Source organism: Stenella coeruleoalba, assembly GCF_951394435.1.
Source record: "Stenella coeruleoalba genome assembly, chromosome: 10".
In the NCBI taxonomy this organism is placed as follows: Eukaryota; Metazoa; Chordata; class Mammalia; order Artiodactyla; family Delphinidae; genus Stenella; species Stenella coeruleoalba.
The window spans coordinates 11,357,095-12,510,527 of NC_137156.1; the positions used below are offsets into that span (position 1 = coordinate 11,357,095).

At 43.6% G+C, this 1,153,433-nt stretch overlaps 5 protein-coding genes, 2 long non-coding RNA genes and 1 pseudogene across 26 annotated transcripts in view; 4 read left to right on the forward strand and 4 right to left on the reverse strand.

Moving 5' to 3' along the window:
* Positions 1-4,448: 4,448 nt before the first annotated feature.
* LOC307193303 lies at positions 4,449-52,442 on the reverse strand. 2 transcript variants are annotated; one of them, XR_013830293.1, is made up of 4 exons: positions 52,305-52,442; positions 30,168-30,267; positions 5,196-5,251; positions 4,449-4,864 (listed from the first exon to the last, which is right to left on the reverse strand). It is a non-coding gene; the product is annotated as an uncharacterized lncRNA (long non-coding RNA). The 2 variants fall into 2 exon arrangements; XR_013830294.1 differs by having other exon boundaries at positions 4,449-5,251.
* Positions 52,443-205,079: 152,637 nt separating this feature from the next.
* LOC307192369 (ferritin light chain-like) lies at positions 205,080-206,534 on the reverse strand (annotated as a pseudogene). Its single transcript has 2 exons — positions 206,490-206,534; positions 205,080-205,690 (listed from the first exon to the last, which is right to left on the reverse strand). The product of its transcript is annotated as a ferritin light chain-like (transcript).
* A 60,882-nt stretch (positions 206,535-267,416) lies between these two features.
* Positions 267,417-508,889, forward strand: JARID2 (jumonji and AT-rich interaction domain containing 2). Of its 14 annotated transcripts, none has more exons than XM_079932713.1 (19): positions 267,417-267,542; positions 268,309-268,515; positions 382,860-382,995; positions 414,367-414,508; positions 448,088-448,257; positions 462,356-462,532; positions 479,473-479,705; positions 486,521-487,553; positions 490,867-491,366; positions 493,582-493,674; positions 496,725-496,843; positions 496,932-497,002; positions 497,664-497,778; positions 499,961-500,066; positions 500,964-501,146; positions 501,572-501,702; positions 502,298-502,481; positions 505,490-505,597; positions 508,717-508,889. In XM_079932713.1, the coding sequence occupies exons 2-19, from the start codon at positions 268,471-268,473 to the stop codon at positions 508,876-508,878; spliced, it is 3,708 nt and encodes a 1,235-aa protein (XP_079788839.1). In that variant the 5' UTR covers positions 267,417-267,542; positions 268,309-268,470; the 3' UTR covers positions 508,879-508,889. The 14 variants fall into 14 exon arrangements, 12 of the variants coding, with proteins under 12 accessions (XP_079788839.1, XP_079788841.1, XP_079788843.1 ...); XR_013829979.1 differs by lacking the exons at positions 267,417-267,542; positions 268,309-268,515 and adding exons at positions 269,607-270,504; positions 507,051-507,175 and having other exon boundaries at positions 382,929-382,995; positions 508,717-508,814; XM_079932715.1 differs by lacking the exon at positions 508,717-508,889 and having other exon boundaries at positions 505,490-508,710.
* A 2,567-nt stretch (positions 508,890-511,456) lies between these two features.
* Positions 511,457-629,537, reverse strand: DTNBP1 (dystrobrevin binding protein 1). Its single transcript, XM_079932721.1, has 10 exons — positions 629,406-629,537; positions 616,440-616,493; positions 615,437-615,487; positions 608,339-608,399; positions 599,110-599,242; positions 590,470-590,602; positions 577,114-577,136; positions 520,751-520,906; positions 513,006-513,149; positions 511,457-511,682 (listed from the first exon to the last, which is right to left on the reverse strand). Exons 1-10 carry the CDS (start codon positions 629,462-629,464, stop codon positions 511,471-511,473), a joined length of 1,026 nt encoding a protein of 341 aa, XP_079788847.1. The 5' UTR covers positions 629,465-629,537; the 3' UTR covers positions 511,457-511,470.
* Positions 629,538-637,493: 7,956 nt separating this feature from the next.
* LOC307192126 (uncharacterized protein) lies at positions 637,494-942,155 on the reverse strand. 5 transcript variants are annotated; one of them, XR_013829980.1, is made up of 16 exons: positions 941,937-942,155; positions 938,187-938,334; positions 891,957-892,038; positions 856,686-856,745; positions 736,333-736,431; positions 724,689-724,949; positions 708,383-708,435; positions 707,774-707,876; positions 701,692-701,821; positions 694,272-694,403; positions 691,416-691,979; positions 687,991-688,393; positions 687,747-687,885; positions 687,311-687,453; positions 645,135-645,248; positions 637,494-637,931 (listed from the first exon to the last, which is right to left on the reverse strand). XR_013829980.1 is itself a non-coding variant. In XM_079932722.1 (10 exons), exons 5-10 carry the CDS (start codon positions 736,376-736,378, stop codon positions 694,373-694,375), a joined length of 624 nt encoding a protein of 207 aa, XP_079788848.1. In that variant the 5' UTR covers positions 736,379-736,431; positions 856,686-856,745; positions 891,957-892,038; positions 938,187-938,334; positions 941,937-942,155; the 3' UTR covers positions 693,858-694,372. The 5 variants fall into 5 exon arrangements, 1 of the variants encoding a protein (XP_079788848.1); XR_013829981.1 differs by lacking the exon at positions 645,135-645,248 and having other exon boundaries at positions 637,913-637,931; XR_013829982.1 differs by lacking the exon at positions 637,494-637,931 and having other exon boundaries at positions 644,214-645,248.
* Positions 942,156-993,611: 51,456 nt separating this feature from the next.
* Positions 993,612-1,012,042, forward strand: MYLIP (myosin regulatory light chain interacting protein). Its single transcript, XM_079935512.1, has 7 exons — positions 993,612-993,844; positions 994,951-995,141; positions 1,006,456-1,006,641; positions 1,007,939-1,008,136; positions 1,008,680-1,008,844; positions 1,009,784-1,010,204; positions 1,011,808-1,012,042. The coding sequence occupies exons 1-7, from the start codon at positions 993,758-993,760 to the stop codon at positions 1,011,895-1,011,897; spliced, it is 1,338 nt and encodes a 445-aa protein (XP_079791638.1). The 5' UTR covers positions 993,612-993,757; the 3' UTR covers positions 1,011,898-1,012,042.
* A 17,757-nt stretch (positions 1,012,043-1,029,799) lies between these two features.
* Positions 1,029,800-1,076,817, forward strand: LOC307193489. Its single transcript, XR_013830339.1, has 3 exons — positions 1,029,800-1,030,601; positions 1,030,865-1,030,946; positions 1,076,725-1,076,817. It is a non-coding gene; the product is annotated as an uncharacterized lncRNA (long non-coding RNA).
* A 45,449-nt stretch (positions 1,076,818-1,122,266) lies between these two features.
* The window catches only part of GMPR (guanosine monophosphate reductase), a 42,836-nt gene continuing 11,669 nt past the window's right edge, over positions 1,122,267-1,153,433 (forward strand). The window contains exons 1-6 of the mRNA XM_079935511.1: positions 1,122,267-1,122,805; positions 1,129,359-1,129,478; positions 1,131,676-1,131,759; positions 1,134,805-1,134,978; positions 1,142,734-1,142,815; positions 1,146,488-1,146,594. Of these exons, the coding sequence (XP_079791637.1) occupies positions 1,122,377-1,122,805; positions 1,129,359-1,129,478; positions 1,131,676-1,131,759; positions 1,134,805-1,134,978; positions 1,142,734-1,142,815; positions 1,146,488-1,146,594 (996 nt within the window). The 5' untranslated portion in view covers positions 1,122,267-1,122,376. The remainder of the gene's footprint in view (positions 1,122,806-1,129,358; positions 1,129,479-1,131,675; positions 1,131,760-1,134,804; positions 1,134,979-1,142,733; positions 1,142,816-1,146,487; positions 1,146,595-1,153,433) is intronic.

Here is a 1,153,433-nt window from a genome sequence, read left to right on the forward strand (position 1 = left end):
CGTCAGCAGGTAACCAAGGCTGTGGGCTAGGGACCAGGGGCAGGAATCCGTTTCTGCAAGCCACAGAGAGACCGGCATGAACAAATCCAAACCCCAGTTCTCAGGGGTCTGGAGCGCTGAGCAGGGGGCCGCCGGGGACAGACCTGTTCCATCTGGCATCAGGAGAAAGCACAAGCCCAGTAACCAGTACTGGACCCAACTCAGCAGGTAGGAAGCAAACTGAGGTCTGGTGGCTTCGTGCCAGAGCGTCAAACCAGAGCTCCTTAAATCCTTCCTGCCTTCAATCAACCTGGGCTCAGAAGGAAGAGGCAAGGGATGGATGCTCCCAGTGGGGAAGGGGCTCTGAACAGATGCTGGTTGAAGTCACTTCCTTGCTGGGGTGAGGGGGGTGGTGACAGGTTCCCAAAGTCACGGGCAGCTACACTGTGGAAAACGGCCTCAGCATCTGCCCTCACAGGCCAGGAAGGCCGGGCAGAGGTTGCAGGGCTCTGCGAGGGGTGAACCCAAGGTGCTATGGGAGCACCCCCCTCATATAGTCTCCAGGGAGCCCCTAGCCTTCCCAATTTACCGCAAATGCACAGTCTCAGTTTTAAAGTGAGACCCTCCATGCATATCTGTTTGTGGTTGAGCAAAAGTTACTGAAAAACTATTTCTTCCTTTCTACTGAACACCCAGAAAGCAGCAGAGGGATGGTAGAAAGCCACATGACAGCCGTTTGAAAAAGCTTTTCAGAACTGCTTCTCTATTTTTCTGTTTTGCAGGCTCTGGGGGTCCACTGAGACTTCCACAAACAAGCAACGATCCCATTTCTTAACCTTTGGCCAGTCTTCCTTTCAAATGCCAGAACACATGCCTCGGGCAGAGCCATCACGTTCTGAGGCTTTTCTAAGGCACGGGTTGCAATAGCCCCCAGCTGGTCTTCTGCCCCATGTGTCCCTCATGTTGTCACCAGATAGGTCTTCTTAAATCAGCACGTTCACCCTGTCACTCCCTTGCATAAGGACTTCTACTGCTGGTGGGAGCAAGTCCGAACTTGGATTTGCTTTTGAGCCCCTCCATCAGCGGGCCAGCAGGTCCACTTCACCCGGGAATGCTTGGCATGTTCCTCGTCCAGAGCAGATCTTAGCTTGGCCAAGCTCCTTGGTGCCCCTGAGCTTTTCTACCGCAATTGCTTCCACCAGCAGTGCTCTTCTAGACAAGCCAAATCGACACAGTAGTGAAACCTAGCCAAGGCCAAAGTCATACGGCAACAAACCCACACACTGGGTGGCCTCTACTCAGCTGTGAGTGTTGCGTGGAGGTTGGGGGCATGGCGTGCTGGTAAATGTTCAACAACAGGCTCTCCAGGGGACATAGGTATGTGCCTATGTATACAGACATAGGTCTGTTATAAATACACACAAGTAAATTCCCTATAGCCAACTGATTCTCACAGATGCTTCCACTGATTTTCCACAAACTCTCATGTCTGTTGCCAACCCTAAGGTTGTCACTGACGAACAAGGATATTCCTGACACATATGCTGAACAAGAGGAGAGCAAAATGACAAAGATCTATGTCAGAACTTCACTCATTTGTCCATGGTAAGAGCAACTTCTCTGCAGAATCAGATAATAGTCTTCAAATACTGGAAGCATATTTTCTCAATTTTCTGTGCTATCACAATGTAATGGCTACACAGAGGCACACTTTAAAGTTTTATCTGTGTTTCTAACATTGTCCACATCACTTTCTTAACTGCAGGCCAAAGGTCAGCAGACTTTTCCTCTAAAGGGACAGATAATATTGCCAACTTTGTGAGCCCTTTCGCCCTTTTAGGGTGAAAGCGGCCACGGACAATACATAAAGGAGTGAGCACAGCCACGTTCCAATACAACTTTTTACAAAACCAGAAGGGGGCCCAGATTTGGCCCACAGGCTGTACTTTACCTACCCCTTGTCTAGACGACCAAGGAAATGATGAATCAAACCCTTATTTGTGGGGTGTGTTTACAAATCAGCCTACTCTGGTAGATTTCAAGCTCTCAACAGAAGTCAAAGAATGAGGAGCTAGGGGAGGGGGCGTGGCAGGGAGCGGTGGGAGGGGCACATGGTTCCACAGTACAGTGTTTCCACCTGGATTCGCTTCCTGGGGCTGTCTCACAGAGCACCACAGATGGGGCGCCTTCAATGACAGAAACTTAACTCTCTCAGAGTTCTGGAGGCTGGAAGTCTCAGACCAAGGTGTCAGTGGGGTGGGATCCTTCCAAGGGCTGGGAAGGGTAATCAGTTCCAGGCCTCTTTCCTACCTTCTGGGAATTTGCTGGCCACATCTTTGGCATTTCTTGGCTTCTGCAGCATTGCCCTGATCTCTCCACATTCACACGGTGTTCTCTCTGTATGTATGCCTGTGTCCAAATTTTCCCTTTTTATAAGGACATCAGGCGTACTGGACGAAGGGACCACCCTAATGACCTCATCTTAACTAATACATCTGCAAAACCCTACTTCTATATAAGGTCACATTCTGAGACTGGGGGATTAGAACATCACATATAAATTTGGGGAGACATAATTCAGCCCATAAGACCACCAAACAGCTACAACAGTTGTAAGTAACCTGCAAAGCATAGATAATAGAAAACTGTAGCAAATACCAGGGAAGTGATGAGTTTCAGTTGTGATTATCTTTGTTTTAATATAGTTTGTTAAATTGTAAATTTATATAAGACTTACACCGTTTAATTTATAATCCTAATAGATGGGTTTAACAGCTGGCTACAACATTCCTGAAAATGTATCCATCAATCCTCTCAAGCCAATAGAGTTGACTGCAGCACACCACTGGCAGAGGGGAGTGTGTGCTAAGGACAGAGACCCCAGAGGGGTTATGTGCCCTCCAAGGCCTAGAACAAGGGAAACCAACCCTCAGGCTCGTCCCTTTCCATCCTGCATTCATCTCCCAGGAGGAACCCAGTGAGAACAGAGTGTAAATACCAGTCATTCTCCGCACCCCTCTGGCCTTCTCCAGTCACCTCAAATCCTCAGCTTTGCTTGGCCAAACCTAACTCCCTTGCTCCAGAGAGAAGAGGATGGGCTCTTTTCGTGCTAAGCAGGGCTTATGAGACTTCACATCACTCTGGTGCCCAGGCTCCCTTCTAGGCCACATAGAATCCTTCCATCGGCTAAAAGTTTCTCCGACCAAGCAGTCAGTCCACACGAATCTTTCCCTTTGCTGAATTCCTATAGAATATGTTTACACATGGCATCATATTATCCTCTAGTTGATTTCTGTATGGATCTCTTGATTCTCTATTTAATTTATAAAATTTGAGAAGAAAAACTGGATTCTTTGCTATTTCTCTTAGTCCCGGCCCAGGGCTAGACAGACTTAATTAACAGGGACTTAATTAACGTTCGTCACTTACATAGAGAACAGCAAATGGTAGTCAAAAAGCAAGTTTATCTTAGGCCCGGGTTGGAAAGAACCAGCCTTTGGTTCAGGGAAAGGCAGAAATGAAACTCAAGGGTATCAAGCATTTCTACTCACAAGCTTCAGCAAGTTTGAAAAGGAATGAACAGCTGAGACCAATGAGAGGTCTCCTGACTTTTCCTCACAGTGGATATGCCCAAGGTGGAAGTAGTGGCCAGCAGCCCATGAAAGACTAGAAATTCCCTGAGTATGAGTTCAGCTAATACTCTCTGTCATAACCAACGCGCTACAATTTCTCAGAGGCTTAACAAAATATAGAGTTGTTGAATTTTTCTTACATAAGCTCCATGGTAGAACTAGTGGTGGGGGGCAGGGGACACAGTGGGGAACAGAGGAGTCAGACCTCGGCTCACACAGCCACCGTGGACACAGCTGGCAGGGGCTCTTCCACACCTGGGTCCCATCCCCTGGCCCTGGGAGTTGACATCAGCCGGCATTCTAGGAAAGAATGCACATACGGGATCACACGGCAGGGGTTGGGGGACAGATCTGGAAGTGGTTTCATCACTTCTGCCCATATTCCATTGGCTAGAACTCAAATGGTCGGTCTGATGATTCCAGCTAGATCTATATGGACTGGGAAAGCAACAACGCTACACTGAAGGATGGGCACACAAATCATTGAGGGGCTGGTGCAAAATTTTCCCTAAAAATGGGCCTGGCTAGGGCTTCCCACAACCCCTAACAAGGAGAGACCAGGGTGGAGGCTTAATCAACTCTGATACACAGGGTTTGGCTTAGAGGTCAAAAAGGGGGCCAAAGTCAGAAATCATCCATGGAAATTGTCCTGAGCCAGGAAAGAGCCTTATTTAGCTGGAAAAGGTCATTTAATAAATGAGAATAGACTTGATATCTCAGATTCCTTCCAGCCCTGGAAGAATCCATATCTTACTTCCATGTGGCTGGAACACCCTCCAGTTCAAGTGAAATGGCAAGAACTGTAAATAATCTCACAGCTTCATGTGATCTCCCTTCAGACGGTTCTCAGTTGCACTGAGCCAGAAACCAACACCCTACTGAGGAGTAGACTGAGCAGTATACAGGCTCAGTCTCTAATGAACCCTCAGGAAATTCATCCTGCAGACCCAGAGATGCCAAAAGCTATCGGTATTCTAACGGCATTCTCCACGCTTCAGCATCTCAGAAAGGGAAACTGATATCCAATTTTGATTTTCTGGACTAGGATGGAAACTTGACTCACTCTTTGCAAACAGTCTGGAAATCCACTGGACGGAGCCATCATGTGACTTCAAAACATTTACCACCGAGAGTCCCCAGGAATGTGATGCTCTCAAATTGTTTCTTCTTTATGAGCCATGAAACCAGAGTTAGAGAAACAGCTAAAGTGGGGTGGACACATCAATAGAATAAGTTCCTCCAAAAATGCCAAGCTAGGAGATAAAAGAGCAATGAGAGGAGATAATAAAATACGAAGCTTTAAACAGTATCCATATGTGGAAAGAAGTGGAACTGAATTAAGAAAACGGTTGCACCGTGTCCCTTGAAGGGAACCAGAAAATAAAAATAAACATTCTCACACACCCTCCAAAAACAAAAATGTATATGTTAAGAATATTGGGCTTGACAAATCCTAACCCTGCAGTTTAGAAACTTGAATATATTCAAACTGGTTTTACATTAGAAGGGGAGAAGGAAAGAGATAGAATCAGGAAGACAAGCTTTATAGGAAAAAGATACCAATTTTAAAGCTGCTTTACTTACCAACAGAAGACATGGAATGCCTGCAACCAGCTCAAAGCAGACAGATCACCCAGGTCCTGGGGAGAGCAGAGATTAGATATTTATTAGTTGAACAACACACAACAGCCTTATAGGAGACCACTGGGTGGGTGACAAATGGCCTCCCTTCTGAAATACTCTCCTCTTTTTGTCCCAGCAGAATGCCAAAAGTAAAACATAGGCTTTGGGTGTCTGAAAAAGATGATGAACGGTATGGCATCCTACCATGGCTTTACTTCAGACATATGAAGCTCTCAAAACAAAACCTAAGGGGGAGAAACCAAATCAAACAACTCAAAGTTCAGCCTATGCTTAAAAAATAAAACCAAATAAAAATAAAACTCCGGGGCTTCCCTGGTGGTGCAGTGGTTGAGAACCCGCCTGCCAATGCAGGGGACATGGGTTCGAGTGCTGGTCCGGGAAGATGCCACATGCCACGGAGCAACTAAGCCCATGCACCACAACTACTGAGCCCACGTGCTACAACTACTGAAGCCCGCGCACCTAGAGCCCATGCTGTACAACAAGAGAAGCACTGCAACGAGAAGCCCGTACACCGCAATGAAGAGTAGCCCCCGCTCGCTGCAACTAGAGAAAGCCCATGTGCAGCAATGAAGACCCAATGCAGCCAAAAATAAAGAAATAAATTTTAAAAATGAATAAATTTAAAAAAAAAAAAAGGCTTCTGCTCCTTGCCTTAGGGCAGAATAGTTTCTACATTGGAAGGAGACAAAAGTACACCACTGAGGTCATTACATTGGTTGGTCTCCAATAACCTAAGCCTTCTGATATTCACAACCTTGTGTAGATTCTTCCCACATTGATGCTGGGCATGGCCATGTGACTTGTTTTGGCCAGTGAAAATGGGCAAGGATGGCATAAGCAGAGGCTTATCCTTTTGGAAGTGATGCCTTACTTATACTTGGAAGCCTGGGCCACCATGTGAAAAAGTCTATCTAGCCTACTGGTGAGCTCAGTGGAGAGAGAAATGCCTAAAAACACCCAGCTCTTCCAGCCACCCCAACGGAGGCACGAGACCTGTGAATGAAAAGCCATCCTGGATGATCCAGCCCCATGGAACAGAATAAATGCCCAGATGAGCTCGGCCCAGATTGCAGAATTGTGAGAAATCATGATTTGTTACTGTTTTAAGTACTGTTTGAAGTAGTGTGTAATGCAGCAGCAGAGAACAGGGACAGCTTCATATGACAGGAATTCTAGTCAAATGCTCATGATCTTGGGGATTAAGTGGACTTTAGCTCACTTCAGCTCAAATCTTATAACTACCATTTACTAGGTGTGTGATCTGGGGTAATTTCTTTAACCTATCTTTGTCTTCTTAATGATAAAGTGGGTCCCTGTGGCTTGCTCCCCAACCCTAGCATCCATGCTTCTCTCTGCTAGGGCAGCCAACTCTCCCATAGCTCCAGAGGTGGACCAAGATCTAGGAAAAGCCAACTAGTGTATTCCACTTGACCACAACAAAATGGGCCAGGGCTAGACTTGTGACCTAACCCAGTCCAATCAGAATGAACCTTGGGACTTCAGTGGATGACATGAATATTTTTTTGTCCTGGAAGCTAGGCTGAGGATGAAACTAACACTCACAGCAGGAAATATCCAACAAAAGGAAATAACAGAAAAAAGGAGTTTGAATCTAATCAAAATGTTCCTGAAGCTAGGTTCCTTGAACCTAACCAAAATGTTGAAATTTTTAAGTCATGTGAGCCAACAAACTGCCCTCACTGTTAGGATTTGTTACTTGCAATCCAAAGCATCTTACCTGAAACCATGGATACCTAGCGGTTTTTCTGCCTGCCCCCCCCCCCCCGCATTGCTTCTTCCAGAAATACTACTCTCCTTCTTTGGCGGAACTGGTCCTCCCCCAAAAACACATATTTCTAAAGGAGGCTGCCAATTAAAGCATACCCTAGCATTCCTTCCCGAGCCACAAGGGGAAGTATAAGCCCCAACAAGACCAATCAGAGCCTCCCCCTAATTTTAGGGACTGAGGAAGTGAGATGGCCCCTCTCCGGTAGTGAAGCTGAGATGCCTACTTCTGCTTTGGGAAGAAAGTCTTCTGAGAGGAAAAAACCAACTAAGAGATGAGTGGAGAGTCCTGGAACATTCCAGACCAGGTTTCCAAATGATCCTAAGGCTATCTTCCACCTAACCTTCAACAAATCGACTTTGTAAACCAATGAATTCCCCCACCCCTCATCCCTGCCTCTTTGGGTGAGGTGTGCTTCTTTCTCTCCTTTGACCAGGACTCCTGGTTCTGCCTTTACAAGCTGACAAGCAGTCACTCAGAGGCTCCCAGGGACAAGTCACAGAACTCTCTACCTTCTGTGTGCTAAATGAAGGGGTTGAATGGAACTTCCTAGGGTTCCTTTTGGCTGTATTCTGTGCCTGAAGCCCTCCCAGTCTGCTGTAGGCCTCTGTGGCCTCCAGGGAGGATGAAAACAGTACCCACTTGGACGATGTACAACTTTTCACACACCTTTCTCTTTCTTATTAGCATATCCCTTTTTTTTGTTTTGTTTTGTTTTTGTGGTACGCGGGCCTCTCACCGTCGTGGCCTCTCCCGTTGCAGAGCACAGGCTCCAGACGCACAAGCCCAGCGGCCATGGCTCATGGGCCCAGCCGCTCCGTGGCACGTGGGATCCTCCCGGACCGGGGCACGAACCCGTGTCCCCTGCATCAGCAGGCGGACTCTCAACCACTGCGCCACCAGGGAAGCCCCAGCATATCCCATTTTTGTTACACATAAATATTGATTCATAAAGTTAACAGTGACTATTCAGTGTGTGCATAATAATATCCACCACTTCCGTTTATTGGGTGCCTATTTGGTGCCAGGTTAGGTGTTTCATGTATTGTTTCCAATCCTCATAACCCATGCATAACAGGCTTCTCCAGGTGTTGACCACAAATGAAGGCAAATGTCCAGGCAACCCCTCACATTTCAGAACTCAGGTCCCTGTTCATTCCTCGTCTCCAAATATTTCTGAGAATCCCCTGTTGTGAGTCCTAAGACAATTACCATAAGAATTTGCCCCTAGTTCCCTCCCATGAAAGAGTCTCAAACTTCCCCCTTCTTGTGTCTCTCTATGGATCCTCAAAAGGGGAGGGGGCCCCCAGTTGGAAACTATGCCCCAGTGCCCATGAACAACAGAGTGGATGAAAATGTTGTGCTATTCAATACATGTACTCAACGGAACATTAAGCCACAATGAGAGTGAATGAGCAACTTGCACCCACAACAGTACGGATAAAGAGCACAGACACACAGCTGTGCAAAGAAGGAGGACACAACAGAAAACACAGGAATGATCCCATTAATATAAAGATCAAAACCGATACGCTTTAGCAATCCCACCTCACTTCCAAAGGAAACGAAATTACTGTCTTGAAGATATACATGCACCCCTATGTTCATGGCAGCATTATTCACAATAGCCAAGACATGGGAACAACCTAACTGTCCATCAACGGATGCACGGATAAAGAAGATGTGGGGGGGGAGGGGGATGTATACATATATATGTGTGTGTGTATGTATATATATACCTACATGTACACCATGGAATATTATTCAGCCATAAAAAAGGAGGGAATCCTGCCATCTGCAGCAACGTTTGATGAACCTTGAAGGCATTACACTTAGTGAAATAAGTCAGACAGAGAAAGACAAATACTGTATGATCTCTTTTAGATGTGGAATCTAAAAATGCCAAAATCACAGAACAGAGAATAAATGGTAGTGGCCAGAGGCTGGAGGGTTTTGGGGGGGTGGTAATGGGGCCACGTAGGGCAATGGGTACAAACTTCCAGTTACAGAGGAAGAAGTTCGCAGGATCTAATGTACAGCATGGTCACTACTTCTAACAATACTGTATCGTGTATTTGAAAGTTCTTATCAGAGTAGGTACCAAATCTCCTCACCCTAACAATAGCAACAAAATGGCACTTATGTGAGGGGAAGGATGGGTTAACCAACCTTACTGTGGTAAGCATTTCACAATATATATGTGTACCAAACCATCACATGGTACACCTTAAATTTACACAATGTTATACGTCAATTATATCTCAAAGCTAAGAGAGAAAAGAGCCCATTAAAGTGGGGAATCATTAAAAATGATATGCACATTAACATTTTAATTAAACCCTAAAAATGTACTTACATACACCAGTATTTTGATGTTGGGCTAAACCTTATTTACTTTTTTAAATGTGGATCCCCTCATTGGTGCTCTAAGTTGGGTTTTTTGCTTCAACCATAACCATAATGCATTATCTATGATTTCTAGTGTTGGCTTCTTGAAAGCCAAACAAAAGTTTAAGGCTACTTGCAAAGCAATCTCAGTGTAGTTTCCCTTGAGATTTTTATTCTTTTTCCCAATCTTTTATGCTTGTCTCACCCACACTAACTTTGACGGCAATTTTTTGCAACCACCTTTGTCTTTACCAAAGCAGTCAGTTTAAATTGCATTATACTATACATAGAAAATTGTAAAGATGCCACCAGAAAACTACTAGAGCTAATCAATGAATCTGGTAAAGTAGCAGGATACAAAATTAATGCACAGGAATCTCTTGCACTCCTATACACTAACAATGAAAAATCAGAAAGAGAAATCAAGGAAACACTCCCATTTACCACTGCAGCAAAAAGAATAAAATACCTAGGAATAAACCTACCTAAGGAGGTAAAAGACCTGTATGCAGAAAACTATAAGACACTGATGAAAGAAATTAAAGATGATATAAACAGATGGAGAGATATACCATGTTCTTGGATTGGAAGAATCAACATTGTGAAAATGACAATATTACCCAAAGCAATCTACAGATTTGATGCAATCCCTATCAAATTACCAACGGCATTTTTCACAGAACTAGAACAAAAAATTTTACAATTTCTATGGAAACACAGAAGACCCTGAATAGCAAAAGCAATCTTGAGAAAGAAAAACGGAGCTGGAGGAACCAGGCTCCCTGACTTCAGACTATACAACAAAGCTACAGTAATCAAGATAGTATGGTACTGGCACAAAAGCAGAAATATAGATCAATGGAACAGTATAGAAAGCCCAGAGAGAAACCCACGCACATATGGTCACCTTATCTTTGATAAAGAAGGCAAGAATATAATATACAATAGAGAAAAGACAGCCTCTTCAATAAATAGAGCTGGGAAAACTGGACAGCTACATGTAAAAAAATGAAATTAACACTTCCTAACACCATACACAAAAATAAACTCAAAATGGATTAAAGACCTAAATGTAAGGCCAGACACTATAAAGCTCTTAGAGGAAAACATAGGCAGAACACTCTTTGACATAAATCACAGCAAGATCTTTTTTGAGCCACCTCCTAGAGTAAGGGAAATAATCAAAAATAAACAAATGGGACCTAATGAAAGTTAAAAGCTTTTGCACAGCAAAGGAAACCTTAAGCAAGACAAAAAGACAACTCTCAGAATGGGAGAAAATATTTGCAAACAAAGCAACTGACAAAGGATTAATCGCCAGAATATACAAGCAGCTCATGCAGCTCAATATGAAGATGACAACAACAACAACCCAATCCAAAAATGAGCACAAGACCTAAACAGACATTTCTCCAAAGAAGACATACAGATTGCCAACAAACACATGAAAGGATGCTCAACATCACTAATCATTAGAGAAATGCAAATCAAAACCACAGTGAGGTACCACCTCACACCAGTCAGAATGGCCATCATCAAAAAATCTAGAAACGATAAATGCTGGAGAGGGTGTGGATAAAAGGGAACCCTCTTGCACTTCTGGTGGGAATGTAAATTGATACAGCCACTATGGAGGACAGTATGGAGGTTCCTTAAAAAACTAAAAATAGAACTACCATATGACCCAGCAATCCCACTACTGGGCATATACCCTGAGAAGACCATAATTCAAACAGACACATGAACCCCAATGTTCACTGTGGCACTATTTACAATAGTCAGGACATGGAAGCAACCTAAATGTCCATCAACAGATGAATGGATAAAGATCTGGCACATATATACAATGGAATATTACTCAGCCATAGAAAGGAACGAAATTGAGTTATTTGTAGTGAGGTGGATGGACCTAGGGTCTGTCATACAGAGTGAAGTAAGTCAGAAAGAGAAAAACAAATGCCGTATGCTAATGCACATATATGGAATCTAAGAAACAGTATTGATGAACCTAGTGGCAGGGCAGGAATAAAGATGCAGACGTAGAGAATGGACTTGAGGACACAGGGTGGGAAGGGGAAGCTGGGATGAAGTGAGAGAATGGCATGGATATATATACACTACCAAATGTAAACTGGATGGCTAGTGGGAAGCTGCTGCATAGCACTGGGAGAGCAGCTCAATGCTTTGTGACGACCTAGAGAAGTGGGATAGGGAGGGTGGGTGAGAGTGAGGAGTGAGGAGATATGGGGATATATGCATACATAGAGCTGATTCACTTTGTTGTACAACAGAAACTAACACAACATTGTAAAGCAATTCTACTCCAACAAAGATATAAAAAAGAAAAAAAAACTACATCTCTCTTTTTTCACACATATTTCATCAGTTTACAAAAATTTTAACTCAATAAAGCAATTAGAATAAGAGGGAGGAAAAAAGATAAAAATTAGGCAAAATGAACCAAAGGCTTTAGATGTCAGGATGGTGGTGTCCTTGGGGAGGGATGACAGCGGGCTTGAAGTACCACTTGTACTTGAAGTACAAGTGGTACTTCTGGGTGTTGGTTACATTTTGATTCTTGATCCTGGTCACAGGCTGGGATCAGTCTATAAATGTTCATTGAACTGGATACATGGTGTGTGCATTTCCCGTTTCTTTCATATACTCCAATAAGAAGTCTTAAAAAGATGAAAAGGGAATGTGTTATTCTGGTATCTGGCTGTAGATCTGGGCTGCCAGCACCCTGATTCCTCATCCTCATGTACAGAGCTTTAATAAGGAGCCAACACTGCATTTGGGCCACCTGGTCTACCCAGCCCACAGAGGTCCTGGTTGCCATGCCTGGTCCCTCTGCTGCGGCTGCTTTCTGAAAGCCTTACACTCCCAGCCTGCCAGTCTCCAGGATTTACCTCTCTCTCTCAATAGGGAGAAGCCCTTTCCTCCTCAGATGTCTAACTCTTTTGATGCAGGGGCAGCGGACCTCTCATGCTATAGTGACTTCTGTTTTATCACCCAACTCTCTGAGAAAGCTTTCCCCAAGAGAGTTGATTATGTTTCCAGTAATAAAGAGCCCCTATTTTCACCACTGCTTCTCCTGCTCTGGGTGTGCTGGCGCTGTGGAAGGCAGTTAGTTCAATGAGAGCCATGCTGTGTAAAGTTTAAGAGCCTGGCTCTCAAGCCCAGCTCTGCCACTTACCAGCTGTGTCACCTTGGACAAGTTACTTACATTCTCTGGACCTCAGTTTCCAAATTCAAAAACTGACCTCCTTCATCGGGGTTAGGAAGATTAAAAGAGCCCTTACGCTTTAATTGCTTAGAATGGAATCTGACATATAGTAAGATGCTTTCAGCCAGTCTTCAATAAGTAATCATTTGTCCCTACCTGCAAACTGCCTTTTATCGCTTGTCCTGCCCTGCAGTCCATCAGCAGTGTCTGTTTATTTCTGAGCCCTGGTTATAGGTGAAGTTCATGTTCGTTCCTAAGAAACTCCAGGGGCCCATGCAAACCAGAGGATGGAGCTGAAACTCCATCTAAGGGTCCCCTAACATTCTATGCCAGTTAGAGAAGTTTTATCTACACAAAGTGCACAAACAACCTTCCTGAGTGGGCCACCTAACTCAAAATGCTGGTATTGCTGTCTTAGGTCTGAGCCAGGCAGGACACCATCAAACTCCTAATAACCCTGTGGAATAGGTAACGGTGCAAATGTATTGACCTCGGAGAGGTTGAACAACTTGTCCAAGTTGACGTGGCAGGTAAAGAGCTGAGTTGCATTTGAGCCCAGCTTTTTCTGACTCTAAAACCCAGCCTTCCCATTAGGCCATGCTGTCACCTCAGGCACCAGGCACTGTGCACAGCAAGGAAACGAAAAGCACTATTTACTTCCCATGAATTATAATCCAGTCGGGGAGGTAAGACATAGACCTGCATCAGAAGTTAACCACCAGCGCAGGCCATAGATTATTAGGCCTAAACGCGCAGGGACCCTTGTTTAGTAATATCGTCATCAGTCAACCATCTGAGGTTGGATATTTTCTTCGCCAGAACAAAGTCTCCAGAAAACAATCTTTAGATCAAGCAGAGAAAGCAACATCAGTCATTGGGTCCAAAGGGTCATAACAGGGCTGGAAAGGATGGACAAGCCACGCATCAGAAGTTGAGTAAAGATGGAACCAAATTGACTCTAAGCCAGGCGCCGAGCAAAGCACCTTCTATTCTTTATACCTGTTTTGGGCGTCCTCACAACCCCCCCAAGATTCAGTGATTTGCCAGAAGGACTCATACAATTTGGAAAACCTGTTTTAGTCATAGTTACCATTTATTCTAGAAAAAGGATACAGATTAAAATAAGCAAAGGTAAAAGGCATATAGGGCAGAGTGCAGGACAGACCAGGCATGAGCCTCCAGATGTCCTCCCCCATTGAGGCTGCACAGACAGTGCTTAATCATCCCAGCAACAACGTACGACATGCACAGAGTATCGTCAACCAGGGAAGTCACCGAGCCTTGGTGTCCAGGGTTTTATTGGTGGTCGATCATGTAGGCTGGCTCAACCTAGCTGCTCAGTCTCCAGCCCCTCCAGCATTCAAACTGCAATGGTGTGACCCACGGCCTCCATCATAAATCATACTGTTAGCCTGAACTATCTGGCGTGGCCTAAGGTCCCAAGTAAACAGACACTCTCAATTGCCAGGATATTCCAAGTGTTTAGGGGTCATCTCCCAGGAGCCCGTCAAGGGCCAGTTTCTTTGGAACAAGGTTTGAACACTCCAGACCTGCTGAGTGAACCTTTTACTGCAAGTCCCATTTCATCTTTACAGTAATCCTATATATCAGTACTATTATCCTCATTTGGCAGATGAGAAAACTGAGGCTTAGACAGTTGAACCCAATTGCAAGGTCACACACTAGTTAACGGAGGAGCCAGGGTTGCATTCCAAGTCCATCTGGCTTCAGAGCCCATGTCATGCACTTTACTCTGCTGCTGCCCTGTTCATGTCTTACTGGTCTCAAGAGGGACTAAATAAAGCTTGTGAATAATTCTGTGCTCTCCCTTCCAGTGAAGAAAGAACTTAAAGCCAGGCTTAGTTCCATAGGTCTGGACTGTCTGCCTGGAACAAATCTCTGTCCTAGCACTCAGCACATGGCATCGCTTATCTGTCCCTCCCACCAAACTCTGGAGGCTCCAGAGGAAGGCTGTGGCAGGAGCCACTTACTTGCCTCAGTGTACCCTATACCTGGCACGTGTACTGTGAACACAACAATTATCTTCTAGCTAAACTAAATGTCTTCCTGATGATTACTTTGAAAAACTGTCTTCACAGGTTAAAGACAGAATATTTAATTCATATGATTGACAACTACAATTATAAAATAGCAAAATTTAGGATCAAAAGTCATCGATGTAAGAAAATAAATACGGCTAACTTTGGACCACTAAAGAAAAAATAAGATAGATGATTTTCAAAAAGTGAAAGACATGCAACTTTGACACATGTAAAACATGAATCAAAAACTTATGTAATCCACTAATGAGGGACGATTAGGATAGAAGAGCTAGTTCAGAAGAGAATTCAAGGAACAGAGGTTTACACAGTCAGTTTAAAAAAACCTGGCAAAATTACTTTCTTGAGTTAGAGGCCAAACTGGTTAATGACCTACAGGACAATAAAACTGTAAGCGTTGAGGTTGTCTTCTCTGCCATTCAGAAACCATTTGTACTCGAATGAACAAAAGTCTCTAGGTTAACATGTAACTTCACAATGTCTGAGCCCTAGGCAAGAGAAAGTAATAATTCAAGCAAAAGTACATTCTCTAGTGAACTAAATAACCCTTGGATGGGCTTGTGGGACAATGTCCCAGGATGACACTGAAAGTCTTAGATAATTTTTCTTAATAATTGATATAATTTTTAACATAAAAATAGCTTAGAGTTTCACATCAACAAACCACATTTAGATTGATATCTTCAGATTCTCTATCTTAGGTCTAAAGCAATTTGCAAACAACTATTTTGTCAGTTCCCCAGCTTACCTGATGGCAAACAGAATTTCATATTCTGTACTGCGGGTATAATGTTAAAATGCAACACATTAAAAGACTATTGCCAAAGCAAACAGAGGCATCGACTGCCAAGGAAAAACAGGGATTATCAAAAGAATACCAGCTAAAGCTCTATCAAAAATAGAGCCCTCCAAAAATACTAATCCTCTAGTATTATAGTTAACTATTTGTTTAAACACATTTAATCCAGCAAAGATACTGTTTTGATTGTCACTTGTCCTTATGAATAAATGGTAATGGGCTTGAATTTCCACTACACTTTTTAGACTCTTTAGAGTCCAATAATTGCTATTTTTTGAAAATCCAGCAGAGGCTGTTCTGAAGTTTGTTTTTCACTATGCATGAAAAAATAGTTTGATAAGCAGCTCAGTAGTGGCAATCAAGTTTAGAGAGCAGGCTTAGGAAAGAGTACTTTAACTACTTATTAACTTTTAAAATATTGCAAACCCTTTAGAAGAATCTATTTACATAAAATCAATGCAGTAATTAGAGATTATCCTTATCTTTTCATTAAGATAAGTCCCTGAGAATCTCAATTCTTCACTTTGTGCCAGTCCCTCATCTGGCTTCATCTGGAACACCTGGAAAATGCTTTAAAAATAGAAACACACAGAACTCAACCCACTCCTGAGATTCTGTTTCAGCAGAAGAGCCCAGGAACACACAGAGGAAAACTCCACCAACGAGTATGACGCACACCCAAGTATGGGGACAACTAACAAGAAAGGACATTTTCCTCTGGTGGCCTTTACCATATGAAAGGGCATCCTTGGCAATATTGGCTCCCGGAGACCAAAGATAACTTAGAAAACATGTAGCCTGATATACTTGTAGAAATTCTCTCTGTATGTTCAACAATTCTGACTTTTAAATGAAGGGGGCTGGACTTAGCCCCCAGATAGTTCTACTTAATGAGCTTTTACTCTGTATTTTAACCTTGCATTTCACAGAAGGAACTCAGGTTCAGTCAACCCTATCAAATGTTGGACACTGAAGCCTAAGTCAAGGGTTGGAAAATGTTGGTCCCTGGACCAAATTCATCCCTCTGCCTGTTTTTTGAAAATAAAGTTTTTGTTTTTGTTTGCGGTACGCGGGCCTCTCACTGTTATGGCCTCTCCCATTGTGGAGCACAGGCTCCGGACGTGCAGGCTCAGCAGCCATGGCTCACGGGCCCAGCCGCTCCGCAGCGTGTGGGATCTTCCCGGACCGGGGCACGAACCCGTGACCCCTGCATCGGCAGGCGGACTCGCAACAACTGTGCCACCAGGGAAGCCCGAAAATAAAGTTTTATTGGAACATAGTCATACTCATTCATTTATATATCATTGTATACCTCCAATGTAAAACACTAAGAAGGACACAGTATCACTTCTGTGGTTTTCCTACCAGATATGCAGAATCCAAATGGAAGCATGAGAAAACACCAGATAAAAATTAAGAACATTCTATGAAATAACTGGCCTGTACTCTTCAAAGAATGTCAGAGTAGTAAAAGATTTTTTTTTTTTTTAATGAAAAACGATTCCAGATTAAAGGACATAAGACGACATGAGAACTTAATGCAATGAGTGATTCTGGACTACATCCTGAGCAAAAAAGGACATTATTGAAACAATTAGCAAATCTTGAATAAGATCAGTAGATTACATAGTAGTATTATTAATGTTAATTTTCCAGTTTTGATGACTTACTACAGTTGTGTATGACAATGTCCTTATTTTTTAGGAAATTCATTCTGAGGTATTTAGTGATAATGGAGCAATATATTTGCACCTTATTCTCAGAAAAAAATAAAAACATGTATTCAATAGATGTAGTAGTGTGCTGGTGTTCAATAACCAGCTTGCCAAAAACACGTGCAGTATACACAAAAGTTCAGTACACACTTTACCGATAAAGAACCTGTAGTATACAATTTACCAAAAAAAAGTAAATATGCAGTACACTTTGTTGTAAATTCTATACAGCCAGTTGCTTCTCATAGAATGCTTTTGGTGATTTTTGCCAAACTCTTACGCCTGCACCCAACTTGAGGTTGCTACTCACATCAGCTGCAGACACACTACACATTAACCTGCATTATCATCAGCATCTCGTCACTTTCTTAAATCTAGATAGACAACAAAAAAAGTAACTCAAGCCCTGATTTGTCTCTACGAGAGCTCACTAGATGCAGTTGGGATGAGATGAACAGTAACACTCCACGATATCATATTTCTACTATAAATAAAAGAAAATCACCTCCAGAACACAGACGGTAGTAAAATAATCAGAAAAAGATGTTTTGAGTATGGATCTATTGTGTATTTATTTGAGTTTGGAATGTGGAGGAGGCATGGTCGCTACAACATCTGCCTCTTTACTTTTACTCGTTGTTTTTAATATTGAATCGTAAGCTAAAATAACTTAATGTTTAACAATGGCCATGTTAAACAACTAGCTCACAAAGGTCCAGAAATTTTATCGATGGGCTCTTTCAAGCCAGAAAAAACTGGCCCCAGAACACCACTGCGAGAGAGAGCGATGAAGCAAACATGGTAAAAATTTCAATATTCTGGAGATATGGGTAGAGGGTATATAGGAATTTTCTACCATTCCTACAACTTTTCTAAAATCTGGAATCATTTCAAAACTCAAAAGCTTAGAAAATCAATCAACAGAACCAATTCATGGAGGTATGCTGGTTCTCTTCTTATATAGACATGACACAAATTACATCATTATGGCACTGCTAGAAAATGAAAGGGAAAAAGTGCCTTCAGGGAAAGGTGAGAACCGACTTTGCAGGGACCATCCTCAAGTCCCTCAGCCGCTTCGTTAATGGCCCATTATTTTACAGCGAGGTCAGTTCAATTTCTCTCTGTTTAAGTTTTCCCGCAATGCAAGCAAAGTGTGACAAAGCATGTATATACGAAGTACCATGGGAGCATGGTGATTTCTGACCTTTCCTCCCCTTCTCCTTCACATACCTTCACCTGTTCGTCCCTGCCCTCTATTTATGAAAGAAGCAGAATGACAAGAAAGCATGTGTGATAAATGACAGTGGGTTAGCATGCAGCGAGCAGGTCTCATTGCCCTATGGGGCATCTGTGTTTCCTCTGTAAAATTGGAATGGTGGGTCTGGTCTCTTCCCAGTCTGACATTTTAATGTCCTGTTTTAGACATTAGTGTCCAGACAGCTTCTATACCACCTACGATAGTTGCCCCTACATCACGGTGGCACACCAGACTTCACCCCTCCTTCCTCGGCTGGAACATGGCCATGCCTTGATGTGAAGCAGCTGTCCCATGGCGCAACAATGCAGGGCAGTTTGGGACAGGAAGTGAAAGATACCACATCCTCTTGAAACTTCAAGGAAAATTTATTAGGTCTATTATCATGGCTTCACAGTTGTTAAGAAGTAGCAGTTGGGCTCTCTTATTACGAGGCAGTTAGAGGGAGGCCTTGGTTTCTGTGGTGTCTGCCTCTTGACTTTCATCTGGAGAGGAATGTCATCACCCACCCCAAAGCTTGACCGGAAAACTTCTAAGACAATCACTCCGAAAGCCCCCAGAGGGTGGTCATTGTAAATATGTATTGAATGCTTGCTATGCCATTAGGGGCTTGGGTGCACATTAAGATGAAGTCACTAAGATTCTGCCAGAGCTCTTAAAATACATAGAATCGGAGGACTTCCCTCGTGGCGCAGTAGTTACGAATCCGCCTGACAATGCAGGGGACACGGGTTCGAGCCCTGGTCCGGGAAGATCCCACATGCCGCGGAGCAGCTAAGCCCATGCGCCACAACTACTGAACTTGCGCTGTAGAGCCCACGAGCCACAACTACTGAAGCCCGCGCACCTAGAGCCCATGCTCCGCAACAAGAGAAGCCACCGCAGTGAGAAACCCGCGCACCGCAACGAAGAGTAGCCCCTGCTCACCGCAACTAGAGAAAGCCCGCGCACAGCAATGAAGACCCAACGCAGCCAAAAATATATAAATAAATAAATAATTTTTTAAAAAAATAAATAAAATAAAATACATAGAATCAGAGAATTCTAGTAGCCTTGGAGCTCATTTCACCCAATCTGACAACTTGGTTGGAGACAAAATACACACACTGGCAAAGACCCCTTGCAGTTCAAGGCTATAAATTAAAGGCGTCGGATGCATGCTAGGGATAATAGTGCAGGAGGGCATAGGGAAGGTGTGATTATGGAAATCTTCAGGACACCCTGCTCTACCCAAAGAGAGGAAGCTGAGGAACCTTGCCTTCAAAACCTTAATTTCCAGAACAAGTCTTCCACCTGATGAAACAAGAATTAACAGGCAACAAAGATAAAAGGAGACATGGGCTCAGGGTCTTAGGGCCAGGGAAGGAGAGGAACAGGTGGAAGTTAAGGGGGAAGGTTTAATAATATGAGATTCCATTGGTTCAGTGAAGAAGGTCCTCATCTTAGAGCTGACTCTCTACACATACAGGTTTATAATCAGAGGCCCCAAAACAGTATTCAATCTTCAGCCCACAGCAACACAGACTTGGTGCATTGGAAGAAGGAAGTAGGGCAGAAGTGTCTGCCTTTGTTTTTGGTTTCTGGGTTTTGTTTCATTCTGGCCTCCCTACATCTGTTTGTGTGCTTAGTCCAGCGCCCACTGCCCGCCGGACTGTTGGCCCCTCTTCCTCCTCTGGTTTCTCCCCACTGCACTCACCTTCCTTTTGCATCCAGAGCTCTAGATGTAGGGTTCAATAGGTGCATGGCAACCAACAGCACTTACACTACATCAGACATAAGGAGGAGAGCCTGTTTGGCAAGCCACCAAGCTTGGCTCCCTTGGAGGTTCTGGAAAGGGAGATAAAATGTGCCTTTGCAGTGAAATGTTTGCGGACTTTGTATCAAATTCAAGTCGCAGACAGCCGGACACAAAGCAGAATCCTGCGTCCCGCTCACTGCCAAGGCTGGCCTCCCACTGTGGAGGTGAGGAATTGTGCGGCCCTGGCCTCCGGGGGTCTACGGAGAAAGAAGGAGTCGCCAGGAGGTCTGGAGATGGGGGCCTGTTACCCACCCACAGTGGTCACACAGATGACATCTGACAGAGGTCCACGGGCGCTGCCTGGCGGCACCCCGCCTCTGCACTAGCCCGTCCTGGGGTAACTGGCCAGTCCGAGCAGGTCAGGGCCCTCCAGTGTTCAGTCGGCAGCGACTTGTTTACAAATCTTCCCCATTTCTGAAGTTTAGTTAACAGACTCCCGCTGGAGCACCATGAGGGTCTCCCAAGCACACAGTCCAAGGTTAAAGCCCTCCCAACCTCAAGCTTGAAGGAAGCTCTCAAGTCAGAAATAAGTCATGGAGAGACCAATAGCAATTACAGCTCCAGGCTCCCTGAGACCTTGTGACAGTCCACTCAAAGGCAGGGCTGAGGCTGACCTCAGGCACCTCTAGTAGAGCAGCTGCTCTGCCTCAAAAGCCAGCATGTCATCTTGCCTCCAAGTCATCTGATGCTGGCTTCTCTGTCCCCTGTCAGATCAGGTCCAGGTCTAGACAAAACCCAAATATCCCTTTCCCTCCCAGTTTTTGAGCTCCTGTCGTTACCAGGGATTAAACCAATTCATGTCACCCTGCTCAGATTAAGATGTCACCCTGTAAAACTGCAAAGACGTTACCTGTTCTTGCTTTGCAAGTTAATTTTTCAGGAAGAGCTTGCTTATGCCCAGCAAAGAAAGATCTGAGGGAATCACAGTGGGACAGGTACGTTATGTTAAGAAAGCTGAGGAAAGGGAACTTCAGGAAAAAAAGAGTGAGACAGGGAGACAACTGGATAACAGGGAAACAGGATAAAAGAAGAGAAAGATCAAAGCAGAATTAGCATGAAAAAGTGGCACAGCTAAGGACATACTGTTTACCTCTTGCAATTTTTGCTGGAGTCAAACTTTAAAAACCGAATAGCCTCCCAACAGCTGCTACATCTCTCTTCCCTTTGCTTGAAGTAGCATTTGGAAGAGACTTATTCGCACTGTGCTCTCAATAAAGCATATTAGGTGATGTATCTGTAAGGCTCAGACCTTGAACTGCCTCAGTCTACACTAAATCAGCCCTGACTCACTCCTTCTGCAGATTCAGAGTTGCAGCCACTTCCTAGGGCAAAGGTGACCCTCTGGGTGGCCTGCACTCTCATCCTAATTGGTATCAGCCGGCCTTTGGGGAAAGAGAGTGGAATGGAGGCATAGGAACACTATGGATGGCAAAAACTATCTGCTCTGATTAAGAAAACAATTCTCTTTACAATAGCCTCAAAAAGAATAAACTATTTAGGAAAAAGATTAACCGAAGAGGTGAATGACTTGTAAAACCACAAAATGTCACCGAAAGAAATTAAAGACACAAGTAGAAAGACATCTTGTGTTCATGAATTAGAAGACTTAGTATTGTCAAGGTGCCAATACTACCCAAAGCAGTCTGTAGATTCAATGCAATCCCTATCAAATCCCAATGACATTTTTTGCAGAAAAAGAAAACTCCACCCTAAAATATATACAGAATCTCAAGGGACCCCGAATAGTCAATCTTGAAAAAAAGAACAAAGCGGGAGGTCTCACAATTCCTGATTTCAAAATGTATTACAAAGCTACAAAATCAAAACAATGTGGTACTGGCATAAAGACAGACTTATAAACCAGTACAACAGAATAGAGAACCCAGAAGTAAACCTATATTGCTTCTGTGGTTAATTATCTTCAGCAAGGGTGCCAATACCATTCAAAAGGGAAAAGACAGCAATCGATGGGAAAACTGGATATCCACACGCAAAAGAATCAAGTTGAACCCTTACCTTATATCAAATACAAAAATGAACACAAAATGGATGAAACACTCAAATGTAGGACCTAAAACTATAAAACTCTTAGAAGAAAACAGAGGAGAAAAACTTCATGACTTGATTTGGCAATGATTTCTTGAATACGACACCAAAGACAGACAAAATTTAAAAAAGACACATTGGACATATTTTTGCATCAAAGGACATCATCAAAAGACTAAAAAGGCAACCCCCAGAATGGGAGAAAATATTTACAAATCATATATCTGATAAAGGTCTAGTTTCTAGAATGTATAAAGAACTCAGAACTCAACAACAGAAAACGTGATTCAAAAATGGGCAAAGGACTTGAATATTTGCAAATCACATAACTGATGAGATTAGTATCCAGAATATTTCCTCAAAACATAGAATTATCATTTTTAAGTTTAAAACTTTTCATTAAAAAAACTTTAACTGTCTGTCTTGCTACATTTGATTCAGGGGAATGAGTTTTAGCTCACCCTAAGAAACTTACTATTAGCTTGTCACTCCCTCCAAACCCGCAATCCATCACTCACAGCTTTATCAACTTTGCTTGATCCAAGTCTCATCAACAGCTGCTCTCCAATCCCTTCCACAGGTAATCTTGTCTCGTCTCTTCCTGGTCCTCATACAGGGCATATCCTCTGGTCCAACCAAGGCACTGTTCCCTGGTCTTTCCTCCAGTTGTGCCAACTACCTAATATACCCTCCTTCTAACCCATTCAACCTCTTTCCACCCTCCTCCCAGACCGGGCTCATGTCCCCACCTCCTGCACAAAGACTACACCAACTACTGGCAACCCACATCTCCCCATTCTCTGAGGTCCAACTGCACCATTGTCTGAACACCACTTTATTTGTCTAAGAGCGATCAAGTTCTTTTCACAGTAGACTAGAGATTAGGTCCATCAGCTACTGCTCTCCAGTCGACTCATTCACAAATCTTGCCTGGACCACTAGAGGGTGAGTTTCTTACGGATGATTCTACACATATCTTTCCATGCTTCCACACATGAGATAGTACCAGGGCCAACATAAGGAATTCATTGGTTTTCATTGCAAATTTAATAGCAAAGTGGGTATACTAATGAAAGGACTTTCAAGTCTTAGAGTCTGAACAAAAGTTCAAGAGTTGGAAAGTTTGACAGATGTTAACTAGACATCGTTGTGGTCATTTCACAATATAATCAAATATCAAATCATTGTACACCTGAAACTAATATAATGTTATATGTCAATTATATCTCAATTTTTTTAAAAAAAGCTTTGGAGAATTTGAATGTAAGCATCTATTTATGCAAAATTCCTCCTGGTACTCCTTCCATCCCCCATTCTAAAAAACAAAACAAAACCCCCATAAAGTGAGTAATAGAAAGGGAGAGGCATGGAATCAAGATAGGTGTTTTGAAGGAAAAACTGCTTGGAGTTTGTCATATTTCATTTGAATTTAGTCTGAAGGCAGTAATGTTAACAGTGTTAGCAAAGGAAGAGAGTTTAAGGACAGAAAAAATGGGCTAAGAATCCTTCCTTACAGTTTGGGTTAGCATACTTCAGCTTCATCTCCTGCGACAGTAACTAGACATGCTGGTTTTAATCCAGCCATCCTCCAAGCAGCTCAGAAGCACAACTGGGAAACCACACCCTGGACTCAGTGGGCTTCTACTTCTGACATGGCCCGTTCGGAACATCTGATTGAATTTGGGATTTCCAAATGGAGCAGTCCCCTCTCCGATCCAGTGGCTTCATACTGAGTAAATATAATTATGTGTGATTTAAGATTTCTTTTTTCAAAAGGAACCAACTCATGAAAATTTCATAGAAAGGAAATAGAAAATCAAGGGCAGGATGTAAAAAATGTGAACAATCATAGAAGCAAATGTGTTAAGTGGGAACTTCCTAGAGGGTTTTTACTGTCTCTGGTTACATATTCTACTTATCGCCAAAATTGAGACTAACAAGCTTCTGTTTTCCTTAGCAGATTTCCTGAAGGAAGCAACCAAAGGAAGCGGTGTTCAGCGTGTCCCTGTGGAAGCTGCTCCGGGCATATTTACCCCTGTCTAGCCCACCTCAAAGTACGGTTAATACTGGATCAATCCTGAAGGGTCTGGCAGCAACAAAAGGTGTTGACTACTGCAATGAAAGACCTACTTAACCCAAGCGCTCTGCACATAGACATGCTTTTGCCCCTGCTTCTGTTTGTCCAGCATCCATGCCAGGTCAGGCCCTTCAAACAAGCCCCTAATATCCCCAGGAAAAAGGCAGGGCAGGCCCAGGTGGGAAAGGGCCCACGTTTAGACATCCACAGTCTATCACGCCAAAGGGAAAGCAAGGAAAATCTTTAACCAACAACCAAACCAGGGCAACTGGGCCGGAAGGCAAGCAGCTGAGGTGTGCAAAGGGATCCAAGGGGCTTTCTCCACTCCAGTCGCTGCTGGAAGATTAACTTTCCTTTGCTGCCTTTCCTCCTTCAGAGTCCTGCCTCGCTAACACGGGCTCAGAGGGCTCTTCTGAAGGCTGTGGTACTGATGACACTGGGTCTGTACAGAGCTCAGAGCTGGTGTACACTGTTGAATGGCAAATGTTCGGAACATGAGAGGTAGACCAGGCAGTTTTTACAGCACAGCCAGCTTCCGTGGTTTCTACTTTATCTCCCAGGATTTTTGTTTAATTAAAAGAAAAGATTTTTTTTTAACAGGATGCATGTTCCTATTTTATTTCCTAAAGATGAGTGAACTTTTCAACCATAAGAATCCCTTTTAGGTCAGATAATGTCCTCAACTACCACGTGCTAGTAATTGCATTTTAATTTCCTTTGATGGAGAAAACACGCTGACAAAGGCTATTGTAGATTATGTAACTCTATAAATACGTATAATATCACAACAGCCTCTACAGACATTTGAAAAACTCAAGTAGAAGACATTTTCATTCGCCACCCCCGGTCTCCACCCTGCCAATGCTGCCCCTCTGTTCCTGTACCTCCTCTTCAAGGATTAACCTCACAGGTTGTCCTAGGCCAGAGCTCACAGATCCCTGAACTAGCTCTCAAGGCAGACAGAGATTTACGGGAGGAGAATATTATCTTGCCCGTAACTCATCTCCTCCCCTCTTCTTAATAGCAGAGACCAGAAATGCAGCAGACACTAGAGGTAGCAGGGCTGGGGCAGTCAGTCCCGAATGCACATGGTTTCCCAGTGCCCACCGAGAGAGCAACGGCTAAAAGGCCTAGGAGACTAAAGGGTTGAATTTTCAGTGTTGGTTTCTCAAGAAGAGAGTGACCAACTGAAATCCGAGACTCTCCATTTATAAAACTGGGAATAGATGGCATCATCTGTTGAAAAAGCCAAAGCCTGGAGCTGGATGTTAGCTACCCCAGTGGGTAAAGTAAGACCAAAAAAAAAAAAAAAAAAAGGTTCCCTTCTTTTCTCCAGAGCCAAGCATTCTTTCTGACATCTATCAACACAAATGTTGGCTATTGAAATAAAAAAGGCAAAAATGTTGGTGATGCAGTCTCTTGTCCGGTCTTAAGCAGGCAATCAATTAATATTTAACGACTGAATGAAGGAGAAAAAAGTAGCCGTGGCCGCCACACACAGGACAACACAGGCTGTCCGAGCGTCCTCACACAGGTTCTGTACCTCGGGGCCTCTGGACAAATTAGGTCTGCAGGTTGGGCGAGTCGGGGCCACGCCTACGCTCACTTCCCATCTTTCATCCAGGCAGGTCCCAAAACACTTGTCTGGCCTAGCTGATGGATGGGCCTGGAATGGCCTTGTTTGCCGTCCGGCTGAAGCGCGGCAGCTGTTTAACAGCCCTGCAAGTGACCCCGGTCAGGACTTTCAAGGCAGGAAGCGCAGAAGAATAGAGTGTCCACTTAACGTGACCACAAAGGCAGTGGGAGGAGGGACTTCCTCCCCTTGGAAGTGGCCGGCAGCCGGGCACTCTAATGACATACACACAAACTGGGGAGGGGGGAGCACGGGGAAGGGAGGGGGAAGGGACCAGAATTGCTCCCTGGGCATCCTAGCTTGGCCCTCGTTCCCCTAGAAGACATAGGAGCGTGGGGCCCCTGTGAGTTGCACGCAGATCAGGAACATCGAACCTCCACCGGTGAGGCGTGTAACAACATCCCGGTCTTGACCACGCTCTGGCTCTTCCTCGTGGCTCCTTCACTTGTCCCTCTTCTGAGGAACTATCCTGTTATGTATCTCCATAGTCCATGGAAGCCTCACACAGCCTGGAGTCTCTTCTTGGGCCCTGCTCCCCCTGGATGCCCCACTACTCAGCGGCTTGTCACCCCACATCCCAGATGTCACCACTGAAGGAAGGAAAAAAAGGAAGTGAAAACACTGATTCTAAAACATACGTGCACTCCAGTGTTCATAGCAGCTTTATTTACCATTGCCAAGATGTGCAAGCAACCTAAGTGTTCGCCAACAGATGCATGGATAAAGATGTGGTGTGTTTATAGATACACATCAAACAGAAAGAAATTCTGCCATTTGCAACAGCATGGATGGACTTGGAGGGCAGTGTGCTTAGTGAAATAAGTCAGGAAGAGAAAGACAAATACTGTATGATATCACTTATATGTGGAATCTAAAAAATAAAACAAGCTAGTGAATAAAACAAAAAAGAAATGGACTCACATATATAGAGAACAAACTAGTGGTTACTATTGGGAAGAGGGAATGGGGGAGAGGAAGACAGGGGTAGGGGATTAAGAGGTATAAACTATTATGTATAAAGTAAATAAGGATATATTGAACAACACAGGGAATATAGCCAACATTTTATAATAACTATAAGTGGCATATAACCTTTAAAAATTGTGAATCACTATATTGTACACCTGAAACTTATATAATATTGTACATCAACTATACCTCAAAAAGTAAAACAAATTAAACATAACACACACACACACACACACACACACACACACACACACACACACACAAAAAGAAAAAAAAAACGGAAGCCCACTTCCAGCGGACTCTCATTGCCCTCACTGGTAGCACTGACACTTGTGTAAACGTGATGGGCAGCAGGAAGGTTCCACGTAGAACTTCTCCTATTGGTGCACATTTTCTGTTCCCTCTTCCTCCAGCCACCTGCGCCATGAGGCACCCCCGAGCTTTGTGCCTTTTCCCAGCCAGGTTTAATGAAAACCTAGGAGATACTGGTCTACCAAGGGCTATGGTTTCTTGTTGCAGAGGCAGATGGAGGAGGGTCCACGTTTTGCAAGACCAGAAGCTGGTATAATTTTTAAAATGCAAAACATATAGAAAATTATAAAAACATATTAGGTGAAGGGTCTGGAAAGAGGCTAATGCAAGTGATGGGCCCCAAAGCCTAAGTTTCCTAGTAAATCTGCATCTGGGTAGATGTAAGTACATAAACGCTCTTCTCAAGTTTCAGCTTCCTGAGAAGGTGCCAAGTCAATCTAACCCAAATCCCAAGTAGGTACTAAGGAACCACTTACAGCAGTCAGGAGGAGGCGCCCTCTATGTATCTTTCTTCTTTATTTTGCTTCCTCCCTCCCACTTAAAAGCTGTACAAATGGACGCAGATATGTACTGAGTCTGAGCCCTCCTAGGAGAAGCTGTAATGGGTCCACCTTGACTGGTTGGCAAATGAACCCAGCCTCCTGATGAGCTCCTGGCTGGAGCAGGCAGCCTAACGCTGAGTCACCAGCCCAGGCAGCCTTGGACAAGCACATATCCGGGGCCTCCTGAATGCACTGCACCCAATGAGGAGCTATGAAAGGTCAGTGAAAGCGGAAATAGCAGTTAGCCCTTTCCTCCACGTAGGAGCTAAAACTCTTGGCCCAGGGACCGTGGAACTTGGCAACGCTTGGTCATGCAGCACTGTGCTGGGATAATGTAGCATGGCCTAATGGGCTTAGGCCACAGAAGAACTCAGTGCCCGGTGCTGGAACTAACTGTGTGATGTGGATAAGTCCGAACCCTGTGCTCTGGGCCTTGACTGCTTCCTCCATGAAGCTACAGAAGCAAGCCTGCCTGAGGTCCCCTCTCACCCTGTGAATTCACAGGATTTCCATCTTGGGATTTGCTCTATGTATTTGAGCCATCATATTCCGCATACAGTCACCAAGACCTGTACCTCACCTGTCCCGGCTTCCCAGGCTACCCTTGCCCTATCCCCACTCCTGCCCTAAACAAGACTTCTAGCCCATCAAATTGTGTATGGAAGTGGGAAGACAGCTTTCAGTGCTCCAAGATGCAAAAGGGCATATGGAGACATGATAGAGAAGCAGGGACAAGGGAACGGGTGAGAAAAAAAAAGACCAAGAGCCCTCCTCTTTTGAGGAATATGTCCTGTTGGTTCCATGATAGCTATTGTACCAAAAAAAAAAAAAAGCAAAGGAGCCAACGCCCTTTGCAGAGGCCGGTGCCAAGGGTAAGAGGAGGTGCCCAGGGAGTGATAACTTCTACCAAACCGGATGGGCAGACTCCTGTGATACCAACCGGCCAAGGGAAATAGTCCAGGGCACGGTCAGCCTTAGCTAGTTTCCTCCAAACTACAGTGAACTCAGGTTGTTCCCAGGCCCCCAGCGAGTCCCCATTTGCCCCTAGAATTGCATCTGTGCTTCACCACTGCTCATCAGTCGTAAACCAAGTAAGAAGGGCCCAGTTCATTTTTGCTCCAAGACCCCTACAATCAGGCTGCCTCCCAGCAGGCCTGGTCTTCCTCAAGCCCCCTTGCATCTCACGAGATCCTTTCCCCTCTTGCCCTCAGTTTCAGGACGACCCTTCTCTCTTATGGCCCAGTGGAAACCTTCCTGTCCCACAGCCGGAGCCTGTAACACTGTCCGGACGCAATCTCCTCTCCAGCATCCTCATTCTCAGGTTCCCTCTGGCTCCTTCTCTGGCTCTCCTCCCCTCGCCCCTACCCAGCCACCTCAAATAATGCAACTCCTTGCAGAGGGAACTTCAGGGTGTTTAATAAACAATATTGATCATGACCCTGTCCTGAGGCCCCTGGTGACCAAGCTTCATACAGAGCTGATTTCAGGGGCTAATATTAGGTTGAACCATATGAAATTGACGTTATTCAACCATGTTGACATCCAAAGACAATGACAATGTCGTGAGCTTCAATCTAATAAAGGAGGCTGGTATTCAAATATTAAACACATCTTCTCTGACTTCCCACCTGCTCTCTTCCTGAACAGTACATACAAATTTGGAGGTGAGATGGGCAAGCAGTGTTTATTGCTCTCTGCGAAATGCAGTGCTTCCCAATGGCAGGTAATTCCGCCCCCGCAGGGGATGTCTGGCAAGGTCTGTTGTCACCATGGGGTGGGGGACTGTTAGTAGCATCTAGGAGGCAGAGGCCTGGGAAGCTGCTAAACAGCCTCTAATGCATAGAACAGCCCCCACCATAAAGAATGGTCCGGCCCAAATGTCAACAGCACTTACCGAGGTCGAGAAACTATGCCACCAAGTGTCACTGGGGACCCAGAGCCTTAGCTGTGCAGTTAAGTAACTGCGTTGAAAATATCGCTTTATATGCCATAATGGGCGGGGTCAGCATCCTCTGTTCTGAGGCGGTCAGAGCTGCAGCCTCCGGCTCCTACAACCTGCCTCTGATCTATAACTGCCCTCCCACCCCCTGGCCAGGACCAGCCACCTCTCAGAAAGTCCTTCCTCTAGTTCTGCTCCGTAGCCTGACATGATGGGCATTTTCTGAGGATCCCCAATCCATAGTCCAAGCCCCTGAGTTAGAAACTGGACTCAATTCCTAAGCTCTTGGAGTTTCCCTGCAAAGGACAGGCGGTCAACCCATTCCTCCCGTCGGCTTCACCCAGCAGCATGCAGAACTTACCACAGGGCTGCTGCAGCCGGGCTGCTGAAACCACTGCCCAACCTTCCAAACCAGAAGAGAAAGCTCCCCGTGGCCAGCTGTGGTGGGCTCACGTTGTTTCCTGGAAGAGATCGTGTGTCGCTCTCGGTGACAGAGAAGAGGCTCCCCAGCGCAGTATCACTTACCTACCCCAGCTGCCACTGCCCACCACTAGGCAATGCACTGAAGTCGAAAGAGGCTGAGTAAATACAGCTCGTTTTCACTGTTCGTGAGCTATATTTGCTCTTAATGTGCAACCACCCAGCTCTTTCCAGCTCTTTCTGCTTGCTGAAAGTCTATACAAGGCTGAAGCACACTCACATTTATTTATGAACTTGAACCCAAGGTACAGCCACAAAAGTCACCTACTCAAAGAAATGGAAGGAATGTCGAGAGTCATCTAAACAAGGCTAAATCGGAATTTCCAAAAATAACACAGTTGGCATATTTTGCTCCAGAAGATTCCTGATGAAAGACATTCCTTAACCTCCCTGGAAAACCCACCCTGGCATCACGTGAAGCTCTGAGGCAGAGCCCTCTTCCTCCTGTCCCAGCCTCTGTGGCCAGCTGCAACTCAACACTCAGCAATAAAATGGGGGGAATATTTTTGAAAATAAAAACAGGGGACATATGATCCTGTTCCAATCCTTAGCCTGTTCTCTGCTTTTCGGAATTTAAACCCTGCCTGCCGTTCACCAAATGACAGAGAGTGCTGGCAGATGGGGCTCAGAGAGACGGCTGAATGTGTTTTAATGGAACCATTAGGATTATGTCAAAAGGTGAGGAAAAAAAGGCATTCACCAGCAGAGAAAATAAGCATATTCTGCCTAAAAGAAATATAATGTGTTCCATCTCTCTCCCCCCCACTCCCTTTTCTGCTTCCTATGAGAAACTCATTCAGCAGGAGAGTCCCTGTTTCGTGCATGACAGGCAAATGCACGGTATCTTAAACCAAGCGTTGTGGGCAGAAATATCTGTAGGCAGAAAGAGGATAGCCCATTGGAACAGGGGAAGCCAGACAGGATCAGTACAAGTTTCAGACAAATGCAGATTTACACTTCGACCTTACTTTTAACAAACAAACCAACCATCATATCCTCAATGCCAGCATTAATAAATAATCTTTTCTCCGTGCTTCCTAATTCTGGCTATGAAACCTTGGGACTACACTTAAAACTCAGAGCAGAACAGAGACCTTCACTTGAACCAGAAAATGTTCTATTTCTGATTACTTTCTAAGACCTTGCTCAACACCGCTGAGGGAAAGACAGGACTAAATTTGCTCTGTGATTTTAGCAGGTACAGGTGATTTAGTCATCCATCCCAGGAAGAGACAGTTCCCAACAGCCTTTGCTTCTATTTGGGGCTTTGTCGTAATAACAGCAAAAGCAGCTGGCATTTGTATGGCTTTTCACAGCTTACATGGCAATTTAACACACGTTTCTTCCACGGGCTCCTCAAGGGGAGAAGAAAACCCACAATTTCAGTGAGCTTCCAAGCCCCATTTTACAGATAAGAAAACGATCCAAGAAATTAATGAGAAGAGCCTGCCCGCGACTGGCTAGGCTGCACAAGTCGTGACAGCAATACTGTGAGGACACCCAGCCACCAGGAAAGTGGCTTCTCCTTCTCCCTCTGGGGGTCAGGGACCTGCAGCAACAGCTAAAACCCAGACATCTGCCTCTGCTGACGGTATTCCTCAATTCCAGACATATGACACTGCCTGTGTGGTGATTTACTCTAAAACATTTTAGTATCCACAGTGTGATATCTGTGTGTGTGCGTTCATTGTCAGCTAGCGGTGGTTAGATCAAGAGTCCACCAAAGTTGCTGCAAGTGTGCATCAAAGAGCCTCATGAAGATGTACACCAGAGGACTCACGATTAGCACCAAAGATTAAAATTTGTCTTTCTTTTTTTGTTGTTGTTTTTTTGTTTTGTTTTGTTTTGTTTTTTGCGGTACGCGGGCCTCTCACTGTTGTGGCCTCTCCCGTTGCGGAGCACAGGCTCCGGATGCGCAGGCTCAGCGGCCACGGCTCACGGGCCCAGCCACTCCGCGGCATGTGGTATCCTCCCGGACCGGGGCACGAACCCGTGTCCCCTGCATCGGCAGGCGGACTCTCAACCACTGCGCCACCAGGGAAGCACAAAATCTGTCTTTCTTTTGCTGAAGCATTTAGTGTGCAATATATTGCTTGAAAGGAAAACTGCTCAGATCCTACCAACCAGTATGAAGAAGGCAAGAAAAACCTGTAAACCCTAATCTTAATATTTTAGAGGCAGCACAATGAGTCCTCAACTCTGCTTTGGCCTGCATCTATCTATTCACTGGGGACACTGTCACCTGATCCCAAATCAGGGCAACTGTGTCACTTCACAGTGAACCTGTGATGTGACGTGCTTGTCCACGTGCCTGAGGACAGAGGGGACCGCTTCACCCACCTATGGGAACTTGCTATCAAGCGTTCAGTCTTAGACTTGGCTTTCAACTTGGCGATGAGGCCAAGGGGAACAAGCTATCCAACCCCGACCCGTCGCTAATTCCAAAGGCAGCCAATATCGCCCAAGTGAAGCTGACAGTGGCTAAGCTTCCATACTGACCAGCTCACCTCCACTGTTAGGGACCATCCTGTGTGCTAACTGTGGGCCCAGGCTCTGTCCATGATGCAGAGATGAGTAGAACAGGCCCAAACCTGTATGGCCTGGCTCCCCCAGAGAGAGGGTAAGGCAGATAGGTGATCAGTGCCTGAGGGGAGGTGCAAACACATGTTAAAAATGTCCAGATGCTGGAGAGAACACGCCTGCCCCCCACCTACATTCCTGGCCCCGGTGCCCCGTCCCACACTCCAGGGCAAACTGCAGAGAGAGCGGGCATAGGCTGCGAAAGGAAGCAAGAGGAATTTTCTCATGAAGTAATAATTCATTACCTGAAGAAAGAAAAATCTCCCGGCCACAGAGACTGGTGGTGGAGGAGAAGCTGGTAGCAGCAGAAAATACCCCTCAAGAACAGAAGGGGTTAAGAGTCGATCAGGAAAGGAAAGAAACAACCGCAGCCACTGTTTCCCATCTACAGTGCCCCGCACACCTCCTCCAGAATTCACGTCACATCCAAGGGCTACCTGCCGCGTAATATCTTTCTTTAAAATCAAGTCACATTTTATCTTTATTCTCACGTTCAATAAAATTTTGACACCAACCGTGAATTGAAAACCAGTATCACTTGCCATAAACAGAAGAGAATCATGAGAATAAACACAGCGAATACAATGTTATGAATTCCAGTTGATGATACAAAAGGCTGGGAGCCTGGGCCTTGCTCCCTCTTTGTTTCACACTGATAATGAAGAAGAGGAAGAGGAATAAAACTGAGGAGAAGAACTGGAGGGAGAGAGTGTTCAAGACATTTTAGGACCAAATTGAGATTCTTCTGCTGCATCAGTGGGCATTAAACAGCTATGAAAAGGTAATGCTTTCTGGCTATGCAATTCAATACATCATTTAATGCCAAGTGTGGGTACCCCCTACAAACATCTCCCACTCTTCAGGAAACACGTTGTCCCCCCAGGGCTGTCACGCAGGATGACCTTGAACTGATCTCAGAGGACCACCACTCAGAGAGGGAGAGTTCATCATCACCCACAATAACCACTATCAAGTTTTGTTTTCTTATGAAATGCAAGGACTATTTCGATATAATGACATTTATTCTTTAAAATAAGTACGGGGGCTTCCCTGGTGGTGCAGTGGTTGACAGTTCGCCTGCCAATGCAGGGTACACGGGTTCGTGCCCCGGTCCGGGAAGGCCCCACATGCCACGGAGCGGCTGGGCCCGTGAGCCATGGCCGCTGAGCCTGCACGTCCGGAGCCTGTGCTCCGCAACGGGAGAGGCCACAACAGTGAGAGGCCTGCGTACCGCAAAAAAAAAGAAAAGAAAAGAAAAGAAAAGAAGTACGAAGTCAACTTTTAACCCCGGAAACCTCCCTTTAAGATGATCTCCAACCCCTTGCAGCTGTAAACTCTTTGATAATATATAAACTGATTATATATCCATGGGGGCAGGAGAGGAGAAACCCCCATGAAAGTGTCATTTTTCAAAATACCTGAAAACAGGCATTATCAACAGGAGTCGACAGTGGCAGGCAGTTAAGCAGAACAAACCCATAAGGAAGCATTGGCAGAATGAGGACAAAAGCTTACCTTCTGGGCATGGCCAGTGGCAGAACCAATCACAGATCAGAAGTAAGATTCAAATCACCGTCTCCCAGAGGTAACTGGATGCCCAAACACTGGAAACTTTGCACTTGGCTTTGAAACCTTACAATTCCCTGGTGCCCACTACAGATAAGGGAAAGGTCTGATTGCCCTCTGGTCAGCCCGCTGAGTGCTGGGCCAGGAAACTCCACGTTAGAGGGAACACACCTAGAATTACAAAGTGAGGTGTGCCTCAGGTAAATTGCTAACATAACGAAGAGGCACACAACCTCATCTCACATCCCATCTCATACCCAAACTCAGGACCTGCACACAGAGACTCACGCCCTCCCTCCAAACTGCATCTCACCCTCTTCAAAACCCCACCACTCAGACTTCCATGGTGACTCAGTGGTTAAGAATCCGCCTGCCAATGTAGGGGACACGGGTTCAAGCCCTGATCCGGGAAGATCCCACATGCCACGGAGCAACTAAGCCTGTAAGCCACAACTACTGAGCCCATGCGCCACAACTACTGAAGCCCATGCGCCTACAGCCCATGCTCCACAACAAGAGAAGCCACCGCAATGAGAAGTCCGCTCGCCGCAACTAGAGAAAGCCTGCTCGCAGCAACGAAGACCCAACACAGCCAAAAATAAATAAATAAATAAATAAAATCCCACCCCACCCCCCCTGCAGTTCTCAACTGAAGTCCTGTGTGACTAAGACACAAATCGGTTAGGACCATTTGTATTTATTTAAATGCTTTTACTCAGAGTGACATATTCAGTTTTCATTTACCAGATCTTTTCGGCAGACCTAGTGGGAGCCAGGGGCTGTGTTTAGGGCTGCCTGGTGTCCTCAAAGACTTCCCAAGCTACAGAGAGGTCTTGGTAAGGTGAAGGGGTCTAGAATAAGCCATGGTGGCATAAAAAATTACTTTGAGCTGAAGTCATTTGAGTTCCTGAAATCCCTTATCTACCTAAAAGCAGAGCGTTCCAAAGAATTCAATTGTCATAAATTCCCTCCCCAGAGCAAAGCTAATCTTCTGTTCTCCAGAGAAGTCTGTATCACACCTAGACAGACACTCACAAACTATGATACCTCCTGCCTATTCTCCTAAGGGCTCGTTTATCTTTCCAAAAAGTCATTTGCTTTCCCATAAGTGACCTTTCTCCCCTCTCCCTTCCGAGAAGTCCTCCAGAAGTACTCCTCTGCCCCTCCCCATCCCCCATTAAGATGGTATGTAAGCCCCAAATTCTAACCTCCTCCTTAAGTCCCATTTCTTTGTGAATTCTCATGCTTACATATATAATTAAATGGCTTTTTTCCCCTCTTGCTAATCTGCCTTTTGTCAGTTTAATTTGCAGGCCCCCAACCCTGAATATAACAGGGTAGAGGAAAGGTTTTTCCTCCCCAGCGCAGGCAATAACCACACAGGGCAGTTGGTGCAGGGAAGGCCGGACACGGGCCACCTTCAGCCTTCTCACAAACACCTCCGCGGCTATTGCACACGGGAGAGCACTGCACGTCACAGCACCGTACAGTAACTGCAGGCTCACGGGGGCCTCCAGGACCACAGCCTTAGCTAAACACAGGCAGGGAAGGCTGGACGCGACAGAAAGGAAACGGCTCCACTTGAAACAGATGGACAGCACGTTGGGAGCCTTCTCTCGCGAGAGGTGGTGCCACGCATTCACCTCGGAGGCGCACATGACCAGCCAGCCCAGTGGGCCGCTTGTCTGGGGCTGTAAACAGAGAATTTCTGCTCTCCAGTCTGTCAGGCCAGTACTTTTTGCCCACATGAGTTTAATAGATGTTAAAAAAGAAAAGAAAACCGGAAGGGGCCACATGTGTGCCCTCCCCGCCCGGCCTAGGAAAAGTGGGAGTCCCTTCTTCTCCTTATGCCAAAAGTTGTTTTGCTGGGAGAAGCTTCTTTTCACCAAGCCTCTAGGCTCTTAGCAGCCAGGGTCACACAAAGAGAACCACAGAACAAATAAACCAAAACAGCCCACAGAGAACAAGGATAGGAAAGCCCCCAGTTGCAGATGGAGCCAACTTCCCTCCTACCCCCCCATCCCTCCCCCACCGACCCGCCCTCCCCTGCTCAGCCCAGCGCAGCCCCTAGTGAAGCCGGTGAGGACAGCTTCCTCCACTACCAGCCCCTGCGTCAGAACGGCGAGTGTCAGGCAAAAGAATAAATCCAGAGAGCTTGTCTCTTTTCGCCCCTTCTTAAAATTACTAACATCCACTTAAAAGAAAGGGGGCGGGAGTGGGGTGCGGAGCTCGCCCTCTTTGCAAATTGCTTGTGAAGCGAGCATTGCTTATCACAACAGGTGCACCGGCCACTCACAAAAAACAGAGGCAGAGTGGAGCTGAAAGGCTAAGAAATTACTTGTTCCCTTTGTCAGCTGCTCCTACAGGCCGTGCAGAGCCTGCTTAGGAGGGAGATATTGTGTCCCTGTTTAAAAAAAAATAGGCGGGAGAAAGGTTTAAGGTTGCCAAGAGCTAAGAGAAGGGGAGAACAGTGTTGGAGGTGGGGGAGGCCACGGGGGTGGGGGAGGGCTCCTTTCGGAAAGGCAACGGCGCCTGAGGCTGGATTTTAAAAGTCTGTCCCAAACTTTCCGGAAAACTCTGGCAGCATATTCCAGACCCCCTAAGGAGGATGGAGACAAAAATGACACCCAGGCTGGTTAAAACACGTATCAGGGTGACCAGAGCGCAAGGTATGTAGATGATGTATATAGTATGCCATAATATATTACATATATTAAATAAAATCAGATAAAAAGTATTGCTCAGAAACCACCTTATACAGCAGGCAAGACAGGGCTGGTTTAGTCATTCCTTAGGAGGGACTATGTCTTCGAAGCTATGCTCCTCAACCAACTCTTCAGACAAGCAATTTACTTTTAAATTAGAGAGTTGCCTGCGTGGCCCTGGCCAAGCGACCTCCAGCACCCAAGTCCTCTAGTGTTCTCGTCCTATGCTCCCAAGGCTGTAGAGAAGCCCCAGTCAGCTTCCCCCCAGCTGAGTCCTGATCGATCCAAGATCTGTAAGATTCGGATAAACTGAAATTTCTTCCCCTGGGGAAAGTTGCCATTATCATCTGGGAGATTTATTTGTTTTGCTTAAAAATAAAGATAGGGCAGTGGAGATTACAACAGAAGAATCTGTCGCATTGTTCCACATACGTGATCAGAAGACAGGGCCACAAAACCAGCTGGGCCTCTAAGTCTTGCAATGATTCTGCCATTAAAAGGAATGACGTAGATCTGAATATAGGACTTGAAAGGGCAGCCACGATAGATCATTAAGTTAAAAAGAAAGCAGGACTTCCCCGGTGGCGCAGTGGTTAAGAATCCGCCTACCAATGTAGGGGACACGGGTTTCTACCCCTGGTCCAGGAAGATCCCACATGCCACGGAGCAACTAAGCCCGTGCGCCACAACTACTGAGCCTGCACTCTAGAGCCCATGAGCCACAACTACTGAGCCCGTGTGCCACAACTACTGAAGCCCACGCGCCTAGAGCCCATGCTCCGCAACAAGAGAAGCCACCACTTGCCGCAACTAGAGAAAGCCCGTGTGCAGAAATGAAGACCCAACACAGCCAAAAATTAATTAAATTTTTTTTAAAAAGCAGCAGGAGCAAGCGTGAATCCCATTTCTGTTTACTGCATGTCAATCATATTTTCCTTTAATCTTGCGGTGAATTCTGAGAACCAGAACCCCTACACACAGGCTTTGGACACTGAGGATACACACCCACCAACACCTCCCGAACATTCTCCATTAACTTGCCTTGACTATTCCACCGTCTCCATTAGCATAATGTCACTATTCCTGCAGACTCTAGTCAGGAACTTCCTGAAAACCCCATTAACTCTTCAGTGGAAAACAGACAGTATGAGCCCTAAAGTGTCAGACCCCTCACCTCAAAATCCTCACCTTGCTGTTCCCACCAGTCCTGGACTGTGGGATCATGAGCCTTAGCCAATCTTAACCAAGTCTCTGCACTGAAAGACGTGCCTTGAACTAAATACCCAATTCTCTGTCCATTTCAACCTTGCCATTCCCTCTGGAGACACTGCCAAAGCTCTAAATGGTGTTTCGCTCACCTCGGGAAACACAGGATGGGTTGGTGACATTTGGGAAGCCTGCATTCAACTGAAGGAATCTAGAATACAGCACTGAGAAGAGGGGTTTGGAGTTTTTGTTGTCCCACTCCCCCCACTCCCAACTCCAGTTATCTGCCTAAAAGCAGAGCCTCCCAAAAGAATTCAACTGTCTTAAATCCCCTCCTTGGGAATTTCAAAACCAGTGAAAACTGACTCATCACTAGAGACAAGAAGCCCAACACTGGGATAAGAAATTACATGAATAGACATTATCACAAAACTATCATATCTCCCATCTATTCTCTTAAGCGCCCATTTCTCTTTCCTAAAATTCATTTGTTTTCTCATAAATGCCTTTCTCCCCCCTCCCCTTCTCCTATTAAGATGGTATATAAGCCCCAAATTATAATTGCCATTTTGAGTCACATTTTTCTGTAAACACCCTCTTATGTGAATAAAAATCTGTCTTTTCTCTTGCTAGTCTGTCTTTTGTCAGTTTAATTTGCAGACCTCCAAGCACAGCACCTAAGAGGGTAGAGGAAATGTTTTTCCTGACATGACAAATCAGAAAAACGACATGCAGAAAAAGCCTCTATCCACGATGACAGTTAGTAAGATACTAGTACATATCAAATCACTAAAGTCAAACTTACTGAACTCTAACTGAAAACTGTAAACGCTTGACATTCAAAAGGGATATATATTCCCAGATCTCCATGACCCAAATATAATTTCTCCCAGGAGAAATTATGTCTGCTTAAGAACCATATTCCTTAGACCTATTGGTCTACTGCTACCACCCCATTGGTAGCACAAGCAATTACATTTCTTTCCAGAAGCTTTCCTTCTAATTAACAGACTTTGTTTTAGAACAGTTTAGATTTATAGAAAAATTGAGCAAAGGTTACAAAGAATTCCATTTGTTCTCCACCCTCACCCCACACACAATTTCCCCTATTATTAACATCTTGCATTGGATGGTATATTTGTTACAATTAATGAATCAAGGTTGATACATTAATATTAACTGAAGTCCATACTTCAGTCAAAGTTCCTTAGTTTTTACCAAGTGTCCTTTTTCTGCCCCAGGATTCCATCCAAGAAACCACATTACATTTAGTTGTCATGTCTCCTTAGGGTTCTCTTGGCTGTGACAGTTTCTCACATTTACCTTGTTTGTGATACCTTAATAGTTTTCGAGAGTGCCTGTCAGGTATTTTGTAAGACATCCTTTTGTGGGAATTTGTTGGCATTTTTGCTCAAGATGACTAGAGTTATGAGTTTTGTGGAAGAATATCACAAAGGTGAAGTTCCATTTTCATCACGTCACGTCCTGGTACATACGATCAACATCACTTAGCACTGTTGATGCTGACCTGGATCACCTGACTGAGGTGGTGTTTGTCAGGTTTCTCCACTGTAAAGTTACTCTTTTCTTCCCCTTTTCCAGACTGTACTGTTTGGAAGGAGGTCGCCACGTCCAGCCCACACTTACAGAGTGAGGAGTTAAGATCTTCTTCCTTGAAGGCACAGAACTTACATGAATTACTGGGAATTTTTCTGCACAGGAGATTTGTCCCTTCTCCCCCATTCATTGATTCAATCATGTACTTCATGTATTTATATCCAGATGGACTCATCGATATTTATTTTATCCTTTAGGTTAGAATCCAATACTCCTTGACGTATTTTGTGGCTCATCATGTATTTTGTGGCTCAAATGTTCCCACTTTGGCCATTGGGAGCTCCCTTGTCCCTCTCACACACCCACATCGTTGTAGTGGGTTTTGGTGTTTTCTCGTGTGTTTTGTCACGTTTTGTCTAGCACTTCCTTACTTACTGGCACTACAAGATGCTCCTGGTTAACCCTGTATATTTTCTGTTCCAGCCCTAGAACCAGCCCCTTCTCCTAGGAGCTCCAGGGCCATTTTTCACAAAGAAATTGAGTTTCTGTCACAATTCAAAAGAGTGAGAGTGCAAAGACGAGCAGAGAACAAAGCTGAATGGAGAGGCTGATGAAAGCTGGCTGATGGATCTGCAGGGCACCGTCCTTTGCGCGGCCTATTGCTGCCCACACCCCTGGCCCCGCAGACTGATGACACGCGAGTCAAGTTCATGCCTCAATTTTTATCTTATGTTAGTATTTTTCAGATGAAAGCATTTGTACGGAATTATTTTTAAAATTTATGCCTCAGTAAAACTACAACACGCTACGGGGTCATGGTTTGTCTAGAATTGTTTGGGAATAGCTAAAGCCACAAATGTTAAATTCAGAGACCCCCAAAAATCACGACCTCCCAGCCATTCTAGCCTGTGGTCATGTCCTGCATCTCACTGAAGCAACACCCTTGGGCGTGAGGGCAGCACCATGTCTCTCCTCTGACAAACTGTTCAGTCTGCAGCACAGATATTGTCCTGCTCTCACTTATCTCATCTCCAAGTTCAAAGCCACTTTCCCAATTGATGGGTTTTCAACTTTTTAGCAGCAGAGCCCTTTTTCCATATGAAAGCATCATACAGAAAATTTTAACGCGTGAAAGTAACAAAGGTGATTTTGTTAATACGCTTTTCTTCCATAAACTCAAAATAACGATATTTACCTAGTATAAAGTCAGTAAGAACAACGGTGTTTTGATGAACATATTTTTAAATTGGGAGTCATGGAAAACAGTGGCAATCTTCCATCAACCTTATTATCCAGTTTATTTCTGTATTTTGTTTTAGATAGCAAATATCAAGAAATTTTTGATTAACGAGGATTTGTGTAAAAACAGACCCCATTTGCAACTACTCCCCAGTTTGCCTTACGGTCTAAAGATATTCTTCAATTAAATAGAGGATGCAGAAGAAGCTGCATTATAAAGTCCACACAAAAATGCATTCATTTGAAAAGAATGCTCAACATCACTAATCATTAGAGAAATGCAAATCAAAACTACAATGTGGTATCACCTCACACCACAGAATGGGCATCATCAAAAATTCTACAAACAACAAATGCTGGAGAGGGTGTGGAGAAAAGGGAACCCTCTTGCACTGTTGGTGGGAATGTAAATTGATACAGCCACTATGGAGAACAGTATGGAGGTTCCTTAAGAAATTAAAAATAGAACTACCATACGACCCAGCAATCCCACTACTGGGCACATACCCTGAGTAAACCGTAATTCAAAGAGTCATGCACCACAATGTTCATTGCAGCTCTATTTACAATAGCCAGGACATGGAAGCAACCTAAGTGTCCATCGACAGAGGAATGGATAAAGATGTGGCACATATATACAATGGAATATTACTAAGCCATAAAAAGAAACAAAATTGAGTTATTTGTAGTGGGGTGGATGGACCTAGAGTCTGTCATACAGAGTGAAGGAAGTCAGAAAGAGAAAAACAAATACTGTATGCTAACACATATATATGGAATCTAAAAAAAAAAAAAAATGGTTCTGAAGAACCTAGGGGCAAGACAGGAATAAAGACACAGACATAGAGAATGGACTTGAGGGGGAAGGGTAAGCTGGGACGAAATGAGAGAGTGGCACGGACTTATATATACTACCAAATGTAAAATAGATAGCTAGTGGGAAGCAGCCGCATAGCACAGGGAGATCAGCTTGGTGCTTTGTGACCACCTAGAGGGGTGGGATAGGGAGGGTGGGAGGGAGACGCAAGAAGCAGGAGGTATGGGGATATATGTATATGTATAGCTGATTCACTTCGTTATAAAGCAGAAACTAATACACCATTGTATTATACACCACTATACACCTATCAGCACATATTTTTAATAGCTTTTTTTTTTTTTTTTTTTTTTTTGCGATATGCGGGCCTCTCACTGTTGTGGCCTCTCCCATTGCGGAGCACAGGCTCCGGACGTGCAGGCTCAGCGGCCATGGCTCACGGGCCCAGCCGCTCCGCGGCATGTGGGATCTTCCCGGACCGGGGCACAAACCTGTGTCCCCTGCATCGGCAGGCAGACTCTCAACCACTGCGCCACCAGAGAAGCCCTAGCTTATATTATTTTTTTTTTTAGCTTATATTATTTTTAAATGAAATGTTATAATAAAACATTTATGGACCCCTTAAGTGCCTTCCCAGACCATTAAGTTTGTAAAATACTGCTAGACTCTGGTAACTGTATTTTCCAAAAGTCCCTCCCCCTCCAGGTAAGCGACTTAGCTGTACTATTACTAATTCTCCTTATTTGGCATTATATAGCCCATTTCCTCAGGCTCTATTCAGTGACGGAATTCTTGCTAAAGCGATAATGACTGGTATCCTACAATTGGCTTCTAATTACACCTGTGTTTTAGTAATGGCCTTTGAATTTTTAAAGAAAGCCTTATGGAAGAATTTCAGACAGTAGGGCATGCAATGGGAGACATTTTCGAAAAGACAGGCTTTTCCCTATTATGATGATATACAAAGCCAGTAATAATTATTATAATAACAAATAATTAAGAAATATAGTGCTAACTACAAAACAGGCACTACTCTAAACTATTAGTGTCTTGCATATGTTAACCCACCTAATTTAATCATTGTAACAAACGTGTGAGGTAGGTATTATTATCATCTACATTTTGCAGATAAGAAAATTGAGGTCCAGGAGAAGTTAAAAACCTTTCCCAGGTTGCACAGCTTGTATGTAGGAAAGCTAGGATTTGAACCAAATCCGTGCTCTTATTAAACAATATACCGCCTCTGGACACCGTAATTTCTGTAGTCAGTGGACCCACAGCACACTTATGAATTTATTCTACAAATTTATTCTGCCTGTTTGCAGAGTGCCTGTTCACAGCCAGGTTCTCTCTTAGTGGTAGAGGAATGCATCAAAGCACCACTCCATACGTGAACAAAACCCTCTACCTTCCTTTCCAACCTTAAGCCTCCCATCTGCAGCTCTGACATTTCAGCTGCAGCGGCCTGTGGGCCGTTTCTCGTCACACCCTTATGCTCTCCAGCCTCTACGTGTTCACTCAAGCTGCAGCTAACACGCCTCTCCCCCTCCCACTCCTCTGGTGAAGTTCTTCTTCTTTAAGGCCCAGCCCCAACCCTATTTGTCCATAAAGTTTCCAGAGCCCCTGGATGAATTTCTCTCTCCTTCCCTTGCATGTATATATACTTTTCTCAGTACTTCTATTACAGCAGCTCTCATGGATGGTGAGCTTCTTAAGAAAAGGAAGTATGTCCTTTTCATTTTCTACATCCCCAGCATTTACTTATATGTATATATTTTTAAGTAAATATATATTTAAATTCATATATATCATGATATTCACATATATATGTAAAATATAACACTCGAATATGATGAGTGCTCTAAAAACATCTGTTGAAATGCATGAACAACATATGCTGGCTGCCCACTGGGAAACTAACCACAGCCTAGAGAAGACATGGTTCCTGTTTTCAAGGAGCTTATGGTCTAACTGCAGAGTCTCTGGAGATAAGGACAGCCACAAATCACTGATAGGTACACAGTGAGATGGGGTTAAAACATAGCAACTAGAGTTTAGAAGACCCAAAATGTAGTCCTGGCTCCAACACCACCTGTGTGAACTTGGGCATGTCGTTTTATTCTTCTGACCTTCAGTTTCATCCTCAGAAAAAGGCAGATGGGATGGTGTAAAGGTTCCTCCTGGTTCTAGGAGCTATAGTGAGTCTACGAGCAGACTGGTGATCACCAGAAATGCTTTCTGAAGGAGGGCATCCTATAAGAGAGGTGGCAAACCCTAATCTGCGAAATGAAGGTGACTCTCTCTTTGGCATCAAGAAGCAGCCAACTGCAATACACGATGAAATCAATAAAATTCGGAAGAGGACCCTCTTGGGAAAGTATTGAAGTAACAAAGTGTTGTGATGACAGATCAAAGAGAGACGGGAAGGTCTGAATGGAGCGCAGAGGGAGAGCTGGGAAGGAAGAGATGGTTAGGGTTTACCCATCTATGAATCTGGCCACAGTCACATCATCATTAGAATGGCACACTCCCGCACAGCAGTGCCAGGCCTGCCTTTCGCTTAGACTGAAATCTCCCCCAGAGCCATCCAACTGCTTTCACTCTGATTCCCTGAATACTGGCTGAGCAACGTTCTAATGACTGGTTTTGCTTTCCAGTTTCTGGTGTAATGAGATGGAGGAAATTTTCCTTCTTTAGCCACTGGAATCGGGCTTCCTCTTGGGGACGGTCCTATATTTACCAGGAAGAAGTCCACTGATTAACCACATGGGTTGAGGTATGAGACCACAAGCAGTAACAATAGTGCTGATCTGCCTTCTAAAGAAGTTGGGTCTTACCACCTTAAGGTCCTTTATTTTGTGAGCATTTCAATGGGTTTGGGTCCTAAACTTGACTGTGAGTTTGGTTACAAGTGAATTGCTCTGCTTGATAAAAAATGTGAAGAATTTGAAAATTACAGGAATATCCAGGTGAGGGGCTGGGAGACCAGCCAGAGAGCTTGGGCAGTGGGTGGATTAAAGGGACTTTGGAGAGAACAGAATATTTAACGGGAATTTTAGGTTGTTTGCTGTTGAGTGTACGATTTAAGCCTCCTCCTTCATCTCCCTCACAGAGAATTCACTGAAGTCTTTACTGCTCTTTTGAAGAAACCTGAAGAGGTTCTAAGCTCTGCATCCAGCCTGGTGCGGAGGCTGCGTATAGAGCCATGCAATCGAGAGCAGAGGGGAAGAGTAGACGTCTGTGTTTCCCCAGGAGGAGAGAGGCTGGGGCAGAGAAGCCCTGGGTCATCGTCATAAATATAGCCCCAACGTAGAGTAGCTCCTCAGCTGTCTGTGGCATACATCACCCTGGTGGGAGTGAGGTTAAATTGCATCAGCCTCTCAGAGGGTGATCACCACTGGTGAAGTCATGAAACAGAGTTTCTACACTCACCCAGCTGGGGGAAAACCAGAAAAGGCAGAAAAACCCCATGGCCTTACCATCCTCAGTGCAGTCTTATTCATTATCCCCTGAACAACTCCAGGGATCTAAAGTCTTGTCGACAGGTGCCACACTCATACTCCTGAATCGTGACCTTGGTATACTGAACCACAAGGCTAGTAGAAGACGGTAACTGACATGACACCCCGTAACAACACCCCATAACACCCCGTTCAAAACTTGTACATTCCCCCAACACGATTCTTCTCATAAAACTTGCCCATCTTTTTCAGAGCAAGTCCCCTACTGTAGCTTTCTAACTGGTACTAAATTGATCAGTTCAACAATCCCCTCCCCCCGCCCCAGCATCACCAGCAGCAAAAGGAGAGTAATCGCTCCCAAAGCAATCGATCTGTCCCCAGAAGTCACCTCAGAATCCAGGAGTCTGCTCTCTAGTTTTGCACGTAGACAAGAACATCAAAGCACAGAAGACAGAGAAAGAGATCAGAGCTGGAATGCCCCCACCTGCACACCCTCACATCCTGTCCCATCTAAATTACTAATTACTTTAAGAGAGTAAATGAAATGGCACAGGGGAGGGAGTAAAGGCCAAGAGAAGACGGTAGACACTGGATACCTCAGAAGATCTAAGCCTCTGGCTTTGTGTGTCCCTTTGGCAAGGGAGGACCACACCAGCCCAGGCCAACAGCAACAGCAGCTGTAAAGAGAGAAGCCGACTTCAAGGAACTACAACAGGAAAGAAAAAAAGGGAAACATAAATCAAAAAATCCCCAGGAAGGATCAGATAGTGCTTTCCTGAGCATGCTCACAGTCCCCTGCCCGACTGCCTGCAAACTAGCCTTAAAGACAAGTCATGATAATATAAACCAGGTGTTTTAACTTCCTACCATAACGGCTGGCAAGACCATCAGTGGAGAATAATAATAACAACAACAACATCTGAAGTGCATCTGGGTTTAAACACATAGCAGGCATCCTTTTTTCTTTCTTCTCCAAGTAGGTGTCTGTTCTGCATTTATATTGTGATAGCATCAAGGACACAAGGGACCAAAGGACCAAGGGACCTTCTTAGAAACAGCTCCCCCAGACTTGAGAGTAACACTGATGTTTTGTTTTTTGTTTTAAAAGAAAGAAAATACTGATGACAGGAGATGCTGCTTCAGGGAGGCAACTGGAAGTCTTAAATTCTGGGAGACAGGGATGCTCGGAGGTGACCCCAGGCAAACATAAAAACTAGAAACTTAGGAAGCACCAAAAATAACCTTCCCCTGATACATCCTCTCAGGCTGCCCTCTTCCATAAAAATAGAGCCCCCAGAATGTCCTTGGGAACACAGGCAACACTTTTTCAGAAGCAATACCTCAGGATTGAATAAAAACCCCTTCTCTTTTTTGGAGCAGTGTCTCCAATTAACCTGTTTGAGGCTGCAAACTGAGATTCTTCAAAGAAAAGAGGAAAGGGTATGGTAAGAATTCACCAGTGAGTCACAGCGCCTCACACAATTCAACTAAGGCTCAATCAGGCTTCAGAGGGACCCAAACTGGGAACTGGAGAATAGAGTCACACTTTTAGTCCCTCAGCCCACCTCTGTCTCTTTCCATGTCTCTCTCTCTGCATTTCTGCTCTCGTCTCTTCTCTGCAAACAAGTTTCCTCTGCTCGCTCACCTGAATCCTAATCCAGAATGCCGACCCCTGGCCTGTGTCTCCAGAACCTTTCAGTCCCAGGCCTAGAGCCCTCAGGAACATCTCAGCACAAATTTCCAGGAGACGACCTGACTACGGCTTGGTTCACTTGTTTGGACCAAGCCATACAAGTCACAGGGCGCAGGCCAAGCCTTCCAGCCAGGGGTCCCCCCCGGATCCAATCAGCCGTGGCCTATTCCAGTCGAGTGGTCCTGGGTAGGGAAGGCTTCCTCAGAAGCAGACATGAGAGGAGGAAAAAGATTACACTGAGCAAGTGCCTTCGTTTTTATTTACTTGACCACTTCCCTATTTATATCATCTGCGCGATACTATCTCGTCCCTAGTTACAAGCCCCATAACAAGACCACAGGACATAGGGTTGGGTTTTTGAAAGAGATCCTTTTGTAATTTCAAGGCCTAGGACACAAGCCTGAGACCCACAGCCCCGAGCTTACCTGGCCATAACGCAGGAACACTTTCTGCAAGAGTGGGAACCTCTACCCCATCTCCTGAGGGTGCCCACAAAGCTGAAAGCACTTCTGGGTAAGAGGCCCAACGGCTCTGGGGAACTGAGAAGACTCAAGGGGTCCCACAGCCCAGAGACAGAGAGGTATGGCGAAGTGTTGCTCACGAGGGCTGTTCCTGGCCCGCAGGGTGGAACCACATTTCGTGGACTGGGACAGAACCGCACAGTGTTAGCAGCCCCAACCGCGGCCTAGGAAGTGCCCACAGTGCCCAGACACTGCGACGATGACAACAAATGACAACCATCCCCCATGTGCTTCTAAATGCCCTCCTGTGGGAGCACCACCCCTGGAAGAAGCCTGGAACCAGATGCCACAGGGCAATTCTCTAGTTTGAGAATAGCTGTGCTCTGGGAGAAAGAAAAGGAACAGAGTTACGCCCATCAAAAAAATTCAGGTTTGACCTGGGCAGAAAGCTTTTTGGAGTCAACTGTAAAACACTATAGCAAATTGCAGAACATGGCTATAGACTTTTTGGAGTTACGAGGGGGTGTGTGTGTCTGGGTATGTCTTTAATAAATAAGACAACCATCTTTCTAAAACAGTTTAAGTACAACCCCGCACAGACATAAGAGAATAGATGAATTGACTTCTGGGGGCTTAAGATTCTACCCGGAGAATTGTTAGTGAAGAGTCTAAGAGACCAGAATTAATGTCCCATATTCTGTTAAAAGACACGTAATAATATCATTACTGACAGACACAATTACACATTCTAATGAGGCACTGTCACATGTTAATAGTAGTTATGGTCATTTTAAAATAATTAGCAGTAAGGCATAGACAATACATAATTACCGTATGCAAATACATTACTGTCCCGTAAGCAGGCACGCAGTGTTGCTGCAGACTTGCTTAGAGGAACCTCACGTTCAGAGCCAGCTTTGCCCACGGCATTCCTCAGCTCCTTATTGATTTTTCCTTCCGCGTAGTCCAAGCCACAATTCCCCATGATAAGAATAACCAGTAGCCTTCTAAATTTCCCCAGAAACATGGTCAGTTGGATTTTGCACAGCTACCAGGAGGAAATTAATACAGGAGCCAAACAGGTCTCGTTCTGTCTGCTCACCCACTCCATCCCCACCTGACACTTTAATCAACTCAACCTGTTTAAAAATAAATTTGATTATATCAGGAAAGAGAAGCAGCCCAAGGCTCCATGGTCACTCAGAGCAGAAACTCCAAGGCACTGCCTCATTTTTCAGGAGTTTGGTTCTTGCATGTATTATTTCTCTTTATTCCCAGTCCCAAAACAAAGCCCAGGGGGTAGCGGGAAGTACCTTGCCACTAGCCGAGTGGGTTTGCTTCCTAATTCCTTCAACGGCTAGTTTGTGAATTGGGGCAAATATTTAACTTTCCTGAGGCTTCTGCAAGGCAGTAGAATGGGCCTAGTAAAACCTTGCTTGAGTACTTCGTGAAGCTGTAATGAGGAGATCAAAAGAGCGTATGTATGAGACACAAAGGGTGCTGATCACTGCAAACATAAAACACAATAAGATGGCTGCTGGTGACATAGCAACACTGAGCCCACAGTTTTACTGAGGGCACCCCGAAGGTGAGGCTGCTTCCTGGGTTTGAGGAAGCTGGGATCTTTGGGGCAATATGGTGATTCTGACCTAAATCCTCCCACATTTATCAAGCACTCATTATATGCACTCAGTCAGGCCTGGGGGAACACAGCAATGATTGGATGCAAATGGAGGGGTCCCAGAATATGCCAACCCAAAATATGCCCAAATATGTCTCTTTGGCATATGGGTTCTTTTGAGCCAAAGGCCCTTGAGAACTAACAGACTCAGAAAAAGCTCTAAAAACAGGGCATAGTTTTCCTTCTGCAAAGGAAATTTACATTTATGAAGGAATTTTCCTTCTGTAAAGATGCCTACCTCTCCTATACCAGGAAGAGGACTCTGATCAAATTTTATGATGAAGAAGGAACCAACTTAAACCTGCACAGCAAACCTCACTAAACAACCTTGTTCAGGGGACTTCCCTGGTGGTCCAATGGCTAAGACTCTGGGCTCCCAATGCAGGGGGCCCAGGTTCTATCCCTGGTCAGGGAACTAGATCCTGCATGCCACAACTAAGACCCGGTGCAGACAAGTAAATAAATAAATATTTTTTAAAAAGAGAGACAGATCTGATTACAAAAAATTTTTTAAAAAAGCAACCTTGTTTACCTTACTTCTCCTGGTCACCTTCCCATAACTTGCCTCTCCCACCCAGAAACCCAAAACCACTTGGTCTTTGTTTTAGCATAGAAACCTCCCCTTTGGGTTACTCATCACCGGGTGCTCCTATGTGTACATGCACACTGCACATGTTAATAAACTTCAGTTTGTTTTTCTCTTGTTCATCTGTCTTTGGCCAGTGTCATTTACAGAAACCCAGCTGGAGAATCTCTAGAAATTCTAATCTGAAGCACTCTGACTGCTGCAGTTTGGGGTGTTTAGTCTGACCATTCAGGGAATCCTAGAAAACCATAATACTTGCCACTGCTGGGATACCAGTTGTTCTGAGTCATTCATATGGATGCACAGACTGTCAGAGCTAGAAAAAGAATCCAGATTTCTCATTTTAGAGATAATAAAACTGAGGCCCAGATAAGTGAAGAATCTCATTCCTCAAATAAGAAAGCTTTCTCCTGAAAATTGCCTCCTTTATAAATCCTCAAATGAGTAGGTGATATTCGACTGCCGAATGATACTGCAAGACAGATGAGCATTGATTTAAACGCTGCTATCTGACAGATGTGGCCATCAATCATAACATGACATCTCAGGAGAGCCATCCTTTAGAAAAGGACTTGGGAATAACAGGACCAGAATTGGCAGCTGAACCAACCGTGCATCATAGCTGTCCTTTCCCCAAGTGCTAAGGTCCTGGGTCTCAATCCGAAGTCTCTGTCAGAATCACCTGAAGGGTTTACTGGGTCCATCCCACAGTTTCTAATCGAGAAGGGTCTGGGGTGGGGAGCGAGAATTTGCATTTCTAACCAGTTCATGCTGGTGCTGGGGAGCTGGTGCTCCCAGCTCCTACACGTGACCCCTACACGTTTAATTTATAGAAATTTTAAGAAAATGGTCATTGCATTCGTCAGTCTTTTATATAATGCTATGGGCTGAAAAGTGCCTCCTACCCACACGCCACCCAAACAATTTCACATGTTGAAACCCTCACCCCTAGTACCTCAGAATGGGACTCTATTTGGAGATAGAGCCTTTACAGAGAAAATTAAATTAAAATGAAGCTATTTGGTATGCCCTAATCTGATACGACTGGTGTCATCACAAAAAGAGATTAGGACACAGACACAAGAGCGTGTGAGGACCCAGCAAGAAGGCAGCATCTACAAGTCAAGGAGAGAGGCTTCGGAAGAAAGCAGCCCTGCCGAGACCTTGATCTTGGACTTCTAGCATCCAGAACTGTCGGGGGATACATTTCTGTTGTTGAAGCCCCCCAGTCTGCAATATTTTGTTACGGCAGCCCTAGCAAACTAATACACACGAGAGGCAGGATGGCATGAAGGCATATATCATACTAGGAACCGAGAGATGTGGGTTCCGGTGTCAGCCCTGCCTTTAGGTAGAAAGATTCTTCCCCTAGACTCTCCGGACCTCCACCGCAGCTAGTAAACACGCTGTCGAACGGGGATAGTGACCTGTGCCCTTTCTCCCACACGGGGTTTTTGTGAAGATTAAAAAATGGGAACTTATGAGAAAGCGTTTTCTAAACTGCAAAATTTTAGGCTCTGGCTCTGCACAATTAAAAAAAAATCCAAAACCTAATTATCTGTTTGCAGACACTGGAGAGCTGCTAAACTCTCCAGAAGTGCCAGGATCCAGAGGGGAGAGAAGCTCGTAGAAGTGAACCAACACTTCATTTGCTGGGTTTTAAGTAGTTTTGAGCCAGAGGCTGAGAATCATTGCAGAGCTTTTGGCAACCCCTCAGGACTAGGGAAACACAAAGTGGAGTTGGAGCCAAAATGCCAGAGAGAAGAGAGAAGCAGAGAGCAGTGCGCCTGAGGCTCTGCACTGGTTTTGCCCTCCAGTCGTTTGATAATTCTTAAACTGTGAAGGCAAAAAGCTCAGAGACCCAGCTAAAAGCAGCTGGAAAGCTCAGCGGAGCTTTCAAGTCTCCAGGTGCTGGGAAGACAAAGATTCGAGTTTGGGATCCACCAAGAGGGGGGCACTGACAAAACTCCAGGCTGTCAGCGGGATCTGTGTGTGCCGGGAGGACCCAGAGGCAGGATGAACCTTGCAAAGAATGCAGCCCAGCCCGAAATCTGTTTGGACACTGACTGATTAAAGTAACATGACACCTCTAGCTGCCTCCAAGAGGAATGGGTGAACCTCTTTGGAAGAAGGGAATATCATTCAGAACCTCTACAGTTTTTTCGTTTTTTTTTTTTTTTTGCGGTACGCAGGCCTCTCACTGTTGCGGCTTCTCCCGTTGCGAAGCACAGGCTCCAGACGCGCAGGCTCAGTCAGCGGCCATGGCTCACGGGCCTAGTCGCTCCGCGGCATGTGGTATCTTCCCGGACCGGGTCACAGAACCCGCGTCCCCTGCAACGGCAGGCGGACTCCCAACCCCTGCGCCACCAGGGAAGCCCCGTCTCTACAGTATTTTATCCATACTGTCAATCAAAAGATGACCAGGTGAAACCGTGGGTAATTATTAGTCACGTCCATTTCACCTACCTTCGCTAATCAAGGTCGTTTTATGGCTTGCACTTGGCCTGAACAATCAATAAGATGTTTGCCGGAGGTGTTTTCCAGGAACTTGGAGTTAGCTGTGTCCTGTTCCAGCGAGCTGGTCAAGACTGAGTAGGACCGCCCACCCTCCAACTGGGCATGCGTGAGTGTCCGCCCGGTGACGTGGTGACGTGGTGACGTCAGAGGGCCCCCGCACTCTGCCCTCAGCTCGTACTAAAGCCTACGTATTCCAACGTGGGGAGGCCCGTAGCTCACTACGCCTGCGCAGAAGTGGATTACACACCTTTTCCAATCACCTTTCCTCACGCTCCCATCGCTCGCCTAGCCTCAGAGCGCCCTGCTTCTTTGTTCTTTATCCCAAAATACCTGCAGCCCCTTGCCTAGCGAAAGGCGGCAGAAGGTATATCTGAGACTTGTTTTCCCGTCTCCTTGGTTGGCTGCCCTGTGAGTAAACCCTCTCTTTGCTGCGAACCTCGGCGTCTCAGCAATTTGGCTTGCTGCGCATCGGGCAAAAGGAACCTCGTTCCGTAACAAAATTCAGGACCAAGAGAGAAAAACAGACAATAGAAGCAGTCCCACAGGTGGCTCGTTTATGACCCTGTTCATCTGTGTGATGACCAGACACAAACTTTTAAAGAGCTGTGGTAATATATTCAAGAAAAGACAGGCGTAAACCAACTCTACTTCAGTGATTTTTTAAAAAGAGAGACTTTAGTCAAAGAACTGGACTCAATAAAAAAGAAACTAATGGAAATTATAGAACTAAAAGATACAACGGAAGTTAGGAACTCGATAGATAAGTTTAACAGCAGATTGTACACCTCTCTAGAGGGTACTAGTGAACAGGAATATGTCAGTAGAAAACATCTAGCCTCAAGTTTAGGGGGCAGAAGGGGTGGAAACACAGAAAAAGAGCATACAAGACATATGGGGCATACGTCCCCTAAAAAGATTTAACCACCAATGTAAGGTGGTTAAGGTCAATGTCATTGGAATCCCAAAAAGGACGATAATTGGTTAGCAGCAATAGTGGAAGAGATAATGGCAAAGAATTCTCCAAAACTATCAATAAACATCAAGTCACAGAATCCAAAAAATAAAAGCACTACAAATCCTGGCAAGGATGTGGAGAAAAGGGAACCCATGTGCACTGTTGGTGGGAATGTAAATTGGTGCAGCCATTGTGGAGAACAGCATGGACGTTTCTCAAAAAACTAAAAATAGAACTACCATATGACTTAGCAACTCCACTCCTGGGTATATATACTCAAAAAAAAAAATTAATTCAAAAAGATATACACAGCCCAATGTTCATAGCAGCATTATTTACAAATGCCAGGGTATGGAAATGACCTAAGTGTCCATCAGCAGATGAAGGGATAAAGAAGATGTGGTATATATATATATATATATATATATATATATATATATATATATACACACACACACACACACACAATGGAATACTACTTAGCCATAAAAAGAATAAAATAATGCCACTTGCAGCAACATGGATGGACTTGGAGGGCGTTATTCTAAGTGAAATAAGTCAGACAGAGAAAGACAAATGCTATATGATATCACTTAATGTGAAATCTAAAAATTACAATAAACTAGTGAATAAAACAAAAAAGCAGACTCACAGATATAGAGAACAGACTAGTGATTATGGGGGGAAGTGGGAAAGAGGGGAGAGGGGAAGGGAAAGAGGGAGGGGGAGAGGGGAAAGGGAGAGGGGAAGAAGGGTTATTATGGGATTATATGCAATCATGTCTGTGAAACTTTTGAAGATTGTGAAGCACTATAGAATTTAAAGAATCATTCAATTAAAAAAAAAATTTTAAGCACTATGAATCCCAAGCAGAATATAACACAAAGAAAACAGTGAAAAGCTATACAAGTACATATAAAGTTTTGTTGTGTCCTAATTACACATACAGACTGGTGAAAAAAGAAGAAAGTGTTGGGATTGTTTGTTAAATCCAAAGGGTAAAAAAGAGCCAAGGAGTAACAGCCCCCAAGAAAAGGATGTCACAACCAATTGAGTAACAAGCTAATACTAAGTTATTCTTTGTAGATGCTAATTCCGTTTTACTGGTAAATTGTTGTAAACAATTAATTAGTATACATAAGGTACTTGGAACAGTACCTGATACATAGTAAAAGATATATGTCTTTTTAAAAAAAATAGTAAAAGTAAAGTAAATAAATATTGAGTACAATGTATGTTTAGGACACTCTGCTTAGGACCTCAGTTAGAGAAATACCAAGATAAGAAGCAGATATTTTAATCAAAACAGGGATTAAAAATCTAAAATTTTCTAAAGCAAGGATTCTCAACCTGGGGTCCTTGGACCCTCAAGGGACCCATAGACAGAGCTCAGGGGATTCAAAAATTGGCGGAAAAGAAGATTTTTTATTCTTATTTTCCCTCGCTTCTAACTGAAATTTAGCATTTTCTTCTATTCTGAATGTAAGCAACAGACCACAGTAGTATGAGCAGTAATGATGACTTTGTCACCAATAAAAATCACATACAGTTTTTTTAGATATCACAAAATATTGTTTACACATTACTATTTTAGAATCATGGTGGGTGTTAGATCTGCCGCTAGGTCTTGTCTGACGCACTGATAGAGGAGCACATATATCACTATGTGGTAAATTTGGTTTTTAAAAATATTTTTATAAATGTAGTTTAATATAATTGGTTTCCTTTGTAATTCAGTATATTTTTCCCATTTTATGCACTTAAAGACATTATACTGAGAAGGGGTGCAAACATTTCAATCACCTGGCAAAGGGTCCATGACGTTTAAAAAGAAAGTTTAACAACCCGGATCTAAAGGAACATTGATCAGTTTCTCAAATTCTCAAAATCAGTTCCTCAGAGTCATTTTACTTTATGGAATGTGAAAAAGGAGAGACTTTAATTCCATAGAAGGGAGAGGGTCAAAAGCCCCCCAAATAATTAGGAGTGATTGTACTGACCAATTAGCCTAAAGGATCAAGACAAGGTAAATGTAAAAGAAGGTTTTGTTTTTTGGCTCGTAATTCTGAATAATTCATGAAACTGGGTCCCTTGATTTACACTGTTAATGCTATTTCCCCCTCTCATTTCCCCTTTCCTCCTCCTTGGTGTGCCTTTTGTGGAAAGCACCTCCTGCAAGCAGCCACCAAGACAAGCTTCAGGAATCAAAACCAGGTGTTTCCAGCTCTCAACGCCGCCCCCTTGTCCGAGGATCCTCACACTGAAGAATGTTATCCAACCAGGAAGACCCACTGATAGGCATATACTTGGGCTTTTCCAACATCTTATCAGTCCCTCACGCCCACCCCAACCAAGCCTAACTAAGACCTCAGGATAATTACCCAGTTCAAAGCAAAGAGCTCATCCACCCTATAACTGAGGCTTCTCTGCTTTACGTACCTCGAGTTGGCTTCAACTTTGGGCTCTAAAATGTGTATATGTATATATATGTAATTTCTAATCAGGAAAACTTCAACTGATCAAAAAAATGTATGAGGAATAGAAAGAAAGCAATGCCTTTTCACCACTGTCCCTTTATGTCAGCTTCTGAATATGAAGGTTGTATTAAAATTAAAATTTTCCTCATAAATGAAATAAGCTCTTCTGCATCCAATAAGACACTAATTCCTAATTCCTAAGTACACACAGATTCGTAGCCATGTTTAAAGTGTCTATATGAAGAGATTAAACTGTGACATAGAGAATAAAATATAATGGAATGGTAAGATTTATTTGAGTTGAAGATTCGATTGTATGTGTTATTATGTGAGGAAGAGGGAAGAACTGACCTTTTATGAACACATCAACCTAAGGCCAAAGAAGCCCAGAAGCATGCTGAATTTGGGGAAAAATCAGCCAAAAACCATCCTCTGAGATGTAGCCATCCATCCTTCTTTGGTGGTGGCCCTCAAAATTGTCCCCTCTCCATTCCCTTACCATTGCCATGGTGTATGCTCATCGCTTCAGCCGTGGACCCCAGCATCAGGCTCCTACACAGTCTTCCTGCCACATCCCTCCTCAAAATCATCCTTCGCCAGAAGGAGAAGTGCTGTCTGCACCCAGTGACAGGGCCTCCCAGAAGTGAAGAGAAGCCTGGGCTGCTTCCATTCTTTGCAACTTCCAATATATTATTAAAAAGAGGAAGAACAAGAAGGAGGAGATAAGAAAGAAAAGGAGGAGAACGTACAGCAGAAAGTTAACAAAGAAAGTTTGACTGCTGTCTTTTTATAAACTATTGAGGTTTTTTTTTTAATTAATTAATTAATTTGTTAGCTGCGTTGGGTCTTCATTGCTGTGCACGGGCTTTCTCTAGTTGCAGCGAGCGGAGGCTACTCTTCATCAAGGTGCGCGGGCTTCTCATTGTGGTGGCTTCTCTTTGTTGCAGACACAGGCTCTAGGCACACTGGCTTCAGTAGCTGTGGGATGCAGGCTCAGTAGTTGCGGCGCACGGGCTTAGTTTTTCCGTGGCATATGAGATCTTCCCAAACCAGGGCTCGAACCAGTGTCTCCTGCATTGGCAGGCATGTTCTTAACCACTGTACCACCAGGGAAGTCCCTTGACTGCTATCTTTAGAAAGACCTGCTTGCAGGGTTGGTTCCTGGCTGGCATCTGGGAACTTGGATTTCTGGGGATTCCCACCATTCCCTGAGAAGAGTGGCTCATTATGCCTGAATCAGTTATACAGTCAACATGGTTTATGCTTTCCTTCTGGGGGTCTGGAATTTGGGAACATACCAGTCAAAGGGGCCTACATGACCAGCCCCCAGTGAAGACCCTGGACGCTGGGTCTCTAATGAGCTTCCCTGACAGATGCCATTTCACACGTGTTGTCATGACTTTTTGCTGGAGGAATTAAGTGCATCCCGTGTGACTCCACTGGGAGAGGACTCTTGGAAGCTGGCGCCTGGTTTCCCCCAGACTGCATTCCATGCACCTTTTCCCTTTGCCAAGTTTGCTTTGTATCCTTTCACTGAAATAAACCATAGCCATGAGTATGACTATATGCTGAGTCCCGTGAGTCCTCTTAGGGAATCACTGAACCTGGGGTGGTCTTGGGTACCCCTGGCACAGAGAAGAAGCAGGAAAGTAATACTAAAAAAGGGAAGCCACATTGCGGGTTATCTTCAAATGTTTGTTAATGGTTTTTAAATATCATTTTACAAATCAATTCATAGATCATATATATAAAATAATTGTGTTATTCATGCGATAATTATAACATTTATAAAACATACACATTAATTCATGGTGCACTAGAAGCAGTGTGGTCCCGTGATGAGCCCAGAGGGCCTCTGGTGCCTGGTTTGCAAGCCTTTCTCAGCTGGGGAGCCTTTCATGAAACTCAGGAGAGTAAAGTTCCTCCAGTTAAAGACTTGCTCAGCTTCTGCCTTTGAGGCCCCCAGGGAACTCCTCAGAACCCCAGAAGCTAGAGAAGGACAGACTGAAAAGAGCTGATCTGACTTAACCCTTTCATTTGGAGGTGAGAGAGCCCAGGCTCAGAGCAGAATGAAGATTTGGCAATGAATTCAACCTCTCCTAAAGCATTTTTGATACCAACAAAGAAGTGAATGAAAGCCTTCTTTATAACCGCTCCTTTTTTACCTTCTCTCAGTTTTTTTCTAGCCTTGCCTGTGCCCCTGGGCTCTCTCCCTGCTCTTTCTCCTGCAGGATCTCAAAGAATGCACTGCCACACACAGCCGACATATTCAGTGGGCAACTTCAGGGCCAGCCAAGTGGCTGCCACTCCCACCCTTGCGGTGCCCAAGCCACAGAAAGCTAGAACTTGCAGAGGGGAAGATCGAGTGCCACGGAGCATGGTATGACCGTGTGAGTGACCAAAGGGTGACCATGGGAGGGACGTGAGACCCATGACTCAGACCTAACCAGCCCGTGACCACAAAACAGTGTCATACAGTCAGCCCTCTGTATCTGCGGGTTCCACATCTGCGGATTCAACCAATCGCAGATCGAAAATACTCACAGAGAAAAAAATTTCGGAAAGTTCCAGAAAGCAAAATTTGAACACACCAGCAGCTCTTTACATCACATTGACATTGTATCAGGTACTGTAGGTAACCTAGAGATGATCTGAAGTATATGGATGTTGTCAGTAGGTTATATGCAAATACTACCCCATTTCATATAAGAGACGAGTATCCAGGGGGTTTGATATCCACCAATACCCCAAAGATATGGAAGAATGACTAGACTTCCTTCTTATACCCAAACCATCCCAGCAGGAGCCTCACTGTGCTTCACTGCAGGAAAGCACACCTTTCACCAAGTTCCCATTCCCAGATCTCCTTGGGAATCCTCAGGGACTGCCCACTTGGGCCACAAACTTGTCCTGGTTGTCCCTTGCCATCCTAACCACCGTCTGGCTCTAGGAGGGCCCTGAGCGACCTCTCTGCCCTTCTTGCTGTCCCGAAACCTACTCTCCAGGCAGCTGCTGCTGCCCTAACCTCACCCCAAACCTGGCTCCTCTTAATTCCCCCCAGTGTCAGTTAATAACGGACTGTAACACTTGAGACTTTATCAAAGGCCAGGGCATGACCAGAGAATTATAACTACAAAAATCTAAAACTAGATTCTCCATATGGCTACTGTTCAAGTCCATGGGCCCTGGGCCCAGAACTGTGATCTTAACTGCTGGTCTGGGGCTTATTTTTCAGGAGTCAGTTCTCCCCGTCCCCCGCAAGGAGTCCCGACCTCCCGGAGATCAAGTAGAGAAAAGATTTTCCTACAAAAAAAAAAGTCTGCAGAAATTTATTTTCACCCACAAAGAAGACAAACTTTTAGATCATTAGCCTGTCTTGTCTCACGTTTCTCCATTTCTGGAGGAGCATAGAATTACTATATGATCCAACAATCCCACCTCTGGGTACGTATGTATCCAAAGACACTGAAAGCAGTGTCCTGAAGAGACCCCTGCACTCCCGTGTTCACTGCAGCATTATTCACAATAGCCAATGGATAAACAAAATGTGGTATATCCACGACATGGAATATTATTCAGCCTTAAAAAGGGAGGACATCCTGACATGAGCTACGACATGGATCAACCTTGAAGACTTTATGATATGCAAATAAGCCAGTCACGAAAGGACAAATGCTGTGTGATTCCACTTATGTGAGGGACCTAGAACACATTCAAAGAGACAGAAAATAGAATGGCGGTAGCTGGGGGGGAGGGGGAGGGGAACGGGGAGCTACTGTTTAGTGGGTATGGAGCTTCCGTTTGGGAAGATGACAAAGTTCTGGAATGGATAGTGGTGATGGCCGCACAATCATGTGAATGTACTTAATACTGCTGAACTGCACACTTAGAAATTGTTAAGATGGTAAATTTTATGTGCTTTGCTACAATGTTTTAATTAAAAAAAATAAATACAGGGCAGGGGGTGGGGACGTCAAAGTGGAGGGGAGGACCGCCTTGAGGCCGGGTCTCAGACAGAAACCTCGTACCAAATACATCTATCCTTCTCATAGAACATGAGGTTTGGGGGGAACTTTAAGTCACGGTACTGGGGAGACTCTTTCCAATGGCAAAAAAGAGAGGCAAGTCAGGTTATCTCAGTAAAGACACATGGGGAAGGAATGAGTGTGGAAAGCTATAGATCAGCATCGTCCAGCAGAACTTTCTGCAACGCTGGAAATGTTCCCTGCGCTCTGCAACACGGGGGCCACGTGCCACCTGTGGCCACTGAACACGTCACGTGACAAGTCTAACGAGGAGCTGAAGTTTTCATTTCATTTTAGTGATTTCAAGTTTCAGTAGCCACACGTGCTTGGTGGTTACACGGGACAGCACAGATCTGCACAGCCACAGACCTCAGGCCCTGTCTGGAGCACACAGAAGCTCTGGCGGGTCAGTAACAACCGCAGGGGCTCAGTTCCAGGCCAGCCCCTAGGGCCAGGCTCCACCAGTGTTGGTGGCTCAGCCCTGCCCCAGCTGCTCTGCTCCCACCTCTATGAGCTCAACACACCCTCGCTTGTGTGTCACATGGCTTTGTCTACCTCCTTCTGCCCAGTGTTTTCCCTGGAGAACCCTCTAAAGTAGGCCACCCCACCGTCTCCCAGCATCTAGTCAAAGCCATCTCAGTACCCAGCAACTCGTCACTTAAGAAGCATCTTGTTTAAGCCTTTGGACTGTTCTATTGCGAAGGTTTTTCTTCATGAGAGACTAAAATCCGTCAAAAAGGAAGATCTCGGGGCTTCCCCGGGGGCACAGTGGTTGAGAGTCTGCCTGCCGATGCAGGGGACACGGGTTTGTGCCCCGGTCCGGGAGGATCCCACATGCCGCGGAGCGGCTGGGCCCGTGAGCCATGGCCGCTCGGCCTGCGCGTCCGGAGCCTGTGCTCCGCAACGGGAGAGGCCACAGCAGTGAGAGGCCCACGTACCGCAAAAAAAAAAAAAAAAAAGAGGAAGATATTGGACAAATGCCTAAAAGTGAAAAGACTAGCAAAGTTTCCCGTCTTTCCATCATTCTCTGCAACACGAGGTGAGCCAATGGGTCACTCCAACGCAGACCTGGCTTGCAGATGTATTGGGGGTTGGCCTGTAAGAGTCTCCAACATTGAAAAACTAGGATATTTCACATAAAAATCCAGATCGCAGACTCCCTTTCAGAGATGGGAAGTCCTGGCAATGTTGGGGCTTTGGGCCTACGTTCTGGTCCAGCAGCCTCTGGAACTGAGTCACTGCCCCCAGGAACCGCTGAGCGCGTGATCTCCATGTGTCCTGGTTCCCCACAGGCCTGTCCACTCATCCCCAAGATGGGCCTGGCTCCCAGAAGCATTTGCATTTGAGACCTTCCTTGGAGAGGAAGAACTGAGCAACCACATTGAAAGGATCCATCATACGTCTCTCTCCCACCCACAGCCCACCTGAGGTCAGAGAAAGCCTTATTCCTCTTTATCTTCCCGACACCTAGAGTAAAATCTTGAACGTAGTAGGTGCTCGTGATATATTCATTAAACCTGAGATCTGAAAAAAGAAAGAGAGAATTCTGAATCACACAATGTGCCAAACTGGGTATCTAACCTAGAGAGGATTAGTGGCCCAGATGTCACGGTTGGAACAAGAATCACGTCCCTGAAACATTGCTTTCCTCTAAACTGTAGCTTACCTGTGGTCTCAAAGGACATTGTTACGACAGGGTCATACATCCAGGGTGGTCCTGCAGCCTGGACCCCCTGAGGTCAACATGCTAGCAAGGTTCCAACACAGCAGCCTTCCCTGCAGGGGGTCCAGCCTTCTCCAGAGCCCACAGCCACAGCCCATGCGCGAGAAGCCATAAAAGGTTGTGAAAAGCTATTTTTAAACTTCCAAAGACCAGACTGTACACTGATAATGGAGCGTCTAAGTGCCCTGGTGTTATGGCCCCAGTCAGCACGCCATCTAAATGCTGAAGATAATAATCTTGCCTTTAATAGTAGCCCCTTGAAAAGAGCCCCGTTCAATGCAGTGCTGCATTAAATGGAAGTGCTTTTGAATAGGCTAGGCTTTATTTCTTTATGAAGAAAATCTCTGTGAATCACCATCTTCCTGCAGTGACACATTCACGTATCAACTGGATGCTTCACTGGTTTTTTTGTGTAAGCTGAAGCTGAAAATATTTCACTAAATATAAATATCCCTATATGGTTGTAGGTTATTTTCTGTCTATTTTTTCCCTCTTATTCATTCCCTTTCTCTGGCCGAGCTCTTACACCTACCATTTAGGAGCTATCTCTTCTTTCTTGTACCTTGTCTAGTTTTCAGCGTTTGCTGAAGACTTAGTGTAACCACTGAGTGCTCTTGATGGTTTGGGGATCCTGGCCGTAAATCTCAAATAATAATAATTACCATTGACTGAGCATGTACTGGGCGCCAGGTTCTAGATCAGGAACATACTCTTTTATGCACGAAAATATTCCATTTTTAATCGTAGAATTAAAATGTCAGCAGAATGGAAGCTGTGGCCAAATTATCAGCCAATTATCAAATAATGAGGCAAAGCCAAGAGATAGGCAGAAAGAAGTCACATTATGTTAACACTGTAAGAGTTGCTTGGTCCTAAGAGAAAAGCATTTTGTGAAAAAGAATGCAGGTTTATTTTCAGTTCAAAGGTCCTTTGGAATTGGACAGAAGAAACATTTCTGTTACTGTAAGAGCTAAAGATATACAAAATCCGATCAATTGATCACCATGGTGGGGCCCACGGACTGTAAATAGGCCTCCATGCGTTCCATCAGGGTCACAAACAACAATGTACTCAGTGTTCCACCTGAAGTCTCTCATCTTCATGAATCAAGGGTCTGAGAATGTTTCCCCAAAATGGCTTGAAGTGCACAACTGTTTCTTTAGTGGGTCAGCACCTTCTAAATCTTCTTAGGAAGATTTAGAATTTAGCATAGAAACTGCTAATATTTTTCTGTTAGGGAGTAAGTTATAGATATTTTTGGTGTTTGTCTTATTCTGTTCAGGTTACTATAAACGATTACCCCAGACAGAGTGGCATATCAGCCAGAGAAATTTATTTCTCACAGTTCTGGAAGCTGAGACGTCCAAGATCCAGGTACCGGCAGATTCGGTGTCTGAAGAGAACCTGCTTCCTAAGGTTCACATACAGCTGTCTTCTGGCTGTGTCTTCCCAGGTAGAAGGGGTGAGTGAGCTCTGTGGTGTTTCTTTTATATGGACACTAATCCCACTGAGGAGGGCTTTACCCTCCCAATCACCTCCCAAAACCCCACCTGCTAATACCATCATATTGGGGTTGGGCTTCAACAGATAGATTTTGGGGGACACAATGTTCATATACACCTTAGCAGTGTTTTAAAACTTCGCAAAGTTTAAGATAACATGGCCAATAAGAGTGACAGTTCAGCTTTGTAACTGCGATTTAGAATGTGTAGTTGAATAATTGATTCAGGTTTGTGATTTTAAGTTGAAATCTTACTGTTTATACAATATTGGAACATTTAAGAGTACTTAAGTTCCACTATATACATTTATTAGATTTACAAACATTACTTAAATGTTTGAAAATTTTTTCAGTCAGATAATTTAAGGACTTAAGAAATGTGACATGTTAAATTTATAAATGCAGTTTAAAATACATAACTGATATTCAATTAATTGAGCTTATGATATAGAACAAACATAATTCAAAGGCCATTTTTAAATGACTGTTAAAACATTCTAGGATAACTAGAATACTAAGACTCTTAAAAACTTAAGAAGGTGGGACAGAGTGAGAGAGTGGCATGGACATATATACACTACCAGATGTAAAATAGATAGCTAGTGGGAAGCAGCCGCATAGCAGAGGGAGATCAGCTCGGTGCTGTGTGTCCACCTAGAGGGGTGGGATAGGAAGGGTGGGAGGGAGACACAAGAGGGAGGAGATATGGGGATCTATGTATATGTATAGCTGATTCACTGTTATAAAGCAGAAACTAACACACCATTGTAAAGCAATTATACCCCAATAAAGATGTTAAAAAATAAAAACACTTAAGAAGGATCTAGATTTCTGAATTTGTAACCTCAGTAAATAAAATGTTAATTCATAACACTGAAATAAACTACAGAATTATCTTTCATATACAAAATAAATAGCCCTTGAAGACATCCAAAAACTTAAATGCAAAAGATCGATATTTGGGGCCCAGCTCCTGACATCTAAGACGGAGCCTACGGATTCGCCAGATACTATGCCAACAGCGTGAGAAATTCCTTTTTCCACACATCAGTGTCACACCAAAATCCTCCCCCTCCGACCCCCTGAGGGCGCTCAGGGCCGTGGATCTGAGAGTGAGCCTTCCACACAGAAAACCTGTCAGAGGCTCCAGCAGCAGCATTGCAAGTTCCCAACACCTTTCTGGAAGGAGAATTCCTTCTCCAGTGCTCAGGAATCAAAAGTTTTCCTAAAGGCTGGGGGATGCTTAAGCCTCCTGGAGATGAAAAAGACTAAGGAGCTAAGCAGGTTTATATACCTGCCTGTATCAGGAAGGAAAAGCTTTTCCTCTACCCTCTTAAGTTCATATCCTGGAGGCCTGCAAATTAACTCACAAAAGACAGATTCCCAGGAGGGAAGGAATAGGAATTTTATTAATATTTCATGTGCACGGGAGTTCACAAAACAGAAGTGAAACTCAAAGCAGTGAGGCGACCCAGGGGCTTCCATACCATTTTAACAAAGGAAAGGGGGTTTGGGCTTCAAGGGATGATAAACTGTGGGAAGGTGACTAGGAAATATAAGGGGGAACTAATGGGAGATAAGGATTATTTTAGTAAGGTATGTTTGTACAGACTCATCTCAGAGCCAACTCTGTCTCCCCTGATAAGTTGCTCTCCTCTTCCTGGTATGAGAGAGCGGGACACCTTCACAAAGGAAAATTCATGCTGCTTTTAGGCAGAAAAGGGGAGGGAAGAGACATCTTCCTGCATCTGCTGATTCTCAATTGCTTTCCGCTCAAAATAATCCTTACGTCAAAGTGGCATATTTGGGGTGGCATATCCTGATCCCCTTCACCTGGTACATTGTAAGGGTCTAATGTGTATTTATTGAATGTATGAAAGACCTAAAAACTCCTTCGCCAACGCCCAACAAATATTAAGCACGATACGGAAACCTGACTCACGTCGTGGTTATTGACACAGAGTATGGAGAAGGCCACAGTGCCTTCGTGTGGATCTCTGCAAGGGTTAATGACTGCTTCTTTGAATCTCAGTGTAGCAGCTGCAAATGACATCAGATTTTCTGCCACAATGGCTTAAATCAAAACAATGAATCCATCAAGAGAAAGGCCAAGGCGACCATTTGGGGCTCACAGGGAAAAAACCAGGCAGAGGGGTCCAAACAAATGAGATTGGGAGAGATTTTCACTGGTGTATGAGAATACCTGAAAATGTGAACGTTTCAGGCATTTTCACGAAAGAGTAACTGCCTGTCTCACTGGGAAAAAGACATCCAGGGCAGACGTCAAGAGGCACAGGTTGACTGCACTTCGGCCCAATGAGGGGCCCTGACAGAAGGTTGGGAATTTGCTTAATTAGTTTGAGCAGCAAATGCACGTGTACTTCCTGAGGTCTTTGTCCTCCAAGGTCCTCTCATCAGGTAAAAGAACTGCCACATGGTTGCAATCATCACATTCCTAATAAAACACACGTTCTGGAATATTCAATAGTCCTTTTCCTAGAGACACCCAAAGCCTAGGAAACAAGCTGAGCCTTCAGACTTGCAGCGGGAACAATCCTGACATGTTGATTCTTCAGTGAAGCTCGCTGAGGAGCAGCTGACAGGTTGTAGGAATGTTTCTGCTTCTCGGTACCCTCCATGCATACGGATGCGGGCGTAGCCTAGTGCATGACCACATTTCCACCGGCTGTCTCAGCAGTCCCACAGACCAAAACCCGAGCGAAAGAATGGCAATGTAGAGTGTTCTTTTCCAGAAAATCTCAGGACAGGTATTTTCTTAACTACTCTGGGCTTATCATATTCAATTAATTCCCTACGGCCAGCGAGTTCACTTTCTGTAATAACTCTGAAGAGACCAAGGAAGTGATGCAATCCTACCGCCTTCTCTATCAACCACCTACAAAGCTTTCAGCTGCTGCACTCAGCAGCCGTTCCCCAGACTCCAGAAAGCGTGAGCAGCCCACGGGTGGGTCCCAAGGGCGGGAAGGAAAGTGATGGAGGGAGGGAGCAAGGGTAGTAAGGGAAAAAAAAATCACATTTCTCTTGCAGAGCGAAACAGATGCCCAGGTGGTAAACATAACTTCCAATGATTTGCCTTAAACCAGCCCTGAAATTTAAAGTTACTGTATTTCCTCAACAGACAAACAGGAAGAAGATCCAGTCTGTAAATAACAAGGACTTTAGGCTCTTAAATTTGGGATTTTTATGTGAAATGCTACCTTTATCCCAGCATTTCCTCTTTGTTGTGAAATAAGCAGGCTCTTATCTTGAATGCTCTGCAGCCCCTCCCATAAAACGCAGCACCGGGCTAGAACGCAGTTAAGGACTAGGGTTCTCAAAATGTGAAACTAGGACCACTTGTTTTGGAACCACCCGAGCAGCTTGTGAAAAATGCAAATTCCTGGACCACACCCCACACCCACTGAATCTGACTCTCTGGGCCTCTGCAGTTTTCACTGGTGCCCTCAGAGGAGTCTACTGCACAATAAAATTTGAAAACTACTGATATAAAAAGTATATCATTCTAGGGCAAGGGTCATGGAGTTCTCACAAGGAGGAATCAAGACATTTATTGTTTTCACCTGTGGGAGTCCCGCCTCCGATGCCCCTGGGGAAGATACAGATTGCTTCTCAAAGTGGAGTGGAAATGCAGATTCTGATTAGGTTGATTCTGCTCCTGTAGCCCGAGGTGAGGTGGAGAGTCCATATTGCTAATAAATGGACCAGGAGCTGCTACCACCACCACTGCTTTGAGTACCTCTGGAAGATTCATTTATAATCCCAGGAGCCTGAATTAGATCAAGAGCATCAAGAAGTCCCTCAAACTCAAAACCCCTCTTACCAACAGCCTACCAAGCAGAGAATTTTAGACCACCAAACTCCCTTTTTATTTATTTATCTTTTAAATTTTATTTATTTATTTATTTTTGGCTACGTTGGGGCTTCGTTGCTGCGCCCGGGTTTTCTCTAGTTGTGGCGAGCAGGGGCTACTCTTCATTGCGGTGCACGGGCTTCTCATTACGGTGGCTTCTCTTGTTGTGGAGCACGGGTTCTAGGCGTGGGCTCAGTAGTTGTGGCACGTGGGCTCAGTAGTTGTGACTTGCAGGCGCTAGAGCGCGGGCTCAGTAGCTGTGGCGCACGGGCTTAGGTGCTCCGCGGCATGTGGGATTTTCCTGGACCAGGGCTCGAACCCGTGTCCCCTACATTGGCAGGCGGGTTCTTAACCACTGTGCCACCAGGGAAGTCCCCAAACTCCCTTTTAAAATGCAAATATTCCCCCAGAAGCTTTTCAGTGTGACTTATTTTAATCAGACTGCTATCTCCTTGGCCTGAACACAGGCCCACACAGACACTGGAAATTTTAACTAGAGGGGAGGAAATAACGGTAAGGGGGCCTGAATAGGATCTGCCCTGAGGACCTCGGAGAGAAATAGGGCAGCAGAGGGTTTTTTGCTCCCACAGGAGAAAGAACAACAGGTGTGAGTGGGCTGCTGGGTAGAAGAGAGTCAAATTCAAATTTGCCCCAGTTGCAACAGTACAAATCTTAATAATAGGAAGCCTGCTGTCTGCCAAGCACTGGGCAAGGCCCTGGGGATGGTCACATGGACAAGAGGCAGCCCTGCTCCTGCAGCATTGGAGGCCCAGCAAGTTGGCCTCCAGATGGGATTGAGGAAACCGCCCCCTGCCACGGTCTCAAGCTTCTGGAATGATGCCATTGGTTGCTGATACCAGCCCCAAGCCATGGTAGGGCAAGATCTTAGTCAGTACTGGAATGTTCGAAAACAATGAAGAATATAATAAATGCACAAGAGCCAGCCTAGGTTACTGTCCATTTGACTCCCATTGATAAAGCCTTTGAAAATTACAATTGCTACCTGCCAGCTAACACTTTGGGGTCTGCAGGCTCCATTTTAGTCATGAGAGTTCATCAAATATCCAGTCCTTCTTTAAGAAAAATTTCACACATGGAATTCCCCATAGAATGATGACAGTAAAAGAATTTAAGGCAATTAATTTGGGCCATTTACGTTAAGATTTTAAATTAAGAAAAAGTCATGTCAGGGAGGGACAAAAGCTTTTCCTCTACCTTCTTAGGTTCAGTATATGGGGGCTGTGAATTACATTGACAACTAACAGATTCACAGAAGAAAAGGCATGCAATTTTTATTGATGATATTTTTATGCACACACGGGCCTCAGAGAAAAGAAGTGAAAACCCCATTTTCACAAAGAATGATAATTGTGGAGAATGGAATAGAAAAAGGAAAGGGTGTTTCGGCTTCTAGTTGTGATAAATTGTGGGAAGGTGACTAGGAAATATATGGGGGAAACTAATGGAAGATAAGGGTTATTTTAGTAAGGTCTGTTTATGCGGATTCACCTCAGCCTTGACACTCCTCCTCCAGGGCTGAGTTGCTCTCCCCTTTCTGGTACAAGGAGGGCACCGTTCTCACAGGAAATTTATGTCTTGCTTTCAGGCAGATGGGGGAGGGCAAAGAGCTTTTCCTGTGTCTGTTGTTTCTCAATTGCCTTCTGCTCAAAATAATCCTTCTCCCCAAGTGACATATTTGGGGGTGGCATATTCTAATCCCCTTCAGTCATTAAAATCTTCTCTGTACCGTATAACTCAAGTTCAAAACCCTCAAGCCATTACCCGGGTTATGAGGGTGACTCAGCCTCCCTCCTTCACTCCCAGACAGAATCAATTTGTCCAGCCACCCTGCTCCAAGCCCCGGCTTTCTCCCACAGTGCACCTGGGCCTTCAACAGCCTTCCCCAGCTCAGCCAGTGCCTTCCTTGTCTTGTGATTTGTTGCATATCCAATAACCACACCACGTTTTTCTTAACTTGATGAGTTATAAGGTGACGTCTCCACTCCTGACCCCCTCTTTTCCCTCCCCACCATCATGACTCGGCGAACTTGCCTTATAACAGCTTCATCCTCCCCAAACGTGCTACAGCCCTTGCTGCTTTGGAATAAGTTCAAGTCCTCCCTCATCCACGGACCTTATGGAAGTCATTTAAACTTGCTACATCTAGTTCAACTTACAAATGGGAATAAGAATATCTACCTCATAGAGTAGGTATCAGGAATGGATCAGCTAGTATTGCAAAGTGTTATGTAGTTATGTATAAGGCTTAGTTAATTTGGTATGATGGAATCTGTTTAAGGTTTTAGATGTCTTTCTTAACGCCCTGCTATGTTTCTGGTGCTGTTTGAAAGGATTTAGAGCGCTTACTATGTTCAAGACAGTGAGCCAGACCAGGAGTCAGCAAAGTCAGCCAGTTACTTTTTTTTTTTTGCGGTACGCGGGCCTCTCACTGTCGTGGCCTCTCCCGTTGCGGAGCACAGACTCCGGACGCACAGGCTCCGGACGCGCAGGCTCAGCGGCCATGGCTCACGCGCCCAGCCGCTCTGCGGCATGTGGGATCCTCCCGGACCCGTGTCCCCTACATTGGCAGGCGGACTCCCAACCACTGCGCCACCAGGGAAGCCCAGCCAGCTACTTTAGTATAGCCGAGAGCTAGGAATGGTTTTTACACTTTGTAGTGGGTTGGATTGTTTCCACCTAAAATTCATGCTCATCAGGGGCTTCTGAATACAACCTAAGAAATAGGGTCTTTGCAGACGTAATTTGTTAAAGATCTTGATATAAAATCATCCTATGACCCCTAAATCCCATAACTGGTATCCTTTTAAGAAGAGGAGAGGGCACAGGGATACACAGGGAAAAGATCACATGAAAACAGAAGCAGAGATTGGAGTGATGCAGCTGTAGAACAAGAACATCGAGGACTGCTGGGAGTCACCAGAAACTAGTTGTCTTTGTTTTAATAATTTTGATTTGTAAACTTTTAGACACCCCTTGTTTTTTTTTTTTTTTTTTTTTGGCCACACCAGGGACTGAACCCCAGCCCTCGGCAGTGAAAGCACGGAGTCCTAACCCCTGGACCACCAGGGAATTCCCATAGACGCTTTTATTATAATCCGTATTTTTGCCTTTTGCTTTTAATAATTTTGAATGTGGGGGTAGGGAACCTAGGTCCAGAGAAATCCTGGAGAGGCCAGTGGACCAATGTGGGGGACATAGCAGGATGTTGGGGACACAGAACTTGATGGGTCACCATAGGATGGCTCGGGGGCCCAGACTTTAGCACTGTCAGCCCTCGGTGGTGGACTCAACCTTCCTTGCAGATCCCAGCTGCGGGAAGGAAAAAGCCCCCATCTCTAGAGTGGGAAACAGGGTTCAGGAATTAATGCTCCCTTTCAAGCCCCCTTCCAGTCCTGCCCTCTACCTACACCCACCCCTCCTCTGACCTTTCCCTGCCCTGGGCCCAGAGCTCAGCCTCCACCATTCACCCCCGAGGGCATGTATCTGATGGTTCCATCTCTGTCTCTCTACTCTCCTTCAGAAGACGTTCTTGTTACCGGGGTGCTGGCCTCTAGGAGGTAGGGGAGCCCACCTTGTTCCTGGACACATTGGACAACCACTGACTAATGCTCTGAACTTGGCAAGTCTTTTAGCCTCGCTGAGACTCAGAGTTCCTGCAGGCAGCGTGGGTATGATAAGGCCAGTCCTAACAGCTCCGGAGCTGTTTTGAGGACCATGTCGGATGACCTGGGTTAAAACCTCTTACAAATCATAGAGCCCAATAATGAAAGAGACTAAGAATATAACCTGGGCCCGGCCAGACCTGTGGATTCAACTCTATTGATTGTTGCAAGTGTCGGGGAGCACATGCACTGAACCAGCCCAACATGGCACCTGTAAGAGGTGGGCGTGTTAATGCTGTTGACAACAATGAACGTGTTAGTGGAGATCACAGCTAATCTACCCGGAGGCCATAGACTACAGCTATGGCTACCCGGCCCACCCATCTATTCCCAAAGCCTCCCACTCGCCTATGGATTTAGACTGCTCTTTGAAAAATGGATTTTTTTCTCATTTACCACCAAATGAAATCAAATACCCCTCCCTCTTTAGTCTGACAGCCAGCGATCCTGGCTTTGCCGGTCATGGCGGCAGGGTCTGTCAGTTGTGTGGAGCACCTGGACGGCTAGCTCACACCTGTGCCATCGGGGCAGCGAGCACACTTGTAACGTAAGAACACAGCTCTCTTCTAGATGAGACAACGTGCACGGGTGTAAGGGGAGGTGTACCGGCAAGAGAGCGGCTGTTAGGAGGAAAGAAGATGTGCCTGTCAATTTCTCTCAGCTTCTTGGAACCTAAGAAACAAATCATTCAACTTCCAGATCCATTTCAATGATGCCAGCTCAAATAACACCCATTTCCCTCATGTTTTTCTGTGATGAGAATGGCCAAGTAAAGCTTCTGAAGTAAATCCTTTCGATTTTCAAACAAATCCTGTTGGCATTAGGGCTCGCCAAGACAGCCTCCCCTGGGAGTCAATTCTCATTTCTCTGTGTTGCTAATTATTATCATAATTGGCATTAATAACTTGCATTTATTGAGTGATTATTACACACCAGGCAGTATGTTAAGAATTTATGTTTGGGTCTTCCCTGGTGGCGCAGTGGTTAAGAATCCGCCTGCCAATGCAGGGGACATTGGTTCGAGCCCTGGTCCGGGAAGATCCCACATGCCGAGGAGCAACTAAGCCCATGCACCACAACTACTCAGCCTGTGCTCTAGAGCCCGCGAACCACAACTACCGAGCCCACGTGCCACAGCTACTGAAGCCTGAGTGCCTAGAGCCCATGCTCTGCAACAAGAGAAGCCACCCTAATGAGAAGCCCGTGCACCGCAATGAAGAGTAGCCCCTGCTCACCACAACTAGAGAAAGCCCGTGAGCAGCAACGAAGACCCAACGCAGCCAAAAATAAATAAATAAAATAAATTTATTAAAAAAAAAAAAAGAATTTATGTTTGATCTTCCCAATGACCTGATAAGGTATGTACCATTACCTCCGTTTTACAATTAGGAAACAGGGGCTCAGATAAGCTGTCAGTTACCCAAGTTCTCACAAAGAAGACGCAGCAGAGCTAGGATTTAAACCTAGGTCATCTGTACTAGTTTCCTGTGGCTGTTATAACAAATTATCACAAACTAGGTGGCTTTAAACAACAGAAGTTTATTCTCTCACAGTGCTGGAAGCAAGAAATCCAAAAACAAGACGTTCGCACAGTTGTTCCCTCGTGGAAGCCTGAGGAGAATGGGCCCCATGCCTCTCTCCTGGCTCCTGGTGGCAACGTTGTTGTTCCCTGGCTGGTAGATGTGTCACTCCAGTCTCAGTCTCTGCCCTCACATGGGTGTTCTCTCCATGTGTCTCTCTGCCTCTTCCTGTAATGACACCACTGATTGGACTTAAGGCCCACCCTCATCCAGCATAACCTCATTTTTTTTTTAATTGTGGTAAAATATGTATATAACGAAATTTGCCATTTTAGTCTTTTTTTTTTTTTTTTTTTTGCGGTACGCGGGCCTCTCACTGCTGTGGCCTCTCCCGTTGTGGAGCACAGGTTCCGGACGCGCAGGCTCAGCGGCCATGGCTCACGGGCCCAGCCGCTCCGCGGCATGTAAGATCTTCCCGGACCGGGGCAAGAACCCATGTCCCCTGCATCGGTAGGCAGACTCTCAACCACTGCGCCACCAGGGAAGCCCCATTTTAGTCATTTTTAAGTGTACAGTTCAACAGCATTAATTACATTGACCATCACCACTGTCTATTTCCAAAGCTCTTTCATCACCGCAAATAAAAACTCTGTACCCATTAAGCAACAACTTGTTTCCCTCTCCTCCTAGCCCGTGGTAAGCTCTATTCTACTTTCTGTCTCTATGACTTTGCCTATTCTAGGTCCCTCATATAATAGAATCATGCAATTCTTGCTCCCTTTGTGTCTAGCTTATGTCACCTAGCATAATGCTTTCAAGGTTCATCCGTGTTGCCGCGTGTATCAAAACTACATTCCTTTTTATTGCAGAACAGTGTTCCATCGTCTGGAGAAAGACATGTTGTTTATCCATTCATCTGTTGATGGACACTTGGGTTGTTTCCACCTTTTGCCTATTGCGAATAATTCTGTCAGGAACAATGGGGTACAAGTATCAGTTTATTTTTTCAGTTCTTTTGGGATATATACCTAAGAGTGGAATTGCTGGGACAAATGGTAATTATACGTTTAACTTTTTGAGGAACGACTATACCATTTTTTGCAACAGCTGTACCATTTTACATTCCTACCAGCAATCCATAAAGGTTTTAATTTCTCCACATCCTGGTCATTTATTATGTCCAGTTTTATTAGTATTATTAATATAGAGTACAACCTCATTTTAACTCAACAAATTATATCTGCAAAGATCCTATATCCAGATATAGGTTTGAGGTTTGAGTGGACATGAAGTTTGCAGGGATGCTATTTAACCCAGTACATCATCTGTTTCCAGAGTCCACACTCATGAACCCTAACAATAATACCTCAAAAATATATTTAGTCTTCACAACCCTCCAATGAGCTAGGTACTCTCATCCCCATTTTACAGATGGGTAATTAAAGCTGACTGGTGAGGTAATCTGCTCAAGATCATATATTCAAAACAGCTGCTTTATCTACCGCCCCATCCTACTATCCTCCTCATATTTTGTATGAAAACTGCAGCCACCCTTTAATCAAAGGACACTTTCTCACTAATACCTTCATTGGCCCCACTCTGGGGTGGGTCAGGAACTCTACTATGTCCTTTTCTAATAACTGGATACATTTGCTGTTATTGCATTTAGCACATATCCATATAATTTTATGTTATTTTTGTCTATTCCTCTTGGTTAGGAGCAATTAGCTTTATGATTATTATTATTCAACGTGGAAAAGGCAGAGATGGGGTGGTCTTGAACCCTTTCCAAATGTGGTGACTAGCATTTCCCAGGTTTTATTTCCATTTTTATTTAAAGATACCACTGCCTGGCATCTGATCAAAGAAAAATCTAGGAAACTTATCGAAGTTATCAATTTTTCTGTACTGTCCAGCATGAAGGAAGCCCAGGTGAAGAATTTGCTTCATATCTTTAGCCTTTACGTATTCCTCAGTTGAGGGCCACGTGACGTTAGTCCTCTGATTCTGTGCCTTTGTAACGTGCTCAAAGTAATGTTTAATCCTCCAGATTATGAGGTTTGTAATGAGGTTTGTAATAAACCTAAATGAATTTTTCTAAAAAAGTAAAAAGCATTTTCTCAGCATCCTCCTCCTTCTTGTGCATGCTATTGGGAAGAACTTGAAGAGCGTGCAGTGCTGAAATTTTTAATTTCAGAGATCCAAAATAATGAATGAGCCACCCTCTTGGTTGTATAACATACTCAGAGTTATCATCAAACTAGTAATATTATAAATATAATTTCCCTTCTCTCCCTCCTTTATTACCTAATGTACAGCTTCAACTCCTATTAAGGTCTATAATTTTTTCACCTTTATATGATTCTAAGAAGTAGCCAACTGCCTCAGCAACCTTGAGGCTATTCCCAAAGCCCTTAATCAGTCCATGAATAATAAAGGCATTATCGGTATGTATATACACAGAAAAACTCAAATATACTAATAACAATGAAACTATCATCATACAAAGCAGAATGAGGAGTTACTAGACAAAAACTATGACTCAGTTCTATTTCTAGCATTGGTATAGAAGAGACGCTTTCTAAACTAAAGCAAGGCAATTTTGATCAAATCACTTAAAATCCTTCCTTAATTCTCCTTCACCTAAAGGAATCAAGTCCAAAATCCTTAGTGTGGCTCTACTGTCATCTCCCATAGGGCAGTCCAGTCTTAGAGCCCCCTAATTACCACATGAAATTCAGTGCCTATAATGTCCTGCTTTGTCCAACCGGTGACCTCCTATTTATGCTTTGAGACCTAATTCAGAATTATCATCCCCCTAGGAACTTTAATTGCATAGTCCTCCATTTCTGGATAAAGTTATCTGTGCTTTATTCGTATTTCTATCGCAATTTTCATCATGTTCTATAATCCACTCACCTGAGAACTTGAGGGCAGGAATTCTGTTTTATTCATCTCCATGCTCCCAGTGCCGGACTCATAGTAACTGCCTGATAAATGTTTATCATTATGAGTCGTTCATTTGACTGCCTCCCCCCAACCCCTTTCTTGATGTTCATTTTGTCTGTTTGGAAGTTATTTTTAAACATAGCTCAGGGAACTTGCAAATTTGTAAGCCCAAATTCTTTACGTTCTCAAATCTTTTAAAACCTCATAGCAATACTGGGTATTCTAGAGGGAGTAACCTCACATTTAATCCCCTGTTCAGGCGCGACAGGACGGTGTCCCTGTGCTTTTGCAAAAAGCAAGAATTGCATTTATTTCTCCAACCCATCTTGCTACCAACCATTCACCTGTCATTCTCTGAATGTTCACCTTTGTCCTTGGAGTTTGCTCTTGAGTAGCTTAAAGGAAACCACTCTTCAGAGAGAAAAATAAATAAGACCAAACAATTCAAAGACCCTGACATTCTTGGTGAAAGATATTGATCAACTCTCCTAACCAAAGCTGGATAATCTTCAGAAAATGGAAACATCAATGGAAAAATAGACACTGCAAGGCACCAAGGGAATATGGCAGCGACGGGGGAAAGGTTAAGGCAAGGAGGGGCCAGAGCCCTTCATCAGGCATTTCAGGTACACAGGCTGATAGGTTTGCCTGGAGGACAAGGACCGGCTTATATTCCTTCTGTCCCTCTCATCAGCAACAGACCGTCACAGGAGCTAAGACATGTTACTCACTAAAAACCCACTAGTCAAATGGAAGTAGTAAGTCTCTAAACTAAGCTTTTGGTAGTGAGAGAGAAAAATCAAAGATGAATAAGAAGAGCAAATATTGCTAAAGGAAAAACTTCACTACTCAAAAAAACTGAACGGGGCTTCCCTGGTGGCACCGTGGTTGAGATTCTGCCTGCCAATGCAGGGGACACAGGTTCGTGCCCCGGTCCGGGAAGATCCCACATGCTGCGGAGCAACTGGGCCCGTGAGCCACAACTATTGAGCCTGCGCGTCTGGAGCCTGTGCTCCGCAGCAAGAGAGGCCGCGACAGTGAGAGGCCCGCGCACCACGATGAAGAGTGGCCCCCGCTTGCCACAACTAGAGAAAGCCCTCGCACAGAAACGAAGACCCAACACAGCCAAAAATAAATAAATAAATTAATTAATTTTTTAAAAAAAATCATTGATTCTAGAAAATGTTTAAAAAAAAAACTGAATAGCAGAAACTACAGAAAGAGACTTAAAAATTTTTTGTATATTAGTGGCATGTGGATGAAGCTAAAAGATAATCTCTGAACTGAACGTTCCTGGCAAATAATTTGATTGTGATACGAACATTAAATTTTGTTAAAGTAGAGACCAATACCTTGACACTGCATAGGTGGGAGGGAGCAGAGAGAAAGGGTGCATAAGTCCACGTGCAGACTTGTGCAAGGTTCTGAGAAACGGGGGCTGGCGGGGCTGAAGATCTGGAGGGAGGGTGCTAGAATGGACGGGCATCTGGGGAGCAATGCGTGGGTCCTTCTGACTTCAGAGGGACAAAGTGATTTTCTTATAAAATGGGTTAATTCTATGAAAGAAGGGGGAAATCTAATCTAGTTATTTTGCCCAAACGGCTGGGTCAACATCTGAGCCATGGCCAAGTTCACTCAAAGTGACCTCAGACAGTGGACCTCAACTACTTGGGTTAACTTTCCTTAGAATCAATATGGAGGTTCAAAATCCTAAGGTTTTAGGGCCAGTAATATGAACATTTCTCCCCTAATTTCACCAAGTGAGGAAGAGCAGTTCTAGCAGACACTTACTTCGGGAATCCTTTCCCAAACATCCCTTGATCTCCACTGATGCCCCCTGAGCAGTGAGAAGTAACAGGCTACTGCAAACTTAGCGCAGAACCGTGATGTGAAAAAGAACATGAAAAAGGACAGGATCGCGGTTCCCTGACCAGGTCTGTGTGACCTTGGGCAAAACTCTGGGTTTCAGCCAGCTCCCCACTCTGCAAAAATAAGTAAATAAATAAAGAGGAGAAAAGAGTAGGACCTAGCAGGGGAGGAGGAATGAATAAATGATTGCTAAGCACCTTGGAAACCGAAGCGCTATTTAAATGCAAAAGAAACTGCAGGATAACAACTTCACTTTGGCAAGAACTGTCAACTACAGGAGCCATTAAAAGTCACAGGCTATAAAACAGGCAGTAAAGTGGGCTTTGTTCAGCTTTGCCCTGCAGAATCATATAACCTTGCCTGAAATTCACTGTTTATCTCAGCTCAAGAGTGATCAGACAAACCACAGTTCATCCACGACCAGAAAAGCCCAGGCAACTCAAGAAGAGAACTCTGCCTGCCCTTCAGCCCTTACCTACCCTCAGTCCCACGACGGTCCCGCCATCCCCGGGGCACCCACGCGGTCCCAGGTACTCCTGTGTGTGACATCGTTCCAACTAAACAGCCCAGTGAAGGAGGTATCATTATTGCCCTTTCAGAGGCAGACTCTAAAGCTTAGTCCAGTTAAATAACTTGCCCAATATCAAACAGTTAGTTAAGGGCGGGGGCAGGAAATGAAGGAGGTCTGGTTCTGTTGACTGTCTTTCTGTGACAATGACAACCTTGTGTCCCTGCCCCCAGTCCAACCCCCACTAATCCACTCTGGTCACGTCAAAACACCAATGCAGCATATGGTCGTTGGGTTACTGGAGCACTTAGAGCAAACTCCTGCCAAAAAAGCAAAAGAGAACATCAACTTCTTTCATTTCCACAGCTCCTTCTGGAACTTTCTGGTTTGCTTGAAAGTCTCTGGACTAGAATTTAGGGAAGGGGGGATGGGGGAGTAGATACATATTTCGTGCTCTGTGATGTCATCCTGAACTTCTAATCCTGTGGAGAATGTATTGAAAAAGGAAAAGGTATGTATTCCTGAAGCCAGTCTGAAATGTTAGCAGGTCAGGGATGAGCTCCTCCAATCAATTGGATGGAAAGGACCAGGTTCCCAGGTAATTAACAAATGAGTGAGAAAATTCAGAAGGGGTCAGATGTGTCCTTCAGGCTGCCCCTGAGGACTTCAGAGGGCTTCTTGCCGCCATAATGCAAAGCCCGGATAGATTAGAACTTTGAAATTTCTGTCATTGCACAGGACTGCGGTTGGCGTGTCTTCAGAAGGGCGTGCACACTGATGAGCTAGTCAGAGGTATCCCTTTCCTCCCAAAGTGGAGTGGGGGGGAAGAGTTTGGAGGAGTCATCCGCAGGAGTCAGAGTTGTTTTAAATCATCAATGTCAAGTATTTTTAAGAGGCGGAAGAGGCGTCTGCAGGAGTTCCTTGCAAAATACGGCCATTTGTTGGTTACCTGGGAAGGGAATGATGTAAAAGGATTAGGTGACCTAAAAACAGCTGGGCCAGGTGAGGGCAGATGGCAGAAGGGTTCATGGCCCTTGGGGAGGGCAATGAAAACCTAGACAAGAGGACAGACAAAACCGAAAGGTAGGAGGGGGTAGTTTGATGCTGAGTGGCTGGGGAGACAAGCAGAAAAGGAAGCTGAATCTCAGACGGCAGATCTAAAATGCAGCAGCTGCTACAGTACAAAGGGGAAAAAATAAAAAAAGAAGAAGGAAGAAGCAATTTCAGACCAAACGACAAATAGAGTAGGATCTCTGTAAATGGGCTAAGAGAGGATTATCCTACTATCAACAGAGTTCCTAGTGGAAGGGGAAGAAACCCTGTCCTGATAAAGGCTCTCATTTATGAATACTGACCCTGTGTCCTATCTTTTAGCCTTCAGAACAGCCTTGCTAGATACGTATCCTTATATCCATTACACAGGTAAGTAAACTGATCTTTGAGGAGAAGGGGCTGACTTCCCAAGAACACAATGTAGCCTAAAACAGGAGCCAGTCAATGAAGCACAGGAACAAGAAGGAGAGAAACATGAAGGAAAGAGAAGGGATGTCAACACCGCAACCCAACCTCAGTGAAAACAGAGCGGGCGGGGCGCTCTAGACATAGGGCACGAAGACAAAGGGAGTGCTTGTCAGGGATGCTTCCAAGCCTCAGCGGAGCAGCCTGAGCACTCTGATCCCACACAGATGATCCTTCTCAGCTACAGAAAGCTGTCATGAAATTAGCTCACCCTGAAATGAAGTTTAATTGTTCTACAGAAACGTTGGCATGTTCCAGCCAGGAGCAAGAGAGCTTTGTTATCAAATGATTGACTGGGGTGGAGAAGACTCCAGAAAAGCAAGAAAGCAAGATAAGGGCCAAGGAGATCAGGACCAAAAAAAGGAAGCTAGTTTTTTTTTTAATTGGATAAAGTTTCCAATGACTCTTTTTTCCAAAGGACTCTTTGGAGGTCAATAATGAGGAGGAGACCCAAGACCCGGCCCAAGATGCAGAACCCAGAGTAGCAACGCTGTGAGACTGCTGCGTGGTACCATTCCAGAGGGACCCTTACAGTGAGGGGCCAACACACTCCCCCAGAGCCCGGTATTCCTCTGTCTAAGGTCACGTAGTCTAGGAGTTTAGAGCTGTGTATTTGAGACTCAGTACTTCCACTTACTAGCCGTGTGATCCAGAGCAGCTTACCTCATTTCTACAAGCATCAACTTGATTATCTGAAAGGGGGAGTGTATTATTTATCCATTGCTGTGTCACAAATCACCCCAAAACTGAGCAGCTTAAAACAACACTAGATATTTATTATCTCTCAGGGTTGCTCTGGGTCAGAAATTTGAGAGCTGGGCAGTTCTGGCTCAGGATGGTTTCTAGGACTGGAGACAGATGCTGGCTGGGGCTGCAGTCATCTGAAGGCTTGCCCAGGGCTGGAGGATTGAGGATCCACATCTAAGAGGACTCACCCCTGGCTGTTAAGGGGAGGCCTCAGTTCCTCTACACGTGGCCGCTTCATAGGCCTGTTCAGTGGTGATCCAAGAGAGAAAGCCACGCAGAAACTAAAACTGTTTTATGACCCAGCCTCAGAAGTCACATTGCATAACTTCCGCCACATTCTATCTGTTAGAAGAGAGTGGTAAGCCTGACCCACATTGAAGAGGAGGGAAATCTGGCACCATCATTTGAAGGGAACAGTGACAAAGAATTTGCAGACATATTTTAATTTCAGGGGAAACACTTTCCTTCATGCTACACATATTTACTGTGCACACACCGTATAGCATCATATTAATGCTGGAGTTACCACAAAGGATAAGAATGATTTCTGTCCTCAAGGGCTTTATAGGCTGTTTGAGGAATACACATGAGACAAGAGTGAAACCCCTCACACTGATTAGGATGCTACTAACAAAAAGATCTGGAAATAAAAGTGCTGGCGAGGATGTGGAAAAATCAGAACACTTGTGCACTGTTGGCGGGAACGTACAATGGTGTAACTGCTATGGAAAACAGTATGGAGGTTCCTCCAAAAAGTAAACAAAGAATAATCCCAGGATTCAGCAATCTCACGACTGGATATGTAACCAAAAGAATCGAAAGCAGGGTCTCGAAGAGATACTTGCACACCTATTCGTATTCATAGCAGCACTACTCAAGATACCCAAGAGGTGGAAGCAGCCCAAATGTTCATTGATGAACAGAAAATCAAACTGTGGTATATACAATGAAACATTATCAGCCTTTAAAAGGAAGGGAATCCTGTTACATGCTACAGCATGGATGAACCTTGAGGACACTATGCTAAGTGAAACAAGCCAGTCACAAAAAGACAAATACTGTATGATTCCACTTATCTGAGTGATCAAAGGTGGTCAAATTCATAGAAACAGAAAGTAGAATGGTGGTTGCCAGGGGCTGGGGGAAGGGAGGAAGGGGGAGTTATCATTCAGTGGGTCTAGAATGTCAGATTTGCAAGAAGAAAGAGTTCAGGAGATCTATTTCACAACAATGTGAATATACTGACTACGGAACTGCACACTCAAGAAAGGTTAAGATTGTAAATTTTATGTTATGTGTTTTTTATTAAAAATTTTTTTGAAAAAGAAAAAAAGAGCAAAGTACAAACTAGTACATCCAAGTACAAAACTGGATGCTGTGGGGTCTCGTCGGCCACCTACAGTAGTAAGAGTTTTCCTAGAAGAGGTGCCTTCCTAGCAGAGCCCTGAAAAACATACTAGGAGCCTGTAAAAGGAAGTGAGGTTTTCAAGCGGGTGGACCAATGTCGTCCAAACATAGTCATGACTCATTAACGAGTCACAAAATCAACTTAGGGGGTCCTGTCCAGCATTTTTACTTAAATGGAATAGAACAGCATGTATCAGAGTGAATCGCACGCAAAAAGGATCTTTTTGTAGAGCTTTTGTTTAATTTATGCATGTATCTCTGTATATCTATGAGGTGAGGTACAAGTTATGATGTAAAATATATTTCTTATTGTGGGTGGATTAAAAACACGCTTGAGGGCTTCCCTGGTGGCGCAGTGGTTGAGAGTCCGCCTGCCGATGCAGGGGACACGGGTTCGTGCCCCAGTCCGGGAAGATCCCGCATGCCGCGGAGCGGCTGGTCCCGTGAGCCATGGCCGCTGAGCCTGCGCGTCCGGAGCCTGTGCTCTGCAGCGGGAGAGGCCACAACAGTGAGAGGCCCGCGTACCGCAAAAAAAAAAAAAAAAAAACACGCTTGAAAGCCACTGGATTAGAGTACAAGATGAAAAGAGGCAATGGCAAGAGATAAGGTTGCAAAGGTATATCAGTCAGGATAGAGGAGGTTCTATTGCAGTGACAAATGGCCCCCAAATCTCAGTGGCTTAGAACAAGGGTTGATATTTCCCTAATGTGACTCATCCACTGAGAATCAGCGGGTGTTCTGCTTATTTCGTATTCACTCCAGGAGCTGGTAGATGGTAGAAATAACCTCTGTGTGGAACATTACTGGTCTCGTGAGGGAGGGAAAGTGAGCTGTGCACCGGCTATTAAACGTCTGCCTGGAAGCGCCATTGCTGCTCACATTTCACGGGCCAAAGCAAGTCGTGTGGCCAAGCTTGACATTAATGGTGCAGGGGAGGTATAATCCTCCCCCAGGAAGGGGCGGTGGATGGTTAGGAATGATAACACAGTCTGCCCCAAGAGGTAGGAGATGGAGGAGAAACCAATCAAGATGCGTCTTATAAATGACATCCAGATACTTGGGATTTCTCCTAAGGGCAATGATGATTCATTGGAAAGTTTTTTGGTTTTTTTTGCGGTACGCGGGCCTCTCACTGTTGCTGCCTCTCCCGTTGCGGAGTACAGGCTCCGGACGCGCAGGCTCAGCGGCCATGGCTCACGGGCCCAGCCGCTCCGCGGCATGTGGGACCTTCCTGGACCGGGGCACGAACCCGTGTCCCCTGCGTCGGCAGGCGGACTCTCAACCACTGCGCCACCAGGGAAGCCCATTGGAAAGTTTTAAGCGAGATGATCATACTGGTTCTTTTGAGAGCTCCCTGTGTCAGCAGAGTGCTGAGTGGATTGGGAACCAGTAAGGTTGGTCTTCTCAGCCAAACCAACCGTCTTGCTAAACAGGCAAAGGACCAGCACTTCCCTCCCCAGGAGCAATAAACCTCAAAGCCCCATCTCAGAAATTAAAGGTCAAGAAACACGACCTAAGAGAGAAATGTAAGGGCCTCCATCTATCATTAGCTGAGACAGCAGCCCCTTTGCGAAGTGAAATGTTCAGGTGCTGTGTGATGAGGTGATCATATTTGTGCATTAGCGGAAAATCATATATGTACATACATACACACATGTATACTCTGTGTGTGTGTGTATATATATGCATGCATAGGCATGTATATATATGTAATTTTTGAAACTTGGCTAGTAGCTTGGAGGTAACTTGGGAGAAAATCTTTGAAGGGAGTGGGGACCTTGTAGAGGACACAGGAGGAGTTCTGCTTGGCACTGAGGGCCCGGTGAAGAGACGGCCTGGGGACACCCTCCTCAGCTGTCGGTATGGGACCTCCACCTGGACAGCCTGGCCCTCCCCTCTCCTCCTTCGCTTCACCCGCCTTTCATCCAAGGAACCCGTGGAGAGTTATCCATCCAGACAATGCTTCCAAAAGGGAGAGGAGGGAAGGGAATTGCCAGTGCAGACAAAAATGGAACCCTAGCTTTAATTTTGACAAGATAAGAACGGAGGGAAGGACTAATAGCGAGCAAAGACACACAGTCTCCCATTGTAAAGGGCTGCGGGAACCAAGCTGAGAAGGGCTGGAACAGAGGAGCGGGTCTCAGGCACTTTAGAGGAAGGGTAAGGCCAAGAGCTTCGGACTCAGACTGACCATTTACTAAATGCCAAAGGCAGGACTAGAACCGACTCCCCCATTCACACAGCAAATAATAATGGAGTCTCTACGATGTGTTAGAAACCGCTGCAGGGGCTAGAGCCACAGCAATGAGCAAAATAAAGACAGAGCCCGTCTGGGGCTCATATTCTAGGCGGAGGAACAGACACTAAACACATCAGTATACAGTAAGGTAGATGGTGGTAAGTGCTATAGAGAAGACAAGCGGAGGGGGATGTGGGAGCAGGAAGGGGGTGGCTTTTTAATGTAGGACGATCTGGGAAGGCCTCGAGATGAGATGACCCAGATTTCCAGGCTTCAGACTATGCATGTTCTTAGTTTTTCAATCTTATATAACTACAGCCCTTTTCTTCGGTGCGTTTCTTCTTTTCTTTTCTTCTCTTTTAGCATTTGGAGCAAAGTGTGTGCAGAACGGTGGTTAGACTGTGGATTTTGACATCGGTTGTCTGCTTGCTTGTGAGTTACAGCTCCACCTCCTAGTTCCTGTGTGACACTGGGCAAGTTGTTCGATCTCTCTAGCCCTGGGGTTTCTCTGTCTGCAAAGAGGGGGAAATGATAAATTCCCCACAGGTTTGTTGTGAAGATACAATGAGATCGTGTATGCAAAGTGGCTTTTACTACACTAGCAGGGACAGGAGTGGCCAAATTAAGGCTCACAAGCGGTACCTCTTCTTAGGAGCACATTCTGTGTGTTTAGGTTTTAAGAGTGGGTATTCCCAGGCCCTGTCCCCAGAAGCACCAGCTCTCTGAGGGCTACTCCAGTGAAACTCACTGATTTGCCTCTCTTCACCCACACTTTGCCCTGCTCCTCCTATAATTCTGGCGATACACGAAGCCTCATCAAATTAAAAAGGTGCAATATTTTCAAATTTTTGCATCTCTGATATCACCATGCATCCTAGAGTTGATGGCATCCTATAATTGACAGACTATTTTCTTTTGTAGTCGTATATTAAAAAAAAAAAAGTGATCTGAGAATCGATGGTGCTTCGTTATGACAAGTATAATGACCTGCAATAAACCACAGCCAACTGGTACCGCCAGAGTTCCCATGGTGACCTAGGCATCAATTGTTTTAAGGAACAGAATCAGCAGAGCACATCAGAATGAAGAAAGGTTACTGGATCCAGAGTCTATGAAATCCTCCGAGTTTTTTCGAGCGGTGACACACAGTATGCCCAATAGTGAAAGGTCCAAGTGGTGCTGGAAACTTGGAGAAAGTTCCATTGATGGGATATATCACCATGCCAGAGACCTGAGCTTTTTATTCTACTCACTCCTAAGTGTTAACTTTAAAAACTTTTGAACCTACAGTTCCAAAAATAGTATAACAAACACCCACATGTTCCTCATTCAGATTCACCAATTGTTACAAGTTTGCATATTTGCTTCCTTCCTCTCTCTCCTCTCTCTCTTTCTGTCTCTCTCTGTCTCTCTCTCTATACAAACACACACATCGTTTCAATTATTTCTATTTACTTTAAATTGTTTCTTATTTTCAGCTGAGTCATTTAAGAGTTTCTTGCAGGCGTCATGACTCTTTATTCATAAAAACTTCAGCACTTCCAAGAACAAGGGCCTCCCGCTACAAAACCATAGTGCAATGATCACATCAGGAAAGTTAACACAAATACAACACTACTATGTAATATCCAGCCCACATTTAAATTTCTCCAGTTATTTCAAGAATGGCCTTTCTAGCTGGACCAGTGCTCTTGAAATGAGAGGACATTCCTGCAGGGGTTTTTTGTCTGTTGGCTTTTTGCAGTTTTCTACACACTCAAGTAAATAAAAATGTTCGCCTGCCAACTAATTCATTTGATGAGAGAAAAATAAATTCAAGTGCCACTAGAAATGACAAAAAGGTAACAAGAATTTTTAAAAAGGATAATTTATAATTTCTCAAGATATATATACTGATTCATCCATTTTCAACTGATCTAGATCTATACGTATCTACTCTCTAGCTAACCGTGTTCAGTTTTACTAACTGGTACAAGACAAGCTTTCTAAGAAGTGGATAGCAGTATCCTTAGATTTCTTTCTGAATTACTTTTAAATTAGTTAAAGAAATTAAATTTCTTTTTAGATTCGTAGTCTGATTCCTCAGAAATACCACCATGTTTAGACTGTGGGCTCCTTTAGGTTAAGCTTATGGATCGTGTCACAATCATCTTCTCATCCTTAGTAATGATATCGCAGCTGGTACATAGTAGAAGCTCAATAAACGATGATGTGAATGAGCAAGTGAATGCTTTCTCTGGCCATTCAGAGCAGGTTCTGCCCCCTCCGCATCTCTGCCAGTTTGCAGATATGAACTCTGTGCCCTTTTCCAGTTTGGCTGCAGTCATATAGAGAAGACAGTTTAATAAGATGATACAGAGAAAGAAGACCAGACCTTGGTCCTTCCTCGGCAGAGGCGAGATATTATTGGAATCACAACAAATCTGAATCATGGCGGGTTTTAACTGCAAATAAGATACACAGGGAGACTGGGAATCCACAGGAAGTGAGATTATTTGACCTGCACACCTCCATGCTTCTTTGAAATACTAGAAACTTTGTGTTAGGCAGCAGGTGGTGAAAGCTAGGGCGGGCTATAAACCCTTCTTTAAGAAAAATAGTCCACTCACTTTCCTTCTGGGCTTGAGGGAAACCCTCATTCTTGGACCTGTCCCGCTAGATGAGTGAGGAAGTAAAATGCCTTCTCTCAACGTGAGATGAATGCCTTTCACTATAAAGTCTCAAACATCCTTGGCTCAGGGTCTGCCTGTTGTCAAATGTGGCTTCTTATTGATTAAGGGAAGAGGAGAGAAGAGCAAGGGAGTTTTTGTTAAAGGCACCTTCAATCTGGTATCAGCTTATCCTTGAAAGAATCACACTAGGTCGACACATATAAATAAATCAGAACTATATGGATCAAATATCTCAAAGCTACTAAAGATATACCATATGCATATATATACGTAAGGAGTAACTTCTTGTTTGATCCACCAAATATACTCCCCCAACATGCTCTGAGCTGATAACTGAAATTCTCTCATTATAGACATACAGGCTTTCAGAGGGTCTTTTTTAATTCCTTCTTTTCCATTTATTTTATTTTATTTTTGACTTATTTTGTTTATTTATGTACTTCAATTTATTCAGTAATATCTAAGTTCATGAATACTGGGGAAAAAAATTCAAGCAGCTCAAGATGAAAGCCTTCCTGTTTCCTTCTCTCTAATTCCTCTGCCTTTCCTACAAGTGTCTGTTCTCACAGGTACTGCAGTTCCTCTAGTTCTTTCTCTGGACGTTTACATACACATGAAGCAATAGAAACATGACAAGTATAGGGGACTGTACATACCACGTGCACTATTCTGTCCCTTACTTTTTGCTCTTAATGTGTCTTAGAAATCTTTCTTCATGCAAGGAATTTCAAAGATGACCTGAGCCAATGCCTTGTAACAGGGCTCCCCAGGGCCCTAGGGGTCCTGTAGGGGGTCCTCACGGGCTGCCCCAAAGAGGAGCAAACAGAACAGCTCCAGGCTCCTGACCCTGCTCTGGCCAAGGGGCCTCCCATTCAATCTTCTTGTCTTTGTTGATCTCCAAATAAATTTTAAATTAAAAGAAAAATTTTTTTTTAATTTATTTATTTTTGGCTGCTTTGGTTCTTTGTTGCTACATGCGGGGTTTCTCTAGTTGCAGCGAGCAGGGGCTACTCTTCGTTGCAGTGAGCAGGCTTCTCATTGCGGTGACTTCTCTTGTTTCGGAGCTCGGGCTCTAGGCACGTGGGCTTCAGTAGTTGTGGCACACGGGCTCAGTAGTTGTGCCTTGTGGACTCTAGAGCTCAGTAGTTATGGCGCATGGGCTTACTTGCTCCATGGCATGTGGGATCTTCCCGGACCAGGGCTCGAACCCGTGTCCCCTGCACTGGCAGGTGGATCCTTAACCACTGCACCACCAGGGAAGTCCTCCAAATAAATTTTAACTTAAATTTTTTTTAATGTGTTGCTTTAAGAAAGGGGGTGAGAAGAACTGATCTAGTTCAGTTCTGCTGTCTGTGCCTTCTGCTAAGATGTAAATGCTTCTGAACAGAGTCAGGCAGTCTCAGATTTCATTGGCTTATTTGTTTTTTTTCTGAAAGCAATTTTAAGGCAAAAGTGGAGAGTAACACTGAATTGCCTCCATTTTCCCAATGTGATCAGTCTTTAGAAGGCTAGAGACAGAGAGGATTGGGAAAGGCCAGGGATGGAAGCAGACAGATTCCCTGGCCACTTTCTCCCTCCTCCAGGAAGGAAAATAGCCCATGTGTTCATCTTGGGTCTTACATATTTCTGTGTATATGTCACTATGTATCATCTGTACAACCAGAAAATCACTACCCATGTGCCCCTCGAATCTTCTCTGGCTTTTCTCTCTAAATCTTAGATTCTAGACCTTTCTGTTCTGCTGGGTCCAAACCCAAAACCCCTTGAATGGTCAACATTGTACTCATATCCGGAAGGACTGGGAAAACATCTGACCAGACAGGCCTGCTCCAGCCTATGGGAAACGTTCTTTCTGACCCAGGTAACCTGATCCTCTGAGAAATCTCTGAATCAAACAGAAGCGTAATAAAAACCATCGCTAAAAAGCTAACATGCAAGAGGGACCAGGAAGTAAAGTCCCCCCTCTAATTGTCAAAGTGCCTGGTTACTTGCAAAGGCAAGTGGTTGGAGCATGTCTCCTCAGTTGGAAAACCCAAGCAAGTTGCTGAATTCCTCTGAAGCTCAGCGTTCTTTTTTTTTTTTTTTTGGCCACGCTGTGCAGCATGCAGGATCTTAGTTCTCTGACCAGCGATCAAACCAGTGCCCCCTGCATTGGGAGCACTGAGTCTTAACCACTGAACTGCCAGGGAAGTCCCTTGAAGATAATAACTATTAATCTCATAAGAGATTAAGTAGAGTAAGGAGTAATTAGATGCTGAAATTCTAGCTCAGTGCCTGACACAAACTATTATGGGTTGAACTGTGTACTCCCTAAACACATATATTGAAGCCCTAGTCCCCAGAATCTCTGAATGTAACCTTATTTGGAAATCAGGTCATTGCAGATATAATTAGTTAGGTTAAGATGAAGTCATACTGGAGCAGGGTGAGCCCTTAATCTAATATGACTGGTGTCCTTACAAGAAGTGGAGAGGAACACACAGAGGGAAGACAGCCCTGTGATAACAGAGGCAGAGTTTCTTCAACAAATGGTGTTGGGAAAACTGGATATTCACATGCAAAAGAATGAAGCTGGACTTAATTAACTCAAAATGGATTAAAGACTTATACATTAGAACTTAAGCTATAAAACTCCTATAAGAGAACAAAGGGGGAAAGCTTTATGACATTGGACTTGGCAATGATTTCTTGGATGTGACACAAGAAGCACAAGCAACAAAAGCAAACATAGACAGGACTACACCAAACTTAAAAGCTTCTGCACAGCATAGGAAACAGTCCACAAGTGCAAAGTCCAGAATGGGAGAAAATAACTGCAAATCATTTATCTGATATGGGGTTAATAGCCAGAATTTATAATAAAAACAACAACAACAAGTAACTCAATCCAAAAATGGGCAAAGGACTTGAACAGACATTCCTCCAGAGAAGATATACTAACGATGAACAAGCATATAAAAGATGGTCAACATTACTAATCATTAGAGAAATATACACCAAAATCAAAATGAGATATTACCTCATACCCTTTGGTTAGGGCACTTTCAAAACAGCAGAAATTATAATAAGAAGTGTTAGCAAGGATGTAGAGAAATTGGAACTCTTGGGCACTGTTGATGGGAACGTAAAATGCATTAAATGCAGCCGCTACGGAAAACAGTGTGAAGGTTCTTTGAAAATCCAAAAACAGGATTATCATATGACCCAGCAATCCCACTTCTGGATAGATCCAGAAAAACTGAAAGAAGTTTCTCGAAAAGATATTTGCACCCCAGTGTTCATTGCAACATTATTCACAATAGCCAGAAGGTGGAAGCAGCCCTGATGTCTGTTGACAGATGAGTGGATAAAGAAAATATGTTATATACATATAATGGAATATTAGTCAGCCTTTAAAAAAGGAAATCCTGTCATATGCTACAATATAGATGAATCTTGAAGGCATGATGCTAAGTGAAATGTGCCAGTCACAAAAGGACAAATACTACATGATTTCATTTATATGAGGTATCCAGAGTGGTCATACTCAGAGAAACAGGAAGCAGAATGGTGGTTGCCAGGGTCTGGGGGAGGGAGATATGGGGAGGGGTTGTCCGATGAAAAAGTTGATGAAAAAGTTCTAGAGATCTATTACACAACAACATGAATATAGTCAGCACTACTGAACTGCACATTTAAAAATGGTTAAGATGGTAAACTTTATCATCTTTATCATTTACGTGCTTTTTACCATAATGCAAACGTATGTACATATATAAATGCATATATCTATGTTCTGTGAATCCACCATGATTCCTTAACAATAGTATTAAATATAGCCATTTAAATGAAAATTACTGGAGATTTTTTTTTTTTTTTTTTTTTTTTGAGGTACGCAGGCCTCTCACTGCTGTGGCCTCTCCCGTTGCAGAGCACAGGCTCCGGACGCGCAGGCTCAGCGGCCATGGCTCACGGGCCCAGCCGCTCGGCGGCATGTGGGATCTTCCCGGACCGGGGCACGAACCCGTGTCCCTTGCATCGGCAGGCGGACTCTCAACCACTGTGCCACCAGGGAAGCCCATTACTGGAGATTTGATGCTTAATTTTTTAACTTAATAAATCAGAATTTTAATAAACAATAACATTTAATGTCTAGTCATATGCCTTTAAAATATGTAAACAAGCATATTAACATAGTTGATTCTTACAGTATCTGATTTAAAAAAAAAAAAAACCTATGAGAAACTATACACCCTGACCATGTTTTCATAATAGTATTAGCTAGTATTCCCTGGAAGCTTACTCTGTTCCAGGTACTATTCATCTTTTTATATCAATTAATTCTCACGTCCATCCTGTGACATGGGTATGAAACTAAGGGACTGAGTGTTATAGTGATTTTCCCAAGGTTACACAAGTACTGGACCCAGGCTTTGAACCCAGGCCGACTAAAACCAGCATCTAATCTTGTCCCCCAGGCTGTTCAGCCTCTATCATAAGCTCTGTCCCTGGCTTTCTCTGTATGTCACTGTAGACACTGCAGTGTGAGCCTGGGGTTGGAGTTATCCATCCACCATCCCTAGGTGAGAGGAGTTGAGAAGAATGATGTGGTCAAGTTACCATTTCACTGTGTGGGGTCACAATCCAATAAACCCTAAATCTGCTGCTCCCCTGACCCCTCCTCTCCTGGTAAGTAGCTCCCCAGTGGGCTTGCCTGTGGGACATACTGGCCTTACTTCAGACCCCAGAGAAGGCACGCTCCCTCAAGAAAGGCTTCGAGCAAAAATGTGGCTCCTGCCACTTCAGAAGGAGAAGGAAAGTGTGCATAAATGAACATATTTACAGATTTGATTTGAACATTCAATTTCATCTGTATGTAGCATGTGTTTCATTATACAGGCAACTGAGTTCTGCTAAAACCAAGGCTCCAGAATGCCATTCCTGTCTGCGTAATTCTGTGAAAGACGTTCCAGAGCTCTGTTCCTCCATGCATCGCCACAAAAATAGCGGTATGTATACATACATATGTATAGACACGTATAAGTACAAGGTAACACAGCATGACTAGAGAAGTGGAATAGGCAAGCACATGTTTAGCCAGGCTTCTATTCTGGCTTCACCATGTGCCAGTGAGGGGGCGCATAGGCAAAGTCCTAACACGCTGACACAGACACACAGAACCCTGAACAGAGCGGTCCCTCTCTGACTACAGGATAACGGTGACGAGGACACATGCATCCACAACCAGGATTGCATGCTTCCATCTTTTCTGAACACTTGGCCCAAAGGAAGTGTCACCATTTTTCTAACTACCTTCCAAGATCCCAGCCCAAGAGAACCTGACAGTTTTGTCCACCACCCTTCCTCCAAGTAGCTCAGCTAAGCAGCCTTCCCTCTGTCTCTGTCCTGCGGCAGATGTTTTGAACTCTCCCCCTCCCCTGGCTGAGGGCTTCCTGCAAACCAGCAGCAAAGCCGTCCCAGAGAATCAGTGGAGAGACTGTCTGCAAAGCAGCACCATTCAGCCCAAGGAAGGGTCCCTTTGAGAAATAGGAAACTGTCAGGAAGGTGGCTAGAATGAATCTGATTTCCCAATATTTTTTCAAATAAATGGAGTCCAGTTTGCCTCAGCTATAATCCAGGCATAACATTTATATGAGAACATAAAATACTACACAGCTGTAAGTAAAACAATATGTGTGTTCCTGAATAATAGTGATACCACTTGCCAGTAAGACTATATTTTGACCAAATAAAAGATGACCTAAATTTGACTCAGTGGGATGGGATTTACTACATGATTGCTTCTTGAAAATGAAGGGATAGATAGAGGGGATTTCCTGAGGGTAGAAGGAAATGGACAAGGGGAACAACAGAAAAATAGGATGGAAAGTTGTATGATTAGGACTTGATTTGAGAGCTCCGATTGTATGAAGAATAAAGGGCATTTAACTTTAAACGTGCAGTGTGTCCCTCCCAAATAAAACCTCCTTTTGTATCAGACATCCATATTGCAAAGTCCCACGTGGGCCAACATCGAACACAGAGAGAAGCGAGTTTTCAGCCATGACGGGAGACCATCATTATAAACACCCCGCTTTACACTGGTTTTTATGTATTCCTCCACTTCTTCCTTCATTCACATGTATGATCACTTAACATATATGCCTGTGGACTTAATATGGAACAGACTCAGCAGGAGACAGCTCTGCCCTGAGGGAGTTCATAGCCCTGCGGGGAGGAGGAATGGGGCCACTCCAGTCCCGCGTGGTAAGGGCCATTTTAGGGAAGAAAATCTCCACACAGGGCGCTGTTCCGGTGCAAAGACATTCACAAGGGGTCCTAAGATCACACACAACAGGGCACCGAGTGAACCAGAGGGACCAAAGTGAATAACGCTGGAGCTGAGTTCTTAACAAGGAAGAGGAGAGTAAGTCAGAGAAACTGGGAAAAAGCAGAGCAGCAAGTTTCATCCAAATCACGAACAATAACAGGTCAAGGTCCATGTGCACGGCTTTTACACACACTGTCACAGCTGAACAACACGCAGACTGTTCCCAGATGCTTCAGTAAGTAGATGCATTAGCCAGGACTTAGGTATGGCTGATGTAACAAATCTGAAATAAGAGTGACTTAAGCAGGTAGAAGTTTGTTCGTTCTCACGGAACGGTCCAGGCTTGAGAGCCATCAAAGCTGTCTGGCAGCTACGAGCTCGATAACAACAGTCCTTCTGGTTCACGGCTCCATCATCTTTAGGATGTCGTATTCAGACCATTCGGTCCATTCGCATCTCAATTCCAGCTGGAGAGGAGGGGAGAGGAAAAAGGGGAGGACACGACATTCTGCTTTAACAGCACTGCCCAGAACTTCACTTCTCTCCACGTGCTATTGGCCAGAACTCGGTCACATGACCACACCTGGCTACAAGGAAGCTGGACGTATAGTCTTTATTCAGGGCAACCATGAACACAGCTATAGATGCATATTGCATAGAAGAAAGAGAAATGGATACGAGGCAGAAACTAGACATCTCTGTCACCCCAAATGAGCCCTCTTCTTCCCATCCTGAGGCAGACACAGATTTTATTTTATTATTATTATTTTTTTCTTTCTTTGCAGTACGCGGGCCACTCACTGCTGTGGCCTCTCCCATTGAGGAGCACAGGCTCCAGACGCGCAGGCTCAGCGGCCATGGCTCACGGGCCCAGCCGCTCCGTGGCACGTGGGATCCTCCCGGACCGGGGCGCGAACCCGCGTCCCCTGCATCAGCAGGCGGACTCCCAAGAACTGCGCCACCAGGGGCGCCCAGCCACAGATTTTAAAAGACTTCCCAGGAAACCACTGGAAAATTTTGTACACAACCACGTGCACACACACACACACACACACACAAATGTATTACACAGCTAACAATAAGTTTTTCATTTAAAGAAGGAAGATAAAAACTGTAGAACTTTATATCAGAAGATACTGTAGATTAGACCCAAGACTGTGGCCCAGAGGTTGGGGCAGGTTCTCTCTACAGGGACACACAGAGTGGAGGAATCACATGAAGAGGTGGGTGATGCCCTCCATCACCTCCCCCTCTCCTGACTTCTTCCCCTGCAACATTCTCCCCCTTAGTCTCACCTCCCCCATTGAATCAAACATGATAGAATGCATTGCCCTGGTAAGGGGAGTGTGCATGAGCAAATCAGGATGTGCAGGCTGTGACAGAACCAAAGGTACATCACTATAAGGGTCAAAAGAACCAAGCTACTCCCAGCTCTGATTAATGAGCTAAATAAACTGCAGCAAGTTGTTTAATCTATTCATGCTTCAATTTCCTCAATATCAAAAGGAAATAAAAATACTTGGCACACCTGAAGACAGTTTATAGAGAGAACCAGCAAAATGGAATATATATATATTATTTGTATTATTTTCTGTTGCTGTGTAACAAGTCACCACAACTTAGTGGTTTAAAACAACACCCACTTGTTATAGTTTCTGTAATTCAGAAGTCTGGGCACAGAGTAACTAGATTCTCTGCTCAGGGTCTCACTGGGTTAAAATCAAGCTGTCAACCAGGGCTACATTCCCATCTAGGGTTCAATCTTCTTCCAAGCTCACAGGTTGTTGGCAGAATTCATTTCCTCGTGGGTGTAGGACTGAGGTCCCTATTTTCCTCCTAGCTGTCAGCCAGGGACCACTGTCAGGTGCTGGAGGCTGTCCATAGTTGCTTGCATCTGGCCCCCATCAGCCAGCATCAGCCCTCATAGGCATTTCACATCACGCTTGTTTGTTTCTTCCAAGTCAGCCAGAGCAAATCTCTCTGACTTTCTCATTTACAACCAACCAGAGAAAACCCTGCTTTTTTTTTTTTTTTTTTTTTAAACGCTGCTTTTTGAAAGGGCTCGTACGATTAAGTCAAGCCTCCCTGAAAACCTACCTATCTTAAGGTCAACTGATTTGGCACCTTAATTATACTTGCATAATCCCTTTTCTGGAGCACCTAGATTTGTCTTTGATTGAATAAGTGGGAGATGGTGTATATATACCAAGGACCAGAACCCTGAAGGGCCATCTTAGGATTCTGTCCTTTGGCCCCCGAAGATTCACATCCTTCCCAAATGCAAAATACATTCACCCTCTCCCAAGGTTCCCAATAGCCTCATCCCATTAAAACATTTTCTTTGGGACTTGCCTGGTGGTCCAGTGGCTAAGACTCCACACTCCCAATGCAGGGGACCCGGGTTCGATCCCTGGTCGGGGAACCAGATCCCACATGCATGCTACAACTAAAGATCCTGCATGCCGCAACTAAAGATCCTGTGTGCTGCAACTAAGATCAAGTACAGCCAAATAAACAAACATTTAAAATAATGTTTTTTTCTTTTTTTTAATAAGCATAAATCCTGTTGCTTTGTGAATCTAAGTATTCCGCTAAGGATCTCCTGCATTTTCCAAGCTGACATCACAGTACTCTACCTGCTTGACTCTTTTCTCTAACTCAAGGATTCTTGCTGTGCTATTGTATTCTTACATCTGGTTTTCTCCAGGGACGTTGCAAGGTACTCCACATTCTCTCTCCTTTTTCTGTCTAAATTGACTGTATTCCAAGTGACGTCCTTCTGTCGGCATATGTTTAAGCTGGCTGAGATAATGGGCTCCACTGTCTGTATGCTTTTCCGTCCCCTGGCACATTTTCCACTCACCAGAAAGATAGTATGGGCTCGTGGCAAGAGGAAAGACTTTGGAGTCAAGTCAGTATAGATTCAGATTTTCTCACCAAGCACTTTTAAACTAAACATGCTTGTTACTTAGCCTCTCCCCATACCCACTTCCTCCTCTGTACATTTGGGACGATACCTACCACACAGGGCTGTTTTGAGAATTCAGTGACATCATATTCTTGAGAATTAAATGATACAACGTTCATAGCATAGAGCAGGTGTGAATTCGAGACCCTTCGTCTCTCTCCCATCTCCTACCCCACATCATTACACCCCTTCCTTTCTCCTTTCCTTCTTTATCTTCTTTCCACCACCAACTCAAAGAACATCTAAAACTGGTGAAGCAGTGGTGACCACAGTATGTCACATTAAAGGATAACTGCCTTGTAATTTTATCCAAACATTCCATTTGAATGCCAACATGGTAAGTGGGTTTTGATGCCGATTTTCTCCATGCAAGACTATTGTGGAGACAGTGCTATTCTCTCATTTTCCTGACACCCATTTTTGTACTTTACTTTAAAAATGTGCCAGGGGCTTCCCTGGTGGCGCAGTGGTTGAGAGTCTGCCTGCCGATGCGGGGCACACGGGTTCGTGCCCCGGTCTGGGAAGATCCCACATGCCGCGGAGCGGCTGGGCCCGTGAGCCATGGCCGCTGAGCCTGCGCGTCCGGAGCCTGTGCTCCGCAACGGGAGAGGCCACAGCAGTGAGAGGCCCGTGTACCACAAAAAAAAAAAAAAAATGCGTGCTTGTACTGTGTTCTCATACTATTACCACACTCTAACAGATTTGTGCTCCTTAGGAAAGGAGGTCTGGTCTTGAAAGTGTTCCAGATCTCTCCCTTATCAAGATGCTTAGGATAAAAGAAGGATTAATGGTCAGAAGTAACTTAACGGAAGAGCTGAGGCTGACCAGAGGGAAATGTTAAGGACTGCCTGGCACAAGTGAGCACTTTCTGGCAAACTTCTGAAAGTACTGAAACAAAGGGTCAAGAGTCATCTGCTAAGTGACATGGACTTAACACAGGAATTGTCACGAGGCTGTTTGTTTTCTTTTTAATGCCAGTGCGTGATTCTAGCTTGGTGGTGTTTTGTGCAAATGTGATGTTGGTCATATGAGAAGGGTTTCAGAAGCAAGTCTCCTTGTTAACATTTCTAGGCTCCAGCAATCACCAGAGCATAGATACAAGCACCACTTCTGGAAAAAGAATAGAATTGTCAACCAGTGGCCTCCAGTCCCCTGCTCCATAGGTCAGATGCCTTCTTCATCGTGGGGCTGTGAAGCAAGGATGTAAGGGAAAGGATAACACTTGCACTGAGTTCTCAAGATCAAGACAGAGAGAGCTCATCGGCACAGGCAGATCACGCCAAAGTCAAGCCCCCTTCAGTGGAAAGGCACATCTATAAATCATTAGAGATTCAGGGTGCCTGGAAAGCTACTCTATCCGCTCAGTATTATAGGCAGAAGGCTTGCATTTACCAGATGCTTTACAACTATTTTTATGAAGTATTACTCATAATACCCCGGGAGATAAATGAACACTATAATCTCCATTCTATAACTAAGAGCCATGGAGGCATTCTGGAAGTGAGCAGCAAGCTAATGTTGGAAACATGGGCCAAACTCGCCAGGTCAATGATCTTTCTAGTGAATAAGTTTGCCTGGTAGCAAGAATGGTCTTAAGTTGATGTAAAACTAGCATATAAGTTTAAAATCTGACCCAGAGCAAAACTGAGCTTGGTGAATTGTCGCTTGGAATTTAAAAGGAGATGATCTACTCCCCACTACAGTACAGGCCCGTTTGAGCAACATCAAGTATATCAGGTGAGGGTACAGTCACAGTTGCTGTAACGAGGGGACCCTGAAACACAGTGCTGTAAACAAAGACATAATTTTATTTTTGCCACTTATAATAGTCCAGAGGTAGACCATGCGAAGCCAGAAGGGCAACTCTGCCATGCTCAGTACATGGTTTCCATCATTTGAGTCCAAGGTGTCTGCTCCAGTCTCACCATTCCCAACCAGCCGGAAGAGGTTGGGGACCAGGGCATGACACAGAAGCTATACCCGCTCACACCCCATTGGCCAGAGCAGTCACTTGGCCATACCACGCTGCAAGGGGGGCTGGGAAATGTAGTCTGGCTGGGTAGCTAAATGCCCAGCACAAACTTTAAAGTTATCAAAAGAAGAGAAGAACGGATACTGATAGAGAAGCAGTGGTCATGGTCTCACTACACCTAAGAGGCAAAGATACAATCCTCAGACCCAGTGTTCCATCTTCCCTGCCCCAGCAGGGGGGAACAGAGCAAGGTCAACCATGAGGTGATTAAGAAGAAATCTGGTGTAGTGACAGAGGCCTGATATTAGGACCCAGAAGAGCTGAGTTCTGCTACCTGCTCTGTCATAGGTAAGCTATGAGATCTTGGGCAAGTCATTTGAATTCTGGGTCTCAGTTTCCTCATCTATAAAATAAGAAATTGGACCAGGTAATATCTGAGGTTACCTCTAGATCCTACACTTAATGATGTCAGAGTAGAAACTTAACAGGGTACATTTTCTAATGTAACATATCCCCTCAAGTTGACTAATAAATGACCAGAACTTACATCATGACAAGTTTTTAGTCTTAAATGGAATATAGAAAATGAGGCCACTTTATGAAAATCATGGCATGATTTAGTATGTAAATGAGTTTTATATGTTCGTAAAGTTTTTTATCTGATCAAAATAGTTACCAGTCCTACTCATAGGTAACACACACACACACACACACACACACACACACACACACACACACGAACAACAAAACCAACAAAACCCTCCATTTTATCTATAAGTGTACATTACCATGAATACCTTACCAAAGTTAATTCAAAGCACTTTAGCTTGCACTAATCTTCACAGTTAGTGCAGATATGTTTTACGTGTACTTTCCTCAGTTATGTTCATATAAATATCTCCCATTAATGTGGCAGTTTGGAAGTTTGGCTTCTGGAAATAGGAGATAACTGAACTAGAATTCCCTATAGAGTCTGCTGAACACTTTAAACATATTCTTACCAGTCAACAACCATCATCCTTTGAGTGTCCTTTGAAGCTAATTTTATTGAATACCATAGATGAAAGAGGTGATGGTAGTGAGATGTAACCAATAAAGTTGTTGTTCTTGTATAAATAGTAAATGGCTCTGAAACTATTCCTGACAATAGTGATAGAAAATTAATGGAGGGCTTCCCTGGTGGCGCAGTGGTTGAGAGTCCGCCTGCCGATGCAGGGGACACAGGTTCATGCCCCGGTCCGGGAAGATCCCACATGCCGCGGAGCGGCTGGGCCCGTGAGCCATGGCCGCTGAGCCTGCGCGTCTGGAGCCTGTGCTCCGCAACGGGAGAGACCACAACAGTGAGAGGCCCGCATACCGCAAAAAAAAAAAAAAGAAAGAAAATTAATGGAAATGATATGTTGCCTTCCAAGATCTTGAAGGCAAAAGCATATAAATGTTATTTTATTAGATTATTTTTATAAAAGTCTCACTGTTTATCATTAGATAATAATCACGTATTGTGTGCCATGAATGTTTCCCAAGTGCCAGCCATTTTCCGAAACGCTTTTATGTGGATTTATCACCAGCTTCAGGAAGGTGTGTCTGTCTCCGTCTCCTCTGGCAGAATCTGAAAGTTGCCTGCCCAAGATCTATTCTCCCTTTCTTCCCTAGAAGTGAGCCCCCATTTTACGTGAAGCTTCAATGTACCCAACTAAAGCACTAATTTACCAGCTAGCTTTGCAACGAACAGTGACCAATGGGATGAAAAACAGAAGATGTTGAGTCAAGCCTGCAGAAAGGCAGGGAGACAAACTAAAGGCATGTGCCTCTTTGTCCTTTCCTATTTCTCCTGCTGCCTGGAATTTAGAAGAGATGGCTGGAGCATCAACTGCCTTCTTGTAAGTTACGGATGGAAACCACAAACCGGAAATGACAAAGGAAAAAGTTAAAAGAAACCTGGGTCTGTGGTAAAATCATGGAGCTGCCATCCCAGCCATGCCTGTCTACCACCAGATTTATTCTATACAAGAGAAAAATAAACTCATATGTGGCAGAGCCACTATTATTTGGGATTTTTGGTTTATACTTTTGAACCTAACCTTAACCAATATACCTTTCCTCATTCTTATATATAAGAGAATTGAGGCTTAGAGGCTTGCCTAAGATCTAAGAGCTAGGCAAATGGAGAGCCAGGATTCAAGCCCAGGCAATCTGATTCCAGAAACTCATACCTCTCAGAGTCCATATTTTCTTTAGCTTACTGACTAAGAAAGAAAGACACAGCATTTGTCCATTCACTTTTATCTCACCCAACACAATACTGTAAAGTCACAGAAGTGACAGAAGGTAAAGTAAGGTAGATGGTCTAATAATCCAATATACTAAGACTATTGGATGGCTGAGTAAGCATATAATTTATCTGCTACATAAGTTAATGAAGCTGATGTAAAGACCAATACTTAACAGTGAAAGTCAACTTCCCTCGCACACCAGACTTCATAAAAGACCTCTCAGGACGCCAGTGATGCCATACAACTAGGCCCTGTATCCCCCTCCAAGGACATGCATATCTGCAGGTATGAAGCCATCTTGCCAACCCAGGCCTTCTTTACAGCAGACTCAGTCTCGTTTCCTGGACTGTGTGACTCATGAGAAAAGAAAGGCATAAGTTAGCAGTGATACACAGAAGATATTCTGTACCTGCAATTAAATAATGGTCATGCATGTAAGAGCTATGTTTCGCCCACAGGAAAATACCAGGGAAGCACAGTTTTTCCATTTGAAACCACACTCTCCCATGACCTCAGATGAGAGCCAAGAGCAGCCAAAGTCTCATGTATGGTTTCAACGCCCAAAACCAAAGTGAAATTCTACGGTATCCACCACATTTCACTGTACTGATTACAATGAACCCCAAATAGTTTCATTAAAATTAAGGCCTTTAATGATACAGGAAATGTGGCCAGATGGCAACATGAGCCATCCTGTCTTCCCAGAAATTGTGGTAATTGACATAGGCTACCACCTAATCAAGAGAGTCAGCCTGATCCTGAAATCGCTGAAAGAGACCATGACCAGTTCAGAGCTTTGTGCAGAAAGACCAAAATTCAGGGGCCCGCTCATATGCAAACAAAACAACCATGGACCGAAGACCTCAGAAACTGAATCTGGGCTTGGGAGCTACGGAAGACTACACATCTAGATTTTTCTCTTTTTCCCTGGGCAGCTTGAATTGCACTTCTCAACTTTTGTGCCGAGTATATGTTTTACCCCTCTAGATCCACTCTTTTCTATCCTAGAGGCTGATCTGCAAGGACTACATCAAACTCTGGCTTCTGGGTGGGTCTGGCCAGTGGGGAGCCCAGCAGATGATGGCAGGAGGAAGCCAGTGTCGCAGTCAGCTCAGGCTGCCGTAGCAAAATACCACGGACTGGGTGGCTTAACCGAAAGAAATGCATTTCTCCAAGTTCTAGAGGCTAGAAGTCCAAATCCAGGTGCCAGCCAGTTCAGTCCCTGGTGAGAGCTCTCTTCCTGGCTTGAAGAAGGACACCTTCCTTGCTGTCCCCACTTGGCAGAAAGAGAAAGACCCAGCTCTCTGGTGTCTCTTAGAAGGACATTAATCACATCAGATCAGGGCCCTCCCTTGTGACCTCATTTAACTTTAAATAGCTCTTTATAGACCCTATTCTAAATACAGTCACATTGGGGGTTTGGGCTTCAACATATGAATTTGGAGGAAGCACAATTCAGTCCACGTCAGTCATCCTAGCGGGACACTGAGACAGAGACGGCTGAGCCCCTCAGCCGAAGTGCACAGCTCCTATCAGGCGGGCCTCTTCCTAGAGCTGTCTCTCTCCAGGTTTCCGTCACTTCTTCCTTATCTCACTCCTTCCACCCTATGGGTCACAATGGCTCCCCACAGGTATCTACCCCGGCGTCCTGCACTCTCCCTTAAGGTTCCCTACATCCCTCCACCCCGCCCTGCGATTACAAACTCTCTTCGCACAACCCAGTTGGAGTGTACTTTTCTTTCCCTGTCCAGGTACCAAAATAACTTTTGAGCCAGTGCAAATAGGTATGTGGAAGTCCGGAGAGGCCTGGAATGGGAGTGCGGGGACCTTGGAATTTCAGCAGCACCCCAGCACTCACACACTGCATGGCGGGACATAGCACCAGCTTCTCTGCCTCTTGACCTTCTTGATGAAATGAAGGGCTTAGATGGTCCCTAAGATCCCTTTTAGCTATAAGATCATTCTACAGATCTCCTTCCTTCCCTGCCCTTCTTTCCTCCTCTTCCTCTTACGACCTCTTTTCCTTTCCACATATATAGTACCCGCCCGCCTCAACCCATACCACACAAATCCCAGTGTCAACTGATGAAGAATAGACGACGATAAGGTTAAAAAGTAAACAAGGAAACCATTTCTTTTCTCCTCACACATCACAAACTGAGAACCACTATGAAAACAGACTCAGGAAAATTCCATTTAAAATATTAATATTGACTTAAAACTATTTGGCAATGTGATAGTTGGCATAAATTACAACTTCATAGTTAAACAACCCAGGCTAAAACTGTTTGTGAATATTGACATGCCCAAGGTTAAGGAACTATAAATAGGTCCCTGGTCAGCTAATTCTAAAACAATCCACCCTGGACTTCTGTTGGCATTTAATTAACACAAAACTGCAACAAATGCAGAGCAATGTTGCAATCTGGTGTCCAGAAAAGAATTCAGCCAACTTATGGTTGTCAGGCACTTGTGTAACTTGAGCCTCTGAAGAAACTGAGCTCCAAGCCTTCTCCATTTCCAATTTTGTAAACTACAAAATCAGCTGCTGCCCAGTGTGTGCATGAATTAATCCCCAATTTTCCATACAAACTGGGTGTGTACTTCAATGACGCAGTTAAGGTTGATCCTCAGGATGGGGTGGAAATGGACATAGGCTCTGCAGCCTTCTGCCAGTGGGAATTTGGGCAAGTTACAGGAGTTCCCTGGGTCTCAGTTTCCTCATTCATAAAGCAGGGATAAAAATGCCTACCTAATCCAGCAATTCCACTTCTGGACATCTAACCAAAAGAAATGAAAGCAGGGTTTCAAAGAGATATTTGTACACTCCTGTTCATAGCAGCATTATTCACAATAGCCAAGAGGTGGAAGCACCCCAAGTATCCATCAGTGGTTGAAGGGAGAGTCAACATATGGTATGTCCATATAATGGGATATTATTCAGCCTTTTAGGAAGATAATCCTGCCGCCTGCTACAACATGGATAAAACTTGAGGACGTTATGCAAAGTGAAATAAGCTAATCATAAGAAGACAAATACTGTACTTAGAGGAGGTACTTAGAATAGCCAAATTCATAGAGACAGAAAGTAGAATGGTGCTTTCCAGGGGCTGAGGAAGAAAGTTTTGTAAGAAGAAAAAGTTCTGCAGATCTTTTTCACAGTAATGTGAATATACTTGACACTACTGAACTGCACGCTGAGAAATGGCCAAGATGGTAAATTTTATGTTATGTTTTTTACCACGATTTTAAAAATGCTTACTTCATTTAATCTTTGAGAGAATTAAATGATGTGAGTGACAAGGTCTGGCACACAGTAGACGCTCAATGTTCCATCTTTCTTCGCCTCATTTGACTGGCTTATAAATTATTTCAAACACTAAAGAGACTCCTAGCATCCAAAACACATGGACACGGGTAGGAAAGGGGGATCAGGCCCCATCTTACTTTCCTTACCTCCCTTTTCCTTCTTCGATTCTTTGAAGCTGGGCCAGGTCACCATCCAACTCAAAACCTCAACGTACCAGCTCGAGGCACAATTTGTCACCCACTGAGGAGGTGCCTGTCACCTGTCACCTACTACCTCCAAGCTGATCTCTGGGACCCCAGAAGCATGCCCTGCCTCTCTTTGTTCCAGAGAGAAAGGTCCTGAGACAAGTCCTTCTGTGTTCTGCTGAAGTTTTTAAAAAGGAGCAGTATATTCATTCATTCACAAAGCTAACAGTAGATGCCTCCAATGTGCCAGGCACTGTTCTAGGCACCGGGGTATGGCAGGAAACAAGAAAGACAAGGTACTTGCTTTCACAGTAGTGCTTATCTTCCACTGGCTTCTTTTGGGGGCGCATACAATTTGCCAGTTCCCACCCCTGTGCCTCTGCCGATACTGCCTGGAATTCTCTCCCTGCTTCTCCTTTCCATTCAAATAATAACCCATCTTTTTAGAGCCCAGCTCAAGTCCTCCTTCAAGTTCCTGATCTTGCTTCTGCATTCTCCTTTCCCTAACAGCTCTTGCACCTAGATCCTACCCCACATCATGCAGTACTGGGTCGTACTGCTCTCTCAACATGGCTTGGGATTTGATCTTGTTTCCTAACTAGATTATGCCCCCCCCCCATGGTCAAGGCCATATTCATATGTCCCCTCGCACCCCTCCCCCATAGGACATAGCACAGAGTATTTGCCAAGAGAGGGTCACACTTCTTAGCTTCTTGGATCTCTGGGTGTGATGTGGAACAGTTCTTCCTGGTGCCAGGTGGGCACAGAAATCTGCTTCCTGCAGCCGTGTCTATAAATCCCTGCCTTCCTTAAATTACATCTAACTCAATATGCTAAAATAACTTCTATCAGAAGTATAATTTATGGGATAGGGTTAAATACATATGCTTAAAAGAACATCTATATTGATTTTTCCAAAAAGTCCAATATATATTCACAGGGGAAGAAAACTTTCCTCTACCCTCTTAGGTTCTACAATTAGGGCCTGAAAATTAAACTGACAAAAGACAGATTAATAGGAGGAAATGTTTATTTTGTAGGTAGACGGGATGTCTTACAGAAAAGAAATGAAAACCCCAAAGAAGTGGTTAGACCTGGGGGCTTATACACCACTTTAACATAGGGCAGTAAATTGTGGAAAATTAACTAGACAAAGAAAGGGGGGTGATCGGGGTTTCTAGGGGTTGTAAATTGTAGGAAGCTAAATATATAAAGGGAAATAATTAAAGATAAGTGTTGTTGAGGAAGTTTTGTTATGCAGACTCAGCTTAGTGCCTTTCCATTGATGAGAGTCATCTCTGGTGCTTCAGGGTCCCCCTCCTCTTCCATGTATGGGAAAAGAAGACAGGTTTATAGATGAAATTTATGTTACCTTTTACAAAGGGAAATTTATGTCCTGCTTTTGGACAGAAAGAGGGAGCACAGAGAGTTTATTGCCTTCAACTCAAAACAATCCTGTGGCATATTGTGGGGTGGCATGCTTTAATTCCCTCCACGTGTAAATGGCAAGGGAGGATGGGGACTGGCAGTGACAAGAGAAAAGATTGGGCAAGACAACAGGTTTGTCAAAAGATTTAGGAAATGTTTGCATAACTTCATGGAGAGTTGAAAAGCATTACTTAAAACTAACCTCCCTCAGTTCTTGAAGTTTGATTTTAGAACCCATATTTTCTTGTTGTTATTTTTGTTGTTCTGGGTCTTTCTTAGGAGGAGACAAGAAGGACAACTTGACCCATAGTGGTAATGATGCATAACAGCAAAAAAATAACTCCAAGGAAGCACCTCAGGCATAAATATCTGTGCGCAATTATGCAGCAAACAATCCTCCGTTAGCTATGGAAGACACAGACTACATGTCTTCAACGAAACAAGATTATCAAATCAATAATAATACTGTCGCTTTAGTAATGTGTTACTACCTAATTCTAGAAAAGGAGAAGTAAATTTACCTTTAGACATTCTCCATTTCAAAGTACTAGTGTGCAGAGAGAACACTGGATTGAGAATCAAGACTTGTATTCTAGGGGCTTCCCTGGTAGCACAGTGCATAAGACTCCACGCTCCCAGTGCAGGGGGCCCGGGTTCGATCCCTGGTCAGGGAACTAGATCCCATGTGCATGCCGCAACTGAGAGTTCACAGGCCACAACTAGGAGCCCGCGAGCTGCAACTAAGACCCAGCACAACCAAATAAAAATAAATAAATAAATATTTTAAAACAACAACAACAACCCAAAGACTTGTATTCTAGACTGTGGTGTTCCAAGGACAATGGTGCTTCAAGGACAAAGGACGACCCTGCCTGAAAAAGTGTCAGCGTTACACCCCCTACCGGACTCCCCAGCATGTTGCCATGGTTACGAAATTCCTGAGCCCAACTGGGTGACGGGACCTGTCCCAAATAAGGAAAGGCCTCTGCCTTGTACCACTCCCACGCTATAGGAAGAAGGCATATGTGCCTCGACCAATCGAAATTTTCACCTCAGACCATTCCTTTGTTTTCTGGCTGTAAAAACTGACTAATAGCACATGTTCGGGCTCGACTCTCTCAGACTACTAGGAAGTTAGCCTGCTGTTCAGGCAGCGGCCCTTCCCTCTAATTCTATCTTCTTTACATTCTGCCTTGTGTCTGGAAATTCTTTTTTTGTTTTTCCTTATTAGTTGTCTATTTTATACATATTAGTGTATATATGTCAATCCCAATCTCCTAGATTTTTTTCCAACCCGCATTCGGACCACAACATACACCAGTGTTGTCCAGTAGGAACATAAAGGGAGACATATATGTCATTTTTAATTTTCTAATAGCCACACTAAAATGAAGCAGGCTAAATTAATTTTAGCCCAATATATCCAAAATTCATCATTTCCACATGTCATCAATATAATTATTGAGATCTTTTACGTATTTTCATATCTGGAGAAAAAGATTGTCCAAAATCCAATGTCTGTTTTACACGTACAACACATCTCAGTTTAGCCACACATCAAGTGCTCAACACCAGCGTGTGTCTGGTGGCTACAGGACTGGAAAGCTCTTCCCTAGACTCTGATTCCTTCAGACTGGCTACGTGACCTTGGTTTTAACCTCCCTGTTCCTAAGTAACCTCACTTCAAACTGAGAGGGAGAAATAAATGTCACCCAAAGTTTTTTCTAGTTTAAATTCTGTTGTGTCCATAACTTGTATACTAATGGAAATACAGCCATTTCTCAAATTCCAAATGTAGTCCATGACATTTATTAATAACATGCTACTTTTTAATGTAAAATTAATACATGTCCATCGTAGAAAAAGTTTGAAAAATACAGAACAGTAAAAAAAAAACCTATAATCTCCAAACATATCTACTATTAATATTTTGATAAATTTCCTTCCTGATTTATTTATTTTTTTAACAAAAGAAACAAAGTTGAAACTTTGGGAAGCAATTAATATATTGCTATACTCTTCCTTACATATTTTAGGAACTTTTTAAAAGTCATGTAATTTAGTTTCCAAGAAGACAGATCTACCTTGTATATACTTTTTTTCTCTGCCTCTTTTTTCTTTTCTTATTGAGATATAATGGACATATAACATTGTATGTTTCAGATGCACAACATAATATATATGTATATATGGCGAAATGATCCCCACAATAAATTAATATCCATCACCACGTATAGTTACAAAAATTCTTTTTCTTGTGATGGGAATTTTTAAGATCTCCTCTCTTAGCAAACTGCAAAAATACACTACAAATTTGTTCACGATAGTCATCATGCTGTACATTAGGACTTAATTTATCTTATAACTGGAAGTTTGTACCTTTTGACCACCTTCGCCCATTTCATGTTTTTTTAATATAAATTTATTTATTCATTCATTTATTTATTTATTTTTGGCTGCATTGGTTCTTCGTTGCTGCACACAGGCTTTCTCTAGTTGCAGCAAGCGGGGGCTACTCTGTTGCCGTGCACGGGCTTCTCCTTGCAGTGGCTTCTCTTGTTGCGGAGCGCAGGCTCTAGGCGCGTGGGCTTCAGTAGTTGTGGCTCACAGGCTCAGTAGTTGTGGCACGTGAGCTCTAGAGTGCAGGCTCAGTAGTTGTGGCACATGGGCTCTAGAGCACAAGCTCAGTAGCTGTGGCACACAGGCTTAGTTGTTCTGTGGCGTGTGGGATCTTCCCCGACCAGGGATCGAACCTGTGTCCCCTTCACTGGCAGGTGGATTCTTAACCACTGCACCACCGGGGAAGCCCTTCGTGTATTTTTATTTTTTTTTGCAGTACGCGGGCCTCTCAGTGTTGTGGCATCTCCCATTGCGGAGCACAGGCTGTGAACGCACAGGCTCAGCAGCCATGGCTCACGGGCCCAGCCGCTCCGCGGCATGTGGGATCTTCCCGGACCAGGGCACGAACCTATGTCCCCTGCATCGACAGGCGGACTCCCAACCACTGTGCCACCAGGGAAGCCCTCCCTTCGTGTTTATTTTTGACGTGAAAAGCATCCAAATCATCTTCTTTCAAAATCAGTTCGTTATAGGGATCTTTCTTTGATCCCTCATGTCATTTTTGTAGCCTTTTGTTTATTTCCATGATGTATCTTGGGAGTCTTTAGTTTCCATCAATTTTCTCTCCTTTCTTGTCATCTGTATGCAAGATCACCTGGGTCTGCATGTCTATCTGGGGTCCTCTCTGGTCAAACTGCAGAGGCAATCCTCTCCAAGGGATGATTTCCTAGGCAATGCCAGTGTCTCTCCTTAGGTAAGAGTAACCAGGCCATCGATGGGTCAGCTTGACAGCTTGACTATCAAGGGTTGCAAGGACTTTGAATTAGCACCTCAGGGCAATGGTAATATTTAGTCTGAATTGCTTCCCCATCCTTTCTGAAGGTTTTTTTTTTTTTTTTTAACCCAGCAATTAGTCAAAATGTAGGCACTAAAATAACGATTGAATACTTAGCATATTTATCTGTGGGAGTTGTTGGATTTTATAAAGCCATGAGAAGAAAATAGGGTTTATCTCCCTTAAAATGGCTCCCTTTTTTTTCACTTCTGATTCCTTTCTGTCTTTCAGGAAGGAGAGTGTGTGTGTGTGTGTGTGTGTGTGTGTGTGTGTGTGTGTGTGTGTGTGTGTGTGTAATTGTCAACGTGCACAGCCGGAAGAGGAGAAGAAATGGAATTAGAGGTGAAATGAGTAACCACCCTGGCAGCAGGGCGCGTGTTAGCGCCCCACACGTGGGCCCAAGCGCCCCTCCTACAGCCCCCATCAGGACAACCCCCCACTCTTTGATATGCTAATCGTGGCTGTGGGTCGGTTCTAGCTGGCAGGAGAGCAGAAGCTTTCAGAAGGCTGACACGTTACAAAGCTGCAAACTTCAAAGCCCGCTTTAAAAGGGTCTGTTCTCATCCAGCAAAATAAGTTTGCTTTTTACAATGCCTAAGAGAAAATCCCAACAAATTAGAATGGAATCTTAAACAATGAAGCAGGCCCAACTCAGAAATAAGGAACCAATTAATGCTATCAACATGGCTTCTATCTGTCCTTAGGACTTTAATCACTTCAAGATGAGTGCATGCATCTGATTAGGGTCCTCTGGCAGCTCTCTCCTCCGTCAGGGCTCAGTGAAAAAAATGAACAGGGGGCTCGGAGGCTGGAGTCCAAGATTTGGACTCGTCAGCGGGTCCCACTCTACCTTGAACCAGGTTGACGTGGTTTCTGGCGGAAAGTCCAACAGAGTGTAGGACTTCAAGGAATGCAATTCCTGTCTTTTAGAAACACATATATGATTTGTTGGGGTTATTTCAACTCCCAACAAAAATCGAGGTACCTCACCAGGGTTGGCCCTAGAAGTTCATAAAGTACCTGCTTTCTCCCATCATCTTATTTTGTGACGTGTCAATCCAGGTTCTGTTACCAAAGGCGAGTTCACGTCCCTGATGCACAATGAGGTCATGTGGGACTCGAGGGACATTGTTCCAGCTAATGATTAAGAACTCTCCAGACAATAGGGGCTGCTTAGACAATGGGTGAATTTCCAGGATGTCCGGCCCCCTTCCGAGAAGGAGGGAGATAACAAAATGTAAAAAAGGTGTCTGTCAAAGACCAATCAGGCAGCTGGGGACAAGTTCCCTCTCTGGTCCGAGCCTAAGCCGGGACCAATCAGCAGGAGAACACAACCAAATCTATAATTTACATACGGGGAAGTGGGAACCTATAAAACTGACATATTCGCGCCCAAAAGGGTTCCTTCTTCGACCTCCTGCGTGAGGACCAAGGAACCCCGGTGCACCGGCCCTCAATAAACCTCTTGCGTTTTGCATCGACTTCCGACTCTTGTTGTTTCCTGGGCGAGTCGAAACTCCTAGGAGACCGCGCAGGTCTAACAGTCAAATCAACCGAAACGTCGGAGTTCGGAGCAGAGAAAGGTTTATTGCAGGGCCCAGCAAGGAGAATAGTGGCTTGTGCTCAAAAACCCCAAACTCTCCAATGGTTTTGGGGGAAAATTTTTGACAGGCAAAATTTGGAGTGAGGGCTGCAGGGTGTGTGACTTTGTTCTGATTGGTTGGTGGTGAGGTAACAGGGTGGTGCTCCGGGGATCTTGTGCTCAGCCTGAAGTTACCATCCTCCACCTGGGTGGGGCCTTAGTTCCTGCCGAAGAACTCAAAGATGTTGTTATGTATATCCCTAGGGGAGGAACCAGGACCCTGCTTTAATCGCTTCACTATAGTTTCTTGATCGTTCCTCCTTTGTTTCTGCATTCCCTTACCCCTCTGATTAGCAACTGTTTGACTCTGCCTTTGGAGCTCAGGGAAGGTCTAAGAGGCAGAAGTCTATTTCCTACAAACAAGAAGTGGTGGGGGGGAGAGATGACACAGAAATGATTTGTACCTGGGAGGGCCCCACAGGGTCCTGCTCGGTTTCAGTTCTGACCCCAGTCCACCATTCTACCATTTTTTTTAACTTTATCGCTTAGGCTCTTGAAGACCATTTTAGTCTTTGTCCTAGCTGGTTTGGGCTACCATAACAAAATACCACAGACCAGGTGGCTTAAACCACAGACTCTATTTTTCTCACAGTTTTGGAGGCTGGAAGTCAAAGATCAAGGTGCTGGCAGGACTGGTGTCTGATGAGGACTCTCTCTTTGGATTGTAGGTGGCCACCACCTTGCTGTAGCTCATAGGACCTCTTCGCTGAGTGCATTGGTGGGGGTTCCGGGGGTCTCTGGTATCTCCTCCTTCTTTTATAAGGACAATAATCCTACTGAATTAGGGCCCCACCCTTATGACCTCATTTAACCTTAATTATCTCCTTACGGGCCACATTGGGGTTAGAGCTTAAAAGGGATCAGAGTATGCCACTCCAAAATATACCACTTTGTCATAAGGATTATTTTGAGCTGAAGGTGACTGGGAATCAACAGATGCAGAAAGAAGCCTTCCCTTATCGGACTAAAAGCAGCAAGTTCTGGGAAATAAGGGGTGAATCTACTCCCAGAAGGGAAATAAAACCTACCCCAAATCCCTTCTCTACAGGAGTTTAATGGCCCTGAAAGAGACAGAAATATCACTCAGACCTGTATAGACAAACATTATCACAAACTTTCTTACCTGTCCTTTGTTCTCCTAAAAATCCATTTGTCTCTCCTAAAGAAACCTATTAGTTCTTTCCATATAAGCCTTTTCTCCCCCATCCCTTTCACCTACTAAGTTAGGTATCTAAGCCTCTAGCTTTAACCGTTTAACCAGCCAGCTACCTGTTTTGTTAACTCCCGTATGCATAAGAATAATCTTTTTGTCGTGTTTATCTTTGTTCATTTAATGTGCAGGCCTCCATTTTTCAGAACATAAGAGGGTAGAGAAAAAATTATTTTCTCCCTTACAGGCTTCAACTTATGAATCTGGGTTGTAGGTGATGGGGGACAAAATTCAGTCCACAGCAGTCTTCAAGCTTCCTCAGCTACCCTTATGCATACTTTTGAAGCATGAACACAGCAAGCCAGGGGAAGAGCTGTGTCCTTGAGGAGAGAAGGGGAGGGTGATGCGGGGTGATGAACTCTGACCAAGATGGCACGTGCCTGCCTTCCTCCCTCGGCTGTACCTGGGGTCTCCACTACCTCCAGGCTTTCCGTTTTGACCTTAAAAGGACCGTCTTTTCCCACTGGCTAATGGGTATGACATGTGTGTTGACCTGTATGAGTTGGGGGTGGTGGAGGAGGGTGAAGAGGAGTTGTCCCGGCTTTGAAAGGGAGCAGAACATGCCACCCCAAAACATGCCTCTTTGGCATATGGACTATTTGGAGCTGATTATTCTTGAGAGACTGCAGACACAGGAGAATCTCTGAAAACAGTAGTATTTACCCTTTTGTAAGGGATATTTACATTTACAAAGGAATTCTCCTCTTTTCAGGGTCTCCCTCATTCTACCAGGAAGAGAAGGGTGACTCTAAATCACAAGACACTTTTATAATGGGGAAGGCCCCGACCTAATTCTGCATAACCACTTTCATTCTGCATAACAACCTTACCCTTGTTTACTGGGCTTAACGCCCTTAGCTGGTCTCTACCCACAACATCTTTCTTTTGTCTTTGGCTGAAGACAGTTTTTAAGGTGGTGGCAGGTGGGGGAGTTTTATTCAGTTTTCCTGGGTCTCTCTTATGTATACATGTTTTTAAATTTCTGTTCGTTTTTCTCTTGTTAATCTGTCTTTTTTACAAGGGGTCTCAGCTACGGAATCCAGAAGAGTAGAAGGAAAATTATTTTCCCCCCCCTACAGTTGGAACAGTTCAGGACAGCCCCACCCTCCAGGAACCCAACAGCTCTAGAGGCACCAGGCAGCTGCAGTTCCACAACTTGGTCTCTGCCTGGCACTGGCACTAGATGGTGGCGCTGGCAGCAAAAGAAAATGGTTTCCACCTCCTCCGAGGTCTGATGCAGCCATCAGAGGGGAGCAGAATATGCCACCCCGGTCCCTCTTTGGTATTGGGATTATTTTGAGCTGGTTATTTTTTTAAAAAAACAGCAGACACAGGGGAAGCTCTGAAAACCAAACAGAAGGGTAGCCCTTTGTAAGAGACATTTTTTACATATGTAAGAAAAATCTCCATTTGTGAAGGCAGGCGTCTCCCTCTCTGCACGCGGAAGAGGATTACTAAATCTCTACAAACCCTTATCAATGGCGCAGGCAACGACTTAAATGTGCGTGACAGCCTTCCCCTTGTTTACTCTGCTTTTCCTGGGACCCTCCCGTAACAAGTCTCCCCTCCTCACCCAGTATCTTCTTTTGTCTTTAGCTGGAGGTGGTGACTTGGGCCATTTCCGGGAGTTACTCAGTTTTCCTGGGTCTCTCCCAGGTCTACAGGAGGGACATATGCGATTACACTTGTTTATTTTTCTCCTGTTAATCTGTCATTTATTACAGGGGGATCTAGCCAAGAACCTAGAAAGGTAGAGGGAAAACTCTTTTCCACCCCTATACTATATACAGCAAGATTAACTGCATTTTAAAAACGCACAGAAAAAAATACTGGAAGGAAACAGAGCAAATGGTTTTCTTTCCTATGTAGACAGCAGCCTAAATAATTGCATCCTCTGAGATTTACATAAATCCCACTCAAGCCCCCTCTCCCAGGTCCAGAAGGAAGTCTGGGATGCTTCCCCAGGTCTCCTGAATTCCGGAACGCTCGGCCTCTAAGACGTGCGGCTCGGATGGCCCGTCCCCCTTCACTTTCAGTCCCACCAAGTCTCACCACCCTCAGCTCTTCTCCCCGCCTGGCCCATGGCTTTGGGGGTAACAGCCTTCACTTGGAGGTGTGGGGAATGGGGGTGGGGACGAGGGCACAGAGGAGGGCGCCCGTCTCCTCGTACCGCTTCAAAGTCCTCCAGCACCCCCCCCCCCCCCCGCCCCGGTGAATTTCTCCCCCGCCCACATCAAGACAGTCCTCCGCCACCGCCTGTCACACCGCAGCTCCGCCCACCGATCCCTCCTCGTTCTCCGGCCGGCCGAGCTACCGGCGTGGGGGACCGACCCCCTTGCCCTTCACCCTCGGAGTGTCTGGTCCAGGGCTCTTACCAAACGAAAGGCCACCTACTCCAGAGAGGAGTTCTGCCGCTCTCCGACAGGCAGAAGCAGCTGCCCGTGGGCTTTGGTTTAAAGTCGCATTTTTACCTTTACTACAAGTATTTTCCAAACTTTCCCGACACATTAATTTCAAAAAATGTTTGACATTTTTGTTATGAAACACGGGAGGAAATAATCCACAACGGATGATAGCACACACGCAAAATAAAAGGATTAGAACCAAAAATATATATATATTTTTTAAAGTGAGAGTTCACATATGGACCCGTGGTTCTCAATCCGGGATGATTTTGCGCCCCTAGGGGGACATATGACAACGTCCGGAGACCTTTTTGATTGTCCTAACAGTGGGGTTGAGGGTGCTGCCTTCAGTGGGTACTGACAACCCCCCAGCAAAGAACTTTCTGGCTCAAAATGTCAATAGTGCCAAGGATGAGAAACCCTGCTGTAGGTTAACAAGCATCTAAAGAGAGGAACAGAGTGACTCTCTCTTCTCTGTTTAAAGTGGGATCAATTAAAGGAAACCATTCCCTTTGTTGACAGAATAACAACAGCTAGGAATTACTGAGAGTTTGCTCTGTCTACAGCCAGACCACCCCGAGCACGCCACATCCCAGGAAGCTAAGCAGGGCGGGGCCTGGTTAGTACTTGGATTGGAGAATTTCCTCTGCCCCTAACAACCCTATAAAGCAAGTAGCTGTTCAGTTATCATCCCCTTTCTAAGCACAAGGGAACCAAACTGTGGCCAGGAGGGGTAAATAACTGGCCAAGGTCACACAGACAGTGTGATAGACCCAGGAGAACCTGAGACAGAGTAGTGCAGGCACGGAGGAAATGTGCTAACATTCACACTTTGGTCCTAAACTTGCCACACAGAGATATTTCCTGCATTTCTACCCCACTGCTGAGCAAACAGAGAAGGTGTTAAAGGAAACATGAAGCTTTGGGCGCTAAACTTCATCTGAAAATTGTGAATGGCAGTTTTGTGTTTTGTAAATGGAACTTCCAAAGTGTGTTTCATTCAAGAGGCTTGATTTTTGGCCTTTAAAATTAATCAATCAGGGAGTTCCCTGGCGGTCCAGTGCCATGGGCCAGGGGTTCTATCCCTGGTCGGGGATCTAAGAATCCAGAAGCTATGCGGCGTGGCCAAAATTATTTTTTATTAGTTAATTAATTAATCATATTATCAGTACACTGTATATACATATGTATGTATGTATTTTTTAAATACTTTTAGATGTGCATTTTTAAATATGGTGCGAGAAAGGGAGGAAGGCCCAGATGGCTTCACTGGAGAATTCTACCAAATGTTTAAAGAAGAATTAACATCAGTTCTACACAATCTCTTCCAGAAAAATAGAAGAGGGAACACTTCCCAATTCATTTTATGAAGCTAGTATTACCCTAATACCCAAACTAGACGAAGATAGTACAGAAAATGAAAACCACAGACCAATATCCCTCATGAATATACATGCAAAAAATCCTTAGCAAGATATTAGCAAATAGAATTCAGCAATATGTAAGAATTATTTACCATGACCAAGTGGGCTTTATTTCAGGGATACAAGGCTCATTCATATTTGAAAGTCAATCAATATAATCTTCACATGATCAGATCCTTCAATGAAAAAAAAGCTTTTGACAAAATTCAACATCCGTTCGTGATAAGAAATAACAGAAAAATAAGAACAGAGGGAAATTCCTCAACTTGACAAAAAAAGTAACCACAAGAAACCCCCTACAGCTAATGTCTTACTTAATGGTGAAAGACTGAACGCTCTCTCCCTATAGTAAGGAACAAGGCAAGTATGTCTGCTCTCATCACTCTCATTCAACATAGTGCTGGAAGTTCCAGCCTGTGCAGAAAGCCAAGAAAAGGAAGTAAAAGGCATACATTTCAGAAAGTAAGAAATAAAACTCTCCCTGTATGCAGATGACATATAATAATTGTCTGTATAGAAAATCCCAAGGAATCTATTTATAAAGGAAAGAAAAGATAAATAAATTCAGCAAGGTTGTATGATATATAAAATAAATATACAAAAATCAATTGTATTTCTATATATTACTAATGAACATGTGAACACAAAATTTTTAAATGTAATGCATTTACAGTCACTCAAAAAAAGGTGCAAATCTATTTTACATGCAGCTGTATCTGAAAATTAACACCGATATTTTTAAAAATCAAAGAAGATCTAAATCAATGGAGAGAATTATATTCACGAATTGAAAGACTCAATATAGTAAAGATGCTAATTCTCTCAAAATTGATATACAGGTTTAATGTAATTCTTATTAAAATCTCAGATAATTTTGTGGATATAAGCAAGATTATTCTAAAATTTATATAGAAAGGCAAAGGAACTAGATTTTGGAAAAAAAAAAGAGAGAGAGAAATCTGTCTACTTGAATTTGAGGCTTATTATATAGCTATAGTAATCAAAACTGTGTGGAATTGGAGGAGGGATAGACATAAAGAGCAGTGGAACAGGATAGAGACTCAGAAGTAGACCCATACAAATATACCAAACTGATTTCTGACAAAGATGCAAAAGCAATTCAATAAAGGAAAGATAGACTTTTCCCAAATGGTCTTGGGGCAACTGGACACCCAAAGCAAAAAACAGAACAAACAAGAGCCTTCACTTAAGTCCCACACCTTTCTTATACAAAAATTAAATCAAAATGGACCATGCTTTAATGTAAAAATGTAAAGCTATAAAACTTTTAGAAAATAACATAGGAAAATAGTCTTTAGGGCCTAGGGTTATGGAAAGAGTTCTTAGATTTGATACCCGAAGCATGATTCATAAAAGGAAAAATTAATAAACTGTACTTCATCAAAATTGAAAACTTCTGCTCTGTGAAAGACCCTCTTAAGAAAATGAAAACGGGGACTTCCCTGGTTGTCCAATGGTTAGGACTCCACACTTCCATTGCAGAGGGCACGGGTTTGATCCCTGGTCAGGGAAATAAGATCCCGCATGCTGCAAGGTGTGGCCAAATAAATTTTTTAAAAAAAGAAAAGAAAATTTAAAAACTAGCTATAGAGTGCAAAAAACTATCTGCAAACCACGTGTCTGCCAAAGGACTAGTATCTAGAAAATATAAAGAACACTCAAAACTCAAGAGTAAAAAAACAAACAGTCCAATTAGAATGTGGGAAAAAGACCACAAAGAGACATTTGACCAAAGAAGATATGCAGACAGCAAATGAGTATATGAAAAAAATGTTCAACATCATTATCCATTAGGGAAATACAAATTAAAACCACAGTGAGATATCACTATCTCAACCCATCAAAATGGCTAAAATAAAAAATAGCGACAACACTGAATTCTTCTGAGGATGTGGAGAAACTAGATCATTCATATAATACAATGCTGGTGGGAATGTAAAATAGCACAGCCACTCTAGAAGATAGTTTAATGGTTTCTTTAGAAACTAAACACAGGGGCTTCCCTGGTGGCGCAGTGGTTGAGAGTCTACCTGCCGATGCAGGGGACACGCCGGCCGGGAAGATGCCACATGCCGCGGAGCGGCTGGGCCCGTGAGCCATGGCCGCTGAGCCTGCGCGTCCGGAGCCTGTGCTCCGCAACGGGAGAGGCCACAACAGGGAGAGGCCAGCATACCGCAAAAAACAAACAAACAAACAAAAAACTAAACACAGACTTATCATATAACCCAGAATTGCACTCCTGCTCATTTATCCCAGAGAAATAAAGATTGATGTTCACACAAAAGCCTGTACACAAATGTGTATAGCAGCCTTATTTGCAATAGCCAAAACCTGGAAACAACCCAGGTGTCCTTCAATGGGTGAATGGTTAAGCAAATTGTGGTACATCTATGCCACAGATACGACTCAGCACTAAAAATAACAGACTATTGATACAGGCAACAACCCGGATGAATCTCCAGAGAATTATGCTGAATGCCAAAAGCCAATCCCAAAGGTTACAAATTATATGATTCCATTTACATAACATTCTTGAAATGAAAAAAATTATAGAAATGAAGAACAGATTAGGGGTTGCCAGTGGTTAAAGAAGGGTTGGGGCGGAAGGGAAATGGGTATGGCTATAAAAGGGCAACCTGAGGGATTCTTGTGATGGAAATGTACTCTATCTATCTCAACTTTCAATGTCAACATCTTGGTTATACACTGTGTTACCATGCAGGGGAAACTAGGTAAAAGGTATAGGGGATTCCTCTGTATTATTTCTTACAACTCAACTGCATGTGAAACTATAATGATCTCAAAATAGAAAGTTCATTTAAATAAACTATATTTTAATTATAATATAATAAACTATATCATAACTATATAACTATATTATATATAACCTTTTAAAATAACTGGATATCTTTATGGAATTCACCTTAAGCTTTTCAGAGAGCCGTAATTTGAAAGATAAGCTTTAATATAGTCTTTAGGAAAAGTTATGAACAATACAAGCCCAGAACAGACTAGCTCCTTGATTAAGGCTAAAAAGTACTCATTGACTGGAGGAGCACCCCTAAAATGTGACCAGGAGACAAGTCGCCCACTGTCCTGAAGAGCAGGCACCTGTAATCCATGTAAGATAAACTGTAGACGTAGAAATTGTAATGTGAGAAGAGAGTGGAAATGGAGGAGGGGATGTCATAATGACAAGTGCAAACAGAGTCACCATGGAGTCTAGAAAGAGCTGGAGGGTGAGACACGAGGTGTTTTTCCAGCACTGACCAGGACAGAATACAGCTGGCCAACACAAACATCCAGTCCACTGGGCAAACATATTCCTGGCTGAAAGCAGATTTTTCAATTGGGGCAGTCACCATGTGATGAAAATACACCCTCTAGGAAATCCAATTTCCTTTGCTTGGGTTCTATAGTCATCAAGCAACCTTCTGATCTTAATTTGATTTTTGATGGTTTCCTCACTAGAAGAGAAGGAGCTAATGGGATCCAATCTGTTAAATGATTATGTGTTTTCTTCCCTTATGACCCTCCCATGGTTTTTTGGCATTGAGTATTTTGTTCCAAATTGTTTTCTTTCTCAGGCATGATAGTATTTTCCCTCCAACACGAATATAACCCCCTTGAGCAAAGGGACTGAGTCAACAACCATTTATTAAGCACCTGCTGTGTGCTTGATTTGCACCCCGGCGATGGCTAAGTTCCTAGTGGTCCTTTACCAGCTGAGCTGTTAGTTGTGCCATTATGGCTAAGAATGTGGGCTTCAGAATCAAACCAATGGAATTCGAATTCTGGCTCCAACATTTACCGCCTGTGTGAGCCTGAGCAAGTTATGTAACCACTCTGACCCTCAGTTTCCTCGTCTATAAATCAGGTAGATTTCACAAGTTGTTGTGAGGATTAAATGAGTTAATCTGAACAAATCATAGTACCAGAGGCAGAGTAAGCATTCATTAAGTGGGAATTATTATGACTCTGCAATCATTCCCAGAGTAATAATTTTCAATTCTGTGAGATTACACCTCCCTCTACTGCCCACCTAACTTGCCTGGCCACCCAAGGTCCAATTATTTCCAGGCATCTGGGAACATCAGGGAACGCAGAGAGGTTCTATAAATCTACCTTGGCTGTCACTTGCCACCAACCAGCAACTGACTCATACCATTGCTCTGTCTTTTAGGCGCCTTCACACCGGCTCCTCCTACCCTCGCCATGCTGCCTCCCCTCCTCCTGAAAATGGTCCACGGCCTGCCCTCATTCCTCACAGTGCTGGCTGGGACCTTGACATTCATGACTCGACCTTCAGAAGGCTGGGGGTAACCAAAGGGACCTACACCCAACTCTGAGTCTGGGCTTATCACTAAGTTTCAGAGGCTGCCTCTCTTCCACTCTAAAAAACCGCACCATCTCCAGGCCCATAGAAAAGGGGGGGCCGGAGGGGTTTTGTTCTGTTTTGTTTCATTTTAAACAGAAACTTGATCTCAGAGATGCAGCCCCGCCCACCAAGAAGACAGTCCTGTTCATTCTGCAGAGCTGTTGAGCCGCACGTCTCCAGCTCCCCACGCCCAAACAGGCTTTGCTTTACCTGTTTAGGACCACGAGGCCCAATGTAAGGGGAGTCAGCCCTCCAGGGACCCCCGGCCCCCCTGTAGCAGAAACAGCCTGTTGCAGCATCCATGCCCATCGTGATCCTCCTCCAGCCACCGAGGTTTCAAGGAACCTTGAGCTGTTTTGTTGATGGAGACGTCCTACCACACCTTTCTTACATCATTTTGCCCAGCATAAAGCACAACGGCTGAATTGGGGGCAAGAATGGAGAGACAACCTTTCCACGTGTCACAGCCATGTCACTCTGCCAAGTGTCTGAACAGAGTCCTGAGCAGGACAAATACCAATCGGACCTCCCAAAATAATCAAAAACCAATTCAAATCTGCTGTTAGGCTTCTTTTTTAAAAAAGTAAACACTAACGGAAAATACAGCAAAACCTATTTAAATCCTCTTTGCCCTCCTTTCCTGGGCCACTGCCCCAGGATTTGCCCCTTCAGCTATTCTTTTTCTCCCCCTTATGTAGCTCTTTCTAGAATAAATCTGTCAAGTCTTCCTCTATTCATCGGTCTGGATGCCGGCAGCCAAGCTGGCAGAAAGAAACAGAATCTTAGGACTTCCTTGGTGGTGTAGTGGTTAAGAATCTGCCTTCCAGTGCAGGGGATGTGGGTTCAATCCCTGGTCAGGGAACTAAGATCCCACACGCATGCCGCAACTAAGGAGCCCGCCTGCTGCAACTAAGACCTGGTGCAACCAAAAACAAATAAATGAAATTTTAAAAAGTAAAATAAAAATTTTAAAATAACTATATATATAAAATAATTCCATATCTTTAAAAAAGAAAGAAAGAAAGAAACAGAATCTTTCCACAAAGTTCAGAGGAAACATATGCCTGCAGAGCTGTGTATGTTCCTGCTTTAATTTTTGTTGTTGTTGTTGTCTCTCCCACATATTAAGTTCAACAGTTTTCCCAACAGTTATCATTAAGCCCATCTTGTCTCCCACCAACATGGCTATATATTCACCCTTGAACTTGACCAACAACTCAACAATTGCTTCGTTTTACAAAAGGAAAATAAAACGATTTTAAGAAGGTAAAGGAGGTGAAGAGAATGAAGAAGAGAAGACGAAGAGATAAAAGAAAGCAGGTGAGGGAAAGTGAGAGAGGAGAGGACAGAGCCACCAGCCGGGCGGAGAGGGGGCCTGGCAGACAGTCTGCTGCTTCCCCAGCACGTGCTGGTGATCCCAAATAAGATCAGCTGTGGATGACAGGGCGCTTTCTCAAAACACCTTTCTGAGAACACCTCCCACAACACGTCAAAACGAATGAAATCTACCCTGACAGTATCTTCTTAACACTAAGGGCGAACGCACATTTACGTAATTCAATTCAACAAATACTAAAAAAAAAAAAACAAAAAAAACAAAAAAAACAAATACTGGTGAATATACATAGTATTATATAAATATGTATCAACACATATGAGAACTAAATGAAGAGAAGCTGGTCAGGATCAGGCGGTGGGGGGGGCCCTGATGGCAGGCCCCCTCAATTCCTGCCGCAGGACTGTGACATCTGACTTTGGGGAACAGATGTTACTGGAGTGCCTGCCATCACGTTATTCACCTAGCACTCGCCTGTGCCCGGCCCTGATCCCACAGTGCAGGGGATAAATACAATCTGTGCTCATGCATTAAATCAACATGCATTACACACCACGGAAAATACTTATACGATGTAGGAATTGCATCTTTATTTCCAAACACATGTGTTATGAAAGTCTCTTAAGGAGACTGGGGAACCAGAGGGCAAGGTTAGCATTTTTGACGAAGGAAGAAAAGGTTTTGAGGTGCGCGGTATGTGAATACTTAGGTTGAGTGAGTGACTTTTCAGATATTAGCAAATACCTTTCTAAACTCAATGACTTTTGCAGAGAAAAAGACATGCTGTGAATTTATTTATTTCTGAATCTGCACTGACGGAAAAATTAAAAAGTGCTCGATATTAGCATGCTCATGCTGCCGAGCAAAATGCCACAGACTGGCTGTGGCTTAAATAACAAATTTATTTTCTCACAGTTCGGGAGCCTGGAAGTCCAAAATCAAGGTGTCAGCTGAGTCAGTTTCTGGTGCGAACTCTCTTTCCGGTTTGCAGATGGCCACCTTCACACCATGTCCTCACATGGTATTTGCTCTATGTGATCACAGAGAAATTGCTGGTCTCTCTTTCTCTTCTTCTAAGGACACCAGTCCTATTGGATTAGCGCCCCATCCTTATGACCTCATTTAACCCTAATTACTTCCTTAAAGGTCCTGTCTCCAAATACAGTCACACTGGGCATTAGAGCTTCAACATACAAATTTTGTGGGGTGGGGGTGGTGTGGGGGGGTGGGGAGGAGATGCAGGGGGGAGGGCGGGACACACAATTCAATCCCTAACATACTCCTAAGTGCTTTCAACTAAAAATATTGCTTATTTAAATACCTTCTGAAGCTAACATCTATAGATACATTTTAGGAGTACCAAAGTTGAGAGTGACAAGCACAGAATGAACTTAATACGTGTTGCTACTCTGACTGTAGGTTGGTGGTGGTGAGGATTGTTTTGCTTTGCCTTTTTTCCCCCCATTACTTTACACTGACTCTCTTAACTTCTCAACATCCAAAGTTCATTCATGCTAGGCTGGGAGCCCGCTGAGAACAGAAGGCATTTCTTTTCAGCTCCCTACAGAGTCTGGCACATACCAGGAGCTCCATAAACGCTTGTTGCAAGAATGCACGGCTCCTTGGCTTGTAGACGTGGGGTTGGGAGGGGGAAGTTCATGAGAAGGGCCCGAGTGGGTGGAGGCAGGCTGAGAGGGACCCTTCTCTTGATCTCCCCACCTCTCTGGAAGCTGAGGAAGAGAACCCTCTAAAATGAGCACCCACCATGTCCTAGGGAGAGAAGACGTGATACCCTAAGTCAATTCTCTGAGCACTGTATGCTCGGAGAATGTTGACGCATCAGTTGGGATGCATGCTCGGAGGATGTTGACGCATCAGTTGGGTAGTTAGTACAACCCAACTACCCTTTGGTTCCCCTTGCCACACACCCAAAAGGTGCCAGGACCCAGGTCAGAGGTCATAAGAAACAACCAGCAAACATTACCAAGTACCTGCTCTTCAGTAGTTCCATAAATACTTATTGATGACATATTTTGTGCCAGACACTGTACTTGGCACTGCAGACACAGAAGATGAATAAGACACTCCGGTCCTCTAGGAATAAGTATGGAGGTATCAAGAGACATGACAATGCTGAAACTGCTAGACTGCTGTGCCAGGCTTCTTCTTACCCTTGACAAAGCATCATATAATAGCTGGTGGTTCCCCAGTGTCTGGAAGTAAAGACCTATCCTATGTGTGTTCCCCTGAGCCAAAGAAAAAGTTTTTCATTTAAATTTGACTTATTTTTTACGGCTGCCCATTGATTTGCCTGAACTAAGAGGTATAGGTCTGGACTGTTCCTGCAATTAGCCAGAGGAAGGACTGAACGAGATATCCAGCTCATGGTGGTATTTTAACACTCCTGCTCATAAGGCTTAAGGTGACAAACGACAAGGTTAGTATGAAGATCTGCCCCCAGTGAGAGGCCATCAGGCAGCCGACAGGGAGCACAGACAAAGGATTAGGTACTCGAGTGGCAGCTCAGCTTGGTGACCTGGCCTCCCGCCAGGGCCACCCTCTCTGGTGTTTAAACTGTCCAGGACATCCCCCTTCTCCCACCTCCCCCCAGGCACAGCATCATCACTACCCTGTACGTGAGATTATACTGGGCAGGACGTTGTGACGACTTCCTTGCTTACCCTGTCACTAAACTGGCCCAAGTAAAAGTGACTCTGTCCTTGATCTTACCATGGACGTCACATGGGAACAGCAGAAGCACACAGACCCTCCCACGGAGCCAACAGATTTTACCAGCAATCCCAATGTGGGACATAAGCCTTAAGCAAAGAGTTGCAGCAGAGTGGGGCAAGTATCAGGTTGAACTCAATACGGTTATCAGTGCTGGATTGGTTTTGCCCTACAAAGACAGACATTTCAAAGGGAGGCACAAACTATTGGGCGTAAGATAGGCTACAAGTACGTATTGTACAGCACAGGGAATATAGCCGATATTTTGTAATAACTTTAAATAAAGTATAACATTTAACAATTGTATAAAAAATAAATTTTAAAAATAAAAATTCTTTCAATTTAAAACATTTTGAAAAACGAATTTCTTGTGGTTCAACCTAATGTCATAATACCTAACTCTTACATAGCACCTCCAAGCTCTTTACACACAAACTCACTTCATCCTCATAGCAGCCCCGCGAGAAGGGGGCTGAGTAAGTGGCAGCTAGGAAGTGTCAAGGATACAAATGCAGGCAGCCCAGCCCCAGAATCCACACAGGATGAGCCAAGATGCTCAAGAAAAGGCTTCCAGAAGGAAGTCAACCCAAGAAGACTTGTGCCCTCTGACACCCAGCATTGCAACAAAAGGCCTTCATGTTGTTTTAACAGGGTTGAGTTTGCCCGGCCAGACGTTATCCCTAAGGGTTCAATTCACACCACCCAAACTCACATCGGGTTCACCTAATAAACATCTGTTACATAAATGCCTGAGGGAGGAAAAGGATGAATGAACAATAGCAGAGAGCAAGCGTGTTCATTTCCATGGAGAAGTAACAATGCCCAAGCACCCGGAAGCTCAGGTGTGCAGAGTTGGGGCCGGCAGGAGCTTCCGAATACATTACCTGGTGTCATTTCAAAGAGGCAGAAAATTATGGAAAATGTTATCATTTTCATTTTACAGGTGAGGAAATGAGCTGGGAGAGTTGACTGAAGCCCCCTGCCCCCCGATTCTGGCCACACTCTTCTCAGCCCTGCTTCTGCCTTCCAAGATGCCCAGCAGTCCCTCTTCCCAGGGGAAAAGTTCACTTGGGAAATCCAATTAAGAGGATTCAACTGCAGAAGGAGTCCAGGTGCAGTTTAAGAGGAGTGGAGGCCTTTAGGAACCACTTCCAGCCGTAATATCCTGGTCCAGCTTTCTCCACAACGCAGCCATACACCTACCCACGAGAAAAGAACACCGAAGTCGGTGGTCAGGGCATCTGCGCCCTAGGTCACCACTGGAGAAGCTAGAAATTGTCATTCCCTCACTGTGGCACCGTTTTCAATATTCCTTATCAGCCACCAAAAGCTACTGCCATTACAACATTACCTCATGATGGGCATATTACAATTTCCTAGATTACATCTTACCTGACGTGAGTTACATCTTAGGGTTGTTGCTTCCTGGCACTTTAATTTCATAAGTACGCTATCTCCAGATCACAGAGGAGGATGAGTTACAGCCACTTCTATCCATTCTCTAAGCCTCATTTCCAGAAACTAACATTTTCTTCCCTTGGCCTGGATCCCGGGGTGTACTATGTGCCGGTTCTATTGCTTTCTATCCATTAACCGTAATAAGTAATGATGATGTTCTTTACCTCGCTTATTTTGTTTTCTTTTTTTGGTGTTTGGCATGAGAGGAACTACAGGCAGAATCTGATTGTGTAAAATTGTCATCTTTTTGCAAAGAATCCTTTTCTGAGAGACGGTCATGAAGCTGCTAAGGAATTTTTCTCCTTCTTGTTCTTCATTTTAATTACAGGGATTAGTTAGCCTATAGAGAGATACCAAAGATAGAACTCTACGCAACATTACCAGATAATCATCAAGGGTTAATAAATATAAAGGGAAAAGAAGGTGTTCTTACCAAATGTAATAACTTACCCACATTTTATATCCTACCCCTGATGAGTCAGACAAAAAAACTTCAAATAGAGCACATGATGGGTGGATAAGGCACTTAAAACACTGTCTATTTGACTTCCCTCCACTGCCAGATGGTAAGATTCAGGAGTGGAAGAAAGGGAAGGAGATGGGACTTAACTCCTCAGGAACTCCTCGGTTCCTCAGGAAACACCTCCTTGTAGTACATGGCAAACCATAAAGGAAAAAGAACAAAGTGAAGGAATGGGCAAGTTGAGATGATTTAAAACCATGAGTGTAAAAGCATGATTGTGTTGAGTCTCTTCGTAGGGCAAACAGCTATTTTCCCTGGGGGAGGACCTTCTGTAGAATCATCTTTCCAGTCCTATGGCCTTCATTTCTGCTGTGCCTCTATTGGCCCCCAATTTAAGCCCTTTTGCAGTTGACTGCATAGAAGTCACCATTCCGTTCTTCATACATAAAGAAGATGTGTTAAATGATGGAAAGGGTGTAGAGAAAGGGAACCCTCCTACACTACTGGTGGGAATGTAATCCGGTGCAGCCACTATGGAGAACAGTATGGAGGTTCCTTAAAAAACTAAAAATAGAGTTGCTATATGATTCTGCAATCCCACTCCTGGGCATATATCCAGAAAAAGCTCTAATTTGAAAAGATACATGCACCCCAATGTTCATAGCCGCACTATTTACAATAGCCAAGATATGGAAGCAACATAAGTGTCCATCGACAGATGAATGGATAAAGAAGATGTGGTACACATATACAATGGAATATTAGCCATAAAAAAGAATGAAATAATGCCATTTGCAGCAACAGGGATGGATTTAGAGATTATCATACTAAGTGAAGCAATTCAGACAGAGAAAGACAAATATCATATGATGTCACTTATATATGGAATCTTAAATATGATACAAATGAACTTATTTACAAAATAGAAACAGACTCACAGACATAGAAAACAAATTTATGGTTACCAAGCAGGGAAGGGGGTGGGGGAGGGACAAATTAGGAGTTTGGGATTAGCAGATACAAATTACCATATATAAAATAAACAGAAAGTTCCTACTGTATAGCACAGGAAACTATATTCAATATCCTGTAATAAACCAATACACCATAATGGGAAAGATTATGAAAAAGAATATATATATACATAACTGAATCACTTTGCTGTACACCAGATATTAACACAACATTATAAATCAACTATACTTCAATAACAACAACAACAAAAGAGGATGTTACCTCCCACGCCTTGGGAAAACTAGCAGTCTTCGATGCCTGTTTTCCTGAATGGATTTGCAAAGTTTCCTTTAGCAATCTATCTTTACATATACATCCTAGGATTTAGCTACTGGGAATAAAGTTATGATGGCTAGATTGCGTCTATTATTTAACGTCCTCAAGCTTTTGTGGCTGAATTTGGATGAAGGGATTAAATGCTAAAAATTACAAATCATAGCTTTATAAAATAATAATAAGACTGGATTTAAAACAAAGCAAAAACACCCTCCAGACATACAAAATCTAGTGCGGGAAATTTGAGAGAACAGTGAGTAGAGTATAGTCATGATTGGAGATGGCCTGGCAGCACTGAGGACCCAGCTGAACGTGGGAGACCATGCACTTGAGGCGACCAGGCCCCTGCGTTCTGCGTTGTTTGCACGCAGCATCCATTCTCACCTCCTTCCTTCTCTCCCACAGGACAGGGCTGAAGACTAACAGCCACATTTCTCAGACTCCCTTGTAAGTAGAACTCTGGATGTGACTGAGGCTCTGCCAATGAGATGCCCCTGTGTGGTGCTGGGAAGGTGGGGGGAAGGCAGAGGATGAGCCAGCTCGGCAGATGTGGGTGTTTCCAGCACACTCTACCATCCGGTCACCAGCTTGCTGGGTGTGAGGTGGCAATGCATGTGACAACAAAGGTAGCAATTCCTTCCAATTGAATCCCAAGTATGAATGTGAGTTCAAAAGCCCAGTGGTGCCCCGACCTCTACTCCTTCACATCTTCACAGTTTTATAAGAACCCAACATTAAATCCACTTCTGCTAGAGATCTCTAGAATGTCTTCCATCTCCTGCATCAAATCCTGATTAATATGTGTGTTTCCTCTAGGGCCAAAGCAGTCAAAGATTACGAGGCTGAATAGTTGGACTGATCTTGGATTAGTATTTTGCAGGGCAAGTTTAAAGGAAGGAAAGGGGAGAAAGCATGATTTGAACAGCATTTCCCAAACTATGCCATGAATAGCTTTGGGGATTTAAGAGGTACAAGCACATGGCATTAAATAACATTGAAACATGTAATAAGAGAGTTATTCCCTTTTCAATTCTCTTTTAATCATTTAGGGAGAATTCTTAGGTTTTGACTTGATTTCTTTAACACCTCTCTAATACCTACTAATCCCCTTTACTTGCAAAGAGAATAGGCACAGAGCCTTTGATCAGGCAACAATCCTTAGCTAGAATAGAAAGACTCTGTTTTATTTTCAATATACTTATTTACAGAGTTGTCCTCCGAGTATGGTAAGCAATAGAAGTTTCCCATTTATGTTAGTGAGAAAAGTGTCTTTTTAATTTCTACCTTTTATTTTGAAATCTTTAACAAAAGCCAGAGGGCTTCCCTGGTGGGGCAGTGGTTGAGAGTCTGCCTGCCGATGCAGGGGACACGGGTTCGTGCCCCGGTCCGGGGAGATCCCACATGCCGCGGAGCGGCTGGGCCCGTGAGCCATGGCCGCTGAGCCTGCGTGTCCGGAGCCTGTGCTCCGCAACGGGAGAGGCCGCAACAGTGAGAGGCCCGCGTACCGCAAAAAATTAAAAAAAAATAAAAAAGGACAGAATAGCACAGTGAACATCCATATGCCCACCACAGGGATTGTACCACTGCTTTCTGTTTTTGTTTTTAATTTTTGGCCATGCCGCTCGTCCTGTGGGTTCTTAGTCCCGGAAGGCCCACCCGCTGCAGTGGAAGCGCTGTGTCCTAACCACTGGACCGCCAGGGAATTCTCTTACCACCGCTGACATTTTCCAGATCTCCTTCATCTATAATGTCTTTCTTGTTCAACAATGTAAAAGTAAATTACAGACTTTGAGGCATTTGACCCCTAAAATATCAATACTTCAGCATGCAATTCCAGAAAACAAGAATATTCTTCTACAAAATTATAGCCCTTATCACGCAAAACAACATTAATAATTCCCTCAAGTTGTCCAGCCCATGTTCAATTAGGAGCGTGTGTTTTTCTTAAATAAATTCACTTCTAAAATGTGAAATGATTTAAAGAAAAAACAGACAACTAATAGTAAACAATAATATAGGTATATATATTATAATAATATAGGTATACCTAAAATATAATATAGGTATGTGGTTATGGAGAAAAGTGTCATGATGGGGAAAGTGGGGTGATGGTAACAACAGTAAATAATAATATGGGCGTTATGTGGATATGGGGAAACATGATGATGGTGGGTTTTAAAACTTCAGGTCGAAAACTAATTCCTGGGGAATGGTAAAAATGATGGAACATGAGATTTAGGCTTTGTAGGAAAAGGAAAAAGAACAAGAAAGATGCTAATAGGTTGGGAAAAAAGTAAGTGGGCCAAAGAAATAGAAGTTACTCCTGGTCAGAGAGTAAGCGTGCTAGAAGAAAAGAAAATGTAGGGGCTTCCCTGATGGCACAGTGGTTAAGAATCCACCTGCCAATGCAGGGGACACGGGTTCGAGCCCTGGTCCAGGAAGATCCCACATGCCGTGGAGCGGCTGGGCCCATGCGCCACAGCTGCTGAGCCTGCGCTCTGAGGCCCGCGAGCCACGGCTACTGAGCCCGCGTGCCACAATTTCTGAGCCCACGAACACAACTGCTGCAGCCCGTGCGCCTAGAGCCCGTGCTCTGCAACGGGAGGGGCCACCGCAAGGGGAAGCCCACGCACCACAACAGAGAGTAGCCCCCACTCGCCACAACTGGAGGGAGCCCGCGTGCAGCGGCGGAGACCCAACGCAGCCAAAAATAAATAAATAAATAAATTTAGAAGAAGAAAAGAAAAAGTAAAGTGAAGGCATAATGAACACCAGTGTAATTAGGGGTTACCCCTGGGAGTTGTGACAAGTGGTGACTTGTACGCTCTATGACGTAGTAGATGACCCTACAAGCTCTAGAGTCAGCCTACCTGGTTCGAATCCCAGTTATGCCACTATTTGCTGTTGAACCTTGATATAATTACTCAAAATCTCTTTGCCTCAGTTAACTCATATACAAAATGGGAGGTAAATAGTAGTTCTTAGCTTGTATGCTCTTGTAAGGATCAAATGAATTAATACACTGTAAACCCTCCCTAACACACAAGTGACAAGCATTACCCCCAAAATTCAGTGGTGTAAAATGTGGGTTTCTGTTATGGCAAAGTTAACGAAAAACAGTATTTTTCAGTGGGTCTGTGTGGTCATGAAAACTACAAAAGTAAAGCTAATAAAATATGTAATGTATACAACTAACCAGAAATGGTGCCTCAAGTACTGGGGCAGGGTGAGGGGAAGAAGTGACACAGTGGTGGGCAATCAGAAGTGGACAGGAGGGGGGGACTTCCCTGGTGGTCCAGTGGCTAAGACTCTGTGCTCGCAATGCAAGGGGCCCAGGTTCGATCCCTGGTCAGGGAACTAGATACTACATGCTGCGACTATAAAAGAAAAAAGAAAAAGATTCTGCACGTTGCAACTAAAGATCCTGCACACTGTCGACTAAGACCCGGCGCAGCCAAATAAACAAATAAAGTAGATTTTTAAAAAGTGGGCAGGAGGGCAGGAAATTTGAATTTCAAAGTCAGCAGAAAGGGGAAAGGGGAGGAGCCAGAAAAAGGGCGGGATTAAGGTCAAGGTTAACATCAGGACTGTGGCCTATAAAGGGCTCTCCTCCCCCAAAGAATAAAATTTTAATCAACTTCCATAGGAGAACAAGGGTCAGGCAGAGAACAGGAGATAATTACCAATAGCCAATTGTGTTTTGTGGGATACTGATTTATCAGTTGGTTTTACTATATATGTCAAGTGCTGAGAACAGGCCCTGGCATATCAAAAGCACTGAATAAATGTTCAGTATCATTATTATCATCTCTCTCTTCTCTATTCTCACTATCTCACCCTATTTCAGGTCCATGGTACCACTGGGCTGGTTTAGGTTAGTTCTTCCTAACTAGTCTCCTGTCCTGGGCAGGGAACTCATAGAACCCACCAGGAACTCCCCCGCTTCATTTCCAAGTGTCTTCCACATCCCAGCCCTTCCTAGAGCTTCTTCACACAAGTTGATATGCTTGGTACCGTGGTGACCACCACTGACTGGACCAGGTGGGCATCTGACACAAAGGGAACTGTTGACAGGCTAGTCAACAGCCAGTGAAGTTATATCTGCACAACAGGGGTCTCTATACTAGCCTGTGGTTGACTGGTCCAAACATATTCTTCAATCTAGAGAACTGAATGCAGGATGGAGAGAGGGCCAGTGGGCACAAAGGAAACAGATACAAAACAACACAGAGACAAGGCAGTAAGCAGAACTTCTGAGGCAGGAGAAGCCGTGAGTAAGCAGAGTATTTACCACCTCATCTCTGGTACCTACTGAATCTTTAATCAAGAAATTTAACACCTTGGTCATAGCACTCTTCTCTGGTCCTGCTCCCAACATTATCTAGGGCAATGTCAAGGTCCATGTGGATATTCAAGGTCTTTGGGTCTTAGAGTTTTCCAAATCCAATGACTTTCTCTTTAAGTCTCTCTTTTCCTCCAGCACAGCATTAATACTTCCTAAATCTAGGAATCCCCGTATCCCAGAATTTTAAATGCTGGAACAGACCTTATAGATGTCACTCCTCTCAACAAACAAACAAAAAAATTAATTGTCTTCCCGTGGTTATGACTGTTCAGATCACTTTTCTGAAAATAACTATCTTGGAATTCCCTGGCAGTCCAGTGGTTAGGACTCGGCACTCTCACTGGCAAGGGCCTGGGTTCAAACCCTGGTTTGGGAACTGAGATCCCACAAGCCACATGGTGCGGCCAAAAAATGAAAGAAAATAACAATCAAAAGCCGTATGAATATGGCTTCCCTAGTGGCACCGTGGTTGGGAATCCACCTGCCAATGCAGGGGACACGGGTTCGAGCCCCGGTCCTGGAAGATCCCACATGCCACGGAGCAACTAAGCCCGCGAGCCACAACTACTGAGCCCACGTGCCACAACTACTGAATCCCACGCGCCTAGAGCCCGTGCTCTACAACAAGAGAAGCCACCGCAATGAGAAGCCCGCGCACCACAACGAAGAGAACCCCCCACTCGCCACAACTAGAGAAAGCCCTCGCGCAGCAACAGTCAAAAATAAAATAAATTAAAAAAAAAAAAAAGGCCGTGTAAGTATATACCTTTGCAACCAGCAATTCCACTTCTAGTAACTTATCCCGTAGAAAGTAATCGGACAAGCACACAAAAATGATATGATGGAATATTCACTTCAGCATGCTTCAAAACAGCAAAAGTTTGGAAACTACTTACATGTGTAACAAGAGCTTTGGTTAAGTGTTACATACAGCCATTTGGTGGGACACTGGTGACTGAAAATTGGAATAGGGATTATAAATTTATTAACATAGAAACATGTTCTTGCATTATTATTGGGTCACAAAATGGGGTGTTGTGATTTCATTGATTGGAAAATATTTTAAATTTGTTTACATAAACAGAAAAAAAATGTGGAAGGATTTTATAGAACTTATATTTACATGGCGAGAATGTGGCAATTTTGCTCCTTTGCTTATGTGTAACATCTAAATTTCTTCATTGAAAATACATTTCTAACGAAATAAAAACAAAACAAAAATCCTACCTAAGGCCCAGAACTGGTGACATCCCTCCTATAAATTATGTAGAGAGAAGCCCATCAGAAATGTCAGCCCCCTGCTGCTGCGTGTGGATGTGTTCATATCTGTCTTCACAGCAAGCACACACTCACATTCGTGTCTCCTTGCTCTCCCTACGTGATGGGAAAGACCCTGGAAAGCATAGCTGCCCTTCCCTCTACAGTACCAGACTTGGGGTCTTACACATTGTAGTGGGTTATATGTCCATGTCCCAGAACCTGTGACCGTGACCTTATTTGGGAAAAGGGTCTTTGCACGTGTAATTAAGTTAAGGATATCGATATGAGATCATCCTGGATTATCCGGGTGGGCTGTAAATCCAATAAGAAATGTCCCCATAAGAGATAGGCGAGGAGACAACACAGACACAGAGGAAGAGGCCACATATAGGTGGAGGCAGACACTGGACTCGGGCAGCCACAGCTAAGGGACCCCTGGGGCCACCAGAAGCTCCAGAAAAGGTGAGGAAGCATTATCCCTTAGAGCCTCCCTTAGAGCAGAGCACGGCCCCGCTGACACTTTGATTTTGGACTTCTGCCCTCCAGAACTGCGAGAGAATACATTTCTGTTATTTTAAGGCACCCAGTTTTTGGTGATTTGTTACAGCACACATAGGAAACTAAGACACACATAGTAGGCATTTTGTCAATATTTGTGGGAGGACAAAAAAGAATTGTTTGAAGGGCTATGTCCTTGGTTCTAATAGCTTTGATTCAGAAAGAAAGACAATCTCATTAAAATACTTTTCTAAACCCTAGTTTCTTATGATCAAATGTGAACTCTTCCTCCCACCATGTATTTTAAAGGTAACCAAAATGGCAAGTGTTACTTGGTGATCTCCTAGCCTTGATGTGAAATGTGGAAATAAAAATAATTGACTCACCCTTACAACATGGAGACCCAGGGTTCCCCCATAATTCCTCAAATGCTAAGCTTCTTATTTTACTGGAGTGTGACTTCCGTATCCATGGCTTTGCTCCAACTTCACCAAACACTGACGGTAAAGGCTTTAAAGGGACAATGACAGAGTTGAGAGGTTGAAAAATTTGACCTACTTTTCTCTTCTGTCTGTTCTAAAAAATCCATGTCATTTTCTTCCTGTGATTCAACTCGATTCTTTAATCCACATTCACAGTTCCTTTCCACGGAGGGCATAATTTGGCCTCATGTGTTTGCTTTATGTTTTGTTTTTGAATCAAACGCTTCTGTGCTTTGATAACCAACAGTGAGGAGGAGAAGAAAATGCATTTTTCTTCAGGTTTTAAAACAAATAGTGTTGAACACTCCAGGGATTATCATGTAAAACATGGTGCAAAGAAATGTGAGTGGAGGGGGACTTTGAAACCTCATAAATTGCTCGTAGGATGATATCTGCTCTGGATGACAGAAAGCATCAGTCTTCAAGGTCGCTTCTCATCCATGTGATGTACAACTGCGTATGGTTCCAAATATAAGACAGCCCCTGCGTCAGATGCCAGCGTGGGGAAGGAACACACAGAATGAATCCACACGGAAGTGCACGCAGGGCCGGTGCTGGACAAGATTGCAGATAACGAGGGATTTGCCCACGCCTCTCCACCCACCCCCGCATCCCTCTCCCTGCCCTGTTGGTTTAAATAGGGGCTTCTCTCTGACCCAGAGATGATCGGTGACTTCAGGCTAGACCTTCTGAGATGGAGAGACGTTCTTCCTCCCCCTCCCCCTTCCCAAGCCAACCCCTCCAGGTTCCTGTCCCTCTGAGCCTGCACTGTGTTGGGGGCTGGTCTGCAGAGGGCCCGGCACAGTTCTGAAGAAGAGGCTGCAGGAAGCATTTCTCACTGGGCTTGACCTGTCCATTGGAGTCTGCTAAACTAGAGAGCAAGTCCCTTTCTTCCCTTCAGGTGAAGTGAAGCCTTGGCCTTCTCGCCGCAGAGAGCACACGGAAGGGCCTAGAAAAAAGGGAAGCCTTTGACTCTTGTACCAACCAGAACTGAAGGAATGCCTACAGCCCGGGGAGGACACATGTGGGTAGCCAGCCTACTCAAGGGAAGAGAGACCAAGCAGATACCCGCATTCAACCTGGATGATAATGGCAGGAGAAGGTATGGATTCTTCTTCTAAGGCATAAATTACATTTTAATGGTGGCTTTCAATGCCTGAAAAGAAGAAAGACTAACATGGGAATGTTGACCAGTGGTCAGTGTGGGAAATATTCTTTAAAAGAAGGGCTGTAAAAATGCTTGTTTAAAATCACATCAACCTGTAGCTCTTACTCACTATGCACTAAAGGGTTTAATGAATGGATGGCTCTGAAAAATACTTCTCATACTAATTGGAAAATTGGAATACACTTCCCAATTTGCCTCCCTCAGAAGGACAGCAATGCCACAGGACTGTCAGTATTACAAATCAGCTGGGGTCACGCAAAAGGATGGTATCCCATAGGCTGACTTGATCAAATGGCATAATCGATCAGAAGAGGGGAAAGGACTATCTGAGTCCAACAGGAACACAACTTTTGTCCAGACGTGGAAAACCAAACTGGCAGATTGGAAAGACTAGAATTAGCCCTCCCCTGGTGTGGCAGGATGCCTGGATCTGATGACAGCTGTTATCCTGAAAGAGTGACAGGTACACTGCAGAAAGAGGGGCTTTCCCTCACTCTATGGAGAGCAAGTTTTTCTGTGGATTAATCAGGACCAAAAATATTTCAGGAGAAAGCACACCCCAGCGCCTTGAGTCCCTGCCTACCGTGGGCCTGTAGGTCTCGCCCTTGACGCTCAGTAGGGTCTGAATGGCAACTGGATGTGGTCCGATGTTTTCTTCCAAGGGAACATAATTACAAGATACATGGTATAAACCTCTGACCCATACCTCAGATCTCAGCACATCCAAGTTACAGGCCCTTTACTGGTGTTTGAAAGAGCGTGCTGTATCGCCCCCGTCAGAAAAATTCTCTCCTTTCTTTTAGGCCGCCTTGGAGCTGAAATCAGCTTTGTATTTCACCATATGGACCTAGAAGCCAGCCGATTTTCGGGCGGGGGTGCGGGGAGGTGAGAAGGGAGCAGACACACGAAGGTGAGAGGCCAAGGACAAAGGAGAGCTCTGAGAGTGGGTTCCTGCTTGTGCCGCTCCTGGCGGTTGATCCCCATCCTGCCACTGGGGGCCAAGAGGTACCCCATCAACTCCCACTCTCGCTAATGCTGGGTTTCTGCTACGTGCCGCCCCAGGGGTCCTATGGCCAAGTCCCCACTTGCACTGAGTCCTGTGAACACAAGGGCAGTGTCTGCCTCGTTCACACTTACGCGCTGAACAAAGTGATGTACAATAAAGAGCAAACATCTGAAAATCCTCAGAAGACATGGAAAACAGGAGGCTTGTTGGAGTCTTGGATTGGGAGTCAAAACCCTGTGTAATCATTTTGTCTCTACCACTATATAACTGTGACCATAGATAACTTACTGAACCTCTCTGGGCCTCTGTTTGGTCCTAGAAAGGCCATAACATAACACAACATAACATAACCTAAAACCTAACATTAAGTGTTAGGCACACGTTAGAAAGACATTTTTATTATTTCCCTTGTGTTCCCCATATTTTCGTAAAACATGTAAAAATTTGTAATTTTAAATCTGAAACAAACTGCATATGCTAATCCCTTTTCCCTAAGATAGCCAGTATTACCATTACCATTCTAGTAAAAGCAAAAAAAAAAACCCCTTAGCATTTCAGTTACGCTGTGCCCTCTTCCCCCCAGATAAATGATGCCGTTTCTGTTAGACATCCTGAAGTATTGAAAAGAGCTTGAGGACTCCCATCACTACACTCAGGCACTCCAGCCCTCTGGATATCCCGGGTGGAAACCATTTCACTTGATGACTAATAAACTCTAAAATTCAATTATTCTGATAACTTAATAGATGCCTGCAAATTAGTACAACCTGAAGGAAGCAGGCTGGACACCTACGGGAAAGTTTAGATTCCCCTTATACGTGGAATCTAAAAATTTGCTACAAATTTACTTATTTGCAAAACAGAAACAGACTCACAGACGTAGAAAACAAACTTACGGTTACCAAAGGGGAAAGGGGGTGGGGGGATAAATTCGGAATATGGGATTAACAGATGCACACTACTATATATAAAATAGATAAGCAACAAGGATTTACTGTATAGCCCAGGGAACTATATTCAGTACCCTGTAATGAACTTTGTATAATGGAAAACAATCTTTAAAAAAGAATATAGATATATCCAAATATATACGTATACCTGAATCATTTTGCTGTGCATCTGAAACTGACACAATATTGTAAATCAACCATACTTCAATTAAAAAGAGAAAAGAAGAGAAGGGCACTTTCAGTTCTCAGCAGTTTGAGCTTTGAATACCACTTTCAAATACATTACTGTCGTGCTGATAACATTTGCAGGCCAGTAAACTATTCCTCCATCTAATAATTGACTAATAACATTTACTGAGTGCCTCCTACGTGCACACTAAGTACTTTTCTTCTATTGTCTCAATTACCCTTCCCCCTTCAATGCCAGAGCCTTACATGGTAGGCACTAATATTTCATCACCCCCATTTTCCAGATGAGGGAATTGAGGCACTAAGGGTAGAGCTGGGATGACACCCAGACTGCCTGACCCCTAACCTTTTTCTGTTATTGTTCCCCGACCAGGGATCGAACCCGTGCCCCCTGCATTGGGAGAGTAGAGTCTTAACAACTGGACCGCCATGGAAGTCCCTGACTCCTAACCTTTATGCTACACTGCTTCTTGACATCCCTGTTGGCTGTTAGATTACCCTGTTTGAAATCCTCAGTAGCATCTGTATTAGCTTCCCAGGGTTGCGCTGACAAATCACCACAGACATGAAATTTATTCTCTCACAGTTCAGGAGGCCAGAAGTTCAAAATCAAGGGATCTGCAAAGTCGATTCCTTCTGGAGGCTCTGATGGAGACTCCCGTTCCATGCCTCTCCCCTCACTTCCGGTGGCTGCCAGCAGTCCTAGAGTTCCTTGGCCTGTGGCTGCATCCCTCCAGTCTCTGCCTCCCTCTTCACATCTCCTTCTCCCCTCTGTGACTCTGGATCTCCTTTTCTGCCTCTTAGAAGGACACCTGTTGTTGGATTTGGGACCCTCCCAATCCAGGATGATCTCACCATGGGATCCTTTCCTCAATTACAAAGGAATTCCTCAATCTACAAAGACCCTTTGCTAAACAAGGTCACATTCACAGGTGCAGGAGTTTGGCACTTGGACATATCTTTTGGGGGACAGCCACTATAGCATCCAACAATCTTCGCCTCAGTCTTTTCATGAGTCTTATTTTCATACAATCCTGTGGTTCTTTTTTTTTTTTTTTTTTGCGGTACGCGGGCCTCTCGCTGTTGTGGCACAGGCTCTGGACGCGCAGGCTCAGCGGCCATGGCTCACGGGCCCAGCCACTCCATGGCATGTGGGATCCTCCCGGACCAGGGCACAAACCCGTGTCCCCTGCATCGGCAGGCGGACTCTCAACCACTGCGCCACCAGGGAAGCCCCTGTGGTTCTTTTTTGAAGGATGGTGGTAACTCCTATGTCCCAAAACGTAAACCATACAAGATTTATCACTCTGATTACATAGATGTGACAAATTTAAAAAAGAGAAAGAAAACAAGAACAGAGAATATGTAGAAATGATAGAAGACATAAAAGCATTTATTCAATTAACAATTGTTTAGAACTCTGGGTCAAGCACTGTGCCAGATGCCAGTCCAAAAAAAGAAAGACATGGCACCCTCCCTGGGGAAGCCTGAGGTTCAACTTGGGGGGACAAGGACTCAAGGGCAATTGCAGTGCAATTAGAGAAGTGGCGTCAGGTGCATGGAAAGGCTTGTGGGATCACAGAGAAAGGAGGAGTTAGCGTCCCCCGGGTCAGGGTGAGGCTTCCACAGAGCAGGTGACATTTGAGCTGCGCCCTGAGAAACGAGTGGGAGTGTGCCTGGGTGGGAAGGAGCCCAGGAAGGGCATTTCAGGCAAAGGACTGAGCAGAAGGCGAGCTGCAGGTGCTGGAAGAGATTGACAAGTTCAGCACACAATGTGCAGTTCGTCACCAGGCCCCGTTTTCATCCCGTCAGCCTTGGCACCAAACCCCTCAGTGACCTTACATCATCTAAGACATACAACCCGAATCCGGCCCCCGATAACGCAGCTCAAATCACTTCTTCCCAACATGAAGCCCGTGCTGCAGTCCTCCTGTCCCCAGTCTGTCCCTTATAAGGAGTGACGGCTCCTGCCCAGTGGCTCCTAGGATCCTGCTGGAACTGCCACATGAGGGACGCTCCCAAGTCCCATCCGTCTACAAAACAACCATTCTTGGAGATCCTTCCCATTGGCCCAAATTCCATATAAACCAGCTTTCATTAGTAACATCTAAAGGCAATTCTTCAAGCTCAAAAAAATTGGCCTTCACATATGGAGCTGTGTCCAGAGGGTGATGACACAGCATCTTTCTAAGGAAACAAAAGTTGGCCATTGTCAACCCCAGCAAGCCAAAAAATATGTTTTGTCTTTGAGATGAACAAGGAGAAAATGCGGGTGGTGATGGTACAAAGAGGATAAGGGTCTGTTATCTTTTACCCACAATTCTGAAATTCAAGGTGCTCCCCAAACCACTAGTTAAGTCCTAACTCACTGGGTGTCCAGGGCTGACCTGAATGGATGTGAGCCTATTAATAGTCTGTCTCTTTCACCGCGCCGTCTGTGCCTTTGGCTTCAGAGTTAATAAGATGCTTGATTACACAATGCTGCCGGACCTCTACCAGGGGTGTTAGGTAATATTCTGTGTCCTGAAACTCACTTGGCTCCAGGGATTTGGGATGTGAGACTGTGGGCCTGTGCTGGCTACATCCTGCCGCAGGTGGTTTTAATGATCGTGTTCCCTGGGGCTGTGTTTATTCTTAGCTGGAGCTCACTTGAGGGATAGCCTGGTTAGGGTCACTGACAAATCTTTGTCAGCGGCAGGTAAGATAGACACCCTCGGGCGGGCGAAGGGCGGGCGAAACAAGCAAAGCCAGCTGGAGAAGAGAGCCGGCAGCAACAAGCCTAACTCCACCCCTTCTCTGGGTCTCAGTCTTATCACCACGAGGCCATATATCAGCAAGTGGTCTTGACCAGTGCAGATTGAATTACACAAGATGTAAATAACACAAGATGTTGAAGGACTTGGAACCTCCACCTCCTGGCCCTGCCTCACATCACACCCCCAGATGTCTTGGGTCCACACATACCCTCACAGCTTCATTAGAATGATCGCAGCTCTCTGAAGGTCAGCCACTTAAGACATCAGCAGTTGGCTTCCCTATGCATGAGGGCCAACACACACACACACGCACACACACACACACACACAAACACACAGTAGGATTTTTTAACATAGGCACGTGGGCCTATGTCCCAATTCTTCTACCTGCCAGATTTGTGAATGGGAACAATTTAACTCATTCTCACCTGCTGCATCATTTAAATGGTTATAATTATAATAATTGCCTCTAACTCTTCTTTTCAGTGTCAAATAATAAACTAGACGTGATAGTCCCTGTAAGCAGTAAAACGATATACAAAATGTCATCACTGTGTTCATTATTATTTTTAAGGTTAGAATATTAATTATACTGGAATACTTATTCGTTAAGGCAATACTTCTCAAATGTATTATCAGGGGGCACTGATGTTCCAAAAGATGTTCTGCTATTAAAATTGAACAATGACGGTCTTTCTCACCCTCCAGGGGAAAAAAAAACCCCATTCAATCAATGACAGAATTTTCTCAATACTAAATTTACCATCAATTAGGTTTTTCTTAAACATTAGGGTCCAATTCTACTTGTCTTAAAAGTCCTATGAGTCAGATGACACTCATGTGTTTAAAGAATAACTTGTGCTTAAAGAATTACTCTCCGGTGCCATTTTACAAAGAACACCTTGCCAGGAAGATGCTGAGTGCCGAGGACGCACATATGAATACAAGGGTACAATTCCTGTATTCTAGAAGCTGAGTGGTAGGAGAGAGGTAGTGTGAGTGTAGAGAGGCGAACAAGCAGTTGTATTAAAATAGAAATAAAATCAGAGACACTCTGATACCTGTGTGTAAAGGTCTTACCTGGGCACAAAGGAGGGAGTGTTGTTCAATTCTTGGGGATAGAGGGTGGATTCAGGAAATGCTTCACAGGAAAAAAAATGACACCCAGGGCCAAGACTTAGGAAATGTTGAGCAGTATCATACTCTCCCACGGCCCCATCGCGTGGGCTCCCTACGGTGAGGCTAGTTAGCGGACTTACCAAAGGACGTTTTCTTCAGCAAGATTCAAACTCTGGATGCTGCTTTGAAATTCAACATTTTCTAAGTAGAAACCCCATTACCGCAGAGCCTAGCAGTCTGAGTTATAGCCGGAGTGCAACACGAGTGGCTAGACAAAGATTAATTAAGGCAGTGGGTTTGAAAGGACAAATGAATCTTGACGTACAAACATAACAAATGTGTGTGTCTAACACTAATTAGCAATAAAAAAAAATACTTATCTTCTAAATACACAAAGCACATATTTTCAGTGACAACTCATTCTACGCTTAATCCCCACATAAACATATAGGTCAAAGAATGCTTGGGTCAAATCTGTGCTTTCATTCCCTCGGTCCACATGGGCTTCACTAACTAGCCCACAGTGAGGGGAAGAGAGTCCGTATGGGCCCATTTCGGGGAAATGCTCATTTGCAAACGGGCAGATGAACGCCAAGGACCACCTCTCCACTCATAAAGCAATCTGTAAATGTGCAAAGGCTTCAAAGGCAAATTAGTATTTATATGCCTACTCCTCTGCATTTTCGGTCTTTCCGTTTTAAGGTAGAATGGCTTGTGTAATCCCTCTACTGAAGACCAAAGAGTTTCTACTCAATCTAAATTGAACTAAACAGTCCTGATTCTGCAGAAAGGGTTAAGAGAGCCCCAACTCTGGGTTTAGTGAACCAGTTACCTAATTAATTAATTATTCAGGGAGTCCCCCGTGTCCTGAACACCCCTAGGTATTGTGTGCTGGTCCTTCCTCAGAGAGGACTTCCCTCACCACCTCATCAAAGGTACAACCCCACACACACATTCTTTGCCCTCCTCCTGCTTTATTTTTCTGCATCACATTTGCCATTTCCTAACTTTGTATATAAATGTGTTGTTTTTTTTTTCTATCTTCTCCACATGCAAAGCTCCATGTGATGGAGACTTTGAGAGTTTTATTTAATTCTGTAAATCCAGTCATAGAGTAGTTCTTAGTACATGGTAGGCACTCAGTAAGTACTTGTAAGATGAGTGGATGAATGAAGTTGAATGAATAACTCAAGAACAAAACAGCCCTGGGCCCCCTGGGATTGGTCTCTCTGTTTGCAGGCCAGTCCCCTCACTGTTGAGGACCGAGTCTCCTCGATGGGGAGTCTTCCAAAGGAAGTGTTTCAGGGAGATGCCACCCCTCACTGTGTGGGGAGGTATAGCCAGTGGCTAGAGCTGCAGATAAACATAAGAAAAAATATACTGAGTCTGAGGCTCTCAGAGAGGCTTGGAAGAGAATGCCCAACCCGTGGGGAGAAGAGAGGAGGCTTTGCGGGTGGGGATGACTCAGCGACCTTTGTCAGGACATGATTTTTAACTTTCCACCCACAGACACTCTGGGTTGGCCAGAGAACGCTTGCTAAACTCTGACAAACTGTGCCTACAACTTGACGATTGTTCTCTTTCTCCCCACTCTCTCACTGCCTTCTCCTTATGCCATTGTGTGCATTGTTTCTGAGAAGTCTGTGAGGAATAGCTGAGCAACGGAGGCAAACACTTATCGCTGTAAGCTAGTGCAGCAGTCGACCTTTGTGGATTACATTCCCAGCATCATTTCTCCTTCCCTTTCCTATAGGCCCTGGGTCTGGGTTGGCCATTGGGATCAACTCTAGAGGTGAGATATATGATGTAGGGTAAGGGAATCAGCATTATTCCTTCCCCCTGGCCACACAGATTGGTTCAGGCCAATGAGCTTCAAGAAAACATTGCTGGGGATTTGTGAGAATGAAGTTTCTTAGTTCTTTCAGTGACACCGTTGTCCACAGATGGGAAGAGGGAAGCGTGTAGTCCAGGATTTATAGGCAGCCATCTTGTGACCCCGAAGTAAGCTAGCCTTGAGATGAAGCATAACCACAGAAGACAGATAGGAGAGAATGAAATAAACAGGACCTTTGGTGACATTACTGAGCTAAAGGAAAATTGCTTAGCTCTGGGTTTTTCAGTAGATGCACGTCAACATATTCCATTTATTATTTGAGTCAGTTTGAGCTGTTGGCGAAGCTGATAACTGCCCAACTCACACATAGGTTCTGATTCTTTTTCCCAATTTAAGGTCAACTGGGGGAGTTTGTCTTAAAAAGTGAACTCAGGGGAAGATAAATTTTTCATTTCCCCAGCTTTTATTATGGATAAACCATTTGATTTTATGACTTGTTTGGGATGAAATCCTGTACACTTGCATATTTTGGACTCAGAAAGAGATCTGGAACTTTGAAACTGAAATATCCCACTCATAAACTGACAATCAAATATCTTATGCCAAAAGATTCTTCAACATTAACTGGTACTTATAAAATATCCTTTGAAATACGGCTATCTAGAGAAGTTAAATGTGTCTGGGGATTAGAACAGCATTTATTCACAGTCTCTTCTTATGCTGGTTGAAGTGTTTCTAATTGATTTAGACGTGTGGAATGTTTGAGATGGGGGGAACAGGGTGCCGTGGTTAAGAACAAGGCTAATTTGACCAAGTTCAATCTCAGGCACGTTAGTTAACCTCGTTTTAGTGGATATTGTTGGTGGCCCACCCAGCATTCATGTCCCCCCTTCCGCTTTCCTGGCGGAGCCCTGATTTTTTCTCTGCCATGCAGCCAGTGTGACTCGGGGGAAGCTAACGACTTCTCTAGCTCTGGAAGTGGGTCTTGATGTATCTAAACCAATCACAATGTTTTTACCCTCCTCTTCAGCTCATGATACATGACACAGATCAGGCCAACAAAATACAAGGGGATTTGCCCCCAGAGTTTCTAGGACAGTTCCTCTAAAAGAATTTCCAGAAGCAATTCCCTCCCTGAGGTATAACGTAGAGAAGAAGAAAGCCAGGTGCCCTGACTGCTGCTGACGGCCAACCCTTAACCACGAGGAGACACAGCCTTAGGGATAAAGTCCACACTGCTGATGGCAAGGTGGAGAGATGGAAAGAACATGGATCCTTGAAGTCAGTCTTCTGGACGAATGATCACCCAACTCTAAAGTCCATTCTGCCTTTGGACTTCCTGTGAGCTGTGTGAGCCAAGAAATGTCCTTATTGTTTAAACCACCTTGAGTTGGATTTTCCATTACTTGCAGCCCAAAGCACCCTCACTGTTAAGCTCATTAAACTCTACTGCATAGAAATGTTGGGTGGAGTAAATTTGACAGTTCATGTGAAGTGCTTAGCAGAATGCCTGGCTCATATAAGTGCTCAATAAATGGTCACTACTATTATCTAACCTCTCTTTTTACAGATTACTTGCCCAAGTTACTATAGATTTCCTATAAATTTTGTGAGATTAGTCCAAATGCATCAAACCAGGAAGAGGGCCAACTCAACAGTCAGATGGTTAAGTCAAGAAGGTTGATGGAACTTCCCTGGTGGCGCAGTGGTTAAGAATCTGCCTGCCAATGCAGGGGACACAGGTTTGAACCCTGGTCCTGGAAGATCCCACATGCCTCGGAGCAACAGAGCTTGTGTGCCACAACTACTAAGCCTGTGCTCTAGAGACCGCGTGCCACAACTACTGAAGCCCATGTTCCATAACAAGAGAAGCCACTTCAATGAGAAGCCCGCGCACCACAACAAAGAGTACCCCGGCTCGCTGCAACTAGAAGAAGCCTACGCGCAATAACAAAGACCCACTGCAGCCAAAAATAAATAAATGAAGAAATTTATAAGAAGGCTGATAACCCAAGTGCCAAGATCCTAGAGGCAGAAAAATGTCAAAAGCCAAAAAGAAGGGCTTCCCTGTTGGTGCAGTGGTTGAGAGTCCACCTGCCAATGCAGGGGACACGGGTTCGTGTCCCGGTCTGGGAAGATCCCACGTGCCGCAAAGCGGCTGGGTCCGTGAGCCATGGCTGCTCAGCCTGCGCGTCCGGAGCCTGTGCTCCGCAGCGGGACAGGCCACAACAGTGAGAGTCCCGTGTACAGCAAAAGAAAAAAAAAAAAAAATGAAGCCTGGGGCTTCCCTGATGGCGCAGTGGTTAAGAATCCTCCTGCCAATGCAGGGGACACGGGTTCAAGCCCTGGTCCAGGAAGATCCCACATGCCGCAGAGCAGCTAAGCCCGTGAGCCACAACTACTGAGCCCATGTGCCACAATCACTGAAACCCGCGCGCCTAGAGCCTGCGCTCCGCACCAAGAGAAGCCACCACAATGAGAAGCCTGCGTACCACAATGAAAGAGTAGCCACTGCTCGCCACAATTAGAGAAAGCCCACACACAGCAACGAAGACCCAACACAGCCAAAAATGAATAAATAAATAAATAAATTTATTAAAAAAAAAAAAAAGTCTGGTTAGACAAGACTGGAATCAAATACCTTGCAAATGGAGTGAGGTAGGGACAGAGTGGATCTCCAGGGTACCAGGCTCCCAAATGACAATTCCACCCTGTCCTAATAGGTCCAGCTGGGGGCTTAAATGGAAGACCCTGCAAGACAGCATGTTAGCAGCAGAATCTAGTTAAGCACGAAGATCTTATTCTTGCGCCCTTTCCACTACATTAAATTCAATTCCAGCCCATGGGCATTTATTTTTGTTACATTCAGAAGAATCGTCCTAAGTTACTTATAGTTATGGAGTGCAAGAGGCAAAGTGCCCACTTCCAACTTCAAAGTGAGTTAGTGGTTATCCTGGGGCGGAGGGGAGATAAACTGGGGTGTTACATCTACATTGCATATTCCTATAATGACTGAAGTATCTACAAACATGGCAAATTTTCTTTTTGTGCATCAAGGAAACTGGTCCATTTGTTTAATAAGCATTCATCAGTCCCTGCTCCTGCCCCTTTGAATTAGGATGCGTGATTGATTGGTGAAGAGCTACTCCTTCTTCACACACAGTTTTCTGGACCACTCCAAAGCCCAGGCAGCATTCCTAGGCCTGGCCCCTTTGTGTGGCCTTCCCAATGCTCCCACCTCAGAACACTCTGCATTGCCCTCCTGAGCAGCTGGACCACTCCAGGAAAAGCGGGCAAAGTGTCAGCCCGCACAGTGTTCTGAGCTACCCAAGGACACGTGTGGCAGGAAGGCTGATCCCGCCGCACCTGTGGAAGGCTCGGGTGCACACGTGCTGTTCTCTGGGCACACTCCCCTTCGGTCAGGTGCCTTCGGCTCACTGACGTTACAGCCACACAGGCCAGCCCTGTACTAGGGCGATGGCGGAAAGCAGCTTTCCTCCCTGTCCCGGGCCCTGCTCCTTGACTGGTGGGACATTGTTCCTATCTCCCGCTCACTCCGGCACACCCTATCATTGGGCACTTCCCCATCTCCCAGCCTCTCTCTTCTCACACCTGCTCTACGGAAGGATCTGACAAGTTCAATCCCATTCAGGACACCTCAACAGCCTCATCCATTGTTTCCTTTTTTTTATTTTTTATTTTTTTTCGGCTGCGACTCACAGATGGCAGGATCTTTGTTCCCCGACCAGGGACTGAACCCACCCCCTGGGCAGTGTAAGCGAGGAGTCCTAACCATTGGACCACCAGGGAATTCCCTCCGTTGTTTCTTATATGTCTCTGGAGGAAACTGCAGCTAGACCCAGTCACCAGCCACAGTACAGGATTATGATGGGAATCATGCAAGCCTCCTGGCATATTAAGGTGTCTTAATTTCCACCAATAAGACTCATTCCCAACTCTGGGTGTCGTTTTGATCTTCCCAGTCACCCTGGTGACAGGAAGTCTCCTAGAAGGGTTACCCACTAAGCTGACTCAGCTCATACTTTACAAACCATAAGAAAGAGAATCTAAGTGATAGAGTTATTATAAAGATTAATTGAAATAATTCATGGAAAGAGAAAAAAGAATGTCCCAAGTCCGGTGGCTCCAAGCCAAATGTATCATTCTATCCCCTGCCCGAACTGGGGAGTTTTCCTGGGTTACCCTCGCTCTGCAGAGGACGGCAGTCCCATCCGCCCAGTCACTCCACTCACTTCTGTTTCCTTGCTCTCCCTTCTTCCTCACCCCCACCCACTATTGATGACAATAGTAGCGACAGCGACACAACTGAACATAATGTCAAGCACTGTGCCAGCACAGGCTTTGGAGCTGGGCAGACCAGAAATCATTTAAACCCCAGCTTCATCACTTAGAAGTGGCATGACTTCCTGTGAGTCTGTTTCCTGTAAAATCAGAATAAAAATAGCACCTACCTCATAAGGTGTCATAACGATTAAATTTGTCATTGATATAAACGTGCTTAGCCCAGGACCTGGCACACGAGTGCTTAAAAATGGTAGTTATTAGCATTATTTTCTCCAGTCCTCACAAGAACCCTATAGAGTAATGATTGTTATTCTCATTTTAAGGACGAGGAAATTGAGGAGGCCAGGAAGTGACGTGACTTGCTGAAAATCCTTGTAGCCTATAAGAGACACAGCGGGGATTTTCAAACCCAGTGTGTCTAGTTCTGAAACCCAAGTCCGGGATCAGTTACACAATTTGTAGAATCAGGTACAAAATGAAAAGGCGGGGGGCCCTTGTTCAAAAATGACCAAGAATTTCAGGACACAAGAGCAGAGCATCGAACCCAGTGGGGGGCCCCTCCCAGTCATGCCCATGAGGCTGGCCCTGCTCTAGCCTCCCAATCGGCCCAGTCCTGTTGATTCGAGCTTTGCTGGATTCCGTCCCTTCCTTTTACTCCCTCTGCCCTGGTTCCAGCAGCTCACACCTTCCTGCTGCATCAGCCTCTTACCTGGTTTTTCTGGCCTCAGCCTTGTCCCTGCCAACCCATCAACCACTGACCATCAAAATTATCTTCCCAGAGAACAGCTCTAATGATACCCTTCTCTTTAGATATTCTCTAATCACTACCCTTTGCTTAACAAAATAAAATCCAAGTCCCTTAGAGTGGCATTCAAGGTCCTTGACAGTATGACCTTTGTCACATGTCTCCCCTGTACATTTTTCAGACCTGTCACACCAGATTATTCCCACTTGCCTCCTTGGGAACTTTTGCTGGGCTCTTTCCTCTCCGCTGACAACACCCCACAATCATCTTTGCCTATTACGATCGCACAGTCTTTGAAGGACCAGCTCAAATGCTATCTCCATCACAGAATCTTACCTGACTTTCCCAAGGGGAATCCATTTCTCCCTCCCCTGGGCTTTCTTGGGATAGTTTTATGCCAGTGATCACTGTATACCTTGTATCAGGGTTAATATGTGTCCAGGCCTTGGGAATTAAGCTGATTCAAAAAACAACCTGGGCCTTTCCGGCTGGGTGAATTCAGCAAGTTGCTCCATGGCTCTGGGTGGGAATAGTAAGGATTCAATAAGATAATACAGGTCGACTATTGTCTGTACCTAAGGGACACACCACAAAAGTCGTTATTGGTCCCTTGTCCTTACTAAGAACCATTTCTCATTCATCTCCCTCAATGCCCGACACAAGGCCTCACCCATTGTAGCCAAGTGAATTATTTTGCCCAATTAATTAACCTACCCCTAAGTTTCCCAGCCCTACTTGTACTTCCCCTTAACATTTTAAATGCTCACACCAGCCAAAACCTACGCAGGCTGCCTGTTCTAAATAAAATCTTTATCTACCTACGTTCATTAATAATTATGTTTTGTTTTTAACATAGGGACTGGTTTATATTAGCATCCACAGGCCCTGAGAACATTTTTTAATAGCCAGGAGTCATGAGCTGGGACAATTCTGCCTTCAGCAGGCCAAATTTAAAAAAGAATTATTCCCACAAAAGTTTCTGGATCTCTTCTCCACCTAAGTTATACTGGCTCTTAACGTTTGGAGGCAGAAAAGCTTTGGTTTGAGTCAACTGGGCAGCTTAACTAATACAAATGAAGAAGGCTTTATTTCCTGGGTTAATGGTATCAGCCCCTCCCAGGGATGCAAGGATGCCAGTGGGGGAGGGAATTTCCCCGAAGGCAAAACCACAGGGTGCTATTTTGAAGGAACCTTCTAGAGGGGGATTCTGGTCTTGAGGTTGCTGGAGGTTTACGCTTCTTCTGAGAGATGATCTAACATGAGAGAGTGCCAGGTGTCTGCGGCCAAGCTTCGGCCACAGTGCCATCCCCACCCAGGACCAGGAACACGATGCTGGTGGTTAGGCAGTTGTAGAGAAGCCCTGTGATCTGCAACTATGGGGGCGGAGGCAAGAGGGGGAAAGGGGACCCTGGTAGTGCTCTGAGGTCCACCGCTTGCGGCCAGAGGTTGCCTGACAGGCACAGCAGAGACGTTTCAGTGCCAGAACTTCCAGATCGTCTAATGCATTGGGATTTTACCAACCCATACTAAACCTGCCCGTTTCCCCCTGGTAACTTACGGGCCTGACCTATGATGAGATCGGGTGTCCTCTAATAAAATGTCACCTGATGATTCATGAGGATAAATAATGATGTGTGGTTTTTGATATTCAGAGATGCTTGTCCTTTCGTCAAACAGGAAGACAGCTTTGCTTTTCTACTGGCCCAGGCCCATGGGTTTCTAAGCCCTTTTGTATCCTGGAACATTTTGTGTGAGAACTTGGCAGCAGAAGGCCTGGCCTCAGTGAGTGAACCTGGGAGCCCATGTGTACAGACTTCCCAAAATAGAGACACAAAGAGAGCAGAGGCCTCCTGGGCTTGGCCGGCTTTCTAAGGCAACAGAGGTGTTTGTGGTCAGTTTGAAAGAGCATCTGAACACCCCTAGACCCTACAGTATTAATTTCCTGGGGCTGCTGTAACAAAGTCCCCATGCTGGCGGCTTTAAACCAGCAGAAATTTATCCTCTCGAAGTTCTGCAGATGAGAAGTCCAAAGTCAGGGGGCGGGCAGGGCCGTGCCCACTCTGAATGCTGGAAGGGAGAATGGGTTCCAGGCCTTTCTCGTAGCTTCTGGTGTGGTCAGCAATCCTCGGCTTCCCTTGGCTGGTAGATGCATCATTCCAATCTCTGCCTCTGTCTTGACACGGTGTTCTCCCTGAGGGTCTTCAAATCCTCTTCCCTCTATATGTGTCTGCGTCTCTTCTTTTCTTATATGGATACCAGTCACGTTGCATTAGGAGCCCACCCTACTTTAGTATGACTTCATCTTAACTAACTACATCTGCAATAAGCCAATTTCCAAGTAAGGTCAAAAGGGAGCAGGACCTTGTGGGGCCCTCCTGGGTACAAATCCTTTCTGTGTTCTCTGTTTCTTGTTTGTAAGGAAATAGGCTTCATTCAGCCGCCTTGACCTTCCCTGAGTTCCAAAGGGCACATTCAAACAATTGCTAATCAGGGAAGGGAGGGGATGCAGAAACAAGGGAGGAGCAGTCAAGAAACAATAGTGCAGGGACTTCCCTGGTGGCGCAGTGGTTAAGAATCCGCCTGCCAGTGCAGGGCACGTGGGTTCGAGTCCTAGTCCGGAAAGATCCCACATGCCACAGAGCAACTAAGCCCATGCACCACAACTAGTGAGCCTGCGTTCTACAGCCCGTGAGCCACAACTACTGAGCCCGTGCGCCACAGCTACTGAAGTCCGCGCACCTAGAGCCCGTGCTCCGCAACAAGAGAAGCCACCGCAATGAGAAGCCCGCCCACCGCAACTAAAGAAATCCCGTGCGCAGCAATGAAGACCCACCACAGCCAAAAATTAATTAATTAATTAATTTAAAAGAACAAAAAAGAAACAATAGCGCAGCCTTGGGGCAGGGTCCTGGTTCCTCCTCAAGAAACATACATAACAGTATCTTTGAGCTCTTCTGCAGGAACTAAGGCCCCACCCAGGTGAAGGATGGTGACTTCAGGCTGAGGGTAAGGTTCCTGGAGCACTGTCCTGCTACCTCACCACCAACCAATCAGAACAAAGTCACACACCCTGCAGCCCTCACTCCAAATTTTGCCTGTCAAAACTTTTCCCCAAAAACCATTGGAGAGTTTGGGGTTTTTGAGCACAAGCCACCTCTTCTCCTTGCTGGGCCCTGAAATAAACCGTTCTCTGCTCCAAACTCCGACGTTTCTGTTTATTCGGCCTACCCCTGCGTCAAGCACACACACTTGTGTTCGGTAACAAAAGCCCCGCCCTCATATTTCATCTAATCCTGATCCCCTCCCAAACACCTCATCCCCAAACACCATCACACTGGGGGGGGGGGGGGGGCGGGCGTGGTTAGGGCTTCAACATATGAGTTTTCAGGGGACACAAACCTCCAGCCCATAACAGACGTCAACATATCTTTTGGGGATGCCCTGGGTACCCACCCACCTGAGCAGCTACAAGGATCAGCAGGGACAGTGGTTCGAGGTCTCTGAGCTAAATCCTCCAGTGGGAGGGGAGTCACAACCCCTAACATAGTGTAACAGGGAAGAGCTAAATCGGACTCCATGCTGGATCTCTTTCTTTGACTTTAACCTTTGCTTTTTGTTGCTTTTGTGATTATAATGATACATGACCTGACTCAGGGAACCCTGCCCCTCTGCCTGAATGTTAAACCAAAGTGCCTTTGTTCAGGGAAACATCCTGACCCTGTCCACCTGTGGATAGCTGCAAGAAGGAAGAAATTAACACACCCCCTCCCCAGGAGATGTTTTGCAAGACTGATGGCCCTTTTTACTTTACTTCCTCCCCACCTCTCCCTCTCTATTCTGCCTTTTTACTTTATTTCTCTCTCTGATTCTATAAAAGAAACTGGCATCCAGACCCTGATAAGATGGTTATTTTGAGACATTAGTCTGTCATCTTCTCAGTCTGCCGGCTTTCCGAATAAAGTCATATTCCTTTCCTCAACACCTCGTCTCTGATTTACCGGCCTGCCATGCGGTGAGCAGAACGAGCTTGGACTCCGTAACAATAGGAGTTGGCCTCCTCAGATCAGTCCTTTAATGATCCAGCCATTCGATACTGAAATCTGCATGGGGTGCACCCCAGCCTTTGGGAGGAGCAGGGCTTAATCCAGGAAGGTCATCTCCCTGCTTCTCTTAGGAAACAGCACCAGCTAAAGCAGAGGGATCTGTCTCAGGGGAATGCCGGCGCAGGCAGTGCTCCCGGAAGCTGGTACAGTCTCCTCGATTGGAAACCACCCTTGGGGGCACAGCCTGGCCAGACTAACTGATTTCCCTCCTCAGAGGCCCCGTCACAGACCAGTGCCCTGTCCGCACTGTCCACACGAGCACTGCCTGTTGAGGGGATGCTCCACAACTATCCACGTCATACTGACAGTCCCTGCCCACGGCCGCCACCCCGGAGATCACGGGACGGGGCTGAAGGCCTTCCCGAAGGATGGGCTCTCTTGGCTGGGTCTGCTTTCCAGCCCTCCCTTCTGCCCTCCCTCCCCCAGACCCCAGGTATTTAAGTAGGCGCGTCTTTGTTTGGAAACACTGTGCTCGCCCCTATTAATAATACATCGAGAGGCGCCCGTCTCCAAGGAACTCCAGATGATTCGCAGGCACTATCTAACGAGCCCTCACCCTAAGCCCTGCTCCAGCAAAACCATCAGGGGAGCAGCGGCTGATTCAGGGCTGCGAAGGGATGGAGACCTCCCTGGAGCGCTCCGCGAGAGCAGAAGGCACAATACTTACTCAGGAGGTGGGGTGACACGACTTCCAGGGAAGAGACTATTGTAAAACTCGCCCCTTGCTCCCCCCAAACTGGGAAACTGGGTCGAAAGAACGTTTTACAAAACCCCAGAAGGGCATTCCTTTACTACCTGTACAGGTAAGCCACCACGCCGAGGACGCTGCCATACGCCCGTCAGGGCCCTCAGGATGAATACCCTTGTCGCACACTCACTCTCTGCTCTCCCATCACTGGGTCCCCACCCACCCCTATTACCACCTACCGAAAGTGGGAGGGGGAACTGGAGGGGAGCAGTCAGTGTGACCCATTGGGGGCGCCCGTCTTCCCCTGAATTCTCCCCACCTTCCCACCTCACATACTGCCATGTCTAAAGTACACACAACAGCCAGAGTGCTCGAGACCCATGAGGTTAGGCCCCCCCGCCTCCCCCCAGAGAACCGAACGGGCCTCGCACACATGCTGGCATCCTGCACGTCCAGTTAACTGATTTACCCTCGGCACCTGGCTCAGTGCCTGGTTCCCACCTTGAAAGTATTCAATGAATATTTGGGGATATATAATGGGAACACTAATTCCTTTATCCTCTCAAAAATCCTCAGTGGAAGATGGGGCTGGAATTTTTATCTGCACTTTACATATTACCAAAATGAGGCTGAATTGACTGGGGGATTTGCCTGGGGTCCGACAGCTCCCAGGTAGCAAAACCCTGAATGGAACCCAGATCTTCATGCTTCAGGAAGCAACCTTCGCCATCATACCATGTTCCAGCCCACCTGCCCCTCTTGGAGAGTTCAGAGTCCTCACTTTACCAAAACCTTTACAGAATTAAAACTATATATCATCTGTGAGGAAACAGACTGCTGACACAGTGTGAAATAAAAGCACAAATGAGAGAGAGGAACATTTTCCCCCAGGAGACTATTTGGAAAATCAGAACCATTTCTATCATCCTACATTTGCGGAGAGTAGCGTAGGGTCAGGTTGGTGAACAGAAGTCCAAAGGCAGAGTCAGCAATTGCCTTCCCAAAGCTCATTCCAGAACTGACAAGTGTTGATGTTAAGGTTTTACTTAAGTAGAAGTCAAAGAAAAGTTACAAGAATTCTTCCACAGCACACAGCAGTTACAAATGTGCAGTGTACTTTCACATGCATTATTTCATGGGACCACAGAAAGACTCTGCATGATGAATACTGTCATCCCTATTTTTATAGTTGAGAAAACCGATGCTCAAAGATTCCTTGCCTAGAGACGCAGAGCTGGCAAATTTCAATCACACTCCAGCCCAGGTGCTCGGCCTCTAAGTTGGTGCTCTTTCCAAGTGTATCACAGCCACCCCTTAAATCCTTCTGTTACAATTGCAGAAGTATCGCCTTGAGTATTTGTTGATGACCTATCTGCATCGGTTCCTGCTGTGTCAGACGTCATTGCTGTTCATCGACACAGCTCTCCTCTCTGTCCAGGCCTGCAGGTGGACTGCACTTTCCTGCCCCCTTGAAGACAGACATCTAGTTGGCTTGCTTTCCCCAGTGAAAAGTGGGCAGGAGTGGTGCCTGGCGTTTCCAGGTGGACACATGTATATGCTGGCGCCGGTCTCTCCAGCTCTCCCCCGCACCACACTCACAGCGAAAGCTCGTGCCGAGACTGAGCCTCCATCAGCCTGGGCCTGGGAATGACCCCCCTGAGCAGGGCCTTCCTGTTGGATCTGCATCAAATTTGAGCAAGAAATGTCTCTATTGTTTCAAATCACTAAGATGGGGGGTTTGTTTACTACTGCAGCATAACACGTTCTGTCCTAACTGACACGCTACCCAGAATTTCCTTTGGAGAATCTGCCCAGCATCCGGGAGTCTTGGGTAGGACTGAATCTACCCCCAGATCTAAGGAATAGACTCCGATTGGCATCTAGCAATCCCTAAAATATTATCCCTTGTGCCACAGTGCTTGGTTTAAGTATGGATGATAACCTGGGCCCATGCCAATCAACTCTTAGTATTTATTTAGAGCAGTTCAGGGACGAACCAACCCGTGTGAAAGTAAATCCTGTTCAACGACTATGGAAGCAGTGCTCTCTCTCCCTCGACGACAGCAAGCCCCTAATGCTTTGGATGACCGGCCTGCCAATGAAGGAGCCCTGCGTGAGGGCAAAGGTGAACCAAGGGCAAACGCAAAACCTGCAGATTGTAGACAGAAAGAGCAGAAGCCCAGCCGGCGCTGGACCTTTCAGAGATGAGCCAGGAAGTCCCCTATTTGCTAAGCCAGTCCAAGGTGAGCTTTTTGACTTGAAATTTAAAAATAACCGTAGCAGACAGTTTCAAACAACTCCCTCCTCAGAATAATAACCCACGGATATAATGATGTGTAGATATTAGAGGTGTTTCTACAATCAGCCCTGCATCTTTTGGGGGCTTAAGTTTTGACTTTTGTGAGGTTGTAGATATTCCTTAGAAAGGCAACAGAAGTGAGTTTTAGAGTCAGAAAGGATTTTAAAGAACATCTGGTCTAACGGCTCATTTTATAGATGAAGGGCTGAGGCACAGAAGGTGCAGTCACACTTCCCTGGACATCCTGCGCCACCGGCTCCCACTGACCTCTGACCCCACGGGTGGTAAATGGTGCATCTCAGGTCATTCTGGGGAGTAAAAGCAGGTAACGTGCGTACAGCTCCCAGCATCGGGCCTGGCACAGTGTGGATAATCAACAATGGCTGACTGCTTTTTATCAGTGACTCACATTTTAGTATCGAGGGGGGTATAAATAACTGACAGTCCCCTATCAGTTATTAATAGTATAGAGAGACCTCGCCCAGAGCCCGGAAGGAGCCAGGCCCTTGAGCTTGACCCAGTAAGCAGCCACGGCCATCTGCAGAGAGGTGGGTTGACCCTGAGTCCCCGCCTGGAACTTGGGGTCATTCAGGGGCATGAGTCAAGCACCCCGGGTGTCAGAGTTCCTTCTCACGAGGATCTGGCACTCGAAACTGTGTCCTAAGGTGACAGAAGGTGACCAGGCGTTCCGGAAGAAGCCGAGAAGCCGTGTTGCTGAAACTTTGAGAAACATGGGGCACTTGCTGCTCAGAATAGGCAGTCCCTTCACAGAGAAGTGCTGAGCACAGACACCCAGGGGCCCAGCCCCCAGGAGACAAGGCAGAGCAGGCCCAGAGTAGGGCCAGCCTTGTCAGTAGCGCCTGCGGGACACTCCTGAGCGCTCTTGGAAACACCTGGTAGAGATTCCGCAGGGCCTGGAGGTCCTGGTGAGCCTGCAGGACAAGGGCCCATGATGGGGGAGTAGCTGCAGCAAGTCCCAAGGGCCTCACATCTACCAGGGGCTGCAGAAGCTCATGGAGACATGGGCCCCAGCATGCAAGGCCCAGCCCTGACTTAATAAACAGCAACAGGAGTGGAGCTTCTATCTCCCGGGAGCAGGCAGCTCAGAAGGAGGAGAAAGACTCCGTCCTAGCGAAGCCCAGGCCTCCGAAAGCAACTGTGATCATTTCCTGTCTTATTAAAATCCAGCCCTGCAGAAGGCTTTTGTTCTTGGGTCCTGGTGTTCTCAGGTCTTGGATTAAATGAGCTAACTAACGTAAGCCACCCCTTCCCTGTTCCTGGCACAAAATGAGCATGAAATAAATGGCAAATAAATGGCAAATTCCCTGCTTCTCTTCAAAGTGTGAATCTCATCTGAAGATTAGCGGGACCACATACACTCAAAGGGTCATCCGAAGAGCAGAGGCTCTTAGGTGCATTCAGGGGTTGGAGATGGACCCTCTCCCTGTTAGCTGTGTATCTTTCATTCTCTGTATTTATAAGCTGGACATACTGTAACCCCTAGGCGACCGTACCCTTCTCACTGCGAGGATTAAATGAGATGGAGAAAAGGGAAAGGGTTTTATCAGACACAGAAGGGCTGAAAGGCCTTCACCTTTCCTATCAGCCCAGTGCGTCTCTGAGGTTGGCGCACAGAAGCTGGCAAAGCTCCTTCCCTGGTCCCGTCCTCTCTCTAACAAACACATTTTTTTAAGGAACAAATTCATGGGACTTACCTGATCGCCACTTTGCTCGCGCAAATCATTTTTCCAATCTAAATTCAGTAGCAGCTGCGGCAACTGTAAAATGACTTCCTCTTCTCAATACTTTGCTTCAGTGACAGGAAGAAAATGAGACAAACTGTAAGGGTGTGCTCCACACTTCACTCCATATTATATAAAACCCCGATACAATAATCCTTCGCAATTGTTTCCACAGTCAGATGGGCCAGAGGGCGGGGGGAGGGAGGAGAGCAGCAAAGCTGGGAAGCCCGTGATCGAGGGGCAGCAGCTCGAGAGGCAGTGCCCAGGAAGGGGCGGAGGAAGACTGGCCTAGGTCATAGGTCGCAGGTCAGGGTGGCCATCGCCTGCACCCCTTCCACAGCCACGTATTCTCACCCGCTGTCCACATCCTCTCTCTTCCCTTTCAGCTCTGCAAGTCCACGCTTAGGAAGGTTCCAACAGAAGTCTGGGGTCTCAGCATGGAGTCACCATCCTCCACCTGGGTGAGGGCCTTCGTGCCTGCGGAACAACACAAAGACACACGTCAGATTATTATGTACATCCCTGAGGAGGAGCTAGGACTCTGTTTTCTCGCCGAACGGTTGTTCCTTGACTGTTTTTCCTTTGTTTCTACATTCCCTCACATCCCTAATTAGTAAGGGCTTGAATCGGCTCTTTGGACCTCTGGGAAGTCCTGAGAGACTAAGTACTGTTTCTACAAACTAGAGTGTGCGTTGAGGGGAGGGACACGCGTGGAGGGGCTTTTGTACCCGGGAAGGCCCCCTTTTTCTGTGATACTCCTCCATGTTGAAGGGAACAGGGGGTGGGACAAGAAAGGGAATGAAGTTTTGGGTAGAGAGATTAATCACAAACTCAGCAGAGGAACTTGGTTTTAGGGGGACTCCCGTTTCACCGCCAGCTTCAGGAGAGAAGGGCTGTTGGGTGCACGGGAACTCCCTGACATTCTTTTGACAACTTCCTATAAATTGATCTTTATTTCAAAATAAAAAGGTTAAAGTAAAAGGCACCAGGTTTTTCTCTCTGTTGTTAGAGCATCGTATCCTCCTTCTCCTGTAAGCCTTCTAACGCTTGTTCATTCTTCAGAATCAGCTCAAAGCACACACTCGATAAATGTTTGTTAACTGAGTGAACGAATGGTCCCTGTTATTTCTGTGATAAAGAAAGAGGCCGTGGAATCAATAAACCAACAAAATTTAGCAGTTAACAGCATGCACTTGAAGTCAGGCTACCTGATAGAAATTCCAGTTCTATGGGCTCCTCTAGCTGGGTGACTTTCTGAGTTTAGTTTCCCCAGCCCCAGTAGGAATAGTACTGACACCATAGGCTTGTTGGAAGGATGAAATGAATGCACTGTGATACAGTAGGAAATAGACATTTCATCTTCTCCCAGGCTCCTGACACAGAGCTTCTAAAGCCTTTGGAATTTCCTGAGTGATAGGAGCTTTTCTGGTTATTCCTAATAAACCCCTTTCAACCATACCTGAGTTTATGCTAATGAGGTGGCATTTGGTGGGCCCCTAGATAGCTCCGGGGATGGAGGCTGATGGCCAGAGGATTGGAACTCTCAGCCCTACCCCCAACCTCCGGGGAAGTAAGGAAGGTTAGAGGTTGACTTCAGTCACCAACGGACAGTGATTTGGCCAATCAAGCCTGCATAACAAAAACCCCTAAATGATGGGTTCTGAGAGTCTCCAGGTTGGTGATCACATGAAAGTGCTGGGAGGATGCCGTGAACCCATCCCCTGCCTTACGCATCTCTTCCATTGGCTGCTCCTGAGTTGTGGGTTTTATACTAAACTGGTAACAGTACTTAACTTTTCCTGAGTTCTGTGAGCCATTCTAGCGAAGTATGGAACCTGAGAAGGGGCGGGGGGGGGGGGAGGCGGTAGGAACTGTGATTTATAGCCGGTTGTTCAGAAGTATAGGTCGTAACCTGGGCCTTGCAGGTGGAGGGAGTGAGGCAGCCAGTCTTGGGGGGTTGAACCCTTAACCTGCGGTGTCTTCACTAACCCCAGGTGGTTACTGTTAGAACTGAATCGAACTGTAAGATACCCAGCTGGTATCTAGAGAGTTGGAGGGTTGGTTGGTGTGAGAAAAAAAATCCCATACCTTTGGTGTCAGAAGTGTTGGGAGTGGAAACAGATGAACTTAAAGTGCTTAAAATAGTGCTTGCACATGTAGTAAGGTCTCAACTCGGTTACTATAATTTTTTTTTTCTTTTGGCTGATCTGGGCAGCATGCAGGATCTCAGTTCCCCAACCAGGGATTGAACCCAGGCCCCCTGCAGTGGAAGCACGCAGTCTTAACCAGTGGACCGCCGGGGAAGTCCTTTGGTTACTATTATTAACTGTATGTTGCCTTTTCTGACCTGTCTCCATCCTTATTCCCATCCCTACCCCCCTCATGAAAACTCCAAACATCCTGTGCTACCCCCGAACCCAGCATCATCTTATCCCGTGTCCCATTTACCTACTGCTGTGCAACAAACCGCCCCAAGACCAGTGGCTGAAAGTAATGACACCATTTTTTTTTGCTCATGAATCTGCGTTTGGACAGGCTCGGTGAGGACGGCTTTTCTCTGCTTTTGCCGGCATCAGCTGGGGTGGCTTGGAGGCTGGGGACTGGGATCTTAAGCCATATTCACTCACATGCCCTGTGCTAGACACAGGCAACAACTGGGACCGTCACTGGGGCTCTCGATCAGAACACAGGCCTGTGGCCTCTACAGGCGCCTTGGGCTTCCTTATGGGGGCTGAATTCCAGGGACAAGTGTTCCAACAGGAAAAGAGCCAGGTGGGAACCATATCACCTTGAATGACCTAACCTTGGAAGCCACACAGTGTTACTTCCTCCAGTCTATTCATTGAGGCCATCACAAAGGTCCTCCAAGCTCAAGATCAGAGGAAATAGACTCCCCTTTTGAGGAGGCAGTGGCAGGTTCTGAAAACGCATGTAGGACCAGAAATAATACTGTATTAGCCATGTCTTTTATTTTCTGTATTCTGATGCTTTGATATCTGGGGCCTTGCTGACCTTGGAGAGACTGCCCTCCCAGGGTTAACCAATTCCTAGAGATAATCAACAACTTACCCGCAAGTGCACTTTTCAAACACACACCAGCCAATCCACAGCCCATACCCAACCATCCCCCTTATCAGCTCTCACACTCTGGGCCACTGTGTACCTGCCCTAATCACCCCAGGGCCTGGTACCAGACCATGAGGGCAGCCCCTATGCCCCAGCGTCTGATGAAATCATTCAAACTAGCCACTCATAAGCCTGTCTTTCCTGCCTCACGGTTCCTTCCCACAGAAACCACTAGAAAGGCTCGGACCCACATTTTCTCTCTCCCTCTGCCATCTTGATGACACTGGTGCTTTCCCATGTGGCCCCTCGGGGCAGGGCTCGCACCCTCCTCTTGGAATCTGTGAGTATAACAAACTCTCTTTTCAGTGGTAACTATCCCCTGATCTCTTAGCTATGCCTCAGATTTTCTATTAATATACCATATTTTAGAACAAATACTGTGGCCATTTGGGGGAAATACAATCTTCCACACTCTGTATTATAGTTGATTATGTACTTGCCTTTCTCCTCACCTTGACTTTGTTCACACAGAAAACAGACCTTTCTTTTATCTCCTTATCCCCTGCGCCCAGTACATAGGAAGTACCCGTTAAATGTTTGTTGACTGACTAGCTGACTGAATTTTTGATAGCCACATACCACCTTTGTCCTCCTTATTTAGTGTCCAAAGAGAAAGGATTCTGCAAATTCCTTGACACACCCTCTGCCACAGTGGTTGCTTGCTCAGGCTGTTCTCTGTCTGCTCCGCCATGCTGAAGCACACGCACCCCAAAATCACAGCTCCTGTCACCTCTGCTTCGTGAGGTTTCCCGGGATAGAACAAGCCTCCTCTGAGTCCCAGGGGCTGGACATGTGAAGGCAGGGTGGGAACCCCTGAGGTGAGTCTCATCACCAGAAGCCTGCACTGGCAGTCAGAACACGGGGAGAAGCTGGTCTCTGAATCACCTGCAATTGTGCATGCACACAGCTGGAGTACCCCTCATCCCGGCAGCTCAGTCACGCTTTGTGAAACGAACTTAGGGAAATTTCTCCAGTGCTAAAATCTCCAGGTAGTCCCCACAGCAAGGGAGTCATGCCCCCCAACTGTCCCCATCCCAGAAAAGTGGACAAACCCGCAAGACTCTGCATAGACCCCCAGGACAGCACCTGGATTCGCTCTGGCAGAGGGGGCAACAAGCAGGAGAAAGGCGAGGGGATGCTCCTCCATCCTTTGGGTTTTTGGTCCATTCTCCCACTCCTCCTGTGAGGGCAAAGGCTTCGCAAAAGCGCCAATACATTCCTCCTCAGGCCCAAACGGTGCATGTGGGGAAGAGAGCACCTTAGAGTAGTTTATAGCAAGGCGGGGAGGTCAGGAAAGACGCCCCGCACCTCCTCCGCCTGAGTGTCAAATGCTGGAATCCATTTGACAATCAACAAAATCTCTGGGCTTCCCTGGTGGCGCAGTGGTTGCGAGTCCGCCTGCCGATGCAGGGGATGCGGGTTCGTGCCCCGGTCCGGGAAGATCCCACATGCCGCAGAGCGGCTGGGCCCGTGAACCATGGCCGCTGAGCCTGCGCGTCTGGAGCCTGTGCTCCGCAACGGGAGAGGCCACAACAGTGAGAGGGCCGCCGCAAAAAAAAAAAAAAAAAAAATCTCGTTTTATTCCCTAACAGAGATGAGATTTAAAATGCAAATACTCCTGAGAGAAACAACAAATTGGCTTAAGGTCAGTCAGTGCTTAATCGGACAAATAGCCCTGCTTTGCGAGCAGATTGATTGAGGGGCCGGAGGGGAAGCAGAGAGGAAACCCAGGGGCAGGTAAGGAGGGCAGAAGAGTGACTCTCTGCTTCCTTCCCGAGGAGGCTTCCTTCCTTCTGCCAAGACCTTGTCTAACCATCTTATTCAGAGCTTTCAGTAGCTGTCAGAAAAGCCATTCCAGCTCACACCCACTACAGCCCTCAGATCCCATTCTCCAGGTCAGCCAACTCACCTGAGGCGTCTGAGTCCTTCCCTTGCTCAAAGTTCTCTGCAGAAAAATGTTTTTCTCATGCATAGAGGGTACGACTTTTCTCAGCCAAATTTCAATTTTTTTTTTTTTAAAGAAGAGGTTGGGGGTAGGAGTTTATTAATTAATTTATTTATTTTTGCTGTGTTGCATCTTCATTTCTGTGCGAGGGCTTTCTCTAGTTGTGGCAAGCGGGGGCCACTCTTCATCGCGGTGCGTGGGCCTCTCACTATCGCGGCCTCTGTTGTTGTGGAGCACAGGCTCCAGACGTGCAGGCTCAGTAGTTGTGGCTCACGGGCCTAGTTGCTCCGCGGCATGTGGGATCCTCCCAGACCAGGGCTCAAACCCGTGTCGCCTGCATTAGCAGGCAGATTCTCAACCACTGCGCCACCAGGGAAGCCCCCAAATTTCAATTTTTAAATGTGATATCATTCACAATACCCCAAAAGTGAAAACCACCCAAGTGTCCATTAACCAATGAACGGATAAACAAAATGTGGTATAAACATACAATGGAATATGATTCAGCCTTGAAAAGGAATGAAGTTCTGATCCATGTCACGTTATGGATGAACTTCTAGGAAATTATAGTAAGTAAAATAAGCCAGACACAAAAGAACCAAAATTATATGATTTTACTTATATGAGGTGCCTGAAGCAGGCTAATGTATAGAAACATTCCACTCTAGAGAGTACAATGTGGTTGCCAGGGTTTGGGGGGAGGGAGGAATGGGGAGTCATCGTTTAATGGGTACAGACTCTCTGGGATGATGTAAAAGTTCTGGAAATGGATAGTGGTGCTGGTTGTACAACCATGTGGATATACTTAATACCCCCAAATTGTATACCTGAATGCGGCTAAAATTTAAATTTTATGCTGTGTATATTTTACCAAAAAAAAAATTTAGGGCTTCTCTGGTGGCGCAGTGGTTGAGAGTCCGCCTGCCTATGCAGGGGACACGGGTTCGTGCCCCGGTCCGGAAAGGTCCCACATGCTGCGGAGTGGCTGGGCCCATGAGCCATGACCACTGAGCCTGCGCGTCCGGAGCCTGTGCTCCGCAACGGGAGAAGCCACAGCTGGGAGAGGCCCGCGTACCGCAAAAAAAAAAAAAAAAATTTAAGCAGTTACCGCTCTCCCAGGCTATCACTTGTCTTTTCCCCTGTGCTCTGTCATTGGCTGATTGAGCACCACCAAGCTGGGAAGAGCCGTGTCCAGGATCAAGGAGAGTCCGGCGAGGTGAAACTTCTGACCACGGAGAGGCCAGTTCTTATGCCAAAAACGAAGGCTGGTCTGTTTCCACACTATCCCAGAAACACACCTTGCGCAGCCTCCCCTCTGTTACATCAACACTTCCATAACCACCTTTTACCCACAAGCTCAAGTTCTAACTCCTTAGGCCAGAGTTCGGTACCCTCCCATCTGGCTCCAGCCCAACCTTCCAACTTCCCCCTCACTACCAACCTCCACAAACTGCTCCGACCGTCTGGCCTATGCCCCATTCTCCAAACACACCTTACAATTATGCCACTGCATCTCCTGCCCACGTTTCAATGTCCATCCTGAGCCCCAGCTCCTCAGGGGTCCCTCCTCAGCCGTTCCCTTCCACGGAGACACAAGCCCTTCCTGAACTCGGGGCTCATGGCATCCGTCCCTTTATTGCTCGGTTATACAACAGAGGCACTGGTGGTGGTAATTAGATTCTGAAGATTCAGGCTCTAAGGAACTTTAGGAGATGATTTCGTTTGACTCCTTTAATACATAGCGAGGACACAAAGCCTGAGCAATGACTTGCCCGGGGCCTCGGCACGCCTTAGTGGCAGAGGAGGGAAGAGAATCCCTGTCCTGATATCTACTCCATCCTCTCCTTCATAGCACCACGTGGCCTCTTGGAACTATTTTAAATGTGTTAACCTCACTGTTGTCCCCAACAGAGCTTCGAAACTACGTCAGGGCAGGCAAGGATCACACTCCTTGTCATTTGTGTCCTCACAACACCCAGCACTACGAGGAATGCAGGATCTTAGTTCCCCGACCAGGGATTGAACCCGTGCCCCCTGCAGTGGAAATGTGGAGTCTTAACCACTGGACCGCCAGAGAAGTCCCGAGCACGGTCTTAATAATAAGTCCATGTTGAAACCATAAAGGTGTTACTAGGTCATCCCCTTAACCGCTCTGGCCTAAAATTTCTTTTAACGGTTTCTTAAGAATAAGATCTTTTTCTGCTCTTCCAGTTTGGAATATCTTCCTTATGAGTTTTCTAAGAGTGAGTTAGGCAAACCAAAACAAAAGCAGGTGGATAATAACTGAAGAAACAGCCAACTTTTGCAACCTCAGAAGCACATTCAGTTTACGTCTTAGCCTGAACTGTGGACCCACCATAAGTCGAACCAGACATACTTGCTCTCATTTTATCTCCACTTCGCAGGCAGAGAGCAGCCCTGGGTTGGTTCACTTTGTCTATTTCCTAGACCATTACTCCATCGCTCTTGCTGTCTCGGCTGTGTGGGCATTCTCTCAGGTGGAACATACAGAGGGTGCTTCTCCCTCCACACAGCTCTTAGAAAGAAAAAAGGAAAAGAACAAGGAAACACAGCTTCTCCTCACTCGTGATAGAGACAGAACCCTCCTGGCGGGCCCGGTATCATCTGCTTAGGGGGTGAGTTTGCAGATGTCTCATTACCTAAGGCAAAGCCTGGATCTCCTCCAGCAAGCGAGCTCCCCTTCCTGGGAGCCTGTTCCCTCCTCCAGCCTAATGGAAGCCATCAGAGCAGGATGTGGCTTTTGGCATCACAGACCACAGAACCCAAAGGTACTGGCTGCAGGGAGGGGGCCCATCAGCACGGGGGTTAGATGGTGAGGGGGAGAGAAAGGAAACCTGGGGGAAAGTTCTGAACGCTGAGTAACTTTGGAGAGGAGAGATGAGGGAGAGAGACCCAGATCCATAATTACAGAAGTCTCGTGCAAAATTTAATTAAAACTTGGGCGGAAACAAACACCAGAAACAAGTGTCATTCATCACCTTAAAACACCAACGAAAGTAAACGCTGCCACAAACTCAGGCAAAGAAAGGGAGCAGGCAGGAAGGAGGGGCGATCACTCTAGATATCAAGCAACTCGAATTACCCTGAAGGCCCCACCAGACACGTGCATTAATCACCGTTATCCCGGCTGCACACCCGTACGGCGCGCTCCAAATGACTTCAGCCCACGGAGCACGCTGGACTGGGCTGGACCGGGCTGGAGGGAGGGGCAGGGAGGCAGGCCCAGGGGAGCCCAACTGGAGGCGGCCATGTGGCACCCCCGGCTCTCCCCAGCCAGGCAGGAGGAGAAGCAGGAGAATTAGATTCGGGCAGGTGAGGGCAACGCCCAGCTCTCCAGCCAAGTTCCTTCCTGCTGTTGCTTTTTTCCTGCATAACAGGCTTCAGGGTGATTCTCAAGGATTGGGCGAGCAGGTCCAACTGCTAAACCCTTGCTGTTGCTGGGTTTCTCCTGTCCTGAAATTCAGAGCGGAGCGCGAAAGAGAGCAGGAGGGAATGGGATGGTCGGGGTGGGGGGGGCGGGGGGTGGACGTTGCAGTGGGGTGGGGAGGGGACAAAGTGAGCCTTTGACTTTGTTTCCTGTGCGGCCCGGGCTCTGTCCACCCACACGTGAGTCCCCAGGGCTGCTCACAAGCTGAGCCTCTTCACAAAGAGGGACTGGAAAGCAGCTCAGCCTTCCCGGCTGGGAGCTATTTGCACTTGATGAGAAATTTCAAGTGGGAACCATCTGAGTCTGTGCCTATGTGAACGAGAGTGCATTCGGAGGGAACAAATGATTTACTAGCGGGTCCTCCACAAAGTCTCCTTCCAAAAGGGAAGGAGCTTCTCCTCACCCCACCTCCACTCCCTTATCATTAAAACCTTGAACGGGTAGAGTCCATTTGGTCTCTCAAGCCAGCCTGCAAGGGAGTCACAGCTAATCAGGCGACCAGCTCAGGTCCTCCAGGCTTTCTCTGAGTACAGAATATGTATAAACTGGCCAAGTGGACTGCAGACCACTTTGATGTTAAACAGAGGGAAAACTCCAAAACAGCTAAAAACGGTATTCCTGTTGAACTCCTCGTGTCCTCTCTACAGAGCAAACTGAAAACTCACACAGCCGAATAACGAACGATTACCATTTCAGACACTTAGACCCAAGTGTTTCCTGGAAGAGAGAATGGCCAGTCTCGCCCTCTGCGTTACTTGCTCTGATTAGAGGAGACTGCCTTTTGAGCAGCTGCCGGGGCCGGATGCCGTAAGATCGCAGCATACGCCACCTCACTTAATCCTGGCAGAACCTCTGCGAGGTCCATATTTTCATCCCATTTTGAAGATGGAGCAACGGAGCCGTTAAGGAACACGCCTCATATATCTTGGCCTATACTGGGGTTTCACACTCTGGTCTCTAGGGTTCCAGAGACCTCCCTGGAAGACAAAGCTTGAGTTGTTTCCCATTCTCATGAATGAACTCCCCTTACTTGGGAACGAGGTGCTTTAGGTGGTTGACATAAGTAAACTTTTCGGATATCCAAGACCTATCCCTTTAAAGCCAAATCTTTTTAAATGTTTAATCTGTTTGAAATAGAATTTTTCTCAAATATTATTGTACACTCCCATGGCTTACAAAAGAGATAATTCCTAGGAAATGTCCAGAGGAATGATTCCTGGGCAGGTAGGAATTCCAGCCTTTAGGTCCTCAGAGATGCCAAGGAAGGGCTATCTCTTGTGAGCCAAGAGGATGATTCCTGATCAGGTGGGGAAGAGGGGTGTGACCTGGGTACGGCCTCGCCCCCGAGGAGTAAAAGAGACAACCAGGAAGATTTTCTGAAATGGAGTCAGAAAACCAGCTATGGATCAAGAAGTAAGAACCTTGTAAGAAGATTCTGGCATCCGTACTGTCCCGTTCCTTCCTGCTAATAAATGGTAAAATAACCTCCAAAACAAAACAAAAATTTTTTTTAAAAATTAAAATGTGGGGCTTCCCTGGTGGCGCAGTGGTTGAGAGTCCGCCTGCCGATGCAGGGGACACGGGTTCGTGCCCCGGTCCGGGAAGATCCCACATGCCACGGAGCGGCTGGGCCCGTGAGCCATGGCCGCTGAGCCTGCGCGTCCGGAGCCTGTGCTGCGCAACGCGAGAGGCCGCAATGGTGAGAGGCCCGCATACCGCAAAAAAAAAAAAAAAATTAAAATGTGTATGAGCCAAAATGTTAACAGTGGTGATAGCTGGGTGATGTTATGAACCTCATCCTTCTTCCTTTTTGCTCCAAGCCTCCATTTTAACTTAGATCAGAGAGGTGGATTGAGTACTCAGCTTTCAGGCAAACCTTGTACCCAAAGAGCATGTGGAAGGGAAGACAACATCCGACTCCCAAGCAATGTCACTGGGATCATGGATGTTATTTTGTTGTGTTCATACGCTGTGTCCATAAACCCAGACCATGGGGAGATTTTGGAGTCAAGAGGAACCTACTTGGAATCCGAGCTCTGCCACTTAACTAGCAGAGTCACCCAAGACACTTCACTTAATCTCCCAGCCTCAGATTCTCCGTCTGTAACGTGGGACAAACGTTACCTACTTCATGGGATGGTCATGAGATTCAATATTTCATGGAGAGCACTTTTCATTCAGGGAATGAATACACTAAAGGAACGGATGTATTCATGAGAGCAACGTATTTTGCCTACGTTTACAAAGAGGACACCTTCACCTGCTACCCTCTCACATTGTCAAGCTAGACTTCATTGAACCATAAAATTCACGGTGAGTGAATCTACTCCGGACACCACTGTAAAGACTAGTAGCAATTACCGAAGTGCCAAGAGAAACTGTAAGTGTCCCTGTGAGGCTGGTGCCGCAGCGTGAGGCCATATTAGGATAAAGCTACCAGGCAGAGAATCAATGTGAGTTAAGCATCCAGTTAAATGTATGCCCTGAATGCTTTCACAGGTCTTAGCTCACTCCATTAACAGAATAGCCTCATAAGGTTGGTATTATTATCCCCATTTTACAGAAAGTTTCAACAGCGTCCCACGGTCACAGAACTAATAAGTGGCATAGCCGAGATTCATACCCAGATCTCACTGACACCGAAATTCCTTCTTTATACGTTGTTTCATGTTGTTATCTATTTTCGTAATCAGCTTAGTTACGAGATTTGTGTTAATAGTACCCAGAGCATTATTTAAGGCTAGACAATTCCAAGGAAGTTTTTCAACGGTTTATGACCCATGGATGAGTGATTCTGAATATTACTGGTGAAATGCAATTTCTTCCTCCATCTGTCTTCCTCTTTCTGGTTGTGTCTCTGTCCCTCTCCCTTCCCCCCGCCACTTGACAGTATTCCCATCAATATAAAGATAAGATTATAAATCTAAGATATTAGTTCAAACTTGTTTTTTCAATTTAATGTATGAGAAAGAGAGAGAGTGTGTGAGAGAATGAGAGTGACAGAGAGATTATAAAGACATATCCTTTAACTTCTGTTTACCCTTGGAATTTATACCAAAAACCATTTACCCTAAGGCTAAGGTCATACGTGCAACACTTCTGCTGGTACTTTAGCCAGTTTCCCAATCAGTGTGTTGAAAGCCTGGGTCACAGTGGGGATGGTGATACCCTCAGACCTCAGGGCAGCCAGGCGGAGCCACAGTGCCAGAGTCCCGGGATGTGTCACCTCCAGCCAAGAGCAGCCTTTACCGATGGTTCCCTTTCTGATTGAGTCCCTCCAAACGAGAAAGGTTAGGAAGCTCTGCATGTCTTACGTGAGGAGCCACACATCAGGCAGAAAAATCATTTGATAGAGGAATCTGAAACACTCCCCCGAAACCTAAGGTGTCCAAAGAGGTCACTGATACTCAATCCTCTTCTGGGAAAAATACAGGATAGAGAAAGAGTCCAAAATCTAGACCTGGAATGTCACCAAACTCACTGTGTGTCCATTCCCTCTCCGAGTTGGACCTGACACTTTCCAACATCCTCCGTCATCCTAATTTCCTGCTGAAAACATCCATTCATGGTGAAGGGGCAGCTCAAGGGGAAAACACAGAGTCAGCTGTTTTCTCTTCGTCTTTAAGTAACTTAGTGGGAAACCGGCCATCTTAATGAAACCACAGTTTGACTGAAAGGTGCCACCATGAGTGATTGGTGTTGATTCGACCTACGTCTCAGCCTGCCCCACACATATTTTGTTCTCAAATACCCACCGGACACAGTGTGTCTGACATCGCTCTGGCTAATGCAGGTCTCCTGGAAGCTGCGGCATCTTATCTCCTTCCACACAGAGCCTCGGGCCTTTCCAGGGAAGGGCTGCTACAGTGGGGAATGAGAGCAAGATATGACTTGCTATTTTATCTTCAAACCGTAAACACCACTTCCGTGAACAACCATTTCTACAGCAAGCAGCTTACCTCACTCTCTGGACCTCAGTTTCCTCTTGGGTAAAACAGGAACAACACCCATCTCAGAGGGCAGTTGTGTCAATTAAACGAGGAAACCTCTGGGTCATGTTTGACACTGAATAACAGGTCGGTGGGCTCCTCCCCTTTCTGGCCTTGGCCAGAGTCTTCTCCACAGATGCTATGGCGTGAGGAGTCCCATGATGCCGCAAGTCATGCAGCCAAAGGATCCTGGACAAGAAAGGGTCCAGCCAAGGTCACAAGCATTTCCGGGAACGGGACCGGAAGCAGAGGTAAGACATTTCAGTGAGAGAGGAGTCAAGCTACACACTGAGCTACTAAGCCTCCAGCTCTTAGGCAGTGGGGACTCAGGAACGCTAGTCTAACAGCCTTGACATATATATTTTTTAATTCCACAAATTCAAATGAGATCGACGGTATTTGAACTCTCCCCACACATGCCAGGGAATAATTCACTTCAGGTTGGACATGTGTCCCTATGACTCCAGGATAGGCAACAAAGCAAAGCAGAGATCAGAAGTGAATTTGGGTTATGGCTAATACAGAATACCCACTGAAACACTGCAAAACGGACTGACGTGCGCTGTTTTAGCTCTGTACATATGTGCTTGAATCTTCCTAAGACACTAAAACTAATGTTTAAATGACATATGTGTCAAAAAACACAAAGACGGGGCTTCCCTGGTGGCGCAGTGGTTGAGAGTCCGCCTGCCGATGCAGGGGACACGGGTTCGTGCCCCGGTCCGGGAAGATCCCACATGCCGTGGAGCAGCTGGGCCCGTGAGCCATGGCTGCTGAGACTGTGCGTCCAGAACCTGTGCTCCGCCACAGGAGAGGCCACATCAGTGAGAGGCCCGGGTACGGCACAAAAAAAAAAAAAAAAAAAAAAAAAAAAGAAACACAAAGACGCTCATTCTCTTTGATCTAGTCTCTCTCTGAGAATTTGTCATGAGGCAAATTCAGTGGCTCAAGCTAGAAACCTGAACATCACTTGGTGAGAACACTGCTGCAGGCAAGAAATGGGGACACAGTGAACCTCGGTCCAGCCGTTCATGGTGTTTTTTGAAATCCATATTATAACGTGAGAAATGCCATATAACATTAACTGAAAAGGGGACCAAATGTTAAATATAAATCTGGTTACAACTCTTTTTAAAATAAGCACACGTAAATTAAAAATATTAGAAGGGGGGGCTTCCCTGGTAGTGCAGTGGTTAAGAATCCGCCTGCCAATGCAGGGGACATGGGTTCGAGCCCTGGTCCAGGAAGATCCCACATGCCACAGAGCAACTAACCACCACAACTACTCAGCCTGCGCTCTAGAGCCCACGAGCCACAACTACTGAGACCGCATGCCACAAATACTGAAGCCTGCACGCCATAACTACTGAAGCCTGTGCGCCTAGAACCTGTGCTCTGCAACAAGAGAAGCCACGGCAATGAGAAGTCCGCGCACCGCTACAAAGTGTAGCTCCCGCTCGCCACAACTAGAGAAAGCCCGCGCACAACAATGAAGACCCAACGCAGCCAATAAATAAATAAATAAATAAAATCTATTTAGGACTTCCCTGGTGGCGCAGTGGTTAAGAATCTGCCTGCCAACTCAGGGGCCACGGGTTCGAGCCCGGGTCCAGGAAGATCCCACACGCCGCGGAGCAACTAAGCCCATGCGCCACAACCACTGAGCCCACGTACCACAACTAATGAAGCCCGCGTGCCTAGAGCCTGTGCTCTGCAACAAGAGAAGCCACTGCAGTGAGAAGCCCATGCACCACAACGAAGAGTAGCTCCCACTCGCCGCAACTAGAGAAAGCCCACACACAGCAATGAAGACCCAACGCAGCCAAAAACAGTAAATAAATAAAATTTTTAAAATAAATAAATCTATTTAAAAAAAAAATATATATATATACACATATATTAGAAGGGGGGAATTTCCTGGTGGTCCAGTGGTTAGGACTCCGGGCTCTCACTGCCGAGGGCCCAGGTTCAATCCCTGATTGGGGAAGAAAAATCCCACAAGGCGTGCAGCGCGACCGAAAAAAAAAAAAAAGATTAAAATATATTAGGAGGAACTATGCCAAACATCAATAGTGATTTTCTTTGGGTGGTAGAACTATTAAAATATTTTTCTTCTTTTAACTTTTGCTAAATGTTCTGGCTTTTTAAAAATTGCAGTGTTATTTACCTACAATAAAGTGCACAGATTTTAAATGTACAATCAATGAGTTTTGACAAATATATATACCAATATCCAAAAAGAGTCCTCTGTGCCCCTTTCTTATTAATCTACCTCTCTGCCCAATAGCAACCGCTGTTCTGATTTCTATCTCCTTAAATTAGTTTTGTCTGTTCTTGAACTTCATATAAATGAGATCAAGTGTGTAATCTCTTGTATGTGGCTTCTTTCACTCAAAATAACGTTTTTCACATTCACCCAAGTTGTTGGATTCCTTTTTACTCACTGAGTAGTATTCCAATGAATGGATATAACACATTTTGTTTACCCATTTCCCTGTTGGTTGACATTTGGCTTGTTTCCGATTTTTTGCTATTAGGAATAAAGCTGCCATGAACATTCTTGTAGATTTATGCTTTTATTTCTTTTGAGTAAATCTCTAAAAGAGGAAGAGAAGAATTGCTGGGTTCTATATATGAAAATAGTTTTCCAAACTGATTGTACCATTTTGTTCTCCCATCAGCAAGGTATGAAAGTATGAAAGTTCCGGTTGTCCCACATACTCTCCAGCATTTGGTATTACTGACTTCTAATTGTTTACATTATGGTAGATGCATGGTGGTACCTCACTGGCTTTAACTTCCATTTCCCTGATGACTAACAATGTCAAGCATATTTTCATCTCCTTATTTGCCATTGCTGTCTCTTCTTTTCTGAAGTGTCTGTTCACTCTTCTTTCATCTTTAGTCTTGAGCCCCACTGGCCAGGCCTGCTCCCCTGCCACCTCCAAGGCATCAGCCCAGCTGGACCAGTGAAAGGTATCAGGGGTGGACATCCAAAAGAAAGCCAAGAGCTATTATCAAAATGTAGGGTGGGGACTTCCCTGGTGGTCCAGTTGTTAAGACTCCGTGCTTCCACTGCAGGGGGCACAGGTTCAATCCCTGGTCGAGGAACTAAGATCCTGCATGCCATGTGGTACAGCCAAAAAAAAAAAATAGGGTGAATGGATCTGGGTGGCCCCAAATGACAAATTCCCATCACATCCGACTTCTCCCCCAAGCCTCCATTCTGCCCCATTTAGGTCTGTCAAGACTGCAACCATCCTTCAAAGCCCAACCTAATCTCCGCGTCCTCCAAACAAATTTTCCTTGTCCCCGCTTGCCTTTCCACCACTACAGAAGATTGTTTTACTCTCTCTTGTGGCAGTTCTCTTACTCCACAATTTATTACCAGGATTTGTGCACTTGGGTCTCGTTTGTCCTACCACATAATAATTTTTTGAAATCAGGGTCAGTTCTGCAGGAACTTGGCACCGTGTCTTATGCATAGCAAAGCACACATTCATTCATGCATCCGTTCAGCAAATATTTATGGAGCATCCCTTGCGTGCCAAGCCCAATGCTAGTGAATGGCATCCAACAATGAACAAGATAGACACAGTCTCTGCCCCCGTGAAGTGTGAAGTTTTATGGGGCATAGAAACACGCAAACAGCCAAGAGCAGCTCGAGGTGGTGAGCACTCTGGTGGGGTTGGGGGTGAGAGATGGGGGAGGATACAGAACAATACAAGAGTGTACTGGGGGCAGGGCATGAGACCTGAGAGATGAGCAGCCGAGTGAACAAGAGTTCATGGAAATGTATTAAACATAAAGGATTTAAATTAAAAATTGCCAAACACTCAAGGAATGGTGACCACGGCCTGCCAAGCAAAGAGGGAGGAATTGAAGATATCTCTTGCCCATTTCAGAGATACATGCGATGGGTGTTTCAATTTGCCTCTGACATGCTTTCACACTGCGTTGAGATTTTTTTTTTTTAAGCAGGGAAAGAGCTGTTTAGGAAGGTAAGGAGCAAGAAGCCCCCAGCAGGAGTAAACTCCAGGGCACAAGCACCCAGCATGAGACCCGTAGGCACATTTTCTGCTTGTGTGCAGAAGCGTGGGGAAGAGGGAGAGGCGGAGGAAAAGAGTTGGAAAAGAGGTTACAAATTGTGAAGAGAAATCATGGTGTTTCTTTCTTTCTTTTTTTTTTTTTTTTTGTGGTACATGGGCCTCTCACTGTTGTGGCCTCTCCCGTTGCGGAGCGCAGGCTCAACGGCCATGGCTCATGGGCCCAGCCGCTCCGCGGCATGTGGGATCTTCCCGGACCGGGGCACGAACCCGTGTCCCCTGCATCGGCAGGCAGACTCGCAACCACTGCGCCACCAGGGAAGCCCCACGGCGTTTATTTCTAAATGACAATTCTTTATCTTCCTACCCCAGGCCTATTTGTTGACAAGCCATTCTGTCAAAATGTGTTGGTCAAGGGAAGGGAGGCCCAGTGTTCTGGCGGTGCACTAGGCCTTGATCTTGTCTCTGTTGGAATCCAGGAGGCTCCCCTGTGAGCAATCAGCCTCCTAATGGGCAGGAGGCCCCTCTGGGAATGTGGATTTGACAAGGCTTGTCAGAGCTGCCAGGCTTTCTCCTTCTCCTGTTCCTGCCCTGGGAGGGGAACAGCTCCGTGGGCTACGCCAGTCCTTCGAGGACAAGAGCTAAAACCACAGCGAAAAGCTGCTCAGACATTAGCGGGGCAGACGCAAAAATCCGTCATATAAAAAAAATATCTGGATGAACAAAACAGGTACAGGCCAAGAGCACAGTGTATCTTAGGGCTGTGGGAACAGCCTATGGGGAACTCAGTAGAGTGAAGGACCCTCTCTCTCTCAGATTCCCTATCACCCAGCATAAGTGAACTAAAATTGCCTGAGAATCAAGCAGGTGGTAACGGCCTCTCTGGCAGATAAAGGTTAACTGAGGATAGACTTTCCCCTGAGGCTGTGACTCTGTCCTGCTCAGCTCCACAGTGGGAGAAAAGAGGTCCAGGGACAGAGAGGTGCTGCAGAGGAGCCCTGGCCTAGAGGAGGCCAGGTGGGTGAAGGGACCCTCCTGGACCCTGGGCCTTAGTGACGAAGGCCTGGCCTTGGTCCTTAGCTTCCCCAGGTAGACCAGGGTAGCCAGAAGCCAGAACGTGATTTTCATAGGCCTCTCCTCTGACTCCTGTTTAGTACAAAACCAAGGAGGAATGGGGGGCAGAGGGGAAGAGGCAGAAGGAAAGTTCAACTGCCACATGTCAGCAGGATGGGTCCTTAAGGATTTGATGAATGTAGGAAGATTCGAAAAGATCTCAAGCTGCAAACAAATGTCTTCCTATTTTCTCCTTTATACAAACCCAATTCCTCTCACAACACACACACACACACACACCCCAGTCCCAACTCATCTGTCCTGAAGATAAACATGCTTTCTTTAAACCCTAAAACCTGTCTTCCATTAATTCTGCTTCTCAGAGTGAAGCTTTCCCTGGTGACTGATTACAGAAAATTGCTTATTTCAAGAAACGTGGAATCCCTCCTGCAGACAATGGCTTCCATTCTGGTTTCAGGGACTTCTGCACTGATGCGAGCGACCAGCGAGCGCTTTGAGGGGATCAGAAATGGGGGGGAAGAGGGGAGAACGGTTCACTCGAGCACCCTCCCAGTCACATGTGCACACACACACAGCCCATCCCAGAAACCGCACCATATGACACAGATACATTGGGGCTTCTAATTACTTCACTGTCTAATTCATGCTAACACAGCAATTAGCGATAAAGCTCAAAACACTCATACACATTAGCCTGATGACATTTAATTATGACATTAGATGTATTGAGATATGTAGCTTAGCAAGTAATAAGAAATCTACATGTATGGCCGATCTAAACTGCAATGTAATAAAAATAAAGAAAAGCCATGAAACCCTCACGTTGCCAAAAGAAAATGGTGTAATGGGTGCACTTTTACGTGAAATATGCCATTTCCAGAGGCTAAGAATCCGGTCTCCTCGGCTCAGAAAACATAGCTTGGCCTTTAGTTTTGAAAAAAAGGAAAGGGGAAAACCAAGGTAGACGGTACTTCATTATTGCTCCATGCCTCTGCGTATCCATCCTCATTGTCAGTCCCTTAGACGTCAGCAGAAGATACAGGGGGAAAAGTGACATTGTATTGCCAGGATGGTCCACGAGATGTGCCATTTGCTTATGGTTTACACGGGGCCCGTTCATGAGACATGATTAATAGCTCAGCGGCACTGCCAAAAAGCACATAAATCTGGCCATCCGCGGAGTAATTGACACACTGCTCGTCTCGCAAATACCTACAGTGCTCGCTTACCGCAGGCCGATCCCCAAGTGGCCATTCCAAGCAGCTGATTAAGCAATGCACAGTTGCTGACACTTCAATTTGGGGGTCCGTTCCTTATTGCACCCAATTAGCTGCCACATAAAGCCCTCCTCCCCCATATCAACCTTGACCAGGTGTTAGGACCAGCTGAGTGAACACAGGCTACCACGGAAATTCCACCTGCGCACTCAGGCCCTGACAGAGGAGCCCTTGGGGTGGAAACCTCAACCCCCAAACTCCGGATCAAGCTATCCTTTGGGTTAGCTTCCCAAACACCCCTGCTTTGGTTCCTCACGTCCCGAGCACAGCGATCTGCTCCCCAGCCCCGAGCAGTAACCACTGTTACCCGGGTCTTTCTTCTCCTCCCTCCCACGTCATCCTCCTTTCCAGCTCATTATCCATCTTCACTTTCCACATTGAAATCCAGCAGCCCCACGTGGCCGTGATATAAGAACTTGAAAACTCCAGCTCCCTCACCCCACCCCGTTCCTCCGATGTCTCCCTTTCTATGAAAACGTTTAAACAAACAAACAAACGATATTGACATAGCACAGGAGCCACTGCGGAGATTAAAGATTACATAATGAACCAGTTGCAAAGCCCTTTGAAAGCATAAAATGCTGTAGGAGTAATTATTATCATTGTTATTAATCACCTCAGTTCATCGCATATAGTAAACGAGATAATAAAGAAGGGATTCTTAAATGCAGTGTCAGCAGCAAGACCTATTTATTACAATGCTATTTGCTTGGGTTCCATTACAGTTATAAAATTTTACGCTCATCTAGCACTTTCCATCTAAGAATGTCAAAGTGCTGTACAAGCACAGGCTCTAATTCCACTAATCCTCCCAACACTTGGGGGGAGGGGGGCCGCAGCAGAGAAAGGCCACTTCCACTTGTGGAGCTCGCCATCTAAGCAGATTCCTGTCCATGGCTGGGGAGGACTCCCTGCTGAGGGCTGCACCTAGAAACTTCCAAAATCTGAAAAAGTTCTTAAGTGGTCGTATCATTTTTTTAAAGCACAAATAATGTGTCAGATAGACACATGTATTGAGGTCTGAATTTTTTTTTCTGTGTGGGGATGACGTAGCCACTGTCTTGTGAGTAACCCACCGGCCTTGATCCCACCATTTGGCCCATGATTTCTGTGTTTGCCACCAGAGTCTGAAAGAAAATCGTCTATGTCTTACTGTAGGTAACATTGCCAGCCGGGAAGTTTTCATATAGGGATGATGATGAATGATAGTAAATGAGTGTCTACCTTGAGAAATACAATGAAAACAATACATGTTGGGACTTCCCTGGTGGCACAGTGGTTAAGAATCCGCCTGCCAATGCAGGGGACACGGGTTTGAGCCCTGGTCTGGGAAGATCCCACATGCTACGGAGCAACTAAGCCCGTGCACCACAACTACTGAGCCTGCGCTCTAGAGCCCACGAGCCACAACTACTGACCCCGCGTACCACAACTACTGAAGCCCACGCACCTAGAGCCCGTGCTCCGCAACAAGAGAAGCCATCGCAATGAGAAGCCCGCGCACTACAAGGAAGAGTAGTCCCCGCTCGCCGCAACTAGAGAAACCCCCCACCCAGCAGCAAAGACCCAAGACTGCCAAAAATAAAAATAAAAAATAAATAAATTTATAAAAAAAAAGTATGTTGTCAACATCTTGTCCTTTTGCCAGTGTAATACTTATCTGGGGAAAAAAAACAGCTGTAGATAACTGTTATACAACTTTTACAGTATTTCTAATACTTTGTTGTAGGTTTTGGTTTAAGTAAATGGATAGTTTCAGCTGTAGTAATAATTCTGCCCTACCACTAATAAGAGCAGAACAAATTACTTACACTCCTGGGATTTGGCATCCTTACACTTTTAAAAGTGTGTTATGACTCCAGAGCAAAGTATCCACAGCTCAGAATGTGTGCGAGGTGATCCAATGTGGTCCAGGAAGGAAACAGATTTACTTTATTCTATTTTCTTTTCTTTTTCTTTTTTTCTTTGGCCGCACGGCATGCAGGAGCTTAGTTCCCCAGCTAGGGACTGAACCTGTGCCCCCTGCACTGGAAGCTTGGAGTCCTAACCACTGGACTGCCAAGGAAGTCCCATTTGATTCTATTTTCCGCTGAGTGTCTGTGTCAGTCCTCTTCCACACAACAAGCAGAAATGATGTCAGGCTCCCCACGTAGTTCTTGACCACATTTCATTGTGACCAAAGTGGGCTATGAAGCATTTTCAGAAACCAGAGAAACTTAGCCCAAGGTAACGCTGCTTTACGTAAAAAAATAAAATGGGGGCTTCCCTGGTGGCGCAATGGTTGAGAGTCCGCCTGCCGATGCAGGGGACACAGGTTCGTGCCCCGGTCCAGGAAGATCCCACATGCCGCGGAGCGGCTGGGCCCGTGAGACATGGCCGCTGAGCCTGCGCGTCCGGAGCCTGTGCTCCGCAACGGGAGAGGCCACAACAGTGAGAGGCCCGCATACCTCACAAAAAATAAATAAATAAATAAATAAAATGGAAGACTCCTTGGGGTGAATTGCCCGCTAAAAAGATTTTCCTCCAATTCTAGAGTCGAAGACCCAGCTTTGTGTCCCAGCTGCACACCCTGGGGAAAGTCCTCCATCCTCCAGGTGTGACTCCTTAGCCCTACCTCACAGCCCAAATACAGCCCCACCCCCAGCCAGGTCAGAGTCAAGGCCGGGGTCTCTGACTCGAGAAGATAAAATCCTTCTCACCTGCCGCCACCCCAATCCGGCGCCTTGCAATTAACGTTTGTAGATTCCCAGCATTCCTAAAGAGGACTTTTCACAGTAACCAAAGTTGGGGGTCTGCAAGCAGCAGCAGTGCGGACAGAACAGCAGGAGCCCTGGGACAGCAGGGAGGAGGCAGGGGTCCCACAAACTGGACCAGCAGTGGGCCTGAGGGGCAGACGAGGGCACCGTTTCCGAGCCTTTATCGGAAGCCACTCAATGCCACACCTTGGCAATTTATAAACACCCTAGCACAGCACTGCTGGGTAGAAATACAATATATGTTGTATATAAAATTTAAACTCACACGAATCTGGGCGCTGGTATGACACGGTGGCCCAGGAGCACAGCCACAGCAAGGGAATGCTGAGGTCCAAGAGGACCAGCCCAAGGTGGCCTGAGCATGGCTCTAGCAGCCACGGCAAGGCAGCAACCCAGAGGCAGTGATGCTCAGAAAGCAGGCACCAGCAGATACAGGAGGATGGAGACCGGCCGGAGAGTACCGGCTGGGAGGTAAGCAAGGGCAGCCAAGCAGCGGAATTTACCCTCTACCCTCAAGCAGTGAAACCTACGGATATTCAGGTCAGATAAAGTGAATGGATCACAATTCTGGCTTGGGTTAGATACGAATGTCAGACACTTGGAAGCAATCTCTGGCTCTAGCCTCTTTTGAGATTAGAAGGCTTTCTCCTAAAGAAACCGGACAGCTGAGCAGTGAAATCCACGGCCTGCCTGCAAAAGCCCACAGTAGATGGAACTTGGCCTCTGCCGGAAGTTCAGTGGCCTTTCCTTGTATCTCCTTCCGCGCTCTGTAAATCAAAGAAAGCAAAGCGCCGTAAATCAAAGAAAATAAGACTCGTGTGAAATAATGTTGTTTTCGGGACACAGTGACTCCTGAGCCGGAGAACTTAAGACATGAATTTTCCATATTCTGGGTGACGGAAATCAGGTCAGGCAGGGCTAATAAACAACACAAGAATAAACAGCTTAATTTCTCCTTCAAAGAGAGAGAAAGCAGCCTAGCTCGGTGGAGAATCTCTATCACGTGGGTGAAATTTCACTTGTGATGATCACGTTAGTGCTGCACAAACCCCCAACCTCCCACAGAGACGGCGCATCAGAGGTGAGCCTTTCCCTCTTCTGTCCCAGTTGTCAACTCTTCCTATCGCTGAGGAGCCCACGCTGGGCCACTACTGAGCTTGACAGACAATAACAATAACAACAACAAAAAGCCCTGCCTGGAAAATTATTATTTTTATACACGATACACATCCGTTTGGTAGACAGTTTCCAAAACATCCACCAACCCACAAACATGTTCTACAGTTTCGTCCCGTTAGATGCAAGCATACCATACCCTACGGGCACACAAGGCTTGTCCAGGCCACTGTGGTCTCACACAAACATCATAATTAGTAGCATACTTGCTTCTCTTAGCGTCAGCAAAGAAGAATAAGAATGGCAGAAAGAAAGAAAAATGGAGTCCCAAGTAGAGAAATCAAAGTTGGTATACTTTTGAATTCTTGCTTATGATGTAGATAATACACATGATTATGGGAAATTTAGAAAACACAGATAAGAGGGAGGGAGAGAATTTGTTCCCTGGTCTAGAAACTAACATATATTTCTGCATGATTTATTTCAAAAGATAGGTTGGCAAGATACAGCTTCGCAAGGATTACCTCGAAGTTCACTAATGCAGAGAACAAATTCATCATTCAAAAGTCTCTCACCAGGAGCTTTAATGAAGAGCATGATATCTGGTGTGAAGGACCCACTGCAGTTTTCTTGGAGGAAGAGCCACACGTACATAATAGAAGGTTTGCTTAGAGAACTCACTTTCATGGTCTTCATTCCAGACTCTCAGAGCAAAGAGAGTAGGAAAAGCAAAGAAAGGCAATGAAAAACAAGAATATTTGGAGTGTTAGTACTTACCCGGGCACCAAAAAGCCAGGGTCCCCTGATCTTCTCCAACGGCTCCTACTCCATAGGCCAGGGAGGTAATTTCAAGGACGTTGCAAGTGGTTTGCAATGCCAAGTAGTTTCCAACAATAAGGTAATTAAAAGTATAATGACTATCACATGAGGCTCATTAAATTCTTTGATATTGACAAGGGGCCCTCACCCTTGTAAGTTTGAGGGTCATTCCTCCAGGCTGTCTTCCACTCCTAAGACTCTAGTGCTTAAGTCATCTACCATCCAGGTCCTAAACGTCCTCAGCCAGAGTGTGCGCCAGGAACCTTCTCCACCTACGTGGCCCCAAACACCTCACCTCAGTTCAGGGCCTCAATTTCTCCTTAACACTGTCATTGTCATAATGATAGTAATAAGTGACACAAAGGGAATGTCTAGCCCTCAAAAGTAATTTGGGGAGTAGTGAGATTATGAGTGTCAATTCCCTAGAGACATCCATTTCCAAAAAGGATGTTACTGTATAGATGTAGAGTTTTCTCAAGAAGTCCAACTATAACCCCTAACTCACTACTCGCTAAATCTGTTATCCAAACTGATTCTCAATCACAGAAAATCTACTGTAACTCTGCCAAATGGATACTTTCTCACATGGAATTAGGTACTCAAGATGCATGTTTTCTATTTCCACTGTCTGCCATCAGAGTGTTATCTATTTATCTAATCACAGATTCTCAAGTTGCAAAATGGATTAAAAATTCACTCCATTAAGAATGTTTGCAATTGTTTTTAGGGATGCTATAAGTTTAAAACTTTGTTCAAATTATAAAGTAATATCACATTAATATTTACCTTTAAAGATAATGGAAAATAAGTATATGAAAAAGATCTAAAAATATTTATTTAAAACATACCATACCATGCAAAAGAAATATCCATTACATTACTTTTCAACCCATGAAAGCTAACCACGTCAACTTAACCCAGGGAATTGCTGGCCAAATATAGTACTTTGTTCCTAATGAGACTCCAACCAACAGAAAATACCAAAATACGATTTGGTATCAGAGACTTGGGTTTAAATCTCAGCTACATCACTTGCAGATTTCCATATGAGTCAAGTCACTTTCCTCATTTCTAAATAATAATATTCACAGGTTGTGAAAAGGATTGAATGTAATAATGTACGTGGAAGCAAAATGCTATGGAAATACTAGCTGTTATGTTAGTATACAACCCATTATTCTTCCATCCAGCTAGTTAGTCAAGAACCACAACTTCTTCTTTTGTTGAAGTGTAGTTAATTTACAATGTTGTATTCGTTTCAAGTATACAGCAAAGTGATTCAGATATATATATATATACTTTTCCAGATTCTTTTCAATTATACATTATTACAAGATATGGAATATAGTTCTCTGTGCTATACAGTAGGTCCTTGTAGTTTATTTTATATATAGTAGTATATATATGTTAATGCCAAACTCCTAATTTATCCCTCTCCCACCCCCTCGATATCCCCTTTGGTAACCATAAGTTTGTTTTCTGTGTCTGTGAGTCTATTTCTCCTTCATAAATAAGTTCATTTGTATCATCTCTTTTAGATTCCACATATAAGTGATATCATATGACATTTGTCTTTCTCTGTCTGACTTACTTCACTTATGATAATCTCTAGGTGCATCCCTGTTGATGTAAATGGCATTATTTCGTTCTTTATTATGGTTAAGTAATATTCCATTGTATATACATACCACATCTTCTTTACCCCTTCATCTGTCAATGGACGTTTAGGTTGCTTCCATGTCTTGGCTGTTGTAAATAGTGAACCACAACTACTCTCAACTAGAGTAAGGTGTGGGAAGTGGGGTACAATTACCCCCCAGCCCTACTAAAAACATCTGTCAGCCTCTGCACCTCTCTTACCATCCAAAAAACCCCACTGAAAGAAACAAAGGGTAGTCCCCCTACCAAAAGAGGGTTCTCATTATAATAAGTCCATTAATACTGGCTTTGCAGTTGACACCTGCTAAAACATTTTTTCATGAAAACCCAACATCAGAATCATATGGTATGTTCAAAAATACCTCTCTGGGGCTTCCCTGGTGGCGCAGTGGTTGAGAGTCTGCCTGCCAGTGCAGGGGACACGGGTTCGTACCCCGGTCCGGGAAGATCCCACGTGCCGCGGAGCGGCTGGGCCCGTGAGCCATGGCCGCTGAGCCTGCGCGTCCGGAGCCTGTGCTCCGCAACGGGAGAGGCCACGACAGTGAGAGGCCCGCGTACCGCAAAAAAAAATCCTCTCTGTTTAGAAGTTCTTGTGAGAATTGCCATTTCATGTCCTGAAAATAAAGGAAATAAAATAGCACGTGCATGTGGTAAGCTTTTCATAATGTATAAAAATATTGAATCACTATGTTGTATACCTGAAACTAATATAATATTGTAAATCAATTATACTTCAATTTAAAAAATTAAAATAAAGATTTTTTAAATAACACATTTGATACAACAAAATTATTCTTCTCTGCTTCCCTGTTAGCATCTGTCATATTACCGGCACCATCTCTGCACTAGGTATAATCATGAGAGCTGCATGCATGACAATTTACCTGCCTGACTGGAGCTGAGTGAACTCCTGGGTGCTCTTCAGCGTTGTAAGGGAAGAAAAATTGTTTCTAGGTAACTTTTTTTTTTTTAATCAACATTAAACTCTGGATTTTAGAAAATATACAGACTCCAAGGTCAAACATCTTCCCTTCATAACATCTTAAACATATGTTATCACCATTTGAGTTACAATCAAATTGAGCTGCTGGAGGGTACTGTAGGGCCACTCATCTACTGGAGCTTTTCATCTATTGATACAAAGAGATTCTCATTGAATGCTTTTCTATGCAGTTTTTTCAAGTTTTTTTTTTTTTTTTTTTTGGCTACAAAAGAAATGTGATCATTATAAATACTCAAAAGTAAGAGAACTTCACTCATAATCTCACCAACCAAAGACAACCATTAACATTTTGCCACATAATTTATGGTCTTTATTCTATGTGTGACTATAAATTCCTTAATGACAATACAATATGCATATTGTTTTTCAATCGTTTTCCTTTTTTAAAATATTTATTTATTTATTTTATTTTTGTCTGCGTTTGGTCTTTGTTGCCGCGTGCGGGCTTTCTCTAGTTGCGGTGAGCGGGGGTTACTCTCTGCTGCGGTGCGCGGGCTTCTCATTGCAGTGGCTTCTCTTGTTGCGGAGCACGGGCTCTAGGAATGCGGGATTCAGTAGTTGTGGCACGCAGGCTCAGTAGCTGTGACTCATGGCCTCTAGAACACAGGCTCAGTAGTTGTGGCACCCGGGCTTCGTTGCTCCACAACATGTGAGATCTTCCTGGACCAGGGCTCGAACCCATGTCCCCTACATTGGCAGGCAGATTCTTAACCATTGCGCCACCAGGGAAGCCCTCAATCGTTTTCTTCTTAAGGGTCAACATTGTTCCCTGTCACACAAGTTTCTTCAGCACTACTTTAAATGATAGTATAGTATCCCACGATGTAGATTTATCAGACGTTATTGAACCAACCCCCTATTGCTGGGCATTTAAGTAGTTTCCAAATTTCAGTATTATAAACAATGCTGAGCTAGACATCCTTGCAGCTAAAGCTTTGGGTACACCTATGACTATTATTTTTAGGATAAATTTTACAGGCAAAATTACTGAGTCGATCAGCATGCCAAAGTTTAAGGCTTTGACCTGTATCTGTGCATTTTTGTTTCCGAAAGCAAGATTCCATGGTCTTTAAATAGGCTCAGTAATATTCCATGGTACGTATATACAATGGAATATTACTCAGCCATAAAAAGGAACTAAACTGGGTCATTTGTAGAGACGTGGATGGATCTAGAGACTGTCATACAGAGTGAAGTAAGTCAGAAAAAGAAAAGCAAATATTGTATATTAATGCACATATATGGAACCTAGAAAAATGGTACAGATGAACCAGTTTGCAGGGCAGAAGTAGAGACACAGATGTAGAGAACAAATGTATGGACACCAAGGGGAGAAAGTGGTGGTGGTGGTGGGGTGTGATGAACTGGGAGGTTGGGATTGACATGTATACACTGATGTGTACAAAATAGATAACTAATAAGAACCTGCTGTATAAAAAATAAATAAAATAAAATTCAAAAATTCAAAATAAATAGGCTCAGAGATATCAAAATTACAGTGTGACTGTTATTCACAGAAACTAATCAGTGACTTAGTCTTGCTTCACCTCTCATTGATGGACAGATTGGGAGCACTGAAGTGGAAAATGTGTCATTTGACCAAACAATTATTTAACAATTTGTCAAGAACCTATCATGTCTGGCACATAGCAGCTCCAAAACCAATGTTTCTTTTTCTTTTCTTTTCTTCTTTTTTTTTTTTTGGCCACGTCATGCAGCATGTAGGATCTTAGTTCCCCGACCAGGGATCAAATCCACACCCCCTGCACTAGAAGCTCAGAGTCTTAACCACTGGACTGCCAGGGAAGTCCCCAAATCAATGTTTCTTAAGCAAACCCTGAGTCCCCTCTCTTTAGGCCTTGTGCCCCATTCCTGCTTTAGAGGAGTTTCTGCATGGTCTCTTAGCATCCTCTGTATAGGAAGAAATACTGTAAGTTTCCTTTGGCCAAGCTGACCCCAGAACCATCCACATAGACACAAAACCAAAACAAACACCTAAATGTTGCCCAAATAAGTTTCCCACCCAATGTCTTAGAACCAGTTCTTAATACCACCATAGGGAACCATTCTCCACATGCTTATATATAGGAATAATGAAACAATTTTCCTTATATAAATTCTCTTGAACCAAAAGTTCAATCATTCTCACCTTTCTTGATGAAATACAACTGAAAAAAAAATAGACTATTATAAATAAGAAATTTTTTGGCCAATATTTCAGAATCATTTCTGATTTAAATGCCCAATTTGTCCCCTGGCTGTTCATGTAACCACACCTCTATCACCCTCAAACTGCTCTCCTAACATTCCTTTCCCTTCCTGCTATTTCCAAGAGGTCAGAGGGGAAAAGTCAGTAGAAAAAAAAAAAAGAATCATGGAAACAGTTCAAGACTTAGGAAATTTTGACATCTTTTCCACAACCATCAAAAAATGATTTTTAAAAATAAGTACCACCCTGGACATCCCTTGACACCATTCTTTCCTCAAAAAGCATAATTTAACACAGAAAACATTGTCAGGGGCTGTAGAACAAGTTACTACTGAATGGCTGTTGAATGGGACACATTCAAAAAAGTAATCATTGCTCTGCAGTCGACACCAGCAGTGCGTGAATTTGGGTAAACTTGAAATCACTCACTTAGCTGTATCTGGGTCGTTGCAGGACTCTGAGCTTAGAAAGAGAACTGGGTTATGGCTCTTGTGTAGCTTGAGATTCACATAGGCCCACAGGAGCCACACACCCATGACTAGGCACCGTGTTCTCAACCCAGCGAGGTGCTGAGGAACCTTGATGGGCTCAATTGTGAGCGCCTGGGGGGAGAGAGTAGGTGTTACTCCTCCTGAAACCACTTAGCACAGGGCCTAACACTGTGGATGGATGAACTAAAACAATATCAGAAGTTGCACCCTCCGGAGGGTAAGTTTTCCAATGCTGAAACATGTATCACGGCAGCAACAGTGAAAACCATTATTTCCTAAGACCTGAAGTTGACTCGATCGACCACTAGAGACCAGGAAAAACAACAGAGCATTAAAACATCTTCTTTGGGGCTTCCCTGGTGGCGCAGTGGTTGGGAGTGCGCCTGCCGATGCAGGAGACACGGGTTCGTGCCCCGGTCCGGGAGGATCCCGCATGCCGCGGAGGGGCTGGGCCCGTGAGCCATGGCCGCTGAACTTGCGCGTCCGGAGCCTGTGCTCCGCAACGGGAGAAGCCACAGCGGTGAGAGGCCCGCGTACCGCAAAAAAAAATCTTCTTCGAATGTAGTCTTCTCTTCCTCTTTGCTGCCTTCATGGCTAAGAGCCTTAAATTTGCCTGCCCACTTTGCTACTCTCAACTCATGTACATTTTCACCCTGCTGGTGGCTCTCCAAAACATGCTTTACATCCTATTTTCTTAGGACTCAATTTGCAGGAGATGAACAAATCCAGCAAATCTGTGTTTAAATCCCAATTAACCTCCATGAACCTTAATTTCCTCATCTGTAAAATGGAACAGTTTCCTACATCAAGTTATATAAACTACCCAACATGGGGCCTGGCACAGTGCTTAATAAATAGGATTTGGTACTTTTACTATTAAAGACAGGAATCCAGCAATGTGGATTCATGGAGGAAGTAGAAGGTGAGGGAGCCTATTTTTTTTTTAATTGAAGTATAGTTGATTTACAATATTGTGTTAGTTTCAAGTGTACAGCAAAGTGATTCAGTTATACTTATATATATGTGTGTATGTCTATATTCTTTTTTTTTCTGATTCTTTTCCATTATAGTTTAGAGGGATCCTCTTAAAAGTAGCTAAATCAGATCCTAATTTTTGATCTAGGCAAATTAAACTAATCATAATAGAATGGTGACAGGTGTAATGATCTGTGAGAAGGAAATCACATTTAGCTAGGATGGCTAATTATTTAGGTTAAAAATCAAAATTTTACTGGAAAAAAAATTCATGAGAAAAAAATAGAGAAACTCAACACAGACTCTCTTCTCTCTCTCTCTCTCTCTCTCTCTCTCTCTCTCTCTCTCTCATGCGCGCGCGCGCACACACACACACACACACACACACACACACACAGAGCTTTCAAGCATCCTTGAAGTCAATAAAATTGTGACCCTAATACATTAAGAAAAATGCCCTAAACCAGCCAAGAGTGAGAATAAACATGACTGAGCAATAAATTGGGATCTCCTTCACTCTCCTTCTACCTCCCACATGCTTGGGTTTTGCAGGGAAACAACACAGTCCATATGGAGGCTTCAGCATAATCAAGACACACACACCCCCGCCCCACCCTCTCTGCACAGGTCCTCCCCCAGGTGACTCCAGGCCCAGGCGTCCAGGGGCACGGTATAAACATTAGCTGATGCAGATGGAATGAGCAGATGTCTGGCGTCCCAAGCCCAGGCTGTAAGGGACAGACAGTGAGAGTGAGGAGGGGGGCTCAGAGGTGGGTAGGCACCCTGTTTCACTGCCCATTCCCCTGATCCCTGAGTGCCAATGATGGGAAGAAGTGCTCATTCCAGCAGGTTGCGACCCCACCTTGTGCCTCTCCCGAGACCACCATACCCAGACCCAGACAGAGCGTGAGTCAAAGCAGCTTGGAGGTCACCTAAGCCGATCTGTCCATGTGACATGAGAACACGGAGGCCTGGGGGCTTTAAAGGACTTGACCAACCTCCTATACCAGCTTCTTACAAAACCAAAAACAGCTTCCAGGTCTCCTGCCTTTTAGAGCAATCCTATTTTTTTTTTTTTTTTTTTGCGGTACGCGGGCCTCTCACTGTTTTGGCCTCTCCCGTTGTGGAGCACAGGCTCTGGATGCGCAGGCTCAGCGGCCATGGCTCATGGGCCCAGCCGCTGTGCGGCATGTGGGATCTTCCCGGACCGGGACACGAACCCGCGTCCCCTGCATCAGTAGGCGGACTCTCAACCACTGTGCCACCAGGGAAGCCCCTAATCCTCTTTTTTTATACTCTACTGCTGTCATAGTTTGATCAAAGATCATTCATCCAACTTCTCATTAAATCCTCACTGTGCGCCAGGCACTGGGGCCGGCGTTTGAAACAACAAGATTCTTCCATGGCAACAATAAAAGATCTCTCTGTAGGTGCCGAAAAGAGAACAATTACTCTGAGAGCTTCTTGCCCTTCAACATCAAGCAATTTGTAAGCTCCTACTGTGTGCCAAGTTCAGTACTGGGTACCGAAAAAGAAAGAAATGGATATGACACACTCCCTCCCCTCCTTGGGGTACTCCTAGTTGACATTAGATTCCACTGAAATGAATAAACAGAGGAGATTCAGACCATGAATTAACATGGAATAAACACAGATAACAAATAGACAAAATTAAATATTTAGATTATGTATTGGCCAGGGGTTAAGTGGATTAATGGAGTGATGAGTTGGGCAGAGTTACGGGATTTCCATGTTTAGACAGGGTAGATTAGGTTGTCTAGCATATGGAAATGTAAACCGAAACTGCTATAATCAGCATTAACACCCTGTATTCATCTCTAGAGGTGCCTTTCTGTCAAAGGGTGGAAGGTGCAGGACAGACTTGTCTCGCCCATCTTTATGACATCCTGGTGAGTCAGAGCCAGGGCTGTAACTCCCAGGCTCCGTGAGGACACAGAGTCAGGGGGGGTGCGGGGGGGGAGGGAAAGCCAAGAGCCACTAGAACGGAGTCCTGGCTCCTCTGGAGCACTTGGGCGATTCAGACAGGCACCAACACGATGACCTGTTGTAACTCAGCCCCTTTGATCTTCTACCTCAAAGGAGGAGAAATTGTGAGCTACCTGGTAATTATTTCCCAAGTACTTCAAGTATATGTTTTGGATTCTCTATAGAGCATAAGTTTCTTAAGGGCAGGGACCTACCTTGAATGCCTCCGTCCCCTGCAGCTCTGGAGATGCAGCAGATGTTCTATGTATTCTTGCTGAATAAGTGAATGGTCAAGAGGAAAAAATCGCACAAGAAAAGTGAGTGCTTGGGAGAAATCAGTTGTAGGGCCAGTGAGGGTCGGAAGAGAGCCGAAGGCCAAGGAGGCACCAACTCTCTGGGGGAAACGGTGGGTGAATTGACAGGAACTGAAGGAGTAGTGGGTGGAACAGATGGTCCAGGGTCAGGAATCAAGTTCGATTGTGCTGTCGACAAGGCAGAGTGCCCGCTGCCCATTCATCCCCTGCCCTGCACGCTTCCTACCCCTGTGAAGCTTGGTCCTGAAACAAGTCTCTACCCAGTTAGGGATTCATTTAGACGCCCCTGAAATCACTTGCTTTACTCCTCCTTCAATGGATACAAAAAAGGGTTCTTGAAGACCTTGCTACTTTGTTTTTCTGGATAGAGGAATCCCATGACCATATTCTCATGTGTATCCCACAGGTACCGTTTCTCAAAGAATAATGAAGGGCAGAAGCATTTGGTTCAAGCTCCAGACTTGTGCTGCTCCTCCTTGTAACTTTTCTCCCAAACCTGACAGCCACTCACTATACAGATAAATTGGAGAGTCTTTTTCTAAAATTATTCGCTTGTTGCTCCTTCATAGCATCATGCCTTTTAGACCACATCCTGTCTATCTTCCCCGTCCCCGATACGGACGAGTGCTAATTTGCAGAGCAGTCCTAAGAGAGGTTAGACGTGGGTACAGTGCATTGGACAGGTCTGGGTTTGACTCTGGGTCCTGCCACTGTGCCAGCACTATGGCAGCCTTCTAATGGAGTCTTTTGATTTACAGACAAGCTGAGGCCCAGGGACATTAAATAACCTACCTTTTGGGCTTCCCTGGTGGCGCAGTGGTTAAGAATCCGCCTGCCAACACAGGGTACATGGGTTCGAGCCCTGGTCCGGGAAGATCCCACATGCTGTGGAGCAACTAAGCTCATGAGCCACAACTACTGAGCCACGTGCCACAACTACTGAAGCCCATGTGCCTAGAGCCCGTGCTCCACAACAAGAGAAGCCACTGCAATGAGAAGACCACGCACCGCAAGGAAAAGTAGCCCCCCGCTTGCTGCAACTAGAGAAAGCCTGCGCGCAGCAACGAAGACCCAACGCAGCCAAAATAAATAAATTAATTATTTAAAACCCTACCTTTTTCTAATTTTTTTATTTTTTAATTTTTTTAAACAAATTTATTTATTTATTTATTGTTGGCTGCGTTGGGTCTTCGTTGCAGTTGGGGGCTTCTCATTGCGGTGCCTTCTCGTTGTGGAGCACGGGCTCTAGGCGCATGGGCTTCAACAGTTGTGGCACATGGGCTCAGTAGTTGTGGCCCACGGGCTCTAGAGCACAGGCTCAGTAGTTGTGGCTCACCGGCTTAGTTGCTCCGCGGCATGTGGGATTTTCCCGGACCAGGGCTCGAACCCGTGTCCCCTGTATTGGCAGGTGGATTCTTAACCACTGTGCCACCAGGGAAGCCCTAACCTACATTTTAAATGAGGCTTTAGTCCCTCACCTCCAAAAAGAGAGAACTATTCTAGTCAATGTCAAAAGTCTATTCCAGCTCCATGCTTTTGACTGCAGTTTCCCTGCTTTTAACCTTCTTCCCTGCCATAAACTGTATCTTGTGAGATGATAAGGTAAGGAACCTCACCTGTCCCTGCTGGGAACTGTTCCAATCTTACTATGCTTTGCATTCAGACAAATGCTGCAGATTGTTGCCAGGTGTGGGCAAACAGGCTCGTGACCTTTATACACCCTCCTATTGGGCGTGCTCTGCCTCCTGCTTCATTTCCCTGTTTGAATACCCTTTATCGCCACCCTACACAGAATGGAACTTGATTCCCGACCCTGGACCATCTGTTCCACCCACTACTCCTTCAGTTCCTGCCAATTCACCCACCGTTTTCCCCCGGAGAGATGGTGCATCCTCAGCCTTCGGCTCTCTTCCAACCCTCACTGGCCTTACAACTGATTTCTCCCAAGCTCTCACTTGTCTCTGGTTCATCCTCATCTAGGTCTTCAAAGTAAGTGTGTCCATTACTGCTTCCCCCATGCATTATTTTGCTCAAAAAATGAGAATGTAACACAGATCCCTGAAGTTCTAAGGGAGACTCAACCCTTGAAAAACTGACATATATATTGCTGTCCTGGTGAGTCAGTAAAAGAAACTGTTAGTCCAAAATGGCTTTGGCCTTCTTTGGCGATCTGAGGGCAGTATTTAAAGGATAGGAGCTGGGAAGTGCCTCAACAGTTAAAATATTCCCTGAAAATACAAACTAGCAGACCGAATTCATTACTGTGGATTCTTTTTTTCTTTTAAAGTAGAAAAAACATTTTTCAAAACTCGGGTTATGTGCTTTAAACATTGTCCTGACATCTGTTCTTTGAAAGCACAATAGAAGGCATGCATTCAACTACAAACACAGATAAAATATGGAAACGCAGTTCTGTATTTCTGGGCTAGGGACATGCTAAGTAATAGGGATTTGCATGACTAAGCTTCTACTATGCTGACATATGCAAAATTCAGGAGCAATCAAATCAGTCTTCTTAGCCTGACAATGTTTAAACGAGAAACAGCCTTCACCCTGGCTCTGAAGACTTCGTGAGCTCACAGGAGAACCTGACTGCACCTAATTAATAGCAATTTTAAAACAGCCCTATCTAAATATTAAGTCTCCTAAACTAATAGTGATGTAGGCAGGGATTCTAACTACAGGAACAAAAGGTCAGTAGAGATTAGACCAGGGCAATGGGGCACAATTCACCTGAGCTTTGGCTCAAGCTGATTTTTAAGATCTCACCTTTACTTGCAAAAAATAAATAAATAAATAAATAAATAATAAAATTTTTAAAACCTGGAACCGAATGAATATATATTCTGAAACTTATTTCATGCCAAGTTTTTGTAGCAACATTTTTTTCTGTTCCTTCAAGATGTGCTACCTTGTAACAATAAAGAATTCCCAAAAGCTTAGTCAGTTAAACCCTGCAGTGACAGCATCTGTTTTGTTCTTTTTTAATATATATATAAATTTATTTATTTACTTATTTATTTATTTGGGGGGGTGCTGGGTCTTCATTTCTGTGCGAGGGTTTTCTCTAGTTGCGGCGAGCGGGGGGCTACTCTTCATCACGTTGCACGGGCCTCTCACTGTCGTGGCCTCTCTTGTTGCGGAGCACAGGCTCCAGACGCGCAGGCTCAGTAGTTGTGGCTCACAGGCCTAGTTGCTCTGCGGCACGTGGGATCTTCCTGGACCAGGGCTTGAACCCGTGTCCCCTGCATTGGCAGGCAGATTCTCAACCACTGCGCCACCAGGGAAGCCCCTGTTTTGTTCTTTTCAATGACAATAAAAGTGGATTAGAGGTTCTAACCAAATTATTTTTCCCAAAACATCAATTACCTACCCAAAAGAAGACTCAGATTTTGAATTTCCTGAATCAGCCTCAATTTCAAATTTTCTGTTGCCAGGGACTTCCCTGGTGGTGCAGTAGTTAAGAATCCTCCTGTTACCCATCAAAATAGACCAGTCAGTGAGGACAAACACATTGTATGAGCACCCGCAAAGCCCCCATGGCATCCATGCGTCATCCACTGTCTGCACTTCACAGATGTTGTCCCCACCACCTCACCATCATCTCAACCCAAAGATCATGACGAATGGTTCTTCAGTTATCACAATGCTTTTATTTATTTATTTATTAGTTATTTTTGATGGAGGATCATTTTTGTAAATGTTTTGAGAACTATTTTATGATTTCATTGTTTCCCTACTGCAAAGTTTAATCTCCTAGATAAATACTGTTTTACTGTAGCAACATGCTCTGAGCACCTATTAGACATTAGCCATCATGCTAGACTCTTTACATATACATCATCTCATTTATCTCCCATTCCTGAGAGATGGGTATTAGAAGTCTCATTTTATAGCTGGGGAAATTCATCCTCAGAGACTTTAAACAACTTGTCAAGCTCACTTGGTACTAAGTGGTTGAACTAAAAATTTAAAACAGGTCCACTTACCCCAGAGCTGTTTTGTTTGTTTGTTTGTTTGTCTCTACCAGACCACACTAGCTCTGAGCCTTCTCCCAGGCCCACAAATAGCCTTACGATCACCCACCTGCTTCAGGTTCTACTTCCCAATGGACCATCATGACTTTCCCAAATAAAATAGGAAAATACCCTGTGCCAGGGCCTTAATCCTTAATCCTTCTCTTAACTTCCATTTGGAGCCTTCTCAGAAAGGAGAAGACTGTAGGGTCTAAAGCCTCAAGAATATGCCTGATCTTTGATTCATCTTAATTTTCCAGATGTCTAATGAGAGTTTCATGAGCCATCTCCAATCCTTTTGGAAAAACTTCTCTAACAAAGAATTCTCTATTCCTAGAGGGCTGAATACAGCTTCCTTAGGGTTTAAGACACTATGGACATTAAAAAGTCTTACCCTTTCCTGGAGGGATAAAAATCTCTAAAGGGGTTCAAGATGACACTCCCCCTTCTCATTCAGAAACTTTTCCAGGAATTCACTGAGAATTTCCCTCATCCCTGAAACAGGTGACATCATTAGGTCCACTAGTGCAGGGACCGTGAATTAATTAAATCATTAATTTTAGATCCTATGTCTTTCAAGTCAAGTGGAAGTGTGCATGGCACAGATTGGCATTGCACCAGAGGGCAGGTAGAACTGGGTAGCCAGGGAGAGCTGGATTCAAAGTTGACTCGGCAACTTAAAAGCTGTGACACCTTGGGCAAACTACTTTACTTTTCTGAGTCTCAACTTACTTAACTGTAAATATTAGTAATGTAGTTGATCATAAGGCTGTTTGAGGATTAAGTGGGATATCCTATAAAAAGTACCTGGCCCGAAGTTGCTATTCAATAAAACGAATGGGAGTCCTCTCACGAGGTAGAGGATTTCAGAGTTTATTCCTTTCACTCTCTGCTTTATTTCGTCTGAGAAGAGTGATGGGTAGGGGGAAATCCCAATCACTTTTCTATTTCTCTTCCCATCAGCTAGCAATCCATTTTCTGGCAAACAGTCAGGTCCTTTCCATCTTTGTCAGGCTGAAAGCCAAATAATAATAATCAAAAAAAGAACAGCTAGAAATCCATCTAGGTATCATTAATTCTTCTAAGGTTATAAATTGGGCCAAGTATGGGTCAAGCTAAAATTGTGTCATTCTTCTGGGCTGATATGTGGAGCCATGTCTTGATTACATTAATGCTTATCTAGATGACCTCTTGTTGTGCTTCCAAAACGGCTCAGAAGATAGACATTCAGGCTGTGGTTTGCCCACAGCTGCGTACATCATCCATCCACCTCTCAGTGACACCTCATCAGTCCTCTCCATCGAGCTCCTATCCTACAGTTATTCAAATTCTACGTGTAACCCAGACCATGCTTTTTCTTTCGCTCTGTCTCAGAGTTACCCAGATAAAGAAAACTGCTTTCCAAGTCTGGGTTCAAATCCAGGTCAAAATGGTACCTTTTCCCCTCCTCACCATCCCACCACCAAGCCCCTCTCGAGGCCCCCAGGACTGAGCATACAGAGCTAGGCATGGGGTTGAATGATTGAGTGAATAAATGAACAATTGTTCCAGCAGGTTTGGGCACCGTGTCAAGTGTGCTAGGACACAGGCCATCTGCTTTGTATCTTAACACCACACGGTGTTTCTCTTAGTCATTTCTTTTAGGTCCCTCCAAGCCCCCCAAGCACCAGTGTACTTAGAGTCGTTCAATAACACCTCTTAGCCAGGGAATTCAAAGTAGTTCAAGATGAGTGACAATAATTAACAGTCCTATGAAATGATGTCTATGCACAAGGGGAGAGAATTGCAAAGGTAAAAATAGAACTCAGGTGTCCTTACCCCAAAGACATTGCCTAAAGGGTCAGCTGCCCACTCCTCGGAACTGCATGGACGACCTCCACAGCCTGGGTCCTGTCATTCCACAACACACACCTTACACTCAGACACTCTAGTTCTTGCTGCTCAGACTGTGTGTTTGGACCATCAGCAGGAACTTGTAAGAAATGCATGACCTTGGGCCCTTCCCAGATGTACTAAATAAGGATCAGCCTTTTAACAAAATCCTCAGATGATGAAAATGCTGCTAGTCTGGGGATGATACATGCTTTGAGTAGCATGGCTCTAGATTACCCGTCATCCTCTAAACAAGTCCCACATGGTCATACCTCCAAGCCTTTGCTCTTATAATTCCTTCTGCTTACAATACTCTTTCCCACCTTCTCTCCGTGAATTCTATGCAACTTCAGTTCCTCTGTAGAAATCATTAGAGCACCCATCTTAGCACTCAGCAAAGAGAGAGCTTGCGTATCACACTCCACATAAGCATTCTTAACCACCTGGAATTGTAATTAGTTGTTTATATGTATTGGTCTCTCCAGCAAGATTGGGGACCATGTTTATTTATCCCCCAGAATATGCTATGTGCTCAATAAATGTTCATTGAATCAACATTAACACTAGCTCCATGCTCTTTGTCATTTTCACATCTTCAGTAGATTCCAGAAGAAGCCATGTGGCTTATGTGACATCCCACCAAATTTTAACTTGTGCCACATTTAGCATCCTGCAAATGCCCATGTGCTTGCCGAATGGTGGCCCATCTTGAGACAGAAACTTAAGAGATCATGTATCCTATTATATGTTATGTATGTCCTCACGGATGTGCTGAAACAGAATAACTGTCTGCTGTTGATCATCTTCGGGGATTGTAACTTGCAGAGAGTAAATGTGAAAGCTGATCTGCAACCTATCACTGGGAGCCTTAATGGTTCAAAACAGGCCCTTACAATGTTTTTCTTTGCCAGTCCAGGAGCCTACGACAACAAGCTGTGTGGGTAGGTAAGTCGCTATTCTGGAAAAAAATATTTAAAAACACACTTTGAAAATGGAAGGCATTGAAGTAAATCGTAAATTTGTCTCATTATTTCCTGTTTCTTACTTCAACCTCATTCATGACTATAACGGCTTGGTTTGAAAATTCTACTACTATGGTAATTTCCTCCTTTCTCAAGGCCCCAGCCAAACCCCACTGGAAATGAAAGAACTGAGCAGAGAGATGGTTGAAATTTCCCATAAGCTGAATTTTTTATTACGGCGACTGCTGCTTTAAAAGCCAGTCGTAACACATATGGCTTACAAATTATTGCCTCATGTAGGGAAAGCAAAATGCCTTTTATCCAAGTAGACGTGCACTTGCCCAAACCCTAAGGGGAACGTTTACACGTTTAGTGTTGAGATCCTGTAACGGCAGAGGTGCTGTTGAAGGTACCACAGATAAGCCTGGGACAACTCATATACATGCCTTTCTCGTCACTGTGCGCTATAACTGTCCTGGACTCCAGGGATATATGTTCTGGGGATCAGTCACTGACAGCATATGACTAACAAGAGTTCTAGAATTTTAGGTTGAAGGTGAACTTCAAGGTCATTTCATCTGATGCTTGAATCTCTTAGGTAACATCCCTACCAAGTGGCCATCCAGCCACGACCAGAATACCTCCAGTAACAGGGAACTCCTTGCCTCCCAAACACTTATGTCCCTTCAGTCTGGTCTCCACTTGTTTATGTTCCATCTTTTCCTGTGCGGGAGCACAAGAACAGCGGTTTTAGGATTCGACTATCATGAGAAATCAGGTCCGGTGGTTTCCTAACTTCGGAACTGTGGGTTCAAGTTCCAAATTCCAGGGAAGCAGAGTCTGCTTAGTCTAACTGGATACCACTCCTTGTCTGGAGAAAGGCCAGAACCACTGAGACCACATGCAGCGGAGATGGGGGAGTCCTCCAAAGTAAAAGGAGGTGCTGGTCCCAGAAGAAGGAAAAAGAATGCTAGACTGAAAATAAACAGTCAAATGTTTACAAACTCACATTCCTGCTTTTGCTCAAACCTGGAATAACCTCTTCAACCCCCAGACAATTCGAACTGGCAGCCCGGATCCCAGCTCCCATCCGCTTCCCGGCTCTCACTGCATCTGCCTTGGTGTGTAGATACCCACGTGCTTGGACATCCCATTTCCCTTACCAGACTGTAATTACTTGGAAAGGGAACCAAATCTTGTAGCTTTTTATCCACCACAACACCTACCTACAAAGTGCGTGTGAAATGCCCAAGGTCGCGAGGCCCCTCCACAAGACCACCAGAGTCGAGAGTCAAAGCCAAACGGCAAGGGTCATTTATTGCAGGTTCGAACCTGGACCTCCGCGCACTCGTTGCCGGTGACGCTAAGAGGTCTTGGCGAAGTTTAGTACAGCTCTTTTATAGACCGGTACAAACATAGTCGCCGATTGGTTGACTTTTAAACAAAGACACTAGTCGCCGACTGGTTGACTTTTAAACAGAGACACTAGTCGCCGATTGGTTGACTTTTAAACAAAGACACTAGTCGCCGTCTGATTGGTTGGACGGTTGCGGGGGCGGGGTCAGCAAGCGTAATTACAGAAGCGAGAGCGGCTGGTTAAGTTTCGGTTTCCTGAGGTTTTGTTTCTCAATTGGAAATACTTAAGGCGGGGCCATGGTCGCAAAAAGAAATAGTGCAAACAGGAGGACTGATGCAACCCTAGCAGTGCTGCGGCCTCCACCAGCCCAACGGCAGGGCGGCGGGAGGCTGTGCGCCCAACTTCAGGCGGCGCTCCCAAATGTGGCAAGCCCAGCGCCGCGCCCTGGAATGGTCCTTTTTCGGCCCTTCTCCTCCGGAAAGAACAGAAAAGAAACTCCAGGAAAAGCACAAATTGAATGCAGGGCGTCAACTCAGTCCTATTCCCACCAAAGTAGAACATAGCCCCCTCACGTGCTTACATACAGTTGCTGTTTTCCAAATTATGTTTTCCAAAACAGCAGAAAATGTCTTAACTTCAAGCAGATGTACATCCAGAAAGTAGGGAGAAAGGAAATTGTGAATTACCCTGAGTGCTTAAACTCCTTCCTTTTAGGATTTTATGGCATGTGGGATTTCTACTGGTTAAGTAAAGATTTCTGTTTCATAATAGTAGTGTTAAATTGAAATATCTCAACATATTAATATTCATCCTCTGACATTTTAACTACCATTTCTATTCTCTCATGCAGTCAACAAGCAGTAATTGCATCAGGATTCAGGAATAGAAATGTGAGCATGAGATTTCTCTCTGCCAGGAAGGAGCTCATCATCCTTGATAAGTCAGGGGTAGAAAAATAAATAGGGAATTCCAAGATGAGACCCTGTACACCAGAGGTACAGACTAGGTGCCTCTCTGATCCCCTAAGTCAGAATTTCTCAGAGCACATCCTCCACCTTTCTGCAACAAACCCACTCCTGGAACTTCTTACACCGCAGACCCCCAGCCCCATGCCTGACCTATAAAATCAAGCACTTAGTCTAGTGCTTGGGGTCCAAGATTTTCTAACAAGCTCCCCAAGGGGGAATTTCATGCACATCATATATTGAGAGCTACTACGCTAGTGATAAATTCTTGAGATTTGAGTATGCAGAATATTATAATAGGGATATTCCAAAGCCAAAAATAAAACCAAAAAACCCTGTTAAAATCCCAACAAGACAATATATAAACTCACACTAGCTTATCATCTGATGAAAGGAAACTTCCATGCAGTATCATACTCATTTTCCATGGCTTACCGTTTCCCAGCATACATTGTTCTATCATTAAACGCTGCAGGAGAAGGATGCCCTGCTTGACAAGAAGAGTTTTCAGACTAGCAAGTGACTGGAATGTTACCTGGTCCAGGTGTTGGTTCAGGAGGCTGCACCAGACTTCAGCACATCGGGTTGCATTGCGGTTCCTGTTAACTGTGACCTGCAGTATGTGTCATCCAATCATACGTGGACCCCATGACAGGTAGGTTTTTTCTGACAAAGGGAAAGATGCAGCAACCATATGTGTAGTTGAGCTGGAAAATGTGCTATTGGCTCAGTCAAAGGATAAAGAGAAGTATAATCTAACTTCTCCCTTTTCTAAAAGCCATAATAACTACCAGAAACTTAAAAATAAAAAAAAATAAAAAGTCTGTCTTTCTAACAGCAGGCTGCAAATGTTCAGCGGGCAATGGAACAAGCCTGGCATGAGAGCTCTAAGTTTTAGCCCCACGCTGCCTTGTAGCAGAAGTGGAAGGAAGTCGCCCACCTCTGTACCTAGTCTCCTCCTCTGTCCAACGCTGGCAGCATCTGCCCTACCTCCGGGGTTTTGGTCGGATCCGTGATTCATGGACACAAAGGTATTTCATATACTCCAAGTCAGGGCTTCTTACCCAGGGGTCCATAGGCCCCCTGGGCCTGGGCTTCAGGACTTTAGTGAACATCCTGACGTTATAAATAAAATCGGGTTATGTATAGGCACACGTGCTTTTTTCTGGGGAGAGGGTCCGTAGCTTTCATCAGCTTTTCAGAGGAGTCTCTGACCTAAATTAGTATCCTGTTCCTCTTTTCTCTGTAACTAATTACCGAGTGTTTGTTGAGCCTTTACCATGGGATCTGTCGTTAGGGGTGCAGTGAACCCCCAATTCTCTTCTAACCTTTGAGCCGTCAAGGAAGGTTTACAGACTTTATATCGGTTCGGGTTGCACTTTATAGGAGGGAATGGGTGAAGGTCACGCACCAAGAGACGCCTGGGAAGCATTACGTCACCTCTGAGGGAGTCTAAACCCCCAGGATGCTCTCCCCGGCCTCCAACAGGGAGGAGTGGGAGGCTATCGTGGAGCCTGTTCTGTCAGTGCAACGTGTTTTCCACTCCAGCAACACCTAACATATGGCGTGTGCACTGATGCTGATGAAAACAGTGATTCATCCTTAATCCTTAAAAAAAAAAAAAAGCAGTCGACCCTGTGTGGCCTTGGCTCTCCTCCCTGAATGCCCTTCTGTTCTCCAAAATGTCTGTGTTGTCACCTGCCCCCACCTGATCCTGTCAGCTCCCTGGTCTTACTCTAGTGCAGGCTCCCTCCAGCCCTGTAATCTCTGTCTCCTCTTTCCGTTGCTCTTTCCTCTGCTTCCTCACTGCCCATCCCTGAGATTTCTGTTGCATATCCTCAGCCCTCTCTGTAATGTAAGGACCTTTCCACTCACTCCCTTCCTGGGCCCACTGTCCCCCACCTCACACCCCTCCCATACCTGGTCTATGCTTTACCTTTACCATCCTCCCCTATCCCTTGCCCCTTGGAAGGAAAACCTCCCTACCAGGGGGAAGGGAAAGTAAGAGGGGAAGGAAGATGCAGGAAAAATTGGGTTATGGGATAAGGAGGTGAAAGGTGGGGGAAGAACGTTGCCGGATGAAAACATTGAGAATCACCGACCTTCTCCTGCCATTTTGATTTACTTCGCAAGGTCTTTTGTTCGGTGCCCAACAGGGCAGAAGGCAAAGGTGTTACATTCTGGGAGAAGACCAAACCTCACCAGTCTTGTAAAAAATGAAAGAAGAAAGAGAAGAACAGAGGGACAAGAAAAAAGAGAGGGAAAGCGTCAGGGGATAACAGGGAGTGAAGGATAAGAACATATAATCTCATAGCTTAACTGTGTTTAAACCAAAGCAGACCTTCATCAATGGGTGGGCAAACAGGGATAAAAAAGAGTCATATCTGGAGACAAAGGCAGCCAGTCATTGTCAATGAGATCTGGGATCAGGGTAACGTCAAATTATGCAACCAGGTGTGTTCTAAACATTTGTTATTGGTAGGGGCTCAAAATACATTTTCAACAAAAAGGCAGTATGATTCAGAGAAGTCAGACAAAACCGAGCGAATCTGGGTTCCATGTAACCTTGGTCAAGTCACAACCCTTCAGAGCCTCAAATGAAGATGAGCATACCCTCTTAGAAGTATCTCTCTAGTGCAGGATTGTTGTGACAAATAATGATATGTCTTAAGTGCCTTGCATACAGTAGATGCTCAATAAATTATGGTGGTTATTATTATCACTATCATTAAAACTCTGCTATATATAGCAAGTTCGAATCACAGGGGAAAACCACAATAGCTAATAACCTACCAGAAATATAAAGCACTGTCCTAAAAAGACTGTAGAAATCTAACCACTGTGCACTGCACAATTCTTCTAGAGGAGAATGTCCAGAGTTCAATCCCCAGCAGTAGGAGTCAATGCTTCTGCAAATACAGCCTCTGTTGGAATCTGCACCAGGGTAGGGTGGAGAGGGTGGGTATCCAGTAGGTTGGGAGTAGAGAGAGAGTCAACCTCATAAGTAGTGGTCAAGTGTCTAAGCCTCAGATCCTCATCTGTAGAAAAAGGACAGTAATATACACTGTATACAAGTTGGAAGATTAAAAATTGACCAGTGGGACTTCCCTGGTGGCGCAGTGGTTAAGAATCCGCCTGCCAATGCAGGGGACATGGGTTCGAGCCCTGGTCCAGGAAGATCCCACAAGCCGCGCAGCAACTAAGCCCGTGTGCCACAACTACTGAGCCCGCGTGCCATAACTACTGAAGCCCGCGTGCCTAGAGCCCGTGCTCTGCAACAAGAGAAGCCACCGCAACGAGAAGCCCACACACCGCAACGAAGAGTAGCCTCCGTTCACCGCAACTAGAGAAAGCCCGTGCACAGCAACGAAGACCCAACGCAGCCAAAAATAATAAATTTAAAAAAAAAATTGACCAGTATACCAAACCTGTGTTTTCTGGAACATAAGCTCTATAGGATATTAATAAGTGTTATCAAAATAGGAAAATGCTGGATCACAATAAGGTCTCATATGTAGGCAAATTGGCAGTATCTACCAACATTGTCAATGCACATACCTTTTGGTACAGCAATCCTGCTAATGAGATGAGGGGGAGAGATTCAACTGATTTCTTATTGCAGGACATCTTCAGACAGGAATGTGATTTAAAGCTTTTCCCAAACGTATTTAAATCCAGGCCCCTTTTCTTGTAGAACATCTCCTGGGACTAGTGTTCCAAGGAAGACATTTGGAAACACTAAATTAGATCATGCATGTGCAAGCTGGTACAGATGGTACTCCATAAGCCTTTTATTTTCTTCTGATGGTCCCAGGATTAGCCCTAGACCTCCTATCCCATCACCACCATCTGTTCCTATGACCAAAGTCTCTCGTCTCCCTAGTCAGCTACGGAATACGATATGGTCCAATAACTTCTCCCTAACCTCCTGTCTCTGAAGTATAGAGTCCCTTGGAAGTTTTCTAACGCTCTTCACTGCTTAGAGCAATAAGAAATGAAGAACAAAAACATTTCTCCTCCAATTCCTTTCTCTTCATTCACTTTGTCTCTGTATGGAATGACAAGGCCAAATACAGTTTAGGTATTAAAGGTAAGCATTGAAGGTCCAAAGTGAAACTCATCTACTTTGCAAACAAAAATTAGGTAATATATCCTGGGTCCTTCAACAGAAAAGGTAGGGGAGCTTGTGAACTAAAACACAAATCAGAACAGACGCTGGAGAACCAAGAGCAGTTGAAGTAGCTTCGGGAGTGAGCTTCCCTTTCCTTTCTTCAGTCATCATTCGTCTTTTCCCCTAGGATCTGATGGGGTGCCAGTGAGAAAATGTGGGACTGGTCAGGGAAGGGAGGAGGAAGGCAGGGGAGTGGTGGGTTTTAAAAAGGGAAGACCCTGAGCTTCCCTGGTGGCGCAGTGGTTGAGAGTCCGCCTGCCGATGCAGGGGCCACAGGTTCGTGCCCTGGTCCCGGAGGATCCCGAGTGCTGCGGAGCGGCTGGACCCGTGAGCCATGGCCGCTGAGCCTGCGCGTCCGGAGCTTGTGATCCGCAACGGGAGAGGCCACAAGAGTGAGAGGCCCGCGTATCGCAAAAATATAAAAAATAAAAAGGGAAGACCCTATATGCTGTATATGACAGAGCACTGGCAAATGGGTGGTGCCCACGCAGAGTAGGTCTGAAATCCCTGAATGAATTAATTAATGGACGAACCACCAACCAACTAGACATAAATTGAGTACAAATCAGAAAATCATAGTGTCTTCAGATTAAGAAAATAAAGGTCTTGGCAAGAGTCAGATCCAGTGGAGCAAGGCTGCCTTGGTTGACCAGCTAAAGTGTTCTCTTGAACACCTAACTGAATCGCTTTTGTTCCAAATCCTTCTCAAAGGCACAGAATCCCAGCAGGTGCTTGGGGGGAAGGTCATTCTTCCAGCAGCATTTGTCAATAGACCTGAATTTTGCTCTAATCTGCTCAGAAAGGCTTTCTCTTCCTTTGTTTGGTTTTTCCTCCCCTCTGAGCATTGCCTCATCTCTACCTAGATAGTAGAGATCTTCACCAACTAGCCATCAGGGGTTTGGCACTGTGACTGTGGAATCTCTTCTATTCCTTGAATATGAAACAAACACAATGGAGACTCAAAGTATTGTTATTATCTATTATAGACAGAAAGGAGGAAAAGAAAATTTAACTGTATGCACAGCCGAAAACATCAATATTTACAAAGGACTCCAATTACCGTAATAATTGTTGTGGAGTACCTTACAGAAGACAATGGAATGCCATACAACTGATGAAGGATGTACAAAATCTTAAAAGTACATGCTAACTCTGACACACACGGATAAAAAGGAAAGGTTGCTTAGCCAAGAAAGATAGATTTAAAAGTCAATATATTTGTTTAAGTAAAATATTACCCGGAAGATGAATCTTTAACAAGCAGAATATGACCAGCATCTGAAGCCAAAGATAAAATTTTCAATTATTCATTGATTTGAATTATGAATACAAATTCCCCTTACATTTTATTGTAAATAATTGAGAGTTAACTTGAGATTTAAAGTTTTTTCAGAACAAAGGAGTGAGTTTAACTCAAAAATTTAACTTATGATAACTCTCTGTTAAGGACAATTAGAGTGGTAGAATTGAGAAAACTAACATAAGGAAACAAAAACTAATACCAGGAAGAATTGAAACTTGAATGTGTTTATGGGTAAATGAAAGTCACATTTTCCTAATTAAGGATGAATCTAAGGGGGACTTCCCTGGTGGTCCGGAGGGGAGGACTCCGAGCTCCCAATGCAGGGGGCCTGGGTTCAATCCCTGGTCAGAGAACTAGATCCCGCATACCGCAACTAAAAAAAAAGAGAGAGAGAGAGATCCCGCACATCACAACGAAGATCCTGTGTGCCACATCTAAGATGGGGCACAGCCAAATAAATAAACAAATAATTTTTTTTTTATAAAAGGATGAATCTAAGGAATACAATTCTGATTGAAAAAGCAACACAGGCTTCTCCAGAACCTGCTCAATCTTACATTTTTTTCCTCTAAAAACCTTTTGATCTTAGTTCCTCTTCTCTACAAAAGATAACATCTACTCTTTCAAATCACTTCTGTTAGTTAAGATTAAGGAGTTGAAAGGAAGGTGATCCTGGACAATTCTGCCTCTAGCTGTGGCAGATTAATTTGTAACAGACTAACACTCCCCCTAAGAACAAATGAAGAAAATGGAGATGGGGAAGAAGAGTCTGTTTGAGGGCATCAGAGAGGTACAAAGGCACGTAGGACCTGAGGGAGCAAAATTCCAGAGGGCAGGGAATCTTTGGTGTGAAACTGGTATCTGTCAGCTGAAGCTAAACAAGAAAAAAAGAAAATCTACAGCCTGGGTATTATCAGTTGATGCAGCGATTTCATAAAAATGTCTAATTTCAGCCGAATATATGTTTCTAAGCAGCAATGAGAAAGGCATTACCAACCCTTCCAAGTGAGCACTCCTTGGATATTAAACCCAGCCTTCGTCTGGAGCTGTCAGTTGTCTCCTGAGCCATAATCAGAATTGAATACTTTAAGACCTTCACAAAACAAACATTGTTAACTCGGTGAATAGCCAAGTTGACCAAAGGTAAGAGTCTTACAACCAAAGGCAAGAGAAAGTCATTGCAGGTTGGGTTCCCCAGAGGCAGATGCTGAGATGGAGTCTGGGGTATAAAATGTTTATTTTAGGACCAGCACCTATGAAAGGAAGATGGGAAGAAGGAATGGGCAGAGGAGGCCAAATAAAGTTTCAGTTTACAAGGCAGGGAGTTTTAGAGTAAAATAGTACCCATCTGAGTTGTCCCCCATTGGGGCCAAAATAGCTACTTTATATCCTCTTCTATTAAGTCATGGGATCCAGAATATGGCATGACCTTGCGCAAGGTGGCTCTCTGCAGATAAAGCAGACTCTGGAAGAGCTGACAGCTGAGGGCTTTCTTCTGACCACACTCCCTGCAGCTGAGCAAAAATCTTTCCCTGAAGGAGGAGCTAGTTCCTGCATTTCCCTATTTCCCAGAGCAGGGGCGGCCAAGAAAACGTAGCACAGGATACTAACGGCGAATGGAGTCAGGGGTGGTACCACCCTGTGTTCATTCATTCTATATTCCCCAAACTTTCACTGCTCACTTATTCTGCACCTAGACCTCTACTAGGCACTGTGGCTCTAGAAAGGAGGCTCACACTCTCCCTACCCTCAAAGGACATCCATCCACAGTGAGCACTCTAAGAGCAGAAAGAACAGCGCGGGGGTGGGGTGGGGGTGGGATGCAGGGTGCTGTGCGACAGGGAGGGGCCCCTCACCCAGCCGAGGTGGGGAAAGGGGGCAGGAATCTTCTCCATTTCCCACCCAAGTGCCTCCTGGACAGGAGTGTCTGCTGTGTAAGTTACTAATCATAATCGGCTATCTATGAGGAAGCAGACCCTGGTTGTTCTATGGAAATAGTAAAACGTAAGGAGCGAAGATGACTTAGCTGTCATCCCCAAGAGTCAGATGAAGGCGAATCACCGTCAACCTCCCTAGGCCTTTTTTATTCATCTGTAACAAAGGGGAACTCTATTTCAAAGAAAAAAAAAATTCCTATGACATGTGTTCACTGTAATTACAAAACTTGGTCAGGATTATATAAAATCTGAGCTTGGTTCTCCCAGTTGTGGAAGGCTCAGGAAGTTAGATTCAGAGTCTACAGAAGGAGCTGAGAAGGGGGCTATTTTTGTCTGTTTTTCTCATAGCTGTAGCCCAGCTTCTACAACACTGCCCGGCACAAATGGGAAACTCAATATTCCTTTTTTTTTTTTTGGCTGCCAAAAGCTTCATTTCCATTTGGTCCAAGGCTTGGGGGAGGGCTCCAGGGTAGTTAAAAGCTGCCGAGTGGCTGCAGAGAAGGCTTCAGGCCTTCTGACCACAGGGGCTCCTCAAAGGCCGCTGGGTTTCAGAGGCTCCTAGTCATGCCTGAGGGTGAGCCTTTCAAAGAGCTACTGGCCCCGCCCAGCCTGAGGACCAGCCAGCCTGCGGAGGTAGGTCAGGTGGTCACCCATCTTCTTGATGAGTTTCACCTGCTCATACAGGAAGCCGCTCTCCAGGAAGTCTCAGAGGTGAGGGTCTGTGCGGGCAGAGCCCAGGGCATGCAGATCGAAAAGGGCCTGGTTCAGGTCCTTCTCCATGAGCATGGCGGCTTCCATAGCGTCCTGGGTTTCACCCCACTCATCTTGAGATGGCTTCCGCACGTCCTGGAAGAGGGCACGGTCGCTGCACTGGTTTTGTATTTTCGAGAGACGTTCAGTGCCTTGGCGCTTCTCCTTGGCCAATTCACGGAAAAAGTGGCCCACACTCTGAAGAGCCCCATCGTCGTGGTCGAAATAGAAGCCCAGAGAGAGGTAGGTATAGAAGGCCTGCAGATGCAGGTTGACCAGGCAACCTCTACCTTGGTAGAATAATTCTGACGAATCTGGGAGCTCAGGGTTGATTGGTAATAAGGAGTTAGCCTCAAAAACTGGTGTTGGTTGGTTCCAGTGGCCGAGGGTAGCTGAGTGGCTGATTCCAAAGGTTGCAACTGAAAAAAAAGCTGGAGGGCGGTCGGAGGCTGGAACAAGGGGTATCGCTTGGTACGTTCATTCTAAGCACTGTTGAAGCAAGAGACAGATCCGCAGGCCTGCCGCGCGACCTGTCGGAAACTCAATATTCCTCAGGTCAGTTAGTGAGCAGCAGTATAGTCACTTCCGGCCCCCTCCGTCTCCACCACCCCCACCCCTGCCAGCCTAAGCCCTCCTTCCCTCCCCCCGCCCCCTGCCTAGGACCACCTCTGAGCTAAGGCTGCGACTGGGACACCTGCAAGTGGCTTCTCCAAGTGGCCAGGGCTTCCTCACAGTGTGGTGGCTGGGTTGCCAAGGTGAGCATCCTGAAAGACAGAGAGCCACACAGAAGCCACGTGGCCTTTTGTGACCTTGCCTCAGAGGTCAAACACTGTCACTTCCACTGCATTGTATTTGTCGAGGCAGCTACAAAGATTTTCTCAAGTTCAAAGGTAGGGAACATACCTTCTCAATGGAGGAATGTCAACAGCACATTGCAAAAAACAAAAACAAAACACGTGGGGTGAGAAAGATATGGCAGATGGCATTTTCTGAGGGATATATATACGCATGCCATGACACTCAAGCCTTCCCCTGATTTTACATTATCAGACATCTGACACTCTGCCCTGCACATTTTCGTGCAGTACTTAGGAGCTCTGCAAGGAAAATATGAACAGAACGGCTCTCCTTCCCACTCCTGCCCAAACTCAGGACTGGGGTACAGGGGTGCAAAAGTGGGACATTAGGAATGTTTATCTCAGAAGGTAGAGGACTCACTTGGGCTCTGGGTGACTTGGGAGCAAAGCCACACACAACCGTCATCACTATCACCTGTGTCAGCATACTATTTCTGTCCCTTTCACTCTTCTCTTTCATCGTTTATTTGTCATAGGTGTTTATGTTAAAGGGAATAAATATTGGGAAAGAAGACATTATCGTACATTGTTAAGTCTCCACTTTCATGTATTTATGCCAATGCTTGTGGCCTCATTAGGAATTTTAAGCTGAAGTCACTTATGCCGGGTGGCCCATTTGATAGGAAGTGAATTTCAGACTAGGTCAGTACTCAGGCAGTCATTCACCTCAAAGTCAGGGTACAATTCAATTCTTTTTGATATCAATGGATGTATTCTTTAACCAGAGTTAAAATAATCTAAAACCATCTTCCAACAGTATGATTCGAATGAAATAACATCCAGCGTGCTTAGATTGGAAAAAATGGCATTATTCAATTTCCAAATACAGTAACTCGAATGATGAATTTGAAGAACTCGTTCTTGCTTTATTATTGGTACGGCTTCGTAACTGTCCTTTCAGTTCTCTTTTCCTTTGTGGGAAGATGGAGGAGGGGTGGCTAATGCAAAAGCAGAGGCAGCATCTTATTTACGCCATAACTGCTTTCCTGTGTCCTAAACCCTCAAGAGGGCTTTCTGAAGAAAAAGGGGTGAAAAAAATTAAACCTTATCCAGTGGAATTTACAGAGCTAGAAATAAAACGGCCTTAAAAGTTGTAACAGATACCTTTTTGGTTTATAACCACATTCTCTAACATCTGTTGAGGGACATTTTCTGACCAAAGGGTCTGTCAGTATCAATAAGGAAAGATGTGTTCCTCATTGTTCTAGAATCTACGGTGTCTAGGGTTATTGAAATGGATATCTACTGTAGTTCATACCGGAGGATGGAGAGGGAGATTACAGACGGAAGGAAAAGGGGACGTGGATTACAGTGTGGACTTGCCCCTGGCCTTGCTTTGAACTCTCCCTGGCTTTTTGGAACTTAACCAAGATCAAACAGGCAGTTGCAGCCAGCCCAAGGCCTCTGGTTCTCTGTATAAATTTAGGAGTTGATTTTGAGGTTAAGATTATGAAGTTTTGTGGTAACTTTAAACTGGAAAGTATTGCGTTCACCTTTTCTATTCCCCAAAGAAAAAAGAAATGCCCAGCCATGTAATGAAACTCCTTTCAATCTGACCATTGTGTTAGGAACAGATTTCACACTGAGCGAATCTTTGCAACCAGACTCAAATGTTTCCCATTAAGGCCCTGCACGAGTATAAATGTGCAAGGGCCCGCCGCAGAGTGTGCCATTCTCCAAGCAAATGCACACACTTGGTGACTTGGATAGGGTATCAAAAACAGATCCACTGCTGAATACTTGTTTGCACTTCTTATTGCCATTGCTTAGAGCCTAGACAATGAGAAAGAAAACTCCCTCAACCTCTTGGTGGTGGCGGTGGGACCTACCTGATTAGGCAGAACATGTGTGGGTCAAACTGTTGCAGCCTTAACGTCTGAATCAGAATTGCTTGCTTACGATGGCTACGCCGTATCTTACTAGAATCCTTCACAGTTTAGCAACTTTTGCTTCAAGCTAAAATAAGTGCTAGGAAGTAGAGTTTACAATGATGCACAAAGTTTTAGACTATCAAAACAGGAGATTCTATTCAGAAAATGACTTTGACTGAAGCTGAAGAAAACTACAATACATTAACAGAAAGTTTCAATCTGTTATAAGATGGTTCTTAGTTTGACTTTTTTATTTATTTTTTTTGAGGTACGCGGGCCTCTCACCGTTGTGGCCTCTCCCACTGCGGAGCAGAGGCTCTGGACGGGCAGGCTCAGCGGCCATGGCTCACGGGCCCAGCCGCTCCGCGGCATGTGGGATCTTCCCGGACCGGGGCACGAACCCGTGTCCCCTGCATTGGCAGGCGGACTCTCAGCCATTGCACCACCAGGGAAGCCCCTAGTTTGATTATTTTTGAGGGGTGGGGGGACTTTCCTTCCCCTTGTCTTAGAGCAAATGACAAAAACAAGCACTTCTTATAAAATAGCTCCATACAAGAGGGTGTTAAGGCAAGTTAAAGTCCCCAGGTATAACTACGATCATGCTAATGAGAACAGAAACAAGGGCACATATAATATGCTCTTATCCCAGGCTTCAGGAAAGTTCATAGATGGTATCTTATGAATCCTTTTTGAACAATAGGCATGGTTATCTCCACTTTATCATGGGGCAATCAAGGCATCCAAAGATAACTTGCCAGGGTCATAAGATTCCTCAGAGCCACCACCAGAAAAGAGAACCCTTAATAGTGCAAACGCTGCTCAGAAATCAACTTTGTATGCGTATTGCTAGGAGTAACTTTTGTGGGCAGTGTACTGACTGAAGGAAGTGGTGAAGCAAGAGGGAAAAGGAATAAAGGGGAAAATGAAGGCTGGTCTGCGACTCCTCAAAAGTTACTTCTACAATTATTCAAAAGGAGACAAATCAATTATACTTCAATTTAAAGAAAGAGAGAGACCATGTTTCAGTCTTATAAAGTTTGACATAATTTAAGACATAATTTAATACAACTTGCTTACTCAAATACATACTTCTAAAAGTTTCCCCTTTCTTTTGTTTTTAATTGAAGTATAGTTGATTTATAATATTGTGTTAGTTTCAGGTATACAGCAAAGTGATTCAGTTATACATATTTTCTCAGATTATTTTTCTTTATAGGTTATTACAAGATATTGAATATAAAAAAAAAAGATATTGAATATAGTTCCCTGCTCTATACAGTAAATCCTCGTTGCTTATCTATTTTATGTATAGTAGTTTCTGTCTGTTAATCCTATACTCCTAATTTATCTCTGACCCCAGTTTCCCCTCTCTAATTGCAGAATTTAAAATTATATTGAATACTTTCACCTAATGTTTCAAACTTACAACAGTCGCCTTCAGCATTTTTAAAAATTAATTAATTAATTTATTTTTAGCTGCGTTGGGTCTTCGTTACTGCACACAGGCTTTCTAGTTGCGGCGAGCAGGGGCAACTCTTCGTTGCGGTGCACGGGCTTCTCATTGCGGTGGCTTCTCTTTGTTGTGGAGCACGGGCTCTAAGCACGCAGGCTCAATAGTTGTGGCACGTGGGCTCAGTAGTTGTGGCTCACTGGCTTAGTTGCTCCGCGACATGTGGGATCTTCCCAGACCAGGACTCCAACCCGTGTCCCCTGCATTGGCAGGTGGATTCTTAACTACTGCGCCACCAGAGAAGCCCTCGCCTTCAGCATTTTAAAGTAACATTTTTAAATGATTTCAATGTGTATTATGTCATACAGACGTAAGTATACTGTTACTTTCTTAAATATTGCTATTATCAAAAATCATATACAGTAAAAAGACATTTCCACTACTCAGTGTACTCAGAGTTTGGAGAATTGATTTGCAGTGTTGTAGGAATTATTTCCGTTGTCTGGAATTCATCCAAAGAGCCACTCCTACTTGGTTTGTTTGGATTTTTTGTTTTGTTTTGCAGGGGGGTTGGGTTTTTTTTTCCTGCAACTTAAATTTTCTTATTTGCTAACAGTATGATTGATTAGAGTAAAAGGAAGGGGAAGAGCTGACATTTTTCTCACCTGAAAGCAAAACCAGCATCCAGCAAAACTCTTTTCTTCTATCCTCTCCGCATTCTTTTTGGTCCCAATTCCAATCATCTTAGACCATCACCAAAATGCTCACTGACTCCAGTTTAAGGTAATATTGACCCAGAAGTGTGTGCATTGTAATAGCGAGACTTTTGAGGTCTAACAATTTTCCAGGGTCCAAAGGCCATCATTTGTAATGCTTAGGCTTTCAGGTGCATTGACAGATAGTGGGGGACCGTCTTTGAAACCAGAGTCCATTCCCCTCTATTCATGTTACAGAAGTAACTTCTTATGTGTAAGGCAAGTTCTGAGTACAGGTTTTGATTATTTTTTAGCTTGTCTTAAAATTTTAAAACCTAGCAAAGCTAGAAAGTGGTCTACCAAAGAATAAGGGTCATGGACTCTCCAAGTCCTTGAATTTCAAACCAGAGACAGATGATTCCCTTTGACCTCTGGGGGCCCTCCTCACGCCTACTGCTACAGGGGAAAGGGGGAAGAGCAAGAAAAGCAAGAAAACTACAGGCCTGACAACAGGATTTGCCAGGAAGCTGTGTTCCACCTAGAACCTCTCTAGACACACGGATTGCTGATGCCTTTACGTCCACAATTAAAGATCCCTTCCTCCCTCAGTACAATGAAAATACCCTGGTAAAAGGTCACGTCTTATCCAATAACATGACAGCATATCTCAACACCTACAGCATAAATACTTAAGGTGTTTGGTGAAACTCCAGATTCCTGGACTTCAACACGGAATCACTAAATGAGAATCCTGGGCACCAAGGCCCAGGAATCTGAATTTTTAACCTAAATTCTCATTTGATCCTTACGCACAGTAACATGTAAGAACCTCAGGCTTTGGGACTTCCCTGGTGGTCCAGTGGGTAACACTCCTCACTCCCAATGCCGGGGACCTGGGTTCAATCCCTGGTCCAGGAACTAGATCCCGCATGCCGCAACTAAGAGTTCGCGTGACACAACTAAGAGTGTGCATTCTGCAACTAAGAGTCCACATGCTGCAACTGAGAAGCCTGCATGTCACAACTAAGAAGTCTGCATGCCACAACTATGACCCGGTGCAGCCTAGATAAATAAATAAATAATAAAATAAATAAATAGTTAAAAAAAAAAAGAACCTCAGGCTTAGAGCTGGAGAAAAATAAGGAGGAAGCAAGAACAGAAGATGTGGGACCAGGGTTGTATGTGGAATCAAAGGTAAACATCATAAAGTATGGCCTATTTGAGAATTGAAGCCAATCTTGGAAGACACAGAGAAGGTCAAAAAGTAAAATCACTGAGAAAAAAGGAAGGAAAGAGGGCGCAAGTTTTATGGACCTGCCATGGGCCTCTGAGATGTTGTCCTGCATTAAATAGGTCTTGGCCACCTCATCAAGGAAGGAGTTTGTTGTGGCTCTTCCTTTTATATTTCCTTTTTTTTTTTTGCGCGGTACGCGGGCCTCTCACTGCTGTGGCCTCTCCCGTTGCGGAGCACAGGCTCCGGACGCGCAGGCTCAGCGGCCATGGCTCACGGGCACAGCCGCTCCGCGGCATGTGGGATCTTCCCGGACTGGGGCACGAACCCGCGTCCCCTGCATCGGCAGACGGACTCTCAACCACTGCGCCACCAGGGAAGCCCCTTTATTTCCTTTTTATATAAAATGATTCCTTTCCTTACTCACACGGAATTTTCCTATGGAAACATGGGTTTTATGGAGAGTAAGAAAGGTATTTTTTACAAATGAATGCTTTGTATTCACTAATCCCATATTTTTTCCCATATTAGTTTCTTCAGGGATTTCTACAAAGATGGTATTTTATCAGGTTCTTCTTCTTTTTTTTTTTTTTTTTTAAGAAACACCTCGGGCTTCCCTGGTGGCACAGTGGTTAAGAATCCACCTGCCAATGCAGGGGACACGGGTTGGAGCCCTGGTCCGGGAAGATCCCACATGCTGCGGAGCAACTAAGCCCGTGTGCCACAACTACTGAGCCTGTGCGCCACAACTACTGAAGCCTGGGCGCCTAGAGCCCGTGCTCCTCAACAAGAGCAGCCACCGCAATGAGAAGCCTGTGCACTGCAACAAAGAGTAGCCCCCAGGCTTCCCTGGTGGCGCAGTGGTTGGGAGTCCGCCTGCCGATGCAGGAGACATGGGTTCGTGCCCCGGTCCGGGAAGATCCCACATGACGCGGAGCGGCTGGGCCCGTGAGCCATGGCCGCTGAGCCTGCGCGTCTGGAGCCTGTGCTCCGCGGCGGGAAAGGCCACAACAGTGAGAGGCCCACGTACCACAAAAAAAAAAAAAAAAAAAAAAAGAGTAGCCCCTGCTCGCCACAACTAGAGAAAGCCCATGTGCAGCAACGAGGACCCAACACAGCCAAAAATAAACAAATAAATAAATTAATTAAAATTTAAAAAAAAAAGAAACACCTCACTTAAAATAAGCAAAACGTTTTTATTCACACAAGTATCTTTTACTAACTCTACCCAATATTAGAAGCTTTGTAGGCTCCAAAGACTATCATGATTAACCTTCTTCGGATGAAACTTTAAGGATGTGCTTTGAACCCACAGAAGAAATTAAATGCACAGTTAAGACTGATTTTCATCATCAAGTTGCAACAGGGAATTGTCTTTAAAGCCATCTTCTGCTGCCTTCATTAGAGTTTTGATCTCTTGCTGCAAATTTATATTCCTTTGTGGGTTTAAGGCAGATACTGGGTATCCTTTTAACCTATATTTACTAAGCAACCTATTGATGAGTCTCATTCTGCCACAAATTCATGAACGATGTTCCCATGACCACCCTAGCAGGAGTCTTAACTGAATACAGCATCTTCAGGATAAGTGGCCATTTGTCACAAGGTAAAGGCATTATTTTTTTAATCGTGAAAGTTAAAAACACATACCACTTTGACTTTTTTACATTTTGAATTGTTCCACAAGCCCCAATCAGCCAGCAAATAAAAAATGTATGCCAACAATAGAACACCCAAAGAAACGTCTGTGCTCCCCACCCCACCCCCTTTTCCCTTTCCAAAAAACCTCTCCCAATTTAGGACCTTCTATATGTGTCTGAGCCAAGTTCCTGATTGGAAGAAATTCTCACCTAGAAAGAAGGAGGGACAGTTTCCCTGGTGGTTGTCAGCTTTATTCACTACCTCTCTGTTCTGCCTCACAGGGGAACTGACCCGCCCAAACTCCACCTCTCAGGCCCCCTTGCCCCTGGCACCCAGCCCCTTTCAGTCAGTGGGGGCACTGGATGGAGACTGGGGAGCAGGAGGAAAGGAGAAGTCAGAGAACTTTCCCCCTTCATTTCTGTTTGAGGCAGCATCTTTGGCCAAAGCTGCATCCCCTGCGGCTCCCCGCAGGGCAGCCTCGCATTGGCTGAACTGAGTTGGAAGCCAGTTGGCAAGGGAGTCTGGGAAATGCCTCTGCAGATCAGCCCTTTGTGCAAGGTCCAGAGCAGACCAGGGGAATTATGAGGCCTGGATCTGAGAACAAACAGCCAAAGGACCAGCCCAGAGAGCTGAACTAAGTAAGACTCACTGGCATCCTCTCTAGCTCGGTAGGCCAAAGAGCGACAGTTGACTCCAATTCATCCACTCAATATTTACAGTGCATTGACCAGGTGTTAGGAGTTGTGCTAGCTTCTTTTTTTATATGTTTGTTTGTTTGTTTATTTATTTATTTTTGGCCGTGTTGGGTTTTCATTGCTGCGGGCGGGCTTTCTCTAGTTGCGGGGCGTCTTCCTTGCGGCGCGCAGGTTTCTCATTGCGGTGGCTTCTCTTTGTTGCAGAGCACGGGCTCTAGGCGCGCGGGCTCAGTAGTTGTGGCTCGCGGGCTCTAGAGCGCAGGCTCAGTACTTGTGGCACACGGGCTTAGTTGCTCCGCGGCATGTGGGATCTTCCCCGACCAGGGCTCGAACCCCTGTCCCCTGCACTGGCAGGCAGATTCTTAATCACTGCACCACCAGGGAAGTCCTGTGCTGGCTTCTAAGAATGCAAAGATAGAGAACATATGGTCCCAGCTCTCACCATCTTGTGTTCGAATCTCAGCCCTATTCCCTTCTAGTTGGCTTTGGGAAGCTGACTTGACCACTCCAAGCCACCCCCTCCTCTGCTGTGAAACAGGGAAGATAATAGTATCAACTTCCTAGGCTTTTTTTTTTTTTTTTGGCTGCATTGGATCTTAGTTGTGGTACGTGGGCCTCTCTCTAGTTGTGGCATGCAGGTTTTCTCTCTGTAGTTGTGGCGCATGGGCTCCAGGGCACATGGGCTCTGTAGTTTGCAGCTCGAAGGCTCTCTAGTTGAGGCGCTCGAGCTCAGTAGTTGTGGTGCATGGACATGTGGGATCTTAGTTCCCTGCCCAGGATCGAACCAGCGTCCCCTATCATTGTAAGGCAGATTCTTTACCACTGGACCACCAGGGAAGTTCCTCAACTTCCTAGGATTGTTGTAAGGGTTCCATGAGATCGCTGCTTACAGTAGACATTCAGTGAGCATTTGTTGAATAAAACTGTGCCTAGTGAGCCAGACACTTAATAAGTAAAACGAAGTTACACTTCACTGATTGCCTACCCTGCGCCAGACACATGCGTACATTACGGTAATGCCTACAACCACTAGCAAGGTGGGGTAAACAAGCAGTTTCAATACAATATGGTAAAGGGCTATAACAAACGCACCCACAAGCTGTGCTGGAAACACCATAGGCAGAGAACCTGTAGAGACCTCACAGAGAAGTTACGGAGAATTGCATCAGAGGGAGAAGGAGGCAGGACCCAGCGGGTAAGGACTTCGTAATAATAACAATAGTAACAAAAGCTAACAAGGATTGAGAACTCACCCTGAACCGGGCCCTGAGTGACAGTACTCACTGAGTCTTCCTCCACAGATGCTCCCTATCAAACCCATTTTATAGAGAGAGAACTCAAGTTTAGAGTTCTAAATTATGTCACCCAGCTAGTAAAGGTTAGGGTCAGGATCCAAACCCAAGAGTGCCTAACTCCAAAGTTGATGCCCTGAGGAACAGCAGATGCACTCCCGGCTGTAAGGATGGATCGTTTTATTAAGTTAACTAACACAGCAGCCACAAAGGACAAATCTGTGTGCTAACATCCAACAGACTGTAGACTCCTTGGGGTAACTGCACAAGGAGAGCTTGACACTGAAGGTGCTTAATTCTTTGGGGAGTCCAGCTGCACAGCCCCAGCTCAGCGGAGGACCAGGGAACAAAGGGCTCCATCCTGGGGTGGGGGGAGAAGTGGCTGAGGGGAACATGTGTTCTCTAGAAGTAAACTGAGTGGCCTTGAGAGATGAGTTAACCCTTTCAAGACTCCAGGCTAATATTTGGTTTAATTATCTCTTCCAAGGTACTGAAGACACTCTGTCTCACAGAGCAAATTTATCTTTCAAATGGAGCCACTGTCCAACCTACTTAGGTATCAATTCTCTTGTCTTTTCTTTAAAAGGCCAGTTGCAGGCAACATCACTACTTTTCTGCTTAAAAGAAAGTGGGGAGAAGTCCTTAAAACCTCCCAAGATGGCTTTTAATTAAAAAATACTAATCCTTATTTTTCCTATTTCTCCAACCTTCTGTGCTGCTGGGGGTTGCGGATGTGGAGATGAGATATTTTGCAAATAATAGTAGACCTTTCCTTCGCATTTCAGAGCCGTTCAATTATAAACACCGCCACCTGCAAAGCTGGAAATCAATTCAACTGCAATCTTCTTTAAAGCGTTTTCAATGCAGCTGCTAACCTGTCTAGATGTTTAACTTTCAGGTTTCAAAACCTGTCAGTTAAAACTTGCTTACTGTTACTCCTTTTCTCTGAAGCTACAAGCCTGAAGAGAAATTATATAGCAAATTGGAAACAAGGAACTAAGACTTGATAGGAGCACAAAAGGCCCGTGAATGGGCTGTGGTACAAGAAACTACAACCCCTGCTCTGGAAATGAATGAAGATTAGAGTGCTCGTCTACCCGCAGCCTCTAATGAGGTTGCGCCTTCTCGGTTCTGAAGGCAGCAACTGATCCCTTCACAGGAACACTTGGGCTATTCCGAGAAAAAGACATTAGTCAAACCTGTTGTTGGCTGAGTTTACCAGTCAGTTCTGTTGAATTGTGGCATGGGTAGCATGGGGTGGACGCAGCTCATTAAAAACTCCATTCGGGAAAACCCGAAGGCAACAGGATAGTCATTACTGAGCTAATTCTATTGGCCTGAAAGAGTTAATTCAACTCCTAGAGGGAAGCAATGTACTTTCTATTCCCCAGGATGAGCCAGCCTCTCACCCAGCTTGGCACAATGAGACTGTTTTTCCTCAGCCCTCCCCTCTACTCCGGGCTGAAGGCCCCCTGACAGTTGACAAGCCCAAGATGGGGCTCACCAGGAGGGTCTCCTCTCATTCCCCAGTACAGGCCCCTCTAGGCCTAAGGGCTGGCCGGGTAATGCTGAATAAATCCGTGCACACAAGGAACAAGCACGAGGACAAATCCCTTGACTCTGTGTCTGGATTCTAAACACCTACCCAGATTCTAACAGTGTAGCCAGATCAATCTATCAGCAGGAGTCGCTAAGAGATGCCTGATTTACATGCACCCTCTGCAGTGTGTCACTGGGCACAGAGTGCCCTGTAAGCGGTTGTGCACAGGCTCCAGTCCTGGCCCGACGGAGAACAGCGGCCATCACCCGCCTGGACCACAAACGTCCTCACTGAGAAAGAGGCACAGAGGGCCAGAAGTGTTAAATGATCCACACGTTCCCTTCTAGATACTACTTTTTAAAAACGAAGTTATTATAAAAAATGTCAAACATAGATCAAAATAGACATAATGGTCCCCATGTACCTATCACCCAGCTGCAACAATTAATAACTTACAGCTAATTTTATTTCCGCTGTACCCCCAGCAAGTCCCCCACCAGGTTATGTTGGAACAAATCCCAGACTTCCTATCACTTCATCCATAAATATTTCAGTGTGTATCTCTAAAAGATAAGGACTCTTTTTTTTTTTTAACAAAACACAAAACAATTACTGCCTCTAAAAAAAAGAAAACCCCTTTTGACACCTGCTACAACATAGATGAACCTTGAGGACACTGTGCCGAGCGAAACAAGCCAGTCACAAAAGGACAAATTCTGTGTAATTCCACTTACATGAGGTTCTTAGAGTAGTAAATTCATAGACAAAAGTGGAATGGTGGTGGCCAGGGGTTGAGGGGAGGTGGGAATGGGGTGCAGTTGCAATTCTGCAAGAGGAAAAGAGCTCTGTGGATGGATGGAGGCGAAGGTGGCACAACAATGTGAATGTTCTCAACACCACTGAACTGGATAATGAACTGAAAAATGATTCAAATAGTAAATTTTATATTGTTTATGTATTTTACCACAATTTTTTTTCAAATAGTAAATTAAAAATAAAGCCCTTCACATCATAAACTATCCATTAAGCGTTTAATTATCTCATAAATGTCATATGTTTGTTCAGTTTGTTTGCTTGGATCAGAATCCACACAAGGTTCACAGACTGTGCTTGGTTTTCAATTCTTATCCGTTGTCCCTCCAACTGTTTTTATTTCTTTTTTTCCCACTGCAATTTATGTATTGAAGAAACTTTTCCTAGGAAGTTTCCCACAAGGCAGGTTTTTCCGTTTGCATCCCTGTGATGTCTTCTGTTCTGTTTTCTTGAAAACTGGAAGTTGGATCAAGAGAGCAGATCAGAGAGTGGCATGGACATATATACACTACCAAATGTAAAATAGATAGCTAGTGGGAAGCAGCCGCATAGCACAGGGAGATCAGCTCGGTGCTTTGTGACCACCTAGAGGGGTGGGATAGGGAGGGTGGGAGGGAGGGAGACGCAAGAGGGAAGAGATACGGGGATATATGTATATGTATAACTGATTCACTTTGTTATAAAGCAGAAACTAACACACCATTGTAAAGCAATTACACTCCAATAAAGATGTTAAAAAAAAAAGAGCAGATCAGATGCAAATTTGATGTTTCGGGCAAGATCACTGCATAGATTCGACTATATTATCAAAATATGAGTGCACAAAGATTAATCAACACACTGTCATAACCAATTTAGTATGAGCTCTCCACTGCCGATGGCCTTGGGATGGGGACTGAAGGAATGAGAGGAAATACCAAAAAGATGTTTTAACAGAATCCTTGCCATCAAGGAACCTGCAATCTTGTTAAGGAGGCAAAACTGATAGAAGTGAAACAATTAAATAATAGTTAAGACTGTGCTGTGACTGTAAAAGCCATCTCATTCCAAGGGTGAGACCATCTAAAAAAGGTTTTAGGTCAAAGTTCCTGAAATGGGTCTTGAAGGACTGATAGATTTTGGAAAAAAGAAGGCTTTTTTTTTTGACTTTTACTTTGGGGAAGTAAAACTATACAAAGAAAAGCACAGGGACTTCCCTAGTGGCGCGGTGGTTAAGAATCCGCCTGCCAATGCAGGTGACACGGGTTTGAGCCCTGGTCCAGGAAGATCCCACATGCTGCGGAGCAACTAAGCCCATGCGCCACAACTACTGAGCCTGCGCTCTAGAGCCCGTGAGCCACAACTACTGAATCCCGCATACCTAGAGCCCGTGCTCCGCCACAAGAGAAGCTGCTGCAACGAGAAGCTCGCGCACCGCGATGAAGAGTAGCCCCGCTCGCCGCAGCTAGAGAAAGCCCGTGCGCAGCAATGGAGACCCAATGCAGCCAAAAATAAATAAATAAAATTTAAAAATAATAATACAAACTATTAAAAAAAACAGGAAAGCACAGAGGTTGCTACTGGGGATGGGTACAGAGGGTGATTCATACAGGTTGGGAATGATAGCACAAAGACAGGAACACTCAGCAGATTATATGAATTGGAAGATCTCTAGAGACTAAGGCAAATCGGAGGTTACTTCTGTTTTGGGGTGCATACTTTGTCAAGATTCTAAAGGTCTGCAAGTGTCATGGAGGTTTTGAGAAGCTGATTTCCAGTATCTTTTAGTAGAAGAATTGAGGTTTTTTTCCCTCATGGAAATCTTTTCCAACTGAGTTGACCCTTTCTAGAGATGAAACACGTGAAAAAGAGTTCCGTGAAAAAGAGTTCCATGTAAAATACAGTTAGAATTAGATAAGATGTTTAGGATTAGCCTTAAATACTCTGGAGGGGAGGGGAGAGGTGAGACGTAGAGGGCTATATATGCAAAAAGAGTGACAAAGCGTTGACAGTTGTTGGAGCTGAGTCATGGGTACATAGGACTCATAATGCTATCCTCCCTACTTTTCTGTACGTTTGAATCTTCCCATAATAAAAAGTTATTTGTGAACCTGTCACTGTTGAGGGCAAGGGTCATTCCCACATCCCACGTTTCCCATGTTATAGAAAAAGATTCGGTGGACCAGAAGATGTGGCGCTTGTCTCTTCCGTGACTAAGCTGTTTAACTGAGCCAATTACCTCACCTCTGTGGACCTCAATCCCTTTCTCTGTAAAATGAGAGGAAAGGGAACAAGAACTAACATTTATTAAATGCTTACTATGTGCAGGAATTGGGCAGTGCACTTGATGTAGATGAGCTCAGTTTTGGGGAGGGTGGATGCAATGTTGTCCTTAGTCTCCAAAGTTTCTTTCTGGTTCTAGGGTTCCACGAATTATCCGTTTCACCTTCATTTAGTTTTTTGATGAACCTATATGCCAGATACCTTGCTATAGTCTTCGGAGACACAGATTAAAGAGACAGCCCCTGTCTTCAAGGGTTTTATGATCTAAAAGGACAGACTAGTAAGAAAGGTTATAATCCAATTGGTAAATGTTATAATAACTGCTGTTTACTGAACAATAACTACATGGGTAAGATGGTAAAGGTTTTACATTATTGATATCTTACATCCCTACAATATAGAAAAAGCATGACATGGTTTAATAATAAAAATAGTATCATAAGGGACTTCCCTGGTGGTCCAGTGGTTAAGAATCCGCCTTCCAGCGCAGGGAACTCGGGTTCGATCCCTGGGAACTAAGATCCCACATGCCACGGGGTAACTAAGCCCACACGTCACAACTAAGAGTCCACACACTGCAAATAAAGATCCTGCGTGCTGCGGCTAAGACCCGATGCAGCCAAAAATAAATAAATAAGTAGTATCATATGCTCTGGGGTCGAGTAGGAGGAACACCCATCCCAGACTGAGGAGGTCAGATATGTCTGTATTAAGTCTTTTTGAATTAATTTATTTTACTTGTGGTAAAACAAACACAACGTAAAATTTACCATTTTCAGTGTTTAGTTCAGCGGCATGACATATACTCACATCGTTGTGCCACCGTCACCACCATCCATCTCCAGAACTTTTTCCATCTTCCCAAACTGAAACTCAGTACCCATTAAACACTAACAGCCTGTCCGCCCTCTCCCTAGCCTGAGACAACCACCATTCTCCTTTCTGTCAGTATAATGTGACTACTCTAACCTCTTCAGGTGAATGGCATCATATAGTATTAATATTTGCCCTTTTGTGATTGGCTAATTTCACTTAGCATAATGTACTCAAGATTCATCTGTGTTGTAGTATATGTCAAAATTTCCTTCTTTTTTAAGGCTGAATATCATTTCATTATACGTACAGTTGGCCCTCTGTATCCATGAATTCTGCATCTGAGGGTCCAACCAACTGTGGAGTGAAAGAAAATTCTTTTAATTTCCAGAAAGTTCCAAAAAGCAGAACTTGAATTTGCTGTGCAACAGCAACTATTTATATAGCATGTACATTGTATTAGGTATTATAAGTAATCCAGAGATGATTTAAAGTATACGGGAGGCTGTACATAGGTCATATGCAAATACTATGCCACTTTATTTAAGAAACTAGAGCATCAGAGGATTTTGGTATTGTATTGGTGGGGGTCGGGGGTGCTCCTGGAACCAATCCCCAGTGGACGCTGAGGGACAATTGTATAGACCATATTTTGTTTTATCCATTCATCCGTCAGTGGGTACTTGGGTTGCTTCCACCTTTGGCTATTGTGCATAATGCTACCATGAACATGGGTGGATAAATACTTCTTCAAGACCCTGCTTTCAATTCTTTGGGGTATATACTATGTTCAGTTTTGAAGAATGAGAAGGTATTAAGGCAAAAAAAAAAAAAAACAGAAGCATTCCAAGAAGAGCCAGTGCCTGGTGGAAAGGCACAGAGAGCTGTTGTTAAGTTCAGCTGAAGAGTAGAGAGAGGAGGGGGGTGGTGAGATACAGGGCCACAGCGAGAGGCAGGCACTAGACTGTAAGGGCCTTGCATACCGTGGGGAACGGGTAATGGGGGCTACAAGCAGAACTGAGATCAAATCCCTCTTTTTGCTGCTATTCTTAAAGTGTCTACTTTAACGTAATTTTAAGCAAATATTCAAAAACAATGTTTTTACAGGAAAGACTTTGGGCCCTACTGGAAATGACCACTAGAAGATGTTTAGGCATTGTGGTGACCCCACTCTTCTGTTTCCCTGACAACAGGCCCCCTCACTCTACCAGTGTTCAATAAATAATAATGGAGCGCTCAACAGACCAACTATTTATGGTCAATGGATTGATGTTATTTCATAAAATCTTTTGCTTAAAATAATATTATCTAATGCACTGCTTTTATTTGACTGATTCTTTTCAGAATCAACTAAGCCAGAGCACAGATCCATTTATGAGATTCTGCATTCAACACTCCATCTTGCTTTTCCCTAACACAGGATGAATCCCTTGAGCTGTAATGAAAATGGTGCCAGGTAAGCTTGGGGCCCCACCCAGCTCTGAATGATTTTATGACAATGCAACACATAATCTATTCGTTTCTATGAAGAGCCTTAATCCCCTGTGAACCCAGTTACACTCCAGAGAAATAGATGGCATGCTGTGTGTGTGTGTGTGCGCGCGTGTGTGTGTGGATCAGTTTAACACTCGGGTGACATTTGGGTATTTCTCACAATGCTGATAAACACTGACACCATGAATGGACAAGCTGCTCACAAGAGAATCCGTGAGTCATGCCTGTGTGTTCTTCAGGGTGTTTAACTTTCCTGGTGTGCATGTTGATGCTTTGGTGTATAGTGTGAAATAATAGTAAAAATGAAGAATCACCAGAATGATTTCTCAACAAAAGTCATTCATCTAATGAAGATTTGGTCGGCGGGGGTGGGGGGTGGTAGTGTCCTGTAAGGGGCGGGGCAGGATGTGCAGCCGAGGTCACTTCAGCTGTTGCCTTGTAACATGGTTCACAGACCCCACGGTGTTATCAAACGAGAGCTCTGGGCCAGAAATCCTGCAACATGGCTCAGTCAATGGAGGTGGGTTTTGAAGTGACCTTAGATGTCATAGAGCAATACAAAAAGTCAGCAATATGAACTGGCCTTTCACCAGGTGAGGAATGGATGCCCCCAAATACATTGATGAAGGTGCAATCATAGCAAAGGAGAGTCTGGTCCTAATCCTTTTCTCTTTTTTCTTCTTTCGGCCACACCACACAGCATACGGGATCTTAGTTCACCAACCAGGGATCGAACCCGTGTCCCCTGCAGTAGAAGTGCGGAGCCTTCCACTGGACCCCCAGGGAAGTCCCAGGTCCTAATCTTTTAGAGACTAGTCACTTCACCCTTGAAGTCTGATGTTCAACTCTGATTATTGTGATGCTTAAAAGCAACTCTGAAGCATGTAGGCAATAAGCATTACTTTACATTATATTCTTTTATTTAATGTGAATGTTCTGATAGGCACACTGTATTGCTTACAATTTAAGTTCAACTTCATATAATAGAGCTCCATTTCAGCTAGTCCAAAATGGCTTAAACAAGATGATAGTTTATTTCTCCCTTTGGGAATTCCCTGGTGGTCCAGTGGTGAGGACTCCATGCTTTCACTGCCGAGGGCCAAGGTTCCATCCCTGGTTGGAGAACTAAGGTCCCGCAAGCTGCACGATGTGGCCAAAAATAAAAGATGAATATTTCTCCCTTAGATATAAGCACAAGTATAGACAGTTAGGAATGGTGGGGTGGCCCGAGTCACCACTACGCTACCCCTAGATGTTGCCCTGCCCACATAGCCAAAGAACGCTCACTACCAAGTCCTTGTTACAAGCCACAGGGCAGAGGAAGGTGAGATGAAGGGGTATATCACCTCCCTTTAAGAATGCATCCCAGAAATGGCCAGAATTCCAATTGCCAGGATTCATCACAAGGCCACGAGAAGGTGCAAAGGTTGCTGGCAATGTCATTACCATGAGTAACACTGGGGTTCTATGATAAGGAAGAAGGATAGAGCATCGGCTGGGGGACCCCCAGCAATCTCTGCCACATCTGTTTTCTTTTTTCTAAACTGAAAAAGAAAAACTGATTCACAAAGAGGGAAAACTCCCCAAACTTACCTGGTCAACACCCACTCATCCGTCTTGTGTCAACTTAAAAGTCACTTCCTGTGAGAAGCCTACCTGGGGTTTTCCCCTTCCTTTCCTTCACCCTCTGTGGCCCCCATCTAGAGGAGGTCTCCCTGTTACTCTCCGTCAACAGCACTCCTCTCAGTGTTTTAACATGCCAGAGTTGAAATTAATGACGCACTGATACGACTATGTATGTCATGTCTGCGTCCTGAATGGCATTCTGAGCTCTGTGAGGACACGGGCTGAACCTGTAATGGTCACATGCCCCTTGGTAAGCACTCAAAGCAAATTTCTCAAATCAATTCATAAATGAATGGGAAGGCAGGGGGGTGCGCTCAAAGTCACACAATTAGTGCAGAACCAAGACTGAAACTGGGTCTTTAAACTCGTTTGTTTTTCTTATCATACCACACAGCTTTTCCAGTTAACAAAATGAGGGCCGGAAGGACAAAGTCACTAACCTGAACTTGTGCAGATAATTAGTTGTAGGACAAGGCCTGGAATCCAGGATGCTTAAGGCTCAGCCTACTTCTCTTGCCACCAAAATATAATAGTGCTTTTATTTCCAAACCCAAGGAGCTCCTATCTCAGAAAAAGTCAGGGGGCTCATCAAGAGATTCCCAATCATGGGCAAAACAATTTGCTTAAACTCATTTTGATTTTAAGAATAAATCAGGGCTTCCCTGGTGGCCCAGTGGTTGAGAGTCCGCCTGCCGATACGGGGGACACAGGTTCATGCCCCGGTCCGGGAAGATCCCACATGCTGCGGAGCGGCTGGGCCCGTGAGCCATGGCCGCTGAGCCTGCGCATCCAGAACCTGTGCTCCATAACGGGAGAGGCCACAACAGTGAGAGGCCCGCGTACCGCAAAAAAAAAAAAAAGAATAAGTCAGAATAATCATATGTAACATGTGAACCTTCATGGGATTCTAGATGATCAGGGGAAGAAAACACCGTATAAAAAGTAGTTGGAGAACAATTGGAGAAATGTAAATATAGATTATATACTAGATGACAGCTATTAAGTAAATGTTAGTGTCCTTGGATGTGATAATAGTATTGTGGTTAAGTAGAAGAATATCTCTTTTCTTAGGAGACTCAGACTACAGTATTGAATGGGGTTGAGAGAGAAGTGTTATGATGTGTACAGTACACAGGGAAGATCCTACCTTTGAGTTCAGCTTGGAAAATAGTGTTGGTCTATGTACACGGGAGCTGCTTATCTACTCCTCCTGGGGAAGAATGGGCATCTTGACTATCACATAAGTTACTATTGATTGATGTTATTATTTTGATCAGTTGAGACTAAGGCATTTCCCCCCCCAATCCTGACTGGATAAGACTTTGCATAATCCGTTAACTGACAAATGATAATACAGCTGCTTTTTATTTTTATTTATTTATTTATTTTGGTTATGTTGGGTCTTTGGTGCTGTGCGTGGGTTTTCTCTAGTTGCTGCGAGCAGGGGCTACTCTTCGTTGCCATGCGCAGGCTTCTCATTGCGGTAGCTTCTCTTGTTGCGGAGCACAGGCTCTAGGCGCATGGGCTTCAGTAGTTGCAGCACGTGGGCTCAGTAGTTGTGGCTCATGGGCTTAGTTGCTCCGCAGCATGTGGGATCTTTCCGGACCAGGGATCGAACCCGTGACCCCTGCATTGGTAGGCGGATTCTTAACCACTGTGCCACCAGGGAAGTCCCACAGCTGCTTTTTAAAAATTCTCTTTGCACGTCCTAGGTTGGCTCTATCAGGGAGTACATTACAAGAACATACGTTACAAAATAGTCCGTTGGTTTTAAAACATAATGGACTTCACCAGAGAAGGCCATGTACTCTTGGCATCCAGTTATACAGTGTTTTTGTTGTCTCTGAGAATCATTTATGTTTAACACGTGCTGTTTTAAAGACTGGCAGGAATTCCTAAACAACTGAAGCTCTAATCTACGATTGTCCTCTAGAAACAGAAATCCAAATCACAATATTCTAAGAATATAAGGTAACTGATGTGCCTCCCAAGTGTTTTTGTTCCTCCTGCCTTCTCCTCAAACTTCAATCACGAACTCTATTATTCCAAAGTTACAAAACTATAATTTTGAAATTAAAGCGTTAGTCAAGGAAAAAAAAAACTTTAGATTCTACAAAGATGGTAAGAAGACTCAAAGAAGATCTACTAACTATAATAGTCATTTAACACTAGAATAGGCAACTAAGGAAAGTTCTGTAATCTCCATCCCTAGAGAGCACTAAAAATAGAATGGACCACCACACTATTGGATGATTTATGTTCTCAGATGTTCTAAGGCAAAGGTCTTAACCACAATTCTTGAAATACCTTCTTCCATTAATATTCTGTTAAAAAATTAAAACAGACCACAAAAGTGAGGCCAAACTGTGTTCGTGGCATTTCTATGTATATAACTATCAGAGAATTAGCCAGATTCAAATATCGAAGTGGGTGACCCTAGGTGGTCTCCAACCCTGAGAGTGAGGTGGGGGAAGGGCAGGATTGTACTGTTGATTAATTGGGGAATAAGCATGAGGCAAAATAGCTCCCATTGTCTACTTATCTAATGTGTTTTCATCAAAGTCTGAAAGATGGCTCTAACATATTAACCTTTATTAAGGGTCCTTAATCAAGATGTGAGCATGAGGTACCTCAGATGTTCCCAGGGAAAGCAAGAGGATGCTCATAGAATTTATCTAAATAGAAATGGCCACTGCTGCTTGAGAAAAGCTTCCAGAATATGACCAATACCCATCAGACCCATCAATTTATGGCCACTCATGAAATACAAAACCATAAGTTTAGCAATATTTAAGGAGTCTTCATAATTAATATAAGGGAACATCCAGAGGAAAAAGTCATACATCATTTAGAATATTAAAAAGTGTAATACGGGAAGTTGATTACTTTTTGTCCTCACTTCAGGAAGGGCCACTTCACAAATGAGGGCAGACGTGAGGCACATTTGGAGCAACAGCCAGGAGCAAAGGAGGAAATGGAAACTACCAAGTGCTATAGATTGAATGTTTGTCCCTCCTCAAATTCATATGTTGAAACCTATTTTCCTCACTATGATGTTATTAAGAGGGTGGAGCCCTCATGAATGGGATTAGTGCCCTTATAAAAGAGGCCTCTAGGGCTTCCCTGGTGGCGCAGTGGTTGAGAGTCCGCCTGCCGATGCAGGGGACACGGGTTCGTGCCCCGGTCCAGGAAGGTCCCACATGCCGTGGAGCAGCTAGGCCCGTGAGCCATGGCCACTGAGCCTGCGCGTCCTGAGCCTATGCTCCGCAACGGGAGAGGCCACAACAGTGAGAGGCCCGCATATCGCAAAAAAAAAGAAAAAGAGAGACTCCAGAGAGATCCAAGCCCCTTCCACCACGTGAGGATATAACAAGTCTGAGATCCAGAAAAAGTCTTCACTCAACCATGCTGGCCCCCTGATCTTAGACTTCCAGCCTCCAGAAATGTGAGAAATAAATTTCTGTTGTATGTAGCTACCCCGTCTATGGTATTTTGTTATGGCAGCACAAATGAACTAAGACACCAGGTTTGCAGCTGCATCACTCCAATCTCTGCCTCCAGTCACATGACCATCTTCCTTCTGTGTGTCTGTGTCTTCACATAGTTTTCTCCTCCCTGTGGGTCTGTCTCTGTGTCTCTCCTCTTCTTATATAGACACCAGACATACTGGAATTAGGGCCCACCCTAATCCACTCTAACCACATCTTAATTTACATCTTAATTACATCTACAAAGACCCTATTTCCAAATAAGGTCATATTCACAGGCACCAGGGATTAGGACTTCAACATGTCTTTTTTGGGGGGGTGGGGAGACACAATGCAACCTACAACAACACTAAAGAGTCAGTCGTTCCATTGGTTAGTACAATATTTATTTGACTGCGTTGCTGTGGCCTCTCCTGTTGAGGAGCACAGGCTCCGGACGCGCAGGCCCAGCAGCCATGGCTCACGGGCCCAGCCGCTCCACGGCATATGGGATCTTCCCGGACAGGGACACGAACCCGTGTCCCCTGCATCGGCAGGCGGACTCTCAACCACTGCGCCACCAGGGAAGCCCTGCGTTGGGTCTTTGTTGCTGCACACAGGCTTTCTCTAGTTGTGGCGAGCAGGGACTACTCTTCACTCTTTGTTGCAGTGTGCGGGCTTCTCACTGGGGTGGCTTCTCTTGGTTTGGAGCACGGGCTCTAGGCGCGTGGGCTTCAGTAGTTGTAGCATGCGGGCTCAGTAGTTGTGGTTTGCGGGCTCTAGAGAGTAAGCTCAGTAGTTGTGGCACACAGGCTTAGTTGCTCTGCGGCATGTGGGATCTTCCCGGACCAGGGCTCGAACCTGTGTCCCCTGCACTGGTAGGCAGATTCTTAACCACTGCACTACCAGGGAAGTCCTAGTACCATATTTATTGAGCAGCTACATAATTGGGTTAAACAAAAAAATCTAGGCCAAAGATGATTTTTTGCCCTCAGGGATTTAGAAAAGAGCAGTTATTATAAAAACAACTTGAAAGACAATTAAATGCTAAAAATATTACATCATTGCTGTTTATAAGGTTAAAAAATGGAAAAAGCCTAATTATCCAATTAAAAGGTTGTGTAAAAGTAGGATGACCAACTCAACCCTGGTTTGCCCTGGACTCCCCAATTAAAGTTCTGTGCCCCGAGAACCCTCTCCAGACCAAGGCAAATGGAGGTGGTTTGTCACCCTATAGCAATATAGTGAAATACTATGCAATTTTCATTTTTAAAAAATGCTAGTAAGGATTTTTAAATGATGTTAGAAATGTTTTTAATGTAATATCAAGCCACGGGAAAAAAAGCAGAATTCAAAATGCTCTAAAGCAGTAAAATCATAAGCAAGTAAATTATTTTAAAATTTTCTATTAAAAAAAAAACTGGTACAAAATATGCCAAAACGTTAACTGCAGTTGCCTCGTATAGTGGCATTACGAGAGGTTTTCTTTTGTGCTTCTTTACACTATAGTGTACTTTTCAAATTTTCTATTGATGAATATGTATTGCTAAATCAGGAAAAAAATTAAGGGAAAACTAAGTAATAAATTTCTGGATGGAAATTAACCTCCGAAATTCCTACTACTTTTACTCTCATAGAATAATTTAAAACAGCTCTTAATAAGTATTTACTTCGTGCTGAACACTGCTACTCATTTAATCATTATTCTTTAGAATAAAACTACAGTGTAGGTTCTGCTGTTATCACCACCTCTCAGATGAAGACACTGGGGCTCAGAGAGGCGAAATAATTTACTAGCTGGAAATCGAAAGACTGAATCCCCTAATCTGGACCACTGCTCTCTCCTCTGAGAGAACTTACTATGTGACCAATATCTGTAGCAGAATGTTTAGGACACCCCACTATTCCCCCGAAGTGTTCATGTGATGAGTTTCCCTTGAGCTGCTGAAATACAAAATTGAAAAACAAGTTTGAGATGAAGTGGTGTAAGTACACAGAAAATGAAGAGGTGAAGGGACAATTATTAACAGAAAAAGCAAATTTTGTGCAGGGAATGAAAATTTATCACATTATACCATATGGCTAAGTTATGATTAACATTTATATGGTAATAATACTGTACATACTTAGTATTGATCCACACTAAACTGTATTGGAAGAACGGGGGCAAGAAGTGTGTGTGAATCCTTAACTGGGCTGTGAGAGAGAGTTATGGCCTCATCCACTACTGGGAAATCAACTGATAATTCCTAAAACTGAAAACTCAAAAACTAAACATACAACTTATTAAAAATTATGAAGATTAATACTGAAATAATTGACTAGAAGTGTTGGAAGTATCTGGGGAGCAGGAGATAGGTAGGGTTGATCAGGGGTTGCTGTTTTTAGTAACAAGCCTTGTAGAACTATTTCACTCTTAAAATTATGTGCATGGATAATTTTAATAAAAATAACAGCAGAAGAAAAATTAAAATAATAACAATAAACATTCATGTGTATATCATTGCACTTGTGAGAAATAATTTACAAAAACTGAGATTGGGGGGTCGATGAAAATGCATAGTTTAAATTTTGGTGCATATTACACAACTGGGACCCAGAAAGGTTAGATAAATTTCAACTACAATCAATAAACACATGATAACATTCATTTCTCTACTTTTTTGTTGGCTGCACTGGGTCTTCGTTGCTGTGCGCATGCTTTCTCCAGTTATGGCAAGCAGGGGCTGCTCTTCATTGCAGTGAGTGGGCTTCTCATTGCAGTGGCTTCTCTCGTTGAGAAGCACGGGCTCTAGGCACTCAGGCTTCAGTAGTTGCAGCATGTGGGCTCAGTAGTTGCAGCACGCAGGTCCCAGAGTGGGCGAGCTTCAGCAGTTGTGGCACATGGGCTTAGTTGCTCCGCGGCATGTGGGATCTTCCTGGACAAGGGATCAAACCCGTGTCCCCTGCATTGGCAGGAGGATTCTTAACCATTGGACCACCAGGGAGGTCCCATTTCTCTACTTCTTTTCAATCTTTTGTCAATTTTTCATTTCTAACAATATGATAGAAATAATGACGTTTCATTTGCGTTCTTAGATTATTAAAGTTATTTCTCTCAGTAATAAGTATATAAATGTGATTATCATTGGTTATGTCTTTTGTGAAATTGCCTGCTTATACCCCTTGCCAATTTTTTCTTTTCTGCCTTTTTCGGGGGTGGGGGGATGCTGCACAGTGCGACATGTAGGATCTCAGTTCCCCAACCAGGGATCAAACCTGTGCCCCCTGCAGTGGAAGCACAGAGTCTTAACCACTGGACTGCTTTTTCTTGTTAATAGGTGAAGAGTTCATTGTGTATTACTGATATTAACCTTATGTTTGTCACATATTTTGCCAGAAGTTTTCCAAATTTGCTTAAACATTTTGTGGCATATTTAGAAAATATTTCTCCATCCCCAAATTATTTTTCAATCATCTGTATTTTATAGTACTTCATATTTCATTTTTAAGGTTTTCTTTTTCACCCATTTGAATTGATGCTGATGATAAAAAGTGAGATAGTGATAAATCATTCAGTTTTAATTAATTTCTGAGTGTCTTAAATGGGGGGGGCTCTTGCTTCCCCAGATGTATAGCAAAAGCAAACACTGTAATTTCTAGATTCCAATTTATTGTGTTTTCTCCATTTTTAGTGGGAATTAGAAACATCTTACCTTTATTTTCAGTTTTGATTGCATTTGAATAACAATCAGTTATCTTAAAATATGAATAAAAATTTAATGACTTAAACTAAGGCTTTCAGTAATATTTTGGCATTCAGACTGTGTGCTCATTTTATGTGTTCTTGCTGCCAAAGCTATTGAAGTCTCAGAATTGTAAGCATTTTCTAGAAATTGATAGCATGATGAGGTTTGGAGAAGAAGGAGTTTTAGGTGCTTTCTAGCTTCTGTTAGTTATTGATAGAATAGAAAGAGAAAGAAAAGGTAAGATGTAATAAGATTTCTTTACTCTAAATCACACCTTTCTAAGAAATATTAGAAGAAACAGTTTCCTCAAAATAATGATAAAATATGGTGGAAACCTCTTACTAGTTTCTGATGTTCCCCATCTGGGTGTGTGCTCCATAGAACTAAATCGTGTTGTAAATAAATTAGAAATGCCCGGAAACATGAGGACGACTCACTTCACAGACACTCACTTCACAGACACATACATGCATGAAATAAACTTAACAATGTGGTCTGTAGGCTTAAGAAGGAAATGGCATTTTCTTAAATAAAAGTCAACTTAGTAAATGAAAAACAAGGAAAATGTCCATCCACAAATTTTAGCAATCTTAACTGATTTGGGGGAAAAATATATGAAACTTGTTAAAAGAGTAAATCCTAAGAGTTCTCATCACAAGGAAAAGAGATTTTTTTCTTTTATTTTGTGTGCGATGATAGATGTTCACTAAATTTGTTGTGGTCATCATTTCATGATGTATGTAAGCCAAATTATTATGCCATCCACCTTAAATTTATACAGTGCTGTATGTCAATTACACCTCAATAAAACTGGAAGAAGGGGCTTCCCTGGTGGCGCAGTGGTTGAGAGTCCGCCTGCCGTTGCGGGGGCACGGCTTCGTGCCTCGGTCCGGGAAGATCCCACATGCCGGTGCAGGGGACACGGGTTCATGCCCTGGTCTGGGAAGATCCCACGTGCCACGGAGCGGCTGGGCCCGTGAGCCATGGCCGCTGAGCCTGCGCGTCCGGAACCTGTGCTCCGCAACGGGAGAGGCCACAACAGTGAGAGGCCCGCGTACCGCAAAAAAAAAAAAAAAAAAAACTGGAAGAAGAAACATTTTTAAAACTGAATATGACAGAGTAGATAAAGCACAGTTACTATCCTGATTATTCCATTAGCCTGTAAGAACAATTCAGCTTAATTTAAAAACGTTAGTAGAGTGTCTATTATGTAATAGACACTGTGCTAGGTTGAGGGTCACAAAAATGAGTGTGGCATGGCGTGACCCTGACCTAATGGTACTTACGGTTTGGGAGATTCCATTGGTTTCAATATTCAGAGCAATTGTTCTACAGCTAGATGCACAACATTCTCTGCAGGTGGCGTGGTGGGGTTTGGAGAGGGCTGTTGGGAGGAGCTGGTGCCTGAGTAAGAGTTAGTCAGGGAGGGCAGTGGGGCTTCCCTGGTGGTGCAGTGGTTAAGAATCCGCCCGCCAATGCAGGGGACACGGGTTTGAACCCTGGTCCGGGAAGATCCCACATGCCGCGGAGCAACTAAGTCCGTGCACCACAACAACTGAGCCTGCGCTCTAGAGCCTGCGAGCCACAACTACTGAGCCCGTGTGCCGCAACTACTGAAGCCCACGTGCCTAGAGCCCATGCTCCGCAACAAGAGAAGCCACCACAATGAGAAGCCCGTGCAGTGCTACGAAGAGTAGCCCCTGCTCGCTGCAAGTAGAGAAAGCCCATGCGCAGCAATGAAGACCTGATGCAGCAAAAAATAAATAAATATATATATATTTTTAAATTATTTTAAAAAAAAAAGAGTTAGGGGAAACCTGCATGGGCAAAGCCACCAAGACATAAAATATGACATTCACAGAGGGATTTATAAGAACTTTGCTATTACGAGAGCAACAAAAGAGAGAAGTGAATAGGTTGGAAATCAGTCTGGAAAGTAGACAGAACCTGAAGAACCTGTACGCCATGTTTAGAACTTATTTTCTGTGTACTGAGGAGGAGCCATTAAGGGCATGAGGCAAGGGGCAAAGAAGGAGCAAGTTTCTGGATGTCCCTGGGCCCCAGGTCTCCCTAGAATAAGTATGTAGGAATTGTTTTTCAAGTCCTTTCGTACTTAGATCTCTGCAATTCTACAACGAGAAACATAATTGACATGATTTATCAATTGATTTATTTTGAAGGGGATCAGAATATGCCCCCCCAAATATGCCACTTTGGCATAAGGGTTGTTTTGAGCTGAAAGCAATCAATCAGTGGCAAACACAGAAAGAGCTCTTTCCCCTCCCCCATCTGCCTAAAAGCAGGTCATAAATTTCCCTTTGTGAAGGTGTTCACTCTCCGCTTTCCTGTAGGTGGAGGAGGAAAACAACCATTGTCACTAGAGACAGAAAATCAGCACTGAATTGGGTCTGTGTAAACAAACCTTATTAAAATAACCCTTACCTTCTCTTAGTCTCCCCCACATATCTACCTTCCCACAATTTATCAGCCCTCAGCACCCAAATCTTTTTCCTTTGTCTTATCACTTCTCCATAGATTCATCACCCTTTGTTAAGAGGGTATATAAACCCCATATTCTAACCACCCCAAGTGATTCTAAGCACATTTAACCTCTCTAAATTTCAGCCTGCTTATCTGTAACACATGGTTAAAACCCAGTTCACAGAACTGTTGAAGGATGACGTGAGATGATGTCTACAAGCCCTGACCTGATCATGACTCACTTGGTTCAGATATTAGAAACCAGGAAAAACTCATTTCTTTTTTAAAAACTTGGGCTGCACAGCGCAGCTTGCGGGATCTCAGTTGCCAGACCAGGGAGTGAACCTGGGCCATGGCAACGAAAGTGCCCAATCCTAATCACAAGACCACCAGGAAACTCCCAAAGCTGATTTTTTTTTTTGTAAATAAATTTATTTATTTTATTTATTTTTATTTTTGGCTTCATTGGGTCTTCATTGCTATGTGCGGGCTTTCTCTAGTTGTGACGAGCAGGGGCTACTCTTCGTTGTGGTGCGTGGGCTCCCCATTGCGGTGGCTTCTCTTGTTTTGGATCACGGGCTCTAGGCGTGCAGGCTCAGTAGTTGTGGCACTCAGGCTCAGTGGTTGTGGCACTCAGGCTCAGTAGTTGTGGCTCGCAGGCTCTAGAGCACAGGCTCAGTAGTTGTGGCACATGGGCTTAGCTGCTCTGCAGCATGTGGGATCTTCCTGGACCAGGGCTCGAATCCATGTCCCCTGCATTGGCAGGTGGATTCTTAACCACTGCGCCACCAAGGAAGCCCCTAATTTTTTTATTTTTTGGCCATGCCCGCCACGTGGCCTGCGGCATCTTACTTCCCCGACCAGGGATCGATTCCATGCCCCCTGCAGTGGAAGTGCAGAATCTTAACCACTGGATGGCCAGGGAAGTCCCCCAAAGCTAATTGTTTTAAATGGGATTGATTAGCTCCCTGAGAACTCCATGGATATGACTGGCTTGAGAAGATACAGGTGCTTACATGTGAACAACATTTCTTACCCTTTGTCTGCTCTCTTTTCATTTCTTGGCTAGTCTTTTTCTGTGTAGTGGTTTCATTCTCTTTCTACAGTAGGCTTCTTCCATCCTGAGAAAATGTCCACCACCACTGCCAGGATTTCACAGCCCAGCCCAGCAGTTCAAGTTGAAGAAGGAAGCTCCCTTCTCCCAGAGTCCATATATCATTCCCAGGGAAGGACTCTGATAGGACCCGCTTGGGTCATGTTCCACCCCCATTGCCAGAGTGATTGGCAGCCTGCTGGCCTGAATGTCTCCTGAGTAGGTGGTGGGGATAGGATGAAAGCAGTCATCTGTGGAAGGAGAGTTTTAAAGCATGTAGTTGGTTTTATGTACAGGGAAATTGTATATAGAAAAAAAAGTCTATGGACATATACCAAACTACTTTATTTCCACTGGAATTGTGGTATGTTTGTTTGCTTCTTTACACCTTTTGGTATTTTTCCAAACATTCCACAAGGAACTGTATTAATCTGACAATGAGGGATTAAAATTACAGAAACTAACTAGAGAAAGAAAATATGTTGCTGAGGAAGAGAAGTAGATATATAACCCCCTCCCCCCAAATGTGCCCCTTTGGCATGTAGATTATTTTGAGCTGAAGGCAATCAAGACCCAGCAGACTCAATAAAAACTTTTACCTTTCCCTTACTGCCTAAAAGAATTTAGATAGGGGGCCTGGCCCAGAAAGAGAGCTATTACTGGAGATAATTCTTTATCTGAAAGACTTACTTGTACAACAGGGCAAACATCTGATTACCGTCTTATCTTCCTGTGAATTACCCTTCTCCCCCACCTTTATTTTTTAATAAATTTATTTATTTTATTTATTTATTTTTAGCTTCATTGGGTCTTCATTACTGCGTGCAGGCGAGTGGGGGCTACTCTTCGTTGCGGTGTGTGGGCTTCTCATTGCGGTGGCTTCTCTTGTTGCGGAGCACGGGCTCTAGGTGCACAGGCTTCAGTAGTTGTAGCACGTGGGCTCAGTAGTTGTGGCTCACAGGCTCTAGAGCGTAGACTCAGTAGTTGTGGCACATGGGCTTATTTGCTCCGTGGCATGTGGGATCTTCCCGGACCAGGGCTCGAACCTGTGTCCCCTGAATTGGCAAGCAGATTCTTAGCCACTATGCCACCAGTGAAGTCCCCCCTCCTCCCCTTTGAAGCCTCAAGTCCGTCTCCCATTCCTGAGCTCAGGATGGCATAGAAGCCTCAATTGGCTGACTAACTCTGTATCCCATATTTTTATGGGACTCCCATACATACAGTATTAAAGTTTCTCCCCTGTTAATGTCTTATGTCAATTTAATTCTTAGACCAGCCAAATAACCTAGAAGGATAGAAGGAAGACTTTTTCACCCCAATGCCGATGAAACCAGGAAATGTAGTTTTCATCAGGGAGTCTAGAATACATCTCAAACCACGTGAAACATAGGAAAGTATATGGGTCACTTCCAATCTACAGTGTGATTAATTGTAATACATCTGAGACAGAGTTATCCTGATACAATGGAAGTGGGGAGAGGGGGAAGCCCGGGGAAAGGGGGAAGGTGGTCTTGTGAAGTTCCCACTGGAAAGGGACTTTTGTGGCGGTCCAGTGGTTAAGACTCTTTGCTTCCACTGCAGAGGGTGTGGCTTCGATCCCTGGTCAGGGGACTGGGACCCTGCATGCTGCACGGCGCAGCCAAAAAGGAAAAGAAAAACAAGTTTCGCAGAGGAAGAAATGCCAGGAACGCCCTTGTTGCTCAAGTCCACCTGCTGTTCCAGGGAGAGTCTCAGTTCCAAGGGGCTGGATATTATGAGATCTGCACAGAAAGGTCCCCAGAGGGAAGAAGGAGGTAGGGGCTGTGCCCTCCGGAGGCCCGTGCGCTCCTTCTCCCCTCTGCTCTCATTCCCTGCCTCCCAGCACTCTCCAGAACCCAGCCTTGCCCCTCGCTGCACCTGCTGATTCGGGAGATGGGCAAACCTGGCTTTCCAGCCAGGATAAATTCCTTCTGAAATCTACAGACTGGTGTAGGGGAAGAAAAATGGTTTTCCTTCTACCCTCCTAGGTTCAGGAGTTGAGATCCCCCTGTAATAAAAGACAAATTAACAAGAGACAAACATAACTTCAGCAACATGTATCCCAGGCTTCCCTGGTGGTGCAGTGGTTAAGAATCCACCTGCCCACATATATACAATGGAACCATAAAAAGAAACGAAATTGACTTATTTGTCATGAGGTGAATGGACCTAGAGTCTGTCATACAGAGTGAAGTAAGTCAGAAAGAGAAAAACAAATACCGTATGCTAACACATATATATGAATCTAAAAAAAAAAAAAAAGGTTCTGATGAACCTAGGGGCAGGACAGGAATAAAGACACAGATGTAAAGAATGGACTTGAGGACACTGGCAGGAGGAAGGGTAAGCTGGGACGAAGTGAGAGAGTAGCATTGACATATATACACTACCAAATGTAAAACAGGTAGCTAGTAGGAAGCATCTGCATAGCACAGGGAGATCAGCTCTGTGTTTTGTGACCACCTAGAGGGGTGGGATAGGGAGGGTGGGAGGGAGACGCAAGAGGGAGGGGATATGGGGATATATGTATACATATAGCTGATTCACTTTGTTATACAGCAGAAACTAACACAACATTGTAAAGTGATTATACTCCAATAAAGATGTTAAAAAAAAAAAAAAAGAATCCACCTGCCAGTGCAGGGAACACGGGCTCAAGCCCTGGTCCGGGAAGATGCCACAGAGCAACTAAGCCCGTGCGCCACAACTACTGAGCCTGCCCTCTAGAGCTGACGAGCCACAACTACTGAGCCCACGTGCCTAGAGCCCGTGCTCCGCAGCAAGAGAAGCCACCGCAATGAGAAGCCCACACACCGCAACGAAGAGCAGCCCCCGCTCTCCGCAACGAGAGAAAAGCCCATGCACAGCAACGAAGACCCAAAGCAACCCCCAAAAATAAAATAACACATATCCCTCCTGTATACATGGGAGATACCCAGGAAAACCAAACAACTGCATGAAATGGCGCAAGCCACCACCTTAACTATCATCTCCAGCTAAAGACTAAAGAAAGATGGGTGGGGAGGCGGGTTCTGGGAGGTTACCAGGAAAAGTACAGGAAGGCTGTTATGCAGATTTACATCTGGCACCGTCTCCAGTGATGAGGGCGTTTGGGTGATTGAGGGTCCTCTTTCTCTTCCGGGTACAGAGAGGGAGATACACTGCAAATGGAGATTTCCCTTATAAATATAAATATAAATTTCTACTGTTTTTAGAGCTTCTCCTGTGTCTGTTTTTCCTCAAAAAGGATCAGCTCAAAGTAATCCTCATGCCAAGGAAGGATATTTTGGGGTGGCATATTCTGCTCCCCTTTCAGTGCCATTATTACTTTTTTATGTATTCAGGAAACTAAAAGGGGGCCAATGTGCCTCCAGTGTGGAACAAGAGGGGAGAACAGAATGAGATGAGAGAGGAGAGGTGAGCAGCGATTTGTTGGCACGGTGAGGATTATTCCAGGTAAACGGGAAACTTAGTGTAGGGACCCTTAGCTTGTGTTTCCTGAGAAACAGAGCCTGAAACGAAAACTTCTGTGCAAGTTGAAATGATTCTGGGAAAGAGGCAAGAGCGAGAGATTAAGACAAAGGAGGAGGAAAAAACAAGCGTCAGGTTGCCGCTTCAACTGAAGCAGTAGGGCTTCATCCCTGGATCTCCCGAGAAGCATGAGAAGCATAAAGCAAGCCTCCGGATGGCCCTCCTGATGGATTAGAGGTGGGACTGTTTATCCTTTGCCTCAAGCTTCCTAGAGGCTGCAAATGTGGAGGAATCCCCAGGCAGGAAGCAAAGGTCCCCCCCACCCAGGTGTGCACAGCAGGTAGCCACTGTCCTATGACTTGACCTGAAGCCCACTTGGGACCGCCCACTGGGGCCACCCACCCCACAGCTGAAATCAGAAGTGACTGAGATCAGAAGTGGGAGGAGGCAACCGATACAGAGGGTTTTATGAAGAAAGATCACAACGCCCAATTTGTGTTTTTTAAAAAGACCACTCTGCCTGCTACTTGGAGAATAGATTCGAGGACAGCCGGTGGGGAGGGGAAATGGAGCCGGTGATGGTGTGGTCAAATGCTAACTTCCCAACACAGTGTGTTGATGAGACAGAGCTGAGTTTATTGCTTTCTGCGGTGAAGCAGAACAGGATTTTGGCAGTGTCTTGGGAGGGAAAAAGCAAGGTTGAATTTTATGGAGAATTTGGCTCATGATTTAAGGTAGATCTTTCAGCATGGAGGCTCGATTAGGATCATGATATAACAGTTTAGAAACTAGCAAGGTGAGAGAATTTTAAGGCAAGGGGTTCAAAGAATATGGGGGCGTGAAATGTCTGTTGATGCTTTATAGCATCGATGGATCTTCCAGGAGGTTCCTGTAAGAAACAACCAAATTCTTTGCCTGGGGAAGTATCTCCTGGAAAAGTAAAGTCAGGCTAATGAAGACAAAGGAATAGTAAATTCATATTAATGTGGACAGTTCTGGGAGAGGAAGGGTCTTTCAGTTCTCTGAGTCCTGGCTCTCTGTGAGGGTGGACAGCTTCCCTTCTCTGTATCTTGTTCTAAAGAGGGAGCCCTGAGGATGGAGAGAAGTCAATGAATTCTCAACATATTTAAGAGCCAGAAAATACAGAGCTTCCTGTTGGGCCAGATTGTGAGAAATGGAGAAGAAACACCACCACCTAGAAATCTCACTAAGACACTGCAATGTAGGTGCCAAGTAAGCTTGGGCTAGAGGCATAAATTTGGATATCAGTAGTAGGTAATTATTACTTAAGGGCTTCCCTGGTGGCGCAGTGGTTAAGAATCCACCTGCCAATGCAGGGGACACGGGTTCGAGCCCTGGTCTGGGAAGATCCCACATGCCGTGGAGCAACTGGGCCCGTGAGCCACGACTACTGAGCCTGCGCGTCTGGAGCCTGTGCTCCTCAACAAGAGAGGCCTCCATAGTGAGAGGCCTGCTCACCACGATGAAGAGTGGCCCCCGCTTACCACTAGAGAAAACCCTCGCACAGAAAAGAAGGCCCAACACAGCCAAAAATACATATACATTAAAAAAAAAAAAGTCCCTCTTAAAAACTGCCAAAATACACACCCTAACGAATACTGCCTTTCAAAGTGAACCTGAAAAATAAAACAATTACAGTGATTAAAAAAAAAATGATTATTTAAAACTAAGGAAGTGTAGAAAGTCCCCTAGTGAGAGCTACCTTCTCCCAGAGCTTGTATATCATCAGACAGATAAAAGAAGAGGGTCCAAGGACTAAATCCTGGGTGTTTCTAAGACTCAGAGGCACGGTAGTTAAGTATCAGTTCAGAATGTTTTTATTTGATGGCAAATAACAGAAAATTCTTGTTGGGTGTTTAGGTGAGGGTGTATTCTTGTCACATAACGTGAACTCTGGACCTTGGCAGCCCAAGGATGGTGCAGCCGATCCATAACATCTCGGGGACCCAAGTTCTTCTATCTTCCTCTTCTGCGGTTTTTGGCACGTAGGTCTCTATCCTCGAGCTTGTGGCTTCATGGTCACAAGATGGCAGCTGTACCTTTGGGTGCAAGACCACAATCCAGGTAGGAAGCAGGAGGGACACAGGGCAAGCCCTCTCCTTTCAGTCAAGAAATGAAAGCTGTCCTGGAAGCCTTTACGCAGCCAGCTTCTTCATTGTCCAGAGCACACATCCTCCCAACTCCAAGTGAGTCCAGAAAAGGAAGTCTTCTTAGCTGGGCAGCTTGCTGACCTGAACAACGCCGGGCTTGTATTTGTCAGGAAGAAGGAAGGACGGAGTATTGCATACACAGCTGGTAATAGAAAGAACCCGGGAAGGGGCCTGCGTGGTGGCGAGAGAGGGGAAAGGAAAACACTGAGAGTGTGTGATGTTCCCCAAACCAAAGGAGGACATTCTTTCAAGAAGGAGGGATCAACTGGGTCAAATATTCCTAAAGAATCTGAAAAGGATTGGGAGGGGAGAGAGTCCAGTGGATCTGGCAACACGGAGGTCACTGGGGATGATGACAAGAGCAGGTTCTGTGACGAGGTGGGCATGGAGCCCCGGGGAAGTACGTGGAGGAAAGGATGGGATGTGAGGAAGTGTGGGCTAGTTTTATTTTAGAGCTTTGGCCTTGAAAGGGGTGGTTGGGAGGAAAAAGAGGCGTAAAAAGGGAAGGATGTGTTAAGATGGAAAATATTGCCATCTATCTCACTAAATTGTCTTGAGGATACAACAAATATCAAATAGTTTTAATATCTATTTTAAAACATTCAGTTTCAGGGCCTCCTAAGCCCATTTCTTCCCAAAGCTATATAGCATGGTGCACAGAATAAGCTTTGGAGTCAGAAAGAGTTAGGTTTGAAACCTAATTCTGCCTAGCTGTGTGATCTTAAGCCAGCTGCTTAACCTCTCTGAATCTGTTTGCTCCTAAGTAAAATGGGACCATCATGGCTCGAAAGCCATGAAAGTATAGTTGCCTGCGAAGTACCCTTCACAGTGCCTGGTACAGAGTAAATCATCAATAAGTGGTACTAAACAGTCTTCTTGCAGGCCAGATCTAGCATTGATATATCAAGGGGCTAAACGAAATTCCCACGAGACAGAGATAACAGACGCTTAATAACGTTTTATAATTTCCTTTGAGCCAAAGCACAGGAAGACAGTCAGGCCCCATATAGCCATACTCCCTTAATGCGCACAACCCAACTTACTCCTTCATGTTTCCCTATTTGTAACATGGCAGAAAATCATGTACCTGCTTGTCTCTCTGAGGCTCAAAGTGTAGCCAGAGGGCTGAGCAGCAGCTGAGCATCTGCCCCCTCCTTGAAATTCAGGGTCAGCAGGAGGACAGACAGGCAGGAACATTCACAAGGGAAGAAAGTTCTTCGCAAGGCAGATGGAAGAACAAATATTAAGCAAGAAAACACATGGATGTGTGTGGATGAAAAAGTACGTGTCACGAGAGCGCTCATCACGTGAGCTAACTTTGTATTATTATTACTTTATTATAATTACGATGATGTTGACCTTTATTAGGCTTAGCCCTTTGTCTGAAGCTGAATGTGGGGAAAGGGGTGGATCCCAGCAGGAGATTCAGAAGGCGTTTCTAGAGTGAAATGAAGGATTCTAATGTCTCTCTCCTGCACACCACTCCGAATGACTCTGGGCTCTGACAGAATTACTGAGTATTGATGAAGATGCTTGGCTTGCGGGGTTTCCAGAAGGGAACGGGGCCCACGGTGCTGCCTCACCCTCGGCCTAGCAGCCCAAAGAGCCCAAACACTGGAGTCAAACACTCTAGGTTCAAATCCTGGTTCCACCCCTTAGCAGTCAGGTGCCCTCAGGCAAGTTTCTTTTTTGTTTGTCTGTGGTTTTGTTTTTGTTGTTTGGCATCCCTGGGTGGGTTCGAAGCCCTCAGGCAAGTTTCTTAAACTTTCTGAGCCGTCAGTGTCTTTAACAGTAAATGGAGGTGGTGAAACCAACATCAGTTTCATTATGAAGATTAAGGAAATCTCAGACACAGAGGGCCTGGCGCAGTGCCCAGCACGGAGCTGGTGCTCAGGCATTTCTTGCCCTCTGAGCCCTTTTTCCCCAGCGTATGTCATCTGCTCCCCTTCCGGACACATATGTGTCCCACGCATACGGCCCTAGGGATGGGATGACGAGTAGCGAGGCTTCTTGTGTTCTCCGGGAAGCAGATGCTGGTACAGGGTTTCACAGGGAAAACCTATGAAAGAAAAGGGCAGGAGCAGGACGGGGCAGGGGGAGTCTTCAGATCAGAATGAAGATGTGACCAGCCCTCTCCAAGCCAAGGGAGCCCTGGAGCAGAGAACACCCACTAGAGGAGTCCCTCCTGGGGCAGAAAGAGCCCAGCCCTTGGAACACCGCCGGGCTCTGTCTGTGACCCTGGGCTGCCGGGAGAAGCCAGCCTCTAGCTGAGATGGGTCCCAGTGGAGACAGCTAGGGGCTTTCAGCCCTGCAGCCTGTCCTTCCTTAAAGGCACATCTCTGGTTTGTCATGCCTCTGAAAACGAAATTATTTTTAACACACGCTAGAAAATCCTTCTTAAAAAAACTTAGGAAATCGCTTCTCAGCCTTTTGGCTAAGATCAAGTGTAAAAAACACTAGGAAAAGGACGTTGGAGGATTTCCTAGTGTTCCCAGTGCTGGATCAGTGGTAGCAACTGATGGAGAAGATAGAAGGGAGGATGGAGAGGATAGAAGGGAGGAAGGAGAGGAAAGGAAGGTGCAGGAGGCAGAGAAGGGTGAGAAGAAGAGTAAACTAGGGGGGGCGGGGTGAGAAGCTGCAGTAACCAGCCTTCTGTGATTTCCCCGGCTTGGACCTGAGCTGGGCTAAGGGGGAGCAATGAACCCTAAGAACTCGCATCACTCTCTCTTCCAAGAGCGGACGAACTGCCACCATCTACATCCTCACCATTGCTAGGCTGGGGACGGGAGAGTCGGGGACTCCTTGGCAAAGAAAGCCGTCCTACTAAGAAGGAAGGAAAGAAACATGGTTGGGAGAAAGCCACACATCGTTTACCCTCTAATCTTATTTGAGCCCTCCTTAAGGAAACCATTTCACTCCTAACAACGTTTACCAAGAGCTAACTATGTCCTGTGCTGAGCACTTCATGTGCATGATCTTAATCTTTACAACAACCATTGCTTGACGATAATGCTATGAGACCCATTTAAGAGATGAGGAAACTGAGACTTTCTAGTTATTTTAGTGTGACAAGGTTAACTAGTTTGCCCAAGACTATGTAGTCAAGCACAGGCATAGTCTCCATTTGAACCCAGGTCCTCTGATTCCCAAAAGCCTGCGCTCTTAATCTCAGAAGATCTTACCCATGTGGCAGGTTAGTAATAAGTTGGTAACAGGTACACCTCTTACTGAGGTCCAGTGTGACACATGAACCTTCCAGAGTTCACTCAGCTGAAGTCCACACTCAGTTGAGGTTCTGTTGCAATAGATAGAGCATAGGCCTAAAAGCCCAAAGCCCAGGGTGCCTGTTCATTTCTGAGTCAAGGAATAGTGTTCTGCGCAGGTCCCAGTAAATCTTATCAACCTTGTTGTTTCTCCCTTATCTTTGAATTGAGGAGACACATGCAATGATCTCTAAGATTCCTTCCAGCTATGTAGTTATTCATTATCAAGGGTGAATAACCCCCAAATAATTCCAGGCTAAGTCAGGACTAAGTATATGGCCCAAGGCACTTGGACATGTCTTGTTTTCTAAGGAGAAAACAGGGCAAATATTGCTGCAGACCATTGCATCAATGCAGGCTGTTAATGGAGAGTCAGATCAGGGTGAGTTTGTTTTCTCCTGATTATGCGTAAGACCTTTCCCCGTGCAAGGGGCCGATCTGACAGTCTCCTTTGCGAGAGCCAGACCTCTCTCCCTTAGGAGAACACACTCATTTCCCCCTTTATAAAGGGAAAAGCCTCACACGCCCAAGCCTGAAATCCTTCCAGCTTAGATGTGCTTTGGGCCCACAGAGTCTTTTATTCCCTCTTTCATGAAATGAGTCATGATTAATAATAGCCAGGGGGTGAGGAATTACAGTCATGCCTTATTACTGAAGATGCGTCTTCACCCCAGCCGATGACGAAGCATTTCATCAACTGGAAGTGAGACTCAGCCGCAGAATTTCGCTCTCACATCCCCAGAGAAGGGCTGTTACAAGGTGTTTGGGAGAGCAGAGGAAGTACAGCCCAGTTAGTCAACTGTGTCCGTCCATCCACCTCCTACTTAACTCATGATTCAGCTCTTGACCCCCCAAAACCATTTTTCTTTCTTTCTTCCTTCCTTCCTTCCTCTCTCTCTCTCTCTCCCACTCCCTCCCTCCCTCCCTTTCTTTTTCGTTCCTTTTCTTTCTTCCTTTCTTTGTTTTTTCTTTTAATTTATTTTAGTTTTGGCTGTGTTGGGTCTTCATTGCTGTGCGTGGGCTTTCTCTAGTTGCGGTGAGCAGGGGCTACTCTTCATTGCAGTGCACGGGCTTCTCATGGCGGTGGCTTGTCTTGTTGCGGAGCACGGGCTCTAGGCGCACGGGCTTCAGTAGTTGTGGCACGCGGGCTTCAGTAGTTGTGGCACACGGGCTCAGTAGTTGTGGCTCATGGGCTCTAGAGCGCAGGCCCAGTAGTTGTGGCACATGGGCTTGGATGCTCCGCAGCATGTGGGATCTTCCTGAACTGGGGCTCAAACCCATGTCCCCTGCATTGGCAGGCAGATTCTTAACCACTGTGCCACCAGGGAAGTCCCTCTTTCTCTCTTTTTATTCTTCTTCTTTTTTTTTTTTTTTTTGAAAGAGAGAAAACCCAAAAGTTAGTACTGATCTAGGAAAACGAATCAAATTTTCTCAGAACCGATGAAAATCAGAATGGATAAAATAACACTACTTTTCAACTAAGTTATTTCCCCTTCTGGGCGTTTACCCAATCGAATAATCAATAAAAGCCAGTTATAGAGAGAGAGGCAGGTGAAGGAGGGAGGCTGAGTGGCTGCTTCTTTCCACCTTGGCTTGACTGTCTTGATCACTTCTTAGGTGATAAACCAGTCCCAACCTTAAACACAGGGGGAGGAGGGTGGTAAGTCAGCCACAGGCACAGGGATGCATGAAAATAAAATATAAGGAAGAAAAAAGGATTGAATCAGCATTACTGATATATCATCTCTCCAGCCACATCTCATCCTTCTGGTTTGAGAACTACTGTATTGGTCACCACCAGTGCAAATGAGGCTCGTTCTTTCATAGAGAGCCAGGTTTAGGCTGACCTCTTTACTAACTGGAAGCAGTGGCTTGTTAAATCTAATAAGCATATGCACATTTGTTCTAGGAAACAAGTAGCTTTGGGGTACAATGCAAGATGACCTGCAAGGAAAGTAAAATATTAAGTACTTAACATTTTACCATAAAGAGTTGTCTCATGTCAAATTGTGTGGGATTTGATGTCTTATCATTTGATCCAGCTTCAATTATGTTCTGTTGTTGATTTCAGCACCTCCGCCCCACCTTCACCGCCAACCCCCTTTGCCCAGCCCCCCTCAGCGGGTCCTCCCGTTGCCTTTAAATGACTCAGAACCCACACACACAGAAAAAAGGAAGTCTGTTTTAGATTCACGAAACTGCCCCTTCCTCTCTTTAATTACAGTGTATCCAAATGGTAAATGATTTTATTTGCATTCGAAGGAAAAATTCAAAGAATTGGGGTTGGGAAGGGGAAATTCTTCAAATCTTTCCCTAAATATTCTGACAATATAAACCCAAAGGAAGGGGAAGTCTCCAAGATCAGCAAAGGTGATGATAAACAAAACAAAATAAATGATAACCAAAAAAAACCTCCGAAACACCTTATTCCGTGATCAGCAAAAGCAGCACATTATAAAAACAGGAGACTACCCCGAATCTTCTTCCCCCTTTGCCTCTTTTGTTAGACTTTCTCCTTTTGGCCCACAGGTAGGGCCTCTGGGGCTTCTTTCAGAAAACAATGGCTATTCTCTAATTTCTAAACTATTCCTTTCATCCTAAATGCTGCCAAAGACAAACAATGCGCCTCCCTCCCTGCCCCACCCTCAAGCACTTTCTTTCAGTGCTGCTGTATTTTTAATTCTCCCTAGAACTGTTTCCAAGGCTAAATGGAATGCCCGCCGTAACATGTCTCCTGTGGCTGGGTGTCACATCTGTACTTCTTGCTTTTCCTCCACCCTTCAGGTGAAAGAGGCAAGGGGCGGCATGGGGGATGAGGCGGGCATCAAACTTGAGAAGGCCTAAGCAAAGCAGAAATCCTTTGGGTGCCCCTAGACGAGGATCAGAGCGCAGTGGAGGGAGTCTGCTTTCCCTCTCTCTGTCCAACTCGCCTCCAGAGGTGGTTTGAGTCCAAGGTTATCCAGTTAACCAAAAGAGCTCAGCGCTGGAGCCTGGAATGGAGTCTTGGATGGTTTCTTTTCATCATTTATTGGTTAAGTTTAAAAAAAAATTTTGAGGGGGTACTTCCCTGGCGGTCCAGGGGTTGAGACCTCTCGCTTCCACTGCAGCGGGCACAGGTTTGGGGAACTAAGGTTGGGGAACTAATCCCGAATGCTGTGCCAAAAATAAACAAACAAACAAATAAATAAATGTTTTAATTGGCCCAGGTGCCCACAGTCTGCCAGGCGTTTATTCTAGGCCTTTGATTTACAGCAGTCCCCATGACAGACAAGGCATCTACACTTGTAGAACTTACATTCGGCTGAAGGAGACCAACAGTAATCAAATAAATGAGATATGGCTACAACAAAGAACATCCACACAGAGTAATGAACGAGAATTGGGATAGAGGTCAGAGACGGTCTTGCCAAGAAAGTGGCATTTATGCTAAGACCTGTGGGAAGGTCTCAGATGGGGGAAGTCAGAACAGTCCTCCCCAGGAAAAGCAAGTGAAAATGCAGGAGCTCGGCTCACCACAGGGAGAAAGGAGATTCCAGTGACTGGAGCTGATTAGCAAGGGAGAAGGTTGTAGGAGATAAAGTTATAGTTAACGTGTGCTAAAGAACAAAAGTTCAGCTGGGTAAATCAAGATCTTATTGGCTTGACTCAGCAATTTATGAATCAGGCAGCATGCCGTCTAGCAGATAGAAAGGAACTCTAAAGAGTTGTACAATCCGAGAGGGGTTTATAGACCCAAACGAGCAGGAACAATGCATTTGCTGATTGGTTAAAGCAAGGAACTCCCGCCATATGGAGGAAAGGGAAGTGTTGTAGCCAGTGAGGTGACTTGTGCTGAGCAGACAAGCACTCACTGGTTGACCCAGGCCTTCCTTTTCTGGGAGAGCCAAGCATAGAAACTTAGTGAAGTTTTGGTTTGCTGTTGTTGGGCTGGCCATGAGCGACTCCATCTTGGGCCCAGTCTGGTTACTTTAACAAATGGTATGTGAACTCATTTTGATTGAGAGGAATTACATCATCTGACTTTCATATTTTTAAAAGACCACTTTGGGAGTTCCCTGGTGGTCTAGTGGTTAGGAATCAGTGCTTTCACTGCTGTGGCCTGGGTTCATTTCCTGGTCAGGCCAAAAAAAAAAAAAAAAAAAAAAAGACCACTTTGACCATCTGTCCATCTGTTGAAGAATAGATTAACCAGAAGAAATAGATTAATAGATTAAACAAGCAGATTAAACAGATTAAACAGAAGAATGGATTAAACAACTTGCATACCAGTAATCCAGGTAAAAGGTAGATTAACGAGGACAATAGCGATAGGCATCATGGAAAGAAGTGGACAGATTCTGCTTCGGGGTATATTTTGGTGGTAGAGACAATAGGGCCTGATGAGATTGGCTGTCGGGGGTCTGAGAGAAAAGAATTGAAGATGACTCAAAGGAACTTACCTGGTGGCACAGTGGTTAAGAATCCAGCCACTAATGCAGGGGACACGGATTCGATCCCTGGTCCTGGAAGATCCCACATGACGCGGAGCAACTAATCCCGTGCACCACAACTACTGAGCCTGCGCTCTAGAGCCCGTGAGCCACAACTGCTGAGGCCACGTGCCACAACTACTGAGCCTGCGGGCCACAACTACTGAAGCCTGCGCACCTAGAGCCCGTGCTCCACAGCAGGAGAAGCCACCACAACGAGAAGCCCTTGCACCACAATGAAGAGTAGCCCCCGCTTGCCGCACCTAGAGAAAGCCCGTGAGCAGCAAAGAAGACCCAACACAGCCAAAAATAAATAAGTAAATACATTTTTTTTAAAAAAACAGCGTGTGGAACTTGTTTAGGTTTTGATTTGAATAAACCAACTGAAGAAGAAAATCCTATAAAAGTTGAATATAGATAGCATATTAGCTGACGTTAAAGCATTATTGCTGATTTTGGTAGGTGTGAAATGGTATGATGGTTATGTTTTAGATAAAGTGATAAAGGCGCCTTATCTATTAGATAGATATAATGAGGTATTTATGGGTAAAATGGAACAATGTCTGGGATTTATTTTTCAATTCTCCAGAAAAAAAAAAAAAATAAGGGGAGGGCTTCCCTGGTGGCGCAGTGGTTGAGAGTCCGCCTGCCGATGCAGGGGACGCGGGTTCGTGCCCCGGTCCGGGAAGATCCCACATGGGCCTGTGAGCCATGGCCTCTGGGCCTGCATGTCCGGAGCCTGTGCTCCGCAACGGGAGGGGCCGCCGCAGTGAGAGGCCCGCATACCGCAAAAAGTAAAACAATTAAAAAATTTTAAAGTAATAGAAAGGAAATCTTAATAACTAAATACTGTAAAGAAAAATACAAATGTCAAGTACAACTTTCAGTTTTTCCGTAAACTGGACTGTTGTCCCAGAGACCACATGGGGCAAAAGCAGCAGGCTGGTATGTCATCAGCAGAATGGATCCTGTCTCCTTTGTTTCTCCAATGAGCTATATAGCCCTGGAAGCCTATACAACCTCTGCTTCCAAACCTGTAACATAGAAACATACCACCACCTTCCTATTCATCTCGTAGAACTGTGGTGAGAATCAAATGGATATGAAACCCAGACGTGAAATCCCCTCTGAAAAAGTAAAAACATTTACAAAAGCAAGGCATTTGTTTTTATTACCCAGCAGGGACAAACATTGGAGTTGTTTGGGAATTTTTAACATTGGGGTTGATGAAGAGTTAGAGACGTAGATTGTTATAAATTGGCTCACTCAATTTTCAAAAGGTAAAAGTAACCTTTAATCGCTGACAATTCATCACATCAAGGATTCCTCATATCCCAGGCTCATCACCCTGAATACCAGTTACTGTCCCTTCACAGACAGTTGAGACAGAGAGAAGAAATTTAAGATTCAGAGAAGATGAAAGAAAGCTTTCAGAATGTAATATCAGCTGGGGATGATCGAGGTGGTATGAGGAAAGGATGACATGATCAAGTCTAAAAAGAATACTCCATAGTTTTAGTCCCTTATTCAGCTGGCCTTTCATTCATTCATTCAGCAAACGTTGAATAGCACCTACTGTGCAGATGGTGTGTGAGGAATATGGGATACACTTACAAGAAAGGCAGAAAGTCCCCACCTTCATGGTATATACGTCATTAAAAGTATAATGGTAGATTGTACAACACAGGGACTCTAGCCAATATTTTATAATAACTATAAATGGAGTATAACCTTTAAAGATTGTGAATCACGGGAGTTGCCTGGTGGTCTAGTGGTTAGGATTCCGGGCTTTCTCTGCCATGGCCTGGGTTCAATCCCTGGTCAGGGAACTGTGATCCTGCAAGCTGTGAGGCATGGCCAAAAAGAAAAAAAAAATTGTGAATCACTATGTTGTACACCTGAAACTTATATGATATTGTACATAAGGCCCCTAACCTAGTCTCATGGAATCAAAGATTTCCTGGAAGAAGTGGTGTTTCCTAGAAGAAGGAAGCTGATGGATGACTAGGTAGGATTAAGGAGGGTGAGAGAGTTGTGGTATAAGTGTGCAAAGGCCTAGAGTAGAAGACTAGGTGGAGTGGTGAGAGATGAGGTTGAAGATGCAGGGGCTGGGTCAGCACCGTTTTAAGGAAAGTGTACTTTAAGAGTAGGGTATGGGCTTCCCTGGTGGCGCAGTGGTTGGGAGTCCGCCTGCCGATGCAGGGGACACGGGTTCGTGCCCCGGTCCGGGAGGATCCCACATGCCGCGGAGCGGCTGGGCCTGTGAGCCATGGCCGCTGAGCCTGCGCATCCGGAGCCTGTGCTCTGCAACGGGAGAGGCCACAACAGTGAGAGGCCCGCGTTCCGCAAAAAAAAAAAAGAGTAGGGTATGTTTTAGCCATCATTGCTATGTAACATCTATTGCTATGTAACAAGCCACGCCAAAACTTCGTGGCTTAAAGAACAGCAACCCTTTATCCACTCATGATCCTGCGATTTGGGCTCTTCTTTGCTCCCCGGGGAGCTGGCTGGGGTGATCTGACTGGAATGGGAGAACCGAGATGGCTGGAGTTAGAATGTTCATATGGCCCCACTCATTCCTCTGGCTGCAACCTTCGGGGGCCGGCTGGTCCTCTGTTTCTCCAGCTGGTCTGTTATCATCTGGTTATCTGGCCCAAGTTTCTTTCCATGGCAGCTGACTCCCAAGCGAGGAAAAACAGAAGCTAAGCTCTTAACCCCTGGGTTTAGAAGTCCCAGAATGTCATTTTCATCACTAACAACATTCTGTTGGTAGAAGCAAGTCAGAAGGCCCAGACTCAAGAGGAGGAGAAATAGATTCCACTTTTCATGGGAAGAGCGTGCATATGGGGATGGGAGGAAGTGTTGGCGGCCGCATTCGCAGGTGATCCGCCACAGGACAGAATCAGATTTGGGTTGCGGGAAGACCAGTCTGTCTTCACTGCAGAGAATGGATTGTAGCTGGGCAGCGTGTGGGCAGGAAGGCCAGTTTGGAGGGAATTACGGTGGAACAGGCAAGAGTTGAAGATCTAGGCTAATGGTAAGGACGGAGGGAAGTGAATGGGTTTGCAGGATGCTTTTACAAGAGGAAGAGTCAGGTGACGCCAGGGCTCCTCCTTGATTTCAGGGCAGCTGCCCCTTGTTCCACGAAACCCCAGCTTAAGAAAGTTATTCTTATTCCTAAATGAACTTTATCTTTCAATAGTGCTTCAGTCCGGCTAAGGAGGTCACACAGGTAGGGTTAGCTTGACTCCATGAAATCAAGGTAGATGAACTGTGCTTAAAGAGGTCAGGCAGGGACACTCGGCATACGTGCAAGCATCAGAGAGGCAGCGTGGCTGGTGGCTTGAAAGAGTCTATGGGGGGCTTCCCTGGTGGCACAGTGGTTAGAAACCCGCCTGCCAATGCAGGGCACATGGGTTCGAGCCCTGGTCCAGGAAGATCCTACATGCCACGGAGCAACTAAGCCTGTGCACCACAACTACTGAGCCCATGTGCCACAACGGCTGAGCCTGTGTGCCACAACTACTGAACCCACATGCCACAACTACTGAGCCCGTGTGCCACAACTACTGAAGCCCACACACCTAGAGCCCGGGCTCCGCAACAAGGGAAACCACCAGAATGAGAAGCCCGCGCACCGCAACAAAGAGTAGTCCCCGTTCACCACAACTTGAGACAGCCTGCGCGCAGCAACGAAGACCCAACACAGCTAAAAATGAATAAATTAAATAAATAAATTTTTAGAAAGAAAAAGAAAGAGTCTATGGGAGACAGAGCGGTCAGCTGGCCTCACCTCAACCCACTGCTTCTCTGTCTCTGGTGGAGAGGAGCCAGGGTCAGGCTTTTCTTTCTCTCCTTCATCCCACACTGTGAGGCTTTCCGCACTTGAGCGAGCGGGAGAGTCAGGCTGACCTATGTTCTCTCTCACCGGTAGACCTAGCCACCAGCCCGAGCAGGACATGAAAATATCTGAGGTTGGTGAGTGTCAGTGAGGCTGCAGAAACTCTAGTTCCTGTCCCCAGAGAGCAAGAGTCTGTTTAGAAAGCTTTTGCTCTAGGAAACTGAGCCAGGGAGGCCCGGGATGTCAGACCTATGATCTCCTCCGACAGGTCCGTTGGGAAGCCCTGATTTGTGGAGCAAGGACTGCTGAGAAAAACAGAAGTCCAGCCAGCCAGGTGAGGTTCCCAAGCTTCCCCTTCCCCTGTGACACGGATGACAAGACAGAAACATCGGGCAGAACAGCCTCCCTCAGCACACTTCCTCACCTTGGCACCTGGCACTGAAAATCTGGAACAACTCGGTTGTTTATTGATCCCTTAGGCTCTTGGGTCATTTTAGGTTGTATAAATAGATGCACCTCGATCTTGTGCAAGATACAAAACTGGGCTCTTTTTTTTTTTCCTCTAAGCACTGAAACTAAATTTTAAGGGAAGAAGAAACAGCTATAGAAACCAAACAAAGCAGCTCAAGAGAACAAACAACGCGTCCAAAACTGAAATCATCGTCTTTCCCCCACCCCCAGTTTCCCCTCCGAACTTCCTTATTTCTCTCAACAGTAACAGCATTCTCTGAGCTGCCCAAGCTCAAAAAACTATATATTTTAAATGTTGACCCTCTTCTGTCCCTCGACCCACATAACCACTGGCACCAAGTCTTGCTGGTCCTTCGACTCAAAGGCTCTGTGACGTTCCCACAATCCTTCTCTCCCCCAGGGTCTGGCCTTTCACCCTTCACCCTTCTAAATGCCTTGCTGGCATGTCCCCTCCTTTCAGACTCCCATTAGAGTATCCTCTTCAAACTGCTACCCTGGCCACGTCCCACCCGTCATCCCGTCATGATCTCACGTCTGCCCGTCTCTCCAAGACTCACCTCTGGTCATTTGCTCACGTCCACCTTTGCCAAATCCAGCCAATCTGCTTGTCATCCCTTCACTGCCCCCTGCTCCCTCTTGCTTTGGTGCCTCTGCGCCTGCTGTTCCTCTGTCCACTTCTGCACCTCGCTAAAGCCACTCAGTCCTTCTAGTGTCCCTTGCTCCGGGAAGCCTTCCCTGATAGCCCAGGCTAGAAATCCCCAACTTTTCTACCGTGGTGTTGATGGCACTGTGTTAGGATATTCTGCCTCTGTCACTAGACTGTGAGTTCCTTCAGGGAAGAGCTGCTCTCTTCCATCTCGGGACCCAGAGGAAGAGCCCATAAGTGGGGCTGAACGACTGAGCCCCTTCTGACTGTTCTTTCCTTCTCTCCTTCCCCATGTCCAATTCCTTCTGCACAAGACTCACAATCTACCCCTATCCGCCCTGCCTGCAGAACAAAATAAAACAAAACAAAGCATACACTTAAGGGAAAAATTCTTAGCAAAGCTGCCATTCATGGCTCTCCGGGAACTACCTACTCCAACCCTTTCCACTCTAACCCTCTCCCCACTTCACAGGCACCCGCATAGCAGGGCTATCACCCTAAGGCTCCTTGACTCTGTCCATATCTTGCTCCAGGCCACCCAGTCCCCTTGGTCCAGCCCTCTTCTCCCTTTCCCCATTGTTCCGGGCCAGGCTAACCCTCTCCAAGGGTTTTGAAATCCTGCTCAAGCTCCACCCCCTCTCCACCCACTGGACGGCTCTCTATCCCTCTTTTCTGAATCCTGTGGTCTTTATTAATCTAATCTAAATCTTTATTTGTACTTACCCGTATGCAACCTCATGCTGTTCTTTCTTGAGGGTATATTTTTGTTCCAACTAGATTCTAGGGCAAGGGTCATTTCTTACAGGACTTTTTACTCCTGTCAATATCAATTATCAGGCACATTACAGGCCCTTAATGTATATTTAACAAATCATAGGAAGATATAAAATCATGGAAATATACAATCCAGCAAGAACAATATTAAACTTTTATCTTTAGCATGAAGTCAAGAGTTGGGCAGGAAGTGGAAAAGAGGGACCTGCCTTCAGGGAGTTTACATCTTAATGAAGGGAGCTAAGACAATCACAGATTAATGCCTATTAACACAAGTGATTGAAAAAAAAACTACAGTTGTAAAGAGAGTTATTTATATAGAGATTTACTAGGTAATTTCGGAAACTGAAATCAAGAGAGGACTGTCTGGCCAAACTCAGTTCAGATCCTTTTCCAGTTTCCACATCACTCTCCCAAACCTCTGGGCACTAAAACATCTACACAAGAAGTTCTCAAACTGAACTTCCCTAGTAGCACAGTAGTTATGAATCCGCCTGCCAGTGCAGGGGACACGGGTTCGAGCCCTGGTCCGGGAAGATCCCACGTGCCGCGGAGCAACTAAGCTCGTGCGCCACAACTACTGAAGCTCGTGTGACTAGAGCCTGTGCTCCGCAACAAGTGAAGCCACCGCAGTGAGAAGCCCGCGCACCGCAACGAAGAGGAGCCCCCGCTCGCCGCAACTAGAGAAAGCCCGCGCACAGCAACGAAGACCCAACGCAGCCAAAAATTAATTAATTAATTTTTTAAAAAAAGAATTTCTCAAAACTACATGAGTATCACACCCCCAAAGGGCTTGTTAAAACACACATCGCTGTGCCCTGCCCCTAAAATTCTCATTCACTGGGGCTGGGGTAGAGAGCCCAAGAATTTGCAGTTCTTCCAAGTCCCAAGTGATTCTCATAGGGCTAGTCTGGGGCAGCACACACACGTGGAGAATCACTAGACCAGACCATTTTGGAACCTAATCACGGAGATTATTAAGTTTTCGGTTGATACTTTTTTTTTTACTTGTGTGCCTATCTTTTCTTTCAGATAGACTGCAATCTCCCACAGGACAGGGACTATTTTATCATTGTTTTTCTAACCTCCTCAAATCCTAGCACAGTTAGACACAGCATGTAATTTAATACATCTGTGAAAGCTGGAGAAGAAAGGAAATTGGATCCTTCGTGGCCAAAATAAAGGCAAAAGAAAATATTTTCATTCTTTCAAGTCTTGGTCCAATTAAAGGAAATAAGTAGTACCAGTATTCATACTAGTGCCTTCCAAGTCAGCCCATTCTCCTCAATAGCACTGAATCCTTCTCGAATTAAAAGGATCATCAATGAGATCTGTATATCATGACTCATCCACTCATTCATTCACCCCCAACCCGGCACCAATCTGAATCAGTTTAAACATGACTGAGCAGCTCTCTAAAGGATTTATCACATTTGCAATAGGAAAAAACAATCTGTTTGGCAGGAAACAAATGATATTACGGGGCCCAAAGGTGAGTAATTGGCCCTAATGACTTGGAAATAAATTTGAATTCGCACTGAGTAGGCTGTATAAATATCTAGTACCGTATAACTGAATGCCCGGTGCTTCTGGGAGGGGCAGCAAGAGGGTTGGGAGGGGTGGGACGAGGGGAGCAGAGAGCGTTGTTGTCTGTTGCCCCCTCATAGCTCGTGCTGCCCCACTTTCTTCTCCTCCCCAAGCAGGTTAAAGGAATTGCTGAAGTGAAGAAAGTGGCAATTCAAAGCCTATTAACCTTGGATTTTGGAAGGTGTGCCACTCCCATGATTCTCCTCTGCAGCTGGTTTTAACGTCATAGCTGTGAAAGATTCACCTCCAGGTCAGTTCTGAGAATTATGTGTTTGGCTAAGACTGACAAGAATTGGAAGAACTTCCTGGGGGTCCCGGAAAGGTAACTCAGTTGAAGAAAGACTCCTTTGTGGACCAGAGAGGCCAAATGTATGATGGTCACTGGTATCTGGGATTTATGTCATGCCTTCCCCCCAAGTGTTCAGAGGAATGGGTACAGTGAGAATGGACTTTGTTCAGGGACATTCATTGATTGCATCACTCCAAAAATATTGATTGAGGACCGGTTCCACCCTTCATTTGGAGCTTCTACCCTCTTGGAGTTTGCAGTCTTGAATATCTTTCTAAGCTGGGGTGACCATCCTTGATGGTTTGCTCAGCACTTTCAGTGCTAATACCAGGAAAGTCTCAGACAAACCGAAAGGTAGACTCTTACCTGGACCCACCATTCCCTGGTCAGGGCTGTCATTCATGAACTTAGGCTCAAGAATTCATAATAAATGACTCTGCTTCATAATAAAAATTTCAGAAGTATATCTGTGTCACATACTAAAGGATATCTACAATGATACCTGTGTTTCTGTATGATTTTTCCTTTCAGTTGGCTTTTTTATTTCTAATTTTTTTCTCCTCATCAAAATCCATACTAGAGTACATGACAATTTGCTCCACTGTGTTGATAAGAAAGCTGAGATATAAAAGATACTTTATTAAAAGTATCATACATATCAACACTTCCTTATTTTGTTTCCTGAGACCTTGCTAGAAGTCTGGTTTGCTAATCTCTAATGCTTAATTCCTGATAACGTATTAATGACTGATAACAGTGTAATAATTCTCTTGTAGAACTTTCGTTTAAAAATAGATCCCTAGATCTTAGAGTGCCTTATCCCAAAGGGAGAAATTTTCTTTTCTTTTCAAGAATGATATTCTAATGGTAGAACTCTAACTATGTGGGCCAATTCACTACTTAAAAGGGCAGCAAATGATCTATGGTCAACCTTGACCTTAGATTGGAGAAAGGAGATATTTAAGTGCCTCTCTTCACCTAGATAATGATTTGGGCTGTGGATAAGTAACATAAGTCCGTTACTTTTGTGGATGTAAAGGTCATTATGTTGGACTTTCACAATTTTTTTTTTTCTAAACCATAATTTTAATTTAATTTTTTTGGCTGTGCCACGTGGCATGCGGGATCTTAGTTACCTGATCAGGGATCAAACCCGAGCCCCCTGCAGTGGGAGCACGGAGTCCTAACCACCGGACCGCCAGGGAATTCCCTTAAAATTATTGATGACTATTATAAAAATTGAAGTTGGGCTTAAATAATACTCTATTACAGTATAAGCCCATCTGCTAAGCCAGCAAAGTCAAATACTTTGGCTGCTTCTTTATTTAAAAGTTTGGGGAGGAGAAGAAAAATTTTTAGGCAGAAAAAGACATTCAACCTTTTTGGAACTCATCTTTCCCCATTCTTTAGGAGAAAGAACTCTCAGCTGATTGATGGTGCTGGATCTTGGGAAAAAGCAGGAACCTAGGATGAAAGCTGGAGGGGACAAGGTAGTTTGCTCAAAAGGGACGCCTTTGTCCCAGATGTGGATATTGGACCCATCCTTGGGCCACAATACTGAAAATTGAGAAGCTTCATCCCTTCCCCCCCATCCCTACCTTTTCCCAATCCCCATACTTATGTACCCCAGAAACTTGTAAATCTTTGGATCAAGTAGGCCGTGGCTAGGAGATCAGGTGCTGGGAGTGCCACCTATAGAGTATCCTAATCTCATTTACCTCATCTTGTAAATTCATGTCACAGGGGAAGTGGATGCCAGAGAGCCACACAGCCTATCCCCATTACCAGACAAACACCTCAACCTCAGGACCTTTTGGGCACTGGTCATTTTCATTTGAAAAGTTAAATTTACAAGGCAACTGTATTAGTTTGCTGGGGCTGCCATAACAAAGTACAGGCTGGCTTAAAAAACAGAAATTTATGTCCTCGCATCTCTGGAGGCTAGAAGTCCAAAACCAAGGTGTCCGCCCACTTATTTTCTTCTGAAGCCTCTCTCCTTGGCTTGTAGATGGCTGACCTCTCCCCGTGTCTTCACATGGTCTTCCCTCTGTGTGTGTCTGTGTCCAAATTTCCTCTTATAAGGACACCAGTTATACTGGATTAGGGCCCACTGTAATGACCTCATTTTAACTTAATTACCTCTCTAAAGATCCTATCTCCGAACACAGACAACGTTCTGAGGTACTATCAGTTAGTACTTCAACATTGCAATTTTTGTTGAGGACACAATTCAGTCCATAACAGCAGCAGACAAATATCATTTGTCAGATGAATACATCCACACCGATCTTGAGTTTTAGACTCACTTTATGAAAATGTCTGGGTGTATTATGTTACTGAAGGAACATGAAATGTTTCATTCGTCCTCTCTTCTTTGGACATTGCACAAGAGAAGTGCTGGCTGGGAAGCAGAATGGAGATCTCTTAAGTACCACTTGTCAATCAGTTTCACTTCCCCAATAATTGCAGCTCCTTGGTGGGAGCTGACCTCTTTGAAAGAGCACTCCAGATGCAGGGAATTATTTGGGACCAAAACAATCATTGGCACAGTGCCAAATTCCATTCATTTATTTCAGAAGCATCTATCTACCATGTGGAGATGCTTTGCTAGGTAAGTGCTAGGTGCTTTGTAAGCGGGTAAATGGAGAGTATAAGGAATGTGATTCTGACTGTCTATGTCTGAGACCTGGAAAAGTTTGGGACAGCTGCAGCCATATTGACATGGCTGAGAAATGTCCAAGGATCTGTTCTATAGTAATTTCAGAAAATCTAGCCTCCTTCCTCCTGGTTTCTCCTATCCTCTAGGTTGAGAGAATCTCAACCCATTTGGGATCCTAAGTTGCTTGGGAGATAAGGATTCTCCTACCAGTCGGGACCCTAGTCTCCTCTTCAAACATACTGACCCAAACAGAGTGCCTTAATCATGGGCTGTGACAATCTATATATCTATCTATCTATGTATTTTTCTATCTACACAACCATGTTGTATAAAATTGGTATGATCACAAACTACCCAGATTAGTATTGATTTGTACAGAATCATAGAATAGTAGATTTGGGAGGGTGTTCAGGCCACAGTCTCCTTCTTTACAAGTGAAGAAAGTGACGCCTAGCAAAGTGACTTGTCCAACATCACAAAAAACTGAGACTAAACCCCAAGCCTTCAGATTCCCAGTATAATCTCGCCTGTAAGCTATACTATATTGAATAACCACCCTGATGTTATAGTTTTTCTCTTTGTATCTGTATTTGTCTACAATCATAAATGCCCAAAACCCTCTAAGATACCATACACTGTTTTTTTTTTAATGTTGAGCCATCTTTTAATTTATTTATTTTTATTTTTGGCTGTGCTGGGTCTTCGTTTCTGTACGAGGGCTTTCTCTAAGTGTGGCAAGCGGGGGCCACTCTTCATCATGGTGCGCGGGCCTCTCACTGTCGTGGCCTCTGTTGTTGCAGAGCACAGGCTCCAGACGCGCAGGCTCAGTAGTTGTGGCTCACGGGCCTAGTTGCTCTGTGGCATGTGGGATCTTCCCAGACCAGGGCTCGAACCCGTGTCCCCCGAATTAGCAGGCAGATCCTCAACCGCTGTGCCACCAGGGAAGCCCCCGTACACTGTTTGAAAGCCCTCACCTCCTTTATCTTATGCACATGCACACGTGGACACAAAAAGACATTGCCATTTTGTAGTAATAAAGGCCTGATTGTGACACTGTGGGTCCCCTTGCCTTGTCCTGCATTTCTGGACTTCACCTGGGTTCAGTGCCTCCTCCCTTTTTCTCAGCCCAGGTGCCCTTCCTGTCTGAGGACTGTTGGGCTCCACTTTGCTCACTTAGGAGGGCTGCAAGTATCCAGAAAGGTGAAAGTGCAGAGAAAGGGGAGCATTCTAAGCAGGCCCTGGGTACTCTTTGGATGGATGAATGAATGAATGAACAAATGAAAGCTAAAAGGAGAGAAAAGAAAAAAAGAGAGGAGGCTGAGCTTCCAGATTCTTGGGGCTGAGGATGAGTAGACGGGGGTGGAGTTAAGGAATGGGGCCTCTTCTGCAGTCTCCCAGGAGGCTCAACACCAGAGCAGCTCATGGCCAGCCCTCAGCTGAGTAGAGCCTAGAGGCCCCCTACTTCCTTCAGACGTCTTCGCTGACATTCCTTTCATGAGGGAAAACTCAGTGCTTTGTATGCATGTTTTGAGGATAGGATTTGTTTTATTCAATTTCATATCCTTAGTAAATGTTCAACAAATTTTTTTTTTTTTTTCAGTGAATGCTTGACAACTGAAAGACAGACATCTAGAAATTAATAATCCACTAATTTCTAGTCACAGTATAACTGCTGGTGTCCAAATCTCTTCTGTTTTACTGTGTGTGTGTGTGTGTGTGTATGTGATCAGAAAGAAACGTGGTCCCGGGTTTCTGTAAAGGTATGGATGAATCTGGGGTTTTGGAAACATTAAGATTTCAGGAAAGAACATAAACTCTGCAGATGTTACAGTTTTGCAGGAGATGGGCTCTGGTTTTGTTTAGCAGCACATGGATTCATAGGCGCCATGGGCAGAGGGTCGGATGGAGATTAACCAGCATCTTGGATTATGTGTCTGTGAAAACCTTGAAATGTGGAAGTTGGGGTGAACGAGAAAGTGTAGCCCTGGACTGAGCTGGGCCGGTCTGGAATCAAATGCACCTCTGGGCTCCTGACTGGTGAAAGCTACTTTTCTCCTACGCTACTCCCTTTTGTGGCCCTGACAGAGTGAAGAGCTAATGATTCCTGTGGTGGGCTGTGATTGCTGTTGCTTATTTGCTGCCCAGAATGTTTTTCTCCCACTCCTTCTGGTAACAGATTGTGCTCCACCACCATGTCCATGGTGGGAAACAAGTTTTCTTTGGAGCTACCTTCGCTGCCTGCTGACAGAAGAAAGAAATGCTGAGATGAATGGAGAGAGAATGAGAAGCAAGGAGATGGGGGAGATGATGACATCATTTGTAGCCCTAAAACTAGGACTCCAGATTCCCCAGCTCCTTAAGCAAAGCTCTCCACCCCTTTTTTTTCCATTAGCTCTTTTCATGTGGGCTTCATTCATCAGCGACAGAAGATGTCCTGGTTAATACAGTTCCTTTCCTCTTTCCCTGCCTACTTGGAATCTCTATGCCTCAGTTTCCTCATAATGATCCCCTGTGGTCTCGTTAATTACTGATAGATTTTTTTCCCCCCAAACACAGATTACCTGTATTATTATAAACAGTAACTTCTATTTTTAGGAACTGCAGGTTTCCCATCTTGGCTGCCTTACCAGAGTTTCTGAATCGGGGTCACCTCACTTTCAATAACACAAGACATAATCTAAGCAGAATAGTAATGATAGTCCAAAGATTTTAGAAAATCCAAAGAACCAGGGACTTTCAGTGACTTGTATAAACGAGGTCCACAGTCAACCGGTATAAAATATTATTTTACTGTATCTGGCTTGTGCTGTGGCATTTAAGTGAAGCTTGACAAATAAGACTATAAAGTCAGGGACAGGGAGCGGTGAATAACAAAAAGAACTAATGTCTCCTTGACATCACTCACTCTTAAGAAGGCTGTTTACTTCTCGGTTTACCTTCTAGTGTTTTAAAATACTCTGGCAAATCTCAGCTTGAAATAGCTGTTCTACCTTCTCTCAATAGAAGCCCCTACCTTCTAAGTACACTGGCTCACAGTTATTTATAAACCTGATGTGAGTCAAAGATTATTTTTTATATCCCTCCTCCTAACTCCCTTCCCCCTACATACCAAGATAGACCTATATAAAATTAGAAACTTCACATAAAGTATTCAGTCACTTAGGTAAGAATTATTGTCAGTCAGCAATCATTTTTGAAGCATAAATTCATCATATTGGGTGAAGCTTGTCTCTGAGACTGTTCCATGGATACCAGCTCCTTAAAAATAGGCTTCTGTGGCCAAAGTAGTTTGGAAAACTATATGCCTCTTAGGGATTTTCAACTCTAAAGTGTCTTTGGGTAAGTTAGAAATTCCAAATCTATCTCCTCAAACATCCTTTTCTTTCAGTATCTGGTAACATGGAATAGTGTGTCTTGGATCACATTTTAGAAAACCAGGGAGGTGGCCTGCACAAGGGATGCAGAGACAGGAGGCCTGGCTTTGACTCCTGGCTCTGCCACCCTACTAGTTATATGAACTTGAGCAAATCATAACCTCTTGCTATTTCATTTTCACAGTGGAAGAGTGAAGATGGTAAGACCTATCTTAATCTGGGTTGTTTTATGGGTTAAATTATATTATTATGACTGTGCTTTAAACACTATAACAAGTTATATAAATGAAAGGTATCATTAGATATCACAGAGAAACATAAGGTTGTATTAGGCAATTAATAACATACAAGTATAAAGAAATCTGCCCTAGTAATCCTTACCCAACAATTATGTATTTAAGTCTACTTAGGGGGGCCAGCACTGAGAAGGGAACAAGGAAGCAGAGTACAAAGGTCAAAGTAGGATTAGAGCATGTTGGATCCACAAATTTCTTTGGCGATAATTGAATTTAACCCTCTCATTTTATCGATGATGAAGCAGAGGCCCACAGGGGTCAAATGAATGGCTTAAGGTCACTCAGAGAGTTAACATTAGAAACATCTGATTCCCACCCAGTGATGGGCCTCACTGCCCAAGGGCGGCCTCAATATGAGACAAATCATGGCTCCGGTGAGATTTTCAATCTAAATAGGAGAGACAAGATATATAAATGACATAATCAGAAAACAAAGACAACATGGAATAAAATTTTAAAGCTCAAAAAATGGGGCTAATGGTAACCATGTGAGGTGAGAGATATGTTAATTAGTTTGACTGTAATAGCCATTTCATAATGAATATACGGGCTTCCCTGGTGGCACAATAGTTAAGAATTCGCCTGCCAGTGCAGGGCACATGGGTTCTAGCCCTGGTCCGGGAAGATCCCACACGCCGTGGAGCAACTGAGCCCGTGCACCACAACTACTGGGCCTGCGCTCTAGAGCCCATGAGCCACAACTACTGAACCCACATACCACAACTACTGAATCCCGTGCGCCTAGAGCCTGTGCTCCACAAAAGAGAAGCCACCACAATGTGAAGCCTGCGCACCTCAAAGAAGAGTAGCCCCCGCTCGCTACAACTAGAGAAAGCCCATGCGCAGCAACGAAGGCCCAACACAGCCGAAAATAAGTAAAATAAATAAATTAAAAAATATATATATATATACACTTGAGTGGTTAAGTTTCCGCACCTCTTTAAAAAATGAATATGCATATCCAAACATCACGCTGTACACCTTAAATACGTGTGATTTTTATTCTTAAAAGATGTGGCTGAAGGAACAGGGGCAATGAGAATTCAAGAGGAGGAAGCCCAGCAGCCAGGCTGAACTGGAGATAAGACTGGAGCTGGGCCCTTAAAGAGTATACAGCACTATGGTGGATTTGGATACTGGAAGAGGAGAAACAGTAGTGCTCCAAAACGCAATTGGAGATGATAGTCAAGAGACTAAATGGCTGGCAAAAGTCTAAATAGTCAGGCATTATAGTTTGGGTGAAATATTCATCAGTAAGCATTTACTGGACCCTGCCAAATTCTAAGAAGTTTCTGGAGCTTTGGGGAGGGGATGAGAAGTAGACAACATGGTCTCTGACTTTAGAAAGCTTATTTTTTATTTGGAGAGGAGATGGGAACATAAGACAAAATTGGAGAATGTAAGCATATACGGATATAATACGGTGGGGCAGGGAAGATGGGCTATTAAGGCAGGATTTCTGGAGAAGATGAACCTTGAGTTACTTCTTAGGAGAACCATGGCTGTGATTCATGTGTGGAAGCACGTGGGATAACGTGTGTCATCCCTGCATTAAGAGGGAAATTTCAATATGCATATAATATAGGACTGAGGATTATTCTTCTGTCCTTGGTCTTTACTTTTTTTTTTTTTTTTTTAATTTATTACTTTTTTTTTGCGTTACGCGGGCCTCTCACTGTTGTGGCCTCTCCCGTTGTGGAGCACAGGCTCTGGACGCGCAGGCTCAGCGGCCATGGATCACGGGCCCAGCTGCTCCGCGGCATGTGGGATCTTCCTGGACCGGGGCACGAATCTGTGTTCCCTGCATCAGCAGGCGGACTCTCAACCACTGCGCCACCAGGGAAGCCCAGTCTTTACTTTTTAATTCCTTCCTTGTCATTTATTTTTTTTTTTTTTATGTTGGGGGTAGGAGTTTATTAATTAATTTAAGTTTGCTGTGTTGGGTCTTTGTTTCTGTGCGAGGGCTTTCTCTAGTTGTGGCAAGGGGGGGGCCACTCTTCATTGCGGTGCACGGGCCTCTCAGTGTCGCGGCCTTTCTTGTTGCGGAGCACAGGCTCCAGACGCGCAGGCTCAGTAGTTGTGGCCCACGGGCCTAGCTGCTCCGCGGCATGTGGGATCTTCCCAGACCAGGGCTTGAACCCGTGTCCCCGGCATTGGCAGGCAGACTCTCAACCACTGCGCCACCAGGGAAGCCCTCATTTCTTTTTTTAAATAAGTTTATTTTATTTATTTATTTTTGGCTGCGTTGGGTCTTCGTTGCTGCGCGCAGGCTTTCTCTAGTTGCGGCGAGTGGGGGCTACTACTCTTGGTTGTGGTGCGAGGGCTTCTCAATGCAGTGGCTTCTCTTCTTGCGGAGCATGGGCTCTAGGCGCTCAGGCTCAGTACTTATGGCTCGTGGGCTCTAGAGCACAGGCTCAGTAGTTGCAGTGCACGGGCTAAGTTGCTCCGAGGCATGTGGGATCTCCCGGGACCAGGGCTCAAATCCTTGTCCTCTGCATTAGCAGGCGGATTCTTCACCACTGTGCCACCAGGGAAGCCCCCTTGTCATTTCTTACAGGAACTCAAACGGTGGACTAGAATGCTTGGTTAAATACGATTGCCCACGCAGATTTGGACCCAGAATACTAAGTGCCTGCTCTTATTCGTGTCTGATGATTTGCTACCTCTTCCTCTTTCACTTCCATCATGTTCCCAGGTTTCCTACAGTGGATAATTGATCTAATTAAGGGCATAAAATGTAAGATTAAGGCATGATCTTTAGACTCTGCCCTATTAGTCACCATTCCCTCCAGCTAACCAGTTCCCAAGTCCTGTTGACTTTTGACATTCTAAGTATTTCTCAACGTGTTCTCTGCTAGCTCTGCTATTTCCTCTGCTGCTGGATTCAGATCATAACCATTTCTCACCTCATTTATGCAATAACATTGCAACTGGTTTCCAGCTCTCCCTGCCTCTCTTTTCTTCAGTCCTCAATTTCATCTCTCACAATCAGAATTACTTTTCAGAAACACAAATCTGCCTTATACGGCCAGTGAAAATCCTTCTGAGCTTCTTGTTTCGCTTACAGGCAAAGTCCAAAGTGGCGCACAGAACCTTTCCGGTCCTGGCCTCTGCTCACCTCTCAGTTTCATTTTTGGTCGCTCCCACACAAAACTGAGTCCCATCCATAAGTGTGGTTGTTTTTTTAGGTCTCATGGTTTGTTTGTTTTTTAATGCGGGAAAGTTGCTCAGCAGACTTCAAACTGCTGATCTCCTACTCATCCTTCCAAACTCCTTCATTCCTGGTCACCTCAGCTAAGCATTCCCTTTAGCACCTTTTCTATAATGCAAATACAGTACTTTTTAGAGGTATCATAATTGGTCGTAGAGTCTGCCTTTTCTACTGAGCTGTGTGTTTCTTGACAAAGAACTTTCGGTCTCTCTCTCTGTGTCTTCAGGAACGAGACCAGTGCTGGCACACAGGTCCTGTAGGAGCACTGTACCTAGTGAGGTCTTCCCCCACCCTCTCATCCCCTACTTCACGACTTGGAAGAGGTCAAGAGACCTGCTGTGAGAGGTAAAAATCGTCAGGAGAGTGATAATTCACTTACAGAAAATGAAAAAGAGGAGGAAAAGGTAATCTATGGCTTTGCCAAGATGGCAGCGAAAGGAAGCTCATCTGGAGACAGTGACTTCCACAACAGGAAAGCCTTCCAAGGGCTAAAAAGGCCGAGTATTTTCCTTTTCAGGGAAAGCGACAGCTAATGTTATACACATCTTTTGGAAACGAGCAAACAGCCCTCAAGCTAAATGAGAATAGTTTTTCAAATGTAGTGACCTGGAGACGGTAGCAGGTAGCCCGCAGCGGAGTTCTCTCGGCCTGGGGACAGAGACGCCCAGCCTCGGGGGCTAGCTGAGGGAACCGAGAAGAAACCCAGCTCTGTTCTTTAGTATTTCGCCTGGGGATGGGCAGATCTGACATTAAACTTCCTGAAAGCTGGTGAAAACCTTAAGAGTGTGGAGACCTGGAGACCACCGGAACACAGGTCATAATGATCAGAAAGTCTTCTGAAACCACCTCGTTGTAACCTAACCATCAAGTCACGTGGGTGGCCAATATGGAAACGTGGAGTCTGTTCTATGGGGTCCTTCAGCATAGGCGCCACGTGAAGGCTCAGCGGGTCGTTTATTTTTCTGATTGTGAAAGGGACATAGGACGCGTTATTTCAATTTAGAAGGCAGATTTTCTTTTTCTAAAAAAGGAAAAGTAATACTTAAAAAGCATTTTAAAGCAGCACTTTATTTCATTTATCGAAAGCTTCTAATAACGTGCTGGTTCTCGGCTGGGTTCACATTATTATATAATCCACCCCACAAGGTTTGATGGTCACTAATTTGATGAGGAAGCTGACCAGCTCAGAGAGGCCGTCGGGTACCTTTTAGGAAGGGGCCCAGGGGTGGTTTGAATCCAGGTCTCTTACCTCGTGCTTGAGACCTTTCTAGACGCCAGGTTCTCTCTTCAAAGACTGCTGCAGGTAAAACCTAACAACTGTGATACTTTCGAGGTAAGGAGAATCTGAGGAACGGGAAGGAGAATTGAAGGTATGGGAATGAGTACGAGGGGGTATTTATTCCACTTTTTCATTTCTTAAAAGGGTTGCCCGAGAGGAGATGCTTTAGAACATCACTTCTGTAAAACCACGGTGAAAACGAGGAAATTAACAATGCAGAAAGGCTACGAGAGACTTGACAAAGTTGTTAATAACGCGAAGGCCGGAGATACACCAGGCCCTCCCTACTTCATTTATACTGACGATGAAATAAGCACAACAGGGGGCAGACGCAGGTAGAAAGCAGGCTCTCGCGTGGCTACCGCCGTTGACATTCCTGGCACTCGGCGTTCCAGATGCTTCCTTACGGTGTGCGTGTCTGTGTGGCTCGGGCTCCATATTCCACTCGTTTCCCCCTCAACGTTTTAGTCTCGCTCACAGGCGCCCCAGACGCAAAAGACGCCGGGAGCAGCCAAGATCGAGCGTGATCTCCTTAAAGACGGTGATCTTTTGTAGGAGGCGGCGGCCGGGGCTTCCCTTTTGGGGTCCCCCTACCCCGGACGCCGTCCTCGCTCTCCGGGCGGCGTGCCGCGCCGGGAGGTGGCCTTTCCGCGCGGGAGGCGCGTGCGGCCGCGGGCAGAGGTGACCTCGGGCTCCCCCGAGTCCGACCGCGGCACGCTTCGTGCGGCGACGCGAGGCGGTGTCCTGAGGTGACACCGGCTGCGCCGCCGAAGCAGCAGGCGCCGCCGATCAACTAGTTCGCACCGAGGATTCCTCTTGGTGCGTGGCCCAGTTTTCCTTAGGACTGGCTCCAACCCCTCGCCGACACCGCCCCCCGCGCCGCCACGCTCCGAGGCCTTCCCCTGGGACGCCGGGCGTCCCCCCCACGGCCGCTCGGCGCGGGCCGGCGCGCGCGCGATTCCTCGATTCCACAGGCGGTTTGCGCCGCGGGTGGGGGCGGGGCGCGCGGGGAGGGGGCCGGCCGCCGCGGGGGGGGGGAGGGGGGCCGCGGCCGGGGGCCAGGGGGCGGGCCGGCGTGGGGAGTTCCTTGCTCGCGGACCACACGCTCTGCGGGCCAATCCCGAGCCAGCCTCTCTCAGTGTCACACGCGGGACACGTCCAGGCGTTTGTTGGCAGGGCCGGCGAGGGGGAGGGGGCGGGGAGGAGGGAGGGGAGTTGAGTGACAGGCTTGCGGGGCAGGCTGGGAATTGTAGTTCCCAGCTCCCGTGGCCATAGCCATTTTGTAGTCGGGGGACTACAACTTCCAGAAGATCAAGGGGACCATTCTAAGGTGCCCCGGGAATAGGCGGCTCTCCCCGGGGCCGGCCGTCCTGGGGCACTGGCACCCAGCAGCCCGGCTGCAGGTAGACACGAGGCGTGGCGGGGGCTAGCGTGTGGCGGTTGTGGGGTGAGCGGCAAGCTGGGGAAAGGGGGTGAGGTGGAGCGACCGAGCGTGCCATGCATTGAGCTAGGGAGTCTCTCTCAATTCCACTCTTAGGCTCGGCGTGGGAGCGATGTCTGAGGGGTAGCCCGGGAAGGGTTCGTCGAGGCCTCTCGGGTGTCTCGTCGACGGGGCTGCGGGGGTCCTCTGGGCTCGGCCAGGGGCGGTCGGCACCGGAGGAGGCGGGCGCTTGGTGGCCCAGCTGTGGGAGTTTTCGGCTAGCGTCCGGCGGGGAATTATCCGAGGAGCCCTAACTTGTATAAAAGCAGAGTCCATTTAAAGTTGGGCTGGATAGCCTCTCTCTCATTGGTTAGGGGGCTTGGAAAAAAGAGACTCGGCGAGCCCTCGCTGTGGTGCTGCCGCCGCCGCCGCCGCCGCCGCTGGAGTTGACTCTTCTGCTCGCACTGCTGCTGCAGCACAAACGTGACTTCCAACATTTTTTATTTATCTTTCCTTTTTCTTTTCCAAGATGTAACTACGGATCAGACACTAAGGACCTTCACGTTTCGCTGATGTAGTTTTTGGAGGAAAAAGGGGGGGGAGTGAAGGGCGTCGGTTTTTTTTTGTGTGTGTGTGTGTTTCGGGGGAAATTTTCCATTATGAGTGTTTTACTAAAGTGAAATTTTTTTTTTGTTTGCTTCGTCTTTGGCTTTTTTTTTTTTCCTTCCCAATTTCGGATTTATTTCAAGGCGAATCGGGCTTTGGGGGAAGAGGAAGAAAAGTCGGATTCCAAGATCAACCACCACCACCAACAACAATAAAAACCACCAGGATATTTTTTTGCAAATTTCTGACGGCTTTAAATTCATGAAGCAATTGTCCCCTTTTGCAATCAGCATTTGGATCTCAGAATGAGCAAGGAAAGACCCAAGAGGAATATCATTCAGAAGAAATACGTAAGTGCTCCTAACAACACATCCTTTGACTTGTAGTTTTAAGCAATGGCTGTGAATGTCAAGTTTATAGATAATTCTGCAGCTGAAGGGTTTTAAACACAGCGTCCGATAAGGCTGTTTCTTTCTTTTCTGAAAGAAGGCTTTTTCAGGCAAAGTCGTGTCTGCCTAGTTTGGACGAAAAAACAGATTGGTGTAGCGATACCTCCAGTGAATAAATTGACCTCGAATGACACAACCATAATCTAGTTTTAGATGAAAGGCAGGGGATTTTGGTGGAGCCTGGGTGGGGGTGTAGGGGCTGCGGTAATGTGACTAAACTGCATTCTCGGGCGGATTTGGCCCCTATTGCACTTTGCATGCAAATGAGCCTGTGTTATTATTATTAATGTTATTTGGGAAATCGTGTAACGCATGTGTGTTGGAAGCCCTTTAAGTTGCAATCGAGGGTCCGATTATGGCGATCTTGTTCCTTGCACTGGCACATCAAATTTAATGTATGTGGTCGTTTTGGATTATTTGGTTCGCAACATAAACCAATTGGGAATCGCGTTACAGCGAATGCATTTGTTGGGATTGACTTTAATAATGGGACTGGTTTTGTTTAAAAATTCATGGTTTCCAGTTTTAGGGGGAAAAAGACATACAATATAGCTAATGTTTTTAAGAAGGCATGTGAATGCATATGTAAGTGACTACAAATAATTACTCCCAGTTAACTGGCCTTCTGAAATTGGGTGATTATTCAGAGATTTAACTGGTGTGGAATAGTTAAATTTGTTTTGTGCATAGTACAGCTACGTTTTGATTGGCATGGGGAGTGTTTTTGTTTTGTGTGTGGTGGCTTTTTTTTTTTTTTAAGTTTGGGGGGAGGGAGGGGAGAGGGGTCCGAGGATTAACCAAATATGCACTCGAGTGATCGGTGATTAGCTGCATGCTTTAAATCAAAGAACCCATTAAAAAAAAAAGGCCAAATGAACACACATTAGGAATAATGCAATGTTATAAGAAAGTTTTATTTAACTCGGGTCGACAAATTGGTCTTAATATTTTCCCTTTTTGAGCAGTGTGATGTGTGTAATGGGAGATGACCTTCGGGGCACTGGTTTTGTAAAAAATAGATTTAATGGAAAAGCTGAATATCTCTTCTTGAGGGCTGATCCTAATCTAGACACGTAAACTTCAACTATGAAAGAAATGCAAGGTTAAATAATTAAGCCTTACTTAAAAAGCTGTTCCCTAAAGAATTTAAGAATTAAAATACATCCGCATTGCAGAGGGCTGGGGAGAATGCAAAGGACTAGTTTAAACTCGGGCAGTAGAAACTGCAGGGAGACAACCTTGTCTGCGAGCGTGGACGCCTTCCCGGGGCACATCCGATCCGGGTGCAGCCACAAAGCAAAAGGGGTAGAACTTGGACCAGAGCCACCCCCACCCCCGCCCCAGTCATCGCGAAGTTGGGGAGCGGCGTGGGGTGGGATGTGTTGCCGGTGGTCAGCGGATTGTGTCGAGTCCTGGCGTCCGGCCGCCTGCCCGTGGCTGGCGGCGGCCGCGGGAGGCAGAGCACGAGTTAACGCTCGGGGAGCGGAGCCCGTGTTCCCGATGTGCTCTAGCCGGCTGCGAAAGGGAGGGCGCTCGGGGGTCGCGGCGGGCTGGGCCGGGGCCCGGAATACGCGCGCGGCCTGTAGGGGGCGGGCTGCAGGCTCCGGACTCCGGACTCCGGGCTCCGGGCTCAGGGCTGCGGGCTCCGGGCGGGCGGCGCTGGCCGGCGGGCTGGCGGATGGGTGGGTGGGGCGCGGGGGAGGTGCGGCCGGTCGGCCTGGGGAGGGGGCGGTGCGGCGCGCGGGGCGGGGGCGTGGCGGGGAGGGGGCGGGCGGCGCGCGGCTGCGGCGGGCGCCCCCCAGCGCGCGCACGGCGGAGCATGGCGGCGGCGGCGCGGCCGGCTCCCCGCGGCCCTGCCCGCTGGCTCCAGTGCGGGCCCGAGAGCAACAGGTTAAGCCGGCGAGACGTCAGCGCGCCCCCTTCCCGCCCCCTGATTCCTCCCCCGCCTCGCGCTGGCCTCCCCTCCCTCCCTCCGCCCCCCGCGGCTCCGGGTTCCCGGACGCTCAGGCCGCGTTCTTTTGTCATTGTGACGTCACAAAGGGACGGGCCCGGGTGGAACCTTCTCCTCCTCCGTGACGTCAAAAGTCGGGCGGGAGGTTCCAGCGCGGCGGGGCTGCGGGGGAGGAGGGAGCGGCGCGGAGGCGGGGGCTGCCGCGTGGGAGGAGGAAGTGGAGGAGGAGGAGGATGCGACCGGCCTCGGCCTTCCGCAGCGAAACGCCGCGCTTCCCTCCAGGTGAGCGCGGAGAGCCTGTGGGCCCCCTGCGAGCGACCCCGACCCAGCTGATTCCACTTAGGGGGTGGGGAGCAGGGCGGAGACGTTTTCTGTCTGCAGAAACGTTTTCGTTTCCTCTGTTTCCAGGTCTGCTGATGCCGTGGCATTACTGTGGTGGTGGTCGTGTTCTCTCGTCAACGCTTTTGAAAAGCAGGGAAACTTCATGCAGGGAAGCTTGGCTTTGTAGGAGAACCGTGTTGTGGATTTGGCCACCTTGTCACTTTTAAGTCGTGTTGGGGGTGTCTCGGCAGGATGTGGCGGGATGCCTTTCTGGGTGATGTTGCACAGCATCAACTGTTGCTCTTTATGGATGCCTTGAAACACCAGAGTGGCACTTCTTCGCTGTGCCAGCTCTAGGCCTATTGAGTATTTTAGGGGGTGGGGCAGACGGGGGAAGACTGTCATTGATGCGCGTGCTTGAAAGAGCACTGGACTGCGAGTCTAAGGTGTTCTGGGTTTAGTTCTTGAGAACCGGAGAACAAGAGGCTGGAAATCTGGGTCTGTTTACTCTTCTGTAAAATGGAAAAAGTAATACGTGCCTTTGCCACTTCACTTTATCTGAGGTCACGTGCGTGAGATAATGTCCGTGGAAGATGTAAAACAGTATGTATGTTCTTTCATTGTAAGGTGGAATTATTACTTGAGCTCGTGGAAGGCAGCACATTTCCTGCAAGTAGTCTCAAAAGCCTTAGATGCCTGCCGCGTTCCCGTTTAGTTTATTGCTTTAGCAAAGCAGAGTTTGGGGGTGGGATTGTAGATGGCAGGCTTTGGGAGAAATGATTGTTATATTTCATATTAAATGACGTCCTTGAGAAACTCATAAATTGCACTGTAATCCTGTTTTAATTGCTGGGTACGATTCCCGCTACAATACCTTAAATAACTGAAAACATTTGCCTTTCAAAGCCCTAATTCACTTGGACAATAAAAACAGTTGCATGTTTTGCTCTATGGGTATTTTATGCCATTTCCATCACTCCACTGGTTGGTTATTCCTAGGCAGAATAACAGATGATACCCAGGTTGCGAAAGCATTTGATCTTTGATGCTTTATAGCAGGTATGAGTTTGAAATAAAAATCTCTGCCACATGAAGATATGATTCATACAGTTAGCGTGAAAACAGATTACCAGTTTGATTCCTAGGACAGCTCAAGCAGAATTTGTAACACTAGGCTGTAAATTTTAAGTACCTAATTTTCTGAGTTAAAGGTGCAGTATGATTGAAAAAACTGGGAAAAGTTTGTGTTACCAGATTCAAAAGTGGGATTTACTATAATTACATAAAATTGTAAAGAAAAAAATAGAACGACACCAAAATGTAGTGGTAGGATTTATGAGCTTCTGTCCCCTGCGGTGCCCCCCTTCCCCCCCATTTTACACCCAATTGAATTATTTTACAGTTCTGGGGGAAAAAATGTGTACACATTATTTAATTGCTACACTTTTCCTTTTTTAAAAAATATTTACCGATTAACAAATATTTATCGAGTATATGTGGTGTACTGCTATAAAGTGAATGGTGGTTTTTTAAAAAAAGATTTTATTTTGGTTTTGGCTGCATTGGGTCTTTGTTGCTGTGAGCGGTCTTTTCTCTTGTTGCAGTGAGCCGGGGCTACTCTTCGTTGCGGTGCGCGGGCTTCTCGTTGCAGTGGCTTCTCTTGTTGTGGAGCACGGGCTCTAGGCACGCAGGCTCAGTAGTTGTGGCGTATGGGCTTAAGTTGCTCCGTGGCATGTGGCATTTTCCCGGACCAGGGCTCGAACCCGTGTCCCCTGCATTGGCAGGCCGACTCCTAACCACTGCGCTGCCAGAGAAGCCCAGCTTTTCCTTTTTTGAGCTGTTCATGTGGCTTGCTTTCTGTCTGTCTCTAGTAGTGGAGAAAACTTTTCTCTTTGTTACATAGTCTCGGGCAGAGACAATTTAGCAACTGTCACTGTCTGGAGAGATTATAGAAGGAATATTGTCAACTTAAGAGTCCAAAGTGTGTCACTGAAATTAAAAAAAATTATGTTTAAAAATAATCCAATTTGAGTTATTATTACTTCGGTTATTATTACTTTACTGTACACCTGACTTGTGTGTCACCCATAGCCATTGGCCCAAATAGCCAGTTAGAATTATTTGGTACTTAGATGGTTTAATGGCTGTTTCCTCTGTCATAGGAGGTTAGACCAGTTCCTGTTGCTGGGCTGAGGGCTATTGACTTACAGACGTCTTGGAAATAACTCCAGTGCTAATACATATCCTGTTCCAAAGGTTATTTAAACTTTCCTCCTTCAGAAAGAGAAAATCTTGTGGAGTATGTAACCAATGTTTCTTAGATTCAAAATAGAACCCTTTTCTTCCTTTCAAAGACGACATGGGAAAGTCATATTAAGCCCAGTACATTAAAACACCTGGTAAAGGCTAAGCTGGACCTTTTTGTTTTTAATTTAATGATAGTTTTATTTAACCTTAGTATAATAAAAATATTATCTTAACATGTAATCAGTACAAAAGTTGCTAAGATCTTTTGCCTTCTGTTTTTATCTTGTGTCTTTGAAATCTGGTGTATTTTTTTTAACCCTTACAGGGCAACTCAGTTTGGACTAGTCATTTCAAAAGTTCAAGAGCTACATATGACTAGTAGCTATCCTACTGAACAGTGCAGATCTATGTAACCAGAGGTGTATGTAATGTAGCATGGTGTCTGCATTGGTGAAAAACCTCAAGTTCTACAAAATCGCACACTAAAAATTACAGGGCTAGTGGAAAAATAAGGATGAAACATGTCACTCAAAACATATAACTTCGGTGAAGTGAACGGTAATGAGTCAGTAATGTGGATTTGGAAAAATGACATGAAATGATCAGGCAGGCAGCTCAGACTCGAGTGAAGAGTGGTTATACTCACAGTCTTTTATATAGACTAGAGCTGGTATTGCCAGGGTAGTATGGATGGAAGTAAGCTCTTAGCCATAGGCATTGTTTTCTTTGTTTTATGGGGTTTTTTTGGGTAGATGCACACTTTTGTAGTTTGTTCTGAGTTTTTTAAAAAATCGTGACTGGATGCTGAAAAGCTGGTCTATTTTTAAGGTTTGCCCTTGATCATGATGGTCTGAGGACCTGACTCCTGACATTTTCATCCAGATGGTTAAAAGTTTTGCAGCCTAAGAAGTTTAGTTATTGGAATTCTGCTTGCGTTGTTTTGGTGCTCCTGTTACTGGTCCAGGTCTCAGTCTCCCCTAGGATTACAGTAACAGCACTCCTATTAATCGCCTTCCACCTACCCAGCCTCCCTGGTGCTCCTGGCTGCAGAACATCCTGGCTGTGATATCTCAGCACGAAGCTCCTGGCCAGTGGGCAGGCCTGGGAAGTGTGTACTTCTGTCCCCTTTGGCTCCTTCCCATATAGAAGACTTGCCAAGTGTCAGTTGTTTATTCCCAAATCTGGTTATTCCAGTTAGACTTATTATTGCAATTTCGGTTAAATATTATGTAAACCTTTGAATGAATGTGAAAAGAGAGTTGGTTTCTATGAAAGCTTGAAGCTGAATGTTTGAGAACCCTTGATAAAAGTGAAGTACTAAAAAAAAAAATGAGACGGTTAAATTAGATGTGGGCCCGCCATTTTCCCCATTTAAAAGGCTTGGGGAAAATCTGTAAGGATTCTGCACACGTTGCTTTACAAGTGGTTCCCTTTTAAGAACCAAGCTTCACTTACGGCCAGACTTCCTTCCCAACAAACAAAAAAGCATAACATGGAGCACCAAGAGTTCTCAAAAACATCTGTAACAGCACATTTATGTGTTCATTACGTTACATGTATGTGCGTATATGTATATAATCTACGTATCTGTATAAGTAGATATATATATATTTTTTAAAGATTTCCTGCTTAGTAAACTTTATATTAGCTAACCAACTTATGGTCCCTATCAGCTCTGATAAGAGCTTCCATTGTGTTTAGCCTTAATCCTCAAATATTAAACTAGACTAGCTTATCTAGTTTATGCCAGGTAGCATAGATAAAATGTGGGTCAGAGTGGCCCTGCTGAGGTAATTTGTATTACTTTTAGAGTTTGTGTCATTCTCAGGATGGCGGAGGCAGAAAGATGAGTGATATTACTCCTCATTTATATGGAGTTCAGAAGCTTGTATCTTGTAATCCAGCAACTGTAATTATTTTGTCTTACTTAGGAGATACTGCTAAAGATCTGTTCCATTTCAAATCCTCAAGCCTACCTGTTAATGGAAACAAGACACATTTGAATCAGTTTCTGCTTAGTTCTCTTGTTTCTTTCCATCTCCCAAGGTACCTCTTCTCCTCATTTCTCTGACTGCCCTCCCCTCCACAAGCCTCGCTTCCTTTTCCCGGCCCCAGACTTCGTGTTTCTGGTCCCTTTTGTCTGTCCATAAAGCCTTTTCTACACTGGCCTCCTCGTCGCAGGCCCCTTTCATTCCAGGAGGTGGGAACTCTGATGACTTTGGTCTACCTTTTTGTAGACAATTTGAGTGAGATTTTTGTTATCCTTTTAGGGTTTAATCTTTCTTGACTTCAGACAACCCTATAGCCTTCTGGCAGCCTCACACTTTTCAGTCAAGGATTTTCATTCATTTCTGACTCAGAATAAAATTGTTAAAAGTAGAGCTGAACCTAGCAGGAAGTGGCAGCACTTGCCGGATATCCTTTTGCTCCTGGTTGAATGATCCTGCTTGCTTCCGGGACTTCCTGTCCTGTCACCTCTTGCAGGTGGCTTTTGTCTCTTTTGTTCTCTTTGTCAGGATGTGCGGGGTGGGAGAGAGCCCACGTTTTGCAGAGGTAGATCCTATCCTGAGGGCCAAGTCTCAGGCACATCTGAGTGGGCAGCTGGACCACAGCCCTGGGCCTTGCATCTCTGTTTGGCTTTCTTTCTACTTCCACCAGTCTGTCTTGCCACAGATTTTACTGCTCTTGTGAGAAGGCCTCCCATGCCTTGTGGGACTTCTCTTTGCCATTTGAAGAAATGTGCCAGAGGAGCTTGGATTGTAGGAAACGCTCTAGCATCATGAGGAGAAGATGTCAGTTCTGAAGTAAGTGCCCACAGTTATTGTTTCCCTAGTGAGTTCACAGGAGAGGAAGAGGCTGTTGAGTCCATTTTACAGAAGGGAAAACTGAGGCCGGTAGGCCCTAGCCAGACAGTGAAAGGCTGTATCTCCTCCCCACTTTTTAGTCCAGATGAACTTGAGGTAAAAGGAGTGATCGGAGTAGCCCCGAAAAGGGGAAAATGCCATAATGGGGGCTCTTGGCAGCCTTTGGAGAGGTGTTTTGGCTTGAGAAAGTTGGGGGGAAGTTAAGGCAGTTTGTCAGCCTCCAGGAGCAGGAGTGGATCTGTCTCAAGTGCGTGTTTGTTGTTTTTTTAAACACCAGTTGGTGGAGCTACCCCCTTATCCCCCGCTGGCTGTCTCCTTGAGTCCTCAGTGGAAGAAGAGCTGAGATCCCAGTTGTCCTGGGACCCGGCTGGTTTGTGCTCTGTATTTTAAAAGTGCCCCCACCCCACGCTCTTCGGTGTATCTGAGGGCCGGCCTGGGCTGTGTTTGCTCTCCAGGCTTCCGAATTCATTTGATTTCGCAGGGGCTGCGACAGATCAGCCTCGATGCTTTTTCGCACCTTTATTGTTGCCCCTGACTTTTGCTGCGTAGGGTACCGTGGGGCGCTGGGGGAAATCATTTGCCCTCCAATCCTCACCAGGGTCTGGGCCGGGCAGTAAACAAAGGCTGCCTAGATATGTTAATGAGGCAGCGTGAGTAATGGGAACATTATACATAATTACTTGCATATTCATAGGGTGTATGAGGGCCTTAGAAAGGGGAACGCTACTGGCAGAAGTTCTTGAGAGCTGTTTTGGAGAGCTGGTGTGGCCTAGAAGGCCTAAATTGGATCTTAAGTTCTAATTTTGTTAAGTCTGTCAAGCTCCACCACCCATAAAGAGGAAGGCAGTGAGCATTGAAATACTGGCAGCAGTGTTTAGTTACCTTGAGTCCTAGAAGGTCATAAAATTCATAGCCACAAATTTTGCCCCTCCGTGCTCCCAGTACAGCTCTTCTCACGTATTTTCTCCAGTACAACCAGGAGTTCTTTCCCAATGATAGTTTTGGCTGGGGGTGGGGAGGCATGAGAGGGGTGGGTTGTGTGTGTCTTTTCCATCAGGAGACTCTCTGGTTTATGTGACAGCAGCCCAGGTATCTAGTGACTGAATCACCCAGGGGAATGTGGGAGCCATTTGGGCGCCCTGTTTTATTGCTCTCTTTTTAAATCTGGGTGGTTCTTTCTCCATTATTTCCCAGCCACAATTTGGGTTAGGGCTACAATGGTTGTGTGTGTTATCTCTTGGTTCTTATTTCTGCCAGCTGTTAAAAGTGTTTGGTGCCTCTGGGGGCAGAAACAGGTGCCAGGAGGAAATGAGAAGGGATTAGGGCTGAGCATGTGTTTCTTGCATTTATTCCCTCCCTAGGTTTACAGAAGGGGTGCTGCATGAATGCTTATTCTGTTAAGCAGCAGTTGGATGTTGACCTAATCAGGACTTGGAGTGTTTTGTGCTTTGAGTCCATGCCTTATTGCTAGTATGTGGGCTTGGGGAATTTAATGCCTCAGATTGGGACAGGCTTGTTTTGAATATGTAGGGCATCTCTGTGGTTATAGTGGACAAGATTGGGAATATGAGCTGTGTGACCCTGAGCAAGCCACATAACCTCGCTGGGCTGCTTCCTCACCTGGAAAACTTGTTCCATGCACCTCACAGGCTTGTTGGGAGGATCAGTAAGATTTTTGATGTGAAAGCACTTTGTAAACTGCATACTATGCACAAATGCTCAAGAAGGTATGGTTACACAGTTGGAAATCACCAACCTGGAGACATCAGGTCTGTCGGCAGCCTTCCAGGCTGACTCAGGAGTAAATGAATCAGATGAATTCTATACTTTGCCTCTTAATAAGCCAAATGAATAGCAACAGATATTCTGAAGCCCATTTTGGGATATAGAACAAAGCTTTAAAGATTAGAAGGTGATTATATTCAGTATCTCATAATAACCTATAATGAAAAGGAATCTGAATAAAAAATAAAAAATGTATAATTGAATCACTTTGCTGTACACCTGAAATTAACACAATGTTGTAAATCAACTATAATTAAAAAAAAAAAGATTAGAAGGTGATGTAATCTCTTCCCAGCCCCACTCTCTGGTGGTTGAATCTCTTCTCTATTATCCAACACTTGACTTCTGAATATGTCTGGGTGGTGAGTTAGAAAGACTGACAGATTGAGAATTAAGATTAGACCGGCACTGAATCTTTGCACAGAGACGTTTCACCAAAGATGTTTAACCTGGCTCTCGGAGCAGTAATCCTTGAACTTGAAACTCTGACCATGAACCTTCAGTGGATCCAGTCTAAGCTGCGTTTGTCCTCAGCACAGCATAAAAAGCCCTTGCTCTACCTTGAGCTTCTGGCCACCCGTTCCACTGCAGCTGAGCCAGCCTCTTGGCCTTTGCACATCTTGGTTGCTCAAGTTGCTCAGGGGACGGATTGCCTGTGGAACCCACCTTGACCACGCTGAGGCCTGACTGGGCAGCCTGCCACCCTCTTCCCCAGTCAGGCAGAGCCACACCCCTTTTCTGTGGGCCCGACTCCTCACACGTACCTGTAGGTGCTGGAATTAGTGTTTACATGTGTCTCACTCTATTAAACCCACACGATTAGAGGCTGAATTTTCTGTCATCACACAGTTTAGGAAATATTTGTTGACTTGAAGCTTTTGGAGTATTTCAAATAATACCCACTAGTGGGAGGGAATTGGTAAGGGTCTAGTGGAAAAAGGTGAGCTTCACTAATCAGAATTTCACAGCTGAGAAAACCTGAGGTGTCTAATAACAAAGGTTGCACGTTTTATCAGTGACAGCCGGGGCATGAAACCCAGCCCCTGATATAGTGGAAGGCCAGCTGGGGTAATGCTTTTGGACCGGCTTTCAGAGATGCTTCCTCCTGCCAGATGGATCCTCAGTTATCCATGGTAACTGCAGTTATTGATTCATTTTCATGGGAAAATAAAATCTACATGTAATCCTCATACCTAATTGGGCCAATAGGGTTTGTCCCCCTTTGAAAACGATTCTTCTTGCCTTACAAGAAATCATTCAACTCCAAGAGCAACACAAAGGTAAAGTCTACTGCAGTTACCTACGGGGTGCTCCTGCACTTGTAGATAATGTCGTTTTACCTATGTGGGCTCATACTCCTAAGAGATGTTCTATTCCGTGCTCTTTGCATTTATATCTCATTTCAATTATCAAAATATGATTCTGCATCATTATTTTTAATAGCTGCTGGGCACTCGGTCAATCTGTACCACAGTTTTCTTGACCCGTCTGTTCTTTTTTTTTAAAAGTTTTTGCGGTACGCGGGCCTCTCACTGTTGTGGCCTCTCCCGTTGCGGAGCACAGGCTCTGGACATGCAGGCTCAGCGGCCATGGCTCATGGGCCCAGCCGCTCCGCGGCATGTGGGATCCTCCCGGACTGGGGCATGAACCCGCGTCCCCTGCATCGGCAGGCGGACTCTCAACCACTGCGCCGCCAGGGAAGCCCGACCTGCCTGTTCTTGATGGTCTTTTCACAGTATGGGGGCTGTCGTCCACAGTGATGTGTGCAGTATGCTTTTCCTGTATCTTTTTGCACTTAATTCCAAACTCCTCAGTGTGGAACTACCACTTTGTGTTACGTGTGTTTACAATTCAGATCCCTTTTACGTTGTTTTCTGGGAGAGAGACTGTACTAATTTACAGTCCCCCAGGTAGTGCCAGCGGGTTTGTCTGTTGGCTTTTAAAAACCAATACAGGCACTTGTAATAAGTAGTAAAGATGTCAGGTGGGTTTTATTTAAGTTTCTATTTTCTTTTCTTGTCCTCTCTCAGGGCATTAGAACTAAATGAGATAAGATACGGGAAAGCACTTTGTAAAACAAAATTGCTCTGAGAACACAATGTGTTATTTAGTCAGGATGACTGTAGCAGTAAAGGAAGAAGCGTCTGTGGAATTGTACAATTACATATTTCATGTTTATGAAATGCTTTTTTTGTGAGGATGTGACATAACTTTAAAATGACCCCAGAATCCCATTCTTTTCGCAAGTGATTTCAGCCTTGGTTGTGAGGTGGGTGTTGTACGGTGACAAAGGTCCCATTGGGCTCTGGCTTGGAAGACTGTTCAGTCACATACAGCTGACGTATTCTCTGACTCTGTTAGGGGTTAGAAAATATGACATTGTCTTTGTCTTCAGAGAATTTACAGTTCAGTTGACAGCAGAGATGCCAAACCCTGTGGGAAGAGAGCCGGTGACCTTGGGTAAATCACTTCCCCTCAGTCTCAGTTTCTTCATGCATAAAATGGGGAGACTTAGACTTTCATGTATTGGCCCCTCAAGGTCATTTTGGGGGAGGCAGAATCGTACTTTAACATGTGAAGTGCTTTATAAACTAACTATCTAGACCAGATTATTCTTATTTTAGGTCCTGCAGGTCTTTGTGGCTGTAATTCTCCAGCCTCAAGGTTGAAGAGGGAACACGATGTTTCTGGGTCATCCTTGCTGATTACAGCCTATCTGGGTTGTCTGAGGAAGAGGATAGAACTGAAAATAATATAGATGCTTTTTCTTCCAAACTTAAGGTGAAATGCAGTGTGATCTTTGTATCAGACACACTTTTTGATTGTTCTGATGATGGCTTTTTATCATCCTCCCTCCCTCCATGTGAGAATGAGGTGATATCCCAGAACTGCTAAGAAGCAGCATTACTTTTTGGCATTTAAGAGTACTTTTGGATAAACTTCTTCACCTTCGTTTTCATTCTTCAGTAAAGATGTCTTTACTTTTTAAATTTTAATTTATTTTTATTTTTGGCTGCATTGGGTCTTCGTTGTGGTGCGCAGGCTTCTCATTGCAGAGGCTTCTCGTTGCAGAGCACGGGCTCTAGAGTGCAGGCTCAGTAGTTGTGGCACATGGGGTCAGTAGTTGTGGCTCACCAGCTCTAGAGCGCAGGCTCAGTAGTTGTGGCGCATGGGCTTAGTTGCTCTGCGGCATGTGGGATCTTCCCGGACCAGGGCTTGAACCCGTGTCCCCTGCATTAGCAGGCGGATTCTTAACGACTGCACCACCAGGGAAGCCCAGGATGTCCATTTAGAAATGAGGTAGGACTTAAATGTTTATTGGTTTTACCTAAATTGCCCCCTTTTCCATTCTTCTGTTGCCCAGAGCATGAAAACGCTGTGTGTTCTGTTTTCAGCTTGTGATAACGTCTTGATGTTGGGGGATGAAAGAGTCGATGTGATGGCGAGGATCCGTGGGCTGGAGTCCCAGTTAAATTGGTAGCACATGGCTTCCACCTGCAGTAGCTCCCTGCCACCAGGACCGGGTACTTGACACATGCCGTGTGACTCCTTTCCAAACTGATGATCCCGAGTGGCCGAGGCTACCACCTTTGATAGGTGCCAAACGGGCAGTCAACCTGGTTTCTTAATCGTTTGAAAATGACGAAAACACTTGGCATTGCTCTGTAAAGAGCTCATTCCCGTGCATTTAGGAGGGTTTAGCAGGGGACGGGGAAACAGTCTCACTAGTAAGCCTGATTCTTGTGTGGTTTTTGTCTGACATTCGATTCCATTCGCTCTGCAGCCTTTTCACTGGGACTTGTAGTTGGTTACAATTTTTTGAGGGGGATTTATTTGATATATTTACTTATATACATCACACCTTATTCCAAAAAGGATTTAAGGCCATAATGAGCAGTCATCCTGGGAGCAAACAGTTTTTGCTTTGATCTGACTTGAAGTTCACTTTCTAAATCCCCAAAGTGACAACCACATTAAAATACGGGCAGCGAACACTTGTCCTCAACCCACCAGTGTTTGGGCTGAGTAGCCTTTTGTTTTAGCTCTAAAATCTTGACCTAAAACTTTAGTTAAAGGCAAGGTTTGTTAAGTAATATTGGTATTGACACCCTGAGAGAACTTTTAATGTGGAAGAATTCTAAAGATGCATGAAAGTAATCCCCAGTGGTGATCACATCCTTGAATGGCAGAGATCAGATTTCTATTTAAATGCCAATGCAGTTTAATACCACCTTTTTCCACCATGCAGGGGGTCAGGGAGGGTCTGGATTTAATAAATGAACTTCTTTGGGGGAAGTGATTGGTACATGTGACTGCATGGTCCAGCATTCTGTGTTTTTAAAAATGTTTGCAAATACTCATTCTGTACCATAATCCTCAAAACTGCTGTTAGGATTCCAAACCATTGTGGTTTAAACTTTGCTGGAATCTGAAAGGTGGCTGACAGAGTGAAAGGAAATCTCCTTAAGTGAAGAACCCATTTGACTTGCCTGATTGTCCCAGGCTCTGGGCTCTGGGCATATCTGAGCCACAGGCCTAGTCTCCTGGTGGAAAAGGTTGGGGAGTACTGGTTTCTTTCTCCTGGACTGCCCCCCACCCCAGCTCAATATAAACACCATCATTTAGTCCTGCAGAAACTCCTGATACAAATATAGACTTGCAGAGCCCTGAGAAGCACACTCTTTTGTACTCGTGATAAATCAGAACTCTAATGATGCTATAAAAATGGGTTTTCTTCTGGCTCTGGTAAGCTAGGAAGCACTGGGAGGTCAGGAAGATGACGGGTCTGACTTGGAAATAGCTGAAGCTGAAAAGTGGCTTTTTTTCTTTTCTTCTAATTCTGCTCCCTGCTCCAATTACATGGAGCTGCTACCCCAATGCTGACACGGCCCCAGTGAAACACAGTTTTACTCTGGAACTACTAGCCTTTTTCCTTTGCATCTAACGTGAGACTTGCCGAAGTTGTCATGTTATTTCCTTCCAGAGTTTTTTGGAGCAGTAGGCAAAGCCTCTTGGGAATATAAATAATGATGATTATAAAGAACAGTTAGGGGCTTCCCTGGTGGTGCAGTGGTTGAGAGTCCGCCTGCCGATGCAGGGGACACGGGTTCGTGCCCCAGTCCGGGAAGATCCCACATGCCGCGGAGCGGCTGGGCCCGTGAGCCATGGCCGCTGAGCCTGCACGTTCGGAGCCTGTGCTCCGCAATGGGAGAGGCCACAACAGTGAGAGGCCCACGTACTGCAAAAAAAAGAACGGTTAGTTTACCAAGGAAGACCATTCATTATCTTTTTCTTTTTTAAAAAATAAATTTATTTATTTATTTATCTTTGGCTGCGTTGCCTCTTCATTGCTGCACGTGTGCTTTCTCTAGTTGCCGTGAGCGGGGGCTACTGTTCGTTGTGGTGCGCGGGCTTCTCGCTGTGGTGACTTCTCTTGTTGGGGAGCACGGGCTCTCGAGCGCAGGCTTCAGTAGTTGTAGCGCATCAGCTTAGTTGCTCCGCGGCATGTGGGATCTCCCCAGACCAGGGCTCGAACCCGTGTCCCCTGCATTGGCAGGCGGGTCCTTAACCATTGCGCCACCAGGGAAGTCCCAGGCCATAATCTTTGATTTGCAAAAGCTTTTACAGCTGAACATTGTTTGCTTACAGTTTAATACAAATGAAGACCTTAATGGTACCTATTGTAAGAGGAGTCCTTTTACTCCACTTGTACACGGAGGAGGTCATCTCAATAAAGAACAGAACACATTGCTCAGTTCTAACTGCTCGTTTCTCCGGACAGGCATTACATACGGTCCAGGGAAGACCTGGGGTGGTGCTTCATGGTTGCTTTTTTCCTACCATCAATGGCACAGAACCCTCCCTGCTGAGTGTGAAAAGATTTTTAAGGCTGATAAGTGACCGAATGTACTTTTGGAGTCCCTCCTCTGACTGCTTCCTTCCCAATTTACAAATCCAACCAAAGACGGTTTTAAAACGAATTTAAGGGACTTGTCTAAGTAGGCACTGACATTGGATAAATATGGTAGGCTGTCATGCTCTTAATTAAAGCCCACAACATAGCTGCAGGGAAATAGGAAGCCTCCAGTTGCAGTTTTTATTTTTTGGGAGATTATAGTTACCCCTCATCACACTTTTCAGTCTAACTACAGTGTGTGTGTATATATATATATTCTTGGCATACATTGCGGTCCTTGGCTGCTGTATCTTTAGCAAAGTGTCAGCCCCTTTTAGCCCTTTCTTTTTTAAAACTCTCATATCCCCAACTTATTCCAGTTCCTTTGGCAGTTCTTCAACTATGTTTCTTTTGGCGTTCTACTGGTGGTTCAAGACAGAAAGGCATCCTAGGCATCTCAGTCTTCCCTGAGTGATCTTGGATGTGAATGTGATTTTTTCTTTTTTTTCTCGCTTAACAGTTCGGTGGTTTTTAGTATATTTGGAGTTGTGCAATAACACCGCGATCAATTTTAGAACCTTTTCATCACCCCAAAAAGAAACTCTATACCCATTGGCAGTCACTCCACATCTCACCCCAGTTTTTCTAGTCTTTGGCAACCACTAATCTACTTTCTGTCTCTATGAATTTGCCTATTCTGTACATTTGATGTAAATAGAATCATACAATATGTGGCCTTTTGTGACTGGCTTCTTTCACTTGGCATAGTGTTTTGAAGGTTCCTTCATGTTGTAGTGTGTATCAGGACTCGGTTCCTTTTAATGGCTGAATAATACTCGATTGGGTGGGCATACACCACATTTTGCTGATCCATTCATCAGCTGATGGCTATTGGGGTTGTTTCCACCTTTTGGCTCTTGTACATAATGCTTCTGCGAACACTTGTGTGCAAGTTTTTGTGGGGATGCTGCTTGCACTTCTCTTGGAATACCTCAAGCTAGACCGTCTTGCCCATCTAGGTGATTACCACTGATATATTTATTTACTGCTCTTTCACCTGTGAAGCTGTTCCTCTTAGCCTGGGTCCCAGAGCCTCCTGTGTTCTGTGCGGCAGAGGGCTGCATGGGACCCTCTCCTGCGGGGGGCAGCTGCCTTGCCTTGGGGTGGTGGGGTTCTCACTTTCCTCCCTGTCTGGCTGCTACTCTTCACTGTTTGTGGGTGGCCAGCAGTGGTCTTATTTCCCCTCCCCCTTTTCTTTGCAAGCTCTGAACACTTGGTCAGGCGTGAGAAAGTGGTGGGGCTTGGAATTTCATCACGGGATGATTGGCTCTTTGTGGGTGCTCAGGTGTTTTGGGTTGTCGTTCTGGGCCTTCAGGTGCATCTCTGCATAGCATTTACCACGTAGTTTTGGGAGGAGCCAGGAGTTTAAAAACCCTGGCTCCGCTCTGGGCGGCAGAGTAGGACCGAGGGGCTGTTTTCCTGTCTTACCTTTGGTTTTTGACTTTGTCGTGGTTACCGCTGTTGACGTGCTTTGGCAAAAGACTGTGGGGAAGAGAACCACCGTCTACCTAGAAATTCGCCTGATTTTCTTGCTCCTTCCAAGCCGCCTTTTACCTAAACGAAAAATGCTTAAAAATCAAAACAGGGCCTCATAACAAACTCCTTTAAGAAATGGGAGTTCTTTTAAGGAAGAGGGATGGTGCCATGTTTTCTTTGGATATTTCTGATTTTTTCCCCAGATTTATTTTTCCCAAGTTGGTGTGAGATTGTTGAGATGAGATCAGTCTCCTACTTGAGTAGAGCACTTCTGGCTCATTTTTAAGTGTTCGTAGAAAGTATGAAGCGATAGAAGAGAGTTGGAATGGTGGGGATGGAAAAAAGCCCCATGACCAAGGGTGCTGGAGGCCTTTGGAGACTTGGACATTGTGGGTTCTGGTTCTCTGGGAGTGACGACTTGGTGTGGGTGTCCCTGCCTTTCCTCGAGGTTCCTGGTGATAGGAAGCCAAAGGCTAGTGTGTTAGCATTTGGGGATCTTATTACCTACTGCTCAAGTTCAGTGTCAAAAAAATTCATTAATAACGAGATTAATCACGTTTTTCCACCACTCCCCGGTTTTTCTGGTACAGCTCTCGGTTCCAGATTGACTCTTGTGTCACTGATTTGCCTTACCTAAAGGGCAGATGGCTGTATTCACTATTTTCTCTGTAGTGGCTAACTAACCAAGAATTTGCAAGGTAAGATACCCACCTCAATTTAGAAGGTGGTAGGTGTGAGTGAGTGAGTGAGTGTATATGTGTGTGAATATCTAAGGAGTTGCTATTTTAAACTTTGCATTGTTTAACTGGAAATCTGTGTTCTGTTCTGCCAGGCTGCCTTTGTGTGGTGTTACCTATAGCCTACACACATACTTGTGCCATTTCAAAAGCAAATGCCACATCCCTCCTACTAAAATTGCTTATTAGAGCTAATTTTACGAATTGAGTTAGAACTGCCCTATAATGTAATGCAGAATATTTCCCAATAATGCCTAGGTTAACAATGATAGTCTTGCTGTATTGTGCAAAAAAGGCTTCTGTTCAGACCCAGCTGGGTTTCAGGCTTAATTCATTGCTCTATGGTGGGATCACCACAGCTGCTGTGGGGCCTTTACAAATGCAAAAAAGCTGTCAGTGTTTGTTTCATCAGCTGCATAAGTGATGAGGCCAAGTTGAGGAATCCATTCCAGTGCGCAGTGTGCAGGCTGTAGCCATTATTGTTTACAGAATTAGTGTGTTGGAGCTTTAAAATAGTTGGCACATCGACCGCCCTTTAAAAGCACAAGACTAAGGGACAGGACCAGTTGGTTGTACTTGTAATGTTGGCCGGATCCAACCCAGCCCTTGTCTTTGACAGTTGCTTGCCCCCGTCTGTGCTGTGGGACTGACCCGCTCTTGGACAAGGCAGGGGTGCTGAATTCATGTCCCTTTCGTTCTGCATCTCAGACTTAGGTTTGCGGTCTTCTTCTTCTTCTTCTTTTTTTTTTGGTTAGAGTTTTTCTTGTTATTTTAGAGTCCCATAATTGTAATTGAATTTTAAAGCCTTAATAATCCTCCTAGCTCCAAAGAGATATAGGACTGTCAGCTGGGACTTCAGATATCTGTGCAATAATGTTCCAGATCCAGCTCTATGGGGTTTATTTTGTGAAGTGATATCGCTTTGGGAATTGTCCTCAAGTCTCCCTGTGGATACAGAAGTGAAGCCTACTTCTTGGCTACAGAAGGAGACAGTGGACAGGTCACTTTCCAGCCACTTAGGGGGTATCCCTGCAGGGTTCCTCAGTGGTTGCTGACCCCCTTCCCTAGGGACCTGGTGTAGCCATGGCAGCACGTCTAGTCCCTTGAGGGACCTGCATCCATGGTGTGTCACGGGATAGTGTAGAATCGTCCCTTTCATTTTAACCTGATTGATTTTCAGCCCCCTTCTCAGCTCAGGGGTCTGTCTGAAAGTCATGCCTCATGGAATCGGAGGGCACTGGTGGTAGCCAGTCTGTACAGGTTTTAAAAGCGGAGCTTGTCAGGTCTCTTAGCCAACGGGGATGAATAACGGTGCTTCCTTCCTCCCAGCTGGAAAGGTCCCAAAGTGTTCTCCCATGTTCATAAAAAAGATGGCACGAGGCTCAGGGTCTCCAAATTAAAGGTCAGTACTGATCAGCTTTATCTCAAATAACTGTCACATCTACTCTTCCTAATTCCTTTATGTCTCTACGTTTTACCCTACAGAGTGTCTGGAGCCCAAGAGGACAAATGGGTCCGATGAATCCCATGTGGTATTTGAACTGATTAAGCAGAGTTTGGGGATCCTGGTATGTCCTCCCTTGAAAAGAGCTCTCTTGAAGGGAGAGGATGGTCTTGGACAAGCATATTTTAACTCATACAGTGAACTTGCATATAAAGTCAAACATCAGTCTAGATTTTTTACTTTCTTCCTGCAGCCCCTCCCAGCAACCGTGACACTCACCCTGGAACAGTAGTAATGAAAAGGAAAATAGCAAACAGTGAGTTCCACATCCTCTGCCCCTGGGGGAAAAAAACTACCTCTTAGGGCCTCAGAAGGAAACGGCAGTTTCCTGGGCCTCGCTCTCCACCCAGAGTGCTTGGCTGCCCTTCAGGAACCGCATTGCCTCACCTGTTTCTCCTGGCTGCTGTGTGTGTTGTATATTTTGGCTTTAGGAGTCTCTTATCAATGACAAGCTTTTATTGACATTATGAGGCAGAAACGTGTTTTTGTGTTAGCTTATATGGAAGTACTGCATCGTCTGTTTTAAAACAATTTTGTGAGTCCATAATCTGATGGAGCGTGTGTGTCTTTGTGAACATCATCGCACCACTCCTGGAGACCTCAGTTGCCTGCCTCCTAGGAAACTGCTCTCAATGCCACCCTGCCATGTACTGGCTGAGTGCCCTGGGAGATCACTGGGCCTCATCTGAGAGCCAGCCTCAGCGTTCTGCACTGTAAAATGGGATGCAGATGCCTCCATGAGGGAAGACGAGGTGTTCTGTTTGGTGTAACTGTGTTCCCTTATGCTGCACATCAGTGTCGCTCTCTTACAGCCGCTTGGTGGAGGGTTTGGACTAATACTGACGTATTGCAGCTTGCTGGATGGCAGATGATTAGTTAAATCGTTCTCCTTTGGCTGTGGGGAGAGGTGGTGAGCTCAGCACAGAGCCTGAGCTTCCTGGAGTGTCATTCTCCTGACCTCAACGCCCTCCACCCATCCAAAGAAAAATCTTAGGGGAGCAGCTCACCAGCATCAGATGTAGCATTCATTGGCTTTGCTTTTCCCATGTGGAGGTTCAGAGATCTGTTTGAGGGGAAGCAAAAGGCCTGGGGATGCCAGCGACTGGGAAGGGAGCGGCTGAATCCTAACCAGCTGATGTAAATGGCTTCAGGTGCCGAGGAGGGAACGCCTGCTCCCTGGCAGGGCGACAGTGGTGAAACAGTCCAGGTTGAACGTTGTTGTTAGAATCAGGTTTCAAACGATAGTAAAAATGTGGACGGACTCGAATACTCAGAATGGAGTGTGCCGATTCTGGTGAGTTTTCTGGTTGGTTGTTTCAACCCCTGCTGTTGAAAGTCTTTATGGGAGGATATTTCATTGGCTCTCCTGCCTTTAGAAGTCCGCTGTGATGTAGGAAGGAGATTTCACCTTGGTTTCATTACTGAGGACCTTACGGGGCCTCCTGGCTGTTAGTCTGACAGTTCTTTGTTACCGTACACCCGTCTGGATGGGATCAGAGGTTGCTGGGCTGTGTGCATGCTGATCCCCAGAGGGCTGTGTGTTTTACCTACATTCTGAGGATGTGGCCGTGTTACTTGGGGCCCTGGAAGTAAGCTCCATTCATCCGAGGGTTCAGATGAGGAAAGTGGTTCCGTGGAATGCACATTCGCATGGCCCCCCAGAATGCTGCTGGGTCAGAACTCCTGTGTCTTAGCCCCAGAGCGACAGAGGAGGGATGAGTCGTTTATACTCTGGCCACGGTATAAATGGGGGGGACATGGACTCCTCCCCACTCAGAGGGTGGATGGCTGGTGGATGGAAGTGAAAGCTTTGCTTATGAAACTATCTGCTCACTGGACCCTGTGCTGAGGGGCGGTGCCGCCACTCTTTCCCTTCTCTGGACCTACCCCTTGATGTAGAAATTTCAACCAAAGCCTCCAGACCCTCTAGGGTGACACATTTGACCAGAATTAGCCTTTTGAAAGGGCACAGCTAGGGCTTCCTGCATAAGCGCTTCAGCAGCACAACCAAAAAGCTCGTCAGCTTGGAGCTCTGATTGTTGTTGACCGTGGTTATCTTGCTGCTGCTGATAGAAACGAAAAAAGCTCATTTGCCAAGGGGACTGTCCGTCTCCTTGCCAGGAGTGCAGCTTAACTCTGGGCTTCCTCTGGTCGGAGGAAAATGGTCGCTTCCTCCCTCTTCTCTTTTCCATTTATCCAGTTGTGGCTGAACTGCTGGGGGAGGCCTGCGGAGAAGGGGGTGAAAGAAAGAACAGCTAAAAAGTGGTTGTGCAGAATGTGTCTGGAAAGGCTGGTGGCTTTAGAAAGGGGGTAAAGTGGGAGGGGGTGACAGTCGCTGAAGCATGACAAGCCTTCAGAGGCCCCTGGGACTTAAAAACAAAAAAGGGAGCTTTCTGCAGATCTTTCACACGCACACGTCTTCCCTTCCTCCGTCCATTCCCCCCTGCTGGTTTGTAAATCTCTCAGTTGGACATTTTTAACATGGGAGTGCTTCGTCCTGTGCTTCAGTTGGCAGGATGCTCACATGCAGCTGCAAAGAATTTGCTTCTCCTTTTCACAGCATCTCTCAATGAAAAGCATTAGTGGGGCTACAAAACAAAATAAAAACTTGAGGGGTTTTCAGAAGTGGAAGCCAAGTTTAATTAAAGTCAAGGAAGTTGGGGCTATATAACTCTTTTGTTAAGTCTTTTCAAGTCAGGCGTGTGCCCGTGGCCGGCAAGGTGGAAAGTGCCGGGTGGCTGCCCCCAGTTGGGAAATTTGAGGCCTCCGTGTCTGGCCTGTGTTTGGGGAACATCCTAGAGTTTATCAGAAGATGTGCTGAGCCGTCACCTCTTGTTGCCCCTTTATTAGGTGCTTGCCTGTTTCTTGTTAGAGGAGGAAAACCCTTAAGTGGCCTCTGTCTCGTCACACCCCTGCTTCCACCCCCAACCCTAGACCAAGCCCCTGGACTGTAAAACTTCTTATAAAAAGTGAAGTTTCTGACTTGATAACTGCCTTCTCTCGTTGGCTTTTTAACCTTTTAGTGTACTTTGGAGGTACTCCTGAGCATTTTCTTGGGTGATGGGTCATTTGCTTGGTCTTGGAGATTTTGCACATGTTCACAAACGTGTACATTTGCGAGCGCCTTTGGGAGGAAACCCTCCCTGTTATGCAGGCGGTCTGTATGTGTGTCTGCAGTGCTGACTGCAGGGACCGGAGCCCAGGCAGGGTCCAGAGCCCAGGCAGGGTCCAGTCAGGCCTGGATTGTCAACAGGAAGGAAACTGAGAATTTACCTCACAGGTTGAAGAGAGGTACATTTAATGTTTGGTGACAGGGCCTTAAATTGAGTTTTGCCAGGAGACTGCTTAGCTTTATTCCTGATATTCCTGAGTAGTCACAGAAATTGTGTAATTGTGTGTGTTTTTATAAAAAAAAATTTTTTTTTTTTAAAGACACAAGGTATTGGTACACCCAGCGAGCTCAGTCGGTAGAGCATTGAGACCCTTAAAGACGAGGAATTCTGTACAAAAGGAAAACACTGTTTCGTACTTTCATAGATTCTAGCGCTTTTCTTCTGACTGAGGAAACGATTTACTCAGGATCTTTTTTGGGTGTTTTCGTGTATTTGATCCTAACCATTTATTAGGTAGTCTGACAATCTTCTCTCATTTCATTGGTATAGAATTGGTGCTTTAAGAAGCTTAACGGTTTCAAGTGCTGTCAGGCTGACGTGTCCTGGGGCCTGGAACTTGAAACCGTACTTTTGGACTTGACAGTAAACGTGTTGTAGAGGTGCTCAGCTCTGGTTTGGGTTTATGCTCTGACTTGGAAAAGCAGTGGAACTTCGTACAGTTGAGTTTTCCTTAGCTGAGAAGTCGTAATGTATGATGGGAACATTCTGATTTCTGTCTTCCTAGACATGTGTAGCTCGACGTCGCTTTCGCTTTATTCAGCTTTAATTCTACAAGTATTTATTATCTTCTTTGTGTTATTTGTCCAGTTACGTATTTTGTGCTCTCGTGGTGGGGAAGGATGTGGGAAGGAGTCCAGGATTGAGACGAAATAACGTTCCAGGAGGTTTTCGGCCGCTGCACGCTGATCACACAAGGATCTTATTACGAGGGAGCTTCTCGTTCGGCAGGTCTGCGGTGGGGTTTGAGATGCTGCATTTCTCGAAGGCTCTCAGCGGATGGTCCTGTGTCCTCGCAAGGGTTTAGGACAGCTTTGATTTTTGTGGGTAGTTTGTGCAGTGGTTCTCATTTTTTTCACGTCTGTGTCACAACCAGAGCAGCTCTCGTGCACTGGGGAGTTGTCATCAGATCTCTTCTACCAAAAAAAGTTTAAAAGCTTCACTTTAGGGGATCCAGCTTGCTGAAGCAGCAGGGACTGAAGACCACATTCGTCATTCTCCCCCAATTGAAAGATGTTTAAAAACAGTTATGGGATTGTAAAGCCTCATAAGCATTGCTTCCAGCAGCCTCTTTTGGCCCAATGTCCTATACGCTCTCCTTTCTGAGGACCGTTCTTTAATTTTTATTCTGGAAGGAAGCCTGCTGTTTCCTTAAAGACTAGTTATTATAATGCACTGTCTGTATAATGTTATGTGTTTCCCCAAACTCTGTCATGTCTCATTTGGTAAACACAGAGCAGTCTCAGGGATTTCTGTGTAGGGCCCTTGCTGTTTTGCTGGTTTCTATCCAGAACTCATCTTGAAAGCTTATATGTCTTTTAAAAAAGAAGCTCTCTATTGGATGGTAGCTACTATGAGTTTGTACCTACTTAAATGTTTTATGAAACAGTGTTTTATCTATTCACACCTTACCATAGCCCTGTGAAGTGGCTATTTTCCCCCAAACTGCAGTTGAGGAAACAAGGCAGGGGAAGGGGTCCAGGGTCGGCATCCCCGGCCCCCATCCCCGGGGGAGGTTTGAATCCTACTCTTGTTTCGCTTTGAAGGCTGTGCTTGTCGTCTTCTGGGCGGGCAGTGCTGCCTGGTTGTTATGCAGCCGAGCCGTGGGTTTCAATTCTGACTCTTGGTATTTACTTAATCTCTCTGTGTCTCAGTTTTTTTTAATCTTTAAAATGGGGGTCATAAGTAGTATAGTATGTGTATGTCATTTAATTTTGAGTGTCTGGCCATTTTACTTTTTTTTTTTGTTTACTACGTTATTATTGCTGCCACACCGTCACTGAATTCATAAGCCCAGATCCTACCGCCCCCCAAACCTCCACAGTAGTTCTTAAAAATCATTCTCTCAAGTGTTAAGATTTTTTTTTTTTTTTTTTTTTGCGGTACGCGGGCCTCTCACTGTTGCGGCCTCTCCTGTTGCGGAGCACAGGCTCCGGACACACAGGCTCAGCAGCCATGGCTCACGGGCCCAGCCGCTCCGCGGCATGTGGGATCTTCCCGGACCGGGGCACGAACCGGTGTCCCCTGCATCGGCAGGCAGACTCTCAACCACTGCGCCACCAGGGAAGCCCCAAAAGAAGAATTTTAATGATTTTTCGCTCAGGTTAAAAGGTATGATACTACATTAAGATTTATTTTATCAGTATGTGAAACAAAACCTAGTAAGTCGCTATTTACAGAGAAGGAAGTTGGACGATTCACAGTTGGTGTTTACTAGATTTTGTGGGTCTTCATTTGTTACTTGCTCCATTTCCCTGTGTGTGTGTGTGTGTGTAGGAGTGGGGGGAGTTCCTTCTGCCTGGAAACATTGCAGCTTCCTCATAGTAAGAGTAACTGCATTTCCTGGTCACCACACTCACGTTCACTTGTCATCTTTTAAGAAATATTTTTAATTTGCTAACAGTATTGAATACACATAGTGAGTTCTCTGTAAACATATGCTGAATTGAATAACGAAAGGATTAAAGGCTTTAAATAGGATGTGTTTATAATCTTTTCTTCTACAATTATTTATCCCCACCGGTGTCTCCACTGGGACCAGCTCTTAATTATAAAAGTAAGGAAGTGATCTTCACATAATGGTTGTGTTCTTTAAAAAATTGTTTTTAAGGATTTTTTTTGAAGCATTTTTTTTCCAGCAGTAATGTAAATTAGTAGGACCCTGGTTTTGAATTCCGAAAGATCAATTTCATTCTTGTGGGACTACTCACTGAAGAACTTACTGTTTCATTTTTCCCCCCTTTTGTATCTCTTTCAAAATATTTATATCTTTTCCTTCTCTATCTTTAAAAAAATATATATATATTTAGGATGTTGGGGGTAGGAGTTTATTACTTTAATTTATTTTTGCTGTGTTGGGTCTTCGTTTCTGTGCGAGGGCTTTCTCTAGTTGTGGCAAGCGGGGACCACTCTTTTTTTTTTTTTTTTTGCAGTACACGGGCCTCTCACTGTTGTGGCCTTTCCCATTGCGGAGCACAGGCTCCGGACGCACGGGCTCAGTGGCCATGGCTCACGGGCCCAGCCGCTCCGTGGCATGTGGGATCCTCGTGGACCGGAGCATGAATCTGTGTCCCCTGCGTCGGCAGGCAGACTCTCAACCACTGCGCCACCAGGGAAGCCCGGGGGCCACTCTTCATCGCAGTGCGCGTGCCTCTCACTATCGCAGCCTCTCTTTTTGCGGAGCACAGGCTCCAGACGCACAGGCTCAGTAGTTGTGGCTCACGGGTCTAGTTGCTCTCTGGCATGTGGGATCCTCCCAGACCAGAGCTCGAACCCATGTCCCCTGCATTAGCAGGCAGATTCTCAACCACTGCGCCACCAGGGAAGCCCCCTAAAAATATTTTTTGACGTGAAATTTTTAATTATTTTTGGCAGTGTTGGGTCTTTGCTGCGCGCGGCCTTTCTCTAGTTGCAGTGATCGGGGGCTCCTCTTTGTTGCGGTGCGCGGGCTTCTCATTGCAGTGGCTTCTCTTGTTGCGGAGCACGGCCCCTAGGTGCGTGGGCTTCAGTAGTTGTGGGCCGCGGGCTGTAGAGTGCAGGCTCAGTAGTTGTGGCATATGGGCTCAGTTGCTCTGCGCCTTGTGGGATCTTCCCAGACCAGGGCTCGAACCCGTGTCCCCTGCATTGGCAGGCGGATTCTTAACCACTGCGCAACCAGGGAAGCCCTGAAATATTTATTTATTTGCATTTTATGAGAATTTCAGGTATGTCCTTACTGTTTTGCATGTTTCTTTAAAGGTGAATGAAGAAACTGGTGCATTGTTTTTTTTTTTTTTGGTCAACTAGAGAATTTTGTGATTCTGTGTATGTTCACAGGAAAGCTAAAGGTTTCTATGTGTTATCTAGTATTTTGTTCTGAAGAAACGTGTGCTATTTGTAAAACAGGAAATGTGTGGGAAAAGGGCAGTTCAGCAGCCAGTTGGGATCTGAGATCCAAATTAATTTGCCTTCATTCAGGTAACTTAACACAGTCTGGTACTGATCTTTCCAGAGTGGTTTATTACACAGCAGCCCAGGACGGGAAAGGGAGATTTTAGAACTTGCGTCTTTATGTGTGAAAGCGGGTACTTCAGTAGACCAGAGCCAGCAATTCTGTTGCTTCACTGTTGATTCTGGATTTTTTTCTCTTCATGGTGATCCTTGGCATCTTTAGTCTTCGTAGGATCTAAGAAGGAGATTTTAGAGGTTTCCACTCTTCCTTTCCTTTTTTTTTTTTTTTTTTTTTTTTTTGCAGTACACAGACCTCTCACTGTTGTGGCCTCTCCCATTGTGGAGCACAGCCTCCGGACGTGCAGGCTCAGCGGCCATGGTGCACGAGCCCAGCCGCTCCGCGGCATGTGGGATTCTCCCGGACCGGGGCACGAACCTGTGTCCCCTGCATCGGCAGGCGGACTCTCAACCACTGCGCCACTAGGGAAGCCCTTCCTTTCCTATTTTTTCCAATTCCCTGATCGCATCAGTGGAACCCTTAAAAAGCTATTGACAATCTGATGGTCTAAAGCTCCACCTGCAGTTGGATGCCGGTTGTCCTTCTGGAATGTTCTTTCCACAGGAGGCTGCTGGTACTAGTCTCTGGGCCATAGTAGGTTTTGGTTAGACCTTTGACTTATGGTCTCTGGAGAGGCCACCAGACTGCAAGAGCCTTTCTGGCTTCCCAGTTTGTGTGATAGGATTAAAAGTGGGTTTTGCTGGGTTACCTGGGGCTCTGTGACTTGAGGTCACAGCCTCTGGGTCACAGAGCAGCAGGAGGTGTGCAGGCAGCAGAAAGAGCTGTCGGGTCTCCCTTGTGAAGACGTGTCTGGGCTGAGGATCCAAGAATGGAGAAGCACAGTGCAAGGGGCAGCACAAACGCTAGCCCTTGGGGGTCAGAGGCAAAGACAAGAACAAGCTGGAAAACTTTGTCCTGACCTAGAAAGAGGTCATATAGACAGGCCTTTGGATCTTTGTCGTTTCCTTTCTTTTCTTTCAAAAGGCCGAGTGCACAGCTGAATCGGAAAATTTCCCACATCCACAGCTTCTTCATTAGGTACTGATACCGGTTAATTCAAAATCACTTGTAATTGGAAGCAGCTGCTGTTTCCCAGCTGACTAGGTGTTGGAGTCAGATGCTTTGAATTAGCTGGACTTGGATTATTCATATTTTAATTAAAGTCCATTTTATCTCTCCCCTCCTCCCCCCAGTCTCCTCTCTCCAATGGCCAGGATTTTATGGTAACATATTTGAAATTACAAGAGCATCCCAGTAGAAAGGCATAATGTAAGTTCAAGGACTTGCAGTTGATTATGGTCTTGTATTATTAAATAGCGAACTTAACTGCATTGCAATTCCCTTCTCTCACTCTCTGAACCTTGCTTCTGTAGTGGGGAAATTCCATTCCGTGTAGAAAAGTTGAGATTTTTGTCCCCTTTCCTCCTCTTGGGATACAGACGTATTAGCTTAATTGCTTGTGTCAGTGCTATGGGAAAGGTGCTGCATGAAATGGGATAGGCAATTTTCTGGTACTTTTCATCTAATGGGGTTTGCAAATTAAGCCACGAATAGTGGGGCTTTGGGGCAGTTGGGGATATTTTCTTATAAGAAGAAAAGTTAATGAGTGCAATGGTGAGGCTGTTTAGTGCTTCTGTATAGATACAGAATGTTCAACAAGCAGCTTGTAGGGATAAAAAAACCGACTGCCTTAATTTTGAGAAAAAAAGGTACTGGAAAAATTGCTTTGCATTTCTCTCTCCATTGATGCTAGTGAGGAAAAGAGACAGTGCTGGAGGGAAGGAGGTAATCGGATGTTGCTTTCCTTTCCCTGTTTAAGGTGACTAACGTTTGACCTGATAAATGTCCTAGTTAATTTAATTTTGTTTTGGTCCCTCTCCTCCCCTTGAATGTCCGAGTTTAGCTGACTCGCAGAAAAACCAGGGCAATGCAGACCCACTCGATTTTGCATACCTGTTACAATGCTTAAGCATTCTGTGCAGTCTCAGGAACCTTTAAAAGGGCACAAGAGATAAGATTACTGTCCAAAAGGAGTTTAAAGTGCCCCTGGAGAGAGAAAGCGTGTATTTGTCAGTGCCTTTAGGGAACTTTGTGAATCACTGTCAGTGCATCCCATAGGATTTGGCTCATCATCTACTGAGCACTTCTAGGGGCGATCGGCTGTTTGGAGGTAGAAGGTCACCCCTGGAGCAATGAAAGAGTCCACCCAGCCTAGTCCTTCCATTTCCCTGTCTTTGCAGAGGTTGCCTAAGGATGTCTACCTAGTTGTCAGCACCTTGACTAGAGACTCCAGATCTGTCTAGCATTTTCTCCTGTTCCTGTCCTGCCTTGGGGCAGAGATCTGGGGCCCTGTGGAATGAAGCAAGGGATTTTGTTGGCCTGTGTACACGGTCAGGGACTGGGACAGATGGGCTGGGGTGTCACTGTAAGGAGTAGTCCTTGTGTGTTTCATCCATGCCACCTGACATCTCCAGTGACTATTCAACATAAAGTTGCTATGCTAGTTTCTTGGTAATAGGCCTGGCACACTTTGATTGTTTTTGGATTTTTGCTACAAGGCCATCAGCAGGCAAGCCCTAGGTATGCTTTAAGGAAGAGGGAACACGTCTGACAAAGCAAACATCTTAGTACCATGTATTTCAATAGAAAGCTACAGTCCCTTCAAATTTACCTTCTTCATGAATGTGGGTGCTTAGTGAGAGGTCTTTGTGGAATTCTCTCCATGGTAGTAAGCACCACACTTTTGAGTGCCTGGCCTGCTAAAAAACAGATTTAAATGTTAAAGTGTGTAAACTAAATGTATATATTCTCACATACCTCTGCAAAGCAGAGTTTATTCTTTTATTTTACCAATTAAGAGTCTCAGCTTTTGAGAGAGGAGAGGCTGAAGCGGTGTGGGGTGTAGGCGGAGCTGGAGTTGAGTCCACTTTTCTCCATTGTATAGATTTCAGTGATGATATTTTTGTGCCCCAAGGTGTCTAGGCGTACAGATTTTGACCCTTCTCTCTCCTGGGTAAAGGTTTTCGGGGTTGTCGGCCAGCCCCTTTTTCAGGGTACTCAAATGAAAAGAGGAACCAGTAGTTAAACTGAAATCTCTAATCAAGGTCCAGCAGGCCTCATTTTGCATTTTAAGGTAACTCTTGAACATAACAACTTAATAAGGTAAAATTATGATTTTTATAAATTGAGTAGCTATTACTGAAGCATTACACTTATATCTATTTCAAGAAGAAAAACAGGAAGAATGTATACTATATAGCTTACTAATATGTAAACAAGGATTCCATCTAGTTAGAGATGCTTGGGGAAATTTCAGGAGAAAGTTGGCAAGAACAATATGGATAAATGGAGACAAAGCAGAAACAACTTTTTTGGGGGAACGAGCACACCGGCGGTGCATGCTGTAGAAGGTGCAAGGAAAAAATTAACCCCAGTGAGAAGTATGCCCTCGGGAAGACCAGTGTGGCTGACATAATTACTGAAGGTGCAGGAGAGGAAGGGTCCACACCCACAGGAGGGAACTGATGTGCGAGGAGGGGATGGGGCAGAGGTTACCCAGCTGTTGTGTAAACTCACTGCAGGGTCCCAGATTGGTGGATGCTGGTGGCTACTGGGGGATGGCGCCAGCACCCCAAGCCTAGTCTCGCCTGCGCTGCTGAGTCTCTCATTTCGTCTGAGGTTTTCCCCTGATGGGACTGAACCCACATTTGTGGAGGGGTGGGGGAGGGGAGGGAGGAAGGTTTAAAGGAAGGTGGGGAGGAAGAGTAGGGGGGGTGTTGAATTTCAATGTTTCTCAACTCAAGGAGCAGGAAAGCGAGATTCTCAGAGTATAAAGAAAGAATTCTAATTAGAGGATAAAAAAGAATTGAGAGCTGGGAGAAAGAGAGACTTTTGGTTTTCAAAACTTGAGTGTGGGGAAGAATCACCTAGGCCTACCCTATTGATGCCCCGAGATGCTGGTCCCACCTAGCACTAGGAGAGAAGAACGCAGCTGAGATTAGAACTTAGCCTTGTCGGGTGCTTTTATTGTTTGACTTCAGAAAAGGGTTTTTGTCTTCTCACAGCAAAGTGTACAGGAGGCCACGTTGTGGGTGTGTGCACGCGCGTGCATGTATGTGTGTTTGGGGTGTGATGGTGAAGGAGGACGCCGAAGAGGGGAAGTGACAGGTGCCCAGACAAAGACGAGAGAAGCTGTAGGGCTGCTGGCTGTCTACCTTAGAAAGCGAAGAATAGTTTACATTTGGAATGGGACTCAGGGAGGAAATGCTTTGAGATTGAATTTGTTTCCCCCTGAGAAAAACGAATTATTATATACCTGTTGCTGATGGATGATAAGCTGCTTTTTGTTTTTTGCTACCAACTGTAGCTGTGACCCTCATTTTAGTATCTCTCAACTCACATTCTATAGGAAGTTCTCTATCACATAGACCTAGGATTTCAGTTGTCTGGTCAGAGGGTGTATGCATTTTTAATGTTAATAAATACTAAAATGTTCTCTGAAATAATTGAAGTGCTACACTCCTCCCAGCAAGATATGTCCTTGCTAAAGTTGATATTGTCAGGTGTTTTGTTTTTTAAAGTGTCATGAGTCTGACTTGTAATGTGTATGGATTCGTGTGTTGAAGTTCATGGCACACCATGCTTCCCGTTTTCAGTGATACTCTGGGGTCTAGAATGTTTGTGTCCAAGTGTATTACTCTTTATCTCCCTTGCTAATTTATAAAAGTCTTTCCTGACACCACTTGGATTAAAATTCTGCTGTCACTTCCCTTAGCTCTCCAAGCACAACTTTGTTGTACTTAAATTTATACCATGTTTATCTGCACTTGTGTTGATTGGTTAGTGTGGGTGAGGTACTATCTCCTAACTTCCCTACTATTGTCAGTCATCTTTCATGAAAACAAAGTTATTTTCCTGCTCAAAACTTCCATAGCTCTCCATTGCTTATGGGATAAAATCTAAGCTCTTAAGTGTTACCTAAAACCCTTTGTTAGATCGATCTTATCCCAGTTTCATCTTCTGCAGCATGCATTCCTGTTCATTTTCTGTCTCTTTCCTGTCAAGGTCATGGTCCTTTAAGGCTCTGGTTGTATTGCATCTTTCTTTCTTCCATTTTGCCACTGGTGACCTTCTACCTTCCCTGAAAGGCCCCTGGGCTCCCTCTGTGTGTTGATACTGCTAATAAGCATCTACTATGTGCCGGGCACTTGGCCTTGTTCTTGAGAGAAGCTCGTGAGCAAAGGCAGTATTGTTGATAGGCAGATACCTCTTGTAGTTCACCTTTGGGTCTACTGGCCTGTATGGTACATCTTCAGGTCTACTGGTAGGCAGGCAGTAAATGTTTTTTGTTATCCTCATTTCCACCTTAACCCAAGGCTCCTCCAGATAAATTTGATTAAAATCTCTTTCCCCAATTTTTTATATTATGAGAAATTTCACATAGAAAAGTTGAAGGAACAGGTATGATGAACACTAGGACACTCTTCACCTAGACTCCAAGATAAACATCGTGGGGCGTGTATGTGCATTACCCAGCGTCTTCTTTCTTCTTCTCAAGTCTTTCACTTTGGAAAATTTGAATGGTGCTCTTGCTTATCCATTAAAAAAGGACTTTAGTAGTGTAGCACTTTAGAAGTATTAAAAAAAATTCAGTGGCTGTAAATGTTGGTAAATGTTGGCTCTCGCTCAGCTGTAGTATTGTGGCTTCTCTCAACATGTTCGCGTTAAACTATAGCAGGGCCAAGTTGAGAAATTAGTTTCTCGGTTTTCTCCTTCCAATTTAGGAAAAAAAATTAGATTTCAGATCCTCTCGTTCCTATAATCTTCTTCTTGGTTCTTCCGTCCTCCTACATTAAAAAAAAGATCATGAAGAATTGGCTACGATGTCAGTGGGAGGAATGAATATCCGAATTTACAGGAGATTGTTGGTGGTAATCTTCAAATAGGGTGCTTGAACCTGTATTGAAGGTAGTTCATTTAGTGCAGTTTCTTCTAAGCCGTAAGTAACATGGGAAGTAAAGGGCCATAACTGTTTGGTTTTTTTGTCTGTTTGTTTTTGTTTTGTTTTGTGGCCGCACCTGTGGACTGTGGGATCCTAGTTCGAACCCAGGCCTTTGGCAGTGAGAGCTCGGAGTCCTAACCAATGGACCATCAGGGAATTCCCAACCCCTTGGTTTTAACATGAGATCTTTGCTTTTCTGCGACGTAGGTGTTACCATTAGCCTGGAAATCCAAGTGCCGTCAAGTCATGCCACCATGTAAGTGATAACTCAGTGTTCTCGTGCATTAGCTGGTATTTGAATGCCTGTGAGTAGGTTAGAAAGTTTTAAGTGTGTCAGTGTTCAGTTTTTGGAAGTGCAGGAGTGCTGAATGTAATCTGTACTTGGGAGGCCACTTCCAGTTAGTCCGCACAGAGGACTTGGAGGGCAAACGGGCTACAAACCCCTTGTAGTAAGGGACTGATTTGATCAGGTGACATGCCCAAGGCATTTTGGGTTTGCCCCAGATTGTCTGTCTTTCACTCTTCACTGCATTGTGATTCACGTGGTGCCAAAAGAAAAATAATATGAATACATCATGGTATGCAAAATTCAAATTGATTTTGAATTTAAATTTAATTTTGAATTCAAGGTCAAATTCAGAAATGTTCAGAGCAAAACGTGAACCCCCCCACCCCGTGTCCCTTATGCATTCGTACTCAGTACACTTTCTGTACATTTACACGCATATTTATGTAGATGTGTGTATATATATAGGCTTTTTTCCCCCCTTTTTCTTCTTTTTGGCTTGTTTTATATAAATGGAATCATGGGTCATGTTGTGTGATCTAGCCTTTTCTCACTTAACTATGTCTTGTAGATCTTTCCATGTCATTCTTTTAAGTGCTGTGCAGTATCTGACAGGACCCTATGATTTCTTTCCAAGAAGAGTGCCTGGCATTTAGGGAACGCTCAGTAGACATTTAAGTTGTTTCCTCTGTTTTGTTTACTTAAAATAAAATTTCTTTCTGTACATCTTTCACACGCGTGGGCATGTTGGCATCAGATTGCATTGGAAGTACTGAGTCCAAAAGTATGTGCTCGGTTTTTACAGTAGGAAGATATTTTTTTTTCCTTCCGAAAAGGTTTAACCAGTTTATTTGTATTTTCACCAACAGTGTATAGAGTCTTTATTTCCCTTCCTTCTTGCCAACAAGTATTATAAAACTTCTTTAGTTTTTGCTAATGAATCAGATATGACTCATCATTGTTGTTGGATTTGCATTTCTCTGTACTGAGCCTTTTTCATTGGCCGTCCATATTTCTTTTGTTCATGACCTCTGCCCTTTTTTTTCTTTAAAGAATCCACGACAAACTTTATTTATATATTTATTTATTTGGCTGTGTAGGGTCTTCGTTGCTGCGCGCGGGCTTTCTCTAGTTGCAGCGAGTGGGGGCTACTCTTCGTTGCGGTGTGCGGGCTTCTCATTGTGGTGGCTTCTCTGGTTGTGGAGCTCGGGCTCTAGGCGTGCAGGCTTCAGTAGTTGTGGCGCACGGGGCTTAGTCGCTCTGCGGCATGTGGGATCTTCTTGGAGCAGGGCTCGAACCCGTGTCCGCTGCATTGGCAGGCGGATTTGTAACCACTGCGCCACCACGGAAGTCCCTCTGCCCATTTTTATATTGTTTTTTTTCCCTTACTTTTTGCCAGAGCTCTTTATGTTCTTTATTTATTAAACATATGACAAATATTTTCTCCCAGTCTGTCCTTTATGCTTTAATTGTGTTTAATTGTGCCCTTTATCCTTTAATGGTGTTTTTTTTCTCATAGGAGTTTAAAATTTTTCTGTAGTCGAGTTTGGTTTTCCTTTACAGGTTTGTGTCTTGCTTAGGAATGCTTTTCTGACCTCAAGAATATGAAAATATTCTGTGAGCAATTCTCCTTCCTTTATTATTTCCCATCTGGTTAAATACTGCCCTCCAGTTTCTTAATCTTCTCTGTACTCTCACATCAGCCACTAAAATGGTATGAAAACTCAGGTCTCTGGAATCTTCCAGTAATGACTTCTTCTGACAGCCACATTTTATGGATATGTTGGGCTTTATCCCCTACTTATATACCCAAAGGCTTAAAATGTACTTTTAAAAATGTTGGTACTTAATTATTGTCATGACTATCATTATCCTGTATTAAATAATATATTAATGTTCCCATGGATGTATAAGAAGACAGCCTTGGCCTATGCATCAGTTTCTGGATTCTAAATCCATTTAAATATACATGAAAATCTACATCAATTCTGAGTTTTCTAGTCTTTAAAAAGAAAGGACAGAACAGAGGGTGAGATAAAGGAGTAACATCTATTTTGTACCATTGTGTTATACACATGAAAGGTAGAAAACTAGGAGACTGCCCCTAAACAAAGTAGCTTTCTTTTGCGGTCAGATTTGCATTGGTAAGAGTCACTTTGAGAACTGGCTCTGAGCTAGGAGACTGCCCCTAAACAAAATAGCTTTCTTTTGCGGTCACATTTGCATTGGTAAGAGTCACTTTGAGAACTGGCTCTGAGCTGCTTGCCTCTTTCGGTTGTACATATTTGCCATCCACAGGTTTCTTTTGAAGGATAGAACTGCTTTAAAAGCTTTTTAGAACAACTGCTTTAGCCTTGGATTTTCTCCCTTAATTCGAGTTTTTCCTGATTTCTTTTGACACTTGCTGCTTACTGTTGGTACCATGGATGTGTCTTTAAGTCTGTTTTCATCATGTAATAATAGGGGAAACCAGTTAACTAGGTTATTGCTGTATAAGGTAAAGCTAAGAAGTCCCTGATTAAGGAACTGGGCCTCTGTGAGAAGTAAAGTGTCATTGCTTTTGTCTGTGAACTTTGAAATTGCTTTTGGTTCCTCAGAGACCCTTTGTTTATTGTCTGCTTCTCTAACATAGTCCCTAGTAAATGAGGCTAGAAAAGAAGGCACTGTCTTTGTGTTTCTAACCTTTTGCCTCCATAAAATTCATATTTCAGTAAAACAATTTGGGGAGTCTTTGGAATCTCTTAATAAAGGAATTTTTGCTGGCATAAAGCATGCATTATGTATCAGACTTACATATTAAAACCTGCGTGATGGAAGAACAGGAGATTTAGGCTGGCTGACTCACCAACCTGCAACTTCCAAAGTCTAAGTAGGGTTATTCTTCCTCCCTCCCTCCCTCCCTCCCTCCCTCCCTTCCCCCTTCCCCCTTCCTTCCTTCCCTCCCTCCCTCCCTCCCATCTTCATTGCGGTGCGCGGGCTTCTCATTGCTGTGGCTTCTCAGTGGCTTCTCTTGTTACAGAGCGAGGCTCTAGGCGCGCAGGCTCAGTAGTTGTGGCTCGCAGGCTCAGTAGCTGTGACACAGGGGCTTAGTTGCTCTGCGGCATGTGGGATCTTCCCGGACCAGGGATCGAACTCGCGTCCCCTGCACCGGCAGGTGGATTCCCAACCACTGCGCCACCAAGGAGGAGTCCCAGGTTATTCTTTATACATCGGTTAGACTAAGTTTGGAGTTCCTCCTTCTAGTACAGTGTTCCTACTGAAATTATTTTCTGTGAAAGCTGCCTTCCTGGTACAGCCCACTAGAACCTCATCCTGAGAAGTGTTCGCCTCCCAGCTCATTTCCCTGTACCTACCTTATCTTTGCTGCCTGCCCCTGTGTCATTTACCCATTTTCCAGATAGCAGTGAAAGTAATCAGATTATCACTTTAAAGCCCTCTGGCCTTCGCAAGCTCAGCCAGAAGGCTGGGCTCAGAGCCAGTTTCTGTTGACTCTGCACTTCCCCTCCCCCAGTCCAGAAAAACTTTTTGAGCTGTTCCGGTTCCCATTCCCCAAACACATGCCCACATGCCCTTTTCCTTATCCCAAAGGCACTTGTAACTTGTAACCTTTTGCAATCTGGTGAAAGGGTCTCTTGACCCTTTTTCGTAAAATGCTTCCAAATGCTGAGACAGTAAAATATCCAGGATTAAAAAGGGAGCCTATTACATTGAAATGTAGCCATCAGAATGTGAAAAAGCAGATTTGTGAGATGGTATAAAACATGTTTACTTCTGAATCCTCTATTAAATAACTAGCCCTAACAGTGGGTTTAATTATCGCAGTTTCACAGCAGTGGTAGCAAATGGTATTCCTTTCATGCTGTCTGCAACCACTGTAATGTGGTAGAAAAATATATAATCTTAATTTTAATGAAAATTAGCTTGGATCGTAGCCAAATTAGCGTATGTCTATTGATACGTAATTTACATAGACACACCCATTTCAAGTGTATAGTTCCTTGAGTTTTGACAGTCATATACATATTCCCACGTAACCACCCAATTAAAATATATTTTCATCACCCTAAGTGGTCCCTCCTGCCCTTTGTGTAGTTACTTCTGTCTCCACCCAGCTACTGTTTTAATTTTTATCACTGAAGATAATAAGCGTTGCCTGTTTTATACAGCATGATTTTTTCAGATTGATTCGTGCTGCTGCATTTATCAGTAGTTCATTCCTTTTTTATTGCTGAGTAATAGTCCATTGTATGGAAATATAGCTCATGCATCTACTTACGCATTGTGGGACTTTGGGTCATTTCCAATTTTTGGCAGAGGGTTGCTGTGAACATTTCAGTTCAAGGCTTGGATGTAGTCAGTAGGTTTTCATTTCTTAGGAGTCAGTCATTCCTTAGGTATGTAATTGGGTCATAAATTAAGTGTATGTTTAAATTTAATAAGAAACTGCCACACAGTTCTCCAAAGTGCTTGCACCACCTTGCCATCCTGAGTGGTCCAATGGCTCTATGTCCATGTCAGCGTCAGTATTGTCAGTCTTCCTGCTTTCTTTCTTTCTTTCTTTCTTTTTTTTTTTTTTTGCGCTACATGGGCCTCTCACTGTTGTGGCCTCTCCCGTTGCGGAACACAGGCTCCGGACGCGCAGGCTCAGCGGCCATGGCTCACGGGCCCAGCTGCTCCGCGGCATGTGGGATCTTCCCGGACCGGGGCATGAACCCGTGTCCCCTGCATCAGCAGGCGGACTCTCAACCACTGCGCCACCAGGGAAGCCCCCTGCTTTCTTTTAATGGTTCGTAGTGTTAGGATCTGGCCAGAATCAAGCTCCCATGATGTAAGGTTGGTTTTCAAATGAGTTTAAAAATGCTTTAAAAATTTACATTAGATTCAGCTTGTACAGTTAGTTACTAAGTAGCACCTTAGAGTGTTCATCTTCTCTTAGGTTGGAAAGACTCTTTTATTCATCTTCTTGAAGTTTTGACTCTATACCAAACCCCCTTTTTCACATGCAGTTTGCCTTTATATGGGGAAGACTGAGGAGCCGTTGTGCCTACAGCTCTCTGACTTAAACGGTCTGCTTTCTAGGCCTGTATCAGACAGGAAGTAGCAGTTAAGTCAAGACGGGGAATTTCTTGGACTAAAGGAGAAGGGAGCACTGATCTCAGATGAAGGGATGTAGCTGAGAGCCCGTGATACCCCAAATCATAGTGACCTGGAGCAGTGTATTGAATGGGCAGGCAGACCTCCCATCTCGGCTGCGATGCCACCTTCCTGCGTACACTGCGCGCGCGCATGCGCGCGCACACACTCACACTCACACACACACACACACACACACACACGCGTATTTTAAAATAATGTTTTTTTTTTTCTGAAGTAGTAACAAAGAAACAACCCACAGAAAGGCAGAAAAGAAGTTATTCCTAGCTTAACTGCCCCACACAACTGTTGTAAACATTTTGCTGTATTTTGCCGGCTGTTCTTTGCCTCTGTGAAAATGTTTTGGTAATCCTGTGGTATATACAGTTTTGTTTCTCTGTTTTTTCCACTAGATATTATCATAAGCATTTCCTTATGTGATTACATGTTTTCCATAATAACAATTTTTTGCCCCACCTCACTGCCAACTTTTCTGAATCAACCCCTTCACTCGAGGTTTTCATAATGAATGAGTCTGAGGTCTTCCCCGGGTTTGCCTGTCCTGTGGGATGAAACTTCTTTTTGTATTTGTTCTTTCTTTCTTCCATAATAACAATTTTAATGGGGGTGCATCTATTCAATGTATGTATAAGTGCAGTTTTCCAGATTTTATTATTATTTTTATTACTTTTTATTGTTTCTTTTAGGATATATGACAAAATACACAATTACTGGGTCAATGGAAATGGACATCTTAAAAATATATCTCTTGTATTTTGCCAAATGATTCCCCAGAAGTATGATACTGCTGCTTCCCAGCAAGTGTTGTTCCAATACAGCACCTCAGAGCCCACTGGGATATTTAAATATTAACATTGTGAAATCCAGAGTCACCTGGAAGTTAAGTTGTAATATTAATTCAAGGTAGGACATGGTTTTAGAAATATTTTCATGTGCAGTGGCAAGTATCAACAATATTCTGGGAAATCCATTCAGGACTGTGATTTGCGATCAAGCCTCGAAAACAGTTTGCCTTTTGAAAGCTGTGTATCCCTAAAGCAATCTGAGAAACTGATCGGGTAAAAGAAGGTTACGTAGCTAGTTCTAGGCTTATTGATTCCTTATTTCTACCTCCAACAGCATAGGATTTTGAAATAGTTGAAGATCCTCACAGAGGGATGCCTTTCCCCTTCCTGCGCCTGATGCCTATTTTTTTAATGATTTATTTTTAAATTTAACTTGGCTGTGTTGCGTCTTTGTTGCTGCGTGCAGGCTTTCTCTAGCTGTGGCGAGCTGGGGCTACTCTTCGTTGTGGTGCGCGGGCTTCTCACTGCGGTGGCTTCTCCTCTTGTGGAGCACGGGCTCTAGGCGTGTGGGCTTCAGTAGTTGTGGCACGCAGGCTCAGTAGTTGTGGTGCACAGGGCTTAGTTGCTCCACGGCATGTGGGATCTTCCTGGACTGGGGCTCGAACCCGTGTCCCCTGCATTGGCTGGTGGATTCTTAACCACTGCACCACCAGGGAAGTCCTCTGATGCCTATTTGATGCTCTTGAGTCTGCCCCTCGTTAGTTCACTATGGGGTCCCTGGACTGGAGTGTCCCTAAGTGTCACTAACCTTTGTGATTGATGATTTGTGTTTGGATTTAGGTCACTTGCATTTTTTCCCCCTACAGATGTTGCAGTGATCTGTAGTAATGGCAAACCTCGTTAGGCATCATGAATTATGAATTCATGGTGTTAAGAGTAGTTGGTCACATTTCAGGGATAACTCCCTTTCCCTTTTTTTACCTAAGTTTTGATACCTGTTGATACCTGTTAATCTTTTCCACTAATAAATCGTTCTAGAAATCATTTTTAAAGAACTCTGGTTCTTTGAAAGGGCAATTTAAAAAAATTTTATTGAAGTGTAGTTGATAGACAAATAATTTGTAAACAAAGGAATTAGAGGGCTTTACTTTTGAATGGAGACTAAGTGTTTGTGATAAGGTTTTGTGGAATAGTCTTTGATTTATTTAGTAAACATTGATAGTGTTTTCCAGTAAGATTGTCCCTTATCTTAAGGATCTCATTGTCTAGCAGGGGAGACAGGTACACAAACTGCTGATTATAGTATGTCAGGGGACTGAGGGACACCCACAGGCCATTTCAGAAGCTTCCAGGAAGGAGGTGCCTAACTGTTGTGGGAGTGAGGTATTGGGTCAGGGAGGGCTTCCTGGAGGAAGGCAGTTTCTTATAAAGGATGAATACAAGTTAGTCAGGTAAAAGGCTGGGGCTTGAATGGTTAGATAAGCAGGGTCAGAAAGAACACTGCAAAGCACCAGGGCCTAGAGCAGCGTGGGCATGTGTGCACACCTGTGTATGTTGGTGTGTCTGGAGTGGAAAGGTCAGTGCTGGCCATGGAGGGAAATGAGCCCGGAGAGGCAGGGCTTGTTCCTGCCAGTAACCAAGAATCAGTGAGCCACAAACTTGAAGACTTTTAAGCTGGGCTGATGGTGAACTACATTCTGAACTCTGCTGGGGGTAGACTCAGAGTTAGAGCCTCAACCTGACTTCTCCTAATGGAGAAGAGACACAGGGGAAGGACTTTGTCGTCTGAGGGAGAGACATCTGGCAGCTTGGGACAGAGGGAGGATCCTGGGGCCAGGAGTGTTTTAGGAGAGAATGTAATGAGAACCATTTCATTTTCTTGTATAAGCAATATAACTTCTTGAAAGAGGAAACCTATAAGTTGCTCCAAGGATTTAGATAACTCGAAAGCACCATCACAGGTAACTGGAGCTTGGCTACCGCGGCCTTCTTCAGCTTCTCCTTGGTGTGGAACCATCTCGTATTATGCAGACTACTGCTGTGACCAGAGGTGGCTTTGCTAACATTAATGAAGTTAATTTTATACAAGTAGATTTCAAGAAGTGTGAAGCAGTTAGCACTTCAGGCCATTTTAATTGGAGAACATTTTTTTCCATTGAATCGCTGTTTTTACTGTGGCTCTTAAATGAAGATTGTGTGATGTAACTATAACTAAACTGACAGACTTGGGGAAGCCGCAGACACTTGATAGAGTTGACCATCTTCTCAGCTTCTGTAGTTGAGCTCTAGTTCTAGGTGTCCCTGCTTCTGGGTGTAATGAAAATGATACTGGGATTGCTGGAAGTCTTGGCTGTGAGGAGATTGCTAGACGGTGAGCAGTTAAAGAGATGCACATTTCATTGTTGAATAGCTCTTTGGCTGCTTAGGGTTTTATATTGGAAAAAATTTTTATGTCTCACATAAACATACAAAAGAGAGACCACTTCTGCCAGGCCTGTGGCTTTCTCCCCTTTTGTGAGGCTGTAACTTAATGTCAAAAGTGTCCGTTCACCAACCCCCTCTCCCCGCCCAACGCCTGCCACCAATCTCCTTCATTTTTTGATCTTGCTTCTTTTCAGTCCACAAAGAGAAGTTGCTTTTTGTCTTTTAAATAACTTATAAAAAGAAAGGCCTTTGTCAGTAACATTTTCGTTAGGTTGAAGTGAATGCTATTTTTTTTTTATTATTCTTGGTATAAGTTAGTGCAGTTGGGCATTTGTAGTGTATGTTCTAATGCTGTCATTTTTGGAGTCTTGGAGCTTACAGATTTTGACAAAGAAGACAGGAGCAGCAGATCTTTCTAAAGCAGGGATACTCAGATCTCTTCGCACCTCAGAACTCCTGGTGACTCTTTTGCACTTTGTTTACTTTGTGGTAGGTTTTTAAAAAATTTTATTTATTTATTTTTGGCTGCATTGGGTCTTCGTTGCTGCGCACGGGTTTTGTCTAGTTGCTGTGAGCGGGGCTACCCTTCGTTGTGGTGCACAGGCTTCTCATTGCTGTGGCTTCTCTTGTTGCGGAGCACGGACTCTAGGCGCACAGGCTTCAGTAGTTGTGACATGAGGGCTCAGTAGTTGTGGCTCACAGGCTCTAGAGCGCAGGGTCAGTAGTTGTGGCGCATGGGCTTAGCTGATCCGTGGCATGTGGGATCTTCCCAAGCCAGGGATCGAACTCATATCCTCTGCATTGGCAGGTAGATTCTTAACCGCTACGCCACCAGGAAAGCCCCGTGGTAGGTTTTTTTTTGTTTTTTTTTGCGGTACGCGGGCCTCTCACTGTTGTGGCCTCTCCCTTTGCGGAGCACAGGCTCCGGATGCGCAGGCTCAGCGGCCATGGCTCACGGGCCCAGCTGCTCCGCAGCATGTGGGATCTTCCCGGACTGGGGCACGAACCCGTGTCCCCTGCATCGGCAGGCGGTCTCTCAACCACTGCGCCACCAGGGAAGCCCCGTGGTAGGTTTTAAAAGTTATTTCTAACTGAAAAGTTGCAAAAAGAGTACAAAGAACTTCTGTCATTTAACATTTTGTCATGTCTGGTTATATTTTCTCTCCTCTGTGTCTTTCCCTCACCGCATACTTACTCTGAACCATTTGGGAGTAAGGTGCAGACATAATAACCCTTTATCCTCAGATACTTAAGTATATATTTCCTAACAATAAGAATGTTCTCTTACAAAACCTTAGTACAGTTATCAGTGAGGAAATGAATATTGGGAACCCTTTAAGCTGCCTCCTGTGTCTCTATAACACGTCCCCATTATTCCTTAAGCACTTTCTTACTTTCTGATACAGGAAGGTGTGCCAGGCTCATCTTGCACGTTCCCAGCCCCTTATGTATCTTGACCATTTTATGGTTTTCATGCTGTTAACGTTTTTTGTTTTTGAATTTTCCATTCTGGTTTACACTGTAGTATTCATAACATCTCATGTGTGGGTTTTGTCCATATCGTGGCTCCCTGCTTATGTCCTCTGGCCATCTCCATCCTTGAAGTGTCCATTCCCAGTTTGGGTAACTGTAGCAAGTCTCAGAATTCCTAAACTAAGGCATCTTCAGAGTTGTTTCAGTCTGATGATTCTTTGCAGCCGTCATCATGTACTGTTTATCTGCTTATGCTTTTATAAGTCATGCCTTTCTTGGGCTTTCCTTCCCCACACAGCACAGAAGTCTTGTTGTGGATGGTTGGCCCTTACTCACCGGGGCTGGTCATTTCGCTTTTCCTTCCTCTGGATCACGGCTGTAGCAAGTCCTGGACTTCTTTGATTCCTTTTCGGAATCCTTTCCACATAGCAGTAGTGGTAGCCCTGCTGATCTGTAAGAATTGGCAGGAGAGTTGGAAAAAAACATCCAGTATTAGGTTATTTAGTGAACCCTATATTTTCTCTATAAATGTAACATGTTAATGTTTTTCCTTTTGAAAGCATATATGTAGTACAGGAAATTCAGAAAGTAGAAAAGGAATAAGTAAGAAAAGAGTAAGACCTACAATATTAGTGCTCTCTTACAGTAATCTAGATCTGTGCACAAATAGATCTGTGACAGTTAAATCACATTTACAGTGTCAGACTTTTACCTTACAGGACTCTCCTCATGAACTCTTTGTGGAAACTTAGTAACCAAGACATTTTGGGGGGCTTTAATCCAACTTTTCCCTCACATATGGCAACAGAAAGTGATGTAATCAGAGTGTAATCAAATATAATCAAAACTACGTTTGAGGGCTTCCCTGGTGGCGCAGTGATTAAGAATCTGCCTGCCAATGCAGGGGACACGGGTTCGATCCCTGGCCCGGGAAGATCCCACATGCCACGGATCAGCTAAGCCCGTGCGCCACAACTACTGAGCCTGTGCTCTAGAGCCCGTGAGCCACAACTCCTGAAGCCCGGGCACCTAGAGCCCATGCTCCACAACAAGAGAAGCCACCACAGTGAGAAGCCCATGTACCACAACGAAGAGTAGTCCCTGCTCACCACAACTAGAGAAAGCCCGTGCACAGCAACAAAGACCCAATGCAGCCAAAAATAAGTAAGTAAAATAAAAAAACAAACAAAACAAAACTACATTTGAATTGTAGTTCAAGTCATTTTTTTTTAGTTTGTTAATGTGCTTTATTAGATAGCTTCTCAGGGCTCCCATCTGTTTTCCTTGTATCTTTACCAACAGTAAGAATATTTTCTTAAAAAGTGACTGCTGGTGGCTTCCCTGTGGCGCAGTGGTTGAGAGTCTGCCTGCCGATGCATGGGACACGGGTTCGTGCCCTGGTCCGGGAAGATCCTATGTGCCGCAGAGCGGCTGGGCCCATGAGCCATGGCCGCTGAGCCTGTGCGTCCGGAGCCTGTGCTCCGCAATGGGAGAGGCCCGCATACCGCAAAAAAAAAAAAAAAAAGTGACTGCTGGGTTCTGTTAGACAATTTGTAATGGAGTCATATTTCTATTAAGGGTCTGAAGAGTTCACTACTACAATGACAAGTTGAAACTCCATGAGTTTCTCTAGTTATTGTTACATTAATAACTTAATTTGTACACTTCAAACCTCCAAGGATAAGGACAGTTGCCTGTTTTCAGTTTCTCTGAGCAAGCATATTTTTACCTTATAAGCTCACATATTACTTAGAAAAACACCCTCCTCCCCAAATACAGACCTGAATCAAACCACCAACAAAATTGAGTGAGACAGAGTAGTGTGGTGTATCCCAACTGTGTTCTGAGAAATATGTTATGCTTTTGAGGGGGCCGGGGAAGGAAGCTTCTGTGGTCAGATTTTTTTAGAGAAAGAGAATCACAGTGCACATGAACAAAGCTAAAGGAAAGAAACCTGTTTAAAGCTGATAATTCTCAAACTTAGTTGGTCAGTGAACCCCAATTATGAATAATATCTGTGGACCTAGGGTTCTCTGGAACCCTCTTTGGGAAAGACCAAAGTAGTGTAAAGAGCACTGACTGTTCTAATCACGCCTCTGCTGCCAGCAGCTAATTTGTAAACATGAAGGTGTCGGTAGGATAAATCAAATTTCAGCTTTCTCTACAACAGAGGTCCAGGTGTGTTTGACACCGGGAAGAAATGGCATTGGTCTCTCTCTGTTTGGGGTCATGAGGAAGAGGGTCTGCAGAGGGATGAAATTCTTTCTGTGGGAAGGGGTTGGGGGGTGGAGTTAGAGGGAACCAGAACATTTGTTGAGTCCCAGCTTTTTGCATTAACTCACTAAGCCTGCCATCAGTGCTCAGAAGATGGTGTTATGCCCTTTGCTATAGTAAGGAGCTTGCAGCCTGGAGAACGGGTGGAGCTGGCATTCAGAAGCGCTGGTTTCCTGCTCAGTTAGGCCTGGGAGGGGAAATAAGAACAAGTCCACCTAGCTCTGCCCGACCCTGTGGTCTTGGTCTCGGTTCCCTTTTTTTCCATGGCACCGTAGCTTGGGGGCCACACAGATGGCCTCGCTGCAGTTTCCAGAGCAATCCTCATTTGGCCGGAAGTTATTGAGGCAACCTCTGCCAGTTTCCTCACTTCAAAGAGGGTGGGCGTGGGCATGGGGGAATAAGACATTTGTATTGAATCATATTTTCTGTTGGTCTGGCTTGCTTGCCTTGAGGCTGATCTGAGTCTTCTCTTGGTCATCACTTTGCCTGCTGCCCCTTAAGAGAACCAGAGTTCAGTGCTGCCAGGATCTCAGGTCCTGAGGCCGTGGGCTTCCGAGTAACTGCCTAGCATGGCTGCCCACCCCACCATCACCCCGCCCCTAACCTGCGGCTTCTTTTGTCTCTATACATGGAAGTCCAGATCGTCCTGACGTGTGATTTCTAATTAGTCCAGTATATGTTGAGAATAAACCACTGAGTCCAGAGTGTGTGTTTATACCTCCATTTGGAGTTTGGATGGTGTGGAACTGCTCTACGCAGACTGAAATCTGTTGGAAAACTTCTCAGCAGTGAAGGTTGGATGTGTTTTTCCTAATTATCTGACTGCTGTGCCTTTCATCTCATAAGCATGTAAAAACCTCTGCTTAAAGACTAGTTAGCAAGTTCTGATCTGAAATATATTTTAAGAAAAGATGCATAATATACATGTAAAAATTTCTGCATCTTAAAGATGTGCTGTGGGCAGTGAGGGAGGAGGGAGGGCCTGGGAGCAGGAAGGCCTGTTCCACTGTGATGGGATCAGTGACATTGAAGCGTCAGTCCATGGAAGCATCTGGGCTTGCAGCTGACCTCCTTCCCCTCTTGGCCCCAGCTTCCTGAGATGCTGTTCTCGTTCTGAGCTCATGGAGAGTAATAAACTGCACCTGTAATTCATGAGCTTGCAAGGCCTTCTTTAACTGCTTGCAGCCAGGAGAATAATGACATCATTTAAAATTACAGATCGTTCATTTTGGGCCCTTTCTGTTTCAAGTTACGAATGAAGTTTGTGAGCCAATTACTGGATGGTGGAGCCTGTTTGCAAAGACCAGGCACCCTCATGTTGTCACTGCTGCTGCTGGTGTGTGTATGGGCGGAGGGGAGGGGAGAGGTAGAGAAAGGGAGCAGGCAGTCCCCTGGTGCTTTCCCAAATCTTGCGTTCTTTTTTTTTTTTTTTTTTCCCTTTGCGGTACGCGGGCCTCTCACTGTTGTGGTCTCTCCCATTGCGCAGCACAGGCTCCGGACGCACAGGCCCAGCAGCCATGGCTCTCGGTTCCAGCCGCTCCGCGGCATATGGGATCTTCCCAGACCGGGGCATGAACCCGTGTCCCCTGCATCGGCAGGCGGACTCTCAACCACTGCGCCACCAGGGAAGCCCCCAAATCTTGCGTTCTTAATTTGAAATAGTTTTTAACGAAGGGTTAGGGTTACCCAGACCCTCTCAGGGATACGAGTCAGTAGATAACTCTTCAGTGAGTGTGTTTTGGTAGCCAGGAAGCAGAATATATTGGGTTGAGAAGATTCTGGGTATAAAAGAATAAGACTACGTTCCCTATGTAGTCTCCCTACAAACTGAAGACTTAAAGGCAAACATTTAAAGCAGTGTATAGGTAACTAGGTTTTCAGAAACTATTTCTGAAATGGCTATAATTACTCAAATCCCAGGTCTTTAAAAATTCCAAAGGAACAGCAGGTGCCGTGTAAGGAGGAGGGCTACAAAATGATAGGGTGTGACTTGAATTAGCAAATTGGAACTTGAGCGCTTTTTTCACTCTAAATTTCTTTTTTGTTTTCAGAGACTGGTGAGAATGTTAGCATAACTTTAATGCATTTAAAAGTGAGAACATATTAATCACAGGCATTTCACTTTCTGTCATGGGTTCTGGACATTTTGGCTTGAAATCAGTCACCAGTGTGTTCCTTAGATATCTACAGAATCTCATTTATATCTTTATTTCTTTCTAGCCTTTTCACTCAGGATTCATCTGAGTGACGGGAAGTGCCATTTATTCATTGACTGTGGAGGGTAGGTTACATTAATGGATAATTGCAGTCCATCTCCCATTGTGAGAGGATCACATTAAATGGAGAATGTTGGCCAGATTTTATTTCTTGTATAGATTTAACTGCAGCCTGTAAGCTCTAAAGAGTGGTTTGTGTGGGATGATTCTGTTTTCTTTCCCACCATGGTTTGATAGGAAGAATGAATGCAGAGCTATAGTTGTCCTGAATATTTGCAAGGTAGGGGAAATTACATGGATCCTCGAATATGAAATTCAGATCAGCAAATGAGGCTGCCCTCTTGGTGTGTTGATGGACACATTTTATTATTAGCCTGTGAAGGAAATGTCTGGTTTGGTGACTTAGGTTGTAATAAGGAGAGCTCTTTATTTTTCTGGAGTAGTAAAAATTTGATTAACGTAGATTGTCAGTGTTGGTGAGTTGTATGTTGATGTGTTTTTTTGAGTCACTGATATTTAGGGAAAAATATATCTCTGAAAGGGGGGAAATGGGTTACGACTCCCTGTACATAGGAGGGTAACAATTCATGACATCCAAATCCTTCATTTTACAATAATTACAAATGCGTTACTTCAAGAGTGATGAAGAAGGGTGTATATTGCAGCTTTAGTAGCTGAAAACCTAGTGCTGTAATAAGTCCTCTGTTTTTGCCTTGATAATATTCAGGATGGTTTATGTCTATGCTTTATTTAGGGTGATTTAGAGTGGTCCCTGTTTCTTTACTCACTTTTCCATATTTTGTTATCTTTTTGCTTCATTCATTTTATAGTGATTCACTTATTTTAGTAGCTTTTCTTATAGAATTCAAGTAGAATTACTTACAAAACTGAAACGGGGCTTCCTGTGCTTTGCCCAGGATGGACGATTTTAATGCGAAGAATAAGAGAACATTAATAATACACATACTGCGATCACAGGATTTCTGGTGGTTAATTTTCAAAATAGGTGACAGTTAGGAACCACAAAGAATTTTCAGTAAATTTCCTCTTGTTCACACTTGCTGGCAGAATTAGAATAAAATGGTAATTCTAATTTTTAATTTATAAATGAAAGTTATAGGAATCTGGGGCTGATTTTGATAGCCTTGTAGCATTTGATTGGTTCCTTCACCTCTCTACCTCCACTTGCTTTCTGGTGGAAAGTGTGATCGCGACTCAAGGCACACATACATCCTTATACAGGGCAGCACTTCTCAGACCTGCGTGGGAATCACCCCGGGGCCTTGCTGCGATGCCTGTTCTGGTTCAGGGCCTGAGAATGCGCACCAGGCAGGCTCCCAGGCTGTCCTGAGCAGGGGGCCTGGGGAGGGGGCTCTGTCAGTTGCCCCCACTTGCAGGCCCAGCAGCTGCTGGCCTTTGCTCTTTAGGATGCGTTTTATCCTTAGGACTTGATGTTTCTTAAGTTCGGCACTTTTGTTTGCTTTTATTAATTTATTGGAAGCACTGTTTAAAACGCTTCTTGCCCTCTTTGCCCAATCAAATAAGATCTATTGGGAGAAAGTTGCCCCTGTTTTGTGATTAAATAATTGTGATTAAAATCTTTAGTATTATTTTTAATACCGGCCTCAACATCCTGCCCCAAGAAAGTCCCCAACCCAATCACCATTAAGCAAGGTATAAGCTCATTGGACAAGGCAGTAGTAGCTGAGGGAATAGATATTTCCAAGTTTGGACAGTGCTATTTCAGGTGCAGACGTTACTGTGTATTGTTAGTGTTGAGTGCTTTCTTTTTCCCCCGGGGTGAATCCTGACTGTAGGTTTAGTGATAGGTAATCTTGAACCCAGCACTGAACCCTCAGTGCATAATTTATGATTCGGAGCACTGGGTCCGAACCCCAACTCTGCCCCTTGTTCAAGCTGCGTGACTTCCAGCAAGTTGCTTATGTTCTGTGTGCCTCAGTTTCTTCAACTGGGATGATCATAGTATCTTCCCCATGGGGTTGCCTTGGAGGTAATTAATGTCAGGTGCTTGTAAACATTCCTAGGTAAGCAGGAGGCAGTGGTTGCTCCACTAGGTAGCCAGCCAGCCTTGATTTCACTTCAGTTGTCCTGGCCCTTTTCTACTGTGCTTCCTTTTCCCTGCCTCCTGAAGTTGGTGGTAGAGGATGGACATTGTTTAGTGATCCTCACTGTGATTTGGGGGAGATGAACCTGTACTTTTTGGTAGCCTCCCAGAGGGTTGATCATTCATTCATTCTTTAGAGGAATGATTTAAAGCTGGAGGATTCCCAGTCTGCTGGCAGCCTTTCCCAGGACAGCAAGTTTACAGACACTGGAAGAAGCCAGCTGGTGTGGGGTACAGCCCTCTGTGCAGCAGCCAGACCATCATCTGATGGCCCTTCACAGACTCCCATTTCTAGATGACGGATGCTTTACTTTTGACCTTTGTTGCCTGGCCTTTTCCCCTCTAGCTCTTTAATCATCTCTTAAAAAATCAATCAACAAATATTTATTGAATGGTTCCTCGTAGGTCCCTAGGCTGTTCCGTGGATTTCTGCCCCGAATCCAGCTCTTACCCTGGACAGGATCATTATCCTACACAGTAGCCCTGGACAGTTTCTTTGGTGTCTGGTTTCCTAGATGATGGCCGGAAGCTGAGCAAGCTCAGCACTTTCCTTGCATCACCATGTGTGTGTGCAGAGCACGTGCTGGTGGGGTCAGCCTGGTTCCAGGTGTGCCTGGCGCGGTAGGGAGAGCCGTTGAGCAACTCTTACACTGTTTCATCCCATTGATTGGCTCTTTTTTCTTAGCTAAAGGCTTCCTAGGACCACTTGGGCTGGAACGTCTGAAATCTGTCCTGGGGTCACTGCAGCCGAGTTGCCCCTTCTTGGCACTTGGTAGGAGGGGTGGAGGGGTGCCCTCTGAGAGTGAGCACAGACCTGGGGTTTAGTTGTACAGGGTTTCTGGCCCGTAATTTGCACCTGGAAAATGAGCCTGTCCGAGGATGTGGCTGCTGGCTTCTGTAAGGTCTTCTGTCTTTGGAACGGTAGCTGTACTGCTAGCATTGTTGTTGCAGTCTTGAGGAATGATTTAAAGACTGTCTGCTTATGTTTGCTTATCCTCTTGAACGTGCCCCCTTATGTCATGTCACGCGAGGGGGCTTCCTCTTTGAGAGCAGTTGACATCTGTGCTGGGGAAGGGGTACAGGCTGGTGACATTGCTCCACTTTGGAGACAGAAAGGCCCCACTGTGTGGTGTTGCTCCCGAAGAGCTAGGTGCCTTTGGTGGCTTTTTCTGTTTCACCACGCTGCATCCCATTCTCCTTCACATCCGTCTTTCCCTGCAGCGTAGTTCAGCTTAGAGTTAGTACTGATTTCATTCTCTGGTGGTGTTTCCATCTTCGGGGGAGTTTAGGTTCAGGCTAGAATGGGGAGGGGCGGGTTGTGATGTGTGAGTAAAGCAGCTCATTTCCCCATGGACCATGACCTCGTCGCCGTCGTTGGGTAATAGGTCAGAAGCAGATGTCCTTGTTGACTGAGAATAAACAGAGTTCAAGGGGTCTTGGCCTTGGTTTTTTCCCTGATCTCTTTGGATTATTCCTTCAATACTTAACATTCTGTCTGTAAGAGATGTGCTTACAGTTCAGATGAAGTCTCAGGAATTACTTGGGCAGGGTATGAATGTTTACGAGGGGGTCTCACCATCCCTGTAGGGTATTGTACGGTACACATTATGCATATACACACATCATTCTGAACATTTTCAAGTTAAGAATTTACTAGTATTCACTATTCTGTTGGCTGCATTTTCTTTAAATGCAAAGAAGAGCTCAGTTTATATTTCTAGAGGCTCACTTGTGGCACCAAATCGATCTCTTTTCTAAATATCAGGTTTTTCAAAGCTGTAGCAGCAGTTTCTCAAGGCTTACAGTGTTCTGAGTTTCTGCTGGCAGGTAACTTCAGTTTTCTTCATACTTTGAGATTCACCAATGGCAGATGCTTTGCGTGCTTTGCCGTCAGCAGTCATGTGGTGTGTCCTGAGTGTCTTTTGGAGTTGGAGTACATCAACCCTAGCAGCAGCGACCGCAAAATCTCGGTCACGATCCCCTACCCACCCACCTGCCCACCTACCCACTGGCCTCCTTTCTCATTAACAATGAGAGGCAGGAGTTGTTGGCTTGGCAACATTTTACCTTAGGGATCATGCCATTTAGTCCAAATTCTGGTGAATTGAAAAGAATACTGTCTTCTTTAAATGGATTTTTCAGATACTTTAAAGAAACTTTGAACTTTCAAGTGAAGTAGCTAGATCAAGAAACAGAATCTATTTTTTTTTTTTTAAAGATGATGTTGCGGGTAGGAGTTAATTAATTAATTTTTGTTGTGTTGCGTCTTCGTTTCTGTGCGAGGACTTTCTCTAGTTGTGGCAAGCGGGGGCCCCTCTTCATCGCGGTGCACGGGCCTCTCACTATGGAGGCCTCTCTTGTTGCGGAGCACAGGCTCCAAACGCGCAGGCTCAGTAGTTGCGGCTCATGGGCCTAGTTGCTCCGCGGCATGTGGGATCCTCCCAGAACAGGGCCCGAACCCATGTCCCCTGCATTAGCAGGCAGGTTCTCAAGCACTGTGCCACCAGGGAATCCCCAAGAAACAGAATCTTATCAGCCCCTCCCTAGTAAAGTTGTCTTCAATGCCATAGTTTAGTTTTGAATTGTTTGGACTTTTTTTAAAAATTAATTAATTTATTTGTTTTTATTTTTGGCTGTATTGGGTCTTCGTTGCTGTGCGTGGGCTTTCTCTAGTTGTGGTGAGCGGGGGCTACTCTTCGTTGTGGTGTGCGGGCTTCTCATTGTCATGGCCTCTCTTGCTGTGGAGCACGGGCTCTAGAGCGCAGGCTCACGGGCTTAGTTGCTCCGCGGCTTGTGGGATCTTCCCGGGCCAGGGATCAAACCCGTGTCCCCTGCGTTGGCAGGCAGATTCTTAACTACTGCGCCACCAGGAAGCCCTGTTTGGACTTTTAAAGAGGCCTGGGAAGACCTTTCACAACAGGACAACAAAAGAGTGTACAAGGAATGTAGGAACAAAAGCACGAGGGACAAGTGGGACAAGTGGGACAAGTGGGATGGAGAACAAATAGAAGGTGGGGAAGATCCACACGCCATCCTTTTTCCTGACCTCATCCTTCTGCTTTGAATTTTAAGTGACTGTTTTCTTTGTTCTGTTTTTAGTCGATTGCAGTTAACTTTTATATTCAAACTTTAAAATTCCTTGGAGCTCTGCTTGGAGGAAGGGGTTGTGGTTTTTACAAAAGACCTGTATCTCACCCACCAGGAAATTGGACTGGTCTATTCTGTAATTTCATTATGTAGTGTTTGAGGCTGGAGGTTGCTGTGGGTTTTTCCCCCTTTTTTGCTGATGCCCTGCTATGAATCAAGAACATTTTTGTTTATTGGGCGAAATTTTGTATCTTTCTGTAAGTTAGTCTTTCCTTTTGATTATGTGATTAGTTTACTTTCAGACTTAAGACTAGTAGCCAATGAGAAATGCATTCATTGCCCAGATTTCCTAGGAGAGCAGAGCCTGGTTTCAGTTAATTTGCATAGTTCATTATAGTGCATAATTCATCAGGTCCAAGAAATCCAGACTCCCAGCCAGTGTAGTTTAAAACTTTATTATTTTTCTCTGGATCCAGTAAAGTGACAGCTAAAGCCAGCACTTGCTACACTGTAGACCCTGACTTGGTTTTTCTCATTCAGATCAAGAGTTTCCATCTAGTGTTCCTGCCATAGCGTGGTTGACAGTGCTTCCTCCTTGAGTTTTTCCAGTCTTTTGGAGCGGCACAGAGAATTCTGTTATTTTTTCTCCCCCATAATGTCCCCTAGCAGTTTCCAGTCATTTTCCTGAATGTTTTCCCTCTTTTTCGTTATTATCTGAGTGAGTCTTGTTGAACTCCTTTGTGTTGTTTTGGGAACCCAACCACCATTTGAAACATGCCTTTTAATGATGAAGTGCATCCTGAGTTTTAAATGGTCAGTGAGTAAATGAACTTTCAGAAGGTAGACTGTTTGAAAGTCGATTCTGCTTGTATTTTTTTTGTTGTTGTTTGTTTTTTTTTTTTTTTTGCGGTATGCGGGCCTCTCACTGTTGTGGCCTCTCCCGCTGCGGAGCACAGGCTCCGGATGGGCAGGCCCAGCGGCCGTGGCTCACGGGCCCAGCTGCTCCGCGGCATGTGGGTTCTTCCCGGACCGGGACACGAACCCGTGTCCGCTGCGTCGGCAGGCGGACTCCCAACCACTGCGCCACCAGGGAAGCCCTCTGATTGTATTTTTAAAGTCATCTCTTCACCAGCCCTTCTTGCTTACTTGAGGGTCCTGCATTATTCTCATGGGTTTGGTCTCTCTGCAAGTACACTTGGAAATGACACTGATGGTGAAAAGAAGTGTCTGACAGTTAAATGGCACTTTCTGTGTGCTGGGCACTAGTCTAAGCATTTTACATGTATCAACTCATTTGATCCTTATACCATCTGTGTCAGCATGGTACTGTTAGCTCCATGACAGGGATGTGGAGACAGAAGCCAGAAGGACCAAGCTCACAGGTGGTCTGGCTCCGGAACCTTTTTTATTGTCACCCAGAACTTGATGCTGACAGTCATTTCATCCATCTCCCTGCCTTTCTAAAGAAACTCAGACGTTTAAATAGAAGCACAGCGTTGTTTTTCTCCATCTTTGACTTTCCTTTTTTTAAAAAAAAGTGTCTTTTAGAAACTTCATTTACATATGAACGTTGGTAAAAATTGAGGAAGAGATAATCCTATCCCCCCTGTGGTTAAATAGTGACAGTTGATCTGTTGAATACCTTCCTTCTTTAAAAAACAGGGAGATTAGGCAATTACAACAGATGTTATCATTAGAGTCACTTACTCTTATTACATATATTACAGTGAGGGCCTTAAACTGTGAGGCTAAGCTAGACCCTCCCCATTTTGAAAAGACATAAAACATGTCACTATGCTGTCGTCAGTGACTGAATCCACCATTTGGTCGACCACGATTTTTTTGCTTATTAGGGAAATTGGTTCTCTCAGGAGCATTTTGTGTGCAGTCAATATGCCACGTGCTCTGATCGCTGTTAGGGTAACAGAGGAAAGTTTCATCATGGCTCTTCTCCAGGTTCATTTGAAGAAAGCGGTGAGGAGCCCTCTGGAGGGTTGACATAGTAGTAGTTGAACAAGTGTGACCTTTCTGGTTGACTGCCTTTCCTGTGACGCTGGCTCGGTCTTTCCCCTGCCAGGATCCCTGCCTGCCTCAGCCTCAACTCTTAAAGCCACCCCACGGTCCTTGTTGGGTAGCTCTTTGGGAAAATCCCACACTCTTTCCCTCTCTTTCAAAGGTTCCCGTTTTATCCTCAGAAGGAGCTAAATAAACATGACTCCCATCTAACAGACTCATTGTTCTTCTTCTTTGGGCTAAACAGCCCCTGTGTTCCCTCAGCCAGTTGCGTTCATTATTCTGGTTGTGGAGATCCTGTCAGTATCCTTAAAAAAATAACCCCTATTTTAAAGTTTTCCATGTGTACTATAACTAGTATAATGATTTTGCATACCATTGGACTCAGCCACTCTGCTTCTAGGAATTTATTTAGACTTGGCCACAGGGATGTGTATCAAGTGTATTTCACTGTGTATCACAGTGAAGAATTGTAACCAATGGGTGATTGGTTAAATTAGTGAACATCTGTTCCATGCAATCATTAAAATGATGTGGTAGCAAGAATATTTAATGACATAATGTAGTAAGTGAAAAAAGCAAGTGAGAAAATAGTATGTACAGTTTAATCTTTTGTTATTATAATAATTCAAATAGTATATTTGTTCAGGAAGAGTACTATAAAAGGATATATATATGTGTGTGTGTGTGTGTGTGTACATATGTATAGGTACACACACACACACCCAAAATCAACGGTGTTTTATTTGAGTGATCAAAATAAGTTTAGTTTAATTTTGGTTTATCTGAGAAATAGTTATTGATTTATTGATCTCCTACCATATGCCAGGCACTCAGTAGTGAACAGTGGCTGTGGTGTTATAGACGGAGGGGACAAGACAAGTGCTTTGATAGGTGAAGTGTCCAGGGTGCTGTGGGTACACTTTGGAGGGACAACTGAGACTTTCTGGATGTCACAGTGTAGACACTTGGAGGGTAGGAATTAGCTGGTGAAGATGGGGGTGGAGAGCAGTGTGTTTGAGAGTAAAATGTAAGGTTTCGTGATAAATCATGTGCAGGAGTTTGGGAAGAGGGAGGGATGCTTAAGAGATAAGGCTTATTTGTATTTTTTTCAAGAAATATGCATTGCAGTGTAACTTAAAAAATTGGCATCTAGGATCTTCCTTGTCCAAAGAAGAGAGAGTCCGGGAAGCAGTGAGAAAACAGAGTCGCCATGTCTTAAGAGAAGCCGCTCATCCAGCTGTGGATTGAGACAAGGGAGGTTTTCCCGGACTGACTGGTTGTGCTGGGCTGGGCTGGGTGTCTCTGGTGAAATAGATGAATACCAGATAGCTAATTTAATATCTAGAAGTGCTGCTTAAATGCCTTTGCCCCCTACTACTGATGAGAGCAAAACAAGCATGTGATTTATGTAAAAATACATGAATATTTTAGTTTTTGTCATAACCCTGAAGAGCAGTGTAAAAGGGATGCTTTCTGCTGTAGCCATTTTGCAGAATAAAAGTAAAAAAATCAGTATTTTTTTTGAAAATATTTTACTCTTTATTTTTGTACTAAGTGTTGAAAATCTGGTTGTTATTTTTATATTTTTGTTTTTTTGTTTTTAAACATCTTTATTGGAGTATAATTGCTTTACAATGGTGTGTTACTTTCTGCTTTATAACAAGGTAAATCAGCTATACATATACATATGTCCCCATATCTCTTCCCTATTGCGTCTCCCACCCTCCCTATCCCATCCCTGGCTGCTTCCCACTAGCTATCTGTTTTACATTTGGTAGTGTATATATGTCCATGCCACTGTCTTACTTTGTCACAGTTTACCCTTCCCCCTCCCTGTGTCCTCAAGTCCATTCTCTAGTAGGTCTGTGTCTCTAATCCCACCCTGCCCCTAGGTTCTTCATGACCTTTTTTTTTTTTTAAGATTCCGTATACATGTGTTAGCATACGGTATTTATTTTTCTCTTTCTGACTGACTTCACTCTGTTTGACAGATTCTAGGTCCATCCACCTCACTACAAATAACTCAATTTCATTTCTTTTTATGGCTGAGTAATATTCCATTGTATATGTGTGCCACATCTTCTTTATCCATTCATCTGTTGATGGACACTTAGGTTGCTTTCATGTCCTGGCTGTTGTAAATAGAGCTGCAGTGAACATTGTGGTACATGACTCTTTGAATTACGGTTTTCTCAGGGTATATGCCCAGTAGTGGGATTGCTGGGTCATATGGTAGTTCTATTTTTAGTTTTTTCAGGAACCTCCATACTGTTCTCCATAGTGGCTGTATCAGTTTACATTCCCACCAACAGTGCAAGGGGGTTCCCTTTTCTCCACACCCTTTCCAGCATTTATTGTTTGTAGAGAAAATCAGTATTCTTTACAAATGACTAGTCACCGTGGAAAACGCTGTCTGCTGAAGTTACCATTTATAGATAGCATTAATAAGTCGCCCTCCTCCCATGTTACTGCAACCAAAACTGAAATGGTGGTTTATACAGAAAACAGAAGGCGAGTGGAACAAAGATGGCCCTGAATTTTGGTGAAGGGATTCTCAAGATGGCATAAACCATGCTGTTTCTGTCCTGTGCTGTCTCTGCATTTTTTGCCAGGTTGTTCTGGAGAGCTGGGGATGCCCTGGCTTCTGGAGGTGCTGAAAGGAAACGGGCCTAAGTCTTCTGACTGATCTTCCTAGGAGACGGGATTTAACCTCAAATACTCAGTACCCTTTGACCAGATTTAGACCAAGATTATTGTCTTAAAATAGCTCTTGGATGTGACCCCTGCCAGGATGACTTGTAAATCATTTTGTGCCAGGAACTGAGCTGACTTTGGTTTGTGGGCTGCTGATTCCAGGTCTGGGAACGTGTTCTGATTTTCTGTGTCTCTGAGGGGCCGCCTGCCCAAAGACCCCTTTTGCGAACCCTCGTGGAGTAGCCCACTGTGAGCGCCGGTCCTGGGCTCCTTGGGGATGCTGAGGTTTGCCATGGCACTTTTGGATCTGCAGTGCGATAACTCCTATAGTGTTTCTGTAACAGAAGTTGTGGGGCTCTGAGACTTTTCCCTGTGGAGGGTAGACTGGGGCAGGGGATTCATACCACCTCACCCCAAATCCAGTCTCCTCCCCCAGGGAAGAAGTGCTGGTTGCCTGCTTCTTACCCACCTAGTGTGAGTCCTGGCTGTGGGGAGCCTCCCTCTGTTTGAAACCTCACTGGGTTTGAAAAAGCATGAAAACTTATGAGCAAGCCTTTTCTCTGCACAGGTCAATATTGGGATTTGCTTTTCTGTCCAACACAGAAGCAAATCCCTTAAGGCAAACCACAAATGGTACTCTGATTCAGCTTGCAAAAAAGTAACTTTTTTCAAAAAAGTAACTTTTTTCTCTGGTTTTTTTTTTATAAGATAAAATGTGCTTTTTCGTTAAATATCCCAGGGTCTGAAAGGGAGTTTGTATTGTAAATATTTCTTTAATAAGTCACTTTTAACAGCATGAAACTTGGGGAAATTTCCCCACATTTGGACCGTGTCCCTGAATTGTGTCACCAGAGGTGTGGCTTTTGGCATTGACATGTATTTAATTTGGGTGGCTACTTTCCAGTTTAACCCAGTGAGTTGTCACAACTGCCCCTCCCCTCTTCTTTTTAAAAACAATTGTAAATCAGTTCAGATTTAAAAAAAAAAAAAAGCACTGTTGTAAAAGTTCATGTAAATGGAAGCAATATTGTATCTAGGTCCCTTACTGGAATGCCTTTGAGGTTCGTACATGTTGTGTGTACCAGTAGTTTGTTCTTCCCTTTTATGGCTAAATAGTCTGTTTTTCTTTTTTCTATGCCTTTCTTTTTCTGTCTAGTTCTTTCTCTTTTTCTTGTCTTCTCTTATCTTACCTTCTCAGATGGTCTGGTCCTTCCATTATTTCACAGAGAGTCCATTTCTTAACTGGGCATGAAAACAAGCTTTAGTTTTCACACAGACTGGAAAAGCCAAGTACCTGGAGTGATGATCCAGCCAGATTCCATGCTCACCCCTCCAGATGAGGGGAAAAAACAAGCAAATGTATCAACAGACCCAGCCTTTGTTCCTTAGCATCAGAGCTGGGAGTAAGCCCTGGAGTTCTGACTCTCCTTTCAGCATCTTTCCCTTAAATCAGGCTGCAGCGTCCAATTCTACAAAATATGTTTTTTTTGCTTGTGTTAACTTGTTTTGAAACTTAGTTTTTGGGGAAGAGAATTCAGTGCTGAATGTCACAGAGCTCAGTGCCGGGCAACGGTCTCCTACGTCTGTACCTCTTTACGTCCCTTCTTTTGATCAGAGGGGAGAAGTGAGCCAAAGGGACTCCAAACAGAGAGGAACCACGGAGCCTTAGGTGCAGCAGACTGTCTCCTGACCTCTGCTGCAGTAGTTTTCATCAGTGAGAAAGTGCCATTCTGGTGGATCTGTGTGCCTGGTTGGTGTGCACTGTAACTTCTCATTTTCTTTCTTATACGAAGAAGGTGCTATGTTGAGAGCAGGTGTCCTGTGTGGGGCGTGGGCGGGGTTGTGGCCTGGGTGGTGGCTGCGTTGGGAATCCGGAAGGGTGCTAGCTCCACCTACTCCCGGAGCCTCTGCGTAAATACTGGGAACTGGGGCGCAGGTCTCACAGAGCTGGCATTTGTACCTCCTCATTGTGGCCTCACATTTTCAGGAGAGTCAGCTTTTCTGAGAAATCTGTCAAAACTGAAATGACAGAATGCTGCTCAAGTCAGAGCATGCGGTTATTGGTGCTTCAGCAGAATGTTGTACGTCCAGGTGCAGCGTTGAGAACCACGTCTGTCTAGTTCGTGAGGTGATGCACGAACTCGCAGAAGTGGTGTGTCTTTTCTCTGTGGCACTAGTTTTTTGACTTGCAAATCTGGGGGAGAAAGTTAAGTAGCTTGAAAGTAAAGTTCCTATATATCACCAAGGTGGGAATGTTCCTTGGTGATATATAGGAACTTCACTGCATTTTAAGAACTTATTATTAGAAGGTTAATTTCATCTCACTTGGGCTTTTTCAAAGCAGTACCCGCAGTGCATTTGTCATCTAAGCCTTTCCCCGAATGGCAGGTGTGAGGCTTGCTAATTACCTTAGTCATTAGCTCCCCAAACAGCCTCAGACCTGCTGCTCCCGAAGCCCTCATGGAGGAACCCCTCTTTGTTTCTCTTCATTATCTTGTTTGGGGAAAAAATGCTGTGTTTGGGTTCATGGTATAGCCAATATAAGTGATTCTAATTCTGGGTAACAGCTATGCAGACGGTAGGGTTCACAGGCGAGGACCCCTGTGAGGCTTCCTGAGGTCAGCACCGTGCTGAAGGTCACTGAGGCAGTGAGTGGCTTGGCCGGACTGCAGTTTGGGTTCTGCCTGTGGCTCCCTGGCTGGCCCATGCCATGCTCTCCCAACTTGTGTTGCTCTCCTGCTAGGTATTCTACCACATCGCCCTTTTATTTCTAGCACGTACCACTATCTCAGATACCTTACTTGTTATTTACTTGTTGTTTTAGAATATAGAAGCAGGAAGCTTTTTTTTTTTTTTTTTTTTTTTTGCGGTACGCGGGCCTCTCACTGCTGTGACCTCTCCCGTTGCGGAGCACGGGCTCCGGACGCGCAGGCTCAGCGGCCATGGCTCACGGGCTCAGCCGCTCCGCGGCATGTGGGATCTTCCCGGACCAGGGCATGAACCCGCGTCCCCTGCATCGGCAGGCGGACTCTCAACCACTGTGTCACCAGGGAAGCCCCAGGAAGCTTTTTGTTCTTGCTCAGGTCTACCTCAAGCACCTAGAACAGGGCCGGCACTGTACTTCCTAAGTGAATGAGTACATAGTACTTTGAGATTTGCTGTAGTTCACTTTGTGACTTGTGGTGTAAGATTTCTCATAGGCAGGGCTTTAATCCAGTAAATGATATTGAGAAGTAAGAGCCATGCATTAGATGTAACTCATATGGTTTGTTTGGTACTTGTGTGTTGAGGCTGAGAGGCCCCTGGAAATACAGTTGAAGCCTCTTGGAGTGGGAGGAAAGAGGAAGCTTAAATTTGCAAAATGCCAAAGGGAACCCAGAGATGTCAGAAATAGATCTTGGAGGAAAAGTTTGCGGACTGTGAAATAAATTGGCAGAAATTATTTGTGAACTATTATTCCTGGTTTCTAGCGCGTGTTGGTAAAGCAAAACATCTGCGTACCTGGCCTAGTTTGTTTGATCCTGGCTGCCACCGTAAAAGCATTTCACAAGAAACACAAGAGTGGCATGCTTGTCTAAAAATCATCACTGTATTTTTGTAGATTGATTCTGTTGGAAAGAAGAGCTTAGACATGTTTTTATTACAGTCATCACTTCTTTAAGACGCCAGCTAGTGGACAATCTGGAGGACTACAGAGGGTCAGAAACAGTGCGTTTGGTCCCTTAGAATTTTGTTTGATTGACTCGATTATGGGCGGCTTAGCAAAGCGGATGCCTTACTTTCCCCCCATCGATGTCAGCTGGCCTCCCAAGGTAATGAGAAACGACTGTGTGTAGCCGCATCTCGAAGCATTATATTTTCAAACGTAACTTTGGTCTTTAGCCGGGGAGGCATAGCAGAGTCAGTAAACCCTAGAGTGCGGAGTGGACTCTGGAATTTTGACCTACACCATTTGTGTATTTTGGAGCGGCAGTGTGTCCAGAGTGCAGGTGGAATACCTTCATAATTAGGATGGGGTTTGGCCAAAATAGATGAAGTGTCTTCTGCTGCTTCAGCCCCCCCATTTGTTGTGCTGGTCCTGAGTTCCTTGAAGAAACAAGTGGAATTTGTGCCCAGTTCTTTTATGTCTAATTCAGTTTGAGTTTTGAGTATAATACTGTAACCAGAAGTGGGAAAGGGCTTTAATGAAGCAAGTCCCTTGGGGTGTATGCCAGCTGGGCCCAGTGTGCTGTCCATACACCAGCACCTGCTGGTTCTGACTTGGAATCTGATTTCTTTATGGCTCCAAAATCTACGAAAGAAGAAAGTGATGCTTTAAAAATTAATCTTCTTTTTATCTTTAGATTGATTTCCTAGTGATGGAGGACTTAGTAAGCTGGAGCCGGAGATCATTCATATGGGTCCTGCTTTTGTTCAGTTCCATTCCATAAATATTTTGTTAAGTGTTTTCTCAGCTAATACCACAAGTACAACTAAAACGGTGACCTCTACACACTTTGATTCTAAAAAGAGAGCTGCTTGCTTGAGAAGCTCTATGAAATACAGATTCTGTTGTTATTTAGCCAAGGGTCCCAGTTAGGAATCTTTTATAAGAAAGATTGTTTCTGTAATAATTTTCAGGTTTGTTGCTGAGGACGGTAGATTTCCTTATGCTTTGCAGTGCTTAAAAGCGAAGACATTTTGGGCTGTTCTTGGCAGTAATAGTAGTGGTATGACAGAAAAAGTGGAGAGCCACCTTTATTTCCCCTTTTCAAGTACTGGAAGATGCTGACTAGCATTCCCAGAGAAGCAGCACATGTTTTAGTGTTTGCTGTGCCTGTGGGCCAGGCGACAGAGAGCGGGAGAGGTGCTGAATGGGCTGTGCCTGGAGCCTTTCTCTAGACCAGCACCTCATGTGAATTTGGGGTGAACCCCTAGGCCACAATGGGGTCATTGCTATTGCATGAAGCACTTGAAATCAGTGAGACTCGTTGTTGGAGACTGTGGAAAATGAAGAATTTCCCTCGTTGCAAAGATTATCTGTCTGTCTTTCTCTCTGTTTATCTATCTTTTGGAAGGTCATTATTAGTGTCTTTATTTTTTTTAACTTTCCCTCCTTCCCTCCCTCCCTCCCTCCCTTCCTTCCTTCCTCTGTGTTGGGTCTTCATTGCTGTGTACAGGCTTTCTTTAGTTGAGGTGAGCGGGGGCTGTTCTTCGTTGTGGTGCGCGGGCTTCTCATTGCCGTGGCCAGCAGAGCACAGGCTCTAGGCGCTCGGGCTTCAGTAGTTGTGGCTCGTGGGCTTAGTTGTTCTTAGTTGTTCTGCAGCATGTGGGATCACAGCCCTGGACCAGGGCTCGAACCCCTGTCTCCTGCATTGGCAGGCGGATTCTTAACCACTGCACCACCAGGGAAGCCCCATCAGTCTCTTTTTTTTTTTTTTTTTTTAAATTTTTATTTATTTATTTTTGCAGTACGCGGGCCTCTCACCGTTGTGGCCTCTCCCGCTGCGGAGCACAGGCTCCGGACGCGCAGGCCCAGCGGCCATGGCTCACGGGCCCAGCCGCTCCGCGGCATGTGGGATCCTCCCGGACCGGGGCACGAACCCGCGCCCCCTGCATCGGCAGGCGGACTCCCAACCACTGCGCCACCAGGGAAGCCCCCCATCAGTCTCTTTAAAGAGCCCAGCTCTTGTTTAGTTTTTTTGTTTTGTTTTTTTTTAGTAGATTTTATCTATCTAGATATCTACCTATTTATTTATTTTTGGCTGTGTTGGGTCTTCATTGCTGCACGCGGGGCTTTCTCTAGTTGTGGCTAGTGGGGGCTACTCTTTGTTGTGGTGTGCGGGCTTCTCGTTGCGATGATGGCTTCTCTTGTTGTGGAGCTCGGGCTCTAGGTGTGTGAGCTTCAGTAGTTGTGGCTCGCAGGCTCTAGAGCGCAGGCTCAGTAGTTGTGGCTCGCGGTCTGTAGAGTGCAGGCTCAGTAGTTGTGGCTCGCAGGCTCTAGAGCCCAGGCTCAGTAGTTGTGGCGCATGGACTTAGTTGCTCCGTGGCATGTGGAATCTTCCTGGACCAGGGCTCAAACCCGTGTCCCCTGCATTGGCATGCGGATTCGTAACCACTGCGCCACCAGGGAAGCCCCTCTTGTTCAGTTTTTAAGAAACCTTTGAAGCAGTGTGGTTTGGTTAAAAGGATTGCTTGAAGCCAGATGACTGTGTTTAAATCTCAGCTCTGCCTCTAGTGGAATGACCTCGGGCAAGTCATTTAGCCTGCCTGCACCTCAGTTTCCTCACTTGTAAAAAGAGGATAATAGTAGGACCTTTGCCTTAGCGTAACTGTGGGATTTAGATGAGTGTATGTGGTTTAGAATGCACCCCTGTAGACACTCTTAAGTATTAGCAGTTGTGATTTTTATACATCCTTTCCCCACCAGTTATTTATAATTAGAAATGGTACGTTGCTCAGCATTTAACTTGATTCTGTTAATTAGCAATAGAATTTTTAAAGTCAGAAATAATTTCTTCCTGTCCCCCTATGAAAGCCCCTTCAGAAAGGGGGAAGAAACAACTCTTAGAAACCAGTTCAGAAATAAATCTTATCTGGGAAATGTAGAGACAATAGCACGTGTCAGTTTTTTTTCCCTTTTACTTGAAAATGCAAGTCTTAGGATGATAGTTGGGCTTCTTAGGTGGTTATGGTTTGCTGTGGCTTTGGGAGTCATTTGAAGGTGATGAATGGATTTGTAGTAAAGATACACTTTAATTTGAAATCTGAGATACTCAGCAAACATTGCCCTGAAAGTAATTTCCCCCAAAACCCCCCAAGAAATTTTTACCTTTACTTTAGTAAACTTGGAGGTTTGCCTTTTGAACTTAAGTTTTGCCCTGCTTACAAGATCAGTAAAGATGAGTTTTCCCAAAGGTAACCAGGGGGCTCAGAATCCAACCAGATCGTGTCCTCTGAATCCCTGAGGTGTTGGGTTGGAATGTAGTTTTTGTTTGAATTAACTTCTGCTGTTGAAATGGCCGTGACTGCCTGGGTATTTCTTCTAGGCCCTCCTACCTATGCCCCCTTCATTCACCCCTCTTCACCCCCAGGGTAGGTGTGCCCCTGGCGGGGATTAATTACCTTCAGGGCACCACATAAAGCTGGGGTGTGCAGAGCTGGCCGAGGGCAGGGCTAGGGGGGTGTCGATCCCCGTCGGGTCTCTTTTCAGTTCCCGTCCTGCTCCCCCAAACTTGTGTGCTTAGGCCTTTCTTTCCCAGCTCTGCTCTCTCCACTGTGTCTCAGCAGCAGACGAGACGAGAAGCTGCAGAGGGAGGCAGAGGCAGCCGGGGTCTCCCAGGCTGCGTGGAGGCTCGCTGATGGTCCCGGGCGTTGAGCTCACCGCCCCCCACTCCCCACCGCCCCCCCCTCCCCCCCCCCCCGGCTGTGAGAATGGGAGTGATTACTTAGACAGCTTGCTCTGCCTTTGTGTTTAAACTGCAAAGGAAAAGCTGAAGTCCAGGACTGGGCCGGGGGACGAACGGCTGTAGCCAGCCAGCATTTTGAGAGGGAAAAGGAGAAAGGAACAAGGAAGGTATAGGGAGCTGTGCCCTGGCTGCCCTGGTGGGGTGTGCTCTCCAGCCATGCCTCCTTCTGGAAGAGGCACGTTGATGTCTGTTGTAGGGTACCTGGGACCTTTTTCATACCCAGCAAGAACTGTTTGTTTTCCGGCGACAGGAGTAGAAAGAAGCAGCTTGCTTTCAGCGCTTCTAGCTGCTGCATAGTTGCTGGGACGTGGAGGCTGGGAATCACATGCTCTCAGAGCCTGTCCTGATGTTCCCCAGAGCCACCCCCCACCCCCTCTTTAATATGAGGCATCTCAGAGGAGCTTCCTTTGGGGCAGGCCTGATTCCCGGGTATGACTGTGCCAGGGCTGGCCAGCCTCATTAGAGAAGATTTTTGGGAGCAGAGACAGTGAGGGATGGGAAAGGTAACAAAAACCTCTTGGGATTCCCGGATTGCTCAGGATGTTATAAACAGTAAGTGCTGCCTTTGATCTTGGAGGGTGGTGTGGGGCAGGCAAGAGGCGGGGGCTGGTTACTGGGAAGAGAGCTGGAGCCAGACAACCATAATGGCCTGTCCAGCGGCTGCTGTGAATCCCAGTGGCAAAAGGCTCTCTGCTTGCCACTAATTTCTGTTTTCTTTGCTGTGGTTGGCTTTATTAGAAGGGCATAAGGAAGCAGCCTAGACATTCAGTTCTAATCAGTTTTCTGAGCTAAGAGCGGGGAGAACGAAATCAGGCCTTTGGTGATGTCAGAGAGAGGATGACTGGCTTTATGGCTTATTTACTTTCTTGGGTGTGTGGAGAGATATATATGGAGTGTTAGAAATCATCAAAGGGATTCATGAGACTAAAACTCAGCCTTTTCCTTCTTTTTGGAAACCTGGGACCAGTGAGGGGCTGCTGCCTTAAACATTATTTTCAAAGGGTGCTTCTGACAGTCATTGTCTTGTGTGTAACCTTTTCCTTTACTTGGTTTCAAGCTGGCTTTTATGTGCGTGAGTGCGATGGGTTTACCTGTCTTTGGTTTATGCAACAAAATTTGGAAATGGGGTCTGTACTGGAGAGTAGCAGGGAAAATATAACCTGCAGATGGCCCCGCAACTTTCTATGAGGAAAAACCTAATCAACAGCTGCAAATTATGTTAATTTAATGCAATAATCAAGCTTCTTGCATCAGCCTCATTTCGATTTCAGAGAATTTCAGCCCTGTGACTCTTGCCTTCTGTGAACTGGAGCTGAGTGCTGAGATATTTCAGTCACACCCTAGTTAGGGAGTGTATCTATGGATCTACAAGTTGGTAATTTCAAGCAGACACAGCTATATTGTTAGAGCTTCGTTAATTTGAGCTCCCCAGATTCTTCCATTCTCACAATATGTTTTCCAGTATGTTTCAAATAATTAAAACTTCGTAGTTGCCCCCTTTTTAGCATGGTTCGCTTACGATCCCGTGCGTGGATGTATAAGGAGAAAGATGACAGGAAGGAACTGTGCTTGGGGAGGCTTGTGAAGAGAATGGAAAATGCATTGCTGTGTTGATCCCCCCGCAATCCCAGTGACTTAATATTTAATCAGGACACAGGTCAAGTCTTGGTTATGTAGCAGGAGTCCAAGTTAGGCCAACCCTGTTTTGTTTCCACCAGGACTGACTTATAAGGAAAAAGGAAAACCTTGCATTTAATTAGGCAGCTCATAGGACCTCTGGGTGAAAATAGGAAAAATACAGTTTAAGAGCCTCAGTGATTGTATGCTAAATACTAATTCAGAGTGGATTGGGATCTGGGAAGTGAGGAGTGTTACTGTGTAAGTGGGTTGAGGTCTGTAGAAGATGAAATATTGACTGTTCGGTATCAACAGGCTACATAAATGTGATCTGGAGGTTGTTTTGAACCCTAGGGTACTTTAAACTCATCTGGTATTCATTACAATGCATCTCCTCAACAAGATGAAACTGTATAGCTAATGACATAAAATGTTTCCTCCTTATCTAATCAGGAATCTTTCTTGAGCAGCTAGATTAGATGTTGTTCAGAATGGATAATATAGGAAATAATTACTCACTGTATTTCATTTGTGGAATTAACCGTATGGCCTCTTAACATATACTGCTTATGGACATAAAACCAGTGAAGAGCAGTCTCTGGTATCTTTTGCCAACGGCAAACAAGAATACGATACTGTTTTTTTGTTTTGTTTTTTAAATCTGCATGTGAACTATGATATGCAGTTTGGAATTACTTTATGGTTTTGGTGCCTTTGCCCATCTTGTTGGTGGAGTTTTAGGAAGTTGTAGTATGTGAACGTGGGGGAGGGGAGGCAGTGTATCATAATGAATAACATTCACTCAAGAGAGTACATGTTGTACAAGGCAGTATGATGGGCACTCCTTTGCCTGTTGTGAGCACGTTGAAATTGCCGGAAACTTACAAGATAATTTTGAGACGAAAATAACTAGATTTCATTTGCCTTTGATTTCTGAATGTTACCAATCACAGAGGACCTGAGCCTGGGCCGATTCAAACTATTGGGTTGGCCAAAAAGTTCGTTTGGTTAGTGAATACACTGTTCAATAAAGTTCTTGCTGAAAATGAAAAATGTGTCTTTTATTTGTACTTAAAAAGTGAATGAACTTTTTGGCCAACCGAATACATTGAGTTTTGCTGTCATTGATATAATCATCCCCATTCTTTTATTAAAAAACAAGTTTGTTTATTTATTTTTGGCTGCGTTGGGTCTTTGTTGCTGTGTGCGGGCTTTCTCTGGTTGCGGCGAGCGGGGGCTCCTCTTCGTTGTGGAGCGGTGGCTTCTCTTGTTGTGGAGCATGGGCTCTAGGCGCACCGGCTCAGGAGTTGTGGCCCACGGGCTCTAGAGTGCAGGCTCAGTAGTTGTGGCACATGGGCTTAGCTGCTCCGCGGCATGTGGGATCTTTCCGGACCAGGGCTCGAACCCGTGTCCCCTGCATTGACAGGCAGATTCTCAACCACTGCGCCACCAGGGAAGTCCCACGCCCACATTCTTGTTGTAGGGATAAAGGGCAGTGCCATCTTTCACCTCAAGAAAAAGGAGATCGTAAAAATGATTCTTAATAGTTATTTGTGAGTTGTCTACTCTGTGTGTTAACTGTGACCACGAGTGTTGAGGATATTAGTTTCAGAACACATTTTGTTACTGTGAAAATGCACGCTTACCCAAGGATTAAGTCACTTCAAATGATGTTTGACAAGGAGATATTTAACAAGTTCTAAAATCCTTTTGGTTGGGTCACAAGACACTTGGCTGTAGCTTTTTATTACTTATGCTGTCTCTCTACATTCAAGTATTGGAGGCAATGAAACCAGGCTGTCTGTTCTGAACCAAAGACTGGGCACCAGGAGACTTAACTGTTTCATAACTTGTCCGCAGAAGACACGTTTCTTCGGCATCTCATGAATAGTTCTTGTCTTTACAAAGTAATGACTGCGTTCTTTTTTGGATCAATGGCTAAGCAAAGTAACAACAGCCAAAATATTTTCTTGGAAGATAGGAGAAGTTAGTAATAATGGAGTATGAGTTAGAACTCTAATTTTATGATTGGAAGCGTTCTTAACTATTACAGTTGGTGTCCAGGGGTTGATGGGAAGGTGGGAAATCTTCATTGGGCCAGACTGGTAGAATGAAAAATACGAAAGTGTAATTTCAGACATACCAAGAAGCAGATAGAATAATATGATTGCTTGTGGGACCTGAGTTTTCAAGAGACAGTAAGAACAAGGGGAAGGTGTGTGTGGGACCTGTGGTTGTGATCTTACACCCGGTTGAAGAACAGGATGCTCAGAGAGTAAGAGCTATATTCATTATTCTGTGGACTAATTTAGTATTGCTTTGCAATGGCCTACCAAATATATTAGCCTTCAGCGTATTTCCCAGTGCCTAAGAGGCTCCAGGTAGATGCCGAGGTATGTGCTTTGAGTAACATCCTTCACTTGAGTCCTTTCCTTTTTTGCAGGATTGGAGATATTAAAAAACAGCACCTACCTTGTAAGTATTGAGTGAGTTTGAATCACACGACAGATGCTTAGAATAGTACCTGGCATATGTTGAAAGTGTTCAAGGACTATTTCTAAACCGAAATCCTGGGCAGTATCTTCAGCCAGCAGTCAGGGAGTACCTGCGTCAAGCCACAGGCCGAACCAGACTTTCTCTCTCTGTCATTTAGCTAAAAAGATAGCTTTGTACAAGGTACCTGCAACATTGGGGGTTGGTGGTACCACTGTGCCCCCGGGGGAGACTTCAGGATAGAGACGGATAGATGATTTCTTGGCTATGTCCAGATTATGTCTTAAAATAACCCCCCCCCCCGCAAATTCCAGAATATCAGACATAACCATAATATAAACATAACGGCATACTCTTAAACCAAAGAGAAAAATTCCAAGCTGTTCTGAATTATCTGGTTCATTTGAGATTGGACTATGTGATTTGGTCGTGGCAGGCTCATTCTAGAACTTCAGTGCGGTTAACTCAGTTACATGCTAAGGTATCAAGCACCAGGGCTGTAGTTTGCTTTTCCCCACAGCATGGTGGTGGTAGATTTCCAACAGATTCATTCTGGCTTTTTGTCTTTTCTGCTCCCCTGGGCTGTGGTAAGGAACCTCTTAGATCTGAGTAGGTGGTGGGCTTTTGCCTGCTAGGCAGGCCGGCACAGCCTGGTTTTCCACATGCATTTCTCGCCTTGCTTTGTGCATCCATTAAGCGTATCTGAATTGTGTAGGAGTAGCTATTTCGTGTTCTTCGCTCTTCCTTTCTTACACTCTGACGAATGAGCTGGGGTGGTGTGTGTGCGTGCTTGCATGCATGTGTGCGCGCGCGTGAGTGACTCACCGTAGCCTGGCTTGGGCGTGCTGCTGCACCAGAGAAATCCTGCCCCCACCCGCCCACCGGCCCGACTCAGCAGCTTTCACAGATCTCCAGGCGACTCTCTGCTACCCCTGAAGAGTCAAACCGGGGAAAGGTTTTCCGACACCTTTTGCCTTTCTTCCGTTTGTGGCCTTTCCTTGGGATCATGCTTTGTCTGGCATTGTAGAGCTCAAAGTTACTTCAAATGTAAAGGGAGCCACTCTAGCCACCTGTGAGCAATTGAAGCCTGGTCTGTATTGATATGCGCCATTGGTGTGAAATACACGCTGGATTTCTAAGACTTAGTAATATGAAAATAAAGCTAAGTCACTTGATTTTTTTTTTAACTGAATGAGTCTTTACATTTTCAAAAGTTTCACACACGATTCATATAGTCCCATAATAACCCCTTCCCCCCGACCCCCCATGGCACCCCTTCCCTCTCCCTGCAGGCAGCCACTAGTTAGTTTCTTCTCTAGATCTTAAATCACTTGATTTTTATATTGACTCCATGTTTAAATGCTAATATTTTGGACATATTTAAGTAAATTTTTTTTTTTTGCGGTACGCGGGCCTCTCACTGTTGTGGCCTCTCCCGTTGCGGAGCACAGGCTCCGGACACGCAGGCTCAGCGGCCATGGCTCACGGGCCCAGCCCCTCCGCAGCATGTGGGATCTTCCCGGACCGGGGCACAAACCCGCGTCCCCTGAATCGGCAGGCGGACTCTCAACCACTGCGCCACCAGGGAAGCCCCTAAGCAAAATATTTTTGAAACCTCACCCGTTTAGCAGTTTTAATGTGACTATTTGATAACTTAAAATTATCGTGTGGCTCGTGTTGTATTTCTCTTGGACAGCACTGGTCTATTGTGTGCAAGAATCTTGGGGCACACCTGTGTCATTATGCTCTGAGCAAAGGGACATATTGAGGTATAATTAGTATGCAGTAAAATTTACCCATTTTAGGTATTCACTTCTGTGAAGTTTGTAAATGCCTTGAGTCATGTAACTATCACAGTCAAGTGCCCTTGTCAGGTGCCCCTTTCTAACCAGTGAGTTCTTTTCTGGATTTTCTGTGACTTTTCTGGAATGTCTTAAGTGGAATCACATAGCATTTAGCCTTTGAGTATGGTATAGTTTCTTCATGTATTGGAGATTCATCCATGTTGTTTGTATCAGAAATTGATTTCTGTTTATTGCTGAGTGTTCTCTTGTTGGCTATACCAGTTTGTGTCTTCATCATGGACGTTCACGGACATTTGGCTGTTTGCATTTTTTGGCAATTTTGAATGGAGCTGATACACACACATGTGTGTTTTTGTGAGGTTATAGTATTTATTGCTAGGTATTTATTGCTAGTGTATGTTTTAACTTTTTAAGAAAATGCCAATCTTTTCCAGAGTGACTGTGCTCTTTTTGCGTTCCACAAGCAGTGTATGAGGGTTCAGTTTTGCCCTGGAGGGTTCATTTGTATTTGGTGTTGTCAGCTTTTCAATTCTAGCCATTTTAATAGGTGTGTAGCAGAATCTCACCGTGGGTTTCAATTTGCATTTCCCTGGTGACTGGTAGATGTTGAGCATCTTTTCATGTGTGTATTTGCCCATTTAAAATTGGGTTTTCTTATTGTCAAGTATTGAGAGTTTTTTTTTAAATATGCTGTGGATACGAATCTGTTATTAGATATGTGTTTTGTACATATGTTCTTTTTCTGTATTAGTTTGCTTAGGGCTGCTGTTACAAAGTACCACAGACTGGGTAGCTTAAATACTAAAAATTTTCTCACATTTATGGAGGTCAGAAATTGAAGACCTGGTTTGTCTTCTGAGGCCTTCCTCCTCGGTTTCTGGTCACCTTCTCCCCATATGTTCACATCCTCTTTCCTCCGTACACGTCCAGACTTCATCTTCTTATAAGGACACCAGTCATAGTGGAGAAGGCCGCACCCTCATGACCTCATTTTAACTCAGTCACCTCTTTAAACACTGTCTCCAAATGTCAGTCATATTCTGAGGTACTTTGGGTCCGGCGGGCAGGGAGGGCTCACAGCTCAGGCCATGATATTTCTTAACATTCATTTTCACCAGTGGAACAGAACTGTGATTATTTGAATGAAGCTCAAATTATCAGTTCCTCCTTTTTGTATCCTGAGAAATCTCATGGCAAGGATTATCTCCTGTGTTTCCTCTAGGACTTCAATAATATTTTTTTTAATCAATACATTTGGGCTCTGACCACTTTTGGAGTTAAGTTTTTTTTTGGTGCAAAGTATGGGTCAAAGGTGATTTTCTTTTTAAAATGAGTCTCCTTTTGTTTTTGTTTTAAAACTCTGTGCTCTTTGGCAGAGTAACCCATGCCCTTTGACAAAGCATTTCAACAGCACAGAAGGGAATAAAGTTATAAATTCTCCACCATGTCCAGTCTCTCTCTCTCTCTAGAGGAAATCCTTTCCAAGTTTTTCTCTGTATTTGTATGTGTGTATAATTTCATCTTCCTCCTAGCACAATTTTGAAACTTGCTTTTTTCACTTAATCCCAAAAGGCCCCTGAGTGTGTTGGGTTCCATTCCCAAAGGTTGAGACGGCTGCTGCTGGCTGGTGCTGGTTGGGTATCTGTGTTTTACACTGAAATCCTAAGTGGGAAGTCTGTAAGGAGAGGAGCTTGTGTGTCGCGGAGATCGCTTGTACCGGGCATGGCCCAGCTTTCATCTTCTTTTTCCAACAACTGACTTAATCTTTCTTTTTTTTTTCCTCACTATTGACTGTCAGGCTTCCCGTTTTCAGTCCTTGAACAGATATCTCACAGGTCTATTTGTGTAAACCTATCTGTAGTTTTTGAGTGCATAGCTCCATAGGCTAGATGCTTCCAGGGGGAGTTGTGGGGTTTCCTCCACAGCTGGTCTTCTCTGGGTTCTGTCCCTCTGGTCCCTTCGCCCTGTTTCGTCCCCTGAGAAGTCGGCTTTGTTCCTGTTTTCTCCACAGGCCCCCCTACCTTCTCTTGCTTCCTCTTGAAAGGCTGTTTTCCTTCCTATCCTTTTTTTATGAAGACTTTAGAACCTATACCTTGTACCTGAGCACAGTGTTCTTGTAAACTTTGACTTTTATCTGTGCTAAGAAAGTTTGAATGAGACCCAGTGTCTGTGCATACACGCAAACAGTTGAAACACGTTTCATGAAACTTAGCCTTATGTTTATTACTATTGGTGATGTACTTAGATCTGTCCGGTTTTTCCTGATTTAATTTGAAAGAACGCTTGTCAGGAGAGCCGGTGTGTTGATTTCCTATTAGGGATCAACAGTCTAGAGCACAGTGTATCTTGGCTATTCACCGCTTGCCTTGATTTATGTATGTGTTTAAGCCACTTTCTCCCAGTCCCTGCTACACGGAGGCCCTTCCTCGTAACAGTGCTGTGTGTGGGAGGGGTTTAGGGGGACACAGTGTTCTTTTCTGTCAACTCTGTGCCTCGTTTCACTTCACAGTAAAGAGGAGTAGAGGGTCTTTGCTGGGCTTGGTCGTAAGGGGAAGTTCTGCTTTTTCCCACAGACTTTCCCCTCCATCTCAGTGGTTCTCAGTGTCACACAGGGATCCCTGGGGTTCTCAGAGTTCCTTTTTGGGGAATTCGCAAGGTAAAAAGTATTATTAGAGTAATACCATGGCATTGCTTTCCTGCTTCACTCTCGTCTCTCTCAAATGTGCAGCGGGGCTTTCTAGACACTACACGGTGTGAGAGAACGAACGCATCGGATTGAATTCTGTTATGAGCATCCAGGTGACTTCTGTTACACCAGACATTAATGAGGTTTGCCAAAGTGGAAGACAGTGCCACATTTTTCAGTAAATTTTTTTATTTTGGAAAATATAACTTTCATCAGGATGTTATTTATGTTAATGTGTAGTGGTTTTATTTTCTAAGTGAATTAATGTATATTAAAATTTTTTCTCAGTCTTAATTTGAGTATCTGTCTATCAGTATCTAAATATCTACATCCCATGTAGTCAACAGCTCTCTAGGTCCTCAGTAACTTTTCAGAGTTCCAAGAGATCCTGAGACACAACAGGGTGAGACTTTTGCTGCTCTACTTAAAGGCTGTGTGGTTTAAAACCTTTTTTTCCTAGAGGAGCAAACACCTTCCCCTCCCCCCACCCTTTTAAACAAATTTATATTTATTTATTTTTGGTTGCGTTGGGTCTTTGTTGCTGCATGCGGGCTTTCTCTAGTTGCAGCGAGCGGGGGCTACTCTTCGTTACGTTGCGCGGGCTTCTCATTGTGGTGGCTCCTCGTTGCGGAGCACGGGCTCTAGGCATGTGGACTTCAGAAGTTGCGGCACACAGGCTCAGCAGTTGTGGCTTGTGGGCTCTAGAGGGCAGGCTCGGTAGTTGTGGCGCATGGGGTTAGTTTTGCTCCGTGGCATGTGGGATCTTCCCGGACCAGGGATCGAACCCGTGATCCCTGCACCGGCAGGCGGATTCTTAACCACTGCACCACCAGGGAAGTCCCACCGTCCCCCTTTAAGAAACATTTTATTATAGGAAATTGCCAACCTATGCAGAAGTACTGAAAACCGTCTAATACACTACCACATACCCATTTCCTGGCTCCAGCAGTATCCAATGTGTAGTCAGTTCTGTTTCATTTATAATGTCTACTTCTACCCCTTGGATTGTAGTAAAAGCAAATTTCAAACATATCATTTAATGTGTAAACATTCTATTATTAAACTTAAAAGATGAGGATTCTGTTTACAGAAGACATGCCCAGGATACTGATAACATAAATAATAGTTTTTAATATAAAATAACTTGTCAGTATTCAGATTTCCTCTACACTGTCTCCTTTTTTTAAAAAAAAGGTTGGTTTAAAATAAGGTCTGTGCACTGAGATTGGTTGATTAAAAAATAAGTTTATTACTAATCTAATACCCCAGCCCTCGCCCCTGTAGTTTGTAATTTGTTGCGGGACAGGGTCCTTTGTCCTCAGGGTCACAGTTGTGTGTGGCCTCACTTGCCAGCGGCTTTTGGGAGAGATCTGAAACGCCGTGGATGGGGTTTTGCTTTGAGGAGAGACCTGGCCTTGGGCTTTTTCACATCTCATTTTCCCTTCTGACCAGTCTCCACTCCCTCCTCTGTGCCTTTTCACATTTCAGTCCCTCAGCTGCACTTTTTCGGGGGTGCAGATCTAGGTATGTGTAGCGTTCTATCGGCATCTGGAAACTAATGCAAGATCCGTATCTCCCGGGGTCTGTGAGTGCCGACACACATGGGTGTGTAGTGTGATTGAGAGAGCGGACTGTGAAATCCTGGTTGCCCACCTTGAGGGTGGGATCGGCACCTGGAGTCTTAGGTGGGTGCAAGTGTGAGCAAGGCTGAGTTCAGCACGGTCCCTTCCATTCTGATGCAGGTTGACCTGCGGTGCTTGGGAGGCTGGGCTGGGGAGGAGAAAAGAGGACTGGGAGGGAGAGAGGGCCCAGCACCCATGAGACCTCTGGGAGGATCTTGGAGAAGCAGCCCCGGCTGGATGGTAGAAATTTGGTTCTAGGGCAGGTTTTTTTTTTTTTTTTTTTATATATATACACTTAGAGATGAACAGGGCCTAAAAGAGGCCTTCTAACCTCTTTATTTTTACATTCTTACTCTTCCAAGATTCGGTGTCATTTCCTTTGTGAAGCCTTCTCCCTTCCGCCAATTAGATGTATCTTCCATACTGGTGTTAACTCGTTCTCATTTCTGTCACAACGCAAGTCACACAGGCTCTTAATTGTTTGTTTTCAGAGGTGCCTTTCCCCCTCGGTGCTGCCCTGGCCCCTGTTGATCCATCCTGTTAGCAGATTGCTGGTGAATATTTATTTACCACAGGCCTGGCTGTTCAGTAAATGTTGGCAGAATAAAAGACTCACCCTGAGTGAGAGAGTTCATGCCGGGAAAATTCCAGGAGGTGTGAGGTGTAAGGGTCAGCCCTCCTGCAACTCCCCATGGAGGGCCTTTCCATATGATGTGGGTCCTTGTAGGTCCTCACAAAAAGGTACACGAACTTTGCAGTGTTCTGAACTCATTATTTGGTGCTGATGAAAGGATTAAATGATTATATATGTACAGTGCTTAGAAAATGGGTAAAATCCATTGAAGGCTTACTCCCGTTTTTACAGAAGAGGGATTCGAAACATGAGACTGTTCATCCAAGTTGCCCAGCGTAATATTAACATTACCCCAGAGCCAGGACTGTGAGAACACAACGTACAGCCATAATGAGACTGTGTGCCCTGTGACCTCGAAGCAGGAGATTCATATTGTCAAGACACCCCGTCCCCCATTTCAGAGCGATAGCAGCGTGGGTTTTACGGGATGGGGTTGCTGCTGTTGTAGGATGGTTACTTGTCAGGTGTGTAGAGTGTGGAGACTCATCCATTAGATCTGTAGCTTGGAGGCTGTAGCCCAGTGACGATGGGCTGGGCACACACACACGGCCGGTGTACAAGAAGCCAGCAGGGAAAGCCGGAGAAGTGATTGCAGGCCTCCAAATGTGATGTCCTCAAAATGGGATTTTTGCTAGGTTCTCATCTTTCCCTTGGGACCAAAGAAGTATCTGTACACCCACTGTAAATCCATTGACTCAAGGAAGCAAACTAGGTCAGAAACAATTTAGGAACCCAGAGAAGCAAATCCGTGTATTGGTGCTTGAATTTAATGAGGCGGAAAGAAGTGTCCTTTGCATTATTTTGGGATCCCCCCTTAGCCCTGCAGTTCCCTTCTTTATCTTCCTCTTACCATCCCTTGGGACTCTGGCCTGGGGTTCTTCTGCTCTGTGGTTCCGAGTGATCCTGGGGGAGGGGATTGAAGGGCATGGGTGTGGGTGGAATTGGGGATGGATGGGCCTGGAGAAGTCAGTTGCTTCCAGGTCTGCAGGGTGCAGAGGTTGAGTTGACAACCTGCCTTGATCTAACAAAGGTTTGAGCACGAGGGAGGTGATGTGTTGAAGTGAACTCCTTAGGGTTCTGCCTCTTCACTCATGGCAGGCTCACAGTCCCCCAGGGGAAGGGTGTGTGTGTGTGTGTGTGTGTGTTGGCGGAACATACTGGACCGTATGATGGCCTCTTTTACTGTTCCATCCTCATTTGGGGGTGTGCCCAGATTAACTAGCATCTCCCTTTCATGGTTGAGAGTTTCCATCTTTAATATATAGGCTAAACCACTTACGCTCTGTGTACCTTGCGAAGGTCAGGCAGCTCACTTAGATTTGTCTTCCTGTTTCTAGAGTTGTTGTGCAGTGTTAGCAAAGTTACTGGGTCTTATTTTAAGATGTTTCCTTCTTTCTCTTACCCATGAAATACCTTTATTCTTCTTGGGGGAGGAAAATAAAGAACATGAGTCTAGTGCTAGGCTGTAAATGTTGTTTATTTTTTTGGGAAAAATTTTTTTTGTAGAATATTGGTGTAGGCTTGTGTCATTTTGTAGTCCTGATGATTCGAAACATTTACTTTGTATAGTTGTTGATGTACATCTCGGTGAAATAGATGTTTAGCAGCATCTTGTCTTCTACTTAACTTTTCCCGAGTGTTTTTTGGGTTTTGCTGTAATTAAACTTGGCATTCATTTAAGGAATACGTTGTGATTTCTTTAGCCATGACCTAGAGAAAATGACATGTATCTACTCTGGGAGTGAATTCTGGTAAGAACCTTTGTCCCTCAGGCCGCCTTTTTTTTTTTTTTAAATTTCATGAGTCAGACTGTAACTTTAAAAGAAACTGTAGGAGCTATTCCCCAGGTTATTCACAAAATGAGTCTTTGTCTGCTTTTTCATTCACCATCTGGTTACAAAGCTAAATTGGAATCGTGCTTGTTTTAATTATTTTCTACTTGTGTGGCCAGGAGGTTATTTGGTCTGGCGAGGTTACACTATAAGCTCACGCTCTCATTAATACCGCCGCGTCCACATCCTGCGCCAGCACCAGAATGGTTAAGTTGATCCACTTGTGTGGCCAGCGCTTGATACAACACAGTGGTCACGACTTAAAATTACCAGAGGAAATGTGGTGTCAGTATGTGGGTTTTCTTTTTTTCTTTCTCTCTCTCTCTCTTTTTTGTTTTAATCTCCAATAATGTTAATTAAGTACATTTTTCTTCCAACAGAAATATGATTATAAATGGCTTAGGTTGGCAGTCTTAGATTAGTGCATGGTGTTATTAAAGGGATATGGTGTACATTTCAAAAATTGGTATAATAAGAAAATATTCAAAACACATTTTGAACACTCCACAGCATGAATAATGGAAATAGTGTAGTCAGAAGCGTCTCCATTCAGTCACTGTTTTTGATGAATCAGCCAAAAGATGCAAGTATTGCAAAGAGGTAGTGTTTAATACTAGGAAAGTGACATCAAAAGATCTCTTAAAAGCTTTAAAAAATTCTGCCCTTTCCTGCTTGGGAGGGCTGAATACTTCAAAGCTTCAGTGTTTTTAGAAGGTGACTTAATTCAGAGTTCTGTGAAATACAGTTTGTTGTTGTAATTAAGTAATTGTTTCTTAAGATAGTCTGATAAGTGCTTACATATGCAACTTACATATTCATTATAATAGGTAGTGAAACGTACATATTCATTGTCTTGAGAAGTCAGTAGTGGTTCTGTCCTCCCCACTCCCCATTTAAAAAGCACGGCAAATGTGTAGTCTAATATAGGGAGAGGAAAGCAGAAAAAGCTTCTGCAAAAGTATTTAAAGTTGTCCCTTTGAGCAAGAGTTTATGAACCACCCTGCGACTTGGGAGCATACTTGCTAAGGTAACCCGCTACAAATGTATGTTCTGGCATAAGAGCCAGCATTGGGTCATGGCCTAAAAAGTTTGGAAAGGCTGGTAAAAAGAACTACTGCCAAACGAAAAACCAGTAGCTCTAACTTAGCCATTCATCAGTGTGTAGAAGGAGGAAGAAAGTGGGAGGATTAAAACGGCCTAGGAAAAAAAGGCCTGCCAAGAAGGATGACAATATTCATGCGAAATTACTTCGCTGATAATTTATCGATATTTTACAGGATGGGGTTAAGTGGTTATTTGAGAAAAACAAATTGCCGATTTGCCTCATGAGTTTAATTTTTAAGATACACCTGAGTAGTAATTGGAACTCAAACTTGTCACACAGTTCTTTTATTAATGAATCAAAATACATTGTGTAATAGTGTTAATGTAAGAGACCTTAAAGTTAAATCCAAATTTTTATTTTCATTTAATTAAATGGGCGGTTTTTTGCAGTAGCACCGTGGAGAAACAGTTTTATTATCTGGAAGGAGCAACATTGAAACCCCCTCTTCTGAAGTACACATAACCTCCCAGTACTTCTAAAGGAATATGTTGTTGTAGTGACCACACCTGAACTTCAGCTCCAGGAGAAAAGACCAAGATGTTATAGATTTGTTGGATGACTTGGTCTCTTGCCTGCCTGGTAGGCCTTCTGAGTTGTGGTAAGACTGGAGATTTTCACTCTTTAGCCCCTGCAGAGTTGGGAAACAGAACAATTCTTCGTGTGGATTTGCCCTGAAAGACAAACAAATCCAAACTGGGGAAATAGACATATGTTCTTGTATTTTAACACACATACACACGTACACACATGCACATGTTTCCTAAGCTTCTTCCCACTATCTTTTTTTTTTTTTTTTTTTTTGCGGTATGCGGGCCTCTCACTGCTGTGGCCTCTCCCCCGGATGCGCAGGCTCAGTGACCATGGCTCACGGGCCCAGCCGCTCCGCGGCATGTGGGATCTTCCCGGACCGGGGCACGAACCCGTGTCCCCTGCATCGGCAGGCGGAGTCTCAACCACTGCGCCACCAGGGAAGCCCTTCATTTTTTTTAAGTTAACAGCTTTATTGAGATATAATCCATGTACCATAAAATGTACCCTTTTAAAGCATAAAATTCTGTGGATTTTAGTATATTCACAGAGTTATGCAACTATCAACACTATCTAATTTCAGAACATTTTTGTCACCCCTGAAAGGTAGACCTCACACCCACTAGCAGTCACTGCCCATTCCCTCTCTCCCCCAGGCCCCACCAGTCATTCATGTCCTCTCTGGTGCGATGGATATGACTGTTCTGGACATTTCATAAAAATGGAATTGTACAATATGTGGCCTTTCGTGCCTGGCCTTTTATTCACCCATCATCATGTTTTTGAGGTTCATCCATGCTGTACCACGAATCAGTACTTCACCCCCCCTTTATTATTATTATTTTTATTGAAATGTAGTTGTTGAAACCTGCAAGTTATAGGTGTACAGTATTACAGGTGTACAAGTTGTACACCTGTACAAGTGTACAATTCATAATTTTTAAAAAGTTATACCCCATTTACAGTTATTATAAATATTGGCTATATTCCCTATGCCTTCCCCCTTTTAATTTTTAAAAATTGTGATAAAATATACATAACAGAATTTCCCATTTTAGCCATTTTTAGGAATATAATTCAGTGGCATTGACAACATTCACCTTGTTGGGCAGCCATCACCACTATTGATTTTCCAGAATTCGTTCTTATTGCAAATAATATTTCATTGTATGAATAAGCCATATTTTATTTATCCATAAATGACATTTGGTTGTTTTCATTTATTGGCCATTATAAATAGTGCTGCTATGAACTTTTGTATACAGGATTTTGTCTGGACAGAGGTTTTCAGTTTTTTTAGTTGGCAGTGGAATTGATTGGTCATGGTAACTACTTATGTCTTTTGTACATCTTTTTTTTTTGTTTTTGCGGTACGCGGGCCTCTCACTGTTGCGGCCTCTCTTGTTGCGGAGCACAGGCTCCAGACGCGCAGGCTCAGCGGCCATGGCTCACGGGCCCAGCTGCTCTGCGGCATGTGGGATCCTCCCGGACCGAGGCACGAACCCGTGTCCCCTGCATCGGCAGGCGGACTCTCAACCACTGCGCCACCAGGGAAGCCCCTTTTTTACATCTTTGTTGAAGAAATGTGTATTCCTGTGCCCATTTTTGGATTGGGTTGTTTTGTATTTTTGTTGTTGAGTTGTAAGAATTCTTTATATATTCTGGATACAGGTCCCTTATATGGTAGATGATTTACCAATAATTCCATCCCCTACTGTCATGAAAATAGGGATATATTGGATGCCCCTTTTTTCTCACATCCCTCTGAATGTGTTTTGGTATTAAGAGAAAGTGTTATAGCTAGCTTAGCATCCAGATTTGTTCAGGAATGTGCAGGTGAAAAAGAAAGGAAACGAAGTTGAGTTACATGTCAACAGAAATGAGATTCAGAGTTGGTGCCATAGTGTACAAATGCCTGGGGAATCTTGGGTCAAGGGAAGCATATACCACTGAGGTGGTAACACAGAGTTTGATCAAGTACCAGAGGAATCTGTTATCATGCAGGACATTCTGGAGAAGAGAGGAACTTTTTTGTTTGTTTTTGGTTTTTGAAAGTATGGTTTTCGGTATGGAAGAACACACAAAACCCATTAAATGGGCAGACCTTTAAAGTACTACAATGTTTTACAGTGGGAAGTCCATGGCCCCAAAGGAAGCCTTGCTTGGTGCAAGCAGAGGTGTTTCTCGGAATGTGTGTAAGTCTGTACGGATGTGCAAACAGGAATTGATCTGACAGTGTGAAGACATGGCAGCCTCCTCTAATTAAAGCCTCTTGATGACATTAAACTGTGTTGCTTAATTACAACAAATCATATATTAACAGATCACGTCTCTTAAGAGGCATTGTCAGTGTGCTGCATAATGGAAGAAAATTTGACCTTGTAAGTCGCAGGGGTTCCTCGGAGGTGATGGCTCTTGTTACCCAGGGGAATGTGAGCCACACTTGAGTTACCTTGGAGTAACTCAGATCTGAAGAGAGTGCGTCCTGATAATTCTGTTTATATGAAGATGCTTTTTATATGGATACATACTTGAAATGTAGGGACCGTTTTATATACATTGAAGGGAATAGAGTTTTCCTGTTCTTTTTTCACAGCCACTGATTTTCTGACCCCCTCTTAATTTGGCCGGTGTGGTCTGGGCTTGGCTTGACTTAAGTCCACAGCAGTTTCTGCAGGCTCATGCGACAGAGTGCTTGTTTCTTTGTCCCTCCTTCAACCAGCATTTGGAGCCCATTGACTACCAGATGGATCAAGCAGGTATTGGCTATTTTTACCAGTTGAGCATCAGGTAGACATTATATCGTGTTCTGTATGTCTCTTTCTTAGATTCTTAATTCTGAAATACTTGGGATAGTGTAGAACTGTAGAAGTAGAAGACCTTTTTGAAAGTCTGCATGAAGTAACAGTGAAATAAGGGCTAATGTGGGACTGGGAAAATTCTAGTTCCTGTGAAAAATGGACTCCTACTGCCAGTTCAAGAACTGGCACATAATAGCATACGACACCTTGGAGCAGGCTCACAAGGGCTGAATAATAGCATACACACCACCTAGGCTCACAAGGGCTGCTATTAATTTATTTTCATTGGTTTAGTTTTCAAAAGTTAATGGTATTAAACCAGTGTAGTATATTTAATTTCTCCCTGATGCAGACTAGTAACCAGTCACCAACCTTTTATTCTCTCTTGAGTTTGTAAATGGTAATTGAAAGTCAGTACATCTTAGCTCTGGACAACCAGAGGGGGCCCCAGGGAGTACTCTGTCTGCATCCCTCGTTTTCTACACGGCAGCGTCAGAGACGTCAGGGTCACCTTGCTTTACAAGGCAGAGGTCTGCTTTGAATCCAGATGTCTTAGGACAGGCCTCTCTCTGATCTATAGTGTCACCTATTACAGCACTGGACACGTTTGTTCTTCCTGCAAGTTCTCTCCCCTGTCTTTGCATCTGGGACACCATTTTCTTCTTCCTTTGTTCTCTTCCTGTCTCTGACCATCTCTAGCTGCAGTTCCTCTTTCTCTACTCGCCCCTTGATGTTGAGGTGTCCCTGAGCATCTCTTGTCTCATGGTGTCCCCTGTCCTTGGAGGGCCCCCAGTTCTCTATCCACAGTCTCTTCTCCATGCCGCAGCCGTTCCTCTTTGACTGCCCTCTGTTTCCTGGTGAGCAGCAGTGAGAAACGGGCTCCTCCTGTCCGTGGATGCGCTTGTCCCAAGCATGGCCCCTTCATTGTCCTGGAGGACACCATCAACGTGGCTGGGCTTCTATCCCTGAAACTCTAAAAAAGGGAGTAGACTACCTCTGGGTGGGGGGTGGGGAGGGGAGAGTATGTCAAGTCTAACTTCTCTACTTGTGTGTTTTATGATGCTATTTCTAAAATTTCAGTATCTTGCTAAAAAAAATAGGAATCTGAAACATTTTGGCTTTTTCCTGTTTTGGAATGAACTATTTCTGTAAGCCTCAGAATTTAATAATTGCCAACATTTAGTTAGAGCTGTAGTGTATACTTTTTACGCATACATTTAAAGCAACATTTGTAAATTCCTGTAGACAATGATAGATACTAAGGCTTTTGTAAGGGAACCGTTTTTGCCTGGGGAAAGAATGTTGTACTATTTCCCAAATGTTGAAAACTGCTCTCTGGAGCTTATTAAAAACACACCCTCTTCTGTGTTTAGTTTCAGCATTGGTTCACTAGTAAAATACAGGGTTACGGTTTAAAAAAAGTGAAGTTAAAATTTTAGGTGCATGGTTTATGCATTTTTAACACATAACTAGGATCCTGTATCCTATCATGCTCTCTAGGTTGTGACATGCAGTCAGGATTGGGAACCAGCAGTGGACTTAACCAAATTTCTTTTGCCAGGCAAGGGTTAACTGATTTTTATTGAGTGTGGTTCAGTTGGCCACGTGTAAAAATCAATTTGTTACTTCTAATCACCCCTCTTATATGCATTCCAGATTACAGGGTTTTCTCTCTTAATGCAGATGCTGTGTTCTGAAGCCATGGCTATGAAGTTGTTAACAGTCAGGACTAACAAATTTTGCACGCCTGTAAAGTGCCCGGCATGTCCTTTCCTCTTTGCCTGTGCCTTCTCCTGTAGTTCTTACTTTACAGAGGAAGGAAGCTGATGACCAGTGAGGTCACAGCAGATAAAATCATGGGCCGGTTCCTGAGCCTGATTCTGACTATGTGACTTGTGTGACATGAATGGAACTTTTGATACTTTGCTTTTCACTAGTTGGGCGTGTAATTTACCTACTAAATGGGAGTAGTTAGGACCACTCAGTCTGGTGCTAGAGTTTTATTTCCTTGTGTAGGGTGTGCTAACCCCTAGGCTGTAAGGTCTCCTCCCCCCAGCATGCTTTGAATGGTCATTTTAGTGGATGAGTATTGGAGAGCTGTTGAATTCATGTGTATGTAGGAAACGTCTGATTTATCTAGACTTCCATTCATAAGGCTTGGTGGTGTCCTGTACGTCTATTACAATTCCAGCCGTGATGGGGAAGGTAGATTTATGGTGTTGATGCCATGATCTTTATTCCAGTCCTTCTTAGTTCCTTCCAAGTCAGAAATATGTTTCCTGTGAGTGTCAGTGTCAGATAGTTTTAGGTAACACTCCCAGATCTCAGGTGATCTTGTGACTGTGTAATCCTGAAGTCACCTGTGGGATGTTAACTGAAGTCTGCTTCCGTGCCGTTGTTGGGACGTGTCTGTCTCTCTGTGATAATTTAAACGTCAAAGTCCTGGTCACCTTGAGCAGGCTTGCAGTGCAAGTGTTTGCTTCACATACACCCAATGACCTCTATCTCTTTAAAAGAAAAAAAAAGTGAAACAGAGGAGACTGTTTGCAAAAGGAAGTCTTCTATACCCCGCTATTCTTCCTGCCTGTGTGATGTTATTTTCATTGTTCTGTAAAAGTTCTTGATGGTTTCTTCTGTGTAATTTTGAGATGTTTCCTATTCAATGGAAAAGTGTGAAATATTCAAGCAGAATTAGTACCCTCTCCCTAGCCCATTTCTTTTCTCTTGCTCTATGTACCTATTATTTACATGAAGAATTCTTCCTTCCATATGTTCTTTCCAACTCATCCACATTTTGAGTGGGGAAAATTAAAAAACTCTTTAAAAAATATAGTTAAGGTTTTTCTTTGAAACAGTGGATATAAAATTTACAAAGTCTTCCTTAAGCAGATGGGCTTTTAGTTTCTCTACAACACATAGGGAAGTGGTCACAGCCTGGGGCAGGCCCCAGCCTCAAACCTCAAATAGACATTTGCCAGAAACGCCTATTCTTCCTGGGCCCATCACATTTATTATATAAACAGTGCTCATAAGACTTACCACACCTCATTGACGGGACTTTCTATTTTTGTGTTTAGAAGAGTTTATGTTTATATATAAAGTATTTTCTTTGGGTAATACTGTATTCTAGGAATTATTGAAGGGGTGCCAGTTAATTTTGCCACTAGCTTGCTGGATTAGTCATTATTCTTTAGTAAATGGAGATGAGAAATCACATTGATGAAAGGCTGGGTTTGGAACAGCGCCCAGGCATGGGCAGAATCACAGTCTCCTCATTGTACCTTTGCTGATAGATAGTCAATAAATGTTTTCAACAAATGCAATTATGTAATTAAATATTATCAGGAGGGTGTGCAGTACTGAGAATGTCTAAAGTTAGGAATTCCAGAAAAAGAAAGAGTGTAATTTGCTAACAGTTGGATACCCTATTTTGTGTGAGATTTATTTAAATTAGCTTTTTATATCACACAGTATTTTATTTTCATTTTAGAACATTTAGAAACTCTGGATGCTAAAAAAAAAAAGTAGCAACATTTGTACCGCTCTGATAATTATTAACATTTTGTGTTTATCAGTTTTTCTTTCTTTTTCATTTAGTGTGCTGAAACACAAAGAAACAAAACAGAAACAGTCCCCAAAGCATATTGCACAGAAGACTTACAAGTCTTCTATTTGAAATAATTTTCTGCATATTTCTTTGTAACCGGCTATATAGTGTTCTACAGTGCAGGGGAGTGGAATCACCCCTCTCCCAGGCTTTGTGCGCTGGGCTCTCCCCTACCTCCCCTTTCCTTAACTGTGCCTCCTTGACCCAGAGGGTGGGTGTGGATGTGGGAACCTGGGGCAGAGTGCACACAAGCTCCGGGTGGTCTGACAGCCAGATCTTCAGCCAGCCCAGCTCAGCCACTTTTCTGTGTTGCCAGTTAGAATTTATTAATACCTGGCTTTGGGATAAAGTAATGAACATCCTCAGAGTTTAGCGCATCTTCATAATTATCTCCTTAGGATAAAAAGGAATGAATTACTTGGTCCAAAAAGATACTTTTTTTTTTTTTTTTTTTTTGTGGTACGCGGGCCTCTCACTGTTGTGGCCTCTCCCCTCACTGTTGTGGCCTCTCCCGTTGCAGAGCACAGGCTCCGGACGCACAGGCTCAGCGGCCATGGCTCACGGTCCCAGCCGCTCCGCGGCATGTGGACCGGGGCACGAACCCGCATCCCCTGCATCGGCAGGCGGACTCTCAACCACTGCGCCACCAGGGAAGCCCCCAAAAAGACACTTTTAAGAAGTCTTTTGATGAGTCTCATTCTCTACATAACTCTTAAATTCATGGAGATGCTCTGTGAAGTTTCATAGTTGTTTAAAATTATAGATGGTTTTTACCGACAAAGTGTTTTTCATAGGATTATTCAAATAAACTCTTCTACTTCAAAATGAACATATTATGTAATGTGGCCTTTTTTCGTCCCAGTATTTACTTTGTATCCTTATTTACCCATTACTTAGGCATTTAGTACTAGTACTAAATTACTCATTATTTAGATGCTTTGATTTTAGGTTTATTTATGCCTGTGTTCTAAGATATGTTAACTGAATCTAGGCAAGTAAAATAATGAGGATTGTTGTGAATAACTGCTTCAGTGATGCCTTCCTAGTTAGGACTGAAGAAGTGCTGTTGTCCATGCTTTTCAAATTTGATTTTCTGATTTTTTTTTTTGGATTTTCCCACTGAACTTCAAAGGACGTGTTTCATTAAGTTCTCCTTAGATGCAGCCAGATCAGTCTTACGGTTTTGGTGGGCATAATCATTGCTGGTGGAATGCAAAGATGGTGAATATCATATTTAAAACGCTCCCCCGAAGCTGGGTTGAGATTACATCGAAGAGTTGGATGTGTGTTGGAGAGTATGATCATCTCTCCATGTAAAATTGGGCTGTTGTACATCAAAGAGACCTGTCGCGCGCGCGTGTGTTGTGTGTGTGTGTGTGTGTGTGTGTGTGTGTGTGTGTGTGTGTGTGTGTTGCTGTCAGCGAGAGGGAAGGGCAGCACGATACCCTGTCGCTGTGCCCTCAGCAGTTAGCAGATGTTCTGTGAGTTAATGTGGCCCTTCCGTTATCTCTGACAGAAGCAGGGTCTGGTTAAGATCAGATTGTTTAGACTAATGCACGTTGATCTTGCATAGTAGTCAGGAGAGACTATGAGCTAGCTAGACCAGGAAAAGGCGGTGGTGAATTTAGATGAAAAGACAAAGTAGTTAATTATTGGGGAATAGCTTTGGTGTCTTTGACTCATAGTCATTCATTCTGACGTATGCTGCTTTTAGATTTACCCGAGAGGACCTTTTAAATAGCTTCAGAGTATTAAGCTCCGTGCTGCTGACCTTGCTGATCTGGGCATCAGAGTTCCTGCCAGCCCTTCTTTTCAGCCCTCCAGGGAGATCACGGAGACAACTAGCCATTGGGTTGTTTTTGCAGCTATGTAATACCTCAGTGTTTGGCATTTGTCCTGGAGCTTCAGTTTAACTTAGCGTTTACCTAATTTTAACTTAATGCATATGTATCATAGAATTGAATGCAAAGTTTGCTTGAGTTTTAGGGGAAGTACATGAAATTCTTTCACACTTGAGGAGTAAGTGGTGATGTTATAGTTTCCAGCGGTAGCTGTGAAACTCACTTTCATGGTTTGACTACATAAAGTAGTAGACCTAAAGCAATTTCGGAAAGTAGAAGAAGGAGGGAGGCACTCACTAATTCTGTGGGTTTTTTTTTTTTTTTTTTTTTGCGGTACGCGGGCCTCTCACTGTTGTGGCCTCTCCCGTTGCGGAGCACAGGCTCCAGACGTGCTGGCTCAGCGGCCATGGCTCGCAGGCCCAGCCGCTCTACGGGATGTGGGATCTTCCCGGACCGGGGCACGAACCCGTGTCCCCTGCATTGCCAGGCGGACTCTCAACCACTGCGCCACTGGGGAAGCCCCTGTGGGGTTTTTTTGTTTGTTTGTTTTTTGTTTTGTTTTAATTCAGTGGGTGGTGCTTGAGTATATAATTTCCTCTCTTCCATTCTGTCATGTTCCATGTAACAAAGATGAAACATACTTTGACATACGGAGATTTCCCTGGTTACATTGGGGTTTAGTAGTGTGGAGTGTGTGTAGCTCTGGCTGACTCACGGGTTGTAATTGAAAAATAGAATTTTTGGAAAGATGTTTTTGAATGAGGTTCGTATGGAAGTCTGATGAGCTCTCTGCTGTTTTCTTAAACAGGTTTATTGAGATATGTTACATACCATACAGTTCACCCATTTAAAGTGTGCAATTCAGTGATTGTTAGTAAGTTCTCAAGGTTGTGCATTCATCACTGTAATATAATTCCAGAGCATTCCCAGCCCTCAGAATCTCTGATTTTAGAAGTAAATTATCTGTGATTGTTTCTCTCCATGAATATAGATCATTCAGTGTTGACTGGAGGTTTTTGATGGATTCTCTCCTACTTGTGTGTATCTTTTTATATTCTTGGCAGAAAGTTTCTAGTCCTGCATTGTCTGTCTCGTCTTGGTCTGAAGTTTTCTGTAACAGTCAAGTCTTAATTAGCTGTAATAGTTTTAACTGCCTGCTATTATAATGCTTTGGGCGTTTTTCTGTAGTTTTATTAATAACTTAATCCGTAAAGTGCTGCTAATATTACAGTACGGTTTTGAAGACTTGGATTATGTACTATTTTGGGTTGTCAGCGTCCGTCTTTAATATTAGTTGAGGATCCGTTAAATTTTTTTTTTTTGGCCAGAGCCTAATTTAATTAGAAAGGTGAGTTTGTTGCTGTTGTAGAAATCAGAAAATGCGCGTCAAATGTGATTTCTCTTCGTATGGCACGGTTGCCCCCTCCCCTCCCCCCGCCCCCACCCAAAGCTGCAGCTGTCTTCCAGGCTCAGGGATGATAGTTGGCGGGTGTTCCTACTGCTTTCTTGCTACACTTGTCAGAAGTTTCTAGTATGTGTTCTTGCAGTTCTGTGCTTTGGAGTAGAGACTTACACACTGCTTATCTATCTGTGTAGACAGGTTTCTTTCAAGGCCTTGTCAAGAGGGGCTAGAAGAGATTCAGGAATGCGGTATAGTCTGATGTTCTTAACCAGGGATGTCCATCTGAAACCCCTTGTGGAACTACAAAAATTCAGCACTTCTACCCCCAGCTACTCTGGTTTGGAGTGGAGCCCCGATATCATGATTGGAGCTGCATCCCAATTTGAGAACCATTTTAAATTGGTTTGTCTTTGTACCGAGAGTCTGAAGGTCAGGGTTATCAATTTATCTTTGTCTAGCTGTTGTAGTCCTGTTTTTTGTCTGTGTAATTGAGAAAGAGCTTTTTTTTTTTTTTTTTTTTTTTTGCAGTAGGAGGGCCTCTCAGTGTTGTGGCCTCTCCCGTTGTGGAGCACAGGCTCCGGACGCGCAGGCTCAGCGGCCATGGCTCACAGGCCCAGCCGCTCCGCGGCATGTGGGATCCTCCCGGACCGGGGCACGAACCCGTGTCCCCCGCATCGGCAGGCGGACTCCCAACCACTGCGCCACCAGGGAAGCCCGAGAAAGAGCTTTTGATAGGAATTAGGCAGTATTTGGAAAAGTAGTTCACCTCTGGGTGGGGGATAGGATTCAATCGAAATTCAATTTCTAATTAAATACAGCTGACATTTTATTCATATTGTTTTGGGGATGAAGTAAGACCATCTGTGCATTTATAGCTTTTATAAATTTACTCTCTCTTATAACTACTTCATTTTCTTTAGAAGAAATTTTCTGAAGAGGATTTCCATTTTTTTATGTTTTCCTAGAGTAGCACGGGGTAAGGGTCTGGTTTAATACAGCTCTTGAGTTGCTGTGTTCTGTTTGGGTCCCATCGTGCCTCGGGGATACTCACTTTGCTTGGTTGCTTTGGGAAGATCTGTGGGAAGATCTCCCCTGCCTCTTAACTCGCTGTGCGGTCTGGGTCACGTTAGCCTTTCCTTCATGGGATGGTTCTGAGAAATGGTTGTGGTCGTACATGTATTCAGTAAGTGTTTATTGTTTTTTTGGTTGTTATTCAGCTATTTGTATTTGAAATAATGAATTCTTATGAAGTGAATTTCCTGTTTGGAAATACTACATTCTGTGTTTTTTGTCATATGTAGACTGGAATCTTTGAAGAGGGTCACAGTCTTTCCATCCTATTAAATGTGCATTGAAGCATCTATTTGGTGAATGTTACTTTGGTGTTTTAAAGGAGTTTAAATGCACTTCCCAGAGATCCTGGCTCACATTAATGTATTCATTTATTCTCTTAGAGAGCAATTCATTTTTTATTGCACAGTAGTTTATAGCAGGTGTTAGAAACTCCCGTTAACACCAATGGCAATCAACATTGAACTTTTTTTCTTCACTGTCTGCTGTCTTGTGGTTTTCCACCATTTATTCTTAATTCTCATGTGTAGTGGAAGTAATTAAATCCATGAGTCTCCTCCTCTTATTATAACTGTTTGCACCCCTTTTAAGTTTTCTCGGCTTTCCCAGATTCTGGTTTCAATTAAAGTGCCGATGGTTTTCTGGTTTGTAGGGCAGGATAGTTGGCTTTGGTGTGGCTTTTTTCCATCTTCCTTTCTGCTCTTCTGCATTTGGTTGATGCACCTGTGTACATAACTCTAAGAAAAGAATTTCCCTTCCTTTATCTGGGAGGGGGATGTCGAGTCATGGCCTAGAGAAGCCTTCTTGGCTACCTCCACAAGCGGCGCTTGATGTCATTTGTCCTGAATATGGTCCAGTGGACATAAGCATTCAGATGTTTGTAATTCCAAATAGATTTTAAATATAGTTGTCAAGTTTATGTAACTGAACTATTTTATATCTGAAAAAAGCCAGGTAGAAGGATTTCCTAAAGCTGTATTTGTAACCCGAGTGATTAGGTGATTAAGTAATCTGAGTACACTTGGACACGTGTTATGCAAGTAAACATTCAGTAGCTACTCTATTTAAGGATTTGGCACTCAGGATTTGAGTGTGTTGATTTAATGTAAGATTTCAGGAAAATGTGTGTTGGGGGAGGTGGTGAGAAAGGGAGAAGAGAGCTGCATGCTTCTCCTGAGAGAAATGGTTATTTAAGCAAGGAAGCGTTCTTCTAAGTCGTTTAACCTTTTAAGCCTTCAGAATCCATTTTACCTTCCCTGATTATTTACGTGGCTGCATTTTTGAGAAGTGTTTCAGTTCTCATTATGTAGATACACTGTGAGGATGTGAATGAAAATGGGACAGAGAATGAGACATCCCCCAGTTACACCAATCTCTTTTTAAAGGTACAATTCTGTTGGGGTTTTAAAACTTACACTTTGTATATGTTGGTGGCAGCGGCTTAATCCATTTTACAGGACAGGGGAATTTAATTATGGCTCTTCAGCATGCTGTTTTCTCTCGAAGTTTTCACTGTAGCAGATTACTGTGTGTGCATGGGGGAGACTAGTCAGTATTTTCTAAAATGTATTTTGGAAACTTCCACTGACTGGTTCAAACTTTCCATAAGCTCACAGAAATGGTTTAAAGTTTTAATTTGATTTAAGATTTTGTTCCAGATGTTAACTAGTGGATTTTCTTCTCCTTTTTAGTTATACTTGAAAGGTTAGAGAGAATTGCTCTTGCTTTCTTCTCAAGTATAAAAATGTCAAACTCCAAGTTATCCTTTATTCTTCATCGAAACCATTAGGGGTAAAACGCCCACAACCAAGCCTTTGCAGACAGTGACATCGTACAGCTAGATGAGAAGCAGCTGTACCAGGCGGAGCCCGCAAGAGCCCACATAGCTGCCAATGCTTAGCATTTACTATTTACTGCCTCTTTGGGTGGGTGGGTGAGGAGAGTTAAGCCAATTAATCAGACAAAAATATTTAATTTATTTCAATGGAAGAGGCAGGTCATAGTCTACCATCTGAAGCTTACAGGATGGAAGTCGAAGACTTAATTGAGGAGATGAAAAGAGCTCCAGGGACACAGTTGAAAAGGTTTTTTCACGTTGGTAGTCTTTGCATTAGGGATGGAAAGCATTTCCGTGAGATATCTTAGACCATCTCGTACTGTGAACTCCCCCTTTGACCTTGCAGTTTAGGTTGCTCTGCTTATCATTTTCTTTAAAAAAAAAAAAGACAAAATCCCATCCAGGAGGTCACCTGTGGGTGACTAGGTAGATTAGTACTGGTTAGTTCTGAAGGATCTAGTTGTTATTTTAGCTTTTATTCTCTAATCCAAGATATGGTGATTTCCTTTGGGTGATGGAAGATACTGAGCAAAAAGTAAAAATGCTCCGAGAGTGGAGTTTTGTGGGTGAGTTTTAGTGTCTCTCTCCATAGCCACAACCACATCATGTGCCCTAATTAGGCACCTGTGAGTGCAGTGGGCCTCACCGGGTTATCCAGAGAGAATGAGCAGAGAGTTTTCAGTCTGAAGTATTTCCAGGTTGGAAAATTCCCATTTCTATTTACAGGGTTTTTCAGTCTGGAGGTAGAGGACAAATTGAAGAGCGCGGTTTTAGCAGTGGGGTTGGGCTTTGGCATGGGCAGCTTGATAGTTGCAGTTTTGGCAAAAGGTCATCGATGGGTTTTGGCTCGCCAGGAGCTCCCGAGGAAACACTGAAGAAAAAAAGGAAGGGATACCATAAAGTCCCCCACTCACCCTCCTCAGGCTGCGGTTTTGTTTGTTATCAGTAAGACTGAGGGAGAGTTGAAGATCTGGTGGATCGAAACCAGTGGTTTCTTATTCCGGCCTTCAGCTTAACGCGTTCCGCATCGTTTCTAGCTGAAATCCTGGACTGTTGTGTTTTGGAGACAAGGCACGAGCCATGTAGGCGTTTCTTCTTACAGCTTGACCCTGGATTCTTTGGTCACAGATGTCACATCTGGCCATTCGTAGTTTTATCACCCAGTAGATGGTGAAAGTTGTAGAGATGGGTTCAGAGGTGGTAACTGGGCCCCTCTGTATCTGAGAACTAAACCGTTGCTTAAGTCTTCTGGATTATTCCTGCAGCTCTGTGGATGCACAGCATCTGTTCTGACAACTCAGGACCCGAATTTGGGGAGCTGGGTCAGCTCTGGGCGTGAACACCCGAGGGATCACAGAATCGCCACCAGCAAGGTCTGCTGGGTGGGAGGCCACTCTGTAGGGTCGCTTTTCTTTTCTTTTGTGCTGGGAAGTAACCAGGCACCTGGTGTGACCTCACTGGTTTGCTGTATCCATGAAGAAGGCAGGCTGCATGTCTTCCTGCTTCCAGCTCCTTCTCTATCTAGAGACTTTTATCAAAATATGTATTGAATTAAGCGTCTGCCTGGCAGATATTCCTTCACTGTAAACATGGAGACCATGTAGCTATTGGGAGTGATTTTGGTGTTACTCGGTAATTATCATTTTTCTTTGATTCTAAAATGTATTTGGTTTTCATATTTTAAAATGTTTAAAACAAGAAATAACCAGATGGCATCTGTGACATAGTTTCCAGAGCCAGAGCATAAGCAGATTTGGTCATGGTGGTTTATCTTATAACCAGAACTTCAGTGAAGTTACAGGCACTGTTGGGTCTTTACATGTTAGAATTAACTCCTATCTAAACAAGATTCGGAAAGACTTCGTTTCAATGCCGGATCATATCGTTAAGTTATTTTGAATAAACAAAGGCACAGAAATGAAGCAGCAGGCTGTAAATTTGATATTAGTGAAAGAAATATTTGTCGTGGCCAAAATTTATGAGACCTAAAAAAAAAGAAAGCTGGCTCCCCCGCAGTGGATGAAGTTCTGTTAGGTCCACAAGGATCGCCTGTTCCAGGGCATCTGAAGGTGGGAGGGACAACTGGACTTAAAATTCAGGGCAAAAAATCTGGTATCTTGCGGCGTGATTAGCGGATTGTGCCACAGTGTGTTCCGTCCTAGTGGTGCAGAACATAACGGGGAATTTTTTACTTTTCGGTGAAGGAAGAGGATGCTGCTAAACACGGACACTGCTCAGGGTGAGGAGCCTTGAGCTCACCTCGTGGGGTTCCCGTGTAGTCGGGGGAGTCAGGCGGTGGGTAGAATCTCTGAGCAGGCGTGTGGTTCTAATAGGAGAACCACATGCTGACACTCTGAGTTCGAAGAAAGCTTTTCTGAGGTGAAGAGAGACATCTCAGCCGATACTTGACAGGTGACCGTGGGGAGTTGGGGGAAAGCTGGTGGAGCTGTTCTGCCGGCACGGATGGCCGCCGTGGGTGGTGGGGATTGACTGTCCTGTTCGCCGGTCACACAGATGAGACAGCCCTTTTGCCGGCGCAGGGTGGCCTGGTGTCCTGGGAAGAAGATGTTGGCCTCACGAAGCAGGAGGTCTGGGTTCTCATCCCTGCCTTTCTTGGTGGAATCCTAACAAGCCTTTCTGACTGTCACTTAGGCCTTCTAGGTCTCTCTCGGGTCCTCACATGTACATTTTGGTGCAGGTTTGTAGCGTTCTGTCGGTAGGAAAGTAGTGCATTTGTATCACTGAAGCCTGCTTAGACGGTGCCCTCTGAGAAGCAGCTGTTTTGGGGGCCCCTGCTATTGATCATTACTTTCATATTTGCTGATTTTTTTTTTTAAGCAAGTGACCACTTTATGGGTTAAACTTGTAAGTTATTCTGGCCTTCTGAAAAGTTGCTGTGTGGTCCCTCTGTACACACACTTTTGTGCGGCGTTCTAAATGGGATGTTTTGGCGGCGGCTTCATTTGGCAGGGGAGAGAGGCAGCCTGAGTCGCTCTCCGGCTGCTGCTTCCAGGCTCCCCCGGCTCCTGGCTCCCCTCTGCCCGTGGCATCCCAGGAGACTCTCTACAGACTCCTCTGGCCTCGGCTGGAGAGTTGGTAAAAAGGAGCAGATACTCCTGTAGAGAAGCTTTTTTAAAAGGAGAATCACTGTGCTGAATCTTGGGGCCAGGAGATATTCAACATCTATGTTGATTGTTCTTTTTATCTTTTTTCCCCCTCCCATGAATAGTCTCCCTCAGTGCTCTCAGATGTGGCAGAGGAACTCAGCTCTGCCCACTGGCCCCTCGCGGTACAGACAGGCAGGAGTCTTCCTTCCATAAACCCAGTCTTTACTGCCCGCTTATCTTGCTAGCTCCCCTCCTCCCTGAAATCCTGTTTGTTTCTTGCACTCAAATTAATTTATTGACGTGTAGCTCTTTGTAAGAGAAAGCATTAAAGGCTGCTGTAAATCTGAGCGATCGTGCTTAGCCAGACTCTGTGAGGCTCCAGGTTTGAACAACTACAGCTCTCTGATGGTTAACAAGGAACTCTCTTCAGATGCCCCTCCCCCGCTTCCCCAACGTTAATGTCACCTTGCCCTCTGTCTGCGAGTTGTTTCCTAGTAACACACGCACACTGTCAGTGTCCTGGCTCAGACTCAGACTCCTGAAGAAGCAGCCCCGAGGAGGCCCACACCTGCCTCTGTGTGGTCATAGATCACTGAGTGGTGTGGGAGGTCTTTGTCTGGGAGACAGGAAGCTGCTGCATCTTGGGGTTTCCTTCCCTCCCCCTTCTTAGTCCTCTCACTTTGCTCCCCTAACCTGCTGTACACATGAAGTTGTCTGAATATCTGTTAAGGGGGATGGTGGTCCTGTCTTGCAGGGAACAGACATTGGATGGAGCGCCTCCAGCTGGTGGAGCGGTAGAAGGGTAGCGTGCAACTCTAGCTTTTTCCACTGCAGACGTGACTCGAAGTCTAAATTCTCTGTAAACACTCAGCAGATACGCAAAGTAGAGCCGGTTTTGCAAATGAATGCAGTGTAACACCGCAGAGGTTATTTATTTGCACAGGGCAACTTTATTGAGATATAGCAATACTTTCTTTTCATTGCTGAACAATTCCATTTATGGATATAACACACTTTTATCCACTCATGATTTGATGGATACAACTCATGAATTGTTTCCCCGTTTTGGCCATCATACACGATGCTGCTTGGGACACATGTATGTGCAAACTTTTGTGTGGACATACAGTTTCACATGTTTGTCTTGGGTACATATACCCCAGAGTGGCCTTGCTGGGTCCTGTGGTCACCGGTTGAACTTTCTGAGGAGTAGCCAGACTGTTTTTCAGAACCACTGTCCCACTCTTCATTTCCACCACAATGTGTAACGGAGCCAATTTCTCCACATTCCTGTTGGCTCTTACTTTTGTCTGTCTTTATGATTATAGCCATCCTAGTGGGTGTGAAGTGGTGTCTCATTGTGGTTTTGATTTGCAATTCCCTAATGACTAATGCCGGCAAGCATATTTTCATGTGTTTATTATCCATTGGTAGAGCTTAGAATAGAAATCTTGAGGTTAATTCGTATCATCCCGTTACCTCTCAGAAAGTTTCGGCATATTCACATGTCCTTTACTTTAAATTTCTAGTTTAGTGCTAGTTTTGAAAAGAGCAGTCTGGAGATGGCAGAAAAAGCACACCTTTGTCTTTAGGAAACAATAAAATAATTAAGAAGGGCTTTTTTGAATAATAAAATAAAAAAAGTAAGTTCCAGCCCCAAATCTAATGCCATCTGATAAGGTCAGTTAACAGTTGAAATCCTAGCAGTCAGTTGCGGGCTTAGAAGGTAAGACCCTATCACGTTAAATGATCCTGTGCCTAACGTGTGTCCCATGTTCCTCTTTATTGAGGAATCAGAACAACAGTAAAACCCTTCAACCAGTTTGCCACTCCCCTACCCCTGTGATTTCAATACAGAAAAAAAAGTCTTTTCAATCAAAACACTCAATTACTTTGCTGTTTCTAGGGAACTTTGGGAGATGGTTGTTCCACCCATTATTGTCGACCCACTTGGGTGTTCCTCGTTCATTAGTGCAAGACTTGAGGGACCGATTGTATATTTACGTACACTAAAAGAAAAACAAATGGGAAAAAATCCGGAGACTCATTTTCTTTCAGCCTCCTCATGTACAGCTTAAGAGAGGGGAGGCTGCATAATGACCCCCAAATATATTCAAGTCCTAGCCTGTTACTTTATGTGGTGAAAGGGTCTTCAACGGGGAGATGGTCCAGGTGGGCCCAGTGTAATCACAGGGGTCCTTACAAAACAGAGGTGGGAACATCAGAGGCAGAGAGAGAGAAAGGAGATGTGAAAACAGAACGTAGAGGTTGGAGTGAGGCTCTTTGAAGTTGGCTGAAGGGACCACAAGCCAGGGAACCTGGAAAGGCAAGGAATTGGATTTTCCCTTCAGAGCTTCCAGAAGAAACCAGCCAAATACCTCCACTTTAACCCGGCAAAACTGATTTTGACCTTCTGACCTCCACAGCTGTAAGAGAATATATTTGTGTTTTAAGACACTAATTTGTGATAATGGTTAGCAGCAGCAATAGGAAAGGAGGCTGTGTTATCCCTTGTCTTTGTCCTCATTAACAGAGGGGTGGCCTTGACTTTGTTAGCTTATGTGAGTTAACTTATCGCTTTGACCCTCATTAATTTTTCAAGATGAGAAAATAATGAACTGTACCACCCTAGAAAATCAAGTGTTGAGTGTATTGAAGGCTACATATGCAGTCTTTGAGTTTTTGCCACATTACTGGTGGAATTCAGCCAGTAATTTCGTTAGGAAACCATGTAATATGTGCTCCCATCAAATAAGAATTTTATGGGTGATAAATGCTCTGAAGAAAGTTAAATCAGTTATTTAGATTGTGTGGTAGGGTGGTCAGAGGAGCCTTCTTTGAGAAGGTGACATTTGACTGAGAAATGAATATTGTGATAAGGGAAGATCCAGAGGAATAGAATTGCAGGGGGAAAAAAAAGTGCAAAAGAGTTATTCGGGATATGGGTTCAAACCATTGCAGAGCACAGCAAGGATGCAAAGGAAAAAATACTGAAAATCAGGAAGAATGTTGAGATTATTATATCAATACTTGGTTCTGTCCCTTTCTGTATATTTGGTCACTAATGTTTGTCAGACCAAGGCTCTGGGTATAGAGGGAGCGAACCCCACACCCACCCATCCTTCCCTTATGATAAGAAGTTTATGGGTCTCAGAAAGTGTATAATATGAAGGAATTGTCTCCTTGTACATTCTATTGATTTTTAAAATTTCAGTGATGATGCATTGTTAGAAGTTTCTAATGAACATGATAAATATCAACTTAGTTGATATTTTGGTTTGCTTAGGGTGCCATAGAATGATATATTTTGTATTTGGAAATTGTTAAACTTTTTACTTGGTAAAAAGTGGTTATGGATTTGTTTCACGTATCAGTGGATGATTTTACAAGCCTTTTAAAACTCAAACCCAGTTTGCCAGTAACATTATTTCTAGAACTTTCACATGGGAATAATTTCATTATTGTCAATATCTCAAAGTTAATTTTAAGTAGAATTTGTTTTGAGATTAGCAAATTTAACATCATAGTATAAGTTTTGGTTGTTGAGGTGAAATTCACATAATACAAAATTCATCATCTTAACCATTTTAAAGTGAATATGTTTCAGAGATTTCTTCGAACAGGTAAAGATGAGAGGGACGGCTTCAGACTGCTGGTTGCTCAAAGCCTTTTTGCTCAGTGTCCTAGGACAATGGTGCTGGAGCCACTGACAGGCCCTCCCTCTGCCTCGTCTTCCTTTCCTACCCCAGGCAAGCCATTTGTTTCCCCATCAGTGCATTGTTTCACCAGCATCTCTTAGAAGGTTGCCTAGAATATGGTTAAGCTCAAAGAGTGCAACCATAAGTATAGATAGCATGGGGTTTTGCGGTACTGAAGATACCATGTTTCACAATAGAACAATTCTTGATCAGATGCGTACAATATACAGAATGGTGAGGATTATGAGGCAGGTGCATGGACTTATTTTTGTGCTCGTCATTCATTATTAGTGTTTTCTGTGCTTCCTATCTTTAATCACAGGTTCGTTATGGAGGTGATTTAAACAGTACATGTCAGTGAACTTCAGTCATCATTGCAAATGATCACATCCTCATCACAGTGGGAGCTAGTGTGGTTGGACTGATGGACAGATGCCTTCTACGTTTGAGAGGCACTCGGGCTCTCGAGCTGTTTTTAAGGGAGAATCTCTCTAAGTAATTCTGTTTAGTGATTTTTAAGAAATTCCAAGACATTGGAATAGATTGGGAAATTTTATGCCAAATGTACGGGAAAGAATAAGTGAGAGTAATGAGAAATACATCCATTCTCAAATATTTTCTTGAGTTATATTTTGTTGGATTTTCTGGAAACTTTTCAGTTTGTACTGCATACAGAAAATGAATTGTCACCGGATTCTCTTTGTACTTAAGGGCTGTGCTGGCAGGTTACACCCTTGTATCCTTTGCTGACTTGTAGACGTGTCCACTTCCCTTGTTTGAGCATCTCCCGATGTGTTTCTTTGCATCTCACTGAGAAGCAAGTCTCCTCTCCTCCCAGTTTATTGTTGGCCATGTAATTTTGTTTATGATGTTTTTGTTTCTGGTGGTTTTTCTCGTACTCTGTACTCTCACTCAGGAAGCCCATCTCTCCTTTTCTATTTATGGTAATTACTAGAGAGCATTTTATTTTGGCCCTTGGGGAGTGCTTGCTGGGTTTCTTTGTGTGGGCATGTATGTTAAAATTGGAAAGTGTTTTCTTTGAGGTCAGGGCTTTTGTTAAATGGTCTGAAAACTTTGTCAAACCCCAACTGACCATAAAAAAAGAGAATTGTTTTGTATAGGATAACCTCTCCTCCGCCCCTTCCTTTTTCCTAACTTTAAGGATAAAATCAGTCCGTTACTACTGTCGTGTTGGAAGGGTGAGATCTGTTTCTCTTGTGCTTGGGGTGGACAGGTCTTTTTGAGAGCTGCTGTGTAACTGGAGAATATTAGCAAGAAGGCGGCAGGCAGGCAGCTTGGTCTCTCTAGTGTGCTCTAGAGGCCCACTTACCTGGAAGCAAAAATAGAATTATATGTTAACGTGGGCAGTAGATCTCAGAGTAGAGCCCGACAGTCCTCGTTCTGATGGCACAAGAAGAGGAACGAAAGCTTCATTCATGTCCTACAGTTGACTTAGGGGCTGGGGTTATTCTGCAGTGGCTTGAGTTTTGGGTTAAGGAGAAATTGAACATCTGAAGGTTTTTTCCCCCTTAATTTAGTTCTTAGTTCCCAGTGATGGGATATTGGGTCAAAGATGATCTACCTTTCCAATCTCTCCCTCCTGATAGAATTAAATCAGTGAACAGCCGTAACCTAGTTTCCTGATAGTATTACTGAGATAGTACTTTTGTATGTATTATTGGCAATTCAGAACTGGGCTGTGACTCACAGACGTGCAGGGTTGGTTTTCCTCATTCAGTTGGAGGTAAGGAAGCTTTGAGTACTTTATTCAGTGTGATTCTGTCCTTGAAGGTAGTAGGGGCTCATTTTGTGTTTCAGAGAAAGGAAAGCTTTAGTATCAGCTAAAACTTTTTCTCGAGTTTAGAGAATACTGAATTCTCAATTTTAGAGGGTTAATGTCAAGAAAATAGAGTGTATTAAAACATTCTCTGTGTTCTATTTAAATAGTTACCTGGTTTCCTTAGTTACGTCCTTTTTTTCTTTTCTTTTAAGCTTCATTTCCTCAACAGTTTTTTTTACTAAGCTCCTAATGTGTACCAGGCTTGCTGTTAGGGAATTGTCAGGATATGGACGATTTTAATGCAGTGTGACTGTGATTCCATCAAAGGTGGCAGTGGCGATGGATGGGTGGTGCCGGGACCGAGCTCTGAGTTTACCAAAATCTCTGGGTGCAGGCCTTACCCTGGACCATTGAGTCAGAGGATGGTGGTGAGGTCTGTCCTCGATAAAGCTCCCCAGGGGATTTCCAGGGCAGCCAACCTCCTGTGCTGCGCAGACTGGAACACTAGTCACCAGCAGTGGAGGTGGAGGACTGCTTAGGGAGATGGGAAAATGGGTTTCTGGGAACCCCTGTTCAGTGTGTTTTCAGCAGAGAAAATAGAAATTCGAAGAGAAAGCACAACATGGGTATGGCAGTGGGATGTGACTCATGGGTGGGTATGATAGAAAATAGAGTCGACCACTTAGAGGGCATTATTTCCTGTATTCTTCCACCAAGTCTTAGGGTGTCCAGAAGGAGCTGCTCTGCTCTGGATCCTTCCGCGATTCTCTTGAGAGAAAACAGGTTGTAGTTTGTTTTCAGCCCTGTGCAAGTCTTTCTGATTTGTGTCCGTTTGAAAACTTGTCTGCGTAGTCTCTGTTGCCGTACAGGGTATCCTGTGAGCAGGTTTTGGGCCTCAGGCCTGCCTCTGTCTGCCTAGGGGTGGATGTCGTCATTTTCCTCATTTGCACGTGAAGCTAAATATAAGAAGGGGTGTCTGGATTTGTGTGTGAGTGATTTATGACTTCACGTGGCTACACAGAACTTTCTTACTAGCTGCAGCCGTTGGGCTACAATATGGCCTGAGCCGAGCAATGGGTTTCTGAGGTCTCCTCTGCCATATTGTTGAACTTAATTTAGGGCTGCATCCAATGTGGATGTTTCTAGAATGCCTCTGGAGCATGTGAAACATTCCTTTTCTTCCTTCCATGTTCACTCCTCTGCCTTCATTCACTCTTTATTTGAAAGCCTCATTTTCCCTAAGTCTCTGAAAACCCTTTTAGCCATAAAATGACTTGTCTGGGTCAGCCAGCCTTTACCTGACTTCACCCTTAACTTGCAATGAAGAGGTGAACCTTTGATAAAGTACCTAAGGTTAGAGTCTAGGTTGGCTGTTGAACCAGCAGCTATATTCAGATCGCCAGCTTTGACACGTGGCCTGAACTTTGACCTCTCCTCTAGGGTCTGTATGGACAGCTCCAACTCAGCATGTCTAAAAACGAAACTCTTGGTTCCTCTCTCCCTTCTGTCTGCTTCGGAGCACTCTTTTCAGAAGTGCCCTTTTTTCCTCCAGAAAGGAAAGGAAATGTCCTGAGATGAAAAATTTTGGGGTTGATCTTTCACTCTTCTTTTCTCACGGGTACTTGTACTAAGGGTCCTGGTCACATAGATCATCAGCACCCAGTTTTTCTTGCCTTCTAAGTGTTTCCAGAATGTAACCAGTCCTCACAGCCTCTCGCTGCCTCCTGGGTTCTCACTTCTTGTGTAGGCAGTTGTCGCAACCTTCCTTCATCACCCCCTAAGCTGGTTTATTCTTAACCCAGCAGCCTGTGCAAGTTTTTACAAATGTAAAACAAATTCTGTTACCTCTTTGCTCAGAACTCTCCCATGGTTTCCCATTTAGAGTAAAATTGTCATCTCCCCACTTCTGCTTTATTCTTTCACACACGTTACCTGAAGTGTAAATAGGAAACTTCTGCTTAATATCCACTGTGCTCACAACATGAGTTTTGTTTCTCTTACCACTGTGAAATGTCAGCATAGGAAGGACCATGACGTTGCTTCTAGAAGGCCATATTTGCTTTCCCTAACAGCTTTGCTTGAAAATGAGACTGCACATATGCCATGTCCCCTTTTGGGGGGTCCGCCCTCATGACTTTGGAGGAGCTTTGTCCATCTATAGGTAAGCATAAATCTTTTCATTGAATCATTCACTGGTCTATGAGGCTGTTTTATGGAGCTGAAGAAACGGCAGGAAATCTCATTTTGCATGAAAGAAGCAATGCTAGAACTGGCTTGGACACAGGAGCCAGCAAATGTTTCCAGTTTTGTTTAGGTGGCAGAAATAATTGTGATCTTTGCAAACCATTGTGAAATAGTAATATGGTTAAACCTTGTCATTGGACTAGGAACTGGCTTAACTGGTAGGAAATATCTCAGTTTGAATAAGATTGATATCTTGTACTAAGTGTCCTGGTCACAGAGATCATGCATTCTATGCATTATGAAAACTGAAAGCTGTGGGAAAATACTGAAACAGACATACTTGGTAAATTGAGCCTAATAGACTGTTTATATATTTCTTGGTACTAAAGTATTGATGTGAAAGAGATTTGAGGTTGGACTTTTATCTTTGTGTATTTAGAAAATCTTTTTTTCCTGTGTATGTATGTATGTATATATGTATGTATGTATGGCTGTATTGGGTCTTGGTTGTTGCGTGTGGGCTTTCTCTAGTTGCAGCGAGCGGGGGCTACTCTTTGTTGTGGTGTGCGGGCTTCTCATTGTGGTAGTTTCTCGTTGCGGAGCATGGGCTCTAGGTTCGTGGGCTTCAGCAGTTGTGGCACGCAGGCTCAGTAGTTGTGGTGCATGGTCTTAGTTGCTCTGCAGCATGTGGGATCTTCCCGGACCAGGGCTCGAACCCGTGTCCCCTGCATTGGCAGGCAGATTCTTAACCACTACACCACCAGGGAAGTCCCTAGAGAGTCTGTTCTTTATTTACTGTTGAGTTATTGTTGAAGTCATGATCAATTTTTAGTTAATACACCAGTACTCCTGTTTCCTGATAATCTGTTTTGAGATGGGGATGCAAGGATGAGAGCTATTGTTTCTACTTGAGATGCTCACCCCTTGTCTGTTGGGGGGTAGTGGTGTTGGAAGCTCTAGAGCGGGAAGGACTTAAAACCTCTACGGTAAGTTGGGTTAATGATAATTTTGTAGGCCATGCTAAGAAATTTGGAAATTCCCCCTGTAGTAGCCATTGGGGAGCTATACAGAGCTTTTGAGTAGGGGAAAGAGCCCCTTGGATTGATGGTTCTAGAAAGTAATGCATTGCAGTTATTATTTAGATCATAATCAGAGATTGGGATGGGCGGAGGAATCAGAGTTGAAGGTAGTGGGGGAGAGGAAATAGGAAAACCAGGGGAGAGTCAGGTTACCAATAAATTGCATTGGATTTAGCAATTATAATGTGTTTCATGGCAGTGAGAACAGTTTTCATGCAAAGGCGAGGTGGGAGTCAGGTCCCTTGCGAGGCTGTGTACACTTGCGGTTCTCAAAGTGTGTTCCCTGAGCAGCAGCATCAACATCACCTGGGAGAGCTCTGTGGGTGGCAGCCACAGTGTGTGCTTTCTTAAGCTCCGGAGTTGTTGCTCACAAGCTCTCAAGTTGAGAGCCACTCCCTTGGTCATTTGTTTGTACATCAGTAAATAGAGAATTCCAGAACTGGAATCCAGGTCTCTCTTACCCCTGTTAATATGTGTTTATTCTAGTGAAGTATTTTTGAATGCCTGCTGTATACTAGACTCATCTAGTTGGGAGCACGAAGATGAAAAAGACCACGTGGCGGGTCCTCTGGAGTCACACAGGCTAGTCAGGATGCTGTCTGTGTTAACCTCATAACCTCATGTGCATGATTTGGAGATGTTTGTGTGATGCTGCTTCACTGGCTAGTTGTAAAATGTAGAGGACAGAATGCATGAGAAGCAAGTGGTATGTGGCCTGCTACACAGTGACCTGCATTCTCTATTAGTGGGAAGCACTGTTTGGAGGGGTGACAGGCATTAAAATTATTTCTGGAGACCCATGCCTGTAATGACAGGGTGCAAACCAATCCCAGGGTGGTCCTTAACTCTGGGGACCGCTGGAGGAAAAAGTGGGAAAGGACAAATGTGATGCGTTGTCAATTTATGTTAAATTCAAGGACAAAGTTTATTTGTGTACTTACTTCACTATAACTTGAAATTTTTCATAAAATGGCCCCCCCAAGGCCTTAATGGTTTTACAATGTAGCATGACCAACGAGTCCCCAGCGAATGTATGGACACTTACATGCTTATTTCCAGGATGGAGGTCCTTGATGAGCCAAAAAAGCCAGCAAGTCAGTCAGGTATTGACAGAGCCCCTAAAGTGACCCAGCAGTGTCCCAGGGCCTGGAGGAAGGAACAGGAGGGTAAAAATTGCCCTAAGCCTTCGCCACAGCTCATAGGCCGATAACTTTGGCTGGCCCTGGCAGGAGGCGTCACCCTATTGGTGCTGAGAGACTGGCTGGTGGGGTGCTGGCTTTTGTCTGTTCTTAACCCAGAGGATGAATTTTGTAGGGGAATTCCTTAGAAAATGATTTGAAGGCATGTTAAAGCAGTGTGCATCTTCAGGGCTTCCTTGTAGACGAGAATTTTAGACTTCATCCCCTGAATTTCATGTATATTCCCTGCCAATCTGAAAGGCCACATGTAGCAGAGCAAATTGGAACCACTTCCCTGAGAGTTGTATGGGTGGATATCTGTTCTTACCTACTTTAGACTCTGGCTTTCTTGTGCAAGGTAGTCTCATATTCCAGAAATTTCCTGTTCCTGAGTAGAACATAAAGGTACATGTTTTGAAGAATCTCAGGGACGTAATGAAATGCACGAGCAAGGAATACAGTCTATTGCAACCCTGTCCAATTAATTATAAGCGTTGCTCTACTACAATGATGATGGAAACATTCTTTAGCTGACCTGTCCATTTTGGGACACACATGGCTGTTGAGTTCTTGAAATGTGTACACTACAACTTAAGGAACTTAATTTTTTGTGGCTGGAGACTACTGTATTGGATAGTTCAGCTTAGAATATGCCATTTGGGGGATTTGGGGGGGTATTCTTATTAACATGAAAAGGCTGTAGTGATTAAAAGATCCAAATCAGTCAGAATTCTTTTGGGAACCTACTTGTTAATAATTTATTCCCAAATGAGGCCATTTTGGAGTCGCACGTTGGCATTGCTGATACTGGATTGTCCCTCATTCTGATTTCTTTTTCTAAGATATCGGTCAAGTATTGTAATTTGACTTAATTTCGCCCTCATTCTGAAGGTAGATTGCCAGTCTGTTTGCTGCTGGATTCTTGGAGATAATGCTGCTCTAGATCTTGAGTCCTTTTTGATTATGTTGAAACAACAAACTGTCAGACCAAGAATTGCAGGGGGTTGAGTGCTGTGTTGCATGGCCCTCACTGCTGGTCCCTGACTGCACTGTTTAACAGTGAACGTGCGCCGGCGCAGCCCGTGCTGCTGCTGCCTTGACAACGGCGGTGTTGGACACGCTCAGAGGCAAAAGGGCTGACTTGGCAGCTGCCCAGCAGATTTTTATAAAGGCTCAGTTGGTGGCCGGAGATTCAGGCTGTCAGAGTTGTGTTATGCAATAAACCGTTTTCAGCAGAAGTTCTTAATCCAATTTCAGCTGTAGCTTTTTTTTTTTTTTAAATAGGCGGTAATCAAAGATAAGTACACATTATTTAATGGGAGTTTGGAAGAAGTAAAACTCTCCTTGCATAAGCATTTTCAGACCGTTTGCTTTATCCTGGGAAGCATGTCTGTCGGAGGAAATTTGCTGCTTGAAGTGCTTTTAATGTAAAACCAAGGCAAAGGAACATCATTCACAAGTTCAGTAAGTCAGTGGCTTCCTGGCCACTTATCTAATTTCTAGGTGTGACTATTCCCCGATTTCTCTTTGATGTTTGAGTATTGACAGGTGAACCATTTTATGGAATTTTAAAAAATGGATTAGCATCAAGTCGATTTGAGAAACTGAGTTGATTTCCAATGGAGAAAATATTTTGTTAAAAGGGGAAGAGACAGTAGTTTTAGCCTAAGTTGTGCCTCTCTCTCACTTTATCCTTCAGTGTTCTCCCTCTCTCTCTAGCTCTGTAAATCCTCGTTTGTATGGAGTCTGTGCCAAGAATCAACACCCCCAACAAATTACTACTATTATTTCCGATGCCTTTGTTGTTCTCTCAAACTGTTGATGGAAGAGGCTGATATTTCAGACAGCAACCAATTGCCTTAAGTAGGATTATTTAATAGCAGGTATATGCAAAACTTGTGCTCTAGAAAATAAAAGGCATGCATGTAGAGTTTTCCAGATGGTTTTCCCTGGAAGGAGGAAATTCGTTCTCCCCACCTCCCTCCTGGAGCAGGTCTTTTAAATTTGCTTTTCTTGCTGGTCATCTCTTTGCAGCCATCAATTCCCCGCCCCATACCCCGCCTTGCCATTTGGCATTTTCTGTTAATCCAACCCAGGGTGGAATTGAGCACTGGAACTGGACATCACACTTTATTTTTTTAAGAAAAGGAAGTGGAAAGTCACAAATCCCTCCATTTCCAGAGCCTTGACAGAAGTGAGATATATGCATATTGTGGTATTAGTAACTCATCCAGTAGCTCCTGTAATCTAAACACATAATTGTTTGTCTCAGCACTTGTATAAGTTTTTTTTTAAATAAATTTTATTTATTTATTTATTTATGGCTGCATTGGGTCTTCGTTGCTGCACGCAGGCTTTCTCTAGTTGCGGCGAGCGGGGGCCACCCCTCGCTGCAGTGCGCGGGCCTCTCCCGTTGCGGAGCACGGGCTCTAGGCGTGCGGGCTTCAGCAGTTGTAGCACACGGGCTCAGCAGCTGTGGCTCGTGGGCTCCAGAGCTCAGGCACAGTAGTTGTGATGTGTGGGCCTAGTTGCTCCGCGGCACGTGGGATCTTCCTGGACCAGGGTTCGTACCTGTGTCCTGTCGAATTGGCAGGCGGATTCCCAACCACTGCGCCACCAGGGAAGCCCTGTATAAGTTTTAATAAGGGGTTTCGTGTTAGGAGAAGGTCTTCCTGCCTGTGAACCTGAATGTTCTCTTCTCTCCCAACCTGCACAGCCCCATCTGCTTGGTTTACTTACCGGAGGCTGTGAAGAGCATGTGACGTGCTGTGCTCCCTCCCTGTGGAAGCAGGAGTGTTTTCTGTGGAACGTGGTGGCTTCTGCGTCTGTCCCGTGTGTCATTACCAGTCCCACCCCCAACCCCCCGCAGGTTGAAATTTAAAACATTGGTGGGAGGTTCTGGATTTCAACTTAAAAACGCAGGTGTGTGTCACACTTTTATCCCACTATGTCGTGGATGTTGGCTTTATTTTATGTGGTGATGTTGTTAAAAATGATCTGTGTGGTAGTGAAGACCTTTTTTTAAAATAATGGATTCAAATCTGCTGGAAGGGGCCTAGTCCCTGGTTGACCTGCGTCCCAGTTTTCTATCAGTTGTCCCAGCATCATCATTAGCAGTGCCCTTGGCTGCGATGATAAGTTACCGGTCACTCTACCTGTGATGGATGAGACTCTTACGCAGTTTGCTCGCAAGTAGTGGGAAAGTCACTACCTTCCGTGGGCAGGGGGGACCCATTTCATTTTTAAAATAGTTGTAATTGTTAGAAAATATTTTTTTAAATTTGATAAGAAATGGGCTTCCCTAGAACCTGTGCTTTTTCATCATTGTTTTCCCTCTCTTGAGTCAAGATGGCCTGAATTTGAAACCATAAAAAAAATGGAGACATAGAGAAATTGCATAAGGATGCTTTGAGAGATGCCCATAGAATTGATATTCTTTCAGTTCTAGAAGCCGGTTGTAAAGGCCAGTGAGAGGAACTCCCTCCCTCCTTCCTTTCCTCTCCTCTGCCTTCTCCTCTTAGTAGTTTCCAGCTCTAGCTGATGCATGAGTTGTTTGTTTTTCATATAACATTTATATTCACCCCTTGAAATTAGTAATTTTAATGGTGCTTTCATTTAGCAGCCAATGTGAGTTGCCCTTTTGATGTTTTCTCTTTAATAACAAATTTCTGAGTTTAGAATTTCGCTTCCTGATCTGACACCTGCCCCGTAGTGGACCGGCGGACTCATAGCGGGTTCCTGAGGTGCTCCTGCTTCTCTCCAGCCACGGCGCCTTTGGGCAAGACCCTGAAACTCATCTCTGAATGATAACCACGAGTTTCGTGATTCCGTCCTTTCCCATCCCTTTTAAACTAAAGGGAGAAAGCATGGTGTGGCCCTTGTCCGAAGGGGAGGCCGAGCAGAGAATCACGAGCATTAACTGTGCAAGCAAGTGCTGAGCCCAACGTCTGGTATACAGCGAGCACCCAGGAGACGTTTGCCATTGTCATACAGTTGGCACTCCACAACCGTGGGTTCTGCATTCCTGGATTCAACCAATGGCAGATTGGAAACATTCAGGAAAAATCTTCCAGAAAGATACAAAAAGCAAAACTTGACTTTGCTCCACCAGCAAATATGTAAATACTTGCCCCACCAGTAAAAATGTAAATAGCATTTACATTGTGTTAGGTATTACAAGTAATCTAGAGCTGATTTAAAGTGTACAGTAGGAAGGATGTGGATGTAGGTAGGCTATATGCAGACCTACCTTTATATAATAACCTATATAATGGTTATTGTATAAAATAACCATTTTCTATAACAGACTTGAGCCTCCTGGGACTTTGGTATCTGTGCGGGGTCCTGCAGCCAATCCCCCGTGGATAACAAGGGATGACTGCAATCATTATCGCTTTTTATATACTTCCCTTATGACTGCAGGGGTATTGTCCTCTGCCTGGCACCTGTTTTGTAAGCTTGACTGACCTGGACGTCCCTGTTTCCTTGCACTAAAGCATCTGGGCGCTCAGAAGAGGATTGGAAGCCCAGCTTGGTGAAAAGCTGGCCATCACTGGAGAGCAGAAGCCCGGGAAGGCTTGGCCCAGGCCTGTGGCTGAATGGAGGGCATGGCTTTACTGCATCACTGACCTGATCAGTTTTGACGCAGTCAATTAGAAGAACTCTTGGTGTAGTTAGAGCATGTTAAATCAATAACCCAGTGTTTTGAAGTGTGGGCCATGGAGGGGCAGTTTGAATGGTCAGCAAATTTATTTATATTAAGATCCTTTTTGGGCTTTATTTAAACTAACGTTGATTTGAATTTATGCCGTCAGTGGAGGTTGGGCTGGGCACTCAAGCACATTGAAAACAGTCATGCATGCCACGCCCATGTCCACAAACCCAGCCCTTCTCCATGACGGTGTGTGTGGGGAAGACACAGCAACCTGCACCCAGCAAATCCCGTACCTTCTTTTCTGTCCTGTCCAGTAAACCTGGGTAAGGAGGACAACTTGGTTTATGGTCTCATTCACACATGACCCTCTGTGGCCTGTTGTGTTGGTTTTTGTTTTTGTTTTTTACCTTAGAGGTCAGGAGAGCATTACAGAAAAACAATTCTACAACTGGGAGCTGTGATTTTTGTTGGATTGGAGCCTTCCTTTGGGTTTTGTTGCTTTGTAGTGGGGGGGCCAAAAAAGGATCCCCCCGCCCCCCAATAAAATCACCTTGGAGGGTACAGTTAACTGCAAGCTTAATGAGGTCCTGCTGTGTAATGTGGCTACTAAAATGTATCCCAGCTTCTGGATTGTGCACGGAAATAGAAATGATCTTATTGCATGTGTTGGTCCTGTTGTTCTAGAGTATTATTCACATGTTGGAATGTGTGTTTAATTCTGGATGTCACCTTTTTAAAGGGAAGTCATTCCAAATTGGGTAATCAGAGAATGAGGGTTTGAGACATCATGTCACATAAGAATGATTCAAGGAACTATCCACTACTTGTCTTAGCTTTTTTGTTGATTTCGCTTTTTGCTATTTGGTCGCTTGTTTTAGTTCAGTGAACAGACGTCAAAGGGAAGAGTTCTCAGAATATGTTAATATAGACTTCTGTATTCTGACAGTAAAAATGGCAACAATTAGATGGTTGTTAGAAGTATTCATCTTGGGATTTCACCTCATCTTTCTTTACCTTTGCCTGTATCGTGATGGAGGTTAGAAAGTGACGTGAAATGGGCAGAATGGGGAACTAGTGTGTACAGCAGAGCTTCTGAAACTTTAATGTGCATGGGAATCACCAGAGGATCTTAAAATGAGCCTGCATTTCTAACAAGATGCCAAGCGGTTAAGGCACTGGTGGTCTTTGGAGCACACTTGGAGTTGCAACGGTATGGAAGGATGTACAAGGCTGTTATATCTCTAACCTGGACTGTGGGCTTTGGAGAATTGTTAGATGGTGCTGTTTACTGCAAGGTGTGTAGTGTCTTCATGTGCTTACCTTCTGTGCCCCTTTTTCTTACATGTCTGTTATAAAACTTGGGGCAGCATGAGGTTATGCTGTTATTTTTCCTTTTAATGAAAAGATCATGTATGACCATAAACATTCTAGTTTAATTCCTGACCTGTTGCCATTTTCAAAGTTATTTCAAAGAATGGTAGACATTTTACAAATGCAAAGAAAACCCTGTCACTTTTACTTTTAAAGGTCTTATTACTCAGTCTTCCATTCGCTAAAGAAAGTGATTTTTCGCAGTCAATAGCCAAGTGAATCTAGATCTATGTGAAGATTTTTTTCCCCCCCGCTACAGCCAGCAGACCCAATTATTTTTGTTTATTTCAGTGTTTGCAAAGCATCTTTTGGTCTTGGGGAGAAACAAGTAAGAGATGGGGGAAATGAGGAAAGGTGGTGTGTCATCGGGAGCCTGATTGTTCTTCTCAAGTTTTAGATGGTCTGTTAACCTAGAGGTCTTATGGAAACTCCAAATGACAAGAGCTGTTTTTAAATCAATAATGCAGTTCACAAGAATAGACACACACTCTGGGCAGCTGAATTTGCATGAGAATGAGGCTGCTAGACTCCATATCAGTGGCTATGCCTCCTCCTGTGTCTGCCTTTATTAAGCTGACCAGTAAAGTAGAATGGACTGAATGCTTGGCTACTTTGTTCCTTGGAAGAAGAACAGGGAGAACTCAGAAGGGGTATTTTGTGAATGAACTGGTTGGTGTTTAGCTGAGGGTAAGGGACTGCAACAGGGGCCGCGGATTTGGGCCCTGTAAGGCCATGTGGACTTGGAGATGGGCGCTGTTTTTTGCAGGGAGCTCTAGGTGGTGGCAGAAGGGGTGGTGTGGCCCCTGTGTTAGGACACTGACACGCTTACTGCTGAGAATGTGAGGTGTCGCCTGGCCCTGTTGGATTAGTCACCGTGGGGAGTGTTTTTGGGGAGGAGCTGTGGTTTCAGTCAGGAATTAGAGTGATTTCAGGCACTTCACTTAACCCATTCTGGAAGTTGGGCACTGGCAGGCCAAGTGTGGGTAATGGTACATGGGAGGTGTGAGGCTGAGTGTACAGTTTTCAGAAATCCTGAGCTCTCACTCTGTCAGGCATGTTTCAGGTGCTGAGCACGAGAAACGATTTCCTGACTCCATGGAGACATTACTTCTCAATAAGACAGCTGCTGAACAGGGGGCAATATAACAGAGGGCTGGACTTAAAGGTCATAGAAGCTCTTGGGCTGGGGGGTGGCCGGGGAAGAGGGGGGTTCACCTGAGTTGCTTGACTTCTGGTGAGGGAGTTAGTTACGTCTGGGTTGTTTTCTAGAGCGCTCAGTACTTGGTCCTTCAGAACTATGATAAGGGTGGGTAAGCGTTAGGCCTCTGAAATACCTTCTTTCCGGCTTTCCAGGACTCGCAGCTTAGGTTGCACAGCCCTGTGCTGCCTCGTGGTTGGGTGCAGGCCCACCTTGCTAGCCTCCCAGTAGGGAGGGGTGTAAGCGGAATGTAGCGATTCATCGTGACTCTGCAGCTGTGAATGGCAGTTGGATTTCTAATCTCTGAATTCTTACCTGCTGAGCTTTTGGAAACAGAGCAGAGCCGACTTCTTACCTGCTAGGTTTGCACCTTGCATCAACACTGAGGGAAGTCTTGACCAGCATTCTAGATTATAAAAGAACTCGTGTGTGTGTGTGTGTGTGTGTGTGTGTGTGTGTGTGTGTGTGTGTGTGTGTGTGTTGTTTTGTTTGATTTTTAATGTCTAGAACTGGAAACCCCATACTCTGTGTCCTGGATTTGCTTCTCCTGTATTTAAAGTACTTTATAGGGGTCATGGGGCTGCTGGTGTCAACTAAGTGAACCTTAAATGCATCTTCCTTTGCAGGAGTTTTCCTCTCACATGGTTTATGTTTTAATTAGATATTAGTTGTCGGGGTATAATTCTCCCATATGGAGGCCTGGAGCCAAAATGAAGGCACCAGTCTGAACAGGAAGCAGTAAATCGTCACAGGAATTTTACATTGAAAGCTATTTTGGGGCTTTACAATTTATAAACTCTGTGTATGTAGGAAATAATCATTTATAATCACAGCCTGGCTTGTTGTGGAGACCTGAATGCTGAGGGTAGGAACCTGGGGGTGGTGAAGAGAACTCTGCCCGACAGACTTCCCTGGATCCTGAAAGGTGGAATTCAGCCCAGCGAGCATGAACTCTTCCCGAGGTTAAGATTATCATTCAGTTGAAACCAAAATGCTAGAGGCATTTTCACACTGAGGGGCGTTGCTTGTTGCCAAGAGTGATTCATTGTGCTTTCCACGTGTTGTGTAGCTGAATCATTTGCCTCTCATGCAGGTTGGTTCCTTGGGCTCCTCAGGTGGGGTCTGGTCAGAGCGCTTCGTTTTCCTGGTTTTCAGCCATGCAATTGGCAGGTCTCTGGTGACTCGGACCCAGTGGTGGTTAAGAAGTAACCTGTGTTCCTCCCGCAGGGTGGAGGCCAAGTCTGCCTTCAGCCTTCATGTGTGGACTCGACCACCACCCTGGTCTGTAGATGCCTTGTCTGTCTTAGGAGAGCGACTGGGGACACAGGATGTGCCTTCTGCCTCTGGAGGTGACGGAAGCCTCGGCTTGGCAGGTCTGCAGAAGTGAAGGACATCCGGGCTAGGTGGAAATCCTAGCTCTTTTCTCCCAGGCCTTCTCTTCCCCTTGTTATGGAAATGGAGAATCACTGTCATTCTAAGAAATTCTGGAAGCTTAACAGGAGCACCGCCTCAGTTACTTAGGGTTTTAGAGTCTGTGTGGTTGGATTTCTAAGATGTAGTGTGTGTTTATGCAGCGTTTAGGAATTTGTGAGCTGGAGAAGACCTTGGATAATCTATTTCCCTTATCTCGGCCCCTGGAGGGTTTAGTTGGCCGGGTAAGTGGCAGGGAGTAAAAAAACCCAGTTCTGTTGGATGTTGAGTGTAATAGCACCAGCCTGACTCTAGGGTATTTGGCCTCCTGTTTGAACAAAAGGAACCTGAGTATCCCAAATCCTGCTTTACTGGGGTATTAATGTTTTCCTTATTCTCTTAAGGCCCCAAATAACTGAGAAGCCCATAATCCTTCCATCTCTAAATTGAACTCATAAAATGCTTAAGTCTTGAAGTAGGTGTGTGACTGTAAGAACTTGTTAGATTAGCAAACAGTAGGCAGATATCCACAGAAGAGAACCTGTGAGTATCCCAAGCTGTGTGAAGCAACTCTTTAAACCTTAAAATAAAAAACTCTCTTGCCGGTTCCCTAAAACAGTGAACTCATTTGGGGCACCGGTATCGACCATCTCCGTCTTCCCAGACTTGGCTGTTGTCCTGCCTCAATCCCTGCTGGTCTGCAGTCTGTCGTTGTGTGTTTACTACTGGAATTGCTGGAGTGCCCTCTGGTTCTTTGGTGTGCCCCCCGCCTCACCTTTATTTTGACATAAGGGAGCCACACTTTTAAATGAGAATCTTCAAGACCTATTGTATGTATTCTTTTTCAAAAATCATCCCCCCATTCCCCTGCCACCCCGTTCTCTAGTCCACAAAGATCCGTTGCCCTTTTCTGCAGTGGTCCCTCTCCCTCTCTCGTTTTTGTGATTCATCACCTTAAAAGGCCAGTACAGATCCAGTTTCATTTCTTCTGACGGAACTGTAAATTCCTTGAAAGTAGCACCAAACCACAACACCAACAGTAAGTAAACTTTCCAAAGGGGTGTAGCTCGTGTCTGTAAGGTGCCTACATTCTGGCATTATTCGCTTTAAAGAACTCCAGTACAGTGATGCATTACACCTCCTGTTGTGACTGCAATAACTCCTTTTTTTTCTAAACTTTGCCAGGAATATAAAACTTCTCTATTACCAGTGAATGACGGGATTTGGTGCGGGGCATGTAAAGGAAGTGCGATGCTTGTGTCTCTCCTCCAGTCCCTTTACAGCCTGAGGGGTAGCTCTTTGCTTGTGGTCTCTCCAGGAAGGGCCAGTGCCCTCCCTCCACTATAGGAGGTAGTTCTGAGCTCCGGAACTTGGTCTCAGTCACTTAATACTTGTTTGGGATTTGTTGGTTTTTTTTTTTTTAAAGTTTATTCTGACTCTTAATTAACATTTGCTTGCTTGCCGTTAAGTAATCCCCTCTCCCCATTCTTCCTTGTTTCTCCAGGATGACAGTGATGGGATTCCGTGGTCAGAAGAAAGGGTGGTACGTAAAGTCCTTTATTTGTCTCTGAAGGAGTTCAAGAATGCCCAGAAGAGGCAGCATGGTGAAGGCATTGCTGGGAGCCTGAAAGCAGTGAATGGTGAGTGGCCTGTTTTGTTGTTTTGGATGATGTCTCTGGGCCTGGCCTTGTTTCCGAAATGGATGTGCTTTGGGCGGCTCGTGCTTCGCAGGCTGGGCCCCTAACGGCAGTTATTCTGGACATCCCGCTGGGTTTATAGATTTGTTTTGATGCTCCTTTGTATGTTGCATAATATAATTGGCAAGGTGCCTTAGTCTGCGCCCTATAGACAAGACCAGGGCTGCGATCTGGTTTCTGCCCGTTCTTGGATTGAGTGTGGAGCCTGACTTACAGGTTTTTCTGTGAATATCTGTCTTTCTACCCGAGTATGAGGGCAGAAGAAGCCTTTGATGATCTCGCTGAAATGGGGCAACTTTGGTGCTTACGCCCTGTTTATATAGGAAGTAGCCTGAACCTGTGGGCCTGCAGCCCTTGCCACTCTCTCTGGCTCAGCAGCCTCCTAAGGCCCTGCTTCCTTCCTTGTTGATCAAGCTGGCAGGTGGCCGCACAGCCGCAGGTGGGCAGTGGAGGCAGAGTTCCCGTGCGTCCGAAGCGTCCCTCATCCTGGATGGGTATGAAGTGGGTCCTTGAAGCCTGGAGAGAAACATGCTCCCGTCTGAGTTTATTCTGATGTCTGTTTTTAACAGGGTTAGTGTGACTCGGATGAAATCATCCAGTGAACACCGTTTCAGAACTAGCATTTGGTTACTATTTATATTTTATTTCGGGGGTTGTGGCTGCAGCTGTATTCCACAGCCTCTCTTGTTCTCGTTAATCTCCTAGAATCTTAGATAAATGTGAATGAATTGACCGTGTTCTGGTTTGTACTTGTTTGGAGTGAGGAGATAAGGAAGAGGAGATCCTATTATTCTTTTTTTAATTTTTTTTACGGTACGCGGGCCTCTCACTGTTGTGGCCTCTCCCGTTGCGGAGCACAGGCTCTGGACGCACAGGCTCAGCGGCCATGGCTCACGGGCCTAGCCACTCCGCGGCATGTGGGATCTTCCCGGACCGGGGCACGAACCCGCGTCCCCTGCATCGGCAGGCGGACTCCCAACCACTGCGCCACCAGGGAAGCCCCTATTATTCTTTTTGAGTTCTGGCTATGATCCTCCGGTAAGAGTCATCACACATGGGGAACCTGACAGCTTGCCAGGGGGCAGAGCGACAGGCTGACTTAGGGCGTCCAGTTTTTTTCCATCCTGCTTAGTTGTAAGGTGAGTTGTCTGGGAGCCTCTTGTTGGAACCAGTGCTTCCAGACAGGACCTTCTGGCGCTCCCTTTCCACAAGGCCGTGGCGGGGTGTTCTGACGTGGCCTTCCTGAACACCACCGGGGTCTGCCCTGCCATTCACCCAGGTTCTGTCACCCTCTTCTAGTACTGTGTGACTTGAAACAAGAACTGCCTGAAGTCTGAGCCAATGTGTATGGGAAAGGCCCGTTTTGAATCTTTCACACGTGCAGAAGCAAAATAATTTGAGGAATCTGTTGCCACAGTTAGTTACACAGCTTGGACCCCTATCTGTTCATGGGTCTCCTACCAGGTAGGGACCCCGCCATTTCTTGGCTGCCTGTAATGGAGTAATTGCTAAGCCATGTGTCTTTTTAGAGAGCATTTGACGTGATCAGTCTTGTTGACGTTGCTTCACATTGAACATACTGTTCTGCTCTTAAGTTTTTGAGGGGAGGGTGACGGGGGGAGAATATCACTGGATCCTGGGGTTATAGTAGAGCAGTGGCTGCTGCTACGGGGTTAGATTTTACTGCTGTGACAAGGCATGCTCTCATTCTGTTGTTCTGGAGTGGTGATGCCTTTGTGCTTTAGGAATCTTTTAACAACTAAAAAACCCACCCAACTGGGAAAAATCTGCTTTTAGGACAAGAAGGTAGCCGGGTGTCCAGGATTCAATAATGGTGGAATTTGGGTAAAAGAACAAAAGCTAAGATAAAGCATTCAAGAAGCAACTAGTGCTGCCAGCTAGTTGGCCAAATGTAGCTCCTGTTTTCGTTGGCATACTCGGGGCTTGACGATCCCGAGGAAGGAATTCTAAGAAAAGTTGGCACGTACATGTCTATTGGGATCATTGAAGACTTTAAATCATTCTTTTACCACCTCCATAAAAAAGGTGGTCTTTGTTGTTTGTCGTGGTAGTTTGCCTTTCACCCTGATGCAGACTGACTTGCCTTTCCCTCCCTCCCTCCCTCCCTCCCTCCCTCCTCCCCCCTCTTTTGGTTGTGAAGTTGGTGTCTGCATGCCCTTTTCTGGTTCATGTTGGTGTTTGTGCAGGCTGTATTCCAAGGCCACCTTTTTGTTATTCCGCATGTTGGATTTCGATAGCAGTTCTAAGTAAATACATCTCCTCGTTTTAGAACTTGTGTGTGTTTTAAGCATAATTTTCTTAAAGGCAGCTAGCATGTTAAACAATGTGTGCTTTCTTATTCGGGGGCTACTGGAAAGCATGGAAACCAGACGCGTTACCATGGGAATAAGTCCCTCTCTGTAGGTCCCCGAATCTCAAGGGTGCTGTCCTAGGGGGGTGTGATCCAGAGAAAGCTGAAGTAGCCGGCAGCCTCCAAGGCTCTTGGTGGGGATGGGTAGTGAGAACTGCAAGCAGCCTTCTCTCTGAAGGTGTGTACATGTGTGTACATATGTGTGTACATATGTGCGTGTCTACATTTATCACTCAAGTTTGAGTGGATGCGTTATAACAGATCATCATTCGTATGCTGTGCAGTAGAGTGACCTTGTCTGGCGCTGTACATCACAGCACACTGTTTGGGGTTCTTCATCGTGGGGCAAGTGAAGATAGGTTAGTGGTGGGGCAAGAGTGGTTTTAACAGTCATGCCTTTCCTTTCCATTTCTCTTTTCATTTTTTTTGGTCCCCTACCCCCTGGAGGTTCCCTTTCAAAAGTTGAAATAATTCCATTGTTTTAGTTTTAATTGTGACAGAAAGTTATCTGACAGTAGAATTTGAAACTGTCCAGTACAGAGCCCTTGCTGGGAGGTGTGGTATGAAACTGGACGGGACAGACGTGAGAGTAGGTGCCTGCACCCCGGCTAGGGCGGTGTTGGTGGGGCTTCTGCCCCCTGTGCTCCCTTTCTCATGCTTCATGGCTTGAGGATCGTGGGTAGGGAGGTACCTCTGAGACCTGTGGGGTTTCTGTCTGTGAGGGCAAGATGACATTCTTGTTGGTGGGCTCTGTGAGTGTGTTCTCTGTGGTAGTAACTTCCTAATTGCACATGGTTATTTATGCTGCAGTAGCAGAATTGGAATTACGGCTCAAGTAACTTTGAATCCAGTACTTATTTTAGAATCCAGAATGGAGGAAAATGGCATCCTATCTTTGCAACAGTAGTATTGAAAACAAGGTGTTTTGTTTTCCCCCCTATATTTCAAAGCAAAGATGTTTCTTGGTTATTGGTCTTGCCAGAGTTTCCTGGGAAAATTCAATTTTAAAATATCTTGAGTTCACAGTGGAATGGGCTTGACATAATTTTTATCTAATTAGGAAATGAATTGACATCACTTCTGCGAAATCACAGGCATGCTAGGATGATGAACAAGCAGCCCCCTGCCCTGGCCTCCTGTGTGAGGAGGGTCGGGGGCTGGCGTCTGCTAACAGGGTGCCAACAACAGCAGCTTGTCTGAGTGCCTGGGCTCAGCCACGCCCCTTGTGCAGGTCTGGTAGAGACGTAATAAGCCAAGCAGACATAAGATAGTAGAGAGACCTCATACTTGATGTCATAAAATCCATGTTTGCCCTCAGTCTTGGTTTGTGGTTCCGAAGTGACGAGGGAAGAATTTTTTTTTGTCCTACTGGAGGTAACGAATCTTGAGTCTGGGACATCCCAGTGGGTTGTCTGTAGGAATTGAAGCCGTTGTTACACAATTGTTGGCTGTAGCCAGGCTTCAGGGGAGGCGATGCTAAGGTTTCTGCTGGATGTGAGCCTTCTGTCTACTCTCTGCTGTAGATGGTGCCACTTCTCCCGGCAGTAATAAATTGACAAAAGCTTCAGAAAGGCTGGCAGAGGCAGAGGCCTCGGCCACTCTGAGGGCCCTTGGCCTGCTGGGGCTGAAATTAGGGACATTTAAATAATAACATGCTACACAAATAATGAGTACACATAATTACACAGTAAGAGAGGGGAGCTATTAGCTGTATTTGAATTTCATTTGCTTCCTATAAATTTCATCTGAGATCCAGCAAACCCTGTGGCCAGCTAAAGCATCTTGACTAGATTTAAGGGAAGCTGGACTCTTTTTTCTTAGAATTTTACAGTAGTTGTGATAGCTGGAACCTATACTGAGCTCTTGCTTTTTGCCAGTTATTGTTCTAGCACTTCACCTGTATTTTGCTCATTTAACTTTCAGAACGAACCATTTTCTAGAAATATAGGAAACTGCACTAGGGCGGATTAGCAATTTGCTTACACTACTAGTATGGGGCAGAGCCAGGATTTAAACCCCAGCTTTCTCCTTTGCTTATAATAGCCACCACTTAAATAAATAGGAGTAGTTTTGGAACCCCCTATAAAGATAGGATTTCAAAAATACAAAATTGTAGGAATACTTTTTTTTTCAAATAGCAATTTCTTTTGAAGGAGATTTGTGAAATCTTTCGTTGGCAAAGAGACCTCAGAAGTGAGGGGCAGTACAAGTATTTATTCATGTGACCATGGTTCTGGGCTTCATTAGCACTTGTCATTGAATTGATAGAGGAAATCGAAAAACTGCATTCCTCCTGATTGGTCATCCTCCTTCCACACAGATACATTCATTATTTCTTTCTGTTTCTTCACCTGGGGATATAGATTTGTGTTTTTAATATTGTTGTGGAACCAGCCAGCTGGCAGAGGGCTGCCACTCACCTCCATGAGGTGGTGAGAGAGGGCAGTGGCCTTGCTGGCAACAACTGTCCATTTGTAGCCAAGGATCAAAGCTAGAAGTACAAATATAGGACTCCCTGTGCAAACCGCACCCCCCCCCCCCCCATCCCATTGCTTTTTTAAGAGGGTAGAATTTTGTTGGACTCTTCAAAATCTCTCTGAGATTACTGATGTCTGTGGAATGAAACACGGGCCCGGCTTCTGCAAATTCACTGTTTATAGGATGAGATTAAAGTGTGACTTCCGAGTCAAAATCAAAGTCTGGGCACCTTGTCTGATGAATGGAAGTGTATTTTTGGCCATATTTGAAATGAATGCTGTGACTGTATGGTGGCCTTCTCCTGGCCTGAAGCTCTGATGTGCAGCAGTTCTCAAGATAGTCTCTACTTCAACAGGAAAGACCATCTCCCCCCACCCCCTGCCGAAGAAATTGGCTTTTCCAGGTTGAACTGCTGCTGTGTCCGTGCTTGTGGCCTCTGCAGGCTGGGCCAGGAGTTAAGTTTTCTCTTAACAGTCCAGCGCCTGAGACATTTGTCACCTGCGTCCCCTGACGGCACTCCATGGGAGAGCAAGGCCGTGAGGGCAAATACACTTCTTGAAAAAAACCTACATTTATTCTTTGTTTAAAAATGAAGCTGCATCTCTCTTGGATAATGGTGGAGTTGGGAAGGCTTGATTTCTTTCTCTTGTAGGTGTTCTGTCGTCAGTCTTCATGACCCTGAGTAATGCAGATGGGAAATTTCTAGATAGAGCTCCCATCTGATCAGTACTTGATGGAATTCTTAGTATGTAGGAGCTATTGTGAGTAATAAAGACGGAACTGAAATTGCTAATTTTGGGGGAGTCAGAACAGCTTATTTCATCTCATCTAAGATGTCATTAAGTGATGCATTATTTTATGGGAGAAAAGAAAATATGCTTCCAGTTATAAGTGTAAGCCATGATAACTGTGAGGTGCTTTGTAACAAGAGAGAAATATGTGTGACTGGGTATCAATGAAGCACAATAAAATAGAACAAAATGCTTTAAAAATCAGAGGTGTGTGTGACTGGTTTGATGTGAGGAGGCCAGCAGGGAGGCAGGTGATGTGAAAGGCCCAGTGCCGAGCTACCAGGAAGAGCTTCAGTAAAGAAGTTGCATTCCTGTGGGCCTTGAAAGCTGTGGGACTGTTGGAGCGAGGGCTGAGGCTGGGACGGGGTAGTGTGGGGCAGGGGTGTGGACCAGCAAATAGACATTGGCCGGGATTGTTGACGTCACAGTCCAGTGGGACAAATGGCAGGTTTCAGTGGCCAGCCTGCTTGTACAGCTCTGGCACCAAGGGAATGGCGAGCCTGCCTGCAGCCCTTTCGGCCACAGAATTACGGATTGCTAGAGCTGGAAGGGACTTTTGGAGGTATGTAGGTCAGGCTCATGATTTTACAGATGAGGAATTTTGAACCTTGCTGATGAGCTTAACTGGAAGGAATGGATCATGCTGAAGGCTGATTGGAACCAGAAATCCAATTTAAATGATGGCGAGACACCAGCCTTCCCAGTAGGCATGGCTGCGTGTGAGGATTTCATGGAGCGTTAAGGATGGAGGTGCCTCTGGAGGTGAATGTATTCTGCTCCTCTTTTCCTGTCACTTGTGCTTGAGGCCCGCTGCCCATCCAGCTACCTCAGCCTGCCGCCTCTGGCAGTTCTGTGAGCTCTGTGCTCTCTCTTTGATTACAGCCCCATCCTCTTGGCTTGGACCCCTGTAGTAAGAGGGGCACACCACTCAGGTAGTGACACCTGGGGCGGGGGTGCGTGTGATGTCTGAGCTTGAGACAGTTCCACAGTGTTTTCCTGCCTCCCCGTGTTCTTAGAATGGCTCAACTTTGAGAGATGTTGAAGCCGAGGGGATGGAAACCTGCTGTGTCCTGGGATTTTTTTTTTTTTTTTTTTTTTTATCATCGCGGTGCGCGTACCTCTCACTGTCGCGGCCTCTCCCGTTGTGGAGCACAGACTCCAGACACGCAGGCTTACCAGTTGTGGCTCACGGGCCTAGCCGCTCTGCGGCATGTGGGATCTTCCCGGACCGGGGCACAAACCCGCGTCCCCCGCATTGGCAGACGGATTCCTAACCACTGCGCCACCAGGGAAGCCCCCCTGGGATGTTTTTTAAAGCTCTTCCGCCTCTAAGAGTCTGTCTGCTCAGTGCCTCCCTTTGGGCACCAAAATCCCTTTTTCTCATCTCTATGAGAACACCACTCTGGAAAATATCCCTCTTTTCTTCGTCATTTGTTTACTTCTTTACTAGATCATTCCCATCAGGAAACAAAACATGTTGTAGTTTCTCCCATAAAATAAACCCTCCGATAATCTATCTCCCTCCTGCTGTTCATTTCTTTTACTTTATAGAATTCCTCGGGAAAAAAATGTCTACACAGTGTTTCCCTCTAGTATTTATATTCATGTTAATATCCTCTCCCCGCTCATTCTCTTTTGAGCCCCTAGAGTCAGGCCCTTTACCAAGGCTAATAATGACCTTGATGGCCGAATCCAGTTATCAGTCCGTGTAGCTTTAGTTTGCCCATCCGGCGGTGTTTGACATGATGATTCTCTCCTGAACTCCAGTTGCCTACCTGCCTTCCGCACTTTGCTCTCTTGATAGGTCTCCTGAACTTGAGGTCTACCAAGCCAGCTCTGTCTCTCCACTCCCTCCCATCTGCTCCCCCGCTGCCTGTCTTTCCATTGTCAGTAAATGCCAGTTCCATACTTCTGGTGGCTTTGATCAAAACCTGGGAGTTATCTGGTACCCCCCACCCCCACCCCCGCCCCGATTTTGCAAAACCTGTTTATTCTAAACTCACAATATGTTCTGAAACTAAGTTTGCGCCACTGCCACGAGTCCACCACCTCTGTCTTGGGCTGAGACTCCTAAAGCTGCCTCAACTCCTGCCTTTTTACCTGTCTAGGCAGCAGCTAGAACAGTCCTTTGTAGTGTGAATCAGCACATGCGGTGTCCCGCATGTCCCCCCGTCTCTCTTAGCGTGAAAGGCAAGCATCTTACCCTGGACACTGATATGGTCCCCCAGCATCTCTCTGGTCTTATCTGCCCATCTCTCCCTCACCTAGTCTAGCCTTCCTGCTGTTCCAAATGCATTTGGTAGTATACTCTTGCCCCAGAATTGTTGTGCTTGCCGATGCTTCTGTCTAGAACTCTCTCGCTTTGGGTACCTGTGTGACTTGATCACTCTTGGCATTTCAGGGTCCTGGTCAAATGTGCCATTACCAGAGACCTCTTCCTTGAGCATCTTATTAAAAATTGTGCCTTTGCCTGTTACCCTTTAGCTCCTTACCTTGTAATATTTTTTGACGTAGACTCTCTCACTGCCTGGCCTTGTATTATTCTGTTTGTTTATTATAAGCTCTCGCCCCACAGTAGATTTTAAGTGTCAGGAGAGAAAAGCTTCATCCATGTTCACTGCTGCTGTATGCACAGCTCCTGGGTGCTCTGTGGAGTGTGTGGTCACCTGCACACCGGCTGTGTCCCTGCCCCTGTGCCCAGCACCCCTCTGCTACACTGTGGATGTGTTCCTCTCTGTTCAGGAGTTTGTACCATCGCTCACTCCAGATTTCATTTTGAAAATGCATACACCTTGACCCTCTCGCCCCCTCACCCCAGGTCACAGCCCATGTTATTTTCCCTGTTCCCAAAGCGCACATTTATTCATAACTGTGATGTCTTTATATAAGTCTCATTATCATAAACATTCTTGGAATTGGGTCACCCTTTTATCCTTTCTTTCTGAACTACATTTGTTGAAAGCCTACCTGTGTGCAAGATACATTGATTGGTAGTTTAAAATAAAACTGTCCTTTTAAGAAAATAAAAGTTACTGCTTTTAATTCTCATAACAGTGTGGTAATTATACGATTACTATCATAACTTTGCGGGTTTGTTTAGTGGGCCTCAGATGGAAAGCAGCATACTCAAAGCTACGTTGCTAAGAAGTGGTCAAATCAGGATCTGAACCCAGGACTCCTGAAGCCAGATCTTGCCCCACTTTTTTTTTTTTTTAAATAAATCGAGGAAGACGTTACACTCTGTGAAATCACTTATCTTAGGTGTGCAATTTCGTGAGTTGCCAGATGCACATATACCCGTATGACCAGAGCTCCAGTGTTGATACAGGACTTTTCCGTCGCCCCAGAAAAGTTTTCACCTGCCCCTTCTAGCTCATTTGACTTCTTTAAAGTATGTGCTCATTTGGTGGTTTGTCAACATGGCTGTCTCTGTTTTTAGGAGCTTTTATGATGTTACGTGAGTTTACGATATTTCTCCAGAATGTACCAGATGCCAGAGAGTGTCTGTTGAGACCTGAAAGTGCCTCAGAGACAGAGGCACAGGTGTGTCCAGTAAGCAGCTCTTGGAGGCCTCAAGCAGTGCTTGAACAGGACCCCACAGTTGGACGTGCTCAAGGATGACATTTACCGTCTCATGGTGGCACTCGTGCTCAAGGATGACATTTACCATCTCGAGGCAGCACTCGTGCTCAAGGATGACATTTACCGTCTCGTGGTGGCACTCGTGGAGCCAGATTCTCCATGCTAAACCAGCGTCACAGTTTTCAGTCTGAGCAGTTGTGCGAGTCCAGACCAAGTGGGCTTTTAAACAGTTACTTCTCATCCTCTTCCATGTCACTTTTCTCTTGTGGCACCCCTGCCCTGCCCCCTTTGTGGTACTGTTCTTAGTCTGCGTGTTTAGAATACTCAGCCTTGGTGTTATAATTCAGGACATTCTGGAACTGGGGTTCAAGACTTGGCTTTTCCCCAAGGGCAGTTGGCATCTGTAAGTCATGTGCCTTCTCTGCTAATACAGTGTGTTCTCAGTTAGATTGATTCTTGTGAGGACCCCATGATCAGCTTGATGGCCTTGCGGATGCAAAAACGTGAGGCAGCAGTGTGGTGAGATTGCTGATTTCTTTCCATTTTCTTGTGGCTGTGGTGTAAGTCTATATATAAGTCAGCTTGTGCTGCCCTAAGAAAATATCACAGCCTGGATGGCTTGAACCATAGAGCTTTATTTCTCGTAGGCTGGAGTCTGGAGGTCCAAGATCCAGGGTGCCGGCCACTTCAGTTCTTGGTGAGGCCTTGGTTCCTGGCAGAGAGAGAGCGAGAGCGCGCATTGGTTTCTCTTCCCCTTCTTAAAAGGATACCAACCCTATCAGATTAGGGGCCCTCCCTTACAACCTCATTTAACCTTCGTCACCTTTACAGGCTCTGCCTTCAGATACAGTCACACTGGGTGTTACGGTTTAAACATAAGAATTTGACTGGTGGGCATTAAGTCTGTAACAGTCCAGTAGGGATTTGAGATGGTGACAGTTCTATTTGTTTCAATTGTAGATTAAGTTAATTGCTGTGTTATTTTGTACCATGTTTCTTTTTGTGAGACTATAACTATTTCCTGGTAGGTCAGGAAACTGTAAGGGCTGTTTGACCTTAGAGAAGATGTTGTTCCTCTCAATTGGGTAGAATTAAAGTTGGACATTTATTTATTGAGTTGTTGCTTCTGTGAGACCACTTGGATTAGCCCAAGTCCCTGACTTCAGTGGGGATTGAAACATGATTCATATGCACAGGGAGCAGCTATCCAAGGCCAAGAGCCCTAAGAGAGGGCAAACAAGGTGTTTCTTAGGCCCTAAGGGCTTGGGAGGGGATTGGCAATTGAGATGGCCTAGGAAGGATGGTTCTAGGCTTGAGTTTGGAAAAATCATGGGATTATTTGAAGTTGAGGGAATCCTATTTGTTATACGTTAATTCATCTTATTTGCTTGAATATTATGCTGTAAATGTAATTTAGGGCAGTGCTTTCCAATTATTTTAAATTCTCAACCTGTATGGAAGGGGAAGGCCCTGTGGCATTCACCAGATAGGGCTGCAGTCAGCCCGAAGTAGCTTGCCCACGCATGGAATTTATCTGTGTTCATTCTTGTAACTGATAATGCCACCCACCTCCTTCTACTTGGAGAAAGGCCTCATGTGTTTTCTAAATCTTGCCCATTTCATGATTTGAGTTCTGTGATATGTATATTTATGGAGTTTACAATTACTGTCAGATTTACCACAATGGACTAGTGCAGTTTTGCTTTGCTTCTGAATTTCTTAGATCCCATTCCCCCAAATTTAGAGGACCTTTTATCTTAGTTTCTGGAAATAACCTGTTGTTACTTGAGCCTTCTACCGTGTATATTTAAAGCCAGAAGAGTGATTAACTGGGTAGGCTTTGGGGAAATTGCCCTGCAGTCCACACATCCCTTTATGTAGAATGCGTTAGTTAATCTCCCTGCTGCCAGATCTCGTCTATCCTTCCAGCTTTCTCCATGGCCTTCAGGGTCCTCCTGCAGAGTCCCCAGATTTGGCTTCCTCATAATTTCTTCCCGAAAGATTGTAAAACAGTACAGGTCTCGTGTTCCAGGAGGTTTGGGGACAGTGAAGGAAATGTGAGCTATTTCATAACCGTAGCCGTGCCTCTCAAGGGGAGGAGTGGCCATTGTCAGCCCAGCCTGTCAGCCAGGCTGTCCCTGTGATGTGCCAGGGAAAGCTCTAGGGCTCCTTGTTCCTGACGTCCTGGGACCCAGGTCCCCTCTCTTTGCACCGTTCCCTGACCTGTCGCCGGTGTTCTTGGTTCATTCACACCTTGGATGTAACGAGTCAGCTCTGTGCACACAGGGCCTCTTCCCGGCTGCCCTGCCCTTGTCTTCTGGGTTATTCCTTAACCAGGTCTGCACTTCCCTTTGGCAGGTAGGTGGGCATCCTGGTCACACTTGGCACCTGGTCTTGATGACAGGGGACGCCATCTGGGCTCGAGACTCGCAGGCCAGCTTGCAGTGCTGTCTGAAGTGGCGGTTTCCTTCCAGGTTTTCACGGCTCTGCCTTCTGATGCGTGAAGGCAGCTCAAGGTCTCCACGTCGGAAACATTTAACTGTTATTTCTGACATTCTCCTTCCTTCCCGTACGATTGGGGTGTTCGTGAAAGGGACTCATTGAATCCATGTTTTGAAAGTTGCATCCTACCCTCTAGACGGTTGATGAATCCTCTTCAGACACCATCAGGGCGGGTGACATGCCAGTGGAAATATTGCAGAGTATTCCATTTTGGCATGCAGGGGGCCTAGTCATTTCTAGTGGGATCTGCACTGCAAATTGCCTAACCTCTACCCTAGTGGCTTTATCCCGTCTCACGCAGTCCTTGACCTGACTTCAGACAACCAGTACTGTTTGAAAAGGGCCTTTCCAGTCGACTCGGTTGGAAAGCGTTACAGTTGTAAAGGGTGAGCTGGAAGCCTCTCCGCTGGCACTTTGAGTCCCTCAGAGGAATATATTGGCACACACTCCACTCTCCGCCTGAACCGTCCTTATAAATCGAGAAGCCAAGCGTTAGGAAGCACAGGGCCAGGTCAAAGTGTGTGTGTGTGTGTGTGTGTGTGTGTGTGTGTGTGTGTGTGTGTGTGTGTTTGGGGTGGGGGCACGTCATCATCCAAGCTGAGAGAGCCAACTGGTTCCTGATAACAGTCCCGTTTCCTTCCCCCTTCTCCCCACATTTTGATGTTTATCTTCCTGCCACTGAAAATAGAAGTGTCTAGTGAATGCAATTTACAGTGTGTTTCTATTTTTTTTTCTGGAGAGCCTTTTCTGCAGAAGATGCAAATAGCTTTTTTTGTTGTTGTTTTTTCCTTCTCTTTTACAATTTAAATAAGAAGGAAAGTGCTGGGCTGCTTTATTCAACAAGTGTTACACCTTTTAAGGAAAGTTGCCTTTTTTCATTATTGGCTTTTTTTCTGTGGTTTCAGGGGACAAGGTGCTGAGATAAGAGGCGGGAGCTTGCCGTTGATTTATTAGCCTGTTTGTTACCATCTGTCTGCCTCGCACTTCAGTCTGTTGATGGAAAGCCCGATGTGAACGTGCCACGGGGCCTGAGAGATATCCATCTTCCTGAGTTGTCTGACTGCAGAGCCTGTAGAATCACTTCTGCCTAGGCCCTCGCAGGAGTCTGTATCGTGGCGAGTAACCCAAGGGAGCATGGTGGCTTAGTTTCTTCTTCCACCTTGGACACTCCTGCCGCTGCAGACGCAGGTCCTGCAAAGATGCTGTCTTCTAGCAGTGTCCACAGGGTCAGCCATCCCACTCTTGGTGCCTCCCCCCTCCTGGGGTCTCCCTTTATGGAAGAATTCCAAGGGAATAGGTTAAGATTGCCATCAAGTGGCTACTCTTGGTAGTGGAAGGAAGGATACTGGCCACCACCGTGGGCTGACTTGTCACGAATTCTCCTCCAGTGTCTTAGCCCTTTTGTGAAGCAGAATCAAGGTCAAGAGGTGCTTTCCGTCTGAGGAACTGACTGGGTTTTTTTTGGCGGGTGGTGGGCAGAGCGAGCTCAGAACGTCTGCATATTGTATATCCCCAGCGAGAAGGCACCTGTGTGAGCCGGAATGACGCCTTCCCGGGTGGACTCTGGAACGGGAGGCAGGCTCAGTTGCACTGGTCTGCGCTCAGGGCCCTGGAGCCGTGAATGCACACGATCGAGAGGCTTCCTGGAGAGAACTGCTGGGCGTTCATCCTCCTGCCAGTCCTGGGCCAGGAGGCCAAAGCCCTCCAACTTTTCTCGTGGAAATTGGCAGAGAGGACCATGCTGTCATCCGTGAAAGGGTGGCTCCCAGTCCCACCAAGGTGAAAAGAACTAGCAGACCTGATCTGGCCGTTCTGCTTGGCTCCTGCCCGTTGTTTCCCAGCTCTGTAAGTGGAGGAATAATTTCTTTCTCAGAGGTGATTAATGGGATGATTTATTTAAAGTTCTTAGTACCTGGCAGAAAAGAGGCATTCAAAGGGCAGTTGTTATTGAGGTTCTAGGTATACATTACCTAACCACTTCTCATAAAAGCTGTAGCTGTGTCATATAACAGCATACTTAAGGGACTGTATTAAAATCGGTTTGTTTTGTTCCCTGGGTTTGGGTGCCAGCATCCTGTAATTAGACCTCACCCGAGGACTTGGAGAGCAGAAACCCTGACCAAGCTCAAAGGAAGCGATCCCTGTTTAGTTTTCCCCAGCAGGTCATTCCTCAGATGTGTTGGGAAGCCTGCCCTGTAGGAATAGTGAGAGTTTGGTTTGTATGGATGGGGCACCCCTTCCTGGGCACAGAGCGCTGGATTCTGTAGTCTCTGAGCCGGCACTTGGTACACGAAAGAGGATGGATCTGTGCCAGCTGGGTGGAGGGCGCAGGCCTAAGGCAGGCGGAGGGAGAATGGCTTTGGAGTACATCAGCGGCGACTAAACTTTAGGTCAGGGTCAAGGAAACAGAATTCTTGGGGCCTGTGTATTTTCAGCAGCCTTTTAGAAGTGATAGAGGCTATGTGATGTAACCGTTCACACTGCAATCTGTCAAATTATATTAGCCCCAAATTCTTGGATTCCAGCCATTTAAAGCACTATTGGATGCATCAAAAAATTGATGTGTTGTAATATGCACTGACATTGTCCTATCATTCTAGTTCTGCCGGTAACTGGGTATCGCTGTGAGCAATCATCCCTTCACTGGTTTCCTCCTTAAGTAAAATAAAACTCTGGCCATCCCTTGTCTCACTTGGTTCTGTTTTAGTGATGAGTGATGGCAGGATGTGTTTATGGCAGGCTCGTGTTCTTCCAGCTCGCTCAGTGCCCTGTGTACTGTTGGGTCGGGAAGCATTTGGAGGCTTTTGCAGAGCTTGGAGGGGAGTGGATAGGAGATAATCTAGAGGAAAGGTGTCTGTGGTGTGTGCATCCTTCCCCACCCACGCCTCTCCCTGCACACAGGAATGTGGGGTGATGGTTTCTCTCTGGAGGTCTCCTGCATGTATAGGAACAGAGGCAGCAAGCCCAGAGTCCTCTGTTTGTGGGTTTATACCTCTTAGTGCCTATAGCCTCGAGGGCAGCAAGGTGCAGCCTAACTCAGAACAGTTTCGTGTGGCACTTTGTTCGTTGATGCTTGCTGACCTTTCACCCTCAAGCTACAATAGGATCACCTAAAATTGTTTGTGATAAAAATGCCCCTTTGGTGTAATTGCTTGGCACAGAGGAAGTTTTTCTACAGTTCTTCATTTTCTGAATAAGCTTGTGGCTTTTGAATGGTTCCAACCTCCGTTTTCCCTTCTCCCCTCCTGTAAGAGCTAGACCACTTACACTGTGAGCCATCTGTGCCGCATTGGAGGGGATTTATCAGCTCCCGCTCTGTTCGCCCCTCCTGTCCTTTCACCCTGCTGCCTGAAAAGAAGTTCGGTCTGTCCGACTTGCCCTGTGTACTGGGTCTTAACTCCTAGCAGAGGACAGCACACAGACACGGGCTGCTGCTGGGTCTTGAGACTAAAGGCATGAAAATTCTATAGGTCAGCGCTGGCCAGGAGAGCTCTCTGCGACGATGGAAGTGTTCGTGTCTTTGTCGTCCTGTACGGTAGCCACTAGCCAGTTGTGACTCCTGAGTCCTCGAGACCTAGCTGGTCTGGCTAGTTTTAGTTAATTTTAAAAGCCACATGTAACTAGAGTCTACAAAATTAGACCATGCAGTTATAGAGACAGGATGAGCATAGTGGTGAAATTCTTCTCTTTTATCCTCATGCTCTATCTTCTGTTGTTGTTTTTGGCTGGAAGTCGTTTTAGATAGTCAGTGTAGTCAATTTCAGAAACATTATCTTGGTATGTTATGTAGAAACGTCCTGAGAAAGTGAAACAATATTAATATTTGTTTCAAATGCCTTTTAGTGTTTTGGGCAATTTCAGAATACTCTTGCCCATGGTATTAATGTCACAATGTTCATATTATCCTTGACTTCCATATAGCAGTGTATCACTGGCTCCAAAAATTGTCTACCGTTCTCATGTACCTTATCCAGGTCTTTTTATTAGCACGACATAAGTAATGTTTAAAATAGCTGCTTTTTTCCATTAATTACTTCTTTTGCGTTCAGGTGCTGCTTCTATGACGGCGACACACCTATTTTCCTCTGATACCATTTAAATAATTTTTAAGATTTCCTTTTGGCTTTGTATTTAAAGAAATTCATTTTAATTGTGGAAAATTTGGAAATTTCAGAAAATTATGAAGATTCTGCTGGGGAGAATACCAGTTTTTATTACTAGTTTTATTTTCTCTGGTCTGCTTTCTGTACAGTTATATTTTTTAAGCACAACGTAATTGTTTTATGCGGTGGAATTTTCTACAGTTTAAGTTACATTGTAAGTCTTTCCTCATGTTACTAAGTGTTTGAAAATGTGATTTTTAAAAATCATGTGTAATGTTAAAAAAATTGCGTTCCATGTTTAGCATTAGTCTACATGATACTTTTAAGGAAAATACCATGAAGAATATACACAAAATTGTTAATAGTGATTGATGTAATTTCACCTTATAAAAAAGATAGGAGGATTATAGTTTTGGTTTTTATTTAAAATTGTTAGTAACAAAATGAGTTTATCAAAATTAGCAGGGTATAAAAGGTAAATAAATACTTTGAGGAAGACACAGAACAGCTTTACATGTAGAAATAAATTATTGGCTCCATTTCTTTTAAAAAATCATTTAGGGGTTTAATATGTATAAAACATAATGTGAAGGTTAGTAAGTATCAAATTTATGAGAGCTCTAATTTTATTTCACCTGAAAACTTGAAGGTTATTTCTCAATAATTCCTAATTTTGATCGGTGAATGCCAGGAAACCAGTGTATTATAGATTACACAAGGCATTCCTAGCAAAATACTTTTAAGCACAAAGAGATAATTATTTGAAACATTTTTCTCTCTAGGAAGAAAGCAGGGATGGGATGCCTTTGAAAGCTTGGTAAATTGTAGAATGAGGCCCCCCCAAGGCAATAAGAGCGCTTCAGGCTTATGAAGGCCCTGAGATGGCCTCAAGAAACAACTTATGCTTTCGACAGCATTTATTAGGCCTCAACCACTTTCTCTAGGCTTATGCTGTTTCGAGGGTTATTAAGATGAGCAAGACTAAATCCTCTTGGTCAGTCCCCTGACAGTCAGGTATTAGAGATTGAATAGCACCTGCAGAGCAGGGGGTGTGTGTCACTAAAGGCTGACCAGGCAGAGGACCAGGAACTTTCTGGGCAGACAGAGGAGAGAGTCTTCCAAAAGAGGGAGCGCCATATGCAAGGATGCTAAGGCTTGAGAGCTCAAGGAATGCTGAGAACGTGTCATTTGCCACACATGCCCTCAAGCCAGCTACCCCAGAGCCTCATGGACTATTGTGGGGTGCTGCCAGGTTTGAAGACTAAAGCACTGATATCCAGTCTATTGCATGGCTCAGAAAGCTGATGTAGGAGACCTCTCTCTCTCTCTTTAAATAAAGATAGAATTTAAACCAGTAAAAGGAGCAACAAAATAATAAAGACGAACTGTGTCGAAATCCTTGCACATAAATTCTTGTCTCTCCATTTACTTTCTTAGTACTACTTTCTAGAAGTGAAATTGCTGAAGTAAAGGCTTCAAAAAATTGGCATCCATTTATCAATCTTTTACCATACTTGCAGTGTATGGACCATATAGGCTTTGTCAAAGTTAGATTTGAAAAGGGGATCAACTGCTCTGCAGTTGTGACCTGAGTCTGCTCTTGGTTCCAGTACTTTTCAAACATAGTTTTCCATTATTCTTTATTCTGAAGTAGGTAACATGGCCATGTTGGGATTCTTGTTGAATTTTACTTAATATTATGGCAATTCATTTTCAAAATCACAGTGTTGATAATCTTCTTTAACTTGGCATCATTTCTCTGTTTACCTTTTGAAATCCATTATCTGAATCATTTAAAACATATATTTAAAGCTAAAGTATATATTATCTTCTATTTGTTTTTATAATCAAATAATTAAAAGTATATATTAAACAAAAAATTGTATTTCATTAGCACCAAAGTTTTATGAAGGCATATAGGTAGGCCTTCATAAAGCGCTCGTCATGTGCCATTGGTACTTCAATGTATGTGTAATTACTTTTTTTTTTTTTTTTGGCTGTGTTGGGTCTTCGTTGCTGCACATGGGCTTTTCTCTAGCTGTGGCTAGCGGGGGCTACTCTTCGTTGTGGTGCGCAGGCTTCTCATTGTGGTGGCTTCTCTTGTTTCAGAGCGTGGGCTCTAGGCGCATGGGCTTCAGTAGTTGCAGCACGCGGACTCAGTAGTTGTGGCTCGTGGGCTATAGAGCGCAGCGTCAGTAGTTGTGGTGCACAGGCTTTGTTGCTCCGCGGCATGTGGGATCTTCCTGGACCAGGGCTCGAACCCGTGTCCCCTGCATTGGCAGGTGGATTCTTAACCACTGTGCCACCAGCGAAGTCCCAACATATGTATAATTATGTTAATGTCTTAAAACCACTGTTTTCCTTATGCCTATTTAACAAATAAGGAAACTGACAGAGACACAGAAGGCTTTCAGTGATTCTCCTTAAGTTCAAACAGTTCACAGGGAGTGAAACTAGGATTAGAAGCAGGCAACCCTGTCCAAATTACAGTATGTGCACTGTGAACCACTAAGGTTCTTAGTGGCTTAGTAGATGCTTACCAAATAAACCAGTTTTCTTCTTTTTCTAAATTAAAAAAATCTGATGAGACATTTTTTCTGATAGCTTATTAATTTGAACTTCCTGGTTTAATTGTAGTGCCATTTCATTGGTATTAGTGACTAAGTCCATAGCAACCAAGTTTGTTTCACTAGTTAATACACAGTCACCCAGCCCAGATCTCCCTTCTGTGTTTTTGTAATTATTGGTATTATTTTATAATTGAACATTGTGGCCTTGAAGTCACATAGGCTGTAGGGCCAGCCACATGCATTATACAGTTGAGTGCTGTTGGCGCTTCAGGAATTACCAAGGCCTCTTGGAAAGGGTTCAAGCCAGACTCTGTATGTACTTAATTCTGCTTGGTATATTGCCAGTGTCTGAAATTTTATTTAAATACATACATTTTTAACAATATTTATTATTAGTATGATGGTTCTGTAGTTTTGGAAGTCAAATATATTAGCACAGTGGATCATATTGGCTTATTTTTAAAAATGATAATTTAGGTGATATGATCAATATACCATGTAATTCAGCCCAAATAACAGAGAAATATCTTTGAGAACATAGCTAATGCAGGGCACTCATTAAAATCCTCTATTTCCTCGACTTCCTAGACTCCACAACCTTTTATGCCTTTCTCTCACACAGGGCAACCCACGCTACCCTGTCCCTCCTTTTTAAGTATTTTTGGTAAATTGCTGTTCATAGCACTTAACTCACATGTTAAGGTGCCTCCTTCGTATGCAGTAGCTTGTATAGGTAGCAGGGAACTGGAGAGCTTTTGGAGGCTGCTCTTGGGTGGTAAGAAGTACTCCAGGATTTGCCCTAGCTCTGGCAGGCTTGTCTTTCCTTTACGAGGTGGATCCCAGCCCTCAACATGGGCTGACTTCCTTGATTGGATATATGAGTAAAACAAGGTCTTAATTCTTCTGAGGCAGCAGGTTCTTTAATTAATCAACACAGGGTACTATTAGATATCTAAATTTGATTAAGCCTAGCAAAATGCTGAATGCAGCTGGTGGGCTGCTGGAGTTGGCCCAGCTCAGAGGTAATGACATGGTAGTGCACGTAGGTGGGTCTTTGATTCTAAAGCTCTTAGCAGCAGAAATAGGTCCTCAGATGTCCTGGTGTTGAGGTGATAATTAGGTGGATGATGGCCATGTACCTGGCTGGCTGCAGAGCATTTCTTTGGATAGGACATCCTTCCTGAAATTCTGTTCTGTTCTGAAGTAGCAATTGGAGTGACTTGTACTCTGGAGTCTTGAGTAATAAGAGGTCCTTATATTTAAACGTTTGGAGATTCAGTGGTACCTTGCTGGTGCACTAGCAAAAGCTGAGTCCTGAAACCAGTTTGCCACTAACTTATAAATTTGAGTATTCGTGTATCCAAGGATTTCTAGTAATTCCACTCCTAGGTATGTATCCCAGGGAAACTCTAGTGCATGCTTTCCAGGGGACAAGCAGAAGGATGTTTGCAGCATGGTTAATGATAGCAACAAATAGACAAAACTTTAGACGAACAAGAGAATCAAAATAAATAATATACTATTCAGGCATGCATATTTGTGCTGTAACTTAAACAATAATGAAATGAGGTGGGGGGAAGCACAATAGATAATGTTTTAGTGATTGGGTTTGCAGATATTCTTTGTATTATTAAAAATTAAATAAAATGGGGGTAGATGGAGTTGCTAGTATTTGGGGAGTCTTGTCTTCATTTGAGAATTGAGACTTGCTCTGATCTTTGGATGTTGAAACTTAGCTGGTGATGCTGTCAGTCATATTATCTTTGAACAAGAAACAGTCCTTGCCAAGTCTCCTTTTCTGCCCTCCCCTCTTCTCAGAATTTAAATATTGAAAGTTGTGTTGCTGTTCTTAAACTGAACCTAGTTCTCAGTGTTGTTGTGTGTCTCCCAGAGGGTGCTGGTGCTTTTAGTCTGTCTGGTGCTGAAGATACGTTCCCTCTTTGGTAAACCGACGTTTGATGTAAACAGTCCAAAAACTACGGAAGTTCACAGGCAAGAGTTTTCCAGTTCCCCTTCCTGATCCAGCAGCAGAGCACAGGCCAGCGTTGACGCTAAGCCTGTCTTTTAGGGAATACTGAGTGCATGGTCACATGCTGATGATGGTTTTGGAAGTTAAGAGCAGCCTGGGGCCAACATCCTGTTATGCCTTATCTTTTTGAATTTAAACACCTTGTTACTTTTTTAGTTGATGGGAAGAGGAAGCAGCAGTAAAGCCAGGGAGAATAGAGATATGGAAAGAGCACAGAGCCCTTGTTGCCATGGCTGTGTCGGATTGGTCAGAGGTGGAGATGTTAAGGATGACCAGTATCCCATTCATGACCTTCAAGCTTCATTTCTGGCTGGTTGTTTATGTTTTATGGTTTGCAGTTCCTTACTAACCTTTTCTCAGGATTACCATACATCCAAATATCTGTCTCATACCCTCTTTCCAGTTCTCCCTTTTGGGTGCTTCTGGTTAGTAAAGGCACTTAAAGACAAGTCCCAGTAGAAAGAAGAGGGAAAAGCCAAATAGTCATCCCTTAAATGTCCTTTAATTGACTGTGCATGACTTATGCTGCAGTGGGACACATGCCAAACAGTTGTTCACCATCATAGGAATATATTGCACTGGAGAGAACGGAATGAGGGTCTGTTCTGGGCTCACACTGGCCATGTAATGATTGGAGAGGCTTTTCCAACCCTGTATCCTACAGCGATTTGTGCAATGACATTGTTCTGGTGTGTTAGCTTACCTCTGTCCCCAGAGACCTCAGGGTTCATAGATGGCCTTCTGCTTGTTGAGAACTTATAAGGAACTAATACTGTGACCTTGGTTAAGAACCAGGCCTGAATAAGCCTTCGTTTACTCATCTGTAGAGTGAAGGGTTGTACTAGATTATCTCTTAAGGCCCTACCTATATTTTGGTTTTAAAGTGGTGGAAATCAAGTAGAGGTTAGGGAAGACCATCACCTGCCTCCTGATAGTTTTTGCTTGAAAGTGAGGCAGCTGGAGATGCCATGGTCATTTAGGAAACAGGAACCAGCCGTAGTGGACAGAGTAGTCACTGGCCCTGTGAAGAGGACAGGTCTGCTTTCAGGATTTTTTGAATTCTAAATAGCTTCACCTGTGTGAAGCCCAGAAGGGGCTCATTCAGTAGTTAAATAACAACAACAACAAGCTAAAAGTAAGAGTAAGGGGGCATTCTCTCCCCAGTTCCCTTGGATGAGCCTGTGAGTGGAGCTTTCAATACCATGTGGGTTCTCTGAGGGTGTTGCCACCATCTTTTTTCCCCTCTGGAGAGGCATAAAGAGGAGAATGTGGGCTGGTGTTCAGAGCATGTGTTTTGGACATGATAATTGCCAGCTGAAGTTCTAAAGCTTCAGGAGAATTGACTTTAACAATCAAAAAGCTTATGACATATGAAAGGAGATGCGAGCTCCAGTTATCTGAGGCCAGGGAGCTGGCCAGCCCCGCTGGAATCTTGCCTTTTTCATCCCTCTCGGCAGCTGCCAGGCCACAGAGCCCGTTTTGTAAAAGATCCTCAAGAAGCAATGAGGGAAAAGAGCTTCTGTTTTATTAGATTAGATGAATTTGTGTGTCTGGGGGAGGGGTGTCTGTGCGCTCGTGGTGGGGAGGGCAGCGGTGGCCCATGCAGTCATCACTGAAGTGATGAAGCACCCTGGTAACAGGAATGGGAGGCAGGGGGCGGGCGGGCTGGAGAAGGAGCATGTGGAAAGAGATTTCTGCAGAGTCTGTCTGGAGAGCTGCCCAGGTTTCCCAGCCAAAAAAACAAATAAAAATAAATAAAAGGCAAGTGCTGAATGACACAGATTATGATATTAAAAAGGGATGCCATTGAAAATGTGCCATGGACCCCGCTGCCGGGCTTGGGGGGGGGAGTGTGTGCACGAGGGGGGCAGTCTGGCACACTGGGCACACAGAAGCGTGGACAATTGAACTGCTCCCGTCCAAAGTGGCGCGCCGCCGGCCCACACCCCATGTCAGAAATTCTAAGATAAGGATTTGTCTGCATTGCAGGTTGAGGAAATTGCAGGATGAAAAGCAAGTCCATCTTTTCCTTTTTCTCATTCTAATTTACCAGGAAGGAAAAAAGCCCCAGACCCCTCCTCTTTGGTGTTAGATTCCCTCCCAGCCACATAAATAACCTCCTCTCCCTGACGCCTCCCCTCCCCCAGGCCCCTGCGCCGCTCGCCTGGCTGTCCTATTGCCGCGTGGAATCTGCACCGCCGGAATCTGCACTGCCGCCTGCTCATTACGTACAGGGGAGGATTGTTGACAAGTGCTCTGGAGCCTGCCTCGCTGCGCTCTCCCTCCCTCCCTCCTCCCTTCCTCTGTCCTTCTTCCTCTCTGTCTCTCTGCAATGATCCGGCTCTGAGGATGGCTGCTCCACGGGTCTGTCAGGTGCAGTTTTTGGTGGCTTATCTTGAGGAACCTGGGATAGAAGGTCTGTTCCTATAAATAAAATAAAAATCAAATAGCTGTAGATTTGTTTCAGGCTGCTGTGGCTTTTGTTGGAGAAATAGGCCTTTTGTGGGTTTCCCTATTGGGGTCCTGATTAAATCCATTATGGATGGCAAGGTGCCATATATATATATGAGAGTATGTAAAAAGTGTTGCGATTTGCCTAATATTAATATTCTTTCAGCTTTGGTATCCTCCCTAGGGGCAACGGTGGCTCCTGCAAAGGTACTGTGGAAATTTACAAGAGAGAATTAATGTCGCTCGTAAAGCATTAAGCTCTGTTGACCATTTTGGCCAAATCTTCAGTTTTAGGCTTGTACGAGTTTAGACCTTTCTCTGGAGATTGAACACCATCCAGCTATGGCTGGTCCCTTTATTTTATTGCCAATTTATGTGATCATTTCCCAGCATTTAAAAATAGATGTTTCATTAAAGTTAACTAGTTCATCCCCACCATAGCTTTGGTTTCCTTTATAAACAGCATGCATGGTTTTCATTTCCTGTCATACTTTCCTTCTCCACCTCTTCTTTCCTTGAAAGATGGAGGAAACTGAGGCATGTCAGCAGAGACTGAGTGATTCTAGGTTAGACCTTAAAGCTTTGAACTTTGAGTGCTCTCATTTCTGCTTCCATATTTTGTGCATTGATCCATGTTTGTATTACTAAATAGAGACACAGGTGAGTTTTAGCAGCCATCAATTTTAGGTGCCTCAAATCTTTGCAGATTGTGTGGCCGCGTTCCTGGAGTTCTGCTTTCTGTACTGTTTCCTTTAGATTTCAGCACGGGAACGAAGGCGGCTTTGGGAGGCTGTAGGCCTCTCTGAGCTTGCTTGCTGCCAGCAGGTTTTTTTTTTTTTCTTTTGGACTTTGAATAGCCCACTTAATGCTTTACTATATTCATCTGAGAAGTGGGTGTGTAGTTGACTTGTCTGTATGTGAGGGGGGTACTGAGTGCACTGGGAAACTTATGAACAGAACAGTTGAGGACTTGCATGCAGTCCATTTTATGGGCTTAGGGAATAAAGGCAGCCAGAGAGGTTTTTTGGGGTAAGGATGTGGCTGTTTACTTCTCTGTGAATTATGATGTTAGGACACAAAGTGTTTGGAGTTGTGCCCATTTATCATTACCGACTTGTGCACAAGCTAATAACTTTATGAGATTTGTTGATTTGTGTTAAAGCCAGCTTTGTTTAACTTTGTAGAGACTTGCTAATACTGGAGAACCGGTTTTTTTTGGTAACTTACTTTTGGTGGGGTAAATGTAATATGAAACTTTAGAGATAACTCTCTCTCTGTCTCTCTCTCTCCCCCTCTCCCTCCTTCCATACACACACTCTCACACACCTACACTCACAACCACACACACACACACTTCAATTATTTACAGGTAGAATGTCACTATCTGGGAACATGCACCGCATATGGAAAATGTCCCCTTGAGAAGCACAAATTCCATGATTTATAAAACCAGATTTTGGCATGTCAGCTTATCTGAACAGAAGACTTTGGACATGCTGGTCTTGTTTGTCTATCTAAAAGAATTTCTATAAAAATGCGCAGGGTTCCTGTCCACTGTGTCTGCCTCTTAAGTTCCCGGGCTCCGCAGTAAGTGGTCCATTGTTCTGCAGCTCATTTCCACACCAGCCTAAGCACAACATCGACTTTAATCACTTCTGTATGTGGAAAGCAGTTTTCGACCTCTGGGGGGCTCGGAACTGGGCCGCCTGTCCAGCAAATACTTTTACTTACCTGATAGAGACTTGAGTTTCATGTTTTAGGGGATTCCAAGATGCGTGCTTTTGATGGACGGTCATAATTAGGTTGACTGGTTTGCCAGCATAAGGTACTGGGATGGGGCATGGACCTAGAGGAGGTACGACGTGGGATAGAGGGTTTAGGGTAATTGGATTTAGGTAGAACTTCTCATTGTAGAGCAATGTGGGTGCTTATATTTTAGTAATCACTACTGCTCAAGCTACTGTATCTGTTCTGATCGTTATAAAAATCATGTCAAGGATGAAGAATGGGAGGATGCGGGAGAGTATAGGGAGGAAGTGCCTTTGCACCAAAGCAGCAGAGGAGTTGTGGTAAAATGCACAGCGCGTTTTGCTCACTGTTGTCATCATCAGCGTTTCAGCAGCTTCTGGGCCCATCCAGAAATCTTTCCTAGAGATTATGGATCCTTCCCATGGAGGGATTTTGTATCCAGTGAAGTTCCGCTGTGGCTCTTTGGTGGTCGTTGTTGGAGCCTCTCCATGAGGAGTGTTTTCTCTCCTTGTGTAACTCCTGGTCAGGACGTGGGGAGGAGAGGTCTTTTGTCTCTTGTTGGTGCTGACCCATTTGGGGTTTAGTAAGAGCAGCGATCTGGTCCCTCTCCCTGTGTGTACTTGTGACCTGTCTGCTGGCTTGTTCCTTTGTGCCTCGAGGTGAGGAAGTGCTTCCTGGGCTAGGGTTCTGTTTGTCTCTTCCTGTTCGTGTCTCTTGAATTTAGTCATTTGCGTGATTCTGAAATAGGAGGAAAGGATGAGGTCAGACATTTTCCTTGCCTGCCCAGTGGCCCAACTTTTCCATGTTATTATCACTGCGTCAGATTTTTTTCTAACATCTGTTCTCAAAAAATCAAGCATGCAAAAGAAGGTTTAGATTACCCAAGAAGGTTTTGTGGGGAAAAAGTCTGGTGGTGGTGAAGGGCTTGTAGGGGATTGTCTGTCTGTCTGTCTATCTACTATCTACTTTCTGGGTGTTAAACTAACAAAAACCTGTGTTGCCCTGTGTCTTGAGGGCTCCTTTGAGGGTTTGTTGGGGCTATGTTTGGACCCCGTTTTCTTGGCTGGAGTGAGAAATCTGCACAGCTGATTTGAGAGCAGACAAAGGGGAGCCCTAGTCTGCCAGGGGCCATCCCCTCGAGGGAAAGGGATAATTATTTTCCATAAGCTGAGGTATTAAACCACGCTCACTTGTGTTTCGTTGACCATGAGTGTGGCAGTGACATCGTGCCTCACGACTGTTATTTGTTCTCAGCCACCTTAGCGTTCTGAGACGGGAAAGGGTGTCAGTGGACCGGCCTGGGCTTAGCTTTGCGGACCCTTCTGCACTGCTCACCCCCTTTCCTGGACCCTGCAATCGATCCAGAAGCTCAGCTGCTGACCCGAGTATGTACAGTTGGGTTTAAACTACATATTCATGTTGACCCCGTGAAGCTGGCCCGAGCCAGAATTTCCCTGGCATCCACATGCAAAAAGCAAACAATCCAATTTTTCTTTCAAAATTTGAGTGAAAATAGGCTTTATTTTCTACTAGTAGTGGCAGCAAACTTGACATTCTGAATACCTCAGAGAGGGTCCTACCTCAACCAAGGGGCTGCTTTGATAATTTTTCTCTCAACTCAAAGTGCAGCAGCCAGCCACCTCCATCCTCCAACACACACACACACACACACACACACACACACACACACACACACACACACACACACACACACACACACACACACACACTGCAGCCACAAATGAAAGCTCTCTTTGGATGCTTGACTGTTTAATATGTAATGTGATACCTTGTCTCGCGGTGACAGGGTGACAGACGGGCATTGGCTCTATAATACAGAATTACCTTTTGTGCATCTCTTCTACAACAAAGCCAGATACACGGACTCTCCCTAATATGCTAATACGTTTGGTTGCTCCAGATGTTTTGGAAGCTCGGGAACAGCTTCAAAGGTCCCCTTGTTTTCCTTTCTCTTTAACCCTTCTTTTGTGAAATAAGGGCATTAGATTTTCCTTCAGTTTTGTATTCCACCACGTACGTGTAGCTGATGGGAGGACTGGCGAAACTTCTTTGTGTCTAAAACAGAAAATTGTAAGCACTGCCCATTCTCGTCCCCCTTTTCAGATGTTAGGAAAGAATTTCCTTCTCTGTGCACATTTCTGTTCTGAAATCTGTAGCTCTCATCATCACTTAGCTGAAGGACTCTTTGGCCTCATTTGTGTTTTAAATTTCCCAGCCCCCCTTATGTTAAGGCCAGGGTGAGATGTTCATGCACATCTCCAGCCCCCCCGGAACAGGACTGCTCCTTCCTCTTTGCTGCTGCCGCTCCAGGCTTAGGAAGAACCAGTTCGGGTATGTTGCCTTGAAAGCCTTTTAGTTGCTTACTCATTTGGGAGATGAGGGTCCAGAGCTCCTGAATTTTGTTTCCTTGGGGTTCTCAGCTCGTGAGCATGGGCACTGCCCTTGTGGTGGCCTGTGGCACGCCGCCCCGTCAGCTGACGGTGACTCGCCGAGCGCTGCCTTTACCGCAGTGATTTGGAATTTCCAGCTCATATTTATTGCTCTTGTGAAAGACAATGGATGTGGTTTAATTTAAGTTCAACCTACTGAATATTAATAGAGGAGAACGAATGCTCGTGTGGGGAGGCGGTCTTTGGGCCATCGCGTCTCCTCTGTTTAACCTCCTTCCCCCGACAAAGGTTTGTGTTGATGGTGGGCTTGGGCGAGGGTGGGAAGATAAAGCCCGTTGGTGTGTTTGGAGGAGAGGATGCCGTTTGATTATTTCTCATTGACTAAAAATAATGTAAAAGATCGGTGGCAGGGCTTTGTTCCGTAGGGGAAAGGAAAGGCAGTACTCATTGGCTTGTCTGATGGTCTGATAACGGCTCTTCTGCCCCGTGGTGTCGTGTTCCATCTTGCTGACCTGGCTTTTCTGGACTGGGCACGTGGTACGAGTTGGATGAAAACGTTCAAAATGAAATAGGGTAGCCAGTCCACTGGAGATGTGAATAAGGGGGTGGGCGGTGTGCAGAAAAGAAAAAAGCCCAGGTTTATCCAACCATGGAGACTGTCTAACTACAAATAAATGTACATTTTCTCTGTGCTGATGTCAGGAGGGGGGTACTCAAATTGAAACAGTTATACGCAGAACAAGTCACCCCCCCCCCCCCCCCCCCAGTAAAGGCTGGAAACAGCTGAGGTCTTCTAGTTCACAGAACAGGCAAGCAGTCCCTTTGTGTGGGCCCCTTTTTCCTGATCTGGAAAGTGAATGACAGCCCATCTGTCTCGTAGTTCAGGTAACAGACATTGTTAATCCTTGGAATGGAGGCATCTTTGGTGTTCTTTGAAGATATTAGTCTGATGAGGGCTTGGGACTGTGGACTCAGCACTTTGATTCCTTTTAATGGAGCTCAGTCATGCCTTAGTGTTTCAGAGCATTCTCATCCTTTTGCCTGACATTGAGCTCACATACAGTCAATTAAAATTCCCCCTTTTCATGTAAAACTTGATAATCCAGTTTCCCCGAATTTGTGCTTGGGCAGTTGGTTTCTTTTTTTTTTGGAGAAAAGAAACATTATATCCTTGTTCTAGACTGATGCCTCTTAGATATGAACACTTTTTTTCCATCATGCGTTACTTTTTAACTGTATTTGTCATTAGCAGGGTCTGATAGCTGTGTGATAAGTTTTAAGCAGCCTTACTTCCTTTCACAAAATTAATGATCCAAGGTGGAAGAATGCCCCAGCAGAACTTTGGTTTTGGGCGCCTTACTGTGAGTGAACTTTGGATTTGGGTGCCCTAACGTGAGTTGTATTATGATAGATTGTACAAACATAATTCCTGAGATCTAGTGCACACTTGCCCAGAGCTTTATAGTGTCTTAGGGCAATTAGATCTCTTACTGGCTTGAATCTTGCTTCCCCCTGCAATAGTGGATCTCAAGATGTGGCCCCTAGACCAGCCAAAGCAGAACCAGCATCATCTGGAAATTTGTTAGAAGAGGACACACTGGGGTTATGCCCAGGGCGTAAGTTTGAGGGTCACTACTCTTTACAGTCTACAGAGGTTCTTTTTGTCAGAATGACAAGGGTAGAGCTGTCATTGAATAGCTGAACTTTTCTCTGCTAATTCATTCCTTCACTTACTCACTCATTCACTCATGAGCTGCTTGCTCCCTCAGGAGATGCTTGAGATCTTGTTATGTGCATACCAGAGGGGACAGCAAGTGCTTCTTCCTCAGGTTCACCGAGCAGCGCCTGCTGGCCCTTCTGTTTTCCTCCTTGTTCCAAACACAGCTTCAGACAACCACCTCTTCTTCCTCCTTCACTGTCACCAGCACCACCACTGTTTTTGTTTTGTTTTTGTTTTTTAGGTGTATTGCACATACCAGCTTTGCTCTCCTCGTTTTGCTGTTGCAGGTTTGCTTGCTGGCTCCAGTGATTCGTATTCACTGCCCTCCCCTATTGGTTACCCTGCAAGTGCAAGATTTCTTCTTTGTACCTACTACTAACTGATACATACAGGAGTATCGCCTCTCACTACTAAAATTTAGGCTTTGTTGGATTTTGCCTGTATCCCCCGTGCCCTGGCATATGGTGGGTGCTAAAAAATGAAGTTATATTTCCTTCCTCCTTTCTTGCTTTATTCTCCTTTAAGTCCTTACATACTATTGAAAAATTTGAATTCAACCAAGAGTACACTTTTATTTTAGAGATAATCCCCCTTAAAAATTAGTTTTATATATGGTTCCATAACCAGAATTTTTATTTTGAATTTACCATCCTTTTCAAGTGTGGTAATTCATCCATTAGCGCCTTTTTTACACGTGACTTATATTATGTCCCTGGGCTAGTTTCCTAATCTGCGTTTATAAGTATGGTCTGTATCTTCCTACTATTTGGTGGGCTGCTGCGTGGTCATCCCCCCCCCGCCCATGACATTGCTGCAGTGTGCTAATTTAGTGCTGGTCAATAGAGATGTTACTTCAACCACATATGTAGTGTTAGTTTTCTAGAGCTGCATTACAAAATTTTAAAGAAGCAGGTAAGACTAATTTAAGTGTATTTGACGTAACCTAATAATACATCCGGAATATTTCAAGAATTAATATCAAATTATTAAAGAAATGTTAGTTATAGTGAGTTTTAGATAAGGTTAAATAAAAGTAATAGTTCATCTTCTTACTCACATAGCCATATTTCAAATGCTCAGTAGCTCCCTGTGACTAGCGGTTACCGTAATGGATAGCACTGCTCTCATCTTTGAAATGTTGGCCACACTTCAACCCTTAGACTCATAGATTTCCCTGCAATTATGTCTCCTGTTTGCCTCACAGTGCAAACGCCCCACATTTTCTGTTTCTCTGGGAAGTTGCCTAGTGTTTTCACTTCCATATTGTAGTCATGACTCCCAAAGCCACAAGTCTGAGTGACAGCCATGGGATTTTATTTACTGCATTGTATTAGATTTCCAGCGTTATGTTATTACTCATACCCTGAAATGATGTAAAAATAGATAACTGGGGAAATGCATGCGTAAACAGGCTAAGTCCCAGGGTTTTGTTGCAGTATACTGTGTTCTTCCAGAAAATCTTACCCAATATGTAGAATATTGTGTTCTATATAGTGTTTACTGCAACTAATAGGAACCACTCTTTAAGTGCTTCAACCAAAAAGGGATTTAATACAGGGACGTAAGTGCTTACAAACTTGCTGGAAGGGTTGGGAGAACAAAAATCAAGGGCCACCCTGCCCTTTTGGCTTCACTTAAAAGCCAAACACCGTGGCTGTGAAAATGCAGACACTTGCTAGCATTTCTGCTGATGCCCAGAGGCTGGTGACTAGACAGTGGAACTGGGGGCCGGTGGCTGTGGACACTTGTGTGGGTACAAGCCCCCCGTTGGTAGAACCTAAATCGTATCCAGAACCCTAGATGCAAGGACATCTGAATGCTAGAAGACCAGGCTTTTATTCAGCTGTGACCCGTTGGCTGGTGGCTCAGCAGCTTCTATGTCACTTCGCGTAGCCCTTTTCCCAGTCTGGGTTACTAGTGGCTCATCCTGGGGCCACCAGACTCCCTCTTCCGCATGGTACCGTGTATGGAGTCGTGGAGAATCCTTATCCTCTGAGACAATCAGATTCCAATACAGTGACTCTGATACAGTGGATTGCTATGAAGAGCAAGTTGTACAGTCAGACCTCTAGTTAGGGACTGATATATGGCCACAAGGTAATGATTGATGCTTTTTCTTGGGTGGCAGGTACTGGTTCCTGAAGGCAATTCCAAAAAGGATTTCAGTGTTTCTAGAGTAAATATTTAGCCCTGGAAGGGTAACTAGTTTGAATCGGTAATACGTGAAGTTTGTTTCTTCCTTTCCACTCCCCAGCCCTGAAAGGCGTTGATGCACTTCAGAAAGGATGCTGTAGTGCATTATTACAATCACACATTTCTGCTTGACTTTCTTACTGCGGTAGTTATTTCTTTGGTAGGCATTTCACTCTCGTGTAAGGTCTAAAGTAGGATGAGGTGGGACTTTTCCCCCTCCATTCACAAGGGATGTGTACCTTCTAATTCTCTTCTATCCAGATTCTTGTCTGCCCATATCAGCCACTGTGTAGGGTTAACTGTGGTAAAGTGCTGCTTCCTGATGTCATGTATTGAAGTGTTTGTCCCCTTTTTTCACCTGTAGGGCTCCTTGGTAATGGCCAGTCTAAGGGATTAGGACCAGCATCAGAACAGTCAGAGAATGAGAAGGACGATGCATCCCAAGTGTCCTCAACTAGCAACGATGTTAGTTCTTCAGATTTTGAAGAAGGGCCGTCGAGGAAAAGGTTAGTACCCAAGGCTGAAAATATTGCTGCCTTAAACCAGGGACTTCACACTAGGTGCCAGTTTTGTCCGCGTGGGGACAAACTTGGGCCCACTCACCCAATCTCCTGATTTTTTCATAGAGGAGCCAGAATTCTGGAGTTTTGTATCAGATATCCTGGTTTCTAAATATTGTCCACTAATTATTATTAGAGATGAATAAAGCAAAAAAATGCTGTGGACCAGAAGAAAACACTTTCCTGCCATAAAAATTGGCCAAAGAGTTGCCAACTTGTAATTCCTGTCTTTGCTGTTCATTTTAATTGATTTTCATCAGTTGTATTCTTGAGTATATTAGATGGTATTTCACCATTTCTAAAGAGATGTTTCTAAAAATTTGAAGAATTAAATGTGGCGTTTCTGAAAAATTTTTCCCCTTGTCAGGAAAGCAAAATCCACTTGGTGTTAACCAAGTTAGTAGGTGTGAAATCGGTTCTTAAAATTAATTTACCAGCAGGTTTTAAATTTTTTTAAATGACTTTCCTAAATAAGCTTTAGATAGCTTGATCAGGAAGTTGGCTATGGTAGTTTGATAAGAGTTGTGGCTTCATGGTCAGACAGTGACATTATATAATAACGCTTTTAATTGGGTGTTTTAAAAACCCTTTGTTAGTTATCAGCCTTATTTCACGCCTTGTGTTGTCTGCGCGGACCGCCACCTCCCTTAGAGTTTATATTTCATTTCATTCCTTTTCTGCTCTCATACTCAGTGTTTTCCTGGATGACAAGATTAATTACTTTTTCTTAGAATCTGTTTTTTGGAGAGGTTTGGGAAAGGGGGGAAAATAACTCCTGGTCTGGACTTCGTTGTTTGCCCTTTCTATATACAGAATTACAGTTACTTTTCAGAAACCATCTAGTTGTGTATATCTAATGAAGAACTGAATATGGTGGCAAATTAAGAGGAAGGGAGAAGAGTGGCCATGTGTGGATACTTAAAATCCTTAACAGAACTGTACTTTAGATCTGAAATTTGAGATGCATAGCTCCAAGCCTTTATTTTCCTCTGTCACACAGTGTCTTCAGTTAGAATACCCATGGTATAGAGTCTGTATTAACTTCCATCCTCTTTTTCCCTCAATCCTCGGCACTGTGTCTTAGAAGGTGTCATTGGATTTGTTAGTACAATTAGCACGCGTATGTAAGGAGTATCTCTGCCAGTGTACTGGACTTTGTATGTTACTCTATTTAAAAACATTTGGCTGGGTGTCTCAGTGTAAGCCTTTAATGTTTCAGATGCTCTGTGACAAACATTCGCTCTGCCCCAGTTTGAAAAGTGCACCGTCACAAGAGGGAGAGTTAAAGGGTGTGTAAGAAAAACCACATTAGTAAACATGCTGGAATGTGTAATAATACTGTCCATGTTTCCAAACATGGGTGGGGGGGTCATGCATCATCTTTCATCTGTTTTTGAGGAACAAAAGTCTGTGACTGTGGTTGGAAATGACAGTACCCGTCCTTCAGCTACATGGCCGTCCATCACCCTCACCTCTGGTGAGGTCGGTCAGCATGGGGGTATGATGACAAAGGCCATTAGGCTTCATTCTCGTGGGGTGGGTGTGGGGAGCCCTTTGTCCCTGGCTCCTAGCGCCTTTCTCAGATGGCAGTGCTGCCGCCTTCCTCTTTGCACGGGACTGTGGTCCTGTGTGGCAGCTGTGTGCAAATCAGTCAATTAACTTTAATTCTCCAGGGCAGTGAAAAAGAGAAACTTTGTTTAGGGGAACTTAGGGAAAACTTAACGCATTGCTAATCTGCTTTAATTATTAGTGTGCCAAGTACCTTGTTTTACTGAATTACGGATTCATGACAGCATTTTGGGGAGTTACGATCACAGCCTACTATCAGGGACATATAGTGTAGATTAAGGTTTTGACAGGTTAGGCTAGATTTAGGGCTGCTCTGGGGTGGCCTGCGTTGCAGAAAGGGGCTACACTACCCATCCGTAAACTACGGTAGTGTAGTTAGGGCATAAATGTCTTGAAGTGTTGCAGGGTACATAGCAAATAGAAAATAATAACTTTTAATAATTTTTGGCTTATTTTGATTCCTTGTTGGTATTTAGCATAAACGTTTAGTGTAAATTCTATGGTATGAGCCCTGCCTTGTAAGGGTATGAACTGGAATCTGAATTCCTGGAGCTTTGTCAGTTACCGTCAGACTTCAGTGCTCAACCTTCCTTCATGTTACATGTAACGTACCTTTTCTAAGAAGCTGACGAGTGTGCTGTCTCTGCTGATTCCAAGCCAAGCCCAGAGTAACTACCTAAAGTGGTGATTTTGAAATGTCGCTGAAGCGACATTGAACTGATTGTTGACTAGATCTTACTCTTTATCTAGCGTCTAAAATGCCCATAAATATGCACGAGAAGAGCATGTTTTATGATGCACCACTTGCATTCTCTTTTGGCATTTAGACTTTCTATGTGAGAACACTGAGTCCTAAAATTCCAGTCATGATTTATGTATTTGTTTTGGAAAATGCTCTCTCTCTCACCCTCTCTCTCACTCTCTCTCTCTCTCTCACTCTCTCTCTCTCTCTCTCACTCTCTCTCCCTCTCCCTCTCCCTCTCCCTCTCCCTCTCCCTCTCCCTCTCCCTCTCCCCTCCCCCCTCTCCCTTTAGAATGATACGAATTGCTAGCTATTTTTGTACAGTTAATTGCTCTTTCTAGGTGCATGTTTTTAGGATCACCAGTTAATATGCCTTTGTCTTGGTGGGGGAGGGAAAGAAAGGGAATTTATGTGTTTGACTTCCTTAAGAAAAATTGAAATCTGATGTGTAGACTATGCCAACCTCAGTTTAGACCTTGCCCTGAATTTCCAGCCTGCAAGTTGAAGCAATTCCATTTTCTGATTGATGCTTGTAACACATTTCTTAAGTCTTTAGTCAAAACATCCCATGTGTTTACACTGTGTTATTTTTCTACCGGAAACCCCCATAGCTATGTTTGGTCCTATGTACTTGCTGCCATTGGTTTTACTTAAGTTGGGGATCTTTTTGGTACATAGGAAGCAGTAGAATCCAGAGTTCCATAGGATTTATTTTTCTTGATTGAGGCAAAAATAAAAGGTATTTCTTTACCTAGTCATTAAAAGGTCATCATCTGAAGTCACTCTTTGTAAAAGGAAAAGCCAACCTTTCTAGAAGCTCTTTGCCTGTTTGATGGACAGGGCAGCCCAGCCATTGAAGATCTGAAGGACTTGGCACTGGTGGGAGTTCCTAGGCATTGGTTTTCTTTTTCTTTTGATCCCTGTGGTAGGTGAGTTTAATAAATAATTTAAAAAATCATACATTAATTAGTTCTTACTGTTTAGAATGGAAACATTGTAGAGGTTTTCCACCTTTAATCATGCCATGCCTAGCTCCTTACCCTCCCCCCCTTATATTGCTCATCCCATGATACTTGGTTATTGTAAAATTTGTTTCCTGCAAGAAGTATCTGAGGATTTTTAGAAACCAGAATGGACCAGTTTTGTCAGTCATGTGTGGATAGACTGTGAGAAACTTGGGAATGATGGTTATGATCAGGATAAGGGATTATGTGTTTGGCTGGTGGAAAGAAGGTGTACAAAGAAGTTGGTGAAATGGTATACTTTCAGGTGTAAGTGCATGGGAGATCCAAAATGCATGGTCCTTCAGGGGTCACTGGCCTTGGCCACTCAGATATCTAGCAGAATTAAGTGTTGTATGTACTTATTTTATCTTTGGATGGGTGGTAGTTCTCAGGGACGTGTCATGGGCACCTTGTGGTTAAGAATATGGGCTGGAGCCAGACCGTGTGGCCTCTTCTGGCTCAGCTGTCTGTTATGTGTTCTTGGCACGTTCTGTAACATCACGGGCCTCGGTGTTCTCACCTGTAAAATGTCTGTGACAGTAGTAACCACCTCATGGGGGGTTTTGTGTCCTAGGCAGATTGATTCATGAGGAGCTCCCAGGTATATAATGAGGACTCCGTGTGAGATATTACCGTTAGCCGTCATCAGCGTGTATGACACATGAATTGCTACATGGGGACATGCACATTCACTGAAGACTTCTCAAATGTGATTTTGATTTATGCAAATTGTGATTTATATCTTTTCTCCATGGCGCCGCCCTCACCGCCATCCATGGGCGGATGGAAAAGCGTGGGCCTGTGTCCCTCTTTTTTTTTTTTTTTTTTTCCCTCTTTTTTTTTGAAGTTTGCTGAGTCACGGGAAGGACCCTAATGGTGTGGAGTGTGAATTCTTCCACAAAGCTTCTTGTGACCAGGTATTTGCTTGCAAGGAGCAGGTGTGAGTGGGGTGAGGTTGTAGTTTGTGAAGATGCTATCTGGGCTATTCACATGTAAGTCACACCTAAGCCCTTGGGGGGGTGGCCCCTATTTTACTAGTACTTAATAGTAAGATCCCTGACACACTTTTAAAAACAAACTCCACGAGTGTCTACTGAAGTAGTAAAAAAAAAAAATAGTGTGGACTGTGCCTCTGTAGGGATGTAAGTGTTTTCTTTTTATTAAACAAAGAGCTGCTGTATTTTAGTTATTTAAGCCTTTGGGAGTGTAAGACTTGATGGAGTTCAGACAGTCAGCCCTGCTCTAGGAGGTTGGATTTTGAATGTGGAGTGTTAGGGGTGAGGACTTGGTGTGGTTCAGGTTTTGGATATGAATACATGTTGAGATGATGAGAATTCTCCCAGGCTTTTAATAGGCATCCCTTTTTCAGCTGAATTGTCAAATATTACTGTTTTCCTTATTATTTCTGTTCCGAGGTACTACGTTGACATGCAGTAGTTTGCTACCTCCAAGTTTGGAAAGAAGATAGGCCCTTCAAATGCATAGGATTCTTACTGGGCAGCACGCAGTGTTAGAAATTGGAGTTATTCAACGTCACCATCCTTAGGAATTAGAATTTTAAAAGCCTAAAGAGTTTTTACATATCTGTGTAACAAAATGCATTTGTAGGATAGTTTAATGTTAAATGCACTATTGAATTCAGAGCTATTTTGACTGAAACATACTCTCTACCTACAGGAAGTAAAAAAGGTGCAAAACTGATGAACTGAATATTATGTGGCACCTTTAATAACCACAGAAAATAACTGTAGAGTTACATAAATGTAAAAAATGTACACCTAGCTGTGTCTAGCCCATCTGCTCTTTTAATTTACCCACACAGCTGTCACTTCTGGTGCTCTTCATTCCTTCCTTTAGATCTATGTGGCTTTCTGGTATCATTTTCCTTTTGATTTTGCTTGTAGGACTTTAACATTTCCAATTTCTGCTGGTGTTGGATGATTCTTTTAGGTTTTTTATATCTGATAAGGTCTTTATTTCACCCTGATTAAAAAAGAATCTTCTTATTAGGGTTGTAGAATCACATGCAGTTGTGAGAAATTCACATTCAGTTTTGGAAGATATTTTTGCTGGGTATAGAATTGTAGGTTAATAGTTCCTCCTCCTCCACTCCCCCATGGAGGTTGTTAAAGGTACTGCTCCACCATCTCCTGGCTTGCAGTGTATCTGGCAAGACATCTGCTTCTAAAGCTTTAAAAAATCTATCATACAATATGCTTTCATATAGGTTTCTTAGATTCTTGTGTTTGGGCTTCATAGAGCTTCTCAGTTTTGTAGATTTCATCAATTTGGGAAAGATTCGAACCGTTATTTCTGCAGGTATATTTTGCATGCGTTCCTCCCCCTGCCCTGTAGGGATTTCAGGTGCACGTATATCAAGGTGTTCCAAGTTGTTCCGCAGCTCATGAATACTCTGTTCATTTTATTCCAGTCTTTTTTTTTTCTCTGTTTCATTGTAGATAGTTTCTACCTAATATCTGCAGACATATAGTTTTCGCTTCAGACATTGTTGTCTTTAGTCTCTAGACGTCTCTAGATTTTTTCATAATCTTTAGTGTCTCCCCTAATATAGCTTAGTCTTTGTTCTACCTTCTCGAACATATGGAATGGAATTATAATAGATGTTATTAGTGTCTTTGTCTACTAACCTATCATGTGTGTCACTTATGGGTCATTTTGGATTGATTGATGTCCCTGCACTCAATGTAGGTCATATCTTCCTCCTATTTTGCTTGCCTGGTAATTTCTTATTGGATGCCAGGCATCGTAAGTGTTCTTTTGTTGGGTTCTGGGTATGTTTGTATTTCTCTGCCTCTTCTCAAGCATTGCTCTAGGGTATGAGTAGGTTACTAGAGAACATTGAACCTTTTAAGCTTTGTTAGGTAGGGCCAGAGAGCAGTGTTTGGTGTAGGGGTAGGTTTTCCCAGCTACTCAGGTAGAACCCATATAAGCACTTTACTCAGTGCCCTGTGAGTTATGTGTACCATTTTGACAAAGCATGATTCCCAGCCCTGTGTGGGGTTTGGGGAGTGTTCCCTGTAATTCTTTCTTGTGGTACTTTTCCTTGGGCACTTCCTTCACACACGTGTGCTCAGCGAGTACTTGAGGAGGGTCCTCAGCAGATTCCAGACTTTTCTGTGTGGCTCTTGCCTCTCGAGCACTCTGCTCTATACATTCTTTTCCTCCCCAAACTCTCAATTCCTTCTCCTCAACTCAGGGATTCCTCTGGATTTCTCTCAAGGCAGTAACCTGGGCAGTCATTTGTTTCCCAGGGACCGTGGTGCTTTGTTGTGTGATGTCCATTGTCTTGTGTGGATTTTTAGTTTCTTCAGGCAGCAGGGGAGTCCTGTCCCTGTTACTCTGTCTCAGCCAGAAGCAGAAGTCCTGTCTGTTCTTTGAATGTTGACTGAGAGAAAGAGAATGAGATAGAAACACACACGGGAAATGTAGCTACTATGTTTGCACTTTATCTTAGTCACGGTCATAACCTCACGTTTAATTAGTCATCAAAAAGTGAATTGCCTAAGTAGGCCCCAGTGCAATGAAATAGAAAATTTCAAAATAAAGAAGCAGCTGACTTATAAATAGAAAATCTCCCTCCACAAGAGAGCATGTTGCTAGTAGAAATCCATCCTTCATACTCTTTGAAGCGCCAGAAGCTCTGTCTCTAAAAGAAGAACTGTCCCTTAGTGAATAGAACATATCGTGCTAATAAATCTTACTTTAATCCTTATGAAATACCTGGAAGGTTTTATTACCCTGTTTTATAGCTGAGTCAACAAATGTTCAAAATACTTCACCAGCGGCATGTTTCGTGTAAATAGCAAAGTCACGATTTGAACCCAGCTCTTCATATCTCCAATGCCTGGAACTTTTCCACCATGTCACCTTCCATCAGGAGTATCGGATGTAGGTCTTATTTTTTCAGGTACCTTCAGGACAAATTCCAGAAGGGTGCTCCTTTGGGTCAGCAGTGCCTGGCTTGGCGAGCTGAACCGTGGCTGGTTCACTGTGCCTCTCGCCCCCTCAGCTGAGCACCTCCATGCACTGGACAACTCTTGCGGCCCCTCAGATTATATAGCCTATAAATGGTCTCTTCTCTGCTGGTGCTTGTATTCCTTCTTTAATGTAATAAGTGAAATTTTTTTGTTCATTGTAAACCAAGCAGTAGATAGAAGACAGGTGAATCTTCAGTTTCTTTTGAGTAAAACACACTTTGCTTTTGAAATCATTTCTGGAGCCTTCCAGTATTAGAGGTTAGAGGTCATGCTTTCCTGCACAAGTCATCCTGGATGTGAGAACTCTGAGGACCTAACTGACTATTTTATTTCAAGTGACCGTTCCAGATAGATCGTGATGACTTAGTGATTATAGTGGGTTCTTCCTACATCCCTCTGGGAAAATAGGCTTTTCTTTCACTTCACTTTTCACTCTTGTTGGCTCACCTCAGGTTCCTGCTCATGGGGGGTCTCTTTCACCTTCCCTGCTGTTCAAGTTTGGGAGGGGAGTTTGCACCTCTCAGCTCTACACACCTTAACCCTGATCTTAAGTGTTTTCCCAGATTAAGTGGCCACCAAGGTGAATCTGAAAGTCACGTGACTCCAGTTGGCTAGCAGAGAGCTGGGAGAGCCTTTCTGATTGTGCCAGGGCTTCTCAGTGTCATCACCCACGGTCATGGTTGGATACAGATTCTTCTCCTGCAGCAGCATCCCCTGGGCTTTGTTCACACCTCTCAGATCCTGCTCATGAGTTCTGTCCCCTCGGTAACCCAAGACACTGGCAGTCTGTTCAAGAAAACCCTCCCGCGTCCCGTCCCTCATGGTGACATGGAGCCTGGCCATGGTGTCTGCGGAACCATGGAAGCCGCTCTAATCAGCGTGACGTCTGACTGGTTTTGCACATGACGTTTTTTATGGGTGGTTGGTTTATGGGATTCCCTGTTTCCTCTTCCTGTCTTGGAATTTTGACTGTGTGGCAGATTGTTACCTGTGTGGCATGACTTGGGGGTTTCAAGACAATGTTTTGCATTGCTTTGGTTTCCAAGAAGCAGACCCTTTTCCTCATTTAACAAAGCATCTTGTGGAGTCCATCTGTGTGGTCCTTCTCACACGTTAGGCCTTCTTGACTGTGCATGTGAAAATGCACGAGCAGTGCCCTTTATGGAGGACTAAAGGCGCAGCCCAGTCACGGATCAGAGGATCAGAGGAAGGAAAGCCCAGGTCTAGGTGGTGTTTTGGGAGGTGGGGCGGAGGACGCAGAGGGTGGAGCTTGGAAGAATCTGGAACTGGGTGGGGATTGAGGTTGCTTCGTGATTGCCCAGACCTGGGCTGGTGATTCGGGGTTCCCTGTGTGGAATGTGTGTAGATTTGTTTGGCCTAAATGGCAGGACGGACTGCAGGTTCCCTTCCCTTTGGAATGTTTTCTTTCTCCCCTCTACCCTGTGCTTCTAGCTTTAGCAGAGGTGCACTGTTACCGCCCAAACCAGCATAAGTAGGGCTGAGGGGTGCTCTGTGTGCTTGACTTCACCCTGGGCTGAGCCCCTGCATGTTGTCCTGGGTTGGGTACGTGGGAGGCAGGAGCTGGCGGAAGGGCGTCACCTCTCATCCCCAGTCCCGCAGACTCTCACTGGCCTGCTCTTCCTTAGGGCCGTGGTGGCGAGGCCGGGGGAGGTCGGGTGTGGAGGGCAGTGTTCAGGGCTTGTGGGCTGCTGCTTGCACTGCGTGGTGTTCCTGTCCTTTTCCAGGTTCCCTGTCCTTGCACGGAGTCTCCTTACCTGTTTTCTCAAGGCACTCCCCTCCTGGGAGAGCCTTCCTGCTGCTTCTCTCCTTTCCCCTTCTTCTTCTCGACCCTGTGGACATGGCACGTGGCTTTAGCCTCCTGAGACCCCCCTCCTGACTTCAGTGCCTCTGGCCCGGCACTGTTCATAGGTGTATCCCCGGGACCAGGACTCTCATACAGTCCGTGAGGCCATTGTTCCTGGGACAGGAAGACAGCTTTCCAGGGCCTTGGTGTCTATGAGATTTTCTAAACTCTTGGAGTGATGCTGGGTCCCTGGGTAGCATACGAACATGTGTAAACTATTGTGTGTCCATTCCTCATGGCCTCTTGATCTTATGGCAAGCGACCCCTGGGTGGGAGACTTACCCCTGATTGATCCTCTGAGTTAGATGGTTTAAGGAGTGACGTGTTTTTTCTGGCGCAGTCATAACTAGGCCTTTGATTAGAAATCGGGAGAAAGAAAATTCTGAGATTCCAGGATCATGTGGACTGACACTTCGTCTCCTTGGAGAACCTTTTTCTGCTGCTTAACTCAACTTTTCCTCTTAACTCTCCATGAGAAAGACAGTCTTCCAAAAGAATTACCCCTTTGCAGGGTGCCTTCGACAAATGTTTATGTGCCACTTCTGGTGTGCCGGCCAGATTCTAAATTGTTTACGTGTATTAGTCCATTTGATTCTCACAGCAGACCCTTTGGGATAGGTCTTTGAACATCATTCCCATTTTGTAGATGAGAAAACTGACACACAGAGGGGATTGGGTGAACTTTGCCAGGAGATAAAGCCCCCAGATTATTTCAGAACTCAGTAAATGGTTTCTACCCACCTTGAGTGGAGTGGTGCAGAGCCCCCATGGAGTCCTGGTGTTGGAGACGGATGGAAGAGTTCTGTTTTCAGAATTTTGGGAGAGGTCTGAGGATTCTCAGGGCTGGGCCAAGCGATACCTTTCTAACCCTCAGAGGAGTGGGACCTTCAGGGAAGCAGAGTCCAGGAATGCTGATTTCTTCATCAAGATTCGAGTTGTTTGCCAGATACTGGGTGGATCTAAGATATGGTCGATTAAGCCTCATTTTGAGCTGCAGGAAATCTCCATTCCAGAGGGAAGAAGGAAAGAAGCAGGTCATTTCAAATGCTGTGTCTCGAGTACCATGGAGGATGTGACGTCTGTGGGACACTAGGGGGTGTCTAGGGAAGTTGGGGCACCCTACAGCGAGCTGACAGGAACACTGAGCTTTTCCTTTTGTAGACGCTTTCACTCTTGCTAGGCTCTAGATTCCGTGGAGAAGCTCTTGCAACTTCCTGACGGAGGGTGTTGGGAGCCAGCTTCTTGGGCACGGTAACACGGAGAGACAGGCCCAGCGCCGGGGCGCAGCCAGCCCGGTAGCTGGATGTGTTGGAGCCACATTAATCACGCCGTGAGCATGTTGGGTGCTGCGGAGCAGCGAGGGCCAGCGCTCCATGCCGGGAGCTTCTTCGCAGAGGCTGAGCCTTGACACATGACGTGGTCCGTGTGCTCTGTAGCAGGCTGTTTCTGGAAGGCCTGGTGTGCTTCAGTACTTTCTCTAACTGACTTGACCAGAGGGCTGGAAGGGGGCAGGGTTTATTTACTAACTTTTCTGTACAGCACGTTTGAGATAAGAAGGTTAGTTGATATTTTGAAGGGGCACACGTGTTTGTTGGGACAAAAATATAGGTCCCGCTCCAGTTTTCTTCCGTCTTGCAGAATCCATCGTCAGGATTGACACATTACTGTAGTTGATTTAAGCAGTCACCTGTAGTGAGAGTAGGGTGCACCTGACACCCCACCCTGCCTGTCCTGGGCCTGCAGAGACCTGCAGTGGTCTGGGAGCTGTGCAGGCTTCGAGTTGGACCAGCCCAGGTAGGCCGCCTTGCAGTAACCAACAACCCAGGTGGTTCTTCGAATTAAACACGGTAACGTATCTCAGCAGTAGGTAGGCGCCTGCTGTGCTGTAGCCTTGGTCCCCAAATCACTCCAAGCCAAGATGTGCTGAGAGGCACGGGAATTGATGTTTGTTGGATGCGTGTTGGAACGATAGCATTAGTTAGCTTCCTTTGATTAGAGGAGGGAACAGATGGGCTCCCTGTCTTCACCTTAGTAAATGAAAAACAAACCCCAGTCGCGATCTCTTTCTTTTTTTGAACCAAAGGATGAGTTGACTTAAACATAGAGGTTCTTGGATAATCAGAAAGGGATTGGCGGGGGGGGGGGGGGGGCTTTGGTAATTGAAAGCTATCACTGTCATTTTCTGGGTTTGATTAGGAGACTTTTAGAATAAATTTATGTTGGCTCCATCCTTACTTGACTTTTAAAGTTATCATTGGAATTTCCATTTTTAAGTGTCTCTTAAAGCACCACATATCTGGCCTGGCTAATCTGGGGTGGGGTAGCACCTTGCATATGGAGTAACACAATGTAGGCATCTAAAGCAGGGAGAGGTGTATCCTTCTGGCATTGTGCAGTTTATTTTCAGATTTACTGTTAATGCTTATCTTCCTGGAATCGTGTATTAAGCTTTTTCATTAGTGAAGCTGGGCTCCTCTTTCCTTAACACATTACTTTTCCTGCTAGAGAGGAATTCTGTTTAGAGAAGTCTTCGTAGATAGTCAGTTCTTCTCCATAAAGACGTACCACCCTCCTAAGAGGTCAGTGCACATGGGTCTTAGCGTGAAGGAAGGAATGGGAAACATGGGGCCCGCCCCAGAGCACGTGTGTCCTCTGCAGGGTTAGAGATTGGCAAAATCCCTTTGATTTAATTGGTCATTAGTTGTTACCGAGGACAAATTTTTGGATGCTTGTGAGAATGGGCAGCTGCTCCCAGAATTCGCTTGAGGTTCCTGGTAAGCACACAGGCTTCTGCTGCATTTATTTGTTTAAGGAAAATGGTAGAACTTCATTTGAGGCAGTTTTATTACCGCTGTGGCCATTTCCTTTTTCTGTTAGCTCAGAGATCTGATTGCAGGGATATCACTTCCACCTCCTATGCAAATGATGGTGTAGCATGCATGCTTTGTGGTTGCCACGGAAACTGGATACCAGTTTCCTTCCTTCCTCTTCTAGCACTGCTCTTCCTTGTGTTTTCGATATGAACGTCTCTGTCACGTGCTTTTGTCCTCCTTGCCTTTTACGCTCCCAAAGGACAAATGTAAACGCATCCCTGATCTCTTCAGTGGTATCTGACCCTCCCGGAAACATCTTATCAGTTCGTAAGTCTTCCTTGATGAAATGGAGAGCGAGCACAAAGACAGACGACACTGGTTCCATACGTCTCACGTGAAAGGCACGAGATGCTGGGTTTGTGGGGTTTGGAGTCACCTCATTTGCAAAGGGGGTGACAGCCATTAGTGTCACTTGTGGTTCACATGTGAGTGCTTTTGCAGGGGTTGTTAGACATGGCTCTTTATGCAGAATGTTCCCTGATGTCAGCATCCCCCCTGGCTGCTTAGCAGCTCAATTAAAAGCAGTGCACATTGTTGCTGCTAAGATGAGGATAGAGTGTTCTCATCACCCCCGCCCTACCCTTTCCCTCTCTTCTTCTCTCCTCTTCGTTTTGATGGTAGGATTGGCTGGGTGGAGGGAGGCACTGCGCTAGAGAGATTCTAAAGGACAGGTCGAGGAGGGAAGGCAGCAAGGTAAATCACTTGTCAGGGGCAAGCTTTTGGTTCATTTCTGCTGTTAGAAATTCAGAAATTTAAAGAAGAGACCATAATAATAGATGGGTTTTTTCCCCTTGGAATAAGGTAAATGTGGGACAAGAATATTTTCTCACTTGCTTTAGGCTCAGTTGCTTTGATCTAGAAACATAGAATCTATCATGGCCTCATAAAATGCCTTGATAGATCTCTCCCGCGAGCTTAAAGCCCGTCCCATAGGATGAGTGTGGAGTCAGCAGCATCTGTGTGATTTTTTTTTTTTTTTTTTTGGAGTGTGTTTGGGCAGGGAGGGAATTGGGTGATCATCGCTATCTAGCTGTGCTCACTCCATGTTCAAGCTTTAAAAGGGTTTGGCCCTCAGCTCCCTCACAGATGGGATCGTCCTTGCTTTGTATCCCCAGTGGCTGGCGGAGTATCTGGTATGTTTGTATGTTTTTGTGAAGGTAAACAAATTCTAAGAGTAGCCAAATAAAGTGTAAGGAAAGGAAATCTTTCTAGAGGAGTTGTTCTGTTTGAGAAGCATATTTTCCTATTTAGAATTGTCCAGATCCTACATACCCTCTTATCATATTGGAAGGTAGGTGCGTGTGTACTTGTGTGTCTGTCTCTCTGTTGTGTGTTTTTGAAGTGTTGCCCATAGTTATTTATTTTAGAGGGTTAGGAAAGACTGGAGCTGTTTTTTGGTAGTAATATATTATTCTACTCTTTTATTCCCCCCCACCTCCCCAGCCGTTTCTCCTCCCTTCTTATCTCTCCTCTGCTTCCATAATACTTCCTGGGTCCAAAATTCCACATCCATCTATATAGAAACCAAAATATAACTTGTAAAATGACTTGTCAGGGCCTCTCTTGTGACCTCTGATTAGGATATAAGCAAGTACCTACTTCTGCTTTCACAGCAGGTTGTGGAGTCCTCAAACCACTGCAGTGTAAGTTTTCTGCATTTCCATCAGGCATTGTTAATCAGTGATGCCAAGTGAAGGGGGAAAATGCCTTCTTGTCTGAAGGCCATGTGGTTTTTCCTGTGGTGCTAGCTTAGTATTGACTACTGTTTTCTGGTAGAATTTTGAGATATTTAACCAGATCATCGAATTCCGTGATAATAAGCATTATTCTCATTATGATGGTAACAGATATATCTGGCATTTTTTCCTGTTACCCTCTCAGATCTTGGTTTTCCCAGAGGTCAAAGAAGACTTAGCCTTTGTTTGTTTGCATTTTTGGAGTTTATTTCTTAAAGAAAATTTACTCTGTAAAGTTTGAACAGCATATATGACCACTTTATAAAAAGCTTCAACTCTGTAGAATTGGCATTAATGTTAATTCCTGCTGTCTACTGTATATAAAATGCAGAAAGATTGAAAACGTTTAAAAGGAAAACGAGAGCTGGGTCTTAGAAATGAATCTTTGTCCTGTTGTTCATACTTGGTTTCAGACATATTTGGAAATGAATGGAGGCTTTCTGAGATGTTGCTTCTTTCATAGGAAGTACTATTTTGTTGAGTATATAACAGTGTAATAGGCCAGGTGCTTTACTTGACTGGGTCAAGTAAATTGTTCTCTGATAATATAATTAAAAAATAACGCGAAGCAAGCATTGGCTCTGATGTATTATCGTGTAAATCCATTTAGTGGTTATTGATTATTATCTTGTGGGAAGGCTGTTTTTGTCAGTGCCTACTTATCTGGGCCTGGTAGGATTACTGGGGCCTTGTTTCCAGGCCGAAGCCCACCTTGGCTCCTGCAAACTATTGGGGAATGAATGGTCTGAAGAGGATGCTTCAAGTAACCATGAGTACGATTCAGGTCAATCTTGGGGGATACTTCGTGATTACCCTATGATGTATTCATTAACTTAACATTTTGTTTCTTCCCTGTTAACTTGGAACTGTGCAGGATGGGATTCTAGCAGTTTTAAAATATATGTAGTTTTCAGTCCTTCTTTCTCTAGAACGTAATTATAAATTTGTTCAGCCTGTTATTCTGCCCCCAAGAACTATGTTTGCATCCATTGTGACAGCCTGCAGACTGTTTGTACTATAATCTGCTTGCTGGTCTGGCAAATGCCATTGTGTAATGTGGACTGGCACTTGGCCTTTCTGGCGCTTGTCGTTATTCCCCTTTGTAGGGATTTGAGCCGCTCTGGCCAGGATTTCTCTCCCTATATTCATTTCTGAGGCCTCCTACCGTCCAGTCTCATGGAACGAGGCCGGGATAAATAGAGCCCTTATAGATCATCTGAATGTCAGATCATGCGGGTGCACAGATGAGAAATCTAAGGCTTAGGGAGGACTGGGCACTGGGAATCCTCACGGTGAGAATGTCTGTGAATGTTTGAAGTGATTTTAGAACCAAATCAAAATGTACATTGATCTTGTCCATACAGCCAAAATCTGTATTACGTCTCTGAAAGATGCCCTCCTGCTATGAGCTTGGGCTGTTGTTGAAGCCAGAGGAAGGTACGGCAGTGCAGCTTTCCCTGGGTGCTGGAGACCTGGGTGTTTCGAAGGTCAGGAAGAGTGATGCCAGCAGACACACAGAAGGCTCGCTCAGACTGCTTTTTGCGGGGCCCTTTCCATCACCGTCACCGCCTCTACTCCCACTACCTTTGGTACAAACGAGGGCTTGCCCATGTTATTCAGATTTCTTGGTTCAGCCCTCAGATGGGCAGGACTTAATTTAATCCCTGTTTGAGGACAAACATTTTTGCCCATCTTCACCACTCTCCTGTGTTTGCCCAGATATTTTAAAATTTGTACATAAAACAATGAAATTTGTATACAAAGAAAGTATTTAAGACTGTAGATATAATTTTCTCCTTCGTTGAAGCAATTTGAGAAATGAAGAGGCCCACAGATGTCAGTTTGGACAGTGACACCCACAGATTTCCCAAAGAGGTTCTGTCTCCATTGTTGACCCTTAATCTAGGAACATAGAAACTGATTTTGTTGAAACCCCCTTGAGCCAGTAGCCACTAACTGCACGACAGTGGGAGTGGACACACTTCTCTTAGCCAATAAAGCCAGTAGGGAGCCTGTTCCCAGGCCTGCCTGGCTAGGTAAGCAGGCTAAACCTGCCATGAGCAGTCCCCATATATTTTTGCTAAGCGAACTAGGACCTACAATACACACGGCACCAGTGTGGCACCCTTTATGGTGCTACCTTTGAAAGTAGACTTTATCAAAATTGAGAGGACAAATCCAGAATTAAAATCCCTCTGGACTAAATCTGGTTTTGTTCATTTAAGATGTAAAGTAGATCTTTGATGCCGGCTGCCTCAGCAATTAAACGGGCCTTCGTGTCCAGTATTAGGGACAGAATGCCTCTGTAATGTGGTGCAGTGGAGAGAGCAAAGGCTTTGGAATAATGTAGATGCTTGCTTGGCATCTGTGTTCTTAAAAGCCAGGTAAAGTCGCTGAGCCTCCATTGCGTTGTCCGATAAATTTGCACTACAGCACCTTACGGAGCTGGCTCTAGCCCAGTGGTTCCCCGACCTGAGCGTGTAGGAGACCACCTGGAGGACCTTTTAAAGCCCAGCTTGCTGGATCCCACCCCCCGGAGTTTCTGATTCAGTTAGTCTGAGAATTTGCATTTCTGATAAGTTCCCAGGCAGTTCTGATGTTGCTGGTTGGAGGATCACACTCTGATAACCAGGGCTCTGGTAACCACTGGACTAAACGCTGTTCATGATTTTAAAGCACATGGCATATCACTGTCCCTCAACAAATACTAAATATCCATTTTCTATCGAGTCGCTGTGTAAATGGACCGCGATGACCCCGCAGTTACGAGTTCTGGGAGCCGTTAGCCTTTATCAGGTAGATGCAGCCTTTGCTCCAGAAAGACTTGATCTCAGAGCAGTATTCTCCCCTTGTGGCCGCTTGTTAGTTTGGGTGACTCCTTTAGGTAAGAATTTAGATGAATTAATTTTTCTTTTCTTTGGTGAGCTGTGATCATTTTGTTGTTCTCTGGTTTGGGTTCTCCTTTGAACAGAGCTTTACTCAGCCCAACAGGTGACGCGTGGCTCGAATTCATCGGTTTGTGCCCCCCTCCTCTTTCCTTCATACATGTTGAGTTTAGGCCTTAGCCGCTCTTCCCATGCCTGCTTGAGATGATGCCTTTCGAGACCTTTTTCATTATATGTCCCCAAACATTTCCTTCCTCAGCTTGTTCATCTGCTTTGTGCAGAAACAGAACAATGATGTCTTTCCTTCCCTTGTGGTTTATTTGAAATTATTTATAGACTGGTCTCTGGCTGCATGCCGCCTCCTTCCCAGCCCCCAGGCCCCGGTGTAATTTCTCTTTAGGTAGTTGCTTACGTACAGTGTGCCCTACCTAAGGGCACACTGTCTGAGTGGAAGTATTTTCCTGCTACAAACAACTCACCAAAGCGGACAATGTGATTTCATCTTGAATTGCCTTTGCACGCGATTGTCGTGGGCTGGCTTTAATTCCCCATCTATAGGATGATTTCCAGCTCCCTGTAGGTCATCGTGGGTGGTGCACCCTTTGGCCCGGTAGGTGCACCCACACTGATGGCACGATACTAGGTCTGGGGATGTTTCCTGCTGTTCTTTCTGGGCTGTGGAGAGGAGAAATTGGAAACGGTACTGGGTCCCTGCAAGTTATTTCTTCTTTTGTTTTCTACTTAGTATTCACGGATGGTATTCGGCTGACAGGGAGACAATGCAATATCCGTCACATCCCTGTTCTTATGATTCTACCAGGCCTTTCCCCACAGCCCTTCCAGGGCACGTGTGTGAATATGTGTGCGCCCGGCAGCGGTGGGGTGGGAGTGAGAATATGTACATATGGAGGTGCCAGCGCACCTCTCATTCTTTCTCTGATTTCACCCGTTTCAACTTGCAGAGGATTTAATTTAATTTATACCTGGCGGGGGAATTTGCCCATAAAACGCACACACACCTCCATAAGTCTGTCTCCACCTTTCACTGTGTGCCCAATTTCAGTGTTTTACAAAGCAAGTTGTGTTTTAGATCAGAGGAGGAGAGATGACACTAAATAACACTGTAGCTGTCCCTTGGTGCACAGAATTCATATACTTCTAGTCATGTTTGCTGTGAAGGGCAATTCCATATACTGATCAACATTTTCTCAGTAGCTTGTCTTTTAAAATGAAATTTGTTGTATTTTTAGCTTGTGGGTTTCTTTTCAGGGGCGGTGGTGTCTCCCAGAGAGTGTTGCACAGCGATTGGGATGAGCCAGTTCCCTTGAGGAGGTGCTGGGGGGAGGGAGTGTCACAAAATTTTTGCAAGGGCAAAATAGGGTCACTTCTCATCTGTGTTTATTTTACCCACTGTCAAGTGTGGATGGGAATGCTTTGGTTTACAGTCACCGTGACAACAGAGGCTACTCCCTGCCCCTCAACAGGCAATGAACCCATTCATTTATCCAAGTGCCTCAAAATTCCATTATGTGCATTCCATGGACTGTTAATTCAAGTATTTTGACAGAATGTTGTTGTGTGTTCTCTAAAAGTATTCAGTAGTGGCTTAATCCTGTTCAAGTCACCAAATACGTGTCTCGAGGCACTGTTTCTGTCTCTCAGGGGGCGATGAGAAGAAGGATGGTCAACAACAGAACAGGGTTCCTCAACTTCCTGTATCTGGGGCTTTTCTGTGCTGGGACATTCTCTGAAGTTTTGTGGTCGTATATAACTGAATTTTTTTCTTTCTACGCCATAAATAGATTTGGGCTTTGTTTTCAAGAAAAATGCTTTAAGTTACCACCAAGTTAAATCTCTTAATTCTGACTAGTTTATTTCAAATTTCTGGGGTGTTAGGTTACTTTTGTTAATTTATTACTTTATTTATATTTATTTTTGGCTGCGTTGGGTCTTCATTGCTGTGTGTGGGCTTTCTCTTGTTGTGGCAAGCAGGGGCTACTCTCCATTGTGGTGTGCGGGCTTCTCATTGTGGTGCAGAGCACGGGCTCTAGGCGTGCGGGCTTCAGCAGTTGTGGCCCTCGGGCTCTAGAGCGCAGGCTCAGTAGTTGTGGCGCATCGGCTTAGTTGCTCAGTGGCATGTGGGATCTTCCCGGACCAGGGCCCGAACTCATGTCCCCTGCATTGGCAGGAGCATTCTTAACCACTGTGCCACCAGGGAAGCCCTACTTTTGAATGTTAGTCATTGTGGTTCCCGCCCCAGCTTTATTGAGATATAATTGGCATATAACACTGTGTAGACTTTAAGGTGTATAACCTGGTGCTTTGGTGTATACACACATTACGAATGATTATCACAGTAAGGTTAGTTAACACATCTGTCACCTCATGTACTTTTATTTTTTAATTTAATCTTTTAAATATACAGTAAAGTGTTATTAACTAAGTCACTATGCTGTACGTTAGATCCCCAGAACTTACTCATGTTATAACTGGAAGTTTCTACCTTGATCACATACACACACACACTCCTGCTAATAATGACTCTCTGTTTCTATGAGTTTGGTTTTTTTAGAATCCACAGCAAATGAGGATCACAGTATTTCTCTGTTTGACTTAACATGACGCCCTCGGCGGCCATCCCTGTTGTCATAAATGGCAGGATTTCCGTTTTTATGGCTGAATAATATTACATTGTATATTCATACCACGTTTTCTTTATCCATTCATCCCTCCACAGATTCTTAGTTTGTTTCCGTATCTTGGCTGTAAATAATGCTGCGGTGAACATGGGGTTGCAGGTATCTCTCTTCGAGATAGTGACTTCATTTCCTTCGGATGAATGCCCAGAAGTGGGATCGCTGGACCCTGTGGCAGTTCTGTGTTTAATTTTTTGAGGAGCCTCCATGCCGTTTTCCAAAGTTAGCTGCACCAGTTTACACTCCCACTGACAGTGTGCGAGGGATCTCTTTTTCTCCACATACTCCCCAGCATATGTCTTTCTCATGTCATTTTTCCCTGTATAATGTTTGTATTCTATGTTTTTACGTTCCCTTAAAATGAGTTCAGTTCGTGGAAGAATGAGAGTCTGGTGGGCTGTCCTCCTGAGATAGAGTTTGAGTCCTCACCTGGTGCCTTCGTGTCCGCAAAGGTCTGGCTCTAAACGGACCCAGCCCAGCCCTCAGGCCCCACTGGTTTTATTGTTTCATTGTTGAGCTAATCAGCCTAGAAGCCCAGGGGTGTGAGGTTGTCTTTGTAGCTGTTTGCTTTGAGAAGGGGAGGTCAGGAAGGAATAAACTACTTTTCTTCCTGGAAAGTTCTCTTCTCTTGAATGATTGGTTCCCAAGCCTGTTTCTATCCCAGAGGGAAGTTGTTTCGAGGGCCGACTCCCTCGTGTGGCCCAGGTCCTGTTCTTTTTTTCTTTTCGTTTTTTAAATACATCTTTATTGGAGTATAACTGGTTTACAATGTTGTGTTAGTTTCTGCTGTATAACCAAGTGAGTCAGCTGTATGCAACATCCCCATATGCCCTCCCACCTTCCCTATCCCACCCCTCTAGGTGGTCACACAGCACCGAGCTGATCTCCCTGTGCCATGCGGCTGCTTCCCACTAGCTATCTATTTTACATTTGGTAGTGTATATATGTCCATGCCACTCTCACTTTGTCCCAGCTTACCCTTCCCCCTCTCCGTGTCCTCAGTCCATTCTCTATGTCTGCGTCTTTATTTCTGTTCTGCCACTAGGTTCTTTGGAACCATTTTTTTTTTAAGATTCCGTACATATATGTGTTAGCATACGGTATTTATGTTTTTCTCTTTCTGACTTACCTCACTCTGTATGACAGACTCCAGGTCCATCCACCTCGCTACAAATAACTCAGTCTCATTCGTTTTAATGGCGGAGTGCCAGGTCTTGTTTTGTAATTCTCCTGCTGCAGCTCCATTACGCTGCACTTCATGGAACCCAGGCTTCACGGTCAGACCCGGAAGGCAGGGTGTGTGTTTGCTGGTTCCCTGAGGTTCCTTTCCATCCAGCTCACGGATTCTCGGCCTCAGTTTCCCTTTCAGGTGTACTCCTGCATGTGCTCACGTTTGAGGGGTCTTCCCCGGCGTAGTCAGTAGTTCTGGGCCTGCCTGTTGCCTCTCCTTTGTTGAAGGGGGAGCGGGATGAGAGGATGGATATTCTGAGTTTTAGATTGATAGCGAATCCTCAGAGCTCACTGAGTAGTGTTTCCGTTGTGTGACTCCTTGCTCAAGTTTGTTGGTGTCTTTGTAATCCCAGAGCTGAAAGATTGTAGAAGTCTAGGACAGGGAGGTCTCACTCACCTGGTGGCACCAACAGCTCCAGCGATGCACCCTGTTTCTACCTGTAGGATTCATTCATGTAACATTATCTGCTTTCAAAATTGTGTAACACAAAGAAAACAGTAATTTGCGGGGGGAAACCCCTGTGACGTTACATTGCTGTACTCTGCATCTCTGATGAAATAAATCCATTTCAGAAAGCACTGGGTAAAACCTGGGATACCTGGAATTGTGTGAAATAGGAGAATCAAACACAGAGAAACCTGAGGAAGAGCACAGCTGAGGGACTAAGCTGGGGAAGGGAATGACCGTCCTTCTGCAAACCAGTGGGTTCCCAGGGTTAACTTCTGGGGGTCTTTTCTGGGAGTGAGGTTGTTATCACTGGGCTCTGAGGGTATTTTGGAGGGAGTGGGGGGAGGCAGAAAACTTTGAAGTGTCCAGCTGGAAATGTTCTCCTACATATGCTCATTTACAAATTGCTGAGGGCGGGGCCTTCCGACCCTTCCCAGGGCTGATGGATGGCTGGGAGCGTGGTGTTTGGCATCGTATTGACACAGTGGAAGATGGATGTCTCTTTGATCAAAGGGAGACCATTAGGGCATGTTTAGGCTGGTAGAATTGAAGAGACTTCTTCTAAAGGGAGTAGTTCCGCGCCTCCTGGCCCCCATGGCCTGCCACCCGCATCTTTACGAACAGGATTCAGATCTATCCGGCTTGCAGCCCTGGCATTTTGCTGAAGCTAACCGTGAGGAAGCTTGCATTTAAGTAGCTTCTGTTTCTTTGAGTTAATCAGTGGGTTACAGAGAAGGGGAGGATGTCATTTGTTTCCATGATGCCTCAGCACGTCATGGGTTCGGACCATTTGGGAAGATGTGACCGTCTTCTCTCTCGCGTCCCCTCCTTCACGGGGCCCCTACCAGCACCCGTCCTTAAATTGCACCTTGGGGTTCTCCTTTTCCTCCAGAGCTGGCTTGCCTGGTGGTGGCGGTGCAGCGCAGCGAGAAGAGCCACGTGGGAGGTTCCCGTGGCCAAGTGTCTCGCCACTCAGTGGAAGGGGCTTACATTCTCCTCTGGGCTGGGCAGTGGAATGGGAGAGAATGGGGCCATGGGAAAACAACACGTCTGCCCATGGGAAGCGTCACAAAAACTGACTGTTCCTGGTGTGGGAGGACCCACGGAAACTAGCTTTGAGTTTGGGGTTAAAAAAATAAGTGTTTAGAGGTTAGTCACTTTTTAAACTTTCAGTTCATAAATGTTGATTATTGGAGGTTTCCATCGGTTGAATTATCTCCCCCCTGCCCGCCATTTTCACAGTTTATTAGAATCATGGAGAACACTGGGATTCTCTCCCATTTCTTTCCCTCTTTTCTCTACTTTTTGTTCTCTGTCCTCTCTTGTACGGCCATACAGAGAAGATGGGAGGAGCCAGGCAATGCCGAGGCTTTGTGACAGCACCTAGGACAGAAGGTGGACCTGTGGCCTGCTTTGGAGGGTATATGAGCTGCAGTGAAGGAGGCTGACCTGTGGCTTCATTGTTTCCTGTTTATGGACACGAAAATGGGCTCGAGCAGGAAGGATTAATGAAGGGCTTAATTGAACAGGAAGTCTTTCAGCCCTTCGGAGTTGCTGAAGTGGTGCATACAGCTTGGGTGTTTATCTTGAGTCCCGTATAAGAGGTTGGACTTTCCTGTGGTCGTTTCCTGGAACTTGGTGAGGATCAGAACTTGTCAGGGCATTTGAATGTTGCAGACGGAAAAGCGATAACTAGTCACTGACAGCACTGGGCGAAGGGGAGGGCTTGTTTGGATTTCTGTGTACTGCCAGTCTCGCCTCTTGGGGTTTTCTGCAGCTGGCCTTGCTCAAAGCCTTTGAAAGTCCTTTGAGCTGCTTTTATAGCATCTCAGCAAATTCAAATATAGTATCTCTGGAAAGGAGTGATAAGTCACTCGTCTTATTAACAGCAGGATTTTGTTGGTTAAATGGGTGTAAGAAAACATATTTGATGACAGGGCCCCTTGTGAGTCAGAGACCAACTTTTCCCTCTTGGAGAAATTCTCATTTTGTGATGTAAGTGAGGTCTAGTCAGAAGACACTGTCACTAGACCCCTGCGAGGGATCTTTTGAGCCACACACAGTTACGGTGGATGTGTGTGTCCTGCAGATGTTTGGTGAGTCTCTGCTTGTCATTTGCTGCCGCCCACAGACGTGACCCCTTTCCACTTAGTGCTCCCTTGACCTCAGGTATTAGGGCCTGTGGGTTCATATCCTGCAGAGTCCATCTGGGACTCCCAGGTGGTTGACAAGGAAGAAGTGAGGGGACTTTTATACTGGGGAGAGGCCTCTTGGGTCCCAGAATGGGTGTTAAGAGTGTAAATGAGAGACGATCCTGGCTGAGTTGGAAGGTTTGAGTTGGCCTCCATTCCCCTGGCCCGTCTGGTTTAAAAGTCCACTTGGTTTGGTTTTATATAGTGATGCCATTTGGATAAATGTTTCTGCTTCCTGGCCTGACATATGGTTACCTTCTGCAGCCCTGAACGTTGGTAGAAGTTCAGCATTGCTTGAGGGTATCCTAGGCCTTGTTAGAAAGGAAGGTGAGTTCTATGCCATGACTCTCTCTTGCCTCCTTTGAATTGATACAGGTTCTTGGGTTTTTATTTAAATTTCTGTGCCACTGTTGTGTCTGCTGGGTCTTTCACGGCAGCCTCCAGTGACACTGAGCCTGGGCTGAGTCTCCGAGTGTGGGATGCTGTGAGCTCCTGTTTTTCATTGGGAGCACGTGTGGTACCTCCAGGATCACAGAGCACAAACAGCGAAAAGAAGGGAGGATAATGGCTCTTATGTTCATTAGTGATTAGCAGATTCCTTTTAATTATGGTCATGTTTTTTAACTTCAGCAGTTGTCATAAAATCCTAGGCCTCTTGTAAACATTCAGGAAGAGACAATTTGTGTGGATTGTAGCGTACCCTTTTGTCACAGAACAGACTTCCCTCTGCATTTTGGTTGGTGATAGCTTAAGTAACGCCCATACTTTGAACATTACACGTGATTATGTTTCAGCCTACTAAATAAATTTCTATCAGAGCCCCAAAATGAATACTCTGGGCTTCCCAGGGAAGGAAGCATATTAGAACCATGGTGCATTACTTTAGTTTTGCCTTTTCTTACTTTTCTGCATGGTAAAAAATCACTTTTGGGGGAGGGAATCCAGTGGATTTTAGCCCTAGGTATATTTTCAAGATATAAAATGTTGGATTGTGAGTTGCTGTGTATTTTCCATATGCAAGCAAGGCACTTGAGTTGTAATTGAGTTGTTGGGTTAAACGCTATTGCTAACATTGTTCATCTCTTACTTTCTGTGAAAAGTGGCTGGTTTCTTACTTAGCTGGCATCAGATTTTAGTGCAGGTACTAAAAATTGGTTAATGCCAGGCTTATCATAAATCTGCGAAAGTCATAATTCCCCTTTCAGGGGTGATCCCAGAGCTGGTGTCTAAAGACTGTCTACTGCCACCTATTGGTGCATGTTGGCTACTTCATGGGATTTCCAGTGGGCGGGGAAGTTGTCCAGAATCCCTTTTCTATTTGCCGTCCTTTAAATAAAGCAGATCCCTGTTAGCAGACTTACTGTCCAAGAGGCCGAGGATGTGAGAAGCTGAAGTAAGCCTACTCCGTCCGTATCTTTCAGGGACTGGTTAGCTCTCCCAGCGCTGCCTTTGTGCTTTGGTCCATCACGTGCGGATGGACTTTCGAGTCTCACCCTGTGCACAACTCCATGGGGAATGTTTCTGGTGGGACGTTTCCATAGATTGACTTTTCAGTTATACTGCTAGGGTTCCACTGGGTTCTGTTGTTTAATGAATGAACTGTGTAACATTGCAGGATGAATTTCTTCGTGTATTTTTCTTCTCTCCTTCAAAGAACGAAGTAAAACATGATTCCTGCCTCACAGAGTCATTTGGTCTCCCTTCCCAGCCATCGTCTCTGCCAGGATTCGAGGAGTTTTCTGGCAGTTCGCAGCCGGGTATTGGGTAACCTAAAATTGAGAAACTGCTGGGGTTCTTGTTGAAATAGTATTTTTAAAAACAAAATTGGCAGTCCCACCTCGAGAGAATGAATGGAAAGGCAGATCAGCATTTCAACTGGTTCTCTGAGGCTTTTACAGATGAGTGTACTTTAGGTAACTTGTTCACACCTTGTAACTACAGTAGTGTATTAGGGATTTCTTTGGCAGATCCATGCTGGATTAAGACTTTTAACTTCCACGTGTTGGTCTTCTGACTCGTGTTATCCTTTTGTTACTTTTGCTGTAAACAGTTTTTGCTCAAGACTGCCCTGAACCCAACAGTCTTTGTGGAGAGGAGCATTTGCAGCTCCTAGATCCTGGGTTTGGAGGTGGATCCCCGAGAAGGAGAGGGTTATGCGGCCTGGGGGTGGCGAAACCTGCGGCTTTCCATTGGTGGTAAACTGTAACACATGTGACACTTGTGACTGACAGAACAAAAGGGCTTTGTTGCCGCTTTAATTGTTGATTAATGATGATCCCTCTCGAATTTGACATGGTTGCTTTCTAGAACACAAAAGAAGTCAATGTCAAATATTTCCTTGATCATGACAGAGTCAGGATTTCCAGGCAGCCTCGGTTCTTTGACATTTCAGGATGCTGCATCAGACTTTAAAAAAATAATAATTGCATCATTTTATTAATGGGATCCAAAGCAGTTCTGCATATTACTTTTCATACCATTTGTGTGGGCTCACACCACCAGCCTGAGATTTGTGTGCCCAGCAGATGTTTTACTTGGGAAGACACCACATGTATCTTGTAGATATTTAGTACTTTTGGTATTCTCCTTTCTCTCCCCTGACCCTTTTTACCTGAGGTAAAGAAAATGAAGGCTCACCTTTCTCTCTGATGCCCGCCCACTTTCTGAGGGAGTGCAGTTATTTGTGAGCATTTGGAGTATCTTCCGAAGTCAGGGTGGTGTTTGGGTTTGCAGTACTTGCCTTCTCTTTCGTCTGGCCTTTTGGTGGGTAGAGCTGATGAATATACTTATAAGTGGTTAGGTTAGCCTTCCCGAGGATATCTCAGGGTTCTGAAGGAAGTTCATGTGTTTTCCTAAATGAATGATTTATTCCTAACTGGAAGGATTAAGCCTTAAGGCAGCAGAGTATAGATAGCATAGTAGTTAGTAGTTAAGGGAATTATGCAACAACTTCTGGCATTGTGCCATCTTTTTTTTTTTTTTTTTGGAAACATCTATATTTAAACGTTTTTCCACCTCTGCCTTCTAAAGTGCAAGGCGGTATGCGTATCTCAAGATCTGGAAGTTACCACGTTTGCTGTTTTGCCTGACAACCTGTAGTTGGGAAGTAGGCGCTAGCAATCTTTAGCAACACAGGCATTTTGGAGGTTTTTATTTCCCACTTGGTACAGGCTAAGATCAGTACTTGTCACCAGAATTATGAAATCATGATGCAAGAGGAATTATTACAGGAACGACTATATTCAGGTTTTATAGATGAGGTCAGCGGAGATTGGAGCTAGAAGGACCCTGAGTTGTTTCCTTTTCATAGGGGTTCTCCCCCCTCCCTCCCCCGCCCCGCCCCACCCCACCCCACTGCTTCTGCCAACAAGGAAATAGAGTCCCAGCTTGCCCAAGGTCACAAGGTAGTTGAACCAAAGCAGCCCAGGTTTTGTGATACCATGGTTCTTTTCCTTGTACCACTCTGACCAAGCAGAACTTTACAGGGTTTCATCTCCAGGAGATTCAAGCAAAAAAAGTTCCTTTCGGTATATCAGGTTAATAGCAAACTTTTACTCTAGTTGCCTGTGTAATTTAATTTAAGACAAGTGCTGCAAATATTTAACATCCTGCGGTTTTTAGCATAAACAATTTCATGTCTTTCTATGTTAAGCAAGAAATGAGGCCTCTGAACCAGTACGGCAAGATCTCCAGAAACACCTGAAAGCAGGCATTTCTCTTCTCATGCAGACCTGCAGACCTCCCTTTCCTGTCACTGGGTGAAGTCCCTACACCCCGATGAGACAAACACCCATTGTAACTCTGGAGCAGGGTGGGACGTGAGCGCCGAAGGATGGAGCCTGTTGCCAGGGCTTCTCGTTACCAAGTTTGCTGTGCGTTGGTCTCTGCTAGCCTCCGGGTTCACTTGAGGATGTGTTTATTTTCTCTTTACTATACAGGATGTTTACAGCCATCCTGTGTGGTTTGCCCGCAACTGCACTTGCATTTGAATTTGGTGGGCAGCTTGCCCTGGGCAGGGGATATCCCCTGCCCGACCCATACAATCTCCAACACACACCCGCCCTTGTTCCTTTGACTAGCTGCCAGGTCTGTAGTGTGTGTGTGTCTGGGGGTAGAATAGAGTGGGTACTTATTTTGGAGATGGAAACACAGGAATTTTTTTTTTTTTTTTGAATAGGCCTTTCAGCAAGTTGGCAAAGCTTCAGGGCCAGCTCCCACACCGGCACAAAGAGCCTGGCTATGCGGGTCCCTCTGCATTTGTGGGATATAACGCATTTTCTTTCTTGAGTGAACACACCCCCTGCGCTCCCACCCATGCCTTGCTGTCTGTGTAGACTTGGGGTGTAATCTAAATAACTGGATTTACCAGCTTATGTTTTTAATATTGGAAAATTAAGTTAATAAGATGGTGTTTGGCACACACGGCCCTCCACAAGGACCGGCTGGGCACTGCCTTAGACCCCCTCGTCCCCCTCGCTCCCGCCTGGTCCAGCTGCGTTGCGTGCATACCGCTCGTCCTCCATGGGTTTGTAAACGATCAGAAATCCTGGGCAGAAATGGAATTTAATTAACCTAGACATTGCTGTTGTGCCGTATTTAGGGCTGCCCTAGAGACTGAGCACACAGATAGCAATAAGCCGGTGAACTCTATCCTGCAGGTGACCCCGGAGGAGACCCGGAGACACAGTGCCACGGTGATGGCGGGCTGCCCAGAGGCTTCCAAAGGCAGGGTTTGGGGAGGGCAGGAGAGGGCACCGGGAGAGTGTTACAGAACAAACAGTATTTGGCACAGGACGTGGTCAGCCACCAGTGGGTTTTCTTTACAAGCTTTGTCTTGGAATTTATCTGTTAACTTGGAAAATAACGCTAGTGTTTATTTTGGTCTGCTTCTCTATTCCCATAAAGGTGCTGTACTTTTTTTCTTTTTAACCTAAATATGAAATATATTTGAAGACTTATTGGGGTAAAATTTTATGTGATCAAGCGAAACATTCCTTTGGCTGTTGGCCCTGGTGCCAGCGAATCCCACATGAGAGAAGGCTTCACTGTGAACCGTGGGGCGTGGAGGAGAGGAGGGAGAAGAAGGACGCCCTCCCCTCCAGCTCACGCATCTCGTCAGGAAGCGCCGTCTCTGACGTGCGGTGGTCTCGTGTGCAGGGGCGCGTGGCAGGACCTCCACACCTGGGCCAGCGGATTGTGGCCCAGGGACAGGTGTCCTGCGTGTGGACACGTGGGGTGCAGCGGCGTGCCTTGGGGTGGGGGGGTACCTTGTGACGCAGCGTGGTTGACAGCCAGGATGCGACCTTAACTGGATTTTGTTCGATGATGCTCCTGATGGGCAAGTGGCTCAGTAAATTCTCAATAAGCGGTGCCGGTGGTGGCGGAGGAAATTGTGACCGAACAGGCAGGTGCTTCCGAAACTGATTCTTAGTGAAACTGGATTCCACTCGACCTTCGTGGAGCCGTATCCTGGGATGGCCAATAACTTTACTGGTGGCAGAACCACAGGCCTCTCCTGTAGCTCTTGGGTCCGTTTCAGATCTGTCCAGCCATCTCCCTGCCACCTCCAAATTGCCATGCCCTCTGCCCCTCTGCTCAAAAAACGTGTGATTCCTAAGGAATGAGTGAGGAAGTGGTATTGTTCATAAATGGGACAGCAGCGCAGTGTTCCTGCCCTTCTCTCTCAACACCTACGGAGGGCTCGCCCTCGACACGCGGCAGCCCGTACATGCAGACATAGGACATAAGGAGGCCCTGGCAGGAGAGCCCACTCTGTAGGCCATCGAAGGGCAGAGGAATGGAAATGGAGTTGAGCGGGAGGTCCTGGGGGATGTGCTATTTGAGGATGGCTCAGTCTCTCTGAGGAGGTGACTTTTGAACAGAGACATGGAAAACGTGATTCTGTAAAAAGCAGCAGGCTGGAATGTTCCCCTCGCTGGATTATAGGAAGAAGCCAGCCATGGTGAGATAAAGGGGAGAAGCATTCCAGCCAGAGGGAGCAGTCTGGAGTAAGCAGGGTCCCCTGAGAACCTTTGCCTCTATCCTAAGAGCATTTATTTCTACATAGAGTGACACTCTGGGGGGATCAGATCAGTAAAGCAACGTTCGTATCAACACATCTCCCCCCCCGCCAACGCCCCCAAAAAGAGGCACTTTTGCTTAAATGGGATTCACACCAGCAGGGCTGAGCTTTGTTGTGACTGGGTTGCCATGGGGCTCCTGTCCCTTCTGGAAAAGGGACACCCAGATGGCCTTACCCACGACAAGGGCTTCAGATAGCAAGCTCTGCATTCTCTGAACTTGCTCTCTGAATATTTTACTCTTTCAATTCACATACACACATTTACACCACAGAAGGTGAGGAACAGCGATGATTTGATCTGAAACCACTTCTGTTCCCTAAGCCTCACTGCCCCTCAACCCTAGATTTTAACACACTGTAAATAAAAGGTTACCCTCAATGTATTTATTCATATATACATGTGTTTGCACATTTTTTCCTCAGTTGGTTTAAGTTTCTTCGGCTTGCTGGAGAGTTTGGTTTTAGTTGGTTTCATTGACCTTCCTGGCACGGAGGAGTCTTCTGTAAGGGAAATTCCTTCCTGGATCAGTTAATAAAAGATCAACACAGAAGTGAGTCTTGTGCCACTTGACACTCCTGTGGTTTGTGTGGGACAGACGCCCTCTGTATTTTCTGCATTCTGGCTTGCTGTGCATTACCGACGCGAAGCAAAGGCCCTCCTGGCTAAACTTCAGGCAAAAAAGCCTTTGGAGGCCCTACATTCTGCTTGTTTCTTCCCTTGATGCCCAGGAGCTCCACACTCTCTCCAGCCCCACCCCTGGGTGGCTCTGAACTCCCTTAGTTCAACCTAAATTTCCATTTAAAGCATCTTCGCCCTGGTAATGGACTGGAGGGTGTTCCTGGTGGAGGGATGGGTGGCTCCCATCTTGCTGGCCTGATCACGGCTGGCGCCCAGCAGCTGAGTACAGGCCCTCCTGGAGCTCCACCGCCGTTGGTGGGTGTCTGATCATGCCTGTCCTCTCCTGCACACCAGCCTCCTTCTTTCCCCAGCACCTCCAGGTGCAGATAACCTAGGTCTTCAGCACATCTGGACCTCCCCGCCCCCTTTCTGTACTGATTTTAATAACATACACTCATTTCCTCGTATCGGACACTCTAGAATGAATCACCTATCCCGCAAACATACCCCGAATGGCTAAGAGTGCTTCCTCCCTGGATTTGGCCTCTGAGTTGTGTCATTCAAGCTCTTTTGTTGCGTGGGGACAGCAAAGCAAAGCCACACCTTTGTAATCCCCCGGGACCCGCACACACAAAGCCAAACCGCAGACCTGCACTTTGCACAAAGTACGGATTCTTCTGGCCTCTTTAAAACAAGATATTGGTTTGTCTTGTTCTTTAGGTCCTGCTTTCATCTGCGTCTCACAAATACTTCATCACTTGGGAGCTTGGCTTAGTCCTCTGAGGGGTAATTTATTTTACTGCCGCTTTTTAATCTGTTATGCCCTTATTTTTCATAGCCTCCCTGAGAAAGTCATCAGGGAAAAAGCGCCTTTTATTTGAGCAACGGTCGGAGCATTTATCTTTGAGGTTATGAAATTGTAGAATGTTTTTCCGTGTCCTGCTCTGTTATCTGTGTTTGCGTGTTTGTTTTTCATTCAGGCTGTGCCGTCTTCTCATTATGTGTGGCATTTGTCATTGCCGACTTTTGAGAAAGCAGTAAACACGGAACATCCTGTTCACGTACAGGCAGTGATTCCATAAAGCCCCCTTAATGCCCAGGGTGTGAGTTGTGTCCATTTAAATGAAGATGTACAAATCAGAAAATTGCCAATTAAAACCCCTTTTCAGTAGGAAAACATTACAGGGGTTTTCTTTTAACAGGAAGGGCAAGTTGGAGGAGAGAGGGAGCTTGTTGGAAGAGGAGGGTAGTTCTCTTGGGCTCAGTCCACCCTGAGGGTGGCAGGGCATGGCGCCGCTGTCTACTTTTCTGTATCCTGTCCTTTCTCTGAAGTGATCCTGCTCAAGGCATGGGCTGTTTGCTGCCTGGTGCCAGTGAGCTGAATAGAGAAATGGAGAGTGAGCAGTGAGCATGTTAAAGCAGTTGAACAGGGTGATTTTATGTCTGTGAGTCTAATAATAAATTTGAGCTTGTAGTTTATGTCTTTCATTTTCCCCCTACAATAATTATCTTATAAAAATATCCATTTGTAAAAGACAGAAAATCTAAAGGGGACCGTGAGGGGGAACCAAATGCAAAACGGATCCTCTTCTGCGAAGGTTTGAGAAGCACTGCGCCTTACATCTCTCAGTCGGACGGGGACGGACACACACACACACACACACACACACACACACACACCCCACCCCCATCTGATCCTCCTTGAAGGTCAGTCCTCTGGGCTTGGAGGCTCTCCCAGCACACACTTCTGCTCTCTCATCTTCTGGACAGTCAGTTGGTTGCAAAAAAAAGAGGTCTTTGTTCCTCACAACACAGGAATGGGAGCATTGTTTTATTCCCTTACCATTTATGACGTTTGGAATTTCTGTTAAACCGTGTTATGTGGCTGTTTTCCTCTGGTTATTCCTGGGTTCTGAAGTGCTTTTGATTAATTTGTGACGTTTGTAAGATTTTAGGGACTGAGGGTTGTTGCCCAGTTAGTATGCAGCAGTCATGCTGTCTCCCTGTTGATCAAATGTCAGTTCATATTGGGAATATGACCTATTCAGGAGTGTTTCTGGTGGGTCGTAAAGGAGGCAAGAGTTGAGTCTGGGCAGGACACGGGAGGTTAAAACTTAAGGGAGCTAATTTTTACAAAGTGGAAAACCAGTGTGTGTGTGTGGGGGTTATTTTGTTAAATACTAGAATGTTAACTTAAAATGTTAGGGTATTTTGAGCACCCGCAGTTAAAGATACTATGCTTAACTGTTTTCCATGATCTCAGCGATAGTTAAGGGAAGACTTGTTCGTGCTGTAGAATTATAAATATATGTAATACTCAAAGCAGCCTTGAGCTGGGGTGGCTTTATCAGCCCCACCCACATAGGGATTGACTCCAGTTTGGGGTTCTGAGCAGATCCGTTTAAAGCCCTGTGCCGTAGGGCTGCTTTTTGATTCTTGTTTTTTCCCTGCTCTCAAATATTGTTTCTTGAGCATCTTTGTGAGCAGGGCCAGAGAGGTGGTTTAAAGCAGGACACGTACAGGTTCACATCCTCAAAGGTGTTTATTTTCCATTAGGCTGTTGATATCTTGAAAATTCAAGGAAGAGCTAATAGGAGGCAATTTATGGTAAAGGTCAAGCCAGTTATACAGGGGGTAAAAACACTTGGGTAGATAAAGGAAAACGGTTACTGGCTACAGCGTTAGGAAAAAAGTAAAGAAACCTTTCCAAGAGTCATTAGGATTCAAATTAATAGAGTGTCTGACATGTAAAATTGTGTGAATGAACAATGTCTGGTTAAGGAGATTGAAGTTGTGATTTGTAGACACCAAAGGATAAATTAGGGGTTTGGTATCTACGTAGGATGGTAATAGGGGAGAGGCCTGAGAAAGGTAGGTTAAGGCCAGTTTTTCAAATCCCTAACTAAGGACTTTGGACTTTTTGTGTGGGCAGAAGGTAACCCATAATTTGGGCATGAAGGAGGGGTTTTGAATAGACTAGAGAAGTGATCTTCCCCCCCTCCCCCCACCCCCTGCATTACAAGCTTTAATTCCAGGTGGATTTATTTGGCTGACTTGGAGTTAGAAGAGCTTAGAGATGGGGAGACTACTTCCTCTGGGGGTGTGAGACCAGGTCAGTGACAGGCTAAGGTGGACGGGGTGTCCTTACACAATATGAAGGCAGTTGTGCATGTGTTTGTGATAGTATCGTGTTAAAGCACAGAATGCTAAATAAATGTGGCAGATGATTTGTGAAGAAGCACAAAAGTCATTAATCCCGTGTCACCTAATACCGCATGCCGCTTTGGAGATACCCAGGCACACACTGGTTTGTGCACAGGCACGCGCTTGTGTGCAAACGTACACACATGCTCATGGTGCATATTTTATATCAGTGTAGACAATGTAGCCCTTTAAAGCAAATTTATTGCCCTTTAAAGCAGGCTTGTGGTTTACAAGAGTGAGAGAGATATAGAGAACCTTAATTAGAAACAAAGAGTTTGCTTGAAATAAGGTCTCTCTTCCCTTTTGTGTCATGATTTTATTGCTGCAGGTAGATCTATATCCTCCGATCTCTGCTTGTTGTTAATTTTCTTTTGCTTTTACAGGCCCAGGCTGCAAGCACAAAGGAAGTTTGCTCAATCCCAGCCGAATAGTCCCAGCACAACTCCAGTAAAGATAGTGGAGCCATTGCTACCCCCTCCAGCTACTCAAATTTCTGACCTCTCTAAAAGGAAGCCTAAGACAGAAGATTTTCTTACTTTTCTCTGCCTTCGAGGTAAGACTGTGTTGCCATTTTGGAGGGAGCGGCCTGGTTGAAGGAAAAAGGGGCAAGGCCTGTCCCCAGGAGTTTTGATGTTGGCTTTGGTCTCTGCTCTACAACCTCTGTGAATTCCCAGCCTGGTTTGAGGGAGTGAGAGTGTAAAGTGAGGAATCCCACCCAGAGGGTGCTTGAGCCTTCCTGTTTCTCCTTCCCTTTTCCTCTGACTCCCGAATCACCTTTCTTGGCATCTCAACACACAGTGTCACAGTTTGTAGTCTTACATTTTTTTTTTTTTGGTAGTCTTACATTTTTATAATTGACTTCTCCCTGACATCCTTTTAGGACCTCTACCACCCCAGCATCACCGTCACACACATGCTTTGCAAACTTGGCTTTTTGTTTTGTAATTTTTTTTTTTTTTTTGGTGGGGTAGTTGTGGATGGGTGTTAGTTCCCGTTTCCTAGTGTTTCCTGAGGTCTGAGAATAAGCCACGCTAATGGAGGGTCCACTCCCTCCCCCCGCCATACTACTTTAGGAAAAATAACAGTAGTGCTTTGTAGGTGTAGATAACAGTGGAAATATTGGTCTGTCCATACGAACAGGACCAGTGAACGGAGTGCACGGAGAGGATTTTGTAATTACAAAATTACAATTTTGTAATGAAGGATGGGTTTGGATTTACATGGCCTTATTTTGGGAAAGTCTTTACTGTAGGAACTAAGTGAGGGAAGAACACCGAAAATGGTGAGGGAGATTGAGGGGCCTCTCCATTTCAGGTAGGAGCATCACAGAAGGGCGTCTTCGAGCTTCTCGTTGCCCTGTTGGGCCATAGCATTTCAGTCTGTTCTTTGATTGACGGTGCTCACGTTGGTCACTGAATCGCCGCAGGTCTGTCAGGCTTTTCCATGGAAAGCGGACCCTTGGCAGCCTTTGTGATTATACAGATTTCATTGTGAGGCTCTTTGTTTTTGTTTTTTTTGCGGTACGCGGGCCTCTCACTGCTGTGGCCTCTCCCGTTGCGGAGCACAGGCTCCGGACGCGCAGGCTCAGCGGCCATGGCTCACAGGCCCAGCCGCTCCGCGGCATGTGGGATCCTCCCAGACCGGGGCACAAACCCATGTCCCCTGCATTGGCAGGCGGACTCTCAACCACTGCACCACCAGGGAAGCCCACGAGGCTCTTTGAAACTCCATATTTCATTTCTCATCAAACTCGATTTACTCATTTTTTTGGGGATCTGGATGGGCTCATTTCCTGTTTTGTTCAGAGAGTTGTAATCTGTTTTGATGTTTGATTGTCCCAGATCCCATCAGTGTAGCCCCTTCAGGCTGGCTGCCTTGCCCTTTGACACGTCCCTGTCATGCTCCCATCCCAGCTCCCTGACGCAGTGGAATGTCCTGGACTCTTGTTGTGTACTCCCTCCCTCAGCCCCTAGATCAGCCATTTCTTCTAAGAGCCCTGTTCATTTTAAGGAACAGCTGCTCTTTAGGAGCTAGGGTCTGGGCTTGAGGTGTGCTCATAGCTATCAGAGGGAAATGCGTTGTGTGTGGGGGGGCATGTGCAAGGGCATGTATGTGCACATGTACACACATGCTCATTTAGTATGCACATCTATGTCTCTAGGTCTATTAAAATCCATGAACGAGCACCAAGTACCTCCTAATTTTAGTTTAGCACCAAAGGGTTCCTTCTGGTTTTCTGGTTTTTTTTCCCTATATTAAACAGTGAGAAAGTTGACTCCTGTTATCCATAAATTGTTTATTTGATCTATCTTTTCCAGTGTGCCCCACCTCCCATCTCTTCTGCCACCCTCCCCACGGAACCCTTCTGATCTCACTTGGCTGGGACCCTGTGAACGGCCTGACCTGTGTGTGAACACCTACTTCTTCATCCTCCTTTGGCTCTCGCACACCACAGGGGCTGCCGTGGTCATTACACACACACACACACACACACACACACACACAGACACACACCCCTTGTACCAGTTTGCTTTAGGACTAAATTGTTAGGGAAGGGAAAATGAAGGGTGAGGTTTTTGTTTGAGATTACAGGCTACTGATATGATAGTCCTGGGAGACTCAAGACATAAAGGAGGAGAATAACTGTATTTCAGTGCAGACCACTTCTCCCTCACGAAAGGGAGGTGGGGTGGGTAGCAGGGCCTCCTGCCAGCATCTCCCTTGGGTTTGACATAGCTCTTTGCCGAAGGAGTCTAGTGATCCTAGGTGTTGAGGGTGGAGATGGAAAGGAAGGTGTAAAAACCCACTAGCAAAGAATCAAGTGCAGGATTGGCTGTGAAGGGTGAAAGGAAGAGGAAAGATGAGAGTGACCAACCGGCTGGTAGACAGTGGGGTGGTGTCATGAGCAGTGGAGGGTGAGTGGGACCAGGTGATCAGAAGAAGGAATTTGAGCCAAAGGGATCTTTGAAGGGTCAACAAGTGTCATCAGAAGCAAGATGGTTCAGGTAAACAATTAAAGCTCTGTGTTGGTAAGACTCTTCATTGTGTCTTTTTAATCCCACTGGAGCCACATTTACCTTGGAGCCATGCCTTAACTCTTTTCTTTAGGAAGATTCATTGATCGTGTTCTATTAGGATGTCAGAAAACTGCTCTGCAGATTATGGAATTTAGTTACGAGCAGAACTTGTATGTTTGTGCCACGTGCCTGTATATGCATGATTTGTTCACATCATATTTCCTCTGGTTTGGGGTGATTCAGGGAGGACCTGCTTGGAGAGGCATGCTTAGTACTCGAGTAAATGGCACGTAGGGAAAACATTCCCAAGTACCCAGCTTTGACATTTCCAGGCTCGAGACACAAGAGAATCATGTCTTTTCATAGACACAGTTTACTTCTGTCACTTGTCAGATGGAACAAAAGTTTCAGTAAGTGAAACATAAGATGTTTAATTTTGGAAAAATGCTCTGAGGCTTGGAAAGTTCTTCCTGCATTCATGAGCCAGACAATACAAATAGGTTCCGTTGTTTATTTTAGCTGATGTGCAATAAGGTTTTGACACAGAGTATTGCACTCTCTTCCTCTTCCTCCTGTGCTTTTTAGATTTAAGGTATTTTATTTTAAAAGCCAGGGCTGTGTGAGGTCAGGTGTGTTTACCTGATCTGGCTTTTCTAAAAGCCTCAAATGATAGGTGATTCGCTAAGTACTTCATGATATTGGAAATGTGATGGATTTGGTGGCCTTAGATGGCATACTTTAATATGCAGTTGCTTGAGCTAATTAAAACTCATATTTTGGGCTTCCTTGGTGGCGCAGTGGTTGAGAGTCCGCCTGCCGATGCAGGGGACGCGGGTTCGTGCCCCGGTCCAGGAAGATCCCACATGCCGTGGAGCGGCTGGGCCCGTGAGCCATGGCCGCTGAGCCTGCATGTCTGGAGCCTGTGCTCCGCAACGGGAGAGGCCACAACAGTGAGAGGCCCGCGTACCGCAAAACAAAAACAAAAACAAAAACAACAACTCGTATTTTGAGGTGTACAAGGGTTAAATAGACAAAGCCTGTTGTAGTGGTACTTTAATAATTCTCTTTCGGTTTCAAATGTTGAAACTTTTTTTAGTTATAAATGTATTTCATGTTCCCTAGGGAAGATCAGCAGAAAAGATGGAGAAACAGACCAAAAAAAAAAGAATCAAAATACCCCTCCCTCTCATCTCCCAGAGACAACCACTGTTTATCGTCTCCTTGGTGAAAATGTTACTAAGCCTTCTCTGTGCATATACAATACAAGTCACACACCCCAACTGGAATTGCATTATATTTTTATTTTTGCAATCTGGTTTTCCTATTTCACACTCTCACATAAATACCCCTTCCATCTTGTGGATGTCTCATCATTTATCTAATTCTTGATTTACATGTAGATGTATTTCTAACTTTTAGGTATCAACTGCTGGTGACACTTCCTCACTTAAGTCTTGGCCTCATCTGGCATCTTAACAGACAAAGTTGATAGTTGGGAATTTGATTACCTTTTTCTTTTACACCTGCATTCTAATTCTGCCGCTGCTTTTTTCGTTCGGGTTCCACACCAAACAGAGTTTGTCTGAGCCCTAAACTTCATGCTCAGCCTCAAGAGCCCGGCCACTCCATCACCCTTACAGGAGTCTCTGGGTAAAGGAGACAGTCTTGATAGGCTTCAGTATTGGTGGGAAAGAAAGCCTGGCTGCAGAAATCGTGAAGGAATCAAAGACCTGGAAACGATGTTTATTTCCAAGGATTACAGATCATCCTTTTCTCCAGTCCTCCGTTATTACCCGTAATAGTCTCAGCGCTAATTTGGAATATGGAAGAGAATGAATCTTGAGACTGAGAAAAAGCCGGCAAGTAGAGTTCTTTAAGCCTTGGTGTTCGTTACCCATCGTGACACTCAGCAAGCCCAAGACCCAGCCTTCTCCCCACAGCTCCATTAAGTATCTTCAGCGAAAGCCTGGGGTGGGGAAAAATGATACCATTAATAATTCTGGGATTAGTGTGTACATGTCAACACAGCAGTCAGTTGTTCAGGGATAAGAAGCTTTAGAGATTTAAAAAATCTGTCGTAAGGCACGCATAGACCTTTCAGCTAAGTTTGGCAGGGCTCTCTCCTTTCCTATTTAATATCATGACCTAAAATCTCTAAAGGAACCGAAGAGTGAACAGTGCAGCCGGCCCGAAGTGTTTGCCTGCAGTGTATTTATCTTTAAATGGCTGCTTTGAAGGGGGTCCACATGGCTCCTGCCAGAGGCATAATTAGCATCTTTTGCCGAGAAGGGGGAGGGGTGTGTGCCCTGGGCGGCGTGCATCGATTCTAACCATCGCTGCATTTTCTGTCACCGGTCTCGTTATTCTTAATGAGTTCTGTCTTCTTCTCTTTGTCCTGACTGTGATTATTAGCAGGTTAAAAAAGCTTAACACAGCAGAGCAGTGGCAGGTTAAATGATTCTCTTATTTATATTTTTCTCTTTATGGGGCTCTGCAAACAAGGGGATTCCCAAGGGGCATCCCTGAAAATACACATCTACACATGGTTCCTTCTTCTGACCGTAGGTGTCACAGTCCAGTGTCACAGTTCGGAGGAAAGAGAGCTATTTTGGAGGAGGAGCTCTTAGGAAAGACCCACGCTGTCAGCCGTGGCGAAGCAGTCCTTTCTGTTTTGGGACTGCTTGCCTTTTGTTTCGCAGGTCTTAGAGAATCTTCAGCGATCAGCCGTCATTCAATTGCTAATTAATTCAGCAAGCCTTTATTGAACGTTTTATATGCCAGACACTAGAAAACAGATTAGCAACATGAAAGCAGTATCCCTGTGGTAGGTGCGATAGACCAACTAGGCAATGCCAGGGTAGAGGATGCGCGTGTGGGACAGGAAGGGACTCTGCCCAAGGCTCTCTGGGATGGAGCTGGCTTTGTAGAAGGAGAAAGTTCTGCAGGAGCCCCTCCCAAGGCCTGGGATGGTGTTGGGCTTGTTGTTTGGAGGGCCCCTCATTAAAGCAGGGCAGTTAGACGTGTCCGATTCTGTGGGCCCTGGGCTGGATGTTCACCGACGTTCTTCAGCTGAGAGAGGAGACATAACACGTCCAGACCCTTATTGAGTAAGATGATCTCGGCTAGAGGAAGGGCTCTCTAGCCGGAGGCTGAATGATCCTAGTGGATCTTGGGCAGATGACTTAAACCACTCTAAGTCCAAGTGTCTTCTTTTGTAAAATAGGTGTGTAGTCGGCACACAGTTGCTGTGGAGTTAAAGTCATGGGTGTGAAGCAGGCCAGATGGTGCCTGATGTGGTGCCTGATGTGGTGACCATCCAGTGGACTTAACTTAGGTTTCCCAGTGAATTTAGGCAGACGAAGAGGGTATTGGAGGAGCCTTCCGTTTGCAACTGAAGAGGAATGATATAAAAGACCAGCTGAGGAGAATGCAGGTACCAGGAGAGACAGACCACCCATGGAACTCTCGCTAAAGGCATTCATTGGCTTTATTGGTAAGGAGCACATGTTCTGATAAGAGTACTGGCGTTGGGTATTGAGGAAGCCTGGGGTGATTTCGAGGTCACAGAATGAAAGGGGATTAACCTGCTATAAAGCAATTAAGTAATCCTCCAATTGCCAGGAACACTATGGCACTAGTAATGGACTTCCTTGAGCAAAATGGGAGTACTTTACATGGACTCTGGGGAGGAAGGCCTTCTTCACGGTGATGCACAGCTTTTCTTTGATGGATCCTTTGAGAGGTGTCGCATCTTAATTTTTGAGAGAGGAAACAGACAAAGTGGTGTTCTTGCCACCCTGAGGATTTCAGTGGCCACCCTCACTTTTCTCCAGATCAGACTGGCCTTATGTTCCTCATATGCTTGGTTTTCCAAGAGCCTGTATACTTGGCTTAGTTGTGCTGAGCAAGCAATTTACTTGCCAGGAGAGTTTATCGGGCTAGTTATGAAGAAATACGAAACCATCGTGTCCTTAAGCGCCAAGGAGGGGAAGGATGGATCCCCTTTAATTGCTCTGTGACCTCGATCAGTCGTTAAGACTCCAAGACATTTTGCTCAGAGGGTTGGCCCCACTCCAGACTAGCTGGCCTCCGACCAGGCTTTGCCCTCCCTGCAGATAGAGCAGCTCCCTTCTCCCTGCCAGTGGCTGCTGGCGCGGAGTCAGTATCCTTCTCACAGTTGCCTGTGGCCTCCCCCTTAGTTTCTGGAGAGTCCCTTAGTATTTCTTGTCCTTTCTGAAATCCATTTAGAGAAGGTAGATGGAAGTAAGGAGAGTCCTGTTTTGTTTACAGAGCACCTTGCTGGCGGCTGACAGCACTAAAGTCATCAGGATCCGTGTCCCAAAGGCAAGGTGCCCCTTCTACCGTATTTACGTCTGATAGGATATGTGGACACTTTCGTGGTGGAGAGGGCACAGACTTAGGTGTTCTCTGGGTAGTCTCTGTGTGGCCTTGATGAAGTTAGTTTCTGACTTGTTTCCACTTCTGCTAGGTTGAGGGTGCTGTGTGGTGTGATCTGCACATTCAGTTGCTGGGAGGAGATCCAGAGACCTCATTGCATTTGACTGGATGTGTATGCGTTTGTGTACGTTTCAGGTCACAGGTGTAGACAGCCTCGTGGGAAAGGCAGTAAGCAGATTATTCCAGCTTTTAATTAAATGATACTTTCTCCCATCGCTGTGGTCGGGTGGGTCGGCACGTGAGCCGACGTGTCAAGAGGGAAAGTGGTTCTCGTTGCCAAGTCCCTCGCGTCAGGGCTCTTAGAACACATGCCCTGCCGTGGGGCATTTCCTAAACGTGCGGTCAGACTGGCACATCTGGGAGCACGTAACTGAAGAGGGGGACACTGAAGTGACCGTCATATCATCACTTCCTCCCTGTTCTTCTTGAAAAAAGGCTCTTATGGGCTGAAGGTTTCCAGCTCTCACAAGGCATTACTCTGCCCAAGTTCCAGAAATTCTAACTGTTGAGTTCATTTTGTGTTTCCATCCTATTTCTGGGCACCGCACTGCCCCCCTCCCCTTGTTGCCAGTTTGCTATCTTTCCCACTTAGTAAAGCAGAGAGGAAAGAAATTGCCTATGCTCTCACCTGTGGAAAGTGACAGCCTGCTTTTATAGTTTTGAGTTGTTTTTGTCAGTGAAGCCATGTGTCAGCCTAATGCACTGAAGTGTGGGTGTTGACAGTGCTTTTGCATATGCTACCTCGTAGGCCTTTGGGGTCATCACAGATGTTATGTCTGAAGACATTAATCTCATTGTACAGACAAGTAAACTGAGGCTCCTGACAATGGGCACGTGACTGCCAAGCTGAGGCTTCATCCTGGACTTCTGGATTCCACGTAGAGTCCTTTTCAATGATTGGCGTCCTGTTTTTGGATAACGTGTGTATTATAAGGAAGAGCAGTTCCAGGACGGGCTTCATCGCCCAGGCCCCTCCTTATCCCATAAGGAATTAGGGGCTCCCTTGGTGTTTGGCCTTTGGCTGGCGGGCTGTTTCCCAAGCCCTGCTAAATGTGCCCCTGGTGGTGCCAGAAATGACATTAGCTGCATGTTTAAAAATTTTATTGTAATATTAACTACATTTTTTTAGGGCATGTGATATTAATTTTCTACTGATATAATAGAATCCATTTAAATCATGAATATGAATCATTTTAAAGAAAATAGCAGGTGGATATGGCACATCATCTCAGGGCCTGTGGAAGTGGGTGAGGTTTGGGAAGTCTTGGTGTAAATTCTTCTTCCCTGGTAAATTGTAAAGCCCGACCTGGAAGAGACAGAGGTCATCATTCAGTGTGTTAACAGTCGTCGCAGTCTTTCAGGGCACTTGGTGTTTACGTGCGGGGTGCCTGAGTGTTCAGGGCGAGTTCGGATGTCTGGTCTGTGAGGGTTGCTGGTGCCTGGATCAGCGCCGGTACATACACAGCGGGATGAATGGACCAAGGCAGTTGTACCCACTTTCTCCCTTGACTCTCCAGTTTCGAAGGATGGAGCTCTCTCCTCTCCTTTCACTTGGGAAATCAGTAAATAACTATCCCTTTCTCCCCCTACCCAGGCCCTACCGGGTCACTTTGAAGTTCTGTATTTTAATTTAATATGATAGTAGGGGCTGATTGCTTTCATTCTGTTTGTGTATCCTGAAGATCAATTACAGACACGCCGAATGGGGGGAGGGGAACAGCCCAGAGGTTATTAGGTCAAGCTACAGAATTTGACTCCCCAGCTAATGCCAGCGGGCAAGGAATCCCTTTAGGGTCTTTGCAAAATAGAGCTGAGCTATGTTTAGCATGTTAAGATAAAGAACTGGTCGGGGGAGGGAGGATAATGAGAACGAGGGCTTGTATGTGTACATGATTCATGGAGAAGAATCCAATTTTATAGAAACCACAGCCCAAATTAGAGAAGGCAAGCTTTTGGAGTAAAATGATTTCTGTTGTGGTTGTAACATACCACAGTTTGATTTTTGTCCAGATGAAAACATTTGGTTTTCACTTCAGTAAATATTGTGGAGACATTGCCAGCTAATTCTGAAAAGTAATGAAATACGGCTTTGGCAAAGCGCAGATGCATTCTGCACTCCCGATTCCACCGACTGATCCAAGTTCAGATTTTTTTTTCACGTTTGCTAATGTGCTTGAATAATCAGGAGAGAAAAATCTGCCTGCGATTTTAATAGAAAACTGTATATACTAAATACACACGTATAACTACCCGCCCCCTCATACCCTATGCAATCCTTAACGCTCTTAAAACACTAAAAGCATTTACTTTTCATTGATTCCTCCTTTAAAACGACAGAGCTTGTAAAGGAGCGAGATGGTGTGATTTTGTGTGCTCAGCAGCCCGTCTGACTTGCACGATTGGGGCTTACACCTCTGATGGGGAGAGCCCACCTGAGGACACCAGGTGTCGGGGCTGCAGAGCCCTTCCTTTCTCAGACCCCTTGTTTTCACCTCCTTCGCCTGTGTTTTGCAGCAGAGCCCTGCTGTAGAAAGGGAAGGTTATTTTCGTCCCCGTAGATCCATGCCCGTTTTTCTGAATGCTGAACCCACAATGAGCTTTTCAAAAGTTTGCCTCATCTGACATTTGGAGGGAAGACGTTTCCCTAATAAATTTTCTAGAGAGGAAGCTTACCTCTTACGTGCGAGAATCTATAAGGTGCCAACTATTCTTAACGAAAAATTCTAAAAACACGTATAGTCTTCTGTTTTCAGATACGAAATGTTAATTTAACTTTCTGTTCACACGGCCTCAATTTGATTATCTGATATTCCTGTTCACCCATTTTATACTGAAGAATGTGGGATAATTTACACCAGTGATGAACAGCACAGACTTCTGGTTGATTTTAGGGCTTCAAAATATCCTTTCCTTCATCTTTTTCTTTTTTTGTGTGTGTCTAGCAGATTCCTCCTCCTCTAAACTTATTTGTGAATTAGATAATTGAGCTTGTAGCCAGGCTAAGAAGAAATAAATATGCCCTATGTGAAGGTCTTGACTAGTTTGGCTTCTCAGATGCTTTTGGTTTTCTTTTATGTGTTTGAGGTTCTTCTTTGGCTTTTCTCTAGGTATTACCAAACAACTGTCAGTGTTTCTCCGTCACCTTGATTATGAAATGTGAGGTGATCTTACTGGTTTTGTGTCAATAAGAAAGAAAGAAGCTGTTTTTGCTGCCTTTCCCCTCGTGCCGTGCTTTCTCCTGATCTGGAATGTTGGCTTGGCCTCTCCGTGGCTTTGCAGATGGACATGTCAGTGGGGTCTTAGAGGGATTTCCAGTAGCTACATGGTGACAGAGCTTTGGAATATGCAGCATTGTACTCTGTTGGATTTAGTCTTTTCTCCTTGCTTCAGTTTGACTACAAGGTTAATGAGAGGTACAGGTATGCAGGTCCCCAGTAAAATTCTGGAGGTCTGGTTTTTCTGGGGGAGAAGGCTGTAGTTGATGAGGCCACTACTGCGGGGCAGGTTATAGATTGGCAGTGGCTTCTTGAACAAAGCCTGGAGAATAGTAAGGCCATAACCAGGCTTGGGGAGAGTGCTGTCCATGATGAGTGGCACCTGCGGAGGGGAGAACTGGCACAAGCCTAATATTTGAACCAAGGGCATCTTGCCTCTGTTAGTAATTAACTGACCTCTCCGCCTGAGGATCCTTATTATTGAGCATCGGTCCTTTTCCTCCACTTCTCCCCTCTCCCTTCTTTGTACGAGCCTCTCCATTCCCCATCTGGCTTGAGAATCTTCATGGCCTTTTATTTTGTTGATGCTTGATCTTCAGGTCCAGACCAACATGTCAGTCATCTGATGAGAACCCAAGTCACCTTTCAGGGTGAAAGCATTCTGCTTTTATCCCCTGTGCCTCCATCCTTAGAGAAATTGTGTCCTTTCCGACTTCTGACTGCAGAGCCAGTCCCGTCAGAAAGATTTTGTATTATTATAAGTTTTGGTTTGAGAGTGAGTCCCTCAGGAAACACACACCTCTACCTCCCCTTTTACTAGTCTTCTGTTTTCTGTTTCACTTTTCTCTTAGCCTCTGTCTTTTAGAATATGTAACAGGTTCCATCACTTTGTTTATATTTGCTGAGAAGCTGTTTAAAGAAATGGATTCATGGGACTTCCCTGGTGGTCCAGTGGTAAGGAATCAGCCTTACAGTGCAGGGGACTCTGGTTCGATCCTTGGTCGGGGAACTAACATCCCACATGCCGCGGGGCAGCTAAGCCCGCGGGCCACAACTCCTGAGCTCACAAGCCTCAACTAGAGCCCGCAGTGCCACAAACTACAGAGGCCATGCGATCTGGAACCCATGCGCCACAGCTAGAGAGAAGCCCGCGCGCCGCAACAAAAGATCCCACATGGCTCAACGAAGATCCTGTGTGCCGCAGCTAAGACCCAGCGCAGCCAAAAATAAATAAGTAATAAATAAATCTATATTAAAAAATGGATTCATAAGATTGGTTGTTTTCTGCTTTTGTTGAAGAAATTACCCCATATGCTGTCTTTAAGATGTTAATGAAACTTGGATTCTGAACTGAGCTCCTAACATCCCCTCCATTTTAGTTCTTTGGAACATAAATTTAATGTTGACCCCATTCTCAGAATCTTGAATGTAAGGAATGTGATGCTTTATACATTGGGTTTGAGTTTCAAAAACTCCTCAACAGATTCTGTAGGTGGCAGTTAATTATTTCTCATGTGTTTCATGTAGATTTTACCTGATTCTGTTTGAAACATAGATTTACTTTCCCCCTTTTGAAGTTACTCCCAAATGGCCTCTGTTGCAGTTTATTGCCTTTTCTCCTGAGGTGGGGGGGGGGGCGGGAAAGAGGAAGGTGAAGCGGGTAATGGCTTACTTCCTGGAATTATAGCCTTTAATCCTGCTTCCCTCCGACAGAGGGCAGAATGGGCTGTGGAAGTTACTGCAGGGTCTACAGGAAAACCTGCTCTTCACAGTACTAACCCATTTTCTGATTTCAGCCGCTGGTCAGTGCATCCATGATAGTGTGTAGGAAGGTTCTTCTTTAAAGGAAGTTAGATGTGGATATTTTGATCTCGAAGGAACTTGAAGAGATTTACTTATTTAACCTTCTCATTCTACTGAAGAGGGAAATGTAATGGCTGAGCCTGTAACTTCCGGGTGTTGAGTTCCCCAGCTCTGTCTGTCTGGCAGCATGTAGTGTGTTACCTTGTGTCATGTTACATGCTAGAATGAGTTGGAGTTTATGGTAAATTTCCTTTTCTTTCTTTTTTTTCTTCTCTCTCTCTCTTTTTTTTTTTTTTAACTCAGAACCTCTTTTGAGTGCTGAAATAAGGTTTCTCCTGCTTTTTCTTAAGTACTTAAAAAGTTATATTTAGGAAAGGATCTAACGGTAGGGGTATATTTGGCTGTGGAGGTACTTATGTATATCTGTGTGGATGGTAAGTTCCAACTGAAAACTTCGAAGAAGGAAGCTAATAAGGGTGGTGTCTCCTCTTTCTCTATTCAGTCTTGTACCAATTGTAAAACCACTTAGTACACGGGTAAATATACTGTTCCAGTGGAAATACGGCCAGATATCTCCTCCTTCTTCTTTTTTTTTGAAAAACTTCATCTCTGACTTCTATTTGATTAGACGATTTTCCCCAAAGCCTGTGTCAGACCTTCCTTCTGTTGAGAGCCTGCTTCTAATTGGAAGTGATCAAAGGGGAGAAAACAAAGGAAATGGCTTTTGTCAGAGTGTATCCAATTCTGTTATCCACAGAATTTTTGTCACATACATCCTTTGGAGTTTCATTTCCGTTCAGTGGTGTGTCCCACATAACTTGTAGGGTTTTGAGTATTGGTAGGTCATTGATGACAACAAGAGGAAGGGAGTGTCTTTGCCTTTGTGTTTCTGGGAGCTGGCCGGTTTGGGTTTCCCACTTCAGTGCCGTGATACCACTCAGTCATGTCCGTCTCCTTGTGAGAACATGCAGCCCCGCAGTTGGACAGGAATGGTTTAAACCATTGTGGTTGAAGTCTGAGATCCCTATTTGGGAAGGAGAGCAAATTTGGTTACTTGAATCTTGACCGGTGTTCCTGGAGTGTTAGCTCATTCACAGGAAACTGTCGAGAAGAAATTAGCTTCACATTTATTAGTTCTTCCGTTACTTGATAGTAGCTCTCCTCAAGATACCTAATGGGAAAGAAGATTTGATGTGGGGCCAGAAATTAACTAGGGGCTTAAAAAAATTTTGATCAGTTAATCAATCAATTTGAGGGATTTTTAACAGCCTTCGGTCCCAAACAGTTTACCAATTAATTGACAGATCTCCTTCTGAAAATTCATGATTTGATAAAGAACTGTATTGTGCTTCTTTGTAATATTGAGCTTATTTTCTGGTGTTTTTGTTCTGTCTTATGTTCAGAAACAAAACCATTTGGGGATAAGGAGGTTAAGGTGTGAAAGGAGTAAGGGATGTGTATGAAGAGGGTTTTTTATTTTTTTAAACCAGCCTTTCAGTTAGTGTTATGCAGGAATTTATTTTAATAATTTTACATGCTGTTAACCTGATCATCATATCACAGTAGCTTCCACATATATTGTGGTTTTTGGGAACCCATCCCTGTCATTCACCTCATATGAATAGGAGATAGTTTCCTTCTATAAGGAAATGTCATATTTTGTTTTCACTACTTGCTTCTGATTGTCTCTTCCTTCATTTTAAATTCGTTAGCTCAGATTTATACTTTTTAAGTCTAGAAAGTTAAAGACACAACCCAGAATAGTCTCTTGTCCTTGACGCCGTGGGTAGATTTTTAAAAATAAATTTTATTAATTTTTCTTGCTCAGTTCAGTCCTTGGTGGTTTTTCCCTTCCCTTCTTAGGAACTATTCAAATGAGATTTTTAAAATTTTCCTTTGTCATGTTTGGTGAATGGCATCATCCCCCAGCTGGGGGATTTTGCTTGAAATCTGTTAAAAGGACACAGATGGAGTTATATTTCCCGGGGCATGTTTGAAAAATAAATTAAAAATGGCAGTAGAGATAAATAGCTTTGTTTATCTGCTCAGTCATGAGGATTTCAGTTTGTAACGTAACGAATGGCTCCATGTGAAGTGCGCCTCTGGAAGGGGTGAGGATCCAGGCCTGTGTTTATGCACCTTCTTTTAAACCCACTAGGTTCTCCTGCGCTGCCCAACAGCATGGTATATTTCGGAAGCTCTCAGGACGAGGAGGACGTCGAGGAGGAAGATGATGAGACAGAAGACGTCAAAACAGCCACCAACAATGCTTCATCTTCATGCCAGTCGACCCCCAGGAAAGGAAAAGCCCACAAGCATGTTCACAATGGACATGGTAGGCCCGCTGTTGAATTTGGGTTAAAAAAGCTAAAATCCAAAGCTTTGGGTGAAACGTAGAATCGATCCTATGTTGAGAAGATGAAGGCTGCGGAGCTGGTGGCGAAGCTAGTTTTGGATGCTTCTTTAAGTACCAGGCACTTAGCAGTCATTGGTGTAACACAGTCCAATCAAGTGTGTCCTAGACAAATAAATTGTTAAGATGAGGATACATATTCTTACGTTTGCGGAGCTGATGATAAATTCCATAAGAGCGGCAGACGTAGGAACTGGAAGAGGAAGACGTCACATCTAAACAGAGATGGTCAAGATGATTTTGTGAAGACGCTATTGTGATCAACTTACTGTTGTGATTTTAGCAGGCAGAGATAGTGAAGAAAGGCAAGTGTTATCCAGTATGTGAAATCAAGTACATGCATATGTATTGTGAACTAGACTGATTTTTTTCCCCCCTCGACTGTTAACATTGTGGGGGAGGACACGTAGCCCACAAAACAGGAACAAAAGCGTTGAATGTGAGAGAGAAAAGTATAAATAAGTTGGCTGTGGAGAGTGCTCAGTGGTTTTTCAACAGGGAGGTGACTTAATTGGAGTTACATTCTGAAAAGATTAAGTTGGCATCAATTAAGAGGATTTCATAAAGGGAAATGATTTAAAGAAGAGGAAACACATTGACAGGCTGTAATTGTAGGCAATTACCTGGCCAAAGGTAACGAGGGACTAAAAGGTGATCATGGCAATGTAACTCGGAGGATATAAGTACAAAAATGTGTGGGTAGATAAAGAAATACTGCAGGGAGTAGGATTGAGAGAACTTGATGAGTAATTGGATTAGCATGGGGTGGGGGGAAGGAAGTAAGAAAAGACGAAAGAAAAGGAGAGTGGAGCAAAGAGCATAAGGTTGGGAGAGGTGATGGCCGTTTTCTGTGAGTTCTTAACCAGATTCTTTGCTCGAGATCATACTTCCATTGGGACTCACAGAGACCCTAGAAGGTCGAGCATCCCCGTCTACAAATGGCAGAAAACCAGTGCTGCCAGTAAGTGATTGAGGCAGAGGAAAGCTTCTCATTTTTCTTCCTCCACGGCTGTGCACTGAACTACTCCTTGTCTTTCTGGATCCAATGGGAAGTAGAGATGCAGGGCCAGCATTGCTTAGATGTGTCAGGAATCTGTCTCGCCTGCACCACTGTTGGGCATTTTTGCCTTGTCAGCTGAGTGATTATTCATCTGTCCTGCTTCCTGCTTGCTTAGGGCTGTGTTTAGGGGGCGCAGAGACATGACAACATGTGAGTTCAGGACCTGACGTTTGTCGGGGAGATGAGGTTAATAATCTCAGGCGTAACTCAGTATTTCTCAGCCTCCGCCTCTTCATCTGTAAGATAGGGATTAAGTGAAGTGTTTGTGTAGCCTCTGTTAGCTGTGTGTGTAGACATGTTCATAGTTAAGGGGTGGCTTCTCTAATTTCCTTTTAGTGGGTGGTCTTTCAGAAATACCCTTCGCGAGAGGGTGGATCGAGGGCTGTTTTCCATGAATGACAGTAAAAATATGAGCGTTTTCAGGATGGGTTCATCTACGTTTTCTCTTTTGATTCCATCTACTTACTCTACAGCAGAGTCATGGGGAGGTGGTCAGGGCAGGAGGTGTTTCTTGCTTTACAGTTGAAGAAATGGAAGGTCTGATGTCTTGCACCCGTCACCCAAAGTGGCAGACTGCAGTCAAGGTTTTTGAAATGCCCCCCGCGCTAGACACTACGCTATTGTAAGGGCGAGCATGTGAGCAGGTGTGCTTTGCGATGGGTCCAGCCTGTGCTGTGATGGTGGAGCTACCACTCTCATCTGGTCGACAGCAGCAAAGAGCCAGTGCCACAGGCCGTGGCCTGGGAGACACAGCTCTGCGTGGGTCTCCAGTTGTGCTGTTGCCACATGGCTTTCATGTCTTTGGAGGTTTCATGGCTTTAAGAACCCAAAGGATGGTAGTGCTTGCTTCTCTGCGAGGCCGGTGGAAGGACTGGGCTGAAGCCAGCTCGGAAATGCACAAGCCGTCGGGAAAGCTTCCCCAGTTTTGAGTGACCCAGAGGACGATGAGAGCTTTGTTGAAAAAGAGAAGTCAGCTTCGGAGGAGGCCAGGTTCTGCCTCAGATTCGGTATTTCAGAAAAACACTGAGTTCTCAACACCTAGTTAGCCGAGCTTACTTACCTGCCCTGTTCTGCATCCTCTGTGACGTGAAGAAGGCCGATGACAAGGAAGCAAACTGCCACCAGCAGGTTATTAAAGCAAGACTTAGTGACACTGGGGAGTAAGGCCCCCCGGCAGGAGGGCGTAAGGAGATTCCTGAAGGTACTGTCCTCAGCAGCAGAGATTAGAGGGCCATCACCCAAAAGTGGTAAAACGAAAATGTAATAATCTTTGAAAACTGAACATTTAGCTGTGAAATAGTGTTCCTTTCCCAGCCATTTCTAGATAATTGAAATTACACCGTAACACCAAATTGCATAACACACACGTTTGTTCCCCCGCCCCACCCCCATTCTGTTCCCATAAAGGTCTTTATCAGCATCAGCTAGTCATCAGGAGCTTTGTTTCCTGCCCCTTTTAAGGCTTAATTAGCTGTGCCTTGCTGGGTAGGCATTTAATTTCTCTGGTTGTTAATTTCCTCTTCTATGAAACAAGCAGGATAGTGTAGATGGTCATTCATTTGTTCCTTCATTTATATCCCGGAATGAAGAAATAGTTACTGCGTGTGTCTCGGGTACAGGAATCGTTACCATTGAGATCTGTTATGGTGGATGGTGGGCATTGCTGCGTGTTAAAGGGAAGGGCTTTTCCAGGATGACCTGATTAGCTGGGTGAAGATCCCTAACTAAAATTCTATTCCTGGAATCCATTTTTTTCCTCCCTGAGACATTAGTACCATTTTCAGATTAAAAACATTTATATCCCACCCTGATTTCATCTCCTTCTCATTCCCATCTATACTATATCTTCTTGTCCCTATTATGACCCACAGGAAACTTGGTACCCTGTTGTCTCCCGCAGAGTATGAGTTGCAGAATGGCAGCAGTGAACCCCAGGACTCTAGTGGTTTTCACAAGAATCCTCCAAGCAGTCAGGCTGGGATCCCTGAGAACTCTGTTTCCGTGATTAACAAACACAGATCAAACAGTGGCAGAATTCCCGTGGCAGCTTGCACTTGTCTTTCCTGCTTTGTTTTTACTGAGACCCTTTTCTTTGTAAATACAGAGCAGAATTTCTTGAAATTCCTTGTAATGGGATTTCATCTCGGGTACCTATCAGTTATAAAAGCGGATAATTGTTTAAACGTGACATCTGTCAACAGAATGAAACAGATATTCCTAAAGAGGGTTCACTTGTAATAGAACGTTCTCTGCGGGAGTACAGAAGGTGTTTACCTGGTCTGTTGGCATGGCATTGGGCCAGTGGCTTTATCGGTAAAGAAAGCAGATAGATGGTCGCTGATTATGTATATGAGGAAACTGCTTGGTCTCACCCAGGACCAGCCCTGACTGACTTCGTTTCTTCTGTCTGGAGTTCAGAGGGGGCCTCCTTCAGGTTCAGAAAACTGAACTTCTGCAGTTCAGGTTCAGAGAGCACCTGCAGAGCCCCAAGCTTGATCAGATTTGCAAGGCGCTGACGACTGCTTGCTTCCCAGTGAGCAGAGGCCGGTGTCAGAGGGCTCCTGAGCCATGAGGCCGACCACTTGGCCTTGCCGCTCCCCAGGATGGATGAAAGGGCCCTGTGGTGTGACACCTGTGCCACGGGGAGGCCGGGGATGCTCTTGTCCTCCTTCACGTGGCCCTCCCACGCCTCGGCCCCCTCTCCCTGATTTTACAGGGCACTTGGTGAACATGAGCTAAGAATCATTCTGGAGAGTAAAGTAAGTTCTCTGACTGCATGGGAAGAAAAGGCGGGGTACAGTTCGTGAATGAGATGAGGGCGTTCCTTTTCCCGGCCCTTGCCTTAGTTTTTGATTGACGGATTGATTGATACTTGCCTCAGTTTTAACTCCCTCATTTTCCAAAAAGTAAAATCTACAGACAGATCATCTCCGTTTCCTTCTGATTTTGGACTCAGGGGAACAGTGTACCGAGTGTGAAAATAGATTTTCTAACAGGGAAAACCTGGATGAGGCCACAATCACCACGTGGTCAAGCAGGTCCTCAGAATTGCGGAATTTTTCCACGTGAGAGAGTGGAGAAGCAAGCTGCCTTTGGGCTCTTCTCCCTGACACAGGATTTCTCTGGTCCAGCGGTGCTTGCCCCCGCTTCGTATGCTGGAGATGCCGAGGAGTGTCGGGAAATGCAGCAGCATCTGCACCTCCCCCGGGCGCAGCACCCTCACTGAAATGTGGGGAAATAAATGCACAGAAAACAAAATGGGGAAAACTAACTCTTTATTACGGGGTAGCTTTGGCCCCAAACCCTGATTTGGCGGCAGGTCCAGAGTTTTATTTAGGCTGTGTTGGTTTGAAGAAACGAGAACCCAAGCTGCCGATGGTGTCCTGCTTTATCTTGTTTCTCCCCTAAACTTGAACCCCAGTGAAGTAGCAGGTTCCCTACAGAGCAGGAGTGGAGCTAGTGGGAGCTGATGCCAGGAGAGAATGCTCGCTCCCCCTGCCCTCCCCGTAGGTGTCTAATGGGGCCTGGCTGGGGCAGTGCTCAACTTCCCAGGGATAGGAGCCCTGACCCCAGTAGTCCCCTGGCAGAGCCTGGTGACCCCAGGCACATGTTTAGTTGCGCAAACATTGCAGAGGACTCAGATGTTCTCATTTATAACCCACTGCGCATCCTAAGGGAAATGGATGTGTTTATTAAAATGCATAATCTGAAATGACAAGGATGGCATCACACGTGCTTTTGACCTTGCCTCAACACTCAAGGGTTACGGTAACAGTGCCTCCAGCGGCTTCCATTTCGATGGCTCTTCAGAGTTTCCAGAATGTGCTTCAGTATACAGAACCTCAAATGATCCTAACAGTAGAGCCCTTAGCTAATCTCTGTATTTGGCCATCAAACAACACAATCAAAACGTGGCTCTTGTATTTGTGTTACAAGTTGATATTTGAAGTGGCTCGGTTTTTGAGAAGTTCTCATCGTTGGTAATTGTTTTTCAGCAGGGTAAGTGAGGTAGGGTAGAGGAATTAATGCTTTTGTCTGGAATGATGCTGGCTTTGGTTTTTCCTAGGTGGTGAGGCATTCCTTAGCCTTTGCACAGGAGAACTCAGTGAGGGTGGGTTGTTCCCATCAGCCCCACGTTGTATATTCTCCACATGCTTGTTTTGCACTTAATGAAAAGTGGAAGGAATAGCAGAGACCACTGTTTCTTTGTGTGCTCCTCTGTTTCTGAAGAAGGACATTTCTCACAAGTCTTTTTTTTTTTTTTCCCACAAGTGTTTTTTAAACAACATGTTATCGGACTCCCAGCTGGAATAATTTCATTGCTTTTGGATTGACATGGTGGTGGGGGGGGAGTTGTGTAAGGGCCGAAAAGCGGTTGCTTGGGTGACTTCACCCCATTTCTGTCCTGTGATTGCCTTTGAGGTGCATTCAACAGCCCTTCTGTCTGGGCAGTGGAGGGGTGGGTTGTGTGGGCAGAGCCAGGGTCCCCCCATGTGCCACGGGGAGATGCTCTCCAGCTGAGGAATGCTTTTTTCTTTTACCTTCCACCCCTCTTCCATTTGGGGCCACTTGACCTAGTGGTTGAGATCAGGACACTGATGCTTGTCTGACCGTATGTGGTTGCAACTTCGGGCAGTTTTAGTTTTCTTATCTTTAAAGAGGTAGTAGGAGTGCTTTTTCATAGGTTTTTATTTTATTTTTAATTAATCAATTAATTAGTGGCCGCGTTGGGTCTTCGTTGCTGTGCGCGGGCGTTCTCTAGTTGTGGCGAGCGGGGGCTACTCTTCATTGCGGTGGCTTCTCGTTACGGAGCACGGGCTCTAGGCACGCAGGCTTCAGTTGTTGTAGCACACGGGCTCTAGATCTCGAGCTCAGTAGTTGTGGCTCGCGGGCTCTAGATCTCAGGCTCAGTAGTTGTGGCGAACGGGCTTAGTCGCTCCATGGCATGTGGGATCTTCCCGGACCAGGGCTCAAAGCCGTGCCCCCAGCATTGGCAGGCGGATTCTTAACCACTGCACCACCAGCGAAGTCCTTTCATAGGTTTTTGTGACTGGCAAGTGAGTCAATATAGGTTTTATTCCGATGTGGTAGAGAACACTGTATTGGCTGTTAACTCCACGTGTGAGTGAGAAGATCTTGAAGTCTAGAACAACCTTGCAGTTGATAAGAGAATCCTGGAAAGTTAGTACGTTTCAAATACCTGGCACGCAGTGAGGGCTGCCCGAGGGGGCTGCTGTTAGCACTGTGACGTTACTGACCGCATCTGAGGGAGTTGCTCCGAGTGTGGTAGATGGTCGCCGGTGACACCCGTCCACCAGTATGACCAGCCCGTCCCTGTTTCTTTTCATCTTGCTGAAGCGTTTGCTCTCTCGGTCCACGCGGGACCTTGGGGATATACACACACATCTAGGACTGCTCTGGCCCCTGGTAGTTTGGTGTGCGGACGGACACCTGGCTTTTCCATTAGGGTTCAGGAGTGGGTAGGGATGGCGTTTCATTTGGGGGTGATGAAAACATTTTAAACTTGTATTTTTGTGGTGATGGTTGCACAACTCTGTGAATATGCCAGAATCCACTGGATGGTCCGCCTTGAATGAGTGGATCACGTGCTATGTGAATAATAGCTTACTGAAGAGAACACAAGTCTGTTAGTAATGAGTGAGTGACAGAGGCACTCAGCACAGCGCCTGGTGCTTGACTGAGTTCTCAGAAAGGGGGTGCTGGCTACTGTCCTGTTGCTGGCCTCAGGCCCCATGACTCTTCTAAAGAACTGTGATACTCTGCAGTTCTGAAGAAATTAACGATTTTCAGAATCTTCAAACAATTTTGTTGTCCATACTTGCCTGGGGTACGTTTATATCATACATATTATAAATTGAATCTCTGAGCTGTTGACCCAGCTGCTCAGTGTTTAGTATTTCCAGGTAAATTCATCTGGCTTGTCTTAAGGGGACATTTTAGTCACTTGGGAAGTTGTGCTGTTCCCAGAGACTATACAGTGTGAGTATAGGATTTCCAAAAGTCATTCCTTTCCTGGCTGGGGGGGTTGGTGTGGTACCATAGCAGATCTACAGAATTTATTTGGAGAACCTTGAAAACAGTCCTTATTACAATACAAATATTTCTGTATTTGGTTTTCTGTACTAATATTTTTATTCTGCAAATAACCAATTCTTCTATAACTTGTAGAGTGGCTGTGTACATGGAGTGCCTTCCAGTTTAGCTCTTGTGCACACATCCAAGGTGTCTCTCTCCCCCGGTTTGTTGTGAATAGTCAGAGCTTCCTTGTTCAGATCCGAAGGTGGGCTAGAGTCTTGCCATTCACTTCGGAAGTGGTTGGCCTTTTAGAATTCATGTCCTTGAACGCAGGGCTCTATGAAACCCTGAGCTACAAAATCAGTTCATTCATTTGCTCTTCCAGAGTTGATGCTTGTCTCCCTCTGAGTATAACCCATAGTTCTCTGCTCTGTCTTATTTCTGGAGGGTGAGAAAGTATGAGATTCCTCTTGGACCACTGCCCACCCTCCCAACAGGCCCTCAGCCCAGGCAGTCAGTCCTCTGTCCCTGCCATGGCATGTTGGAGAATGCAAGAGCCATGGAGCCACCTGAATTGCGGACAGGCAGGGGGTCAGGCACCATCTGGCCATCCGTCTTGTCCTTTCCTTGGCTCCTTTGGGGGCCAAGGGGGCCAAGAAACCATTTTTCAATGACAGAAGCCATTCATTTGGATTGATGGTCTTTCTGATGCCCTGACCTTTGTATTCTCATAAAGGCCATGTGCCATTTTCACACTTTGGTGTCTGCAGTTATTAGGATCCTATGTAAGAAACGTGTTTAATTGGCAAATCTGTCTAACTCTGTCAGGTACGTTACATCAGTATCCATCATGTATTCACATTTCTAGATCTTGGAACCCTGGTAATAACCAAGTTTTTTGACAGGAAAAACATTGTATGACCTACAGAGTCAGGTTCTTACAAAGAGAAGAAAATCCAATTTGCTTTAAAACTTCTTTCCAAGAGATTTGTTTCCTGTTACACACGTAGCCGAAGTGATGAGATCTCGCTGAGTGGAAATCCCAGGGGCTTCCGCAAACTCCGTGTAAACCAGTAGAACTTGCTTGTGATGCTGGCGCTGGGTGCTTGGAGGCCTCTGTAGGTTTCAGCCCTTGCTGGGCTCCCAGCGTGAGTGAGATCCTCATGGGGCTTATGCTGACCTACGAGTCCTGGCTTTCTCTACCTTGACACGTGATTGCTGGAGCTAAGTCAGTGGAGCCGTTTTTACCCAGGGCAAACTGGGTTACAGCACTCAACACAGGCGGCATTAAAACCCTTTTGAACTGTTGGCACAGGTTGGCAGACACATTCCATTGTTTTCAGACAATAGTGACTCAAAGTTGAACTGGCTCCAGGGAGCAAGTGCGGCTTTTGTACAGTAACAAGGATTCCGTGCCAGCCGATTGATGGAGTCTGTCTTCCCCGAGTCAGGACGCCTTGTAATGACACGAAGCTTACATTTAAATATCTGGCTGCAGATCAGAAACGTGGCTGCTTCTCTTTGCCTTTCTGTAGCACAGTCTTCTCTATTTACAGCGATTCTTTTTTTGTCCCTTCGATTTGTTTTGGGGGTGGGACGGGTCTTATTTTAGGTAATTTGGGGGTTAGTCCCACGTTCAGCTTCCTGCTTCTTCTTTCCTCCTGTGCATCGTGTGTCTGCTGGCAGACCTTCCGGCCCAGCTTTCGGTAATGGCTCTTGTATTTCTCCTTCAAGGTGAAGGTTAGATGTGCTGGGTCATCTCAGGATATCATAGGACTTTTGCCAGATGCCAAGAAAGGAGTCCTCTTTCCTGCTCACCTAATAAAAGACTTGCTGTCATTCAGATGAGGTGCCGTTGGCAGCACAAATAATTAGCACGATTGGGGCGCCCGGCTCTGGCGGGGGAAGGGGGCAGGCAGAAGTGCTGCTGCTGACCGGTGCGCTCTGTTGAGAGGGAGTGACTGTTTGCACATGTGGGTCTTTGCTGTTACAGCAGGCGCTTTTAAGAAGATCCAACTTGCTTGTATTTGCACAGCTCCTTTCTCTGAAGAACGGATAGCATTTTACATACTTTATTTTGAATACTTTAGCGATTCCTGGAGGGCAGATAAGGGCAGGCAGCTGGTTTGTTTTGTAGTTGTGGGAATTCAGGCATAGATGTGTTTGGACCTGGTGGCTAGAAATCGCAACCAAACTATCCCTGTCCCTCCAAGAGGTTGTGTATGGAGTGAGGGTTTTAAAGACCTTATGATCAGCGTTTTATCGACTGCCTTGTGGATCCCCCAGGAATCTCGTCCGGATCTGTGTGGACAGAGTCAGGTGGGGGAACACCGTTTAGTACAGACTCTGGAGCTGTAGACGTGAGTTCCTCCTTGGAAAGCATCGCTTTCCACCTTACAGATGATGGCGGGATTTTGTTGGTGAAGATGTTTCTAAAGTGCCTTCTTGCCCGTTTCTTTTTCATCCCTTTCTGGGAGCAAACCTTACCTTCTGAAGTGACCCTAAGTCAGAATACCAGCCTTTGGATTTAAAGGTTTTGCTTGCTGTGGTGTGGAAACCCTTGTCTACAGACCATTTAACTTTCAGAGTATGTATATACAAATCAATATATTTGTCTCTGTTCATTAATGCAGAGGTGTTTGTATCTGAGTACAAAACAATTTCCTAATATGGTTCACCGTGATAAATGCTTTTTTCCTCTCCTTAAAGAGATGAGTCCAATTATTTCTTTTAATTGGAGACAGTGTGTGTGTGTCCTCTGTACATCTCGAACTTTCTGTCTCTTATGTTCACAGGGTTTAGGCTTTTCCTGTGAGAGTGAATATTTTTTCCTTTCCCCTTCTCTCCTCTTCTGGAGAATCTTACAAATTAAGACAAAAGATAATTACTTGGAGGAGCAAAACTGCAGGTTCCCACGACACTTAAAATTAATGAGCTGTTGAGGACAAAACACACCTCGTCTCAGGCACCATCATCTTCACCTAACAAGCGCCCCCCCATCCACCTCCCAGTGACACGTGAGTTGGCTTCTTGGCTGTGTTTGCCATTTGGGTGGACGGCTGCTGTAAACAGCAAGGCGGTTACAGAACGGGGATTCCTTTGAGAACTCTCCCTTTGTTTGCAAATCAAAGTTAATTTGATTCCATTTTTAATTTTTGTATTTTTGAAAACCTTCCCCTTTCCCGATGATCTGATCAAAATAGTCTTTAGTGGAAACTTGTGCTGCAGTTCACAGAGCAGCCGCTTCGGTTTATTACGTGAAGGGCGCGTGCCTCCCTCTTGCCTCTCCTCTCTGTGATCAGGGTTCCCTTTCCCCACAGTGTTTTCCTAGGGAGTCATTTTTGGTGTTTGTGGTGTCAGAGCTCCTACAGGGCATTAGAACAGAAGCAGAGTTGTGCGTTCTGTTTCAGGTACAGATAATGACAGTGAAGGCTCTGTCCTCCCGCCCCCAGATCTCAGAAAGATGTTGCTGGCTAACCACAGTGCCAGCTTTTAACTAAGCTCCTTGAAGTCTCTTTCTAGCAACTGGCCTCGCCCCCATGGTTCACCTGGAAAAGAAAAGAGTGACAAACCGTGAGCACTGGTGCCCTGATGCCCATGTGGCATTGACCCGGTCGTGGTGTGGTGATCCTTACAAGCTAACGCTTGCCCACTGCTGCCGCAAAGATCCTTTCTAGACTAATATCTTCTCACTGAATCCTCCAAGTGACCCTATGAGATAAGTAGTTAATTGGGAAACTAAGGCTTGGACAGGAAACCAGTCCAAGGTCAGATAGTTAGCAAATGATTTATCTGGATTCAACTTTAAGTAGCTTCATTTTAGAGCCTGAGCTTTTTGGGGGCTTTGTAGGTCTAGGCATAAGTACAGGGGCCCTCAAACCCTCTAGTAAACCACGGTGTAGCTAATAACCACGGAAAAGGTGATCCAGCCTACTGGTTTCAGGCTTGTTGGTCTCAAGACCCATTTCTGCTCTTAAAAAACTATTGAGGGACCCCAGGAGGCTTTTATTTTGTGGATTGTATTTATTGATATTTACCATATTAAAATTAAAGACTGAGGTAATTTAGAAATATTTACTCATTTAAAAATAACACAAACCCCCATTACATGTTAACACAAAGAACATTGTCATGTAAAGGGACAATATTCCAAACCCCAACAGTTAACAGGAGAGGAGGGTTGCATGATTTTCCATTTTTGCAGATGTCCTTGAAGTCTGGCCTAGGAGATGATGGCTAGATTCTTAGGTCTGCTTCTGCATTCAGTCATATACGAAGAAAATCAGTCTCGGACAAAGAGGTGGTTGGAAGAGGGAGGAGCCTTTGTGAAAATTTTATTCTTTGATTTCACACCCAGACTCAACCAGTGGTAGTTTCTTCAGGGTCAGTTGTTACCATCATCTGAACCCACATCGGTGAGCTTCTCCTGCTCTGTTACGTTAACATCCATTGGTTTGCCTTCTCCCTCGAATGGCTCTCTGACCCACACACAATTTTGTAATGTCTTGTATTGATTGTTTGAAAATAATGGTTCACTGGGTTATCCACCCCTACCAGTCATCGGCACCTTCCGTTACGCTGTTTCAAAGAATCTTCCCTCTGCACTGAACTCATCAGGAAAGTCTTTAAGTGTTGAGAGGCCGTCGAACTCATGGTGGCAGATACACGTTTTCCAGAATTGTAATTTTTGCCTGAAATCGTGAATTCTGTCGTTGGCAGCAAACATTGTTACTTTTTCCTTGACAGCCTCACTTTATTCATTTTTGAGAAAATGGCTGACAAATAACTGCATCGGTTGTCCTTTCAAGTAAAAATAGCATTCCGTGAAAAAGCAGCTAGCTTACAACTTGATCTCACAAGTGCTTTTCCCTAGGAATAGTCGTCATACTGGTATTCAGGAGAAATGCCTTATGTGTGGTTCCTTTTTTTTTTAAAGTAAATTTATTTTATTTATTTATTTATTTATTTTGGCTGCATTGGGTCTTTGTTGCTGCACTCGGGCTTTCTCTAGTTGCGGTGAGCGGGGGCTACTCTTCGTTGCGGTGCACGGGCTTCTCGTTGTGGTGGCTTCTCTTGCTGTGGAGCACAGGCTCTAGGCACGCGGGCTTCAGTAGTTGTGGTGCGTGGGCTCAGTAGTTGTGGCTCACGGGCTTAGGTGCTCCGCGGCATGTGGGATCTTCCCAGACCAGGGCTCGAACCCGTGTCCCCTGCATCAGCAGGCAGATTCTTAACCACTGCGCCACCAGGGAAGTCCTGTGGTTCCGTTTTTGTCACACAAAGTATGTGTATTCCAGGGTTGAGATTTAATACTGTTAACAATTCTATCGCTTTATCACTTTCCAAAGTGAAACTGTCTTTTTCTTTTTAACTGCTAGTAAATGGTAATGAAGATTACCAATATTTGTTCATTTAGTTTGGCGCCACTGCATTGATTTGTGTTGAATTTTGCTACCTGTTGACGTTTTCTTTTGGTTTTGTTCTGTTTTTAGTTTTATGGAGATGTAATTCACATATCATAAAATTTACCCACAGTGTACAATTTTGTACTTTTTAGTATATTCACAGAGTTGTGTAATGATCATCACAGTCAACTTTAGAACATCTTCATCGCCTTCACCCTGAAAAATCTGTACCCATTAGGAGTCATTCCCATTTTCCTGAACCCTCCCCAGCCCCTGGCAACCACTAACATACTTTCTGTCTCTTATGTATTGGTCTAGTCATTTCATAGGAATGGAATCCTATAATAGGTGACCTTCTGTCCTTAGCTTCTTTCACGTCCCATAATGTCTGCAAGATTCGTCCATGCTGGAGCACGTATCTGTTCCTGATTGCTTTTCATGGATAGATGACACCCCATTTTGTTTAGCTAAATGCCAGTGCATGAACCTTTGGATTTTTTCCCCAGTTATTAACTATAGTTAATATTTCTGCTCTGAACATTCATATACATGTTTTTATGTGGACATATTTTTCATGTCTCTTGTGCTCATACCTGGGAGTGGAGTTGCTGGGTCATATGGTGACTCTGTTTCACATTTTGAGGAACTTCCAGATGGTTTTCTAGAGTGGCTGCACCATTTTACATTTCCACCTGCAGTGTTTGAAGGTTCCACTCTGCATTCTCACCCACACTTGCCTTTATGCATCTTTGTGAACGTAGCCGTCCTAGGGGATGTGAAGTGGTATTTCATGGTCATGTTGGTTTGCATTACCCTGATGGCTGATCCACCTTTAGCCATTACCATCACTGAAATGTTAACGCAGTAAAAAAGGTAAATACTCTCAGGATAATTAAGAAAGTACTTTTGACCTAGGGGATCCCCTGAAAGGGTCTGTGGGTCCCCCATGGGTCAGGTCGCTCGTTAAGCTGGTAGAACAACGAGGGCTGTGGTTTCAGCATCATATTTTTCCTTGCTTGGCCAGGACGTTGGCACTGCCTGTGTTTTCCCATGAAATAGGATATTGGGAGGCAGTGGTAGGCAGCCGGGTCGAGTAGGAGGTTATGGTGAGTCGGCTTAGGCCTGCCCTTGGGCTGTATTGAAGCCCATTCTTCTATTGCATTTGCGGGGAGGGTGGGAGGCCAGAAGAAGAGCTCTGGCCACAATCTGCGTGTAATAACCTGAGACGGTCCCTTTAAAGAGGCAGCAGCAGTAAGGTCTCCCCAGTGCCGAGTGCCTGCCGAACCCAGACAGGGCACTGCACACTCTCTACGTAGGAGTGTGTGGTTCTCAGCCTTAGAGAGAAAACTGAGGATTTACACAGCTTGCCCAGGTGCAGGCAGTAGGGCTGGGAATTGAGGCACTCATACAAGCTTGTGAAAGGGAACCAACCCCCAGAATAAATTTTTTTTGTAACCAAACAGAGAAGTAAGTAATTCTAGTATTAGCACACTGCTCATCTTGGTGGCAGTAGCAAAGGTCAGGAAAGTATGGAGTATTTAAGATTAAAAATAAAAAGATGAAACTTCCTGTGCTTTGTTTCAATAAAGGAGCTATGTTCACTGCCTGAGAAAATTGGTGAACGGTCAAGAATTGCCTAGATTCATGTTCCTTGGCTTGATTTTTAATCACGTTGAAGTATGACTTCTTATGGATGTTGCTTCTAATTTGTCTGGAAGGCGAGTGCAGATAGCGCCAGCTTGGGTATGATGAATGGATTCTGACAACGTGTAGTTAGTTACACTTAGAATAAATGCCAACCATTTGAAGCGCTCCGTTTTTCTGTAACAAAGTAACCAGCAGAGCCTTGCACAACACGGGATCATATACCGTATTTTGCTGTGGCGTGGTCCTTACGTCCGTATTGAGCATCTATTTAGAGTGTGTCATCACTGGGGCTGCGAGCAGCTTTAGAGATCAGGGCTCACAGCCCATCCAGATACGGAAAGCGTGAATCTGTGCGTTACACCACATACGGTGTAATAACAGGTGCACTAAAGAAGCAAATCTAAGCGATCGAGTCAGAAACAATTAGGGGGAAACTTAGAGGAATGTCATACCATCTGAAAATATGTTCGGATATTTTTTCTTCTTCTTCTTGCGGGGTGCTGCTGGCTGCGTGTAAGAAAGTCCCCACCTCTGACCAGCTTCATGGGAGAACATTCGAAGCTAAGAAACTTAAAAAGTGGGTTAGCGGATTTAGCAACATAACAGATGGAAAAGCAAAAAAGAGGAAAATATTTGCAATCTACAAGGCATAAATGTAATTTAAAGGCCACTTAGACAAATGGGGGGACAAAGAAAGCATTGATGGCACTGGGGAGGGCGTCCTTGGAAGACATACGTTATTGTCTGATGGACCAGTGGGAGAGGGGGTTTGCCTTCTGAGTCTTTAAGCTTCAGGAAGAGGTTTCAACTCAAAGGAGGCGGAAGTTTTTCTTTACAGCTGCCTGGTCCTGTGGTGACTTCTGCCTGGCATTCTGCAGGGCCTGGTTGTGGGGTGGGTAACCTTGGAGTGGAGGTACCCAGTGGGTGGGTGGGCACAGTGACCTTTTAAGGCTCCTTCTGTCAGGAAATACTCCAGGAGCCTTTTTTTTTTTTTTTTTTTTTTTTGCAGTACGCAGGCCTCTCACTGCTGTGGCCTCTCCCGTTACGGAGCACAGGCTCCGGACGCGCAGGCTCAGCGGCCACGGCTCACAGGTGCAGCCGCTCCACAGCATGTGGGATACTCCCGGACCGGGGCATGAGCCCGTGTCCCCTGCATCGGCAGGCAGACTCTCAACCACTGCGCCACCGGGGAAGCCCCAGGAGCCTTTTTAAAATGACAGCCGCAAGGGCTCACTGGCTTCCCTGGCTGTTCCGCGTGGAGCTCGTGGGGCCGGGCAGCCAAGCATGGGGCATCCTTCCTCCTTCCCTGGAGAAATAGGCCACCTGCCCAGGGGGTTTGGGATGCGGGTGTGGGGGGACCTACGGGAACCAGAGAAGCAGATGTGAAGGGCCTGTAGATGTCGTGGAGGAGTGCCGGGCCCACCAGGTCTTTCCTGGAGTGCGAGTCCCGGCTGTGAACCGAGGAGAAACCTCAGGGCAGCAACGTGATGAAGTTTACTGTAAGGACCCTGAGCATCGCTGTTATCTTCTCAACTTCCTGAAGCGGGTTCGGGGGTGTGCAGCAGGCACACAGGGAACCAGCACTGAGCGCAACCTGGGGACCAGGAGGGTGGGCCTGGGAGGCAGCAGGGCCTGGGCTCGGCACTCGCCTTCCATTGGCGTCCTCTGTAAAATGGGCGTGAGGACAAGGTCCAGTCCCTTTGGGTTCAGAGGCTGTGACTTCCTCGCCTGACCGTGGCCCCTGGGCTGTCGGCAAACACTTAATACTTGTATGTGTGTTGTGACTCCTGGGGTAGAAACGGGTCCGGCTCAGAGCGCCTGTGCCTCTCTGTCCCTCTTCTCTGGTCACTGAGGGCTCAGGTGAAGCAGCTGTGTCCTGACCCATATCCGTCGGCAGATCTGCAGCCTTAAATGCATTACTTTAAACTGAAGAATATGTTCTTTTTTAGGATCCCCTGTATCTTTATACATGAGGTGGTCCTGTTCGTGGAATGTGACTGTTGGTTTCTTTTTTTTTTTTCCTATTAATTAATTTATTTTTGGCTGCGTTGTGTCTTCGTTGCTGCGCGCGGGCTTTCTCTAGTTGCGGCGAGTGGAGGCTACTCTTCATTGCGGTGCACGGGCTTCTCATTGCGGTGGCTTCTCTTGTTGCGGAGCATGGGCTCTAGGTGCATGGGCTTCAGTAGTTGTGGTGCGTGGGCTCAGTAGTTGCTGTGCACGGGCTCAGTAGTTGTGGTTCGCGGGCTCTAGAGCGCAGGCTCAGTAGTTGTGGCACACGGGCTTAGTTGCTCCGCAGCATGTGGGATCTTCCCGGACCAGGGCTCGAACCCGTGTCCCCTGCATTGGCAGGTGGATTCTTAACCACTGCACCACCAGGGAAGTCCCTGTAGGGATTTTTTTTTTTTTTTTTTTTGGTAGGGATTTTTTTAAATGGATTTTTCAGTGGTTTCAACCAAAGCAGATAGTTCCTAGGATGTGTTTATAACAAAAAGTTATAAAAAAGTTATATTTTTTGGTCTCTCTGTGTTTAGGATTATTCCTGTCCTTCGTGGTGGTTGTTTTGACTTGAGGTTGGGTCTTGAGAGCGTGTGAGATGTGATGTTTGTCCAGAATGTTTTCCTTTTCTTTCTCCTTTTGTCTTTGGGGGATTTAGGGTACCTGGCAGCAGGCAGCATCCTCTGTAGTGACTTTGTTCTTCCTCTCTCCTTACTTTCCAGTTTTCAATGGTTCCAGCAGGTCATCACGGGAGAAGGAACCTGTTCAGAAACACAAAAGCAAAGAGGCCACTCCGGCGAAGGAGAAGCACAGTGATCCCCGGGCCGACGGCCGGAGGGAGCAGGCTTCCACGAGCCACCCCCCAGCGGCCCCCTCCGCGGGCTCCTCTGCCAGGGGGCTCCCCGCTCACCACCACCCCCCTCTGCATCGGTCGGCTCAGGACTTACGGAAACAGGTAAAGCCCAGCCCTGCCGCCAGGGGATCATGGTCTGGCCCAGAGGGTGCCGGCCTTCCTGCCAGATGCCACCGCCGTGTTTCATCAAGTTAACTGAAGGGGGAATGTGAGTAGTAGCCTTGAGAGATCCATCTTTCCGGAGCTCAGAAGGCAGGAAGGGATGCTCAGAGGTGAGGGGGTGACCTGGGCACCGAGGTGCCAGTGCACACGCCTCTCCTACCATGAGGATGCATTAGGCGGGGCTGTTGGTGGGTTTGCATCCCTCCCCGGAGGGTGCTGCCAGCACCCAGTGCCACCAGCAGTGGACCCTCGCTTGCTGGGATGCCCTAGAAGGGTAGGGAGGGACCACTCCTTCGTTACCCCTCCCCTGCCCCAGCGCCCCGGGCACCAGGTGAGGCAAGGAGTCCTCAGGTGAGGCCGGGAGCCACAAGTTACCTTGGAACAGGCCTGCACATGGCCTGGAGTGTCCCCTGTGCTTCTTGACGGACACGTTGGTGGCTCGGACACGTTGGTGGCTCGCGGCAGGACTTCTGGTAGGCCTCCAGGCGGTGATGAGACGGGTGCAGCCGCGGGGGACACTTACTCCGTCCTGCGCCCTCAGGGTTAGCGGAGGCTGCACACGCTCTGCGCCACCCCCACCCCCACCCCCGCCAAACGCCCCGACTTCGGGGTCACATCCAGAATGCAGATCCTTTGTGGGTGCCTCTCCCTGCCCTTGGACAGAGTTCTCAGCACCTGGGAGGGGGTGTGGAGCTCGGTGAGGCTCTCACCCGGGTCCAGTGGCATTTCGTTACGCGCTCTGCTCCTGTTCTCACTCCATCTGAGAGTGGGTGAGCCATGGGGATCAGAGATGCGCTCTCCACACTGGGAATTCTGTCACATACAGTTAAAACTTTCCTTAGAATAGACTGAGGACTCTAATCTGGAAAGATTGATTGATTCTGGGCGAGGCGCGAGTGGCCTGGAGATTCCCTGATGCGCACCATTGTGGAGAGAACTAATAGATAGATAGATGGTCACTGTGGTGTGAAGGTTGGAATGCCTCCTGTGGAATTGCTCTTTCTCCATGGTCTTTCTCATTCTTGCTGCTGTTGGGGACCATTGTCTCTGAACATGTAGCTGTATGCACGCACATCCATAGCATTGTGTGTGCACACGTAGTCTTAACCTTTAGCTTTCGAATATCACTCAGTCCTCCAGCTGGAGTGGACGAGGCAAGAATCCTCCTGTTTAATGTTTCTACGGTCCTCAGGTTGCCACTTAGTGCTTCTGAAGTGTCATCTTGAGATTAAACAGGTGGTTTTTGCATATTTTAAACGTTGCCCACTGTTCCAGAAACACAAACCTCACGGTTTTCCTCACAAGAGTACCTGAGCGTGATTGTGGAATTGGCCGCCCCTGAGCTGGGTACCCGCTTTTCAGGACATAAAGTACAGGAGGCAGCATCCCTTTGGTGTCTTGAGTCCCCATTCCATTTCCAAAGCTGTTGGCCGGACAGGCCTTTGTGCAGAACTTTCCTCCAGATCTTTGCTTATGAAAGAGAACAATTCAGAAGGGGGTCTAGAGAGGGAGGGGATCCATCTGTGGAGCAGGAATCTCAGTGAGGAATGAATGTGTGACTTTATTCACATAGAACCATAATCTCTCTCTCTCTCTCTCTTTTACACGTGAGGCTGGATTGAGTAAACCCCTATCTCAGTTGGTCCAAGCTCATCCTCAGCCCCCAGCGCTTGCCCCTCAGTTCAGGATTTCCCTTTGTAACTGAACAAGGGGAGTTCTCGCAGTTGGAGGTGAGAGTTGAGGGGTGTAGAAGGTACCCCTTCCCTGGGATGGGCCCATCCCCTTGACCCACAGCAGGCTCACGCGGCCGCTTTTACACGCAGTGTAGAAGATGGAGGGGAGACCTGGGTGGCAGGGCAGACTGTCATCTGAGTGACTGTAGGAGCCTGGCTGGCTTTCTGGGTTCAGGTCTTGCAGGTGGGGTGTAACCATCCCCATCCCACCCCCTCCTGCCTGCCCTCCCTCCCCTGTCTAATCCAGCCGGGTGGGATGACCCAGGACTCCCAGGTCTAGTTGGGCTCTGACCACGACCTTCACCCGAGACTTAAGCTGTAATAGTTAACCTTCCTGAGCCTTATTGTTCATTTGGAGCCAATGATGCCAACCCTTCTCCCAGGGACATTGTGAGAAATGAAAGGATAATTTTGATACCATCAAATCCCATTAGTTAAGTACTCTAAGAAAAAAGACCAATAGAAGCCCATTGTAGATTCCTTTGTAATGGCCTGATGCAAGTGATTAGAATCTGACCTTTCATCTTTTCAACTGCATAAAAGATGGGAGGCCCAGAGAATACTCGGATCTGTAATGTCAGATATGATTAATTTTTTTCTGTCGGCCTGAAAGAAAAGATCAGTGATTGTACGAAGTACAGCTGCCAGGGTGGAGGGATGCCCTATGTAGGGGTGCTGCTGAGAAGTGACCATGCCCTGCTGGCCCCAGTGCACCGAGAGCTCACTCTTCTTGCTGGGACCTTGCCTCTCACGGTGCTGGGTGGGGTGCTCAGCTTCATAAAAGCCCCGGCCTTTGAGACTCAGAGCATGAGAACTCAGTGTGAGGGGCCTCCCTAATCCTCCAGCTTTTATTCTCCCAAAGGCTCCAGGTGTGCCAGGTGACAGCCACACATGGGTAGCAGCCCTGCACCTGCCCTGGGTGATGATTCGGATGTGTGGTAGGTGTCGAGTGCTTCCTTAGAACAGTACATACGTAATGCGCAGTAAAAATAACAAATTGAGGATGGAGAAACAACCATTCTTACACCTAGAGAGGGTGTGGAGATGTTTTCCAAGCGTGTCGTGAAGAGGCTTTTGCAGACAACTGTGTGTGGTTGGTAAGCCAGGATGTGGAAGACGTGGGTGGTGAGGCTGCCCCCGGCTGGCACACCTCCCGTTCTCATCTGTTGCGCTGAGGCTGAGCCGTAACGTGAGGGAGAAAACCACCAGCTTGTGTGGCAGGGCAGACACACCCGGCGGAGGGTCTGCTGGGCTGTGGCACCTTTGAGGAGAGGTTTTCACACTCAAATGTATGGCAGCTGGAAAAAGTCTTGGCCTAGTCGGATGGAGAGAGGAGGCCGAGCTGTTCAGACCGAAGAGTGAGGCGTATTCTTTAACCTTCTGGAAAATGAAAAATGGGCATCCAGAGAGAAATGGAGAGACTCGCCTCAGCTAGAAGAATGTGGAAGGTCTGACCGTGCTCTTCATCAGGTCTTGCGGGGAGTTTGAACTGCGCCTCTGTCACGTGGTGCTTGTGACTGGGTCAGGTGGCCTGCAGAGGGGAGGGGGCAGGTGCTTTGGGAAGGTTCGGGGCTCCGACCAGGACCAGGTGTTCCTTTCGGAGAGCAGGGCTGCGTCAGCCGTGTGCCTCTGCTCACTAACTTCCAGGTGCCCGCCACACCAGCAGGCCTGCCTTCCCTGTCCGTAACTCGCTGCCTGTCCAGTGGACTCTGTTCATTTAGGCTCTTTTGCTATTTAATTTGAATTTTAAAGTCCAAATACACTGTCCCCAACCAATAGTGTTTCTCTTGGGCACCTTTGCTGCTGCTCTGAGAGGATGGGCAGAGCCACTCGACTCAATGACTCCCTCTAGTGGGAAATGGGAGTTTGGTAGTTGACTTTCTGGTTGAACTGAGGACCGCTTCATGTCTGTGCGACAGGGGTAACCTGAGCTACAGGTGCCAGGTGGGCGGTGGTGGGTCAAGACACCCCACTTCCTGCAGAGCTGGGTGACAGCTTTGGGGTGCAACGTCAGAAGCCCACACCTGAGCTGAGAAGGAACACCTTGAAGAGACGTTAAGTTATTCAGCTGAAGGGCCTTTATTGCCCCCCAGAGGGCTCTGCCTCCCGCCTCCCGCCTCCTGCGTGTTGATTCTCCAGTGAATTACAGTGACCCCTCTCCCCGTGTCAGCACTTCCTCCAGATGTGTAGAGTTGAGAGCAGGCCCGTGTGGTGGGCTGGCCAGGTGACCTGGGCGCGTGTTGAGGTGAAACAGTGTTGGGCTCTATTCCATGGTGGAATAGAGCGGTGGCTGGGGAGACGCCCAGTGTGAAGGTGAGACAGTGCCTCGGTCCATAGCTGTGTCTCCTTTGGTACCAATTACTCATTGGACCCTGGAGGCAAGCACAGGCCAATGACTAGGCGTCTGTGTTTATAGAAATAGGTAAATAAGAAGATGATCTTTTTGCCATTGAAGATGGTGAAATAGTTATGCAGAATTCCACCATGTGAAAATTTGGAATTTCCTGTACGACAGTGAGGCAGGAGATCAGGTGGCCCCGAGAAGCCGGACTGGATTGACTCGGGGCCCTGCGCCGTTCCTCCAGGTAGAATCTGGGAGAGTGGAAGCCTGGCTTCCCGGCCTCCTGCAGGTGCACAGCCGTGTCGGGGGAGCGCAGAGCTGTCGGGGACTTGCACACACTGAGCCCCTTTCTGCATCCTCACCGGTTAGGTCAGAATCTGGATGGGGGAGGGCTTTAGACTGGAATCAGCATTATTTTCAAGCTCCCCAGGGGTTCTCTGGGCTCCCGGGTTTGGGAGGCACTGAACCTAAACCTCAGCAAGACATGACGGCTGGCGGTGGGCTCTGCCGGCAGGAGCTGGTTGGTGGTGTCCGCTGTGCAGTGGTTGCCGTTTCTGCTGGCGATCCTTATCTTCAAGAAGGGATTAACGGTGCCCTGCGTCTGCTTATGTGTAAGTTGGGTGAGAGTCGGAGCAGCCCCCACAGAATGAGGGCTTCGAGGGGTGTCTTCTCTGAAGATACAGATCCCTGAGCATCTTGCTGATGGAAAACTCTTTCTGTGAGCCTCTGCAGGGTTTTACTGTTTCCTTTAGTTTTTCTAAATGGTTTGTTTTGTTTTTAGTCAATGGATATTTGCATTCCTCACTGTACATCCTATTCCAAATTAGTGGTACTTATCATGGAAATTTTGTCTTTGCCCCTGCCCCTGGTTTTATAAATTTGTTTTTAATTTCTTGTTGCCAGGCTGCTAGTTCTGTTCTGGTTTTGTTTTAAAATTTCCTGTTACGTATTCTAGACCACCTGCTCATTCTGAGTCCTGCTTCATTCTCAAGTGGCCGGCAGGGTGCATCCAGGCCGTAGTTCCTGGGCCTTCTCTTTGGCCTCTCCCTCCCCAGTGGGGTCTGGGACCTCACTGAGCCCAGAAGTCGAGGCTGGCTCCCCAGAAACCTGGTTACCAAACGCCCCGGGTTTGGCTCATGGAACACAATCTCACACCAAGAATTCATGGCTTTCATTGGACCGCGTGTAATTGGCGAGTGAAGAAACACAGGTCCGGGGGCTTCTCTCCTTTCTCTGTTTTCGTAACCTTCTGTTAGTAGTCTGCTGCCGTGGCTCCCAGAGTAGGTCCTTGGGTGAGGCTCAGCATCACCTGAACCTCATTAGAAATGCAGATTCTCGGGCTCCATCCCAGACCTACTGGATGGGAGACTCTGGGGATGGGGCCCAGCGACCTGGGCTGGGCCTGGGCCTAGTGCAGAGGTCGTTGAGACTCGGGCCCTGCCCTCCAGGACCTGGTCCCAGGGGTGGGTGCGTCGGGTGTGGACAGGACAGGCATGAACTGCTTTAGGTGCCACATGGCTTCCCCAGCTGGGGAGCCCAGGTCCTCCTCTTGGTCACCTTCTTCTCTGGGCCCATTGGTGAGAAAAGGCAGCTGTTGTTTCTGCTCTGTTTCCCGGTGAGCGTGTATAATGTTTAGTCTGCCTTTTGGGGAGGTGGTGTTGCTCAGGTAACCCTGGTATCCCTGGTTGCATGTGCAAACTCGATGCCCAGGATGGTAAATGACATGTCAGAGGCCACTGAGAGGCAGAGCTGTGATGTGGTGTCCGCACTGGAGCGGTGTCCGCATCAGCTCCTGCGCTGGGCCCGTTGTCATCCTTTGGAAATCAGTGCTTTTCTGGTGTCCACCCTTGTCACTCGCTGGCTTCTTTTAATACATGAGGGTGTCCTTTGTGTGTCACAAGATTACTGTGGTGTCCAAGCTGTAAGATGGCTGTGAAGAGAGGCTGATTGGTCACCAAATTCCCGTAGGACCGAATGTGGACGCTTGTAGGGGCGGGAAATGGGAGCCGTCTGTGCAGAAGGGGTCGGGCCTGTTTTGCTTCATCAGAGAGGCGAGGTGTATCCAGTGAGGTGCCCTGGGGCCCGTCTCACGGTGACTGATTGGCAGACGCCCACGGCTGACGGCTACACCTCTGGGCATGGCACGGGACCGGCACCTGAGCCACGTGAGCGCTCTTATTCCTTTGTTTCCGTCGCATTTTTGTTTGGTTTTTTACTTACTGAGCATGGATTTTAAAATTCTGCGGGCAGATCATGCTGCTGTAGGGAGCACAGGAAGAACTGCAGCCACGTCTTTTCTTGGCACAGGCGTGCGTCTGTGCGTCTGCCCCCTTACCAGCAAGACCTTGCTGTCGGCTGTTGTTATTAACTTGTGGCAGGGGATTGGCAGGCACGTTGAGGGTCCTCACTGGGAAACATCTAGTTTCAAACGGCAAACGTGCATGTTACAACACACCCAGGAGACCCCCTGGGCAGCACCCAGGTTGGCTGGTGTTTTTGCGCGGAAGGATGGGCCCCTAGTCCTGCGGAGATCCTGAGAGCGAGTATCTCAGAGCTGGCTTCGGGGCTGTGTGTTTTGCCTGCCTTGCCTCCCAGAAGCGGGCGCCGGCCGCTGAGTCCGGGCGTGGGGCGGTGCCCGCTGACAGGTGCTAACTCCCCTTCTCCCCCTCTGCTCCTCCCAGGTTTCTAAGGTCGGCGGAGTCACTCGAATGTCATCTCTGGGTACCAGTGCAGCCAGTGCCAAAAAGATGCGCGAAGTCAGACCTTCACCGTCCAAAACTGTGAAGTACACTGCAACGGTGACGAAGGGGACTGTCACATACACCAAAGCCAAGAGGGAACTGGTCAAGGAAACCAAACCTAATCACCACAAGCCCAGTTCAGCTGTCAACCACACAATCTCAGGGAAAACTGAAAGTAGCAATGCAAAAACCCGAAAACAGGTGCTATCCCTCGGGGGGGCGTCCAAGTCCACCGGGCACACCGTCAATGGCCTCAAGGTCAGTGGCAGGTTGAACCCAAAGTCATGCACTAAGGAGGGCGGGGGGCGGCAGCTGAGGGAGGGTCTGCGGAACTCCAAGCGGAGGCTGGAAGAGGCGCCCCCGGGCGACAAGCCGCAGTCGCCCCCCAAGAAGATGAAGGGGGAGGCGGGTGCTGCGGAGGGTCCCGGCAGGAAGGCGGCCCCGGCCCCTGCGGAGAAGGTGCCGCCTGGCGGCCACGGGAAGAAGGAGGTGCCCGAGCGGAGCCTGGAGAGGAACCGGCCGAAGCGGGTGTCGGCCGGCAAGGGCCCGCCGGGCAGACAAGCACACGGCAAGCCGGACGGCGCCCCTTGTGAAAATCGTTCTACCTCGCAATCGGAGCCCCTGCCCCGGCCGCACGAGGCGACGGCCAAGGCCGAGAAGGGGGCTGGCAGGGCCGGGTGGGCGGCCATGGACGAGATCCCCGTCTTGCGGCCGTCGGCCAAGGAGTTCCACGACCCACTCGTCTACATCGAGTCGGTGCGCCCTCAGGTGGAGAAGTACGGCATGTGCAGGGTGATCCCGCCCCCGGACTGGCGGCCCGAGTGCAAGCTCAACGACGAGATGCGCTTCGTCACGCAGATCCAGCACATCCACAAGCTGGGTCGGCGCTGGGGCCCCAACGTGCAGCGGCTGGCCTGCATCAAGAAGCACCTCAGATCTCAGGGCATCACCATGGACGAGCTCCCACTCATAGGTAAGGCCCCCCCCCCATCCCATGGTGTCTGCCCCAGCTTAAGCTTCTCCAGGCCCTTCTTGGCCCGGGAGGAGTCTGAGGCCCCCCTTTCTGCAGGCGCGGGGTGCTCAGGACACATGGAGGGCTGGTCCTGTGACCCCCGCTCTCACACTCGGCAACCCCTGCTGCCCCGAGCTGCGGGCCGCCTTGCTGAGGCCAGAGTAGTGTCCGGCGAGAGGGGCAGGAACGCTGCCCCCGTGCATTTGTCTGCTGGGGGCTGCCTTACCTGAGTTCTGCAGGCTGGGAGGCTTGACCTACAGGAAGTTATTTCACAGTCTGGAGGCTGGAAATCTGAAAGCAAGGTGTTGGCCGGGTTGGTTTCTCCTGAGGCCTCTCCCCTTGGCTCGTGGACGGCCGCCTTCTGCTGTGTCCTCACGTGGTCTTTGGTGTGTGTGCACGTTCTTCAGGTCCCTTCCTCTTGCTACAAGAACACCAGTCATATTGGGTTAGGACCCATCATGGTGACCTCATTTTACTTTAATTACCTCTTTAAAGACCCTGTCTCTAAATACAGTCACACTCTGCGGCCCCGAGGTTAGGACTTCAACATATGACTCTTGTGGGTGGGGTACATTTCAGCCCATTTATCTCTGTCTGCTTATCTGTCCTTGCATCTCAGTTTTTCTGGTGATCACTGGGCCCTCGTGGAGCCCACAGGTCCGGGAACACTTCTGAGAGCAGGCACTGAAGCTGAGCTCTCCTTGGTGACTGCTTTTGTGAACACACACCCAGCTATTGTGAAGACCCTTGGCCCCCAGGCAGAGCCCACAGATGGCTCTTGGAATCCGCATTTCCCTCTTCCTCTCCCCTTATTGAGCCTCCAGGATTAACTCATCTGTCAGGGATGAGCAGTTCTGCGGAGTGGGGTTCCTTTTGGGTCTGCCAGGTGAGTCACGTGCTTCCCTTCTGGCTCTAGACCCTCGACAGGAACAGGGCATGTCCTTCCTCCAGTTGGAGAGGACAACTTTTTAAAGGCAGGGAGCAGAGGAGATATTATCGGTCATTTAGGTGTCAAGAGTTGGCAGTAAGATAGGGCTCCTTGTAAGATAGAGGTTTCATTATTACTCTCAGCAGGTGAGAATCACTTAAATTGAAAGAATTCTTGGTTTGTGGTCCACTGTCGGGATGTGGTCGAAGGTGACACAGGGCTGTGGGAACAGGCTGAGGAGGTGCCAGCCTCTCGGGAGCTTGGCGTTGTCTGCGAGGGTGACCAAGAGCCTCACCAAGTCGGGGCTGCAGTGGGACGTCTTGGGTCCCCCAGCCTGCCTGGGGGAGGGGGGGGACGGCAGGTCTTCTGGGGATAGGTGGTGTGCTCAGGTGACGTCATGAGGGCAGAGAGCGATCTTCCGTTCAGAGTGAGTTTCCTTAACTTTGACTCCCGTGGCACCAGAAGCCGCGAGGACCTGACACTGTGGTGTGTGTGTTCACACCCGTTGCTGTTAGCCCAGCTGTAAAGCGTCGTCAGCTTCCAGAAGAGGAGCTGAGCTGGACCGTTACCCGCAGAGGCCTCAGGCTGTGGCTCTGAGCTCAGCCTCCTTGCAGTGTGAGAGACTTGGGAGTTTTGTGTGTGTGTGTGTGTGGTACGCGGGCCTCTCACTGTTGTGGCCTCTCCTGTTGCGGAGCACAGGCTCCAGACGCGCAGGCTCAGCAGCCGTGGCTCACGGGCCCAGCTGCTCCGCGGCATGTGGGATCTTCCCGGACCGGGGCACGAACCCATGTCCCCTGCATCGGCAGGCGGACTGCCAACCACTGCACCACCAGGGAAGCCCGAGACTTGGTAGTTTTGAAGGAATTTCCCAGAGTCCACAGAGCAGCTGCTCCTTCTCTGGGAAGGCAGCACTTTGTCACGTAGCATCCTCGTGGTCCTGAGAACGGGTTGATGATAGCAGGTGAGGAGTGAAATAATGGATTTGCACGTACTGGGTCAGTTTTCTCCGTGCTGTTGAATAACAGTGATTGCCTCCCTTCTGGTCAGCCTGTGGTCTGAGCCCCTTGGGGTAACTCCCATCCCTCTTCACCTCGGCACGTCCGGGTGGTGTGCGGGCAGCCCCAGGAGATGCCCCAATTGAGAGCAGGGCCTGGAGTGCATCTTGGAATCTTGGGCTTTAGGCCTCTCCCGGCCAGGGTTGGGGCGAGTTTCCTCCTCGACGTGGCCCCCACTGCACTGACCACAGCCAGCGCCAGCGTCACACCAGCACAGTAGATGGACTTGGGCTGCCGCTCGCCCTTCCCTGGCTGAGGCAGCCCTGAGTTGCCCGGCCGCCAGCGTGCACGTGCTGCTCTCAGGAGTCCCGCTGCTTTTCCGTTCATTTATCTTACATAAACGTATCCCCATCCTTTAAAGAGCTAAACGTTCTTAATGTTTACTTTGCTCACCTACCGTTTTGTGGAGTATTTACCTCCTAACAGCCAGTGGATGGTTATTCTGGAAGATTTTCTTCCCCGTTTATTGGCCAAAGGGAGGTTGATTTTCCAGGTCCCACTGAGAGAGTCACTTGGCGGGCATTCAGACACATCTGAGTTTTGACATGCTTTGTACAGTGTGATCAAGGGGCGTAGTGAAAACGAGCCCATACACCTGGGATAAGCAGCCCTCTGTGTGAGTGGTGATGGGAGGAGCTGAGGGACAGACCACCGCCTGCCCCGAGGTGGGTGCTGCCTGCTGCCCGGAAATCCTGGGGGAGGGGGTTGAAAATAAGTTACTGTGTGTGTGTGCGTGTGCGTGTGCGCGTGCGCTGGGGGTGTGGGGGGGTTGGGAGTGACAACACGTGCTGCGTGTGTACACTTTCCGACATCGCAGCTGTTCCGGGTGACGCTGGCTCGTGGGTATGGCTGGGTGGGGCTGTCTACCCAAGCCTTGCCAGCCCCAGCCGGGATGCCCTGTTCCATCACCCTGCCTCCTGGGGTGTGAGACGTGTGCACCCTGCCCCTGCTCCAGGGGACGCTGGACTCGTCCTCCTCGCGGATCTGCTCTGCCGTCTCTCCTTCCATTCAGCCCTCTGCCTAAGTGTCCTCTCCTCGGGGCTCCCTGCCCTGACCACCCTCCTAAGACGGCCGCCTCTCAGCCTGTCCTGCTCTGTTTATCGTCCTAGTGCCCAAGATGGTCTAAACCCTGTCTCCCTGTAGACTAGATTGTTCTGTTTGCTGCTCTGACCCCAGGGCCTGGCGGCATCTCTGGCACGGGGCACCCATGGACTCTTGGGTGATGGAGGATGGTCTTGTTGATGGGCCTTTTCACTGACTGTCCCTGTGTTTTCCTCCCTCACTGTCCCAGGAGGCTGTGAGCTCGACCTGGCCTGCTTTTTCCGGCTGATTAACGAGATGGGCGGCATGCAGCAAGTGACTGACCTCAAAAAATGGAACAAACTAGCAGACATGCTGCGCATCCCCAAAACCGCCCAGGACCGGCTGGCCAAGCTGCAGGAGGCCTACTGCCAGTACCTGCTCTCCTATGACTCCCTGTCCCCTGAGGAGCACCGGCGCCTGGAGAAGGAGGTGCTGATGGAGAAGGAGAGCCTGGAGAGGCGCAAGGGGCCCCTGGAGGGCCACACGGAGCAGGACTACAACCGCTTCCACCCACTGCCCCGCTTCGAGCCCAAGAACGGGCTCATTAACGGCGTGGCCCACAGGAACGGCTTCCGCAGCAAGCTGAAGGAGGTGGGCCCCGCGCAGCTCAAGACGGGGCGGCGGCGACTCTTTGCTCAGGAAAAGGAGGTGGTGAAGGAGGAGGACGACAGAGGCATCCTCAGCGACTTCCACAAGTGCATATACAAGGTAGGGCCCCCGGGCGGGGCCTGGGCGTGGGGCCTCGGGAGCACATGCGGGCCTGGGGTCCGCTGCATCAGGCTCCCGAGACCCGGCAGTCGGCTCTGGCTCCGTTTCTCACAGAGAGGCGCCTGCAGTCTGCAGGGGGCTGGGTGTCCGGTCGAGGTTACTGGGCGCCCAGCCAGGGGAGTCGCTTGCCCGCGTGGCCTTGGGCTTCCTGTCCATTAAATGGGTTTGTGTGCGCACATGTGTGCCCATGTGCCAGGGGTGCAGCCTGGGAGCCACACCCCCCATCCTGGAGTGGCTGCCCGTCGGGGCCAGGCCCTCTGTAGCTCCTGACGGACACGCCCCCACTGCCACCCAGCCTGCCCAGCTCGGCTCTGCCGGCTCCTTTCTGTCCGCCATCACGGGTCTCCCGGGGAGGCTCCCTGCTTCTGCCGCATCCCGTAACCGCCCAGCCATTCTGAGGAGGCGCCCTCTGGGGAGCGCGGTGGCGTCCTGGCTCTGTGTCTGCAGGGCGGTGGGGACCCGGGCTGGGAGGGGGCACAGACTGGGCACTGCCACTGCACCGCTCCGGCAGCGATCTGCTCCGTAGGCTCCGGGGTGGGGTGGGCCCCGTGGAGGCCTTGGTGGTCACGCTCCCGCCGCACGAGCCTGGTCTGGAGACGCGTCGGGCATCTGCGGTTCTGCCCTGAGTTCGGCCTCTTCCCTTTGAGTCCCCGCTCCGAGGTCCCACCTCTGGCCACCCTCTGCCTCGCTTCTCATTCTCTCCTAGGCTTGAGTCCTGCCCTCCTTTCTGGAGAGAGATGCCTGCTTGCCTAGAGCTTTTCCTGTCACCGGACCCAGCCAGGGTCGGGTCTCCGCAGCTGTGGCCGCGGTCTGGTGGCCGTGACAGAGCTCCATGGCACCTCTGTGCGCCGAGGGGCCGGGAGCTCGAGGCTGCAGGTTCTGAGCCCCCTCAGCATCTGGGGGCAGTGACTGTGGTGTGCTGGGTGTCATCGCCTTGCATTACAGGCAGCTTGCTTTAGTTGACACAAAATCAGGTTCCTTGTAGCAGTTGGAATTTTATCGTGTAACGAACGGCACGTCAGGAGAGGTTTGGACTTGCGCAGCAGTCTTTTAGTTAGAACGCTACTTACAGAGCTAAAGAGTAAAGGCAAAGGGCAGGGTCTGCAAGCGGAGTGCTTTGACTGTCCTTCCAAAGGCAAGAAGGGCCTGCCCCCTTCCTAGACCTGCAGCTCTGTTCACGGGGATGCTCCAGCATCGCCTCATTAGGGAGACCCTCCCTGAGCACCTGCCTTGCGGCCCTGCCCCTCTGCTTCGGCTCCTCGCACTTAGTGCCACCTCCCAGCTGTTCTGTGTGAGTCAGAGTTCCCCAGGCCGCCACGAGGCCAGGGACGTTGTCTGTTTTGAGCACTGCTCTATCTTCAGCCCTTAGAACCAGGCGTGTACACAGTAGGTGCTCAGTAAGTACTTCCACAGTCAGGGGGTGAGCATGCCTGGTGAGGGATGAGTGGAGGGCTTGCCTTTAGGACAAAGCGTATCCGCCATGTGTCACCCCAGTGAGCTTGCCCTTGCTAACATTCCCAGGAAGGGGTGGCGTGCAGGGGTGGGGAGGGGACGTTAGATAATCTGAAGGGCCTGTGTGCTGTCCCAGGGAGGCGTGGGGGACGGGGAGTGGCTCCGTGGCAGAGAAGGGCCGGATCCTTCTGTCCCCTGCACATCTACGAGGCCAGGCTGCTCATCTGGCCGGTTCTCACGTGAGGACCCTCAGGGTGGGTGTAGGCGTCGCCCAAGTTTCTTTCCCGGGGTCCCCGGTCCCGAGGTGCAGCCAGTGTCTGACTTGATGCTGTTGGTTTCCCCCCCGGCCACAGACTTTCTCCTGCCCTTGCCACGTTGCACCCGTTGCTCCAGGGAGTGAAAGCAGCTTTTCAGCAGGGCACCCTGCAGCGCACGCAGGGCTCCCGTGGGACCCCGTTCTGCTGGCTGGGGGTGGGGTCTGGCCCGGCGCTGGATGGCCAGGGGTCCTCCGACTCCTTTGTTGGCACCGAGGGTCTTTCTCAGGGAGTTTTTCCGCCGCCTCTGCTCGTGTCAACTCAAGACGTGGCCCAGCCCCCGGTCACAGGGATGCGTCACACAGGGGCCTGTGACGAGGTGGCCTGCTTTGGGGTCCTGGCTCTTCTTTGTTTCTTACGCTTGACTCTTGTTTTTGTTTTCTTTTCAGGGGAGGTCTGTTTCTTTAACGACTTTTTACCGAACAGCAAGAAATATCATGAACATGTGCTTCAGCAAGGAGCCCGCACCAGCTGAAATCGAGGTGCGTGAGCTGGGCGGTCCCGGCCCCCACTCCGCTCGGAGCCAGGGATGGAGCCCCTGGGCCTTCTGGGGGCGGGCGGGCGGAGGGGTCGTGAACGCTCAGCCCGTCGTCTGGGTGCTGGGGGCAGCCAGAAGTTTCAACTCGTACCGACCCCAACTTGTGCAGGGTCAGCAAAGGTGTAGTGGAGAGAGCGAGCCTCCCCGGCTTCGCCCTGACTCCCCTGGAGCCGAGGCTGCGGCCCGGGGAGAGCCGCAGCCGGGCCCCGCCCAGCTGACCGCCTCTCAGCCCTGCTCACCCTGTCCTCCGGGTGCGGGTGCGTGTTATGCGAGAGAATGTTTGGAATCCCTTGAAACCCCAGTTGTGCTCTTTGCTCTCTCCTGTTTTTCATTTAACGGGGTTGGCAGGTTGCCATTTCTGTGCTTCTGAGTTGCGTGAGGCTGGAGAGGTGCAAGTGCGTCCTGCGCCCAGGCCGGCGAGCGGCAGTTCGGTGTGAGGCGTGGCCCGGGGCGCCCGGATGCTGACGTAGGTGGGCCTGTGCAGGGAGAGGCCCGACTTCTCTCGCTGGTTCAGGGCGGTTGCTGGCGGAGCATGCAGTGATGCGGACTGCAGCCTGGCTTTTGGTGAACAGCTGGTCTCAGAGCACATCTTTTTCTTCAAAGATATGTGCTTCTTCCTCTCGGTAAAACCGTGCTGACCACCAGGGCGCCCGGGCCCTGATGTTTTTTTTTTTTTTTTTTTTTGCGGTACGCAGACCTCTCACTGTTGTGGCCTCTCGCGTTGCGGAGCACAGGCTCCGGACATGCAGGCTCAGCGGCCATGGCTCACGGGCCCAGCCGCTCTGCGGCACGTGGGATCCTCCCAGACTGGGGCACGAACCCGTGTCCCCTGCATCGGCAGGCAGACTCTCAACCACTGCGCCACCAGCGAAGCCCCCGGGCCCTGATTTGATTGGGTTTCCCGGGAGTGGGCCTTTCAGGACAGTCTGGGTCACCAGGACACCTGGTCCCCTGCATCTGTGCCGCGTGGGACCCCGCCTCTGATGGTAGCCGTCAGAAGCCCAGGAGGTCCCGCCCTGGTGCTCAGGCCTTGGTTTCCCAGGTTGGTGAATTCCGTGTTCGATTTTGGCATCACCGTCATTGCTTTTAGGCCCCGGGTCTGTACCCTGGGTGGTATCTGTGAACACCACCCAGTGGCCTGACCTTTGGCCCTGCCAAATCCACGTTCCATCTACCGCGACGCCAGCGGTGCCCTGATTCTCCGACACGTGGCCGTCACAGTTGCTTCCCGAGTGCCTGTGCCATTTGTGGGAGAAACGTCAGAGGAAAGGAACGCGACTCTGGGGCTGAACACCAGAGGTGGAAAAAGAGGCCTTTGCTTTACAAGCACAGGTCCCTGTCGGGCGTCCCAAAGGGTAGGGTTGTCACTGTCCGTCGCTTCCTACTCAGGAATTAATTCTCTCTGGAAGCCCAGGTTTCGCTTTAACAGTTGTATAATATCTAAACACAAAGGGAAGACATGCTAAACTCCACCCTTTAAGTCTGGCTGACTTCTAGATCCTGCAGAGAGCCTGGGCCCTCTCCTCGGCCGGTGTCACCAGCCTGAGTGGCCCCCCCACCCCGTAGCAGACGGCCCCCTTCCTCCCCTGCCTCTTTATTCACCCAGCAGAGGTTGGTGTGGGTCTAGGTGGGACTGGCCTGAACCCGTCCCCTCAGAGTGCTGCTCCGTCATGCGCTGCCTGCTAGGACGGCTGTTTGGAACCCGGGCATTTAATGCTGTCGGCCTCCTCCTTGGCGCGGGGCAGCTGGCCGCCCCCAGGCTGGTTTTGTTGCAGGAGCCGCACGGCGGGGTGATGGCTGACACCGGGGGCTCGTGGGTGAGGCTTCCTCCTTTAAGTGGGGTTCCAGGAAGCAGGGGTGGGTGATGCTGTACTTCTGGAATGATGAGTGGAGTCACAGTGAGGGGGGGAAACTGAACCTCTCTCACCTGTTAGCAAAGCACGTCCTGACCCCCTCTTGCCCTGCAGTCGTTTAGGTCATGCCCATCCCTCCCCCATCTGTTTCGGTGGCTTGGGTCACAGCCTGGGGGTCCGACCCTCACGTGCAGCCCACTCATTGGGGGTGTGCAGCGTGTGTCTGCTGAGACGCCTGCCTGGGGCTGTGGTCATTATACCTACGGACGGTGGCCGGACGTCTTCAGCCCCTTTGCTGTTATCGCTTTCTCCCTCCCTTTCGTATAAATGATTTTTTTTTTTTTTTTTGGGCGGTATGCGGGCCTCTCACTGTTGTGGCCTCTCCCGTTGCAGAGCACAAGCTCTGGACGCGCAGGCTCAGTGGCCATGGCTCACGGGCCCAGCTGCTTCGCGGCATGTGGGATCTTCCCAGACCGGGGCACGAACCCATGTCCCCTGCATCAGCAGGCAGACTCTCAACCACTGCACCACCAGGGAAGCCCCTCGTATAAATGATTTTTAATTGTGGTAAAATATGTTTAACGTTTACCATGTTAGCCATTTTTAAGTGCAGTTCAGTGGCCCTGAAGTCCATTCACGTTGTTTTGTGACCGTCACCACCATCCATTTCCAGAACTTTTCCATCTTCCCAAACTAAAAGTCGGTTCCTGTTAAACACTGAGCCCCCGTCCTCCCTCTGCGCAGCCCGTGACACCGCTGCTCTTCTTTCTCTCCGACTTTGACTGTCTTGAGTACCTCACAGGAGTGGAATCACGGTATTTGTCCTTCTGAGACTGGCTTATGCCACTTCGCGTGAAGTCCTCAAGGTGCATCCGTGTTGTCACGTGTCCGAGTTGCCCTCCTTTCTGAGGCTGAGTCGTGTTCCGTGGACGTTGTACCTTGTGTTTATCCAGTCGTCCACTATGGACGTGGCCGCCGTGACCGTGGGCGTGCGGTCGTGTGTCTGCAGCCCCGTCCCCCTGCTCCCTAGTGGCTGTTGCTCTAGGCGAAGATGGTCCCTTCGTCTCGCATCATTGAGTTGAGCTGGGCCCTGTGGCCACGGGTAGCGAGATGGTGCTGACAGCCCTCCCTCTCCCCGCAGCAAGAGTACTGGAGGCTCGTGGAGGAGAAGGACTGCCATGTGGCCGTGCACTGCGGCAAGGTGGACACCAACACCCACGGCAGCGGCTTCCCGGTGGGAAAATCAGAACCGTTTTCAAGGTAACGTCGGACGCTCCTGCCCGTGTCCTGGGGACTGGACAGTGCCCCTCCACGTCCGTCAGTGACGCTCCTGTGCTTTCCTCTGCAGACACGGATGGAACCTCACCGTCCTCCCCAATAACACAGGCTCCATCCTGCGTCACCTTGGTGCTGTGCCTGGTAAGCCTGCCTTGGGTGGCTGTGGACCCAGCTCGCCCCTTTAAGAGCTGGAGGGGAGGGGACTGCGGTGCACGCACGGCGCGTGGAGAGAACTGGGATTGTTAGAGAAGAGAGAGGGGTCAGCATCATGGCTGAAGTCAGTAAAAATGCAGAAAGTAAACCAAATCGCAGATCTGGAAGCTGGGCAGATGAGTAATGGCCAGCTTTCCACCTTGGCCAATTTCAGAGCTAACGTTCTGACTCTGTGGGGCTACTGCCTCACAGCCGGGAGGGAAACCAGTTGTCCTGGGTGTTGTGGGAAGAAGGGGCCCCTGGAGGAGGTGACCAGCGTGGGTGACCCCACGCTGGCGGGGAGGGGTTACCCCGAACAAAGGGGCCCCGCTTCCTGGCTGGTGGCCAGTCGACAACAGTCGTGGTCGTGTTCCTTGGGCATCTTGCCTCCTGCCTAAAGTCACTAGTTAAGATGTTCTTCCACGACTGTTTTGTGTCACGTGATCTTGGTTTCTGTGTAAGAAGCAGGAAAGAGCAAGTCCCTTCTAATCACTGGGTTTTGTCTGGTTTTGAATCCCATTTCATTTTCTGGTTTGGGGAGTAGATGCAATTTCTCTTGCTGTCCCCCTGAGACATTGGTCTTCATCCTGCCCTGTCCCCTGTGTTCTAGGAGTGACAATTCCCTGGCTAAATATTGGCATGGTCTTTTCTACCTCATGCTGGTCTCGAGACCAAAACCACCTTCCCTACATTGACTACTTACACACTGGTGCTGACTGCATTTGGTGAGTACACCGGCCCCAGGCCTCCTGATGCCACCTCGCACTCACTGATGGCTGACAGCCTTGGAGGGCTTATTTTGCGAGTTTGTCCCGTGTTCCGTGTCATGTCAGCCTGGGGAGCTGTGTTAGAAGTCGAGCTGGTGGAGAATATTTTAATTTGCTCAGGTGATGCATCTGTTCTCAGTTGCTGCTAATACGGGGGTTTTCTCCTGTGAGGTTTTCCCCTGGTGGTGGTTGATTTCCAGGAGTTCGTTTCATAGCAGGGTCAGAAACAGTACAGCAGAAAGCTGGCCGGGAGTGGTGCCCAGTCCACCGACTGCAGAGAAGAGAGTAGGTCTTACTGGAAGTGGAGTTCTGCCGTGGGAGATTTCACGAGTTTGTCTGTTTCCCAGGAAGCCTTCTGCCCGGTTCCCAGGCGTGATCCCTAACTGTAAGGCTCACCAGCCCTGATCCGAGCTGGCTCTTCAGCTCCTTTGTTTACGACGGCAGATGGGAAATCACTGCAAATAATCAGATGTCTAGTCGTCTCACGGGCTACCGGCACCGCATCCATCCCACGCTAACTGTGTTTATTGTCCTAATGGGGTGATTAGCATCGTTTATTAAGACAAACAAAGTCTTAGAACTAATGTTCTCCCTCCAAGGAGCCAGTGTCGGCAGCAGCCTGGCCATCACGACTCGCCCTGCCTTCCGGCTGTGTCAGGGCCAGTGGCGGTCGGTGTAGAGGCGGGCAGGCCCTGTGGATGATTTTCTGCGGTGGGGCTGGGGTCTCGGGCAGAGCTGAGGGTGGACAGCCGGACGGTCCTGCGCAGGGCGGCTGGCCGCGTGGACGCTGTGGGTGTACGTGCTCTCCTCCAGGAGCCACTGAGCCCTGAGCGCCGTTCCCCACGGAGACGCTGCCGGGCAGCGCCGGCCAGTCTGCGTTGAGAGTCGCAGGGTCCCACGCAGGCCTGTGACGGGCCCCACCGGACCCTGGTTCCTCATCGGAAAGTGGAGTGACGTGGCCCGCGCCCCGCACGGTGATGGGGTGAAAGTTCGTGGCCCCAGTGGTCGTTGTTCTGCTTGGCCCATTGAGCGAGAGGCAGGGAAACCCTAGGTTCTGTGGGCTGTGTGAAAACTAATCCCTGGAACCTCACTGATGGGGGATAGAGAGGCGGCCGGATAGGATCAGAGAACTTCATGGTGTGTGGTTTTTCTTAAAACATGTGATTGAGGTTAGAAACCCTGGATTTAAATCACAAATCCGTAACAGAATATGTTGGCATTGAAATAACAAGCCCTTAGAAGAGCCTTGGATGTGGTGAGAGCCTCCTCTCACTCGGCAGCGGAAGTCAGGACTTGAACCCTCCCCACCAGGCCTGGGCAGCCTGAAGACCTGTCACACGGCTCCGGGGGTGTCAGATGTCCCACTGAAGCCTGTGGACGGCGGGGTTGGGAGGTCCCAGAGGAGGGGGCCCGGAGGAGGCTGCAGGTGCCTGCCTCGCGTGCTGACCACCGGCACCAGGATCTCGGGAGTCGCAGGTGGCAGGTGCGTCCCTGCTGGGTCCTCCTGGGACGTAAGTGGCAGTTCCCATTCTCCTGAGCCCTGGGATCGCACTGAGGGTCCAGGTTCTTCTGGTTGAGTTCGGGCCGCGTTTCCTCCCACCATCTTCCCGAGCTCCTTGGCTCCAGAGCGGGGTCCGTGTTGTCGGAACCCCAGCCCCTGTGCGGCCGCTCCCTTCACCTGACGCAGGCCCTCATGGTGCTGGCTGTCCTGCGTGTCTCTTGTGTATTCCACACCAAATCCTGGTCCTGCAGCGTCCTCTGTCTGCTACAGAAGAGTGTCAGGTGCCAGCCCAGCGATAATCGCAGCTTGGGAGGCTCATGAGAGGCTTTTGAGCGTGCGGGTGTGTCTGGATCTGATTTACAGGGGCTTTTAAACATCTGCTTTTGGTTTGAAGACTTTTGGCTCACGCTTAGGTCAGATCTGCATATAAAAGATGAGCATGCTTGTCTGCTGCAGGGGCCGCAGAGCTGCCCTGGGAGGAGAGACCCTGGGGACGCTTACGAGCGGGCCCACCTCCCCTCCTGCGCCCAAGGCCAGTTTCCAGGCTGCTGTTTGCTCATCTCTGGGGGAGCGTGGAGGATGGGCTCCCGGGCAGAGGGTCCTTGTCAACCCCTTCTGCCCTGATTCCAAACCACCCAGGTATTGCATTCCTGCTGAGGAGGAGAACAAGCTCGAGGACGTGGTGCACACCCTGCTGCAAGCCAACGGCACCCCCGGCCTGCAGATGCTCGAGAGCAACGTCATGGTACGGGGGCCAAGATGGTGGTGGAGACTGGGCTTGTGTCAGGTGGCGGGGCCAACGCAGTTGTTTCATGAGGTCACCCTCTTTGTCCACCTGCCCCTCAGAGGTAAAGAGGACAATGAAAAATCAGTCCTCCAGGGATCCAGCATAAGCAAAATGTCCTCTCTTATGAAAACCAAAGTAAAGTGCATTCCTCTGATTGATGGCCCAGGACACAGGACTCATGCTCGGGGGGACCTTTGACTCTATTTCCGGGCCTGGTGGTTTTTTTTTTTTTTTTTGGTAAATGGCGGCTGGGCTGGGCTGGGCAGCTGGATGACTGGGCCACCTGGGCTTCTGGTCAGGCTCACTCAGGGATAAGCACAGCGGCTGCTGACCCTATTTTCAGACAGTCACGAGCCTGCTGAGCTGCTGGGAACCTCTTTAGCCTAGAATTGTGTTCTGACAACCTGAGCTCAAGGCTTTTCCGGCCTCCGCTGACCCTGCCTGGGTCTCCTTTCGCTCTGGGCCCGCCTCACTCTAGGTTTGGCTCGGAGAAGGTAAGCAGCAGCCCCTGTGCTGTGCACACGGATCCCGGTCCAACCGGTCAGTGCCCGTGGGGACACGGGGCGCTCACAGCGGCCATGCCTTTGCCTGAATCGTCGTCAGTCTTGGGCCTGTATCAGTTTAGAACTTCCTCCTCCTTTGTTTAGGAGTTACGTCTCTTTATTTTCTAAAGGAGAAACAAAACATCTTTCATACAAAACGTAATCTGTGTCTGGAGCAGGCTTAAGTCCCGATGCCCCGTCTGGAGGGCAGGTGGGCCGGCAGGCTGTCGCGGAAAGAGCTCCGGACGGTGGGAGGGAGGCACCCAGGAGGGTGGCCCTTTGTGGGCGCGCTGCTCAGCCCTCGTCTCCACAGATCTCCCCGGAGGTGCTGTGCAGGGAGGGGATCAAGGTGCACAGGACGGTGCAGCAGAGCGGCCAGTTTGTCGTCTGCTTCCCGGGATCCTTTGTGTCCAAAGTGTGTTGCGGCTACAGCGTCTCTGAGACCGTGCACTTCGCCACCACCCAGTGGACGAGTATGGGCTTCGAGACAGCCAAGGTAGGCAGGCGGCCCTTGGCACGCGTTCCTGTGCGTGTGTCTGTGTGTAGATAATGTTTAATTTCAAAGTGAGTCTTGGAAACCTGAGTTGGCTGAGAGTTTTTTTTAGAGAGGGAGAGCTGTTAGAGGTTGACTGTATCATGAAAGTCGTCAAGCTCTGTCACTGACCCTCTGCGGTACTGGGAGGTCAGTACTGAAGGTGTTTAAGGCAAACACAGTTCTCCGCTGGCGGAGCCACGAGTACCTGGTGTCTGGTGTCTTTCTCCAGGGAGACACGATTGTCGTACAGTTTTCAATTGCTTTGAATCCAGATGGAATTCAACATTTGAAAATTCAGATAGCGACCCCTCCCCGGTAAAGAAAGCCCTTGATGGCTGCCTAGAGTTGAAAATTCTGCCCTAAAGGGACGTGACTGCCCCTTGCAGGAGATGAAGCGTCGCCACATAGCTAAGCCATTCTCCATGGAGAAGTTACTCTACCAGATCGCACAAGCGGAAGCGAAAAAGGAAAACGGTCCCACTCTCAGTACCATCTCAGCCCTTTTGGATGAGCTCAGGTAACACAGGACCCCCGGGGCCCAGGCCGGGCGGGATGGGGGTGCGGCCCATCCTCTGTGGGAAACCGCCGGCCACCGGCTCGGAGCTGCAGGGCCCGCCTGGGGCTTGGCCAGCGGGCGAAGACTTCGGGGTGCCGATGCTGCAGGAGGTGCACCCTCTTTGTGGAAATGGACAGGAGGGGGCTCCTGAACCCCTGGCCTCACGGGTCCTTGGTGCCCCTCGCCAGCGAGGAAGGGCCCTGGGAAGGAGCAGACGGGGCAGGAATTGAAGTGACCGTTTGCGTGGCTTCCCGTGTGATCTGCAGAGGCTCAGCGGAGCTGCTGGACAGCACACGATCTTCACGCGCGTGTTGACCCTCTGATTCCGACGTCGGCAGATAGTTTGTCACGTCCGTCTTTGGCCTGGGCGTGGGGGCACCCTGGCTGGCACTGGGCGCTTTGCCCCAGGTTCACCGCAGGCAGGGCCCGGCCATCCGAGAGCCCTTGGGGGTGGTCTGGCCTTTCAACTTCGTACGCAGGCCCCAGGTGGGGAAGCTGGGCCCCGAGGTCCCGCGGCCCAGCCACTCGGCGCCCTGAGCCTCGTGTATCTGGACAGGGACACGGAGCTGCGGCAGCGGCGGCAGCTGTTCGAGGCCGGCCTCCATTCCTCCGCCCGCTACGGCAGCCACGAGGGCAGCAGTGCCGCGCCCGACGGGAAGAAAAAGCCTCGGAAGTGGCTGCAGCTGGAGACCTCGGAGAGGAGGTGTCAGATCTGTCAGCACCTGTGCTACCTGTCCATGGTGAGCCCACGCCTCCCTCACGGCCGCTGCGCCGTCTCCCTGACCCCCAGCTCTGCGTTTCTCTGTCCCCTGCCCATCCTCCCTCAAGCAGCTGCCATGCGGTCACGTGCCCCCCGCCCCGGTCTCTTTCCTTGTCTCTTTTACCTTCTTTTCAGCCCTGTGACTGATCTTGCTGCCCCATGGACTCAGAAATCTGTCTGGTTCAAGCAGCATCTCCTATCCCCAGCCTCCCTGTGCCTGCTCCTGGCTGGAACGCGGCCCCCTGAGCTGCCACAGTCCAGCCCGTCTGCCTTCCTTCCTGGTCGCTCCTGCAGCCTCCTTGAGGGGCTGATCCAGCCCAGCCTGAGGCTGTGTTACATGCTTAGCGTCCCCTATGCCGACCCCATCCCAGGCCAGAGGCGACCCCGTCCAGAAGCCTTGCTGGACGGCCAGCTGGACAGTGCAGACCCGCCTCTTGCCTCCCGTGGGCAGCTGCCCTGACACAGGTCTCTGTAAACGCAGGAACGCCCCCCGCTGCTGTGGCCTCAGCCGATGCCATTGCCCTCTCCCTACCTGGGCAGAATCCCCCTCCCCAGAGAGAAGCTTAGGTAGTAAGTGCCAGCGCAATGCCCCCCTCGTGCATCCCCACCAGCCCCACGTGGCCACCGAGGTGCAGAGCGGCAAGCGTGTCCCAGGTCTGACTCTTGGCCTCCTGGCCATGTGCCTTGTGACTGTGATGCCGTCTCACCCCCTCGCCCTGCGTCCCCGGCACACCTCTGGCTGCCCTGCAGAGAAGAGGGGACTATGTGGCCACTCCCGCTGAGCCAGATGCCCCTTGTCACACATGAGACGTCAGAGCACTGAGAAATAACGGGAGGAATACTGTAATAGTTGGCTGGGGCTGCCGTATCAGAGCACCACCGACTGCTGCCTTGAGCAACAGAAGTCCCTTTTCTCATAGTTCTGGAGGCTGGAAGTCCAAGATCGATGTGTCAGCAGGTCTGGCTCCCTCTGAGGCCTCTCCTTGGATCACAGACGGTCGCTTTTCCCTGCGGCACAGTGGTTGTGTCATCCGGGACTCACAGGGCCTTTCCTCTGTGTGCTTCTGTGTGTTAATCTCTGGTTAAAAGGATGTAAGTCATATTGGACTAGAACCCACCCTTATGACCTCAGTTTCCCTGATTATGTCTTTGAAGGTCCTCTCTCCAAATAAGTCACCTCTGGAGTTACTGAGGGTTAGGACTTCCATGTCTGAATTTGGGGAGGGGGGTAATAATTCCATCCATAACAACCACACATCCCACTTTACATACTTTCTTCTATCTAGCTTTCTTTTCCCAGAGGCTTTTTAGAGGATACAGTCAAGAATCAAGCTGTCTTTAAAACAAACAAGTCATAAGAATTTCCCCAGATCTTAAAAATGTTTTGTGAATATCGCTCATAAAAGCCGCATAGTTCTGTGTTCGTTCCTCTTGCATTAGAATGGGGTTATTCTCGTGGGAAACAATCATCGTGTATTTCCCATGAGCCTGGGTGACTCTGTTGTGACCTCACGTGGCCCTGGTCCCTTCCTGTGGGCTCCAAAAACGGCAGGGTGTGGGCTCATTTTCAGGCTCTCCCTCCGAAAGCTGTACCTTGAGAGTTGTCACCAGGATTTCTTAGCCAGAATGGTATTTTAAAAAGCACATATCCTGAATACATAGGTAAAAGTTGAAGTTTTATTTATATACGCTTTTCATTGCTTAGGTACTAAGGGGTTTATATGTTTTTGTTCACTGTTTCGTATGTACGTCTGTTCCTGTCCTCAGCCCCGGGTGATGTGTTTGTGCCAATAAGTGTCATTTCCTTATTCCTACAGCTTATTTTTTTTGTTTCTTTTTTTATAAATTTATTTACTTTTATTTATTTATTTATTTATGGCTGCATCGGGTCTCTGTTGCTGCGCTTGGGCTTTCTCTAGTTGCGGTGAGCGGGGACTCCTCTTCGTTGCGGTGCGCAGGCCTCTCTTGTTGCGGAGCACGGGCTCTAGGTGCGCAGGCTCCAGTAGTTGTGGTGCGTGGGCTTCAGTAGTTGTGGTACACGGGCTCAGTAGTTGTGGTGTGTGGTCTCAGTAGTTGTGGCGCACGGGCTCTAGGCGCACGGGCTCAGTAGTTGCGGCGCACGGGCTTAGTTGCTCTGCAGCATGTGGCATCTTCCCAGACCAGGGCTTGAACCCGTGTCCCCTGCACCGGCAGGCAGATTCCCAACCCCTGTGCCACCAGGGAAGTCCCCAGCTTGTTTTCTTGTCTTTGCTTAGCAACAATGAAGATAAGAAACCTAGGTCTTCCCGTTGAATCCTCATGAAAAGACCTGTGATCCTTTGTATCTGGTGTGTCAAGGCAGCATTTCTGCATTGTTTACACTGAGTGAGACCAGGACCGGGAGTCAGGGTTGGGGTGAGGGATGCCCCCCCGCCCACACACACACACAGCTCTGAGCATCTGCGGGGCCTCGGCCCATCCCTGGTGCCAGCGCACCCTCAGGGCACTGGAGATTCAGGCTTGCGTGGCAAGGGTCAGGAACCGTGCTGGCTGGAGTGTGGACAGAGGTGCTGCCTCCCGAGGTGGTGTAAACCAGCTGGACCAACCGAGCCGCCCAAGAGCAGGAGCAACACGCGTTGCCGCCGAAGCGTCCAGGGTGTGGCCATTCTGGCACCTTTTGTACCGGCGTAGTTTTTGAACCAGAAGTCTCAGGAGCCCTGAGAACCCTCAGCCCCTGCCCAACAGCCCGCCGCGCTCAGACCCTCTGGCGGGAAAGTGCACAGGAGCCAGGAGGGCCCTCGAGGCCTTTGGGTGCAGCTCACAGATGGTCACTTACTTGTTTCCTGGTTGACGATCCCGGTGACTTGTTGGTGTTCTCGTCAGTATCCCATGTCTCTGGGTCACAGACGCCCCTGGCCTGGGCGGTGACCTCCCACACTCTGCTCCCGGGACACCCCCCTGTCCCCCACCCCCGAGTCCCCTCAGCCTCGGGTGCCTCTCGTCCCGCAGGTCGTGCAGGAGAACGAGAATGTGGTCTTCTGCCTGGAGTGTGCCCTGCGCCACGTGGAGAAGCAGAAGTCCTGCCGCGGCCTGAAGCTCATGTACCGCTACGACGAGGTCAGTGCCTCGCGGGGTGGCAGCGGTCCCCTGCCCGCGTGGTCCATGTCACAGCTCGTCGTGACCGCGTGCAGCCGGCCTGGTTCCAGGTGCCTTCTGGCCGGACGGTGCCTGACGTGGTGGGAAGGTAGCTCCTTGCGCCAAGGTGGGGGAGTGGGCAGGTCCGGCTCGAGTTCCACTGGCCTGGAGAGACCAGGAGCTGAGGCTGCAGGGACTTTTGTCCTTGTCCGCGCTTTGTCGTGCCCGAGCGAGCCTGTCCGCAGCGCGCTCAGCTCTGCTTTCCCTCCTGGCCTCGGTGCCTCGGTTCGTAAGGAGTTCGGTTTCGGGGCGTGGCTGCCCCACTGTCTGGAGGGGACTGTGCCTTCATCTCCAGTCGGGGCCCAGAACAGACCGAGACCGAGATCGGCAGGGCCAAGCCAGGGCTCCCCTTCCCTCCAGGCCGAGGGCCGCTTCGGGGGCCTTGCGGCTGCGTCCATCTGGTCTCTGTGTCCTCAGAGCAGCCCGGGACTCGGCCTGAGGAGCCTTCCTGGCCCCAGCCCCGCGGGGCCGGGGCCTCTGGGACACAAAGTGCCGATCGCCGTGCCCGTCTGCCCGTGTCGGTGTCCCTCCCCCGCAGCTGCCAGCGGTTCTGCTGTGGGTCTGCGCGTGGTGAACTTCAGAGCCTGCGGCCACTTGCTGAGCTACGGGCAGCACCCGTGCCCTTGTCCTTACCCCGGGGCCTCGGCAGACACGGAGCCTTTCACTGTTTGCTCCTGAAGGCTTCAACTTCTGAATAAATCCCAGTTCCACCCTGTCTGAAAACCGCAGCCGTCCCCAGAGGCAGGTCCACGAGGCGCTTTCTGTGTCGGCTGGTCTCCACTGCCCGTTAGGTGCCCCCACGGGAGGGCGCTGCTCAGCCGGCCCGGAGCACTGAGGGCTCCGCTTCCAGAGCAGCCTTGCTCGTCTCGTCACGTGTGTTTTACGTGCTTCCAGGCTGCTCTGCGATTGCGTTTCTGGGTACAAGCTCGCAGCTCCGGAGACACGTGGCCCTTTTTTGTGGGGGGTCACCTTGGGAGACTGCTCTGGGGACCCCGTTGCCCCTCTTGGCCCGCCCTCTTCCAGAGAAGCGTCCTCCTCCCTGTGGTGTCTGGCCGTGAGCCCCTCTCTGAGGGTGGAACCTGCCGGCTCTCCCATCCCCACTGCCCCTGAAACCTGGGGCCGACAGTCCCACGTAAGGCGGCCTCATCCGGCCATCACACATGGCAGCCCCGGGCAGGGCCGGGCCGGGTGCCCCGGGAGGCAATGGGGGCACCCGTGGGGTCTCAGGCTGTGGTCAGACTTGATCAGAAGCCTTTGGCTAAATTGTAAGATTGGAAAGCTGAAAATAGATCTCTTTGCATCTTCTTTGTTTTTAAAGAGCATGTTCAGCGAAGGCAATAACCACTTTCCCCTCCCTGCTTCTTCACTTGAACAGCAAATGTCAGAACACGGTTAAAAATAAACCCTCGTGTCTGAGTCAGAGCATCTCTGGCAACTCGCAGGGTACAGCCGGCGGCGCTGGGGCTTCTCGAGATGATTCTGAAGCTCGACAAAACGTGGGTTAGTTTCCACCTCCAGCCCATCTTGGAGCTAGGTGTCTTGATGTGACCAAAATCCTGGAAAAGAATCACATATGTAGTAGGGTCTGTCGGTCTGAAGCTTAATCATTGGTTCTCACGCATAGGGAAAAGGTTTTGTCAGCCTCCTACTTTGCCAGTGGCCTGTTTTAGTAAATGAAAATCACAAGTCAGTTCCCTGTTGAGTTGAACTGTATTTTTTTTTTTTCTTTTTTTAATTGGGGAATTTCCAGCTCTGGGTTGGATCTCAGAAATGGCTTTTGAGAGCACAGCTCTGGTCTGAGCCCTGGTGCCCAGCAGTCAGACCCCTCTGTCCAGCTGTTCGGTCCCACAGGTGCAGGCGGGCGGGCTGGCTGCCTCCTCGGACCCCCTGCTGCCCAGGTGGCTTTAGCTGCAGGTAACTGGGCTTTACTGAAGCTCATCTGTTTGTTCTTCATTAGCATGTGTATCCTAAGTGCTTTAAGTGGCCCAAGGATGTCTGCAGTGCCTGGGAGCAGGCCTGGGCCCGGACTAGGCTGACCCTCAGGCTTGAGTGAAGGAGTGGCCTCCTGTCCCCGTGTCCTCCTGGTCTGTCCGTCCCTGGCTCCAGCAGGTGCTCTGCAGTGTATGTCAGAACATGGGCCATTTTAATACTCCTCCACGTGGTTTCTTTTAAAACTGGATGGTTGCGAGTTGTGTTAAAGTTACACATGTATTTTTGACGCCAACAGATAGATGGTTCTCTTGTTGCGTTTGTGCTCTCCCCTTCGCTGAGGAGGGAATGAGAAACGTTTATAGACACGTGTTTGTATTCATCTGCAAGAGCAGGTTAAGTAGGCTCCAGAGTAGCAGAGAGAGCCACAAGCAGCCCCCAGGCATTTGTCACCGTGCAGGGATCCAGGCGAGGGGCCCTGGGCACTCAGGCCTGAGTCTCCCCTCACTTCCCAGCCCTCCCCTTCCTGCTGGGGCCCCGGGCGGCCTCTCAGCCCCAAGGAGGTGCCCCGGTGGCGGCAGCAGGAAGCCTGCTGCTGTGTTGTCTCGGCGGCGAGGGACCTCATGGACACGGGTGAAGGTACAGACCAGATGGGAAAGCAGCTCTAAGGAAACAGCCCCACACTTACTCTGGTTTCGGGGCTGCAGGTATTTCAGGGCTTTCAGCTCGTGAACGTTTGGACTTTACAGCCACCAGGGGGCGCTCCTGGGCTCCCTGGAGGGGGAAGTGGGGTTAGGAAGCTGCCCATCAGGAAAGGACCTGGCGTACCGTTTCCTTGGCTTCCAGATGAGAAAAGGCAGGTTTCTCCCCGAGAAGGAGTGTTTCGTTTAGGTGCCTGGCCAGGGGACCTTGGTCTCGGGAAGTTGTTGTCCTAACCAGCTCCCAGGCCGCCGCACCCGGGAACCTCGGGGCGGATTTCCAAGGCCACCCAGCCCTCCCCACCCCACCCCCTCGGTGCCGCTCTGACTGGTTTGATGAAGGTGACTCCCTGGGGGGTCCTGGCGACGCTCTTCCGTTGGCTAATCCTGTGTCTTCCTTTCAACCCGAAACAGGAACAAATTATCAGCCTGGTCAATCAGATCTGTGGCAAGGTATCTGGTAAAAACGGCAGCATTGAGAACTGTCTCGGTAAACCCACACCAAAAAGAGGGCCCCGCAAGAGAGCGACGGTGGACGTGCCGCCCTCCCGGCTCGCCGCTGCCTCCTCCTCGTGAAGACGCCAGCACCGTGGGCCGGGGATAGATATTTTTCTGTAATTATTATATTCTAGTTTGGAGTACTGGCTGTAGGATACAAGCTGTCTTTGCACTAGCTCTGAAGAAGATTTTCTTCTGGTTTTAGAGAACTAATTTTGTTTTAGCATTAAACTGTTGAACTTTTTTTGTACTTAGAATACCTAGATACTGCAGTCAGATTTTTGAAACTGCCGTATATTCACTGTTTTAAAACCCTTGAGGGGCTGTTATTAATTTGTATCGCCCCTTGTGGCTGACAAAAGCCTTTTTGTTTGATTTTTGTTTGTGTTTTTTGTTTTTGTTTTTGTTTTTGTTTTTTTTGTAATTGTTGGGGGAAAAAAAGGCTTTTTTAACCCAGTTTTGAAGAGGGTAAAGTTTGGAGAACAAATTTTAAAACCATCAGTAATGTGAGCAGATTTTTTTCTAGAGAGGAAAAGGGATAGGAGACACACGCACACACACACACACACACACACACAAAACTTGAAAGAAATGGCTTTACTTTGGCTGTCTTTTCTTCTGTCATGTGCAGGATGAGTTTGTAATTGTTAAAACCGGAGAATCCCCATTTTGTTTCTTTGGGCGGTTATGGCAGCTGAAGGTGGACGTTGTTTCCTAACCATAGGCAAAATGAGGAGGTCGGAGTGACTAGGTTCTCTTTACCAGCACATCACTATGCATCTGTTTAAGGAAAAAAAGGAAAGAGAAGAAAAAGACTGCCTGCCTTGGAGGGGGTCGCGTGAGGGAAACCTGTGCCTGATTTCATTAGGAAATCCATTCTGTTATTTTTTGGTGCTGTTGGCTACTTTATCAAAAAACCCTTCAATAGCATCCTTAAAACAAAAAAAGGAAAAAAGTGATTGAAGCCGTTAAGTGCTTCTTCGTCATGGATGTGCAATCTTTCTAACATTCCGTCTTCATCTCACAGCTTGTTGTTTTACACCTTCACAGGTCAGCATTAATCTTTCTTTTTAAACTTGTTCTGTTGGCGATCACATCTAGAGCCACTAGGAGGTCTGCCGTTCTTTTTGAATGTGAAAATGTATCTGCGCTCATCTGGTCTATTTTTTCTCTTCATGTTGTAACAAAAAGAAAAAAAAAAATCCCGTCCCTTTTGTACATACGCCTGTAAATTGTTTTAAATACTTGAGCCTTTTTCTGGGTGGGGGAGGGGAGGGGGTGAGAAGACGAGATGAAGAAAAGCCTTACACTTCAGTTTCTTCATCGGTTGGATTGGATGCTTACAGGGTTTTTCTTGTAACATTTATAAGTGCTGCTTACATCACTGAACAACAACAACAAAAATAATAATGGAGTAGCTGTTGCCCTTCTCCGGTTGTGTGTACAGTATGTGTGGAATAAAAAAGGGAAACTGTTTTCACAAGCTGTTCTTTGTTTCATAATTGGATTCACCAATCCCGCAGCTGCCCGTGTTGCACTGAGCTCGCCGGTGGGGCTGTCTTGTCAGGAGCGTCCTGTGACACTTTGTCGGTTGTCGTTGGCAGAAGACTGAACTGTGTTGGAATATTTAACAAATGACATGAGCAGAGTCGTGTTTTCCAATGTGCTTGTCCGGTTTTCATGGCCTTGCTGTGTGTTCTTGCCCTCTTTGGACAGTGAACTTCTGCCTACGGCTTACGGTCTGACGTTTAATTTATTAGCGCTGCTCTGCACCCCTCCCCCGGGAGGGAAGACTTCATGTTGTTTATTGCCAGTTTTTTGTTTACTTTTCAGGTTTGTACTACAAGGTTTAATAATAAAAACAAAGTTTTTTGGACACTTGTTTGTCTTGTGGAAGAGAGTGAATGAAATGAGGTGTTTTCCGATAAACGGGCTGCGGGGGTCTGTCCCACTGGCCAGGGAGTGGAGTGAACACCGAATTTTAATCTTTAATCTCACTTTCCCTCTGCTGGCAGTTACCTGGATGGTCTCTGAACAAAAACCAAACGGCTTCCGTTTGCCTCTCATTTTCTGTGGGGCCCCTGGACCCCAGCAGGCAGCGTGGCCACGAGGGTGCAGGGCCGCAGCCGCCCCTCCTCGCACCAGCCTGCCCCTCGTCTGTGGGCTGTGAGCGAGCAGGGAGAGGGGAAAACACGTCCCTGGGGGAGCGGGGTCCCGCCAGGAGCGATGGCCGGTGGGCTTGGCTTCGGTTTCTCTCTCTTCCTCTGGGCCCAGGTGTGTGGTCTATTAAGGTAGGCCGTGCTTGTTGGACTTCATAATTTTTGTAATGATCAGATGAAAACCCAAACTTCGTTAGAGCCGAGAGGAAGCACAGCTTCCTGCCTGTAGAGGGCTTCGCCGTTCAGTGCCGAGCCGGCGTGGACACCGAATTTCCTGGCCTAGCCCGCACGGTGAGGCCTGCAGAACGTGTGTGTTTAGCAGCCCTTCTGTACAAACTGGCTGTGTTTGCGGTCCTCAAACTTTATTGTAGCTGTTGTTTCAGTCAGTTTCTCACACATTATTGGCAACTGTAAAAATCGAGAGCCTCCCTAAATCCACCTGCCTTCCCCATGGGCCTCTGGGCACAGCTGTGTCATCCTCTGAAGGTGGCCAGAGCACGGACACCCGGGTTTAGGAGTCACTGTCGTCAGTGTGTAAGGTGGCCAGGGCGGTGTCCACCTCTACTCCCTCCTCGTCAGACTGGACCACGGGGGACTCCCCCACTTCGCTGGGGTCCTGGGCAGCTGGGTCGGTGCAGGGTGCAGCTGAGGACGGCCGGGTGGCCCGGGAGGCATCCGGAACCTGAAGAGTAACTTCATCCTGACCGGGGCTCGCTTCAGGCCCTGCAAAATAAAGCAGAGTCGAGCCTGTCCTAAAAGTGCTGCATCTGAGAACTGCCCCTGAAGATGGTCATTTGAACTTGCATAGAATATAAAGCGGGTGGGAGTTCTCTGTTCCTGTGACGTGCAGGCTGCAGAACCAGGCCCCATGGCGGTGCAGGGACTGCCCCCAGAAAATGCTGAGCTAGGTGACGCCCACGGCAGCCCAGGGCCCGAGCTGACCCTTCTGCCACCTGTGACACGTGGAAAGATCCCGAGCCCTTTCCAGTATCCAGTAAAGCACTGTGCTCAAGGCCAAACCGCGAACACTGCATTTCTTTGAGGAGCACTCCTGGTAACCTTGATAACCTAGATTTACCTCTGTATATCCTTTGAAATAATTCAAAGAAATGGACGTTAGGAGAAAACCCTTGTGGATCCTCTTAGAGGAATCAAAACCATACACAGGTGATGGAGTTTCTTCCTGACCCTGGCAAGGGGCCGGCCTTCTCGGCGGGACAAGGGCCTCCCTCCCTGGGACGGCACTGCTCACGCAGTTCCCGGGAAGGGGAGACGACGGACGGAGCTGCTTTGTGGAGACCTTAGAGACACACATGGACAGGAAGCCCCGGGCCTCAATTGTGAGGACGGTAGCCCGTGGAGTGGGGCCACCAGTGAAGGGGGCAGGTGCTGCTGAAGGGCTGGCCTTGCCTTCTTTTGTACGTGGCAGAAACTTAAACGCGTTCTCTGTAATGGCGTCTGCGAAGACCACCCACCCAGAAGGAATGGTCCAAAATTTAAAATAAATTGAGTCCAGGTATAGGGCCAAAGCCTCAGTAAGTACACACCGAATGAACATGGAATTTCGGGAAGGCATTAAATGGAGGTAACATGCCCACAGGGTTGCGCCTAATTTTTAAAATATGAGCCGAGTGCTGAACACAAACCTTGGCCCTGCCCACAGCAGAGATCAAACACCTGCCGAATGGGGGAGGGGGAGCCACACAGGAGAGCTCCCACCTCCCCCAAATTCTAGTGCTTAGCCACAAAAACCCCACTCAAAGTAACTTGTGAGCCAGAGGAGAAAGAACACACCATTTAAGAAAGCTCCCTGTTCACTGAAGGTGTCTGGGTAAAGCCCTGAGAGTCGCTGAGAAACTCACAACCACAACAGCCAATGTTTCATTTGTCCACTTCTGTGAAGCCAGACTGGGCGTGGAATGGGTTAGTGGGACAAGAAGATCTGTGCACGCCTTGTGCAACCGAACCGCCCTGTATCGGTTCTCCATGTGCAGGGAAGTCATGGAACTAGGTGTGACTCAGTGTGTGCAGACTTGTCACCCCTACCTGAGACAGGGGACAGCACAGTGCTCCCCTCGCCACCGGAGTTCAGGAAGACATCCAGGGCCTCCTGGTCAGAGATGTCCACCAGGTCCATTTGCTCCAGCAGGTCCACATTCACTTCCATGGATGACATGCTGCCCATGGGCTCTGGGGAGACCGGCACAGGAAGAGGTTAGACCATCTGTCATTTAATAACACTTTAAAAGGTGAGCTTCCACTGTGTTAGGCTAAAAGCACATTGTGTTTTCTAGGTGTAAAATATCTCCCGCTACTCCAGACTTTTAAAATAGACTTTGGAGCAGTGTATTATTGACATGTCCCAGTTTGGTACTTTAAATCCATCCTAGCTTAACCTTGGTTACTATTACCTCTTACACCTGCCACAGCAGTTTTCCTTTTCACCCCCAGTCCTCTGCTTGCAGGTGCTGAAGGGAACCCTTTCTGCATCAGACAATTCTTGGCTTCGGAGGTGGGCGCTGACTCAGAGAGGCTGACATTCCTGCCAGACACCTGTGGCTGTGGTTGCCCCCAGCTTTACTACAATTCCATTTGGAGTCTTCTCTGCCCTTGTGACATTTCTCTAGTCTTCATCTTAACAGCAAAGTTTGAGCATCTGCAAGCCGGCGAGTTGCAACCAAGAGCTCCCTGCAGTGAAAGCACAGACTAGAGAGAGAATCAGCCCATTGTGGAGAACAGTACGGAGGGGCCTTAAAAAACTATAACTAGAGCTACCATACGACCCAGCAATCCCACTGCTGGGCATATACCCTGAGAAAACCATAATTCAAAAAGAGTCATGTACCACAATGTTCACTGCAGCTCTATTTACAATAGCCCAGAGATGGAAACAACCTAAGTGCCCATCATCGGATGAATGGATAAAGAAGATGTGGCACATATATACAATGGAATATTACTCAGCCATAAAAAGAAACGAAATTGAGCTATTTGTAATGAGGTGGATGGACCTAGAGTCTGTCATACAGAGTGAAGTAAGTCAGAAAGAGAAAGACAAATACCGTATGCTAACACATATGTATGGAATTTAAGGGAAAAAAATGTCATGAAGAACCTAGGGGTAAGACAGGAATAAAGACACAGACCTACTAGAGAATGGACTTGAGGATATGGGGAGGGGGAAGGGTGAGCTGTGACAAAGCAAGAGAGAGACATGGACATATATACGCTACCAAATGTAAGGTAGATAGCTAGTGGGAAGCAGCCGCATAGCACAGGGAGATCAGCTCGGTGCTTTGTGACCACCTAGAGGAGTGGGATAGGGAGGGTGGGAGGGAGGGAGACGCAAGAGGGAAGAGATATGGGAACATATGTATAACTGATTCACTTTGTTACAAAGCAGAAACTAACACCATTGTAAAGCAATTATACTCCAATAAAGGTGTTAAAAAAAAAAATCAGCCCACCAGCAGAAAGACACTATAGGACTAGAAGTCTGAGCCTGGGCACAGTGAGGGGTGCCTCCAGGGTCTGGCGTTCATATTTAAACTGCCTCTGTGGTCCAGAAACTACAAGCCAGGTAACTTATCATCCCAGGCATGACGCTGCCTGTCACAAGCAAATAGAAATTTCTGGATGTGGACACGTCCTTAACCCAGGATCTCAAAGGAATATAAACACAAAATCCAATCCAATCTGGAATGTACAGTACACATGTCACTATGAGTGCGGGCCAGCAGAAACAAAGACTATTAGCATCTTTTCCCGAGAATTCAAAGTGGCTTTAAATATTTTAAAGAATGAAAAGGTTGAATCAAACAATGAACAAGGTGTCAAAAATCAGATCAGGCATTTGAAAAAAAGCCAGATAACCTCCAAATAGGAAAAATCACTGAAATTTAAAACTTCGGGCACAAGTTAAAGAGGTGAGAGCCAAATAGAAAATTAGTGGACGAAACAAGTGGGAAGTATGAAAGAGCTTAAGAGAAATGGAAAATGCAAAAGTTTACATATTGACAGTTCCAGAATGAGAATGGAGACTGTAGGGACCAGCAGTATTCGCTGATTATCTTCCAGATTTGCTGAAAGATCAGACACGTAGGATTTAGGAACAAAATATATTCAAGCAAGACAGATGAAAGAAATCCTCACCTAATCCACTGCAGCGAAATGATGCACATCAAAGAGAAAGAGCAGATTAGGAAAGATAAGGAAATAATTAGACCTATAGCTCAACAACAGGAGTCAGAAGACAGTGGAATAATAAATTCAAAGAGGTGAAGTAAATCTCTCTTAAGATCAAGTGTGAGATACAAGTCCCCCCTACGCCTGCTCTCAGCAAACGTCGGACCACAGGAGGAGGGAAGAGGGCATGGGTCCCGGGAGGGAGGCCGAAGTGCACGGAAGAGACATGTAAGTCTGTGAGTATATATAAAACTCTGAGTAAAATAATCATGATAGTATCAAATTCGGGGAATTTACTCCAGCTGAATTGGAAAGACTGGACGATAATGACGGGAGAGGCGGCTTGACGAGAGCCAGATCCCCGTTGTGTCTGGCAGGAAGGTGGGAATCTGATTGTCTCTGGGCACAAGAAATCATGAAGGCTCAGCATCAAAGCAGGTAAAGCTTGTTGCAGTTGAGACAACATCGCACTCAAGGTGGCAACATCCAAGGCAGAGGAGCCGGGTGACATGTGCCATCACCGTCGCCCTGGGCTGCGCAGGAATCACGGCCACTTCACAGGGGACACCGGGGCGGTGTTGCCCTGGGGCTCCTGCAAGGCTGACCCGTCAGGGGGACATGAGTGCACAGGGGTCAAGGTCGTGCCTCTGGGGGCTGCTCTCCTGTCGGGGAGAAGGTGGGGAAAACACGGGTTTTCTTTGTGACTGTGGAGTCCTTCGTGGTGTTTCAGCCTGGCTTTGACTTCAGTTTTGAAAGGAGCAGAGTCTCCCGTTTTTTCTGTCTGTGCCATTCTCTTAAAGAGGGGAGAAAAATAACTGGACCAAAAGCATAGGGAACACTTGCAGGAAAACAGCACCAAATAAGACGGTAACGAAGCCAGTTTTATGATGTTCCGTGTCAAGTTTGGCTCACTTACGTTTGCTGTGATCACTGCCTGCCTGGCTTCATTGCTATCATCTGATTTGGTGCTTCCTATTTTCCTGAAAATATTTCCTTTAAGTGATAAAATCTAGTTATTCTGTTTGTAAGAGACATTCCTAAAATATAAGAACAGGAACATTAAAAAAATTTAAGGAAAAATGGGAAGTGGGCAAACAACTAATTAACTTGAAGAAAGCTGACATGGCTATATAAATATCAAAAAAATAGACTTGAAGGGGAAACAAAAGCATTATTGGGGTAAAATACAGCACTTAGTGGTGTTTTCTTTTTTTGGAGGTTTATCCACACTACAGCATGTATCAGTAGTTTGTTCCTTTTTTTTTAAATTAAGTAATTTTATTTATTTTTGGCTGCATCGGGTCTTCGTTGCCATGCGCAGGCTTTCTCTAGTTGCAGCTAGTGGGGGCTACTCTTCGTTGCCGTGCGCAGGCTTCTCATTGCAGTGGCTTCTCTTGTTGCAGAGCACAGGCTGTAGGCACACGGGCTTCAGTAGTTGTGACCTGCGGGCTCTAGAGCGCAGGCTCAGTAGTTGTCGCACATGGGCTTAGTTGCTCCGCGGCATGTGGGATCTTCCCGGACCAGGGCTCGAACCCGTGTCCCCTGCATTGGCATACGGATTCTTAACCACTGCACCACTAGGGAAGCCCCCGCTTAGTGATTTTTTTAATGGTTCAATTCACCAGGAAGGTAATTCAGAATTTCTATGTGACTATATATCTTGTGGTTATTTTTATAAAGCAAAATACAGAAGAATCACAAGGAAAATGGTAACAAGTCCATAATCATGGGGGAAATGAAGATCTAATGTACCTCTTTGATGATTAAGCAATCCAAAATTGAGTATTAACAGGAAACATCTGAACAAGCCAATTTAGAAGCCTTTTCAAATGGACACTTACAGACCCCCCCACCTCAATCACAACAAAGAGAACTCTCCAGACGTTGCCATGGGTCCCCGAGGGGACAAAGTTGCCCCTGGTTGAGAACCACTATTTAATGAAGAATTAAAATTAAGATAGTACGGTTTGGCTCAAGGCCAGACAAACAGAAGACTGGAATAGAAAAGAAAGCCTAGAAAAGACTCAGTTGTACTGAAACTGACAGAAGACCATGTGAGCAGTGGAGAGAACACTGGTGCTGAGATAGACGGTTACTGCTGTGAAGAATTAAAGTCAGATCCTTACCTCCCAATGCACACAAAAACAAACTGGTCGTGGATTTAGGGCCCAAATATATAAAATGGAAAACATAGAAACTTTTAGAATAAAACACAGCAGAGTATCCTTATAACTTGGAGGGAAGGACTGCCTAAACAAGACACAAGTACAAACCATAAGCAAGAAAATAAAGTGGGCAAAGCTTAAAAATAAACACATTTAGCAAAGGCCACAGTAGAATAGAGAAGCCACAGATTGAGAGAAGGTATCTGCACCAGACATCAGAAAAGGCCGATACCACGAGTGTAAGACTCTAAAGGAAGACAACCAACCAGTAGAAAAACGGACAATCAAGGAACTGCAGATTAAAGCCAAAATAAAGTATCATTTCATACATCTAAATCTGTGAAAAATTTTAACTATCTGACACTACCAAGTGTTGACAAAGCTGTGGAGTGAGTAGAGCATGCACATGCGGCTTCTGAGAGACTGTAAACTGGTGTGGGTATTTGTGACAGAATCCAGTACAATTAGATATGCTTGTCCTATGACTGTGTCCTTGTTCTGCGCCCTAAAGAAGTGGTTCTCAAGATGTGGACCCCAGACCAGCAGCCTCGGCATCACCTGGGAACTTGTGGGAAATGCACATTCTTGGGCCCTACCCCAGACCTACTGGGTTTATCACTAGCCCAAACATCCTCCTGCCCTCCCCAGGCACTGGGACACCCAGGGGCTGAGTCAGAGTGTCTGAGGGCACAGGGGGCGCCCCTGGCCACACAAGATTTGACAACTACCAGCCCAGCAGAGATGCCAGGAACCCAAGGTCTAACAGTGGGAACACACAGGTACAGACAGGACATCTTCAAGGTGAGGGATGTGGTCACAACTAACTACACACTGTCAGGATACCCAGGTGCTTAGCAACAAAGTGAAAGCAATAGATATTTTTCTGAGAAAATGGGAGTCCTGTCAGGTGGAAGAGAAAACCTGCGTCAGGGTCTTACAAAACACCTCATCACGTCCTAATGGCACTTGGAGCTGCTGGGCATGCGTGGGCCCCAGGTCCCCACTGCTCCTCAGCACGATGGGCACTGCCCTCGCCCCCCTTCAAGTGCATGAGGCTCCCCCACTGTGGTTCCGAGCCTCACGACAATCCCAGTGGGCACAGATGTCCCTTCACCCTTAGATCATTTTCTGGATAAAACTTTCCATGCCTTTGTCTTAACTAAAAAATGATGCTTTGGAAAGTGAGAAGAATTCAGACTGCTATTTCTGGTTTAGTGGAATGAGTGTAAAATACCGTGTTCACTGTAGAGATTCTTATTTTGATTGATTCTTCTAAATGAAGGAGTGTTCATCCTTGGAGAGGAATGTGCTGTAAGGAAGGGGTGTGTGACTCCCAGGCTGGGAAGTCTAAGGGATGGCCCTGGACAGCCTTGTGTGGAGAGGTCTGTTTGTTATTTGTGAACATCTTTTCTGCTCCAGCTGAAGCAGGAAGCTGGAAAGCCTAAGGCCTCCAATTTTCCTCCTCAGTGCTTTCAAAACCACACATATTGGCAATGTACGTGTGGCCACTCTTTTTTACCTTGAAAAAAAAAAGCTCAACAGTTTTTTGAAACTTGAAGGACATTTTTTTAGGTGCTTGAAACCATGAAAATTCAATTCCTTAATACTTAATTGCTATCTGTTCAACACGTCTTGGCCGAGCCCTTCCTTCTCTTTGCCCAGCACTGGGCTGTGCTGGCCACAAGGACCTGACAGTAACAGCCCATCCCTGTCTCAGTGCGCTCACGGCCAACGAAGAGGGACTTCTGAAGCTGCAGCCTCTGCTGTGTCCTCATCCCCTGAGGATGGGCTCTCCTGAGAGGCACTTTCATATTCTCTTTGCCTCTGCAGAGCACTTAGCAGGTGCTCAGGAAATGTCTGCTGAACTAAACTGAACAAGCATTAGAGTCTCTACTGCTCTTTTCTTCACTGTCCCACCTCCCCATGCCCTCTCAGCATAACGTCTCACTCTGCTCAGATCTGTGGGTCAGATTTGCCAGGGTGTGTGTTATGGACTAAATGTTTGGGTCCCCCCCACCTGCCCAAATTCCTATGGTGAAACCCTAACCCCAGTGTCATGGTTTCTGGAGGTGGGCCTTTGGGAGGTGATTATTCTAGAGGTCATGAGGGTGGGGCCCTGAGGATGGGGTTGATGCTCTCCCTGTCAAGTGAGGACCAGCTGCAGACCTCTCAGAACCAAATCCGCTAGCACCTTGACCACAGACTTCCAGCCTCCAGCCCTGTTGTGTATAAGCTAGCAGTCTGTGTTGTTTTGTTATAGCAGCCCAAGCAGACTAGGGTGGTGTCCTTCCCAGCTGCTGCCCACCACATGACACAGATCCCTGGAGTGAACAGGGATGGCTCTCTCCATAACCAGCGCCAAACATTAAAGAAACTGAATAGCAAACGTACTCTGAGGGAACATGCAGTCTGACTTTCCCGGATGAAGACAGACTCTCCATCAGTGGGACACACAGAGGGCGAGCTGACTGGAGATGAAGCAGTTGAACAAATCTGTACCATCCACCTCAGTTTAAGAAGCACCGTCAACGCATCCGTCAGTCATTCTAAGTCACGCCTATTAGTCTGTTTCCTCTACATTCTTTTCCTTCCTCATTCTTTGATTTCTTTAACCTCTCCTTGGGGAGCACATAGAGAAGGAACAGAGGGAGGGTAACAGATAAATTGGGAGCAGCTTCCGTGAGGGGCAGGGCATGGAGAGCAAAGGCCAGGGCCAGGCAAAAGAGGAAGAATGAGCACAGAGGTTTGGGAGGAGCAGGGGCTTCCAGGAGGATGGAGGGCAGGTAAGCGGGGAAGCCCAGGATGCCTGTACACACTGCCCACTGCTCCTGTGCTGGCCAGAGAGGAAACGTCAGCTGCCCGCCCAGACCACTCCTCCACAGGCACCAGGTCCTGGGAAGGAGGGGCTGGTGAAGGGGCCTGGAATCCAACTCCTGTGCCCTTCAGCGTGTTCTTGGGAACCATCAGATGCATCTAGATGTACATCACCGCACGACTTACAGAGGCAAAGAATCTTAAGTGTCCAACTAGGAAACTGTTAGGATATGTCCTGACCATGAAGATGCTGCTTTTAAAACATACCCTTTCAAAGGATTTTTAATAATACAGGGGAAAGATCCCCACACACCATGAAGGAAAGTTAGGTACAAAGCCAGATATGTGTACAGTCTATATAAATAGGCACAGGAGAGAATCAGCCTAAAATAGTAACAGGGATTAGGGATTCTGTGCTACAGAATTATGGCGAATGTTTGTCTTTTTAATGTTTTAAGAAAATGTATTCCATGCTTTCTAAATATCTTCAACAAAAGCCTAGAACTACAAGAAGAGGCAACAGCAAGACAAAGATGGCAGGACGCATCCCCTTTGAGCCTCTGTCCCAGCCCTGCTCTGGAGGCAGCACCCTAGCCACACACAGCGCAGGGCCCGCTCCTGACTTGCCTCGCCTCTCTGCTGTCTGCAGGTAGCCCGTGGACAGGTACTGCTCCATGTCCTGCTGGAAGGCTTCCTCAAAGAACTTCTGCCGCTCCCTCAGCTTCATTTGCTGGGTTTGCTCCATGTCCAGGACCTTCTGGGTGTGCTCCGCGTCGAGTTCAGCTAAGGACACAGAATAATTGGGGTCAGGCAGGGTTTGGAAAAGGACTGAGACCGGAATGGGTATAAATACCGACTCACGGGCTCACATCTGGCCCCCTGACTGCAGCACAACAGGTGGAGAGCCGGGGCTCCTGGAGGACCGTGACCACCGTCCACCTTAACCTCACCCAGCCCGGCCTCAGGAGGCACTCAGTGAACGCTGGTTGCAGAGCCAGCACGTGGCCACCGGAGTCTGTGAGAAGAGCACCTGGTCGTGGCTTTGCTGTCCGTGAACCAGCCACCTGGCTGAGTCAGTTAACCTTGCTGAGCCACATGCTGTATGAACATTTGGGACAGACATGTTACCCCAGGACTGACGTGAAACATAAGAACTTTACATTCCAGCGAGGGCTGCGTCAGTCACGCCAGGGAGAACTGTAATACGATGAGCCTGAGCCTCGCCGCCAACAAGAAGCCTGCATTTACCTTCCCATGTGACCCACTGGCAGCTCACCCTTCCCCAGGCTGCACGGGGAACACAGATGATGCAACCACTATTCATCCTGTACACGGGCCAAGGGGTGGTCCTGAATCTACTTCTAACTCTCCAGTCCTTTGTTCTTCACGGGGTGCGGTGGGCAGGATTTGAAGACAGCCCCCAGGAACTCTGCCCCCAGATGCACAGCCCACAGGACCCCAGGACTCGTGATTAGGGTACTCTCTGTGGCACAGCTGACTTTATGAGAGAGAGGTCGTCTGGGTGGGCCTGGACTCTTCCAGGAGAAGAGATGTGAGCACAGAAGGGGTCTGACATGGCTTTGAAGATGGAGAGGCCTAACAAGGACTGAAGGTGTGTCCAGGAGCTGAAAGCCACCCCAGGCTGACTGCCCAGCCTGAAAATGGAGACCTCAGTCCTACCACCACAAGAAGCCAGGACTCTACCAACAACCTGAACGAGCTTGGAAAACAGATTCCTTGCAGCCTGGTCAACCCCTGATTCCAGGCTGTGAGACCCTGAGCAGAGAACCCCATCACAGGTTAGAACAGCCATCATCAAAAAGCCAAGAGATAACAAGCGTTGGTGAGGATGTGGAGGAAAGGGAGCCCTCATGCGCTGTTGGTGGGACTGTAAACTGGTGCAGCCACCACGGAAAGCAGCATGAACGTTCCTCAAAACATTAAAAATAGAACTAACATATGATCCATTAATTCCACTTCTGGATATTTATCTAAAGGAAATGAAAACAGGATATCAAAAAGAGATCTGCACTCCCATGCTCACTGCAGCATCGTTCACAATAGCCAACATATGGAAACAGTTTAAGTGTCTGTCAGTATCTGAATGGATAAAGAAGATGTGGTACATATACACAAAGGAACATTATGCAGCCATGAGAAAGAAGGAAATCCTGCTGTGAGAGAACACAGGTGTGCCTTGAGGACATTATACTGCGTGAGATAAGTCAGACACAGACATATACTGTATGATCTCACTTGTAAGTGGAACCTAAAAACGTTGAACTCATAATAGAAACAGCAGAGTGGTGGTTAGCAGGGGGAGAGCGGGTGGAGGAGCTGGGGAGATGCTGGTCCAAGGGCGCAAACTTGCAGGTAGAAGAGGAGTATGACTGTGCCCACAGTCAACAGCATCGTATTATACTCTTCACAGTTTCTATGAGACTAGATCTTAAATGTTCCCACCACAAAAAAGAAATGGTAATTATGTGACATGATGGAGGTGTGAGCGACTCCACAGTGGTCAACATGTTGTACACCTTAAACTTACACAATGCTATACGTCACCTATTAAAAATTAAATTAAAAATCTTAATAAGAAAGTCTTCATGGTGTTACCAAGTGATTTTTAACCAAAAAAAAAAAACCCCAGAATTTACAATGAACAATAGTCTTGGAGGTCCCACATGATCGACCTTAGTCATTCCCTCCACAAATACTCAACACCTCGTGTCACAGCTCCCAGGTACAACATGATCCTGTACGTGTAGATCTTAAAAACTTGATAATGGAGTATATTTTTAATCCCAAATCAGTTACAGCCTCAATATTTAGAATATTCCGGATATTCTTCTTGTATCCTAATCTTCATATATGCAAGGAATGCTAATATTAAGCAAAGCAACACAGACGGGAAAGTAAATCATCCCGACATGTAATCGCATGTACAACGATGGTGATGTGCAGTCTTCTCACACTATGATAACCACTATGAGCGTTCTCTGAATTTTCATGTCACCCTGACTTGCAGCCCCCATCTCATATCTCTGTTCACAGGGAGATGGTCTGGAAAGAGCACAGGTTTTGGAAGCAGTCTGGGCTTGGTCCTGTCCCCGTGATGCCTTTAGGTGCTTCGGGCACGTCATCCCACCTCCCTTTAGCCTACCTCTGATTTCTGAAAGGCAGCTCTGTGTGAGCTCATCTGTATGCCCACAAGGTCCCAATTCAAGGTGCATCTCTTATTCTTTTTGGGGGGGGCTGGTCAGAGTATCCTCTGAATCCCAGGGAACCTACAAGTCAGCTTAGCCCAGAAGTTCTGGGGAATTAAGGCAGCTCTCACCCAATGGGTGACAGAAGCCAGTGTATCAATGCCCAGGCTCCCATCCTTTGGATGGACAATTCTAGGAGCCATTCTGAACAATTGTCAGAGGTCCTGGTGGAACCGCAGCAGCGACTTCAACAATGCATCCCTTTATCGACGTTTCCTCCTTGCCCCCTCACCCCTGCTTCCCGGGATCACCTCTCACAAACTACCTGCAGGAAAATCCTCATCTCAGGCTCTGCTTCCCGAGAAACCCAAGCAAGGATATCTATTACCAGCTACAACTAACTGAACCTCTCTGGGTCTCAACTTCCTCCTCTGTACAAGAGTGGTGAACCTATTTCATACGGGTGTTGGCAGGATGAAATGAGGTTAACACGTGGATCACCAGGCACACAGTATTGCCAATAGCTGACAGCGAATATTAATACCAGCATTATTATTAGGAAAAGGAAATGATACGAAACATTACCATGAAGCAGGATGAGCACGACACTGAGAATCACCCCAACTCTTTCAGCCCCACTCAGACACTTCAGACTGAGTCACCTATCAATGCCCTTAACGTGCAAGGAATTGAGCATGTACTTTTACGAGGGAGAAAGGACACTCAATAGGATGTCTTCTCATTTATTTCACTTCAGCCATCCACCTATCTGATCAAATGCTTCATGACTGCCAGATGCATTAGAATAAGTCAGCCCTAGAATAGCTTCACACACTTCCAACGAAGTTCAATTACTCTTTAAAAAAAAAAATTCCAAAATAGGAAGCTCAGAAACAAAGATCAATGCAGAAATTATCAAAGGGGTTTTCATTAAAGAATATCTTGTTTCAACTGAACTAAGATTTTCTATAGATAGAGATATATAGCTATGCAACTTGAAAACTTTCATTCTTCTCAAGACTTCTGCTTCATGTTCAATTCTCGTGTTTCTGAATTATAAGTTCTATAGTTTTTGTCTTAGGTTTTTTACATTGGAATGAAATGTAATCATGTTCCAGCCCTCACAAAAGGGGGGACACGGTTGGGTTACGGAACTTAAAATGACTTAAAGGAAAATAATCACTGTTTTAAGTTTTAAGACATGTTACACACTAGTTATCTGAAACATTTCCAAGCACCTTTTGTCATTTCCCACTTTATTTCAGAGCCCCCCTTACATCTCAGGGCTGACCTCTAAGCTAGAATCACAGAACTAAGTACATTAACTCTATACCAGCTGTACACTCAGGACAATGATGAAAAAAAGCACATGGCAGTTATTAAAAATAACTGTCCTGCTCAGCAGCTAAGAAGATTCACCCTCAGCTACGTGCCTGAGCAAGGATGTTCTGATTGTGCCGTTTGTTCTGGAATCATCGGTTCAGCTTTTGCCAAGAAACAACTACATTTGGGAGTGGAGAAATGATGGAAGGACACTGAGGGAATATTTCAAATCCAGAAGTTTTAAGAGCATCTGACTTTGGGAGAACGACTGTGGAAAAATAGAAATTATAGAACATTTTCTATAAGGAAAAATGACCCACTGTTCCCATCGAAGATGTCATTTATTATACCGGGGAAAGCCAGACAAATACAAAGATTTTAAAGAACTTCAACAAATAGCCTTAAGATTAAAAAGAAAAACCAAACACACCAAAAAATTAGGTAAAAGATGCTGTAGTTTTTCTATCAGGAGTCAGGAGTAATCATTTAATTCCATTATCAACCCAGGTCTGTGTCTCCTTTATTTCAACTCCAGGTCATTGCTCAAGTTTTATCTGACTGCAACTTCCACTCTAGCCTCCACTATCAATTTCAATTGGATAATTTCTCAAAACAAACAAAAAAATTCCATTACCAGTGAAGATGTTATAATCAATTCTCAATTATATGTTTTAATGGGGCATAAGGGTATATATGAGATATTAAAAAAAATCCATCAGGCTCATTTCAGGAACAGTTTCAACTTATTCCACAACTAAGCCCTTTTAACAGAGCTGATAAGTAATAAAAGACAGTGAGGTGTGAATGACTGAAAAGGCCTGGAGCTGCTGGGAAGAAAGAAACGGATGATGTGAGGAAAACCAGGACAAACCTGTCTGTAAAAGGACTTACTGAGAGTATCTTTAATCCAAAAATGTTAGAAGAGGAAACAATAAAATTTAATTAAATATGAGTTATGAAAAATTCTGGTAATCTCTACATAATATTAAAGATTGAGAACATTTTTCATTCAAGATAAATAAGCAAGACTAAGAATAGATTTTAAATCTATCATTTAAATATTTACAATTTAGATGTTTTTATATCGAGAATACAAATTTTGTGATACTAAAATGCATATGATATGATCAAGGAAGAAATGTGAAATCTCTGTAAATTCCTAAACAAATTTCTAAATACAAGTAGGTAAACACGTACCTTCCTAAACTTTTTTGACAAAAATTTAACTGCCAACAGGCTGTCAAACTACATGATCACTAAATTACTACACAATTCTGTCATTGTGACAGAATTTTAAAAATAGGACCCATTATTTTTCTTATGCTTCTAATTATTTGCCATTTATTTAAAAGTTTTTTTTTTGATGCATGAACAATGCATGTACATTGTGGAAAAAATTTTAATCATAAAAAAGCACATGGACTTCCCTGGTGGCTCAGTGGTTAAGAATCCACCTGCCAATGCGGGGGACACGGGTTGGAGCCCTGGCCCAGGAAGATCCCACATGCCGTGGAGCAACTAAGCCTGTGTGCCACAGCTACTGAGCCTGTACTCAAGCCTGCGAGCCACAACTACTGAGCCCACGTGCCACAACTACTGAAGCCTGCGCACCTAGAGCCTGTGCTCCGCAACAAGAGAAGCCACCACAATGAGAAGTCCGTGCACCGCAACTAAGAATAGCCCCTGCTTGCTGCAACTAGGGAAAGCCCGCGCACAGCAATGAAGACCCTATGCAGCCAAAAATAAATTAAAAAAAAAAAAAGGCACAAATAGTAAGGTGAAAATCCCTCTGAAATCACCGTAAGCGGAGGAGCACAACTAACATTCTGATGTACGCTCATCAGCATCTGGTGTACATTATTTTCTCCTTGAACCATATGAAATTGCAATATTCAGTCTTTTTTTTCTCTTTTTGTACCACTGGAAGAGTTGCTGTTTTTTGGTTTTTTTTTTTGCGGTGTGTGGGCCTCTCACTGCTGTGGCCTCTCCCGTTGCGGAGCACAGGCTCCGGACGCGCAGGCTCAGCGGCCATGGCTCACAGGCCTAGCCGCTCCGCAGCATATGGGACCTTCCCGGACCGGGACACGAACCCGTGTCCCCTGCATCGGTAGGCGGACTCTCAACCACTGCGCCACCAGGGAAGCCCAAGTTGCTGTTTTTTTAACTTTTTACTCTGAAATAGTTACAGGTTCATAGGATGTTGTCAAGAAATGAACAGAGCGGTCCCACACACCCATCCCGAGTCTCCCCAGTGCTAACATCCTATCTCGTTACGGTACAATATCAAAACCAAAAAGACAGACAGCGGTACACTCCACAGAGCTTATTCAGATTTCCCCAGTCATGCATGCACTCGTGTGTGTGTGTACAGGATGGGGGAGCTCTCTCCAGGCTCATCACACACGCAGGCTTGTGTAACAACCGCAATCAGGATGTTCAACATTACTGTTACCACAAGGCTCCTCCGGTTGCCCTCTGGTAACCATCCCCTCCCCCTTCCTCCACTCTTACCCCTCCCTAAGTCCAAATCTGTGATCATGTTATTACACAAATGCTACCTAAATGAAATCATGTGGTATATATATATCCTGCTGAGATTGGCATTTTTCACTTGGCATATTCTTGAGGTTCATCTTAGCAGTTGCTCATATTGATAATTTGTTTCTTTTTGTTGCTGAGTTGTGTCCACAGTGTGGAGGGACCACAGTTAGTTTGACTAGTCACCCACTGAAGGACACCTGGGTCGCTTCCAATTTTTGGATACTGTGAGTAAAATTGCTATGAACATTTGTGTACCAGCTTCTGGATGAAAATAAATCATTTATTTGAGATAAATGCCCAAGAATGCAATTGCTGGGTCATATGGTAAGTGCATTTTTTGGTTTTGAAAGGAACTGCCGAACTCTTTTCCGGAGTGGCCCCTGTCACCAGTGTACGGGGGACCTCATTCTTCCACATCCTTCCTCACCAGCATTTGGTGAGACCTACTTAATAACTGTGATACAGAATCTGTTTCCTTCCCTCCTCCTTTTCCCCAGAGTATGTGTCTGTTAGAAACAAGTTTTAACTTCCTCTTAAATATTTCCAATAATTGCTATGATTTAAATAGGAAAATATATTTAATTTTAGAAAAATTCTATATAGGAACAGAGGACTTGTTAGTGACAAAATATACAAGATTTCCTTCCATTTTTAAAACCCACCTACTCTGTATTTTTACCATTTAACAGTCACCTTTTATTCCTAACTCAAATTAGTTTTCAAAATAAGGCACACTCAACCATTTTTAAAGTCTCCCCAACCTCCTGCCCCGCCTTAAAAAATGAATGCAAATTGTTTCAGGGAGGACAAAAAAAAAAAAAGACCTTTAATTAATACTGTCCTAGAATTGTAGGTTTTAAACATTCATTTAAAATACCAACTTCTGTGCCCTATGTTTCTACAGTTTTTAAAAGTTTTCTGTCTAGCCTTCATCAACAATTAGTTTCCAAGACAGGTTTACAATTATTTTATACCATACATTATTTCTATGAGTATTCAAAAGTATTATAGAGCCCTTTCCTTAATTCCTCAGAATTGGTCTTTGGAAAAAAAAATTCTGTGCATGTTAAAGTCAAGACATGTTTTAACAGAAAGTTAAATGGCTCTTTACAGAGCGCCTCTTCAGCCCCCTCCAACACACACGACGCATGCACGCACACACACTTATCAAAAGCCAAAAGGTACTTACTGCGTCTACATGCAACTAATAAAGGATACTTCTTACCTAAAATGTAGTAGTTTAGAATAATGGCAGGTTTTGCAGACAGACAGAATAAATAACTCCTTTAGACAACAACTCATGGCAACTCCTAAGGAGACTCTACAAAGTTCATTTAGAGTAGCTACTGGAACAGCTGTTTCCTAAACCCATGTCACAGGAAACAAACACTATTCTAGTATCTAAACTTTTGGAACACTTAAAAAATTTCTATCAATTACCCTGAAGGAAATGACCACTATCTAGAGTACTAGCAAAATAGACACTGCAGAAACACGACATGTACAAGGTTTGCCCAAAGCAGTAAGACAGAAATGCTCAACTGTACCTTATCTTCTGCGGGAAGAGCAAGGCAGCTTAGAAGCCCCTGATGAGGCTGCTGGTCTCTGAGCCGCACCACTCACCTCGCCACGCCTCCAGTTTCCCATCAGTTAGGAAGCGGGGGGTGGGGGTGGGGTTGGATGATATCCATAAGAAAGTCACATCCAGCTCTTAAATGCTATAATTCTATTTTTACTTCCTTTTTGACTGGGGCAGGAAGAGGTCTCCTGAATCCTGTCTTTTTTTCTTTTTTTTTTTGGTAAGATAAAATGAAAATCAGATTAGCAGTAAAGGATTTAGGACCTTTTGAATTTGACAGTAACTTTTCAAGAAAATCAGATTCAACTATTAACAAAACGCTGAGGGTACGTTTGCATTTATCTTCCTGGTCATTTTACTGCTTAAAGAATGATGAGAACAAAAAGCTTAAGATTAATGGGTAAGTGAGAAGTGCACTCAAACTGTGGCCAGAGGCTTCACGAGTTATGAACCTGTTCCAACGTCATGGCGGGGGTCGGACTGGAAGGCCCGTGGCCTGAAGTGAGTCTAGGTAGCGTCACGACGGCTGTACTTCTTGCCGGGGTCGACAAAGACCTAGATGGGTAAGATGTCAGTTTAAAGGGGTGGTTCAACTCCACTGGAAAGGGCTAGTCCATGATATGTTACAAAGGATACGTTTTACAGAAACAGTATGTGAAATTGCTGTGTTAGATATCGAGCGTATGCCATGTTATCCCATTCTTCGGATGGTTTCCAATTTTTTCTTGTAAGATTTAAAAAACTCCAGGCTAGAAGCTCTGTGTTATGAATATTTAGCCCAATTTCCTAGAATTTTAAAGTCCTGACATTTTCCTTAATTTTACTTAGAGTACTGATCTACTTAACAGCAAAATTGGGGGGGAAAATGGGAAGGGTTTAGATTGCTCCAGGAATCCTTCCAAACTCCGAAGTTTGTTGTCGTTGTTATTGTTAGTACATTCAACACTCTAGAAAAAGAAGTACAAACCAGCTGCTTGTATCTCAGTATGAAGATCAACTCTTACGGAGTTCATTCGAAGGGGTTATGGAGATAGCAGGCCCTTAGTGTCATCAAAATCAATTCGAGGGCTGGTGACACAGAGGTTGCTGGATCACTGGGCCCCATGCCCAGAGCTACCAATTCAGTAACTGGCAGGGTCAGAGGATTCACATTTCTACCCAATTCCAGGGTGATGCTGATGCTGTTGTCCAAGGACCAGACTTTGAGAACCACAGCTCTTAATGAACTGTTTCTGCGCATCCACTTCAGTCAAATTTTTACTTTGTACAAATATTTATATAATGGAAAAGAATAAATATAAGATGGGGAAGTTGGCACAATTCATGGAAATGACAGAAACGTCCTCTCCTAAACTCTCTTTAAAATATTTACAAGATCATCTAACAAGGAAACGCTCCAGCAGCCGCCAAAACGTATAATCATAAACAAGCAGGACGTGTAGTCATCTTCACTGATGAGAGACAAGTAACTCTAGGGTCAGAAAAGTGCTGGATCCCATTCTGTGGAATCCCTTACCAGTCCCTGGCTCATGGCCTGCGGGCTTCATACAGCAGGAGACAAAAATAATGTGACCATCTGTTCTTTGTCCTGAACCCAGATGCAGCCAAGGGGGAGGTCCTCATCCTCACCATTTGCAGAGACAACGTGGAGGGGTTTACATTAATGTAATCAATATAAAATTACATTTGTATTTAAAACTAATAGACAAACTCTGTCAAATAAAAATTAAGAGAAGAAAAAAATACATATACCCAGAGTTAGATATATGGCAAAGAAGGTATGCCGACGGAGGCAGAAGAGATGTGAAAATAAGTGACTGGTGATGGGGTCCTGGACTTGGCATATTGATATTTTCAGCTGAAGGAGTTTGAAGAAATGGCAGAAGCAGGAAGCTCACTCTGACCTGCCCCTTGCTCTTCTCCCCTGAAGCAGGTCCTAAGACCCTCCTGTGGAAGGTGCCCTCCCTGTACCCAGAAGTCAGGAGCCTCCTTATCCCCAAGACGGAGGGACACAGAGAAGAGTGCAACATGCTGGCCTGGCTAAGTCTCCTCCAGTTCACTACCCTTACCTCAGGGCCTTTGTCCTAATGACATTTCTCCATGAACATCCGCTCTTCCTCAAACCTGGCTTAAAACACTCAAGCTTAACTCTTTCTTTGGGTCTTCATTTCCTTATGAAGGCCCCCGTGTTAACGTAAAAGTTAACATTAAATAAATCTGTACACTTTTCTCCTGTTAATCTCTGTCATTTTAATTGTCAGACCTAGCCAAGGACCCTAAAAGGATCGAGGAAAACATTTTTTCCTCCCCTGTACTAACTATCATGCCCCAATACACGCTATAACACATTTGGAAGCATCAATGAAATGAATAATCTGATTTAAAAATTATACATGTTATAGAAATTAACATAGGAAATGAAATTGTTAAGAATCAAAAGCTATCTAATGGATTTTTCGTAGTAATTCTGAAATCAAAACTTGATCATGTATTTTTTTAAAAGGTGGTGAGAGGTGAGGAGAAGCCTAGCCCCACCAGATATTAAAACACTTCACAAAACAACAATTTAAACATTATGGAGTGACTTCCCTGGTGTTCCAGTAGCTAAGCCTCCGCACTCCCAATGCAGGGGGCCTGGGTTCAATCCCTGGTCAGGGAACTAGATCTCACACGGATGCTGCAACTAAGAGGCTGCATGCTGCAACTAAAGATTATGCATGCCGCAACTAAAGATTATGCATGCCGCAACTAAAGATTCCACATGCCACAGGTAAAAAAAAAAAGATTCTGCATGCCGCAACTGAAGAACCCGCACGCAGCAACGAAGATCCAGCGCAGACAAGATAAATAATTTTTAAAAACCACCAACATTACGTAAAACAAAAAGAGATGGGTGGATCATTGAAGTGGAAAATCCCTAAAAGAGATGTGATCATATGCTAAACAAATATAAACAAATCATATGCTAAACAAATATAATAAAGGATATATCAGAAACAAAGGAGAAAGTAAAGAAATTTGTAATAAGTGGCACTGTGAAATCTAGTTGGCCATTTATAAAATCAATTTAGAGGCATACAGGATAAATTAAATAGCTGAAAACCAAAAATGATATATGGAAAAAGAAAACCAAATTAAACCTTTAAAGTTACTAATAAGGGGTCTTACACACTACAGAAGAAATTATCAAGGATCAACAGATACTGTGTAACATGTACAGTAAACACTCTTGGATATTAAAAGAAATATAATAAAAAGGGAAACAACAGATTGAGGAAAAAGAATTGCCACAAGTAGCAAAAGATCATTATTTTTACCACAGTAAATAAAAAAAAGAAAAAGAAAAAAAATCGACGCCAATAAAATCTTTTCAATAGAAAAAACAGTTCACAGAAGCCACAAATTGTTCAGCCCTATATGTTATTAAAACTGAAGTACCATTTTTGTCCAGTTACATATTGGCCAATATAAAAACAATGCTAACAAGAGTGAGGTGAGATACTTTCATTACTAATGTTTGCATAAATTGTTAAAAAGACTCTTAGAAAGCAATCTGATTTTAAAAATCTCTAACATACTTTCACCTAGTGATACCGCATCTGAAGATACATGCTAAGGACATAATCCAACAGAATAAAAGAGCTACCACCTACCTAAAGAAGCTCATTTCTGTATTAAATGACTCGGCCACTTGATGAGCCATCATGTAGCCAACAACAAACATGGTGAAGACATCAGATATTAAGTAAAAGAAGAATAAAAAGACAAATATGTGTAACTTATCTCATGAAAAAGGGCTGGTAAAGCACTCCTGAAAAATTAGTTTCATTAATACAGTGAGACTGTGGAGGGTTGTTGGCCCTCAATGGTATAAATTTTTTGTAATGTTATATAGCTTTAGAATTAAAAATTCAAATAAGCATAAGGTTCTATAAACACACAAAATATATTTTCATTCCCCAATAATCATAATAAATATGTATTTTGACATATCCAACTAATACTTTATTGTTTTGGGTGGTTATAAAAAAAAAATTCCGTCTGTTAAAATGTTCAGTGTATATGGGCTTCCCTGGTGGCGCAGTGGTTGAGAGTCCGCCTGCCAATTCAGGGGACACGGGTTCGTGCCCCGGTCCGGGAGGATCCCACATGCCGCTGAGCAGCTGGGCCTGTGAGCCATGGCCGCTGAGCCTCCGGGTCCGGAGCCTGTGCTCCGCAACGGGAGAGGCCACAACAGTGAGAGGCCCGCGTACCGCAAAAAAAAAAAAAAAAAAAAAGTTCAGTGTATGAATGTACTTCTTTATTCACTTATTCTTATGTAATATCATTCACAAATTTAATTTATTCAATACATTTAATAAGCATATTTACTACATGCCTATTAACTCCTTATAGCTTATTTGTTCATGATTTACAATAGAATACTTTATAGCAATACAGTGTTACCTGGAACTTTTACAACCAGAAATTTCCATTAATCAACATTTTTGAGCTTCATTAATATAAGCAGTTAATCACAATGATAACCTAAGACATTAAGAGATTTTAAAGACCTTTCTGAAGTATTAAAAAATTTTATAATACATTCTACCGCTTTGCAAATTGGTAATCTTGGACAGACTAAACAGCAAATAACAATGGTTTAAATGGCAAATAAAACGTTTAAACAAACTTCTCAACCTTGAAAGCCTGGTATATGCTCATTATGCAGCAGAAGTAATCACATAATTAAACATGTGAGAACCTTAACCTGCTCTGGATTCCCAACTGTTAAACAGAATCTGTTCATGGATTAAGACAGATCACACCTAGGTTTCACATCAGTATTTTCTATTCCGAAATTCTAAACTTTCACAACAAAAGAAAACAAGTTCTTCCCACTTCTAACACTTGTAAGGAAGGAATGACTTTTTTGCAAACAGAAAACTAAAGAACACAAAACCCAAAATCACTCCCTTGCTCCTAACATTTGAATTTCAGTACAAAAGTAGTGTCACTGGAATTTTCTCAAGTAACAGTTCTCATATCTATGATAACAGTGATGTAGACTGGCTGCTATATTATAAGAAAATTTTGAGAAATCTCCAAAAACTAGACTCAGATGCCTGTCTAAGGAAATTTGGAGGAGGGGTCAAAAAGAGAAAGAAGACAATAAGGTCTCAGTACATCTGAAAATGAGACAATGTTAATTAAAACAAAACCAAACTTGGTGGTGGTGATTGGGCCTGGTGTTGAGGCCGACATTTTTTTTAAGTCATGAGTAAAACATTACAGATATAGATACTAAATTTAAATTTTCATTAACTATATAAAATTTATATTTCTGTATCTTCCTCATCCAGGAACAAGCAACAAGTTGACAAATGTGGGCCAATTCTGACAGCTGCCCCCTGAGATGAGTCTCACTATCAGTATGGGGAAATAAACTTAAGCTTTGGTTGCTTTCTTGAGTCACATCAAAAATAAAATGCAATCAGAGATAACACCACTTTCTATTTTGTGTGTGACCCCAAAGAAGGTGTTGAAGGAATGCCATCTGCAGGTCTACAATTTGAGCATTTCTATCTGAACAAATGATATTCTTCTTTTTAAGGGGGATCTGAATCTGGAGATCCACAAGACGCAGCTGGCGTGGGCACCACGAGAGGAGGAGGTGGCGGTCCCCGGGCGGCGCCCCCCCTGCTCCCCGGGGTCTCCGTGGCTACCTGGCCTCCTCTCCTGGAGCTAGTTTTCCTGCCCTCATTAGCTTGTGTTATCTTTCCCACCAGCCTTTTTACTCAGCTAGCTGTTGACTAAAGTCTGTGAAAAGTTTTTAGAGGACAAGATCCTTCCAGCAATTCAGAGCCAAGATGCTGTGATTTTAGGTTTAGTATCTCCCTGAAAGGACATCTGCATTTCAAAAGGACACGGTAGAATCCAAAGGCCTTTAAAGCTCAAGGAACAAAGCTAAGAGAGGAAGTTTTTGGGCAGGGGCTCTGCCCCATGACTGGGCAAGTCACACCACCGGGAGCCAGCTCCTGTGGGCCAATCCCAAGTCCCCCTCAGGAAGTGTCCTGTCCACAGCGGAGAGAACCCCCTGGTTACACAGGCAGCTTCCCACACTCCACCAGTGGGATGCTGTGAGATCAAAATTATGTTCAGCTTAAGATCACACATTAGCATAATGATTCTCCATGCCGATAGAATAATTCAGATGTTAGATTTCTTTAGACTTTAAATATCACTGAAGAACACTCAATAATACTCAAAACAATTACCTTCGGAAACGTTTTTACTTATGCTGCCTTGATTTCAAATTAAGTAGTCCAAAAATTGCAATCTAGAACAATGGTCTCAAACCTTTTCAGGTTTAAGAGTGGGTGTACTTTTACTGAGAATTTACTGAGAAAATACATGACAACAGAAATCTATTGAGTTCCGTAGCACTTTTAAAAATGACTTTGAATTTTATTCTGCACAACATTTACTCATATTTGCAACAGAATACTGCATATATTTCAACTGCATTTATCACACAGAACCCACAGCTCAACATGCTTTTGCATGCAAGAGCCTCTCGCTATAAATGTCCTCATGCCACAGGTTGGAAACATTCTGCTTCTGGAAGGTTCAGTGACAGTCAAATCTCAACATGCTTGAAAGCCGATCATACCACATTATTTCCAGAAAATATTTTAGAAATGGGGATTTATCACTTTCAATTACAAGCTGCTGGAAGCTTATGAATGAGTGACTTATGAATAAATTAGTACTATGAATGGCTGCCTTGGTCCCCTCCCTCCTCCTACCATAAGTCCCTCGCTGCCAGCTAACAGGGTGGGGATGAGACATGGGTTCTGTGCTTCCCAGACAGGCTGGTGGTTCTAGCCAGCAGGGATGGCAGGAGATGGTCCCTGAGGAGATCCCTGAGTCCAGAAGCAGAGGAAGAAGTTACATGAAGAAGGGACCAGCGGGAGAGCAACACATCAACACATGGGGCAGCCTCTGGAGTAGACCGAATTCCTCACTTACCTTTGAACTACTTCCTGAAATTTCACCATTAGAGATTTACATATTTTACATTTCTCTTTTAAGCAAATCGAGAATACTCTATTTGGGAGCTTTTAGAAAACTGCAACATTCAAAATAGATATAGATGCTAGATATGGGGAGAAATGGGTAGAAAGGTAGACGATTTTGAAGAAAGGGGGAGAGGGCAGCTGTGGTGGAGGCCTCAGTAGGGACTTTTGGCCATGAGGGTAATTAAGGCCCAGCAGAAAGAGGGACCAGAAAGTGAAAAAGACAAGTATGAAATGTCAAAGACACACTATTCCTGATTCAAGATGGTGTTCAGAGATTATTTTACCCTCTGTTCTTCCTGTTTTCTCCTGGCTCTTTAACTACATTATGGACAGTGAGGACTTTTGCAAGAACAGCCTGGAAACTAGACCACTATTCAGGAGGTGTCGCTGAGAAACCGCTTTCCCAGTTACACATGACTTACAGCCGACACCCTAGGGCTCCAAATAAGCCCCGCGCTTTCCCCTGCCCTTGACTGTGACTGCGCTGCCCTTGGCCCAGAGGCCTGCACTCAGCCAACCTCTGCTCATCCTCCGGGTCTCAGCTCTCCCCTGCCCTTGACTGTGACTGCGCTGCCCTTGGCCCAGAGGCCTGCACTCGGCCAACCTCTGCTCGTCCTCCGGGTCTCAGCTCAACGCTGCCCCCTCTGACAAATGCAGGGAGCTTTCGGCTCTCTCTCCGCCACCCTCCCACTGCAACAGGTAAGTGTCACTGCTGCCACATGCTCACCCTCTGTTCCTCCACCAGACACTAGATTCCTCGAGGGCAGACATGAGGTCTTTTAAAGGGATCGGGATATGCCACCCCAAAATATGCCACTTTGGTCTGAGGATTATTTTGAGCTGAAGGCAATATAGAAACAGCAGAAATGGGAAAAGCTCTTTGGCCTTCCCCTCTCTGTCTGAAAGCAGGGTATAAATTTCCCTTTGTAAAGGAAATATAAATTTACGCTTGTAAAGTTGTCTCCCTCTCCCCTACCAGGCAGAGGAGACGATGCATCAACAGAGAAGGCAGCAGCCTGAGTCCGTGTAACAAACGTCACTCAGTGACCCCCTTCTCCCATTAGGTCCCCATATACTCACCTTCCCACAGTCTACCACCCCTAGAAGCCTGAACTCTCCCTCCTTGCCTAGTTATATCTTCACAACTTATCATCCTTGTTAAAATGCTATATAAACCCCCGGGTCTAACGGCTGCTCTGGGTCTTCGCTTTTTTTCTATGAAGGCCTCCATGTGTACACAAAAATTAAAATATTGCCCTCAAATAAAAAATCTGTCTTTTGTCAATTTAATGTTCAGGGCATAGGCACTAAACCTAAGAGGTGGAGGAGAGAGTTTTCCTCCCCTACACTTTCAGCCCGGCAGCCTCAGCGCCTGCCACGTGCTCAGCGAGAGTCTGGTGAATGACCTGGTGACCACCCTGGCATGGGGGCTGCACAGTCGATACCACACATCCAGGAGCAGGGGCACCATGTACAGGTGGGTGGTAGCAGGCTTCCCACCGGCTGCTCGACTGCAGAGGTGCAGGAGGCAGTCACAGCAGGCCAGGTGTTCAAGATGCAGTCATGCAGAAGACAGACAGACACAGCCGCTCAGGAAACAGCAGCGCAGCTGAAGGGGAACACTGGCACGCCATTGCATGCGCTGAGAACAAACATGTACCATCGCCAAGGCTAACAGTGGGAGCAGGACGTGGCTGCAACTGGCTTTCAGGGGCTGGCAGTGGACAATGTCAAATTGGTCCATAAAATCAGTGTAGTACACACTCAAAAACACCTGAGCTTAACAAGATGCACTTTAATACAAACATGCCATTACCCAAGGACTACGGAAAAGTTGGCCAAGAAACCTGTAAAGCATTAAAAATGGCATTCCAAACATAACGCCACTCCCAAATGATCAACAAAATATAGCCTCTGAATCACTTCCCAAAATTCATATTTACAAAACAATGCAATGAACTTTTCCTTGGGGTTGACAACTGAAAGTAGGCAGAGAAACTGAAGGAGTATTGAGTTTATCCAGAAGCAGACAACCTGTTAGGATATTTATCCTTTCAATGAAGGGTTCAATACACGCACGAGATTATGGGAAATCCCTTATATGTACTCAATGATATGTACTTAAAACAGCAGCAAGATAGATAAGAAGCCTACTCTGTTGCAAGGAAAGTCTATAAGTTGAGCTACCACTCCTAAAACCAGACCCATGGTGTTTTGAAACTGGGATGTGACATGACAGCGTCCTTTCCATGAACTCTCCACAAAATGTCAATATTCCTTAGACTGAAGGCTTGCCCACCAATCCAATACAGAGAAATAAGTTGTTTTCTTAGGCAACTTTGTGTGGTCTTTCCCTGTTCTAGGCACAAAATAGGAACTGAAGAATGACTGTGAAAATAGCAAATCGATGACTAATGACAGGGTGGGAGTAAGAAGGCACAGCATTCAAGAAACACCCACCCAGGAAAAGAGTTTAAGCCAAACAGAATTATTTTCATTTTATCACTTTGTGTTTTCGTGTAAGATCACGAGCAGGAGAGAAAAACAGAAAACAAACAAAAAACCCAAACGCTTGCCATCTTATGAAAAAGTCTGCGTAAAACTATAGTAAAACAAGTTGAGTCGACTGTATGAGACGGTTTGTAACATACCAGGGAAACAGCCCTATGTTTCCATGTCCTCTGAATATGTGAGCATATAAACTAAGGTCCTAGATAAAGATACAAGATTTTTAAACCCTTAAAGACACAAACTTCATATTATGTAAGATGATGTATGTTCTGTTTTAAATTCAGGTAAGACAGAACCACACAGTACTCCAGAGACAGAAGTGATCTGATAAGCATTTTGGCACAAATTGTTCAGGCCTTTCACTGTCCTCTATCTACCTTCCCTTGTATGCAGAGGAACTTCTTATTCTCCATGGTCAAGGCAATTAATGGCAATGCTCTTGGCAACAGGTAGCTCTGCCTTTTTGGCTCAGGCAGCTTCGCCAGTTCTTAAATTTGCTTATAAAAACATAGGTGGGGGCTTCCCTGGTGGCGCAGTGGTTGAGAATCTGACTGCCGATGCAGGGGACACGGGTTCGCGCCCTGGTCTGGGAGGATCCCACATGCCGCGGAGCAGCTGGGCCTGTGAGCCACAACTACTGAGCCTGCGCGTCTGGAGCTTGTGCTCAGCAACGGGAGAGGCCGCGATAGTGAGAGGCCCGCACACCGTGATGAAGAGTGGCCCCCGCTTGCCACAACTAGAGAAAGCCCTCGCACTGAAACGAAGACCCAACACAGCAAAAATAAATAAATATTACTAAAACTCCTACCTCCAACATCTAAAAAAAAAAAAGTGCTATTTATTAAAACAAAAAACAAAAAAAACACATAGGTGGGTCCCTTAGAAAAAGCCCCAGAATCTGACAGTGAATTTCTTATGTCTTTTTCTTTTTTTACCCTTACCTATCCTAAGCCTCATTCCTTCCATTTATGATCATGGGTACGCACACGAGAGATGAAATATTTTCCCATTTCCTAGAATCTCTTAATTTTGATGGTCAAAAAGGTCCTACATTTACCACTTATGACAGTAAGCAGCTAAAATGTTCCTGCAAAGGGATTTCAATAGCATGTTGTCATTCTTCCTTTATATCAGCATTTCATTACCTCTCTTTCTCTATACCCGAAGTCAAGAGAAACCTTCGATTCTCTGTATACTTCAGAAAATTGTAGAAGAGGAAATATGTTCCCAGGTATCAATTTCACAGACAGAATGGAAAGCACTATGAAAAATACATGTTTTAGTTTTCTGAGCAAGATACTTCTTACCATTAGTCTAGAAATCCCAGTACTTTCTGTTTTGTTTTGTTTTGTTTTTGCGGTACGCGGGCCTCTCACTATTGTGGCCTCTCCAGTTGCGGAGCACAGGCTCCGGACGTGCAGGCTCAGTGGCCATGGCTCATGGGCCAAGCCGCTCCGCGCCATGTGGGATCTTCCCGGACCGGGGCACGAACCCGTGTTCCCTGCATCGGCAGGCGGACTCTCAACCACTGCGCCACCAGGGAAGCCCTTTCTGCTGTATTTTGAAAGATAAAATGAATTCGATTTTTTGTAATCCCTTTGAGAAATCGTAATTTGCTACTATTAATTCACTGAGTCAATTAAAGGATACTCTGGGAAAATCGCAGGAAAGATTCTTCCACATTTCATATTTCAGAACTAAAATAAAAGCTCAGAGTTGAAGTTGATACTGTGGTGCTTGAAAATGTCTCACAATCATCTTTTGTTGAGTTAGTGGGTTACAGCTCACAGTCTGTGGCACTGTCATTGTTCTCTCATATTCACCAGACTCAGTTACATTTCCCCTGATAACTTCCTGAATTAACAGTAGGGGGGTCCATCTGAGACTATTTGACCCTAGATTATAAGCCACTTTTCTACAACAAAGGTACTTGCTCTTCTATGTGCGTAGCATAAAATAAGTACTTACTTTTTTTTTTTTTAATGAAGTGGATGTATGAACGAGTAACTAACTTGCTTTTAATTTTTTTCCTAAGTCTTGTGAAGTAGGATGAAAGCAGTGAAGATGTTTAAACTCAATTGCTGTGTGTGGGCTATTAGGACCATCTCCTTTTGGTAAAGAAAATCCAATGAACAGAACCAAAAAGAGGTGTCTGCTAGGGAACAGACTGGAAGCCACAGACACTGGCTTATTCACCCTTATTATAACCTCCAGGTTGGAAGCTTGACCATGCAGAATTCAAGGCAGGTAAGCCCTCAAATGTCCCTAATCGTCCTAATTTTCACATTTCCCTTGGGCCTAAGCTTCCATTATCTCTCACTAACTGGTCAACAGCCTCCTAGCTGGTCAATCCAGATCCACACCAGCCCTCTTCCAATCCATGTCTGCATAGTAGCCAGAGTGACTCATCTGCATAGCAAACCTGGTCATGTCACGCCCTGCCTAATAAAACCCTCCCGAACTCCAGTGCTCTTAGAAGGACTGCTTCACATGGCCTAAATGATCCCGTCACCTCTCCAGTCTCATCATGTACCACCACCTGCACTCACTGCCCCCAGCTCGAATCGTCTCCTTCCTTCTACCTCTTCAAACTTGACATAATCCCACTAGCCTTGAGCTTTGCACGTGCTCTTTCCTCTGGACATAATCTCTTCCCTCCCCTTTTAGCTCCTACTCAGCTTCCAGATCTCAGCTTAAGTTCCACTTCCTCACAGAAGGATTCCATGATCTCCACAATTAAGTGAAACCCACCCTTATGATAAAACTTCTAGAAGAGAAAAGGAGAAAGTCTCCATGGCCTTGAATTAGGCAAAGAGTTCCTGGATATGACAAAAGCACAATTCATTAAAAAAATTTTTGATAAAATGGATTTCACCAAAATTAAAAACTTTTGTGCTTCAAAATATACAAATGAGAAAATGAACAACCACAAACTGGAAGAGAAAATTGGCAAATCACACATCTGATAAAGAGCTTGTATCCAAAATACAGAACTCTTGCAACTCAATAAGACAACATAATTAAGAAATGGGCAAAATATTTCGGTAGTCATTTAACCAAAGAAGATACATGAATGGCTAATAAACACGTGAAAAGCTGCTCAACATCATGAGTCAGTGGAGACGCCCAAATCAGAATCACAGGAGAGGGCCTCCCTGGTGGCGCAGTGGTTGAGAGTCCACCTGCCGATGCAGGGGACGCGGGTTCGTGCCCCGGTCCGGGAAGATCCCACATGGCGCGGAGCGGCTTGGCCTGTGAGCCATGGCCGCTGAGCCTGCGCGTCCGGAGCCTGTGCTCCGCAACGGGAGAGGCCACAGCGGTGAGAGGCCCGCGTACCGCAAAAAAAAAAAAAAAATCACAGGAGAGGGAACACAGGGTGTCCTCTACGAGCACCACCTGTCTATCAAGCAGCCTAACCCAGTGCACAGAGCACAGCCTCTGGGGTCAAGAAGACAACGTTCAAATGCCTGCTTCACAAGTCTCTAGCTGGGTAATTCTGCAAAGGTACTTTAAACTCTCTCAAATTCATACAACAGGGACAAGGACACTACGGCTGCTGTGAGAATTAACAACGTGTACAACGTGGCTTATGCCCCCTTCACTCTACCGAAGCTGCTCTTCTCTTGGTCGCCAACGGTTCACATGTTGCCAATTCCAATGGACAAATTTCAATCTTTACATTTCTGAGAAGAGGACAAAGCTGACCACTCTCTCCAATATCTAATTACTCCAAATTTTGTTAATTCTGCTTCCAAAATACCCCTGGGATCCATTTTCACTTGTCCCCATCCCAGTCCCGTTCCCTATCTGGCCTCTGCTCTTACCCAACCCTTCCTACTGTCCGTTTTCCACATACCTAGCCAGAAAACAACACTCATTTTCCCACATACCCAGTGAGAGTCATCTTTCCAAACTATGGATCAGATGTTACCCCCCACACACACCCCGCTACTCAAAACCCTTTGTCGGCCTTCCCTGCAGTACAAATGAAATCCAAACTCTTTCTAATTCTCCGTAAGGCCTTCTGGGTCTGGCTTCTGCGGCGGCTCCAGCCTCGCCACCATCTGGCCACATAGGCTGCCTTTCAGTTGTTTCACACCTGCCAATTTCTTTACCGCCGCGAGAAATTTCTCCCCCTGCCCCTTTTTCATACTGGTTTTCTCCCTCTCATTTTTCTGTCTCAAACAGTCACTACCTCGGGTAGTCCCTGCCCTTTCCACCCCCTTCCCCAGTCTAAATTGTGTCCCTGTGATAATGAGTCATTGCTTGTAAACTGCCTAACTCTTCCTGCTGGATCGACCTCCATGAGGGCATCTCCCCTGTTCCTCATGTATATGTCTGTACATGTGTGTGTATACTGTGTATGTACATACACATATGTGCATACACCTATTACATGAACGTGTACATATTATATACATGTATACCTACTACCAGCAGAAGGCCTGGCACACAGTGGTCGATCAACAAGTGAATCCTATTATTTACTTTTTGTTAAGGTCTAAGAATAAAATGACCGTTAACCCAGAGTCTTCCAAGTACCTTTCCCAACAGCCCCGAGACAACTTTGGGATTCCTTTCTGTTCCAAATACACTTGTATACACTGTCTTACTGTTTTTCTATCTCTTCCTACTAGACTATCAGCTCCTTGAAAGTAAGAATCTTTTCAACTTCGAATTCCCAATGCTTAACAAAGAAACAGGCACAAATCTTTGTTGAATCAGCAAACACTGATTACAGCAGAAAAATTTTTTAAAAACCTTATTTTTATTTGGACAACCTTCACAGGTACCAATATGCAACTGGCCCATCTGGTTTTACTTTGATGTTTTAATAGTTAATCAGAAACAGAAAGCCAGATTGGCTACATCATCTCTGAAGAGCCTGCTTTCACTTTCCATAAGATGTACTTGAACATATAGGTAATTTACATTCAAATAATTAATTCTGTAATTAAAAAAATCTAAAAATAAAACACATATGGCTATATACTCTTTCCATACTTTCATCAAAACATATTTTAGTACTGACCTACTCTGGCTTAGAGATTGACTAAATCAATTCCTGATTTACTAACAATAACCTTATAGAATAAACTGAAAATTGAAGTTGATGCAGAAGCCAAAAGAAAAACAGCACGCCTCACACCCTGCCAAGAGACACTCCAATAAGAATGAACTTCAAAGTTTCCAATAAAGACAATGAAACTAGGATTTAAATCACTTTTCTGCAAAAACCAGCTCTATTCAAAACTATATTGTGATGTATGGAATGCTTTCTTTGGCTGTTTCACCTTTTTATTTGATGTACTGAATACACTCAGTACACCAAATTTTAATTTTGGATACACCAAGATATCCCTTTCTCTTAATTAAAAAATCAATTCTACATATTTGTAGTAATAGAGGTTAATAAAATTTTTTTAAGGTGGAAAGAGTTGTTACTACTTTTCTGTTAACATGGACAAACATGTTTATTAGCTATATTTCATAGTGTAGCACATTACAGCAACTTGAAATAGCAAATGGGGCACTCCTGGAATTTTTGTGTGACATTTATAGCCTACTTTTGAAAAATTATTATAAAAATAGCAGAAAGAGTCCTGCTCATTAGCCTAACCTTGCTGCCCAAGAGAACAAAAGAAGGATGAAGCAGAGGAACTCTGCGCAAATGTATTGTTATTTCGTCAGCTTGTGTAAGGACAATGAACTCACTACCATAACAATGCCCTATTTTTGCACCTGCCCGCTGCCTCCCTTCTGGGCAAGCACCAGAAACTCCACCTTCTAAACCAGGGTACTCACTGGCAGATAAAATTTTTTTTTTAAATTCCTTCTTCTTCCGGCAGATCCCCAAGACATGTCGATTCTGTTTGCGGAGTAAACACTTGACTTTCTAAAGTTATTACTCTGTTCTTGCTGGGAGTGCTTTACGTAAGCCAACTATGAGCACGGATTTCTGTAAATTTCCGCTTAAACAGGGTTAACGTTTCTGATAAAATAATAACATTTGAATGTGAACTAAGGCAGTTTGTGAATTGAATACCAGACAATATGAAAATAAAAAGTAATTCAAAAGTATACTCTTAAAAAAAAAAGTATACTCTTAGTAAACTAGAAATTGGTAAACCAGGTATTAGAGAGCTATAACATGACTTAACATCTGTTTCACTTATTAATCTAAAAAAACCTAACAACATCTTTCTATCTTAATGGCATTAAGGAAATAAAATTGTCATTTTAGGTGTAATAATGGTTTTGTGGTTCTCTTATTTTTTAGACACATTGAGATATTAATGGATGAAATTATACCACATAGGGAATTTGCTTTAAAACGATGCAGTGAGGGAGGAACAGGCAGGGATGGTGGTGAAAAAGATGGGCCATGTGTTGAGCGTTGAGGCTGGGTGATGGGGACACGGACTTTCATTATATTCTATTTTGTACACATTTGATAACTTCTGTAACAAAAAGGGGGTGGGGGAAGCATAATAATTCTTTTAACTGTCAACCTGATCAAACAAAAGATTTCAGCTAGTCACAGTTCAAATTTATTCAAAGAACTGTCAATCGAAATTAAGAGATTGATAAGGTCCTATTACCTGTCACACTAAACCTCACTGTAATCTCTTTAAAGACTGTAAGTCACTGATCCGTGAAGAATCCTCCCTCCCTTTGCTCCCTCCACTGTCTCTCTCTTCTAGTTTCACTGCAACTACTGCTCCTGGGGTTTCAACAGCCGTGTGGGATCTTTTTCAAGATCAGTACATACTCACAAGACAGGTGCCTGGAATTCCACAGGCTTACTGCCGTGTGACTGCAAGCGTGCCTGATAACCTTCCTCTGGGCAGTCTTCCCTGTCTGGCAGGCCCCCAGAACCCCGCACCAGCCCACGGTGATCCCATAGTCCACTTGTGGTCCTACAGACACTGACTGACTCCCAGCTGTACTGTGAACTTCCTGATGGTAGCAGACGCTCAGTCCTATTCATCTTTACATCCTGGGCTTAGATTCAACAGGAGCAGAATAAATGAGGAATGAGAGAATAAATTTGTAAATCTCGAAGTCAGGAGCTCATTCTAGAACTCTAAATATTTTGATATTTTTCACATTGTAATTTCAAGACATTTTTCTAAAAATGTGCATTTTACGAATGCACATTTGTTAATAAACTTTCTGAAACCAAAGTCTGAGTCCTGAAGATATACTTATGATAAAAATAGCCAATTCATATTTGCATGTGAACAATTACCTTATTTTACAGAGCTCTGCCACTGTTTTCATTAAAGAGACACCCATGGCTAATCAAAAAATGGAGAGCTAGGAGTTCCATCAATAAGAATTATGGTTAGTACACACTCATAATTACAAAGAGCTTAACATTCATTCCAAATTTATTATATGGCTGGCACTATTATTATTTCATTTATTCTCACGAAAGCGCTATGAGGTAGGTACTACTATTTTTCCCATTTTATAGGTAAGCAAACAGACTCAGAGGTTTAAGTCACTTAGCCAAGGACATACAGCTGCAAGTGATGAACCGATTCAAACCCAGCCTGTGAGTTGAACAGCTAATGCAGACACCTCCACCCGTCTTTATTACGTACAAGAAACTCAGTTCTCCAACCTACGGAGGTTTAGACTTGATTTTTCTCTTTTTCTGTATCTTTATGCCTTTCGAGTACAAGACAGAGAAAGCAAGTAATGGAAAACAAGTCACTTATCCTGTTTGCCTTGTCTCTGTAGTAATAGTAGCTGACGCTTACGTAAATGCCAGACACTGCTGAAAACCCTTCACATGTACCGACTCAGTTAATCCTTATAGCAATTAAAGGATGTAGGTCCTATTCTCGTCTTCATTTTTTAAAGAGGAAACTGAGGCTCAGAGAGGTTACACAACACACCAGTGAGCACTCCTAGTGGCTCCAGATTCAGTGCTCTTAATCACCTGCTCCACTGCCGAACAGGTACACATATACCTGGGTTAACCTGAAATGTGTGGTTTAAGGATGAAGCCTTGTATATCCTCTGGAGCAAAGTTACCATGTTTGCTTTTTTTTTTTTTAACCTATGCTGTTTTTTCCAGCTATATTTCATAGTCTAGTTTTCAATATCAAAATTAGAAAAATTACATTGGTCAACATTAATTTACAAAAGTAGATATTGTTATTTTCCATCCTACTACCATATAGGAAATGTCTGATACATGGTATAGATTAAGAGAAAACTAAAGGAAAGGTTTGATAGACTCGAGAATTTGATTTATCAAATTAATAACATTTCTGGGCTAGTCAACTCCAAGGAGCTTTCACTATAAGCCACTGTAAAGAGCCAACTTTGGAGGGAACTATACTCACTATCTTGTAATAACCTATAATGGAAAAGAATGTAAAAAAAAGAATATATGTATTTACGTATATATGCCTAACTGAACCACTTTGCTGTATACATGAAACTAACACCTTTTAAATCAGCTTTATTTCAGTAAAAATTTAAAAAACAAGTAAATAAATGAATAAAAATTAAAATGAAAAGAGCACATAAGATTTGAAGAGTCCGTTGTCAAAGAAGATATCCTAATAGCAAATAGGCACATTGGAAGATGCTGAATATTATTAGTAATTAAGGAAATGCAAATTAAACTGCCATATTACACACCCACTAAAATGGCTAAAATTTAAAAGGTGGACAAAAGTAAGTGTTGATAAGGCTGTGGAGCAACTGAAACTCTCATATATTGATGGTAGGGTTGAAAAACAGAAGAGCCACTTTCAGAACAGCTTGGCAGTTTTTTAAAAAGTAAACATATACTTACCATATGACCAAGCCAATCATCATCCTAGATATTTACCCAAAAGAAATGAAAACATATATCAGAAAAACACTCATTAAAAAAAAAAAGTCAACTTTGGAAAATTCTTAAAAATGAAAAACAGAAATGGTCACTGTGTAAACATTTCCTTCTGCTCTATGCGGTTAACGTAAGTTCTCAGCACCATTTTAAATCATAAAGGAGAGTCTCTGCCGCGATTGCTACAAAGTCTTCAACAGAAAGACAGTGAATCCACATGGTTAAGTACTTCAAAGATATCTTTGAAAGGTACAAAGATATCTTGTCTCTGGAGATGCCCACATCTCTGGAATCTGGGCACACACACAAAACCAGAACCCCATGTAGAGTCTCTGAATCATCACAAAAACAAAGTTACAAGAAGATAGAGATGCTGCGTAAGTGGATGACTTATTTCCTCCCTCCCTCCCACAAACACTGACCGAGGGCCCACTGTGTGCCAGGTGGTGCATCAGCTGCTAGAGATGCAAGCACTGGCGGGTTCTTCCTTAGTCGGCACTACATCTCTGGTGTTGGATAGAGCAGACGGCAAGAACAACAAACACAGGTGTTTACTAAGTGAACCAACAGCATTTCAAGACCTGAGGGGGTGGTTTGGGGGAAACAAGGCTCCCTTAGACAGAGAAAATTAAGAAACTGAGGCTGAGCCTGGCCCTCCAAACAGGAGGAGGCTGCACTATCCCATGAGGCAGCTGTCCAGGTCCTGAGACCCAAGGAAAGACTCAGACTCAACACCCGTACAATGTGGGGTGTCTGTGGGGTGTCTCACATATGAGAATTTCATTCTACTTGGAGCATACTGTTTTCACCAAAAATTATTAGAAGTGAATCCACTGTCACGCTCTCCAATGAGCACGGAAATAAACACCCTCCAGCACAGAGGGCACTGCCTCAGCAAGCCATTCCACCCAAATGCTCAAAAGATGTTTGTGGAGAAGGAGGAAAGCAGCCGTTCAAAGGAAGCGTTTCCCTGGAGTTACCTGGACATGAAAAAAGGCAAGTCTACTTATTAGTTAGTGGTTAGATCCTCTAATATTTCTCTCACAACCCAAGTGCAGTGTCACCAAGTTTTCTAGTATTATTCAATACAGCCCCAAAAGAGGGAGAGGGTTCTGATCTCGGTCGAGTGCTTTCCACCATGAGGCTGTAAGTACTATGTTTTCTCAAGAGAGAATTTAAAACAGGTTTATTCTACAAACACACTGATGATTTTCTGCTATATGTCCTCTCAGTACAAAGCACAAAATATTGCCAACCTAACGCAACTGTCTAACTCCAGAAAGCAGTAATGTTTTCACCCTTTAATCTACACAAACCAAATCAGCCGTTTCAGGGCATAGCTCCATCTGACTTTCATGGAGTCTTTTTTAAAGACTTCTTTGGGCTTTTCCAGTGTTAAATTTGAAAAAAAGAGACACCGTAATGTAAACCTTCTTACCACGGTTCTGAGAAAACACACTTGTTCTTTAGAGTAGAATACAAAATTCTCTCAAGGTAGTTACTGATGCTGCACAGGGCAATCTGAGAAAAGACTGAATACGAGGGAGACCAAGAAGTGAAAAAGAAACTCAAACAGCCTGCTCACCCTACAGTGCTGCCACCGCTTTCCGAAGTCACCCACGTGGGCAAGAGACCACAGAACAGCTCCTCCTTGATTTTATACTGCCGTTTCCAGCTGTGATCAGCATTTTGGTATTTAGTCTCACAAAAGTGCAAATGAGGAAACTGGCAAAAGTAGCAGCAAAAATGCTCCTGCTAAGAGGGTCCCGGGCAGGAAGGAGGGGGAGACTCGGCCATCAAGGTTTGCCTCTCGGCAAAACTGTTTTCACAGTGTGACATACTTTCTTTTCGAACTTCTTTTAACTGATCAGTGAGGAAAACACTTTTCAAAAAGCTGTCTGGTTCAAGATAAACCCAGCAAATAATATATCCTTAAAGTTTTCAGCACAAAAGAAATTGTGATGAAGCCAGAGAGGCAATGGGCTTTCAAGAAGAATTTTACCCACCCTGTTAAAGAGCTTGGACTTAATCCTGAAGCTCAGTTTTCCAAAATACTGCACGCAAGATAATTTGTGGTGGCACAGGCAGTTTTAATAGTAGTTTCCATTTGTGTCAAGCGATACCGGTTTTCCATTGATAATAAGAAGAGTATTTTACTTTTTCTCCTTTTTTTTTTTGCTGTGCTGCACGACTTTTGGGATCTTAGTTCCTCAACCAGGGATTGAACCCGGGGCCCTGGCAGTGAAAGCGCTGAGTCCTAACCACTGGACCGCCAGGGAAATCCCTAAGAAGCATGTTTTAAAATACATTTTTAAAATGAGTTGACTTATATGTATATGTATAACTGATTCACTTTGTTATAAAGCAGAAACTAACACACCATTGTAAAGTAATTATACCCCAATAAAGATGTTAAAAAAAATAAAAATAAAAAAAACATTAAAAAAAAAAATGAGTTGACTTAAAGAAAGTCCGTTAAAAGCAATACAGCCGATACATGGATATGTCAAAACTTGTGACTGAAGCTCTAGGGACTGATGTTAGGAAATGCTGCTGGAAGGATTAGGGAGCCGCTTCAAGGTTTCATGATGTGGCTGATTGGAATTTTTAGATAGAAAGCTAGATGGCTCCACAATGTTTAGAAGACAGTTAAAAAGAATCCAAGCCAGAAAGCAAGGGGATAGGATGCTGTCTTAGTACTCCATCCATCCAACGAATATTTACTGAGTCCTGTGCCAATCACTGTCTAGACACGCTGGATGCAGCAGAGAAAAGCCAGATAAGTGTATGTCAGGTTTGCATGTTAGAGAAAGAAAAGAATGTGTGTCATAAGTAAAACAAAGCCAGGTAAAGGGAGAGAGAGAATAATGCACAACTTAAAACATGGACACCTTTGAAAAGGCAGCAGGAAGAAAGGAACGGTGTAGGCAGAGGGCTTAGGAGTAGCCCCAGGCCACGGCAGGGCGTGCTGGGCCCTCAGAAGGAACAGCGGGCAGCAGCTGGGGCTGGACAGAGGGGCCAGGAAAGAGTGGGAGGAGGTGAGGTGGGGGTGGGGGGGCAAACCGCTGGGTGACTCAGGCCAAGCAAGGAGCGAGAAGGGCGCTGTTCTCAACAGGATGAGAAGCCGCAGGGTGTCTGGAGCAAGGAGGTGATACTCCGTGTGGAGGGTGACAGCAAGGCAGGGACTGGGCGAGGAAGCCACCGCAGCTTCCAAACACAGCCGAGGCAGCTGGACCAGACGGCAGTGGGTGAGACGGTAAGGAACGGTCAGATCCGGGATCTAGTGTGAAGGCAGGGCTGACCGGGGTTATTGAAGAATTGGACGTGAGGTGTGAGAGCAAGAGAGGAATCAAGCAGCATTTTATTTTTTGGTTGTGTGTTTGTTTTGGTCAAAGCCCCAAGATGAATGGTGGCGTCACTGGGATGAATGAGCGGCCAGGAAGGTGGGAAGATGAGTGTGAAGACTTCAGGCTTTGCCGTGTTGAGCCAAAGTTGCCTGTAAGCACAGCTGTACAGACCCTGAGTTGGCAGTTGGCTTTTCCAGCCTAGAATTTAGGGGAGAGGCGGGATAGGAGCCCTTTAATCAGGGAGTCACTAGCATCAGATGGTATTTAACGCCTGGGGACTGATGAGACCACAGAAGGTGAGAGAAGAGGCCCAAGGATTGAGCCTGGAGGCACTGCACCACCTGGGATGAGGGGAGTAGAAAGGACAGTGAGGCAAATGCGACTGAGAGAAAGAAGAGTGAACTACGGGGAAAATCAGAGTAAGTGCTGGAATGATTCAGCAGCCGATGTAGGAAGAGAGAAGGAAAAAGTGCCAGAGCGAAGTCCTTGAGGAGGAGAGAGCAGATGGGAGGCGGTGCGCAAAAGGAGAGCTGGAGAAGCGGAGACATCCCACCGATCAGGGAGGTGGCAGAGAGCAAGACACGGGGGTGGGGAGAGTCAGTGGAAGGAACGCATACAGGTTCTCTTCTGATTGCTTCTATCTCCTCGGAGGAGTCAGGAGAAATCAGCTGAGAACAAGGAGCAGAGATGGGATGCTGGCAGTCTGAGCAAAGAGGAGCGGAGGTGAAATGCAGCAGGAGTGCCAGTCTGTGCTCAAGGCTCTCCAGTAAACTGTGGACAAAATTTAAAGTGAGACCTCAGGGAAGGTTGAAGGCTTTTTCCAGCCACATCCAGCTGCTCAGGATCAGACACCATGCAGGCAGAGTTTAACTTAACCAATTAAATTTTGCCAACAAAATTTGGCAACAAGAGGTTGAGAACTGCAAAGCGTTATTCCAGAGTACTAGAAAAATTAATTACCCCTATGGCAAAAAACTGATGCTCACTTCATACTACACATCCATATAAGTTCCAGATTCGTTAGAGTGAAATGAGCAAATGATAACTGAGCTGGAATAAAAACCGGAAGAAATTACAAGTTAACATTTATTTCTTAGGATTGGGAGGGAACTTTTTAAGCATTAAAAACAATGGAGGATGTCGTTTTAAAATATTCACTTGAATACGTAGAAATATTAAACTTCCATGTGTAATAAAAACGCAAACAGAATTAAAAGACAAATAACCAAGCTGAGAGTTTAAATACCTGTAATAAATATGACAACAATTTGATATCCTTAATATGTAACATCCTCACCCACAATCATTAAGTACACTAAACTCCCTCTTGGAAGTGGCCAGAAGCCTGAACAAAGCGATTCACCACCGTCTACTTTTGTTTATGGAACGGGCACACCTTACAAGGAAAGCCACATGACTGTTTGGTTTTCCAACAGGGCTCAGTCAGCCACTTGACTGGGCCCGGAAATCCATAAAACTCATTAGGTATGGACCAGTCTTCTGAGAAAGTGCAAACTCCATCACGTGCCCAAAACAGTTCCAACAGCTGAGCTACAAGAGCCCATAGGTTATTTTCCAGCACAAACCTCCAGAAAACTGAGGAAAAAACTCATGCAGCTCCATATGAATTCAACAAATAAAATCTCCTTTTGAGCCTGACAGGTAAAATTTTCACAGAACTCTCCTTTCTGTGGGACTGAGATTTAGTTTTTCTGAAAGGTATAATTTTTGCTGTCAAGTGTATACCATGTTCCAGCAAAAAGGTAATGAAATAGAACAGCTGTATTTATTCATGATACCAAACATACATGATATACAACAAAAAGTTGTCCTGATACACTTCCAAAAAGACTCTATTGCTATAATTATTGTTTACAGGATAGTAGTATATAATCATTATAAGAAATTACAGAAGGGTAACATTTAAGCATCACAACGCTGATCTCAAGGCCCTACTTTTGTGTAGTTTAATACCTACACAAGCTGTTAGAATTACAACTCCTCTTCAATATAAACTGTCATCTTTGGGAGTTCTAGGTCATGGCACAGCATGACATCTTATGACAGGTATTAGAATAAAGAATCAACTAGATCTTAAAAATAAACTGTCTTAGAGCCAAAATTAACAGGGAGGATATGAATATTTCTGTAGTATAGAACATAGATATGACTTCATTTAAATACTAAGTTATATAACATAAACCAGCATTTTAAACTTACACATATAGACATGTGAGAAAAAAAGCAGATACCTAAAATCTGGCCAGTATTCACCAACAAATCAAGATTTTCAGGGAGTAATTTCTTAAATCATTTTAAAAAATTAAATTTAATACCAGATTATACCTGTATTCAAATCTTTGCTCTTAGAACCATCATGTTAAGATAGTGTAACTGAGGGAAGAAGAAAAACATCATTTATTATACACTCCCTATAAATACTTTAAAAATAAGCACTAAAGTTCTCACTTCCTCCATTCTTACCAGTTTATTCCTGAACACTTAACAAATAACGAATAAGGATGTGAAAATACCTCGAGTTAGAATTTCATTCCATGATGCTCCAGTGTTATAATGAATCCCTGAGCTATCACTTTGCTTCGGTTAATGTGTCTAAGCTTAAAGAGCTTGAAGGGTTTGCTACACTACACAAAAGACAGACATGAGAAAGGGAGAAGAAGAAGGAAGTTTCCCTTTAATTCAAGTTCAACTTTAATACATAATCTCAGAAACAGAAAAATCACAACAGAGTAACAAAGAGCTCAGGGACGACGTGTACTTCTTTCATTTTTGTCTTTAGAAACAAGTGGGCTTCCATCTGACAACATGATATATAAATGTCATAACATGTTATGACATTTAGGCAAAATGACATTAAAGGCAAAATACAGAATTTTTAAAAATGCAATAATTATTAAAAAATTATTGCTCAGTAATCTCCATGGGTAGAATAAATTACTCAACCAAAAAAAAAAAAAGCCACCGATTAATTTCTAAGGTATAATTTTTGCAGTAAATTCCACAAATTCAATATCCTTATATGTGTTATTTATAAAAATACCACAAGTAGACATCATAAAACCATCACCAACAGGTGACAGGGAGCACTGAAGTTCTGTATAATTAGGGAAATAACATATAGGTTTTAATCTGTATAAAGCATTATTACATTTTCAAAATCCATTTGGAAAATCATCCGTTTTACAGGAACCAATATAGTAGCACGGAATGAACTTTAACTTTACATTATTACTGGATACAGCTCACATGTTTAACTATAGTAGCTGCTTCTTGGAAAATGGACATACTAGCAGCAAGGGAGGCTGAGTTAGTTTTATGGAGCTGTACATTAGTACTGGGCTCATTACTCTAACGGCTGGCATTGCTTTCCTGGCATTTTATACTTATCTTATAAATGTGCTGCCTCATAAAAATGACTGGGGAATTTTACCTGATGGATAAGACACAAAATTATAAAAGCAGAAGTCCTACATTTCCATGCAACATTTTTTACTTATTTGTTTTAGGTATTAATTTAGTAATTATCATGTCTTTGTAATATAAAGAAACAAATAATGCTTTCATTAAAATATACTGTGTAGGTTCAAATCAAGGTGAAATTTAATTTCTGCTCTTCAGTGATGTGTCACCTGCATACCATGCAAATACCTCAATGTACCCAAGCACGGAGGTAAAAATGTTAAAGAAAAGCAGTGAAGGAAAAAAACATAAAGTTCCACCTACAGGGATTCCTCTGATTATTTTCGGTGAGTCCTGGAGATGACATGGATGTGAGAACTGAACAAGTAAACAGAAGCTCAGTGCTGGTCAAGTGAAACCTCCAGTCACCAGGCAGCTCCCCTGATGTGCATCTTCTGGGATGTTGAACAAAGGAAGTGAGGCTGAAGCCAGAAGCAGGTTTTTCCAAAGAAATTCTATCAAGCCTGTTAGTTTTCTGCTGATGGCTTAAGCAGACATATACAGGAAGCTACTGCCTCTATAAAAGCCAAATGCAAGCTCTGAGGGCTCTGGTGTGCAAAGATGTATGCACAGATCTGGGGCCATACCAAATGCTGCTCAGAAACAGGGGGAGGGAGGCTGAAAATATACTAAACCATCTGCATCTGTCATGTAGGCACAAAGACACATTAGTAACATACCACAAGAGAAGAAACCTTGCTATCTGAAAGTAATAAAATAAAGATTAAGAATACAGTTTGTTTCCTAACACAGAAGGTATCTTTAAATTTCCCCCAATTCATTTTCAACATGGCTTTAGCCTAAAGGTTCCTTCAAATTCAGCAACACTAACCAGTAGCTTGGAATGTGCTATGTATTTTTAGTAAGTATCTTAAATCATCACAATTCCAATAGTTACAGATACTTGTCAACAGTCTTTTCCTGTTTCAAATCGTATGCTCTGAACCCCACTCCCTCTGGTCCGCTCTGCATCACAGCTTCATCAACCAGCCACTCTCACTGCCCTCAGCCTCTCCCTCTCTACAGCCTCTTTTCCTTTTCCATACAAAGGCACTCGTATTTCTCACAAATTAAAAAACATTCCTCCCTTCAACCTGACCCTCCCCTCTAGCCTCTCCTCTCTTCTTTGCTCCTCTAAGCCTTAGCTTTTGAAAGCACCGCTCTACTTCCCCATTCACTCAAATGTTTAGTAAGTACCAACGTGCCAGGCACCTGGGGTCACATGGCGAACGAGGCAGAACCTCCCACTCATCCCCTCATCCTCCGCCATCTGGGCTCCCCTCCCGTCCCTACACTGGAACACCCATGCTGCTGAAATTATTCCAAGTAACATCACCAATTAGCCTTTAGATAGCCTTCTCAGACTATCTTCCACTCTGTCCTCTCCACCACGTGACACTGCTGCTTGGCATTTCCTTGAAATGTTCTCCACTGAGCGACACCACTCTCTCCCCCTTACCTCTGTGGCTGACAACAGGAACTAGTTCTCTTCTTATGCCTGTCTAGTGAATTCTAGCGCTTCCCAGATTTCTATCCATTGTCACCTTTGTTTTCTTCTGCCTGCTCTCCGTGAGCAACTGCATCCAAACCCAAGGCTCCCCATTCCCACCTGTGTGCTGACTGTCCCCAGTTCCAGCTCACATCTCTCTTCTGACGTCCAACGACCCACTGGACACTTCTACCTGTAATGTCTCATAGACACCTCAAATTTAATATGCTCAAGACAGAATTCACTCAACAAGAATAAAATATTTACAATTAACAAAAGAAGTGTGAGACTTGTATATTGAAAATAACAAAACACTGCTAAGAAAAATCAAAGCTATAAATAAATGAAGACACATTCCATGTTCATGAATGGGAAGACTCAATATTGTTAAGATAGCAATTCTCCCCAAATTGATCTAGAAATTCAAAACACTCCCTATCAAAATCCCAGCATGATTTTTTTTGTAGAGATAGACAGAATGATCCTAAAATTTATATAGAAATGCAAAAGACCTAAAATAGCCAAAATTATTTTTAAGAACAAAGTTGGAGGACTTATACTTCCCAATTTCAAAACTGCACTAATCCAGGCAGTGTGGTATTGGCAACAAGGAACAAAACTTAGAGTCCAGAAATAAACTCTTTACATTTATGGGCAAGGTGCCAAAGCAATTCAATGGGGGAAAAAGCCTTTTCCAAAAAACGTTCTGAGACAATTGGATATATGTAAAAAACAAAAAAACTTACTCTTACATCACTCAAAACACAAAAATTGACTCAAAATGGATCATAGGAAAAAAAAAAATGGATCGCAGACCTAAATCTAAGAGTCTACAATAACAAGTGTTGGCAAGGGTGAGGAGAAACCACAACCCCCATACACAGCTGGTAGGAATGTAAACAGTACCACTGCTTCAAAGAACAGCTTGGCAGTTTCTTAAAAAGTTAAGCATAAACTTATCATATGATCCAGAAATTCCAGTCTTAGCTATATACCCAAGAAAAATGAAAACATATGTCCAAAGTCTTGCATATGAAAGTTTATAGCAGCATTATTCACAATAGCCCCAAAGTGGAAGCAATCCAAATATCCATCAACCAGTGAACGGATAAACAAAATGTGATAAATTGATACAATGGGATTTTTTTTCTTTTTTTTTTTTTTGGCTGCATTGAGTCTTCGCTGCTGCACGCAGGCTTTCTGTAGTTGCAGCGAGCGAGGGCTACTCTGTTGCAGTGCGCGGGCTTCTCATTGCAGTGGCTTCTCTTGTCGTGGAGCACAGGCTCCAGGTGCATGGGCTTTGGTAGCTGCAGCACATGGGCTCAGTAGTTGTGGCTCGTGGGCTCCAGAGCGCAGGCTCAGTAGTTGTGGCGCACGGGCTTAGCTGCTCCGCGGCACGTGGGGTCTTCCAGGGCCAGGGCTCAAACCCATGTCCCCTGCATGGGCAGGCGGATTCTTAGCCACTGTGCCACCAGGGAAGCCCATATACAATGAGATATTAATTCACCAATAGAAGAAAAACAATCTACTGATATATACTACAACATGCATGAACTTCAAAAATTTAACATGAGTGAAAGAATCCGGAAGCAAAAACACGATATATTGTATGACTGCATTTATATGGAAGGTCCAGAAAAGGAAAATCTGTAGAGACAGAAACTGCTTAATGACTGCCTGTGGCTGGGAATACAAAACGGTACCGAATGCAGGGGGGCAGAAAGGAATGGTCGTGGGTGATGAAATGTGCTAAAACTGGATTGTGATGATGGTTGCACAACTTTATACATTTACTGAAAATCACTGACTTGTACACTTAAAAATAAATGAAACAAATCAAACCTCAATGAAAGTGTTTTAAAAAAGCATTTCTCCATCAGATACCAAAAAGTTTTGCACTTTTGTGGGATTACTGGGAACTTGCCTGCAGTCATTAATAAACTGATACTTTTACCTCCTCCCCAAAAAGCCAACAGAATTCACTATGGCTCCCTCCCAAATCTGCTCCTCTGCCTTTATTACATATCCTGGTAAGTGAAAAATCTATCTACCCACATGTCCTAGCCAGAATTCCAGTCATCCTAGACTCCTCACAACAATCATGAATTCCAGTCATCCTAGACTCCTCACAACAATCATGAAATTCACTTAGATTCTTGAATCTGGGTCTTTCTCTCCATTCTACAACTGCCTTCATTCAAGTATGTTTAACAGTTTCTCAACTAACCCCTCTTGCTCTAGACCTGCTCTCTTCCAATTTATCTTCCATATGATCCCAGAAAACTTGCTCTACAGTGCAAGTCAGATCCTGCTACCCTAATTAAAACCCCTACCTGGCTCTCTCAGTTACAACAGTGACTGCTGGGCTCTTCGGACCATGCAGTCCTGCCATGAACAAAAACTTTTAACATGCACCCCAAATGTGTATATTTATATAACATATACATCAATTCCTGTATTAGTTTATTATAGAATGTACACAAAACTTAAAAGGATGACATAAAAAAGAAAGAAATGTAAGTTCCAGTTTTCTTCTCCACAACTATTACATTGCATACTCACTTGCCTCTTTGCAGACCACTGGTCCAAAGGAAAAAGCCTAACCTCCTTTGCATGACATGTAAGCTGTGTGGCATGTGTTCCCTGCCTACACCTCAACTTCATCCCTCACTACTTCACCCACACATCATATGCTTCAGCACTAACTAATTGTTCATAGTCATCTCATTGAACAAGAAGGTAAATTTTAACTTGTATTCCTTTTTTTAAAAATATCTTTATTGGAGTATAATTGCTTTACAATGGTGTGTTAGTTTCTGCTGTATAACAAAGTGAATCAGCTACACATATACATATACATATATCCCCATATCCTCTCCCTCTGGCGTCTCCCTCCCAACCCTCTAGGTGGACACAAAGCACCGAGTTGATCTCCCTGTGCTATGCGGCTGCTCCCCACTAGCTATCTATTTTACATTTGGTAGTGTACATATGTCCATGCCACTCTCTCACTTCGTCCCAGCTTACCCTTCCCCCTCCCCATGTCCTCAAGTCCATTCTCTATGTCTGTGTCTCTATTCCTGTCCTGCCCCTAGGTTCTTCAGAATATTTTTTTTCTTTTTAACATTCCATATATATGTGTTAGCATACGGTATTTGTTTTTCTCTTTCTGACTTACTTCACTCTGTATGACAGACTCTAGGTCCATCCACCTCACTACAAATAACTCAATTTCGCTTCTTTTTATGGCTACAATTCCATTGTATATATGTGCCACAACTTCCTTAACCATTCATCTGTTGATGGACACTTAGGTTGCTTCCATGTCCTGGCTATTGTAAATAGTGCTGCAATGAACACTGTGGTACATGACTCTTTTTGAATTATGGTTTTCTCAGGGTATATGGCCAGTAGTGGGATTGCTGGGTCATGTGGTAGTTCTATTTTTAGTTTTATAAGGAACCTCCATACTGTTCTCCATAGTGACTGTATCAATTTACATAACCACCAACAATGCAAGAGCATTCCCTTTTCTCCACACTCTCTCCAGCATTTATTGTTTGTAGATTTTTTGATAATGGCCATTCTGACCGGTGTGAGGTGATACCTCATTGTAGTTCTGATTTGCATTTCCCTAATGATTAGTGATGTTGAACATCCTTTCATGTGTTTGTTGGGAATCTGTATATCTTCTTCCGAGAAATGTCGATTTAGGTCTTCTGCCCATTTTTGGATTGGGTTGTTTGCTTTTTCATATTGAACTACATGAGCTGCTTGTATATTTTGGAGATTAATCCTTTGTCAGTTGCTTCGTTTGCAAATATTTTCTCCCATTCTGAGGGTTGCCTTATTGTCTTGTTTATGGTTTCCTTTGCTGTGCAAAAGCTTGAAGTTTCATTAGGTCCCATTTGTTTATTTTTGTTTTTATTTCCATTTCTCTAGGAGGTGGGTCAAAAAGGATCTTGCTGTGATGTACGTCATAGAGTGTTCTTCCTATGTTTTCCTCTCAGAGTTTTACAGTGTCTGGCCTTACATTTAGGCCTTTAACCCATTTTGAGTTTATTTTTGTGTATGGTGTTAGGAAGTGTTCTAATTTCATTCTTCTACATGTAGCTGTCCAATTTTCCCAGCATCACTTATTGAAGAGGCTGTCTTTCTCCATTGTATATCCTTGCCTCCTTTGTCAAAGATAAGGTGACTACAATGCGTGGGTTTATCTCTGGGCTTTCTATCCTGTTCCATTGATCTATATTTCTATTTCTGTGCCAGTACCATATTGTCTTAATTACTGTAGCTTTGTAGGATAGTCTGAAGTCAGGGAGCCCGATTCTTCCACCTCTGTTTTTCTTTCTCAATATTGCTCTGGCTGTTCGGGGTCTTTTCTGTTTCCATAAAAATTGTGAAACTTTTTGTTCTAGTTCTGTGAAAAATCCCATTGGTAGTTTGATAGGGATTGCACTGAATCTATAGATTGTTTTGGGTAGTATAGTCATTTTCACAATGTTGATTCTTCCAATCCAAGAACATGGTATATCTCTCCATCTGTTTCTATCATCTTTAATTTCTTTCATCAGTGTCTTACAGTTTTTTGCATACAGGTCTTTTGTTTCCCTAGGTAGGTTTATTCCTAGGTATTTTATTCTTTTTATTGCAGTGGTAAATGGGTGTGTTTCCTTAATTTCTCTTTCAGATTTTTCATCATTAGTGTATAGGAATGCAGGAGACTTCTGTGCATTAATTTTGAATCCTGTTACTTTAACAAGTTCATTGATTAGCTCTAGTAGTTTTCTGGTAGCATCTTTAGGATTCTCTACATATAGTATGTCATCTGCAGTGACAGTTTTACTTCTTCTTTTTCAATTTGTATTCCTTTTATTTCTTTTTCTTCTCTGATTGCTGTGGCTAAAACTTCCAAAACTATGTTGAATAACAGTGGTGAGAGTGGGCAACCTTGTCCTCTTCCTGATCTTAGTGGAAATGGTTTCAGTTTTTCACCATTGAGAAAGATGTTGGCTGTGGGTTTGTCATACATGATCTTTGTTATGTGGAGGTAAGTTCCCTCTATGCCTACTTTCTGGAGGGTTTTTATCATAAACGGGTGTTGAATTTTGTGAAAAGCTTTTTCAGCATCTACTGAGATGATCATATGGTTTTTCTCCAATTTAATATGGTGTATCACATTGATTGATTTGCATATATTGAAGAATCCTTGCATTCCTGGGATAAACCCCACTTGATTATGGTGTATGATCATTTTAATGTGCTGTTGGATTCTGTTTGCTAGCAATTTGCTGAGGATTTTTGCATCTATGTTCATCAGTGATATTGGCCTGCAGTTTTCTATGTTTGTGTCATCTTAGTCTGGTTTTGGTATCAGGGTGATGGTGGCCTCGTAGAATGAATTTGGGAGTGTTCCTCCCTCTGCTAGATTTTGGAAGAGCTTGAGAAAGATGGGTGTTAGCTTTTCTCTAAACGTTTGACAGAATTCGCCTGTGAAGCCATCTGGTCCTGGGCTTTTGTTTGTTGGAAGAGTTTTAATCAGTTTCAATTTCAGTGCTTGTGATTGGTCTGTTTATATTTTCTATTTCTTCCTGTTTCAGTCTCGGAAAGTTGTGCTTTTCCAAGAATTTGTCCATTTCTTCCAGGTTGTCCATTTTATTGGCATATAGTTGCTTGTAGTAATCTCTCATGATCCTTTGTATTTCCGCAGTGTCACTTGTTACTTCTCCTTTTTCATTTCTAATTCTATTGATTTGAATCTTCTCCCTTTTTTTCTTGATGAGTCTGGCTAATGGTTTATCTATTTTGTTTATCTTCTCAAAGAACCAGCTTTTAGTTTTATTGATCTTTGCTATCATTTCCTTTATTTCTTTTTCATTCATTTCCAATCTGACCTTTATGATTACGTTCCTTCTGCTAACTCTGGGTTTTTTTTCTTCTTCTTTCTCTAATTGCTTTAGGTGTAAGGTTAGGTTGTTTATTTGAGATGTTTGTTTCTTGAGTTAGGATTGTATTGCTATAAACTTCCCTTTTAGAACCGCTTCTGCTGCATCCCATAGATTTTGGGTCGTGTTTTCATTGTCATTTGTTTCTAGGGTTTATTTATTTATTTTTTTTGCGGTACGCAGGCCTCTCACTGTTTTGGCCTCTCCCGTTGTGGAGCACAGGCTCCGGACGCACAGGCTCAGCAGCCATGGCTCACGGGCCCAACCGCTCTGCGGCATGTGGGATCCTCCCGGACCAGGGCACGAACCCGTGTCCCCTGCATCGGCAGGTGGATTCTCAACCACTGTGCCACCAGGGAAGCCCTGTTTCTAGGTATTTTTTTATTTCCTCTTTGATTTCTTCAGTGGTCTCTTGGTTATTTAGTAGTGTATTGTTTAGCCTCCATATGTTTGTGTTTCTTTACAGATTTTTTCCTGTAATTGATATCTAGTCTCATAGTGTTGTAGTTGGAAAAGATACTTTATATGATTTCAATTTTCTTAAATTTAGCAAGGCTTGATTTGTGACCCCAGATACGATCTATCCTAGAGAATGTCCCATGAGCACTTGAGAAGAAAGTGTATTCTGTTGTTTTTGGATGGACTATCCTATAAGTATCAATTAAGTCCATCTTGTTTAATGTATCATTTAAAGCTTGTGTTTCCTTATTTATTTTCATTTTGGATGATCTGCCCATTGGTGAAAGTAGGGTGTTAAAGTCCTCTACTATGATTGTGTTACTGTCGATTTCCCCTTTTATGGCTGTTAGCATTTGCCTTATGTATTGAGGTGCTCCTGTGTTGGGTGCATAAATATTTACAACTGTTATATCTTTTTCTTGGATTGACCCCTTGATCATTATGTAGTGTCTTCCTCTGTGTCTTGTAATAGTCTTAATTTTAAAGTCTATTTTGTCTGATATGAGGATTGCTACTCCAGCTTTCTTTTGATTTCCATTTGCATGGAATATCTTTTTCCACCTCCTCACTTTCAGTCTGTATGTGTCCCTATGTCTGAAGTGGGTCTCTTGTAGACAGCATATATACAGGTCTTGTTTTTGTATCCATTCAGCCACTCTATGTCTTTTGGTTGGAGCATTTAATCCATTTACATTTAAGGTAGTTATCAATATGTATGTTCCTATTCCCATTTTCTTAATTGTTTTGGGTTTGTTATTGTAGGTCTTTTCCTTCTCTTGTGTTTCCTGCCGAGAGAAGTTCCTTTAGCATTTGTTGTAAAGCTGGTTTGGTGGTGCTGAATTCTCTTAACTTTTGCTTGTCTGTAAAGGTTTTAATTTCTCCATCAAATCTGAATGAGATCCTTGGCTCGGTTATCTTGGTTGTAGGTTTTTCCCTTTCATCACTTTAAATATGTCCTGCCACACCCTTCTGGCTTGCAGAGTTCCTGCTGAAAGATCAGCTGTTAACCTTATGGGGATTCCCTTGTATGTTATTTGTTGCTTTTCCTTGCTGCTTTTAATATGTTTTCTTTGTATTAAATTTTTGATAGTTTGATTAGTATGTGTCTTAGTGTGTTTCTCCTTGGATTTATCCTGTATGGGACTCTCTGGGCTTCCTGGACTTGATTGACTATTTCCTTTCCCATATTAGGGAAGTTTTCAATTATAATCTCTTCAAATATATTCTCACTCCCTTTCTATTTCTCTTCTTCTTCTGGGACCCCTATAATTCAAAAGTTGGTGCATTTAATATTGCCCCAGAGGTCTCTGAGACTGTCCTCAATTCTTTTCATTCTTTTTTCTTTATTCTGCTCTGCAGTAGTTATTTCCACTATTTTATCTTCCAGGTCACTTATCCATTCTTCTGCCTCAGTTATTCTGCTATCGATTTCTTCTAGAGAATTTTTAATTTCATTAATTGTGTTGTTCAGCATTGTCTGTTTGCTCTTTAGTTCTTCTAGGTCCTTGTTAAACGTTTCTTGTATTTTCTCCATTCTATTTCCAAGATTATGGATCATCTTTACTATCATTACTCTGAATTCTTTTTCAGGCAGACTGTTTATTTCCTCTTCATTTGTTAGGTCTGGTGGGTTTTTGCCTTGCTCCTTCATCTGCTGTGTATTTCTCTGTCTTCTCATTTTGCTTAACTTACTGTGCTTGCAGTCTCCTTTTCGCAGGCTGCAGGTTTGTAGTTCCCATGGTTTTTGGTGTCTGCCCCCAGTGGGTAAGGTTGGTTCAGTGGGTTGTGTAGGCTTCCTGGTGGAGGGGACTGGTGGCTGTGTTCTGATGGATGAGGCTGGATCTTGTCTTTCTGGTGGGCAGGTCCACGTATGGTGGTGTGTTTTGGGGTGTCTGTGACCTTATTATGATTTTAGGCAGCCTCTCCGCTAATGGGTGGGGCTGTGTTCCTGTCTTGCTAGTTGTTTGGCATGGGGTGGCCAGTATTGGAGCTTGCTGGTCGTTGAGTGGATCTGGGTCTTAGCATTGAGATGGAGAACTCTGGGAGACCTCTCGCCAAATGATATTACATGGGGCCAGGAGGTCTCTGGTGGACCAGTGTCCTGAACTCGGCTCTCCCACCTCAGAGGCTCAGGCCTGACACCTGACCGGAGCACTAAGACCCTGTCAGCCACACGGCTCAGAAGAAAAGGGAGAAAAATAAAATAAAATAAGAAAGAGGAAAAAAAATAAAGTTATTAAAAAATATATTATCAAAAATTTAAAAATTAAAAAAAAGAAAGAACCAAACCAATAAACAAGTCCACCAATGATAACAAGCGCTAAAAACTCTACTAAAAAGCCAAAAAAAGAATCCAAAAAAACCCCAGACAGACAGAACCTTAGGACAAATGGTAAAAGCAAACCTACACAGACAAAAATCACACAAAGAAGCATACATATACACAATCACAAAAAGAGATAAAGGAAATATATATATATATAAAGGAAGAGAGCAACCAAATCAATAAACAAATCTACCAATGATAATAAGCTCTAAATACTAAACTGAGATAAACATAAAACCAGAAACAAATTAGATGCAGAAAGGAAACCCAAGTCTACAGTTGCTCCCAAAGTCCACCTCCTCAATTTGGGATGATTCCTTTTCTATTCAGGTATTCCACAGATGCAGGTACATCAAGCTGATTGTGGAGATTTAATCTGCTGCTCCTGAGGCTGTTGGGAGAGATTTCCCTTTCTCTTCTTTGTTCGCACAGCTCCCAGGGTTCAGCTTTGGATTTGGCCCCACCTCTGCATGTTAGGTCACCCTCTGTTGTCTTTCGTGAAGTCTGAGGTCTTCTGCTAGCGTTCAGTAGGTGTTCTGTATGAGTTGTTCCACATGTAGATATATTTTTGATGTATTTGTGGGAAGGCAGGTGATCTCCACGTCTTACTCCTCCCACCATCTTGAAGGTCTCCCCCTTAACTTGTATTCTTGAAATAAAATAAACATCTCCGCATTTTTGCAATTTTTCTTTCTTCTTCCTGGAATGTCCTTATTACCCTTTTCTGCCAGGTCAGCACTCAAGTGCCTCTCTCTAAATAGTTCATTACTCCTGCCTCAGTGTGCTCATTTTTATTCTAATATTTTTTACATTGTATTAAAATTGTATATTTGCCTTTCTATCCTATAAGCTTTGCCACAGTGCTTTTAGCTCCTTGAGGACAGAGGACAGCTGTCTTACCCAACCTGAGTCTCCACTACCTAAACATTGCCAAATGGCAGCTGAAGAGTTTTGTCTTACATGTTAAGCTAACTCTTTGAGTTGAACCAACACATTCTACCCAAGTTTGCCATCTATCTATTACATCCAAATTTGTGGCATGCTACGGCTGCCAAGCCAACAGTACACGTAATCCATACCCAAGTCATCCAAACAAGTGAGCTTCCTGATGGTCTCAGAATTCTCCAGTTCAGACAATCTCATTAATTTTATTTCTTCTTTTTAACACAAATTTAGCCATGATTATCACTGGGAACTGTTCCACCTCAAAGATCTCAAACTGAAATTCTTTCTTTGACCACAAGATCCCCCTCAACAACCAAGGTGTTTTTCACCTTTAGGGCGTAGCCATCCCCAGTACCTTGTATCTGGCTTATTTTACTGGTCTCATCAGGCCTCTCCTTTCTGGCCTGAATTCCATGGCCAATCATTTTAATCATGATCTCATTAGCACCCAAGATTACCATGATCTGCTGATCCACCATATATGCTCTTTAACTCCCAGCTTTGTGTTAACCAAAGCATATTTGTTTTGGTTTATATTTCTACTTCTGAGCCTAGCCTTGCAAATTCAGACTACCTCCGTACACAGATTCTTTTTCCTGTATTACCTGCCAGCCTTTCCTTCTCTAAGGTCTCACAGAAAGAGATGTCCTGGATCCTCTACAAGGATAATCTATCTGGATCTTTTTTCCCATCTTCTCTAGATCTTAATCAACTCCTTAACATCTTCAACTTCACTTTCTCCCCTGACCTTGTTCCTGATTCTATCTCAAGTGACCTTTTCATCTCTTTCCTAATTTCTCGTGTACTTCTGATTTACAATCTGGATTCTCCCTTTACAAACAACTCTGTCAGGTCACCAGTTGTCTATTCATCCCCATTCTGCTCAACTTTTTTGCATTACTTATAGCACTGATAACCACTTCTAGTTTAAACTTTCTCCTCTCTGGACTTCCTGTCACTGAATTGTCTTGGTCTTCCTCCAGTTTCGATGACCACTCTGGCCCTGTCTCCTTCATTGGCTCCACTTCCCAGAGCTAAGCCTTAAATGTGATCACACTGTATCAGGCTGGTCTTACCTGCCTTTCCCCACATACTCTCATGATGATCTACCCACTGTGATAGTGATAACCCCTAAATCCTGGCATGTTTTCACACTGTCAGTCACATTTCTGACACAGTTGGGTAATGTTGTATTGAGGAGGAGATTACACTGGATGTCCTCTTATATGATACAACTGGATCCCATGTTGGTCATTTAATTTTTCAAAAGGCAGTTAATATAGCAATCCATTAAACACCACTTTAATTTAAAATATAACCATACTTTTTCCCCTGAATTCTTTGAGTATAGGTCGACTTGTTGAGAAAATCCTTGTATAAGCCACCTATACTGCACTGGGTAAAATTTCCGCCTATTTTTAAAAGCAGAGCAGGAATTTAAGATCTGTGAAGCAATCTGTGCATAGAACCTTTCAGAATATTTATTATTTTCCTCCAAGTCTTTTCTAATTCCTAATTATACATTTTGCAGCAATTTTTAAAAGCTATTTACCTATATTAAGTCTTCCAAAGCAGTCAACTTAATTTTCTTACAAACAGTTCTCCTTAATGATGAGGTTTCATCATTTTATCTGATATTTAATTAAACTGCATATTAAGGGTGTGGAGAAAAGGGAACCCTCCTACACTGTTGGTGGGAATGTAAATTGGTACAACCACTATGGAAAACAGTATGGAGGTTGCCTAAAAAACTAAAAATAGAACTACCATACGATCCAGCAATCCCACTCCTAGGCATATACCCAGAGAAAACCATAATCTGAAAAGATACGTGCACCCCAATGTTCACTGCAGCACTATTTACAATAGCCAAGACATGGAAGCAACCTAAATGTCCATCAACAGAGGAATGGATAAAAATGATGTGGTACATATATACAGTGGAATATTACTCAGCCATAAAAAATGAAATAATGCCATTAGCAGCAACATGGATGGACCTAGAGATTATCATACTAAGTAAAGTAAGTCAGGCAGAGAAAGACAAATATCATATGATATCACTCATATGTGGAATCTAATTTTAAAAATGATACAAATGAACTCATTTACAAAACAGACTTACAGATATTGAAAACAAACTTATGGTTACCAAAGGGGAAACATGGAGGGGTGGGGAGGGAGGATAAATCAGGAGCTTGGGATGAACATACACACACCACTATACATAAGATAGATGACCAACAAGGACCTGCTGTATAACAAACACAGGGAACTCTACTCAATATGCTGTGATAACTTATATGAGAAAAGAATCTAAAAATGAATGAAAATATGTATGCGTAAAACTGAATTATCTTGCTATACCCCAGAAACTAACACAATATTGTAAATCAACTATACTCCAGTAAAGCTAAAATTAAAAAAAACCCAAAACACTGCACATTACAATAACGAGGGTAAATGAATTTGGGAACAAACAATTCACTCTGGGTAGCAATGAAAGTATTTGGCCGTACTGGCGAGCAGACTATCAGCCACGAGCATTCAGCACGCTGTGGTATCAGTCAGTGTGTTTTACAGAGAAAAAGGAGAGTGACAGTTAATTTGGTAAGGCACATAAGTGAAAGAAAAAGAACAAGTTCGCATATTAAAGCCATGTTAAGTCGGGAATGATATGGAGATAAGAACAGTAACCAAGCCTAGATGTCCTCACCTCTACTCTTTTCAGTGCCACGATATTTCTAGACTGATACTTAAGAGTGATTAAGATTCATATATGAAATGACAATCTATTTTAAAAATTAAACTGGAAAAATGATGAAAATCCCTAAATAACAGACACATCTATTTGTGGCCAATTTCCTATGTCTTTAAGGACTGTGAAAAACTTACTTACTCTACATGTAGTTACAATGATGGGTTTCCTTCCCTGCTGAAAATAAAAAATTAAGACTTTTAAGATCCTACCCACCTTTTTATATTGTAATAATATTCAAGTGACTATCATTAAAGAGATTAAATGAATGCAGTATTTGGGGGAACAGAGAAAACCTTCCTGTTGCCAATATTTTAAAAAAACAAATAATAAACAATTAGTTTCAATAATGCTGTAGAGACTTGTTAAGTACTTCACAAGTGCAAGGTGAACTTAACTCATTAACCTCAATGGAGTACAGAAGGAAGAACCCAGAACTCAGTGGATCATACTGTTCTACGTTACTAACTTTGAGGATTACTAATTTTCCCTTTTTGTCCCCCAAAGTTAGCTCTTCCCCAACTTAGCAAGAACCTTCTAAATATAACTACAAGTAGAATAAAACAATTGGAGGAAGTAAAACCTTTTGTTTTCCTGCAACATATAAAGGAAAAAGAAAGGCAAAAGCAATGTTCAAAAAATAAGCAATTGTTATAATATGTTTGAATGAATTTTTCTCCTCCACTAATGACTTGGAAGAGCAGTTATATTTCTCCTTTTCTTATTAGATGCTATTCACGCTTTTGAAATATTAGCAAAACACTCAAAAGGCAGAGCTTGGTTCAAGATGGCGGAGTAGAAGGATGTGCTCTCACTCCCTCTTGCGAGAACACCAGAATCACAACTAACTGCTGAACAATCATCGACAGGAAGACATTGGAACTCACCAAAAAAGATAACCCACATCCAAAGACAAAGGAGAAGCCACAATGAGATGGTAGGAGCGGCGCAATCACAAGAAAATCAAATCCCATAACTGCTTGGTGGGTGACTCACAAACTGGAGAACACTTATACCACAGAAGTACACCCACTGGAGTAAAGGTCCTGAGCCCCATGTCAGGCTTCCCAACCCGCAGGTCCGACAATGGGAGGAGGAATTCCTAGAGAATCAGACTTTGAAGGCTAGCGGGATTTGACTGCAGGACTTCAACAGGACTGGGGGAAACAGAGACTTCACTCTTAGAGGGCACACACAAAGTAGCATGCGCATCGGAACCCAGGGGAAGGAGCAGTGACTCCATAGGAGACTAAACCAGACCTACCTGCTAGTGTTGGAGGGTCTCCTGCAGAGGCAGGGGGTGGCTGTGTCTCACCGTGAGGACAAGGACACTGGCAGCGGAAGTTCTGGGAGGTACTCCTTGGCGTGAGCCCTCCCTGAGTCTGCCATTAGCCTCACCAAAGAACCCCGGGTAGGCTCCAGTGTTGGGTCGCCTTAGGCCAAACAACCAACAGAAAGGGAACCCAGCCCCACCCATCAGCAGACAAGCAGATTAAAGATTTACTAAGCTCTGTCCACCAGAGCAACACCTAGCTCTACCCACCACCAGTCCCTCCGATCAGGAAACTTGCTTAAGCCTCTTAGATAGCCTCATCTACCCAAGGGCAGACAGCAGAAGCAAGAACTACAATCCTGCAGCCTGTGGGACAAAAACCACATTCACAGAAAGATAGACAGCATGAAAAGGCAGAGGGCTATGTACCAGATGAAGGAACAAGATAAAACCCCAGAAAAACAACTAAATGAAGTAGAGATAGGCAACCTTCCAGAAAAAGAATTCAGAATAATGATAGTGAAGATGATTCAGGACCTCGGAAAAAGAATGGAGGCAAAGATCGAGAAGATGCAAGAAATGTTTAACAAAGACCTAGAAGAATTAAAGAACAAACAGAGATGAACAATACAATAACTGAAATGAAAAATACACTAGAAGGAATCAACAGCAGAATAACTGAGGCAGAAGAACGGATAAGTGACCTGGAAGACAGAATGGTGGAATTCACTGCTGTGGAACAGAATAAAGAAAAAAGAATGAAAAGAAATGAAGACGGCCTAAGAGACCTCTGGGACAACATTAAACGCAACAACATTCGCATTATAGGGGTCCCAGAAGGAGAAGAGAGAGTGAAAGGACCAGAGAAAATATCTGAAGAGACTATAGTCGAAAACTTCCCTAACATGGGAAAGGAAATAGCCACCCAAGTCCAGGAAGTGCAGAGAGTCCCATACAGGATAAACACAAGGAGAAACACGCCGAGACACATAGTAATCAAATTGGCAAAAATTAAAGACAAAGAAAAATTACTGAAAGCAGCAAGGGAAGAACGACAAATAACATACAAGGGAACTCCCATAAGGTTAACAGCTGATTTCTCAGCAGAAACTACAAGCCAGAAGGGAGTGGCATGATATACTTAAAGTGATGAAAGGGAAGAATCTACAACCAAGATTACTCTACCCGGCAAGGATCTCATTCATATTTGATGGAGAAATCAAAAGCTTTACAGACAAGCAAAAGCTAAGAGAATTCAGCACCACCAAACCAGCTCTGCAACAAATGCTAAAGGAACTTCTCTAAGTGGGAAACACAAGAGAAGAAAAGGACCTACAAAAACAAACCCAAAACAATTAAGAAAATGGTAATAGGAACATACATATCGATAATTACCTTAAACGTGAACGGATTAAATGCTCCAACCAAAAGACACAGGCTTGCTGAATGGATACAAAAACAAGACCCATATAATATGCTGTCTACAGGAGTCCGACTGCAGACCTAGGGACACATACAGACTGAAAGTGAGGGGATGGAAAAAGATATTCCATGCAAATGGAAATCAAAAGAAAGCTGGAGTAGCAATACTCATATCAGATAACACAGACTTTAAAATAAAGAATGTTACAAGAGAAAAGGAAGGACACTACATAATGATCAAGGGATCAATCCAAGAAGAAGATAAAACAATTATAAATATATATGCACCCAACATAGGAGCACCTCAATACATAAGGCAACTGCTAACAGCTATAAAACAGGAAAGCGACAGTAAAACAATAACAGTGGGGGACTTTAACACCTCACTTACACCAATGGACAGATCATACAAAGAGAAAATTAATAAGGAAACACAAGCTTTAAATGACACAATAGACCAGATAGATTTAATTGATATTTATAGGACATTGCATCCAAAAACAGATTACACTTTCTTCTCAAGTACACATGGAATATTCTCCAGGATAGATCACATCTTGGGTCACAAATCAAGTCTTAGTAAATTTAAGAAAATTGAAATCATACCAAGCATCTTTTCTGACCACAACACTATGAGATTAGAAATCAATGACATGGAAAAAAACATTAAAAACACAAAAACATGAAGGCTAAACAATACATTACTAAATAACCAAGAGATCACTGAAGAAATCAAAGAGGAAATCAAAAAATACCTAGAGACAGGGCTTCCCTGGTGGCGCAGTGGTTAAGAGTCTGCCTGCCGATGCAGGGGACACGGGTTCGTGCCCCGGTCTGGGAAGATCCCACATGCTGCGGAGCGGCTAGGCCCGTGAGCCATGGCCGCTGAGCCTGCGCGTCCGGAGCCTGTGCTCCGCAACGGGAGAGGCCACAACAGTGAGAGGCCCAGTTACCACCAAAAAAAAAAAAAAAAAAACAAAATACCTAGAGACAAATGACAATGAAAACATGATGATCCAAAACCTATGGGAGGCAGCAAAAGCCGTTCTAAGAGGGAAGTTTATTGCTATACAAGCCTACCTCAAGAAACAAGAAAAATCTCAAATAAACAATCTAACCTTACACCTAAAGGGGCTAGAGAAAGAAGAACAAACAAAACCCACAGTTAGCAGAAGGTAAGAAATCATCAAGATCAGAGCAGAAATAAATGAAATAGAAACAGAACAATAGTAAAGATCAATAAAACTAAAAGCTGGTTCTTTGAGAAGATAAAATCAATAAACTCCTCAAATCAATAAAATTAGAAATGAAAAAGGAGAAGTTATAACAGACACCACAGAAACACAAAGCATCCTAAGAGACTACTACAAGCAACGCTATGCCAATAAAATGGACAGCCTGGAAGAAATGGACAAATTCTTAGAAAGGTATAACCTTCCAAGACTGAACCAGGAAGAAACAGAAAATATGAACAGACCAATCACAAGTAATGAAATTGAAAGTGTGATTAAAAATCTTCCAACAGGGCTTCCCTGGTGGCACAGTGGGTGAGAGTCCGCCTGCCGATGCAGGGGACGTGGGTTTGTGCCCCAGTCCAGGAAGATCCCACATGCTGCGGAGCACCTGGACCCGTGAGCCATGGCTGCTGAGCCTGCGCGTCCGGAGCCTCTGCTCCGCAATGGGAGAGGCCACAACAGTGAGAGGCCTGCGTACCACCAAAAAAAAAAAAAAAAAAAATCTTCCAACAAACAACAGTCCAGGACCAGATGGCTTCACAGGTGAATTCTATCAAACATTTAGAGAAGAGCTAACACCCATCTTTCTCAAATGCTTCCAAAAAATTGCAGAGGAAGGAGCACTCCCAAACTCATTCTATGAGGCCACCATCACCCTGATACCAAAACCAGACAAAGATACTACAAAAAAAGAAAATTACAGACCAATATCACTGATGAATATAGATGCAAAAATTCTCAACAAAATACTAGCAAACAGAATCCAACAACACATTAAAAGGATCATACACCATGATCAAGTGAGATTTATCCCAGGGATGCAAGAATTCTTCAATATATGCAAATCAATCAATGTGATACACCAATATTAACAAATTCAAGAAGAAAAACAATATGATCATCTCAATAGATGCAGAAAAAGCTTTTGACCAAATTCAACACCGATTTATGATAAAAACTCTCCAGAAAGTGGGCATAGAGGGAACCTACCTCAACATAATAAAGGCCATATACGACAAACCCACAGCAAACATCATTCTCAATGGTGAGAAAGTGAAAGCATTTCCTCTAAGATTAGGAACAAGATAAGGATGTCCACTCTCACTACTATTATGCAACATAGTTTTGGAAGTCCTAGCCATGGCAATCAGAGAAGAAAAAGAAATAAAAGGAATACAAATTGGAAAAGAAGTAAAACTGACACTGTTTGCAAATGACATGATCCTATACATAGAAAATCCTAAAGATGCCACCAGAAAACTACTAGAGGTAATCAATGAATTTGGTGAAGTTGCAGGATACAAAATTAATGCACAGCAATCTCTTGCATTCCTATACACTAATGATGAAACACCTGAAAGAGAAATTAAGGAAACAGTCCCATTTATCACTGCAACAAAAAGAATAAAATACCTATATGCAAAGAATAAAAAGAATAAAAGACCTGTATGCAGAAAACTATAAGACAATGATGAAAGAAATTAAAGATGATACCAACAGGTGGAGAGATATACCATGTTCTTGGATTGGAAGAATCAATATTTGGAACATGACAATACTACCCAAAGCAATCTACAGATTCAATGCAATCCCTATCAAACTACCAATGGCATTTTAAAAAATTAATTAATTTATTTATTTTGGCTGCACTGGGTCTTCGTTGCGGTACACAGGCTTCCTCTGGTTGCGGTGCGCGGGCTTCTCACGTTGCAGAGCATGGGCTCTAGGCGTGCGGGCTTTAGTAGTTGTGGCTCGTGGGCTCTAGAGCACAGGCTCAGTAGTCATGGCGCACAGGTTTAGTTGCTCCGCGGCACATGGCATCTTCCCGGACCAGGGCTCGAACCCGTGTCCCCTGCACTGGCAGGTGGATTCTTAACCACTGCGCCACCAGGGAAACCCCTATGGCATTTTTAATGGAACTAGAACAAAAAAATCTTAAAATTTGTAGAGAGACATAAAAGACCCCGAATAGCCAAAGCAGTCTTGAGGGAAAAAAACGGAGCTGGAGGAATCAGATGCCCTGACTTCAGACTATACTACAAACTTACAGTAATCAAGGCAATATAGTATGGGCACAAAAACAGAAATATAGATTAATGGAACAAGACAGAAAGCCCAGAGATAAACCCACACACCTATGGTCAACTAATCTATGACAAAGGAGGCAAGGATATATAATGGAGAAAAGACAGTCTCCTCAATAAGTGATGCTGGGAAAACTGGACAGCTACATGTAAAAGAATGAAATTAGAACACTGCCTAACACCATACATAAAAATAAACTCAAAATGGATTAGAGACCTAAATATAATACCGGACACTATAAAACTCTTAGAGGAAAACATAGGAAGAACACTCTTTGACATAAATCACAGCAAGATCTTTTTTGACCCACTTCCTAGAGTAATGGAAATAAAAACAAAAATAAACAGATGGGATCTAATGAAACTTAAAAGCTTTTGCACAGCAAAGGAAACCATAAACAAGACAAAAAGACAGCCCTCAGAATGGGAGAAAATATTTGCAAACGAATCAACAAAGGATTAATCTCCAAAATATATAAACAACTCATGCAGCTCAATGTTAAAAAAACAAACAACCCAATCCAAAAATGGGCAGAAGACCTAAATAGACATTTCTCCAAAGAAGACATACAGATGGCCAAGAAACACATGAAAAGTTGCTCAACATCACTCATAATTAGAGAAATGCAAATCAAAACCACAGTGAGGTATCACCTCACACCAGTTAGAATGGGCATCATCAGAAAATCTACAAACAACAAATGCTGGAGAGGATGTGGAGAAAAGGGAACCCTCTTGCACTGTTGGTGGGAATGTAAATTGATACAGCCACTATGGGAAACAGTATGGAGGTTCCTTAAAAAACTAAAAGTAGAACTACCACATGACCCAGCAATCACACTACTGGGCATATACCCAGATAAAACCATAATTCAAAAAGACACATGCACCCCAATGTTCATTGCAGGAATATTTACAATTGCCAGATCATGGAAGCAACCTAAATGTCCATCAACAGATGAATGGATAAAGAAGATGTGGTACATATATACAACGGAATATTACTCAGCCATAAAAAGTAACAAAACTGGGTCATTTGTAGAGATGTGGGTGGACCCAGAGACTGTCATACAGAGTGAAGTACGTCGGACAGAGAAAAACAAGTATCGCATATTAACGCATATACGTGGAACGTATAAAAATGGTACAGATGAACCGGTTTGCAGGGTAGAAATTGAGACACAGATGTAGACAGCAAACGTATGGACACCAAGGGGGGAAAGCCACGGGGGAGTGGGGGTGGTGGTGTGATGAATTGGGCAATTGGGATTGACATGTATACACTGATGTGTATAAAATGGATGACTAATAAGAACCTGCTGTATAAAAAAATAAATTCAAAAAATAACACTCAAGAGGAAAAAATTTTCAATGACTATTAGTTCTTTAAAACACTAGATATGATACAATAATCAGTTTAGGGTCTGTTCAAATTTGAGAGCTTTAATTGGCCTGTGGGTAGGTTGGATGTGCTGTTAAATATTGTGCATAATTAGGGATGTGTGTGTAAACAAGATATTTCAGCACAAATTGAATTATTCTATCAGGTAATATGTAACACTATCTAACCTTTTGCAAACTGCTGGTCTCCTTTTTTTCTGTGAATACTGTCATACAAAAAAAAAAAAAAGCCTCAGTACTGAGACGCAAGCAAAGTTGACATTTTGCATAATCTGTGTTCCTGCCTGTCTTTTAATATTAAGTTGCTTTTTTTCTTCTAACATAAGAAGATGCTAGCAGACTAAAAGAAAAGAAGGAGAGGGAGAATAATATTTTATGAGGGTTTCAAATCTTATTTTAAACCAGTGAGGAAAAATAATGTACATGAGTTGTGGTTCACAAATTGATTAAGAATAATGATGTAGCCATGATAATACATCACATGATCATTGAACATGGCCCTCAACAAACTGGCCATGAACTTAATCATTTACTATAACTAGTGAGTCAAATAGAAACTCAGCCAAAACAAGTTTGTCTGATTATAGTCATAGTAGGAATAAGCCTTTATACCTTTTACCTTGCGGGTTACTTATTTTCTCTAACACATCCAAATAAATCATACACGTGAACAATTCAGCTGTAAATAATATATGGAAAATCTTTAACCAGTAACTCTGAAAGTCAATACTAGCTTATATATGAAACATAATAAGCAATAATTCAAAGTCTTCTTGGTTACTGAAATTCTCTGAGAAAAGAAATTTCACTACTCAATTGCTAATGAGTAATTGAAAAGTGGCAAACTGGAAGGGATTTCGGCTGTTGGAAAGTTTGTGGTTTTCCCTATTTTTCACAAGTGTTTCCCCATAACCAGTAAGGGTCAACGTGACCAAGAATTATTCTTCAGTGCCCACCTGCAACAGTTCCCTAAAATTAAAAAGCAATGCTGGGCACTTTTAGTATCTCAGAATATAGTTCATCAAAGCTTGTAATTTTACAGATTGAGAAACTAAGGCTGAAAAAGATAAAGAGATGTATCCAAAGTTACAAGATGGTGGCAGAGCACGACCCAGCACTGAAAACCTTGCAGGAGGTTCATGTGACTCTGGGTCAACTGCAGGGCCACCTCTCTGCCTTTATCACCACAGCCTCTACGTGTGGCCCAGGCTCAGCACAACAGAAACCAGAATCTTTTTAAATCATGATTCTCTGGGACTTCCCTGGTGGTCCCATGGCTAAGACTCCGTGCTCCCAATGCAGGGGGCCCCGGTTCAATCCCTGGTCAGGGAACTAGATCCCACATGCCACAACTAAGAGTCCACATACTGCAACTAAAGATCCTGTGTGCCACAACTAAGACCTGACCCCGCACAGCCAAATAATAAATAAATAAATGTTTAAAAAAAAACCCCAAAACACTATGATTCTCAACAACCTCAAAGTTAGCGCTGTGTCTCCTAACATACTACTTATAATGTCATTAGCAGAAACTCTCACTTGGTACATGTGTTACAGCTAAAAAAGAATATCAAAACCACCTGTGATTAAATAAAATTTATGAAAACAGTATTAAGCAAACTTTTATTTTCTGATGTAAATTGTCTGATTTAAAGAAAAAGGAATGCATTCTTTCATCATCAACAAGAGAGAACATCTGACATCAATTAACTCTCATCTACTTTAAAGTGAAGAATTAAACACAAAATTACCTTTGAAGGTTTCAAGTTCCTTCCTGTAGGAAAAAAAAGATATAAATTTATTAATCTATTCCCAATGGAAACTGCTCTTAGATTATAAAGTTTTAAGTACTTCAAATGCCCAGAGTGGTATTTCTAGATGCTCACATGTCAATTATACTTCAGTGAAATTACCAGTACAATTAGCCTAAAGCTACTATTTTCAGTTTTTCTGCTATTACCCTATTAATGGCTCAAAAAAGTTCTACCAAAATTTAAACTATTAAAACACTGAAATACTTATAAGAAGACATACAGTATTTTAATGCCAGCTAGGAACCATCTAGTATGTGTAAGAATCAGTTTATAAAAGCACTTAACAATTTTCCCTCCACTGATAAATATTAAACAACAGATTTTTAAAATCTTTAATTAAAAATCATCCAGAATAGGAGCAGTGTTTTCCCCTGTTAAATGAAAGGGGAGAGCATATATCAAAGGACTGAAGTCCATAGATCATCCTGACACAAAACGGCCAAGCCACCAGGAAATCCTCTGGTTTGTAATTTTGTCAGTGTCAATTAGCGATGCTGAAACACAAAGTTTCCTGGGGAAGTGTAAAGCCAGGGAAGATAGATGAACAATCATATAACGAAACATTTTTTTAAATAATCTATTTATTCATTCATTTATGGCTGTGTTGGGTCTTCGTTGCTGCGCATGAGCTTTCTCTACCTGGGGCGAGCGGGAGTTACTCTTCGTTGTGGTGTGCAGGCTTCTCACTGCAGTGGCTTCTCTTGTTACAGAGCATGGGCTCTAGGCACGTGGGCTTCAGTAATTGTGGCACGCAGGCTCAGTAGTTATGGCTTGCAGGCTCTAGAGCACAGGCTCAGTAGTTGTGGCGCACGGGCTTAGTTGCTCCGTGGCATGTGGGAATCTTCCCGGACTAGGGCTCGAACCCGTGTCCCCTGCATTGGCAGGTGGATTCTAAACCACTGTGCCACCAGGGAAGTCCCCATAATACAAAACATTTTTGACAAAGAAGTCAAAAGCAAGTTTTTTTCAGGTTTTCCTTTATAATTTTGTAATTATATTTTTCTCATTATCAGTACTAATAATTTTGAGGAGGCAAATTCATTTAGTAAAGGTTTGTTATCCCACTCAAAATATGAGACATTTCTTTTATTTGCATGTACGTTTTACTAAAAATCTAGAGCTATTTTAGATTCTCCAATCAGTATTCCACATTGCTAATTACAATACCCGTCACGCTCCAAAACAGTTGACTACAATGAACAGCTGGCTGGTGGAACTGGCAAGGTGCCACTGAAAAGCCAATATTCTTGTAACAGCCAAGTGAAGGTTCTTAAATCAGATGGTCATCTCACCCCTCTTTTTTTTCTAAAAATACCAACTCATGATAATATTGCCCCAGCACCACAGTTCATTAAGAAAAAAGAATGTTACTTTCAATCCTATCATTTTAAAAAAAAAGAGTGCAATTGTTTCCCTTGAGCCAATAGCCCAGCTGCATTCTTAAAAGACTAGGTACAAAGTAAACATGCCTAAAACCTACGTTACACTCCAATAACGGGATGAAAGCCGAAATAGCCCTGGCGGAAAGGCAACATGTATTGTAAGAGAATATCCTGAAGAGATACCTTCAATCTACTTTTTTTTTTCTCTACTTCTTATTGATGCCCTTGTGTGAGCAATCCCCTAAGGCCACCAAGGGGTGGACAAGATGACGGAACACTCAGTTCAGTATTTAGGAAATAATTCTTTTCTCTCTGATTACAGTCTTTAGATAATGTCTGCCTTCCTTCTTTTAGAACATGCAGCAGTAAACAAAATTTCAAAAAAGCACCTCCTGTTTTAAAAAGGTGAAACTTGGAGTAATGATTTCAGACATTGTTCTTCCCTTACTCTCGCCCTGAATACTAAAAACCATAAAGCGAAGAATCCAGTGTCTACTTTATTAATGAGTCATTGCCCAATTGAGGGAAGCTTTCACGTGGAAGGGAAGCTTACCATGCCCACCTTCCAAACTTCTGGCTGCCTCATCAAAGCAACGGAAAGCTGCTATGAGAAAAGAGGAAAGGCGAGCCGGGTGCTCTCCCTAGACACCTCTGCTTACAGACTGTCATGACCCACGGCAGTTCAAGAAACTTCCTCTCAGGAAGTAATCCACTCCTGTACCCAATTCCTAAGAAAGAAGACTGGCTAAGGTAGTGGTGGTACAGATAACGGTGGTTTAAGCTAAAAGTCAGTACTACGGAACTTTTAAAGAACTGATAAAGGAAATCAGTAGCACTGAAAGCCTTGAAGTGTTGTAATTTTTAGGGCAAACTCCACAATGTCAGAGGTAACAGCATCTGGAAATACAGAAGATGTAAGAGAAGGGAGGGAAAGGCACGTCAAGCAGAGGTAACGGTGAAAGTGAAGCCGTGGAGGCTGAACGGTGTGGGTTATCTTTAGGAAAGAACCATTCAGAAGAGCAGGCTGAATGAAGAGAAAGTAGTGGGAGACGAGGCTAAAGAGGTAGAGGATTCTGAGTGCCAGGCTAAAAGGATTTGGTTTTATTTTTAGCAGGAGAAAAACTTGAGCAAATCTGTGCTTTGGGAAGAACATTCTAGCCGTGATGGACAGATGCACTAACAAGGGGGAGCATAAAGCAGGGAGCACTCAGGAAACCATCAGAAGAGTTTGAAGAAGAGCCAACTAGTGCCTGGAAAGGGCAACGTAAGTGGCAATGGCCATGAAGAGAGGGAGTCCAATTTGAAAAACACCATGGAGAAGACTCAACAGACCATGGCAACTGATGACATGGCACAAGTACATAACCGTGAGAGTTCTAGTCTGGATCACTGGAAGGAAAGGGAATTCGTTAGCAGAACACTTAGGAAGAGGAGCAGATTTTGGAGGGCAGCGCATAGTTCAGTTTGGAACTTAATGAAATAATCTGGAAGGTAGGAAACCTAAGGCTGGTGATGCTGAAAGACATGACTCCCATCCCCTGAAACCCACTCAGGGATTCAGCTCCCCCACTGCCCGTTCAGTCCTGAACCTACTCCAGCTTGGCTTCCACACCCCACCACTGCAAAGTGAGGGTCACCAGCAATCACCAAGCTGCCGAAGGCAATGCTCACTCTCAGTTTTCATCCAAATCCCTCAGCAGAATTTGATTCCTTGAGTAAGTTTTCTCTAGTTTTTCTCCTTCTCCCTCAGCTCCTTCTGCTACTTCTCTACCCCTTCCAGACCACTAGATGCTGGAGCTCTGCCAGCCTGGTCCTGGGCCCTCTGTGTAACTTATATTCTCTCACAAGGCAATTCATTCAGCTATGCAGCCTTAAATACCATCCACATACTGACTTCCTGATTTATACTTCCTGTCTTGATCTCTTCTTTGAGCTCCAGACGCAAATGCAACTCCCTATTTGAGAGCTCTGCTCAAAGTGGAGCAGGCTTCCCAACAATACCTGTAAAAGAGCCTGTTCGGGCTTCTCTGGTGGCACAGTGGTTAAGAATCCATCTGCCAATGCAGGGGACACAGGTTTGAGCCCTGGTCTGGAAAGATCCCACATGCCGCGGAGCAACTAAGCCCATGCGCCACAACTACTGAGCCTGTGCTCTAGAGTCTGTGAGCCACAACTACTGAGCCAGCGTGCCACAACTACTGAAGCCCGTGCGCCTAGAGCCCCTGCTCCGCAACAAGAGAAGCCACCGCAATGAGAAGCCCGCACACCGCAATGAAGGGTAGACCCCGCTCGCCACAACTAGGGAAAGCCCGTGCGCAGCAACGAAGACCCAATGGCAGCCAAAAATAAAGTAAATAAATTTAAAAAAAAAAGAGCCTGTTCTTCCTTCAGTCTCTCTCATCTCAACTCATGCCATTACCAAGTTCCTCAAGCTTTGGTTTATCCATCTCCTTCCTTCGCCACATCTAATCCATCAATATATCCTATTAATTCTATCTCAAAACATATCCTGAATCCATCCATTTCTCCCCATCGTCACTACTGTCATGATGATAAATATCGTGCCTTGGATAAATATTCATTTTCTCATACTGAATGTAATCTTTGATCATTCATTCAACAAAAAATGTACTGAGCCTTAGACACTAGGAATAATGTTAGGAATAGCAGTAGGAATAATGCTCAGGTTGGGTTATACACGTTCTATAACCTCAAGCAACTTTAGTGAGAAGAGACAGAAGTAAAGCAACAGTTAGAAACTGATGTCATAGATTAGTGCTCTGATAATGCCAGCCATGCTGAGGATTTTCTAGGAACACAGAGGAGGGAGCAGCTCACACACTGTGGGTTGCCGGGAAAGGCTTCCTGGAGGAGCCAGGATTGAACTGAGTTTTGAGGGAAAGTATAACTGATGACGACAGGTAACACTGATTGAAAACATGGCAGATGCTTCACTCTTGATCATTATTATGTCATACTCGCAGCTAACTAAATGAAAAAGCATAGGTGACCAGGAGTTCTAAGTTCTGGCTACTCTCCAAACTCTTATCCAAGTTCACCTTTTCCATGAAGATATCCTTCACACTCAAATGGCCATCTCCCCTTACCTCAGCTCCTATAGCACTCAGGTCCATCAGTTTTATAACACCTGGTGCACTGCCTTGTAATGCAATGATCTCCATGCAGGTATCATCTCTACAATTACACTGCAGAGATCCTAAGTGCAGAGATCATGTCGCATCCGCCCTGATCACACATGTGCAAAGAGTCAGACACAACAGACACTCTGCAGCAAGTCATGATTATCAAGTATGGTGGCTGCAGGATGACTAAGAATAGCTGCTTCTTCAAAGAAGCCTTTGCTAGGACTAGGGAGGGTTTTATTCTTTATAAAAAAGTTTGACCACATAGTCTCTCATCTGATAACAACGTGTTTGCCTCTTGCAGTTTCAAAAATCTGAGTCTCTTCTTTTTCAAAGTTTAATAATATTTTCAGAAGATCCAATAAGTAGAAAGAATTGAAATGCCTTCCTTTAGATTTTACCATATTTTAAATTTTACTCAATTCAGCAAAGGCCGTCACAAAATTTAGCATAACTAACCCTGAAACTAAAACATTCACCAAATAACACCAGACTCAAAAATCTAATATTTCCAAAGGGCGAAACTGCTATTTAATCATTTTCTCTACAGGGGTTGAGTTATGAGGGCAGAAAAAAAAAAAAGCATCACATTAATAAATAAATCTATGGAGTGTTGCAAGAAGTATATTAAATCTGTATACGTATAGAAATCAACTAAATCAGACCCACAGATGCAAACTTAATAGATTGGAACCACTGGATAAATGTCTCCATAAACACAATCATCTCACAGATGGAAGCACACTTTCTCTAAACACTAAACTGCTTCCCCAGGACAAATCCATGATAAAAACCTTACACAATGATTCTCTATGGCAAAATACCACATTCAAAATGTGAAGTGCAAAATCAACTCTCACATTTTTCTTCATATTTGAAAATGTTTAGGGGAAATTGTTTTAAAAGTATGATCAGCAATACTTTCTGTATTGAACACAGTAGAAGAGTGTCCCTTTGTTATGGCTGATGGATAGGAAAGTTCATAGGAAAGATCTTACAAGACCTCTTTCACAAAAGACCGGCTACTATTCACTATTACCCAATCTTTTGTTTCTTAGCATTCTACAGTCATGAAAATGTGTACCCTTATGCACTTGGTGAGTTTGTGGTCAAGAGGGTAGAAAGTGGATGAGGTGGCACTGGGGGAGAGCTGGCCTACCTGCTTGAGGTAATTTTCACAAAACTGTGTCTTAGAAGTCCCTGCTGTCATTTGCTCCTTACACAGGTACTGTGGAGGGGCATGTGTTATAGAACAAGATCTTTTTAATACATAGAATGGGAGGTGGCAACAACCAAGAACAGAACCCAAGAGAATAACAGAACTAAAGCATCTACAATGGCAACTAGACACTAACCTACAGTAGAGAAGAAAATTTAGGATATGAGTGTTATAGAAGTTAAAAAAGGACAGTTTCAAGAGGTCAGGTACATGAGGACTGATTTGTCAATGGGCTTAGTTACCTAAAGACTAAGAAGAAAAATACAGGTTAAATATTTAAAGTGCATCATGGATTTGGTCTCCATGAACGTCTCAATATGACACAACCTGTATACGATCTTTCTCTAGAACAATATTTTAACTTCAGTGTGCCATGCATCTTGTCCATTCACAAGCAACCTGTCAGAATGATCTACCTCGTTGGCTATTAGCTATTTTTGTATTTCTACAAATATTCCTCAGCTTTGTCTGGGATACAGTTCATTTATTTGGAAACAGTTTGATCTTTCTGATGTTTGCTTTTATGCTTAGTTAAGCAGGTCTGGAACAGGGCTCGGTCAAGGGCTAACTGTACCCCTGCTGAAGGATACGCTCCTGAGTGCTCTGCCTGGTACCCCAGGAACTCTAAGCTTTTTCAGTCTGGCCGCTGGGCTCAGGCACAGTGCGAGGATGTGAGTGCCGGGCACTGCTAACTGACCCTTTTTGATGATATCTCCTCCTGCCTCAGGTGGTTTCCTCACATGAATTACCGGTCCTCTGCTGAATATTCAGGGGAGCTTTCTGCAGATTTTCGGTATCCTCTCTCCCTGGTACTGTGTCCTGTGAACTCTGGCTGCCTTGGGTCCCCAGGCGCTCAGCTGTTCTTCAGTTCAGAGAGTCTGCCAGGCTCTACCTGGGCCCCTCCCTGCACCTAGCCTGGAAACGCTCAAGGCAGGATGCTGGGGAAACCGCAGGGCTCGTTCCACCTGTTTCCTATCGATCAAGGAGATCACTTCTCTTCTTTGCCCAATGTCTTCCAAAGTGTTATTTCCTTTATTTTGTCTGTTTTTTGGCTGCATCAGGTGGGAGAGTAAGTCTGGTCCCTGTTATTCCAGCTTGGGAGGATCCTTTCTGTAAAAGCACTGCCCGAAGGAAAGCTCTCCTGATCTACTTTCCATTCAGCACCCAAATGGATCTCCATGCAGAACCTCGGGAGTTAGTTATTGCCTTTCTGCCTATCTCTGTTGGACCTCCTTCTCTGTTGTTCACCTTGGAGAATGCCACTGGTTTCTTCTGTTCTATTCTCAGCAAAGCCAGGCCTGTGGCAAGTCTCCCAGGCACACCATCCTCAACACTCTGACATGGAAGAACAGCTCAGACCCGTGGCCCACAGCCTGTCTAGTGGACAGTCAGTTCTTGAAGCTCAGGAGTTTGGTGGGTTATTCTCTAGAACATAAGCTGGTCAAATACTACTAAAGATAACATCTCAAATAAATCTGTTATGCTTTAGAGATTTTCTAAACTGTCTACAGCCCACATTAACATAAAAATAAAACACAAAGAAGAGCATAGTTCCTTAGCATTAGCTGTAATACATAAAGCAAAAGGAATAATGACTCTCTCAAAATATGCCTGGGCACTGAATCTTATCAACAGAAGCAGTGCCCCCACTCACAGGAGAGAGTTTCTAAGAGATGACAATTAAGTTTCAAAGTCTAAATGAATCAGTGAAAAATGCTTCTAGAGTTTAGTATGCCCCAAAGCAGATTTCAAGTCCAAAGCAAGACTGTGTTAAAATTATGAGTCATTTATAATTAAGTTGAAATACTAAAATTACACTGTTCTTCAAGATGTAGCTATTTTCAGAGAAATTCTGATGGTATGCTGCATACTGAACGGGAAAACAAAGGATCCAAAAGTCTGGAAGTAAGAAATATTTTAATTAAATCACTCACATATAACTTTAACTATATTATTATGGAAGAATCTCAATAATAATTCTAAGGAATATTATGCTGGTACTGAAAAGATGACAAATTTAGAAGGCTGACCTTCTTTTTAGCTCTACTTCTTCATTCTTCTAAACGTATCTGTTGCTCCTCTGCTTGGAAGGGTGTCATCCCCCATCCCCGTGTGGCTGCCTCCTTACTCAGGTCTCAGCTCTCACGTGTCCTCCACGAAGGGCCTTCCCTGCTCACCCCAGCGAAGCAACCCTCCCCACCTCTATAACGTTATTCTGTTCTATTTTCTTCAGTATAATTGTCTGAAATTATCCTTTTTTAAAATCATGTACAGGGACTTCCCTGGCAGTCCAGCGGCTAGGACTCCACACTCCCAATGCAGGGGGGGCCCAGGTTCGCTCCCTGGTCAGGGAACTAGATCCCATGTGCCGCAACTAAGACCCAGCACAGCCAAACAACCAAACAAATAAGTTAAAAATAAATAAAATCATGTACACACTTATCATCTATTTCTCCCCACACCCATGACTACAAATGCTAGCTGACTCCCGAATCTCAAGTCCACTTCTCTAACTGCTAGCTAGACGATGTAAATGGTCTTAGGTTCTTTATTTTGGCTCATATATTCAATATTAACGCTTCCCACTTGATGAAAAATGTATTTCCTATTGGTTATGAAAACCTATGCAAGGCATCTAGGAGTTACACTTGTATGGCTAACTCATCTTCTGAACCATATGACAACCTAACTACTGGTACCAGTACTTGTCTCTGCCTACAGCCATATTTCATGCACTATACCATGTTTTACTATTGATCAAGGCGGTGTCTATTCCTGTCCATAAAAGCTATCAGTAGGGCTTCCCTGGTGGCACAGTGGTTGAGAGTCCGCCTGCCGATGCAGGGGATACGGGTTCGTGCCCCGGTCCGGGAAGATCCCACATGCCGCGGAGTGGCTGGGCCCGTAAGCCATGGCCGCTGAGCCTGCGTGTCCGGAGCCTGTGCTCCGCAACGGGAGAGGCCACAACAGTGAGAGGCCCGCGTACCGCAAAAAAAAAAAAAAAAAAAAAGCTATCAGTAATAGCAATATCACTTTATATGCAGAAGAGTTATTAGAAAAGCTATTTATGGGTATCTTCTCCCTACAATTATACAGTTGCTTATACGTCACTTTCATTAGATAACCAGCTAAAGTAGGATGTCCTTTTTCAATGCAGAGATACTTAGGTTAAACCGTCTATTCAAATGTTTTTCAAGGGTAGATACACCCCTAGGAGTGTTCTAAAGCTCTATGTTTCCCTCTGCCCACACTGAGAATCTGCCATAGTAAGCCACATTACTGTTGGGATGGGTCACATCCCTCTTTTCACAGGAGGCAGGAATTTATTCTGTGCCGGGAACTTCTATCAAATATATGACAAAATATCGTATATCCGTTCTCAACTACAGATGCACTGATACCAACATCTGGGACGGATTCCACTTATCCCAGTGCAACAGTCAAAAAAAAAAGAAGACCCTGGCCTTGATGCTGGCCCCTAAGCAGTAACATAATTTCATGTAACTCGATCTCCTCCCCAGCTCCAACAGTCGCTGCCTGCCCACTCCCCAGTCTCTGATGGGAGCAGAATGAGAAAGTGCATCGGAGCCCGTCGCAGACACGATTAGCACTGGAGGTGTGTGAGAAATTATCCTTCATTCTCCCACTCTCCCCATCCCCATCTAGTTGTCTGATCCAGATTTTCTGGAAAGCTACAGAGTGGGTACACTGTGATACACACACACACACACACACACACACACACCCCCTTTGTATTACACATTATCTTCTTCAGAGTAAGAAAAGAAAAATCATTAGTTTGTAGGGCCCCTTGTTAAAGAGGAAAGAGGCTTATTTTTAAGAAACTCTTCCCTTGTGGACCACATAATAAAATGTTTAATTTGGGGTCTTTGAAAGTTTTTCAAATGGTGTAATATAGAATATCAAGTCACAGAATTTTAATATGTATTAGAGATGAATTGATTCTATAAGCAAGTAAGTTGTGAAATGCTGAGTCAAATTTCTCTACTATAGGAATTCTCAGAACCCTTAATAAACTGACATGTACTACAAAGTTCCATGAGGCAAATACAGGGTAAAGTGTTTCTGGAACTTATTTGATCATGGAATGCCAGTGGCTATCTTCTCAGTCCACTGTTCCTGTAAAACACTTCAGGGAATGTTGTAGCTAATAAAAAATTTCTAAATTCAATTTTTATGTTTATCAAAATAGTACATGTACATTCCTTAAGTCAAATAGTGCCCACAAGGATTTATGATGAAGCAGATTAGTTCCTCGGCTGAGTTCTCCCCACCTTTCTGTCCTGCTTTTCGCAAGAAGCTACATTCAACTCTTCTAGAGATTTCTTCCGGTATTTACCTCCATTATTTCTAAATAATATGCCATTGTTTTCATTTTTTTCCATTTATTGACACTAGCCTTCATAATATTCCCAGTTTTGATAACCTCTAGATTGAATAAAAGTAAGAAGCTTAAACTGTAAGTAAGACATCTCTGAATAGTAAATATTCTACATAATTTATTATTGGAAAGATATTTTTTGATCTACATTTGACTGAATAAAACTACTTCATTCTCAGTGTTGTCAACTCAAATTATTTACACTACAAATGATTGTTAATCAGCCATATATGTGTGTGTGTTGTGTGTGTGTGTATTAACTAAACAAATTGATTCCAAAAGGTTTCTCTGAAGAAGATAGTTCATCCTTTTATATCCTGAATAAAATAAGTTAAGAATTTCAGGAAGATGATGCATATACAGTCAACTAATATTTGACAAGGGAGCCAAGAATACTGAATGGAGAAAAAACAGTCTGTTTGAGAAATGGTGCTGGGAAAATCGAATATTCAGGTGTAAAGACCCCTATCTTACACCACTCACAAAAATGAGCTCAAAATGGATTAAAGACTTAAATATAAGACTCAAAACAATAAAATTTCTAGAAGAAAACAGGGGAAAAAAGCTCCTCACTATGGGTCTTGGCAATGATTTTTTGGATATGATACACCTAAAGCACAAGCAAAAAATAACAAATAAACAAGCAGGACGACATCAAACTAAAAAGCTTCCGCACAGAGAAAGAAGTGACCAACAAAATGAAAAGACAACCTACGGAATGGGAAAAAAATATCTGCCCATCATAAATCTGATAAGGGATGAAGGTGAACTGGATGAAAGTGGTCAAAAGGCACAAACTTCCAGTTAGAAGATAAATAAGTACTAGGGATGTAATGTACAACATGACGATGACAGTTAACACTGCTGTGTGGTATAAATGAAAGTTGTTAAGAGAGTAGATCCTGGGCTTCCCTGGTGGTGCAGTGGTTGGGAGTCCGCCTGCCGATGCAGGGGACGCGGGTTCGTGCCCCGGTCTGGGAGGATCCCACGTGTCGCGGAGCGGCTGGGCCCGTGAGACATGGCCGCTGAGCCTGCACGTCCAGAGCCTGTGCTCCGCAACGGGAGAGGCCGCAACAGTGAGAGGCCCGCGTACCGCAAAAAAAAAAAAAAAAAAGAGAGAGTAGATCCTAAGAGTTCTCATCATAAGGAAATCCCCCCCACCCTTTTCTTGTATCTAAATGAGATGATGGATGTTGACTAAACTTTCTGTGGTACTCAATTTACAATGTATGTAAGTCAAGTCATGATGTCGTACACCTTCAACTTATACAGTGCTGCATATAACTTACATCTCAACAAAACTGGGAAAAAGAGTTTCGGAAAGATTACAGTTTATATTGATAAACAGAATTAAGCAATGTTGCGTAGTATTTCCACTATTTGTATTTAGAAAGGCAAGTTAACTAGAACTGAGAATCACCAATGATTCTGTAAGCTAAATGGACCGGCTTTTATTTGGCCCTTTTAACAAAACTCTCCCTTATCTTCCATAACCTTGCAGGAAAGTATATCATTATCTCTATTTTACAGATAAGAAAGCCAAAGATAGGTCATTTGCAAAAGGTCATATAGGTAGGAAGTGCCAGAGAAGGAAATCAAGCATAGGTTTTCAAGGACTTTTCACAATAACCAAAACAAATCATATTACTGTTAACAATTGTGAATTAAATCAGTACTTATCATTTCAGGATAAAAATATGATTTCAAGCTAAGTCACAAGTCTAATGTCTCATTAGACAATCAGATGCAAAATACTTTGGCATTTATTAATAAATATTTATTTTATGAAGATGCTATGAGTAACCATTAACAAAATATCTACATATATAATTTTTTTCAAAGTCTTGGAAGGTCCATCAAAGTACTAGTTAATTTAAATTTCCCACCTTTGGTATTTCTCACCGAAACTGTTAGGTTTAAAACCTATTATGACATCTTACATTAATCTCATGCAGTCCTTGAGAAATAAATTTTATAATTTTTTAAAATTTGGCCTATCAGAACATGAAAAATTTACCATTATTTTACCTATAGATTTCAAGCTACTGATTATAAGCTGGTAATCCTCAACTGGCACACTATTTTTTCCTACATTATTTCAGAGTAACAGGTGCTATCAACAAATCTGCTTATCCTATCTAAATTTACTAAAATTATGTAATTTTTTAAGAAGTCTTTCCAATGCTTGCCAAGAAAAGCTTAACAACAGGATAAAGTATAAAGGAAAGTGAACAGCTTGCCCAAGAGCAAAGAATTAGTAGAAGCCAGGACTTGGGTCTTCCGACTAATGACAGTGCTCTTTCTACTACACAATTCCTCTAAACACCTCTAAAATGATATTTCAATTATGTGAAACATGCTAAGACTTGTCCAGTACACTTTGGCTTTTACTCAAATTAAAGGTGAGGCTGTTTTCCAAACACGAAGTTGATTTTCATTTTGTAACATATAAATTGTAATGTACTAATTATATATCTAATAAATCTAAGTCACTGGGTGAGAGTGAAGAAAAGAATGACAAATAAAATTTCATAGTTCCATAAATAAGATTACCCATTTCCGGTTCAGGTTAGTCTAATGAAAATTATCACCATAATAACTACTACTGACAGAGCACACACTGCATCTGATAATGACCATCTCACTGAACCCTCACAACAACTCTAGGAAGCTGGTACAATATTATCTTCACTACAAGCTACACATGTTGAGGCTAAGAGATTCAATAACTTGCTGAAGGTCTCATAGACAACATGTGACAAAGCTGCGCCCCTTTCCATAGCCTGAGCTTAGGTTCCTTTTCCTCCTGCTCCAAATAAAAGAGAAGAAAAGGGGAAAAAGCAGCGCAGGATCTGCCACTTGGAGAAAATGAGGTCGGGGGTTCTACTTGATTGGGAAGCTCTGCCCATTGCACTTCTCCCCTCCACCATCTATCCCAGCCTTAGCTTTCCAGAACTCATCTCCAATAAAACAGCAACAGATAGTGGTACCAAAAAAAAAAAAAAAAAAGTTTTGGAAAGCTTATTAAATAGATTTACCTGACACCTTTGTCTTTTATCAGTCCAAACTTATAAAGAGTAGCATGTAAAGTACTGTGGAAAACTTTGAGACTGAAAATGAGTATCATGGTCAATTTTTCAAACTCACCTCTTATTTTTCTTGTAATTTTCCAGGTGTTGGGACTGCATATGTTTGTATCTTTCTAATTCACACTGTCCACATAAATCCTCCAGATTCAGCAGGTGGTTTTCTACCTCCTCAAAACTAGCCTCTAAATGAGCTGAAAGTACAGAAGGTCAAAAGAAGAAACAAACGTCAAAAATCAGAATCCTTGATCATGGAGAAAAGAAAAAGTGTCCAAAAGTTAAAAGTCTGAACTGTTGAGATTGTTCTGTATTTATCTAATATTTTTATTAAACTTTCTTGAAGCAAAATAAAATGCACTAACATTAAAACATACTTCAAATTATCTTTTTTGAGTATATTTTTCTATCTCGAACATTTTTAAGACAGAACTTTCCAGAATACTTTAAATACTTTATCAACACATCGTAAATCAACTATACTTCAATTAAAAAAATACTTTATTAACCAGGATGAGGAAACAGAGTATCCTGATTAATCTAATGTATGATATCCTAATGATCTCATATACCACACACGAAGAGTCGATTTTCATATGCGAATATAGCAAAGTATAATTAACACGTTATGCCGGACACAATTTAATATCTGAGATTCCTAGTTACTTTAGCATTTGTTCTGCCTTGCACATGATATATAGAAACCTCCAAGGCACTGCACAGATGTACAAACACTCAGGAAGCAGTTCTCACTGTCCACTGGTCTTTCAACAGCTCAACTCTGCCTCTAGGCCACAGAGCTTTGCAGCTTCATTGGAACATGGAGATAATCTATGTCAAATCCTTCATTTAAAAGATTCAAGCCAAAGCCTGCAGAAATTATTTCAGAGCTCTGCCCAAGGTCACCTAGCTAGTGAAGAGCAGTCAGGAATCAAAACTGAGTCCCTCTTACATAAAATGATTTCCAGTTGATAGATGCGTAAGTAAACCAAGACTTCATAGTTATAGGAGTGAGGACTGGTTGTTTTCTCAGACAACAGAAAAGCTTCAGAGGTCAAAGATTTTAGAACTCAAACAGCATCAGGGCCATTTACCGAATACTCACCACATGGGCCAGACACCGGGGTACAAAGATGAAAAAGATAGCCCTTGCGCTCAAAGAGCTTCAAGTAGAGGGCAGGCATATTTCAGTGACAACACTGCCTGACAGAGCTTGGCTTGAGGTGCTGTGACAACTCAAAGGAGAGGCATCTAACGGAGATGAGGGAGAGCGAGACTCAGCAAGAAATATGACTCCCGCGTCTGGGAGTCACAGCCGTCCGGAGGAAGGGGCCTCGAGGAAGGAGCAAGCTGGCTGTGCAGCTTTCCAGCCTTGGTTTCATTCGGATAGCTAAGCTACAAGGACGGTGTGTCTAATCCCTTCCCTTAGCCACGCGATTGTCACGTGACTTTCTAAACTAGCTTCTGTATCACCTACATTAGGCGCAAATTCCCTAAATTTCAACTTGCAGTTTTAGGTTTATTAAGATACATATTTTGTCCGTTTTTAATTGATCTGTTTGATCTGGAGATCTGTTAAATCCAGAAGCGTTCACATTTTCTAATATCCTAAATTTTAACTCTACTAAATATCTATGCTTCTAAAAACTCCCGCCTCTATTTGGTAGAGTCTAGGGCTTAAAGACATGGATTTGGGGGGAAAATAAAATTTTACTGAAAAGTTAAAATGTGATGACAAGTAGTTTAGCATTCCTCTTCAAAGACATTTTAGGTAATGATTTTTATCATACTGATCTATCACTGTAGATCATGGCAAGTCTGGAAAAGACTGATAATGCAGTTCATGACGGTTTGGAATCTATCTTCAGGGGTAACATACAACAGCTAATATATGTGACTATGGAAAGCCTAACCAGAAACAGTGTGCAAAATCTAAGTTTTAATCAATGAAAAATTATATCTAAGATTTTAATAATGTCATAAATGGTACATAAGGAGTTTATGTGGCGGGAAACAGGCAAAATGATGCTATTATGTTAGTTGCTATTTAGATTATTTTTTGTTATTATATTAAATGGAAAAATGACGAGCAGCCTCAGCCTGGGAGCTGGTGTCACTGGCCCTGAAGAAGCAACGTTCAGCTCATTCTAATAGCTAATAGGATTATTTAAAGGCTATTTCACTTTGATAAGTGATAAGAACTAGAATAATTACATTTAATATGGAATCCATTCAGCTTTAAGCTACTTGGTTCCTTTAGCATCACACATGTTATCCTTAGCATAGAGGGATGTGGATAACAGTGAGGCTTTGATATGTAGGCCAACAGCGTCATGTTCCCGTGCTGAATGGCAAACCGAGATTTAAAATGCTCGGGAGAGTCAGTGGTCGCTTTATGGCTGCTGCCAAACTTGTATTTACGTTCTCCCCTTTAAAAGTTGTGGCCAGGGACCCTCACTCCCTGGCCACAGCCTACTTTTCCAACCTCACTACCACTCTCCTTCAGGACTGCTCACCACTCCGAGGAGGGTCCTGTGTGTTCCTGCCCCCTTGCCTCTGCCTCTCCTGAGAGGTCTCCGCTTGCCTCCCTGCCCTGCATCTCCCTGGCAGGTTCAAGTCAGAGCCCGCCCTCCTTCCAGCCTGCAGGGCTCTCTCCCCTCTTCTGTGCTTCCACAGACCTATGAGCCCTGCCCAGGACTTATACTCTGACATTCTACCACAAGTTGTGTACTCTTACCTCTCTCAGGCATCTGTGAATGTCTTAAGCGTAAAGACTATATCTTTGCATCTTTGTATCCCCTAATACCTAGTCTGCTGAATTCAATTAAAAAGGATTTCTGGAGACAGAATGATTCTATTACTCTAAAACATAAAATAATAACCAAGGAAGCAAATCTATGATTCATGTTCATCTAATTTAAATATTAGAAGGTTACCCTAAATTTTGTAAACAAGTTAAGTTAAACATGGGCGGAGAACGTTGAAAACATTAAACAAGATGGTACTTTGTTATTAGTGTATCAAATCAGGCCCCATTACCAGTGAGTTAAAGCAGAAGAAGCAATGGAACTTTTCCATTTTAACTCTTAACAGGCTTGAAGTCAGTAATAAAATACAGAAGATTTGTATTGATGAACATAAATCTTCTTCCCTTTTTATATTAAAAACTTTTTAAAAACCTTTAAATAATAATTATAAGCATATATATGGTATGTATTCTGAATATTTTATATTGAATTTAAACGGGCAGAAATTTAATCTCCCCATCACACCCTGCTCATCTCCTGTTAGGAAACGAGTTGCAGACATGAGTCAATCTGGTAACCAGACTTAGAATGCACGTACATAAAACACCAGCAGGCCTCCGTGGACACAAATGTACCTTTTTATAAGAAATTCCAGCCTCACCATTTTGCTCCCTATAACAACAGCATATGTCTCATTTAGTGATCAGCGGAAAAGATGGGTGGAATTTTATTGGGAAAAGCCATTTGGGAGAGCCTGACAGCTGTGCAGGAAAGAACGTCACAAATCTTTGGGAGGAGACCATCCCAGAGGAAGAGCCATTCTGTTTGGAATTTTCCTTTGTGCCATTTGTTTCGAATACATATTATCTGTAGTGTAACCACTGACAGAAGAATGGAACAGCACGTTAAAGTTCGTAATTTCACACTTAAATGAGTATATTCTAGCAAAAATAATTAGCCTCAAGGTACAAAGAAATCTTTGACTGTAAACCCACAGGTCACAGAGGCTGGGTACTAAAGGACCACAAGAGTCTTCAACAAATACTTTCATTACTCTTTGTGTAATAAGGTAATGATGGTATGATAATAGGAACTTTAAGAAATGCATTAAAAGCCATCATGGAACAAATGAGATCTGTGTAGTATATACTAAAAGGTGTCGAAAGAGAGCTAATGAGTCTCTTGAAGGGTCTAATCTCAGAACGTAACCTGGACAATAAGATAACGTATTTCATGAAACCCTAAAAACGGACAGTCTCTCTGCTAGATGCACTCTCAAACTCCGTACAGAGAAAGCAAAACAGGTCAGATCAAAAGAAAGATGCAAGCTCAGTATAAGTCTGTCATTCTCTTACAGCACTTTGTTATCTAAGAATTAACAGAATCATCTGTTCTAGACAAAGGTAACAGTCTTTTTAAGTAGGTCATACAAAATAAACTAAGCAATAGAGATAACTCAGAAAAGCCCTTGACATTTTAGACTTCAGTATAGGAATAGGATTAGACTACCCTCTAGTGGAAGTTCAAGAGAATTCAATAAATACTTTTCAAACATATGACCACTTTTATGACAAAACGCACAGAATAAGAAAGGGTACAGGATGTGGAGGACAACATTCCCTTTTACCCTTACACACTGTCTTTCCAGGTACAGAATACTACATTGTTGTTCTCACCACATTTCATGCTATGGTTCTACATTCTATTTTGCAGGACAAGCTAAATTACGTAACATCCATCCAAACCCTTCTGTCAAAGAAAATGGATTTGTAAATTTGCAAAGGCCAGAGAGACTCCCAGTAGAACGTCAGCACCCTGGTGGAAGCTGCCCGGTCTTGTTCACTGCTGTATCCCCAGAGCCTACAAACGGCACGTGGCACTCAGCAGAAGCCTAATACACCAGGCACTGTGCTGAGTGCTTTACACCCATCACCTCCTTCAACCCTCCAGCTACCCTACGAGGCAGGTACTCTCACCCTCAATTCTGCGAGCAAACTAAAGCTTAGAGAAGTTATGAAACCTGCACGGGGTCTCACAGTTAGGAAGCTGTGGAATTGAGACCCAAATCCAGATCGGAGAGTCAGTCCAACAGCCCTTATTTTCCAATTCCCAGCATACCTTTATCATTTCTTTTTTAAATGACAAGCCTTACCAGTAATTATGTATTACACAGGCTTTTGTAAGCTGGATGGATCACACCCCATTAAAAAAAACATGAGTAGATTATCTGTTCTTACTTAATTCCTGAGGGAGTATGAAATCAGGAGTTATATTTATTAAGCCATAGGACAACACAGCTAAAAGCATCATCAAAGGTTCAAATTGTTCACATCATATTAATCCCTTATTCTTTAATAAGGGCAGACCCTCTAGAGAGCAGGACAAGACTCAAAAGAATTAAGTAGCCTGGGAAATGGAGGGACTGACTGGATATGGTATTAGATTTGACAGTGAAAGGGTAAAAAGTTCAAAGAAGCTAAAAGGATCCTAACATATAGGTCAGTTACCATTTTCTTCTAAGTTATTTTTATTTTTTATTATTGCTTGACTAAACCTTGTAATATTGTATCAAGGTATTTAGGTGATGATAAGGAGTATTTGGAAGCTACCCAAAAATAAAGGAATCCACAGTTTATGAGCAAGAATTTAAAACCAAATGGTTCGAATACCTAAAAATGATCCATAAACTCATTGAGATGAACTCGCAAAATACATGAGTGATATAGATATATATTTATACAACCTACCAGATTTGGCTTCAAAATATTTTCCTGAGACAAAGGCAACAAAAGCAAAAATAAACAAATGGGCCTATATCAAATTAAAAAGCATTTGTACAGCAAAGGAAACCCTCAACAAAACGAAAAGCCAACCTCCTAAATGGGAGAAGATATTGCAAATGATATATCTGATAAAGGGTTAATATCGAAAATATATAAAGACCTCACACAACTCAATATCAAAACCAAAAACAATCTGATTAAAAAATAGGCAGATGACCTGAATAAACATTTTTCCAAGGAAGCCATACCGATGGCCAACAGATACATGAAGAGATGCTCAACACCGCTAATCATCAGGAAAATGAGAATCGAAACCACAATATCATCTCACACCTGTCGGAATAGCTATTACCAAAAAGACAGTTAACGAGTGTTGGCGACGATGTGGAAAAAAGGGAGCCCTCGTGCACTGTTGATGGGAATGTAAGTTGGTGCAGCCACTATGGAAAACAGTATGGATTCCTCAAAAAATTAAAAAGAGAACTACCATAGGATCCAGCAATTCTACTCCTTGGTGTTTATCTGAAGACAATGAAAACACCAGTTAGGAAAGATACATGCATCCCCATGTTCACTGCAGCTTTAGTAAAAATAGCCCAGATATGGAGGCAACCTAAGTGTCCATCAACTGATGAATGGAAAAAGATGATATATAGATAAACACAATGGAGTATTACTCAGCCATAAAAAATAACGAAATCTCGCTATTTGCAACAACATGGATAGACCTGGGAGGGTATTATGTTACGTGAAATAAGTCAGACAGAAAAATACCATATGATTTCACCTACATATGGAATCTAAAAAACAAAACGAATAAAACAGAAAAAGACTCACAGATACAAAGGACAAACTGGTGGTTGTCAGAGGGGAGGGCAGTGGGGTAGCTGGATGAAATAGGTGAAGGGGATTAAGAGGTACAAATGTCCAGTTATAAAATAAGTTAGTCATGGGGATGTAATGCACAGCAAAAGGAATAAGTCAATAATACTGTAATAACTGTATTGTGGCAGATGGTTACTACACTCACAATGGTGATCAATTCATAATGTATTTAAATGTTGAATCACTATGTTGTACACCTGAAACTAATATTATGTGTCAACTACACTTCAATGAAAAAAAAGAATCAAATTATTTGGAAGCGACCATCTAGAATAGGACTTCAGAGAATCCTCTAGCTTTAATTTGCCTTTAGTGGTCAATGTTCTCAGATTAGTAAAGAGAGAAAATTCAAGCGAGCATTTGGGAAGCCTGCTTCATTCATTTAAGAAGCCAAAATGCAGTTTCTAAAGAAGACGGTATTATGTCACTAAGTATTATTTTTTCAGGATATTAGAATCCAAATTGAGAATGAAAATACAGTATATTCTCCCTTAAGAAAAACTTATATATACTGCATGTCCTAAGCAGAATTAACTATGAAAATAATTAGAATTGTGGCAAATGCATTTAATCAGAAGAGTGGTATCAAACAAGTAACATTTATAAACAGAATTTACTCTCAGCTGGAAAGAAAAGAGGGAATGGTATTAGAGGTGAATATCTCTGCAAAGAAATACATAACCAATGAAAAGCAAGCGACTCAGAGAGATACAGGAAGAGAAGCTAAAAAGAAAGTGGCTAAAAGGAATATTCCAAATATCTTGGAGGCTTTTCCCATCAGTTAGTTATCAAAGCCTTGAGAAGAATCATTCCTATACTTGGAAGAGGGAAATAATGCGGAGGGCCTTCCTCCTAAGACCCGGAATCTCTTTTCCACACCCTGCCTTCAGAAATAACTGAACACTAAGGCCAGGGTTTCAAGAATGCAGTTCATGAGGCCTATTGACAGCTGCCACCCTAACTGCCTCATCCCTCACTGAGTACATCATCATCGTGACTGGGATCCTGGATTCACACCTTATTAACTGTGTGACCCTGAGCAAGTCACAACCTCTCCAAGGCTAACCTTCCTTAGCTGTAAAGTGCGATAATAAAAGCTACTTCTACAGGGATCTTGGGAGGATTGAAAATGTTTGTAAAGCGCCTAACGATCTCTGACATATAGTGGGTGCTATAAACATTAGCTATTGTTATCAGCAATAGCATTCCAAATACCATTCGTGTCTATTTTATTCACACACACATGTTTTATGATTTGCTAAGTACCTGCTTTGTAAATCAGCTTTATTTTGCTTTCAAAAAGGCAGTACTGAAAAACAGAAGAGATGGTGGGGTATCCTTACCTCCTTACCTATTAAGACTGGGTCAGGTTATCAGCTCAAGAAATTCAACTCCTATGTAGATAACCCCTACCTCTTCACTAAGATCTTAAGCTTGGTTAGAAAATAATAAGCCACAATATTATCCTAAGATGTGGCAACTGTCAAACATAAAAGTTAATTTTCTGGGGCTTCCCTGGTGGCGCAGTGGTTGAGAGTCCGCCTGCTGATGCAGGGGACACGGGTTCGTGCCCGGGTCTGGGAGGATCCCACATGCCGCGGAGCGGCTGGGCCCGTGAGCCATGGCCGCTGAGCCTGCACACCCAGAGCCTGTGCTCCGCAGCGGGAGAGGCCACGGCAGTGAGAGGCCTGCGTACCACACACAAAAAAGTTAATTTTCTGAATATAAACTCAAGAAATAAATATCAGCATAATTCATCCCAATGAAAACAACAAAAATATATAAATTTCCACAAGGTATAAATTTAGCCAAACAGGTAACCTAATTTAATAAGGGTTTGATCTCTCATCAGTTTAAAGAGGAAAAAAAAGCATATTTCAAGACATGAAGCTCTGAGCAGACCTAATTTTAAAAGCAACAACTTCCAGAGTATATCCTTTAGTCGTAACAAAGCCACCCCAATCCTTTTTATTTCCTACATTTACACTTTTAAACAGAGACCTAAAGTCACAGAGACCACCCTGAGTCACTTTGAAGAATCAACAAAATTATGCTTTCTGAGCAGAAATGAGGCAGAAAAAGTTGGTGGTATACTTTAGAAATCACTTCTACACTTTAAATCATCGTTTTCTGTCAAATCATCAGTTAATCAGAATATGAAATTAATTAGAACTATTTCCCCCCACATCCTGTTAAGCAATAATTTAATGTAGTCTTAGAAAGCTTTGGAATTACACCAAATTATTTTCATTCCTAGAAGTAATGTGCAGAGGCAAACATGGAACTTACTCAGACTTGCCGTCAGGGATTCTAAATCTGCCTGCAGGCCTGGAAGCTGCCGAAGCTGCTGCTGTAGCTCTATCAGGCTCGCCTGCTTCTTCTCCCAGTGCGCGGAGAGCACCACCACCTCGCTGTCGACCAGCTGCAACACGGAAGAGGCGGGTTAAAGTAAAACCAGACCGCAGGCACAGAGATTACAGCCAGCTAATGAGAGTCAGCCCACGTTACCTCCAAAAACCCTCCAACTGAGTACAGACAACAAGAGACTCTAAAGAGACTGGAGCTGTTTTCTTTCTGAGAAAACAACCACCGTAACATCCAGTGCAGAAAACCTCGAATTACAGCTTTTATCAGTGCATCTTAACCCAGGGAAGAGAAAGGTCAGCAGTGACTTTAGAAGTCACTTCTAACTATACCCTATTTTTAAGTAAACCATGTATTTGAAAATTCAAATCTAGAAAAAATAAAACAAAAAACAACCACGAACAACCAAAAAGAAAACAAACAAAAACAAACCCAAAACATAATGAATGGATAATTATTCGTTTTACAAAAGGAATTCTTTTAAAAGAAAAGTTCCCTAATGCATTTAGAATATATTATGATTCAATTTCCATTTAAACAGGAACACTCACTGCATAAAGTAAGATAAATGGTACTTGTATACGGAGGAATCACTGAGGCTATTGATCAATTCCAGCAAAAGGAGAAAAGGATTTATACTAACAAAGAAGACATTCGGAGGTGAAAGGTTCCCAACAGCAGGGTGGTGAGATGCCAGACTAGCCTAAAATAATTCTAACTTGTTTTCCTGAAGACTGTAAAGACAATGACAGACAGCGGTTTCTCCCGGTCAATTTTGTTTTGGTTTTAACATGGTGAGAGAGGAAAGGACCTAGAATAAGACTTAGGAGGCACATGGAGAGGTTATCTTTTGAAAACATCACCAATAATAAGAACTGTGAAAGATACCCATATTTTATACAATAAAGACTTCAAAATTCATTATATAAAAGAAGAAAGTGTATTTGAATTTTATATGTAAAATCAGAGTTCATAGTTAACTTATATTAAAAAAGGGGCAATTTACGCATCCCAAGATTAAGATTCTTTAAGAGCTGAAACATGAATACAACTGATTTTTACTGAATCTCACTAAAGAAAGAACTTTTAGAGCAATAAAAATATCAAAATAAGATACAAAATTATTTGCATGTGGCGCTAGATCATTTTAGCTTCCACATTTTAATATTCTAGGAATTCACAACATTGAAATAAAAAAATTAAGCTACAATAAAGAGGTTAGAAAGCTGCCCTGTTTCCTCACATTATCCCCACTTCACGCACACCTCCCCATTGTCAGTCAGCCCACATTAGAGGGGTAACCACATCGTCTCACATACGAGCCTCAGCTGAGCTGGGGAGGTGTCACCAAGCGCTACTCCAAGTGCATGTCTCATTAATTCTGTATACTTCAAAATGTCCGGGCCAACCGGTTTTGTAAAGATCCTGAAGAGGAGTTTAAAAGATACTGAGCATGGCTAACAGACACAGCTGTGATGCAATAGTAAGGAAACTGGGCTTGCAACAAGGATCCGTGCCCATAGGGTTCATCTGTAATATCCAACAAGTTTCTACGGACCGCCCGCTCTTTGCCCGGCACTGTTTCAGGCACTGGAGAGACCATGGTGAACAAAACAGAAAAAAAGACCCCTGCACTCTTGGTGCTTTAGTCTGGTGTAGGTCTCACAAATTTTCTTAACTGTAGTTTTTAAATTCTAAAAAAGAAAAAATAATTCCTGTATCACAGGGCTGAACTGATGATAAGAAAGATATTTTTCCTGGTACATGGCATATCTTTTAAAAAGTTTGTTAAATCTTAATTACTCTGGTTAATTATGTTAAAAATTTGAAAAATCTAGAATAAACAATTTTTAGATATGAACCATTTCTTACTGAAAAGTAAAGTGAAACATACTTAAGTATTAAAACTTAAGTACAGTATAGTTCATGTCTTCCACAAAATTGAAAATTATATTCTGTATATAGAATATAAGAAGCGTGCACAGAAACTTCAAAAAAAAAAAAAGAAGCGTGCACAGAAAGAATATATCAGAATACATCAAAATACTATTTTAATTTAAAAGAATGGGATGTTGAATGGATTCTCAGAAATCATTATCAAGTGTAATATAACAATACTAAAACATTTTGAGCATTTCTATGTGCCAGGCCCTGTGCTAAGCAATGTACGTATATTATCTCATTTAACTACACAGCAACCTTGTAAACAGAGCAATATTACCACTTCCATTTTACAGAAGAAACCAAGGCACAATGAAGCTGAGTCACTTTCCCAAGGGCCACAGAAGACCTAGATTCAATCCCAGGGAATTTGACACTTAAGCCCATGCCCTTAATTGATATTCTAGGGATTGTGTATAAGGGGACATGAAAGGAAGAAGTGAAAAGCTAGCAAAAGAAAAGGTTCTGAAAAACTGTACTTCAACTTTACTTAATAAGAAATGAGCTATCTCCAGAAGGCCAATTTTTCTCCTCCAAGTAAACAGTTCTGAATAAATCCAGATTTAACACCAGGAAATCAAGTTTAAGTAGCAAGACAAACCCATAGTTTGGGTCTGTTGCCCAAATTACAAGTCATTCCAAAATTCCTTCTGGTGGACACTGAAGTTAGGAGAACAAAGAAAAAGCAGGGACACAAGTAAATGGGTAACATTAGGACCTTACTTTGTATAAAACAGTTCTGTGTTTTGGGGGCATTGTTATTTCATGTGATTTTCAAACAACTTCGGTAAGCAGTGTAAGTGGTGTTATACCATTTTATATGTGAGGAAACTAAAAATAGAGAGACTCCGTTTATCTGCCCAAGGTCAAAATGTATTACTGCAGAAAGTAGGCATTCCCACACCCAGTTTAGTTCACTTCCCACCACAGGCAAAAGAGATCCAACCTGGACCACAAAGAGAGTGAAGCATGCCTAATTTAAGCAGCTTATGCACCAAATTGTTAAAACATGAATCTTAAAGGTTCAATTTGAAGGCAAATATTTCACAGTAATAAAAATTATAAGCAAATAATGCACTGGAAGTCTAACTTAAAAAGGTACCCTCAGAATCTAACACCTAAGTCACTATCAATTATGAACTCATTTATACATTGCTAAGGGAGGGAAAAACAAATCAAAAAACTTGTTAAAAAAGAAAAGAAAAAAAAAAACTTGTGGAAAATGTCTAGACAACAAAGTTACCATTGACCAAACTGTTTTCTAAGATATTGCTTTGAACTTTAAGACTATATAGTAAGAATTAGCTTTAAAGTAATTGAGTATAAAATAATTTGTCAAAGAAAACTGAATTGTCCTTAGGTATATTTGCCCTGGCAGGTTGATACTCTTTGGTTAAAGGCCACTAAAGACACATGAGCATGGCCTGACAAAACAAACACGTGATAAAACACTTTGCATGTTAAAGATATACATTTTAAATATTTACATATGTCTCAACAATACGTCAGAGAGTTTTTTGGTTTTTTTTTTTTTTTTTTTGCGGTACGTGGGCCTCTCACTGTTGTGGCCTCTCCCGTTGCAGAGCACCGGCTCCGGATGCGCAGGCTCAGCGGCCATGGCTCACGGGCCCAGCCGCTCCGCGGCACATGGGATCTTCCCGAACCGGGGCACGAACCCGTGTCCCCTGCATCAGCAGGCGGACTCTCAACCACTGCGCCACCAGGGAAGCCCCTCAACTGCTTTTATTCAACATTACATTAGAGGTTCTACCCACTGTAAAAAGACCTGAAGAAAGACTGGTAGGTTTTTCTTCTTCCCTTCCATCTACACAAAACAACTCCCATCCCAGAATGCAAATTATTAGAATAAGAGGATTTAGCAAGATGATTGACCATGGGATCAAAATACTACAAGTCAAATACTGCAGGTTTTGGTAGATATTAGGACAAAAGTTAACTTCTATTAGAAACTTGCTAAAACGTTTTACTCTGAATAATTTTACTGAATGTATTTTCTGCATCTGATGATTATGTATTTTTCTCTTTTAATTTGTTAACGTGATCAACGGCATACAAAAGATTTTCTAATGTCAAACCAACTTTATAATCCTGGAATAAATCTGGGGTGTTTATGCCTGGCTGGATTTGGTCTGCCATCACAGCCATGTATACAGCAGGATGTCTCCCAGGTAGAATGCCTCTTGCTTATCATCCAACATTCACAGAACAAGCACATATACAAACACATACCCAAAGTTCTGGCTCACAGTTATATAGGAAAACTTTACATTTACGCTTGATACACATTTTATAACAATGTGTGAGAATATTCTCAAGTGAAATTTCAAATAACATTGGTAGAATATGAGAATCACAAGACGGTACAAGGAGCCCATCTATAAAGGAGAGGCAAGCCCTGCATACTGTGAGTGTGGATAGGTCACGTTACTACACACGAGGCAGCTGTTTGTCAACGAGTGTTTCACAGGTTTGGTAAGCAGAAAGCTATGTTTGAAGCACTTTACTACCTAACAGATTGCTACCATCTATAGACGTTTTGCTGGTTGTATATATATATATTATAATATATTCTTAAATATATTTAAGAAAGTTGGTTGAGGGCTTTGGGTGGACGTGTAACACATTATGACTTTTCCAATTTAGAATGTGACAAATAGGTTCCTGGACAGAGTGCTGGCACAGAACATCTGATTTCCAGAAATAGGTTACTGAAGTTAAGTGAGAGATAATGCCTCCATTTTGCTTGTAATTTTTGTAACTGTATTCATGAATGGGACTGGGCTCCAATTTTACCTTCTCATACTTCCCTTGTTGGGGTTCAGTATCAGTTATTCTAGCCTCATGAAATGAGCTGGGCAGTTTCCCCTTTTTTCACTTGCTGCAGGAGTTTGTCTAACATTGAAATGGTAGTCTCTCTGAAAGTCTGATAGAACTCTCCTATGAAACTTTGTGGACCTGGTGCTTTCTTAGTGAAAAGATTAATCACTAATACTGTTTCTTTAGTGGCTATAGGACTATTCAGGATTTGTACTACTTTTAAAATTGGTTTTAGTAAAAATTTCCAGGGTTTTTCCATTTTGTCTAAGCTTTCAAATTTGTCATAGTTTTTCACAAGCTCTTATCTTTCACTCCGCTGTAGCTGTAGTTATATTCTTTAATTCTTAAAATTATTTATCCTTCTTTCCTTGCTCCATATCAGCAGACATCTATCTACCAAATTTTATTAGTCTTTTCTAAGAACTTGTGGCTTTGTCTGGCTTCTATTGTATTCTTTATATTCTATTTCATTTACTTTTTTCATCTTTATTATCTCTTTCATTCTTCCTTCATGATTTATTCTGTCCTCTAATTCTTAGGTTAGATTAGCTCACTGACTTTCAGTCTAAGTTTTCCCCTATAAAATTTCCCTCCAAATAGTCTTTGGCAAATTATACAATTTATGTGTAGTAATTATTATAATTCAGTTCTATTTAAAACTTTTTAGTATTATTTCCTTCTTTGAACCATAAATTATGCATTATATTTTTTAATAGTTTTTTTTTTTTTTTTTTTGCGGTACGCGGGCCTCTCGCTGTTGTAGCCTCTCCCGTTGCGGAGCACAGGCTCCGGACGCGCAGGCCCAGTGGCCATGGCTCATGGGCCCAGCCGCTCCACAGCATGTGGGATCTTCCCGGACCAGGGCATGAACCCGTGTCCCCTGCATCGGCAGGCGGACTCTCAACCACTGCGCCACCAGGGAAGCCCTTTAGTAGTTTTTTTTAAAAATAAATTTATTTTTGGCTGTGTTGTCGTCATTGCTGCATGTGGGCTTTCTCTAGTTGTGGGGAGAGGGGGCTACCCTTTGTTGTGGTGCGTGGGCTTCTCATTGCGGTGGCTTCTCTTGTGGCAGAGCACAGGCTCTAGGCACGTGGACTTCAGTAGCTGTGGCATGCGGGCTCAGAGTTGTGGCTTGCGGGTTCTAGGGTGCAGGCTCAGTAGTCATGGCGCACAGGCTTAGTTGCTCTGCGGCAAGTGGGATCTTCCCAGACCAGGGCTCGAACCCATGTCGCCTGCATTGGCAGGCTGATTCCCAACCACTGCGCCACCAGGGAAGTCCCAATGCATAATATATATTTTTAATTGGAAAATGTATGGAATTTTCAAAATTGTTTTCCTATACTGACTTCCAGCTTCATTTGCACCAGGATCAGAGAATATTCTGTATGACTTGATTTACATGAAACTTGTCGATTTACATGAAACTTGTTGAGAACCGCTTTGCGGCCCAGTACATGGTCAATTTTTATGTGTTCCAGGTGTGCTTTGAAGAATCTGTATTCTGTATTTGTTGGGGCAGATTCTGTATCTGCCTATCTGGTCAAGTTTGTAAATCACATTAGTCGCATGTCCTATATCCATACTTAGTTTATTTGGGTTTTTTCCCTATCAATTAAGAGGAATGTATTAACATCCCCCCATTTTGATGATAGACTTATCCATTTTTCCTTATAACTTGTCTTTTACATACGGAGACTTACTAGACACACAGGTTTAGACTTTTTCCCCTTAGGGAACTGAATCTTATAGAGCGATCCTTTGTTTCCATTTAATTCATTCTCATTATTCTAGTTTCTTCTACAGGTTTAAAAGATATACACTATTTCTGTTCTTTAGTGGTTACCCTTGAAATTCTGCCCTCCATATTTAACTTTACATCTAAGGTTAATTAATATCTATACCCTCCCCATTAATAATGCAAGGGCTTTTAAAATACTTGAACTCTGATAATCTGCCTTCCAGATTGCATGCTATTCTTATCTAGCATTTTTGTTCTATAATTTTTAATTCCACAAACTAGATAACTGATAGAAATACATAGTCACTGTTTATATTTACCTATGGTTTACCATTTTCTTTGCTCATTATTCCTTCCTATACCTGAGACCTACCTCCCAAAATCATTTCTTTTATCCAGAAATACATTTTTTAGAAGTTCCTTTATTGGACAACTGTTGATAGAAAACTATTTTTATCTGAAAATGTCTCACTTTGCCCTCATTCTTGACAACAGTTTGAGAAGTCTAATGGAAACTCATTCATTTGTAAGTGATCTATCTTTTCTCTTTAGTTACTTTGAGATCTTCTCTTTGCCTTTGGTGTTCTGTAGCTTCAACATGACATGTCTAGGTGTGGATAATTACTTACCTTGCTTGCTTGTAATACTTTTTGGATCTAAGGATTTACAGATCTCATTTCTGGAAAATTCTCAGCCATTTACATTCTCCTACATTGTCTTTCCCTCATTCTCCTTCCAGATTATTAGATATATTAAGCTGAGCTATATGAAACTGTAATTTTACAGATCAAAAAGGTCTCATATTGGTAATCTTACTTGGTTCAACCTATAGACCTTTTATAACTATTTTTTATTAACTCCTCTTTCATATTTTCCATTTTCATATCTCAGAAATCCTTTCTGGGTAATGTCTGACTTTATCTCCTACTTCAATGTACTCTTTCTTCAGCTATAGATACCTGCTGTTAAGCACATCCTTTGGGTTTTTAATCTCAATGACTTTTAAAAGTCATGTTTTAAAGTCATGTTTCATACTCTCTTATTCCTTACTCATTTTCATCCATCTTTCATCTCTCTAAAAAACTTTGTATGCTCCTATTTAATTGTCTATATACAAGAGTACAATATCTAAAGTGCCTTACAGGTCTAAATCTTACTCTTTGGTTCTAGTGACTCCAACTTTTGGTAATATATTTCTTTGTGGGTTTGCTAATCTTTGGCAGGGGGGAGGGGGGTGGTTAGGGGATGAATCTGTGGGAATCTTGAAGGGCCTGGGTTTACAAGTTTCATCCATGAAGAACTGGTATTTGTTTCTGTTGAGTGTCAAAGACACAGTCACCTGTAGCCCTTTCATTTCTTAAGTTAGTGGTTCCTTGATCATGCAGGAAGTATAAACTAGAGCCCAACACTCATGTGAGCCCAAGACCATACAAACAAATCCAAAATGGAGACTATATTTATTCCAAGTTGTTATGAAGACGAGTTTCCTTGTTGTCTCCTTTTGCCAACAAGTAGCTTTTCTTTCATCTTTTCTTTCTTTTTTGAAATGTCCTAGATTACCCTTTCACCAAGAGATGCAGTCACTTCAAATATCCAAGAGCTTTATGCAGGAGTCTTAGACTCAGTTCCCCATAGACGAAAATCTCCTGTCACCCAAATCTCTAAAGCTTTTGTTTTACTATTTGACCCCAGCTTCCATGTTATTTTTTTAACCACTCTCATTTCAGTTCCCTGGTGTTTTTGTTTGTTTTCTGCCTTTAGGATTTCCTTTAATTTTTGTACACTTACTGCATTTAAAAATTAAAAAAAAAAAATCTATCCAGCATTTAGGTGTTTTACACCTAAAGGGCTTTTCAAAGTATCTAGTCTGCCTTACTAACAGAAACCTATAACCTTCTTTTTCAGTAATTTCTAAGAGAAACATTAATGTCTAAATGTTATCATATGTATTACCATGTTCTATACATGTAACTACTACAGTTTCATTAATTAGGTAAATGGTGAAGTCAGTCTAAATTAATTAAAAGTCAGAATCACAGAAGTTTTTAGAAAGAAATAATGTTTGATTGCCATCAATAACACAGACTATATTTCATCTTGGCTAAAAAAGCTTTAAGTACATATACCAAATAATTTTAATTACAAGTCTCTTTTATTCATTACACACTCTATAGAGCTAGAAAATAGGTTGTTCTTCTAAGTAATTGAGGTTGACTCCTGAGATTTTTATATTTATTTACTAATAAGCAAATTAATGCTTTTAAGTAGACTGAGCAAAGTTAAACTTTTGCCCCCCAAAAAAGGAATTCTTAAATAGTGAGTAGAAAGAAATGACATAATTTACATAAACTGCAAAAGTATCAGACTCAAATTCAAAGCATTATACCTGGATGAACCAAATATTTACTTGCAACTCTAGAATAAAAGTTACAAACTCTCTAAGCTAACTAAATTACTTGACTGAGAAATTATGAAAAAGTGCTTTATTTAGGGAGTTTCATAATCAACTACTAAATTAAATTTCAGATATCCTGCAAAACGTTTTAACAAAACTACAAATTTAATTTCTTAAAAACTAGCACTGAAGACTACAAAAGGATATTTTCCCCGTGAGTATAAGATTAGCCGATTCTTTACCTCGCCAGCACTTGCGCATTCCTGGGCTCTTCTGTGGAGTGCAGCCCACGTATCTTCATACCTAAGAAAAGCAAAAAATAATTCAAAATACAAACCACACATTAAAAAAATTCTACCTATGTATACGTATGGCTGATTCATTTTGCTGTGCAGCAGAAGCTGACACAACATTGTAAAGCAACTGCACGCCAATAAAAATTAATAAAAAAAATTCTACCTAAAAATGAACCTGTTACACCCTGTGGTGTCGGAAAGAAAGCTCAAAAAATAATGGAGACACATTGTAAACACACAGAAGTCAACTTCAAGGGGCTTCCAATTGCCAAATCTGGGACAACCTGAGCAACAAAACAAATAATGGTAGAAATGGGTTATAACTCATGGACTAAAACCAACAGCCATGAGTTCATAGTGATTTAAATAAACAGTTGAATGGGGCAGAAGGGAAAAATTCTTCCTTGCAGTAGAATTCCAATTAATAATGATAGAAAAAATGAGAAAAATAGAAAATCACCATTTGGTAAACACAGTACTAATTATTTCAGGCAAGAATTCTAATAGATGCTAAAATTAGTGGGTGAGAGTATAAAGAGAAACAGGATATTTTCATAGTCTCTAAGTAGCTCCCCACAGGATACTTATTAATTTAAAAGGGGGAAACAGTATTAAAGTGCAGAAACCTGGCAGACACTTCCTTAACCAAGTGGTCAATGTTAACATCAGCAGTAAGGAGACATAGCAACATCACGTGCCTACTGATACAATGCACTGGAGGACACAACATTATTCTTCTGTTATTCTCACCATAAAAGCACTAACTTGAATTTAATCATGAGAAAACAGCAGATAAACCCAAAATGAGGGATATTTTGCAAAATAACTAGCCAGAAATAAACCCATGCATAGATGGCTCAATTACTTCACAACAAAGGAGTCAAGAATATACAACAGGGAAAGGAGAGTCTCTTCAATAAATGGTGTAGGAAAAACTGGACAGCCACATGCAAAAGAATGAAACTGGACAATTATCTTATACCACACCCCAAAATTAACTCAAAATGGATTAAAGACCTGAATGTAGGACCTGAAACCATAAAACTCCTGTGAAAAAACATAGGCAGTAAGCTCCTCGACATCGGTCTTGTGATGATTTTTTGGATCTGATACCAAAAGCAAAGGCAAAAAGAGCAAAAACAAACAAGTAGAACTACATCAAACAAAAAAGTTTCTGCACAGCAAAGAAAACCATCAACAAAATGAAATGGCAACCTACTGAATGCGAGAAAATACTTGCAAATCGTACATGTAATAAAGAGCTAATACCCAAAATATGTAAAGAAATCATACAACTCAATAGCAAAAAACAATCTGATTAAAAAACAGGTAGAGGCTCTGAACAGATATTTTCCAAAGACATACAAATAACCAACAGGTACATGAAAAGTTGCTCACTTCACTAATCATCAAAAAGTGCAAATCAAAACCACAATGAGATATCACCTCACCCTTGTTAGATGGCTATTCTAAAAAATACAGCAAATAATAAGTGTTGGTGAGGATGTGAAGAAAAGGGAACCTTTAGTATACTGTTGGTGGGAATGTAAACTGGTGCAGCCACTATGGAAAACAGTATGGAGGTTCCTCAAAAAATTAAAAATAGAACTACCATATGATCCAGCAATCCCACCTGTGGGCACATACCCAGACAAAACTATAACTTGATAAGACACGTGCACCCAATGTTCACAGCAGCACTACTCACAAGAGCCAGGACATGGGACCAACCCCTTTGCCATCTGCAACAACATGGATGGACTTGGAGGGCATTATGCTTAGTGAAATAAGTCAGACAGAGAAAGACAAATACTGTATGTTATCACTTATATATGGAATCTAAAAAATACAACAAATGAATGAACATAACAAAATAGAAACAGACTCACAGATGCCCAGAACAAATTAGTGGTTACCAGTGGGGAGAGTGAAGAGGGGGAGGGGCAAGAAAGGGGGAGGGGATTAAGAGGTACAAACTACTATGTATGAAATAAGTAAGCTACAAGGGTATAGCACAGGGAATATAGCCAATAATTTATAATAACTTTAAATGGAGTAAAATCTATAAAAAGTTTGAATCACTGTGTTGTACCCCTGAAATTAAAATTGTAAATCAACTATACCTCAACAAAAAAACTTTAAATAAATAAATAGAAAACAAAATAAACCTGAACTCATAGGTACAGAGAACAAACTGGGGGTTACCAAAGGCAGGGGGTGAGGGGTTGGGTGTGGGTGTGTGTGTGTGAGAGAGAAATGGGTGAAGGTGGTCAAAGGTATAAACTTGTAATTATACATAACATACAGCACGGTGACTATAGTTAATAATACTATATTGTATATTTCAAAGTTCCTAAGAGAGTAAAACATAAAAGTCCTCATCACAAGAAAAATTTTTTAAACTATGTGTGATAATGGATGTTAAGTAGATTTATTGTGGTGATTATTTTGCAATATATACAAATATTGAGTCATTATGCTGTACACCTAAAACTAATATAATGTCATATGTCAATTATCTCTCAAAAAAAAAGTTCAGGCTTAAGAAAAAAGAACTCAAATCAACAATCTAACTTCACAACTTAAGGAACTAGAAAAAGAACAAACTGAACCTATAGCTGGCAGTAGGAAGGAGACAACAAAGAGAACTAAGAAAACAATTCCATCTACAGTAGCATCAAAAAAATTTTAGGAATTAACCAAGGAGGTGAATACTTGTACAATGAAGACTACAACATATTGCTGAAAGAAATTTTAAAAAAGACATAAATAGATGGAAAGATATCCCACGTTCATGGAATGGAAGACTTAATATTGTTAAGATGTTGTCAATAGCACCCAAAGTAATCTACAAATTCAGTGTAATCCCTATCAAAATCCCAATGGCATTCTTTGTAGAAGTAGAAAAAAATCCATCGTAAAATTCATATGGAAGGTCAAGGGATCCTGAAAAGCCAAAACAATCTTGAAAAGAAGAACAAAGTTGAAAGACTCACACTTCTTGATTTCAAAACTTACTACAAAGCTACAATAATCAAAATCAAATAATAATCAAAACAGTGTGGCACTGGTATAAAGGGAGACATATAGGCCAATGAAATAGAGAGCCCAGAAATAAACACTTGCACGTATGGTCAAATAATTTTCGACAACTGTGCCAAGATCATTCAGTGGGGAAACGATAGTCTTTTCAACAAATACGCTAGGGTGCTGGGAAAGTGGATATCCACATGCAAAAGAATGACGTTGGACTCTTACTTTAACACCATACACAGAAATTAACTAAAAATGGATCAAAAAATCCAAACATAAGAACTAAAACTATAAAACTCTTTGAAGAAAACATGGGGAAAAGCTTCATGACATGAGATTTGACAATGATTTCTTGGATATAACACCAAACGCACAGGCCACAAAGAAAACAGACAAATTGGACTTAATCAAAATTAGAAACTTTTGTGCATGAAAGAACACAATCGACAGATAAAAAGGCAACCAATAAAATGGGAGAAAATATTTACAAATCACATACCTGATAAGGGATTAATCTCCAGAATATACAGAAAACTCCTAACACTCAATAACACAAAACCACCCTATCCAAAAACAGGCAAAGGACTTGAATAGATATTTCTCTAAAGAAGATACATAAATGGCCAATAAACACATGAGAAACTCACCATCATCAGTCATTAGGGAAATGAAAATCAAAACCACAATGAGATACCACTTCATACCAATGAGAATGGCAAAAAAACCCAACCAGCCAAACAAAAGACCCCCAAAACAAGTTTTGGTGAGAATGTGGAGAAATGGCAACCAGAGAAATGTGCACTGCTAGGGGAATGTAAAATGGTGCAGCTGCTACGGAAAACAGTATAGGGGTTCTTAAAAATATTAAAGTAGAATTACCATATGATTCAGCAGTTCCTTTTTTCAGTATATACTGCCAAAAAACTGAAAGCTGGGTCATGAAGAGATATCTGCACACCCACGTTCATAGCAACATTGTTTACACTAGCCAAAAAATGAAAGCAACCCAAATGTCCATTAATGGATGAATGAATAAGCAAAATACGGTACATTCATACAATGGAATATTATTCAGCCTTAAAAAGGAAGGAAATTCCTTTGAATTCGTGGTGATCATTTTGTAATGTACAGACATATGGAAAAACTATGTGGTGCACCAGGTACTAACATAGTTTTGTAGAGCAAACAAACGAATAGAAAAAGAGATCAGATGTATGGTTACCAGAGGCGGGTGGGCGGGGTGTGGAGGGAGGGGAATGGAATGAAGGCAGCAAAAAGGTACAAACTTCCGGTTTGTAACATAAGTAAGTACCAGGGATGTAATATACAACAGGATGAATATAATTAACACTGCTGTATGTTCTATATGAATGTTGTTAAAGTCTAAGTTCTCGTCACAAGGAAAAAAAATTCTTTTTCTTTTATTTTGTACCTATATGAGCTATGGATGTTCACTAAACTTACTGTGGCAATCATCTCATGATGTATGTAAGTCAAGTCATTATGTTGCAATACCTTAAACTTATACAGTACTGTATGCCAATATCTCAATAAAACTAGAAGACCAAAAAGGAAGAAATTCTAACAAGCTACATGGATGAAACTTGAAATTATGTTAAGTGAAATAAGCTAATCACAAAAAGCCAAATACTGTATGATGCCACTTATAAGAGGTACCTAAAGTAGTCAAATTCATAGAAAGAGAAAGTAGAATGATGGCTGCCAGCGGCAGATATTTGCAAGATCAAGAGTTTTGGAGGCTGGATGCACAACAATGCAAATGTACTCAGCAGTAGTGAATTGTACGCCTAATAATGGTTAAGATGGCAAGTTTTATGCTATATGTATCTTACACAATTTTTTAACAATTAAAAACATTTTACTATTTAGGTATATGCTATTTAAAATGGTCTTTCCTCCACTCAATACTAGTTCCAAAGAGAAAGACTGTGTTTCAGTGCAATGAAGAGACACATTACAGACATTCCTATGGCTGCAAATTTTTCATGTTAAGTCCCCAAATGCACCCCATTTCCCAAAACTACCATACACATAAGTCTACAAGTCTGAAGTAAATCTTTCAATGAAGTTCTTTCAACTAAATCCCTAGATTAAAAAAATAAAGATATCAAGCAAACAGTACACCACTGATTAATTTTTACTATATCTCCTTTCATGTTCACTTACGTTCCTCACTCAACAAAACCAAACAGGAAATTAATGTCAAATTAAGCACTCAGAGAAGAAAAATCCCCAGATTTTGCAACCATAAAAAGAAACCGCATAAAACATTAGAAAAGAGAAAGCAAAATGTAGGTATAGGTGATTGTGTCCTAACACAAGCTGATAAGGCGAAGGAGCACACCCTCTACTGTACACATGGCTCCCACCTATCCATCAGATGCCATGTTACGAGGTACAGAAATGCATATAACAACATATGCAAACCATATACTTATTTCTATAACAGCTTTATTGAGGTTTGATACACCATAAAATTCATGTGTTTTTTTTTTCTTGGCCACACCACGTGGCATGAGGGGATCTTAGTGCCCCAACCAGGGATCAAACCTGCACCCCCTGCAGTGGAAGTTCGAAGTTTTAACCACTGGACTGCCAGGGAAGTCCCAAAATTCATGCTTTTAAAGTGCATAATTCAGGACTTCCCTGGCGGTCCAGCGGTTAAGACTTCGCCTTCCAATGCAGGAGGTGTGGGTTCGATCCCTGGTTGGGGAGCTAAGATCCCACATGACTCCCAGCCAAAAAACCAAAACATAAAACAGAAGCAGTATTGTAACAAATTCAATAAAGACTTTAAAAAAGGTCCACATCAAAAAAAAAATCTTAAAGTGCATAATTCATCCAAGATGTAGCACACCTCAGTACTTCATTCCTTTTCATGGCTGAATAATATTCCATTGTATGGAGACATGAAATTTTGTTATTCATTCATTGACTAATGAATATCTGCGCTGTTTTACTTTTTGGCCATTATGAATAATATTGCTTTATGAATGATACTGCTGCTATGCACATTTGTGTATAGTTTTTTATGTGGACATAAGTTTTCAATTTTCTTGGTGTGAAACTGCTAAGTCACATGGTAATTCTCCTTTTAACTTTTTGAGAAACTACCAAACTATTTTCCAAGGCAGTGATTTTACAATCCCACCAGCAGAGCATAAGGATTCCAATTTTTCCACATCACTGCCAACACTTGTTATTGTTTGTCTTTTTGATTATAGCCATGCTAGTGGGTATGAAGTGGTATTTCATCGTGACTTTGGTCTACACTTCCCTGATGACTAACGATGAGAATTTTTTCATGTGCTTATTGGCCATTTGCCTATCTTTTTTATGGAAATGTCTATTCAAATCCTTTGCCTATTTCTTCACTGGATTATTTGTGTTTTTACTGTTGAGTTATAAAAGTTATTTATACATTCTAGATACAAGTACCTCAACAGATGTATAATTTGCAAATATTTTCTCCCATTCTGTGGACTGTTGTTTCACTTTCTTGATAGTGTTCTTTAAAGAGCAAAAGTTTTAATTTTGATAAAGTCCAATTTATCTTTTTTTCCTTTGTTACTCATGCTTTTGATGTCATCTAAGAAAATCACGTATTTTAATATTAATCTGCACGTCAACAGAAATGGATTGGAGAAGAAATGGTAAAAAAATTAAGAATCAAAGTAAAAAAGAAAAGAAAATTATTGGGGACTCAAATCCAGAATTGATTTTCTTGCAACAAAGAAACCATAATACATGCACGTGATAAAGTTATTGATTAGTAAACACAACAGTGATCAATATGCTAGAAGTCTGAATGGCCTTTGTATTAATCAGTGAAATGCAAAAGCCCCTCCAGGAACACAAATAAGTAAATAATTTCCAATCTCCTTGTTAAGGTAAAATTTAGTTATTTTAAGGTTTCTATCTATAAGGTTATAAAATACTTTTAGACAATAGTCAGAAGTATAACCTTTTTATTCAAACGAAAACACTTACCTGCTCAGTAATTCTAGTCCAGCAGAGCACTTTGGCAAATATGGAACAGTCCTGCCAAAAGAAACACTTGTTTTATTAAAAACTGCTGCTGATTTAGGCCAACTTAAAAAAAAAGTTACGTATAATAATTTTGATGCTGTCAATCATAATGTGGAATATTTTTAAATCACTAATGGCAATTGATCTAAACTTTTAGAAAAATGTATTGTTATTCCAAAGTTAATATACTGCAATATACTATCAACCATCAATTTGCCCTATAGATCTTTTTTTTTTTTTTTTTGGGGGGGGGTACGCGGGCTTCTCACTGCTGTGGTCTCTCCCACCTAGGAGTACAGGCTCCGGACGCGCAGGCCCAGCGGCCATGGCTCACGGGCCCATCTGCTCCACGGCACGCGGGACCCTCCCGGACCGGGGCACGAACCTGCGTCCCCTGCATCGGCAGGTGGACTCTCAACCACTGCGCCACCAGGGAAGCCCTGCCCTACAGATTTTTAGCACACAAGAATAAACACTTTAATAGAATGTTACCTAACAAGAAATTTTTTTAAAAGCTCCTCATCTCTAGGTTTAAAGTGAAATTTGGTCATGTGCTTTACTTTATTAAAAATGAAAAACTGCACAAATTATACTAGTGTTTTCATATAAAACAGATAACACAGCTAAAGAGGCTCACTTGCCAAGTACTGTTTCATTATCAATTTGCTTCTCAATAATGGAGAACTTTTACTGTGCTCTTAATATACAAATAAAAATGATTAATTGTGATCAAATAGCCATTGACTGTCATGGAGTAAAACAATTACATGTCACCATTTTTCAACCATTTTACAATTTTATCAGAAAAATTTCCAGTGTTACAAAATTTAGAAAGAATCAATAAATTGTTTAGTCAGATGCATTCAACAGATATAAAATCAATTAAAGTAATTATACTATCATGACTACAACCAAAAGTTGTATGAAATTTAAGTCATAGTAAATTAAATCAGGACGAGCTTACCTGGGTTTGTTTTTTACTTTAGCTTCTCTTGATCTGTCACTTAAAGTCTTCAGCCTATAATTCAACAAGTATAAAATATCATATTTTTACAGCTTAAGAGATTTCTTTCAAATGCAAATTTCACAGCTCATAAAACTTTGGGTTGGATAAGCTAATTTTTTTTTAGCAAGAATTAAGCACCTCTACAGACAACAAATATTTGTTTACTATATATCAGACATCACAAATGGAAAATTTATAGCAAATATTTTTATATTTTTCTTGCCCCAAATCCCTTTTCTAGAAACATTTCCTAAATATGACTGGACTAGAAAACCTCACTACTCTTGGCAACATCAGAAAAAAAAAGTGGTCTCCATAGGTGAACTTGATCGGCAACAAAGATATCTAAGCAGCACATTTTTTTTTTTTACATCTTTATTGGAGTATAATCGCTTTACAATGGTGTGTTAGTTTCTGCTTTATAACAAAGTGAATCAGTTATACATATACATATGTTCCCATATCTCTTCCCTCTTGCGTCTTAAGCAGCACATTTTTAAGTAGATAACTATGCCAGGCACTGTCTAAGTGCCAACATTCAGAGAAATTTTAGCTATTGATAAAAGGCTTTCTAAAATACATTACAAACCTCCTTCATTAAAGAGGTCTTGGTACATTCTATTGAACATTTTCTGATAACTCGGCATCATTATCATGAATACCAGTGACTGCATTTCGTGGCAAAACAGTACTCTCCTTAGATGTTTCTGAACTAGGAATGTCTCTTCATTTACCAACTCGAAACCAATCTAAAGTGGTTTTCTGAGTTTGTTCAGGATCCTACATCTATTTCTTCAAAATTTAAATTTTCCATCTCTACCATTGGTCATCTGGTATCAGCTACCACTTACTGCTTCTGCTAGCTATTTAACTGTAGCAGCCTACTTCCCTTTTATTTGCTTTTTAAAATTATTGGGCTGGGAAACATAAACGGGCTAGAAATACATATGTAAAATAAAATAAATAGGCTCTTCTATATATAAAATATGAAGTTCATAAACTTCAATGTTTTTTACTTCACCAGCCCAATTTTTACCTACCTTTAATTGTGGACTCTGTATCATATAACAGACTGCCAAAAAGCAAATGCTAAATTATGAGATAATCTCAGATAAAATGAGATATCTGGACATGTTCTTCTTAATCTGATTACTTCCACAAATATTCATTTCTAAATAGAGTCTGAAGCATAGGCCACAGTACCCCAGCTAGCTCCACGAAGCGTTTGTAAAGCTAGACACAGGTGCTCCTTTCTCAAGACACTTTACTGCACTCAGTCAGAAACTGTCCTAGCATACAAGGTGACTCTCCTATGAATGCCCCAACCCTTTGTTGTACAGTTGTACGTGCAAGCCCTGACAGAGGATAACAACTTTTTGGTCAATAATGCGTGGCTTAAAACCAGAAAGGGACTTCTAGTGTCAAGTCATTTTTTTAAACAAGTTGCAGTGTCAATTTCATACTAAGATTTTTTTTTATATTGTTCTATGTTCTTTTTCAAAAACTAAAATATTGATGAGATCAATTCCAATACGATGTTAAAAAGACTTAGCAATCTCTTTAATACAAAACTATTTGTATATATCTCTCCAGATGAGTTGAATTTAAAAAGTCTAACCTGTCCCAGAAAAACAATATAAATTTTCAAGCTTAGCTTGGAAACTAGTAAATCCGGTTTAAACTAAGATTAACCAACAGCTACGGAAAGGTATTTTAATAGCCATTCAACCATTTCCACTCCAAAAGCTGAGAAAGGCACTTAGTTGTGACATCCGAGGTAGAATTATACTAGGATAGGCAGACACAGCAGTGCATTATACTCAAAACGATTCTAGTATTATATTCAGTGATTTGGGACAATTCCATATCGTTAGGTGTTACAAGGATATTGAAAGCTCACTGCTAAGACCCTCTTTGAACCATTCATTATAGGACCTAGCAAATCTTTAGGTTAATATTTCAAATATTTATTTCTGAAAAAAATGTTAAATTTCTTAATTATAAGATATCAAATGTGGGGTTCTCCTCCACACTTCCCCAAAAGAAAGAAAGAAAAAAATAGTTTGGAATAAAAGAGGAAGGAGGAGGCTTATAGGGAGCTGAAAATAAAATTGTTGGAAGGTCAGTAAGAGCTTCCCCAGGTGGCTCCTTAACAACCACTTACTTTAAAAATTGGTCTTTAACCAAATGTAATGTGTGGAATTTATCTGATGTGGATTTGAACAAATCAACTGTACAAAGACATTTCTAAGAACCAGGAAATTTGATTATGGACTGGAGAACTGATAATATCAAAGAATTAGTGTTAATTTTGCTAGGTATGATATTGGTGTTGCATTTATGTATTTTTTTTCGAGATGAAAGCTGATGTATGAGAGATGTAAGAGCTTAGTCTGAGGTTTACTTTATAAATAAGGGAGAGACAAAGCAAATGTGGTAGTAGTCGACAACTGTTGAATCTGAATAATGAATATATGGGACTTGCTGTGTTATTCTATTTTTGTATATGTTTAAAACTTTGTAAAAATAAGTTTTAATAACAAGAAAAGCCTTTTATATATTCATCTTTCCTCATCACACCTTCTCCATATAAATCATCAATATGCCAAAATTCAGAATAGAAACTGCTGTAGAAAACAAAGTAGCAAGAAGAATGTTGGAAACAGTGAAGAAAGTTCAGGAGAGAAAAAGATAAAATAAGAATAATAGTCAATGTAACACTTTAAGTTGAAAAAAAATAAGGTCAGACCCCCAAAAAAGCAAGACAGTTCTTTTTGAAGTATATACTCAAAACTCAGAATTCAACTGAAAGTAGCTTACCATTTTTATTTGGGGATAACTCTATTTAAGTTTCTCACAGTGAGTCTGTGCTGGAAACAACCCGCTAATAAAGTCCCACTATGTCTTGACACACTGAGAAGGAAATACTGAGCTGAGTGAAATACCCCAGTTTTCTAAATCATAAAATAGGAGTATTGTACTTACCATAATGATGTGACACAATAAGTAAAGGAAATATGACTTTGGCAGCAAACTATAATTGTAAATTATAAAACCAATTCAAACAAAAAGTATAATTAAAAACTATCTCCAGGGCTTCCCTGGTGGCGCAGTGGTTGAGAGTCCGTCTGCCGATGCAGGGGACACGGGTTCGTGCCCCGGTCCGGGAGGATCCCACATGCCGTGGAGCGGCTGGGCCCGTGAGCCATGGCCGCTGGGCCTGCGCGTCTGGAACCTGTGCTCCGCAACGGGAGAGGCCCCAACAGTGAGAGGCCCGCGTACCGCAAAAAAAAAAAAAAAAAAAAAAAGATCTCCAAAGTTAGTAAAAATTATCACCATCATGAAAGGTAAGAAGCCAAAAAAAATAAATAAATAAAGGTAACAATCTATGTACATTACAGGGTCAAAGTAAAATAAAGTAGAGGTCCCCCGATGCACCAGTTCCCATAAAAGCCTTCTCCACTGTTCCTAATCGTCTTCACAATACCGCATACCCCCAGGGAGACGTGAGTGCTGCTGTGTGAGTATATTAATACACAGACTTCTAAGTGAGCCACCTGACAATTATTTTCTACCGGAAGCAACTAATGCACACTTCAGAGTTCAAAGCACTTACCTTCAAATTCATGACACCACAATATTTTATTTTTAGATTGTTGCAAAGACTTACCTTAATTTGACCCCAGCACGTTTATTTTTTTTAAGCTTTACGGAAAATACTAAGAGGGAGGCATCTTACTACGAAACGGAGATAACTAGCAAAATTGCTTAGACAAAAAGTTTATAAAGTAGTTACACAGAATGAGAGGTGGAGCACGACAATGACTGATGAGCAGGAAATGTGCTTTCTGGACCTGACTGGATGGCATGAGGGACCTTGACGGCATTCCATTTATCCTCACTTCAATTTCCTACTCATCTAACCCCATCAGCTATTATGAAAGGTGAGGATGGCTGCTTTAAAACACCACAAAATGTGTTAATTACCATATTTTGTCCTTTAAGGCTCATTTTCTTGTCTCCATTGTTCCAACTCTAAATTCTGTTTATGAATAAAAATCCAATCTATTATATTTTTCCGTTAATGTTTATCATTTTTTCTTTCTTTTCTAAAGCTAAGATCAGGAAACACGAAAGCATTAACCACACGTAAAAGTGCACATGACCCCAAAGCTCTGAAGGCTGAGAGATTCACACAAAAGCCAGAGACTCAGGAAGGGGAGAGAGGACTATACCCTATCTCTATCCTAATCACCCCCAGACACACCACTTCGGTCCTGACCTCTCTCCTGAGTGTTTCATAAATTTCCAGCTGCTTCTTGGACCTCACAGCACATTCACTGTCAACTGCTCCTTCTCTCTCAAAACTACTCAACTTCTCTCCTGTTGGTAAATGACATCATTATCTAAGATACTGCAAAATTAACATCCTCAATTTCTCCACCTTTTTCACTTCCTAGTCTCACATTTTATGAAATCGACCAGTGCCTGTCATGTCAGGACTATTCCCTCCTTCAATTTCTATTCTCTCTCGCCTGCCCCCTAATTATAGCCTTCTTAATACTCTCCCTGTTCCCCATCTCTAACCCTCCCATCACATCGCCTCCCAAATTATTCTTCCAGAAATATAGGTAGGCTCAGGCCGCTCCCCTCCACAAAAACCTTCAGAAGATTCAGTCAACCTAAAAATAAGCAAGACCACCCTATATAAGATAGCAACCTCCCACCCCAAAACCCCTTAACCTACTTTATTTTTAGCGACAGTACTTATGACCTTCTAGATATTCTGCCTCCTGCCAGTAGAATGAGCGCAGGGACGTTATTTGCTGTCCGGTGTATGCATTCTCCACTGTAACCCCAGTGCCTGTCAACACGTAAGCACTCAATAAATATTTCATAAATGAATTAATTTAGCAAAGCACTGAAGACCCTCTATTATCAGACACTAAACTTCCTTTCCAGGTTCCTCTTCCACAAGAGCTTCATCTCTGAAATCCCTCACCCATATCTATCCTCATCCCTCCTCATTCTTCAAGGCCCAGTCTAGAAGCCACCTCCTCTTTGAAGCCTTCCATAATGCATCTGAACTAATGACTCTTTCCTCTGGGCTCAAAAATCACATCACTTCTATCTTTCACATTCAGTTCCTTCTGCTTTGCTTTATGTTTACCACCAGTCTAGGGCATCTGGAGGGCAGAAACGGTTTTAGTTAACTTTGTAGCCCCAAGATCTAGTCCAATACATAGACACTGGCAAAGAGCAGGTGAAACTGAGCCTGTGGCCTCTTAAATCTTTTTTTTTTTTTTTTTAAGAAATGAAAAAAGCTTCTATTATAAAGAAGACTGAGTTCCTAGCCTAGTGTCTGCCACTTGGTAGGAACTCAGTAAATGCTTATTAAGTCAAGTTGAATATTGAGATGTTTTTCCTGCTAAAGGTAAGTAATCATGGAAGAGTCAACATTTTAGGCAAAACCTCACCATTTTACCACACTGTGAATTAGAATGTTAGCTCCTCTCCTTTGAGGTTTTGATACTACAGAAGGGAAGAAGAGGAAATGAGTGCAGTGGGCAGGGCTGGACGGCAGGGCAGAGGTGGCTTTGAGGAGGAAGCACCCACTATCTAGTTGCAACACTTGTATCCATATCCAAAAGCACCCAGAGCATTTACAGACAGGAAATGCCAGGCAGTGACAGGCAGCTGCAAACCCTTGGTAGATCTGATTGTCAGTTTCCTGAAGGGTTTTACACGCCTGCAGGCTTCAGTCCTGGGGCCGTGGGTCACAACTACTCAGAAGGTAAAAAATCAAAGACCAGAGTGGATTTGAAGTAAATGCTTCGGTAGGTCCAAAAGTCTCCCTCAGAGCTCAAGCCAGTCCCTAAAAAGTGGATGTTCTGTGTGAACTCTCCGAAAGGCTCCTAGAGCTCCGAGGGAGTTAAATCAGATGAGGATTCATGTAGGTGAGGGGGCAAGAGCGAAGCTGGGAGGCAGTCCCCTCCCGTGGCCTTTGGACTAGCTGGCCACCTAGTTAGGCCAGAAAGAAAGCAACATTATTTCTAGGTTTATCTCGATTTTGACACAGCTATTATTATGAATAAAAAATTAAAAATTACAAAAAAGATCACGAGTCCATGGACGATTTACAGTCCCTTGAAGGCCAGCAGCAATCTTTCCACAGCCCTCAAGCTTCATTTTTTCTAAGTTTGAATGGAAAGTTGAAATTTTTTATGTCCATCAAATATGCTTTAATCACTAATGTGACATTCTCTTGCAGGCTGATAAAGAAAATTCCTATTTTACTTTAAAAAAAAAAATAATTGCCTACATTCCAGCTCCAGATATATGAATTTCAGAAACTGAAAATGAGCAGAAAAGCCCTGAGGAGAGGCTGCTGCTATGGGCTGCTGTGAAGATCCACGTGAAGGAGCTCAGGAAAGCACCAGGCCTTTCTTCTCTACTGAGTTCCTGGGGCAACCCAAACAGATGAAGTTTCCAATTATTTTGTTTCCAATTATATTTTCTACGGGCACTAACAGCAAGTTCTAAAGGAATGCCAGGTCCAGTTGGGTAGTTTTGAGAGGTAGGGTCATGTTGCTTTCATCCCTGAATCCCTCAGTGCCTTCATGCAATATATACATGAAGCTGTGTTTAATGTCACCTTTTCCCAGCCTGGCAAAATATTCAAAAATACGTTGATCTTAGGCTGAATATGAAACAGTTTACTAAAAGGAATTACATGGATTTTTTCTTGTTAAGAATCGCCTAGGAGAGCACCTCAATACATAAGGCAACTGCTAATGGCTATAAAAGAGGAAATCGACAGTAACAAAATAATATTGCGGGACTTTAACACCTCACTTACACAAATGGACAGATTATCCAAAATGAAAATAAATAAGGAAACAGAAGCTTTAAATGACACAACAGACCAGATAGATTTAATTGATATTTATAGGACATTCCATCCAAAACCAGCAGATTACACTTTCTTCTCAAGTGCACACAGAACATTCTCCAGGATAGATCACATCTTGGGTCACAAATCAAGCCTCAGTAAATTTAAGAAAATTGAAGTTATATCAAGTATCTTTTCTGACCACAACACTATGAGATTAGAAATAAATTACAGGGAAAAAAACGTAAAAATCACAAACACATGGAGGCTGAACAATACGTAACTAAATAACCAAGAGATCACTGAAGAAATCAAAGAGGAAATCAAAAAATACCTAGAGACAAATGACAATAAAAACACGATGATCCAAAACCTATGGGATGCAGCAAAAGCAGTTCTAAGAGGGAAGTTTATAGCTATACAAGCCTACCTCAAGAAACAAGAAAAATCTCAAATAAACAATCTAACCTTACACCTAAAGGAACTAGAGAAAGAACAACAAACAAAACCCAAAGTCAGCAAATGGAAAGAAATCATAAAGATCAGAGCAGATATAAATGAAATACTAGCAAAGATGAATAAAACTAAAAGCTGGTTCTTTGAGAAGATAAACAAAATTGATAAACCATTACCAGACTCCTCAAGAGGGAGAGGACTCAAAACAATAAAATTAGAAATGAAAAAGGAAAAGTTACAACAGACACCACAGAAATACAAAGCATTCTAAGAGACTACTACAAGCAACTCTATGCCAATAAAATGGACAACCTGGAAGAAATGGACAAATTCTTAGAAAGGTATAACCTTCCAAGAATGAACCAGGAAGAAACAGAAAATATGAACAGACCAATCACAAGTAATGAAATTGAAACTGTGATTAAAAATCTTCCAACAAACAAAAGTCCAGGGCCAGATGGCTTCACAGGTGAATTCTATCAAACATTTAGAGAATAGCTAACACCCGTCCTTCTCAAACTCCTCCAAAAAACTGCAGAGGAAGGAACACTCCCAAACTCATTCTATGAGGCCACCATCACCCTGATACCAAAACCAGACAAAGATACTACAAAAAAAGAAAATTACAGACCAATATCACTGATAAATATAGATGCAAAAATCCTCAACAAAATACTAGCAAACAGAATCCAACAACACATTAAAAGGATCATACATCACGAACAAGTGGGATTCATCCCAGGGATAAAAGGATTCTTCAATATACGCAAATCAAGCAATGTGACACACCATATTAACAAATTGAAGAATAAAAACCATATGATCATCTCTACAGATGCAGAAAAAGCTTTTGACAAAATTCAACACCCATTTATGATAAAAACTCTCCAGAAAGTGGGCATAGAGGGAACCTACCTCAACATAATAAAGGCCATATACGACAAACCCACAGCAAACATCATTCTCAATGGTGAAAAACTGAAAGCATTTCCTCTAAGATCAGGAACAAGACAAGGATGTCCACTCTCACCACTATTATTCAACATAGTTTTGGAAGTCCTAGCCACGGCAATCAGAGAAGAAAAAGAAATAAAAGGAATACAAATTGGAAAAGAAGAAGTAAAACTGGCACTGTTTGCAGATGACATGATACTATACATAGAGAGTCCTAAAAATGCCACCAGAAAACTACTAGAGCTAGCCAATGAATCTGGTAAAGTTGCAGGATACAAAATTAATGCACAGAAATCTCTTGCGTTCCTATACACTAATGAAAAATCTGAAAGAGAAATTATGGAAACACTCCCATTTACCATTGCAACAAAAAGAATAAAACACCTAGGAATAAACCTACCTAGGGAAACAAAAGACCTGTATGCAGAAAACTATAAGACACTGATGAAAGAAATTAAAGATGATATCAACAGATGGAGAGATATACCATGTTCTTAGATTGGAAGAATCAATATTGTGAAAATGACTATACTACCCAAAGCAATCTACAGATTCAATGCAATCCCTATCAAATTACCAATGGCATTTTTTACAGAACTAGAACAAAGAATCTTAAAATTTGTATGGAGACACAAAAGACCCCAAATAGCCAAAGCAGTCTTGAGGGAAAAAAACGGAGCTGGAGGAATCAGACACCCTGACTTCAGACTATACTACAAAGCTACAGTAATCAAGACAATATGATACTGGCACAAAAACAGAAACATAGATCAATGGAATAAGATAGAAAACCCAGAGATAAACTCATGCACCTATGGTCAACTAATCTATGACAAAGGAGGCAAAGATATACAATGGAGAAAAGACAGTCTCTTCAATAAGTGGTGCTGCAAAAACTGGATAGCTACATGTAAAAGAATGAAGTTAGAAAACTCCCTAACAGCATACACAAAAATAAACTCAAAATGGATTCGAAATCTAAATGTAAGACCGGACACTATAAAACTCTTAGAGGAAAACATAGGAAGAACACTCTTTGACATAAATCTCAGCAAGATCTTTTTTGATCTACCTCCTAGAGTAATGGAAATAAAAACAAAAATAAACAAATGGGACCTAATGAAACTTAAAAGTTTTTGCACAGCAAAGGAAACCATAAACAAGACGAAAAGACAACCCTCAGAATGGGAGAAAATATTTGCAAATGAATCAATGGACAAAGGATTAATCTCCAAAATATATAAACAGCTCATGCAGCTCAATATTAAAGAAACAAACAACCCAATCCAAAAATGGGCAGAAGACCTAAACAGACATTTCTCCAAAGAAGACGTATAGATGGCCAAGAAGCACATGAAAAGCTACTCAACATCACTCATTATTAGAGAAATGCAAATCAAAACTACAATGAGGTATCACCTCACACCAGTTAGAATGGGCATCATCAGAAAATCTACAAACAACAAATGCTGGAGAGGGTGTGGAGAAAAGGGAACCCTCTTGCACTGTTGGCAGGAATGTAAATTGATACAGCCACTATGGAGAACAGTATGGAGGTTCCTTAAAAAACTAAAAATAGAATTACCATATGATCCAGCAATCCCACTACTGGGCATATACCCAGAGAAAACCATAATTCAAAAAGACACATGCACCCCAATGTTCATTGCAGCACTATTTACAATAGCCAGGTTATGGAAGCAACCTAAATGCCCATTGACAGACGAATGGATAAAGAAGTTGTGGTACATACATACAACGGAATATTACTCAGCCATAAAAAGGAACGAAATTGAGTCATTTGTTGAGATGTGGATGCATCTAGAGACTGTCATACAGAGTGAAGTCAGAAAGAGAAAAACAAATATCGTATATTAACGCATGTATGTGGAACCTAGAAAAATGTTACAGATGAACCGGTTGCAGGGCAGAAGTTGAGACACAGATGTAGAGAACAAATGTATGGACACCAAGGGGGGAAAACAACGGTGAGGTGGGGATGGTGGTGTGCTGAATTGAGTGATTGGGATTGACATGTATACACTGATGTGTATAAAACTGATGACTAATAAGAACCTGCAGTATAAACAAACAAAAAACTAATACTAAACTTTCTTTGGGTTATTTCTATGAAAATATGTTAATATAAATGTTTCAGACATCACATGAAATTTCTAAAAATCTTATATGTTCTGGTATAATGTTGTAAGTCATAATTCTAGGTATTACTTTAAAATGTGTATCTCAGAAATAACTAAATTTCCTTGTCAATTGCATTATTATGAACTTTCATCAAATCTTTAACCGTGGTCATTTTTAAGTCTTTTGTCATTTACAGACAGTTCTGGGTGTACTCTGATGCTTCTGCAAAAATATTCCTATAAAAGGGTTTCATCTTCAAGGAATTCATGGAAAAGACTCTGACAAGTACAGGTTTCTGGTAACTGACTTATACTGCTGAACTGAATAAATAAGCATTTTCAGAACTCTAATGGAAAACTGATGAATTCATAAAAGTGCTAACAAAAAATCAAGATAAAAAAATTAATTACATGGGACTGAGTGAACTGATGAGGATGATTATAATTTTTGTGACTTTCTGTTTGAATAAAAAAAAAAAAAGAATCGCCTAGGAATTGGTGGACCTGACAAAGGTGAACATCAGAGTTTAAAGGTGCCAGTCACAGACATCCCTTGAAGATGAGTTATTTCTCTGCCAGGTGACAGGCTAATGGCACACACTGACAGTCCAGTGCTTTGTCAGCTGAAAATGACCTGTACAAGGAAGCCAATGAAGGGCCTAAACGGAATGAAAGCCCTCTCAGGATGTCTAATCCCAAACTGGCCCCAGTTTATGGCATCTTCAAGAGGTAAGGTCAGTTTCCAAGGCGTTCTACCCAGATCCCCTCAACCCTCTCCCTATCTAAACTCGGGTTTTCCAGATCTCTCAGGATGGTTTGGGTCCAGAATCTATATTCCTTGGTAAGCTGAACCTTCTTCAAGCCAATGTCAGGAGAATGAATGGGTTCAAAGGCAACCACATGACCTAGGGAGTTGCCGTAGTTGTAACTCCCAAAAGATAGACTGTTTCGCCATCAAGTAATTCCTTGCGCTGATGACAACAGGGCTGTCCCAGATGTGTTTATCTGTGATCATTCTCACGCTATCGTTCCAGCATTATACCCCAATTTTTCAATACAATAATTTACGTTCTGAAAGGAAGTTACTTTTTAAATTTAAAAGGGGGGGGAGGAAATGCAAGTATGCAAGCACAGCATCAGTGAATGACTGCTACAGCATCTACAACTAATATTCTTAAGGACACCAAACCAAGATTACCAAAAATGCTTTACATGTAAGTGCTCAAGTATTTGACAGTTTGTTACTACGCAGCACCCAAGAGGCAAACAATATAAACATTTTTGTCCCATAAAATTTTAGCTAACGTCTTTCTCATTAGAAATTTAAAACATGATGGAGAGGTCCTCATATTCAGAGCATGCTCCAAAGGATTCGTAATCTAAAGGTGACAGACAAATCCTTTATCAAAGTGACACCCTTTCTAAAGTAATGGAAAAACTAAAATGAATTAAGCACTACAATAGTGACATAGTGTGACTGCCCTGTTTTACTTGTTAATTCATTCATCCTCACAATAACCCTATGAGTACCATCTTCACCCTCGTTGTCCAGTCGTGGAAACTGAGGCAGAGAAACTTGCAGAAACACGTTTCTGCGAGTTTCTGGCGTTAGCGTCTATGCCTGCGGTTCCCAGAGTTTGCCGCACACAGGAATCACCTGGGGGTCTTTAAAACCCCATCGCCAGTCTGATGTAATTAGTATTGTTTGCGACCCAGGCATCAAGATGGTTAAAGGTTCCCAGGTGATTCTAAGCAAAGTTCGGGAACCGCTTGGTCCGTGTGCGCTTCACCACTAGGCATTAATAGTACTGCCATAGTTCTGTTGTTTCTGTGGCCCTAGAGTTTCTTCACTGAGGCGTTAAACCCGAGGCAAAGGTAGAGAGAGAAAGCAAAAGGGAAAGAGGCACCAAGCCTTGGCAAAGGTTCAGCGAGCGAACCGAGCGCGAGGTTGGACAGGACGCGCGGCCGGGCCCCGGTGGGTGAAGGCTGCCGCGCCCGCGACCTCCGGCCTGGGGAGGGGGCGGCGGCCCGGCTGCAGGCGGGGCCGCAGAAGCTCCGAGGCCCGAGAGAGCAGGGGTCTCGGCGGCGTGGGAGGGGGCTCAGGGTCACCGTCCCCCCGGGGCAGAGGAGCGGGGAGGCGCGCTCGCCCCTCACAAGACACACCCCTGGGCCGGCCAGGGCTGCCAGGAACGGGTTGCACGATCCCCGGCGCGCCCGCAGCCTTCCCGACCCCCTTCCGGGCCCGGGGCGCGGGTCAGAGCCTGCCCGGTGGGACCTAAGTTACTTTGTGCGGCCGGACAGACGCCGGAAAGTTCGTTACTTTCCTCGAGCTGGCTGGGATGGGAGGTGCGGGGCGGGGTGGGAGTTGGGGAAGAGGGAGGGAGAGGGACCGGACCGGGGTGCGTGGAGGCCGCGTCCCAGTGCCCCCCGCTCTTCGGCCCGGCCCACGGGTTCCCTTTCCGTCCCCCACCGTGTACCTACCCGGAGGTGAAATCCTGCTGCACGCTCAGCAGCCGCTCACGCAGGGTCTCCAGCATCATCGCCGCTGCCGCCGCCGCCGCCGCCCTCAGCCCCGCGTAAACACCGCGCCGCACCTGTCACGGCGCGCCCCGCACTCTCGCAGCCGGCCCCGCCCCCGGCCCGCTCTCGCCTCCGCGTCGCGGCCCCTTCCGCGTTCCCGCCCCCCGCTCGCGCGCTCCCGCCCCGCCCCCGCCGCGCCCAGGCTCGCGCAGCCGCAGTGGGCCCCGCCGGGCTCGGGCTGCGGAAAAAGGGCGGTCCTTCTCTCCTAGCCGAGAAACTGAGCGGCTCGGATGCTTTTTCCTAGCCCAAAGCCAGGCCCTCTCCTTTTCCTCTTTAAAATTGAAGTGGCCACGTGAAAGAATGCTTTAAAACCAGCGCTTCTTTGAGTGAGTGCAGCGTTTGTTTTCACAGTTTGGAAGAGAGATGGATCAATTTCTTACATAGCGTGCACCTCCCCTGTAGCAAACACTTTCGTGGACTCTGGTTCCAGGATCTGACCCCGCTGGCTTTGACCTTGGATGAGAAAATTATTCTGAGCCTCGGTTTCTTCATTGATAAAGTGGCAAAAATCAACTGTTCCGACATCTTTACTTTCCATTCTCTTTTCAACCTACCCCATCAGGCTTTCGTGCCCTTCACACCAAAGGAGGTGGCCTTTGTCGAGTCACCAGTGACCGCCATGTTGCCGATACCATTTGTCACTTACCTGCCCTGATGTTTTTCTCGACCTCTCGGTGGCTCTCAAGCAAGTCCTTATCCCATTCTTCAAGACACGTTCTTCTCTTTCTTTCAAGCACTCCATTCATGCACTCTCCCTTCCTGTCCACTCCTCCTCCTACTTCAGCAGCTGCTCCCAAGGCCACATTTGCAGGCTCCTGCTCTTCTCCATGTATGGCCCCCTCCTAGGTTATTCTATCCATCAGGATGCTGTAAATCCTATCGAATCACCGGTGAAGCCCAAATCTCCATCTTCAACCCTGTCCTCCCTCCCCCTCCTTCAATTCCTACCAGTTGCTTACTCCACCTGTATCCAACAGACATCTCAAACCCAAAATACCAAAAATTGAAAATTTTATTGCAAACTCACTTTCAAACCTAATCCCAGTCTCTTCCATCTCAGTAAGTGGCACCACCATACACCAAGTTGCTCAAGTTAAGCCACCTGAAATTACCATTTCCTATTTTCCCCACCTGCTGAATATTAATTCATCAAGTCCAATCAACTCTATTTCTAAAGTATTGCTAGAACCTGCTCCTCTTTTCACTATAATCACCCTGGTCCAAGGCACCATCATCTTTCACCAGGAACACTGACAAGTCTCCTTATTCTACTCTTTTGCCATGCACACGCCTGTAACTCATCCTTGATACAGCAGCCAAGAGAATTATTTAAAAGAGCAATCATATTGTGTCGCTTTCCTGCATTAAATCCTTCTGTGCCCTTAGAAAAAAAGTCGACCTCCTTACTCGGCTTACGAAGTCCTAAAATTTGAACCCTTCCTGACACTCTATCCAAAGTAAGTACTACTCACCTATCATTCCTTGACATTTAAGCCATAGTAACCTTTGGTATGTTGTGTGTTCCCTGAAAATCCTGGATTCATTTCCTTGAGGCCTGTTCACAAGCTTTTCTCCAAATTGTCCTATGGCTGGCTCCTTTGTGGCATTCAGATCTCAGCTTAAACATCATCCTCTTAGGTAGATCTTCCCTGATCATTCCAGTTACCAGCCCAATCACTTCCTGTACACTCTGTTTTTCAACTTAGTACATAACACTGTCTGATAATTTATTTAATAATTGTTTAAGAAAAAGTTGTTTATTTATTTGCTTACATATTTATATTAAAACCAGCTCTGAGACTAGGATGAGGTGGGCAAGGCATTCACCTCAGGTGTAAAACTTAAGGGGAAGCCAAACCCCTTAGTAATCAAGATGAATAATATTTTAATGCAATATTCAAAAAACTTTAATGAAAAATTTTCTGATGAACAAAATATCAAAATTTTAAGCTTTAAGACAGATAGGATCTCTCTTTATTTTAAAGACTGTGCCAGTGGTAAAGAATCCATCCTGCAATGCAAAGGACGCAGGTTCGATCCCTGGTCAGGGAACTAAGATCCCACATGCCGAGGGACAACTAGCCCACGTGCCACAACTACTGAGCTTGTGTGCCTCAACTAGAGAGAGAAAACCCGCACGCCACATCTAGAGAGAAGCCCAAGCGCTGCAGCGGAAGATCTCTTGTGCCACAACTAAAGACCCGACACAGCCAAAAATTAAAAAAAAAAGAAGACAGGATATGATAGGGCTGGGATTGAATGAGTAAAACGAGATGGGCTGTGTGAGGATAGCCTTTTCCTGGCAGAGCAGAAGTGACTGTTCTGATTAGTGATCTAGGGCAGGGGTCCCCAACCCCCGGGCCTTGGACTGGTACCGGTCTGAGCCCTGTTAGGAACCAGACTGCAAAGCAGGAGGTCAGTAGCAGGTGAGTTGCCCCCAGTCCATGGAAAAATTGTCTTCCACGAAACTGGTCCCTGGTGCCAAAAAACGTTGGGGATCACTGATCTAGGGAATAAGGAGCCTGGCCCCATCCTTTCTTCTTTCCCTTGGGTGCAAACATCCAGTAAAGAACAGCCATTGTACTCCATAAGGACAGGCTGCCAGGTGAGCAGGCTGCAGTGACCCAGTGCTTTCTGTGACTGGGTGGGCAAGTTTTAACCTGAGGTACAGTAATAGGAGTTCTGCTTGTCCATGAACATAAGTCATGTGCTTCATCACCCTTACCAGAAGTGAAAGTGATGTTTTGGGTGCTTTATGCTGACTTTCTTATTTCTTAGTAGGTTGAGACAAGTTGGTTTAGAGGGGTGCTGTTTATTGGGTCTTTTTCCACCACCCGGAAACAGTACCTGGTACAGAGTAAGCGATCAAATGATCAGGTCTACAGAGACAGATCCCTCACTGTCTAGTAGATGTGGAAACCACATGTACTGAGAAGTAATAAATCTTTTTCATTGTATTCAATTGAAATAAACTCCTCTGCTCATATGTTTTCAATTTACTAAGTTTCATACATTCCAGTAAAGTACCAAATCAGATCAAAAAGTGTATGCCTGTCCCTAGAAAATAGATTTACTTGCGCCCAATCATTTTTATCTTGACCATTGCATTGTTTATTAGTCTATGGCATGTCTGTCCTTTGTTTTGAGGTGTTTTATGAACATTCTTAACCCCATGTCTGATAAACCCCAAAACAGTAACAGTTTTAAAAGTGCTAATAAGAAGAGATAATTATAAGGAAACAAAAGTAAATTATAAAAATGAAAGTAAAGAGAGAGACAATGACTACTGTTGCACCTGAGTTGTTTTGTAGGCATGATTAAGGACCAAGAGTTGAAACATGGGACACGTTGTGTCAATTTAAGTAACAGTAATCGGCCAGAAACTAGGAAGACTGACTGGCAAAATGAAAAAAAAAAGTTTTGAACCAACATCAATAGTGGAGGCTACTGACCTAATCTTAATTCAGCAATTGGTTGAGAGTTGATTTGAAAACATAATAGCTAAGCAGGGAGAAGGCTGTGATGATAAAACATTTGGGGCAAAAGCACCAAAGCTGCTTAAGAAGCTCCCTCTGGTGGTGCTGCCCTGGAGCAGCCGCAGCAGCATCACCTGGGAGCTTGTTGCAAATGCGGAATCTCAGGCCCCACCCAGACCTACTGAATCAGAATCTGAATTTGAACAAGATCCCCAGGTGATTCATATTCATTTAACATATGAGAAGCACTGCTCTAGGACACTTGCTAAGGGAAGGGGTTTCCTCGTCTCAGCGGATTTTTACAGTAGATAAGGTGATGAATGAGGATTTGGTGGAAATGGAACCAAAGAAAAGACGCTATAAAAGAAGAAGCCATAGGACCCAGATTTCACATCACTTTTTTGGCACAGATCTTTTAGAGTAATTGGAAAGGCACTACTGCCATTTGAGTTACAGGACTCTAACAGATTTGTAAAGGCATCTACGTGTTGTTATTCACTTATTTATAATTTAAAAAAACCAAGATTTTTGATATCTTTAAGAATTTAAAGATGCCAGAAGAAAGAAACCAATTAAACGCTGTAAATGTTTCTTGTGAAACCATGAGTCCTTCTAAGAATAAAGTAAGCTAAATAAAGCTGGAAGGTAACATCATGGCGTTTTGAAAAGGAAAACAGACGGTAACCTGAGAGGTGGACGAGGGGAATTCCACCACGCAGAGCAAAGATGAGAGCCCAGCTGAAGAAGAACACAGAAGAAGAGGGTATTGGGGGAGCAGGCTGAGGTGCGGTGGGAATCAAAGTCTGAAGACAAGCTAACAGACCAAGAAGGCAAGCAGTGTGTGGAGTGACACTCCCAGCAAAGTTGGGAAAGAATATTTTCAACGTGAACCACATTGAAAGAACAGTGAGAGGCAGCTCAGCTGCATCTATTTGTTTTGAAATTTTATCACACTATAATAAAATGTAATCAGGCACCTAACCTCGTCTTTTTGCTCAGATGGAGAAAAGAAAGGTACTACACAGTGCATTAGAGGAGGAAACCTCTTTTATTTTTCGTTAATCTATGTACGGATCTATATGATCTATGAAATATTCACAGATAACCAAGTGACTCCATTCATTAAAATGTAGGGACCCTACATGAATAGAGGCGACCACAAATAAATGGTTTTCCCTGGAGAAAGTGTATCTCAGAAATTACACCTTCTGAACCATTATAGAATAGAAATCTCTTCAAGTGGGAGAATTTAACTCAAATGGAAACTTTTTAATAAGGATTACAAAAAGATGATTGAGACAATTATTACCTACAGTTAAGTATCAGCTTAATATAGGTGGGGGGAGTCCTAATAATTGAAAAGGATTGAGGAGAAGGGCAAATATAAGGTCCCAGTGCCCTGAGAGTTCCTCACCGTCCGCAGGAGTTGCCCATGTCAGTGGAAACTGATACTGAGAAACTGATTCTAGGAGGAAACTAGAGAGACTCCTTTAAATGCAGTTAAGTGGATGGTTCTCAACCCTGGCTGCACTTTAGAATCACTTGGAGAGCATTTAAAAAATACCAATACCTGGGCCCAATCTCTGGAGATTAAATCTCAGGTTTAACTGGTCTGAGGCCACACCTCCTCAGCCACACTGTTTCAAAAGTTTCCCAGCTGATTCTAATGTACAGTTGGGGCGGGAACAACTGAGCTGAGCTTTGCAACCTGAGCTGCCTGCAGGGAAAGGAAGCAGAAAGTGGCTAGAACAGCGACTGTGACCTCAGAGTCCACCAGACCTCTCCCTGACTTCAGGATTCCAGGCTGAAGCTGGTCCCCACTCTCCCAGCTCCTTCAAACAGGCACCAGCCCCATCACTTAGTTTGTAACATTTGGTACGTGGGCCTGAGCCCCTACAGCCTCTGCCCAAACGGCGCTGGCTGACGCTGGAGGCAGTGGTGTGAAGGGGAGGAGAGAGCGAGCGAATCTGGGCACTGCACTGGGGAGGCAAGGCTCTGTCTGGCGTGCTCAGGCCACCCCCAAGGCATGCGGTCTTTCTGTAAGGATGCTACACAGCGAACAGAGGGAACCCCAGGAGCTGGCTGCGTCTTGAGACCTGGGCTGGTGGAACTGGAAGCTTCTTGTTGCCTTTCAGGAAACAACAAACGTTCAAGTGTCCTGAGCAGCTCTCAGGAGCTGTCATTTCAGGGAAAAAAAATGTCCCTTGTCCCCTCTCCTGGTGACTCTTCCAGTCCCATTTATCTCTCTGTCTCTGACTCCCTCTGCTTTCATTTGTCACTCTTTCTAAGCTCTGCTCCACCATATGCTGCCTGCCGCCTGCTGCCTTCAGCTTAACGCCCTCTCTCCATGCCTTTTGGCTACTGCCATTGCTGCCAACTCTGCCCCTCCCTGAGTGACCAGAAGAAGGCTCTAAATGCTTTCTCCGGTCCTTCATTTAACAGAAAATGCCTCACATAAGCAAAGCTCTTGCACGAGACCACCTCGTGCTATACACGTCTGCTTGTAGGCCAAGTACCAGTCCCCAGCCCAATCTACTGTGACCCAGGTTGCAGGGTCAAGCAACACAAAACATGCGCTAGAACTGCTTTTGGGAGGGCTTCCCTGGTGGCGCAGTGGTTGAGAGTCCACCTGCCGGTGTGGGGGACACGGGTTTGGGCCCCGGTCCAGGAGGGTCCCACATGCTGCGGAGTGGCTGGGCCCGTGGGTCATGGCCGCTGAGCCTGCGCGTCCGGAGCCTGTGCTCCGCAACGGGAGAGGCCACAGCAGTGAGAGGCCCGCGTACCGCAAAAAAATAAAAAAAAAGAACTGCTTTTGGACTTTTATTCCCCTAGAAGGGGATTATGAGGGGCTATTTCTTAGACCCATGCAAGGGGGAAATAAGCCTCTAATAGCTAAATTAGAGAAAAAGTACCCAGTGTACCTGGTAATGTTTTTGCTTACGTTGCTTCAATTCGAGGTTTATATATAATAAGTGGTAAGTTTCCAAACATTGCCTTTATGATGTGCCGAGAATCTCGACAAGGGGAGGGGGAGAAAGAAAGTAGTTCTCATGTACAAAAACACTGGCTTCCTCTGCTTTAACTAGTGTATTGTCTCTGTTTATACACAGAAATGCAAGTGAACAGATGTATTTGTTGCCTTAATAAACCATTGTATATACCAAAGAAAAGCTCGTGGCATACGATGAATGGTTTATTTCCTCCATCATTGGAATTCTGTTCCTGAAGTGAGTCTAACTGCTGTGCTTAACGCCATCCTAATTAGCCGCCACTCATTACCTGGTGGTACCCAGCCAGGGAACACGGCATCGAGAGAGAATGAGCTCATCGATGGAAGACTTTTTGTGACACCTCAACTTTTTAAAATAGTGGAAATGTCACAGGAGGAAAAGTACCCCAAACAGGAGCCCCATTCTTCCTCTCCTGGAGGCTACAGTGAAGAGGAAACACTGGGCTCTTAGGCTGACAGTAAGATCGGTCTGGGGGATCCAGGAGTGCCATCCATCTACCGATTCCCCACTGCTTCCTAACGTGCCCCCCTCAGTCCTGCAAGGCTGAGTCCTCGTGGTTTTCTGCAACATTGTCTACTCAACGAGAGCGACTGCTGAGGCCCTGCCTATGCCCGGCGCTCTACCAGATGCCAATCACATACTAACGTACTGACTTTATCTTACTGTAATGACAATGATGGCTATTACCTACTGAGAGCTCACTTAGGCAGGATTCTAAGCACTTTACACATATTATTTTGCCCATTTTGCAGATGAGGAAATGAAGGACAATAAGGCACCTACAAACCCGTGAAGAGTTTCTAATCTAGGTGAGGCGATTAGCGTTTTACCTGTGGTGATGACAGCCCAGACGAAGGGTGACTCACCTTGACTTTGCTTTGGAAGAAAGTCATGAAAGGGGGCCTGGTGTTGAGCGCCCCTGAGAAATTTAAATCCAGGTACGTCAGCACGAACTCCTGGAAGGTGCATGTGATTCGTTGGTGAAGGTTGGCATCTGGCCCAGCCTTCCCGGGCAGCTCCTGGCAAATGGCGCCTGGTTACGTGGCGGTTACAGCCCCCCATCAGGGGGCTGAGCCCAGCTGGCCCGATCTGTGACACTTCCTCCCTCACAGACTGGCAAGACCCTAGAGGGAGAGAATAGAGAAGACAGAAAGCCCACTGGTGTTAGGACCAGAGCAGGGGAGGGGTGGACCCTGCCCATGCCAGGCACCCTTGCCCTCTGCCCTCTGGAAGGGAGTGGGAGAGGGTTACACAGCCCCTGCCTGGGATCCCACTGTAGAGACTCAGGGTCAGAGAGAAGGAGACTCCCCTAAATGGGAACAAAAGGCTTCCCAGGGTAAATGTGAATCAGAGACCTGGGGAGGTGGGTGTTGAGCCCCAACTCTGGGGGTAAAGGAGGAGAGGAGGAAGGCCCAGGCTGGGGAATCTGTCCTCCCTGTTGGCCAAACCGACACACCCTGCTTCTGCCGTTAGTCACACACAGTGGGTCACCCCAGATCATTACCAGCTTCACTTCCTCAAACTCACAGAACTAAGGCACTGCCCGTCTGACTGCAGGAGGACAGCCAGAATTCTGAGTCCCCTCCATGGCACGGGAATCTGAGCAGGGCACACAGAGCCCACCAGTGTTCACCGGTATAAACAGCCTCTCCAAAGCCCCATCTAACTTTTACCTGTTTCACACTCTCTGAGAAAGGACTTTCAGGAGGAGCTGGGCACGCTTCACAAGGGTCTGTATCATTTTCCCCGGGTTCAGATGGTGGAGACAGCATGTCATCTTGGAGCAGGTCTTCTAGAAGAATCATTTGCATGGCCTTTTATGTAGACCAATGCAAACAGGCATCACTTGTTCCAGAGGAAGGGTGCAATACGTTTTGGTAGATAGATCTTAAAGGTTGTGGTGAAGAGGTTCACAAATTTGCATAAAATCCATGGTGCCTCTGAAAGAGCAGATATAATAGAGCCCCTAACTCCTTCCCTTTCAAAGTCATCCAACATTATAAAACATCTCAGGTGGGACAGGGTATCTCACTGAGGTCAGATGACAGAGAGACTTCAGACTAAAGACAGCCCAGGGGAAATCATCTTGGTGGAAAGGGAATGGGGGAGGTTGGGGAAGAGAGGTTTGTGCTGGTCACCTGGGCCCACGGCACAGCCTGAATTCTATCCAAAAGGGCTACTTTGGGCACAGTGGAGGTTTTGTGTGTGTGTGTGTGCATCTGTGTGTAAACAGAGACCCGAGTCACAAAGATGATCTCGCTGGGAGCCCAGATGCCTTTAGCAAGGAACCACCAATACCTAGTAAGTAGCGGTTATCCTCTAGCCTCATGGGGGTGAAGCTGAATTTTGACTCCAGCCAAGATAAAGTAAATCTGGCTCCTTGAACTAAGACGATCTCTGAGTTTTGGGATTTATTATGAAGGGAGGGTCTCTACGGAGAGAAGAAGAACCATTCAAGTGATATATGAGTTGGAGGCTGACTTGAATAATAATTTTACCCCAAGCTGGTGAAGCAGAATATCCTGGCGTCTTGGAGGGGTAGCAAGTCAGAAATGCGTTACTGTCCCCACCCCTTGTTTGTGCTCCTGTGGGGTACAGTCTGGGAAACATGGGTCACACTGACTATTTTCTCTTTTTGAAGTGCCTTGTCTACCCTTGGGGGACCATAAACCATCCTGTCTTCATGTTTTAATACAGAGCATTGTCACTAAGTGTTTGCAATACCTTATTGCATCTTCACAATTGCAGCCCTAAATCAAATCAGATCTGGGAGCTTGTCCTACAGGCCAGATGGGATTCAGCCAAGGATCAGATCCAGCCTTCAAACTGGACCTCTTTTTTTCTCTTCACTGTTATTTCTTTACGTTCTACTTACATTTTACCCAAACCTGATGATGTGTTTTGAGTGGGGAGAGAGTTTCCATTAATCCCCTATTTCACCATCACTAAATTTAACCTCTGATGTAAAGTCTCAAGTTCTTTGCCCTAAAAATAGCTCGGGGCTGAAATGAGAGCAGAGGCGAGGATCAGTGTCAGCTGTGGTGTCATCAGAAACCCACTGATGTTAAAGGCCAATAAAGTCCCCTTGTCCTACCCTGGCTTGGCCTTTGCATCCACCCTGTGGGGGGCAGGATCCAGACACATCACCACTCTTCCCAATCAGAATTTACACACATTAGTGAACACTAGAGAGCAGCCTCAGTGGGGCACTACTCACCCTCTCAAATGTTTTGGAAAACTGGCCAATTTTCCCTTGGAATTTTGACCTTATACAAATTTTTTTGAAAAAGAAAACAAATATTAATGATAGGCTTCCTGTCAATAAACTCAGTACAATGTACCTTATCAACTTTTAGTAAAAATGTGAAACTACAATGGTTTATGCTAAACATATCCTGTTGAAATGAAACCTTACGTTCCAGCAATCAAAATAACATGTCAGTCTTTTGTTCATTTTTCACAAAACTGAAATTTCCAGGATTCTTAAACTACACACACACACACACACACACACACACACACACCATTTAAAGAAACTGAGAAACGAGGGGGTTGCAGTAGAATTCCCTGCACTGGCATTCAGTAGGCCTTATAATGTAGATTTAATGTATTTGGGGGAAACACAATTCAGTCCGTAACACCAGGAAAAGACTGGGGATCCCTGCCATAGAAAAAAAAGGTCTAGAACATATACTTGACTTCTATATTTCCATGGACTTAAGGAAGGTAAAAAGTTGTCTCAATGGAAAAATTACATGTACACACACACATAGAATAGGTCATCTTCAAACATTTTTCACATATACCATAGTAATTTTGATAGGAATAGAATGCTATCCAATAGTAATAGTAATGCTATACAATAGTAATAGTAATGCTATCCAATTCCTTGCATTTTTTGATATTTATTTAATTAATTAATCCGTTTATTTGGTTGTGCCAGGTCTTAGTTGTGGCTGGCAGGCTCGTTAGTTACAGCTCGCCGGCTCCTTACTTGTGGCATGCATGTGGGATCTAGTTCCCTGACCAGGGATCAAACCCAGGCCCCCCTGCATTGGGAGTGTGGAGTCTTAACCACTGTGTCACCAGGGAAGTCCCCAATTCCTTGTATTTTTAAGACTGTCACCTAAAAGGTTTGATCATAAGTTTTAAGTTATTGCAAAAGATCAAATGTCAAGGGGGAGTCTGGATTTTGTTTTTAAACTTACTACCCACTGATATTTTAATTCTATGTCCTCTATTTTGCCCAGCAGTAAAATTAAGTAATTCATTTCTAGATGGTACATTAAAGGCACAGCTCTTGGTCATGACTTTAGTCTAAGTGTTCATTTGACACATAGATGACTCTGGAGAACTCGACTATTAGTTGCCAATTTGTCAACAGTCAACAACAAACAACCTAAATCATCTACTCTTCTCCTGATCTAAGTCACTGTTATGCCAGACGGTGACCCCACGGCACCTTGTTCTCTCAGCCCGGAGGCTGGCATTCGGGAAGCTACAATGCTTCTTCACCGCAGTAGTGCTTTGGAGTTCTGAGCTAGGATAACGTGTAGAGATGAACTGATACTACTGCTGCTGCACCTTGGGTGCACACATGCCAGCTGCCAAAAACAGCTCTTCGTGTTTACTTTAAAAATCTACAGTGTTTGCCAATACAAAAACTTGAGGTACAGAAAGATGAACGTCATAATCTGGAACTTTTAAAATTCTCACTCCGCAAAACTGGAGTCATTTTTGGCTGAATTTCCAAGAGCCACGTCAATGTTCTGACTGTTCTTAGTGGACCTCATGATTAGTCATGTGGATGATTTAAGGTCAAAATATATCAGGCTGTGTTCTCACCTTTTATAGTTTTTAAAAGTTGATAGAGCAATAAGATAAATTAACTGAAGGGGACATACAGTTTCAATTTTTTACATTATAAAGTTGTCATAGGTGTGGCTTTCTTGGAACTTTCATCACACACACACACACACACACACACACACACACACACACACACACACACACACACACACACACACACACACACACACACATCCAGTCCAGCTTAAAAGCTCCATCCTTGGCTCCTTCCCTCCCAAGGTGCAGGCCTGGCCTAGGCTCATTGGACCCTCCACAGAGAGGAAGATGGACAGACAGGTAACGGCTGGTCTGTGCTTTCACTTTTCTTCTTCCTCCCCCTTCCACTTTTAGGTTCTCCTTGGTCAGGCAGGGAGCTGGCAGATGAACTACAGGAAAGGGGAAGGATGTTCTATTTACCAGGGCACGGATATAATCCTCCCCAGAGGCCCTGAGGTCCCCCTCCCACCCCCTGCCCCCGGCAGTGCCCTGACCTGGGCAATCCGACTCCTCTCTTTCCCACTTAGCCTCTGGTTACCCGGCAGAAAGCTCTCTGATGGGAACCCCTCAGAGGAGCTCCCCACATCTCTCATGGCCCCGCAGGAGACTGTAAGGTACCCTTGAGTTTATTAAGCCCTTGTTTATCTGTACTCCACAGAGGCAGGGTATTTGAGCCAGTTAGTTAATCAGCCAGACTAAATAGACTCCAGGCAGACATGATAAAAGCCACTGTGCATTATTAAGGGCTTAACCAAATTACATTCGCTAGAGATGAATGTTCACTTGATGACGGAACTCCCCAGGCCAGATCGCTCAGAATAAATCCCAACAAAATCACAGAGTATAAACGATGCGTTACAGACAACGCCGCAGCTGAAAAAGCAACGCTCCTAAGGTTTACATCAGTGTTTAGAAACCCAAGATGGTTCTTCCCCCTAACCACAAAGTTACAGATGGTGGTTTGGTCGATAGGCCTGTTCTACGGAAGCTGGTTTAACCCCTAAGGCGGCCGAATGACAATCGGAGCCTGAGTTCTGGGTCTGGAGTGGGGAACCACGGCCTCTGTGTTCAGGAGGGGAAAGAGCGCTCTTCCCCTTTCCTGGGTCCAAGGCCAGTCCTCACGGCCCTCCTCCACCTCGGAGCTCCCCTTCTCCTGGCATCTGAACTCCCACTTGCCCTGAGCCCTTGCACTTGACCTGGGTCAGCCTGACTCATCTAGTGCACCCAGATCCCCAACCTCCTCCTCCACCACTTTACTCAAACCCTCCCTGAGATGAACAAGAAAGCAATTAATTCGTTCAAACTAACATTTGATTTTCTAGCGCTCCTTCCCTTCTGTGAGCGTTTAGGCCTTTGGAAAAGGATGCTCTGTGTTTGGGATCTCACCTGGCTGCAGGAGTCTGGAGGATCAAACAGGGTACAAGATAATAATAGATTTATTATTCTCAAATGTTGTCTCAGACTGTAATTATCCCTCTTTCTCAACTGCCTTTTAGCCTCTTGGGGCAGAACAAGCCACTTCTAGCAGCACACTACTGCCCACCTCCACACCCTGCCCTCCATCCACCTGCCTATTCTAAGGCAAGACCCCTCATTTTGCTACTGGTATTATTGTTCTTGTGTGTCAATACTGACTTTTATAGTAGATACATGTTGTCTTGGGGCAAAACCACTCATATGGAAGGACCACCTCTCTCCCATTGGATATATCCAAATGGGATATATTTAAATGGTGGTCATCCTTTTTCTGGCCAATGGCTGGGCAAGCTACCCCTGCGAGGATAATTGCTGTCATTCTCCTTGAACTTAGTGATGAAAAGACTAAAAATGGTTGGACGGATTCATCCTTTCTAGGGAAGATGTCCAGACAAGACCATTTAGTAATCCCTGCTACTGAGGCCTTCTGGAGGTGCCTGGGGCTGTCTGTTCTGAATCTGCCCTATATCCTGCTGAAAGAATCCCTTTTGTTCAAGTTGGCCAGAGTTGGTTTCAGTTGCTCGACACAAACAACCCTGACTGACACAGCTCTCCTCGGCCTCTCATGCTCTATCTGCACCATGAACTTGGGACAAGGTCTCAAAAGAATGACATACTTCTTATTCCACTGAGGTACCTCACTCCTACCCCAAATCTTATCCTAATACCCCACCCCATGGCCAAACCTCGTAAGTCTTTGGACCCGTCTGGTGCTTCTGTTTGATTTCTGGAGGTTTGCTGGAAGGCCAGGGAAGCCTGGTCTGCCTCCTCCCTGTGAAAGGTGAGGAGCGTCTTCTTTTGCTTCTCACCCACCTTGGAAACCAGTCCCCCCACATTCTGTTCACTCCTAGCCAGCCATGCTTCCCAGAATTACTTAGCAGATTTTATTGCGTTTGTCTGTAAAGCTTTGGTTATACTTGTTCACCCAAAAGAATATGTTATTGGTTGAATTCCTGCCAGTATAATAAAATGAATTTTAAAAGTTTAGGGCAAGTTGGGTGCTGCTTTGCATTCATTTCCCAATGAAGCCGAAGACAAAAGGATTTGGAGATGCCACAAATCCAAAGGAGTGCAAGTTTCATTCATCCATAAACATGCTTGCCAGCAGCCTGCCCTTTACTCACTATGTTCACATTACAAATTACACTACCTATACTTTTTGAAGCCACTGTCAACCGTCTAGAATTCCTGGGTGAGCTTAAGGTGTTTCCTTAGCAGAGTGTCTTGTAGAGTCAAATTCAGGCAGTCTGATTTTAGGGCTACACTGTCTCTCCAAGAACGAAGGGATTGGGAGTTTTAATACTGAACTTTGTCGGCTTAATGTAGGAGGCTGCCAGCGTGACCCCAATTCTCTATTCTTTAGCAAAAGTAACTATAAAGTGTAACAAAATATTTCTACATTTCCAAAATGAGGAAAAAAATGTTTTCGGGTAAGTTGAGTGGGCTATGTGATAGACAGTCTCCAAAGACAGCCCCCCAATCAACTGTGCATCCCAGTTTTCATGCCCTCGTGTAGTTTCCTCCACTTGAATCTGAGCTGCCTTTAAGACTTGCTTCTTTTAACTTGCAAACTTGGTGCCTGTGTAAATTCTGAGGCTACTTCATAAGCAGCCTTGTAGCTTCTACCTGGGACGCTTGAAATGCTCACTCTGAGGGAGCCAGACACAATGTAAGTAGTCTGACCCCCTTGCGATGGCCATGCTGGGAGGAAGCCCAAGTCAGTCACATAGAGGGACCATACGGACAGACAGGTAGACACGTGGCCAGCCTTTGGCTCTTCCACTCTTCCCAGCCGAGATATTGGAGTGTCTACTTGAGTTTTCAGACAACTCCAGGCCTAGGTGACATCTGACTGTAATTACGTGAGAGGCCCCAAGTGCTAACTGGCCAGGTGAGCTCAGTCAGCCACAGAGCCATGAGGGAGAAGAGTAACTGTAGTTTTAAGCTACTTAGTTTTGGCATAGTATGATGTTATGCAGCAGTAGATATCTGGAACAGATGCTGAACGGAAGAGACAAATATTGAGATCATACCTAGTACCAGACCCTGTGCTGCTTGCTTCACATAAATCATGGGGTGAAAATTATCAACATGGAATGTTGGCCAGTTTCTTCCACATCACTCTCCCATATCGACAAGGAAAAAGCCCGTAATTTCCAGCTTCATTTAAACCGCCTTATCAACCAAACTTATCTCCCAAAACAAACCACTGGTCTTTCTTCTTCAGAATGGTTTCTCTATACTTGTGATGCAGAATGGCCAGAGAAACACAGAGCTGGAGAGACTGGAGTTAAAAAGAAAGGGCTTTTCAGAAGAAGTTAAGTCATCTTTGTAATAAAGTCTGGGAAAGAGATGAATTGGATAGGTGGGAGGTGAAGTGGGAGTGATAGAAAAAGCAAGGAGGGGTAGAGAATGTTCTTTGGTGGTAAATGAGGAACTCCAGACACTGAGGACACAAGTGAATTAGGTAGAAGAATCAAGCAGCTATGAGAAATACTGCAATCGGGTATGATTGGATTCTCTTCAATGCTAAGAAACTTGAATAAAATTGGAATTGCTTTTCCATGATATTTAGCCTGTAAATCCTGTTTCCTCTGGAACCGAACCACATGGGTTATGGCTTCAATTATGGCTACATGTATCATCTATTTAATTCTTTCAAGACTCTCACGAGGCGTGTATTATTGTCCTTGTTTTATAGATTTAGAAACCAAGGCTCAGAGAGGTTATGTGACTTGTTTAAGGTGATATGGTAGTAAGCAGTAAGGCTGATTTTTAAATCCAGCCCCGCTGACTCCAAAGGCCATGAATTTCCACCTCACCATTCTGGGTCAGCTCCCTAGCACTGTAACTTCTCTTCATAGCACTGTCCTTTCTTCTGCTCCTGAAGCACTTTATTGCACGTCATGGCAGTGTCACTGGGGATCCTGAGAGGGCTATGAAAGTGGGGAAGACAAGGCAGTAAATATTTGTACATGTAAGGTTAGCTATTTTAAAAATCAGAGGCAGTCTATACTTCACTATATTTTGTTAATGTACCACAACCTGAGTTTCTTAACAGTTTCTAAAAGCACGTTTTAAAAAAATGGCACACATGAGTGTCAGATAATGTAATTTCTTAAAACTTGGTTATGTGTCCTTTATCATTTCAATTCTGTTGTGATCTATCGAGCTTTAAAGCAACTAGTTTGACAGAACCTACAAAGAAGATAACATTCAAAGGCTATCTTGGAACGATACCTTTTAATAATAAAGGATGCTTCTGTGTATTATAAAGCTAGGTACAAAATACTTGACAAGAAAAGGAGATTGGGTTCTGATTCTTTCTCTCTCTTTTTGATGCCAGCAGTTGCTTGCTAACCTTTCCTGATCAGCTTTTTATCTATATTCCTTTTAAAAAGGGAACAAAACCATTTAGCATTCTCCTGGCACATTTGTGTCATAATGCAGGTATGCTTCGGGGAGAGAAATGAGAGAAGTTAGTCTGTTAGATGATTCAAAACATTCACCCTGAAATTCCATGACCAAAAAAAAAAAAAAAAAGACGATGTTGCTTCCAAGTGATATTATGAATTTCCTGTTTAAAATGTAAAATTATGAAATCTGGAACGTACTCTTTAAACAGGAGCACATATATAAAAGCATACCCTGATCATACATAAACATATTGCCTGGTGTGTCGTGACATTCACCTTTTGGCAGTTTTCACCTCCAGCAGAGCAGAGGCTTGGGGAAAGCAGGGAATTTCAAACCAGCCAATCTGACAACGTAACAGTCTTGACTTTCTAATTAAAGATCTGGCAGGAATGCTAAAATAAGAATTGGCAGTTATCTGTGAATTTTAACTATTCGTATTTTCTCATGCCTGATTCTAAAATTTCCTGACAGATGTCAGTATTAAAAAAAAAGTAAGAGAGGTGGGACAGATGGGGTGGGATAAGCATGGGCTTGGCTTGACCTGGGTTTAAACCCTGGATCTATCATTTGCTAGGTGAGTGAGGTTGGGAAATTTCCTTAATGTCTCTGAGATTCTGTTTCCCTGCCTGTAAAATGGAGGTAATAACACCAACAGCAGGTGCTGTTGTGAGGGTTCAAATGACACAATGGATGACAGTCTGTGTCTGGCCCTGCGACATACATAGCAGGAGGACAAGAAGCCACGAGTTCCCTTCCTCATAACTTCAGAGGTTGAAAAGAAGATAGGGTAGCAATTCCATCCTGCAGTCTTAAGGAACATATCTATGCTTATTATTTTCTTAGATTTACTAGCAAATGATCATCTTCAAGTGCATAAAAGTGCACTACGCTTGGAGCCACAGGCCCGCATTTAATTTCAGGGTCCAGCTGGGACTCCTTGACTTTTCTAGATGCCAGTCATCACCGGAAAGAAAATACAAATGGCAACATTCAGCTCCAAACCACTTGTAGGGTTGCTGTAAATATTAAAATCAATTACCTTTACATGCTTTGGAGAATTGTTCTTCACAATAAAAAAAATTATCATTATGTACACAGAGAAAAAGGTTTATTTGTAAAGTGTGAAAGTTCTTATGAAACAGTCCACTGAAGCCTGAAATATTGTTACAGTAGTACTGGGACAGGAGGGAAGGGGGCAGGACACAACCTTTAAAAGAATGACAGAGCCGTTGAGGATACGATATAAACTGGTTAGAACCAACTTGGCCCAAGGTAGTGGAAGATTTGACTTAGGTAGACCTTGAGCCTCATTATACACTGGTTATAACGCATTAGTTAAATGACACACCCACAGGTGCCGGGACAGTTCTGAGGCTGACCATAAAAGGCCAAAAAGTGGGCGGTGGCCCAATTCCTGGAAATCCCCGCCCCTTCCCCCAAATAGTTGGAATAATCCACCCACTCCTTAGCCTATGAAATTACCCAGCCCTTGGAAACTAACCGCCCCATATCTCGGGGCTGCTCTCACCTTCTGAGATGGACCACATTCTGTCTGTGGAATGTGTTTCCCTAAATAAACTTGCTTTCACTTTACTATGGCTCACTCTTGAAGTCCTTCCTGCGCGAAGCCAAGGACCCTCACTTGGCGGCCCCAGCCCGGGGACTCACCCGAGACCGGGGACATGACTATCCTCTCGCGCCCCATTTTCCTGCAACAGTATATTGTCCAGTGACATTTGACACAGGGCCACGGGCTTCTAAGAAAACAGTTATATTAGAAAGAGGAAAAGCTTTCAAAGCGAGTGTACACTATGTGGTGGTTGTACTGTTTGCCGTTGGGAATCAGTTTCTTTCGCTCATTGAAACTACTAAGCGTTCTGAGGCTTATTCTCTGCTTTTACCACAGCACAACATGAAAGACGGCTTTAATTCTTCTTGCCCATTTAGGACAATTTTCAACATTTTCGTAGAGTCGTGTTGCTATGTTAGAGCCGACCTGCTGTGTGGTTCAGTCTTAGCGGCAGCAGGGTGGGAAGGCCTGGAGGCAAGCAGATTTGAATTCCCAACAGCGTCCATTGCCTATGAGCTGTGTGGTCTCAGGCAAGTCACTGAGCCGCTCTGAGCCTGTTTCATCAACTGCAAAATGGAGATAATAGTACAACGTCTTGCACGAGTTTTGCAAAATTAAAGTTTTAGATACATAAAGATATAAACTACAGTGCTTGACATATAATGGGTCCTCATAAATGCTTAGGGGTATACAGAACAGTCACTCATAAATTTGTTCAGGAAGTTAAAAAAATCAAAAGATAACTTATGCTGTTAACCCACCCACATTACGGATGATTAGTTTGGACTCAGGATTAGATTTGATACATCTTTTAAAACATATGCAGAGCAGATAAATTAATATTCACATGCCTTGAGAACCTTAAATTTTCTATTTCCTGACTTCTGGTACAAAATTTGTAATGCAGTTTAAGTTTTTTGTAAAGCTCCCTTTTCTTTTCCTTTGGTTTACCTTTAATGAACAAATAAACCCACAGCATTTTCAACTGTATTGGTAATTAAAGCTGCAGGGGGAGTTATTTTATTTTATTTATTTATTTTATTCATTCAATAAAAATTTATTTTTATTTTATTTTATTTATATATTTATATATATTTATTTTAGTTATTTATTTTATTCATTCAACAAAAATGAAACATTAACTCTAGTTATCAAAGGGAAGCCAGAATCTAGGAGACGAGATGGTGAAGCTCCCAGCAGTCACTTGGGCTACTGATGCTGCTGGGGTGTTACTACATGGTCATTTTGTGGGCATTCAACCAAAAAACCAAAAACCAAAAAACCAACCCCCAAAAAACTGATGGCCTAGTAGCTCACCCGTTTGCTAAATCAAAATTGGAGAAATTATCTAGGGCATTCAGCTGTTCTCTGGAGAACATACTGTTTCTTAATTACCTAACTAGAAAACTCATGTGCCTCTGAAGAATGCTTAGGAAACATTACAGAGAGTTCACGCAAACTGCAGCCTCTTGTGGCAAAGGCCCCAGTGTGTATCTCCCACATGAAATTAGTTCTCGGGTCCTGACGTAGCCATTTCTCCCTTCCCAGTGTCTCCTCCCTCCTGTCCCTTTCTACTAGCACTAATCTAGGGACCTTCCCACCTGGCCTGCGCGCCTCCAATCTCTCCCCACTTTCGTCTGTCGTACACTCTGCTGACAGCCATCTTCGTAGAGCACAGGTCTAAACAGCCAGTCTCTTGCTCACTCTCAGTGGCCCCACACATCCTACCCAAGGTCCAGCCTCCTTCAAACATTTAAGGCCTTCCATAATTTGACCTCACTTTACGTTGAAACTTCACCTCCTATGTTTCTGTTATCACAGCCCCAATTCCTTAACCTCATACATTCATTTAACAAACATTAAAAAAGTGCTGCAGGGCTTCCCTGGTGGTGCAGTGGTTGAGAGTCCGCCTACCGATGCAGGGGACACGGGTTCGTGCCTCGGTCCGGGAAGATCCCACATGCCGCGGAGCGGCTGGGCCCGTGAGCCATGGCCGCTGAGCCTGCGCGTCCGGAGCCTGTGCTCCACAACGGGAGAGGCCACAGCAGTGAGAGGCCCGCCTACCGCAAAAAAAAAAAAAAAAAAAAGTGTTGCAGAATCAAGCACTGGATGGAGAAGCAAGACACAGCCTCTGCTTCCAGGGAGCTCAGAATCTGGAGATGGGTTAAACATTTACAAAAAGTTACTGAATAATGTGCTGTTATATTTATTTACTAAATACCCAATGAATATTTCACAAGTACCTATGATGTGCGAGGAATGTTCAAGGCATACGGTGGCCGGAGTGTCTAACGTTTCCCAGAGTCAGCAAAAGCTTCAAAGAGGAAGAGGCATTAACTGAATGTTGAGAGGATCAGATGGCCTCCAAGTGGGGAATTTCAAGCAAGGACAGTCCATGCTCAGAAGAAAAGGGCCAGGAGGTGGGGGGCAAAGCACACAGGATCTTGGTGGGATGGTTCTTGTGGCTGGAGCACAACTTTAACAATGTGCAGGACTTGAGTTTGAGGAGAACTCCTTTCCTGGCCCCAAATCCAGAGCACACACTCTCTATGTCTGCTGAGCTCTATTCATCCTTCAGGCTCGGCTTGGGGGTCACCTCTCCAGAGAGGCCTCTCCTGTTAGTCCAATCCCCAGTTATTTACTCTAATAATGCCTTGTACTGTTTCTTTCTAACACAAATAATTTTAAGAAGATCATTATTTAGGTAATCATTCAAGGTCCATCTCTCCTTCTCCCCAGCTTCAAACTTTAAGTGCAGTGAGGGCAGGCTCACACCTGCCAGTTCACAAATCCCCCCTCAGCACAGTTCCAGACATGTCATAAATGACCTAAAATACATATTTTTGAATTAATAATGATACGTATTTATGGTCATTTTCCCTTTTTGCAGCATGACCATATTACTCTTTTTTTTTTTTTTTCCTTGTGGTACGCGGCCTCTCACTGCTGTGGCCTCTCCCGTTGCAGAGCACAGGCTCCAGATGCGCAGGCTCAGTGGCCATGACTCACGGGCTCAGCCGCTCCGCGGCACGTGGGATCTTCCCGGACCGGGGCATGAACCCGCATCCCCTGCATCGGCAGGCGGACTCTCAACCACTGCACCACCAGGGAAGCCCAACCATATTACTCTTAATGTTGGGCAGAACATTCCAGAATGTATTCTCTAGTCTAGTTCCATTGAGGCTGTTCCTCACTTTGCCTGGACACGCATAGGACTCCTTTGTCCTTGCCTTGTACCCCGACATCAACACACACTTAAACACACACTCATACCCTCATACTCCTCTATTCATTTTTATATTTGCATCCAGAAGCCAGTATTTATGTATCAAGGGGTGATGACCTCGTTAGGAGATCCTATTCCAGCTGAATCTTGAATATTTGTTACATAAATGCAGCAACGCAAGGGCGGACTTTCAACTTGGAAACATTCAGAATTGCTTTGGTTCCAAAAAAAATCAGTAACAACAAAATCCCTTAAAACATTAAATACAGAGAGTAACTATGAATATCAAGTCTCTTGATATTTTACAATTCGCCCAGACTCACGGCTTCAACTATCATTTACGTGTTTGTCTTAGGTTGGGTGCCCAGAAGCAGATACTGAGACAAGGATTCGCGTGCAGATGATTTAGTGAGGAGGTGCTCCCAGGACTGGAGAGGGAGACACAAAGTGGGAGGAGAGGAAGCCAGGCAAAGGGACAACCTCAGGCGTTCTTGTAGAGGGTAGTTTTAACCCGATCCTGGGTGTGAGGAAACTCTGCGGCTTCAGTTATGCCTCAGAGTTTTCCAGGGACAGGGGAGCTGGGCTCTTAGACATGACCCCCAGCCCCCAGCCCTGCACGTGTGTCAGCCACTGGTCAAGGGTTGTCCCCGGGGAGGAGTACATTTCCAGGCACTTCTATCACCACAGGCAGAGAGCTGACGCACACTCACAGGACCCAGAATGACAGCGCTTCCAAATCTACAGTTTGTCACCGGAAAAGGACACAAGGCAGCAACAGCCTTGAACTAGGGGCACGGAAGGCTGCCTCACAGCTGGGCCCAGAGAGCCCAGGCACAGGCTCTCTCCCAAGGGCTGTGCTGAACGCATTTTCTCTCTTGGAGCAGGAGCCACTGATGCGTGCGTGGGACACCTTACAACCAGGCAGCCCCAAACGGCTGGGGTTTCTCACATTCCGCAGGCCTCACACATGGCCTTAGTGCCCCCATGTAACCAGGCCCAATGGCAGAGCCTTCTGGGGGTCTCACTGAGACCAGATGCAAATCACCGACCTCACCACGATCACTGAACAATGTTGACCGGCTGGCACAAACTGTCCAGAAATCCCATGGACCCATGGTTACAAAGCAATCAGTGTGTGTCCTGTCTTCAGGAGGGGCCAGTGCCCTGCAGGTGTGCTTCTCTAGAGTGGACTCTCAGAGCATCTCAAGCTTAACATCTCCCCAGCTGAGGTCCTGTCATTACCTCCTAGATTCTTCCTCATCTTGTCCATGACGGTTCCATTCTATTCGCTCCGGCTGAAAACCACGGCGTCCTCCATGACTCCTCTTTATCTCACGCCCCGCCTCCAGTCCCTCTACACGTCCTGTGAGTGCCACCTTCAGAATCTACTCAGAATTCCACTGCCTCTCATCGTGCTCACTCACACTATTTGGATCCAAGACACCCTCACCTCTCACCTGGTTATTTCAACGTCTTCCTAATTGGCTCCCCTGCTTCTGCTATTCCCCTTTCAGCCTTCTCTCAACACAGCAGTCAAAACGTTCCTATTAAAGATGAATCGTATCGTGTCACTTCTCTGCTCAAACACCTCACCTCACTCACAAGAAAAGGCTCCTACAGGCTCCTGACCTACAGGCTCTGTAGATCTGGGCTCTCCTGCTTCTCTGGTTGTACCACCACCTACTCTTTTATTTTTATTTTTTATTTTATTTATTTATTTTTGGCTGTATTGGGTCTTCATTGCGGTGCGTGGGCTTCTCATTGCGGTGGCTTCTCTTGTTGCGGAGCACGGGCTCTAGGCACGCGGCCTTCAGTAGTTGTGGCACGCGGGCTCAGCAGTTGTGGTGCACGGCCTTAGTTACTCCGCGGCATGTGGGATCTTCCTGGACCAGGGCTCGAACCTGTGTCCCCTGCACTGGCAGGTGGATTCTTAACCACTGCACCGCCAGGGAAGTCCCCACCGCCTACTCTTTGTTTTCTCCACTGCTTCAGACTGTCTGCCTCCTTCCTCATCATTCCTGCCTCAGGGCCTTTGCTGTGTCCTCTGCCTGGAAGGCGCTTCTTTAGCCAGATCTTCTCATTGTTAGCTCCTACTTCCATCAGGTTTTCCTCCTCAGTGAGGGCTTTCCAGATATAAAACTTCAGCCTCCTCTTAATATTTCATAGCCTTCCTCTCGTCCCTTTTTTTCCCTTAGTCCCTATCATTATCTAACATAATATACATTTACTTGTTTATCCTTTTTATTGAATGTCTTCCTTCTGGAGTGTATGTTTCAGGAGGGTGGAGGATTTTGTTTTGTTAATTGTTACATTTCCAACCCCTGGAACAGGACCTGATATAAAGAAATTGCTCAGTAAGCATTTTTTGAATGAATAAAGGAATGAAACACACCAGAGGAGTAATATCACTTATCTACTAGATTGTAAATTCCTTTAGTTCAGGGGCTGTCTTATTTATTTTAATATTCCACATTGAAGCTAATACAGTTCTTTTTTTGAGGGTTTTCAGTAAACATCTATTGAAGGAGATAAATTCCACTGAATTAAAATATACTCACTTTTAAAAATAAGAAGGTGCACTAGTGTTAATATTTGGAGCTATGGATAATTTTCTAAAATAATGCAAATATTTAAGATTTTTTATAGAAAATAATTACCACATTTGATAAATCTAAGACATCACTGAATATATGACACACCATTATTTTATGTTCTATGGAGATAGGGAAAAAATGCTGTCTATAACATAACAAAATAACTGTCTATAACAAAATGCTGTCCATAACTATAACAAAATGCTTTTTTATCACTTGAATTTTTATTTTACACTTATTGAAAGAGTTTTTAAAGATTTCTTTAGCATAGATATTATTCTATATCATGTTTGTACAATATTTAAAAATAGAATTGAAATGAATCCAAATCTTTGGAATCATTTTACTACAATGAGTCATTAATGTCCATGTTTTGTGATCAAGAATGTTCTTAAAAGACTGCCCCACACTCATGTCTCGGATTTTTCCCCAGGTCTCTGACAACCAGTTAGCACTTTTTGATATACAAGTGCAGGCAGTGATAGCTGCATCCTGACAGCCACCTGGCCTCAGTGGCTGTAAGAGGCATCTCAATTTCAGCAATATTAAAATGTGAAAAAATGTGCAGCTAAGAATCAATGAAATGGGAATGCAATGACACACCCCTTTCCAAAGGCCTTAGTATCTTTTTTTTTTAACCAATTCTAACTTCTTTCTCTCCAGTATTGTGGAATAGGTAAATTTTATTAACTACGGCAATTCGTCTACAGCACATGGAGTCAAGAAATCTTTTCATTTACATTCATCCTCAATATTTGCACAATGATAACCACAGGTCACGAAAGTGAATTGCAGCGGTAATCATAAAATTATTAACAGTTGATAACAATTTAAATACAACCAGTTGAGAAAAGAACATTTTAAAATTTGATTATTTTAGTCCAAGCAGAACATGTGAAAATTAGACTTCAATCTTCTTTTCATTATCTCTTTAACTAGTAACTAGTTAAAGTGACTTGTCAGGGCTTCCCTGGTGGCGCAGTGGTTAAGAATCCGCCTGCCAATGCAGGGGAAAACTGGTTCGAACCCAGGTCTGGGAGGATCCCACATACCACGGAGCAACTAAGCCTGTGCACCACAACTACTGAGCCTGCACTCTAGAGCCCATGAGCCACAACTACTGAGCCTGTGTACCGCACCTAGTGAGCCTGCGCTCTAGAGCCCGTGCTCTGCAACAAGAGAAGCCACTGCAATGAGAAGACTGCGCACCACAATGAAGACCCAATGCAGCCAAAAATAAATAAATAAATAAAATAAATTTTTAAAAAATTAAAAAAAATAAAGTGTCTTGTCATTAAATATATTTTTAAACCATTTAAAAATGTATCGTATTTTTATTGAGGTAAAATTCACAGAATATACAATTTACCGTTTAAAAGTATACAATTCAACAGCATTAAGTACATTTACAACTATCACCTCTATCTAGATGTAAAACATTTTCACCACCCCAAAAGGAAATTCTGTCCCCATTAAGCAGTCTCTTCCCCCTTCTCCCCTGTCCCCAGCCCCTAGCAACCACTAATCTGACTCTGCCTCTATGGATCTTTCTTATTCTGGCTATTTCATATAAACGGAATCACACAACGTATGACCTTTTATGTCTGTCTTCTTTCACTTTATCATAATGCTTTTGAGGTTCATTCGTGTTGTAGATGTGTCAGTACTTCATATCTTGTTTCTGCTGAGTAATATTCCATTACGTGGATATACCACAACTTGCTAATCCATTTATCAGTTGATAGGTATTTGGGTTGTTTCTACCTTTTGGCTATTATGAATAGAGTTACTATAAGTACTGTTTTTCAATTCTTTGGGGTATATACCTAGGAGTGGAATTGCTGGATTAAATGTAGTTGACCCTTGAACAGCATGGGTGTGAGGGGCGTGGACTTTCCTCTTAGTCAAAATTCTAAGTTTAACTTATAACTTGCCCACCATAACCGAGGTTCCTCTGTATCCATGGTTCTGCATTTGAGGATTCAACCAACAGGTGGATTGTGCAGTACTGTAGTATTTGCTACCGAAAAAAATCTGCATATAAGTGGACCCTTGCCGTTCAAACCTGCACTGCTCAGGGGTCACCTATAGTAATACTATGTTTAACCTTTTGAGGAACTACTAAATGGATTTCCATAGGGACTGCATCATTTTACATTCCTATCAGCAATGCACGAGGATTCCAATTTCTCTATGTCCTCACCAACATCATTAAATACATATTTGAGAATAGTTTTTCTGGAGCTGTTAAGACAGAATTTATGAAAGTTCAAATTTACAGAACTTTCTCTGAGCACATTTTGACACACTGCTTGGATTTTAAAGTTGTTATCCAGGCAGAGTTACTGGGTACTTCTCTGTAGTACTCAGAGCACCTTGTTATTCTGGGAGCCCCATGTGTTTGATCTCTCGGCTACTTTTAAGGCAACCTCCCTCCGCCCCTCCTTGCTCTCTCCACGTTGTAGAACATTCCCATTTTCACATAGGCCTTTATTTCCCTATTTTCTCCCTGCAGCACACCAGGCCTTTGTCCCCACCCTCACCCAGTAATTCCTACCCAACCCCCCAGTCTCAGTCATACGCCAGCCAGGAGGAAAAGCCACCAGAGGAGTTACCAACGGCCCCAAACTTCCCCTAGTCTAGTCTAGACTCTCTAAAGAAACATCCCAAGGCTCACCTGAGCACAGCAAACACAGATTCTCCCTGCTGGATTCCTGCTATTCCGGGCACCGGCCAACCCCTTCCTGTTATGAAAACCTAGCAGTGTTTCAATCAAGCAGATCGCCTGGTGTGGTGAAAAGGACACCATATTAGGTGGCAGAATATCTGGGTTCCAGGCCCTGCCTATCACCTAAGAACTTCATTCTTTTCAGCATTCCCCACTGAATTCCTGCCATGTGCAAGGTACTAAATTATGGGAACAGATCACTTATCCTGCTTAGGTCTTAAATCTGTATCATGGAGAGAATACCTAATTTTTCTGGAAAATGATGATCTTGGACATCCATTCCAAATGAAAATCATTCTGTGAGTGTGAATTTGAAAGGTGGCTTGGAACAATGGTTCCTAGAAGGAGAGATGTAACAAATGAGTAAAAATTTCCAAAACATTTGGAAGCTGACATGGGACATTAAAAGAAAATTACCATTTACAATCATCATCATTTTATAAAGTGCCCCAAATTCGGCAGAACAAAAATCGTAGAATGAAAGACGATCCTTTAACTTAAATGCATTTTTGCTTTGATTATTGGCCTTATTTTTCTAATTTCTAGAGAACCACTAGCTCAGAGGAGAGGCATCCAAAGAAGCTGTAACCCAATCTCTCACCCGCATCTCAACAACATGTGCTGTCTGAACTGTTTCTCATTTCTGTCTCCCTAGTTACTTCTTTAGTTATTTGGAACTCAAAGTTCTCACTCCTGTGAGAGAGAAACAAGCATTTTTTGAGAGAAATTAGCATATGCAGCCACTAGAGGGCAGACCTAAGCCTGAGGATGTAGTTTCCTCAGCTGCAGTACCAGTCACTTCATCGCATCTCCCGTGTGTCCCCAGAAGGCGCTGCTGCTGTCTTAAGTTGCCTAACACCTGATCATTCGTGCTGCCAGCCCCAGCTCCCTGCAGGTTCCTCATCTGAGCTGTAGTGAAAGCCTACCTTATTTCAGAGGCAAAGTTGGGAGGGGCAACTTATCTTCTTCAAGACACTGCCCGGCATCAGAAGCCCAGGAGGAGTTTTCTTTTGTGGAATTAAATTCAGTAACTTGAATTCATCACTGGCATAAAAAATACTTATAAAGTCCTTCGGGGTGCCGTAACTCTTCTGAGCATTGAACTAGAAAGACTAACCAGGACTCGCTGGCTGGTCAAGTTTGAGTGATTTATCAAAAGACGCTGGGGGAAATTCTCCTGCTAACAGTCAGTTTCTTCAGGGACAGCAGGGTGATTCTATTCCTTTCCTTTTTCTAAAAAGACAGGCATGATATCAGCTCTGGAATTTTCTTAGAATCCTTACACATATATTCTCATTGTATCCTCAATTCTATGAGGATTATCACGATTTTATTACCTTGAAATTCAATCTCAGTTTTTTCCATGCAATTTCTACTTTAACAATGAAAGGTTTTCCAAAGTAAAGTTGACGTTAAAAACATGAAATGCCACTAGCGATCTGATCACGAGAAGCAGCTCTCCCTCTCTACCCCTTCCCACACTCACCCCTGGCTCTGCAACTCAGAGGCGACCATTTGGAATTCTGAACTGCTACCATTTTCAGGATTTCTCGGGGCCCCCCACATACCTCTAAGTAATGTTCTTATGCTATTATTTCTTGGTTTATCAAGCCTAAATGTTAGCAATTGAATTTCTTTAATAATAGATGAGAATTTAGCTTTTTTAAGGAAGCCTCTCATGATCCCAGGTTTGAAGATAAAAACACCAAAGCTCAGGAAGTTTAAGGGACTTGTTCAAGTTCACATAACCTAGAACCGATAAAGTAGAAATTAGGACCTGCGTCTTCTAAGTTTAGAATCCGTGTAATTTCCACCCCTATGTTGTGGGAGCGACTAGAACAATGCTGATTACCCCCCAGCGTTGCCAGTGCTTGGTGTTTGGGTATCAAGATTGATGTAGTAAGTCCTCTTAAAACTGAGTTGCCAGATGAAATACAAGATACCCAGTTAAATTTGAGTTTTAGATAAAAACAAATACTTTTAAAGTGTATGTCCCAAATATTGCATGAAGTACACATGCTGAATTGTTATTTATACTTTTATTTGCTAAATCTGGCAGTCCTACCTTAAAACTATGCATCTAGGCCTTCTACTTACTCTGGTTTTAAAACTCCAGAACTATAGATTAATTCCTTTGTCAAAGGAATTTTTCTGAGAAAGACTGACATTATTCATGATTTCCAAATAGATAAAATATAAAGCAGACAAAACTTTAAAATATAGCGTTTAGGGATACAGACATATGAAATAAGATTATTTTAAAAAAGGAAGCAAACTAGTCACACAAAATTCAGCAGCGAGGCAACCTGGGAGGTAGGGGAGATGCCGTAAGGAGTAGCACATAGGGGTCTTCTAAGGCGTAGGTAAATTGACAGCGCAGTGGTGTTTAGTTTCTCATGTCACGTATTTCCATGTGCTGCTTGTATGTATGTCACATTTTATTAAAACTACAAAGAAAATAAAAGCTTGCTTAGATTCTGGAATGAGACAGACTTAGGTTCTAATCCCAGCTTTAGCCTCTCTGAGCTTTAGTTTCTTCATCAATAGAATGGGAATAGTAATAGCTAATTGACCACACGGTTTAGAAATAACGTTATGTAGAGAACAGCAGAGAGTATACACATAATATGTCCTTAGGAAATGTTATTACTGATCTTTCATTCCTCAGTCCTAGGGGTAGTAGCTGCATCCTGTGGATGCCATCTCCACAACACCTGAACTGCTCCTTTTCTGCCTTTTCGGTTCTCCAGGATCTGTCTAGCAATCCCTTACATTACGTTTCCTCTGTTAAAACAGCTAGTGTGATTTCTGTCTTCTTTCTGGATCCTAATGAGACAGCTTTCTAGAACAGTAAGGTTGGGGTCGACGTTATCCTCATGAAATACACAAGGCTGGCTGCTGATTACTTCCTACAGATAAGAGAAAAAAATTACTTCTTTGTTTCTAGCTCAGAGACTTTTCCTAAAGCTCAGCTGACTGGGCTACATAGAAACTAATTTAGAAATAAACATATTTAATCAGCTATCTAGCCGATTTAAAAAATACACATGTAAATTTTTTCATAAAATTTGCATTCATAAAAGCTTCTTGTAGAAATTCCTATTCCTGTAAATCATGTGATGCAGCCAGACATTCTATATGATTCCAATGACATGTTTAAAACACAATGTTTATGTGTATAAACAAAGTCTCATTGGCTCCATCTTTAAAATACAATGAGTTAAACAGAAAATGTTTTAAGTATTTATTAAATCAGTAAAAAGTAACCAATAATAAACTTATTATATGTTAATATAAGTAAGATATTTTAATGGAAAATAATTATATTTTCCAAATCACAAAATATTTAGTCAGAAGACTAGCATATTTTAAAATTTGGCAAATCTTTAAAATATATCTGGCTTAATAGAAGACAGCTAGATTCTCATATATGCCTCACATTCAATCTGTTGAGATATGTTGTTTTTGTGATGTATATGAAAAAAAAAAATAGCCACACATAGATATATAGTTTGAAATGGGAATAGTATCTTAATAGCCTTTCCAAATAATTGTAGCTATTCTTCTTTACTATTACACAAAAGCTTGACAAGTGACAGTTTCTTTTTTTAAGTGATAGTTTCTTAAAGGTTAGTTGCAATGTTCACTCTGAAAACATATCAATAAACAGATTTTTTACAGATCTGTTGAGATATAACTGACTTACGATAAGTCACACATATTTGAAATGTACAATTTGATGAGTTTTGACATATGGATACATTCATGTATATATCACTAAAGTCAAAATAATAAACATTTTTTTATTACCTTCAAAAGTGTCTCTGTGTCCCTTTGTAGTCCATTCCTCCTTCCTATGTCCCCCAAACCATTCCCAGGCAATCACTGATGTGTTTTCTGTCACTACAGATTACTTTGTATTTTTCTCTAAGAGCACTGCCCAAAGGAAATATAACATGAGCTACAAATGTGAGCCACATAAATTGTAAATTTTCTAGTAGCATATTTCATTTAACACAATATACAAAATATTACCATTTTGCCATGTAATCAACATAAAATTACTGAGATATTGCCAAAGCCTGAATGTTTGTGTCCTCTCCAAAATTCATATGTTGAAACCTAATCCGCAATGTGATGGTATTTGAAGGTGGAGACTTTGGGAGGTATTACATCATAAGAGTGGAGCCCTCATGAATGGGATTAGTGCCCTTTAAAAGAGACCCCAGAGAGCTTCCTTGCCCTTTCCACCATGTGAGGACACAGGAAGGAGACTGCCACCTATTAAGCAGGAAGCAGGGCTTCACCAGACATCGAACCTGCCGGCACCTTGATCCTGGACTTCTCAGTCTCCAGAACTGTGAGAAATAAATTTCTGTTGTTTATAAACCACCCAGTCTATGGTATTTTTGTTACAGTAGCCTGAACACACTAAGACAGATACTTTACATTCTCTTTCTTTCCATATGAAGTCTTTGAAATCTGGTATGTATTTCATACATATAGAATCTCTCAATTTGAACTAGTAACATTTCAAGTACTCAACTGACATATGGTTAGTGGCTATGACATTTGACAGTACAGGTCTAGAACTGTATCTAAATGTGACTATAAAGTATGTAGTCTTTTTTGTCTAGCTTCTTCCACCCAGCATAATTACGAAATGTATCCATGCTTTAGCATGTATCAGTAGTTTGTTCCTTTTTATTGCTGAGTAGTATTCCGTTGTTTGAATATGACACAAATTGTTTATTCTTTCCCCTGCTGATGGACATTTACTTCCTTCCCACCCCAGCCAAGGTTTTGGCTATTATAAATAACTCTGCTATGAATTTTCATATTCAAGTCTTTGTGTGGACATATATTTTCATTTCTCTTGTGAAAATACCTAGGAGTAAGATGGCTGGGTCATGCAGTATATGTTCAGCTTTTTATAAAACTGTCAAACTGTTATCCACAGTGTCTGTACCATTTACCATTCCCTTAGCAATTTATGAAAGTTCCAACGTTTTACATCCCCTCTAATACTTGGTATTGTCAGTCTTTTTAAGTTAGCCATTCTACTGGATGTACAGTGATATCTCTTTGTGGTTATAATTTTCATTTCCATAATGACTGATCATGCTGAGCACCTTTTCATGTATTACTTGCCTTTCATAGATCTTTTTCAGTGACATGTCTGTGCAAACTATTTGCCTATTTTTCATTAGGTAACTTGTCTTCTTATCGCTGTAAGAGCTATTTATATATTCTAGATACCTGTGTTTCGTCAAATATATGTTTTGCAAATATTTTCCTCCAATCTATGGCTTGCCTTTTCATTTTCATGGCATTTTGAAAAGCAAAAGCTTTACATTTTGATTAATTTATTGACTTTAAGAGTTTGTGCTTTTCCTATTTCCTATTTAAGAAATCTTTGCCAAACCCTGAGTCACTAAATTCTCCTATGTATTCCTTTAGAAGTTTCGTAATTTTGACTCTTACATTTAAGACATGGATACTCAAATTAAGTTTGAGTTAATTTTTATATATATTAGGAGATAATGATTGAGGTTCCTTTTTTTTTTTTTTAATGACTATCCAGTTGTTACATTTGCTGAAAAGATTATCTTTATCCCACTGCACTGCCTTGGCATCTTTGTTAAAACTATTTTGCCAACATATGTGTAGAATTATTTCTAGAACCTCTATTCTATAGGTTCCATTGATCTATATGTCTCTCTTTATACCAATATCACACTATCTTGATTACTATAGCTTAATCATAAGTCTTAAAATCAGGTAGAAAACTCTTCAACTTCTTTTTCAAATTGCTTTGGCTGCTCTAGTTTCCTTGCATTTCCATATAAATTTTAGAATTAGTTTCTCAAGTTTTACAAAAATAAAGCCTATTAGGATTTTGACTGATATTACACTAATTCTATAGATCCATTTGGGTGATAGCAATAGACATTCTATACTTTGTTACATTGAAATACATCGGTTATCTTGTACTGTGAATGGATTTCACCCACACATGACTTTGTAACATCATGCTTTGGTCATTTGGCAAATACTGGTTCACTGGGTCATGCAGATCTTCCAAATGTTTACACATTTTATTATATAATATATTAATAAAACATATTCATTAATAATTCCACCAATTTCATCAGAAACGTCTATAAGAACAGGGAAGCTGTCAACTTCATATCACTGGCAGATACATGCTCTCCAGAAATTCAGAGTTTTGCGGGACAGCATACATTTTATCGTTGGCAACTAATACTTTCAGTTGTTTTCCCTGAAGTGACAGGCTCACTTGCTTCCTTTTTCAGAAAATGTCTGCCAAATAACCAAGCCTGATAAGCCTAGTCTGTCTGTCAGTCGTTCTTTCAAATGAAAGTGCTGTTCTGTGAAAACAACAAAAACAGAAAAGCAGCTAGCTCAGCTCACGACTCAAACACAGGTGCTTTTTCTTGGGACAACCCTTGTTATTTGATGTGCAGCTGAAGTGCTTGAGTTTGTACTTCTCATTTCATCACGTAGAATACTAACAAGTTGTGTATTCAATGGCTGAGGTGTAATAAAATCAGTATCGTTTGCTGCCTCATCAAGGGCGTTGTTAAGTGCAACTGGCCTTTTGTTGCTGTTGCAAGTGTGTGGTGGTGAAGAATTACAGTGTCTACTAATGTACCTTGGTGCCACTGCCTCGACTTACGTGAAGATGCCAGCAGTTTTACTCACCATTCCTTTTGCACTGTTGTCACCCAGTATCAACAACCATGGAAAAGGCAATTAACATCCTAGTATTATTATGAAAAAAAATAGTTTTGACCTTGTGGACTCCCCATGATAATTTAGGGAACTCTCTCCCTCCCAGGGTTCCACGGGCCACGCGTTAAGAACCATTGCTTTAAGGGTACAAAGGGCAACCTGGAAGGATACCTGGAGGCTTTATTGAGAGTGAAGCCTGCGCTGAGGCTCCATGGACACATGTGTGAGTAAAGGCTTGCTGTATCGGCAAAGGCAACAGCAGGAGCAAAGGCACGAGGTGGGAACAGCAGGTCTCCTTTCCTCAGTTTTGGTCAAGCAAAGAGTGCAGTGAGGGCACGTGCCAGAGCCTGGATGCGAGCGATACAGAGGGGCTTGCGTGCAGGAAAGGGGCTGAAACCATCCTTCAGCTGATGGAGAGCTCCTGGAGGTTTCATAGCAGGGCGGGGCGCAGAGTTGTTTGTTAGCTCCAGCACTCTAGCAACAATGTGGTGAATGGATTTGGGAGGTTTACACTGGAGAGAGGGAGCTCACTTAAGAACCTGTGCTCTGTCAAGGTAAGAGATGATTTAATAGAACAGATGGTCAACTAATTAAACATTCAATCCCCGCCTCCTCATTAATTCCGTCAGAATATTCTAACTAGTGTTTGCTCAGGGGACACGACTATATATCACCTCTAATTCATGGATGCGGACTTGGGCAGTAAAAAAGAAAAGCAGGCTTACAGATCAGACTTCCTGTTTCTGTCACCTGTGTCCTTCCAGACCCTCAACCGGAAATTCCCACCCTCTCTGCTCAGTTTAATCATTTCCTATAAACTAGGAAACGGAGAGCAAAGAGCAGGGGTAGGAGTGCGTTTATAAGCCATGTTTAATTGTTTCTCATGTGAGCATGACTGGGATATTATAGAGGTCCGAGGTCACAGAATTAATTTTTTTTGCTTTCATTATGATGTGTATGTTTCTGTGTATATGCACTTGCACACACATGTGCTTGTGTCCATATACAGTATTTATTTATTTATTAACACTCCACTGCTGCCCCCTCATCCAAATCTCTATTAGCTCTTCTCGACTTCTCCAATGACTCCTCACTAGTCCTAACCTGCTACAATCCGTTTTATACACAGCATCCATAGTGAGCTTGATATGATCAGATATGATCAGATCAGATCAGCTGCCTGCTTACAATCCTCCAATGACATCTTGTTCCACCTAAGAAAAACTTCAAAATACGTATGTTGCTCCTCAAAGCCCTACCTACCTGACTCCTGCCTGCCTCTCTGACCACTTCTCTCCCATCACAAATGGCCTTTCTCACCAAAGTCTCATAACCCCGGCTTTGGTGTGGGTCCATCTTGGGCCATTGGCACTAGCTGTTTTCTCTGCAAGGGATGTTATCCCCCTGAGGCTGTACATGTCCTAACAGACCAGAGGAAGCCCCTCTCCTGATCACCCACCTAGAGGAGCCTCTCTATCACCCCCACCACTTCACTCTGTTTTATTTTCATCATAGGCTTTAGCTATGGTGGCACCTGCAACACTGCCTGGCACACAGTAGCTTCTCAATAAGTATGTGTGGAATGAATGGATAAATTATTTAGAGGTAAGTTTTTCTTTTCATGTTTGCTTTTTATAGTTCTCACAAAGTTGTAATACAAATGATCTAATACTGATGATCAGTTTACAGCCACCTTTTGGATGTCCAATTTTTTTTTTTGTTTTTGCTTTTGTCAGGGTTTTATTCCTTCTAAAAACATGCAGTGGAAATTCACAATTACTTAGAAAGTAGATGGCTTTCTCTTAACCAGCTAGAGATATTAGTCACAGTTGTATAACAAGAGAATTTACCACTATATTTATGGAATGATGCCAATGTTTCCCTCTTTAGAGAAAGAGGGAAAGAATAAAATATAAAAACTTCACAATGTGGAGGACACAAATGTATCAATAAATTATTATAAAATGTAATAAATGCTGTAATCAAGATACAAAGCACCATGGGAACACAGTGGTAGGAACTGTTTTCTGTGCCTCAGGAAACCAGGGAAGACTTCAGAGGGAGACGGCAGTTGATATGGGTCATGAAGGATGAAGAATTTCCTAGGTAGAAAAGGGGGAGAAGGGCATTGTAGGCACATGGAACAGCATATAGAAAGCCCAATGTGTAGAAGAACATGGTCTGGGGAAATAAGTATTAAGTAGAAATTATCTTTTTTTCTTCCAACGACCCACAAATCAAGGATTTGTGTTCAAAGGGGAACCTCCGCACCAGTGATATTCCTTTAACTGTTTTGAAACTACTTAGAAAGCAGTGGAATCATTTTCCTCCTAAGGAAGTCCTGTGTAGAACCCCCAATGCATACAATAGTAAAACGCCTCTCTGAGTGAAGAAGACCTAGGGTCTGCCGTAGTTCCTAACCTCTCGGTCCCTCCCTGTGTAGACTGACGGCCCACTTCAGGACCCCAGAGCTTTCAAGAAAGTTAAAAGCTACCACCTTTTACTTGTGTTAAGAAAACTGGGTGGGAGCTGTGGCGGCACTGACAGCGCACCGCCCAGGTCTCCTGCCGCAGAGAGCACAGTGACAGATGGGGACTCGCACAGCATGTGCGTGAGTCCCCACTCCCCGCGGGCTGCTTCTGGCCAACGACTGAATGTGACAGGGTTGCTTATGCAGGCCTGTTCCTGCAAGACGGGGGACTCCTCTGATGGGCGACGTCGGCTCAAAGGCTTGTCATCAACCTGGCTGAAACATTCTTAAGGCTCTGGGGCGATCTGAGACTGCCCATCCGGCCCCCTGTTAATACTTCCCTCATCCTTCCCAGCCATCCTCACCTCCTTCAGTTCCCTCCCCTTCTTCCCTCATTGGCATCTCCCTTGATAAATTTCTTGCATGTCTAATCCTGTCTTTGCATCTGCTTCTAGAAGGACCCGAACTAACACAAGAGCCTATGGAAGTGAAGCAGCGTTATCCCTATAATTGCCTTATTTCCAGATTAGCTAAAGTAAGAGTTCCAAAGTGCACTGATATTGGCACGATTCCAATAACCCAACAGAGAGGAGGAGAGGATTGAGAAAGGAACTCCTAGGCACTCGTATTCTTAAAGCCTGCAAATTAATCATGACTAAATTCCAAAATCTAAATATGGGCAGACTGAAAAACTTGAATAGATATTTAAAGAGCCAAAGTAGAACTGAAGGTTAGTTACCGGAGGCTGTTTTTACACCCACACAACCTGGCAGATCATTGCTGTACAGTCTTTGCCGCAAAAAATACTACAGAAATATGGTCCTTTGAAAACATCTTCTGTCCCTGTATAAATGACATAGGATCCGGAGGCATTTCTGCAAATAATATGTTTTCCTATGCCAGTGTATAAATAGCTTTAGAGTACTGAGATAAAAAGGAAGTTGCCAAGGCTATTGCTACACTGACAAGAGAAGCAGCCGATTTGGAGTCTGTACCACTATTTGCTGTTAGTCCTGAAATTTACTGAGACTGAGTACACTGTTGTTTTCACTCGACCAGATAAGAGGGTGGATGCTGCCATATCTGATCACATAGAAAAAGCCAGAATGGGGTCTTCCCAACTTACCTTCCCTTTTGGTGACATTTACCTAACAGGCAAGTACTTTCCTTCTATTGGAAAAAATTGCCTTTTTAAATGATAACCAAATCCAGGTCTCCCAGCGTTTAATGCCACAGTGTCCCTGTGATCCTTCTAGATTGGACCAAGAATACTTCCGTTTTTCCTTTCTACCTTCTGGAAAAACTTATAAAGGGGGAGAGAGATCTGCAGAAAATGTGAAAATCCAAGATGTACTAGCATACCTTGGAGATCTGCACCATTAAGTATTCTGATCTACCGATAGGCCCATGGTTGTCCTTGCTATTAGTTTGGACTCTGCCAGTCCTTACTTTAATTCATATATTAAACCTTTTCTGATGGCTTACAATGTGCAGGTGCTGGGGATAGCAATGAATGTGACAGGCAAGGTCCTGCTCTCTGTTGGCACAGGCTCTTACTGGGCAAGTGGGTGGTAGGTATATAACATAATGGAAATATGAGTAATCCGACAGAGTGACTGGGAAGAGAGAGTGGCTGTCTTACATAGAGTGGTCAGGGACGTCCTCTCTGAGAAGCCAGCCATGGAGAAGACTACGGAGAACAGGGAGCATCAAGTGCAGAATTAGGTGAGAATGAACTTGCTCTGTTCAAGGAAGAGAAAGAAGGCTGAGGGGGTTGGATCAGTGAGGAGAGAAATGTAGTGGGAGATGAGGTCAGCTGAAAGACAGGGCCCACTCTTGTAGGGCCTGTAAGGCCCAGCATGGTTCGGAGTTTGGGCTTATTCTAACGCAAGGGGAGTTCACTGGAGTTGTTGGGCTTTTTGTTTTATTTATTTTTGTTTGTTTTCAGACACAGATACTTTAAATGTTGAATGTTTCTATCAAGGATCTGAGCATTTACATTTTTCTAATCAAAAATTGCCCGTATTTAACTCTTCCTTTCTTGGAGAATGTGTCCTCAAATACTAGCATGTCACCTAGCATACGTAGATATTCAATAAGTGTTGACTAAATAAAAACTCGATTGAGTATAGAGAAAGGCAAAGTTGTGGTAAAATCTGGTGTGAAATACTAATAGTTAGTAGATCAGCACTGGATGAACCCAAAGGGATGAAAGCGGCCAAGTAAGCTCTTGTGTTATGACAAATCCCCAGTGAAGAGAAGAGGTGACGTGGCTATTGACACTAATGGGGGAGACTTCAAAGTGTTGTAATTTAACACGAGACCCAGGAAATAGGCACAGTTATGAAGGCGTTTCAGTGACCTCCAGGATGTGTGCTGTGTTTGTCTTCTTGCTGGATATGATCTTGTCTCCCTACTGGAGAAGAAGAGAAAGAGGTTTGAATACTCCTCCTTCTTCTGGTTTATTAAAAGGTAAAATGAACATCTGTCTTTCCTATTGGCTGTTCCGTATCTAGAAACCCTTTTGCATGTTTGGATTTTCCCATCTTGTATCAGTGAAAGACAGAACACATCTTCCACTATAGAAACTGAAATGTCAGATACTTGCTTTCCCAGTCTCCACTGAGAGACGCAGGTCTTAGTCACAGCATCCACTTATGAGATGAAGTCTTGACGTTGGGGGAACCATAAGAAACTCTCCATTGTCTCTCAGGGTCAGAGGTGGCAGAATGATCAAGTTCTGGGGTAGCAGTGCTAAAGGGGCTCAATTAGCCTATTGACTATTCAAGTCATCATGTCCCTTCTCAGGAGTATATTTCCTGGCTACCTCACTGCAAACTTGGCTCTTCAGCCTTTCTGGAAATTTTATGAGCCACCCAGTATCCTTCAATAAATTAATTTTCTGCTTCAATCAGACAGAGCTGGATTCTAGTCTTTGCAACTAAGAACTGTGAATGTTCCAGAGAAATACTGGGATGTATGTAGAAATATCTGTTATCTGGCTTTGAAATTGAGGGCAATGAAAATCCAGATGATTTTCTTAAGGGTTCTAGTCACGATCTGGTCAAGTGGTTAATCAGATTATCACCTGTGCGCACCTAAACTGAATTGCCACCGAAGGCTAAGTTCAGGGGAACTGAGCGATCAATGCTATGGAATATGAAGGTCACAGGGAATTCAAGGACTATGGCATGAGGTGGTATCTTCTAATGATAATCGATAGCTTAAATAAAAAGACATGCTCAAATTTCCAAATTCTCAGTTCAAAGCACATGCTGAAAGCCAGAGGCTTCCATGGCTTTGTCAGAAGAATTTATCGCTTGCCACTGAAGTGTGCAGAGAGCCAAATATCAAATGCACAGTTTGACCCTGAAAGTTTCTGAATTAAAAAGAGCTGAAGTCACATCCTCAGCTGGTCTCTAAAGAGAAAGTCAGACCATTGATAGGGGAAGTGAGGGCCTGGAGAATTTCAGTGGGAAGATTTGGATGATTCGTGTAGGCCACGGCAGGGCATGCTGGACTGAACTCACGAGAAGACCCAATTACCTAATTCAAAAATAGAATACAGGAGTGTGTAATTGTGGAACATAATTTCCTTACGTAGTGATGTGATGAACCCTTGAATACTAATGTGTCATTCCATGCCTCTGCAAGAGCAAAACAGAATAAATGGCAGATCAAAATCCTTATCCATGAGGTCTACTGAGACTCTAACTTTTTGCAAACTTTAAAATTTTATTTTTGCACTCCTGCGAAATAATAAAACCGAGTTAGGGCTTCCCTGGTGGCACAGTGGTTGAGAGTCTGCCTGCCGAAGCAGGGGACACGGATTCGTGTCCCGGTCCGGGAAGATCCCACATGCTGCGGAGCAGCTGGGCCCGTGAGCCATGGCCACTGAGCCTGCGCGTCTGGAGTCTGTGCTCCGCAACGGGAGAGGCCACAACAGTGAGAGGCCCGCGTACCGCAAAGAAAAACAAAAACAAAACCCAAGTTAAAATAATTTCATCCAAATCTGAATAGTCATTCTCACTAGTTTTTAACCTAGACCAGCCTCTGAAGTATACCCTGGTTTACTCAGAATATCCTTGAATCCCCATTGAGTGCCCTTTGCTTTTTCCCTCTATCCCTATAATAAGGGACATCATAAGGAATTTGTTTTCATTTGTCAGAGTCAGCAATATACTTTCACCACAGGGCCTCAAGCTTATGCCAGTTCTCTGGCTTTATATCAAATTTAGTCGACAGAACATGGAGCTGGCTCACTATATTAATGACATCATACTGATAAACTTGGAAACAGGAAGTAACATGCAACCTGGGTGCTTTGGTATATCGTGTGTGTGAGGGGGGTAGAATACATCACATGGAGTTACGGGGCTTGTTATCTTGCTAAAGTTCCATGTGTTTGCAGGCGCATTGGGGCGGGGGTGGGGGGACTAGGGACGGAGGAAGGGAGGGGGAGGGGGGGTGGGGGAGAGAAAGAGAGCGAGCACGAGTGAATGAGCACCCTGGGGAACTGGGGGATGTTGGGATATTTTCCTACAAAATGAAAGTAGCTGTCCACTGCCCTTCTTACCACTGAGCAAGGGAGGCACAAGGCTTTATAGGCCTTTTTAAATTTTAGAAGTCATATGTACCACATTTGGATGCTGTGGCGGACACTACTAATTGTCTACCAACATGGATTTCTTCTGTTTTGATGGAACCCTAATTCTGTTTGAGTAGCAACGTGTCCAGTTAAAAATATTCAGATTCCCTTGCAGCTAAGAGTCACCAGGTATCAGCGCATGGCTAATTGGCTACTGTGGCACAAAGCTCAGGATTTCTGGGAAATGTACCGCCTCTGTTTCCCTCCTTCTTCCTATCTGGAGCTGTGGTAGCCAACCTGTGACCATGACTGTGAGGCAATATGCATGAGCACAAATCACAAGTGAAGGATGGTGGAACCGAAAGATAGAAGGATCCTGAGACACTACTGGTAATAGGGAGCCACTGCACCAGCCCTGGGCTGTTTACCTCCATACTTCTTAACCTGACAAAAATAACCCCCCATTTGGTTAAACTATCATGGTTGGATTTCCTGTCCCTAATACACTTCCTAGCTGATACAAACGTCTTGTGCTGCTCACTTAATGGGTGGCTAGAAAAGCTGCTAGCTTTGAGCTGGGGCCCAGAGCAAACCTTTCCACCTTGTCAAGCCATTGGTCCAGGCAGTTTCCCCATTGGCCCCTATTTCCAGAATATCCAAAGGTGCTCAAAGTGCTAGTGCCAGAAAATACATTGTACGGATTCTTTGGAATGTATGTTAGGAGAACGACAGGGGAGGACCCTTGGGTTTTAAACAAAGCCACACCTCTCTGGGCAAGTAATAATTCTTCTTTTGAGAAAAATTCGTAACTTGATAATGAGCTCTAGCGCATGCTTCTATTTCTAGACTATTCTATTCCATTAGTCTATTTGTCTATCTCTATGCCAATACTATCTATACATTCTTGGTTTTTATAGATTTATAAAAATTTGTGATATCTGGAAGAGCTAGCCACTCACCTTGTTCTTCTTCAAGAGGGTTTTAACTATTCTTGGGCCTTTGTATTTTTATATAAATTTTGGAATCAACTTGCCAAGTTCTATGAAAAAAAATTTGTTTGAATTTTGACTGAGATCACACCAAATCTATTAAACTGAGGAGAAATGGCGTGAGTATTCCAAACCATAAAAACAGTATGTCCCTCTACTATGCAGTTTTTAAGTTCTCTCAAAAATTTAGTTTTCTGCATAATAGTCCTGCATATTTTCTGATAGATATCTCCTTGACATCTAGTATCTTTGATACTATTACAAGTTTTAAAAATTATTTATTTTTAACTATTTAGTAGCTAGCATTTAGAAATATGATTGTATATATTAATTTTGTATCAAGCAAACTTGCTGAACTTTAATGCTTGTAATTTCTCTATGGATTCTTCCAAATTTTCTAGACATAAATTTTGTTATCTACAAATAATGACAGTCCTCTCTGACAATTCTTACAACTTTCCCTTATTTTACCTGTTTTACTAGTCTGGCTAGAACCTATTATAATGCTCAACTAGAGAAGTATTATCAGAAATCCTTGGGTTTTTTTTTTTAATTTCAAAGGGAGTGCTTTCAATGTTTTCCCATTAAGCATGAGGTTTTCTGTTTTTCCCCCCATAAATAGTCAAAACAGGTGTGTGTGTGTACTGAAATATAATAGATGTTGTCAGACTGCTTTCCTAAAAAGCTGAAACAACTCACTTTTCTATCAGCATTTTTGCCAGCAATAGGTGTTACAATACTTGAAAATATTTGCCATTCTGTTGGGTGTAAAATGATACCTTATTATTACTTTCATTTGCATTTTCTCAATGGTTAATAGGTTTGATCTTTCCATATGTTATTGACTATTTGAACTTGCCCTCTATGAATGATCTCTTTGTATCTTTTGCCTAGTTTTTGTTGTTGATTCCTTTCTTCCAATTTGAAAGAGGTTTTTTTCAGAGTATAATTAACTCCCATATGTTCTCTGCATTGCAAGTAGTCTCCTAAGCTTATTATGTTACTGACTTTGTGTTTTAGGTATAAAATAGTTTTAAATTTATATATAATAAAATGTCTATTTTTTATTTTGTATGTCTATTTTTCCAGTCTTGTCTACACGTTGTTTCTTAGATTTTCTTGTGAAATTAAAAAAAAATTCTACATTTAAGTCTTTTAGCCGTATGACTTTATTTCTATATACTGTATAAGATAGCAGTCCAATTTTACTTTCTTTCAGTTGGATAAATATCTGTATCACCACCAATTATTAAATAACTCACTCTTTCCCACCTAAATGAAACGCCATCATATATTCGTAACTGGATTTAAATTATGGGTTGTCTGGGCTGTTGCATTTTGATTTGTCTGTTCTATGCCAATAACATATTTATTTTATTAGAGCAGATTATGTTGTGTTCTTATAACCATTAAAGCATGTCCTCCCCCCTTCACGAATCTTACTTTTCATATTTTCTTGGTTATTGTTGGATACTTATCCATTGGTATAGACTCTAATATTATTTATTTTATTTATTATTGTTTAAAATATTTATTTATTTATTTGGTTGCACCTGGTCTTAGTTGCAGGCAGGCTCCTTACTTGAGGCATGCATGTGGATCTAGTTCCCTGACCAGGGATCGAACCCGAGTCCCCTGCGTTGGGAGTGTGGAGTCTTATCACTGTGCCACCAGGGAAGTCCCTAATATTATTTATTTAATTCTCCTTTCCCCTCCTCCTTCCTTTTGCTGAGAAAGAATTCCTGTTCAAATTATAATTAGAATTTCATTAAATTTATATATTAATTTAGGAGGATTGAGATTTTTATTATATTAAAATTTTATCCATCCTAAAGTCATGGTTTACCTTTCCAATTGTGCATATCTTAGCTTATTATATCCTTAAGATTTTTATAATTTCCTATACTCTCTTTTTAAAAATTCATTCTTAAGCATTTTAGTTATTTCTATCGTGAATGGAATAATTTCTTTCATATCTATTTTTAGGCTTACTTCCAGGATAGCTTCTGGGTTTTTTTTTTTTTTTTTGGTAAATCTATCTTTTTTGGTAACAGGTTCTCTTGGGTTTTTTACTTCTACTTCTTCTTTTCCAATGTTTATATCAATTATTTCATTTCTAATCTTATTTCAATTGTTAAAATTTCCAAGACAGTATTAAATAAAAATGGCAATGGTGACATAGCAGTCTAGTGTCTGATTTTAATAGAAATGGTTATAGTGTTTTATCATTTAGGATAGTATTTTTATTTTTTGTTAATTAGTTTTTATTACATTTGTTATTTCCTTCTATTTCTACCTTATTTTGATTTTTTATAAAGGTTATGTGATAAATTTCATCAAAAGACCTTTAAACATCTGCTTTTTTCCCTCTAAACTGCTCACGTAATAGGCTACGTTAATACCATTCCTAATATTCATTCGCACTTTACACAAATCCTGCTTTATTATTTTTAGGTTTTCTAAAAATTAGCTCTGCTTTTTTATACATGTATTATTTCTTTGACATGTTTGCTGGAGTTTATTTGTTAAGGTTTTATTTCGAATTTATATGCTTCTATACACATATGAGTTTGATCCAAAATTTTTTTTTTGTAATTATTTTCTGGATTTGGCATTAAAGTTATGCTATCTTCATAAAATAAATTGGAGGGGGTTTCATCTTTTTTCAAGGACTGGAATATTTTAAATAACATTGGAATAATTTGTTCTTAAGGGGTTAGATAAAGCTCAGCTATGAAGCCATCTAGTTCTGGTATTTTGTCCAGTGGTAGATTCTAATTACCTTTCAATATCTGTTATGGTAACTGGTTTATTCAAGCTTTCTTCTTATTATTGAGTTTTCTAATTTTAATTTTTCTAGAAAATTATTCATGTCTTCTAAATTTTAAAATGCGATGGAGTCGCATGTAGTATTCATTTATAATTCTATTTAATTTCTCCTTTATGGTTTCAGAAATGTTTATCTATTTTGTCATTCCTTTCAAAAAACTGGCTTTTGGATTTATTTTTTAAAACTTTTTCTTATTTTCATAAATTTTTGTTTTTTTCTTTATCAAATTATTTTTCTTGGTTTCTTTCAAATTATTTTGTTGTAATTTGGAAATTTTCTTAAGATCCCAATAACCTATTAATAAAAACAATTTTTTTGGTTAAATCCACCAAAGCTGATTTTTATTGTTTACAACAGAACTCATAGCTCTAGTTTTAAAGAAGAGTTTCTAAGCAGGATAAAAATAATAATACATGAAAAAAAATTCAGAAGGGAAGTCAAAAAAATTCTATTGGTATAAGAATATGTCAAGGAGATGAAAGTTAAGAAGAAATTACTCTTCATCCTTTGGGGCAATGTTTCTCTACCTTTTTTTCCCCTTTTTGTTTTCTTTCATTCTTGCCCCCCTGAGGGGGGAAATTAATTATTTAAAGTTTAAAATTATATCAAATATCTCCCTGACAAAAGAAATTAAATACTAAGGAATAAGATGTCAGATAGGTTGAGCTTTGGAGGATCCCAAAGCATTATCAAATCTAAGGTTTTTAAAAACCTGTTCCTCTGCCCTCCCCCAAGAATTAAATTTTGCCCTTTTGGGGGTGATATCACCCCTTTTGGGAATACATGCTTTGGAGTATAGAACATAAGAGAACCTTGCCCCATAGTGGGTTATTTCAGATATTCAAAAAAGGAAGTAGTACCTAAGGTTCTGGAGCAAAATGAAGATTCAAAAGCACTGACAGGTTTGAGATATCCTCTTACAGACCCAACAAAAAGACACACAGTCTGGTGTTTGCTATTAGTTCTGGGGGCGATCGAATGTAGACCTGAGACAGTTCAATAGAAGTCATATATCTAGGAGAAGGGACAGGAAGGAGAACTGCCTGTCAAGAAGGAAGGCAACTATGCTGGTCGTGGGCATGTCTGCCTTTGGATCCACCCCTTGCTTTTCCCCAGCTTTAATCTATACAGCAAGAGGCCGGCTCTCACACTGCACTTCTCAGGCTGTCATGTCAGCAGTCCTCCAGCTGGATTTGTCCAGTGGGAGGCACTGGCAGGAGACTGGAAGATAGGAAGAATGAAAAAGCCAAGGTATTTTTCTTCTCCTCTCTCTCTGCCATGGCTGTGTGTTTTCTGTGGCTCCAACTCCTGCTGAATGCTGATGCACTATGGTTCCAACTTCGAGTGGGCTATCCCAGCCTCCGGGTTCTGGTAACATGACCTCCTGCCTTTGTTCCTCCAGCCAACCCAGGGTTAAGGGTTTCCATCTCTAATCTCTCAGTTGCTTCACTATTCCCTATTGTCTTCTCAGCTCTTCCATCATCTGTGTGACCAATTCGGTGCATTAAATATCCTCTGTTTTTAGATACTTAGACCCTAATGAATGATTAATGGAAAACCCCGAAATTTAGCATGGATGCATAGTGGAAGGCATTTATGAGAAATGAAAGAAAAGAGAAAAGTGATATAATTGTAGAAGTCTATTTCAGACTTCTACAGAGGGAATAGAGGGAGTATACAGACTACAGTTTATACTTAGGAATCAAAAACAAGCATATCCACAATAATTTGTTCATACCTTGGTACTATATTGTAATGTATATTATCAGTTTATACATTGGATTCTCTTAGTGGGCACTGAGGGTAGGCACATAGTCTTATTCAAATCTTGCATACCCAGTTCTCAGCACAATGCCTAGCATATACTTGGTGCTCAATAAATGTGTATAGAACAAATGGAAGGTAATGCACAGGCAAAGGTATTAAATTATTTTTAGGAGTCAGTTTACTTCTGTGAGTCCCCAGCTTGGAATCCACAGACTACCATGGGGTCTATGGGGAGATTTCAGGGGGCCCACAAACTAGAGTGCAAAAAAATTACATCTTTATTTTCACTAACCTCTAAGGAAAATGTTAGCATTCTCTTCAGTTCTGAGTGTAGGACACAATCCCCAGTAGTTTCTGGAGCACGTATCCCTAACAGAAATCAGAGACATTTTTATATCACATTATGGTTGTTGCAGCTATGGTACCATTATCACGGGAAAAGAGACCAGGGAAAAGATGGAATTAAATAATAAAGAAGATGGAACTGACTTTCTAAAAAGGATTTAAAACAGCTGAGAGGAACATATACAGCATGTTAAAAGATGAAGCAAATACTTAAATAATGAAGGAAGGTCAAAAAAGCAACAATAAAGGTATAAAGGGGGAGCCAGAGGTAAGGGGTCAAAACATTGAGCTACATTTTTACGAAATAGTTCTGAGAACAAGTATGCTGATGAATCCTTATGTGTAGCTTGTTGGTTAATACTAGAAGACAGTGTAGCATAGAGACAGAATATCCTGTCTATTCAATGGATTTTACAGGATTCAACCGGATTAGACTTCCACATTATACAGAGAGCTTCATTTAAGTACTTTAATTAGATACTGTCCTAAACCATGAAATAAACTTATACTAGTACAGTAGAATATAGCTTTATTTGACAGCAACATCTTTCTTAGGCAAGGCTCAGTTTTCAAAATTTACACTTTTAAGGCACTATCTGAGTTAACTATAAGGTGAGAACAGCAGCATTTTCGCTGGGCAGCAAATGAGTAGGAGGGGCTGAAGGAGGGACATTCCAGGCAAGAATGAGAATTCAGCTGTGTGCAGTCAGACAGACTGGAGTTTTAGATCCAGTTTGGCCTTGTAATATTTTCAAGTTATTTCACATCTCCAAGTATATTTCCTTATTCACAAAATGAGGATAACGTCTACTTCACAGAATTCTTGTGAGGGTTAAATAAAATAATAGAAATGAAATGCCTGGCAATTTAACGTCACTGACGCTATTGTTAATGGACTTAAAAACTACAGCTTTTCCTCCTTCATAATGATCTTATTCTTAGTCCAGTTTCATCTCAGTGTTATTTCAGCAGAGTCTAGCTAGAACTGTTGCTAGTTGTAACAGACTAACATCTGATGATGACAAAGAAGACAAAATTCCGTGGGGATGTGCTTTCCTCTGTGCAGATAGTAACATCACTCTCTGTCACAGATTGGGCTCCCCAGAGTTTAGTGTGTGGGATGTATCTTAGGAGCTGCCCTTGGATCAGCATCTGTGGAAGGAAGCAGGTGTGGGCTGAGGGAGAAGCTGACTGTGATGCAGGCCTCACAGCAGCCTCAGCTTACTGGGAGTCCTGCAGCTAGAAGACCCTTCAGAATCATCCCAAGTTGGGCTGAGACGGCCTGGCCTTGACACTCCCACATCCATCAGTCAAGGCACGTGGGAAGGGAAGTGGCCTTAGTCAAGGGGTTCTCCGCAGCTGAGGAATCCCTGACCTCCTCCGTGGAAGGGGGTCTGGGCCGGGTACCACTGTCTATGCACCACATCCTATGAAGATGAACTCTTTCTCTGGTGGCTTTCCTCCCTTTCCAGACACAGAGAATGTCACATTATCAAGTTCCTTCTAATTCTTTTATTAGCAGTTCCTAGGGAAGATTGAGAGATTTGTAAGGAAGGTATACAATGATTTCTAAGGGAGAAGGAGGTATCTTATTCCCGATTGAAAAGCATCTCCCACCTCTGAGTAAACGAATCAGGGGAGAAGGACAGAATGCAGACAAGCTCCCTACAACACTGTCAAGAGAACCTGAGCAAAGGCTGAGGGTGACCGATAGAGGAAAATGTATGAAAAGCACAAGCTCTGAGAGATCTGAAGTCTATCAAGTTCCACAGGCATGACCATATCCCAAGATCTTTAAGATTATGAGAGCAAATGAGGGTATAGGTGGTGCATTCTAACTTAGGAATTCAGGGTGCAGCTTCAAACAGAGAAATTAAGTACCTGAGTGGCAGAATGCAAACGGAAGCACCTTCTTGCGAGAGAAAAGCTTAGAAAAGTGGGGGGAAGGGGGTTCTAGGTTCTTTCTCCCCTAGTAAAGAAACTTAGAACATTTTAGTCCCCAGAGATATTACTAATGAAATGTACCTATTCTCTTTGTCTTAAACGAATTGAGGAGGCCAAGAGTTGTCCAAATAACCATTCTTCCATGACATTCATCTCCTTATATTAAAAGAAAGAAAGAAACAGAATTCTCCTCAGGGTATTATAGCTGAGCGACTGAGTGTTAATGGTTCTCCAGAGAGGCTAGTAAGTAACACTTCAGTGAGGCCCGCGGAGCTATTAGAGAAAGGATGCTGCTTCCCTTCCAGTATAATGGACAGTCATCAAATCTTCTTTGCCAAGTACTTATTTGAATCTCCATTTCAAGGCTAAGGAATCAATAATTCACCAGAGGAACGAAAAAGAATTAAATAAAGTAAATTTAAACCACGTTGTAAAACACCATGACATAGCTTGTACAAGAATGGCTGGGGTCTTTTCTAGAACTTGTTAATTTTGTCTTTTAGATGATCACTTCTGGCCAACGCCAGCTTGGTATTTGTATCTGGTAGAGGAAATTCAAAGAGAGCTGAAGAGAAAAACAGTCAAGTGAGTCCTGCCAACTAAATAAAATGGCACCTGTCAAAACATCAATTTGTGTGAAATGGCAAAAGAACATCTAATATACAGAGCCTGTCAAAGAACGTCTAAATAACAGTGCTTTTCTCAGCAACTTCTGTGCTTAGGTTTATACTTAAAATACATATGTCTAGGAACTCAGAAGAGATGAGGGTTGAGTTAGAGTTCTCTCATTTGAGCTCCAGTTCACGACACACTAATAGTACACTCATCACAAGTGCTGCCTTTGTGTCATCCCAAACAGTGAGGACAGAAAAGCGACGCGTACCTCCTGCTTCGGAGACTGCCTATAGTTATGAGTTTGCAGCAAAAGCAAAGAAAGGTTATGCCGTTGATCTCATTTAGAAGCACAACAGTCTCAAAGGCTTTGAGAATGAAAAGCATGCCACATTGTGGGAGAGAATTTCTGTACAGAAAATTATCAAAGGCGTTATTGTAATGTCTCTATTACCAGATACATGAGTCCCTCTGAAAAAAGAACACCATCTAGCCTGACCTTCAGGAAAGTTGGTGATATCTGTGTCACCACAGACTTCACGTAGCCGAACGGACGCTAAAGTGTAGAAGACCAGCCCAGGGCTGGAAAGCAGTGTCCCCCTCAGGCCAGATGCGGGACCAGCTGTATCAAACTGCAAGATGATACAGGGAGTCAGCACAGCTTCCCTCTCAGAGAAGTTGCTGTGGGAAGTGAAGCAAATCCTGGAAATCTCACTGACTGACATTCCAGGTTTGCAGGGCTGAGGGTCAGAGGCATGTGCAGGTTTAGGCAAACATCACATACCCCTTTCCCTTCTCCTCCCACCCTCTCCACATAAAGCCCTGTTCAAATGAAACGCCCGGGGATGGTTCTCTCTCAGGTGTGCACCATTCTCTATGATGGCCCTTCCAGCTCTTTCCCTTTGAGAAACTTATTAAGCTAAATCACACTGCAGTGATCAAGAGATTTTCCTGCTGATATCTTCACATATCTTTCCTTCATTTATATTCTCTTACATTCCCTTTAGTTTCCTTAGAACATTCCAAATAATCCTCCCCCCCATGCTTAGGGTAGAGGTTTGATAACATGGTAAAATCATCATTGAACCACTTGAATTATCACTGAGAGAATGAAGGTAGACAAGTCTGTAACCACCACCCCTCCCAACACACACACACACACACACACACACACACACACACTCTCACACACACACACTCACACACACACACACACACACACACACACTGGTTCCCTGCCATATCCAAGTGGCGGCTTTTATCTGTTGGGTCTGCCAGGACTGTCAACACCCTACATCATTTCAACTGTCGAATGCAGCAAAAACTCCCTCACATGTTTTCAGGGGAGGCTCCCAAACTCTTGTATTATTGTGTCACTTCCAGCTCCTGTGCTGTGTGCAATCCTGAACACGACAGCCTCTTTCTCCACAGAATAAACACACAGGCAGTGAAAGGTCTAAGACAAGCTTTACCGGGGGAGACTGCACTCCGAGACGAATTGCCTCTTACAGAGGCATTTCCGGGACGGTAACACCACCACCCTTTGCTGCTAAATAAGCTCAGAGAACTAAAGTGGGACCAACAGGCTGACTGGCTGAACTTGGCACTTCTGAGCTAGGCTTTTCTTTCTAGAACCGCTATTTCATGCTTCAGTCTTGGTGAAACGCAAAGGCGCAGAAGAGGTTCCTGCTAAAACTGAAACCACCCGAACAGTGAGTCCAGAAGCAGAAGCAGTGAGTTGCTCCCTGGAGAGGGATGACACCTCCTCGCTCCAGCCCGCTGGACCCACTGAATGGTTTCTTTTTCAAAAAGCACACCATTTCTACCTACACATTTCTATCTACACCAACCACTAGAGTTGCCCTTAAATCTCAACTCTTCCAGTTGTTAACAGTGGGAGCATTTCTCAAAACAAATCAGTGGGATGTCACTAGAAAAGCAGACAGACCTGTTCTGGTTGAAGTGGGGGAAGAGCCGCCCCAGACTCCCCGCCGGAGCCTCACCGAGGCTCTAAGGCGCTCTGGCGGACGTCACTGCAAAACTCCTGACCTTGTTCAGGGTCTCAGGCTGGTGGTTTTCCAGCCACGGCTCTCGGCTCTCGCTCACAGAGCTGTTTTTTGTCTGGTTCTCCCAGTGCTTTAAGCATTGTTGTATTCATTTCCAACACTTAGAATCCAAACACAAAAATCAGTAGGTTTTTCATAAAGGCATGAAATGTCAGGCTCCTCTTCAAAACTCAGAAACTGGGAAGAGACGGCACAGGCAATCCCTCACGGCTGCGGTGCACAGAGGCCAAGCAGCTGCTCCCCGTGGCCCCTCACCAGCTCTGGGCACTCACTCATTTGGTCACCTGCCCGCCCATTTGGGCTGATGGCCTCTGTGAGTGCAGATCTGGCTGACCTCATCTTACAGTTTAGTCAACATTGACCTGGCTGGGTAGTAGTGATGGCAGGAGAACCTGGGTTTCCTAAGTGCAGGTTGGGCGGTGCTTTCTAGTACACATCGGCATCTCTCAAATTGGGGGTCCATGGAACTGGTCTTCATGATCCACGAGAATACTGTTCCTTTAGAACATGTCCTACTTACTGACATTCAAGGAATCCCATGCTACGCCCAGCTACCAGCGGACTGTGAAGTTTCACAGCCATAAATGTGTTGTTTCTGCCTTGTTGTCTGTCTTAGAAAAGGAGGACTCCGTTACAGCACCCTCACTAGCATTCAATTCAGGATATACTGTTAGCCAGATATATCCCCTGAAACATCACAGGGAGAAACAGAAAAGACTTTTTTTTTTTTTTTTTTTTTGTGGTTCGCGGGCCTCTCACCGTTGTGGCCTCTCCCGTTGCGGAGCACAGGCTCCGGACGCGCAGGCTCAGCGGCCATGGCTCACGGGCCCAGCCGCTCCGCGGCATGTGGGATCTTCCCAGACTGCGGCACGAACCCGTGTCCCCTACAGCGGCAGGCGGACTCTCAACCACTGCGCCACCGGGGAAGCCACAGAAAAGACTTTTTAAGCAGCGAGTAGTTTTGATTCCTCCAACTCAGCCTCACAAGGGGATCTACAGTGAAGGGTTCAAAAGGAAAGACTCACAGTAGTGCCCATGGCAAGGGCACTGCCTTCTACCCCAGTGAGGCCAGGACAGAAGCATCTTTAGCCTCACTTTCTAACAATGATTTTAATACAGTAACAAAACTGAGAAGTAACTCAGCCAGATGGCCTGGGTTCGAATCCCAAGGCCACCATTTACTACCAGTATGATGCTTGGGAAGATACTTAAGTACTGTGCCTCAGTATAGTCATCTGTAAAATGGTAATAATATTTATCCTGTGAAGTTATTGTGAGAATTCAATGAGATAAGCATGTAAAACTCAGTGCCTAGCACATAATAAACACTGAGAAATGTTTGCTATTATTAGCACAGCAGGTTTATAGTTTATAAACCATTCTCATTTCCTTCCGTTTCTTCCATATAACCAAGCTGTGAGATAAGCAGGAGGAACTGTGTCCACTTCAACAGACAGGGAATCTGAAGAGCTTAAGTGAGTTGCCCACAGTCATGCAGGTAGGGAGGGAAAAAGCTAGTGCATAAACCAGGTTTTCTGCCTCAAGATCCTGTGTTGATTCTACTACCCACAATGCCTCTGGGATCCTCTAAGCAGGAGGATAGTTTTCCAGGACTATTCTGAGGGTTTGATGTCAACACGTGTTCATATATGGTGGGAGCAAATCACTTAAAATTTAGGGCTTCCAAGAGAAGCAGCAGAAGCAGGAAGAAAAACAGAATTTATATACAGAAAGGAAAACCCGCGGCACAGTAAGGAAAATTTTTTTTTAATGAATTTATTTATTTCTGGCTGCGTTGGGTCTTTGTTGCTGCACGAGGGCTTTCTTTAGTTGGGTCAAGTGGGGGCTACTCTTTGTTGCGGTGCGTGGGCTTCTCACTGCAGTGGCTTCTCTTGTTGCGGAGCATGGGCTCTAGGTGTGCGGACTTCAGTAGTTGTGGCTCATGGGCTCTAGAGCACAGGCTCAGTAGTTGTGGTACGTGGGCTTCAGTAGTTGTGGTGTTCAGGCTCAGTAGTTGTGGCACGCAGGCTTCAGTCGTAGTGGTGTGCAGGCTCAGTAGTTGTGGCACACGGGCTCAGTAGTTGTGGCACGCGGGCTTCAGTAGTTGTGGCTCGCAGGCTCTAGAGTGCAGGCTCTGTAGTTGTGGCACACGGGCTTAGTTGCTTCGTGGCATGTGGGATCTTCCCGGACCAGGGCTCGAATCCGTGTCCCCTGCCTTGGCAGGCAGATTCTTAACCACTGCACCACCAGGGAAGCCCCAGGAAATTTTTAATTTGAAATGAAAAATAGCCTGGTAGGAGATGGTTCCCAAATGATGGGCAGCTCTCAGGTGGTAGCAGCAACTTCCATGTAGTAACTAAAGGGGCCTTCAAGGGCACCCTAGTGAATTTCTACGTTTGTCATGTGCCTCTCATCCAGGGTGGATGGAGTACAGTGGAGCTGGACAGGGGACCAGTGATGGGAGAGGGGAAGAGACCCTTCCTGGCCAGAGCATAGACACTCCACACATTGCTGGTGCGAGAGTTTAAGTAAGGCAGCAGCCAACATTTCCCATGCAAAGTAAACCTGTCATATTACAGGATTTTCACTGGTTAAAGCCTCAAGGTGCTTTTTATGGTGCTTCCTAAATTACTGCTTTGGATTCCAGAAATTTTATACTGGAACTAGGCACTGCAGCAAGCTCACTGGAAATAGATCTTGAGTAGTCTGCTTAGGACTACAGCTTGGTCCCAGAGGCAGTAACAGAAAACTGGCACTGGCCCCGACGGGCATATATTTCAAGTTTTACTTCAAATGGGCCCACGGTTTTATTCGTTTTAAGGCCAACGAGGGAGGTGGAGGTGGGCGTGGGAGGAGTAGGGGCGCCGGCGGGTAGAGACAGGTCTCTTTACCTTGCTTTTGATTCTAAGGGCATTTGCTTCTCCCCTTGCACTCTCAGGCCCCCACGCTTAACCCTGGCCCACATTCATTCCCCCCCATCTTACCCTTTCATACCCCTCCCCCAACATTAGGTTTGGTTGAGGTGGGTCAGGCCAAGGTAACAGCTGCATTAAACACCTTCTGAAATAGCTTAATGGGTGCCCTTTCCCTACAGCCTCTTTCTATCCTAGGGAAATCTTCCCTCTAGCAGAACATGGTAAGAATGGTGGAAAAATAATTTTTGCATTTTCTTACTGCAAGACATCCTGCCATCTCCCTTCCCATGACACAGGACCCCAGGTGCAGTACACTAAGCTACACTTCTCCCTATGTGTCATTTTCCTGTCGGGTTGCCAGATAAAATATAGGAAGCCCAGTTAAATTTGAATTTCAGAGAAAAAATATAATATTTTAATAGAAGCATATTCCAAATACTGTATGGAACATATTAATACTAAAAAATACTATTCACTGTATTAATATATCTGAAATTCAAATTTAATTATGTCTCCTATATTAATTTTTGCTAAATTTGACGACCTTATTTCCCTTGGAAAGTGCCTACTTAAGCCTACTGAGTAGAAAAGAGAAGAATCCTGGTAATTTATGTTTTTTTAAAAAAATTGAACAATAAAATAAAGATATTAAAGACAGTTTTTCATGGAAAAAAAATCAGTGCATAATACTGACCATTTCAAACACACACACACAATTTTCATTTCTGCATACTCTCTTCAAGTTTTTGTCCCTGCACATTTCAATTTTTTTATGGAAAAGTACATGAAACTGGAATAAGGTTTATTGTTTAATTAGTAGTATTGTACTCAGGGACTTCCCTGGCCATCCAGTGGTTAAGACTCCACACTTTCACTGCAGGGGGCGCGGGTTCGATCCCTGGTCGGGGAACTAAGATCCTTCATACCATGCAGTGCGGCCAAAAAATAAAAAGCAAACAAACAAACAGAAAAGGCCTTTTCACAGTTGTTACCTGCTCACTTCCGCTCCATGAGACAATGAATCTTTGCCTTAGTGGTCCGGGTGCCTAGCACCCTGGCTCGCACACTCAGGAAATGCTCTTGTTGGTTTATCGTACTCGTTTGTTCATTAGATGACAATGTACTATGTTAAGTTGCTTGACGTGGTTAATGAATGCTTTTTTGGTGGAGAAATGACAAACCATCTTCTCTCAAGCTGGCCTAAGTCGGTGTGGGACTCCTAAGCTGGGCTTCTTGGGCTGTAGCCACAGGACATTGAGAGCTCTGATTTGTTCTCCTAGTCAGATCCAACTCCATTATTAATTTTACACCTGTAAGCAATGCCAGTTAGCATTTATTATATGTCCACTCAGAAAACAGGAAATTCACATTTGTTCCTGTAGGTGTATTTTTAGACACTGCCTTATAAAGGGTGGATTTACAGAAAACCCATTTTCTAAATGTCAAGGCTTCCAAGCACAGCAGAGTTGTGATCCCCTAAGAGGCAGCTGGGTGCAACACCCATCCCTTAGTCACCTGGACTATACCCTGATTGCTCTCCCATCTCTGGTCTTCCGTTGTCTAATTCCTGGTTCCTACTTTTTTGAAGTCACATAACTTCTCTGTCTCAGTTCCCTCACCTGGGAAGATGGAGATGATGATACCACAAAGCAGGGTTGTGGTGTGGATTAGATAAAATAATGTATAAATAACCATGACATAAACACACACAGAAGTACTTAATAAATGCTCGTGTCCTTGTTTCCTTCAGTTTCCTGTGGGCCACAGAGCCTTCTTAACCCATTAACAACAGATACCAGGGCTTCACACTAAATAATACTTGTATAACCCCAAGGCTACAAACTAGATGTTCAACCCAAATGGTACATTTCCAAGATCTATTTTAAAAAATAGTAAGATTATATAAAGTACCCTAGTGAACTGTAAACTCTGTAAAAACATTTTTTAAATCCAGTATTATAACTAATCAATAGGAAGTATGCTGATGGCAATAAGAATCAATTAAGTATTTCCTGGGCAGCTTTAGTTATCTTTTATAGAAAGGTTCTAAAGAGACAGTCTGCACAATTCAGGTCTCTTAGAAAACTGTCAGAGCATATCTAGGAGGATGACCTCTTTTCTTATGGATCAGTTATGCTGTAGCTGGTCAGTGACATTTTATTATTGGATCATGATAAATAAGGAGATGACAATGGTATTTCATACTGATAAACTCAGTTTAAAAGGATTAACTATATGTTTTACTCTCCTTAACTTCTTCAGTCTTCTTGCTTAAAACTATAATAATAGTGGTAGTATCAGTAGCAAAGCTATATTGACTGCTCACTACATGTTATTCGAAGTCCTTTACATGCATTAACTCATTTAATTCTCCCAAAACCCTATTATAATGTCAATAGCTACTGGTTCCATAGCATTTACTAGGGGCCAGAAAGTGTTTAAGCACTGTATATGTATTAATTCATTTACGTCTCACAGCAGATCTGTGATGAAGGTACACTTGTTAACCCCTTTACAGGGAGGAGAAGGAAAGTGAGCTTGAGAGAAGTTAAACTTGCTTAAGATTACAAAGCTCAGCATCACGCAGAATCAAGGTACCAGGAAACAGCAAATGTCCTTCTATCACTTTTCTTTATTCTTGGCTGTCACAGGTCCTACCTGATTCTGTGGTCTACTAACAAAAGAACACTTTATGTTGCGTTAAAAACTCTAATAATAAACACACCACACCATTCAAAGAGCTTTGAAATCACCATCAGAGAACTGCTAAAATGATCACAATGGCTGAAGCCTTGTTTCCTTTTTCAATCTGAACATGTTGAATAGTCTCTGATTTGTGTCTGCATATCTGTGTGTATTGGTGTGTGTGTCTGAGAGAGACAGATTATGAAAGCCCAAGGGAGACACACAACTGAATGCGCTGCAGTCATCTATCTTGCGCCAAGAGGGGAGGCAGCCAAAACACTGGGGATGGCAGAGGGGAAAGAATCTGGGGTTTTGATGACACAGTTGAGCAGCTGAGCTCAACCAGTCCTGGAATCACCACACCTCTCTTACATAAGCAAGAGTCTTATTGTGTAGGCAACTTCCACTTTGGGTTTCTATACTTGGAGCTGAAAATATCTTAACAGATACAGATACATTAACTATACTCGTATTTCCCCATATACTTCTATTTCAACTTTCTTGTCTTGGGGTACTCTTCAGAGATATACACATGCCGAACACACACACACACGCGCACACACACACACTGGAGGTCTCACTATGAATCAGTGCAGTACCAAACACTGCCCCCAATCTCAGTGGCTTAAAACATCACACATTTACTTCTTGCTCATGCCTCTTGCCCGCATCCATTGTGAAGTGGCTCTTTGTCATAATTCCTTTGAGACCAAAGCTGAAGGGGAACAGTAACCAAAAAGCAGCATGTCACTGCGGCAGGAAGAAAAGAGAGAAGTCCAGAGGACCTTATACTGGCGATGGAATGCCCTGGCCCCAAAGTGACATGCATCATTTCCGCTTACAACTCACTGGCCAGAACTAGTCACGCAGTCCTGTCCAACCACAGGAGGGCCGGGAAATGCCAGAAGGGCAATGGGACCAGGTGCCCGGAAGGAGGTGTGGAACAGCAGTAATGACCGCAAAGCCTACAAGGTACTGGGGCTCCTAAATAGGGCTACTCACCTGAGGAGGGTAAGTGACGTATAGGAAATAAGTGTGGGAAAGGGATTTTTTTTTTTTTTTTTTTTTTACTGTATGCAACTTTGATAGCATTTGGATTGTCTTAAACGTTTAAAGACTGAAGTATAACAGAGATAAGCACACAAAACATAAAAGTACAGCTCAATGAATACAGAACAAGAAATAACACATTGTCTGCACCCAGACGCCCACCTTCTGACCCCTCCAATTTCTACCTCCATCCTTCCTCCCAAAGTTAGACTGATTCTTAATCCCACGGACTAAAAATTAAAAAGAAATAAATATTTACAGACTTACCATGAGCGAAGTAGAAGATAACATCCCCTTGGGGTTTTTCTAAACCCAGGGGGAATAAAGAGGCTATTATTTTGAATAATTGACACTTACAGGAGGTAAAGAGCGGGTAGAGAAGTAGCTGGACCCAGGAAGAACTGGGTTCTCTGAGACTTAGAGGACGGAAGTGGAGGAGATGGTACCTGCCCCGTGCACCCCTCAAGGTGCCAGGATCTCCGATGATGCAGTACATGGCTCCCTGGAACTCATCACTGGACTTCTTGGCTTTGGAGCCTCGTCACCCACGCTGAGGCGGACTGGAATGTCAGAGGCTTCTCCCTGGCAGCTATGCTCCACAGATGACAGAAGACCAGTCTCAACACTGGCACTGGGAAATCAGGAAGAGAAGGACTAGCAACCGCCCTGGTGTAAGGGCTAGACCCCACCCCATTTCTGAGAGCCCCAGGATTCCTGTTCTATACAGTAGGGAAGTAGTGGTGGCAGTAGGTGTCCCAATAACAACTGTTTTTGGCTGGTTTCCCAGGTGGGGAGGTGGGGCCACAAAGCCTGGGTATAATTTAAAAAACAAAACCAAATCATCCATCTTCCACCTCTGCCAGGTGGGCTGTGAATGCACACCTGTCTGCATGACGCAGTTTCATCTTCATGTTGTAGAGGTCCAGCTCTGACCTAAAGCAGCAGAGGGTTGGCATTGCGAGCTCTTCGGAGCCTCAGTGCCTACCCTAGTTCCTACTCTGAACCCCTGCCAGGAAGGAAACTGGGGAGAGGGCGCGTAATCAGTGCATCACTCAGGGTTTAACCATGAAGAATATTCACATGTATGGATGACAGAAAAAATACGAATTATTAGGCATTGGCTTACACAATTATGGCAGTCTCCACGAGGCTGTCTTCTTGACAAGTGTTGGAGCCCAAGGTCGAGAAGCAGACGGAAGGGAAGCTCGTGTGAGCAGGGGCTGGAACCCCGCGTGGGCAGGCGGAAACCCACATCCTTTTTTGTTCCCTCTGGCCTTGCTGGTGCGGGTATTCTGCAGAAGCTGAGGCCCTGTGTCATGTTGCTGAACACGTATACACCTGGCCCAGGGTGCAGGGAAACTGAAGGAAGATTTGGGGGATGGATGGTAATGGCAGGCCCAGAGCTGTTTCATCTCAACGGAGCGACTCAGCAGACCAGCAGCGAGTTCTTGCCACACGACAAACTGGAGGCCGCTACTATGCCTCCTTCCAACTCTCGTGAGAGAATATTCCTTGGAGTCTGTCCTAACCTGAAACACACGAGAAAAAGGAATTCTGGGAAATGTAGTTCAGCCTGGCCAAGTAGGCACATTACAAAGCCATCACTATAAGCTTTGAGTGAAGCCTCACTGAGGCCTCACGGCCCGCGTCTCCGGAAGTGAGTCTGGTCTTTAAATCAATACCATGCTCCCCCTCCTCTCCTCCCCTCAGCTGTTTTCTGCTTCTCTTAGCGGATCCCGGCTGTTGATACTCCAAGTCCCCTGAGAAGCAGACACCCAGATTGGTTAAAGGTGCAAGAAATTTATTAGGGGAAAAAACTGTGAAAGAAAACGTGGAGAAAGCCAATAGGGGCTTGAAAAGACAGTGATGCAAGTCTGACCCCAGAGAAGGAAGAAATGAAGAGTGGGTAGAAGTGACTTAGACTGCAATCCAATTCTACGGAAAGTTCGGCAAAGCTTCCTGTCTGAAGAGTCCCGCATTTCCCACAGGCAGACCGGCCTTAGTATCCCTGCTGTGCCTAGCCACCCCAGAGCAGCCTTGGGAAGTGCAGCCTGCAGGGAACCCTGGAGATGGATTTCGGAGCACAACCACCCAGCCCTCGGTTAACTGCACTCCCGGCGGTAGAAGATTTGAAGGCCCACTCTCATGGCTGCTACACTGCCTCATTCTCATTTGTTGCTCAGATCAGGGCTCAGACTCAGCCCATCTTCCTCTTTTGGAGTGTGAAAAATAACTAAGGCCAGGAGCCTTCTTGAGGTACCTCTTCTGTCCAGTGACTGGTTTCTGTTCAGTCAGGACAAGCTTTATCAGGAGTAGATGGTGGGGATGCTTGGAGGTGAAGGCTGTTCCGGGGTGTCTACAGGCAAGCAGGTGGAGTTGCTGTTTGCCCAGGCAATTAGACTAACCTTAGGGCACTTCATGAAAAGTGTTTGGCTAAGTTTAAACAGTCCTGATTCCTGGAATTTATTACACATTTCTTAAGAATAAAACAAAATAAAATGAATGAAGCATTTGGCTGTGAAGGGGGAAGTGTGGGATTTGCTAAAGATAGGGATTCAGAAAATACAGGTCGAAGCATTTTCTTCAGTCTTTTATTCCTATACTCTTGAGAAATCAAATGTAAGCTTCTGTAATAGATGAATGTAATGAATGGAAATAATTTTTGCCTAGGCAATGAAAAGTTGAGGACTGTTAAATTTTTAACTCCTGGAAGGCAAGGGTTGTTCTTCTGAAGCTGTGTGACATTTAGTGGGTGTGGTACAGAGCAGGACTTGGTTGCTCTTTGGTGGTGAATCCATTGAGATTTGAGCTTTTTTTCCATGGCTGCGTAACAGCAAAAATAAATAAATTCACATTGATCATGTTGGGGCTGGGGTGGGCGGAACGAGGCATGGCCTTACCACATCCTGTTATTGCTAATCTCATGTTTATAGCAAGCCAACTCAACTTTTGCAGTAAGTGTAAATTGCACTTATGCTATTTTTTTTCTGTGATGCTCACCAGAGGAGTTTCTGATCAAGCATAGAGTCCTCATCCTGATTAGTCATCTATCTATGCAAAGTACTCATCTATGCAAAGAATGGAGTCTAAGTAGGTCTGCTGAACTTAGTTCTCAATTTCCTGGCCTTTGGGTCAAATTATGCACTTTTAATGAGCATTCATATCATTTTCTCATTGAAAATACCAGAAGTGGATTTGCTAGATCACTGAACCTTGTACTGATGTCTAATAAATATCAGAAAAAGATCATCAAGAAATAATCTCAGGCTTCCCTGGTGGCGCAGTGGTTGGGAGCCCGCCTGCCGATGCAGGGGACACGGGTTCGTGCCCCGGTCCGGGAGGATCCCACATACCATGGAGCGGCTGCGCCTGTGAGCCATGGCCACTGAGCCTGCGCATCCGGAGCCTGTGCTCTGCAACGGGAGAGGCCACAACAGTGAGAGGCCCGCGTACCGCAAAAAAAAAAAAAAAAAAAAAAAAAAGGGAGGCAGAGGGAGATCTGACGGATGATACAGAGAGGAGGAGGCGATGTGAAGACAACAGAGAGAGATTTGAAGATGCTGGCCTTCACATTTGGAATGACATAACCACAAGCCAAAGCATGCTGGAGGCACCAGTAGCTGAAAGAGGCAAGGAACGATCCTCCCCTAAAGCCTCAGGGGGGAGTGTGGCCCTGCTGATACCTTGATCTCCGACTCCCAACCTCCAGAACTCTGAGACAGTACCTTAGTGTCCTTCTTAGCCACCCAGTTTGTGGTCATTTGTTCCAGCAGCTCCAGGAAACGAATCGCACCACCTCTCACCCTCATCACATCAGCCTCACAACTGACTTCTTGGAGTCTAGCTCTTGCCTCTCGAGTCCACCCTGCACACTTAATTTTCCTTAACTCCTCTGCGTGGGTTTCAAAACTTTCTATAATCTGGTCCTCTCTCCAACCAGCGCAGCTTTAGTTTCCATTAGTAATAATAACAGTAATGATAACAACCACTCGAGTGCTTTGTTTTGCTGAGCACTTTATAGGGAGTATTACACTCCACCCTTGCAACAACTGCACTGAGGTGGGCATTATTATCCTTACTTTACGGAAGGGGAAACTGAGGCCCAAAGAAGTTAAAGAGCTGCCTGTCTGAGCAGCATGTCCTTGCTCCCAGCCACAGGCTTTAGTGCTCAGTGTGTGTCCGCCGGCTACGACACTAGCAGGCCTGTCTGAGAGCCTTGTTCTCTCATCTGCTTGTGTAAAACTCACCATCCTTCCAGACTCCACGTGTGTACCACCTTCTCCACGAGCCTCTCTTGCATACCCATCTGTCACCTGCCTCTGAACGCCTTGTAAATTGTAGGCAGAATCTGTTTCACAAACTGTAGAAATTAGATTCTGCTTTGTATTTTTAAAAATTCAAAACATTATTGGAAAAGAATATACCATGTAGAGGAAGATTAAAAAAAACAAAAACAAATCCCAAGTACCCTACTCAGTGATTCCTGATTCTGAGGAAGCACTGATTCTTGTTACTGGGATTTCTCCCTAATTTGAAATAGAATTAACTCACCTTTTTTTGGTAACGTGTCCAGTTACAAATTCTCTGGGCTGTGTAGGCACACTGATGGCATTATCCAGAAAATCTGATTTCCATGTAGCCTCTACGTAGGATTTCTATCCATCGACAGCAGCACTATCTGTCTAGTGGAAATGCACTCTGAGCAACAAATGCAAGCCACTCATGTAATTTTAAAATTTTCTAAAGTGACTGTATTTAAAAAGTAAAAAGAAACAAGTGGAATTAATTTTATTTTATTTAACCCAATAGTGTATTTTGCTTAACTCAATATATCCAAAATATTATCATTTCAACATGTAATCAATATAAAAATTATTGAGACATCTTTTTTTTGTACTGTCTTCAAAATATGGAGTGTAATTTATACTCACACCACCTGGAAACGTGGGCTAGCTGAATTTCAGGTGTCCAACAGCCTCATATCTGATAATGCAGGTCTGGAATCACAACCTTTTAGAAGGCCACATTTCCAAGTTCTGGTCTTTGGTGAAATATCTAATTTAAACTCAACAAAACAAGATGTCTTTTCTTGATGTCTAAAGTATTTTCTATTCCCTGTAAAAAATTTGGAAAATGCAGAAAATTACAGAGAAGAATATAAAACTCCCCAGTATTCCAACATTCCAGGTTTTTTTCCTAAGCATAACTAAAAATATATAGATTTTAAAAATTAGAAGCATTCTGTTATACTATTTTGCAATGTTCTAGCTCAGAAACCTAGCCATCCCCTGAAGTTATCAGGTTGTCCCATGTATGTTGGTTTCCTCTCTAAGTAGATTTTAAATCCAGAAGACAAAGGTCATGTTTCACACCATTTCTATGTACCCCAGAGAATACAATTGAGAACATGAAACTCAATCAATAATCAGTTGACTTGACTGGAAAAATGTTAATTAATCAACAAATATTGAGTGGGAGTGGCTTCTCTGACCTCGTAGTTAGCAATAAACTGGATTTGAGAGTTGGACAAACCCGACAGTACACCTCACTTTGGTCTGGAATCATCCTCTGAACTTGGAGGCAAGATCTTGCTACTTGCTAGTAGCTAAATATGGGGTGATCCATTAATGCTCCCTCAGCCTTGTTTTTTCCAATGGTATAGATGAGAAACATGTGCTTACTGACCTTATTAATTCTCTCAACTTTCCCAGGGTCATGTGAGACCCAAATGAGATCATGTTCGAATGGCATCGTACATACAACAGCACTCTACAAAATAAGGAGGTGTGTTGTCATTCCTCTCTCTAACCTTGCTACGCTGTGTGAACCGTGCTCTGAATATGCTTAAAATTTGTCCCCAGCCATTGACTGCATCCACTTCTTGGTAATAGTATCTAAGATTATAGACTTCGAATGACTAGTATATGTATTAGTTTTAAATCATTACTTTTTAATAATATGTAGCTTCTCCTAGAATTTTAACCATATTTATACCAATTGTAAAATTTTTAGTAATTGGTGCTCACTGCTAGTCATTAGCCCCCTTTAATCGTGACTTTCTTATTCAAATTTTTAAATTCTTTACATTGTGAATATCCCAAGCAACTGTTTTAGAAAATACGGGGCGTGCTAAGTCTTCTAGCTCGTTGATGTCTAAAATGTCTGAAGTATAAATGTTTTTTATATTGGGGTTGACAGATAAAATACAGGACACTCAGTTAAATTTGAATTTCAGATAAACACTAAACATGTTTTAGTATGTGTGTCCCTAATACTGCATAGAACATATTTATACTAAAAACATATTGTTTATCTGAAATTCAAATTTAATTTGAGTGTCCTGTGTTTTTATTTGTTAAATCTGGCAACCCTACTGCTTTGTTTTTGTTGTTGTTGTTGTTTTTTGGACTGAGTATAGAATTCTTGGGCTATAGCTTTTCCTGTCAAAATTCTGAGAATGATGCACCATTATCTTCTGTTACTATGGAGTCTGATTTCTGTTCTTCTTTGGGCAAGCTTTCCTTTTTCTTCCCCCCCTTCTGAATGCCTATAGGGAATTTTCTTTATTTTCATAATATAAAGTATTTTTGAGGACATGTAGGAATTTGGGGGCATTAATTAAGGCTCTTATATGGTTTCTGAGACTCCTGAAATTATGTTGCATATCTGGTAGATAACCTTTCTGATTTATCTTAAACTTTCCTACCCCCCACCCTCTCTGTACGAATCTGAACTTTTTGAGGGTGTCAGCTGTGTATCTGTAGCACTGAATCTGTAATCCGCAGAACAGCGAGGGGGAGTTGAAGGAATGTTGGCTAAAAGATCAAATGAACGAATAGGGGCTGAACTTTAGGACCAGCCACACATTTTTCAAAGTCTCATGCACAGTGCAGCTAAGTCAATGCACAGTAGTTATTGAGCAATATGAAGTGAACTGACGACAGTTCTCTGACTTATAAGGAACACCCTCAAGAATGAAGGAATGGACGTTGGTTTCAAGGAAAGGGGAGATTAAAATAGGTCTCAATTCCCGGTAGGGGGAATATGATGCAGAAAAAAATTTAATTAAGAATTGTAGGCTAATAAGCTTTTATTTATTCAGAAGCAGAGTGAAACTCATGTTTCATTTTGTCACCCTTGCTGAGAGGCCCAGAAGCATGAGAAAATAATTTTTCCCACTTTCCAGCAAATGACAATAAGTTGCCCCCTGCTGTTGAGAAGCGCAACATTCCAGCATTTGATGGAGGCAAGAGGCCAGTGAGAGCCCTGGGATTCAGTCCAGACAGACTGCCCCAAAAAAGGAGGGGGAAGGGTGACTGACTTATGAGCCCATCAGTATATTGGGGAGGGAATGAAATTCCCTTTGATGTAAGGGCTGCAACCCTGAGTTGGAGACCTGATTCTTACCTAGTCTCAAACCTTCTCTAAAACCAAATCATAGCTGGACTCGGCTGTGGAGCTCAGCTCTGAGGCCCTCGTCTTCCAAAGGGTGAAGAGCTCAGCATCCTTCATTCCATTGCCATCTCTCCCTGCATTTCCCTGATGGAAGCAAATAATTCACATATGTCAAGCAGCGCTGTAGGTGCTGTGAATAAGATTTTCCTTGACCGCCTGTACTTCAGCACAACTCCATTTTCTTTAAGGCAATAAAAGTAAATATTCTTTAAATTATCAAGTCCTAGCTGTTAACCTCAGTCAGATTTAAGGCGACTCTAATTTCATTCCCAATTGCCTTACATTCCTTCATCTGCTTATCATTTTTCAGTCATGAGAGTCTCCCATGGCATCTGGTTTCCCATGAGATGCTATTCTTTATGAATTAAGCTCCCAGTTTCCTAGAATTCTACCCTGGAGTCATTTTCTTAACCTGAGCTTGAACTCAGCACCACGTTGGATGCAACCCCATAGGTAGTGGTTGCTACCCCAAGAAGGTCCCAAGTCTCTCTCCTAACTAAAAAGGTTGAGTGACTCCAAGGGCCCAGATGGAAGGTTCTCTCATTCCTAGAGCTATATCACTGCTCTACCTGATAAAATATGATAAGATCAGGTCCTTGAACAGCACCATTCTCAGTTAGTGAATTTGAGTATGGGAATGTCACATTAGAGGTTTTCAATAGGCGTACACGTATACGTAAGCCAATATATAGGCATGTAATATAACATTCATAGCTATGAGTTACAAATCATGGAAATGAGCTGTACAACTAGAGAAACTGGATCAGACCCAGTATGGTATCTTCTCTTGCCTCTAGAGATTTGCCTTGATCAGAACCAAAGTCTTGGCATTTTTAACCATTTATTGATACTCTCTGGCTGTTTTCTTGAATTAAGAGATTTGATTCCTGTGAGATGCAGGAGGGGACAAAGAATGCACTGGTGTCTGCCAGCTTGAAGATGTTCTGCAATGTTTAGGAGAACTTCTTTCGTAGTGCTGGAGGGCAAAGAGGCTATTTCTGACTCATAGGACTAAGTCTTGCTTGTGTGCAACATCATTTAAAGTGCGGTATTTTACCATGCAATTCCAGGTCATGGAGGACCCATTATTCTATGCCTGCTATCTTGAAGGGCATGGCCCAGCTGTTAATGACACCATGAATATGCATCAAGGTCAAGGAGATGGCTCTGACATTGAGATAAAAGTCATCTTTAATGGATTTGACTGTGGTTACTGTAAGCAGGCACCCCAAAGTAACATAAATACACAAGACAAAATACGTATAGACGAGTTTTATAATTCCCTTACCATATGAAGTGGAATAAGTAATTTGCCACCCGATTACAAGTGGGAGAAAATGTGCCCCAGACCACTTTAGCATTGACCGTTACCTCCCTTCCCATTCCGTTCCCCGTGACTGATCCTGTTGAATACAAAAATACTTGAGGAACAGAAAACTAATGAATTTGGGGGAAATGTCATATGGGTTTTTTATTCTAAGAATCATTGCATATGGTACTGAAGAATCTTTTTGAAGAGGAGAAGGTGGATGATTCTAATAAGGTTAATTCTTAAAACCAGGGCTTGAACAGAAGAGACTGGACAGGCTAAGAGAAAGAAGCTGGGCCTGGGGTGGTCCAGAAAAGGTTATCACTTATTGGAAAGTCACAATATACCACACTGATGGAAGAGAAGCCTGGCTAAAGGGAGATGCCATGCAATATCTGATGTCAGACTGTGCAAGAGGGCTCATATGCAGAGCAAGCTCTGGATATGCAGGTCAGGTTTGAAGGACTGAAATATGATGGGGCACCAGGGGAAACCAAACTGTCTGGACTTGGCTCTGTAGCAGAGGATATGCCCTGACGTGAGGGGACGATTTGGTGGCAGAAAGCAAGGACCTGCAAGGGAACTAAGGACATCAGGGTAGAATCCAGGCATGCCATGTGCATTTTAGGAATCCACACAATAAATGATTGGGTAGGAGAGAGACAGAGTCAGACAGAAAATGCTTGAGCTCCAGGAATAGTGCCCAGACACAGGTACCTAGGCAGAGAGACAAAACCTTATTACATAAAAACTGGGAAGAACCAACAGCAGTATGATAATAGTACCAATGGCAACAACCTTAATCAACATGAATAACCATAGCTAACATGTACTGAGTAATTACCATGTAATGAGCTAAGTGCTTGACCCTTCCGTGTTTTCTATCCTTACTTAACAGAGGAGAAAATAGAGAGATGAAGTACATGTTCAAGGTGATGCAGTGCTAAGTGTCAGAGCTGGGATTTGAACCCAGATCTGTCTTATTCCCAAGCTCATGAGCTTCCCCCTCTTCAGGGTGGCTCCTGATAAAAGTTCCCTCCCTGAGGTTCTGGGGGAGGCCTGGGCCCATAGCAGAGATAGCTCAGCTGGACATCAAAAGCAGATCAGTGCTCTTCCCAAAATTAACATAAATAAATATCAATCTTGGTTATGTAAAGAAGACTAACCTAAAAAAAAACCCCTGAAAAGTGATCACTCCACCATGCTCAACATTGGTGAAGATCTTTATGGAAATCTGCTTCTGTTTTGAGGATATACATAATACAATTAAAATGTGAAGTGATATTGCTGGGGACCACAGGATGGGATGGGAACACTCATATACCATTTGTTGTGGGTTGAATTGTGTCCTCTCAAAAGGCATGTTGAGGTCCTGATACCCAAGAACCTGTGAATGGGGTCAGATTTGGAAATAGAGTCTTTGCAGACGCAATCACGTTAAGATGAGGTTATACTGAATTAGGGTGGAAGACAAAAGACTGGTGTCCTTACAAGGAAAGACATTTGGAGACACACAGATACATAGGGAAGAAAGCCATGTGAAGATGGAGGCTGAGATTGGAATTACGCTGCCATTAACCAAGGAACACCAAGAATTGCTGACCATCATCAGAAGCTAGAAGAGGCAAGGCAGTGTTCTTCCCTGGAGCCTTCACAGGGAAAAGGCAGTGCCAAAACCTTGATTTTGGGCTCTGACTTCCAGAACTAGGAGAGAATAAATTTCTGATGTTTTAAGCCGCCCAACTTGTGGTAGTTTGTTACTGCATCCCTGCTGGGCAAATGTGAATTGATAAAATCTTCTTGAAAATAACTCAACAAATGTATCAAACTTTAAAAATTCCTCTTCTCATGAGTCCTATCTCTACTAAACTATCCTAAAATACTGTTTATAGATTGAGATACATGAAAGATTTATTCACAATTAATTGTTGCATTATGTATAATATTTTTCAAAAGGAAACAACCTAATAGCTCATAAGAAGGAATGATTAAATAGACTATGGTATATCCATAGGATAAAATGTTATACAACCATTAAGACATTTTAATGATTTTTAGTAACATGGAAAAATATCTAAGTTATAATGTTAGATGAAAAAAATCAGGGAAGAGAATATTCAAATCAATATGATGATAACTCACTAAAATATGCATGGCAAAAAACTGGAAGGAAATATATCAAAAGATTAATGGTGATTATCTTTGGGTTTTGGGACTATGAGTGATATTTTTTTCTATATGTCTTTTGGTATTTAAAATTGTCTAGGACTTCCCTGGTGGCGCAGTGGTTAAGAATCCGCCTGCCAATGCAGAAGATACAGGTTTCAGCCCTGGTCTGGGAAGATCCCACATGCCGCAGAGCAACTAAGCCTGGGTGCCACAACTACTGAGCCTGTGCTCTAGAGCCCGCGAGCCACAACCACTGAGCCTGCATGCCACAACTACTGACACCCGCACACCTAGAGCCTGTGCTCTGCAACAAGAGAAGCCACTGCAATGAGAAGCCCGCGCACCACAACGAAGAGAAGCCCCTGCTCACCGCAACTAGAGAAAGCCCACGTGCAGCAATGAAGACCCAATGCAGCCAAAAATAAAATATAAATAAATAAATAAATTGATTTAAAAAACGGTCTATAATGAACATATATTACTTTGTCTAATGAGAAAAAAGAGCTTATAAAAAAAGTTAGAGGAATTTTTATTAGAGGGTTTGCAAACGAAGCAACTGACAAAGGATTAATTTCCAAAAGATTCAAGCAGCTCATGCAGCTCAGTATCAAAAAAACAAACAACCCAATCCAAAAATGGGCAGAAGACCTAAATAGACATTTCTCCAAAGAAGATATACAGATTGCCAACAAACACACGAAAGGATGCTCAACATCACTAATCATTAGAGAAATGCAAATCAAAACTACAATGAGGTATCACCTCACACGGGTCAGAATGGCCATCATCCAAAAATCTACAAACAATAAATGCTGGAGAGGGTGTGGAGAAAAGGGAACCCTCTTGCACTGTTGGTGGGAATGTAAATTGATACAGCCACTGTGGAGAACAGTATGGAGGTTCCTTAAAAAACTAAAAATAGAACTACCATACGACCCAGCAATCCCACTACTGGGCATATACCCTGAGAAAACCATAATTCAAAAAGACACATGCACCCCAATGTTCATTGCAGCACTATTTACAATAGCCAGGACATGGAAGCAACCTAAGTGTCCATTGACAGATGAATGGATATGGAAGACGTGGCACATATATACAATGGAATATTACTCAGCCATAAAAAGAAATGAAATTGAGTTATTTGTAGTGAGGTGGATGGATCTAGAGTCTGTCATACAGGTTGAAGTAAATCAGAAAGAGAAAAACAAATACCGTATGCGAACACATATATATGAAATCTAAAAAAAAAAAAAGGTTCTGATGAACCTAAGGGCAGGACAGGAATAAAGACACAGACATGGAGAATGGGCTTGAGGACACGGGGAGGGGGAAGGGCAAGCTGGGACAAAGTGAGAGAGTGGCATTGACATAAATACGCTACCAAATGTAAAATAGCTAGTGGGAAACAGCTACATAGCACAGGGAGATCAGCTCTGTGCTTTGTGAGCACCTAGAGGGTTGGGATAGGGAGGGTGGGAGGGAGATGCAAGAGGGAGGAGATATGGGGATGTATGTATACATATAGCTGATTCACTTTGTTATACAGCAGAAACTAACACAACACTAAAGCAACTATACCCCAATAAAGATGTTAAAAAAAGAAAAAGAAAAGGAGATGTCAATTGAAAAGTCATGTACAAAGACTGGAAATCTGTTATTATTATTTACACTGATGCTATACAATGGGGTAGATACTTTTTAATGTCACCAATGTTAATGATGCTTATATTCACACAGAGGTTGATAGCACATTCCAGGGCTTACAATTTGCAAAACATTCTCATCTGACATCTGTTATCTCATTTGATTCCTAAAGTTTGCAAAACGTTTTCATTCCACATGTACTATCTCATTTGATAAGTTAAAACAAGTCTGTAAAGAGTAGGCACTGTTATGCTTATTTTGTGGAGGGTGCTGAATCCTGAGATGCTGGTAGAACTGAGATAGAATACGATGAACTGAGAACTACCGAATGGGCAGGCTCTCCTGCACCAGGGGAAGAGAGCAGGACCAGGGAGGCCCCAGGTGGCCTGAGCGTGACCTGGGCTCTGCCTCTCACTGATGCCAGCTTCCACCCAGTAGGCCCCAGCTCCCTCACCTACGGAATAATCAGATGCCCGGAAGAGCTCTTCTGGCTCTAAAATCCTAGGATCCTAAAACCCTTGAGGTTTGGAGACATGGAGATTCGCATTGCAGTCTTTAACTTTTTGATCCCCCTGATTTCTTCCTAGAGATGAGATAATGGTATAAATTTAAAATATGCCCTCTCTCACTCTCTCTCCATTTCTGCCCCAAGCAGAAATCCCTGGGCTATCCTCTTTATCTCTTTGTGAATGATAAATAAGAGAACTCCATGGCTGTGTACTTCGTACTTTTCCAGCTGACCCCCTCTTATGCACAGAGGCTATGGGAACATCGACACATTCACAGCCAATGGTTTATTTATTACAGTGTCTCAGGGACGGGGTGCAGGGCCATGATGAAATAGACTCCCAGCCTCTCTCTCTACTCCCTCGGACCTGACATCTTCTCATCAGACAGCGCTTCCCCAGTGTGGCTGTCTCTTCTCTCCTGTCTCCTGTTACCCAAATAACATAATCATAAAATTGAGAGACTGGAGAACAGCTCGGTAAGTCAGCTCATCCAGCTCTTGGGCTGGGGTAAGGCTCGCTCCTAAATCACCCCAGCTTTCTGCCCTTATTGAAGCTCTCTTCATTTAATAACCGATTCGAGGGCCAGAGGAAAAGGTATCAGAATATAAAGCAAAGGTTCAACTTTCCACATCCCATTTGTGTTTGAGTATAAATTATAAAGGGCACTTTAATTCTGCGTCCCAGTTTTCAGCAGTACAGGGACTCTAATGGATTCATCTGAAATTACATTAGCTCCAGCCCCATCATTCTTGCTCTGTTTCACAAGCTTGCCTGGAGGAGGCTGATAAATTGAGTCCTGCCAATCACATCACTCGATTGCCTCAGGGGAAACTTGGAGGGCTTCTCTCAAACCTTAGTATTCATTCATAAACATTTATCAAGTGCTTACTAAGTGCAAGGTGAAATCAAGGCCTTTATTCTTCCTTCCTCCTTTCTCCCTTCCCTTCCTTCTTTCCTTAGAAAAATGTTGTTTGAGCCCCTACTTAGAGTGTGACAGATGCCGCGGAGACACAGTGATGAATTACAGACCGTCACTGCCAAGGAGGAGTTCACAGTAGTTGGGGGCATCGTTAGCCGTGAGATCTTATGATAGGACATGTCACTTCTCTGAGTTATTTTCTTACTTGTATAGATAATTATTCCTTCCTAAAGGGTGGACATGAAGATTAAAGATTATCGTGCATGGAAAGCATCTAATAAAAAATCTGGGTCATACTAGTTATCAGTAAATATTGGTTTCCTTCTGTCTCTGATAATTACAATGTAACACGGCAAGTGTTAGGATAATCAGAATTGTATATTCCTGGAGCAAGAGAGAGGACCTGGGCTCTGAGCCTCCACCTACCCAGGGGCACAGTGAGCGTGGTGGTGGGGTAGGCAAGACGTGGGGCACTGATGTCATGGGTTATGAGAGTTTGCTAAGTTTCCTGGGCCATAGGGTGCTGATGTCATGGGTTATGGGAGTTTGCTAAGTTTCCTGGGGCCATAGGGTGCTAATGTCATGGGTTATGGGAGTTTGCTAAGTTTCGTGGGGCCATAGGGTACTAATGTCATGGGTTATGGGAATTTGATAAGCTTCCTGGGCCATAGGGTGCTGATGTCATGGGTTATGGGGGTTCGATGAGCCTCCTGGGACAGACAATAACTCCATGGAGAAACTGGCTGAGGCTCTGGTCTCATGCTAAGATTTATAAGCAATTTACTCCCTGGTGTTGCCCTTGAAAAAGAAGGAACTCACCCTGAGGAGAGAGTTGAAACGTACAATGTGGTTTGGGATACTGGCAAGGAAGAATGCTTTTGAGGGTGGTGGTCAAACCGTCTTCTGGTCTCACCTCCTGAGTTTGTCAGGTGCCTTGTGAATGGGTGAGCTGTCAGGAAGCAAACAAGCAAATTAAAGGAAAAGACTTGAATCACAAGAGGTGCCGCTAGAAACTCCCTTTTTTGGTCTAACAGGTTTTAGCATGAGTTGGAGGAGGACAGTTGTGCTCTGACACAAGCATGGTTGCAGATCAAACTAATACCAGTGAGGCCGGAGAAGGCAGGGACCACAGGACACCATCTGTGTAAGGGAAGAGACACCTATCTTTGCATAGACCAAGGAGCCAGAGATGGAGCCTCTGGGTAACAGGGAAAGAGAAATGTGGACGCAGAAGACCATCATGGGTGTTCGGGAATACACGTGGACACATTAGGGATTTCTGAAACACAAGGAAGGTACTTGAACTTGACAAGCCATTGTAATACTTGTCACGGCTCCAGTCACTTCTGAGTGCTCTGTGCTTGCAACCCCTATGATTATAACTGTGTGCCTGACCCAAGGGGAGCATTTTCAAGGGTTTCCAGGGGCCTCTGATGTCAGAGTCTCAGTTGTTGAGTATGAATGTGAGATAGAGAGATATCTGGCAACCGGTAGAGCAGCAGATATGGATGGATCCAGAGAGAGGTAGACAGAAAAAGTAGAATGAGCTTCATGAATTCCAGCTACTGTGGGACAAAAAGACGACTCAGCTCCCTTCGGTTCCTGAACGAACTCTCAACTCCAGTCTCTGTACGACCTCGCTGTGCTCTTTTCAGTTCTCCATGGGTTTGCTTCTTCGGCCTGGAAAGCTGTTAAGAATCATTGTGATAGGTATCATTGGCCTTAAAAACACTCGCCTACAGAGTGTTCGTCCCAGCTGCAAATGCCTAACTTTCATTGGTAGGAAACATTCACTGAGTCTACCCATATTCTTCCCTTGTTCCTCCAGGCTGCCAAGGCCCAGGGAGATCTGGGTTACATATAAAAGTTCTAGGTACCAAAGAGATCTGCCTGCTTGAGGGGTCCATTAGGAAGGCTCTCAAAGAAGGTTTCATTTTCAACAAGCCTGATAAGGGATGCTATTTTGGATAGGGGTGAAGAGAGATGGGACACGCTCCCAGTAAAGGCAAGGCTCTGGCACGTGCAAAGGCACGGAGGTATCAAAGGTCATGTCATGGGGAGAAAGATTTGTTCTGTGTGTCCTGGGGGCACAGTGGGAGTGAGGTGGGTTGGACCAGACTGTGAAAGGCCCTGAACACACGGGCTTTATTCTGAAGGTAGTGTGACACCACTGGTGGCTTTTAGCCAGAGAAGTCACGTGACTAGTTTTCCTTTTGACAAGGTAGCCTTGGCAGCAGCGAGGAGGACCAGTTGGTGGTGGTGGTGGCCCCACGTAGATGGCAGGAAGACACCCGGAGGCTAATGAAACAATTCAGGTGGAACAGGATGAGCACCTGAAATGAGCGGTGTCAGTAGAGGGCGAACAGGATGAAGCCTGGGGGAGATTTAGAAAGTAGTGATGACAGGACTTCATGAATGACTGCACGCTGCGGGCCTGGGTGGGGCAGCAGAAAGCAGATGGAGGCCACTAGGGAAGGATGACTCCAGGCTACTCTGTAGGGCAGCAGGAGCACAGTGGTGCTGTAGATGGAAGTAAACATTGCAGGGAAATGCAGTGAGGGAAAGGTTGGTCTCAGTTTGGGACACACTGAGTTGGAGATGCTTCTAGGATACCACGATAGAGATGCCGACAGCAGTAGGAAATACCATCCTAGGATTCAGGAGAAAGCTGGAAGCGCGAGATGTGGATTCGGGAGCCATCAGTCTGTGTGTGGTTCAAGTTACGGGAAAACATGAGATCATCAGGGAAGAGGACTGTGATGGTGATCGGACAAGAGGTTCTAGGCTAAACTTGATCGAGAGGAGTATAAGAGGTGGTGGCCTGAATCTATAAGACCCACTGAGTTGAAGAAGAGTAAAGGATAAAGGCAAGTTGAACTATTTCAGCCTGGAATTCAGGAGGTTGAGCCCTTAGCCCTGCAGGTTTAGAAACCTGAGTTTATTAGTTCACCCAAGGGGTGAGCTGATCAAGATCTTAGGGTGTAATTCATATAACCAACCTCAAAACAATCTGCTTTCCAAACTAGAATGGGGTTCTATTAATTCACAAGGGAAAATGCAAAGAAGCACAAAAGTTGTCAGGTACTGATTAAACGATACACATTTCCAACTCTTATTGTTTTTTGCGCCGTCTTGCTGCAAGGTGGAGATCATTCTATTACAAAACGAATACTTACTGTCTTCAACAGTATTCTCCAAAGGGTGTCCTATAGAATAATAGTGTGACCGGAAGCTCCCTAAAATAAGTGTCGTAAAGTTTAATAAGTAAGTTAAATAAGTTTGGTAAACCTTAAATCCTTCCCTTGGATGTTCATAAAGTACGTTTGTGTTAAAAGCTGTAAGGAGCCCGAGAGTAAAGCAACCCGTTATCCCTAGCCCAGCATCCCTAAGTCCTTTGCCATGGAGCTCTCCCACCCACGATACCCGCTCTCACTTCTGGCCTGGCCTCGTCTATCTGTGTAATTGATAGCTCCTCTTGAGTGTGTAACAGACATCTCAAACTTAACATGCTCAGAAACAGACTCTTGGCACCTGCCTCTCCGAGCCTACTTCAAATCTTCCCCACCTTAGTCGATGGTACCTTCACTCTCCAGTTTCTTGGTCCCCAAATCTTGGAGACACCTCTCTTTTTCTAATACTTTGCGTGCAAAAATCAGCAAATCCTATTAGCTCCATGAAAACATATCCCACATCTGACCACTTGTCACCAGTTCCACGTGAACCATCCTTGTCCAAAACCCCACCATCTTCTTCCTGGATTGTCGCGTTAGCCACTTACCCCCCTGCTTCCACCCTCGCTCCCCATAATCTACCCTCCACATCGCAGCTTCTAAAACCTCAAGTCAAGTCACACCGTTCCTTGGCTCAAAATCTTCCAATGTCTTCCCATCTCAGTCACAGTAAAAGCGGAAGAGCTTGAGATAAAAGAGGGAAAGGAAGCACCGTGTTACCATATGCTGAGATCCCTGAAGGGGCCTGGCGCTGTGCTAGGTGCATTGCAAAGGTCCTATCATTTAATGCCCCCAGCAGCCCTGTGTGCTTCTATGACCAGCCCACTCTACAGGCAAGGAAACTGAGGCTCAGAGAGTTTCTGTGACTCTCCAAGATTACTCAACTACAAATAGTGGTGGTAGAATTTGAACCCACATTTTTCTGATTCCAAAGAGGATTCCTTTCTGCTCTACCAGCTGCTTATTCTCTCGATATTTGATTCTACACGTCAGAGAGTGTAGAATGACAATTACAGTGGCCTGTGAGACGCTGCCTAATCCGGCCCTCCATTGCTTCTCTGACCTCATCTCCGACCACCTACCCCTTCTGTCACTGTGTTCCAGTCACGTGGACCTCCTGTCTTACGGCCTTTGTACCTGCCTCTGCCTGAAATGCTCTTCCTCAGACATCAGCATGGCTCACTTCCTCACTCCTTTAGGGTCTCAGCTCAAATGACCACTCACTAGGCCATCTTATTTAAAATATATTTGCTTTGTGTTTTTCCATAGCACTGTGAACGTGTGTGTAAGTATTTCCTTTTTGTCTGCCCCCTTCACCTCCCCAACCAGCACAGAAGCTCCATGAGAAGAGAGGGATTTTGACTTATTTACTGCTGTAACCTCAACATCAGTATTTACGAGACTACGTGGCATGCAATAAATGTTTTGTTGAAGAACTGAATAAATAAATAACTCTCATTCTTAGATCTGCAGGACACCCCTTAGGAAGCTGGTTTAGACTTTTGGTGTCTGCTTCTGGGCAGTGATATAGAACCTGAAAAGGCCTTAGGAAGAGGGCAGCTCTAAATGCAGGTTTGCAGACATGAGCCTTTTCCAGTTAAAATATACTGCACTTAAAATTTGGTGATGGTTGGGGGGTAAAATAAGGAGTCAAAAGGACCAGAGTCAGTTGACCTGGAAGTTAACCAGCACTTAGGTTTGGCTTTGGGTGAATGCCTATATGCCTCTCAAGGAGAGAGCATAACTTTGTCTTATACTTGTTTGTTTATCGTCTGTTCTTCCAGCTAGAATGACAGTGCCATGAGGGAAGAGACTGTTTCATTCACTGCATTCCCAGTGCCTAAAAAGTGCCTGACATGTAGTAGGTGCTGATTAAATATTGATCACTTATTGGTTCTTTTCCCATGCTGCCTAATAAAGACTTATTTTTGCTTCATGACTTACTCATTTGATACTTCTTACTTATGATGCTCAAAAATGTACATTTAAACATATTCATTCAGCAGTCAGTATTTACTGAGTACCTACTATGTGCTGGGAGCAAAGATACAGGAATATGTGAAGCTACTATTCTGTCCCATAATGAGCCACTTAATCTCCAGGGATAGCTCGTATTTAAAAGCAGGAAATGACTGCATAAATTTTTTCCTGAAGAAAGACAAAATTAGGTCAAAATTCTGTTCTATGCAATGCTTTCTTTACTCTTGTGGAAGAGAGCAATAGAATGTACCAAATAAGTGGAAGAAATGGGAAAAAAAAAGGGAGTATTGACTTAAGTAAAAGGTCACATACTAAAGGATTTGTAAAACAAGCCAAGGAACTTGGACTTCTCATATGAAAGATGCGGGTTCTGCCTGCCCTCCCCCAGTGATGATTTGAAAGCCCATTAACCTCATTTGAACTGAGATGTAAGATAATCACCCCAAACTCGAGTCTTAATACTATCACAGGTACCACAGCTTCCCTGCTGCTGCTCAAATTTCTAAATCACCTTTAATCCATTTTACATTCAATTTGATACTTTGTTCATGACGTGCTCTGATCTTCCAGTTGTACAACACCCTTAGGAAAAAGGGATATTGTTTTCTTATGAGAAACCTAATTTTCAATGATCAGAATTAAGAAGAAAATCTCATAAACTTCTCTTCCTGAACGCACACCTACACCCTTGAGAGGACTTTAGCTCATTGTGTACTCATGAAAAGAATACAATATCCTGAATGAGTCAAACCTGGAGATGCCAAATGGTGATATATGGGCTTTTTAAAGAACAGAGAACTGAGCCAAAGTTTTACTTTTGTCCGTAAAGTATTGGAGGTTACCAGCATTGCAAGCGTTGCAAGAGGGGTGATGGAGTCAACAGATGTCTTCATTATGCTTGTTTACTGGATTTGGGGTGGCTGTGAGGGTGAGGATGGGAAGTCCCCCACTGGTAACAACGTCAAGTGCATTGGTATTTGCGGCTCCCTGGCACCGTCAGTGTTGACATGCAAGAGTATAAAGGCAAACACTTTTAAAAAAGTGGTTTCTCTTCTGATTTTTCCATAGTACTCATGGCACATTTTTGGGGATTACAAGCAGAATGACTTAATAGGACTTCAATGTCCTGAGAAACTCTTCCTTCCACCCTTGACTGCCTTTGTTTTAGTAAAGATTGTTATTAGAAAAATACCAAGAGAAGGGGCTTTTCTAACTTCTCTGTATCAAAGCTAAAAAAGTAATGGTTTAAAATAAAATAAAAAACATATGTATATACACACACATACACATATATACGCACATATATGTTTAAGACTTTACTTTTTAGAGAAGTTTTAGGTTTACAACAAAATTGAGAGGAAGGAAATCTATATTTATTATTAATAGTAGCACCTTGTATTAGGTTCCTGTGGCTACTGCAACAAGGCACCACAAATTTGGTGGACTTAAAACAACAGAAATTTTGTCTCTCACTTCTAGTTTGGAGGCTAGAAGCTCTAAGTCCAGCAGGACGAACTCCCTCTGGGAACTCTAGGGGAGAATCTATTCTCTCCCTCTTCCAGTGTCTGGTGACTGTCAGCGTTCCTTGACTTGTGGCCACAAGACTCCAGTCTCTGCCTCAATGGTCACATCGCCTCCTCTTCTTCTGTCTGTGTTCTCTCCCTAAGTCTTACTTATATAGGGACACTTACCACGGCATCTAGGGCCTCCCTGGATAATCCGGGATGATCTCATCTCAAGATCCTTAACTTCATTGCATCTTTTTTTCCCCAATAAGGTCACATTCACAGGTTCCTGGGATAAGGGCAAACACATATCTTTGTGGAGGGCCACCATTCAACCCACTACACATCAAATATTTATTGTTCTCTGTGTGTGCCTTAAGTCATACTTGCTAGCAGCTGCAAAGATTTTAAAATGAGCATCTGTCCTGAAACTTCATAAATCATAACTCCTCTGGGGACAGCTGCCAAAGACAAGACTAGATTAAAATTCTGAAAAGGAGAATGGTTTATAGAGGGAGTTAGAAACTCATAATCAATAGTTAGATCAGAGAAAGGAAATTAACGTTGGCTAAAATATCTTCTGCCATTTGCTTTGAAACGTGGTCTCATTCAATTCTCCTTACAAATCTATTTTAAACTTTGCTTCTGTAAGTGGGGAAATAGAGGTTCAAGAAGCTGGGTAACATTCCCAAGTCCCACCAAATACTAAGAGCTGAGCCAAGATTCAAGGCCAAACTCTGGCTCTTGTCTCACCAAGAGTGCTGCTTCTCTAGCAGGACAGGGGATCTCCGGTACCTCTGGTGCCTCTGAGCCAGCACACGCTTGTGTCCTCCCTCTGCTGGGGTCCCCTGGGGAGAAGAGGGTATAGAACTCTTAGGGATTTGGCAAAAGCTGGGTCCTTGGTCTAGGCTAATAGACCTGGATTTTATATATGGACAGGAGAAGAAAGAAATACTTTTGAACAGTGGTCCTCTCTGTCGCCCACCTTTATGCATTGTCACTATCATTGTATGTCCATAACTAGAGAACTGAACAGGCAGGACAGGCTTGAAAAATCTAAATGTGATTTTCCAGGGCAGGGGATTGAGCAAGGATGTATGACGGTATCAGCATAACAATTTTGTAATCAGTTTTTGCTTCAATAAATAAAAAAAAACAAAAACAAAAAAACCAAAACGAAACAAAAAACCCCGAAGCCCAAAAGACAGTACGTTTTTTGTGAAAACTAATTACGACACTTAAGATTTTAAAATAAGTAAATATACTTTGGGGGGGAAAAAAGCAAATACAATACACTGGAAGATAAAACAATTTTGATTTTCACAAAATTAACATCTAGGTATGAATCTTAAATCCTTCGTTGTTGAGTAAGGAAATTTTTTCATTTGAACTACAGAGAAGTGGAGAGGGAATGTCTTCTGTGGTCCTATGCACTGACCTCATTTCCCCTCTTGTCTCCTCGCCTTGAAGATAATTGAGTAACATCTGAAGATAGTGTCCTTAACAGGAGGACAGTTCAACCCACCTGAGAGGGACCTGCATGTACTGAGAAAGCTCCTGGTGGCCCAGCCCCTGGTAAAAACTGCATTTCCCACTAGATGGAGGGTAAATGTTTAGAATTACTGAGGAGTTATCTCCTTTGCAACAATCATTAAGCAGAGTAGCCCATTTTTAATTAGACTTAAATGTGCGAATCACTAATGGTTTAATGACAAACGTAATTTAATAACCAGGCCCTTCAGTGAAGGCAAATAAAGACTGTGGGAATTATGCATCTCAGAAGCTTTTCTGTATAATCTTGTAGACAAAGGCACAAACAGCTAAGTCAATTAATGGATGTCTCTTTAAGGGCAAGACAGGTTGTTAGTGCCTCAAGGGCCTTGGAGACCCACCAGGACAGAGACTCTTAGGTTGGCTGCACTGCCTGCTCCCTCACCCTCCTGGGTCCAGTCCTTAGACGTATTTTGCCTTTCATGTGGATGCTTGCAGAAGGTGTCAACTGATTAGGCAATCAGGGTGGGTTCTGCTAATATCTTGGAACCCTCCAGGTGTATTTAAATCCTATTAGTGGCTTCTTCAGGAGAAAGGGCCTTTGAGAGCTAGAGATGAAGCTATAATGGTGGAATGACAGATGTGGAGTTCACACTTTCTGGCAGGAGAGCCTGCCTGGGGAGTCTCATGTCTCTCCAATAAAAGCAGGAGCCTCCTGCCTAACCGGAAGCTGACCAACCTGGCTGTTCTGAAAACAGTAGCTGTGGCCACGACAGCAATGACAGTTTCACACCTGCTCCATGTGAAAAGGACTCTGATCATTTCAGTCACCTTCACACAACGTGGAATCATCAGTGTGTGCAAATCGCAAAGGGAAAAAGTACTTGATACAATTGACTCTCCATTCCTTGTGGTTTAAGACACTCTAGAACCATCACTCACAGGGCTGGGGCAAGCTCAGTGTCCTAGAATTTACAGCTGTCAGCTAGGACGATGGTGTCTTCCCTAGCTGGAAAAATGTCTCAAGACTTTTACACTTTTTACAAAATATTGTGTTAAAATTGTGTAAAAAAAATTGTGTAGGCAAGTATTGTCATTGAGAGGCTATTTACATTTAAGATAGCAGGTTCAGGACTTCCCTGGTGGCCCAGTAGTCAAGATTCTGTGCTTCCAACGCAGGGGGCGTGGGTTCGATCCCTGGTCAGGGAACTAAGGTCCTACATAATGCGCCACATGGCCAAAGAATTAAAAAAAAAAAAAAAGATAGCAGGTTCATTTAGTAATAATAATAGGTAACATTTACAGAGGAGTTATCTGGTGTTAATTTTTTCCCTCCAACAGCCCTGTGTGTGAGGTATTATCTCATTTTACAGACAAGGAAACCAAGACACAGGGAGTTTAGTAACTTACCACACAGCTGGTAAGTAGTAGGGTTGGTTCCAAAGCCCACACTCTTATCCATACACAATGCTAGAAATTCACATATGTAACCTATGTGCTTCTTATCTTTAGTTGCATAATTGATTTTGCCGCGTGGACAAAGGCCATAAACAAGGGCAATGTGGACAGCAGGGAGGTACTAAAGCATAGCAGTCCGAAGCATGGCCTCCCAGTTAGATAGAAATGAACTAATACCTCATGTCCAACACATACATCTGTGGGAGGCTGGACAAATTACCGATGTCTTGGGACCTCAGTTTGCTCATGTACAAAATGGGAACGATAAAGGTACATAACTTATAGGATTGTAATGGTTAAATGTGATGACTGTAACAATACCTAACATTTATTGTATGCTTATTTTTGCGTCAACTATAAGATGCATGAAAGTGACTGGTTTCTCCCTTGACACAAGAAAAGCATTTACATAAGTTATTACTATTGGTATTATTGTTATTTTCTCACTCCGTGTCAAGCCCATTTTGACAAACTTCAAGAAATCATTAACTTCTTTTGGTGTAATGAAATTCTGACCCACTGTCAGGGACAGAGCTCAGAAATTTTCTTTGTTATGTGCAATTTCACCTATAATTTATTTTCCATTTTAATCTAATGCATAATTGAACACACTTTTTAGAATATCACATTCTATATTGCTTCTATTATTCTTGGAAAGACGTTATCTTTGTCATAGGGCATGACTAAATCTAGCTGAACCTCCAACTTCCCGAGGACCTGATAAACAGGCTTATTTCTCTTCACAGATTAGTAAGGAGGTGGGAATTAAGTCTGAATCCTAATTCTTATCTACAGCGTAGGACAAACAGTGTAGGACAAAATAATCTACAGTTAAAGTAACTTGAAATCATAGTCGTAGTTCCCTCTTGGGCAGAGTGGTGGGGTCACACTGCAGCCCTCAGGCTACCTGTGAGCTGCAAAGGGGCGAATGCCAAACAGCCTTCATTTTCTAATCCATTTCGCAATCCATTCTTGGCAAGAAGCACTTTCTACCTTTCCAACCGTCAGATTCTTAGGCTGGGCAAATTGGGGACAGCTTTTCGATTACGCATTCCGTTCCTTCCCAGCTTACAAAGTGATTTCCCATCACCAGCACGAGTTATCAAGGGGAGAGCCGTCTTAAGACACAAGCCTAAATTAGAGGCAGCCCCGAGGTGTACGCAGAAGCGCCGCAGAATCACAGATATAATGAAACGGGGTGAGCCTGCTACTACGTGTGCCCTAGATACAAAAGAGGCTCGTCTGATAGCCTGGGAAAGCGGGCGCCAGCACCCCAATTTATGAGGGGGCTGCTGTTTCCACTTTTCCACATCAGGGAGTCCTATGTCTTAGTAATTGTCACAGGAGCTAGAATTGGACCCCTTAAAAAAAGTAGCCACGTTTGGGTCATTATCATCAAGCAGTCAGGCAGAGTCTCTTGATTGGGGTCACTTGGATGTAGACTAGTTGGGTAAAGTTTGCTTTCTTCTTTCTAGTCAGTGTTTCTTCTAAACCCTGTCTTCTTGTCCCTCCCCCACTGGCCTTCCCACTTTCTTCTAGTAAAACCAGCTTTTGCCCCCTTTATTCATCAGTAAAATGCTAGTATCTTCTTAAGGCTTTTATTCTTGTTCTCCCAACTCTTTCCATTACCAGAGACCAAATCCTTGAGGAAAGGGATTAGGAGACAGTGTGATGGAGGGGCCACTGAATCCGAAGATTAGAAGTTAGAGGGCTGGATTCTAGATCTGCTATGTAGCAGGTGTTGTCACCCACCCGTCCACTCTGGACCTCAGTTTACCTGTTGGATGGCTAAATTGGAGAATTTGGATTTTTATAACTCATAGGCTCATGGATCATTAATGATACTCATTTTGGAGAAGAGGAGAGAAGAACATTGGAAATTTTTTTTCCAACTCAATGTTCTGCAATTCTAACAGTGAGTGTTAGAATCTAACCTCCTGGAGGAACATTTGGAGGCTGTCATCACACCATCCCTAAATATATGTCTCATCAAGGGCACGGAGATGGAGAGAGAAACGGGCATGAGTTCAGTGCCTTTGTTAGTGACTGCTTGGTACCTGCAGGATTCTCACCATTGCTCTTCTTTTATTTAAGATTTAAAAAATTTTTTAAATTTATTTTTGGCTGTGGTGGGTCTTTGTTGCTTTGTGCAGGCTTTCTCTAATTGTGGCGAGCGGGGGCTACTACTCGTTGTGGTGTGCAGGCTTCTCCTTGCAGTGGCTTCTTCTGTTGGGGAGCACGGGCTCTAGGCACGTGGGCTCAGTAGTTGTGGCTCACGGGCTTAGTTGCTCCGCGGCATGTGGGATCTTCCTGGACCAGGGCTCGAACCTGTGTCCCTTGCATTGGCAGGCGGATTCTTAACCACTGTGCCATCAGGGAAGTCCTTCACCATTGCTCTTTGAGGGAGATGTTGTCATCACCAAAGTGCAGGTGAGGAAATTCACATTTAGAGAGGACTTGCCCAAGCCACGCTGCTAGTAAATGGGAGAGTCTGTCAACTTCCCCATTCTCTGTCTGCCGTAAGACTGGCCCTGGAGCATGTCTGACTGAAAGATAATTCTGAGCGAATTCCCAGGATTCCAGAAGTGGGAAGTCCCAGCTGCTCTGTTTGCTATTCTCCAACAATTTTTAGAATTCAAAGAGTGAGGATTTCTCTAGACCCTGGAGTCCAGCACAAAGGTGCAGTTGTACCAGAGACTGCCAAGGAGCACGCCTTACCTGGGCCACTTTACCCATAGGTGGGGGTGGAAGACCAGCTGATGAGAACTTCACCTACTTCCAGGTGTTGAAAGAGGACGGAAAGGTCTTCTATTGTGCCCATCCCTTCCCTGCTAGGGAGGTCAACTTGTCCCAATTTGCCTGGGATGTTGTCAGTTTTAAACCTGGAACTCCCAGGTTCAGCAAACACCACTGTCCCAGGCAAACTGGGATGGCTGGTCACACTACAGTTTCCTGAGCTCTGAATTTCTGTATCTGGGCAGACAAGCCTTCCATTCCATCTACAATATAAATAAAATTACATCTCTGCCTGTTGAGATGTTACCTCATCGAATTTGGAGGTTGTGTTTAAGATTGTTGGCTGCAACATAGATGTGTCTGCGGAGTATCCAAAATTCATTTTGGGGCTTTGGGGCAGGAGGACGCTCAAATGAGCCCAAACCTGGATATAGCGAGAAGCCTTGTGATTATTGGTTGGAAAAGCAATGCCACAGATACAACCTCACGAACAAAAGCAATAACCAATGGGCTCAGACAAGCTCCTGACTGACGCTCCAAACTGCAGTAGATTTGCAATCAAACTACTTCCCACCTGGGTAACTCTGCTGGGTGAGAATCGTAGAGAGTTGCTTATTTAACTAGGAGCTACAGTTAATGCTTCTCCTCGGTCAACATGGGAAAATCAGGTAGTTAATTGTAAAATGCAAAAGTTAAAAATTTAACTTTTAACTTAAAAAGCTAACAACTTGCGAAAAGGTAAAAAACTTAAATGTACACACACACAGAAAGATATGCCACACCCTTGTTCTAATAGAAAGAAGGAACAGAGATTCCCAGAATTCACGTGACAGAAATGGACACCTTCTAGGGAAAGGAAAAGAGAATTGCCATTTGTTGAAAACCATGCCAGGCATTTAACAGATACCATTTGATTCTTTTAGTAACCCTCATTTTACATTGCTGTTCCACTACCCAGCCCCAACCCCATCCATTGTACAGATGAGGAAACTGAGGCTCAAGCCCGGGGAGAAATTGAAGGCTTGCCTAAGTTCACATGGCTGTCTGACTCCATGCTTTATCCTGTATGCTGATTTAACGCTAGGACACAGAGAACTGGCTTCATTAGTTTGTCCGAGGCAGACCCTGTTACACGGGAATTACCTTCTAATTTTTGTGACTAGGGAAGCTCACAGACGGACAGTTCTTTAGCACAGCTTCATCCTCCAGGAGACAACTTGGGCCCGGATGTGGTTACCAAAGACCAAATGTCTCCAGACAGCCCTGTACTGCTGGAAGGTCCAGAAACCAGAGGGCCTAGAGACAGCCAAGCAAAGCTTCCCAGGAGTCCCATAGCAGGGGGACCCAAATGTGACTGAGCATCAGAAAAGCGGGGGAGGGATGCAGCCAACAGCACCCTAGTCTCACCCTCTGGTGATTCTGATGCTGTGGGTCTGAGGCAGAACAGAAAGTAAACTTTTAACAAGTCGATTTAACCACTACGCAATTTGGGAACCACTGATTTACGAGATAAGACACAAAACCTGGAAAATGAGGCCTGCATCCTATTTCTTGCTCAGCTACAGACACAGTTTTGAAGGACAATTTTAAGTCTTAAGAGTCTTTTGTGATGGTGAGAAGGGATGAATTGCCTCATGGGTGGGCAAAACGTGGCCCAGCAGTCATTTATCAACTCCGTGCCTTGATTTCCCCAAATGCACCTTGAAGTGGTATCTGAAGGTGCTTTTCTGAACTCTTGTAAAGATAAGTTAAATGCATAATAGAATACATGAGCTCTTAGGAGGAGAGGAATTCCACCTGTTATTATTGAAGCAGCAGTTACTGTAGTAGCTCAATAAAGTGCCACTTTTTGTTCTTCATCAGTTTGGAAAGAAGATACAGTTCTCGAGTCATGAAGCCCATAAAAATCTCTTTCATGGGAAACTACTTAGAGCCACGTGCATGGTTCTCTATCCTCAATGGAGAAAGCAGCCAGCAAGAGCCCCCACCCACCTCACAGACATGCGATGTAGCCTCACGTGTCTTTCCCTCATGGGTACAGTGACCAATTATTCATCAATACTCCTGAGTTCTAATTCTCATTCAGTAGCTGATATAGGAAACCTTCACAGAATCCCTGGTGTGCAAATGGACGTTGTCTCAAAAGTTCATTTGGAACTTGGAAAACTATCAATACAATTTATTTAAACTACGGTTGGTTCCCCTCCCCTCCCCGACATCCATAAAATACCATTTAACCTAAGCGACACCTAAAGTCTTGAATGAAGAAGGGGATAGAACCTAGTGATGCAGTTTAGCAATGTGTCTATGGGGAAATACATCCAGCACAGTAAAATTACCTACCAGCCACAGTGAGCTCTGGGGTCTGGGACACCTACCTTCCTCTAGGAAAAAGAATAGTCTGGAACAGCTGGCCAGGGAAGAAGGACACTCAGCTCTACATGGAATTTGGTGGCTCCTATGACCTGGCTGGGTAAGGTTGGGGCTGGGTATTAAAGGGGCAGGGATAGGATTGTTGGCTCTTCAGTTTGGGGATGGAGACGTTCAGATTAGATGAAATGATACTCCAGGAGACAGGAATGGGAGGGTGGAGTGAGTTGAATGGTGGTCCCTACGAAGATATGTCCATTGGAACCTGTGGTTGTGACCTTATTTAGAAAAAGAGTCTTTGCAGAAGTAATTACATTAAGGATCTTGAGATGGGATCACCCTGGAATAGAGTGGGCTCTAAATCCAGTGGTAGGTGTCATTAGAAAAGAAGAGAAGGGGGAAGACTCAAGAGGAGACCACATGATAATGGAAGCAGCCACGAGCCAAGGACACCGGGAGTTCCCAAAGCTGGAGGAAGCAAGGAAGGATCCCCTCCCAGAGCTTTTGGAGGGAGCGTGGTGCTGTCAACACCTTGATTTGGGACTTCTAGCCTCTAGAGCTGTGAGAATAAATTTCTGTTGTTTTAAGCCACCCAGCATGTAGTAATTTATTACAGAGCCCTAGGAAACCAACACAGGACAGGACACAGGACAGAGGGTAAGGAGCTGCCAGGAGTCAGCTCTGCCAACCCAGTGCCCAGAGACCTCCTTTCTTTCCTCAGCTGGTTCCACCCTTCTCCTCATCACCCACTGAATTACCTACAAGCCTCCAATCTGGTTGACCCTAGATGGCTAAAGTACAGATTTTTTTTTTTTCCGTAAGAGCAAATTTAGGAAAAACAAATGTTTGCAGACCATATACTTTTTCTTCAAAAAAAATTGTTTTTTTTTTTCAATCAGAGAACTGTGCGTAGGCATTCTTGTATTATTTCTTACCAAGATCACAATGGTTTCTGTATCAACCAATTCAAAGGACTTATTTTCAGGCCTTACCTTTCTTGACGTCTCCAATTGTTCTGGAACCATTGACCACATTCTTCTTGAAATGCTCTTTACTAGGTTTCTGGGAGCCTTCTTGCCCCTCTGTATTTTCTTCTACCTCTCTGACCACACTCTGTCCTTCATACCATGTTCTACTCTATCCAGCCCCATTTTCTCCTTTAATTCTTTACTTTTGTTACTTATACCCACAGCTTTAATTGACTTCATGCAGTTGATTCCCACATTTCCACTTCCAATCTTGACCTCTCTTCTGACCTGCTTGCCCAACTTCCTCCTACATATTTCCTCTTGGATTTCTCAAGGGCATCTGAACACAGCATGCCTCAACCCCAACTCATCATCTTTCCCCTCCAACCTGGTCTTCTTTCCAGTATTTCCAATTTTGGTGAATGGTTCCACCTGTTACACAAGCTAGACATGTAGGTGCCATCCTTGATCCCTCCCCACTACACTCCCATTTCCAATGTCGCCAGGTTCAATGATTTTTTTTCTTCTAAATATCTCTCAGATCTGGTCATTGTCTCCACTCTGGTTTAAGCTCCCATCATCTCTTGCCTTGACTATTGCAATGGTTTCTTAACTGGTCTTCCCCATCACCCTTGGTCCTGTATTCCATTCTCTATTCTATAGTCAGAGTGACTGTCTTAAAAGGCAAGCCTGTGAGTGCCATCTTCCCTCCTTCCCTCCACTGCTTGAAAGATAGAGAACAAATAAGCAAGCAAGCAAAGAAACAAAAAACAACTCCTGAACCCTGGCTACAGATGCTGCATGGACCTGTGGACTTTCTTGGCCCAGAAACTCCCTATCTCCCTACAATCTCGGTCCCAGTCACTAGTGACTACTTTTAATTTCACCTACCGGCCATGGTCCTTTCTACCACAGGGCCTTTGAACATACCTTCCCTACCTTCTTTGCCTAGTTAACTTCTAATTATCCTTCAGATCTCAGGTCAAGACTTCCCTGGCCTTACCCCTATGTTCATAGCAGCACTATTTACAATAGCCAAGACATGGAAACAACCCAAATGTCCATCGACAGACGAATGGATAAAGGAGATGTGGTACACATATACAGTGGGATACTACTACTCAGCCATAAAAAAGAATGAAATAATGCCATTTGCAGCAACATGGGTGCAACTAGAAATTATCCTACTAAGTGAAGTAAGTCAGAAAGAGAAAGACAAATACCAGATGATATCACTTATATGTGGAATCTAAAATATGCCACAAATTAACCTATCTATGAAAAAGAAATAGACTCACAGACATAGAGAACAGACTTGTGGTTGCCAAAGGGGAGGGGGTATGGGGGAGGGATGGACTGGGAGTTTGGGGTTAGTGGATGCAACCTATTACACACAGAATGGATAAACAACAAGGTCCTACTGTATAGCACCGGGAACTATATTCAATACCCTTGGATAAACCATAATGGAAGAGAATATAAAAAAGAATGTATATATGTGTATAACTGAGTCCCTTTGCTGTACAGCAGAAATTAACACAACATTGTGAATCAGCTACACTTCAATTAAAAAAAGAGAAAAAAGACTTCGCCGGCCTTTTTGACAAACCAAATCTCCTCATCTTCTGTCCTGCATTGTATACTCCTCTCCTTAGCACTGGTCACACGTGAGCCTTCGTCTTAGTTTAGAGGGTAGTGGGGTATTTTATGTTAAAGAGGACTTATTTCTCCTGTCACCAGTGTCATTTTGCCAAAAACCATAGGTGGTTCCTATAATTAGTTGACTTTGAGAGGTCTCACTGATGCTGAGTTGGAAATAGGGATTGATCCCCATCCCTTTCTACTGTTTCCTTAGCTGATATTCTTGGAAAATAACTGGTGATTCAGAAACGCTCTTTCGAGTTCTTGAGCTCAAAAGCCTGGTGGCAATAATATTTGGAAATAGGATACCAAATGGCTGAAGACGTTTTTCCTGGGTCAAAAGTATCTCCTTTTCCCTGTTCCACAAATGAGAGAGTCATTTAGGTTAGCAGGATCCTCTTCGGAAGAGAAAAATTCTCCTTAAGCGAATTCAGATTCATTGGTACTTTCATGAGAATTACTGTGATCAGGAAAACAACTTCTAGCTGATACCCTGGAAGTTGGAAGATTTGAAATTTGATGGAAGGTTTTTCTTCTAATTTTATGTGTCTGAAAATCGATGTGAGCATATGATTTGGTAATGTCTTTTTCCCCTGAAAAAAAGCTGTTTTTAAATTGACAATGCAATTTTGATTTGATGGAATCTTAGCACCCTGTCAAACTTAGGATGAAGGGCTAGCAGGCCTGGGGGTGTTATGTCAGGCCTGCCGAGGAGGCTTGAGGCTGTCACGAGGGCACTGATCTCCTGGGGCTGGGCAACTGGGCAGTGTGGAGTGAGTGAAGTCGTGAGTCAAGTCCTGGAGGGATGCTTTCTGTTATATGCAAATAATTCACACTTTCCCCGGGTTATACAACAAACCATTTCAGCTGTAAGTATCTTTCCTAATCCTTTACAACTTTACATTTTGATCTCTAGTCATTCCCTGCATTTCCTTTCTCTTGCTCCAAACCTGTCCATTTAAATTTTTCTGGTATTGGGTGTGGCAAAGGGCTTTATGAGGGATGCAATAATTTTCCCCTTATCTTCAAAAACCAAATATCTGGGAATTCCCATAATTCACCTGCCAAACCACATCTCCCAAGCTTCCTCTCACACTTAGTACAAAAATACTTTGGCAGAGTTTAGTTTATGGAAAATATGGGCATAAGACGACAAGGTTTGCCATCACAGAAAAGGTTCATGCTCATCCGGTTGTCATTTTTACAATACAAAGCATTCATGCAAGATTCCAAAGATGCTAGTTTTCAGACATTTGGGAAGAAGCAGCTGGTGAGTTGCAGCAGCAAAGCTGTGCGGAGCCCGGAGTTCCCTCCTCCCCTAGAAGGTTCGGCCCATCATTCACCGGCACAGAGAGAAGAGCAGTCAGTGTCTGTCACACGCCAGCGGACTCTGATGGACTCAGGACCAAGGCTGTTTGCTTGCTGGGCTTGCTAGTTCGTCTCCATTTGCTCTGCCCCCAAATCACTTCTCTGCCTTACTCTGCGCTTGGGAAGGCTGGTCCTTAACAATCATCACCTGGGCTGCCCTGCCCTCCACTTCCTGTTGTGAGCAGCCAATGGGAATCGCACAGGAGCCTGGCAGCAGCAGAGAAGTCAGGGTGTTTCTTCTCTGTCCATCCCTGCGCTGGCAGCGCATCGATGACCGTCCTCTCTGGGACTGCAGCCCTGCCTTCATTGCTCTCTGCTCGGGCCCATGGGTGGTGTGGCTTCTGCTGTGTCTGGTCTCTGGGGGTTGGTATATTTAGCCATGCCCACACCTGCTTTAAAGTCTCTGCAGTTAAACTACCTACTCCCTAAAAATAAAATGACAGTTTCACTCCACTTAACGAACAACTCTTCTACCAACAGCAATCGTAATATCCACAATACTCCTACCTCTCACACCAATACTCTCCGTCTTCCTACAGGAGTTTAGGTGAGATCAGACCAAGAGCCTTCAAAGCCCTAAGCAAGTATAATTTACTTAACTCCTGCCCAATAAGGATTGCAAGAGTATACCTCACATCAATTGAATGCAAATCACACTTTAATTAAGCTAAATCCTCACTAAATGGAATTCTATCTCTTGGCATGATCTCAACCGACTCCGTGGACTATGCTTGTGTTCAAGAGGATTTGATTCAGTGCAGTTGGGTTCATAACATTCCCCCAGAGCTTTGTTCTCGCCACTTACTGTCCCTTTTGAGACCACTTTGGTGACCCGTCCGACCAGGTCCAGGGGCGGACAGTGGAGGCTCTCCTCAGACGCTCGTCCCCTCCCAGCGCACGCACGTCCTCTGCAGCCGCTTCCCCTCTACCTCCACCCTCTCCTCTCCTCCCGCCCGCAGCTCACCTCAAACCCCATCCCCTTTCCTGTGGGCTTTTCTCTCCCGCTGAGCTCTCACCTTGACCAGAAGGATTTTATTATCCCACCTTCTCTTTTTTCTCTGGTTTCTGTCTCTCACAGTCTCATCACCCCCGCCCTCACCCGCATCCCCCCTGCAGCTCTCTGCCCCCCACCCCATTCTCTCGATCCTCTCCTTTCCCAAGACCTCATCAGTAGCTCAGCCTCCCTTGCCTTGTGAGAGGCCGGACTCTATGACTTGTCTCTGATCCTTGACACTGTCCGCTTCAGTCCGCACTGTGTTGCCTCGAAGCACAGTCTCCACTCACTGGACTCAGTAGCCATGGTCCCACTGCCCTTGGATTAGGGTCCAGCCCCCTCGGTCGGCGCCCTAGCTCCCACTTCCTCATCTTGTCTGATTTCTTTTCCTCACAGGTATCCTCCACTTAAGACAATTCAGGCCACCTGATGGTCAACAAATCTCCCTTCTTCCTGCCTTTGCATACACTCTTCCCTCCCTATGGAATGTTCTCTCTTTCAGCTCAGCAAGATGGAAGCCTACCTGATTTGGGCTCAACTTAAAAGCCACTTCCTCCGTGAAGTTTTCCCCAATCTCACCGGCCGCAAGCAATTCCTCCTTCTGGGTACTCCCCGCCTATAACACCACACTAGCCTCTGCGAACACGTTCGCTCACGTTAACGCTGCCAGTTGAGTTGGCCGGTCCCCTTGTGCTCTCTCCTCTACTAGATGGTAAATAGGAAACTAATGGGTGCCGGAGAAAATGACTTCACTTAGAACGAGGAGATGGGACTCTTAAGTCAACCTACTTAGGAACCTTGGAAATCACTTACTCTTTCTGGATTTATGTTTCCTCATCTAGAAAATAAAGTGGTTACACCTGGTGTCCTTGACCTTCTCTGCCAGGACTAAGGCTCTATGAACTTATTGTCAGACCTCTAAAGTATAGCCTATGAGATGCATTTATTTTCTCTCCTTGCTTCTGCCTCTTCTGTGAAGTGGTGAGAATTGGACAACTGGGCGTCTTCTCAGTGGCCGGTGGACCATCCAGTGATGGGGCGGGAAGTATGATGGTGGCTAACAGCATGGGCTTGGTTGATACCAGGTAAGAGCTTAAAGCCAGCTCTATGCTTTGTAGCTTTGCAAACTCAGGCAACAATTTAACCTTTCTACACTTTAGTTTTCTCACTTACAAAATGGAGATCATAATAACATCTACCCCAGGGGGTCGCTGACAGGTTAAGTCAGATAAGTTAATTCATTCCTCAGTCTGCTCCTTAACGAACACCCATTAAATGGAAGTATGAGCGTGGAGACCTACCTCTTCTTAAGCCACCATGGAAACTATTTAACCAGGAGAGGAGAGAGGCCCTAGACCCCCGATGCACTTTAGGCTCATTGGGGAGCTTTGAAAACATAACCATTGCCTGGGCCCAGGTCCAATCGGACTGAATCAGAATCTCTAGGGGTGGGGACTCTGGCATCAGTATTGTTTAAGAAGCTCTCCAGGTTATGCTAACTTACAGCCAAGGCTGTGAACCATTCCTCTAATGAGTATTTAATTGACCCCAGGAGAGGAAAATCCACGTGTTGAATAACTAATTCTTAAGTCATGCTTCAGAGGAGTTTAAATTCTGTGGACAAAGAACTTTCCCAATTCAGGGTCAGTAACTAAACTCACGTGTATCTCCTCAGCTCTTCCTGGTAGGCCTAGATACAAAGCTGCCTGCCTGAGCGAGGAATGGCCCTCATGAAATGACTGGTGACTCATCCTTCCCAGCGTGTGAAATTATTCTGGAGGCGTTCAAATCCCTCAATGCTCTAACTGATGATATGGATTTAAAATTCAGAATCTCTAGTCAACTACTTTTTTCAGTTCTCTGTTCCAAACTATAACTTAATAGGATGTCACCATGGAAACAGGTATTTCTATTTAAGGACCAAGCCTCCCCTTGGAAATTTATCTCGTCTATCTTTTGATTATGATCAATGAGAGGTGGTGAACAATTGAGATTTGTATCCATGGAAAATGTGTAAAAGATCTGGATTTAGATTCCTAAGGGTGATACAGCCCTTTCTCTGAATCTGTTAAGGTTTCATTTGTGATAATAAGATACTTATCCCGTTGTGGAAAGAAGAGAAAAAAAAAAACCTCTGCATTTCCCGAATATTGTTCAATGTTGGGTAGATATGGTTCCAAATATGAGAAAGAAAAGTTACCATTATAATCTGCCTCACTTTCATTTTCTTGGGCTCCGAAGGATAGAACCAAAAAAACAGTCCAAGCCTATTTCAGTCTGGTTAGAGGGTGTCAGAAACCCTGGGTCTGGGGTCTGCACCCCAGGTTTCCATCCCACTGAAGAGCAGTGGTCCCCACAGCCTGGTTAGGTAGTTGCTGGGCCCTTTTGGGCCCTTCTTGATCCTAACAGTCTCTGAAACATCCAATCATCAGACACTTTGACCTTCACGGATAATGGGGAAAATGAAAAGAAGCAAGGAGGGAATCAGGTGGGAAGGGACTGCGGGAGAAGACAGAGAAGGGCAGGGACAGGTTGCTTGTGCCAAAGACGCATGTAGCCCTGCAGGGAGGAGCTGGTCTCAGAAAGTGTGGCGGCGTTGTCATGTGTCAATGTGGCTAGTCTGCACTGTGCATCCCAGATGTCCCCCTCCCTGCATATTTCCAGTTAGGGTGGCCCACGGTGACATTTTACGCAAGACTGGAGACATCCACACTGCCTTTGTGCTTAGCAGCCCACGCACATTATCACTTATCTGCTGGCACGTATTGTTGGTGTAGGACAGTGGCTGGCCTGCAGCTACCTCACCTTCTCTGGGACCCTCCCTCAGCTTTTCAAACCCCTGGGCCAGGCGGCAGTTTAGCTCCGTGACAAAGGGGTCTAGCTTCTGCATCTTGCGGGATAAAAGCTCATCATCAGGTTGGAGGCATAAGAGGATGACGTGAGTTTCCATCCTTCCTGTGTGTTCTGGCTTGTCCGCAATGTCCCCCAACTTTGTAAGGAAGCGTTTACAAATTGCTTCTGTATGTGGCTCACGTCACAGTTTATAGTAACTCATCATTTCCAGCACGCAGAGTATCTGCTCGTTGCTCCTGCAGCCTGGTCAGGCTTCTAGGTCACTGTCCTACCTGCTGAACCCCCAGGGGTCAGTGCGTGATTCTACTGTGGGTGGACTCTCTCCCCAGCCAAGTGAAAGAGGCTGATGTTGGGATCAGTCAGAACAGTTCTACTAGCAACAGCAAGACACCTGGTTTTTCTTATTTGAAATTGTGCCATTTCTTCTCTTTGGTGCTATAAATTAAAATTTTTTCCAGAACATTCTTTTTGCCTGTTATAGACTCCCTTTGCACAACCTATAAGCTATTCATATTATTATACAAAATACTACTTCCATTTGATAACGTGTCAAGCTCCCAGAAGCCCAATCACATTTTAGTAACGTGCAGCAAGGAACCAGTCCGTGTCTATGGGGCTCCAGTTATAAAGGCGGCTGAGCAGTAAGAATTGCAAGAGATTCAAAGATGCCAAGGACAAGCTCCCAGCCCTCAAAAATCTCACCGTCTGGATAAGCTCAAGGACCAAGGCACTGAACTAGGAATGCACACCTTTGAGTCAGGTCAAGGCATAATTTTCGTTCTGATCCAGCCCCCCTGCCAGAGGAACAGAAGTCCCCAGTTGCAGCCAGCCACAAGCATTTACAGCTTAGCTTCGTCTACAGGAGACTCGAGCCAGCTCGGCACATCCATAGCTTTTACTTGCCCAGTGTTTACATCTTCCAAGTGTTTTTGATAAATTCCAAAACAATTTGGAGATGTCACAGAAATGGAAGTCACAAGTTTTTGTTGCTGTGGCACTATTTTTAAACAACTTGTGTTGGATTCTCTTCCTGTCTGGGCTCTAGGTGGCCTCTTAGTTCTGCCCGGGCCCGCTAGTGCCTGCGGTTGTACAAATATTTGGAGGGAATTGAAAAGAGGTACAGATGCAATGAGGGGGACCTGCCTAGTGGGGTGACTGCTGACACAGTTCTGTGTCTGGTTCAGCTTTGAACATTTAGGGTAAAAACAGGGGGCTGACTTACCTTGCGCAGCCTGTTGCCTCCGAGGCTTACTACTAGCCAGAGTAGTAAGGCGAGGAAGCGGTCCCCTCTCCCAGTCTTCTGAGACCTTCTTCAGTGGGGAAAGAACTTCTCCTGATGGTGGCTGTGAGGGCGCCAGCTGGGTGGGGTCAACGTCAGGGATTCCTGGGAGGGCACGGTGGTGTAGGCTCCACGCAGCTGTGACGGCCCAAATCAACATCCCCCAAGCGTGCATCATCTTCTTTAGCCAAGTCTTGGAAGGTCCTGCAGGTGGTAGTGATTGCTAGAGTTATTAGGGACCTTGGAGGAAAAGGCTGCTGGGAACTACCTAGTCTCCTTTTTTTTGCCCGTGGGAGTGAGTTCTAGCCGAGGGGATTCTTCCTTGCACCAGGTCAGCCATGCTGGCACTCAGAGCGGCAGTGGAGTCAGGGTGCTGGGATTGAGGTGCCTGCCGAACCGGCAGAGCACCTCCGTCCTGAGGCACAGGTGCGCTTGCTGCAGCAGTGGCACCTGTGTCTGAGGTGCTGGGCTGTGCGGATCTCCTGTGGAACAGAGGTCTGGGTTTCTGGGGCTTGCTGCAGTGACACAGGCCCCAGGATGACAAGACGCAGCTGTGGCTCAATGTACTTCTTCTAATTACAGGCCTGGGACTGGGCGAAAGAAGGTAGAGCTAGAGAAGGGGTCTGGGCACTCTAGACTTAGAGGCTAAGAAGGGGAGTAGCCTCCAGTGAAGAAGAAGGCATGGCCAGAGAGGTAGGAGGACAACCAGAGAGCTCAGTGAGAAAACTCTCAAGAAAAAAGAAGTGATCAATTGTCAAACACTGCTAAGAAGTACAACACTGCTCTTGGACCTGCAAGATGGACGTTGCTGTGTAATAAAATTTGGCTTGCCTTTCTCCTGGGTTCCTTGGAATTATCCAAGTGGTAGGCATGTCTTTTTTATTCATGGTGTGCCTTGATAATTTATGCTAAAGAGGTGACTCGGGGTGGGCTCCTAGATAGCTTATACTAATGAGATGATTCACGATGGGGGTCACCCATGCCAGAAAGATCAACCCTGTGTTTGGAGGGTTGGAGCTTTGAGCCCTGTGATAGCAGCCTAATTTTCTGACCTTGGGGAGTGGAGAAGGGCTGGAGGTTGCATTTAATCACGAGGCCAGTGATTCAATCAGTCATGTCTATTACTGCAGCTGGCTGGAACTTTCTGGTTGGTGGCCACACTGGTGTACTGTGAGGGTGACATGCCCTGATTCCATGGAGAGGGGCACACAAACTCTGTGTTTAGGACTGTCCCAGACCTTGCTCTGTGAGTTCCTTCATTTGGCTTCTTCTGATTTATATCCTTCATAATAAAACTATTGTATAATCATAAGCATAGTGCTTTCCAGACTTCTGTGAGTCCTTCTAGTGACTTATGAAACCTGAGAGTTGCGGGAACCCCTGAATGTGTAGAGGTGGGAACCCCTGAATGTGTAGGGGTCACACTGATGACCACACCATTGGTCATAAGTGTGGGTGGCCTAGGGACCCCTGATCTTGCAACAGTCTTCTGGAGACTGAGCCCTTAACTCGTGGTGTCTGCACTAACTCTGGGTGGCTGGCATCAGAACTGCACTTACAGCAGGGGTCCACCAGTAGCATGGATGAGTGGTGTGCTAGGGGTGGAAACGTGAGAATAGAGGGTTTAGAAGAAAATATCAAGAAATATGTGAAGACTCAAGAATAGACAACTTCGGGGCATTCTGTTGGGAAGAGGAACAGAAAAATGGGATGATAGGATTACACTAAACTTCTCTAAAATATTGATTATCGGTTTATAAGGGGATAAAATCCTAGACAGGCATCCACATGAGTTGTTTTGGAAGAGCAGGTATGTATTGCGTGGTCATGATTAACAAGTCATACAGAAAGACAGTAACCCATGAGGAAAGGCAGAGAAGTAGTATTGGAAGAGGCACAGGAGTTGGGGTATTTGAATGACACAGCTAGTCTGAGAACACAGAGTAGAGGCACAGGGTAGGGGAAAGGAGTGGGAAGAAACTGATCCAAGGTAGGGCGTGAGGGGATGGATAGGAGAGGTCAGGATGGCCGAAGAACTGGGCCACCACCATGGCTCTGAGGGATTCCAAGCAAACAGAAAAGCCCCAGCAAAAGAATTCATTTACCAATGGATCATCCGGGCTTCTCAGCTTTAACTGGCTGTGGGGTGACCAGGGCCAAGAGCTTATGTCTTTCTCTTAGTGGTCCCAGCACAGTACTTGGTGCAGATATTCAATAAATGCTTGCTGAGTGAATGAAGCTTTACAATACTACCTACTTGGTCAGATTTGAACCCCCAATTCCCCCCTCTCCCATCATACCCTCAAATTGTCTATGTGGGAATCTAACAATCAGGATGAGCTCCACTGGGTGGAGAAAGTGCTGGCAAGCCAAACCGGATGGACACCTGCTGGGGACTTCTGAACAGTAATTCCTGAACGTAGATGACTCCTCAAGTCCTTGCTAACAAAAGAATCTTTGGTTCCATGACCTCCAGAAAGGCCAAGAGAAATAATAATGATGGCAACAATTAGAATATCAATAACACATACTGCCTGCTTACTGTGTGCTAGGCACTGGGGTAAACCATCAGCATGTATGCTTTCATTTACTAATACCTGTGAGGTAGATACCATGACTAGGTCCATTTTACAGATTAGGAAACTGAGGTGTAGAAAGAATATGTGACTTCCTCGAAGTTGTCCTGCTATTGGTGGTAAAGCCTTAACCCGAAGTGTGCCTTGACTATTGGGCCAGTGGTTCCCACATCTGGCTGCACATTGGGATCACTTGGGGAGCTTTGAAAACCCCCCAAATCCCCGGGTTACAGCCCAGACTTGATGACATTAGAGTGTCTCAGATGAGAGCCAGGCTTTAGTATTGTTTAGAGATCTGCAGCTGTTTCTGGTGTGCAGCAAAGTTTGGGAATGACTTACTAGGCTATATTGACTCTCAGAAGTAGGTTGAAGTGGCCAAGTGATGGCCTGGGGTGTGTAGGAGAGAGTGTTCACCCCTTCCTGCTCCCTCAGGTACAGAGCAGAGCTTCCCAGGTGGGAGCCATGCTGAGCAGAGAGGATGACAGTCCTGAGGCTGTGGTGGCAGGTCTCCCTTTTAGTTTCAAGTTCTCAGCCCTACCCCGCAGACTCAGGGGAGGGCAAGCTGAAATATTACAGAACACAGGATGAAATTGATATGAGATTTATTATTATTGTTATTTTTATCATCATTCTACAATTTAGATCAGCCAGAACAGTTGTGTTCTTTTTTTTTTCTTTCTTTTTGCGATACGCAGGCCTCTCACTGTTGTGGCCTCTCCCGTTGTGGAGCACAGGCTCCGGACGCGCAGGCTCAGCGGTCATGGCTCACGGGCCCAGCCGCTCCGCGGCATGTGGGATCTTCCCAGACCGGGGCACGAACCCGTGTCCCCTGCATCGGCAGGCGGACTCCCAACCACTGCGCCACCAGGGAAGCCCAGTTGTGTTCATTTTAATAAGCTAATGAGTACTGTAGGAGAGCCTCCCCCAGTGATTCATGGTGATGTATTACATTAAATGTTAATTGCCAAGACCAGAAAGTTTAAAAAAAAAAAAAAAAGACACCCACACTTTCCCTGTAACCTGCCCTGCAGGGAAATTTCTCAGCCTTGAGCTGGATATTCCTGCGGAAAATGTAACCTATAAATGCAGCCCTATCATTTACAGACAATCCAGTAGGAGAGACCGTAAATGACTCTCCCTTTCCAACAGCGTGCACGGGAAGGAATTTGAAGGATACGGCCTGTCTCAATTTTGTGGTGCAGCAAGACCAGGCCATCTATTACAGCCAGTAAAATGAAGCAGACAACTCGAGGGTCGTGGAAGCCATGAGGCAGTTGGCACCACCTGTGATATTTCAGGGCACTGAGTACAGGACGGCTTTGGAGTGAGGGTGAGAGGTTATATGCTAGATGATTGAGTGCATAAAAATAATCGATTGTTTGCAGAAAGCACATGATAGCCACACTCAGGGGCAAAGCAGGGACTGTAGGGGTGACCCTGTCTGTCACAGAACAGCTTGGTCTCTTCCTGTCCTCACATGTTGTATTTGCCTTCTGTTATAATGGGGGAGTTGTTATATTTTGTGTTTCTAGAACCTTCTCTGGCAGGGTTAAGAATGGAAATGGGGGTAGGCATGGAGTGTATGAGGTATCTGTGTGGTAAGGGCAGACCTACATTTTAGGGTAAAGGAGGGGGGTGTTACCTATTAGCACCTCTGTTAGTTTCCTATCGCTGTGTAAGAAATTACCCACACATTTAGCAGCTTAAAGCAATACCCATTCATTAACTCACGGCTCTGTTGGTCAGAAGTTTGGGCATAGCATGTCTGGGTTCTCTGTTCAGGGTTCCACAAGGCTGAAATCAAGGTATTGGCTGGGCTGTGCTCTCATCAGGAGGCTTGACTAAGGAAGGGTCGGCTTCCAAAGCTCATTCAGGTTGTTGTGGAATTCAGTTCCTTGTAGTTGTAGGACTGTGGTCCTATTTCTTTGCTGGCTCTTAGCCAGTGGCCACCTGCATTCCTTGCCTTGTGGTCTCCTCCATCTCCAAAGTCAGGGATGGAGAATGTCCTTCATGATTCAAATCTTTCTGGCCAAGAATAGTCCTATCACACTGAAGAGATCACCTGATTAGGTCAGGCCCACTGAAGGTAATCTCCCTTTCCTAAGGTCGACGGACTGGGAATCGAATTACATCTGCAAAATCCCTTCACAGCAGCACTTGGATTAGTGTCTGATCGAATAACTGGGCAAAGGGGTGTGTACACCAGGCCACACCTGAGAATTCTGCCTACAACAGCGTCTCAAGTCAGGTTCTGAGAGCGTGCTAGTGGTCATGAGTGGTGTATGGACCCAGTAGCGAGGCCGTTTCTGGGCACATCTGCATTCTTGAGGCTTCCATCTCCGTGACCCTTGGACACTACAATGCTTGGTCTATGGGGATGGTGTTAGAACTGGCAATAAAATCTCACAGTGTATATTTGTTTTTTGCATGGCTTATGGAAATGTTAACATTAACTCACTAAGGAGTCCTGAGGCTGACCTTTCCCAGCAATTTACTGTGGGACCATTAGTGAAGGAGAAGAGCTGTTGCTGTTGGAGAAAGAGAAATACAGGAATAAATTAATAAAAATGGTTTTACTGGGCTTCCCTGATGGTGCAGTGGTTAAGAATCCACCTGCCAATGCAGGGGACATGGATTCGATCCCTGGTCTGGGAAGATCCTACATGCCATGGAGCAGCTAAGCCCGTGCGCCACAACTACTGAGCCTGCGCGCCTAGAGCCCGTGCTCCGCAACAAGAGAAGCCACCACAGTGAAAAGTCCGTGCAACACAGCGAAGAGTAGCCCCCGCTTGTCACAACTAGAGAAAGCCCGGGCGCAGCAACAAAGACCCAACACAGCCAAAAATAAATTAATTAAATAAAGAAAGAAAGAAACTAAAAAAAACAAATAGCTCTTTTTAAAAAAATGGTTTTATTATACTTCCCACTTAGAAATTGTGCATCACAGCTAAATCAATGAGTTTGAAAACGCATCTATCAGACGACAGCCTTTTAGATATCTCTGTAAAAGGAAGGTCTAGTCAGTTCTTTCTGAGATGAGGCCAAGATGGAGTCGACTGAGAGGTGCAGAGTGCGGCCTTAGCTGAGGAACATGGCGTGTGTGATGTTAAAGGCCACATCATAGAGCCTGGTGGGGAAGAGGTATAAAAACAACAAGGGTGGTTGGGATGAGCAGGGGAGAGGAGCTGAGAATTGAAGGGGCTTCAAGACATCACCAATGCCTGTGGCTTTTCTGGGCACAGAGTGAAGGTTACTGATATGAATATATTTATGAAATACCAGGCATTTGGCTAGATGCTGGGGTACAGATGTGTTCCCTCCCTTCACGTTATTGGGAGAAACCAGGACAAGGGCCGAGAGTCTTAATGACCAGTGGTAAGAGCTACGAGCAACGCATGTGGAGGTGGTGGAGTACGGCGCACACACCTAATTCCAACTGTGTGTCAGGAAAGTCCAAGCTGAGTCTTGGAGGGAGACTAGAACAATCTACCATTTATTTGTCCGTTTCCAACACGTGTGTGTCTCATAGGTAATGAGAATGCCTGTCCAAGTGCCAGACTCACAGGAAGCATTCAAGAAATATTAATAATTACCATCATCATTGTTTCATACCGTTCCTCCCACCCTCATATACATTCTTAGAATTTTGGATCTGAAAGTGGTGGAGAGATGATCAATGATCAGGTCTGATCTCCTCGTTGTCAGGTGCAAGGTGAAGCGACCCAACCTAAGGCACTGGGTTTGTCCGTCACCGGAGTGACTGGCATCCTGTTTCCCATTCTAAGCGCTTCTGCGGTGGTTCTCAAACTTGAGTGTGCTTCAGCACGTGAAGCGCTTGATAAAACGCATTGCTGTGCCCCTCTCACCCCCGCATAGGTCCTGATTGTTCAGTTGGTCTGGGTGGAGCCTGAGAATGTGGATTTCTAATGAGATCCCAGGGATGCTAATGCTGTGGGAAACCTTGAAACCACTGCTCTGCAGCATGCTGTCATTCACCTCTGTGGACGGCGCTTGCAAAGTGTTAATAGAACATCAGATAGTTGGTAATTTTACAGTGGACATTGATGAATTTGACCTTGGAGGCAACTCGCTCTAGTGAAGAATGGCTACCCAGAGGAAAAGGCCTGAAGTTCTCTGCCAAGACGGTGAGCAGTGAGGATTTTAGGAAGGTTGTGATCAAGAAGGGAGCCACCTGCCTGCTTGCGACCTCCTGTATCCTTATGCTGGTGACAGAGCAAAAGACAAAGCACTCAGCATTTCCCAGAGTGACTCAGAAATGATTAATACCCACAGCTCCTCGAGCGGAAAGGTGGGCATGCAAGATGCAATTAAGATGATAAAGAACCCCAAGAAGCAGTGCTTAGCAGCAAGCCGGGGACGCTAAGGTGACGAGGAGAGCTACTGCCTGTCTCTGGCTCTGCGGAGACCGTTTATGAGATACAGAGAGACGGGGTACATGATTCTGCCAGGCTCATCAGGAGAGAGAAGAAAGGTAATTGGAAAGGTTATTTCCAAGACGTGGGTGTTTCTTTGTCTCCCTCCCTGGAAGGATGTCCCCGGAGGGATGTCTCCCTGGAAGGATGGAAGCTCCAGCAGTCACTGATAACGGTGTTGATGAGAATTTCAATGGGTGGTGGGTGGAAAAAGCGACTGTGATTTGGTTTAAATTCAGACTGTGTCTGGCTTGGCTAGTAATTGACAGAGGGAAGTAAATGACCCGAAAGAGGTACTCAGCGTGATTCAAAAGTCTTGTGTGAAATTCTAAGGCAGCACAGGCTATATACGCAGGGCCAGCTCTGTCAGGCAGGAGAAAATCGTTTCTGGTGCTGCTTTGCCTCCCCCTTCTGCCATTCTGGACACCCTGACCTCTCTCCGGGGCCAGGTAAAGGCTCCTGTGCGCCATAAATATTCTCATTCCTTCAGCAAACTGCTGTAAAATCAATTAACTAGATTCATACCAAATGACCAAATGGTGATTTAATGCATCTGTTTAGGTCATTGGCTTAACTCTAATAAATAACCCTGTAACGGTGGAAGGGAAGCAGAGATGGGGAGAAGGTAGCACCGGGCGTGTATATCCAACCGCCCACTCAGCCCCTCTGCGTGGATGTGTAATAGGCACCCCGCTTCCACGGCTAAATCTGAGCTAATTTTGCCCAGCCCCTCACCCGGACATGCTCCTCTCCTAGTCCCCTCCACTGCAAGCCATTGGCAGATCCTTCTCAGTCTACCTTCAGAATACAGCCTTAATCCTCCCCACTGGACTCCCTGCGTCTACTCTCTCTCCCTACAGGTAGTTGTGCACAGAGCAGCTGGAGTAATCGTTTAGAAAAAGAATAATCAGATCATGTTGCTTCCTCTGACCTCAACCTCCAATGCCTTCCCCTAAAAATTGGCCTGAAATCCAGTGTTCTTATACCTCTCAGGCCCTGCCTGAGCTGGCCCCTATCCGCTTCTTCTCGCTCACACACTCTTCCTGATTTGGTGACATTGTCTCTTCCTGCCCTTGAACACCCCTATTTCCATCCCAGAGACTTTGCACTTGTTTTTGTCCCTGAACGGGATTCTCCTTTCCCGAATCTTTGTACAGCCTACTCCCTCATTTCCTTCCTGTCTCTGCCAGATGTCACCTCTACGGAGAACTTCCCAGGTCACCCCCACTCACCACCACCCCTGGTGGTGACTTGCTGGTATATTTCTTGTCTGTCTCCTCCTTAGAAGGTGGACTCTTTTAGGACAGCAACTATGTCTTGTTCCTGGTTCTAGCCATAGTGAGAATAACACCTGGCACATAGTAGGTCTCCCAAACTATTTGTTGGAGGAGTGAGTGCCAGTTATTAGGAACTTGGTAGGCAGGGACTTGTGGGTATGTATGCATTGGCTAATCTGTGCGAGCCACACTCAGCATGGCAGGCACCATCGTCACCATTTGACACATGAAGAAACGGAAGCTCAGAGAGACTATGTAACTCTTCCAGGATGATGCTGTTGGGAAATGGGCAACTGTGACCTGCCCTTCAGCCTTCTGGGTCCCCTGGCAGACTAACAAGTCAGATTTTCAGGGCAGAGGAGCCCTTCGAGCACATCTCTAATGATGGTGTTGACAGGAATACCAACTAGCACTTACCAAGTGCCTGCATTGTGTCAAGCACTGTTTATTTTCTTGTCTAATCTTCCTAGTAATCCTTTGAAGAGGTATTTATTCTTATCCCTGTTTTGTAAAAAGAGGAAAGAGAAGGCACAGACAAATTTAGGAAATTTCCAAGGTCATCTGGCCAGTAAGTGGTGGAGGCAGGACTCGAAACTAGGCGGCTGGACTCCAGAGGCCTCACACGTAACCTCAGTTCTATCTGCTGCAGTCACCCAAACCTGAACCCCGACGCTGTCTTCCCAGCCCCTGGTCTGGGAATAGTTTCCTGGTCCCTCATTCCCCTGTCCTTCCCCCGTGAGGGCTGTGACTTTGTCTGTCTTATCCTTTCCTGTATCTGAAGTGTCTAGAGTACCAGGCACTGAGTGGAAAGCAACAGAGGTCGGATAAATGAAGGAAGCAGTGAAAATTTCAATAGGGAATTTTTCTATCATCAAATTGCTTAAAATTTCCCGTTGGAGCCAGTAAGTCTTTAACAAATGTTGCCACCATGAATGACTGATGTTAAGAAGAGTTGGCCTGTAAGTTTTTGACTTTGGAAGCATCGAACAGATGCTTGTGTTTATGAGAAGGAAAAGATTTTCCATCATCTAGAACTCTGTCACTTTGTTCTTTCTACTACATTTTAGAATCTGGAAAGGATAGAGCATCAATGAGGGCCCATGGAAGAGATGCAGGGCTGGAACAAACTGAGGAAGATGCACACATTTGCACAGATGAAGCATGTGCAAATGTGCGTGTATATATACACAAATCCCCGTGAAGCAGTGTTAACAGTGCAAGTGTGTGTTGTGCGTGTGTGTCCTATCATTCAGGGTCTAGTCAGGAAACAGAATCCGCGTGAGTTACTCTAATAGAGAGAATTTACTCTAGGGAATTGAGTAAACAGCTGTCCAAGGACAGGAAAAACAAAAAGGGAACAGCAATGTGACAGAATTAGCACAGAGACAGTGACTGCAGGAAGCAACTGGAAGCTCTAGGGCTGGGAGAACGAAGGCAAGAGGCTGAGGTCTCCAGAACTGAGAAGCTTGTACGGGGGCCCACATGTGTGACAGCCCTCTGGGGAGGACTGCCTGACTACTGCCCAGGAGCTTGGAGGAGGAACCCCTGGAGCTGGGAGACAGAGGGGGTGTGGGCTCCGGGAGCCAGGTTCTGGGAGAGTGAAAAGAAGCTGGCAACAGGAACCAGCTGCAACTAGAACCGACCTACAGGTGCCACAATGTGGGGGTGGGGTGCACACAGGCACAGCAGCAGGTCCCTCTTCCGCCTCCCCCTTCCTGTCTTCATCTAGCACCCCTGACTGCTGACGCCTAACAGGGAAAGGACAGTCTTAAAACTGCGCCACTCAGATGGGATTTGAACTCACGGGCTGGGACTCAAGCTCAGCCAAAACTCAGATTTCGGACTTGAACCCACTGTCTTTTTTTTTTTTCTTAATTTATTATTATTATTATTAGTTTGGCCGTGCTGTGCGGCTTTCGGGATCTTAGTTCCCCGACCAGGGATCGAACCTGCGCCCCCTGCAGTGGAAGCTCGGAGTCTTAACCACTGGACTGCCGGGGAAGTCCCTGAACCCACTGTCTTTTAATTAAGATTGCACACCTGGTCTCAGGACTTAATGAAGCTCGGGTTCTGTTTGTCTCAGCAAAGAAGAAATTCAGGGAGAGGCAAAGTGATAGGTAAGATGTGGATTTATTTAGAGAGATACACATTCCACAGACAGAATGCGGTCCGTCTCAAAAGGCGAGAGGGGTCATGGGAGAAACACACTCCACAGACAGAGCATGGGCCATCTCAGAAGGTGAGAGCAGCCCTGAGATATGAGGCGGTTAGTGTTCATGGGTTGGGTAGTTTCATAGGCTAACAAGTGGGAAGATTATTCCAACTATTTGCGGGAAGGGGCGGGGATTTCCAGGAATTGGGCCACCGCCCACTTTTTGGCCTTTTATGGTCAGCCTCAGAACTGTCCTGTGGGTGTGTCATTTAGCTAAGGCATTACAATGAGTGTAACAAGGCTCAGGGTCTACTGGAAGGTGAATCTTCTGCCATCTTGGAACTAGTTGGTTCCAGCCAGTTTATGTCTATCCTCAAGGACTATGTCATTCTTTTAAAGGTTGTGCCCTGTCCCCTTCCCTCCTGTTTGTCTCACTCCAGTATCACTGAGCAGATTGTAGAAGGGAATTTAGAGCTGAGAGAGAACACTTAATGACACACAGACAAAGGTCCTTCACCATGGCCAGTACCCTGCATACCCTTTACAGGAGACTTAACATTTATTTGGACCTAGATTGTTCACCAAGATGCTCCTTACCAGCCTCCCTTGAAGGTTCTGCATCAAAGAATACCTTCCCCTGGTCCAGTCCTCACGAAGAGAATAGACACAAAGATGCGTCTATTCTCTACTTTCAATAATATGACAACTCTTAATTAAATAATATACTAACGTGTATTGACCACTCTCAGGTACACAACATTTGCAAATGTTATCTGATATAATCTTCATTAAACTATCTCAGTAAGTCTAGTTAACAACCACCACCACACATAGTTACATTGTTTCCCTTGTGATGAGAACTCTTTAATATCTGCTCTCTTAGTAACTTTCCAATACACATTGCAGTGTTATTAACTAGCCTTACTGTGGTGATCATTTCACAATATATACAAATATCAAATCATTATACTGTACACCTGAAACTCATATAATGTTATATGTCAATAAAAATTTTTAATAAAAAAGGAAATAAGCTTTATTATCATTCAGATTCCTACTGGAGCAATTTTAACTAATAATGCTTTTCTTTGTTCTTGAAAACTTACCATTCTGGTTAATGGTTGACCCCAATTCAACTATAAGGCCTACCTGAAGAGAGCGCAGAGTTGTTCAGAGAGTGATTCCCGAGAATCATCTGGAGGGCTTGCTTGTTCAGATGGTGGAATCTAAGGCTCCACACCGGATACACTGAAAAAAGAAAAAAAAACCCCTCAAATGGTAATATTTTTATCTCCAATTTATGGACGAGAAACTGAGGCACATAGGACTAAAGCAATTGACCCAAACTTATAAGTTTATATGTGACTAAGTTCTTGGACCTGCGTTCATATCTTTTCTACTTTATTGCATCTAATCCCTTAGTGAATAAATCTCTAGATGGGGACTCAGCTGACTTCAGCATAGAATAGAGTTGTGGCTACAACAGATGCTTTAGAACCAGAGGAAGCTGGTTTTGAGTTTGAGCTACGGTTCTTGCTACGTGGCAAGAGTGACCATGGACAAATGGCTTAACCTCACTAAGCCTTAGTTTCCTCATCTTGAACATGGGGATAAAACTAGTATTTGCCACAGAGGTTATTTTTCAGGATTAAATGAGATAATTCATACACATCACTTAGTATCATTTGTTACACACAAGTGATAATAACAGATAGCTTTTTAAAAAGTTATCATTATTTTCCGAAGTAAAATTGGGAAATCCTTTGTACTTCGGTTGTAGGACCTGAGGATGGTGGTGGGAGGTCCACTGCTAAGGTAGACTGATAGCCAAGTTGTGGAGCATTGGGCTGTCCCACAGGCCCCCATGGTCTCGGAGGAGTTGGAGGCTGAAGCCACCTCCAGAGGTAAGAAGGGCAGCGGTGGGAACAGTAGCAGCTGAAGGGTGGGCATCTGTGGCAGGTCAGATTTGGAAGATGCAGAGAGGCATGACCTGGTCAAGACACAGCAAATGGCTCCACCATCTTCTGCTTGACATCTGGGAAGAAGTTTCACTGGACTCCACTTCCCACATCCTGCCTGGGGTAGACTGAATGCTGGTGTTGAAATTCTCAGAACTCAGTGCGTTCATTACTTTACATGGTAAAAGGGACTTGCCGATGTGATTAAGTTAAGGATCTTGAGATGAGGAGATTATCGTGGATTATCTGAGTGGGGGGCAATGTAATCACAAGTCTCCTTATGAAAGGAGGCAGAGATCAGAGGAGGAGAAGGCAGTGTGGTGATGGAACCAGAGACTGGAGTGATGGGGCCCAAGGCAAGGATGCAGACAGCCTCTAGAAGGTGGAAGAGGCAAGGAAGGGCTTCTCCCCCTGGAGCTCTCAGAAGGAAACAGCCCTGCGCGCACTTCGATTCTAGCTCCAGAAGACTCGTTTTGGAATGTGATCTCCGGAACAATAAATCTGTGTTGTTTTCAGCCACCAAATTTGTGATAATTTGTCACAGCAACTGCAGGAAACTAATACGTTGCCCAGCTGACTTAGTCATCCCTTCTTTACCACTTTTATCTCTTTACTTTGTTCACACCTATATTACTGCACAGATAATATCAGATCCCACTGTGTTTTCTTACTTTTCTATCTCTCCTACTAGATAAACAGCCAAACTCCTTGAGGAGAGGAGCCTCAAGACGACTGAGAACGTAACAGGCTACGTACATACATACGGGTGACCCGATTAACATGTGGATGGGTTGGAGGGTACTTGTTACTCTTCTGAGCAATCTCAAGTCTGTGACTATCTTTATTTAAAAATTTATTTATTTACTTATTTTTGGCTGCATTGGGTCTTCGTTGCTGCACATGGGCTTTCTCTAGTTGTGGTGAGCAGGGGCTACGCTTTGTTGTGGTGCACGGGCTTCTCATTGTGGTGGCTTCTCTTGTTGCAGAGCATGGGCTCTAGGCATGTGGGCTTCAGTAGTTGTGGCTCACAGGCTCTAGAGTGCAGGCTCAGTAGTTGTGGCGCACGGGCTTCATTGCTTCATGGCATGTGGGATCTTCCTGGGCCAGGGCTCGAACCTGTGTCCCCTGCATTGGCAGGTGGATTCTTAACCCTTATGCCACCAGGGAAGTCCCAAGTCTGTGACTATCTTACAGGACCTTCCTAAGCTCCCCTCCTTGGCTTAAAAGCATAAAGATGGTGTCAAGAATAAAAAACAAAAAAACAAAAAACTACACTCTGAATGTATACCCACAAAAATGACACATCCGTGACCCCTTTGATATTTCCCTGGCTACGGTCAACTTAAAGTTCAAAGCAATAATCTTCCACTGAAGGATCAAGACTAGAAAGAGGGGTAGGAGGAGAGAGAAAACGTTCGGAGCTATTTCGAAGAGGAGTGTTACAAATATAATTGAAGAAGTGATCAGAATATGCAGTACCGGTTATTCTAAGGAAAATAAATTCATGAGATTCAGATTTCAGCATGACAGAGAAAAAAGGGGATGTTTTTCACATTCTCCACAAGATGTTCAGCAAGACGAATCTGTCGAGAAATGGGGGGAAAGGTCACACAAGAGCCAAGGGAAAACCGTGGATGGAATTCGTTCTGTCACATGGCATCATCTCAATTAAAATATTACTGGGGGACTGTCATTTAGACTCTTTCCAGAATCTTTTTTTATAGAACATTGACAGGGCTTGTTTATTCAATAGGAGAACCTCTGAAATCTTGCCATTAGGTTTGCAGTCTGAAATAATTAATGTGTGAATTGGTCTATTGCCTCTATTTTGACAGGAGCTGTCTCAGATGTGTGAGAACTTGATGGTAAACAAAGCAGTGCGTCCCCTGAGATGCCCAGAGTTTGTGGAATTCTACTAGAAGGTGCCACATCTGGGGTTCGCCCCACAGGGTCACAGGAATCTGGAGACCAGACACACTCCCCGGGATGAGGTCTCCGTAACAGGAAATAGACTGCTGGGAGAAGCGTGGTTTAGGGGGTGTGGCACAGACAACTCATGCTCAGGGTGAGTGGTAGGTACAGTGTGGACTCAGAAACCAGGCCTGGGTGGGGAGGCACCGCGTGGATTTATTTGTAATGGTTGCTGATGTCCAGGGTGTAAATATTCCTGCCACAGCTGGTTTCAATTAACAGCAAAATTCTTGAAGAGTTAATGACCAGCTCTTGTTGGCCAGTACGAACCAGCTCCAGCATACCACTGCATGGGTGTGGCTTGCAAAAGGCAGGCATCAGAGGGAACACACGATAGGCAGAAGACCAAATTGAGAAATTACAGGAATAGACTGCAGGCAGGTCTAAAGCCGGAGCTTGTCTGTGGGGAGGGGGCATGTGTTGGGAAACTGACCCACGATTTACCAGTCTTGCAATGACCTGCAGGAAAGTGCTGTGGTCGTTGCCGGCTTTTTGCGTCTGGCAGGTGAGCGGACATATGGCTAGAGTCTCCAGAACTGGGAAAAATCAGGAGAGGACTGGATAACAGTGGTGCCATTCTATTTTATTAAAAAAAAATTGTTTTTGACTCTGCATTGTGTGGCTGGCAGGATCTCAGTTCCCCGACCAGGGATTGAACCTGGGCCACGGCACTGAAAGCCTGGAATCCTACCACTAGGCCACCGGGGAACTCCCTTATTTTATTTTATTTTACTGTATTTTATTTTAATTTTTTGATGGTCTACTACGGGTCACATGCCATATTAGTGTCTGTTTCTTTAAATCCTCCTGACAACCTTGCAAAACTGGTGCATTATTTGCATTTCTTAGCTGCAGGTGAGGCAAGAGGGGTTAAGTACTTGCCTGACATTGTGCGCTGGTAAGTAGAAAACACTAGGGTTGGAATCCAGGTGTTTCTCACTCCAGAGTCACTTCCTATAATTGAGCTGGGGGTGGGGGGAAAGGTGGGAATGGGAGGAGATTGGATAAACTAACCCAGCCCAAGACTTTCTTTCCTGAGAAGCAGTGTCTCAAGCTCCTGTCAAAGCCGGGCTAGCTTCCAGAGGCTGTCACAATCCCAGAGTCCTAATTCACTGGGTTTGGCCTGGGTCCAGCATCTGAGGCCAGAGATGACACTAGAAGTCAGATGCTAGTTAAGTAAGTTTCCGGGCACCCAGCGCATTTACAGCACAGCCATGAGCCCCTCAGATTGGGGTTTAGGGAGCTGGATATGGCCATCTTAAAACGGAGGGGGCCAGCCAGAAGGAGGTAGAGGGTCAGAAGCGCAGCTGGAAAGAGTGGCGTTCAGGGCAGAGTTCCACACTGCGAAGGAAGTAGACTGCAGTAGGGCATTTCGGGAATGCGAGACGGGTCTCAGAGGGGTGTCTCCCCTAAGTAGAGATTACACAGTGCCCACCACGTGACCACCCAACCCTTTCTCCCAATTTACAGAGGCCGTTTTAAGGGAATTGTTATTGAACCAAAAGAATGATCAGAACCATACAGATAAATACCAGCTCCAGGGTCCCTTAGGAACTGAGCTGGTGATTTAATAATGCAATTAGCCTTGGGCACCCTCAGCAGCTGATCAAATCACCCCCGCAAGATGGTCCTCGTGCCCCAAGTGGCTCTGTGCAGAGCTGAGACGGAACAATACTGTCCTGGCCGACAGCAGAGGTCTCAACCCTGTGCCTTGGTGGCGGGGAGCTTGGGAGTACTGCAGAGATTCTGGGAATCCCTCTGTGTATACGTGTATTATCAATCAGTGGCTCCTCAAGGTACAGCTATTATCCTGTGGACATGTTACTGATATTTGAAACAGGAGAATTTTATACTTAAAAAAAGGAGAACCAGAACGGGAAGGCAACAACTGAGACAAACAGTTTAAAAGCAAATCATTTTCGTTAATTGATAGTGGGCAATCTAAAACCTTTCCCCAAAACACTGGTGTATGTGTATATATGTGTGTGTGTGTGGCGTGTTTATGTGTGTTTGTATGTCCTTGGTGTGAAAGGGGAGAGAGGGAGGGAGGGTGAGAGAAGGGGGGGAAATGAAGTATGTCTTGACCACGGGGCTATGTGGAAGGCCAAGCATGTTGGTGAGACGGCAGGAAAAGAGCCAAATGGAGAGACAGCGAATATGGGCTGAGACGAGGATGAAAGAGAGAATTCAGTGCAAGCTCTGAGGAACTGTCGGTTTGCCCCCAAGGTTCCCACGTTTCTCAACAGGATTCTGATTCATGAGCGCCCAGTGTGTTAGGGACCATCAGGAATCCATGTCTGGTCTTGATGTCCAGGAAAGGGAAGGGAGTGGAGGAGGTTTTGGGGTTGAGCGTCTGACTCATAGACAATTGGGCTACAGGGACATTGGCAAGCTCCCGAGCAACTGGCTGCTTCATTTACTCTCTGCTGGAGGGACACGGGCCCAGTTCGGGAGCTGGCACGGCAGTCTGGGGCAGAAAGCAGGGAACAGGGCACTTTCTGCAGCACTCAATCCCACAGCCTCCAGCTGTCACCCCACAGAGACTGCCAGGACAGCTCCCCATGGGGATGGGTCAGAGGACCCACGGCCAAGCTCAAATAACTGTTCTTCCAAAGAGCTCTTCTTCATTGCTCACCACATCAAAGTTCTACCCAAACATTTCATTTGTTCTTCTTGTAAGGTGGGATTGTAATGAATGTAAAAACTGGAGGATAAATGCTTCCTTCACTATCTCTATTTATTTATTTATTTATTTTTAGTATTTTAAAGAAGATTTCTTAAACTCTAGTTTTAAATTCACTAAGTGAAAAATGGTATATTTAAACTCTGTATTTACATGAATGAAGGCAAATGAAAGATTAGAAGAGAAATAATATTGCAATATTACATTAAAACTAAATATCGTAATTCCGAGGAAAATTTTACAACAAATGAGGACATCCAGCATGAACTAATCATCTCTTTTCAATCATAGAGAAATGTACCAAATGCCTACAAAACAATACGGCTTTAGAATAGCCTGCTTCAGAATGCAATCATCTTAAGTGTTGTCTTGTGGATTGATTAACCCAAAAGAACTTGGTGGTGAATCTGCTCTCTTTTCTGAACAGGACACCCATTCATCACTATTCTTTTTCTTTCTCTTAAAATGATAAGCCTTGAAATATCAGATTTTGGGTAGGAGTTTTCAAGTTCATTAGTATGGAATTCTTATAACTCTTACTTCTCATTACTAGTCACAAAAGTAATTCACATTCATAGTAAAACAACCGTAAAACATAAAAAATGAAAAATAACCCCTTCCTTAAAAGAATCAAACGTAAAATCCTGCATAGTCTCGGCACCCGGAGTTAATTACTATGCAAAATTTGGGTGCATTACCTTCCAGTCTTCTTTCCATTTTTTTGAAAAACAAAATTAGGGTCATAATACACATTGAGTTCTTTGTATTAATTTTTCCTTAATTTTTAACATTTTCTCACATTGTTAAATACTTTTTAGAAACATAATTTTAAGGATGGTATCATAAATTACTTAGCCCTTTCCCAATTCTTGAACTTTTTTTTTAATATTTTGCAATTGTGAAAGTACTGTGATGAATATTCTTGTATAAAGATCTTTGAGTGAATCTCGATTATCTTCTTAGGATCAATTTGTAGAAGAAGAATTGCTAGGTCAAATAATATGAAGAGATTTAGGTCTCCTGATGTAGTGAATGTCTCTCAGGTCTTTTTAGCATTTGGACACAAGTGAAGTCACAGACTCACAGTCTTTGGTATGTTTTAAGAGTTAAATAAGATACTCAACCCTACTGGCAAAAGGAACATCTAACATAGAGGTGTGATGAAGATCAACACCCTTACTTGGCTCAAAAGTAGAACAATGTCTGTGATTCGACTGAACAGGGGGCTGTCTTACATTTCTCCAGCAGCAAGTCCTCCCAGGGTCATCGGCAGACTCACCTGTTGCTGATCTGACCTGAGCACCTGTACCTTTTCAAGAAGTGGCCAGCATTCACAAGCTCAGAGGAGGCTGGCTCAGTAAGCAAAGGGCTGTGAACTGAGATGTGATTTGTTTTTTATCCCATAATCCCAAAGACTTGTATTGATGTGCATTTTCAAAACAAGAGGTAATGAACTCAACATTCAACATTACAAAAACAAAAAAAGTACACAGCTTTTACTAGCCTGAGGACCTCTCTTTTTTTTTTTTCTTTTTTTTGCGGTACGCGGGCCTCTCACTGTTGTGGCCTCTCCCGTTGTGGAGCACAGGTTCCGGACGCGCAGGCTTAGCGGCCATGGCTCACGGGCCCAGCCGCTCCGCGGCATGTGGGATCTTTCCGGACCGGGGCACGAACCTGTGTCCCCTGCATCGGCAGGCGGACTCCCAACCACTGCGCCACCAGGGAAGCCCAAAGGACCTCTCTTCTTATTTGAGCACCTGCAGTTACTTGAGTCTCCTCTGTAGCTTCCTTTTCCTCTCCAGCCTACCAGGGAGTGTCTAGAGGGCACTTCACATTGGTTGACAGTCCCTCAGACACATGGGCACCCTCACTGCTGATGTGCCTCTGAGATGCTCTGAGATGCACTTCTCTGCTCTGGGCTGCCGGTGCTCACCTTCCCTCCTTTCTAATATCCAGTGACAGAGGGACCCCATTAAGAGATTCTTGGGCTGGGAGCTGTTATAACCTCTGTACTAAGAATCTCTGGTTTCAAATATAGATTTTTCTCCCTAGAACATCCCTGGTGGCTGGATCTGTGCTTGTGTCCAAGTACTTGTGCTCTTGCCAATGCGCTTGGAATCACTACCTTGTCCATTTGGAGAACTTGTTGCCTGACAAGTCTGTCTGATTTTTCTTCCCCATGGAGGCTTTCCTTCCAAGGACACTGTTTTTCCTCTTAAAACTTAGCGTCAGGTGGCCCCATCTCACTTTGCCAAGCACGTCTGAACTTCAGACAAAGACATATTCCTAGATAGTTCCAAGACAGCTTCTAGGCTCACCAGCAAATCAATGAATTTAAATAGATATTAGGGTAGAAGGTCATTACCAGGGATATTCCAATCTCTGATCCAGCCGGCAGGGATTGTCTCTGTAACATGTCTGACTAAAGTGTTCTTTAGAAAGGATGTGTCCATTTCGTTTCCAAGAGAAGCACCTACATCCCTAAGCCATCACCAGTATTATATGCCATCACCGACAAAAGGTTTTTGCCAATTTAGAGGCAAAAAAAGAGTATCTGGTTCTTTTTACCGGCAATTAGTTAGTTATTAGTAAATCTGAATACTTCTTCACATGTTTACAGTCTACTTTTCTTTATTTGGCAATTATCTGTTCTTTTCTTTTGCTTAATTAAAAAAAATCTTGAAATAGACATCTTTTTCTCATTAACTTTTACGTTTTACGGATGTTAATTAACCATCTGTTCGTCAGGTGGGATACTTTCAGTTGCAACCAACAGAAAATTGAAGGGATTTATAGTCTCATAAATAAGAAGACCCACGTAGGGCGGCTCTGAAATTGGCTAATTCAGGCGCTTCATGGTGTCATCAGGGACCCGGGCTCTTTCTGTCCTTCCACTCTGCTAACCTTTGTATATGGCTTTGCTCTCAGCCTCACATCTTCATGGTCTGGAGATGCTGGCTCGTAATTCCAGAAATCACCTCCTCATCACAACAACATCCAGAGGCAAAAAGAGGCTCTTCTCTTTCATGAGTCTCTTTTCAAGTTTGAGGAAAACTGTTCCCAGAAGCCTTCAAGCCAACTTGCCTTCACAGCCCATTGGCCAGAACTGTATCACATGACCATAATGACAGCGTCATGGGCAAAGGAGACTACTGTGATTGGCTTAGATCAATCACCACTGGAGGGGTTTCCCTGGTGGCGCAGTGGTTGAGAGTCCGCCTACCGATGCAGGGGACACGGGTTCGTGCCCCGGTCCGGGAAGATCCCACATGCCGCGGAGCGGCTGGGCCTGTGAGCCATGGCCACTGAGCCTGTGCGTCCGGAGCCTGTGCTCCACAACGGGAGAGGCCGCAACAGTGAGAGGCCCGTGTACCGCAAAAAAACAAAAACAAAAACAATCACCACTGGACCCTGAATAACATGGGGGAGGAGTGGGTAAATACCTCAACGAAACAGGGCTCTCTCAGTAAGGAAGGATGGGAGAAAGACCTTTGGATTTGCTTCCAATAGTATCTGCCACACCACGACTTTCATATGAAGATTCTAGTTTTGAAACAAAAATAGTAGCACATCTGAGATCTTTCTCAGAGCAGAGGCCGTGATGCCAGGAAGGTCTCTTCATTGCTAACATGCAATCCTTAGCAGAGGCGCCTGCATCTCACTGGGGGTCAGAAGATTAATTCCTTAGCTCCATTACAGTGGTCCCTCTGCATAGCTCAGACTCCCCCAGCTTAACAGGCAGAGATGTTAACATCAAGGAGTCTGAAAATATTTCCTTTTCTCCTAACAATTGCTTGGAGTTCTCAAGTACTTCCTTTTCCTGAGAGGAGCATGAGGTATATATCTAGCCCTCATCGAGACCAATTCAGACATCTGTTATGTTCCCCTACTCACCTGGCAGGTGTGTGAGTTTCCCATGACCATAAACTTACAGGCTTAAGACAACACATGTATATCATTTTACAGTTCTGGAGGTCAGAAGTCCATCTGAAATTGGTCTTACTGGGTTAAGATTAAGGTGTCCACAGGGCTGCATCTCGTCTGGAGACTCTGGGAAGAAACTCTCTCCTTGCCTTTTCCAGCTTCTGTAGGCTGCCTGCATGCCTCAGCTCATGGCCCCTTCCTCATCCTACAAAACCAGCAATGGCCGGTTGAGTCCTTCTTACACTGTATCACTCTGACCTTCTTTTCCATCTTCCTCTTCCACTTTTAAGAACATTGTGATTACACAGGGCCCACCCAGATAATCCAAGATAATCTTCCCATCTCAAGGTCACCTGATTAGCAGCCTTAATTCCATCTGCAACTTTAATTCCCCTTTGCCGTGTAACCAAATGTATTCATAAGTTATGGGGAGTAGGATGTGCAAATCTTTGGGGGAAATCATTGTTCTGCCTCCCTTTCCTTTCCTCCTCTATAATCTTTACTGTCATTGTGGGTTTTGTAGCTCTCAGAGCATGGTTGTTAAGGTACTCTGGCCTCAAAATTGTCCTGCTTTGGTTTTCTAGAAGCCGTTTCATTCATCTCCCTCTGGGCCCATAAGGGCTGTGCCTCTGGCTTTTTGCTGAAGACTCAAAATTTGAAATCAGATCGAAGAGCTGAAATATCTCGTCTTCCAGTCTTTCTAAGACTCTCTGCTCCTAAGAATCAATATTTCTACCCAGTTGCCCTTTATAGAACCTCCATCCCACTCTGCTCCTATTTAGGGTCGTACTGTGTGTATTCGTTCCTCTTTCTATGGCCTCCTTGTTGGAATAAATCCATCTCGGAGCAGAGAGTGTGCTTACTCCTTTTTGGCTTCCTTCTACATGAGTGTGGGAAACACGTACTAGGAAGGAGTTAGCCCAGCTCTAGGCTCTGATGGGTCCTACAAGCTGTCCTTTATATCAGACATTGCCTTAGGTTATTTCAACAGGTCAGAAGTAATATCCTTTCGCTCTTCTTTCCCTCTTCTTCCTGATCTCATTTGTTACACAACACGCTTTCTCACCATTCCCTAATCCAAATTAATCACGATGGGAAAATCAGAATACTCGCAGGTTGGGCAACACGGCAGCAGACAGCTCATAAAAAAACAGAAAACAGAAGGAATCTGTGCACGGTCCGCCTGGCACTTAAGACTTTACACTCAGTCGGTCTCTGTAGATTATCGGTGATCTGGGAAACACTAAAGATACAAGTTATTTCTCTATGTTTGATGAGTTCAGTGTTAGCATTTGAATCCCAGTAACATAAAAATGTCCAAATAGAAAGCTCAATGAACTCTCACTTCAGAACTCAGACTGAAAATTGTGGCTCCTTAAGAGATCTATATTTCACCAAATGTAGAGCCCTTTGAGGCTAAAAGCCTTAGCGGAAGCCCCATAGCCCTCAGGCCACGTCTGAAACATGACCTGGTATAAAATTGAAAAGAATAAACACGTTTGAATCATGCTGATTTAATTTTCTTTACAAACTGGTGTGGAATCCTTGCATCATTACCTATTTGGGGTTTCTACAACCCTGGAATGCGGGTGGATACTTACCGCCCCTGGATGCATTTGAATAATTAGTCACTGGCTTCCGAAGATACGACGCTCGGCTGCTGAGGGCCTGTATATTTTTTGAAAAACTGATTTCAGCAAAGGGTTTTTTTTTTTTTTTCATCTCTGCTTTTTAAACTAAACACCTGGTTTCCATGAAACCCCAGGCCTCGAAGGCTCCTTTCCAGCTAAACACTAAAGAAGGCACCTGAGTCTTTTTTCCACAACAGACAAGAAGCAGGAACAAGGGATTGAAATGAAACAGCTAGAATGGGGCAGGGCCTGGCGCCTTTCTTTTCCTTTTCTCTCCTTGTCACACTCAGGCTTGACGGTACAGCTCTGTGCTGTCAGTCAAAGCTCCTACCAGGCATTATTTTCTTATCATTTATTCTCCTCTCTTCCCATCACGTCATTTCTTAGAGCCCTATAATTACCCAGCCTGTGCATCTGGGCTGTCAACAGGCTCTTCTGAGTGAAATATAACTAAATAAACTCCTTTAATGAGGAAGGACCGGCATCCAAGGTGGGTCCTTCTTCTTCAAACTCTTCTACGGTTCTGGTCGGCCTCACTCTCCTGGGACTGCTTGCTTATTCACTGCAATGCTAATCAGACTTCCTTCCAATGAGGGTGAGACTCTCACCTTGCATTTCAAATTAAGCCCACACTCCCAGGAAGCCCTGTGTTTGTGTAAGATGTGGAAACCAGCATTGAGAATACGGAGGATGCTCTCCTCTTGATCAGATGCTCATGAGAGGGAGCTTTGCTGGTTTGCCAGCTCGATTCCTTCTTGTTTTAAAGCATTTAGAATGTAAGCAGCCCTCTGGAGCCAGCTTATGAGTTTTGAAGACTTGGTCTACTTTGCAGTCCTGAGGGGATTATCCCTTGTTCCCTGCGGTGGGCAGAATAATGTTCCCTCCCATAGAGGCCCATGTTCTAATCCCCAGAACCCGTGACTATGTTACCTTACATGGCAAAGGGGATTTTGCAAATATAATTCAGGTTGAGGACCTTGAGGTGGGAGATGATCCTGGACCATCTGGGAGGGCCCAAGGAAGTCATTAGGGTTCTCATAAGGGGAAGAGGGAGGTAGGAGAGTCAGAGAAAGAAGTTAGCATGGAAGGAGAGGTTGGGGTGACGTAGTTGCTGGCTGGGGTCACAAGCGAGGGCTACAGACGCCTCTAGGAATTGGAGAAGGCCAGAAAGCATTCTACCTTACAGCCGAAGGAACACGGCCCTTCCGACATCTTTGATTGTAGCCCAGAGAAACCTGATTCAGAGTTCTGACCCCCGGAACTGCAGGATCATGAATCTGTGTTGCTTTGGGTCCCTAAGTTTAGGGTAATTTGTAATACCAGCAAGAGGAAACAAGTGCATTCCCCCAACCAAAACGTGTTGGTTTTCATTAGGGTCTTTTAGTGGCAAGGCTCCAGTGCATCTCAAACAAGGACATGTTTATCCCAGGGAGACCTGTGTTCAGAAGCCCGCGCTCCCCTCCCCCCCCCACCAGGAAGAGCAGGACCCGGAGGTGGGTCCGGGAACCCAGCAGGACACCCAGTGGCGCTTGGCCTGACCTGGCTCCTTGGCAAGTTTCTTACCGCCACACCCCCACCCCCCCTCGCTGGCTTATCTCCCCCTGTTCTATGCATTTTATGTTTCATTCCTGATCTGTTTCCTTTCAGTTCCTGCTTCCTCAAAACTTTGCCCTGAGAATGGTGCTTCATGGCTGCTACCCCACCCCAGACTATTTCATCAGCCTCAGATTCTGTTATCTGTCCCGTTCTTTCAGCTCACGTTCCTGAGGAGACCCTGACTGACCCAGCCCAGTTACCATACTCGACCACGTCCCGGGTTGCTGGTCAGCCTATAAATGGACTGTCTTTGGCTCATGTGTCACCCCCGGTCCCATCAGCTGTGGCCAGGGTTCAGAGTGCTGGGTGAGAGATATGGCTGCCTGTGAGCTCTGTCCACTGGGGGCGTGGCTGCCGAGAAGGGGCAGCAGGTGGTGAAGGTAGGGGCGCTGATGGTTATTGAAGCCAGTTTAGGGCACAGACACTGACTTGGAAAGTTGCTTTTCTTCCTGAATAAGGAGTATAGAAAAAACTTCCTATGAAATCTCTTCCTGATAAACCCTAAGGAGCCTTGGGAAGCATTGGGGTCTGCCACCTTCCCCCCCTCCCTCCCTTGCTGACTCTCCAAACAAGAATGAATAGCCATTTAGGTTGCTTCCATGACCTGGCTATTGTAAATAATGCTGCAGTGAACATTCGGGTGCATGTGTCTTTTTGAATTATGGTTTTCTGAGGGTACGTGCCCAGTAGTGGGACTGCTGGGTCATATGGTGGTTCTATTTTTAGTTGTTTTTTTTTTTTTGGCGGTACGCGGGCTTCTCACTGTTGTGGCCTCTCCCACTGTGAAGCACAGGCTCTGGACGCACAGACTCAGCGGCCATGGCTCACGGGCCTAGCCGCTCCGCAGCATGTGGGATCCTCCCGGACCGGGGCACGTACCTGTGTCCCCTGCATCGGCAGGCGGACTCTCAACCACTGCGCCACCAGGGAAGCCCCCTATACTTTTAATTTCTCTTTGCCTTGTTTTCCTGACTTATCAACTTTAAAATCAATAGAATTTATGATTTTCTAAATTGTGTTAAATAAATAAAAATTAAGCACCAACCTCCCAAGATTGTTGTTTGGATTTTGCATGGAGGACACCTAGCACGTGCCTGGCCGAGAGGAGGAGCACATTATTTCCATCGCTGTGTCCCACTGTTCCTCTCCCTACCCTGCCCTGCAGCACACCCTGCTGCCCATCACAGCACTCCCTGCTTTCCGTGACTAAACACAATGTTCATGGACTCTCTGGGTCCTCTGTCTGCCTTTCTATTTAGGTCTCCAGACAGGCTTTTGAATGTGAGCAGGATGAGTAGATATGTGCTTCTGTGCTACACGGGCCGCACAGGATGTTACTTTCTCTGCAGTATATCAAGAAGTATTTTTTTTCCCCTTTAAGAAATGGATAGATGTTCTTATATTTGAAGATATTTGAACGAGTGTATTAGGGCTCTCCAGGAAAATAGAATAGGATACACACACACGCGTGTGCGCGTGCACACACACACACACGCATTTATTATAAGGAACTGGCTTATGTGATTATGGTGGCTGCCAAGTCCCAAAATCTTCAGTTGGCAAGCAGGAGACCCAGAAGAGCTGATGGTGTAAGTTCCAGTCCAAATCTGAAGGCCTGAGAACTAGTAGAACCTATGGTGTAGTTCCAGTCTGAAGGCTGGTAGGTTCAAGACCCAGGAAGAGCCAATGTTTCAGTTCAAATCTGAAGGCAGGAAGAAACTGATGTCCCAGCTCAAGGCAGTGAGGCAGGAGGAGTTCCCTCTTACTCAGTCTTTTGGTTGTACAGTATTTGAGCCTTCAACTGATTAGATGAGGTCCACCCACATCAGGGGGGCAATTGACTTCACTCCGTCTACTGATTCAAATGTTAATCTCATCCAGAAACATCCTCACAGAAACACTCAATAATGTTTGAACAAATGTTTGGGCACCTATGGCCCAGCCAAGTTGACACATAAAACTAACCATTATGGTGAGGATCTCTTCTATGGGTCCAGAGGACAGCAGCTGGGACCCTAGGTGAGAACACCTGGCAGGTGGCTTACTGTAGTTGCCCCGTCCATCCTTCTTTACCTAACATTTCTCATTCCCTTCTCTTGTCTGGCTGGCTTTTTTGCCTAAATGATTTAGAACATTGGGGCCCCTAATTATCCACAACACAATTTGGTCAACTTTGTGGCAATCATGATATTTTTTGGGAAATATGCCCTTTTGCTCTCCAGTTTTGGTAATGTTACTGCAAAAATCAAGCCAGCAGTTTCCTCTTATTTTTCATCCCAGAGATTTCTGTCCAAATACATCATTTATTGCCTTGTTTCCAAGATACATTTCGCACTCTTCAGTCTCAGATATCTGAAATCTTGGAACATTTCTTGCAGAGAGCCCCAGGAGTTCTTGCTGATGCTGGCACTGGATTTCCCCTGGTTTCAGAGCATGTCAAGTAAAACAGTGCTTCCTGCCTTAAAGGAACATAGCCCCTCCATACTGTTCTGCATAGTGGCTGTACCAATTCACATTCCCACCAGCAGTGCAAGAGTGTTCCCTTTTCTCCACACCCTCTCCAGCATTTATTGTTTCTAGATTTTTGGATGATGGCCATTCTGACTGGTGTGAGATGATATCTCATTGTAGTTTTGATTTGCATTTCTCTAACTACAAATAGAACTACCATATGGCCCAGCAATCCCACTACTGGGCATATACCCTGAGAAAACCATAATTCAAAAAGAGTCATGTACCAAAATGTTCATTGCAGCTCTATTTACAATAGCCAGGAGATGGAAACAACCTAAGTGCCCATCATCGGACAAATGGATAAAGATGTGGCATATATATACAATGAAATATTACTCAGCCATAAAAAGAAATGAAATTGAGCTATTTGTAATGAGGTGGATAGACCTAGAGTCTGTCATACAGAGTGAAGTAAGTCAGAAAGAGAAAGACAAATACCATATGCTAACACATATACCTAGAATTTAAGAAAAAAAAATGTCATGAAGAACCTAGGGGTAAGACAGGAATAAAGACACAGACCTACTAGAGAATGGACTTGAGGATATGGGGAAGGGGAAGGGCGAGCTGTGACAAAGCGAGAGAGAGGCATGGACATATATACACTACCAAAAGTAAGGTAGATAGCTAGTGGGAAGCAGCCGCATAGCACAGGGAGATCAGCTTGGTGCTTTGTGACTGCCTGGAGGGGTGGGATAGGGAGGGTGGGAGGGAGGGAGACGTAAGAGGGAAGAGATATGGGAACATATGTATATGTATAACTGATTCACTTTGTTATAAAGCAGAAACTAACACTCCATTGTAAAGCAATTATACCCCAATAAAGATGTTAAAAAAAAAAAAAAGGAACATAGCCCCTAATCCTGGGAGTTCAGGAGAGGGCAGGGTGTTTCATTCAAAAGCAAAACAACTGAATACCTACTTTCAACATGTGAACATAACAAGTACTGGCACTATTACTATTTCAGGCATTATAAAAATGTTTTCTTTTCATGGATAAGTTATGGTGGTGGTACATTATTAACTTCTATGAATCTTTAAAAAATTATTTTATGATCTTGCATTTGTTGAATTATAAAGTCCCTTTCCCTAGAATCATACACCATTTTTTAAGGGCAGAAAGGACTATGGAGTTTTTCTGGTAACTTAGGCCACAGAGTTAAGCCACATGGCTGATTGTGGACTAAGCCAGGAATATCACTCATGTGTTCCTGTTTCTCCACATCACACAGTCTACCAATGACACACTGACGGCTGCAAGTGTTCTAAAAGTACCTCTCCTCCAACCGTCTTTCCTTGCACACTTGATTTTTTGTGTGTGTGATTCCTGAAGGGGCAGATTGGCATTGGCTTTTGCATTTTTTAAAGCCAAAAGTAGGTTTGGGTATATTGAAGACCAGATGATGGCCTTCTGAAATGTAAGAGCTATATAAAACCAAATAAATAACTAAATTACTTTTTTTTTTAAAGTAAAGGAGTGTTTGCAGATAAGGCAAAAGTTACCCTTGCAGCTAATGGAATTCCCTGAAATTGCACTGAAACCTGAAGAAGAAGAGATTGAATAAAACTAAGACCTGCTAATTGGCTCCCATCTGGGAGGCATTTTAGTTTTGATGACATCAAGAGGTTGTTATTAAATTGATGATTTCATTCCTTGCTATTCCTTGGATAGGAGGCATGAAGAGGGGATTTGGCCTGTATTTTGTGGGAGGGAGAGTTGTAGAACAGAGCAGAAGCTCAGAACTACCTTTTCTCCTGGTCTCTACACTTAAGAATGTCTCTTTCTCATTTTCTGAAGACCTCAGGAGAGGGATCACATCCTAGCAGTCACCTATGCCTGTCCAACCACTGCCACCTCCCTCCAGGTACGCCATGGCCCTCCTGTATGACATGTGGACACATATGCCAATGGGGGGACTTTTGTGACCTCCATAGCTAAGTACGGGCTACAAAAAGCAAACCAGCTCTGCAAGTCACACAGTCTAACAGAGGACAATGTCAGAAACCCATGTCAGCATAGAATTTAGCTGATTCTCATAAACCTCTGGTTTTCTTTTTGAACTTAGGCTTCATAATTTTCTTGTAATTTTCTCCCATGTGCTTCGAAGTATTTATTTTCAAAGAACATTCAATTAATTTATTTTCCAAAATAATGGGAGGAAATTGCCATGCAAGCAATAAAAATGTTTTCTGAAAATGAATAATTCCGGTACTGTTTTAGGACAACCAGAAGGATAAAATAAAATGATAAACCAGCAGCTGGGAACATGGGATTTGTGTAATTCTAGAAAGAACCAGTAACTTTAAAAATTATAAGTTAAAAAACTGATATTTCGGCATTTGAGATCTCAATAATTCAGGTCACATTTCAAAGATTGCCCTGGGTAATTTATTGTTTCCAGTTTGACATCGATAGGTGTCTTGCCAGCATAAAACGGAATGCTACAGAAACCGAATGTAATATCCTCTTTTTCCAAGCTTCATTCAGTGTCTCCTGAGAAAACGGGTTGTGTCAGGGTTCATGTGTAATCTACTCTTTCTGGAAGTGTGTTAGAGAATTACCATGTGGATAACACTTAAAAAGTCCTTCCTGGGGCATTTTATGAGAGAAGTATTATTCATGTTATTTTGCGAGCAGGATTCTTAAAACACATAAACACAATAATTAAATGGGATATGTAGTAGAGGGTTACCAAGCTAATTTTTGAAAACCAGTAAGTTATCAATAGATTACAATAGGCCAAAAAAAAAAAAAAGTAATGAGTATCCAATCACCACACTGTACACTTTAAACTTACACAATGTTACATGTCAATTACATCTCAATAAAGCTGGAAAAAATAGCTTATTAAAATGAGAATTCTTTCTCACATTTAGAGATGTTTCAAGCTCAAACTAAATATTTTCTTTTAAGTATCCAGTTTATCAAACAAGTTCAATAGAGTACAAGTAGAAAACTGCTGTATTATTTTCCACCTCTGCCTCTTTCAACAGGCTCTCTCAACTCACTCCTCCCTGCTCCTGCATACGATCTTGGGCGGGTCCTAGAACTTTCCCAGTCATTTTCATAACCATAAAAAGTGCACTGGTCACATTCAAGAAAGAATTCCAGCTCCTGCAAAGTCCCATACAATTAAGCTCCTGTTCCATCTAGGACCTGCTCAGGGTTAGAAAGCAGTCGGGGGGCGGGGCGGGGGGGGGAGAGGGGTGTGGCCAGCAGCTCCATTTCCACGCCCTCCTCCTCATTCCCCATCACCAGGCAGCATCTGGGTCCTCCAGGGCTGCAGGTTGGGGAAGGAAGAGGGAAGCCACTGGAGGGCTCATACTTGCCTGTGTGGTTGTAGTATAATGTTGGGCCCCTGGGCGGCTCAGAATTCAAATGCTGATTTCCCTCCTGTGGGAGCCTGAGCAGTTCTTTTGGAGGTTCTTCTATCTCCAGGTCCCTCTCGCCTTTGCCTCCTCTGCTGGCAGCTGATGAGCTGCCCTAGGTCCCCAATTTCTGCAGGCCCACCCTCTCCGGTGGTCACCTGGCCTCTCCAGGCACCCTCCTGGGAGGAGGTCCTCTCCAGGTGACCCAGTGTGGCTTCCTTCTGCAGAGGTCATCTCTGCCCCATGCGATCTCAGACGTCTTGGGCTCTCCAATGTGGAAATGCAGGCCATTTACACGCCAGCCACATCCCCTCCCAGGCAGGTGTCAAGCACTAGACCCTGTGTTCCTCCAATTCCAGGGACTGAAACAAGCTCTCAGAGTGGTTCACTCGAGGCCTCTCATACCAGCAATTTACTCTCAAATGGCTCAGGAGAGAGGTTTTTGTATTATAATGGTAATTTTTCTGTGCATTTGAAATTGTTCCAAAACTTAAAAGAAAATCATGTATATATATTACGTGCATAAATACATATGCTAAAAACATAATGAGGCTATATACCATATACAAAGCCTATATCCTGACTTTTTACTTAATAGTTTGTTATTAACATAACTGTATTAATATATGCAATATGTATAAACATTTTTAAAGTATATACAGTTCATTGTAGGTAGATACCATAATTTAACTAACCAAGCTTCTCTTCTCATACTTTTAGATCACTTATATTCTTTTAATATAATAAATTGTGCTACAATGAACAAATAGATTTGGACAAAGATACCATTGTTGTGCATAATGAAATTCAGGGGTCTGGTTTTTCTGCACATTTGCTAAACTGTAAGGAGGCTCTTATCTTAATGTCAGTTATGGACTATTACTCCATCCATGAAAGCCAGAAAGGACTGATTTTTCCCTGCTTCAGAGTTCTTTCTGACTAGGCTCACCAACCTTGGAAGTGACATCTCAACATTGTGAATTTTCTCCCATTTAAAAATCCAAAACAAAGTTCCTTTCAACAGTGTCAGAGCGCATTAGATCCAGAACACAGCCATTGGGTTCATGATCAGAATGCTGCCAGCACCACTGGGTTATAATGAGGAGACAGAAGTGATGATGGATATGGGACATGGCTAGGTATGCAGCTTCTTTCTATGACTGTGTTGAGGAGAAGCAAGCTGATTGGCCAGGTCTTTTAAAATATATTTTTTAATGCTGTATTAGAATTCTGTTGAATACCTATATTCAGTGACTGAGATGTTGGGCCCCAGATGTGCTGACAATGATAATAATAATACCTAACACTTACATGGTGGCTTAAGGGTTTCAAAGCCTTTTACTTGTATCATCAAATCTGATCCTTACAGACTCCCTGAGAGGTGATCAGGGAAGGTATTAGCATCCTCATGTCGCTGATCAAGCAAGCAAGAATGGGAGCTGAGTTTGTGCTCAAAGTCACAATGATAAGAAGAGGCAGAGCTGAGATGCGGATTTCTCACCATCTGCTCCATGTTCCTGGGCGCCCAGTGCTTCCGCCCCACAAGCTGCCCCACCCTCAACTTTCCATCTGGTACTTCTGTCCACACAATTGTTCAACAGACTGTTTTTCTTTTTCTTTTTTTAAAATCACCTCTCACATCCTATTTATCATGTCCTGCCATTTTACTTCTGAAACATATCCCGAATCTGTTTTATTCTCTCCATCTCCACTGAGTGCATCCCTGTCCAAGTCAGCATCATCCCTCACCTGGACGAGGGCAACAGCTGCCCACCTGGCCTCCGCTTCCACTTCTACATCGCATGGTCTGTTCTCCACAGAGCAGCCAGGGGACTTTCCTAAAACACACAACAAATTCTATTCCTTCCCTGCTCAAAAACTTCTAATGGCCCTTTGAATAAACTCTAGAAAGTCCTCACCCCAGCCGCTCGTGCGCAAAGCCCCACACAACCTGATCTCTTCCTGTCTCTGACTTCCCCCATCCCCATCTCTCAACTTTTCTTCCATCTCCTTCTGTGTCCCACATCTCCCTCTATCTCCCACCCTCTCCCATCCGCTCCATGAGACCCAGCCACGCTCAGCTTTCCCTCTGTTACTAGAACACATCAAGCTCACTGCTGTTCTATAATCTTTCAAAACCTGAAGCGCTCTGTCCCCAGTCCTTCCTCTGGCTCTTTCTCATCACCCCAGTCTCCCCCTGAAGACTGCTTCTTTAGAGAAGCCATTCCTGAGCAGTACTTCGTCTGAAGGAGACCCTGTCACTCTTTGTCATGTTGCCCTTTGTACCTCATCATGGTACTTACTTTATTTGTTTATTGTCTATCTTGATTCACTAAATACAGTCCCATTTATTTAACAAGCACTATATTAATTACTATGAGTCTGGCACTGTGCTAAGTGTCTTAGCAATATTAACTCATTTAATCCTCATGATGACCTTTATTCACTTTTCTTAGATGAGAAAATGGAGGCACAGAAACGTCCCCAAAGTCACCCAGCTCGTAAGTAGCAAAAATCAAGATTTGGATCTAAGCAGTTTGGTTATGTGTCCTTGCTGTTGGATGGGGGTCTTATCCATTGTGTATAACCCTGAATGCCCATCACGTAGACTGGTGCCTGGCTCAGGTAGGTACTCAATAAATATTTGTTGAATGACTGAATGATTTCATGGTTTCCATGGAGACCCTGACACTGGGTGTCCATGAGCTTGTCCTGGGTAAACCCCCATTATCTGTCTGATCCTTAGACCCTTGGTATTATTCAGGAATTGGACTAGTTAACACTTTCTGAGCTATTTCAACATCAGCTTCAGCCAGAGTAATGTTTGAAACTAACGCTATCATCTGCCTGAAATCTACACAATGACAACTAACATTTACTTGGTGATATATAGTTTCTTTAGTGCTTTCCACATGCATCTTCTCATTAACAGTGGTCAAAAAACAAGACAAAACAAAACAAAACACCATTTCAAACCCCTTCGGGAGATTAGATGAGACTGAAGCAGTCATTCCCATTAGCTCAGAGGGTGAATGTAATAGCTTTTCACCTGCAGTTAAATTCAGAGGCAAGCAACCACATGCTATGAATCCGCCTGTGTCAGTAACATCCCCAGGGAACAGTTACCTGAATTAGTAAGACTAATTTTGAGTTGGCAGAGTTAGAGCTTACTGAGAATGTCCAGTTATGAGCGAAAAAAAAAGGTGGGAGGAGTTAGATATGGCAGGGCCAGGTACAGCCATGTTTATTAAATACTGGGGTTTTAAAGAAACCATCTCCCAGCTTTGTACATTTCCCTCCTTGGTTTCACAGAGCGCTCCCATCATTATACTGCTGTCGACCAGCCCTGATCATTTCCCTTATTTCCCTTAAGCCTGCCCTCTCCTAGTTAGGAGATGTGATGGGTCCAATCTCATTGGTTTTCTTCATTACAAGTCTCTATGGATTAGAGTAGTATTTGTCCCAAATAGTACTACACCAGAAACTCCTTACAGACGTTTAAAATAAATTTGTAAAAGAGTAATAATTTTTGCAATAATAAAAACAAAGCATGATATTATGAAATTAATAACTGGGTTTTTTTTTTTCAGTGAGAGAGAGAAAATTGTTTGCAGTCTTTTAATAAGATGGTTCTTCAAGCTGGGGAGAGCTGTAGGTCAACACCCACATCCAAACGTGATCCATTACTTTGAAGGTCATCAGGAATGGTGGCAATATTTGATGACTCTGTTAGCTGGTTCAGGATGTTCAGATCAAAGATGGACCCAGAAATGATGGAGAACTCACTCTACACCTGTGGTCCAGCCTAGCTCTGTTAAGTCCAGCTGGTATCTGTTCAACTGCAGGTTACCTACAGATATGTGAGTGTGGAATTAGTTTACTATTTTAGCTACTGAGATCTTGGAATCGTTTGTTATGCAGAATTATTACAGTGTAAACCTCTCTAGGATGGAAATTGGTACAGGAAGCAGCATATGGCCTAAAATGTATGTGGCAGTGGCTTTGAGCTCCATCAGCACATAGTAAGGAAACAATAACAGAGGTTGGAAAAATGATGACCCATGTTATGCAGTGGCAAAATATTTGGCAAAACTGTCACCTGTCAAAATCTGAAAGGCAAAAAATGTACCAAAAGAGCTTAGGAAGAGGGTTAAGGAGGTTTTGAGACAGAATATCAATGGTGTGAGCTGTTTGTTACAAGTTGTATGTCATAAAATACTACAAGAAAGAGATGGCATCTGAAAAGAACTGGTTGATTTGCAAGCAGAATAGAGAGGAAATATATAGCACTCAAGAATTTTGGAACTTTCAGGGTTGAATGGCAAAACTGTTTCTCATCTCCAACCAGTAAAATAGAACGTTGAGAAGTTCTATAAGTACGAAAAACCTACTGAGGCTGAGCCTCCAGGGAAAGACCAAATCAAGCTTTTAAAAGGCATTGAAAGGATGAAAGAGGTGCCTAATCGATTTTTTTCTCCTACAGCGGGGCACAATGGACCCACAGAAGCCTGATATATCAAAGTAATGGCTAATAAGTAAATCGGATATCTCAAAAAAATTGTGAATATGATTTTTGTCACAAAGAGTTGTCTAGAATCAAATACAAAAAACCAACAAAGTTTTGAGCGAGTATCTTGCCCAAAGCACCACAGGCTGGTTTAAGAGACTGATCTTTCACGATGTAAAAGTATCTTTGGGCCTCCAACTTTCTACAGGCAGGAAGCAGTCTGAGAAAGCTGCCCCGCTGCTAAGGAGGTAGAGGGACCAACTCATCCTGGTTTGCCTGGGACTTTCTTCTTTTGGTACTGAAAGTCCTGCAGTCCAGAAAAACCCTCAGTCCTGGGCAAACTGGGACGGTTGGTCACCCTTCAAGGAGGGCATATTCTATAATGCTGTCTTTTATGTAGCCAAGAAACATAATGAAAAGGAAGGAACTCCAGTCAGTAGAGTCAAGAGTCATGGAAAACAGTGGGCTTGGCACCCGTTCCCACGGAGCAGAGCCAAGGCTTAATTAAGGACCATTTCCTATCCCTTAGGGTCGGGAGACCTGATGGGATTTCAGACTTGCAGAATTTCAGGTGCCCCTGACCACTGCCATCCTTCCTTGACCCACCTTGGTTAGAGCCATGGTTTCAGTTGTTTCACACTCTGTGCCAGAAAATGTTCAGGCCCCATTTGGGATTTTCCCAGGGACCCCTTATGAGCTAAATGACAGGCCCAGACAGACCGTAAAATGGGGTTTATTTCACTGGCATACAGTTACTGAGGGTCCTAGTTTTCCCTATGCAGCAACAGGGAGAACTGTCAGGGGTATCCCAAGATAGCAACCCTGAGCTGAAGGCCTGATTCCCCTCAGATCTATGATCCACAAAAGAGTGTTAGATCAGGCTGTTTTGGAGCAATTTGGTATGAATCGTCTCTCTTTATGTGATTGCGCCAGCCAGCTCTGAGGTGTCTGAGTTGCTCGTGCCCAGCCTGTGAGAGATCATCCAAGCACAGCCCACAGGTCTAATCTGCGGTAGGTAAGGTGGTAAGTAGCTGACTCTGCCTCCCTAAGATGCTGAGAACAATGGACACAGGAAAGAATGTTGGGTTATGTTCCTTAAAAGGTGACTCTGTCTATGGTATGCACTTAGACACCTTCAATCTACTCTTTAAAGTCTTAAAGAAAGATATATTGCTGTGGACATTTCATGTATCCAACAAGATTGGAGGTGTAGAAAGTTTTAGGCTAGAGGGGTCTTTTAGCTGGTTGAATCATTCATATGGGTAAACCAAGTCAGATGCTGTAGAGATGACGCTATGGTTTTACCAAATCTCATTTCATTTTCTTCTTCCTGAGCACAAAGGAGTGTGTCTTCCCAGCCTCCTTTACAGTGAGGTCAGGGCCATGTGACTGGGTTTTGGACAATAGCCATAAGACCCCCTGTCTTCTATCACCTCTTCCATATTCTCTCTCCCCCTTCCAGAGCTATCTTCCGTGACATGTACCTGCCACATGTAAGCTGGCAGCACTACAAGATGGAAGGGGCTTGGGATGCCTAGGTTACTGCTTGCAGGACAGACTCCCAGGAGAGCGGCCTGGCCTGCTTTGGACTGTGATGCAGGAGAGATTTGGGGATTGTTTGTTATACCTACTAGCATTGATTACCCTGACTGCTAGAAAAGGCCAAAGGAATGAAAATGGAGACTTCACCATACTGTTTTTCTCTTACCTCAGATTCAACAACTAGTTTAACGTGACATCAGGATTTGTCACACATGTCATTGATTGGCCTCATAGTTTTTGGTTGAAGTTGGGTGGTACAGGGAAGGAGGAGATACTAGGATGCAGTGTGTGTCATTGAATGTCCTTGTTCAAAGGATGCACCACAACTGAGCAGCAGAGGTCAGAATATAAAAATATTTACATATAAGAGTCTAAAAACAATGACACCAACAACATAGTTTCTTTCCTTCTTCCAGGCTTCAGGACAACTATTCACATCCAACCCCCTGGGGATCTCCCTCCCCATTCCTGTTACTTTTCTTTGTTGGTTCCCAGAGGACCCATTCACAAAGTATGATACATTTATTTCTCTCTCATCAGAAATAAACCCTAAACGTGGAAAAGTTCATACCAGCCCTGATGGCATGCTGGGAGTTTAAACTAGCTCGGAAGTCTCGCTGAGGCAAAGATTTTATATTTGTCTTAAAGCCCTAATAAGGTCCTTAACAAGCAACAAAAATGAACCCACTCCCCAAGGCACTGACCTGGAAGTGTGTCTTTGCTGTTTAAATTATGATTATAGCTTTCTGAGCTACGGTTTGTTAATGAGCTCTAAATGGAAGTGTTTATCTCAGGAGGAAGTACTGTTTCTTCCTCTTGTCCCTGGTGACACACTAAACATACTAATTGATATGAAGCTGATTTTTAGGAGACAGGAAAGCCCCAAGGCCTTTGTCATATTGACAGTTGTGGCAAGAGCCATCACAGGACTTGTCACATAGTCATCATAGGGCTGAAAACAGGCTACTCTCATTTCACGGCATCCCTGGAGCATATGGTTCCACCAGGCTCTAGTAGTTTACATCTCATGCAAAGAGCCGCCCTTCGTTTACTTGCCCTTATTACCTGCATGGGGACCTTCAGGAGCTCTGGGAAACGGCCCTCTCCTTTATATTTTATGAAAAATGTCATATCACTTTATTACACTGCCTCCAATTTTATCCATTAGAGAGACATTTGGATGAAGAAGACCAGGTAATCTCCTCTTCAAAAATGGGGTAAACTGCAACACAGATGGACGACAAAGCATCCATCCTTAATGCATACAGAGAATATGCAGACCAAGGAGAAAAAAAAGTAGACAAATTGAAAGACAAAAAAAGAGGTACATGAAAATATGAAATATCAATGGTCAATGAGCTCGGAAGTCTTTTATTAAACAAATTAACTTTACCAGTAAGTAAAGAAAATAAATGAGATATAATATAAACACCACGAAGAGAAATGGCCCCTTGCCTCCAACCAAACTGGAAAGTATTTTATTTTTTTTACAGTAACACCTAGTGATATTGAGGGTGTGGGGAAATAGGCAGGCATTTTTAAAATATTGCTGGCCATGGAGCAGAGTAAATTGGAGAACTATTTGGAAATATTTACCCACGGTCTGGTCTTAAATTTCACTTCTAAGGATTTATTCTAAGGAAATAAATATGAATGCATATCAAGATTTATCTAAGGAATATTTATTGCAGAATTACTTAAAATAATAGAATTGGAAGACAACCAAAAATCTAACAATGGGGACTTGGTAGAATAAATTATGTAGCACCCAATGATAGAATGCAATGTAGCTGTTAAAAATGAGAGTCTAGACTACTTAATGATATGAAAAAATATTTCTGACATGTTAAGTGAAAATGTGAGTTTCAAAACAATATTACCCCAATTCAGAAAATTAAAAAGAAAAAACGTATTTACACAGAAAACAGATTGAAAGGATACACACCAAAATGTTAGTAGTTATTATTTTAGTGTGATGGGATTTTTTTTTCTGTGTGTGTATGATGATTTTCTGTATTTTTCAGTGTTTCCAGTAGGAGACATGTATTTCTTTAATAAGCAGAGAAAAGGTCTCTTTTTTATTTAAAACATGAGAACTTCTCTGCAAAAGTTCAGGTGGAAAGTTACTTTCACAGCCACTTGTACTAGCTTGGCTGGCTAGCTTTTTGTTGAACCCTAAGTGAGAACTGCATGAGATTTTAGAAAGAGAGGGAAGAAAATAAAGGCCATTTTTTAGTTTGGAGCATTTGAGAAGAAGCAGACCAGAAGCTCCGGGAGACCATGGGTATAAGGTGACAAAGGGAGAAAGACCCACAGGTGGGAGAGAAATATAGACAAGATTGTGAGAAAGGCTGAAGACTACATTGCCTGCAGTAGGTACCAATGCTTTACCCTCTATTATCTTTCCAATACCCATTTGGGAAATAGGTGATGTTTTAGCTCTTTCAAAAAAGGTATTCATAAAGAATAGCTATGATCTTAGGCTACTACTGAACGGGAGATGTGCCTTTTCCTTTCCCTTAACTTTTGGAAAAGATTTACTAGGAACTGGGGATAATGAGGAGGAGAAACTGTAAACCATTTTAGTGGGATACAAAATGGAACCAATAGAAAAGGCAATTTTTTGGTCCCTGCTATAGCAGATTGAGTTGCCAGCAAGCGGAGTGGATGAGTTGACCTGACAGGATCCTTTTCAGCCCTGGGGTGATTTGCTTTCTCAGGCTTCAACTTCTCAGTGCTCCAAATTCTTTCTATATGAAGGTCATGTACAAAGTAAGTACCAGGGTTTGACAGGACCTGGGTTTCTGATATTGCATATGGTGTACATCAAAGATCTCTTTCAATATATCAAGTAGTAAGCAAAGAGATATGAGTGAACTGGAGAGGTCAACAGGGATGGAGACAAGACTGGAGACCCTGTCCCATTAGGGACAATGGAAGAAAACTGGACTTTTTTTTGGCCTGGAAAAGAGAAGCTTTAGTGGGCACAGGATAGCTGTCCTCATCTAATTTAAAATGTCGTGAGGAAGAGGGAATAGATTCCTTCTGTTTGGTTTCAAAAAGTAGAAACAAGGACCAGAGATTACTAGGGCGTTAGCTGTGTTTCAGGATAAGAAAATTCTAATAGGTGCAGTTGCTAAGCAGAGGATTTGTGAGGAGGAGTAAAAACTAGGTGTTTTTGTGTATGGTGTTAGGAAATGTTCTAATTTAATTCTTATAAACTCAAAATGGATTAAAGACCTAAATGTAAGGCCAGACACTATAAAACTCTTAGAGGAAAACATAGGCAGAACACTCTTTGACATAAATCACAGCAAGATCTTTTTTGACCCACCTCCTAGAGTAATGAAAATAAAATCAAAAATAAACAAATGGGACCTAATGAAACTTAAAAGCTTTTGCACAGCAAAGGAAACCATAAACAAGATGAAAAGACAACCCTCAGAATGGGAGAAAATATTTGCAACTGAAGCAACTAACAAAGGATTAATCTCCAAAATATACAAGCAGCTCATGCAGCTCAACATCAGAAAAGCAAACAACCCAATCCAAAAATGGGCAGAAGACCTAAATAGGCATTTCTCCAAAGAGGACATACAGATTGCCAACAAACACATGAAAGGATGCTTCACACCACTAATCATTAGAGAAATGCAAATCGAAACCACAATGAGGTATCACCTCACACCAGTCAGAATGGCCATCATCAAAAAATCTACAAACAATAAATGCTGGAGAGGGTGTGGAGAAAAGGGACCCCTCCTGCACTGTTGGTGGGAATGTAAATTGATAGAGCCACTATGGAGGACAGTATGGAGGTTCCTTAAAAACTAAAAACAGAACTACCATATGGCCCAGCAATCCCAGTACTGGGCATATACCCTGAGAAAACCATAACTCAAAAAGAGTCATGTACCACAATGTTCATTGCAGCACTACTTACAATAGCCAGGACATGGAAGCAACCTAAGTGTCCATCGATAGATGAATGGATAAAGAAGATGTGGCACATATATATACAATGGAATATTACTCAGCCATAAAAAGCAACAAAACTGAGTTATTTGTAATCAGGTGGATGGACCTAGGGTCTGTCATACACAGTGAAGTAAGTCAGAAAGAGAAAAACAAATGCCGTATGCTAATGCACATATATGGAATCTAAGAAAACGGTATTGATGAACCTAGTGGCAGGGCAGGAATGAAGATGCAGACGCAGAGAATGGACTTGAGGACATGAGGCGGGGAAGGGTAAGCTGGGACGAAGTGAAAGAGTAGCACCGACATATACACTACCAAATGTAAAATAGATAGCTAGTGGGAAGCTGCCGAATAGCACAGGGAAATCAGCTTGGTGCTTTGTGACCACCTAGAGGGGTGGGATAGGGAGGGTGGGAGGGAGACGCAAAAGGGAGGGGATATGGGGATATATGTATACTTTTAGCTGATTCACTTTGTTGTACAGCAGAAACTAACACAACATTGTAACGCAATTATACTCCAATAAAGATATATATATATATAAAAAAACTAGGTGTTTATCTTTTGATCCCTTGTTGCAGGTGAACTTCCTGGGAGGCAGACTCAGAGATTAGCTGTAGGAGGTTATTAGGCAGTGTTCTTGGGATCAATAATTGTGGAAGGGAAGGAAGCAGGATTGTGCAAAGGGAGGAGAGCAGGGATGCTGTCGCATTGGAAGCTTCAACTGATCCTACAGAGCGACTTGGACATGGAATGTTCTTTGAGAGCTATTCTGAGTTTGAGTGAAAGGGCTCAGCCTGTATAAGACCTCTGCCTCAATCAGTGGGCCCAGGCTGCCCCAGGAAGGCAGCATGGCCTTGGGAGAGAGGTCCCCTCAGCTAAGGAGTCTCTCATGTTTGAACAGGGATCTGGGTGGTTCATTACAGCATTCATCATGACTTGGGAGAGGGTAGGAGTTTTAAACAAGACAGAAAAATTGATTTGACTATATTAAAAACAGGAACATCTGTTTGTCAAAAGATGCCATAAAGAAAATACTTACAATTTGGGAGAAGATTTTAACACACACAACTGAGAAAGTACTAATATCAACAATATATAAAGAGCGCCTACATAAAATCGAATAAATAATACAGTAAGAAAATGGACAAAAATCATAAACGGGCATTTTATGTAAGAATAAACATGTTCGATGATGCAAGTATTGGAGGGCGTGTGGATCAGCAGAATTTCTTATACATTGTTGGCAGGAGTGTAAATTGTTAAGACTGCTTTGGAAAAGTTTGGTATTACCTTGGAAAATTGAATATTCACACCATATAATCCAGTAATTCTGCTGGATTCTACACATGTATAAGAATAGACGTAGAAGCACTATCTGCAATAGCAAAATCTCAGAAACAAGCCAAGTGTCCACTGACAGGAGAATAAATAAAGGTACCTGTACACAATGGAATATTATATAGCAATGAAAACAAATGAACTACAAGTAGCCATCTGGATGAGCCTGAGAAATTAAACATGCACTGAAAAAAGTAAACCTAGAATATTAACTACAGTATGATATCCTTTTTATAAAGTTAAAAAGTAAAACTAAACAACATATGTTGGGAACACATATATATGTAATAAACTAGAGATATGTAAAAACAAGAGAGTGATCAACAATACATTAGTTATCTTGGGGGAGGGAAGGTTGGGAGATAGGAAGAATACAGAGCATATAGGTAAATACATACAATTAATATCAATACTCTAGTTTTTGTGTTGGATGGTAGGCTCATGAATGTTTATTATATTATATTAATAAGTGAATAAATAAATTATTGAATAAATAAATTTTAAAAATGTAAGAGGAAGCCATGGTTGAACCAGTGATGATGGTGTGTCATGAACCAGGGATTATGATTAATTTAAATGATGCATCTGAGGTCCAAAAAAGGAAGTGGAGCAGGAGAAACAGGAGGGGAAAACCTTCTACTGTTTTTAAAGTGGCTCAGGGAGAGGCTGCAGGTCCCATTTGTCGGGAGTATGGTGCTCATAATTTCCTTTAGAAACAATACAGAAACATAAGGGACTGCTAACTGAGCATTATAGTCATTCTCTCCCCCCATGTGGAGACCCCACGACCCCAAAGACAGCTTAGGGTACATGTCCATCCATTCTTCAGATGAGTCTGTTGTCCTACAGTAAATGACCTGCCTGAGTGACATTTCAGCCGTCTTTCAGATGGAGACATTTGACTGTTTTGATTATTCCCAGTTACTTCACAACAGCAAAGGAAAGGTCCTTTAGAGGTTTTTATGGGAGAGTACTCTGCTGCCAGGGGCGTTTACTTCTAGGTAATAGACCTGCCTGTGTTGTGATTGGAAGTCTTGGGCAGTTGGGATGTCTTGAAAGTGGAAGAGGTGCTTTGGGAGATGGGGAGTTTCAAGCAGAATTAAGAGAGGCATTTGGGGGATGTTACTGAGAAGATTTGAGCTAGATGACTAAGGTACCTTCTACCTCAGGATATGAGTCCAAGTTCAACCCTCCTCCAGAGGGCAATCAGAGCAGACCACTCTTTATTTGACTGAATGCTATTTTAAACTCCACCCATCCCCCACCCTCTAGGAGCCATTTGGTCCTAAGTTAATAGCCAGTTCTTTTAAGTTAGATTGTAACACTAATTAGATATCTAGCATATGGGGATTTATGAGCCTTGAAAATAAGGACCACGCAATCACAAGGCCAAAAACATTTTTATCAAGCTTTTCCCCTTCCCTGCAACCAAATCCCACATTCACAGAGATAAAGATGAAATAAGAGATGTGATTGGTAGCCTTCATGTATCTGTATATTTCTTAAGATAACAAGTACCTGCAACTGATCTTGACAGCTAGAGAACTATTCACTCAGGTTATTTTTTTCTCATAGTTTTTATCTGGCATCTTGTTTGGATTACAGGCTTCTCTGGATGAGCTTGTGATTTGATTGTCTGATCAGGGAACATACTCATTAAAAATAAATGTACAAAGAGCTTTGGAGATTGAAGTTTCATGCTTTATATGTTGAAAAGAAAGAGGTCATGTCAGCTAATCAGATTCAACACACATAAATGCAATTCCCAAGCCTCTGAGTGCAGGGTTTAAAGAAGAGATGATGAACCCAACCCATTCACAAGTACTGAGGGAGGTTCCTTGAGTGCCTGGGTAAATTTGGCTTCTACTGAATACAGGCTGACCACCCAAGTGGCCCCACTATGGGGGCTTACCGGCCCGTTTAGGATGGGTCCAATAGGCTGATTTTGGAATAGTTTACTCTAAGAGTCAGGATAGTTTAATTGCATTTATTTAAGCATTCTGTTTGTACAGTGAACATGGGAAGTGACTCTTTCTAGGGAAAATTGTGAACTTCTATTATCTTCTTTAGTATCTTTTTCTCCTTCAACATGATGTTAAGTATGGGAGGGGAAGCATGGGCTTTTGAATTAAAAACAAAAAAGAAAATGTGCTTCAGACTAGCTCTGTTACATGCCAGTTTCATGACACTGATAAGGTATTTTACAGCTTTTTTACTCATTTTTAAAATCAAAAGCACAATTATACCCACCTTAAATGGTTGTGTGAGAATTAAATGAAACCAGTTGTTTATGTGTTTTGAATATACTTTGCTCTGAAAATTATTTAAGGTAGCTTATACATAAGGCTCTGTTAAAGACACATGCACATAATCACACATGTCACATACAGATGCGCATACTTACACATATACTATTCACAAATGTAGCATAAATTAAAAACCCAGATTAAAAGATGAAAGGAAAACAAAGGTGGAAACACATAACGAAGACAAATGAGAATTAAAATATGAGTGGGATAGAAAAAAGGAAATCTTGTCTATAGACTGCTTCACAGCCTCCATAATATAAAAAAGGAACCAGTTGTCCAAGAGAACTGCCAAATATCATTTGTTCCAAGACCAGGCAGGAAATTTTTCCATGTAAAGAAGACAGTGTATGAAATAATGGCAAAATCTTTGACAAGGGGCTTACAGTTCATGTGATGATGAGCTTCATAGGGCTGTCTGTTGTATTGATTTTTGATGGCATTACACCAGAGTAAACACAACCAGAAAAACAAAACAAAACATGTAGAAGTTGCCTGGAATGTATTTCGAAGTATCTTCCACTTTGATGATCTGGCTTGCCCCCCGGGAGAATGGATGAACTATGTATGTTTCAAGCAATTCTTCCTGAACCAGACAATGTCAGTGAGCCTATAACAACAAAGTGCTGTAGAACTATGTGTACTTATTCTTCTGGTACCTCTAAAACTCACCAGAAATCTAGCTTGTGTCCATACTTGTGGACCTGTCATGATTACAATGCAGCTCCAAAGACTTCTCTGTGATAAAGTTGGCTTACAGAAACTTAAAGGGTCATTCCTGTTAGGAATATCTGCATTTTAATAAGCAACTCTTGAACATCCCAAACCCCTAAAGGTCCAAAGGAATGGGTCTTTTAATGGGAGTGCTCTGTTCACAATGGCAGGAGGGGTTTGAGGAGATTTTTTTTTTTCTGGAATTTTGTTATCTACATAAGTGATCATGACTCCATTACATATAAACTACTTCCCTAAGGAGAGATACAAGGTCCAAATCTAATGAACTTTTTTTTGTTTAATTTTCAATTTTTTTTTTCAAAAGCTATCCATTTTACAAGGCAAAAACTTTCATTGACTCTGCATCTTCCAAGACAACTGTTGCTAATGGAAGCTTGTTCCTAATATGTCCTTCATGATTCCAGGGTGATTTTGCCCTGAATAATCTTACTCTGTTCCCAGTAACAACATGCCATTCACAACAAGATCTGATGGGAACAATTTATTTTCAAATTGATTTTCCCTTCTGTAAGAAGCTCTTACCATTCGTTTTATTTAAAAGTTCCTTCTAATTAAAGCACATTATTAAAAAATTCAGTTTCAATCTTTATGCCATTAGGTAGGAAAATGCTCTGAAAATCAAATAGCTTTCAGTGTCACAAAAGAAAATGGATTCTTCAAATTGGGAGTTGCTTTGGAAAGAGCTTGCTATCTGGAAAGCTGATTAATACTTTCTTTGTACCAATTCATTAATGTATAACAGTCAGTCAGAAGTGGAGGCTGTGATACTAACCAATTTTATGGAAAGGATCACAGTAAGCAAGATGACGTCTTTTAGCCTCTATACTCACAATGTCTTTGGCTAATGGAAGCCACAATTGCTCACCTGACACCTACAAACCCTTCTCATTAAAAAAAAACAAACCCCACAGTTATTTAGTTGCTTTAGACTAATAGAGTCTGTATGTTCAGCTGGAGTTCATCAACGTTAACAATGGGAAAAACCATACCATAAATTGGTTCTATGTATCCTTCTAGGTAAAGAAGAGTTTCTTTCCTTCTTTCTTTTTAACTGAAGTGTAGTTGACTAAAGAAGAGTTTCTTAGGGGCTGAAATAGTGTCTCTCTCAAGGAGGAGTGTTGTTTTTAACCAAGTTGTTTTTATCCATTTTACCTGGAGAAGTCATTATTCACAAAGAGAGGGGTGGGCATCACTTTTTGAAAGGCTGCAAAACCATTACGTAGACACATTCATTGATTGTACCAAACTCTTTCTGACCAATTCCCCGGAGCCCTGGTGGATACAGAATGAGTCCAGGAACGGAGTGAGATTACGGTTGGTGATCAAACTGATGGTCATTTGGGAAGGGGGTGTATCAGTTGAATTCCAATCAGGAGACAGAAAGCACACAGTAATTTAAGCAGGGGAAATTTACTGTAAAGAATTATTAAGCAGTGATAGCGTAACTATAAAAATGTAAAGATAACTCTAAAGGGTACTACTATAGGGCTGAGGGAGAGTATCCGAGGAAGGACAAACTTGTGACGGTGCCTTCCCCAAGCCTGAGGCTCAGAAGGCGTAGTTGAAGCCCACTGGGTAGCGGAGAACTTTGCTGGGCTGCCAGTTCTAGAGCTGGTCTGTAGGTGCCAGGCAAGTAGGAAACATCCCTCTGAGGTGCAGGTAATTGGGGCAGGTGCACAACAAGGTGGGCAGATGCAGAGAGAGTAGGGGTACCACTGTGAGCACACGGCCTGGATTGCTGGGTGTCCACATTGGGAAGGCCATGAGAAGGTGGTCACCAGGCCCAGGCAGGGCTACAAAGTCATTGAGGGACTGCAGATATGCAGCTGGGGCAGAACACCACCAGTTGTGCCCTCACACATGCCCCACTAAAAGGCCATGCAATAGGAACAAGAAAAGCAAAGTGCAGTAACCAGAACCTGGAAGAGAAACCTCCTACCTCCTGCAGTGTCCTTGCAGTGCCCTCTATTGACAAAGCTTATATCACATTCAATGTAAAGGAGAAAAGCTTAGGGTCCGGTCCGTTCTGGCAGAGCAGGTACTGAAGGATGCATTTGGAGTGAAGAGGCAATGCATTGATAACTGACTCACTTATGGTGATACAGAGCTACTTACAAAAGCAGTGAGAAGGTAGGAAGGGGGAGGGAACCGGCAGTCCCATCCACCTCATATGCCAGAGGAATTAGCCTTTGTGCTAATGTACAAATGCTGAGATTTGTAGAACCTGGTCTAAATGGATGATGGGATAGACAACAAGGATGCTCTACTCGGGTACAATTGTGCTGCCAATCTACAAATTTAACTAATTGCTTACCAAACAATTGATGTTGTTCCTGAGAGCATAAGTGAGTAGGTCCTACCCTATGTATTGCTACTGTCAAAAAAAAAAAAAAATTCAATCAAATCAGCCAAGTCAGGGAAGAAATCATGTTTGTAGCTAGGGGTCAGGTAGCAGGAACAATGGGTTGATCTTTCAGTTTTCAGACAGCTGATGGAGAATCTATCAACTCAGCTTTGGCAACAGTTAAATAGGCCCCTGTACTTTGGGAGGGCTGTAAGGGAGGCACAGAGATGACTTTGACAATTGCTACTACAACAGTCTAAGAATCAAAAATAGTAGCTTTTAATGCCCCCTCCCTGTCTTCCTATTACCATGGCAACATGAGACTGCTCCACATGTAGCCCATTTGTAGACTTTCCTTGACATTTCCCGTAACCCATTTTCAACCTAGATGGCATTGCTAGAGGGGGAGGGAGTGGGCAAGGCGGGGGCTCGTACCTAGTCCTCACATTTGCTAGGAATTGCGGCACCTCCCACCCTTTGGCGTGTGGATTCAGGCTCCTGGTCTTCAGAGGCTGTTTCTGCTCCCCAGGAGTGCTCAGAGCTGCGTATTACTGTGCCATCAAGATATGCTCTAAATGGAAATGCATTTTTTAAATTAAAATAAATAGAAAAAGCCACCATGGGGGCTAATACTGGGAACACGTGGGAAAACGCAGTTGCCTTTGGTTAGGAGCAGAGAAACAGCCAAATACATCTATCATTGATCACAACAGGCTACAGCTAGTTTGTCGAAAAATAGGACATCTCATGGGTCTTTTCAGTTTTACAGACAGTAAAAGTTCAACCAAAAATTTTTAAAATGTGCTTGGTCTCAATGACTTTGGGTCTATAATGTATAAAGTGATGGTGATAACGATTATCACAGACTTGTGATAATAATTTGCTTAATATAATCAACTTAGGTAAATCACTTCAAATTACTAAATTGTATGTGTGTATGTATCTATATCTGTATATCTTGCATTTCTCAGACTTCCCAAATAATTTCTGACTCTTCATAAAGCCTTACACCATGAAGTAGATATGATCGGAATGAATAAAAATGTTATTAAAATTTGGTTTTACCGAGCTTATTTATAAGGAATGGTTAAGAATTTTAAAAGGAATTCATTATCCAACCATTAATAGTTACCAACATGATGTAGAAAGTCTTTGTGTGTGTGTGTGTGTGTGTGTGTGTGTGTGTGAGAGAGAGAGAGAGAGAGAGAGAGAGAGAGAGAGAGAGACATTCTATGAAATGACTTTTGCAGAGACATTCTGTTGAATGACAGAGTGCCCTGACTGATAACAGGACTTAGCGGGGACGTGGCGGTTTTTCATAAGTGAATTACGTTTAGAAGATAATTATGTTTGGAAGACTTTTCTGTTTTCAAATTTTATTAAGCCCTGTGGGGACTCTCAGAATTACTTGTCTGGAATCATCAGTGAATAAGAATAAATGGTAATTCCATGACAGGCCTGCATATTTCTCTTCTAAACCAAGAAGGTGACACATGGGCAAGGGTGCTGTTGAACTTCTGAGTGTGCTGAGAGCCACTGGGGACCCAGCTAGAGAAGTCAGGAGAGTTGAGAAAAAGGCTGGTGGGGCAACTTTGAATTGTCACAGTTCTATCAATACATACCAGGCCACGTTTGCCCCTTGTCTGTGGGAGGAAGTGAAAAGCAGGAATTGTCGTTTCCATTTAATGGATAAGGAAAAACTCAGAAAGGTCAAAGGATTTATATGCCCAAGGCCACATAGCTGACATGTAACAGAACTGGGATTGAAAACCCAGTCTCCTAACTACAAATGCTGTATTCTTTCTAGTTCATTACACTGAGTCATATCTGCCAAGTTCCTTCTCAAGTTCTAATTTTTTAAAAAGTCCACAAAATAAATGTGTGGAAATTAACAGTGGATGGGTGGTGTACTTCATTTTGTAAGGATAAATGTCTTCCTTTGTTGCTAAATAATAGTAATAGACTCTAGATATTGCCATAAAAAGTATTTAATAAAAATGCCTTAAGCATTCTTTATAAAATCAGAGTTAAATGAAGTAGATTAAATCTTAATAAGGACGGCATTTGATCAGGCCTCATAACCAAATAAGGTTTGGTAATATTTTTAAGGATGTGTTAAGTAAATAACACATCTTGCTCTAGTAAGTCAATGTGCAATGTCAAAATTTAACCAAAATTGTTCCTGGAAAATAAAGTTTCCATGTTACGTACATGTGATGTACTTTGTTTGGGCTCTCATGGGATGGAGCAGGAATGCGGAAATAGAAAAGCATTTGTTAATTCTTTTTAGCTTGTTCCTTGCAAAGAAACAAGAGCTGGCAGCTTTAGGAGTGGTGATAGGAAACAATGTCCTCGGTACAAAGGAAATTGCTGGTTTAGACTGTAATTGGAAATGATTCACCACTTTACTAGCTAGTGATTTTTCAGCAACCTGGATAAAAGTGATTTGAAATGTGCTGTCATACTGGGTGAAAAGAAAACTCAAAGCCCTGGTCCTAATAACACCTCCAACCAATAACCACACAAAACAAAGTGACTTAAACTTGTTTTGACATGGCTTCTGAGAATTTCAATAAACCTTCCAAGGGATCTAGAGATACACTATAGGTAGCCTTAAAGCAATAGTTTTCTATCAGTGTTTTGCTCTTGGTAGCCCCCAAACATTATGAGGCATATCACTATTAGAAACAGTTTCACTGCTCCGTGTGAGGTGAGTAGAAAGATTAAACATAATACCTGCTTTTACCATCCCTAATGCCCTTTGAGGCCCCTGGGGTACTTCCTAACGGAAATAAGTTTAAAAATTATTTCCTTGAAAAACATTTATTTGTTGGTAGCCTCTGGAAAAACGTCTGAAAAATCATCTGTTACCTTGCCCTTAGAAGTTATAGAAAATTGTCTCACATTTCATATGCCCAAAGGTATAATACATGCATAATTATGGATGAACTGTCTTTGCATAAATTTTAAACTATTAAAGCAATTAATGATTAATGACTAGATTAGGGAAGATGCTTAGTCTCTTCTGGAATCCCAAACCCATCGGCCCCCCCGGGAACAGCTGATCAAAAGGACATTCGGAAGTACCTGGCTGAGGGTGGAGGACAGTTAGAAGGAAGGATTTCTGCTGCCAGTGATTTTATTGTAAGCTCAGATATGTAACGTTATCTGAGTGATTACAATGAAAAAAAGGAGGGATTCAAAAATACTGACATGATAATATATAATATCAAGATGAAAAGAAGAGTATCTTAGAAATGGTTATTCTTGAACTTAGCCTTGAATATCAAGGAAACTTGAGCTAGATTTGAGCTTGGTATACAATCTCAGAATGTGTAATTAGTAACTTTTACATAATCTTATGCCGATACAGAGGATGTATCAATATACAAGGTATTTAATTCAGTAGCCAATCCACTAAACAATTAATCAAAACGTTCCAGAATGCATTTTTGAGATACTTAATCTGCAGATTGACCATAAATACAAATGTTAATGTACTTCCTTGTATCATAGCCAAATTGTAGGTGTTTAGAGAACATTTAGGAAAACTCGCTTTTACTCTTAATCATTTAACTTGAAAATAGTTAGTGGTGCACTTTTGAATTTAAACTCTTATTAAATACCTTACTATCTCAGCCACATCACTAGTATTGGCAATAGTTTCTTTTCTTCTTCTTTATTTTTTTGGCTGCGTCGGGTCTTAGTTGTGGTGCACGGGGGTCTTCGTTGAGTCATGCGGGATCTTTTGTTGCAGCGTATGGGCTCTGCGTTGCGGCGCGCAGGCTTCTCTCTAGTTGTGGCACACAGGCTCCAGAGCACATGGGCTCTGTAGTTTGCAGTACGCGGGCTCTCTGGTTGAGGAGCGCGAGCTCAGTAGTTGAGGCGCGTGAGCTCAGTAGTTGTGGCACGCAGGCTTAGTTGGCACACAGTCTCAGTTGCCCTGTGGCATGTGGGATCTTACCTGACCAGGGATGGAACCCATGTCCCCTGCATTGGAAGGCAGATTCTTTACCACTGGATCACCAGGGAAGTCCCAGGCAATAGTTTCAAATCCACTGATGTTGCTATATCAGAAGTGATTTTTGTCCCATTTTGAATTTCTGCCTTCTTTCCCATATTGTAACCAATACAGTGATATGGTTATAAGGCATTATTAATGTTACATACTATTATTATATACACAACATTTGAAAATCTCTAATCATAATCATCACTATGACCACAATATTTTTATTGTACTCAGAAAGACTGGCCAGGGATTGGTTTTTCTCTCTGCATAATTTATAAACTCTCTGAGCTTCAGTTTCTTCATAGCCATAAAATGAGGGTTAATAATATCTACCTTCTATAGTAATTATGGCGATTAGATGAAATAAGGTATATAAAAATGCCATAAACCCAAAGAATTATAAAATGAATTGTGGAAATATAAAAGCAGAAGCACAGGAGATAAGTTAGATTATAGTCACACAAAAAAGTCCCTTCAACTTTTGCTGCCACCCTTTTATGGCTCAGGTTGAGCCATAAATGAAAATGCCCTAATGAAAAGGTGTGTGAGATTGCTACCGTTTCCATTTTTTGAATGCAACTCTTAGGTCTTCTGCAAGCTCAGATGAGCAGCTTGGGGAAATACTAGAAATACCTAAAAGCTAAAATGCAGTTCTAGATAAAGCATCTGAAGTTTTACAAGCTTTTTACAATAACTGCGTTTAGTCCTGACACAAATAGAACAAGCCTTGATCCAATTCCTTTTAACTCTTCTCTAAGGAAACACAATAAGTCATCTCATGAGATATTTTTAAGTTGTCTGTCAGCCTTACTGTCTCTTCTTCTCCTTTTGTCTGGCAAAAACAATGTGTTAGTCCACGAAGCAAAAACGTATTATTGAATTAATGCCAAGAATTCTGGCTTCTAATGTTTAAGGTGTTCTCAATGCTAGAATATTCTGGGCTCTTCATAGGAGGGTACAAAAATGACATGAAGTAGAGACAGACTGAACCCAATGTAATATTACAGATGAATTAAATATCAAGGGTTTTAAAAATCCATATTGTCATTTAGGGTGAGCATGGTGATTTTCAAAAAGAATAAGTGACTAGTTGACTTGTCACCTTCTATCTGCTGCTGTCATCTGAGCCTATGTTCCTGCCAGGAGAACTTCCTCCTGCCCTCTCTGCCTGGCTGAAACCTACTCATACTTTAGACCCAATCCCACTTTTACCTGCTAGGGCCACATGAACCTAGCATGACCCCTTGCTCCTTAGAATGCCTTTCATACGTACATAAATCACCCAGGTGGCTTTAAGAGCAGCTTTTGCCTTCATTTTTATTTTTTGACATTTATATAGTCTAACAAGTGAAGTTTGGTATCAATGTTTGAACAATTATTTATTGTCACTATTATTATTATTGGTTACATTAATATATTTCTTTGGGGTTTTTTTGATTGAAATATAGTTGATTTACAATGTTGTGTTAGTTTCAGATATACACTAAAGTGATTCAGATCTATCTATATATAAAATCTTCTTCAGATTCTTTTCCACTAAAGGTTATTATAAGATATTGAATATAGTTCCCTATGCTATACAGTAGGTCCTTGTTACTTATCTATTTTATATACAGTAGTGTGTATCTGTTAATCCCAAACTGCTAATTTATCCCTTCCTGCCCCACTTTCCCCCTTGGTAACCATAAGTTTGTTTTCTATGTCTGTGAGTCTATTTCTGTTTTGTAAATAAGTTCATTTGTACCATTTTTTTGATTCAACATAATGAGTGATATCATATGATATTTGTCTTTGTCTGACTTACTTCACTTAGTATGATAATCTCTAGGTCCAACCACATTGCTGCAAATGGCATAATTTCATTCTTTTTTATGGCTGAATAGTATTCCATTGTGTATATATACCACACCTTCTTTATCCATTCATCTGTTGATGGACATTTGGGTTGTTTCTATGTCTTGGCCAATGTAAATAGTGCAGCTATGAACATTGGCATGCATGTATCTTTTCAAATTAGAATTTTTGTCTTTTCTGGTATATCACCCAGGTGATTCTTAATCATGTGCTACCTTCAATTGTTATTTCACTTTTCACGTGCACATCTCTTAGCTGCTCATTTGGGCCACAAGCTTCTTGGAGGCTGAAGTAGGGTATATTTTCCAAAGTTTCATACCTACAGTATGTGCATGGTAAATAGCTTTTAAATTAAAATGGATTTAATTGATAGACGAGTTTTAAAGGTGGTTGATTAACATTTCCCCAGCAGCTATAGCATAAAATTCCAAACAGAATTCTGCCATTTGAGATGTCAGAGTATGATTTCAATGCCTGATTTTGTTGCTAGAATACAGGTCTCCCAAAGAGGACAGAGGCTGCTGTTAAGTGTCAGAAGGTCAGAAGTGTCCGTTAATTTTCTTTGGTTTCGGAAAAGGAATTGAGAAACGAACCTGTTTTGCTCACATGTTGAAGGACTGCATTTCTAACTTCTATATGCAGTATTTAATTCCACTCTGGATTTGGGCGTAAGTTGGATTAAAGACCTCCAAGGCAAATTTTTTATTATTCCCACTCTGGTTTACCAGGTAAGAAGAAGTAGGGGGCTACACATCAAGCCCCAAGTTAGTTTTCTATGGAAAATTTAAGAGGATTGTTTTTATTTAGCAGCTTTTGAAGTGCTTCCAAATACCCCATCAGAATTTGTAGACCTTTCAGGAGAGAAGAGAGACTCGTTGTGAAGGTGGTTTAATCAGGAGATCAGGATCCAAGCAGCCTCTGGCTTCTCCCAGTGTGAAGTTGGGATTACTACTCTTCCTGCCATTCTCCATCCCTTCTATTTTCTTCTCTGTTTTCTAAAGGCTTTCCAGTCCCCATTTTAATCTGATTTACTTGCATTTGGGGTAACTGTGACGGCTTTCCAATTTGAGAACATTGGTTGATTTTTAAATACTTGTCAGTATTTAAAATCAGTGTGTGATTTGGGAAGTTTCTTCTTTAGGCCATTTCCCCCCATTTACCCCAGAATCTGAGAGTTGGAAGAGTTTGGTTTTGTAACCAACTCTGCATAATTCACACAGCCCTCTGCTTGTCAGAGATCATGTGAGCTTTGAGTCCAAGGGAAAAACTAGTTATTATATTTAGAATTACAAATCCCCCAAACCCAGAAAAGTATCTAATAAACATATAGCGTTTCACTGGCATATAAAATCAAAGTCCTGGGAGGGACTGAAGTTCTTCAAAGGTTATTTTTCTTAACATTATTTTTCCCTAACTCATTCCTAAATTTGGTGCTGTACTTTGCTCTTAAAATTTTCCAGGGAAGAAAAATTTACTACATTCTCTGGCCTTGTTTTAATGTTTGACAGCCATTGAAATGAGAAAGTTGTGTGAAACCAAAACTCTTGCTGTAGCCTCTGCCTGACCTCACTCCTCCTGTCTTAACTGGAGACTGGGATGTCAATTCGTGCACAAGCATTAGATAGAACCCATTCGCAGGGAGCTCTAGGGGCTTAACATTCTGGCTCGGGCCATTTCTTTTGACCTCTTCTCTGGTAATGAAGATGACTTTCTACTTGCCTCTCCTGAGTTGCACTGTACACGCCACCCGCTCTGGTCTGTTTTGTCTCCTTCTGTTCCCTGACACTTGCATCTTGCTTGTTCCTCTGTGTGTGCTTTGTTTATGCTGTGTCCCCACCTGGCACACTGTGCTCTGTATCTCACCACTGGGATGTAAACACCAGGAGTTTACAAGCAGGAACCTTGTTTTTTTCACTTGCAGCTGTATCATTAGATGTGTCTCAGTCATGTCACTCATACTGCATGCCTACAACTCCACACATATTGGTTAAGTGATATTTAATAGTTAATATTCAAATTCTACCCAAACATCAAAGCCCTTCTCCAGAGAAAGAGAACAGCATAACCTTTCATTCAACACAATTACATGGGTGTCTACAACATAACCAATATTGTGCTTCTAAATTTGCAACTACAGTTATATTCAGTTGTTCTCTCTTCCAAATTATAGGTTTTCCTTTACGTTAAGAATGAGCTTCCTACAATTGTTGATGAGTAAAAATATTGGGCCTCAATAACACATTAAAGTAATATCCTCCAATTCTGGACTGAGACTGCAATAAGAGAGTAGATACCATTTATCGAGGGCTTAGTATATTTATATAACAAATACTCATACAGTACTTATTGTGTGCCAGGCACCATCCTCAATTCTTAGGGCTTTATAAATCTTAACTCACTTCTCTTAAGCATGCTGTGCATTAGGTACAATCATTATTCCTATCTTACAAGTAAGGCTTCTGAGGCACAGAGAGGTTAAGTAACTTGCCCAAAGTCACACAGCTAGCAGAGTCAGGCAGTCTGCTTCGAGAGCCTGGGCTTTAACCACTTCATCATATTGCTATTTTCTTGGTACACCACTTGAGTCCAGGTTTTATGTTCCTACTTCTACTTTCTGCTGATGGGGACAACTTTCAGTGCCCTAGACTGCCACTCCTTCTACACACAGATACTGGTTTTATGAGTCAGAAACTCAAAGTTGGCTGTTTCCATTCTCAGCCCACATTCAGCATTTCCAAGGCTTGCTTTCTTCTACTCCTTTCTGTTATTTATGAACACACCTGTCTCCCTGATGCAACTGGTAGCAACTGTGAGGACAGCAAATCTCATCTCCCCTCCCTCCCTCCATGTTCCAGAACACAGTACAGTGCTTTGGACATAGTAGGCATTTCATAAGTATTTGTTAAAGAAATACATATGTTTAGAGAGATTTTCCTGTTCTTTTATTTAAAGTCAAACTGCTCATAAGAGTTAAAAACACTAAAACTCATGTCACTTCTGAGCCGGATTATAGGGAAAGTAAATAGAGAGTCCAGTCCAGCTGTGGGAACACAGGCCTAGGTGAGCACCCAGAGAGCCCTTGAACCTGGAGACTAAGCAGTCTTAACGTTTTCAGTGGTACAGTGGCCAGGAGCTAACAGGTTGCATTTAGGGAGAAGGATGAAGTATGTTGTTAGAAGATAGTTTCCTCTGTGGTGGTTTTAATAACACAGTCAAAAATATTTTATGACCTTCTAGGATAGTTCTTATCTGAGAAGGTCTGTGGTCAGTTAAAGATGGCCACACATTCTTTGCTACTTCATCATTCAGCAGTGGAGTCTAATTTCCCTCCTCTTGAACTTGGGCTGGACTAGTGATTTGTTTGACCAGTTGAATGCAGTGGAAGTGATGCCACATGACTTCCATGTCTAGGTCAGCAGGAGCCTTTTGGCATCTTCCTTGGCCTCTGGAACACTCGCTCTTGGAACGCAGCCACCATGCTGTGAGGAAGCCTAAACAGCCCCCTGGGGAGGCCAGCATGGAGGGGAGCCAAGGTCTCTGGCTGAGAGCCACAGTGGAGGGCCCAGCCTACAGCCAGCACTGACCCGCCAGTCATGTGAATAAGTCATCCTGGACTGGACCCTCCAGCACATTAAGCCACCCCAGCTGACGCATGTGGAGCAGAGATGCTCTGTCCCAGCAGGGCCTTCCCAAATTCCTGACTCAAAAAAATTGTGAGCAAACTGAAATTGTTGTTTAATGTCATGAGCAGTAGAGAACAGCAGCAATGTCATAATCTGCACAGTGAAAAACAGCCACAAACACAGCCCATCAAAGAGCTTTTCATGGGCTTCCCTGGTGGCGCAGTGGTTGAGAGTCCACCTGCCGATGCAGGGGACACGGGTTCGTGCCCCGGTCCGGGAGGATCCCACATGCCGCGGAGCGGCTGGACCCGTGAGCCATGGCCGCTGAGCCTGCGCGTCCGGAGCCTGTGCTCCGCGGCGGGAGAGGCCACAACAGTGAGAGATCCGCGTACCACCAAAAAAAAAAAAAAAAGAGCTTTTCACTTCATACGTAATTTTTCCCAAAACATACCCACTAGTACTACATATTTGGCCTGCTCTCACCCCTTGAGTCATGCGGTGCTTTGGAAAGAAACTGTTTGCTTCACACGTAATCGTTCAAAACTGTATCAAATGAGGAAAATAAAACAAAACTGAACAAAACCCTATGGCTCCGTTATTCTAGGATCAAATTGTGAGGAAATTAAAATGTGACACCCTGCACTGGAAAAGTTCAACACATAAGCCCATGATTGCTTTAAACCCACATTTATGGTATTAAGAAAAAATCTAGGCCTTCAACTAGATCAAACATTTACTAGATCAATTATTTCAGAGGAATGTTATAGAGCTGATGTAAGGCCACCCCATAATATAACAGGCAGAATAAGAATATCTTCCCACCTCTAACCCTTGAAGCCTATTACTAAGAGCTGATTCATTTGTCTTTATAGGATCCTTTTTAAAATGCAAAATATAGTGGGAGGGTTAACACAGTAACAGTTAATTCATTCACAGTTAATACAGCTCTCAATCATTCACAGTTAATACAGCTCTCAATCATTCACATTTGCTGTGCAGCAAAATTCCAGTTCACTGTGTAAGCATAGGGGGAAATGGGGTGACCTCCCGAGGAATCAGGCAGCAGGAGGACGCAGGGCATCTGGGAGGCAGAGGAGAAAGTCTGGGAGACAGAAAGGTGTAAAAAAGGGAGGTGGGGAGTGTCTGAGAATTTCTCCTCCTTTATTGGCGTCTTTTAGGCAGACCAAACTTCTGAGACTTACAAGAACCTTTGATAAATCCAGGCTTACAAAGGGTTAAATGAAACAGCCAAGAGTCCTCAGTTGTTCTCTCCAGTTATTGTCTCATCATGTTCTGCTTCCTCCCAGTGTCACCTCTTTTCTGGCCCCTTTCAAGTGCTCTTTACAATTGGATGTGCTTGACCTCTCGGTGACCGTCATTCTCAGTGGAACGGGGTATTCCTTCCTCTGCTCTCCCCATATGGCCTCAAATTCTCTTGGCCTTATAGTTTGGCAGACTGAGGTTTATTTCCTACAAGTGCTGTTTTCTTCCTCTGTGATGCCCCATAGCTCTGGTACTGGCATCTATACAATGCAGTGTAATTGTTACCCATTTCTCTTCCCATTAGACCCTGACCCTCCTTGACAGAGGGGAGATTTTTCCATCTCCCTAGAGAATGGGACAGTTATGGCATACGCTAGACCTTCAACAAACATTTGCTGCTTGAATGGCTGGCCGAAGGGATGAACGGACAAATAAATTGCATTTCCCTTGAAGGTAGAGTTTGTGTTATACCTCCTGCGTCCCTGGTACTTAGCACAGTTCCGTGAACAGAGCCTAAAGTCGGTGGATGCCCTTTCAGCATAATGATCATTGGAACAGGTCTTTAGGTGATGAGTTATGTGTGTTCACTTTATTTCTTTGTTAGTTATGCCAAACTTTCTCCTGAAAATGATTTAGAGTAACTGAACATTAGACTTAGGCTTTCCCCCCAAATGTCCTACAGACTGCAGGATGGTTCTTCTGAACTCCGAAGAGTCAGCTGTTTTTACTGCAACTTATATGAGCAAACCAGAAACCATCAGCCCTTGAGCAATGGAATCCTGGGTGTGGTGTTTGCATGGTTTAGCCCAAGCATGTCCCCATCCTGAATGGGACAACCCACTTACAAGGGAAGGGACACATGGTCAAGTGATGGTTTTTAACATCCTGTCACAACTACGTATTTAGCTGGACTGTCAACAAAAAATGAATGTGTTCTAAAAGTCACTTGTCAGTTTCAGACCCATTTAACTTCCTTTAAAACAGATCACATGCCCCTTGAAAGCAAAGACTATGCTTTTAAGCTATTTGTGCAGTGAATGTCTATAACTACTTTCAAATTTATGGGATTATAAGGCCAGGTCTTCTCATGCCCTAAAAATTGGAGTCCAGCTTAAATTAAAATGGTCTTCTGACTTAAACCATGAGTGCCCTGACTGGCAGGCTCACAACTTCCTCTTTTTACATTGACTAAAACGTTCTTTTTCTTAATCTCACCCTTCCCCCACCCTTGTCTTTCTCCCCACCTCAACAAAATCACCAATTTATCAAATAACTGCTGTGGAAACTTCATTAGAGCTGCTATATTTTACTTTCAGTATCACCCACCCAGGGTGCCTTGCCGAGTGAGAGCAGATGTGCTTTCCTTGGCTGACGGCCAGGCCAGCCACTGAGCCATCACTCCTGAGGTGCGTGTTCACTTCTGTGAGCTCATCACAGGAAGGGCAGCTCTTTCCAGAGAGTTCTCTTAATGAGAGAAAAAAATCTGTCTTGCTTTGTGCTTTAAGTTGTCTGCCCCACGTGCTGGAGCCACCTCTGCACAATAGTCCAGGGGCAGAGAATGGGGCTCTGTGGTGTTTTGCGCTGCACAGAAAGTCAGGTTTTTGTTTTCTCTCCTGATCCAGGCAACTCTGTGTACTGCTATAAAGGGGATTCAGGCTAGAGCTGACAGCCCCCCAGGCCCTCTTCTGTTTTGTACCATCCCTTCTCCTCACTCACCCAGAGCTTTCCCAAGTCCCTCTTGCTATAAATTGAATTCTGTCCCCCAAAGGAAGATGTGCTGAGGTCCTAACCCCCAGTAGCTCAGAATCTGACCTTATTTGGAGAGAGGCCCTTTATGGAAGTAATCAAGTTAAGATGAGGTCATTGGGGTGGCCTGTAATCCAGGATGACAGGTGTCCTTATAAAAAGGGGAAATATGGACACACAGACACGCTCAGGGAGAAGATGGTCATGCGACTGGGGTGATGCAGCTACAAGCTGAGGAATGCCAAGGATCACCAACAAACAGTAGAAGCTAGAGGAGGCTGGGAAGGACTCTCCCCTGGAGATGTCAGAGAAAGCACAGACTTGCTTTTGGACTTTCAGCCTCCAGAACTGAGACAATAAAATTCTGTTTGGGTAAGCCACCCAGTTTTTGGTGCTCGTTATAGCAGCCCTAGGAAACTAATACTCCTCCCTTCCCAGCACTTGAAACAGCTACCTCAGAGGCCAGGGTCCCCCATCATTATATTACCACTCTGGCCACATCCCAAGTGGCAATTCTTTCTCCTTTTGCCCTCCAGCTACCAAAACTTGTCAATCTTATGTTCCACTTCCGCATGGCCTTGGCCTCTGCAATGATTAAGTAGTAATGAAGTGACTAGGAACAAATGTATTGTAAAGCAGAAAGGGTGGGCTGACAGATTAATTGGCACAGTTATCAGTTTATATAACATTTCCCAGAGGTTTCTTAGGAAGAATAGCTTACACTGATGTTTCTCAAACTGAAGTCTGAGTTCTCGCTGAGAATTTTTTATCCTGTGTTTGCATTTACAAGACAATCCAAAAAAAAAGTATCAATTTTCTATGCATAAAATTAAAACTTCTGTTTTGCCGTGGTTGTTACAATTGAATGCAATTATTATAGAAGACATTATGTTTTTTATTTTTATTTTTTCCAGCTTTATTAAGGTCTAATTGATAAATATTAATTGCATATATTTAAGATATACAATGTGATGTTTTGATGTTTGATACATCGTGAAATGATTACCACAATCAAGCTAATTAATATATGTTGTATAATCATCTCACATGGCTGCCTTTTTCTCTGGTGAAAGGACATTATGTTTTAAATCAATTTTTCTCAAACTGAAGTTTGTAAGACACTTTTTGTTTTCCTTTAAGAAGAGCCTATTTATTTCTCAAAATTTACAAACACTGCTACATAAAAGGAATGGTCAAAGAGGAACCTGGCTGAGGGCACTTATGACACTCTGCAATCTTACCACTTGCCTATTCTGATACTGAGCTTCATCTCATTCAATGCCGAGCCAAATTTGCTAGCTCATCATTAGCTATTACATGTACCTGTATATTTGCTTGAGGTTTTTAGAACATAAAAAGGATTGTTCACCTGTCTCTCTGCCCATTTAAACTGCCTTTGTGCATGACACTCTCTTTTCCCCTCATGGAGCACATATGTCATGAGCTACTTTTAAAATCAATTATTCAGGGTCTTGGAGGCTGGAAGATGGAGCAGAAGTTCCCTGGAGTATTTTGAAGTAAACATCAAATTATAAATGAAGCACTCTTTATAAATAGGTCAAAGGAATGGGGAACAGGGACATAAGTGGATGGGCTAGATTCCAACCCCTGCCTAACCCCCAGGAAAACTTTTTCCCCAGCATGAGCCTGAGTTCACCTGCTGGGAAAGCGCTTGGGAATCCTTGGGGGTAATGCCCCTGCCTCTGAGTCAAGTGAAAAGGTTCTCTGATCCACAGTGTGTGTGTGCACGTGTGTGTGCACGTGTGCGTGTGCGTGCGCATGGGGAAAGAATCCTCTTCTCCAGGCCAGGCTCCTCCCTCAGCATTATCAGCTAGTAAAGAAGACATGCTACCTCTGCTAAGGTTGCAGAGAGGGGAGAGTGGGCTCAGAGCAGGAGGGCAAAGTGGGCTGGGTGGCCTCTGGCTCGCAGGAAGCCCCGTCCAGGCCTCCCTCCCAAGGCCTGACTTCCAGCCCTCCCACGGCCTGTCCAGGGCAGAGGGCCTTAGCAGCTGCTTGCAGAAAGGTTTAGACAAGCAGAAGAGCAGGAGACAGTCTGACAGGGGGTGATTTTTTTGGAATGGAATGAGGTACAAGGTTTATAATTAGATTCCTCATTACTCTAAGTTTCCAAAGCAGGCCAGGCAACTCTATGGATCAGGCCTCCAAAACGGCCTTCAGGGGCCACAGGCTCTTTTTGCTCTCTCTTCTTCTCTCCATAGAAAACAGTTAAGTAAACAAGCCACCCTGGAAACTTCCTCTTACTGGACCTCTAGGAGCAGCAAGGATTAACCAGGCCTTGGCTGAGGAACGACAGGTTATGTGAGCTCTCGCCAGGTACTAGAAAATCCATCTTAAACACCCTTGCACAAAATCCCCATAATGTTTAATTAAAAGATAATATGTATACATATGCTTATACACTTTTATATTATGTGATCTTTTCATCACGTGTGTTATGTTTTAATTAAACACTAATCAGTTAAGTTTCAGTTAACGAAGGTAAGCTCTAAAGATCTGCTGTACAGAATGGCTATCATCAAAAAGAACATGAATAACAAATGTTGGTGAGGATGTAGAGAGAAGGGAACCCTTGGACACTGTTGGTAGGAATGTAAATTGGTGCAGCCACTGTGGAAAACAGTATGGAGGTTCCTCAAAAAACTAAAAATAGAACTACTATATATACCACCAAGCAATTTCACTCCTGGGTATATGTCCAAAAAACACTATGTAATTTGAAAAGATACATGCACCCCAATGTTCATAGCAGCATTATTTACAATTGCTAAGATATGGAAGCAACCTAAGCGTCCATCAACAGATTAAGAAGATGTGGTGTATGTATACACACAGACACACAGACACACAGACACACACACACACACACACTAGAATACAACCCAGCCATCAAAAAGAAGGAAATTTTGCCATTTGCAACAACGTGGATGGTCTTAGAGGGTATTATGCTAAGTGAAATACGTCAGACAGAGAAGGACAAATACTGTATGACATAACTTATATGTGGAATCTAAAAAATACAACAGACTAGTGAATATAACAAAAAAGAAACAGACTCACAGATATAGAGAACAAACTAGTGGTTACCAGTGGGGAGAGGAAAGAGGGGAGAGGCAATAAAGAGGTAGAAGATTAAGAGGTGTAAACTATTACGTATAAAATAAGCTACAAGGATATATTGTACAACACAGGGAATATAGCCAATATTTTATAATAACTATAAATGGAGTATAACCTTTAAAATTGTGAATTTTTATACCATATACCTGTAACTCACATAATATTATACATCAACTATACTTCAATTAAAAAATAAAGATCTGCTGTAAAATATGGTACCTGTAGTCAATAATACTGTATTGTACACTTAGATATTTATTAAGAGGGTAGACATTATGTTGTACTCTTAACATACTAAAATAAAATACAAAATATATTTAATAAAAAGTAACCTTTCTCCTCTCCCAGATCTTCAGGCTTTCTCTTCAGAGGCAAGCCATTTATCCTACCAAATATGTTTCTATGCATTGACAAAACCATACATGTATCAGTGGACACATATGTGTTGTTTTTTTACATACATGGGAGAATATCATACCCAATATTTGGGATCTTGCTTTATTCACTTAACAACATACCTAAGAGCCCTTTTCATGCCTACACAGAGCCATCTAACTCATTTTTAAAGTCATGGGTACTGCAGTGAACATCTCATACATACATCTCTTCTCAGGTGTGCAAGTTTATTTGCCAGATATATTTGTAGCAGTGGAACTGTTAGATCAAAGGTATATGAATTTTTTATTATGATAGATATTGACAAATTGCCCTCTAAGGAGAACATGTTGATTTACATTCTCTGCCTGTCTGCACTCTTACTGGTGCTGTACGTTTTCAAACTTTCTGATCTTTGTAAAATGTATAAGTAAACAAATGTGTCTCAAGTGACTTTCCTGCTTCCGGTCTTGCTCCCTTCAATTCAGTAAACACCCTGCAGCTTGTGTGATGTTTCTCAGACGTGAATCCGATCCTGTGACTCAACTCAGCACAAAACTCTTCCATCTCCTCACTGTCCTTGGGATAAAGCTCCGTTTCTTTGACTGGCTCACAAGGTCCTTAGTATTTGGGCCCCTGCTCAGGGCCACTGTCACCCTCTATGCTTCAGCCATGCTAGACGACTCTGCCTTCCTCAGACAGTCCTGCTCTCCCTCACGTCCACCCAGGCCTCTCCTCTGTGCTCCTCCTGCCTGAGGACACTCTCCTTGGCCTGTCTCCCCTTCTCTGGCTCATTCCTACTCATTATGCTGGTTTCACCTTCCATGTGGCACCCACTAGGTAATGATGGGGAGCACCCTGGCTGCCTCCACAGTCCCCTGAACTTCACCTTTTAAATTACGTAACATTCAGCATGTAAAAAATAACATATATATATGTACATATATGTAAGTTATGAAACATAACCATAACAACAAACACCTACGCACCTACTAACCCACCTTAAGAACCAGCTGGCTGCCAACACTGTAACATGTACTGTTTTCCTTGCCACACTGGGTGGTAATGGTCTCTATACTTGTCTCATTTCCCACCATAGTCTCAGTTCTAGGGGCCATGGGTCTGGGTCTGACTTGTGCATAGTGATATCCCAGGGCCAAGCACAGGGCCTGACAAGTTTTATTGCAGGCCTTAACAATATTTAAAAATTGAATTTAATAATATCCAGAAAGGGAATACTTAAAAAAAAAGTAACCAGGTTCCCAGAGAGCAGGTTAGTCATTAAGAACCTACCACCAGTTCACTCTATATAATTTGGGTCATTTTTCTAAGGTCAAGGGTCAGTCTGTAGAACTTAAACCTCCTTCTCTGGCTCCTTTGGTGAGGCTAGGCTGCTGGGACATATTTCTTTTCTTTCTTTTTGTTGTTGCTGTTGTTCATTTACATTTTCAAATTGTTTATCAACAAGGTTGAACAGCTTTTGAGTTACCAGCAATTCACCTTAATGTGGTAATTGCAAAGTGAATGAGTTTATTTTCCTTATTCTTTTTTAAAAAATTAATTATTTAGTTAGTTATTTTTGGCTGTGTTGGGTCCTCGCTGCTGCGTGTGGGCCCCCTCTAGCTGCCGCGAGCGGGGGCCACTCCTTGTTGCAGTGAGCTGGCCTCTCATTGCGGTGGCCTCTCCCATTAGGAGCACGGGCTCTAGGCGCGCGGGCTCAGCAGTTGTGGTTCGCGAGCTCTAGAGTGCAGGCTCAGTAGTTGTGGCACACGGGCTCAGTTGCTCCACAGCATGTGGGATCTTCCCGGACCAGGGCTCAATCCCGTGTCCCCTGCATTGGCAGGCTGATACTCAACCACTGCACCACCAGGGAAGCCCTATTTTCCTTACTCTTTAAAATTGTCCTGGTCTATGATTTTAAAAAAATTTTTGTTTGTTTTTGAATTGCAATCTTTACTACTCTTTACATGGTATCGAATATTTATTAAAAGAAGTAGAAAAAAGAGAAAATCACTTTGCTCTTAATAATTCTTGGTTCTATGCGGTCATTCACTGATTTGTTCATTTAACAGATGTTTGAGTGCCTACTGTATGCCAGGCATGGTCCTATGTGAATAAAGCGGAAAAAAATCACTGCTCTTGTGGAACTTATATTCTAATGAGAGGACACTGGCAAAGATATGTGGTAATAAAAGGGAAAGTAAAGCAAGATAAGGGGATGAGAAGGGACAAGTCTGGATGTTTCTTTAAAAGTGGAGTTCTGATGAGGTCTCCCTGATGAGATGATATCTGAGCAGAGAAATCAGTGAAGGGAGGAGAGAATCAGTGGAGGTACTGGGGGTGGAAGGTGAGGAGAGGGGGGTCCCCGGGTAGGGCACACCTGGCTGTGTGTGCACATTCATGCCTACTTCATAGAATATCCCAAGCTATAATGTTGCTGTTTACATTTTATAATAGATTCTCTTAGATTTGATAGAGCTTATGGGTTGAAAACACTACCTTAAGCCCCCAAAACAACAAGTTTCTCTTTACTTCCAGGCCCCTGATGGCTCCTGGCCCTTCACTAAAAAGTAGCTTCACCCTTGCCTGCTTCCTGTTGACTTTGAATGAGAAGATTGCTCAGCTACCTACTTCCCGTTTAGCGAGGCTCCACAGAGAAGAGATGGAGGAGGTCTAATGAGATGACACCTATGAAACCCCAGTGCATGTACTTGCATAGAAGTTTATTGCTATTTTGGTTACTGTTATGAGCTTGGAAGTCAGGGGTACTCAGTACAGTTGTATTTATCAAGAACAAAGATGTTAATTCTCTTGTGTATTAGGAGTCAAGCCATTCAAAGCGTATGTGTATTTCTATCTCTCCAAGCAAGCTGGGACACATTAGACCAAACACCATGTGGGGTGGTCTAAGCAAAAATAAAAACCCCAAGGAGTTGCCTCTGTTGGGGGAGCTCCTCAAAGACAAAGGTGGTCCAGGGCCTGGCATCAAGTAGCCTGAAAGAGGCACCAGAGAAAAGAAAGGGAGGATTTCCACACAGGATGGGTGGAGCGGAAGGGAGGGACACCACTTAGTGGGAAACAAAACAAACATATCCAGTACAAATTTGCACAACAAGAGAAAGAACAGAGGGTTTACCGTGCCAGTTAGAGAATAAATAAAATGTGCATATTGGCAAATTGGCACATGGAATGAACAGGATGAGAAACAGTCGATCAAGAAGGATTATTACTGAAAAGAACCATGACTTAAAGTGTAGCTCGACTCCAGCTTCAGAGTTTCTAGGGCTCTCGAGGTTTGGTTAAGGTGGATGGAAACTACCTCCCAGCTATGTTCACAGTCATGTCTGCAAAAATAGAATTGCGACAATGGGAAAAGCCTGAAGGGAGATAAACTGCTGTTCATATTCTGTCCACTCATGTGCTGCTTCAGTTTAGCCTTACTAAACAGGCACCAACCTGTAGAAAGATGGGGGTATTTCCCACTCAATCATTAAGGTGCTCTCGCAAAGGAACTGTCTACCAATAAGATGCATTTGAAATGATGGTAAGAGACAACAGACTATTAAATAGTGGAATAATGAGAACTTACAGCTCACTTTCAAGGTCTCAGGAAAACAAAAAACAGAATACCTCTGAAGAATTTAGGAGTGCCTCTTTCTCTATCCTTCTCTCTGTCTCTCCTGCTTTGCAATATTTATGAAAAACTAGTAAAACAATTTTGCATGGTTATAGATTCTCCAATCAAGTTTCCCCTGGGTTATATTCAGACAGACTTAGGAGAGAAGCCTACGGATGATAACGACCATGATAATAAAAGTAATTTCCATCATCTGCCTAGGCCATTATGGTTCATATAGCTCTATCACTTACATGGTCATGTTTAATCTCCACGGGAACACTTAGGTATCATGTATCCCTGTTTTATAGATGAGAATGTTGACCCAGGCTCATGCTGCCAGCATTGGTAGATGGTAGAGGTCAGAAGAACAGAACTGTTAGGTCTAAACAGGGCTATATATTTTATCTCCCTCTGCTTTCCTCTCTGCCCTGGTGGGAAAGAGCACCAAGCCCTGGCATTGATCCTCACCCTCGCTCCGTACACTGTGCCACTAACTTATAGTTCTCACGTGTCGGAACCTCTTTATGACCCACAGGGGTTGGAAGACAGAGAAATGGCTCACCCAGGTATAGGCAGAGGTGAGCAACCAGGGGCCTGCCTGCCAGCCTCAATAGGCAAGAGGACTTCTAAGGTCAGCTTCCCAGAAGCTGGGGCCCTTGTTCTCAAGGCAGAGTTAGGCCCTCGTAGGCACCAGCTCTGTGTCCTGTGCTTCTTTCAGCAATCCCGTTCTTTGCCTCTTGCCAGAAAACAAACCCTTTGAACCAGTGTTTGTCAAAGTATTCACCAGACTGTTCTGGAAGACGTTATGAGACACTGGGATGGTGGAGGGGGTGACAGAAGGATTCTGTGATCAAATGAGCTTGGGAAATGCTCTTGAAGATTTATAAGCACATTAGTATATCAAAGTTTCTGGGAAATCCCACAGTAAAGAACTATTTAATTTTATTTATTTCTGTGGTTCTGAACCTCTTTCTTTCTTGTAACCCCTATTAATGTCTAGAAGAGTATTTCTTTACCCATTATTGAGTTGTGTAATTATGCAACACTCCAAAATATACCAGAGCACAGAACATTCTAGAAATGCAGAGCTCCCTGTACATGACTTGGTACACAGCTTAAGAATGTTGAAAAATTTGAGGCATTTTCTAAATCTGTGGGGGTCAAGGTGCACTACATATATAAAAGAATGAAACTATGACCAATTAAACAACCGTGTTCATTTGATAATGGTCTAGATCAGGGGTTCTCAAATTTTTTTGCAATTAGAATCACAAGAGGAGCTTTAAAAATTTTGATGCCCAGGCTGTACCCAGACCCATTAAATCAGAAGCTGTGGGGTGTAACCAAGGCATTAGCATTTGCAAAGTTCTCCAGGTGATTTCATTGTACAGAAAAAGTTGGGAAGGAAAGGTATAAATGATTATCCTAAAGCAAAGAGCAGACGTGGGACTGACAAAAGCTTCTGGGAACTTATCTGGGCCACTTAAAAACTGTCCGTGAGTTTATGAAATATCTCCCCTCCTGGAAAGAATAAGACAAATGCTACAGACTTGGCTTACCGTGTTATAGTCCTAATCGGTAAACATGTGTTCCTAATATGCCTGAGATTGGTTTAATTATACACAAATAAGTTTGGCTTATTGTAATTGCAGAAAGCTGCAGATGTGAAGTTTTAATTATCACATCATGTGGCATTTTAGTTCAAGATGGACAAATGCAAGTTATAATGAAAGACACTGAAGAGTTGGCTTAGAAAACGAGTTTTGGGGGATATACAACATAATTGGCTTCTGAACCCACTACTGAATTCAGAATGCTGAATGCTCTGTGGGAAATACTTCCCTTCAAAAACTACTTGAGGGCTTCCCTGGTGGCGCAGCGGTTGGGAGTCCGCCTGCCGATGTGGGGGACGCGGGTTCGTGCCCTGGTCCGGGAGGATCCCACGTGCCGCGGAGCGGCTGGGCTCGTGGGCCATGGCCGCTGAGCCTGCGTGTCCTGAGCCTGTGCTCCGCGACGGGGGAGGCCACAGCAGTGGGAGGCCCGCGTACCGCAAAAAAAAAACAAACAAACAAACAAACAAAAAAACAAAAAACTACTTGAATAAATATTCAGATCATGAATACACAGTAACAGTGGCTGAGAGCTAAAACTCAGGTTATTTTGATCACTCCAGAGAGCCATGAGGAAAGAGGAGACACTTAAGATGGGATGGAGTCAAGAAATTTTTAGAGCATAGAACTCTCAAGAAAGGGCAGACCTTAGTGAGGTCATGTATTGAGTTTTGAGTGGTCAGGAATAAAAATAATACTAGACTTTACTGAGCACTTCCTACAGGTCAGGCTGTCCTGTAAGTGCTTTACCTGTTACTTCATTTAATCCTCACTGACGAGGGAGGTACTGTGGTTATCCCTATTTTCCTGATGAGGAACCTGAGGAGACTGAATGAGCTAATGTATGCCAGGTGCTTGGTGCCGTAGCTGGTACATGACAAACACGCAACAGTGGTAGCTCCTAATTTTTGGATCACAGAATCACAGAATGTTAAAGTTGAAGAGAATTTAGAGATCATTAGTGAGACTCATTTTGTTCCTTAAAAAGAAAGTAAACAAATAAAACTGTAATAAGAGGGGAGTTCAATATTTGGGGTCTGCCTTTGATTCAAGTCATTCAAGTGAAGCAAGAGGAAATGGCCATCTCATTTGATGCTCTAGGAAAAGACGTCTATAATCGATAACAAAATTTAAGTGTCTGTTCTTAAAGATGGTGTCATAAAGGCTATACTGTCTCATCTTTATCTTGTAGTTTAAGAATTGTTCCTGCAGTTCAGGTACAGTGCCACCAGGGGAAGATAGGAAACTACAGTCACTTGGATCAAGCTTCCAGGTGTTTCAGCTTTTCTGTGATTCAAGATAATGGGTCTCTGATTAATCCACTCTCCCTCTAAACAATAATAGTGCATTTTCAAATTTTGAATAAACTATATATTTTCTAAAATATAAAAGTAAGCCATCTTTGAGAAAACTCTCTACAGAAAGATAATACCTTAGAAATGGGATTTAGCAAACTTTTTCCATAGAGGGCTAGAGAGTAAATATTTTTAGGCTTCATGAGCCATGCCGTTTCTGTTCCAACTATTCAACTCTGCCATAACATGAAAACAGCCATAGGCAATATGTAAATGAATGATTGTAGCTATATTCCAATAAAACTTTATTTACAAAACCAGTTGGCGGGCTGGATTTGGCCCATGGCTTGCTGATCCCTGCCTTAGAATAAGTATTACAAGTTCAGTTGCCTACAGTGAAGCAGGGTGTGTCCGGTCCCTGACAAGTCAGTGAGCACATCTTCCATTTAACAGCTGACCCCACTCAGCCCCGGCTGATGATGGCCGTGCAGATGTAAGCCCAGCGTGGCCCGATCCTTCTATTTTTCAAAAACAGCTGGAAACAGATTTTTACGTGAGAGTTTCTGATCTTTTAAAATTTGGCCATTTATTCAGACAGCCACTACCCTGGGTACTCAGCAGAACAACTCGGCAGATTGCATCTGGCCCTGTTGTGCTGCTTCTGCTGCAGAGCAATTTTTAAAATTAACCAATATGCTCAAGATATAGATGTGGAGATTTCTACCATTCTTCTTTTTTTTGTTCTAACTGAATAAATCTGACATGCAGCACTGTGTAAGTTTAAGGTATACAGGGTGTTACTTTAATACACTTATATATTGTAATATGATTGCCAATGTGATATTTGTCACATTACATAATGATAGCAATACATTATTGTCTATATTCATTATACTGTGCGTTACCTCTATGGCTTATTTACTGCTTGTTACCGTTGTCCTTCTTAATATAAGCAGACTCTTACAGAGCACTGATTAAATGGCAGGTCTTGTTCTAAGTGCTTTATATGTATTAACTTATGAATTCTCCTCACAACCACCTTGTAAGGTATATGCGATTACTATTTCACCTCAGGCAAAGGAAGGTTGAGTAGCTTGCCCAAGGTCACACAGCTAACATGGGGCAGAGCTGGGATTTAAATGTAGGCAGCGTGAAGGTGGAGTCTGTGCAGGGAAATCACTACACTGTTCCTGTCTCCCTTCTGGGGCTACCGCCCTTTTTCCACCCTGCACTAAACTTCAGCAACAGTGATAGAAGGAGGGAGAAGGACTCTTTTTCTCTCTCTTATAACTGGACTCAGGGCTCAGGGTCCCTTCCCAGTCAACCTATCTTTCTGTTCTGGGGACTTGGTGGCTCTGGGAAAAGTCATGTCTGACATGCCTTCCTCAGCGGCCTGTGTGAGGCACGCACCCAGCAAATGTCAACTCAGAGGTTTGGGTCATTCCATTACCCTGTTTGTATTTTATTATAATTATTTTTCTGTAAAGCCCCACTCTGCTCTTGAATTTGGATTAACTCTCCATACAATATTTGGTTTAATTATCCACCTTGCTTTTCTAATTTGTCCTAGCAAGTCCCAAGCAAATGACTTGAGATATGTGTGGAAAGATTTTTTCTTAAAGTCATAGTACGAAATTTAGGGAAAGGAAAGAGATGAAAATTGTTTTGAAAGGACAGTAAGAATTCATATCTAACTATGATGAGTGGAAAGTACACTAGTTTTGAGAGAGAAGTGTAAATTTTTATTTTCTCTAGCAAACTTAAAAGAAATTGCAGAGTTGGTTCTTGTATCATTTTTCTGAAATGCAGCTATAAGTTTTACTGTTGATTTTTGAAGATACTCTGTAATTTCAGCTGCAAAGGCAATGCAGGAGGCAAAATAAATTATAGTCCCCCTTTTTAAAAAAGGCAAATACTTCTGAGAGGCAAGTGGAGCTTTCAGTCATACATAATTTAATGTGCAATTCTTTATTCAGCAAGGCTTTCCTTCTAAAGCCCAGGGAAGCTGGATTCTATTGGGAAAGGAAAATAGATAGTTTTAGAATTCCGGGGTCATGTGAGGCCCATGGCAAGAAGGGATGTGGCTTTATGTTAAAAACGGGGCTTTCCTGGAACTGTCCCAGATTTAAAACTGAAAGCCCCATGTCCCAGGAATCCTCCCAGGCCCAGGCAAACTGGGATACTTGGTGATCCTAAAATATGATTTCCTGTCTAGCTTCCTGATCCCATGCTCTCCTCTCCCCACAGCTAAGCCTTCCTCACCTCTACTTGCAGGTGTGGCCCCCAGTCTCTAAATAATCTCCTTCAATGTTTTCTAAACCTCTTTGATCACAAAGATCATCTGGATGCTTGTAAAAACACAGATTCCCAGGCTGCCCTCGTTTGGGGCAGGTCTCGCGAATCCGTAAGTTCACCAAGAAGGCAGGGGAGAAGTTCGGGAAGCAGGCCCTGGGTAGCCCATATTCAGCTGCGATACAAGGCCCTCTGGTCCAATAATGAGGAGACTCAGCAGTGATCCCTGAGTTCTGTGGTCTGACTTAGACCTTGGCCCACTGCTAGCATTTGGCTTTCCAGAAGGGTCTGCACTCACAAAGATCAGGGACTGTCTCTGAATCTTTGTCCAGAGGCTGATCTTCCCTGTTGGTGGACAGAGGTCTCTGGTGTTTCCTGCCTTTCTGAATCTCTTAAAGAGCTCGTTCTGGTTGTTGCCCTCTTCTCTCTCCGTACTCTGACATCACCTACCCGCCCAGAAGGTGACCTCTTGCCTATCATCAACCTCTGTAGCATAACACCTACCTCCACCTGCAGGGGTCCTGGCCTCTGCCAGCTTCTCCCACAGACTGCGTTTAACACTTTTCTGTCCAGACATTTTAAGAGATTCAACAGCATGAGAAGAATGCAAAAGGCAGGGAATGCTTTTGAAGGGTGTGAGTCCCTGAACTGACTGCTGAGGTTGAATTCCAGCTGTGTGACCTTTAGCCTCAGTTCTTCATCTGTAAAATGGGGGCAATAACAGTGCTGTAATGACTTCATTACATTGTTGGCAGGGTCAAATGGGAAGATACCTGTATCGCAGTTAGCACAGTGCCTGACACATATCAAACTGTTAGCTGTCACCCTCAATGTTATTATTACTGGTGCTATCACAGTCATCATTGTTGCAATGATTGTTTTTTACCAGGAAGTAAGAGAAAGGTACAGAAGATAAGGTAGGAGGAGGTCCTTTATCTTTTTAAAGAATTGTCAAGGGCTTCCTCTGCACCTCCCTCCTCCGCATCTCTTCAGCCTCCTCATCATACCAAAAGATTACAGCAGCCATGTTTTCAAGGTGAACATCAGGATCTATGACCTGGCCATTCAGTAGCAAGGAGTTAATACCTGAACCCTTCTAGAAAATTCTGGCAATATTATCATTATACATTTGGCCTCTTCTTAGAGGACCAAGAATTTGGGCTAGATTATTAGGTTCAATAAAGATGCACTGGATGTATGAAAGCTTTGGTGACCTGCTCTATGAACCCAGCCCCCTTTTGTATTGTGAAGTCCCAATGGCCAACTCACATCTGACTTTTAAGGATATAACCTTCTGCTACACCACCACCGAATGTATCATGTTTTGCCCCAACTCAGTGCATCGGAGTACTCTTCAAAGGGAAACACATTTACATGAATCAATTTATCTCTCATTTCATATCAAAGAAAGCCAATCAGATTATTTCAGCCCAGGGAATCCATTACTAGAGGAATAATTTTGCCTTCTAGCCCTTACTGACGAACAGGATTCATCTTATTTGTGATACTCACATGAAAGGCAAGACCCTCGGCAGATGAAAGAAAGACAATTGCCTCAGCAGAACACTTCAGAAGCATACGCTCAAGGATTGACAATGGCGCTGGTTTTCCAAGGTCTCTCCAGATGGAAGGGCTAGAGCAGAGGAAGGGCCAATTGCACTGTTAATTCAAGAACCGCTGAGTGCTCCAAAGTGTGGTTTTAGCAATACATATTCTTGACCCTTGGCCTTTTGTATTGCTGAGCTCCTCAACAACAGCTCAGGCTTTCCAGTGGTGGGAGAAGCATTCTGATAACAAGTTTTACAGGTTTCCCATCACAGCTAGTATTGCACAGGCATTGCAAATTTAGAAGGTGTGGACCAAAAATGTCTCCTGCCACATCAGTCAACAAAGGATGTTGCAGCCCTCAAGCCCTCAGCCACTGCAGCCGCCCAACTGTGCACCCTGAGGGGATTCAGGATGGAGAAAAGCAGGATACTGCCCCTCAATAGTTAAGGTGCCTATCAAAGGAATGATTTCAATGAGCCCAGACTCTTGCACCTTCCTATACATTAACTTGAGATGTCTGATTTCTTCAACAGTCATCTTCTGATGTCCTGACTCCCTGGTTTTTGTGGCAGAAACTCCTATTTACCCTGCTCCTCCCTCACCTCTTCTTAGTCCCTCAGAGCTACCTGCAAGGCTACCTCCTGGGCTGAAGTCCTCAGAAAGACCACCAAATAGAACATAATTCTCAACTTCAGGGTTGTGCATTTTTCTTTTCAGTAAACACTAGGATGAGTCCCACCCATTGCGGGATTGATGTTCTTTGAAGCTTTAAGGTAAGTAAAGGAGGTCCCCTGGGAGCCCCCGTGAACCCCAAATCTCAAAGAATTTTCACCAAAATTGCAGACAATGTGATTTCAGTCAGAAATGTACTTCTCCAAGGGAGAAGTGAATGCCTCTCAGAATCGGGAGTCCAGACTCCCTCCGTCATAAGGCATGTGGCTGCCACCGACCATGTGACTTCGTGCCTTTGACTTGGTTCCGTGGGGTAGGAATGAAGAGGTGCTCCTTGCAGGCAGTGGGTCGTGGCTCCGCAGGGGCCCAGGTTGCCCCTGCGACGCCTTTAAAAGCTCACTCGCGTGGGGCACCTTCTGTGCTGTCCATTCAGACCACTTCCACTCTGGCGTCCTCTTCCTTGGCCGTTCTAGTTGGCACCGTAGAGCTTAGCACTCTAGCATTTTAGGCATGCTAGAGTAGCATCCTCAGCTAGAACCGTAGGCCCCTTGAGAGCAGAGGCTGTGTGCTGTTCTTTGTGTCTCTCACAGCTCCTGTAACCCCAGTGGCTGAAGAAGACGAAGGTGGTGATGCTGAGGATGGTGAAACCGTGCGTAATCATTAGGTAAATCCATTTCACCTGTAACCTGCCTTCACTAATCAAGGTCGTTTTAATTGTTTCCACAGAAGGTTTGCATGTCCTCCCAGCGGCAAGAAGCCTTAACAATGAGGTGTTTGAGGTGTTTTCCAGGAACTTGGAGTCAGCTGTGTCTAGTTTGAGCTGAGCTGGTTAAGACTACAGAGGACCACGACCCTTCAACTGGGCATGTGCAAGTGTCCACTTGGTGACCTTTTGAACATGGGAAGACCTGTAGCTCATTACGCCTGCTCAGAACAATGATTACCTCACCTTTTCCAATCACCTTTCCCCACGCTCCGCTCCCCCTGTCCCCATGCCTCAGACCGGACCGCCGTGCTTATTCTTTATCCCATGAAGACTCTGAGCCCTTCACCTTTGGGGAAGTGGATTTGAGGTTTGTTCTCTCATGTCTTTGCTTGGCTGCCTTGAGAATAAACCCTCTCTTTGATGCAAACCGTGGTGTCTCAGTGTTTTGGCTTGCTGCACGTCGGGCATAAGTGATCCTGGTTCGGTAACAATAGTGTTGATGAGGACGTGTTAGCAACAGGCGTAACCAACATCCACTGACTGCCTAAGCCAGGGCAAAGCCTTTTTTATGGGTCTTCTCACTTCATCCTCCCAGGAACTCTTTGAGGTACAGATAAAGAAACTGAGGCTGGAAAAGGGTAAATGGGGTTAAGGTTACTGTAGGGTTGCACAGTGTCCTCCAAAATTCATGCCGGTCTGGAATCTGTGAATATGACCTTATTTAGAAACAAGGTCTTTGTAGAATCTATTAATTCATTTAAGGTGAGGTTGTAGGGGAGGAAAACATGGGTTTCCTTCAGTCCTTCTAAGTTCTTAGGTGGGGCCCCTGTAACCAAAGACAGATTCACAAGAGAATAAACCAACAGAAGTTTATTATCATGTATACTTTCTGTATACATGGGAGATACCCAGAGAATAGTGATTAACTCTCAGAGGTGGCTTAGAATTTAGGCTGAAATACCACCTTTGGCTAAAGATGAAAGAGAGAGGAGTGCGGAGGAGGCTGGTTATGGGAAGGTGACCAGGAAAAGCTTTAAGGTGAGCCCTAAATGCAGTGGCTGGTGTCCTCGCAAAAGGAGGGAAATTGGGACACACACAGGGGATACACCCCGGGAAGACACGCCATGTGAAGACGGAACACTGTAGCTCTGCTGCTAAAGCTGAGTGACACCAGGGACTGCTGGCGACCACCGGAAGTGTGGACGGAAAAAATGCACAACATAAAAGTTGAGAATTATGTTTTATTTGGCGGACAAAGTGGAGGGCTTAAGCCTGGGATGCAGCCTCTCAGATAGCTCTGAGAGAGGCTCCGAAGAGGTCAGGGAGGAGCCAGGATATCTAAGAGTTTTTGCAACAAAGACCAGGGAGTTGGAACTTCAAAAGATTACTGTTAATTAAAGAAAACCAGATATCTCAAGTTAATGATTTTTTTTTTTTGCGGTACGCAGGCCTCTCACTGTTGTGGCCTCTCCCTTTGCGGAGCACAGGCTCCGGACGTGCAGGCTCAACGGCCATGGCTCACGGACCCAGCTGCTCTGCAGCATGTGGGATCTTCCCGGACTGGGGCAGGAACCTGCGTCCCCTGCATCGGCAGGCAGACTCTCAACCACTGTGCTACCAGGGAAGCCCTCAAGTTAATGATTTTAACACTTTAATATGTATGGGGAAGATGCAAGAACCTGGGCGCTTGGAAATCATTCCTTTGAAATGCACCTTAACTATCCAGGGCCAGTATCCTGCTTTTCTCCATCCTGAGTCCCCTCAGGGCTCACCATCTGGGGTGCCTGTAGTGATTTGATGGCTGCAACAGCCTTTGTTTACTGATACAGCAGGCAACATTTTTTATTTCACAGAAGCTAGGAGAGAGACCTGGCCAGATCTTCCCTCGGAGCCCTTACTGGGGATCCCAGCAACCCACCCAGCTGATACCTTGATTTCAGACCTCTGGCCTCCAGAACTCTGAGAGAATAAATGTCTGTTGTTTTAAGCTACCCAGTTCGTGGTAACTTGTTACAGCAGCCCTTGCAGACTACCACAGTCACATAGGAGTCTGATGGATACATGGTTGACTAACTAACCTGGGCAGTGACCTAAACCAGCCTATAACTCAGCTCCCCTGTCTGAAAGATCTGGATGATGTCAGCTGCTATGAGATCTGCCACAGCGTCATCCTTGGTGCTTAGCATACCTTGTTCTTTGTGTTAAAGCATTTCACAAAGTACAGCAATCCAAGTGTCTGATATGTGCAGAGCACCTCTGGAAGCATCAACCAGGGAGGACCTGAGCCCCAGGCAGCTTTCCTGGTGGCTTTGTAACCTCGATGGAATATAAGTGGCCCCCAGAAATAATCCCACCCACCGCCAATTTTTCTCAGGCCAATCCTTCAGGTTCAGTGAACTAGCGAGCAATGTCGTTGAATCAGGGATGATGAGCTGTGCCCGGGGTGGCCTGAAACGCCAAGGCAGCACGTTCAGGAGAAGGAAGCGGCATGAAATCTACTTCCAGTGAGTTAAAGTGGAACTGCACTCATACTGGCCTCCCCGCCCCTGTTCCCACCTAGTCTTTCAGCAACAAAATCGTGACATTTCTCCATTTCTCTAATGCACTGTAATATGCAGCACTTGCAGTGGATGGAATTGCCACATGGGGGTTTTGGACACTGGTCTCAGAGGAGGCAGCCGTCCCATGAGGAGGTCTGTGCAGACCCGGTGGGAGGGCTGTCAGGACTGCCAACCCAGTCCAGCTCCTGCCGGCATCTTGACAGACCTGAACCACTCTTATTTTAACTCACAGAATTGTATGTTTTTCTGCTCTTACCCTTTCCCTTAGCTAGATTTTTTTTCCCAATATACCCATTTTGACTCAGAAGGAAATTTTAATAGGGAAGAAATAAAATCTTCACCTTGCTAGGAAACAAACAGGAGTTGGAGAGGTCAGAAAGTGTTACCAATTAAAGAATAGAAAAAAAAATTGTGACAGGCAGACCACACGGAAATGTTTTTCATTTATTCAGAAAGTCACCTAATAGAAAGAACCAGTCTGTCAGAAATACTAACCGGGCACTGGCATGGATTTAGAACAAAGACTACATCTATAAACAGGAACACCCATGTTTTGGGGGATCTGAGCTAGATGGCAGATCTGTTTATTAATATACCTGGGATCAGAGATGCCCAGCCTAGTTAGACCTGATTGAGAGTCACTTTTCTCGAATCCATTGTGCTTGCAACACCTGTCTGCTTGAGATAAGAGAGGGGCCCAGGAAGGTGGCAGAATCGGCATCTTGCCTGGTTAGACCAGATATCAGGGTTGGCTTTATCTAACGGAGCTGTGTGGCTTTACATCCCCAGTGTAACGATTGATAACGTTATTTGTTTAGAACTAATGTACATAGTACTACCTAAGTGTAAAACCTCTCTGAATCTTCCCAGCCAGCCAGCGAGAGCTAGTTGCTGTTGACATCTTCTCCACTTCACAGATTAGCAAACTGTTCTGAGGTTAAGCATCAGCTTATAATGATTAGTATTTGGACCCAGACAGTCTGGAATTAGTAGGCTATGCTGTCTTACTAATCCAGTGGGCTCTTTATCACAGGAATTGCTAGCAAATTTTCATCCCAGAAATATCTGCTGAGATTCTGAAGTGCTGGGTGCTATGCCTAGTGCAGGGGTGGGTGGTGGAAATGTGGATCAGACACAGGCTCGAGCCACCAGAAGCCAATCTTCTGCTGGAGAAGACGGACACCAACAATGAGGAGACGATGGGCCGGGCATGGGACCCCTAGAGAGTCTCCTGGTTTAGACTTGTGCTGGCGGTATCAGGACAGGCTTCACGAGGGAGGCAGATCTCATAGGACGAAGGGAGAGTGAGTGGGCGGAGCGTGCATACGGTGTGTGGTGTGTGTGCAGCACGTGAGGTATACATGTGTGTGAGCTGTGTGAGGTATGTGTGTGTGTGTGTTTAGTATGTGCGGTATATGTATGTAGTTTTATGTGTGTGTCTCTGAGGTGTACGTGCGGGGTGTGTGTATGACGTGAAGTATAGGGCTGTGTGTGTGTGTGTGAGTGTGGCGTGGTGTGTGTGGTGGGAGATGTCTGAGTGTATGAGGTGGGCATGTACAGTTATCCCTCAGCATCCTCAGGGGATGGATTCCCACCATGGATACCCAAATCCAAGGATGTTCAGCTCCCTTACATAGAATGGCACAGTATTTGCATGTAACCTACATACATCCCCCGGTATACTCATCTCCAGATTACTTACGATACCTAACGCAATGTAGATGCTATTTAAATAGTTGTAAATACAACGTAAATACTATGTGAAGTGTTGCCAGTGTGTGGCAAATTTAAGTTTTGCTTTTTGGAACTTTCTAGAATTTTTTTTTCCCAAATATTTTTGATCTGTGGTTGGTTGAATCCGTGGATGTGGAACCCATGGATATGGAGGGCTGACTGTGTGTGCAGTATGTGAGGCACATGTGCATGTTTACATGTGTGTCTTTGAAATGTATATAAAGGGGATCAGAATATATTACCCCATGTGGCGTAAGAATTATTTTGAGCTAAAGGCAACTGAGAAGAAGGAGCCACAGGAAAAACCCTCTGCCCTCCTCCTCTCTACCTGAAAGCAGAGCGTAAAATCCCCTTCGTGAAGGGGTCTCCCCTCCCCTCTCTCATCCCAGGAAGGGAGAGTGAAGCTTATCATGGAAACAACACTGAGATGAGTCTCATAAACAGAACCTTACTAACTAACCCTTATCTTCCCCATTTTATTAGTTTTCCCCGCTTATTTACCTTCCCACAATTCACTGCCCCTAAAGTCTAAACCCCTTTCCCTTTGTCTTGTCACTTCTACACAAATTTATTGCTCTTTGTTAAAGTGATATATAAAGCCCTTGGGTCTAACTGCTTCACTATTTTTCTATGAAGGTCACTGTATACATATGTAATAAACCATTTCTCTTGTTAACCTGTCTTTTGTCAGTTTAATTCATAGATCCCAGCCCTGGAACCTAAGAGTACAGACAAAAATTTTTTTTTCCTGTCCTACATATATGTGGGGTGGGTTTGTGAGGGGGGTGTGTGTGTGTGTGTGTATGTGTGTGTGTGTGTAGTATGTGAGGTATATGTGTATATGTTTATGTGTGTGTCTGAGGTGTATATGTGGGTTTGTGTATGAGGTATAGATAGGTGTGTGTTTGTGACTTGTGTGTGGTTATGAAGTGTGTGTGGTATGAGATGTATGTGTGTGTGAGGGGGGATGTATGTGTAGTGTATGAGGTCTGTGTGTCCCTGAGGTGTAAAGGTATAAGTGAGTGTGTGTGTGTGTGGTGTGTGGCGTGTGTATGTATGGTGAGGGTATGTATGTGTAGTATGTGAGAAGTGTGTGTTTACATGTGTGTCACTGATATGTATGTGGTGTGTGTGTGTGTAGCAGTGGAGGACGTGTACCAGCAGACCCACCTGTGGAGTCAGGGAGTGAGGAGAAGTGAGGGTGGAGGTTGCACCCGGAGCTGGATCACAGGGAAGCAGGTTGTGTTGTGATGCCAGCTTCTGTGTGAGACACACATCCGTCTCTGACAGCAAGAGCCCTGAGCACCCGCGGGGAGGAAGTCCACAAAGTCGGCTCTGAAGATGAGTACAGAGCCTAGCGAGAGGGGTAACAAGGACGAGGGGTGTTTAGCCTTTGGGTGGCTGAGGTTCCAAAGGTCTACATCAGGGAGAGCATGCTGGGCTGCCCTTCAGCAGATGAGACCCTGGGAGAGGTCCTCAGAGCCCCCGGCGTGGAGGTGGGGAGGCAGCAGGTCGCGGTTTTGAGCTGCACTCCTGCTCCCTCCATCCACCGACTGTGAGATTTGGGATAAGTCTTTTATTGTTCCCGAGCCTCATTTTCCTTCCCTGTGAAGGTAAAGCAAGGCCTTGCAGGGAGGTTGGGAGGATGACATGAGTAGTAATGTGTGTGTCTCGTGCCTCATGGGCACTCAGTACAGTCAGCTTTCTCTAGGCACTTAAATCAGGGCCTCCGCAGGTAACCTCCTATGATATAATCAAATAGAGGGAGAATGATACGGGGGAAATCTGGCCCCAGGAAACGAAGGCAGTAGGTGGATTAACTGTTACTTAAAGGATGGCCTAAGTATCTTGGTTCGGATGCTTTCCGTTTGTGTGTATGAGATCATTTCTGGGAGAACTACATCTCAGCTCTAGAGGCGCCTCCAGTGAACGGCTGGGGAGGCACAAGGGCTGCATCCAGGAGGGGTCAGGTGCATTTGGGAGCATAATGATTACACTCGCTCATGCTAGATCCCTCTGAAGCCTGGCTCAGCCACTTACTACCTGTGGGAACTTAACACAAGTTCCTTAATCTCATGTCTCCATTTTCTCATTTATAAAATAGAAACACTTGTATGTATCTCAAGTTAATGCACACTAGGCACGCAGAACAAGGCCTGGCATGTTGTAACTACCATGTAAGTAGGGGCTCTTACTCTCAGTTTTCATCCTAATGGCCTTGTATTTCAGTTCTTCCTCAACTCCTTGGTTGTTCATGCCCTGCTTCCTTCCTTCTACCTCGTGAAAAGAACCTGCTCTTCAGTGCCTCATTTATGCTGATTGAGAACGGCACTCAAGTATTAGACCTTCTGGGTACGTTTTCATATTAACCGGGAATTATGTCTTGAGCCTAAGGGTGAAGCTGTGTATAAGGGAAGGAATTTGGAAAAACGGTTGGGCTTCTCCTAGTTTCCTGGAATTTCCTCTTTGAAAGCATAACACTCATTGATATATATCCTATGGTGAATATAATCCTAAGAATTGATCATTTATGGTTAAAAGATATTTCAGAAATATCTTAGAAAGACTAACACTGAAGTTTCTTATGTCAGCCTATCTTAAACTAGAATTTTGTGTCTGGGTGTGTATGTGTGTAGTCAGTGTATCTTTGATTGGAAATGTATATATAGAGAGAGAGATAGATATATAGATATATAGATATGTAACATGTTAATTTTTTCCTCTTTGAAAGAAATGCATGTACATCAAAATTGATAACTTGTATGCATCAAGGACACAATCAGAGTGAAAAGGCAACCTATAAAATGGGAGAAAATGTAAATCATATTTCTGATAAGGGGTTAATATCCAGAATATATAAAAAACTCCTACAACTCAACAACAACAAATAAAAACCTGATTAAAAAGTGGCAAAGCGGGCTGGGAGCTGAGGCTAGGGCTTCAGAGGTCAGATCCCAGGGAGAGGACTGGGGTTGGTTGTGTGAACACAGCCTGATGGGGGCTAGTGTGCCACAGCTAACTGGGAGGGAGTCCGGGAAAAGTCTGGACCTGCCTAAGAGTCAAGAGACCATTGTTTTGTGGTGCGTGAGGAGAGTGGATTCAGAGCACTGCCTAAACAAGCTCCAGAGACAGGCGTGCACCACAGCTATCAGCACGGACACCAGAGAACGGCATGAAATGCTAAGGCTGCTGCTGCAGCCACCAAGAAGCCTGTGTGCGAGCACAGGTCACTCTCCACACCTCTCCTCTGGGAGCCTGTGCAGCCCGCCACTGCCAGGGTCCCGGGATCCAGGGACAACTTCCCCGGAAGAACAAACCACGCATGTCAGGCTGTTGTAACGTCATGCCAGCCTCTGCTGCCGCAGGCTTGCCCCGCACTCCGTACCCGTCCCTCCCCCAGCCTGAGTGAGCCAGAGCCCCAGAATCAGCCGATCATTTAACACCCTCCTGTCTGGGTGAAGAACAGACACCAGAGGGCGACCTACAAGCAGAGCCGGGGCCAAACACAAAGCTGAACCCCAGGAGCTGTGTGAACAAAGAAGAGAAAGGGAAATTTCTCTGTGAGCCTCAGAAGCAGCAGATTAAATCTCCACAATCAACTTGATGTACCTTGCATCTGTGGAATATCTGAATAGACAATGAACCATCACAAAAATGAGGCAGTGGACTTTGGGGGCAACTACAGACTTGGGCCATGTGGCTGACAGGGTCTTGGTGCTCCGCCCACATGTCAGGCCTGAGCCTTTGAGGTGGGAGAGCCATGTTCAGGACATTGGTCTACCAGAGACCTCCCAGCCACTCGTAATATCAATCAGCAAGAGCTCTCCTACCTCTTATCTCAATGCTAAGACAGCTCCACTCAACAACCAGCAAGCTCCAGTGCTGGACACCCCATGCCAAACAACTAGCAAGACAGGAACACAACCCCACCTATTAGCAGAGAGGCTGCCTAAAATCATAAGTTCACAGACACCCAAAAACACACCACCAGACGTGATCCTGCCCAGCATAAAGACAAGATCCAGTCTCTCCACCAGAACACAGGCACCAGTGCTCTCCACCAGGAAGCCTACACAACTCACTGAACCAACCTTACCCACGGGGGACAGACACCAAAAACAACGGGAACTATGAACCTGCGGCCTGGGAAACAGAGACCCTAAACAGAGTACGTTAAGCAAAATGAGAAGACAGAGAAATACACAACAGATGAAGGAGCAAGGTAAAAACCCACCAGACCAAAGAAATGAAGAGGAAATAGGCAGTCTACCTGAAAAAGAATTCAGAGTAATGATAGTAAAGATGATCCAAAATCTAGGAAACAGAATAGAGGAAATACAAGAAACGTTTAATGAGGACCTAGAAGAACCAAAGAGCAAACAAACAATGATGAACAACACAATAAATAATATTAAAAATTCTCTAGAAGGAATCAATACCAGAAAAACTGAGGCAGAAGAACAGATAAGTGACCTGGAAGATAAAATAGTGGAAATAACTACCACAGGGCATAATAAAGAAAAAAGAAAGAAAAGATTTGAAGACAGTCTCAGAGACCTCTGGGATAACATTAAATGCACCAACATTCTAATTATACAGGTCCAAGAAGAGGAAGAGAAAAAGAAAGGGCTGAGAAAATATGTGAAGAGATTATAGTTGAAAACTTCCCTAATATGGGAAAGGAAATAGTCAATCAAGTCCAGGACGCGCAGAGAGTCCCATACAGGATAAATCCAAGGAGAAACATGCCAAGACACATATTAATCAAACTATCAAAACTTAAATACAAAAAAAAATATTAAAAGCAGCAAGGGAAAAGCAACAAATAACATACAACGGAATCCCCATAAAGTTAACAGCTGATCTTTCAGCAGAAACTCTGCAAGCCAGAAGTGAGTGGCAGGACATATTTAAAGTGATGAAAGGGAAAACCTACAACCAAGATTACTCTACCCAGCAAGGATCTCATTCAGATTCGATGGAGAAATTAAAACCTTTACAGACAAGCAAAAGCTAAGAGAATTCAGCACCACCAAACCAGCTTTACAACAAATGCTAAAGGAACTTCTCTAGGCAAGAAATACAAGAGGAGGAAAAGACCTACAAAAACAAACCCCCAAAAATTAAGAAAATGGTAATAGGAACATACATATTGATAATTACCTTAAAAGTAAATGGATTAAATGCTCCAACCAAAAGACATAGACTGACTGAATGGATACAAAAACAAGACCTGCATATATGCTGTCTACAAGAGACCTGCTTCAGACCTAGGGACACATACAGACTGCAAGTGAGGGGATGGAAAGAGATATTCCATGCAAATGGAAATCAAAAGAAAGCTGGAGTAGCAATTCTCATATCAGAAAAAATAGCCTTTAAAATAAAGATTATGACAAGAGACAAAGAAGGACACTACACAATGATCAAGGGATCAAACCAAGAAGCAGATATAACAATTGTAAATATTTACGCACCCAACATAGGAGCACCTCAACACATGGGGCAAATGCTAACAGCCATAAAAGGGGAAATCGACAGTAACACAATAATAGTAAGGGACATTAACACCCCACTTTCACCAATGGACAGATCATCCAAAATGAAAATAAATAAGGAAACACAAGCTTTAAATGACATATTAAACAAGATGGAATTAACTGATATTTACAGGACATTCCATCCAAAAACAACAGAATACACTTTCTTCTCAAGTGCTCATGGAACATTCTCCAGGATAGATCATATCTTGGGTCACAAATCAAGACCTGGTAAATTTAAGAAAATTGAAGTCTTATCAAGATATCAATTACAGGAAAAAATCTGTAAAAAACACAAATGTATGGAGGCTAAACAGTACATTACTAAATAACCAAGAGATCACTGAAGAAATCAAAGAGGAAATCAAAAAATACCTAGAGACAAATGACAATGAAAACACAATGACCCAAAACCTATGGGCTGCAGCAAAAGCACTTCTAAGAGGGAATTTATAGCAATACAATCCTACCTCAAGAAACAAGAAACATCTCGAATAAACAACCTAAACTTACACCTAAAACAATTAGAGAAAGAAGAACCAAAAAAACCCCAAAGTTAGCAGAAGGAAAGAAAACATAAAGATCAGATCAGAAATAAATGAAAAAGAAATGAAGGAAATGATAGCAAAGACGAATAAAACTAAAAGCTCGTTCTTGGAGAAGATAAACAAAATTAATAAACCATTAGCCAGACTCATCAAGAGAAAAAGGAAAAAGACTCAAATCAATAGAATTAGAAATGAAAAAGGAGAAGTAACAACTGACACTGCAGAAATACAAAGGATCATGAGAGATTACTACAAGTAACCATACGCCAATAAAATGGACAACCTGGAAGACATGGACACATTCTTAGAAAAGCACAACCTTCTGAGACAGAACCAGGAAGAAATAGAAAATATAAACAGACCAGTCACAAGCACTGGAATTCAAACTGATTAAAAATCTTCCAACAAACAAAAGCTCAGGACCAGATGGCTTCACAGGTGAATTCTATCAAACATTGAGAGAAGAGCTAACACCTATCCTTCTCAAACTCTTCCAAACTATAGCAGAGGGGGGAACACTCCCAAACTCATTCTACGAGGCCACCATCACCCTGATACCAAAACCAGAAAAAGATGTCACACAAAAAAGAAAACTATAGGCCAATATCACGGATGAACATAGATGCAAAAATCCTCAACAAAATACTAGCAAACAGAATCCAACAACACATTAAAAGGATCATACACCATGATCAAGTGGAATTTATCCCAGGAATGCAAGGATTCTTCAATATATGCAAATCAATCAATGTGATACAAAATATTAACGAATTGAAGGAGAAAAACCATATGATCATCTCAGTAGATGCCGAAAAAGCTTTTCACAAAATTCAACACCCGTTTTTGATAAAAACCCTCCAGAAAGTATGGAACTTACCTCAACATAACAAAGGCCATGTATGACAAACCCACAGCCAACGTCTTTCTCAATGGTGAAAAACTGAAACCATTTCCACTAAGATCAGGAACAGGACAAGGTTGCCCACTCTCACCACTGTTATTCAACATAGTTTTGGAAGTTTTAGCCACAGCAATCAGAGAAGAAAAAGAAATAAAGGAATCCAAATTGGAAAAGAAGAATTAACCTGTCACTGTTTGCAGATGACATGGTACTATACATAGAGAATCCTAAAGATGCCACCAGAAAACTACTAGAGGTAATCAATAAATTTGGTAAAGTAGCAGAATACAAAATTAGTGTGCAGAAATCTCTTGCATTCCGATACACTAATGATGAAAAATCTGAAAGAGAAATTAATGGGAAACACTCCCATTTACCACTGCAATAAAAAGAATAAAACACCTAGGAATAAACCCACCTAAGGAGACAAAAATCTGTATGCAGAAAACTATAAGACACTGATAAAAGAAATTAAAGATGATACAAATAGATGGAGAGATATACCATGTTCTTGGATTGGAAGAATTAACATTGTGAAAATGACTACATTACCTAAAGCAATCTACAGATTCAATGCAATCCCTATCAAAGTACCAATGGCATTTTTCACAGAACTAGATCAAAAATTTCACAATTTGTAAGGAAACACAACAGACCCCGAATAGCCAAAGCAATCTTGAGAAAGAAAAACAGAGCTGGAGGAATCAGGCTCCCGGACTTCAGACTATACTACAAAGCTACAATAATCAAGACAGTATGGTACTGGCACAAAAACAGAAATATAGATCAGTGGAACAGAATAGAAAGCCCAGAGATAAACCCACGTACATATGGTCACCTTATCTTTGATAAAGGGGGCGAGAATATATAGTGAAGAAAAGATAGCCTCTTCAATAAGTGGTGCTGGGAAAATTGGACAGCTACATGTAAAAGAATGAAATTTGAACACTCCCTAAAACTGTATACAAAAATAAACTCAAAATTGATTAAAGACCTAAATGTAAGGCCAGACACTGTAAAACTCTTAGAGGAAAACATAGGCAGAACACTCTGACATAAATCACAGCAAGATCCTTTTTGACCCACCTCCTAGAGAAATGGAAATAAAAACAAAAATAAACAAATGGGACCTAATGAAACTTAAAAGCTTTTGCACAGCAAAGGAAACCATAAACAAGATGAAAGACAACCCTCAGAATGGGAGAAAATATTTGCAAATGAAGCAACTGACAAAGGATTAATCTCCAAATATACAAGCAGCTCATGCAGCTCAATATCAAAAAAACAAACAACCCAATCCAAAAATGGGCAGAAGACCTGAATCGATATTTCTCGGAAGAAGATATACAGATTCCCAACAAACACATGAAAGGATGCTCAACATCACTAACCGTTAGAGAAATGCAAATCAAAACCACAATGAGGTACCATCTCACACTGGTCAGAATGGCCATCATCAAAAAGTCTACCAACAGGGCTTCCCTGGTGGCACAGTTGTTGAGAGTTCGCCTGCCAATGCAGGGGACATGGGTTCATGCCCCAGTTCTGGAGGATCTCACATGCCACGGAGAGGTTGGGCCCGTGAGCCATGGCCGCTGAGCCTGCGGGTCCAGAGCCTGTGCTCCGCAATGTGAGAGGCCACAACAGTGAGAGGCCCGCGTACCGCAAAAAAAAAAAAAAAAAATCTACAAACAATAAATGCTGGAGAGGGTGTGGAGAAAAGGGAACCCTCTTGCACTGTTGGTGGGAATGTAAATTGGTACAGCCACTAATGGAGAACAGTACGGAGGTTCCTTAAAAAACTAAAAATAAAACTACCATATGACCAAGCAATCCCACTACTGGGCATATACCCTGAGAAAAACATAATTCAAAAAGAGTCATGTACCACAATGTTCACTGCAGCTCTATTTACAATAGCCAGGACATGGAAGCAACCTAAGTGTCCATCAACAGATGAATGGATAAAGAAGATGTGGCACATATGCACAATGGAATATTACTCAGCCATAAAGAGAAACAAAACTGAGTTATTTGCAGTGAGGTGGCTGGACCTAGAGACTGTCATACAGAGTGAATTAAGTCAGAAAGAGAAAAACAAATACCATATGCTAACACATATATATGGAATCTAAAAAAAAGGTTCTGAAGAACCTAGGGGCAGGACAGGAATAAAGAAGCAGATGTAGAGAATGGACTTGAGGACATGGGGAGGGGGAAGGGTAAGCTGGAACGAAGTGAGAGAGTGGTATGGAGATATATCCACTACCAAACGTAAAATAGATAGCTAGTGGGAAGCAGCCGCATAGCACAGGGAGATCAGCTCCGTGCTTTGTGACCACCTGGAGGGGTGGCATAGGGATGGTGGGAGGGAGATGCAAGAGGGAGGAGATATGGGGATATATATATACGTACAGCTGACTCACTTTGTTATACAGCAGAAACTAACACACCATTGTAAAGCAACTGTACTTTATAATAAAGATGCTAAAAAAAAAAAATTGCAAAGGACTTGATTGACATTTCTCCAAAGAAGATATACAAATGGCTAACAAATTCCTGAAAAGATGCTCAACATCACTGATCATAAAGGAAATTCAAATCAAAGCCATAGTGAGATACCACCTCACATCCATCCATCCTTCATGATGGCCACTACAAAAAAAATTACAACAGTAAATAGCAAATGTTGGCAAGGATGTGGAGAAACTGGAACCCTTGTGCACTGTTGGTGGGAATGTAAAATGATGCAGGTGCTGTGGAAAACAGCATTGCATTTCCTCAAAATATTAAGAGTAGAATTACCATATGATCCAGCAATTCTACTTCTGTGTATATACCCAAAGGAACTGAAATCAGGGTCTCAATGAGATATTTCTACACCCATATTTATAGCAGCATTATTTACAATAGCCAAAAGGTAGAAGCAACCCAAGTGTCCAGTGACAGATGAATGAATAAACAAAATATGGCATACACATACAATGGAATATTATTCAGTCTTATAAAAAGGAAGGAAATTCTGCCACACATTACAACATGGATGAAACTTGAAGACATTATGCTAAGTGAAAAAAGCCAGTCACAAAAAGACAAATACTTTATGATTTCACATATATAGGGTACTTAGAAGAGATAAGGGGCTGCGGGGAGGGGCAAAGGGGGAGTTATTTTGTGGGTATCGAGTTTCAGTTTTTCAAGATGAAAAAAGTTCTGGAGATTGACTGTACACAATGTGATCTGTTCAATTAAAAACAGTTAAGATGGTAAGTTTTATGTGCATTTTACCACAATAAAGATTTTTTAAAGGAATATGTAACTCAAGATAGATTATCATGAGTTGAAATTAATGTCAGTTTTCCAGTCTATATCTACATGTAATATATCTAGAAACAAAAATCTAATTTTATAGAAAAGACAATTTTACAGATTGCCAGTGACTACCAAAGTGGAATTTTAAAAATAATTGTAACTGAAAGGGAAATGTGAATATTTTGAATTTGAATTATAAAATACACTATTTAGGGCAAAGGTAGGGAATCATTTTATTGAGAGCTACAGACCCAGAAGGGAAGATAAGGACCACGCAGAAATAAAATCAACCTAATTTTCTTAAGTGGAGGTTTTTTTTTAAGGAGAGCCATTAAAATGTTTCATTTTATTCAAGTGAAGTTAAGCAACAAGATTTCACACAACGTGTGCTGATGTATATATACTTTTCCCAGCTCCCCATTGTGACTAAAGGTGTATAAAGAAAGAGAAAATAAGGAAGGAAGGCAAATGACATGGAAGCAGAGGGTTCTGAGGGGCTAGCTGAGCTGCTCTCAATGTCTCTTATCAATATTCAGAATTTAACGGGGACTCTAGCCAGCACGCTAGCCCCAAACGACAAAGGCCACAAAGACTCCTGAGTTCAAGTTTCAGCTGGGAAGTCCTTCTCTTTCTTGGCCTCCCTTCAGGTCCTTTGCGCACACAGAGAAATTACTTATAAAACCTTGAAACAGAACATTTCTCTCCCTTGCCCCACCTCCTTTTTTAGGAGCCACTGGCTAGGATACTGGTTATGTGAAGGGCTATAACCTATTGTTTCCTGGCCTCAGAATGGCAACTAGCGACTTCATCAGTGAAAAGGGATCTGGTTTCACTGCAGTGACTGGAATTACTTTGACAGGCCCTGCTGAGGTGCAATTCGGTGACTCCGCAGACAGGATTTCCTGGGGAGGATGGCAGCTGTTAGTCCCATGGCCACCGGGGAGAACTGTCCCAGAGCAGGCTGCGCTGTTGCTCCTGTGATATTGTGCTTGCCTTGCTAACACCCAAGACCTCTTTGTCTCAGCTCCCGGTGGGAAGGGTCGAATGTTAACGCACGGGGTCTTTCAGTTCTGACAGGCAGCCCACCACACTCCCGCCCTAACTGGTCTTTCCTGTCACACACAGGACTGAACAACCTTTGGAATCAACAAAGGGGCAATAATAACAATAAGACCTTGTGTTCATGTGATGTTTGCATGCTCTGTATAACAGTCATGTAATTTATACCATCTTATACAATCATATACAATCTTATTTGAGAACAACGGCAACACAAGTTTGACAGGGTCAGTATCTTTCCCATTTCATGGAAAAAACTGTAAAAGGAGGCTCAAAGGGGGGCACAAAATGCCAGTAATGTCCTCAAGCCCACCCAGTGAGTTAGTTACAGTGTAGGGGCTAGAACTCTGTTCTCTGGACTCTACTCCAAAGCTTATCAGAAGCACAAGCCCAAGAGAATTTTGTGGCATTTCCTTTACCAACATTAAAAGAGTTACAATGTACATTAGAAAACAGCTCCATATCATGAAAGGACCACTTGGCCACTAGGTCTTAATTACAACTATTTTCTCCACTCCTATCCTGCATGAAACTGGATATAGGGTCTTTAGCTGCTACCCCAAATTTTAGCGGTTCTATGTTGTGTTGAGAAACCAACATCCAGGATCTGAGCTGGGTCTCTGATCCCCCAGCAGACCCACCGGTTCCTGAGTGACATCTCTCCCTTTTCTCCTAATACAGACTCCTTAGTTTTTCCTGGTAACGAGGAAAAATTTGAATGGCGTATGCAGTATTTGATGGCCAACTGTGTCTCAAAAATAGGGTTGCCATATTTAGCAAATAAAAACACAGAATACTCAGTTAAATGTGAATTTCAGACAAACTACAATTAATTTTTAAGTAAGAGTACGTCCTAAGTATTGTATTTTATCTGGCAACCCTACTCATAAATGAATAAGAAAGAGATATTTTGAGTTGTTTGGCTGCATTTAACAGCTATTATGACAGCCACCTAATATTCTCCAGATTTTATTTCCAGGGAATACCTCTTATTTTAAAAATATGTATTTTTTGTCATCTTGACTCTGATAAGGCACTTCTAAGTTTCAGATAATTAAATTGAAATGGAAACTCTGATCTCTTTGTGAATTTGGGTTCCAGTTTGTAAAAGATGATCTCTTCTACATTCGAATTAATTGAATATTGAATTAGAAGGAGTCTAGTTAATTCATCAAGAGAAATTTAATTTCATTGTTGACTTGAAACATCTGAGTCCTCAAGCAAGTGCTCTAAATTCACCCAAGATGAAAACTTACAGCAGAAAAGGGAAAAATGAAACTGCCTATTTGTGAGATTAAGATGGACAGAACTGTCTGCTGTTTACATAATTAAATGAGATGTATGTGATCATCTCCATGGTAATAGGTCACAGGGAGACATTCAGAGTAGGGGGAGAGCAAAGGTTTGGTTTAATAGAAGGTTTGCTTATGGAGATATTAAAAAATCAAACAGAACTGTAATGTCTGTAACATAAGGGATGAAAGCTAATACGTATCCAGCGTAGTGTAACGTGCCTTTAATAGCGCTTATCAATCGAAACCTGCATTTTTCTTGAAATGTAAGGTTAAGAAAAGTGCAGAAGGATCCTGGCAAGTTATAGGAGTGCCTGAAAGATTAAAGAACTTCTTTAAAACCTGGTGTTTTATGTCAAGTGCAGTTGTCAGCTCTGGCTCAATTGTATCCATCCTCACTGTACTGTGATTCATGTGGACAGACATATTTTATTGCTTTGTACCCGGCTATAACCTTATACAGCATTAGAATGTCAAATTCAAGTTCACCTCACTCCAAGTTAGGAAAGCACAGTGGATATTTATGAAGCACAATGGAACTCCACTTCTGGGAAATGAATCAATAAAGCTGTGTAGCCAGTGGAGATGGAGGGCTATGACTGGACCATCTCCACAGTCACAGCGATTCACTGATTCAAGTCAACAAATATTCAGTGAGGGTCCTCTAGGTGTCAGGCACTATTCTAGGCACTGGGATTTGTCAATTAAAACAAAACAGATTTAAAAATTCCCACTTTAATGGGAGAATTATAGTCTAGTAAGGGGAGACTAACAATCAAGGCCATTCATTTGTTTGTTCCATAAGCAAATATTCATTGAACCTCTGTGTGCCAGGCACTGTTGTAGACACTGGGATATAGTAAACAAAACAATGATCCCTGTTTCATGGAACTTGCATTCTAGTGGGAGGAGCCAGACAGTAAACAAATTAGTAAATTATATGTTAGGAGATGATACACAACTAAGGGAAAAAATAGAGCAGGGTAAGGGGAAATAGGAATTTTTTTGAGGGGGGGCGATGAGGAGTACAATTTTAGATGGAGTAGCCAGGGATGGCCTCGTTGACAAGGGAACATTTGAGTAGAGACCTTAGGGAGTGATGGAGGGAGCCACGAGGCTTCTGGGCCCCAAGCATCCTTTGGCTGGGGGCAGGCATGTAATCCAAGGCAGGCTGATCACAGTGTCTCTCTGGGATTTTTCAACCAGAGCTGACCAAAACCTACCATTTTTCCTCTGCTTCCAAAGCTGTAGAGAGGGAAGCCTGGAGCTGCTTAAAGTGCCCTTGTTCATGAGGAAATAATGATGGAGTACAGAGAAAGAGGGGAAAGAAATGGAGAAGGTGGTCACGGGGGGCTAGAGACCCTGGGTCATGTGAGCCCTGGGGCCAACCCCCTCCTGTCCCTTCAGCAGCTGGATTTTATGAGCCAACGTTTTCCTTCTTTTGCTTAGGCTAAGCCCAGTTGGGTTTCTGTGACTTTCGAGCAGACAGTGTGACCACACGGAAGGGAGCCAAGTGGCCATTCTGGAGCAGAGGGCCGGGGGTACCATCCGCATTTGCTGGAGGTAAGTCACCCGAGAGCACCAATTCTTGATGGCAGGTGCCTCGTGCGGGAAAGCTGAGCTATCAGGGGCCCTTGCCAGAGTAATGTGTCCCAGATGTTTACCACTTAGGGCTTGTAAATCTTCAGGAAAAATTTTCAAAAGTAAGTTGGGCTGGCAACTTTCTCTTTGGTCAAGTGAGGGCATGAGAGAATAAATAAATACACCAGCTACCAACCACTTTCACCATCAGTTCATACAGGATGGGGGCATCTTCGAACCCCAAAGGGGGAGCACAGAGTCCAGAATAAAGGATGGCATTGTGAATGGAATAAAATAGTGCTGTGAAAGACCCACGTTACTTTCCTTGTTTCACAAGGGGCTGGAGAAAGCTCCTCGAAGACCAGCCTCAGTGATTGGGAACTACTGCCCTAGAGCACATAGGAGTTAAAATTTCAAGGAAGAAACCAAGACTAAAGGGCCAGGTTACTCTTCCCAATGAGGTGATTTGTTTTATTAGACACTAAATCCCATGGGTGAAAAGGTTTTGTTGCTGGCCTTGCCTTGAGGGAAGGTAGAATATTGACCTTTTATCATTGCAGACAGAGAGAGAGAACATAGGGTTTTGATATCTTGGGATACTTGTTCCCCAAGGCTGGCCTTTTAGGAGTTTGCTCAGCCTGCGTGAGGAGGTAGTCCGACCCTGGTGAACTTTATATAACCTTTCACACTGGTCCCTAGGCCTTGGATAATCTCTAATAGCTATGCTGTGTTACTTCCTTAGAATTTTCCTTTTCTCTAGGATGGTTGTTTTCCTGAGCACTGCCTTGTGCTAGCCCAGATGTTGGCAAAGTTTTTCTGTAAAGCACCACATAGTAAATGTTTCAGGCTTTGTGGGTCACACAGTCTTTATTGCAGCTACTCCACGCTGTTGATGTTGTGCAAAAGCAGCCATAGAGGATATGTAAACAAATGGGCAGGGCTGTGTTTCAATAAAACTTTATTAACAAAAACAGATGGAGAGCCAGATTTGGTCCACAGGCCGTTGTTTGCTGACTTGTGCTTAGACCCTGTTTCAAAAGTACGATTTAACCCTCTCTTTTTGTTAAAGATGCTGATGAAGTTTGTTGCCTTTACCCAGGGGTAGAGGGAGTGGGGACTAACTGTTGTAGTCTTACTAATACCCTAGAACCTGGACTTCCCTTCTGCCTTACTACTAGGACCTTACACCATATTTATTCTCTGTAAAACAGAACCCCGGGCTTCCCTGGTGGCGCAGTGGTTGAGAGTCCGCCTGCCGATACAGGGGACATGGGTTCGTGCCCTGGTCCGGGAAGATCCCACATGCCGCGGAGCGGCTGGGCCCGTGAACCATGGCCGCTGAGCCTGTGTGTCCGGAGCCTGTGCTCCGCAACGGGAGAGGCCACAACAGTGAGAGGCTCGTGTACCGCAAAAACAAAAAACAAAAAACAAAACAACAGAACTCCAATATTTTCATTATGTGGTGTTTTCTTATGAACTTATTTGCAAATGCTTTGACTGATAAGGGAGTAATATCCAACATATATGAACAGTTCATACAACTCAATATCAAAAGAGCAAACAACCCAAATAAAAAATGGGCAGAAGAGCTGAAGAGACATTTTTCCAAAGAGGAAGTGCAGATGACCAACACGTATTTAAAAAGATGCTCAACTTTGCTACTCATCAGGGAAATGTAAATCAAAACCACAATGAGATATCACCACACACCTGTCAGAATGGCGGTCATCAATAAGAACCAGATAACAAATGTTGGCGAGGATGTGGAAGAAAGGGAGACCTCATGCACTGTTGGTGGAAATGTAAATGGGCACGGCCACTGTGGAAAACAGTATGGAGGTTTCTCAAAAAGTAAAAAGAGAACTACCATATGAACTAACAGTTCCATTCCTGGGTACATATCTGAAAAAAACAAAAACACTAATTCAAAAAGATACATGCACCCCAGTGTTCATAGCAGCATTATTTACAATTGCCAAGATATGGAAACAATCTAAATGTCCATCAACAGACGAACGGATAAAGAAGATGTGGTACAATATATACAATGGAATACTACTCAGCCATAAAAAGAATGAAATAATGCCACTTGGAGGAACATGGATGGACTTGGGGGGCATTATGCTAAGTGAAATAAGTCAGATGGAGAAAGACAAATATTGTATGATATCACTTATATGTGGAATCTAAAAAATACAACAAACTAGTGAATGTAACAAAAAAGAAGCAGACTCACAGACATAGAGAACAAACCAGTTGTTACCAGTGGGGGAAGAGGGGCAACATAGGGGAGGGGGAGTGGCAGGTGCAAACTACTGGGTGTAAGGTAGGCTCAAGGATGTATTGTACAACACAGGGAATATAGCCAACAATCTGTAATAACTCTAAATGGAAAGTAATCTTTAAAAATAGTATAAAAATTTTTTTAAAATTAAAGATAAATGATTTCTTATACCAGGAAATAAATTAAATGTTCTACCCAACCTAAAAATTTTTTTAAATAAATTAATTAATTAAATGTTCTTGTTACAGATTGAATTTATACCACCCCCAACCCCCAATTTATGTGTTGAAGTCCTAACCCTCAGTGCCTCAGAATGTGACCTTATTTGGAAATAGGTCTATTGCAGATATAATTAGCTAAGTTAAAACAAGGTGATACTTGAGTAGGTTTGACCCTAATTCAGTATGACAGGTGCCCTTATGAAAAGGGAAAATTTAGACACAGATACACATACTGGGAAGCGCCATGTGAAGACTGGAGTTATGCTGCATAAGCCAAGGAACTCTTAGAAGCTTGGAGATCTAGAATAGATTCTTCCCTGGTGCCTTCAGAGGGAGCATGGCCCTGCCAGTACCTTGATCTCAGACTTCCAGCCTCCAGAACGGTGAGAGAATAAATGTCTATGGTTTAAGGCACTCTCTGTGTGGTACTTTGTAAAGGCAGCCTTGGGAAATGAAAAAGGGTGATCCAATGTAGACCAATCATGGATCTCACCTCTCACAAAGGACATGTCAGTAACAACAAGATAGAAAGTGGGCATTCCTAAAGAGTGTCACCTGAGATTATAGACTGAAAAAGAGTTGTTGATGTTTTCCTGGGTTGATCCAGCTTTATGAGGAGATGGTGTCTGGGCCTCATTGGGAAGGAGCACAAGGCCAGATGCCAGGGCACTTGGAAGGGCCCACCGTCCACATAGGTGACATACTAGGCCTCCCTGGGAGAGAACTGGGCTGCAGGGGTGCTGCTGCCTCTTCCTCGTGTGTTCAGGGCACCTAGTTTCCATCAGTTCCTCTGTCTTGCTGGCTTGGGCTTTTTTCTTTGACTCTTAGGTATTTTTTTTGGTATTATTTAAAATTCCCTATTTCCCGCTGATATCAAGATATACAGAAGGAGTCCAAAATCTGGTGGAGTGAGCTTAAATGTGAGTCACACAATCAAATTTATTTTTAAAATCTAACAGATTTTTGGTCTCTCTCAGCTGAAAGCATGTATTCTTCACATGAGCCTTCTGCCCAGATCATGGGAAGGAGAGACTTTCTCAGGTTTATCTTTCCTTAAAACATGTACCAGGGATACATCCTTCAAGGGTAAAATTCTGCTCTTCCTTTAAGCCTTGCTGTACAATTTCCTGGCAGCCACCAGAATTCCAAACACTAATGACTATTCCAAAATAGGAATACAACAGCTCTACAGATAGGTAAGCCAGTAGAACTGACGCACCATTGTCATTCTTCTATTCCACAAGTTTTGACTGAACTTCAAATATAGACCCTACTGTTCCCACCACCATTTTGTAGGCATTCCAAAAGGTATGGCAAAAGATGCTTGACATCACTAATCATTAGAGAAATGCAAATCAAAACTACAATAAGGTGTCACCTCACACCAGTCAGAATGGCCATGATCAAAAAATCTACAAACAATAAATGCTGGAGAGGGTGTGGAGAAAAGGGAACCCTCTTGCACTGCTGGTGGGAATGTAAATTGATACAGCCACTATGGAGAACAGTATGGAGGTTCCTTAAAAAACTAAAAATAGAACCACCATATGACCCAGCAATCCCACTACTGGGCATATACCCTGAGAAAACCATAATTCAAAAAGAGTCATGTACCAAAATGTTCATTGCAGCTCTATTTACAATAGCCCGGAGATGGAAACAACCTAAGTGCCCATCATCGGATGAATGGATAAAGAAGATGTGGCACATATATACAATGGAATATTACTCAGCCATAAAAAGAAATGAAATTGAGCTATTTGTAATGAGGTGGATGGACCTAGAGTCTGTCATACAGAGTGAAGTAAGTCAGAAAGAAAAAGACAAATACCGTATGCTAACACATATATATGGAATTTAAGAAAAAAAATGTCATGAAGAACCTAGGGGTAAGACAGGAATAAAGACACAGACCTACTGGAGAACGGACTTGAGGATATGGGGAGGGGGAAGGGTGAGCTGTGACAGGGCGAGAGAAAGTTATGGACATACACACACTAACAAACGTAGTAAGGTAGATAGCTAGTGGGAAGCAGCCGCATGGCACAGGGATATTGGCTCAGTGCTTTGTGACAGCCTGGAGGGGTGGGATAGGGAGGGTGGGAGGGAAGGAGACGCAAGAGGGAAGACATATGTATATGTATAACTGATTCACTTTGTTATAAAGCAGAAACTAACACACCATTGTAAAGCAATTATACCCCAATAAGGATGTTAAAAAAAAAAAAAAAAGAGTCATGTACCACAACGTTCATTGCAGCTCTATTTACAATAGCCAGGACACGGAAGCAACCTAAGTGTCCATTGACAGATGAGTGGATAAAGAAGATGTGGCACACATATACAATGGAATATTAGTCAGCCATAAAAAGAAATGAAATTGAGTTATTTGTAGTGAGGTGGATGGACCTAGAGACTGTCATACAGAGTGAAGTAAGTCAGAAAGAGAAAAGCAAATACCGTATGCTAACACATATGCATGGAATCTAAAAAAAAAAAAAAAAGGTTCCAAAGAACCTAGGGTCAGGACAGGAATAAAGACGCAGACGTAGAGAATTGACTTGAGGACATGGGGAGGGGGAAGGGTAAGCTGGGACGGAGTGAGAGAGTGGCATGGACATATATACACTACCAGATGTAAAATAGATAGCTAGTGGGAAGCAGCCGCATAGCACAGGGAAATCAGCTCTGTGCTTTGTGTCTGCCTTGAGGGGTGGGATAGGGAGGGTGGGAGGGAGGAGATACGGGTATATATATATACATATGGCTGACTCACTTTGTTATACAGCAGAAACTAACACACCATTGTAAAACAATTATACTCCAATGAAGATGTTAAAAAAAAAAGGATGTGTTTGCCAATGTTTACAACATCAGTTGTAAAAGAGGCCAAGGGTTCAACAGACACTTGGCACTGATCTTTTTAAATGTTGCCTCAACTCAGCACAGTCCACTAGGATCTTTGTAAAAGGATGTTCTGTCACGTTCAGCATCACGGCCTTAACCTTATCTTATTTCATCAGTTTTCTTATTTCCCCCTCCTGGTTTTTCACCAGCTCTCTGGCTCTGACACCTGCCCATCTCAAGACTTGACTGGAAAGTACATGGAACTGCCCATTACTGCTCTCCCTCCAACACACTTTCTGTGCCCCTTGGTCCTGTTCTGGTTCCCCTTCACTAGCAGCCCCCCTGAAGTCCACCCCATTTAGGCATCATTAATGGTACTTCATAATATGTTCTTACTCTTCCTTCCTCTACCTTCTAAACTCTCCAGCCCCAAGGCCCACTTCTGTAGACGTGTGCTCCTTGGGAGCTCTGAGCAAGAGGAGGAAGCACTATCAGTGGGGTAAGGATGGTGGCACCGGGCTTGGCAGTCGGGCAGAGGTGGCTTCCTAACATTTAATTGCTTAAACCAGTGGTGAAAGCTTTTGCTTTGGGATCAGCATTCCAGACGGCACGCTGATTAGACAAATGGCTACCCTTGCCTAGTGTACACAAACCTGCTCTTTGGTGGGTACTCAGTAATGGTGGCTATCATTGGTATTATTATCATCTCTCTGTTAGAAGCTGACTGATAAATCAGGTCATGTGTACCCTAAAGCTCATGGAAAAATGTCTCTTCTGATACTCTTAACAATTTGAATTTGCCACTGGTTTAGTGACCCTAAAATCTACCATTATTTTGAACTGTGTTGGGTTCTATGATTAAAGAGAAATTTGAGACCGTAATCTCTGTCCCCAAACATTATAATCCATTTGAACAGAAGATAGATGATACTTTACTTGATGAAAGGCTGGACTCAGAGTCAGGAAGCCTGGGTTGTAATCTCAGCTCTGCAATTAAAAAATGATGCAATATTTATCAAATTATTATTGGATTTGCTTCAGTTTTCTCAGCTATATAATAGAGGTAGTTGGACTAGATATTCTCTGAAGAATTTTCCAGCAACAACAATCATTCATAGATCCGTACAATAGATTAATCTGTTTTGGGTGCTGGAGATACAAAAGTAAACAAAATAGACAAAGTCCTGACCTCATGGAGGTTACATTCCAATGTAAGAGACAGAAGGTAAATATAACATGTAAGAAAACATCTAGTATGTCAAATGGTGAAAAAGGCAGAGGAGAAAACACAGCTGGAATGGGGAAAAGAAAGTCTAGTACAGGTTGGGGAGTTGACTGTAATTTTGAATGGTGAAGGCCTCGCAGAGAAGGTGACATTTCATCAAGTCCTTAACAGGCTGAAAGGAATCCAGCCATGTGGCTCTTGTGGGACATGCCTTCCAGGTAAATGAAACAGGAGGATGTTCTGGAAGGAGCACACCTGGCATGGGTTAAAGAATAGACAGAAGATTAGTGTCACTGGAGCAAAGTGAAAGGAGGGGAGAGGAAGGGAGGAAGTGGGAGAAGTGATGGTGGGGAGCCCAGATCAAAGGGCCTTGAGGTCACTGTACAGATTCTAGATTTTGCTCTCATTGAAATGGCAGCCACAGATGGGTCGACCAGAGGACTGATGTGGTCTGGCTTATGTTCTAAAAGAATCCCTCTGGCCACTGTGTGGAGAGTAGTCTGCAGGGGAGCAAAGACAGAGCAGTAGTCAAGATGAGACCTCATTGTGGCTTGGGCCAGGGAAAGGGCCATGGAGCTGGAATAAGTCAGGATGTATTTTGAAGGTAGAGCTGGCAGGATTTGCTATTGGATTGGGTATGAATCAAAGAGATGAGTCAAGGACAGATGCAGAGTTCCTGGCCTTGGTCTGAGCAATGGGAAGGACTTAGTTGACATTGAGTGAGATGGGAAATACTGTAGATGGAGCAAGTCTGTGGGAGAAGATCAGGAGTTTGATTGTGGGAAAGTTACATTTCAGATTCCTGTTGGGTATCCCAGTAAGCTGCTTGACATATGATTCTGGAGTCCAGGAGAGAGAGCTAAATCTTGAAGTTGTCAGTTTATAGCTGGTATTTACAGCCGTGAGATTGGATGTAAGGACCAAGGGAATGACTGTAAATAGAGAAGAAAAGAAGCCCAAGTCCAAGTCCTAGGGTATCTGATGGTAAAGGGTCAGGAAGATGAGAAACCAGCAAAGGTTCCCAAGCAGTGGTGACCCATGTGGTAGAAGGAAATACAGGAGAGTGTGGTGTCCTCTTAGAAGCCAGGTGTACAAACTATTCTAAGGAATCTATAATTGTAGGACATAAAACCGTCTGAAGGAATGAGTAAATGGCCATCATAGGTTCATGCACAGGCAATTAGAATCCATTGTTCCCTGAAGTTCCTGTGAGCCCAGGGCAGGGCTGGTATTAGTCTCCAGCCCTGGAGAGGATCTGGGCTGGGGAGGTGGGAAGGAGGGTCTGCATAGAAGTTGTTTATGGATTTATCCTTCAGCCTTTTCTAAGCAGGTTATAACTGGGACTGACAGAGTGTGGTCCTACGATGAGGTATGAGTCAGACAGCAGAACAGCATTTGATGAAAGAAAACAATTTTCATTTTGGATCAAAATTCTTCTCCACCTCAAGGTACTAATGTTTTATTCCTGTGCTTTTTTACCCACACCGTTAATTATTTCTTGATCAAAAACATGTGTCTGGGGCTTCCCTGGTGGCGCAGTGGTTGAGAGTCTGCCTGCCGATGCAGGGGACATGGGTTCGTGCCCCAGTCCGGGAGGATCCCACATGCCGCGGAGTGGCTGGGCCCGTGAGCCGTGGCCGCTGAGCCTGCGTGTCCATAGCATGTGCTCCATAATGGGAGAGGCCACAGCAGTGAGATGCCCGCGTACCGCTAAAAAAAAAAAAAAATGCGTCTGGATAATACCTAGGCGGGTCAGCTGTTCCCCAAATTCTTTTGAAATGCTGAATTTCAAGTTCTGAAAGTTGCATCTCCTAGAAGAGCATCTGAAGATGAAAGTCAGACTCTCTCCCCCTCAGCAATGAATTATGTGAACCTCTCTTATTATTCCCTCATTTTTAAGAAATGGAAACACTTTCACAATGTCTAATGGGCTCTTCACATGTTATTTCACGCACCATTAACATAACTGGATAATAAAATTGATGTTTAAAATACCCTGCTTGTCCCATGTAAGGTGAGAATATGCAGTGACTGTGATTAACCCATGACAGAAGAGGGCAGGCGCAAACAAGGACAGTTCTAAAGCTCAGGACGTGGGTGCCCTGCCTGCCCACTGGGGAGAGAATAATAGTGAGAATAATGATCATTTTATGGTCTATGTCCATTCCCTTATTCAGTCTCCATATACATCATATAAGGAAATACTGCCCCATTTTCTTGCAGAGGAACCTCAGATTAAGTAGATTACTTGGATTCCCTGTCAGAAGGGGTCTATTATGCACTGAATTGTGTTCCCCCTTCAACAACATTCATATGATGAAGTCCTAACCCCCGGTGCCTTCAAGTGTGCTTGTATTTGGAGGTGCAGTTTGCAGAGCAAGTTGTCCTTCCACGGGAGAAGAGAAAAGACACGCAGGAAGAGAGGGTACCGGTGCAGCCTCCAGACCAGGGAGATGAAAGATAAAACTGCCCTGTGATATCGGTTTTCTGGGAGGCCCTGCTCTGCTTCCTGCCCTTAGATTCAGGCAGGGTCTCTGTATCCTTCCAACAATCCCCTTCATTCTGCCTGGATTGAGTGGATTTGTCTTCCTTGCAACCAAGCAGTTGCTCACCAAATCAGTCTCCAAGCCCACACTCTTTCCTATAGGTATAGTGTGTCAGAGGCCTGATAAACGAATCCCTCACAGCCCAGAGACTTTCCTGAATGTACAGGATCACTCTTGTTCACTACAGCCTTATTAATCTTATAAATGTGTTTTAGATGCTGCATTTGCCAGGGTTTTCCAGAGAAACAGAACCAGGAGGAGATCAGGTTACGGTGCCTAGAAGGGGTGGGGCTGGAGGGAGCCAGGAGACGGCTGGCAGCCTATGGGGGGATTTGGGATTAGATATAACGGCAGCCTGAGCCATGGTGAAGGTGGTGGGACTGGAAAGGAGGAGACATTGGCTGAAAACATGTCTGAGATGGCATCTACTCCACTGGTGACTAAGGGAGGAGCTGGTGTGACCGTGGGGTCTGAGGCCAGACTGAGTGAATAATGGGGCCAGTCACAGACGTGCATAGTGGAGAAGAGAAATGTCAGGTTCTGAGGGGAACACGGCACATCCTGACCCGTGTCCACCGGGCATGCCCCACTGAGCTCCTTTCTTCACCAATATCATCACTACCAATCATCACACTCAGTCCTTCCACAATACAACAGGGGCAGACCTAGGATTTGTGCAGACTGAAGCTTATGCAACTTGAGGGGCCCTTTTTGAGAAAGAGAACTGGTAAGCAGCTCTTTGCAGGAAACCGTCCTCGGCAGGAAGCCCCTTCTCTTGTTGCTTTAGCAAAGCTATATCATAACTAACTCTGAAACCAGGCGCCCCCAGGCTCTACTCATCTCTGGCCCAAGCACACCTTTCAAATCTTTTAATCACACAATACCTTGCCTAACTTGTCGGTTCTTTCTACAGATCAAAGAAACGAAGAATAAGTATTGAACAGATGACCAGATCCCTTCCTAGGTTCCCTTCAGTAATCTTCCGAGCAAACTAAGTGACCAAACTGTGTGAACAAGATAACACCTGGGGAAAGATCATGAGGAGGTGACAAGCCTGAACATAAACCTGCACATAAACCTGCACACAGCGCAGGGTGGTGATGACTCTGCCCCCCGCCCCCCGTCTCAGTGATTAACTGAGATGACTTCCCTGTTTCCTCCGAAAAGATTTCATGGTCCAGCAGAATCTTCAGAGGTGGTTTTCTGGGGACGTTGGGTCCACCATCTCCCCATATTGCCAACATTCTGATGAAAGGCACCTTTCCTTTGCTACCAACATTTGTGAATATTGATTTTGTAAGCAGTGAACAGTGGAACCCCCAATTTGATAACAAAACCAAATTAGGAACAGCATCTTGGAAGGGGGCTATGCAAGCGAGGAGCCCTGAAGCTTGAGTTTCATATTTATACTGTTCAGTCTACCTTTAAACACCAAGTCAACTGCTAAATACATTCACTCACCTAGGCTCACATTTATTTGGGGAACTCTCTGTTTTTTTCTTAACGAGAAGCTCCTGAAAAGCAAGGAGGATGCCGCCTCCCTGTGCTATGTGGCAGGTTCATGGCTAATATCTTGATCTAATCACCTACGGAGTTCCCTGCTTGAAACTAGACCTTGGTGCAGGCTTTCAGAACTTAAAAGTCCTTGAGCCTTATAAGGGGGGCTATGAAATGGCTATAAAACAGACCTACTAGAGAATGGACTTGAGGATATGGGGAGGGGGAAGTATGGGGAGGGGGAAAGGTGAGCTGTGACAAAGCGAGAGAGAGGCATGGACACACATACACTACCAAACGTAAGGTAGATAGCTAGTGGGAAGCAGCCACATAGCACAGGGAGATCAGCTCGGTGCTTTGTGACCGCCTGGAGGGGTGGGATAGGGAGGGTGGGAGGGAGGGAGACGCAAGAGGGAAGAGATATGGAAACATATGTATATGTATAACTGATTCACTTTGTTATAAAGGAGAAACTTAACACACCATCGTAAAGCAATTATACTCCAATAAAGATGTTAAAAAAAAAAAAAAGGACCCCTGGGCATAGGAGGGACAAAAGGAGGAAGCAAGGTAGAGCTGACAACTGAAGACCATGGCAGTGGTGACAGCGGCAGTGAATGCCAATGGGGAAGGTTGATAGGGGAGACAGAGGGGGAGGGGAAATTCTAAAAAGGCAGAGAACCCAGAAGTAATTGGGTTTACCTAAATTTGGTCACGATAATATTTTCTGCAATCAAGCAGAAGGTGAATCATTTAATTATGATTAAATTCAGTTATAGGAAAGAAAAACAGGCTCCATTTCTTGTTCATCCATGTATAAGGCTTGCAAATTTGTACCTGCTCTGTGTATTGAAACAATGCCCACTCCCCACAGGCATCACTACTGGGTGGTGGTGAGGATAATGCCTGGAATTAGTACTTTTGCTCAAGTACTAAGTTCTCTTACTGCAGATTGCACTGAGCTGTCTCAGATGACTTGTTCACTGATTCTCAGAATGCTCTTTGAGTGCCTTCTCTGCTTAGCAACAGGCGTAGCACGTTGAGGGGACAGATGTATATCAGATCTGATTCTTTCCTTCAGGAGTTCCCAGTCTGGGAAGTTACTGAAATACGAGAGAACAGAGTTCCACTGGCATTTACGAGATGATGATGAATTGGGGGCTGGAATAATCCCAACCCTTGCTAGTATCCATGGACCAGTAGCATCAGTATGACTGGGAAATTAGGAGAAATGCAAAGTCTCAGGCACTACTCCAGACCTGGTGGATCAGAATCTACATTTTAACGAGATCCTCAGTCCACTGTATACACTTTAAAGTTTGAGAAGCACTGCTCTGGGAGAGATGATTCATGAGCAGAGCTTTAAAGAATGGGTAAGATTTGTAGAAGTTTAATATATTTATTGGTGTTAGATTTCTTTAGGGCTTAGTATAAGGAACCCTCTCTGTAGCCTTGATATTGAAAGCCCTTCTGATTAATAAAATGAAGCCGGGATAAAGGTGAGGAGGGGATATTCAGGCAGAAAGAAGATGGAATTCCAAAAAGCAAGGTCATTTGGAACAACTAATTATCTAGATATGAAGACTGAAAATACATGAATGAAACCCTACTTGTTCTTCTGAATGTAGAACCTTGTGAAAAAATTTATATTTGTAACCATCCTGCTCGGCATGCGGTTAAGCCCAAAAGAATTCTTGCTAGGATGTGTATAAGAAGCCCTCCTGGAAACATCCAGACTTCTTATATTTAATTTTATTTCTTATGGGATGTAACAGTTCATCTTAAGGACCTGCATGAGAAGTGCCTCTCCTGGGTAACTAACTGGCATCTCTAATTTCTGAAGTTTTATAGAGCATGGATTCTTTTGTTTCGTAGAAGAACTTAAAAAATGTATCTGTCTACTCTGCCTTTGGCCAAAGGGAAATAAAAGTACTAGTGATTCTAAACTTGAAGGTTTTCTTTTTTGTCAGATGATATCCTGTCCTCTCCCCTCACAAGTGTCTTAGCTTGACCCCAACCTCCTCTCTCTCCCCCACCGTCTCCACCCCTTCTCCTCTTCTACATCTCCCTCCCTCCGCCTGATCCCCCACTGTAGCTTCTATAATCATCTCCACTGCAGTCACGTTGTTCCACACACACACATGCTAATAGTCTCCCAGGCTGTAGTTGTTTTTCTACCCAGGTTGCCATTCCCTTTGCTTCTCTGAAGCTCAAATGTCACGTTCCCAGCTGTTAGGAATTATCCCACATCTGGACCCCATAGCATTTCTTTGTGCCTCACAGGACTTTCAAACCTGTAATTTTGTGATGTGTGTCTCTGTTTTGAATGTCTCCTTAAACTGTAAACTGCTTGAAAGCAAGGATTTTGCCTTATTTAGCTTTATACCCCACAACGTCTGACAAGACAAAGAGCAGGTGTTTAACTGTTGAATAAATGAATAATGATAGCTAGAAAGACGAGCAAAAAAGTTCTTGACAGAGGAAAAAATTCTCAGAGATATGAATGCCGAGTGGCGTGAGGGGATGACGATGTACATTTAGAACAGGGCTCCCCAGATGTTTTCTGTAAAGGGCCAGATAGTAAATATTTTAGGCCTTGTGGTCCATGCAGTCTGTCTCAACTATTCAACTCTGCTGTTGTACTAGGAAAGCAGCCGCAGGCGATACGTCAATGAATGGGTGTGTTTTGTTCCAATGAACTTTATTTATGGACACTGAATTTTGAACTTCATATAATTTTCAAGCGTCACAAAACACTATCCTATAAAATTTTTTTCCAGCCATTTAAACCTTTAAAGGCTATCGTCAGCCTGCAGGCGGTATAAAAATGGGGTGGGTGGATTTGGCTCTCAGGCCACAGTTTGCCGACCTCGATTTAGAAAAATGATTAAAATATTACAATTAAAGAAGATTCACATCAAGGTCAAAAGGACAATGATTGAGTAAATTATAGTACAATCACTTATGAAATTCTTTGCAGCCAATTAAAGTAATAAAAACTATGTAGCAACATGGAAAATGCTATGATAAACTGCAAGTTGAATAAAGCAGCCTCGAAAATTACGTTTGATTATAACTATGTTGAATGAATCTTGAATAAACTATCTGCAAATTATGTATGCACAAGGACTGAAAGGGAAAATGAAGGCTGTTTGATTTGTATGAAGTTGGGACTATGGATAATTTGTTTTTCCCTAAATGTGAGTATCAAGCTTCCTTCCAATTCTCAGGTTCTATGATGCCATTACCATGGACATTCAGCTCAAATTAGTTCGTTAAACGATCTCTCTTTGCAGACATAAAAGGAAGAGGACATAATTTAGAGTGGTCCGAGGTCAGGAGAATTTTAGACAGCATTCCAGTTAATCACTGCTTCATTACAAACAGCCCCACACTTAGTGGCCTAAAACAACCACCGTTTTATATTGTGCTCACAGATCCCGTGGGTCAGAAACTCAATCAGGACACAGTAGCAATGACACATCTCTACCGTCCAATGTCTGTGGCCTCAGTTGGGAAGACCAGAGTAGCTGCAGGTGACTCGAATGTCTGGGGACTGGAAGATCCCTCTTCTGAGGTGGCTTCTTTACCTCCCACCTGGACCATGGGGAGGGACGACTCCAAGGATGCTATATTAGTTTCCTGAGGCTGCCATTTAAAAGTTCCACAAATAGGGTGGCTTCAACAATAGAAATGTATTGACTCACAGTCCTGGAGGGTGTTGGCAGGGCTGGTTCCTTCTGAGGTTGTGAGGCAGAATCTGTTTCACGTCTCTCTCCTCATTTCGGGTGGTTCCCTGGCCATCTGTGGCATTCCTTGGACTGAAGGCGCATCACACTGATCTCTGTTCTCATATTCACATGGTGTTCTCCACACACCTGTCTATCTCTGTGTCCAAATTCCTACTGTTTATATGAACAGGGGACACATTGTATTAGGCTCCACCCTACTGACTTTGTCTTAACTGGATTACCCACAAAGACCCTCTTTCCAAATAAGGTCACACTCACCAGTACCGGGGGTTAAGACTTCAGCATCCCTTGAGGGATACAATTCAACCCATAATAGCTGAGCTCACCTGTTCATAGCGCCTACACATGGCCTGACCACATGGCCTGGAGCTGGGTTCTGAGAGGGAGCATCCCCAAACTGACCATCCTAGGTGAACTAGGTAGACGCCGCATGGCCTTTCATGAACTAACTTTGGAAACCATACTTTATTGGCGGAAGCAGTCAAAGATTTCCCAGATTCAATAGGAGGGACAGAGACCTCACCTCCAGGTGACAGGAACAGCAAGGAATTTGCAGCCATTTTTAAAACCCACTACAAGGAGGGGTTTTTAACCCAGGATTTATGGACCCATTGGGAATCCACAGATGGCTTCCAAAGGGTCTAAGAAACCCCAGAAGCTATGCAACGTATTGCATGAGCTCAAGTTCTTTTTTTCTGAGGCATGGGTCCACAGAGCTCATTCTGTGTTCGAGAGGGTGTATGACCTACAAAACGATCAGAAAGTACTGGAATATTGAATCCATCGGCTGCTTCTAAACAGAAAAGGACACTCCTCCCTTTCTCCAACTCAGCAAAAATGTTTTCTGTCTCTGGTTTGACAGCAGAGCCAGCCTTTCTCCTTCCCTGAGGCAGCTTCTGCCATCTGCCAAATGGCATTGTTCTGCGACCCTGGTGTCCTTGAAGCAGCTCAGCAGCCGTAGAGGGAGGTCCCAGTGATCCCAGAATGCTCTGGCTCCTTGGTGCACAGGGATGGACTGAGAAGCAGCCTGTTTCCCCACCTCCTGACCTGGGAGGCTCTGTGACACTCTCCACTCCAGCATGAGAGACCCAGTGAAGGGGTGGGCTCCTGCCACAGCACTGGCCCTTCCGGTTGTCCTTCTGACCTCGTTCATGCCTCTGTGCTATTTGTGTACCTGCCTGTCTCCTCCACTAGCTAACAAACTCCTCATTTCTCTTTATATTAGAAAATATTTAATACCCTGTTTTGCATATGATAATGCTCAAAACGGTTGGTGGTTTCTGAGCTGCAGAAAAAGCTGAGCTGCAGAAAGTTAGACCAGGTCCCCAAGGACTCTGGAACACGGTGCCTCACGGGCTCCCCATGCTTAGGAAAGTCTCGTTTGGGACACGATATCAGCTGCAAACAGGAGCCACAGGGTGAGGTAAGGAGACTGGAGGGGGGGTGTGGGGAGTGAAATGTAGAGCTGATCTGGGTCTTAATCATAGTTCTGTCACTGACAATCTGTGGGGCCCTGGCACGGCATTTCTACGGGGCGTAGTGGAACCACTACTTGCCTCTCCTGTGTAACAACTGTGAGAGAGGCAGCTGGTGTACTGGGTAAATGTTTGGTCCCTAAAGCCGGACTACCTGGGTTTGTGTCCTAGCTCCTCCTCTGTTGCCTGTGACCTTGGGTGTTCATGAAATAGGCCTCCACTGCCTTGTCTGTAAAACACCCCTTCCTGAGCTCACCAGCCCCCATGGAGCGCCCTCCGTGAGACAGGCACTGTTCTAAGTGCTTCACACGTATTCACTCCTTTCCTCCTCGGAAGAGCCCTACTGACCAGGTAGTGTTATTACCCATTTACCAATGGTGCAACTGAAGCACAGAGAGGGGTTAACACGCCCACAGTCACATGCTGCCAGGGCGCACGACTAGCACTTGAACCAGCCAGTCGGGCTCCCTGGGCCTGTTTGTGCAACCAATGTGTCAACACACAGCTTCCTGTCCTGATGAGCCTAAGGTGCTTAGCACGTAAATGCTCAAGAAATGTTAGTTGTTAGTAACAATCATTCCTAGTTTCAGTCTCATCTTTAAGTTGGGGCTGATGCCACCTAATTCATGGGAGGACAGGACACAGATAAAGCACTAAGCTGTGCACCTGGGGCTGAGATGCCTGGTTTTTTGTCTTTGATGTCAGCTGCATGGCAAGTGGATGGGTCCCGGGCCCCAGTGACACAGACTTGGGGACCTTCTAGCTTGCATAGTGCTTTGCTCATGGCAGATGCTCAAAAATATGGTTTACTCAATTCTCCAGAACTAGAGAACTCCCACCAGTCCTGGAGAGGCTATTTTAGAAGGACTGAGAGGAAGGATACTAAGTGCTTGGACAGAAATAACAATTGATTCCACCCCTGATTTCAGTCCTAGCTCCAGAAAGAAACTCGCTCCTCATGCAATATATAAGCCTCCCAGCAACCTACTTCATGCTGGTTTCGTTGAGCCTATGCATGGATCTTGCTACCTTTGCTCGTGCATGACGGCTGCTGCCCTGTTCTCACTCTGCCTGTGCAGATCAGTAGTGTCTGTCCCAGGCTTCTGGCTGCCACAGGCTGGGGACCTCGTCTATTTGCTCACTGTCAGCGGTGCAATGCCAAGTAGCAGGCTCAAAAACGTTACTTGGCTGATTCAATAGCTGTTGAGTCTGTTGGAGGTAAAGTCTAGTCCTGGTTATTTACCATCTTGATTTCTTCTCTCTCTGCCCCTGTCTGGGGTGGGGCAGCAATTCTGGGTAACTGTGCTTGCTCTGCAGACCAGCCTTTTCTCTCATGTGGACTGTCCCAAAGTCTACATGGGGGAGTAGGGAGGGAGAGGCATGGCTGAGAGCATTCACAGGCCCATTGGTCACTACCACGGCCGCAAAGGCCAACTTGGATTTCTGCAGGAGAAAGCTTACATTTTGATCTCCATCTATCTGATGGTTCTGAATTGGGGTACTGAAGAGAGGAGAATAAATAATCCACTTAAAAGCCCTATCAATCAGAATGCATGGGAAACAGGCCTGTGGTCTGGCTGGAGAGAGAAAGCCTTCTTGGTAGACAGGAGATGGTCTCTCCAGGCCCCTGCCTGAGGAAAAGGAAGGAGTAAATTGATAAGTTGGGGTCTCTGGCACAAGACCACCTGGGTTCTGGTCTGAGCTCTCACCCTTCCCGGCTGTGCTACTGTGGGCAGATTAGTTTTTCTCCCTTCTCAGCTCTCCCGTCTGTAAAACAGGACAGATCAGAGCCCCCTCCCTCATAGGTGTGAGGCTTAAACAAATTAATTCATATAGAGCACTTTGGGCAGAGGAGACACTGAGTCTCCTAGAAAGCCCCCAATAGATGTGAGCTATTATTCTCTAGAAAAACAGTCCAGAGAAATGGAGAAAAAGAAGTCACTATCAGACGCAGATACAGAGTGTCTTCGTCTAGATGAGCTTGGGTAAAACGCAGCAGCATTTAAACGTCTGGGCTGGCACACTGCTAAGATGGCCAGTAACAACTCAAGGCCTGAGAAGGGTGAGGAAGAAGGGGATCACAGGGATCTGCAGGAGGGAGCCTGAGAGAGAGGATTCAAGATATCGTTCCAGCCATTAAGGGAAGCAGCTCAGCTTCAGCGTTTGGCATTCCTTAGCTTCTGTGCCTGCGCTCACCTCCTCCTGGAGCGGCATCCAACCCAAGGCTCAAGAAACAACATTAAGAAGCCAGAGACAGTGATCCTACCCAGGAGATTGATGAACACGATCTCCCGAGTGGAGGGCAACGTGAATACATCTCAGGACCCACCCTCCCCCTTGGGCGTGCTGTGGTCCACATGTCTGTGTGCTTCCTGTCATGGCGCTGGTGTGGTACTGTTTTGATGTATGTAAAAGTAAGACTACCTTGAATGAAGTTGCTGTTTTCTTCTGAAGTCTGTTTGCAGCCTGTTTAATCCTCCAGGGACATTCTGAATCTGATTCCAAGAATAACTTTGGAAAGTTAATAAAAAATTTTCTGAAAAACACTGGCAAAGAGGAACTTCCACAGTAGCAGACAACTGTATGGGGCTGGCAGAATCCTGGCTCTCAGTGAAATCTTGCAGTGTGGGGCAAAGATTCCAGAGGAAAAGAATTCTGGGAGGAGAGTGTTTTACAGAGGAAGCACTAAGTAAATCCTCACTCATGCAGTGCAAGTTTTGACATGGAAGTCCGTGTTTATAGGGGATCGGGGCCAAAAGGAAGGCCCTGTAGGTTTCCACTAGGCTGCAAGAAAGTGGGTATTAAATGAGAAGGGAGGTGTAGGAGAGAGAAAAGAGACCATGTGGAATGAAAACAAACAAACAAAAAAAGAGTAAGTAGAGAAGGATGAAAGAGAGGGAGTGCTAGAGCACGAGAAAATAGAGGGTGTGGGAAGAAGGAATATTTGATCCTCCACCTTCCTCAAACTTTTTTTTATCACAGTATATGCATCTCTAAGAGGCAACTTTATCTTGAGAGACTGATTTCAAACAGCAAGGATGCTCATATTGCTAACATTGCTAATTGACTAATGCTAATTGACTTATATTGTTCAACACTGTGCTTCCCTTGCTAAGTTACTGCTTAAGACCAGGCAGAAAGAAGCCTGGCTAATTACCACATGAGGATGGAATTATGTGCCTGGAGGAAGAGCAACATCTTTGCCATAGAAACGATAATATTTATTCTGTGCTGGCACTGTGCAAGGTTCTGGGGACGCATATGGCTGTGGGTGAGACCCAGTACCTGCCTTCATGGCAATTACCAGCTAGAGCAGATGACACACGTTAAATGAGCCACTGAGGTTTTTAAAGAGAAAGGTGTCATGTTCATATTTATATTTTACTAAGAGTTCTCTGGCTATGTTGTGGAGAATGCATTAGAAAATGGCAGAGTTGGAGGCAGAGAGACTGGTTAGGGGGTTAGAAGGCTGTTAATAGTAGGTCAGTTGAGAGATGATGGATGCCTGGGAGAGAGAGTAGTAAATGGGGTTAAAAGACATTTGGGGTAGAACTGGCATGAATTGGATATGCATCAGAGGAGAATGGGGTAGGGGCATTACTCACAGTTTCAGACTTGACCAACTGGGTAGAGGGAGTGAAATTTACAGAAATACAGGGCCTTAGGAGAGAAGCAGTCTGTTGGGAAACGATGAGCTCTTTGTTGTGAGGGATACAGTAGATTGAATCACTTGACCTCTATTCTACACTTCTTCTGGTGGCCCACCCTGTACTCCAGAATCTAGACAGCCCAAAGCTACATGGTTTAGGTCCATCAATCGGCTACACTCACATGAATCTTGAATTCAGAGCAGAGGCGACAGAGTCCAAAGCATCCATCTGGCTGAGTCAAATCTAGCAGCTGTAAGAGCCTCTGAATCAAGTGATTTTGACCACAGCTGCCTGCCAGATGCATCAGAGCTAAGCTTGCATTTGGGACAACAGGCTTCTAACTCCTCAGCTTCTTGCTGTGGCAAAGATAGCACTTCCCCTAGAGGGTTAAATCTGCAGCACTATTCTGGGTGTCATTCCTGGACACCTCGCCTGGAACCTTCTCTAGTCTTTCCAACAATGCTTAAGCATGCAATTCCCTGTAGAAGCCCTTAAAATATCTAGAATGTTTCTGCTTAAAGTATCTAGAATGTTCCTTCTATCAGCAACTAAAACTTAACAGATATACTAGAAGCAGTGAGCTTGTAGAACCTGCAAGATATGCAGATATTAATACATGGATGACACTCAGATACATGGGTCTGCAGTTTAGGAGAGAGGACTGGACTGGTAATTTGTGAGTTGTTGGCATACAGATTGTAATGGGTGAGATCACCTGGAGAGATATTGCCAAGAAAGAATTTGAAAGGTGAGAAGAAAGGAGGGCCTAGGACAGAAACTTTGGAAATACCAGTTTTTGAGAGATGGTTAGAAATGTTAGTTGGTCATTGGAGGAAGAGGGCTAAAAGGTAAGAAGAAAACCTACCTTAATATCACAGAAGGCAGAGGTAGAAAGTGGGTCCATAAGAATGGATCAACGTGGCAGATGCTGGAGGAGGTCAGGCAAGGTGAGGGCTGGACATGTCTATTGAATCTGGTCTTTGGTAACCTTGGCAAGAGTTTGATTATAGTGTTGGGAATAGGGTTCAAATTAAAAGGACTTCGGGTTGAGGGAGAGAGAAGGAAATTGATACTGTGGGAGTAGGCAGTCTTTTTAAAGAAGGTTGACCATCTCTAGAGGTGATGTAGGATCAAGACCAAGGGAGGGAGGTTTCTTTGGTTTGTTTTAATGCTTAGTCAAGCTAATTCATCCCTCCCCCCAACCCCGTGAAGCATCAGTGAGATAGTACGTAAAATTGTGATACGTATTTCATCTAAATAATGAATCTTTCATGTTGGAGAAAGAGGCACATGTTTGGTGGTGATGAGATGAAGTCAGGAGAGAGTTGTCTTGGGGGAGATAAAGGAGAGGAGACATTATGTATTTTAATAGCTGTGAAAACATAGGAGGGGGTGTGATCCTGATGCTGGGATAGTTTTAGGCAGGGGAAGGGGTGTAGATGAGGAGATGGCTTTAGATAGAGGAAGGATGGGGCAAAGGGAGCAGGTGCATCAGGAATTAGACGTTGTGAGCAGGAAATCCAGGACATGCAGTCTGATGGTATTTATTCTCTTTGTACAATAATAGACAAAGTTCTCTTTTTGGGGGTTTGTGGAGTGCTGAGGATTGGAGATTTCAGGAGAGTGAATAACGTCTTAATGGTCATCCTGTAGAATGAAAGAGCAAAAGCTCACTAACTTCCCATCACTGTCAGGAGCCTGCTTGGGTTTAACAATGAGGAACTGATGGAGGGATCAATCCATCCTAGAGAGATTGGTTCCAAATACAGTCATTCTGTCCATGATACAGACAGAATAAGGGGGAAGCAAGGGGACAGTCACCCAGCAGACACAGTCAGACACTCTGCTAAATGGGTTGTTGGGGAGGGGAGCAAGAATGTGGGTGGATCATGGCTAGAGCAGGATAGATTTCGCCAGAGAGAAATCTCACCCTCGAGTCATATCTTCTTTGCCAGGAAGAGGAAGCAGCTTGCTTTCTTGGTGAACAAAGGCTTAGCTTGCGTGAACGTCTCTGGAGAGAAATGTTTTTGTACATCAGGCTGGTAATTAAAGGCTCCTAACAAACCAAGTCTCATTACTCAGCTTAAGGAGCTGCCTAGATTGCGTCTGGCACGGTGTCAAGTGTCTGCTCGGCACAAAGCTGAGCTGGAGGTGGCCCCTACCCGGGGAAAGGGCCCAGGCTGGGGGCTCACTGAGACCTGCCTGTCCTGCCTGCCTGCCATCTCCCCATCTGCACCCCTTCCCTTGCACCAGGCTGCACTGATGGGAAACAAGCAGGTCCTCACACTGCTCAGGCTTCATTGTTCTCTTTTCCAGGTATTTAAACAAGCTGTAAAGAACAGGGCCATGTCAGCTGCCTGATTCAGTAAACATTACAATGATTAATTGCTGGGATCTCAGTTGCTGTAGGGAACCCCATGCAGGTTAAGTTCTCTCAGCCTCGAGGAAGGCTGCTGCCAGCCGTTCTTCACTAGCCAGCAGGAAAGTCTGTTAGAATCAAAGTTCAGATAAGGTAACACCATTAGTTCCTTCTCCACAAAATAGAGCTGTGTGGTTTGCACTTCACAAATATTTGTGTAATTAATCACTTTCACTGGGGCATGGGGATAATACCTTAGTTTTGTAAAATGCTTTCAGGTTTGCAAAGTACTTTCCCTCCTATCATCTAAGCCCCTCTTTGCTGTCAGGTGTTATTTCTTATCCAGATTAGTATTAATATTAAAAGCAATCACTACCACCACCACAATAGCCGCTGACTTTTATCAACAGCTTTCTACGTACGGGGCACTGTTTCACGTGCATTACAAGTAGCGTGATCAGTGGCAATTAGGGAAGCCAAAAGAAGGAAAAAGATTATGGGTTTGCTGTGCACAGATGACATTTTGCATGTTAGCCAGGGGGACCCGACAGTGGCATGCATTTTTGTACAGTTCCTTGCTAGGAAAGAGCTTGCTTCCTGCAACTAATTTCAGTATTTCTCATCATTCTTTCCATGGCTCTCAAGATGTTCCACGATGTAGGTCCTTCTCTGTATTATTCTGAACAATCCTACTCACTCTAATGAATAAGAACAGCTAACACGGGACACGTCTCTGTACCAGGCTCTGCTGTGAGCAGTTTCTAGGCATCCTCTCAGTTAATCCTCACAACTATCCCATGAGGTGGGTAGAACGATTATCCCTGTTTTCAGATTAGAAAACTGAGGCATAGAGAGGTTAAGTGACATGCCCAAGGTCACTCAGCAAGTAAGTGGCAGGCTGGGAACCTGATCCAGGTGGTCTGGCTCCAGCGTCCACACTCCCGGTCACCATGCTGGGCTGCGTGCCTGATGGACCAGGGCATTCCTTTCAGTCAAGCTTGGCCCCAACTTGAGGAACATGGGTTGGTGAGCCAAGATGAAACCTATTTGCTCTAGAGAGAGGTCAGGTGACCCCCTGAGGAAGCTACTTCTCAGTCTTCAATGTCCAAGTTCATTGCTGTTTTCACTGTACCACGTTGTCACTCCAGGTCTCAGCATCTGAAACCGGAATACCAAAACGTGTTGCAAGAGGCACGGGTCAGCTGCTTTTTTGAAAAATCAGGCTTTTGGGGGTTGGATGGTCACCAATTAAAACTCATTTTTTTTCACTTTCCTCCAAAGAAATGATTGTTTCTCTTATCCAGAAGGGAAGAAACCACCAGAAGCAATAATTTGCCTGGCCCTCCTGCCCTACCCATTGGCCAGCTGTTCTGTGGACGAGAAATGTCCTGACTGCTGGGGCCAGAGCCCTGTTTCCCATGCTCTGCTTTCTGGGTGCTGACTGCCTGCCCTTTGGCTGCCCCACAGCCCCACCTGCTTGGGCTTCCCAGGGGAGCTGGTTTGGGGTGTGGGTGGACCGGGAAGTGAGGTCAGGCACCTGATCCTGGTCCTTCACCTGGGTGCCCTCCTTACGCCGGTATCTTTCAGCAGGAAGGGCAGGGCCCCTTTCATTCTAGACAATGGAATGAAACACACTATCACATGTGTAGTACACAGACAACTGGGTGAATGTTTTCCCTTCGCCAGCAGAGCATGAGACAGTTCTTACACTGCAGAAAGGGTGCTCAGCCTGAGGCCTCCTGGTTTGCTCCCATGAAAATGGAATTAGTGGTTTGTAAAAGCAGAACATTCCCGAAATCATCCCTGAAAGAGCATCATTCACCATCTTATGGGCTACATATTTCATTTGCCCACTTGACTGTCTCTGTAGCTTTATTTGTTCTGAGTTGTTTTTTTAATTCAAGTCACAGCTTATCACCAGTTTTAAAATGTGCCTAGAAGTGGAAAGGGGCTTTTCCTTATAAGAGACCGCCAGCATTGCCAAGGGTGACCTCCACTGTTCCTGCAAACAGAACTGAAACAGCCGGCCACACCCACTTCTGAGCACGTTTGAAGGGCTTAGTAAGTTGGGCCATAGGAACCCCTTGGTGCCACACTCCACAAATGCTGAGCATTTTCAGATGATCATACATGATGTGGTTGCTAAAGACACAGCTTCTGTGAGACCTGAAACGTCACAATTGTTTAAACAGTCCTGAGAAAATGACCCTGAAGTCACAGGTACGGAGAGGAAGTCCATTTCCTCTCCACTTGCAAACCTCCCAGTATGTACACACACACACACGCGTGCACGTGCATGCATGCACACATGCACGCACACACACACACACACACACACACACACCACTAATATATCCTGAGGCTATCGAGGCTCCAGAAAGCACCAAAACACCACACTGTGCACAACTTCATTTAATCTAAAACCCTCCAGTTCTCAACCCTGGCTGCACATTACAATCCCTGGGGGATTTTGAAATCCTGATGCCCAGGGCCCACTCCCAGAAGTTCTGACTTAATTGTTCTGGGGTGGGGCAGGGTGGCCAACTGCGCCTGTTTGTCCGGGACTGAGACGTTCCCAGGATGCAGGACGTTGCTAAAATGAAGAACATCCTGAGAATCTGGGACTAGTTGGTCACCATGCGTGGAGATAGGTTCTCTTTGTAAGTGTTCCTAGTGATTCTAATGTGCAGTCAGTGTTGAGAACAACTAGTCTAAACTTACACGCTGAGGACAGGTAACAAGATTTGAGAAAATACTATTCTTTTGTAGAGGATTCTTTTAAAATGACAACAACGATAATAATAATAATATGAGGCCCTTTGTAAATGAGACTTTCTGTCCAAATGGCACCCTTCCCACTCGGTGAGGGTCCCAGGAGAGTCACCACACCCAGGGAGCAGCTTGCCTATTTTCTATTCTCATTGGACTGAAATCCAAACACTGAGCCCCTCTGTTGAAGTGGGGAGGGACCACGGAGTCGATTATTTTACAATTGAAGAAGACCCAGTGCATTCCACGCTGGGTCCCATGAGCTGATGCCGTCTGGCAGAAACACCCAGCAGCTCAGACACTCTTCCTTCACTTTCCAGTTGGCTTTCAAATGACTTGCTTACATCCAACAAGCCTTGTAATAATCACTTGTTTATATCCATCCAACTTTCTCCTGAGTTGCTGAGCTGAGAGTGAGAGAAGAGCATGTGTTTCTGGGAAATTTCTAGATGTGCAGTGATTCTCAACCCTGGTATTGTATTCAATCACCTGGGAGGCTGTTCAAAACCTAGAGCCCATCCCCAGGCCAATTAAGTCAGAATCTCAGGGGCTTGGGAACCAGGCAGTACTTGCTGAAAGCTCCCCAAGTGATTGTAATGTAAAGCCAGGGGTGAGAATCACTGCTTTGGAGCCTGGTTCTCAAAGTGTGGGACCTGAACCAGCTGCTGTCAGCATCACCTGGGAAATTATAAGAAATGCAAATTCTCAGGTCCCACCCTGGACCTACTGAATCAGAAACTGTGGGGATGGGCCCCAGCAGTCAGTTTTAACAAGACTTCTAGGTGATTCTCCTGCACGATAAAGTTTGAGAACCAGTTTAGATGGCAAGATAGTATTTTTGCAAAATCTGCTGCGATACTTAAACTGTTAACTGTTGCCTCTAATTTCCTTGTCTGCAGCAAAACCCAATTTGCTCTTCCTGATGATTCTCACTAATAAAGTGATAAATCTTGGCTCATCTAGGATGAAGAAACACAAAAGATACACCGGAGGCCCTGCTGCTATTTCTGGTCTGGGAACCAACAAAGCAAAAATAATCTTATGAAGCAATGGCGACAAATTATTTGGTCTCCTATAATTAAGGCATCTGTTTTAGTATTGTTTTATAAAGTTTCTAGTCTTTACTTATTGTTTCTTTATCTATCAAGCTTGGAGCAGCCAGAAAAAATTATGCCCCAAACAGTTTTAGAGAGATACTTGGTTGGAGTTCCCTAGAGAAATCTACGATATTATAGGAAGGGGTGATTATGATGCAGAATTGAGGGTAGAGAGCCTAAATTCGCTCTAAGAGAGAAGGGTTGAGGCAGGCACCGCAGGAGGGAGAAGAGGGTGGTCATCAGTAAGCTGAGTCAAGAGACGCAAAAGCTGAGATGACTTGTTCTCCAGTCTGGAGAGTTACTGAAATTTTAGGATCTGAGATCTGCCCCAAGAGTTACTGAGGGGCACAAATGAGTGATTTTGCATTGGGGAATTTCAGACCTCCTATTCCTTACTCACCCCCTCTAATTTACAGAACTAAATAACAGAAAAAGCATTTGTAAGTTCATACAGTTTGGGTAGCCAGAATGTTTTTTTTTTTTCAGTAAAAATCAAAGAATATTAGGTCACCAATTGACACTTATCCAGACAAGTATATCTATTATGTAGTTTAATCCTCATAACAACACTCAGGTGAGTATCACTGGCCCATTTTTCCAAATTAGAAAACTGAGAGTCAGAGATACTAGGCAAGTAACTTAGTCATTAAATGACAGAGCTAAGATTCTAATCCAGGTCCGTCCAACTCTAAGACCTTTGTTTGCTTCCTTGGTCCAGAAAGGTATTAATTGGAGCCGAGGGCTGTGTAGCCAGCTGACAGGTCTACATCCAACTACAAACAAAAAGATGAGCCCAGAACTTCATTCCTACAGGTGGACATTATTGAGGGCAATTCTCTACGGTGTTTCTATACATCTTGTAACATTTTCTATCCCAGAAAGATGTGGTTTAGCAAAGATAGAGGTCTCTCCAGGGCAAAAGGCAGATTTGTTTCCTGACTAGCATAAAAAAAAGATCCTATCTCCTTCAACAGTAAAGGCTGGGCAAGTTTGGGGTTATAAGATTAGGGGTTTCAACAACTCAATAACAAAAAAACAACCCAATCAAAAAATGGGCATAGGACCTAAATAGACATTTCTCCAAAGAAGACATACAGATGGCCCACAGGCACATGAAAAGATGCTCAACATTGCCAATTTAGAGAAATGCAAATCAAAACTACAATGAGGTATCACCTCACACCGGTCAGAATGGCCATCATTAAAAAGCCTACAAATAATAAATGCTGGAGCGGGTGTGGCGAAAAGGGAACCCTCCTACACTGTTAGTGGGAATCTAAATTGGTGCGGCCACTATGGAAAACAGTATGGAGGTTCCTTAAAAAACTAAAAATAGAACTACCATATGACCTAGCAATCCCACTCCTGGGCATATATCTGGAGAAAACTCTAATTCGAAAAGATACATGCATCCCAGTGTTCACAGCAGCACTATTTACAATAGCCAAGACATGGAAGCAACATAAATGTCCATTGACAGATGAATGAATAAAGATGTCGTGTATATATATATAATAGAATATTGTATATATATACAATATATATAATATCAGCCATAAAAAAGAATGAAATAATGCCATTTGCAGCAACATGGATGGACCTAGAGATTATCATCCTAGTGAAATAAGTCATACAGAGACAAGTATCATATGAGATCAGTTATATGTGGAATCTAAAATATGATACAAATGAACTTATTTATGAAACAGAAACAGACTCACAGACATGGAAAACAAACCTATGGTTATCAAAGGGAAAAGGCAGGGGAGGGATAAATTAGGAGTTTGGGATTAGCACATATAAACTACTATATATAGAATATACAAAAAGGTCCTACTATATAACCCAGGGAAGTATATTTAATATATTGTAATAAACCATAATGGAAAAGAATATATATGTATAACTGAATCTCTTTGCTGTACCCTAGAAAATAACTTAACATTGTAAATCAACTATACTTCAGTTAAAAAAAAAAGATTAGGGGGTACAGCTCAAGGTTCCTCAGTTGTGACAGGCCCACTGGGTGCACAGCATCTGTTCATCTGGGCCTGCCTCTGAATTGCCCCCATGGGACTTAGAAGCCAAGGAGAACCAGTATTGTCATGACTAATAAAGTTTTTTGCGTCTGGCCCAGGAGTCTTGTATCTTCTTCCAGCATCTACGAAACCATGGCAGGCTAACCTAGCTTGCAAGCAGGGGAAAGTCTCAGAGCCTTGGCAGTTCCTGACATTGACTCCTACACCTGAGTATTACACATACCAGCACACTGTGCTCCTTCCCGCCTCTCAGTGCTGAGTGGATGCAGCCAGCTCCCTGGAGCTCACCTGTTGGAACCTTCTCACCATTCTGCTGCTTCCCCATCCATCCTGCTGTGATTACTGAATCTAAGCAGTGACTAGAATTGACAGGTGGGAATTAGGAAGATAGCCTTGGCAGATGTCAACTTCAAAAAGACCTGAGACTCTCACATGTGCACCAAACCGAAACACCAGTGCCCTGGAACCACAGCTTGAAAGTGACGTTAGTTGTTTAGGCCACTTTTCACTCAATGTGGCAAACGTTTTTGGAAACTCTTGTCATTAACAAGATGGAAGCTCATACTTAAAAAGGAAAGTGAAAGTGACACAATAGTCACCTACCTGTAATTTCTTCTCTTTAATCCCAGCCCTGTCCTCTGAAAACACACAGACTAAGATACTACCCCCATGCCTACAGCCCCCAAGTCTTCTCATTCTGGATTAAATATTTTCTGGTCCATTAACCACTTCTCCTTAAGCATAGTGATCAGACCCTTTACGATTCAAGTCATTCTCCTCTGAATATGCTCCATTTTATCCATCTCTTTGTCTAAGTCCTTACAGAAAAGTTATTTGGTCTCTGAATAGGTGATGCCTGCATACAGTACAGAATTCAAAAGATACGAATATGTTTCCTTCCCACTCAACCCCCAGCCACCTACTTCTCTCCTCCAACCCCTATTATTAGTCTCTTGTTCTTTCTTCTAAAGATATCCTCTACAGAGTCGATATTCATTGAATGGGCTGAACACACAGGGTACAACCAGAAGACAGCTTTACATTGTTTTCATTACTACCTTTAAACACAGTGAGCAGAAGTTTGTTTTCTTACTTCTTGCTAGCCTATCCGCTGAAACTCTTTAGGCATTAAAAGGCCTATTCTAGTACGAGATTGAAGCCTCAATCTTACATTCAACACAATGCTTCTCTCTTCCTTCCAGCTCAGATGGGACCTTCAGACCAGGGACCAGCAGCGGGGTAGTGGGACGTGGTTTGTGACTGCGCTGTGCATCGATCTCCTCTCTCTGCTGCTTCTGGTTCCTCTAGGGTAAGGGGTGCAAGGGCAGTTAGGGGGAAGGGCAGAGTCTTGCTCCAAGAGTGCTGTCCTGATAGGTCTTTGATACCTCTGTGACCACTGGCTATGCATCTATGTAGTCTCAAAGCAGAGTACCTAGTAAACACTCAACAAGTAGTAATGAATTTATGAGTAAATGGATGGATAAGCTCAACAAATTAGTAGGTATGTCCAGATTGACAAAAGATCACAAGAAAGACAAACAAAAAATAAGCATTCTGCTTATAGCTCTGCTTACCACAGCAAGGCCCAGAGAGGAGAAATGATAAACATGTGTGTTCATGTTAAAACTTTGTATCAACAATGGCCTTTTGGAAAATGTACTATGCAGGACTGTATTAACATAATACTAGTGTGGAGGATAGTAGAACTCTGTATTAATATCCCTAGTTCTCAGTTTCAAGTTCTCTCATTTTGCATGTAAATAGTAGATATTTTTAAACCCAAAGCCAGATTTTATGTTTATTCTCACTAAATTTTATCCTTTTAGTTTTCTTTTCTTTTTCTTTTTTCTTTTTTTTTTTTGCGGTACGCGGGCCTCTCACTGCTGTGGCCTCTCCCACCGTGGAGCACAGGCTCCGGACGCGCAGGCTCAGCGGCCATGGCTCACGGGCCCAGCCGCTCCACGGCATGTGGGATCTTCCCGGACTGGGGCACAAACCCACGTCCCCTGCATCGGCAGGCGGACTCCCAACCACTGCCCCACCAGGGAAGCCCTATCCTTTTAGTTTTGACCTATTGTTTCCCTCTCTTGAAATCTGATACTTACCTATTATCCAATACATAATTGGCCCTCCAAGATTTTTCATCTATAAATATAAGATCACCCATAAGTTTAAGTGAACTACTGAAGATATTGACCAAATTCAAAGCCAATAGAAATCCTCCTCTAGGTTGACATACATTCACTTTGGGCCTCTCACTGTTGTGGCCTCTCCCGCTGCGGAGCACAGGCTCCGGACGCACAGGCTCAGCAGCCATGGCTCAACGGGCCCAGCCACTCCGCGGCATGTGGGACCTTCCCGGACTGGGGCACGAACCCGTGTTCCCTGCATCAGCAGGCGGACTCTCAACCACTACACCACCAGGGAAGCCCAATAACACTCTTTACCTCCATATCAGTTAAGATTAAGTTCAGCTACATGAAACAGAAAAATAAATAAGTAAATAAGATAATTTAGTTCTTTCTCACTTAAAGTAAACCGAAAATAGACAGTGCAGAGCTGGTAATGGCAACTCTGAAAGATATCAAGGACCAGGGGTTTTCTTTCTTTCATCTCCCTTACACGTGACTTCTATCTTAAGACCACCTGTGATACTGTGATTTATTAAGAAATATATATTTGGTCATTCAGATGTGACCAAAATATATTCTTCATATATATCTAGTCTTTGTCCACAGTTCTTGACTCACACCTTCTCAGACCCTCTGAATCTCCTAAGTGTTGAGGGTGGCAGAAGTGTCTCTTGGTATGTTAATGAGACGAGTTTTGGACCCTATCTAAGGATGGGAAAGTTCTAATCCTCTAAGCATGTGGAGAACCAACCATGTGATTAGAGGTCTGCCCCCTACCCTCCTGCCCATCAGGGGATGGGAGAGGACATGGAGGTTGAATCGATTGCTGATGGCCAATGAGTTAGTCATTCATGCCTTTGTAATGAAGCTTTTATAAAAACTTAAGAGTAAACAGTTCAGAGAGCTTCTGGGTTGGTGAACACATGGACATTTGGGGAGAGTGGTGGGCCTCGAGAGAACATGGAAGCTCTGTGTCCCTTCCTACATATCTTGCCCTATGCAGCTCATCCCTCTAGCTGTTTCTAAGTTATATCCTTTTGCTATAAACTGGTCATCTGTTAAGTAAAATGTTTAAGTTCTGTGAGCAACTCTAGCAAATTAATTGAACCTGAGGAGGGGGTCTTGGGAACCTCTGATTTATAGCTAGTTGATCAGAAGCACAGGTAGAAACCTGGGCTTGCTTACTGGTGTCTGAAGTGGGGGAGGGCAGTCTTGTAGGACTGAGCCCTCCGCCTGTGGAATCTGATGCTATCCCCAAGTAGATAGTGTCAGAACTGAGTTGAATTCTTGGACACCCTGCTGATGTTTGAGAATTACTTGTTGGTGGTGTGGAAAATGCCCCCTCCAACACATTGAAATTGGTCTCAGAACACCAAAAGACCATTTAATGGCTCAAGATAACTGCTGGAGCTCCAGCCATTACATCACTAATCCAGACAACAGGGAGGACAAAGGATAGAAGGAAAAGGTATTCCTTCCTTTGAAGGAGTCTTGAATACATTGGGTTTCTGTTGCTGAGGCAGAAGGAGATAATAGACACTGGGTTGGGCAATTGACAGTATTCCCATGTCAGGCGATAAATTTCACTTAACTGGAATGTAGACTAGTTTCTCCAGAAGGACATGAGAGAAATTGTGTTAAATTCCTTGCAGTTTTCATTACTAATAAAAAATGAATTCCTAAAGAGATGTAATCTGCTGGCACGTTTATTGGGTCAACAGCTGTGACAAGACAGATGGAGGGCTCTTTAGCCCGGTTCTGCTTCTCATACACACCCTGACTTTAAAAGCCTTACCCCACCCCACCCCCAGGAGCAGAGTTTAGTCACTGGAGCTTGTAGGGTTGTGGCTGCACCAGCCCCACCCTCCTCTCATCTCTGCCCTTTTCAGTTCCTCTTGGGTCCTGAGGGAACCCCTGAGAAACAGACTCTTGCTCAACCAGTGGGACTGGACTGGATGGTTAAGTAAGATTTCTGACAGATGCTCATTGCAACTGGCTCAAAATTGATCCTGACTGTTTTTCTTAGGAAAAATCCTTGGAGGCAAAGGCAAAGGGGAGGAGGGGAGGAGCACACTACAGGAAGAAGAGGGTGGAGCTGGTGGGGATACAGTTACTCTGGACTTTTCATCTTAACTCCTCAAACTCAACAGCCAGGAGGTTCATCCCCCATCACCCACAGGGTGAGAAAATTTGGGCCCTTCTCTGAGATCAAGAAACTGGGTGTGCAGAAGGTAAGGCTGGCTGTTTTGCAAACTAATCTGCTAAGATTTCTGAGGATTGGAAGAGTCGTTAGAATTGAGGAAAGTCTATTACAACACTTCTCATGCATCAATGTACACACTGATCACAGGGGATCTTGTTAAAATGCAGATTCTGGTTCAGGGGGTCTGGCTGGGTTGAGACCCAACATTTTGCATTTCCAACAAGTATGATATCCGAGTAAGCTGTAATTGCTGGAGCCTCCATTAGGGTCATGGCCACTGTTGTGGACTAGATGTCTGTGTCCCTCGCCTGCCCAAATTCACCTGTTGAAGTCTTAACCACAGGTGTGGCTGTATTTGGAGATGGAGCTGCTAAGGAAGTAATTAAGATGAAATGAATAACTGAATCACTTTGCTGTATACCTGAAACTAACACAACATTGTAAATCAGCTATACTCCAATATAAACTAAAAATTAAAGAAAAAAAAAGATGAGTCATAAGGGGGCGCTGATCCAATAGGATTAGTGTCCTTTTGAGAAGAGATATCAGAGTTCTCTCTCTCTCTTTCTCCCTCTTTTCCTCTCTCTCCCTCCCACCCCCTCTCCCTCCACTCAATCCCAGAGGAAAGGCCACGTGAGAACACGGCAAGAAGGCAGCCATCTACAAGCCAGGAAGAGCGTTCTCACCAGAAACCAACCATGCCAGCACCTTGATCTTGAACTCCCCGCCTCCAGAACTGTGAGGAAATGAATGTGTGTTGTTTCAGCCCCTCAGTCTGTGGTATGTTTTTATGGCAGTCCAAGTAGACGAATACGGCTACTATGATGTCTGCTCCAGACATTCTGGCCCCATGACGTTTAGGAGTTCTGGAGAATCAGAGACTCCTGTGCTCTAGGACATGACAAGGGACAATCTCAAAGCCCAGGCAGGCTGACTGCTCCCTGTACTATATTTTACCCCACCCTGATGCTTCAATTCACAATTTCATTAGTCAGTGTATATCAACCTTAGCTGCACACTGGAATAATCTAAGAGCTTTAAAAAGCTACCCCTGCCCGGGTCCCACCCCCCAGGATGCTGATCTAATTGGTTTGGTGTATGGGCTGGGCATCAGGATTTTTTAAAACTCCCCAAGTGATTCATTCTACGGTTGAGAGGCACGGCTTCAAGTAAACAGTTTAGGGCCAAGAAAGGGGTTAATATAAGCCTTAACTCTGTTGAGGGAAAGAATATAGCTCTCTCTATGTGGGTGTGGGTGTGTGAAGGGATTGGCAACAGCAGGAAAGGGTTTGGGAACAAAAGCCTTCACTCCAGAGTTGCAAAGGGAACAGGAACTGGTCAGCCTAATTTCCTGCAAAAGTTCTGATCTGCTACAGAGGCCTGCCCCCTCTGTGATGAAAGGTTAAAGAACTTTCAGAACCAGGCTGTGGAATTTAGTTAGGTGAGAAGTAAGTCCCTGATGGGTAATTCCAAACCTTATTCATCCAGGAAGGCTCCCCAAATGTCAGTGTCAGCCTTCTGATCAATAAAAATCTCCTCTTCTGCTTTCTTGTGGCAGGAGCTCCAATTTCCCCTAGAAGCGCCGAGTTGCACTTACTATTTTAGTAGACAGGGCCTCACAAGGGATAAGGCTTCTATTCTATTTCTCCTTGGAGCTCTCTGAGTTCCCTCTCCTACCCTGAGTCACCAGAGTCAGATGGCCCTCAAAGAGCAATTTTGAACTGAGATACTAAAAGGAAAACAAAAGCAAATGATATGATCTCTTCTTCCTTCATTTATTTGTTTAATTTGTGTTTACATTTACCAATGTTGCACTGTATTGCTCCTACCAAGTCACACTGCACTTCATCGATTTCTGGAATGAAGTTAACTGCTCTGTAGCTGGGCTCATTTTTATCCATAACCTGAGGATAATTCCAACACCCACTGGTGATTCAATCCCCATCTACTTGTGGATTTAAATGATCCTACTTGACAACCTCAGATGCACAGTGCCTGGGTTTGTTGTGCTGGATGAAGCAGTACATCCAGGTAGTAGGCATGTCTAGGAGCTAGATTAAAGATTTAATAGATGCAAACGTCTCTAATTTAGAGGTGCTTTATCTTGTATGTGGTGGGAATAAAAAATTGCATATCCCATACGTGGTATAGAGAAAACACTGAACATATTGTACCCCTTTTAATTCTTACAGCAACCCTATGAGAATAGATATTATTATAATTTCATTTTATAGATGAGGGAACTGAGATTCTAGGACATTCAGTAGTTTCTTTGCCCAAGGTCTTGGCACTATTAGAACTGGGATTTATGGTCTGGCCCTTACATTCCACTGCTCCTAGGAAAAGTCTGATTGTCCCCATTTTATGGGGGAAGGAATTAGGCTCTGAGTCTAGATAACCTGCAGGAGGTTTCCAAACAGGAAGTTTATAGCTTGCTCAGCTGCCATACATCTTTCCATTGCCTTTTTTTCCCCCCAAGACAGTCATGAGCCTCATCACTGTTGGAAATGATCTCCATCTCCATCTCACCATTTATGGGATCTGATAGTGCTGATGGGTTGGTTTCTGGAATTTCTAGTCATTATTGGGCTTTAGGATAGAGACTTCTTTTCTTTTATCCCTTCAAAGATCTTTTCAGAAAGTGGTTAAGCGGGCCTGAAATTACATGTGAAATCAGATGACAAATTTTTTTAAAAGCTGTGTTTTTTCTCTCTTTCTCTCTTAGCAACAAAATATAAATGTGAGCACTTTGCCCTTTTCTGAGATTTACAGCACCCTCGCATCAACTTCTGGTGCCAGCTTCACCGTGATTGGTCTTAACACCTGGATGGCTAGAGTTCTACAGTATCTCATCACCATTTCTATTTAAGAACATAATGAAAATGCAGCTGTCTTAAAGTTACACAGCTTAGAACAGGATGGGATCCTTTACCAATATGGAGGCCTCTGTGACCCAGTTCATTGGAAGATCTTAGCTGGGTTTATGCAGTGACTGGGTGGGTTTTGCACTGGCCTCTCTGACAGGTCTTCTCTGGATCATTGTTCTTGTTATCTCTGTGACAAGGTTGGTGAGGGTTAGGCTTGTGGTTTGGATAAAGTAGTTCTGGATTAAGATCAAATCTTGGCCTCATCAGCAATATAATCTGTTCTACGAACGGAAGTAGTTGGTGGAGTCTGACCAAGAGTAGGTGAGGTTGGTACTTACTATTTAACAGACCCCCACTAAGGCCCCAGAGGCCTCAAAATACCTTTCCTTTGTATCACTTTGGCTCACATTGCCCATCTTATGTGGACTGAAATTAACCCAATTACCTATTTTTACACTAGATCTCAGAAGCTCAGCCGCAGGATTTCAATTTTTCTCAAAATACAAAGATGCAGACATTATGCTGAGAGACCTTGAGGAAATGGTCAAGGTTTCTTCTATTAGTACATGTTAGGTCATTAAATTAGGCGTCATAACTTTAGACAGTGTTGTGATTTGAATTGTATCCCCCTCCCTGGAAATTATGTTGAAGTCGTAATCCCTGCTACCTGTGACTGTGACCTTATTTGCGAATAGGGTCATTGCCGATGTAATTAAGGTAAGATGAGGTCATACTGGAGTAGATGGGTCCTAATCTAATATGACTGGTGTCCTTACAAGAAGAGGAGAGGAGACACAGACACACAGGGAGAATACCATGGGAGGACAGAGGCAGAGACTGCAGTGATGTGTCTATAAACCAAGGAATGCCCAGGGCTGCTGGAAACACCAGTAGCTGAGAGAAAGGCATGGAACAGATCTTCTAGAGCCTTCAGAGGGCACAAGGCCCTGCCAATACTTTGATTTCAGATTTCTGGCCTCCAGAACTGTGAAAGAATCAATTTCTGTTGTGTGAATCCACCAGGTTATAGTCATTTAAGGTCATCCTAGGAAATAAATACAGATAGGAAGGAGAGGCTGGCCTTGATGTAGGGGTAGTGAGTTTCCATGGAGCTAGAATGCAGGGTGCCATCTCCCTTGAAGGCTGTAGATCAGAGGCAGGAGCTACCAACAGCTCTGTGTAGGTAAAGGTGCAGGCCTGGGGTTCAGTCCTCCAGGGAGACACTCGTGCAAGCCAACCAGAGTTCTGCTAAGGCTCTGGGCGTCACCTTCAGGAGGAGCCTGAGATCCCTGAGCAGAGCCACACAGTTTACAAAGGAACAGGTGCTTGGACGGGTGCCTAAAGAAAGAGAAGATAGCCCAACTTTGTCTAATTTTTTTTTTTTTTTTTGCGGTAAGCAGGCCTCTCACTGTTGTGGCCTCTCCCGTTGCGGAGCACAGGCTCCGGACGTGCAGGCTCAGCGGCCATGGCTCACGGGCCCAGGCGCTCCGCGGCATGTGGGATCTTCCCGGACCGGGGCACGAACCCGTGTCCCCTGCATCGGCAGGCGGACTCTCAACCACTGCACTACCAGGGAAGCCCCCAACTTTGTCTACTGCACAATTCAGCCCAGGCCATTTCGCTAACAGGAGACAGAACAGGTCAACTCTTCTTTTTGCAAAATCTCAGAGTTAATTGACCCAGCGCCTGATTCCTGCCTATTTGATCTTGCACCACTCTCCTTAGGGTTAACTTACATTCTCCATTCAGATTTTTCCATCTCCAGCGTTGCCTATCTCTGTGTTTATGGCCCGCCAGGAAGATGGTCCAGGAAGCCAATTTAGGTGCCTTTTGTCTATTAATTCTACTAGGTATCCAATAAATGTTGGTTAAGAGATTTTTACTTTTCATCCAGTAACAGATGTCCTTTGAAGTGAATGCTATAGTGCATTCTCTGGAATCCCCCTCAGGACTGAGGCAGTTGTTCTTCTGGCTGCTGGGAATGTTGGCTGCTGAGAGCTCACAGGAGAATCCCTCTCCAGGGACTGCCTTTGCCCGAAGCAAACTGTCTTGCTCAAGTTATTTAATGAGTGGTCACTGCAGGCGTACAAAGACTCGCCACCCCTGCCTCAGGTCAGCACGTCTCTGAAGGGTCATCCCAGCTCCAGAGCTCCCCAGAGGACTGGCTGAGGCCTTCAATGCAGCTGCATCACTATTTGACTTCTGTCCAGGCCTGCTTCCCTCATCTTCATGCTGGTCTTGTTCCTGAGAGCACTCCCGCCTGAATACCCCAGCACACAAATGTCAGTGTTTTCTCCAGGGAACCTGATCTAAGATATGTCAACCTTTTATACATACATACATACATATATATATATATATATATATATATATATATATATATATATATAAAATACATACAGAGAGAGAGAGAGAGAGAGAGAGAGAGAGAGAAGAGAAATACATTGACCACACTTACTGGTATCGATATGGAATCTGGAATGCGAATAGCCATAGGCAGGAAAATAGAATGCTACCATGTCTCTGCATTGTCTCTGTCCTCAGCCTAATGGCTGGATCTTTAAGGTTCTACTGCTCCCCAAGGGCTTATGAGTTCTGAGCACAGTGCACCTGCTTAGTAAATATTCATAGAATAGGGTAATAGGTGAGTGTTCATGGAATTCAGCTTGGTCCTGGGATGAGCTAAATAGGTCTTTCAAAGAGTTTTTTTTTTTCTCTTTGTGATGAGAAGAGTCATCTTTGGAGGGTGTATTAGTTCCCTAGGGCTGTTGTAACAGTAACACAAACTGAGTGGCTTAAACAATGGTAATTTATTGTCTTACAGTTCTGAAGGTCAGAAGTCTGAAATCAGAGTGTCAGCAGAGCCCTGATTCCTCTGGAGGCGTTGGGAAAGGATGTGTTCCATGCCTCTCCTTTGGGTTCTGGTGGTTTTGCTGGCAATCCTTGGCATTCCTTGACTGATAGGCACATAACCCTAATCTCTGCCTTCATGTTCCCTAACGTTCCCCCTATGTGTGTGTCAACATGTCCGAATTTCCCATTTATAAGGACACCAGATATTGAATTAGGAGCCTATCTTACCCCAGTACAACCTAACCTTAACTAATTATATCTTCAATGACCCTATTTCCAAATAAGGTCAAATTCTGAGGTACTGGGCATTAGGACTTCAGCATATGAATTTGGGGATTCAACCATTTTCTATGGGGGTTCTATTTCTGGTTCTGGGATCCCAGAATTTCCACCATGCCCTGTGTTAGAAATACTGGGGCTGCAGAAGAGCCAAGGGAAAGAAAGTGTGACCTGCAGCAGTGGGGTCTTAGTCAGAGGGGGCTGGGTTCTAGTTAGCAGAGGAGTGGAATGTTGAAAAGCTTCACCTTTGCCACTGAGGCCTGACTGGACTGGGAACAGATTTCATGCGTTTAGCTGGTGGATGCAAGCACATAAAAGAGGTCCCATCCTTTAACTGATGCAGATACTTCACCCTCAAGGAAAGGAGTATAACTCCTCACTCCTTAAGTGTGAGCTGCACGTAGTGATTTCCTTCTAACTTGTACTGTGTGGAAAAAGGAGAAAGAGGAACCTTTCAGTAGAGAAACGTGACAAACACCACCTCAGTCAGGTGATCCAGGTTAGCATCAACAGTGCTAAGCGATGTTGACCGTACATACCAGGACATGACGTGATGAAAATGGAACTTCACCTCTGTGATCTTTCTCCCCCAAACACATAGCCCCAGTCTAATAATGAGAAAGCCATCAGACGTACCCCAACTGAGGGACAAGCTACAGAACACCTGACCGGTACTCCTCAAAACTCAAGATAATACAAAATATGAAAAGCCTGGGTAACTCACAGCCAAAAGAAGCTGAAGGTGAAAGATGATTAAGTGTAATGTGGTGTCCTGGACGGGATCCTGGAACAGAAAAAAACATTAGGTTAAAAACTAGAGAAATATGAGTAAATTATGGACTTTATTTATTATTAACGTATCAATATTGGTTCATTAATTACAACAAATGTACCATACTAACGTAAGAGGTTCATAATAGGGGAAACTGGGTGAGGGGTATAGGCAAACTCTATTTTCACAATTTGTCTGTAAAACTTCTAAATAAAACATCTTAATCTCCTAAAATAAAAACGTTTTAGAAACCGAATTTATAAAGTACCACCCTAAACTTCCAGTCAGAAGATAAATAAGTACAAGGAATATAGTGTACAACATAATGACTGTAGTTAATGCCGTTATCCATTCCGAATGAAAGTTAAGAGAGTAAATCCTGAGTTCTCATCACAACGAAAAAATTTGTTTTTCTTTTTTCCTTTTTATTGTATCTGTATGAGATGATGGATGCTAGCTAAATGTATTGTGGTAATCATTTCACAATATATGTAAGTCAAACCATTATGCTTTACACCTTAAACTTATACAGTGATGTATGTTAATTAGCTGTCAATAAAACTGGAGGGAAAAGTACCATCCTTTGATTACGCTCTCTGAGCACTGACAGGTCAATCCTGTGTTGAAAGAATTTACCTTTGCTTTCACTGGGCTTTCTTTTGTCTCTTTTGAGTATATCCTTAATCATATACTAAAGGATAATTGTTGAAAAGGCACCCATGTCTCTGTCACTAGTCTATGTCTCTGAGTTAGTGCTGCCTACATGTTCGAGATTCTCTCATGAGACACGTCTTTGTACGTCTATTCTAATCCAGTCATCCTCAACCTTCCCTTTTCCAAATATTTCTGTAGAATAATTATCCACCTTGGCTACATACGGAGTCACCTGGGAAGGTTTTGCAAATCCTGTTGCCCAGGCCCCAGCCTGCTCCCCAGGTGACCCAATAGGCAGCCCGGCTCGAGAAACACCCCCAGGTGCTACTCTCCCTTGGATGCCATCTGTGTTATAGGTAGCTTACTGTCCCACGAACTACAATTCCACCTATTCCTACTTTAAAAACTTGGGAAGTTTGCATTTCTAAAACTTTAATAAAGGTTTTCTTTTCTCCTTTTTTCTTAGCAAACAGTTCTGCCTCACAGCTACTCAAGAACAGAAGGTAGGTAAAAGGTTGTTTATTCTCAGGAGAAATATTTAAAAGCAAGCAGGGACACTGACCAATCAGACCATTGGTGGAGCTAAATAATCAGTCGGGGGCTCATTGGCCGAATATTAGCCCTGTTTATTCCACCCTCATCTCTATTTAACCAGAGAACTAAAAGGAGAAGCTATGGAGGGAAAAGAAAGAAATATGATTCTTAGTGCTCTTGGCTTGCTTAGAGTAATGGCAGGACTGAAGCCCCCAAGACACAAAACCAGAGGTTCTAGCAGCTGTTCTGCCCCCTCAACAGAGGGGAACAACAGGTGTGACCCCAGAACTTTGAGAAGAAAGCAAGATGGGAGCTACTCCACCTTGAATTAATTTGCTCCAGGTTTTATCCCCTTAGATTATGATTTGTACCCGTCTGATGCTTTCATGAAGTTGTTGCCACTGGGAAACATGTCCAAGGCTCACCTTTACTCTGTAACAGAATCAGTGCTGAATCCAGAGAAGATTCAATCTGTTCCCTTCTCCGGTATGACATGAGAATAAAGGGGTCCAGAGTCCAGGTCTTTTATTTTTTTAACCTGGACCCTGGGAGCCAAAGGACAATCCTGCCCAGGTTTATCTTCCTCCATTACTGGTCAATTGCTTTGACCTCTTGACCTTGCATCTGGCTAAGAATCCATGGGCAGCTCTAGGTTTGCCCCATCCAGCAAATGTTGATCTAACCTTTTGGGTCTCCTGACACTATTACGAAATCTATTCCATCAGAAACTAAGTTTTTAAGAGAGGGAGAACTTTGCTTTTGTTTATTGTTTGTTGTTCAAAGAGTATTTATAGAAAATTGCAATATTACCCTTCCACGAGAATCAATCCACGTGTTGCCACTTTTACAAGCTAGGAGTGGAGAAAAGGTATTCTTCGTTTTAGAACGAAGGTTCTAATACCCTATTCCTGTTTTTCAGTTTCCTGCTACATGCTTAAGAAGATCTTTCACTGTCCATTAATTTTGCTATAAAATATTTACAATAAATAAAACAAATAAATATTAATTTTGTCTGCATAATATCTTTCATGATTTCAAATGATTTTTTAAAATGAATCACATACATGCACAGGATTGTTTTGCTTACTTTCTATTTCCAGTCTCTAAAAACTGTTTTGATAAACTAAAAACATGTTTCCAACACTAAATATCTTTAAAACTTTAAAGGCCAAAACAAAATATGATAACAATAAAAAAAGGCAATGTTTAGTCCAAATAGACACACACTACTGTTAAAAATTAAAGTGGTTTTCGTTGGGATCTGCATCAGGGGTTTAACTGCATTTTCCAATATTTTTGCAGTCTGAATGTATCTGCTGACTAAAGTTAATTCTGTTAAATGGTATTTTCCCAAAGTTTTCCTTTTGTAGTTTCTAATTTGGTTTAATTTGGAGAACGAACATTCGCCGTAGATAGAATGACAATGAAACATCATATTATAGTAAAACTTGTATATATGCCACTTTATTTTAAAATAAATGTTTCAGCCAATTCCCAGATACTTGTAATCTTTTTACTATTACTTGTTAATGAGTTTATGGAAAGCAGTAATACTTTTGTAAATGATTCATTATTCACTTGAAAATTTTTCTGCCTTCTGAGTGTTTATCATAATGAGTCATTTAAATAAGTATTTTATTGAAAACAAATTAACTGAAGAATAGTTTTGCTTATTTTGAGTTGCATGTTGCAAAATTGTTATGATACTGACTTGATGAAAATTTGTTTTCTAATTATGTTTTAAATTAGGAAAGTAATATCTGCTCATGTTTCTTAGGAGGTATAAACAGCTCCCCAATCACTCTCTTTTGTTAAAGTTTAAAACAAATTTTTTAAAATATAACCCATATAGAAAAATTTACAAATCACAGGTGTACAACTCAGTGATTTATAACAAAGCAAACACCCCAATGAATAACCACGAAGGTCAAGGTAAAAAACATTACAAGCACCTCAGAAGTGCCCCTTTCCCTCCTCAAACACAACCATATCTTGATTTCTAACACTAGAGATTATTTTTTCTGTGTTGTACTTTATATAAATGGAAGCCCACTACATGAATTCCTTTCTGATATCTTCATTCAACATAATGTTTATGAGATGCATTTTTATGATTGTATGCAGCTAATGACGTCCACCATCACTGCTTTCATTTCCTTGTGTGACCATACACGAGTAAGCTCTCCTACTACCGATACATAGTAGCTAATGACGTCCACCATCACTGCTTTCATTTCCTTGTGTGACCATACACGAGTAAGCTCTCCTACTACCGATACATAGTTTGGTTGCTTCTAGTTTGGGGCTTGGGATGGTTAATTTTATGTCATTTGACTGGGCCATGGGATGCCCAGATACTTGGTTAAACACTTTGGATATTTCTGCAAGGGTGTTTTTGGAGGAGATTAACATTTAAATCTGTAGACTGAGTAAAGCAGATTGCCCTCCTCATGTGTGTGGGCCCTATCCAAACATCTGAAGGCCTAAACAGAACAAAAAGGCTGACCCTCCCCTGAGTAAGGGAGAATTCCTCCTGCCCGACTGCCTTCAAACTGGGACATCAGTTTTTTCCTGCCTTCAGACTCAAACTGAAATGTCAGCTCTTCCTGGGTCTCAAGCTTGTTGGCCTTTGGACTGGAATTATACCATCGACTCTCCTGGGTCTCCAGCCTGCTAACTCACCCTGCAGACCTTGGGACTTGCCAATTTCCTAACTGCATGAGCCAATTCTTCATAGTAAAATCTCTTTTTATCTATCTATCTATCTATGGCCTATTGATCTCTCTCTATATATGTGTATATATATATATATATATATGCGGCGAGCCGTTTCTGACCGGCAGAATAACGAGCCGCCACACGCAAGATTCTTCTCGTATCACACTTTATTGGAGCACAGCTTGGTTGAAGAAAGATGGAAGGAAGACCCCGCAATCCTAGAGCAGTCTGCTTATATAGGGATTAAGAACATGTGTCGCTCTGTGATTGGCTTTCGCCGATGGTGCGATTTGTGAGCCAGCATCGGATAGGTCGCTACTTTAAAACCTCATTAGTATACTTAGCGCAAGCGCAGTGGCCACAGGAAGGATGACTCAGCTTATTTCAGCTTCCTGCTGCGTAGCAGTTAGCTGACCGCGCCCTACATATATATATCTGACATATATATATATATATATGGCCTATTGATCTCTATATATATATCTGACATATATATATATATGGCCTATTGATCTCTCTCTCTCTCTCTATATATATATGGCCTATTGATCTCTCTCTCTATATATATGGCCTATTGATCTCTATATATATATCTGACATATATATATATATATATATATGGCCTATTGATCCCTCTCTCTCTCTCTCTCTCTCTCTCTCTCTCTCTATATATATATATATATATGGCCTATTGATCTCTCTCTTATATATATCTGACATATATATATATATATATGGCCTATTGGTCCTCTGATGAACCCTGACTAACACAGGGCTCTTATTAATAATATCACTGAACATTTTTGAACATGTCTTTTGGTATAGACGTGCATGTGTTTCTCTTAGCTACATATCTGGGAGGGGAATTGCTAAGTTGAAAGGTAAGCATATGTTCACCTTTAGCAGATACTGGACAACAGTTTTCCAGAGTAATTATGCTTGCTTTCTACCATCTCCACCCTATCCACCAGCAGGGCATGAGTGTTCCCCTTGTTCCACACCCAAGACTGATAATTCTTCTTTTACTGACAATTCTTCTCTTATATTACTGACAATTACTGACAATTCTTCTTCTTTACTGACAATTCTTCTCTTATATTATCTTATATATATTATATATATTATCTTTATTATATATATATAATATATAATATATATCTCATATATATTATTACCAAAGACAACTTTGGTGTTGGTCTTGCCAGTCTTCCAAATTTTAGCAATTCTGCTGGATGTGTACAGGTATTGCATTTTGATTTTAATTTGCTTTTCTTTGATGACTAATGCAGTTGAGCACCTTTTCATGTATTTATTGGATATTTAACTATTTCCTCTTGTGAAATGTCTGTTCAAATCTCTCGTCTATTTTTCTAGTTGGTTGTCTTTTCCTTGATATGTATGATAAAGTTTTTACACTGACTTTAGTGTAAAAAGATGATGTCCCCAAGATGACTGCTATAATATTTCCAGTCCCACAGGTTCTTCTAGAGCTTTGCCACTCTCCCATCAAGAGGTGGAATCTATCTCCACTTCTCTGGAACCTCAGGGGGCTTCTGTTGACTGCCTTGCCTAATAGAGTCCAGGGGAAGCAATGCTCTGTAGCAGCTGGTACATTTTTAAAGGATGCAATAGCCTCTCAGATTTTAGTCTAAGTCATAAAGGCAACATAGCTTCTGCCTGGTTCTTTTTTGGAACACATGTTTTTGGAACCCTGAACAATTATGAAAGGAGTCTGGCTACCCTGAAGCTGCCATCCTGGAGAACCCACCTGGGCAGGCTACATGGACATAGAGATGCCAAAGAATCCCTAGTCCTCATCTGTCCAGCCCTCTAGTCTTTACAGCTCAGGGACCAGACATGTGAGTGAGGGAGCCTCCAGGATGACCCCAGGCCCAGCCATCATCTGACTGCAACCTCACAAAATGCCTTGAGCCAAACCACCTAGCTGAGCCACTCCCAAATTCCTCACCCCCAGAAATTATGAGCGATAATGACCGTTGTTGTTTTAAGCCATAAATTCTGGGATGATCTGTTATGCAGCAATAAGAACCAGAATAATAACTTACTGTAAAACCAGTGAGGGTGATTAGACCCATAGAAAAAATGAAGAGAGTTGACTTGTCTCACTCAAAGAAAAATATTCCAAACATTAAAATCAAATCAATGTTCTATTCTTATTCTGTACAGCTACTTGAAATGATGTATATTTTAGTTTGCCTCATATCTGAGAAAAGGTTTTCTGTACAGATTTCTTAATTTTTTTCAGACTTTTTATCTGGCATTCCTTTTTCTTGTTAACAGAAAAGATGATTGCTTTATATTTCGTATTGAAATCTACTTTCTTCTTGAAGACATTCTTCACAGAGTCCTCTGACTTTTTGGGGCTCACTCCTTCCTAGATTTGCTGCACAATCGTCAAACTGGGATTTCGTTTCAGTATTCTCTGGATTAGTGCCTTATGCTTTTGAATCTCATGCTATCCTTTCTCTTGGGTTCCTTGTATGTTCTGTTAGAACACATGCTTAAGTAATTTGTTAAAGATGCATGAAACATACAGTTTCTTTGTCATTGTGTATCTGTAATCTTCTCAGTTTTGCCTTTACACTTGATTGTCTGGACTCCAAATCTCTCTCGGTGTTTTAGACGTTACGGCATTGTCCTCTAGCTTTCAGGGTTGCTGGAGGTTTGCTGTCCATCTTATACTTGTTCTTTGGCGGTAATCTACTTCTCTTCCTGGAAAGCTTCGGGATTGTCTCTTTAGCCCTCGTGTTCTACAGTTTCTTCAGATGTGCCTACATACAACTGAGGGTCATTTTATTCAAAATCTTGGTATTTGTTGGATTTTTTCAGTTTTTCAGACCTGAGTCTTTTTTCAGATCAAGGTACTTATGTATTTGATTACATCCTTCCTTCCATTGTTTTTAGAACTGCTTTTAGAAAAACACTGAGCCTTTTTAAAAATCTATTTTTACTGACAATTCTTCTCTTATATTATCCATGTCTTTTTCTTTTTTATCTAGCTTTCTGGGAGATGTCTTCACTTTAAAAATCATGTCCGTAATTGGGGCTTCAACTATTTCCATTCCACTGTCTAGATCTTTCACTGAATTCTTAAAAATTCTGATAATCATTTCAAATTTCCAATAATCCTTTCTTGTTCTCTGATTCACTTTGCCCCCTTAGCAGCCAGTACTTTTTTAAAGGATGCAGTAACCTCTTGAATCTCTGTGAAGATAATTAGATATTTTATAAGATATCTCCCATTATTTTTCCTCTGTTTCCTCAGAAGCCAGTCTGTGTTCACCTCAGTCTTTATCTTGCATCTTGTTGATTTTCCTCAAATGTCTGGTGATCCTTTGTTGACTATTCATATGTACTAAGAACTATATTGATAAATATAGGTTGACTGAGTGGATTTCACTAATAGGTGTGTTTACTCAGAAGGCCATTTTCTGAATGGGAAGGCTGAGTATAGCCCTGTGTAAGTGGGTGGCTTTGCCAGCCAAGCCTTCATTTAGCCAGCAAGTTCAGGACCATCACGACTGCCCAAGGCAGAAGAGCTTTACCCAGGGGTAGAATTCCACTTCAGAGTGGAGATGGATTTATGTCCATTGTGGGGGCTCTAAAGCTGAGGCTAGACAATACTTCTTTCTGCCTCCACCCAAGCTCCCATTCCCTTCAGGAAGATCTTACTCTCTTCACAAAGCAGTCATTGGTGCTCCAGCTAAGGATAAAGAGCTGCTCTGCATGTGGAGTGGGAAGGGAGGGCCTGAGTGGCCCAGCTGTTCTGTGGTTTGTCTGTTCTGTGGTCAACTCCCCTGATCACTGCCCCAGGCCCTTGTTTGTTCTCTTTGCCCACGGGCCCCAAGCTTGGAGCCCCTCTAGGTGAGGATCCTGGCTGAAGACTTCACACTCGCATGTTTTGGCTTGTGCATTACTCTGCTTTGCTACATCAGTATGGTCCCATCTGCTCTCTGACTCCCAGAAATTTATCTAAGTCATTAAAGTTCCTGCTGTGGACATTCTATTTGTTTTCAGGATTCTAACAGACTTAGTCTTTATATATCATTATTGACATTTCAATAGGATCTTGGGAGAAGGGGTAGGCAAACACACATGCTCTGTCTTTTTGAACTGGACCTAAAACATTTTATTCAGTCATTAAAGCATTTCTACATTTCCCTAAAACAGAAAGAGAGGGTATAATTAATTGTATTAAATTTTCTAATGGAAAAACAGCAGGTCTAAAATGTCAGAAGAATTATCTTGTCCATTATCACCTTCCTAACAATTAGAGTAGCATAGCTGTTAAAAGCCTGGTCTTTGAGTCAGACAACTTAGGGCAGACTCTATGTTACTCCACTTACTAGCTAGGTGAAAATGTGCAATTACTTAAAGTCTCTGGGCCTCAGTTTTCCCGTCTGTAAAAAATGGGCATAATGATGCTCTTTTTGTGGGTGTTGTGATGATTCAAGTATTCAGCATAATGCCTGGAGTGTGGTAATCTATTAGTGGTAGCCAGTAGCAGCAGCTGCAGTAATATCACCATCACCCCAGTCAGGAGACATTTTCCCTGTTATTCTGTCTTCTCCTAGGAATTGTTGTTCTAATTAACCAGAGTTATGAGACCTTTATGGGTTTGAGTTTTGGTTGGTTGACCTTCAATCCCTGCCTCTGGTTTAATCTCCAGATTGCAGGGAGCATGGCGACGATAAGAGAGCACAAATTAAATACTGACGATGGAGCAGCACGAACATAATCAGAGCACACAATGGTTTTATAGCAAAGATTTTCCAGCATTTATCTCATTTATTCTTTCAAAACATTTTGATGTATGTAGTTTAGGTATTTATTGGATTTATCCAATATACTTTTTTTTTTTCTTCTTTGGAGCAAGTTAACTTTCTGGGTGTCTGTTGTGGAAAACAGTAATAGTTTTCCCAAGTAACAGAGGATTTTCAAAAGACCCATTGGTATCAATTGTATTCCTCCTGATACCCGGGCCTTTGTTCTAAATGATAGAAATACTTAGTTTTAAGAATTAAGACAGGAATGCCTTCGTAAACCTAGAATAAAAAGCACTGCCCTACTCTAAGAGTTTAAACTCTTTGAACTCTTTTTTTTTACATGAATCAATCCTACACAGAGCTCCAATATATAAAATAGAGGGAAGCAGAGCTTCCCTTGTTGAGGAAGGGGTGTGGACCAGAACTCTGCCCACTAGGCGGCCCCTCTGCCTTCAGCTACTGCCAACATGGTGGCTACAGTGTGGCTGAGTGGTGGCTTCTTGGGCTCTAAGAAACAGAGTTTGAAAACCATTGATCTGACTTATTCCAAGGACAAGTTTTCCTGTTTCTATGAAAAAGCTACCATTTTTGAGTGCCTTTTTGTTGTGCCCAGCCAATGTCCACAATAGTTTTAATCCTCCCAATTAACCACTCCTGGGAGGCATTTACTATCCCATTATTATAGTAAAGAAATCAAAGTCCAAAGAGATGAGTAACTTACACAACATCCCACAGTTAACAAACAGAGGATTTGGCTTTTTACTCATGATTGGTTCCAAATTCTTTCTCCTGCCTCAAAATGAATAAGGAAATCTCTAAATTCCTTTCTAGCAATAAAATTTCATATTTTCAAGATACCTTTAATGAGCAGAGTACAAAACATTGATCAAAACAATAAACCCTGAGCCAAACTCAGACAGAGAAGGAATAATAAGTACAAACGAAACAGAACATTTGAGTGGACACAGAGAAATCAGTTTTAACTATTTGGCCAGCTTTCTCTAGTCACTGGCTTTTCCTAAATTTATTGTAGTGAGAAATGTCATTTTTGATGTTTCCTTCCCAAGTATCTTTGCTTGGTTTCCTCTTTTTTCAATAGAAACCCTTGTTCCTTACTTTCCGGCTCATGGCCATTGGGTTCTATTTGTGTATGGTTGATGATCTACTTTCAGACCTATTCATTTCTTTACTGAATTTTCTGGGTTCTCATAATGTGCAAGGCAGTGCATTAAGTGTTCAGAGTCATAATCCCTGGCCTTCAGGCACTTATCAACAGGTTGGAATGAGGGAGCCATACCTGTGTGAGATAGCGAGGAACACACACCACACAGGCACAGAGATTATGACAGGAATGCAGAGGTGGGAGGCGTCACTGTGCCTGGTCCAGTCAAGACAGGCTTTCTGTAGGAAAAGGAGCTTGAACTGAGCCTCCGGGATAGACGGGGCTTTGAGTGAAAGGAGAGGGGGAGGTGAGGATAATTCCAGGTGGGAAACAGGCAACCAGTAGGACCACCTGGTTGGAGAAGAGGGTATGTGTCTGTCAGAAGGTACTTAATGCTGACCCCATTTCACTATGGGAATGCAGGCCCAGAAACAGCACCTCATTCCTATGAGCTGATCTTGAGTCTTTGGAGAAATAAAAATTAGTGTTTCCCAATAAAAGAGAAAAGGGCACTTGCACTTACGATGTTTTTCCTTGTGTCCGTCCTTCAGGGAAGGAATTGTGTGGGTCAAATTCCTCCTAAAACAAAACTTTGGGATTGTATTCATTTCCTAAGGCTGCCATTAAAAAAGTACCATAAACTGGATGGCTTAAAACAACAGGAATTTTCCCTCTCACTGTTCTGGAGGCCAGAAGTCTGAAATTGGGGTATTGGCAGGGCCACGTTCCCTCTGAATCCTGTAGGGGAGAATCCTTCCTCCCTCTTCCAAGCGTCTGGTGGTTTATAAGCAATCCTTGGCATTCCTTGGTTTTTCAGCTACAGCACTGTAATCTCTGCCTCTGTTGTCAAATGGCTGTCTTCTCCCTGTGTGTTTCTGTTCCCTTCTTTTAAGGACACCAGTCATAGTGGACTAAACTCTTCCACCCCCGACTCCAGTATGACCTCAATTTAACTAACTACATCTGCAGCAATCCTGTTTCCAAATAAGGTCACATTCCAAGGCACATGGAGTTAGGGCTTCAACATATCTTTTTGGGGGATGTGAGTCAACACAACAGGGATGAGCAGGACAACTGCGGACCTTTAAGATGAGGGTTCTGGCTGAAGAGGAAGAGTGAGATTTTTGAGGATCCGTTAGCATCTGCCTCAGAGACTGGTCCTCTGGAGGGCCCCCCCACAGACCACTTTTTGGCTCCTTGAAGAAAACAGTTTCAGATGAAATTAAAAGAGTGCTTTCCCCAGAAATCTCCGTGAAACTCTGGGGTTGTGAAGCAGAGAATGAAGCACAAATGCTGGGAGAAGGAGACAGGGGAGGAGAAGAGAGGAGAAGGGAAGGGATTCCCAAGTGGCTAAGAGTACTTGTTTGGTGGTACTCAAGAGTATCATTAGTATGACTTTGTAACCACAGAGCACGATGGGGACAACATGGAGACTCCAATCCAACATCACTTCAATCCTCATGAGATATGGCCCAGCCAAACAGGAAGAATCTGGAAAGGGTATACAACTCGATTTGTAGAAGAGAGAATAATTGAGAAAAGTTAGCTATCACTTGGAGTAAGAGTAACATACCATATCTGCTACCACAGCTGATGACCTAATTGGACATTAGTTCAACTTGAACCCAGAGGCCAAGTTGCAAAACCAGTCCTGATGGAAAGATGCCTTATTGTCAGGGAGTCCATAAAAAGTACTTAGTAGGAGAATTATCCTGAATAACTGTGGGCACATGGGTCCTGGATAAAAATCTGATGGATAAAGAACCTCAGCTCCCTTAAAACACATCATAAGGGCTTTTGGAATAATCACAGGGGCTTTGGGGGAAGGTCCCACAATCACTATGCAGAGACAAGCCTGCAACGGATGTGTGAATGTCTCCCCTCTTAGACAAGGAGTCTTTGCTCCCACCCCTGTCCCCACACCGTCGGTATTTGGAGTGTGGTAGGTCCTCATTGCTTGCCAAATACACAAAACCTGACTTCAATAAAAATAAAGCAGGGTGTGAACAGAAAGGCAACAACAAAGAAAAAATTCAGCAAAGGGTGGCATTTCACCTACAAATGTAGATAACTATTGCCTTCTCATTAAGAATGTATAAGAATGAATAGAAAGACAAATAGGACAAAATTAAAAGTCTGGAAAGAGACAGAAGAACACATTTAAGGTATGAAAAAGGTGCTATCTCAAATAAATGGGGAAAGTTGGATTTTTTAATAAAAGATGTTGGGACAACTGAAAAGCCATTTGGAAAAATATGAAATTGGATCCATACATCATACAGAATACCAGGAAAACTCCAAATGGGTTAGAGATCTCAATGTGAAAAGTGAACCCATTTATTTTTCTAAGAAAACTTGGGTAAATTTCCAACCTAGTAGTTGGAAAGCCTTACTGTGACTCACTGTTCAGAAGAAATAAAGAAACAGGTCGATAAACTTGTCCAAGCATTAACACTACCTTTGTGTGGCAAAAGTCAAAAGACAAATGACAAACTGGGAAAAATATGTGCAACTTATATCAATAAGGGACTAAGCTCCCAAATAGTTAAAGCACTCTTTAAATAAAATATCATCAACAATAAAAGAAAAATTAACAGAAGAATGGGTAAAATGTACAATCCATGAGAAAAGGAGATGGCCTTTAAAAATATGTTCAACCAGACTTGTAATAGGAGAAATTTATATTAAAATTATATTGAGCTATATATTGATATTATACTGAGATTGGTGAAAACTCCGAGTTGAACAATACTTTCTGTTAGCTGGGCTTAGAGCATCTGGCTCTTCACATATTGCGGGTGGGAGTGCAAAATAGTACAAGCTCTATGGAGAGGAGCTCAGCAACAGCTCACCAAGTTACATATGCATTTACCTTTTGACCCAGCTCCTTGGAAATCCCCTAAAACACATCTACCTCCACCAATATAAAACATATTTGTATAAAGCCATTAATTGCAGAATTATTTTGTAATAGCAAAGGATTAGAAAGAGAAATGTCCAAGAATGAAAACCAGTGAGGTGAATAAACTAGTCCTAAGGGCCTAGAACACAATGGAGTGCTTGGCAGCCATATAAAAAGAATGAGAGAGCTCTGTAGACACAGATTGTTCCACAGGATACACTGCTAAGCGAAAAAGGGTGCAAAATAGTAATGTGCTGTGCTATATTTGTGTATGAAATCAGAGGAAATAAGAATATAAATATACACACACAAATATACTCTACGTTCATGCATGTATGTGTGTCTAGGTGTTCTGGATCTTTTGTAGAAAGAAATACTGGAAGAATAAACCGGAAACTATGGTCACCTATAACAGATGTGAGTAGGGGGCCAGGGAAGGGGGAATAGGAATGAAAATGAGACATCTGTGAGAAAGACTTTTTATATCATTTTGATTTTGAACCATGAAAATGTGTTACACAGTAAAAAATAAAATCAGGCAAAAAGGAAAAAAAATGAACACATTAACCGGATCATTGAACAACCATCAGAAATCAGAGAGATTCCTGAGTTGAAACTTTCTCCATAAAATGATAATTACTATACAAGCCCTCTGGCACTCAGCAACCTCTGGAAATATTAATAAATATGGGGGATGAGCACTCGGCCCAGGTGCCCCATAACAGGCATAACAGGCATAACAGGAATTGCCTGGAAAGAGCGACGGTAAAGACTGCTGGCTCTGGAGACATGGAAAACTTGGGTTGAATCTGCCACTTGCCACTTCCTGGAAGGTGAGTTTGAGGAAGTAACTTAAAAGTGTCCATCAACAGATGAATGGATGCAGAAGTTGTGGGATATACATACAACAGAACATTCTTCAGCCTTGGGAAAGAAGGAAATCCTGCCATTGGCAATACCACGGATGAACTCTGAGGGCATTATGCTAAGTGAGACAAGTCAGACAGAGAAAGACAAAAAGCCAAACTTATAAGAACAGAGAGTACAGTGGGCTGGGGGAGGGGGGGAGTTGGGGAGATGGTGTTGAAGGTACAAATTCATAACCAGTAGACAGATTAGTCCTAAAGGTCTAAGGCATGGCATAGGGATTATAGTCAAAAACACTGTGTTATAAACGTCAAAGTTGCTAAGGTCTTAATTGTTTCCCACAAAGAAAGAAATGATAATTATGTGACATGATAGAAGTTTAAGGTGATGCTACTGAAGTAATCATATGGTAATATATACATTTATCAAAATCAGCACAGTGTACACCTTGAAACTTAATCTCTGATCCTGTTTCATCACCTGTAACACGGGTACCATATGGATTAAGGGAAATATTGCACAACATTGTCCCTGGTTCACACAAAATTAGCCCCATCCCCCCTCTTTGTGGAAGGTCTACAAATCCCAGGGACAAGAGGTGACCGTGTAAGCGAGCAGGACCCTATGAGGCCTCCCCAGAATAGAACCCACCCATGTTGTCTGCCAGCCTTTTGTCTGTAGGAAAACTTTAGTCAAAGAATAAATTTAATCAGAGAAGTGAGAAAATGCAGAAAGAAAGGAAAACAGTCAAACAAGACAAAATAATACTTTAGCCATTAAACAAAGTCAAGGACCTTTAGTTCTTCCTCAAGGACCATAAGTACTATCCTGAGCCACGTCCTTTGAGCTGTTTTGCAGCTACTGAAACCCCACCAGGTGGGAGAAGTGAACTGTCTGCTGCCCAGAAGCACGCAGATCCCAGACCAGCTGGAACCAGCAGGTTGATGATGCCGACTCCCACTTACCTCACCACCAACCAATCAGAAGAATGCCCACGAGCTGATCACGCCCTGCTCCCTGAACACTGTAAGACTCCTCACTAAGCCTTCTTGGGCGGGACACACAGTCTTGAGGGCATTAGCCGCCTGTGGCCCCCCTTTGCCTGGCAAAGCAATAACACTACTTCTTTCTACTTCACCCAAAACTCTGTCGCCGAGATTTAATCTGGCACCAGTGTGCAGAGGCTGAATCTCAGAAACAGCCATGATATCAGGAGACCCACAGCCTCGGGAGGAGAGGGACTCAGGAAGGAAGTGCACCTTGCTTTGTGGTACAAATGGCAGTTCAGGTGCTGGTCGCCCAGATCTGGCAAACACTGGAAACAGAAAGTTCCCCTGGAGAGCCTGCAGAGCAGGGCACCGAGAATACCTGTCCAGGGACCCAGAATTTAAACCCAGTCACTTCTGGCCTCCACTGCCTGCTTCGTTTTTCCCCTGCAGCAGTTTCCCTTCCTCTCTGGAATTCTCCAGAAATGGCTGTGAAAGAGTTTAGATTCCTTTGTTCTCTTTTGACCTTTGACTAAGAAAAGTGATTCAAAGTCTGCTACAGTGCAAAAAATGAGCTTTGAAAAGTACCTGCAGGAGATCTGAAAATCTTTGAGCTCAGTTTGGATGTTACCAAGGACCAGACCTGGGATTAGTTTTGGTGGGTTTTTTTTTTTGTTTTTTTATAATTCTTTCTTTCTTTATTTATTTTTGGCTGTGTTGGGTCTTCGTTTCTGTGCGAGGGCTTTCTCTAGTTGCGGTGAGCGGGGGCCACTCTTCATCCCAGTGCATGGGCCTCTCACTATCGCAGCCTCTCTTGTTGCAGAGCACAGGCTCCAGACACGCAGGCTCAGTAGTTGTGGCTCAAGGTCCTAGTTGCTCCGCAGCATGTGGTATCTTCTCAGACCAGGGCTCAAACCCGTGTCCCCTGCATTGGCAGGCAGATTCTCAACCACTGCGCCACCAGGGAAGCCCTGGGATTCATTTTTTATTCATATAATTTTGTCTCAGGAAAAGGCAGAAACACAGATGCACCTCCTGCACAAACTGTCAAGGTTTGTGCAACTGAGGGACAAACGTTGGCCGGGGATGTCAACAGAAAGCAAGGGGCCCCTGGTCTTGGCTCCAAAGTCAAGTCGCTTTCAGTAGATACTGATTCCAGGTATGGAATCAATTTCTGAGTCTGGCTGATTAAGGAAGAAGAGAAAAGAAACCGAAAACTATAATGTTTAGGTAAATCAGTCTTGAAGACACACTGATTGACTGATTGATCATTTATTCATTCATTCATTTTACTCATCAAATAAACATGTATTGAGTACCTGTTACACCAGCCTGCATGCTGGTTGGGGAAGACAGAAACAGAGAAACCTGATTAAGGTACTCGCCAGGAGAGGAGAATTAAAATCAGGAGGGATTTCCGGTTCTTAGGTTTGGAAGGAATCTTAGAGGTCATCTCACATTACTCCTCAAGATCAGATCTAGCAACTGAAGCCCAGAGCAGTCCTACCCAAAGCGATACAGCTGATTAAGCGCAGAGCCAAGAACAGGCTTGGGTCTCCTAACTCCAAGTCCAGTGCTATTTCCATTGCAACTTGCTGGTTCAGAGAAAAATTCTCGTGTGTCGGAGAGAGAGAAAAAAAAAGAGAGCTGGAAAATATGTATTTATTTGATACAATGAAGAAAGGTGAGTTGATGGCTTAATTTTCCTCCTTAAAATTCTGGAGGAAGAGAATTCCTTGAAGACAGGTGCTGGATGGGTAGGGAAAATGTATTTAATTAATCATTTCAGGATTCACTCACAAATATGGGCTTCTTGGGATAATATCCATTAAGATCCTGAAGGAAGGCCTCAGTGTGCTTCGCTGCATTAGTGAAAGATGAGTCACCTTACTATCTTACATACTGGCTTCCTCTTCAAAATACGTCCCTTTGAATAAAAAGGCCTAGCTATCGTGGTTGAACTCAGATTCACTTGGTCTCCATGGCAACAACAGCAAATCCCCGCAAGTCACCGGAAAGGGGCACTTGACATCTTGAAGCACAACAGACAGACCCTTTACATCATAGCGGTTCCTCTCACTGCTAGAAGGGAAGGAGACACCATCAAACACACATTCCACAGCTGCAGAATAAAAACCTCTGCACCCAGCCTGATTCTTGAAGCTGTTGCTGAGTTCAAGAGTCATTCATGAATGTCACTACTTGTAAGCTGACAATTTCAGATGGCTCTCTGACACTCTCTTCCACCACGCTTACCCCAGCCCAAACAGAATTGGACCTAGTTATAATTTACATCTATCAGAAGTTGGTTCGGGTGCATAAGATAGACCATCCAAATGAGCAGTGACTTAAATACTCAAGGTTTTACTCTTTCACTTAAAAAGTCTGTAGATAAGCAACCTGATGCATTTACAGCTACCGAGCAAAGCCTTTAGTAAACAAGGCTCCCTCCAATAAACTGCTCCACCATCCATCCCTAGGGTATGACTCTCTTCCTCGTGGTGCAAAAGCTATCAAACTTCATTCTGCTGGCAGATGTGGAAAGGATGATGTAATGTATGTGTGCCAGCTATCTTTCTAGGAGGTTCTACTGCAATTGCCGAAAAACGTTTGTACAAATATCTCATTGATCAGCACTTAATTATGTGGTTACACCTGGTTGCAACAGAGGCAGGGCAATATAGTCTTGATTCCTAATAGCTTTGTGCCCTTGTAAAAGGCAAAGGTTCTATTATAAGGATGGAAGGGAGCCGGCAGTCCCTGGTATAACATGTAATCTAGGTCCTTTGAAGAGCTACCTGAACCGTTTAATGCCTCTCCGTACAAACGGCAACTCAATTTTGGCCCCTAACTCCAGTCCACATGCCCAGTGTTAAAATGGTCTTCATATAATCATGGGCTAGTGATCCCCAGGTGACAATGTTGGTTGGAGGGGTTACCGCTTAGTGTAGAAGCAGTGATGTAATGAAGTTACCAGGCAGGGGGGTCTGGGGACCTCCATGCGTGACTAGAATTCATGGGCAGATGTGTCTCCAGGTGGCTGTGTGCTCCTGTTCTCTCAGCAGCATGCTCGGGCTGGGGCACACCTGGACACAATGAAGCAGAGGGATGCCACCCCACTCCTGTGGACCCAGGACTGCTGAAGCCAGAATATGCATTTGGGGGTCAGCTGCTGAGAGGAGGCTGGGAAACCTGGGGACTCCAGGGCCTGGAGGCCCAGGTGCATGGAGACTGGATTCGGGTACAGCATCTTCTGCTAGGTTATTTATGGGATAATCCTGCTTGCCTCTCCCTGGAATTAGAGAGGGTCATATTTTCAGGGTTTATAGCTTCAAGGAGGAAAGGCCACAAAAGAACAACTTAAAATAAGACCTCTCAGCCTTTGAGATTCAAAGTAGACTTTCGAACTCCCAGCAGATATAATAGGTTGTTAGAAAGGGCCTTTGTGTCCCAGTGCCTGGCTCCTGGGTATTAAAAGCAAATGTTTCTGCCATAAGCAACAGATTTGGAGAAAATGCTTGATCCTATGACATAAGAGCCAATGTGCTCAGCTCTTAAGTTTTGATTCCATCTGGGGACAAGGAGACAAGGAGAGTCAGGGAGGAGAATAATAGGGAAGAAATGATGGGGGTCTGTACCCTGCTGCCTTTGGCCTAGTCTTGAAAGGCAGGGTGCCATGGATCCTCTACATCAGTTTGGGTGTTTTGTGCCTTGAATTTTCCCTGGGGTTTTGAGAGATGGTAGGTACCCACGGTGTCTGCTCTTTCACTGTGACACAGGGGAGGAGAGATGACAGCAGGGGACACCTGGGGAGATGGGCCTGAGGTGCCTTCATGTAAGCCCCCTGCAGACCTATGGAGCACAGGAGCTGTGATGTTTTCTCAAGGGTCCTAGAGGAAAGGATGCGGTCCAGTGACAGAGGACTTGGGGGCAGTGCGCTAAGGACAAGGAGATGATGCTGCATGTACCCAGGCCAGCCGGTAGGGCCAGCTGACCTCCTCAATGCTTTGCCTTTCCACAACCTTCTCAGAGTTTATGTGGCACCCCAGGGAGAGAGAGCAGCAAGTTCTGAAATGACTCAGAGAACTCTGACTTGCCATGTCAAGTCACTTCTGCCATCAGTAAATATCCAGCTCAAGACAAAAAATAAGTACAGTTATGATAAAACAAAGAGCTCTCCATATTGGGCACTTCTGAGTTTGTGGCCTGAGAAATTCGAACTTGCTACAAAATTGTATATCATCCAGCTTATTTTAAAAACTGGATTTTATTTCATATTACCTGAATGAAACAGTAAGAGAAGGATGTTGTTTCTGGGAGGGCCTCATGTGAGTAAATAAGAGTTACTGGGGGGTTTCTTGCAACTCTTTATGAATAATTTTTTTTTGCTAGTAAACACATTTAATCAAATACTGTTTAATCAGGCATTATTCATATTTGTGGATAAGCAATTGGATAGAATCTAATCAAATAAGGATATTCCGTAATCAGCTTATCAAGGGGCCCCAGCAGAGACCCGGCCCTGGATCTTCACAATCTTCCAATTATCCCTGAAATCTTACTGGTTAATCTGCAAGATGGGCCCTGCTGCTCTGCTTAGCAGCTCTAGGGTAGTTATGGGCATGGGGCCCCACGGGGAGTTGTAGTGTTTCTCTTACATGTGTTATGGCACCTCATGCCCTCAGTGCATTTCATTCTCTCATCCTGGAAAAAATAACCTATCTGTAAATGCCTTAGTGGAGGGTCTTCCCTGGGCCTGTGGGCTCCTGTTCTGGTCACTATATTAGGGATGATTCTCTTCACCCATTGGCTGCGACACTCGGACTTGTTATGTCACATCTCTTAACCTCTATTTTCTTGGGATTCTTGGGATACTCACACCTTCCGCATGGAAATGTTGTAGGAATTAACATAGCCCTCAACAGCCGGCACATAGTAGGTGCTCATCACGTTTCCTCCCTTTCTTGAAATCGCTTCTGGAGTGGAGAAGAATGGCTGAGAGTTTCCTCCACCCCCAAATCCTATTGGAATTTCTGGATAGAATTTGCTGAAGTTCTGCTATAACCAGTGACATAATTTGAGGCCATCCACAAACTTGTATATTCATACTTCATTTTTTATTTTTAAGAGATCTGAATATTTGACTGCTCTTCAGTAGGAATACTGGGAAGCCTTGATATTTCTCAAAGGGAAGAACGATTTGTCAGTCAGATAAATGTGTCCAAGCTACTTGACATACAGGAGCCCATTGTTTCAATGTTAAGTATTGAATTATGTTAGACAAAGATCAGAACGCTGCTTCTAACTTCCCAATGGATGCTAAAAATAGCTGGGATACTGCAGTTTCATTATCTGGAACAGGGGAGAGGAGACTTAAAAAAATTTTTAAAAAAAAGTCTAGCTGAGGGCCACTCAAAGTCAATCAAGGTCTATTTCAATAAATAGCAACTAAATGTAGTGGCTTAAACAAAGAAAGAGAAAAAATAGAAAGCATTTTCTATATTGGCTATTAAAATAAAGGACACCAAACATAAAACTCTATCCAACAAACAGCAAAATATAAAACCACATGCTGTAAGATTTTGATTATCTGGAGCCCTTTGGAAAGCAGCTGATAGCTGACTTCTTCTACATAGCTCAGGATTTATATTTTCAAGCAATGAATTTTTAAGACTTTAAATGGAAATCTCTCTAAAATAGATCACACTCTTTTATATATTCTTTAGCAGAGTATAAAGAACATAAGTTAACCTCTTCCTGACTTGGGATTTCAATTAATTCTTTTTAATATCAATTATTATACGGTCCTGTGTTAAGACAATGATGCCCTCAAAATCAGTTTTAAGTCCATGGGACTGTTTGCCTCTTTATTAGTCCCAGATTTCTGCGTTTATCAATATTTTCTCTCGCTACCTGCTGTCACTTCTCACTGCTGTCATATGTCCATCTTAAGTGGACATATGACACTTCCTCCTTCCTTATTGCTTTCAGTGATTGGTAAATCCAATCCAAGTTTGTTAAAGCTATTTATAAACTAGGAATAAATTGATTCTGAATGAACATTTGAGGGTTTGTGAGGAAGGGGTATGAGTCTTAGTGACTGAACTTTAAGATACATTTTATTCAGAGATTTATTTATTCATTTATTTATTTATTTATACTCTGCTGGTTCTCAACTATACCTGGTTATCAGTTGATGTGTAATACACTAAAACTTTTCATAAACTGTAAAGTGCTGTACAAATATAAGGTACTGTGGATATCTTTAGAGACTTTTGTATAACCTGCATCATTCCCGACCCATAGGCATGCCCAGCTGTTTTAGGCCCTGAACTGATCACGCTTGTCTACATACTGGTAGACAAGTTATTATTATGTGACTGAGCAAATACAGAAAGATGGTGCTGGGAGTGGATTTTATATTTAGGGCCCTGGATCATGGATTTCATATTTAGGGCCCCTAGTTAGCTAACAACTACTTGGTGCAACAAGCGCAGCAGGGCATCTTGGCCACCAGGCTGTTGCAGGCTGGGTACCGGTCCTGCCAAGTGGTTGAGATGTGCTTCTAGGCACATCTCTGTGATCCCTGGAGGTGGTGGGATCTGGGGCACCTGGAAGCCTCAGGCCGGCCTCTTTTTGCCTCGAGCAGACTTAGTCGTTTATCTCAGTTTGCTGTACAAATATTCTCACTTTCTCTGTGTGTCCTGGTGTGAAAATGTGCTGAGAAGGGCTGGCGTTAGGTAGCTATGCTGATTGCTAGGGGCCAGGCTCAGGGGTATGGATGGCTTATGCTTTCCCAGACCTGCTATCTCCTGGCAATGCTTTGTTCTTGTCACAGTAACAGGGACATCTATGTGATTGGGTGGTCCAAGAGGTCACTGTCACCAAGCTGCTGACCCAGCCCTCTGTGAGACAACCAAGCTGGTCCTAATATGTGGGAATTGTTTAAAATTAAGCTCATTTGGGACTTCCCTGGTGGCGCAGTGGTTAAGACTCTACGCTCCCAATGCAGGAGGTCTGGGTTCGATCCCTCATCAGGGAACTAGATCCTACATGCATGCCACAACTAAGAGTTTGCATGCCAAAACTAAGGAGCTGGCAAGACACAACTAAGAAGCCCACAAACCGCAACTAAGATCCGGTGCAATCAAATAAATAAATAAAAATAAATATTGAAAAAAAATTAAGCTCATTCAACGTGTGCTTATTGAGCACAGACACTGTGATAAACTCTGGAGACGCAAAGGTGGGGGACGTAGGACCCCCACCCAATGAACTTGAGAGGGAGACAGGTGTGTGATGATGTGATGGAGGAAAGCCCCACACAGTTGTGGCCTTCATAAGGGGACGCCTGTCCTTCCTTTATCCCCCAACCCAAACAAGAGATGAACATAGTGTGGCAACAACACCCCATGGCACGTTTGAACTCCTGGGTGGTATAACTGCTTATTACGTGATTGAAGAATCATGGGTCCGTGAAGCTGGTAATCCTGCCATTCTACCTGCAGGCCTCTAGTCCCAGTCTCTGGAGGCCCCCCAGGGCGTCTGACACGTTTAACCACAGAGCAGGAGAGCAGGTTTAACGTCGCTTCCTGCCACACTGCAGATGCAGACATGAAGTCAGCGAGGAAGCAGACACAGTACAGCAGTTTTCCTCTGAGCCAAACAGCCTTGCAAACAGTTTGTTAAGCCTGAAAACGGCACTCTGAGTTGAGATTTTTGTTGAGAACAGTTTGGAATTTGTCAGATTGACCCAATTGGACTTAAAAAAAATCTTAGTCAACCATTAGGATAATAAGTTTTGACCTACAAGAATAGGAGGAAACCAAACAAGTAAACAAAGCCCGTCCAAGGATAGCATCCTAAGTGCCTTGTTTTACAAATCCACGGAGATTTTCAGCTTCAAAAGGAAATACATTGGGCTTCCCTGGCGGCGCAGTGGTTAAGAATCTTCCTGCCAATGCAGGGGACGTGGGTTCGAGCTCTAGTCCAGGAAGATCCCACATGCCGTGGAGCAACGAAGCCCGTGTGCCACAACTACTTAGCCCATGCACCACAACTACTGAAGCCTGTGCGCCTAGAGCCCATGCTCCACAACAAGAGAAGCCACCGCAATGAGAAGCCCACGTACCACAATGAAGACCCAATGCAACCAAAAATAAAATAAAATTTAAAGAAAAAAAAAGGAAATATGTTTACTTACGATTCGAAGGTTGTGGTTTCCTTCTTAAACAAAGTGATATGAGATTTTGTTCAGATAAAACTTGAGGGCTTTGTTCCTCTGAATACCTAAACTCTTTAGATTGAAGCTGGGGTTTATTCCTTCTATCCAGTAATAAGGACAACTAACACTAGTTGAGCATTTGTTGGGGACTGTGACAACTGTCTACATGAATTATCTCTTGTTAATCTGAAATACAGGGCATTTTTGGTGAGTCATATTTTATATTGCTTTAGTGTTTCTCACAAACATTGCTTGAGAAAAGATTCAAGGGATACAAGAGAAAGAAAAATGGGCTATCTCAATACATATACGGCATCGCTGTTGTCTTGGCGATTAGCTGAAGCACAAGATTACTTTTGCAAACATGATCATTCCTCCTCCGAGACTAGCTATATTCTGAAGAGTTCACATGATCCAAGGACTGAAGCTGTGTTTGCTATACATTTGGATTCCTTCTTTGTACTGTATGGAACCCAATAATGTACCAGCAATGAACTCAGGTCTCCCATATTGAGAAAAATGCTACTTTGGCTGTGAGGAGGTTTCATGAGGCAAAGATTTTTAGACACCCTGAGCAGAATTTTGTGATTTTTCCAGGAAAGGTTCCTGTTTGCCAGGAAAGGTTCAGATGTCTGGAACATCTGAAGTACATGCGCTCCTGGATTAATGAATATTCCAAATTCAAGCAACTCAAGGATTGTGTTGAAAACAGGAAGTCTCCTCAGAGGCCTGGAGACCGGAAAGCAATTGCAGGGCTCTGCCTTTCCTTCTCCCAGGGCAGCCAGCTCACTGGGCTCCAGTCACACTGGCCTCCTTCAAGCCACACACAACCCTTCTCATGCCTCAGGGCCTTTGCACCAGCTGTACCTTCTGCCTGGAAGCCTCTCCCACCCCAGCTCTTTTTAAGCCTGATTATCATCATTCCCCAGGTCTTAGCTCAAAAATCAAGATGCTTTCCCTGACTCCCTTATCTAAGTTAGATCTCCCCAAGTGAAGGCATTTATTCTAATCTATGATTATCTTGTATGTTCACTTGTTTACCATCTGACTCCTTTCATTTCCACATAAGATCCATGACTACAGGGCCTGGGTCACGTTCACCACTGTATCTGCACTGCCCAGCACACTGCTCAGCACAGAGTCATGACTCCATGTGTACTGAGTGAGTGAATGAATGAATGAGTAAATTAATTAGTGAATAAATGAATAACATTGAATTTAGCTATTTTAACAAGATGGGGTATTATGAGATATCACATAAGCCTTCCTACATTTACAGTGTTGTTTCTCTGAAAGATGCCCCCACTGAGCATGCAACTTGGGAGTAATCGATAGACTACATACAAGGGTGAAAATGGGCTAGGACATAAAAAAGTGGGAATAACAATATGGAGATATTAAATGTGCCTCTGAAGAAGTGTAAGGAAAGTCTGCTTGCCCTTAAATAATCTTTGTCTGAAAATATCCCATCTCTCAAAATCTTGTCACTCATCACTGTTTCCCACTCTTGATATGACTTCTCCTGAGAAAATAGAAATGTCCACCCACATTCCTGAATGCCTCATGCTTCCCATAAAAATTGGGGTGGACAAGCAGGGGAGAAAGTATATTGGAGAGGTGTTAAAAAGCCTCCTTTTAGACCCTAATTCTATGGTCTGTTTTAAGGGAGAAACTCCTATCTTAAGCCTTAGGCTTTTGAATCTGTGAAAGTCTGAAACTAACACAGTAAGCTGTTGTCTACTAGGAAATGAAGCAAACAAATATAATGCTAATTTGATGGGTGGAGGAAGGAGGATATTTATTATGAGAAGCCCAGAGTTGCCTGCAGGCTGTGGGAGAATATGGGCTTCTGGAGGAGGGGGAGAAGACTGGAGGAGTTTGAAAGAGGAAAACAAAGTCCTCTCATTCTGAGACCCTTCCCCAGAGACTAAGAGGCTCGGGTGGAGCTTGGGGGTTAAAGGGAAAGGACAGGAGCTGCCCTTTGGGAAAGTTCTTGGATCTGTGCTTCTAACCCCGTTTGCAGCAAAGCTACTGGAATTCTCCAAGGCTTAAGAATAAGAGAAGCACTGTGGCCTCAACTGTGTAGAAAGAAAGATGTTGGCAATGCTTAAAGGTTCTTGTGTCAACATAAGGGGAAGTGGGAAGCTGACTCCCTGCTGCTGAGACCTGTCCCCAGGTCTTGGGGACACATTCTTGGATTCAAATCTACCAACATAAGCTCCAAAGAGTCACCATCTCTTTTAATAAGTCCTAAGTACCACTTGAGGGGTGTCAGGTACCATAAAGATCTAGAGAGGGAAAAATGCACTTCCAGATGTGGGTCAGAAAGGCTTCAGGAAAGAGCTGACTATGAGAGCTGACTATCCATGTAGACCTTTGCTGGATAGAGAAAGAGAAGCTCTGGGGTAGAGAGACCAAAACAGCAAGAGCAAAGACATGGAAGAAGCAACACAGGGGCAGCTGCTAGAGGCTGATGTGGAGACCTGCTGTATTTGGCTGGGAGGAGAGGAGGAAGTCCACTGGCCGCTGGGCACCATGGAAGTGGAAGCGATGTCAGCAAGGAGAACAGTGAAAAAGCAGATGCTGACGACAAAGGGGACACACCTGAAAAATACCACCTTTTCCAAAGATTGATGGGTTTTAACTCTCCCGAGTGAGGTATTCATTTATTTACCAACAGATATTTGTTGAATTTCTACTATGTTGCCAGGTACTATTCTAGCTTTGGGGAGAAAGCAGGGGTCATTATAGACAAAAGTCCCTTCTTCCATGGAGTTTGCATTCTAGTGGGGAGCAGAACAGAGCCAGGCCAGGGAATGACGTGTCAGGTAGAGTCAGTGGCACAGGGACCATTTTGTCTCATGCCTGCAAAAGCAGACAATTCTCCTTCCCAAGGAGTCACTTACTCATTCATTCATTATTTATTCATTCACTTTGCTTTTTAAAATTTTTTTGCCAGATACTGTGCTAGGCACTGGAGCAGAGCTATAAACAAGACAAGTAAAATCCATCCCTTTGGGAGCTCATGGTATAGTAAACATGCAGCAGATAAATAATATAATTGGAAGTATGATCATTGTGATGGAGAAAAATAGCAGGGAGAGAGGGGGAATTCCCTGGTGGCGCAGGGGAAATTCCCTGATGGCAAGCGGGTTCTTAAGCGGTTAAGAATCCGCTTGCCAATGCAGGGGACATGGGTTTGATCCCTGGTCTGGGAAGATCCCACATGCCGAGGAGCAACTAAGCCCCTGTGCCACAACTACTGAGCCTGCACTCTAGAGCCCACAAGCCACAACTACTGAGCCCATGTGCCACAACTACTGAAGCCCACATGCCATAGAGCTTGCCCACCACAACTACTGAGCCCATGCTCTGCAACTAATGAGCTCACATGCTGCAACTACTGAAGCCCACGCACCTAGAACCTGAGCTCCGCAACAAGAGAAGCCACTGCAATGAGAAGCCCACGCGCTGCAATGAATAGTACCCCCATTCGCCACAACTAGAGAAAGCCCACACACAGCAAAGACCCAACACAGCCAAAAAAAAGAGAGAAGTGAGCGGGTTCTGAGGGGATGATTGAACAGAGAAGGGATGAACCATGTGCCAATGGGTGAAGAGTAATCCAGAGGAGAGGAAAGCAAGGGCAAATGCCCGGGACAGACTGAGCTTCAAGTGTCACGGAACATAAGTTCATGGGTTGTTATATCTCTCCTCTCCTCTCCTCTTTCCTTTCTTTCCTTCACTTCTTTTAAACACACTCTACTTCTTAGTAAGGACCTGCGTAAATCAAGGCCCCTCTTACTACAAGGGGAGAAACAGTGTGACATCATGGAAAGAGACCACTGGTGTCTAGTTAGAAGACTTGCCTTTGTTTTCTCATCTGCAAAATTGGGGTCGCAGTCCATATGTTCCAGTCTCTTGTTCACAAGCATCGAGCCTCTGCTTCGTGATGGAAGAGGTACCAACAAATGTTCTTAAGAGGGAAGGAAGGTGAGCTTCTGCCCCCTGCCTGGCTGGCTTCCTCCACACATTCTGGATCCTCTCTAGTTCCATGGCTGCATGTAGTGACCAGGGCGGGAAAGAATTCCACTGGACCGCCTCAAGGTCTGTGCCATAGAGTTGAAAGTTTTGCTGATGTGTGTGGTAGTGATCAGCGAAGGCACTTTGGACCCTTGCCTGGTACCCAGTAGGAGGCACAGAAGTTCTGAGAGCTGGAAGCTGGAAAGAGCTGGTCTGGGGTCCCAAGAGGTGACTCCTTCTCAGTGCATACAGCAGGGGCATATTGGTGTGATAGGCAGGGGATCCCTGCATGGCTACAGGCACCATTAGTTGGTTCACTTTCATTCGGTTTCCCCTGAACCCCTGACTCTATGCACTGCAGTGTGGACCAGGGGTTCTAGCCTGCGAGTCTGGTCTGCAGCATCAGTGCCTCACTGGGGCGGAGAGTGGAGCTTTTACTGATGAAGAGAGTGAGGCTCAGGCCGAGGGAGGGACTTGCCCAGGGCTACGCAGTGGTAGGACAAAAACTTGAGTCCAACTTCCCTGATATAGGATGGGATCTTAAAGGAAGACTGTTATGCTGAAAGAGGAGGTAGAAGCATCCTAAACTTCCAAAGACAGCCTTCCCCGTGGCAGTGACTCTGCACCCTGACTGCACAGAACAATCACCAGGGGAGCTTTTAAAATTCCCGGTGCCCAAGTCTCACCCCAGGCCAAATAAAACAGTATTTCTGGGGCTGAGTCCAGACACCAGTGTTTTTTAAAGCGTCCCAGATGGTGCCAACGTGCCACCAAGGTTGAGAAGCACTATCTAATGGCAAGCTTGCGGATGGCTGTTGAAAATAAAAATACAGTCATTTAGAAACTCTCTCTAAAACAAAAAATAATACTGATAATTTGCTCCTTCTTCTTTTCCTGGTCAATTCAAAGCAGTCATTTTTCAAGATAAAAACCTGGGTTAAGGGGGTGTAAAAGCAGGAGTAAAATTTATAATAAATTACTAAGTGAGAACTAAAAGCCATAAATAATGTAAAAATGAGAAGAGCTGGAAGAACTAGGGCAGGAAGCAAAGCCAAGAAAACAGAGAGAGGTCGCTTGGGGAGGGTCTGTGGGTCTGAACACCAATGGGAGAAGGAAAGCTAGTGAGTGAGTCCTGCCTTTTTTTGTTGTTTTAAATTTTTATTCATTTATCTATTTCTTGGCTGTGTTGGGTCTTCGTTGCTGTTCACGGGTTTTCTCTAATTGCGGCAAGCAGGTGCTACTCTTTGTTGTGGTGTGCGGGCTTCTCATCACAGTGGATTCTCCTGTTGCAGAGCACAGGCCCTAGGCACGCAGGCTTTAGTAGTTGTGGCTCGCGGGCTCTAGAGTGCAGGCTCAGTAGCTGTGGCGCACAGGCTTAGTTGCTCCACAGTATGTGGGATCTTCCTGGACCAGGGATTGAACCCGTGTCCCCTGCATTGGCAGGTGGATTCTTAACCACTGTGCCGCCAGGGAAGTCTGGTCCTGCCTTTTTGAAACTTCAGAGCAATAAGCACCTTGGATACCTGAGGGAGCTCAGCCTTCACAAATGACTAACAAGCTCCACCACAGGCAGCCAGAGCCTCCCAGGAAGGATGGTCATGGCCCAGCGTGTCCAGGACTGAGCAGGGATGTTGTAAAGAGCAGTGGAAACGCAGTAACACTAGCCTCAGGCGTTCGCTCAGCTAGGAGGTGGGGTGTGGGGCAAAGTGTATCAGAATCCATGGGGGACAAAGAGGGGAGAGGGGCTTTGTTCAGCTTGAAGGGCTCGGGTGATTTGGACACACTCCTCCCCTCTCCTCTTCTGTCCTCCATCCCTCCGCTGAGAATCACTGTCCCGAAAAGGCTCCCCTGAAAGCCCCAAACATTCAGGAACTTTGTGATTAGCATATTGTTTTCACTTTCCAGGTGGCTCCCTGAATGACCAAACTGGTAAGGGTAGCAGGTAATGATTTCAAATCATTGGCACTTGAGGACCAACTTTAGTCTCAGTAGTGGTTCAGTCAAAACCTCTCAAGGGGAGGAACATCAGTCACTGTCCTTTGATCAACAAACAATAAATTCTCTGAGCAGATTTGCTTCTGACACATTCCCAGCAAGCTCAGGCTGTGAATGAAGATTTGTAAACTCCAGGTACTTTATTAAATGGTAATCGTTTCTTTGCTTTATGGTTTCAGAATAATCCTTCCTCTCTTAGACACAGTGCACTGAAGAGAGGACTTCCCAACGTAAGCTTCACTCGTCTGAACTGGTGATTCTTTATCATCAGTTAATTATGGTTGAAAGTTGAGAAGGTCCATGGGATTGCCGGGTGTTTGGGGACAAATGGAGATCACTGAGTTTCATAAGTGACCTCGATTAAACTGTAGTTGAGCTGGGGCAAGATAGTGAGCTGTGTATGTGGGTCAGCTTTGCTCTCAGGTATTGCAAGAGTTATGTGTGTGCAGTTCCCTACTTCAACCTCTTTGACCTGCAAAAAACCTTCTTGAGAAGATAGAGGAGTTTAGATTAAGAAGTACTCATCATGCTATCGGAAGACCTTGTCTCTAAGTCTAGAATATGTAAACAGTTACTACATGACTCTGGCTGAAGGGAAAAATCTGCATGAAGATTTTTCTACTTTCTTGGTATACTTTCATTCAGTGCCAAGTGGCATCTTTCCCTGCTTTATAATGTGGTATCGTTATGGACATGAATGTTCATTTACCCCACAAATTCATATGTTGAAGCCCTACCCCCCTGATGGGATGGTATTAGGAGGTGGGGCCTTTGGGAGGCAATTATGATTAGAGGCAGTCATGAGGCTGGAACAGTCATGAATGGGATTAGCATCCTTGTAAGTGTCATGAGAGAGCTTGCTTCCTCTCTCTGCTCTCTGCCACGTGAGGATACAATAAGTCACCACTCCAGAAGAGGAACCTCACCAGAGTCCAACCAGGCTGGCACCCTGACTGCAGACTTTCAGGCTCCAGATGTGCGAAAAATAAATTCCTCTTGTTTATAAGCCAGCCAGCCTATTGACTTTTTAATAGCAGCCTGAACTAAGACAGGTATATTTGAGAATGTTCTCAAAGCATTGACTGGAAAGGCAGATATTATTATCAAAGTGTGGTTAAACAAATATCAACACCCTCAGTGATTCACAGTGTTACTATGGTTTCCTGAAGAAAGAAAAAAAAGTTCCAAATTGGCAGATCGGCATAGTGGTGCATGATGAGATATCCTTTTGAATGTCTAGCTTAGGAAATGGGTGCCTTTGATGTGAGCGTGTGTAAACGTGCTTTTGACACCTGTGTGTAAATGCATAAAGCAAATATTGAGATGCCAGGCCAGCAGAAACTGCTTGGCATCCACATAAAAATTCCCAAACAAACCTTTAGCATCACAACTCTACAAAACGAATCCTACTGTTCCCATTGAATCATCTAAAATAAGAGGAGCTCTCTTTTGCCTGCACAGAATTAGTCAAGCTCCTCTTCTGCATGATTACATCTCTGGCAGAAGCTTCCTTTGGGCCTAACCCACTTATTTAAGCATGGCTAGTGTTGTATACTGGTCAATGGGAAAGGGATATCTTGTATCTCTTAAAAAACACAACAAGGTTGGGAAAAGAAGAAATAGTCACAAGTCGTTCGATTGGCAGCTGGGAGAAAAGTAAGCCACAGGCTCAGCAGTTGAGTATGTCACTGACCCCTGGGCTCATCCACAAGAGCACAGCAAGAAACAGGCTTACTGACAGAACATTCAGAATCCCCAAAGCTACCCGGCCCAAAGTCAAGCCATGTTCTGGGAGTCCACTGACAGCTGCCATATAGACTCCAATTGGGAAAGATCATGCCTTAAGGAGAAATAGTATGAGTTGGCAACCTTTCTGGTAAAGGCCCAGAGAGTAAAAATTTTAGATTTTGCCAACCATGCGGTCTCTATCACAACTCCTCAGTTTTGCCATTGTAGCACAAGAACAGCTACAGATGATACGTAAACAAATGGTCATGGTTATGTTCCAATAAAACTTTATTTACAAAAGCAGGCCCTGCACCAGGTTTGGCCGAGGGCCGAAGTTTGACAAACCTCTCCTCCCTGATTATATCATCGAGAACAGTATGGATGAGTGAAAGGTGCACATGTTCACCAATTACAGAATACGATTTTTAGAGGCAGCCTAGGGTAGCATGAATTCAGATCCCAGCTCCACCACTTCCTAGCTGGACAAACTTGAGCAAATTACTAAAGCACTCCATGCCTCAGTTTATCCATCTATACAATGAGGGCAATAATAGAACTTAGTGCTTGGGTAGTCCCAAAGCAGACCCTGAGGAAAGAACTTAGGTGCAGGTGATTACTTGAGAGGTGATCCCAGGAAGCACAAGTGAAGGAGGGGGGGCAAGTGAAACAGAGAGAACGTCATGCAGAGCCATCAAGGCGTGGGTCACTCCTGAGGGGAATGGGGCGTAACCATGCCGAGGACCCTCGGAGGTTCTGTGTAGGATGGAGCAACCAGGATGCTCATCACCGACAAGCAGTCCTCACTATCAGTCCACACGGAACAGTCCACTGGGACTGCAGGGGTAATCGGGGTGGACCGGGGACATGTGAGAGTGTCTGGCACAGTATTTCATGGGGTTATTAGAAAGATGATGTGAAATAATATTTGTGAATCACTTAGAAAAAAAACGCCTGGCATTTAGTAAGTACTATTTAAGTGACAGTCAAATAAAGAGTGGACATCCTTCGAAGCAGTAGGAAGAATATTAGGCATGACAAAAACTAAATTGTTGAAATTATGTATCTCTAAAGGCAATACTGGTTGAAAATTTAAATAAGTTCCACAGTGGATCATGAAGGAACACGAGAAATGTTGGGAAGGACGTAGGTATTATAGGCAGCGGCCGCTCCAACATTCTAAAGCTGTGACTTAGTACTCAATACTACATTAGCTAATGGCAGCGATGCAGAGTAACTCTAGTGAGGCTGCGGACAGGCTATCAAATAAAGCTCACACCATATTTAGTGTATGCAGAGCTGTTACGGTGGCATGGCAATCAGGCACAAATAATATGCCATTTGCATAAATTACTATAATTTGTATTACTTTTATACAAGCAAATAAAAGTTTTGCTCTTCTCACACTGTCTTCCAGTATCTAAAACTAGGAAGATATTGACCATTTATCCTAATACGGTTGAATCATCCCAACCACCTGTGTTCAAGGATGAGGGCCCTGAATTTTATCCCGTGTAGTTTGGGCTTCCCTTCCTGACTCTGAATTCCACTCATTCTCACTCTGCAGGTCTCTCCCAAATGCTCCCATCCATGGAGCTCACTTTTCCATGGAGTTTTAAAGCACACTCACATGTTCCCCCTTTTCTTTTCCTGAGTGTTCTGGCTGCCAATGGGCTCTGTCTGGGGAAGGGGCCACAGTCTTGTAACCATATTTTGGCAGGTTGGGGAGAAGGATCGGTGACCAAGGAGATCCTACTCAGGAGGGGACAGGGAGCACAGAGGGAAAGAGCACAGTAGCTTTAGCATCTAGAAGTCCAGGTGGATGGAAGGTGAAGCGTTGGTCTTAACGAGAAATAGGTGATGAAAAGACAGTGCTGGCACCAGTTGGTTCTTGTTTCCGGGATTCATCCGCAAAAACCTGGGCAACAATCTTTGGCACTGGTCAGGAGCTGTACAAATAAGCCTTTGATTACTTCCACAGGCAGGAGAAATGACCTAGAGTGGGAAGAGGAGGAAAGAGCCATACCTCCTACTCAACCTCGCCAGGCACCCATGTTACTAATGTAGAATAATCTTCACAGACATTTCTAGACAATAGCGTGTGTCTCAGTCAAAATGCTTTTGCTCACAAGAAAGAGAAACAAAACCAACTGAAAGTGGCTTAAGCTAACAGGAAATTTAGTGTTCTACAAAAGAAAACATCCATGGTCATTAAATTCATTGCTTCAAAACAAGGTCATCAAGGATCCGGATCCTATTCTGCCAGCCTGGGTGTATCATCCTCATCCTTAGGCTCACTCTCCCCATGGCTGAAGATGGCTGCTGCCTTTTTGTGCATCACACACAGACACAGCCACATTGAGAAGAAGAAGAGACCATGTGTTCGTAAATGTCTCTTTTCAGAGTGAGGAAACCTTTCCCAGAAGCCCCCCAGAAGATCTTCTCTCTCAACTCATGGGTCACAATGGACCACAGCTCAGTCCTAAACAATCCATGGGCAAGAGGAGTAGGAACACTGAGGTTGGCTTAGATGGGTTAGGATTTGCCCCTGTAGCTGGTCTGGGGTTGGGATCAACCTCCCCTGATTCATGTGAGGGAGAAATAGATTCCAAACCAAATTTGGAGCTCTGCCGACAAGGCAGCAGGTGGATGGAATGTTGCCTGACAACCGACAGTAGGATTTTAGAGAGATCATGAAGGCCCACCTGATACTCTTTTACTTCCTGAAAGCTTTCCTACTTATCTGCAGGTGGCTAAAACCTTTTTAAAGGTCCAGAGGCCTTTGAATACGCAATTTCAAAAGAAAAGCACAAACATATGAATATGGCTGGAAAATAGTGGGAGTTGCATGAGTTTCCCTTTATTGGGATGCATGCCTCCCCCACCATTCTTTGCGCCCATTATGGGCAGGAGACTACTATTCATTGTGTCCCCAGTATGCAGCTCAGGCTGACACTCATTTCCTGTCTTGCCAAGTCTCCCATGTGCCTATCTTGATGGGAACCATGATGAGACACAGTCCAGTCATGCATCCCAGACGTAAGTCTGACTTATCCTGGTCTAAATGGTTCCACCCCAGGCTGATTTGGTACCTTTTCTTGGTCCCAGTTCTTGACAACATATTTTTCAGAGAATTTATCCAAATGTAATGACTATACAGACACCCGCCCCTTAAGCCTGAGCTGTTGTTTTTCTCCTGCATATTTAGTCATAGCGTCTCCATTCTCCACCAGCATCAAGTTCCAGAAGACACTTCTCTGCTTTATCTTTAACCAAGTAACAGTCTACAGATTAGTTTGACATCTATTATTGTTATACCTCTATGGTTTTGCTTTTGGTTGAATTTATCATTTCCTCTAATACCTTGTTTTCTTAAGTTCACATTTCCTGCTTTCCCCACCAATCGTCTCCTCTCCTGAGACCCATAATCCCCACTGTTCTGTTCTTGCCAGTCATCATCTACCTATTATAAAGGAGCCTTCATCAAACTCGCATTTCTATCAGCAAAAGATAACCTGTGTCCACAAACACAAAATGGCACGGACATATACACACTACCAAGCGGAAAACAGACCGCTAGTGGGAAGCAGCTGCATAGCACAGGGACATCAGCTCGGGGCTTTGTGACCACCTGGAGGGGTGGGATAGGGAGGGTGGGAGGGAGGGAGACGCAAGAGGGAGGGGATATGGGGATATATGTATACGTATAGCTGATTCACTTTGTTATACAGCAGAAACTAACATGGCATTGTAAAGCAATTATACTCCAATAAAGATGTTAAAAAAAAAAAGTTAAGAGAAAGTACCAGAAAACAGTGCCTCACAGGGTGGCTGAACATATTGAATTTGATTTCCTTCAGCAGGTACCCCTTGCTGTTTACACAAGTACAGTTATTAAGACACCAGACATGATTTTCCTTGTAATAAAGTTTCTATATTCCTCTGCTCTTTGGAGAAAGTAATAAACTGCTGGGTACACAGCAAGTCCAATAAATACCCCCATACACTTAAAAAAAAATTAAAAAAGAGGCAGTACCAGACTTACAAACGTCTCATACAAATGGCCAATTTGTATGTACACCATCCCCCCACTCCCCATCACCTCCTTCAATGCATATAAACTAGGAATTGCAACATGCATAAATTCAGTGCTTGTAGAAGCCTACCAAGTGGAAACCTAATGTTCTTTTCCCTTCTACAGCTGATCCTATTTTGTACCCCATGCAAATGGATGCTGATATTTATATAACTTTAAAGGGCTTATAAAGTCCACAAAGGAATCTGACACCCATATTAAAGTTGTATCCTTAGTTCACCTCATTGTAGAAAAGTATTGCAAAATATTTGAAGTTAATTCCCATCTGGCCACCTCCACAATAGCTAACCACAGCAGGAGAACTTAGAGAAATGAATTCCAGGCATGCCTGATAATTTGTTTGCTGTATGACTTTAAGCGAAAGCTTTAACTTTCAATATATATGTGATTTTCAAAATAGGCTTCAGAAGAATACAGTGAATGTAACTGTTCCATTGAGGTGTGACAGACTGACAGGGTTCTTGGAGTCTGCTGTGGATTTTGTTGATTCATGAGGTTGGGTTATATTTTGCAAACTGTCTTTAATAGTGTTTATGTATATTATACATACATTGTAGGATCTTCTTTACTCCACTGTGGAGATTACTGCATAGGCTGTGAATGTCTATTCCCAGTGGAGCATGCTTTCTGCTCTGGAAAAAAAGAAACCATGAGTTGATCAGAGATGGGGTGTTAGAGCATATTTAAAGGCACAGAGACCAGTGGTAAGAATGAGTTTATGGAAATACTTAGTACCAGTCCCTAAGGGAGTAATCACAGATAGACTTTGAAGCTGCTTAAGAACTGGCAGCATCATAGATTTTTATAATCACCCTAGTAGCTGCACTAGATTAGCCTAATGTAGTTCTGGCACATAGAAGATGTACAATAACCACTTGTTGAACTGAGCTGAAGCTTAAGAAGAAGGACTGAGGCTTAGTACATGCAAGAGGGGAGGAGCAGCTAACCCTTTTTCAGAAATGAATTAAATCTCAATGCTCTTTTATCCGCTTCAGAGTTTGAAGTCTATTTTCCTATGGTCAGTGCTTACAGGGGAAGGAATGGGTAGCAGAAGAAGATACAGGAAGAGGTTATAAAGATAACAGTTCACACTTACTGGGAGCTTACTATAGACCGAATATTATGATGATGGCTTACCAGGACATCAGGGGAATGAAATGAAACTCTGGACCCGTTAGCTTTTAACTAACTTTGTTCTTTAATTATGAAATTAATTTCTAATATTTCTTCATAGTATTCCAATCTACCTGGGCATTTTAAAATAAAGCAAAGGCATTTTAGTTTGCTCTTATACTTGAAAACTCATGATGAAACAGTAATGAAGGATTTCATTATGTCAATGAAATGACAGCTGTGGATATAGCCAGACTGGTGTTGATTTATAAAGAAAAAAATTGATTGGCCAAATTTTAACATGGCTTTGGACATTAATCACAGTAGTCTTGAAAATAATTTATTCTAACCAGCCTGCCATTCTCCTCTGGGGCATGAAGAAGCAGTGTGCTTGGGGCTAAACAGGAGAGAAGGGCTTACTCATTCATTTATTTATTCAACAAATTGTTATTGGCTCTTATTAAGCGTCATGCACTGTGCTAAGCACAGCGGATACAACAATGACTAAAACTAACTCCTTCCTCCCAAGGAGCTCATGTCTAGAAGGGAACACAGATATGTAAACAATTAATGTCAATAGAGTATGAAAAAAATTTTAATGGATGAACTATCAAGTATAAGGAGCCTGTAAGAGGAGCATCTAATCCAGTCTTAGGGAAGAAAGGGAGAGAAGAGGAAGGCATCGAAAGCAAAGTCCTGAAGGATGACTTATCAGGAAGCCAAGAGCAGGGACAGGAACATTCCAGAGACAGGGAAGGAACCACCATCAAACAAAGGCCCCAAGATCATGGCTGTACACAGGAAGAAACAAAAACAGTGGTGGAGTCACATGGTGAAATGGGATGTTGATGTGGGCATTCAGGCCATATTCCTAAGGGCAACAGGACAATAATCATTAATCCAAGTGGTATAAATAATTGAAACGACCGCCAAAAGAACTAGGACAGCAGGCATATGAAATATGTCTCGTGAGGTTTGCAGCATGACTCCCAGCACTTGAGGCTCGTGACTTGCACTTGCACATAGTTGATTGCGTGAATCGAAATGTACACTAAAAGCGAACATTTAATGATATGTGCACATGTATATTCGTGTAGGCCTATTTACTATTGAGCTGCATGGAAATTGAGCCTAAATAACTATAATCAATAGTGCTTTTACAGAGTTAAGCCAATATTCTTTTCTCACCCTGTTAGCTCCTAAATATCTATTATCAATGAAATGTCATCAACTGTTCCTCAGCTCACAGCTCACTTGCAGATTATATACAAGTTAAAAGACAAAAATCCAATATATTATTTCCCAGGATCTGGGGTTCTTCCCATCACTTCACATGCTCCATGTTGAAATAACATTATGTATGAGTGAATCAAACAAGTGAGGTATTGTATGGTTAAACAGCAGTAAGGCAGCAAGTAGATTTTGAAACTATAATTAGTTTGTGGAGGAGCATTTTTATGGTGAGACATAAAAAGAACCACAGAGTAAAAGGCTTCTAAGGAAAGGCCAGAGACCATCTGGATGCATAAAAACAAGAGGGCTCATATGGTCATTAAAAAGTCTTTGGTTACTGTCATTTTATATCAGGGTTTCTCTCTTCTTTCTGTGAGTGTTTTTACACTAAGGGGAGTTGTACCTTTAGCAATGGAATAAACTGTGCAGTCCATAACAGTTTTGAACAAAAGTAATAAATCAATGGAAACAGAGTTGGCGAAGGCTATACATCAAAGATTGCCACCTCAGTAACTGCAAACACAGAAAGAGAAATCTTTGTAATTTGCATATTGACTAGTATGAGCTTCATTAGGCTGATGGGAGCTACAATGAGACAAGCTTCAGATCATCAGATGAACTAGCCCTAGAGGAACTGCGGAAGCCCAGGGCCCAGGCCAAAAGCAGGACAGCCTTTCTCCTACCACGCCTAGTTATGGGTTCCGTCACTATCTTACTGGTGGGGAAGGAGGGAGGGATGGATTGTTAGCAGTAGAACAACACAAGAGCTGTATCTGAACATTATTTCAAGTTTGCTGTGTATCTCCCTGCATATGAAGGACAGTGTCTCAGTCTTCTTCTTCTCTTTTGTTTCTTTCCATCCCTGGTGATCTGAAGTTATGCTATGAATGGTAATCAATGTCCACAAGAAAAAAATTTTTTGGTCCTTTTGATCATTTTTGCAAACCAGCAACGCTGGTATCACTTGGGTACTCGTTAGAAACAGCAGAATCTTGGGCCCTACCCCAGACCTACTGAATCAGAATCTGTATTTTAACAAGAAACCAGGTGGCCCCAATGATGTGGGTGAGCCACACTAAAGAATCTGAAGCACGTTGTGAGGCTCTAAGAAGCCACCATCATCCACCAGCATGGAGCCAGGAATGAAATCTTCACAACCTTCACGACAAGGGTCACCTGTTGGATGGATCCAGGACACCGGGAGAAGTGGAGCAGAAAGGGAAAACTGAAGGGAGAGGAATGTGCAGGGCCTCCCAGGAGCACACTGAGGCTGACTCTGAATGAACTGGGAGGTGACGCAGCAGGGTAAGTCACATTTTGTTCTATTCTTTGGGCTCTTCTTTACTTGTAATCAGCTTCTTGTAGAAACGCATCGCCTATATGTGTGCTATTTTATGTTATGAGATATGATGACTTATCTTTCGAGTTTTCTGAGGGTAACTTAGTCTTTTTTTTTTTGTTATATGTGGGCCTCTCACTGTTGTGGCCTCTCCCGTTGCAGAGCACAAGCTCCAGACACACAGGCCCAGCGGCCATGGCTCACGGGCCCAGCCGCTCCGCGGCACGCGGGATCCTCCTGGACCGGGGCACGAACCCGCGTCCCCTGCATCGGCAGGTGGACTCCCAACCACTGCGCCACCTGGGAAGCCCGTAACTTAGTCTTGTTTAAAAATGTTAGTTAGAGCACATACTTTGCTGGCTTTCACTGATCCCTGTTGATGCAGGACCCAAGTTCTCCACGTTTGCTCCACAACTATTCGGGAGACCTTCCCAAAGGAATTGCACATGTGCTCCCAAGCTGTTACCATGCGGCATCTGTAGGATCTCCTGGCCTTTTCTGGATAGACCCACCTTTACTAGGGAGAGTTGCCAACGTTGAGCATGCGTACCACTTCTGTTGGGTTCCACTGGGCCTGGAGGGCTGTGGCCCATGCTGACTGGACTCTTGCACCACCGTTGCTAGAGAGGTGGAGCCCCTATGGGCCAGCAGCCAGGTGAGGAGGGCATACGCTTGGAGAGTTTCCAAAGCCTCTCACCCTGATATATGACAGAATTTTCAGTTTTTACCCCCAATCCCTCTGAAACTTCCATTGGACCTGGCCTGTGAAGATCCCTCTTACACTGAGATTTTTTCTTTTGAGGTAAAGGTGATTTACAATATTTTGTTAGTTTCATGTGTACAGCCTAGTGATTCAGGGGTTTTTTGCAGATTATATTCCATTATAGGTTATTACAAGATATTGGGTATAATTCCCTGTGCTGTTCAGTAACTCCCTGTTGCTTATCTATTTTATGTAGAGTAGTTTGTATCTGTCAACCCCTTGCCCCTTTTCTGGTCCTCCCCCAACAAGCTTATTGAGTTAGTTTGAGTTCATGAATTCTTTCCTTGGCCCCATATAAAAATGAACTTCTGATGGGTCCTCCCCACCAATCTATCCTAAATGCTCAGATATTTCTTAATCCAAGAGATTCCACAAAGCTGAAGCTGAGGCTGGGACTCCCACTACCTACAAACCGTATTAGAGAAGAATTCATACCTCAGCACAGATTCAGCTCTCTTAATGGAAGTATTTTTACGATGCACTAAAATTTTTTAAAGGCATCAGGGAATTTCAAAGAGCTTTCCATTGCTATTGTATCAGGGCTACTTCTCACACTCAAGCCCTCTCTTTATGTCCCCTCTCTCTTCCTTGCAGTGGGTTCAGGGACTCAGCCTGCTTTCCCCTCCTGGTGGTGGCAAGAAGCCTCTCTATCCCAAGAGTGACTGCCAAAAGGGGAGTAGTTTCCACAAATATTCCAAGTTCTTGCTGTACCTTAAGACTAATACATTGAGTTTCATTGTTAATCCCTTTAGGAAACAGACCTGGGAAAATAAAGACTAGCTCCAAGGTAAAAAAGGATCCGAGTGCATCCAGAACAATGTTACATTACGGAGTATTTTCCCTTCCACATTTCCTGCACTACTCTCCCTACCTCTTCACCTCCTCTCTGCCTTCCATTTTGCTCTGTTGTTGGGCAGAGAAAACACAATTATCTGTCCACAGATAATCTGTCTCAAATTCTTCCACCACATCCACAAAAGAAAGGCAGAAAAAAATGAGGAAGAAAATGTAGAGTTTAAGTTACGCCCCCAGAGTCTGAAGCCTTGAGTTTGAGATCCAGATCTGCTATGCACTAGCTGAGAGATTTGGAAAATTTGCTTAATCTCTATGAGCCTCAGTTTACCCATCCAGCAAAGGAGGATAACTATACCTATTGCCAGGGTCTTTGTGAAGGAAAAAATGAAATATTTCTAAAAGTACCTGAAGTTCTTGAATATTGCCTGACACAGATGATATATTATTTATGAAAGTCTTTTGTCATCTCTAAGCCACTATATAGTTTTTAAAATTAGTTTTATATATATTAGTTATATATAAATTAGTTTTAACATTATATATATAATATATGTGAAACTAGTTTTATATATGACTGTAGTTTTTACACTCCTTGATTTCTCTGAGGTTCTAAGTCCACAGTCTCATAATTGTTCACACCTTGTAAGGCACAAGATAAATAACAGCATTTTATTTCAACTAAAATTTTGCCTTTCATAACTGAAAACTAAATGGCCCTGAAATGAGAGATTTGGGAACATGCTGCTAGGACCATTCAATTCCTAAATATAATAAAACCCTTCTTAAAAAAAGAAAAACTTAAACTAATGCAACTAGAAAAGTTGTACAATTAAAAGTGATTCCTATTATCAACATATACGCACCCAACATAGCAGCACCTCAATACATAAGGCAACTGCTAACAGCTGTAAAAGAGGAAATCGACAGTAACACGATAATAGTGGGGGACCTTAACACCTCACTTACACCAATGGACAGATAATACAAAGAAAAAATTAATAAGGAAACAACATATGCTTTAAATGACACAATAGACCAGACAGATTTAATTGATATTTATAGGACATTCAATCCAAAAATGGCAGATTACACTTTCTTCTCAAGTGCACGTGGAACATTCTCCAGGATAGATCACATCTTGGGTCACAAATCAAGCCTCAGTAAATTTAAGAAAATTGAAATCATATCAAGCATCTTTTCTGACCACAATGCTGTGAGATTAGAAATCAATTAGAGGGAAAAAAATGTAAAAATCACAAACACATGGAGGCTAAACAATACGTTACTAAATAACCAAGAGATCACTGAAGAAATCAAAGAGGAAATCAAAAAATACCTAGAGACAAATGACAATGAAAACACGAGGATCCAAAACCTATGGGATGCAGCAAAAGCAGTTCTAAGAGGGAAGTTTATAGCTATAAAAGCCTACCTCAAGAAACAAGAAAAATCTCAAATAAATCATCTAACCTTACACCTAAAGGAACTAGAGAAAGAAGAAAAAACAAAACCCAAAGTAAGCAAAAGGAAAGAAATCATCAAGATCAGAGCAGAAATAAATGAAATAGAAACAAAGAAAACAATAGCAAAGATCAATAAAACTAAAGATGGTTCTTTGAGAAGATAAACAAAATTGATAAAACATTAGCCAGACTCCTCAAGAAAAAGAGGGAGAGGACTCAAATCAATAAAATTAGAAATGAAAAAGGAGAAGTTACAACAGACAGTGCAGAAATACAAAGCATCCTAAGAGACTACTACAAGCAACTCTATGCCAATAAAATGGACAACCTGGAAGAAATGGACAAATTCTTAGAAAGGTATAACCTTCTAAGACTGAACCAGGCAGAAATAGAAAATATGAACAGACCAATCACAAGTAATGAAATTGAAACTGTGATTAAAAATCTTCCAACAAACAAAAGTCCAGGACCAGATGGCTTCACAGGTGAATTCTACCAAACATTTAGAGAAGATCTAACACCCATCCTTCTCAAACTCCTCCAAAAAATTGCAGAGGAAGAAACACTCCCAAACTCATTCTATGAGGCCACCATCACCCTGATACCAAAACCAGACAAAGATACTTCAAAAAAAGAAAATTACAGACCAATATCACTGATGAATACAGATGCAAAAATCCTCAACCAAATACTAGCAAACAGAATCCAACAACACATTAAAAGGATCATACACCAGGATCAAGTGGGATTTATCCCAGGGATGCAAGGATTCTTCAATATATGCAAATCCATCAATGTGATACATCATATTAACAAATTGAAGAAGAAAAACCATATGATCATCTCAATAGATGCAGAAAAAGCTTTTTTTTTTTTTTTTTTACAAAATTCAACACCATTTATGATAAAAACTCTCCAGAAAGTGGGCATAGAGGGAACTTACCTCAACATAATAAAGGCCATATATGACAAACCCACGGCAAACATCATTGTCAATGGTGAAAAACTGAAAGCATTTCCTCTAAGATCAGGAAAAAGCCAAGGATGTCCACTCTCACCACTATTATTCAACATAGTTTGGGAAGTCCTGGCCACGGCAATCAGAGAAGAAAAAGAAAGAAAAGGAATACAAATTGGAAAAGAAGAAGTAAAACTGGCACTGTTTGCAGATGACATAATACTATATATATAGAATCCTAAAGATGCCCCCAGAAAACTACTAGAGCTAATCAATGAATTTGGTAAAGTTGCAGGATACACAATTAATGCACAGAAATCTGTTGCATTCCTATACACTAATGATGAAAAATCTGAAAGAGAAATTAAGGAAACACTCCCATTTACCCCTGCAACAAAAAGAATAAAATACCTAGGAATAAACCTACCTAGGGAAACAAAAGACCTGTATGCAGAAAACTATAAAACACTGATGAAAGAAATTAGAGATGATACCAACAGATGGAGAGATATGCCATGTCCCCGGATTGGAAGAATCAACATTGTGAAAATGACTATACTACCCAAAGCAATCTACAGATTCAATGCAATCCCTATCAAATTACCAATGGCATCTTTTACAGAACTAGAACAAAGAATCTTAAAATTTGTATGGAGACACAAAAGACCCCGAATAGCCAAAGCAGTCTTGAGGGAAAAAAACGGAGCTGGAAGAATCAGACTCACTGACTTCAGACTATACTACAAAGCTACAGTAATCAAGACAATATGGTACTGGCACAAAAACAGAAACATAGATCAATGGAACAGGATAGAAAGCCCAGAGATAAACCCACACACCTATGGTCAACTAATCTACGACAAAGGAGGGAAGGATATACAATGGAGAAAAGACAGTCTCTTCAATAAGTGGTGCTGGGAAAACTGGACAGCTACATGTAAAAGAATGAAATTAGAACACTACCTAACACCATACACAAAAATAAACTCAAAATGGATTAGAGACCTAAATGTAAGACCAGACACTATAAAACTCTTAGAGAAAAACATAGGAAGAACACTCTTTGACATAAATCACAGCAAGATCTTTTTGATCCACCTCGTAGAGTAATGGAAATAAAAACAAAAAAAAAAACAAATGGGACCTAATGAAACTTAAAAGCTTTTGCAAAGCACAGGAAACTACAAACAAGATGAAAAGACAACCCTCAGAATGGGAGAAAATATTTGCAAACGAATCAATGGACAAAGGATTAATCTCCAAAATATATAAACCATTCATGCACTCAATATTAAAAAAACAAACAACCCAATCCAAAAATGGGCAGAAGATGTAAATAGACATTTCTCCAAAGACATACAGATGTCCAAGAAGCACATGAAATGCTGCTCGGCATCACTAATTATTAGAGAAATGCAAATCAAAACTACAATGAGGTATCACCTCACACCAGCTAGAATGGGCATCATCAGAAAATCTACAAACAACAAATGCTGGAGAGTGTATGGAGAAAAGGGAACCCTCTTGCACTGTTGGTGGGAATGTAAATTGATACAGCCACTATGGAGAACAGTATGGAGTTTCCTTAAAAAACTAAAAATAGAATTACCATATGACCCAGGAATCCCTCTACTGGGCATATACCCAGAGAAAGCCATAATTCAAAAAGATACATGCACCCCAATGTTCATTGCTGCACTACTTACAATAGCCAGGTCATGGAAGCAACCTAAATGCCCACTGACAGACGAATGGATAAAGAAGATGTGGTACATATATACAATGGAATATTACTCAGCCATAAAAAGGAACGAAATTGGGTCATTTGTAGAGATGTGGATGAATCTAGAGACTGTAATACAGAGTGAAGTAAACCAGAAAGAGAAAAAGAAATATCGTATATTAACGCATATATGTGGAACCTAGAAAAATGGTACAGATGAACTGGTATGCAGGGCAGAAATAGAGACACAGATGTAGAGAATGGACACCAAGGGGGAAAGCAGCAGGGGGTGGGGTGGTGTGATGAATTGGTTGATTGGGATTGACATATATACACTGATGTGTATAAAATGGATGACTAATAAGAACCTGCTGTATAAAAAAATAAATTAAAAACAACATCAACAACAACAAAAGAAACCTGGACATCTTTTCTTAGGTTTGAAAGCTATTTGTATTGTTTTTCAAAGTATTTAGAAATACTTAGAAAATAATGTAATACTATACATATAAGGCAATGATGTGCACATTTAGCTTTCAGTGGAATCCTAAACGTTTTTAACCTGGGTTACATATACTATGTGTCAGAGGATGCCACTCATATTCAAAGCCAGAAGTTCACCTGTGTTGCTATCGAGATTAACAAAACTTCATTCCTAAAAAAAAAGTGATTCGTACTTCTAAAAGCTCTTCTAATCATGTCAACCTACAGATTATATTAAAATAGAGGAAATCTGAACAAATAAATATTGTAAAAAGATCAACACACGTCTTGTCTTGGTTTTGATAATCAGATTATTACTTGAATTTCATTTAATCATAAGTAATTTTTTTTCTTCCAAATTTAAGTGTGAGCACAGACATCTATTTTCCTTGGTTTTTGTTTTTTCCTCGAGTATTCCGTGGAATTGAAATCAAAGTGATGTAAAGTTCACCCTTTCTGCCGCCTCTGGTCTTATGTTATAATCTGATAGACAAGGCATACATTTCTTTTCTCAGTTCTAAAAATACTGAACATATGTATATATATAACTGATTCATTTTGTTGTAAAGCAGAAACTAATGTACCACTGTAAAGCAATTATACTCCAATAAAGAGGTTAAAAAATAATAATAAATAAATAAATAAAAATACTGAACCCCAATAGCCAGGAGTCAACTGTAAAAATTTAATTAGAGTTCTAGGAGAAAACATCTCAACTCAGAATTGGTAATTTGGCTTTAAAATTAGGGGAAAGGAGAAAACTGATGCTCAGCGGCTCCATTCTTGCTGTCCCCACCCCCATCCTCCTTTGTCGGGGTCCCCATGGTTTTCCTAGGAGCAAAACACCCCCAGGCCCCTGGCTAGCTAAGAGATCAGCCTCGTTGATATGACCTTTTACTAGGACACATATCTGGAAGGTCGGTGGGGTGGGTCTTTTAATCAGCAAGCTGACATTTACATGAAGTCAGAGTGTCTTGGCCATAACAAAAAGCTGGTTTTCACTACATTTAGAGATGGTTGGTTCACCTTTTTGCATCTTTCTATGCCAAGTGTAGAGCTGTAACTCAATTAACATTTTCATTTCAATCGAGTTAGTGATCTTGTTCTTGACCTTGTACTCAAGGACCTGTATAATTTAGCTGAGAATATAGCCTTTTGCCATATTTATAACTGATATATTAGCAGACTTGGGGGGCATGAAAAGCTAAAAGAATATAGGATCCATGTCCAAGTACCTAGAGAAAGCAAGAATTAAAAATAGTTTGGGGAGATGGACTGGGTCTTATTAAATATATGTGATGTTTCCCAGTTGGAAGAAAATTGCTGCTGGGAAAGTGAGTTGGAGGTCAAAGTTTTAGGGATACTTCAGTCTTACTGACGTGCACTCAGTTTCACGAGAGTCCAAGCATGGATGCCTCTTATTTTCACCAATCCTCATTTCTATTCAAGTGATCCCCAAGACTAAATACATGTATGTCTTATTATATAAAAGCCATCTGTTCAGTTTCAACATTATGTTATGTTCTTCCCCCCGCCAGGTTTATTGACATATAACTGACATATACTATCATGTAAGTTTGTGTACAATGTGATGATTTTATAAATATATACAGATATATTTCTATATCTATATATATTATATATAGAGAGAAATGATTAGCACAATTAGGTTAGTTAACACATCCATCACCTCACAAAGTTACCTTTTGTGTGTGTGTGTGTGGTGAGAAGTTTTAAGATCTACTCTCTTAGCAAATTTCAAAAATACAATACAGGATTGTTAACTATAGTCATCATGCTGTACTTTTAGATCACCAGATCTTATTCATTTTTGTAACTGGAAGTTTATACTATGCTACATTTTTTTGTGATTTTTTAATAGTATATGGATTTTCCAATATTTTTGATAATTCCCTTAAAGATTTTTTAACATACAAAACATTAAAATTTTCTTGAAACAATAGAAGGCTGGAAGTCAAATGGTAAATATATCCATGGTAAAATAATGGTGCTGTTGTTTTTAGCACTATGAAGGGAGATGTAAGGTAGGTAGAAGAATAGCATGTTGGTTCTAGAAGAGACTTCAGAGATCATCTCAACCCTCCCATTGTACAGGTGGGAACGGAGGCCTGGAGAGTGTTCATGACTTGCCGGAATCACATCCAGTTCTCCTGACAATTCAGTAATTCTTGTGCACCATAATTAAATCACGTAATGATTGATTATATAACCATTATTTTTAAAATGTTTAAATAAACATTATAATTAATACTTATAAAATTACATGATTTGCCTTACAATCTTTGACAAGGATATAAACTGAAAAGTGTATTATTACACAAAGCCTCTTTCCTCTGTCCAGGAGCCAGACTGAACCTAATGGATCCTGAATTGTTGGTTTCCCCTCATGTTCAAAGCAATAGGAAACATCCAGCTGTTTATATAATAAAGAGTCTTATTTGTTTTAGGAAAACAATTTATTTAAGAAGCTTACCAGAAACCTTTCAAAACTGAGATATTATCTGTGGAATAAACTATTCTGCTTAAAAAATAAATATTTAAAATGAGATCATTTGATTTCTATCTATCATTGCTGTACAGCTCTCAGGATTCTGGAAAAATAAAATATATGTCTTTCTTCCCTAACCTAGAGATAAAATTTCACTTGTTCTTTTCATGAAAGAAAATTCGTGAAAAGAAAGAAGAGTCAAAGCAATTCCAATCAAAAGCCTAACAGGGCCTGTTTGATTTCCTTTTGTTTTATACAAAAAACTAACACACTGACTCTAAAATTTATTTATAAATGTTGAGGGCCACAAGCAGTCAAGGAAAGCCTAAAGAAGAGCGAAGTGGAAGAACTTGCTCTATCAGACATCGAAACTTAATATAAAATGATGAAAGACAGCGTGGAATTGTTACAATGGTAGACAACCCAATAAAACAGAACAGAGTCCTGAAACAGTTCACGTGTATATGGTCATTTGATTTTTGACAAAACTGGCACCGCAGAAGAGTGGAAAAAGGATGATCTTTTCAATAAATAATGCTGGGTCAGTTGAGGTCCACATGGGGAAAAAAAATATGACCTCTGTCATAGACAAAAATCCAGTCCGGTAGATTATTAATTAAAGTAAACTATATGCCAATATTATAATTGTAAAAAAAGATTAAGTTGGGCTTCATCAAAAATAGGAACGTATGTCCTTCAAAAGACACAACTGAGAGTTAAAGGCAACTGAACAAGTAGATCTGTGCTATACTCAGCATACATATAGAATTTCTACAACTCAATGAGAAAAAGATAAAGAATTCTACATGAATATTCAGCTAGACATATTTCATTTTGAGAGTAAGTCCAGTCCTTCTCAGAACTTTTTGAGCTCACTTTTGGGCACAGTGTTTCCTACCCTTAGAAAACTACCTATTTCTCAATTTAAGCAGTAGTTTCAAAACAAAGAATGTGATGGCCCTGTGATAGTAAAGACAAGGAGATAGAAGTTACTTCGTTACTTGAGTTACTTCAAATCTGATATTCCATGTGACCTTTTGGAGTTTTTATTTGTGTTTAAAATTTAAAACAATAAAACAGAGTGCAGACTGCAAGGTGTAATTTTGCTTTTGGCAATGGAAAATTTTACCTCATGCATGAACTCTTTTATTGAGTTTGAATAATATTTTTAAAATTTAACTTTATTATTTTTAATTGTTAGTTTATTTTAAAATGAAAGAACAAATCAGGAAAATTATTATTACTGATAATTATGTAATTGCTTCCAAAACTAATCTTATCACATAAAGTGTTATAGATGCTATCCAGGTGTCAAATACTCTACATTTTTCTGCTACCTTGGACTCAAAAGATGTGTAAGATTCCTACTCAAAAAAACTATAAAATGTTATTGGGAGATATTAAAGATGTAGATAAGTAGAGAGGTATATTTTGTTGAAGGATTGAAAGACAATTATTGTAAATACATTAATTCTCTTTAAATTCTGTATTACAGAATTAACTTTGTATTACAAAGTCAAATCAAAATCCCTCCAATTTTTTAAAAATGACACATAAAAGAATAAAAATAAATTTTAATACTTTAAAACTAAGAATATGTGCTTACCAAAAGTCACTATTAACAGAGTAAAAAAGCCAGAGAGTGAGAGAATTATTTGAAATACATATAACTGACAATTAACTCATATCCAGAATATATAATTAAGAAACAAATACATAATTAACAAATATATAATTAAGAAACAAAACATTGAACAAAATAATCCAAAAAGCCAGACACAAAATAATGCACACTGCAGATTTCCGTTTATATGAAGTTTAAAAAAAGAGGTAAATTTAAATTCTAGTTTTATGACTAGATAAAGAAAATGTGGTATATACATACAATGCAATATTAGTCAGCCTTAAAGTAGAAGGAAATACAGCCATTTGTGACAACACAGATGAACCTGGAGGATATTATGCTAAGTGAAATAAGCCAGACACAGAAGGACAAATACTGCACGACTCCATTCATGTGAGGTATCTAAAACAGTCAAACTCACAGAAGTAGAGAATACAATGGTGGTTGCAGGGCGGGGGGGCGGGCGGGCAGGGCTGGGGGAAATGGAGAGTTGCTATTCAAGGGGTATAAAGTTTCAGTTACATTAAGTTGAATAAGTTCTAAAGATCTGCTGTACCACATAGAATCTATAGTTAACAGTACAGTATCATGTACTTCGAAAGTTGTTAAGAGGGTGGATCTTCCGTTCTTACCACCAAAAAACAAAAACAAAACAAGGGACACAAGGAAACTCTGGGAGGTGGTCGATATGTCTATTACTTCAGTGACAGTTATGGTATCACAGGTGTTTGCATAAGTCCAAACTCATCAAATTGTACACATTTAATAGGTACAGTTCTTTGTATATCAATTACACCTCAATAAAACTATTATAAAAAACCCCAAACTCTAGTTTATCAGGGATGTCATCTTAAGTGGCAAAACCATACAGAAAAGGAAGGAAGTGGTTAGCATAAAGGTTAGCGTAGTGGACATCTTTGCTTGGCATAAGGTGGGCTTGTGGGAGGCTGAGAAGTTCTATTCCTGTAACGTTACATGGGTGTGTGCTTTATGGCAACTCATTGAACTGTACATTTGTATACACTCCTCTGGTTTTGTGTTTAGTTCACAATAAAAACATTTTTCTAAGTTAATGGGAAATGATAAAGTGAGAAAGTGAGTCTATCTAGACTTCTCTTTCAAGAAGCGTGGTTGAAGGTTCTGTCCGGCCTCTTTAATGAATCAACCAGGCCATATGAACTTGTGCCGATGCCATGTTGTAGGTGAACTGGGGCATGTGTGGTTCTTTTGGTAAATATCAACACCACAATAGTGAAAACTATTAGCCTTTCTGTGATGAAGTGTTTTAAGAAAAATTACAGACCACGTAACAATCCTCCTAATACTACAGCCCTGCCACCATCACTCTCTGAATCCAGAATTCTTCCAGGCCTGGTCTTTGTTCTCTCTCTGCTCCTCATTCCACAATTCTCTTGGTTTCTCTCTGCCCATGGTGGCCTCATACTTTGTTTATTTCTGCCTAGCCCCTTCGACAGATGGTTTTGAACTGCCTAGCCAGCCTTTGGCCCTGACTCCTCTCTCAAGTCACAATTCTGTTACTGCTTTCGAGCTCAGATACGAATGTTTACACCACCCAGCAAAGAGGGGTACAGAGGTTGTGCCCAATGTAATTGAAATCTTGTAACTGCAGAGGTGCTTTATGTGCAGGTCCTAACATGGCATATGAATCATGCATAGGATGCAAGTATTCTGGTCTAATGGGTTAGACATCTTGGCCTTGACTAGGTGTCCTTTAAAACTATTAGCTCACAAAGTTTAAAAAAAGCAAAATATTTTACTTATGGGAAGTATTCATAGTCAAGTCACATTGCTGGAGCATTTTAGAAATTGATTCCCATTTCCAGTAGTTGAATGTATAATTTAGTGTTTATTAAGTATATGGTCTAATGTTATTATTTATGTTCTAAAAGAGTCAAGAAGAGGTAGTATAAGCAATAACTTTATCTGAAAATGTGCATGCTATAATAAAAGTAGATATAAGTCATCTTAAATACTGCATATCAGTTTTTAGTTCATTTTATTAGAAATCTTTGCATTTTCCTACAAATATAAAAGGTATCCTTTTATTTTTCCATATCAGAATGCACTTCCTTTGCACAGGAAGAATGACATATTTCATAATAGGTATTTAAAAATTCTGAAATAGTTAATGTTGATGTTTTAATAAATGACAAATGACCACAGTGTTCTAGGCAGGTATAACTCACTGTTTGATGTTTCATTTTAATCCAGTTTTCAGTTAACACACACTCTTCTGGTATAGTAAGGGAAGAAAATGAAAGAATCTTTCTCCCTGGAAAGCTAAATATTTTAGTCGGGTTTAAAAAGTATGTGCACGAGCCCTACAGCAGTAGTAATGAATGATAAAGGCCATTCTCCAAGGATTTGGTATAACACGGTCATTTTTCACCACTATTATTTTTCTGTCATTTTTTAAAAAACCCATCCCATTGCCTTTTCATGCTATTATGTGTGACTTTTTTCCCCTCAAGATTTCTGGGCTGTTGCTATCACAAAAATAATGATGAAATTTTGCTTAATGTTCTTTTGCTCTTGAATTTCAAATGAGGAACTCTGCACTGTCTACATCTCTCACGTTGCCCACCACAGGCCTTGTTCATGCAAGAGGAAAAGGTCTCCCCAGTACTTAACCAATCCATTTATTTTGGAGAACAGTAATTTCACCAGTAAGCAGCAATTTCATCACTTCTACAATCCATTTCCACCAGAATGAAGAATAGTTCTGAGATGAATTTACATGATGCCACTTAGGTATCTTTCTCCTAAATTCAGTCAATGAATCCTGCAGAGTGCTTAGGGATGCTGTAACAAAACTAATAAGAGTATATTGTATTCATTTATTCTACAAATATTTATCATTGTCTACCATTAGCCAGGCATGTGGCTAGGTACCAAGGATACAATATGGAAAAGACAGACATGGTCCCTGCCCTCATAGGAGACACGAGCTCATGTTAACATGGAAAAGCTCATGTCCCAAGTGTTACAAAAGCACAGCATACTATTGGAACACCAGGAGGGTTATGTGATCGAATTTTAGGGAAACAGAGAAGGCTGCCTGAAAGAAATGATAGCTAAACAGGGACATAAGCAATGAATAGAAATTAGGCAGGCAAAAAAAATGAACCAAAGAGAGAATATTAGTTACTTCAGTTGGAGTGTGGATTTCAGGGGAGGGGTAGAGTGAGGGCAGTATGCCAAGATGAGGCCAGCGAGAATGCAGGAGGCGGAGGGCCAGATTTTTAAGGACCTTTTAAAATGAGATAAAGACTTTGGATTTGATTATCTGTGCAACAGGTAGAAAAACACTGGTATTTTTCGGCATGTGCAGTTCTGGTACTAGAACTGGCTTCAGAGGAACAGAATCTTAAGGATGAGTTCTCTGAATTGGTGACTGTTCCATGTCAATCCCACGGGAGTCCTCTGGGGCCGTCATTGGAAAGCTGCTGGATGAGTCTTAGTGCTTGGAGGATCGTGGGGCACCCTCTGATCTGATGAACAGCACAAATAACAAGTGGGTAGTGGCTGACATGGCTTTGGAATTAACTCTGTTTCACTTGGCTGGGAATTTTCCTTTTGTGCACTCAGCTTGAGAGTGAATTTGGAGGGAGGAAACTAATGATTAGGTTGGGTCTGTACTGGAAAAGTTAAGGGCACTGGTCAAGTTATTCTTCCCGAAGCATCACTAGCAGTTGCTGAAAATAACATCAGCATTGCTAAGTAGAGAAAGGATCATTTGCAAGGCTTGTTGTTTCCCAGCTCTTCGTTTTCTGTGCTATGTAGGTTAGGAAGGCAGGTCGCTGTTCAGGAAGCAGGGTGCAGGACCTCCCCTGGCGCACAGAGTGGTCACAAACTCAGAGAACTGTGTTCTTCACCCCAATTTAGGCTTAAATTGAACACAAATGTCAGTGCAGACCTTTATCACATCCTCATGACTGTACAATTGAGAGAGACCCCTAACAGCCTCCTCCTTCAGGCCACCCCGACTCTTGGGCATCAGCTCCCTAGAGCATCAGTTCTACCGTGTTTCTCCTCTACTCAAAAACAACCAATGGCTCCTCAGTCCCTCTAACAGTGGTTCTCAACTCTAACTGCATTATTAGAGTCACCTGGAGAGAATTTTTTAATACTAGTGGCCAGACACTTGAATCAGAGCTATAGAATGAATGCTTGTGTCACCCCCAAAAATTCATATGTTGAACTCCTAACCACCAATGGGATGGTATTAAAGGGTAGAGCCTTTGGGAGGTGATTAGGTCATGTGGGTGAAGCCCTAATGATCAGGATTAGTGCCCTTAAAAAGGAGACCTAAGAGAGCCCTCTTGCCCCTCTGCCATGTGAGGACACAGAAAGAAGACGGTTGTTTATGAACCAGGAAACTCTTAACAGACACCTAATCTACCAGTGCCTTGACCTTGGACTTCCCAGCCTTCAGAACTGTGAGAAATAAATGTTTGTTATTGAAGTCACCCAGGTTTTGGTATTTTTGTTGTATCAGCCCAAACAGACTATGATAATCAGCATGTCAATATTTTTTCATATCTCCTTAGGTTATTTTAACATGCAGCAGGGTTAAGAATTGTTGACCTGTATGACAGAATTTAAACTCCTTAGTTTGATATTCAAAATCATCCAGAATCTGGTCCTCACCTACATCTCACCTGGTGTGGTATGTCCAGAACACTTTCCTACCCAGGAAAAAAGGATGCTGCAATTTCATGCCACATCCTCCATCATAAGGTAAGTCAGATATATACCAGCATGTGGGTTACCTACTGCATGTGCAGATGGAGAATGGTTTAGATAAGAAAGGATAGAAATGAAAAAAAAATAGAAAGAAATGAGTTTAATAGTGTCTACTGATGAAGATTAATGTCATTAGTAGTAGGAAAAGACAAGGTAGCTGTACTTTGAAATCTACACAACTATTTTCTGGATTCTGTTCACACTTTTGATAGGGAGGCTGTGGCAACAGTGGAAATAGAGCTGGTGATTGTTTGACTGGGATGACCTTTGGGAGTGAAGAGGTGAGAGAGGTGAAGGAGAGCAAATATAAAAGTTCATAGTCCTGTGCAAGATCCTTACTGATGCTCACAATAGATGATCCCGGTTTAAATTTTTAAAAAAACCTTTCTCTGAATTTCTCTGTCCTCTGTGTTTTGAGAAGCTGTAGCAGACATTTTTTTCCTGAGGTTGACATTTTCATCAGAAGAGACAGCCTGGGGACTCTGATAATAGCTGATCACAGGAATCCTGGATGACCAGTGTGGGTTCCCCTGCCTTGATTCTACTCTAATTAGGTGATCACAGCCATCTCTCTTGACATGTCTGCAAGGTGCTGGAGATACTTGGCAATGAATCTGTCAGTCACGCAGAGAGTACAAATGGGTTGGGTCAGAGGTAACCAGAAACCTTGCCTTTATGTCGCATTATTTATTTGGAAATTGGTCCACAGGCATGGAAAGGAGGATATAAAACACTGTAAATATATACTACATATGAACCTTGCCATATTTTATTCTAGGTTAAAAGATTTGAAATTTGAGCTATTCTATAGTAATAAAAATGAAGAAAAATTTCACATAAACCCAGGAATACTAAAGAAAGCTATGAATAATGAATTTGGGTAAGTCAATGCTGTTTTGATGTGCTAGCATAACTTGCTACTTAAAGGAATTCTGTAATGAGTATTTTTGTAATACAAGAAAACCTCCTGTAAGGCTCTCTGCATTCTAAATTGTTTTACAATTGTGATTTTTCTGAAAGTTGTGTATACCAAGCTACTGTTAGATAAAAGACATTAAATTGGGGGTTGTGGTTGTTGCCCCTTTGTCTTGCTTTTCTGGGTTATTTAAGCCATGATGACAGACCTGAATGACTGCAAATCAGGGAAATTTTTTTTAATACTTAGCTCTAATGGTATGGGGCTCAATTATACGCTGCCTTATGCAGCGAGGAGGCACAAAATGAAACCCATCTGAGCACAAATCGTTGGCTCCTCTCTTCCTCCTGTGTCCTTCCTCGTGTCCTGTAGACACCTGACTTTTGAGGTGTCTACTTCAGAGCTGCAGGTTAGGGACCCAAGAACCTTTCTTCATTGGGAGCTCTACTGGGGAGAAAGTACTCTTTGACAGTCAAGACATCTTTGGCTCTAAAGCACACATCTATAATCAGATCCACTCTTTTCAGAAAACCAGGAACAGGGCACCCAAATGCAAACCCAAACTTCGCACAGCTTGAGCTTTTCAAAGTAAGAAGGGATTAATGACAGCGAATGAGCCAACACTGTGCTAAGTGTGTGATCCACACACCCTCACTTAGTCCACAGAGCATCACTGTGGGCGGATGTTACTCTATCTCCTTCCTACAAATGAGGGCCTCTGAGGTTAAACTATGTGCCCACAGTCATAGCTGGCAAGTGGCAGAGTTAGAATTTTAACCCAGGTGGTCTGGCTCCCTAGTAAATGCTCCAAAACAGTATGACCTCACTGGAGTTGCCACATCATTTCAGCTTAGCAGTGAGCTGTTATTGCCTACTGAATCCCTTTTCGGCTTTCTGGATCTTTTTCACAAAAGCCCTCTAAATGCCCAGGCTTGCTGATTATATATATATTTTATCTTTATTTATGTATCTTTGCATCCTTCTAGAATACACTGCAAAGGAATGGTGATGGGTGCTGCTTATTTGTTTGCCTATTTATTACCCCTGATTTTGGACAACACTTTTAGTCCTGATACAGTCTTCATTTCCATCTGTCTTGAGGAAATGAGATGGAGAGAGAGAGAGTGTCCCCACTGATCCCTGTCATAACTGATAAAGTTCCACTGGGACAAAGCCCTCACTGGCTTCTCAAAACCTCTGAATTAGGCTTCAAAAAGGGCACTGGGGTCCAAGCACAAACAGCAAATCTTCCTTCCAACTCCGTTTTTAGACCAAACAGTTGTATAGTACCTACCAGAGCACAGTAATGGCCAAAGTTTATTGTTAATTTTGATCACCCCAGTGGGTATCATTGTTCCAGCCACAAAGAACCAAGGTTACCACTGTTACTGAATGGTAATACAGGGGGTACATAAGCAAAATTTATGTGAAAATAAGCAGCAAATAGTCTCTGAATACTTATTTTATGTCAGTCACTAGAGATGGGATATTGATCTTCACAATGTAGCAGAGAAATAAGACAATAACCATGTAACATCATCTGTAAGTGCAAAAGAAGTTCTCTAGACTTTTTCTCAGTCTTAATCTATTTTTTCCTTCTCTTTCCCCCTACCACCTACTACCCCTCCCCCCTCCTCCCACATCTCCTTTGTGTGCCCTGTGTTTTTAGAGTCAATGCTGGCTCTCATGGCTGATTTCCCGTGAAGACCTCAATTTTTTCATAGCGGCAAAGATAAACCTGTCCCAGCTTTATCTCATATAACAAATTTAATCTTCTTGAGTTCTACTTCCTCAAACAGTTGACAGGCTCATCCAAAGGTGTTAATTGCTTATAAAGTCTTAACGATCATTTATATGTTAACAATCACCTATAATATCTTGACTCCTAGGAGCAAGAATTGAGCTCACAAAAACAATAGGTATTGAGAGACATGAACGTCCTGTTAAGAGACAAATCTGTCTAACTCTGCTTGCGCTTTTTAACATGAGATTTCCAGTCATGTCACAGTTTCCAAATTGAAATCCTTGCCATTTATCTGGGCCTTCTAGAGACTTCTCTGACCTGTATGTAATTTAAGAGGAGAATTTTATTTTCCTTTGTAAAGATTGCTTTTATCTTTTTTTTTTTTTTTTTTTTTTTGCAGTACGCGGGCCTCTCACTGCTGTGGCCTCTCCCGTTGCAGAGCACAGGGTCCGGACGCGCAGGCTCAGCGGCCATGGCTCACGGGCCCAGCCGCTCCGCGGCATGTGGGATCTTCCCGGACCGGGGCATGAACCTGTGTCCCCTGCATCGGCAGGCGGACTCTCAACCACTGCGCCAACAGGGAAGCCCAAAGATTGCTTTTGTTAGTCAAAGACATCAGCAGCAAGTTTGAATTTGCATTTTAAATTTAGAATGATTTATTTCCAACGAAAAGTGTATCACTGCTGCAGTTAGTCTAGGAGTGACTAGGGGACTAATAATTTATATTGAAAGACTATTAGAAATGTGAGCTTCCTTATAAAGGAAAAGATTGGCACACTTGACTTCATAATTTAAAACCTCTATATGACAAGAGACTCCCTAAACACAATTATGTGACAAACAACAGACCTGGAGAAAATATGAATACTTGCAACATACATAATCAAAAGGTTAGCACTAAGACTGCAGTAAGAAGCTCCTAGCACGCAATAAACAAACAGCAAACCACCTAATTTATATGGGGAAAAAAATAAAAAACCCTCAGAGAAAAACACAAATGATGAATGAGCACATAATAAGCTTAACCTCACTAATCAAAGATGTGCGAACTTTCTGCTTATCAGATTGGCAAGATTATATAATATTTAGTGTTATTGCTGGCAAAGAGCACTGCCGTGTTGTCTGTGTAAATTGGGAGTCAAGTGGCCTCGGTTCTCTGTAGTTATTCAACAACATTTATCAAAAATATGTGTCTTTTTGACACAGCAATTCTTCCAAGGATCTATCTGGCACAAATATGTGCAAAAGTGGAAAACATGTATGTTCAAAAATCTTAATTGTAGCATTCTAACGATGAAGTCTTGGAAACAATCTCAGTGTTCACCCCCAGAGGAATGGATAAATGCATCAAGGTATATGCAAGCCGCACATGCAAAGCAGCTGAAAAATGAGTGAGAGAGTACTCACATGGAAAGATATTACCTGCTTTGTTTTTTAAAGTTCCAGGGCAATTTCTATTTCTATGTAAATAACAACAAACACCATAATCATGTCTGTGGGTATAAGTGTGGATGTGTGTTTATAAAAAAATGCCTGGATGATCCAACTGTTGGTAGTGATCTCCAGAGAGAAGCCTGGGATTGGGGCAAAGGAATTTTTTATTTTATTCATTTCTAAGTTGCATTTTTAAAAATTACTTTCATTATTAAAAAAAGAAAAGTTCTGGAATTTTCTTATAAAATAGTGTGCCAAATGACACAGATTCCACTATAGTGTTTTCATGTTTCAGAAGAATTATGTATCTCTTTAAATGCTCCCATTGATAATGCATATTTACTCATTTACTCAAATTTCCCATCAATTCTTTAGAATTCTGGAACGTGCACTGCACAGAAAGTCAGGACATTCAAGTTCTAGTTTCTGTTCTATCATGCCCTTGTTGCTCAGGTATCCCCCAATTTTCAAAAGTTCACTTTACGCCACTTCGCTTTTACAAAAGACTTACATTAGCACCTGTTTTTGCTAAGGGAAAGAAATCCAAAGAGTATTTTCGCGTTTAGAAAAACAACTGAAAAGCAAAAATAGTTTCAGCATTGGTTTTGCAGCAGTCGTTACCGGGGCAGCGCCCACCGGCCCCACCCCACCCCTGCCGCCTCCCCAGCAGGAACAGCACCACTAAGCCCCTTCCCTATGCTCAGCATCTCAGCATCAAGCCACGATAGCTTTGAACTGTGTCTATGAGCACTGGTCCTTCATTTCCATTTACTTTCGGCATCTGTTAGCAAGATGCATCCTAAGGTAACTGCTTCTTCGCTTTATACCACTTTGGCTTCTAAAAGGTTTAACAAGGGTGTTCAACTTTCAGATGGTGGGGAAAACATGTTATCTCTTTGCAGACCAATCATTTCATGTCTCCGAATCTCTGAAAAACGAAATCTGGGCACCATTTGTTGTTCTCTAACTCTGGTCCCCGCTGACCCCAGGCTCTTCTCCACACCTATCTACCACCCACCACCCTGCTTTTCAACCAAAGCAATTCTGTTTGTCTCCATTTTGTTTATTTATTTATTTATTTATTCACCTAAGATTTTGTCTGATTTCTGAGCAAAAGTCATTTGAAAATATCCGGAAGAGATTATTTTAAGCTCCTTCCAGAACAAATACTTCTTGAGTCTATGAAATCCAGGCTCTGGTCAGGAATGCAGACCTTTTAGTCAGTCCTTAAATTACCCCAGCCTGGAATTACCCCTGCCTTTCTCCCTGTGCATCAGGCCAGAAACACAGACCTTTTTTATTTTTCCCAGAACATAAAGTTGAACTGTACAGGCTGTAATGGATATGAATGAGAAAGGTCAACACACATGTGCCAGGAAACAAGGGGCAACATGGACTTCTGGGGAAAAGGGGGAGCTCTTCCTATCCCCCCCCTTCAAATGACCATTGGGTCAGTTGGCGTTGCTCCTGGCACAAGGGTTTTGCTTTTGCTTATGAACATGCTCTGTTAAGAAATAATAGTGGGCAGAGATCCGTGCGAATACATTCATTAGGGAGATGTAATTCAGGCTTCACAGTTAAAGGTCAGACCAGAAACCAGCACCAGCTCTCAGTCAGCAGCCAAGGGAGGAGAGAGTCAGGGCCTGATCTTCTCTCTCAAAGCCAATGAAACACAGGGCCTGTGTTCAGGGTCAGCTCCATTCATACCGTAAGTTGGGTAAAATTTAACAATTGGGTGGCCTTTTCTTTCACTTGGGTGAAAAAACAAAATCAAGAACTTCTAGAGAGTTCTAAATGGAAGCAGACATAGCAAAGTTAGAGCAGATGTTACTCCACTGCTGCTACCCATCCCATCCTTTCAAGACACATGATATAAACTCTACAACTCACCTCTGACATCACTGACTGCATCACAAGGTAAGAACCCATGAAACTATTTGCCAAAGTAAGAGGCAAAAAAAGAGGGTCAAGATACAGCACTCATTTGTCATATTCTCATTTGACAGCCCAAACATAATCTGTGAGGCCACCTTAGAAGTGAAACAAATAGATGGGTTACTTATTTATTCTAAACTATTTTTTCCATAAGAAAGTCTTAGTAGCGTGCTTAAAATATCACAGACTAAACCTACTTGACTCCAACTCACTGAATCCCCAGTTTCCTCTCAACACCTCTCTCTATACCACATATTAAATTCATTCTTATCCTTCGGATTTGTGTTATTGAAGGAAGGGCTCTGTGCCCTATTTTTCTTACATGCCCCCAGAGGTCCAAATGAAATGTAACACCCTGTAGACTAAATATAACTAAACTGTTTTGCCATTAAAAGGACGTGATACAGTGTAGAAGCAATTTGAAATATGTTACTTTGCTTAATAAGCATATTAAATTTGACAGAGACTTCAAAGCATAAGCTACAAAGGAAGGGAAGAGTAGATAGATGGGAAACTACCTCTGTGATTTAAAAAAATATAAATTTTGATCACCAAAGGGCTACTATGTAAACAACTTTTCAGCACTTCCTGTGTGTCAAGTTTTTTATATAAGTTAATTACTGACACAGTAATGCTGAGAAACAAACTACCCCAAAACTCAGTGGCTTAAAACAATAAGCATTAGCTCAGCAGTCTATAGCTTGGTGATTTAGATTGGGCTCAGCTGGGTGGTTCTTCTCATAGGGCTTGGCCTACATGTCTGGGGACTGATTGGTTGTCAGCTTCAGTTGGAGTCGTAAGGTTAACTGGATCAGGTGTCTCTCACCCTCTAGCAGGCCAGCCCAGGCATGATTTCATGGTATTATCAGAAGGCAGGAACCCGAGCAAGTCCCAACGTCCAGGTGCTTTACAAGCCTCTGCTTGCATCATGTCTGCTAACATCCTATTAGCCAAAGTCAGTTGTATGGTTGAACCCAGGGACAGAGCAGGAGGAAGGGCACTCAGATTTACAGAGGAAAGAATCTGAATATGTGAAGAAATCAAGAATTAGAGCCATAAATGCCGTCTCCCCAGAGACTCTGTACTAATTTAATTGATTTCATCTCCTTTAACTTCACAATAGCTCTAAGAAGTTATTACTATTATCCCCATTTAATAAATGTGAATACTAAGGATAAGAGAGGGAAAGGCTAACTAACTAACTGGTAAAGGACAGAGCTACTAACTTCTTCTGCTCTAATATGTGATCTGTCCCCACACATTTCTAAGTTTCTTAGACCTTTATTATTTACCAAAAATACGAAAAATTATGGCAGAGAGAGAGAGATTTGGCACAATTCAGAACTGAAGAACCTAGTCGTCTTATTCCATTTGTGTCATGAATCTTTTCCAAAAAGAATGGATTTACTATATGTAAGTTATATACAAATAAAAGACAAAAGAAAAGAAAAAGAATCTGAGTTGACACCCAAAGAGAATACCAACTAGAGTTCTGGGAGGGAACCAGTCAAAATGACTCAAAAAAAAACATATGGAAAACTAATAAATAAAATACCAAAGAACATTCTGAAAAGTCAGAGTATTGAAAGTCATTTGTCTTTCCAGATACTGCAACACATTAAAAAGTTACAATAATTTTTAAAAGTACTGTCATGTGAATTGACAGACAAATCAAACAGACCAGAAAGCACAGAAGTAAGCCAGAATCCACATAGGAATTTAGACTGTGATAAAGGTGGCAATTCAAATCAGTGAGGAAATGATGGATTGCTTCATAAATGATGCTGTGGTAACTGGATAGTCCTCTGAAATTTTTATTATATTTCTGCAATACCTTACACTATAAAAATTTTACATCTATCAATGATGTAAAAGTGAAATGAAACAGTAATAGCATGTGAACAAAATATGAGAGTACGTTTTAAACACATGCAAAATGAAGGAAGATATTTTTAGGTTTGACATAAAACCCAAGTCCCACTGCAACCCAGTCAAGGGACTGTGGAACACACCTCAGAATTATCCCACTGAGGAGGGAGGAGGCCAAGTTATTTATCCAGAACTCCGGGAGCATTAATTTCCAGCACTTGTGGCTATTGCAAGGAACCTCCACAGTAGGCCAAAGGGATATAAGAGGGCACCAATGGCATCTGATAAATATGGGAAACAAAAATGTTATGGGTCATTCTTTAGGTGAAATAGTGAGAGATAACTCTCCTACTTCCATGCCTTCGTTCTGCACTCATGAAATCTGGTTGTGGGAGGATGAGCACCAAATGTTGATTGCTTGTTCAAAGTATGTGGAACATCTTGTAAGACAGCCCTCCAGATTGTAAAAGGTTTGGTCTTGCAGCTACCGCCATAGTTGGATCTTGCAAAGGCCATCCCACCTTTTTTTTTTTTTTTTTTTTTGCAGTACGCGGGCCTCTCACTGCTGTGGCCTCTCCCATTGCGGAGCACAGGCTCCGGACCCAAAGGCTCAGCGGCCATGGCTCACGGGCCTAGCCACTCCGTGGCATGTGGGATCCTCCCGGACCGGGGCACGAACCCATGTCCCCTGCATCGGCAGGCGGACTCTCAACCACTGCACCACCAGGGAAGCCCCATCCTACCCTTTTTAAGGTCAGCTTTTCCTGGGTGACAGGATTCACAGTAAGACCAGTGAACCCCACGTGTATGTGCCTATTGCCTATCTTCTGCAGTAAAATGAGTTCTTTGTTCAGAAGCAAGACCACCTTTGGACCATCAGGCCATGATGCCCAAGTAGAAGAGCTGCTTGAATTTCAACTTGAACCAGTTACAGAGCCTCTCTAGCTTTGGGCCACGCTCATGACCACCATCTTTAAGGGTTACTTGGCAATAGGTTGGAGCATTGTGCCTCTTTCTTAATGTCAGAGAATGTAACATGATGCAAACTGTCTTTCACTTTGAAGGGGACATCTTGAATGTCTCACAAATCTCCAGAATCTTCACTGAGATTCACTGAGGTCTCTGAATTCTCATGAGATTTATCACCACCTTATGGCACATATGTGTTTTATCAAGGTATCTCGGGTACTTGATACTTTTTGCTCAATCAGCATGATCTAATCAATAGAGCCATGCCCTATGGGATGATGAAGTGATCGAGGTCTCTACAGATAGATTAAGGCAGCCAACAGGATGTCAGTAAGGATGTGTGGCTGCTGGATAAAAGCAAACTGCATTGAGTGGTGTCTACTTATTGGTTAGGAAAAGCGTGTTTGCCAGATTGACATCTGCATATCAGGCTCCAGGGACTGTGTTGATTTGCTCCATAAAAACAGATTACATCTGTAACAGCATCTGCAGTTAGAGCCACTACCAGTTAAGTTTCCTAAAATCCAGCTCTTCTCCCAGACCTCCAGCACTCCTGCACAGCCCAAACGGAGGAGGTTAAATAGGGAGACAATTGCAATCAATTCTCACACATTTTCCAGGTCCTTGATATGGTCATTAATTCTGTAACTCCTCCTAGGATGTGGTATTGCTTTGAAGCGGGGCTCCCACATAGCCCATCTTTCCATAGTAGCCCTCATTCCAGGAGTCAGAGAATAAGTGTGGAAATTTTTTCAATTGCCAGATTATGCATTCAGGAACTAGACAAATAAACTCAGGGTCTAGTGTGAGACAAATTCTAATCAAAACTCTCTTATGTCGCTAAAATCCCACAACACCCAGTCTGACCAGTGGACCTGTTGTCAGGGTCCCCAGGAAACTCTGGATACTGAGATGCTTGTGGTGCCCATACAACATTGCTTCTGACCAAGGAACTCTTTTAACCAAGAAGAAAAGTAATGAGCTCACACTCATGGGATTCTACTCAAAGACAATATCCAGAATTGCCCCCAAATCTGGTATCCCTCTTTCCTCCTTGCACAGGCACCTTGGCAGGTCAATGCAGAACTCTTTAGGGAAGGCTAAGAAACGTATAATACACATAGGTGGTAATGCTGTGTGACCTTTTTTAAAGGAATGAGTCTCCCCTGCATTTAGGGGTTTAGAGTCTGTGAACTGGCTCAGATAGGGAAATTTGGTGGGGATCTGAGTGTCCTCTGGTGAATAGTCACCAGGCCTAAAGTTTTATCAGTTATATAAATCAGGCCTTAGAAGGTTGCCCATATAATTCAGTACTAGAGATGAATGATCCATTATCTAGGACAAAAGATTTCTGAAGGGAAAACCATTTTGATCACTGATCTGGCCCTGCTGCCTCTTGCAGTGACCACACCCAGCTTAGCTCTCATGGTTAACTAGGCCTCTGTCATTCTGGGATCTCACCATCCTCACTGCATTCAAGAATCCCATTCCAATGGCAGGACCTCCCACCTTCATCCCGGGCTCACTGTCAGAGCCAGTTTCCTATCTAGAACACTATCTGCAAGGGAGCCTGGGAAACATCATTTTTAGTTTTCTAACTCCTGTGACACAGGAAGAGGCTTGGAATGGATGCCAAATCCAATATATGAGAACTTTACAAGAGAAAGAGCATTTTCTGTGAATTTGGAGAAAAGGTTGAGCTTATGCTCATGAGTAAGATAGATGAATGGATTAGGAATGTATGCGGGGTGTACAGAGAAGCTTCTTCAGTCTAAATGGGTAGGGAACATGTCCTTTTGTAAAACTGGCCTTTTGATCTCCTCAAAAATAAGTATAAGAGGACACATACAAAGCAAAGACCTACCAAATACAAACTTTTGCAGTCAATAAAAATCATGTTTGCAAAGAATATTTAATGGTGTGAGAAAGTGCTGATTATATCACACTGAGTGAAAAAGGGGTTATACAAGAGCATATATACATTTTTAAATCTTTTAAAAATAAATTTATTTATGTATGTATTTTTGGCTGCACTGGGTCTTCGTTGCTGTGCGTGGGCTTTCTCTAGTTGCAGCGAGCGGGGGCTACTCTTTATTGGGGTGCACTGGCTTCTCATTGCAGTGGCTTCTCTTGTTGCAGAGCATGGGCTCTAGGTGCCCGGGCTTCAGCAGTTGTGGCACGTGGGCTCAGTAGCTGTGGCTCGCGGGCTGTAGAGCACAGGCTCAGTAGTTGTGGCGCATGGGCTTAGCTGTTCCGCAGCATGTGGGATCTTCCCCGACCGGGGCTCGAACCCGTGTCCCCTGCATTGGCAGGCGGATTCTTAACCACTGTGCCACCAGGGAAGTCCCGAGCATATATACATTTTAAATTAGTGTGTGCATGTGTATACACACATGTACTGTATACACATATGTTACACACTCATATACTGGAAGGAAGCATCTCAAACTGCTAAAAGTGGTAGCAGAACCACAAATGACAATATATTTTTCTTTTAAACATTTTTCCAAAATTTTTGCAATTATGTCATTTTAAAAGTTAGAATTACTTTATAAAAAATATTATACCACAAGAAAATGGAATAGCTAATGAATGTGTTTTGGTTAAAGTCTAAAAACGACTAGTGTCATCATTATTCTACAACCCTAGAATTTATTTTCTAACATAGTGTAAAAAGAGAACACTTTAAAAATTAGGCCCAGGATTGGGAGAGAAAAATGTGTTTCTAAAACCTTTAGTTTGGGCTTGATCTCAGAATCATGGAAGTAAAAACTAAACTCTGGACACTTAGCCTGATTTCATGTTTGACTGTATCAATAAATCCTCCCATTGTTTTTAAATGAAAACATAGATGAACTCCTAATATCCAAAACAAACGTAAGTGAAGCGCTTCATTTGAAACCAAACCCTCTAGCAGGATGCTTAACTTTATGAAAATCCACTTGAAAGCCACTGACCTAGTCCAACCCATCATTTTCCAGATGAAGGGATCTCCAGAGGGAAGGGGCAAATCTACCCTATAACCAAAGGTCAGATAAGAGGATGTCCCCACGATACACGCAGGAGTCTATGGTCAGGTGCCTCTTATCACCATTCAAGGCATGAAGTCCAAGATACAGAAGGAAATCACGTCTCAAAGGACTGTGAGAGGGCAAAGACAAGGGTCCAAACCATGCGGTTGCCTTGAAGGATCAGAAGGCAGGGACAGAATGCAAGGGCCAGCTGCTGCTTTTCTGAGACTCTCGTGATGGTTTACAAAAGTACTGCAGGTTGGTTTAAGAAGTTGGAATGGCGCGGACCTGCAATAGCTTGCTGATGGCCACATGACCCTTAGGACTAAAAACCACATGTCCCAACTCAGTAAGATGGCCTGGCTAATTCACACACACACACACACGCCTGCCTGCAAGTAATCCTCATAAACTTCACGCTCCCATATCCACCTAACTTGAACAGTCTTTACTCAGCGTACTGCCAATCCAGTGGATAATTTCATTCATTTTCCTACTTGGCATCTCCTTAGTGCTTTCCTTTGCCCATCTTCTCAGAACTCTACAGCCCTCTCCCATTGCATCAATTAGCATCTAGCTATGGTGATAAAACTTTGGTGTGCTTGATAATCATCTGAGAAGCAGGATTAAAACAATGATGTGGGGTCCCAATTCCAGAGGACCTGGGGAAGGAGAGGGTACAATTTTACATAGATGGCCCTTGAATCACAGTTTGAGATACACTGAACAATATGGTCATGATTCTCAGTCTCCAGCCCAGTCTTTCTCCAGGGCTCAAGGCCTAAAATATCAACTGCCTGATTAATTTGGACAAATTCTCTCACGGTAAATTCATCGTGCTCTTATCCACCCACCCCCAAATCTACTGTGTCCTTTCCCCGCTTGCTGTGGTCCTCTACAACTGTGAGCCCATTGTTGGCCTTTGCTATCTCTTCTCCCTCACTCATTTCTAATGGCTTAAGCTCATCCAAAGACAGGAAGAGCCACTGACTTTATACTGATCTGTCATCCCCAAATTTCTGAGTCCAATCATTGCAATGGCTGCTACCTGCTTCAATGAAGGGAAGGAGAAAGTACAGGAATAAATATATGACTAGTTCCATGCCCTTGTGAGTTTCCCAAAACACTATTATAAAAGGCAATTTGGTAGTCAATTTTTATTGAAGCTTCAGGACTAATTGAGGGACAGGGAGTAAAAGCAGTGAGCAGGGTTGTTATACAACTGATTGCTTAAAACTGAATATTGAGCAGCCTTATTCTCAAAAATCCTTCAGTCAATCCCCTCCCCACCTTCTTCTCTTCTATTCAGGCCACACCTCCTTCCATGTGGTTCTGGCTCCCTTTGAGCTTTCCTTCCTCTCCTCCACGTGCACCATCTGACACTCCCACTTCGTGGGCATAGCTCCTGCAAAGCAGAGGAGCTGTCCTTACCTCACCCAAGCCCATCCCAGTCACAACTGGAGAGCAACCTCCACAACTAGAGTGAACCGTCAGTGGATTTTAAATACAGAGATGTTTCTCCTTCAGGAGAAAAACTGCTGCCAGCTCTTAATCCAACAATTTTTTCTCCCTGTGTCATATCATTACTTGGCTCTTCTCAAATTGCTTTAGTATTAGCCACAGTCTGACCACAATGGTATTTTTTATTCCTTTCCTCTTGTGAGGGTGGTTGTCAGCTGCAATCAGGTGTTAATGAGGCTGGCCTGGGGTTCAAGGCTCCTGAGTAGTAGTTAGCTTTGTACTGGTCCCAGGTGGTAGTCCTTTCCTCCCTCCTGTTAGCAACATTGCCAATGCATGTGGTTTATTACAAGGAAGACCAATGTGGGGGAAAAAAGAGGGGGGTGTGGGGAGACCTTTTTCTCATTAACCCTAAAAGATCAAAAAAAAGAACTAGAACCCCTATTTCACTGAGAGTTCTGGTTAGTGAATTTTTATGGTAATATTTAGTGGCTCCTGGTGGCCTAGGGTTTCCTTGGTAAAATTAGGTTGGTTCTTGTTAAATCTCTTCTTAGACAAGGCAACAGGCTCTGCTTGTCCTTGGTAATAATTATAATTAGCACTTTCTATTGAAGGTAGCCTTGAAGAAACTATGCTTTCAATTTTTTAATTTAAAATCTAAGACCTTACATGTGCCAACAATGGATATATCAATGGAAGAACAGAGCCCTTGCTTCACCTGGAAACAGGCTAGACAGGCATGTTTATTTCTAAAGAAAAAAATTTTTTAAGTCATTCAGCAATCATCTATGAGTAGGGAGAGATAAGGCTGATGGTCTGATGACCATTTTAACAGGGACTGAACCAATTATAGACATAATTTTGTTAATGTGATTTGTTGATGATGTCAATATAAGAGAAGATATGGTCTGTATATTTCTGTAAGGACTTTTCTTAGCTCCAGAACTATCTGGGTAATTTTGAGGAACATACTATCCAGTAGGGTCCTTGGTTTCAACATTTATCAAATGAGGGAATTAATATTTCTAGATCTCTCCATTGCTCTATGACCCTTTTGCCCCCCACCAAAATTTTTTTTCAGTAGGACTAGCAATACAGCCTGTTCCAGTGAATAACATAAACCCTCAGGCCTCTGTGCCATTCTTATGTTGGACAAATTCAAAATTGCTCTTCTACTTCCATTAAGTGGTCCTTTTTGGGATAACGGATCCTTTTGAGAAGCTGATGGATGCTATGAAACTTCTCAGTTTGGAAAAAAAATAAGAGGAATCTATACACAAGTACACAACATAGTACATATGGTTTTAGAAGATTCACTGACCTCCTGAAGCCTGTCAATGGACTTTGTAAAGGGCCACAGGCTCCCGTTTTTTAAACTCTGGACTAAATGTTAACTTTCAGATTCCATCCTTAGGAATGAAGATGTAAACAAGGTCTGTCAATGGGCTACGGGATATAGTAGGTTCCAAGAAGTCTCTGGAATTCTATGCAAAATTATATGAATCTGTGTTCAAGAAGAGGGCCTCCAGTTTTCATCAAACCCTCAAAAAGGATCTATGACCACAAGAAGTTTAAGAATTACTATTAAAGTTAAATTGCACCTGGAAAATCCACTGAATTACTACTTAATTAACACAACGATAGGAATAGGGCCCAAAGGTGTGTGGGAATGGAAATCTAGCTAGAAAGATGTTAAGAGTTGTCCAGGAAAACATAAGGAGGGCCTGATCTGAGGATGACAGTGGAAACAGAAAGGAAAGAATGAATGACAAAGGCATCTTTTAGACAGCCAATCCCACCCTCGTGTGCTTTGTCATGAATGGGTTTCCATGGATGAGTGATCCTCTTCCATCACTGGGTATTTTTAGCTCTATCTACAAGTTATCCCTCCTGATGTAGGGGTTCCATTTTCCTTCTGGCCTTATAGCTTTCTGAAACATAATACATAAATAATTCATCCCTAATTTTGGAAGGATAACTTGAGGCTCCTGATGTATGGGTGAGGAATAGAAAATGTTTTGCTGAGTTTGATTTGAGAAGCAGTATAGAGAAAAAGAAGACCCAGCTATGGGGAAAAGTGGCTTGAGAAGCTACTGGGGGAAAAGGATTTCTGCGAGAGAGAGAAGAGAGATGAATCTTTAGCAAAAGGAACTCTGGAGAAAAGCAAAGATGTTAAAAGAAAAGGAATATTTAAGAAGCTATGCTGTGTGGCATGCAATAGAATGCTTTACAGTACTTTCTTACTGATGCTTTAGTAAAGTCCACATCATGTAGATTGGCATAAACCCATAATCTGGACTAATGGTTTTCAATCTTGCCTATACATTATAACCACCTGAGGAACTTCTAATCAATACCCACAGTGTTGGCCCCATCCCAGATATTCTGATATACTGGGTTGGCCAAAAAGTGCCTTTGGTTTTTAAGTAAAAATAAAAGATACATTTTTCACTTTCACCAAGAATTTTATTGAACAACGTATTCACCCTTCTGTTCCACTACCTTCTGCCATTTTTCGGGCAACTTCATAATTCCATCTTCCCAAAACTTTTTATCTTTTTGAGCAAAGAACTCTTCCAGGTGCCTTGTACAGTCTTCCAAGGAATTGAAATTTTTTCCATTAAGAGAATTTTGTAAAGAAATTTTCCATTAAGATAATTTTGAAAAAAAAATTTTCCAAAATAAATGGAAAGCCAAAGATTCAATGTCTGGTGAATACGGTGGATGAATCAGAACTTCCCAGCCAAGGTGTAACAGTTTTTTGCCTGGTCATCAAAGAAACACGCGGTCTTGCGGTATCCTGATGGAAGATTATGTGCTTTCTGTTCACTAATTCTGGATGCTTTTCGTTGAGTGCTGCTTTCAGTTGTTCTAACTGGGAGCAGTACTTGTTGGAATTAACCATGTGGTCTTCCGGAAGGAGCTCATTATAGAGGATTCCTTTCCAATCCCACCATACACACAACATCATCTTCTTTGGATGAAAACCGGCCTTTGGTGTAGTTGGTGGTGGTTCATCCACTTGCCCCACGATCTCTTCCATTCCACATTATTGTACAGTATCCACTTTTCATCACCCACCCGTCACAATTTGTTTTTAAAACAGAACATTTTCATCACGTTTAAGTAGAGAATTCAATGAGGAAATACTGTCAAGAAGGTTGTTTTTCACTTGACTTACGTGGAACCCAAACAGCAAAGCGATGAACGTAACCAAGCTGGTGCAAATGATTTTCAACACTTGATTTGGATATTTTGAGTATCGGCTATCTCCCACATGGTATAATGTTGATGGTTCTCAATTAATGTTTTGACTTGATCGCTATTAACTTCAACTGGTCTATCCAACCACGGGGCATCATCGTCCAGCAAGAAATCTCCAGCATGAAACTTCACAAACCACTTCTGACATGTTCAATCAGTCACAGCACCTTCTCCATACACTGCACAAATCGTTTTGTGCATTTCAGTTGTGTTTTTACCTTTCTTGAAATACTAAAGCATAATATGCCAAAAATGTTGCTTTTTTTCTTCCATCTTCAATATTAAAATGGCTACACAAAAATTCACCAATTTTGATAAGTCTTTTTTTAAACGCACACTGATATAACAGCTGACGCATACAATCTAACAAAATTGTTTCGAATGAAGTTAAAAACAACTAAGTGCTACTGGAGCCATCTTACAGATAAAACCAAATGAACCTTTTGGCCAACCCAATATTTGGTCTCAAATGGGGCCTCAGCATCAGTACTTTTAAAAGTTCTCCAGGTAAGCTAATGTGATTTTGAAACCAATGGTCTAGGGTTCGGAATAGCGGTTTTCAATCATCCTCTGATTCCAATCATCAGAATCATCAGGTAAAATTTTAAGCAATATGGAGGCTCTCAGACCAATTAAATCTGAATCTCTGGGCATGAGAGTTTTTTCAAAAACTCCCAGGTGATTCTGAGGCAACATGAAGTTGTAGAACCAATGGCTGTAGAAGAAAATTATACCAGGGCCTAAAAGGCAGGATGAATCCATTAAGAAGCCATACATACTGCTTCTTATTGGCACTAAATAACTAGTTCCCTGCCCTTGGTGTCTCACCCTCAGAAGGTATTTACCAACATTTTACTTCTAGGCCAAGTAAATGAAAAAGAGAGTAAGAACCTACCCAACACTGAAACTACCCTCTGGATGAAAAAAGAGCTAAATGTTTGGGATAAATGAAAACATCCAACACAACCCTTGTTTTGCTTAAATAATTAGCCCTTTAACATTGGTTTCTTATTAAAAATCATTCACAGTGGTAAATGACAGGAACTGTGGTTTATAGTGATATAGGGTAAAAGAAAAAGAAGACTACCTTTAGAAGAGCTGAGGGCCTTTCCTCATTGGCACCTTGTAAAATCATGAAGGCTTTTGTTCCACAGCCAAAAGCCTTTCCCATAACTCACCTCACAGTAGCAGGGGACATTTAGCACTGTCACAATGTAAGTATTTGGGGCTCAGATTTATACAGAAGCATAAACACGCACACACACACACACACACACACATACATGTATACACACATAATATCTTAGATATATTCATAAGCATACTCACACGTGCACACACACACACTCATATGATTCCTTTTAGCTGATTCTGTAAATTCTTTTCTTGTTCGTAATATGTGGAAGCAGTTAGCTGGTACTACAGTGACTATTCCAATTTTTAGGGCAATGAAACAGGTTGCCTGCAAGCCATAAAGACTCTTTAATTTTTAAAAAATGCCAGTGTTTTGTTTTTTGGCAAAATTTGTTCCTTACTTGCAGAGGACAGAACTGTAATTGTACAGTAAACCTGCATTTTGTCACTCTGAAAGCTGCTGGCATGCCATTTGTTCAAGAACATGACACTATGGTTATCCTCCTAGTACCTGAATTCTAATCAATTTTCAGGGTTGTAGTTTCAGTATGAAAAAGAAAACACAAAGAAAGGATGAATCAAAAGTCTAATCCTGAGAACTGAATAGAGCTAGTGAGAGCCCATGGGCCATTCTAGAGAAAGGAAGATAATCTTTAATTACTCTAGAACAGCTCAAACTTAGCCCAAAGTCCAAGAGACCAATGCCATTGAGTTAAGAAGATCAGATTGATTGTAAAACTATCTACGTAGCAGGAAGTATACTGATATGAAAAATGCCTTTATACTGACACATGGAATATAATTCAGGCAGGATGTGTTTTGTTTTGTTTTACCATAACAAAGTAATAAAATGAAAACCCAATCATGATACCAACATAATACCAAGCCATTATGGAACTTTTTTTTTATTGAGTCTGAATACAATGGCAGAATTTCGTGCCACTTTTTAAAAGCACTACCTATTTTGATTCAGTGACAAAAACAAATTTGTTTCCAGGGACAGTGGTTACTTTCCTTTTGCTTCTGTGAGTCAGGACAAGAGGGGAATTCAATCAGCCATGTGTTTACTGAATGCACAGAGGAGAGAGGAGAAACCATCCAGCTGGGGAACTACATGGTGAAAGGCGTGGGGTAGGGATGAGCAGAGAACCATGGAAGGCAGGATGAAAGGACGCTAGTGAGACATATGTTGGAATTCTGGAGAAGATATATAATCTCCATGCCTCAGTTTTCTCATCTGTAAAATGGGGATACTAATAATATCTACTTCATGGAGTTGTGAGAAGGATTAAATGAGTTAATACATGTAAAGGGCTTAGCACAGCCTCCATAAATACTAGCCTCTATTAGTCATCTTTGACTCATCCTTCGTCTACCTAATACATCCAGCTCATTTCCAAGACTTACAGATTCTATCTTCACAATATCTCTTGCATCACCTCCATGTTTTTCATTTCCACCGCTGCTTTCCTAGTGCTGGCAGGTCCTCACTATTTCTGATCTGAAATTCTGTAGCAACCTCCACAATGGCCTCCTCACCCTCACTTCTGGTCCGTTGTGTACACTGAGACCAAAGTATTGATGAGAACCACAGATCACAGCCCTCCACTGTGCAAATAGCTGGGAGTGCCCTGTGTCCATAGAATGAAGAATCTGGTACTAAGGCTGTGCACCCTTCGGCCCCCAGCAGGCTTCCCCGCTCTGTCTCCCACTACTGTCCCCAGTGTCCTCTATATATCAAGCCTAAGCATGAGGCACACATCTGAAAAAAACACTGGGCGTTCCCCACACTGTTTCCTGTGTTCAGCACGGGCTACATCCGGGCTGTCCCTCTCTTCTCTCTCCCCCACTCCCTCCCTACCACCCCATCTGAACATTTCTGCTTGTTAAAATCATACCCATTCCTTCTGTTTGAGCTTAAATGCTACCTCATCTGTGAACCAGCCTCCCTCCAGCTCAGCAACCAGATTTAATGTCTCATCCTTGAATCCTTAAAGCACTTTCTGAATATTTCTCTAAAGTAATCCCCCCCCCCACTATGGTACAGTCATGGGTATTTGTGTAATCTTTTTTTTTTTAACATCTTTATTGGAGTATAATTGCTTTAGAATGTTGTGTCAGTTTCCGCTGCATAACAAAGTGAATCAGCTATATGTATACATTTATCCCCATATCTCTGCCTTCTTGCGCCTCCCTCCAACTCTCCCCATCCCACCGATGTAGGTGGTCAGGAAACACTGAGCTGATCTCCCTGTGCAATGCAGCTGCTTCCCACTAGCATCTATTTAACATTTGGTAGTGTATATATGTCAATGCTACTCTCACTTCGTTCCAGCTTACCCTTCCTCCTCCCGTGTCATCAAGTCCATTTTCTACATCTGCGTCTTTATTCCAGTCCTGCCCCTAGGTTTGTCAGAACCTTTTTTTTTTTTTTTTAGATTCCATATATATATGTTAGCATACAGTATTTTTTTTTTCTCTTTCTGACTTCCTTCACTCTGTATGACAGACTCTAGGTCCATCCACCTCACTACAAATAACTCATTTTCGTTTCTTTTTATGGCTGAGTAATATTCCATTGTATATATATGCCACATCTTCTTTATCCACTCATCTGTCGACGGACACTTAGGTTGCTTCCATGTCCTGGCTATTGTAAATACAGCTGCAATGAACGTTTTGGTACATGACTCTTTTTGAATTATGGTTTTCTCAGGGTATATGCCCAGTAGTGAGATTGCTGGGTCATATGGTAGTTCTGGGTCATATGGTAGTTTTTTAAGGAACCGCCGTACTGTTCTCCATAGTGGCTGTATCAATTTACATTCCCACCAGCAGTGCAAGAGAGTTCCCTTTCCTCCACACTCTCTCCAGCATTTATTGTTTCTAGACTTTTTGATGATGGCCATTCTGACTGGTGTGAGATGATATCTTATTGTAGTTTTGATTTGCATTTCTCTAATGATTAGTGATGTTGAGCATCCTTTCATGTGTTTGTTGGCAATCTGTGTATCTTCTTTGGAGAAATGTCTGTTTAGGTCTTCTGCAAATTTTTGGATTGGGCTGTTTGTTTTTTTGATATTGAGCTGCATGAGCTGCTTGTATATTTTGGAGATTAATCCTTTGTCAGTTGCTTTGTTTGCAAATATTTTCTCCCATTCTGAGGGATGCCTTTTCATCTTATTTATGGTTTCCTTTGCTGTGCAAAAGCTTTGAAGTTTCATTAGGTCCCATTTGTTTATTTTTGTTTTTATTTCCATTTCTCTAGGAGGTGGGTAAAAAAGGATCTTGCTGTGATTTATGTCATAGAGTGTCTGCTTATGTTCTCCTCTAAAAGTTTTATAGTGTCTGGCCTTATGTTTAGGTCTTTAATCCATTTTGAGTTTATTTTTGTGTATGATGTTAGGGAGTGTTCTAATTTCATTCTTTTACATGTAGCTGTAGCAGTTTTCCCAGCACCACTTATTGAATCAGCTGGCTTTCCTCCATTGTACATTCTGGCCTCCTTTAACAAAGATAAGGTGACCGTATGTGTGTGGGTTTATCCTCTGGGTTTTCTATCCTGTTCCATTTATCTATATTTCTGTTTTTGTGCCAGTACCATACTGTCTTGATTACTGTAGCTTTGTAGTATAGTCTGAAATCCAGGAGCCTGATTCCTCCAGCTCCATTTTACTTCCTCAAGATTGCTTTGGCTATTTGGGGTCTTTTGTGCTTCCATACAGATTGTGAAATTTTTTGTTCTAGTTCTGTGAAAAATGCCAGTGGTAGTTTGATAGGGATTGCACTGAATCTGTAGATTGCTTTGGGTAGTACAGTCATTTTTACAATGCTGATTCTTCCAATCCAAGAACACAGTATATCTCTCTGTTTGTATAATCTTTAATTTCTTTCATCAGTGTTTTATAGTTTTCTGCATACAGGTTTTTGTCCCCTTAGGTAGGTTTATTCCTAGGTATTTTATTCTTTTTGTTGCAGTGTAAATGGGAGTGTTTCCTTAATTTCTCTTTCAGGTTTTTCATCATTAGTGTATAGGAATGCAAGAGATTTCTGTGCATTAATTTTGTATCCTGCTACTTTATCAAATTCATTGATTAGCTCTAGTAGTTTTCTGGTAGCATCTTTAGGATTCTCTATGTACAGTATCATGTCATCTACAAAGAGTGACAGTGTTACTTCTTCTTTTCCAATTTGGATTCCTTTTATTTCTTTTTCTCCTCTGATTGCTGTGGCTAAAACTTCCAAAACTATGTTGAATACTAGTGGTGAGAGTGGGCAACCTTGTTTTGTTCCTGATCTTAAAGGAAATGGTTTCAGTTTTTCACCATTGAGAACGATGTTGGCTATAGGTTTGTCATATATGGCCTTTATCGTGTTGAGGTAGGTTCCTTCTATGCCTACTTTCTGGAGAGTTCTTATCATAAATGGGGGTTGAATTTTGTTGAAAGCTTTTTCTGTATCTATTGAGATTATCCTATGTTTTTTATCTTTAAATTTGGTAATACGGTGTATCACATTGACTGATTTGCATATATTAAAGAATCCTTGCATTCCTGGGATAAACCTCACTTGACCATGGTGTATGATCATTTTAATGTGCTGTTGGATTCTGTTTGCTAGTATTTGATTGAGGATTTTTGCATCTATATTCATCAGTGATAGTGGCCAGTAGTTTTCTTTTTTTGTGATATCTTTCTCTGGTTTTGGTATCAGGGTGATGGTGGCCTTGTAGAATGAGTTTGGGAGTGTTCCTCCTTCTGCTATATTTTGGAAGAGTTTGAGAAGGAAAGGTGTTAGCTCGTCTCTAAATTCTTGATAGAATTCACCTGTGAAGCAATCTGGTCCTGTGCTTTGTTTGTTGGAAGATTTTTTTTTTTTTTTTTTTTTTTTTTTGCAGTAAGCAGCCTCTCACTGTTGTGGCCTCTCCCGTTGCGGAGCACAGGCTCCGGACGCGCAGGCTCAGCGGCCATGGCTCACGGGCTTAGTTGCTCCGTGGCATGTGGGTTCCTCCCGGACCGGGGCACGAACCCGTTTCCCCTGCATCGGCAGGTGGACTCTCAACCATTGCGCCACCAGGGAAGCCCTGTTGGAAGATTTTTAATCACAGTTTCAATTTCAGTGCTTGTGATTGGTCTGTTCATATTTTCTACTTCTTCCTGGTTCAGTCTCAGAAGGTTGTGCTTTGCTAAGAATTTGTCCATTCCTTCCAGGTTGTCCATTTTATTGGCATAGAGTTGCTTGTAGTAATCTCTCATGATCCTTTGTATTTCTGCAGTGTCAGTTGCTACTTCTCCTTTTTCATTCTAATTCTGTTGATCTGAGTCATCTCCCTTTTTTACTTGATGGGTCTGGCTAATGGTTTATCAATTTTGTTTATCTTCTCAAAGACCCAGATTTTAGTTCTATTGATCTTTGCTATCATTTCCTTCATTTCTTTTTCATTTATTTCTGATCTGATCTTTATGATTTCTTTCCTTCTGCTAACTTTGGGTTTTGTTCTTATATCTCTAATTGCTTTAGGTGTAACAGTTGTATATTTGAGATTTTTCTTGTTTCTTGAGGTAGGATTGTATTGCTATAAACTTCCCTCTTAGAAGTGCTTTTGCTGCATCCCATAGGTTTTGGGTCATCGTGTTTTTATTGTGATTTGTTTCCAGGTATTTTTTGATTTCCTCTTTGATTTCTTCAGTGATCTCTTGGTTATTTAGTAGCATATTGTTTAGCCTCCATGTGTTTGTATTTTTTACAGTTTTTTTTCTGTAATTGATATCTAGTCTCATAGCGCTGTAGTCTGAAAAGATACTTGATATGATTTCAATTTTCTTAAATTTACCAAGGCTTGATTTGTGACCCAAGATATGATCTATCCTGGAAAATGTTCCATGAGCACTTAAGAAGAAACTGTATTCTGTTGTTTTTGGATGGAATGTCCTATAAATATCAATTAATTCTATCTTGTTTAATGTGTCATTTAAAGCTTGTGTTTCCTTATTTATTTTCATTTTGGATGATCTGTCCATTGGTGAAAGTAGGGTGTTAACATCCCCTCCTATTATTGAGTTACTGTTGATTTCCTCTTTTATGGCTGTTAACATTTGCTTTATGTATTGAGGTGCTCCTATGTTGGGTGCGTAAATATTTACAATTGTTATATCTTCTTCTTGGATTGACCCCTTGATCGTCATGTAGTGTCCTTCTTTGTCTCTTGTAATAGTTTTTATTTTAAAGTCTATTCTGTCTGACATGAGGATTGCTACTCCAGCTTTCTTTTGATTTCCATTTGTATGGAATATCTTTTTCCATCCCCTCACTTTCAGTCTGTATGTGTCCCTAGGTCTCAAGTGGGTCTCTTGTAGACAGCATATATATGGGTCTTGTTTTTGTATCCATTCAGCCAGTCTATGTCTTTTGGTTGGAGCATTTAATCCATTTACATTTAAGGTAATTATCGATATGTATGTTCCTATTACCATTTTCTTAATTGTTTTGGGTTTGTTGTTGTACGTCTCTTCTTTCTCTTGTGCTTCTTGCCTAGAGAAGTTCCTTTAGCATTTGTTGTAAAGCTGGTTTGGTGGTGCTGAATTCTCTTAACTTTTGCTTGTCTATAAACCTTTTAATTTCTCTGTCGAATCTGAATGAGATCCTTGCTGGGTAGAGTAATCTTGGTTGTAGATTTTTTCCTTTCATCACTTTAAATATGTCCTGCCAGTTCCTTCTGGCTTGCAGAGTTTCTGCTGAAAGATCAGCTGTTAACCTTATGGGGATTCCCTTGTATATTATGCGTCGCTTTTCCCTTGCTGCATTTAATATTTTTTCTCTGTATTTAATTTTTAATAGTTTGGTTGATATGTCTTGGCTTTAAAAATACATCATTTAGGAGCTTTGGAATGTAAGTATAAAAATGGGACTTTGTTTAGAGTGTTTGTGTGTGTGTGTGTTGCGCGCGTGTGCTTGTGCATGCACATGTTGGTGGTTTTGGTATCTAGTATCTTATAATGATTGAGCAGTTTTCTATCTACAATGAATACTTTAGAAGAGTTTACATAACATAGGACATATTAGCTCCTCTGGGTCAGAATATATCTTTAAATATACTTTCTTGTTCCCTCTGTAGTATTGGATTTTCAGTTTTACAGCCTTTTTTTGCTATTAGCATTACTCATTTATATTGGTATGTTTAAGTATATGTTAGATATTTAAGTATATATAGATATATAGGTATAAAAAAACAAAGTTTATATATTTTAAGTATTATTTTGCTAGATTTTAAAATATATTATAATAAAGCTTAAAGAAGCAGTGCCTCATTTGCCCATTTGTAATTTCATAAAGAATCAATATTGTAAAGAACAAATTGTACCCCTCTCTTCTTTGGAGATATGAAAGGATGAAAATTTATGTATTTTCATGTGTTTTCACCTGCTAGACTTGGGATTTGGAATTTTATATAAATAAACTAACTTATGAATATATTTTATATATTTATATAACAATTTTATAGAAATAAACTAATATATATGTCTTTATTCAGGAGGCATTTGATCTCTGCAACCAAATGTTTGCCTTGTGGAAGTAAGGTGTTACTGGTTTTTTTTTTTTTTTGCTGCTTCTCTTACTTATAAGTTAATAAATGCACGTTGTAATTTGAAAAAAATATATACATATATATGTGTGTGTCTTGCATGTTTCTCCTGTAGGGGACTCTCTGCACTTCCTGGACTTGATTGACTATTTCCTTTCCCATGTTAGGGAAGTTTTCAACTATAATCTCTTCAAATATTTTCTCAGACCCTCTCTTTTTCTCTTCTTCTTCTGGGACCCCTATAATTCTAATGTTGGTGCGTTGAATGTTGTCCCAGAGATCTCTGAGACTGTTCTCAATTCTTTTCATTCTTTTTTTTTATTCTGCTCTGAGGTAGTTATTTCCACTATTTTATCTTCCAGGTCACTTATCCATTCTTCTGCCTCAGTTATTCTGCTATTGATTCCTTCTAGAGAATTTTTAGTTTCATTTATTGTGTTGTTCATCATTGTTTGTTTGCTCTTTAGTTCTTCTAGGTCCTTGTTAAACTTTTCTTGTATTTTCTCCATTCTATTTCCAAGATTTTGGATCATCTTTACTATCATTACTCTGAATTCTTTTTCAGGTAGACTGCCTATTTCCTCTTCATTTCTTTGGTCTGCTGGGTTTTTACCTTCCTCCTTCATCTGCTGCATATTTCTCTTTCTTCTCATTTTGTTTAACTTACCCTGTTTGGGGTCTCCTTTCCACAGGCAGCAGGTTCGTAGTTCCCATGTTTTTGGTGTTTGCCCCCAGTGGGTGAGGTTGGTTCTGTGGCTTGTGTAGGCTTCCTGGTGGAGGGGACTGGTGCCTGTGTTCTGGTGGGTGGGGCTGCATCTTGTCTTTCTGGTGGGCAGGGCTGGGTGCGGTGGTATGTTTTGGGGTGTCTGTGAACTTATTATGATTTTAGGCAGCCTCTCTGCTAATGGGTGGGGTTGTGCTCCTGTCTTGCTAGTTGTTTGGCATGGGGCATCCAGCACTGGAGCTTGCTGGCTGTTGGGTGGAGCTGCGTCTTAACATTGAGATGGCGATCTCTTGAAGAGCTCTCGCCGTTGATATTACGTAGGGCCAGGAGGTCTCTGGTGGCCCAATGTCCTGAACTCTGCTCTCCCACCTCAGAGACTCAGGCCTGACACCCAGCTGGAACACCAAGACCCTGTCAGCCACACTGTTCCTTGCTGAGCAGCAGCAGCAGCTGCTGCCAGGAGTGTCTGCCAGCTGCTGTCCCTGGGGGGCCCAAGGCATGGCAGGACATGGGTCATGGCGCCCCGAGTCTGCGGCATGGTTACCTGGGCTGGATTGCGTCTGGGGCCACCGCGGCAGCCGTGAGAACTGCAGGGCTGCCGCTGAGTGGGCCACCAAGTGGGCCGTGGCACGGACAGTCTGCAAACTCTCAGCCCTGGTGGGGCCGCACGCGGCATGTCCACACTCGGCCTGGACATTGCAGAAATGCTGCTCAGGGGCTCAGATGACCAGGGCGGGGTTCTGTCTGTAATTTCTTCCTATGCTCCCTTACTGACCTCTCCAACTTCTCCACGCTTCTGGGCATGCAGCTCCATCCTCCTTTTTTTACTGTGAGCTTTTTCAGGGCCTGGCCCTCTGTCTTACTGATCTTTGTCTCCACTGCAATACCTAACCTCTATGGTAGCACCAAGCCTACACTGAGAGCTCAATAAATGTTTATGGAATGAAAGACGTGCATTGCAATTAAAAGTTGTTGATTTTGCAATGACCAATGTAAACACACAAAAAAACAAATGGTGGTTGGAATAACCCACTGTGAGAGACACAGTTGGTGTGTGAGAATTTGAGAATATATTTCCAGCATTGAACTGAGGCCACTTGACAAGTATATAATTATTGTGGAGGTGGTGCCACGTAGCCTCTTGAAGCACATGGAAGATATTCCTTAAGGAATTCTTTGCCCTTTGTCCTACTGTTTAATGAGGTTTCCCAGACACCTGGGTTCCTAGGAGAGAATAGACTATTCAATGGTAAATACCTATATCTTCATGACGTATGTATTTTCCATAGAAAATTAATAAATTGGTGCTTTGGTTTGCAAATTAATGCAGTGTGGAATCTTAATTCAAGGCCTGATCATTGCTGGCAAATTGCCAGAGTGTTCTAGCTGTGCAGGTTGCTAAGGTTTGGTCCTGCCCTTGGATGCCCTACTCAAGGCCTTGGAAGAAAGAACAAAAGGAAAACAAAAAACACCCTTTAAGAGCCCACCTCTCCTTTTATTAAAACAAGTCTAAATTCCCCTTTGGGCCTCAGACTACTTCTGGACCTACTGATTCACTCCAAGTCTTTATAAGTCATCTCTCCTCCCCCTCCACACTCTGCTCAGGGCCAAGTCTAAAGATCAAAGGAGAGGACATGAGAGTGAGGATCTCGGACTGGTAACTTAAAGTGATCTGCTGGCCAGGGAGGGAGAGCCAGTGTGTAACTTCTGCCCTCCCAGGCCCTCTGTTTTTCCTTTAGAGCCCTCCCAACCCTCCTTGCTCCCATGGAACCATCCCCACCTCTTTCTCAGGCTTGGTTTGTCTCTGGGTGGGAGTCTCTGAATGTCAGCCTGTGTGCATCTGTCTCTGCTAATCTGTGATGCTATTAAAGTCGTTAGGATTGTATATATCAATATGCAAATTTATGCAACAAATAATGCATAACTTAGCATTTTACTTTTGAGCGAAAAGACAATACATGATTACTTACAGTGATTTTATGTCCCCCAGAAACTTCTGGTTATTGAAAAGACTTCTCTGCAACTCGTCTGGTGTAGTCCTTGTCTCTGTTGCTGCTCTGCCACCAAGAGAAGGCAGAGGGAACGTTACTGATAGGACTGAACATATTGGAATGGGCCCTAAAAAATAAAGCATAAAAGAGAGATGTACAAACTGCTAGCATATGGAAGCCAAGAAGGGAAACTTTAAGCGGAAGACACTGAGCATAATCATTTTTAAGTGGCACTGTGTGAGTGGGAAATGTTTCGCTAACGAGTCCTTAGAGAATTGAGTTCTACACTAGAAAAGGAGGAATCAATAATCTTAAATGACCTGAAAAGAAAGCAAATACATGCCAACACTCATCCACTCCATAGAATTAATGAGCAAAGCAGCCAAAGTTTGCTACATGGATCTAAGAAATTATAAGAATAGATTTTTCATGAAAGTAAAGTCCTTTTATTTTCTATTCATTTTATTACACAATAAATCAAGAAATTTAAAGGAGCTAGGTATTTTGAGAACCTCACTGTTTGAAAAAAGATCAGAAGTGTTTTTTTATTCCCAATCTTCTTCCCCTACTCTTCAAGGGCAGCCAAGGTCATTTCTCACTCCTAGGGCAGCCACATTCTGCACGGACAAACACTTAAGCTAATGATTCGGGGATTGTGTTTCTTTGTCAACTAGCCTCAAATTCATGATGTTTTAAACTATTCTCCAAGGAAGTCTGACTATCCAAGCAGCATGCCCCACACCTCTAAGGGAAGAAGCTTAGAGGAGCCTATCAGTGCAGGAGGGGGGTGCATGATCAGGACCAAGCAATAAGTGAGACAGGAGGCGAGAAGCAGCCTAGCCTCCACCCTGCATTTACCTACAGAGATGTTTCGCCCTGCAGCTGACTCCGCAACACACCCAGTTTCTTTTCTTCTCTGCCTCCTTTTCTCTCCTTAGGTTCTCTAGAATCCCATCTGTCAGGGCTTTTTATGCTTCCACAACATGTCAGTTAGTATCCCTTTGGGTTATATGTAACAAAAAGCCAACTACAGAGGCTTAACCAAATTGAGCTTTATAAGCTGAATCAAAAGTCTAAGGGTCAGCAGACTAGGGCAGATACTTCAGGAAGTCATCAAGGGCCCAGGCTCCTAGTTTCTTGCTCCACTGTCCTTACTGTGTGCTTTCATCCCAAGGGTTGCAGGATGGGTACTCCACATACAGAAATGGTGTCTACATTCCAAGTCAGAAGAAAATGAAAGAGAAGGGAAAGGGCATAGGCCAGCTGAAACTATACCTTATCAGATAAACAAAAACTTCCCTAGAGGTCCCTCCCTGTAGACTTCAATTATGCCACCAAATCTGGGTCACATGGTCACTCCTAGCGGCAAGAGACTCCTAAGGAGGTGAATATTTTTAGCTGGGCACATCATCATCCTAAATAAATTTGCATTTCTCTTTGTAAAAAAGAAGGAATGAATTTGGGTAAGCAATTAATTAATGAAGAATATTGGGGTGCACTTATCACATGCAGGTAGTCTTACAAGGTGTTACATGAAATAGAAAGGTGTCAGACAATCACATTACTTATTGTATAAACACTATGGGAGTTTGGGAAAGGGCAGGAATACTGTAAGACCTGGTACTGTCTAGAGTAGGAATCTGCAAGGTGAAAACTATTTTCCACATGAAAAGATGTTCAACATCATTGTCACTAGGGAAATGCAAATCAAAACCACAAGATACCACTTCACACTCACTAGGATGGCTATTATCCAAAAAAGCAGAAAATAAGTGTTGGTGAGGATGTGCAGAAATTGGAATCCTAATGCACTGCTGGTAGGAATGTAAGTGGTGCAGCCTCTATGGAAATAGTTTGGTGGTTTCTCAAAAGGTTAAAATACAACTACTATGTGACCCAGAAATTCCACTCCTAAGCATAGACCCCCAAGGATTGGAAACAGGAACTCAGATACTTGTATGTCAAATTCACAGCAGCATTATTTACAATAGCCAAAAGATAGAAACAATCCAAGTATTCACCAACAGGTGCATGGCTAAACTAAATGTGCTTTATATGTTCAATAGGATGTAATTCTGCCATAAAAAGGAATGGAGTTCTGATACACAGATACACTTTGAAAACATTATGGTAAGTGACATAAGGCAGACACAAAAGGACAAATACTGTGTGATTCCACTTATATAAAATACCTAGAGTAGGCAAATTAATAGAGACAGAAAGTAGATTAAGGGTTATCAAGGGCTGGGGGGTTGGGAATGGGTAGTTTTGCCTGATGGCTATGGAATTTCTGTTTGGAGTGATGAAAAAGTTTTGGAAATAGATAATGCTGATGGTTGCACAATATTGTAAATATAATTAATGCCACTGAATTGTACACTTAAATATGATTAAAAGGCAATTTTGGTTAACATATTTTATATGATAAAAATGTAAAAATGATATTTTGTAGTAATACTAAGATATCACTTGCCCCTTCTACACTCATTTTTCTCCTGCATACCCAGTGGCATTTCCAAGGGGCTACAGGGTGGGTGAAGACATCATCCCTCTGGTGCCTAATGGAATGTGTGTTTATGTGGTGCTGTGTTTAAAATATTCTGTTTTAATTTCCAAAATAATCAATATTGATTTCACCCACATAAACAAAGGCTTTTTAGGCTCCTCGATAATTTTTAAGGTCCTGAGACCAAAACGTTTAGATACCACATCTGTAGATTGTGCCTTGAGCAAAGCACCATTTAACAAAGATTGAATTGAAACGAAGGTCTGAGAGAGCAGGTATAATTTCAGCCAGACCCTGAAACCTGAGAGAGACTCAGGTAGGGAAGATCATAGGGGAGGATACTTCAACCTGGGACAACCATCCGAATCTGTAGGCTCAATTTTTTTTCCCACCAAATACACTAGACAAATAACACGTATAATTGTGATATACTCCACCTCTTTCCTTCAGAAAAATGAGAATGCCATCATCACAAGGACACCCTTACCAATGACCCTGACTCTGTTGATTACAGTAAAAAATGCCTCCTTTTGGGTGTTCTGGTCTCTTGTTTGTTTGTTTTCTTTGTGCGGTACGCGGGCCTCTCACTGCTGTGGCCTCTCCCGCTGCAGAGCACAGGCTCCGGACGCGCAGGCTCAGTGGCCATGGCTCACGGGCCCAGCCGCTCCGCAGCATGTGGGATCCTCCCGGACCGGGGCACGAACCCGCGTCCCCTGCATCGGCAGGCGGACTCTCAACCACTGCACCACCAGGGAAGCCCAGTGTTGTCTTTTTTTTTGCTTTACGCAGGCCTCTCACCGTTGTGGCCTCTCCCGTTGCGGAGCACAGGCTCCGGACGCGCAGGCTCAGTGGCCATGGCTCACGGGCCCAGCCGCTCCGCGGCCTGTGGGATCTTCCCGGACCGGAGCACGAACCCGCGTCCCCTGCATTGGCAGGCGGACTCTCAACCACTGCGCCACCAGGGAAGCCCTGTTCTGGTCTCTTTAAATACCAAGGGGGCTGCATGTGACACCAGCTTTACCTTTAAAGTCACTTATAAGGAAAGACCTTTCCTTTATAAACAGCACCTCCGTGAGACTCCGTTTCCCCACCTGTCAAATGAGTGCAATAAACCAATCTCTGATGTTCCTTCCACTTCTAAATTTAAAACTGGAATTGTCACCAGCAAAGCCCGTTAACAATCCCTGGGAAGTAAAAATAGAATCTGGGTAATAAAGTCTAACCTTTTTTTCTATTCTTCTCTGTGCCTTTGTGTTTAATTTCATTTGCTCACAGGGTGCCGCGAGCAGAGGCCTCGCACCCGGCACTTCAGACCCGAGTTCCTAGCGCCGACCGTCCGCACTGGACACCTCAGCTCACGGAAGGTGTACAATAGCCGGACACGACACTGCGATTCAAGATGGCGGCTGCGGGCCGCGCGCAGAGACGCTGCGCGCGTGACGCTTGGGTCTGGAGCGTGCGTAGCACAGCTGCGGCCCCCTCCCTGCGGAAGAGATCCCTATAAAGCAGCCCCGCCCACGGCCTGTGGGGAGAGCATGCGCTGTGGCACGTCAGCGCGCACGTCTCCATTCTTTGATCAGCGAATAAGGCTTTCGTTTGCTTCGGAACCAAACTCGGTCTCATTCTTTGGCTCGAAGGACACTGGGCAGGTGGACCCTTGCTGGGGCCCGACTCGGGAAGGTCAGTAACAGAATGAATGTCACCCGCTCTGCAATGGGCATAGAGGGACAAAAGAGCAGTGCCTGCCGCTTGGCTGCTAACGTCAGGCACGTGCACTCGTCAGGCCTGTGCTGGTTTCAGGAACATGCAGCCTGTGCAGCCAGACCGGGTCCCACACTTGATTCAGTGCTCTGCTGCTGCAATCTTGAAATTCTAACAGTTCTTGAACAAGAGACCCTGAAGTTTCCTTTTGCACTGAGTCCTGCAAATTACATAGCTGGTCCTGTTATATAGGTCGTTATAGAAGAGTGATTAAGAACACAGATGCAGTGTAAGCATGTCTGGCCCCAATCCCTGGTCTCCTGTTTACTAGCCGAGTAATTTTCACAAATGACTTTCTCTCTAAACCTCAATTTTAACCACAGGTAATGATGATGGTGCACCAACCTCATAGGGTAGCTGGAAGAATCCAAAAAGAAAATGCATTAAAAAATACTTAGTGCAGCACTCAAAATACAAGAGAGTATGCAGAAATATTAGCAATCATGACTTGCTACGTTTCATTTATTAAATTCATTCAATGAAATATTTATTGATCACCTACTATGTGCCAGACTCTCCTGGGCACTTGAGCTATGTCTGAGAATAAAATAGACAAGGATTCTCACCCTGCCAGAGCTTATGTTTTTCAGGGTAAGAGAAGAACTTGACAATGAGCACAATGAATATAACCGATGCTATAGTAGTTTGGAAGGAGGGAAGAGCTATGGATAAAAGAAAAAACAAAGCAGGATAAACAGGGAAGGAGAGATATGGAGAGTGGGTTGCAGCATTAAATAGGGAGCTTCAGTGAAAAGACAAGATTTGAACAAAGACTTAAAGGAGGTAAAAGAATGCACTAAATGGATATCTGGGGGGAAAATATACTAGGAGGCATTTCCTGAGTAATGGGAGGGGGATGGAGGTGGGAATGCTTAAAGGCGGAGCCTCTGCTAAAGTGATGTCCTTCCCAGCGAAAGGCAGAGAAGTCTAGAACCATCCACCAGCACTCTTTGTCCACAGCAGTGAGGAAATACTGCGTAATTGGCAATTGCTAAAATGTTTTACACAGCTGGGGACTGTAACTCCAGCATTTGCATGCCTTTGTCTGATAACAACCAGTTAGCGAAATCTCTCATTTTCTTACAGTTTAACTTTGAGAAATAAAGACGGAGACAGAAAATTCTTACAAATATTATTGCAGATAACCAAGAGAATAGTTTGAGCTAGGAAACTCAATATACAAATAATTGAGCTAGGATGGATCATGAAAGAGCAGACAAGGAGAGAGGACCAAGACCAGAACCAGGACAGAGGCGTAGCTTTCAGCCACACCTGGGAAAGGCTTTCACCTTGTTGATGGTTAGTAGGGACCAGGACCACCCTACGTCCATCCTGTGTGCTATATGGTGGGTTTTTCATTGTAAACAATTCAGAAATTTCTGTGTTGTTTTAGAGTGGGAATCTGCTCTCATCAAGGTGTAATTAAGATCTGAACCAGATGACCCAAACTGGCAATTACCAGCAAAATTCTGGTATCTAGGCTGGATGTTCTAAAAAGCAACATTTATAGAAAGTATCCTAAACAAGGTACTATTCCTATTTGAGAATGCCAAGTGGCATGAAAGAATGAAAGAAAGAAAGAGAGTGAGAGAGAGAGAGGGAGGGAAGGAGGGAGGGAGGGAGGGAGGAAGGAAGGAAGGAAGAAAGGGAGAAAGTAAAGAAAGAAAGAGGGACACATACAGTGATTAATTACTGTTTATACCATTTGATGCTTTTGTGGTCCAAGGGAAACCTGTAACTTTAAGATAAAAAAGATGCCCAGTGGGCAAATTGTCAATTATGAATTGTTTAAAATATAACTTCAAACCCCAAATATAATGGAGTTGATTTTGAATCTTTTGCTGAACAAAAGTAAAAGAAACCATGAAGTGAGTGTCATTTAACATTCTAAAGGCAGTACCCTTGTAACTGGGATAATTAGATGTTCACAATAGAAATTTCAACCCAACGTGGTGATTCAGTCTCCACAGTAAAATCTCAATAATTTAAATCCTGCTAATGCACGCAAGAACTGTGCTGAACTTTACCTTTACTTTACCGCTATGAGGAAATAGATTGCTTAGTCAAATTAAATATGAATAAGGATTTAGATGGGCTACTTAACTTATCAAGATAGCAAAACACTCCTTAGCAGCACTATTTGCCTTCAATGTACTAATTACAGTAAAAATTGAAAATTGTGTTAGTGTATATTACTGGCTTAAACTTCACTTTTAAAAATTTTTATTTTATATTGGAGTATAGTTGATTTACAATGTTGTATTGGTTTCAGGTGTACAGCAAAGTGATTCAGTTATACATATACATATATCTATTCTTTTTCAGATTCTTTTCCCACATAGGTTATTACAGAGTATTGAGTAGAGTTCCCTGTGCTATATCGTAGGTTCTTGTTGATTATTTTAGATGTTGTAGTGTGTATATGTCAATCCCAACTTCCTAATTTATCCGTCCCCACCACATTTCCCCTTTGGTAACTGTAAGTTTGTCTTCTAAATCTGTGGGTCTGTTTCTGTTTTGTAAATAAGTTCATTGTATCATAGAGTCCACATATAAGTAATATCGTATGATATTTGTCTTTCTCAGTCTGACTTCACTTAGCACGATAATCTCTAGGTCCACCCATGTTGTTGCAAATGGCATTACTTCATTCTTTTTTATGGCTGAGTAATATTTCATTGTCTATATATTACCATATCTTCTTTATCCATTCCTCTGTTGATTGTCATTTAGGTTGCTTCCATGTCTTATAAATAGTGCTACAATGAACATTGGGGTACATGTATCTTTTTGAATTATGGTTTTCTCAGACATATACCCAGGAGTGGGATTGCTGGATCATATGGTAGCTCTATTTTTAGTTTTTTAAGAAACCTCCATACTGTTCTCCATAGTGGCCGCACCAATTTACATTCCCACCAACAGTGTAGGAGGGTTCCCTTTTCCACACCCTCTTCAACATGTATTGTTCGTACATTTTTTGATGATGACCATTCTGACCGGTGTGAGGTGATACCTCATTGTAGTTTTGATTTGCAGTTCCCTAATAGTTAGCAATGTTGAGCATCTTTTCATGTGCTTTTTGGTTATCTGTATGTCTTCTTTGGAGAAACATGTATTCAGATCTTCTGCCCTTTTTTTTTTTTTTTTTTTTTTTTTGCGTTACGTGGGCCTCTCACTGTCTTGGCCTCTCCCGTTGTGGAGCACAGGCTCCAGATGCACGGGCCCAGCCGCTCCTCAGCATGTGGGATCTTCCCGGACCGGGGCACGAACCCGTGTCCCCTGCATCGGCAGGTGGACTCTCAACCACTGCGCCACCAGGGAAGCCCTGCCCATTTTTTGATTGGGTTGTTTTTTTGATATTGAGCTGCATGAGCTGTGTGTATATTTTGGAGATTAACCCCTTGTCAGTCACATCATTTGCAAATATTTTCTCCCATTCTGTGGGTTCTTCTCATTTTGTTTATGGTTTCCTTTTCTGTGCAAAAGCTTTTAAGTTTAATTAGGTCCCATTTGTTTATTATTGTTTTTATTTTCCTCACTTTAGGAGGTGGATCCAAAAAGATATTGCTGCAATTTCTGTCAAAGAGTGTTCTGCCTATGTTTTCCTCTACGAGTTTTATAGTATCCCATCTTACATTTAGGTTTTTAATCCATTTTGAAACTTCACTTATTTTAAAACATGGTGTTAATTCAGATAGTAATTTATTTTAAAATTGTGAGCTGTATACTGTGTTAGGCAGCTTCTAGTCTGGCTGAAATTCCTACAAAAGAGAATCTAATTGCTTAGTAAGGGTTGTCTTCGGGTTGATACAAATCACATTTCTGGATAGAAATTTATCCTCGAGCTAACTTGCCATAGGAAAGAAGTCTCTGTTCTGCAGCAAATCTTTGAAAGCAACTTCGAAAGAGCTGCCATGTGGCAACTGTCAAGCTCCTACCCGAATTCTGGTTCCCTGGACATCTAAAACTATTTTTAACCAGCTTTGCACATCTTCCACTAATAAGTGATTTCTCCAGCTCCACCGTTGTACTGCAACTCATCAGTTTTCCCGAGCACAGCCTAAATGCAGGCATTTGTCCTTGTCACAGATCTGCTGTGTGGTTCGGTCTCCTCTGTGCGATATTGCCTGGGACACATTAGGGCTTCTTTTCTCTACAGTGATACACAGGTGCATCTTTGTGCTGAGCTCTGGGGTTGATTGCCTGCCTGTCCTCAGAAGCTGGTCAGCCCTCCTCACTGTCTTTTCTGCTGGCTGAGCCCCATGGAGGCTCACCCTAATGACCCTGCTTAAAGAGAAAGAACAAAGGGGAGGAAATGGCTGGTACATTGTTTTCTTTGGGAATTACTGTATAGCATAGGCAACTCTGCTCAGTATTCTGTAATAACCTATATAGGAAAAGAATCTGAAAAAGAATGAATATATGTATAACTGAGTCACCTTGCTGTACACCTGAAACTAACACAGCATTGTAAATCAACTATACTCCAATATTTAAAAAAAATTAAATTTAAATAAATAAAGGAATGGAATGACGTGTCTGTAAGCTGAGTTGCCTCCTTGAATCTGTCAAAGGATAAGTGAGGTGCATCAAATACTCCTGGAAAGAAATAGGAGAGCATTGAGCTCTACCTGCTCCCCAAGTCAAAAGCACCCCCTGGGGAGTGCACTACTCTGAGAGTAGCGAACAGTTTTGTCCCAGAACAAAAAGTTAAAAGTCAAGATCTTCCTTGTTCATGCTGGGATCTGAAGACAGAGTGTCTTCTACTTCTTAGAAAGAAGTATACTATGGAGAGGAGCAGTTCAGTTTACAGAACAAGTGCAAATTACCAAACCCAAAGCTTACCTTAACTAATAGGCTAATGGGAGATGTGATATTCACTGTTAACCTCCTGTTAATGGTTCCCCCTTCTTGGGGGAAAGGCATTTAGCATGGCATACGGGTGTCTTTGCTATTTATCTCTACTTCTAAGTGGTTCCTGGTTCCATTTTTTTTCCTCTTTTGATACTTTAGAACAAGTTTACCAATAGTCTTGAATGCAATATTTGTTTATTCCAAAAAAACATTTATAATAAAATCATTGTAGAAGGAGCTCTAAAAAAAAAAAAAAAAAAAAAGACAAACAGGGGCTTCCCTGGTGGCGCAGTGGTTGAGAGTCCGCCTGCCGATGCAGGGGACACGGGTTCATGCCCCAGTCCGGGAAGATCCCACATGCCGCAGAGCGGCTGGGCCCGTGAGCCATGGCGGCTGAGCCTGCGCGTCCGGAGTCTGTGCTCCGCAACGGGAGAGGCCACGACAGTGAGAGGCCCGCGTACCGCAAAAAAAAAAAAAAGACAAACAGACGCAGAGACACATCATAAACAAATACATATGCGGCCACAACATCACTAATCATCAGGAAAATGCAAACCATAATGAGATATCACTTTATATCCATTAAAATGACTATTGTATTAAAAAAAGAATCATAAATATGGTGAGGATTCGGAGAATCCAAATTCCCATTGCTGATGGGAATGCAGCTGCTGTAGAAAACAATATGGTGGTTCCTCAAAAAATGAAACATACGACTACTTTATGATCCAATACCACTTCTGGGCATTTACCCAAAAAAACTGAAAGGAGGGACTCAGATATTTGGACCAATGTTTGTAACAGTGCTATTCTTATTTTCTCAAAAGGTAGAATTAACCAAATGTCCATCAATGGATGAATGGGTAAACAAAATATGAGACATACATACAATGGAATATTATTCAGTCTTAAAAAGGAATGAAATTCTGACACATGCTGCAACATAGATGAACCTTGAAGACATTATGCTTAGGGAAAGAAGCCAAGCACTAAAGGACAAATATTATATGATTGCATTTATATGAGATACCTAGCGTAGTCAAACTCATAGAGACAGAAGGCAGAATGATGGTTACCAGGGGCTGGGGAAGTGGGTAATGGGAAGGTATGTTTTAACGGGTACAGAGTTTTAGCTGATGCAAGGGTTCTGGAGCTGGATGGACATGATGGTTGCACAACCATGTTAATGTACTTAATGCAGTGAATTGTACACTTAAAAATGGTTAAAAGCATACATTTTATGTTACGTATATTTCACCAAAATTTTTTTTAAAAAGAACAAATGTGAGCAAAGGGGCAGAGTGGGCTTCAGTAAGATTCATTCCATTTGCAAAGGGGGAAATTACACCGAAAATTGCTTTTGCCTGTTCCTTGCGGTCAAAACTGAACTTGTCCTTCATTTACACTGGCTGAAAAGTCTTCAAAGAAAGTATTTATGCTATCAAATCTTATCATAAAATCAGATAAGAATGTTTAGGAATTCAGAACATCAAAGGAAATGATATAATTTCATGGCTAATGTAGATAAATTTTTTTGTTTTATTGGCAGAGCCCACATCAGCTGTTTCCCCTGAGGACAGTGCAGCAATGGAACACTTTGGGGGGGGTTCATTATTATACATTTTTATACGCCAAATGGGGTAGAACCATCGCAGAGGCACCACACAGGAGGATGGGCCAGCATTGAACACTACCTCAAGGATGCCAAGAGCAGGTGAGTGGAATAGAGTCAGGGCAGGGTCAGTGTGTACCTGGGCCACGGTCCAGGCTTGTCAGGCAAACACCCCTGGAATGGGTTTGTTATTTCTAACCAGTTGCTTCCTGCTTCTTTGCCTTTTGCCTGCTTTGACGAGGCCAGTCCAGTTGGTGTTTGTCAAATCAGGTTTAAAGCAAATGTATCCCTTACCCTTATTTTCTAAATATGATTGATAATTTTTAAAACTGGGGGAAAAAAGTTAGACCTGCATAACAACTCTTGTCAAAAATTCCAGTCATTGAAAATCTCCACCATGGCATGAGTCCAAAAAAAGTACGCTTTCAAGTGGGATGATTCATTTATTTTATGCAGACACCTGTAGCTTGTTACCTAATGCAGGTCTGGAACGTGTTTTACCTTGCTTGAGAAACCTATAGTTCTCATCTCTTCATGCAGATGCATGTACTATTTCACACACTGCCATAGACCTCTCTATGGCTATTTGAGTAATTGAGATGGAAAACCTTCAAATTGTCATATTTGGGCCCAAGAAACTAAGGGACTTAAAAAATACCTTGGCATGACAGTAGTCTAATAAGATTATCCCTATTGAAGCAATTATTTTTGGTGAGTGCTATGACTGTCCTCGATTAGATGGCTTTTCAAATTTTCATTAGAGCCTTCAGCAAAGTTAAGTGATTTTTTCATCCTCACGATATGCAACAGAATTTCACACTCAGCTTTCTGTCAACATCTCAATCAGCATCAAGATAGGATTATTGCTTATACTTTCATTTGGCCCTCTAGCTCATGGAGATAGCTGCCATTTCTGCAGAAATTTAAATGACCAACATTCTTCAGAAAGCCAAGAACTTCACAAAATTTTGTCCTCTTCAGTCTCGGTGACACTTCAAATAATGGTGACAAGGAATGTAAGTTTAAACGTCAGTTCTCTGAACAAGGCTCACTGCTCTAAAACATGTCTTCATTTTCCAGCTTCCCTTCTTGAGCCTTGAAAAGCTGCAAACAATTTGCAATGGCAGAAATTACTAAGAGGTTTTTCTGTTTCTGGCATATTATAGATAAGGTACTATGGACAACCTTTCCTCTGAAACAACTGAAAATGCTGGGTAAGGTTTTTAACAATCATTGAAAATGCATCGGGCTTCCCTGGTGGCACAGTGGTTGAGAGTCCGCCTGCCGATGCAGGGGACGCGGGTTCGTGCCCCGGTCCGGGAAGATCCCACATGCCACGGAGCAGCTGGGCCTGTGAGGCATGGCCGCTGGGCCTGTGCGTCCAGAGCCTGTGCTCCGCAATGGGAGAGGCCCCAACAGTGAGAGGCCCGCGTACCGCAAAAAAAAAAAAAAAAAAGAAAATGCATCAATGAACTGGCAATAAAGAAAGGCATCTACAGAGGCCAAACGTCAAGTGAAAGCAAGAAAGTGGAGATGGAAGCAAGCACAGAAGCTGGCTTTCACCCTGGGAACAGGGCCCGACCCTGGCCACCTGAAGCTTCTGCTCTGACAGCTGCGTGGGGTGCAGGAACAAAAAGACAAAGACAAGGGCCCACCCAAGGTGGGAATCTAATAAGAGACACTGCAGAAAGCTGGGATGCCAAAGGCTCTCATTGTAAAGGTCTACCAGAAATAAACCTGCTTCACAGGTTGAGACAGAAAAGAAAAAGGTAGCTGGCTGGAAGGGAAAACAATTTGACTCCTAACATTTACAGCCGAAAGCTGACTCTTCTGAAGATTTGCTGTCCAAATACACCCTACCTATGTTGTCCTACAAACCTCAAGTGAGTAAGTTAAAGTATCATGGGTCTGTAATGCCCACAATAGCCTAGTGAAAGCCAACACAAATCCTTGCTGGATAAGCTGAAAGGAATTATATATCAATCCTCAAAGAAATTCTACAAACGAAGCATGAACCTACAGTCACATATACATGCACAAATACACACACACACGCACACACACACACACGCACGCATATTACAAAGAAATAAGCCACCAATGCAAGAGCCATTATAAATAACACACAGCAAAATCAAAGCCACAAAAATTTTAGATGTTGGGCAGAGACTAAAAATTAAGTATTATTTAATTGTTTGAAGCTATAAAAGAGAAATTAAAAATATAAATAAGAGACAATAAAAATAATGGAGGTAGAGAAAGGAAAACTATTCATTTTATCAGTAAAAATATATTAATTAAAAAGGAAAGCTTAAAGGACTAACTAACAACAGAACAGGCCCAATTTAAGAAAGAATCAAGTGAACAGGAAAATGGATTTGAAGAAATTACTCAAAATGCAGCATGGAGAGACAAGGAGATGAAAAATATGAAAGATTAATGAGAGTCATGGAGAATAGAAGGAGAAAATAAGATATACATCTAATGGCAATTTATTTATAAGAGAGAATGAGGGGCTTCCCTGGTGACGCAGTGGTTGAGAGTCCGCCTGCCGATGCAGGGGACATGGGTTTGTGCCCCGGTCCAGGAAGATCCCACATGCCGCGGAGCGGCTAGGCCCGTGAGCTAAGGCCGCTGTGCCTGCGCGTCCGGAGCCTGTGCTCTGCAACGGGAGAGGCCACAACAGTGAGAGAATGAGGCAGAGGAGATAGTAAAGAGATATAGTTTCTAAAATTGTTGCAAGATACTAATCTTCATATTCAGAAACTAAAAGAAGGTATAGTGGTCATATATTAGTTACTTTAAAATAATAACCATTCATTGAGTGTAGGCACTGTAATAGCATTTTATATATGGAGTAATTTCACAGTCACACACAGGCTTCCAAAAATGTATCTTTATCTTTGTAAAACTCAATGTTGTGTTCCATCTCTAAGCCCCGTTCTGTCTTATGCAGACACTTCATCCAGTGGCTTCTACATGAACTCAGTCTGTTTCAGTAACTTGTTGAAATCCTCTTCTCACTGTTCCCCTGCCCTTCTCTCCTGGAGGCATCTGTCTGTAGGGAGGGATCTGTCAGCTTCTTAATCTCAGTCAGCGGTTCTCAACCCTGGCTGCTCATTACCATCAACCAAGTCGCTTTTGAAATATGGGAAAGCCCAGACCCCACATATATTGATGGATACTCTGATGTCAAAGCGTCAGCGTGGAGCCCAGGCGTCCATATTTTTAAATATTCCACATGGCTGAAAATCACTGATCTCAGCCCCATAGGGACCCTCTGTGACCTGAGGGACTGCAGGTCAGCCTTAGCCCATCTGGTTCTCACTCCTGACCGTGAACAGCAGCCTTCTGTAACTTTAATGTGTGTATGAGCTCCGTGAGGTTTTTTTTAAAAATCGTTGATCCTGATATATAAGTTCTGGGATAGGGCCTGAGATTCCACATTCCTAACATAATGTCCAGGTGATGCTGATGCTGTGGTCTATGGACCCCACTTTGAGTAAATAGCAAGAGTGCACAAACTAAATCATCAATTCCCAACCTTGATTCCACATTGAAATCACATGGGTAGCTTTAAAACATAGTGATGCCTCTTTCTGTCTCTCTTTAGAGACCCCCAAGACTGAGAGGCTCTCCCTTAAACAAAGACCTCAAGTGATTGTAAATTTGATGTGTTAACTTGGCTAGATCACAGGATGCCCAGATATCTGGTTAAACATTACTTCTTAATGTGCCCATGGAGGTGTTGCAGAATAGATTAGCATTTGAATTTGTAGAATGAATAAAGCATGTTGACCACCCCTGCCTCTGCCCCAATGTGAGTGGCCCTCATCCCAATCTGTTGGGGGCCTGCATAGAACAAAAAGGTGAAGGAAGGGAGGGTCTGCTCTCCTTCTGCCTGACTGTGGAGCTGGAACGCCAGTCGTCTCCTGCCCACAACACTCCTGGTTCTCAGGCCTTGCGGCTCTGGCTGGAGTCTCCACTGTCAGCTCTCTGGTTCTCAGGCCTTTGAGCTAAACCACCAGCCTCCCTGGGTCTCCAGCTTGCAGATGGTAGACCATGGGGCTTCTCAGCCTCCATAGTCACATGAGCCAATATCTTATAATAAATCTCTTTCCAGATATAAATATGCACCTCCTGGTTCTGTTTCTATGGAGAACCCTGACTAATAGGCCTAGGCAACCTGCTGACGCTGACTGTTCCCCTGGGGCTCTGGTGCTGGGGCTCTGCTCAGACGGCAGCCTCCGGCCCCACCTCATCCTTGTTCCCACTCTAAAGCCCCTGCAGGCTCAGCAGCTCCCTTATTGCTGTTTTCTCTCACGCTTGCACCAAGTAATGTTTTCCTCCCACGTGGGGACCCTGGGATCTTTGAGCCGAGCTGCAGCCCCATCCCTCATTTGGAAGACGCCAGCATCTTGGGATGGCCAGTAATCACTCACCCCGTCCCTCACCGTCCTGCAGCCAAAAGACTCTGGGGCTTCTCAGGGGACCTGTGGGGGAGGGGACTTTTCTACTCTCACGTCCCCCAAACTTCACATGGGAGCATCTCCTGGAGCCTTTTCCTATGCTCTCAGACTTCCTCCTGGCAGGACATGGACACCCCTCTAAGCTTTCTTTTGTTTTGTTTTGTTTTGTGGTATGCGGGCCTCTCACTGTTGTGGCCTCTCCCATTGCGGAGCACAGGCTCCAGACGCGCAGGCTCAGCGGCCATGGCTCACGGGCCCAGCCGCTCCGCGGCATGTGGGATCTTCCCAGACCGGGGCACGAACCCGTGTCCCCTGCATCGGCAGGCGGACTCTCAACCACTGCGCCACCAGGGAAGCCCCCTCTAAGCTTTCTTGATTTCTCCCCCAACACTTGCCTCCTCTTCAGCTGGGAGAGAGGTTCTTTATGTCTAGGAGGGGGTATAAGCAAGGAAAATCTTTTCTCCCTGTTCACATCTCCTTTGATGTCTGCTTTGTCTTACAGTGTCAAGGTGCCTTTTAAACTTAAAAGCAAAGAAGTTGGTACCAAGACACAGAGAATGCGTGTAACTTAACCAAGGACACCCAGGCAGCAGGTGAAGAGTCAGGAACCAGGCGGCAGACACTCATCCCCAGCACACCCAGTGCTGTCACACCAGCCTCCCTGTCACCATGCCCTGTGTTTAAAGGAACATCTGGTACCTTTAAACTACACAGAGATTCTCCGCATGTAGCTCAAAGGGTTTCTGAAAGCTGTAGCTGGAGAAGAAGATGAATTCAATGGCCAAAAGAAAAAAAACATTCTGTCTTCCTTCCTTTTCACCTTAAACAACCCACGCATGTATGAGGAGCACAAAAGGCATTACTCCCCAGAATCTTCTAGCTGTGTATGCAGTGAACTAAAAAAAAGGAAAAAAAAATTTAACCATATTTTCAAAAGATTAAGGAGTTAATCATGACCTAAAGACAAAAGCTCAGCTTTCAAAACAAAACCTCTGTTAAAACATCCATTCTGACAGTAAGTGTTCCTGATGTTATATGTGAAAAATACAACATAAAATGTGGATGTATTAATAAAGATTAGAGGGGATAAAGTTTTGTGGTCACATTAAAAGTAACTAACATTACAGATTCTTATTCCTTTTTCAGTCATCTTAGATTATCAGGCTCTAATCAACAATGATGTGTATTCAGCTGTGAGTCAAAAATACTTTTACAATTCATGTTCTTATATATATTCTGGTTTACTTAAGGCAAAGAATGATGTCGGATAATTCCAGCTGTGCCTACATGAGGCAGATGTTTCAGGCTGAACAATACGGTATGACTGGGAAAACTGTGTTTTTTTGTAATTTTTCATCTGCCACAAATCCTGAGTACATGGAAAGATGCAATATGAAAATATTTTGAAACAGACAAAATTCACATCATTATGAAATCTCTCGGGAGTCAAAATTCAAGTCAGTAAAAACAGCAATTCTGGAACAAGTCTTTTCAGAACCAAAAATATTTGTTGCAGGAAGCTTTGTTATCCTTACTTCTTGCCCCAAAACTCTGGGAAGTTACGGCGAGTAGGGTGAGAAGCGATCTGATAATAAAGCTCTTGTCGGCTACAGACTCACATATTGAGAGCAACCAAGGAATTAATGAGGTCCCCTGAGTTCATGAAGGGTTCACCTCATAACCAGAGAGATAGAAATTATTTTCTATGTTTGCATGACATCGGAGAAATAATTTCATTATAAGCCTTTCCTTATTACAATGCATAAAGTGTTTTTCAAAAAACATTCAATATGAGTATGTAATGTTCTCATTGTAATCACTGTATGTGTATCCATGTGCCTAAGTCTATGTCTTTTCAGTAGTTTTGATTTCTAATATCTCTCCTGCGTGCCATGATCAAGAATTATTAACAAGTGTTTGTGAAAAGTATTCTTTATGTTTATGAAGATTTTAGAAGTTCAAAGCATGTTTCTTCTGTCTGCACACAGCCCCTTAAACATATACATACATTTCCTGCTTAAGAATTTCTTAGCAGGAATTAAAGAACTTCAGAGTGAGATGATCATCTATGTGCCCATGAGACCATGAGAAGTGATAGGTACTTGGATTCTATTGCTGAATTTAGGACCAAAATGTGACTCGGGAGAGAGAGTGATGGGACAGCACAGGGGCTGAGGGACTGACTACATATATTGGAGTCCAGTAGATTTTCCAGTGGCATCTGGTCTCCTCCCCCATCACAATAACTGGAGGGAAATGGGGATTGATTAGTGTTACAGTGGGTGAACCTTCCCTAGGCACTATTGAATCAATTTCTCCTCATATGATACTTCTGAAGCCCCAAATACCCAGCATCTCTCAATTTAAGGCCTGTTTGCTCAGTCACAATAGTTCAACCAGAGCTGATATGCTCTTCCTGAATCCTCTGCTTACACTTCTCATGATGGATGGTAATTATCGAGTTACACTTTGGTCTAATCTGCTAGAATATGAGCTCAGGAATTCCTTGAGCTCAGGACTTGTGTCTAATTTGTTGTTCTATCCTCAATACTTAGAACTGAGCCAGGTACACAATAGATGCTCTGAAAATCTTTGTTGAATGAGTAGATTGCCATAACGGGAAGATGGGATGTGGGGAATCTATCCCTTAGGATGCTTTCAGCTAAGTAACAGAAAGCCTAACTCAAAGTGGCTTCAGAGTTCCCAGCAGTTCCATGGTAGCATCCAGGTCCCGGGTCCTTTCTGTCTCTCACTCTGCCCTCCGTAGTGTCGGCTTTATGCTGGTTCTCTTCAAGTTTGCAGGGTGGCTTCCTGGAGGAAATAAGGCTGCACAATTCTCTGTTTGTGTTTGGAGCTAGAGAGTGCCGACAGTCCTTCCTTTAGCTGGATTGGGCCTCATCAGGCCACATACCCAGCCCTTAACCACTAGCTGACACCTGGGGCCTGGGTTCCTGAATCAGTAAGTAGCCAGGGGAGTGGGATTACCATAACTGATTTAAACTGATCACGGTCTTCTCTGAAACAGACATCAATTCTCCAAACCTCATTGCTCTTCTACAATGAATGAGGGCTGGGATGGAGTTGAGAGAATGACACACAATGTCCGCCATAGGGGTGCAGGTGCCAGTAGAGATTTAGATACACCATTAATTTCTAAGTAAAGTGATTGCTGTTGTCACATTTTCCCAATCAGTGCTAGTCTTTTTACAAACACCAAAAAGTCTATATCAGATGTCTATGCTGCATCTTTGCAATGCCACACAACAAATGAACAAGCCCAGGGTTTGAAGTTTGGTTACTATTGCTTTTATGGCTGGGGATCCAGAAATTAAGTTCTACTTTATCAATAGGTGTAGAAGAGCTCAAACCCAAGACAAGTCTCCTGGAGATTTGAAAGCACATTCAAGTATGAGAAGAACTTGCTTAGAAGGGATGGCACTTTGTCTGGGGTATTGAACTACTGGAGATCAGGAAGCAGGAGACCCAGGGGCAGAGTGTACTGCAAGGATAATGTGTAGGGAAACCTGGGGATTAGGGGATAACAAGATGCTTTTCCGGTAGTCAGTGATGGGAATTAGACAGTGTCACGGCCCAGACTGAGGTCTCATATAATAGCATCTACCTCTGTGTCCAGGACACTTCTATGCTATCTAGACTAATAAAGCATCCATGGGAGATAGCTCTTGACATAGTTTTGTTGGTTCAAGGTTGGCCTGTTATTTACTCAGAGCTACTCCAGTTTTCACCTTTTCTCGTGCAAAGTCTGTTACCATGATTGGAAAAAGCCCTGGCAAACTGCCTGGTAAACTCCAGGTAACAGCTAAGGAGATTTTTACATTTTCTCTTTCATCTCTTATATAAAAGGAGAAGCAAGAGTATTTCTTTCCACAGAAGTGATAACAATTAAGACCTGACTTTACTGTTTCCCAAAGCAAGCGGAGTACACTTATGTCTCTTTTCAAGAAAACGAAAGTTATCCCAGAGTGCAAAGTGTACAAAGCTTAATACTCAGCATAGAAATGAAGTCTTCCAAGAAAATTGGATTTTAATCATTGCCCTGTTGTAATGCTGGCAGAGCAATCTGTGGTCAGGGAGGGGCCACAGTGCACCAGAGAACCAAAGGCTACAGAGAGTTATCATTTCTGCTCAAATACCTTTTGTGAATTCACACAACAAATTATGTTTCATTTTTATGCTTCACAAAAACTTCCAGAAAAGACAGAGTTCTAAAAAACTAAAATCTCCTCCTCCATAAAAAACTCTTTCACATAAGCAAAGCTTTTATTTCAGCTTTTACAGTGCTCTTTGCCATTTTGTGCTTTGTCCTGAAATCTTATAAAACCAAGATTTGGCTCTTTTATAATTCATGGCATGTTATGTTTTCGACCCTTGGATTTTCTTTAGACAAGGAAAGTGATTATACAGTTCAGTTCTATTGCATGGGGCAAAATATTTCATTATTTTTCTATGAAAGCTGAGGATTTAGACTTTTCCTGATAAAGTCAGGTACCTATACGCTGCTGTCTCAAAGTCTAGCAAAAAATATAATCATGTCACATTTTTTAAAACTAATTGGATGAGAAGGCAAGCTAAATCAGTAAAAAGTTTGAGTTACGGAAATACAATTTTATTTGCTTTCAAGCACAGATAAACTCAAGTCAGGTTAATCAAGTAGTGTCTGATAAAGGTCCTTTGAGGACTTGCTTTAGCAAATAAACAAGGATGCAGTGCAATTAGCACAACTCATTGATTAGTATTCTTAAATACCACTGGTTTATGATTGGCTCACCAATACTCCTGGTTTATTTTTATTTCACTTCAGTCTTGCTTGTGTAGGTGCAAACTTCTCAAGTTTATTTACTTAAGTAATTAAAAGAATCTCAAATCTTTTTTGCAATGTTAATTTGCTCAATAAAGCATGATTTCAACCATACCGCTTTGTAGTCAAGGTTTAGAGGGAATCTAAGCGTTAGAGGGGTCTGCAGCTAAATGATCTTTAACTCTGATTTGATGGTGCCCTTCAGTGAAGTGTGGTTTAGTGGAGGAAAAAATGAAAAGACCTGGGTTGGAGACAAATTATTAACCCTCTCTGATTTTATTTGCTCATCTGTTTGAGGTTGATCTATACCTCCAAAGACTGTATTAAGATGAAATAGCTTTTAAGTATGCTATAGCTTTCAAAATTGCTCTTTAAACAGGAAAGAACTATTCAAATGTTGGGTATTATTACTATTTCAAAATCTGGATTGCTGAAGCTCAACCTAATGAGAGGTTTTTTTTTTCATGTATGAAAAGAACTTTTTCAGTCAGCATTTTCCCAGGGTGAATCACTCCTTCTAAGTAAGGAAGCTGATTGGGAAATCATCTACCTTTCCCAGGAGTCCAGAGGGCTACCCTGTTTGCAAAGTGTTATCCAGGGGGTTCAGAAAAAACAAACTTACCTCTCCTGGAGCAGCCAGACTAAGGTCTGTCTTATCCAAAAAGCCTGCTGTGATGACTTCATCTCAGTTATCTCTCTGCCTCTTCTGTGATTAGATAAAATTCAACAATTACTGAAAACCCTCCAGGGAAAAGACCACTTTGCTGGGTGCTGAGGTAGAGGGTGAGAGGGTGGTAGGACCTGAGATGGAAAGAGGGCTCAAGGGCACAGCCAACAGTCCACTGGCCCAGTCCTCTGGAATTCGCGGTCTGCAGAAGGACACTTGTTGGACGTTCCCACCCTATCAGGCAAGTAGGGGTAAGTGCAAAATAGAGATATAAAATGTGTATAGAAAGGGGAGATTAATTTGGCCTGGGAATGTCTAGGAAGACTTCTTAGAGGAGATGGGATTCTAGCCACATCTTGAAAAAATGTATGGGATCTGGGGAAGACAGCTGCCTTCTCACTGTGTCCTCACACGGCCTTTCCTCAGTGCATGGGCTTCGAGCAAGAGAGGTCTCCTGTTTCTTCCTTTTCTTATGAGGGCACTAATCCCAACACAAGGGTCTCACCCTCATGACCATATCTAAATCTAATCACCTCCCAAGGCCCCACTTCTGAATACCATCACATTAGGGGTTGGACGTCAACATATGAATTTTTGGAGGGGGTGGATATAAACGTTCAGTCCATATCAATAATGTGTGCAGTAAACTCAGGTCCATGCAAAAGGCAGGACTGCTGTTGGCTCTGTACCAGAAGGAGTAGTTAGGGCCCAGCTCCTTGTTTGAAACAGGGGTGGAAAACTGGAACTACAGAGAATAAAACTCAAGGTAATAATATCTCAGAAAAGAAAGCAGTCACGTATTTTATAGCTTTTCTCATATGGCTGTATTTTGCTTTATTTTGATCGATTTTTCAACCTCACCATATTGTATGTACCTTAAGGCCAATAAGTAGGTTTTACATCTGTTTATCCTCTATGGCACTTAGGCGAATTATATGATCAGGGTAAGCATACATACAAACGCACACACACACACACACACACACATACACACACATACACACCCCTCAAAGGACATAGAAATAAACAAGAACTTCAAAGTCACAAGAGTTTCTTATTTTGTAAGCTATTTCTTATTTTTCTTATTTTTTTATATTTTTTATATTTTTTATATTTTTATTTTTTATATTTTTATAAATATTTATAATATTTTTTATATTTTTCTTATATTTCTTATATTTCTTATTTTGTAAGCTCCTTTTAGTGTTAGGTGATGGAGAAATTCATACTTAGTATCACTGTAGAAGGTTTTAATTTGCTGAGTAACCTTCACACATGAAACTTACCCCATAGAAAAGTTATCAGATACTGCAAAAAGACCATGGTCCCTTGAAGCCACATTTCTAAAGGTTGCAGTGGTTGGGAGCCAGGGGGATTAGTAAATTGAATGTCTTTATTACCATTATAACCAAGCAAAGCTAAAGGATCCCCTTCTTTCTCACATAGGCACACACAGAAATATAGATACATACATAAGCTGACTAGAATTCTAAATAGAGCGTGTATGAGATTCCTACGGCTACTGTAACGAAGTAATACAATCTTGGTGGCTTGTAAAAATAGAACTGTATTCTCTCATGCTTTTGGAGGCCAGAAGTCTGAAATTAGTATCATTGGGCTAAAATCAAGGGTCAACAGGGCTCTCTCCTTCCAGAGGCTCTAGGTTCTAAAATGCCTTCCTGGACTCTTTTAGGTTTTAGTGGCTCTGGCATTCCTTGGCTTGTGGCTGCCTCACTCCAATCCTCAAGGCCAACATCCTCAAATCTCTCTGCTCTGTCTTCACAACACCTTCTCCTCTGTGTGTTAAATCTCCTTCTGCCTCCCTCTTATAAGGACATGTGTGACTGCATTTAGGGCCTACCTGGATAACCCAGGATAATCTCCCCATCTAAAGATCTTAATTTAATCACATCTGCAAAACCTTTTTTTTCCGTATAAGGTAACATTCACAGGTCCCGTTGATTAGGACATGGCTATCTTGCAGGGCCCACTTTTCAGCCTACCATAGAGACGTTCTTATGACCAACCCCAGGGACCCCATATTATAATTATTAATGGGATGATTATCCAGTGTGTAGGCTATTTGGGCTTTTGCTTTCCTTCTCCATTTCTCTTTTTTCTGCCCCATTACCCTAGGAGTTGGGAGACGAAACTCAAAGAAGTCAATTTAACAATTATCCACTCCAGTCAAAGGTTGATGAAGAGCTTCATTAGTTGACTAAAATGAAAATCATATTACCTGGGATTTATTTATTTCTTGCCTAATTGAGTTCAGCTAATCAAGAATCAATGATATATGTTCAGCAGAGAACACAGAGGTAGGTCAAATAAATCCTTTATTTTCTTTCTGTATTTTCTTTAGGCTTTTATATTGCTAGTTTAGCAAATTGCAAATTAATAAGCCATGGAGTAGTGGATTGTGAAATTCTGACCTAAGAGGCAGGTTCTGTTTCTATTTACTCTGCATTTACTCTGACCAGTCACTTCACTTCACTGTGGGAAGTTTGAAAAATGAAAAGAATGGTTATATTTACTTTCTGTATGTCGTATCAGGATTCTTTAAAGACAGCAGGTGTAACGGATTCATATTCATTTTGTACAAAAGCTTTAGAAAATAAAGCATTCTAAGTGTGCTTTTGTGTTTCTAATGAAATGTTTAAAACTGTGGTTTTAAATTTTTGTAAATTCATTCATTCATTTATCTGTTTATTCAGCAAATATTTACCCAGTGCCAGTGACCTGTCTGCCACTGTTCTGGTGGCTGGGTACTTTAAAAGCCTGAATGTGCCTGTAGGACTCTAAAAGCATGGCTTAAATACTGAGAGAATCTAGTTGAATTAACGTATGTTGGTTTGCACTCCTAAGAAGGGTGTTAGAGAAATCTGAGTTATGGGCCTTCGCTTGCTCCTTTGAGTTTTAGGCAGCAGTGGCAATGGTGAGCAGAACATAGAAGTACCTCCTTCTGATTCCTCCCAGCCTGGCTGCATCGGAAAATAGCCTCCAGCCAACTAGGATGGAGACTGGAAGGCATGCCTTTGGAGGGTTTAAATTTATGTTTCAACAGTCGCATGTGAAATAAAGGTCTGGTCGATTAACCAGTTGATTGAATCAATGAAAAGAGCTAGTCAAAATTATCCTAACTCTGGAAAGGATTTTTTTCATCTAAATAACCCACTGTAAAAGCCTAATACATCAATCAACTGAATAGTGATCGTTATCAGGATATTGGTTTGACAAAGTTTATGTGATTTTAGTGCTACATAGACACAAACTCAAATCTTGCGTAGATATAGCCTCCCTTTCTTCTGTACATCCTTCATGGCCTGACTTTGTATGCTTATAATTTTTATTATTAAATATCTATTTTAATGATAAACTCATTTCTTTCTTTATTAAGACTATTTACAATTCAGTCTATATTAGGATGGTTGACTTTCTTAATTGCTTGGTATGCACTAAAACCAAGAAGCAAATAAATGTAACTTAAGGAGAAAATAGAGCTAGCAGTTGAGAGGAGGATTAGGAAGGACGTGGCACCATCCTGGTACTGACCTGTGTCTGACCCAGAAAACAAATTCTCTCCTGTTTGGAATGACGAGGCTATTGTTTGGCAGGGAAGACTGCCTCTACTAATTCATGGATTTCTTTTCTTTCTTTTTTTTCTAATGTTGAGCCTTCTTTCAATTTATTTATTTTTATTTTTGGCTGTGTTGGGTCTTCATTTCTGTGCGAGGGCTTTCTCTAGATACGGTGAGCGGCGGCCACTCTTCATCGCGGTGCGCGGGCCTCTCACTGTCGTGGCCTCTCCCGTTGCGGAGCACAGGCTCCAGACGCACAGGCTCAGTAGTTGTGGCTCACGGGCCTAGTTGCTCCGCGGCATGTGGGATCTTCCCAGACCAGGGCTCAAACCCGTGTCCCCTGCATTAGCAGGCAGATTCTCAACCACTGCGCCACCAGGGAAGCCCCATTGATTTCTTCTCCTCCTAGAATGTGAATATAACATTTACTTCAAGGATAATTTCTGAGTGTCAAAGACAAAAATACTAAGGTATTTGCTTGACATTTCCATACACCAAACGTCCTATCTACTTTTTTACCAAGAATTTGATAGTATCCAAAGTGGGTGGCTGGGTTTTACCTATTTGCTCACGGGTGTTTTAAGAAAATCATTGAGTACAAATAAGTATTTATTGAGACTCAATAGTCAGTTCCCAGCCTTCCATTGTCTTCTCCTTCCCGACAGCCCACAACTTCTTTTTCAGAATTATTGATCAGGTGATAGTTTTATTACTTAGCTTCAATGTATTGGATCTAGGCTGTCCAGATGACCTGGCATGGCTGGGAAGGATTATACCTTGCACTGATGTGACAGTAGGGGGACAGATGGGAGGATGCCAAGGGCTCTAGGTGAAGCAGAAAGGAGCAGACACTGGTTCTGCCCATTGCCAGCTACCTGATGAGGGCCAACAGATCTACCCTTTCTGAACTGCCAATTTCTCCACTATAAAATGTAGGCAGTGATAAGCCCAGTGATCGCTGAGTTGATGTACTGAGTCAAATGAGGGTCTTCATTTACCTAATGTGCACAGTAAGTGCTGACTTGATAGGGCTTATCTATATCCCGTTCTTTCAGTCCCAACCAGCCCTCCATACCTTGCCATGAGGAGAATTAAGTAGAAGAGAGTTTTTTGTTTGACAGGCACCCTTTCTCTATCAAGCCTATACTTTGGTGAGTGGGTTTCCGTCTTGACTGTGAATTCCTTAATGGTATGGATTCTGTCATACTCATCTTTGTATGGCCACCATCTTGCAATGTATGGCTGTTTGTTTCACACGTGTATGCTAAAATGAAATGAAAAATAGATGTAGAACCCACCAGAAGGTTGTTTCTCTTCAAATATGAGTATAGATGAATTTATGCATTCACGCGTGCATCAGATTGTATTGAGTACTTTTTATGTGAAAGATCCCCGAGCTCCTCTTATCAGCTGTAACACGCTTCAGATCTATAGAAACCCATGAAGGAAAGAAGCTGAGCCCACGAAGGAAAATAAGCATAGCAATTTTTAATGACTTATCTGAGGTAGTTCAGCTATTTGAATACCTTTTCACTGCAAAACACTACTATCCATCTATGTAGGTACCTTTTCTTACCAGGATCCTCTCATGTACTGAAGCCCCAGTCAGCTTCAGTTGAAATTTTCACTGTTTTGAACAACTCATTCCTCATTTTCTTTGCCTTGAGGAACTCAGAACACTCCACATACCTTTACTGTCTTCTCTGCAATCTTGCCTGTTCTATCTCAACAATCTGTTAACTCCAGACCATCTTTGCATTGCATCATCTGAGAGAATAACTCACTAGCAAGTGAAACTGCCTTTGTCCCAAATGATAAATAGTAGTAGTAATTAACAATAACAAGAGTATGGCTAATACTTGCACAGCACGTACTCTGTACTAGGTGTTATTCTAACTGCTTTACACTTAACTCACATTCTCCCTCTTAGGTAGGTATTACTATCCCCATTTTGCAGGTGAGAAACCTGAAGTTAAGTAACTTGCTCAAAGCCCTATATCTGGGAAGCAGTGGAGCTAGAATTTGAACCCAGGCAGCCTATCAGAATCAGTGCCTATACCCACCAGGCTCTACTGTCATAGGGTTCAACGAACAACTGCAGGTTAGCTACATTCAGAGCTTAATCTATACACAGACAGGGGCTGCATTATGCAGGGGAATTTGTAGGGAAGGACCTTGGAATTTGACAGGGACTGCATTATGTGGGAAAGTCCTTTGAACACTCCCAGGACTCTGGGAGTATCATCTAGTTAATCTGTAGACCTCGAGGGAGTCCATGTTTCTGCTGTATGGCCATGATACCTAGCATGAGCACTGTATTCAGGTGCAGCCCAAGATAGGGCTGTAGTCTGTAGTAGATGCTCAGAAAGTACTAGCAAAATACAAAGCCATTATTAGATACAAAAGGGAGAGAGCTTCAACCTTCATGGCGGTAGCCAGTAGACCTCCCTCTTACGAGATAAGGAATTATAATGTCAATGTTGTTTTTCTGTAAATCCTTGTACTCAACATAATACGGTGATGTTCTCAAACTGAGTACAAGTGTCTGCTGCACCAAGCGTTTTACTCATGGCCGCTTTATTTACACTGGATTATTGTAATTTAAGTTGGCTGCCTTTACAGTTTGATGTTCAGCAGCTTGCAAACTTGTTTAGCCAATAGAAACGAAGAAGTTTGGAGTCCAAGAGGAGATTCTTGTTTCCAATATGTATGCAATAGAGTGATTTGGTGTAGAGGTGTCAATCTGATTACTTCAATATCTGTTACCTGAATAGCTCAAAAGGAAATAGAGTCTGTTACAGTCTTATCTTGTAGACTGTTATAAAACCAAATGAAATCACGTCTATACACTGTCTTGAGCTTTTTGGTGGAAAATACATTATAACCAGTGTGTCTTCTTGTTATACATAATAACTTGTTGCTGGTAACAAGCTCAAAATTACTTGACATGGAATGTGATCTGGAAATTAATGTCAGTCTCCTTTGCACTTATTTTTGGAAATGGCCAATTTTCTAAAATAAGAAATGGAAATTTCCAGGGGCAAGTGTAGAAGATTAGAATAAAGTTTTCCTTTATTTTAAAATTCTTCCCCAAACTAAAGAACCAAAACCAACTCTGTGTGTTGGGGGAGGGGGTATAATTCTCATGAATCAACTGGGTCCATTGATTTCAGGAACTATTCAATCCCTATATGATGGGGGAGGGGGAGGGTTACTGCTCTTCTCTTGGTGTGGTTTCTATTTCCGAACTACTTACCATGCTCTATTCTTATCGTACGCATTGATACATACCCTGAGGTTCTTTCTACACTTGCAAAGTGGACTGAGGAGCAAGCCACTACTGAAGATGACCTGAGTCACGGTAACGTGACAAAGGTGTTACGACTTTGTGACCGTATCAGATCTTGGCACAGTGGGAATAGGCAGAGGCCGGTTCTGGGCCTCTGGCTCAGTCACTGGGATCCAAGGTCATCTGCGACCACGGAGGCAACGTCACGAGCAGAAGCCTAATCGCCACGACTGATCAGGCAAGGCCGGCACGGGTAGCCCGACCAGAGCCTTTCGAGAGGCCGCAGTCCAGGTGTGAGGCTGGGGTGGGAAATGGAGGCGTGACCAAGGACCTGGCATAGAGAGGCCTGTGGGGATTTAGCAGAACCTTCTGTGGCCGTTTTAACTGACTTCTATGCCTACAGGCTCAGGCAGAGGCTTTCACTGTGAGGCAACTCACAAGCACCTGATGAACTCTGGCCAGATACTTTGGGCAAACAGAAGCAATTGTACAGATTTGTATAGGAATTGTTCACTTTATATGGCTGAATAAAGCCTGGGACCAGAACTTTGTTCAATAGAAATAAGATACGCCTTCCAGGATTTTCTGAATTTGTGTCTCAATCAATTTCATTAAAACAGAGCAAAGTCACTCAACAGGACAGATATGAGAAGTAGCTGATATGAATGGAAACTCACCCAGAGTGCTGTCTGATGGATGTTGATAACACCAATCCAAGGTAGGCCAAAGGTCTGTGTGTCCAGGCGAGGTGAGGTCAGGTGCTCAACACAAGGTCAGAGGAGTGCAGGGCTTAGGGGAGCCTGGCCAGCAGGAAGGATCATTACTGTCCGTTTCACAATTCGACCTTGGATCTAAAGGGTCTGGTGTGGATGGCCCTGAAGAAGTTTGCATTTCCTCTGCTTTTGGCCAAAGGTGGATTCCCTCATTTGAGTCCTGAGATTGGAAAGAAAAATAAAAGACCTTAACAATACAGTTCAAAATATTTCACCTTGTGGAATAAATGAATTCGATTGACCCATGTGAAACTGTCATCTGTGACCTTACCAAATTCCTATTGCTCAGACATTCCTGTTAAGTGTTGTTTCATCACATCGGCATTGTTGATTTATTTATTGCATCAGTGAAAGAAACAGAAACTAGTAAATGTAAACACATCAGTTAGAGGATGTTTCTCACTCAAGGGATTTATTAGTAGAATGACCTTAGAAGTTGTTATTTCAAGTCAGACAAAGCTGTATAAAGAATCCAAAATTCAATCGCATATAATGTTAAGTATTTTAAAGTGCTGTATGGTCCTAAAACAAAAGAATGAGAGAATCCATCAAGTTCCAACATCTTTAAAATGGCATTTCTTGTGATCCCATCCAGTTCAAGGTGTAGAGGTAGAAGGAGAACGACATTTATTTGTCTTAAGGATTTACCAACTCGAGTGGGAGCTGCGGGCTCTTAGTAGTTGACAGAAGAGCAGCTCACGTGCTTAACTTGAATCCAGGGGAGGGGCAGGTGATCACTCCCCTCTTGAATTGAAGGTACCCTTGACAAAACATCTGTAAATAGGTTAAGCACCCCCCGCTTGGAGTCACAAGAGAATCCAAGCAGCTTCCCGCCTAAATCTCTATAGTAGATATCATCAGTTGCAACAAAACTGGCCACTAGCAGCCTGAGGCCCTTCTGTGTATAAAGACCAGATGAGGGCTACATTTCAGAGGACTCTGGAGCTCAGCCCAGGAGGTTTCCATTCTCTTTCAGCTACTGTCTTCCAACACCTGGAGGGCACTTGCTGTCACCGTAGACCCCTTCTCTTCCGTGTCTTTTCTATGCAAAAGGCCAACAATGGACCCTCACCAACATAGCCATACTGGCCAGGAGACAAGGCTACAAAGATGATTCTGGAAAAAGTCTGCCTTGGCCCCAACGAACTGAACCCTGTGAAATTCTCTCGACCATCCTCAAAGACACAAGCATTTCATTGTGAGCTGGCCCTACGTCACTTCCAGAGACACTTGGATAACAAGCCACAACCACATCCGATTTACCATTCAAACTAGATGAGGCTGGTATCCTAAAATACTTAAAAAACCAAACAATCTGGTCTTTGGTATAAATAGACTTATTTGTTAGTCTTCAGCTGGGGAGGTAAACTCACCCAGTGCCATCATTAAGGGGTTGACAAACTCAATTAAAACTGTAATATGTACTTAGAACATTTCTCAGTAATCTGTGAGGTCCATACCAGATGGATCTAGAATGTCCTGCACTTCAGATATTGACATTGAAATAGATGAAAAATAACTTTGTTAAGGCTTTTTTCATTGTTCCCATAAGGAAAAAAAAGATGAGGCAGATTCGTGCAAATTTTGGAGAAAATTTAAAACCTCAGAAAAGTCCTAGAGGACCGTCCACAGCCTTGTGGCAGCTTCAGAGTAAGAGGTAAATGATTTAACCAAGACCACAACCAAGTTTTGAAGAACTGGATAAGGAGGCAGAAGACACAATCTCAGGGCTATTAGCATGAACCGGAAAATCACCAGGCTAATACCAGTCGTAGGGTGCACAGGTTTTGCTTGCAGCTGTAGTTTGCTGCTCGCTAAGTAGAAGATCCTTCTTCCTTCTTCTCCTCTTGATCATTTCCCTCAAGTGTCTCTTACAGTGATGATGAATAATCATTATCCTTAGAAAGGTATGATCATAGCTTCATGACTATATAGATTTAAGTGTGGATTCGTACACCCAGGAGCAGGTTGACAAGAGAGACCAGCCCCTCCATCATCAAAATAACTTGATAACCCATATCATATATTCTAAATGTTTAAAACATAGCTAACAAAAATATTCCTGATTTTTCACTCCCTCAAGGTCATAGCCCTTTTGTTCTTCAATAAATACTGTGACTCCCTTTCTTTTAAAATGGATACCTGAATTTCTCTTCAGATATATACCACACTTTGTTTATTACCCTTGCTTTCAAAATGTATGCTTGGATCTGGTTTCAAAACATGGGCTATGGGACGCAGTGGTTGAGAATCCGCCTGCCAATGCAGGGGACACTGGTTTGAGCCCTGGTCCGGGAAGATCGCACATACTGCGGAGCAACTAAGCCTGTGAGCCACAGCTACTGAGCCTGTGTGCCACAACGACTGAAGCCTGCGCGCCTAGAGCCCGAGCTCTGCAACAAGGGAAGCCACCACAATGAGAAGCCCGCACACCGCAACGAAGAGTAGCCCCCGCTCACAGCAACTAGAGAAAGCCCGCGCGCAGCAACGAAGACCCAGCAACGAAGACCCAATGCAGCCAAAAATAAATTTATTTAAAAAAAAACAAAAACACGGGCTAGAGTTTATATGTTTGGTAACTTGTGAGTACAAAGACCTAACTAACTTCCCTTGTGGACTGCGGAACAGTTTCCAGAAAGGTGGTGAGGAGGGAGGCTTAGGTTATAGTCAAAACAGAACATTTTTAAAAACAATGTGTTAAGAATTCAGATGAGGTAGTGACCTGACTCCTAGCTGGTGGATGCTCCTTCATTTCTTCTTGCTTGCAGATTTTTTTAGGCAAAAGCCTTTTTTTAAAAAAAAAAATCACTAGTAGAGGGAGCATTTGCTAACATAGATCTTTAAAAGACTTTAAAAGGTTATTTAATGTGTTCATAAATTTGAAGGATGAAAGTGTGAACAAAAGTGTCATGGAGACCTGATTCCAGGTACTGTTATATTTTCATCTCTTATGTTAACAATAGCCATCTGTGTTGTATTCATATAACAAATTGGAAGAAAGTTGGTATCAGACAGGCTGAAACAGTTTTTAAATAGCAAGAGTGAGGGCAAAGGGCAAAGCCACTTAATGAATCAAGTTATGTTTTACAGCACTCATTCACTCATGCACTCAGCATTTATAGATTGCCTTCTGTGGGCCAGACCCCATGCCCAGCACCATAGTTATAAAGCTTAGTAGGGTGAGATAAAGAATAAAAGTACTAAATGACAAGCAGAACAGTGGAAAGATTGACAAGTTATAAGAGTAAGGCAGAGAAACGAGTGCTTAATTCTACTTGGGAGAAATCTCTCAGAGAAGATCTCTGGGACCTTGAACTGATTTGAAAGCATGAGAATTTTTTTCCATTGGGTTTTAGAGGGAAGGAACGAAGAGATTGTAGGAGAGACAAGCACATGTTCAAGTGCATGGTTCAGCATGGCACGTGTATGAAATTTCAACTATTTAATATTATTGGAGCGAAGTGTGCAAAGGACAGAGCAGCAGTTGATAAGGCTGAATTTTAGTTAATATCCAATCTTAAGTCACTACTGTTGTCTGTCTCTTCTTTATTCTTTTTCCCAATTCAACAACTAGTTTCCTTTATTACCTTTCCATTTTCTCTGCAATTCCCTAAAAAATGGAGTCAAGGCAAATGTTTTTAAGGGTCATTGAATTAAATTCCAGATACGCAAGGAAATGCTGCCACCTGCTACTCTCAGAAACCGCCCCCTTGTGCGTCGATGTGTCATGCCATCAAATATTCCAGTAGGATTGCTAAGGTGATGGCAGTCTTCTTCAGGGAGGCAGAGTCAGAGTCCCTCTCCCAGCTTCTCCCTCTGTGAGCTCTGGGCCCTGAGTAAATTACTGTAGCTGAACCCCAGTTTCCTCTTCTGTGAGATCTGGGCAGCTTCACAGGGTTGTTGTCTTAAATACCATGCAAAGCCCTCAGACAGAGCCGGGCATGGAGCAAGCACTCTGAAAGGTGGCTGTAGCATTGGGGTGGGGATTCATGCCCACACAGGCTTCGGAGCCCAAGCCCCACTCTGCAATCTTTAAGCAGCAAAGCAACACTGCTGCTCCCGTGGGAGAGAAGGGAGAAAGCTGAACGTGGTCCCTCCCTTGTTGTACGGCAGGGTGTATTCATTTCCTGTGACCTCTGTAACAAAACCCCACAAACTGAGCGGCATAAAACAACAGAAATTTATTCTCTCGCCATCCTGGAAGCTAGAAGTCTGAAATCGAGGTATTTGCCAGGTTAGTTCCTACTAGAGGTTCTGAGAGAGAATCTGTTTCATGCTTCTCTCCTACCTTCTGGTGGTGGCTGACATCCCTTGGTTTGTAGGTGCATCAGTCCAGTCTCTGTCTCCATCTTCACATGGCGTTCTCCCCTGTGTGTGGCTGTATCTCTGTTTTCTCTTCTTTTAAGGACACCAGTCATTGGATTAGGGCTCACCCCAATCCAGTATAAACTCAATCTTTTTCCAAATAAGGTCCCATTCACAGGTGCTGGGATTTAGGACTTCAGTGAATCTTTTGGGGGACACCATTCAAACCATAATGTAGGGTGGAAAAGAAATAACATCGTTTCTGTTTAGTGTTCCACTTCCTGCAGTGCCCTGGAACACCTTGTACCCTTTGTCTTGGCAAAGGGACAGCAGGGAAGAGAGAGCTTTTCCCACAGAAAACCTACGATCATTCAGTCTACACCAAGCAACACTTGGACCAGTCCATGGGAAAGCAGAGCAGTGCCTGGCAGGATTTTGGATGAGAGCTTATTTCTCTCTTTCTCGTTGATAGTTTCGGAAAGGAGGACTTAGGTTGCCCACTGACCATTTCTACATCTTCTTTCCTTGAGCCTCTGTCTTGACTGACAGCATGAAAATAAAAGAGCATGTTGAAATGCCTCCTGAGCTGAAGGATAGTGCAATGGACACGTAGAAAATTGTCCCTGTGAAATATGCTATCTGCTTCCAACTCCGCCCCATTCAGGTAGGAAGAGGTTCAAAGTGTTCATCATATGGTATCTTTATTAAAACCTGCTCAACTATCTGAGTTAACACTCTAGCTTTAGATCAGAATGGATAAGACTTTTTGGTTATGCTTGTCAACACCCAAAAGTTGGTACAGGCATATCTTGTTTTATTGTACTTCACAGATACTGTGTGTTTTTTTGTTTTGTTTTGTTGTTTTACGAAGTGAAGGTTTGTATTAACCCCACATCCAGCAAGTCTATTGGCACCTTTTTTCCAACAGCATTTGCTCACTTCGTGTCTCTGGGTAACATTTTAGTAATTCTCAAAATACTTCAAAATTTTTCATTACCATTATATTTTTTCTGGTGATCTGTGATGTTTAATGTTACCATTGCAAAAAGATTACGACCCACTGAAGGCTTAGATGATGGTTAGCATTTTGTAGCCATGAAGTATTTTTGAATTAAGGTATGTACATTTTTTTAGACATAATGCTATTGCACACTTAATAGACTACAGTATAGTATAAACGTAACTTCTGTATGCACTGGGAAACCAAAACAATTCATGTGACTCGCTTTATTGCAATATACGCTTTATTGCAGGGGTCTGGAACCGAACCTGAAGTATCTCCGAGGCACACCTCAATTATTTTATTTTCTTCTTGGTCTGTTAAACTTTTCTATGTCTGTCATGAGAAATAACATTTGGAAAGAAGGACATACAGGGCATTAAGAATATCAAATTATTTGCATGCATGATTAAAACTTTTAAAAAATCATTTAAGATAGCAGAATTGCTTTGAAAAAAAAGGTTTCAATCCTGAACTGTGAGTGCATTTCAAGATTTTGGGATGAAGACCAGGTGCCTGTAGCAGCTGTCTGAATTTTGTCCTGATCAGCAATGACCCAAAATCCTGTAGTAGGAACCCTTGCTGACATGTCTTAAAATATATGACAGTTAAGGGGACTCCTCCCCAAATTCATCTTGGGCACTATTTCAATTATTGTTAAATTGATTTTACCTTACAGATAATCAAAAAAAGTAGACCATGGAGTCTGCATTATTGGCTTATTGAATATAATTGTTCAGCCTTTCTTTGTAGTTATAAAAGAAGAATCAAAGGCATACAGCACAGAATTCTTTGGAAGCAGCATTGCACTTCTATTTCCCATATGTATCTTATTGGGTCCTTTTAAATTGTTCAGAACCCTCAAGAGGGGCCACGTCCACATCAAATCACTTTGACCAAACAAAGGTGTAATTAATACTGATCTTTCAGCCTAGTTTGACAACAATATCTGATCTAAAGTACAAGTGTGAAGTCAGCCTACAAGGATTAAAGCTGCTACATGGTATAGCGGCAGGTCAATTTTGCTTCAAAGATGAGACAAAGTCCAACAAAAGACCAACAGGTGTTTAAAGCCTGGTAAGTTAAAGGTGTTACAGTAAATATAGTATTGAAAAAGTCGTAGCCAAAGCTTCAGTTGAGACTTGTTAATTATGACAATAAGAGGAAAGAGTTGAGTTTTGATGTTGCTGTGCTGTCTTAGTCTGTGCAGGGTGCTCTAAGAAAAATACCATGGACTAGGTGACTTATAAACTCAGAAATTTATTTCTCCCACTTCTGGAGGGTGGGAATTCCAAGACCAAGGTGCTGGCAGATTCAGTGTCTGGTGAGGAGGGCCCACATCCTGATTCATGAGCATCTTTTCACTGTATCCTCACGTGGCAGAAGGTACAGGGACATCTCTGGGGTCTCTTTTATAGACATTAATCCCATTCATGAGGGTTCCAACCTCATGACCTAAACAACTCCCAAAGGCCCCACCTCCTAATACCAGCACATTGGGGGTTAAGAATTCAAAATATGAATTTTGAGGGGACACAAACGTTCCGTCCACAGCATGTCCCAGGCATATTCCAAGAATTCCCTTAACTTAGTTTTTTCTAATGCTCAGAGACTTTAAGATGACATCAATATGGCTGACACATAAAGGTAGTTACCTATGTGGGTTAGACCAAGCAAGGGCATTTTTATATCAGGAAATACACAAAGTATAACAAACATGAATATATATATAATATAATATATGAAAATATAACAATTTGAGCTTTCCTTAGATCGTTAGATATATTGCTATGAGTTATGCCAAAATGAAATGTCCAAAGGAAGAAAATCAAATCCGTGTTATATTAGTTATACTGGAAACCATGCTGTTGTTGTGTTTTTGTATAATAAAATTTACCCAAAAAATGAAAGCATGACTTTGATAAGAAAAAATAATACAACATCTAAAAGCACAGACTATCTTGCTTTTTAAAAATGTAATTCTAGGGCTTCCCTGGTGGCGCAGTGGTTGAGAGTCTGCCTGCCGATGCAGGGGACATGGGTTCGTGCCCCGGTCCGGGAAGATCCCACGTGCTGGGGAGCCGCTGGGCCAGTGAGCCATGGCCGCTGAGCCTGCGCGTCCGGAGCCTGTGCTCCGCAACAGGAGAGGCCACAACAGTGAGAGGCCTGCGTACCGCAAAAAAAAAAAAAAAAAAAAAAAAAAAGTCATTCTAAACTAGGAGCCTGGAACTGTCATCTTAAAACTGAACTGCTTCCTCTTTTAGTCTAACATAGTACTGAAATGTACGGCTTTATCCTAAAGTAGAACTGACTAAAATGTAGCATATAGAAAAAGTATAAAGATTTTTTAAATAAACTTGTAAAATCTAGGCACTGAGAAGTTTCTGAGTTAGATATTTTGTTGTGGTTAGGTAAACAGTAGCTAAAGAGAGGGAAACATTCCAAGGTGAGTTTTAGATGATGTCTTAGTTCCTCATTGGCTTTAAACAAACTTGTGATGTATAACGACAAATTTTTTCCATTCATTTTTTCACCATGAAAATATTTTCCATCGTAGTTCAGGGAAGGGTGGAAGAATATCTTTTTTTGGCAGGCGTAAAATGCCAAATAGTATTGGCAGTCAAAGCTTGATGTGGTGGGCTTTCCTGGTGGCGCAGTGGTTGAGAGTCCGCCTGCCGATGCAGGGGATACGGGTTCATGCCCCCGACTGGGAAGATCCCACATGCTGCGGAGCGGCTGGGCACGTGAGCCATGGCCGCTGAGCCTGCGTGTCCGGAGCCTGTGCTCCGCAACGGGAGAGGCCACAACAGTGACAGGCCCGCGTACCGCAAAAATTAAAAAAAATAAAAACCTGTGTGGTACAAGAATACAGATCACACAGACATACTGCGTGGTCACCTCTATTTTTATTTTCTGTATTGTTAATGGAAAATAACCGACAAGATGGTCATCTCTCTAGCCTCTACCCCCGCAGATGCTCTGCCAGATGGCTGAGAAACACATGGTAAATTTGTTACCTAGGGGATGGCATCTTTCTGATGTTCAGTATTTCCCTTTGCTTGTGGCCCTGGGTCTCTGAATCTGATGACATTGCAATCCTATTTCAACCAGCAGTTGCTGGGAATGTCCCAACTAGAGGTTTTGTGAATTGCCATACCGGATGGTGCATGTCTCAGTCTTCCCCAACAAGGACTGAGTTTATCGCTGGCAAATTGAAAACAGTGATTGATGCAATAATTGCTGACAAGGAGCTTTCCTTCTTATTCCAGCCACTGTTTATTCCAGCATCTGTAAACGTAAACTTCCTTAAATAGGTTGGTTATGGGTGGCAGCAGCAAAATGAGAAGAACTTTGTTGAAACCTTTGGATCCTGGTAAGGAAATCCAATGAGAGAAAACTCTTATTGTGGCCTGAAAGTTGATTAGTGCTCACTCCTCCTGAAGAAGCAAAACTCTTCATTCTAATGTCTGTCTTACTGCTGCCCCTATAGGAACATCAAGTAAATGAAGTATTGGATTATAACAATTATTTGTTGGAAAGGTACCAGCCTGGGCTAATATGGGTAGGAGGAGGGATGGGATTGATCCTAACCTGAAACCAGAGGTTTGTTCTGAAACACACTCTGCCTGTGTAATTAAAGACGCATTTTCTTGTTTTGAAGGTAGAGCCAGGAATAGGTTTACCTTCTGCTAAGCTGCTAAGGTTGTGCTCAGAAAGTGGGCTTGCTTGTACTCACTGGGTACAAGGGAAACACAAGAAAATTTGAATGCCACCAGCCATTAGATCCCTAGCAAGAAGAGAACAAGAGATTCTGTTTCTCTCTACTCTGTAGGGGGCCCTGAGCATGCAAGGGGGTGGGAGAGGGAAATATCCTCAGAGTCTGCAGGCACATCTCAGGCACATCAGTCTGCCCCAGAGTGAGGGGGCCACCATTTTCTCTCTCTTTATGGAGTCATCTGTGATGGAGAATCCCCAGGCACAAGCAATTAACCAGCTTTTAAGAATATATTGCAATATACCACTAGTATTCTTTAGGTTTTAATATAGCAGTTGCAACTAAATTTAAACTGCCATCCTAAATTCAAGTTGCCTGGGCCAGCTGTATGTGTTAGGGTCACCAGCTTCAGCTAGCTCAGGAAAGTCGGCCAGCCAAAGGAAGGAAGTCTGTTACAAAGCGGTATTTGTTTGAGAAAAATACAGACCACCCCCAAACTCCCAGGATTCTTCTGCCAAAAATGCAGCATTTACATCAAAGTCATCTGAGTTTCAGTAGACATTTGGAGAGTACCAGTTTCCATGGTAAGTCCAAGGAAGATATAGTTTCCCCAACTGTTGATCTTTGAGTACAACCTAAAAATGGCATCACATAGGAAAGCCTGACCCACTTCAGTTTGAGGCATAAGATCACTTTCCGATTAAAGCTGTATTAATTCAGAACCTCCTATGCTATTGTATAGATAGTAGATAATTAATGCCTGCATTCCTTTTCATGGAGACTGAAGGAAGCAGTAGGATATCCTGGAGAAAATTCTAGGAGTGGAAGCCAAGGGTTCTTCTGCTGGTCCAAAAATTTGTTGTGTGATCTTAGGCAAATGACTTTAAATCTCTGGACCTAGCCTCCCAGTCTGCACAGTGCAAAATTATATCTGTGTCTCTTAAGATCAGACTCAGCACTAAAACCCTAGCAACGTCTAGCTGTGCTGTAGCCTAGAAAAACTGTTCAGCTTTCATTTTCAAGTCTTATATCTAGAAATATACTTTCCAATCTTCCTTGACTTGTGCAATTAATATTTGCATAGGAGAATTTCCGCAATAATATTTCGGAGATAGTTACTCTATGCAAAAATGCAAAACTCTTAAGTGTTTCAGCACGTTACATTTTTGTGTGTTTGCACTGTGATTTTTCACAAGACTGTTTCTTCTTCTTTTTACTCTTGAACATTAAAATATTGTGAATGATTATTAACAAAACTGTGGATCAGGATTGAGTTTGCCTGCGTGAGAAAGGGTTAAAGTTACCCTTCTAGAGTGTCTTACTCTCTCCTGTCATAAATTTTGGATTTTCTGACAATATAGGAGTAAGTAAACATTTTTAACCAGTCATGGGAAGTTAAAACACACACACACACACACACACACACACACACACAAACACACACTTATGTACGTATGCATATAGGCATGTCTATGTATATATGAAAACCATGCTAATTTTCATCAGATGTTAAAAGCTAATTACCAGGCTCCACTTACATAGTGCTCTAGAAATATCTATCAGGCAAAACATATAATATTTATGAAAAGAAGCTTTATTGGGCAAAGGTCCTAAACCACAAGATATCATATTCAAATCAAGATTATAAGGACATTTAAACTTCTACCCGTCTTAAATCTCTACCTGTTTCACTTCAGATCCCAGTAAACCAGCCTTACTTTCACTGGTTTTTACAACTTGGAAAATGATTTGGCTTAAGTTTCTTAGGAGATTCTTGTCCTAAGAAATCTCTCCACGTTCTCACCATTACTGTGAAAGTCTCACATTTAAGAAGTCTGCTGTAAGCAAGTCTAGATTTGGAGAACTAGAGATTCTCTTCCCCCAACCTTACACAACTCCAGACAGTTTTTAAGGGTGTGTGTGTGTGTGTGTGTGCGCACACGTGCATGCGTGCTTGTGTGTGCCCACACGTTTCCCCTTCTCATTTTAGCTTGAACAAACAAAAGCGATATATGCCAACTATTTATTTACAATTCCAACATACCTAAATAAGATTCAATAAAAAATCTTTGAACCTGTTTTATCACAGTAACTGTAATAACCAGTCTTCAAGTCGTATTCAGCATCTGTCACAAATTATCTCAAATAGGAGCTGAATTTTACTTACACGCCCATAAAATAGAACCATTTTATTAAATATTTATAGTAGTATCATTTATGCACTGTACAAATATTTATGTAGCTCTTCGTCTATGCTAGGTACTTTGCTAAGCACTGAGTACTCAAAAAGCAAAAATCCAAGAAAATAAAGATATTATACTAAAGGCTATCACAAGACACCCTCTTACAGACACTCGCTTCATCTAGAGCTTGCTTCTTCTCACTCCCTTCAGAAACAAATCGTAAAATGCATAGAATCCAGGCAACGCATGAGGTTCTTACCACGTCTTCTTTCCATGCCAGGCTACTTTAAAAATATGCAAACTGTGTTGATGAGTATAAATAAGCTCACAATCTATTCAGTGGGATTCCAATGTGCAAAACAAGAAACTTTATTTTCTTTAATGGATCTTATCTTGCTCTTGAGCTCAAAAGTGCTCCATTTTTGGTCAATTAAAAAGTGACAGATTGGGCTTCCCTGGTGGCGCAGTGGTTGAGAGTCCGCCTGCCGATGCAGGGGACACAGGTTCGTGCCCCGGTCCGGGAGGATCCCACATGCCGCGGAGCGGCTGGGCCCGTGAGCCATGGCCGCTGAGCCTGCACGTCCGGAGCCTGTGCTCCGCAACGGGAGAGGCCACAACAGTGAGAGGCCCTCGTACCGCAAAAAAAAAAAAAAAAAGTGACAGATTATTTTGTAACATACTGTGCAGAAAGAGTAAATGTGGCAGGCCTGAGACTGCTGTCTTTAGAAAGGCCAGCTTACAAGGTTGGCCCTTGGCTGGCGTCTGGGAATTTGGAATTGGGAAGGGTTCTCACCAGTCCCAGAACTGATAAGAATGATTCATGGTTCCCGGGCTGTCTATGCAAACAACATGGTTTATGCTGCACACCTGCTTTGCTTTGGGGAGTCTGAGATTTTGGCACCTGCCAGGCAGAGGGTGCTTATGTGTGTGACCAACTTGCCAAACAAACCCTGGGCCCTGAGTCTCTAATGAAATTTCCTGGTAGACAGCGTTGTGTATGTCCTGTCACAACTCATTGCTGGTTGAATTAAGGGTGTCCTATGTGACTCCACTGGGAGAAGACCCTGGGAAGCTTGTGTCTGGTTTCCCTGGACTTTCCTCTGTGCCTTTTCTCTTGCTGAATGTACCAGGTAGCCTTTCTCTGTAAGCAGTCTTAGTTGTGAGTACAACTCTGTGATGACAGCTGCCAGTCCTTCTAGAAAATCACCAGACCTGGGAGTGGTCTTGGGGGCCTCCAACACACACATAATTATTATCTTCTATGTGCCAAGCACTTTTCTACACCTGAGGATATAGCAGTGAGCAAAACAAAATACCTGCTCCAGGAAGCTTACATTCTATTTGGAGGGGGTAGAGAGAAGACAGGGAGAGGAGGAAGGCATCAAGCAATAAAATATAAACAAGCAAATTATGGACTGTGCCTGATGGTAAGAGGTGCTATGCCGAACAAGAAAGCAGGAAAGAAGGTATGGAATGTAGTCATGAAAGGCTTTGAGTTAAGAGCGGAAGGAGGTAAGGAAGTGAGTCGTGGCAATACCCAGGGACAGAGCTTTCTAAGCAGAGAGAACAACTGGTGCAGAGGCCCTGAGGCACAGCATGTTCAATTCAGGAATAGCAAGGGGGCCAGTGTGGCTGCAGGGCAATGAGCAACCAGCAGGAGAGGTGGGAGATGGGCTGGAGAATGAGGGGGACCAGATCACGTGGGCCATTACCAGTTTTCCGGCTTTTATTCTGAGTGAGACGAGAAGCCATTGGAGGGTTATGAGAAGAGGAGTGATTTGATTTTAAAGCATCACTGTGGCTGCTTATGGAGGACACGCTGTAGAGCGGCTAAAGCAGAAGTAGGGACATGAGTGTAATAGCCCAGGATTTGTGGATGGATTAGATGTAGGGTGTGTGTAAAAGAGAGGAGCCCTAGATTCTAGGGCTTTTCTCCTGAGCAATTGGTGAGGTTGTCATTTATTGAGGTGGGGATACTGAGGAAGGAGCAGAGTTGGCAGATGTGGAAGTAGGTTGGAATCAGAAATTTTGTTTTGGGGTGTGTTAAGTTTGAGATGCCTAATAGTCTAGCCAAGTTGTACAATTATTTCCATTTTGTAGATGAGGAAACTGAAGCATAGAGAGGTTAAGTGACTTGCTCAAGGTCACACTGGCAATCATCAAAATTAAAGTGACTCTCCCATGGGGCAAGAATAAGCACATTTGAATAATAAATACATAAACATTATTTAAATAGTATTATAATAAATACAATAAAAAACAAATATCATTGTCATTAATATGCTGCAGCTTATCAGTGTACGGTTGGTGGCTAAGTGATCTACCAAAGCCCAATTTTCCCCAGATAATTGTCTATTGGGAACAGAAATTCCGGGATTGTGCATTGCCATTTGATACTGGTTTCCAGCCTAGGATCAATGAATGATAGTTTGGGGACTGTTGGGCTTCCCTGGTGGCGCAGTGGTTGAGAGTCTGCCTGCCGATGCAGGGGACACGGGTTCGGTGCCCCGGTCCAGGAAGATCCCACATGCTGCAGAGCGGCTGGGCCCGTGAGCCATGGCCACTGAGCCTGTGCATCCGGAGCCTGTGCTCCGCAATGGGAGAGGCCACAATAGTGAGAGGCCCGCGTAATGCAAAAAAAAATTTTTTAAAAACTTAAAAAAAAAAGATAGTTTGGGGACTGTTGAAATGTTTCTTCAACATTATTGTCACAACGATTTAACATTTTGATTTGCGTGCACTTTTAGAACTTTTTAACTTTAATACGGCAAAGAAAACACAGAAATAATCTTACTATGCATTCCAATGCAGTCACTGCACAGATATTTTAAGTAATAAATTGAATTATTCATTTAAAGGAGAGACGGCAATATCACTGAGATAAATATATAATCATTATTTGAATAAGTGGTATGCAATTGTAATTAAAATTCAATACTTTTTATATGTCAAGTTCATGTTTGTAAATATCTTACTTTACTATATCTGGAGGCTGCATTGATAGTTTTATTTTTTTAATTAGAGATAATTACATTAGCCTGATATACATTCCCTTAACCAAGGGACCAAGGGCAACGATACATCATGTCAATATCTTCTACCCTGACGGTGCAACGGGAATGGCACCTACAACTCTGCCTCAAACTCAAATCGAGGGACATTCTACAAAATACCCAAGCTGTACTTTTCAAAATTGTCAAGGTTGTGAAAAATGAAGGACGTTTGAAAAACTGTCACAGATCAGGGGAGACTAAGGATACATGACAACTAAATGTGGTATCTTGGAGAGGACCCTGGAAGAGAAAAAGAGCATTTGTCGAAAAACTGGTGAAATCCAAAAAATGTCTGTAGTTTTATTTAATGGTATTGTTCCAATGTCAGTTCTTAGTTTTGACAAATGTATCACAGTTATGCAAGATATTAACATTAGGGGAAACTAAGTGAAGGGTGTATGGAAACCTCCGGGGACTATCTTTGCAAATTATTTTAAAATAAAAAGTTTGTTTTAAAAATGACTCCCTTAATATATATCTACTCATAAGTTTGCTAAAATATAACTTGCTTTGGGAGCTGAACATTTATTAACTCAAAAACATTTCGATACCCCTACTATTTGTCAAATAGTTCAGAAAGGACTGGTTTAGCCTGCTGAATACATTATTAAGCAATGAGAACTCAGGTTATATTAGCCCAGATGACAACCCATTTTCTACTTTCAAGAGTAGAGGAGGAAAAGTTTTGAAAGCTTTGGTTGGAAGTGGAGGAAACCAGATAATGAAACCACAGACATAAAATAACAATCTGTGAGGATTCTATTCAAACTAGGAGTTTTGAAGAATATTAACTATTAATAAGTTGGATTGATGACCTGGAAAATAACTTCTGATTGAGGGGGAAAGGCCATGCTATTAGATTCTTTTTCATGAAGATAGAGGAAAGTAGATTTTTTTAACCACATATGAAGATCAAAAAGATAAAATGGGGGCTTCCCTGGTGGCACAGTGGTTGAGAGTCCGCCTGCCGATGCAGGGGGCATGGGTGCGTGCCCTGGTCCGGGAAGATCCCACATGCCGCAGAGCGGCTGGGTCCGTGGGCCATGGCTGCTGAGCCTGCGCGTCCGGAGCCTGTGCTCCGCAAGGGGAGAAGCCACAGCAGTGAGAGGCCCACGTACCGCAAAAAAAAAAAAAAAAAAATCTAAAATGTTTCGCTTCCTCACACCTGTATAATTTTATATTGTATGTCAGCTCACCCTTTAGAAAACCGTATAATGTACAGTAAGTCATAACCAGGAAGGTAGAGACTAAAAAAGGAATGCCATTCTTTTACTGAAACAAAAGGACAAAATAGGAGAAGAAAATTCCAGGATCAGCACAAATTTAAAGAATTCTATAATTTTAAAGCTCTGCATTTAATCTTAAGATCAGTATTGCTAGTTCAAAGAAACCATTTGGAATAAACTGCTTTGCTAATAGGTCCTGTTTTTTGTTTGTTTATAAGTTAAAAGTCTAGCTAAGCCAAATAATAATGAAACTACCAGCATAACAGTTTAGTGATTTTTTTAGTAGTGAAACAAAAGGCCACGTAGAGGTAACCCTGACTTAGAACTATAGTCCACACTTGATCATCTACACTTACCTAGATTATGCTACAGTCTCTACAGATGATCTAGAAGTGCTTTTCTGCCGTTCAGCTATCATACCACCTACTTGGATTATATTAGTAGCCATGACTATGCTGAATGAATTGTGGTCACCACAGAGGACAGTGTTGATAGACCTACTTTCCAAGAGCCCAAGGCAAAAGGCTATTTAGGACAATGCGGCCAGTTCAATAAAATGATGAATCAAGTTCAACAACAACAAAATGTAGCCCAAGTTAAATACTTCCTCACATATTCAATACAAAATGAAAGAAAATCATATAAATTGGAAACCAGTAGAATTAAACTCAAAATGAAATATAACTGGTAATTAGAATTTTGATAATGAAGTTTCAGAATATATACTCAACAGCAGTGATTTTTAATCATTTACCAAGTAAGTTCCACTAAGGAAGAACATATAAGAGGCAGGTTCTTTTAAGGTAGCAGTAGGAAATTCTGAAAACGATTTTGACATAATCTAATCAACCACCTTCTTTTCCAAATGAGGAAACCTATGGAGTTGTAATAATGGCCAATAATTATTGTAGGCTTATTGGGTGCCAAGGACCCTGCATAATCTCATTTAGTCCTCACCAAAATCAAACAGGCAGGTAAACTCCTCAGAGATTATGAAACTTAGGCTAAGCAAGGTGAGTAATTTACACGTGATCACATAGAAAGTGGCAGACTTACAACGGAATGATCTTACAGTCAACGAATAGGAAACATTGGAGGTTGGTAACAAATGACTTACCATTTAACTTAGCTTATAAGCTTTTAGAGAAAGCATCGCTTTATTTCTCTCTGGAAGTATCTCAGACATTGTCATATTAAAATATATACTTGGTGTGTATATATATATATATATATATATATAAAGACATCCTTCTGTATGAAAATGTCTTTAGTATGATTCCGCTTGTTCCTCCAGTTAAATTGGTTCCTTCCTTTACATCTGAAACTACATGTTGGTGTTACTGGAAGAACCGTCAAAAGGTTCTGCCTTAATATTTGTCCTGGGGCAATGAGATGATATTATTATAATTAACAAGGTTCAAAGGACTTTCAGGTAAGTAGAATGTATGGTATTTTAGAAAATAAGAAACATGGACTTAGTAGAATTTAAAGACTACCAGAACTACTACTTTTCCAGTAACCTACTTGTCCAAGTATAAATACCTGCTAAATATTATTTGGGGAAATAACCTGAATGTTAATTAGTATCTTGAATTGACAGAGTGGGTAGAATAATATTAATATTTATCCTTTGAAGTGTAACTAATGGAGTTTCAGTCTATTCATAGTGGAACTCCATATCAAAGTTCTATTTCTTTGGTTAGTTTAAAATACCTCATAGTATTTCGAGTAATGCTAAGGAACTACAACAAGACTATTTTTAATACTTTTTTTTTTTTTTTTTTTTTTTTTTGGTACACGGGCCTTTCACTGTTGTGGTCTCGCTGAGCACAGGCTCCGGACGCGCAGGCTCAGCGGCCATGGCTCACGGGCCCAGCCGCTCCGCGGCATGTGGGATCTTCCCGGACCGGGGCACGGACCCACGTCCCCTGCATCGGCAGGCGGACTCTCAACCACTGCGCCACCAGGGAAGCCCATACTATTTTTTTAGATAGCAAAAGCAACGGCGACTCATTTAAATTTCTAAAATAAGGAAAATTAGGTGGTTTTTTAAAAAATTTCTTTTTATAAATTCCTGTTAACCAAAATAATCACAGCCAACATTTTTGTGTATTTCCTTCCAGGTTATTTTCATTCATAGATTTGGTGTGTATTTTACATTCTGTTAGTAGTTATATTACCCCAATGGTTCTTAAACTTTAATCAACAGTGAAGTAAGGAGGGAGGGGTGATCCTAAAGGCTCCGCTACCCTGGCAGATTCTGTCTGCTCTCTGCTCTTCTCTTCTATTATTTTTGCTGGGTATGGGGGATGATGAGCCCCCAGGGGCTGGTCACCCTCAGAGGCCTACAGGAGAATCTTCCTCTGGGGTGGAATATGCAGACAGAGGCTGAGAGTATCCTGAAGGTGAGCACCTAAGGGTTAGACAGGGCTGAGGTATCTGATAAACCAACCACACAGGACTTGCCTGCTATGTGCCACTTGACCCTTGCATACTTTTCCTGCTCCTTAGGTGGCTGTGACACTCATTTTCCATTGCCACACAAAGGGAAGGAGAGCTGACAACAGGAGCACCAGCAGGAGAGCTGCGAGGCAGTGAAGCAGTATCACCAAGTGACCAGAGTCTCGTTATTAGGGAAGGTAGGAAGGTTACTGAAACTGGTAAGAAGGTCAAGGGAACTGAATAGTCCCAGCGATGAGGGAGGGACTGGTGAACAGTGAACCCTTTTCATAGTTTAATTTCTTTTGATGAAAGCATACAGTGAGGGCTTTGTAGCTTGGAAAACCTGCAAATAAATGAAGGTTAGTCCAGTGAGGAATGGCCAAGCCCTCACAAAGCTGACTGTCAACCCATCTAATTGGAATTTGATCGCAGCAATTAAGGGCAAGTGTCTTAGCCTTCTCTCCTTATGACCTCCAAATAAGATTTCAAGTTTGAAAGCCCCATCTATGACGACAATTGATTTCGGAAACTGCAAAAGTGTGTGAGGGACATTAAGGAGAAGGTCTGGCCTTTAATAAACCCTTTACATTTCTTTGGAATAGGTGTGTTACATTGTGTTATCTTTGCTTTTACTTTAAAAATGATTATTCTCAACCTGAGGCATATTCTACAAGATCTATACTCTTCAAAATATCAATGTCATAAAAGACAAAGACTGATGAAATGTTCCAGATCAAAGATGGATAAAGTGTGACAACTGAATGCAAAGCATAACCCAGAGTTTTTCTTTTGCTATAAAAGACACTAATGGAACAATTGGTGAGATATGAATCAGGTCTGGATATTAGATAATAGTATCACATCAAAGTTAATTTCCTGATTATGATAATTGCATGTGATTCTGTAAGATAATATCCTAATTTGGGGATATGTGGATATTCATTTCAATTAATTCTTATCCTTGAAGTATTTAGGGTTAAAGGTAGCATCATGTCTGCAATTTACTCTCCAACAGTTCAGGAAAAGATTACATACATAAAGAGAAAGAAGGATAAAGCCAGTGTGATCAATATTTGAGGATTCTGGTGTAAAACTGCATGGAAATTCTCTGTACTATTCTCTCCTGTAAGTTGAACGTTATGTCAAGTAAAAAAAAATTAAATAATAAAAGATGGCTTTTAAACCTTAAAAAATGTTTAACATGGTCTTATTAATATTACATAAATATTGCAAGGCACCACTGTAAATACTTAGGATAGTTTTAATTATTGATAATGTGTTTTCCTTTTCATGACATACACTAAAATTCTAATGGCCAAACATGATTTTACATTTATAGTAAGGAATGATCTAACTGGTCTTACTATATATCACCAGAAACAGCAAATCCCGCCAGTCATCCACCAGCAAGAATTGTCCCCTAGGAGAGCTGATTTACACAGCAGTACATCAAATGGATAATAAAGGCACAGAACACAGGTGAGCGATTTAAAGGAATACTACCATTTTACACTGTACATTTGAATATCACTTTTTCTTTTCTAAGTATTTTTACCCATATTATCTCATTTTATACCCTGCATTCATGTACCATCTAAGACTTGCTGTTTTTAAAGCAGGCATTTTCACAGCTAGATGAGATTTTTAAAAAATCTATATATATTTGAAGCTGGTTAGAAACAACTACAATCTGAGAAAGACCTCTTAATGACTGGAGCTAGAAAAGGAAGGGGAGGATTTCATTATTCTCAAAGCACCTGGAAATGTGAATGTTGCTTATTCTTAATCTATCACAATGCTGAAATCCAACACCTGCCTTGGGCTGTTTGTCTATGATAAATCAAAATAGGTTTTAGTCATGACAAGAACAATGATATCAACCCAAATAGAATCTTGTTTCCATGAGTGTATATTTGCCCTACTCTATTAAACTGAAGCCAATTAGAACTTTGTATTACAAGTTTTTCCATCTAAATTCAACCCCAAGATAAAGAGATTTGCTGTCTGAACACTGTTTTCCTTGCATTTACCACTGGTGGCCAGATTCTGAGAAATGGATGAAAAAAAAAATGTTTAGGGTTGATGGAAAAGAAAAAATAATACTGAATTTTAACTTCCAGTATTTTAAAGGAAAGCCAGGTTCAAATGTAAGGATTTTTAACAGAGATAATTTGTCAATTATTTACACATATAATTCTCTTGGACTTTATCTTCAAATATGAAGAAAATAAAATGCAGTCATTTTTAACAATGGATATAATTCAGATTCTGCTGTCACTCCTCTGCCTAATTTCCCCCTTACCTTCAAGCTCATACCCTGCCCCCAAACGCCAAAGCTTTTCACTGGGGATTTGCCCTTCTGGGAAGGCTTTCCCCACAGATATTCATTCACAGGACTCCATCTATCCATCCCCTGCATCCTTTGGGTCTTGCTTCTATAACTTTCTCCATGAGCCTTCCATGGCCAATTTATCCAAAACTGCAAATCATACCCCACCCCAACTCCCCATACTTCCTGTCCCCCTGCCCTCAGTCATTTTTTGCTTAGCATTTACAGTTTACTTGCTTATCTTGTTTATGGTCTATTTACCTTCCTGGAATGTAAGTTTCATGCGGGAAGTTTTGTTATTTATTCCATCCCTAGTGTCTAACACTTTTTTTAGCATATCTTTCATCTGTTGAATAAATGAATGAGTGAATGCTAAAGACCAAATAAATAATAGCAATAATAGCTTATCAATGAGTAATAACAACAACAATAATAATAATAGCAGTGAGCAAATTTATGAACTGCGTACTGTCAAAACTATCAGTTATAAGCATTTTGTTTGTTGGTTTGTGTCCTTACTTTTTTTTAATTTTTAAATTACTTTTAGTGTGGATAAATAAAAGAATATGTTCAAATTTCACAGTAGTAAGCAAATTCCACAGCAGACCCTCAGCTCAGTAAACACTAGTGTCTCCTGTAAGCATGTGCTAGAAAGAGTTTTACTCTGGGTAACAAGTTACTATGTTGCTCAGTGAAAATGTGAACCAAACCTCAATTGATGAGCTACTAATAATTCCTTCCTCAGGTCAATATGAATAGATATATATTTGAACTTATTCATTATATAGAAAATGTATTAAGATGGGAAATGTGTGTGGGAGTACATGGAATTGGTGCATTCCTAAATGTTATGGACTAAATTGTGTCCCTCCCCACCCCCAATTTGTACATTGAAGCCCTAACCCTCAATATGATGGTATTTAGAGGTGGGACCTTTGGAGGCAATTAGGATTAAATGAGGTCATGAGGGTGGGGCCCTCCTGATGGAATTAGTGCCCTTATGAAAAGAGACACCAGAGAGCTTGCTTCTTCACTCTGTCTTTCCACCATGTGAGGATACGGGGAGAAGGCAGCTGTCTAAAAGCCAGGAAGAGAGCCCTCACCAGAAACTCACTATGCTGGCACCTTGATCTTGGGCTTTCCAGCCTCCAGAACTGCAAAAGAAGACATTTCTATTGCTTAAGCCACCCAATTTATGGTATTTTGTTACAGCAGCCTGAGCTAACTAAAACACTGAAAAAAATTAAAAACCAGATCCTCCAAGGTGGAAAATAAGAAGTAAACATTCCATATATGTAGGCAGGTGGACTTCTCACCTTTCTCTAGAATTACTCCTTATAATTACTATTATTGCCTCCATACTGCCCCAAGAGTGGTTCTATATAATTTGTTTTTGTTTTTTTGTTTGCAGTACGCAGGCCTCTCACTGCTGTGGCCTCTCCCATTGTGGAGCACAGGCTCTGGACACACAGGCTCAGCGGCCATGGCTCATGGGCCTAGCCGCTCTGCAGCATGTGGAATCTTCCCAGACTGGGACACAAACCCGTGTCCCCTGCATCGGCAGGTGGACTCTCAACCACTGCGCTACCAGGGAAGCCCGGTTCTATATAATTTAAAACTCAGATGCAAGGGAGATCCTGAGGTCATTCCCACCATATTCTGTACAAAGCTAAGACAGGACTGGGCTGTTTGGACAAGTTTTACATGTGATTAAGGGATAACCAAGGGTAATTACATAAAAACTAAGGTCAGCACAAGACCTGGTTTGCTCTCTAGGCTTCACAGTGCCCATCTAGGCCTAACTCTTGGTGGGCACCAGATTCACACCAACCACTGGGGCGCACGTGCTCAGACTCTTCTTCTGGAAGTCTGGGCCTTAGGAAGGGAAGCATCTTTTGCTTGAGCCAACCTGAGAAATTCCCACAACCCCCACCTAATGACTGCTGTGTCCCTGGGCTCTGGTAGCTAAAACGGCTCTGATGGAGGGCTAGGGTCTGAGGTTCAGATCCATCAAATCACAGAGGGAGAGACAAGGTTGCTTTCCCTCATCCATGGATGCAGATGGCTTCTTGTCCAACCTCTCCCAAGAATTCTGAACCAGGGGAGAGAAGAGGGAGGAAAAAGCAATGGACAGAGGATGCTGGGTACTTATAGCTACCGAGAGATTGCCAGGGAGAAAGCAAACCTTTGTTTTCAAGTCATTTTCAAATCATCACGATCTCTAAAATCACAGCCAGGACAAAATATTGAATAACTGAGGCAAGGGTAAGATTTGCATATCAAGTGTTATAATGTATGCAAATGTCAGGCACAGTAAGTGAGCTGGGGAGAGGTGGTGTGATTGAAGCTTAGTGAGAAGTTGCTTCACCCCGAATCACTCAGTTTTCATTATCTTGTTTAATAAGAGCTTGTGGTTCTTCCAAAGTATGTAACTGATTTCATGTCCTTTTGCTATTTCTATAGCATTTCTAACAGTTGTCGTTTTATCCCTGGAAAGTTGGTACTACCTCATGAGCCACTGATTTTGAGAGTGGCCACACCCACTAAGTTCTGTGTCACCCCCGCACACACACAATAGATCATGCTAACCCCTTTTTTACAGAAAGGTATGCTCAGACATGGTGTGAGGGGCAGGGAAGGGGGGTGTCATTACAGAGCAACTGGTTAGAACACCTACCAATTAGGACAGGTTTGTGAGTTTGAACCTCGGGCACACTGGGTCTGTCCTCTGTTCCATGGCTCCCAGCTGCATCCCTAGCATCTATCTACCCAACCTCATTCAAGATCAGAATGATTGTACACCTTGTTGTGGGTGGAATAACACTTGCATATCACCAGACCTGAGAAGCAACTGCCTGATCATTGATCATCTCCATAAATAGAAGACAGGTATTAAAGTATTACACAAAATAGTTTTGTTGTTACACAAAACCTGCCAAATTGGAAATTATTTCCCAGATCTGAGCATCTCTCAACTAAATGATACATGCCAAAGAAGTAAACATGTCATAAAGTGTGACATATCAGGGCATACTAGGAGTAAGAAGGAAAACAGAGAAAACAGTAATATTTCAGAAAATTTAAAAAAAAAAGAAGAAGAAAGCTGAGAAACAGTAATAGTTGGAATTTTTTCATGGAGGTTGTTCTTTCTGTTTATGATTTTCCTAATATTCGTAACACTAGGTTTAGATTCGGAACTCCCACAGCAAGTGTCTCTTGCTCTCTTGATATTTCTCCAGAAGTTCATGTGCAGTATTTGATTATATCACAATCAAAATTTAGAGCACATTGCATGCAAAGTACAAAAGTAAAACATCAGTACTAACTGGAAATGCCTGATAAAATACACCTACTTCGTTTTTTCCCTTGTACTTTTCAATCTTTTCTAAGTAGATTACCATAACTCTCACAACTAGGAAAAAAACCATTTCAACTGCCTGCTAATTAAGACAATGCTATTTAATATGTTCCAGAGTTTGTAACACGGGCATTGCCTATTCTCTCTCCATTCCTTCTTTGACTCTTCAGACAGCCAGTTTTGGAAATGAGATGCTCTGCTTTGATGGTAGGCCAACAGCAAATTAAACTACTCCTGAATTTCACAAGTCTAACATTTCAAATGAGATTTCAGCTCACTCCACACAGTGTAGCACACTTGTGCCTGATGAAGCATTGCTGATAGAATAATTAGCTTGAACAATGTGTGAAAGCCAAGGGACAGTTTTTTAGGCAGTCACTAACTGTTGTTCCCTCTATGCTCTTACAAATGAACGTTCAAGAGGTGAAGAGGGAGAAGGGCCTTTCCTTTGACCCAGCACAGGATTTCTGCAGTGGTGTGTGCAGCGTTTAGAGAGGAATGCACGTGGAGAGGTATCCAGCCAGCCAGATCAGACTTCGTTTGCAGCCAGATGACCACCACATCTTATCCTACAAATATTATCTGGTGCTCAGTCTTGAGCCCTCATATATGAGAGAGTAAAAGTGTGGAGTCTGGGTGTCTTTGAACAGCCACTTAAACTATGGTTTCTATTTTTAAAATCTACCTTCACGCAACTGATCCTTTTACTTTGCTGGTTAATTTTAATGCTATCTTTAAAAGATGATAGCTAATCGAGAGTGTAAGATAGCAGACACAAGTAACATGTAGCACCTCTCTGGCTAATCTGGAACTGTGAGTCGCAGCTCAATCCAATATAGTTACCACCCCCAGGCCTGGGTGTGCAGGCTTATTTTGGAGTTAGACCCAGCTGAGGCTTGAAACTGGCTCCAGGCGTTTCCTAGCATTACCAGACGGTGGGATCCTCTAGGAAGCAATTCTACTGTGGGCTTTCTATTCCCGAACCGGGTCTTTGAACATAATTCTGCTTTCTCACCCAGTAACCAGCAAATTCAGCCTTCTCATTCCTGACTAACCTGTCTCTCCATCTCTCTACTCAAGGAAAAAAATTAGGAAAGAAAGAGAAAGACAAGGAAGAGAGAGGTAGATTAGGGTCTCCCATTTCCTGTATATGCTAAGAGAAGCCAGTATTCCTTTTCTTCTTGGTCATGATGATTTCTGTCCCCTCCCCAAGTGCCGTTTTTTCCTATTTTTAGCATTGTTTTGTTTTAAGAAATCCTTCTCCTCTAAAGTCTTATCTGGTGATTCAATTTCAAAACCAACTGGAATCTTTACCAACCATCCCATAGCCAAAGCATAATCTGGGTTTGTATTAAGAAATATCCCTGGTAAAATCCCAAATATCTGGTGTTTGGTTGTTTTGTTTTTTGATTTTTGTTCTTGGCCAATCAATATGTCTCCCTTTCCATTCATTCATGCCTAGTCCCTACTGATTCTGTGAGCTCCCCAAATTTGTGTACCAAATTCCCTTTTGCTTAAATTAGCCAACTTTTGGTTAGTCGTCGTTGGTTTAGCCAGCTTAGTCGCTCAATAAACAAAAATGTTAACCAATACACTTGGCCTCCATCTTGCCCCTCACCTCTTCTCCCGGATCTAAAATTTCTAGAGATTAAGCATAGATTAGATAACAATTATCCAAATGTTATCTCCCAGATAAATTTACCAGATCAGTAAACTGAAATTAAGTGAATGAGGAACAAGAGCTGATACAAGACGGGACTATTTCAGCAGCGCCATATCATGAGGTGTATTCTTAAAAGACACAAAGAAAGATGTGAGTGCGCATGCCCGTCTGCAACACTGGTGGTCAGGACTTGGTTTCGTTTTAGCCAGAGTCGGCTTTAGTGAAAGACTATTGGAGGAGCCTAACCAGTAGTCTTCTGCTCTGATACCCTTCTTACTTCTTCAGAAATGAAGACAACCAGGACAGAGATAATTGGAACTTCAGGAAAGGGATAAGGACAGAAGTCATAGGCAGGCAGTGACAGAGCTGACGTTACAGGTTTCCTTATATGTATCATGTACCGGGTCATTCAAGTGCTTTTTGTTTGTTTTGTTTTGTTTGCGGTACGCGGGCCTCTCACTGTTGTGGCCTCTCCCGTTGCGGAGCACAGGCTCCGGACGCGCAGGCTCAGTGGCCATGGCTCACGGGCCCAGCCTCTCCGCGGCATATGGGATCTTCCCGGACCGGGGCACGAACCCGTGTCCCCTGCATCGGCAGGCGGACTCTCAACCACTGCGCCACCAGGGAAGCCCTCAAGTGCTTTTATGAACATTATCTCTGCTGCTCTTCACAGCAATGCTGGGGAAAGGCGGGGCAGAGATTGTGGTCTCCATCTGACTGCTGAAACACTGAGCTGCAGAGAGATGAAGTCAGTTTTCATCGGTCCAAAGCTGAAACCCACATCTCTGGCTTCTCCTATAAAGAAACCAGAGGTAGGCTGAGTAACGCGTTGACTAAGAGAAACAAGTGGTAAATGAGGGAAGACTTGTAGACCTTCAATTATTAATACTTTCTATTGAGATTCAGAGATAAGTCCGTTACTCTGAAGGTGGGGATAACACCTGGTTGCCTGAGAGAAGGGACTGGCATTGGAGCAGGTGCTCCATTAATGTTTAATGAAAAATGAGCTAAGACGTGAGATAGGCCGGACAACCTGAGAGAGGGCCTTAGTGCCCGTACGGGGTTTTGATTCTGCACAACGGGTAAATAGAAGCGTTTGGAGAGGTTTCATAGAGAAAGCACTAGGTCAAGCTCCCTGGCTTATTGAACGACAGCAAAAACTTTTATACTCATATTTTGTTTTCTCAATGACGAGGTCTAAACTAAAGAACAAAAATTCCGCCTTCCTACAGCCCACTGAGGCAAACCCCAGGGAAATCATCATTTTCTTTTCAGGCTTTGGGGTTGCACTCTTTGCTATCTGCTTTCACCACGACGACCACCACCCCGCCCCCCAAACGCGCTACTGGAGCGACCCAAGGCTTCTTTCTGAAGGCGGTAGCTTGGAGGCGTTTAATCACTGTATATTCAAGTCCGACAGAAAGGCGAGCCCACGTGGGAGCCCCGGGCGGTCGCTGGCTCGGAGCAGCGTCTCCCAGCGAGCAGAGGTAGCAAGCGCGTTCCGGGGCCTCCCTCCTTGCGCAGCGCTCAGCCCCCGCGAGCTACCACCTCCCCGGCGGCCGGGGGAACTCAGCCGGCTCTGGGAGGTCGGGCGGCGGCCGAACGGCCGCTGCTATTGGCTGGTCGGGCGGCGGCGGAGGGGCGGGGCCTCCGTGATTGGCGGGGGCCCCAGCCGAAGGGGGAGGGGCCGCTATATCAGAGAAGTCCCCGCTGCGGCGCAGGCAGTCGGGCTGCTGGAGTGCGGCGACGTCGCGGGACTCGGAGAGCCAGCTGGCGGGCGGGCTGGAGAGGGGGTGGCGGGGAGGGCGCGGCGGCTGCGGGTTGCAGGGCAGTGGTCTGCAGGGCTTCAGCCTCCCGAGGGCCAGCCTCGCCGAGCCCGGAACTGGGTCTGAACCCCGCGCACAGCAAAGACGAGGCGGCTGTGGCGGCAGCGGCGGCCCCAGCCATGCTGTGCTATGTGACGAGGCCGGACGCGGTGCTGATGGAGGTGGAGGTGGAGGCGAAAGCCAACGGCGAGGACTGCCTCAACCAGGTGAGGACCAGGGGCCAGGCGCGGGGTCCAGGCCGGTTCCCCGAGGCCGAGGGGCCTCGCTGTGGCGCCGGGACGCGCCGCTTGCCGGGGTCCGGCGGCGCAGCGGCGGCGGCGGGGTTAGTGCGCCCCAGGCGCCCGGCCTGCGCCCCCTCCTCCACGAGGCCGTGGGGCGCACGGCCCCTTCGTGGCGTGGCGGGGGCGCGTGGTGGGGTGGGGGTGGAGGGCGCGGGGGACGCGCGGCGGGCCTGCCCCCCTGCCCCCCAGCCCAGGACTTTCCCGGAAGAAGGAGGCCCAGCACACCTGCCTCAGGTGTGTGAATGATGCCTCCTGTCGGGTCCCCGCGGGGCCTGGCAGCGCCACCTGCGTCCCGGGATGAGGTGGCTGGAGGCGGTCGCAGGTCGCTCGGGTTGCTCGGCAGAGACAAGCAGTGCCCTTGTCTCTTGATGCTTCTCAAATGGAGAAGCATTTCTTATGCACCTCCTTGCATCTCCCGATTCGCGGGGGACGAGAGGACGGTAGGTTTGGGTCGTGGACTCCTCGGTTGTCTTTAAGCACGCGTTTCCTTAGGAGTGAGGAGGAACGGTTCCAAACAGTGCATAGTGGTGTGGCAGAAAATTTGATCTCAAGTGAAACGCTGTGCCCTCCAACCCCCTCGACCTGAGATGTTTGGAAAACCTCCTGCAAAGCTTAGCTGACACTTGTGGCGTGTTTCCTCAATGTGTTTGCTTTTTTGGAGTCCAGATGGTTAAAATTGTCCAGATAATAAGCTGCCAGATCAGCTGTGCAGATTGTGCTAGTGGAGGGAATTCCAGTGATTGGAATAAAAAGGAAAATACCCCGTGGATTCCCGTCCTCAGCCTTTCTGGAAGGCTACATTTTGAGAACTCCTTTTGTGCCTCTATACTACATCTAGTGGTTTCGCGTCACTGGAGCCTTAGAACTCTGTTGTTTTAGCTGACAACAGGAATTGTAACACCGTTGTTGAACTTTGTTATTTTTTTAAAAAAAAAGAATAGGCAGGAATCTTAGACTCAGATGGAGCCTTTGGGTTTGCTTTGACCACATGGACCGCTTGCTCATCCACACTGCATTCATTTTTGTTTTAGGTGTGCAGACGATTGGGAATTATAGAAGTTGATTATTTTGGACTGCAGTTTACGGGTAGCAAAGGTGAAAGTTTATGGCTAAATCTGAGAAATCGGATCTCCCAGCAGATGGATGGGCTAGCCCCTTACCGGCTTAAACTGAGAGTCAAGTTCTTCGTGGAGCCTCATCTCATCTTACAGGAGCAGACTAGGTAAAGTGACGCTAAAATAAACCAATGTCAAATAGACCTCTGATTCCATTTAGGAAGGGCCACTGCACCTTCCCAGAGATGTTCATAGGCAAATTTGTTTTGATACAGAGTGAGTTGGTTATAACTTAGAAGTTTTCCATAGCACAGTTCTTTTGTTGAGGTGAAAAGAGAGCTGCATAGTTGGCCTGGGGTACATTTTCCACCTCTTCTGGTGTTTTTCTTATTTTTATAGACAATGGGAGAGTAAGGTTGAATTCTTACAAACACTTGAGATCAGTGCCACAACGCAAAAAAATTAAAGAAAGAAAGAAAGAAAGAAAAAAGACCTAACTGACTTCCTGATAGTGGCATCTACTGCCCGATAGTAACCTCTGTCTCAGCAGTGTTACTACAGGTCATTGCAGACTGCTCTAACAGAAAGCAGGAAACAGTTCCTCTTGGGTTACTTAAACTTGGTCAACTTCTTCAGCCTAGTGTCAAGTTACAGTGTGTAGCAAAGAGCTCTGTCCGAATTTTAAAAGTTTTTCAGTTTCTTGAAAACTTAGTCAGAAAACTCTTTTAAGGCCAGTAGTAATCTAACACTACCCCACAGATAGTTTATACATGATTGTTGGGTTCAGATTGTTAAATTTATCTCTTCTAGAAAGCCACCACTAGTGGTAGACAATTGGAGCATGTGGTTTCCTTTTTCAAACAGAAAATGGATTCTCCCCTGGACTGGCTGTAATACTTTTCTCAAGGATGAGCCAAGCTAGGAAACTGGTGTTTAATATTTACTGCTGAAATGCAGGAGACCTAAATCTTATAGTGGCATGTAAAAAAAAAAGAAAAAGAAAAAGGAAAATGACTACTTTTAAACATGGTAAACTTTGGATCTTAGTTCTAATGTTTTTCATAATCCTTTGGATTGGAAATTTGCCATGCACATAAAAAATGTGAGTGTGAGAATTATGAGTAATGAGTGAGCCATATCCTTTAAGAGTTTTTAACATGTCATTTTTTTGGTTGTTTACCAGAGGACGTATAGACACATATTTTGAAACACTATTTATTTGAATTTGAAATCTCTCCTTTGCCTTTTTATGGAGCTTTAAATGGTGAGAGAAGTGTTCAATTTTGTATCTGAGGGAAGCTAGTATATTGAATTCTTAGTGCTCCTGAAAATATGTTGCAAAATATTCAAGTGATTTCATATTTAAGGATGTTTTAGCTGTCTATATAAATCAGGATAGGTTGGGTTTTTTATTTTTTTATTTTTTTTTAAATTAAAGCGGATTTGTGAATGCTTCCACTTTGCACTTCAGTGTGATAACTTGCAGTTGAGTAAGAGAAAATAATATATATATAAAACACCTTGGAATTTTCATTGTGTAGCTTTATCATTATTTTGCAATTATTACAGGGCCTCCAGATTCAAATCTATTTTGATGACACAGGTTTATTTTTTAAACCTGCAGAAACTTGGAGGACCAAATACATCATTTAAACAATGACTGAGGGACTTCCCTGGCGGTCCAGTGGTTAAGACTTCGCCTTCCAATGCAGGGGGTGCGGGTTTGATCCCTGGTTGGGGAGCTGAGATCCCACATGCCTCGTGGCCAAAAAACCAAAACATAAAACAGAAGCAATATTGTAAAAACTTCAATAAAGACTTTAAAAAAATGGTCCAGATCAAATAATCTTAAAAAAAACCCAGTGGCTGCAGTCATAATATAATACGTACATCTGTATTATAAATGCTTACAGATTTTACAATTTGCTACTAGTCTTTACCTGTGCTTTCTTGTAATAGAGTGAATAACTATTATCAGCTCCATTCTATTCATGCAAGAAATAGAGATATTTTATGAATTAGAATTGGAATCAAATTTCCTACTTTATTGACTCAATTGACTTTGACTCGAGATTCATGTCTAATAGCACTCAAACATTGCACATACCTAGTTAGACTAGGTAATTTTAATTGATTTTCATTCCTTTTGAAATTATACTGAAAAATTCATGTGATTTTGACTTTTAAAATATTGGTGTATTTTACTTGTTTTTGTGGGGTTGTCTGAAATAAATACAGAATTTTAAGAAAATGCCACCTAAACTTTATATAGCATTCTGCTTTAATAACTAGATAAAGTGCGTTGTAATTAGCATTGTACCTTTTCATTAGGATCAGTAGTCGTGCTGCGTCGAATGTAGTTACAATTAGCATTGTGTTTATGTGCATGATACTACGGAACAGAAATACTTATTTTCCCTAATATTATGTTATCAAGATAAAGCTGGTTGATAAACTTTTTTGATATTTAATCATTTGTTGTAAAATATTCATATAAAATGCCATGAAAATAAAATCGATCTGTTTACATGGTGAGTAAGCTCAGCTTTGCCAGTCCAGTTATGAGAGGTGATATTTTCCCAGCTCTTCATCAAGTCATGAGGTCAAGTCATCAGTCATTTCCATTTAATACTCAGAAAGTGTCTGGACAGTTTATTAAATGTGCTGAAATATCCTAGCCAAGTTGTCTCTGTGGACAATTAAAGCAGCCTGCTCACAGTAGCTGGCCTGACTGGGGGCCAGTTAATATATTAGTTTGCATTAGATTAGGGAAGCTGCTGTGAGAATGACAGGCAGGAAGGCCCGTCTGTAAGAGCAGAGCTCTAGGGGCAAGGCAGAAGCCCCTGTGTTCTGGGTCCAGCTCAGCAGTCTGCCTCCAGCATGTACAGCCTTCCAAGACTTGAGCCCAACTGAAAACCCTGAAAGAGATTCTTTAAATCCCTTCTAGCAGTAGACTTTTTTTTTCTTGGCTTCTGCTTCCTCTCCATATTATTTTCCTAATGCTTTTTCTAAATACATTTCTCTGAAGAGAGGAAAAAATATATCCAATGTCTGCTTAGATTGGTAGATAGAGTTAGTCTGGCCTCTGATGTGGCCTGATTTTAGATTTGATTCTTTACCTGGATAATTATGTTTGCTCTGGAATGGGGGATTCTGGAAAGTAACCAGAGAGTTTTGTTTAGACTCAGCTGGCACCTTTCAGAGATTGGCGACAGCAGGTGTTTTCAGCAGATGTTTGCCATGCTATGGATTAAAACGAAAAGTGAAATTAATATATTCCAGAAGTAAATCTGAAATCATAATCATCTTTGAAATTATTACCTTTCAGAGGCTTTCGGTTATTCACAGCAATTCAGACCAGATTTTGTCAACATTTTCAAAACCAGAGATTAGAGAATTATATGCTTCATCTTCAGGGATGGTAATTATACCATCCATTCCCAGTAAAATCTTTCTGTTTCTCCTTGACTGCCGCATTTTAGCAGAGCTCTGTGTTCTTTGCTAGAGGCACCCTGCTTGGTTAAGACTTACCAACACCTGAATCCTCTATCCCAGAAACCAATCCCAATACAGGGGCTCCGTGAGTGCTGAACTACATGTTCATGGAAATGCTATAATCCTGAACATTGCATCTCATTAGGATCTTAAAAGTCGCAAGCAGTGATGCGTTTGGCTTCAGACCCCAGCTCACTCATCACTCCCCGGGGAAGCCTTCTCCAGGCGTGCTCAGGAGACTAAACTCTCCCAAGACATCGTGTAGCTTTCCTTTATAGCATTTAATGAGTGTGTAACACTCCATTTACTTATGTGACAATTTGCTTATTGTCAGCCGCTCTAATAATCTAAAATTCCATTAAGCAAGGAGCTGATCAACCTTGTATACCCAGAATCTAGCCAGTGCTTGGTGTGTAAATATTTGTTGAATCAATGAATTAAGAACTTGGAAATAAAAAAAAATAGGGTTAACTGATACTGTGATAATATAAATTTTCTTATAGGTATTGAAATGTTTGCCAGTTTGCTTCTATAACTTGAAAAGTTTGAGAATGTCTAAAAGAATTCTCACCACTAAAAAATGTTTTGTAGTGATTTTTCTCAGTTAAGAATTTGCTCAGTGCTTGGCATTCTTTTGTTTGCTTGCTTCCTTCCTTCGCCCCCTCTACCTCATTCCAAGGCGTTTGTTCATTGTGGTTGTTCTTATCTAGAATGAACTACCACGCTCCTGGACCTTTTATGAAGTTCAGATAGTTTTCAAGCCACAGGCTCACTTTATCTAATTTCACCCAATTTGTAGGTCCTGACTACTTATTAAACTCAATTTTTCCCTGTCTCTCAACAAATATTACTTAGACAAGTGAAAATCGAAGGAAGATGGCATCACTGAAACCCACAAAGCAAATGCCACATGCAAACTATAGGCAGGTGGGGGTGATAATCTCAAATCAGTACACAGCTGAATCACATTGACCCTAGCCAGTGCCTGTAATCACATTCAAAGTCTTATAAAACATCATCACGCAATGAGAAGCCCACGCATCGCAGCGAAGAGTAGCACTCGCTCACCGCAGCTAGAGAAAAGCCGGTGCGCAGCAACGAAGACCCAACGCAGCCAAAAGTAAAATAAATAAAATAAATAAATTTAAAACAAAACACATTGTCACGATGGTAAAGGTTGATTACAGAATTTACCTTTGTGTGATTCAGGATGGGTAAATTCCATAGGATGCATTGCAGGAGTATTATGCTCTTCATATCAACTACATGCCTAAGAGTGGAGTGACACATTCTTTTTTTTTTTTTTTTTTGGTATGCCCAAATACAACACAGCCTCCAGGAAAGTAAAAAATGGTAAAGACAGACGTGTATATTAGTTCCAAAGAAAGTATTAATTACATTTCTGAATTCTTATTTATCTTTTAAGTTTTTCTTTCTGTTCAGAGTACGGGATGTTTGTGGTGGTATATGGTTATTTTAGCCACAGACCGCCCGCCTGGGCCCCTTCAGTCTCTTTTTGAATTTCTGATACTTATATATGTGTATGAAATATCAGAGGACATTGAGAAATTGATTTTTATGTAACCAAAATGAACTGTTCATTTTGAATGTCATTATAAATAAAATTTGAATATTTAAATGGCACAAAGGGCAGATTCAGGGTGACCAGTGGGGTCAGGTTCCAGGTTTATTTATTCTCTGAGTCGTGTACCACTACAGCCTGATCCCAGACCTCTTCTGGACCTGATAGCCCTCCACACTAATCTAAATTGTTGAGAAAGAGATTGTAGTTAATGCTCTTAAACTACAAGATTGCCCGGACTGTTGTTTGCCTAGGGACAGCTATCTACTGTGAGTAATCATATTTTTTAGAAGTCCAGATTTTATGCTTCCAAGTGTTTTTCTGCTGTGAGTTGTAACTACTTTTGAACTTAGGAATTTCCCTCACCTGTACCCTCCTTATCTTTTAACTGCCTTGGAGCCGAGGAGAAAGCAAATTTATCGGTGATTCCCATTTTGCATTTTGGGCTTTGAGAAGGATTTCCTTAAACCTGAATAGAGACCTGACTTGGTAATTATTGGCTGTGACAGGTTTGTCAATTGTAAGCTTTCCATGAAGTGTGGTAGATGTGATGGTTCATTTTAGGTGTGGCTCTTCATTTGAATTCTGAACCTTGACCCTAGGGATTTTTACTGGTGTTATTTTCTCAACCTCTTACTATGAAAAATTTCAAATGTACGGATAAGTTGAAAATTTTTACAGTGAACACCCAATACCTAGATTCTACTATTAACAGTTTAATATACTTGCTTTATCACATATTTATCCATTTATTGATCCCTCTATCCATCAGTCTATTTTTTCATGCTTTTCAAAATAAGTTGTGTGTGAGTACACATCTCCCTAAATACTTCAGTATGCGTATCACTAACTAGAACTCAGTATTTGCCTACAGTTCTTTTTTTTCTTTCGATTGATACAAAATTTATATATGATGAAATGCCTAAATCCTAATATACCACTTAATGAGTTTTGGCAAATGGATGTACCTGTTTAAACAAAACCCTTATCAAGTATGAACCATCACTCCAGAAAGTTCTCTCATGCCTCTCTGCAGTCGTTCCCACCCCCCCCCTTCCCTACCGCCACCCCACAACCAGGTTGTATGTTTTTCCAGCATAGTTTAGTGATGCCTGTTCTACTTCATGTCAGTGGAATCGCACAGTATGTACTCTTTTGTCTCTGGTTCCTTTTGATCATCATAAATTTTTCGAGACCCATCATCTTATTGTATACATCAGCGGCTCGTTCCTGTTTATTGCTGGATAGTATTCCACTGTAGGAACGTGCTGCTGTTTGTTTATGCATACTCCTGTGATGAATACCTGTTTTCCAGCTGTCGTGAATAAAGCTGCTCTGAGCGTTCAAGCACAAGTCTTTTGTAGACATGTGTTTTCATTTCTCTTGAGTAAATGAGAATGGAAGAGCTGGGTCCTAGAGGAGGTAATTGTTTAGCTTATAAGTAACTGCCACATCTTTTCCCGAAGCGATTGTACCATTCTGTACTCCTGTCAGCAATGTACAGGGGACCAGTGCGTCTGCATCCCTGCCGGGTTTCAGGTGGGTTTATAGTGGTAGCACATTGTGGTTTTAATTTCTACATCTCTGTTGATTAATAACACTTTCATGTGCTTATTGGCCTTTTGTACATCTTTTGCGAAGTATCTATTCAAGTCACTGGCCCTTTTTTATTGAGTTGTTGTCTTTATTTTTGAGCTGCACAAATTCTTTATATATACTAGTCCTTTGTCAGATATATGTTTTATAAGTGTATTTTTTTTTTCCTGTGGTTTGCCTGTGTTTTTGATGCCTTTTGATGAGTAGAAGTTTTTAACCTTGGTGAAGTCTCATTTATCCACTTTTTTCTTTTACGGTTTTTGCTGACTGCATCCTGAGGGGAACCTACCTCCAAGTCGTGAAGATACTCTCCCGTGTTTTGTTCTAAAAGGGTTACAGTTGTAGCTTTTACATTTAGGCCTGTGATCTATCTTGAACTGATTTTTGTTTCACTGGAATTTAAGATACAAAACAAACCTATAGCAATTCTGTTGTGACTTGATAATTTTTAAATATAACTTGGCAGTTCGAGCTTGTGGTTTAATGACTCATTGGACTGAGGCGGGCATATGGGTGATCTCAGTGGGTGTCTCGCTCTGTGAGGGACAAACCAGCCATTACAACGGAGGGCCAAGTTCAGTCAGTCTCTTGGGGAGAAATTCACTTCAGTTATTAGGACTGGAGACTTTTTAAAAATAGCTACTTAGCCATTTTCGCGATGTCTTAGGTTAGTTACTTAATTTTGAGTTTAATAGTAAATGTGGAGATAGTTGTTTTATATTTGTGTCATGAAAAGCTCTTCAAAATTATGTAACTGGGAAGATAACTGGAGGGCAGTAATTGAGAGTAACTGTGATGAGCAGATCGACAACTCCTGATTGGTTTGCAGAGAGTTCTGCTTTGATTATTAGATGATTTCTTTATGAGACAAGCCAGGGTTTAGAGGAGAGTGCTCTGATTACAGTTCTCAAAAGATAAATGACCTAACTTTATTCCGTAAAGCTATGGAAAGGAGTTCATTTTAAACATAGAGGAAATATGAAGTACATACTCTGAAACAAAAATATATTAAGGATATGTGACTCTTTTTAAAATTAAAATATGACATATCCTTATATTTATCCCCCCCCCCTTTTTTTTTAAGTCTTCCCTAATGCTGCAGCAAGTGTGAATTCATTAAATGCAGACATGAGTTAGCTAGAACGTTTCACTTTGGGGCTCCAAGCCCCATCCATATATTGAAAGTGTATCCGTTTTCTTAGTAACTGGGTAAAGCTCGAAGAGTCATGAATTTCAGGGTGCAACCAGAACAATGTTTAGAAAATGAGCTTATGTCTGTTAGGACATATTCATAGACATTTGCTTAAGACAAAGAAATCATTTTTTCCAAAGGCTTTCTTTCTGTTTATGATTCTAACATGTAGCCTAAATTGAATTAGATAGGCCAACCACTTTTGATCTTTAGTTAAAAAAAAAAAAAATTCACTGCAGGCCTGACTTCTTTGACCACATCTGCTCATTTTGATATTATTGGTAACTTTTAACCACTTTACGAAATGGGAGGTGCGGTGGGGGGGGGCGGGAATCCACGAGCCAGACAGTTACAGGCCAGATGGTTGGAGAGAAAATAATAGGAGAAAATACTTGACTGAAAACCACCCCTAATTATTGAGCCATCACTGGATTCCGTGTGGAAATGTTTCTGCATGCCCTGCCATTCTCCCTCTTCGAAAGAGCACATTAAATAGAGTCTGCAGATGGCCTGCCACCGCGTGACCTTTGCTGTCACTGCTGCACGTGCTCTTCTCCTGGAGAGCATAAACTTATCACCCAAGAGCCAGTTTGTAGCCAGAGTTATTTTGATAGGATACATTCCTTGACACCAAAAGGCTGTACCTTCCATCGAAACAGGAGCGATCAGATATATTCACCCTGGGACCTCGGCATAGGGCTTGGCACAGTGGCGATGCGTGGCAGATTTGTTGACTTGAAATGAAAAGGTTGCTTGATAGCCATGAAATGGCAAAATGCAGGAAGGGCCTTACCAGAAAGTTTCTGTAAATGATAAGGAGGAGGATTTTTGTACTCACAGGGTATCGACCGCAGTGCAGCCGAGAATGTGGAGTATGTTGAAAAGGCTCTTGTCCCCCACCTCCTTTTGGAAAATTCTGACTCCCAGACCGAGGAAGGATCACATTACTCTCAGGCTGCTGACCACCTGTTAACATTTTGTTACTGCTGCTGCTTTGCCTTTGATTTTGACAGCTGTCTGTCCAGAAGTCGGTCCTGGATAGTTTGGAAAAGGAAATTGGATCAATTTTGAAACTCTTCTTTTGCAGGCTAAACTAGTCTCTAACTTAATACTTAGGAAATAAGTTAGAAGACATTTTCACATAAGCAGTAATTAAATTCAGAAAACTTAGTTTGGGTGATACCCTTAAAATCTTTCAGCACATACTTCTTTAATGGAAGTATATATTTAGGTTTTTGGGTGATACCCTTAAAATCTTTCAGCACATACTTTCTTCTTTAATGGAAGTATATATTTAAGTTTTTGTTCCCTACTAACGTGTCCACTGATGAATGCAGAGACAGAGGTACCTTACTCAAGATGACGTTTACCGAACAGTCCTCTAAAAAGCTTTCTGAGGGCTGAAGCAGTGTTGTAACACCAAGATTTTAAGGGACGGCTAGACCTCAGTCCTCAGATAGCTATTTTAAAACAAGTTATTTTTGTAGTTATTTCTTTGCCCCAGTAAGGACCCCCTTCTCAGTTTAGCAGTATGTCAGAAATACTTTAAAGACAAGCAGATGTTTGGGTTAATAAAAACCATGCTTATCTTCTTCCAGTGCTATTATGCATTCTTCACTGTGATTTCTTCATAGGGGGCTTTGAATAAAGAAAAAACTGCAGTGTTTGGCAGAGTCTGATAATTTTAAACATTTCTTTATCATTATAGAAGGCACAAAATGTTGAATTTAAACATGTCTTAAAGGAGGATTAAATGGCTCTTGTCAGCCTGAAGTTTTGAGACTCTCAACAGAGCCCCTCCTTGTATTTCTAGCCTCAAGTTCCCTTGCCTCCTTTTTTTGCATTGTTCACGTTATCCCTTCTACCTGGATGTCCGACACAAGGCTAGCATATAAATAAAAGCACCTCGAGGACTGGAATAAGGGTATCCAGCTGAAGGGGAGGAATTTAGGAACCCTGTTCAGAGCTTTACAATGATGATCATAATTCATTTGTTAACAGAAGGAATAGTATGGCATTGCAGCATGTTTGAGAGACTGTGTTGAGTCATCCAAGGAAGGTTATACATTTGCCAGAGACAGATTTCATAATCCAGGCCAGTGTGCCTATGACAGTTTAGATACTCTGTTCAGAATCTTAGGCAACACGGATTGGCAGCCAACAATATGTGAAGTTTTCCAGGATTTCTAATTCTCACATACCTTTCGGTAAATGTAGAATGCAGTGTTGTATACAATTAGGACAGGCTCAGATGGAATGGAACCAGGATGGGAATATAAACTAGTTGCAGACACGTGTAGTTTTACGTACATTTATAGAACTCTGATGTTAGAGGCACTTATGAAGTCAGCTCAGGTGCAGCTAAATACTAGAAGTTAGAACATGTCAAATATAATAGAGGAATAGATAGTTTGCATGTGATATAGACAAAAGGGTATCCAAATGAGGGGACAGGAGGAGTGGCCTTCAGGACAGAGGGAATAGCAAGACCAGAGACGTGGGGGGCGTGAATGTACTTGGTTTTTCCAGAAGGAGGAATTGTCCCTTTCCTGGGACGTAGTGGCTGGAGGGAATGACAGGAGATGTGGCTGGAAATCTGGGGCCAGATGTGGAGAACCCTGGGTTCATGCTGACAGTGTGCTTCCTCGGCAAACAATGGGGATCCCTTGAAGGATTCTGAGTGGAGAAATGGCAAGTTTATATCAGAAGCAAGCAACTTGGAAGATGGATTCACAGAGTCTAGAAGAGAGATCAGCTTAGAGGATATTGTAAATTCTCTGACAGTTGAGAGCTACAAGTAGGATAGAGGAGGTAAAAATGGGAAAAACGGAACTGGATTTAAAGAGTTTTCAGAGACAGAGGGAGATGAAGAGTCAAAAGTGAGTCTGTGGTAAAAATAACAAATCAGTCTCTGGTTTCCACTGGGAGGAAAAGTGGGTTTGGGGAGAAAGTTTGGCTTTGAAGAAGGTGAAATTGGGATACTGAAGACCATCCAGTGGAGAAGCCTGTTAGCACTTGGATATTTGAATATGATCCTTAGGAGAGAAGTTGGGGTTAAAACTAGAGATTTGGAGCTTCCCTGGTGGCGCAGTGGTTGAGAGTCCGCCTGCTGATGCAGGGGACACGGGTTCGTGCCCCGGTCCGGGAAGATCCCACATGCCGCGGAGCGGCTGGGCCCGTGAGCCATGGCCGCTGAGCCTGCGCATCAAAAAAAACTAGAGATTTGAGGGTCATTTGAATAAAGGTGAGGCTTGTAAGATAATAATTACACGTCAAGATAAAGTTTTTCTGATTAAGATCATTTCTTTTAAATAGTGTAATGCAGAAACATGTATATAATTATTTTACATTTTGTAACTTGAATGTTACTGAACTTGTCATAGTTAGACTTGTTTTGTTTGGGTTAAGACTTTTTGTTTCAGAGAAACTTAATCCTTAGACTTATTTTGCCTTACTACTCATGATAAAAAAGGGTCTGTAACTGTAAGCATTTTTAAGGTAGCTTTCTTCCTTGCTCTCTTTTCCTTACTTAAATGGGATTATGAAGTTGCTAAGCGGTTGGGTCCGATACCAAGTTAGTCCCTCAGCATAACCTCACTCTCACATTGCTTTGCAGGCATATCTTTTTCTTGCATATCAAGGAGGCCCTCCTGGCAGGCCACCTCCAGTGTTCACCAGAGCAAGCAGTGGAACTCAGTGCCCTCCTGGCCCAGACCAAGTTTGGCGACTATAACCAGAACACAGCCAAGTACAGCTATGAAGAGCTGTGTGCCAAGGAGCTCTCCAGTGCCACCTTGAACAGGTGAGGCTGCAGTTCAGGCTCATGTTTATTGTCATAGATCTAGCAAATTTATAAGAATTTCCAGAAGAAAATCAAACTATGATAGATACAGGTAATTTGTAAGGTTGAGACTAGACCATTGCCCAATATAACCAACTATTTTCAACAGATTCTTAGCCTTTTCTTTGAGAAACTTACAAACACAAAACATAATCCACACAAATAAATGCCCTTATACAAAATACTATATAACAGGAATTGTAACATCTCTGACCTTTTAAGAATGCATATCTCTTAAAAAGTCTGTCATGTTTATCGGCATTTTCCTCATCCCAGCAAGGATTAAACCAAGAGACCTAACAAAGATGTCTTAATTATCTATTCCTGGGTAACAGGGTTGCCCCCCTAAACTTAGTGGCTTAAAACAACAAAATCATCTCACAGTTCTCTGGGTCAGGAATCTGGCTGTGGCCCGGTTGGGTTCTCTGGCTCCAGATCTTTGAGGAGGCTGCAGTCAAGCTGCTGGGGGGGTTCAGTCTCATCTGAAGGCTCACACGAGGGAGGGATCTGCTTCCAGTTTGGCTCAGGTGACTTGTTGGCTGGCCTGTGCCTTCACCATGGCGGCCTCTTCGGGGGGGCTGTTTTGATAACGTGGGGACTGGCTTCCCCAAGGACAAACAGTTGAGTCAGAGCAAGAGCAAACACCCAAGACGGATTCAAAGTCGCTTTATAACTTAATCTCAGAAGTGAGTGACAGCACATCACTTTGGCCGTATTCTGTACATTAGAAGCAAGTCGTTACTCCAGCGTACACTCAAGTGAAGGAAGTTACATGAGAGCATGGATACCAGGAGGTGGAGACCTTTAAGGATGGTATTGGAGGCTGTCCGCCCCAATAGATAAAATAGATCCTGCATTTTTCAGTTGCAAATGACCTAATCAATCCCATATAATGATATATTATAATGAAACTTAGAAAGCAAATCTAGACAAATGGCATGAGACATTGCTACGTATAAATTTCTTATGTATATTTTTAGAGATTTTCCATAGTTCTTTTAATTCATCCCCATCTGGCATCCCCTATAGTTTTTTCTCCTAATGATTTAATAGTTGAGATCTTGAACAGTGTCTTAAAAGTCTTTTACAATAAGTTTGCTAAATAAATGAAATATCAATAGTATATAGCTTTGAGTTTTTGTGATTCGTAAATGACAGTGTCAGTATAATTCACTAGTAAAAATGATACCGATTTATCTCTGAAGACTACATCAGTTAATCCTTCTGTATGCCTCTCTGCCCTTTTGGTGTCTTGCAGCATTGTGGCAAAGCATAAGGAGTTGGAGGGGACCAGCCAGGCTTCGGCTGAATACCAGGTTTTGCAGATTGTGTCCGCAATGGAAAACTACGGCACAGAATGGCATTCTGTGAGGGACAGCGAAGGGCAGAAACTCCTCATTGGGGTTGGACCTGAAGGAATCTCAATTTGTAAAGATGACTTCAGCCCAATTAATAGGTAACCCAAGTCTTAAATTTTTGTTTAGACCTACGTGTGTACGTACTTTTGTAGCTCTGATGGTGAAAATAGGAAATGGGGAGGGATTTACTAGACAGTCATCCTTTAGGAATAATGTATTTCATTTTGGGTAGGTACATTCATTTTATTCAGGCCTTGATAACCATTCCAATATTTTTTTTTAAATATAGGCTCAAGTGTACTGATGTGACAGAGTTAATATTTTTCACATGTCATCCACGGCTATAAAAATCTCATTTCACACACACACACACACACACACTCACACCCCACACTCACACATACACACACTCACACACACTCACACACACACTCACACTCACTCCAAAACTTGCGCCAGTGCTCCTCTCCAACTCTTTTCAAAGAGCCTTCATACCTAGGGAGCAGAGTGCTTAGCTGATGGTCCCAGGCAGAGTGTCTGGCTTTATGGCTGGGCCCTGAGCACATGGGAACCCTGCAGAAGCACACACATGGTGACCCATCTCCCCTGGGCTTGCTCACTTTTCTCTTCCCACGTTTCAGGATCGCTTACCCTGTCGTGCAGATGGCTACCCAGTCAGGGAAGAACGTGTACCTCACCATCACCAAGGAGTCTGGGAACAGCATCGTGCTCTTGTTCAAGATGATCAGCACCCGGGCAGCCAGCGGGCTCTACCGAGCCATCACCGAGACGCATGCTTTTTACAGGCACGTACCCCTGTGCACCCCGTAACCCCAGCGTCTGCCACAATGCTGAGATTTCCAGGTGACAGCAAGGCTCCTGTGGTTCCTGGTATCACTGTGTCAGTGAACCTTGTATAGAGCTTAAGAAATCGGTTGTTTTCGAACCCTTCATTTCTACCATAGCAGTGGGGTCCTTCTCAACATCATCCTGCTTTTCCCTCAGGGGGTGTGTGTGTGTGTGTGTGTGAGTGAGTGACAGAGAGAGAGAGAGAGATGCATGGATTCGCTCTACTGCTTATCTCTTAACCCTTTCCTCAGAGCTCCCCTTCCCCGAGGTGACTGAGCGGTGGGGCCGGTTCAGCCGCTGCTGTTGCCCTTTTCCCGCAAGATGACCCAAGTCGTCTTTCCTTCCTGGGAGAGCTGCTACCCTGAATCCTCAGTGTGTAGTCTCGATAACTGTATTGATAGCCTTATTTCCAAGGGTGCTTTAAAGTAGACTTGTGATTTGACTCAAATATTTGGAAAGTTTTTTAAAAGCTAAGAAGTTTAATTGGCAGGCAACCAACCCTTTTTTTATGTTAAAGTAGACACACACATTGTGGAGCAGAATGGAAAATTTGTAGCAATTTTTAACATAAAGCCAAGACTACAAAGAAGAATTTCCTTTTTCTTGCCATGAGCTGCTTTGGACTGTAGTTCTGTCCCTGGAGGTGGAGGTGCCCTCTGGTTTACAGCTGCCTGATCAGGGCTCCTTCCTTTGCAGACACTTGAGAAGCACAGAGGTAGAATCATTGAAATACCTAACACCTATGAAACTGGAAGAATTCATTTTCAAGCACACAAACAAGAATATTTAATGTCTGCTCCCATGAGCATCATTATTCACAGCAGTGTTTAAGGTCTGGCTCGTGGGGACGCCCAGGCCTGTCAGTACTGAGGTGGGTGTTACATCTCTGTCCGTAGGTGCGACACGGTGACCAGTGCCGTCATGATGCAGTACAGCCGAGACCTGAAGGGCCATTTGGCTTCTCTGTTTCTGAACGAAAACATCAACCTGGGCAAGAAGTATGTCTTCGATATTAAAAGAACCTCCAAGGAGGCGTATGACCATGCCAGGAGGGCTCTGTACAACGCGGGTGTGCTGGATCTCGTGCCGAGAAGCGACCCCAGCCCTCCAAACTCTCCCCTGAAGTCCTCGGAGAGCAGCATGAGCTGCGGCAGCTGCGAGGGCCTTGGCTGCCAGCAGACCCGGGCCCTCCAGGAGAAGCTGCGCAAGCTCAAGGAGGCCATGCTGTGCGTGCTGTGCTGCGAGGGTGAGATCAACTCAGCCTTCTGCCCCTGCGGCCACACTGTGTGCTGCGAGGGCTGCGCCGCCCAGCTCCAGGTGAGGATCTTCCCAGCTCCAGGTGAGGGGGCGTTTCCAGCTCCAGGTGAGGTTCCTCCTGGCTCCAGGTGAGGGTCCTTCCGCCTCCAGATGAGGGGATGTTTTCAGCTCCAGGTGAGGGGGCATTTCTAGCTCCAGGTGAGGGTCCCCCGGCTCCAGGTGGGGGTCCTCCTGGCTCCAGGTGAGGGGGTGTTTTCCAGCTCCAGGTGAAGGGGCGTTTTCAGTTCCAGGTGAGGGTTCTCCCGGCTCCAGGTGAGGGGTCAGCCGGCTGGCATGGGCCAGGTGCTGACTTGTGGAGGCACAGATGGAGAATGTCCATCTCCGTCCAGAGGGTCTTTGTATCTGTGACTTGGAAGGTGTTGCCCTTTGGAAACAGTTTGGATTAGCACACTCTTTTCAGCAATGTAATTACTAAATCACAGGCTTCTTTCAAGTCCTGGATATGAGGTTCAGATTCACAAGTACCACATCTAGTTAGTGGCTGAGCCGGGCAGTGGAACCCAGGCCTCCTGGAGGCTGGTCACCTCCTTCTCTTCCCTTTTCATGTTGTCTCTGCTGCTTGACACGTCGGAGGATGGTCTTTTTTGCTTACTTGTATTATTTGGGAAAGAATTCTTAGAGTTTTGAGTGATAGTTAACTCTCACTTATCCATGGGTGGGTTGTCGCCTCATTTTTTGTGATTAATTTCCTTCTGGTACTGCCTATGCCTCCAAGGTCCCCTTGGATTAGCTCTCACTTAGCAAGTCAAACTAATTTTAATATTAGTAGAAAAAATAAAAGCACCTCTTACATAGTATCTGTTTCTTTCTTGCACCTTGCATTTCCTTTTACAATATTCTCAATTTGTTTTCATTTCCCAGAACGGTTGGCTAACTGTCACTGTGATTTTACGTAAAATTAGCCCTAAATAACATCTAGTCCCTCGGAAGCTGCTAATTTCAGAACTATTTTTAGGGCTACAAATGAGCCAAGAGGATGCCCATGTCTTCCTTAGAGTAGATCACGCTCCTAAGACGAGTGATTTCCCTAGGAGTGGTCGTGGATTTGCCTTTTTCATCCACATAGTCTGATTCTCATGCCTACGGCGCCCCGTGTGGCTGAGGAAGGGACATGCTTGCTGAGAGGCCAGCAGGGGTGTGGAGCTGTGACCTGTGACTAGGAGCGGCCATGCTCACCGGCCACGTGGCATCCCCCCCCCCGTGATGCACCCTGAGCCAGCTGAGCCAAGGACACAGTCTCCGGGAGGGTCTCCTGCATCCCTGCCTGAGACTTCATCATCAGCCCATGTAGGGACCACAGCCTCATTGCACAGCAAGAAGTCTTCAGTAATCACTTTACTCACGGTGCCTTGTTTAAGAGTTTGACTGAAAACCTGATTAATTTCATTCATTTATACTTTTTCCTAGTATTTATTTTTAATCCTTTGTCAGGTATAAAATGTCAGACTTGTTAGAAAGCAAAGAGCCCTCCCAGTGGAAAGCTAGAAATAATTGTGACCACAGCGTATTTAGAAAAAGCACTGTAATAGGTACCATGGGTGAACACTGAAGACACAGACCCTTGGAAGTGTCCTAACCCATACTGTCGGCTTCTCTTTTCCAGTCCTGTCCTGTCTGCAGGTCACGGGTGGACCACGTCCAGCACGTCTACCTGCCGACCCACACCAGTCTTCTCAACCTGACTGTGATCTGATCTGCTGTGCACTTACCGGACATGCCATGTCTCCATGAACTGCACTGGTATAAACTATAAACATGATAGATTGTGGAGAGAATAAATACTCCAACGCCCATCTGCCATGCAACGTTTAGGGGGAAAAAAAAAAAGGAAGACTAGAAACAGTATGACTACTCCTTACCGCCAAAATGTACCATGCATAGAATCAGCACCTCCGGGTTGGTGACCAGGAAGAGCTCTGGGACCCAGACACGTTCCTTGGACTTTTCTTCTTTTTATGATCAAGTAAAGAAATCAGGAAGATCTTTGACGTCAGTTAAGTGGCAGCATAGCCCAAAAGTGAGTACCTTTTAGAAAATGATGTTTAAGTCTCCTTAACGTACCCCAAGGTAAGTTTCCTACTTGCAGCCAATTTTGTAAGGATTCATTTTAAGGATTTACTTGGTTCTTTTTGTACGGGTCACAGAGCTCTGGACATTTTTAATAGGAAAATTTTTCTTAAAGAGATACTTGTCATTTTAATGTCATTTCTGTTTTTCTAACTTGTTCAAGAAAGATTGGGAGGCAAACATATTTAAAAATCGATTTGGGGACTTTTTTTTTTTTTTTTTTGCCATACACGGGCCTCTCACTGCTGCGGCCCCTCCCGTTGCAGAGCACAGGCTCTGGACGCGCAGACCCAGCGGCCACGGCCCACGGGCCCAGCAGCCCCGCAGCATGCAGGATCCTCCCGGATCGGGGCACAAACCCGCGTCCCCTGCATCAGCAGGCAGACCCTCAACCACTGCACCACCAGGGAAGCCTGATTCGGGGACTTTTTTAAAGTGGACACAAAGTTGTCAGATTTAAACCGGTCTAACCAGTGGAAAATAGATCCCTCCACGTGGATGGTGTCCTATTCTTTCCCCCTCTCCTTACCCTGGCCCCAAGCCTTTCAATTATAAAATGCTACCAGTCTGGTTAGACGATTTCTGTGGAGTAGTCAGCACTCCTTGGGCCTCTTGAGTTGGTGGAATATTTTAAGATTGAAAAGGGAGCGCATGTTCCTTGGAAGGAAGAGCATTGCTCGCTGAGATGAAGCTTCGCCATGTACAAAGCAGGGGTCGTTCGTGAGTTCTCCGACGCACCCTGCTCCAGCTTCAGCCAGTGGGGTTGCTTTTGCTTGAGCCATCAAGCCTTTTACAGCCTTATAGTAGGTATCCTAGATATCGTAAGCTTTTTTTTGGTAGTAAATGCTTAAGTATTAACTTTTTGTTGTCCCTCTATATGTTTTAGAGGGGTTTCGGGGGGTTTTTGTTTCTATATTCTTAATCATGTTTTCCACTCCCACTTGGGCATTTTGGAACCTGGTCAGCTTGTTGGTTTTCTAGGATGTCTGGAACCTGGATGACCTTATTGGGTGCAATACTAGCTAAGTTAAAGCTAGAAACCTACACTGTCACTTTACTGAGATTTCTGAGTATACTTTTCATATTGCCTTAATGTAGCAGTAATGTGTTTATGCATTTGTTTCTTTGCACAGACATTTTGTCAGATATTAAAACTCTACTTTTTTATGGCACATATTAGCATATAAGCCTTTATTCCAAGAGGTATTTATTTTTTCACTTGTAAAAAAATAATGTTTCACATATAAAGAACTCTGTTATATCTTAAAGGATTTCTGTCTTTTATATTCAGGATAATAAAGATGTTAAAGCAAACACGGGTGTTTGTATCTTCACAGTTATTGTCATTTAAGCCAGATTTTATTCATTTAATAGAGCATGGATAACGTCATGGTTGGTATCTAATGTGGTCCTTTGTGGAAAGTTTGAAAATGTTTAAGGTATTGGCTCTAATCAAGGAGACTCTTTACCCAGTTACTCATTCAGCTATGTTTTCTGGTTTATAGGATTGGAATGTAGGTGAAAATAGGGTAATATACACAAGCAGACGAAAAGTAACAATTGGGAAAAGGACTGTAAAGTATTGGAGAAGGAAGGGAATGGCGAAGTTGGAAGTTAAAACTCTAAACCCAGATGATGCCGCTAGTGCGTTGCGTGGTCAGGACAGGTGAGTGCCGGGCTGGGTCCCAGCAGAGATGGCCTCAGCCCACAGACTCTAGGGCTGCATTCTATAGGGCGGCTAGCCTGCTGCTGCTGGGACCTCGCTGCCCTGAGTGTGCTCACTTGTGTTGCTCAGGAAATACTTTGTGGAGTAGAGAACAGTGCACATAATATATGTAACTCAGAACTATCTGTCACAGTCAAGTAATTTCAGCTGCTACAGAGGTTCAGTTCGGTACAAGTGCAATGATTTCAAGCAAACAACTTTTTAAAAATCGAGAAAAACAAGATTTGTTTTCCACTATTCGTATTCCTAAGTCAACCTCCCATCAATTTCTAGGAACTAACTTATTTATTCAATCACATTTATTGAGCACCTGCTAAGTTATTATTGAGCACTGGAAATTTAATAATGATCAAGACACGAATGATACAGGATGCCATATCATGTACTTAAACCTGTAATTTACACTATTTTCTCTATATATAGAAATTAAATAATATTCAAAATGATAGAATATTAACACTGGAGGGGATCTTAAATGTGGTAGTCTCAAAATGCTGGCCAGAGTAATGGATGGATGGATGACAGACCAACAAATGGATAAGATATCGTTCACCCCACTATACCATGGACTCCTCAAGCTCAGTGACTAACATGAAAACTACTGTATTACAAGGTGACTTAGGAGAGCTAAAAGAAAAGTGCTGTGTAGGCACAGAAGGTGATGGTTAATTCTCCTTAAGAGCCAAGGGTAAGGGTGCTTCACAAAGACCCTTTGAGCTGAGCCTTAACATTCTAGTTGAATTTTACCAGGTGGAAAAGAAAGTATATGGTGCATACAGGGTTAGAACGCAGTTTGGGAGGCTGGTCCCTCCCCCTGTGGTCAATGAAGTGGTAAGAAATGAAGTTCTGAAGGGAACGTGGTTAGAGTTACCGTGGTGAGCGACCTTGAATTCCAGGCTTCACTTGGACTTGGTTCTCCACTGCCTTCAGAACCAGGAACTTTGGGGATGGGAGAGTGGCAATGAGATCTGGTTTCTTGCACAGGGAACACAGAGAGCCACAGAGGAAAGCATACACAAGAGCAGGAAGAGAACAGAGGCAAGAACTCAGTTTTGATCATCTTTCGACATGAAAATGAAACAGATCAAGAGCCTTTGGAAGTATGAGCAGTATTTAGTGAGACAGAGGAGTCATACACCAATTCTGCTTACATCTTGGAACAAATAGTCGTTAACAGAGGGACAAACAGGGGAGCAAGCCATGGGGGTAGGAAGGGAATCGAATCTGGTTTTGAACATGATGCATTTGAGATGCTTGATGACTGGCAAACCTGGGGTCTGTTGAAAACTTGGGCTGGAACTTACAGAGGATGGAAAAGGTAAAGAGAAGCATTTAGTGGCCATTACATTTAATTGATATTTGAAGACATGACAGTGTAAGAAGTCATCATAGGGAGAGCATTAAGGGGGGAAATGAATAAAGCTGAAGATGGAACCCTGAAATGACCTAGACCTAAGGTGGACGGTGAGAATAGGAAGGAGTCTGAGAAAGACAAAGGGACGAGGAAAACTCAAGGGACTGAAAGCCAAGCCCGGAGACAACTTCAAACGGGCGCGCCCACTCCGTCCAAACAGGCAGGCCAGCAGAATCAAGGAGCTGGAGGGCCAGAAAAGGCCGTACAAGTGTGGCAATATCAGGTGGTCCCAGGTTCCAAGAAAGAGTGGGTGTATTTTGAGATTGCGGGCATACTCCAAGGTTGCCAGATTGTAGTGAGCTGTGTATGAAAGTGAGACAGGGGCATGAAAGTGATAAAGGGGGGCCGACATGCATTGGTGACAAGGTGGAGTAAGTCAAGATGGTACCGTAGGAGGAGGCGGGCTCAAGAGAAGCGTTTGCGTTTGCATTTTAAATGGGAGGACTCGGTAGGCATAGAGGAGGGGGCCGTGGAGAGGGTGAGTCAAAAGGTACAGCAGAGAGGAATCAGCGTTGGAACTCTGGAGAAACGGAAGCCTCACGAGGCTGTTCTGCCAAAAGTCACGATCCATGAGATGTGAACAAAAGCATTCTTTCATCCTTTTATTAAGGGTTACAAAAAGGAGTGGTGAAGCTAGAGACATTTCCCCCACCCTATATGTCTACACTGATCCTGTTGCAGATGTCGAGCTCAGATGCAATGTGGGTACATTCTGGGGTTGTCCCCTTAACCCTGCCATTGAACACGGAGGATCAGAATCCCCACGGGTGACTACTCTTGGGCAAAGCATGAACTCTTCCAAGAAAAATGTGAGAAAGAAATGCCCTATAGCCCAGAAGTTTGAGCAAATTTCCAAACACAGGCCTTGGGAGAGTGCATGTATGAGTCACCGTAAGTAAGCCTGAAGCAGGATGGTGCAATGGATGCTTTGGCGCTGAGAGAGCTCAGAATAAACCAGGAAGCCAATGTTTTTAAGATAGTTTTACCAACCAGTGGAAAACGAAGCCTACGTGGAGTTTGAGCACAGTCAGAATTTAAGACCAGATGCAGCTATTTTTGCCTTTCTCATTGCTTATCATATTTACTGCCTTCTCACAGAAATCCTATAACATTGCAAATTACTTTTATTCATATTTGCAGAATCTCCTTGAAATGAGTTTGTTTAAAAACTGCAAGATGTTAAAGAGTTAGCCCTATGCCTTTTAAAAACGAAACTATGTCAAGACCACACCAATTACACAGATTTAACACACCTGCCAGATGTTTATGGAAGAAAATACACTTCAAGCAAAAGCTAAACATCTGTTGTTCATAAACTTGTGCTAATGCTAAGGGGAAGCAAAATCTCAAAAGCATAAGCAAGCCTTCTATCAAGGAGCGATTCCTCTGGTTGAGAAGAAAACTCCTATACACATGTGAAACAAAAAGATGATATTTCTAAGACCAATAGTATTGCACATACATGTATGTATATATGTATATATGCTTAAAACTTTTCATAAATGTTTAAAGAATGTGAAGAAGTCACTGTGCATTGGGTGCATTTGGGGAAGGCTTTTTGAAGTAGATAAGTTGTTCTTTGCCTTGCATTCAGTACAGAATTTGGATTGGCGGGAAGGAAGACAAAGCGGAGGATGTGGAAGAGCCTGCAGGTGAGGGACAAAGGGTGATAAAATAGGAAGAAAGTAGAACCAAGTCATAAAGAGACTTCTGGAACAAAGATCCTAAGTTTGGTGAGTGTGTGAAAGATACAGTAAGATCTTTCTTTATCTGTGGTCCATTCGGTTTTGTTTTGTTTTTTTGCGGTACGCGGGCCTCTCACTGTCGTGGCCTCTCCTGTTGCGGAGCACAGGCTCCGGACGCGCAGGCTCAGCGGCCATGGCTCATGGGCCCAGCCGCTCCGCGGCATGTGGGATCTTCCCGGACCGGGGCACGAGCCCGTGTCCCCTGCATTGGCAGGCGGACTCTCAACCACTGTGCCACCAGGGAAGCCTGGTTCATTCAGTTTTTATTCATTAACTTGGACATTGATTTATTAACTCAGCAAATATATATTAAGCACCTGGTATATATCAGGCTCTCTGTTAGGGCTAGAGCTGTAGTTCTCGTCCGGGCTGATTTTCTCCCCAGGAGGCACTGGGCCATGTCTGAAGATGGTTCTTTCTCATCACACCGAGGATGGTGTGCCACTGGCATTTAGTGGGTAGAGACCAGGGATGATACACAGGACAGCCCTCACACCAAGAAATTTTCTGGCCCCAAATGTCAATATTGCTGCTGTTGAGAAACGCTGGACTGGAGGGTTCGGATATCCTAGGTGAAGTCCCTGCCCTTTCAGGATCACAGGGGGAACTGACACTGTAAACTAAGATTTCCGGTGCACTACGCTCCATAATGAAGCAGATACTGGGTGCTATGGAAGAGCGGAATAAGATGCCACTCAATTTGCTTAGGGTTGAAAAGATTTCTGGAAGAAAGTCACATTGCAGATGACTCTTAAAAGATGAGTTGAAACTTGCCCAGGTAGGCGGTGTGGGCGGAAGGAGGGTGTTCAAACATGCAGCATATTTGGGACCAGTGGGTAGTTCAGCGTAACTGGAATATAGGCTCTGTGGTTGGAGGGGATGGTGAGAGATGCGGCTGGGAAGTTAGGTTGGGACTGCATCCAGGAGCGTGCTGTGGGCCCTATTCATCTCTATCCCAGCCACACTCGAGAAGGACAATGTCCACCAAGGCAACCTCGAAGTAGCTGGGTTCTGCTGTTCTGTTTATGGCACTCTTGTCTGTCGATTTCATTTCCTCATCTGGGCTCCGGTAAGCATGTGTCCTCTGAGTTTTGAGTAAAGGTAATAGCGAAATAAAACTCTTGCTGATAATTTGTCCTAAAGATAGAATCTGTCAGATAATCTTTCAGAGTTTAAAAGCTCATGTCAATATTCCTTCAGATGAAAAGAACGGTAGGATAAAAATATAGCAGGGCTTATTAGTAACATCTTACCCATTTTTTCCCTAAATGGTTAGAACATACTGCCTTTCTCTGCTCTTTACATCAACGTTTCTGTTATTAAAGCTGTCTATTTTTCAGTTCTAAATCCTGGGAGGATTTTCCCCATGAATTTAACATGACTGAGGAAACTTGCTCCAGGGTAGAACTTTGCTGCAAATTATCTAACTGAGACTAGGCTGCTTAATAAAGAGACTAAAAATGAATCACAGGCTTTTTGTAGCTTCAAATGTGGAGTTGCCTTTCTCCTTCACCCCCAATTTCATGATTATTCATAACAGAAAGAGGCCAGCTTTATACAATGATTTCATGGAAGAAATGTCCTTTGTGTTCAAAACTGGAGGCTGCCGCTGATACGGGCCAGGAGAGTGTATGTGGAGAGAGTTAGGGGGTACTACCTAGTACTCCTAGGTAGGGGAGCTACCATTTCTAAGCTTCTTCAAAGGCCACTCCTGCCCATGCCACACAATGCTTATCACTGGGGGGCGTGCATGACACTCCTGGGGTCGGGCAGTGCCTTCTAAATGGCACTCAGGTTATCTGTTCAAGCCCAAGTCTCTGCATGTGTATAACCATGACCTTACTGGGTTTTAGGTATTATGTAAGTTCTGCCAAGAGCAAGTGTATACAAATAACCCATTATACTGGAAAAGGAACCTTAAAGCAGAATTACAAATCTTTCTCAGTGCCCCCTCTTCTGCTTTCTGACTCTTTGCAGGGGAAAGTGTAAGGGGTACCCTACACTCCAGTCTGTGGGAGCCATGAACCCCGCCCTCATTTTTCAGTAATTGATTCTGGAAAGCTTTTCCTTCTTCCTATCATCCTGATGTTTGAACGTTCTTTTTCCTTTGGAGAAGCCACCAAGCTTCCCCTCTCCCCTCTGGTATTTAACCTAAATTTATGCACAGTACTACTTAATACTCTTTGGTGGGGTCCCTTAGCATGGATGTCAACAGAGGTCCAGCACCAGAGGCTAGACCGTTCTAACGGCTTTACGGGAATCAACTCGTTTCATTCTCACAATGTGTCCGTGAAGTAGGTACTCTTTTTGACCTCATTTATAGATGAAAACTTGAGGCACAGAAAGATGAAGTGACTTCTAAAGGTCACGGAGCTAGAAAGACGGAGAGCCAGCAGTCAATTGTGATGTGATTCATAATAAAAATATATATTCGGTCTTTGTCACCATTTCTGGCACAGAGCTCCTAAAACCCTTGGCATTTCCTTAGTGATGAGAGCAATAAATATGTCTTGGGTTATGTTAATGAGGTAACTTTTGGACCTCACCTTGCCAGGGTCCCCATCCATGAGATTAGAGGGTCAGATCTCTCAGTCCCATCCCCCAGCCTCTGGGAAGGGGAGAGAGTCTGGAGCTGGAATCAATCACCAATAGCCAGTGAATTAATCAATCATGCTTATGTAATGAAGCCTCCATAAAACCCAAAAGGAGAGGGTTCAGAGAGCTTCTCGTTGGTGAACATGTGGAGACTTGGGGCGCCTAGAGAGGGCATGGAAGCTCGGCACCCTTTCCCACACACCTTGCCCTAAGCATCTCTTCCCTCTAGCTGCTCCTGGGTTTTTTGTTTTTTATAATGAACTGGTGATCTAGTAAGTGAAATGTCTCTCAGAGTTCTATGAGCCGCTCTAGCAAATTAATCAAACTTGAGGAGGGGGCTATGGGAGCCTCTGGTTTATAGCCAGTCAGAAGCATAGGTAACAACCTGGGCTTTCGATTTACCTCAGAAGTTGGGGGAGAGCAGTCTTGCGGACTGAACCCTTACCCCATGGAATCTGATGCTGTCTCCGTGTAGATGGTGTTAGAACTGAATTGAATTCGCAACACCCTGCTGATATCTGAGAATTGCTTGGTGGGGTGTAGGAAGCCCCCATCCCTGACACCCACACTGGGATTAATTCACAGATGCAGGCCAGTGGGGTTCTGAAGCCCCATCCAACATGGCGGCAGAGTCACACAGGGCCTCAGATGGTCTCACCCAGAACGTCTGAAGGGACTTAATGGCAAAGAAATGGTTTTGCTTCTTTGTTTGTTTCTTTTAGTGAGCATGGTAGCCCAAATGTTCTCCACCCCCTTGAGTCTGAGGATCCAGCTGTTGATTGCAAGAATCCTCGCTATTCGTGGTTCTTATACTTCTGCTTTGAAACAGCCCAGCTCCACCGCATGAAGCAATTTTTTAAATCATCATGTGTTTACTAGGGGGGAAAAATACCTTAAACAAACAAGGTATACAGGTAGATTAGGGGATGGGATTAGGAGTCTGGGATGTCCAGCGCTGTTTTTGACCGACTGAAAGGATTGTTGAAAACAACTGAAGGACTTACATCTTGGCTAGCTTGTGCATTTTCAAAGTATCATTGTTAATACCCATTTCTTCGCCAGCCCAACTCAGCTGGCTTCATGTTACCACCAGTAATCCCTGAGGAGAGAGCAAGAGCCTGGGCTGGTTAGGCCTTTGAGTTGGAGGGGAGAATGTGTGTGCACTGCATCCCCTTTCTGTAACCAGCACGGTGGACGCTCGGAGGGCAGCCCCCGTTCCAGGCCCACACCCACCAGGAAAAAGGCCAGCATGCTAGAGCCAACTCCACAAAGCGTTCTTGAGAAATGGGTACTTCGCTCAAGACATTGAGGAAAGATAGGAAAGGACTCACATTATATATACACAGTGTGGCAACAATGTCTAAAACCCCCCATGCAAGCATCTCTGTTCTTCCTTGCCAGACACCGTAAGCAGCAACAAAGAGAGGAAACAAGAAAATGAGCCTAATAAATATAAGGAAGGAAAATACGGAGGAAGAAAGAACAAAGGAATGGAAAATAGTTTTCTTTAAACTCAGGTGAACCAAATATCTCTGTTGGCTGAGTTAGCAAAGGAGAGTCAGCTGGGGGGTGATAGTGACATAAACTCATGAAAGTATTTGTTCCTTCTCTTCTCTTTAGGGCTGTTTATTACTTATGAGGCTGTTTATTACTTATGAGGGTGTTTATTACATGAGGGTAAAGTGCAATGTCAGGAGACTGAAGATGGTAGAATCCATTCCTTACTGTATGTCTCTGACCATCGACAGTCATCCCTCAGTAGCCATAGGATTTGGCTCCAGGACCCTTCACAGATTCCAGAATCTGCAGATGCTCACGTTCCTTGTATAAAATGATGTGGTATTTGCATATAACCTAGGCGTGTCCTCCCGTATACTTTAAATCACCTCTAGATTACTTGTAGTACCTAATACAATGTAGCTGCCATGTAAATAGTTGTCACCATGCAACAAATTTCAGTTTTGCTTTTTGGAATTTTGTTTTTTCAAATGTTTTTGATTCATGGTTGAATATTAGAATATGGAACCCACAGATACAGAGAGCTGACTGTATATGCAGTTTGTCAAGAGACGATGCAAGCCACATCTGTTAATGGAAGCCTTCACTGAGGCTTGGTGCAAGAAATCATTGGGTTAGCAGTAGATCTCAGCTTTTCAGCTCACAAGTTGCTCAACTATACTGTAAGAGGAAGGAAGTGAATGTCAGGGCCTCAGTTTACTGCCCTTGAACTTGAATATCAGTGGCTTAGAAATGAAGGAAAGATCATATTTGAATGTAAATGTCTAGCTTGCTATCCTGAATCATCTGAGTTATAAGATAATGCCCCTGTTGAAGGAAAACCAAAGACTGCTTATCTCAGTGCTACTGGGTGTCAGCCACCAGGGCCAGCACCGCCCCAGGTACCTCTGGACAAGGCATCCAGCTGACATATTACTGTTTGACACATTGCTGCCTATAAACACATCTGCTCAGGGCACTTGCCACTGCTAGCAGAGCTCAACCCATGCTCCTTGAAAGTCAAAATCCTTCATCACTTAGCCTCTACATACCTTCTTAGACTGGGTTTTTGTTCCACCTGTTATCCCACCAGTGCTGAGACTGGAGTAAACTATTCAGCTCTTCTGAATGTGGTTTGCATCCCCTCTCTTCGCACTCCTGGACCTTTGCTGAAATGTTTCCTAATGCCTGGAGAGCTTTTTTTTCTTGCCTCTGCATCGTGGCTGTATTCACCTGACCTAAACTTTCTTCAGGCTCCAGCTTAAATCTCCCCACTTGCACAGATTCTTCCACGAATCTTCCCTTCTCTGTCAAAATGAATTTCTTCTTCCATTATAACTGAGAGCACTGTGCACCAACACACAGCATCAGAGGGTTTTCGTTTGCATTTTAATGCATATGCCTGGATTACAGTAGTTACTCCTTTGTACTTACCGTTATCTAGCATACTATATATTTACTTATTTATTTCTTTATTGTCTGTCTGCATAAAGCACAGGGACTTTGTCTGCTTTGTTTATTGCTGTATCCCCATTGTCTGAACAGTGCTTAACGGATAGTAGGTATTCAATAAACATTTTTAAAATTAATAAGTGAGTGACTCATGGGAGCCTAGAAATCCCAGATTGCCCTCATCTTTCCATCGCCTCAGAGTGGCTGGCAAAGTGCTTTGCACATGATTCTCGAATCCAGCTGGATTCAAGAGCCAGCCACCGGGATCTGGCTATGTATATCTCCTCTGCTTTGAAGAGGAGATGCGGATTTAACTGCGATTGTACGGCTGTAGTGCTGTGAGGCAGGCAGACATGATGGAGGATGAGACTCTTACAGGAAAATTCTAGGTTAATGGGCAACCCTAATTGCTAAATCTAATTAGGAAGAGGAAATCAGTTAAATTAAGAATCCTTCATGTAAGAGAACCCAGTAAGAAGCCGTTGGGCAAAATTTTTCATTTCTCATTCACTTCAATCAGCTTCCTTAAGAGAAGGCAGCAAGACAGCAGGACTTCAGCAAGAGTATTTTATTGGCCCCAAAGCTAAGCTCTCATGACTACAGAAACCAAGAGGAAAGGACAACCTGGTCTTTGGCTACTAGATTCTTCTTTGGCCTGTGCTCGGGAGGAAGCTGCCATGTCGTCTCTCCTAAGATTGAAAGGATGATCACGGTGAAAGCTCAGGCTCTCATGCTTGAGTCTTTGCCAGCATGCTTCCAATTTGGAGAGCTAATCCCCCTAATTGGGTACAATCAGACCCATCTCCACTGAAGCCAGCAACACAGAAGCCCCATGCAATTCACCTCTATTGCTGAAAGAGTTACTTGTCTTCAGTTATTTGGTCTGAAAAGATAAATCCTTTTTCCCGTTAATACTTGCAAGTTTAAAGTGTTTCCATCCTCATCTTCTGCAACACCTTAAGAATCACAGGGTCCATTCCTTTTTTCTGAGAAATCCAACAAAATATATTAAAAATGAAGAGATACAATAATATGAATATAAGAATTACCAACATCAATTCCAACAGAATTATTTTATGTAAATACATGTAGTCAGAGCTCATATTCAGAAGCAGAGTGGTAACCTTAGTATCAGCTCCATCAAGATTCTAGCTAAGCTCTGTCACGAACAGTGTGAATTAGGGCAAGCAATAACTCTGATTTCCTCATCTATAAAGTAGGGATAAAAATAATACCTATTCACAGTTATTTTGCAAAGATTAAATGAGATAACGCTCATATAGCACTTAGCACTGCACCTGGAATATAGGAACCACTCCATAAGTGATGAGTGAATAAATGAATAAACTGCCAGGTATCCTTCAAACCACTGATCCAGACCTGCCACATTTCTGAGACAACAGGACTTATTCTCATGCCCCAAACAAGTGGGTCCCAAGGCTGCTGTTTACAGCTGTTCTGGTTGTAACCTAAGGGGCACCATTCACAGTTCGTACCCCAAGGATTTGTATATTAACTATTACAATTTTACTGCATATTACAATCCTTTTCTAATAGATGGAAAAGTATCAAGAGGAAGGGGAGACTTTTTCTACTTTGCACAAAGGCACTGTACGGGCAAGTCCTGGCCCTGGGCAGTACAGACAAGCATTGGCGCCAGCTCCCTGCATGAAAGCAAGCTGGGTTAGATGACTGGTTTTAGCCACAGTTGAGCTCATTCACGGGACTCTAAACACTATAAGTATTGTTGAATAGGGCTGAAAAGCTGCTCTCACTGGACAGTCATTTGGTTTGTAAATGTTAGCTACTGTGTTTGCTGTCCTTACTATAATCATTATTTCATTTTACCGTATTATTATGTTCGAATTCATCACAGAGGCCGTGCTTGTCTCTGTGACGAGACAATAGTTTGTCAGCATCATCTACCTGCCATAATGAAGATCAAAAGGCAAACCAAGTTAGCATAATGCCATCCTGAAGCCAGCCATCCCTCCCTGGAATTAGGCCCTCTGCAGACCCAGCCTCCCTCTTTGGACTGAAAACAGGTCCTGAATCTGGACAGAGGACCTGAACTACCCCAGCTGGCTAACTGGGGGATGACAGAAGGATGGGCAAAATAAAACAAGGTTTGTGAGTTCTGGGAAGCAAAGTTAACCATCATGGCAACCACAGGGCAGCAATCAGAGATGGCCTTTTGAGTGGCTACCTGAACAAGGTGTCCTGGGAACCAGAAACAGTCACAAGGACAGGCTGTAGCTCCAGCATAGGAGTCTCTCCCTTCTTCAAGCCCCTATAACATACTATTTGTCCCTCCCTATGTCAGACTTATACATTGCGTGGTCATCTTCCTGGAAGTGTGTTCATAAAGGGCAAAGGATACAAGAACCATGACTCCTCTCTTTCTTTCTTTCTTGTTTATACTGCAATAGCAAGTCCATGCTGGTTGATCCACCACTTTCGCAATACACTTCTCTCTATCTTACTTATCGTGGTGGTGGTTACACAACTATATCATTTCTGAAAACCCACAGAACTGTACACAACAAAAGAGTGACTGTTATTGTGTGTGAGAGGTGATGGCAGACACCACTGTTGCCTACCCAGTAGCCTTTCTCCCATACCCTGCCTGCCAATTCCTCTTGTCATTGGTTGGTTTAAGAATGACCTTTGAAAATGAAAACGCAATGTCAGAGATATTTGTATCTCCACATCCATTGCAGCGTTATTTACGATAGCTAAGACATGGAAACAACCTAAGTGTCCATCAGCAGATGAATGGATAAAGAAGATGTGAGATATATATGATAGAAGAGTGTTAAGCCATAAAAAAGAAACAAATCCTGCTATTTGTGACAGTGTGGATGGACCTTGAGGGCAATATGCGAAGTGAAATAAACCAGATAGAGAAAGAAAAATACTGCGACATTTGGCATAATTCTTACCAGTCAAAGATGTGAAGGTGTGGAAGCTTCTGCTTGTGTTCTTTCTTGAAAAAGCGGTTTTAGGGGGGCTCATGTGCCCTCTTCTTTTGTGGCTTTCGGTATTGTGTGAGGATGTGATGCCTGGAGCTGCTACTGCAATCTTGTGAAGATGAGGAGAGCTAGCACACATGCAGAGTGTGGCAGATCAGGCAGGTCATCCTGACAACACTGAGCAGCTGAATTCTCTGATCCTGGAGACCCGGCCCACCCTAGCCCACTCCTACTACCTCCTGACTTAACCGCTGTGGGAGGTAATACATTTTTTCTTATTATTAAAGCTGCTTTATTTGGTTTTGCTATTACCTACAGCCAGAAACATTGTGATTAATACACTGGTGCCATGCTGTTAGAAATGGGTCAGGAGTCCTGCTGTAGAGTTGTATCCAAGAACAAACACACAGCAGATGTCTGTTATGCCATGGCCAAGATACACTTTGTTTTGTTGCAGCATTGTCTCTTGATTACCAGTTGGCTTTTGCTACCTGTGGAGCCACTTGAACCTAATTCAACCAATAACAAACTCTAGAAACTTAAGGCAACAGCACCTTTAAGGCTGTCGAAATTTGTCTTGGTTTCCATGATGATCCAGTTCCTTTTCCTCCTGTCTTTCTGGGTCCTTTCCTGCTGGATGAATACTCCCATTTTCAGCCCCTCACATGTATAGTCTCTTACTGAGTCTGCTCTCAGTGGGGCTTTCCGATGACTTCTTTGTTGTCTTCATCTGTTTAAAGCTTCATCTTTCTTTAGCATTTATTTTCATCTGAAAACTCTATAGGGACTTCCCTGGCGGCACAGTGGTTAAGAATCTGCCTGCCAATGCAGGAGACACGGGTTCAAGCCCTGGTCCGGGAAGATCCCACCTGCTGCAGAGTGACTAAGCCTGTGTGCCACAACTACTGAGCCTGCACTCTAGAGCCCACAAGCCACAACTACTGAGCCCACGTGCCATAACTACTGAAGCCTGCACGCCTACAGATCATGCTCCGCAACAAGAGAAGCCACTGCAATGAGAAGCCCGCGCACCGCAACGAAGAGTAGCCCCCGCTCGCTGCAGCTAGAGAAAAGCCCGCGTGCAGCAATGAAGATCCAGCACAGCCAAAAATAAATAAATAAATAAAAATTTTTTTAAAACTCTATATTCTTCCTTTCCTCCTTTTCTTGACTTTGCATAAAATCAAGGTGGTCCAGTGAAAGTTATGTTTAAGAATTAATGTGAAGAAAGCAATCTTTAAATCCTTTATGCCTTTTTTAAAACCGCTTTATTCATCACCTTATTGTTTTATTTTTGTTTTTCATATTTTTCCCTGGTTGAAAATGTTTGTCATCCAGGTCATTGGAAGCCTCTTTAGTCCTATGGAACTCTTTCAGATTCGACATCTTTGTCCTTTGTTAACTCAGATTTGATGATCTCCTTATTAATCCAACAGAAAGGGCCCCTCCCCTATCCTTTCTGCTCCACAGCTGCAAGAAAAAAAATTATTTGCCACCGGCATCTTGCAGGCAGTGTGCCAAGCAAGCAATACATCAGGCAGCCAACATTTTTCATCAGAACTTAACCTATTTCATATATCTTTCCCTAAAATGCCTAGCGCAGTCATTTGTTGAGTAGATGCTCAATAACTTAAATTTTTTTGAATAAACTTAAATTGAATGTTTATAGTCAGTACTAGATGACAAGCAACACACAAATTTTGGCTCCTTTGGAACCCATGGAAAAGGACCTCAACACTGGCAGCATCTTGAGATCCCAATACAATTCAAGCAACTCAGGACCATCAAGAGCTGAATATTTGTGCTGTGAGTTATCTAGTTCTAGACCTTTGCTTCACCTTCTGCTTGCTGACACCTCTTGTTCTAATATCTAAAATATCATTATAAAATATCTAGTATGTATAAATTAGTTAATTGGTTAAATGCCAGGAGTTTGACCGTAAGAGGAAAGGTTTGGGAATGTTAGGAGAATTGCAATATCCAGAATCTTAGCCTTCATGAGGAAGGAGGCAGGATGGAATTCGTATGAAGATTCTCAAAATGTCCACTCAGTTTATTATTATTATTTTTAGATGTTGGGGATAGGAATTTATTAATTAATTAATTTATTTTTGCTGTGTTGGGTCTTCGTTTCTGTGCGAGGGCTTTCTCTAGTTGTGGCAAGCGGGGGCCACTCTTCATCGTGGTGCGCGGGCCTGTCACTACTGCGGCCTCTCTTGTTGTGGAGCGTAGGCTCCAGACGCGCAGGCTCAGTAGTTGTGGCTCACGGGCCTAGTTGCTCCGCGGCCTGTGGGATCCTCCCAGACCAGGGCTCGAACCTGTGTCCCCTGCATTAGCAGGCAGATTCTCCACCACTGTTGCACCAGGGAAGCCCCAGTTTATTATTATTTTTGATTGCAGTATGATATCATACAGGCTTTCATATCTTATTTTTGCTCCTTCTATCATAAGTCCTCAGTTCTCACCTCTGGTGGCAGCCAGATTTCATTTCATTTATTCATTCATTCACTTCAACAGTTACTTATTGTGCATCACCTGGGGGCCCAAGCACACTTCTGGGTGCTGAGTATGTATAACAGGGAGCAAAACAGACAGAACTCCTGCCCTCCTGGAGCTTACATTCTAGTGTGAGAGACCCTGGAATGTAATAAATCCATAAACTCAGGAAGAGCTTAGTTCTTTTTAGATAAATAAAGCTGAGTAAGGAACTGTTGAGGGATGGCCTCTCTGAAGAGGTGCTGTTTGCAGTAAGGCCTGATTTTAAGAGACTTCTTATTTTTGAACATTCTTTACCCATTTCCTTCTTTTGTCTCTGTTAGAGGTATCTTTCAGCAAGGAATAGAAAGACTGAAGTCTAGTGATGTGATGTTGGGAAAGTCCCTTTACTTCCCTGGTCCCCACTTTCCATGATAGCAAAATGAGGTGGCTGGATCACCCAGAGGCTCTTTGCAGTTCTGAAATAATAACATTTTGTGTTAATAACACTTTATTCCTACAGAACACACACAAATCCCTCTACTCACTATTCGACTTTGCTAACAGTTAACATCTTTTTTTTTCAATATCAGGAATCTAAGTGGTCAATACTCTTTTAATGTTTGTCTGTGGGATCACTTTGTTTTGTAAATTGTGTAAAGAGAAGTTGGTACAATCCTAGCATTTTCATGAAATAGGAAACATGATTCAGACATGTTGGTAAGATATACAATACTGGGGACACATCTTCCGTTGGGGTTTAGATTGTCAACAAATTAAACCAGAGAGATGTCTAAAGGGGTTCTGATCTTGTCTATTTCTGCTTGCTCTCCTTTTTTTTAAGGGATGAAAAGTTCAGAAAACTCAGGTGAGAAATAAGTAAAGAAATAAATATTGAAATCTCTTAAGGCAGCTGTATCTGACCAGGAAAAACAACCACTAAAATGTTTGTCAGCGCAAGGGGGAAGGAGGTAACAGTGTTGATATTTACAGACCTCTGGTGCTCATTTTACCTCGGGGAACTTTATGGGCATAAGATGCCAGCCCTCTCAACAGTCAGGGCTGCCTGGTTAAAAGTCAGGTCTCATTATCTCCTGGTTAACAATTCACATTTTGAAACGGAAGACCTAGACTCAAATGTAATCCTGTCTTCAGGCTTGAAGAGAAGTAAAGCACTATTTTAATCTAATACATAAGTAAAAGCAGGAAAATCCTCTCCGGACAGTAGAAGATGTTCATGGTTCTATTGTACTTCCTGACTGTAAATGCGTGAAAGAAAATTTCAGGAGAAAATATTCCCCAAAGTAACCTTTTTAAATGTTAAACCACTGCATTTTGGAAACCGAGATAAAGAGCTTTGTACTCCCAGCTATTTCTCTGTTCCTTTTCCCTTAACTAAACCTCCTGTGTAATAGTTTCTTTGGTGTGCTTTGTTTTGAAGAGATGTTTCATGTTGCTGCCGTGCCTTGTGTCAGGAATCAGAGGCGCACGGAGTCAAACTTGGCCTTTGGAAAACAACCCGGATAATGACTGCCTGTAGTTATATAAATGTTTAAATAACAACGGGTTTTTAATTTAATTTAATGTAGGTAAAACTGAGCACATCCTTACCCAATGCCTCTCCTTGTAAGTGGCTACTGTGTCCTGTGGGTAACCTTAGGATAGAACCTGGTAGCACAATCAGAAACATAGTAGGTGCTTTAAAAATATTTAAAAGATGAATGAATGAATGAATGAGTGAATGCTTAATAAATGTGCTTGGTCTGATCCTAAAACAACTTTTTCTTCCCTTTAGAAATTTGGCCTTTTAGTTGTCACTTTTTAACATGTTAATTTCAAAAGTGTATGAACATTGAAGAGTAATTAACAACAGAGAGTAATTGACAATATGCCTTGTTTAACACTGTCCCTCCTTCCCAAATAAATTCATGCGTTATGACCCTCCAGAGATGGATAGAACAAAACCAGCTGAGATGGGAATATCTGATGGCTTTTCCCCCCCCACAAACTGTCTTGTATTCAGAGCAAAGCCACAGTTTAAACGGCCTCAGGCGTCCACACTCCAGGCTCACTGCAGAATCTTCCCTTACTGACCCTAGACTTGTTTAGCAGAGCCTAAAGTCACCAACCTTCGGGGTAAATTACCCTCCTCCCCACCCCTCAACATTCCCAAAGGTTCATCTCAAATTCTGTTTGTCAAAACGGGAAGTGTGCTTGGTCTCACCACTTGAAGCCAAAAGTTTTAACTATATTCTTTGCTGTTCCTCCAGAAAGACACTCTTCTGAAGTTTCCCAGATCTTACTTTGAAGTGCTCTCTGGAGTTAGCCAAACAAATAGGAAAAGTCTGAGTAAACTATGCAAGAACAGCAGCCAGTGGATAATTGGATGAACCTAGCAATGCTGGAACTTGCCTGACCCAGGAGAGAGGGCAGCGCTGAGAGTGCAGTTTTCAGGTCAAAGCCCCGGGGTGCTGACCACCACGGTGGGGAGGTGTGTGTAAAGGAGGGTGCCTTAGGCACCCACTCAGGCAGTAGAGGGAAATGCTTAACCCCTGAGGTATCTCTTCCTTGTGTTTATTTACTCATCGACAACTTGGAGGACCCTTTAGCATTCCTAGAGAAAGCTCCAGGGTATGAGAAAGTATGCAGTGGAATGGGGGTGTGGGAGTGCCCCCTTCTCCCCAGACACCCTGTCCTTTTCTCTCCACTTCTCACAGATACAGAATCTCCAGGCACTGAATCTACTGGTGATCTCTGTGACCAGACACAGCAGCTTCCCCAGAGGGCAATGTGATCTCAGTATGACACAGTCACGTTTTTTTTTTAAATGAACAGCTATTATTTAACTTATGGAAAAATCTTAACAAACAAAAGGAACAAACAATAATAAGCAAACACCTATGCCCACTGCCAGGAGCAAGCAGGTGTGAATAGTTGGCTTATTCACTTTAGTTCTTTTTTCTTTAAGAAATAAGATTTTATAGCACCCTCCCTCAAATTAAGTATCTCCACAGCTATTCTCATCATGGTTTCTTTTACAAATGGCTTTGATGTTAATTATGAGCAATTCAAAAGTGCAAAAACAGAATAGAAAATGATGACTATCTTTATACCCACCATCAAGATTATTTATTTTGCCTTATTTGTTTTAAATCTTGCTCTAACTTCCTATTCTAGAAACTTTCAGGCATATACAAAAGTAGGAAGAATAGTATAATGAGTCCATGTACCCATCAACACCCTTCAACGATTATCAACTCATGGCCTTGTGTTTTTTTGTTTGTTTTTTTAAGAAGATGTTGGGGGTAGGAATTTACTAATTTATTTTGTTTATTTTGGCTGTGTTGGGTCTTCGTTTCTGTTCGTGGGTTTTCTCTAGTGGCAGGCGGGGACCACTCTTCATCGCGGTGCGCGGGCCTCTCACTATCGCGGCCTCTCTTGTTGCGGAGCACAGGCTCCAGACACGCAGGCTCAGTAATTGTGGCTCACGGGCCCAGTTGCTCCGCGGCATGTGGAATCCTCCCAGACCGGGGCTTGAACCTGTGTCCCCTGCATTGGCAGGCAGATTCTCAACCACTGTGTCACCAGGGAAGCCCCATGGCCTTGTTTTATCTATAATATAGATATAGAGGATATAGATTCTGTACGTCCATTCACTTCTACCCATCACATTAGTTATCTATGAATATTTCAGTATGTGTCTCTTAAAGGTAACTTAAAAAACATATCTGTAATGCCATTATCATACTTGAAGATAATGATAATTTACTAATATTAGCCAATATCCAGTCAGTGTTCAAATTTTCAAATGTCTTATAAAAATTTTTTTATCGTTTTTATGCTTGAATCAGGATTCAGATAAGGTGTACCCATTGCCATTGATTTGATACAACTTGTAAATCTCTTTTAATCTTTACATGTGTCTTCTTCTTTATTCTCTCCCCGAATCCCTGTGCCTTGTAATTTACTTACTAAGAAACTAGGTCTTCATTTTTCCTGTAGAATTTTGTACAATGTGGATTTTTCACCCCCATTGTGTTGTTTAACATGTTCTTGTGTCTTCTGTATTTCCTGTAAATTGGTTATTGGGTCTAGAGGCTGCTTCAGATTCTGGTTATTTCTGCAGGGCTAGATGACTTCATGGGGGGCAGGGGTGCTCTTCCAACAGGAAGCAGATAAAGTCTGGTTGTCTCTGTGATATAGGCAGCCTTGCTGCTCAATGCCTAGATTCATTCACTCATCAGGTGTCGCAAGTTGATTCATTTCAATTCTATCATTCCTTCATACTTATAGCAAGAATATTTCTATGAAGAGAAAATTCCCTGTATCTCCTATTTGACTATCAATTGCATGGTTCCTTGGGAGTGGCTGGATTAATGCTTAACCAGTTTACAAAATAAGATAGTTGTTTCCTAGAATCTTCCAATGATGATCAATTAGGTTCTTGTTTGTTTGTTATTATTATAAACTTACGGATTTAACATATTTGATGTGTTTCAACCCAGTGCTGTTGTTTTTGGTTTTGATGGTTAAATTGTCCCATCTTTGGCCAGTGGGAGCCTCTTTAATTGGCTCCTGAATCATTTGATGTGACTCTTTGATACCTTCCTTGCTATCTGGTATGACAAGTTGTTTCTGGCTCCTCTGATACATTTCCTGCCCCATACCAACAACCAGTGCACTCTAGGAGATGCTATTAGAAACATTAATCTGGGCTCTAAGGCTGCTCATTCGTAGTAGGTGGTCATTATTTCTAGGCTATTTTGGTAAACAAAGTTGGAATATATATACTTTTCTTAAGATGAAATATATCATGAGTTTATGCTGATAATTCCAATTCAGATTCTGGTCTAACCTCTTTGATCTTCATCTGGACCTTCTTTTTCCCACATGGAGAATCTTGAATCTGAAAACAACAGAAAGGCTAGAATTCAAAATAACAAAATTACTCATTTGCTGTCTCCCACAAAACACGCCCAACAGTTTCAGAATAATAATATCAACCCTGTCCCTAACAATAGGATTCTTGAACACAGTTTAAGAGAGTCTTGTCTGTGTGTTTTGGAAGATCTTATATTTTCTTAGTGTGTCTTCTGTCAAGGACATATTGTCAAACTCTTGTGTGTAAAATCACTTAGAATGATTTTCACTGTGTGCTTTCTGCCACCTGAATGTATATTCAGGTTCATTGCTTTTATTTTTAATTCTTAGATTTTATTACTTTCAATTTAAAATTGTTCAATTAATTCCAGATTTTGTAATTAGGTATAAAATATTTACATGGTTCCAAAGTCAAACAAACAAGACAGTGTTTATTCAGAGAAATCTAGCTTCTATACCTTTCCCTTTCCCTAATAAAATTGCCATTTCTTAATGTTTAGCCTTCCATTGCTTGTTTGTTTTTAAATAAAAGCAGAATATGGGCTTCCCTGGTGGCACAGTGGTTGAGAGTCCGCCTGCTGATGCAGGGGACACAGGTTCGTGCCCTGGTCCGGGAAGATCCCACGTGCCGCGGAGCGGCTGGGCCCGTGAGCCATGGCCACTGAGCCTGCGCATCCGGAGCCTGTGCTCCGCAACGGGAGAGGCCACAACAGTGAGAGGTACACGTACAGCAAAAAAAAAAAAAAAAAAAAAGCAGAATATATGTATGTGTGCATGTGTGTATGTGTGTGTGCGTCCCATTTCTTAGCTAAACACTGTCATGCCGTACATATTCTTCTCTACTTGTTTTTTTTCTTTTTCAAGCTACAAATATATCCTGGAGGTCACACCGTACTGGCACAGAGAGACGTTTCTTAGTACTTTTTCAGCTGCATAGTACTCCACTATGTGGGTGTACCTTAGTTTATTTAACTAGTTTCCTAATGATCCACATTTGTTTCCAGTCTTTAGCTGTTGAAAGTAGTCCAGTTATGACAAGCCTTGTACATATGTCTTTTTATCTTTTCCCAGGAATCTTTGGTGGGACTCTCTGAGGTTGCTGGGTCAAAGAGTAAATGCACATGTAATTTTGTTAGATATTGCCAAATTCCAAATACCAAATTCTGTAAGGGTTCTACCATTTTGCATCCCCACCAGCAGTGTATAAAGAAGCTTGTACAATATAGCTTTACCCACAGCTTTACTGATATAGTACCTTGTCAAACTTTTAGATTTTTGTTAATCTTTTAGAGAGAAATGGCTCCCAGTGGAGTTTTGATGTGCATTTCTATTTAAATGAGTTTGAGTAACATTTCATATGATTTAAAGATATTTTCATTTCTTTTTTGGTGAACTCTCAATTTCTCTAGTACTTTTTTCCACAGCAGTGCTATTTAATATAATTCCAGTGATGGAAACATTCTATACCTGCACTATCTAATATAGTAGCCACTAATCACATGTGCTGTTGAATATTTGAAATGGGGCTGGTGTAACTGAGGAATTAAATTTTTTATTTAATTTTAATTAATTTAAATTTAAATAATCACATGTGACTAGTGGCAACTGTTTTTAGATTGCTCAGGTGTATCAGGTTTTTAGTCTAGTCTCTCTTTTTAGAAACTCTTTATATATCAGGGGTACCGCATGAGAAAGAGAAGCAGTCCCTGACCTTTGAGAGGTGGCCTGCCTCAGCTGGACCTCAGTGCTGCCAGGGGTTTGCTAGGTACTGACGGCTAGATGGGTGTCCCCCGTTGGATATAAAAATCTGGTAGAGCACCAGTATGATTCAGACAAGATCACTCTGCAACCATGATAGCAAAGCAAAACAAAACAAAACACCATTTGAGAGTCTTTTCTAAGCACAGACAAAAACAAGGTTACTGTGTAAACCACAGAAAACTAAACAAAACACACACACACACACACACACACACATCTTCCTATACTGGCTAACATGGGCGACTGCTGCTTCTCTACCAATTGTGGCTTTAGCTTTGATTCATTTCTTCTGCCCTAGAGATAAGGTTTAATAAGATAGTCAATAATAGATTTGCTTACTGTTCCCTGACAGCATCCAATCCAGAGCCAAGCCCTACTTCCTTGAACCCTCTCCAGAGTTGCCTAACCAAACCCCAACTCCTGTAAAAAGTCATTTTCAAGACTGCCTTCCTGAATCCCACTGTGGTACCCCGTGGTGGACAGTCTCCTTTGTTACAAGGGGCTTAAATCCAAACTTGTTCATCCACAGGTGTGTGCTTGGTGGTCTTCGGCTGGAGGGCGTTGATTACACTTTGCGATCTCAGTTACTGTTATTCGCCCCAGTTTGTCATTTTCCATTTTACTTTACTAAAGTCTTTTTTACTATGCAAATTTGTATTTTTAAGAAATAAAAAATAATTTTAATTGCTCTGATTCCAAATCATAGCAAAGGAAAATTTCCCCGCCCCCAAGCTATAAAGGAATTTATTCATATTTGCTTCTAGTACCTGTATGGTTTCATTTTTATATTTACATTTACCTGGAATATATCCAGGTATATGGTGTGAAAAAGACATTAACTTTTTCTAAATGGTCATTCAATTATCCCAGGACCACCAATAAAAATCCAACTTTTCCTCTCTATTTTGAGATGCCACCTTCACTGCATTCTACATTTCTGTACTTAATTAGGTCTATTTCTGTATTTTCTCTTCTCTTCCATGGGTCTATCTGTCCATTCATGTGCAATATCACACTGTTTTAATATAGAGGCTTCATAATATGTTACTTCTGGGAGGGCTAGCCCCCTGTCCCTGCTCTGCATTTTGGGGTTTTCCTACGATTCTTGGGGATTTTCTTGCCCTTCTAGATGAATTTATAATCTAGTTGTCTTGTTCTAGGGAAAAGCCCTAATGTTAACTTTATTGGGATTACATTAAGTTTATAAACTGACTTAGTGAGAACTGTCATGTTACGGCGGTTGAGTCTTCCTACCCAAAACCATGGTGTGACTTTCCAGTTTTTCAGGTCTTCTTTTGTATCCTCAGCAGTGTTTTAGAGATGACCTCACATAAGTTCTGAGTGTTTAGGTTCATGCCTGGGTTTTTTTGTTTTTGTCTTTTTACTGTTGAAAACAGTGTCCTCTCTTCCATTGTATCTTATATTGGATTTTAATTAGTGTATGAGAAGGTTATTGGTTTTATATGTTAATTTTGTAATCTGAAACTATTTTTATTGTTTAAGGTGGTTTTTCACTGGTTCTTTGGAAATTGCATATATATAAAATTATGTCGCCTACAGAGAGTTTTGCCTCTTCCTTTCCAATTGTTATCCTTCTAATTGCTTTTTCTTGTCTAATTGTATTGGCTAGTACTTCCATCCCAGTGTAAAACAGTAGTAAAGATAATGCATCCTTGTCTGTTAATCACGTTATTGAAAAGTTTTTAATGTTACCACATGAACTAAAATTTTGGCTTTCGATCATAAAAAGGAAGTAGTCATCAATTTCTATTCTATTGAGTACTTTTAACATGAGTGAAAGTTCATGTGATCAAATGCCTTATCCACCTCTGTGGAGATGATTATATGATCTTTCTCTTTAGCTCTCTTAATATAAAGGATTATATTATTGAATTTTCTAATAAGGAATCAGCCCTGCTTTCTCAGAATAACTCCCACTTTCTTGTTATATATTTTTAATGAGGTGATCTATTGTGTGTTTTAATATTTCATTTAAGATTTTTTCCTATGATATTCATAAGTGACATTGGTCTGGAGTTTTCTTTTTGATGCAATCTAGTGTACTTTTTAGTATAGTCTTTCCAAACCTGGTTGGTACAAAAAGAGCACTGGGAAACAGAGTTAAAGATAAACCTAATTCCTGTAGCAACTAAAATTAAAAATGGAAAATGACACGAATGATTTCAGAAAAAAAATCCAGATCCCCTATTTGACAGGAAAAGAGAATTTACATGCCATTCATGTTTGTGAGTAAAATAATCCATTGCTACTTATTTTTTAACTCTCCCTGCACAGCAACTATAATTAGAAGTGAGTTCTATACACACCTTTTTTTTGCAGCAGCTATTGCCAAGCACATCCCCAATTTCTAAAAATGCTTTTATTCTTCAGCAGAGTAAACAGCAAAAGGTGCTTGAAGGCAAATAATAATAAATGTGCGGGGCACAGGAGCAACACATGCCCAGGGTAAGTTTCTTGATGCCTAAAGCCATTTGGCTTTGAAGAGAGCTAAAGAAACAACCATCTGATGTTCAGAAGTTAAGATGAAAAAGTTAAAGAGCTACCTCCCCAAAACCCATAACCCCAATCTAATCATGAGTAAAACATCAGTTGAATCCTAACTGAGGGACATTCTACTAAATTCCTGACCATCGCTCCTCAAGACTGTCAAGGTCACCAAAAACATGGAAAGTCTGAGAAACTCTTACAGCCAAGTGGTGCCTAAGGAGTACTGAAGACTAAATGTAATATGGTGACCTAGATGGGTTCCTGGAACAGGAAAAGGACTTTAGGTAAAAACTGAGAAAACATGCATAAATCATGGGCTCTATTTAATAACAATATTATTGGTTCACTAACTGTGACAAATGTGCTGTACAAATGTAAGATGTCAGTAATAGAGGGAAATGGGTATGATGTACATGGTGACTCTCTGTACTATCTTCACAATTTTTCTGTAAATCTAAAACTATGCTAAAATTAAAAGTGTATTTTTAAAAAGTTAAAGGAGCTTAAAATATAATACAGGTGCACCTTTTCTCCAGATGCCAAAAAATATAGAATTAGACCAACAGGTACGTGCAGAGATGCTCAACATCACTAATCAGGGAAATGCAAATCAAAGCAACAGTGAGATATCGCCTCACACCTGTTAGAGTGGCCATCATCAAAAAGACAAGTGATAAATGTTGGCAAGGATGTGGAGAAAAGGGATGCAAATTAGTGTAGCCACTATGGACAACATTATGGAGGTTCCTCCAAAAATTAAAAATAGAACTACCATATGATCCAGCAATTCCACTCCTGGTTATGTATCCAAAAGAAATTAAAACAGAATCTCAAAGAGGTATCTGCACTCACATGTTCATTGCAGCATTATTCTTAATAGCCAAGATACAGAAGCAACCTAAGTGTCCATCAGTGGATGAATGGATAAGGAAGATGTGGTATACATATATATACAATAGAATATTATTCAGCCATGAGAAAGAAGGAAATCCTACCATTTGCAACAACATGGATGGACCTTGAGAGCAATATGCTAAGTGAAATAAGCCAGACAGAGAAAGGCAAAATAAATGGCATCACTTGCATGTGGAATCTTAAAAAAAAAAACAAAAAAAAAAACCTCATCGAAACAGAGAACAGATTGGTGGTTACCAGAGCGGGGGACTGGGGTGAGAGAAATGGGTGAAGGTGGTCAAAAGATACATACTTCCAGTTATAAGATAAATAAGTTCTGGGGATGTACTGTACAGGATGGTGACTACAGTTAATAATACTGTATTGTATATTTGAAAGTTACTGAGAGAATAGATCTTAAAAGTTCTCATCACAAGAAAAAGAAATTGGCAACTATGTGAGGTGATGGATGTTAACTAAATTTGCTGTGCTGATCATTTTGCAGTATACACAGGTATCAAATCATTATGTTGTATGCCTTAAACTGATACAAGCTTGTATGTTCATTATACCACAAAAAAACTGGAAAAAATGTAGAACTGTATTCTTGAATTCCCTATCAGTTTTTTCAAACTACCCACGAGTGTCAACTCAATTTACAGTTTGCTTTTTCACTCAGAGGTATATTTAAGCTTGTTTTGGTGAAGACGAGTGGTGGGTGGAGTGAAATGGGGAAGTGTTTTGGAAGAAAATCAAGATGCAGAATCAGAGTCCCAGGAGGGACAGACCCATTACCCTCCTTTGACGAGAATTTGCTGGTGGACAGTCTTCTTTTCTTTTCTCTGATCCTTTTCTGTCTCTCCTTCTTTCTTTTTTTTTATTTTGGGGACTTGGTGGGTCAAGCCTTCAATGGAAAACAGAAACAATACCACCTTGAGGCCTCTCTAGCTCCTGGTGGTGAAAACATGGGAGGCTGCCTTGTGGTCAGTCTGGTGGCTCCAGGCTTTTTGGGTTCCTGTTTATTATTGGCTCTTTCTTGTTGTCCACAATCTGTCCCAGAAAACGTCTCAGCTCAATCCTTAACGCTGGTCTCTGGGTCAGTATTTTCCAAGAGGCTTAGCTTTGATTGCCCTGTTATTCTGCCCAACATAGAGATAAAGCTCTCTTGTTCTTTTGGAAGCAGCCTAGAGTCACCACCCAGAAGATGTAACTGAATCTTCCTCAAGATGTCTATAAAGAGGAACCAGGCCCAGTTCCTCAAATGCATTTTAAAGACACCCAGGGCATTTTTACTCTGTTCTATGAGCCGTTTAACGATGTGGTGCTCGTTCAGGAAACCTGGGACAAAATCCATTGCAAAAGAGTTCATTATTTCAACCAGGAAGCAAACTATTCTGAGTTTTGTGACATATCAATGTACACAAGTCAAAAGACACAAACACAAGGCAGGCCTAGATGTCACCAATGGCAGCTGTTGTCCAAACAGCTGTGGGGACTGGGGCATGGCCGGCTGCCCGGGGCGGCTGTACATTTCAGTCCACTGGGGATCTGAACCTTGAACTTAGAATGTCCTTACTGCAGTGAGTTCCCTTTCCATTGTGTTCAGATCCTCTTCAGTTCCTTCATATATTTTCTATGAGTAGAATGAAAAAAGGACTGTTTGTGGTTTGATTCTGGTGCAAGACAGGGAGCTTGTTTGAATTAACACAAAAATGATTTTAAAAGGATATTCTCTTAGTCTTTTGGGGATACTTACCCAACGCTGTCAGGCTTTTAGAGAAGGCAGCTCTGTTGTTCAAAACATCCCAGCATGATACAATAGGTTTTTGCCTTTAACATTTTATTATGGAATATTGCAAATATATACAAAAGTAGAGACAACTGTAAATATAAAGAATCCCCAACCTCAACAATTATCCCCTTAAGGCCAATCTCATTGGACGTATACTTCCAATCACTCCCTGAACACATTCCTCCCTCCACCTGCCCCAGTATTTTGAAGCAAATCCAAGACTTTAATCTCCTCTAGAAAGATTCACACCTCTAAAAGAGTAGGACTCGTTTTCAAAACATAACCACTATTCTGTTATCACATCTCACAGATGGAAAATAATTCCTTAATACGTTCAAATATCCAGTCAGTGTTCACATTTTCCCATTGCCTCATAAGTACTTTTTGAATGATTTACTCATCTATTTTCTTTCTTTTACTTTATTTTATTTATTTTTTATACAGCAGGTCCTTATTAGTCATCAATTTTATACACATCAGTGTATACATGTCAATCCCAATCACCCAATTCATCACAGCACCACCACCACCGCTTTCCGCCCTTGGTGTCCATACGTTTGTTCTCTACATCTGTGTCTCAATTTCTGCCCTACAAACCAGTTCATCTGTACCATTTTCTAGGTTCCACATATATGAGTTAATATACGATATTTCTTTTTCTCTTTCTGACTTACTTCACTCTGTATGACAGTCTCTAGATCCATCCACATCTCTACAAATGACCCAATTTCATTCCTTTTTATGGCTGAGTAATATTCCATTGTATATATGTACCACATCTTCTTTATCCATTTGTCTGTCAGTGTGCATTTAGGTTGCTTCCATGACCTGACTATTGTAAATAGTGCTGCAATGAACATTGGGTTGCATGTGTCTTTTTGAATTGTGGTTTTCTCTGGATATATGCCCAGTAGTGGGATTGCTGGGTCATATGGTAATTCGATTTTTAGTTTTCTATGGAACCTCCATACTGTTCTTCACAGTAGCTGGGTCAATTTACATTCCCACCAACAGTGCAAGAGGGTTCCCTTTTCTCCACACCCTCTCCAGCATTTATTGTTTGTAGATTTTCTGATGATGCCCATTCTAACTGATGTGAGGTGATACCTCATTGTAGTTTTGATTTGCATTTCTCTAATAATGAGTGATGTTGAGCAGCTTTTCATGTGCTTCTTGGCCATCTGTATATCTTCTTTGGAGAAATGCCTATTTAGGTCTTCTGCCCATTTTTGGATTGGGTTGTTTGGTTTTTAATATTGAGCTGCATGAGCTGTTTATATATTTTGGGATTAATCCTTTGTCCGTTGATTTGTTTGCAAATGTTTTTTTCCCATTCTGAAGGTTGTCTTTTGGTCTTGTTCATAGTTTCCTTTGCTGTGCAAAAGTTTTGAAGTTTCATTAGGTTCCATTTGTTTATTTTTGTTTTTATTTTCATTACTGTACGAGGTGGATCAAAAAAGATCTTGCTGTGATTTATGTCAAAGAATGTTCTTCCGGCCTTACCTGGTGGCGCAGTGGTTGAGAGTCTGCCTGCCGATGCAGGGGACACAGGTTTGTGCCCTGGTCCGGGAAGATCCCACATGCCGTGGAGCAGCTGGGCCCATGAGCCATGGCCGCTGAGCCTGCGCGTCCGGAGCCTGTGCTCCGCAAAGGGAGAGGCTGCAACAGTGAGAGCCCTGCGTACCGCAAAAAAAAAAAAAAAAAAGAGTGTTCTTCCTATGTTTTCCTCTAAGACTTTTAGAGTGTCCAGTCTTACATTTAGGTCTCTAATCCATTTTGAGTTTATTTTTGTGTATGGTGTTAGGGAGAGTTCTAATTTCATTCTTTTACATGTAGCTGTCCAGTTTTCCCAGCACCACTTACTGAAGAGACTGTCTGTTCTCCATTGTATATCCTTGCCTCCTTTGTCATAGATTAGTTGACCATAGGTGCATGGGTTTATCTCTGGACTTTCTATCTTGTTCCATTGATCTATGTTTCTGTTTTTGTGCCAGTACCATATTGTCTTGATTACTGTAGCTTTGTAGTATAGTCTGAAGTCAGTGAGTCTGATTCTTCCAGCTCCGTTTTTTTCCCTCAAGACTGCTTTGGCTATTCGAGGTCTTTTGTGTCTCCATACAAATTTTAAGATTCTTTGTTCTAGTTCTGTAAACAATGCCATTGGTAATTTGATAGGGATTGCATTGGATCTGTAGATTGCTTTGGGTAGTATAGTCATTTTCACAATATTGATTCTTCCAATCCAAGAACATGGTATATCTCTCCATCTGTTGGTATCATCTTTCATTTCTTTCATCAGTGTCTTATAGTTTTCTGCATACAGGTCTTTTATTCTTTTTATTCTTTGCATATAGGTATTTTATTCTTTTTGTTGCAGTGGTAAATGGGACTGTTTCCTTAATTTCTCTTTCAGATTTTTCATCTTTAGTGTATAGGAATGCAAGAGATTTCTGTGAATTAATTTTGTATCCTGCAACTTTACCAAATTCATTGATTAGCTCTAGTAGTTTTCTGGTGGCATCGTTAGGATTCTCTATGTACAGTATCATGTCATCTGCAAACAGTGACACTTTTACTTCTTTTCCAATTTGTATTCCTTTTTTTTCTTTTTCTTCTCTGATTGCCGTGACTAGGACTTCCAAAACTATGTTGATTAATAGTAGTGAGAGTGGACATCCTTGTCTTGTTCCTGATCTTAGAGGAAATGCTTTCAGTTTTTCACCATTGAGAATGATGTGTCCTGTGGGTTTGTCGTATATGGCCTTTATTATATTGAAGTAGGTTCCCTGTATGCCCACTTTATGGAGAGTTTTTATCATAAATGGGTGTTGAATTTTGTCAAAAGCTGTTTCTGCATCTATTGAGATGATCATATGGTTTTTATTCTTCAGTTTGTTAATATGTTGTATCACAATGACTGATTTGCATATATTAAAGAATCCTTGCATTCCTGGGATAAATCCCACTTGATCAAGGTGTATGATCTTTTAAATGTGTTGTTGGATTCTGTTTGCTAGTATTTTGTTGAGGATTTTTGCATCTGTATTCATCAGTCATATTGGTCTGTAATTTTCTTTTTTTATAGTATCTTTGTCTGGTTTTGGTATCAGGGTGATGGTGGCCTCATAGAATGAGTTTGGGAGTTTTCCTTCCTCTGCAATTTTTTGGAAGAGTTTGAGAAGGATGGGTGTTAGCTCTTCTCTAAATGTTTGATGGAATTCACCTGTGAAGCCCTCTGGTCCTGGACTTTTGTTTGTTGGAAGATTTTTTTTTTTTTTTGCGGTACTCAGGCCTCACTGTTGTGGCCTATCCCCTTACGGAGCACAGGCTCCGGACACGCAGGCTCAGCGGCCATGGCTCACGGGCCCAGCAACTCCGTGGCATGTGGGATCTTCCCGGACCGGGGCACGAACCCGTGTCCCCTGCATTGGCAGGCGGACTCTCAACCACTGTGCCACCAGGGAAGCCCTGTTGGAAGATTTTTAATCACAGTTTTAATTTCATTGCTTGTGATTGCTCTGTTCATATTTTCTATTTCTTCCTGGTTCAGTCTTGGAAGGTAATACCTTTCTAAGAATTTGTCCATTTCTTCCAGGTTGTCTATTTTATTGGCATAGACTTGCTTGTGTTGTCTCTTAGGATGCTTTGTATTTCTGCAGTGTCTGTTATAACTTCTCCTTTTTCATTTCTAATTTTATTGATTTGAGTCCTCTCCCTCTTTTTCTTGATGAGTCTGGCTAATGGTTTATCAATTTTGTTTATCTTCTCAAAGAACCAGCTTTTAGTTTTATTGATCTTTGCTATTGTTTTCTTTGTTTCTATTTATTTCTGCTCTGATCTTGATGATTTCATTCCTTCTGCTAACTTTGGGTTTTGTTTGTTCTTCTTTCTCTAGTTCCTTTAGGTGTAAGGTTAGATTGTTTGAGATTTTTCTTGTTTCTTGAGGTAGGCTTTTATAGCTATAAACTTCCCTCTTAGGACTGCTTTTGCCGCATCCCACAACAGTTTTGGATCGTCGTGTTTTCATTGTCATTTGTCTCTAGGTATTTTTTTATTTCCTCTTTGATTTCTTCAGTGATCTCTTGGTTATTTAGTAACATATTGTTTAGCCTCCATGTGTTTGTATGTTTTGTGTTTTTTTCCCTGTATTGATTTCTAATCTCATAGTGTTGTGGTCAGAAAAGATGCTTCATATGATTTCGATTTTCCTAAATTTACTGAGGCTTGATTTGTGACCCAAGATGTGATATATCCTGGAGAATGTTCCATGAGCACTTGAGAAGAAAGTGTAATCTGCTGTTTTTGGATGGAATGTCCTATAAATATCTATTAAATCTATCTGGTCTATTGTGTCATTTAAAGTTTCTGTTTCTTTATTTCTTTCATTTTGGATGATCTGTCCATTGGTGTAAGTGAGGTGTTAAAGTCCCCCACTATTATTGTGTTGCTTGATTTCCTCTTTTATAGCTGTTAGCAGTTGCCTTATGTATTGAGAAACTCCTATGTTGGGTGCATATATATTTATAATTGTTATTTCTTCTTCTTGGATTGATCCCTTGATCATTATGTAGTGTTCCTTGTCTTTTGTAACATTCTTTTTTTTTCTTTTGCGGTACGTGGGCCTCTCACTGTTGTGGCCTCTCCCATTGCAGAGCAGAGGCTGTGGACGTGCAGGCTCAGTGGCCATGGCTCATGGTCCCAGCCGCTCCGCAGCATGTGGGATCTTCCCGGACCAGGGCACGAACCCGTGTCCCCTGTATTGGCAGGCGGACTCTCAAGCGCTGCACCACCAGAGAAGCCCACATGCTTTATTTTAAGTTCTATTTTATCTGATATGAGCATTGCTACTCCAGCTTTCTTTTGATTTCCATTTGCAAGGAATATCTTTCTCCATCCCCTCACTTTCAGTCTGTATGTGTCCCTAGGTCTGAAGTGGGTCTGTTGTAGACAGCATATATATGGGTCTTGTTTTTGTATCCATTCAGCAAGCCTGTGTCTTTTGGTTGGAGCATTTCATCCTTTCACATTTAAGGTAGTTATTGATATGTACGTTCCTATTACCCTTTTCTTAATTGCTTTGGGTTTGTTTTTGTAGGTCCTTTTCTTCTCTTGTGTTTCCCACTTAGAGAAGGTCCTTTAGCATTTGTTGTAGAGCTGGTTTGGTGGTGCTGAATTCTCTTAGCTTTTGCTTGTCTGTAAAGCTTTTGATTTCTCCATCTAATCTGAATCAGATCCTTGCCGGGTAGAGTAATCAGAGTAATCTTGGTTGTCGGTTCTTCCCTTTCATCCCTCTAAGTATATCATGCCACTCCCTTCTTGTAGAGTTTCTGCTGAGAAATCAGCTGTTAACCTTATGGGAGTTCCCTTGTATGTTATTTGTCATTTTTCCCTTGCTTCTTTCAATAATTTTTCTTTGTCTTTAATTTTTGCCAATTTGATTACTATGTGTCTCAGCGTGTTTCTCCTTGTGTTTATCCTGTATGGGACTCTCTGCACTTCCTGGACTTGGGTGGCTATTTCCTTTCCCATGTTAGGGAAGTTTTCGACTATAGTCTCTTCAAATATTTTCTCTTGTCCGTTCACTCTCTCTTCTTCTGGGACCCCTATAATGCGAATGTTGTTGCGTTTAATGTTGTCCCAGAGGTTTCTTAGGCTGTCTTCATTTCTTTTCATTCTTTTTTCTTTATTCTGTTCCGCAGCAGTGAATTCCACCATTCTGTCTTCCAGGTCACTTATCCGTTCTTCTGCCTCAGTTATTCTGCTGTTGATTCCTTCTAGTGTATTTTTCATTTCAGTTATTGTATTGTTCATCTCTGTTTGTTCTTTAATTCTTCTAGGTCTTTGTTAAACATTTCTTGCATCTTCTCGATCTTTGCCTCCATTCTTTTTCCGAGGTCCTGGATCATCTTCACTATCATTATTCTGAATTCTTTTTCTGGAAGATTGCCTATCTCCACTTCATTTAGTTGTTTTTCTGGGGTTTTATCTTGTTCCTTCATCTGGTACATAGTCCTCTGCCTTTTCATCTTGCCTATCTTTCTGTGAATGTGGTTTTTGTTCCACAGGCTGCAGGATTGTAGTTCTTCTTGCTTCTGCTGTCTGCCCTCTGGTGGATGAAGGTATCCAAGAGGCTTGTGGAAGTTTCCTGTTTCCCTGCTAGTGTTGAGGGTCCCCTGCAGAGTTGGGGGGGTGGCTCTCTACTCATTTATTTTCATATTTTAATCTGGATCAAAATAAGATCCATACATTGCAATTGTTTGACATGTCTCTTAAGTCCCTTTGATGTATAAAATTCTCTCTTTGTACCTCTGTTGCATGGGCACAACTTTATTTCTAAGAGAAACCTGGTCATCTCTTCACAGTCTGGACTAGCCAGAATTTTTCTACAGTCTAGATTTTGCTGTCTATATCCTCTTGACATTGTTTAACATTTTACTCCATCCCCTCACAGACTCCCCACTCCCTCCCCACCACACACCTGTTTTTTCTTTTTTAACTTGGATTCAGTGAAGTAAAGCTCTTGAGGTGAAACTCAGGGACAATAGATGGCACTGAACATGTTCTTCTTTTGAGAAGGTGACTGTCTCTGGTGTTGGGAGGTGTTTCACTTTTTTCCCACGGATACCAGCAGTCCACCAAGTCACCCCCTAATTTGTCTGGAGGGTTGAAAGGATAGCAGTAAATCCCAGAACACATGCAAACCTGCCTATTTATTTTCTAGAGTTTTAAATAAAAGCACCCAAGTCCTGAGTTTCAAGGAAGCAGCATTTGTCTACACAAAGCATACTCTTCTTTACAGCAGCATTTGGTTTCTTTTAAATAACCTATTTTTACTCAGTTAACCCACCCCACTCCTGCATGCCATCTGTCTAGCCACAGGGGAAAAATAAGGAGAGAAGAGAAGTTGAAATATTCAGTATGTTGCCACCTGAGTCCATTTAGATTACTTCACACAAACTTAACACAAACAACCTGTTATGTTGATCCTAAAACAGACTCCTTGAAAACTCCATGCCCCTCTTTTCCTTTCCCTTCCTGCACCACCTGCCCCTCAATCCCCAAATGTTTTAATGAAAGAGCAATGGACCAGCATTGTTGAGAAGGAAATGCTGAGCTCTCTCCCAACTTGAGATTTGATTCAGATCTTTGGTCCACACTCCCTGACCTCAGGAATTAAGGACTGCTGTCCAAACACCCAAGGTTTCCTTCCCATCACAGAACTGATTATCAGTTCAGTTCTCTAAATCTCTAGAGAGTTCAGTTTTTCTTCCTTCTTTTTTTTTTTTTTTTTTTGGTGCGCGGGCCTCTCACTGTTGTGGCCTCTCCTGTTGCGGAGCACAGGCTCCGGACGCGCAGGCCCAGCGGCCGTGGCTCACGGGCCCAGCCGCTCCGTGGCATGTGGGATCTTCCTGAACCGGGGCACGAACCCACTTCCCCTGCATCAGCAGGTGGACTCTTAACCACTGCGCCACCAGGGAAGCCCTTTTCTTCCCTCTTAAGCGAGGTCTGGCTGGAAGAGGAGCTTTTCTAGAACACTTGGCAGAGCCTGTGGTTATGCTCAGTGCAAAACAGGCTTAACTAAGTCCTCTCCAAGGGGGCCTTCTGTGTCCCCCGCAGGGGACTTTGCTCTTACTCCCCACCTTCCTCAACACCCTGCGTCTCTGCTCTGCCTCCCCAGTGGGTTAAGGATTCTTGGTTAGTCAAAGGAAAAGAGTAACTGGTCAAGGAACCTGCCCCCACGGTATTACTTCTAAAACAAAGGGCATTTCTTGAGTTAGAATGGGAGAGAGAAAACAAATGGGTTTCTACTAAGATCTGCTAGTTCAGGGGAGTTGGTTCAATGAGGGGTGTGATTCCCCACCCCAGCCTGCCTTTGTGCCGGGGATTCCATGACCTTTGTGGTCAAAGCCGTGACTCCAGGTGAAATGTAAATGCCTCAGATGGTACAGTGGTGAATGGTGTACATGATCTGGAATCTTAAAAACCTGGAGTCAGATTCTACCTCTGCCATTTATGACCTTTCCTACTTTGGGGAACTTTACCTCTCAAAGCATCAGGTCTCTCATCTGTCAATGAGGAAATTGAAATATAGACTTCATAGGGTTGTTGTCAGGATAAAAATGAGATAGCATCTCCAACCTACATCAATAATATTGGATCCCGAACTTTCCTCCCTTCCCCCACCCCCAAGGGGTAATAGAGTAAGCCATTTATGAGTCAATAAGATGAATTAGTCTGCCGTAGCTTTTCCAACTATGGCAAAGCTGAAATGAAATAAATCGCAGGTTTTGTCAAGGGAAAAGGCTGCGGAGACAGAACTACAGGATAGGCACTCCCTGTGTTTATAGAAAATTTTTAAATGGTAGATGACAAGAAGAAAGTAGAAAATGTAAGAGCAGAGAGAAGGGCATCAAAGAGGAGACAGGTGAACCCCAAAGGTACATGTCCTCTGTGTTGGCAGTTTTGTCCCTTGCTAGTTCTGATTTCATACCACATGTCTGCTTTTTTGGAGACTTTAAAAATGACACACAAGCCAGAAAGGAAAAATACTCTGGTTGATACATTGCTGCCATAAAGGCAATTTAAAATAGAGGTTTAAAGATTTCAGCTAATTTTCCTAGGCAAATGAATCTTCCATATTACAAATGGCACCATCAAAATCTAGTACATTGAACTGGAATATCTATACATGGTTTTCTCCAGGGAAAACAAGTTATCTCTTCCAAAGGACCCAGTCAAACATCTTTGAGAAGGCGTCATCCCATCCCTGAAGATATGTAAAGTTGCACCCCTCAGGCAACTAGGAGAGAAGGGAATTAACCTAAATTTATTTTCATGAAAGTAGAAATATGCTGGAATCCAGTTTTACTGAAATGGTTGAAATGTACCATTTAGTTTATGTAGTCTCATTAGAGCTGTAGACTGGCTTTAGAAAACATACATGTGGAGCCTATAACACATTCTCTATTTTCCTCATCAGCAAAAGGAAGTAAGAACAAAACTGAATGCCTCTTAGGAACTCAATTCTTCATACAACAGTATGGAGTGGGATTGTTGTACGAATCCCGTTTTTCAGCCAAGGAGTCTTATGTCCAAGAGTTACTTGCCTAAGGTCAGTAAGTTAGTACAGATTAACCAGGAGTCCCACTTTAGCCTGCCAGTTCCAAAGTCCTCTTTTTGTTGCCACACTCTGCTTTGCTCTGACAACAAATGAACAACATACAAGAAAGTTCTTAGTAGGCACTTAGTAAATGTTAACTTCTCTAAATCCTCCCTTTCCTTCTTCAAAACTTGTATGCAGCTCATCGTATTAGTGACTGGTCCCTACCATAACTTAAGGACCAGAGGACTTCCCTGGTGGTCCAGTGGTTAGGACTCTGGGACTCTGTGCTTTCATTGCTGAGGGTGCGAGTTCAATCCCTGGCCGGGGAGCTAAGATCCCGCAAGCCACAAGGTGCAGCCAAAAAAAAAAAAAAAAGAATTAAGGACCAGGGGTTCTAAGAGCTTCCCCTGCAGGGGTACAGAGTAAAAGAGGGTCAAGACAGTTTCTGAGAGTAACACACATACACCGACAGACACACACACAAATACACAAACAAAAAATAGAACACACACAGAATTCAGGATTAAAGGCTAAATGGAAATAAGCTACGTCTAATAGGTCTATATTAAAGGGGGGGATGTATTATTGACGCCCCCCCCAAATAGTGAGTAGATGTAGTTAGAGAACTGAAATGATGGGAGCAGATGATTGGGAGGAACAGAGAAAATCTAGAAGAGTTGTTATTTTTGTAAGCACAGCAGCCTGGCCAGCGAATCCCAGCAGAGGGCTTCGGATATAGTAGTGCTCAAAAAAACGTGTGTTGAATGACTCATTGAATTTGGCCATTCTGTTAGCAGTTATAGCTTGCCATGCATACAATTAATCTGGCTACAGCCATGGTTTCCTAGAATGAAGTTGGCTGAAATTAATACAGAGAGCTGTGGTCTAGTTCACAAATAAGTTTAGCAGGTAAATCCTGGTTCAGTGTAGGATGTTCATGTCCTAATTCCTGAGGGGAACAGGAGTCTTTCAAAAGCCCCGGGTCAGGTCCTTCCCAGCACATAGCTTAAGACTCACTGAGAAGTGCTATTCAGAGCCTGGCCACCAGAGTAAGAGATGAATGTGAAAGATGGTCTGTAGATCTTCACAACGTGTCTAGGGCTGTGTCTTGCAATTGGTGTCCTGGGACAGGCTGAGCCCTAGAAGGACCAGGTTGGTTATGTCTAGTCCTTTCCTAAAATAAAGTTGAAGAACAAATGGGGACACAAGTGTCTGCAAACTACTATTGTCAAGTGTTCTTTGCAATAATTTTTTGAACTCAAGATATGCCTCTTAAGCATGTTTTTCATCCTATTTTTTTTTTTTTTTTTTTTTGCGGTACACGGGCCTCTCACTGTTGTGGTCTCTCTCGTTGCAGAGCACAGGCTCCGGACGCGCAGGCTCAGCAGCCATGGCTCACGGGCCCAGCCACTCCACGGCATGTGGGATCTTCCCGGACCGGGGCACGAACCCATGTCCCCTGCATTGGCAGGCGGACTCTCAACCACTGCGCCACCAGGGAAACCCTTCCTAAATTTTAAAAAAGTCTATTCTGTAAGAAATGGAGCCTATACGCTTGTTTCCTGTACTCATCAAACTGATGCCCAGTTAATGGGAGTTGATGACCAAATATCTTTCTATTAAAAACAGGAAAATATCTTTCATTCACTTAAACAGATTAAAACTCGAAGATGTTTGAATTTGGTTTGAACTGTGTTGCCATAAAGCTTCAAGTGAGATCTCTAAACTAAAAAAAAGCATTTTCTAAGCCTTACTCTCATTGTCATGCTTGGCTTTCAGAGCTCCTTGATACGCACAATACACATTCTGCTGAGAATCAGGGAGAAAAAAGGTGATACTGAAACCACAAGACAACAGTCAACCTCATCCAAGTCCTGTCAATTAACTCTTTAAGACCCTACAGAGCAGTTCGATGACTAGCTATTCAATCTGGTCATAAAAAATGGTTGGAACCTTTACCACCACCTAGAGGTCATTGAACTGAACTGCAAAAACAAGGGGAAAATGTTATTGCAGTGACTGTAAAGTCCCATGCATATTATGGTGTTTCCATTACCATATTGAACTGACATAATATTAGATCCCTGAGAGAAACAGATGATCCTCAGGAAAGAGATAGTTTCCAGCCTCCTGAACATAAAGTAGGTCAAAGAATGGGGAAGACCATCTGGAAAAAGAGGTTGTTCCAAAAATATTCCTGACTTAGTTTAAGTTGCCACTTCCTGTACCAGCAACTATATTTTGAAGAACATATGTTCAACACGTGCTCCAGAGAGGCAGCCATTAATACCATCATCTTGCTTCCTGGGGAAGGATGGCGTAAGGGGCAAACAGAAATGAATATGTTGGAATCCAGCTTTTTTGTGGTTGTAGAATCCTACCATACTGTTCTTTAGATCCTGGAACCTAGACTCCTTGTTCATTCTTGATTTATTTAGGCAAGATCAGAAGAAGCAAATTTAATATGTATCCCATGATTCCATTCCCTTGAAAAAAGAATCATTTTCTTTTAATGTTTACGGAACAGATCAAAAACGTCCCATCTGAGACACTTGAGAGAAGGAAAAGGAAAAAGAAAAAGAATAAGAAAGGGTCTCTTTTTCCTCCACATACTACTTTAAAAGAAATATGTCTTCTATGATTCAAACTTTGCCTCTCAGTAAGGGTCTCAGTCCATTTTGTGTCTATACAACCAGGTTGCTGGTGACTCTGAAACCACCTTAGGTCTACTCTGGATTTGGGTGGACTTCTTCTCTGTGGAACACCAGCAGAAAGTTTGGATGTGAGCTATTGGATACCAAGACCCTTCCCACAACCAAACAGACCTTCTGGTGGAGGTTCTGGAATTGGCTATTGGGTTTTAGAACCTGTGGCCAATGGAGCAGATTGTTATTTAGTCTGTAGGGAATCTCACCAATGCATAACTACTTAATAAATGACCACCAGGATCCTCCCTGGAGACCAGAGAAGCCTGTGGATACCTCCCCTGCCCTCTCCCTCTTGCCCTTTCCAAGTCAGCAGTATCTCCCTGGAAGGAGTTTGTACACATGTCTGGTGCCCCACGTTTTGTGGCTGCTGCCCACGGAATGGGCCCTTGTATTGCCTGCCTCTGATAGCCAAAATGGCTTACATTTATAAATCCCACAGGACTACGGAAAACAAAGAAGCAGTTCTTAACAGGCACAGGAGCTCTACACCATATGGCTATCCGCCTGGATGAAGCCCAGAAAGAGCAAGCAAAAATGCCCATCTTCCAGTTTCTCCCTAGAAGATACTTAACTACATGCTTTCCCAGCTGCTCTCTGAAAGTCTGAGTTCCAGTCAACCTGCATCTAGGTGCTGACTGCCATTCTCCCCTTTGGGACAGTCACAGATCTTGGCATACCCTAAGCTCCTGGGAGGCACCAAGAATAAAGAAGGCAGCTTGGACAATCGCAAAGATTTGAGAGAAAACCAAGAGCTTGGGCCAAGTTGATTGATGAGGTTCACCGTCTATACAAAACCACTGCGTCAAGGCTGGGAGAGTCAGCTGTTGTATCTAATGCACAGAAGCCAACACAGAGAATTGAGGAAAATAAACAGAGGAATATGTTCCAAACAAAAGAACAAGATAAAACTGCAGAAGCAGACCTTAATGAAACAGAGACCATTGACTTACCTGAAAGTTCAAAATAATGGTCATAGGGCTTCCCTGGTGGCGCAGTGGTTGAGAGTCCGCCTCCGATGCAGGGGGACACGGGTTTGTGCCCCGGTCTGGGAAGATCCCACATGCCGTGGGGCGGCTGAGCTTGTGAGCCATGGTCACTGAGCCTGCGCGTCCGGAGCCTGTGCTCCGCAACGGGAGAGGCCACAGCAGTGAGAGGCCCGCGTACTGCAAAAAAAAAAAAAAAAAAAAATGGTCATAAAGATGCTCACCATGGTCAGGAAAATAATGCATGAACAAGAAAAGAATTTCAACAAAGAGACAGAAAATATTAAAAAGTACCAAATGGAAATCACAGAGCTGACAGATAAAACCATTGAACTGGAAAAGTCAATAGAGGGGTTCAACAGCAAACTAGATCAAGAAGAAAGGATCAGTAAAGTTGAAGACAAGGCAGTGGAATTCATCCAGTCAGAGAAGCAAAAAGTAAAAAGAATTAAAAAGGGAAGAAAGCTTAAGGGACTTATGGGACACCATCAGGCAGGCCAATGTATACACTATGGAGGTCCCAGAGGAGAAGAAAGAGAGAAAGGGGCAGGAAGCTTATTCAAAGGAGTAATGGCTGAAAACTTCCCTACCTGGTGAAAGAAGTAGGGAGAGTTTCATACACGATGAATCCTAACAGACCCTCACCTAGACATATTATAATTAAATTGTCAAAAGTGAAAGAGAAGGAAGGAATTTTAAAAGAAGAAAGAAAAAAAGCAACTTATTACATACATGGGAACCCTCATAAGACTATAAGCAGATTTTTCGTCAGCAACTTTACAGGCCAGAAGGAAGTGGTACAATATATTCAAAGTGCTGAAGGAAAAAAACCCTGCCAACCGAGAATATACTATCAGACAAGGCTGTCCTTCAGAATTGATGGAGAGAGAAAGAGTTTTCCAGACAAGCAAAAGCTAAAGACAAGTTCATCACCATTAGACTGGCCTTAAAAGAAATTGTTAAAGGGAGTTCTTCAAGCTGAAACAAAGATGCTAATTAGTTACAGGAAAACATATCAAAGTATATAACTCATCAGTAGAGATATTAAGTCCTGAATACTCTAATGTCATAATGGTGGTAAGTAGATCACTTATAACCCTAAAATGAAGGTTAAAAGACAAAAGTATTAAAAATAATTAGAACTACAATATAATTTGTTAATGGACATACAGTGTAAAAAGATGTCAATTGTGACATCCAAATCATAAAATGGGGGCAGTATATATATGTAAAACTTTGTATATGTTCAAAATTAAGTTGTTATCAGCTTAAAGAGACTATTATTAATATAAGATGTTTTCTTTTTAAAATACAATAAAGTGCACGAGCATCAGAGGGCCACATCACTAAAGTACCACCTAGTGGTCCAGCCTCTTGCCCCGAGCATCCTACTGTGAGTAGAGCTGAATGGAACTATGCCTATAGATGGGCTACTTAGAGCATGAAGAAGGGGAGGGCATGCAGACTGCCTTGTGTCTTCTGGGTGCTATGTGTGGTATAATGAATGACTGCTTGACATCCAAAGTGATTTGAGGTTAGTGAGCAAAATTAATAAGTAGACTTCAAAATTAAGTTTTCTTCCCAATTGGATGATGTCAAAATGAACTGCCTGCAGATGGTTTTCATTGCATGTAACAGGAAAATGTGTGCTTTTGCCAGGTTTGCCCGCTTTTGCGTCTGGGACTGTGGTGGGGTATTGAATGGTCTTCTGTGGTTAGAAGCTATCTCCTTTTATGGTGATGCCAGAGGTAGGATTGGCTCCAGGGATCTCAGAGCATTCATCTTTCCACTCAAGAAAATTGCCTTCCACCCAATGTGATTCTTTGAAACACAAGGACAATAGAGTTCACTGAGACTCTCTGCTGGTAATTAACTGCCTTGGGGCCCAGGATTCTCAAATGGAAGCTCAGCATACTTCTTTCATTACAGGGAAACCATTCAGACCTCCTTTGATGAAAGCAACCAGAGTTGGCCGTGGAAAGAATTATTATACTTTAGAAACAAGCAATTTAGAAAAGCAACAGACGGTAGGTTTGAGGCATCTCTTTAATCCAAATGGGAATGGTAAGGAAAATGTCACGAGAGAGGTTTGGACATGTTAGAGGTTTGTGACAAATCCAGGATAACAGAGAAAAAAGTATCACATGGCTGTCAGACAGTGTCCAGTGAAATCTCAGTTGGGTGAGAATGGCATTGACTGAGTTGGAACCATGTGAAGATGGGGGTCTCGTGAGTTACACTTGGTGGTTCTAAGCCTAGACTAAGGCAATAACAGAAAGACCAGTGCTGTGCAAAGAGAGATTCTCAGAGAGGTCTCCTCAACCATGGATAAGCCAAGGCATGCCCTGAAAGTCGTGAGTTGGGCTGAGGGCAGGTAGCTCTGTTGAAAGGGAAACTTTGCAACCTATAGCGGAAGCTAGAAGGGAAAAGGTAGGAGAGAGTTGGGGCCCAGAGCATCCGCTGCCCCGGTGCCAGTTCTGGTTTCAAGATACACATCCTTGCTAGAATAACTCTTTTTCATCCTTTAAGCGCTCTCCAGGCTGTGTGTTTTTAATTAAGAAAACTACAACTCAGAATCTATTTAAATTACACTGTGAAAGTTGAGGCCCTTGAACTAAAACTTATAGAGGCTTAGGTCTAGTAAAGTGGTTCCAAACAGAAATGCCTGAGAAATTTGATTCTTTTTTTTTTTTTTTTTGGAAGGCTTGAGGGAAGGAGGAAGCAGAAGTAAGAACTCTTTAGGACTTTGTTATATGAAGAGCTAGCATTCCTCTAGGGTTTCAGATGGAGTGTTTGCTCTTCTGTGATGATGGTGATTGGCGATCAGGATTATTACAGCTAATTATAACCATTTTGGGGGACTGCTAGGCACAACGTGAAGTATCGGATTCTGGGCTCTGTGGTATACCCGGCTTCAGGAATTTGGTTTTTTCATCTTATGCTCTCATAGTACTTCAAACTGCACCAATCCCCAGACACCCCTTAAAAACGTGCAATCAGAACCACTGTTTATACGTGCAGAAACAAAGACACACATTGTTAAGGGAGAGATTCAGGGGAGTCCAGGGTGTTGTATGACTGGGGACATTGCTCCTGACTCTTGTCCTGTTACAACCACCATTGAATACAGCTCTTTCCCAATCCTCTCGCTTCCTGTGCTTCTGTGTCAGTGAGGTCTAGCTTTCCTGTGGAATTTTAATTATGCTCGTTTGGGCCTATGCTAACCTCCTGTTTGTGCAATGTCCTGGTCTTGAACATATAGAAGCCAGTAATGTCATGGGGCAGGGGGCGATGTGCCTGGGTAGACTGCCATCCATGTCCACATGTTCCAACATCACTGAAAGGACTGGATTCCCTGATGGTTTTTCCATCTTAGCATTTAACTGTCCTTTCTAGAAGATCAGCCTCCCTTTTCACCTCTACACCACAGAAACCACAGATACAACAAACCAGAGTTATAAATTCTTTAAGTTAAAAAATTGACAAGAAAGGTCAAGTCCTTGCTTTAGAATTAAGCATTCTCAGCTTGAAGGCTGTCCTATCTTTCCTGTAGCTCGAAGTCTATATGCTTGACCAGTAATAGTGACCCAAGGCTGCTCCTATGGCAGGACCTTCCCAACAGGTCAGGACCTCTGTGGAGTCAAAGAAAATTATGGTCACCCTGTCCAGTTTCCCATTCTTTAACTGGTTTATAAAAATTAAAATTGAATTGAGTTGAATTGAAGTGTTTAGAATAATGGCTGATTCATGCTTGGGGAACAAACATTTATTCATTCATTTATTCATGCAACAAAATTCTGCCGTCCTGAAGCTCATAGCCAAACAAATGGCTTTCAGAAAGATGCCCAAGGGTACAATGAGGATGGAGAAAACACTTGAAAATCCAAAAATGTAGAGCCCAAACTTGCTAAATAAGAATGACAGGGTCTCTACCTTAACAGCAATAGAGAGATTGGAGACAATGGAAAATTACGCCTAAAATTTCACAACTTGAAAATTTTTTCAATTTTATTTATGGAGGCTTATGTTTCTACACAACCAAAGGATTTCAAAATTGGGCTACATCAGAGGGATCTTGGGGAAATGCTTTAAAATAATGAGGCTTTTGAAAGCAAAGCGTGTGTTGCAGAATAGGCTGTTCATTTTCCTTTGGGGTGGAATCATTTCCAGAAACACAGACCATCTGAGTTCGTAAAACAAAAGCTTGAGTTCCGATAATATGGACTTCGAGCAGATTTCACTACTCAGTTTGAAACATAAACTTGAAAGGAAACAAGGCTTGAGGCCCAAATTCAAGCTTTCCAAGGACAGGCCATTGGTGCGCAGAGATCCGGGATAGGAAAATGGGATTCTCTAGCTGGAAGTACCAAGTGTGCTGTAACCTCTCCCTGCAGAGGAATGAGCTATCCCTCTAACCTCAACCCGCCAGCTTGATCTGGGGCCTTTGGCAACATTTACTGACTCCTGGCACCATCAGAAAGCCCAAAGGAACAACTGCTCATTTGGTGCAGATGGCAGAAAGAGAGCTTGGTTGGGAGATCTGCTTTGATACGCTGCTGATTTTCTCCAGCTGAACTTCCACAGCACTTAAGACAACATGATTTCCTTTTGCTTGGTGGAAGCAATGTCAGTTTCTGTGGGCTTGCGATACTTGTATATTTTGAGAAGAGGGAAGGGTGTCCCTGCACCAATAATCTTTGAATATCTGGAAGCTCAAGAACAGAGATAAATGAAGCCCCAAAGGCCTAGGGCATTTAGTTAGAGTATAGCAATCACTCTGGCTCTTTATATAAACCGTGAACTGCAGTTAATACACTGTTCGCTATATAAGTTAAGAACATTCAGACTCAATAAATAAATTCAATAAATATTTGATGAATGAATAAATGGTGGTAGAAACCAGTCAATACTATAAGTCCTCAGTGGGTGTTTCAGGGGGGTTTTGATCCATTCTCCTCTTCAGCCTCCATAGGTAACAAATCTAAGCTGAACTTAAGCTTAACTTGAAGGACATGGGTGAAATGAACTGAAAATAAAAGCACTAGGTCTAGGTCAGTCACAGAGTGAATAATAAGTGCAGCCACTACTATGTGTTGGCCATAGTTTGGCAACCAGCGTGGTTGGGCTCTTTTGAGAAATAGGAGTCTAAAATGGTTAGACTCCTGGGGTCAAGAACCAGAAGAAGAAACCTGTGGTCCTTCTGCTCGACCCAACAGATTTTCACTGCTTTCTCCCCAAAACACATGCTTCTTCTCATCCTCATCTCTTTACTCTCACTGTGCCAGACACTTGAAATGCCCTCACTTAAACACTCTACCTGTTGAAATTATACTCATGCTTCCTTGTCCCGCTTACTTAAAAGCTGCCTCTTTTATGAGTCCTTTCCAGCCTGAAGTTACTTCTCCTTCTTTTGAGGCTTTGTAGTATCTTTTTTTTTTTTTTTTTTTTTTTAAATTTTGCAGTACGTGGGCCTCTCACTGTTGTGGCCTCTCCCATTGCGGAACACAGGCTCCGGACGCGCAGGCTCAGCGGCCATAGCTCATGGGCCCAGCCGCTCCGCGGCATGTGGGATCTTCCCGGACCGGGGCACGAACCCGTGTCCTCTGCATCGGCAGGCGGACTCTCAACCACTGCACCACCAGGGAAGCCCTGTAGTATCTTTGTAACTCGGGGTACTTAGATATTTCCTTGCACTGGTATTATTGGTGAGCTTCTCTTGTCTATCCTACAAATTTATAAATTCCTGGAGAAAAAAATAAGTGTGTGTGTGTGTGTGTTTACATATATCTTATCAATATATATTAATAATAACATGACTTGGGAACACGATGGATGCCAAGATGGCAATGGATGTTAATTCAATAAACTAAGCCTCATGCCTGGCACAGGGAAAGACCCAGCTATAGAAGGGCTCATTCAACTTTCCTCTAAGAATGTAATTTCTTAGACCCACTCATGTAACCAAGATGTCAGCAGAGTCTCCCTGCCCCCTGGTATCAGAGATCTGATAACCTCGTTGAAACCCTACTTCTATGGCCTGAGATAATGCAAAGCCCTCCTCATAATTTCTGCAAATTCTTGCACCTTGTTTCCTCCTGTCTCTCAGCCTCAATGCTCTCATCTCCAGGCCTGCTGACTCCTAAACAGCCTGCCAAGCTGTCTCTTCTTGTTTCAGCAAGAAGTTCAACCACAGCAAGCAGTCCTGAGTGTTTTGTAGACGTTATTCAGTTGCAGCACAGGGACATTCCACAAGTTCAGGCTCCTCTACACTCCCTCTTCTCCCCTCACCATTCTGGAGTTATAAATAAATCCCTCCTCCCTTCCCTTGTACTGGCAACTATGCCTATACCACGTCCCTTGGGGTTCTCATCTACTACCTCAAAGGACTTACTACAGAATTTCTTCCAGACCTATATGGTGGTCTTACAAGAAGAATTCTGGAGAATATTTTCTCCATTCATTGCCTGACAATATGCCACCATATTGGACCATGATATAAGGAGCCTGTTTGGGGTCTTCCGGTTTTCCATATACTTAGAACCGGATCAATCAGTATTGTGTGCTTTTTTTTGCTTTTTCACTCAGTCTTCCTTATTTCCAACTCTTAGCTCCTAGTTCTGATTTCTTTCATTCATTCGTTCATTTATTTATCTGAGATACATTTATTGAGAACTTACTACGTGCCAAGCACTTATTTTATAGAAACAAATAAGACCAATTCCCTGTCTCCGGGAACTTGGTTAAAACTGAGCCTGACTTACCTATTTGTTCACCTAGTCGAAGGAAAATAGTTCTAGGTATTTCCCCTTATACTAAGAGGTAACGGCTCCTTACACGACCCAAGACTCTGACCAAGTACCAACTGCCTATGCTTTTAGTAGATACTTGGGCATCTTGGTTTAGTAGAAGAAATTAGTAATAAAATTAAGCTTAAGACTAACTGAATATTAGACCTAAAGAAATATCTGAAACCCAAAACAGCTAGTTGAAAGTTAAAGAATGGGCTTACTTACTCAATCCTTTTGGAACAGATGAGGATGTTGTGAAAATAACCTTCCTCTTGTGACCTTTAAAATGTTCCTATGAAGACCAAATATTTCTCTTTCTTGAATACAAATACTTTCCTTTAAATATCCTTGAACTGTTTGATCAACTTCTAGAACTAAAACACTATGTACCTTCATTAGCTATCAAAGAAGGAGCCAAATATTTTGAAATGCTTGTAATCTTTTTAAACTGCTGTATCAAGATCAAACTTACTTTCTGACTTACTGAATTGTAGAAAGAAGAGCATAAACTATACTAAAAATCGGGTGACTTTTGCTGGCACTGTAAGGGAAAGAATGGAAGGGAAGTAATACTTATTAAGTATTTCTTCCATGCTGAGGGCAGTGCTATGCACTTTATATGCTATTTTCTTTAATCCTGAGGGGAAATCTCCTTAAAGTAGAAACTGCTGTATTGTTGTCCCCGCTTTAGAGATACGGAGAAGGTGAGAGTGAGTCTGACCCGTGACTCCAAAGCTCATTCTCTTTAATGGTGATTCCGTTTAAACAGGGGATTTGTCTCCTTATCGCATGAACTTCTGAGAGTTAATTCATGAGCCCCCACTCAACACTCAGCTGCAGAATTCCAGAGATACTTTGTCCACAAATTATTAAGCTGTAACTCATAATTTCATGGGTATTTTTGTTTGCATGAGGATTATAGTTGACACATTCATTTGTAGGAGGAAAATATATTTCTTGTATTTCCTTAGAATGGTACAGAGGGGTGAGGAACTGCAGCTGGGGTTGTTTATAGTCCTCTAGTATCTGACTCATTACATTTTGTGTTAAGTAACATTGATAACATAGCAGCAGATAAAATCGATCATTTTGAAATTCAAAGAGAGAGGTCCTCTAGTACAGTGTTTCTCAAATGTTGGTCTGTACACAGGTTAATCAGAATCACTTGGTTAGTGTTACAAAAATACAGATTCTTGGGGCTCTCCTAGGCCTTCTTCAGCAAAGTCTTCAAGGCAGGATACTAGGAATCTGCATGTTAAAGTTTCTAAATTGATTCTCAGTCACAAGGTTCCTGCCTTTGGAACCACTTAGCCAAGTCTATCTTCAACTCAGTAGAAGAATCCCCCCAACACATCTCTGACTTGTAAGCAGGGCAGCCTCATCGTGGACACATACGGAGGGAGAGAATTTACAACTTCACAGAGAGGTTTTGTTTGGGGGGAGGGGTTTTTTTTTTCAATGGGATAACACTGTTAGTTTCTTAATTTAACTTAAAATATGTCATCTTAAAACTTCCATTCATTGGTCCCAAATCTGCCCTCAAAAGATTCACAGGATACATGAAATTCCTTACAATACGAGCCTTCAAATATTCAAAGACAACTAATACAGTTTGCCTTTGATGTGTTCTTCTCTGGGCAAAGGCATTCCTTTAATCCTTTCTTATTGGTCACATATTCAATAACCTTCCCTCTATCAAAAAGACAGTCCATAGAAGATCAAATCCAGTAGCCAAAAATATAAAAATTAATAGTATGGAGTATAAATTAAAATAACATTTTATTTTATTTTGTACTCATCAGAATGGCAAAAATTAAAAAGAGCAATAATATTTATTGTTGGTAGAGATGTAGGGAGAAGAGTATTTTATGTTCCTGGTGAAAATGTTCAGTTATACAGATTTTTGGAAAACCATCTGGCCGCATCTGTTAAAGTTAAAACACGTGCACACTTTGACTCAATCCCACTTCTGACCGTCTATCCCTCAGACATAAAAAAAACTTACGTACAATAAAAATGCCACATTTTGGCAAGAGTAGGGAACAATCAAAACTATCATACACTCCAAGTAGATGTTTAAATTGATACAACCACCTTGAAAACCTGTTTGTCCGTGTCTTCTAAATCTGAACATATGTATGCCTTGTGATACAGATGTACCACTCTTTGTATATGCCCACCAGAAATGTGTACATATCTTCACCAGAAGAAATGTAGAAGAATGTTGACCACAGCACCATTCATACTGGCAGCTACCCAAACATTCATGAAGATTAGAATGGACAAATTAATGGTCGTATCCATTTATTGGTATACTGTACAGGAATAAGAATGAACACATTATAACTCCAAACATCAATATGGGTGAATCTCAGAACAGAAGCCGGGCATGACAGAGTCCAAATGCATGATTCCATTTATACAGTTTAAAAACAAAATTCAGAGAAATCAAGAGGGTAGCTGTTAATGACAGAAGGAGGCATAATGAATGCTTCTAGGGACCTGGTAATGTTCTGTTTCTCGACCTGAGTGCTGATTAAATGAATATGTTTAGTTTTTAAAAATTTATTGAGCTGTATACCTCCAATTTGTGCACCAAGTTGTTGTTTCCCCAAAATAATCACATGCGTAGGATTTTTAATGCATTGTTCTTAGTGAAAAATTGTAAAAAAAGCAAATGCTGATCAGGAGAATGAGATGGCCAATAAATTATTGTATATCCACATTATGGATAGTATACAGCCATTAAAATGAATGAATCGGGGCTTCCCTGGTGGCGCAGTGGTTGAGAGTCCGCCTGCCGATGCAGGGGACACAGGTTCGTGCCCCAGTCCGGGAAGATTCCACAAGCCGCGGAGCGGCTGGGCCCGCGAGCCATGGCCGCTGAGCCTGTGCGTCCGGAGCCTGTGCTCCGCAACGGGAGAGACCACAACAGTGAGAGGTCCGCGTACCGCAAAAAAAAAAAAAAAAAAAAAAAAAAAGAATTGGCACTATACCAAATGATGTTAAATTATTTTCTTGAGATATTGTTAAGAAAAGGGAAATTAAAAATTATATATTATTCCCATTTTGGTAAAACAAACAGTAACCAAAGCAAGAACAAAAAGGGCATTGTATATGTTAAACCTTTAATCCTCATAACAACCCTATGATATTGTAGGGTTATTATTCCCATTTACAGATGAAAAAACAGAGGCAAGAAAGACTGACTCACCCAAAGTCACAATGCTGGTATATGGTGGAATTTCTAGAAGCTAGAGAAAGTGAAATGGTATTTCACTTTCAATGTCCATCTAGAACACCACATAGAGAACTCTCTTTATCAATATTTAGCCATTAACCAAAACTCTTTGGAAATGGACGTTCTATAAGGTGCAAAGCCAGCTAATAATATTACCATCCAGTCAACATATAAACGTCTTTGCATAAGACTAGGAATAAGCTAATGTTTGTGGAGCGCTTACCAGGAGTCTAAGCCCTTTGCCTACCTTTCCATTAAACAACCCAACTACACCAGAACAAGTACTGCTGATCACCTGCATCCTGTAGATCAAAACAAAATTCCGGGTTTCATCTTATTTAGCCAGTCCTGCTGCTCCCTAATGTGCCCATGCACATTACCTATGACTTAATGGAAATCACATGGGCTCTAAAGTTGGCCAATCTGGGTCTGTATGAAGCCCCAGCTTTTTACCAGCTGTAGGACCTTGAACAAGTTATTTAGCTTCCATGTGAAATTCTATAACAAGAACTTCATGGAATTGTTAGGAATTAGTGAGATAAGGAGTATGAATCAGGAGCATAGCACCTGGCACACTGCAGACCACCTGTACAGGCTGATGTCCTTTGGAACATGGAATACCCTTCCATTGCCATATTCCACCCTTGATTTTTTAAATTTTTATTCTATATTGGACTATAGTTGATTTACAATGTTGTGTTAGTTTCAGGTGTACAGCAAAGTGATTCAGTTATACATATATACATATCTATTCTTTTTCAAATTCTTTTCCCATTTAGGTTATTACAGAATATTGAGTAGAGTTCCCTGTGCTATACAGTAGGTCCTTGTTGGTTATCTATTTTAAATATAGCAGTGTGTACATGTCAGTCCCAAACTCCCAATTTATCCCTCTCTGCCCCCTTTCCCCTTTGGTAACCATAAGTTTGTTTTCTATGTCTGTGAGTCTGTTTCTGTTTTGTAAATAAGTTCATTTGTATCATTTTTTTTTAGATTCTGCATATAAGCGATATCATATATTTGTCTTTCTCTGTCTGACTTACATCACTTAGTAAGATAATCTCTAAGTCCATCCATGTTGCTGCAAATGGCATTATTTCATTCTTTTTAATGGCTGAGTAATGTTCATTGTATATATGTACCAGATCTTCTTTATCCATTCATCTGTCGATGGACATTTAGGTTGTTTTCATGCCTTGTAAACAGCAATGTAATGAACATTGGGACACATGTATCCTCTCAAACCATGGTTTTCCCCAGATATATGCCCAGGAGTGGGATTGCTGGATCATATGGTAGCTCTATTTTTAGTTTTAAAGTCCATCCTGGTGGAAAAAATACCATTCTATTTAATTTTGAAACCTGTAATAGTACAGCTTTGTAGCACAAAGATGAGTATCCAAGTTGTGCAGATTTAATATGAATACCATTTACTGAGTACTACTGTGTGACAGACACTGAGCTATGTACTTGATATACATTATCTCGTTTAATCCTCCCTGCTCTAAAAGGCAGTAAATACTAATATTGGCATTCAACATTCACTCCAACTTCCTTCTGGTATGCTTTTCTCTACTTTAGAGGCTGGAAAGCTAAAAACTACATTTCCCAGACTGCCTTGTATCTGAGGTTATTGTCTGGAGATTTCGGTTTCCCAAGTTGGATGAGATTTGGAGGGTGGAAATGAGAAGGAGGCTTTGCTCCTGCTGTTTCGCCTGGTCATAGGATAGTGGGGGCATGTACTTTTCCCCCATCATCATCAGAGGCTCCCGTGTCCAGTCATAGCTACACGGTGTTATGAGGCATGGCATGGGGCATTCATTTTACGGGTACTAGCTGTAGCGAGCAGCCTTCTAACCACAGTGGCTTCCTAACTGTAAGGGCTCCTGAGTCACAAGGGTGGTATCCTCAGGAGCTCATGGCTTCCTGACCTGAGAAGAGGCAGGAGCTCACTTTGATTTGGTTCTGAAGTGCAGCTTCTGTGAGTCTGCTCCTTCTGGCCTCTCAATGAATCTGTAAATCACTTACTATTTCTTCCTGTGTAGATTAGCTAGCACGGATTTTTTCTCTGCAACTCAACCCTAACCAGTACCGGTAGGTATTGTTATGGTTATTTTACAAGGAGGGAAAATGAGGCCCGGAAAGGCTAGGTAAGTTGCTCAACTGATCTTCAGCCTGGGTGGATATATTTATACTCTCTGAAGCGGGAATCATGACACAGCACCATCTTTCATGAGGCCTCTTCATAGAACTGAACTCCACGAGGACTCCACTCTCCTGGGTCTGGTTGTTTGAGGCAGGTAACCTCCTCACTCTGAACTTCATTCTCACCAGGAACAGGTAGGAAAACATGGCCTCAATGGCAGAAACGATACTTAGTACATGCATGTTTCAGATGTGTTTCAGTAGTACTTTCCTCCTGAGAACTTGTATATCTTATAGCTAAGACGTGGAGATTGATCTGTTGGTAAATAATTGTGCCTGCATTGGCACTCTTGGTTCAGACTTCAGATATATCAGACAAAGAAATACTAATTATACTGATGTTCTTTTTCATGTCATCCAGGTCAAGCTCAGAGCTTATCTGCTCACTCTTTCTTTCTTCCTTTTCTCCCTCCCTCCCTCCCTCTCTCTATCTCCCTCCCTCTCTCTCTCTCCCCTTCTTTCTTTCTTTCTTTCTTTCTTCCTTCCTTCCTTCCTTCCTTTCTTCCTTCCTTCCTTCCTCTCTCTCGCTCTCTTTCTTTCTTTCTTTCTTCTCATGAGCCTACAATATGCCAGAGTTGTCGGGGTAATAAAAAGATGAGTAAGTCACATTATGTACCTTCTAGGAACTCAGTCTTCTGAGAAGCTTAGCCATACCAACAAACATACAAAATGAAGTGTTCTATAATATGGTTACTCCCTAAGTCAGAAGAGCAAATAACCAGCTCTGCCTGGAGGAATCAGAGAAGGAAGACTTTCCAGCCTGTATGGTCAGGCCATTCAAGATGGCTATTCTCTATACATCCCCTGCTCCACTAGTCCCTGCTTCACTCACATGACTATCCAATTCCCTTAATTATAGGTCTTAATCAGGAACTGCCTACGTGCTTGCCCCCACCCTAGCTGCTGGTTTCCCTGGTAACTGATGGGCTAACCTGCCGTCAATTCCCCCTATAAATGGCGACCAACTTCTCCCCTGAGTAGTGATGGTTGTTGCTGTGTCCCGTTTGCTGTCTACAGTGAGGTGTTGCTCCAGGACCTTTTGCTGCAAATGTGTAAGATCCCCCTATCCAATAAACCAAAGATGTCTCTGTCACTCTTTCCCAGCTCTTTCTTTGGTCTCGAGGCTGGGCAACTACAAGGCTTGCTGGCCTGTGGGGTACAGCCCAGCACAGCCTTAACAGGAGTTCACTCAGCAGCCATGGAAACTGCATGGGCAGAACCACTAAAGAGGATAGTGCTCTGTGCTACATTAGAGGGAGGGGAACATCTGGGGAAAAGCTTGGGTGGTATCATGTTGTTGTTTTTTTAAAATATGTGTACAATGCAAAGCAGATTTATTTGCAAGCCCAGTAATGATGGTTGGGATACTAGATAAAAAGGAAGCAGTCTTCTGACAAATAGAGAATATCAAGTCTCTTAAGTAGCTGGTTTTGGGACTCACTGTAATGGGAAGACTTGTTGTGTTGCCTTCAAAAGTTAAATCTCTTCACCTGAGGCTGCAGCGGGCTTTTCAAATAGGGCTTCCCACTGGGCTAGCTCTTCTAATTCCTTCCAACAGCCAAGATGGTATTCCAGAAAGGCTATGTCCTTCATCTGTTTATCTAGGAACTCTCCCACACAGTCTGAGAGAGCAGCTTCATTATTCTCAGAAGCCGAGGTCTTCAGGTCTTGCAGGACCTTGCTTAACATGATCTCCAGCTGCAGAGCTGACCTTAGAGCTTGTGAGCCACTTTCCCAGTTATCTCTATCAGGCCTCTTCATCAACAGAAGACAGATGCTACCCTCACGTTTTCTTAGCTATCTTAGGTCTCAGGATTGTTGAATCTAAGTTGTCTGTGGGACCGTCTTGGAAGAACTGTATGGTGAGCAATTTGTAAATATGGTACTGGTATCAGAAGTGCATCAAGGCTTGCATTGTTAGTTTTTCTTAATGCTTAGCTCAAATCATTACCTTCAAATGTTCGTGCTTAACCCACTTCTCTATAGGTTGTTTTTTTGTTTTTGTTTTTTTTGCGGTACGCGGGCCTCTCCCTGTTTTGGCCTCTTCCATTGTGGAGCACAGGCTCCAGACGCGCAGGCTCAGCGGCCGTGGCTCACGGGCCCAGCTGCTCCACAGCACGTGGGATCTTCCCGGACCGGGGCATGAACCCGTGTCCCCTGCATCGGCAGGCGGACTCTCAACCACTGTGTCACCAGGGAAGCCCTAGGTTGATTATTAATTTGACTTTTGAGTAGCTGCTCATGTTCTTAGCCTTTTGGGCCTGGGCTTTTGATTTCGTTTATAGAATTTTTTAACAAATTAATTTAAAAAAACATTTTATTTTGAAATAATTTTAAACTTACAGACGAATTTTAAGAATGATATCAAGACCTTCCCTATACCCTTCACCCAAATTCGGCAGTTTTTACCAGTTTTTAACACGTGTCACATTTGAGTGCTGTGTGTGCATGCACTCTCTCTGCACACACACACACACACACACACACACACACACACACACACTAATTTTCTTTGAACCATTTGAGAGTACTCTGCAGACATCATGTCTCTGTACTCTTTACTAGTTCAGTGTGTATTGTCTAAGACCAAAGCAGTAATCAAATTCAGGAAATTTAATATTGATGTAATACTTTAATTTACAATATTATGCCAGTTTCACCAATTGTCCTAATAACATCCCTGCAAAGCAATTTTTGATACATTATCCAGTCCAACAACACATTGATATTCTTTAGTATAACTAACAAGTCCATATAATTTTGAAAACACTTTGTTGTCACGAATTTATTTTTAATGTGGGCTTTTCATAAAGTTTATTCAAAGATCAACAAATCCATTCCCCTTAAAGAGATCAGTCCAGTCTTGAAAGGACTAAGTTTGGAGGATAAGTTCCCTTACTTATACACCGAAGCATCAAGGCAAAAAGTAAAAAATTTAGAGGGAAAGATTTGGAACTATCTGTTTGCTGTGTGCCAGCAGCCTAAGAGGTGAAGGAAAACAAAACTGTTTCTCACTTCTCTGTCAAAATCCTGGCATGCGGTGGACCCTCTGTTGTCACAATTAACTGCAGAATCTTGACTGATGAATGGGCATTTTTTAACCCGTGCTGACCATTTGAAATTTAAAATTAGCAATGTAATTCTATTTACTGGGCCACTGATTGAAGGGAAATTGCACTCAGCTGATGAATTTCCATGTGAAATGGGTCATGGCAGCAGATGGCCTTCCAAGAAGCAAAAAATAACTCTGGAGTTGGTTGCTCTTTCTTCTGGCTTCCGAAATTGAACCCTGCTGCCTGGGAATGTGACTGCTCAAACTACGTTAGGGGAATTTGGGGTGTCAGATCATCAAAGGGAACTGTGAGTTGTTAAAGAAAAATAATTTGATCTTAAATCACCATATATTGAAATCTGAGTATAAAACTAATGCTAGGTGTCAAATCATAATTAATGTTTATTAAGTACTCACTGTCACTGGTACTATTCTAACTACTGCACATGTATTGACTTGTTTAATCTGTAAACTATGAGTGAGGATTATGGTCTGCATTTAACAAATGAGAAAACAGATTTGGAGAGTAAATTGGTCAAGTTCAAAATAAATGTTTTTCTCTTTTGTCATATGAAACATTTAACTGAAGCCCCAGGAGATTTTATCTATATTAAGCTCTAAAAGATCATATTCATACTGTGTTTTCTAAATACATTTCCCAGTTAAAACAAACAAAACAAAACAAAACCAGGGCACCTGGAAGAAATCATTCCAGGTCTGGTGCTAGAAATGTACAAGAAGAACCTGGTACATCTTGTCCTACCAAAACATCAGAAATCGATCAAAAGCTATGTGGATTGTGTCAAAAGGACTCAGGAGCATTGGGCAAAAGGGACAAATCTGAGCATCAATAAGTGTGATAATTAAAAAGGATTTAAACACATAGAATACGTTTATTTAAACACATAGAATATGTCTAAATGTAATGGTTCATAATAATAACAGAACAGTAACACACTGATAATTCTTTACCAGCTCAAGGGAACCAATGCACTATTTTGAAAACTTATCAGTAGAAAGAATCAAACTTCTTTTTCTTGCCCTTTCTACAGGAATGGTATCTCAATGTAACCAAGTATTTAACAAGAGGAAGTTTATTTTTACAGAAGTAATCTAGCTAATAAATGAAGAAGGGATGATAGAAAGAAACATCACTATTTGTAATGCCTAATGAATTAGTGTTTTTAGGCAATGATCAACTGTGGCTGATAACATCAAAAAAGGGACATTGTACGTCTCTCAGTGGAAGTATTCCACCCACCTATATAATAGTCTTGCCAAAGAAACCAAACCAGAATTTGTTTATCTTACAGGAAGTACAGAGGACAGAGGAACATGCTAAGAGACACCGTGGGGTTGTAATCTGGACTAGGGGAAACTCAGGACAAAGGGTCCAGTTTAAAAAAAAAAAAAAAAACAAGAGCAGAAGTATAAAGAGGGAGAATCTTTTCATTAAAATAGGCTTAAATTATTAACCAGTGGTGATATATGGACCTTTTTGGATCTTATTTCAAACTATAAAAACAAAATACAACAAAAAAACTGAAGTTAGAACATTTACGGACAATCAGGAAAATAAGAACACTGATATTAGGCTTATAGTTGCAGTTTTCAGGATATGATGATATTAAAGTTATGTTTAAAAAAAAAGAAAGCCCTTGTCTTTAGAGGTACATACCGAAATGTTTTCAGATGAAATCATATGTCTAGGATTTGCCTCAAAATAATCATGAGTGGTTGGGAAAATGGATGGTGGCACAAAGAAAAAAGATAACTAATGACAGTTGCTGAGTTAGGTGACATGTACATGGAATTCATTATACTAGTCTCTCTAGTTTTGCATATGGTTGAAATACTCCATGGTAAAAGCATGTTTTTAAGGTAGCTTATACATCTAAAATTGAAAGTTTATTGTTTATTGGCTATATGATATAATGCAATGTTTCTTAAAGTACATTCTTTGGAACATTAGTTCTGAGGATGTTAATAGATGTCTTTCATATAACAGGTTCTGCTACTGGATTAGAAAATACCAAATTAAACAGGTTTCTTCACTACTCAGAATCTTAAAGATGTTGATATAATTCTCCAAGAGGATATAACATGTAAAGTTTCCCCCTACTTGGTCCATAGAATTTGTTTGTTTGTTTGTTTGTTTTGCGGTACGCGGGCCTCTCACTATCACGGCCTCTCCCGTTGCGGAGCACAGGCTCCGGACACTGAGGCTCAGCAGCCATGGCTCACAGGCCCAGTCGCTCCGCGGCATGTGGGATCTTCCTGGACCGGGGCACGAACCCGTGTCCCCTGCATCGCAGGCGGGCTCTCAACCACTGTGCCACCAGGGAAGCCCCTAGAATTTTTTAATATCCTTTTATGGGCCTAGCGTTCCACAGAATGTATCTTAGTAAACACTGATGTGATGGACTGAGCCGCAGATGAGGAGTCCTCAGAACTTGATCCTTGTTCTGACTGTGATAAATTGGGTTATCTTAATGTCATCTTTCTGGCCTTCCTTGCCATCTAGCAAAAAGGAATATGAACAGGTCAGCAGTTTTTTGGGGTTTTTTTGGATGTTTTTATTCATTGAAACTTTGTGCAAATGACTTTTTTTTTCTGAAGCTCAACATATAAAGTAGATCAAGGCAGATTAGAAGGTAGTTGAAGGAAGATTAAAATCCTAGAGGTCTTCCCACTGGGCTTTTTCTCTCCCTCTCATTCCACCCCCCCACCCCCAGCAAAGGCTCTAAAGAGTCTCCAAGGAGAACAGTTTGGAGATTCTGAGTGAGTGGGTGTCTAATGTTTCTTATGTGTTGGGGGGAGGGGATCACTGCTTATGCAAGATTCAGAGAAGTTTCTGAACTTTCAACAGTTGAGAAGGTGTTTCTCAGCAACACCTCAAAAAGTCAAGATGCTCCTCTTGGTGCGAGTAGGACTCTGGAAGTGAGCTGTTAGAAATGGACTGAGCACTGAAGTTCTGGAACAAACACTCAAGACGTGGGTCAAGTTTGGAATCGGAATAGGAATACAGCTTCTGGTTACAATGACAGTACTTGTGCTGGCAGTGTGCTTGTGGTCCCATTCCAGGCAATTTAAGGAGCTCACATTCCAGCAGTGCATATAAGCAAAAAAAGCTTGCAGTACAGTGGCATGTTTCTCCTATCAATATCATCTTTGAAAGGAAAGATGGTGCCCCTGAGTGCTGTTCGGGGCTGTGAGAGTCGACCACTCCAAGGTTTGCCTCTCAAGCCGAGATGCATGCAAAGCTCAATTTCTCACCCTCCTCAGAGATTCCTCACTGTCCTGCCTTCAGGAATGACTAAAACAGTTTAATGAAAGCTTATGTCAAGTGTCATGTAATTGTATTTAAAATTGATATTGCCTTTCGTTCCTATTTCTGGGGTTTTGTAGGTCTATATCTGGGGTGTTTGGGAGTCATATGCCCACAGGAGGTGCAATGGACTTCCACAGCACCCAATCCAATCCTCATCCACAGCAACATGCCTAGGAATTGACCCAGCTCCAGACATCTGAGTTAATTCCAGCAAACCCATTTCCTATATTCAAGTCTGGGAGGGGTACAGGGTCCAGAGTTGGCAAGTGATCCAATTGGGCTTTATCAGACCACAGGGAAGGCCCTTTACTCCATGATGACGAAGAGCCTCCTTTTCCCCCAGTGGATGTGAATTATGAAGCTTGAGCCCCAAATACTGCTGACAGCCCTCCTCCCACAAAAGGGGCCCAGCTAGAGGGCGAAGCTAACGCTGGAACAGCATTAAGGACAGGGGGAGTAGCAAAGTCCTTGTTTACATTTTTGAACCGCTGAAGTCACCAATAACTAAGCCCACACAAGCACCTCTGAACTTCCTATTGAGTAAGATAAGAGATTTCCTTGTTGTTGAAACTATTGGAAACATCGTTATTTGTCAGATGGTGCCAAAAGCATCCTCCCAGTTAAAAAGTAGCAAAAGCTAGAGTGGAGTTTTTTGGTAAATTACTCTTCCTATGAAATACTCTTGAGTGAAGGAACGGTATCCATAACCGTTCTGTGTGCCATCACATAGAATTAAAAGAATTTTTAATTTTTGTCCATCGATTCTAATTTACATTTCCCTGATTATTAGGGAGACTTAAATTCCTTTCCGTATGTGTATTAGCCAATTGGATGTCCCCTTCAGTGAACTGCTTAATTATATCCTTTGCCTATTTTTCGACTGGATAGTTTATCTTTTACATATTGATTTTTTTGAGTTATAAATACATTATTTATATAATTCTTGTTATTTACTTGTATTTCCTGGAAATACCTTCTCCCATTCTAAGTTTGTTTTGATCTTTGCTCTTGGTCTTTTACTGTGTAGAAATTTTAATTTTAATATACTTGAACTTATTTTTTCTCTATTGTTTGTGCTTATCTGATACATTGCTTAAAAATTATTTCATACTTATAGAACATAAAGATGTTCTCTTATTTTTTTAATAAAAATAAAATTTTCCGGGCTTCCCTGGTGGCACGGTGGTGAGAGTCCGCCTGCAGGTTCATGCCCCGGTCCGGGAAGATCCCACATGCCGCGGAGAGGCTGGGCCCGTGAGCCATGGCCGCTGGGCCTGCGTGACTGGGGCCTGTGCTCTGCGACGGGAGAGGCCGCAGCAGTGAGAGGCCCGCGTACCGCAAAAAAAAATAATAAAAATAAAATAAATAAATAAATAAAATTTTCCTTGTTTACCATTAGATATTTACTGCACCAGGGATCTATTTTATATTTAATGTTGGATGGGGTCCTAAGTATTTTTTCTGTACAGATTGCCCGTTTTTCCAGAACCATTTATTGAATAGAAAGACTTTTTCCTCACTGATATGTAATGTTAACCCTGGCAAATACCATTTTCCACATAGGATCACCTTTGTTTCTAGGTCTCTAGTCTGTTTTATCGGACTATTTGTATATACCTATACCTGTATTACACAGTCATTGTTGAATAGCCATATACTAAACATCTGTATCTTGGTCCCTTACTTTTCTATACACATTTCAGTATCAGTTTGTCAAAACCATCCTGTTGGGATTTTGGTTGATATAGAGACTAATTTTAAGAGAATAGCTTTAAGACGTTTAGCCATATCATCCATGACGTGGTATAATTATTTCTCCATTATTAAAGGTTTACATACTTTGGTGAGGAGATAAAACCCTTCAGTAATCTATAACACTTTATCATGTATTCTAAAAGATAAAACAATCAAGTAACAAAAATACGCTTAATGTTTTACTCCCTTGAAGAGATGATCAATATCAAACTCTCCTTCATTATGTTGAACAAATACTCTCACTCTCTTTTTACAATGTATTTTTTTAAAATCTCTTTTCAAATGTAGTAGCTGTAAGATCTGAGGTATGTTAGTCCCTGGCTCTGGACTCATCTCTTCCTGGATGCAGATCTTTGGTAAAAGACAAACCTATATTTAAAATTTTGAATTCATGGGATGTTTTTCTCCATAGTTCCTTCAATAATGTTTTCTAATTTTTCTCCAAAACAGAATTTCTCATCTTTTATTGAGTTTGTTCCTTGGTTTCTGTTGCTGATATGGAAGATTTCCTATTTTCTATTATATTTTTAAGTTAGATATTGCTGGAGTATAGTAACATTCAATTTGTATGATCATTTTATATTAAAATTGTAGATATATACACAGTTTTCTTGAAAAAAAGTTGAACACGCCAACAGTGCTGGTGAGAATGTAAAGTGGTCTAGACGCTTTGGCAAATAGTCTGGCAGGTCCTCAGTATTAAACACAGAGTTACCGTATGACCCAGTAAGTCCACTCCTAGGTATATAGTCAGGAAAAATGAAAACGAATGTGCACACAAGAGCTAGTATGAGAATGTCCATAGCGATATGATTAAAAGTACCCAGAAAAGTAGAAACAGCCCAAATGTTCATCAACTAATGAATGGATAAAAATGTGGAATATCCATATGATGGAATATTATTCAGCAAAGCAAAGGAATGAGGTACTGATACAGGACACAATATGTTTGAACTTTGAAAACACTATGCTAAGTGAAAGAAGCCATTCACAAACAGTGACATATTATATGTTTCCATTTATATGAAATGTCCAGAATAGGCAACTCCATAGAAACAGAATGGGCTGGGGGCGAGAGGCAGGAATGGGGAATGACTGCTAACGGGTGTGGGATTTCTTTTGGGAGTGATGAAATATTTTACACTGATTGTTGTGACGGATGCACAGCCCTGTGAATATACTAAATATAATTGAATTGGACATTTCAGTGGGTGAATTGTATGGTGTGTGAATAGCTCCATAAAGCTTTTTTATGCAATTTTTAAATTAATTTTTATTGGAGTATAAATTGCTTTACAAGGTTGTGTTCGTTTCTGCTGTACAGCAAAGTGAATCAGCTATATGTATACATATATCCCCTCTTTTTTAGACTTCCTTCGCATTTAGATCACCACAGAGCACTGAGTAGAGTTCCCTGTGCTATACAGTAGGTTCTCATTAGTTATCTATTTTATACATAGTAGTGTATATATGTCAATCTCAATCTCCCAATTCATCCTATCCCCCCTTCTCCCCTTGGTATCCGTAAGTTTGTTCTCTACATCTGTGTCTCTATTCCTGCCCTGGAAATAAGTTCATCTGTACCATTTTTCTAGATTCCACGTGTAAGCAACATTATACGATATTTGTTTTTCTCTTTCTGACTTATTTCACTCTGTATGACAGTCTCTAGGTCTATCCACATCTATGCAAATGGCACTATTTTGTTCCTTTTTATGGCTGAGTAATATTCCATTGTATATATGTACCACATCTTCTTTATCCATTCATCTGTTGATGGACACTTAGGTTGCTTCCATGTCCTGGCTATTGTAAATAGAGCCGCAATGAACATTGTGGTACATGACTCTTTTTGAATTATGGTTTTCTCAGTGCATATGCCCAGTAGTGGGATTGCTGGGTCATACGGTAGTTCTAATTTTAGTTCTTTAAGGAACCTCCATACTGTTCTCCATAGTGGCTGTACAGGAATGGGGAATGACTGCTATTTACATTCCCACCAACTGTGTAAGAGGGTTCCCTTTTCTCCACGCCCTCTCCAGCATTTATTGTTTGTAGACTTTCTGATGATGGCCATTCTGATAGTTGTGAGGTGATACCTCATTGTAGTTTTGATTTGCATTTCTCTAATAATTAGTGATGTTGAGCATCTTTTCATGTGTTTGTTGGCCATCTGTATGTCTTCTTTGGAGAAATGTCTATTTAGATCTTCCCCCCATTTTTCGATTGGGTTATTTGTGTTTTTGATATTGAGCTGCACGAGCTGTTTGTATATTTTGGAGATTAATCCCTTGTTTGTTGCTTTGTTTGCAAATATTTTCTCCCGTTCTGACGGTTGTATAAAGTGTTTGGTTTTTTTTTTTAAGTTTAACCTGAAGAGTCTAGAGATAACTTCCATTTACGAGAAGTATGAGGGGATAAAGAAACATGTTAAATGATACCAGGAAGTAAACATGTAAATCCAGAATAGAAAATAATCTACAAGACAACTGACCCAGTTTCTTCAGGAAAGGAAAAGGGAGGGTAGAGTACTCTGGTTTGTAGGAGACCCAGGAGACAAAACAATCAAATGTGTTGTGTGACCTTGCTTGAATCCTGATTAGGCCAAAGCAAGTGTAAAAAGAGTTTTTTGAGATTATTGGGCAACTGTGGTTATGGACATGGAATTGGGTGATACAAAAAAAGTTATTGTAAATTTTGTTGTGATTGATAACGATATTGAGGTCTTTAAGGAAATATCTATATTTTTAGAGAGCTATATTGAAGTGTACAGGGGGTTAAGCTCTCCGGGATTTGTTTTGAAAATATTTTAGCAAATAAAGAAAGGGGGGAAAGAAACAGATAAACAAAAGGACAAAAGAATTTAATTTTTATTGTTGAATCTGAGTGATGGATATTCTATTCTTTCTCGTACATGATTGAAAATTTATCCTAAAAAAGATAGGAGGAGGAAGGAGAAGATAAATTATTTATATAAATTTGACATTGTATGTATTGAAGACATTTTTTAAAACAATTTTTTCAGTACTTTTAATTTAATATATTTCTGAAGAGTTATTTAAGTTCTTGAGGCAGTTTTGTTGTTAATTCTAACAATGTACTTAGAAAGAAAGCACAATATATTTATAAATGTTGGACTATTGGAGTGGTATACTCTATAGGAAAGGTGTTTTAAGTTTGTGGAAGAAAACAAGTATTACAAAGTTCCCTAAAAGGTTATTAGAAAAATCAGTTAGACATACAAATAAAATGATAACATTTCTAAGGTACACTAGATTTTTAAAATTATGTTAATAATTGAATATTAATTCTTAAGGAACAACTAAACATGAATCATTATTTCTGCATACAAAAGCCATCCTTGAGGACACTAAAGAGTCACATCAATCATACAGTTTAAAGAATAACAATAAGATAAACAACAGTGCACCCATCCTCCCTCAGATTTATATACTGCTGAATTGAATCTTCATAATTTTATTACTTTGGATGTATCTTTATACGTGTGAAATGTATGAAGGCCAAAAGAACAGTGGCTTAACCATGATAGGAATGTATTTTCTCTCTCCTAACAGTTTAAGCATTCCAGGTGGATCCAGAGGCTTCATGGTGTCAGAAACCAGAGTCCATCTCATCCTACCATCCTCAATTCATGGCTTCCATCCCACACTCTCAGATGGTGTATCCAGGTCTCATCATCACCTCCACATTCCAGCCAGCAAAATGAAGAATGAAATACACTCGGGGCTTCCCTGGTGGAGCAGTGGTTGGGAGTACGCCTGCCGATGCAGTGGACACAGGTTTGTGCCCCTGTCCGGGAGGATCCCACATGCCGCGGAGCGGCTGGGCCCGTGAGCCATGGCCACTGAGCCTGCGCGACCAGAACCTGTGCTCCGCAGCGGGAGAGGCCACAACGGTGAGAGGCCCGTGTACCGCAAAAAAAAAAAAAAATGAATGAAATACGCTCCTTTTGTTTAAATGGTATCACAAGCTGGTAAAAAAACATCACTTCCCCTCACATCCTCTCCTTATTTCCTTTCTTCTACTAACTTTAGGTTTACTCTGTTATTGTGTTCCTAGCCTCTAGAGTTAAATCTTATTTCTTTTCAGTCTTCCTTGGTTTTTAATTATGATATTTGTGTCTACCACTTAAATTGCATCCTCAGTCCTTAATATGCAGTAATTTCACTTTTTGTAAACTCCCAATATTTAAAAATTTTCAATGATAATTTTTGTTTAAATTAATATTTTTATTTCTAAAATTTTAATTAATTCTTTTTTATATCTTCCTGTTTTATTTATGCTTGGCTGATTTTTAGAAATATAATCTGTTCTACTTCATGGATATAATTTCCTTATCTCGCTGAGTATTCCAGGCATAACTATTTTTAGGTCTTTTTCAGAATGTCCTTTACAAGTTTATCCAGAATCAATTTATTTCCTGATTGTTAATTTTGGAAGCTGTTTTTGTCGTCATTCTGTTTTTTGTTTGTTTGCTTAGTGTTATATTCCTTGATATGTTTTGGAATTGGGATTTGTAGGATAATCTTGTCTTTGACTTTTTTTCCCAAATCATTCTTTCTATTCTGACCCCTCCCTGTCTACAGGGTTTGCAATTGCCTCTGTTATTACAGTCACCTCTATGCATTACAAAGTCTGAATGGACCTCTCTGGCCCTTTGATGATAACAGTGAAATCACAGATATAATGGAAGCTTTCCTCCGTTTCTGATTAAGAGGCTGTGTCTCTGTCCATCTACCTCCCCAGATATGCAGTATTTTATATATGGTTCCATCAAGCAGCATTTTTCAATGTATATTTTTCTTGAGTCAGACTCCAGCAGTGAACCTATCCCAGCCTCTCAATTTATGGGAATCACTGTTAGCACTATTCATTTTCCAGGAGCTGAATCTTTTTGCTACTCTTTATGCTTGCATTCCTACAGTGTAGTGGCCAATTACTTTACTTCCTGCTTATTGTTTTGTGTTTTTGTTCTGCCATTGGTCTATGGAGACATGTACCCCCATGGAGGTGTTTGGACCACAAGAATGTCTTACTATGTAGGCAGACATTTTTGTGTTTACTAAAATCTGTTTCTTCTATTTTTTTTTTTTTGTTTTTCAGTACGTGGGCCTCTCACTGTTGTGGCCTCTCCCGTTGCGGAGCACAGGCTCCGGATGCACAGGCCCAGTGGCCATGGCTCATGGGCCCAGCTGCTCTGCGGCATGTGGGATCTTCCTGGACTGGGGCACGAACCTGTGTCCCCTGCATCGGCAGGTGGACTCTCAACCACTGCACCACCAGGGAAGCCCCTGTTTCTTCTATTTTCACAGCACAAAACTAGCCTACATTTATAACTTCCTTTGCAATTTGGCATGGCCATATGACTAAGTTATGGCTAAGGAATGTGGGCAGAAGTGATACATGACATTTCTAGACCTGTCTCAGAAAAAACCTCTGCCACATCATGTCCCACGCTCTCTGTTTCTCTTAGTCATCGGCTGGAAGTGAGGTACTCTTCAGAGATGGAAGAATTACAGAATTGAAGGAGCATGGGTCCCTGAGTCACTGCATGGAAGGCAGCCCCTGGACATCTGATTGAACTTTATGTGAGTGAGAAATAAACTCTTATTGTATTTTACCCCTGAGATTTCAGAGATTGTTAACAGTAGCTAGCAGTAATGACACACAATGTCTTTCTAATTTTGTTTTTATATTTACATGTTCTTTACTGTTTGCCTATTTTATATATTATTGCTATGTGTTTGGGGGCGAAGGGAGGTCTCAGGGAATAAATCTATAAGGCTATTTTGGCCAGATTTCTGACCAGACATTTTGAATAATCTCCACATAGCATTTTCTATTCCTGATCAAGACAATATCAGTTGCACAGAAATGTGAAATAATGCTGTCATTGAAAACTCATAGCAATGTTTCTGTGAATTTTATCTCAACCACTACAGCAACACCCTGTACTTAGAGCAAAGCATGACTCTTAGGAGCCCTGGATTTATTTGCTGCTATTTTCGGAAGCATCCAGTAACAGACTCCTCAACACAGACCCATCAGTTTCAAACTGCTTAATTAGACATGTTTTTGCCAAACCCCTTAAATATAGGCTATTGCTAGACCAGCGGCTAGCTCTGTGGCAAGACCCCAAGGTACAATTTGTCTAAAGACAGTCGGCACTCCCGATGCATCTTCAATCCACTTGTAGTTAACCAAGCCATCCCATAGCAGGAGAGAGCTGCCTTCTTTTATTAGGAATAGGAACGAAGGTCTGAGTCATCTCCACCACTCAAGGCAGGTTTTGCCTTTTGGCTTGACCATATGCCTGCTCTTCCTTTGACACACGGTGGATTCTCAAGAGCATACTAAATATGTCGCCTGAGATTTCTGTTTTGAGATGACAGCAGAAGTACATGCCTCTGCCTGTCAAGTCGGATTCTGTCACGGGGCATCTCCTGCTGGGGTCTTTTGAATTCAGACTTTCTCCTCCCAGCCGTCCTCTCACATGCTTGCTTCAAATTGTTGTCAGCATCATTGCATTGCGTCCGAAAAGCAATTTTGCAGATCATTTTACTCTGGGGTCCTCCCTTCCCTGGGTGCCGCTGAGATTAAGACAGAATAAACTCCCATGTAGTGTTACCACAAGAGGTTTCCCATAATCTTCTCTTTGCATTTTTTCTATGAGTTTACTTATTTTCATTTTTTGCACCTCTGTTTCCTTTGAGTTCCCCCACTGCATTCCCTTCCTAATTTTTTGGCAATCCTTCATTTCTTTATGTTGACTATAAAGAAAAAGTTTCTAAATCCTCCTTAAAGCTCATCTCCCATGGATGCAGCTGTAGAACCAATTTTGCTTCGGGAGACTAACCAGAGTAGAATAGCTTTAAGGAATCTGTGTTTTTGTGTTCATGTGGACTTTTCTGGGAGGAAAATCCATAAATTTTATTAAAATCTCAAAGTCAACTGGGACTAAAGAAGTTTAAGGACTATTATTATTGTCAAACTAGTTTTTTCCTGCAACATCCTAGCAGTGAGGGGTGGAGAAAGCTTTTAGGATCGGTTTTTCTAGTTTATAACACACCTTGTCTTCTGTCAACCTCACCAGTAAAAATAATAGATATTTGAACCCAAAGCCCTGAATGTTCTTAAACTTGATAACAACAGGAAGAAAATCAAGAGCAAGGTTAAAGACTTAAGACTGAAATATAATTCCTGTTCTGTTTCAATTGCAATAAAAACTTTCATTTTGAATTAAGTGGTGAGATTAGAGGAAAGGACAAGAGTGGCAGAGCAGGGAAGAACTCTTTGAAAAGCTCTGTGAATTATTTAAAAATCCTAATTACAAATTTAAAGTATAATTGCAATCATTTAATTAAATGTATTATAGAAATTAAAAAATATAAATGGTCACTAATAAAGGAAAGTGAGAGAGGTTAATGAAGAGATTACAATTCAAAGTAATGACACTAATCAATTCTTAGCCTTCAGTATATTAACATAAAAGAGCTAGTTCCTTCTAAGAAATCTTTATTAAAGGAAGGTATTTTTTAAGTCATATGATTCTTCTGCCGTTAATTTTATGAAAGGTCATCCCCCTTTCCTTCCCAATGGTTAATGCAACTTCTCCTGTGGAAATGACTATCTTCATTTTCCATTTCCATGACTTTCTTGGGGTTTGGCTTCACCAGATGTCCTCACAGATCTGTACTTTTGCTTCTGGCCTCTGGGCGTTTGTTCCTGACCCCCCCTCAAGCCATCGTTACCAAATGTCTGATCAGTTGGTGTCTAAGAGCTTGATGGAGCTTGAATCCTACTGGTGACACATAAGCAGCTGTAGACCAAGTGTAGTCAGAGCTCAAATGTTTCTTCAGGGTCCATTGCCTTGCTTGACTCTCTGTAGTCAACATTCCTTACTGTGAGCCCAGCTGGCTGCTTTCTCTCCTCATCTTCACTTCATGAGCATTGCCTTCCAGAGCTTTCCCCAGCAAATCTGCTATGGAGTCCCAACAGCAGTAGGGGCTCAAGACACCACATACAGAGAACAGAGAAAGAAATCCCCCCAACAAGCCCCAGCTTCTATTGTAATGACGCAGTTTGCTCCCTGTTCCTGATCAAATCCTTTATAGGAATTGCTCATATACGGTAAAAATATTTTTAGTCTCTTTTCATTCTTTCTACTATTTGGCATCAGCTGAGTAACAGCATCCCCAAAAGTCAGGAAACCCTTAAAAAGGAGGAGAGGCCCAAGGCCAGTGAATCCATGAAATGGATAATCAGCCCCTGAATAATCAGGATCTGACTGTACCGTAAACAACCTCCTCCCCCCTTTCTGGGAGCCAAAGGCAAAGCACAGCCAAAAACTCTCTGGAGGAGATCCGAGAGATTTCCTTCTGCACACACCCTGCCCCCACCCCTACCGTGCAGTCAGGACCATAAACAATCCCCCTTCAGCTCAGACATATCTTTCTACACATGAGTAAATTTTCTGGACTTGAACATGAATGCAACTGACTGGCTTAGAGTTTGCATAAGCACTGCTTTGTGTCTCTCTGAGTTTTCCCCAGTGCACATTTTTACATCTGCTGGCAAAGCCAGGCAGTGGCACTCAGAGGGGCATTTGAAACCGCATTTTTTGGCTCATTAAATCTATTCTACCGATGTTGCACCCCATGTCATTCAACCTATTTTCAAGCCGTTTTCTCAATGGGGCACTTCAAGGAGGTTGGGCATGGATTTTGCTAAAAACTGGATTGTGTCCATAAGCCTCATCAAAGCCAGTTTATTCTCAGGCTCTGGCAACCTTTGAATAGCTCTTCCACCTTTGCAGGGCTGCCCCACAAAGCCTGCTCTGCACAGTTTGCCTGCAAACCAAGACGTTTATTTCATCTTGTTGCTGAAGTCTTGGGGGCCGTGAGGTTACCTCCAGTGAGGGAGGAGGGTCTGTTTCCACCTCACAGCAAACAGCCGCCACAAGTATGTACAATCTCAGAGGTCTCTTTGGATACCTTCCAGATCCCAGCCAATCAGGGAAGTGCTAGAAGCACAGAATGCTTGAAAACATTAGAAAAACATGCCTGACTTGGAGCTTTCCTCATTAATTAGGATGGCCTACAGAATTTGTTGACTCTAAGTCTGAGAAGAAAAGAACTTACTTGGTTAGTAGCTTGAAAGAGCAGTGATTTTCTTTTCTGTGTCGACCTGCAGTGGGCAGTGCGGATGGCGGGCAGGAGCCGGGAGGTTTGTCCAGGTCATGGCTGCAGTTCTGTCTGCGTGAGCCCCAATCTCTTCCTCTGCGAGCTCCTCCATTTCCCTCTCTGGTTGCAGTCCTAAGGGTGTTAGCCCTCACAGAAAGGGTTCTACATCCGAAGCTGTTCCCGTTCTCTTTCTTTCCTGGTGTCCCAACTCCCTACCTGGGAACACTGTAGTAAACTGACCAAGCACATGCCTGATTAGTGCCAGAGACTTGTTTTGCTCTATTGAAATATACCCTGGGGAGCATGTATCTCTCGATTTGGGGGTAAGCTGAATGTTAAGCATTAGCTGCCTGGCTAAAGAAGCTGGAGCACTTCTGTGATGTCTGGTAACAGAAATTCAGCTCCTTAGACAGCTGAGATACAAAAGGCCTTAGCCAGGGCAATTAGGCAAGAATGAAATACAGGAATCCAGGTTAGAGAGGAAGAAGTTAAACTATATTTTCAGATGACTTAATCATGGTTATAGAAAATCCCGAGGAATCCACTAAAGAACCATTAGGATTAATAAATGAGTTCATCAAGGTTATGCAAAAATCAACTGTATTTCTATGCAGGAGCAATGAGCAAACCAAAAATGAAATTAAGAACGAGTTTCATTTATAATAGCATTAAAGTAATAAAATACTTAGGAATAAATTTAACCCCCCAAAAAGGTTAGACCCGCTACACTCTGAAAACTACACACATTGTTGAAACAAATTAAATAAGAACTAAAAATGTGGAAAGGTACCGCAGGTTCATGGATCAAAAGCCTTAGTATTAGTAAGATGGCCATACTACCCAAATTGATCTATAGATTCAGTGCAATCTCTATCAAAATCCCAGATGACTTCTTCTCAGAAATTCACAAGCTAACCCCAGATTCATATTGAAATTGAATTTGAAGGGATCCAGAACAACCAAAATAATCTTGAAAAAAAGAACAAAGTTGGAGGAGTCATACTTCTCAACTTCAGCACTTATTACAAAGCTACAGTAATCAAAACAGTGTGGTACTGGCATAAGGACAGACATATAGATCAATAAAATAGATTTGAGAGTCCAGAAATAAACTCTCACATTTAGAGTCAATTGCCTTTCAACCAAGATGCCAAGACCTTTCAATGGGGAAAGAATAGTCTTTCAACATATGGTGCTGGGACAATGGGTAGACATGCAAAAATAAATTTAAAACAAGAATTTGGGCCCTATCAAACACCATAGACAAATCAGAATAGATCAAAACCTATGCAATAGCTAAAACTAAAACTCTTAGAGGAAAACATAGGTGTAAATTTTTGTGACCTTGGGGTAGGCAGTGGTTTCTTGGATATGATACTAAAAGCATAAGCAAATAAAGAAGAGACAAACTGGGCACAATTAAATTTTGAAACTTTTGTGTTCCAGAGGATATCATCAAGAAAATGAAAAAGACCCCACAGAATGAGAGAAATTTTTTTGTAAATCATATATATGATAAGGGACTCATATCTATAATATATAAAGAACTATTGTAACTCAACAACAAAAAGACAACCCATTTAAAAAATGGACAAAATATCTGAATAGACATTTCTTCAAAGAAGATATGTAAATGGCCAATAAGCAGATGATGCTCTACATAATTTGCAATCAGGAAATGCAAATCAAAACTATAATTAGATACCAATTAACACCCACTAAGATGGCTGTAATTTAAAGAAAATAACAAGTGTTGGCAAGAATGTAGAGAAAATTGGAACCTCATGTATTACTGGTTGGAACATAAAAGAGTACGACTGCTTTGAGAAACTGTCAGTTCCTCAAATAGTTAAACAGAATTATCATATGACCCAGCAGCTCTACTCCCACATATATCCCCAAGAGAAATGAAAACGAAAATGTATGTCCACATAAACATTTATACACTAATATTCAAAGCAACATTGTTCATAATAGTTAAAAGTGAAAACAACCCAAATGTCCATTGGTAGATATATTAGTAAATGTTCTAAAGAGAACAGAACCAATGGGATATATATATATGTTGTTCTGGATATATATATATATATATATATACACACACACATATAAATATATGTGTGTATATATATATATATGTATATATATATATACACACACACACACATACACACACACATATAAATATATATATATGATGAAATTTATTGTAGGAATTGGTTCACATGGTTATGGAGGCCAAAAAGTCCTACAATCTGCCATCTGCAGACTGGAAAATGAGGAAAGCTGATAGTTAATTCAGCCTGGGGCCAAAGGCCTGAGAACAAGGGGGCCACTGGCATAAGTCCCAGAGTCTGAAGGCTTGAGAACCAGGAGCTCTGATGTCCAAGGACAGGAGAGGATGTATATCTTAGTTCAAGAAGAGAGAGATAAAGTATGTCCTTCCTTTGCCTTTTTGTTCTTTTTGGCCCTTCAGTGGATTCGATGAGACCTGCCCACACTGGTGTGGATGAGTCTTCCTTACTCAATGGCAGCCAGGTCATATTTGAATATTCTTATTCTCCTCTCTGCCTCGAAAATCCTCCTTGTTTGTAGAGAGAGTGGTCTCATTTTTAGCTTATAAAAGCCAAAGTTGACATTTTCTGTTGTTGTGTTTTGTTTTCAAGGCTCAGACTAGCAAGCAACAAAGGCTTGAGGGACCTCACTTCCTGTCTGGCTCCCCAGCGCCCTGGAGACTTGAATCTCAAATAAATGTTTCTGTCAGGAGGCTGAGCTCCCAGCTGTGTAAATTGGTCACAGATGTAATTGCATTTGCCCTCTGCCCTGGAGGAACACAGGCCTGTGGTTGGGGGTTTAGACGTCTCAGAATGAAAGACATTACTCCTGACTCTGGTTAATAGCCGTGAAGCCCAAAATCAGCTGCCACAGACAGGCCAAAGTGTGGCCAGATGTACAGGGCTGTTGCTAGCCAGACTCCAGGCCTGCACAGCCAGTTACCCAAATGGGATCATTTCATTGGCCAGTCAGGCACAGTCAAGACCCAAGCTTTTCCATTGGCTCTTCTTACTTCCAAACATGACTCCAACCACACCCTTCACCCCCCTCCCTCCCTAATGCGCACAGGACCTCTGCCAACATCTCCAATCCTCATTTTCTTGAATAGTAGGCAACGGCAGCCCCAGCACATTAACACTGCCCGTGATATAACTGCTAGAATCCAAAGAAAATAAACAGAGAAATATGTTGCTCACACCCATCCAGTACCCTGAGATCCTAACACAGGGTTGACTTAATCAAACAGCATTTCAGTGGTGCCTGGTGTAGAAATTGAAGCCTAGAGACCGGACCTCAGCAGGGGGCGATGAGGCTGAGTTAGACCAACTCTTTGGGCATTTGAAGCCCTGGATATAGGTAGGACATAACGAGGCTGTCCAGGACGGAGAGTCAGAGCCAGTCTGTACTTTGCTGGGATGGAAAGGGTGAAAAACACTGCCTGACAATCCCTGAAAATACTGTGAAAGGACCTTTACATCATGACAATTCCTCCAGCTAGCTTTCTAAAGATCACCGACCAGGCAGCTGGGTCTTTTGTTCAGGAGCTGCTGGGTAGCAGATCTCCAGGAGACTGAAGATGCGTTGAATGAACTTTTAAACAATGTTTATGGAATGTTCCTATTTCTGGGGTTTTCACTCTCATTAGAGAACTGGCCGACAAGTATATGCTCCAAGCACTGAGACAGACTTGGACTTTCTTGCGCCACCTACTGTAACGGGTCGTGGCTAGGGGTGCAGGCTCTGGGTGCAGGCTCTGCCTGGCTTGGAATTCACGCTCTCCCATCTATTAAACTTGTGACTTGGAGGGTCAGTCTCCTCCTCAATTTCCTCATTTGTAAAATGGGAATAATAAAAGGCCATACTTTATAGAGTTGCTAGGAGACTACATAAAATAATTCATGTAACATGCTTTGGAGAGAACCTGGCATATGAGAAAGAGAGGGGGTGGTGGGGGGAGAGAGAAAGGAGGAGGGGAGGAGGGGCAGGGGCAGGGATCATCATGTGATTCTTAGCATGCAATTCTGAGTTCAAAGAACTGAGTGATTTGCAAGAACAAAAGTAGGGCTTCCCTGGTGGCACAGTGGTTGAGAGTCCGCCTGCCGATGCAGGGGACACGGGTTCGTGCTCCGGTCCGGTAAGATCCCACATGCCGTGGAGCGGCTGGGCCCGTGAGCCGTGGCAGCTGAGCCTGCACGTCTGGAGCCTGTGCTCCTCAATGGGAGAGGCCACAACAGTGAGAGGCCTGCGTACCGCAAAGAAAAACAAAAACAAAAACAAAAGTATACCAATTCTCATCCAACGATTTATATGAGCTAGTTGTCCAGTGTTTACACTTAGTTATAAAAGCAAGAATAGGAATCAAATTAATGTTTAATTGTGTCTGAGAGCCCTAGAAGTAATATTCATTCATAGGTATATGAACTCAGTGGAGGAAGCACACATCTCATTAATAGATGAATTTCCAATAAAAGTTTACTTTTTACATGTAGTTATCCTTTTCAAAGTATATGAAATATATAGGTTGTTTTGATCAATTGTGTAGGAATAATAAATTAATAGTAACTCAATCCAGATTAATGTTTAATACTTTAACCTTTAGTCACAGGAATTTTTTAAAAACTAATTTTATTTTTTTTGTTGAAGAAAAATATGATAGGGTGATCAGTAAATGACTCTGAAGTATAAAATGTATTATTACAACAGGATATTGTGGGGAAGTAGAATTGAGATACAAGTTCAAGGAGAAAAAGGAGAAATTTAAAATTTACGTTCATTAAAAAAAGAACTTGTGTATTTTAAATGGTGATGATTAAATGAGTAATGTTCATAGTTTTATTTTAAATTTTCAATATTTGCCATACATCAAACCAGACATTTAATCTTTTGCAATAACTTAAAACTTACGATAAAACCTTTTAGGTGACAGTCTTAAAAATATAAGGAATTGGGGACTTCCCTGGTGGCACAGTGGTTAAGACTCCACACTCCCAATGCAGGGGGCCTGGGTTCGATCCCTGGTTAGGGAACTAGATCCCACGTGCATGCCACAACTAAGGAGCCAGCGAGCTGCAACTAATGAGCCTGCCGGCCAAAACTAAAGACCTGGCACAACCAAATAAATGAATGAATTAATTAAATAAAGATTTTTAAAATGCAAGGAATTGGATAGCATTACTATTACTGTTGTATAGCATTACTATTACTATCAAAATTACTATGGTATATGTGAAAAATGTTTGAAGATGACCTATTCTACGTGTGTGTGTACGTGTAATTATTCCATTGAGACAACTTTTTACCTTCCTTAAGTCCATGGAAATATAGAAGTCAAGTATATGTTCTAGATCTTTTTTTTTCTATGGCAGGGATCCCCAGTCTTTTCCTGGTGTTATGGACTGAATTGTGTTCCCCCTCCGCAAATGCATATGTTGAAACCCTAAACCCCAATGTGATAGTATTTGGAGATAGGGCTTTTAGGGAGGCAGTTAAGTTTAAATGAGGTCATAAGGATGAGATCCTAACCTGATTGGACTGATGTCCTTATAAGAAGAGGAAGAGATACCAGAGATCTCTCTCCTCTCTCTCTCTCCCTGCACACTCACAGAAGAAAGGCCATGTGAGGACACGGCAAGAAGGCGGCCATCTGCAAGACAGAAAGAGACCTCACGAAAAACCAACCTTGACAGCACCTTGATCTGGGACATTCACCTCCAGAATTGTGAGAAAATAGGTATCTGTTGTTTAAGCCACTCTGTTTATAGTGTTTGGTTTTAGCAGTGCTAGCAGACTGTTACACTGATGATGATCCTTTAAATGATCACTTGGAAAGAAATGTTGATAATGAAAGCTGCTGACACAGATGAGGCAGGTTATGAATTAGGCTGCAAGGTCAAGGTTATCTGGCAGCTGGTGATCAGACTGCTGGCAAATATATGATGACTTCCGTATGGTGAGATTTCCTTAATGATGCAGTAAGAAGACTCACTGTGGGCAGATCACTGGGGAATATTTCCTAGAGGACATGAGGTGGGCAATGAAACATGGGAGGTTCTAGGGGTGGCATTTAGGATGGAAAGATAGTATGACCAATGGCTCCGAGGAGAAGAGGCCATGACTGTGCCAACTGTGAGTAGACCTGAGGCAAATTTTACCCACAGAGGAGTGATGGGCTCTGTCCCTACCCTGAGATTCACCAGCACAGTTACATGGAAGGGGTCCCCAGTTGCTTTGTGCGTGAACGCACTTTGCCCCCCAGTTTGATTTAAACTCTGTTAGGCTAAGGACTCCTTGACTGACTTTCTCCACTTGCTGGGACCTTCTGCTCTTCTGCATTTCCATCTTGGTATGGAGGGATCACATCCTCCCAGGACTTTCATTATCACCTCTACACTCTCTCCTTTATTTCTGTATCCTTTAGGACATCACATGGCTGCCCACTCCCTCAGACTCCACCCTGCACCTCTTCATTCATCAACTCCCTCAGTACCTTCATGGACCTCATACAACCTGTGAATATCCTAAAAACCATTGAATTGTACACTTTAAAATGGTGATTTTTATGGTATATGAATTATATCTCAAATTTTAAAGTTAGACTACTATATTGAAAAAAATCATCCCTATAAAAATATAACTAAGAAATGGGCTTCCCTGGTGGCGCAGTGGTTGAGAGTCCACCTGCCGATGCAGGAGACACGGGTTCGTGCCCCGGTCTGGGAAGATCCCACATGCCGCGGAGCAGCTGGGCCCGTGAGCCATGGCCGCTAAGCCTGCGCATCCGAAGCCTGTGCTCCACAGCGGGAGAGGCCACAGCAGTGAGAGGCCCTCGTACCTAAAAAAAAAAAAAAAAAAAAAAAAAAACAACTAAGAAACAGATTGAAATATGGAATAATTTTTATTCTGCTAAGATTAAATGTTGGTGTTTGATAATCAATATAAAATTTTATGATATTTGTTTTAAATTGTTTTAAAACCCATTGGTAAATAATTGAACAAAGATAGTGGAAGCATGGGAGAAATGAATAGAGTGAAGGGCATTTCTGTAGGAATGAGTCTGGGTAAAGTGCAGGAGGAGGGAGGCAATGAGAGACTGGTGGGAGATCTATCTGGGAGGAGAATAAATGCTGGCTGAATGAATAGAGTTTCACATTTTTTGTATTAGGGTAAACAGGAAATTAACAGCAATCGCTTGCATTAACATTTGAACAAGTTTTAACACTGTTATACATGCCAGTGGAGCCGGTTTCAGACTGAACCATCTTGTATGGGACGTGAGCTTGCAAATGGAAAGACGAAGAATTCTGAAAACATATGCTGGTGTCAGTTTTTACAGGCAGTGTTTGAATTTGCATTTTAATGTTATGAGAAATGTCTTTAGTGAATAAAGCCTGTGCTTCTGGGTAAAGGATAGTTTACCCTCTGAGGGGTTCTCAATTCTTTGACTCTCCACCTCATTTGGGAGTTCCTGGACCTTCCACATTCTAAAGCAGGGTTCCTCCCAAAGCAATCACCACCTCATAAAATGTGCAATGGGCTGGGCTTTTTATTGAAGGAAACAGTGATACCATCTCAAGAACTTTGCTTTGTTTCTCCCCATCCAAGCAGAAAGCATGTGGTGGTGAGTAGGTACATTATAAAGTTGGAACTAGAAAACATGTTTATGGCATAATGATTACAGGGCCCCAGTAAACACAAAGAAAAAGCAAATGAGGATTTAATATATCATGAATAACATAATTTACTGAGCTTAAAAGATCTTGAGAGAACATTATAGACCAACGTTCTCATTTAAAATATGGGAAAACTGAACTCCTCTTCTGGGAAGATGGAGAAGTACTTTTCACTATCCCTTCTGCTAATGCGACTGAAACCCCTGGACGTTATATATAAGACAAAGGTAAGAAAACTCTGAAAGGTGGAGAAAAGAAGGCAGACTAGCAAGGGAATCTCAGGACCAAAGGACCAATTCTACACAATCTCTTCCAGAAAAGAGAAGAGGAAAGATCACTTCCCAATTCATGGTTATGAAAAAAGTCTTACCCTGATAACAAAAGCAAAGACAGTACCAAAAGCTACAAAAAGCTACAGCTAACATTATACCTAATGTTGAAAGACTAATTTCTCCCTAAGACTGGCAACAAGAGAAGGATCTCTGATTTTATTACTTATATTCAACATAGTGCTGAGTTAAAAATACAAAATTAAAAATACAGTACTGGACTTCCCTGGTGGCGCAGTGGTTAAGAAGCTGCCTGCCAACGCAGGGGACACGAGTTTGAGCCCTGGTCCAGGAAGATCCCACATGCCGTGGAGCAACTAAGCCTGTGCGCCACAACTACTGAGCCTGTGCTCTAGAGACCGTGAGCCACAACTACTGAGCCCACGTGCCACAACTACTGAAGCCTGAGTTACTAGAGCCTGTGCTCCACAACAAAAGAAGCCACTGTGATGAGAAGCCTGCACACTGCAACGAAGAGTAGCCCCCACTCGCTGCAAATAGAGAAAGCCCGCATGCAGCAACTAAGACCCAAAGCAGCCAAAAATAAATAAATAAATAAATTTATAAAAAAAAAATACAGTACTGTCTATAATCAGTCAAAAAATGGAAATACCTTTTCAACAAATGGTGCTGGAGCAATTGGACATCCGTGAACAAACAAATTGAACCTTGACCTAAGTCTCACACCTTATACAAAAATTAACTCAAAATGGATCATGGACTTAAATGTAAAGCATCAAACTATAAAACTTTTAGATAAACAGCATCAGAGAAAGTCTTCAGGATCTAGGGCTAGGCAGTGTGTTAGACTTGACACCAAAAGCATGATTCATAAAAGAAAAAATTAATAAATTGAACATCAAAATTAAAAACTTTTGTCAGTGAAAGACCCTGTTAAGGGGATGAAAAGGCAAGCTAGAGACTGGGAGAAAATATTTGCAAACCACATCTTTGACAAGGAGTTATATCTAAATGATATAAAGACCTCTATAGTTTCAATGGTTAAAAAAAATCAGGGCTTCCCACTGGTGGCGAAGTGGTTTAGAATCTGCCTGCCAATGCAGGGGACACGGGTTCGAGCCCTGGTCCAGGAAGATCCCACATGCGGCGGAGCAACTAAGGCCGTGCACCACAACTACTGAGCCTGCACTGTAGAGCCCACGAACCACAACTACTGAAGCCCGCGCGTCTGGAGCCCGTGCTCCGCGACAACAGAAGCCACGGCAATGAGAAGCCCGCGCACCGCAATGAAGAGTAGCCCCCGCTCGCCGCAACTAGACAAAGCCCGCGTGCAGTAGCGAAGACCCAATGCAGCCAAAAATAAATAAATGGCCCTTAAAAGAAACAATCAACCCAGTTAGAAGACTAATCCAAAATTCATAGACAGACATTTCACTGAAGAACACATACAGATGGCAAATAAGCACATGAATATATGTTCGACATCATTAGGGAAACGTAAACTAAAACCACAGGGAGATCACTACACACCCAACAGAATAATAAAAGACAGTGACTCCAGGAAATGCTGCCGAGGATGCAGAGAAACTAGATCACTCATCGATTGCTGGTGGGAATGTAAAATTGTACTCTGGAAAACAGCTTGACAGCTTCTTAAAAAACTAAACACACGTCTACCATATGACCCAGCAACTGCGCTCCTGGATATTTATCCAGAGAAAGGAAAATGTGTATTTATGCAAAAACCTATACACAAATGTTTTTAGTAGTTTTATTTAAACATCTCATAAAGGAAATTTTAAAGGTTGATAGGATCCTAATAGTCATTGAGCATTCAACATTAACTGTCTAATAGAAGGGTAGGCCAGATGACCATTAAGTTCTACTTCAAATCTGAAATATTGATTTTATGTAAAAACCCTCTGCTAGGTTTATGAGAGAATACAAAAAACAGGTGTCCCTGACTTCCAAAACTCTCACCTGTAAGGCCGGTACAGACAGGGTTGGAGATAGGGAGACCACTGCAACTGAAGCTGTCTATGGAAATGAGGATACAGATCAGGTGCATTGAGAGGAGGTAACCTGAAAATTAGCCGTAATGCCCAGGGTCACAGATGATACATGGAACTTTTGTCAAGGGGAATGTAAGTTGAGACTCTAAGTGAATAGATTGTTCCTAGAGTCAAAGAGGTCAGGGATGAGGTCTGTGTTCTGGAAACGGGAAGGGATGGAGAGAATTGTATTGAGACAGGCAGTCAGAGTGGTGAGGCTGGGTTGTTCAAGATCACGTGCCACCGTAAGGATGTGTATCTCTTTTATGCAGTGCTCTGTGGTCATTCTCCAAAATTTCCAACTCCCAGTTCTTTGTTTTTGTTGTGTTGAGTGTTTGTTCAAGTTTCTCAGTAAGTATGTGTATGGTGACAACTCTCCACTCACTGTCCTTTCAAATATTAGTCATTTCTGTCTAAAAGAAGGAATCATAACCCACCTCTACTTCTGATGCTTGCTTAGCCCCAGCCTCAGATGATCTCTAGACTATTGGGGGAGGGGGTAGGAGAACACTGCTGACCTTAAACCCCTTTAAATTTACTGCCCTTCTTTTCTTCCCTGTAGTAGTCAATAGACCTATTTAACCCAAGTTCTTTGGGATATATATATAATCCCAGTGTTTGTCTGTCCTTCCTCCTCAGCAGGGTCTGAATTTATCTGATGACTGCCAGCCATACGTCTGTGTCAGATGGGGCTTACCCTTTAGTCTGCCCTATTTGTCTGGTAAATCACAGTATTATTCCGGGTGCTTTCCTACTAAGGCAGACAATCAAAGCATAGGCAGCATCTCTTCTGAGTCTATTTTTCTAATCCCTGCCTTTAAAATTCTGCCCACCACTGGAGTGTAACACCTTTATCAATTTCCTCTTAATTAACTAGACTCTCTTGCAACTATCCCCATCATCAACCAATATTTGTTAAGAATCGCAGAGTGTCATTGTTGGACAGGGAGAGCATTTCATTAGAGCAACTATGAAACGTTACTAATGTGTAGACACAACAGCAGATACAGATATTTGCAATCTGGGGCGTCTGAAAAACTGTAGATTCGAAAGCAAGTGTCAAAGTGCCCTCTAGTGGTGCGTACAGCACACTGACTGTCAGTGTCCTTTCTCCAGAGCAAAGGGAACACAGGTTGCAAAGATACAGGACTACTGGAAACCTGGCTTTTTGAATCCTATTCTCAGTTTCTTCCAGAAACCCTGAGATTCAGACAGGATGTGACACATGAAGATTTAAGTTATTAAAAAGAGGCTTCCGGCATCCAAGACCAGGAAGAGATAATGAATACGGAGAGGCTGTAGAAAACACTACACTGTATGCTAAGGGTGAGTGTCCTCGGCCTTTCTTACCAGTCTGCTCAGAAAAATTGAGTTCTGCTTAGCAGTTTTTCAGCCAGGAGTGACACTATTTTATTGGATAATGATTTATTGCGTTATTACACGTTGACCTAGAGGGAGCGTGTCCACTAGGCCACTTCTCAATTTGCTGACAAGAGAACAAGTTGGGCACATCTCCAGGCGAGGGACCCCAATCCGCTGCTGCCGATCCGCCACAGAGCCCAGAGGCTTTGTGTGCCGGTGTCCTTAGCTACACCAGTAATGGACGTGGAGATGTGTGCACATGAATTTTTATCCATCTGTCATGTTTTAGAGGAATTTTCTACATCCTTTTTAAAATGGTAAGTTGCTTTGGCTCTCGAGTTAATTTCCTCTCTTAATTCAATGAATTATCCCCCAAGAATCAAAGGCTTTGGTGATCTCTGAGAATGCTTTCAGATGTGAAATAGAATTATCCTAAGTCTTCTCAAAGCTCAGCTTATTATATGTTGGGCCTTAAATGAGGCTTAATTGTACCAGAATTTTACTATATGAGATATTCCTTAAGATGGGTAGCTCATCACCTGACACGTGGAATTCTTTCTACCCTATGGCAGAGTGGTGTGTGGTTGAGGTGTATATATTAAGCTTCTACATGAAGCTGTCAGTCAGAGACGGGGCAGATGCCCCCAATTAATTTCAATATTAACATAAATGTACTGAAATAATACAGTCGATCAAACGTACTAGGTGCCACAAAAGAAAATAGAGGTGGTCTTGCATTTGATCAGAAACAGAAAACAATGCACCAACAAAAAAAGTTAAAAAGGAGGAGTGCGTTTCATTCCTAAAGAGAAAGTTAGTAAATATGCATATTTGTAAATCTTTGCATTTTTCAAGGAAGACTTCTTAGGATTTTCAGTTGATGTTGTTTTTATTTTTAAAAAGAGGTTGAAAGAAGGCAGAGAGATCAAAGAGAGGAGCTGGAAATTAGGAGCTGTTTCCAAGACAGCAAAAGGGAGGATGAAATGTTATGGATTTGAAGGAGACAGCATTTGACTAATGCAAAGAACAAGGCGAGAGGAAACGAGAGACGATCCTTGGCGAAACTGAGAATAGGAAACACGCGACTCCTCTGAAGCTTCTGTATTTAAAGCTCCAAACTGCCCTCCGGCTGCCCCCAGCGCCCAACCCCCCTCCCAGCTCGTAGGCCCGCCAGGCTTCCGTGTCTTTTCTCCCTCCGAAGAAATTTCACCTCAGAAAACCAGAGGCACACTGAAACTCTTGACTTCTCGCGGAGGCTGTGGAATTTCAACATGAGGTAACATCTCGGGGAAACCTACCTAGCATGATTCAAAATCGAGGGACGGCCTGTCCAGGGCCCCTAGTAAGTCCGTTTCAGACATCCAAGGACTGGAAAGTTACTGAAGACAGAAAGTTACAGATTCTCAGAAAAACCACATCCTATAGAAGCACAGCCAGCTTGGATACAGCTGGGGACCAAAACAGATATGAACCCACCCCCTCTTTCCTGCTGTTTGCCCTTTGAAGCCCAATAAAAGATTCAAACGCCCACCCTTTGGTGCCAAAGCCACTCCATGCGTCTGGCCCCTTTCCTCTCTTGGAAAGTGAATAAAAACTCTTTTTCTCCTCTTGCTAATATTTCTGTGAATTCTTTCACAGTCTGCGTTGGCTCACCTAACATTTCATTCTAGACTTTCTCCAAGGGGGGCAAACACTTCTCAGGAGCTGGGGTGGCAGGAGCCTGAGGTTGGGGAAGAGTGAAATGTATGTGAAAGTCTATGTTTAGTCTTTTTTTTTAATTTTAATTAAAAAATTTTTTTTTGAAATATAGTTGATTTACAATGTTGTATTAGTTTCAGGTGTACAGCAAAATGATTCAGATATATATATATATATGTATACTTTTTTATATTCTCTTCCAATATAGGTAATTACAAGATATTGAGTATAGTTCCCTGTGCTATACAGTAGGTCCTTGTTGGTTATCTATTATATATGTAGTAGTGTGTATATTTTAATCCCAAACTCCTAACTTATCCCTCCCCTACTATGTTTGTGAGTTTGTTTGTTTGTTTGTTTTCTATGTTTGTGAGTCTATGTTTTCTATGTTTGTGACTCTATTTCTGTTTTGTTTGTTTTCTGTGTTTGTTTTCTACGTTTGTGAGTCTATTTTCTATGTTTGTGAGTCTATTTCTGTTTTGTTTGTTTTCTATGTTTGTGAGTCTATTTCTGTTTTGTAAGTAAGTTCATTTGTATCGTTGTTTTTAGATTCCACATATAAGCGATATCATATGGTATTTGCCTTTCTCTGTCTGACTGACTTCACTTAGTATGGTAATCTCTAGGTCTATCCATGTTGCTGCAAAGGGCATTATTTCATTCTTTTTTATGGCTGAGTAGTATTCCATTGTATATATACACCACATCTTCATCCATTCCTCTGTTGATGGACAGTTAGGTTGTGATACATGTTTAGTCTTTAACATGAACACACATTTTGACATTACTCATTAATTCATCTGAGTTCATTTTTACATAAAATAATATTAACAATAACATCACGGTACCATTTATTAAATTATATGTTCCAAGCACAGTGATAAAGACTACATATACATTATCTTACTTAATCCTCTCATGAAACCTCTTAAAATGGGTATCAATATTATCTGCATGTTTACACGAGCAAATAGGCTCAGAACGGAGGCAAAATTTGCCCAGGAATGGCTGACAAGTGGTAATGCTGGGTTTCAAACCCAGGTGTGTCCTGTCAGCAGAATGACCTTGAAAACTGGACCTCTTCAATCAGATAAAGCCATGAGAGAAATCCAAAATTCAATTCGCTACCACTGTAATATCTGTAAGAGTGGCATGATCTCAACAGGCGAGAAGTTTATAAAAAACTTTTCAGGATTCCATCAAGTTCAAAGATTTTAAAAGTTGGCCAGAAGTGAGATCATACGTTAGGCGACAAAACAGGTTGAAAAGGTCGTATGAAAAGGTCTCACTTGCCAAAGCTGACACGATTTAAGCCTCAAAAAGAGAATAATGACTGTGCCCTCTGATATATATTAAATCTGGAAAACCATGGGGTCTATAGTGAGATGCAAAAAGTGAGAATTAACAGGGTTTTTTTTAATCTATAAAAGCAGGTGAATAGAATGCATTTTTATTGAGCCTTGTTATTGCTGTTGTTGGCTCATTTATTAAATCAATGAAGAATACAGAATGTAGAAAATTAACAATTGAAAAGCACTGACTGACTGAAAGAGAATATCAGTTGACCAGCTTCATAAGTAATAACCTTCAGTCACTGAAAATCATCTAAAAATACAAAATTTAATTATCTATAATGTTCAATATCTGAAAGGGTTATGTCATCTCGTTTTTAAATATGAAAGAATGGAAGGTTCCATGAGGCCTGGAGACCTTCGAACGTGATAGGAACGCATCACGTTCGAAGATCTCCAGGGTTACAAGAAGAAAACATTCACACATCTAAAGTTTATCAGTGAGGTGGGAGCTGGGGCCTCCCGTCTACTCCTGCTGGAGTAGAGAAGAATTAGGTCAGGTGCATAATTTAAATCCAGGGAGACCACTGCTCTCTTGTTGTCATGGAGTCATAAAGGAACAGCAAGAACCAAGCACGTTCCATCAGGGTCACAAATGAGAATCCAGGCAGCCTTCAGCTGTAAGTCTCCCTCAGTAGAGAATGTTGGTGAACTGGTAGGGTGACCATCTTCCTTAAACGAATAAGTGTTTTTCAACCTGGGGGGAATTAAAAATTCAGAATTAAGTACAGAAATGCTTAAGAGAATCAGAACACTAGTGTCAATACCCTTATGTTAAGAACGTGTCTGCATATTTGGTATTTTGCCTGTAAGACAGCCTTTTCACTACAATTTGAAATGTGTGTTTGTGCAATCGACTTAAACGTATGATTTTAAGGTGAAAGTCGTTCTCAGTATTGAAACTTCTAAGAGAACTTTGGGTTTACTTTAGTTTATTGGATTTGTAACAGTTACTTAGTTCTCTGGAAGGCTTTGCTTGGTATTGATAAATCAGGTCACTGCTGACTTAAAAGGGAAAAGCTTAGGTTGATGCAGCTGCTAAAGGCACTTCCCCAACAGAACATCAGCCCTGGGTCTTGGCGCCTTTGCCATTTCCTCATCCAGCCCCTCCCTACCTCTAGTTCACAAAAGGGGGCTGTGATAGAAAAGGCTGCCCGCGCTTCAGCGGGCTGCTTCCTCCATCCGGTCACAAATTCTAGGTACAGCCAGATGGGTTTTCCATGGCCCCTATGTCCTCCACCCTGTCCAAGACAATGCATAACACTCAGCAGCGTGCTTGGGCACAGAGGGGACAAGGGAACAGATAAAAAAAATGCTTGCTTGTGTCTGGCTTTTCTAATCTAGCAGCTTCTCATCGTGTGCTTTGCCCTGTTTGTACACGGTGTCGTTCAGGGAACCCAGTGCCATCCCGCACAGCACCCAGCGGTGACGTTATCAAACCTGCCCCCCCCCCAACCTGGCAACTGACTCTTTTAAACTTCCTTGGTCAATGCGATACTCCCATGACTTAGTTGTAATACTTCTAGTCTCTGGATGGCCCAAGGCTCTCCCTTGCAGGAAGGCAATCCTATTATTACAGCAAAAAATTGTTCCAGAAATAGTCTCACTAGGGAATTTCCTTGCTAGGAAATTTCTCTTAACATAGTTTCAGCCCAAGGTTCTCATTCTAAAGAACAAGTTTTCCAACATGTATGCAAATGGCAACCATGTAATTTGTACCACCCTCAGAGCTCTGGCAAAGTAGAAAGAAAGAAAATGAAACCTCAAAGCAAAGGTTAAGTAAATTTGTTTTAAATGGCCTGAGGCCCTTCCAGGGATGATGCGTGATGCATCTATAAGCCAGGGAGCCACAATTCAACTGGCTCAAAATACATGCAAATATCAGGAGGAGATCCAGAGTCCAGCTCTTCCTCTAGGACCTGGAGGACACATTGCTGTCATTACCAAAGGTAACTTATCTTCCAGGGTTTGTAAAGAGTGGGTGTGGGTGCCCCAACATATTTATTCCTGCCAGAAGTCTGATTCTCTGTAAAAGAACATTAGGGGGAAAAATAACTGCCTCTCACCCAGGCAGTTTTTCTTCATCACTCCTGATGACTATGTGTTCATTTCACCACCCTTGGGAATAGCGACATCTCATGGCAGGTCTGGCCCATGATGCAAATGGAGAGCCAGAGACAGCAAACCGTGGCTACCTCTTAACTACCGGCAGCGAAGTTGGCCCTGACAGCCCTGAAGTCACTTAGAGGAGGCAGCTTTCACCACTCTGTGGTGGCTTCAGCCCACGAGGTGGAGAAGAGTTGACCCTGTTCCATCTTTGACAGACAGGGGAGTCCACGGTGAACAGGGAAGAAACTCCATGGAGATACAGAAGAAGTAACTTCAGGAATAAACTAGAAAACCTCGGAGCTAATGTTAGTTAGGATTCTTATCATCTTTACTTCATAATACGCTGCTAGGGGCCAGGGTGAGGTGAGCTAGGTACCTCAGGTGCAGACTTGAAGGAGGGGCTCAGGCTCAGGGCCCTGTGTGCTGGCCCCGCCCTCCTTCCCCTCTTCTCGCCACGTCTGTTGTCTTGAAGACTCTCTGTATTCGTTTGCTAGGGCTGCCATAGCAAAGTGCCACAAATAGGGTGGCTGAAAACAGCAGAAATGTATTCTCTCACAGTGCTGGAGGCTAGAAGGCCCAAATCAAGTTGTGGGCAGGGCCGGTTCCCTCTGAGGGCTCTGAAGGAGCATCTGTTTCATGCTTCACTCCTAGCGTCTGAGGACAGCTGTCAACACTTGGCATTCTTTGACTTGTAGATGCGTCACTCCAATCTCTACCTCCACCTTCACCTGGCATCCTCCCTATGTGTCTCTCTCTTCTTCTTCTAGGTTGGCCAGCTATACTGGATTAGGGCCCTCCCTAATGACCTCACCTTAACCTGATTACATCAGCGACAACCCTATTTCCAAGGAAAAAAAGTCACAGGTTCTGGGAGTTGGGACTTCAACATGTCTTCTGGGGGGACACAATTCAACCCATAATGGTCTCTTACAATAAAGGTGAACAGTTCTAATCCTTGGAAGGGCACATTTACAGCCAGTGCCAACTATCCATCACTGAGCAACAAACCACCCCCATAACTTAGTGGCTTAAAACAAGAATCATTTTATTTGCTCGTGATTCCGCTGTCTTGCCAGTGGTCACTCACATGGCTGCGTTCAGCTAGTGGCTCAGACGGGAGCAGGGCTCAGCGGCGAAGGCTGGGCTTCTCTCTCTCCATTAACTCTCCGGACCTTTCTTTTTTCACGTGACCTCTCCCCCTGGTCTTGCCAGCAGGGTAGCTTGTCTTCTTAACAGTGGGTCAGTACTCCCAAGAGGACAAAATGGAAGCTGCTAGAGCTCCTTAGGCTTAAATCTGGAGTTGGACACAGCATCATTTCTGCAGCATTCTATAGGTTAAAACAATTTCCAGGGCTAGCCCAGGTTCAGGGGGAAGGGAAAACCCAAGGGCATGAATACCAAGAGGAGAGAGTAGTTTGAAGCCACCATTATACGAGCCTATCATAGCCTAGTAAAATATAGGTACAAATGTTTGCCCTTGTACATCCACAGAAGGGGGAAATATGATGAGGAGATGAACCCCCTCCCTCTTAACGAACTCCACATTTCATAGTCTGAATATTAAAATTGCAGCTAACAGAGAGGTCCTTAACACTTTCCTCCTCCAGGGAAAGATCGTGACCCTTTTATAGATCCTAAAAGTCTAGCTGGACAAACGCAGTAACCTTTCTCAGCTCTTGATCTTTAGCACCCCTTTCAAACAGCCTTTTTGAAATTTGCTACCTTTGGTCTAAAAGTTCCACTTTGGCCCCATCTACTGAGTGACATCATATCTCTCTTCTTCCCCGGTCCTTCTCCCCTGCTGACCGCAGGCCAACCTTGGAAGAGCTCAAAGGTAGTCATGGGGATACAGATGCAAGAGAAAGCCTGTAATGTGGGTGATTAAGGAACTGAGGCATACGAGTCCCCAGGACTCTTCCTCCTTTCCTGTGATAGAGTTTTTAGAAATGACGAAGTTTCAAAATTCTAAGGCTGAGATCCTTCTTTCTTTTTTTTTTTAAGTGAGGATCAAACTTCTTCTTTTTTTTAATTATTATTATTATTTTTGGCTACACCACGTGGCACGTGTGATCTTAGTTCCCGGACCAGGAATCAGACCTGTACCCCCTGCACTGGAAGCGCAGAGTCTTAACCCCTGGACCACCAGGGAAGTCCCTGGGGTCTTTTTTCCTTGATAGGCCTCTGTAAAAAAAATTTTTTTAATTTGACTTATAAATAGAATAATGAATCAACTGAATTTTAAAGTTTAAAATTAGATTTTATAATCTGTAATTTTAATACATTAAATATTGACTTTAAAAAACAAAGTAAATCTCTGAATAGTCTCCCTGCGCACAAAAACACTCTCAAAGGTGCTAAAAATGTGCATCTATATTTAATATGTATGACGCCCTCTGGGCTGCTATCCATAAAGTGATAGTTTGGTAAACTGTTTTACATTACTACCAGACATGAGGAATAAGAGGTAATTATGAAGGATATGTAAAAGTGGGAAAGTTCTTTTGTATAATGGAAAGCAGAAACTGTTCTCAAGGAGACAGTGAGGGGTGCTGATTAAAAACTTGGAGTTCAGAATTGGTGACCTCCATCCAAACCCTAACTTGCCATCTACTCATTACTGGCGTTGGGTAAGTCACTGAAGCTCTCTGTATTCGTTCCCTGGGCTGCCATAACAGAGTACCACAAACTGGGTAGCTTGGAAGAGCAAAATGTATTGTCTCACAGTTCTGGAGAGGAGGAATCCTTCCTCATCTCTTCCTCTGCCAGCCATCCTGACATTCCTTGGCTCATAAATACATCACTATAATCCTCCATCTTCACAGGGCATTCTCCCTATGTCTCTGTCTTCACATGGCCATCTTACAAGGACTCCAGTCCTATTGGATTAGGGACCCACCCTACTCCAGTATAACTTTTCTTAACTAATTACATCTGCAATGACCTTATTCCCTAATAAGGTCACATTCTGAGATACTGGAGGTTAGGATTTCAACCTGTCATGCTCTCCACCTGTCATGCTCTCCAAGGGAGGTCACTGCCTAGCTCAGTGGTCTGCATAAGGAAAAATCAGATTACAGGTGCAATGCACAAGGCATACTATATTGTGTATATAGAGTATATACACAGTAAATGATAATTAGTGTAGAAATGGACCAACATGAAATTATTGACCCTATGTAAGATACAACTTACAAATGTAAAAATTAATAATAATTATATCTCTGGAGGAATTGTGCAAAATTTTTTTTAATGTATTAAGTATTCCTCAAGTCAGCTGAACTTTGTTTATTACAATGACTGTGAACTTGAGGTGTTGGCAAACGTCAACAGCATGTCAACGTAGAATCCATCAAAAAATTTGAAGATAGCTGTGCAAAGAAGTGGCAGCAATACCCAAAAGTAGCAGTGGATGGTGCAAAACTCACTGCTTTGGTGCTGGGGGATTTAAAATAGTTACTTTCAACTTTTGATTCTTTAGAGGCTAATTATCTGGTCTGCAGATTATGGAAGCCCTTCTCCTGCACTTAAGACTTTCAGACTCTGCTTATTGTAAGCAGCCCTGCCGTCATCATTAAGACATTCATCACCAGGTGCCCAGTGATGGAGCAGAGAGGAATGAAATCGTTGAATTTTGAAATAGATGTGCATTTTTGGAGGGTTTCCTGTTTCAGTTACTGTGAAAAATCATTAAGGACTGTTATGGACTGAATGTGTCCCCCCAGAATTCATGTCTGGAAGCCTTAACATCCAATGTGATGGTATTTGGAGGTGGGGCTTTTGGGAAGTGATTAGATTTAGTTGAGGTCATGAGGATGGGACTATGATGATAGTATTAGTGCCCTTATAAGAGGAGGAAGAGACCAGAGCTCTCTCTCTGCGCCATGTGAGGTTACAATGAGCAGATGGCTGTGTAAAAGCCAGGAATGGAGTCCTTTTCAAGAACTGAATCTCCCAGTACCTTGATCTTAGACTTCCAGCCTCCAGAACTGTGAGAAATAAATGTTTGTTGTCTAAGCCACCCAGGCTGTGGTATTTTGTCATGACAGCCTGAACTGACTAAGACAAAGGGGAAAAGAATAAGGGATTCAATGTTAAAGCAAAAAGGGGTCTTAGGGAATATGTAATCTAACCCTTAATTTAGAGATGATAAAATTTGTGGCCCCAAAAGGTGGAGTGTTCTTCTCATTGTTACATGGTTTGTCAGAAAGCATGTTAGAAAAAGGCCACATAAGAATCTGGATACCCTAAACCACACATCCCTAAATTTCTGGTCCTTCTGATCAATATGTGTTGAATGAACGAAAGAAAAATTAAGAACTTCAAGTATACAGTATGATAGTGCATGAAACAGTGGGAGGAAGTTTACACTCTCATGGTTTGGGGAAGTGCATTTTAATGCAGCACACTTCACACTGGGGTACTTGGACCCTGGGTCACCCAACGGCATTCCAAGGCACATGCAGACAGGAATCGTTTGAAGACAGAATCAGTTTCCATCCTTGTGTTCAATTTCCATCCACCAGTGATGGAGGATCAGGTTCCCTTTTCACTCCTGCCCTTGCACAATTGTACAATTGAGGTTCCCTCCTTCCCCAAAGAAAGGCATCCTTCCACGCAACCTGATCTTCACTGTGTGGCATTGTCCTGGGGTAGAAAACCCCCGGGTGCTCTTTGAAATATTCGTGTGAGTGTTGGAAAAGGGTACAGATCCTTTGGCAACTTTGGTCTCTAAGTTGTGCTTTCCAGAAAAATAAAGAAGGACATAATCAAGGTATCAGCTGGTAGATCGTCGTTATAAGTTAATGTTTGTGATAGATCACTGTTAGATTTTTAGCATTTAACACAGAGATCAAAGAAATGGGCGACATTGCTATAACAAAACTCCTTCATTCCCATCTACTTACATGACCAAAGTTTCTCATAACTTCTATCTACAAAGACAAACACAATAATAGGAATGGAATTGATGCTGAACTCTGTCTCATTCTAGCAATAAACAGTAGTCATGAACAGGTACAAGAATTAATAGGGGAGGGGAGTCCTATATCTATGTAGGGCTTCACATGAATTCTAGTTCTTTACTTTCGGCTATGTGAAAGGTTTGTACTGCCTCACCCCCCTGTGAAGTGAGGTGTGGCCATGTGACTTGCATTGCTAATGAAGTGTGAATGGCGTGGACGTGTATCACTTGCAGGCAGAGACTTTAGAGCTTTTGCACTATTTGCCACGCTTCCTGTTTCCTGCCCAGTGATCATGGAAACACATGTTGAGATGAAGCCTCCAAAAGGCTGGGTCCCAGAGTAATGACCATGAGCAGTGCCTCTTGCTGAATGGAACAGTCGTATGAGCAAGAGATACACCTGTGCTGTGTTAAGTACCTGAATATAATCCAGCCCCTCCAGATGAATAGGTTTTTATTTATTTATTTATTTATTTTTTTTTTTTATTTTTTTTTTGCGGTACGCGGGCCTCTCACTGTTGTGGCCTCTCCCCTTGCGGAGCACAGGCTCTGGACGCGCAGGCTCAGCGCCCATGGCTCACGGGCCCAGCCGCTCTGCAGCATGTGGGATCTTCCCAGACCAGGGCACGAACCCGTGTCCCCTGCATTGGCAGGCGGACCCTCTACCACTGTGCCACCAGGGAAGCCCTTTAATTTATTTTTTTACTGAAGTATAGTTGATTGACAATGCTCTGTTCTGCTGTACAGCAAAGTGATTCAGTTATACATATATAAACATTCTTTTTTTAAATATTCTTTTCCATTATGATTTATCACAGGATATTGAATGTAGTTCCCTGTGCTATACAGTAGGACCTTGTTGATATCCATTCTATACGTAATAGTTTGCACCTGCTAATCCCAAACTCCCACTCCATCCCCCCTCACCACCCCACCTTGGCAACCACAAGTCTGTTCTCTATGTCTGTGAGTCCATTTCTGTTTTGTGTGTTATATTTTAGATTTCACATATAAATGATATCATATGGTATTTGTCTTTCTCTCTCTGGCTTACTTCACTTAGTATGATCATCTCTAGGTCCATCCATGTTGCTGCAAATGGCATTATTTCATTCTTCTTTATGATTGAGTAGTATTGCATCGTGTGTGTGTGTGTGTGTGTGTGTGTGTGTGTGTGTGTGTTTATCACATCTTTTTTATCCAGTCATCTGTCAATGGACATTTAGGTTGTTTCCATGTCTTGGCTATTGTGAATAGTGCTGTTATGAACATAGGGGCGCATGTATCTTTTTGAATTACAGTTTTTTTCTGGATATATGCCCAGGAGTGGGATTGCTGGATCATATGGCAACTCTGTTTTTAGCTTTTTGAGGAACTTCCGTACTGTTTTCCATAGTGGCTGCACCAACTTACAGTTCTACCAACAGTCTAGGAGGGTTCCCTTTTCTCCATACCTTCTCTGGCATTAATTGTTTGTAGACTTTTTGATGATGGCCGTTCGGACTGGTATGAGGTGGTATCTCATTGTAGTTTTGATTTTCATTTCTCTAATAATTAGTGATATTGAGCATCTTTTCATGTGCCTGTTGGACATCTGTATGTCTTCTTTGGAGAAATGTCCAGACGGATAGTTTTAATAAAAAGTACTTCTTAATGAAATTTTACTTTTGATGCTTAATAATTATTTATATACATAATTTATTTAAGTTGTTTTGATCAATTGTGTCAAATAAAAGTCATAGTTCAACCCAAAAGAAAATGTGAATGATTAGATCATTATGATCACAGGAAATAATAAAGTATAAATTTTGATTTCTGTGATTTTTGTGGCAGAGAAGTGTGATGGAGTGATCAAGAAAAGTGTTTTATCCCAATGCAATTCATTTCATAAAGCTTGAAATGGATTACACTAGGATAAATTCCTGAGGGAGATATGGAATGGAAATAGGAATTGAAGGACGAAAAGGAACAATATGAAATTTCAACTCTAAAAGTAGAGTTTTTTTCATGTATTTTTCAACTGAATGATGATAAACACTAAGTAGTCCTGTTGTTAGTTTTCATTTGATATGTTTAAAAATGATATAATGTTTTCACTTGAAATAAGCTAGGAATTACATCTTTTGCAACTAAATTTACAATTAAGAGTTTTAGATTTCAATTAAAAATATGCAAGAGAATAAGTAGTTTTGGAGGGATACTTAAAAAAAATTGAAGGTGACAATTCTTATCTATCTAGGGCAGGGTTGTCTAAACCTTGGCGCTTTTGAAATTTTACGTTGGATAATTTTTTTGCTGGTGGACGTCCTATGCACTGTAGGGTATTAAGCAGTATCCCTGGCCTCTGTCTACTAGATGCACTAGCATCCCACCTTCCTAGCTGTGACAACCACAAATGTCTCTAGACATTGCCAAATATCCCCAGGGAAAGCAAAATTGTTCCCACACAAGAACCACTTGATCTGTGGGTAAATGCTTTTTTTGTCTTCCTGTTTCCACTCTCTTCAAAGGCGTGAGTTGTCCAAAAATGCTGACAGTGACCCTAGGATCCCCTCAACCTTATTCCTATTCTTCTCCAAGCTTAAGAGAAGTGGCCAAGAAATGACATCTTATACCAGAACCAGTAACTCATTTATGTTTCCTGCCTGCCCTGGCTACCCCCGGTATAAATTGAATTCAGTTTTGATGAAGAATGAGAAACTTGAGTTAGCACTGCTCAGGGCTGTTCCGTGCCAAACTACTTTCTGCCCAGTATTACATTAGCTACATGAACACACACAATAATACACAATAATTCAATATGTCCAGGAGAAGAGAGATTTTGATTTTTTGGAGATCTTACTGATTCTTAACAAATGGGATATTTTTAGTACTTGAGGAGTAATAGGTACGGGAAAAGAGATTTTATGAATCAGTAGAAGCAAAAATAAAGGCAGCTCATGAAGAAAATGGGCTAAGGGTCAACAGCCAAGTAGAAAAAAAAGAAGAGTGGCCGTCACCTTGTTTTGTACATTCTGCACGTACACCAGCCTGAGCTGAGCGCTGAGGTCTTCATTCATTCGCGCAGGAGGAGGGAACATTATGGTCTCATTAAACATCTGCAGAAGCCAGATACTATGTGGATATTTAGCTTTTTTTGGCCTGAGTTTTGGGCTGTTTTTCTTGCAACCCTATTTAACAACTGCAGCCCTGAAAGGACAAGAAGAACACAGGGAAGAAAGCTCTTGGTTTGGAAAGTCTAGAGAAGCTAATTATTTAGATGCTCAAAGGGGTATGTGAAGAGCCAGGAGACCAGATTTGATTTGAGTTTGCCCCCTCTGGTATTGGAAGAAAAAACATCTGCTTCTTGGGGAGCCCAGAATAGTTCAGTGCTTGGTTTCTTACTGTGCTCTGCTCTCACAAGAGGACCCCTTCCCTTTAAAAATTAGAATAAATCAAAAGCATGATGGGGGAGAGTGCTATGAGAACACAATGTTGAAATGCTTCCTCTTGCTTGCTCTCTCCCCTTATTTTTCCTCCAAATTTTCATAATCTCAAGGGAATAAAAAGCAAATTACTTATCATTATTGGCTTCTCCGCTGTAGGAGAAGCTTAACTCTTCCTACTGGTGTCCCAGGCCACCTAGTCACTGAAAGCAAGAATGCAGCAGTCCTGGTAGCCAGCTGATACAGATGTTAGAAGGTAGAGTATGTGGTCATCCACTAGAGGGCAGACAGCAGAAGCAAGAAGAACTACAATCCTGCAGCCTGTGAAACAAAAACCACAGTCACAGAAAGATAGACAAGATGAAAAGGCAGAGGGCTATGTACCAGATGAAGGAACAAGATAAAACCCCAGAAAAAACAACTAAATGAAGTGGATATAGGCAACCTTCCAGAAAAAGAATTCAGAATAATGATAGTGAAGATAATCCAGGGCTCAGAAAAAGAAAGGAGGCAAAGATCGAGAAGATGCAAGAAATGTTTAACAAAGAGCTAGAAGAGGGATTCCCTGGTGGCACAGTGGTTGAGAGTCCGCCTGCTGATGCAGGGAACACGGGTTCGTGCCCTGGTTCGGGAAGATCCCACATGCCATGGAGCAGCTAGGCCCATGAGTCATGGCCGCTGATCCTGTGCGTCCAGAGCCTGTGCTCAGCAATGGGAGAGGCCACAACAGTGAGAGGCCCGCGTACCACAAAAAAAAAAAAAAAAAAAGACCTAGAAGAATTAAAGAACAAATGAACAGAGATGAAGAATACAATACCTGAAATGAAAACTACACTAGAAGAAATCAATAGCAGAATAACTGAGGCAGAAGAACGGATAAGTGACCTGAAAGACAGAATGGTGGAATTCACTGCTGTGGAACAGAATAAAGAAAAAAGAATGAAAAGAAATGAAGACAGCCTAAGAGGCCTCTGGGACAACATTAAATGCAACAACATTCACATTATATGGGTCCCAGAAGGAGAAGAGAGAGAGAAAGGACCAGAGAAAATATTTGAAGAGATTATAATTGAAAAATTCCCTAACATGGGAAAGGAAATAGCCACCCAAGTCCAGGAAGTGCAGAGAGTCCCATACAGGATAAACCCAAGGAGAAACACGCCGAGACACATAGTAATCAAACTTGCAAAAATTAAAGACAAAGAAAAATTATTGAAAGAAGCAAGGGAAAAATGACAAATAACATACAAGGGAACTCCCATAAGGTTAACAGCTGATTTCTCAGCAGAAACTCTACAAGAAGGGAGTGGCATGATATACTTAGAGGGATGAAAGGGAAGAACCGACAACCAAGATAACTCTACCCTGCAAGGATTTCATTCAGATTCGATGGAGAAATCAAAAGCTTTACAGACAAGCAAAAGCTAAGAGAATTCATCAACACCAAACCAGCTCTACAACAAATGATAAAGGAACTTCTCTAAGTGGGAAACACAAGAGAAGAAAAGGACCTACAAAAACAAACCCAAAACAATTAAGAAATCATCATAGGAACATACATATTTATAATTACCTTAAATGTGAATGGATTAAATGCTCCAACCAAAAGACACAGGATTGCTGAATGGATAGAAAAACAAGACCCATATATATGCTGTCTACAAGAGACCCACTTCAGACCTAGAGACACATACACACTGAAAGTGAGGGGATGGAAAAATATTCCATGCAAATGGAAATCAAAAGAAAGCTGGTGTAGCAATACTCATATCAGATAAAATAGACCTTAAAATAAAGAATGTTACAAGAGACAAGGAAGGACACTACATATGATCAAGGGATCAATCCAAGAAGAAGTAACAATTATAAATATATATGCACCCAACATAGGAGCACCTCAATACATAAGGCAACTGCTAACAGCTATAAAAGAGGAAATCAACAGTAACACAATAATAGTGGGGGACTTTAACACCTCACTTACACCAATGGACAGATCATCCAAAATGAAAGAAATAAAGAAACAGAAACTTTAAATGACACAATAGACCAGATAGATTTAATAGATATTTATAGGACATTCCATCCAAAAACAGCAGATTACACTTTCTTCTCAAGTGCTCATGGAACATTCTCCAGGATAGATCACATCTTGGGTCACAAATCAAGCCTCAGTAAATTTAGGAAAATTGAAATCATATGAAGCATCTTCTCTGACCACAACACTATGAGATTAGAAATCAATACAGGGAAAAAAACACAAAACATACAAACACATGGAGGCTAAACAATACGTTACTAAATAACCAAGAGATCACTGAAGAAATCAAAGAGGAAATAAAAAAATACCTAGAGACAAATGACAATGAAAACACGACGATCCAAAACTGTCATGGGATGCGGCAAAAGCAGTCCTAAGACGGAAGTTTATAGCTATAAAAGCCTACCTCAAGAAACAAGAAAAATCTCAAACAATCTAACCTTACACCTAAAGGAACTAGAGAAAGAAGAACAAACAAAACCCAAAGTTAGCAGAAGGAATGAAATCATCAAGATCAGAGAAGAAATAAATAGAAACAAAGAAAACAAGAGCAAAGCTCAATAAAACTAAAAGCCAGTTCTTTGAGAAGATAAACAAAATTGGTAAACCATTAACCAGACTCATCAAGAAAAACAGGGAGAGAACTCAAATCAATAAAATTAGAAATGAAAAAGGAGAAGTTACAACAGACACCGCAGAAATACAAAGCATCCTAAGAGACTACTACAGGCAACTCTATGCCAATAAAATGGAGAACCTGGAAGAAATGGACAAATTCTTAGAAAGGTATAACCTTCCAAGACTGAACCAGGAAGAAATAGAAAATATGAACAGACCAATCACAAGTAATGAAATTGAAACTGTGATTTAAAATTTTCCAACAAACAAAAGTCCAGGACCAGATGTCTTCACAGGTGAATTCTATCAAACATTTAGAGAAGAGCTAACACCCATCCTTCTCAAACTCTTCCAAAATATTGCAGAGGAAGGAACACTCCCAAACTCATTCTATGAGGCCACCATCACCCTGATACCAAAATCAGACAAAGATACTACAAAAAAAGAAAATTACAGACCAATATCACTGATGAATATAGATGCAAAAATCCTCAACCAAATACCAGCAAACAGAATCCAACAACACATTAAAAGGATCATACACTATGATCAAGTGGGATTTATCCCAGGGATGCAAGGATTCTTCAAAATACACAAATCAATCAATGTGATGCACCATATTAACAAACTGAAGAATACAAACCATATGATCATCTCAATAGATGCAGAAACAGCTTTTGACAAAATTCAACACCCATTTATGATAAAAACTCTCCAGAAAATGGGCATAGAGGGAACCTACCTCAACATAATAAAGGCCATATATGACAAACCCACAGCAAACATCATTCTCAATGGAGAAAAACTGAAAGCATTTCCTCTATGATCAGGAACAAGACAAGGATATCCACCCTCACCACTATTATTCAACATAGTTTTGGAAGTCCTAGCCATGGCAATCAGAGAGAAAAAGAAATAAAAGGAATACAAATTGGAAAAGAAGAAGTAAAACTGGCACTGTTTGCAGATGACATGATACTCTACATAGAGAATCCTAAAGATGCCACCAGAAAACTACTAGAGCTAATCAATGAATTTGGTAAAGTTGCAGGATACAAAATTAATGCACAGAAATCTCTTGCATTCCTATACACTAATGATGAAAAATCTGAAACAGAAGTTAAGGAAACACTCCCATTTACCATTGCAACAAAAAGAATAAAATGCCTAGGAATAAACCTACCTAGGGAGACAAAAGACCTGTATGCAGAAAACTATGACACTGATGAAAGAAATGAAAGATGATACCAACAGATGGAGAGATATACCATGTTCTTGGATTGGAAGACTCAATATTGTGAAAATGACTATACTACCCAAAGCAATCTACAGATCCAATGCAATCCCTATCAAATTACCAATGGCATTTTTTACAGAACTAGAACAAAGAATCTTAAAATTTGTATGGAGACACAAAAGACCCCAAATAGCCAAAGCAGTCTTGAGGGAAAAAAACGGAGCTGGAAGAATCAGACTCACTGACTTCAGACTATACTACAAACCTACGGTAATCAAGACAATATGGTACTGGCACAAAAACAGAAACATAGATCAATGGAACAGGATAGAAAGCCCAGAGATAAACCCACACACCTATGGTCAACTAATCTATGACAAAGGAGGCAAGGATATACAATGGAGAAAAGACAGTCTCTTCATTAAGTGGTGCTGGGAAAACTGAACAGCTATATGTAAAAGAATGAAATTAGAACACTCCCTAACAGCATACACAAAAATAAACTCAAAATGGATTAGAGACCTAAATGTAAGACCAGACACTATAAAACTCTTAGAGGAAAACATAGGAAGAACACTCTTTGACATAAATCACAGCAAGATCTTTTTTGATCCACCTCGTAGAGTAATGGAAATAAAAACAAAAATAAACAAATGGGACCTAATGAAACTTCAAAGCTTTTGCACAGCAAAGGAAACCATAAACAAGACAAAAAGACAACCCTCAGAATGGGAGAAAATATTTGCAAATGAATCAACGGACAAAGGATTAATCTCCAAAATATATAAACAGCTCATGCAGCTCAATATTAAAAAAGCAAACAACCCAATCCACAAATGGGCAGAAGACCTAAATAGATATTTCTCCAAAGAAGACATACAGATGGCCAAGAGGCACATGAAAAGCTACTCAACATCACTAATTATTAGAGAAATGCAAATCAAAACCACAAAAAGGTATCACCTCACACCAGTTAGAATGGGCATCATCAGACAATCTACAAACGATAAATGCTGGAGAGGGTGTGGAGAAAAGGGAACCCTCTTGCACTGTTGGTGGGAATGTAAATTGATACAACCACTATGGAGAACAGTGTGGAGGTTCCTTAAGAAACTAAAAATAGAATTACCATATGATCCAGCAATCCCGCTTCTGGGCATATACCCAGAGAACACCATAATTCAAAAAGACACATGCACCCCAATGTTCATTGCAGCACTATATACAATAGCCAGGTCATGGAAGCAACCTAAATGCCCATTGACAGACGAATGGATAAAGAAGATGTGGTACATATATACAATGGAATATTACTCAGCCAGAAAAAGGAACGAAATTGGGTCATTTGTTGAGATGTGGATGGATCTAGAGACTGTCATACAGAGTGAAGTAAGTCAGAAAGAGAAAAACAAATATCATATATTAACACATGTATGTGGAACCTAGAAAAATGGTACAGATGAACCGGTTTGCAGGACAGAAGTTGTGACACAGATGTAGTGAACAAACGTCTGGACACCAAGGGGGGAAAGCTGTGGGGGGTGGGGATGGTGGTGTGCTGAATTGGGAGATTGGGATTGAAATGTATACACTGACGTGTATAAAATTGATGACTAATAAGAACCTGCTTTATAAAAAAATAAATAAAATTAAATTTAAAAATTAAAAAAAAGAAAGTAGAATAGGTGATTTTCTCCTTTCATCAAAGCTAGCAAGAACACTAAATAATGTTTTAAAATGAGAAGAGTCTGGGTATAGCATGGAACACAACATTGAAGAAAATTGAGCTAATGGAATAATCCAGTCTTCCTGCACCTCAGCCGAATGTTATCACCAAGGGACTTAACAGCACCTTTTATTTGAAGATTCTAAAATATTTGACGTAGTGTACCAAACACGTGTCACATACTTCAGACCTTTGTCATTCTGTTTGCTCTCTCTCCAAGGCATGGTTCTGCCTAAAATAGCTCTCTGGTGCTCCTGGGTTCTGTTACAAACCCCAGAGACACATTCTAGAAGTAGAAATCAAATTAGATCGCTTTTTTGTTTAAAGTTTCTTGGAGGCATTGGAGAACGGTGCTCTACGAATCCAGTGAATCAATAGGTATGCAATGAGATTGTCATCATCATCACAAATGCATAGTTAATGAGGACAGAGGCCACAGGGGGAAAAAGTTGGACACTTTGATTTAGGCTCAACCTCCTATAGTAATGGTCAATGAGAAAAAGAAAAGCATGTCTCATATGAGAAGATCCTAAGGTCTGTAACGCTTAAAATTCTCAAACCAAATGTCATGCAAAAAGGTTATTGATTCACTAGTTGGCTTTTGTATCACACAAACCTCAGTGAAATGCTCAAGGTGATGGAGCACAGTAATCCTAACCAGCTGAGTAATAACAATAAAAGGCAGGGGGTATGTTTATTATACAGCAATAATTAACAGGTGTGAAGTCATTCCAAAGTTACAAATAAATGTCTGCAGAGGTCAGGCAAGCAAAATAAATATGTAAATCAGGCTGGGGGTAATATGGTGGGAACTGGTGGGATCTGCCCTGAACTGGAAAATATATCATCTGCTAATAGCATGCACTTGCAATTACAAAAAAGAAAGGGGAAAAAAAGCAAAACAAAAACACTGTGCTAGTTAAACCAGACAGGTCAGGTTTAGGTGAGAAAGCAAGTTTGCAAGCCCTGTAAATAGCGCTGGCTCTTTCTTAGTCACTAGTACCTACCCTGGTCCCTGGATGAAATCTTGGAGGACAGGTTGATAATTTGTCCCATTTATGGAAACAGCTTAGTGACTCAAGAAATATTTGAGTTATATAATAGGACCTTTTACCTACAGAATTGCTTTCCCTGTGTTATGCTGTGGGTTTACCTACACAGACAAATGTCATAAGAAAAAACTCATGTGAAATTCCTCATGTTTCCATCCACAATGTTCTCTTAACAAAGACCCATGAGAGAAATGCCTTTTAAATCTCACTTCAGGGACAGGAAGAGTCCAGGACTTTGTTTTCATATTTATGGCCACTGAATTGTGTAGCCACGCTTCATTCTTTTTTTATTAATTTTTATGGGAGTATAGTTGCTTTACAACGTTGTGTTCGTTTCTGCTGTACAGCAAAGTGCATCAGCTATATGTGTACATACATCCCCTCTTTTTTGGATTTCCTTCCCATTTAGGTCACCACAGAGCATTGAGTAGAGTTCCCTGTGCTATACAGTAGGTTCTCATTAGTTATCTATTTTATACATAGCACATTTCATTCTTCTCCCACTATTTTGGTCCTAGAATTCTGAATGTCATATTTGGAGGTCTTTTTTTTTTTTTTCATCTTTATTGGAGTATAATTGCTTTACAATGTTGTGTTAGTTTCTGCTGTACAACAAAGTGAATCAGCTATATCTATATGTATATCCCCATATCCCCTCCCTCTTGAGCCTCCCTCCCACCCTCCCTATCCCACCCCTCTAGGTCGTCACAATGCATCGAGCTGATCTCCCTGTACTATGCAGCCGCTTCCCGCTAGCCATCCATTTTACATTTGGTAGTGTATATATGTCAATGCCACTCTCTCACTTCATCCCAGCTTCCCTTTCCCCCACTGTGTCCTCAAGTTTGTTCTCTACGTCTGAGTCTTTATTCCTGCCCTGCCACTAGGTTCATCAGTACCATTTTTTTAGATTACATATATGTGCTTAGCATATGGTATTTGTTTTTCTCTTTCTGACTGACTTCACTCTGCATGACAGACTCTAGGTCCATCCACCTCATTACAAATAACTCAATTTCATTCCTTTTTATGGCTGAGTAATGTTCCATCGTATATATGAGCCACATCTTCTTTATCCATTCATCTGTGGATGGACACTTAGATTGCTTCCATGTCCTGGCTATTGTAAATAGTGCTGTACTGAACATTTTGGTACATGACTCCTTTTGAATTATGGTTTTCTCAGGGTATATGCCCAGTAGTGGGGTTGCTCGGTCATATGGTAGTTCTATTTTTAGCTTTTTAAGGAACCGCCATACTGTTCTCCATAGTGGCTGTATCAATATACATTCCCACCAGCAGTGCAAAAGGGTTCCCTTTTCTCCACACCCTCTCCAGCATTTATTGTTTGTAGATTTTTTGATGATGGCCATTCTGACAGGTGTGAGGTGATACCTCATTGTGGTTTTGATTTGCATTTCCCTAATGATTAGTGACGTTGGGCATATTTTCATGTGTTTGTTGGCCATCTGTATGTCTATTTTGGAGAAATGTCTATTTAAGTCTTCCACCCATTTTTGGATGGGGTTGTTTGTTTTTTTTTGATATTGAGCTGCATGAGTTGCTTGTATATTTTGAGATTAATTCTTTGTCAGTTGCTTCATTTGCAAATATTTTCTCCCATTCTGAGGGTTGCCTTTTTGTCTGGTTTATGGTTTCCTTTGCTGTGCAAAAGTTTTTAAGTTTCATTAGGTCCCATTTTTTTTATTTTTGTTTTTATTTCCATTACTCTAGGAGGTTGGCCAAAATCTGGAGGTCTTTTTTAGCTTTAGCAACATGTGATGCATTTGTCTGTGATCATTTTACCTCTGGCTTCTATTATTCTCCTCATATGATTTTCCTTTCTCCTTAATTCCATGATCTATATATCCTTTTGTGCAGACTTTTTTTTTTTTTTGCTGTGCTATTTCAAATCCATTGAGAATAGAGTATACATTAACTTGAGTTCAAATGGGAACTTGGAAAACCTACATAGACCATTTCTCAGTAAATGGTTATAGGATTAGGACCATGTTCTTGTATACCCCCAAATGATATCGCTTTAGAAGAACTGAATTAAGGTGGAATATGGTGTGGGGAGGTGAGGCAGGGATGAAATGTATTATATCAAGAAGATACTTTAAAAAAATACACATGATTTACTTCATTTATTTTTTCATGACATTTTTTACTGTAGTAAAATACACATAACAAAATTTACCACTTTAACCATTTTAAAATATACAATTCGGCAACATTATGAACATTTACAATGTCATACAACCATCACTTCTTTCCATCCAGGAAATTTTCATCACCCCAGTCAGAAACTCTGTACCCATCAAACACTAACTCCCCAGTCTCCCTTCCTCTCAGCCCCTAGTAACCTCTCTTCTACTTTCAGTGTCTATGAATTTGCCTGTTCTAGTTTCCTCATGTAAGTGGAATCTTACAATATTTGTCCTTTTGTGACTGGGCTGATTTCACTTAGCATAATGTATTTGAGGTTCATTTATGTTAAAGAACGTACCAGAATTTACTTCCTTTTTAAAGGCTGGATACTATTTCATTGCATGAATATACCACATTTTGTTTATCCATTTATCTGTCCATGGACATGTGAAGTGTTTCCATCTTTTGACTACTGTGAATAATGCTACTATGAACATTGATGTTCAAGTGTCTGAGTCCCTACTTTCAGTGCTTTGGGGTATATACTCAGATCATACAGTAATTCTGTGTTTAGCTTTTTGAGGAACTGCCCAACTATCTTCCACACACTGTACCATTCCCACCAGCAAGACATGTGTTCCAATTTCTCTACCTCTTCTCCAGCATTTTCCATTTTTAAAATAATAGCCATCCTCATAGGTATGAAGTAATGTCTCCAAGATATATTTTAATTAGAGGAGTCTCTCTATCCAATTTGACATAGACTTTTGTTTTTCTTTGGGAGGCACTATAGGTAAGAGGGCTTGCCTGGAGGAAGTCTGTAGTCAGGCAGATCCTAGTTTGAACAGCTCTGTTTCACTTTGTTTCTTTATCTGTTAAATGGGAATAAAAATAGGCTGTACTTCATAGCTGTGTTTTGGTAATCAAAGGAGACAATGCACCTCAAGGGTTTAGTGTAGGCGCAAGTAGAGAGTAATGACTCAAGAAATGGAAAGGACCAGTAGCCATGCTTTACCAAATGTGACTTGCCTTCAAACTTGTGTCTGACAAATGACTCAGCTGGTCCAGTCACTGTTAATCCATAAACCTTAGTGATTAAGTGACTGTTGTCAAGTTCTATTTGCTGGTTAATGATGGATTATGTCGTACAGATCAACCCTCCCTCTAAAAATAATGAAAAATACTGGACTTAAAATAACAACAACCTGAAGCTTGTTCAACATCGTAGAACTGAACGCACTTGGAAGCTCATGGGCCAATTTTTGCCCAAAAGTCAGTACCTGGAGAGGTAAGCACATTAATTGAGCATCAGCCTCTCGTGTTCCCTGGGAGCATCTGCTGACACCACTCACCTCTACTTCAATTCAGCATCTGACCCATGCAAGGAAGAGGGTCTGTTAGAAGACCCTGCCCACACTAAGTGGGGACCCCAGAGGACTAAATCTTCAGGGTTAGCACGAGGAAGATCTACACTCAAGTCCCAACCTCTCCCCACTTCTCAGCTGAGTGCAAAGAGGGCTGTTTGACTATTGAGCAGAATAGTCAAAAAAAGGAAAGAGGGGGAGACGCTTGAGAAGTTGTAGCCTCAATGCAGTACTACCTCCATTAAAGGAAGTACAGTTAGATTTACAACTGACTTCTTTACAGCAATAGTGGAGACCAAAAGCATTGGAGAAAGATTTTCAGTGTGCTGACAAAAATGACTACCAACCTAGAATTCTATACCTGGGGAAAATATTATTCAAAAATGAGGACAAAATAAAGACATGTTCACATAAATAAAAACTGAGAGTTTGTCACAAGCAAAACCTCACTAAAAAATTTTCTAAAGAATATTCTTCAGAATAAGAGATCCATCCCACCTAGCAGGACTGAGTTGCAAGAAGGATAAAGTGGTAACATATAGGTAAAAGTAATTAGATGGTGATTTAAAAACAACAAAAGCAGCAGCAGCAGCAATGATATTATCTAATGATCTATTGGGGTAAAAATAAATAAATGACAGAGAGACTCAAAATACCATACAAAAATAGCATGTAAGTCAGGAATGGGATGAATGGACTTAAAGTGTTCTCAGATCCTTATATTATTGGGGGACAGGGGTAAAGATTTTGATAATTTAAAATTAAGTTTATTAACGAACTTAATAAGCTAAACACACATGTTATAATTTCTAGGAACTGAATAAAAAATAGAAACAGAATATAACTTTCATATTAGTAGAGGAGGGAAAAAGCAAATGATAAAAAATTATCAGTCATGAATGCTAAAATTAATAGAAGAAACTTCAGTGAGAAATAGGATAGTTGTACAGCCTCAAAATATCTCCCCAAATTTATTTACTCGGTGGTATTTATTGCTCGGTGGTATTAACATATATCAGCAAATTCTTTGACACTCTTCCCTCCAAGAGGTGGAGCTAAATCCCCTCCACTTGAGTGTGGGCTGGCTTAGTAACTTGCTTCTAGTGAATAGAGCATGGACAGGGCAAAATGGTCACTTTACAGTGGAGAAACCTGGCAGACACACCTCACCCAAGTCATCAAGGTTCACATCGCCAGTAATAAGTCACATTAATATTATGAACCCCTGATATGATACAATGAGAAGAGTGCTTCACCTCTGTGGCATCCCCCTCCCCCTACACCCACCCCCCCATAACCCAAGTCTTACATTAAGAAAACATCAGGCAAATCCAAATTGCTGGACAAAATACACGACCAACTCTCTTCAAAAGTGTCAAGGTCATGAATGATAAGGAAAGTCTGAGAAACTGTCACAGATTGGAAGAGACTAAGGATGCTCTTGGTGCTGACTACTAAATGGAACGCCGTTTGAAATTCTGATTTGAATCCTGGAACAGAAAAAAAAAAATAGTAGAAAAACTGGTGTGACAGACAGGTCCTTGGGTTGCCTCCACGATCCCCACCTCCTGGAGCTCATGCCCTTTTATAATTCCCTCCTGTTGAGTGTGGGTGGGACCTATGACTTGCTTCTACGCAACAGAATATGGCAAAGTGATGCAACATTACTCTGGTGATTACATTTTGTTAAACAGGACTCCATCTTGCTAGCAAACTCAGATTCTCTCTATTGCCAGCTCTGAAGAAGCATGCTTTCAGGAAATATGTGGACATGTTGGAGAATCCCATATGGCAAGGATCTGTAAGTAGCCTCTAGGAGCGGAGAGAGGCCTCTAGCAAGAATCTGAAATCCTCAGTTCTGCAGCTGCAGGAAATGTATTCTCACAACAATCTGAGAGAGCTTGAAAGCGGGTCTTTCCCCAGTTGAGGTTCTGATGAGATCACAGTTCCAGCTAACACCTGCATTGCAGTCTGATAAAACCTTGAAGCAAAGAACCCGAGTATGCCAGGCCCAAACTTCTGACCTATAGAAACTGTGTTTTTAAGACTGCTAATTTTTTTGTAATTTGTTACATAGCAATAGAAATGAATACGACTGCTAAAATCCAAAAAAAAAAAAAAAAAGTTACACTTTTAAAACCTCAAATTCTTTAAGTTTTCAAATTTAGGTTCCTAATCATCTTATTCTAAGTTTAGCAAATTTTACCATAAAGAAGCCTTTGAAAATGTTTAGTCCTGTTCATAAATGTAATTAAATTTCTATAAACATGTTACACTGCATATTTAAGTTTAATATATTCATTTTCCGTTTAGTGCTTCAATTGTTTGACTTAAGTAAAATCTTCCCATGTGTTTAAATAACTCATAAATCTAATAAATTTAAATTATAAATAGGTTGAGCCTCATGTTCTTGTGACTATTTCAACACTGCATACAGACTAGGTAAGATTGTAACTTAAATTAACAAATTGTAGGAGAGAAAAAATAATTTCCCCTCTACCCTTCTAAGTTCTTAGCTGAGACCCCTGGAACATGATTTTGTGCCTGGGAAGAGGGCAGGTATGATGGAACATTCCAGAAGGAAAGGAAATGAAATGTGCAAAGTGAGCTTCTGTCTCTATCCTAATAGAAAGGGAGTGGGCAGGAAACCAAGAGGAGAAGTACCATTCTGGTAAACGAGCAATGTCACCCTAAGGAGACTTTTCCTTTAAGACAGGGCAGCAGACCAGTACCGGTCTGTGGCCTGTTAGGAACCGGGCCGCACAGCAGGAGGTGAGCGGTGGGCAAGAGAGCGATGCTTCATCTGCCGCTTCACATTGCTTCCCATCACTCACTTTACTGCCTGAACCATCCCCCCCTCCACCTATGTCCATGGAAAAATTGTTTTCCATGAAACCAGTCCCTGGTGCCAAAAAGGTTGGGGGCCGCTGCTTTAAGACATCGTAGGTAATAACGACTATAAAGCCCACATTCACCCCTGTAACTTTAACCCTAGGTAGATGCTTAATAAGGTTAGTTTCTTTTCCCTCTTGGGACGATCATTTTTAAATAACCATACCATAGAATAATTATATTTTACTTTTATTCATTTATTTATTTTTTTGCGGCATGCGGGCCTCTCATTGTTGTGGCCTCTCCCGCTGCGGAGCACAGGCCCCGGACACGCAGGCTCAGCGACCATGGCTCACGGGCCCAGCCGCTCCGTGGCATGTAGGGATCCTCCCCGACCAGGGCACGAACCCATGTACCCTGCACAGGCAGGGCAACTCTCAACCACTGCGCCACCAGGGAAGCCCTTTATTTTGTTAATTAGGAACTTAAGATCAGAATTAAGTTCCCTTTCACTACTTTGAAAATAAGCGGCCCAGCTGGCGGCCTCACAACGATCCAATAAGGGTCATAAATATTTTGTAGGCTCAACTAATTGTGGCAACTTTCATTCTCTCCCAGATAACCTTCGTTTCCTTCAATGAACTTCAAGAACTTCCTGTGGGACAAAGATGATGAGAGCAAGTGGGATGGCTAAGAATTTTATCATTTGCAGAATTTGTGTTAAATGAATATTTTGATGTGTCTTTATGGTCAGCTGTACCAAATATGAGTTCATTGAGAACAGGTCGAGCCTACAGACAACTGAAGAAAATGAAAGGTGGTCCCTGCCTTGTGCAGGTTGCAATCTAGTTTGAGGATATAAAGCATAAAGTCCATAATGTTACGTGTGACCTCAAATAAATAGCTACCATTTATTGAGTAACTATGGGAGACACACACAATTTAATTCTCCAAAAACCTGGGAGAGGTTAGCATTAAACGTTTTTCTTCACCTTTTGACTTATGAGAAAACTGAGGTTTAGAGAAATTGACTCTCCCAAGGTCATCCAGCTATAAAGTGGTGGGGTCAGGTTTTGAACCCAGGCAGAGAGGTCCCAGGACAAAAGCAGCTTTAGTTAACGTTGTAGTAAGTTTTAAGGACTGAGGGATTTATATTTAACTTTACTGAGACCTTGGCCAAATTATTTCCTTTATACGGTCCTAATTTGCCTTATCTGCAAACCAGCTCCTTCATTTGGGTTGTTGTGGAGTGAACGAACAGGTGCAGGCCAAGCACTGAAGCATGTTCCTAATGCATAATGACGGCTCCGTGTGGTCAACAAGTGAGTTAAAAGTAAACTGACGGGCTTCCCTGGTGGCGCAGTGGTTGAGAGTCCGCCTGCCGATGCAGGGGACACGGGTTTGTGTCCCGGTCCGGGAAGATCCCACATGCCGCGGAGCAGCTGGGCCCGTGAGCCATGGCCGCTGAGCGTGTGCGTCCGGAGCCTGTGCTCCGCAATCGGAGAGGCCACAAGGGTGACAGGCCCGCGTACTGCAAAAAAAAAAAAGTAAACTGACATCACCCATAACTCTCAGAGGGACTCAGGTCCCTCGAATCCCAGAATCTGCGCTGACTACAGCCATCACACTTTTATGCAAAGCAACCAACCCCTGAAATCCAAAGGGAATTCAAAAATTGCCTCAACAAGCCCACTGCTGCTAAATACATTCACCTGCCCAGTCTCTTTTCCTAATTCGATCCAACTTCCCAGGGATTTCTTAGTTTTTGGCACGTGAGAGGTGTGACTCAGCACCCGATGGGCGCACGGGGCTTGAAATTAGAGAAAGGAGAAGGGAAGCCTTTCAAGGGGAGGACGTTTCCTCGGGTAAGGCGGTCATATGCCCAGTCTCCCTATAGGGGACGTCGGTGACAGTCAAGACGGTGTGCATTCCCTCTCCTCCCCAATCCCCGCCACTTCGGTCATCGCGATGAGCAAGGCCGTCAACAGGGGCGGGAGGTGGTTAAAAATGTCACACAAGCGGGTTTCTTAGCATGCGTCTGGTCTGTCCCCAACTCGTCGGTCCTCCCCCTCCCCCGTCCCCTGGGCCCCGGCCGCGGGGGGTGGGGCAGGCGGCGGGGCGGGGGAGCGGGGCCGGGGCGGAGCCCCCAGGGCGCGGGGCGGGCCGATCGCGGCTGCAGGTGTCCGCAGGCCTTAAGGGCGCGGCGTGCGCGCCCGGCCGAGCACCCGCCGCAGCACAGCAAGCCACGCGTTCCTGCCGCCCCGCCCCCTTTCCCCACTCCCCCGCAAGCCCCGGCTGCTCCCGCCCCCCAGCCCGTGCCGCAGGGAGGAGCTGCGGGCTCCCGCCGCGCCGGCCCGAGCGCGCCGCCGGCGCCATGCCCCGCATAGATGCCGACCTCAAGCTGGATTTCAAGGATGTCCTGCTCCGACCCAAGCGAAGCAGCCTCAAGAGCCGAGCCGAGGTGGGATCTTTTGCCCGGGTGGCGCGGGGGAGGTGGGTGCAAGGCGCTGGGATGTGCCAGCCTTGCCAGCTTTTCTGTGGGACGCTGACCCCCTTTGCCCTCCTCACCACTGTAGAAGGGGGAAGGGCAGCTGGTTCCCTGCCGTGACTGGAGGTGTCTTTAAGGGGTCCGACAACGGCCTAAAATTCTAAATCCGTCCGGTCGGGTGGACGAGGGGAGGCACGCAATAGAACTAGACCCCAGAGGAGCGAAGACCAAGGGGCCAAGTGACTTAGAGAGGATGGCGGGGGGGTGGTACACAGAGCAGAGACGAAGTATAAAGGGAGAGGAGATTTCGGGGCAGTGTCTCTCAGTGCGGGGAACTCTGGCTGCTTTAGTAACAGGTCCAGCAATGGAATTTTTTTAAAACGTCTGCAAAACGGGGAAACGCCGGGGCAAAAGTTCAGGGTTTACTTTCTGCGTTTCAGTGGATTTCTGGGAGTGGGGCTGCAGACCTGTGCCTGATGGTACCCACTTACCGGACCGCTTCAGTCCAGCCCAGCGTTTGGGAAGCTGGGAGCACTGAGGTGCGGGAGTAGGGGTGGAGGCGTTATTGCTGGTCCTGCCTTAATGAGAGCGAAACTTGAGGAACAGGTGGAGACCAGACTGGACATAGCCAGGGAGGGGGGCAGGAGGAAGGTCAAGCTGTGAAGGATAAACTAGTTGCACACAAAGGCAAGAGTCCCCCGGAGTCGTGTATCCCGGTGACCGTGGCTTTGCGTGGCGGGCCGAGAGCTGGAGCCGAAGGGGAGGAGACTGCTGGGTCTGGAAGCGGGGGCTGGAGAAGTAAACAGCAGGAGACCGAGCCAGCCTACTGCTCCATCCGTCCCGCTCCCCGGACCATAAATAAATCCCCTTGCGAGGCCCCGGGCTGCCTGCCGGTGCCCCCGCCTGACTCCTAACTGCAGTGCCTGGTGCCGCCAGCTGAGGGCTTGTTTGAATTAAGGAAGCCTGCTGCTGCTTTAGCCAATGACCAGGCCCTCCCAACTCACCTCGAGCGGGAGGATCAGCAGCTGGAGCCGGGACTGGAAGAGGCGAGGAATGATTAACCCTTATCCCCCAGGATTGCTCAACTCAGTTCTTGTCCCCTATTGTGTCCTCCCGGGTGCTAAAGAGCGGGGGCAGACACTTAGAAGAACAATAAACAGCTGCGATCGCAGGCCTTGGTCTCCTGAAGTCTAAGCAGTAGCTGGTACCTGAGTCCAGGCCAAGATGAGATGTGGGGATTCTGGGCAGACTAGTAATTTGTTGGCCTCAATCGTCTGAATATTCACAGTTCACTTAGTAGAGAGAAACTTACTTTAAGAAAAGTTATATGTTCAAAACAAGGATATATTATGTGTATTTTCTGAAGCAGGAAACCTCTTGTGAAGGTGAAACTCAGGATTATGTAATAAAACGAATTACTGTTTCCCAGGGAATCGTGTGACGTTGTCGTGCATCATTTGGTTTCATGATTTGGGCTGATTGAAAGTGTTAATGTCCCAGCTTCCCATGACACCTTGCAGTCTACGTGTACACATAGCAGTGAGGTCTCTGTGTCCTTGAGAAGTGTTTTCATATTTCCACGTTTGCCAGGTCCCTGCCTGGAAACCTGAGTTCACTGGCGTTGCCTTTCCATTTGGTTCCCGTCATGGTTTAGCTGCCTGCTGGCCACCCGGTATCACCTGGCTGCCTGCTTCAGTGATGTCCAGGGATCTAGGTGGACCTCTAATCCCCTCTCAAGGTTTTCTCAGTTTGCTTGTGGATGCCTGAAATTTCTTGTAAGCAGATGAAAACTTTGCATTGTACGACCAGATAGAATCCTAAATGTATGCCTCCAGGCAGAAGGATACCTGAGTGTAAATTTGAAACTAAATGGTAAATGACCGGACTTTGAGCCTAACCAGAGAGCAGATCTGAGTGGTACCAGGAGAGAAAACACTGGAGCCAGGAGAGTAAAGCATACCCTGTGGAAGCAGAGTCTGGCTGGGAAGGGAGAGTTATGACAACTGACAAGATTTATCACTGCAGCAGTTTTGCTAAGAGCTGGGCCTGCTGCTGTGAGCAGGAAATGGAGAGAAAGGCAGAGTGCCCTTCACTCGGAGGTTTCGTGCTTCTGCAAGGGGATTTCCACAAGTGTCACATAAAATGAATTTGAGGTCAACTCCCAGAGGCAAAGGCTGCAGGTGGAGATGGCCCAGGTTGCCTTCCTGTGGTTGTAACAGATCGGCAGTCATCCTCACTGCCCATCCATTGCCCATGCTCATGTCTTCACAAGGCTTTGGGCCACAAGAATAAAGGGCCACAGGGCTGTGTGGGAGCATTTGGGTAATCTTTTCAGAGGAAGTGACCTGGTTGTCCATTGGGCAAGAACTTTGTCTTTCTTTGACACACTGGGGAGGTGACATCGTCCCTTGACTCCCTGAGCATTTTCTTCCTTGGGACCCATTTCTTATTCCAGTGTCCCACCCTAGTCCTTAAGCTAGGAAGATTTTTTTTAAAAAACCGCAAACTTAACACAACCATAACTTTGGAAGTCAGACAGTGGAGGAATTTGCACTGGTAAATTGGCCACTTACTTGTCCTGGGACAGAAAAGACATGACCTGACGAGCTATCAGTCTCCTTAAGACTCCTTAGTCGTTTTTTCACCAGTAGTCCAGTGACAAGTGGACCGGTTCTGGTGAGTTCTGGTCCAGCTTCAGTGGACAGCAGGCTGGCCCGAGGGGAATGAGAGCATGGCAGAGTAGAGAGACTATCGGCTGGGAGAAAGAAGGCCCGGGTTCTTCCAAGCTCTGAGCTAGTTATTTTATTACCGGGGCTCTGTATTAGATTCCTGGGGCTGCCGTAACAAAGTACTGCAGACTGAGTGACTTACACAACAGAAATGTACTGTCTCGCAGTTCCTTCTGAGGGCTGTGAGGGAGAAGAATCTTCCAAGCCTCTCTCCTGCCTTCGGGGTGTTTACACATAACCTTGGTGTTCCTTGGCTTGTAGACGCATCATTCTGATGTCTGTCTTCCTCTTGAATCAGCATTCTCCCTTTCTGTGCGTCTCTGTCCAAATTTCCCCTTTTTGTAAGCACACCAGTTCATACTGGAATGGGGCCCACCCTAACGACCTCGTCTTACCTTGATTATCCACAAAGACCCTATCTCCAAGTAAGGTCACGTGCCCAGGTACTGATGGTTGGTATTTCAGTACCTTTCTGGGGAGACGGTTCAAACCGTACCAGCTTCTGTAAATTTTGCCCTGTGACGTTGGAGGGTGTGATGAGGCTTGCTCTTAATGCATCAGAATCACCTGGGGAGACACTCCAAAATGCACGTGGTCTCCAACACAAAGGTTCTGATTTATTAAGTTTGGGGTGGCCTGAGCATGTGTATTTGGGGAGTCACCCCACCGTGATTCTGGTGTGCACACAGACTGGCCACCGGAGCCTTTGCATTTGTGGAACCCCGTGGCTCTCTGGTACTGTGTGTGGCTGCGTGCACATCTCTGAATCCTGACACCTGACGGTGAAACTTCCAGGGGACCCGAGCATGTTCAGAGGGCCGGGTTGGGGCCTACCACGCATTGCCCTGAAAGGCTGGGGGCCAAGACAATCTCATCCTTAGCCCTCAGCCAGACATTAATTTATTCCACCCTTTTTGAGCCACTGGGACCACAGAGATGAAAGGCATTGCCCCTACGCTTCGACTTACAGTCTACAGGTGAGACAGATAATGAATAATCTAATAAGAGAATTGCTTTAATCACACCAGCCATAGATTTAGGGAAAAGAGGCCCCTGCCCCGGGCTCCACTTCTGCTCCCCCATCCCCTCCTCACTGGGCAGGGCTGAGGGCTGGGCCTTTCCCTCTAGGCCATGCTCCAGATACTCAGGATCCTGGATTTCCTGCCCACATGATTTCGAGCTGATTCCAAGGCCTGCACGGGGGGCCTCTTCCCCAGGTGTGTTTCCCAAGGGCCAGCCTTGCGGCCGATATGCTCGCCTCTAACCTCAGAGTGGCCAGGTGACCGCTGTTTGCGGGAATGGACGTGTGTCCATGGAGCTTAGTGTGCAGACTGGGGTGTCCATGTGGGCCCAGAAGGATGTGTGTGGGAAGAGACAGGGGCCAGGGCTGGCTCCCGTGGCACCATGTTCTGGTGCTTTCCAGGTCATTAATGAAATTGTGTTGTAAAGGTAGGAGGATAGAACAAAATTTGTGTAGCAGCTTCTTACACGTTGCTCATAACGTTGAGATGTTTAGAAACGTGGCAGGTGGGCCTCTATTTGTATTTTGGGGCCCCCAAATGTTGGGCTGCAGGACTATGACGAAGGTATGTTTAAAGAACAGCAGAAACATGCATTATTGAGGCCGGAGAGGGGTGGCTTATTACTTTCTGTGCCCTTTCAAACCAGGCTTAGCAGAGAGAGTGTTTGGAGGTGCTATATTTGGTGCGTGGACCAGCTGTGGCAGGTTAAGTGCCAAGTTTTGTTTCTGGTGGCTAGAATATTTAAAATATTTCTCTCCGTGAACAACTGGTCATCTCGGGGGTGTGTGTGTGTCTGTGTCCTTCCGTCTGCGTGGATAAGGTCGGGGAAGATATTTTATTTCTCGTTCCTAGAATTAAGGATCGCATAGGCTCCGCCGTATGCAGGAGAGTAGAAGTGAGGGGAAGAGTTCATTGCCAAGGCTGACCTTTTCCATGGAGAACTGTTTTGCAGCGCCAAGAAAAACCCACTGTGAGCTCAGCTGGGTGCAGAGCGTGGCAGCCTTCCTCACGTTTCTTGGAAGGAGTATAAGTAATTTGAGACCAAGGAATTCCGATTGTTTTAAGCCTGCAAAGCCAAAATGTCCACGCCATTAGCAGTCCAGAAGGGTGCAACTAATAGATCCCCTCAGTTACCTTTCAGGATGCAGATCGAACTTGCTTCACTGCAGTAGAACCAAGGATGGTAATGAAGGAAGTGGGGAAAGGGATGAGCTGCCTTCCACAAGTGCTCCAGCAGTGACAGCATCTCATCTCCCCTCGCTGATTGCTGTTTAAGGCCAGCGCCGCCATGTTTATGACCTTGTTAGCCCAGGAAGCCTTCTGTGGTGGGGGAGCGCGAGGTGTGAAAAGGACCTGAGGTGCCCCCTGGTGTTCTGACATGTCGATGGCAAGGTGAAAGTTACCTCCAACGAAAAAATAGAAGAAGCCTCTAGATAAATACTGGTAGGAAATGATTACCGCTGCTGTCCTCAGTCAGCCAGGATTAATGTAGGTCCAAATTCTTGCAGAAGCTTAAGATTTTCACCTGTGTTTGTCCTGCCAGTTCTCCTTGGGAAAGTGCCCCTTTCCAGGAGGGGCTGTATCCCTCAGGGTCCTGCTGAGGAAACGAACATTGCTGAATATTTAAAACAGGAAGTTTAATCCAAGGCATTGTGACACAGCTGAGACACCGGATGGAATACCGAGGGACCCCAGAGATTGGCAGCAGACAACCCACTCCCAAAGGGGAGGTTCCCAAGGCCTGGGATCACTCTGAGTTGGGACCAAGGCCATGCAGGCCAAGGCAGAGGGGGTCTGGGAGAACTGCTCTGGCTACACCCAGGGCCACCTCCCCCACTGTCTTCCCATGTCCCACCAGTGACCCCATTGCCCAAACCCAGCCAGAAACCAGCCTGGGAAGTTGAGCCTGCCGGGGGGTGGGGTGGGGGGCTTGGGATAGAGCAGAGCAGGGGAAGGATGAGCCACTGCATCTGTGCGCACACAGGCCCGGGATCTGCCCTGGGTGGAAGAAGCGATTTCGATCCTGCTAGCTCCTGGCCAGCGCCTGGCCCTACCCACTGCTTTTGCTGAGCCCGCCTTCCTGGCCTAGCTCTCGTTCTGGATTCCCTGTCGCTTGAGTTGGTCATAAATACGCTGAGGTTGGAGTTATGGTAGAATTGGAGCTGTTCGCAAGTCAAAGGAACGAGTGGTTATGTGCACAGACATGGCTGCAGCGTCCTTCCTCCTGGCTCTTTGAAAGATGCTGATAGTTACAAAATAGCTGAGAAGGTTGAAGGGCTAAGGGAGTTACGGGTTGCAGCTGACTGCAGGGTGAATTTGGATTGCCTGGTTCTCTCGGAAGGTGAGAATTAAAGGGAGGGCCTTGGTTGGCAGAGAAGAGTGGAGTGGATTTTCCCAGAAGGGGAGCTGTTCCTCCAGTGCTAGGAAGGGGGTAAAGGTGACTTGTATGTGGGTGCTTCGGGCTATTATGAACCGGGCTGGGGCCAGAGGTGGCAGGGGGGTGGGAGGGGCTGTTGAAGCGGGGAGCACGCAGTGCCTTGTACTGGTGCTTGAGGGTTGTAAGGACCCCAGCTCAGTTTTTGCACCTGGATGACAACCCAGGCCTCCCTTTCCTCAGGGACTCACCTGTCTTTGGAACCCCTGGCCCAACCCCTAAGAGAATCCAGGGACCGAGGGACCTGCACTTCCTTTGTGTCCTTTCCACTTGCTCCAAACTCTAGAAGGTCTACCCAAATCACATAACGAGCCAAGGACTTCTTTTCCCTTTTGCAACAGGTGGATCTCGAGCGAAGCTTCACATTTCGGAACTCGAAGCAGACCTACTCGGGGATTCCCATCATTGTGGCCAACATGGACACCGTGGGGACGTTTGAGATGGCAGTGGTGATGTCACAGGTAGGACGGCGGGCTTTTTGCCTCTGAGAAGCACACTGGACAGGTGGTCAGTAGCCCACCCTGGACTTGCTCAGACACAGGGAAGAGGAGAAAAGTGAGACACTTCAGGTCATCCGCTGCGGCCGAACTATTTGGTTCTGAGTCTGAGTGTTGCTACAGGCACTTCGTTTTCTCTCTTCCATCAGAAGGTGGATGGAGTCTGGACTTTGCCTTCAGGGACATGGTCTAGACCTGCATCCAGTTTCTTTCTTGAAAATGCTCGTGATCCTTTTGGAAATTAGAGACACAAAAAGAAGTTGGACATTGTGCCATATTATACAGTTGGATGAGTGTTGTATTAATAGAAGAGTGACGGCACCTTTAAAATGAAGACAACCTCTTCGTCTGTTCTGTAGCATTTATTACATCATTATGGAGAAAACTTAGGTGCCAAGCACTGATTGTAATGTGTATGATGCGGTCACAGCTCATACAGGTGGGTTCCTTATACAGATGAGGAAATCGAGGCAGAGAAGGAGAGGAGAGGTCACTTGGCTCAAGGCATTTAGGCAGGTAGTCACTGAGCCAAGATTTCAAACCCAGACTGACTCCAGAATAAGGGATTTGTCTCCCAACTTACACCGACAGATACTAGTACAAGCTCAGGGTCCCTTGAACCAGCTGCTGTCTCGTTGCCTGTAAAGGGAGTAGCTAGCGCCCTAGCTTTAGAAAAATAAAAACAGTTATTTGTGGGCAAAATCTTCATCTCACACATCTGTGTCTGCATTTGTGTCCAAGGTTCGGTGCATTTATTCATCATAGATGTGAAATGTCTGCTTCTGATGCACAGAGTATGTGCATCTATTTCCGTAGCTAATGCCTGCCAAGTGAAAAGATAAATCCAATTAGTTGAAAGAGCTTCTTGCTGTGGACAGCATGTCTAACCTCAGGAGGTGCTGGGATTCATTATTAGCCCGTGATTAGAAGGGAGATTTTCAAACAAATTATGAAGTCACAAAATGGAGTGGGGGGTGGTCTGTCTGAGTCCAGGATCAGTTGCCTCGTCTGTCCGCCCTTAGCCCCCAGTGAGCTTTGGGCCAGAGGCTAATAAATTAATTGCAAAAGGAATTTGTATTTTTTGCTCCCTGTCTTCTCCTCCCTCTGCTGTGATCAGCCGTTGCTACTAATGAATTACGTGTTTGCGTAAAAATGCATGGAATCGGGGCAATAAGTAGCCCTGATGAATTCACATATCAGATTAGTAGTCCGTGAAGAACGGAGAACTTGCTGTGCTCTTCCCATTTGCACAGGAAAGACTCCCCACGAATGACAGTATGCACTGAAATAGCTAATCATGTGCGGGTCCTACGAATCTTCCATTTCTAAGATCCACTGAGTTAGTGTCTTGCATTAATAAAGTCGTAGAATTTTAGGAGCGGGGACTGAGAGAAGTTAGGAGCGAGGCCCTGATACAGGAGGAGGAGCCTGGGTTCCGCATTCAGATTTGAGTTTGATTCTGGCCTTCGCCCCTTTTTGGCCAAGCGATTGTTAAATTTCTTAAACTTAAGTTTCTTAAGCCCCACCTCTGCCCACGAAACTACTATTGCTATACAAAGTCCTGAGGAGCACATGAAATAATGTATGCGAAGCGCTTGCACAAAGTAGGTGTTCAGTAAACACTTGCCGGGTTGATAGTCATAGATTTAGGATTATGATTTATGTACTTCCCTCCCTCAAGAATACCAACTGCCTGATGGGTTTAGCTTTTAGCAGGAGATGTTTAGATTGTGAACCCAAAGAAAAGCTTTCAGGTAGAAGTTGAGCTTCTTTGGGGTTGACTAAGCATAACTTTGCCCTCAGGCTGCCCTGCTGATGGGCAGGGGACCAGCGCTCTGTGCTGCTCTCGGCCTCAGTCAAGTGTGGGCTGCCCAGGGCTCTGAGAATTCTCCCTATTCCACCCCCCTGCCTCCTGGCATTGCCTCCTAAATCTTGAATGCTGTGTTGTCTGATCAGATTAGAGTGGAAAACACGGTTCTGTGATTTCCCTAGTTACACTTTCATCTGTTCGGGCCTCCTAGGAGCATATTCAAAGCAAATTAAGCCTGAAGGCCTGGAACACCGGATGCGTTTGTATTGGTGGATCACCCTCGCCATATGGAGGAAGGGGGAGTGGAACTCCCTTGACTTCTCGTCCTAATGGTGCTGTTTTATTTCCTAGCACTCCATGCTTACAGCAATTCACAAGCATTACACCCTGGATGACTGGAAGCTCTTTGCCGCTAATCACCCAGAATGTCTGCAGGTATGACTCCACCCTGGTTATAAATTACATTTGTTGCAGGGGGAAGAAAATCTTTTTTTTTTTCCATTTTTGTTTATTTTATTTTTTTAACATCTTTATTGGAGTATAATTGCTTTACAATGGTGTGTTAGTTTCTGCTTTATAACAAAGTGATTCAGCTATACGTATACGTATATCCCCATATCTCCTCCCTCTTGCGTCTCCCTCCCACCTTCCCTATCCCACCCCTCTAGGTGGTCACAAAGCACCGAGCTGATCTCCCTGTGCTATGTGGCCACTAGCTATCTATTTGACATTTGGTAGTGTATATATGTCCATGCTACTCGGAAGAAAATCTTTAGGGTTGTCAAAAGGATTTGAATTGGCAGCAGATAGACACAGAGTCCTAAGGAGAAACTGGGGGAAGGCAATAGTGGTCCCCCAGCCGTTGATCATTGCCAAGAATTTGCCAAGGAAGCCTGTACTGTATTCTTGTTTTAAAAACATTAGGATTTACCTGCAAGGAATATCTTTTTTCCCTTGAGAAGTGAAGTGTTCTATCATGAGAACTTGCAGAGGACCTGGCAGTGTTTCCTTCCGGGGAACCGGTCCGTTCTAAACGTGCCTTTTGACCAGAAAAGATACCTAATTATAGCAAGTTGTTATAATTGGAGCTGAATATAATGGAGCGGAATAAACAGCATGCCCTCCAGGATGGCTTTAATCAAAAAGACAGATAATAAAAAGTGTTGGCGTGGATGTGGAGAAATTGGAGTCCTCCTACATTGCTGGTGGGAATGTAAAATGGTGCAGCTGCTGTGGAAGACAGTTTGGCAGTTCCGCAGAAGGTTCAACTTAAGAGTTCCCATATTACTTAGCAATTCTGTTCCTAGTATAGACCCAACAGATACAGAACTATATGTTCACACAAAACCTTGTACACAAATGTTCACAGTAGCATCATTCATGATAGCCAAAAGGTGGAAACAACCCAAATGTTCATCAACTGATGAATGAATAAACGAAATCTGGTATATCCATACAATGGAATATTCATCAGTGAAAGGGAATGAGATATTGATTCATGCTACAACATGGATGAATCTTAAACATTTTACCAAGTGAAAAAGCCAGACACAGAAGGCTGTGTACATGATTGTGTTTACGTGAAATGTCCAGAATAAGCAAACCTGTAGAGACAGAGACAGAAAGTAGACTAGTGGTTGCCTAAGGCTGTGGGATGAGAGGTTGGAGGGTGAGGGCTAAAGGGTGTGGGAATTTCTTTCTGGGGTGATGAAATGCTCTAAAATTGATTGTGGTGACGGTTGCACAACTCCAAAAATACTAAAACCATTGAACTGTGCACTTTCAAAGGTGAATTGTTTTTGACTATATCTCAGTAACACTGTTACTGAAAAAAAAAAAAAAAAGCAGTTTGAAAATAACAGAAGTCCCGGTAGAACACACCAGACTCTGATCCTGGCACACGTCAGTGGTTCTACGTCAATGCCACAGAGGAATCTCTGCATTTAGATGCTTTTCTACATGGTGAGATCATCTGTGATTGGAGAATGACTTCATATTGTACTACTTTTGAAGTTACACTGGCTCCTTTTTTTTCTTTTCTGTGCCTTGACTATGTGTGGATTTTGATTGAGAAGGTGGTTTCAGAGATAAAATAGTTCTGGCTCACTAGTGGGTCCTTCCTTTTTGCCATATTTTATTCTAATGGATTATCTCTGTTTCACCTTCTTCCCCTCTTCTCTGGATGAAGTTTGGGGAGCATGAGTTTCCAGCAGTGCATGATTCATCAGAACCTTGGCTTTTTCATTACCAAGTGTCCTCATTTCACTTACTGCTCCACTCCCACCAAATTAGAGCTCATTAAAAAGGGAACATGGTACAAACTCAGTGGCACAGAGGGAAACTAACCAATCTTGAGTTTCACCTGCTAAACTTTAACAGAAATGAAGGAGAAAATAAAATTGGTAGCAGAACTCGGAGGGAAAGAACGTGTGGATTTGGGGCACAGGTCAGACCGTAAACAGGAGGAGTGAAAATTGGAGTGAGTATGTATCACATTACCAGTCCGCTTACATTCAGTATCTGAGTTGTAGCTACACTGTTGTGATTTGGAGGGAATAACAAAGGATTTTCAGATATGTCCCTCGTCTGTGGCTTATAGTTTAGAGATATGAGTTAGAATATAAACATTATATAAATTAATAAAATATAAATATCTTATGAAAGGTGAGATGCCGACTCTGGCCACAATCCCATGGGTTAGTTTTGTTGAGGCATAAATTACTAAAATCCAAAGAGCAGATTTTGAGCGGAGCAGCGGGGTGGGTTGGAGAGCGCCAGTGCTGAGGAGCTTGGGGGAGAGGGTGTCACGGAGGAGACTGTGCTGGCTTCAGGTGTAAGCACGTCCCAGTGCAGATGGGGAGGATCCTTTCGGGGCTCATTCATTCTCGCACTTTGGGACATTTTGCCTCTAGAATGGAGACGCTAAGACTGGCAGCAACCCGTGCAGGTTATGATTTGCATGTTGTGATAATGTTGCATCGGGCGTGAAAAGGAAAACAGGAAGGGGTTTTATCAGAGGGGTTTTAGACATCTTTCCCTCCTTCCTGCCGCCTAAGCGAGATGCTCAGGGTGATGGCCACGGCTTTGGCACGAGGAACCTGAGCCAGACCAGCCACCCTGGCTCTCTCTACCTCTCCTCTCCTCCTGGAGGAGAATTTGCACCAGCAGCTCCACGGTTCCGAGTTCCACGTGGAGAGCTTGAGGAAGTGAAACAAGAGCCAGGCACGAGATTGTGTGGCTGAGGTCCAGGGCTCAGGATATGTGCAGTTTAATGGTGGGACAGACGGCGGAGTCAGTTCAGGTAACTGAAGAAGTGAATCTCCTTTACCTCTGCTGCTGCATGTTTCTTGAGCTGGTCCACTGTGTGTCTGTCTGATCAGGGTGAACCTCGGAGGGTCACGGTGCTGTGCCCAGAACAGGTGCATGGATGGAGGCAGGGTTACTGTTCGTGTCTTACGCCTCTTGGTTTGTTTGGTACAGCATGTAGCCGTGAGTTCGGGCAGTGGGAAGAATGATCTGGAAAAGATGAGCAGCATCCTGGAAGCCGTGCCGCAGGTCAAGTTTATTTGCCTGGATGTGGCCAATGGATACTCGGAGCATTTTGTGGAATTCGTGAAGCTCGTCCGGGCCAGATTTCCAGAACACACCATTATGGTAGGTATGGTGGGACGACCTCCTCTGGATGGGGAAGCAGAGAAGACGTGTGTGGGGTGCCCGGGGAGCTGTGTTCTCTTCGTAGCTTTTGCTGCCTTCTTCTTAGCAGACTAGTTGAGAATCAGCAGGAAAAGGAGAGGCAGCAGCTATGAAGATCTGAAAACTGGCTCTGCTCTAAAAATATACATATAAAATCCAGATCAATGCCATAAGGTCTTCGTCTCTGCTAAATAGCCAGTGTTTCTTACCATGTGAGACCGTTAAACCAAGGTCTGTGTCACTGCTTAACAAAGGGTATATTTTTAAAAATGAAAACATAACTGGCTTTCTGTTGAACATATTTATGTCATCTCTGCCCCGGTCTCCTCGCCAATAGAAAACTCTGCTGTAAGAGTTGAAATCCACAATGTGAACACTTCAGAATAGTCAACAATTATTTGCAAATCAGTTGGTGTCTTGTTTTATCTAACATCTTTATGTTTGACTTTTCCTGTCTTTTGGGGGGTATTTTCCTAATTTTTAACACCTTCGCTAGTTGGAATGTGTATATCTCTTATTGCTGGGAAACATAGATTTACAGAAAAATGAACTAGAAGCTTCAGGGTTAAATTTGGGCTTTTGGAAAATCTATATTGTAATTGTGTGTCTTTACTAGTCTTAATTAACATAGCAATTATTGATTGACCCCTAGATAATTTACCTAACTCTCCTTCTACAAATTTTTTTGAACCCAGTTTTCTCTTTCTTTTCTTTTTTTAAATTTGTTTTATTGAAGTATAGTTGATTTACAAAGTATTAATTTCTGCTCTACAGCAAAGGGATTCAGTTATATATACATATATTCTTTTTCATATTTTCCATTATGGTTTACCACAGGATATTGGGTATAGTTCCCCGTGCCATACAGTAGGATCTTGTTGTTAATCCATTCTGTGTATAAAGTTTGCATCTGCTAATCCCAAACTCCCAGTCCATCCCTCCCCAACTCCCCCTTCCCCTCCCCCTGGGCAACCACAAGTCTGTTCTCCGTGTCTTCCTTTTACAAATTTAATTTCTCCTCACATTTAATCATTTTAAGGAAGTTGGGAGACAGGAATTAGTATTTCTGCTGATGGAGTTGAATCATCTGTTAAGGATTTCCAAAAATTTTTAAGTATTTTTATGCTTTCCAGTCATGTGAGAAGAAAGCATCAAGCATTGTCCCAAGGTCAACCAGCTGTACCGTGTCTGAGCTGGGTGGGAAACAGCAAGATTCATTTCACCCCCCGCCCATGATGGTGCTGCCAGCATTGTCGTGTTTTTGATAACAGGAACACCGTTTGCTGAATACCCGTGTTTCAGGAGGCTCACCTTTGTTCTTCTTTACAACATCTCTGTAAAGAGTAGGAACCGTTGTCCCAAGTTTACCACAGATGAGGAGTCCTAATTCCTGATTCTTTGGCTGTGGGATTTGCACAAGGTCATACCCACGTTGAGCGGCAGAGCTGGGATTTGAGGTCAGGTTGGTCAGAATTCAAAGTCCAGGCTCTGGAGACCTGTTAACATGCTCTGTCCTTGTTAACTTTAGTGATGAAGCTCCCTCCTTCCACTAGGCCCCAGGGAGACGGGCGGTGCAGGAAGGGTGTGGACTGGCGGGGCAGGGAAAGGGCATGGTGGCCAGTGCAGGGCCTGGGGGTTGCTGGGGTGTGGGGAGTGAGGCAGGGAGGGGGAGATTGACGCAGAGTTCCCAAGGACCCCCGGGCAGCCACCAATGGCAGGGGCCTCTGCAGCGCCTGCCGGCTGCCCAGGGAATATGTTCTCGTTGTTCGTGTTGGTTTCCCTCGTTGGTTGGCGAGGTAGGTGTTTCTTCCTCAGCTGTGCTTTGCCTGCACTGACCCCTGAGATCTGTGATTCACTTGGAAACCTCTGGTACTCCTATGTCCTTGGTTTTTAGAAAGGTGATTTTTCTCATGGCTCTGGGAGGCATTGGGAGGATGCATTTGTCTAGTGTTTGGAAACTGAAAGGTATATAACACGGGTGCTGAGTGCTATTGTGATGGTTACACTGCAGTGAACGGAAGCGCAGCTCAGAAGTGTTGTTGGTAGAGGCTGGCGATTCCTGGGTGTCTGCATCAGGGGCGACGGCTTGTTGCTTCTGGTGCCCAGCACATCCTGGATTTACGTGGAGCCTTTTTTCTTGTCTTTCACCTAAGGCAAGCACTGCCACAGGTCGAGAGGGGGGAAGCGGGGATTTTTAGAAAATGTCATTAGCAGAAAAGGGTCCTGTGAAGATGCTGGGTGTGAGAAGAGTGTGAAAAGTCCTCTGGGCCTTTGCCTGGTGGCTTTCAGAGAGGAAAGGGAATGATGTGTTCTTGGGTGTATTCCAGGTACTGTGGAAAAAAGGCACTAGCGTGGACCAGGCTCTTCTCTTTTAATGATAACTTGTCCTGTGTAAGATAAAGGCACCTATTGTACTTTAAATTGATGGGAAACTTCATCTTGGGTCGAGAGAGTTTTGAGGGTCACGCAGCCAGTGCGAGGTGGGCCTGGGGTCCAGCGCCTGTCGCCAGGGCCTGGCATCTCTCCTTTATACCATGCTGCAGCCAGGCCACCTGCCAGCTCAGGCTCATTGCTATGCAGAGGTCCCTACCTTGGGTCTGGGAAGTGCCTTTGTGCTGGTGGCTTGCTCTTTTTTTTTTTTTTTTAAAGATTCTTTTGATGTGGACCATTTTTAAAGTCCTTATTGAATTTGTTACAATATTGCTTCTGTTTTTATGTTTTGGCTTTTTGGCCTCAAGGCATGTGGGATCTTAGTTTCCTGACCAGGGATCGAACCCACACCCCCTGCATTGGAAGGCGAAATCTTAAACACTGGACCGCCAGGGAAGTCCCTGGCGGCTCTTTCTGATCTGGTCCCGAGGACATAGGCCCGTGACACCTAATCTGTTCAGATGAGACTAGCTCTGCTCCCCTGGGGAATGTCAACTCAGCCACCATTGGCCGATCCCCAGCTAGCCACTGGCACGTCCTTGGCATTTCCATGTGTGGCCAGCGGCTCAGGCACCTGCCTGGGTTCTTTCTCCAGCTGTCGTGGTCAGACAAGGTTCTGAGCCCTGTGGAGGCCCTGCCTGCTCTGTGCCTCTTCCCGAGAGGCGGACGCCCTTCAGTGTTCCTCACAGGTGTCAGCCATGGGCAGCTGAACGTACCTCCTTGAAGCACAAGGGCCCTCTCAGGCCGAGCTACCTGGATTTTGTTTTCACCCTCTTTCTGGAACTGGTGTGAACTGAAACTGCGGCAGAAGCTATGACAGGCCGCAGAGATTCAGCCGATGTTTGTCTCTGAGAGTCATACGGTAAACTCAGTTTCTTGTGCCGTGCAAGGTGGTTATTGCCCTGATAGCATCTCCGAGTCCCTGGTTGCATGGGTAGGTAAAGGGACACCTTCGTGGGCATGGGAGAAGGCTCTGGCATTAATGTTCCAGCACCTTCTATCAGGTGTTGGCCCCCAGGCCAGATCTAGCCTGCTGACCTCTGCCTTAGATCATTCTGCAGAGAGGATTTTTCTTGGCAAAAGGCCTCAGAGGAGCTGGTAGAAAGTGGGTAGAGAAGTTATCGTTTCATGGGTATGAAATTTCAGTTTCGGGTGATTAAAAAGTTCTGGAGATGGTTATTGAACTTCCTTTATAAACCTTACAGTGACAACGATGGGTGGGTCTGATCAGTCCCCCTTTATAGCAGGATATATGCAGACTTAAAGTTGAAGCTATTTTCTTAAAATTTCATGGCGAGTGGGAGGGCCATCATTCAACCCCAGGGCTTTCTGAACTTATTTTGCTATAGATGTCTGGGTCTAAAGGAAAGCTGGAGGACTTGGGGCTGGTTCTTGCCCAGAGGACTTTTTAAAATGCTACAGAAGTACTTGAAAGGTTTGTTTTGTCCCTTTTCATGCCTTTTGCCTGGACCCTCATACCTGTCTTGGACATGGACGAGCCAGAGGGGCGCCTGGACAGTGCTTGGCCTCCCCAGGAAGAGGGGTTGCCTAGCGGAAATCTCCCCTTGCCTTCTTTGGGGCCCAGCTGAGGGTCTGTAACTTCTGTTGTCCTGGCTGCCCGGTCATGACTGAGCCGGATGTCACGTTCTGAGCCTCTGGTATCCGCTGCCCACAGGAGCTGCTTCAGCCAAGATAAGCTGACTCCTTGCTAATCACCCCCTGCCAGCTTCCCCCACCCGGAGCCCGCAGGCTGCCTGGGCCATGGGCTGGGCTTTCCCCGGAGCCCAACGGCGCTCCCTTGGGCACTCTCATTTCTGAATTTGTCTTTTCCTTTCTGCCCTTATTTTTGCCCTTCTTGGTTTCAAACTTGAACAGACAGATTTTGTTCCTGCAAGTGAACACTCTCCATCCCCTCCTGGTCATCTGCATTCTTGTTGTGTGGGCCTCAGGCTGGAAGGCTTTTGTAATCACTCTGGGTTTTTCCACGCTCAGCCCTCTGCCGTGACTGCGTCTGACCACTGGTTCAGGATCCTGCAGGCGGTTCAGGGGACACGAGGACACCTGGGGGAGCTTCTGGGCTCTTAAAATAGCATCAGCTTCCTCCATGCTTTTAAACCTACTTTGACCTCATACGGTTGTACCTGGTATGTTCATCCTGAGCTGATTTGAATTAATTTATTTGGTGTGAAGTAGGCCCTTTTAAAACCAAATGGTTTGTAGGAGGCATCAGGTTTGGGAGGGGGGATCCACAATGAAAATGAAACCTTGTAGGGAGCTTAGAGTAGCTTCTTTTAAGTGTTTTATTTTAACTTATTTTTATAATTAACTTTAATTTTATTTTTAAAATATATTTTGAATTTTTAGCAAGTCAACCAGGGAGGAAGAATGAGGGCATCTTGCTTCTTGGGTTCCTAAGTTCTTTTTTTTCTTTTAAAATTTATTTATTTTTGGCTGCGTTAGGTCTTCGTTGCTGCGTTCGGGCTTTCTCTAATTGCGGCGAGTGGGGGCTACTGTTAGTTGCGGTGTGCGGGCTTCTCATTGCGGTGGCTTCTCTTGTTGGGGAGCACGGGCTGTAGGCGCATGGGCTTCGATAGTTGTGGCTCGCGGGCTCTAGAGCACAGGCTCAGTAGTTGTGGCGCATGGGCTTAGTTGCTCTGCGGCATGTGGGATCTTCCCAGGCCAGGGTTCGCACCTGTGTCCCCTACGTTGGCAGGAGGACTCTGAGCAACCAGGGAAGTCCCCTACTAAGTTCTTTTTGAGGTTCAGAGTTCATGCTGGTCCTGTGCTTAAGGAAAAACACCCTAAAAAAACCAATCACAATTATAAAAGTAATACAATTTCTACTGTCAAATCCAGGACATTGTAAAGAAGAATGATTAATAACAGTCAGAATATTCCTTCATCTAGACGTAATTTGTCAGCATTTTGGTGTATGTTTTCATCTATACTATGTTTGTCTAACAAAATTGAGATCTTACTATTTCTTTCTGTTTCCCCTAACATTACACTGAAAGCATTTAAGCATTTTCCCATGGCATCAAACCAATCTTGAAAGCATCACATGGGGCTGCCCTGGTGGCGCAGTGGTTGAGAATCTGCCTGCCAATGCAGGGGACACGGGTTCAAGCCCTGGTCTTGGGAAGATCCCACATGCCGCGGAGCAACTGGGCCCGTGAGCCACAATTACTGAGCCTGCGCCTCTGGAGCCTGTGCTCCGCAACAAGAGAGGCCGCGATAGTGAGAGGCCCGCGCACCGCGATGAAGAGTGGCCCCCGCTTGCCGCAACTAGAGAAAACCCTCGCACAGAAACAAAGACCCAACACAGCCATAAATAAATAAATTAATTAATTAAAAAAAAAAAGAAAACATCACATGGATGGGCCATAGATTGTCGAACCATTCCCATTTTGGGGACTATATTTGCAGGTTTGCACTGTTACAAATAATACATCTTTGTAGTTAAATCTTTGACCTCATTTGTGATTACTGCCTTGAGAGAAAATCCTGGAAGTTATTGGATCAAAGGATATATGTACATTTGCATTTCTCTACATGGACAAATTGTTTTCTGGGAAAACTTGTTCTGGAGTAGACATTCTACCGGCAGAGAATGAGCGTCTGTTTTCTCTTCAGTGTTTAGTCTTTATAATCATTGATAATTTAAGTGAAAAGTGGTACCTCGCTGGTGTCTTCATTTAAGTTTGGTTACTAGTGAGGTTGAACACTTTCCCTATGTTTGTGGCCACTTTTATTTCTTTCATTAGTTTGTTCATGTCCTTTGGCAGTTACTCTGTGAGGTGGTAGCATTTTTCTTATAGATTTGGAAGAGCTCTTGTAATGTTAGTGACTCTTGGTCATAATTGCAGATATTTTTCTCTACCAGGTTGCTTATTAGTTTTGTTGATTATACGTATGAGTGTGTGTGTTTATATGTACACAGGTTTTTAATTTTCATATAGATGGATCTATCTATATATATATATATATTTTGTTTTATGCTTATTACAAGTATTCAAAGTTTTCTTCTAAATCTGGGAGACAACTTTTAATTTAACTCATTAATCCATTTGAAGCTTATTTTGGTGAAAAGTATGAGTAATAATCTGTATCTTTTTCCAAAAGATCCCTTTCCCCACCTCTGTCTATTGAAATACTGTTCTTTCCTCAATGACATGTAAGGCCATCTTTATCATGTACTATATTCTCCTATGTTCCAGTCCTATTTCTGGGCTGTCTGTCATTTTCCATTATCAGATGCTGTTGGAATTAAAGTAGCTTTGAGCCCTCCTCGTTGTCCTTTTCCAAGATCCTTTTATACAAAGTTAAAAGTCTCTTTGTCTAGGTGGAGAAAGAAATTCCCTCTGGGAATCAATTCAGCGAAAAGACACTTGGGGCTTCAATGCCAAAGAATCAGTCGCACAAGTTAGGGATGCATTTCCCAAAATAAGACTTTGCATAGTTGTGAAAATTTGAACAGGCATCTTGCCAAGTATCCTATGTACCAGCTGAAGGATCCACAGGGCAGTGAGTTGTAATAAAAAGGGCTATTTTTGTGTTCCCAGACTCCTGCGGTGAAAGAACATACACTATTTTCAAACCAGATGCATCCTTCTGGTTTTTAGATTCTGCCACTTCCTGGCTTGTGTGTTTATTAGGACCACAGCTTCATGTTGTTCTGCAAATGATGTACGTTCCAGCGCTGTTGGGTTTGTCTGCCCTTTCATATCTCGGTGGGAACCACTAACCCTAGAGTGGGATACCCAGGTATTTTCCCAACTGTGAGGTGACCAGTAGTTCTCTAATCCTGGGTTCCATAGAAGTTCCTCAGGGGGTTTACAGACTGTGAACAATAAAGATTTTAATCAGCAGAGACAGTGTTTCATTGCTTATTTTATGTATTTAGGTTCTCTGGAAGATTTTGTTTTGTCCATCACTGATAGATTCAACAAGCCCTGACCTAGATAGTCTAAGGTCTCTTGGAGTTCTAAAGTCATGTAATTCTGTAGTTCCTCATGCTATCAGCTCACCCAGAGGTAGCCCCGGGTGTCCAATTCTGTGTTCTTGTTAAAAGAGAAGAAAGGAAACCTGGAGAAAACTCTAGCCCACCAATTTCAGACTGAAAGTCTATTCAGGGATTGGTCCATTGTTTTCTCCCATTTTCTCTTTTGTCCCCCGGCTGCCTGGTGGCTTCAGAACATGCCCCTCCTTATGTGGGGTTCCTCCGTCACTTATCTTTGTTCCACCAGGAGTAGTTCATGATCTCGAGCTGTGTTCTTTCTGTCCCAGGCAGGGAACGTGGTGACGGGAGAGATGGTGGAAGAGCTTATTCTTTCAGGAGCAGATATAATCAAAGTGGGCGTTGGACCAGGTAAGACTTGCTGGGAGCACAGCAGGGGCTGTGGGCGGAGGGGGGCGAGAATTGGGATCTGGGGCTTGGAGGGACCGGAGATGCCCAGAAGGTACCCCATGAATGATCCATCCTCAAGTTTAAAGCACATTTCTTTTGGAAGTTATCACTGAGCTTCTGATCAGAAGAGGCTCCTGAATAGAAGTCTCATTGAGCTGCTTTCTGATGCCTCTGGGGAGGTTCTGAATGAACTTGAATGTGGTTTGAATGAGCTCTTGGTTTCAGAACATTAACGGGGAAGAAAAGAATGAGGTCTCACGAATGATCCCATTCACCTTGAAGAGGAAGGTGAAGGGTGGAGAATCCATGGGGGCAAGTCTATGTGAATGTTCGAGGGACCCCAAACGTTGCAAATAGGCATGCAGCTGTGAGGTCACGTTCGAACTTGACCTGTGGCTTAGGCGGTTCTCATCTCTGGCTCCTCCCCTGGTACATCTCCGTCTCAGATTTTGCAGCACCCTCCTGGGCCTTCTCTCCCAGGATTGCCATTGGCATTTTGAACTGAGGAACGAGGAGGAACCTTTCTATCCTATACTGGGCGCTTCCATTTTCTCTTGGGGCCGCTTGATGCTGGCCTTGCCCTTTGGCCAGACAGGAGCATGAGCTTCCATATTTTTAATGTTTTCATTGTCACATTGTAAAATTCCTCCTTGCACATCCATTAGTAACCAAACACTAAAACTGAAGAGAAGGAAAGAATGAGATACACATTTTTTTTTTTTTAAAGAAACCCATATTTTATGTATTCATTTTTGGCCGTGCTGTGCGGGATGCAGGCTCTTAGCTCCCTGACCAGGGAGTGAAGCCATGCCCCGTGGAGTGGGAGTGTGGAGCCCTAACCACTGGACTGCCAGCGAAGTCCTGAGATACACATTTTCATCCGGGAATAAAAAGTAGCAAAGATTTTTTATAGGTATCGTCTCCCCGGAAGACACTACCAAAAAAGGAAGCAAATAATAAACCAGTATGAGAAGAGTCTTTGGGAAAGCACTGCCAGGATGCAGAAGACATCGTTGTGTTGTGACCTGGCACCATTGTCAGCCTTGAGGAACTAGGGTGGACATGAAGAGACTCTTGGGGAGGGGGAGCCCTGTACGCTTGTGAAAGGCCCCGAGCTTTCACTTTGGTCTTTACTGGGTGTCTGTCATTATTGAAAAGTCAGAGAGGATAAAGCCCAGTTCCTGCTTACAGGGCGCTCTGCCCGCCTAGAATGGGCTGTAATAGATTAGGCTTGTAATAGGGTCGACTAGGCTGATAACAGGCCGGGAAGGCTCTTTTCCCCCAAAGCAGAGCACACACCGGTCACCTATTTAATTGTCTCCTAGCTGCCATCGTGCTGGGTGGGTGTACAGGATGTGAGGTGTGGAAGTGGTCTTCTCGGCGCTCAGAGCCGTTCTTGATGTAATCTTGAGCATTCAGCCGCCCTCGTTTCCTTCCCAAACGTCCTCTATACATGCAGTCTCTTTGCCCGGAAGATTTATTGTCCTTCCACTGTCGCTGTGTGCCTCCCAGGCTGTCTGTTTAGAACAGGCGTGACTGAAGGGAGTAAGAGGCTTTCTTTGAGCCTGATGTATTGGAGCCGCTTCAGTAAATTTATTGGAGGGGATGCTTACGTTTCACGAATTCTTCAGCATGAAAACACTGGGTACTGTCTAGATGACAGGATTAAAAAAGGTTCATTATGGAACAACTCCTGGCACTTGGGAAAAAGCATTAAAAATGCACCCCTCGCCCCACCCCCTGCTCTGGGCTGGTACCCAGCTTCTCCTTTCAACCTGGGGCTTAAGACCACTCCCACGCCTTGGCCCTCGCCTGTACAGAGCTCCAGGCCACTGCAGCTGGGCCCCTGCCCTCCGCTGAGGGTCTGGCAGATGAGTGGGAAAGGAGAAAAGCGAATTCTGAGCCAGAACCAGAGGTTATACAACTCCAGTTGTGCCTCGCACAGTGTGTGCCTGGGACAGGGGTGCCTTGGTCAGGAGAGAAGGTCATTGGCCCCAGGGTAGTGAGTGGCCCGTATTGTGCCCTGCAGCCCGATGCTGGAGAAGGTGGCTCCCCAGTCTTGGTTTCCCTGCTGGAGCCAGGCCTCAGGGTGTAGCCGTGGTTCTCCAGTCCTGTCCCTAAAGACACCCCCCTCCCCCCGGGAGAGGTCTGTGGGAAGCTGAGAAGCCACTGGTGGTGGTGGGGAGCCTCGCCCGAGGGTTCGGTGGGAGGGAGGAGTTCGCGCCCAGCATTTACACTGGCCCCAGGGCACCCCAGAGGCGACACCACCAGACCTGCAGGAGGGACTGAGTGAGTGAGTGGTGAAGCCGTAGAGACAGGACATGGGTGACTCATTCATTCTCGAGTTCACGCATTCTTTCTGTGACTATTTATAGCGCCCTTATTATGTTCCGGGCTCTGTTCTCAGCACTGGATTGACCACACTGAATATCCAGGGAGCTTACCCTCCAGCAGAGAAAACAGATCCTTGGTTCTTACGCAAATAATGATTTAAATGCTGTTTTTGAAATGAGGGCTGTGATGAACAACTTCCCTGCGGCAGTGACATTTAAGATGAAGCCTGAAAGATGAGAAAGGGTTGGCTGGACCAGGGGGTTGGTGCAGAGGGGAGCGCTCCACAGAGAGAACACCCTGTACAGAGGATCCCCGAGGTGGGAGGAGCTGAAAGGGCAGCGTGGCTGGAGCCTGCCGAGTAGGGGCAGGAGGAGAGAGCGGGCAGAGCAGGGGAGACAGTCCGGAGCTTGATCCAGGTGGTCTCGGGGCAGGTGCTCGCCTGCTGGGAGGGAGGGGGAGACTTGAGCAAGGGGCCCTGTGCTGGAGAGGCCCATGCTCTTGGCGTGACTCAGAGTGGACCTCCCTGGACTAATACCCTGCAGGCAGTCAGCCAGGACTGGAGTTGACTGGGGAGGGCAGAGGTCTAGGGGATGAAAGCATCCAGGTGGCTGCTGTGAGTTCTGCAATGGAAGCTGACCTCAGAGTCCTGGCTGGACTGGGTGGGAGATGGGCCACGAGCGGGTGGGGGCCGGGAGGCTGGGGCATGGAGAGGACAGAGCCGAGTCAGAGGGAGGCTGCAGGAATGCCCTGAGTGCGGCTCCCTTTTCTCAGGGGCTTATTGCAAGGCTGGGCAATTTTCATCCCTCTTGTCATTTAATCTCCCTCACAGCCCTATGAGGTTAGTGCTTTTATTTTCATTTTACAAGCGAGGTACCGAGGCTTAGAGAAGTTAGTAATTTGACAAAGGTTGAAGGTCAGGGAGGCTCAAGGTCATGGGAGGCATCTGAAGTTCCCTTGTGGTTGCGTGGAAAGTGAAGGAAGGTGGGAAAGAATGGAGTTTAAGGATGGAGGGTCAGTAAGTGGGAGCTGATGTCATAGAAGAGAGTGACAAGGTGTAGGGTGGAGTGTCCTGGACAATAGCAGATGACGGTGATGAGGCCCTGAAGGGACCTAAGGCCAGATGGTGGCCACCTCCATTGAGCTGTGGGGCAGCCCCATGGCTCCCCTCCCGCCACTGTGGAAAGTTCACCCCCAGAAAATTGGGGCAGGGCTGTGTGACGGTGATGGAGGTTCGTTTTGTATCCTGTTCTGCTCGTTCATAACCATCTCTCTTTGGGGTCTCCCTCTTCCTCCATCCAGGTTCCGTGTGTACCACCCGCACCAAGACGGGAGTGGGGTACCCGCAGCTGAGTGCTGTGATCGAGTGCGCAGACTCAGCCCACGGCCTGAAGGGGCACATCATCTCGGTAAGTGTCCAAGTGGGGCTGGTGGAAGGGTCTGGGAGCATCTGGGGAAGGCCCCTGCTCCCTGGCTGCCCTTCACCTTGTTGGCATCCTGTGGGCTCGGGAGTGAGCCAGGCACATGGTCACGGCATTTGGTGACAGTCGACCCTACTCCCTATGGATTCAGCTCGAGGTGGTGGATAGCATGACGGGGGGATACGTGGGGAGCTTTGAGAAAGTGAGAGGGCCACGTGTTAGCTTGCTAGGGCTGCCGTAACAAAGTGCCCCAGACTGGGTGGCTCAAACATGAGAAATATATTGTCTCACAATCCTGGAGGCCAGAAGTCCAAGAATAAGGCGTCAGCAGGCCATGAAGCCTCCAGGGAAGGCTCTGTTCCGGGCCTCCCAAGCTTCTGGTAGTTCTTGGCTTATGGCACCAGAGCTCCAGTTTTTACGTGGTGTCCTCCCTGTGTGCAGGTTTGCCTTTGTGTCCAAATTTCTCCTTTTTATAAGAACATCCGTCATTTTGGATTAGAGGCCCATTCTACTCCAGGGTGACCTCATTTTCGCTAATCACATCTGCAGTGGTGTCAGATGCTGTCACCGGTTACCGTAGTGAGGGCAGATTGAGTAGGATGTTGGGGGCAGAAGTTAGATTTTTGTGGGTGGAGAAATGTATGGGAAGGAGATGAGCGCAGAAGCAGAGTCAGTGATCATGAAGCTTCTGGAAGTACAGCACCTCAGTACTCAGCCACTAACTGTCAAGGACTGAATGTCAAGTTAATCCTCCATTTATCTGTTATTCTACTCCACCTTTATCGACATGACCGTCATTCACATAGTTACCACGTCTCTTCCCTTCTAGATGAGATGCTCAGAATAGGACAGAACATGTCAGATATAACTGGATGGACTTGGACAGAGCTATGGCTTCCACTTATGTGGGTGATACATACATACATGTATATTATATATAATTAAATTTTGTATATTCAATATATATATATAAATTCTGAAGTGGTGGTGTATTTTTAGTGGTGCTGTAACAATGAACTCACATTGAATAGAGTAAATTAAATCTTCAGACCTTTTCACTGGTCCAGTTGCTAAGCCGCGCTCCCACATGAAGTAACTGACAGATTATTTTGTAAAAATCCAGATGTAGTAAATTACATATCCTGGTGGAATGATCGCTTGTTGATTTTGGCTCAGCATTTCAGCTGGTGAGATTTGATTTCTGGACCTGCTTTGAGGGTATAATACTCTTTAAAAATCCCTATGTGCACCATCTCATTTGAGTCTTACTATGGCATCGGAGCCCTGCAGCCATTGCTTCCCAGCACGTGCCTTGTTACCACCAAAAGGAAGATCTAGTTCTTTGACTCGTGGTCCAGCGCACACTTCCTGTGCTCCTTCTAGTTCTTCATCCAGACTTTCCATCCATCCATCCATCCACCCATTCAGTCAGCACGTATTCATTGAGCATCTACTGTGTGCTAGAAGGTGGAATAAGTGACCGAAGATTTATTGGCTGCTGACAGAGTTCTAAGACCTTCCAATTAATATCTTTTCCTTTTAGCTTTTGCTCCAATGAACAAATTAAAACCCATTTATTGAACAACTCATGTGTAAAAGGCTGACATAGAGCCATCATCCTACCTTTACAGAGTGTGGTGATTGAACTCACTGGAGTCACCAAACAGCACTGTCCTCCGATATGGTTCTCAAATGCTCGCCGTAGCCTCGTCTTGGGCCGGCTGCATGACATTCACCAGGGAGACTTTTCACCATAGACGTTCCTGGACCCCATCCTGTTGAATTAGACTCTTCATAGTTTGCCCTCCAGAGCACCATATGTAATTAGTTATAAGTCTCCATTCACCATCAAGTGTCTTAATAACAATTTAGACCGTATATATCTTCCTTGAGTGGCCACCATTTCTGAATCAGTGGAGGTCAAATTAATGAAGTTTTACTATGGACTTATTCTGAGATCCCATACTTGTGTCTTTCTAGAAATGTCCCAGTTGCTTAGTTTATAGGACCATCTGGGGAGTAGGGGTGGAGGCTCTGCTTGCACCACAAGTGACTCTGAAAATCAACTTGGGATCTCCTTACCCACCATCACTTTACAGCTTATGTCAGCAGTTCTCTAAGTGTGTGCCCAGACCTGGAGTATCATTATCAACTGAGGACTTGTTAGAAGTTCTTGGGCCTCGTCTCAGACCTACTGAATCAAACTCTGAAGGTGAGGCCCAGGAATCTTTTAAGAAGCCCTCTAGGTACTTCAGATGTGCTCCCAAATTTGAGAACCACTGGCTTCTAGAGTCGAGGGTCGGTACACACAGGTCGGGTCCGTGTACCAGAGCCAGAGCTGTCTGCTGGCACCCAGGGAACAGCTTCTGTGAATTTCTCAGGAACAGTGACAGCCCAGGCTGGTGATACGGATGCTCCAAGGTTTTTATTTTTCCATTGATGGCCAGAGCTTTCCTAGATGGAGTTAGAAGTTCAGTCTGTAGTGCAGACCCTGTGAGTTCACAGACTTATATAGGTTCTGCACCCTTGACGTCAGTTCATTCCTTCTGACCAGCAGCTGAGTGTCTTGGGGTTCAAAGCAGCTGTTTTTCTCACTGTCCCTTTGTCTAATGGAGTTTCACAAGCAGGTTTCTCCCACTTGCCAAGAGTCCTAAACCCACTGGAAACCCATCAACTGTTAGGATCCTGCCACCTTGTCCAGTTTCCTTCCAGCTGTCTCATTTTACACTTTCGTTGCTGAATTAGCATGTCTGTGCTACTGAAGTTCAGAAGGAAGCCACAGCAGGGGGTCGGTTACACCCAAGAGGCTGGACGTGAACTGTGGTCCACGTGGGCTTCTGAGAGGCAGAGGACTGAGAAATCCAGGACACCTCCTGGGTAGGTGAAGATTAAGGTGTGACCGGTTCATTTTGTCTTGTCATCTGCTAGGGACATGACACAAAGGAGAGCATTTTAAAGGTGGAAACAGCATTAGAGGAAGTAATGGCTGACATGTATTGAGCAGCTGCTGTCTTTTGTCTTTTAGAGCTGCTGTCTCTAATCCTTGGAACAATCTAGGTATTAGGTAGCTGTTCTCTTCGTTGGACAGGTGTATGAGGGTTCTCTAGAGAAACAGAACCAATAGGGTGTGTGTGTGCGTGTGTGTAGATATAGATTTATTAGAAGGAATTGGTTCATGCAATGATGGGGCTGAGAAGTCTCAAGATCTGCAGGTGGGTTGGCAAGCTGGAGACCTAGGAGAGCCGATGGTGTGATTCCAGTCTGAGTCTGAAGGCCTGAGAACCAGAGAGAGCCAGTGTTTCTGTTGGAGTCAGCGTCCAGGGTCCCAGTTCTAAGGCAGTCAGTCAGGAAGAATTCTCTCACTTGGGGAAATCTCAGCCTTTTTGTTCTATTCAAGCCTTCAGGTGATTAGGTGAGGCCCACCCACATTAGGGAGGGCAATCTGCTTTACTCAGTCTGCTGATTCATGTGTTACTGTCATCCCCAAAACACCCTCACAGAAACATCCAGGACAATTTTTTGACCAAATGTCACTCCATGGCCCAGTTGACGCCTAAAATTAACTCTCACATCCAGTGAGGAGACTGAAGCTTTGAGACCTAAAGTAACTTGTTCAGCATCACACTGCTGGTGGGGGGCAGAGCCAGCTCTCAAACCGAGGTCTGTTCATCTCCCGTGTTCCACTCCTTCCCTTGACCACCCTCATTTAGAAAGTGTGGAGACTCCGAGGGTGAAGGGCTGGCTGAAGTCACCGAGAATGCAAGGTTGGCCCAGCATCCCGGGTCTGCTCCTTTCCCATCACACTGCTTTGGGGGACTTCAGCTTAACCTGTGTTTATAGCTCACCTTTTCCCCGCAGGGTCCCCAAGAATGTCTTCAAGTGAAGGGATCAGAGTCAGAACCCAGTGAACCCTTAGGAAGGGGAGGGATTGGAACAACCAGATGAGTTCATTGTCCACTGATACCCGGAATGGCTTGGACTTTGTAGTGCTTCACAGGACCTAAAAAAAGGTCCTGTGATGAGGTTGGCTGGGATCACTATTGTCTCTTTACTCAAGGCCAAAATTTTAACCAGTGCATTTGATAAAGACCTAGAGAGCGTGCTTCTCTAGTTTGAGGAGGGAATGATAGAGGTCAAGCTGATTCAGAGTTACCCCTGACCCCCTCCTTGTCTACACCCAGTCAGTAGGGCTCTCATCCACTCACTGACCCTCTGCAAAGAAGGAAAGATTGATTGGCAAATTTCTTATTTTGTTGATTTAATGTAGTTGTTTAGGAAACGGTTAGACCATTATTTGGAAACGCCTAAACAAAGTCATTCAAATAATTTATTTTGAGGCTTGAGGAATTCCCCAACCAAAAAGGTTTAGCCTAGAAAAAGTTAGAAATATAAAGGAAATAAAGATTACTGGAAATGCCATCTTTTTCAAAAAATTTATTTTACTAAAGTATAGTTGATTTACAATGTTGTGTTAATTTCTGCTGTATAGCAATGTGATTCAGTTATACATATATATATTCTTTTTCATATTCTTTTCTATTATGGTTTATCACAGGATGTTGGATATAGTTTCCTGTGCTGTACAGTAGGACCTTGTTGTTTATCCATTTATACATAATAGTTTGCATCTGCTAATTAATCCCAAACTCTTCATCCCCCTCCTTCTTGGCAACCATAAGTCTGTTCTCTGTATCTGTGAGTCTGTTTCATAGATACGTTCATTTGTGGCATATTTTAGATTCCACATATAAGTCATATGATATGGTATTTGTCTTTCTCTTTCTGACTTACTTCACTTAGTATGATAATCTCTAGGTCCATCCATGTTGCTGAGAATGGCATTGTTTCATTCTTTTTTATGGCTGAGGAGTATTCCATTGTGTATTTGTACCACATCTTTTTTATCCATTCATGTGTCGATGGACATTTAGGTTGTTTCCATGTCTTGGCTATTGTGAATAGTGCTGCTGTGAACATAGGGGTGAATGTATCTTTTCAAATTAGAGTTTTGTCTGCATATATGCCCAGGAGTGGAATTTCTGGACCATATGGTAACTCTATTTTTAGTTTTAAAGGAACTGCCATAGTGTTTTCTATAGTGGCTGCACCAATTTACATTCCCACCAGCAGTGTAGGAGGGTTCCCTTTCCTCCACACCCTCTCCAGCATTCGTTATTTGTAGACTTTTTGATGGTGGCCATTCTGACCTGTGTGAGGTGATACCTCACTGTAGTTTTTTTTTGTTTTTGTTTGTTTGTTTGTTTTTGCGGTACGCGGGCCTCTCACTGTTGTGGCCTCGCCCATTGCGGAGCACAGGCTCCAGACGCGCAGGCTCAGCGGCCATGGCTCACGGACCCAGCCACTCCGCGGCATGTGGGATCTTCCCAAACGGGGGCACGAACCCACGTCCCCTGCATCGGCAGGCGGACTCTCAACCACTGCGCCACCAGGGAAGCCCCTCACTGTAGTTTTGATTTGGATTCCTCTAATAATTAGCGATGATGAGCATCTTTTCATGTGCCTGTTGGCCATCTGTATGTCTTTGGAGAAATGTTTATTTAGGTCTTTTGCCCATTTTTTTGATTGGGGTGTTTGTTTTTTTGTTATGGAGTTGTATGAGCTGTTTGTATATTTTGAAAATTAAGCCCTTGTTGGTTGCATCATTTGCAAATATCCTTTCCCAGTCCGTAGGTTTTTTTGTTTTGTTTATGGTTTCCTTTGCTGTGCAAAAGCTTACAGGTTTGATTAGGTCCCGTTTCTTTATTTTTGCTTCTATAGAAAAGCCATCTTAAGATAACCACTGCTAATGTTTTTATATGTATGCTGCTAGACGTTTTCAGAGTTTACTCTTAAGTAGGGTTCTAGTCTCGTTCTTCCATTATTATAGCTGTGTGACCTTGGGCAAGTCACTCAACCTTTCTGAGTCTCCCTCTTTGTCTTTCCCCACCTATAAAATATCAGCTTCAGGTTCTTGTGGTGTTTGAACAGAAAAATGAAGTTTGTAACAATCCCTTGTTCGTAGCCAGTGCTTGATTCCAATTCCCTCTGCCCACTGCATGCTGACTTTTCTACTAAAATATGTTAACACTCTTGGAAAACAAGTAACCCTTGGAATATTTGCATGTTGTTTTTTAAAAACTCCGTGCAGCTACGCATGTTCGTGTATGAAAGTAAGCGTGTCTGATTGCAGAGGTTTCCCCATACTGCTCTGCCTCCTGAGAACATGAAAGGATGCTTTAACCACTTTTGGAAATTACCTATAAATGGTAGTAGGGAGAGGACTCCTTGGCCGTAAAGCGTTATGTGACGTTGGGTTGCATTGGGTTAAACTGCAGTCCTGCGCGTTTGCTCTGCATTATATTTCATAAATCCCACCACAGCACAATGAACAGACAAGGCCCTATGTATGGCTTCCTCTCTGTGGCACATCACAAAGTCCTATTAACTGTGGACATTTTGGCCCATCCTGGGAGGAGACCTCATTTTCTTGGGGCCCCAAGAGCACAGACTTTCTGAGTCAGGCCTCATCGCTGACTACATGAGTGTGGCATTTTCAGAAGCCAGCACGAGCCACCCTAGTAGTCACGAGCTAATCACTCACTAGTGAGTGAGCAGAAGACTTAAGGACACACTTTGGTGCGTGTGTGTGCACGTGAGTAACTTTTTTTTTTTTTTTTTTTTGCGGCACGTGGGCCTCTCACTGTTGTGGCCTGTCCCGTTGTGGAGCACAGGCTCCGGACGCGCAGGCCCAGTGGCCACAGCCCACGGGCCCAGCCGCTCCGTGGCACGAACCCGCGCCCCCTGCATCAGCAGGCGGACTCCCAACC

Bases quoted from the DNA above. Each gene is read 5' to 3' on its own strand.
- JARID2 (XM_079932709.1), top strand. From the start codon at position 269,803: ATGCAAAGGACTAGTTTAAACTCGGGCAGTAGAAACTGCAGGGAGACA. The intron at 448,258-462,355 runs GTAAGACTGTGT...TAAACCCACTAG, and splicing joins TACTTTTCTCTGCCTTCGAG to GTTCTCCTGCGCTGCCCAAC. The intron at 462,533-479,472 runs GTAGGCCCGCTG...CTTACTTTCCAG, and splicing joins GCATGTTCACAATGGACATG to TTTTCAATGGTTCCAGCAGG.
- DTNBP1 (XM_079932721.1), bottom strand. From the start codon at position 629,464: ATGATGCTGGAGACCCTGCGTGAGCGGCTGCTGAGCGTGCAGCAGGAT. The intron at 599,243-608,338 runs GTAAAGAATCGG...TCCGTGTTGCAG, and splicing joins AATGCGCAAGTGCTGGCGAG to CTGGTCGACAGCGAGGTGGT. The intron at 513,150-520,750 runs GCAAGTCAGGAG...CGGTCTCCCCAG, and splicing joins GCAGACAGCAGAGAGGCGAG to AGCCCATGGGCAGCATGTCA.
- LOC307192126 (XM_079932722.1), bottom strand. From the start codon at position 736,378: ATGATTCTCGGGAATCACTCTCTGAACAACTCTGCGCTCTCTTCAG. The intron at 724,950-736,332 runs GTAGGCCTTATA...TACCACCTGCAG, and splicing joins CAACTCTGCGCTCTCTTCAG to GACCTTCCAAGACTTGGCTA. The intron at 708,436-724,688 runs GTAAGTCAGCCC...TCTTCTCCCCAG, and splicing joins GAGGCAACAGGCTGCGCAAG to GGGACCCCAGCAGAGGGAGG.
- MYLIP (XM_079935512.1), top strand. From the start codon at position 993,758: ATGCTGTGCTATGTGACGAGGCCGGACGCGGTGCTGATGGAGGTGGAG. The intron at 995,142-1,006,455 runs GTAAAGTGACGC...ATTGCTTTGCAG, and splicing joins ATCTTACAGGAGCAGACTAG to GCATATCTTTTTCTTGCATA. The intron at 1,010,205-1,011,807 runs GTGAGGATCTTC...TCTCTTTTCCAG, and splicing joins GCTGCGCCGCCCAGCTCCAG to TCCTGTCCTGTCTGCAGGTC.